This window comes from Sturnira hondurensis, unplaced genomic scaffold (assembly GCF_014824575.4).
Source record: "Sturnira hondurensis isolate 20B ecotype Veracruz unplaced genomic scaffold, ASM1482457v3 Scaffold0007406, whole genome shotgun sequence".
NCBI classification, from domain to species: domain Eukaryota; kingdom Metazoa; phylum Chordata; class Mammalia; order Chiroptera; family Phyllostomidae; genus Sturnira; species Sturnira hondurensis.
In genome coordinates, this window is record NW_028080037.1 from 14,589,131 (window position 1) to 15,742,563 (window position 1,153,433).

The following is a 1,153,433-nucleotide window of genomic DNA, read 5'->3' on the forward strand; positions in this document are numbered from 1 at the left end:
CACCGTCCTCTGCCACTCTATCCAGAGACACACCCCCAGAGGGTGTCACCTCCCCTGGGGTTTCTCTGGCTGCACTTAGTCCAATGTGTTACCTTGTTTACTTAGTTGCTAACTTCTTGTCTGCGTCCCTATGAACACGTGGGCTCCTGGGGGCCGAGACCCAGGGACCAGCCCAGTGCCTGACACCGAGTTAGAGACAGAGCACACTGCCCTGACTGCATTTCCGTGAGCACCCACATCACCCCCGACCCTGGGCTGAACAAAATATGCCAGATCCACTCGAGCCCGGAGCAGGCGGAGGGGTGGCAGCTGTACCAGCCCGGACATTTTCTCTGGAAGTCAGGGGTATGGGGCTCAGCCCCACCTGGACCGCTCTGCCCAGCCTCAGAGCACCCCCCACGCCTGCACCCCCAGAGAGTACACCAAAACTTCCCCACATTCCTGGGGGCCACTCTGAGGAAGCAGAGTCTTGCCTCATAATTGCATCTGAATGCAAATAGCTCTACCAACGTGAATATATTAAAATCCGCCCTGTCAGCGATCAGCACAGAGGGGAGGGGAGGGAGGGGCCGTGTGGAACCTGAAACACAAATGGCTGTCTGGGTTATCCATCACCCCATCCCCAGGAGGCTGGGGGCAGGCACCCCATTGTGTACAGGGAGGGTTTCCTGTTCGGCTCCCCCCCCAAAAAACAATCAGCACTGGGGCTGAACTCATCCTGGCGGTGGGGCTGAGGCCCCAGGAGAAGGCAGTTGGCATCTTTCAAAGGGAAGTCACCTGCCCGGGGTGGGGGCTGACTTGGGGGGTTGGATGAAAGAGGACGAGACACTGAACCCCAGTGGGCCACGAGGCAGGGCATGCTCACTCACCAAGTCACTCATTCATTCTTTCACTCACTTGACATTCATTTGACCTTATCACTGTGCTGTCCTTTCCCAAAAACACATCCAAGGTTCCTGGAGAGGCCAAAGATGTAAGTAGTCCACCCTACCAAGGCCTGAAAGGCCCTCTTCCGTCTGGTGCCTGCTTCTGTTCCTCAACAGTGCCCCCGCCTGTTTCTGACAACGCAGCACTTTACTCAGGCCTGCACTATTGTTTCCTCCTCCAGGGAGTCCTCCCTGGTTGTCTCTTTGACAAGGGACAGGGAGGCAAACCCCTTACCCTGCTCCACATTTCTTAATAGTCCCTGATGTCATCATTTATGTTCATTTACTTTTTCTTATCTCAGTCTCCCCATTCAAAATATCAGATATCGGCCCATCTTTTTTTTTCATAGCTGGGTCTCAAACATTTGCACATTGCCTGGCACATGGCAGTGATGTTTGTTGAGTGGCTGAATGAGTGGTCGAGAGGAGAGGTGGTTGTTACTCCTCATTGCTGCCCGGCTCGTGTTGGTTTTAGGAAGGGAGAGGAAATAATGTGATGCCCCGGTGGTTCTGAACCAGTAGGTCCGTGGACACAAGACCCAAGATGAGGTCCAGGTACTGCCCACCACAGGTCTGGAGGCCACCTGTGACTCCATGTATGCATCTGGGGACACCGTGAGAGCCAGGTAAGCCAAGCCCCTGTTCTCAGGATCTTGCAGGCTAGCATGGGAGGCAGACGATGATCAATCGAAGAAATACTCGACATAGTATAATGCAGCAGCACGTGCACTGGGGTGGGGGAAATAAAGCTGGGGATGGAGTTAGAACACGGTGGGGAGTGGAGTTACAGTACAAATTTGGGTGGTGAGAGGGGCAGCCCTGTGAGGACTGGGGGAGGGTGGCCCAGACAGAGGGAAGAGCAGGCATACATAAGGGACAAAAGTCCCGGGGTGTTGGGAATGGAGCAGAAAGGGTGGGGGACAGGCAGGAGAGGCTGTAACAGGGGCTGGGGTATGAGGGCTCATGATGGGAGCCACTGGAGAGACCGAGGCGATGGTGGGGGGGATCTCTTCCCCAACAAAGAGATCCAGGGCGTGCCTCAGCTCTGTGAAGGAGAAGGGGCCTGGAGGAGAAACAGGGGGACACAGCAGGTGGCAGACAAGGAGACCGCGAAGAGGTTGAGCGCGCCGGATGTTTGAAAGGCAGAGCTGCCAGGACTCGCCAAAGACTGGGTGTGGGTACAGGGCAGGAAGCGGTTCCAGGACGCCTCCTGGGGGCGGGGCCCTGGGGCTGGAGGCAAAATGACGCCACAGGCGTGCCGTCGGGGAGGTAGGGGGCCGGGGACACAACAGGGCGGGCAAGCCCTGACCACCCCCCCCCCCCNCCCCCCCCCCCCCCCCCCCCCCCGGGCGGTCACAGCAGGGAAGCTGGCTGGCTTGGCAGACAGGTGTAGGGCCCCCAAACCCACACCGTCCACCTCTGCATTTGCGGTAAATAACCTCCTCACCAGGCTGTCGTCTGGTGTCCACTTATAGCCCGGCAACCGGGGGGAGGTCACCCCTCAGCCCGCGAACGGGTTTCATCATCACAGATACATCGGTGAAGTGCTTTCCTGAGCTCTCCCTCCACTTTTCCCCAGCGGAGCACCCCTCTTGGATTTCTAGAATCCACGAAAGAAGTGAGGAAAGGAAAGGAGGATAGGGGGAGGGAGGAAAAGGGGCCACGCCATGACCTTGGCTCGCAGACCTCACTTTCTCCTTGGTCTTAGTCACCGGGGCTGTAATCACAAAATACCATTGACCGAATGGCTTAAACAACAGAATTTTATCTCCTCCCACTTCTGGAGTCTGAGCCAGGGTGGCAGCACGGTCCAGGTCTGGTGAGGGCTGCCCTCCTGGCTTGTACACAGCCATCTCCTCACCGTGTCCTCACAGTGATGGTCAGGGGGTGGGGGGTGGGCAGGGAGGAGGGCTTACTGGTACCTCTTCTTTTATGGCCACCNGGGGGGGCACAACAGGGAGGGCAAGCCCTGACCCGGCGGTCACAGCAGGGAAGCTGGCTGGCTTGGCAGGCAGGTGTAGGGCCCCCAAACCCACACCGTCCACCTCTGCATTTGCGGTAAATAACCTCCTCACCAGGCTGTCGTCTGGTGTCCACTTACAGCCCGGCAACCGGGGGGAGGTCACCCCTCAGCCCGAGAACGGGTTTCATCATCACAGATACATCGGTGAAGTGCTTTCCTGAGCTCTCCCTCCACTTTTCCCCAGCGGAGCACCCCTCTTGGATTTCTAGAATCCGCGAAAGAAGTGAGGAAAGGAAAGGAGGATAGGGGGAGGGAGGAAAAGGGGCCAGGCCATGACCTTGGCTCGAAGACCTCACTTTCTCCTCGGTCTTAGTCACTGGGGCTGTAATCACAAAATACCATTGACCGAATGGCTTAAACAACAGAATTTTATCTCCTCCCACTTCTGGAGTCTGAGCCAGGGTGGCAGCACGGTCCAGGTCTGGTGAGGGCTGCCCTCCTGGCTTGTACACAGCCATCTCCTCACCGTGTCCTCACAGTGATGGTCAGGGGGTGGGGGGTGGGCAGGGAGGAGGGCTTACTGGTACCTCTTCTTTTATGGCCACCAGACTACGTGCCCGCCCCCACGACCTCCTCACCTCCCAAAGGCCCCAGATCCTATCCTCTTGGAGGTGAGGGCTTCAACATAGAATTTAGGAGGGACACAAACATTCCATCGATAATCTCCTCCCAGCTACTCCTCTACACTGATGTCACCATCCCCAGTGACAGTCGAGGAGACTGCAGCTCAGAGGGGTAAACAGACTTGCCCAAAGTCTCCCCACCACCCCAGAGGCAAGATTCAAACCCAGATCTGAGCCGCACCTTTACACAGCCTCAAGCAGAGCTGACCGGAAAGGCCACTTGGTCCAGCTTCCTGCATCCCAGCAGGCACGAGGATGCTAAAACACAGCCCATCGGTGTGAGGATGGGGCCAGGTGATTTTCAGGGCCCTCTTTCTTAGGGTGCTCACAGAAGAAATAATTTGGGGCTCACGGTCTCCCAGGAGTCAGTGGGGCCCACGCCAACCTTTTCTGACCCCAGGCCCAACGGGAGCACAATCCCTAGTTTGCTGGTCTCTGTCCAGGTTGACAGCTCCCTGCACGGGCGGTTGTCCACCTCATGTCTCTGACCCCAGCACCCAGTACAGCCCCATGGAATACAGCAGGCGCTCCATAAATGTTCTGAGGTATGTCTGCATCACAGGGTCAAGTCCCCACCCGCCCCTGCCCCCTTCTCCTGGTAAAGAGAAAAGGTCATCAAGCCTTTTAAAAATGATCATCATCGAAACCAATCAATCAATCCCAGCGTTTCCACTGCCGGGGCCCAGCACCCGGGCGGGCGCTGCAGGCGGAGCTGGGACGGGACGCGGGAGTCAGCCCCAGTGTGAGCCGCTGATAAGAGGACTCCGCTGGGGGATCCAGACAGCTTGTCCATCAGCCTATTAAACACCATTCTTACAAGTTTCTTTTCCCTCCCCCCTTTTCATTAATACGCAGGATGAATAGAACGTTGAATAAAAATCAGCCTTTGCCGCACAATTGCCGGATTGAAAGGTAACCGCCAACAGAAGGATTTGGGCGACAAAGGGACTGGTTTGGGCGCCTAGCAAATGGTTTTCGGCTTGTCATTTCAATGGGCTGTGTTTTTCAGAGATTGCGGGGCGGGTTTTTCTTTCTCTTTTCTTCTTCTTCTTCTTTTTTTTTTTTTTTTGAATAGCATTTATTACCACGCTTAAAATTTTTTTGTGTGCGTTGTCTCTTTGCAGCCTCCCTTCCTCACAGATGCCGGGTCCCCCACCCCACCCCACCCCCACCATTCCCGGGTCTCCTGGATGCGGCTTTCTCCCAAGATAAAATAAGGCAAAATAAGACACACAACAGATCGAGGAGGCCAAGGGGGAGAGGAGGAGATGTTTTGTGAGGAGCAGAGAGCTTCGAGGTGAGGAACAGAGGGCAAGGGGCGGGGCAGAAAGGAGGGGTTGCGACCCCGGGGCCCAGCCTGGCCAGCTCCGGCCTCCAAGCTCACCTTCCTCTCTCAGGGTGGAAATTCGTGGCTCACCCTTAGCATGAGGGTGCAGCCCCTCTGTCCCTCCGAGGAGTCAGGGTCCAGCAGCCCCATCCCTGTCCAAACCCCACGATCATACTCAGGGCAGCTTACATGAGAGTTCTGTGTCACACACAGTGGCCCGATAGCCATCCAGCAAAGTTCTGTTGTGACAGCTTATTTCCGGCAGACACCTTGAAGCCAGCTCTGTCTGTGGGCAAGACTGCAGAGCGATGGGATGCGCCACATCTGTTGGAAAGGGAGTGCCTTCCGCATCTCCACCTAAAAGTATGCATCCTTTTTAAGAGCTTTTTTTTTTCCCCCTCTGTCTTCTCAGGAGAGCATGTGACCAGGAGTCAGGGATCCAGCTGCGGCTGGGCAAGTCCATCTCAATCCCTGGGCCTCAGTTTTTCTCATCTGTGAAATGGGCCTGTGGAACGCAATAGTGGTTCAAAACAGTCTTTGAAGCACCGATCAGGAGAGTACGTGCCTGCCCTCCTCCCATATTTCAACCCAGAGGGGCAGACCATTCCTCCCCGGTCTGGCTGCCTCACCTCACTTGGGGGCTGTGCTGAGACCAACAGAGCATGAGACCTGCCAAAACAGGATGCGGGAGGGGCACCTGTCTCCCCCTCCCGTACCCACCGTAGGCTCACCGCGAAGCCAAGCACCGGCCACATCCCTTCTCCGCTGTGACCTTCCATGCCAGCACCATCGGCTGCATTTGAGAACGCACTCGGTCACGTCATCAGTATTTACCGAGCACCGCCTCTGTGTGGGGCGCTGTTCTGAGTGCCGAGGGGGGCCCGTGAACACGACAGGCGTGGCTCACTCTCTAGTGGGAGGGGATGGATATAAACCGGTAAACACATAAATGATAAAATGTCACAATAAAACACGTGACATGTTAGGAGAGGAGTGGCTGAGGGGCCTCTCTGAGAGGGGAGGTTGGAGCAGGAGGCAGCCAGGGGGAGGGAGGGCATGTGCAAGGGCCCGAGGTCCACACCAGCTCAGCGTGTTTGCAGAAGAGACACGTGGCAAGAGTAGCTGGGAGGGAGGAGGGCAGCATTGCAGGGCCTGGGGCGCCAAGGGCAGGCAGCAGTCCAGTTTTCCTTCTCAGGGCAGTGAGAAGGCATTGGAGGGGCTGAGCGCAGGCAGGCTTTAAAAGGGCCACTGTCTGCAGTGGGAAAACTCTAGGAAGGCACGGACAGGGTCGGGGAACCATCCCAGGACCTCCCAGCTGAGGCTGAACAGAGATCCCTTCTGGCCAGCAGGATGGGCCTGAGTGAAGAGTCAGAGAGAGAGGAAGTGGGGGTGGGGGTGAGTACCAGAGGATCTCCACGAACTGCTGGCTCATTTCGCCGAGTCTCTGAGAGAGGCTGCATTTTAGTAGTATTAGAGCACTGAGTGCTGTGATTCATAGGCCTCGGGAAGAACGGGCTCAGCACCCCACGTGTATTGACAGGTGGGCTGGAATTATAGGCTGATGGCCAGAGTGTTTGCCTGTGGGTTTCTGCTGCAGGCAGTGAACTCCTTGTGCCAGCCTCTCCTTACCCCAATCCCCACACACACCTTCTTTCAGGCAGTGCCTCTGATGCCCAGTGCTGGTCCCTGTGCTGGATGGGAGACATCTGTAGCCTTTGACCTTCTGCCTCCTCCCGGCACGTTTAGACCAAAGCCTCCAACATGGTCCAGCTCTAATGGTCAGATCCCACGTGTGGTGGCCCAGGGTCCCCTCGGGTCCCTAGAACATCACTCATAATAATTAGGGGTGGTAATTGCCTGGTACCTGCTTGATTAACACTGGGTGGGTAGGTGGGTGGGTGGATGGATGAGTGGGTAGGGAATGGATGGATGAAAAGTGAATGACTGGAGAAATGAATAGATGGATGGAAGCATGGAGGAATTCTTTTGGAATCGAACAAACCCAGATTCAAATTCTTGTTCCTCTGGTAACTCATCTGTGTGATTTGTCTCTGAGCCTCAGTTTCCTCCGCTGTGAGAGGCAGGCAGCAACGCTTGGCTTGCTGTGAGTTCTGACGATATCGCATACCTAAGGGGACTGGTCTGATCCTCCTGACCCCCTTCTCAGAGTCTCCTGGAGGTGGCACGTCTGGCTCACAGGGGCTCTCCAGGAAGCCTTAAAGGGGATGTGACTCAGAGGCCCAGTTCCCTTGGTTCTCTTTGGGGCTGGGCAAGCCCTTTCCTCAATGGAATAAGAGGGAGTTTCTGATGTCAGCTCCCACTAGCGGGTGGGAGGGGCCAGGCTGGGGCATGAGTCCTGCTCACCCAAAGGCCAAGGCAGACACCTGCCCGAGGCTTGTCCTCCTCCTCAGGACAAGCCTGGGCCTGGAGGGTCCACAGCACACATCTCCCAGCTGGTCTCCTGGATGACGGGACTTGGGGAGAAAGTGGACTCGGCAGCCTTTCCTCCACCCTCCAGCCCAGAAACTGAGGGCATTGCCAGAGCAGAAAGAGGTACAGGCACGGTACCTCTCTAGGGGATGACATGCAAGTCCCCGACTGCCCCACAGAGCAGTGAAGGGGATATTTGGGAATCTGGGAAATGTTTCAAGAGACCTTTAAGCCCACTCTGCTGGTGCAAAGCTCAGGAAACGGCACGGGCTGTGGAATCAGGCAGAGCCTTCCTCTGCTCGATTTCGTCAGTTCCAGTCCCTGGACTGTAAGGCAGAGTGGGGAGCAGCGCCACCCTCGCAGGGAGAACACGCCACTCCAAACGACGGTGTGAGCCATAGCGGGGCAAAGACATGCGAGCCCAGTGTGCTAGAACGGACGTTCTCAACCACCACCCAGGCCACAGGCGCCTCGGTGGCCAGGTTGCTTTCCAGGTCTGCAGACCACCTGGGGAAGGACCCTGCCCAGCAAAAGCTGCTCCAGTGGTCATAGCATAAGCAGCTGAGGGCACGTGAGCGAGCTGGGTGCATGAAAAGAAAGACACGTGATCATCGTTCTCAGCTCTTCGCCTGCTCTTAGCGAGCTGCCAGGGGCTCCGTGAGGGGAGCTAGAGCGCCCCCATTCCGAATTCCCCACGGGTTGCTCCATTAATGGTCCCAGCTCCTCCTATCTAATCTTTCCTTCCAGAATAAAGAAGCAGAGAATTTCCTTCTCTCCGCAGATGCATCCTCTCCAAGGGGCCCCAAGAAAGGGCTCTCAGAATAATTGAATAATCCCAGACGAGTGTGAACAGCGGTGGAGGAGGCATGTGGAGGAGGAACCCAAGGTGAAATTTATTTCTGTCAACTGGTGGTCTATTTCCCTGATACTATTTCCTTGTATACAGATAAGGAGTTATCTTAAATGACCATGTCTTTTTCAATTTGTACTTAACAGTCAATCCCATTTTCCTTATATGATACTATCGCAGCTGGATGAAAAATGCATTCCATAATCCCTAAGGATCTTCATATATCAATATCAAATGGTCTGAAATTGACCTGTTATAAAATCCAGTCCTTCGAGCTAGCAAAAGGCTAAATCAAAAAGAGGCAAATTTGAGCACTCCTGGTGTTTTGCGTAAGCTGAACACGCCAGCACTGAAGTTCAGGCTTTCCAGGGCCTTAGTGAGAGCAAACGCTCAACGTCCATGAGAGCACAAAGATGTATCTGGATTACGGCTACATTTGCCTAATGAATGGGGCTTCTCCGTCAGACAGCCCTGGCGGGAGTATTAGGGAGCAGAGGAAGGGTAGCAAGATCCACCCAACCCACGTTCTTGGGAACCTGGGGTTCATGTCCCAAGCTCCAGGGTGTCATGGAGTTCCAGGGAGAGGAGTTTGAGGTCCAGGGAGAAGGCTCAGGCACAGCTCATGAAGTTGTCTCTTCCTGCTCCTCGATCGGTTCACAGCAATAAACATGTGACAGGCATTCTTCTCCAAAGAGCCTTCGATGGCCAAATGAAATGGGTTGAGTCCCCACTCACAGCTCTTCATCCGCTTGTAGCAAGTCATCAGGAGCTCTACTAAGGAGAGCAGTTTTCTTCCTAGAGCCTAAAGTCTCCCAGATTCACCCCTTAATAATTATAATGGAAGAAATTTCTATATTCTCTCCTATTGAAGTGCCCCATTGGCCCTCTGCCACTAGAAATAAAGAGACTGACACTCGGGAGAAAAAAAGAAACCTTTCCCAGGGCCACACCCCTAGTAGCAGAGATGAGGTTCGACCCCAGACTCTCCTAACCCAGAGACTGTGCCCTTAACCACTGTACGTTGTACCCTAGTTGGTGCTTAATGAATATTTGCTGGTTAGAGGGGGTGGGGAGAGGAGGAAGAAAGGATGGTGATACAGATAATGCCACAAACAGTCTGGGTTCTTTGGGGTCAGAGAGAGGAAGGGGAGGTCCCAGTGACTGGGCAATCAGGGAAGGCTTTTCGGAAGAGGTGTGCTAATGAGTTCCCACAAGGTGAATGCTGAAATCAGTTCTGTTTGACAGCCTTACGCTATGCCCTTGCCACCCATTAGGCAACATGTAGGATCTGTATACAGATAAGGGGGAACCAGGGTGGAGAAATCAGGCCTTCTGCCCTTGTCTTGAACACTCGCAGCTTACGCCTGCCCCAGGACCTTCATATGTGCTATTCTCCCTGCCTGGAATGGCGTTCCTCCACTTTTTATGTAACCAGCCTCCTCTCATCTTTGCATCTAAAACCGAAAGTCTTACCTTCGGAGAGATGTCCCCTGACCAGCCCTCAAAGGCAAAGTCGCTGCCCTGTCATTCACCAGCTACACCCCTTGTTTATTCTCTTGGGAACACTTAAAACTTACAGATACTTGACTCATTTGTGTCTTGTCACCTGCTCTGGACTATAGATTCCATGGCAGGGAGGCTGAACACGCCTGCCTCAGACACTGCTGTATCCCTTTTCATATAGTAGATGCTCAATTAAGACGTGAGATGAATGACTGACTGAATGAATGAGTGAATGAACCAAGGAAGCAATGACTTCCAAATCTGAAAGACTGATATGAGGCACACCTAAAGCATGACCGGAAGTGTGCTAGGTTGGAGAAAAAAGCAGGCATCCTACGTAGTTTTCAGAATGGTCTCAGAAAAGCCTGCATCAGTATTTCCAAGAGGCAGACAGGCACTGAAAATACAGACCCCTGGGCCACCTTCCCCAGCCTGATGAATCAGAATTGCCAGGACTAGGGCCTGGGTATCTGCATTCTCACCAACTCTCCTAGGAGATTCTGAGTTTGAAGAATGCTGTATTTCTCAAAGTCAGATGGAAATTTGGAGCCAAACCAAGCCAAGAAGCAAGTGTTCTGGAATTCTGGCACCCCCCACCCACAGGCCTTCTCAGGACATCTTAGCCTAGCCCCTCCTCCCTTGGGTCAGTAATTCCCTGCTGCCTGAAGAGACCCTGGCACTCCTTCTTTATCTGGTTCAGATGGGCTTGTACTGCCCCCTGGGTCTTCACGTTGCACCCCAGGAACTTGCTAGATCGGGAAGGAAGATGTGCAAACATCAGTCATCCTGCTTGGTGGTGGGAGCACTTTTCTTTTTTAAAGAGGAAAAAAAATCCCTGATGATTGACTGCATTTTTGCATCTCCTAGCCATTTGTTGCCATGTAATATAGACATTTTCCTGTCAACAAAAATGCCGTCAGTTTTACAAACACACTTATTCCACTGGCTTCGTCGGGGGGAGTGTTTTGACTGGCTTCACTTGTTGAGTGTCTGTGCATCGCTCTGCCTGGACCAGCTGCAGTACAGACTCAGCTGCCTGAAGGTCTCTTTCCCCAGCAGGTCTCTATCCCTTCTGATCAGCAGAATCCGGCCCAGATAGGTGCTGGGTCCATGAGAAGAGAATGTGGGAGAAAGAACCTGGGACTGGAATCAGGCCAATGATCTCCAGACCTTCAATAAGTCACTTGCTTTCTCTGAGCCTCAGTTTCCTCCTCTGTGAAATGGGAATCAGCCTCAAACCTTTGCTGTGCAGATGAAATGGACCACGGACATAAAGGAGTAGTGTGTGTGTCGGGGGGGGAGCCAGCCTCCAAGGTGGCCCCCAGCAATCCTGGGAGACTGTGATTCCCCCTCTCACACCGGAACAGAGCCAACCTGGGTGACCCGTAGGAGATGGAGGACAGGATGGTGTGTGACTTCTGAGGCTGGGTCCTAAGGCCATCCGTCATAGTTTCCACCTGATTCTCCTGGATTGCTCACTCTGGGGGAAGCTAGCCACCACATGGTGAGGATGCTCAAGCATCAACAGACCACATGGGGACCCAGAGGACCTGAGGTCCATGACCAAGAGCTAGCCAGGAGGGAGCCCTCTTGGCATGAGATCTGCCGAGCCTGGTCAAGATTTCGGAAGACATCTGACTGCAGGTCCTGGCCCCGGACATCGGACTGCAATGGCAGCACTAATCCTGAGCCATAACCCCCCAACCCTGCTGCTCCCAAATTCCTGGTGCATAAAAACTATGAAAGATAATAAGTGACTATATTATTTTAAGCTGCTAAATCCGGGCCTGATTGGTCACACAGCAATAGATAACTGACCGACACAGTAAGTGGCCAATGTGGAGACCTGAAGATAAACAATGGCCGATATTCATCATTTTGTGTGTGCCGGGTACTTGGCTTAGTGATCCACTTACATGTCTCATTCCATCCCCACCCCACCCCTGTAAGGCAGGTACTAGTATGAGCCTTGTGTATAACCAAGGCTCAGAGAGATGGGGCAGCTTGTCCAAGCTCACACAGCCTGAAAGTGGCAAAGTCAGAATTTGAATGCAGGCCCGTCTGGCTCTAGAGCTGACTTCTTAACCACCACACCACACTGCCTTCCAGATATTAACATGAATTATGATTACCATTGGTATTGACTTTTGAAGGGATGTTTTCCATTGGAGGAGACTAGGAGAAGTGAGTTGTGTTGGAGCCCCCCAATTCTCCATAGCAAATGGGAGCAACCCCAGACTGCCCTGCCCTCAGGACGTGAAGTCAGGTGGCCTCGGGCAACCGTTGGCAGGGGGGCAGACGTGGGCGGGAATTCCTGGGGCAGCTGGTAGGGCCAAGCCCCATCAGCCGCCTGCACCGCCTGCAGGCCAGGGCCGCAGGGGTTAAAGAGAACCTCTTGGCCGCAAGAAAATCTTTCCAATGGTGTTAGAGCAGAGGAAAAAGGCAAAATGATTGTAAATTCCACCAGGGGAATTCTGCTGTGAATCCGGCTCACCTTTCGTGGACCCCCCCCTGCGGCCCCCCGCCCCCCCTGAGAGGATAACTGACCTTTGGAGGGAAATAATGAAAAGAAGAGAAGAAATTCCTTGGAGAAAATAATGTGTCCGGGCCTCAGTAATGAGATCGGCTCCTTTTATGTTGCCATGGCGACGGCAGTCATTTTATAATACAAAATACATGAATGGGTGCGGGCAGGCGCAGCCTCGCTAACCGAGGGGGGCCCCCGGGGCAGCGAGGAGGGGGTTAGCCTCTTGCAGGCTGGGTCTGGGGGTCAGGCAAACGGCCAGGGTCAGGGGCTGCCGGGCCTCATTTCCCAGAAGGAGCAGGCCAGCTCCAGAGGTTGACTCAGGCTGGGGCTGGGGATTCAGAGAGGGGTTGGAGACCGAAGGGCGACATCAGCCTCCAAGACTGCCTGGAGCAGGGGCAGCCGAGGCTCTGGAATATTAATATTGACAACGAGCCCACTTCTCCGTGGGCGTGTAACCTCGGACAGGGTTCTCATGTCACTGCCCTGTAACTGCAAGGATACTAGCTCCACTTTAGAGACTGAGAAACTAAGGCCCGATGAGGTAAAGCGACTTGTTGGAGGTAACATAACAGGGATTCCAGCCCGGGTCTGGCTAGGGTTGCAGTTTGGGTTCAAGACCGCAACCCTAGGTGTCAACTCGGAGGGGGCGAGAGGGAACTTTCCAAGGTGTTAGAAGCGCATTATGTTTTGTGATGGGCATGTATGTGTGTATGTAAACAGGCCTTGAGGGCCGCACTTAAACTTGGTGCACTTGAGAGTTTGCAAGTTAAACCTTAATGTTTGAAACATGTGTGTGTTGGGCTGCGTGTGGGTGCATCTAACACAACATAAAGTGTGGGGTCTCCCGTGCCCGCTAAACTCTACTCGACCCCAGAGTCGGGTGTGCCCTTGGTGGGCAGCCTTTTCCTCCCGGTGCCCCAGCCCTGGCCTGTCAGGTGGTTACAGTGAGGCGCTCACCTCCTGGGGCTGTTGGCGGATGTTACCCACCTTAGCTCATGGCCTGGGATTCAGGAAAAGCTGAGAAATGCTGCCAAGTGTCATTGGTCTCTCCTGAAGCATTTCTCAGTATTGTCGTGATGACCATCACAACGGGGAAAGCAGGTAGGGTCAGGCGACTTCCAGAAAAAGAAGCAGAAGAGAAAAAGGGACGGGGAGGAGACAGGGTAGGAAAGGAAGGGGGAACACACAGGAAGGGGAAGATAAGAAAGAGTTTGGTCAGAGAAGAGGCAACAGACAAAGAAAAGAGGCCACAGAGGCCAGGCGGCCGGGAAGGGGGTTCGAACCTGGGAGTCTGGGGGAACTGTGCTGCGTGGCTTTGGGAAAAGTGCTGATCCTCTCTGAGCCTTGGCTTCATTCTCTGTAAAAGTATTACCCAGGAGGCCAAAGGAGTGCTCAGTAGGTGCTCAGGCTGCTGAAGGCAGAGTGAGGGAGAAGGGGAAGGGCTGCCCCTCCTCAGAGTGTAAATTTAGCCCTTACCCTCCAGCCCCCAGCAGCTTCTTCCTCCCTGTTTGTACCTTGGCCTTGAAGCCAGCTCTGCCTCCGGCCATGGGAACCAGAGACCAGGAACCCGCGGAGGGAATCGCCATGACAGCCCTTAAAATAACAGACCTGGCCAACTTTTTATAGGCCTGAGCCCGCGTGAGTGGCACAGGGGTGAGTTACGGGATTTCTGTCTGAGAAAAGAACTTAGCAAAGGCAAGCACAGTGTCTGCCGAGAACCTGGGGCCTGTTCTAGAGGGAAGGCCTGGAAAACCGACATCGCACGTCACCCAACGGGCTGGCCCGCAGCCCCAGCCAAGCTGCAGGTCAGCCCGCCCTGGCCGCTCGCCTTCTGAATCTGGGCTACCTCGGGCGTGTCCTTTTGTCTCACTGGAAAACTGGCTTCATGTCCAAGGCCACTAACACCGGCCAAGAGCTTCCTGGAGCTTCCTGGGCCAGCCCCACTGAGCGCTACATATCTGCCATTTCTTTTAACTCTCAAGACACGTGGTCTTCCCGTTTTACAAATGAAGAAACCGAGGCTTGGACAGATCCTGCGGTATGCCCAAGGTCACCCAGCTGGTGAGAGACTAGACCAGGACTTGAACTCACGTTTGCCTCTTCAGGCGTCCGTATTCCTGAGGCTGTGCTACACTCACCTTCTTGAGAAAAAATGCCGTGCAGCCATGTCAGCACACAGGGCTGGGCATCTTGTCTCGGGCCCTGATCCCAAGCCTCGGGAGGCCCAGAACAGGATTGGAGAGCCCGGGGTGAAACAGCAAAGCTCGGGCCTTTGGAGAGGTGAGTGCTATATGGGGGTGCTAGAGTTGGGGCCAACTGGACTCTTCCCAGAGACATTCTGTCTTGCTGGTCAGTAATCCCTGAGAAAAACGTCCTGGGGCAGAAAGGAAACGTCAGAACAGAGAGAACAGTCTTTTCCCTCCTGGGTTCTGGGGCGTGCCGCCGTGGACGGAGCTGGTCAAATGTAAAATGTCACCCCGCCAAGATTTGCAGGGTCTGGTTTCTGAGCTCGGTCTGGCCACCGGCTCACAGTGTGGCCGCAGGCCTCTGTCTCCCATCTGCAGAGGGAAATCTAAGAGAGCTTTGGGATTCCGTTCAGTCCTAGGTGTCAGCGGTCCCCAGGACACCCCTGTGAAGCCACGCCAGCCTGTGGTCCCTCACTCTCAGATGTGGAAACTGAGGCCCAAAGGAGGCAGAGGATCAGCCCTGAGTCTCACGGTGGCTACGAGGTGAACTCAGACTCCAGGGTTCCCCTTAGAGCACAAAATGTAGACCCCCCTAGCCTGCGTGATGAAGGCCCGGCGACCTGGCAGGGTGAGGGGTTCCTTTCCAATGTCTGGCTCCTCTCAGCCTGGTGTCAATGTGTTATGGAGACATCTGAGGGCAATCTGGAACCCCCCCATCAGCCTCTGGGTCTCTGAGACATCCCGAGGCCTCAAGCACATCTGGACGGCTGGCGGGAGCCACAGCACACATCTGGGGGAGAGAAGGAGGGAGAGGAGGAAGGAAGCTGATGCTCCCAGGGTCCCAGGGGCAGAGTCTGGGTCCAGCTCCAGAGAGCCAGGTGAGCACGTTGGTTTCAGATATCAAAATGTATGTACAAGTGAGGGTGTGTGTGCACCTGTGTGAACGTATGTGTATGTGTGTGCGTGTTTGCACCATCATTGTTGTGACCATTGTGCTTGTATGTGCATGTATTATGCCATGTGTGTAAATGTGTGTGTTGTGTGTGCACACAGCCTGTGTGCATGTGTTTAAGTGTATGTGTGTATGCATGTACTGTGTCGGTGTGAGTTGGTGTGTGTACACGTGGGTGTGCGAGTGCGTCTAGGTGTGCATCAATGTAATGAGTGGTAAAGGCTGGGCTCCGATTCCAGCTCCACCGCTTCCTGGCTGTGTGACCCCAGGCCAGTCACTACACATCTCCGAGCCTCTGCACCTGAGTCCACGGACAGCTGATGATAACATCCGCCTCGTCTAGCTCCGCAGATAACACCTGTGACTGACTAACACTGGCCCACAACAAAAGCTTCGTAACTGGCCACGGTGACTCTTATCTCCCCCGCACTGCGTCTCTGCGTGCTGCAGAGATCTGGCCTCGCAGCCGGCCTGGTTGCTCGCTGGCCTGCCTGCCGCCCCCGAACCCCCAGGAATTGCCCGCCACAGGAATGCCATATTTCTATCATCTCCCAGACAGCATCAGCCCTTTCAGAGCTGTTTCCCTTTGGCTCACAGCCAGGTTTAAGAGTTTTACAAAAATTCCCAAGACCTTTTGCCGTCTCGACTTGAGAAGACGGGCTGCCGGGGCTGGGGAGAAAATGAGAGGCTACCGAAGACAGGAAGCAAGCTGCATTCCTGGGCCCAGGGAGGTACGGCTAGCTGGCGGGAGGCTCCGAGGGTGGGGACATTCCTCTCCCAGTTAAAAATATGCAGCACGACGGCTTTAGCGAAGGCCTCTGTGACGGAATCTATTCCAGAAATCAGGGAAGTACAGCACATCTGTGTCAGGCTAGGAGCAAAGGAAGTTGGTCGACCCCAAAACTGAAGATCCCCGGCCTGCCAGTGTCCACTGCATTGTCACCCCAGGCAGCACTGAACCTCTTACTGGGTCCACATGGCCTTAGCTACATTCTCTATAGCACAACACCTAGATCTGGGGTTCGAATCCCGGATCTCCACCCCTTACTTGCTGTGTGTCCTCTGAAGAGTGGCTTTACCTCTCTGAGCCTCAGTTGCCTCAACTTTAAAATGGGAACAAGAAGACTATACTTCCAAGGCTCATTTATATAGTTTGTTAAAATGGGAACCAGAAGGCGAGGATGCCTCTGAAGATTGACAGAGATGGTATCTGAGAAGCCACCCCCGTTCCCACTCCAGAGTTGGGCAGAGCTCCTCCCTGGGGCGCTCTGCCTCCCCGACGCACACGGTTGAGGGAGAGACAGCCGGGGCTGGGGGTCAGGAGGTCTGAGTTGTGTTTGCTGTGTGGTGTTGGGCAAATCACCAAACTTCTCTGTGTGTCCCCCCATGAAATAAGACAGTTGAGCTGGACGAGTCCCAACATGGGTTTTAAACAGCCTGGTGGCCAAGAGATGGTGGCAGGTGACACATAGGCAAAAAATAATCATTCTTTTTGGTAATTCTGAAATATTTATTTTAGTCTGTACTAAATATATTTAGTCGGTATCACTTCCAACCTGGGAAGTCATGGATATTGTGGCTAAGCCTGAGATCTTTCTTTTCTTTTAAGATTTTATTTATTTTTAGAGAGAGGGAGAAAGAAAGGGAGAGAAACTTCAGTGCGTGGTTGCCTCTCATGTGCCCCCTACTGGAGACATGGCCTGCAACCCAGACATGCGCTCTGACTGGGAATCGAACCAGCGACTTTTTGCTTCGCAATCCAGCACTCAATCCACTGAGCCACACCAGCCAGGTCTGAGAGCTTTTTAAAAGTGAGTTAATGTTAACTTGATTAGAACAATGACCTTGGTCAAAAAAAAATGGGGCAAAAATGGTTAAGAAGTCCAGGAAGGGCCAAGGCTGGGAAACGTGTCCCTGGGAATTCTGCAGACGCGCTCGACTCCAATCCTGGCTCCTTCCTCTCCTAGCTTCGAAATCAGGAGTAAGTGCCTCTTGGCCTCTCTGAGCCTCAGCTTGCGCTTCCGTGAAATGGGAGTGATAAAATGTCCCTCTCCCTCCAGGTGGGGGGCAGGGGGAGAAAGATTCAATGAGACTTATAAAGTGCTTGGCATGATGCCTGACAGATCATTGATGCCCAGGGTAACAAACTTTATTGCAAGACACAAATCCTAGTCAAATAACCGATGGTAATGTTTCATGTTACTATTCATGGTATTATCACTTTCCAGACACTGTTGCAAGCACTTCTCATGAACACAGTGGTGATTATTTATCAGATGCCTACTGGGTGCCAGGTCCTTTTCATGTTTTGCGTTCCTTCGCCCTCTCCACAGCTTGTACTTTTGGCAGATGTTTATTGAGCACTCACATGACCCCAGACACACGTGATGCTGGGGTGAGAGAGCTGGCAGGGCTCTGCAAAGAGGCTGTCCCATGTGCCCGTGACAGCATGGGAGAGGCTGGAGGACAAGGTGGGGCTAGGACGTGAACCCCAATCTGCATCCAGCACCCAGGCTCTTGTAGTGACTATTGTCCTGGAGGTCGCCGCCATTGTCCCCGTGGGGGGGTGATATATCCGAGAGGCTGAGAGAGCCCCAGCCACCCTCATCTGAAGGCAGACAGATGGGGTCACTGCTTATCCCCGGCCCATGCCCGCCAGGGGCAGCTCCACGGGATGGAAGGACTCCTTGGGGCTGAACTTGATAGAAACACTAGATCCCCGACTCCTCCCAAAAGGTCCTGGGCCCTGATTCTCTCCATAATGACCCCAGATCCTGCCGCTTGAAGGAGTTAGTCTGTCACAGAGTGCTTGGTGTTGGGTTGAACGAGCTGGAGCCTGGGATGGGAAGGACGCGAGAGGACAACTGCTGGGGATGGGGCCCCTGAGGGCTCCCGCAAAGTGGGCAGCAGACTTGGCATTCCTAACTCGGCTCCAACTTTCTAGCTCTTTGACTTTGGCCTGAGCCTCAGTGTCCTCATCTGTAAAATGGGGATAACTTTATCACCCGTGAAGAGTTCCGTGTGAGAGAGAGACTGCACATATGGGCACACCACAGGCAACAGCATGAAGGTGATTTGGTGTCTTGCCTGTTCCCTGACACAGACTATCTGAAGGACAGCTCAGCTCTGGGTTCCATTCCAGCAGCAATAGGCTAAGCAATATGGCTCAATCACTCCTCCTCCAAGAAGCTTTCCTTGACTGCTTCCTGTCAGGCTGATTTCTCCTGCCTTGAATCTGCTGCAAGGCTTACATCAGAATCACACTCTATTCCAGTGTCACATCCTCAGGGTGTGGCAGCCTTAAATGTCATAAGGCCAAGTGCCCATGCTCATTTTCGATGAGACCCAAGGGTGGAGAGCAAAGCCAGTGTGGCTCTCTCTATCTTTCTGCTCCTCCCACCAACCCTTCCAAAAGCAACTCGCCGAGTGTGCAGCTCAGTGTGTACTGTGTGTGTGCCTGAAAGTCCTTGTGCATGTGTGCCACAGTTGGCATCATGCATGTGAGCGCCCCAGAGTAGATCGCAGGTGTGTGCCTGAATGTGTACTGTGCACACACGTGTGCAGGGGAGGGGCACACGCGTGGGTGGGGAGGTCTCTGAACAACCCCCATGAAGCTTCTAGGTTCCTGGCTCCCGAATGGCACCCGTCACTCGAAGGAGAGAACCTGAACTCCACACGGCCACTGCTGGGCCCCGAGGTGCTGCCTCATCCCCTCGTGTCCTCGCCTCCACCCACTCTGCCCTACCATCTCCCCACTCCTATGACCTTTGCCCTTGGGGTTCCCTCTTCTGGAACATTCTGACCCCAGATCTTCCCAGGACCAGCTCCTTCTAGTGCTTCCCGACCTCCACACGACCTTGCTGAGGGAGCGGGAGTGTCTCCTAGCCCTGCCCCCTGTGTGATGGTAACCCACCCCCTGCACGGCCCTTCCCCAGGCTGGGCGATTGTGCTCCGTGTGGTGTGTTTCGGGCTCACGGGAGAGTTTGTCTCCCCAGTTAGAGGAGATGTTCTGGGAGGCCGTGGCCCTTGGAGTTGGAAAGTGTTGCTGGAAAGAAGTGCTCAAACCACACCCATTGGGTTGAACTGAGTGTAGGAGTGTCAGGGCAGGTGTGTGTGCTTGTGTGTCAGTGTGTGTGACTGCGCCTGTGTTTGAGTCCCTCTCCGTGTGGACGTGTGTCCCTGGAATAAGTGTCTGAGAGGGTGAGCATGCGTCCCAGGGAGAGGGCAGGGGGGCCGCCCTGCACAGGTTCCCTGGCCCCGGCCTGGTTCCAGAAGCCCAGTGCAGGGGAGAAAAGGCTTCCGCGCTGTCGGCCCAGAATGTCCCGGTGCGTGGTCGCATTTCACCTCGCCCACTCCATGTGAGATGAGTCCCACTTGCCATCGCCACCCACATCTTACAGATGAGAATCCAGGGCTCACCAGGAAAGGCTCTCACCCAAGGCCTCACAGTGAGCCAGTGGGAGTCAGAACCCAAACCTGGGCCCCTGGGCCCCTGGGCCCCAATGCCCAGGCAGAGTCTTCCAAGGAGACCAGGGGCAAACAGAAAGTGGAGGAGGGGAGAGAAACCCGCCTGCCAGGCCCCCTGGCAGGACTTGGCGGCCCCTCCCCACGCGTGACAAGTGTGTGAACGCAGAGACAGCAGCAGCAGCTGGTCCCTACCCTAATCCAGATGTCGGAGAGACAGTCTGTCCCAAAATACCCTCACTGTGAAGTCAGAACCAACCCCCCATCAGTATACACGAAACATGCTGCTCACCTCTCCTCCAAGGGCCCACCTGCCCCGCAGCGCTCGCCGGCCTGCAGCCCTGCCTGGCGGCCCTTCTTAGTGGGCTCTCAGGCGGGAGGCCCTGGGGAGCTTTAGTAGGACCAGTTACTGTACACAGGGGACAGGGGCCTGGGGAAAGGGGACCGGGGAGAGGCAGGCTTTGATGGGACAAGGGTGGCCTGGTGGGGAGATTCTCAGTCCTGCCCGTTCAGCCTCTTTACTCCACAGCCCCTAATTCTCCAGATCCTCACCCACGTCCTGATCAGCCCGTCTTGTTCATATTGCTCCTCACTGGTGTGGCCTCACCCAAACCTTGGACTGCAAACTAAGGGGCAGAGCTGGCACATGGCCTGTCTGAAGGTAAACTGCGAATCTTTAGTAAAGTGGATGGCATTTGGATTCCCCACCTCACAATCCGGACCTCCCCGTAAATCTCTCTGTCCTCCGGAGGGTGGGGTGCAAGGATTCTGGATCCCGCCCACAGGGTCCAGGAGGGAAGGGGGTTCTGGAAGACTGGGCCTCCCAGATGCCACCCCCACTTCCGGCACAGGGTCCGGTGACAGGCTGGAGAGAAATGACAGGGACAGTGGGGGAGTCTCAGGGAATAATGCACCCCTCTGTCACCACAGATACCCAGCCTTCTTCCAGGAATCAGAGAGGAATACACTAGGGTGGAAATGTGGGGACAGGAACAGTGGGCTCTTCTCTGGAAGCAGAGAGGGTCCAGACACTTTGGGGCCAACCGTCTCCACAGGGAGAATTGGGGCAGCCGCTGAGGGGGGCAGGATTCGAACCCAGGCAGCCTGACTACACAATCTGGGTTTTTACTCCATCCTACCCAGCCAGGAAAAACGTCCCCCAGCTGGAACTAAAGGGGAAAATCTGGAATCTTATGGGTACAGGGTGCCTGCAAACACCCACAGCGATGGGTTTCCACCCACAGGGCCCCTCCCAGACAGGAGACAGGAGCAGCTGCCGCACCCAGAGTGTGGACAGGGCCAAAAGTCGGTGGGCTCGGAGTGGGGCACAGATCCAGCGTTGCCCCAGCAACCCAGGACAGCAGCCTCATAAACAGGACAGGCCCAGGAGGAGGCAGGTGGGGAGGGCCCCTTCTAGCCTGAGGATGGGGGGGGTGCCTGGCAGTACCCAACAGGTTTGAGGAGCCAGAAGCCAGTATGACACTGGGAGCCAGGAAGCCTGAGCGCAAATGGGCTCAGAGCCATTAGGCTAGGGGCAATTCCATGGGAGGGGATCCTGGCCGAGGTCCAGGCAAGAATCACAGACACCCAATGCTGGGAGGGATCTTAAAGCCCTCTGACTCAACCCCCTCCCTGATGCCAGGAGCCATATCAATAAGTTGTCTAGGATCTGCTTGTATGCCTCCAACAACAGGGAGCTCACTCCCAATTCGGGTACAGACAAATCTATTTAATATTGAGCTTAATCAGCCCTTACTCATACTCCTTGAACAAGGCTGAAAAATGCCCAGGTGCCATTTATAAAGTTTTTATTTTTTTTATGTCTTTGTAAAAAAAAATAATAAATTCCATGAGAAACACCTGACTGTTTTTATCACTAAGTCCCAAGTTCCCAGCACAGTGCCTGGTACACAGTAGGCCCTCAATAGATATTTATTGAATGATTGATTGAATGAAAGAATGAAGGGGGTTTTGGTGAACATACAGGAAAGTGTTCCTTTCTAGGTGTTTAAGCCAAAGTTCCCAGGCTGGACTCTTTCAGGAAAGGGTATTTATCAAAAGTAGCCAATAGCAATTGAAGAAGGAAGGGTGATGTTGAGTTCAAGGTAAGACAATGACAAAAGCCCAAAAGCAAGAGACAAAGTCTGAGGCAGGACAATGGGGGCAGATAAAGGCGTGGAGGCCAGAGTGCCTGGTCCAGGAGACGGGCTGGGGATGGGCTGGGGAGTCACACACAGTCTTGTTGTTATGTCCCGTGCGGCTGTAGTAGAGGTGATCCTGACAACTTCACAGAGCCAGATTCAAAACCCTGCAGGCGGATAAGAAAGACCCTCCATGTCTCAGGTCAAGGCTGATGATATCCCTTGCAAGAATACAGTAACTTTGCAGTTCCCCACAGCCTTCTTGCAAGGCAGCTATAAACCCAATTTTCAGATGGGAACACTGAGGCTAGAAAGTAGCACAGGCAGAACTATATCATGTGCCTTCTTGTTCCACGGCCACATTTCCCCACGCTGCATAGCTCTAGAGGGCAGAGGAGGCAGGAAGAGGCCAGAAGCTGCCTGGCCTTTTGCAGGAGATCACTTGGGGCTGTCAAGGAGGGAGGCTGAGACCGGAATGTGAAGGTGAGGAGTTTGGACTTGCTCCTGCAGAGATGGGACACCACGGGGCAAGCCTTGGACAAGGAGCAAAGAGCAGTGGAGAAAGCAGAGGCTGAGACTTGGTCACCTCCTCACTTCCTTGCTCTGTGACCTCAGGCTAGTGACCCACCATCCTGGAGGCCCTGCTTCCTCTTCTGTGACGTGGCAATAATAAGAGTGGCTGCCTGAGGGGTCGTTGTGGACGTGATAAGATGTGTGTAACGCACCGCTCTTTGCACACAGTGCACACTCAGTAAATGTTGATTACTCTCATTAAATCTCAAGAAGAATCATCTCTTCAGCCTCTCATCACACTGCTGGAACCTCCACTTGGTAGATCTGTCCATCCACCCACCTGTCCATCCACCTACCCATCCAACCATCCATCCCTTTAACCATCCACCCATCTATCCAACCATCCACCCACCCATTTATCTACCCATTCTCTCCACCCACCCACCTACCACCTATCCCTCATTCCTTCACCCACTCACCCACCCATCCACCTACCCACCCTCTCATCCCTCCTTTCATTCAACCAGGGTTCACTGAGCCTCTTCTCTGTCTCTCCCACGACTGGAAGATATAGGACTGAACAAGACAAGCCAAACTGTGCTCTCACGGAGTTCACAGTCTGGTTGATAGTCATCAAACAATCAACCAAATCTGTGTATCTCACCTTCTGATCCATTCCCCACTCTGCAGCCAGAAAGATCCTTGGAAAACCCAAATCTCTGACCCCCCACTCTAGTGGGGAGGAAATACCCTCTTGATCATCACTGCTGGAGACGGGAAGTGTTACAGCCTCTTAGGAAAGCGATTGTGCTACGTCCCTGAAAATGTAAAATCTACCTTAGGGCCCAGCAAATCCCCCTCCTGGGATTCTCTCCCACGGAAACAAACGCATAACACTTAAGGCCATGTGCCTGAGAATGCTCACTGCAGCGTCATTTGTAGTGGCGAAAAATCAGAAAGGGAAAACCAAAGCGATGCCCTGAGTCAGGGAACAGAGAATGCGTGGGGTGCGTCCACGTGGGGGAGGAATACACGGTTCTTGCCAAGAGGGAGCAGAGCCATGCAGATCGGATCGGCTCAAGGGATCACCAGGGATGGGCTGAGTGAGAAAAGTGAGGTGGAGAAAAGTGTATGTTCTCTGAGCCTACTGCTATAAAAGGAAATCGACCACAAAAGTTCACATATGTACTTGTATGTGTCTGATCATGATGCTCTGAACATGAGAACGGGTGTGGCAATTCTGGGAGAATCAAGATTAGGTTGTGAACTAGGGTGACCTGGTCGGGAGGGTCATCTGAGGTAGGAGCAGGGGCTGGAGGAAGCCAAGGAAAAAGAAGGAAAGAAAGAAGGAGAACTGTCAGCACTAAAGAAACACCTGGGTGACATGACATTGATGTGGGCATATAAAATCACACACGTGGGTAGCATTTCAAGGAGTTAAACAAAAAAAAATGAAGAGACGGAAAAGTCTGATCTGGCCATCCCATCTACCCCCTGTCTTTAATCTCACTGCCTGCACGGCGGCCTCACCCAGGACACATCCTGGTCCCTGACCAAGCCCAGACCTGTCCACCTCGACCTTTGTACATGCTGTTCCCTCTGCCAGGAGGCCCCTTCCAGCTGCTGTATCAATCACAGCACAGCCTCTTTTTGAGGATCCCTAGAGAGATTTCTCAGGCCTCGAGACCAGGCTGGAACCGAGGGCGATCAGCCCCTACTGTGTACTGGGCATGGGGTGGGCACTGCGAGCACACACTCAGGCTTCATCCTCCCACATCCCTGGGTGTACGCCCCCCGGGCTCTGCTGCCTGTTGTTTGTACCCGATACAGTCACCTCCGCCCGTAGCCGGCTCTCCCGCCGAACTCTCAAGCTCATCTGATGCGTCCCAGTTCACAGAGAAGGAAACTGAGGTTCGGAGTGGCAGATACAGCACCCAATATCAGACAGGTAGCGAGGCAGGTTCAAATCCGACACCCGTAGGTCTAGCTTCCTTCCTCCCCATGGAGGACAGGAGACGAGTCTGGTTCGGGGAGAGCCATCTGAGGGTTAGTCTCACCCCTCTCGGGCACCTTCTCCGGAGCTGGTGGCCAGCAGCCGCCCCAGGCCCCAGACACAGTCAGGAGCCCTCATGCTTCCCAGTGAGAGAGCACCCCTGCCACCCGGCCCCAGCCTGTGGCCGTCACCACCACTCACCTAATATTTACCTGCCCCACTGAACACCCTCTTCCCTGACCCCTCCTGACCCCTCTGCCTCCCATGCTGAAAGAGTGCAAACATTGCGGACTCTGGGGCAGGTGCGTAAATCAACCGCGTTTGGTGGAAGCCCTTCTGTGTCCAGAGGCCAGGCCCTGCCAGGTTTTAATCAGATGCTCCTGTTGTTAGGCCCCTGCCTAACAACGCCAGAAGCTTCCCGAGAACGTGGGGACAGAGGCTGCCTCGAGGAGGCCTTGTTATTCAGAGCCTCGCATCATAGTCTGCTGAGATCCCCCAGTGAGCGAGTCTCAGTCCCGAAGGAGGGGGTCTTTCTCGAGGCCACACAGCAATCTCATCAATTTGCTTTGAGGATTGAGACCCTTATAAGTCTTATCGTACTGTTAGCATCCGGCATACCAAGTAAAATACATAGGAATTTCATAGTGGTCTGTGGGGAGAGGGGTGGGAAGGAAAGAGAAATGGAGGAAGGAAGGAAGGAAGGAAGGAAGGAAGGAAGGAAGGAAGGAAGGAAGGAAGGAAGGAAAGAAGAGAAAATGAACTCTCACATTTTAAAATAAGAAAGACTAACACTCAGGCCAAAAGATTTGCCCAAGGTCACACAGCAACCAAGCCGCCCAGTATCAGAGTGTCTCAGCACAGCCCCATTTGCCTCCCCTCTTGCTCAGCTCTTGTGCACACACCAGGAAGGCCTGCACTGGCCTGCAGCCGGGTGCTGGCACGCGGCAAGTCCGGAGCTGGGGAAGGCGCTGCGGCAGGCAGCTGGCCAGACCCGGACCAGTGCAAGCCCAGGCCTCCCAACTTTCCCTCCCGTGAGCCACGCAGTCCCCGGAGGAAAGCGGTTGAGGAAATCGGCCCTCTTGTCACAGACAATTGAATTCCAACCAGTTTAACTGCCAAGACGGCACTCACAGACCTGAATCCTGGAGCTCATGACTCCGTAGTCAAAATACACCCCTGACACCTTCCCCATTTGAATTATGGGCCGATGTTGCAGGCGAAAGTCTCCCGCCGACCCACTTCCCTCTCGTCACAGTTCAGGGGGTTGCAGGCAGTGGCTGAGGGGGTTTTCACTCGCTATGCAAGGATTCTTTTCCGTCAGCTGCAGGAAGGCTGGGCACTGGGGTGATGCCTGCCCTGCGCCTGCTCTCGGGGCCCTGGTAACCTGGACAAATGTGCCTGCCAGGGCTCAGGACCGGGGTCCACATCCCGCAGGCGGCTGTGGCCCAGAGTCCACAGGAGTCTAGACCAAATGGAAAGACTCATGCCTTGGGGGATAGATGGAGCCTGTCGGGAAAGGGAGGCTGCCCAGCACCGCTAGGGCCACCTGGCCGGGGACGGGGTTGCAGCATGGGCCCCAGGGTTGGTGGCATTGAGGGGGTTTGTTGTGGAGCAAGTCACACGTAGCTATGGAGATTAAGGAGCCATTGGTTTTTCATCTGCCTTCATTTCATTCATTCATTCAGTCAGTCAGTCTGTCTGTCACTCGCTCAGTCAGTCATCTCCTCATCCCTGTGGGATTCAGCTGAGACTTAGACACTGGAGTCCAGCAGGTGTCAGGCTTAGCTCCTCACCGCTGGGCAGCCTCAGGCCCTCCACCTCACCTCTTCAGTCCTGCCCTGCTTGCAGCTAAAATGAGATGATAAGAGCCCCTAGGTCATGGAGTTGGTGGGGGTACTTAATGACATCATCAGTCCTATAGTTCAGGGATGTGTCCTGAGGGTAGGAGGCTCAGGGCACGGACTTGCTGAGCTCCTTCAGCCAAGTCATTTGCCAATCTCCTATTAAAGGGTGTGACTGGGTGAGTAATTACTGCACACCAGGTACTGGAGATTGATAGGGAGAGAAGGCAAATAAGCAGGCACCTGAAGGAGTGCAGAGAAGGGTGGGTATATTCATGGAGGATCTTCTTGAGGAGATGACTCCTAGACTGGGTTTTGCAGAACAAGTAGGAGTTTTCTGGAGAGATGTAGGAAAGGGTGTTGCAAGCAGTGGGAACGGCATGGTTAAAACTCTGCAGGGCTGAGAGGCCCGCTGGGCGCAGGGAACTACAAACAGCTGCAGATAGCCAGGGGGTGGGGTGCACAGGGGAGCGGGCAGAGGCACCTGCTCGGGCCTGTTTGGGAGAGGCCTGAGCAATGAAGCTGAGAAGCAGCAACACCTTCCAGAGTCGTGGCCCCTGGAGATCCAGCTGCCGTTCTAAGCCACCATTTCCTGAGCCCTACTGTGGGCCTGGGGACTGTGTGTGGCACAAAACTGTATGTGTGTATGAATGTGTACACAAATAAGAGGGACATGTGTGTGTGCAAACACCCATGAGCGGGTGTGTCTGCAGTGTGGACACACCTATATGAGTGTGCAAGTGCGTTTGGGTGTGTGTACACATGTGTGTACATATATGCAGGCATGCACGCTGTGTGCGCTTACGTGTGTTTGCACGAACATGCATGTGCACTGAGGCTGGGTAATGCATGGCTGCACCAAAGTATGACTGGATGCATCCCTGTGCATGTGTATGCATGTGTATGGGTGTGATCGTAGCATGTGCACACGCACACATACTTGCATGCATTGTGTCTGGATATAAGCATGTGCACACATATGTGACTGTGTTTCTCTGTGTGTGTATGAGTGCACGTGCCTGCACTGTATACACATACATGTACAGGCACAAACATGTGCCACAAGGGCAGCTGCACACATACATGAGTTCCCAGAGTGATGAGGGTCTCCCTGCCTGTGTCTCTCCTGCCATGGGCAGGCAGCCTGGGCCACAACCCCAGGAAGCTGAGAACTGGGACCTCCCTTTTCTCTCAGTGTCTCTCAAGCAAGTGGGCCCACTCCACCAACACTAGGAGCACCGGGATATCTTCAGGTAGTGATTTTCAGTGAAAAAAGACAGCCTCCTAAATCAGGCCAAAGCCAAGGTCGCCGCAGCCTCAGGATTAAATGCACAAAGTGGCTTGTTTCAGTGTAAGTCACGCACACCTGATTTGGGCCTGGCTAGGTGAGGCCATGTTACATACGTGTAGCCTGAGCTGGTCACTCCTGTCACCGTCCACATCAGGCCTGGAGCAGGAGCCCTGCTGAGCAGGTTCCTGGAGGTAGACGCTGGTGAGCTGGTGACGCGTGGATTGACAAATGTCTCGGGACTGAGGAAGGCGGAGATCGAACAGAGGGAAAGCCTCGTGTGCCTGCTCCGGCCTCTGCTCCCTGCTGTGCATCTCTGAGCAGGTGTTCTGACCTCTCTGAGCCTTAGGCCCCCATCTGTGAAATTGGGGTCTTGGTCTTGCTTCCCTGGGATGGTATGGGATTAGATGAGACAATGCAACGAGGGCCTGGCTGCGCGCAGGGCGCAGGGTAGGAGCGCAAGCCCTGTTGTCTGCTCCCAGGGGGAGCTGTTTGTGGTGCTACTTCCCAAGAGGAAAAGCCCCACCTTGAGGAGGGGTCCGGCCTGGACAGGTCACTTTCCCTGAACTGATGCTGTCTCCCTCGACCCCCAGGCTCCTCAGGGATAGGGAGGGAGATGAGCTGACAGCCTGGCCAGTGCCTGGCCCACATGGCCCAGTGTCGTGAAGCGGGACCACAAGCCTTAGGCAAATCTCCTCATCTCGCTGGACTCCCTTGTAATAGAGTCTTTCTACCTCATCAGATGATTGAGAAAGTTTAATGAGAAAATGCACATAAAGCACTTAGCATGGTGCCTAGTAGGTGTGCAATACACACTCATGGCTGTCGTCCGGGCTTCAGGGTCCCCTGTTATTACTACTGTCACTGTCACCTGCAGGGGAGAGAAAGCTGGGAAGGGTGACCTGGGAAGATGGAACGGCCCGGGCAAAAGCCCCTGAAGTACAATGTAGCCTGGCCCACATGGCCCATTTAGGGAAAGGGCCCCTCAGAACTTATAAAAGTTTTATAATATCCTTAGATGCAAAGTCCCCAATGTGGTGGGGAAAGACTGGCTTCCCCTGGGAGCCAGGAAAGCATCCCTGTAAATCACACTCAGTTCAGTGGAGCCAGTGGGTCTAGAATTCCTTCCTCTCCATTTCCACCGCTCAGCCTCCCAGGCCCCCCCCTCAGAACAGCGCTCAGACTCCAGGCCTGGGAATGGTGAGGCCCAGCCAGCTCTGGAATGCAGGCTGCAGGAACCTGTGATCCCTCTGGAGCTGAATATCTGGTCCTCCCCACCTCCTGCCTCCTCCAAAGGACCAGAAGTCTCAGGGAGAGCAGCCCAGAGGGACAGAGTCCCCTTCTATAGTCTGTCCTGCTCCTAGCAACCAGCCTTCGATGGGCCTGCTTCTCTCCTGCTCAAAAACTTCCCATGGCTGCCCACTGCCTCCCAGCCACGGTCACATGTCTCACGGTGGGTCCCCATCTGCTTGTCTACCTCATTTCCTCAAGCCTCCACTAGTGTACCACCCACAATCCACTCCTTTAGCCACGCCAGGTTGTCCAGACTTCCCCAAGTGCCTTCCAGTCTTTCTCTCTCCAGACCATCTGCATATGCTGCACCTCTGTCTAGAATCCCATTGGCTCCCACCTTCCCTCTGGAAAACTCCTACGAATCCTTCAAGATCCACTTCAGATGACGCCTTCTCGGTGAAATCGACCTAGGATCAGCCTCCTTCCTCCTGCAGCCTCCTCTGCTCTGTGGGCAACAGACCCGTGTCCTCACCCATGGAGACCCGGGAGGTCACGTCGAAAAGGGACTTTAAGAATCATCCAGCCCTAGTCCTAGTTCTTTTTAGTAACAGAATCTTTTGTCCAAACAAAAGTTTAAAATGGAATTCCAAAGTATAAAGCGGATAAATGTAGGCTGGTTCCAGGTGAAGTGGGGTGAGACCACATTAGTTAGGACTCTGAGTCGAAAGTCACAGAAACTCAACTCATCATTGCCGGCGGGGGGAAAGGGGGAACATAGAGACGCTTTTAGCTGAAAAGTCTGAGACATCAGGTATAACTGGAAAGGTGATAAGAACTCTGTTTTGCATTTTTGTTCTATTTTCCTTCGTATTGGCTTCATCCTCAGACAGGCTCTTCCCAATTCATGGCCAAGATGTGACCCAAAGCTCTAGCCTCCCACCCCTCAGGGTCAGCCACACCAAAGGGAAGGACTCAGTCTAGATGGTTCCGGCAATGATGCTAGGAAAAAGGCTCATTGGCTCTGATGGACCAGGCTTGAGTCATGTGGTTGTTCCAAACCAATCACTGTAGCCAGAGCAATATGCTGGTCTCATTGGCCAGTCCTAGGCCCAGTGGGTGGATTAACCCCTCTAGAACTACACGGACTAATGACAATGAAGGGAAGAGAAATTCCCCAAGGTAAAAGAAGGGCTCTAGTACCCCAAAGAGAAATCTGGAAGGCTCCCCAAAACCGAGGTCCACTCCACTGAATCCTCACCCCATTTTTAGCTCCATTTCTTCTAGCCCCCAAGATGCTTTCCAAAACCCTGGCCCTGATTTGAAGACCATGCATCTAGTTGCCCTTTATAGAAGAAAGAATGAGGCCCAGAGAGGGAACGTGGTACCCCCAAAGTCACACGGCACACCCCATCATCACCATCCCAGTTTCAGGAAAGTGCCTTCGCCTCGTCGGCGAGTCCCCTCCCCATTGGGTCTTCAGCATCTTCATTACCAGGTTTGGCTGAAAGAGTTTGTCAGTTGTCGGCTTGCTTGTCTAACTAAATTAATGTTTTACATTTCTCCTCCAGTTTGCAAACTTTTAAAAAATTAATCCCATCATTTCAACAAGTGTAACAACTAAATTATCATCTTTACATGATTAAGGAGCCTGCCGCGTCTTCTCTTGGCAAACACTGCATGCACATAATTTTACTAAATGTAATAAACCAACCATAGAACTATTAATTTTGCCATGGTATTCATAACAATTAGAAACGCATGAACCTTAAAATGATAAAAACTGAATGGAATACTGAAATCTCAGGAAACCCCCAGTCCTCCCCCTGCGAGCTGCAGACAAAGCCGTGAGATGCAGATTAGGGTCCAGCAACAAACACTGGATGCCATTTGCCTCTTAGCTCCATCACAGTACACCCAGAATGAGACAGACCAGGGCAGGAGCACTTGGCTAATTCAAAGAATGGTTCCTTAAAATCTAGATATCTATGAAGAACAAGGCAGCAGAAAAAATTCTGTGTTTTCGGAGTTTTGAGGGTCTTTAGGAGTGTCTAGTCCTGGAATAGCAAACACATAGCAAAAATGCCATTCCTTCTCTTCCTGTACCCATGGCAGACATTATTAATGGATCACAGCACGCTTTCTTGCCCCAGTCCAGACAGCCTGGCAGTCTCAACAGGGCCCACCAGGGCAGGCATTATCAATCAATCACAAGATGAACTTGTTTATTATTCCAGATGTAGTCCAATTTGAGTTTACAGTGGAAGGAACTAGGCTGCAGAGAGGGAAACCCGCTCAAAATTAAACTGTGTTTCAGGACGGAATCTGAGGTAGAAGCTGCGATACTGTGGTTTTATTACTGCAGGCCAGGCGGCCGAGGAGACGGCTCCTCTCTCAACCCCCTAAACAGAGAGACAGCCCCCTTATCAGATCAAACACCCCCACAACCCCTCTCTTTTTCCTCTCCCCACCTTCTTATCAAACTTCCACTAGTCCTTTGCTTTCTGCGTTATTGGCGGAACTTTTCTAGAGTACAATTTGGCTTGTTGCTATCATAAGCCTTAAACATCAAACATGCTTGGGATTCCAGGAAATTACCCCAAGAACTCACAAAGGGCAAATGCCCTCAAATCATATTCATTATATTATACTCATTGTATTGTTTTAAATGGAATACAATTTACTAGAACCTAATCATTTACATTTTTGTTTTAAAAAGATGTAAAACTTACATGCTAACACCCAAAATGACCCCAGTGTTTTTTTAATGAGAAATGCAACTTTTCAAACAGTACACGTACAATAGTTTGGTGTCATTGCTATAAAGAACACGCACTGACAGAGGAGTACATGCCCAGGGTTGCCGTATACAGTTGTGCACACGGTACACTGGGCAGCACCAGCCGTTGGAATACATTATGAAGGGCGCCCACCAGAGGTGGGCGATGAGACATCCCTGCATATAGTTTAAAAATAATATGAAAGGTTATTTACCAAAATAATAAGAGCAGCTACTGAGGAAGGTGAGGGTTTTTTCCCCCTTGTTTTCATTTTCTACTATTTCTATAATGAACATGGCTCTTTTATGTAAAACATATAAAATAACCCTCTCAAATCACTTTCCTGCTTGTCATCCACACGTTACATATCCTGGCTTATTCCTTTACATGGCCTGCCTGGCTTGGAGGTGTGGGGCAGGTGTGCTTTACAACATTAAACAAGCATCAGTGGAGGACCTCTGAGGACCAGACACTGTGCTCAGGTCGCCGTCTCCGTCTTCATGAGTTTCTAATCTAATGAGAGGGACAGACATCAAGCGAGTGCCTTGCAAAAACCACTGTGGGCCAGAGCTCTGAGGGAGGGGGGTGGACGCCCTGTGCCGGCGCTCAGTGGGGGAGACTCTGGGAGCGCATCCTTGGGGCACCTTGCTCCAAGGGCAATCTTGCCTTCCCAGTAGACCTTGTGGCTGCAGGAGTTACTGTTTCCTGTCGTCATTCTTAGGCCATGGAACTGAGACACCCAGACACACTCCAGGAGCGGCTGGGGCCAGCCAGCTTCTAACCTGCCCCAAGACTCGGAGTCTGGAGTCCCAGCTTTCCACAACTCTGGCTCTGCTGTGAGATGGCGAGGTCCCCGTTCCCTAGCCTCAGTTTCCCCATCTGTAAACAGAGGATTGGGCTTGATGACATGTCTGTAGGTCCTTCCTTCTCTGAGTCTGACTTTCTGATGCTGCTCTGGCCTTGGCTTCAGACAACCGCAGTGCCGAATGCCTCCCTCCTCCCAGGCTCGTGCACTTTCCTTCTCCAGATGCCGTGTGTCCACACAAATCACCACACCTTCCGAAGGATGCCTTCCCCCTTCACATTCCCTTCCCTGTCCCCCAAATAAGACTCAAAGTTTCTTCACCTGAAAATGTTCCTGGAACGATCCTGCATTTTTGGTTCCCGGACGGCAAGCCCTGTTTTATCCCTGTCCCTGAAAGCTGTCTCCACATAGGTGGGCCCATGACACCCCTGGGCTGGATCTCCAACTGCTGGGACCCCCCACATGCCTAGGCAAGCCCCCAGTGCTGGAGACCACTTCTTCTGCAGACTTGGTTGACCAACAGGCAGGAGTCAGGCGCCCAGCCCTGGACATGAGCTAAGTGTGTGCTGGGTGCCAGGGACAAAAAAAAATGGATGAAGTCCAGGCCTGTTTCCAAGGAGCTCACAGCCTGGGACAGGAGAACAGGAAGTAGATCATTTCCATTGTTGTGACTTTCTGGGCAAAAAGGGCAGTGCATGCGGGTTGAGGTAGGAGAGAGAAGAGAGTGCTTAGGAAACTGAAGGTGATTCAGTAGTGAGGGCAGGACCAGGACAGGTGACGGGTGGGACTGGCGGGTCGTCAGGGCGAGCTCGTGGGCGGAGTCTAGACACCATCTTACCTGAGAAACTAGCAGAGGGTTTTAGGCAAGGGGTGAGCTGCGTTTGGGAGAGGGGCCCCAGCGGTCCTGTGGAAGGTGGCCTGCAGATGCGAGAAGGGTCTGGGGAAGGGCAGTACAGGGCGGTCATCCAAGAGAGAGAAGGCGTGGCCTCGGTGGGGTGGCGGCCGTGGGGATGTGGAGAGGCAGATGGATTCCAGAGAGATTTGGAAGGTGAATTCTCAAGGTCTTGGGAATGGCTGTGTCTGGGGGTGAGAGGGTGACAGGAGTCGAGGGTCCTCCAGGAGAGATGGAGGTGGCCCTGATCTCCATGAGACGAGTGGCCCCAGAGGAGAGGAGGAAGGGGATGAGAGGGAATGGTGGAGTTCGAGACACCCACAGTCCACGGTTAAACACTCAGCAGGCGCTCCAGAACCAAACCTCGTACGGTGACAGTCGCGCTGGTCAGATGACTAAGTAATGAAGGCCCACAAAACGGACATATACAGCAGAACAGGGATCTCAGTGTGTTAAATGCAAATTCTGAAAGCTGGAGTCTCCATCCAGAAGACTGGCCAGAATGCCCTCACGTAACCCCAGAGACCTCTGCTAACCAGAAAGCCACATTCCAGGTGCAGTGACCTGAGGACCAGGAGGCTAGGGCCCGTGTCGGGCCTCTCCCACTGGCTGACTGTGTCACCTTGGGCAAGTCCTTTTAGATCTCTGAGTCTCGCGGGGTCTCTACAAGGATCAGAAATAAGAGAGGCAGACAGAGAGAGGAGAAGAAAACTTTTTCAGTGGGATAACGGGAATGCTGGGCTAGTGGTGCTGAGCATGGTCACCAATTTTAACACCTGTACCCCAGGTGCCAGATGTGTGCCCACCCAGCCAGTCCAGCTGGTGCCCCGGCCCAGCAGTCCCCAGAGCCCCGCTTCCTTGGCCTTGCCCTGGGAAGACCTGCTTAGCTTCCCCGATTAAGATCCCCAGGGATGTTCGAGTCTCCATTTCTGAGGAATTGGAGGAAAATCAATGTGAACCGTGTAGTCAAAACAGTGTCGGCAGGCGTCACGCCAGCAGGGAGTGAACATTACCGGGGACTCAATCGCGCCCCTTATCTGGCAGTTTGTTCTCCAAAGTGAGCTCTACCCTCGCTGCGAACCCAATAAGTCTTTCAGTTTGACTCAAAACTCCACATTTTTCCTCTTTAGAAAAATGTCACCCACATTCCTCTGTTTCATTACTCTTGGTTGCCGCGGCTCGGGCCAGAGGGAAATTGCCAGCAGAGGGAAGCTTCCTGCAGCCGCCACTGTGGCCACATCAGGCCCCAGCTGGCTGTGAGCCCTGGCTACTGGGCCAGCTCACGCTGGATGCAGTCCTCATTCACCTTGACCATGAGCCCTTCCTGGGCTGGCGCCACCCCAGCTTGCAGGCTACGGGCCCCAGAGTGTGCTTCACTCCCACCGCTCCATGGTGGGCCTAGCCAGAGCCTCCAAGTCTCTCTGCCGTTGGGGCAGCTGGACATCCGCTGTCCCCCTTGACCCCATGTCACCAAACCTCTGTGTCTTTCCCCTGGTCTCTATCTCTGCCTTTTACACTTCCTTCTCTCTTGTTCTTGTTCTTTCGTACTTTTCTGTCTTTTTCTATCTCTACCTCTTTTTCCACTCATCTCTCCACGCCTGTAATCAACAAACATATATTGAGCACCTACTCTTTGCCAGGTACTTTCCGGAAGCCGGGGACGCAGCAGGGAGTAAGACAAGGCCCCTGTGCGCACCAGACAGGCAGTAAACAAAGACGCCCGTACACATAGCCGGGAGATTTTACTTTCCAAAGATGGCCACAGCGGTATCTCCTCGTGCCTTTTCCTCTCCTGGAAACCGGGCAGGCCTTTACGACAGCAGGCCCACCACTGAAGTGTTCTCGCGTTACTGCCAAGGCTGGATCATAGCAGTATCACGGACCCCCACTGTGCCCTCGGGGACACTTGCTCTTGCAACCCAGCCTCCACGCTGCGAGGAAGCCCAAGCAGCTCTTGGAAAGCGCTGCATGGGGAAGAGGAAAGGCTCCCGGACAGCAGTCAACTCATCGGCCGTGAGCTGTCTTGAAAACGAATCTTTCCGTCTCCAGTTAGAGCAGAGAAGAACCCTCTCGGCAGATCTGTCCCCACATGACAGATTCATGAGCCGGATAAATGATTATTGCTGTTTTAAGCCAGTAAATTAGGGGGTAGTTTGTTACACGGCAACAGAGAACAAGAATCTAGTAATAACTAGAGCGTACAAAATAATGAAGGAAGTGACCAGTGCTAGGAAGAAACAAACAAGGCCGGTGAGGAAATAAGGGGAGTTGTGCAAGGACGGGGAGAGGCGGAGCGTAGCAGAGACGGGCTCCAACCCAGCCCTGCCTGATCCCAGCACCTAAGACGTGTTTGTTCACCAACCCATGCACATGCGGGAAACCTGCATGGTTCTGTTGGAGGAGGAGCAGCCAGTCTCACTCCCAGAATGAGAATTCCAACCAGGAGTCTTCTCAGCTGCTCCTTGCATACTTCCAATGATGGAGAGATCACTCCCTAACTAGGCAGCCCTACTGGAACTGCTCTGGCTGTGAGAGCCGGCCTCCTTCCATTGAGGGACACCTGCCTCCCTAAACTGCCCTCTGGGGCCATGTGGACACAAGACAGGGTCTCGTGTTTCCCTAACCATCCCTAGCTCCTCCCAAATCCACGGAGGTCCTTAGTGAAAGGCACCAGACAGACGACCGGGACGCTGTGAATATATTCTGAGAGGGATAGCATCACAGCCAGGGAAGTCGTCTGTTATCGTACGAGGGTGGCAGAGTGTAGGCAGAAGAGGGCTTGTGAGCCTATCAGTTGCCAAGCCCCCGAATTGTAGCAAAATCATGCCCACATATTCAATGACCCTTTTTTGAGAAAGCAGTGTGCCAACAGGGTTCTGACCGCCACACTACCCTATCACAAAATGGGAACAACTCCTGAAACAAGAGACAGATTTGGAGTCCTGAAGAGTCTGAGCCTTTTCCACTGGCCACGGACTTCCTGTGTGACCTCAGGCAAGTTACTGACCCTCTCTGAGCCTTAAGCTCAAATCAGTGAGGAAGTATTTGTGGCCTCCAGCAGCTTTTCCAAACTTCCCTGGTTTGTTTGCCTCCAGCGTGACCTCAGCCCTAGCCACACTTCTTCTCTGACGCTCTACTTAGTATTTTTTTCTTAAATGTATCTCCTTTTACTTAAATAAACATATTTGAAAAGAAACCTGTTATCATCACCTTCAATGGAAGTGAGCATTATATGGTGTAAATGGAAAGGAACCATAAAAATCAAAAGAAAAAAAAAACAGTGCTGCTAACTTAAAGACGGGCACCCTGCCTTCCCCACCCCTCCAGACTTTACGAAGGAGGATTAGCGAGCTTTAGAGAGAAGTGTAAGGACACATTAGCACCCGGCTGAGGCTTGGCCCCCGTGTCACCAGGTCGAAGGAGGATTGAAAGGGAGTCCCTTCCCTGCCGTCTGGCCTTGGCCATTGAACGTCCTTTGCGCCAACAGCAGCATCTCATTGTGCAGGCACCCCAGCCTTTTGGGAAGTCCTGAGCCCTAACCTGTGGTGACCAAGGGAGGCGGTGACCCAGCAGGTTCCGACAGTGGCTTTCAGCCCAAGTTCCCCTCTGAACAGGCAGGGCAGGGACAGGAGATCCCCAAACTGCAGGAAGGGAAAAGAGAGGCCTCTGAACCAGCTTCTTGGGGACAGCGACAATGTGTCGCCCTGTGGACAGCCATGGGCTCCCAGACACAGGATACCAACCAGTGTGGCTGCAGCCGGGGGCCAGAAAGAACCTGGGGGCAGCACAGACCTCGGGGAGGGACAAGGCCAGGGGGAGCTCAGAGGGTCCCGCGCATGCGCCACACACATACACATACATACACACATGCACGCACACACACACACGCACACACACACACACACACACACACACTGCGCCTTGATTTTTCCAGCTCCTTTGTCTATAGGCCGTATGTTCCTGCGCTGGTGGCTTCACCTCTGTGAGCCTCGGTGTCCCCCAGTGCCTCAGTTTCCCTTCTGTACAGAACCAACTTACCCATCAAGTATGGTCGCCACAGAGCCTAGAGCCGTCACCATATTTTTACGGGCTCTGAGAATATTTTCCTTGCTTTTCAAATTGGGGGCAGGGGGAGAACTTTTTGAAGATAATGTTTTAATATATAAAATTAATAGTTTCATCTTTATACCAACAAAGTCATAAAATATAATTTTTAGTATTTCTTCACGGAGGCAAGGGCCCACAAAAGCCAAAATGCGGCCCCTATAAAACGGGGGTGATGGCGGGAGCTGCGTGGAAAGCCTTTGGTGGGGGACCTGGTGCTTGTATGCTGCTCGGTGTCATTCCTTGAGGAGCAAGAGTGGTGATTTAGAAACTGGGCTCTCTCCATTCTCTGTGTCCCCAGACAGCCTCCGTTTCCCCAGCTGTCCAGTGAGAGTCCTGGCATCCGGATCCTCTCCCAGCTTTCTCTGTCTTTCTGCCTGGGGACGCAAGAAGCGCCCCCACCCCGCCTCCCCTGGGGAGCAAGCAGTCCAGCAGCCGCAGCAAGAGCATGCACTCTCCAAATCCGTCTGGTCTCCCAGGCAGGTAAATATTACAGGTTCAGACAATAATTGTGGTTTCTTCCATTTTATTTGTTTTTCTTTAATTCCCGGATGTTTGGTCTGGCCCAGGACCAGCTCCTGGTGTTTTCTCTGGGTCATCTTTGATTCCCGCTGTCGGCACCAGAGCTCACTGTAGACACTGGGAGGACTTCTTCTGGGGGGTCCTGGGCACAACCCAGATGAAGCTAGAGCTTACAAGGTGTAATCGTGGCTGCTGCTTCCTGAGCGCCTACTCTGTGCCAGGTGCTGCTCCAGACGCTGGCACTCTCCTGAAAAGATAGGAGCATCTTTGGGGAGCAGAGATGTAATGGGAAGGTGGCTGGAATAAGCAGGTGGAAGGGGCGAGGACACCCCGAAGGAGGCAAGTTCAGATGAGTCAGCAAAGTTCCCCCGTATAGACAAGTGATGTCTAAGCAGAGCCCTGACACACGGACGGGTGTCAGATAGGAGCAGAGGGAGGGAAGGGCATCCTACGCAGGAGGAACAGAATGTACAAAGAGTAAGGTGACTTCCACCCCAAACAGGAAGGTCATCCTCATTCTCGTTTTCCAGGTGAAGAAACTGAGGCTCAGAGAGGTCACATAGGTGGTGATAAATGGCAGAGGCAGGACTTGAACCCAAGCCTGCATGGCTCCAGAGTCAGTCCATAACCACTGAGCTATGCTCCTCCCTCCCCAAACACCCCGTCACCGCTCTCACTGGCTTCACTGGAAGAAAAGGTCAGAACCCAGATCATCCTCTGGCAGTGGCTGCAAGGTCTCCATGCTACCTCTGTGTAAAAGGAACCGCTAGGGCCTCAAACTCCACTGTCAGAGCTGTGATGGCCAGTCGCCGATAAAATGCGACTGGCCCAGGGGCCTGAGGTTCTCCTCAGAAGGAACCCAGGAGGGGAAACTGAGGCTCAGCCAGGGGACATGCTTTTCCCAAGGCCTCCGAGTGCCAGGGACAGAGATGCGAGGCTCTTAAGGCTGAGCCCTTGAGCCCCAGGCCTGTCGGTGGGCTGAACCCCCCCCCAGACCCTCAGCTCGGCCCCAGGCCCCTCCAGGCCCTTCCCCCAGGACAATGGGGCCTTTCACAACCAGACAAAAGGAAAAAGTTTAAAAGGCGAGAATTATGTTTCCACCGTGGCGAAGGGGGTGGGGCAGGGAGTCTGGGGTGGGGGGTGGGCTGGGGAGGAGCTGACGCCTCTGTAGAAGCGGACGGTGTGTATTTATTCATGTCTGACACAACACAATTTGATTTTCCACATAAAAGATCAAATAATATTTCAGTTACAGTTAATTACACACCCCAAAAGCACATCAAAAGGACAGTCCACATCCGCCCAGCCCGGCTTCACTGCGCCGCGTGCACCCAGATTTCACGCCCAGCTTCTCGGCGTCTGCAGCCCAGGGGCTCCGGGGCTCATGCCCAGAGGGGCCTTTGAGGCTGGGCCAGGGAGCCAAGGCACCTCCTTGGCCCTCAGGCCCCCCACTGGGCTCCCAGGCTGGTCCTGTTCCCAACTAATGCCTTATCTCCCCACCAAAATAGTAGCCCTGGTGGCAGTGTCTCAGCAGGGCCCACTCTCCCCCTGAGGAGAAACAGTCATCCCACCACCACCCGGGCATGCCAGGAAGAGGGAAGGGTGAGCATCATTATCCCTGCTTAACAGAAGAGGAAACTGAGGCCTAGCGAGGTAAGGTGATTTGCCTAAGCTCACACAACCTAATCTGAATAATTCCAAAGAACCTGCCTTTTCTGATATGTCAATACCTTGTTGAAAAGGATCCTGCATCAGTTTTATGTTGTCTGAGGGGCAGGCCTACAGATTGCATGGGAGGTCGTTTCTGTGCTGTGTTTGTTGAATGCGTAAGTGATTGGATAAAGGAGAAAATGAGAAAGTGAATGTGAGAGGAAGGGAGGGAGGATGGGAAGAAGAGAAGAAAGGGAAGAAGAAAATCGGTTTCACGTCAAGCACAGCAGAAGCAAGCTTTTCTCCCAGGAGCTCTGCTGTCTGACAAGATACGGGGCAAATGACTTTGGGGACACAGGAGCAGGGCCAGAGTAGAGGGACCCCTCTGAAGTGGGACCCTGGGGGGTCACTGGCCCTCTCTGACGTGCTTGTCAGACACTTGCTTGAAAAAATGTTTGAGAAAATTCCAGGAAGACTGAGTCTGAGAATCAAAGACTCCTGGAATCGGGACATTTGTGTCGCCCTGGTAGCTCCATTGGGTGGACCATCATCCTGATACGCCAAGGTGGTGGGTTCAATCCCTGGCCAGGGCAACCAATGGATACACCAGTAAGTAGGATAGCAAATCGATGTTTCTCTTTCTCTCTCCCCCCGCATCAATCAACAAATAAAAAAGTGTTTCTTAAAAAGACTCGATGAGCACAATAAAATGGTTTCTTTAAAAAACAGTGCATTCATGTAACAAACTCATAGAACCTGCCGGCAATGGAATGTTACAATCGTCAGGTTGGAAACTTCAAGAGCAAGGAGAGACTCCTAGTTCGGGGCCTCCCTGGTGCCGTCCTGAAGCCCGGAGTCAGTCTCTGCTGCGCCCAAGGTTACCCGGCAGGTACGGCTGTGCTTCCGGGCAGCATGGCGTCAGTCTGGGGTGGGGGTCCCTGTGCGCTGCCTCCCAGGGTTAGGAGAAGCTGCCTGTGTCTCTCTTGTCCCTGCGCTGGCATTCTGTGTCGTGGGAGAGGGAAGAAGTCAGGATGGGTTACACTCAGAGTTTGTCCGTGGGAGGGGCACCACACACACACACACATACACACACTCACACTCACACACCTGTGTCACAGGGGTGCCAGGTGGCAGAAATCCCCTATCAGAGCTGCCTTTGAAGTACCTGGGAAGGGTCTGTTGCCAGCTGCTCCCAGGGGTGAGAGCTTGCTGACGTCAGTGCTTTGGGGGACCAGTATGCACAGGTGAGGGCCAGGAGCCTTCAGAAAGAGGCAGGACCTTTTTCTGAGCAGATAGAAGTTTTGCCAGAAGGAAGGCAGACCCCCAATGCAGCTCCTTCTTCTCCATCCCCAGACCCTGAAACAGCCCTGGGCCTGGAGCTGGAGGCTGGGTTTAATCAAGGGGTCACTGTGCCCTGGCAGGGTCACACAGGGCCAGCCACTTCCCCTCTCTGAGCCTGTACTTCCCTTCTGTGGGCACAACACTGGGGGAGTCTCAGGGAAAGCAGCCTCGCGGGCAAAGGTTCCCAGCTGTGGGCACTGGTCAGGAGGTAGGGGGGTGAGGGGAATTGGGGCTGCAGGGGCCTGGCAGCAGGCAGGGGGCATAGGCAGGGTAGGAACTATTCTGAGCCCCTCTCCCCCCACACCCACGCACCCCAAGGCCCAGACTGCAAACGACCATCCTGTGTGCCGGGCAAAGATGTTTCCTGTGCAGCCAGGCTGAACCCACCCAGTGCCACCGCAAGCCCTTCCCAGAAGCCTCCGCTCCTCAGCCACCCAGGGACGGAGTCCCATGTGCCCCCTTAACTGGCTCTCCCTGCTCCCCTCAACTGCTCCATCCCACCAGCCTCAAGTTTCCTACCACCCAGACAAAGTCAGAACATCCGGATGTCGCCAGTCAATAAATTAGACCTACTGTGTAAGGCCTGGCACCCAGTAGGTCCCTCATGCAAATCTGTGGATTTGTAGGATACTTTTCACATTTTGGGCACACAAAAGCCCTAGACCAGAGGGAGTATCGGAGAGTGGTGGGCGATGATCACCCCACAGTCCTTACTGATGCTCTCATCCTTAGACTCAGCGCCCTGTCCTGTGCACAGTGGGTGCTTTAGGGGTGCGTGCTGACCTCTCCCTTTTCACCATTTGTTTGTTTCCTTGAGGGCAGGGCTGTGTTTTATCTACCTCCTGCCTTGCATAGAGTCTGTGCTTCACAAATATTTATTGGATGGGTGAATGGGAGGATGGATGGATGGGCAGACACAAGGGTAGATGGATGGATGGATAAACAGACAGGTGGATGGGTGGATGGCTAGGAGAATGGATGAATTGGTAGCTGGAAAAAAGAATGGATAGATAAGTGAATGAAGGAGTATATGAATAGAAAGAGAGAAACCAAAGATGAGAGTTCTATCGAGAGAGAAACCACCTTTCACTACCGAACTCAGGCGTCTGAGACTCAACTCTGCCACCTCGACCTAATCCATTGTGGAGTCCCAGCTGGTGGGGTCACCAGCTCGCCGAGCTTGTTTCCTCACCTGTCAGATGGGCATCCTGTCCGCCCTGCCAGCTCCCTGAGAAGCCTCTTGAGGCTGGTGGGCGTCACCTCTGGAACTGTGAAGTGCCCTGCCCTGGACAGGCGGTGGCGGTCCCGAGTCTCTGGGGGAGGCAGGAGGAATGACTGAGCCCTCAGACAGGGCAGCCTGAGCGGTGATGGAGACATGGAGGGCCGGCCAACTGGCTGACTCTAATCCTGTGTGGCTGTCCCTCTAGTAAAGTTTTACGGCCTCAGAGAACAGGCGGAGGGCTGCCAGTGGTAACTTGCTGGAAATTTATGGCCGGCCTTTTCCCTCCTAGCCTCCCTTCCCCAACCCAATCCCCACCTAAGCTGGGGGTCCCTGGGCTTGGCCATGGAGACCTCGGCACCCCTCTCAGAAGGAGATGAATTAGGAGAAGCTGGCAGAAAACCTCAGGGGGGAAGGGAGCGAGCTGAAAGACTGGGTCTGAGGAGCATTCGCTTGGCAAGGTTGTGCAAGAGACGGAGTCACGCTCTGTGTCAGGCCACAGAACTGCCTGTCGCTGCAGGTCCCTTTGGGGGAAACGGGGATTTGGATACAGCGCCCACAGCTGCCTCTCTCAGTCCCCGAGTGCATCTGTTCTTTCTCGCCTCAGGGCCTTTGCCCATGCGCTTCCAGGTGCGCCTTCTCCCTGGACTGTGATTTGCTTACTTAACCGGGATTCACCTGTGGATCCAACACATGTAGACATGTGTGTATGATATGTGTATAAATGAGTGTGTTTGTGACTAACATGTACCTGGCATGCATGTGGGCATGTGAAAAGCACAGGCATGATCTCATGGACAAGAGAACCGAGCGACTGTTGCGAGGGGACATGCATGTGTTGCGAGTGCTGGGTGTGGCTTCATATGGCTGGAAGAGGCAGAACTATTTCTGGGGGGAATGGGCCCAGGCACCGCAATGGCCTATTCATGCATTCGCCCATGAACTTGACCTGGAGCTACATGTATTATCTTCATTTCATAGAGAGAGAAATTGAGGCACCTAAGAACTGGCTGGAGAATGGAACACTGACCCAAGAGGGGCTGTAACCATCAGGGAAGTGGGCGGGGCTGGCTTGGAGGGAAGGAGTAAGGCGGATGCTCGGGGGATACCAAGAGCAAGGGCAGTGGTGGGGGGAACCCAGTGGACCACATGACAGTGAGGAGCTACAGAGTGGAGGGGGGTGGCCAGGGGACAGGGAGAGAAAGAAGAGCCAGAGACTAAGCCTGGGAGGGCCAGGAGGCAGAGCGGTGTGGCGCCCCGCCCTGGGGCCAGGCTGAGAACTTCGGCTTCAGACCCAGTTCACTCGCAAGGGCTGCTTTTGGTGGCGCAGCGACCGGGATGGTCAGCCCTCGTCTGGCTGATTTACGGGTGCTCTCTGCCCTCCGCGGGCCGGCAACCAGCCGCCAGATCTATTATTGATGAACTTTCGGAGCCCCGCTAATTAACTTCGGGCACCCACGGCAGTGCTGTGGCAGTGCCAGCTGAAATGCAGGTCCCGTTGCCCCAGCGAAGGTCAAGGCCGGGCACTGCGCCCCCTTATGGGTCTGAGCCAAGAGGGTGTGCAGGGCAGGGCCTGGCGGAAACTCAGCCCTCAGCCTCAGCCCCAGTGTGGGGCCTGCTGGGCTCTAGCCAGGACCCCCAGCTACTTGCTAGATGACCTTGGCCAGCTGCTCAGTCCCTCTGAGCCTCAGGCACAGGTTACCTAGAATGCTGCAGCAGGGAACTGGAGGGGACCGACGACTTCCCTGCCGGACTTGGAAGGCAGCAGCTGGCACGATCTCCCCAAATCTGGCTCATCCCTGGGGCCTGAGTTCCAGCCCCTGCTTTGCCACTTCCTGGCAGTGTGGCCTGGACCAGGGGGTTGCCCACCCTCCACTCCGCCCCCACGACCTCCCTTTCTCCACCTAGAAAAGGGTAATAAAACCTGGCTGGTGGAGCTGAGGGGGGATTTAAACAGATCCCTGGACTATGCTCAGCATCCTCCACGGGGCAGGTGTGCTTTCTGGGAGGGGGGACCCCCGAGCAGCCACCTCTTCGNGGTGCTCTCTGCCCTCCGCGGGCCGGCAACCAGCCGCCAGATCTATTATTGATGAACTTTCGGAGCCCCGCTAATTAACTGCGGGCACCCACGGCAGTGCTGTGGCAGTGCCAGCTGAAATGCAGGTCCCGTTGCCCCAGCCAAGGTCAAGGCCGGGCACTGCGCCCCCTTATGGGTCTGAGCCAAGAGGGTGTGCAGGGCAGGGCCTGGCGGAAACTCAGCCCTCAGCCTCAGCCCCAGTGTGGGGCCTGCTGGGCTCTAGCCAGGACCCCCAGCTACTTGCTAGATGACCTTGGCCAGCTGCTCAGTCCCTCTGAGCCTCAGGCACAGGTTATCTAGAATGCTGCAGCAGGGAACTGGACGGGACCGACGACTTCCCTGCCGGACTTGGAAGGCAGCAGCTGGCACGAACTCCCCAAATCTGGCTCATCCCTGGGGCCCGAGTTCCAGCCCCTGCTTTGCCACTTCCTGGCAGTGTGGCCTGGACCAGGGGGTTGCCCACCCTCCACTCTGCCCCTGCGACCTCCCTTTCTCCACCTAGAAAAAAAAGGGTAATAAAACCTGGCTGGTGGAGCTGAGGGGGGATTTAAACAGATCCCTGGACTATGCTCAGCGTCCTCCACGGGGCAGGTGTGCTTTCTGGGAGGGGGGACCCCCGAGCAGCCACCTCTTCGCCCCCTGTATGGCATCATCTGAGATCTGCGGGGGGGCAGCTAATCACCTCTCCTTCTCCTTCTTCAGCGTTGAGCCCAGGTCTGGCGGGCACCCAGGAAGGCGTCCATCCGGGTTCTCGGGACTATTTACTGAGCACCTCGCGCTAACAGCAGGCGCTGCCACAGTCACAGTCCAGATAAAGGCTCAGGCGTGGGGAGGGCGGCGATGAAAGAGGCCAGGGCCTTGACTTAGGTCGGACAGTGGAGGAAGGATTCCTGGAGAGAGCTGCAGCAGAGGCCAGAAGCATCAGGCAAAGAGCGGGTGGAATGATCCAGGCAGAGGGACCAGCTAGAGCGATAGGAAGGAGGTGGGCAGGTTCGGGAGATGAGCGAGAGCAAGGTGCACACGTGACCAGAGCAAAGCCCCTGAGAGGAAGGGGGCCAGCTAGAGTCCGTGGTAGGGTCGGGATTTGAACTCAGGACTAGGGCATGGGGCACGGTGCCCGGAGATGCTGTCAGGAGTTGCTGCCCCACATCTGGCCAAGGAGGCTCAGCGGCTGCCCTTTCCTTCCTCCTGGCTCCCCGGCTTGGCTTCTGTGAACTTCCTCTAGGCCCTCTCCCTCCTCCCACCTCTCCCAGGTCCTTGAGACAGGAGAGAGGCACTCCTGGGTGGCAAGACCAGACCTCAAACCTGTCCTTATTTTGCAAACGAGGAAGCCAAGGCTCAGAGAGGGCAAACACTCTGCCCGAGGACACACAGCTGAACCAGTCCTGGGAGCACCTGCTCTGGGTGGGTAGGTACAAGGCAGGACAGCCCCCTCCCCGTGCATGGACTTGGTCCTCCTGAGCATCTCACCTAATGGCCACTGGGGGGTGGGATGGTCTTCCTCCAATTTCTCAGACAAGGAACTGGGCTCCGAGGAGCTCAGAAGCTCAGGCCACTGGACTCAGACCTCGTTGGAGAAGAAAGAGGCAGCCGACTTTCAGTGTTTAATTGTCTTACGAGTCTCCCTTTTTCTTATGTTTTACTCAATTTGTACAATGTTTACTTTGTGTGCTAGAGGTGTTTTTTTCCCTTTGAGTTCTCCCCTTCCCACACCCTCCCACCCCCCAAAAAAAGATCCTGGCTTATTCGTGTAGCTCTAGTTTATGTCCTTTTACAGCTGTTTTCCTCTTTCACCCTTTGGGGTAGAACACTGAGGAGGGGAAGTGAAATGGACGTGAACCAGAGAAACAGACAGAGTGGGGGCAGGGAAATGAAATAGAAGCAGAGAGACAGACAGTGAGCGGGATGGAGACAAAGGCCCGGGGAGACCGACACACAGAGCCTGTGGAGGGAGGAGGGGCGCGGAGGGCCCGAGAGCGGGTGGGAGCTCAGGAGAGCGGAGGGCAAGGACAGGGCAGAAGCCCAGCTCTTCGTGCCTGGGAGTAGAGAAGCCAGGGCCTGGCGGCCCCCACAGGACCCTGAAGGCCTGCGTGGCCACCAGTCAGCAAGGCCCGGTAGAATCTCTGGCTTTAGGGAACACCCCTGGATTTTATTGTAAATTCTCCTGCCTCTTCCCTCCCTGGAGCTAAGTCACTTTAGAGACAGAGGAAAATGGAGCCCGGGATCAGAGCGAGGATTTCCCTGCCAGAGGCTTCCACTGAGCAAAACCGCATCTCCAGGCCCTCACGATCAACCAGGTTTTGAGGCTGTGGGTGCACAGGAGCTCTGCAACAAGCCTTTCCCGAGGTCCTGGGTGCTGAGGAACCACCACCACGTCAGTCCCAGTGGGGTCTGGGGGGTGGCCTCTTTGGAGCAGGGCGAGAGTCTTTCAGGAACGTCAGAGAGGCAGCAGGGCCGTGACAGAACCACCCATGGTGGGGCCGGGTGGCTGCGGTGTGATCCTCGCCAAGCAGCCTCCTCTCTCTGGGCCTCCCCTGTGTTCCCTGAGCCCTCTGTCAGCCAGGATGAGCTTTGTAATGGAAGGGGTTTTATTATTATTCCTGTGGGCAGCATTGTTGGTGTTTGAAAAGAAGGCCAAAAGCACAATGGTTAAGGTCACAAATTGGGAACCACACAGACCTGGGTTCAAATCCTGACTCTGCCACTTCCCAGCTGTGTGTCCTTGGGCAAGTGCCTTCTTTCTCTGCGCCTCACTTTTCACCTCTGTAAAATGGGTGGCGACAGTGGGTTCCTTCAAGGAACTAGCTGATTGGTTAGGGAGTGTGTGGCAGCCAGTCCCCATGTGAGCAGACAGCAGGCACTCAGCCACACTGCCACCCCCTTCCCCTCTGTCCTTCTGAAATGCAGGCACATCTGGCCTCCTGCCAAAGACAGCTGCCCCCGGGGCTCTCAGCGCCCCCTCCTCCCTCCCCAAAACACCTGTGCAGACCCCCCTTTCTGGCCTCCTGGAATGAAAATTATGTGAAGAGGCCCACGCTTCTCCCGTGCAGACAAAGACCAAAAACTAAAAATTCCAATCTGTCCCAGGAGGCAGCTGGAGGCTCAGGAGAGACTGCAGTCAAGACCTGTCCCCCTGGGCATGACAACTCATCCTCTGGGACCCCAGTTCACCCCCACAGCTGCTGCAGAGCCAGGTAGCCGGGCCCAGGTGTGCATTCCCACTTGCTAGAAGAGAAAACTGAGGCCCCGAGAGCAGAGGCCAGTGGCCCCCCAGTCCAGTCCTCTGGACCGCAGATCGCCTCCTGGAGTGTGATGCAAGGGGGCCGAAGGATGACAAGGGCTGCCTAGGAGGCACTGGAAGAGTGTTTAGCTCCTTCTAGACCGAAAAGTTCTGGGCAAGAAAGCAGAGGCTTCAGTGTGGGCTGGGGGCTGCTCACAGACAGAGACACAAATGCCGTTTAAATGTCAGGGTGACACAAATGCTCACGGTTCTCTTCCAACTCTCCCGATCAATGGCAGCGCAGGAAGCCTTCACCTGGGTGCTGCTGTGTCTCCAACGTCCACCAGAGAGGGAGCTGAGGGCGGCTCAGGGGCCTGAAGCGAGCAAGCCGCTGCGGCCCACTAGTCTATGAAGATCCTCGCGTCTCTAACTCAGCAGTTACTCTTCATTCACAGGCAGTTTTCAATTCAAAATAGTTTCCTATGGAAATGAAAAGGGAATCCCTTAAAATACATATCGAGTAAGAAACTGTAGACGAGGTGTGGATTTGGCCACATGCACAGGAGAGATGGCAGCTGGGGAAGCGGGTTTCTTCCCAGCTCACTAGGCTGGTAACGTTTGGGCCTGGCCTTCGCCCAGGAGGATACCCCACCCGTGTGCATCCACCAGACAACAGCTGACACTGAGTAGGCATCTGCCACGCACCCAGGGCTGGACTGCCAGCTTGTGGCACCCTGCAACCAGGCAGACATGGCTCTGTGCTCCGGAACTTACGGTCTAACAGGGAAACAGACACGTGAGCAAATCTCGGACAGGGGTAGGATGGGGGGGACGCCGATCAGAGTGGATGGGAAGACCTCCCAGGGGAGGTACCATATTTAAGCAGGCCACACTGAGAGCAGAGGGGGCAGCAGAGGCAGGAAAGAGGTCACCCCCTTAGAAGAATTGAAGGGGGTGTGGGGGGCGGGGTACCGGGAGATGAGGCAGGCAGGACCCAGCCCACTCAGAGTCTTGACAGTCCTCAGAAGGATTTGGGGTTTTGTTCTGGGCTCAGTCGGGCAACCACTGGGTTGTTTTTATTTTGTGTTGTTTTATTTTGTTTTAATCAAAAGAGAGACTTGCTCCCATCTGAGTGTTATAAGACAGCTTGCACCATGGGTGGAAGGGGGTCACAATGAAGGAGAGGAAGTCGAAAAGATAGTGGCTTGGAACAGGGCGGGGAAACCAGGGTGCAGACAACTGCTCAGCTCCGAGAGGGCTGGGTGATTTGTTTATGCACTTAATCCACGTTGACGAAGTGCCTGCTCTGTGCCAGCCACCATGCCAGGCTCCAGGGAGGCAGGAAATCCTGTCCTCACACAGTGGACTGTCCAGGGCAGATACATGTCACACTATGCACCCAAGTCTGTGAGTGTCACACGCATGTGTGTGCACACCCGCACAGGCCCACTCTCTCCCTCTTCCAGAAACGCATGCACAGGCACACAGTATGTGTGCCCAGGCATCCACAGGTGCACCTGTGGCCTGTCGCCTCTGCAAACACGTATTCATCGGCTGCACTTACAAAAATAACTTCAGTGAGCACACGTCGTCAGGCTGATATTTCCAGGGGGTAATTGAGATCCCCTCACTCCTGCTTTGCCCGGTGATTCATAGAGAGTGCACTTCACCCTCGCCTTGGCCCCACGGAATGCTGTGAGCACCAGCATTATTGTTGTGAATGACATTTGAATGCAGAGACGGTGAAGACTGAGCGTCACTACCTGCCCGCATTATGTAATGGGACAGAAATGCAACAGAGCTCACTGCCACTGGGGCCACTGGGGCCACTGGGAGACCACTGGGGCCACCGGGACTCTGTGGGGTTCCACCGGTCTCCGCCAGACTCCTGGACAAGAGGCGAGAGCACCATCCTGTAAGCCAAGTTCTTGCCCAGTCACTAAATTGCTGGGTGACTTTGGGCAACTTGCTTGGTTGCTCAGGGCCTCAGTTTCCTCATCTGCTAAATGGGGGTGAATGAGATGAGCCAGATGACTTTGGGGGGACCTTTCCAACTCTCCCGCATGTGATTTGGGGCTCAGATGAGGAGGTGGGTCTCCTCTTAGGCCTCTTCTTTCCAGGAAGCAAAGGTTGTCTCCGTCGAAGTTTGAAAAAGCACATCCTGCCCTAGAAGGCTCTCCATTCATTCATTCATTCATTCATTCATTTCGCAAAGGGGGTTCTGGTCTACCACCTGCCAGCCCTGCTCCAGGAGCTGGGGTGAGGGGGTGAGCAAGACCACCTTCCTGCAGGATGGAGTTTACATTACAGTGACAATATTTCAGCCACAAAGACAGACAGTCCCTGAATTACTACCATCACTCAATCCACAGGTTTCTGACTTTACGATGCCGCAAAAGCTATACACATTCAGTAGAAACTGTATGTCCAGTTTCAAACTTCGATCTTTTCCTAGATTAGCAAGATGTGGCATGGTACTCTGTTGGGCTGTTGGGCAGCCCCTGCCGTTCCCTCGGCCTGGGGCAGCCTTCTTCTCTCCCTCCCCTTCATCCGGCCCACCCGGCCCCTTATCACTCAGCCTGCTGATCCCGTCCTCGCCTCTGTCCCCAATTCCTCCATGAATGAACGTGCGCGGGAAGCACGTGTGTCCTAGTCCACCACACCTCATAATAATAATAGCAGTAACAACAGTAGGCATTGTAGCGGTGAGGCACTGAGCACCTACTATGTGCCTGGCAAGGTGCTGAGCACTTTACAATTACTCTTGTTTTAGAAATGAGGCTACTGGGAAGGAAAGCCCCTCATGGCCCACAGGGCGAGGGCTCCCAACCCTTCGTTGTCACCAGGAAAATGAAGCTGTCTCCTGCTTCCAACCCCAGTGAGGAGGAGGAGGAGGGCCCGAGCTCACTGGAACCCTGGCAGGCAAGAGTGGGTATCATCCCAAGGCCTGTGGCCCCTTCCCCAGCCCCCACCTCAGCCACAGACTCAGGGTCAGGGCCCTGTGACTCCCAGGACTGCTCCACCTTCCCCCACGAGCCGGTATGCACATCATTACAACCCAGAGAAGGAATTTACTTTCTTAATCCTGAAATAGCAGGGAAGGCATTCCAGCCAGACAGGTCATCTGCACAGCCCTGGAGAGTTGCTCCCACTTTAACAGAAATAAAACAAATGCCCCAAAAGGGCCTCCTTCCAGATGGGAAAGCCAGCCTCGGAGCTTCGGGGGAGCAGGGCTGACACGCGGACTTCTGGCCTGCCCCCATCCTGCAGGATGGTACAGTGTGGAGGGTACCCTCCTCGAACAGGGGGGGGCACCCTTTGTTTCCGGGAGTGGCCTTGGCCTTTTCTGCCTCAAGCCAAAGCTCTGTGCCCTGTGCCGGGTGGAGTCCTCTCTCCGGGCCTCCTGTTTTCCTCACTATCACACGAGGGGCTTGTTCTTCGGCGTGGCTCCTGGGAGCGCTGAGATTCTGTAAAAAGTGGGGAAACTGAGGCCCAGAGAGGAAAGGAACTGGCCCGCACAGCAAGGCCAGGGAAGAGCTGGCACTCAGACCAGCTCTGCATCTCAGACAGAGGAGCCAGAGCTCCCACGGGTGGCTTTCAAACTGTCCTTCGTGGGACCTAGGGGCTCCATGAAGTCCTGCCAGCCCCTCACGGGGCGTGGATGGGGGAAGCGGATGTCTGGGCCCCATGGATCCCCAAACAAGGAGACCCTCCTTGTCTGTCTCATCTCTGGGGCTCTCAAAGATTTTGCACGGACCTACCATGCCTCTGCTACACAGAAAGAAAACATAAGAAAGACACTGGGATCTACAGGACCAACCGAGGCAGAATGGAAGGGAGGCGAGGAAACGGGTGTTTCTCCCAGGAAACCCCGTGGAGCCGCATCTCCTCCAAGTCTGGTGTTTTAACGCATTAAAGATGAAGTTCCTGGTTCCTGAAGAGAAACCAGGAATAGTTGTTTTCTTCCATCATATGGGCGTCTCCCCGAAAGCATGGCTCCCCAACCCCAGCGCTGTGGGAACTTGACAAGCGAGTTTGGGTGCTGCCTCCTTCCCCAACCTTGAGGGGGGTGGGGGCCCAGCCCGGCCCTGGGCGGGAGGGGTACACTTGAGCCCTGGCTGGGAGGGGCAGTCCCCATCCTGAGATCATTGGGTGATTCCAGAACCCACGGGGGGCCCAAGATTCTGGAACCACTGGGGATGCCGGGAGGAGTCACCAGGGGTCCCCCTGGTAGCAGGCCACCCCCCAGGAAGGCCCAGTAGCCTTCCTCAAGTTCATGGTTCCAACCCCAACCCACACTCATCATTGCAATAAGACAGTCGGGCTTAAATTCATAAAGGTGCACTTTAATAAATGATGTTGCCCACCCTCTGTGACTGAGGACACAAAGGCCCCTGGAGGGTCAGCCCAGACTTGTCACAAGGCCACGGTGTGGGCATAGACAGGTTTCCTAGGGGCCATCCGGTTAGAAATGGGCTGGTTTCTAACATCCAGGGTCATCCAAATGGCCTTAGGGGATTTCTAGCAGGGGGCCCTTGAGGGGCCCTACGTGTCATCCAGTTAACATGAGTTTGATGAGACCCCATTGTGATTTTTTTTTTTACCTTAGTATATTCAGATCCCAAGACAGGAGAAAAATGTACAGAAAAAGAAAAGAATAAAAAGGCAATGACAGGGATTTTTCTCATTTCTTAACGATGTCTAGTGAGCGTGTCTGCTATATCTAGTTTTCCCCACACACAGACAAAGCCTTCACCACATGGGGTGAGGTCAGGGGGTGCTCCCCTCTCTCCCTCACCCCCACTCACAAAACCGCACCTCTTCTTCCCTTTATGCCCTGACATCTGAAATTTCTTTAACCGACATTGATTATTTGTACATAAAGCACTCTCGGCCATTATCGGGTTTAACCCCACGCCCAAACACCTTGTCCTGTGGGTCCTGGAGGGCCCTCAAGGACATCAGGACATCAGGAGGGGGTGTCTTTGTCCATACCCCATCCTTTGGAGAATCAGGGGTGGGTGGCACATGGGAGCCACACAGGCCAGGCCACCCTGCCCTTTTGGATCCCGGACGCTCCATCCCAACATGGGGTGGCTGGGGGTGTCCCAGGTATCAGAATCCAGGATTTCCACAGTGAAACATGAGGAAATCTCCTGCTTTGCCACGGATTAAAATTCCAGATTTGACGTCTTGGTCATGGAGCTTTGAACTGGCTGTCAGCACATAAACCCAGAGCCAGACGGCATGGACCGGTGGCTCCTGGGACTTAAAACCACATGTTCTCAGGAGCTGTGACCTCGGAGGCCTGGAAGCTGTGAGCTCTTCGAATCAGAGAACTTCGAATCTGTGCGCCGTGGGGGCCTATTCATCCAAGGGCTGGAGGGGCCACATCATCACCACCTCACATGCATTTCACAGTTCCACAAAGAAATCGCTGAAGATGCTCCCAGCTGGGCTGCCTGGGGTGCCTGGGGAAGGAGGCCGAGGCTGGGCCCTCAGAACTGCTCTGACGTTCTATGCTAATGGCAGCCGAGGGGTATAAAGGAGGACCACTCCCATTCTGCAGATGAGAAAACAGAGGCCCAGAAATCTGAAGCAGCTCACCCCAGGCTGCTGTATTAGTTTCCTGTTGCTGCTATAACAAATCAGCCCAAACGGAATGACTAAAAGCAGCAGGAATTTATTACGGTTCTGGAAGTCAAAAGAGCCCGATGGGGCTAAAAGCAAGGTGTCAGAAGGGGCGTGTCCCTTCTGGAAGCTCTAGGCCAGAGTCTGTTTCTTTGCCTTTTCCAGCTTCTAGAGGCCTCCTGCGTTCCTTGGCTTGTGGTTCCTTTCTCCACCTTCGAAGGGCAGCACTTCTGACCCCTGCTTCCCTGGAGTGGCATCTCGTTCTCTGACTCCCCTCTGCCCCCCTTTCCTGAGGACCCTCGTGTGTACACTGCTCCCCCACAACCCAGATAATCCAGGATAACCTCCCTTTCTCAAGATCTTAACTTCTCTTTTGCCCTGTAGGCTAAGATAGCACAATCTCCAGGAACAGGACGAGGACATCTTGGGAGGTGGCGTAAGGAGGCATTATTCTGCTCACCACCACCATGCAGGAAGCACCCAAACCCATCGGAACCAAGCCTGCCTGCCTCCAAAGGTTGTTTCCACCCCCTCCAGACTCCCCCAAGACCCTTAAAAAGGGTGGATGGTGTTGCCAGATAAAATACAGAATAGATTGCTTTTTTTTTTACATCAGTCAATTCTATCCATTGTTTCTCTAAAATTAACATTTAACTGGGTGTTTTGTGTGTTTATTTGCTAAATCTACCAACCCTAAGAGCCAAAACATATCTCAGGAAGAAAAAGAAGCACCTGTATGTGAAGGTTGGGGTCCGGGTCTCAGATCCAGCCAGGAGCCGACTGGGACGTCCTCACTTCCCTGCTCGGGGCCTCAGTTTGTCCATCTGTGAAATGAGGCTGTAATGATAACCCTTCCTGCCACACACACATGCACACTCCCCAAGCAGACCCTTGACAGCACAAAGGAGAAAGTGTCTGCTGCCCTCTGGCCAGTGCGGCGCCCATCGGAGGAGCCTGCCTGCCACCAGCCGCTCCCCTCCCTCCAATCCACAGGGCAAGGATTGAAGAGGCTATTCCCAGGGCCCCGTCCAGATGGGGCTTAAACTCCAGTCAGACAGGAGCTCATTTTCCCAGCTCATTATCCCAAACCAAATTAGGAGCAGCCCAGGCTGCACCACTCATGGCTTAATTGGGGCTCACAGACGCCCCCGCCCCGTTCCTTCTCTCTTTCCCACTCCCCAGTCCCCAGCCAGGCTGCGCCTTGAGGGAGCCAGAGGCGGCCCAGGCCCCGCCACCTGGGCCCATACAGACGCCCCAGTGTAATCAATTAGAGCCAGGCCAGGCTGGGCTCCTAATGGGGCGCCGCTGGGCAGCTGGGCTCGGCATCGATCCCGGCCCCCGGTGACCCCCAGAGAGGAGAGGCAGCCAAGACGGCCATGCAGATGGTAGTCTCCAGGGCCCTGGTCCCCACCCCCACCCAGGGATGCCCACCAGTGAACGGATGGGGTCTGGAGGGACAGAGGCCTGTGTACCTGGTGGGCCCTTATGAGCCTGGAGGCTGGACTTTATGTTTGGTCCCCCAAAGAGGCAGGAGTATTAAGGAAATACTGTCCTGCTGGGGTCCAAGTGCCCCCCAACTGGAGCATCTTTCGTCTCTCCAAACCGCCAGCACACGCCCTCTGGTTCCTGTTCTGACCGGGCCCGGCCCCCTCAGGGCGGTCCCTCTAGAGGCTCTGAAAGCAGCCGGGCAGAGGAGCTTCCTTTGAAGAAAGGTGGGGCCTCCCCAGGCTCCCCTCCCATCACCAAGTTTGCCAGGGGGCTGGGGGGGGGGCTAGGGAGGGGGCTGGCGGCAGCTGGACTCCCACCTGGGGATCATGAGTTCGCTGTCTGAGCCCCCCATCCAACCCCTGCCACCCTGGGACCAGGGTGGGTGCGTGGAGGGGAGTGGGGCCTGGGCCTGACAGGACCCCTGCATGTGTGGGAGTCACGGTGTGAGGCTGTGCGTGCACCTGTATGAGGTCAGGGGTCCATGTCTGGAGGGTTGGCATTTCCCTGGGTCCGGGTCATTCTGAATCCCCCATGGGGAGCACACAGGAGTACTAAGAACTATTTGCAGATTGGGAGTTGTGTGGGAGCTGCGTTGCTGAGCTCATGGGAGTACACCTACGATGGAGTGTGTGTGTGTGTGTGAGCAAGTGTGACTGTGTGTGAGACTGTGTGCATGCGTGTGGCATTTTTCTGCCTCTGGATAAGCAAGCGTTTCTAAGAAAAGACCTCAGGACTGTTCTTCCTGCCTTGGAGACCAGGAGCACCCACCCTGTGCAGGCCTTGGCCTCAGCTGCCTGCTAGGGGCGTCTCCCGGCCCCCAGCCTGCTGAAATGCAGCGAATTTGGACAAAGGGATGGAAAAAGAATAAAACGAAGATCACCTATAGTGACACCACCTGGCACTCTGCCTGAGCCCTCACTGTGTACCTCCTGTGTCCTCACAGTCCTGTGGGCCAATTACCAACAAGAGCCCATTTTGCAGATGAGCAGAGTGAGTCTGGGAGAAGCCAGGGGTGGGGGCTGGGCCACTGAGTGTGGATGCCAGGACCAGGTTACAATCGGGCCTTGAGGAGAATGACCCCTTGCAGGCAGAAAGGAGTTTAGGTTCTCTGAGGGGCTTGGAGCTGAATTTTATCTCAGGTGCAATGTTTGCAGAATTGAATCGAACCCAACCCGAGAGAGAAAACCCAACCCTTTCATCCTCCTGCTTGCCACCAGCAGGCTGCGTGACCTTGGGCAAGGTGCTCACCCTCCCTGACCCCAGTGTCCCTGTCAGCACCCTCCACCAACAGCTTAGCTCAGAGGGTCTATCCCACTCTCCCTCCTGATACAGCCAGGCTCACCCTTTCCCCCAACGTCCAATGAGAGATCTCAGCTGCTGCTCACACTCCTCTCCAGATGGGGGCTCACTCCCTCCCAAAGCCCCAGCTTGCACTATTGGCCAGCCGAGCCCCACAGGAGAGGAACACCGACTGGGAGGCCAGACTGCATGGGCTCAAGACTTGCCTTTCATCATACTGGCTGTGTTACTAACTTAGCAGTGCCTCTATTTTCCCATCGGTACAATGGGGGTGTCTGCCGCACAGGACTTGTGGCGATTACAGGAGCAGTGTTCTGCAGAGATAGCTGCCATTAACACTCTTTGTGCTCCTGGGCATCCCTCCAGGAGCCCCACCCTGAAAAAAGAAAATTTTGGAACCAGCCAAGGTGGGGTGCAGCACAATAGTGCCTGGGACCAAGCCAGTACACTCAGTGTTCATTGTCGTCATCGCGGTCATTATCACTCAGAGAGCAAAACTCTTCCCTCCGTTAAGATGCACCCGCCCCCTTGTCACCTCCGCCCATTAGTCCTCAAGCAGGAATGATCTTACCCACTTTACAGATGGCATAACTGAGGCCCAGAGAGAAGAAGGCACTTGCAGAGGTCATGCCACAGTGTCATGGGCAGAGAGGCTGCTGCCATCCCCAAAGCAGGTCCTGCACCATGTCAGCATCTCCTCGTGTGACTGAGACCAAGCTCAAGTGGGTTGGGAGGGTACAGAGAGAGGGCCCAGCACCGCCAAGGCCACGGTGCTGGGCGAGTGGGCAGCGGTCTGGCCACGGGGCGCAGGCTGGCTAATTGCCGACGTGCAGCCGCTGCCCTGGACCGGGACACAAGCCCCTGACAGGCGTGATTTATGAGGGCCCTCGGCAAAGCGGAACCCACTCAATTGCCTATTACCTCACTTAGCAGACACCTTGTCACCGCCTGAGAGTCGGGTGTTAAAAATATAAACCAGGCGGCCGGCAGGCCCTGGGCTCACAGGTCCTCCACCTGCTCTGAGCCAGATAACGGCCCCCCAGCTACCAGCCAGCTGATCTCCAGGAGAAGATGCTGGGGCCAGATTAGTGATGAAGATGTCATCAGGCCTGAAGGTCTGGGTCAGGGAGCAAGACAACCAGGGCAGGAGGAAGGCCCCAACATTCAGACCGGACTGTCACAGTACCCACTGCAGAGATGGGGACAACTGAGCTCCAGGGACGTGGAAGCCAGGGCTGGCTCTCAAGTGGTAAGACAGGGGCTTCAGTTAGAACGTGGAACTCAAGGGACAATCAGGGATGCTCACAGCTGAGACATTAAAGCCGGGATGTGGGAGAGCAGAAGGAGGAGGAATTAGCTACAGGTGGGGGAGTGTCAGGTAGAAGGAGCAGCACGTGCAAAGGCTTGGAGGTTGGACAAAGTGCCGAGAACTCAAAGAAAAAGGGGGCAGGGCACGGCAAGAGCAGGATGGCCTTATCCGCAACTTTCCTCCGCTGTAAGGCAAAGTCAGGAGAGGGACTCAGTCATGTGGGCCCCTCATTCATTCGCCTGGTCCACCAGCAGTTACTGATTACCTCTGTGCCAGGCCTGGGGTGGTCACAGTGGAGATGGAGACAAAAAAGGAAATGACGTGAGATTGGGGACAGCAGCCCAAGGGTCACGGTGCATCAGGGAAGGCTGCCTGGAGGAGGGGATCCCTAGCAATCTGGAAAACGCCTCCTCTTGCCTCTCAACAGAGCTTCGGGGTCAAGGAAAATATTGATCCCCAAGTTTTTCCTGCTGTCGGGGGCGAGGAAGTGCCAGAATTCCCAGTGAGATACCCACCGGACACCCACTCATTCACTCATTCATGCTTTCCTGAACCAGTCCTGCCCTCGGAGGCCCCCAGCGCTGCTGCCAAGGAGACAGAGGTGTGAATAAACAAGTGCAAATCAGTGTCAAGGGTGGCAAAAGGTGGACACCAGCGCTGGCTGGCTGCAGCATCGTCTGGGAGCTTTGTGGAAAACAGACTCACAGGCCCTGCCTCAGACTGCTGGCCGCCTCTCGGGGTCAGGGCAGGGAGTCGGTATCCTGAAAGCCCTCGGTGGCTGGAGGTGGCTCAGCCTGGCACCCGCTTGCTGACTGTCCTTTCAGAAGCTGGCTATGCCAGCAAAGCTCCAGAGCGGCTGGCTGACGGGGTGGCGGCCAGGACAGGCTCTTGCTGACTTCAGGTCTTGTTTCAGCCTCTGGTGTGTCCCTGGGAGGCCTGAGGAATGTGCACGGGTATTTTCAGTGAGCCTGGAGGGTCAGGCGGCCAGAGAACCCAGGTGCTGAAACCTAATCCCACCCAGCACCCACTCTGGAGAAGCTAGTCCCACTGGGCCTTGGACTGGGAGCACTGGGGCCTGTGTGGGCTTCATCAGACCTGTCATCTGGTACCTAGGAATAGCTTGAGATTGTGGTCACAAAAGAATGGTGAGGCTGGGGCATTGTCCCATTTTACAGATGCAGAAACTGAGGCTTGGGGAGGCCAAGGCCAGTACCATACTCTGCCTGACTCAACCCCAAGTCCTGATGACCATGAACTAGATTTTTGCTAGAAAGGCAGTCTCAGAACCTAATCTATGCCAAGTCAGGCTGATGGTCAATACCATCAGTAAGAGCCCACACTACGCAGAACAAGAACATCTGTGGAGAACCAGAACACAGAGAAGCATGGACGTACTCTACCACTGCCTCATTCTGACCCTCATGAGTGCCTACAAAGCTGGTCTTAACATTAACAGTCCCCCCCGCCATTTGATAAGTGAAGTAGAGTTGCCACCCTACTTGAGATTTGGGCAGAAGGGACCGTAGAGCCCCAAGTACCCAGTGACCCTCTCCTTCCCAGACCCCCTCCCCAGATGCTTCCAGCCCCAACCCCTGCTCTGATGTACCGCTGCCCATGCCAGGACCAGCAAGGGGGTGAGCAAGGTGCCCAGCCCCTCGTGGCCTGGTTTACCCAGACTGCCGGAAAGAAGCAGGCAGTCTGGGGTTAACAGGCAAAGCCAAAGCCTGAATTTGAATGCCAGCCCTCCCCCGGCCTGCCCATGGCTCCTTGGGAAGTCCAGTGGCCTTTCTGAGTCTCAGTTTCCCCCTTCTGAGTAGTAGGAGCGCCTCTTCCCTCCCAGCATGGAGGGTCAAGAGAGCAGGAATACAATATCCTGGCGGCAGACAAGGAAGCTCAGACACGGGCAGGGCTGGAGGATGCCCGAGGCCCCTGCACTGGGCAGGGACCAGGTGGGTCCTTGTAAATCATAGCCCCTGTCAGGGTGAAATTAAGGGGGAGCTGGGGAGCAGTGAGGGGCCAGCCGGCAGAGCCCAGGGGCAGCAGACGCAGGCCTCTCTGACGCCTGGGCTGGCCACTCCCAACAACGGAAGCTGGCGCTGGAGTTTAATCCAGGCTCCCGCTGGGTGGCCCCGGAGCAGTCACTAAACCTTTCTGAACTCTCTTTCCTTAGCCTCAAACTGCAGACCATCTCGGGGTCGTCAGGAGAACCCAGTGAGGTGGGGGAGGTGGGGCGGCCTCTTTATGAGTGCAGCACGGGCAGTTTGCGGGAGGTCAGGGGACTTGCTGGAAATCGCAGCACACTGCTTGAGCAGAGGAGACCAGCCGCCTGTACCCACTGATGGGGCTGGGGGGCGGGGCATGCCACTGGCGGGCGAGCCGGGTAACAGAAGCCCGGGCATGGGAAATCGCAAAGAATGGCTCAGAGGGCATTCTGGGTGGAGGAACCAGCCGAGGCGAGGGGTTGCATGGCACGGGGCATGCGTGGAAGTTAGCAGGCCATCTGGACGGCTTAGAGCTAAGGGCACACGAAGGTCTGCAAGGAGGTGTGTGAAAGGTAGCTTTTCATCATGCACGCATGTATGTGTGTGTGTTTTCTCTGCCACAGACCACCCCCCCCCATTAATGCTCTGGTATTTGTTTGCTCAGTTTCAGCCCTCCCCACCCCCCTGCTGCCTCACTGCCCCCCATTCACCAGCCTGTTCTCTCTCCCTCTCCCGGGGGCTCCATGGGTCACTGAAACCGAAACAAGCCCCTGCTCTGATCGTTAAACCAGATGCCCAGGCCCCATCCCGCCTGGGCCCCATCCCAGGTCAGAGTGAGCAGCGGAGCTGCTGGCGAGGCCCCGCCCGGCAGCATCAGACCGTGGGGGGCCTCGGGTCCCCAGGGGGACAGGGCCAGACAAGGGGAAACCCAATCCCTGACACATGGAGATCATTTGCAGGAGGAACAAAATCCGTGACCGGCTCCAAACGGACACAGAGGGGAGGAAGGGAAGCTGGTCTGGGCTGAAGCAAACCCTGGGCCGGTGGGTCCCAGACCAGGTTCTGAGGCTGGCTCAGCCACTGCTACCCATTTTTCTACCCTGGAGACCAGGGTGAGTCCCACCCTCTCCAGGCCTCCGGGTCCAACTCTGCCATACAGTGAGGACTGAAAGAGACAGTTTCGACCCTGTGCTCAGCACACAGGCAGCCCTCAGCAAACAGAGTTTAGTACAGATGAGGCAACTGAGGCCCAGAGAAGTTGCGCCGCTTGCCAAAGGGCACACAGCAAGTCAGCATAGGAGCAGGGCAGGGATGTCTCCAAGGCTCTGGGAAAACGATGCAGCCACATGGAGGGGGTGGAGGCGGCCGCCCATCGTTTGCCAAACTGGGCACAGTATGACCTTTGTCTCACGGGGAGCCCAAGGACCCCCCCCACCCCGCCCACGAGGGTTCCCACTTGTTTTGTTTGGTTTCTAACAGCTTTACTGCAAAGTAACTCGCAAACTACAGGATTCACCCATTGAAAGTGTGAATTCAGTGGGGTTTGATATAGGATTGATTTTTTAATTGTGGTAAAATACGTATCGTATAAAATTTTCCCGCTTTGAACATTCTAAGTGAGCAATTAAGTAGCTTTAAGTACGTTCATCATGTCACGAGGTCCTGCAGCCCTCACCACTATCTATTTCCTGGATTTTTCTATCACCCGGAACAAATTCGGCACCCTTGAGCAACGACCCCATGCTCCCCTCTCCCCGGCCCCTGTGAACCTCTCTCCTACTTTCTGTCTCTGTGAATTTGCCTGCTGTAGATTTTCCACAAGGGTGGACTCACGCAGTATTGGTCTTTTTGCGTCTGGCCGCTTCCACTTAACATCCCCACAGTTCATCCCTGTTGTGGCGAGTCAGCACTTCGTTCCTTTTCGTGGCTGAGTAATATTCCTCCATGCGACTAGGCCACGTTTTGCTTCTCTGTTTGTCTGTGAGGGGCACTTGGGCAGTAGCCACCTTTTGGGCTGCTGTCAACAGTGCTGTTGGGAACATGGGTATAGAAGTGTCCCTTTGAGTCCCTGCTGACAGTTAATGTGGGCCTGTACCCAGGGATGGAGTCGCAGGGGCCCAGGGTGACTCTCCGTTCAGCTTTTCGAGGAGGTGCCAAACTGCAGCTTCACCCAGAGCACGCGGCCCCCTGGCTCACAGCTGATTCTGTGTGAAGGTGCAGGGACTGGGGCCCGGGGTTGGTCACCTCCCGCCTGGACCTTCCCAGGAGACCTCTTGTCACCTCCTGGCTCTGTCTCAGCTCCTCCATCCTGGGAGCTCGCTTCCAAGCTCTTGGCACAGCGCATGGCTCTCTGGATAAAACCTTCTGGCCGGGTCTCCTCCAGCCGGCACTCTTTGACTCCAGGCGGGGTGGGGGTCTCCCTTGGGGTCCCCCTACTCTCTGCCCACCCACCACAGCATGTACCTTGTGTGCCGGGCTTTCTCCTGACTCACCTGTCTCCCTACTCAGCAGAGAGAAGAACCTTGAGGTTAGAGATTGTGTCTAATTTATGTTTTCGTGTGGGCCTGAGCATAGGAGGTACTCAATAAACAAGCGTATTTCGTAGATGAAGAAATGAGTCCCAGAGAAGGAAACCAGCCTGACTGAAGACATGGAGCTGAGAAGTGAGGGCCCCCTGAAACAGATCTGTTTAATTCAAGAAGACAGTGGGTATCGAGGGCCAGGCAGATAATTGGCGTCCACAACATACCGAACACCAGTTTCCTTCCCGAGCCTTAACCCTGGGGAATCTGAACACCCCTGGGTCCAGCCCAAGCCCTACCTATAACTTGCTGTGTGACCCCGAGCAAGGCTGTTGCGCTCTCGGGGCCTCATTTCCCATCTATCTGCTGGGGGCTGGAATTTGAGGCTACCCCAGCCCCCACCATCCCCCACAGCTGGGCCCCCTGGCAGGCCCCTCCTGCCCACAGGTAATTAGAGGAAAGCAGTAGGGGTCGAGGGCAGGGGGAAGCCCCAGCAGGCAGCTCCTTCCTCTGAGAGGGGCCCCTCATTGCTGCCTGCCCAGACCCTGCTGTGGGGACAAAAGGCCTTGTAGATGTTCAAAGCAAGGCGCCGGGCGGGAGGCCAGCGTGGGCGGTTACAGAGATGGCCACGGGGCTCGTGGCGGGGATGGCTGGCGACTGGAAGCTGTCCCCATCCATCAGTCAGCCGTGACAGCTCCCAGGGCCCTGCAGCCCCCCGTAGCCAGGCCAGCTGACCATCCGAGCTGCAGCGGGCCCTCCCTCCCCCTCGGGTGGCTCCAGCCTGGTGACCTGAATAACGGAGCCTCTGTGAAACATCCGGCCACAGCGGCAGACACATCTCCAATCAGGCCTCTCACACTCCTCCTCCAAGCTTTGCCTTCTCAGCCATGTCCCTAGACACTGGCTCACGATGGGTAGAGAGAGATGTGACAGGAGTCATCCTCATTGTGATGGGTTGGCAGAGCCTGGGGCAGAGTGGCCCAGGGCCTAGGGGACCAGGAGATGATGGGAGTGTGACACCGGGCAAGCCTTGATTCTTCCCTGGGCCTCCACTTCCCCTTTTGTGAGATGAAGGTGTCATCTCTGAACTCTGATGTGTGGATTCTGTGATGCTCCAGGGTCTGGGGAGACATGTGAAGGCTGTGGTAACAGAGTTGGTCACACCTGGTTTCCAATTCCCTCTCTACTTGCCTTTGATGGGTGACCCTAGACAAGTTACTTAGTGTCTCTGAGCCACCCCTCCTCCTTGTCTGTTAAAGAAGGACCATCGCCCCACTTGTAGAGATCATTGTGGACGGGAAGTGAGATCATATCTATGAAGCACTCAGCCCAGAGCCTGGCATGGAGCAAGCGCTCTGTGGAGGCATTACTTATTGAGCATCTACTATATGCCATCACAGCGCTAAGCACTAAGGATATAGAGATGAACAGGATGGAGGACCTGCCCCAGTGGGAACTCACAGACATTAAACCATCACCCAAATGACTAAGTTAATTACATGTGTAGTGAACACTGCGAAAGACAAAGAGTAAAGGGAAGGGTCCTGAGAGACAGCACTGAAGATGAGACTGGAAAAGCATTCTGGGCAGAAGGAACAGCTGGCATGAATGCTCAGAGTTAGGACCAAGCTGGGGGTGTTTGAGGGATATGACGGAGGCCAGTCTGGATGGAACAGAGTGATGTGGGGAAAGGGACCAGGCCATGCAGGGCAGCGGTTAAGCTCAGAGGATCACAGTTTTTGTATTTGGCTGTGTGGCCTTGGGGAAACTGCTCAGCCTCTCTGGTCTCTGTTATATGAGATCAGTGCTGTGAGCTCCCTCATAGAGCGTGACATTGGAGTTGGATGTGCTGGGAACAGCCCCAGATAAAGTTAGCCCTTCAGACCCAGGAGCTTTTTCTACCATCCTCACCCTTGCCGTCACGCAGGATGTTAAGTAGCATGACAGATAGTATTGGCTTTCTGTTGCCAGGTGCTTTTTATTGAGGAAACACTAAATAAAAATGGGGTGTTGACTGGTACAACAAAGTTCCTCCAGCTTGGGTGGTAAGAGAAAAAAAAATTGGAAACCACCGACACGCCCGTCACCAGGAGGATGACTCAATGAGCAGTGACATATTCATACCGCGGAATCGTCTATCGTGGTGACACTGTGGCAACTGGAGCGTCACGTATCAACAAGGATCAATCTCAAACGAGGACGGGGAGCCAAGAAAGCAATCACGGAATACGCATATGGGACGCTTGCACTTGCGGGCAGTTTGGGGCACGTCGCGCTGTGCTGTACGCCGTGTGTCGTGATGCACATAGACAGCGGGCGTGAGGACCAGGTGTGGGCAGGATCGAAACCAGCGCAGGGTGGCGGTTCCCTCCGGGAAACTGATGCTCCTAGTCAGTCTCCTCCGCTTGGTTTTGATCATCACCCTATAGGTTCTATATGTTAACCTGTTTGGTTTATGGTTGGTCTTCCTTCTACGAGAACATAAGCTCCATGAGGTCAGGGGTCCTGGACTGATTAGTTCTGTGTACCCCCAGTGTCTAGAACAGTCCTTGGCACCTAGTATCGGGTTGGCCAAAAGGTTCGTCTGGTTCTTCCCTGTATGATGGCTCTGGAAGCATGTAGTTGTCTAACTTCACTCGAAACCATTTTGTTAGATTGTATTGTGACAGCTCCCATATCAAAGTGCATTTTGAAAAAACTGATCAAAATGGGTGAACTTTTGTGTAGTCATTTTAATATTAAAGACGGAAGAAAATACACAGCACTTTTGGCATATTAATGCTTTATTATTTCAAGAAAGGTAAACATGCAACCGAAATGCAAAAAAAAAAAAAAAAAGATTTGTGCCATGTCTGGAGAAGATGCTGTGACTGATGGAACGCGTCAAAAGAGGTTTGCGAAGGTTCGTGCTGGCGATTTCTCTCTGGACGACGCTCCGTGGTCGGGGGGGCCAGCTGAAGTTGTAGCGATCAAATCAAGACATTAATTGAGAACAATCAACATTCTACCACGCGGGAGGTAGCTGACATACTCAAAACATCCAAATCAATAAAGTTATCAGTGAAAATGAAACATGTGTCTTTTATTTTATGGAAAAAAACCTGAAAGGACTTTTTGGCAAACCCATTCGTTGCTCAGTAAATACGTGTTAAACAGAGGTGGAGGCGACAGAGAGCCGGGGTATTGGAAGCGTGTGGCGCTAATCCCAGGTAGCTCTTTCTCTGTGCTTTGACAACCCTACGATCTTGCTGTTCTATCGTTGTCCAGGATGCAACGAACCCGGACTCCGGGGTTCCAGGGTCATCGGGGTGTTTAGATCCAAGCGTTCTTGACTCTATGGTTCTCTGACACCATGGCTCTCTGTCTCTAAGGCCTTCTGCAGCTCAGCTATGATGTACCAGCCCTTAGCGTATAAGAGTGTGGCTGTCATTGTGTGGTGCTGTGGGGGCAGCAAGGACCGAGACTGCAGAAGCAGGCTGTCCTGCTGATGCTAGGAGAGCAAGAAGAGGGGAAGGAGAGACAGACAGAGGGAGAGGGAGAACAATGAGAGAGAAAGAGACAAAGAATGGGAGTGGAGAAAACAGAAGGTGCTGGAGGGGAAAGTAAGAACATCGAGAGAGAAGGGAGTAAGGAGGAGAGAGGGAGGTGGAGAGATCCCGAGAAAGAGTGAGGCCCACATCCACACACAGCCTGGCCCCTTACGAGCCCGCCCCTCCCTCTCCTTGCCCGGGGCAGGGGAACAGGCTGCCCACGGCTGCCCCACTGGCTGTGGGTCACTTGAGTACTGGCACCTCCCTCTCCTTTGACGGTCATGGTGGGATGCGACCTCTAGGAGCTAACTTGCTGTGGGGAGAGGAGGTGGGGGCACGAGGCACATGGGCTGGGAAAAGAGGATCTGCCCATTTTCCAAAGCCAGACGCTGACGCCAGGGCCTCTGAGGGAGAGGCTGGCTGAGCCCTCCCCCCCGTACCGGGTGCACCCTGGGGACCGTGCACGCCTCACCTCGAGTGCTCCTCACAGCAGCTCTATATCAGATAGGTACGTCTGTCTCTGAAGCAAAGAGAACTGAGGTACAGCAAGATTCTCTGTCTTGGCTGGGCCAGTAAAAAGCGCTTAGTAAAGATTAGATTGGCCCTGGCTGGTGTGGCTCAGGGGATTGAGTGCCAGCCTGTGAACCAAAGGGTCACTGGGCACATGTTGATTCCCAGGGCACATGCCTGGGCTGCAGGCCAGGTCCCCAGTGGGGGGCACATGAGAGACAACCACACGCTGATGTTTCTCTCCCTCTCTTTCTCCTTCCCTTCCTCTCTCTCTAAAATAAGTTAATAAATAAAATCTTAGGAAAAAAACAGTTTGGACGGATGGACAGATGGATGGATGGATGGACAAAAGGATAAATGGAAGAAAAGAGGGAGGGTGGATAGTTTAATGAATGGCTACATGGCAAATAGCCCATTCTAATAGAAGGATGCCTCTCTCTTCCTTCCAAATCATTCCAACCATCCTCCACCTCCTTCATCCCAATCCTTCCTCAGACGCGTTCCTATAACTTAGTATCAAGATAGTCCCAAGAAGGGGCCTGGCTGGTGTAGCTCAGTGGATTGAGCACGGGCCTGCAAACCACACGATCACGGTTCAATTCCCAGTCAGGCCACATGCCTGGGTTGCAGGCCAGTTCCCAGCAGGGGACTCACAAGAAGCAACCAAACATTGATGTTTCTCTCCTTCTCTCCTTCCCTTCCTCTCTAAAGACAAATACATAAAATCTTTAAAAAAAAAAAAAGATAGTGCCAAGAAGGAACCATAAGGAAATAAGCAAGGACAACGCTTCAGATACTGGCAACGCCTGCCAGAGAAGAAAACACCAGTCCTGAGAACGTAAAGATGAACGAACAGTTTATGCCGTGCCCTGAGGTGGGAACCTCATTGAACTAGGCGTGTTTAAGAAGGAGAACTAAGGGCAAAGGGGCTGAGGCCTGTGAGCGAGGGAAGGAGGAGGGCATCACAGGCACAGTTTTCGTCTGATGGTGAAAGCCACGGGTTTTGCACAGAGGCCTGACACAACCGCTCACACTGCCAGGACCACTGAAGCTCCCGGGGGAGGAGACTGTGGTGGGAGCAAGAGAGGGCACCAGGTGAGAGAGGGCGGCAAGGGGCAGAGGGGGCAGAGGTGGGTTTAGATACATCTGGAGGTAGACTGGTCACGTCTTGGAGACAGGTGACACGTACAGAGTGAGCCAATGGGGGGAAGCAGAGGTGACTCCCCAGTTTCTGCATTTAGGTTGTGAGATCATGGCAGGAACATGGATGGATCAAGAAAAGACTGGCTGAGGTTTTAGGGGGGGACATCAAGAATTATTCTATTTATTCGTGTAAAAATATGTACGGAGTGCCTACTATGTGCCTGGCACTGCGCTGGACTCACAAAGAATGCAGCAACTCCCCCACCTCCCAGCCAACCAGCACGGCATGTACCCTGCCGGGTTCCCCAGAGCTCACCAAATCCCCTGGGAGTGACAGGACCAAGTGTCCCAGGGTGTCATGTTCTCCCTCTGCCTCCCCCCGGGACCAGCTGGCTCCCAGGGAGCAGGAGACCTCCTCGAGTGGCTGTGTGTCCCGGGTGCTAATCCCTCCTGCTCCCCCTCCCAGACAGGCACACACAGGGCTTGCATGACGGTGGCCCCTGTCACACCCGGGGTCCATGCCCTCACAGGACAGAGAAGAGCTCCCAGCTGACCTGGGTCAGCTGAGTGACCTTGGGCAGGCCATATTCCAGAAATCATCACCCCTGGACCAGCATTCACATGGCACTTTCTATGTACCAGGCTTTGAGGAGACAAAAAGACCCCTCAGGGACCCCTGCCACCACCCCCATACTCCCCTCTCAGCAACAGATGAATCAACAAAGATTTCTAGAGCTAGGGATTCTGGGGAAATTCGAGAGAAGAAATAGTTGACCATAAATCACAGGTGCCCTCCTGGTCTACTTCATCTTCACACTACTGTCAAGGACAAACAGAGGAGGAAATAAATCCCACTGGATAGGTGGGAAAATTGAGGCCCACAGAGCCGAAGGGGCCCAAACGGGTGGTGTGGAGAGTCTGGAGTCAGCCAGGTCTCAAACCTGCATCTTGGGACCTCTGGCTGGGTGTTCCTGTCTTGGCACCGGCTGCGTCCAACCAAAAGAAAGGCGAGGGGCCAGGTGGCCCGCAGGCCCTCGGAAAATAAATGGGATGTGTTTGTGGGGAGCCTGAGGGAAGCTTGAGGGTCTCTTGCCTCCTCTGATCCCCTTTCTTCTCATTCCAGTTCTATCCCTTCTGAGAGAAGGGTTCTGAGAGATCCCCAGATCCCTCACAGGAGCCTGGGCTGAACAGCTAAATCAGCCAGGGTTACACAAGGCTTTTCATGTTGCTAAATTTGAAATTGCAATGTGAACCTGGGGACAGAGTGAAAACACTTGGGCGAAGGACCGGGGTCAAATGGAGAGCTTCGGACATCTCCCCGGGCCCTCTGAGTACTGCAGAGAGAAGTAGCTCCCAGGTGGGTCCAGGAAGAGGCTCCCGAAGCCAGCCTTGCAGGTAGCAGGAGAGTTTTCAGCCATGCAAAGGGCTTGCCAGCCTGCCCTGGTCATGGGAGCCACTCTGGTTCCTTGCGGGGGACAGGGGGGGGCGGTGCATTGTTGCTGATTCCAGGATAGAAGGATAGGGAGAGGGGGAGAGAGCGAGCCTCTTCAGCAGTCCTTGAGGCAAATACTAATACTTCCTGCAGAGGAGAAAGTTCTAGTTCCCTGCAAACCCTTGACACAGATTAAGGTAATTATCAAGTTACTGGATATTGATATGAAATGTTCCCAAAAAGGTTAAATCCATACTTACAAGTGTCTCTTGTCCACTGGGCTCGGCTTTCTCATCAGGAATGCACATTTTACAGGCAACACACATGGATCCGGGCAGGTCCATATGAGCCTGCACATGTGTGCACAGGCACTTGCCTATGTGGGCAGGCACGTGCGATGAGCACATGTGTGTCCACTCACGCACACACACAGATGCTGTCGTCATCATAGCTAACTCAGAGCTTCCTATGGACTACATGCCATTCTCCATGTGTTACTCATTCAGTTCTCACCTCAAGGCCATGTTAGTACTAAATTGCCCCCATTTTACAGATGAGACAGCTGAGGCTCCGAGAGATTAAGCAGCTTGTTTGGAGTCACACATATGGCTACTAGCAGAGCTGGGATTTGAACCCAGGAAGGCTCATCACAGAACTCACGTTCTTTACCATCATGGAGACAAAAGGGCCCTTGCACATACATAAACATGCATGCCCCAAAGCATGTTTCTCCTGCTCATGAGATGAACACACATGCAAACACACAAGGCAACCAACTGTGTGAGCACGGGAGGGAGAAAGAACCCAGCGTGCATGGCCCACTGCAGCTTCGCACCACATTCACTACCCAGGAACCTGGAGGGAGAGAGAAATGGAGGGGTGTAATGAGAAGTGGGGGCAGACAGTTCCAGAGGTGGGGTCAGGGACCAGGGGTCACAAGGTCAGAGGCAAAGCACAAGATCACACATTTTGTCCTTCCCCCACCCTTAGGGACCCCAACTCCTTGCCTACAGAGCCCTAGGCACAATCCACCAAAACGGGGCGGGCCCAGCCCCTGGCACCCTGGCACGGCCAGAATGGCGCCAAATCCCAGCATGCACTGCAGGGGGTCTGGCCAGGATGTGGCTCATCCTCTGGTGGGGAGGAAATGGAGGGGGCAGGGGAGGGGGGTAGGCCAGTTCCCCCAGGACATGAGAGCCTGCCTCTCGGAAGCCCACAGGAAGCACAGCAGAGGCCTCCGTTTGGGCCTCCATGGCCTCATCCATGAAATGAAGATCGCAGGGAAACCTGGGCCACTGGGTCGTTACGAGGATGAAATGAGAAAACACAGACATGGGGCTTGGCCAAGGCTGGGTTTCCACTTACATACGCTATCCGATATTCATGTGATCGTCATCGTCACCATCAAATACGGTCACCACAATACATATTGGGTTTCAGAGAGAATGCAAGGGACCCAGCTCTTGAGGGACCCAGCACCGGAGGGAAACTGAGGCTCAGACAGATGAAGGGGCAGCGCAGAGCTGGACCCCTTCCAGGCTCACAGAAGGGGCTGGAGGATGTGCAGGGCAGCGCTGTCTGCACGCACTTCCCGCTCCCTTCCCCACCCAGGGTCTGCAACAGCAGGAGTAAACACAGGAGTGGAATCTGGGGCGCCGCTACATGCCAGGTAATAGTCACACACTGGTGTGAGGGTCCCATTTCCCCAGTGGGGAAACGGAGGCACCAGCCTCACAGTCACCTGCCCAGGATGCCGGAGCCAAGGCTATGATGAGGCCGGGAAGGGAGCCAGTTCTGACAAGTCTAAGATCTCCTACTCCAGCCAGCCCCCAGGCCTGTCTCTGCTTTGCTTCCCCCAGGGTCCACACTCCAGACAGTGGCATTTTCTTCCTGTTGCCCAGATGGTGCCTGTCTCTTTGTCTTGAGGTTTTTTTTTCTCCCTTCCCTTTTCTCTTTTCTCGCTTTCTTTTTTCCCCCCAATTCGAAGGATGAAGGAGCAACTCCCTGGATGGCGTGTGAAAACAAAAGGGGCTGCTGTCAGCCGGCCCTGTGGCAGCGGAGCCACCCAGAGCTGGGAATATGGAAATAGGCTGGTGTGTATGCAAATGAGGCTCCTGGGTGATTTGCATGGGGCAGGCCTGGGAAGGGCCAAGGTGGAGCAGGTGGGAGAGGCTGCTGGGAATTCTCTGCCAGCCCCAGGTGCCTAGCTCCTCCAGGCCAGCCTCCCCTCGGGAAGGTGTCCCTGAATGCTGTGGCCTCTGCAGCATGAGATACCTGGACAGCTGTTGGGCTTTAATCATTCCTATTTATGTAAATAAAACTAATCTAGTTGTTACCTCATGGTGCAAACACATGGCTGGTTGGATTTTTTTTTTTTTTAATCACACTCGGAGGGTAGATTTGGGATGCTGTCAGAAGATCTCTCTATGGGACAACTGAGAGAGACCACCATAGTAAGGTGCCACGGATGGGAAGTGTACAGGGATGTCCCATCCCCGCTGAGTCCCAAGAGCAGGTTTTGGTGTGCCCCAGGCAGTGCTGTGGTACCCCATGAGGGTGTTACAGCAGCAAAGACCCTCCCCAGAAGTGTCAGGGTGAGACGGATGAGGGGTGGGTATGAGGGAGGTGGGAGCAGAAGGGGGGATGAGTGGAAGGAGAGGACGGAAGAAAAGGAAATGGAGGGAAGGAGGGAGGCAGGGAGAGGGGAAGGGAGTAAGGAGAAAAGGAAGGTGGAAAGAAGAAAAGGAGGAAGGGAAGAAGAAAGACTATTGATGGATGGATGGATGGGTGGGTGGGTGGGTGGGTGAATGGATGGATAATAAGAGGGAAGGATGGGTGGGTAGAAGGAAAGAAGGAAGGGAAAAAAGGAATGGGGCATGTACTAGTCAGCTCAGGCTGTCATGATGCAACACCATGGGCTGGATGGCTTAAACAACATAAATATATTTCCTCACTGTTCTGGACTCTGGAAGTCTAAGGTCAATGTTCCGGCCTATTCGGTGTTCAGGGAAGCCTCTCTTCCTGACGGGCAGATGACTGCCTTGTCGCTGCGTGTTCACATGGCCTTTCCCCGATGTGTGCGTGGGGAGAGAGAAAGGGGTTCTTTGGTGTTGCTTCCTATAAGGACCCCAACCTTACGACTGCATTTAACCTTGATTTCTCCCTCAGAGGCCCCAAGCTCCAAATATATAGCCACAGCGGGGATTAGGGCTTCAATGTCTGAATTCTGGAGGGACACAAGCATTCGGTCCCTAGACAGAGGGGTGGGTGAGGGCCAGGCAGGGTACTGAGGCTACGACGGGGAAGGAGGCAGGCACGGCCCTCGCCCACAAAGCTCCCAGGATATCCGCGTTCTCCCTCAGCAGAGGGTCTAGCAGACAAGGGCTTGGTTTCAGGGCCAGACATTCTGCCTTCGGGTCCGGGCTGAGCCCTTGTCATACAAAGGCCCCCTGCCACACACAGAGTTTGGAGGAAAGCATGGACTACGGAGCTACCACCTCAGGAAGGTCACGCTTCCTCCCCAGGTCTGGTTGCCATTGCAGACCTGCTGCGTGGCTCTGGACACAGTCACTTCTGGGTTTCTACACCCTCCTCTCTAAAAGAGGCCTGGACCACGTCTGGATCCTTCGAGATACCCAGATTTCTCTTCCCCCTGCCATGCTCCCTTTACCTCTGGGGAGGTAGAAATCTGAAAATCTAACTTTTAGATTTTGAAAATCTAAAAACTGTATTAGCCCACGGCACAATGTAGCCCAGTGGCGTAGTTCCATGATGAGTCACAGCTATCGGCCAATATTCCAGACTCACTGGCGGACATTATCAAACATGGCAGCCATGATCAAATATGGCCACCATCACTGAGGGAGGAGTTATTTCATTTTAATCCTCCACCTTCCAGTGACAGCAGAGGGTCCCGTGGTGGGTTCAGCGGGTCCGGAAAGGGCTCCCTCCCCCACGCCACCAGTGAGTCTCCCTGAGCTCCTGACTTGCTCCAAGAGCCACTCATGTGACATACGGATGCAAATCCCCCCTCCTTTCACCTGAGGTGGGAGGTCCATTTATATCCTGGTTCCCACATTGCCAGGCTCCAGTACGCCACTTGAAAATCAATTTTCCCCAACTTTCTACAAGGTGAACGACCCAAGAAAGCAGGATGACACTGGGCAGGGCGTCAGGCCCCCCCGAGCTACCGCCTCGGCTCCTCACTGGGGCTGCGTGTGCCCCCCGTCCAGGCCTTGCGTGCTCTGACTGTGCAGCCGGTGCGCCCTGCAGCCTGGCCATGCCAGGCTCTGCGGCTCAGTTTCATCACTGACTCAACAGGCTACAGATGTTTTGAAGTCAACTGAGGCAACAAGCAATACGTTCCAAATACTAGCCCGAGGTGGGGTTGGGATCTTCTAGGCTGAGCAATGCTGACTCAGAGATTCCAATATTCATTCTAAGGGTATTAGACTGCAGTGCCGAAGGTTCCGTCCTCTCTGCTAAATTCCTGCTCCGTCCAAAACCACTTCTCCGGAGTTGGAACAGAGAGAAGAGCAGTTTCTCTTCTCACCCTCCTGCAGTGGCCGAGGCGGGGAGTGAGGCCCAAAGAGGCCCAGGAGGCTTGGGGAAGTGAGGAGACACGTGACACCCATTTGTTAGGCCTGGTGGATAGAAAGAGGAGGGCCAGAGGCACATTCCTCTTCCTGCCCTGGCGGGGAGAGGGCAGGACCAGATGAGGCCAAAGAGGGGCCTGCTCTGCCTGCCTAGGTTTCTGTCCCCAAAGTTTGGCTTCGCTGAGACTGTCCCCCCCCAACCAGAGGCTTATCACCAACAAATTCTGAGGGTGGTGAGAAGCAGGAGCTTCCAGGGGTCAGCAGGAGAAAAAAATCAATAATGATATCACTGTTGGTATTAGATCAGCTAATACACAATGGTCAGTGTGCAGCAAGGCTCACTTTGGACTCAGATCTGCTACTTAATGACTTTAAGGGTTGCTTTGTCTCTGTGAAGCTCAGTTTTCCCATCTGCGAAATGGGTACGGAGATCATTCCCAATAGCGAGATGAGTGGAGCAATTCCCTTAGACCCCCAAGAGCCTAGAGAACGCCACTTCATCTGCCCTCTAGAACATCCCCAGCAGGTTGGTTCTCATTTGGTCATTCCCACTTCAAGATAAGGGCCCTGAGTGGCTAGGCGAGAAATGATGTGCCCAGGATCACACAGGGCAAAGCTGGAACTCGAACCCGGTTAGTCTGACTCGGAGCCCCCCCACAGTACCACCACATCCCAGCTACCCACCAAGCACTCCCCTGCTCCCAGTAGAGAACATGTAGTACAGGCCTTAGAGACAGAGATCCAGGGGCCCCCAGATGGGCTCTACTGGACGGCTGTAAGCAGGTTCTTCAATGTTACTGGGCCTCCTTGGCTTCACCTATAAAATGCAGGCAGGTGACGTGCCTTGCAGGTCGAGTGTGGGACTTAGACAACCCACGTGGAAGTGCCCAGCTCACATCTGGCACAGAGTGGGGTTTTTTTCCCACCTCCACATCCCTGTGTGCAGGCCCACCTCCCTCCACGGACCACTCCAACCCCCACTACCTGGGCCTCTCAGTCAGCCCACAGCCAAAGCCATTGCCAAAATATCAAAACCACCTACTTCCAGCAGCAGGTACCACTTCCTCACCAAGCACTCATGATGTGAAAAGCCCTCTCTCTTCGTGTTTACTTATGCCCACTTACAGATGGATGGCAGGACCCCCGTGAGATAGACAGGACATCACTCACAGCCGGAAAGTGACAGGCCCGGGAAATGACCCAGGTCTGCCACCCACACGTGCCACTGGGTCTCTGTTATGGACAGTCACTGGCTTTTAAGTCCGCCCCTCCCACACACACACAGTGACCCCCTGGAGGCAGAGGATGGTAGGCACTGGTTCTTCCAGACTGTTCTGCCAAGAACCCATTTCATGGCTTTGGAAACAGGCCTCAAGGTGCTCAGAGGTGCCTCACCTGGCGCCCCATTTTAGATGAGCTCCTTTTCTGTGTCAGGTCCTGGGGATCAGTGAGGCTGCCACACAGGAGGACCCCTGTTTTCAAGGTCACATGGGAAGGGAGTTGGGGCAGTCCAGACTGCATTAGCCTCTGGCCAGGAAGAAAACGGCAGGAGGGAGGCCAAGATCCAGCTGCTCGGCCTGCACACCTTCCCCTGACCCGAGTGTGGCCCGGCAGGCGCATCTCCGTGGTTCTTCTTCCTTTGTCTCTACCATGGTCACCCAACCTCCTCGCCATCAATCTCCCTGCTAGCCATGGGGTAGCTGGGCCATCTCCTGGCTCCGGACCTGTCCCATGGAGACACTTATACAATTCTGGGTGTAATTATTGCCTGGCAGCCTCCACTGGACCCTTGAAATGGATTTCCTGGTGATTTAAGGTCCTTCTTCATATTCTATCGATGAATGAAGTTCCCAGGCCCACGTTGCAATGCAAGCAGTCTCTAGCATCTGAAAAGTGAAAAAAATATCTCATTGCTAAACTGCAATGTCTTGTCGAATAGGGTTCTGTGACTTACGGTTCTCTCCTCTTCGCTGCACTTGAATATTAAATGTTGTATTAATAGCTCACTCTTAATTATCCATGAGTAATGTACTACTGGCTCGGAAATTAATGAAGGGAAGGACCCAACCGAGAACATTTCCCACTCCTCTGGGTGCCGTGGGGCTGATGGGAGGGGGAGATTTGCATATGATTTGCATGCGATGCTGCAGGTCTGGTGGCCAGGGCTGGGAAGGCAGAAGGAAGGCAGGGGCTGCAATGGGGGGTCTCCTGTGAACCCAGCCACCTTCCAGTACTTTCCAAAGAGAGGACCCCCTTTTGTGTCTCCTACCACCCAGCTTTTGCACATGCTGATCCCCCTGCCGGGAAAGCCGGACCGCCCAGCTCCTAAGTAGGACAGTTTAAGAAATACAATTTAACACTCAGACACATATACAAATGTGTTTACATTCCTAACACGCATGTACAGATTCGAGTGTCCATGCACACAAATTCATTATTTTCAATAACACATATTTCAGAAAGCAATCTGGCAGTTGCTCAAAATTTAAACCTAGAGTTACCATCTGACCCAGCAATTTGTCTCCTAAGAATATGCCCAAGTGAAGTGAAAACACATGAATATACAGTAACACGCATGAATGTTTATAGCAGCATTATTCCTAATAGTCAAGAGGCAGAAAGGATCCAAATGTCCATCAGCTAATGAATGGTAAACAAAAAAAGTGGTATATTCCTACAATGGAATATTAGTCAGCCATTAAAAAATAATATACTAACACATACTATAACTTGGAGGAGCTTTGAAAAAGAAGCAAGCCAGTCCCAAAAGATGTATGGTTTCATTTCTATGAAATACCCAGAATAGGAAAATCTGTAGAGGCGGCAAATAAATTAGTGGTTGCCAGCAGCTGAGCAGATGAAGGAATCGGGGGTTGAGGGGAATGAGAACTAAGGCTACAGGGTTTCTCTTTGAGGTGATAAGAATGTTCTAAACTGTGCCATGTAGTGGTTGGAGAATCCTCGAACACACTAAAAACCTTTGACTTGGACACTTCAGTTAGATTGTATGGTATGTGAATTACATCTCAACAGAGAAGTTCCCGCCTCCCCAAAAGCACATATGTATGTATTGTACCATCTCGAACTTTGCACATTCTGTTCCCAGTGGAGGAACACCCTTCCCCGCCCCCTTCCTCCGACCAATGGCAGGCATCCCCCCAGGGATGGAGCCCTAGAGCTGAGAATTGGGCACACGGGTCTGCAGAGGCTTGTCCTACAGGCCAGCTGCACCGTGATGGGCCATGTGACCCTGAGTGACTGTAGAGTCCAAGTACGTGGGCCAAGGGTGAGCTGGTGGGGCTGGAGGGAAGTACACAGTTCAGGGTCTGTCCTGACCTGAGTGCCCAGTGAGCTCTGGTCACCCAGCCCCACTCTGCCATATCACTGGGGTCAGAGGGGGACTGGGAGGCTGGGCAAAGCAGGACAGAGCCAGCCCGGCTCTGGCTGATGCCCCAGAACAAGGGGTGACACCAGGGCCTCATAGGACAGTCAGGTCCTAGGCCAGGCCAGGGAAGGGATTTGCTGTTCCCATCTCCCTGCAGGGCAGTGGGGGTGGGCAGGCAATCCCCAACCCCCACGGGGGCAGGATGGTGAGGGGTCGGTGTAGTTGGCCTGTGGCTGAGCAGTTGGACCCACTTGCACTGGGCACTCCACCCAGGAGGAATGCTGGGTGGGGAGGGGGGCGGTGTTGTGGAGGATCCCTTCAGAGTCGTGCCACCAGGAGGCTAGACTTGCAGGCAGGCCTCCAGCCTCAGCCCCGGGGCAGCTAGTGACCTTTTAGAATGTGGATCCAGTCACATCCCACTCCCCCACTCCGCCCCCCTGATGAAAACCTGCTCACCTCTTACCAGGACTCAGTGCTCCGACCCTGTCTCCTCCCACACCCCACCCTTGCTCACACTAAGCCGATCTCCAGGCTTTTGTCCTTGCCGGTCCCTCTGGCCTTCTCACTGCTCCAGCCCAGCGGTCACCTCCCAGAGACTGCCCCTCCCTCCTGCTGCTGTTCTCCACCTCCACTCTGTCTTCCTCTTCTGCGGGTCCCATTGCAAACCACCGCCGTCTGCTCTTTTGTCTGATGACCAGGATTCTGCAGCTTCCCTGGTGGACCAGAAGCCGCAGAAGAGGAGGGTCGGAGCCCGGTTCTTCACCGATTCCCCAGGGCCCGGCCCGGTGCCTGGCATACAGATGGTGCCCACGAATGATCATCCCCTGAGTGCACACAGCAAGCAGTCGGGGCCCCAGCCCTGGTCTGCCTCTGACTTGCTTGGGCACCGATCTCAACTCTTCTCTAGATGACAGGCTGGACCCCTTCGAAACAAAGGATTCTCCTTTTTCATCAAAATTGTGGGTTCCCCTCCCATAATTTAAGCGGCTAGACAAGAGCTCTTTGGACTGGTCCCCACACGCCCAGTCCCTCCTCAGCCACCCTTTCGTATCAAATGGTCCTCAGAGCGCAGGGACACGTTGACCTGAGATTCCCACACACTGAAAGATCCCACGGCTGCGTTTGGTTCACGTGGCCTCTTACCGACATGACGCATAACTAGCAGGTTACAGATTGTCCACCCAGGATGATGCCAGCCATGGAAAGAGAAACACAGGAGGTAGAAATCCCGGGAGGAAACACACCCCCGTGTCAACCTCGATTGTGCTGCTGGTGGAAATATGGGGTGGGGGAGGGGGGGGAGCTCCGTCGCTTCATACTTTTATCATTTTTCAAACGTTCCACAATGAATAGTCCTTTGTTCATCGGAGTGAAAAGGTTATTTTTAAAAGTGCTCTAAAAATTAACCAAGAATGTAGAGCTCGATCATTTCTCAGGGCTCCTCCACGTCTGAAAAATGCAGCCAGGAGCTTGAGCTGACGAGGGAAGGAGGGAAGGAGGCACCTGGTCCTTTTGCAAAGACAGGAAGAAGGGAATGCAGAGGGGGGACTTCAGAGAGAACAGCAGACTCATGGGGGGGGGGACACCATCTTTACTGTTCCTCCCTTGAGGCCTCCAGAGCCCCATCATCTTCGCCACAGGTTTCTGGTTTCATTCATTCATTCATTTATTCATTCACTCGCTCTCTGATTTAGCTCACATTCCTCGAGCCCCTCTTGACCTTGATGTGGTCATCTGAGAAATGGGGACAGTTTTAGTACCCACCTCTAAGGCTCATTGTGAGAACTAGACTCCAGATGGATACACTTAATAAAAGTGCTTGGTAGAGAAGAAACTCAAAAGAAATGTGTTCATGTAAAGGAGGCAAAAGAGAAACACATAGCTCCACCCTCAGGGGCCAACCCGGAGAACACCGTGGGTTGTAGCCTTCTAGATCTTTCTCTCTGCACAGAGAGACTGAGAGACAAGGACAGAGACAAAGAGAGAAAAAGAACAATTTTTTAATAAACATTGGCATGGCAATTTTATTTTGTAACATGTTTTTTTTTTATTGAATAGCCTGGTTATTTTCGTGTTAGTAAATCTCTTCTAAAGCCCGATGCTTCTGGCTGAACTGTATTTTAGCTTCTGGCCTTGTTTTAGTGTATCTAAACAATATCAGGTGAAATCAGCAGACAGCACAGAAAACAGCAACACGAATAGCAAGGATTTCTCTAGTGTCGATCATTCGGTTCCCGTTTGTTTGCGATAAGCAATGCTGTGATGGACATCCTCACTGATGCATCTTTGTCCACAGGAAACACAAGCCCCAGGATTTTTAAAGGAACGAATCCCCAAAGCCGAGACCATAAATAAGCTTCCCTAAATGCTCTTGCCCTTGGGATAAGCTTCTAGAATGGGAGAGCAGCCCTTCTGAGACATTTTTAAAGCATTTGATCTACTCATGGAATCTTCACAAGAGCCCCGTGAGATGGGTACTATTATGGCCATTTTCTGGACAAGGAACTGCAGCCCACAAAATTATAATATCACCTTGCTTTATAAGCCTTTTCATTGTTTAGTTACTTTTTCATCTTTTAGTTGCTTCAATAGATATGCAAACTTTTAGCCAACTGCCCTGCTGCTGCTTATGTGTGAGATAGCCACAGCATCACCAACGCTGGCTATTAGAATTCCTATCAGTTAGCTATTGCTGTGTAACAAATGGCCACAAAACGCAATGGCTTAGAACAGTAAGCATTTATTATTGCTCATGGGTCTCCAGATAAGAGAGGCAGTTCTTCTGGACTCATCTGGTCTCGCACATGCACCTTATTTGGCTTCATCTTGATGGGGTGCTCCCCTGTGTCTGGAGCTTGGCTCTGCTCCACAAGGTCTCCCATCCCCCAGCAGGCTGGCCGGGGCTTACTCACCTGGTGGCAGTGGGGCTCCAAGAGAGCACGTGGAAGCTGCAAAGCCTCAGTTTGGAACTGGCACAGAATCGCATCACATCTGCCACATCCTATCGGCCAAAACGAGTCACCAAACTGAGCCCCGATTCGAGGGTGGGAAGTAGACACTGTCTCTTGATGGGTAGAGGTACGAAGCCACCTTGCAGAGAAAATGGATACAAGGAGGGCTAGAGAATTGAGGACATGTTTGCCATCCATTTATCATATATTTTTAAATTTTTTAATGAAAATTTTAAATTTTTTTACCAATTTTGTAACTTTAAAAAATGTATGTTGTCCTGTGTGTTGCTGGATTACCTGATACAGAAGTCACTGTTGTTTTCTTTCATCTGCTTGGTGGCCATTTGTCAATTGACTCTTTGCACCTACAAACCAGCCTTCCATTCCACCGTGGCCCACAGTCCCCTGGGAGGGCCCGTGCCTCTTCTGGAAGCTGGCCGTCACCCCCACACATCAACTCCCGCTGCCCATAATGAATAGCCCAGGAGCCCGCAGGAGAAGGATCCGCGCCGCCCACCGCCCGCGCTCCCCACTGGGCAAGCCCCATGATGACACCATCCATCACTGCCAGCCTCGGTGGCTGGGCGCCCCAGGCCCGGCCAAGGAGGGGAGGAAACGCTGCCCACAGTTCAGTGCAGCTCTTAATGATTACGTCAAGTGGCAAACCATTTATTAGCCTCCTTAGCGGCCAAAAAAAATAAGGCCTGAGAAGCCGGCAAGCACATTGGGGGGCTGTGGTTTCATTTTTTATGACTGTTTCAAGCCTCAGACATGGAGGGTGATGTGGGGAGAGGTGGACGAGCCTTGTGGGGGCAGGGAGCGCAGGCAGGAGATCTGGGCTCTAAGCTGGTCTCTGCCTAGAGACTGTGTGCACAGAGAGCTCACGTGGCCTGTCTGAGGTCACACAGCTCCCAGGCCAGGTCCTTCCACAGGGCTCTTTGCCAATCCCTTTGCAACCGTGTTAAAAGCTCTGTGTTGTATGTAAGTTGCCTCAGAGCTTTCTTTGGGGGTTGGTAAGTAGAAATTAAACATGGGCAGACACAGGCGGGGAAAATTCTCGTGTGCTCTGAAATTGGAAGTGGTCCAATTGGAAGTGGCATTTCCATCCCCAGAGCCTCAGTTTTGTCATCCGTGAAATGGGCATGGTCCAGACCAGCTGTGTGGACGTGCGATCTCTGTGGTCGCACAGAGCCCTGCATCCAGGAGGGCTCCACACCTGCTTTAATATTTCGCTGTTGCCATCTAGAAATACTTAATTTTTATCTTTGAACTTGAGTTTTGTAAGTGAAGTCTGGCGGGACAATGGAGCGTGCATGTGAGCAAACAAGATAAGCAGAAGAAAGAAAAAAGCTTTATATTTTAGCACCTTTATTGGCCTTCTGGTCCTGCTTTTTTAAACAAAGTGCCCAGCATTTTATTTTGTACCAGATCACAAGATTATGGAACCAGCCCTGGGCATGGTGATCCGTTCGAGGCTTCATACCAAGGAGGCTCCCTGTTCCCGTCAACAGTTCCCTCCCGTCCTTCCTGCCATGGGCTCCTCACCGCCATTGGAACTCGGGGTGTATCCTAAATAATGCCACCTGGTCCTCCCTGCCTCTGCCTCTGCTCAGACCCTGTCCCTCGTATTACTCCCCTGGATGGCCCCCTCCCTGGTCTTTAGGACTCTAGTCTCCCCACCCACTCACTTCATAGCAGCAAGCCAACCCTTATGACTCTGTCTGCTCCTTCTGTGGTTCCCCAAACTTCCAGCCTAGACCACAACTCTGGGCTCCAGACATTCCCTACTAACCACTAGCTAGCTATTCCCCAGTTCTGCGTGTCTTTTATTTCCCACACCCTCTTAACAGCTGGTGTTTATTGAGCACCTACTACGTACCAGACCTCATGCTAAGCACCTTACATGGATCACTCGTTATCATACTCACCCATGACATAATCACCATGAATATCTTCAACCTATAGGTGAGGAAATGGAGACACAGAGCAGTTCATTCACTTGCTCAAGGTCACACAGCAAGTGGTGGAGCCAGAATTTGACCCCACAGACCCATACTCTTAACTACCATAGGACTTCTCCATGCCTTTGCACAAGCCAGGACCTCCCCTGGGAATGCCTTTCCAGAAAGACTTAACCCACCCCGAGCACTCAAAGTCTGTGCCAAGTCAGCGAGTGAGTGAGTGAGTGAGTGAATGAATGCATGATTTTGTTTGAATGAATGAATGCATGATTTTGCCCTTGTTTCCTATGTGGCTTTGAATAAATCACTCCCCCTCTCCGGGCTCCTCCTGTGAGCTCAGACCCACTCACTGAGCAAAGTGGTGCCTCAGACTTACTGGGATTGGCTAAAGCTGCTGGAAGGGAACAAGGCAGAGGTAGCCACTCCCTGGGGCCAAGGTTATATCTGGGCTATGACTAAGCATGCTCAGCCCTGTCCTATCTGTCTGAACATCTCTGTCACCATGGGAAGTGGGGGAGGGGGCATGGCCCTGAGCGCTAGCCCGCAGAACACCTCCTCCCAAAGGACAGAGCCACCTACTTCTCCTCCATTCAATGGTCCCACCCCATGACTGTGGCCCCTCCAGGGCTCACACCCTTCCTTCCTGTGCAGGAAGAGCCAGGAGGAGCCCTGGGCTGAGCCCGGCTCACCCTCTGCTGTGACCTTGAGAATACCCTCTGTGCAGCCAGCAAGCAGCTCTCCATTGTCTCACTAATCCTGCTGACTACTGTCAGGTTCTGAGCTGACTCTGTGCATTATCTCCTTGAACTTGCCCACAATCCTGTGAAGCGTTCACTCCTGTTAGATCCATTTCACAGAGAGGGAAACTGAGACAGAGAGAGGACTGACACGAGTCTGAGGTCACATAGCCCCCGGGCTTGAACCACTGGGCTCTCCTGCCCACCTTGTGCTGGCACTGGGGGGCAGCAGCGGCCAAGGGCAAACCCAGTGCTGGCCCTTATGAGGCTGCTGCGACCCAGTGGCTGCATGCAAGTAACTAGGGTCACTCCTCACCAAGGCAAAAGGCACCGCCTGGGTCCCAGCAGCTTGCAGACAGAGACAAACAGGGGCTCACCTCCTTGTCCACCACCCTTGGCAAGTACCTGACTTCCTTCCCCTTCAAGGTCCAGCTTTGTAACCTTGGGTAAGACACTTCATCTCTCTGGGCTGCCCTTTTCTCCTTCATCAATACACCTTGCAGACACAATTAACTGCGTGGCTTATTTGGCTGAAACCTCAAAACCATCAAGAGAGTTTGTCAAAGAATCCCCATTTTCCAGATGTAGAAACTGAGGCTCAGAAAAAGGGAAGCTCCTCACCAAGATCAGGAAGTACATTGAAGAAGGCACAATGGAGGATGTGGTGGCCACGGGGCATGGGTGCTTCCGGCCCAGAGCCAAGAGCCAGCCAGAGGGAAGGACAGTAACCCTTTCCTGGCTGGGCTCCTCCTGCCCTTCACCCTCCCCCACCCCCTCCTGAGGCCTCCAAACAAAGCTGCCTTTATCCTGACTGTAGCTGCATTCCTCAGTGACACATGAGGACAAAGGCAGGGGCCACCGGCAGCGACAGGAAAGCCCTACTGCCCCAAACCAGTTTGCAGCCTTCCCACGCCCCACCCCCACCCTTGGGGCCTCCCGGGGCCTCCGGCCCAACCCAGAGGAGCTCTGGGAGAAAGCCGGCAGCCCTGCCCCTCCAGCCCCCTTTGGTCTGGGGCTGTTTGTCCCAGGAGGAAGCTAGCTCCTGCAGCTGGGACCTGGGTCGCTGCTCACTAGGGGCCTTGGGACCAGTCTCCACCTCTCTGGCCTCGGTTTCCTTGTCTGTGGGGCGGTGATGGATGTGGCGGGGACTCAGTGAGATAACGCACGAGGGAAAGGTGATTATTGTTGTCCGACTGGCTACTATCACCGGTCGCCCGTTTCCAGCCATTTCTGCGCCGCTGAGGCTCCTCGGAGTGCCACCCTCAGAGCTTCGCACACGCCATTTCTGCTGCCCAGAGTGCTTCCACCCTTGAACTCCTCCCTGGTTAACTCCTGCAGATGTTTCCTCAAACACCCCCTCCTCCAGGCAGCCTGCCCTGAGAGCTACCGCCCCGAGTTGATGTAGGGCCCTCCAGTGGGCTCTCACGTGCCCGCTCTTGCTCCATCACAGCCCCTGGGACCCTGAGTCACCACCACCTGAGCTACTCGGCCAGGCTCGGCCACCTTAAAAGGCAAAACCATGGCTATTTTGTTCCCTGCTGCATCCCCAGAGCCTGGTATAGACCCAGCCCAGCTCAGCCACTGCTTGTGGGATGGCTGGGTATGCAGATGGGTGGATGGATGGATGGACAGATGGACAGATGGATAGATGAGCAAGTGAGTTTGTGGGGCCCTGTTTCTTGGACCTGCTAGACTCAGAAAAGAAGGATGAAAGTGAAGTGATTGGATGGTGCTTCTGGGAGGGGAGGGCAAGGCAGGATCCGCTGTCTCTCCAGCCCGCCAGAGGGTTGGGGTGTCTCTGAAGCCAGAGCCGGCTCCCTAACCCCACCCCACACCCATTCTGCCTCACCAGTGCGAGAGGCTCAGGCTGCATGTCTCCAGGAAAGTAAGAAGTGCCGCCCCTCTCCGCCCCTCCCCGCCCCTCCCCCTTGGCCTGGCTCCCCCAGAAGAATGAGCCAGGTTCTGACAGCCAGGGCCCTCCCCCGAGAGACCTGCACGATTTGGTGCCTGCACATTGCTGAGGACGCACCCACCTCGTTTCCATCTCCCTTCCTGGACACCTGCTGTGCACCAGGAAAGATGGAAAACCCACAGAAAGGGGTAACTGAGTCCAGGGTCCACATAAACTCACAACCTGGACACACAGCATGAGAGAGAGCTTTTGAGATGCTGTGGCCAGACCAGAGAGGGACAGCTATTTGCCCAAGGTCAAACAACAGGGGAGTGCGGATAAGAACCAGGGGTTCTAGACTCCTGGCCGAGGGCTTCCTTCTCTGCAGTAGGGAGCTTCCTGTCCAGGTGGGGAGGGAGGCCAGGTGACAGAGACCAAGAGAGATGGGGATGGCAGGGGTAGAGAGAGAAAGGGAGAGGTTCTAAGCGCCTACTATATGCCGGGCTGGTGTCAGGCATTTGTCTCCCATCCCGGATCTTGGGAACCCTCCCAGCTGCCCTTCGAAGCTGGATTTATTGCCCCCATTTAGTAGACAAGGTAGCCGAAGCGCAGGGGGTGGGGGGGGGGAGGGGCCTCAGATTTAAGTCCAACTGTGCAAATGCATGGAGCCTGGTGTTTTCTCAACAGGTTGCCCGTGGATTCATTCATACAGACAGAGAGGCGAGGGCGTGGGACCCCCAGGCGCAGCTCAAGGCAAGCACTTCATAAATAGTGGTTAGAGCATGACCAGGAGGAGGGGGAGGGAGAGATGCTGCCCAGGGGCCGCTCACAGTTTAAAGGCAGGTGAAAGTACCTTCATATAGGCCCCATACCCGAGAGGTCCAGGGCCACCTTGGTCTAGGAAGCACAGGGCATCCTCCCCAGACTCTGGGGACCACACCGCCACCCTCGAATGTGAGCAGCTCCACCTGTGCCCCAGCACCCGGCCAGCCCCAACCTTGGCGTCTCGGTCCCCTGTAGCAGCACCCCCAACCCCAGGCCACTCCTCAGCTTGGCTCTGGCTTGGAGGGGCAGCTCTGGGGAGGCCAGTGGCCTTTCAGCTGGACATAAAGGCTGTGTCTAAAAACAAACAAATGACTTCCGGGGCAGAGGGCAGAGAAGTGGTTCCAGCAGGGTGTTTGGGCAGCACGTCGGCCATTCAGTCAGACCCGAGGGGCTGTGAGGGGAACGGCAGAGAATCAATCATGGGCCGTGTGTGTTTGCAAAAGGACGTGTGTGGCTGGGACAACAGCAGGAGCCCCAGGGGAGGCCCCCTAGGGACACGTGTCCACCACCTGGGCTCCCACGCCCACTGAGCCCCGGGGGAGGGGCTCAAATACAGAGTCCCAGGCCCCAACCCTCAAGCTAAGAGCCACATTGCTCGAGTTGGGGCCCATGAGCCTATAGTTTCTTTAAGGGTTTCCCACACACTTCTGGTGAGCAACCAGGCTTGGGAGCCCCTGTGCCGCCCACCGGGCCCCAGGGAAGGTCCTGACAGTGGAGTGTGAGGAGTGAGGAGCTTGAGCTTCACAATCAAAAGACCTGGAGTGTGTTCTGCTCAGACCCTGCCCGCTACAAACTCAACCCACCAGGCCTTCCATTCTCTCTCTCTCTCTCTCCCCTTCTCTCTTCCGCCTTCCTTCCATCCCCCTCTCTCCCTACCTCAAGCACAGCATCCAGCACCCATTAGGTGCTCAATAAATATTTGTTGAATGGATAAAAGTCTCTCCAAGTGGTGATCTTTGCTTTCTCTCTTGCCCCCCTGTCTCTCTGTCCTCTTCCTCCCTCTCCCTTCCCTGCCTGCTCTCTGCACCCCTGGCTCCCCAGTCCACCTGCAGTAGCTGGAAGCCTCCATTCTCAGCTCTGAGAAAGGAACCTCAATCCGAGAAAGGCGACCTGCTGAAGAAGCTCCCTGTCCCCAGCGCCACCCTGAAGCCTCAAGAATGTTGTCGGTACCCCGAGCTTCCCTCGTGCTGAGTGTGGCTGCTGTCTTAAGTCCAAGTGCCGCTCCCCTCCTGACCCTGGCCCCCACAGCCCTCTCCTGCAGCCCTGGTCCCCACCTCTGTCCAGCAAAAAGAAAACTGAGAAGGAAGCCCTGTCCCAGAGTCACCCAGAAAGTCTACAGCAGCCCTTAGGACCTGGGTCCTAGGATGTTTTCATCTCCCAAAGGACAGCTGAACACCCCAGACTCTCAGAGTGACAAAGAGTGCCCATTCTGCCCAAGGGCACCGCCACTTCGGGTGAGGACCCCGAGTCCCAGACAGGTGAGGCGTCCCTGCCTGGGGTCACGGTTCAGGTTTGCTGACACAGCCCTGCAGCTCTGGACGATGCAGGGGGTGTTGGGGTGGGAGCTGAAGAACAGTTGCTCAACCAAGAGTTAAGTCCCTAGTACGCTGGCCTCACCACAGACGTGAACGTAACCTAACCAGCCAAATGTGGGTGGTAAGTCAACCAAACACATTTGCACCTCCTTGAAAGCGGGGGAGGCTGTAGACTGGGGGAATGTCCCACCACCCCAGCTTTGAAGAGTCCCTGTCCTGAGTCCAGGCCTCCCCTCTGGTCCCACACGTCTCTGGGTGTCAGTCCCTGGCCAGGCTGGGTGCCCGTGAGGGTTGCAGTGTGTGACCCCTAAACACAAACCTCTGCCTCACCGGAGTCTGACGGGAGAAACAGCGATGTGTCCCAGCACAGGAGGAAAAACTGGCTGTGCCGGATGTATGGACAGATGACAGCTGACTGGGCCGTGACAGCTTCCCAGGGCATTTTCAAGGGCGTTTTAACTATAGCGTGTGATCTTCCCCTACACACCTACTCTCCACACAAGACGCAATCCCATTGGCTTTCTGGTGATTAAAAAAGAAACAAAAGATCTGGCGTTTTTAATCTCTACCAAAGTACAGTCTGCTTGCCCCCCAAACGCACACATGGGGAGTGTACAGCTCAGAGAAGTTTGACCTGGTGGACGTACTGGTATAACCGGCCCCCAGAGTCCCCTGTTCTGCACCCATTCCCAGTCACCAGTTCCCAAGGTAACCACTGTCCTGACTCACCTCACCACGAATTGCTTTCACCTGTTTGTTCCTTTTGCATAAGTGGAACCACATAGCATGGCCCCCTGCTGTGTGGAGCCGCTCTCACTCACTGTGATACAAGGGTACATCAGTGTTGTATGTGGCAGTAGCTCACTCATTCTCCTCGCGGTGTGCTATTCCACTGTGTGACTGTACCACAGTCTATTTTACTCCTGGTGAGGTATCAGCCATTGCTGAGTGAAAAAGCTCCCCAAAGCCATGTGCCTTAAAACAGCAGCCATTCATTTGGGACATGTCTCTGTAGGTAGATTGGATTTGAAAGCGGTTGGGAGGTTCCTCTGGGCTTAGCTGGACTGGGCTGACCTAGCTCAGCTCCTGCATGTGCCTGTATCTGTGGCTGGGGCTGCCTGGCCAAGGATGACGTCACTAGGGAGGCTCCTCCCTGCCCCCTCTCTCCTTCTCCACCCGGAGAGTCCAGACTTCTCACACGGCGAACACAGAGTGCCAAGGAGCTGGGGGAAGCATGAAAGGTCTCCTGAATCCTGAGTCTGAGAACCAGCCCCCATGGCTTCCGCCGTGTTCTACTGGCCACAGAAAATCACAAGACCAGCCCAGATTCAAGGGGAGAAGAAATATTCTGCCTCTTACCCGGATCTGCTGCAAAGCATTGTGGTTCTTTTTGTAATCCATCACAACAGGCACTTGCTAGTTTCCAGTTTTCAGCCAAGACGAACAGGGCTGCTGTGAGCCGTCATGCCGTCCAGTGTGTGCCGTCCAGTGGCCTCGGGACTAGTTTCTAGCAGGGATGCTCCTGGGCATGAAGTTGCTGGGTTATCGAGAATGCTTTTATTCAGCATCCATAGGCTCACACAGGCCTAACCATTTCCCAGGATGTACAGATATTATGAGATTTGTTATCCGAAGAAAATCCTCCCCGCCCCCCACAAAGGGGTATGTGTGCACTCTGAAGCTCCTCCCACCTCCAGACCAGCCCCTCCTTCATGCAAGAACTCTGTCCCCTCAAAGTTCACATCCACTCAGAGCCTCGGAATGTAAATCTATTTAGAGAGAGGGTCTCTGTGGATACAATCAAGTTAAGGTGAAATCACATGGGTGAAGACAGAGTCCCACTCCGTGAAGGACACCCTGGGACGACAGTCAGAGGTTGGAGGGATGCGTCTACAAGCCAAGGAGTGCCAAGGATGGCCGGCAACCACCAGAAGCTGGAAGACACAAAGAAGGGCTCTCCCACAGAGCATTCAGAGCGAGCATAGCCCCATGGACACCTTGTTGTTGGACTTCTGGCCTCCAGAACTGTGAGAGAACGAACTCGTTATTTTATGCCCCGCCTCCCCAGTTTGTGGTACTTAGTCGCAATAGCCCTAGGAAACCAACACACCTTCCTACCATCTCCTTTCTGCTCTATCTTCCGGTCCAGAGCGAGAGTGAAGGACACGCTCCCTTCTGCCCCTTGTACTTGACCTTTTCACGCTGTTTGGTCCCCGGGGTCACACGTGTAAGCACGTTGCTCAGAAGATTTATCCCAACGCGTGCACAAGGCGCGGGCCCCGCGCAAACACTTGCCGCTGGTTTGCAGTGATTTACTCCCAGATCACCCTTTGATGGAGGGGGCCCCAGCCGACGAGCCTCTCTCGTATATCAAAAAGGAAATCCTGAAGACATCCCTATAAACGCAGCGGGGAGGAGAACCTGCCGACGACGCCATAAAGTTGCACGATGTGCTGGAGTCAGATGGGCCATCTGCTCCACTCCCCGCTCCAGATGCGCGCTGCAGCTTGCTGCAGCCTCGTGGCTCACTTCAGAAACTCTGTGCACACTCTGGACTCCCGCCTTCTCCCATGTTTCCTCTGCAGCATGGGCAGCCCGGCAGCCCACTGGAGGAGCACTTGGGAGCACGCAGTGGTTCTGAAATGTAGAGCAGAGACGCACTCAACCTTGGCCACACCATGGCTGTGCCTTGAAGCCCCTGAGTTTCAGCCTCCTTTTCCCTAAGAGGAGGGCACTCCCCAGCTCACAGAGTCAAGGGCAGGCTTGAATGAGAAAGGGTCCTGCCTGACTCAATACATAATAATTTCCCCTCCCACTCCCCTTGGGACTCCTGGTTGCAAGCAACAAAAACCCAACTCATGGCTGCTTAAGAAACAAGAACAATAATTTGTTTTCTCATACACCTGAAAAATTTTGAGTCTACAACTTCAGGTACGGCTGGATCCAGGGCCTCAACAATGCCGACAAGAAGTTGCCTATCTCTTTCTCTTTTTCTTCCTTTGCTTTTGAGTTTTATTGAGATATACTTGACATATAACATTGTGCAAGTTACAGCCTGTCTCTTTCAAGTCAACTATCCTCTTGATTGACCTTGTTCTCAGGTGGGCTCTTTCCTCAGGGTAGCTTAGCAAAACCAGCAGAATAGAGATCTCTCTAGTGGGCCCTGGACTGACACAAGAAGATTTTGATTAGCAACGAGGGTAGCAGGAGGTGGGAAGAAATGCTCACACTCACACAGCAGGGTATTTGTGATGTATCAGCCTCTGCTTTTTTTATGCTCGCCAATGGTCGCATCCTCTTAAAACAGTTTGTCCACCTGCAGGCCCTTGCCTCCTGCTCGCCTGCTGAGATTCCCACTGTCCCCCATGGGGTGCTGTCCCATCTCCCGAGTCTTCTGCCTCCCGCAGCACAGGAACTGCCACCCTTTCTTCCAGGATGACAGCACTGTCTTCCGCATTGTCTATTATAGCCCAGATTTTGTGCCCTAGGCCCTTTAAGACTTACACTGTGGAGACTCAAAAGCCAGACTCTAGTGAATTAAAACAGACTTTTGAGATCCCAAAACCATACACTTGACCCTTTTTTGTTCTTTCACTGTTACCACCGTCCCTATAGCAGAAAATACAGAGGGTCTTATGGCTGCCTGACATGGAGGGAGGATGGGGGTGGGGTGGAGGGAGCCGTCGGTTACTGTGTCAAAGCTTCGCCCTGACCTCCTCAGAGCGCAGCTCCTGGCCTCAGAGCTGGGCTCACCCTGAGCTGATCTGTATGTCGGTCACCCCACCTCACCTGTCCTCTGGTCAGGTGAATTCTTCTTCCTCCATGATGCCCGACTTGGTTCACCCAAGTGAGAATGGTTTGTCTATTTTCTTCTTTCTCCCTGCTTTAGGCAAGCTGGCTTTGCGAACTAATATTATCTAGGAGATGGGACAGTACTCCATGGGGGACCACAAACTTCTTGCCAGCAAAGGCCTGTTCTCTCTTCTCTGTGACCCTAATGTGTGACACATTGTAGCTGCCCTGCTCCTAGAAGAAAGAAGGCAGTGAGCCCTGACTGGGGTGGCTCAGTGGGTTGGGTGTCATCTTGCAAACCAAAGAGTGGATGGTTCAATTCCTGGTCAGGGCACATGCCATGGTTGCAGGCCAGGTCCCTGGTTGGGGGCATGCAAGAGGCAACAAGTCAATGTTTCTGCTCCAGTCTTTGTCCCTACCATTCCCTCTCTAAAAATAAATAAATAGGCCCTGGCTGGTGTAGCTCAGTGGATTGAGCGCGGGCCTGCGAACCAGATGATCGCGGTTCGATTCCCAGTCAGGGCACATGCTTGGGTTGCAGGCCAGTTTCCAGCAGGGGTCAGTTCCCTGCAGGGGATGCACCAGAAGCAACCATATATTGATGTTTCCTTCCTCTCTCCTTCCCTTCCCCTCTAAAGATAAATAAATAAAATATTTAAAAAAATAATAATAAAAAAATAAAAATAAATAAATAAAATCTTTTTGAAAAGAAAGAAAGAACTTTCTTATTTATCCCCAGAATAAATAAATAAGAGCCACTGAATAAGAGTGGAAGTTTTCAGGAGGCAGTTTAAGGAAGGACTTTGAACTATCAGAATCATGCAGGAATGCTATGGCCTGCCGTGTTAGGTGATGAGCTCCCTGTCAGTGGAGGTAAACAAAAGCAGCTTTGCAGAGACTCTTGGAGAGGATTCAAGTATCAGATGAGCAATAGGTCTAGAATCTGATCCCCAGGAGATTTGGACAGCATCTGTTTTTGCTCATTATTTTAACTTTTGTGTTTAACAAACACATGCGTTATAAAATACTTAAAATACTCTTGACAAGCACCCAGATTCCTTTCCATGTTCTCCATTGTTCGGCCAATCTGACTGTGACCTCCTTCTTCAAACCCAATCCCCACTTCACTCCAGCCTCCCTGGCCCCCTTACTTTTTCTACCCCAGGGCCTTTGCTCACGCCATTCTCCTTCTCTTCACCATTATCCTGCTTTCTCATTCTTTGTTGCCTTTGTCACCACCTGAAACAATCTATTTGTTTATTCTGTCTTGCCAACTAGAATGGAAGCTCCCCGGGGGGGCAGGGGCCCTGTCTACCTTGTCCACCACTCAGTCTCAGCATTCAGCCCACTGTCCGGCACACTGTGGATGCTCAGTGAGATTTGTTAGTTAGGAGGACACTAGATGCTTTAACAGTTCAGTGGCTTGACAGTTTCTTTGTCCTCTTCTGCTGAAGGCCACACGGTGTTCTCAATTAGTAGGAAGCCATCCAAGGACCCCGGCTTCTTCCATGTTGTGACTCTTCCCTCCTCTAGGACCCCAGAGTCTCCTGCACTCAATGGGTAGGTGGAGAAAGAGAGAGGATAGAGGATGTATGGGCCAGGGGGTTATGGGCCAGGGGATTATGAGCCAGGGCTAAATGTGGCTTATGATGCTTCTGTAAACATTCCATTGGCCAGAGTTCAGCCACATGGCTGCACCGAAGTGCCAAAGAGGCTGGAAATGCGGTCTATGTGTGTGCCCTGGAAGAACGGGAAATGGGTTCAGTGGATAGCTTGCCAGACTCTGCCATAACAGTGAGTGAATAAGTGCACGAAGGAAGGAAAGAAGGAATTGAGCCTTCACATACCTTTCAGTTCAAGGTCTCTTATAAGCGTCCAGGTCCTGCTGGTCCAGGAAATCCGATGCCGATCGCTGCCTGCCCTGTGTCATCCACACTGCTGGAACGACCGACAGCGAGGGCTCCAGGCTGAAAAGTGCAGCTTAAGGGACAAACAGAGCTTCTGGAGCCTGCCGATCTGGGTCACAGCAGCCCCAGAGATCTGTCCTTTCCCCAGAGGTGCCTGCATGGAGCAGGGCTCACTGCTACAGGGCAAGGGAGAACTGAATCCATTTGCTCTGGATGGCCTCCCATTGGGCTTCACCTGCTGGGATACAGCAGGCCTGGGGGCAGCAGGACCACCCTGGGGTCTCTCCCAGGCCCCCAGTGGAGTTTGGCTCCACAGGCATCAGGACGCTTTGGTTGAGCGCCTCCTCCTGTGCTCTGGCAACAGAGCGGTTAGTAGAGGGGAGTGCTGGGGGCACTGCCTGGCATGCCGTCGGCGCTACGTACATCGCTACCATGACCTTCTTCACCCTTCACAGTGATTCCACTCTCTCGCTCAGCCCCCTAACGTCCATTGCATGTCCCTGCCCTTTGCTGGGTTCCGAAAATATGGCAATGAACAAGAAAGATGGAGCCTGAGAGGGCAATGTGGGGAGTAAGAGGAGACGTCGGCTTTGCCCTCTGGGAGCATCCAGTGTGTGGGGGACCCACCTTCCCCACAAATGGCACCCGCAGAAAAGAAAAAACTGCCGAGTAGGATTTGCTTCGTGGAAGGTGCTGGAGATGCCAGAGGGGGGCTTGACCTGGTCTGCGGGGGGAAGGGTCAGGAAGACACCCCCTGCCTCCCCCTCTCTGATACATCTCACACGCACCCTCGGTCTGCTCTGGGGTGTACCTGCAGGGGGACGTCCCTCCGGATGGACCTTCTTCCTGGCTGGTGCCCAGAACCCACCCAAAGCTGGGATTTCCAGCCTATTCCAGCACCCACAGTCTGGTCCTCCCCAGCCCCCCCCCCCCCCCCCCGCCAGTGCTGCTGCAGCGGCCCTGGGATGGGGAACCTGCTGAACTGGGGGGACTCAACCCCTGGAGAGGCTCAGTGGCTGCAGGTTGTAGGATGGAGGGAAAAGTGAGGCTGGACGCAACTGCTTCCTCTATCTGGACCCAAGATAGAACCGCCCAGACCCACTCGAGGAAAATGTCCAACCGCCCCCCTTCATTTCTCAGTGTGCACCCCAGGAGCTGAGTTTCTTCCTCCTGGAGTCTCTGTAGGTGGCTGCCTCCGCTGGTGGGGGCCCTGGGTCCTCCCAAAGGGCCCAACTCCGGAACCCAACCCCCCAAGCTCCCTCCTCTCCATTAGCGGGCACTCTGCACAGGCTTCTGCACCATTGGATGGCTGTTGTGTTGCCCGTGGTTCTGTAAAGTGTTAGCAGAGTGAGTGAGGAGCAGGCACCAGAAGTGCTGGACCACCGGCCAAGCTGGGCACGTCTTGCGTGCTTGGTTTCTACGAGACCAAGAAGAACACTCCATGGAGCCGGCCCAAGTGGCCTTCATTAGCTGCTTGTTGACTGTATGTTCAGCCTTTAAGGGAAAGAGCTAAGTGGACATGTACAAAAATCAGGAACAAGATTATCAATGACTTCCCCTAAACGCAGTCGACTCGGGGATGTACTAATACAGTTTAGTTCTCTGGGAATGAGATCCTCACTTCTCTGTAACATATGAGCTTATTGCTCAATTCTCATGCATTTCACTTTCAGGTCATGCACTGAATCTAAGTCATCAAATTGGGGGGGGGGGGTGAGGGAAGCTGCATTCTCAGCACAGGGCTGCCCCCCGCCCCACCAGGGTTTGCACTGAGGCTGCGCAAAGCCCAGGAACCTCGAAGGTCTGTGAGGAGCCAGGAGTGCGACCAGGAACCGGCCACCAGCCCCCAGAAAAGCACCCCCAGGGAGAAGGCCACCAGATCTGGAGGACCCTCCAAGGCCCCCGTCCCGAACAAAGAACAGGCAATCTCTCCCTGTTCTGCATCAGCCTCAGGAGCAAGAGGTCGGAGCACCCGCCCCTCCACAAGCCCCCAGAGCAACGGGGGAAGGGGACTCGGCCTGGGGTGGGGGAGGGTATCAGGAACCTGTGCGTCTTCCTCAGGAGGCCAAGGGCACCCAGGACGTGGAAATTAAAAAGGAGGAGGGGAGGCCCAGCATATTAACCTCCTTAATCTTTCATTTCTGACACAGATTGCGGTCCCTCATTTCAAAGAATTTCAAGCTAATGTCTGGAGGGCAGAAAAATCTATTTCCCAATACACAGCTGCAGCTTTTTCACCAATCGACTACCCTTCCTGGTACAATCAGCCAAGCATTGATTTTTTTTCTTTTTTCTTTTTCTCTCACTCTCTGTCTCTCTCGGTCTCTCTGTCTCTCTGTCTCGCGCTCTCTCTCTCTCTCTGATTGTTGCAGCATCCTCCAAAAATCTATCAATACGAACAACATCTTTGAAGAACATTCCAGCAGTCCCAAGCCGCTTCTTCATTAACCCTCAAGCTGCTGGCCTGAGACCATGGGGCCACTGCTGGGACCCCCACGGAGACACATCTGTGTCCCTTCTCAGGAAGTCAGTCTCTCTCAGGAGGCATGGTGTGGGAACCTTCAGGGTCTCTGTGTTAGATAGACCCCCTTTAGCACGGAGGCCACGTCCAACTGTTTAAATATAAATGAACTTACATTAGATAAAATTTTGAAACGCAGTGTCTCAGTCAAAGAAGCCACATTTCAAGTGCTCAGTAACCACACTTGGCCTGAGCTACCATACTGGATAACACAGGCCTAGAATAGTCCATCATCTAAAGTTCTGCTTTAGAATAGGGTTAGACACATTTTTTCTGTAAAGAGCCAGATGTTTTTGACTGTGTGGACTATACAGCCTCATCATAGCTATTCAAACCCTGCCCTCACAGCGGAAAAGCAACTAGGGACATGATGTAAGCAAATGGGTATGGACATATTCCAATAAAACTTTATTAACAAAAGCAAGCAGTGGGCCGGATTTGGCCCACAGGCCATAGTTTGCTATCTCCTGTTTTAGAGACTTCTTCACAAGGTTAGAAATATTTAGAATACTAGAAAGGGGGTGTAGGAGTTGTCATGGCTGGAAATGTTTTACATTATGAGTCAGGAGGTAGTTATACAGGTGTACTATATAATATTTGTACATTTTAATGTATAGAAATTGTCTTCCAATTTTAAAAACTCTTTAGAATCTTAGGCTGTGTTAGTGAGATAGAATACTCGGGAATGGCAGAATCCTGTAGAATTCCTGAGCACAGTTGGATCCCACAGGACCCCAGTGGAGCTTCAGAGGCACCAACGGGCAAGGTGCTTGGGGTGGGGGTGGGGGTGCTCTCATACACCTGCCCCTTCCCACGGATCTGTATATCTGTAAGGGTTCTGGGGACTAAGGCAAATTTGAACAACAATGGCAACCAAATTCCATCAGTTCCTGGCTTTTCGGAATACAAGAATCCTTGAGAGAAGGGGACTCAAGGCCCGATTTAGAGCCAGAACCTCAGAGAGAGGTTCTGCGTTACCAAGTGAGCTGGGTCGAAGAGAGGCCACTCTCCAGGACCTGGCCCTGGCTGCTCTCGGCCTCTGGTTGCACGCAGTCCGAACTCTCGCTCGGGAGGCTGGATCCGGCTCCCTGTCCACCTGCAGCTGGAGGAGGCCCCACTCTGAGCACCCAGGTGGCCTGAGGCTCTGTCTCCACGGACGTGCACCTGCCTATCTATTCCAGTGGCCTCTTGACCCTAAGGATCTTTCACCCTCAGTCAGCGACTCACTTGACAGCTACTTATAGGACACCTGCAATATGTCAATTTGAGTCCCACAGGGAAGAAGACAAACACAATCTGCCCTCGTGGAGTTCAGAGATAGGTGGGGAGAAAAACAATAAATAAGTAAACATCATTTCACTGGGAGATCAGTTCAAAGAAGAAAATAATTGGGCAGATTGAAAGTGGATGTGGTCATGGAAGGCTTCTTGGAGGAGGTGACAATTATACAGAAACCCAATGCAGGGGAAGGAGCCAGACACATGTAGATCTGGACAACGGGCATTCCAGGCTGATAAAAAGGCCCATGAGACTTGTCAGTGTCCTGTGTTGTTCTGCACACATGGAGCTACTTTCACTGATAGAGCCTGCTGTTTACCATCTGGGGCCTACAGCTCCCAGGCTCTGGGTTTAAATTCTGCTTCAATCCCCAACCAGCTGAGCAATCTCAAGCAAGGCCCCTTCTTGGCCTCAGTTTCCCCATTGGAAAGGAGAGAGGCTAAGGCATCTGCCAGGTGCTTACAGCAAGGATAAGAACAAGGGTGTAAAGAGCTTAGCATGGTGCTTGCCACGTAGTAAGTGCTCAGCCAACATCAGCCAAGACAGAAAATCCGGCACCCCTGATGCCAGGCAAGGCCTAATTATAGACGCTCAAAAGTCACTTTTCAGCCCCTTGTGACTCTGGATGGGGCCAAGGAGGATTGGGCCACCCACCAAAGGGAGGTTCTCCCTGTGGTCACATGGTCTCTGCCCAAAGGCTGGCTCACCCTCCCCCCCCCCCTTCCCTCCCAGCTCCGCAGGACCCAGCCAACGAGTGGCATCACCAGGCAGCAGATGGAGCAAGGGAAGAGGATTCAGGCTGGCCTGACCAATGAGGAGCCGCAGGGGAGTGCCTCCGTTTCCCTGTCTGCTAAGTGTGGATATCAATAGGACCTGCCTCCCAGGGCGATGTGAGAATTCAGAGATGGCATCGTACCTAGCTAACGCTCTGCTTAACCTCCACCATCCGTAACTACACACACAAACATAAAAATAGTTGTTATTTAGATAAATTTTCCCTTGAGGCTTTCCTTTCTTTTATTCCACAAATATCGCTGAGCCTCTTGGCGTGCCTGGCTCCATGCCAAGTGCTGGGTGTACAAAAGTATCCACAGAAGCCACCCAAGGGCGTCCAGACCCGAGGAAGAAGGTCAGCGCGGCCCCAGGGCCTGTTTGGCCTGCTCAAAGAACAAACCGAAAGTTTCAGAAAGAACAACCGTTCTTCTTTGTTCTTCCACTGGTTTGTTTGTCCAACTTTGTAGGAGCCACGCCTCGTCCAGTTGGACTTTGTGTCTGAAATCTTCCAGGGGAAACGAAGGGTTCCCTCTCCTAGACCCAAGTGGAGACCCTCTGCGGTGGAGACCCCAGCCTCCCAAGAAGAGCATATTCACTCACCTCAATACCAGAGTTCAAGTCCTGAATCGGCCCCTGCTGGGCTGTGGTAACTTGGGCAAGGCTCTTGCTACACTGCGCCTCAGTTTCAACTGTGACACAGGTGATGCTGATAATGAAACCACTGTGTCAGAGCTCTTCAGAGGATTAAGAGCAATCACAAGGCTCCAATGGGAATCTCCACTCTCATCGCTGTCTGTCTTGGGGTTGACGGTTCTAACACCCACATCTCCCTGAAGGAGGGGAGACACACCCCTACACACACCCAGCCCCAAATCCCTAAATGGCTTTGGGCCAGACTGTTCCACTCTTGGCCCATGTCCAGGTCAGCCTCTGGAAATGAGAGTGCCAGGCTAAGTCAAGGTCACCCCCCAGGATTCTTGCTCTCTTTCCATATAATAGAGTTGTTGCTGGGTAATGGCTGATTAGTCAGGGACTACATTTCCCAGCACCCCTTGCATCTAGGTGGGGTCACGTGACAAGCTTTGACAAATAGACTTCCAGAGGAGGTGATGGATCACTTGGATCATTTCAGCACTGATGTGGTTAACAAGTGGTGTGTCTCCCCATCCTTTCTTTCCAAAGCTGCCATCTGAATAGAGTGGGATCCAAGCCGCAGTGAAGGTGGAAGAGGTACAAGACAGAAGGAGCCCCGGTGCCTGAATCCCTGTGTGGGAGAGGGCCATCCAAACAGGAACGCCAGCCAGGGGCCTGTGACATTGGTAAGAAACCAACTTTTATTTTCATCTATAAAAGCATCAATTTTATCTGTTAACACCACTGGCATTGCCTTAACTATTATATACACGCATACATTATACATGCTTTTTTTCAGGTGTATATATATTGTATCCTTTAACCCTCAGCCAGCTTCTAATACCAATAATGCAAGCTACGAATAATTTTTTGAGCATTTAATTTGTGCCAAGCACTGGGCTAAGTCCTTTACACGTACTTTCTTCTTTAGAGTAACAATAATTCTATAAGGTGAGTTCATAGGGTTGTTACTATACCCACATTGTACATGAGGAAACCAGGACTCAAAAACATAGAGATACCTGCCCAGAGCCATCAGCTACAAAGTGCAAGAGGCTAGATCAGAACCCAGAGTTCACATGCTTGACTGCCTCACTTCACAGCATACCCGAGCCCCGATGTACCATGAGGAACCCCAAGACTCACAGGAGGTGGGATTGGCCATGGGAATAGAACTGGTGAGTGGCAGTGAGTGGCAGTGACGGGCTTGGAACCCAGAGTTGCCTGGCTCCCAGCATGTCGCTTGCCTTACCCAGTCTGCTGCCTCAGATGCCCTCTCCAGCGGACATTGGACCCTGACCCTGTTTCCGTTCCCCAGTGTTACAGTGCCATGGCTGAAGGCAACCCTGGCACCCACAGAGGTGGTTATGATGCTAAATACATTTTTCTCGTGGCAGCCTTGGCACTTACTAAACACCTGGGATGCTGTTAGTGCCTCACGCTGTCCAAAGCACCTTAATTATTATCTCACTGAGATTTCTTTGACTGCAAAACAAAAACAACACAAGAGAGAAGGCGACATGTTCACGCACCCAACTTTTGGGTCCTTCCTTAAGTATTTCCCCCTGGTTTTCACATTCCCTGGGTCTCGGTTAGGGAAGGACGTGAAGAAATGATGATGGAGGGAAATTGTCTTTGAAAGAGGCTTTGTTCCCCACCCCCCCAGCAATCCCACTTTGTGGGCCCGATTTGGAGGTAAACTGGAATGAGTGTGGTGAAGGTGGATGAGTATGGTGAATAAGTATGAGTATGGTAAAGATGGACATACCAGGATGTTGATCTTAGTGTTATGGGTCATAGCGAAAAATTGGAAACATTTGAAACGCCCCCTGAGAGAGCAAGGGTTAAATAAACTGTGGTGCGTCCATCCAAGGGAATACTATGCAGCCATTAAAAAGATTCATCTGGAGCCATTTGGGCTGATAGGGAACCATTTAGAGAGAAAGCAGAACACTGCAGAACAATGAACTTCCTGTGTTTCCATGTGTGTAAAATGAAAAGGCATTTATTATCATGGCCAGTTTTTATTAATGATACAATAGGCTCTGTTTTAGGCAATCACATTCATTGCTTCGCTTAACCCTTGCAAGAATCCTGTGAGGTAGAAACTGTTATCATCCCCAGTTGATAGATGAGGAAGCTAAGGCTCAGAGAAGTTCAGTAATGAGTGCCCGGGGGTCACACCTTCAGCGAGCGGCAGGGCTGGGCTTCCCACCCAGGGAGTCTGAAAGCCACCGCTAACCATGAAGCTACACAGCCTCCCCCAGCCAGAAACAGGCAGAATGACTGACGAGAGATTTCCATGTCTTTGAAACAGGGGGGCGTGGGGGGTACAGGCATTCAGGGTATTGCCAGGAATCAAGGGGATGAAGCTTTAGCAGCCGTGTGGAGACAGGAGGCAAAGCCTTGAGCCTTCCAAAGGTGGGGTATGGGATCAGAGACCCCCACCTAAAAGCAGGACTCCCAAAGGCCAATACTTTGAATAAAGTAGGGGGGAAATATGTAGAAAAGGCAAGGGGCGGCAACAAAGAATTTTGTCTGCCTTGGCCTGGACTCCGATTCACGCACCCTGTATGAGCTGCCTTCTCCCTTTCCCAGTGCCTCAGTCCTCTTCAGGTGCTTTCTAGAATTATCTTTTGTTTCCCCGAACCAAACCAAGTCCGCTCCTTCCCCGTTTTCTCTCTCACCACCCTCTCCTCTGCCCTCGCAGCGCCCATCACCACCGTGACTCCAAGTCCTGCTGCCGGGACCATCAGCCCCACGAAGGCAGGGCTGCGCAACACCTGCCGTGCTGGACACGCTGGATAAATGTCTGTGGAGTGGATGACTGAACATACCAGCTTTTCAGAGGAAGCAGAGTGTCCTCCGGAAGGTGCAGGCAAGGTGCGCACACTGCGAGCAGCTTTCTAACTAGTCCCCAGGGGCTGCTTAACGGAGCCCAAGTTCTGCTACAATTAGCGGCCTCCATTTGCGTGCAAATAGCGAAGGCGCCTAAACACAGCCGCGCAGTATGTTCTCCAAAATGGATGAAATGTGCCCCCTGCAACCAGCACCTGCTTGCAAAGGCACCCAGGGAAGTCACCCCAACTCCTGACAAGGGCCCCAAGAATGAGGCTGACTCTGCCACTGGTTCCCCTCGCACTCTTGGGGAAGGCTCTTAGAGACGGTCTCCGTGCCTTTGTCCAGGCTGTGCGCCCCCACGGGCAATTCTTCTTGTGCATCCAGAAAACAATGGGTGTCTTTCCGGACTCACCTCGAGCGGGACCTTGCTAGGCCTTCCTAACCTTACCTTTCCTGGACAACCCACCTGCGTCTCACTATCCGGTTCCTGACACTAATTTTAGTGTCATCGTCCCCGCCCTGGGGCAAGGACCCTATCCATTCTTCCCCATTCCCCAATGCCTAGCACACAGTAGGTGCCCAATGCTTACTGATATGTACCGTTTTCTCCCCCTTGGCTGTAAGCCTGGGAAGCCTGGAGGCTCACCCATACCTCTGCCCCATGGTAGGTGCTGAATCCAGCAGCCGGCCAGAGCTGGACGGCCCGAAATGAAGTGCTGGAAGATTCCTAGATGTCTCTAGAAGGAGAAGAAAGAGGTGAGGAGGGAGAGCCAAGAGGGTGGGACAGTTGGACTAAGGGTGGGAGAGAGAGGTGGGCAGGCCTAGGTTCCCCCAGAGCCTGGCAGCTACATCAGAAGTCTGGGGTTTGATTCCAAAGACAACAGGAAGTCCACCGTCAGGGACGCTCAACGCAGGTGTCTCCTCGTCTTAGCATCCGTGGGCATCTGGCCCTTTCTTTCCAAATAATCCAGCCTACTTAAGTGCAGCTGCTCCCAATCTATGAATGTTCCTGGCAGTCTCAAACACTAGAATCCTTGACCGCCCTCTTGAAAGAATCAGATCAGTGGAAACTACACTGAACAAGGCAGGGATAGTGGTGAGAACCTCAACACGATGTAACTGCGGCCACCAAGCCATGCACCCATTCGGGTAGAGAGGGCCTTGCCATGCCCTGCCTTGGTTCTCTTATAAACTGCCAAGGAGTGTTCTGGCTCATTCTAGTGGATGCACCATGCCTTAGGGCAGCTTGGCATTGGGCTTCCTACCAGCTTCTCACGTAAGATGGTCCTTGGCACTAACCAGACCTGCTCAGTACGTGCCATCGTGAAGCTTGGTTGGCCCAAAGTGGTAAGTGATCAGAATCTAGAGACCTCCCAGAGGAGGGTGTCCAGCCCTCCGTTGATAACTGATGACTTGGAAGTAACGGGGTCCCTGCTCTTCCTTCACCTGTGGCCATAGACTCGGGGGTGTGATTTGTTGCGAGGCCTGCTCCTCACCAGCGATTAGAAAGTTTGCCCTTGGAGGTGGGGAAGAGTTGAATCTACCGAAGCCAGCAATGATTGACACGCTCAGCCTGAAATAATCTCAGGGACAGAGGGCTCAGTGGTGTGGCTGTTACTTCTCCATTAGATTTCTCTCAGCCACACTCCCTGGCCTGCCCTTCAGGGCTTTTCGTGGTTTCTGCCTGCCAATCTTCTCCGCCTCGTCTGCTTCCCTGTCCCAGCTTGCCCTCCTCATCCCAGCCTCACCAAACCAGTCAACAGTTCCTCTTCATCCTCCGCCCCTTTGCCTTGCTGGACCCTCTGACTGGAACACCACTACCCCCTTTCTGTTCCTAGAAAAGTCATGCTCGGTACCCAGCTGAGATGTCTCCTTCTCCAGGAGGTGCCTCTGTCTTGGGTCTGTCCCTGATCCTGGTCCCAATGGATCCCATTGAACAGAGAGGTCCTCCCAGGTAGGGGTTGTGTCTGATGCCCTCACAGTCCCCCAGCACCCTGTACCAGCAGTGCTGGGGTACCACCTGCCTTAAGCTCCTCAGTTTCCTCGACTGAAGTAGGGGATCATCACCCCAACCACCCAGCATTGCGGGGAGGAAGAAACAAGCGAGGCCCCGGAAACCTCACACGGCAGATGCCCAGGGCAGGAGAAGTGACTGGCTGCCCCTCTCAGTGGCCTGGGAGGCCAGAGCAATGACAGTCCCCACCTAGAGGGGGGTGAGAATGACACCTGTGGGCCCCAGTCCCCACTGGGGAAAGAAGGTAACAAATAGATGCACAGACCACAGGTCATTTACTCCTCAAACCCACTCTCCTCTTCTCCTGCCCCGCCCCTGACCCTGCAGAGGGGTCCGTGCCAGGTTCCCACTCGCTGACCTCACATAACACCAGAGACCAAAAGGAGAACTTGTCCCCAGCGAGGGCCAGCTGTCCTCACAGAAGTCACGAGGCTCCACACAGATGAAAGCTGAGCCCACGAGTAGCCAAGGCTCCTGCCCTCAACCCAGCCAGGACTGGGACAGAACAGGGCAGGGCACCCCAGCTCACGCCAGGAGCTCCCCAACATCATCCGGAATCCCTGTACCAGCCCGGTGAGGTGGATCCCTTCAATACCTTCACTCTACAGAGGGGGAAACAGAGGCTGAGTGTGGAGTGACATGCCCAAGCTTTCACTGCTACTAAGTTGGGGAGCCAGGATTTAAATCCACGTCTGCGGGATGCTCAGAGCTTCCCAGCTTCTCAACCTAGCTCAGTTTCTGGTGTCAGCTTTTTAGCCTAGGGACACCCTTCCTCCACTGGCACATCCAGCCTGTTTGCAATGAAGAGGACTTGGAGAAACAGCAAATAAGTGTTCTCCCCGAAGTTCCTGGGTGTCGTGTCCACCCAAGGTCCAACGGCCCCTCCTCCTGGGAACTGAGCTGAGCCTGCCCCACACAACTCCTGGCATAGACAGAGGGGGCTTTGTTCCAGAAGGCCCAGCCCTAGTTGTCCCTGCTGCTGCCTGAGATGAGTCAGGATGAGGCCCAGACCCACCCTCCCACCCAGTGGCCTGCACTGATTGAGTGCCTACCATGGTCCCTGCCCAGGGAGTAGCCTTTTGTCACTTCTTACATGTGCCCCTTGTGGACCCACCTCCCTGCCTTTATACACACGGGTCCTCCCTCATCCTCCCAGGAAACATGCACAGGCCCCGACTGCACCCTCTCTGTCCTCCAGGATGGAGCGAGGCCCAGATCAGTCCCTGCTCTGTTATCATGTGGAAACAATACACAGGGAAGCAAAGCAATCACTAAATGAGGAGAGATTGCACGGGGCATGGGGAAAATGAATGGAGCGCAGTGTAGAGAGTGCAGCACATGCCGACAGTCAGGGTAGAGGGGGAGGGCTGCCTGGAGGAGGGGGTTTCTGAGCTGAGAAGTTAGAGACGAGAAGGAGCCACCTTGCAAAGGGCTGGGGAAAGGGTGAGAGTTAGGAGAAGGCAGGGAGAGAAGCATTTGCTCGGCCCCTGCCAGAGAGCAGGGCACTGTCAAGGTCATTCTCATTGTCTGATTGACCTTCCACCATTTGACCACACCATCCCGCAGAGACCCCAGACTGCAGCAGGCCCCAGACTGCAGAGACCTCTTTGGTTTACAAGGCATGGCCCTACTCAGGACCTTCTTGAGTCCTTACACCTGCCCTGAGCTGCACAGATGAGGAAACTGAGGCTGAGAGAGAATGTCATCCAAGGTCACACAGCCAGGTGTCCCTCTCCTAACGCAGGATCCCGCCCTTCTCCACCTCTCTCCATCTTGCCCAGAAGGCAGTGGCTGGAAGACCCCTGCCCACACCCCCTCCCAGGCCCACTAGCCTCTGGGGAAGGGAGGCAGCCCTGCACCAACCCATATATAACCCACTCCACGTGCCTTCTCCACGTTAATAAATGGGGAACCAAGGGGTCATAAATCCTGGGGCTGCCAATGTCCCTGGGACCAGCTCTTTCTCTGGCCACGCACTAGTACTTTTTACAACCCATTAATTAGTCCCTCTAATAAAGTTTGACAAAATGATAACTTGCCCATGAAAAGTGTTGTAATAAATACATTTTCCCTAACTTTCAACCATTCGAGCATGGCCGCCTCATAAACCCTCCACCACGGTTCACTGCCTTATTGTCTCTCTATATTTCTCCATCACCATGGAAGTCCAGGGCCTGGGGTCTCGTGGACTCGGGCTAGGCCTGGGCCTGACTCCCGTGACCGTCCCCCTGGAGGTGCCCCACGCCTCCAGGGGGACAGTCCTGGGCATTCCCGGCCTGCTCGCAGAACTGCGAGGGCTCCCACCACCCAGGGCGGCGGTTCCCAGGCTCCAGCTTCATCTTCCAGGGCCCTGCTCTGTCCATGTGGCATGGGAAAGAACAGTGTCTGGAAGTGAAGTTCTCTTCAGATCAATTCCCTTGAATTTGTTTTGAAAGGAAACTTTATGTCATCATTACAGGAAACTGGAAAAGCAGTATAATGACCCCTTAAAAGGAGATAAAAATAAATATAAGAAAATAAAAAGAGGATGTGACTAAAACCCCAGACAACCAGTTTGCCTACTACTTGGTGCCTGAGGCCTGCCTTCTCTCTCCCCTTGTTGAAATGGGGGTCAGTCAAGGCTAGCGTGGAGACTTTCTCCTCGGGATAGACAGAGGGCCTGAGAGAAGATTTCCAGAACCCTCTTCTTCCTTGGAGAGGCTGTGGGGTTGAACACCGCATCCTTGTACAGCAGCTGGGGCGGCACCCAGGTGGGCCCCGGCCGGAAGCCCAGGTGCATCGCCAGCCCCCTGTGTCTCAGATTGGTAACACGAGACAGGGCTCTTCACGTTTCACAGAAGGCAAAAGAACAGCTATTGTTCGTGCGACAGAGTGAGAACCCTAAGGAGTGGTTTGTGGGGAGCAGGCTGGATTAGTATCAAGTTCTGTCTCACGCCCCGCGATCATTTGGGCTGCCCCCTCTCCTCATGTAGGGGGATGTGGAACTGCTCCTAAGCTTGACACCACATCAGTCCCGACCCCGACCTGCTGGGATTCCCAGGTTTCAGGGGCAGGATTACTCAGAGCCTCCACAATCCCTCCATGTCATCCTGACTGTGAGGCTAGGTCACCTCCCCAAGATCCGCCTCGGGGCTCCTGGCATTTCTCACACACGTTACCTAAAGTCATGATTCAGATCAGGGTTAGTAGTTTTCCTCTGTTGCAACACCTCATTCTGCACAGAGGAGGGGTTCCATCAGTTGCCCAAACAGGTGACTGAGTGAGAATCGAGACATTGGATGACTAGTTGTCCCCATTTCACAGATGAGCAAAGCAAGGCCCAAGAGGAGAAATGACAAGCCCAAGTCCCGAAGGGGTCTGGAACAGAGCTGGAACACTGTAATGCTGCCCCAGTCCTTACTCAGTACTCCTCCTTCTCAGCCACACAAACCACCAGGCACATTATGCCTCTAATTGCTGCCCACACCTAAGAGCCCAACTCCCCTTGAGCTCACCTGGACAGGCAGGGGATTCCTACTTCTGTGCCAACCTCAGAAACTTGCAAATCGACCAAACCAACACTGCCCACAGGCTGACACAGGCTGCCCAGTCCCAGGTCTGGGCCCCTGCCCATCACAGTAATGGCTTTGAACCCCTGGATCATGCTGATGAGAGCTGGTCCCCCTGCCCATGCCTGCTCTAAGTGTCTCAGGAGTCACTGCCCATTTACCACAACTGAGCCTCGCAATAACCTTCAAGGATAAGACGATTGTGACCATCTAACAGGTAGACAAACTAAAGTTCCAAGAGATAAGGTACCAGGCTCAGCCCTAAACACCCTGGTCCTCCCCCTCTGAAGGGTAATCATCGGGGTTGGCCCTCTTCCAAGGCTGTTGCATGTGAGGAGTGACCTGCCTGCCACCCTGTGTCTAAAATCCTACTGTTAGTCTCATTCACTTGGGATAGAGCAACGTCTTGCCTGAAGGCCTCTTTAAAGTAGCAGCAAGAGAGTCCAGTACAGTAGAAAGAACATTGGATTAGAAGCTGAAAGGGCAAAATCTAGTGGTAGTTGTGCTCTCCATTATGACTTTGGCTGAGTCCATTCCACCCCTGCCCTGGCTCTAGTGTCCCCGGAGTAGAAACAGGACAGGGTGGGACTAGAGCATGGTTCCTTATGGTGACAGGGATGTGCCCTGAGGCATAATTTTAGGAGGATTCATAGATCCAGCTTTAGGAACTACCAAATGAAAGTGCCATCTTCTTTCTGATCACTTTCCTGATTACTAACTAGAAGGAAGTCTCGGTTTGGTGCTGATGTATCTTTAATGCCTCCCCTTTGGCTACCTCTCTTATTAACAAAACAAGCAAACAAACAGAAAAGCAGGCCTCAGGTTCAGAGAAGCACCTGGCTGGATTCTCACAAAATCGTTCTGCTCTGTTTTCACTGCATTTGGATTTAAGGGCACCCTCTATTTAGGGCAAGTGAAATGCACTTCCCATTTACTACAGCAGTATAAAATATCCTCTTCAAATGTATTCCATTAACATGAAAGAATGAATTGGTATAAAGGAAAGCTTTGAATAAATCCGAGTGTTGGTGGAAGTGAAATTGGGGGAAATTGCAGAGTGGAAGGTGAACAATAGATGAGGGGAGGGTCCTAGCCCAGGGGCTCTCTTGGGGCCCCTGGGAGCTACCAGCCCATGGCCATCAGCAACAGCCCCTCACTTGCAAAAGCCTTTCCCAAACACCATCTCCGTTAATGCATCCCCTGCCCAGCAACCTTATTTTACTGGGCCTTGCCAACAGCCATGCCCTGTAAGCACTCTGGCTGCTGATCACAGGCTGTGATGGGCATTTTACAGGCATCACAGAACATTGCCCTGTGCATATCGTGGGAGGAAGGCATGGCACAAACCCCACCTGCCAGAAATGGGAACTAAGACTCGGAGAGGCTGAGGGACTGGCTCAACGTCACAGAGCAGGGCGTGTATTTCCGAGGGCTGCTGTAACCAATAACCATGAACTTGGCGGCTTAAAACAACAGAAACTCATTCTCCCACAGCTCCAGAAGCCAGAAGTCTAAACTCAAGGTGTCAGCAGGCACACAGGCTCTACAGCAGAGTCTGTTCCTCGTTTCCCCCAGCTTCCAGTGGCTCCGGGCGTTCCATGAACTACATCGCTCTAGTCTCTGCTTCTGTCTCCACACGGCCTTCCCCTCTGTCATCACCCCTTCTAAGGACACATGTCACTGGAGTGAGGGCCCACCCTAATCCAAGTCGATCTCATCTCAAGATTCTTTGTCTAATTTTACCTGCAAAGATTTTTTTCCCAAATAGTCACATTCACAGGTTCTGGGACATCTTTGGTGGAGACCACCGTTTGTCCCACTACACACAGGGCCAGGATGGATGCTGAGAACACAGCCTCTTGGTTATCCTCACTCTTTACACACACAGGCTACCAGGCCCACCACCCTCGTGCCCCGGCACAGCGGGCACAGGGGCAGTGGGGCCTGACCCTCAGGGCTACCCGAGTCCCACCCAGGCCCATGCTCCTATTTAATTAAAATAAAAGACTGAACTCTGCTCAATAATACCAGCATCAACCCACCCACCTGCCTGGGGACCCATCTCTTAGAAGAAATTTATGGCCATAATTTACTAGGTGAATTATCGCTGCTGGCACCTAGCTGCGAGAATTGCCCAGGCGCATTAAACCCACCCACTGATGCCCCTCACTGCCAGATCCACCCTCCCAGAACCTGTACAACAGGGCTGCCAGAGAATGGGGGGCCCTGTGGGAGCCATGGGGACCCCAGGTCTGCTGCAGCCTCTGGAGCTAGGGGCAGAGGCCTGGGTTTCTGTCCCAGGGCCGTGACACCAAGCGTGGCGTGTGGAACGACAGCATCTGGGAGAATGCTTAGAAATGCCAGGCCTGCAGGTTAGGTGCCCCTTGCCTGGGATGTGTGGGCACGGTCCTGTTTGAGAAGCAGCGGCAGAAAGCACAGGTCGGAGCAGAACCCACGCAAGCCCCTCGCACCTGTGAATCCAGACCTCCTATGTGCCCCACCTGGCCTACATGCAGGTACGCAGCCCCTGCCACAGGCTCGACCACACACAGCACCCTCCCACCCCCACAGAGACATACCACACTCTGCTCCCCACCTGGGTGCCCACCCACCCCCTTTCACACTGGCACGGAAACACGCACTCCAGGCTGCCCACGCACAATACACACTCGCACACGTACCTGTGCACAACCTGTGCACACACCCAAATGTACGCTTGATGCGGAGGATTTCAGGAAAGCAATAGGAGGCTCCTTTCATGCACCTGTCCATTCAGCAAATGTTCAGTAGCCAGCAGCCAGGTATGAGCTACCATGTCAGTTGCCGTATGTGTGTGTGGAAATGGCAGCGGAGGTAAGGAAGGAGGAGTCCTTGACCCCAGCTCAGGGTCTCAAGGTAGTCTGATTGATGCAGTAACAAATGAGCATGCACTATGATGGAGGGTGGAGGCGTGGAGGAGGTGGGGGTGAGTCAACGCAGCCTGTGGGGAGAAGGCGGACCAGGGAGACTTCCCAGGAAAATAGACCTGAGCTGGAGCTCAAGGAATGAGTAGGAATGTCCTTGGCAAACGAAGTGAGGAAGGGCATTCTGGAGAGGCGAGAGCAGGAGCAAAGGCTGGAGGCGTAAATAGATGGTTCAAGAGAGGGGAAAGAGCAGGGTGTGTGCTGGGCCCTGTACAACTAGACCCTCCCGTCCTCTGCCACCACCCCAGCCAGGCTGTGCTCTCTTCTCCCTTAGACCCCAGAGGCAGCCTCCTTGCCAAGCTTTCGGCGAGATTCCAGTCTCACTCCCTCAGACCCATTCATCGCCCTCGAAACCACAGGGATGCTTTTAACAAGTAAGTCTGATCACATCACCCTTTGTCTAAGCCCTGCCTTGGGCCCCTTGGGCCCTCACAGCAAAGACCAAACTCCCAGGCCCTCGAGTTCTGGCCTGTTCTTGTATCCAGCTGCATCTGCCATACCATTGCTGCCTTCCCCAGATCGGGCCTAGCTACCTCATACCTCCTTACCTTAGTGGGTGCTACTCCTTCTGCGAGAGGGCAGCCCCGTCCCAACCATTTTATCCATGAGTCAAACTCCTACTCACCCTGCAAAACCCATTCTGCCAAAGGTCTCCTCATTCAGGATGCCTCCCCGACCTTTCAGCCTGACATGCTTGGAAAGGAAGCAATAACTAAGCCTCGGGGCAAGGGGTTCAGTGGCTTCTCAGCAAGTCAGGCTCTAGGACAAGATGGGACAGGATTAGCAAGGGTTCTAAGATTCAGACAAATGCATGAGGCACCCCTGAAACTCCCTGTGTTTTTCTTTTTTTTTTTTATTTAGAGCTTTATGTGCCAGAGGTCAAGAAGCTCAAAACATTTTCAGTGATAACCTTTCTTAGTGCCATTAAGACAGCCGAAGTGATTTCATTTTTTTTTTGTTTGTTTGTTTTTTTGTTCCTCAGACTGGCGCTTTGAAAAGATTAGAACCAAGGAAACCCTATTTCACAAAGGAGGTAAACACACAAAACCCACTGCCCTGAGGCCTCACCTGAATTGAGGACAAGGGTAAATAATAGTAACAGCAACAATAACAATAACGATAAGCCACAGGCGTCTTGAAGGGGTGATATGGACAAGGCTTCTATCACAAGGGAGGCTGCTCAGAGCTACATAAAACAGCCTCAGGAGCAAGAGGTCATGAACTGAACTGGGATGTGGGGAGATTTCAAAGGTTGCTGTAGGGTACTGTGGCAATCCAGGAAGACTTCCTGGAGGAAAACAATCTCTTTCCCCACTGCCTCGGTGAGCTCCGGTGAGCTCGCAGGACAACAGACTGAACTCCTGTCAGCCACCAGGCTAAGACCTGGGCGTGGGTTTGCCAGCTCCCGCTCCGAATAAATTACTCTCTGCAGCTATTTTCAGTCTCCTGTGTGCGATCGAGGTGAAGGCGCACTCAAAAGTGAAGTTCTAAATTAGGTTGTTTGGAATTCCTGCCTGGTACAATTAGCAGCCCCCAAACACTGTTAATTAGGTTTCCCATGGTCAGTGCACACAAAGGCTGATCGATCAGCCCAGGTCTGCCAGTTAGGAAGGTGCTTCCGCATCGAGGCTCCTGGGGGTGGCAAAGGAGGCGACTGGGTTCCAGGTGCAGATGATGGGAGATGGGGGTTGGCTCCTAGGACTTCCCCCTGAATGAGGCAGACCCACCTGCTCAGCCTTAGGGTGTGGCTCCAGCAGGCTCAAGACATTTGAAGCTGAACACTCAGCCCCAGAGAGCAGAGGCTGCGAGACTATTTCACCTGGGAGGGAGCAAGTAACCTGATACCCGTGTATGCTGTTGCACGTGAGCGTTAGAGTGAGAGGTTCTGCACATGTGCAGAACACAATCGCAAGCACACATGTACAAGGTGTGGCAGCTGCATAACTGCAGGGGTGTGAGTTTGAAGGTGTGAGTGTGTATGTTTGTGTCTAAGAGGTAGATGTCATTGTGAGTGTGGTGGATGTAGGTGTGGACCAGGTTGAGTGTGGGAATGTGTGCAAACGTAAAAGTGTGCCTGTGAGTGTGTGGGGCAGTGAGAAAGTGAGTGTGTAGATGAGGCCTGCTCTGAGGGAGTGTGTTTATGAGAGGAAGGGATGAGGCTAAGGGCACATGTGTCTAACTGAGGGGTGAGTGTGAACAGAGTGTGTGGCTACAACATGTATGTAATAGGCATAGGTAGAAAGGTGAACGGTGCTGGGCATGGGTGTTGGTGGGAGAGAGTGTGTTGGTGAAAGGGATCCTGTGTGAGGACTTGTGAGTGCATGCCCACTATTATTAGGCATAGATTTTTCCCCGCTCCTCCCTGGAGAGGGATCACACTTCCATGACATCCCACATGGCCATGTGACTTGCTCTGGACAAGAAAATGTAAAAGTGCCATGTGTCATTTTTGGGGAGAGTTCTAAGAGCCAGTGGTCCTCTGTCTTCTTTTCCCCTGTTACGACCACAGGCAGAGAGACCCTGTGTTGTCAGCCTGATGGGAGGGAAGGTGGGGTAGAGCAGAGCCCTAGCCCAACCATGATAGAGACAGAATGTGACAGGAAACAGGCACTAATACTGTGCAGTGCTGAGGTTTGGGGATGTTTGTTACTGCAGCATAACCCAGCCCATGCTGACTGATACAGGGACTGTGTGTCCTCGGGATTGAGGAGATGTGGGAGAATACATGTGTGAGTGAGAGCATGCATGTGAGTGTGTCAGCATGTCTGTGAGTGAATGCAGTTATGAGTGAGGAAAGGAGAGAGGTCTGAGGGAGATGTTAGGGGACTGTGAAAGGTCACTTTCCTCCATTGTCTTCCCACTTCCTTCCATCTAACTTTGCGAGAAAATTACCCCATCCCCCATCTCTCAAAAGCATATAACCCAGATTTGGCCAATGGAAGCCCTCCATCCCTTGGTCTTGTGATTGGCTCAGGAACATACATGTGTCCCAATCAGTGACAATAAGCTCTGGAACTTGTGTTGGACTATTGGAAAAAAGCTTTTTTGTCATTTTTTTCTCTTTTTTTCCTGCTATAATTCCTGAGAGGAGCATATACTTCTAAAGTTGTTCCAGGTCCTATAGGTAGAGCTTGCTTGGAAGAGGAAAGCGGGGCCATGAGAAATCAAGTTCTGAAGACATTTTAAAGCACCCAGATCTAGCCATGCCTGAAGACAATTCTAACTCTTTTGGTGACTAGAAGTTAGTAAATGCTCTACAAATGGCAGCTGTTATTAGCAGCTTAGTAATGTTAGTTCCTTCTCTCCTCCCTTCCTTCACTTCCATGCCCCAGAAAACAATTCAGCATTATTGTTATCCTTCTTTCTAGCCTTTGCAAATGTTTCAAAATGGATTGTAGAGCCTTACTTTCAGGAGATGAGCAAAATGTGCTAAAGGTGAATGTCCATCAGTATATTTTCGCATCACACTATTCTCCTCCCCACCCTAAAGACTCTTGGGAGACAAGACAGATGCCAGAAATAATGAGGCCCATCGTTGCCATCTTTGCCTGAAAACTCATAGCTCCCAGCCAGTCAGTCCCTGGGACAGCAAAAGGGAGGCGGGATGTGGGGAGACCCAGAGGCATTCAGATGCTGGGTACCTCTCCGTGAGGCCAACAGTGGAGACTGTGGTTTAAGAGGTGAAGCTTCAATCAGCAAAGACAGCCATGCTATGAGTGCCTTTTGTGAACACCTGCTGGATGCTGGGCTGTGCCTGGGGTACAGTGGCGAGTAACATACAGGCCCTGCCTTCACTGAATGCTGAGTTTACGAGAGAAGACGGGCAAGTCAGCAGGCAGTTCCAACCCAGAGTGAACAGCAGTGGGGAGAAGGGAGTCTGGGGGAGCTGCAGTGAGAGGAGCAGGCTGGCCTGGCTGGACATGGGAGGGAGCAGAGAAAGCTCCCTTGAGATCACCTGTAGATGGAGCGGAGCCTTAACAGATGATGAGAAATTTTGTTCTGGGCAAAGGGGGCAAAGGATTGAAGTGTCCAAGTGGCGGGGAGGAAAATGGGGAGGCTCCAAATGTACCAGGTTTGCAGGCTTTTGCTCCAAATGCTCCAAACCTGCTCCAAATGCACCCTTGCAGGGTCCTGCAAGGTTTGCAGGACCACCTAAGGGGTTCAGGCTTTGAGGGGGGCACTGGGGAGCGATGGGAGGGCTTTAAGCAAGGAATGGCCTAATTAGATACAAGTTTAAGAAAAACCTGTCTAGCCACTGTAGGCAAATGTAGGAGAAATCCTAGAGGCTACTAGAATCATTCATGTAAGTAATTCAGGGGCTAGGACCGATGCAAGAGATTTCGGGAGAGTCAGCAGCCTTTGAAATGAGACTGGTGGTGGGGTAGAGAAGGAGACCCGAGAAAGGAGCTCAAGGTCAAGGCCTTGAGTCCTGTGGTCAGGCTGTAGTTTCCTCCTCTGAAATAAGGCTTAATAATACAATCATGCACCACGTAACAATGTTTTGGTGCCACATATATAATTATAGTCCCATAGAACTCTAGCTAAAAATTTGCCTTTGCTTAGTGACATTGTAGCCATCATAATGTCGTAGTACAAGATGTTACTCATGTGTTTGTGGCGATGATGGTGTAAACAAACCTATTACACTGCAGTCATATAAAAGTACAGCACATACAATTGTGCACAGTACATACTACTTGATAATGATAATAAATGACCAGGTTACTGGTTTATGTATGTACTACACTATGTGTTTTATCATTATTTTATTTTATTTAAAAAATATTTTATTTAGTTATTTTTAGAGAGAGAGAAAGGAAGTAGGAAGAGAGGGAGAGAATCTTTGTGTGGCTGCTTCTAGTGTGCCCCCTATTGGGGATCTGGCCTGCAACCCAGGCATGTGCTCTGACTGGGAACAGAACCAGCGACCCTTTGGTTCCTAGACCAGCACTCAATCCACTGAGCCACACCAGCCAGGGCTTATCATTCTTTTAGAGTGTACTCTTTCTACTTACTAAAAAAAAGTTTGCTATAAAACAGTGCACCGTGTTACGCCATCAGCAGCCTCTTATGTCTCATGTTTACCGTGTCTAATTGCATCATTTTCTCTTGAGCTGGATTTAATCTTGAATCGTTTTATAGATGTAGTGTAGCCTACGTGCACCGTGTTTATGAAGTGTACAGTTGGGATCGGTAATGCCCTGGTCCCTCACACTCACTCCCTCCTGACTCACCCAGAGAAGCTTCCAGTCCTGCAGGCTCCGTTCATGGTAAGAGCTCTGCACGGGTGTTGCATGTTCATCTTTCACCTGTATTGTTACTGTACTATTTCTATGTTTAGAGATGTGTGGATACACCAATAATTACCACCGTGCTATAATTGCCTACGGTATTCAGTATAGTAACACGCTGTGCAGGCTTGTAACATGGGTGGAACAAGCTACCCCACAGAGCCTAGGTGTGCAGGATGTACCCTCCAGGTGTGTGTGAGTGTGCTCACTCTGTGACGGTCACACGATGACAAAATTGCTCACGACGCATTTCTCAGCACGAATCCCCATCGTGAAGTGGCTGGTGACTGCATCCGCCCAGCCAGACTCAGAGGGGGAGGCATGAAAATCCAGTAAGAGGATGCCTGAGACAGTGCTCTGAAAAGTACAAAGCAGCAATAGGCAAAGGTCGCTCTGTAAAAGGCCAGACAGTAAACGCTTTAGGCTTGGAGGACTGTAAGGGCTCTCTGTCACTTGGAGCACAAAAGCAGCCACAGACAACACATAAATGAATGGGAGTGGCTGCGTTCCAATAAAACTTTATTTATGGGCCCATGGGATGTGGTTTGCCAACTCTTGGTTTAAAGTGATGTGCAGATACCAAACTTTTCTCTTTTCTCTCCTGACAGATCCTCTTCCTTAGCACTTTCTCCTTAAAGAGACTTCTTCCCACATTCTCTGTCTCCATAGTCCAGAGGAAAAGCATGTACTTACCCCTGGGCACCTGTTTTATAGATGAGAAAACTAGCACAGAAAAGGAAGAAAGCTTGCACTTAGTGGATGGTTTTTTTTTTTACTGTTTTTTGGGTAAAGGAACAAGCCTTGGAGAGCCAATCCATGGAGAGCACTCATGCCACATATGGCCAATCCCATGTCCATAGCAGGCATCACTAATCAATTCCAGCATGCTTCTCAGTGGAGCACTGATTTGGCTCCTCTGTTCTCATTGGTGGCAGCCACCTCCAATCAATGTTGACACATAAGAAGAAGCGGGATTTCGTTCAACGCCCCTGTTTCGTAGATGAGCAAATGGAAGCAGAGGAAGATCTCATGAGGAGTCTATGTGGACCAGCTGGTGCCTGCTTCCCCCAGCCTCCCCAGAAGCTCCAGGCGGGGGGTGCCAGGGAAGAACACTGCTGGGAGGCTGGCATGGGCTCGTCGCAGCGCTTCCCTGCCCATCCATGCCGCGATCGCCACTCTGGCGACGTCCCTTCTGTTCTCGCCCTCCTGCTCCCCACAGCTGCTCTTTTGAAAGCCCTGCATGGGAAGCTGTTGATGCGTCTCTCTGTTCCCTTTTCAGACCATTGTCCCCTCATTGGCGCCAGCCCGTGTTCTTCTCTTGGCTGCTTAATTAACAGTATTATTAATGCCAAGAGGAAAGAGTCACCCAGATCCTTTCTCATAGCAACTCACACTCGGGAGTACAAGTGGCAGGCAGACAGGAAGCAGGGGCTGGTGCCAGGAGATGCCCCTCTCCCCGCCTCCGGGGCCCTTCACTTGCCAATGCCCAGCTGGACGACTTGGCCCCGTCTTCCAGGGCAGCCATTGAGGGCCTGAGAGGGAAAAGCCAGCGAGGAAATGGCTTGCAGAAAACCTGTCTGGAGATACCCACGCCAGGTTGATAACCCCTGTTTTGAGCAATGGGTGCGAGTTAAGTTTTGGGGGAGAGACGTTAGAGTCCCAGCTGTAGGAAGGGTTCAGGACCCAACACTTGTGTCCTCCCCACCTCCATGCACAGGAGAAGTAGGGGTAGGCGCACCTCATGCCCAAAAGTTGTGTGACCTTGAGTCTGGCCGCCACTGTCTCTCTGCTCAATTTCTTCTAGGAACGAAGTATTTACATGGTCCTGGGCTAAGCCCCCCATGGGCATTATCTTACCTAAAACTTGTCCCATTGCTCTGCTGCTACATAACCCATCACCCCGAAACCTCATGCCCTAAAGCAATAACAATAATTTAGTTTGTTTATGAATCTGTCATGTTTGTGGGACTTGGCAGGGACAGCTGACCTCTGCTCCACATGGCATCAGTGGAGGCAAACCAACCACGGAGTGGAGGGTCCCATGGTTGGTCCTGGCTATGGGTGGGGAGCTCGGCTGGGGCTCTTTGCTGGGAGTCCCCATTCCCCTCCATAAGCTGTTTTAGCTTCCTTACCACATGATGGCCGGGTTTCCAGAGTGGGCATCCCAAAAGAGCCAGGCATAAGTGCGTGGCGTTTTATGACCTAGCCTGGGAAGTCACAACATCACCTCCACTGTATTCTGCTGGCTGAGGCCATCACAGATATCCACCCAGGTTCAAGGGGAGGTGGCTTAGACTCTGCGTCTTGCTATGGGAGAGGCAAGGTTCCACAAGGAAGTGAGGGATGGGAGATATTGTGACCATCTTTGGAAAATGCCAGTTGTCACATTCTTCCAAACAAGGTAGGTATGATAACCATTCCTAGTTTACAGATTGGGAAAACGAGGTTCAGAGAAGGTAATCTGCCCAAAGCCCCACAGCTAAGTAGCTAAGCTCTGAACACATGCTGTCTAACTTCAAAACTTAGGATTTTCCATCTTTTTTTTTTTTTTTACAGAGAGAGGAAGGAAAGGAGAAAGAGAGGAAGAGAAACATGGATGTAAGAGAGAAATATCAATTTGCCTCCTCTACATGCCCCAAGTGGGGGACCAAACCTGCAACCTAGGCATGTGTCCCATCTGGGAATCAAGGCCATGACCCTTCACTTTGGGGGACAATGCCCAACTGAGCCACTCCAGTCAGAGTTCAATTTTTTTTTTTGCTGCAAAACATTTCTTTCTAATAAAATATTGTGGGGAAGATCTGTGAAAGAGAAGGAGGAAAGCAGAGTGAGGGATGCTGGCCAAGGTATGGACAACGGATTGGGGGAGGGGTGCTGGACAGGAGGGCGTTCAGTCATCCCGCGGCTGGAGAGGAGGGAAGCACCCTCAGCCCTTGGTGATCCGTGGAGGTGAAGAAAGGGCACCTAGGATTCCAGGTAGGAGAAGGAGTGGCTGGTCAGTTCTTGCTGGGGCTACTCTCCCTGTCACTAGGAAACTCCATGTAAGGCAGCTCCCAGGGACCTCAGAGCCAGAGCCTGGAGGAAGAGAGGATGACTCATCGCAGCCCCACTCAGGCTGCCGGCTCAGCTGCTCCTGCGTCAGCCCGAGGCCTCTCCTGGACCCGTCTTCCTGAACGTCACTCCCCAGGATGCCTAAGGTGTTCTTTACGTGGTGGCTTTGACATGAACGCATTTTAACTACAAAAAGAGGAGCTTAAAAATAGCTGCCTTGTCACGAGGTGTAGGGAAGAGAGACACCCTCCTCCCCATCCACAGGAGTGAGGTAAAAAGTCACCCACACTTCTCAGGGCTGTACAGATCAACCTCACTGCCCTCCCCTACACCCTCCTCCCCATCCCCCTGGCTAACCTGAGCCCAGTTGAGGAAACATCTTTGAGATCTACCGGTGCCCATGCTGGGGAGGCTTTCTGCCGCTTTAGGCAAATCAGCGCTGTGGTCAGTGACATGTACCGGCTTTGTGGTCTCTCCTCAGGGCCCTCAAGGTGGCTGAGAAGAAAAATGCCTGCAGCCTTCAGGAGGCTGGCTGGCCATCCAAGAGCTCCTGCAGGGGCCTTGCTCACAGCCTGGCTCCAGGCATATGTGCGCCTGGATTCAAATCCTCTCCCTCTCCCTCTCCCTTCCCTGCTGGGTGATCTTAAGCGAATGATTTGACCTCTTGGGAACCCAGTTTCCACATCTGTAAAATGGGGAAATGCAAGAAGACCAGAGAGACACAGGGCAGCGAGGGAAGACCCGGAAGGCTGGGGCTGGAATCACCTGTGCCCACCACGAGGGCCTAGCAAATGCCCACTTCCCCTCAAGATGCTCAGCAGAGAGCATGGCCCATGGAAAACAGCCTGGGCGCCTTCAAGCTGCTTGATTAATGTTCCATTTAGTGCAATAAACAATACAATTACTCAACTCCTGCAAACTCCACTCCGAGTGGGGTGGGCCGGCGGGGTGGGCAGGCAGGACCGCCCTTCTGAGTCAGCCCTGCTATTAATTACAGGCACTTAAGCACGGCTCTGGGAAGCCGTGTGGTACCTTCGCAGCTGCTGGGAGGGCGGGGGGGAGTGGACAAGGGTGATGTCTCTTGGTGCTTCCTATGGCATCGAGCAAAGTAGGCACAGCCAGAGGTGGCTCAAGGAAAACACTCTCCCTTCCTCCCCCACTGTCGCCTCCTGCTGTCTTTGTCACCATAGATCTGTGTGACAAAATAATGACATAACCCCATTGGCATCCAGTGTCAAGCGTTATTGCTCCCACATGCAGAGTGGTTAGCCAGGTGGCTCTGCTCACCTTGGCTTGGTTCACAATCGTGTCCAGGGCTCGGCTGGCTGTTGGCTGGTCTTCAGGCGGGCCTCGTCCACCCGACTCCGCCCCACATGCCTCTCACCCTCCAGCAGGCTGGCTCGAACTCACTCTCACGGCAGCTGGGCAGGGGTCTGAGGAAGAGTAGAACCTGCAAAGCTCTTTAAAGCCCAGCTTGAAACTGGCAGAGCGCCATTCCCACCACACTCTATTGGCTAACACAAGTCACATGGCCAAGCCCAGCTTCAAACGACGGGAAATAGAATCTACCGCTTGGTGGGCGGAGCTACAAAAAGGCAGGGAAGGGGAACTGAGGTCTTTCTCAATCAGGCTAACACCACCAATGAACAATATAGAATTTGGGTGCCCTTTCTAGCCATGTAACTGACATTTAGTAGGTTGTTAACCTCTCCAAGCCTCTCTTTCCTCATCTGCAAAATGGGGATAAAAATGGCATCTATGTCACGGGGTCATCATGAGAACTAAACAAGGCAATGTATTGGAAGTGATTGCCACCCAGTAGGTGCTCAACAAATCTTTGTTTGCCAGCATCAATACTGCCCTCACAGACCAGTAACAAGGGGGCTGAAAGCTTAACCTGAGTTTGAACTCTGGCTCTGCTGTTGGCTAGCGGAGTGACCTGCAGGGAGTCCCTTGACCCTTCTGCACCCCCAAGGGCACTGTAGGAGGTGATAAAATAATTCTTGCAAGAGACTCACTTAGCTCAGTGGCTGGCACAGCCTGGGTTCTCGGGAAATGGTCTTGATTATGATTATTAACACCTATAAATAGGAATATTAATACCCATCTCAAAGAGCCGCTCTGAGGAACAATGAGTGTAATGAACCATGGAGGCTCCTTGAGAGCCAGAAAAGGCTGGCATTTATCAACACTGTTTCAGTTATAAGAGACAGAAACACAAGCCCAATTAGCTTAAGCAAAACAGGAGATGTTCTTAGCTCTTGTCACCAAAAATTCCGAGAGCAGGATAGGTGTGAGGCAGGCCTCCAGGATGCCAAACTTCCCCAGGATGTTTCCTTTGTCTTCATCTGCTTCTCTCTTTACTGGGCACCTTCTTTCTTTCAGCTCAGCCTCCCCACAGAATGGGGGACACAGTTATAGGCAGCTCGGGGCTCACCTCTATGGAAGAGGAGCTGCCTTCGTGTCCAGCCCAAAGCAGAAATCCCAGAGAAGGGCTTTGATTGGCCCAGGGAGGGTCACATGCCCGTGTTTCGACCAATCACTGCAGTCAGTGGGTGGGATATTATGACTGGTAGCCCCCAGCAGAAGCACTTGTTGAGAAAAGGAAGAACAGGTTCCTGGGAGGAAAAGGAAGTGAGATAAAACCAAGAGGCCTGCTTTGGCTCTGCTCTGAACTTTCTAGGTCTGCTCGCCCCATTGGACAGACAGAGATGCTTAGGTCTGAGCAACATCCAGAGACTCACGTAGGTCACACAGCAAGAAAATAAAACATCCCTCCCGACACCACGTAATCCTGTGTCTTCTGGAAGTAAGAGTTGTTCGTGCTCCGGGCAGCGCAGCTCAGCACTTTGCCCAACCTGGCCAAATTCCCTCGCATCTTGGCCCCCGTCCATGCGTCCCTGCCACACTCGCAAGATGAGCTTCAGCCTTTGGTTACTCAATTCCGAACCAGTTGCCACAGCCCAGCACTGCCGGCCGTTCTGTTGCGTCTTGGAGTTGTCAAACATCTCGAAAGCAGTCGCCCACATCTTTTAGGTCTGGCCAAGGCAGCCTGCCTTTGTTTTGCTGGATATTCCATAAGAAATTGGATCCATATGGGCCAAATTCCTCCAACGCTCATCTTGCATGGGCCAGGGTTTGGCACAAAGAGCCTGAGGGATGTGAAAATGCTTCCCCTCCTTCCCCGGGGACCAGAGTACAGCCACCAAGGCCAAAGGAATGGCAAGTCCCCAGCCAAAGCTGCAGCCAGTGCCTTCAACGTCTAAACCCATAGGGACAGAGCGAAACAAAGGCCAGGGACAACCTGCTATCTCACTCAGTGTCCTGGGTATGGGGGAAGGTGGGGGCATAGCTCTGCCATCTGCAGCCAGGACACCAGAGGCATGGAGTTCAGGGCACTGCACTCAGGGGCCAGGCCAGCCTGGCCCCTCAGCCCTGCTCTGCTGGCCTTTAGCCAGGTGGTCAGGAACAAGCCTCAGTTTCCTCATCTGAAAAAGTGGGGATAAAAGTGGTGTCGATCCCATGGGGTAGTGTTTTAATAATGGTGATGACACGGGGGTGGGATGGGATGGGAGTTATAGACAGAAAACTGTACTTGAAAAATAATTAAATTTAAAAAATTGGGGAAAAATAATGGTGATGAGAGGAGGATTATTAAACTAAACGTTAGTTGATGGAATTATTTGTGATGTTAATGCCACTGTCACCACCGTGATTATCACCACCATTATCAACACCATTACAGTGATCACGTCAGCATCTTCGTCCACAGCACCACCATCACCACCATCATCATCGTCATCATTGCCACTACCATCACCAGTACCAGCACCACTACCACCATCAAATCATTACAATCATCACCTCGGCCATCACCCTCACCGCCAACCACCATCATCCTTACCATCACCATCATCACCGCCAGCACCACCAGCACCACTAAGACCAATGCCATTACCGTCATCACCAGCATCACCAGCATCATCAACAGCTCCACCACCATCATCATCATCATTACTGTCGTGATCGCCATCACCACCAGCACCACTCCGACCATCATCATCACCATCACTATTAAGCAAAGCTCGGTTGTGAGGCCGACACTGGTCCCCATAGCCACCCTCCCCCTCCAGGTCCCTGTCGCCTTTAACCCAGAACCCTGGTGGAATTGCTGAGCCACTACCCGTCTCTAGTCTCATGCTCTCCAAACCCTCCCTCCTGCTCAGATCCCCTTCGTGATGCCCTCCACCCACAGAACAAACCCCAAGCTCTTTCATACGGCACCAGGGTCCTCCTCACTTTGTGGCCCATACCCTACAGTCTCTGTCACATCAAATGGTGCCCCCACTTTCCCAAATACGCCACACGTCTCATCCCTCCAGGACCAGGTGCCTGCTGTTCTCTCCAAGCAGAATGCTCCAGCCGCTACTTGTCACCCACCCAGTGCCCCTCCTGGGCTCAGCTCAAATGGCTCCTTCTTGACAGAACTCCCAGTTAATGCAAAAGGACAGCATTGCCTGCAGAAGGCTCTGAGCTTCTTCGAAAGGGAGATGGGCAAGAGCTGGAGAGAGATGCTGAAGACACACGAGCACACACAGGAGTCTTTCTCTGATGTCGTGAGAAGCATTGAAAGGAAATCGCTGTCTCACTCGGGAATTCAGAATTGTGCCTTACCATTTAAGGTTCACAGAACCAGCCCTGCACTTTGTGGCTGAAGTGACATCATTTATCCTCCTCTGAAGCCTGCATTCTTAGTTCAAATCCCAACCCCACCTTTTCCTGTCTATTTGAAGAACTTCGTTTCCTCAATCACACAATGGTCGGTTGTATTAAAGGACCACGGAGAACCCTTCCTGTCTGAAGCAGGGGGACAGCAGCCTGTGAACCTGGCAGACTTGCACTCCATCTGGCAGAACAGCCCACCCTTAACGTGAGAATAGGAGCTGCCTTGCAATTTTGCTGGAAGCTTCGACTCCGCTCTCTGGGAGCATGCTTTGAGCCTCATTGTGGAGAAGGGGCTCTCCTTTGAACAGGGCTCTTGAGGAGGCTGAATGGTGCTTTCTGAACACACAGTCTGGCACGAGGGAAGCCTCCACAGACACTAGCTGTGCATAATTTGTAGCTTTTATCCATTCTGCTCCGAGAGTCCAGTTGCCTCAGGCAGGAGAAGGGATTGGGAAGGGATGCCAGGGAGGCCAGAAGCCACACCTGATGCCCATCGGCTCGTCTGATGCTCCGCTAAAGCTGTAGCCTGCGTGACAGAGCGCTTGGCTGGAACCTTTTTTAAAAAAAAAAACATTTCAGAGAAAATGCAAATGACACAAGAAAATGAGCTGCAGATGGTGCCTGACTCCCCAAGAGTGCTGTCCTTGCCCTCTCCTGGGTCCTACACCACCATCTCTTTCTCATGTGCCCCCAACCCAGCTGACCCACTGTGCCCCACAGGAGAGTGTCCCAGAGAAGCCAGCCAAGTGGGGAAGGCGTAGCCACCGTCCTGAACAGAGGAAAGGAGGGAAGGGCAGAGCCCCGCCCGTGTCCTGCCTGCTGACCCACGACTGCTGCAGACCAGCTCAGCTGCCCACCCCCGGGGTCAGGCCCTGCTCTGGGTGCCGTGAGGATTTGATCTCAGCCCTCCGCCCCAGGAGGGAGGCACAGGAAGATGACTCTCCACCCTCTCTCCTTCTGCTCCAGTCACACCAGCCTCCTTACTATTACTTGAACACATCGAGCTTCTCCTGCCCCAGGGTCTTTGCACTTGCCAGTTCCTCTGCCTGGAAGGCACTTTCAAATCTCACCTGTTCAAAAAAACTTCTCTGATTACACAATGCATAGTAATCCCAACCCACTATTCTTTCTTACAGTACTTAATGTCCTTCACAACTGCTTTCACAACAAGTAACAATGTCTTGGTCTGTGTTTGCTTGTTAAGTGACAGGACCAGATTTGTTAGTCACCAATGTTTCTCTAGGACCATTGTGCAATGAAGAACTGGGGTGTTGTTTGCTTGGAGGATTGAAGAAACAAAGAAAAGGCCATTTTGTTAGGGTTCTGAAGGATGAATAGGAGTTCCAAAGAGGTTACGGAGGCAGCAAGAGCAGGGAGACATGAGCGTGGAGGCCCGTGGCAGTATGGCCTAGCAGGTCAGGGCCCACTGATGAGTGTCACAGGCCTGGGCTTAAACCCAGTTCCCTCATGCACAATGGCTTTGGGGGAGCTGCTTTTGATATCTGAGCTCAGTTCCCTCATCTCTGAGAGGGTGGGGCTGGGGGAGAGTTTGGTGAGCAGATAGATGCACAGGCTTAATGCAGTGCCATGCACACGGTCAGCTGGGTCAACAAAGCCGCGGAGATTTCCCTGCAGAAACTCAGCTGAGGCTCTTCTAGACCCCTGGCCTGGACACGAAGGAAGAGAGGGAGGGGAGGGAGGGGAGGTGGGGAGGAAGGAAGGAAGGAAGGAAGGAAGGAAGGAAATGGAAGGAGAAAAGAAGAGGAAAAAAGGAAAAGAGGTGAAGAGAGGAAAGCCCGACATATCTAGGCCATGAGGCAGGGCTGTCAAGGACTCCTTCAGCTTCGTGCCAAAGCCAAGTTCCAAGGATAAATCTTGGCTGGGGTCCTGGCCCAAGACTTGACGAGGTGGGGGCTGGGAGTTGGAGTCCCGTGACCCCTGAGCAACTCCCCTCAGGCCTCTGTCTCAGACCTTCCTCTCCGCCTTTACCTCTCCTCCTCGAGGCTCTCCGCTTTGGCAGCTTTCCCGGGAAACCCCTTCTACGCCTTTGCCCGGGCTGTGCTCTCTCCCCAGAATGCCCTTTCTCCAGACACTGAAATTCTCAGCAAATTCACAGCCTCCCTCCAATGACACCTCTGTCAGATGCTGTCACTTATGTCCCACCTTTTGGCCACGTATCAAGGGGTGATCAGAGTCATGGCCTCTGGCCTCAGGATCTGGGGTTTCCTAGGCAGGGTATCTAGGCTGGGAGTAGAAGGTCCGTGCACTGGACTGGAACTTCCTCAAAGACTAGGATCGGGTCAGTCTTGCTCAGCGCATAGTAGTAAACAGTCCCCTGACATTTGTTGAATGAACGAATGAGTGAGCAAGGGCTTGAACTGCAGGAGGCAGAGGAGTAAGCGGCCTCTGTAAACCCAACCCCACTTCTGTTCCCAACCAGCTCCCCTCCCCCGTGAGACAAATCCAATGGCCTCTCATCCAAGCGTGAGGAAACTGAGGTCCAAGGAGGTCCTAGTTTGTCCATCTATGGCCTTGTCGGGGACCCTGCCCCGCTCTGGGCCTCAGTGTCCCCATGGGGAAGGGAAGCAGTACCCCTGGTATTTCAATTCCAGAACTTTCTAGCTGTGTGGTCTTGGGCCAGTTATTCAACCTCTCTGAGCCCTGTTTCCACATCTTTAGACTATAAATGCCAAAGCAAGTTCGCATGGCAAACGTGTTGTGAGGGTGGTGATAAACGCCATAGGCGCCAGCTTCGTGAGCACGTGACTGCCACCGTGCCCAGGACCTAACACACAAGAGGGCCCCTCCATTGGTTCAATGTTTTGCTGTCACTATCTTCAAACTTTTGATAGGTTTATCTTCAAACTTACTGAAGTCCCATCTGACCACGGAGCACGCATGGGAGCCCGTGAGATGCAGGCAAGGTTCGTGTCTATTTCGGCTCCCTGATGCCTGGTTCCGGGTGGCTTCACAATGCCGTGAGCACGGAGACCCAGGGGACCTGCTGCGCGTGGGGGTTTGCTGAGATGCAAATCGAGTACGAGGTGAGCAGTCTGCATCACCCAAAATTCAGTGGGGCTGCGGTCAGCCCCGGGAGGCGCCCCTTTCCTCCCAAACTTACTTCAAATGCACAGAGAAGGTGCCTCTGAGAAACCCAGACAACCGAGAAACCCTATGGTCATAGTTTTTATGGCACCCTGTCTTCTTTTACGATATTCTTCCTTTGTTCGTGGTATCCTTTCTAATTTGCGTTTACGGACACCGAAACGATGCCCTGGAAGGAAGGACGGAGCAAGCCGGAACTCCCCTCAGAGGAGGCCAAGCGTTGGTAGAACGTATGAGTATCCAGAGGTGAAATAAAAAAAACATTTGGGTTTGTACGCACAGGGTTTCCACTGTTCGAGTTAAAAGGAAACGCATGCATGAACTACAAATACAAACCGTGTCATTTCGACGGTTCTGCACCCAAATGAAGTGCTCTTCTATTTGTACTTAAAACTAACACCGGCTGCTACACGGATGAGTGGTGAAGTTCATGCTAATAATTTAGAATTTTAATTTTTCTTTACTTAGAACCACACTAAATAGCAAATTTAAAAAAACCCTAAGTAGAGGAAGAGGTTGCAGAAGGAAGGGGAAAGCTTTATATTGTAGCGCTGTTTTTGTGGTTTTTTTTCCTTGCTTTTTGAACAAGGGGCCCACATCTTAACCATGGAACGCACCCTCCTGAATTGGGATTGGTATGGACGGTACCGTTACATTATGATACAACCAGATGCATCGCAGATACGAGAGTGACAGGCAATAGCCAGCCACTGTGAGCTCTCTGCCTCCCCTCCTCACTCACCCAACTCACAGGTGGTAAGTTGAGGCTCCCAGAGGCTAGGTCCTCAGGCTTGGCAAGGTTTGTGTGGCAGGAGCAGGATTTGAACCTGGTCCCTAGGCACTCCAGCTTTGCTAACTATTCCAAGTCCCTCGGCCCTACGCCCTCCCCCTCCCCCTCTGCCTGGCCTTGGCGCCTCAATGAGCCCTTTGTCCTCTGAGGGGCTCAGAACTCCTGAGGGTTCCACTTTGGGACAAAGGCTGGAGGAGTAAGGGCTGCTGGGGGCAGCTGGAGGGGGCTCGGAGGCACCAGGAAGAATGTGCTCTTGCGGGTGAGATTCCCCGTGGGGTCAGGCTCCTCCAGCCCATGGGGAGGGGCTATAATGGAGAGGACAAAGGCCGCAGCCACAGCTCACAGTGGCATTGATCCAGGCGGTCCCTGCGGCTCCCCCACCTCCAGCCCTCAGACCACTGGCCAGACAAGCGGGACTCCAGCCCAGGGGGAGGGGCTGGGGAAATGGGAGTTCCCGCCTCCCCTCCTGTCAGAGGCTGCCAGGGGCACCTGCAGGCTCAGCCCACAGCCTGTACCTGTGCTGGAAGGAAAGGGAGGCAGGAAAATAAAAGCCTCTTCCTCCTCAGCCTCTCCTCCCTGCCTCCTTGGCCAACAACAGCAAAAAGGATGCGAGAAGTCTGGCTGGGCTCTGCCTGGGCGGGAAACAGAGTATTCGTCCAGCAATCACTGTGTGCAGGGCACAGAACGGAGCAGGGGCAGCCAACCAGACCTGGACCCTTGAAACTGAAAGACTCAAATAGCTCATGTGCTCTGGCACTGGCAGGTTGGGGGGCCTCAGGTAGACTGCGGTGTGTCTGTGATCCTCCTCTCCGTCAGCCACGGGGACCTGGCCCAGCCTGGCCTTGTGCTTAGCGTGACCGAATCCTCTCGGTCCCCAGAGGCGACCTTCATTCCAGTGGCTTCACCTCTCTGCGTCTCAGCTTCCTTCTGTGGAAAATAGGGCCTGTAATTGAGCCTATGTCCTCTGCTGTTAATATAACTCATCAGCAGAAGACCCCTGCATATAGCGAGCATCACACAAGTGTTTCCTGTTATGAATTATTGTACCTCCATTTGCACAGGGAGGCACCGAGGTACTTGACGGTCGGTCCTACCACCACAGGAGCTGACATGTACCGAACACTCACTCAGAGCAGCCCCTAGGCGAAGCTCTCTCACTGCATCGAATCCTTACATCTCTCTGCTGTGGGTGCTGGAATCGGTCCCATTTTGCAGATGAGGAAACTGAGGCTCAGACAGCAGCTACTGAGCCAATGAGCGGGACTTGGAGCTGATGGACCCTCTGCCACCCAGCTGCTATCTTCTCCCTAGCACCTCCCATATCACAGAAGGAAGCCGATATCCCCACCTGGACAACCAAGGGGACCCTGCCAGGTCCAGGTTCCAGTTCCTCCTGGGGCCCCACTCTACCTAGAAAAACGAGGTGGCAAAAGGGCCTTGCTGGGAGCTGCAAGCTTATCCCTGTTTGCTCAAATCCCAACAATAGGTACAAATGAAAGAAGAGGACCTTCCGCCAGCCCACAAGCTCAGAGCTCCCCAAAAGTGCATCCTGCCTGCCCCTCCTGGGCGACCTTGGCCCACAAACGGCAGGACTACAAATGGGGGTGTTTGGAACCCTGCCTTCCACATCTTTCTCAGTGCCACACGTGCAGAGTAAGCATCCAGCCAGCACGCGGTGTCCACTAGGCAATCAGTAACCCTGGCTGCATAGGTTCTGGTTACCGGCATCGGTGTCCCCCAAACTCCCACAGCACCTCACCATTTTCAACTCTCCCCCTTTTCATATTCTCTCAGGGAGGCCTTGCTTTGGAAGGTAACTGAGGCAGGTGCTGCTGGGTTAAGCCCATTTTTCAGGCGGAGAAGCTAAGGCCCAGAGAGGGGACCCTGGGCCAGTTAGTGGGGAGTTCAGCAAGGGCTCCCTCGTATCATCTGTCCCTACCCCTTCCTGTGCCCCACCCCAGTGGCTGCATAGCAGCAGGCAGAGTTTTGAATGGAGAGTCAGACGGGCCTGTATTCGAATTCCAGAAAATAGGGGGAAGTCTCTGGGCATGCGCTCAAGGCATGGCTGTTGGTACCATGATTCACAACTCCCTCCCACCCCAGCAAGCCAGAAATCGAATGAGCAACCCCAGACCATCCATTGATAGGCTGTGTGATTCCATTTTTATAACAGCCAAGATGCAAGAGCAAAGGCAAAACTAATCAATGGTGATATAAATGCAATCTGTTGTTGCTTTTGGGGCTGGGGCGTTCACTGGTAGGAGCAGGAGAACGCTCGCTGGGAGTCTGTCCTGCCGTATAATTTTGTAATTTTAGGTTGCACACGTGCGGACATGAGTGAACACTCACCCCATTGGATTCTTCAGAGCTGTGCATTTCACTGCATAAAAATTATACCTCCATTTTTAACATGGGAAAATGGGGGGTGGGGAACACTGAGTTTTAACCCAGTGTTCTATTTATAAACAAAAAAAACTCCGTTCAAGATGTCAACAGGCACAGCTGCAATGGAAAGAGGTTGTGGCATTTCCTCAAAAAGTTGAACACAGAGTAACCATGCGCCTGGGTAACTCAGCTCCCAGGTCCATACCCAGGAGCATCAAACGTGTGTGTGTTCGCACAAAGACTTGCACACGAGTGTTCATGGCAGCGCTGTGTGTACAAGTCAAAAAGGGAAAACAGCCCTAATCTCCACCCCTGGGAAATGGGTAGACAAAATGCGGTCCATTCACACAGCGGAGTGGTATTCGGCCCACAAAGGAATGAACCGACAGTGTTATGCTGAGTAAAAGCGGTCTGACACGAAAGGCCACATGTTGCAGGGTTCCGTTTACCTGGAATGTGCAGAGTAGGTGAAGTCAGAGAGAGTCCATTCGTGGTTTTCCGGGGCTAGAAGGAGGCGATAATCGGGATTAACTGAAAACGAGTACAGGGTTTCTTTTTGGACGATGAGCATGTTCTAGAATCGGATAGGAATCACATTTGCCCAACGTTGTGAATATACTAAAAACCACTGAATTATACACACTTACATGATTAAAATAGAGGATTCTGTGTTCATGTGAATGTGTATCAATAAAAAAAATTTCCAAGGTGCCTAGAGCAACTCACTGGGATGTAACTGCAGAATCAGGGCCTGAAAGCCATCCTATTACATGGCGTTATAGTCGCAGAATTGGGCGCTCGGCCCTAGTCCCTTCCTGCTCAGGTCAGCCGGTCTGGGGGCAGAGCTTCAGCACCTCCCACACGCCGTATGTCTGATACACTCAGTCAGGGTGCCCCAGGCGGGTCCTTCTTGCCAACCCCCTTGCCAGTTAGGGAAGCCCCCTGTTCCACTCTGATCTTGAGAATATTTCTAATCTCTGTTCAAAGACAGTGGGACAGGGTGTCCTTGCCTCTGCCCCTAGCTGTCGAAGGGCTGAGGGTCCCCCTGACCCCTCCTCCATCCCCTCTCACGGTGGAGACAACCCCTCAGCCCCCACTCCTTGGCAGCTGTTCCGAGACGGGACACCCGGCTAAGATGGGGTTTCTCCGTCAGCATGAAAAGGCCAACCTGCAAGACGTGGCAGCCTGCTGCTGGAGCTCTGCCCTGGTCCTCCCTCCCTGGTGCCAACATCCATCCCGATGTACAGCCCCGTGTTACGTGGTCCTTGGTTCTTGGCCCTCTGAGACACGAATTCACTCACTCACTCGTCCATTCATTTCACACCAACCTCCAGTCTCCCAGATGCCCATCCTCACTGCTCATCATTCTTTCACTTCCCTTCTGTTCCTTGGGTCCAAGCACCATCATCCACCACTGTCACTCTGAGCAGGAGACCTTTAAAGGTTAAAGACATTTTTAAGCTCCTCCAAATTAGAGGCCTTGTCTTTAAAACTTTATATTCTGACAAATATGTTACTGCACATATTTTTTTTAAACTTTTAAAAGCTGAAGAGAAGAAATACTTTCTGCCAAATTAGGGTCAATTTATATACTGGAATGAATAGAATGAACTCCTATTCATCCTTCAAAACCCCACTTGGACATGACCCCCTGGAGGAAGTCTTCCCCAAGCCTCCTACATGGAGCTCATGAGTGTCTCAGAGTTTCTTCCATCCTTTGTACCATGGATTATCAGGCATATTGCCCTCACTTTTAACTTGTCTGTCTTTCTCCTCCATTCCTCCCTTTGTAGACTATGGTCCTGCAATGGCCTCAAGCCTCAGGCTTCAGGTATCAGAGCGAAGCTACTTCCCAAAGGGTGGCCCGTGGGCCAGCCAGACTTTTACAGGCCTGAAACAGGGCTGGTGCTCACAGCGACTTTCAAGCTAGATGTTATTCGCTCCATTTTAGAGACAAGAACATGGAGATTGGCTTAAAAGCCCCTGTCCACGGCCCATGGCTATAAGCGGAGGAAGCATCAACCAACCCAGGAGGAACAGACTCCGAAACGCTGCCAGCTGCGCCATGCTGCGATCCAGGAGCGCTGCTAACAGCCTGTGCATGTACAGTAGCCCTCCTGTGAGCTGTGTCCACACTCCCTGCATCGTCTTCTGTAACAACTCCGCAAGTTAGACCCATTTCGCAGACGAGGAAAAGGAGGCACTGAGAAGCCACCTAACCCGCAGGAGGATACAAAGCTTCCTGAGTTCTGAAATTGAACTCGAAGACCCAAAATAATAACCATCGCACAACACGGCCACCTGGGTCCCTCCTGACTCCTTCCCTCCTGCATTAATCAGATGCCAGTCATTCGCAGATGCCTCCCAGGGGCCACTGTTGCAATGTTTGGGTTGGCACAGGAGGGGAAGAGGTGCCACCGGTGTCCTCAGGCCAGAGATGCTGCTCAACCTCCTACAGTGCATGGGACAGTCCCCGCCACAGAGAATTAGCCAGCCAAATGTCAGTGGTGCTGAGTGGAGAAGTTCTGAGATGACCCAGCCTAGACTCACATTGAATCACCCATGCACACACACTGCAGCATCCAGACCTACACTCCCACCCCCCGTGTAATTTGAAGAAGCCCATAGGAAAAGGGGAGAGGTGGGGGAAAAAAATGAAGCCAGCCCCGCCCACAAATGTACCACAGTCACCATTAACGTCATATTTATTGTTATTTAGCTGCTCAGGAAAACATATACAGGTATATACAATATGCATGAATACAGAAGACTGCACTTTACATATTTTTTTAAAAAAGAAAGAAAAAAATAACACTCAATTTCATGAGCTATTGTCACAGTCTTCCAACCAAGCATTTCAGAAATGAATTTCTTTTAAGAGTCAAAAAAGATTACAGGATTGCCTAACACACAGCAGAGTTAAGTTTTCATATTTTACATGTGCAATAACGTTTCCATTTTCTTTCCCGAAGAGTTTGCTATGCAGTACCAATTACCAGTGTTTGGAGTCTCATGGGCTGGGTGTGTTTTTAATTTGCTTTTATCCTTCCTATTAAACCAAATTTAATGAAATAACATCCTTTTGCTTAAGGCTATTTTTAAAGCTGTTCCATTCTGGGGTCGTGGGGAGCGAGAAAGTTTAAGACTTCAAGGGGTTTCCGAGGTTGCGAAGACCATGAGCTGATGGCCAAGTGTTGATGGACTCAACACGGGGAAAGTGAGAGACAGAAGTCAAGACGCTTGGCTCCCCGGCCTTAAGCAATTAAGGAGAAATCATTCCTGTTTTTTTAAAAATAACATGATGAAGCTCTCCAAACAGCTGTACATTTCGGAGTCAGAGGGGGCACGGAGTTTTGCTCAGACTGGCTGATTCTCCTGCCCCCGTGGCAGGAGTTGGGGGGTGGAGACATCTCTCCCCTTTTGTATCCTTTGGTGGCAGAACTCAGGAACCAAATCAGCTCACACCTTCTTCTGACAAATTCGCACCGCCTGCTTTGGCCTGCCCTCGGCGGCCAGGGGGTCAGCCCCTGGTCAGACTGTCCGTGCAAGAACCTGGGGCTGTCCAGACTCTGACCGGAGCCAAAAGGGCCAGCAGAAGGAAAGGAGGAGGGGGCTATGGAAAGAGCCAGGTTTTTCTGGACGCCCTTCTCCCTTGGCTGAAAAGTTCTTTGAAACAAGCAATGCGGGCGTTGGATGATGAGCCCAAAGTCTGCAGGTCACTTGCTAAAAAAAAAAAAGCCAGGTCTGCAAACTCTGGGGACCCGGGGGAAGGGGTGGGGTGAGGTTCAAAATGGCAAATTTGTTGTGTAGTAAGACATGGTCGTTAACAAAAACACATTAAATATGGGTCGTCAATTTGGGTGAGGTGGTATTAGTTACTTCCTGTCTGACCCAGCCTGGAATCTCAGCGCCCCCCGGGATGCTCCCCTATAAGTCATTCAAGCCTTTTGTAGGCATCAATAGCACCCAAAGGTGCCTGCTCCTGTCAAGCTTGGGCCTCTGGTGACCTTGGCTCTGGGAGGACCAGGTAACAGGCCTTGCTTGGGTCCAGGAGCCCTGCTGACCCAGCCGCCCCTCCTCGCTTCTCCAAGGAGAGGTTATTTCTTCATGAGACACATGTGATGTGACTCTAATTTCGCAATAGCGTGAGATTAAACCAAAAAGGGGGGAAATTCCAGGGTTCAAAAGACAAGGCCCAGGTATCAAAGTCATGAGTTAATTCCCTTTCTCCTCGCTCTGGCCCTCGGCAGTCTGCAAAACCTGGCAAAGACGTATTCCCAGGCTTGGAGAGGAGGGCTCGGCAAGCTGAGCCTGGGGCCCCCTCATCCCTCCCAGGGATAGGTGGTTGACCAGGTTGGAGGTGGTAAAATAGACCGATGTGAAGACCACCCAGGATAGGTGGGGGAGATACGCCCAAGCTCCCTTCCTCGGTCCCCAACGATGCCCAGCTGGGAACATCTGTCAGGAAAGGTCAAAGGCTAAGAACTGATCTGCCCCCAACTCCAGCAACCAAGCCCCCGTAGTCTGGTTGCAACAGGGCTGGAGACTAGAGCTCCCCATCCCTAGAGGCTGCAAGCCGGAAGGCCTCCACGCCCCAAGCAGACCAGGACCACTCAGCATAGTGTGAAAACTCGGAGTGCCGGCATCTGTGGAGAGGCCCAGAAAAGGAGCGAAAGGACCACTGTCAAACGTTCTGACTCCTTCCCACTGAGCAAGCTGGCCACACCATCGCCTCCATTGCAGGAGGGCAGCTTCCAGCAGGAGAGAGAACGGAGCTGAAGGCTGAGCGTGTGTTTGTAGGAAAGAAAATCTCTCTATTTTCTTAGGAAACAGACAAAACAAAATCCCAGGCGCAATACCTAAGGGGGACGGGGGCCGTTCATTGTTTGGCTCCTGCCTGACCGATGACAGTTGGATGTCAATATATAATACCGTGATGACAATTGGACTTTCACCCGGCAATATTCCAGAACTACTCTTCTCCAGGATTTTCATTTTAATAAGCAGTGAACAAAGCAAAAAGGAAAAAAAAAAAAGCAAGGGTGTCGGTGGGGGAAACAAGAATAAAAGAGAATAAAAAAGGAAAGCAACTCTTGTCTCATTATGAAATAACAATACTTGGACATACAGCAGCATGGGAATAAAACAAAGAAAGAGGTCATCTAAAAACCGTATGCCAAGATGACAGAAAAATGGGAATTATCTAGCAAGAAAAAGGCTTAAGCAAAAGTTTGGTAACTGCTGAAGGGTTAACACTGGTAACATACTGTGGCAGACAGAGTTTCTCTTTTAAAAAATTTTTTTTGAGGTTTTTTTTTTCCCCCCTTTAAATTAACCCCTTCCAGTCCATATGCCACTAAGCAGGTACCAACCTACAAAATAAGTCATCCACTCAGCAATAGTGGCCCTTTCGAATGATCAGGGTTGGGTAGGAAGCAGGGTGAGGGGAGAAGGGAGAGAGAGGGGGGAGGGAAGGGCCTGGTGGGGGCGGGGCATTCTTGTCATTTCAAGTTAGGGCGGCCACAAATGTCCCGAATCTGTTGGAAATATCGGAGTGCAGGGACCGCCAGGTGGGCACGGAGGCTCGGGCCTTGGCGTCGCCCACGTCGTCCGTGCAGTGGACAGACAGGCACTGCAAGTGGCTGCCAGGCTGGGCTGCTGAGGCCTTGTTCGCGGGGAGGTCATGGGCTGCGGAGAAAGAAGGAAGACAGGATGTTAGCTGTATGCTGCGCAGCTCTGTGGGAGGCCCCAGTCAGACAGGCAGGAGAAGACAGGCAGGGTCTGTGCCCTCTTTTCGTGCCTAAAGGCAGTCTGAAGGGATCCAGAAGTGGCCGGGAAGAAGGTTAGAATCACCACCCCCTGGCCGTTGTCTCTGATTTGGCTGTGAGACCTCAGCCAAGAAAAGGCCTCCCCCTGGGCCACGATTTTACACCTTAGGGAAATAGGAACCCTGGGCAGGGTAAACTCAGGGTTCACTCATCTCTGATGAGCTAGAGTTCCCAAAAGATTAACTGGACCTGAACAAAGTTGGGAAGGCTTCCTGGAAGAGAGGTATCCAAACTGGACATTGAAGCATGGGTAGGAGTTCATCCGATGCCATGAAAGGGTGGCAGGGGACACAGTCCAGGTCCAGACCACAGCTGATTGGTCATCTTCCAGAAAGACATTTGCTAAGGGTCTACTAGGTGCTGGAAACTTCCTTAAATAAGGTGTCAAACTGCTCAGAGCAGTAAAGACTAATAGCCTGGATTCCTCCAACGAGAGCAGTGCCCTTTGCCCATCCCTAGCTGCCGCATGAAGGGACTTTGGGGGATAAGGGTGAGGGAATCTATTCCTCCCCTTGCCCCATTAGCAAAATTCCCTCAGTTTCCTTTTCACTCAGTCACACAGCATCAGAAACAGCACAGATCATAGTGAGGTCTGGGTTAGACACTCTTGAGGGGAAGGCAGTTTGACAACCATTCACACCTTAGTATGAATTAGATGTGAAGAAAGCAAGAACTGGGGAGTTCAGAGGCAGGGAAGGAATGGAACAGTCATGTGGAGGACTGCTAACTTACTGCTGCCAGTGACCAATAATTCCATTCTGAAACCTCCTGTATGTCGATGAATATTCTCATTATTCTCCTTTTACCGAGCCTGACTCTCAAAAAGGAGAGGTGAGCAGCCCAAGGTCACACAGCCAGGAAGGGGCACAGCTGGGTTATAAAGATGGGCTAATGGTGAATTTCGGATTCAATAGACATGAGAAAAGCTGGCATTGGGGGGTTCAGGGCAAACTTTGGGCTGAGAGAGCACACCCAAACACTGAACTCCTTAACCCGCCTCAGTGCAACGAGCAGACCCAGCCAGGGGGGCCCCGTGCCAGGCAGGAGTGAGCTCACCCACCTCACCCTCTGGGATTAACAGCCAGGCCTCCCTCGGGAGCTGAGAAAGTCCTCCCAGAAGGACAGGCCCAGGCAGCCAGGGCCAAGCTGTGACTGACTGGGTCTGGGCCTCCGCCCTGGAGCCCCAGAAACACCCAGCTTTGGGTTGCTGGGAGGAGCTGGGGCTGGAGGGAAGGTTCTCACCTTTGCTCCTTCCCTCATTCATTCAGTTCATGAGCCTTTACTGAGTCCCTTTCATGTGCCAGGTGTGGTGCTAGCCCTGGAGATCCAGCAGGACGCAAGGCAGGCACTGTCTGCACCCTCCTCCTGAGGAGGACAGGAGACAGTGACATAACACGGTCACTCTGGGGACACACAGACTGGGGCTTGAATCCCAGTCCCACCGCTGTGTGGCTAGGTGTCAGCCACATTCCCTCTCTGAGCCTCAGGTCCTCACTGCTAAGGTGGGGGTGATGCTACCTCCCTCAGGGCCTGGTCATGGCCTGGTCCACAGAGAGATTCCCCCGACAGGGGCTGTTATCAGTACCTGGGAGGTCAGAAGTGAGCGGTCCTTGCCACCACCTAGAAGCCCCCAGGCCTCATGCCCCTTCTTGGGGATGGCCAGATGGACACATTCCTGTCTGTGAAATCGGAGTCTGTGTCCCATTTCAGAGAAGGAGAAACTGAGCTTGTGAGCCTGAGGTTTCAACGCCGGTCAGTAGTGGTGGGACTGGCATGCCACTAACACCACTCCCAGGCTTCCTGGGGAGAAGGTAACCCAGAAGCCAGTGGCATCAGATTCGGGGTCCTGTAGCACACAGCGAACCTTGGATTCTACCCATGCTGACACACAGCCTTCACGCCTCTGCCCTAGAGCCCACGCCTGCCCTGCTCCCCACCACGCAGGACCCGCAAAAGAAATTTTGTTCCAACCACTGTAAGATCCGGATTGGCTGGAGCGGAGCACCTGCCAGAGAGAGCAGTTGCAAAGGGGGTCCCCTGCTTCACTGACACACATGAGCTCCAGCAACGCACGTGTCCATATTACAGATAGGAAACTAAGGCCTCTTGCCAAATGTTTGCACAGCTGAGGAAAGATAAGGCTCAGGCCCAAGCCCCTGCCACCTTATCCCCTTGCTCTGTGAAGGAGCGTCAGCATTTCCTGGGCTCCAAGGAGGCTCGGGGACTCTTCTGGGACCTAGTTTTGCTGCATGACGAAAATGGCCACATTTCCTGAAGATACTTGGCTCCCAAGTTACCGGCTACTCAACATGGGATGCCTACATCCAAGACAGCTGGTCTTCTTACGTAGAGTGGATTTAATCAGCACACAGCTGAACACTTTCGTGTATTACCTAATTCCATCCCCTAGCAAGTTCAGCAGCGGGGTGACCCTTCTCCCCAGTTAGAGGGGGCCCCTTGGGCTCAGAGAGGGTGAGGGGCTTGCCCGACACCACAGAGCACTGCTGCGGGATTCCGCAGCCTCTGCCTGGGTCGAGCAAGAGAGTTTGGTATCCATGGGGAATATTTTTGAGAGAGAACATCATTCTTCAGTTCTTGACAACCCAAGCATGACCAAACTCATCCTCCCGCCGGATTCATTCCAGCTGGGGGGACCCAACACGCCCTAGGACCGCCGCTCCCCCGGGCTGCCGAGTGGCTGCTGATAAATCAGTCCTGCAGAAGCTGTTTCAAGTCAGGGCCTGCCCCAGCTCTGGAAAGGCCCTCTGCCCCTGCTCCCAGGGCAGCAGGCATGCCGCCCCCCCCCCCCGGGGCCAGAATCCAGAGATAAAACCGCCCCCTTGCCAAGCTCCCAGGATTGGGGGCAGACCCTGGAGTTACTCAGTGCTGGCACAGGCAGACACTATGGAACCTGAGGGCTGTTGTCCTGTTTGGGAGCTGTCAGCCTCCTCCATCAGACTGTGTCCACACAGGGGGAGGGGCAGGCTGGGTATGGTCGGCACAGCACCCCGCACACAGCAGGCACTCAGCTGGGGCCTGTGCACTGACTGTGAAGCGGCCCTCATCCCCACCTGACAGGTGGGAAGACTGAGGTTCCGAGGGGCAGGGAGCTGCCCAGACATCACCTGGCACCAGGTTACCACCTAGGACACCTGCCCTCTCCTTTCAACCCAGGATTCCTAGCAGCGAGTCAGGCCCCAATGGGATCCTGGGTCCCCCATACGTGAGCAGCTGGTCCCTAACTGCAGGGCCTCAGCTTCCTCAGCTGTAGCTTGAGGTGGGGATTCCCGGAGGGCCCTGGGCAGATGGACTTGGGGAGGCCGTACAAGAGAAAAGGCTAATGGTGCCGGTTGCATGTGTGGATTGGGGGCCGGGGGGGGGGGGGGGGGGGGGGGGGGGGGGGTCAGTCCCAGAGGCAGGCAGGAGTGTCATCGGGCACACACAAGTATCAACCAATGCATGCGTAAATGAGTGGGACAACACACCAATGTTTCCTCTCACTTGCTTGCTCTCAAATCCATACATTCTTTAAAAAATTCCAAATGCATCACCCTGACTGTGCCTCACCCTGCACAAGCATTCCAGGGGCTGGGGAGAGGGGCTTCTGGTTCACAGGATGGAGTGTCTGCCCAGCAAGGAAGGGCTTTGGGGCAGTTTTTAAGGACATCCTATTGTCTGGAAGGGACCATGTCAGTCACCACACACGGGGCAGGAAGGGCAGGGCCTAGAGCTGGAACACACTGCTCCCCCCCACCATCCAAAGGCGCCTCCTGAACCTGAACTTTCTCCACAGACACAAGGCCTTGCTGACCCATCCAGCCCCATCCCAACACCCCCTCCCTGGAGCCACAGTTCTTTCCTCTGTCATTTTTGCCACCGACCTTGTATCATGCTATAGCGGCACTGGCTGCCTTCCACTCACCCCACTGCGATGCTGAGACCCACCCTGGGTCTTGTCTTCCACGTGTCTCCATCCACAACAGGAACGGGACAGTAACTTCCATTAAAGGGAGGAGAGAGGCACAAGCCAGTACCAAAACGTGGGAGCATGAATGAGGAATGTAATTCTGTTCCTCTTGCAGGGCTCCCAGTGAGAGCATCCACCTGGCTCACATTCTCTGGGCTTTGAACTTCAGTCCCAGAAAATGGGGGCAACAACTGGATGGGCTTCAGAGAGGCAGTTGGGAGGAGTAAGTCAAAGGATGCAAGTAACGCGTGCAGCACGCTGCCCTGCACAGAGCCTGCTCCCACCAGCGCTGGGAGCCTGGTACTGCCCACCCTGTGTTGTTGCTGACTAGGCTGCAGGCCCCAGTGGGGACCCGCCGGGCTGGCTCAGTGACCCCTCTGCGGTGGCCGTGACTGGGGTGAAGGGAGAAGGGAAAAAACACGCATTTCTTTACCTAGGGACACCTCGTGTTAATTCCAGGGCTGGAGATGCCGTCCATGAAGGGGGCCGAGCTTTCTTTCTTTCTTTCTTTCTTAAAGTCAGCAAAATGAGCATTGTCTCCACCTTGCCCTGCATTGGAGGTTCCCAGGACTGGGTTCCAACGTGGGTGAGCGGTGAGCTCAGGCACGGTGTGCTCAGGCACGGTGAGCTCAGGCACGGTGAGCTCAGGCACGGTGAGCTCAGGCACGGTGAGCTCCCTGGGGAGGCTGCTACCCGCCACAGATGAAGGAGCTGCCTCTGCCGGATGTGCAGCCGCTGCCCCGCCCTCGAACCCTCAGAGAGGGGGAATTCGGCCTCTTCCTGTCTCCCACCCACCAGAGGGAAGGGTGGAGATGCTGGGAGTCAGAGGTGGGCTTCCGCCAGTGCCCAGGTCCAGGGCTCCCAGGGTGCTGATCCAGGGTACGATGTGGCCTGGACAACTGTTAACTTGGGCTGTAAATGGGAACCTACTTCACAGGCTGCTGGAGGATTGAGAGAGATAAAGTGGGTAAAGTCTTTAGCACATGGCGAGCCCTCGGAAAAGGTTAGCTGCTCTTAGGATTATTACACACATTATTCTTTAACGGCCCAGGGCTTTGGAGGCAGCCAGAGCTGATATTGCCACGTGCCAGCTCCGGGCTACGGGACAGTTTCTTTGGCTGCATGGGTACCAGGGGCCTGCCCCACCCCCTGACCTTAGAGGCTCGAGGACGGGGCCCTGGGGTACAATCCCAGGCAGAGCAGGCGAATTAGAATCCCGTGTGTATTTTTAACTCCGAGCTTATGTAAGGAGCAGTGTGGGCCCCAGAACACAATTGCGAATGACTCTAGCCCCACTCACCCTCGCCGGATTCCGACAAAGGGAAATGTATTTTGGTTTTTCCTTTATTTGGACCTGACTGGGGGAGACGCTGGTATCTGTGACAGCTGCCACTCAGCTGGGGGGCTGGGCCACTGGGCCCAGAAGCAGAGGTTGGCCTGAGAGCCACAAGGCTGAGCCACGTCCATTCAGCACCTCTGTCCTGCGGGCCAGGAGTCCCTTAGGTCCCCCGGACACATCCATGTCCCCCAGACTCTCATCATCTTATTCCCCATCTCCAGGAAAGGCTGACACTGCACCCAGGCAAGTGCTGGGCATTGAGTGTGGCTCTGCACTCCTCCCCATGCCCCGGGGTCCAGGCACCAGGGAGGGAAGAGGCTGCCTCCCAAATCCACCTGTGCTCTCTCCCATTCTGTTGTCCCCGCTCTGGTCCAGGCCCCCACTGCCTCATGCCTGCAATGGTGGCCTCGCTACTCTCTCTGCTTCCACCCTGATCCCCAAGGCCATTTCTCCTGTGAACCAGGTGAGCTTCCTGAACCACTAATCAGAGCAGACCTTTCTCTCCTGCTTAAACCTTCCATAGCTCCCCAGTGCCCCCCAGGATCAAGTCCCTGGCTTCGCATGACCTGGCCTGCTTCCCCCTTAGGCCTCCAGCCTCAGCTCTCAGTGCCCCAGCTACATGGTCCCTCGTGGGACCCTGATCCTTTCCCTACCACACCTGATGTTTCGTCTGCCCAGAACGCCCTCCCCTCCTCATCCCTGCTGACCCCTACCACCCTACCCAGCTGTCAGCTCTGCGTTGATGTTTTTCCAATGCCTCCTACTCTGAGGTATATACGTGATCCCCTTCCTCTGGCTCTCGGATAGTAACCCCGCCCCCAGCCACCATAATGGTAATGAGACTACCAGCCAGGGCCCGCTGGCTACAGGGAGGTTGCCGACACACCTCACCCTGCCAGAGGGGAGTCCCAAGTCAGGGTCCCTCAGCCACAGGCTGCCGAAAAATGAAACACGCCGTGGGAGGAGCTGTGGAGTCAGACAAGCAAAGTCTGCACGTGAGTCTGCCCATGAGTGCCCAGGACTTTTTCTCAGCAGGTTGACCTGGGGCAAGTCACACTTCTTGTCTGAGCCTCGACTTTCTCCTCCACGAAATGGGATGAGGATAGCACCCAGCTCCTTGCTGAGTCACCCCAAGTTCAATTGTGCCAGGTAACGGTCACCGTCTATCAGAGTAGGAGTGGAGTGTCCTGTCCAGTGGTAAGCAAGGTCACAGGGTTTTAATACAGTGCTGAGGCCTGTCTCTAATAACCCACTGCTGGGGAAGCAGGGAAACCCACCCCGGTGAAACTGGCTCCCACACCCACTAGAATCACCCTGCAGGGTCCCCCAACCCCAGTGAGGACCCCACCCCGCCTGCCGGTCTGTGTTCTAGCCCTGGGCCACGTGGTAGGTGGGGGCTCACTGACTCTGAGCTCAGGGTACAGGAACAGAAAGTCTACGCTAAATATTAGGCAGCACAAAGAGGGTCCACACAGCCACCAACCAACCACGCAGAGAAACAGCAAACCCCAACCCCCGCTCAACTCCTCCCCGACTCTCGGCAGATTTGGGGGAACCCCCACTCTGCCTTCAGAAGCCTAGATTCAAATCCCACCTCCGTCTGAATCTCAACTCTACCCTTCACCAGATCCATGACATTGGGCAAGTTCAGCCTGCTGAGCCTCAGTTTCCCCATCTGTGGAAGGGGAGATAATTCTCCCTCCTGGGAAGATCAGAGGAGCCTGGCCTGGGTGCCCATGGGGCTCCCCACTGTCTCTCTGGTCCCCAACACACAGCAAATACCTGATAAAAGATCTGTTACGTATTTTAATATGTCACTCATATTTTCATCCTCAGTGAGATTTCACGCTCAATGTAGACAGTAGGTTGGGGCTCTCCTACAACAAGGGATAGGCACCAAGATGCCTTGACCTAAGCCCCAGGGACGCGCACCCAAACCCTAAGGATCAGGGACCGAGGGCTGGCAGCCTTGGATGCCCACCTGGGCATCTCATAGAGGCCAGGGGACTGGACACTCCTTGGTCTAGCCTTCTGTCCACATCCTCCCCCACCCCTTCTCTGCCCTCCCCCTTCTAGCAATGGCATCACCGTGACAACTGAGAAACGGAAAAAGGAAGCTGACCACGTCCCCACGCCATTCAGATGCAGGGACATCACAGTGCCCCCTGACCCTGGGCTCCCTGCACGCCAGGCTCCATCTGACCCCACCAGGTCACCCCAGCACCCAGGGTGAGGGGGCCCGACACTCCGGCCCCTTCGACAGGAGAGTCAACCGAGGCTCAGGGAGGGAACGTCACTGGTGCACAGTCACACAGCTGGCCAGTGGCAGAGCCAGGGTCACCCCCAGGTCTGTCTGATGCCAAAGTGTACGATGTTATCAAAGTCACGTGGAAAAATAAACGGTCGTGGGCTGAAGGGGTAGGTCCTACCCCTTTGCATCCTGTCTTTCCACTCTCTCTCAGCCGCAACCCCCATTCTCAAACTCTCTTCTTTCTGTTGTTCTCTCAACCTCTCTCTATGCCTCTTGTCTTCTCCCCTCCCCTCCTCTCTCTTTCTCTGAGATCAGCACTCAGAGAAAGGGCCCTGATGCTCACCAATGAGATGAAAACAACCCGGGTGACAGAGTAATCAAGGACACCCTGAGGCCCATTCAAGGCTCTCTCCATGGACGCTGCCTGAGAGGCCCCACATGAGCCCCAGGTGACGGGGAACAGCACATGGCAGGCACGCGGGCTCCTGAGAGGCAGGGAGGCCCCCAGGGCTCCCCCATCGACGATCAGGAGGGGTCCTGTAAGACCCCACTTCCCCAGGCCCTAACAGGGTGAAGAAGAAGCCTCACGCCAGCCGCCGGGGCAGCTCAGTCTGCGAGAGGCTCGGCCAGGCCCCTGGAAGCCCTTGGAAATTAATCGGAGCTGACTTGGCTGAGGGCAGCTGTCACTTAGATTGAAAACTGGCTGAGGGCTCCACTGAGGCGAGCAGCAAGGGTATCTTCGGAACCAGGCTGCCAAGAGCTGGGGGCAGGCCCAGGGATGTGGCGGGGGCGCTGAATTAATTCCAAGCCCATCCCCAGCCCTGCGGGAGGAGACGTGCCGGGTGGCAACAAGGACCAGAGTCCACAGGATGGACAGGGCAGGCCCCTCACCCCAGCCTGAGCCCCCCGATTGGACTCCTTCTCCTGGTGCCTCCAGCCACGTGGTCACTGACCTGTGACAGATGCAGCCCTGCACACCCCTGGGCCACTCCCGGCCGGCCCGCTGCTGAGATGTGACAGACTGGGCGGCTGCGGCCCAACCCCGCAGGCCGCACCTTCCTTCCGATGGCGTCCACAGCGATGCATGTGCAGAGAGGGCACTGCCCCGGGGTTTCAGCCCCAGCTCTGGGGACGTTCACGTCTCCGACCTCAGTGTTCTCCTCCATGTAACGGATATGCAGGCAGCACGATTCACACAGGGCCACGGGGAGGTCCAGGGCTAATGTGAGCAAACACTCAACACCCTGCCAGGCACCACCAAGGGCGTCCCAGGAAGCACACTAGTATGATTCCTATATTTGAGATTCTCCCCACCCCTGTCTCCACCACGGCCCCTCCCACTCTGTTGTCTCACCTTGTCACGCGCAGTTCACCCCCCATGGCATTGGGCCTAGTGCTGGGTAACCCTGGGAAGAACGATGTCCCTCTCTGAGCCCCAGTGGCCTCACCTGCTCACCAGGAACAACCCAACACCAGGGGCCAATGCCTTTGAGCTCCCAGCCCTTTGCCTGCCATGCGGTTAGCCACTCAATGGTTTTTGTAAAATAAGACAAATATGCAGGCATATTTCTGTAGAATCAGAACCTCAGTGTTGTTAACCCGTTTGGAGGAAGAACCAGACTTGGTGACGTCTAATTTTAAAAAAATGAGTTTTTGAAGTGCCGATGCTTTGGGTGAGGCTCTTGGGGACATTGGACCAGCTCACCCATCCACAGGTCTGTGCAGGCTTTCTGATCTCCTTGTCTGCAAGTGACTGGCCCTGGCAATGTCCCCTGGCTCTGCCATGGCCTCAAAGACGGGCTTTGCAGTCATGCTCCCTGGAAGTGAGTTCCGTTCCTGCCGCCGTACCCAGGGTGGATGAAACGCCTGGCACCCGGGTGATGCTCCATACCCAGCCACTATAATTATTTCCCCACAGCTGGGCCCGGGGCAGCTTCTAAGGAGCCCATGGGCTAAAATATCAATGCCCAAATGTGTGTCCCTGGCTCGGGAAGGACAGAGGGTTTGGCCGAGTGGACTGTGAAAGACCAAGCAAGCAGGGGCTGAGTGGAGCTGCCCCAGGGTCTTCTCAGCGGGTTCTGGGCTCAGAGAGGTTGACCCTAAAACAGAGCTTACGGTAAACACGGAACTGCGGAATACGGCATAATGGCCACGGGAGCACATGGCTGCCGTGTGTCACGGGACCTGGGGGGCAGGCAGGGATCCGAGAAGACCTGGCAGAACAAAGGACATTCTAGGGGGGACTTAAGGATGAGTACAAAGCTTTGCAGCGAGAGGAGCCACAGGGGCCTCTAAAAGTCAGTGTGGCTATTTTGGAAGAACAAGAGTCCAGCCCGTGGACCCGGATCTGGGACCTGAGGGGACTCAGAGGAAGAGGAGGCTGCAAAGCTCAAACGTCATAGAGGGCTGAAGGCCTCGGGAAGGGGCCTGGCTTTGTGCCTCTGAGCACAGGGGAGCCCAGGAGGGCTTCTGGGCAGAGGAAGTACCTCGAGAACCTGTCAAAATTAGTAACAGGCTTGTGCCTTGTCCACTCTGGCTCTGGAGCAGGACACCTGCCTTAGAAACACACTCCCTCGTTGGAGACAAGGTCCCGTGTACTCTCCAATCTAAGCAAGTGGCAGGGTAGAGGGGTGGCAGTGAGGGCTCAGAGTTCCACCCCCATGGGAACCGGTACTCTGAGCTCTGGTCCAACTGCCAGCCACTCCTCCCTGGCACCTTCCCTATCAGAGGCCCATAACTTGGGCCCCCGAGCAAACTGAGTCGGGTGCAGGTAGCTCAGGTCCTAAGGCCAGCCCTGCAAGCAGGTGGCCCCTGCAAGGGACTCCGCCCCTCTGGGCCTCCACATCCCTGATTCCCACCCACCCTGCACAATGGACCTCACCATCAACCCTGTGCGCTGACATCAACGAGTCCTCTCTGAGGCTACAGGAGGGGAAACTGAGGCACAAAGACGAACGGAGATGCATCCCAGGTCAGGCAACAGTAAACAGAAGGGCTGAGGGCAGGTCGCCTGATCTCTCTGCACCTGTGAAATGGGACCATCCACCTACTGGGAGGGGCTGCCGGGAGTGACAAATGAATGTGTTAACAATGACAACAGTTAATGCCCATCACAAGTTCATTCTTTTAGACTGGCTAAGTCCTCCCGGTAACCTTGGTGGAGAACTTCTATCCTCTTAGCCCCACTGCACAGAAGCGGGACCTGGCAGAGTCAGAAAATTAGTGCCTAAGGGTCAAATCTGGCGCACTGTAGATTTTTATAAATAAAGTTTTATTAGAACACAGCTATGCTCATACGTTTCCATTTTATCTATGGCTGTTTTCACACTACAGTGGTAAAGTGGGACAGAGCCTCTATAATCCAAAAACCTAAAATATATACTATCCAGCCCTTTGTAGTTGGCCTAAACCTGAGGCTTAGAAAGGTGACATCACTTGTCCAAGTTCACACAAGTAGGAAGGAGCAGCCAGGAGCCTAGCAGGCACTCAACGCCTGCTCCCCAGAAATGCGTTTACGTGTAAACAACACTGCTGGTTCCTGAGCACTGGACCCTTACAGAACAGAAACGCCCTCCCTGTTCACTACAGCCCTGGTCTTCGTTTTCCAAATACAGCAGAAACGTGCTGCCTTTCTGCTTCAAAGTCACTAAAAGATCAGTTGGGGAGTAAGAGGGTTGTTGCAGAAAAAGAACTATCATTCCAGAATGTGTCCACAAATGCAGCAAAAGCAGAAAACAGTGAGCTGTCCAAGGAGGAGCAAGGCAGTCACGCTGGGCCCCCAGAACTCATTCGGTGCGAGGCCTCGCTCAACCTCGACTCGGGAAGGCCAGAGGGATGGGCCAAGTGGACAGTGACCAGCCAGGCAAGCAGGGTCTGAGTGGAGCTGCCCCAGGGTCTTCTCACCGGCCGATCTCATTTATCCCCTCAACAGCCCTATGAAGGCCAAGGTCACACAGCTAGAGAGTGAAGAGACAGGATTACAACCAGTTCTGTGTGAATCCAGAGCCTGTATCTTCCAACCACCAGGCAGTTTCTGCCCGTGGGGATTGGGGTAGGGGGCGATGGGGAGGGGGTCGAAGCTAGTCTGGGCCTGGAAGGAGCTATGGGTCATTCCCATCCAAACAACAGACAGCAAAACCCCAGGGCTGCCCAGAGTGCCTGGCACGCCCATCCTCAGCCCCCACCTCCCAAGGGTTCCAGCGGGACACTTGGCTTTGAGCAGAGAGGTGTGTCTGCCACAAACTTGCTTTCCCTCCAGGCCGGGCGCTCCTTCCCTGCTCCAGGAAACTGAGGCTGTGCGACTTCAAGTGCATACCTGCCCTCTCTGGCCTGCTATCCCCTGTGTAAGCAGCGGGAGTCCCAGCTGCCAGGCCTGTGACTCAGATCTAATGAGGCCACCCAAGCCCTGACCGGTGTGGCTCGGGTGGTTGGGCACCTACCCGCAAAGCTAAAGGTCGCCAGTTCCCAGTCAGGGCATACGCCTGGGTTACAGGGTTCGGTCCCCAGTTCAGGTGCCTACTAGAGGCAACTGAGAGATGCTTCTCTACCGATGTTTCTCTCCCTTTGTCCCTCTCTCTTTAAAAACAGATAAATAAAATCTTTAAAAATAAAGTAAAAAAATAAAGACCCCCCCCTCCGCCCCAGGCTGGTGGTCTCCACCCTAAATGATTCTGTGAACTGATGAGAAATGCTGGCAGATCCAGGCAGGTAGGAGAGCAGATTGGCTTGGCCCTAACTGCTCCCACTGGGTCTGCAACAGCTCAGTGTATGCACCTGGGGTGGGTCTGGAAAGGCGGGGTGTGGACTCTGAGGGGAAGGCAGGGGCTCTTACATTTTTCCAGGCAGCAAGTGCAGGAAGAGAGAGGGACAAGATGGTGGGGGTGACTGAGTGGACCCTGTCCTCACCTTCTGGCACATTTGCCTCAGGATATGGAACACAACACATTTTGTAACACCTGTACCCCGCCTCTTAGAGTTTTCCAGATTTGGCCCCAAGTATGGGGAAGCAGGATTAAGACCCAGGGCCTCTCCTTCCACAGCAGAGAGCACAGGCCTTTGTCTTTGTGGTCCTCTGAGGAAGGAGGGCCTGGACACAGAAGACGGGGCTGGCTGGTGCTGTGCCTTAGAGAAACGGAGGCCAGAGGTGGGTAAGTCAGGGGCCGGAGCACGACCAGATTAGAGGGTCCAAACCTGGCTGCCCGAGGCAGCACTCAGTCCTCTCCTCATTCAGAAGGTCTGACAATGGAGTTTGCGGTACACTGTCACCAAGTGGTGGCAACGTTACTCCCGCCGGCTCTCCCCTCTTGCTGGACCAGCCCTGTCACTTCTTCCTTCACCTGCCTGACTCTTCCCTATCCTCTTCCTCAGGCAGGTCTCTCCAAACCCCTCAATACTGTGACACGTGGTGCTAACCCCGACTTCTCATAACCGTCCAGCTGTCTGCCACAGCCTCTGGAACGTTGAGTTCTGTGAAATCAGGGGCCTGGTTTCTCCTATATCACCACTGTGGTGCTGGCACCTGACACACAGTAGGTCCTCAACCAATATATGCTGACTGCATCAGTGCTTGCAGGCAGGACCCTAAACAATCACTGACATCAGGAAGACCCAAACCATAACACCTGGGCATAACACCTGGGCCTTCAAGGCTTCCTGGGCACTGATGAAAAGACGGCGTGGGGAGGCTAGCTCACCACCCCTCCTCCAAACTTACCGAGAGGGGCCACAGCCTCTCACAGGGGATCCAGAAACAGAGGAATTGCATCAACTTGCTCTCTAGAACCCCACCCCCACCAACAGACTTGGTTCCAAGCTTTGAGGTTAGGGTTCTCCCAGCTACTTTAGGCCCCAGCACTGTGTGAAGAAGCTGCAACATGCAGATGTTTTTCCTGGAGAGAAAAACTCGAGACGTCAGCTGACGAACGCCAGCAAGTCCCTCTGGCTCCAGGAGGGTGACCCAGGGAGACCCCTCCCCCATCCAACACCCCCACCCGGCCCACTCATCCCACCTAGCCACCCTGAGCCTGGACCCACTGGGACAACCTCTGAGAGGAGTTTTCAGTTGACGCCAGGCATAGCCACCAGTGGAGTTACCTTCCAACTCTCCGACACCGTCGCTCTCCCCCTCTTTTCCAAGGAAGGGAGCCACGCCCCACACACCATTCTAAAGGGTTCGCCTATACCATGCTGAGGTCCTCCTGCTAACTTCAGAGGGAGGGCCTGTTATGCCTTTTTTTTTTAAGTGTTTGCCATGCATTTCTGTTTGGCTGGCTGTGTGTCCACAGGTTATTCCTTTTTAAAGGTTCAGAGAGGTAGGGTGACTTGCCTGACACCACACAGCTGGTGAGTGACCCAGGCAGGACAAAGCCAGGTCGGTTTCCAAAAGCTCTTCCACTTTCGCTGCCCATCAGGAAGAGAGGGAGGAAGAGGTATCAGGGAAAAGCGAGAGAAAAGAAGGGGAGGAAAGAATAAAAACTGATCCCTCCTCTCCCAAAGGCTGGCACCCTGACTCCCCTCTGGGCCCACCAACTCTGCATCTGGAAACACCTGTTTTTCCCTGGGGTGCCACAGGGTGAGAAGAAGCTGGCATGCATGTCATCTAATGAGGGCACGTGATCCAGGGAAGGCCTTGCCCACCACAGGGTCTGAGCCCTGGGGAGCCAGGCCCCCTGGGGAAGTGAGCTGTGCCAGAGGAAAAAGCATTTATCCCTTCCAGCTGAACTCACCCACCTGAGAAGAGGTAGTTTCCAGCTGCTGGCGTTGGGGGGGATGGGCAGCAACAGAGAGGGTTGCTGAGTGTCTGTTGCTAAGCAACAGGCTTTTACCCAACAACTTGCCCAGAGTTCAGGCCCTGAATTCTATCTTGGGATAGAATGAGCTGAGCTTGGGGGCCCCATAAGCTCAGGGGCTCTGTGCATCTAGCACCGGGCTGTCATCACAGGTGGCTTTTCACATTTAAATTTAAAATGAAATAAAATTAAAAAATCAAGTCCTTATTCACAAATAACCACATTTCAAGGCTCCAGCAACCGACTGTGGCTAGAGGTTACTGTCCCAGTCAGGGCAGGTACAGGACGTGACCGTAGAAAGTTCTGTTAGACAACACTAGAAGTATAGCCTGCAAAGTCTCCCTGATGACTACCAGTTTCCTCTGGAAAGGCGAGCCCCACCATTTTTTAAATAAAAAGGTTCCATAGACTGGGGTAACGTTCGGGCCGCAGAGCCACAAGGGTCACCCGGCACTCCCACCAAGACTTCTTTCCTGTTGAGGCCACCGCAGACATTGCCCATCGAAGGCAGCACTCCCTCCCAAGGAACCCAGTCACCGCCTCGGAGTCTTTCTGCACACAGTACCCCAGGCAGCCAGAACTAATCGATCCAGGCCGGCACTTCACAGTGAACCTGGAAACCTGACCTAGTCCAGTCCCAGACAGGAAGTATCTTCCCACCACATCTCCCCCTGTAGAGCTCCGGAGAGTCAAAGTTCACAATCCTCAAAAAAGAGGCCTGGAAACGCCATGACTAAAGACGGAGAGGAGCGACGATAATAATAGCAATGATGAGAACCACCAAACCTATTTACTGATGGATGGCCTGCTAAGCAGCCAGCCCCGAGCCTCAGTTTTCACTGGCATCTTCCTTTATTCTCAGGACAACCTACAATGTATGTGTCAATGCCCCCATTTTCCTGATCATGAGTACAGGGAAATTCGAAGCACCAGGGAGTGGTGGGGACCGACCCCAGGTCACACAATCACCAAGTGGCAGTCATAATCGGATATTGATGACTGGCATTCAGGGCACTCAGACTGGCCACTCAGGATTTCACAGTGCTCACCGTACCCCAGGGGACACAGCCCCAGCCTCATCCTACAAGCCTGTCCCTTGCGTCCTCTCTGGCCAGCACAGTGGGCAGCTCCCACAATCCTTTGCCACGAGGTAGCGAAAATGTTGGCTGGGTATAACCTGGATTTTGGAACCACTATAAGGAGGATGGGGAGAGAGTCTCATCACCCATCGTGTGGTTGGTTCTCAGAGTCAGAGACTCCAGCAGACAGACAGGGATTTGAAGGGCAGCCATTCCAGGTAGAGAAACTGAGGCTCAGGGAAAAGAGAACTCTGGCTCCTAGATAGCAAGCTTTCTAACACATAAATGGCCAGAGGGGACCCTGGGGCCCTCCCAGAGAGGCCCTGGGCCAGGCAGAGAACCATGTGGGTTCTGGTCCCATCTTTGCCTTGTCCTAGCTGTGTGACCTTGGACAAATCACTTTCCCTCTCTGGGCTTTGGTCTCCCTGCAATGGGGGCAATAGGTTCTGCCTTGGACAAAAAACACATACCAAAAAAAAAAAAAGTAAAATAAACATGCAATATAAATAATAAAAAGGGATGGTTATCATCATTACCAGAACATTACAGTACCAAACACATTTTCAACTGTCTCTGAAATATACTGATACAAGGTACTGCGAGCTCAGAAAATAAGCACAGTAGTCGGCCTCATTTCTTCAGCGGTCTCTCCATGCCAACTGCTGTGCTGAGCACTTCCATGTAGGAACTGGAGAGTTGGCAAACTGTAGCCTACCACCTGAGTTTTGGTTTGGGTTTTTTTTTTTGGTGGGAAGGGGGTAGGGGGTTGCAGCCTGTCAGCTAAGATTTTTTTAATTTTACATTTTCCACGGTTGAAAAAACCAAGACTATTTCATGACAAGTGAGCATATGTAATCCAAATGCCCGGGTCCATAATATTTTACCAGAACAAAGCCACGCCCATGCATTGGTACATCGGAGAAGCTTTCCCACGACGAGTGCGGGGCTGGGGGCTGGGTAATGTGGCAGAAACCCAGCAGCCTGGCCTTCCAGGTCGTTATCATCTGACTCCACAGAAGTGTGCTGACTCCAGTGTCAACCCTGGCATGGTCAAAGCTATCCCCATTTTACAGATGAGAAAAACTGAGGCTTAGAAAAAGGAGGTGATTTGGCCCCCCCAAAAATCCCACAGCTGGGAAATGGTGTCACTGCAGCTTGAACAACGGGGAGAAAACAGTGACCCTTGGGTTCTGTTTCTGGGGGTTCACTGTTGGCATATTGCAAAGAGGATGCAGCAAGAGACCCGTGTCAGGCCGCCTGCTGGAAAGACCCAGCCCTGTCCTACGGCTGAGGGTCCTCCGACATAACAGGGACAGTGGAGAGGGGCCACGTATGCCCTCTTGCCTGCCCCCCCCCCCCTCCGCCAGTGCTCTCTGCCTCGGGGAGAAGTCACCACCGGGAATTTCAGTGCCAGTGACAGCGCCATTCATGTGGCAGCTCACGCCCAGCTGCCCGCAGGCCCAGCGCCCGGCCTGGTGAGCACCAACTCAGCCCGTTCTCACCCTCTGCTCTGCCGCCTCTCCGCAGAGAAATCGCCCAAGACTAATTGCAAGCAACGTTTAATTTTATCAGGGATAATTACATGACATTAATTCAGCTTCTCCCTGGAAGCACTTTATTACCACTGGCTTTCGGAGGGTGCTGGGGTGGAAACTGAGGCACAGAGGAACATCTGGGGAGGGGGAGGCCACGGGATACACAGGGATCAAGCAATGATAATGGCTTGTACCTGACTGTATGCTTGCTTAGAAACGCTCTATGGCATGACATCGCAACTTCAGACGACCCTGCACATGGGTGTGTTAGACCCCCTCCCCATCATGTATATGGAAGAGGCCACTGGGTCCCAAAGGATCAGGGACAGACATCTGTGTGCCATCAAGGAAAGACCTACACTCCAGATAAAGCCCTGCTTGGTCGATGCCTAGCTGTGTGATCGTGGACAAGCCGGTCCACTTCTTGGGCCTCAGTTTCTTCATCTGTCAAATGAGAATAAGAACAGTGAACTGCCCCGGGGGTTTTGAGGAGTAGATAGCACAGATGACACGTTTGCCTAGCGTTTAGCACTCAGCAAGTGCTCGTTGGATGCTACCATTACCATAGCATCAGCATCGTCGTCATCATCGTCAAACAGTATTACTGGAGGCTGGGCCCTTCTGCCTCCACTGGGCCCAGTCCAAAGCTAGGGAGGGGGAGGATCAGGAAAAGACATGGGGGAAGGCCAAGGTTTCTCAGCCTCCCCACAGAGGCCCCACATGCAGAACCTCTGAGCCAAGAAGTACAAATGAGGCCCTGAACAGGCTGGGAAACCCAGGCTGCCCCTCCCCAGGACCCAGCCTCCCCCCAGTCCTCCAGGAGCCCCATTTGGGGGCACAGGCTCCCCCAGGGCACCAAGAAGAAAAGGGGGCCCATCTCCCACAGCTGCCATAGTGGCCAGCCTCCCAAGGCCCGAGGGGGGTCGGGAGCTGCTCTGAAAGGCCGCCGGGCGCCCGGGGCTCATTCAGCTGTTTTCGGGTGGCTCCAGTGAGTTCATTTTACTGCAGCAGAATATTAAACAGCTCCCGGGGAAACAGATGCTGGGCTTCGGTTTCAGGGGGAGGGAGGAAAGGAGGCCACAGGCCGGCAAGGGGAGAATTCAAGTTCCGCTTCAGGCGGCTCCAAAGACCTTTCCAGGCTCAGCTCGGCCTGAGTGGTTGTCATGGTGACAGGTGACTAGTGACCAAGAATAATGGCATCATCCTGTGGGGGTCCTGGCTGCCACCTCAAATGCCTCACTTCACTCTGTCCATGGTAGGAGGTCTACTATACCCATTTTAGAGATGAGGAAACTGAGGTACGGAAGAGCAACATGACTCCCTCTAAGCCACACAATAAAAGAGGGCATGAAGATGAAAAGCCAGAACCCAAAGCATCATCTTGGTCCTTTTCTCTACATGACTGTCTCTCACCATCCCCATGGTACCCTGTCCAGGGCAGACACTAAGCAAACAGACCCCTGGCCGGCCCTGCAGCTGCCAGGTGCCAGGCCTGCCGTGTGTTTGGGTTCCCGCCACTCTGCAGAGAGACGATTCCACTTCCCATTGTTCTCATAATAATCCCTGACATCTGAGCAGCTTTCTTGGAGGCTGCAAAATACATCTGGGTGTATGGCTTCCTCCAAGCTTCACCACAGCTTTCTCATTCCAGGAAACTGAGGAAACTGAGGCCCAGCCAGCAGGGTGGGTCCCAAAGCCACTGCCCAGGTAAGGGCAAGGCCAGGAAGCAACCCCTGCTTTGCTTTCCCTGCAGACTCTAACTCCAGACTCATCCCACTTCCAACTGAGGAAGCTGGCATGTCCTCTGTCCCACCAGAGCACAGAGAGGGGAGGTGACCTGCCCAGAGTCACACAGCCCTGGCTCCGAGTCAACCCCTCCCAGCCTCCCAGTTCTCACTGGCTGCCACGGAGAACCCTCCACTCCTGGCTGTCTGGGGAGGCGTCAATCATATCCTGGGTGTTTGTCCCTTTGGGACTTAATCAGGGCCTACATTCTTTTCTCCAAGATTAGGAATAAATGATAATAATAATAGTTAATGTGTATTGATGCTTCCCAGGTGGGAGTCACCGGTCACAGGGCTTTACATGTATGAATGGTGCAGGCCCTCCCCACAGAGCCCATGAGGGTGACAATGCCGTACCCTCTTTCCAGATGGGGGAACTGAGGCCCCGAGATAGCATCTGTGACCTTTACCACAGGGGCCCTGTGTGCTGGGGGTGGCTCAGCCAGGTGCTGGCCGAAGCCACTGCTAGACCAGGCCCCATGCCACCTTGACAAACGCAGCCACCTGTGCATTCTCTCCAGCCCCCTCTCACAGACCCTCCATCTCACCATTGCCCTTGGGTAACCCCACAGTGAAGGAGACCAGGTGAGCAAGAGCTCTGTACTGCTTCCCGTTTCCCTGGACTGGAGGCATATCCAGATGGCGGGGCAGCCTGGACCGGCGGGCAGAAAGCTGGGAGGCAGATCCAGTTCTCCCACGTGCTGCCAGCCACACCCACAGTCAGGACCCTTCCCTCTCTACACCTCACCCACCTCATCTGTAAAATGGGTCCACAGAAGCAGCCACTCCACAGGGGCCTGAGGATGCTACAGGTGAGTCCCGCCAGGCTCTCAAACTGCTCCCCCCAATGGCTGTAGAGTGGTGTGAGGAGTCCCAACGCCATCCTTAGGTCAGGCCTCTGTCCTTGCTCCAGGAGGGAGCTCTGGTACTCCAGAATCAAGGTTCAGAACAGGGAGGGCTGGGCAGCAACCTCACCCCTCCCTGTTACCTGCTAGGACTCAGCTAGGACACCTCCGGGCCTAGGTTTCCAGGGATGCTGATGGGATTAGAGCCGTCACAATGGCCTGGCTAAATGGCTGGCATCGGAGCTCAGTCCCCACCACACCTCAGGTGCTCGGCACATGCAGCTGGAAATACAGATCCAACCTGACATTCTCCTGAGGGAGGCTGCCGTAACTTTCCACCCCACCCCACCCCGCACCCCCCAAGTAAGGAGGTCCTGGTGACAAAAGCCCCTGACTCTAGAGCAGAGAGAAGGAGGTGCCCAGAACCCACAGGCAGGGGCTGGGCTCCAAGGGGTTAAGCTCTGCTCTGATTTCTCCCAAAAGGCAAAGACAGCAGCTGAGGCCACCCCCTGCTCCCTGCTGCCTGAAGCCTGACCCCTGACATTTCCACTCCCAGCTGCACTTGCATGTAAAAAAGGGAAGGGAAAAAAAAAATCTAACCATTCACACAAACAGGTTGGGCAGAAGTGGGGAGTGGCAAGAAAGAGGAGGGGAGCAGATTTTCTTTAGCAGAGTTCTGTGTACTGCCTACTCCCCCCCCAAAAAAAATGTTCAAAGAAAGACCTAGAAGGGAGGTGGAGGGGGACCAGGAGAATGAAGAGGTGGTGGACAAGTTCTCCAGGGGTATCGGACACCACTAAGTTTTCTGATTAACGAACCCTGAAAGGGGCCTCTCTCCCAGCCCCTTCCTGGGGGAGGTTCTGGCTGGTGGCGCCCTGTTTGCAGAGAGGGGCAGCTTCTCCGGGGAAATTCATTTAGAGGTCCCAGGGGGAGCCTGATCCCCTCTCGAGGCCTCGCTGTAGTTAAAGCCCAGGATGATAAGGAATTTATCAAATGAGATTTACACAGGGAAACGCTAATTAAGAGGTTAGTCTCCAGTTTAATTGCCTTCAAACCAAGGCAGGCCAGCCCAGGAGGATGGATTTTCAGTCTGACCTCATTAAAAAATAATAATAACCAAACAGAATACAGAGTAAAATCCAAAATCCACAGAACGTGCCTGATAAGTGGGGGGGCAGGGGTGTGAAGGGCCAGGCCTGACCAAGAATCCTCTGTGCCCCTGGGCTGGTCTCGGAGCCCTAGCCTGAGACCCCTGAGCTCATGGTTCTTCCCTCACCCTCTCTCTCCTCCCTTGAAGCCTGGTGGTTCTGGGCCCCCTGCCCCTTAAAGCCGCCCCCCACCCGCTGCCCCTGCTCCCCTTGAAGCTGGCACGCCAGAATATAAATTGGAAGCATGCATACCCCCCACCCCACCCCCGGCAGACGCCACATACCAGACAAAACGACTGCAGGCCTGGTCATGGGGGTTAAGGATGGTTTTTGGTTTTGGCCAGGAATGCGGAGGGGCCCAAAGGAACTGGCCGGGACAATTGTTCCAGGAATGAAAGGGAGGGAAGGGAAAGGAGGAGGGGGCGATGGCTGGGGAGGGAGAGAGGGAGCAAACACCTGGGCAACCACAGGCAGGGGTGTTTTTCTGTCCCCCAGAGACCGGCAGGCAAAGAGTGGATATACCTGGTCCTTAAAACTCAAGGGGGATGAGGACACATCGCAGTCTGGGCAGAGACAGGGCTTTGCTCCCATGCATCCTCTTCATCCCCCCACCTTTGTCTGATTAAACTGTTAATGAACGCTGGAGGTGGAGCACCAGAGGAGGTTTCTTTCCAAAAGCAATTCAAACAGTCTCCAGCAAACAGGCTTGCACATCGTCATGTAGATTTGGGGGAAAAACAGAAGCAAGAAGAAGAGTCCTATAGGGTCTGTCTTTTCTGTCCCCAGAGGGTGGACCCAGGCCGGTGACAAAGTAGCAGGTAACAGTTACCGGGACTTCCTACCTGCCAGGCATAGTTTTTAAGGGCCACACCTGGTCTGTCCTGTAACTGCCCGAGGACCCACGAAGAACAGGCCACCATCTATATACAGAGTCGGAGTGACTGATATTCTTTTCCATGTTATCAGCACTGTTGCCGTGACTTTTAGAAAAATTTCCTAATGCGAGTAAGGTACTGACTTCCCAAACCCTGCACAAACAGAGACTCTAAGAAGTGGGCACACGGGGCCAAGGGATTGAAAACTCTAAGGGGCTCCAGAAAATGCACCATTTTTTAAATCTCAAGGCCATTGTCTCACAGACTCACGTCCTACACCATCTGGCTGTCTAGGGAGTTCCTGCCAGCCGCCACAGCCACCACGTCTACCTTTCATGGCACCTGAGCTGGGCCTCCAAAGCTCTGCAGGCAAATTTCTCACCACCCCCTGTGGTTGAGGGGCCCTGTAAGGGGACTCCTGGTGCCCCAGTTCCTGCAGCACGCCATCGCTTTCTCATGGGTTCCTGATTCCTCCTGCCTAGGAGGCAAAAAGCATCTGTATTATGTCAAGGTTTCGTGACCTCTAGGATGGGCCAGACATGGGGCTGAGTGCTTTTCATTTTCTCCCATAATCCTCACCTTGACCCTATTTAACGCCCCCCAAAAAACAGATGAGGAGACTGAGGCCCAGGGCAGTAAAGGGATCGGTCCGGGGGGAGGCAGGGCCATTACAGCTGGGGCCCTGACTTCCTGTGCTGTCTTCCTCCCTGGGGTCAGGAATGCAAGAGCCAGCTCCAATGGCCAGCAGTTGGGTGACTAATCAAGGAAACTCTGGCATCCTCTTAGAGCCCACCCTGACGTCTGTAACATGCTTTGGGTGGGACAGTGGCTGTGCCCAGGGTCACTAGGTCTCAGGCAAGGACAGCCCATGGAAGGGAGGGGTTGGTGGGGAACCGGTGCTGGGAATGGGGGAAGGAGAAAAGCAGATCTGGAATGAGGAAATCCAATGCCCAAGACCCCCTCCCTTCCCTATTCACCCCTGCAGAAGTGGGGGCTGGGCCCCTGGACCCTGAACCACCCCTACACCTGCCCCTCTGGAGGAAACACCCATCACCCCTGCTGGGCCCCCGGGGTGTCGGGGTGGCCATGCTGCATGCTGTCTCCAGATGGGGCACTCAGGCCCCAGCCCCGGGGCCAGGCAGGTGTGCACCCCTGCCGTTGACAAAGCCCCTTTCTTCGTTCTCTCCATCATCGGGCACCTACTGGCTGCTGAGCCAGTGCCGGGTGCTGGGGATAGCTGCCCTTTGTCTTCCTTCTGGTCTCCCCTCATCCGTCAGAGCCACCGGGCCCACGGGCCCACCCCCGGTCCTCTCTCCATCTACTGCCCAGTTTCCTGTGGAACGTTAGTGCAATGGTCCTTTTTATCTCCACGTTTGCGAGGTAACGCTCTCCCTCCAACAGGCATGGTGTCTGTTGTGTTGACAACTATGGTTCTGGCATGGTGCAGGGCGCCCCTGCTCACAGTGATCCTAAGAGAGACCTGAACTGACCCAATGGACAGACAAGCAGATTGAGGCTCGAGAGGTTGACTGGGACCTGCCCCAATCCCACCAAGCCACCTCCCGGGCCCCGAGGCCCAGGGATCTGGCTGCTGGCCCTTCACCTGTGGGGAACAGATGGTAAAGATTTGAATAGTCAATGGCATGACTGGCAATTGCCGGGAGGGGGCGAGACTGCGCGTCGGTTTTTATTTGGAGCATCTGTTGCTAGGAAATCAGCTTCCCTTCTGGTCCTTAGTGGTGCTGAGTACAGGCTCCCGAGTGAGACAGGCCCGGCTGTGAATCGACACTCTGCCTCCCAGCTGGGAGACTTTGAACAAATCATGTGGCCTCTCTGAGCCTCAGTTTCCTCATCTACAAAACAGGGCCTGGCGTGACTGTGGCTCAGTGCTCACAGACTGTCATAATTCCTTTGCGACTCAGTGAGTCAGGGAGGAAAGCAAAAAAAAAAAAAAAAAAGTTTCCAGAGGGTGGATGCCAGCCCAGGTCACCCAGCAATTGGTCCCCTGCTCCTCCTCAGGCTGGCCCCAGCACGGCCAGCACCTTCCTGTCCGGTGACCTCTGTCGGGCCTGGAGAACAATGCCTGGGAAAAGAAGGAAGCCGAGTCTCCCTGGGCCGTGACATAAATCGTGGCCTGCCCAGATCAGGGAGAGGACAGGCATCCCCCATCCTCCCCTTGGGACCTGAGCACCCCATCCTGGGATGGGGAGGACCCTCCCCACCCTCCCCCGTGGCCCAGGTGCCACCAAACTATCGGAATAGACTTTCTGCCTCCTCAGAAGGGGCCAGGCATGAAGAAAAAGAGGGAACAGACATTTTCTCAGATTCTTCCGGCTCAGATGCCACCAGCATTAACTGCGCATCTACTAAGTGCCCCCAAGTCCCGTCCCTCCGGACCTGCCCTCCCTGTTGCCAGAACACGCCAGCTCCGTCCCACCTCAGGGCTCCCGTTCCTGCTCTCCCTCTCCTGGAACACCCTTCCTGCAAGCCTGGCAGGGCTGGCTCTGGCTGGGGGAAGCTGATGTTAAATACCCAGGAATTCGGCAAGCAGGTTGACAGCTGACATTGCATTGGGAGCTTGATTCGGGCCTTGGTGGGAGTGTTTACACCAGGGGAATCAGCAAACCCTTCGAGCGTAACATTGCGCCCCTCCCCCCGAGGGCCAGTTATTGATCAGTCACCAGCACACCACTGGCTGGCTGCTTCTCATCCTTCATGTCTAGGCTTACTGTCACCGCTTCACAGGGACCTTCCTGGGGGCCCAGTCTAGAAACCCATGCACAATCCCTCCTAATTCTCGGTTCCCAGCCTGCTCACTCTGTGACATTAGTCTGGTTTGTGGTTTGTCCGGCCACCTGTCCGCTCCCCTCGAATGTAAACTCCATGAGGAGAGGGGCTCGCTTCTCTCCGGCTCCCCCACTGCACTCCACCCCCTAGAAGAGTGTCGCCACGTGGTAAGCGCTTGGTATGGGTTTGTTGAATGAATAAATATGCCAAGTGCTTTCAATTGAGACTTTACTGCTATGTTTTGAGTATTATTTGTACTAACTTCAGCCCCTCATCATGGTTCTGGGTTTCTCTCCCTCAGCACCTTTGACATTTTGGGCTGGATAACTCTTCGTAGGGGAGCAGAGGGGATGAGATGGTCCTGTGCGTGGAAGGGTGTTTAGCGGCACCCCTGGCCTCTACCTTTTCGATGCCCGTAGCACCCTCCCTCCTCTGCAGTTGTGACAACCAAAACCACCTCCAGACACTGGCAGTGTCCCCTGAGGGGAGGGGTCACATCACCCCAGAGTAAGAACCTCAGCCAGAGCCCTCAGGAAGGGGCGTTACTGTCCCCCGTTTGCAGCAAGGACACTGAGGCTGGTAGAGGTGCTGTGACTTCATCACGGGCCCCAGGTGGGAGCAGAGAATGACTCCTCTCCTGCTGGTTCCAAAGCCTTTGCTGTCACCAACCTATCCTGTGCTCACTGCCTCCAGGGCACAGGGCTCAGGACGCCCACAGCAGCCCTCTGAGAGGGCACAGGGATTACACCTGTTACAGGTGAGGAAACCCAAGCTCAGAGAGGTGAACCACCTGCCCCAGGTCACACAGCACACAAGTAGCAGAGCTAGGATTCGAACCCAGGCCTTCCTGATCCCTAGACCCTCCCACTCTCACTTAGGGCGGGGTTGCTTATTCATTCTCAAGTTCGCTCTCCCTCTTGCTCTCTGTTCAGCCCAAGCCTGCCAGGTTCCCAAGGCCCCACCTAAGGCACCAGACACAGGGGTTCAATATTCTATTGTCAGCTCCCAGATTGCTTATGGTCAGCATGGGCTCCTGGTAAAGTGCTCAGAGGCTGGGGACCAGCTCATCTCCTGAATTCCTTCAACGAGAAGGCTGACCATTCCTCACGCATACTGGGGGTCTGCGCCTTCAGTGCACACGAAGAACTGTCAAAAGGAAGATAAATACCCAAATACCATGGCGACACCTTCCACTGCCAGCCACCCATGCCTGACCAGGGCTGGCTGTGCGGGCTGGGACCAGCACACCAAGTGGTGCACAGGGTCTGACTGACCCAAACAAGGAGAGGACCGGACAGCGAGACCCCCACCCAGCCCTGCCCTGTCACGTGACACAGTTCACTGAGCCAGTCCCTGGTGCCAGGCACTGTGCTAACTGCCTGATGCACGGCCCGGCGTGCTGCCCCTCCAGCCTGAAGCACTTGACTCCTAAGCACCAGCCCCTATTGTGTCCGCACTTCATTCCCTCATCCCCAAGACGGGACGATGACACATAGCCACCGTGTCATCATGGACTTTGAAGAGTGAGACGACCCTCCATGTGAAACATCTGGCAAACAGTAGGTGGTCAATAAAATCTAGTGCTGGCAGAACACCATGTGGTAGGAACTATTATTGCCCTTCTTTTACCAAGGAGGAGATGGGGGCACAGAGAGGTTAAGCAACCTGCCCAAGGTCACACAGCTCAGAAGTGGAGCTGCTGGGGTTTGAGCCCAGGGAGTCTGGCTCCAGAGCCTATGCTCTTAACCACATCATTATGGTCATCCTATTGAGTTCTGTCAAGTGAAAATTATCCTGTTTAGTCTTCACAATACTTCTATGAGGTGAGAACTTGTTTCCCCCTTTTTAAAGTGTCCTCAGTGAGGAAACCGAGCTGGGAGCACAGAAGTAACTACAGGCTCATAGCTTGGAGCAGTCAAAGAAAGGGCCAGGCCCGCCCCCTGGACCACTTATCTGGCAGGATCCGGTATGACTGATTTCTCCAAGGTCAAGAATTGTCTGCTGCACAATGTCCACCTCCGTAAGAGGAAGGCGAACAAGTGCTGTTGTCATCAGGGACGTATGTCATGGTGCTTTCTACAAAAGGTTCGGGAACTTCTGGTTGAAGGAGCCCCTGACCCCAGTCTGCACAAGGCTCAGCCAAGCAAAAGCAGATGCCAGCTTTCAGGGGAGGGGGTCAAGAAGCAGCAAGGGAAGGCCAAGGCTGAGAGGGTCAGCAACTGCACTGTGTGACCTTGGCTGAGTTGCTCGCCCTCTCTGGGCCTCTCTGGGCCTTGGGCAGCTGGGCAACGCTGTGAAGAAGAGGCACAAAAATGCGAGTCCCTTCCCACTGTTAAATGTCACCTACACTTTGACCTTGGTGCTATGTCAGCACTGAAAACTACAAGCGTGGGTTTCGGGATGGCCATCTACTGCAACCCGGCAGCTTCCCCTGCTGTAGGGACGTCCAGGCTGCCAACCCCGGTCTACCCAGTATCTCCACGTGCACACACCCAGGCAGGAAAACTGGGTCAGCAGACACTGGCCCGTGGCAGCCAGCGCAACCAGCTCTCAAAGACTTTCCGCAACCAGGACGCCACAAGCTTCTGCTGGAATGCATGAAGTCGGTCTTCTAAGGAGTTCTGAGTTTCCACTCCTCCCAAAATGGCCACATCGGCCCTGGCAGAGAGCCACCCCTCAGAGGGTGCTCGGGCGCTAAAAGCATCCTCTTTCACAGCTGTCATGTAATGGGAAGCAGGCACCAGGCAGGGGTCCTCCCTGAAAAGTAGGGAAGAAGCCAGGGAGAGAGGGACCCACCTAGAAGATGGTGGGAAATTTACCTGGGACAAGGGAGGTGAGCCTCCTATTCAGGGCAGGGGAGGGCTTGGAGGGCACCAAGCACACAGAGCTCGAATGTCAACACCAGTGTCTCTGTTTGTTGAAACCACCAAGGACCCCCAAACTCACCCCCAGGAAGGAAGGAAGGGAAAACAGCCCCGCTGCCTGTTCCCAGCCTGAACGTGGACAGCAAAGTGACAGAACCACCATCCCCGTCCTGTGCGTGATCCAGCGTCAAAAATCAGAGCGGGGAGGGATGGGACACCAGTGTTTGCAGGCTTAAAAACAGATCAATTTTACTCTAAAGTTTCAAATGAAACATGCTCCTGTTTGGGAAAAGAATTTCATTAGGAGGAAAATATAATATAAAAATACCCATTTAGAAAGAATGTGCTATTAATTCTTAGCACTCTATGCAGAAGAGAAAATTGCATTTTTATCTAAATGGTTTTTCTGCATAAGCCATTTACAATATTCTTTGCCTCTCTATAATCGGCCCCGCTACCATTAGTGCTGGGGCGACCAGGCTAAGGGCTGAAATCGCCCTCAAACACATTTAATACATAACCCCAGAAAATCGATTCCAACAGGGACCTCAGCAAACAGGCCCGACATGCCTTTCTTAAGGAAGAAATAAATATTGCTGAGGGAGGTGGGGGACGAGGGGGTTGAGAGGGGTCTGCTGATGGGGAAGGAAGGGGCAAGGTGGTTTAAGTTAAAAAGCAAATGCTTTGAACCCCTCAGCCAGCTGTGAAATCGCAGCCGATTTGGGGGTGCATGACCGCAGCCATCTGACGGCCTGCGTGTACATTATAGATGTGTGTGCTGGCCTCACACACGCACACACACCCACATGCATGCCTACACACACACACACACACACACACACACACACTCACGGTTTCCATCAAACAAGCAAACAAGAAAGGATGAAATTCAGGACATAAAAACAAACTATTTTTAAACACTAAAGCAAACATACAAAGAGAGCAATACTGCTGTTCTCCTATTAAACTAAGTTTCTCTCCATTTGAAAAGCGAGAGTAATCTAAACAATACTTCCAAACAAACTGCCAGGAGTAGGGGTGTCGCGGCCTTTCGCCGGTGGAGCAACGGGGAAATCCCCTCCTCAGAGAAGCAAAAACCCCGGCGGGGGTGGGACCAGGCCACTTTGCCAGGTCCCACCCATGGTGTCCTCCCCTATGACAGCACCCGCCTGGACGCCCGAGGTCTCAAACTTCAAAATGCAGGCCTTTTCACTTCTTGCTGAAAAGTTACTTTAAAAAAAAAAAAAAAAAGGTCTTCCAGCTCTTTTTCTGTTGGACTCCCAAAATAACTACTTAATACCAAATGTCGGGGAGCTAAATTAATTCATTTAGGAAATGTGGAAGCTATGATGAGCTCGGAGCGTGGGGGCCCCTGTGATCTCACTGCCGTGCGTGCGCCAGAACGCCTCGGGCCACTCTCTTCCAGCGCTGCTCAACCCCTAAATTCTTCCTTTCAAACCAGGAGTCCAGAAATATCATAATTATAGTCGATACAGGTAACAGGTGTGCCCCTCAGGCCCTCCCACCCCCGGTGCCACCGTCTTCTGGATGAGACTCCGGGAGATTTAGTGGTCTCGCCTGGGGCGTCGTAATTACCGGAAATGACTCTGGTTTTAAGGGTTAAATGAAAGACCCTCTCCAAATCTAAGGCTAGACTCTGATGTCCATTAGATTTTAACGGGCCCACATAAAAAAGAAATTGTATCCTCGTCTCTCCCAATGCTTGTTTCCTCAGCGCCTCAAGTTCATTGCAGGCTGCCTAGACGCCGAAAACACTCCGTCCAGCCCTCTGTTCTGCAAAGGCAAGGCCTCGGTGGAAAACGTGCGTGAGGAATGAAGGAAACGGGGGATGGGGGTGCTCGGGAAATCATTTGCTCTATAATTGTTATGGCTGAAACCCGTGTTTCTAAAAAATAATAATAATAAAACTGGGATTTTAGCCCATCATCTGGAAACAGAGAGACAGACAGGAAGGCAATGGGGAGCCCAGGGAGGAAGGGGGGCACCCAGAGACCACCGGCTGCAGCGCCTGCACCATCCAAATGACACACACGCCCCTTCAGAGGCTGAGTGTTCGGAAGGGCCAAAGCGGCGGGCTGTTTTGCTTTGTTTTTCGTTATCCCAGCCTTCAAGCAGTATGCACACTTTTTCTTCCTTCTTTGGAAGTCAAACCGTGCGATTCTCTGGAAGTTACACACCTCCCCAGCACCACCATTTGTCAGGCAGCAGCATGGAGGGCCCCCCAACACGGTGTAAGATTCCAAACTCTTCTCCATGTCGGGGCTCAGCTCCTAGTCTATTAAGAATTAATGCTCAGAAACTTTCCAGGGACCAAGACTCCAGAAGGCAACCCATGTTCTCTGGCTGTCTCCACGTCTCTGGAAGGCTTGGTATGCTGGGCAATTGGGTTTTCTCCCCTCCCCCCCATCCTGCGCCAGACAAGTGATGGTTGAAGGGCCCCCCACCCTCTCTTCCTGGGGAGATGGTGGGAACCAAGTCCAGGGGGCCTTTATTCTTGGATGGGTGTACAACTCCATTAGTGTGCACACTCATTCTTGTACACACACACACACACTCTCACACTTCCAATCCCAGCAAAATGCTTCAAACACTCTGAGCACAAAATAAATGCTTATTAACTAGATTGACCCAAAATAGTGAAATGTACAAGTAAATTAATCATGCCTCTCCCAGAGGCCTAACAGGATTACAAATTCGGCAAAAATTGATCACAGTGAGATCAATAAGCTTCTACTTAAAACTGAACAGGGACAAAACTTGGTATGAGCTTCTTCTTGGAGGGAAAAAAAACATTTATTTTTTTTCCCTTTCTTAGTAAGACTTCTCAGGCCCGTGTGTATGTGTGTGCGCGTGTGTTGGGTGGCTGTGCATGTGCGTGCTTGCACACCAGCCGAAACCAGCAAAAAACATCCAAAGCTTTATGCCCGGACAATTTAGAAATAGTCACGGCATAAGGATCGTGAAATTGCTCCTGTTTAAAAAAGCCAAATTTTGCTCGGCAGCCTCTCTCCCCTCAAATACTAAACCACCACCAAAAGTGACATTGCAAGGCATGAAAATGGTCAATTTGTTTTGAGCCAATTAAGCTTCGCTGCAAAAGCGTTAAGGGCTGGACCAAGGGGAGAAAAGAGGAGACTTCATTTCTCCAGCTCCTTTCCACACTCGGCTTATCTCAAGGCACTGAAATCTTCTTGCTGAATCCCCCACTTACTTTCGTTCTCTTTCAGCCTACCATTCAGAAAAGTGAAAAAAAAATATGCCGTGTGGGAGGGCACTGCCTGCGTGTCGAGGCAGTGGGACCTGCCTGCAAGGTTTGTGAGCAGATAATCCCCGAGGAGGTCCAGGCGTGGGAGGGAAGCCTCGGCAGTCACGTAACGAGGTCACCGGGGGAAAGGTCACTGCTTTTTCTCACCCCCATCGTCCCTCTTTTATGGAACAATCTGGGCACATCTGTGAAACTCGATGTGTCTGCAGCAGGCCTCGTGGGGGCTGGTTCTTCTGCAGGGGAAGTTTGCCACAGGCACGTTACCAGGGCTCACCCCACCCAGGGCCCATCTGGGTCTTCATCCCCCACCCTGCCCAGGGTGTCTGCCTGGGCCACTCACTAAACAGAAACGGGCCCTGATTGCTAACAGACCCACCATGCAGTCAGCAGTCCCAGACTGGGTCTTCACATCTACTTCCCCCCAAACATCTGCGGTCATGTGGAAGCCCCAGGCCCAGCAGGGAGAGCTCAGCCAAGAACTGTCTGTCCTTTATGATGGCCGACACCGGCCCCTAAGCAACTCGCTCACCCTTGCCTCGCCCAGGGGATACTGTATAAACAACCTCCATATTTGTAAATTATTTTTCACTCCTGAACCCCAACTATTGGTAAATAGCATTCGACTCATATGAATGGACTGTCCCCCCAGAAAATATAAAATGTACCCCAATCTCCATCCAGTCTTTCTAACTGGGGGTGTTTCTGGCTCATAGGAAAGGAAGCCAGAGTGTCCACATCAGGACTTGGGCCCTAACATTCTCAAGGACTGTTTAAACAGCACACACGAACCAGGCAGACCCCGCTTACTTCTCAGACAATTCTCAGCCAACCCTGGCTTTCTCTGGAAGGCTGGGCCTTAGGGCTTTCAAAGCCTGCTACATTTTCTGCACACTCCCCTGGCCCATCTCCCATCATAAGACGGTCCCTCAGAAGTATTTTATTCCTGGTGGTCGTTGCCACTCACTCGACAATGCTTGTGTTCCAAGATCCACGGGCGTCTGAAAACACTGCTTCACGGTAACTGAAAAGGGTCATATCTTTTTGACATCTCATCCTGCCTGGATGACTTGGATGAACAGGGAGAGTGTGTGTGTGTGTGTGTGTGTGTGGAGGGCTTCACTCATTAACTGTCACGCATTAACTGCGCACTCACTAACATTCCAGGAGCTCCCAAATATGGCCAGGAACACCACACTGGGGGCCCCCAACTCAGGGCAGACGACTTCCTCAGATAATCACGCAAAGCCAGCTGCGTCAGAAGGGCCTGAGACCATGTCGCTCCAGCAAAAATGTTGACCCGAGCTTTAAGATCCAATGAAATCTTTGTATCTGAGACTCTTGAAATTATTATCAGCAATGAGAAGAAAAAACTAATTTTTTTTAACTCTCAGAATGGAACCCAACTCCAGGCCACATAGTTCTCACAAGACAGGCTGTTGGAGGAGGGAGTGGGGGTGGGGGGGGAACCTCAAAGGGCCTCAGAAGCAAAGTCAGTTCGCAATTTCCTCCAAAAGTTTTTCCCCTCTTTTGCACAAGTCTATTCCACGTACGATGTTCCTTCTGGGACATCCAGAAAGAGCCAATTTGCTATCCCGAATGCACTCAGATCTCCAAAGTGTTCAATTCAATTGCCTTTATGTTGAAAGGGCATTTGGGTCCACATGCTGAAGTATAAAGACCATGAAAGGACACACACACAATCACTATCGACTTCTCTCTCAAAGCCAGCTTCTCAGGGAGGCCGTGATTATGAAAACCTACCGGCTTTCTCAGCCAAGAGGGAGAGTGGGAATTTGGGACGCTGGGGCTGCGACGGACCTGCCTGCGGTGGGTCCCAGAGATGCCAACCCGACACAGACTGGTCGGGCCAAAGCTATCAGGAACAGGTTAGAAACAGCCCCTTGGATTTCAAGATGTGAAGAAACCTGAGAGACTTTCTCTACCACCCACGTCTCCCCCATGTTCTTTCTGGGCAAACACTCTGTTGGGACCAGACCCTCCACTGCCTTCCCAAACCCCAGAGGCCTCTGGTTAACACGCAGGCCAGCAAACAAAGCAAGCGTGAGGTGACTACACCCCGTGAGACTGATGTCTCTCCAGTGTCCCTCCTCGCCCAAGTAAAAATTCAACTTAACTCAGCTTTTCAATCCTGGTCACCAAAATAAGTGTGGAGTTTGGGCTCCCTGAGGGGCACACTCATGGGTATCTCCTCACTCACACCCTAAAGGGACAAGGCTGCGTGTTGGAATCGTGCTGTCCTGTCTTCAGCAGATGACAGAAAGTGATCAGGGCCACCTCTGCACCGGGCAGCCACTGAACAAAATGTGCCATGCCGCTGGCACCAAAAGATGACAATAAAGGAGAAGAATTTCCATAAGTGAGAAGCACTGTCCACTTCCCGTAGCTGAGAGGGGGTGTGGGGGATGGGGCGGGGGGCGGGCACTGATTCAAAGATTCCTCTCCTGGCCAAAGAGTAGTGTTAGCTGAACTCCGGCAGCGAGACATCTCTGTGCACGCTCACGGACAAAACCGCGAGGGGCGACGTGCGTCTGCTACTGAAGTGCTCCAGATCAGAGTCACCCAAGGCCCAGGAGGGCCGGGAGGCCCGGGTTTCATAATTAGGATCTTCAGATGCCTCCCTCTATTTTTAGGACCTGCACTCATTCAGTCCTTTACAGAGTCAGAACCTGCCAGAGAAGGCCACTGACATGGAAGGTTTAGCTTTTCCCCTACTCGCCTTCAGAGAGTCCATTAAGGGTAAGGAGGAGGAGTAACTGGATGCTGTGATGGGAATACACTGGGCCATGCGTATGGATATGTGTGTACCCCAGGGTGGGGCGAGGAGGGGCTCCTTCACGCTCTCGATTACACGGTGGTGGGCGGGGGGGCGGGGGCTGCTTTCCTCTTTGGACGACAGAGAGATCCAGTCCCAGCACCTCCCACAGCCCTGCTTTCTCAAGCTGGCCCCTAGGCCACTTCGCTTGGCTCCGGTGTATGTGAGGCAAGGAGGACACTTGAAAATTTTTCCCCAAAGGTCTCTCTTCTCGATCACGCACTCATGTATATATCAACATCTCAGCCTCTAGCAATCAAAACCCACACTCAAATCTGTCCACCCAAGACATGCCTAAAAATAGACCTCACCCGAAAACAAACACACCGCCCGGCAAGTCAAAATCTCGACTTGAGTCACAATGATGAAGCTGGGCTATTGCAGCCCCCTCTAGACTGAAGACTTGGGTGCAATAAAGCAGGTGGGGCAGCAAGCAAAGGCTGCAAGGCGCCCCCACTGGTGACCCAGGTAGGGGTTGAACCCAGGTCCCCTCTGGCACAAGAGGGCTTGGGGTTTTTATGTCACAATGTGCTGGGGAAGCCTGCCTGCCCTCACCCACGCCCAGAACATTTGATCCTATTACCTAAAGCTATAGCCTTTTAATCTCAAATGGACGAAACAGGTAAATACAGTATTCCTCGCCAGGAGTTTTTCTCTCCTGAACGCTTTGGGCAAAGGAGATGGCTCCCAGGGCAAAGAGCACAGCCCAGTGTTACTGTCACTCAAGTGGGGAGGACGGTGATCTTGCGACATCTTCCAGCATGACGTGGGTTGGGGAGACCCTGGCAATTCCAAGGATACAGCCACACGTTGGCCCTTCCACAGGGGGAAAAACGTTCCGCCTCTAATTTCCCCCGGCCCTCCCAGAATATTTATTAAACATGTAGATTTAATATCGGCAGAGGGTATCGAGTCACTTCTTGGCCAGGGCAGCCCTATTTTCAGGGTCTGTTAAGATTCTTTGTGGAAATTTAAATACCTCTGTCAAGCAAACAAAATCATATCAGGAACCATTGAATTTCATTGCTAGAAAGAGAAATTAGATTAACCAGCCCTCACTGCTTTCCTAGAAATCGCAATAAAATAGAAGTGCATTGCAACAGCCTCTCACTTCCGGTCTGAAGGGGCCTCCCAAGAAATGTAAATGAATTTGTATTAAAGAAAGCTATCCTCCAGGAAAACCCTTCAATCTACAAACATTGTATATACTTCTACTGAGGGGAATGGGTAAGTATGTATTATATAGGAGAAGGCCGTGGCTACTTAAAAGGAAAACAGCCAGGAAAATCCAGTGGCAGAAACCTTGACAAGTTCAACGCCGATAAGCTTCAGCCCCTCCAAACATCCTTGTCCTTTATTAATATGTAGTAGAAGTGTATAATCGCAGTTGTGTGCTGGGCTGGGGTTTTACGTCGGGAGGCGGGCAAAGAAGACAGGTTTATTAGTGCCGTGAAATATTAAACAGGCACCAAGGACAGTCGTAGTGGGTCCCGAACGAGCCAGGGAGCAGGCAGGCCCTCACATCACTGCACAAAGGGGGCTCCTGTTTACGTTACCCCGATTAACACCTGCGAAGTTTTGGGTTACATCTTCCAGAGGCTGCAAAAGTCCTAGGAAGGCATGCAACCCTGGCTGGACGGTTTCACGGGGGAAACGGGAACGCAAGGCTCCTCGCCTTCCCAGACAAGGGTGAGTGAGCCTTAAAATTCTCTTCAAGGTGTGGGGAGTGGGGACAAGGATTCAGAAAAACAGCACAGACACCCCTCCTCCCCCGAGCCAGCCCCCTGTCTAGGAAAATGCAGTAATCAAATCCTCCCAGCCTACTCTTTCTCCGCGCTGCTCGCAGTGTTCTGACTGGAACACAGAGGGAAGCATGAAATTCCAAAAATTTCTTCCGCATCACTGTAAAAATGTCATACTTCCAAAAAGGGCAGGGTTGCATGCAGAGCGAACCCAGAGACCTCTCCCATTTCCACGTCTGAAGGAGCGTTTCTAGACTGCTCCGGATTTTAAGATAGAAAGCACCCAACAGAATAGAAGTTTGGCAAGGATAAACACAACACAAAATATGGCTCATTCAAGCTTTGAAAATTCTGGGGAAGGGGCAGGAGCGGGGAGAAACATACTTTTTTTTTTTTACAATCTACCCTTCATCTACAATCTATCATTCCTTCTCTGTTTTGAAATCCTTCCATAGCCACACACCTATTACCAAAAAAAAAAAAAAATAGGTGAACAATTTTGCAAACTAATTTCCAATTCACATAATCCTCACTGATTTAATATATGCCTGAATAGGCTGGATTTTTTTTTTTCCTTTGCATGTCCTCACCCTTCCCCCGCCCCGAACTTCGTGCAAACAGAACCTCATGATGAGATGCACAGTCTCATTATATAAAAGTTGTTTGGTGGGTTAAAAAAGTCAGGGGCAGCATAATTTTGGGAGGCTCACTTCCCTGATTAAAAAAAAAATTGTAATTACATGTCAAGCTGGCCTCGACTTTTCCAGAACTGCAACTTGCTAGTCTAGTTTCTAAAGGATATCAAAACCCCATAAGGCAAGCTGGGCACGTCCCCCTGGCTACATGGCCGGGTGCCGCTCTGAAGACTTATTCCTTCTCTCCAATCAGAGCAGGGATCACTTTGTTAAATACCGACCAGGACTTTGCCATCAGAGCGAAGAATTTCAGAAACAGTGTTAATATTTAATCACATTAGTACTGGCGTGTTTTATGGCGTGACAAAATAAAATATCATTACAAAAAGGGGCTCTGCCTGGAGGGGGAGGGGGGCTGGGGAGGAGAGAAAGGACTCGTGGAGGCTGGAACCTAAAGGAGGTATTCGAAGCGGCTGGACCCCACTGCTTCGTGGCTGAGGGGACCATACAGGCTTGTGTTTAAGGAAAAGCAGAACATCTCCCTTTCATTTTTCTTTTTTGAACTCTGTTTAAAAGTGGCACACTTCGCTCTGGTTCTCAGGGGCCCCGCGGAAGGCTCTGTGTGCCTATTTACACAACCTGTGCAGCTGGAACTGTAGGGTGTTATCACAATGAAAAGTTTAATCATCCTTATTTACTAGCAGTAAGGGAGCGGGACTCAGATGCAAATACCTTACAAAGCCTTCACTAGCAGCCCCAAGGCTGCAGAAGCTCCGAGTGACCTCAATTCAGGGCTTTATCTAGGAAACTGTCGTTCCCACATCCCAGAGAGCAAAACAAAGGAGGTCAAGTGGGTGTCCCTGCCAGAGACCTCTAAGGCAGCCAGCCCTGCAGCCGCTCCCCGGAGGGAGTCCCTGTCCTCCGGGGCGCAGGGCAGGGCCAGCTGGGCGCACAGGGGAAATCAGCCCCGAAGTGGCTGGCATCTGTTTCCAAAACAACAGTTTCCCTTATCTGACTGTGATAAGGCAACAAGCAAAATGAAACATTTCTTTAATGACACTTCTTCACTCCTGGCCTGCATCGTTTCATTTACTTTTTTCTGTGAAGGAAGATGAGTTGGATGGACAGGGAAGGGTGGGACACCTTTAAAAAAAAAAAAAAACCTCATTTAAACCGCCCAATTCCGCTTCACCTAAGGTCTTTCAAAAGACTTACAGGCAAAGTGCTACCAGTTTTTCTTTATTAATTCACTAAATCGGGTTTTCTTTTTTAACTTTTCTCACCTCATTTTGGCCAATATGTTCTTAATTACTGGGGGGATGGGAGAAAGGGGAGGAGGAGGGGCGGCCAGGCTGAGCCAGGTAGAAGTGACAAGGGCTGGGATTTGTGCTAACCAGCTATCGATCGGGCGGGGACCGAGATGTTGTGTACAAGAAAATAAAAGGCAGGGGGTGGGGTGGGGGGGTGAGTGAGCAGGATGTTGTGTCCAACTCCATTTTTAAAAGGAGGGGGGGACAAAGGGGAGAAGAAGCAGAGGGTCCCAAACTAACCAATTTATGGCCGTGCCTGGGAGAAGCCTGGAGAATGCCGATGCTGGCCCCAGCGTCTGCTGTGCATGCTAAACACCAGCCTCCACACGAGAGAGCTGCGTCCCGGGCTGGGCAGTAGGCGAACAAAGAGAAAAGCAGCGAGGCTGCATTCATGAATGAGAAAACCTAAGCGGGAAAGCTACCCGGGACGGGCGCCCTGAAAGCCCAGAGTTCTGAACCACCCAACTCCAGCCGCACTTCCCCTCCCCCTCCTGCCCATCCCGCTCTCCTAAAACCTACCCACACCTGACACCGCAGGTCAAGAGATAGCAGGATGTGGGGGAGGACCGGGAAACCGAAGGCAAAGGGAAAAGAACTCTGAGAGGGAGCAAGAATCAAGGGGTGTATTTTTAAAGACGTTTACATCGCCAGCCACTGGTGAATAAATAACGTTCGTGAGGACGTTCAAGCCTGCCGAAACCAAGAGGATTCAACTAGGGTTTAGAAGAAAAAGGTAGGAATGAGGGGGGGATGATGTCACCTAATTTTAAGAAGCTATTATCTGGAAGGGTGGGGGGGAAGGTCCCATGAAAATAAAATTGATGTCTACAGCAGCCCAGTCTTCTTTAGGTTAAAAAAAACTGTTACTACTTTAACTGGAACGGCGGTTCACTGACTAACCACCGTCCCACCCACCTTAAGAAGCCTCCAGGCCTGGTGGGGCGGGGATGCTTAGAATGCAAAGGAGAGCTGGGACTGGACATCTGTCACCAAAGCCAGGGAGATATTGACGAAGGTGGGTCCTTTGTGTCTTAAGAATATATATCCATGTCCCCCCACACACACACACACATACAAGTGATGCACTGGGTGAGTGGTCCAGCCTCTGCCAAGCAGACCCCACCCCAGCCCCACTAAACAGAAAGGAGACGGACCTGGAAGAGGCTGCCTGCCTCCTACAACCCCTGCAAGGCTCCCGTTTCCCAACCCAACGCTCGCCGTTGAGGAGAGACAACACGGCTACTCATTAGGAGCAAATGTTAAATTAGGTGTTGCCTCAGAGTGACGCTGCGACAACCAGAGCTGGGAACTTTCTTTTCTAAAGATGCTGGCACGTGGAAGGGAGCTGGAGCTAGCGGTCGGCTGACTAGGGAAAGGTGGGGAGGCCTTAACACAACTCCCCAGGTGTCCTACCAAGAAGGGGTGCGGGGCACACGACCCCTAAGAAGTGCAGCCAGCCTGAAAGCTGAGAGCGATGAGGGGTCTCAGTGGGGAAAGGAAGGCTCCTAGACCTCTGAGCACCCGGCAACACAGCTAAAACTTGAGGGCAGAAGGGACTCTGCAATGGCGCCCAAAGGGCTGCCACCTAAGTTCTTGCTGCCCAATGGAACTAGAGTCTGCCTGGCAGCACCTGGGGGGGAAGCAGGGGCGGGCTCACAGAGCCCTAGGTGTAAGTTAAAGCAAGGGTATCCCGCTCTGGGCTCGGCGTTAAGAGAGTCCTGTGCTCTCCCAACCCCAAGAACCCACCCCTTTCAAGGAGCCTTCAGGGCGGGGCTCTAAGCCTGCAGTGGGGGTGGGGCAGGTCTCTCCGAGGTGGGAAGGGGACCGGGAAGAGCGCATATACCTTCTTTGCTGTTGGGGTTCTGGGGCTTGGCCTTCTCCCAGGGCGCCAGCGTCTTGTCGTCGTCCGCGCCGTCCACCAAGGTCTTGTCAGCCGGCATGTACCAGGTGGCGCTGTGCTCCGCCATCAGGGAGTCCAGATCGATGGTGCTCATGGCGCTCTTGACGGCCTCGGAGCAGCAGCTGCCCAGCTCGCTGTCTCCGTTCTGGGCGCCCACGGCCCCCACGGCACACTCACCCTTCTTGCCCCCCTTGAGCCCCAGGGGCTGGTCCTCCGAGATGCTGAACTGCTGCCTCTGCAGCTGGATCTGCGCTTGGAGGATCTCCAGCGGGTGGATCTCCTCGGGTGGCGGGGCGCCGCTGGTGCTCGTAGGGGTCCGGACCTGCTCCAGGCCCGGCGTGCCGGGATGGCCAGCGCCCCCGCCGCCGCCGTAGCTGTCAGGGGTCGAGGTAGAGGTAGACAAGATGCCCAGGCCGAGCGGGGGCGGGGGCGCCTTCGGTCCATGCTCCCCGGCGCCCACCCCTCGGGGAGGGAGTTTGGGCGAGCCTGTCACCAGGGGGCTCCTACTCGCTTTGGCCAGGGCCGGGGGGTTGTCGGAGCTGGACGACACCTCATCCTCATTGGCGTAGCTGGTGCTCACCTCCTCTGAGGCGAACTCACCCACATGCGGGGAACTACGGTCCGACTTGGCCCCGCCCTCCAGGGAAGACATGAGGTCCGGCTGGTCCCCCAGTAGCAACTCGGCCCCCTTCCCCCACGACGGCGAAGTGAGCGCTTTCTCGTGAGGCGTAGGTGCCCCACGTGCCTCGCCCGTGGAGCTTCCCCCGACGGCTGGGCCTGGTGCCTGCTGCTGCCCTGGGCTCACCCCAGGCGCACCCCCGCTGTCCGGTGCTGCTGAGTATTTGTCGAAGAAGGTCCCAGGGCTCACGTGACCACTGTCCCTTTTTCTGCGGCCCCTTCCCCGGCCACCGCCCCCGGGCACAGGCTTGCCATCGTTTCCCGAGGTCGATTCCAGGGTGTAGTTGGGAGAGAGGCTGGTGCCATCCCCCTGGGCAGGAGGGTTGGGCGGCCCCGAGGTTTTAGAGCCACTGCTACTGGTCCCCGACGGGCCTCCGGGCCCGGGAGCGCCCGGTGCAGTCCCTCCGGGGAAGTAATCCGAGCCTGGGTTACCGGCAACGGCCGCACCATCGGTCTCGTTCTGGCTCAGTTTCCTCTTCCCCTCGGGCGGGTTCTTCTTGTTGAAGGTCACGTTGAGGTTGGGGGCCCCGAGGCTGGCGATCATGTTCTGGCACGCTGTGGAGAGCGCAGCCAGGCAGCTCTGGCCGAACAGGTTGTCCTTGGAGCTGGGCTTGTTGAAGGAGCCCAGCGAGAGCGCGCCCAGTTTACTGGCCGAGGTGCGTTGGCTGGGCTGGAAATCAGGCTGCGGCGGGTAGGCGCCCCCGCCGCCGCTGCCGCCAGAGCTGCCACCACCCCCGCCTGCGCTGGGGGGCGAGTTCACGCCTGGGCCGCTGTGTGGCGTGGCCTGCCGGTTCGCTGCGCCGAACGGGAAGCCAGGCTGGCCCCCCAGCGCGGGTGCTGTAAAATCTGGCGGCGGTGCCCTGCGCTCGGAGGGTGCGCTGGGTAGCCCCACTCCAGCCCCCGGTGACTGCAATTGGCCTAGGCCTGCCAGGCTACCCCCGAACTGCAGGCCTGGGGAGGGCAGCGCGGGCACGTGGCCCTCTCCGGGCATCCTCAGCGGCTCCTGCAGAGGGCCCCTGAACAGCACCCCCGAGCCACCCGGCGGAGGGGGCGGCGCCAACCCGGGGTCGTGCGGGCCGCAGTCAGCGGGCAGGCTCGAGCCTCCCATCCTGCGGGGCAGCAGGTCACCAGGTGGAGGATGCGGACCTGGGAACCATGCGCTCTCCTGCGCCAAGTGCGGCGCTTGCTGCTCAAAGGTGCCCAGGCGCCCCGCGCTGGCGCCGCCGCTTTCGCGCTCAAAGTTCGGCGTGGCCATGCCACTCACTGGGGCGCCATGCACGAGGCCACCCTGGCCCACTTCCCCGGGGTGGCCTAGCTGGGCCAGGTTGGGTTGGCGCAGTCGCTGCTGCTGATTCCGCGACGCCATCTGCTTAATCATGAGGGCCGCGTTTTGGCGCTGCTGCTGCTGCTGCTGCTGTTGTTGTTGCTGCTGCTGCTGCTGCTGCTGCAGGGACTGGTGGTCTGGGGCCGGATGCTGCAGGGGTGGCCCTGTGGGGAAGCTGTCAGGGACCGGCGGTGTGAACTCGCCGGGTAGGCCCGAATAGGCGGAGGGCGAGAGGTGGTTGTCCAGAGCGCCGTTGTGCATGCTGCCATTCCACGAAGCGCAGCGATCCACTCCCGCGCTGCCCGGGAAGTCAAAGCGCGGCCTCTTGGCCACGTTCATATAAGGGGGCGCGTCGAAATGCTGCAGCCGCTGGTTAGGCGCCTGCTGCGGTGGGGGGTGCTGCATGTTGAACACAGGCTCGGAATAAGGGTGCATGCTCCGGTTCTCCAGCCTGTGGATGGGGTACTCGAACTGCGCGTGTTGGCTGGGCAGCATGGGGCCCCCATCCTGCAGGCTCCCGCCGGGGGTGCCCGCCTCGCCCTGCTGGGGCCGGGGGAGCGCAGGCGGGCACGAATTTTGACGGACCAGAAGCCCGGGCGGCGGAGGCTGCTGCTGCTGTGGCTGCTGCGGCTGCTGAGTCTGCTGTGGGGGCTGCTGCTGAGGGGGTGGTGGGGCCTGCTGGGGAGGCTGCATTAAAGGGTGCCTTGAGCCTACCCCGGGCTCCATGCCCACGGGCATCTTGCGGGCCCCACCGAACCTCTCGAAGAACACACCGTGCTGCTGCTGCTGCTGTTGCTGCTGCTGCTGCTGTTGTTGTTGCTGCTGCTGCTGGGCGTGCATCTTGGACAAGCCCACCATGCCTGCAGCTCTGGGCATGGCCGAGGCACCCGGGAAAGAGCCCCCGGGAACCTGGCGACCCGCCGCATAATGAGGCAGCTGCCCCTCAGAATCAGAGGGCGAAAACAGGTCGAAATGTCCCGAGGGCGCCTCGCCCGGGTAATTGTATTCCAGCGAGTCGACAGCTCCTTGGTTCGCCACCCTCCGGTTCTCCAGGCTGTGGGAATCGGAGCCGCTGGAGGCGGGCAGGCCGTGGAAGGAGGCGGCTCGGTTCGGGCTCTGGTCCAGCGGCAAGCATGGGGCAGGCACGGCATGGCCCGAGGCACCCGAACTGTGAAAGTCCGGGAGGTTCCCGGGTCGTTGCGGGCCGAAGCTCTCAGGCCCCTGGCTCTCTGCCATGTGATCATAACCCTCGGCGAAGGGCGGCTGGCTGCCCAGGCCGCCGCCGGCGCCGCCGTAGCCGAGCAGGCGACCCCCGTGCAGGCACGAGGGCCCTGGGTCCGGGCCACCAAAGTTGCCCCCGAAGTGAGGGTGATGTTGGTGGGGGTGGTGGCCTCCCGGGTGGCCGTGGTGCGGCTGCTGGCTTCCAAAGAATCCGTGCACCGGCTGCGCCTGCAGCCCCCCCGCGTGCAACTCCGAGTGGCCGCGCGTGTGGAAGCCGTAAGGCTCCATGTTCATGCCCAAGATTGGGGGCTCGCCCAGCGTGCTCATGGCAGGGTCCACGGAGCCAGGGGGTCCCCCAGTATGGAAAGCCGGGGCCTTAAAGTGGGTGTTCATGCTTAGTCCGGCCTCGTTAAAGTTCCTCTCGCCCTGGCCAGCGTTCCTGCTGTTGATCTGGGGCTCGAATTGGTCCAGCCCAAACATACTTGGCGGGGGGTGAGGGAATCAATAGGGCATGACAGCCTGCCCTCCGCTGCGCGCCTCCGGCCAGCTACTCGTTCCGGCCCTGGGTTGGGCGCTCCGGGACGGTCAGCACCGCGGGGGCACAGCGCGCACGGCCACCCCTCCTGGCCTGTGGAGGCTGGGGGCTATCAGCTCCTCTCCCGAAGCTTTGGCTCTGCCCCACACGGGCCTCTCACATCTTGCGGCGCCGCGGGGCCTCCAGGAGCGGTGTTGGAGGGCCCATGCCCTGCGCGGTTGGCACAGCCACTGGTGGGTTTGTGGGGAAGGGACAGAGCTGCAGGTGAGTAGAGACAAAAAGTTAAGTAGGGGGAAGGAGGCGGGAAGGAGGCAGGGAAAGCAGAGCGATCACCTTCTTAAGTCCGATCAGGTCGTGTAGGGAGCCCCAGGACGCCGCCCGAAGCCTCCCGGAGTTCCTAGCGGAGCTGCTAAAGGGTCGGGCAGAAAGACCCTTTAAAGCCGTGGCTGCCGCCAGGACACAGACAGAGCGGTCCCTTCCCCCCTCCCCCCGGAGTCCCGGCACTCGGTAGCCCGAGCCTCCGCCAAGCACGATCCGCTCGCACAGTCCCGGTCGGCCCCGAGCAAGCGGCTACTGTTTCTTCAGTGGCTTGGAGGACTGCAGTCTCCGCTCGGCATCACCAATGTTCGCCCTCGAGCCGAGGTCGCAGCGGGACTGAGGAGGTGGCAGGTACCCGGGGCTGGAGCCAAGGGTTAGGGGGAAGACACGGTTCCCCTGCTCCGTGGCCAGTGCGCTGCACCCCGGCGCACCGCACCCCCGTGCGCCTCTTCGCGGCCAGGTCCGCCTCCTGCCGTTCAGGTCCTCTGCTGTTGAGTCTCTGAGTTCGCTGGGGTCTCCGCGCCCAGTTCCAGGCACGGACAGGCAGAGAAACGAGGGGTTGGGTTGCTCCGAGGCTCGGGTTCCCTGCCTCCGCGCCGAGGTGCTTCGCGAGTCCCCCTCGGACCCCGAAAGGGGGGCGTACGCTGGCTGAGGGACACGCTGGGCGAGCAGGCTAAGGCGTTCCGGCTGAGCTCTCAGAGCCCGAAATGGGGGGGGCGGGGGTTGAGGGCAGCTCTGGGGGTCCGCGCACCCCTCTCCTGGCTAGCGGGGGCGGGGGGGAGGGCTCTGCGTGGGGCGTTCCGAGGGTCTCAGCTCCCCTCTCTGTGTCTGCGTCTCGCCCAGCGCCGGGAGAAGCAGCAACAAGTTTTGCATTTCAGCAATCAATTTCAGCCATTACATTTGCACCAATCAGCGCAGTCCGAGCTCCGGGTCCGGGGCGGGGCTCGCTCTTAAGGTGGTCCTGGGAGCTGGCGGCTGAGGCCCCGGTACAATCCCGCACTTCGCCAACTCCGGGGTTCCCCGCGCCAGTCTCACCTGGGGGTCGGGTGCCAGCACTCTGGGGGGCTAGCCTGGTCTCCCGGCGCATCCGGGGGAGGAGGGTGCAGACTTAGAGTGGTGGGAGCTTGCCTTTGTTCGCACCCCTTCCCACTCACAGTTACCAACTCCCCACCCCCAACTGAAGAGAGACCTGCGGGGTGGGCAGGGGGCGGGGAGGTGGGCGGTAAGCGGTGCGGGGCGCTCAGACAATGGGGTCTCCAGGCAAAGCTCCTGGACTCGCCACGTAAAGTCGCTAAGAATCGACTGTGCTTCAGCCTGGGACGAACCCTCAGCTCCCCGCCGCTGTCTGCTTCTTAGAGGCGCCCCTGTTAACCCGCCCTCGCATTTTCTTGGAGGTGAAAGCAGACAGGAAAACCCGAAGTTAGGGTTCTCCTCTAGAGGCCAGGACTCTTAGTCCCTCCTCTCTCACTCGGGGGCAGTGCATGATTGTTTCCTAAATGCCTCAGCCTGGGGTTCCCAGCCCTCAGACGCTGGCTTCCGCCGGGAGGAGCCATAACCACTGGGTCACTTTATGGTGGACACATTGGCTAAGCCCAGCGCAGACCGGCGAAGCAGCTTGGAGCCCAGGAAAGACCTCCGAGCGGAGGACGAACGGGTGGGCTGGAGCACCTTACTCCTGGCACCAGGGCCAGGCCCAGACCCTCAGTCGGGGAGAGGTTGGCCTCCTTAAGAGATCAATTAAACGGAAGAGGCCAAGGAACCGAATTGGGTTGTGATACTAAAATCAATAGGAGTAATTTAATATCTGCCCTGCTCTTTATGAAATATTTATCCCAATAATCTTAGTTAAAATGTTTAGATCTTCCTGATCCCCACTGAGGCTGAAATCTATCTTGCAATTAGAAGTTGGAAGTTAGAGGTGATGGAGGGTAGTGGAGGCGTTTATTCCGTGTGCCTGCCTGTGTGTGTTTTCCTTGCCATAAAATAGCACGAGGCAATTTTGTGAGCCAACTAGCATTCTTAGGCGAAGGGAAGGAAAAAAAAGAACTTTCTTTGAAGTGCCCCTGATATCGCTATTAAATCTAAATAAAATTAAGCATGGTGTATAAAAATGCCTTTTCTCCCCCACAAAAGAAAGTGTTTATCGCCCAAGTCTGTCTAGCGTTTGCTAAATTACGCATGAAATCTGAAATGAAATAAACGTTATAATAAAACCAACCCCTGAGCCCTTTTTATTTAAAAACCTCAGATTAAGCACTCCACGAACTCGGGAGGGAGTTAAAAAGTTACCGCGTGGTGCAGGCCGATTCATTGCTCCCCGGAGTTGCTGCTGGGAAAGCAGATGCCGGATTTGCAGAAAGGCTGGGGAAAGAGCTTGACTTAGGGTGAGAAGATGCAGGAAACAGAATCTTGAGGGACTGCAGAGGAAAATGAGCCCCCCCCCTCAAGAAGACTGAAAATAAAAACAAACAATAAAACCCTGCAACTTTGAAATTCAGAGCTGAAGTAAGCTCAGATCTAAGGCCCTTCCCGGGACCTCCCTGACGGGGACGTGGACAGATTATTTTTTCCTTTTGAAATTAAAAATGAAAATGACTCCCACCCAAAATGGGGTCCATAAATAAGCATCGGGAAGGAGTATTTGTACAGGGCGGTGGAGTTTTAAAAGGATTTTTCTGCAGGATCAGGTTGTTGGTCTGTGATTAAATATTGATTTTGTGTAATTAGTTTTCATGTGAACTATCCTCTTGCTGATAGCTTAGAGGTTTCAGAACCAGAAAAGAAATGGAATTGGACATGGAAATTATTACTTAGCAAAGTGACAGAGAAGTGAGAGACTGAGAACAGAGTGAGGCTTGGCTGAGGGAGGCACAAAGAAATAAAGGGCCTGGGTGGGCCTCCAGTGACGCCCCCTGCCCACAGAGCCCCAGTCCAAAACCTGGGAGACACTAAGCCTCTGGGTCTGGAAGGAGACCAGTAATGGGACTGGTTGCCAGGAGGGGGACCCTATGTGGGCCAAGGCCTGTGCAAAGCCCATGACACCCGTTCACATACCTGGCCCAGGGTGGTTGGTTCTGGGTAATGAGTATCTTAAGAGGCCCCTGTGTGAGGGGTCTTAGGTGCTGTGTGTGTCTAGAGGGAAGATGGAAAGTTGAGACCTGTCTGGAGCCCTGGGTGGGTCAGGCAGTGGGAAGAACGGCCCACAGACCTGCAGTCTGGGGAGGCCCCAGTTGGGATGTGTTCTAGGCCAAGGCATGACTTCAGTCAAGGCTGGGCGGAGGGCCCCTGCACACCTGGGCAGGGTTCCTGTGGAGTAACTCTGTACACTCCAGGGAGGGGGTGTGGGGGTTTGTTTGGGGGGCTCTTCCCAAGAGTTCTGCCTACAAGGTGTGCAAGTGTCCGAAAGCAGGATGTGTTTGGGCCCAGCTGTGTTTCTGCCCAGGCTGGGGGTCTGGGTCACCTTTCCTTAACACTATGCATGCTGTGTGGGTGCGTGGCATGGGCCTGCATTTGTGTCTTCCTCTGTGTGGGAGAGGCAGGACATCTGCCTGTGTTTGCGTGCGTGCCTCTGTGTGCCCCCGTCTCTGGGTGTCTCTGTGAGTGTCCCTGGGGGAGGAACGCTGTCTGTGCCCCAACCCTGTGGTTCTCTCTGTGTGTGTCTCCATGTACGTACCTCCCTGTGCATGCACCTTCCTCATACCTTGCTGCCTGCATTTCCACTCACATGTATGTGTTTGATGTGAGTGTGAGAGCCAACGCCGAGCCCTGTGCCCATCTGTGCCCACGGACACGCCGTTGTGTGGGACTCCTTGGTGTGGGCGCCCCAGCGTGTGCCTGTGTGTGAGTTCCGCCTGCAAGGGCCCGCCACTTCTTTGGAACAGACACACTGCCCCCTAGCGCTCAAACGGATTCAAAGTCCGTGTCCGGCGGCACACAGCCCAGAGCCTCAGGAGCCCCGGGGCCTTTCTCCTGTTTCTTCCCCTCCCTTCAGCCCTCCCCTCTAGGGGCACAGAGTGTGCCGGTACCAGTCAGAGGGGGTCTCTGGGTGGGGGGAAGGAGGGGACACAGCTGGACCGGGGCCTCAGAGCTGAAGAGGGATGTTTCCTGGAATGTGCCCCATGGAGCTGCCTAGGGCTGAGATCTCAGCATACCCGAGTGAGCCCAAGAGCTCCACTCCAAGAGGGGACCCCCACTAGTGAGCCCTCACAACAAAAACACAAAACAACCAGCACTTAAACCCTCTATCCCCCAGACGCACGGCCTTCAAGCTGGTCCATCAGGCCCCAACGCCAATACTGCCAACACCACCACCCCTCGCCCCCTCCACCAGTGACTCCCCCGCAGGCAAAGCACGGCAGAGCTGGGACTGGAGACCAATCCACCTGACCCTGAGACCTGGCTCTTGCCTGCTGTACTGGAATGGGATAGTTCCGATAAAGCGCTTAACACAGTGCGGTGCCCAGAAATGGTCGCTACCTTTGTCGCTACTGCCATTATCCTCATTCTCCATATTAATGTGATTATTAGCATTAGTCTCTGTGTGTCCCTTTACCACACACACATGAGAAACTAGCCCCCCTCACACACACACACACTTACAGCCCCAGCCTCCTCCCTCCAACCCCTATAGCCCTTTGGGGCTTGGACACTCGCAAGAATCATAGCAGACCAAATCTCCCTTGCAGGCAGCGCCCCCTAGGAGACCTGCAGGGGAACCTACTTCCCCTGCTGCCTGAAGCAGAGTCCCCAGAATGACTCCCCCTCATCACTTAGTGGTGGAAAGGATTTAAACTTTGGCATGATGTACCTAGATTCAACTCTTGTCTTTCCCATTTGAGATCTGGCTTGACCTTGGACGCAGTCCTTTCTTCCTCTGAGCCCCAGTTTCCCCCCATTGGAGAAAAAGACTCCCAGTCAATTCATATGGAGCATAAGGATTGAAAACAATGTTTAAAAGTGGCACAGCGCACGCAGCAGATGGCAGGCATTCATTAAATGATAGCCTCTCTTACTGCCATTATTATCATTATTATTTCTTCTACGTTTGGATCAAGGAGAGCGGAGAGCAGCGGAGAAATTGGGTTTCCCTGACAGATCAGCCTTGCTGCCCCAGCCACCCTTTGAGAGAGAGGGTGACTCTCTCGGGTGGTCACCTCCACCTCTCCCACCCTCCACTGTGCTGGTGTAAGTAGGTGCAGGTTGGCACCTGTCCAGGCAGCACCCAGGGCTGAACCCTCTGGGAAAGACCCAGCTATGGCTGGGGGAAAAGAAAGTAGCCACCGAGAGGTCGGAAGGGATGAGACCCTCATGAAGCCACCAGCTGCCGGTTACTAAGCAACACACTTTTAGAGGGAGGGGAAAGGAGGAAGAAAGAGAAGGAGAGAAACGTCAGTGTGCACGAGATACGTCAGTCGGTTGCCTCTCACACACCCCCATGCAGGGACCTGGCCCGAAACCCAGGCATGTGCCCTGACTGGGAATCAAACCAGCGACCTTTGGTTTGGAGGCAAGTGCTCAATCCACTGAGCCACACCAGCCAGGCCCCTCCCACTCTTTCTATGCATGATGCCTTATTATTTGGGGGTGCCTCTCTTCCATCTGTCCATTGAATAAATACACATTCAGGGCCTACTGTATGCCAAGGCTCAGGCTGGGAACTCAGAAAAAAAAAGTAGAAGATATGATGCAGCCCTCAATCTGGGAAACCTAGTGTTCTGTTCTAAAAGGACTCCACAGTACGCTGTAGAGATAAAATAACTGTGCTGGCAGGGAGCAATAATAAGGACAAATTTCCCGAGTTTGGTTTTGTAGGTAGAATAGGAGTTTAATAACCAGAAGAGGGTCAAAGGACTTCCCAAGTGGAGGAATCAGGTTAAACAGACGTGGGAAGGTTCAGGCAGCAGTTTATTTAAAGTAGGAGGGGGAGGAGGGAGTCTGAAGCCCAAGAGCCCAGCAGGACCCAGACCGGGAGGACCACCAAGGCCGGTGGGAAAGTTTGGACATTTTTCTGGGGTGCCATCAGGGGGGTTTAAGGAAAGCCAAATGACAGAGTCCTAGATGAGATTAAAAGGGTCACTGAAGACTTGAGGGTCTCCCCCTCTTTCCCTTTCAAGTGGTCCCAGAAGCCATCCCCGATGATGTTTCTAGAAACAGGGCCTGGGAGAGATCAAGTCTGTCCCCAGGCAGCCTGCACAGGCAGGGCACCTCCCCCGGGCTCTCCACTCGGGGCTGTTAGCACCCATGGGGGCCCCTCCTGCCTCAGTGGGTACAGAGGTTACTCCGTATGGGGCATGACTGCTCTCCCGCCCCTCGGCCGGGCGAGGCCAAAGGGGTATTTACAAGAGAGCTACATGTGTTAGGTTCTAAGGCCAGTGCCTCCATGCCCTGACCACGTACCATGAGCAAGACCTCGCCTGGAGCGCCAGTTTCTGGATCTATACTAACGCCCATCTCCCGTGGTGTCAGGAAGGCTACAAGTGTGGGAGAGCACCCAGCCTGCATTATATAATATGCATTGCATAGTTGTATTATATTATATCACTACCCTGTGAGCTAGCTATTTTTTCCCTCCCGTTTTATAAAGGAGGGAGCTGAAGCACAGAGAGGTCACAGGATGTGCCCAAGGTCATCCAGCAAGCCAGAAGCAGAACCGGACCCACTTCAGGCCTGGCTTTACCTCACCATCAGCCTGCCTACCAGCCCACAATCTGTGCAGCTTGAGCCCTGCTGTGAGCCCCAGAGACGGGGTTGGGGAGGGGTGTGGGCGGAACCAAGACACTCCCCTTTCCCTTGTCGTGGAAGACCCCCACTCTGTGGGGGGATCCTCTCCTTGTTCCTTCCTGCACTCCTATTCCCCACACCCCTGCTTCCCAGAGGCCTCCAGGCCTGACGACAGTTTCAACACCAGGGAGCCACTAAATTCCCCTTGAATGATAAAGTAACTGTTTCCCAGCTCACCTGGCCAGGCCAGGCTACCTGCACAGGAAAAGAGCTCTGGCCACCTTAGCTGAAGCTAAGGTACTTCAGCTTCCCAGGGACCCGGAAACACAAGGGGGCTAGGGCTCCAAACCCTGCTTCCAGCACCAAGCTCTCCTCCACAAGCCAACCTGCCCTTGGGCAAGCTCCTTCCTCAGGAGTCCAGCTCAGAGCCAACACCAACACGCGGAGCTGTGACCTGGCGGGTGAGAAACTGGACCACTGCTTAAAAATGTGAATGGCAACGTTGACAAGACCTGCCCCCGGAGGAGCGCAGAAGCACCCCTAGACCTCTTTGGATCTTGAACACCATCCTGGGAGGTTGGTGCCTCCCTTATCCCTAAAACCTTGCTGGAGGTGCACGGCAGGGCCCATCCCAACGCGGGTCTGTGGGATCCTAAAGCTGTTCAGCTAACTTCTCCATCCACAACGATTTCTCTTCCCCAGACGGCATCCAGCTATGAGCTTCTATTTTCCATTTTCTAAGTGGAGTGCGCTGAACCCAGGCCCCGGTCCCAAAATAACTCAAACCAGCGCCACGGCTGGAACTGAGGCCTCCGAGGCTTCATGGCCCAGTCCAGCCTCCACTTGAAAAAGTTCCCATTCGGCGAAAAAACAGGCATCACACATGCGGAGTCCTGTGCCACACAATTAGTCAAGAAATGCCAAAGTTCGGCAGGGTTCATCATTATTCAACGAACCCCATTTAGCAGGATCCCACCCAGCCCTGCCCCACCCCCACCGCTTCTTCCCCTCTCTCCCTGCAGCAATCAGCAATGCGGGCTCATTACCACGGAGAATCTAGCTGGAAAGCCAGCCTTATAAACAGAACCAAACAAGCATATTTGATGGGAAAACTCTGGACCAGCCTGTCATTAGCCAAAGTCTTTCAAATCCACTCTGTGTTGTTTCTCCCACCCCCTGCCAGGGGGGAGGCTGCTGTGGGGTGGTGTCTCCATTGGGGTTGGGAGGGGGGACTGGAAGAATCGCCCCAAAGCAAGGGGACAGAAGGTCACCCAGACTTGGTGCCCCAGTGCCCAGGGCTGAGGACTCGTCTCCCAGGACGAAACCCCACATGCAGCTGGAATCTGAAGCTGTTCTCTGTGCATCCGAAGCAACAGCAGCTACAGGAGTTGCCAGGTGCATCCCCGTCTGCTCAGAACTTGTCCTGTTCCTCTTTGCTGTGCACCAAAGAGGTTCAGGCGTGTGTGGCTCACAGGGTCACACAGATCTAAGATCTCTGGCCCTGAACAGGTCATTTCCCTCTCTGTGCCTCAGTTTCCTCATCTGTTTCCTCCACGTCACAGTTTTGTACCTTCCCTAGGAGGTATGTGGATGGGGTTTTGAGGAAACAGAGACTTCCTTTGGAGGGCTTCCTGGAAGTGTGAGCCCTGCAGAAAATGGGGGTGGAGTGCCCTGGCCCCCCACAATAGGAGGGACGGTGTCTCCAGTTTTGAGCCCTCACCATGCATCAGCCTCTCCGCCGAGTCCTCGCCAGAGATCATTTGGAATTCTCACACCGACCCTACAGCGGCATTCTTCGTGTACCCATTTTACAGACGGGAACTTAGAGGAAGGCACGCCACTTTGGGAAGGAGCATGAGGAGAGTTCCTTCGAAATAAGAGCCTATGTTCAGGCAGGAAATAAACAGAACTCCCTAGGGAAGGCTCAGGGGGACCCCCCCACAACCCACCCCCCGCCACTTAGACTGTGAAGGGTACCAGGGGCTGGTGGGCTTTGAACTCCCTTCCCACCCCAGTGAGGACACAGAGCCCAGAGAGAGTAAGTAACGTGCTCATTTGAGTCAGCTCCTTGGAACAGGCCACAGAGGATCACTGTTTGGCCAGTAACAGCACCAGCAGCTCTTCCTCTGGGTGCTGTTTGCCAAGCAGCAGAAAAACCAGTACAATCTAGAGGTGAATAGGGTCAGCCCCAACTCGGCCACTCCTAGTTGAACTTCGCCTTCCCGAGCCTCAGTCTCCCCATCTGCCAAGTGGGGAGAATAATAGTTCCTGGGCTTGCCAGGTGGGGGAGCCGGGCACAAAGCACTTAGCACATAGTTAACACTCAATAAATGGCAGTGCTACTACATGGAGTGAGGCCCTTGCCGGGCGGGCCGGCTCCCACAGGGCAGCCCTGAGAATTGATGAGGTGCCTGTATCACACATTTGCTCCTTCCCAGGCCCTGTCTGTGCGGTCCGAGTCCCCCAGCTCGCATCCAGAGACCTTGCAACACCAACATGCTGCCAGGTCTGAGGAGCGCAGAAGTCCCCACCCAGGGTTCCCTGGGCCTGGCCCAGCTGTGCAGGGCCCACCCTCCCCAGCTGAGGCCCAGCCGCCTCTGACATTTGCCACTGGGCCACCTGGTGAGCTCTGGGCAGGCTCTAGGCGCCAGCCGCCCCCACCTCTGGCTTGGATGAGCTCATCTGGGTTTGGTAACTTCCAAAGCAGCCAGGAATGTTTGCTCAAATGTTCCAGGCGCAGGGGAGCAGAAGGAGCAAACCCGTGCCCTCCACCCGCCTCACGCATGCAGAAAGCAATCTGCTATAGCTCAGACAGGCCGGCTTCACCAGGCCGAGGAGATGGATGTGGCATTTTGGAATCTACATCACCGCAAAGGAAAATGCCTTTTAAATCACAGGGAGCTGGGAGAGAGCAGGGCCAGGAGGTTCAGGGACCTGGTGGCACTGTGAAGGCAGGGCCATAAGGGGGGGTGCCACCAGGCACTGGACTTCCTCCTGCCATCGGTGTTGTGGCCACCCTTCTTTGGGGGAAGTCTCAGGCGGAGGAAGGGAGACATGGAGGTGCATGCATACACCCACACATGGGTGCTCATACATGCACACATGTACACACACTAATCCTGTCCATCCCCAGGTTCAGTCAAAATCTCCCCCGGTGCCATCCCTCCCCTGCTCCTGGCCACCACCCTCCTCACCTAGACAGCAGCCAGGATCTAAATTTGATCAAATCAAGGCACACATGCTCCCTCCTCCCGCCCACCCCACCCCCATCCTTGAAACAGGTCAGTGGATTTCATTGTTTGGGAGTGAAGATCAAATTGCTCACCACTGCCCGAGAGGCCCCCCATGCCTGACCCTGGAGCCTCGCTAGGCTCACCCCATTGTCCCCAGCAAAGCCACATGAGCTGTGCCTGGCCCTCTGGCAAGGCATTCGACCAGTGGCTGGAGGTCAATGCCTCCATGCCCCTTGGCCCAGGGGAGGCATAACCATCCCTCCCCTCAGTCACCACATCCTTAGAGAAAGTCCTCCCCAGTTCCTCCTGCCACTTCAGGGTGTGTCCTAGTCCGAGGACTGGGCATTATCTCACGGTATCCTTTCATGACTTCCTGCCTATCCCACCCACTAGTGAGCCCAGGAAGGCCAGGGCTCTGCCTGGTTCTGGGTCCCCACTGTTTGCTGGCACCATGTGGGTGCTCGATATACATTTGATGAAGGAAGGAAGGAAGGGCATTGTGCCAGGCAGAGGATGGGGCATGGCTGAGGTCCAGAGCAGTGTTTCTGAGACATAATAGATCAAGCTCCACAGTTTTACCAACCAGCCAGGCCCTTGCAGCCCAGTCTTCCCCGTTCGGTCTCTCCCCCTCCAGGGCCTTCCTCTGTGGTCTTATTGTTACTTGCCCTTCTGGGCTTGATAAACTCCTATTCATCCTGCAAGGCCCCGTGCTTTTCAAACTGCAAGTTGTGACCAATTAATAGGTTACAAGTCCATTCAGGGAGTGAGGTGTGTACATACAATGGAATATTACTCAGCCATTAAAAGCAACGGAATTCTGATGCATTCTACACCATGGGTACACCTTGAAACTGTAAGCTAAGTGAAATCAGCCAGACACACAAGGACAAAATAGGCAAAGTTGTAGACAGAATATAGGGTAGAGATTACCAGGGGCTTGTGGGAGGGGACAGTGGGGAGTTAGTGCTTTGTGGGTACGGAGTTTCTGTTGCCGATGGTGGAGAAGTTCTGGAGACAGATGGGGGTGGTGGTCACACAACATTATGCCTGTACTCAATGCCACGGAACCGCACACTTAGAAACGGTTAAAATGGTAAATTTTATGTTATGTATATTTTTACCACATTAAAAACAACCCTTAAGCCATTAGAGTAAAGGTACAAGTAAGAATTATCTGGCAAACCTTTTGCTTCTTTTGTGCACTTGAGTACAATGTATTTCTGACTTTGGGTCAAGGGGAACTAATTCTGGAGAACACTGCACCCGGGTCACAGCTCCTCGGAAGCCTGCTCTGGCCGTGGGCAGAGTGATGCCCTCCCCGCTCTCTGGTCCCAGCCCCCCGGCTCAGCTCTCACCAAGCAGCAAGCTCCCCCCGTGGTCAGACCTCACATTTATCTATTGACCAGATCTGGACCAGAACTCATCGGGGCCGAAGAGTATGTGTCTCATTTATGTTCATGCCTTCAAGGCGCCAAGTTCAGTGCCTGGCACAAAGTAAATACTCAGTATTTTTTAGAAATGATCAGCATGTAGATGAGTCCAGAGATCCCAGACGTCGCGTCACCTTGATTTCGAGTCCCAGCTCTGCCACTGACACACAGTGTGAGGTCGGGCAAGTCGCGTCACCTCGTTAATAATAATAATGATAACTGTAATTTACTGAGCATTTGCTATATGCCAGGCCAAGTGCTTTATAAACATTGACTCATTCATTCAACAAATGTCTGAGTGCCTTCAATGTACAGCCTTGGAGATTACACAGTGAGCAGGACAAGCGGGTCCTGGATCTTCATCTTCGTGGGTTTTTCTCTCATCCCAGCCCCCCGGCGCTTGTTGTGCAGACAAGAAGACAGAGGCCAGAAGGTTCTATCTAACTCTGAGCCTGGTCTCTGCTGCCTCCCATTGCCCCATGGAGGTCACACGTTTATAGCGCCCAGGACTGGAGAGGAGTCAAGTTCTTTCTCATCCCACAAATGCTTCAAGAGCCCTGCTTCACACCAGGCCCGCCCCACTCCAGCTGGGGAGATAAACACAGGAATAGCCACCAAATGCCTGTCTAGGGGATGCACTGGGCCTTAGGAGCAAAGAGAAGACCCTGGAGGGAAAAGGGGGTCAGGGCAGGCGTCCTGGAGGAGGTGACACCCCTGCAGAGTGGTACAGGAGAAGCAGGAAGGGGCGGGAACAGGCAAGAGCCCCAGACGGATCCTGGTTTCCTGGTGAGAGGGCTGGATGGGAAGGCTGGTTCTCACTCCAGTTAGCATAAAGGAAGGTCGTGTGTGTGTGTGTGTGTGTGTGTGTGTGTGTGTGTGTCCCAGGCGCACAGGCTGGCGAGGAGGCAGGAAGAGGCAGAGGAGAGGTGGGTGGGGAGATGGAGGAAGCTCGGAGGAGCAGGGGTGTTGGGGGAAGAGAGGCAGGAAGGTGCAAGTCCTGCCTGGCCCCAGCATCAGCATTCAAGATACCCACTATCTGAACAAAGGAAAACATCTTTCTATGCCCATGACCCCTGCCCCTGGAGATGCTCAGGCACAGCCCTAACTACACATCGGGACCACCCTGATCCAGACATCCCGAGACCTGCCTGGCACCATGCAAACTGGGCTCTAGTGAGCCCTTGCAGATGGGGAAATCGAGGCTGAGAGAGGGGAGGAGACAGGTTAGGACTTGTGTAAAAGACAGTTGACTTCAACTGACTTTAACCGAGTACCTACTGTGTGCCGGGCACAAGACATGTGATGAGTTACCACAGGTGTGCTCCCAGCCCTCAGGGCACCAGAGAGGGATGGTTACCCACGCAGCAGCTGTAGGAACAGCACAGTATGGCCGAGACCAGGACTCTCGGAAGGAGGAGACTCTAAGAACCCACAACAAAAAACTGGGTCTCAGGGCAGACAAATAGGAGATAACTACATGTTAAAGAATATAGAGAAACAGTCCTACAGCAGAGGGGATGGCAGGTGCAAAGGCCCCGAGGCAGAAAGAAGCGTGAAAAGTTTAAGAAATGAGGAAGACCAGGCAGAGGCCAGAGGTGGCGGCAGAGGCCACGCCTGTGGGGCTTGTTGGTCCAAGGAAGCCAGGGGCGGTGGTATCCATTCACTTGACAAATCAGTAGGCATTTTGCACCAACTGTGGGCCCCTCTTTGCATAGCTCCCTTCTAGGCTCTGGGTATGTAGCACTGAATAAAACTGACAGGGTCCTGCCCCTCACGCAGCAGACCCTCTTGAGATTGAATCTATGATATTGTATAAACAAACCTTTCCCTTCCTCCCTTCCTTTCCCTTACCCTAAGCCATCCTTTCCCACCAGCCTCAAAGCTCATTCTTACATCGTGTCTCCAACTGGAGAAGTATCACCTTTAAGCAGCTGAAACAGGGTGGGTAGTGACCCCCAAGGGCTGCCATAACCAAATGCCACACACTGGGTGGCTTAAAAGCACAGAAATGCATTCTCTCCCAACTCACGAGGACAAAAGTCCAAGGTCAAGGTGTGGGCAGGACCGTGCACTCCCCAAAGGCTCTGGGGGAGGGTCCCTCCTTGCAGACCTTGGCTTCCCTGGGCTCATAGACACATCCCTCCCATCTCTGCCTCCATCTTCACAGGGCATCTCTGAGGGTGTCTGTATTCAGGTTTCCCTCTCCTTATAAGGACACCAGCCATATTGGATGTAGGGCCTAGCCTAACCCAGTAGGACCACATTTGAATTTGATTGTCTCTGCCAAGACCCCGCTTCCAAATAAGGCCGCACTCACAGGCTCCGGGTGGAATTCTGGGGGCGGGGGTGGGGGGGTGGGGGCGGGGGACACCGTTCAACTCAGTACACTCTGGCTCTTTTAAATCAACTCCAGTGTTTTCCAGGGACACCACCTTTTCCAAAATGAAACCCGCAGATAACCATTGTATGCAATTCTGTCCAGATCCAGCCTGTGCTGCTCCATTAGGTGTTAAAATACGTTTCATCGAGAAACCTCACGAAGCACTTCAATCCAGTTACAAGGGGAGCTGTACTTCATCTCGCACAACACTTAATAGGTTCTATCAGCACTTAACCAAAAAGTAAAAACATACGCTGACGGCAGCCTGGGTAGGTTGCAGTGCCATCCACACATTACGCTTTCATTCGAGACAGAGGGGAAGGCTGATCATAATACGTCTCGTGATGGGATGTATTTCCCAAAATAGTTCCTCATGCTTTTTCAAAAGCGTTAGTTCTTTCACCGCCACAATTTCATACTAGTATAATAAGTATTTTATAATTGTATTAAACTGTACAATCTCTTCCTGTTGTTTTGATCCACCATATGCCTGTGGTAACTATAAGGGTAACGGTTAGAAAGCCGGAGAGCCAGAAAGAAAAACAGTGGCCCTAAAGCTTTATGGTCACAGAGAATCAAAGTCATAAGCATTAAAATTGTTTAAAACCTGTGGGCAGTAGTTTGGCCTGGAGGGGGTGAGGGCAGGGTCTGAGTGGTGACAGTAATAATCCCTGTAGCCTGTGCCATGGGCTACGAGACGCCTCTCGTGCCCTGGCCGGGGTCTGACACGGCAAGGAAAACACAGTTTAGAGCGGAAAGGACCTGGACGGATCACCCAGGAAAGTCAGAAACAAGTCCCGTCAGAGCTAGACCTGGATCCCTAGACCCCTGATTGCCAACTGCTTTGGCCCCAGAAAAACAGAGCCCCCCAACCCAACCCCCAGAAGAAGAAATGTCACCACAACTTCTCCAAACAAGGCGATTACCCAAGAAACACTTGAAGTCATGCAGAATCTAATTTTGACCGGAGCATTGGAGTCATTTCCATACTCACGGGGAGAAGGGTGGGGTTTGGACGCTGAGCAGGGGCAGCCGGTGAGCCCGGCTCGCTCTGCCTCATGCGCTTCCATAACAACAGGCCCCCCAGTTTGGTTGGACAAAGCTCCCCCAGACTTCTCTGGGGTCCTCCATGGCACGACAGATTCTTGACAGATTCCCACACTCGCCCCGACCTTTGACTGTCTGGGGGCAATGGGAAACCCCTTTGCAAGGAGACTGTGGGGACGGTATAGGAGGCAGGTGCGGGCTACCAGAAGACCACCAGCCAGCCTCTGTGTACCAGCAAGCCAGGAACTTACGTACTCATCTACTGAAATGGAGTAGTCGAACTCCTGTCCCCATAGAGTCACTAGGAAAGCCCTCTCTGTGTTCACAGAACCTGAAATTAACCACATTAAAGCAAACAGTCCAGCAGGAATTAGTGCGTTCACAGCACCATGCAACTACCTGGCTCCAAACATTTTCATCACCTCAAAAGGAAATCTCATACCCGTTAGGCAGTTACTCCCTCTTCCTTCTCTCCTCGGCCTCTGGCTACTACCAGTCTACCTTCTGTCTCTCTGGATTTGCCTAATGTGGGCACTTCATGTAAGTGGAATCATATAACATATGGCTTCTTTTTGCTTAGCATAATGTTTTTGAGGTCCATCTACACTGTAGCATGCATTGCTCCTTTTCATGACTGAATAATATTCCATTGTGTGAGCAGACCACAATTGTGCGTCCATTCATCCACTGATGGGCATTTGAGTTATTTCCACTCTTTGGTCATTGTGAAGGGTGCTGCTACAAACGTGTGTGTACATAGAGTTGCTTCTTTTGGAGCAACCTACTATGTGCTAGGTATGGTGCTAAGCCCTGGGAAAGCAACAGGGAAAAGGCTAGAACAAGGATGTTCCCTTCAGCTCTGGGTCTGTGCAATGCTGTATGCAATGAGGTACGTGTGAAATATGAAGTGGATTGCCTGCTGGACAGTCCCTCTTTTGCTTCTCAAACTCCTGGCACACAGTAGAAGCTCAATAAATACCTGTGAAATGAATGAATGAATGAATGAATGAATGAACCAGTGTCTTTGTCTTATTTACTACTGGGTCCCCGGTGCCTGGAATGGGGGCTCTGAGTGGTAGGTACTCAACATACATTTGCTGAGTGACTGGACCTAAAACCACATGCCTGGCCCCACAGAGCAGCCCAAGGCTTTTGTTCAGATCCACATTCAAATCCCAGCTGTACCATTCACATGTAGGATGACCCTGACTGAGTCCCTTGCCTGCTCCCCATCTGGAAAGCAGGGATGGAGCTAGTGCTACCCCCTGGGCTGCTGTGATGGATCGCCAAGGCCAGGACACTCCAGGGAAGGGGGTCGTTGACCCCTGCAGGGTAGGGTCCCGCTGTGTCATGTGGCTGGTGGCCCTTCCTCCCTGAAAAAAGGCCCAATGTAGCCCAGCAGCCACCGTGGCTGGGGCACAGTGCAGCAGGTTTGTGGCCGGCGTTCTACGATCAGGTTTCGAGTAATATGCCCGCCAGGCTGCCCCAGCTCTGCAGACAAAGGCTTCTTTGTTGCAAATGTATTTTTTAAGTCCCTAAAGATATTAGCAGGGCAAGGGAGATCATTCCGTGAAACGGTTCAGAAATTGTTTAAGAAATATGTTTCAAATTTGGGAGTGATCATTTAAATGAGATCTGCCCTGAGCCTTTTTATCAGGAGCAAGATTAGCTCAGGGCAGACTTGGGCCTCAGGCCTGGGCTAGGAAGTCTCTGAGGCCAAATAACCCTAACAGCATTCAGAACAACAAGGCCAGTTGTGATTTACGGAGCCCTTAACAGGTGCTGGCCCACCGATGCCTGTCACTTCCCATCCTCAGCACTTAGAGACCCCGACTGGTAGCCCCAGTCTGCGGATGGGAAAACTGAGGTTTACAGGAGCATGGTTCTGAGTGACAGAGCCGGGCTTGAACTGGGTCTGCTGGGTCTTCTAAACTGCTTCCTGTGTGCCGTCTCCATGCTGTTGATAGTCACAGTCCCACCTCTGCTCATCGCCCTGTTGGTCACCCAGGAGGAAGTCTGACGGCCACCCGACCCCATACACGCCCTGTGCAAGTCCACACGTGAGTGCCTCCCCTGTATCCTCTCCTGCCAGCTAGCGTCACCTCCTCCGAAGCAGCGCCATTGGTCCCAGACCATGCCCGCACTGGCGTTGTTAATAAATGACAGTGACAGCTCTCCAGGGCTGTGCAGTGGCCTGAAGCGTTCAGACCCTTCCGTGCCGCTCAGAATCAGCAGAGCGCCGTGGCAGAGAACTTGGACTTGAATCAGAATCACCAGCTCTACCTTGATTTTCACAAGCCGTGTGACCAAGGGCAAGTTAAATTAATTCAGATTCCTCAGTCAGTGCAACTTAGAACCGCCACAGGCCCCAAGCAATTCCACTCTGCGTATACACACCCCAGAGAACTGAAGGCAGGGATTCTAGCAAAAACTTGCATGTGAATGTTTATAGCAGAATCATTCATAGCAGCCAAAAAGGTGGAAACAACCCAACCAAACGTCCACCTATGGATGAATGGATAAACAAAATGTGGTGTGCTCGCACGACGGAATGTTATTCAGCAGTAAAAAGAATGAAATGCTGATACCCACTATGAAAGGAACCTTGACGACAGGCTAAGAAACAACGCCAGGCACCAAAGACCAGGTATTATATGATTACAGGTATAGGAAACGTGGGGAATGGATAGATCCATAGAGACAGATTAGCAGGTTGGCGGTTCCCTGGTGCCCAGCGTAGAGGGGGAGGGGAAGGGTCCAGGGTTTCCTGTCGGGGCGATGAGAACATTTTGGAACCAGATAAATGGGGTGGTTGCACAGCACCGTGAGTGTACTAAACATCATGAATTATACACTTGAGAATAGTCACAGTGGTGCGGCCAGGGCAGGGGAACTGGGGCAAGGCTGGTAAAAAGGTCCAAACTTCCAGCACTAAGATGAATAAGGCCCAAGTGTCTGCTGCATAACACGATGAGAATAGCTGGTATCGCTTTACTGTGCAATTGAAATTTGCTAAGAGAATAGAACTTAAGTTTTTTTCATAAAAGTATATATATTAATATATGCTTTTATCAATAAAGTATATATTAATACTTTATATATTAATATGTATAAATATATTATTATATTAATGTATACTTTAATAGATAAAGTGTATATTTATATCTATGAAGTAAGTGATGGACATGTAATTAACTAGAAGGAAGCACTGTTTTCACTATGTACATGTATATTAAATTATCACACTGTACACTTTAAATGTTTTTAAATTTAAGTTGTCAGTTATATCTCAATAAAGCTGAAAAACACAAATTTTTTAAATGGTAAATTTTGCTTTGTGGATTATACCACAATAGAAAATTAATTTAATGTCTCTGTGCCTCAGCGTCCCCTACCTTCTCGTAGCTATTTTTTAAATTTAAAAAAAAAACTGTTTATTGATTTTGGAGAGAGAGAAAAGCAGAGAGGGGGCATGGAGAGAAAGAAACATGGATTGGTTGCCTAGGAACTGAACTCAAAAACCAGGCATGTGCCCTGATAGGAACCAAACCTCCAGCCTTTTGGCCTACGGGACGATGCTCCAACCAACGGAGCCACACTGGCCGGGGCCACACAGTTGTTTTGAGAACCCACCAAGAGCACGTATTTAGAGTCTGACACCAGGTGAAAGGCAGCTGCTCTTTCTACTTTAATCCTGGAAACCGCTCTCCAGGCCCTTGAACAAGGTTCAGAGGTGAAGTGACTGGGCCAGTCACACGGTCAGATGGCCGCTGTAGCCCACCTCAAACCCAGCTCTTCCCAGCCCAGAGAGAAAAGACATCTCCAGAAAAAAGGGTTTCAAATTACAAGTTGCTGCCCACTTCCTACCCTTTGCTGGGTCTGTTTTTCAGGAACCCTGACCTGGTTCGCCACCAAATGACCTTCTGAGCACAAAACCAAACCACAACTTGAGACCCTGTGCTCGGTCTGCTCATTGCTTCTAACCTTTCTCGTCACATCAGGGTCCTATGTGCCCCTGAAAAGCCACTAGGTGCTCATTTATTTGAGGGTTCACTCCATGGCTATGTCGGCAGGGGCCCGGCAGGGGCCCAGCAGGAGCTGAGAGCAGGGGGTGTGACCGGGGTTTGGCAGAAGGCCCTTTGCCGGAGCAAAGGCCAGGGATCAACTCTGTGAAATTCGTGACAGGCCTACAGAGGAAGTATGGGCACCAAGCATGCCACGTGCCCATGCACACACACACACACACACACACACACACACACACCCTGGCCAGGAGGCCCCTCCCACTCTCCTGAAACTGGTCAAGATCCTCTCACTCAAACTGTGATCAGCAGCCAGCGTGGTCACTGGCCATCATTTGGACGTTAGCCATAGTAAGCTCTGGGCCAGTTCCTCCCCTTCTCCAGGATTCAGTTTCTCCCTCTTTATAAAAGGGGGTGAGCTTGAGGGACATGAAAAGCTCTCTCCAGATTACATGTTGGTCATGCTGCTCTCTCAGCCTGGAAATCTCTTGCCATCTTCCTCGTCTCCGCTGACGGCTCTTCTTCACCTGCCACAGCACACCTGAATGTCACCTCCCAGCTGAAGCTACCGTAGTACCTGTCTTAGGGCTCCCTCAGGGGATGCCTCACATCCGCGCGCTTCCCTGATGGCCCATGGGAGAGAAGGACAGCCTGCCTTGGCCACTGCTGCATCCCTGACCCCGAGAACAACACCTGGACAGCCTGGAATTCCGTACGTGTGGACGTCCTCCAACATCCATGGACATTCATTGACCTTCAACAGTGCACCAGGTCCTGCGCTGGCATGACTTCAACCTGTAGGCTCCTTAATACGTTAAACACAGAGTCACCCATAGGACCCAGCTATTGCTCTCCGAGGTACACACCCAAAAGAACCGAAAGCAGGTGTTCCCACAAAAACCTGTATGCAAGTGTTCACTGAAGCATTTTTCGCAACAGTCAAAAGGCGGAAACAACCCAGAGTTCATCCACCAGTCAATGGACAAACAAACTGTGGTTCATCCATGCAGTGGAATATTACTCAGCCCCCAAAAAGGAATGAGGCACGGATGCGTGCCACAGCACAGATGAGCCTTGCAAATTCTATGTCAGTTAGGAGAAGCCAGGCACCAAAAGGTCACTTACTGTAGGCTTCCATGTGTACGAAATGTCCAGAACAGACGGATCCAGAGAAACAGAAAGCTGACCCGGAGTGGCTGCCAGGAGCTGGGGCCGTGGTGGGTAGGGAGGGACTGCAAATGGGCTCAGGGTTTCCTCTTCCCGTGAAGATGTCTGGAACTAGTTAGAGAGGACGGTTGTGCAACACTGTGAATGCACTGAATGCCACACTGATTGTTCACTTCACAATGGCTAAATTGAATCAGGCTACGGTATGTGTATTTTATCAGGAGACAAAAAACACTGTGGGTCACTTCCCTTTTAGGGAGGAGGTGGCATTGGGCACAGGAAAGGATAACCGAAGACACAGGTCCCAGCTAGGCTCTGCCCAAATGGCTGGGCGACCTTGGGTAGGTCAGTGCACCTCTCTGAGCATCTTGGTTATCCTCTGTGTATCGGGCCTACTTGCCCTTGGCCCTGCAGACTTTACAGGCATAGGAGAGGCTCCTCTGGGACACTATGTTGTTCAAAGAAATAGCATTATGACAATGAGGACGGCCAGGAACAGAACCCATGGGCTCCACGCAGGGAGCTGACATCCTTTCCCTGCTCAAGCTTTTCTCCTTTTCCCAAAGGGCCCTTCCTCATGCCTTTCTCACAAAATCCCTGGAAAGAAGGCAATGAGTGCAGCCTGCCAATGTATCTGCCCTGACCCACTTCCCAGAGCACGCCCCATGGGCATGTGGGCGGGGGGGAGGGATGCCTTCAGATGCCGGCCTGTGCTGGTGAGTGTCTGCCTCTCTCCTCGGCAGTCTGTCTTGGTGAGCAGGGGCAAGGAGTTGCAGCAGGCACCCCAGACACCAGCCTCAGGGTCACCCGCTGGCTCTGCACGTTCTTTCTCACCTCCAGGCCTTTGCACCTGCTGCTCCCTCGGCCTGAACCTTTCTTCCACTGTATTAGTTCCCTATTGGTGCTGTAACAAATTACCACACATGTAATGGCTGAAAACAACACGAGTTTGTTATTTCACAGCTCTAAACTTTGGGAGTCTTTCCAGTTCTGGAGGGTAGGGTCTCACTGGACTAAAATGAAGGAGGTTCGAGGAGAGAATTGTTTTTCGTTTTTTCCTCTTTCAATTTCTCCACGCCGCCACATTACTTGGCTCGTGGGACTTCTGTCTTCAAAGCCAGGAACATCGCCTCTCTCCGACCGTTGTTTCCACCGCGGTATCACCCTCTGCTTTGAGGGGCTCATATGATGGTGACTGCCCCCTGCCCCAGGTCATTCAGGACAATCCCCATCTCAGGATCCCTAACCTTAATCAGATCCGCAAAGGCCCCTGTGCCGTGCAAGGAGGCATACTCACAGGACCCGGGGTTTAGGATGTAGGCAGAATAGGGGCTATCGTTCTACCACGCCACTTCCTCTTACCTCCTCTAACCCTCATTTGTGCAGTGATTCACTGCATATGGTGCCCACAATGTCCCAGATACCGTACCAGAGACAGAGTATTGACAAGGACACACTGAGCTTCTGCCCTCAGAGATCTCTCAGCCTGGCAGGTCTCAGGGCAGACAACCACCGCCTCCAAGAAGCTTCCCCTGACTGCCCCGAGGCTCCCGTGGGTTCTGCTGGTCCCCAGTGCCACCTCCATCCCAGTGATGTTGTCTACTAAAGTCGCTGGCCCATCTCCCCAGCTGGATTCCTTAACGACAGTAAATGCGTCTCATTCATCTCCATGTTGCCAGGGCCCCCATCCAGCACCGAGTGAACACTCAGGACATGTCAGTGGAACGTGTGATCCTGGGTTCCATCCCAGCTTCACTGCTTCTTGGCTGTGTGACCTTGGGCAATCCCTCTCCCTCTCTGAGCCCAGTTCCACTGGCTCTCAAGTGGGTGTACACAGCAGCACCCAGCTTGGAAAGTTCTTGTGAGAATTAAACTAGACCTGGTCCATAATGCACATGGTAGGTGTTCAACCAAATGGCAGTTCCTTTCTCTCTTTGGCCTGTTCCATGGGGACAGATTCTGAGTTAAGTGGCCCTTTGGGGTTGATCCCAAGCCTCAGATTTCTCCAACGAAGATGTAGATCATTGAATCATTTGTCACAACTAATCTCTTGATTATTGGATGATTGGCCCCACTGTCCAAGCAGCACAGTGTGGCTACAGGTGTCACATTCCTGGATATAACACTCCTCTCTCTCCCCAGAAACATCAAATGTCGCCTTTGGAGGACTGGTTGGAAGCCTGAACTCTACGTCTTGAATATACAGCAAGAAAGCCCCGTGAAAGATGACAAGACATGCACGTGCACACAGTAGGTGCTTACATACACCGCCAGGCAGTGGTGAAAATCTGGTCTTTGGAACCAGGTGGAACGAGATGCAAGTCACTGCTCTCCAGTAATCAACGTACCAACCTTGGACAAGTCCCTTCAGCCTCTCCCCACCTGACTTGGCTCCTGTGAGGAAGAAATAAGGTAAGAGATAGGAGCGCCTGGCACACGGTAAGGACCAGATCATTGTGAAAAACCCCGCCACTGTGAGGAGCCAGCCAGGAGACAGAGCCCCCTGGAAATTACACAAGGTCAGCCTCTGATTTCCCGTAATTCGGCAACTCCTCCTTGCTTCATAACTTTGGAAAATATTCTCTTAGCGTTTGCAATTCTTGATCTAGGCCCAGCATTAAAATTATTGCAGACTTTTTTTTTCCTTCTTCTCCTCGTCTTTGACAGCTTGAGCAAAAGGAGCTGTTTTTGACTTTCAAGAGAGGAAAAACACACACGCGCACGCACACACCCCAAACAGCATCATTTTGCAGGACAAAATGTCCCCTGTGCTCCAGAGCAGGCGGCCTGGGCCCTGCTCCGGCTGGCCTCACAAACACTTAGTGTCACTGCGGGTTATGTAAGTGCGGTTTGGGCCTACGGGGTTGAACGTGGCCTTGGGTTTTAAAAGGAGGCAGAGGAGTTTGGGTGAGGAGTTGTTTGGCTCAAAATAAATCCAGGAACTCAACGCAGAGGAAAAAAAGAAAAAAATCGCTCAGACTCTCATGGAGGAAATATGTAGACGTATAGTTTGGAGCGTCAAGAACTCAGAAAACTGAAGCCAGAGTTTGGCCAACGTGGCTTTCTCGGCTCCATCATGAGTGGGGGTGAGGCTGAGAGGTCAGAGTGTGTGAAGTGGGGGTGATAGTGTGACCTCTTCGGTGGGACAAAGGGCAACATGTAGATTGTATCACTACTGGAAGGAAAACATCAGTTAGTATTTTCATAACTGTTTGTGCTTTCGTTCACCGAGTTTCCAGCCCTTCTGCAAGGGCCCCAGATTTAGTGATTTTCGTTGGCCAGTGGGGCCAAAGCAGGCACTCACGATCTTTGATCCAGGAAGTAGAAAGCAAGAGATCGGGGGTACCTGACTGGTCCTGATGTGCCTGAGACCTTCCCAGTAGTAATACTGAAAGCCTTGCATTCAAAGAAACCTCTCAGCCTGGGGCAGCAGGGGACAGTTGGTCACCTTATAAGAGAGAGTTATAGAACATTTCCAAAGTGCCCCTCACCATGCTAGGGCTGTAGACAAATATTGTCACACCATTTCCCTAGTGACCTCTTCAGGTAGATTGTGCCCATTGTGCAGACCAAGCAACTGAGACTCAGAGCGAGACATCACACAGTAGGCAAGTGGAAGATCCTCCGAGACTCTTATTAAAATTGATTCTGGGCTCCACCCCTAGAGAATTCAACTCAATTGTTAGGGGACCTGCATTTATAACATGCTCTTCCAGTGGTACTAAGAGCAAATGATTTCAGTGGGAATGGCCTTGGAATGGGGCATGGAAAGGTAAATTCAATGGGAGGAGGCATTCAAACTGAGGAAGAGCATGAGGAAAGCACAAAGTTGTGGAGACAGGTGACTATGTAGCTGAGTAGATCACTCTTGAGGGACAGAGAGGGAAAGAAGGCCACTATTGGCAGACCCCTGCCTGGGGTACTTGAATGTCAAACTAAGAAATTGAGACTTTATCTCGAAGGCACTGGGGAGCCATGGGAGGATTCAACAGCAGTGACAGAGTCAACTCCATGCACTGGAAAGATGCTTCCAACTCTTGTGCAGCAGTTATGTTGGAAAGGGCTATCACTGGAGGCAAAATAGGAGAGAAGTAGAAACCTTGCTCCAACTGGCTGATGCAAAAATGTCAATTCATTCATTCACTGACTAGCTTCAGGCATGGCTGTATCCAGGTGCTCAATTTAGAAACCAGACTCTCTTTTCATGCCTTAGCTTTGTTTTGGCAGCTTTCCAGATAGATTCTCCTACTGTGATGATAAGATAGCCTCCAGAAGTTCAAGGCTTGCCTCCTGGAGCTTAGCACACACACACACACCCCCAGAAAGAGAGTGCCTGTTGCATAGTACTTTCAGCCTAAGTCCTAACACTGCCACTTACTGACTTTGATAAGCCCATCTCTCAGCCAGTAACAGTGATGTCTCATTGACCAGATCAAGGCCCACACCTGGAGTTAGGGGGTGGGATCAACCCCACCCCAAATTCACAGTCTGTGATGGGAGAGAGGAAAGGAAGACTGGTCTCCAAAGGAAAATCTGGATTCTGTTTCCAGGAGCTTTGATCTTGGACCATAAAGGGGAGAGGGAGAAGTAGCCCACTGGGTTATCACCCCTGCTTGCCTGAAGCAGAAACAGAGAGGTGAAGTGACTGATGGAAGGTCGCACAGCAACCCAAAGGCATCAGGTCTCCAGTCATTCTCCCAACAGCCACCGCGGCCAACAGGTCACGAAAGTGGCCCCAGCAGGTTGGGAGTTGTGCACACTCCCTGGGGACAACCCAGAGAACCTGCCCATGGATTCTCAGAACCTTAAACAGTGACTCTAGAAGCAGCCCTCTTGCAAGCCCCATCTCAAAAGCCAATGATTCTTCAGCTAAATGTTAAAAGGGGAAAGCCTCAGCAGTCTCTGGTCTAGAGTCGGGACTGAACAGGGCCTGGGAGGCCTCAGAATGAATCTCTGCATGTGTTCTATGTGACACAGGGGCTGCAGGTTGATGGAGCTGAGGCCCCTGACACGTGAGAAGCCACAGTGAATTGTGCAGAGCTGTGGCTGCCTGGAGTGGGGTCCTCATGGTGGCATGAACCGGGGAACAAACAACCCTGAGCGCCCCTCTCAGCAAGCACTGCCTTTACTTCTCTACCTCCTCTCCCGAGGTGTGAGCCCCAGGAAGGTGGGGACTGTGTTGCCTGTGTCCTCGGCACCTAAATGGGCCTGGCACTCTGTGGGACCTCACAAATAGTTGTCAGATCAGCAGATGGCTGCCCAACTGTCTTGCATACCTCCAGGCACGGGAGGTTCCCTGCCACTCAAGGCCGTCCATTGCTTTGTTAAACAGCCCTGCCCCAAATGCCTTCTTCACTCCCCCACTCCCAAAGGCAAAATGACAGAGTAAGATCCAGGGATCTCCCACTTTTGAATTTACCCTCAGGAGAGAGTTCAAAAGTAGCGAAGACAAATGACCCATAGGAAGATGTTCATTGCGGTGTTGTCTATTATTGTGGAAATCTAGGAACAACCTGAACAACTCCCAGGTGGCAAATATTGTGTGTGTGTGTGTGAATGTGTGTGCCTTAGTTAACTTCTGAGATACCACTACAATCAACAATGTAGCAACCATTAAAAATGTGAACCCCAAGAAGCACATAGAAAAGTGAGGAATTACAGTCCAACGAAAGGTTGGGAGAGGCAGCCTGCATGCTATGCCTGCAGCCGTGCAGGCGGAGTGAGTGTGGACAGGACAGAGGGGGACGATAGAAAGAAGGAAACAGCTGTGGGTCCAGGGTGTCAGCATCTCGGCTGGTTTTCAAGGTTTCTTTACAGTTTTAACCCCTCCTCCTACATCTAGTCTTATTCCCATGTTAGAGATGAGAAAAGTGAGGTCCAGGAAAGAGAAGCCATTTGCACATGGTGGTGGTAGGCCCTGAGCTGGTCCACAGAGTCCCTGTGTGATCCTGTTGGCTGTCCTCTGCCTGGGACCACGACCACCACAGCCCTCCTGGGAGCTGAAGGCAAAAGTCTTGCCTCTGGGGACTTCTCCTCACCAGCCATTCCCATGCCCTCGCCTTTCCTTTCTAAGACTTGGTCTCCAGTCCCCCACCATGGATCAAGAAGATACAGTGCCTGGAGGAGCCGCCATGACAGACAAGAATAGCCGGGAAAATATCGGCAGTGCTGCAGGCTGACTTTTGCTCAAATCCTGGGAACAAAGGCCCCTGTGCCCACCAGTGCCGCGCAGCCAGCCAAGCAAACAGCACGATGCGTCAGAGCTGCCCGGCTCGGCCATCTGCTCTTTAGCATGCAATTAAATCTGACCCAGCAATTATGACTTCACGGCAGGCGACGGCCTTACAACCGCAGAGCATCCCCAGGCTGCAGGCTCTGTGGAGAATGCTAGAGGGCCAGGCACTGGGTAGAGTTCCTTCTTTTAAGGAAAGTAGACGAAGTAACCCATGTCCGTGGACAGAGCTGGCTTTGGAGGCCGTGCACTTATCTTATTTACTCTTCCTGACAACTAACTTTCGTATTTTTCTCCCTGTTTCATAGACGAGGAACCTGAAACTCAATATGTGCACAGTATCATTGCACTTGTGAGAGCCAGAGTTAGGCTTTGAACGTGGGCCTGTCTGGCCCCAGACGTGCCCCTTGTCTCCGGCTCAGGCTCCATGGCCAACACAACCCCACTTACTTCCCTCTCCCACCCTGGCCCCACATTCTTTGCCTTTGAGTCACTCCTCCGGGACTTCTTCTTTTAGACACAAGGCCCCTTCTCAGACATTCACTCAACAATCACTTATTGAGCATTGACGATATGTCACTGTGTTGGGTCCCTCATCATTTTTGCTGCTGTGGCTCTGTCTGCAGCCTCAGCAGATCCAAGGGCTGAGCAGCCTCTAGCTGCAGAGCTGGGCACTCTCTGAGCAGAGACATCCCGAAAAAGACAATTGAGCACTTACTACATGCCAGGCGCTGAGCTGGAGATGTGAATACGCCTGTGCCTGTGTGAGCATCAAAAATCACTTCACCAGATTTTGTATCCCCTGCTCAGGGGCTGTGGGCCCAGGGGCATGGGAATCACTCTTGAAAGCTCAGTTTTCCCAGCCATCCAATGGGCATGAAATCAGTACCCATTTCACGGGGTGATTGTGAGGATGAAATAGCTGCGGGGCCAGGAAAATTCTTGGCTATATTACCTGGCTCAGAGTAAGCACTCTATAAACAGTAGTAATTCTTCTCTTCTTCTCTTATCACCGTATTTCACCAAGTCTAAGACACCATCCGCCGTAAACCACATTTCAATTTTAGAAATATTAAAAAGCGAGAGAAAGTAAAAAAGACTTCTTAGAATTGACAGAACGTGGCATCATTCCTGTTTTCCACATATTGGGGCAGGGATAAAATTCTCCAGTCCCCCCCACCGGCCCCCATGCTCCCTGCGTCCTGTCCTGGGACAGGCTCCTCCCCGGTCACCCTAGTGTCAAGTTCAGGCGGATTTTGTTGCTAATGCCACATTGCAAGAGGAGACGCAGCCCCTTTAAAGCCATGGATTAACTTACTTTACTGCTATGTCAGACAGCAGCAGAAATTTGGAGCAATTATGCCAGTGGGGCCCCCGCCCACGGAACACAGTTCTCTCCTAGGCTCCGCCAAGATGACTCAGCCCAAATTATCCCCCTAATTGTCTCAACCTGCGAGCACTCCCAGCTGGGGCCCTTCTTCCCCCAAACCTGCAGGACTGGCCCCTGGAGGGCGGTGGAGGCGAGAGGTCCCCTCTCTCTGAAATGGAATGTGGACTTCCAGGTCCTTCCACCACTTCTCATGAACTCCGTTTCCGCCCTCCTCTCCTGTCTGCATGCCCTGCTTTGCACACGCGCCTGGCTGTGGATGGTCTTCGTGCAAGTTCTGCTGGGAACGCAGCTCTCCCTTTGGTCATTGCTGCCCCTCCCCTTCTGGCCCTTGCCTTACAGTTGTTGACCCCCTTGAGAAAGGGCGACTACTGCCATGGAAGTCCCTTGAGGGGAGGGACTAACTTGCATTAACATCTGGACCCCACCCAGCAGCGCTCATGGCACAGAGAAGCTATTCAGGAAAGAGGGTTGAATACAAAGAGGCGGAAAAAAGGAACTGAAGAAAAACTTTGGTCATGGAAGACAAAAAGGGGCCTCCGAGGAAGGGGTTGCTGCCCCTGAATCAGATTCCCATAGCACGAACAAGCAGACGGGGCCACAAACAACAGACACAACAGCAAGAACAAGCAGACACGACAACGTATATCATGCAAATCAAAGGATCGGCAGAAGAATCTCACAGAGAGAGGGGGGTGTGACCTCAGCGGGTAGAGTTTCACCCTCAGGAGTCAGTAAAGGACATGTTATTAGCCAAGGAAGCGCCCCATGTGCATTGGCTCGGTGGACGCAGAAGTCCCGTGAATTGCAGCACTTGTTCCCAGGCCGAGGCTGGGTCTCTGCAGCCTAGGAGATGCTGGGCGGCTGAGTTACTGATTTTTGATTGGCAGGTGAGATCAGAATGAACTGATCTCTTCAAGGACACTCATCCATGAGTGGCTCGATGTCTAGGTCTAGAGAGACCCTCCCTCCAGTCTATTCTCCTCCCTGGTGCAGTCGACATGGGCCACCACGGATTTAACATATTTTCCTCTTTCTAGGACATCTGCCACCTGTGTGTCTGATACAACAAACAACAGTGCCTTGAGCAGGTGGGTTTTAAATGAACATTAGTGATACCGTCGTCTGTGGCTCATTTGCAATGTACTCTTTCCATAAATATTAATTTTCAAGATTCATCCTTGCCAGAAAGTATAGAGGTAACTCATTCCTTTTAACTACTATAGAATTATATATATATATATATGAATTTTATTTATTTCTTTTTAGAGAGAGGGGAAGGGAAGGCAAAAGGAGAGAGAGAAACATCAATGTGTGGTTGCCTCTCACGCATTCCCTATTGGGGACCTGGCCAGCAACCCAGGCATATGCCCTAGACTGGGAATTGAACTAGCAACTCTTTGGTTTGCAGGCTCGCACTCTGTCCACTGAGCTACGCCAGCCAGGGCAGTATTATATTATATTTTTACTAATATTCCATTTTATGAACATCCCTTATTCTATCTGCCCATTTCCCAACGGATGGGCCTGTAAGTTGTTTCTAACCCCGCCCTACTAGACATCTTGCTTTCCTTCTATAAAAATAAGGAGCCACAGAGGACTTCCAAGTTTCACAAGCCAGCTGCCTAAAATGCAGACCTCACCCCCAGGAAGTTCACTATCCAGTCGGAAAGATGTGATTTGTACACGCAGAAAAGAACACAGCTGTATCGGGTGCCAACTATGTGCCTGAATTCCTATCTCTGTTGTTGGCCTCTAAACCCTCCTCCCCCTGAGGGTGCCTGGCACTCCCAGACGAGTGAGCCGGGCCAGCGAGTGGTCTGACACAGGTGGGGTGGAGGAGTGGGGTGTAGCTCTGCTGATTCCATCCGGGGGCCCTCCCTGGTCCAGCCACAGCAGCCCAGGCCAGGCAGCTTCCTGCCCAGACCGGCAGGACGCACCTCGCGTCACACAGCCGGAATCCTCTCACCGTTATTTATGTTGGCTGCAAGATCCAGGAAATCGCCACTGAATATATAGCCCAGTGTCTCGGGATGCAATCCTGTAAGCATGAATCTCATTCCCCAGTATTCCCCTGTGGTGCAAACCACAGGGCCCGCCCGACGGTGGATCCAAGTTTATTGTTACGGGGAAAAAGAAAGAAACCAGAGCCACGTCGAGGAAGCTCAGGATCAGATCTACGGCCTGGTGGAAACATAGCCATATGCTTAATTGTGCTCCAATTACACCGAATGCTCCAGAATTGCCACTCTGGGGTGTAGAGACGCTAATGGCCATTATTACATTTGGACAGCCCTGTTCAGTTATATTGTGATCTTCCAACCACCGTGTGGTTCGCTGAGAGTGGCCAGACTGTTCTAACATGGGAGAAGCATCAGCGTCACTCATTTGCAAATGCTCGCTAAGCTCCTAGTCCAGACCATGCCTGGTTCCAGGGACTGAGGACAGGCAAAATGAGCTCACGTGGAACTTACAGTCCAGTCCGGAGAGACAGACCATGCACACACATGGGTGTGCTCATGCAATGCAGGCAGAGATAAGGGCTGTGAAGGATAAACAGCTGTGGCCTGGGAAGGTTACCATGCAGAGGGCCCATTTGGGCATCTGGAGGAGGAAACAGAGGGATGCATCTGTGAGAGGCGCTGGTGGAACAGTGTCCCAGGCAGGAGGAGCAGCCAGTGCAAAGGCCCTGAGGTGACTTGTCTGGTGTGTTGGAGCAGCATTCAGCAGGAGGCCGGAGCAGCTGGTGTGGAGTGAGGGAGAAGGGAATGGAGAGGGGCTGGGGACAGAGCTGGGGATCACCGTAAAAGATCTGTACATCGCTCTGAGGTATATGGGAGGGCTTTCAGCAGAAGAAGGATGTGATCTGTTTGATACTTAAAAGAAGCCCTCTGGCTTCTCCATGGGAGGGGGAAAGCCAGTTAGGAAGGTCTTGAGCAAGAATCTAGGGAGAAAGAACAGTGACGAGGCTAGTGCAGGGTCACTGTGTTGGATATGGTGACAAGGGTCGGGTTCTGGACACGTTTTAAAGGTAGAACCAAGAGGAGCCCACGTGGGGCATGAGAGGCACACGTGACCCAGTCAGGCAGCCCAGCCAGGCCCCCCGCTCCTCTGCAGCCCAGGCCGTCTCCACGGCTGCCTGTCACAGGATCCTTCACTGATGCACCTGGACAACCATGTGCCTGCCCTCGAATCCAGCGGGTCCAAGCCAGCAGGTTCGATCCCCCATTAAGGTGACTGTCTGAGTTCCCTTTTGTAGCTGCGGCCTCCATTCCTGGTATCCGCTCCCTTTGGCCACAAGACAATCACGAGCAGGGTGTGGGACCAGGGCCCTGGGTAAACCACAGTGTTTCCAGCCAGATAAAAGCCACCCAATTCACCCTCTGTGTCTTGCACCCACTTTAAAGCCGTAGTCTGGAAAAGAGGAGAGTCTTCCCTCTTCATGCTTCGGACGAGGAAACTAATCTCAGACGTGGTGAGAGCTGCTGCCCAGGACAACAGCTACTTGGCACAACGCTGGGCGGATGAGGAAACGGCCAATACCTGGCAAGCCCTGCACCGGTTGGGGAGGTGAAAGATTAGGGTTCTGGGACCACTTCTCCCCCTTGGCTCAGCCTGTTTTCTGGGCTCCCTGGTCCCCACCACCCAGTCCAGAGACCTCACACTTGAGTCCGTCTGCTTGCACAGCTGCGATTACTTGGGGAGCTGCAGACTTGAAACATTTGAAAGCACTAAGCGATGTTGGGCTTTGATAATCAGGTACAAGGCATCCGGCCGCTTGTTCTTTCTGCCTGTAGAAGTGATGATAAAGGAAGAAAGAGCAATTCTGTCTTAGAACGTTCACAGTTTCAGTCCATTCCATTTTAGAATTTCTTAGATCTAATTCCTTATTTGTTCCATCTTGGAGCTTTCAAGGTTTTCATTCCCTTAAGAAATATCCCAGATCTAATTCCTACCCTACTAGAATTTCCTTGATCTAATTTCTAATGGAGTCCACCCCAGAACTTTAGAAAAGTGTGTGGGAAACAGGTCTGGGGCCCTTTCCCTCCCACGAATAATCACTTGTATCTAATTATTCCTTCCATCAGTCTGCTTGCCGTGTGGACTTGAGGCCAGGCACAGAGCTGGGAATTGAGAATGCAAAAGTGATCGGAGCCGAGCCCTTCCCTTGAGGATCGCAGGCTCGGAATGCAAACATTCTACATAAGTCAGTGATGACGGTACCCTGCGTGCCAGGCACATGAGTGAGGGAGCATGAGCCCCGAGGGCCCCTGAAGCTATGGTTCCCAAGTTCAAGTGCTCATCAGAATAACCGGTAAAAATGGATAAAAACTCAGAACCCTAAGCCTGGGAGGTTCTTATTCGGGGGTCTGGATAGGGCCCAGTGGGGTGACCAACTGTCCCCATTTTCCCAATCTGAGGACTTTCCCCAGGACACAGGACTTCCAGTGCCAAAACCAGGACAGTCCTGAGCAAACTGGGATGGTCGGTGAGTCTGCATTTGAATAATGTCCCGTAGGTGCTTCAAATGCAGGTGGTCCGTGTGGTCGAATGGGTACAGAGAGGAGGCCCTGAGTCCCCATCGTCCTGAGGGTGGGAGGGGAAATGCAGTCATGCTGTGAAGTCCAAAGTTAAAGCCAGGGGTGGGCCATTCAGGTAGGGGGGCCGACAAGACTCTTGGGTGGGGGGTGAAAGCACCCGTGGGGTCTAGGCTCCTGGATCTGCTGACCTAGGTCCCTTTCAGAGCCCCCCCAGCATGGTGGGCTAGTGTGGGGAGAAGCAAAAACAAAAATGGATTGATCACCCCCCACTGGGTGGAGACGGCCTAGGGAGTGAACGTTGCCGGGGCAATTTCCCAGCAGCCCCCAGCTGAGCACAGCTGAGCTACGGCTTCCGTGAGCTGCAGGATATTTGGAATAAAGGCTCAACCTTGGAGACGTATTAATGAAAATGTCACAGGCACTAAAGTCAAAGCAGATGCGAAGCCGGCTACACGGGCAGACGTAGCTGATAAGAACCAGCCCAGGAGAGAATAAAACCTCTTGAGATTAGGTCAAGGGCAGACCAAAAAAAAAAATGACATCCGGGGGTCCCCCATGGCAACTCGGAGGAACGCTGTCGCTCCCGTGGAACCAGCTGACATTTCTGTGCCGCTGCGTTATGTATTGACATCCCGACAGGGCAGCGTTCAGAGGCCTCCACATCAGCAAATAAATATTACGTCTCCATCTTCAGCTAAGCAGAGCTGTGGTGCATTCCTATTACTTCATGTGGATTAACCATCTGGAAGTTGAATCAAGCCACGGAGTAAAGAATGGGATCCAATTTTGCATTCACCAAAATAAGCCGTACTAGTCTCAATTTATGGCAGATGGTTATGCAGTCTCAGCGGGCCAAAAAATCTCTCTGCAAAAGAATAAAGTTTATGCCAATTACTGTAATAGGAACCAGCACAACAACTGTGTGGGGTTGACTAAGATCGCAGATATCGCAGTGCAGCCCGTAAACCGCGGGGGGCCGGGGGAACGAACGATGGAGGCCCAGTTAATTCATTAAGATAACGCGAGAGAAATGAGGAGCGGAGTTAGTCATAAAACAGAAATATTTCCCGGTGAAGGATGGGAGGGGACGGAGGTGGGGTGGCTCCGGCTGGGTCAGGGCCTCTGCCGGGGTCAGGGGACAGTTAGCAGTGAGTTGGAGGGAAACTGTCAGCCCGGGTGCCGGGGGCAGGGGTGGGGTAAGGTATGGGAGGAGAGGGCTTCAGTTTGGGGCTTCTCTGCTCCATTCATTCTAAACAGGTCTGTGGACCCTGGCAGGCAGTGGGCGGGCCTTGAATCTGCAGGGGCCAGTGGCACTCGCCCTCCTGGCAGCTGCCCCATGGCCGTGTCCGGTGAAGAGGCTGGCCCAGCTGGGAAGTCAGGGAAGGGGTCTTTCAGGATATGGTTCCTGAGCTGAGGGCAAAGGTTGAGCAGGGCAGGGAAGGGGGCTGCCGGCCTCGAGCGCTGTGTGGGCTTTGGTCTTGGAGCACCTAGAACCGGCAAGGCGAGCATGACTACAGTAGGGAGGGTGGCCAAGCCGACATGTCAGGATCTCTGGGGCACGGCAAAGTTTGTCTCGTCTCTTTGTCTCTTTGTCTCCAAAAGCAACGGTGAAATGGCCTGGTCCACCTTTCTTTGGGAGAGAGGCCTTTGGCTGCAGGAAACTCTGCCTCTTCTCAGCTGAGGGCAGCTTCTTGACCCATGTGCATGCCAGTTCCCTCAAAGATAGGGAAGTGTGATAATGCCTGGCTTCCTGGACAAGGTCGTGAACCTCAAGGTTGGAACCGTGAGCTATAGCAGAGGAGGCTTTGGGTGGTGGGGGATTTTTACTCTCCCCTTTGGAGTCATCCTGTTGGGCTACCCCGGATCAGCACCTCCTCAGAGACTGGCACTCACACATCCAGCCCACCCCACCCTGATACCTTCTGTGCCCTCCTGGGGCTGGGCTTGGGGGAGGCACTGGTTTGGGGCACATCAGGCTATAAAGCAAGGTTTCCTCCCTCCTATACCATGTTGGTTCAGCTTTTTAATTTGTTTTTAAATGAAAGCTGCTGGCGTAAAGAATGCTGAGATTTGGGCCTAAAACTAGGGTGGCCAACTGTCCCAGTTTGCCCAGGACTGTCCTGGTTTTAGCATCCAAAGTCCAGCCTCCCAGGAAACCCATCCATCCTGGGTGAACTGGGAAGGCCAGGCACCCTGGCTGATCAGGGCAACCAAGAGGTACATCCAGGGCTGGGGAGATTTTTCATGCATTACTTATACATTTCTTGTCTGCTGGCCACATTCCGTTGTTGGTATAATTACCCCAAATCTCCACAGTCAGGACACAGAGGCTCAGAGGGGCCAAGACTTCCTAGCTGGCCGTTGCTCAGTAAGTGGACGTGGCAGGCTTGGAATGCAGGCATCAGATGCCAAAGCCCCCATGTTCAACGCGGCCTCTCGGAGGGAGACAGCAGCCATGACCATTAGTAAAACCCAACGGCAGCAGTCCTGGTTGCTGAGCTCCACATTCTCTGGTAGGCTGACAAGGAAGGCACAGTAATCCTACTGTTTCTCTCCTGGCCAGACACCCCTTGCCTCCTGACACAAAGGCCTGAGCAAACACAGGGGCCACCATCTCATCCTGGTGGCCCAGAGCCAGGGCTGGCCCAGGCCCTCCAAAGTCACTGATGGAGTAGCTCCCTCCCCCAACCCCTCCCCCGGGATCCTGGGTGCGGTGCAGAACACAAACAGCCTGGGGATCCAGAGGACTAACCAGGGGGGTGAATTCCAAAGCCCGTGTGCGAAGCCCCTGCTTGAGGCCTGGCGCTTGCATCTGCAGGGAGCTCGCCAGCCGGAATGCAGGCGCTGACCTCAGTTGCACAAGTGGAAAATCTGAGCTTGGTGGGTTGGAAGGGGCCAGGAGGAATCCTGAATCCCCCCCACCCTCCCCGAACCCCCAGCCCAGACGGCTTTCTGGCACACGCCTAGGAAGAAGAGTGAGCTCATGGCCCACCAGATGCTGAAAGGAAAACTCTTATCCCCGTGATAGAAGGCACTGCGGGGCATTCACGGATGGGGAAGTGTGCTCCAGGCCTTGTGTGTTACAAAAATAGTTGTAACTAAGATTCTGTTGCACAGTGAAACACAGAAGACAATTGCGAAGGGGGAGGGGGAATTACCCACAATCCCACGATGCTCACAAAACAACCACGGTGGCTCCTCTCCAGATGTTCGCAGGCCCGGAGACTTCCTGCAGCTGGAGCGGGACGGCAGTCCCGGCTTCTCACCTCGACACAGCGGACAGTGTTGCATTTCCACACACGTTTCAGAATTATCACCAGATCTCGCCACCCCACCCCCCACCCCCAGCCCGAGTCCTCTGAGGTGTCTTATACAGGAGAGATGTGTGCAGGGGAATCACACCCCCCAGAGTTTCACAGAACTGTCGTGAAAATCAAGTCTGGGGCGTGGGATGAAGGGCTGGCTGGGAGGGGAGGCAGGGGGAGTTATGTCAGGAAACCCCACCCAAAGAGGTTGCCTTGGTGGGACAGAACTTTCAACCCGGGTGTTGCCTGACACCGAGACCGAGGGGAATTCAACGCTGTCTAGGAAGAAATGTTTTCTTGGCTCTGACCTCTGGGAAGAATCGGTCATAGAAGTTTGCTCTTAATTGGTGTTTAAGAACATAGGGTATCTGCAATAGAATTTTCATTCTCATGGCCGCCTCTCACAGGGACGCTCAGTAAATAAATGCCTCAAGTGTGGAATGTGGTGATTCTGAAAGATGGGAGGCTGGAAGAACAGTGGTCATGGCCGACTGTGCGGTGGCCCCAGGGTTATAATGACCTGGCAAAACCGCACTCATCCGGGCCTCAGTTTTCTCATCTATAGAAGCAGGGGGATCTACCTCATCGGGTGGTTGAGGTCGTTTATATTTTGTGCTTAGAATAACAGTGCCTGACAGAGTAAGTGCAGTCAAAATGGTGGCCTTTTGGAGGGAAGAATCGAAAAGTAGAGACTGCCAAAAGATGGCCCTTGGGCTAAATCCAGCCCACTGTCTGTTTGTGTAAATAAAGTTTTATTGGAACGCAACCACGCCCATCTGTTTACATATTTTCTGCAGCTGCTTTCAGGCTGCAAAGGCAGAGCTGAGAATTTGTAATGGAGACTACGTGCCTACAGAGTCCAAAATACCATCTGGCCCTTCCCTGGTCAAAGTGCCTGTGTGCTGTGTGTGTGGCTGCTCTGGGCCTGACCCTGAGCCTCCCTCCAGCCCCGCGTGGGAGAAGCCTCTCTGGGAGTGACGTTTCTGGGGTGGCGGGTCCAGAATGCTGTGGACCAGAAGCACTGTGGCACCCGTTGGAGGCGAGGCCTCAGTTGCTTCAGGGCCTCCAGACCCACGGGAAAGTGGAGCCGGCTCTGGGAGAACGCGCCGCCGGTATTCCAGGCTACAGGAGCCAGCATGCCCAGAGGTGAAGCTTTGGTTTAGCACACACGTTAATAAACCCTGTGAGCCACACCTCCGTTGCACCTCATCAACCTCCTCGGTCTGGGGTGCAAAGCAGTTCTGCTCTGGACCGATTAGGAGGCGGTGTCGGAGTATGTTAGGGATCAATGAGGCCGAGACATGTCACAGAGCTTTACTCCTTCTCAGAATTCAAGGAGTAAACAGATTCGACCCAAGGTCAAGTGCCACTGACTCAGGGAAACTCTGGGCCGATTTTCTAGGAAAAGGCCTGGCCTTACCACACCCTCTCAGGAGCCACAAAGCCAGGCTCGGGCTAACATGTTAGCAGAGGCATCTAGAGAGCCAAACGTCCTTTTTTTTTTTAACTCTTTTATTTATTTATTTATTTATTTATTTATTTGGAGAGCCAAATTTGAATCATGGGAAATGTATAGGGCATCTGTGAGCTTTTGCACAAGGAGAGCATTTAGTTTAACGGCCGCAGATGGTATTTTCTGGACAGCAGACGTATCGTGAAGCAGAACGTGCCAACTGGAAGGGTTGAGCTCGCCAGCATTCTCTGACCGTGCCCCGTGCAACAGCAGCGGCTTTTGTCAGCCCAGCACCGCTTTCTGCCCTGCAACTTTCCGTTGACGTTGGTGGGCAGTGCGATGGCAAACCGCAGTAACTGTCTTCCTCTGCCCAGAGCCCTTTCCAAGGACAATGGCCGGGCTACAGGCAGCGGGGGGGTCAGCTCGCTTTCACTCTGGCCCGACCCTCCGACAGCCACGATGTGGACGAGCACCATCGGTGGCACCTCCCGGACAGCAGAATGAGGTTCCCGCTGTCATTGATTTGGACCGCACTGGTCTTTGGGGCCTTCGGGAGCCATGCAGGTGTTCAAGCAGGGGCCCAATACCATCGAGGGTGTTCTGGAACGTCGCCTCTGTCAGATCCTGATTGTTCTCCATGCTCTCTGTCCAGGCCTTGGCAAACTACAGCCTCACAGGCCCCATCCGGCCCTACCTGTTTGTGTACATCAAGTTTTATCAGAACGGACACGCTGTTCTGCACGTCTATGGTTATTTCTGCACTCCAAGGGCAGAGCTGTGATAGACTATATGGCCTCTACACCTAACTATTTACTCTGTCCTTTTACAGAAAGTCCCTGGGACCCTGCCCCAGATGAGAGGACAGCTCATCAGAGCTCCCACAAGAGGAATAGGATTTCTCAGGCATTTGGAGGCACTTTCAAGACTCAGTAAACAACTAGGATTTCTGGCTTGGCTGGTACATTTGGGGGAGAAGGAAAGACTCGGCGTTTTAGAGTCCTTTAGTTTGTCATCTAGCGAAGCCCTGGCTTCGGTATCTGGAAGGCGAGGAGGAAACGTGGACCTGGAGCTCCCTCCTCTGTTCTCTCGTCGAACTTTGTACGATTAGCTGCCAGGATTACTACCTCCTGTTGCAGCTGGTTGCCAGGCTTTAATGCTCTGAGGGCAAACATTAGGTCTGATCTTTTGGTTCTACTTTCCTCTCCTCTAACCCCAGACTCTCTTGAGGTCCCGCAGCCAGAATCTGTGGTGGGAAGAAGGGAGCCGTTTCAGAGCCAGTTTCCCTCAGGGAAAGTGACTTCGGGGACTGCGATTCCTGCCCGTGAGTTCCCAAGCTGACTTGGGATGCAAAGCATTCGCATCAAAGACGGCATCGACCACATTAACCAGGGCGGCAGTCTGGAAGAGGCAAAGGAGGGGAGCGGACCACTGCAGAGGTCACTGGAGGCGAGGGAAGGAAGGCAGCGTGGGGAGTGGCACCTGGCTTTGAAGAATGGGCAGAAATCTGATTACTTGTGAGAAAGCCGTCTCCTCAGTGATCTTCCAGGAAGAGTGGGAATTCTTTGTTCTCTGCCTGTCCTTTGAAAATGAGGCACACAGCACCCAAACCACAGAAGGGCTATTTCTGACAAGGCTCCCCACAGGACTCCAAGGTGCAGCCAGGGTTGAGAGCCTCCACTTTACCTGAGCTGTCTTTCAAACCAGCAATAGTAGTGCAACAGTATAAACTCTCAAGACACGGGAGCCCACAAGATGCGGGGACACGACCAGTATGGCTGGAATGGAGACACGCTTTTTCCCATCTGGGAACACCTTCTAATTCATCATACAACTCACAGGAAGGGAAACGTATGAGGTAGCTGTGGCTCCCCACGCAACCCACTCCAGGGAGTGCAAGTGATCTTGAAGGAGTTGGGGATGCACCAATTTAGTCCCAAATTCCTTTTAAATAGAAGACGCCTCTCAATGCAGCACTTTCAAAGGGTAAAAAAAGCGATGAACTTCCAAGTGTCAGGTACCCAAAGGGCCGAGCACACTGCTTTCAGTGCTTAGGATGGCCTTGGAACCTTTGGGAGGCAGCTTTAGAATATCGGCAATTTCTATTTCTCCTAGATCCGATCTGGTTGAAGAAATGGTTTTGAAGGTACCTGCTGCTGCTTAGTATTTTCAGGTTGGAAAAAACGACCCCAGCGACATGGGCATGGCTCCTAGGGAGCGCCCCCTGTTGGCAGTAGCTGCTCCAAGCTCAGTGGGACAATCTTGAACCTGCTCCCTCCCACTTTCCCTGCCCCCCACCACGTGAAGCCCCAAACTCTCACATTGCCTTGAAAAACCCCATTGGGGCTTACCAAACTTGTCTCATAACACAGTGGCATTCGATACTACCAAGTCTAAGGACGAAGAACAGTCAGAAGTTTCTCCTTCTAAGTGGTCACGGGCAGGGAATTTCATACCGACTCCCTGTCAGCTCAGCAGCTGAATGATGGACCAATCAACTGTTAATAAATGTTTCTTACCTCCTCAGAGGCAAGATTTGAGGAGGAGGCTGAGCTGCGAAAGTTAACAGCTTGGCACACTGAAGAAGGGAGAGAAAGGGGACGTTTCTAAAAGCCAGGTGTTGGGTCCAAAGTTTTTAGACCAGGCAGGAGGCAGTCTGGTAAGTGAACAGCACAGGAAGTGAGGGATCACACTGCAGAGGACCTACCATATGCTGGCAGATACGTCTCCACCGACCCTGAACAGGTCCAGCTGGGCACCACGACCTCCAGGGACAGAGCCCAGGACTCACTGTGGGGCCAGAAGGGGCGTGCTGACCCCCCGCCCACTGAGCTCTTTGGATCCCAGATGCCTCTGGCCTGGACTTATTTTTTCACTTATACAATGTGAATGACGTCAAAGATCTCTACCAACTCTGTACTGTTAAGAGACCAGATATCCCGTGGAACTGTAATTTATCTGTTCACATGCCTGTCTCCCACATGGACTGTGTACTGCTTGTATTCCTCCTGGTACCTCCAGCGAGGCCCGAGTGCTGGGCGTGTACGTGCTCAGATGGCTACACGCACGGATAGACTGCCAGTGTGAATGCAAACCCTGTGTCTGAAATAAAACATTGAAGAGAATGACCTCAGAAAACAAACAGAACACCCTCAAAATATGACATTATATATGAAATACATTCATATAGAGCTGGCTGCCTCTCCAAAGGTTGAGCAGCTCTATAATGTAAGTTGGAAGCATGGGAGAACAGTTGTTACATGTCCAAGAACCGCAGACCTTCCCAAGTCCTAAAAGAGGGGAGGTAAAACAAAGCAAAATCCTCAGAGTGCTTTTAAAAACACTGTGGGCTTTCTGTAATTTCCCCCCGAAAAATAATTTTTAAAAAACCTCTGAGACTAATAATCATCTTTCTTTAGTTTACTCCTTGGCTTTTAACAACAAAATTATTTAAGAAGCTAAATGTAACCACTTAATGTGGCATAGGCGCATTTCAAGAACAGGAGTTTGCAATTAAAAAAAAAAAACAGAAAATAAGACAAACCCCATTTTTTCTTTATTTTTCCCAGACTGGTAGTGCTGGAAGTCAGAGGATTCTTGGAGAAACGGCAGAGAAGCGGGCTCAGGGCTCAGGAGCGGATGCGGCACCAGGGGAACCACCACTCAGGCACACAAGTGGCATTTTGTGATCAAATTTATTTTTTGTTTAAATTTCATTTACTTTGTTTTACTGTAATTTACACAAGAGACTGCCAAGTAAACTAGGTATTTTACATTCACCACATATTCCCTCAAATCTCCACAGTTGTTAGAGAAACATTAAAACCCACGCACTGGGCTCTCGTTGCCATGTGCGCCCAGGCTCCCAAAGATGCTGCAGATGCCAGTGAGAGTTAAGTTCATTAAGAGGAGAGGGTAAGACTCTTTATTTCAGGGAATTAGCAATCATCTTCCTCGCATCAAACACTTTGCAGACAATGATTATATGTTGAGAGAACCTATTTTACAACAGTGCTTGCTCAGAGAGTAAACATCAGTCTTGATCCTGAGTATGCAGCGGACATATGCAGCGTGGGTTTGTATTCAAGCGAGGCAAACAGGGCATCGCAATGCAGAAGCACCCTTGTCTGAGTCACTACACTTCCGCGGCAGCACAGGACACATGGGAGAAGGAGAAGCAGGGGCAGGACTGTCAGCAAATCAGATTACTAATGTGACGTGACCACAGGGGCGGGTGTGTTGAAGGAGGGACGGAGGCTCAAGAAGACAGTCTGTGACCTGAAGGCTTCAACGGGATCATTCCATTCAAGCTTCCAGGACTGACAGGAGAAAAACTGGATGTGGACAGAGAAAGCTGATGAAATTCTTCCCTAGAGTTCGGTCTCTTCTTTCAAACAAAACGGTGGTAGCGGCTTCTAACCTCTAACCAGCATTTTTTCACGGTGCCTATTCATTCGGGCTGTGTTCTAATGACAGTTCTTAGAACTGCTTCAGCGTGAAAAGAGCAAAACAACATTGTTATCTATAGTCTATCGTGTAAGCTGTGAGGAATCCAGATCATTTGCATAGTTTCCAAGTTGCAATTTCAGAAGACAGTCTTTTCAAAGCAAGATGCCGTGGAAGCACTATACTTCCAATTTTTCTAAACAGCTTACAATGCTATTAATTTCCTCATCGATTTCTTTGTTTGCCTAACAGGAGCCTGAAAATTGTGTAACATTTATTATACAGCACAAAGTCATCATCTCCAATTTTTTGCTATGTCTGATGTAGAAAAATACTTGAAATTTAAAATACAAAAATCCAATAAAAACCGGATTTTTTTTTTTTAAAAAAGGATTTTGTCCCTCAGGGCAAACAAGTAAAAAATGGACTATAACTTTACTCCTTACTAATGGATATTACCCAATTTGGCCGTAACGACCATCCAGAAATAAGTCGTTACATACACACTCAGAGTTTACATTCCAGATTCACTGGAATACTAAAAGATTTTGAATACATTTTTCTGTGGGAGTCCTTGCTTGTGAGACTAAAATAAAAAATTTGTAAGAGAGTGATTTAAAAGAACAGAAAATAAAAGGATATTTTATATATGTATATATATATATGTGTGTATATATATATATATATACTGGTCCACAATTCTGACATTTATGAAACATACCAGCTAGTATTACACTGCAGTTAATTTGTCCATTAATGAATGGTATTACTATAATTAAAATCTGTTTCAGCTATATATATTGAAAATATTTTCTTTTGTATTCTTGCTGAAGATAGGTACAGTACTCTGGAGAAATTGTATTAATCCCTTCAGTATGTTTATATGTACATATATACACAAGTGTATGCATTTAGATCTGTAGCTCTACATGCATTCTATATACAGCTACAGACATACACACACCAACATATATATACATGTGGTCGGGAACCTGTGCACATGAGCACATGATCATAAGCACATGTCTAGGAAAGGCCAACACTGCAAGATCCCGGTCAGATTCTTCTTCACTCGTCACTGGCTGCACTTGTTCCCCTCACTTGGCCTTGATTACGTAACTGCAAGGAAAGTGAAAGGAAGTGTTAAAACTCATGGAGACACAAATAATCCTAGTAGCTTTTTGCACACATTTTTCTGGAAAAAAAAAAACCCTCAATGCATCAAAACTCGTAGCAGAAAATGGACCCCCACAACCGTATTTTAAAAATTTAAATTCATCCTAACAATTTTGGTCTTACTAATGGCATACCATTTTGTTTCATCAGAGGGAAAATAAACTAGGAGCAAATATAAATCACAGAAGCATAGAAGAATTTAACGAAAACAGTAACTTGACTTTTTTTTTTAACGGAACAGTGTGAGTTTACAGGACGGACCTGGGGGGAGCCTGGCAGAGCTCACTGGAGCACGTTCAGCACAACGACCTCTCTCCGCTGCCCACACGTCCGCCCCCCACAGTCTGTGAGCACAGAGCAGGCGCCACGGGGCAACGGCCGCATAGAACCACGGCAGAGTGAGAGGCGTGTTCTGTCTCATGCTTTTCCTCAGTCAGCACCGTGGTNGGAAAGTGAAAGGAAGTGTTAAAACTCATGGAGACACAAATAATCCTAGTAGCTTTTTGCACACATTTTTCTGGAAAAAAAAACCCCTCAATGCATCAAAACTCGTAGCAGAAAATGGACCCCCACAACCGTATTTTAAAAATTTAAATTCATCCTAACAATTTTGGTCTTACTAATGGCATACCACTTTGTTTCATCAGAGGGAAAATAAACTAGGAGCAAATATAAATCACAGAAGCATAGAAGAATTTAACAAAAACAGTAACTTGACTTTTTTTTTTTAACGGAACAGTGTGAGTTTACAGGACGGACCTGGGGGGAGCCTGGCAGAGCTCACTGGAGCACGTTCGGCACAACGACCTCTCTCCGCTGCCCACACGTCCGCCCCCCACAGTCTGTGAGCACAGAGCAGGCGCCACGGGGCAACGGCCGCACAGAACCACGGCAGAGTGAGAGGCGTGTTCTGTCTCGTGCTTTTCCTCAGTCAGCACCGTGGTTCAGCATTAACAAATGGCGCACGTGGAGCTGATTTTTGTTTACTTACACTGAGTTCAATATGTGGGGTGGATTTCAAGGCTCTATTATCGTTCTAGGAAAATCTCTAATTTGAACAATAAATTTGTGTTAGAGAAGTAAGACCACAGAAATGGTTTCTGTTGTAAATAAAAACCTGAGTGTATTTAAATGTCTTAAAGACAACTGAAGAGTCAACATAAAAGAAGACTTTCTGGTGTTTGGGGGGAAAGTTAAATGAATTATTGCTGTTGGCCCTTCTGGTGTGGGGATAAAAGATCATTGACTTAAAATGCTCCTACGTATTTCCTTACTAACCATAAGTGGTCCCACTGAAAAAGAGGTCAATGCACCGGCTACTGATGGGAACTCAGCTGCCTCTAGGACAGTGCTACACGGTAAACAGTGTGCACGCAGCAGCTGGTTTCTGACCCAGTGACACTAAGAAGTAGTTTGGGACTATGAAATTCAATCTGTTCCGTGGATAAAATTTTTACACAATAGTAACTCGACTGTCCACCGTCAATTTCTAAAATACAATCTTTTCAATTCTAAAAATTAAACCACATTCAACACTTAGTCTCCTCAGTAAGTTAACTACCCATTACCAAAAAGGTGTTGGCTTTTAAATATCCTTTTCCCCAGGTCTTCACTTACACAGTTTGATATTGTCTCTGACCCTACAGGGGACTCATCTAGACATCAGCAGCCGACGTGCCTCGGACGGAACCCTTCTTACGCATCTAAACGTAAAATAAAATCATGAGCTGCTGAAATCAGAGACTCGGTATTGGGTTAGTGAGCAAGGGGAGAAAAAGGGGTCTAGAAGAGATTCAAGTGACCACGGCCTGTTTATAACCATTTCCACACAGAGAATGGAGTTCTGAGGCCCATTCAGTAACCTTAGTCTAAAGAAAATCTTGCGAAAGGATTTTCTTACACAGTGTAAGAAGTGTGTGTCTATCCTTGAATCTAGGAAGCAAAAGCCTGCAGACTGATGTGCAATGAGCAAAGGTAGCCAAGGGTGAAGGACTGCTCGCCAACATGAGGTGAGAAAAGGACCGGTCTGACCCCCGTTCCTCCAGTCCCCTCACCGGGAAGGGAGCCAGGAGGACTGTCCACCTCCGCCGCTTCGGAGACCGGGTTCCTCCGAGGAGTTCTTTACAGGAAGTTTGTCAAAAAGAGGAAGAACAAGCAAGCCCAGGAACAATGTACAAGAAACAATGACGGACAGACACAGGAATGCATCAGAAAAGACAGGCATTCATAAAAATAGTCTACAGACAACTTAAAAAACTCAACGAGAAAATTAAGGAAAAGAACAGACAGAAAAGGAGCAAATGCAATACACACATTTCTAAACTCAGCCCTTCTCTCCGACCCCACAGAAGTGCCCCACGAGGCTGAGGACGAACGCAAAAGGTGTGCCCCAGGCATTCTCTCGGCTGCTGGGCCTAAGACCCAGGTTTCTCCCCAGAGTCACAGGCACTGGCATCCCCCTCACGCCTAACCTCTCAAGATGCTATCCTTCTCTCCAGGACCAAAACCCATTTCAAAGAAACCCGATTCTTCAAATATTTGTGAATTAAGAAGAGAATTCAATGTATCAAGTTCTATCATCAGGTGTCGGGAATAGGGGACCTCAGGAAAAGAGACAGTTCCTCCCACTCGAGCAGGCCACGCCCCCCAGGAGGCAGAGCTTCCCGGGCAGGCGGTTGTGCTGCTGCCCTGACTGGGGGGGGGGGGGGGGTGGGCCTCCCAGGGCAGCCGCCAGGGCTGGGGCAGCTGCAGCACGACATGGAGTAGACTCCCCAGTGACCTGAAGCAAGATGACCGGAAAGGGATTTTGTTATGATCAGCAGTTAACGCTGGAATTTTCCTTAAAATGCTGTTGAAACATGTAACAGAGAAACTTCCATATACCTCCAGCTCTGAACTGATGGTAAGATTCCCACTAACTTCTTGGGGGAATCAAGTTGAGTCATGTGGGTAAAATAATAACGACCTTCTGGTAATTTTGGCTTCTCTGAAACTGCGTGTCTCTCTTTTCGAGTGTAATTACTAACTCACGACTGACTGACCTGCCCGGAAAAGCAGCTGAGACTACGGGTCTGCTGCCTCGGGTGGGAGCGGGTCCCCACCTGCCCGCCAGGGCTCCCCTCATGTCGCCACTGGGGCTGTTCCGAGTCCAGGGAGCAGGAGATGGAGAACTTGTGGGGGAAGAATCGGTCTCAGCCAAGTTCCGTCCAAGGGGCTCAGAGGGAGGCACGGTCCAGGGCCCAAGCCAGGGAGGGCTCCATCCATCGCCCTCCACTCTGACCACTCTTCCTCAGGAGAGTTCAAATCAAGAAAAATAAGTCTGTTTCTCTTTATCCTGGTGTTGGTAAATCGTTTTTGGAGATGCTAAGGCTGGATCATGAGTTCAGTGAGAATGAGTGTAACCATGATGCTTTCTTTCTTTCTCCAAAACCCAGAACTGTGCCTCCCCAGAGAAGCCTCTAGTGAAAGGCAAAAGACTTAAGCAATCTGAAGAGAAACCAGAGCACACACTGCTTTCTTTGCAATGTTTGGCTGACACCGGCTGCTCAAAAGGGCTGGAGACAGAGCTGGCAGGTGTTGCCAGAGCCCGGAGCACCTGGAGGGGCGGAGCCAGGCGAGGAGGGGGATAGGTTCAGACTGAGTGGTGGCGGTGGGTGCTTCTTGGAAAAGGGCACCTGACTCTCGAGGAAGGGGAGACAGAGGTTGGTGAGAGGCACAGAGAGACAGGCCATACCCAACCGAGACTTACTCTTGCCTGTTTAAACATTGTGACTGCACCAGCCTAAAAATAAGGAGGCAAGGGACAGTCTTCCACGCTTGCCATCTGGTCGCCTCATACTAGTAGTAAGAGAAACTGAGGTCAAAGAAGCTTCCACTGCCCGGCCTAAAAACCAAACCCCAATTTACATTGTTTTCTCTGTGGGGAAACATGTTCCAAATTTCAAAAAATCAACTTAGAAACTTTTGGACCAAAATCCATTCATAAGTTGGAGACTGTCTGAAGTTTACTTTATGTATAAGATAAGGTTAAAACATTTTATTGCCTTATAAAGAAAATATGTCCTAGTCCTCTCAGAAGGTTTGTATAAAGCTAATTAGAAGCAGATCTGCCGTAATCACCAAAAGTAAGCAATTTTAAACAGATTCTTTACGATGCTCCGTTCCGGACAAATAGATTTCTTTCTGTGCCAAAGAGCCTGATTTGCTGCCGCTCTCCCGTGATTAAATGGAGTTCCTGCCTCACACGCAGGCGTTTGTCAAACGCTTGCCCGCGGGGCGTCCAAACCTGCCGCTGCTGGCGGGCCTGGAGATGACCGCATGGAAACCACCAGCCCACCCTGGACCCTCCTTGGGCCTGTTTCCCCCACGGGGCCTCACTTACAACTGAAAAGCAGCGCAGCCGAGAGCTAGAGCAAAAGCAAAACGAGGTGCAGGAGGAAGTCAGGGAAGAACTGTCGTGGGGAGAAATGGGGTGCTCAGACAACACAGAGCCTGCTCGCCGGTGGTGGGGGCAGCCAGGGTGGGGTTTCACTGTGAGACACGGCCCGCTGACCTCTAGCCCAAGGATCACTTGGCTGTATCTCTGCCTAAAGCTTAAGAAGAACCGAGATTTACTGCCAGTTGTGGGAGGGAGAAGGCTTTTCTGGAATCAGTGGCAAAATCACGCCCCTTATCTGTCCTACAGAAGCGGGAACTGGGACTTCCTGTGCTAACATTAGTAACTTACTGTGATAACGAAATGAACCAAAGCAGCCTGTCCTCACAAAGTGCTGTCTGAGGGGCTGGGAGACAGATACCATCGGAGAGAACTAACGCAGAAAAAGGAATTTACAAAGCACTGGACATCTTACATATAACAAATTGTGAATCCAGAAAGCTCTAGTCTACTTTCATGAAAAGATGCTCAAGAAAAGGGCAGCCAGAACACGTGAAGCGACGCTAGTGTCTGAGAAACTCAGTTTTGGTACGGATACACAGAATAAGGGTTAAGAAACAGCTTCCAATAGTACGCTTCTAACTCTAAGCCCACACTTACTAAGCACACAGACAGTACTAGAAAGGGAAAACTGGGGAATTTCCACAAACAGGAAGTCTTACTGTTTCTAGTTCTTTCTGAGTTTCGTCTTCCATTCGCCTAATATCTTCCATTGTCAGATCAATCCACTTGTCAATCCAACAAAAAAGCTGGCGATGAAAGTTCGTAAATATCCTTTTTTCTTGCTTTTAAAACAAAGAAGAAAAGTAGTATAAGATGGTAAAACTCCAAGATTAATGGCACATTAACTTATATCTCCCAATTAACACATGAAATCGATACATACTTGCTTTGAAAAGACTACATCGATTAGTAGAAATCTTAATTTCATACTCTTACCATTTTGTAAAACACAATAAAAAAGAAAGATTTCCCTGTGAAATGTGCAGCAATCTCTCCTTGCAAAGGAAGTATTCAGAAGCAACTGTACAATATAAATGTGGTGTGTACGTTCTATCCCACGAAAACTCCTGCCGGACCTGATCTGTTCTCACCTTTTTCTAAAGGTCAATCACCAAAGGTCAACTCAATTTCTTTTGCTACAAAGCTATACATTATTATTCTTAACTTCTCTGCAGTTCAAAGGAATGCTGTGAGCTAGAGTACAACAACATACTGAAAGAGGAGTCCTGGGTTCTTGGAGTAAGATGTTTTATTAAATTAAGAATTATTACATACTCCTGGCTGGTGTAACTCGGTGGATTGAGTGTGGGCCTTTGAACCACACGATCGTGGTTCGATTCCCAGTCAGGGCACATGCCTGGGTTGCAGGCCAGTTCCCAGCAGGGGACTCACAAGAGGCAACCATACATTGATATTTCTCTCCTTCTCTCCTTCCCTCCCCCTCTAAAGATAAATAAAATCTTTAAAAAAAGGTTTTTTTAAAAAAGAATTATTACTGTCCATTAATCTTGCTATTCTAATGTTAGTGTGTGTATATATATGTGCATACATATATACGTATGCACATGCACACACACACACACGCCATACCATATATATAATTAATGTTGTAACTGCTGGATCATTTAGGTTTTATTCAACTTTCCCAAGAACAGGGTGGAAATGGGAGGGAGGTGGGGCGCACTGGGGGTGGGGGTGGGCAGGGCTGGGAATATAAGACAGAAAACTGTACTTGCACAAGAATTAAATAAAAATTAAAATTTAAAAAAAATAAATAAAATGCATTAGAAAAAAAACAACAACAACAAACAACAACAACAACAAAAACTTTCCCAAGAACAGAAAAGTGCACTGAACAGTGAGTACTTTAGTATTTTTGGGCACTCTTCAACATTCACATTTTTTTCCATGAACAGAAGGGGTTTCATCAATTTTATGAGGGACTTCTATTTATCAGAACTAGATCGTTAGTCCATCGTTATGATCCAGGAGGAAGGAAGGAGGCCGGTATTTACAGAGTGCCTACTGTGGGCCAACTGCAAGCAGGCCCAAGGATAATCAGTTTCCAGACTTTAAGATCTTTAAGAAAAAAAAAAACCTGTTAGAGCAGTTAGTTTAAAACTTAAAAAAAAAAATATGGTGGAACTCTGCCACCACAACTAGTGTGGGTCAGAGACACGAAAGGGGCTTCTTTCTAATGAAAATGAAACAAACATTCACCCTCCAGGAAAAGTAAATACCTAAGACTTTCCATACTCCTCATGTGTTTATAACCATGTGTATTTTTATACAACTGCAATTCCCGCCCCCTTTCTAGATTAACTGCCCATTACTTTCCCTTTCATACAGAAGTCATAAAAGAGACGATCAGATTTCAGATCCTCAGATTTGGTGTAACTACTCTCAGCGAGGACCCCTAAAGAGAAGACACACCACAGGAGTGCAAAGCACACAAGAAAAGTGTACGTCAGGAGAGGACGTATGGAAGGCACAAGGGGTACCCAGCTGAGGTGGGAGGAAGGGGCACCCTGGCAGGCGAGGCCTGGTCTCCCCCTTCGGCCCGTGTGGAGCACCGTGTCCCCCTGGGGACCTGCTGCGTGTGGACAAGGCTCTCCACAGAAGAGCTGAGCAAACCATCAAAAAACCACTTTAAACCAAAAACTGCTATGCTCTTCCCTACAGCAAGACCCTTAAAACCTCTGCTGGCATCTGTCTTTGGTGTTTCTAGGGAGAAGAAGTAGGGCAGAGAGGAATTACACACAGACAATGATTTTTACCTTATGGGGGGGGGGGGAATAAAGCAAAGTGGTAACATAGAAAATATCCCATGAACAGCTACCTCAAAATCTTAACCCAAACTGAGGCCACTGCATTTTGAACAGATTTTACCTTCTGAATGAAGTTCTCTACTTTGCTCTGCAGCCCCCACCACTTGAATTTGATGGTCACCAGCTTATAGGCACACATCTGAGGACAGTCAGGGTTGCCGGCCAGCTCCTTCTAGATGAGGAACATTGAAAGGGGAAATCGTGATTTAAATATTTATGTTTTGATTATAACTGACTGTTGTGTAACGACATCACAGGCATACATGAAGAAAATTACAATCTCATAAATGTGTCTAATTCGGGTATTGGGAAATTTGAAATCCTTTTAGCAAAAGCGGCCAGTATTCCCCTGTTACAGACCCTCCCTTCCACAGACGAAGTTACTTTCTGACTCTACGGTTTAATAGGCGCATTGCTGTCTCAAATCACACTATTCAGATTTCATATTAAATATCAAATTCTATTCACATCTTATCAGTAGCGAGCCTTTAATACGTAAGGGTTCTCATAAAGTCATTATCATTCCACCACCATGAATGTGGTGAGGCACACTACAAAATGATGAAGACGTTAGTTGTCTTCTGTGCCTTCAAAGACTGGCAAGTGGCGAGGCCCTGTTTTATTTATTAACTGAGCTGTGTGTATGCTGTGCTTAGCTGGTACAACTCAAGGGCATAATACATAATAGTTCTTTCGTTCCCTTATTCTCTCTCTCATAGTCATTATTTACTACTTTGTATTTGCAACAACAACAAAATTTAAATAAACCTTCCCCAAAGAAGAGAAAGTCATGTGCAACACTATGGGGACCTTTTTAATAAAAACTAAATTATTGAGTAAAAAAATGAAGTAGCCTTTTACAAGCGTTTTCCTCTTCCCTGCCATTGTTCGCAGCTTCACACAGCGTTTAAGACACTACAATGCCTGCGTCAGTCACACCGTGTGCCACTGTCACTTCCTGTCACCCTCAACTCACAAACTCCATTTTCAGTAAGTTCACTGTGTGAACAAATATTTTTTCCATTTAGCCACATATACATAAATTCAAAAAATGATGACTTTCTAGCTCTTACTCTAAAACTCTAAGATTATTCTTCATTTGTCCGTCCAATCATAGCCCCAGACCACATTTCCCCCCAAACTCTCACTAATGTTCCAGTTTCAAGTGAATCTTAAGGATAAGACAACATGAAAAAAATTCTACTTTGGTATTATTCATAGAACTCAATATCCTATAGAAGCTCAAATGACTGACCAACTTTTCTCAGAACATCTCTTCTGTAATAACAATTCATCTTCTGAATAATGATCTGGTATATGGGTTAAATCAATGGGGCGCTATCACAAGCACTTAAGATTATTACATACAACAAACTGTCCTTTTCCAGGTGAGTCTGATGTCAACAGAAGAACTTGGCTAGCTTAGTTCTACTTTTGCAAGATTTCCCTCCCATAATACAGTGTACCACGATAAAGTTCAGCACGGGAGCACAAATACACCCCCCCCACACACTTAATGAACAAGTTTAATTCAGTAAGTGTTAAGTGGGTGCCATTTACAACCCAGCCTGTGCTGGGTGTTGCCAGAGGACACGAAGTAGCTGGCAGAGAGGAGAGTGATTATGTGTGTAAGTGATGATAAAAACCGCTACTCTCGGTGCCCACAATCTCTCAGAAGGAACACCCTTCTGTGGTGGCTGCTGTGGCCCTGGGCAAACACACACACACTTGCAACGGCCCCCGCCCCGCCCCGCCGACCTGCATGCCCCATGAATTGAATCTGGACTGCAGAGCGTGGAAGCAACCTTCCATAGGACAAAGGAAGCTTCTGAGTGCCTCAGACTCACTGAAACAATGAAAAACTGGTCTTTCAGAGACCTTTTTCCATAAGCAATGAGCCAGTCCTAAGGTGCTCTCCAACGAGTGTCACCGAAGACCTTCATAATTGTGAAGACCTACACAATTTGGGTGTACGGAGAACAACGCTCTTAAAGTTGCGAGCTACAACTGCCCAAGAGTTCCCATTAGGCCCAGTAACTTCCTGTGTACGGTGGGAAGGACCCTCCACCTCCCGGGGCCTCACTTCTGTCAGAAAAGGAAAGGCTGGGCTCTAGCGATGCTGTCCACCCTCCACTCCTGCGACATTAAAAGCAGGGGGAGGGAACTTAGCTCCTCCTCAACAGTCAGGGTCAGCCCAGGGCTGTGGGCGGTTAAGGCACATGGCCTTGACATCCAAAGCTTTGTCTTAAAACTTCCTATAACTTTGCATTTCCTCCTCCCCCCCTCATAGTATTCCTGGGCTTAACAAAGTATCCCCCTGCCCACACAGGCTGAACTTCCTCGGTGGCTGGGAACCTCTGCCGCACCACTTAGATACCCTGGGAGGGGGACCCCGGGTACCCTGCAGAGGGAGCATGCCACGCTCCTACTGACCATGGGCCACTGGTAACTCCATTCTGTAACCCCAAATCATTAGACACTGTGCGCTGATGAAAACCCTGAGTATTTCTAGTGAACACCGACTCCTCAGAAGTCTCCCACCATTTTATCAAAGCAGCAGGATCAAGCATGGTTCCAATTAAAGGGTGAGCTAAATTTAATATAAACATGCCTATACCCAACTGGGGCTCCGAGAACAGAGCAGACACGTGATTTCAACAATTACCTACATTGTTTCTCACATTCTTTCTAGTGTCTCTGGCAGGCTGCTCAAATCAATTACAGTAATACTGGTAATTTATGAAGTAATAATGGCCTATACAACTTAGTTTAAAAACTGTAAGTGATAGGACAAAAAAGAACCAGTTCTCTATCTTCCCCAGATCTAAACTGTATAGTCAGTCTCAATCTGCTTTTTCTGTCTTCTACCAAACAATTATTAAAAAGAAAAAGCTCAGGGAAGAATATGTAAACCAATTAACAACGAACAGCCTGCTGCCTGGGTTTCCTGGACTAACTCCCCACGGCACCAACGCCTCACACAGTGCGAGGCACAGGAGGTGACCTACAGGAGCAGATTCTCACAGCCTTAGGAGGAAACCGAGGACACAGAAGCCGTATACCTGCCCTCAGTCACTCCTACCAGTATTAATATGTGATGGTTGAGGTCTCATCCAATCCCAAAAATGACTTGTGCAATTCACCTCTTGGTCTGAGCTGTGGTCTTAACACAAGTGATTACATTGAAGAAACAACTTTAAAAGGTCTCCACACTTACAGCAAGGAAACAGAAAATACTGAAACTGCCTACACGCAATAAATAGAGGCTAAAAGAATCCTTCCTTTGGAGGCTGTCCTTTCTAGGGGTGGAATCTAATACTGCGTAACCCAAGGCTCAAAGCTGTTCACAGCCTATGCGTACCATATACCCTTTAACCTGGTAATTCTACTTTCGGAAACATGTTCCCATTCACCAGGTAAGAAAACAAAAACACTGCAGATTTATTTATAACAGCAAAAACCTGGACTTTAAAACTGGACACCTACTGAAGGAGCGGTGAAATACCTCACAGGCCTTCCAAACAGTGGCCTTCTATGCAAACAGTCATTAAAACCCATCTTTTTAAAAAATGATTAACAATGTGGGGGGAAAAAGCTTAATATGTAAATACAAATAGGTATCTATGATACAAACATTTGTACAAATAACCTACATGAATTGGGAAATACAACAGTAATTACATAATGTGCCTGTAATTGATTTTATTCTCTCCTGTGAATAATTCTTCATTTTCAAAACAATATACAAATATCACTTTATTAAAAAACTAATAAGCATAAAAATAAACTCTAAAAAATTCTCAAGATTTATTTTTCCCTAAATTATCTGGGTGCTATTTCAAATCTTTATTCTTCTTTGACTATAAAAAATCTAATGTTTTCCTGCCTTTCTTCTTTTTGATGTTCAACAAATCAAAGCTAAACAAAATCAAGCTGAAAGCTGAACTAATATCTTTAACGCAGAGCTTTAGCTCAGTCTGTATTCAACTTCTCCTGATCTTTAACTTCTAAAGCAAAAACAAGGTTATCTGTCCAGAGGAAAATAGAACGAACCTTCAAAGTCATCAGAAATATTGTGGAAAAATGTATACCTTTTATTAAAATGTGAAAAATCTCGATGGAACAAATATCTAGGCCCCCCGTCCCATTTCAAGCCATGTTCTAGGATCGCCAGGACCCAGAGGGGTCCCGGGTGCCTCCCAGGCCTCTGGAGGCTCACTGCTTGGGCAAGGCAAAGCCTCTTTTTTGACCTTGAACGATACAAATGTTTTCTGATTCTTTTCTCTTCATCAGTTGAAAACAAATGAGAAAGCAAAGAAAGCCAAAACCTAAATCGGATCACTCACACATAATTCTCATCCAGCCCAAACCTAACACTTCCTGACCTACTCAAAACAGGATTTGCACTGGTAATCCATGAGTAAATAGAATTATTTTGCAGATAAATAAGATTTATATAGATTAATGCATAAAAATTTAAAAGAATAATTGAAAATAAAAGGTAAAATATGCCTGGTTCACAAAGTACAAGATCAGAAGTCTTATAAAATGAAAATTGTGGGCTAAGAGAAGAACCCCAAATTATGACTCGCCTCTCCATAATTTATATTTCATCTGTTAACACTGCTAGCACTAGCTAGTTGTGAAATGTTTCTTAAATTTTATTTAAATTCTTTGTGTGTTCACTGAATTCCTTGCATTTCATGTTTTTTTTTTAACCATAAATGAAGCCCCCAAACTCAAATCATGTTTTCAATTTAAGGATGTATATTAGGTTACTCTGAGGTATGTGGATGAGGCCTAAGGGGCAGTAATGTATACTAAAGCCACACAACATAACTAAACAAAACCCAGCATGTTTAACTGGAATGGTGCGCAATCAGCCCATGTTATCCATATGGACTAGTTTCTTGTACCTATGACAGATATATTCAAACATAAGAGAATTAAAAAAAAAACTCCAAAACACAACAAAACCACAACCGAAGGTATTCTGAAAACTCATTTTCTAAAAATATAGTTCTCACACAGTCTTGTGCTATTGGGTTGGCCAAAAAAGCCCATACAGCTTTTCTCTGTAAAATAAAAGACACATTTCTCATTTTCACCAATAACTTTATTGATCTGAGTATTTTTTGTATGTCAGCTACCTCCCACATGGTGGAATGTTGATTGTTCTCAATTAATGTCTCGATTTGATCGCTATCAGCTTCAGCTGGTCCGCCCGACCGTGGAGCATCGTCCAGAGAGAAACCTCCAGCTCGAACCTTCACAGACCACCTTTGACAAGTTCAGTCAGTCACAGCACTTTCTCCACACACAGCACAAATTTTTTTTTGCATTTCAGTTGCTTTTTTACCTTTCTTGAAATAATAAAGTATAATATGTAGAAAGTGTTGTGTATTTTCTTCCATCTCCAGTATTAATTTTGATAAATTTTTATTTAATGCACACTGATACAGCAGCTGTCACAATACAATATAACAATGGCTTCGAATGAGGTTAAAGAAAACTGAGCACAGACTTCCAGCCAAGATAAAGGCATAGATAGACACACCGTGCCTCCTTGCACAGCCAAAATTAAGGACAACAACAATTTAAAAACAAAAAAACAACCAGAACTGACAGAAAATTGAACTGTATAGAAGTCCGACAACCATTCACCCAGAAGGTAAGGGGGCGGAGAGGGGGTGCTCAGGTGGGTGGCTGGCCAGACCCTGGGAGTGGGGTGGCAACAAGCAAACCCAGTGAGGGCGCAAGGCACCTGGCTGACTGCAGTCACACTGCAAAAATAAACCGGGGTTTCAGTCAAGACAGACCAGGCAAACCCAGGGCCCCCACACTGGGAAAGAAAGCCTAAAAGCACCAATTGAAAACACTTGTGAGGGTTGAGGTGCTGGGAGAGACCCCCAGACTCACAGGAGAGTTCGTTGGAGACACCCCCCAGGGTCCTAGAATGTATACAAGCCCACCCACCCAGGAATCAGCACCAGAAGGGCTCAGTTTGCTTGTGGGAAGCAGCAGAGGGGACTGAAATCCGAGAGAGAACAGAGCAAAGCGCCATTGTTCCCTCTCTGACCCCACCCCTACATACAGTGTCACAACCCAGTGACTGGGTTGCCCCGCCCTGGTGAACACCTAAGGCTCTGCCCCTCATATGTAACGGGCATGACCAGACCAAAAAAGTGTGGCTCGAACGGACTAACAAATCAAAGCTCCAGAGCCAATACATCTAAGCAACCAAGAGATAGCCAACCTATCAGATGCACAGTTCAAAGCACTGGTGATCAGGATGCCCACAGAACTGGCTGACTTTGGTCACAAATTAGATGAAAAAATGAGGGCTACACTGAGTGAAATGAAGGAAAATGCACAGGGAACCAATAGTGATGGGAAGAAAACTGGGACTCAAATCAATGAAGTGGACCAGAGGAAGAAAGAAACAACCAAACAGAAAAGAATGAAGAAACAAGAATTCAAAAAATTAGGAGAGGCTTAGGAACCTTCAGGACATCTTTAAATGTTCCAACATCCGAATTATAGGGGTACCAGAAGGGGAAGAGGAACAGCCACGAGTGGAAAACTTATTTGAACAAATATTAAAGGAGAACTTCCCCAGTCTGGCAAAGGCAATAAATAGACTTCCAGGAAGTCCAAGAAGCTCAGAGAGTCCCAAAGAAGTTGGACACAAGGAAACACACACACACCAAGGCACATCATAATTACATTAGCCAAGATTAAAAAGAAGGAGAGAATCCTAGAAGCAGCAAGAGATAAGGAAACAGTCACCTAAAGGAGTGCCCATCAGACTGTCAGCTGCTTTCTCAAAAGAGACCTTACAGGCAAGGGGCTGGACAGAAGTATTCCAAGTCATGAAATCCAAAGACCTACAGCCAAGATTGCTCTATCCAACAAAGCTTTCATTTAGAATGGAGGGGCAGATAAAGTGTTTTTCAGATAAGGTCAGTTCAAGGAGTTCATCATCACCAAGCCCTTATTATATGAAATGTTAAAGGCACTTATCTAAGAAAAAGAAGAAAAAAAATATAAACAGTGAAAGGACAGCAAACTCACAGTTATTAACAACCACACCTAAAACAAAAGCAAACTAAGTGGATAGATAGAACAGGAGTGGAGCCACAGAAATGGAGATCACATGGAAGGTTAGCAACAGAAGAATGGGAGGAGGAGAAGGGGGGAGAAGGTACAGAGAGTAAGTAGCATAGAGGGTAGATAGAAAATAGACAGGGGGAGGGCAAGAATAGTATAGGAAATGTAGAAGCTAAAGAACTTGTGACACATGGACATGAACTAAAGGGGGGAATGTGGTTGGGAGGGGGTGTGCAAGGTGGAGGGGAATGGAGGAAAAGGGACAACTGTAATAGCATAATCAATAAAATATATTTTTAAAAAAGACAACTAAGCACTATTTAGAGCCATCTTATGGAAAAAAACAAACAAACTTTTGGGCCAATCCTATACATGCCAACTCTCCACACACCTCTTCCCACTTAAAATGTATTGGGATGAAGATGGAATAGGTGCACGCTACATTCAACTGAAAATAGTACTTTGCAAGGACACAGACATTTCTAAAAGACTCACACCCCCTTCGTATTTTGAATGCTCAATTTCAGCTGTTGATTTTGCAATGTAAGTTTCCAACCCAGATTTCACTAAGCAAGTTAAAAATAAACGCACTGCTGGGGCCGTTGCCAGTGCAGGCATCAGTAAATACCAACACGAGGTTACAGAATGTATGTGGAGTATGTGTACTGTAATTTCAAGCAAAACCCGATTCCCCAACTCAGCCATTCCCTCATCTCTGTCTAGATTTTGGTAGTCATTTTAATAGATCTACACTGGACATACATTCTTTGTAAGTATCGGGCAAGTCTGACATTTGAATTCATGCATTCACTCATTTATTTTGAGAGAGACAGAAAGGGAAACGAAGGGAGAGAAAGAGAGAGAAATGTTTCTATTTGTGATTCCACTTATTCACGCATTCACTGGTTGATTCTTGTATGTGCCCTGACTGGGGATCATCGAGCCGACGACAACCATGACACACTGGGATGACACTCTAACCAGAACACTTGATTTTTATTTGGTTTAAGACAGTTAACTGGCATCCAGCAAATACTTACTGGGTGTCGACTACAAGCAAACACCTGTGCCAAGCAAGCTAAGTCGGACAGAGCCTACGGCTGAGAACTCAGTGTGTGATGTGGGAGGGACACAGGGGCCAGGGAGGGAGACAGAGTGAAAGCAGAAACCCCCACCCGACCCCACACACAGCAAAGGGAGGCCATCAGCAAAGGCCTCCAGTAGGATTCAGAGGTGGGAGATTCCTGTCTGTTTGGGCAAACGGGAAATGTTAAATGGAAGACGTAAATGAGTAAATGTGAGATCAAGTTCAAAAGATTAACTTAATCGTAACGTAAACTAATGTCACAAAAATAAGCACAGTAAAATTAAGACAGGAAAGCTTACTGCCTGTGAGAAGACAATCAGTCACATTTTCCATGTCTTCAACCTTGGCCATTTTTGTAGCTCACACCCATTTCACTAATAAGAACTATGACATGTGCTTCATGCTTGAGCCCATGACTCTAGGAGTGACAACATACAAGTGAAACCACAAGTTCACCTTTCAAATGAAACTCATGAAGAAAACTCTATGTCCCTGACAGTGTCAGGAAGAAACTCGGCAAGAAGCCCAGCCTGCCAAAATGCGTCTCGGGCCTGAGTAAGACACTGCGTTTCTTCGGGCCCGAGTCCCTCAGTTCTGCCTGAGAACACAGGCGTTTGGTTGCCACATCTAGAAATAATCACGGGCTGCTCTTGGGGCACTTAGCCTCATGAAGACACGCAAAGGCTTTTTTGGTAGCCTCTGCAGGAGTTGTGTAATTTATACTGTGTTAAATACATATTTTTTAAAAACCGAATTGAAAACCTAGTTGTCAAACCAGATACTCAAAAATAATCAGCCATGTTTTAAAATCTGCTTTATTATATATAATTCACAATGTGGTCTAATCAGAAACTAATTATTAAGCCTCATTATACCACCCACTATGGCTTTCAGATGTAGATTGAAGGGAGGGAACAGTTTTTAAAAGGCCTTCGCATCCTCCCTGGGACTCGCAGCCACGTCCACAGGAAGACACACAGAACACCCTCAGTCCTTCTCCCCGGGTGGCTACCAGTAATGGCGGTCAGCGCTCATCAGCCTCCTGAAGACTCTCTGGGCCACTTTCCAGCCAGTGCCCTTTCAAAGAGATTTCCCCATCTAGGTTTCAACTCTTCCCTCACCCCCCACTTTTATTCTACCAATTGCCAGGAGGAGGAAGAAGTCCTGACAGTACGGCAGGAAACACACCAGCATCCTGTAATCCACAAACGCGGCGGCCTTTCACTGGCCTGGAGGGTCCAGAGCGGCTCTTCCGGCAATTCTGAAATGTTTCCAAAGGGTGACTGAGCAGGTAAGCAGTATGACAAACCATTTTGAAAAGCCACACTCCAACTGCCAGAGCTTCTGTGGGCTGCGTTAACTAATGTAGAAGACAACCAGGGCATGCCTTTGTAATCAGAAACAGCACACAACTGTTAGTATGGAAAGTAATACAATTAATAGTAATACAGGAGTAAACTGTTACATGCACTCGCAACTGTGAACCTACTATGGCCCCACCATGTATAAGATAATATAAAAGTCACCACAGGGTCTGGATCAACTTCTTCACTTGACCTGACCCCTTGCCCCCCAAGGCTCAGACACCAGCTGAGTCTTCTGAGACACGTCAGGCACGGGCAGGGCCAGATGCTCCGGCAAAGCCTCTTACACAGACCCTCACAGGCCTCATTTTTAACTATCATACACACGTAGACACAAAAGCTTAAGTCTTTGGAGGCATCTGGATTAAATGAAGAAGGAATGCGGCCTTGCCAGGGGATAAAAATGACATCACAATTTTCAAAGGTGGCGTTTCAATTTGTTAAAATGACAACTCACCAGATGAGAGGAAGCAAACTGCAAAACTAAAGGAATCCACATGAAAACTGTTTTTCATGGACCGTTAGAATAGGTAGTCACACCAATGCCACAACACGCACAGAAAGCCCCCCAAACACAAACCAAAACATGTACACATGTACATACACACACACGCATGTGCAGTGTTACTGAGAAGCGGGACATTCACATCCACAGAAACACACAGTTCTGCCAGAAGCACAATCTTTCTCAGGTGTAAGTCACTCTCCTATTATACGCACAGAGTCACTTAGTCAAGTGTTGAACACAAGTAACGAAATATATTCATGTGATCAGCTTTTTCAAATTCTTTTTATCAGAGGGAAAACAAACACACAACTAAGGCCTGCATCTCTGTGACTGTAGTTTTTGAAAAATTAAAAGGATGCATCAGGCATCAGGCTAACAAACAGGTCTGCATCCTTACGCAATGTGTACAATATGAACATACCCCTGGCAACCCACGGTCCCCTGCTACTGAAGGCTTTCTGAACCACGGGGCCTCTACTTTAGGGCCAACCCAAATCGAACACTCATTGAACACACATAACACGGGAGTATCTGACAACACCCAGAGAGCAGAGCCAGGGAACCCCTAGATACTGGACAGAGAAAAGGAGCAAGTGTGTCATAAACAGGGTGTGACAGGCACTGAGCTCATCAGCACCAAGAGATGATGAAAGCTGTTTGTGCTGACGGTGGTAAGAGCTCCCATTTACTGTGTGCTTCCTCTCTGCTGGGAGTGTAACTCATTCATTCATTCCTTCATTTAGCCCTCACACCAACCTTCTGAGGTAGTTACTACTGTCGTTCCCATTTTAGAGTTCTAAAGACAAAGGCTCAGAGTTTGGATAAGTTATTTAAGTCACAGCTTGTGACAGCCTCCTAGTGGATTTTTAATGGATTTCCTGAATGCCACTGTCACCTGCAGATTCCTTGACCACTGGAAACATGACTTGCGTTAATTGGAGGTATCAAATTCTGGCAAAGAGCATGACTACAGAGAACCACATCACGATTGCCATGATATGACACAGCACAACAGGTTCAGACTGGTGACACTGAGTCACTGGCTGAACATCCAGAATCTGCTCCGCACCCAGGCCTTGCACACCTTTGCGACCACCACGGAACCAGGTGCTACAGAGATGTCCGACGTCCCGCCGTACCTTCCACAACTATTGTCCATGTTTCTCTAGCCAAGTTTCTCATCTTTAAATGAGCAGTTGTTTACCCCACAGGAAGGCCGTGAAGATTAAATACAACTTTGTATAGTGGCTGGCACCAGGGAAAAGTTCCTTTCCCCCTTTCCGGTCTGGTGCAGACAAGCAGTAAATACTGCAGTCATTCAGAAGGAAAACACCACTGCGGGATACGTAAGAAAAGCTTCCAAGAGCCCATGAAGTTTGCACTTAGCTGTGAATGTATTTCACAATCTGGGCCAGGAAGGCGAGTTCTGCTGGGGGGCAGGGGAGCCCTCCAAAGTGGCCGTGAACTACCAGGCAGCACTCACACACACGTTCTTACACAGCCCTGGGTCAGTGGGGCCACAACGAGCTGTCTTCCTTTTTGCTTTAATTTCCATATATTTCTCCCCTACTCTCATACTTCACAAGTACAGAAACTTCCTACTCTCATCCTTCCCAGTGCTACCTTCAATGCCATGAGTACATTTATCGACAAACAGGGCCCACTGAACATGGACAAGATCAAATCAGTCGACGGGCTGCTATTTTTCTATGTTGTATTATCAGCTAGTCATCTTTCTTACTCTTTTTTTCCTTCGCAGGAGTAGACAGATGGTTTAATCAGTTTACCCTGATTGCCCTAGTTATTTCTGATCATGGTAACTCACTGAAATTCAGTTAAGCAGTAACTCAATTTATAAGAGTAGCTACATCCACCCTTATTTGGCTATCAACAACAGGCAAATGGGTAGAAGGGTCTCACTACCAGACAGAACTCTCCCAGAGAAACAAGAAACTATTGCTTTACACACACACACACACACACACACACACACACAATGGTGGGGGTGGGAGACTCCTACAGTGCACCCTGAAACAATGTAAAATTCACATATTTCTAAAACTGAAAGCTGTTCTAGAATTTTAAATCATTGTTAATCGATAACAGGAGACTAATCAGTAGTTAAAAAGGTAAAAGTCATAAAGGAATCAAAATCATACTCCAAGTTCCTAAAAGGCTGTAAAATCATGTAAAAGTCGTATTGTCAAATTGCTTCTGCTGCCCGTTATAAAAGTTGGTGAGGAGTTCCCTGACTCCAAGCGTAACAGCCCACCGGGTTATGTAGCACTGCCCTTGAAGTTTACACATGAAAAACTGATCTGAAGAAAATTCAGTATTTAATCCACCTCGAGTCGCAACTGCATGTCCCTCATTCCCTGTGAAAGTAACGTCACCTAGAGAGTTACTACTTATTGGAGCAAGACGGCCTTTCAGAAGACATGTCAGCCTTAGAGGTCGCCACCTGTCTGCTGCTCCCAGCACGCACTCCCTTTCAGAAGGCCACTGTTAAACCTCTTAAAGGAAAGGCTTCTCCTGTGACTCAGAGTGAGTTCTAAAGTCCACAGCTAGAAATCTGGGGGGGGTGGGGGGGGGAGGCGTTTTTAGGAAAGATCCATTACAGTAATTTTAGATCACGCACACTGAATTTGCTCCTTGATTTGTAAATGACATGTAGCACTCACTGGGTATTAAAAGTCTCCAGTCATCGCCACTAAACTGGGAGAACCTTGAACTCTACCCCCCAGAGAACAAAAGAGAAAATAAGATAATTATGAATCATTTTCTTAAAGAAAAAAATCAGATTCATTCTTCATTTTAATTGACATGCAAGACAGTCCACAAAACAGTCTGATACCCATGAAGAACCACGCCGTGGACTACTTGGGCTGGTACGCTATTCTTCTGCCTGCGAGTAGCAACCAGCAACTAGACAAGGCTTGTCAATGACCTGGGACTAGCTTCAACGTAAACAGACTCGTCATCAAGTAAAATTCTGTTGGGGAAAATCTGCTCTGGGCAGGTTTAAGTGTTTATGCTCCTTTTCTCCTATCAAATTAGCTGTAATAACTCACCAGCAACACATTAAGCCTTCTGTGTGGGTTTTCATTTAGTTTAGCCAATGTCTTTAAAATGCATTATATTTCTACAGCAATTTCAATGATTACCTTGACACTGCTTTCTTACTTCCCTGAATAAAGTAAGGATGTGCTCTTTATTATAAACTTCTTGCCATCAAAATTGTTCTCCAGTGTTCTGCTATCCAAAATATAACTATTAAAAGGTCAGGAACATATAAGCCTGGGTGAAGGGAACGTGTTCAGTTTTTACTAAGACAAAATTTAGACTATAAACCTTCACTTAACATGAATTTTTGTACTGCTTCAAGTCTCAAAAGAGAACAGTCCAATCCCCACAGACTAAATCACTCGTCTCTTTTAAAAGCTATCAGAACAGCACTACGCTGAAAGTGACAGTCTGGCTACGTGCTGTGTTGATGCAGCACAGACCTGCTGGCCAACTGCGACTGGCTGGAAGTCCTTATCACACACAAAACTATTTGTGTGCCACTGCTACGTTTCACTTAAACGCCACCAGCTCTCCCAGACGCAAGACCTGTCAACCATTCTGTTGCCAAGATTCTGCCTGTCAGAAAGATCAGCATCCAGTACCTTCCAGTTGGGTCCCAAAGGACCTCTCTTGGTCTTGACTGACTGGAATAATGCTGGGTCTTCATCAGCTTTGTAGTCCTGCAAAGCAAAACAAAGTCAGAGGTAAAGGAGAGGAAAAACCAGAGAAAATTCTTTAACCTTGCCAGAACAGTGTTTTGCAGCTGGTAAGGACACATGGCAGAAACTTACTAGGCTTATTGTGCTTTTGCATAAAATAAAAGTAGAACTTTTTATGCAAAAGTTTTATGCATGACTTAATGTCATGCAGAAGCCATGTTTTCACTTTGGTTCTCTTTGTTTTAAACTTTTACCTTAAGGCAAAAAGACTACACAATAAAAAGTAGTGAGAGTCTTGACTAGCTGCCCGCTGGTTACTGGACAGCTATCTCCAAGAACAAATCCTCTAACATTTTTCAACAGTTTCGGGATTTTGATATATGTATAATCCCATTCAAGAAATAAAAGATGCCCATCCCGGTTTTGCCAACACCCACAGATGACAACACTGGATAAGTTCCCTGCCACAGAGCAACTACCGCCACCAGGAACAGAGACCAGAACCACCGACTCCACAGCACTTCCCACCTCTTCCACGGTCGGGTCAGTGTGGGCACGTCAACCGGGGAGCCCCCTGCTCCACACCCTTGTCCAGGGGGCCATGGAGCACACATACCTCGTGGAAGAGGTAGCCTTTGTACTCGCGGCAGAATTTCACTGAGAAAGGAGACACGGGAGGAGTTTATGGCTCCTTATGGGACCACCTCAGTTATACATCCAGTCACAGGGGAACCGCCCTAAAATCAACGTTTTATGCAAGGTTCTAGTGTTTGTAAATTCGATTTCCCTTAAATACTCTTCCTGATGGAACCAGAAATGAGTGAAGTAAGTCTTTTTAAACCTGTCTGCTTCACGGAAGTTCTGTTGTCTTCATGCACACACATACACACACACGCACACACACACACACACAGTGCACAGGAAAAAAATAAAAAGTTACCTCTGAAGAGCTACAGTTCAGGTTGAGATGAGCTGTGACAGTAACAATGGACAGAGATCAGCTGGCCAGTTGGAAATCCTACGCAGAGGGAGCCCTGCCCTTCTCAGGCAGAATTTCGAAACCAGAGGCCCTTCACAGCATTCTGGAGGGACCATACACTTTGGGGGAAGTGCCCAGACAAGTCAGTATTTAAAAAATCATTGTTCCAGCCCTGGTTGGTGTAGCTCAGTGGATTGAGCATGGGTCTGTGAAGCAAAGGGTTGCTAGTTTAATTCCTAGTCAGGGCACATGCCTGGTTGCAGGCCAGATCCCCAGTAGGGGACACATAAGAGTCAACCACACACTGATGTTTCTCTCCCACTCTTTCTCCTTCCCTTCTCTCTAAAAAATAAATAAATAAACTATTTTTTAAAAAATCATTGTTTCAGAGCAAAAATTTTCCAACCTTTTTCATCTCATGACTCACGCAAACTAATTACTAAAATTCCAGGGCACACAAAAATTTCATTTCTTGCCAATCTGACAAAAACAAAAAAAGGTTAATTTTGATTCATTCACACCAGGCTAGTACTGTTGACTATTGTGATTTTTTTATTTGACAATCTAAGGGAAAAGAGGTCAGTGTCCCTGACTAAATAGTCAGGTACCGCATGCTTTAAAGATTTTTGCACCCTGGTTGGAAATGGCTGTTCTACAGACAAGTGCCGAGTATATGATCAAGTATAAAACAAATTTTCACCAATCAGTGAAAACATGTGGAGAAGCAGCCAATCAAGACTCAACAGCTACTCAGTAAATGCATATGACACATAAATAATTCCTAAAGAGAAAGTTACAAATAACGTATGTGAGGAAGAAAAAAAAGTGAGGTTTGGGTGAAAAACAAAAACAGAACTTTAAAGATACTGGGTAAGTATATGACCTTGAACTAGAAGCCTGTGTAAAGGTTGTCTACGAAGCTATAAAAAGGCCCACCAATGGGCTAAAATTAGTACACACTGGAACTTAGCAGGTCACACAGGGTGTGTTTAAAACATGCAGTGCACGTGGCACAGCCACAGGCGTCAGGTCAGTCAGACTGTCCAGGAGAGAGAAGCTGGAACAAGCTGACAGCAAGGGCTCAGGCGGGTAGGGTTATTTCGTGTATCCATCTCGAAGTCATGGACCCATCAGCAGACAGTTCCATTGCTCTTAGCTAAAACGAACTCTGAAACTCTTATTTCAACCACACCCTAAAATTAACAACTTCACTGCTGACTGAGAAAAGAATCAACTGCCCAGGGGTGGTCTCCCAAGACCTGGATTCACAGTGAGAAATTGGCCATCATGCTAAGAAAGAATCATGAAACTCCAAAAACATTTTCTTCTGGGTCAGAGGCTTAGAATTAAAGCCCACAGACCAGCTCAGTTTTCTCCAAAGAGAATGACAACATTTAATATCGTTATTAAATAATCCCTTCCGATATCATCTCCCTCAATCCAGGTCTATTCATTCATCAGCCACCACGTAGAAGAAGGGCGTGCACAGGATGCTAAGACGTACTCTAAGGGGCAGGGAGAACCAGCACCTGGTTCTTGCCGTTAGAAAGACAACACGGGTCCAGCTGAGAGAAAGACAGAGACAGAGAAAGAAAAGGTACCTGAAAGCCCAGGGAGGACCCGCCAATTGCTAACAGAATGGAGAGAAGAATTAGTCAGAATTAAAACCAACTAATACTTGCCAAGGATATCTATTTTTAAAATGAGTTTTAACATCATGCTTAAAAGTAGGAAAATCTTATTGCTAAGCTGCATTGCATTAAAATTATTTACAATTAAATCTTAATTACCTGTACACTGCCCAGAGGCCTGGCTAGTAGTTTTCATCCCATTTGAGGGAAAGTACTTTTTTCTTTTTCACTAACTGGGTTGTGATACTTTTTTCACTCATTGTGTGATGCTCACATTTTTGGGGGGGAGGGATTCAATATCTAAAATGTTACAGAGCCTCACGTGAGTTAAACAGCAAATACCACGTTTCCTAACCCTAAGAAAGGACGCTCCGTTATTTTATACACCATTAAGAAGGGAAACATTTCAGCCAACAAAATACACCTTCACTGAGAGATAAACCCTGATTTTGAATATAATAAAATGAGGGGAAAATCAAGGGAACAGGAATCTTAGAATGTATGAAATAGAGACTGCAGAACTACCTTTGTGCGCTATAAATTTGCCCATGCCAAGACAGGAAGAAATAAATCCACAACACAACGTGTACACAGTTACCGGGAAGGCTAAAGGATAACGACCACTGATGGAATACACTAAGGACAGTAGATAAACCAAGAAACAACTTGGTCTAAATTGTGGCCAGCATAAATTATTCTCATAGAAGGGTAAATTAATTAAGGGGGTGACTCATCCCAGGAGATGGACCTATGTATGATTATGGGGAGGGTGACTCCCTCCCAGCTGACAACCCTCCAAATGATCTCCATACCTATGAGGGCCCTACGTATGATTATGGTACCAGTCAGGGTCAAAATGTGAGTGGATGGATTACAGGAACTTCTCTGACAATACCCCTTCTCCTTTCTAAACCCAGCTCCACATCAACTTCAGATTTTCAATACCTACTTGACACAGATTCATTAACCAAAGACCATGGAAAAACATTTTAGACCTTCTCCACTCTGGGACTTCTGGGCAAGATGGAGGTGTAGGTAGATGTGATTCACCTCCTCGTACAACCACAAAAAGAATTACAGCTAAATCTCAAAACAAGTAACACCCAGAACTGTCAGAAGATCAAACTGCATGGAAGTACAACCACCGAGGATTTTAAGAAGCCGCACTCATCCAGACAGGCAGGAGGGGGCGGTGCAGAGACACGGAGATGAGGTGTGGCACGGACAGGTGGCTGCAGAATGGGCACAGGTGGTCCCACATTCAAGTGTGGTGGATAAAATCAGGCGGGATACCTTGGGAGCGAGCGACTCCAGTCCCAGGCCAGTTCCAGCACTGGGGAAGACAAATCCCCATGATTTCTGGCTGTAAAAACCAGTGGGGATTGGAACGGCAGAAGAAACTGTGGGATTTTCAAGAAACTTTGCTTAAAGGACCCACACAGTCTTAAACATGAGCAAACCCATGCACTCCAGGACTTACCACCAGAGCAACCCGAAGGGTGCCGGCTGCACATGGGGACTGAGTGAAGTGAGTGGAAATGGGCAAGTGCCCAGCAAACTCGGAGAAGCCAGGCAGCGGCACAGTGCCCTCCCTGAGCCCTCCGCCACAGCCCCAAAGTGGCAAAGCAGGATGCCCCACCCTGGCCATCACTGAAGGCTCTGCCCCACACAACTCCCTAACAGAATCATAGGTATGGAGATCATTTGGAGGGTTATCAGTTGGGAGGGAGAAGAGGGAGAAGGGGGAAAAGGTGCAGGGATTAAAAAGCATCATTGGTAAGTACAGAATAGATAGGGGGTGTAAAGAATGCTAAAGAAAAATGGAGAAGCCAAAGAACTTATTTATGTGCACAATCCAAGGACATGAAGTAAGGAGGGGAGGATTGCTGGAAGGAAGAGGGGTACCGTGCCGGGCCGGGGTGGGGCAGAGAGAGAAAAAGAAAACTGTGGCTAGGTTCTGGCTGGGTAGCACAGTTGGTTAGAGAGTTATCCCCACGTATCAAAGTTGCAGGTTCAATCCCCAGTCAGGGCACACGCAAGAATCAACCAATAAATGCACAAATCAGTGGAACAACAAACTGATGTTTATCTCTCAAACCAATAAATAAAATATTTTTAAGGCAAAAAAGACCCAATCTCTCCACTCTGGACCTAACACACTGTTCTACAAAGTACGTGTCTGAGCCTTCGCTATTAGTGCCACCTGTTCAGCGGATGCCTTTCGGAACCGCAGATCCACAGAACTGGAGAGCTGGCCTAAACCCTGAAGGCCATCCAAGCCGCCTCATCCTCACAGACAAGGATGCCACAGTCCAAGGAGGGGACGACAGGGTTCACCTAGGACCTCAGCACAAGGTTTCTTTCTTGGCCTCTGTCCTGGGCTCACTCTGGTACACTGCCCACTGGAGGGGGCCGAAGGGTGGTCACAGATGCCAGAGAAGCCAAAACACATTTCAAAAACACCAAAAAGCAGCAGCATCAGACACCAAAGTGGGTTTTACTGTAAGAAATGAGTGTATGCATGTAAAATGTATGAAACATACATATACATACAACTCTAAAACTAATTCTTCTTCCCTCTCAGCTTTTTTCCTCTTGAATATAAAGCAGCAAACATTAAAGATATACTGAAAATGTAACAAACCCCAATTAGTAACAATAACACCTTAATCCTGACATATGAGAATAATGCATCTCGTCAAAACCTAGGAATTTTAGGGCCTTTTTTGTTAGTTTGAATGCGTAAATGTTTAATCCATTGAATTAAGTAGCAAGATATTAAAAAGCAGGAAGCAGGTGTAGATTTAACCTCAGTTTTGTATTTCTGTAACAAACATTTAATTGTTGAATAGTATCTTCTTTGCTGCTATTTTATTGTTAGGTATCTAGTTTGGTCTCTCTGTATTTGAAAACTGGCCTATTTATATCCGCATCACAATGAACAAATATATTCCTTCATGTATGACAGTTTCAGCATACAGAATGCAACCTCAGCTACCAATTATGGCTGCAAATGAGCAAGAGTGTGCAATGAGACAGCCTGCTGGCTTTGTTAGTATTCTGTCTCCTTTGGGATCCCAAGGGGAAAGGGAGCCTCTGATGAAGAGAAGCCCTTGGCTCGTGGTTTATTGTGCTTGCCACCAGCTGCAGACTTCTCATCTCATTAGTTCTTTTAGAATACTGTGGGTGAAGACAGCTGTAGCCTACTTGAGTCTTCAGCTCCTGGGTATTCGGAAGGCTGAATTTGCTATGCATTTTCTGTAATCCTTGGGAAAAAAAAAATAAAGCAAATTCACTAGGCCAGGGAAACGTATTTGTAAAATGGGTTGTAAAATCATGTTTAAAAGTAGAAAAATCTTATTGCTAAGGTGCACTGTGTTTAAAGATTTTTATGATCAAATTTTAATCATCTGTATAATGCCCAGAGGCCTGGCCAGGATAAGAGCTTCGTAAAACCATCATCATCAAGTTAGGTGTAAGGTCCCCAGACGCCGCCCGCTCCACTAATACTAGTGCCTGAACAACAGAAAAACACAATAGTATCAGCATACGGAAGATCTGGATTAGTGTTAATATAACTTTATTTAATTGAAGACTCCTAAGTAAGAAAAGAGGCAAGTGAAAGTCAAGACACCCTTTGGAGAACACATAAAATATAATACAGTAAATAAATGAATTACTGAGTCTCCAAGCTGGAGACACAGAATACATCCAATTGATTCTTATAAATACCTGTTTTCTGCCACTAGAATAAGAATGCTGTGTTGCCTCTTGGGTGTGCATCTGCTACTCACTGCAGCCCTCAACAGAAACCAGATTGGTTTTGAAGACAAAGAATATTAGTTTTAAGAATCTTTAAGCATAGTGGCTTCCCCCCAAAATCAAGTGCAAAATTCAAGTACAACCTGCTGAGATAACCTAAATGTCCTTGAGCCTAGATTTAACTCATGATTGTGAATGGGGACATGAGTAAGAGGCTGGTAGGAGTGCCTTGACAGCTTCTGGAAAAACAAAAAGGAACTCCAGACACCAGAAATCGCTTCAAGAACCGTGTGCGCATAGCTTCCCATAGGTGAGGCTAAATGCAAACTAAGGAAAAATGTCCCCAAACACAAGTGTTAGCAATTCCTGGACACTGGCTTATAAAGGAGCATCAGCAACACCCCCCACAAAAGGAGAAACGGTTCTACAAGGTGGACATAAAAACATGAGAGAGACCTAAAAATGTTTTTAGGTCCTGCAACCCACTGTAAAACACCTTCCTTCAGCATAACATGATTAAGTGGAAGTCTATCCAAATAGCCCAAAGATCATCACTAAGTTTAAAATGCACAGGGACTGCTGCTCAAGTTGAGCAAAATATAAAGACCCTAAAAATAAAGCCCAGGATGGGGAAAAAGATGAGTTAAACATGAAGGTAAGTATCAGATATCATTTATCAGCACTGCCATGCATTTTTCAGTACTGTGGCACTTAGAAAACAAGGGATTCCTGGATCCTATCACCACCGACCCCAGCGCGTAATTAACTGGAATTGACAAAATTCAAGCCAGACTCCAAAGGGGAACCCTATTAAGTAAAAAATGTTTGCATTAAAATTTGCAGGTAACAGAGGTGTAAAGAGAAATAACATGTACTAACTTGTTTAAGAAACTCATTTGAACAGTTATTTTCAAATAAGCAGCTTTCATTTCTATTTTTAATTACATTTCCCCACTGACTCCTTACCGGTTCAGGTTCCCATTGAGTACCATTAATATAGTATAAGTAAATCTCATTAATTCAGGTCCTACCACCTTGGAATTCACAATAACTTGGACAGGGCCTGGACTGAAGTTTATCTTTGCATGATCTATGAAAAAAGGATTTGCTACACAAATTAATAGAGTAACAAGATCTCAGGAGGGCTGTTTAAACAGTTCAGAAGTGTTTTAGAGCAATTCAGAAGCATTCATTTGCATATAATTATTATGCTAATTACAAATCATTCTTATCTATTCATTAAAGCAGAGTCCCAAAGGACCACTAATTGTCAGTAACTTGTTGGCCTAGTTTCTGTTACTGAATGTACCTCAGAGGAACAAAACTGCATTAAAAATATTCTCTAATTCAGCCTTCTCATTAATCCTTATTGGCTTTCCACCAATGAATCCCAAAAGCTGAATTTTTAAACTTCATTGAGAACAGAGAAATACAATCAAATCTACACACCCAAACAGAACACTTTTTTTGTAATCTTTCTAGCCTCACAGAGACCCTAAATAGAGACTGGGAGTGGGGGTGGGGGTGGGGGTGGGGGTTGGGGTAGGGCTGTGGATGGGGGTGAACCTGGTGGACTGGGAAGAGGGGCAGGAGCTATCAACAGAGCTCTGCGCTAATAGGAGGCCACAGTCTAGGGCACCGCTAGGCTAGAGCACAGCTAGGCCAATCTCCTCTTGCATTCTTTCTCGTTTTATCCCTAGCACTGCCAACGACAGCTACCACTGTCATGTTTATCCAGGCAGACCTCCAAAGCCTTGGAACGTTACAGATTAACTGAAAGAGAAAGAAATTGGGATTTCAGCTATGAAAAGAGGTTACAACCAGAAGTCCGACATGACAGACTCCACATTCCACAGCGAGGCAGGAAGACCAAACAGTTCTGCTCCAGAAGAGGTGGGCAGGTGAAGCAAAAAGGAGAGAGTCCTAGGAGGACGGAAACAGGGGTCCCTAGAGAGCCCAGACGGCGGCTACTCTGCAGGGTGGGTGGGCTACTGGTCTGGATAAGCCAGTGTTTCATGTACAAATATTCAATATACTTATTACTATATATGTATTATTACCATATTTATATATCATTTAAAAATGAACATAAACCTTGACACCAATGAAATGTTTTAACATAGTAACAAGTCAATTTTGCTAAAGGTGCTTGTTAATATTATTTTATCTTTTTAAATATTTTATTTATTTTAGAGAGAGGGGAAGGGAGAGAAACATTAATGTGTGGTTGCCTCTCGCTCGCCCCCTACTGGGGATCTGGCCTGCAACCAGGCATGTACCCTAACTGGTGACCCTTTGCTGTATAGTCCGGTGCTCAATCCACTGAGCCACACCAGCCAGAGCCATTATTTATTTTAAAATTAAATTGCGTATGTCTGAAATGTAAGTAATATGTTTAAGAACATTTTATTTAAGACAAAATGTCTTTATTTCCTTAAATAAAAGGAGATTGTAGAACACAGCACATTGAACTCCTTTAACTAAAATGAGGGGGTGGGGGGAATGTCCTATTTAAAATTCACAGGCTGCGCCCTCTTCAGTAAAATGTCCATGTTGGTTAAGGGTCTGGCCTTCAGACAAAGAAGCTCCCAAGTCCCAGGACCCCATTTAACCCACAGAACTAATTTAACAAACATTAAACAGGACATAATTGCAGGGAAAAGAAATAAACATTTTTTTAACAGCAAGAGCAAAATCCAATGAGAATTATTCTTGCTACTATTTTTGGAGAACTTCCTTCAGAAGGGCCAGCACTTAGATGCTGCTCTGTCGATACCCAGGCTACCCATAATACTTTACTGCAAAAAACATAAGTGTTATAATTTACAATTTTATCACTGATAAGACTCAACTACCTAAAGGAATCTCAGCCCGGAGAGCCTTCCCTAGGAAAGAGTTTACATTGTTGAAAGGGGACTTTTATAAGAAACATACTATACAAACTCTATTTGGAGCTGTTTATGTGAATTTCCTTAAAACATCTGCCATTAGCTGCTGACAAAAACATTTTCTGACTCTTACCAGAGAATTTACCCCAGCCAGGAACTAGAGCAATTTTACAAACTGCCCTACCAATTCCTCCGCTCTATTTTTTTTTACTTCAAAAGATGTAAGAGATTAGAAATAAACACTAAGTTAATAATGGGTTCGGGGTTCTAGTGAAAAGGTATTTTCTGCAAAACATGCTTGTATATACAGACACTTAAGAAAAATTTAAAAATCCTTGCTAAAAATTACGAAAGCATGAAATAAGCAATGTGCTATTATCCCCACAAGAGGGCACTGCCATCCAACTGTGTCTTCAACTATATGGGACATTCCATTCTCTCAATCCACTTACTTATGCAAATACTGCAGTTGTTCCAAAAGTACTTAACCATGTAAGGCAGCAGAAGACAGTGGGAAACATTTTTACATTTCTTTTTATTAAGAACCATGCTGACATTTATTTATATCTTCTTTGAGGATGGGGGAAAAACCTCTGTAACTAGTACAAAGGATCTTGACAATGGTTAGCTTCACAGCATAGCAAAGGCAAGATGAGAAGAGCATTTGGCAACTGCAAATTTCTTAGGCAAAAACAAAGTCACTGCTACCTCAAAAGTTGTACTTGTTTTGTTTTGTTCCTGAGTTCAAGGAGGCTCCTATTACAAGTTAGGAGCTGGGTTGCAATTCTCACACTTTAATAAAGAACTTTTGAGGCTCTGACACACACACACACACACACACACACCCCACCAGGGACAAGTTACAAACTGTTAATATAGAAACGAATGTCTAGGTTCATTTTAATGGCAAAAGGAAGAGGTACTCTACTAGACTGAGTGCCTGCTCATGCCAAAAAGAACTTAAGAAGCATTTGGCAACCACGGGCTCTCCTTGGACTTGCTGGGTCTCAGCCACAGACTTAATAAACAAAAGCTCTTTTCAGGGCTGAAGACTGGGTAGCCACAGCACAGCTCTGAGAAGCAGAAAGCCCTTCTTAGGAAGTAAGCAGCCGCAGCTGGAACAGAAGCAACATCTGAAATGCAGCAGCTTTCTGAGAGCTGTGAGAGGGAACCAGAGCCACGGTCAGCGCTGACTATTTAGGGTTATCATCGACTAAAGGTTAATAAGAAAGATCTATTAGGTTGACCCATTAAGGTCATTTTCAAAGTTCAAATGCTGACAAATACAAACGATTTCACATAGTCTCATCTAATATGTAATTTCCCAGCCAGATTTCATCATGTTTTTAATTTTCAAGACAAAAAACCCTAATCTTACAGAGATGATTTAGAGAGTATATTTAGAAAGCACATTTCTTTAAAATTAGGAAGTTTTTTCTAAAGTCGGCGCAGTAAGCATATGTTGCCAAGACCATCTACTCAATGTGTGACATCTGGGCACTGAGAGCTTGATCAAAGGAAAAGACATGCCTGGATCCTTCCTCCAGCACAGAAAACGAGGACTGCGTAAGGTGTGACCGCAACGTGCACGCCTAAATAAATCAAACCAAGTTTCATCAGCTTTCCAGGGCTGACATTTGGGAAAAAGTCCTTTAAAGAACAATAACTTTAAAACAATTCACGCTCACGGTTTAAAACAATTAAGAAGTGTCAGGCTGTTCAACACTCAAATCATGGAATGGCAGTTCAAAGTGAAAACACCTAAACGAATGAAAAGGAAGGACATTTTACGTGTTCGCTTTCCGAAAAGAATCAGGTCCTGCTTGTAACATTTCTGCTCCCAACTAAAATGGGACATTGTTCTCTCTAGCAAAACACAGCCACCCAACAAATGGATCATCTCAAAGAACAAATGGTCATCGCTAGAAAGAAAAAGCAAAAAAGCACAAACTTTAAAAGTCAATCCGTTTTCTTTGACATCATAATCCTTAAACTGGTGATTGCGGGACTTCTATAAGAGGCTCAGCTGTGCAGCCGAGCCAGCCCAACAGTCCTATTACTGTCTTTGGATGTACAATTAAATTGGCAGGGGCTCTTCATTTAACAAAGTACAAAACTCCAAACCTCCCAGCCCTAGTTAGCCTTTGAGCCCAGGCTTTGGCTGCAGCCTGGAGCCCAGCACTGGTATTTATCCGTTGAGAGAGGAAAGCCCTTTGGTGGAGGGGCGCTCAGCACTGCCCCGATACATAAGCAATGGCTGGAGCACAGGCACGCCACAGTCATCTTGGAACACTTTAACTGTTCACTGATTAACTCTCTTCAGATAGATACAGCTATCCCTTTATTTGGACAAATAGTTACCATAGCATCACAGAACAAATACCAAGTCCTAAGAAACGCTTCCTAAGTCAAGAAAATGTAGGAGTGGCGTTCACTAGGAGTACCCCACACCACAGCGGGGGCCTCCCATCCTTTTATCATAACTGCACATATGCAAATTTCAAACTGCACCAGAGTTCAGCAGTTACGGGAGGAGGCGACCAAAGGCCTCTGATGAAAGCTGCTATTTAGGGAGACTATGAAAGATGGATGGAAGAGCAGGCAGTTGCTGGTTTTAACTGAATTAAGAATGAGTCCTGGATCCCCTTCCACTGGTTATGTGGCTCAGGGATCATTACGGCACTCTCCTGGGCTCAAACTCCTTAGTAAAAGGAAAGCTGAAGTGAGTGTTTGGGACTGTGGCCTCCAACTGAGGTAGGAGACAGGAAGGAGGAAACTCCAGGTGACCCAAGATAAAGGATGTGGATACAGGACAGAGACCCTGTTCCAAGACTGGTTGTTCCCGCTTTCTGGAAAAGCGGTGAATCGTGGTGAATCATGAATGCACCTGCACAGAAGATGCTACAGGACCCCAGCTTCATTATAGTAAATTAACACCGTGTGACCCCCTTCTCCAATGGCCAATCAAGAGAAATAATGGGAGACCACATGCACAGTAGCTTTAAAGTAATACAACTATTTGTACATGAGTAACAAAAGCCTGCCGAAACGAGCCAGGAAATAGCCACCCTACAAGAATAGAATCTCTCCAGCCCCTGAGGTCAACCTCTACTCGGAGTTGGCCCACTCCCGTGTTCTGTGGAGTGTACTATTGCTTAATAAATCCGCTCTCTTCTTTCTGCTACGAACTCCCTATGCATTCGATTCTATTCTTTGTCCACGGTCACCAAGAACCTGGTTACTTGTGCCCACCTAGGACACAACGAGATTCCTTCTGCTCCCCAAATCCTAGGAGGACACTCCTCTACACTCTTCACCACTGACAGTGCAGCACAGCACGTCCCAAGTAAGCACACACAGGGATCATCTGGAGAATGAGCGGAACAGTGGAGACCGGGAGGGTTTGGGGGGCGGTGATGGTGAGGAACTGCATTTCCAACAAGCTGCCTGTGGGCTGACCTTGCTTAAAAGGAAGGGGGCTCAAGCCTTTAGGCCTGAGTCCTTAGACACAATGCTCCCCCAGAGGGCCTCAAGGGCCCTAAACTGAATCTTAATTTCCAAGGACGAATAGGCAGATCCAACCCAAAACAGAGAATCAAGCAAGTGCAGACCCTGCCTCATGGCCACGGTGGGGGTGTTCTCTAAAGGAGACCGAACATAGGTGGAGAGGCTCGGTGAGCTGTGCTGAGTAGAGGTGATCCCAGGTACTGGCAGAGAATGAGACTAATCTCATCAGCCCTTCCTCTCCCGGGGGACACCTGCATCCCCTAGAGTACCAAGAAAAGAACCGTGCCTCATAATGGAGCCACACTTTGCTCCAGCGGCTCTGGCTAAAAAAGCTGCTCAGGACACTGTTTGCTGGAAAGATGCTGCTCGAAGCAGTCCAGGGCCCAGCAGCAATGACCCGAAGGCCACAGGCCAAGGAGGGCAGTCTGGCCGTGTGGGGCAGGTGTCAGGGCAACCATGGTGCTTGGAGCTCACGAGGTGAGACACCCTCCCTAGCACTCCCCCAGGGGGCTCTGTAAACGGAGGGAGCAAAAGAAAAGGGTGGAGACTTGAGGTAAATATGACATGACAACTACACTTGAGAGCAGGTAAGAAAGAGGAATGGGGCCGTAACAACTGGGGCTGAAGAGGTTAAAAGGACAAAAAAGGACGAGGTCTGAATAAAGTCTGAGCTTTACCAAACAGGAGGACCAGCTTTCCGAGTCACCAGCACGAACAGGGCCCCGAGAACTCTGCAGGGAAGTCCCCAGGAAGGACCCTGTCAATCCGCGCACGCCCAGCGCATCCTTTCAGTGACCTGGAAACGACACGGCACAGGAGTGCCCAGCTTTTGTCCCTTCCCTTTAGGAATACCTTCTTCAGGGAAACACCAGCACAGTCACAAAGCGGGGCAACTCTTGGCTGGGAAATGCTTCATCTGGGAAAACCTTGCACCACAAGTTAGTAAACTCCAACGTGCTAGAACAGGAGGAAAAAAATCCATTCCCTCTCTAAACTTCCTGCATTTTATTATGAAATATTTTAAACCTCAATCTCCCAAACAACTTAATACTTTTATATCATTAATGTTTGCTTACGAGTGACATTTAAAAAACAGACGTTAAGCTAGATCAATTCTAAACATGTGGGCCTTGCAAATTTGAAGTAAACATTTCTGCTAAAAATAACCTTGGAAACTGTAAGGTCACACAGGACTATGGAGGAAGCACACACTATGGAGGGAGGCTGAAAGAATCCTTTCTGGTCACACATAAATACCTAAAAATGTGGTTCCAATTTTTTAAAACAAAAAAACCCGCTCATTTTCTTTCAAATTACTTCCAAAAATGGAGGTCTCTGATGTTAATCGTGTGTACACTTCAGCTTACACTTTAAAGAGTCTTCCTCTCCTGGGAAGTGACTTTTGTATACAAATCACGGAAAGCTACTTAGACAAAGTGCTGGAGATGATTAAAAGGGGCCAGGTCCCAATTTATACCTTTAAAAGAAGCAGAAGCAGATGGCAGCGGCCTCACTTGTGTGCATCCTGGAGACGAGGCGAAGATATGCACATGCATCTCATCAGGACACTCGAAGAGTTCGTGACTTTTTGTTGTCGCTATGTACCTATGACAACTTTAGAAATTAAAAAACCTTTGCATTCTGGTGTTTTATGCTGGGTACCTTGACTCCTATTACAATTTGCTCTAAAACACGTTTTAATCTGATGGAAAGACAGATGCTCGTGGAGGAATGACAACGTGTTTAAACAGAAGCCCCATCATACGTGATTCACCACCTACAATGAGCGAAAGGAGGACATAAAGCAGCACTTTGTTCATCTACTGCTCGAACAAAAACGTCAATCCCTTCCCGCTTTTTTTCCTTTAACACCACAGAGAAAAAAAAATCTGCAAATTCTCTTTGATCCACCAAGACTTGACTAGAAAGCTCACTCCACATCAGGTTCAATGTAGAGCACCTTGCTAGGTCCCGGCAACACAGAAAGGATGTGTACAGTACGGCCAGGCCACCAAAATGTACTCAGTTTACCAAGGAAGCCTTTCTAGGAGCGGTATGTGGACTACATTTGACACGGGGCGAGGGTCGGAGTGAGGGGGGTATGCCTTGCTGGACAGTGTGCTCACGGCTGCTTCAGTGATGAGTGGAAGCAGCCTTACTTCTTAAAGGGCAGTACAATGCCTCTTTCCCCTGAAACAGGAAATCTGTTGTTTTGTGGACAAAAGAAATTGGGCGGGGATATTTATGCAGAAATCCCAGACTGCCTAGCTTGTTTCATCAGAGCACTGGTGTATCTTCTAGAAAACTACAGAGAGTAATGGCTATACAAACAGTCCAGTCAGAGTTTCCATAAATCACCAACAAAACCCCCAAAGAACCTGTATGTTTAAATGTGTATGATTTCTGTAGCACATTGCTCAGACCCACACTGACAGATTTCCACAACAAACCCTGTTCCTCGAGTTCCTGTGACCATGCTTCCCTCCATCATGCAAATATGTCAAAGCGCCCGCCCACGTGTTCAGTTACACTGTGGGTCTGACCACATCCCTCCTATGCATGGTGAAGTACAGTCCATACGCATGACCAAAAAAAAAAAAAAAAAAACCAGAAGTCTCTGACAGAGCAGTAGACAAGCTGACACCAGCAACCCAGCAGAGTGTTAAACTCTGTTGATTACAGAAGTAATCAACAGTCACTCTGAATTAAATGTTTAGGGTTGTGTCAGTATTAAAACCACCTGCAGTGATGGAAAATCCCCACCAGGTGGGGTTACAAGATTCGAGCATCACTTCCAACTTCGTGGTTTCTCAACCTCCTCCCAACTATTTCACCTTTGTCCTGATTGGGAAGGAGACTTGGTCACTGATCTTCTTAAAGTGACTAATTAACTATTTTTATTTCTTGTAAAGCAAGTAATAAGGAAATAAATTAATTTAAGACTTTTTAGAAAAATTAGCTCATTCAGGAAAAATCAGAGTTCATTACAAGCAAAATGAAAGTCAATGAACTAAGACCGAGACTAAAACCTGCGAGTTAAGGTGTAGCAGTCTGAACTTGGAGATTCGCCACACCTTCAGAAGGTCTTCCCTATTGAAATTCCACCTTGGTCCATTCAAAGTTACCCAGCTCCCAATTCTGGTGTCACTAAAAGCCTTGAAGAGCAAATTCTAGGTACCAAATACTGACTGTTGGTATGACGGACACACCTTAATACGAACCGCCCCCCCCCACCCCACAAGTCACATTCTTACATCATTGCCTCCTCTGAGAACACGCAGAATCTGTGACCTGTTTCTAACCAACAGATGATGACAAAGATGATGGTTCTCATTCCTTCGATTAGGTTACATTACATGGCCACTAAATCTGGTAATTTTTCACGTAGCAAGAGAAATCCAAAACCCTCAATCCACTACACACACCTTGGCCAGACCTCAACTCTTCCACCCGCCCCCTGGCCATGTAGCTCCCCCTGGTTCACAAAGGAATCACTGTTACCACGGTCTTATAGACACAGCATTCCTGACCATCTATATAAGCACACACAGACAGTTTTCCCCTTTCACAATATCACAAACGTATTACAAATACCCTTCTTCACCTTCTTCTCTCCACATTATCTTAGAAAAGATTCCTTGTCAGTATGAATAGAGCTCACTCCCTCTTCACGACTACAGTGAACTCTATCACACGGGCCAACTGTGTTTTCAATCAGTTCCCCATCGATGGCAAGACATTTAGCTTTCATACTGCTTCTGATCACAATGAATAGGATCAATTTCCAGAAGTGGAATTTCTCTGGGTCCAAGGACACGCACACTTGTAACTCTGCTGCTACTCAAGCTGAACCCACTTATACTCCCCCAGGCAATGCATGCCATGTATGTGAGTGCCTGTGTCCTCACCCCTTGCCAATCCAACTGCTATCAAATTGACTTTCAATTAATTGTATACAAATTCTTCACTCCTACAGGTTAGTTTCATCATTATCATCAAGCTCATTATTAAAAAAATATTTATGAGGGGCTCACTCTGTGGAAAAGGGACAGGGTTCCTGGATATAGAGAACAAGCAAGACACATGCATGAAATGAACAAGAGCTGAAATTCAGCAGCGGGGAAGGGAAGACTGTCTCGGACAAGGGTGAACTCTCCCTGGAGGAAGTGGAAACTGACCTGGGTTCTCCAGGACACACACTGGGACAGAGAGGAAGGAGTCCCGGAAGGAGGCCAGAGCAAGCAGTCCACCAGAACAGAAAAACCCATGACCTGGTGAGTGGCAGACCAGTTTGAGAAGAGGAAGGCGGTACTCAAGTGGCAGCTCAAAGAGTGACAAAGCAGGGCCTTAATTCAGAAGGAATCAAGAGTCAGTAGAAAGAACACTGGATTGAGAGTTAGAATTTCCACTTTTGGCATTAGCTAAATCATCTTGAGAAAAACTAGTTTATCCGGATTTGTTTCCTCACTTGGAAAACAGAGAGGTTAGCCCTGAGGCCAAACTGTCTGTAGCTGCAGAACTGTGTGTTGGAAGTAAACCTTATGGTGAGGGCTACGCCCGAGAAGGGGACAGAGGGAGCGCCTCAGCCCCGTGTTCCAGCTGCTCCACGCTGACAGCACGGGTAGGCGCCAAGGAACTCGGGATTACGCAAAGCATGGTGTGAGGGCAGTTCCTTCAACTCTAAAAATTATTCCATCTTTCCCCTCGGTGTTGGATAGTGACTTGTACCTTCACTTCTGCTGCCCCTGCCTACGATCTATCTCAGGGGTTCTAGGACCTGGGGAGACAGCAGTTAAAAGTATAATCATTCTTCCCTCTGGAGTTCAATGTCTACTTGGAAGGGGGAGAGAAAAAGCAACAGGTTTACCAGATATCAGAGAATGAGTGAGAGGGGAAAGTGCAGCAATGAGGGGGGGACGATCTGCTTCGGCCAACAAAACCCTCTCGTCCTCAGGTCAGGGCTCTTCCATTCAGTCTCTTCAGATTTCCGTCCTCACAGAGAATCTGTTCTCTTATTTGAAATCCTGCAGCACTTTGGACCCTGCATGAGCCTCTGCCATTTGTTAACTGTTTCACTGCACCAGATTTGTGTTGCCCAGACTGTAAGCCTCTTGAGGGTGTTGTTACATTAGTCTTGGATGGCCACGGCAGGGCTACCCAGACAGCACAGACTTAGCAGCCACTCGGGACGGGCTGGCTGCTCTGACAACACTGCCATTTCAGAATTTCAGCTATGACCTTAACAGAAGACGGTTAAGATCCCCAAGACCTTGGACTAGAATTTTCAAGAACATAAAAAGCAGAATCAAATGGACAAATAACTCAAGAGAAAACCAAACTGGACTTGGTAAACAGTATGGATGGCCAGGTGGTCCAGGTGTTTGCCACAGAAGCTACCCTAAGACAAACATGAACTAGACCAGGGAAGTAGATGGTGTGGAAGCGGAAGGGAGAGTCAGTGCAAGTGTCTTGTGCAGCAGAGTGAACACAAGAGACTGCACAGAAGATAAGGGCGGGCCCCAAGTGCCCAGCCCTCCAAGTCTCTTGCCCACCTCCTTGCTGGAATAGATGCCGGGCCCTACACCCTGCCCTGCCCTGCCACTCCTCGACACGCACCCCCTACCCCCCGACAGCTCAGTGCTCTGCTCCTCCACCTCTATTCAGGCTTAAAAACTGTCAAGGGCACCCTCGCCTCCCACCACACAGAGCTCCCCTCTCCTTTTATAGCGGAAAACGTGCATGTCGGGGTACTTATTTTACTATAAAAAATCTGAGAATTTCCTACGTGACATCAGTTGTACTTTTAGTACCACAGCTGAGAAAACAGAAACTGAAAGCTACCAGGACACAAATGTTCACTACCACTTACAAGAGCGGAAAGAAGGAAACCCAACCGTTTGTCAGTGGATGGACGGGTAAACAGAATGTGGCTCATCCCTAGACTGCACTATTGTTTAACTCAGCCATAAGGAATGAAGCAATGGCACATGAAACATGGATGAACTTTGAGAACATTATGCTAAAGTAAAAGAAAGCAAACAGAGAAGGCCACATATTGTTATGACTCCATTTACATGAAATACCCAGAATAGGTAAATCCAGAGGCAGGCAACAGATCAGCGGCAGCCCTAGGCTGAGGGGAGAGGCAGGAGGGAGTTTGACTGTTTGGGGTCCAGAGTGTCCATTTGGGATGATGGACCACATGGTGGTGACGGCTGCGCATCACTGTGAATGTACAAAACGCCACAGAACTGCACAGTTTAAAATGGTTGATGTTATGTTTTGTGTATTTTATCACAGTAAAAAAAGGTAATGTGAATCCAAGAAACTTAAAAAAATTGTTTCTTACTAATTTCTAAAATGGAACTTGGAAAACAGGAACTACGGGCACTGAAAAACCAAACCACACACACACATGAACACTTCTTCACCCCCAAATAACACCTGGTGTGCACACAGAGTCTCAGAACTCCTGCACAGCTGTAGCTAGTAATATGACAATAATGGCAAACAATTATTAAACTCAGCACTCACATTTAATCCTGAGAGATAATTAGCTTCGTTTTACACAAGACAAAACAGGCGCAGAGGCTACGGCACCTGCCCAAGACTGAAGAGCCAGCCCGTAGCAAAACCTCAGAATTTGAACCTGAAGCCAACTACTTTCAGAATGTGTGTTCCTAGTCACAGCTCCATGGACCCACAATGCGCACCCTCCTCACCCTGCCCAGTCCACTCTCTCTTCCCCCACCGACCGACCCCGAGCATCACTCCACAGAGAACCACCTGCTGGGCCGTGGCATTTGCAGCACCTTCCTTCCACCTGAAGCATCTACCTCCAGTCCTGCTGGCACGCGTCTGCGGCCAGCACTGCCTCCTCTCCTCTCTGCAGGTTTTGCTGTAGTGGAAGGAATGGGGCCGAGGGCCCCAGGGCTCTTCCCAACCCTCCTTTACTAACCTTACAACTTGCACTGGTGCCTGCGGACACGGGCTGAGAGCCTGTTTTCACCTGAGAAGGACAAAGAACTACCTTCACGCCCCCCAGCACGACCACACCTGCCTTGTGCCCTGGACAACAACATGGAACACCTATGAGCCACAAGACCGAACCACTTTGTTTGGCCAGCACACCTTTTTTAAAACACTGACAATATAACCGGGATGACTTCCCCGGGCTACCCAGTCCATTCTGCAGCCTGGTGTTATCTTGTGACCTGCTGCTCCAGCCGCGTAAGCTGTCCTGACCTCGCCACTAACCGACCGACTCATTATTTACTCCCAATGAGTCTGCTTCCTGTCACTACTCTTACACGTGAATCACAGCTGGAGAAGACAGAGAGACACAGAAGGGCCAAAAGGACATTGTTTCCATCAGAATATACAGTTTACTTCTGAGCATAAGAAGTCCTACACAATTTCAAAGGAAGGGGACCCTAGCAGAACAGGACCTAGCCTAGCAGAGGGTCATAGCTGGGAGTCCCAACAACCCCAGTGATTTCTGAGAAAAGGTCAGGAGCCTTTGTTTCAGGAGGTTTACACTTAAATTTCAACAGCAAAGTGAGACATTCAGTATTTGAGTTATTTCCGTTCAGTTATTTCTTATAACAACGTTCAGGTTCAGGAAGAAACACTGAAAATGAAATGGGAAGGCTATGAAATGAGGTGTTGACTGAACACGTTGTGCTCACCAAGACAGAACAAGGGGTGTCACTCATTTAAAAGCTTCAGGTCTCTCTAGACCAGCAAGAAGAGGGTCATGGGTTGTCTTTAACATGTGACGAGTCCACAGCTGTGCACTGCAAAACCAAAGCAGCACCCAGTCGGGGGTGTCCAACCTTTGCCCACGGGCTGCACGTGGCCCAGGATGGCTATGAATGTGGCCCAACACAAAATCTAACCTTTTTTTTGCTCATCAGCATTCATTAGTATTTACATATTTAACGTGTGGCCCAAGACAAATCTTCTGGGTGGCCCAGAGACGCCAAAATGCTGGACAGCCATGGAAGTAGCAAGTTAATATTTACAAACAGTGGCAAATAGAAGGGCCCTAATTTGGGACAGGGAGGTGGTAAAATAAAGGTTTTTCATACTCTTAAAAAACATTTTTAATAAGTCAAAAGCCTCAAGTACAAACATTCACATCTAGTAAGAATCAAAACAGAAAGCTACAGAACTGTTAAATTGAGATGTTTTACCATCGACCATTTCCCACAAATGACAAGTTTAGGCTAACTTAAGTTACTGAAAATTTGTATGAAAATTTTTGCTTTCTTAATCTATTGTGAAATACTGCTCCCCACCCCCACCCCCAAGAAACCGCCCTTTACCTCAGGTACACTGACATTCTTACAGGGGTCACTTGCGCAAAGGTGAAACCCACACAAAAACAAACCACCTTCTCTCCAACCCCTGGTCTTTCTGCTGCACAGCCCCAGGCCTAAGCTCTAGGTTCACTTCAGTGTTGAAATGTAGGCCACACCAGAAAGAAAGAAAAACAGTTCTTAGATGTAAGAGCCAACAGGTTAAAATGTCGCTGAGCAGTACATAGTACTTACTGATGGTTCAACTTGACTTTGATCTGCAATATCTATGTGGACAATTTCAACAGTTTTCCATGTATTTGGATCTAAACCATGTACCTATAAGTGACAAAGAGAAATGAACAAAAGAAAGCATAGACTATTGCTAAGCAAAACTGTTATAGTTATATATACAATCTTTATCTTAAGTCTCGCAGAGTACACTATGAGGTATAAAAAAACCCAAATTGCTATTTAGTTAAATTAGACACTGAAGTCTTGAGGGATCTAGAAATCTTTTATCCCTTAAAACTCCAAATAACAAGGAGGTAGGCTGGTGAGGATGCTGCCAAATTAACAGAAATCGGTTACAGTATTTTCTGGTAGGCCTTAGAGATGACTTCTTTAACAAAATGTACCCGACCCACATTTAACCCACATAATACATGACAAAGTCCTTGTAACCTCCAAATTCCAGACACACACAAAGCGACATTAAGAAGATTTCAAAAAGCTGCACTGTCTGGTCTAAAACCTCTCCTGAATTTGATTATCCTAAAGCTGCTCAGTTCCAGTAGGATGTTAACTCCTCTACACTTCGTGTGGTTCAATCGTTTATTTCTGAAACTCTATCTATGAACCAATTAAGAATTGTTTAAAAACTGCCAAACATGCACCCATTTGAAAGCTAAAAGATACCAAGTCATCTCATTTAGACTCTAAATTTTAGAGTCATTATGAAAAAAAACCCATGAAATGTCAAGTGATCACCTTGATTAAAAACTCAAGTCAAAATACTACCAATTATAACCCAAAAGTTCTATTAACTGAACCAATCACATAAAAGCACAGTAAAAATGGATTTTTACTCAAATTAACATCAACTTCCTCCCCTATACAGCAAAGCACCCTAAGGTGGAACAGTGGTTCTCAGTTGGACACTAGAAAACAGATTGCTGGGCCTCGTCCCCAGAAGTTCTAAGTAGGGATGGGATGGGACCGGGGACCATGCTTTTGAGAACCACTGGTCCAAGGGCATCAACCTATACCGGATGCCCTCCCGAGTTCCCCAAGAGACCTTAGCAAAAGTTAACGGTTACAGTGAGTCTTAACTGATTTTTTTTGAAGTTTACTTGAGAGATTAATGTGCACCAACCTGTAAAAATCAGGAACTTCTCAACATTTTTTTACATTACCCAACGTACCTTCTTCCTCATTTTGGCCATTTCTCTGACATCAACCCACATCCCAGCAAAGTGGAATGAAGGGGAAAATTAAAACAACCAATTTTGCTATGGAGAGCAGCCCGGGCAAATTCACAGAGATGAAAAGATTTTAAAAAACTAAAATTTAATGGCTAACATTGGCTTGGGGATTATCTAAAGAGTTTTGTTTATCCACACTCTCATTGTCTCAGATAAAGACAGCTGCTGATAAAAACAGCGACCTCACCAAAGCCCACTCCTGCACTAAGGCGAGGGGAGTGATCAGGAAAGCCCAGATGTTGCTGGGTGCTCGCTCGCCTACTGCAATCCGACACACCCTTGGGCGGCCGGGCACTGGTCTAACTAACACAGGTGGCCTCGTTCTGGTGATGACAAAATGGACTACAGTACTCTCATTTCTAGGGGCTTCTTCACTGAAAGCCCAAAGGTGGAAACTTACATTTTCTAATGTTCCCAAGTCTGGTTTGTGCCATGTTTCGATTTTAATGAAGAAATCATCTTTCATATATTCATTCTGCAGAAAACACAACGGTAAAATGACAGTGATCTTTCGGCAGTGCTTTGGGGCTCCTGTCTGCGGGAGCCTTCCCCAGCACGAGCATCCATGCCTTTGACTCGACAAGCTGATCCTCAGATGACGAAGGATCATTAGCTACCTATTTTTATAGACTTGTCAGCCATATATAGCTACCAAATGCTACATGCTTTTAAATAATTCAAACAACCCTACTTGTTATGCAGCATACAAGGCTAATATTAAAGAAGCTGTGAGGGTTAGTAAGCAAATCTGGCATTCAAAGGAAGTAGCAGAAGCAAAATAAAGTCAAGAGGGCGATTTTGAGACAAGGCTGGAGCAAGCCCACTAACCCTGGGAACATGTGGTGGAGTGCAGGCTGCTGGAAGCAGCACAGAGGGGGAGCCATGCAGCGGTGAGCAGTTTTAATAACAAAGCAAGGACTGGTTGGAAACAATTACTATGTAAAGCAAAGTTTAAAGATGAAGAGTATGTGGCACAAAAACAGTTTTACTCACCGTTACGACTGAGACATAATGGACAGGTAGGCAACAAAAGGGGGAAAATTTCAGAATATTAATTTGAGTCAATACAATCTGTCACCGTATTTAATGTCACAAGATTAAACTACCAGAAAATAGTACATTTGCTAGTTTACATCTGCAAAGCACACTTTCTACACAAGTCACAGTGTAGGATACTTTAGATTATGGAGTCAGCAACCTTATTTTAAAGCAATGTTAAAAGGCATAATGAATAATGTAAGAGCAAACCCTTCACTGATAATAGTAATTTAACAAACAACATAAACCCGGTTGCGAGGGCTGCCATATTCCCCCTCGGTAACGTGGCGACATGAGTGAACCACTGGTAGAAGTGCACCAGAAGACACTTCTGAGTGTGGATAACCTTTCTTTAGGGTTTCTGTACAGCACACCTCGGAGACACTGCGGTTGGTTCCACCGCAATAAAGCGAGTATCGCAAGAAAGGGAGTCATAATCTTTTGCTGATGGAGGCTCTTGCCTTCACTTTATAAACGAGACAACATCTGCGAAGTGCAATAAAATGAAGCACAGTAAAACAAGGTATACTGCCTCTTAATCCTTTCATTTGCTCACCCCTGGAGCCTGTGCAGTGAGCAGTAGTAACCTCAACATGCTGTCACCTGGGAGTGAACCCATGCCCCCCACAAAGGTCTTGGGGGGAGGAACCCAATGCAATCTCTCCTCTGCCACAGTCAGTGCAGTGTCTACCCGAGAACCCACAAAAGGGCTTGCTTGGCATCCCCCTTCTCACAGGGGACTGTTGGGGACCAGGCTTACTTGTTCTACAGTAGGGATATGCGTTCCAGGCTTTCTCGTGAAATACCAAGGAGCCCTCAGGAGCAATCATCCTCACGAATGCAGGAACTTTGCTGTGAGGAGAGAAATAGTGGGTATATTTTCAACAGCAGCATCACTGCTTTTTCGGCATTTCTCACACCGCTTCAAAGAGTACTGTAGTCAAAGGCGCTTATGTTCTAAGCCTCATGTACTCATCAGACTGTTATTGACAGTTTTATCCTCATTCCCAAAGTAACCAAGTAGAAAATGAATGTGAAAACAACAAAATAGTTATGGTATGTTTACCCATATACAACATTTTTTAAAAAAGAGAAGCAATTCTTTCTTATGGGCTTCTGATCTTCCTCCCTAATGTGAAACCTAAGCGTTAACTGCAGCCATTCGACCCACACATAACACACACAGAAGTTCTCTCGTGTCGGTAAGACCACACTATACTGTTTCTTAATGCAAAAAGGACAGAAGTCGCAGAATCAGACTATTCCTGAAAGTCTTTTCACACATTTTACAGAATAAACGTAAAGAAAAATGACCAGAAAGGAGACATTAAAACATATCCACGTATAAAATTTCGTAGGCTTTGGAGATGAATGTCACTTGCTATCTCAAGAACCCTAAGATAACCGAGAAAGATCCCAACAGATAAAACAGGCAAAGGATATCCAGACACAGAAAAAATAAAAACACAACTGCTTAGCAAACAAGTGGACACATCAATCTTAATGATCTTCAAAAAATGCAAGTGAAGTGACATGAACATTGTAAACAATCATCATGTAAAAGCAGTTTGACATGTACAGGCTTCTCACACAGACTGGATTCAAGTCACAGAGTCACCACTCAAAGACGTGTGACCTTGGGTGTACTACTTGGCTCTCTGAACCTGTGTTGGAGTCTGTATGACCTACTCTGCAAGGCTACTGACATGACTCAATCAAACAGCATCTCGTGATGTGTTTAGTGTACTGCACAGCACAATGAGCGCTCAATAAACGGCAGTTACTGCTTTTTAATTATAAGCTGACAGGGAGCTGGGTACTTTCACGTGCCTTTCTTCACTTAAATCCGCTAACAACACTGTGAGGAGAGCATTCATACAACCAGCATTTAAGAGGCTACATAACTGTGAGTCAAAACGACATCCTTCAACTACAAACCCTACCACATATTTTTTTCCACACCAGAGCTGCTTCTCTGAGAACTTTCAGGCATAACTTAATTTCCTAAACTAAGAGAACGAACAAACCAAGGAAATGCAGGACCCCGGAAGGACTTCTGGCCCCATGACAAGAACAGCTGACCAGAGAGAATCGCACAGGGCCCAGAGAGCTGTGAAGTTCTGAGGAGGTCAGAAGAGAGAAACAGGTCCGTGACTGGAGCTTCCACTACTGTGGCAAATTAAATCCCCAGAAGGGCTGAGCACCACTATTACACAAGGCAGTACAAGCGTGAGCCCAAAGGCATGAAGAGATTTACCTGCGCCTTTATACCCTTAAAAGATAATAATGAAGGAGGGCTAATTCTCAGAGCACTTATTCTTTTCAAATCTTCGCAAGGGGTATAACTTCAGAAAATGAAGCCAGGATAAACTACGAATAATATCACATTAAAAGTTGAATGATACCTAGCAGTTCAAACTATTTTTCCCATTATCAAAAATCCCTTTAAGTGTGGGAGAGGTCTAATCAGAGTATAATGTAATGCACACGCGTAATTTTTTTTAATACAAGCTACAAGATCACCAATGTCTCTGAGAATATCATTTGTTCATCTGATTAACTTAGAAAAAGGCAGGTAAAAGACTAGCTGTATACTAGCTCAGGAACACATTTTAACACTGTCCTATTTATTTCTAGGGTACCCAATATTCTGAATTGCTGATCCAAACAGAAAAGAATAGGCAGTCAGTCATGAAAGCCCCCGACAGCCAAATATGCAAGAAAGCTTTACTGTGTCTCCACTTTGCTCCCAAACTGCCTATTATTTCACGTCCAGGACGCTTTTTTCCAAGATGCAAGTTCTACTAATTCCTTTTAAGTTTTGACTTCGCACAACCAAACCTTTGAGCCAATTTTGTCTCAAATTTACTTTTTTTTTTTTACACTTAACATGGGAACATCAACAAACACACCTCTCTCTCAATACATCTAACGAACTGACTAAACTTGGGGAAAATAAAACGGAGTAAATAAAATTAAATTTCAATTCTATTTTACAGGAGAGAAACTTTCATTAATTTTAAGTTTAATATAATCCTAACAAGGCAATTCAAGCATGCCACGTACATACAGAACCGAGAGCACAGCACATGCCACATTCTGCCACATACCATGCGCTCCCATGTACAGCGCATACACACGTTTTGGTGTGTATTATACACAGGACTGTTATGCCCATTACCATACCCATGGTATGCCATCATTATGCCCATGCACAATGTGCATCCGTATTTCCCCCTCAAAACTTTAGGCAAAAAAGTGCACATTATACATGGCAAAATATGGTGCTTTTTTGTTTTTTTTTTAGCTCAGTATCACTTAGGAAGTCACTTTAGTAAAATAAAAGGAATTCTGTTTTGGAAGCTCACAGAGTAACAGGAAAGAGACATATGTTAACTGAGCTAACAAAATGGTGTTAGATTTTAAAAACAAATTAGGAAGGATACTCTTCCTCTTGTTCTTCCAAACTATTCATGAAATGTTCTCTCATAATAAACTAACAGTGATAAAAGTGCTTTACCTCAATGTAAACTTCATCTAAATTCCAGCTGTTAAAAGTCATAACGTAATGGCCAGGAGTACACAAAGGTTCTTTGCCAATACAAGCCTTCCCCCATCTGAAGGTTAGTTAATAATATTTACCTTCAGAGTAAAATTCAACCAATGTGTTTTATCAATTGTCTTGAGAAGAGATAATACTGAGACCTAAGCTCAGTAATACCAATGGTTGTGGACCTGCTTTCGGTGAGTCTCTTCTGCCAGTGGCACCAGAAAACAAGGGCCAACAAGGCTTAAAAAATACATATAATAAATGAATGTACACTAAACTCCTCCTGATCTAGAGCATTCTTATAAAAAAAACAATCCTGTCCCCAAGATAAATAATACCTTGGCAAATCATTTCAAACTGTACTTTTCCCATAAAATTTTCACATCGTGTATAAACACAATGAATACACTGTTCAAAGATCCACCTTCTCATCCTCCCCCATACTATTGTGGATAAACATCAGAATGTTTGATGAAAAACACGGGGAAGAATCTGAAGATCAAATTAATTGGCCATAAATAAAGCAAATAACCTTTCATTTCATTGTCAATTGAAATATACCTTAAATCCACTGGACGCTTCATTCATTCCCTCAAGCATTTACAGAGTGTACACTGTGCCAGGGGATGAGTGAACAACGGTGTGCGAACAGAGATAATCCCCACCCACAGCTCGTCTTCCAGGGAGGAAAGCAGAAAACGCACCAGCAAACCAATAAAGCAGAGAATTACCTCTCCTGAAATGCAGTGAAGTTAAGGAACAGGGCACTGGGCAGTGAATACCTGGGGCGAGGGTGCTCATGAAGGCCTCCCTGAAAAGTGGTTGGCCCGACTGTGAGGAGGGCCAACAGTGTGAAGACATGGGGTGAGAGTCCTAAAAGAGCAAGAGACTTGGCCTGCTTGGGCCCCGTACAGGCCTCCAGCAGGGCTAGACTGCGCGCGGAGAACAAGGAAAGAGGGACACAGCTGAGGACGGTGAGGTGGGCAGGGGGCAGACAGATTACAGGGGCCCTCTTACAGGCCAGAGTTCGCGTTTTATTCGTTTTATGATGGGAAGCTACTGAAGGCTTTAAGAAGGGGAATGACACAACCCGATTTAAGTTTTAAAATCATTCTGGCTTTGTGTGGAAGATTCACGGGAGTGGGCAAGGATAGCAGCAAAAAGTAACTCAAAATGGATTAAAGATCTAAACGTAAAAGCTAAAACTATCTAATTCTTAGAAGAAATACAGATTAAATCTATGTTCCTTTGGATTGGGCAGTGAAGATATGACACCAAAAGCATAAACAAAAAAAAGGGAAATTGGACTTCACCCAAATTATGAACTTTTTAAGCTTCAAATGATACTGTCAAGAAAGTGAAACAACTCACGGGATGATCAAAAAATTGTGCAAATCATATGTCTGATAGGGAACTAGTATTCAGAATCGAAAAAGAATTCTTACAACAACAAAACGACAACCTAATTAAAAATGGGTAAAAGATCTGAACAGGTATTTCTCCAAAGATCTACAAACGACCGATATATACCTAAAAAGATGCTCAACATCAACCAACAGTGACGTGCAAATCAAAGCCACAGTGAGACACCACTTCCCACTCATTAGGACGGCTTCACACTCATTAGGACGGCTACTATTAAAACAAAAACAAAACCACAGACCTGAAAATAACAAGTATTGGTGAGGATGCAGAACCCTCACACTCTACTGGCGGGAATGTAAAGTGGTGCAGTCATTTTGGAAAACAATCTGGCAGTTCTTCAAATCTGGTGATTCTGAATGTAGGTGTGTGGATGCACATATACGTATATGTATACACATAAAACACCAAGAGACACGAAACGCATACATAGAAACTTGTACAAAAATGTTCATAGGAGCATTATTTATAATAGTTATAAGAATGGATGGCAAGAGACCAGTCTGTGGGCAACTGGAGAAGTTCAAGAAAGAGGTAAGGGTACGCCACTTTAATATGATAGCTATGTAGATGAAAGAGGAAGAAAAGGAGAGATAAGAAAAAAGTATAAAGTAACTTAATTGCCTAATTTGCAGGAAAGAAATAAAATAACCAGATATAAACTGGCTAACTTCTGGGCAATGTTAGTTTTGGAAAATTAGAAAAAGTAAAAAGAGGAAAGTGTATTTTTCGCACAACAAAAAGAAGATCAATGAGGAATGAAATTACAGTTGACCCTTGAATGATACAGGTGTTGGGGCACCAACCCCCCCCACTCCTTGCAATCTACATTAGTGTATAAATTTTGCATCCCCCCAAAAAACTTGAACTAGCCATCCCTTGGTATTCACAAGACCCTGGTCCCAAAATCCTGATGCTCAAGTTCCTCACATAAAAGGCCACAAAACAATGCAGACAGTTGGCCCTCCGCATCCTCAGATTCCCAGCCTATGGTTTGTTGAATTCACGGATGCAAAATCTGAGGATACAGAGGGCTGACTGTGTATTTATTGAAAAACAAAACAAAGCAAACCCGCGTATACATAAGTGGGCCGTGCAGTACAAACCCGTTATGATTCCCTGCACCACAAGGAGGAAACTGTGTCTTTCAGTAATATTCCTGATAATCTTCTACAATAGGATCACTCTTGATTTAGAAAACTTTTAACTGTGAAAATTAACTCAGAACTACATACATATAAAGAAAAAATTATGTATTGACAGCCAATTCTCAACTCAAGAACAAATGACTACATCAGGCTATTTACTAATTTCTTACTTATCCTTATTCAGAGATGGCCTCTGAATGTAAATCACTTATAATTAATCTTCGCATGCTCAGGTGATCTAATGTCTCGTGTTTAAATGTGAACATCACTTGCTGGCAGATGACTCTTTTTGCTCATAAAAATGAGCTCTTAACTTGAAACACATGAAATTTTAAAATGATTTTCAATATAACCTCTGCTGTTTCCACCTTTGAGGATCAAGGCTATTCTAGAGTGGGCGAAGTTTTATGAATTCTCCATCTTCCAGGACTGATTGAAGGTGGTGAAGGTATTTTGCTTATGAGAAATAAAAAGTTCAAACCTAATTTTCCCCAAGAAGGGAGATAAAACCGATAACAAAAGGTCCAGTCAGAGTGTTCCTTATGAGGTCTTAGGAGAACTTCAAGTTTTTCTCTGAAATACCATTCCTAAAGTTGCAACACATCTCCTTGCCTTGATTCCAGATTTTTTGCCCAATACATTCTTTCCTCCCTCCCCACCATCCACCACTAAGTGCTTATTAAACTTAAGGAAACATTCTCAACTTTTATGGTAAGTGGGGTACAAGGCATATGAAAACACAGGACTAGGAAGCAAAATGAGTAGTGACGAAAAGTGATGGAGTTTAGGGAAGAACAGAAGCAGCCGAGGCATGCCTCTGCACAAGACAGATCTAAGCTGTGCTCAGGAAGCTGAGCAGGTTATGGGTTCCGCCTAAGGGACTGAACAGGTCACTTCCGGAAGACAGGTGTTTATCCTGGACAGTTATTACGACTGAAGATATGCAGATAATCTCGAGTACCATACTAAGTTTAACTTTATTTTAGAAGACTTGAGCCTTTGAAGACTTCAAAGAATATAAGATATGGTGAAACTGTGGTTTTGGAAGAATTTCTACGTGCATCCCTTTTCAGTTCACTCCAGGAAATGGGAAATACTCTAACCCTCCCATAGGGCTCAGCAGTAGAGCAAAGTGATGAAGAGAGCAAGTTCTGGAGTCACGACACCTGCCCTGACATGGCCAATCTCTACCACCACGCAGCAGTGACACGGGGGCCACTTGACCCTTTCTTTCTGGACCTCAGTTTCCTCTCTAGAAAGGGGTGCTGTGGGGAATAACTGAGCTCCCACCTAGAACACTTCCAGTGATCAGCACACCATAAGAATTCATCAAGTTCTAGATCCTATGCTTTGAATTACCACGGGCAGCTCTTCACTAGTGAAAGTTATTGAAAGATATGGAAAGAATCTCATTATCCCATAAGAATTATTATTTGAGATCTGAGAAAATTCAACATTTGAAATGTCCTTTGAGATGCTCACAAAATTTTGGATTTTTTTAGTATCTTCTCAAGATTGTTCCTCAATCTCCTAGTTGAGATTAACTGTACATCTTACCTACCAGTGTTTTTTGGCTGAAATAAGAGAGCACACTGGCCAGGGCATCCAGAAACCTTGACAACGGTGGGCAAAGTGGACCTCAGAACTGCCAGTATCTCCAACGTAAACTCAGGTGCACCTGAGCCATCCAAGTTTGCTAAGTGAGCCTGCAATTCCACTGATGCTATATAATGGCAGTGCACAGAGCACTACAGGTCGCCCAAAAGGGTACATATATTTCATTTCCTGGACACATATTTAATGTTCTTAGGACGAGAGCTCTGAACTCTCTAGGAACACGCTGAACTCGGGCCGCTGCAGGATGCTGAAGTCTGTTTGGCAGGGCTGCACTGCCAGCCCCAGGTCATGGCTGCAGCCTTCCCTGCAGCACAGTGAAGGCCTCAGACTTACGACCGAATGACTCTTTGCCCTCCCATAATGTACTTATCCTGTGGCCATCTGCCTCCGGCGTGGCACTGATAATTTTGAGCGTGGACATCTGAATGCCCCTGCCCCTCCCCCAGGGTACAGCGACAGTTGGGCTCTGCTTTGTCTTTATTAATGGCCAAGTTTGGCTGTTTTTTTTTTTTAATTATTGCCAGAGTGACTATTCTATACCACACTGCCTGAGATCTATTATTGCTGCCCTCTTGCCTTTCCTGTCTCATGCCGCTCCATGCTTCCATCTACAGCCGCCATCACTGCGTGACAAGGTCAGTCTTCCAAGGGCAAGCAACAGCCCTCACTACCAATGAAACCCTCTCCTCCCTCCTCATGGGACACTTGCGTCCACTGGGTGGAATGCTTGCTGTCAGGCACTAGGGACTGCCTACTTGTGACTTTGAGCATGGAATCAAAAATCAGAAAATGCAGGTCTCTGTCACCATTCTACCACCTATTAGCTATGGGACTCTGAGTAAATATGCACCTCAGTGTATTCATATGTACAATGTGTATATTGACTATTTCTCAGAACTGCAATGAGGTACAAAGGAGTGCATTAAAAGGTGAAACCAGAGGGCACGATGGAATAGTTTCAGCTCCTTCAAGGGACACAGAAGTTGTTCCAGAAGGCTGAGTGCCTTGGCAGGAGAGCCTCCAGAGAACCAAGGTTTTCCTTTATTTAGTCCACTAAAAGCCTAAGAGAAACCCTCTTCTTCAAACTAGCTTTCCAGAACAATAATGTCTCTTGCACTAACCATTTTTATATAGCCCTCTTCAACTTAAGAGATTCATGTTTTGTAGCTGGAGTGTCACCTAATTCAAATGCTTCAAAAATTTTTTTCTCAGCCCTGGCTGGTGTAGCTCAGTGGATTGGGTGCGGGCCTGTGAACCAAGGATAGCGGTTCGATTCCCAGTCAGGGCACATGCCTGGGTTGCAGGCCAGGTCCCAGCAGAAGATGCACAAGAGGCAACCATACATTGATATTCTCCCCCTCTCCTTCCCTTCCCCTCTAAACATAAATAAATAAAAATCTTTAAAAAAATTTTTTTCTCAAACAAAAAGACAAAACAGTTAAGAAAATTTAAAATCTCCCATAATCCTACCACCAAGGGAAGAACATTTTAATGCATCTCTATCTTTTGCTTTAAATTTTTAAAAAACATAAGTAACATACATATTTATATTTATGTACATATTTAGCAACTAGTCTTTTCTATGTAATAATAATAATACAGCAACCATTTCTCCAATATTCCAACTCTTAGTTTTCAAATGTAGGATGTTTTGAGTCTATTTCAAGTTTATTCACATAGGGACATCACAGACCAAAACATTTTATATGTCAAACTTTTTGGTTTATTTTAGAACACCCAGAATTAAATCTTTACAGTCAAGAAAGTTTTATGTATTGGCAAAATTCAATTAAAGAGTATTATGTAAAGTGTAAGGAATCTGAATATACATACATTCAATACTATAAACATTATATAAATTATATCATCTAGAATGCCAAAATTTTCTGATATTTTTTAAATATATGCTTAAGGTACAAACAAATGAACAGAGGCCATGAATAAGACAGTTTTTATAACTGACTGATCAGAGTTTTTGCCTTCATTCAACCCTACATCAGAAAGAAATGCTGCATTCTAAGAGAAAATAAGAATAAAATTTAAGTTTCTCTAAAGTCATATAATCTACTTAATATTCACACGTTCCTATAAACCAGGTGGTAGCCTTAACCTGATAGAATATGAAAAATACTTATCATCACAGCTCTCCTGTAACTTTAAGGAGCGCTACAGAACACAGGTGTTATTCATTCCAATACAAAGGGAATACAGACAAAAGCAAAGACTCCCTTCCACCTTCAATAAACTAGGGAGACTCTTGGGAACCGCTCTGCCTGGTTTCAGGAGTTTTAACTGCCCTCCATGGCTAAAGCTGACTGAGTGACCTCAGGAATGCAAGCCACTAAGGAGACAAAGCTTGTCCCCTGCTCCCAACACTTGGTCGGTTAGTCTATGATGGGTACGACCCCTCAGAGGAGGGGCAACCTAAGCCAGACATGATCACTTGGGAGGCCATCATGGAAGGACTGGGGGGGGGGTGGGCAACGGGGGCCCACAACAAAGAGGGAGGTGATGGACCCTCACCCCCCAACTATACTGATATAGCCCAAGTCCCCATTTCCATCTGGGAGAAGCGCTTCCTGGCTCCAATCCACTTAAGCCAGAAAACCTGTGATGGGGAAGGTGGTGCAGCCCTTTGTTGGCTAGAGCGGGATGGGGTGGGAATGGGGTAATCAGGCATAAGAAAGAATATGTAAAATCCTGTGAAACCTGCTTTGTTTAGAATGCTCTCATTTAAACAATAAGGGTCCAAGCAAGAAATTTGTTCCTCAAAGTTTTATGGCTCTTTAGCTATCTGATCCTGACTGAGAACAAGCCCTCATAGTTCTTTGAATGCTATCTATTGTTTGATCCTTACTTGTATTATTGTGCAAATGAACCCAATAAAAGTCCCTTGAGAAAGGGGCTCTTGACCCTTCCCCTTTGAGGGATTGGCCACCTTTCCTCCCTAAGCAGATCATGTCTTGGTAGTTCCACTTTCATCTGTGGTGGACGGGGGCCTTTGCAGGCAAAGTTGCCCTCACAGGAGACTACTGACAAAATAGACTCAAAAACCTATGCTAATCTTTTGTTTTGAACAAACATTGGTATGGATTTTCTATTTTAAAAAATGTATGCCAAAGATAAAGATTAGACTGCCAAACTCAGGAGAATGTGCAAAAGAACTTCTAGAACTAGAGATAAAAACACCGAACAGAGGATTTAAATAGTCACAAAAGAAATTCAAATGATCAATTAATATAAAAAACCATTCAACCTCGCTAATGAAGAAATTCAAGTTTTGCCCTGGCTGCTGTGGCTCAATGGATTGAGTGTGGGCTGCTAACCAAAGGGTCACTGGTTGGATTCCCAGTCAGGGCACATGCCTGGGTTGCAGGCCAGGTGAGAGGCAACCACACATTGATGTTTCCCTCCCTTCCCCTCTCTCTAAAAATAAACAAATAAAATCATTAAAAATTACAAAAAAATAAAAATAAAGGAATGCAAGTTTAAATGACATTATTTTCTGTGTATCAAAAAATCGGCAAAATTTAAAGAGAGAAAAACACAGGAAAATGAACACTGTCAAACTCTAGGAGGACAATCTGGCAATAACAACAAAATTTAAAATGAGTATGTCCTTTCAGCAATTCTTCTTGTATAAATTTCTCCTAGAAAAACAATAACCCAAGGCATAAGACATGCGCAACTATGTTCTGAGAAGTATTATTTGTAAGAGACAAAAACTGTAAAACATCAGAAATTACCTAAGTCTGTACCAAGCAGCTTTATTCAGTTTTTAAAAGAATGAAAGGGACATTGAATAATAACATGGAAGAATGGTCATGTTATATCAATGCATGAAAAATAAAGCAAACTGCAGAACCATATGTATAGTATGATCTCATTTGCTATAAAAAACAAAAAATGATACAAGTGATATTTTTTTTTAATTGAGTGTGTATAGAAAATTTAGAAGGATGAACTCTAATCCACTCTAGTGTTTCTTTGGGATTACAGATATGTGAAGGCAAGAGGTGGGGACTAAGTTTTTATTTTATCTTCTCTGTTGTTTTAATTTTTAAAAATAAGTATACATATTAATTCTACAATTTAAAAATAATCAGACTTCCAGTCAAGAGAGAGGCTTAGGTAAACACAGCTTGCCTCCTGGCACAACCACAGCAAAAATTACAACTAGATTATCAAACAAATGTCACCCAGAACCATCAGAAAATTGAGCTGCATGGAAGTCCAACAACCAAGTGATTAAAGAAGTCACATGCATCCCTATAGGCAGGAGGAGTGCAAAAAGAGAAACAGGTGGAGAGGTGCAGAGACCTGGAGATACAGAACCGCAGTCCCATGCTCACATGTGGTGGATAAAAATCGGGATGGACACCTTGGGAGCAAGAGATCCCAGCCCCACACTAGACCACCCAGACCAGGTTTCCAATGCCAGGAAGACCCCATAACTTCTGGCTGTAAAAATCAGTGGGGACTGGAGCGGCAGAAGAAAAGTACAGGATTCTCAGGAGTCTCCTTTTAAAGGGTCTTCAACAGACTTCGGCAGATTCCCTCCTGTTGGGCTTCAGCACTGGAGCTGCAGCTGGAGGGGCACCAGTGGCAACCAGAAAAAACTGGCACCATAGCGAGTGCTGGGGACAGCATCTTCCCAGATAAAACTCCAGAGGCCAAGCAGCCGCAATGCCCCCTTTCTGAGTCCTCCTCCACACAGAGCCACAGAGCAGCGACACCACATCAGAGGCTCCATTGACCAGGTTCACATGGGTTGCCCCACACTGGCAATTACCTGTGGCTCCTCCCCATCCAACTTACTGTAGTGCTTTTCTATATTAGGCCACACTACTAAGACAGAGAGTCCAAGCAGATCTGCCTAAAACACAGACACACATAAAAACATGAACACAGGGAAGCGGCCAAAATGAGGAAACAGAGAAATATGACCCAAATGAAAGAATAGACCAAAACTACAGAAAAAGAACAAAACAAAATGGAGATACGCAATCTATCAGATGCGGAGTTCAAAACACTGGTGATTAGGGTGCTCAAGGAACTCACTGGGTGGTACTTCAATAGCATAAAAAATATCCAGGCATAAATGAAGGTTACACTAAGTGAAATGAAGAAAACTCCACAGGGAACCAACACTGGAGCGGATGAAGTCAAGAATCAAATCAATGATTTGAAACATAAGGAAGAAAAAACATTCAATCAGAACAGCAACAAGAAAAATTGGAAAAAAAATAAGAATAAGCTAAGAAAGTCTCTGGGACAACTTCAAATGTACCAACATTTGAATCATACGGTGCCAGAAAGAGGAGAAAACGAGCAAATTGAAAACTTACTTTAAAAAATAACGAAAGAAAACTTCCCTAATTTGGTGAAGGAATAGACATACAAGTCCAGGAAGCAGAGTCCCGAAGAAGTTGGACCCAAGGAAGCACACACCAAGACACATCATAATTGAAATGCCAAAGGTTAAAGATAGAGAATCTTAAAAGCAGCAAGAGAAAAGCAGAGAGTTACTACAAAGGAGTTCAGTAAGACTGAACAGTCAGCTGATTTCTCACAAGAAACTTTGTAGGCAAGAAGGGACTGGCAAGAAGTGATGAAAGGCAAGGACCTACATCCAAGACTGCTCTATCCAGCAAAGCTATCATTTAGAATGGAAGGGCAGATAAAGTGCTTCCCAGACAATGTAAAGCTAAAGGAGTTCATCATCACCAAGCCCTTATTATATGAAATGTTAAAGGGACTTATTTAAGAAAAAGATCAAAACTACGAATATTAAAGTGGTAATAAATTCACAACTATCAACAATTCAATCTGAAACACAAACTAAGCATATAAGCAGAACAAAAACAAAATCATAGGTATGCAACATTTGGAGGAGTGTCAGTTGTGAGGGAACGGGCCAGATTGGGGGAAGAGGTGCAAGGATCAAGGAGTACAAACCGGTAGGGGCAGAACAGACAGGGGGATTAAGAACAGTATAGGAAATGGAGGAGCCAAAGACTTACATGCATGACCTACAGATACGAACTAAGGGGGGACTGCTACAGGGAATGGGGGGTACCAAGTAGAGGTGGACAAAGGGAGAAAAACTGGGACAACTGTAACAACATAATCAATAAAATATACTTAATTTTTAAAAAATGCCCAAATCAATAGTTATTGGGGAAAATGGAAAAATAAATAGCATATTTTTCAGACTATAAGATGCACCCCCCTCATTTGAGAGGAATAATGGTTGTTAATGCTGCTGCTGAGTTCTGTTTACATTTACATTGGTGAAATACTATGTTATTTATGTTATTAAATATTTTACCACATTTTTTGCTTCAAAAAAATTTTTCCCTATTTTCCTCCTCTAAAACCTAGATGCATCTTATGGTCCAAAAAATACAGTAAATAAAAATAAACATAAAACAGAATTCTCCCCCCAAAATTAACATGTCACATATTGTCATGTTAAAATTTAAAAAGTACCTCAGCACATCTAAGTTACGTAGTTACATGTTTATTAAGCAAGCTGAGTAGTTAAAGCCTCCTTATTTAATACAATAACGAAGCATCAAACGTGAATCCCGGCTTACCTCTTAAGGTGATAAATTTTGTGTGTGTACTGCCCCTTTTCTCCATCCTTCTCATAAGGTTCATTCTTTAAGACTTCAATTCCTTCTCCACCACCAGTCTCGTTCTTACTAGCTTCTGCAACAGAGTAAAGCTGCCCAACCTGGTACTGAAATTTCAAAGAGCACAGACGTTCAGTAAATCAGTAGTAACTGTGGAAACTCTGTATGCTACCACCTTACTATATAATACAGAAAGCAAACCCAAACCATTCAACGCATATGTTCTACATGAAAATGTAACTCAAATTGGAAATGACTGCTTAGGAAGACAAACACCAGGTGCTCATACAGCTTCAAAAAACTCTTATATTTCACGAGATTTCCATTATTTAAGAAAACTGCTAGTTACAAACACTCTGGTGCTTTAATACCCAGCTATCAGGAAAACATCGTGACACTTAGTTCGTTTTTGAATAATAAATACACATTTGTATTTTCCAAAGCATTTTCACATCTATTATATTCATTAATTTTACAAAACTTAGACAAAGTTACGGCAGGTATATAATTATCACTTTGCCAGTTAAGAAAGCTGAGCAACCAGAACACCATCTTCAACAGTAAGAAGAGGGACATCAAGTGTAATAATAAAAGCCTGCAAGTACAAAGAACTATGACAGTCCAAATTTCAGTAGACCCCTGGAGTCTTTTTCCCAATGACTTACACACACATCACATACCAAATTTGGCTTTTGTCTGTCCAAACAGAAACCACATGAAGTATCCAGGATCAGAACTGTGTACTGTCAAGTTCTCCAGTAAACAAACTGCTCATAAAGCATTATAAACATACAAGTATTACCACAAAAGGCAAGACACTGCCAACAGTGGTTTGTGTTCCATTGTAGAGTGAACCAGAATGCACAGCGGTCTGTTCCACCTGTGAGCAGGCAGCACTGCTCTCTGCCAATGTGGGGTCACCGGCCATTGCAACAAATGATCAAAAGCAAAGCTCTGTGTTCTAATTTATTCCTGGTGACTCAACCATAACACTACCTCTGACCTCTCCAAATCTCGCCAACTTTCTTCCTCCCAATGAAGACAGCCTGAGAAAATGCTTTTCTTTCTTTTAAAGTAGATTTTCAAAGAAAAGCTGGCTCTAAAAACTAGTAATTCGAAACCAACATTTTATGTGAGGGTCAAAACCTAGATGCGTCTTATGGTCCATAAGACGGGGGGTAGCTGTAAGCTCTGTAAATATTCCTATCTAGAAAGCCCCTGGGAATAGGACGTTATCTCGCAGGTTAATTCTCATTCTCTCTCCCTTCTCTCTTCTCCCCCCATCTCTGTGTCTCTGTCTCCTAGGAAGCTGGAACCAAGCACATTTGTTTTTTAATGAATCAAAAGCAGTTTCTATCGGGATTTTAGATTGCAAAGAGGGTTGTAATTCTTATTTTGGTTTTCATAATACAACATCAGTGTTAGACCAGTAACACTACAATCAATCCTTATGTCCTTCAAATGTACTTTCCAACATTTTCCATAATTTAAAAATAGAATTAAAATGTCTAAGTCAAAAGCTAAATTTAATCTTGGTCATAAACAGAGCAACAAAAATTTACACAGAAACAACAGTATCCAAAAGCATGTTCTTAATGGGCTGGTAACGTGTGGCATGCTCCTAGACTTCTTCCACTGTCATTCTGAAGATTAACTTAAAGATAGGAAGCATGTCTATTAAGTCTGAGTATAACAAAGAGCTGAGATTATTTTTGGTGACAATACCAAGACTCAGAAAGATTTCAGTGACTTGATTCAACTAGCCAAAACCATACAAAAACGAATGTCAGCTTCCACATTCGCGTTCAAACAATCACTCATCCAAGTAAAGAACAGGGGTGTGTGGCTTGTCTGAGTGTTTTAATGCAGTGAACCCTCAGGCACTACTGAGATACACACAACTATGTTCAAGTCTACCTTAAACAGTGCCAGATAGCTATTCATTTTTAGTTCCTGCGTTTTATTTTTTTCTTTCTGTCTTCTGTCAGCTGTCACTTCTTACATTATCAGTTTGTTTTGTCCCACTTCCAATTCACTGCTTCCAATTTACTGTCAGCTCTAAGAAAACCAGATAACTGAGCAAGGGCAAACTGTGTGCAAGTTACAGAAGGAGCCCGGAGGGCTTTATGTGTTTTGCTACCCATACCTTTATTTCTCAGAAGCCTTCTCTGCTTTTATTTTCCTCCTCCTTAGCTATACTACAGGTAACTAAAATTGCAGAATGTGCAGCTTCTGAACTGGTGGTGTATTTCTGTGTCATGTGCAGATCAAGAGACAACACTCTCCCAGTTATGTGCTGGTCAAACATGTCTGGAATACCATTTCCGGCTGAAAGCAGTAACTTCAACCACGCAGCAGTGAGACCAGCTGGCGAGGAAGTCTAGAGGTCATGTTATATTAAGCCAAATGAACATGCTGGGAATGTTTAACCTTGTAACCTCGAGAAGATGGAACAAAAGGGAGTCGGGGAGGAGAGAGAACTCCCAAAAGAAAACCTGAAGGGTTACCATATGCAAGGCAGAATAGGCCTATTTCCCATTGCTCAAGCAGCGGGAACTCAAACAAGTCAAGCATTATAGGAAAGTAGATTTTGGTTTAAAATAAAGACAAATGTTTAAAAAATGCAACAGTAAAGCAGGCTGCTTCTCTAAGCAAGTTACTTAACCTGAAAGTGCTTAAGCTCAGGCTGGAACCTCCTTTCTCTGGAATATTGTAAACAGAATTTCTGCACTAGACAGGAAGTTCGACCTCACACTTTAGACCCTTAGAAAACAAAACAGTGTAACAGAGATTCACCTACAATTATCTGTAATTATTTGTGTAACAACTGTTAATACACCTTAATTCATTCTGTCACAAATTAAAATATAAAATAAACAACAAAAATATAACTTCAGATTAACATATCAAAATGAACTGTATCAATAAACCAACACAGAAGCAGGCATGACTTACCTCCTGAACAGAACAGGGCAAAACCACACGGCTAAAAAGGCAAAAGGAAAAACAATATACGTTACACATAAAATAGGTGGGCTGTAAAACACATCTATATGCTTAAAGGAGCTTCTACAGTGAGTCCAATGAGAGCATGGTGAAAGGCTATTATTTATGATGCCTAAAGCTCTAAGTGTTGAACCGGGTAAATAAAACCACCACCATTCTGGGTTCTCAACAATCACTGCTTTTAGCATCCAAATTGTACCAGGACCCCCAAAAACGCAGTTGCAAAGATTCCTGTGAGGAAAAAAGAACAAGAGAAAACTCATCACTGAAAACTGCAGGCTGGTAAGGTCATACAATCCTGAGCGCGCCCGATCTCGTCTGGAAACCGCAGGGTACAGAACGTATTATTTGGTCTGGTCAGGGTGCTTCAGGGCATTTTCACGTGATTTCATTCTCCATCTATACACTATGCACTTTTTGACACTTCCCACACAACAATGTATTGAATTTCATGAGAGAATGCTTCCCAAAATTGATCCCTACTACCCAATTACTTCTCAATTTTCTTAAGAGAAAAATAAGTAAACAGTCCTTTAGACTTAGTAAGAAAAAACTTTATGGAAAATACCCCGAGCCCTATAAATAGGACAAACCCTTCTGGGGTAGGCTCAACGTAAGATTGATACATGTTTGATCTTGTCTGAGAGTTTGTTATCAGACACGCAAAAGGACCCATGTGGAGGTTACCGCTCCTGAAGATGAATTCCAAAACAAGAATACCATGGTGAATTTATCCGAATATTGCATTTTACCGCCAGATTTTTTAAAGGGAGGTATACATAGTTCTACCCAAAACTCTGAAAACCATCCTGAATATCAATTTCTCATGATAGATGATGTCCAAAAGAGAAACGTGTGTGTGTGTGTTTGTGTACCTGGTCCTTCTCAGACTTTCCCTCCCAGCCATTAAGCCACCACAGAAGGAAATGACACTCTTTTTACTCTTTCCATTAAACACAAAGGGGGAAAAAAAATCTCACGATGGTCAGCTCACAGAAAACTGCCAACAGTGTTTCTCATTCCAACTTCTTAGCTCCACTTCCCACCTACTGCTCTCTCCCTATTCTCCTCCAATATCTATGCTTGAATACTCACGTCACCTTAATCTTCAACATGTATGAAGCATTTCCCCTGTAATTCCCTCCTCCCTATTGGTGATCACTCATCACTCCTTGTCTTTCTCACAGTGATCACCTAAAGACAACGAACATTCTCAAAGTCACAATGGTCACTCATCTCTATTCTCATCCAGAACTGACTAGTTATACAAAGCCTTTCCATACCCAGTCATATTAGCCATCTCCTCCAGGTACACACTAACTTGCTCACTGCCTCCTGAACAGAAAATAAACTGGGAAGGAGGGAGTGCAGTGGTCGGGGGAAGGCTAGGATGTAGATTGGGAGCGTATTTTGAAAGTTATAAAGATACAGACAACAATATAGGTTGTGAGAATATTATCGCAGCCTGCAATGGAATGGTAAGAACTCTATTAAGTTTATTAGGCAACAAGGAATCCTGGGAGGTTGTTCTGAGAGTTAACAGACATAACTACAGCTAACCTGAAGAAGGCATCAGTAGGCTGTTAAAAATGTTGAGGAGCAGAAGTGTGGGGAAAAGCCATTTCTGTGAGACTGGGCAAGGCCTTACAAAGGTCTGAACCAAGGTGACAGTAGAGGTATCCCTCATGCTTTGAAAGTTTGCCACTTCACCTTTAGGAAATACCTACACTAGAACCCATTTTCACTAACTGAAAGAAATACACAGAGGGTTTTGGCTATCACGAATAAAGGAAAAAAGTGTTTTCTTTTGCAGGACTGTCCCAGAGGTAGCGTGCGACCCCAGGCAGCAAGCGTGGCCCCCGCCAAGCTCCTCCCCGAGGACCTGCACTCAGCATTTCAGCATCAAGCAGCCACAGCTCTGAATGGTGTCGGTGAGCACCTGTGCTTCACCTTGATTTACTTCGTGCATCTGTCAGCAAGATGTGTCCTAAGGAATCGCAAAAGCCTGAGATCGTAGAGGTATTACACTTAGCATAAAACTGGATGCAAGTAACCGTATTTGACATGATTTTGTGAAGTTTTGGGGGGAATTTAGCAATGCTCAAAAGTTCTTCACATACAGCTGATCCTTGAACATAGGTCTGACCTGCGCAAGTCCACTTTTACGCAGATTTTTCCCAATAAATGCCTATACTGCTCAATTCTTGGATGGGAGCTTGAAGATGCAAAGAACTGATTGTATGCATTGATCTATGTACCCATTTCCTATTGGGTACCTAGCATCAGTGGATTTTGGGAGGATATGGATATTTGGGAGGATATGGATATCTGGGAGGCTTATGGAGCCAATCCTCTGTGAGTACCAAGGGACAACTAAGTTTTGAGGTAGTCTAAGGTTATACAGATTTTAAATGGGGGGGGGTGTTTATTCCAAGCCTCAAATGTATTAATTAATCATCACTGCTTCTTTGTTTTACACTGTTTTAGCTAACAAAAGGTTTCATAACAATACTCTACTTTCCAATAGTGGGAGAATTATGAACAGGTATACCTTGTTTTAGTGTTTCGCAGATTAGGTATTGCATTTTTTTTTTTTTTTTTTACAATCTGAAGGTTTGTATTGGGTTGGCCAAAAAGTTCATTTGGTCTTTTCCGTCAGATGGCTGTAGCAGTGCTATTTGTCTTTAATCTCATTCGAAATCACTGTTAGATTGCATTTCGACAGCTGTTATATCAGCATGCATTAGAAAAAACATAAAAATTGGTGAATTTGGGGGCTATCTATTTTAATATTGAGGTTGGAAGAAAATACATTTTTGGCATAGTATGCTTTATTATTTCAAGAAAGATAAAATGCAACTGACACACAAAAAAGACGTGCAGTGTAGGGAGAAGGCTCTGTGACTGATCGAATGTGTCAGAAGTGGTTTGCAGAGTTTCACGCTGGAGGTTTCTTGCTGGATGATGCTCCTCAGCTGGTTGAAACTGACAACAATCAAATTAGACATTAATTGAAAACAATCAACATTATATTCCACCGGAGATAGCCAACATACTTAAAATATCCCTATCAATAAAGTTATCGGTAAATATAAAAAATGTGTCTTTTACTTTATAGAAAAAAACCATACAGACTTTTTGGCCAACCCGGTAACAAGCCTATGCTGAACGAGCCTATTGGCACCATTTTTCCCATAGGCTGAGATGCTGGTTAGCACTTGTTAGCAAGAAAGTATTTTTTCATTAAAGTATGTACATTTTAAAGATATAATGCTATTATATATTTACCAGACTACATACCGTATAGGGTAAACATAACTTTTATTTGCACTGGGAAACAAAAATATTCATGTGACTTGCTTCACTACGATGCTAATTTTATTGCAGTGGTGTGGAACCAAAACCACAATATCTGAGGTATACCTGTATTTGAAAAATCTCAAACTTCCCTAAAAATCCTCATGAAAATAATTTTCCAAATGGAACTAGCAACTAGTTCTTTAAAACCAAGACTCTATGCTAATGGCAACTTCATTTATTGCTCACTTAAGTAACAACTTCTAGGGAACTCCCACCCTGAAAAGTCATTTCTAACCTTTTAATTAATGTTAAAAATAGATGGCATTTTTAAAGACAACAAACATTTGCCAAAGTATTTTAAATTTACCAACATCTTCACATAGGAATGACCTAGTCATTCCTCCTGACCAAAAACAATTTTAGAAAGTTGTCTTGCAAATAGCAAGAATCATTTTTTTTCCATTTAACAACACTGAGTACTTACAGTGTGTTAAGAGTAGATGCTATGCTGAATACTGGGAATACTTAGAAAAATAAGAAACAGCCCTGACTGGTGTGGTTCAGTGGATTGAGTGCTGACCTGTGGACCAAAGGGTCACAGGTTAGATTCCCAATCAGGCCACATGCCTGGGTTGCAGTCAAGTCCCCATTGAGGGGTGTTCAAGAGGCAACCACACGTACGTTTCTCTGCCTCTCTTTCTCACTCCCTTCTCCACTCTAAAAATTTTTAAAAAATACTTTAAAAAACAAGACAAAAATAAGAAAGAGTGGTTTTTCCTAGACTTCAAAGTCTAGGGAAAAATAAATTCTAGCAGAGACATACATGAAGAGTGAATACCAAGAAATGTAATTTATAACTTTAGGGAATATTATACTTTGGGCATATTTTGACATGTTACCTTGGTGCACTCAAACTTTACAAAGAAAGTAATGGTTCTCAAAAAGCATAGTGTGTAGCTTTCCAATGGGAATTGCTTTCCATAAGTTAGCTTGAGACTCCTCCCCCACACTGTCAATGGAATCTACTGAACACTTAATTCACATTTTAGGAGGAAGGAAATTACTCTAGTAAAAGAAAAATGACTAGACCTGTGATTTCAAATCAGTTCTGCAATTCACTTGCTATGTGACTTGAGCCAAGTCGATTTCCTTCTGTCATATTTCCCCAATTTGTCTTAATATCTGCCACCTACATACATTACAAAGATGTCAGAGTAATAAATGAGGTAACACATGATACGCTGCATTAACAACCTGGAAGAAAATTTCTCTGTAAATCCAAAGTTCAGTACTGTAAATAGGCTTTAACTGAAATGTGTTACCTTGTCATTGACTGAGGTTATCATTTTTCATTAGTTCATTTACCAAGTATTTATTGAGCATTTACAACATGCCAGGGACTATTCTAAGAGCTGGGGACATGGGAATGAGCAAGACAAATTCATAGAGCTTACACACAATAAGAGAATCCATATAATAAAATAGACAAAATAATTGTGTTGTATGGTAGCTGCTGGTAATTGTTATGGGGGAACAACAAAGCACGGAAAACAGATACCAAAAGGTGGGGGTTACAATGAAGTCTTCGGAGAGGGATTCCCTAAGAAAGGGACATGTAAAAAAAGACCTGCAGGAAGGAGGTAAGTTAGTGACATGCAAAGGAGCACTTCAGAGAGAGGGAACAGAAAGTAGAAAGGCACTGAACTGAACTTTTCTTTCCTGTAGTGGAAGAACAGCAAGGAAGTGTGTGCACGTGGCCTGGGCAAGAAAAGGGCAGTAATAAAATCAGAGCCAAAAAAAAAACAGTATAAGACTTCCTAGGCTATTGTAAAGGCTTTGATTTTTATTCTCAGTGAGTCATGGAATCTTTGGAGGGTTTTATGCAGAGAAGCAACAAGAATCGCTTTCTTTGCAAAGAACAGAAGAATTTAAAATGAAAGGAGCATTTGAAAAACCAAAGAAGGGCCATACTCGAAATCCCTAGATGCCCAAAGGATGATGACGAAACGAACCAACTGTGACAGCTGAATAATCACTGCCAACCAGATTTCCTGTGATACTTAGTCCTTGCGGGTGAGAAACACGAAACTTTTCAACAAAATCACTTCGCCGGTCTAATGCACCTAGAAACCCTTCTGACATACCGCCTCACCTCAACCCCATATTCTAGGTGGAGCCTGGAATATCACCCCACCTTAGAGAAATGGAAACTGAGACTGAGAGCAGAGAGATGGCTCTACTGTCAAGTCAACAGAGTTGCCCACTAGGGCGGAGGTTTTCCGGACTCCCGGGGCTCCTGCATGAAGTTCAAGGCGCCCAGGTCCCACCTCGAGTTCAGACACCAGGGCTGCCTTCACCCAACAAGCCCACCTCCCTAGGGTGACAGGCAGGCTCCACCCCAGACCACAAATCACAGTCAAACCCACCCCTTCTCTCCCACTCCCGGTCCCACCAGGGGGCCCAGGGGTGGGGGAGGCGGTCAGAAGACGGGTCCCAGCGGAAACTCCTAGCCGCGGCTTTCCAAGCCACCCGATCCGGCTGGGACACAGCCGCCTCTACCCTGGGAGAGAGGGCAGCAGTGTTACCACAGCCACGCCTGGGCGAGGAGACTGGGCAAGGAACCTGGGGGAGCGCCGTGGAGGGGCCTTGAGTGGGCCGGGGGCGCGGGCTGGGGGGGAGGGGACGCTCGAAGGGAGCGGCCGCCCGAGCCTCGCTCCTTGTCGGGAATGTTCCATCACATCCCACTCAATGAACCTCCCACCACAGCTGTCATGAAGCCCAGCTCGCGGCCACAGACTCACAATTCCTTAATCAGCACCATCTTCCCGGAACCCCCTTACAGCTGCTGCCGCTAACACCGCCGCCGCCGCCGCTCCCGCCGCTCACGGCGCCTGCGCGGCCCCGCCTCCCTGGCCTTCGAGCAACCGCGGCGCCTGCGCGTTCACACCCTTCCGCTGACACCGGTCGCGTCACCCGCGGACCAGGGACTGTCTCCGCCCCAGTCCCGCGCCGCACCCAAGGCGCACATGGCCCTTGGGGCTGCGCGGCCGGCGGGAGGGGGTGCGGCTTCTATTGCGACTGTGCGAACTGCGCGCTCGGTGGCTGGTCTCCTCCCAAAGGCTCCGCCCCCCAGCCAAGTTCTTCAGGGCGTCTGTACCGCCTACACTTTCCGGTGAGTGTTCCAGTCGGCTCCCTGGAAGCCGTTTTCTGGTGACTAAACTCTCTCGCAGCTTTTGAGGGGAGGCCCGCCTTTTTGGCGGACGCTGCCGTTTCCAAGTCCACACGGCCGACGTCTGCGGGGTGCGGGGGGCCGACGCCACCAGGTGCCGCTTCCCTCAGTGGCCCCGGCAGATTCCGCGCGAAGAGGTTCACCTGGCTCACGGCTCACGGGCGTGTTCCAGAAGCCTCGTGAGTGCGCCCGTCTGATCACTACTCACCTTGCCAGGGCCGACAACTGTGGCCACAGGCCTTCCCCCGCACCCAGACTGACCCCTGTCCTGGAATTGAGAATCCCAACAGTTGCGGTGACTCGGCAGGAGGTGCTCCCAGCACTCCCGATCAGGTCTTCTTCCGTGGGGAAAAGGCCCTCGCCCTTGAGACCGAGGAAAGGGACTTGTTTTCTGGGAAGACGTCAGCGCAGCCACAGTGAATGCCCGGTGTGCCGAGGGCTCCAGCCCGGAAACCCAAATGGGGACCTTAGAACGAGTCGTTTCCCAGGGATCACCTTCTTACTCAATGCCAGGACAGTTCTAGGCACTGGGGAAACATCTGGAAACAAAATAGACACAGGCCCTGTCTTCACTTGGAAACAAGTTGCCATAGTACTAAGCGCTGTTGCATGGATAGAAGCAAATAGGGTAATGGCAGAGTAATCAAGAGAAGGACTCTCAGGAGGCCCCTTTTGAGCTTAATGTTGTAAGTAGCCCAGCCTGTGAAGCTAGCCAGAGGCATTCCCAGTTACAGGAAAACAGACCCTGGGGCTGGAGAAAACTTAAGAGTATTGGAGGAGCAGCTGGGGGTCAGGTGTGGCTAGAACATCTTAAGTGAGAGTGGAAAATAAGCTGAAACTAAATTGATCACTAGGCCATATAGTAAGGAGTTGGAATTGTTCTCCAGGAGCCGTGAGAAGCTGTTGAAAGGTTATTGAAATAGTAAAAAAATGTCGTTAAAACACTTCTACATAAACCTATGCGGTATATCTGGTACTGGAACACACTTAGGGAATTAGAGGTGCCTCCAAAAGAGTAATAGTAGTGAAATACTGAGTAGAAACTTCCTCCAGAGGCAGTCCCTGGGATTCACTGAGTTCCTGGGATGTGTGAAGCGCTGTGCTAGTTACTGGCGAGGATTCGGAGAAACATGCTCGCCTTTTCAGGGAGCTTGGAAACTAGAAGTAGCTTTGAGTCGATAAAGATGCTTTATTTCATTTCCTCCTTAGAAAATCATTATGATAGGTATTTTAGCATGCTTTACAGAGGGGGACGGGGAAGCAGTTCAGAAAGCCAAGTTAAGTAACTTGTACAAAAGTCACTCAGCTCAGAACCAGACTTCAACTTCAATATTTGGCCTTTGCACTATCCTGACTTTTTTCCAGGTAGAAATAGAAAGTTGAGGCGTGCAGACAATCTTTATGATGTGTAATTGTTCCCAATTACGGGAAGAAGGATTTTATGGTCAAAGTCAAGATACTGAGAGTTAAGAATAGATTAACTACAGATTTGAATACTCTATTCCTGTACATTAGATGTTAAATTCCAAGGAGGTCATATTAATTGCCAAACTGGTAAGTAGTCCATTTATGTGGTAGTTTCTCCCTAAATGTTATGTAGGGAGAAAATACAACTAGCTTTAAAATTTATAGTTGACATGCTTTATTAACCATTAAGAAAATTAGGACATTGTAGAGCATTTCTGTGACTTTCTAAGTCTTCTCCCAAGTGTTCACTACTTCCATTGTTTGCGTCTCACAAATGTCTATAAAATAAGTGAAGAGATGGTCCTAGGTCACACTGTGGACACTATCTCCCTTTCCCATCTAAAAATTCATATTAGAACACTCAGTTAAAAACCACGAGGATAGATTAAGAAAATAACCGGTTTAGATGTATTTATTGAGAGAAAGAAAACATGCTCAAAATTAGCTAGGTTGTAGAAAACAGATAGAATGAGGGAACTTTGAAGAGGACTAGAGAGTAGGAAATCATGAGCCATCACCCAGGAAATGTGTGAGCCACTGAAATTACATACATAACTTCATACCTATACACACTTTTCTCGGGGAGTGGTCCATAGCTTTTAGTTGCCTTGCTTCCTCTGCATTTTGCCATCCTATTTAACTCTTCCCCATTTGAGAACTATCTTCATTGAGACTGTTTCTTTGAAAACTAGAAACACCTCCAAGAATCGTCATAATATGGTACCACTGTGGGAGAGACAGGGTTGGGCTCTGCAGTAGAAAGCCCTTGGCCTGAATCCTGGCTCTGCTGCTTGCTGGCTGTCTACCTTGAGCAAATTATTTAATCTCTCAGAGACAATTTTATTCACCTGAAAAAAGGAACTAATAATATCTACAACTTACATTTGTTATGGGGAATTAAAGATATGATGTATATAAAATACCTATCTTAACATTACCTGATCTGTAATTGGTGTTCAGTGTGGCGATTATTTAAAAAGGCTTACAGCGTTCAGAGAGCACTACAGTAATTTAAATTAGGATACAATTTCCTCCCATCCCTCTTCATCCCCGGAGCTAACTACTGTGATTAATCACTTTTCATCCTCATGCATGAATAAATGCATATATGCGTACATGTGTTACCAAATAGCAGTCCGGGTCCCGCTGCCCACCACCACCCTTGGGCAAAATTCCAGAGGCAAAGGTTTGGTAATAAAGTAGTCCTTATTCAAAAGCTTCACAATTTTGGAATAGCAGTTTTCCAAATGCATTAGTCACTTAAACCTATCAGTTAAGCTAATCTCTAACACCTGAGTTCTACCATTCCCCCTGTTAGTTTTAATTATCTTATTTCTATGGAGTTAGTTTACAAACTAAAACAATGTAAGACACAGAAGCTACACAATTTTGGAAGAATGGCAGGCTTCTCCCTCAGAGGTTGTCCCCTGTAGAGCACCCAAAGAAAAATAACTCTGTCACCCTCTGCCAGGCCAGCCTGATCCTAAGCTGTGCCTAGAGTTCCTTCCCACCCCAAATACCATCTGTTGGAAAGTGCAGGCAGCTACAGCAGAACATCCAGGCATCCTCAGGGAAGAGAGAGCCAGAGAGAGAGAAGCAGAATGCCTTCTGAGCCCTTGAGAGGCCTTCTTTTATTTCAAATCTTGCCCATAATTCCATACGCTCTGGACGCATTCAGCTTCTCAGCCAATCCCATCCCAGACTTTTACCGTGGCCTCCGCAAACTTCTACGGCCCCTCCCTACATCTCCCCAGCGATCTGATCAGATCTCTCTGTATAGCATTCTTACTATGTATCCATATACAGCTATAATAATTTACTCTTTTACCTGTAGCACATATATAAATTGCTGTTCTGTATTGTCACCAACACTTGGTATTGTCAGAATTTTTTCTTTTGCCACTTTATTGGTTTTAAAATGCTATTATGCATATTCCGCATTTCACTGCAGAGTTGAAGATGTTTTCATGTTTACTGGCCTTGTTCTTATTCTTTGCTTGTTTTTTATTGGTTTTTTCCTTTTTGATTTGTAGAAGAGGAAGATTATATATATACATATATATGTGTGTGTGTATATATATATATATATCTATTTTGGATTTGAATTTTATGTTAATTGTGTATACCTTAAACAGGAATGGGCAAAAGTAGGTTTACCATTGTGAGTACACAAAACAGTTTATTCTTGTATTATTTATTATTGCACTATTTTCTTTTTTTTGAGATTTTGTTTATTTTTAGAGAAGGGAAAGGAGGGAGAGAAATATCAGTGTGTGGTTGCCTCTTGAGCGCCCCCTACTGGGGAACTGGCCTACAACCCAGGCATGTGCTCTGACTGGGAATTGAACTGGTGACCCTTTGGTTCTCAGGCTAGCACTCAGTCCACTGAGCCACACCAGCCAGGGCTCATTATTGCATTATTTTCCATACGAATGGCTGTAAACCTACTTTTGCCTGCCTCTGTATCTTTTTCCATGTATGGATTTTTGTGTCACTATTTACAGCAGGGTTTCTTAGCCTTTGCAAAAACTATGTCAGAAATGATCTGACACTTTGGGTCAGATAATTTTGTTGAGGAGGCTGTTCTGTGCCTTGCAGGGTGTTTTAGCAGCATCCCTGGCCTCTGTCCACCTGATACCAGTAGCACCCTTCTGGTCATGACGGTCAAAAATGTCTCCTGTTATCCCAACAACTATATAAGTCCTCAAAACAAAGGATATCTCTTGCTCTTGTCATTGTCATTCCTGTGCCTCCACCCTGACCTTTGGCTGCCCTTACTTTTGCCACCCTTACCCTGTTTTGCCCTGAACCTATATGCCCCCTCCTCAGCAAGACCATGTGAACATATCACCAATAAACCCTGCGTGCACACATGCACACAGATGTCTCCAGCTGTTACTCAGTGTCCCCTAGGGGGTGAAATTGCTCCTCCCCTATTGAGAACCACTGGCTTATAATGACTGTTTTGCAGTTATTTATCTTTAAGAAAATTTTATCCCACTAACAGTTTTTGAGTTTTTGTTATATGCCAGGCCCTAAGTGTTTCACATGACCTAATGCTAACCCTAACCGATTTACTCATCACAGCACATATAAAGTAGGTACTGTTACTATCCCTGTTTTAAAAAGGAAAAATCTTATTTATGTCTTCTAATGTGCAGAAGGTATTAATCAACTTGACTGAACTATAGTTTATATATAATAAAACACCAATTTTGAATGCATTTTGTCAACTAAATATTGAATACTTATGATAATCCTTACTATAACCAAGATATATGACAGTTCCATCTCATTAAAGCTGGCGAAAGCGTGGACCTGTGGACCAGGGAAGGTTGTGGCTTCCATCCCCAGCTGAAGATGGGTGTATACCAGAGGAATGGATTGCTGTTTCTCTCTCTCATTTTTTCTCTCTTCTTTTCCCTTTATCTCTAAAATCAATAAACACATCCTCAGGTAAGGATTAAAAAATAATTGTACACTTCTCTATCAAGAGGCAATATAAATATTGTATACCCTGAAAGTGTTTCACGTTTTACATTTGGGTCTCTAATCTGCCTGGACGTCATTTTTGTATATGGTGTGAGGTGTAGGGATCCAGTGGCTATTTTCCCCCACTTGGATGACAAATAATTTTGGCATCATTTATTGAATAGTCATTCCTCTGAGATATATGCTAACTCTGATATTTATCCAGTGTTTTTCCAGACTCTTTGTAAGTGACATTTTTGTAAAGGTCTTATTCTTAAAAAATCTATTTTCTCCAGTTTTTGTACTATTAGGCCAAGTTTATTTGTTGTGTTGTTCAAATTTCTAACTCATTATTGATTGTGTATATGTTTGATCCAACGATTACTGAAAGAGATGTGTTAGAATTTCCTAATACAGCCCTTGCTGGTGTAGCTCAGTGGATTGAGTGCAGGCCTTCGAACCAGGCGATCGCGGTTCAATTCCCAGTCAGGGCACATACTTGGGTTGCAGGCCAGTTTCTGGCAGGGGCCAGTTCCCTGCAGGGGATGCACGAGAAGCAACCATACATTGATGTTTCTTTCCTCTCTCCTTCCCTTCTCCTCTAAAAAGATAAGTAAATAAAATATTTTTTTAAAAAAAGAATTTCCTAATACAGTGATTTATGTGTTTTTTTCTCCTTGTAGTTCTTTCAGCTATTAGGTGTGGAAAAAGATGGGAGAACTTTTATATCTTTCAGGTGAATAGATTCTCATTTTCTGTGTAATGCCCCTCTAGCAATGGGTTTACCTCTCATCCAATATTTATACCAAGTTACTTTGGGTTAATATTCTCCCAGGCTATGTTTTTCTTTTTAAACTTGTTTATTATTATAAAAGCTTCTTTATCATATGCAAATTGGAAAAGTATAATGAATTCCCATGTGGCCATCACCTACCTTCAGCGGTTATCAATTTGGCATTTTTGTTTCACCGCTCTCCCTCCCCCATTTATTTGCAGGTGGGGGGAGGTTCTTTAAAGCCAATGCAGCTTTGCGCAGTGGCAGTGTCGTAGCCAATGAAGTTTATCGAAGGTGTGATTATTGCTAATTGAAAATTAATGCAAGACATTATATAATTTCTAGATGTTAATTTTTTCCACCCCCTGACTTTCAAACTTTTTTTATATTTTAAATGTGAGTCTTATTAACAGATTGTAATGAGATTGTCTAACATTCACTTTTTGACTTTTTATACATTCTGAGACTGTCTTTTTCCAGTTTTACCAAGATACCGTTGATATCATTGTATGAGTTTCATGTGTATAGATAGCATCATGGTTTGACATACATATATCATAAAATGATTACCACAATAACTATTTCAGTTAACATCTGTAATCTCATATAGAGACAGTAAAAAGAAATAAAAAAGAAAAAATTTCTCCTTGTAATGAGAACTCCTAGGATTTACATTTACTCTCTTGACTTTCATGGATATCATACAGCTGTGGTAACTGTAGTCATCGTGTTGTACATTACATCCCTAGTGCTTCTATGTCTTATAACTAGGAGTTTGTTCCTGTGACCAGCTTCCTCCAGTTCCCCCTCCCCTCCTCTGATAACCACAAATCTAGTCTCTTTTTCTGAGTTTGGTTTTTTTTTTTAAGATTCAACATACTAGTAACATTATGCACTATTTTTCTTTCTCAGTCTGACTTATTTCACTTCATGTAGTGCCCTCCAGATCCATCCATGTGGTTGTAGTGGCAGGATTTTCTCATTTTTTACAGCTGAATCGTGTTTCATTGTGTATATTTACCATTCTTTATCCGTTCATTTGTCGGTGGACACTTGAGCTGTTTCCATGTCTCGGCTGTTGTAAATGCTGACATTGTAAATGCTGCTATGACGGGGGATGCAGGTATCTTTTGGAGTTAGAGTCTTTGTTTCCCTGAGACCCAGTCCCGAGAATTGGAATTGCTGGATCATATGGTAGTTCTGTTTTTAATCTTTCAGGTTCCTCCATACTGCTTTCCTTCCTGGCTGTGCCAATTTACAGTCTCACCAACAGTGCACAGGGATAAACCCTCACCAGCATTTATATCTTGCCCTTTTTATGGTGGCCATTCTAACAGGCATGAAATGATACCGCAGTTTTGATGTGCATTTCCCTAACGACTAGTGATGTTGAACCTTTTGACCATTTGAACATCTTTGGAAAAGTGTGTAGGTCCTTTCCCCTTTTTTTAAAAAAAATTGATTTGTTTTTCTGCTGTTGAATTGTGTTTGTTTTTAAATATATATTTTGGATATTAATCTGTTATCAGATATATATGGGTTGCAAGTATTTTTTCCTATTCCGTAGGTTGCCTTTTCACATTGGTGATTGTTTCACTTGGCTGTGTAGAAGCTGTTTAGTTTAAAGTAATCTCATTTGTTTGTTTTTCGTTTTGTTTGTTGCTTGTGCTTTGGGTATGATTGCCAAGACCCATACCAAGGACTTTTTTTCCTATATTTTCTTCTGAGTGTCTTAATGGTTTTAGGTATTACATTTAAGTCTTTACTCCATTTTTATTTTTTTGAGGTTTTTTTTATGAGGTTTAAGATAAGGGTCTAGTTTCTTTTTTTTTTAAATATATATTTTATTGATTATACCATTATAGTTGTTCTATTCCCCCCCTTCATTACCCTCCACCCACACACTCCCTCCCCCACCATTCTCCCCCCCTTAGTTTATAACCACGTGTCTCGAGTTCTTTAGATTCTATATTTCCCCTACTATTCTTGCCCTCCCCCTATCTATTTTCTACTTACTGTCTATGCTATTTTCTGTACCTCCTCCCACTCCCCTGTTGCTAACCCTCCATGTGTTCTTCATTTCTATGGTTCCACTCCTGATCTAGCTGTCCACTTGGTTTGCTTTTGTTTTAGGTGTGGTTGTTAATAGCTGTGTGTTTGCTGTCCTTTCACTGTTCATATTTTTCATCTTCTTTTTCTTATATAAGTCCCTTTAGCATTTCATATAATAAGGGCTTGGTGATGATGAACTCCTTGAACTTGACCTTATCTGAGAAGCACTTTATCTGTCCTTCCATTCTAAATGAAAGTTTTGCTGGATAAAGCAATCTTGGCTGTAGGTCTTTGTATTTCATGACTTGGAATACTTCTTTCCAGCCCCTTCTTGCCTGTAAGGTCTCTTTTGAGAAATCTGCTGACAGTCTGATGGGTACTCCTTTATAGGTGACTGTCCCCTTATCTCTTGCTGCTTCTAGGATTCTCTCCTTCATTTTAATCTTGGCTGATGTAATTATGATGTGCCTTGGTGTGTTCCTTCTTGAGTCCAATTTCTTTGGGACTCTCTGAGCTTCCTGGATTTCCTGGAAGTCTATTTCCTTTGCCAGACTGGGGAAGTTCTCCTTTGTTATTTGTTCAAATAAGTTTTCCACTCGTGGCTGTTTCTTTCCCCCTTCTGGTACCCCTATAATCCGGTTGTTGGAACGTTTAAAGATATCCTGGAGGTTCCTAAGCCTCTCCTCATTTTTTTGAATTCTCATTTCTTCATTCTTTTCTGGTTGGATGTTTCGTTCTTCCTTCTGGTCCATTCCATTGATTTGAGTCCCAGTTTCCTTTCCATCACTCTTGGTTTCCTGTGCATCTCCCCTTTCAATTAGTTTAGCCTTCATATGTTCCTCTAGTTTGTGACTATAATTAACCAGTTCTGTGAGCATCCTGATAATCAGTGTCTTGAACTGTGCATCTGAGAGGCTGGCAATCTCTTGGTCACTTAGAGTTATTGGCTCTGGGACTTTGAGTTCTTCTTGCGCCATCTTTTGGGCTGTTTGTGCCTGTTACATATCAGGATTGGAGCCCTAGGTGTTCACCAGAGCAGGGCAACTTCGTCACTGGGTTGTGACGTTGTATGTGGGGGCGGGGCCAAAGAGGAGCGATGACGGTCCCGTCTGCTGCCTCTTGCGGCTGCCGCTGCCGCCACAGGTGCAGCAGCTGCCACCATCACCAGGGCCCTCGAATTTCGTCCCACTGCACGTGAGTGTGCCACCGCCCTCAGCCCTCTACCACTGGATTCGCCTGCTGGGGCCTGCTTGGTCCGTCTCATTGTGCGCAAATATGCAACAGTGGTCAGTCTGCCCCGCACCCTGACTGTGTCCGGGCTGCCTGCGCGCCTAGGTCGGGGGATCTTTCCTGCCCGACCCTGCTCCACTGCTGGCTCCGCCCCTCTTACCATCCCGGTTGAACAGTTCGTTGTTGTCGGACTTCCGTATAATTCAATTTTCTGTTCTTTGGCTGTGTCTTTGTTCTCCAAACCTTTGTTGTATTCAAACTTGGTTGTGGGAGAAGGCACAGTGTTCCCACCTATGCCTCCATCTTGGCGGAAGTCTATAAGGGTCTAGTTTCATTCTTTGCATGTGAATATCCAGTTTTTCCAGCCTCATTTATTGAAGGGACTTTTCTCCATTGATTATTCTTGACTCCCTTGTCAAATATTAGTTGACTGCATGTATTTGGGTATTTCTGGGTTTGCAGTTCTATTCAGTATAATTGTCTATTTTTATGCCAGTACTATGCCATTTTCATTACTGTAGCTTTACAGTTTAGCTTTAAATCAGGAAGTGTGACACCTTCTGTTTTGTTCTTTCTCAGGATTGCTTTGGCTATTCTGGGGCTTCTGTGGATCCATATAAATTTTAGGACTGTTTTTCTACTTATGTGGGGAAAATGCCGTTGGAATCTTCATAGGGATTGCACTGGGTGTGTTGAAAGCCTTTGGTAGCACTGACATTTAAGAATATTAATTTTTCCAGTCTATGAACGCAAGATACTGCTTCATTTATGTCTTCTTTGACTTTTTTAATAGTGTCTTAGTTTTTAGAGTAGGCATCTTTCACCTGTTTGACTGGATTTATTCCCAAGTATTTTGTTGTTTCTGATGCAATTGTATTTAATAGGATCAGTTTTTTAATTTTTTTTCCAGATAATTCATTGTTACTGTATAGAAACACTGCTGATTTTTATCTTAATTTTGTATCCTGCAACTTTACTGAGTTTGTTGATTAGGTCTCATAGTTTTTGGTTGTGTCTTTAATATTTTCTCTATATAAAATTATGTTATCTAGAATAGAGATGGTTTTACTTCTGTCCAATTCTAATGCCTTTAAAATTTTTTACTCTAGGATTTAAAATGTATAAACTTAATTCTTCTAATCTACATAGATTTAAAATTTATGTACCACAGCACATAAAATGTAAGAAACTTCTTAGCCAAATGGGTTCATTTTCTTCAATCCCATTTGTTATATACTTGTGGATATAATACATGATAAACTCCTAGTACATTGTTACAATTTTTGCATATACAGTCATGTATTTTAATGAAATCAATGGAAAATTACAATAGTCTTTTATGTTTAACCCATATTTACCATTTATTTATTTACTAGGATTTTATTTATCTTTAGAGGAGAAGGGAAGGAGAGAGGGAGAGAAATATCAATGTGTGGTTGCCTCTTGTGCATCCCCTGCTGGGAACTAGCCTGCAACCCAGGCATGTGCCCTGACTGGGAATCAAACCACGATCATGTGGTTCGCAGGCCCGTGCTCAATCCACTGAGCTACACCAGCCAGGGCTCTATTCACTTTTTAAAATATATTTTTCTCTCTGAATATTATCTAATTTTATTAGTGTCTCTTCAAATTTCCGATATCCTTCTGTTCTCTTTAACACATCCAGTGAAGTTTTTATTTCAGATACTGATTTTCAAATCTAAAAGGTCCATTTCTTTCTTTTATACAGTTTCTGTTTCTCTTCTGAGCTTATTTTTTCATTCCTTTCAAGCGTATCCTCCTTAATGTCCTTGAACATCCTGGTGATACCTGCTTTACATTCCTTGTAGATTAACATCTGGAATCCTCTCAGGGTCAGTTTTCATTGAGTGTCTCAGTGTGTTCACATTTTCTTGTTTCTATTTATACAAAGTACTTTTGGGTGGTATCCTAGTCATTGTGAGGGATGTATTGTAAAGACTTTCGATTCTGTTTTATTCCTCCTAATTGTATTGATTTTTTTTTTCTCTCTTAAAAAAGTCAGCCCATTAGATTGGCTGAACTGGAACTGGAAACTGTTTCTCTCCTCCATCATGGGCAGTAGCTGACATTTTTGTTTGGTCCTTTTAGCCTTATCTAGGCTACGTGGAATCTGCTCTTTTTTTGTTTGTTTGGTTGGTTTTTTTGACTCTGCTCTTTACACATGTACTTTGTGAGTTAACCAGACACTGGGGCAATGTTTATAAACACAATTTAGAGATAGTGCTTCTTGCTCTCTTCTTTGTAGTACTTTCCTCCTCGCCAGCTGCTACATTTGCCCTGAAATCTTTTCCTCTGAGACAAAGGAGTAAAAATATATATTTTCTGCCTGAGCTTGTCGCCTTTTGGCCTGGCATGGATTGGGGCCTGTCCCAAGTAGGAAACAGGAAACTTCGCCCAGTGCTCAGCCCTCCACTGCAGTGTCTTACTGGTTTTCATTGCTTTCCAAGGCAATTAATACATTATTTTGTCCAGATTTTATAGCTGTTACATGTGAAATTGTTGTTCTAATATGAGTTACTTGGCCATGATTAGAAGCAAAATCTCTGGGCTCTTTTTTTTTAAAAGATTTTATTTTATTTATCTCTAGAGGGGAAAGGAAGAAGAGAGGAAGAGAAATACCAATGTATGGTTGCCTCTCATGCGTCCCCTGCTGGGATCTGGCCTGCAACCCAGGCATGTGCCCTGACTGGGAATCGAACCGAGATCCTCTGGTTCGCAGGCCTGCACTCAATCCCCTGAGCTACACCAGCCAGGGCCTGTCTGGGCTCTTTTTAATATAAAAGTTTATTTATAGACACTCATCTGAAGAGAGCAGTCTTACATGGGCCCTCAGGAGTCCCTATTTTCAGACATGAATTAGGTGACAGGCTTATGTAACCTCAGCCGTGACTTTACCCTGGGCTTTAGCTGTTGGATTTGGACGCAGGAGCCCTTGATTAGAGTTAGTGAGACCAGGTGGAGGTGTTCCTCCAAACAGTGTGTGATGAGTACACGCGAACAAACTGGACCAGTAGTTTCAACAAGTCTTGTTTCATATTCATGGAGAGCCTAACAGGGAGAAGGCCCATTTCATGTGGTCAGTAAATGTCAAGTCATTATGATAAACAGCTTCAGTCCTTGTAAATGATTCAAAATAATATATAATTTAGACTAGTGATGGATTTGGGTATGCCCAAGGAAAAGAAAATTGCCTACATTATTAGGAAGTTTAAGATACATAACCATCTGTGACTTGATGGAGGGGGGTATAACATAAAAGATGTATGATGCCATTTGTAAAACTAATTTCTCTTTCCATTTAATCTCTTGTTGCCTAAGAAAATGCAGCTAGTAATTAAGATACCATTTTGGTGTTGCTTATAAATGCTGTCGCCTTCATTAAATTTCACACTTGTGAAAAGGAGCTATTAAGAGACAGCCTAAGGTAACACTTTTGAATAGCTAACTTTGTTAAAAATACGTTTTTAAATTTCCTGCAATAAAATGTAATTGTATTTTGTTTTCACTTGCCAGAATCCTCTCACATATTATCTATTAGAGATAAGACTTGGTGCTGGAGGGAACACTGTTGAACTGGAGTAGTACAGTGACTTTGAACTTCCCCTTTCCTTGCCATTCATAGTAAATAACGTATTCTGGCTTCTCTAATTTTTCTTATAATTCACTTCTCCTAAGATTTAGCAGTGGCAGGAGGGAGAGTTCAGAAATACACTATTTTGAAAATGTCAGATGTTAAAATATTTGTTGTTAAGTTAAAGTGGTTAAGAATCAATCAATAAAGAATCATTAAGCATGATTGCAAAACTACTACTTGTTCTAGTGTTACAAGACTAAAGTACCTTGATGACATGCCTATAAAGTTAAAAGCAAAATGAAATGGTAGGAGAAGAGGAAAATAAAGGGGAAAAACTTTATAATTTTTTGTTGTTGATGTCATGTGTATGAACATCGAACTTCTGTGACATGTCTGCATTGTTCTGTACATTACGATTTGTTCCGTTGGAATTCTGAGTCGTCGTTTCTGTAACTAGTCTGTAGCGAAGCTTGTGTGAGCTGAAAACGTTTTTAGATGAAAGGTTAGTATTATGTTTCAGCATCCTGCATTGGCTTATCAGATAGATCTTCATTCAGATGCCTTTATTAATCGCTGTCATATAGGAGAAATAATGGGATCTCTCCCTCCATTAATTAAGCCCATTCCCATTCCATATTTTTAAAAAATTGATAGTATTAACATGCTCACTCCTTATTTTTCTTCAGATACTGATACAAGCATTCTCTTCTATTAGCATTAATTTTAACTTCAAAAGACTATCATTGAAGAAAAGATGTCTACCTCTATCTTTTAGGTTTATTTTGTTCTTTGCTTCTTCCTAAGATTATTAATAGAATGTACAGTTAGTGGTGGATAAATTTTGTGATATGAATACCTTCTACACAGAAGACTAAAATTCTAAACTTGGTCTGAATGCAAATGTAAAATTCTTTTGAATCCAACAGTTTTTAACCTAGTTTGAAATCAGATTACTGTAAGTTATGCAGTTGAAAATATCTTTTCTTCAAACCAACTCAACAATCTATAATGTTCATTTATATCACTGACCACATAGAAGATATACTGGAAGAGAAATTTTTATTTTCAATAGCAATAAAAATGCCTAGGAATGAAGTTAATGCAAATGTTTTAAAGGTATGTGAAGATAACTTTATGACATTCTTGAAATATACAAATACAGACTTGAACAAATGGAAATATATCCTCTGTTCTTGAAAAAGAAGTTTCAGTATCACAAAGATGTCATTTTCTCCTTGTATTAAAAAATTAAACACAATCTCAATACCAGCAAGTATTTTTCCAGGCAACAGAAAGACTAACTTCACGTGGAAAAATAAGCAAGAATAGTCAGGAAATCCAGCCTTTCCAGCGTTTTTTATTTCTTGTCTTTTTGATGCTGGCCATTCTAACAGTTGTAAGGTGACATGTCATTTTAGTTTTGATTTGTATTTCCCTAATGATTAGTGATATTGATAATCTTTTCATATACATGTTAGCCGTTTGAATATATTCTTTGGAGAAATGTCTGTTTAGATCCTTTGCCCATTTTAGTTGGAATATTTGTTTTTTCTGCTCTTGAGTTACATGAGTTCTTTTTTGGGGAGGGGGGGATTTTTCCCTTTTATTATTTATTTATTTATTTATTTTTAAAGCTTTTATTTACTTATCTTTAGAGGGGAAAGGAGGAGAGAAGGAGAGAAATATCAGTGTATGGTTGCCTCTCGTGAGTCCCGTGCTGGGAACCAGCCTGCAACCCAGGCATGTGCCCTGACTGGGAATCAACCGCAATTGTGTGGTTTGCAGGCCCGACATGAGTTCTTTATATACTTTAGGTATTAACCCCTTATCAGATATATATGGTTTGTGAATATTTCTCCCATATGTTCCCTTTTCATTTTGTTGATGGTTTCTTTTGCTGCACAGCTTTTTAGTTTGATGTAGTCCCACCGTTTATTTTATTTTGTTGCTTGTACTTTAGGTGTCATATCCAAAAATATTATTGTCAAGACCCATGTCAGGGAGGACTCAAAAATAGAAACGTATTGGCTCACAGTCCTGGAGGCTAGAAGTTCAAAATCAAGGCATCAGCAGGGCCACGCTCCTTCTGAAACCTGTAGGAGAGTCTTTCCTCACCTCTTCCTGGTACTGTGCTGCAGCCTTTGGTGGTCTTGGTTTGTAGATGTACCACTCTGATCCACCGTCTTCACGTGGCTTTCTCTGTGTCTTTTCATGTCCTCTGTGTGTGTCTGTGTCCAAATGTCCCCTTTCAGGTCGTCAGTCATACTGGATTAGATCTCACCTCCACAACCTTCTCACCTCTGTAAAGGTGCTGTTTCCAAATAAGGTCACATTCAGAGGTACTGGGGTTAGCACTTTATTTGTCTTGTGGGGGGGGGGGACACAGTTCAACCTGTAACAAATTGTACAGAGTTTCTCTTCGGGGTGATGAAAATATTCTGGAAACGAGTAGTAGTGACGGTTGCACAACATCACACACGTACTTAATGCCTTTGAGTTGTGCACTTAAAAATGATTAAAATGGTAAATTTGTTGTGTGTGTTTTATCATAATAAAAAAGTGTCTAGAAAGCTATTCAAGCCCTGGCTGGTGTAGCTCAGTGGATTGAGCACAGGCCCGCGAACCAGAGGATCACGGTTCGGTTCCCAGTCAAGGTACATACTTGGGTTGCAGGCCGGTTCCCTGCAGGCCAACTCCCAGCAGGGAACACACCAAAGGCAACCATACATTGATGTTTCTCTCCCTCTCTCCTTTCTCCTCTAAAGATAAATAAATAAATAAAATCTTTAAAAAAAAAAAAAAGAAAGAAAGAAAGCTATTCAACAAATGCTGAGAGTAATTTTATCTAAATAGCGGTGACATTTTGGGTCTTTCTTCACTGTATTTTTATGTATTGCTTGTAAGTAGAAAATACATTTATTTTTACAGAGTTAATCCTAAGAGAGCATAGATGACATCTAGTTTGATAAAGCAGAAGAAACTTTGTGAAACTCTTTCCACCCTAAAATGTTTTTGGTTTTCCTCTTTAAGGAGTCTGGATGTTTGTAATTCAAACCTTGGAATGTTTAAAAATTTCTTCTTCAAAATGAGAACCAGTTTTCTGTTTGGTGTTAGTAAAGGGTGCCAATTCAGTGGGCCATTTTACTGTGCTAAAAACCTAGAAATAATTTCAAATTTAGATTCTCATTCTTCACCCTTAGAGAGTATAGAGGTAAATGCCAAATTTCTTGGTCATGATAAATCCAGCCTTCGGAAGCATCACTTGGGGCTTGGTCGTACTAGAGGAGTATTACAGGAAAACACAATGGCTTTTCATTGTCACTTCTCAGGCAGAATTACAGCATTCGAGTTGAATAAAATTAGTTGATAAAAATAGGATTAAGGTAATGATACTTTGATTGGTTATGTTTTATTTTTCTATGTATGCATTTATAAAGATAATTTCATTCACAAAAAGAAATAGATTATTATTTCATAGGGCAGTCTTATGTCTTTTTCATGATCAGTTGAGGAAAAATTCTCAATTTAAGTCAGATCTACTTGATGTGAACTGTGGAGATGCTCAGTGAATCCAGAGTTCAAGTTAAGAAGTTTAGAATATCCTGAATGTTTCCTTATGTCATGCAGAATGTTCTTGTTGCCAAATTATTGTATGATATAATACTCTCAAAGAGGAATTCTAAGCTCATCTGGAAAACAAAGTAGAAAAATATTTGTTTATCCCTATTCTACCTAATGAATTGAAACTTTTACCTTCACGATGTCATTTTAGTGTTCAGCCAGATTTTTAGGAAATGGAAATTAGCAATACTATTTATTGTCATTTTGCCCTTTAAAAAACTTTTTAATACAAGATTAGCAAGATATTAGAGCTGTGGTAATTAGATTTCTTTCAGGGTGATAAACCATTAAAGTTTATGAGTCACATTAACAGAAAGACCTCTCAGTTCTGCCATTTCTCTTTATCAGTTCATTCTACAATGAACATAAAATCCTGTGCCTGGAGTTCAGAGCACAGCAAGGGAGGGAGGGAAGAGCTAGAACAGAAAATCCGGAAAATAGTGAGTGGGAGATGTGCGGCAACCTTGTGCTCCTCAAGCTCATGTCAAACGTCTCCTGCTGATGCACTGCTGGGAGCAGCAGGCCCCGGCTGTGGCGAGACTTCCTCTCAGTGGCCCAGTACCTAGCCTGTGGTCTCCAGGATTCCCGAGTCCCCACGTTTGTTTTCTGGAAGTCATCTCAAAGCCTTCTTTGTTGTTTTAAAAAAATTTAACAGAGCAAGGAATAAGTGAGCTCTGGCCTTCGTGGGGGAGGATTTACCTGATCATTCCTTGGTCCCTGGGGTGGTTGGTGGAGGCTTCCAGAAAGAGCAGGCTGTGGGCCACAGGCCAAGACTCTGAGGACAGAGTGGATGCCACTTGTCGCTGGTATGAACTCAAGAGAGTTTCTCAGTGAGAAGAGCGCCATACTGCTCTATCCCATCCCTCCTTAGAGAAGTCCGGGGGGACGGCCTGTGGCAGAAGCTGCATGTGTGGGTGACCGCAGACCAGAATTTGATGGAACCTCTAGTGTATGCAACTCGCTTATTTTCTTCCTTTGCCCTCTTCATTACTTGACTATTTTGTTTTTATGGATCTTATTCTGTACTTTCATTGAGAACATCTCAAAAATTTTTGGAAGCTGAAGAATATATATGTATATGTGTTTCTGCATGCATTATTGTAACAAGAATATCCAAATTGATATAAATTTAAAAACAGGTTTTTCATGATTTATAGAAAGCGTTTTCCAAATCTTATTGCATATGGGTTTTCTTTCAAAAGAATTCTTGATTACATATTTTCAAATAAAAAAACCATTGTTTGCAACTTACTCAAAAAATAATTTGCCAAATGCCAGATGCTCTTTTGTAGCTAGGAAGATTTATCAAAAACACATCCTTCTGTCAAAACCGCAGCATCCTTCCGTAAGTTCCAAAAGCTTGGAAAGTCCCGTTTGCAGTGCGGCATGTGTCAGGACCTGGGTAGGAAGGGGTACGGAGGTTGGGGACTTGGGTGGCCTCAGAAAGCAACCTGGCATCTACTCAGTCAGTTGTGACGACACTGGCATTTTTAGAACCCTGCACACACAAGCACTTTTATTGGTTTTTTTTTATAAGATTAAAATTAACCTAAAAAGTTAAAAAGCCAAAGTGAGTGGCAACAGGTATTTATTTGATATCATTAAGAATTGCAATCCAGAGGCACAGATTCAGGCAGAAACCCCAATTATGTCCCAATATGGGGTGAAGGCAGAGGGGGTATTTGTGGGAAAGGGAAATAATTACGTGAATAGAAGAAAGGGAACTCTGTGAGGACTAATAAACTAAGTTATTCTTTAGCTATGCATGATGGTGCTGAATCTGAAGAATGTCCTTAAATTTCAGTCCTCTTAGTATGTCTGCAAGCAGTTGTTTGGAATACAATGTTAGTTTGTGCCGGTGCAAAGGTTACTTGGCCCTGTTGAAACATTCCAGAGGCTCAATAAGGAGCAAGACCTTCAGGGCCTTTTCTGTGGGATGGCAGCTCCAACTCTGTTTTGAAATGGCTCCATTTATGTGTTTTCTCATTAAAATCAAAGTAAGCATTCTTCAGTCCACGTGGCCAACCTAAATGAGTTTTCCCTTTTGCCCAAAGCCTGGGAAAGAAATCACCTCTACCTTGTTACCTCCAGCAGGAGATTCAGACTCTTACCCTGTACCTCATCTGATGTGTGTGCCTGACTCCCAATTAAAAATACAAATTTTGGTTGGTAAGTGACTTGTTTTAAAGAAGTTGAATACACGCAGCTCTCTACAAGTATGTGGCAAACACCCCATGTATTTTATATTATACCCCATCAGCATTGGTTGGTAATAGCTAATCCACTCAGTCTTTCAGGATGTATTAAAGCTTCATCAGTTATTCAAATCCGAATGAATTATCAACTTGGTCAGATTCCAGATGGAATTGATAGCCTTTGCTACACTATCAAACTAGCCAAATGTTTTGGAAATTTTTTTTAATGCAGTGAAAGTGTATCTGATATTAGTTACATAGAGTCTCCTTATGAGTAGTTTTCAGAAAACCTGTTTTAGTAATGTTTCTATTTTAACCAGTTTGGATGGATTTTTTTTCAACTTAGATTAGTAACATTTTTCAGTAAAAAAGTTTCAGAGGTAGAGAAGAGAAAATAACAGTGAAAACCCATGTCTACCATCTATGCTAGGAAATAACACATTATAAAGACAGTTGAAATTGCTGGTATTCCTTCCTCCATATCTACCTTGTAGTTTTGCTGTTATAATTCGCATGCTTATCCGTAATAGATTATTTTTACTCAGCATTGTTGATGGGGGTTATCCATGTTGCTGTGTACAGCTCTGGTTCATTCTTTTTCATTACTATCCATTTCAGCATTCTCTTGCTGGTGGATTTCTAAGCTGATTTTAACATTTTGCTGTGATAATACCAAATGGACATTCCAACAGGTCTCTTCTTGTACACGTGTATGCACTTTTCTCGAATATATATTTGTAAGTTAAATTGCTGTGTCACAAGGTATAAACATCTCCCATAGTTCTCAAGTTACTTCCCAAAATGTTTATACAGTTCACAGGCCAGTTTGTGTTGTAGAAGTTCCTTCAGTTTAAAGTTGATGTTCCTGGTGATTGAAGTCAGGTTGTGCATCTTTGGCAGGGATCTCACAGAAGCGAATGTTGTGATCTTACCGGCGCATCCAGTAAGGACCTTCGTTATAAAATGGCACGATTCCAGTTTGTCCCGTTTCTGATGATGTTTATTTTGGTCACTTTGTTAAAATGATACCTGCCAGGCTTCTCTATGTTAAGTTACTCTCTTTGTATTTGGGGTAAATATTTTGTGGCAAGGTACCTGGAAACAGTGTAAATATCCCATTCTCCACATCCACTTCCAGCCAGGTTGGAATAACTTCCTCAGAGTTCTTAAACAGTGACAAAAATCTGAGAGTGTGGGGAACAGTGGTTTCCAGACAGTGGATGCTGGACAGTGCTGGCTATGGATCTCTCAGACGAGGTGAGCCCCATGGCTGCCCCAGCGTATTGCCTGGAGAGAGTGCCCAGGCCTCATCACACAGGGAGGGAACTCAGGCCAGCTTGTGGTCTCTGTGAGTCGAGGTTGAGGATTTAGGGAGGTCAAGGTGGCTAGAATTCACAGGGTGGAGTATCAGAGAGGAGAGAGCTGCTTAGAGCTTTGGAGATCTGCTGAGAGTTCTTTGGTACATTTGTGAGGAAACCACCCAAGGCTGGGGATAGAACCACCGTAATGAAGGACAGAACACTGTGCAGCTCACAGGGATGGGACTGGTTCATGTGTCCACCAGCTAGAGTGGAGAAATGTCATAATAGTACAAGGCATTGGACTGATTCTCAGCACATAGTCACCTCAGTGGTGGAGCTGCATTAGCCTCGGACTGTAGACTGCTCAGGTCCTAGTCTAACAAAGCTTAAAAGCAAGCCCTGAAAGGATCTAATGGTTTCCAAGTAACCATGTCCCAGAATAAAGTACAAAAATGTTTAAAGGAATACCCTCCCCCTAAAAATTGGGCACACTACAATGTGAAAGTTACAGTGTCCAGAATCTAATCAGTAATTAGCAGGAATGCAGAGTAAGAAAACAATAATCCTTATTGAGAAAATTCTTTCAAAACTGACAGGAAAGGGCACAGCTGATAGAATTACCGGTGTACTTAGTATTTTCCAGAAGGTGAGCGGAGCATGAACATGATAAGGAGTAACATGGGAAATCTTTTAAAAAATAATTTCCACAGAGGGAAACTATGTTGTTCTTCATCATACTTTTAATGTATTCATTTGTAAATATCAGTATGGACTTACAACTTCCTTTTTATTCTGTGCACTATGATTTGTTACTAGTGTCATGTAGATACTCAAACTGTGCATGGTCTGGCCAATGGGAGCCCCTTTAAGTTGTCGTCTGTGTGCTTTTGACAGGTCCCAAACATTTTTTGTGCACTTTTTAACTTCCTGATACACAAAGTGTTCCACCCCTGGAATCAGCCATTTTCCAAGAAGAGAGTTTAGAAGCCAAACTAGGAGTGTTAGGCATTACATTCGTATTGGGATTGCTGCTGCCAGGCCCACCCAGTCAGAGGTAGGGAGTGTGTCTTTCTATCAGTCAGTTGATCCATCAATTGATAGATGTAAGCCATGAGTTTATATCAGTACCTCCGATTTCAGTCCAATAGCATCTGGGTTCATTCCACTATCCCATATTTTTAGCTCTGTTTCTGACAGTGAGAAACCTTACTCCCATTATCCTTAATGCTAATTTGTATACTTGTGTAATCCCACACATCTTTACCGCCAAGGTCACCACTGCCCTGGGTGGGTATTCCCCCGCCGACTCAGGCACCGCACCCACATCGCCACCACTGCGCGTGGACATCCCCCTCAGCCGGCCAGTGAGTGCTCTGATGTCCTGAACTTCCCTCCCCACCCATCAGGTTTGCCCTCCTCATGCTGCTGGGGCTGTTACCTCCCTGGGCCACGGTGCTTCTCCCGCTATTCGGAACCTGCCTTGCTCAGAACCACCTCAGGCTTTTTGTCCTGAATGTGTTGGGAGGACAAAGTTCAAACTTAAGATGTCCCTTCTGCTTTATAATTTTTGCATCTTAAATTTTTGAAATCATAAAATTATTCTTCTTTAAAGCTTATAGAAGCACTTTTTTCATATATAAGGCTTTAATTCACCTAGAACGGATTTTTGTGTATGGTTAGAAGTAGAGATCCAGTTTTTTTTTCTTTTGAGATGGATGTTTATTATGAAATGCGTTCTAGCAGTATTGTTAAATAGTTCCTATTTTAATCTGTGCACTATCTAAGAAACTCATCTGCAGTTTTACTTCTGTAATATTAAATATCCATGTATCATGGATCTGATTCTGAGCTTTCTCTTTCATTAGTCTGTTTGTCTATTTCTGTGCTAATCATTAGCACACTGGCTTATTTACCATCACTTTTCATTCATCTAGGGTGCAGCCAGGAAAACAGACCTGTTTAAATATTTCAAGGAAGAATGGATTTAGTTTGGGAACTTGGTGTTTACAAAAGTAGTGGCAGGACTGGAGGAGTAAAGGTACAGGAAGTGACTGCTACCCCTCAGGTTTGCCACCGACTTTCAGGGAGTCAGGAAGGTACAGGAACTACAGAAAGTCTGGAAATAATCAGTTGTCCCCAATACTTAGGCTGGCAGTTTACAGAAAACACCTGAAGGATGCTGTAAAATCTCACAGCTGCTGAAGTCCATCAGGCATTTGCATATCATTGGCAAAGGAACCAAAATATACTTCTGCATCTCTTCTGCCTTCAAATTGTATATGAGTGCTCGTCATTGAGAAACCAACAGAAACCTGCTGGCAGTGTCCAGGGATGTGTAGCTCCTGACACCCAGCCTGTGAGTTAGAGGAGAAGAACAGGGAAGGGGAATGAGACTGTGAATTGCCCATAGACATTTCCTCTTTAGACTCATTATCGGGTAGAGCGGTTCTCTCCCTCTCTGCACACATACCCCTTGCTCATATTGTCGTGGCTATTCTGGGTCCTTCAGGTTACCATATAAACTTTAAGATGATCTTATTAAATGTTATGAAACACTCAGGATTTTAATTGGACTTACACCTAATTTCCAGACTAATTTTGGGTTCACTGGCCCTTTATGATATTCAGGCTTGCTATCCATTAGTATGGTTCATCTTTCTTTTTAATGCCTTTTAATAAAGCTTTATGACTTTCTACATGAAGGTTCTATGTCTTTTTCATTATACTTAGTAATTCAACAACAGTCATTGTGCTATTCTAGGTGTTGAGAATATAGTTGTGAACAGAAGAAAATGCCTACTTTAACAGATTTTAAGATAGCAAACTAATTGTTATTTAATATATTACTGTATAGTAATAACTATGAAGAAAACTAAAACTGGAGTGAAAGGAATAGAACAGGGTGGCAAGGGTGTGTTTTAAAACTGCCAGGGCAGGCCTAACGGGGGTGACAGTAGAGCAGAAAGCTGAAGGAGGCGAGTGAGCGAGCTATGCGACTCTCGGAGACAGCAGCACGTGCAAAGGCTTTGGGGCAGGAGCCTGCCTGACACGTCCCAGAAGCAACAAGAAGGCCTCTGGCTGGAGTGGAGTGAGCAGGGAGGGGAGAGATGGGGCCAGATCACAGAGCACTTCATAGGCACTAGAAGGGTTTTGGCTTTGAAGGCTTCAAGCAAATAGATAAGTTGAGCTGGCGTATGTTTTAAAATGGTTGCTTGGCTGCCATGTGGCGAACAGACTGACAGGAAGAAGGGTGGGAGCTGGTGAAGCGAGTGTGGAGATCATTACATTAGTCCAGGCTGGTGAGGACAGAGGCCAGTAAGTGGGTTGCAGAGGTCATAGCCAGCAGGTTTGCAGTGGATTGTATGTGGCACATACAAGACGAGAAGATGAGTGAGGCTTCACTGGCTTTTTCTAGGACAACTGGGTGGAGTTGCCATTTTACTTTGGAGGGAGCAAGACTGGGGAGAAAAATCAGGTTGGGTTTTTCTTTTTAACTTTATACATATTGCTATGTAACACACAAATTATAATCGTAATTGTATCACATGATGAATTTTTACCAAGTGAACCCATCCAGATTAGCAAGTACAAGAGTAAACAGTATCATAACTTTAACACTATAAATTTGCTTTGCTAGCTTTTGAACTTCATATAAAATGAAAACATACCGTATTTATTCTGTCTGGCTTTTAAAAAAATATTTTTATTTATTTTAGATATTGCAAAGGAGGGAGAAAGGAAAAGAAATACCAATGTGTGGTTGCCTCTCACGCATGCCCCCTACCCAGGCATGTGCTCTGACTGGGAATTGAACTGGCGGCCCTTTGAGTCACAGGCTGGCACTCAGTCCACTGAGCCACACCAGCCAGGGCTATCTGACTACTTTTAGTAAACATTTTACTTGGGATATTATCAAATATTTCCTTTATAGTTATTTTTTATATCCTGTTTAAGAAACATTTGCATACCTTAAGGTTGTAGACAGTCTTGTCTCTTGTATTTTCTATTTTCCCTAGACTTACTGCCTTTCAGTTTTACCTTTCAGGTTTAGATGTACGAGTCACCAAGAATTGATTTTTTGTATGTGGTATGATGTAGAGGCCAAGATTAATTTTTAAAAATATGTATATCCTATCAACTCAGCTCCACTTACAGAAAAGGCCTTCTTTTCTCCGCCGTACTGGTCTCCCCTGTGTCATAAATGAGGAGTGGGGCCTGTGTCTGGACTTCTGTAGTGCTGCTTTCACCGGCCCATCCTTGCGCTAAACCCGCTCTGCGTAGTTACTGGAGCTTATGGTGCAGCTTAGTCTCTGGGAGTGCAACTCTCCATCTTTGTTCTTTTTCTAGACTGTGTTGGATATTCTTGTCCCTTCTGCATTTCCTTATAAAATGTAGAGTCCATGAATTTTCACTGACCCCAAGAGTATATTAAAGGAGTATGTTAAAACTTCTTTTGGGGTTTTAATATAATTTATATACAATAAAATATATACATTTTAAGGGTGCAGTTAGAGGAATTTTGACAAATGGGTCCACTCCAGTCCAGATACAGAACACGTCCATCACCATAGAGCGTCCATCGCGCCCCTTTCCAGTCCGCCTCCTCTGCCCTCCAGGGCAGCCACTCTTGGTCTCTGTCACCAAAAATTGGTTTTGACTAGTCTAGGACCTCATATAAATGGAATCATAAAGTATGGATTCAAATCATAAAGCTTTACTTCTTGTGGCCCAACATAATGTGTTTGATATTCACTCATGTTGTGTCTACCAATTTATTCTGTTGTAGGACTGTACCGAAATTTGATTATCCATTCGCCTGCTGATAAACATTAGGGTTTTGTTTTTTGTTTTTTTTTTCATTTGCAGGCTACTATGAATAAAACAACTATGAACATTCTTATATGAGTCTTTTTGGGGGAATCTGTTTTCATTTCTCATGGGCAAATACTCAGACATAGAATTAGGTGGTGGATGTATGTTTTATGAAAAACTCCAAACATTTTCCAAACTGGTTGTATCATTTTATACTCCCACTAACAAGGTATGAGAGTTCTAGGCCTGTATATCCAGCAACATTTGATAGGGCCAGTCTTTCAATTTAGCCATTCTAAAGGTGGAAAGTGTTTCCTTAATTTGCATTCCTTGATGACTAAGTATTCTGAGCACATTTTCATGTGCTTATTAATCAGTTATATATCTTCCTTTGTGAGGTTTCTGTTCAGATCATGTGCTTTAGTTTATTTTTTGATGTTTTGTCACCGAGTTGCAGGTATATTATACATTACAGGTACAGGTCTTTGTCAGGTAAAGGCATCGTGAAAAAGGGTCGTGACTATGTTCTTCCGGGATGCACTTTCCTGTTCATGTTCTTAGTGCTGTCTTTTGAAGAGCAGGTGGTTTTAGTTTTGAGATTCCAATTTATTAATTTTTTTCCTATGGTTCATATTTTTTGTATCTTAAGAAATCTTTGCCTGACTCAAGGTCAAAAAGGTATTCTTGTATGTTTGAAGCTTTATGATTTCAGCTTTTATGTCTGTAAGTTCATGACCTGTCTTGAATTAATTTTTGAGTGTGGTTTGAGGTAACCATTGAGGCCTTTTCTTTTTTCCCCTAAATGATACGTAGTTGTTTTTATACCATAGATTGAAAATACTGTCCTTTACCCATTGAATTCCGTTGGCATGCTCTATTGAAAATCAGGTGACCATGTATGTTTGGGTTCTTTTCTTTCCATATATTTCTAGACTCTACCCACTTGATCTGCTGGTCTACAGACTAAAACCATAGTCTTAACAGTAACTTTAAAGTCATTAGGTCAACTTCTTTTTCTTTCTATCAGTCTTTTGGTTGCAATCATATTAACTATGTAGGTAAATTTGAGGACAATTAGTGTCTTAACAATATTGAATAATCCATCCATGAAAACACTATCTCCCTTTATGCCTTTAATTTTTCTTGGCAGTGTTTTGTAGTTTTCAGTGTGAAGGTGTTACCTGACTTTGCTTAATTTATTCCATATACAGTATTTTTCTTCCGCTTCATTCAGGTATAATGTACATTTTAATTGTACCCATTTTAGCTATACACTTGATTATGTTTTAATCAGTTATTTTATGCTTATTGATATAATGGTAAACAGAATTAGTTTTAATTTTGTTTTCCAGTATTCATTGCTAAAATTAGAAATACAATTCTATTTGCATTTGGTTGTGACGTGTCTTACCTAAAATTCTTTTATTTCTTTTTAAGGTTTTACTTTTTCTTAGAGAGGAAGGAAAGGGGAAAGAGAAGGAGAGAAGCATCAGTGTATGGCTGCCTGCCATGGGCCCCCTACTGGGGACCTGGCCGGCAACCCTGTGCCCTGACTGGGAATGTGCCCAGCGACCCTTCAGTTCACAGGCCCGTGCTCAGTCCACTGAGCCACACCAGCCAGGGCAAATTCTTTTATTCTTGAATACCTAGCCTCTGTTTTTTCCTTTAGTAGTGGTTGAAGAGACCAGACCAGTCCACACTATACATACAAATAACTTAAAATTTTGTTAAAATAACAATTCAGAACCTTGGTCAGACTGACCACACTTTGGCGGCTCAGTCGCCACGCGTCCCGGGGCTGGTGCACCAGGCAGCCCCGTCTTCCTCACTGCAGAAAGTCGCGTTGAAAAGCACTGGGGGCGGTAGGGGCCCACTGCCTGGATTTGCTTCATTGTTTTCTTATGGTGTTACGTAACTCATTTTCATAATCTGTGTTTACAGTAAATTGAACGTTATATGCACATATTTAAAAGCTTAATTAGCAGATTAAACTTGTAGTTCGAAGCTACCTTTTTAAGTGATGCTCTGGCCTAGTCAGCTGCAGCCAGGAGAGGAGGTCCTTCCACGTAAAACATAACAGCCTTTGCGTGCTGTCTCATCCCTCAGGGCTGGGCCCAGGCGATTCTGAGGAGGGGCGGTGGGGGCAGGGGCGCAGTCATTGGCATTCTCACTCTTCAAGCTGTGCGACTTCTGTGTAACACGGGAGAGAATGGCATCAAATTAAGGGAAGTGCACCAGGTTCATTTTACGGACTTTATAACAGCTATTTAACACCTATGTTAACTGTCTGCTTATTTAGTTTTTATTGGCTACATTCTGTGTGTCACAACAAACCCTCAGCATATATTTGTGGAATGACTTTTGAAATAATAAGACCTGCCCCTTTTGCATTTTTGGTTCACAAAGCAAATGGCTATACTTCAGAAAGCTCTGTATAAAAAGTAAAATCAGACTTTGGCGAAATGCTGCCAGGCAGATCAGAAATCAAGTTCATTTACCTGTCCCAGTTACCTAAAAGGGTAAACTCTGGGTTCTGTTGCTGGGATCTAAAGTTATTTTAGAATCATAAAACTTTAATATAAATATACTGAGAATATTTATGTCTAAGAATACTGTTGTTCTATATAGCCCAAATGCAAAATTGCTACAAATTTAATAAATATTTTGAGATTGGATAGCATTCATCTGAGAGGCAAAATGTTTCCTTAATGCCAACATGTCCTGTAATGTATTTGGACCCAGATGTTCTGGCCTCATTTGCTGGAGTAGCTGCAACATCAGCCTGTCAGCCCCCTGCTGTTTGCCATCATTAGTATTAGAGGCTGTGAGCACGCACACTGGGGACCCGGAAGAAAGGCTTTAAATTCAGGAAGGCACTGGGTTTCACGATGGCTGCTGGGTAGGTGGGAGAAACATCCATCTCCTTCCAGAGCTGCACCAGATTCACAACCTGAATGACCAACTGAAGGACAGTGCACAGGAGTATTACATCCAAGGATTTATAGGAAAAACCACGCAGAGACTGGTGAGAAGGGTGGAGGCATGGAAAGTGCTGGCCCTTGCACGCAGGTGCGGTGGCTAAGAAGCCAGAGGGATATTTTGGCTGCAAAAGTCTTCTTTCAGGAGCTTGGGGTCACAGCCCCATGCAAGGACCCTGAACCCGGAGCACCAGGGCTGGGAAGTGGAGCTGACCTAGCATCTGGCAGTGAAAATCAGCAGGGACTGTCCTGCAGGAAGAAGGAGGAGCCTGCTAGAATCCCACATGTGCTCCTAAAGGGTCAACACACAGGATCCTGCTCTCAGGCACTCACCCAAGGCTACAGTGGAGGGAAGGCCATTCGGCATATGGGAGACATAGAAGACCTGGGTGGTGTGGACCAGAAGAGACATCAGGGGGGTCAGCTACTGAAGTCCAGGTCCTGAGTCAATACCCCACACCACACTCAGGCACCGTCTTCCCAGGGTCAGGTACTCCTATTCTTACAGCACCTGCTGGTGCGGTGTACTAACCTGATTCTCCAAATACTGGTGACACCACCCTGCCAAGCTGGAGTCCGGCAGAAGGGACTGTTGGCTGCACCAGCAGGCACCTTTAGTGCACTCTTTCTCTGGAAAAACTAGGGGAAGATAGACAGACATTGCACTGAGAAGCTTTGGAAAAGTGCCAGTCTTCTCCTCCACCTGCAGGCTCAGCAAGCACCCCCCACAATGGGAGACTTAGTTCTGTCTTTCTAAGTCCTGTTGGCCACATCCTGCTGAGCTCAAGTCTGCAGGGTAAAGGGAATGCTGGTCAGAGCTGGGACCCTCTAGCAGGTGTGGCTGTGCAGCTAAGAGGAAGTGTAGAAAGCCAGCCCCTCCCACACACTCGGCCAGCACCATCCTAAGGGAAGACTCTTGATCTGTTTTCCCAAGTCCCAGTGCCCCCACCCTGCTGAGCTTGCTCCTGCAGTGGGGGCAGCTGGCTGCACCCAACCTGAACTGTGTTGCACCCCTCCTGGGGGAGCTAGAGTTAGAGACTCCAACAGAGACTAAATGGTATGGCTCTGGAGTAGGGGCCACATTCTCCCCACTGAGTTCCCGACCACACTGCCCCCAAGTATCTTCCCAACCTGGATGCCCCACCTTACTGAGCTTCTGCCATGTGCAAGAGGACGTGGGGCACAGCCACCTGGGGCCCACTCTGCAGGCATTCTTCAAAAGACTCTGGGAGGAAGTCCAGGCAACCTCAGGGTGGTGGAGTAGCTGACAAGTGGACACCAGTCTCAGAGAGCCTGGGGCTTTTTGTCGATCTGTCTCTAGCTTAGAACACAGCATGGCTCCTGCTCCTTACACCTAGGTCCAGTAGACACAGCCACAGTCAACAGATAGTGTGATAGCTCCAGACAGGTAGCCCAAGGCTGATTACACAGAACGTCTGGCACTGACCTGCACCAAAACCCGTCCAAGTGGGCCCAGAGCCAACACAGCAGTGGTGGGCTTCAGAGCCTCACTAGAGCTCCACCCAACTAGCCAGCCACACAAACGGTACAGCCAAAGGGGGATTCTGGCAGTCACCAGAACCTGCTGGCAACAACTCCACTTCAGAGGGCTGCCCTTGAACAGCAACTCGTACATGGTGAATGAATTATATTATTATAGTCAGCCAGGCTGAGGGTTAACTCCACCTACGAGTGGGTCAACAGCAGTCAAGACTCAACTACAACAGAAATAAATAAGAAACATTTCTGGAGCACCTAGCTCAAGTAATCTAGAAGATTGTGCCATGTCACAAAGCCCTCATGACAGCTTGGAGTCCTAGCACATCTTCCTAATACACAAACTCAAAAACAGAAAGGCTGAAGAATGGAGAGAAAATCCCCCAGAAAAAAATTAAATGAAATAGAAGCAACCAGATGCAGAGTGTAGAATAGTGGTTATAAGGATGCTTAAAGGCCTTACGGGAAGAATGAATGATCTCAGTGAGAACTTAAATGAAGAGATAGTAAGCATTTAAAAGGACCAGAAACCGTAAAAAAGAACCAGTCAGAAATGAAAAATGCAATATCTGATGTAAAGAATACACTAGAAGGAATCAACAGCAGAGGTTAGGTGAAGCAGAGAATTGAATTAGCAATTTAGAGGACAAGATAACATGAGCACCCAAGAAAAACAAAAGAGTTTTTAAAAATGAAGAAAGTCTAGTAGACCTCTGGGACAATATCACGTGTAACAATATTTGCATCATAGGGGTACCTACCAGAAGGAGAAAAAGAGTGAGCGAGGGATCAGAGAAGCTCTTTGAAGAAATAATGGCTGAAAACTTCCCTAACCTGATGAAGGAAAAGTCACACAGGTTTTAGAAGCAGAGAGAATTCCTATCAAGAGGAATCCAAAACAGGCCCATACCAAGACACTTCATAATTAAAATGGTAAAGGTTAAAGAGTAATTCTAAAAGTATGCAAGAGAAATATGCATGTAATCTGGCAGCCGAGTGGACTGGAATGCACATGTATGAACAGTGACAACTGTATTGTGCTAGTCAGTGGGGCCATTGAGTGAGCCTGTGCTGTGTGGCTGTCACATTCAAAATGACTGAGCGAGTAGGCAACGAATCTGCATCAGATTTTGTGTTAAGTTTGAACATTCCTCTGCAGAAGCTGTTCAGAAGGCCCACAGCCATGGGCAGCTGCTGATTGGCAGCTTCATCACGACAGTGCTCGTGCATCACATCTCATGCAGAGTTTTTTTGCGAAATAGCAAACCACCCAGGTGAGTCAGCCCCGCTACAGCCCAGACTTTGCACCAGACTTGTGGCTTTTCCCAAAACTAAAATCACCTTTGAAAGGGAAGAGATTTCAGACCATCGATGAGACACTGGAAAATGTGGGGCAGCTGATGGCGACTGGGAGAACTGTGTGGGGTCTCAAGGTGCCTGCTTTGAAGGGGACTGAGGCATCATTGTCCTGTTGTAGCTTGTATCTTCAATAAATGTCTCCATTTTTCATTAAAAATAAATACATGTAAGAGAAAAACAATTAGTTACCTACAAGGCGCTCCCATAAGGCTGTCAGCTGATCTCTCAAAACAGTTCAGGCCAGAAGGGGTTGGTGTGAAATATTCATTCAGACATGAAAAGCAAGGACCTACAGCCAAGACTGCTCTATCCAGCAAGTTATAACTTAAAATTGAAGGCAAAATAAAAAGCTTCCCAGAGAAAGAAAAGCTAAAGTTGTTCATTGACACCAAACCAGAATTGCAAGAAATGCTAAAGGGCCTTCTTTAAGAAAAAGAAGAAAAGAAATAAAGAAACATAAAGAATAAAATGGCAATAAATACCTATCAAAAATAACTTTAGGCCTGACTAGCGTGTCTCGGTGGACTGAGTGCAGGCCTGCAAACCAAGAGGTTGCCAGTTCAGTTCCCAGCTGGGCACCTGCCTGGGTTACGGCCCGGGTCCCCAGTTGGGGGCATGTGAGAGGCAACAGATAGATGTTTCTCTCCCTCTCTTTGTCCCTCCCTTCTCCTCTCTCTAAAAATAAATAAAATCTGAAAGAAAAAAACTTTGTGAATGGATTAAATAGTCCAATCAAAACACATAAGGTAGCTGAATGGGTAAGAAAACATGACCCATGTTCATTGCAGCATTATTTACAATAGCCAAGACTTGACACCAGTCAAGTGCCCATTAGCAGATGTGTGGATAAAAAGCTGTAGTACATTTACACAATGGAACACTACTCAGCCATAAAAATTTTAGAAGGAAATCTTACCTTTTGCAACAGCATGGATGGACCTGGAAAATATTATGCTATGTGAATGAAATAAGCCAGTTAGAGAAAGACAAATACTATGTGGTCTCACTTACATGTGTCATCTAGTGAACAAAATAACAAAACAGGAAGAGAAGCATAGATATATAGAGCAGACTGACAGCTGTCAGAAGGGAGGGTGGTTGGGGGTCCACGTAGAAAAAAAAAGTGAAGGGATTAAGCAAAAAAAAAAAAAAGTGTGTACACACACATTTATCAGCAATTTTCCACTGGTGTGCCACGAGAAGTTTTGAAAACACGTAATACCTGATCATGTACTCAGGGCACTGACCTTGGATGGGCAGATAAAAAAGTGACAACTGTCAACAATAGCAATCTGGTGTGAATGAGTCAAAATTATACCTATTTTTTGTGAGATTGGCAAAAAAATACACTTTTTGGTGTGCCACAGATTTTTAGTAATTAGTTTGTGTGGGCCATGAGATGAAAAAGGTGGAAATTTTTCTCCTTTTTTCTGTTTGCTACTTCGCTGACTTCTTGGATTTGTCACCTAGCTCAGTGGTTACAAGTTTTTCCTAATATACACCAGTGCCCAAGTACCACAGGACTGGCTGCTTAGGGTGGGCAGCCGGGGCCTCAAACAGTTACGTGTTTTGAATATTATTACCCTTGAATATAAAGATTTAGGGACATATACTTTTCTGTAAGATGACACTGCATCCCATCAGCTTTTATGGAATTTTGAAATAATTTTATTCTTAAACTATTACATACTATATACGTACATCCAGAAAGTGGCAAGGATGCCGATTCCTCGGTACCTGGTGAGACCTGCTCTGTGGCCTGTGCAAGGCCTGCTTTCATCCAGGGTTCCCTGGGTGCTCGTGAAGAGGGCAGGTTCACGACCAGGGACCAGGTTCTCTTCATTTCTAACCTTGTTTGCCGAGTGTGTTCTCACCTGCCATGTGCGGTCTAAATTTTGATCTGCTTCATCTATCACTCATTGGGAGTGGAGGGGAGAATCTCCAGTTATGGTTTTGGACTTATGTATGTAGTTTTCCAGACTTGTAGTTCTGCCAATTTTTATTTTATGAATTTTGAAGCTGTATGGTTAGCTGCATACAAATTTAGAATTTTGTCTTTCTGCCGAGTATTTTTTAAATATTAGACTGTGAGTCCTCTTTGTTTTTGTTCCTTTTACTTTAATATCTGTTTTGCCAATCCTTTTATTGTCGATCACTTGGGGCCTAATGCATTTGTAGTCTTGGGGTTTTTTCCAAACTGCATATAGTTTCTTAAAGAGCGTGCGGCATGTTGCCATCATCTAATGGTTTAGTTTGCTGACATAATGATTACCGGCAATTTTTATTTCTTCCACCTTATTTTATGTTTGTCTTGCTTTTAAAATAATTTTTGTTGTTACCTCCATTTTTCTATTCCTTTAGATCAGTTAAGTTTTTTAAAATTTACTTTTTCTGGTACCCCCTGACTAGTTTGTGACTATAACCCTCTATTTCTATTTTTATGGGTGATTATGTATATTTATTTAATTTACTCTAATCTACCTCTATTCCTAAACAATCCAGAACACTGTAACTTCCTTGTTTTACATGTTGTTGTCTACTATTTCAATTTTATATTGCTACCCAAGTGAAACATTAGTTTTTATACAGTTTTTGTTTTGATTTATTCACATTTGCCTAGTTTGTTCACTATTCCTTCATGCTTCTCAGACTTTTATGTGTAAGACTGTTTTCCTTTTTCCTGAAATACTTTCCTTGGAAGTTTCTTCACACCCAGGGATCTGGCGATAATGAACTCTGTTTTGTTTTGTCTAAAAACTTACGCAAATGTAGAATTATCTGGTCCTCCAACTCTATCACAGAAGATCAGAAGCACCTGGCATCTAAGTAGCAACCCACCAACAGGTACCTGGTGCCCTGGGGCTGGAGTTGCCTGCTTTCAGGTTGGCTGTGCTGTGTGCTCTCCTGGGCTTTTCTCCTGGCACATGGGAGGGTCCAGTGTAGCTACAGGGATAAAACTCCACACAGGCGCCTGCTCATTAGTGATACATGACCACTCCGTGCACTGCAAAGAAAGCTAGAAAGTGTGGGATGTGTACAGAAAGCAATTCAGATTCAGCACTTAAAACAGAGGGAGCTCATGCTTTAATAGACACTGAAATCACAAAGGAAGGCCAAGTGCCTTAGCAATCTCAATAAAAATATGAAGTTCTTTTTACATGATAAATTTCATAATATAAAAAGTTTAATGCCATCTGGAAACAGTAATTTACAAAAATGTCCACATAGGCCAAAGATGGCTAACACTGCATATGAGGGGTGTGAGTGCCAAGTGGGGAAAGGGTCTCAGGAGCAGGTGACCGCACACGTCCTTACGTGGAACATCTTTGAAGGATCTGGCACAAACAAGGCCCAGTTCACAAACCACATGTACAGTCATTTTAGATAAAACAACAAAATACGTGATCAAATATTATACAGTTTTCACTTTCTGCCTACTTTTGAAAAGCAAACCAGATTATTGCGTGGTGTTTTTTCCAACCTGGACTGAAGCTAACGAAGTGACAGTTCTTGTGTTAGGGGTGGTGGGACAGGCGGGCACCACACTGGAGATTGGCTACAGTGATCACCTTCTGAGTTACTGGGACAGACAAGGTCAGGGTAGCGACAGTGTGTACAGCACCTGGTCTCCTGCTGAGACCCCAGCAGGTGTCAGTGTGGACCATGATTTTTTTCCAAGGGGATGGAGGTAAGAACTTCATTTTATCACACGCTAATGTGGATCATAATATAAATTTTAGTAGCTAATTGTGTCCTGGTATTTTGACTTAGTTAAAATTGGCAAGGTAGTTGAGTCATTCACTGCTAAGAATTAAGGCAGAGTCTATGACTGCCTTGCTTTGTAGTCACACTAAAGTTTCTAGGGAAGGGAGGCTTTATTGCTTGTGTTCAGTGTGTTCACATCTGATGGTACAGTAGGGGCAGGGCATTCAGTTTTCTGAGCTGTGAAAAAACTGCATCCAATGCATATGGAGAAGAAAAAATATTTCTGTAAAGTTTACCCACATCCATTGACTCCTTCCAAAGTGGAACAAAGCCAGCGACTGTGGAGCCATTTGCTTCTATCCCTGTGGCTTAGGGTTCTCCTGCACGCAATCAATTCTGTCCAAACCTGACACTCATTTCCCCTAGGCTGTAGAAACAACACACCATTCTAATCATGTTCTCCATGATCTATACCAGGAATTAGCAAACTTTCTTAAAAGGCCAGGTATTTAGGTATTTTAGGCTTTGTGGGCCCAGAAACAAAGTCAAGAATATCTGTAGGTATTTAGATAACTATTTAAAGATGTAAAACTCATTCCTAGCTCAGGACTGTAAAAATCCAGGCCTCTGACCTGATTTAGCCTGTGGGTCGTAGTTGGCTAACTTCTGATCTATACAAAGAAGTTTGTGAATTATACAATTTCACGTGATTTTTAAGTGCATACTTTTTTTCAGTGAAGCCTGAAAAATTCACTGTCATTTCACATCCATATAACTCATATAGAAAACACCAAGACTGACAGTAAACATAGAGAAGCCACAATTCTACAGTGATTTTTAGTTTGGTCCTATTATTTCATCATCTTAGCTTTCCTTCATTGAAGCTTATAGCTAGAACAACAAAAAAAACACATACCATTTGGCTTTTCAACAACGAAAATGTAAAACAGCAATGTACGTGGGGCTAAAACCAGGTTAGGGTCCATGAGTCCTCCTTGCTGGCTGGATAACCACGGGAAGCGGTCTGGGGGTGAAGGACTAGAGGCGGGCCAGCGGGGCGGCACCCCCACCCCCACGGGCGGGGCACAGACACCGGGCCTTTCCTCCAGGGCCCCTTGGCACTTGGGAAAGAGGCTGAGATTTGCTGAGAAAGGAACAGCCCAACTATCTACATAAGGATTTAGAAATTTACTTTGAGGTTTAGTTTCATTATTGAGGACCTGATTTTGCTATCTAATGCACAGTGCTATAAACTTGGCTTTTATTTACTACACTAGTACTTTTATTATCCTGTATTCTTTCCCTACTAACATAAAGACCATCTCATAATTGCTTGCATCTTTATAAAGTATTTCTCTTCCAGTGCTGGGTCAGGGTTAGAATGGGACATCCTTCTTGTTTGCTTTTGTCAGCATGGCTGTCGGGTTAAGTGCAGAAACCTCTGTGACAGAGCAGAGTAACACGAGGTGAGTAAAGACTCGGCGTCCACTGAGGAACTGGGCAGGTGGTCGATGTATGAAGCGAGATCCTACCCAAGGGTAAAGACTCGACCTGGGGACTTGATGTTAGTGTCCTTCCTGCCAGGCCCCTCGTGTCCACTCCATGGGCTGCAGGTGTCCTGGGCCAAGCCCACCTTCATGTGATACACACATACCCTCACAGCGAGGGTGGTAGGCTTTTAACTTTAGAATTACCTGAGAGAGGCTTCTTTAAATTCTCTAAGTAAACTTAGCACTAATGTGATTTTTAGCATTTCACTTCTTATGTTCATGGTTACCCCTCCCTAGACTATTTTTCTGTCCCAGCTCAACATTTCAGCACACTGTCATCTGTCGGGAAGTCCACCTTTGTTTTCTGTGACGGCACTTTCAAGGGTATGTTTCCCTTTTCAGCGACATTTGGATGTGAATCCCGGCAAAGGTCACACTTCACAGGCTGTGGATGTTAAAGGCTCTGTGGGAGGGCGGGGGCCTTGACCTTCAGATGCCAGAGCAAGGGACCCTGGTCACAGTTAAGGTGAGGGTCACTGTACCTCTCAGACATGGGGTTCTGGGGTTGTGGGAACCTGGCACAGATTTTAAACAGAATTGTTTTTAAAAGGCCTGGAGATAGGAGAAGAGAATAAAACTGAGCAGCTAATAAGGTGACTAGGAGCTGGAAGGCTACATTCTGGTTGAATCTAGGTAGCCAGAGGATTTTTTTTTTTTTTTTTTTTGCTTATAAGGAAACAATAATTTCAGTCCACCCTTAAGTTTGATAATTACTTACCGATGACTATTCAAAATTTGCCATTTTTAAAAAACTTTTTTGAGCTTTTAAAAATAATAGCTATAAATGCAAAGTACTATTGATAATAAAACCAAGTTGTTTATCCATGTACAAAAAAGGTCATTAATGTTTTAAAAGCACAAAGTTGCATTTTAAATCACAATTGCATAGTTCTAAAATGCCTGGATAAGAGATAAATTTTTTAAGAAAATTCAAGTTTGGCTGACAGTGGGCCCCAAGGACACGTGTAGGCTTGATGAAGCAGAGTTTGGGATGGAAGTGCAGTTTTGATGTGAATTATTGCATCGTCACTGTGATGTTACAATAGCATGAGACCAAAATTGCTACAATTACAAATCATTGGCATTTTTTAAAACCATTATTCTGTTTTTGGCTAATACAACATTTTCATGTAGAATTCAAGTTAGAGATATTTTATATATCCCACCCGCTATCAGCACCTGAAAGCCTAAAAAAAGCTTTATTTGTATTTCTGTGTATAAAAGGTACTGCATATACACCTGTTAGCAAAATACGCACTCCCTTTCCTCTCCCCAACCCAGAATGAACCATGACCGTTTTTATACAAAAATCCTGTTGAATAATCATGTCAAAGATGAGAAGCAGAGAGTATAAAGGTAAACATTTGGTGAAGTGTGTAGAAAATTCCATGAGCCTCCTGTACCAACCCCACAGAAGTCCTGGCTTTTGGTGAATCTGACCCAGAGTCCCAGAGAAGCCACCAGCCGCACGCGTGCGTGTGCATCTGTGTGTGTGTGTGGTCTGCAGTGTCCAGGCAGGTGTGGGGGTGCCCCTCACCTGGAGAAGAGCGCAGCCTCTGCCGGGGTGGCTGGTGGCTTCATGGGGGCACTGCGCTCAGACAGGGGAGTCGGCAAAGTGAAGGACGAGATCCTCTCCGTAGGCCGCTGCGCTCCGAGTTGCTGGGTATAAAAGATGCTTTAACATTTAGAGGAAGGAAAAAATCTTCCTGGGGACAGGAACTTGTAGCCGTTTCCAGAAGGAAGTCTCAGAGGGCGAGTGGGCGCTGCAGCAGGGGGGCCGGCGGGCGGAGGCAGCATGCTCAACGTGGTGGTCTCGCTGTGCCAGTGCCCGTTGGGAGGGCCTTTTTGTGGCGTTTCTCCGCATTGTTGCAAAGACAGTTCCTTAAGTTCAAGCTTGTCTGTCCCTTCCTCCTTCTTGTGCCGAGGTGACAGATTTAAGAGACTGAGGACATCTCTTCTGGAAGCCATCGTTCCGGGGCTCCCCCGGAATATTCTCATTGGCCCCGCGGAGTGCTGGGGTGCGCTCTGCCAGAACATCTTTAGGTTGTGGACAGCCTGCACCTTTTCATCAATGGCTGCCATCTTCAGTTTGTCTATGTCGGGAGCATCAGCTGGACTAGAGCGAGCAGAACCAGCTGAGGAATAGGAAAGAGCTGGGGATGGTGCACTACCAGCAGGAGATTGGTGGCCTGAGCTTGGGGACATGTTCCTTGGTGATTTGGAGATGTGGGCACTGTAAGGAGAGCTGGGATACTTCAGTTTAAAGAGAGGTTGGTCGGTCAGGGACGTCTGGGAGTCAGAGCCGGGCGACGGCCGGCCACTGTGCTGGCTCAGGCTGTCTTTGATGGACACCTCTGAGGGGGCGGGGCTGCTGTATCCTGAACTCACCTTGGGTAGGGATGAGCTTCTGGCTGGGGGCTTTGGTTTAACAGTAATTGGTGATGGCTGACTCTTCTGATGTGAGAGGCTAGGCCTGCTAAACGCACTGGTTTCTGACGCTCTAAAGACGGCATTATTTGGCATGGAAATGCCATCTTCTGGGTTATTACTCTTGCTGGTCTGACTGCCACCCCTCTGAAGACGCTCCACTGCAATCAGATGACTTTGTGTCTCTTCTAGAATTTTCTGGGCCAACTCTTGTGGATCAAGCTTTGGGTTGCTTTCTTCTTGGGATTTCACGGTACTGTCTGTTTCTGTGCTAGATTGGTCTGATTCTCCCGTATCTGAACTTGCTAGTTTTCCAACCTTTTGGAAGGGTGAGTTTGGGCTGGGAATCAGAGTCATTTTAACTGGAGAATTTGGAGTGCTTACACTCCCCTTGGAGCTCATGGAAACTTTCACACCTCCAGCTGTCCCTCCTCGGGACGGTTTGTGATCTGGTGAGAAGTGTGTCTTTCTGTTTTCTTGGTAGGCTGCCAAAGGCTCAGTGCTGATGATGGAGAACCCTTCATATTCTTCTTCATCTTTGCTGCCTGTGGGGCGAGTCTGGGGGGACAGCTGGCTCCGAGGCAGGGTGGATCGCTGTGGATAAGCGTTCTTGGACCTATCATAGTCCTGCCGTCCTCGGGGGCCTCCACCTTCTGACCCACCCTCGGGCTTGGAGACAAAGCTCATGGAGGAGGCAATGGAGCTCAGACTGTACACAGAGATGGCGTCCGAGGCGATACTATCCGCACCAGTGGGAGAGAAGGGGGGGTGCTGGTAGCCCAAGGGCAAAGCATTGGAGACAGACTGGGCTGAGGCCAGGGACTCCAGGGAAGACGAGCTGTCAAGGCTGAGGCGCTTGGGCAATTCAGTAGAATCTAAGAGAAAACGCATGCGTCCAGAGCACAGTTAGCATTCTATGTGGTTTTGAGTTTTCTTTCAAAGTCACACTCATCTTTATATGCACGGAAGCTAGGAAAGCATTATACAAATCCTACATATGACAACTTGAATTCATCTCATAATCCTGAAAAACACAGTACTGTTGGAAATAGGAAATCTTACATAGGGACAAAAACACCCTAGGGGACCCTATGTCTGCCTCTTGCTCTGACCTGCGAGACCACAGGGCCCTGCGCGCAGTCTGTGCTGTCCCCTGTGCTAGACCCAGACCCATCACTGCACATTCCAGCAGCCGCCTCTGCAGTCGTTTACACTCACTCTCTGTACCACCTCTCCTCCCACTTTCTCGTAACCAACGCCACTCAGGCTTTTGTCCTCCCCAGTTCTCATAAAGGCAGCAGTGATGTCCCTGCTGCCACATCAGTGCTCACCGTTCAGTCTGTAAGGTTGATCGTACCCTGCCTTCACTGGCGGCTCCTTCTCATCTTTGTGACCTTTGAACCCTGGCATGCTCACAGGACTCAGCCCTCTTCCCCACAGGCCTGTATGCACATGTGCGTCTCCTCCATGGCCTCTCCCTGACCTCCAAACTCATTAAAACCAGTTGCCTACATAGGTGTTTAATGGATACTTCAAAACTGAGTATGTCCAAGATGAAACTCAAACCCACATCTCCTGCCACTTTCAAGACTCAGCAAAAGGTAGACCCTCTGGCAGTTTTTCCGAAAAATAGGGTCTCACCTTTGATCCTCTCTTTCTGTCTGACATAGATTCAGCAGATCGGTTGGTTCTGCATTCAAGCAGGGCTGCCATCTGAGCCAGCATTTTGTTTTCACACTCCAGCCAGCTTGGCCCTTTGAGGAGGCAGGTGTTCCCCCCAGGTCCTAAAAACTGCCTCCCAAGTGGTTCCTCCCTGTCCTGTCTGCTCTTCAGCCGCCTTGTCTCACCTTGTCTTCTAGTCCTGTACACTCTGCTTGTTTTCTCAATAGCATATTCTCAATAGCACTTGGCAGCACCTCAGCTAATGTATCACGTGTTGTACTTTAATTGTAAGTTCCATGAGAGCAGGGAGTTTTTGTTTACTGTTCTTGAACAGTTCTTAACACACACACACTCCCCATTTCTTTCCCCTTCCCACAGTATTGCTGGCTATGCTGGCATCTGTCCCAGGGGCCCTGGACAGAGCTCTTACCAAAAAGGGCGAGCAGGGACTGGAGTGCAAAGTGCATGGTTCTTCGATTGGCTTGTTTCCCCGTTTTCAGGATTACCTCCTCCTGACCAACTTCACAGAGATCAAAACCTAGAGGAACAAAGAGTATGAACATGTGCTTCCTTAGGGAAGATTTCCATATTCCGAAAAGGATGAGAACTGTAAGGCTCCTCATACAGTGTCATGGGAACCCCCGCAGGTACCTCGGCAAGTGCCCTGCCTGGGGCTGCCCTCTGTCCCTTCACAGAGCACTGTCCACTCTCCTGCCTAACTACATTCTTGAGAGCTGGGGGTCAGAACTAGAAAAGTCTCGTTAACATTTGTTTTCTCCATGCTTTCGCAGAAGAGTCCACTTAAAGGAGTCTGCCCAGGGCAAAAACTGGCCATTCCTTTTGGCACTGAGTCCAGTATTTAAAGCTGGTGCATGGGAAGGTAGAAGCTTCTCAAGGGCAAGGACGATGTCTTCATATGTGCTCCATGTCCTCCACTGAGGGCTTTGGGGAGAAGCTCTCTGCCATGGTGGAGAATCTATCTTGGCTGAACCACCCCGTGGAGACCCCACTCTCCCAAATACCAGGAGGGGTTGTTCCCTGAACCTAAGGGTTCTACTGAGACTTGGGGCAGACACAACAAAGGGCATGAGCTCCGGAGCAAGAGGCTGGCTGGTGGGCTGTTGTGCCAGCACTTGGACTTCTTAAGAGACGTTGCGGAGGCATCTAGTACCTCTGTCCAGGAAAAACTCAGGAGGAAGGAGCCAAACACACTGTGACCAAGGTGGGGCTGCGTCCAGAGAAAGGCCTTGCCAAGCAAGAATTTAGGGCCTGAAACACCCTTGGCACTGCAGAGCTTCACTGAGCCGCCTTAGCAGATGACTGAGCTCCGCCTGAAACGCTGCAAGCGCTTGGTGCTGAGGGCCCGCAGGCAGGCACCTGTGATGCCAGGCCCTTTCCCTCAGTGTTCCAGTGACAAGAACCTGTCGTTTACAGTGCTGCCTTCGTCAGCATGCTGTGCATTCATGGCGGAGAGTATTTACTGAAGGAGAAATTTGTGTCTATATTTTATTCCTGTGCCAGGAGGATTCTGATTGTGGTGTGAGGCTGTCATTCCTTTGGAAACTGGGTTTACTTAAGGAGCCACTCAGCATTCTGATTACTATGGGACATTTTCCTTTGACTCATAAACAGTACCTGAAAGCAACAGGAAGGTCTCAGAGAACTCGGCATTTAAAAACAAATCAATATAAATATAATAGCTTAGATAGAACCTCTACTTTTACCAAATGATTTGAATTGGTTGCTCCAACAGAACCGGGTCCTCTAAATAGCCCATAGCCCTGCGACAGTTGTGATGGCACGAGCTTAATGTTGAGGGCCAGAAGGGGGCATCTCTCTGGGTCTTGGCGCCCTCAGAGTGAGGGAGCCACTTCTCCAGCTGCCCAGCCTATAGAGACGCCCCCAGGCTCAGTCCAAAGGATGCGAAAATAAGTATGTGCATACCCCTCACCTCTTGAGTATCAGTGGGATTTGGAAAGTACAAAGAAGTAGATGAACATCAGCAAAATCACCCACAGCCCGAGCACCAGAGAGCCAGTGATACACCTGGCAAAGAACACTAAAGCATCCAGTTCACAGGCGAGGAGGGCCGACTTCGTCACTCCCACAGCCAAGGGAGGCTGAGGTCCGGCTCAAGGCAGAGCGTTGCCTCCACGAAGCAAGGGCTTGGCTTTATCTTCTTCCCTCCTCTGGGTCACTGGCCCAGGACAAGCCCTACACTGAGAAGAGATCCATCCTGGCTGTAGATCTGTCCTGCCTCACTCTTGCTCCACATGCTAGTGACTACATTTAGGTAGATAGAAATGTACTGTGTTTACACCAAGACAACTGCTTTAAGTCCACAAGAAAACAACTAATATAAATCATAAAGGACATCAGCGGTCTTCACAGGGTGTGTGGCAGTGGGAGCTTTGTGGGTTTCCTTTTTTACCTTCAAAAACAAATGGCACCAGCTCTAATTGAGGTGGGGTAGAGAAGGTCATCTACAAAGTGGGTTAGAAAAGATGGCCCAGTACTGACTCTCTGGGCCTCACACGCAGAGGACAGATTCTTTCTAAAGGACTTTCTACCCTCCCGTGGCTGATGGTCAATCCCTTACCAGTGAGTTCAGGCTGTGTCATTCTCCAAAGACTCCCACTCGTTCAGGTTGAAAACCCAAGGCCTTCCCATGGCCTCTTGGCTCACCGGAGCTGCTCCCCGTGCCTCCCTTAGGGTGGATATTTACTGTCTGTTCGCCCTCCCCACTAAGAGGGCAGGGCCTTCTGTCCTCGGCTCACTGCTGCATGCCCAGTGCCTAGAGCGCTGCCTGGCACATAACAGGTGTGCGAGAAAAGCTCCGGTATAATTGGCTCCCGAGCAAGTCACATAGGCACTCAGTGGGGCAGGAGGAGAGCAGCCTCCAGCCTCTCATGGAGTCCTGTCAGGAGCTGCCTCCAGCCGAGTCAGTGTGGCCAAAGGAAAAATGAGCATCTTCAACTGAACAAGGATCTTGCATGTGCACTTCTAGGACCCTACAGTCAAGTTTAAGGTGGCTTCAGCAGTATTCCTTTCTGCCAGTTTCCAGTAGGCAGTGATAGAAAACAACAGTGAAACCACTGTTTTATAAATGTTCAGCTTTTAATCACAGCCTGACTCCCAACGGTACTGAATTTAGCAGATTCATATGAAAGCGAGGGACATGAAATCACAATATAGGGGCCATAGGGGAAATGGGACAAAGCCAGGGAATTGTACTTATGCACTGGAACCTTTGAGTTAACTATTTTTTAGTAATATCTGAGAAGGTAGAAGACCTAAGAGTAGAAGACCCCTAAGAGTCTACCAACTTTACCCAACAGAAATTAAGAGAAAAGTTGATTAAAAAAATGGAACTAAAGAAACCAGTTAAGCCTGCCCTACCTAGAGCCGCCAAGAATTCGTGACATCCTGGGAGCCGCCACAGCTGGACACTGATGGAGACTTGAATGGGGGCCGAGGCAAAGTCCTGCTCCTTCTCGCAGGCCTGCAGCTGGACCAGCACCTGGTGGAGCTGAGCAAGGGGGAGCAGCATGAGCTTTCACTTCCTTCCAACGTCCTCTACCCCTCCGGCCCGCCAAGGATTTGTCCCTAAGTTACTCTTGCGTCACCTCTTCCTGTCATCACTAATGACCTTACATGTGTGTAGCATCTGAAACTCTCTTTCCAGTGCCTTCATGCCTATTGTCCTCTTTCTGGGAAGCTGAAGGGGCTGTGGGGTGGTAAAGGTCAGCCCGCAGTGAGGGTTTCTGCTTCCAGCCTCACATCTCCGCTCAAGCACACTTGCATGGACCTACCGAGCACAAGAGAGGGCTGGGGCCTAGAGGAGGGGTAGGTTATAGGCCTGCTCATCTCTGCTTTCTATTTAATTAAAATCACCTTTATGATTTGAGGTAAATAGTGAAGAGTAATCCAAGATTATATTCTAGACCAGGGGTGTCAAACTTATTTTCACTGGGGGCCAAATCAGGCACACGGTTGCCTTCAAAGGGCCAAATGTAACTTTAGGGCTGTATGACTGTAATTGCTCCTTAAGGGGCAAGGAGCTTGGCGCTGCCGCCGGGTAGAAGCAAGGTGCTGGGCCAGATCCAACAAAATGGAGGGGTGGATTCAGCCTGTGGGCCTCGTGTTCACCACCAATGTTCCAGAACCTTACTTAGCACTCAGCAAACCCACAGCACCCACTGAAGTCCCCATGGTGTTTCAGGTTTGCTGGCTCTGTGAACTCCACCCTGGAGTCTTGTGTGGGCTCACAGTGTCACTCACTCTGAGCTGCTCCTGCCCCTGCTGTGCTGATGGCGCTGAAGGGTCACATCAAGAACACAAGAGGGTGGAGCAGGAAAGGGGGAGCCAGAGCAGAGGAAGGGGACGGCCTGCCTGAGCCGGCGGCACTGGCCACCCCAGCCCGAGTGCGTGTTGGCATGTGCATGCGACTCGGAGAAACAGCACCCGTGCACCAAGCTCAGAGCATGCCAAGGGGACCTCGGGGGTGGGTGGGTGGAGGGGCTCACCTGACAACGGTTGCTACTTAAAGTAGTACTCACCATTCCAACCATATTTTTAACAGCCTTCGGCCAGCAGATTATAAGGAAAAGAAAGAAAGAGAGAGAAAGAAGACAGTTTAGATCCAAGCACAGGTTGTTATGCAACACGAGCTGACCACTGCTTTAGGAAGCGCCACACCAGGCCCGCGGCTCTGACCGGGAGGGGAGAGGAGCAAGAGTCAGCAGGGACACACAGGAAAACGAGCAGCTGTACCCAGGCCAGAAGCACTCGGGGATCACGTCAGCCAGGCCCTGCCCTTCTTTGCCAGGAGAGGAGCAGGGCAGGCTGGATTCAAGTAGGCAGGGGGCACAGCGGGTGTGAATAGGCCACTCTGTAACCAAAGTCTGCAGTTCCAGAGTGGCTCAGGAAATGTCCACCATTCCTTGGCCACCGTGGGCAGCCTGGGACACTTCCTTGGGGCCAGGCAGGAGGATGTCAGGTACAAAGTCACCACCACCAAAAGCAAGAAATTATGCAGCTGGCTCTTTGGAGTCTCGGTCTTGCCCTGCAAGTGTCATTCTAACTCTCTTTGTGGAGCACAGGCTTCTGGGCCACCTGGGCCATTGCACCACGCGACATTCCGGAAGTGTCTTCCTGACTACCTTCACGAGCAGACAGAACAGCACACTTAGTATAAAACGAGAAGGAGCCAGACCACCGAGCTCTGTTCGCATCCCAGGTACGGGAGGCTCCAGGCACCACTCAGATTTTCAGAGATTAATCCCAGATGCTGGAGCTTGATTTCCACACAGAAACATTTCTGCTGAAAATGGTATCTGCTGATAAATGTATAATGATGTGTGTTGTTTTTTCAGATTATTACACTCAGGATGACCAGAGAAAACTGCTCTGTGCTTTCAGGGGTTGCTGCACCCTCCAGAAACCCTGCCACACACGCCTGCCAGCTGGGGCTTCAGCCAGACCCTCACAGGCCAGTATGCAGGTCATCCGTCTGAGACCAAGTTGGGAAGGGCCTCCATAGTGCTGAGAGTTAGACTCCTCCAAATGCCTGAGTTAGATCTACCTTTTCTTAAAAGAAAGCACAACTTTAAAAACCTAAGTGGTATCTTGAAATAGAGCTGTTTGTGTCACTGCTGTGCCGTAGTGGCTGTTCCAAGTGGAGTTCGTACTCGGAGAGTAAGTGCTGGACACCTGCAGCCAGGCTCGCCCTGCACCTGCTGGCTTAGGGAACTTGGCTGTTTAAATCATGTCAGTCAGCAGGAAAAGCTGGTGGGTGGAGGTGACAAGGTGCAGAAGGGCTCTGAATGGAGAGGTCAGGAAGTGGCCTGGCACTACAGGTGACAGCAGCCCCTTAAGTGTCCTCTGAAAGCCCTAGAGCACTTAGGACTCAGTGCCCTCCATCTCTAGCATTTTCTTACTCCCAGTGTTTGCCTTTTCCTTCTAATCACAAAGGCAATGAGACTGTACTGCTTGCAGGTTCCTATTCAGGGCCAAATCACTGTTTCCTCGGCACAGCTGTCAAGTCTGAGCTCAGCAGCCCTGGCTCGACTCACCCGGCTGATGAGCTGCTCGCCTGTCTCCGAGGCAGTGATGAGCTTGCAGAGGGCTTGGAGGGCAGGGGTGGGAAGACCTAAACCAAGAAGAGCGAGATGGGTGTTAATACAGAGGGAGCTCTGCACCCATAGTCCTGCTGCCTTCCCAGGGGAGAAAGCCCCAAATGCTCAGTATTGGGGGCCTTCAGGACAGCCAGACCTGTAGGTCCATGTCTGACTCAGGACAGTGGTCTCCGAGAAAGGCAGGTGGGGGCAGGCACCATCCCAACCCCACTGCAGTCCTCCAGGTGCAGGGTCACACGCCCAGGACCCCTAGTCATCCGGGCTACGTCATCCCCTCTGAGTGAAGCACGAAGGGCACCCTGAGCTTCTGCACCCTGCTTCACCTGGGGAGGCTGCACAGCTCTGTCAGGTCTGAAGCTGTTGATTAAATATTAACAGCAGCTACTGTTTTCCCAGCATCGCCTCATGTCACCCAGGAAGAGGCAGAGCCAGGGCAGAGGACGCCTTGCCATCACAAGTCCAAAGATAAGTCAAGAGCACCCGTTTCTTCCAAATCCGAAGCCTGTGTCTGGGACTCTGCCATGCCTCAGCACACTCAATCACTCCTCCCCAGCTCTGGGATCCAGCATCCTCCCGAGTGCAGGAGCCACGGCCTCCAGCCCATGTATCAGTCAGTCCCTCTGGCTCAGCCCTGCCCAAGGCTTACCCAGCAGGGACTGGATGGTGCTGCTGCACTGCTGGAGCCGGTCTCCAGGGTCAGAAGTCGGGAAGAAGACGGCTGCCGGCAGGCCACTGGCTGGGGGGTCCAGCCTGAAGCCCACAGCAGTGAGGAGGGCCTGCCAGCCAGGGATGCCGCCTACTTTGTTCTCCACACTCTGCTGGGACGTGTACATGGCATTGCGCTGCCCATTCTGAATGCGCTGCAGGGACTTCTCCACCTGCAGGGGGAAAGGGGAGTGAGGTGCTGCTCTGCACAGGGGCTAGCCCTGGTTTCTCTTCAAGTGGCTTTGCGGGGACACACAGCCCCATGGGTGCAGCGGACACAGGGCGCCCAGGCCTGAGGGCTAGACATGGCCTGGCTTCTTGCAAGGGGGGGTACAGAGGGGAGGGATGATATAATCAGAGCCAGCAAGGGCTGGTACAACCCACAAGAATTCTGTTCCTCCCCTAACCCCCTTCCTCCCACACCAGGCTCTCCTCCACAGACACTGAAGTGATTTGTCTGCAAGCCACTCTCACGTCAGGGACAAACCATGTACTGGCTTCCATCATTGGAACCCTCAGGCCTTCAAGACCTTCATACACCAAGCAGTGCCCATCCTGGGGCCTTGGCTAGCAATGACCCTCTTCGTTATACTTTTTGATTCATTCTTCACCTGCCTTCAGCACTGGCCTTGGGAACCTGGGCCCCCTCTGCAATCAAGTTCCCCTCCTTCCTTCCAGGGCCTAAACTGGCACCTGGGACATGGGCTGAATCCATCAAGTAACCACTGAGTTAACACTGCCCGGAGCACTCCACGGGGCTCCCAACAGCCTCGGGCCTACCCCCGGCAGCTTTTCTCTCTAGAGAACCTCTGTCCATCCTGATATACTGCATGCCCTGGGGCACATGCCCTTACCCTCACTGGAGGGACAAGAAAGTCATTCCAATATGTCACCTGACACTTTTCTTACAGCAAAAGCCTGGTGCGGTGGGTTGACATCACAGGCAGCAAAACAATGAGTGTCCCAGGCAAAGCAGAGGACCAGCCAGCTGGCTGTCCGTTGGGCTGGAAGGGCCTTGGAAGACACACTGCATGCAGGGTCAAGTGGCACCCAGGGTAATTAGAGATAAGGGCTGGTGAACTTGACTCATGGCCCTTGTAGTCACGCCAGACATGAAGCCAAGAAAGAAAACCTGTAAATGTGCATGAGGAGCCTCAAGGCCAAATGGGGAGCAGCTGAGAGGCCTGGCTCTTGCCCCACAGCCTGGCCTGGGAGAAGCAAGCAGTTAACTACCTAAGGCAGTCTGGGGGCTTGTGCAAGAAAGAGGATCACTCAGGGTATGACAGGGACCTGAGAAGTGCTGAGCAACTTGGGGGCTCTGTGTAGCTTTCGGGCACAGGTTAAAATTATTTGAGACAGTCTCCCCAAATTCTCAAAGCATTTGAGCACATCTACCCTGCAGAAGGCAGCTGGGCCACCTGAAGGCCGGCCTGAGAGCTGTCGCCGGTTTTCAGGTCAGAGCTTGCTTTCTTGTTCCCACAGTGACTTCTTTCAGGCCCAAGAAAAACTCAGGCCGACCCTAAGCTTGAGAAACACAGATGTCTGATCTAACACCAGGGGTGCACAGAGAGCTCCCACCCTCAGGATCATGGGCAGTAAGTTTGCCCAGCGGAGGGGACGTGCCTGCCCAAAACCCAACCCCTGACTCTGCGCTTCCCACTCAAAGCCCCCAGCTCACCTCCAGGGCCTGTGCGGACCCCTTCCTCTAGTCTGCCCCTGTGCGCACCTTTGTCCAATGAGGGGGCCACGGAGCAGAAAGAGCTCGGTTGTGGTGCGGCCCCGGGCTGGGACTGGGCTGGACTTTCTGCACAGAACTCCAAGCAGACTGAGCATTCAGAAGTATTTGAAACTGCCTTCGGGTTATCAAGGTGGAAGGGTGGAACAAGTTCTATGTCACTGTTTCTTGGCTTTATTTATAATTTTTAAATGCAAGCACAATGTGGGGCCTCTGTACTCTCACCCAAGTCCTGCAGAGACTAGGACTGACGAAGGTCAAGGTCAGGCTTGGACTCCTTCCACCTGAGTTTAGGGGAAGGCCAGTGTCATCTGATTATAAAATACTGTCTTGGCTACCACCACCCTATTGTGTGCCAGTTACCTTTCCTTTAATCTTTGCAATGATCTTGAAAAGTTAAAGTTTGATCCCTACTTCTAGATAAGGAAATTGAGGCTCAGAGAGCCAAGGTGACTTGCCCAAAGCCCCATGACCCGTAAATGGCTGTGAAGTGGGCCCTTGCTCCAGGTCTCTCCTCGGCTGCCCCCTCCCCAGGGGCCTGGTAAGGACTACTGCAGCCATGGTTATGGCACCACACGATGTGCCCACTGCCTGGGTGAACTGGCTTGACCCACAGACACCTGGGGACACGGTCTGTTCCACCTGCTCATGTGCCCTGGTGCCATGGAAACCAGCCTCCCCCTTCTCACGCATCTCCAGCTGGTCTGGGCTCCATGGGAAGCCTGGTGGAGGAGCTCCCCGGGCCCTCTTACCAGGTGCAGCAGCACCCGCAAGGCGTCCCTCGCGCGCTCCGGGTGCTGCAGGATCTCGGTGAGGGCCTGGCCGATGAGTGAGGAGGGACTGTTCAACTTCACGTCACTCCCAATGAGCATGAACCCTGTGGAGAGCACAGAAGGACACGTTAGAGCCTGCCATTACCTCAGCTGGGCTCCGGTAAGAGCAAGCAGACAGGGCCAAGCTGGGGGGGTCCACATGTCCACCTGGAGCCCGTCCCCCTCCCCAGGCACCGCTTCTGTAAGCAGGTCAGAGCCGTCTCCTCCAGCCACTATGCCACTGTGGGGCCAACCTGCCCTCAGATAATGGAAGGAAAGGGTTTTCAAAAAATGAGTGAGCCAAAGCTGCTTTTAAGGGCAATGGGACATCATTACACATCACTTTCCCCATAACAAAGCTATGACCTAAAATTATCTGTCACTAAAACGAAAGACAAAAATACCATGTCCCTAAGCACGCTGGGAAGACAGGGAGGGGGCCTGCACAGAGGGGCAGGGGACTTGTCAGGAATAAACAGCCAAGCACGGGGACTGGGTTCCCACGGCCCTGCAGACTGTTCTGTGGGCCCAGACCCCCTTCCTACTGCGGAGCGCATGTGGTTACAGGGATGCTGAGAGCTGAGCTTTCCACGACTGGGTGGAAACCACCGGCAGTGCCTGCGATTCCTGCCTCTCTTGGCAGCAGGAGCAGGTGAGCCACGTAGGCGGGCCCAGGGCCTCAGCGCCCACCTGCCGGCCTTTAGGCGGGGCGACCAGAGAGTAGGCCTGCTGGACTGACTACAAGTTTTTCTTCAGCCAGGAGAAGAACTGGGTAGATGCTAGAGTTGTTTTGGATGCCTCTTTGAAAACATACTATGGCTGTGTTGTGTTTGTGACTCAAACAAACGTGCCCACGTGTCAATAATGTAGTTCATCCGCTTGGCATTCCCCAGCACAGCTCTGCACCGGGGCCTCCGGGCTCCCCGTGTGCTGGCCGGCTGAGCCTGAGGGCACACTGGCTCAACCTCAGGGCTGCTCCAGTGTGCAGGTGACACTGACGATCTCAGCACATGTCAGCTGGACTGGTTCTGAGAGGAGGAATGAGTTGAAGGCCATTTTGTTACCATCTTTTAAATATGTCCATGGATGGTATGTTTTTGGCCATTAAAACAAAATGTAAAAGTTTAAAAGTAGTGTATTTGTTTATCAAGGTTTGAGACACTGCATTACGGGCCAGTGCTGTCATCATGGCGTCCGGGGGGCATCCTGGGAGGTGCAGGGCGAATTCCGAGGGACCACACCAGACTGAGGTCACGAGGTGTGTCAGCAAAACCAGCCGGCAGGGTGAAAGGCTGGGCGGGAGAGTGGTCCTGAATCGGGTTGGGCCTGCAGCCTCGCAGGGTCTCCCGCTTGGGAGGAGGGCCCACAGGGACCCTGGAGGATAAAGGTGGTCATGAGCTGAGAGGCAGAGTTCCTTGTCCCCCGTCCTGTGACCAGCTGTCACAGGGAACATTCTCCCTTCCCTCCCAGACCCTCCGACCCCTACAGTAGGCCCACTCAGCACATGTGATGGGCGTAGTACACTGCACACATCACAAGACACTCATCCTGGTCCTCGAGGATCACCTTACATGCGGACAGAGGAACTGGAGGAACCGTCGGCACTGCGTCCTTCAGCCCGTGTGGCCACTGGGGTCACTGAGCTTCAGAGAGGGCTAGTAACCCGCCTCAGGCCATACAGCCTAGCCATGGAGCTGGAGCAAACGCAGTCTGCTAACTACAAACCTCGGGTCTTCCCCACGCTGCTGCTCTTCTCCGCAGCGGCTGGATTTACACAGGGCACTGTGAAGTGGCTTGTCCAGGAAACACCTCAGGAGTTTTACATTCACACTCCAATGGCTAAGGACTGTTCCACGCTATGGTGGGAACAGCCTGATTTGGTGAGGGTAAGTCTCGGCAAAGGAGGCTGTCCCCAGTCTCCCCATGCTGCTTTCCCCAGACCCCGCCCACCCAGGGGCCCTGGCTCTCACCTGCCCAGTTGGAGGGGTGCGCGAAGGCCTTGCTGCTCTGCACCACCTTCATGGCCTCCGCCAGGGCAGCGCTGGCTTTTAGGCTATTCAGCAGGGACGAGTAGAAGGCGTGGAGAAACATTTTGGAAGCGGCCACAGGCACAGGCCACAGAGACACCAGGACACACTGTGCACCGGCAGCCAGGAAGGCACGAGTCAGCGCGATGACCCCGTCGGCCGTAACTTTGCCGCTGGACTCCTGAGAGGAGCCGAGGACCACCAGCTTCACGGGGAGCCGCAGGTCCAGGACGTCGGCAGCCGTGAGCAGCAGCTCCTGCAGGGGCGGGCAGTCCGAAATGCTCTCCCCGTCACTGGCGTCATCCTGCACCCGCAGGGACTCGGGGATCGTGTAGGGGTGGCCGAAGGAGCTCTTGCTGCCGGCAGGGTTGCCATCTGTGCTGGGCGTGAGGACCAAGGCCGACAGTTTCCAAGAGATGTGAGTGGCGAAGTGGACACACTCAGCCTGGGTCAGGGCGCTCATGACCCGCTCTTTGGTGGCTGCGCTGCCCACCAGTGGCTGGCAGCCCAGCAGTTCTGACACCATGTAGGCTTCCTCCTCGGCTGAGGGCATTGGCCCCCACAGCCACCTGTCCATCACTGCTGACGGGAGCTTCGGGTTGCCGATGACAGCTGCCGTGGATGTGGGACCGGAGTAGGCGGGCGGGGTCCTCCTTGGGTGACACTAGGGGGGAGGAGGACAAGCACAGCGCGGCCATCGGACCAGGGCATGGGGACAGGGGCCGGCTCCCCTCCAGGGCTGGGCCCACCTCGACCCCTCCTGCTCTTCTGGTAACCTCGTTCACTCTCATTTCCCACACCATTTTGACACAGGTGCAGGTCTTACCGAAAATCACACCTGCTATGACAAGCTCCTGAAAATAATCAGGACTGGGTGGTGAGGAGTCAGTCCCTGCTTGTCAAAGCTCAGAGGGCTGGGGAGGTGGCACTGAGGGGACAAAATGTTGGAGGTGAGGGTCTGTGGTGCCCACCTGCCCCACGACTCATACCTAGGGGCCTTCGCCGGGAGCCCCTAAATAAGGGGAGACCACTCCTGATGAGTCGAGGGTGGGGCTTTGTTTAAACTGTGTAAAAAGCAAGTCAGACTCGGGAAGACAGGGCTAAACCCAGTCCTTTAAGGACCCGGCATTACTGAAAAGATGATCACTCCTCCATCTCGTGTGCTGCAAAATGAAAACGTCACTGAATTACAAAGCCAGCACAGGGAAGTCCAGTGAAGTTCTGACTTGCCCCCACAATGCCTTTTGATGCCTTCTGGGGAACATCAAGTATGAAATTATTTCAAAATAACTTTTTGGTGCCTATGGGTACTGATGCCTTAAAACTTCGGGTAAGAGAAATGCCTCTCGGGTGCCCGTCAGGAGACGGGACTCTTCCCTCTCATGACACTGGCACAGCCAGGTCACTGTTGTCACCAACATGAATTCCCTCAACAGAGGCGATCTCTGTCCCAAGGTGTGGTGGACCTGCCTCTCCCCGCCCCATGTGGGACCACATCTGCCTGGGCCAGCTTGCTTCGCTTCTGGGATTCAGTCAACAAGGACCAGAGGAAAACTCAGAGAAAATAATTTCTTTCACTTGATTTTGTCCCATGAGAAAGGTACAATTCAGCAACAAAAACAGCCAAAACTAAGATCTCCAAAACCCTGTGAGGCAGAAAAATGACCCGCTTGGAACCATGCCACTGACCAAGGCCAGCAGAGGTTGGCCATGGCAGGGCCGTTGGGCCCAGACTCTGAGTTCTTAACTCCGCTGACACTCCCTCCCCCACACGAGGCCTCTGACCAAGCCCACCCGGTGGTCTGGGGGCTCTGTGGGCAGCAGCAGCTGGAAGGCATTTCCAAGTCTGACACAGGAGCTCAGGTCCTGGTGGTGACGGCAGCCCTGTGGCTGGGGCGGTGAAGGACGAGAAGGAAGCCAGGGTTTCAGGATTTCTGAGTGAGTTTGGAAGAGGGAGTGGGAACTCGGGTCTGGCTGGAAAGACGCTCTAACCAGGTGGGCAGGGCCAAAGGTGGCCAAGGGGTGGGACCTGTGGCCTGTGGGGGCCCACTGTCACCCTCTTGATTTTCATAGGTGTTTCATCCCACACTGACTTTTTTGCTGAATGAGACCCAAGTCCCACCTGGTCCCCCCAAAACCACCGCATTTATTTTCAGTTCTTTTGTTGGCCTGTGGGACTCTTTCACTGGACACTAAGTTTGTCCACCACTGCTGCCTGTGGCCCCCGCACTGGGACCGGCTATGCCTCATCGCCTCGCTGGGGGCCTGTGCAGGTGGGCGACCAGCTTCCTCCGGGACTCAGCCTGGCCCCGAGCCTGGCTCAGTGTCTCCCAAGTACTCACAGTCCTGATGTCACAGCAAAGAAAGTTAAAGAGAAATGACTTGAAATGTGGCTATTTGAAGTAGCAAAGAATGGTCCGGGCCGTGCCCCTGCTCACAGACAGCACTGAAGTCACCCCACCCAGCTGCTGACTGCACAGCAGTTCTGAGAGGTCACACCCTGTGGCTTCGGGGCCCAGGCTGGATGGAGACTGGGCCTCAAGGACCCGAGAACGCAGCGCCCACAGGTGTGCCACGCGCCTTACCTTGGACTGCGGGCCGAGGGCACGGATGGAAGGGACGGCGATGAGGGCGAAGCGCTCGTACAGGTACTCGTTGGAGGAGCTTCCTTTCAGGAGGGCGAAAGGGATGAGGTAGAGCTCCCCCTCCAGGACCAGGACCAGCTGCCGGTGCCGGCCCACGGGGCCGCTGGAGTGCATCAGGCCCTGCGGAGCAAGCGCATGGCTGACACGGGGCCCGGCGGGGCTCGCGCACACCAGGCCGGCGCTGAACAGGGGACCGAAACATGCCCAAAGGACCAGGCGCATCGAAGGGTCCTCAGGGTCACATGGGTGGTGGGCTGGGCACTGCTCACAGGAGCATCACCAGGCCATGAGGAGGAGGTTAGGGGACAGTGTCTTCACGTCCACAGGGGAGGGTGGGAGGCTGGGGTCACCAGTCAGGGAGTGGGGGTCCCACAAAGATGAGACCTAGCCCCAGCAGACCCAGACATTTCCACAGGAGTCAGGATTAATGCACAGAGCAGTCATCCCAGAAAAGCGCAGAGAGTCACAGAGGGCCCCAAAGGCCCAGTGGGGAGAGGACGCACTGGCACCAGGGCCCTAACGGCAGTGCTGGAGCGACTCGCTCAAAAGTAAGGCCTTAGCCACAGTGGGATGTGCCACCCGTTTCAGTGGACGAGAGGCCAGAAAACCACAGTGTGAACAGACGGTGTGGGAGCTAGGGCGACGTCCCCCAGGGGGAGGGTTCTGGACGCCAGGGTCTTTCGTGACCTCCAGGCCTCTGTGCTCCTCTGAGGAGAAGGTGGCCCCTTGGCCTGGGCTCTGCAGTGCTGTCCCCATTCGCTCCCCGGGGCTGTCGGGGATGTGACCCCCATCACTCCTGACACCCACGTCAAGGACCTGAGGGAGGGGTGCATGGAGACCGGAGCAGGCAGACACCGCCCCATTCCTATTCTCCACAGATGCACTTTGTCGGAAAGAATTGCTGCTGGAGACCAAGGCCATAGGAACCTTGATGACAGAAAGGGGCAGCTGGGAACTCTGGCTGGACAGGCTGAGGGTGAAGCAAAGGGGACGCGGAGGCTGCCGCCCGTGTTCGGAGTGATGCCGCCAGATAGACCACGCGCACACTGCGCCTCGGGCACTGGCCCAGCCCTGGGCCTCAGCCTCCCCCGCCTGCCAACCCAGCAGAGCACCCACTGGGGGGCTGCCCTGCCCTGAGGGGCAACTGTGTGCACCTAACCCAGTGGAAGGACTGCTGTGGGCGCTTGGCTGCGGGTGGCAGCCGGCCCTCAGCTGACCCAGAGTGACACAGACCTGGCCAGATATTCAGTCTGTACAAACCCTCTGTGGATTTTCTTTTTTTAAATTCTAGCTGCATCTAAAGCAGAAATGCAAATATGAGGCCAATTTGCTTCCTTTAAGAGCTGTTTCCCAAGAAGGGATAAAAAGTCACTGCAGGACCCGGGAAGGAAGAAGTGGGGTGTGTCACAATGTCCCCGGTGCTGCTGGCGATGAGTTTCGGGTAGGCACAGGAGGGTGAGGAGGGCTGGGTGCCCGCAGCCCCCCTTCACACCTCTGTTGGCTCCTGGGCCTGGTGACCCGCCCTGGGCCACACAGCGCCCCCTGCTGCTGCAGCCTGCCCAGGAGACCGGAAGCGGGCTGGAACGGCTGGACTGATGGTGTCCTGACCTCAGGGACAGGTCAGCAGCAGTGACAACCGCTCGCTGCTCAGTGAGAGCCCTACTGTGGGCAACACGGGGACTCAGGCCGCCTGCCGTACGTACTGTAACACCAGACCCACCTCCGCCGACCTGGCAATGCCAGGATGCTGGACGAGATGCCAGCCCCACCCCTGCAGGTTCCCCCCGGGCTCCTGCTGCCAGGGCCCGGACCCTAGTGAGTCTCATCCCGTGTCACCGGGTGTCATCCCTTGGCCACTGACTTACCCACGACAAGCCCCAGGCCATGACTGCACCTACACATGTGAATCAAAGGCAGGTCAAGGAGCAGTGGGTGAGGTTAGAGGGGTGACATTGGGGCCCCAACCCTCATTTGGAAGGAAAATGCAGTGGCGACCCTGCTCCACCGCCACACCCCCCCATCACAGCAAGCCAGGTAAGCTACATTCAGATTATAAGACGCATCCCCTTTCCTCCCAAATTTGGAGGGGGTGTGTCTTATAGTTTGAAAAATACAGTGTGTGTGTGTGTGTGTGTAACATTTATAGTTACTTTTACCATAGGGAGTAAGTCTTCATATTAAATTTCTCCTGGTGCAGCAGAAATAACCTACTGTGCAGTGTCTGTCTCCCGACTGGACCTCGGCTGTCCATCTAGCAAGGACTGCGAGGATCGAAGCCTCGTCTAGGGACCAGGGGGGAGAGGCGCAGCCTGGGCAGAGGCCTTTGCCATGGGATCTGGGTCAGGATGCCACGTCAGGAGCTCTCTGTGGCCTGGAACTGCTAGATCGTAGGGCACGTGGGGAAGGCTGTGGACAGCTTGGTGGCGAGCACTTAGACAGGACACTCGACTGCCTGCGCCCCAGTCCCCAAACCCACGAGACACCACTCATGTCCACCGCCCCACAAGCCTGGTGGGCAGAGCCGACTGCAGCAGGTGTGGGGTGCTCGGGTGGCACAGATCTGGGCCAAATGTGAGTTTCAAATGTCTCCAGGTGCTTGAAATAAGGTGAACACAGGCATTATTTATACTGTTCTCTCCTCTGGACCTCAATCACTTTCCAAAATAACTCATTCTCTTTCCCCCTGGTGTTTATAGACAGTCACGTGGCTAAAACGTGTAAATGGTCACTCTGGAGGGTCCAGCTCCAGATCTTAACCGAGGGCCTGAGACACCAATGTCACCACCACCCTCATCACCCACAGCTACTCCTGAGTGCCCACAGCACCTGACACGTGAGGCCTGCTACCAGGCAGTTGCCCTGAGCCAAGTTTATCTGAGGCTGTGGTCCTCCCAGGCGGCCCCACAGGTCCCGAATGTGCGTGTGGGTGGGGAATTCTGAGTCGATGACTGTTTTGGCCCGTGGGGATCTCCCAGATACACTCCCAGTGCCCCGGGCTCCTGAACTGTTTAGAAAGCACGGGTATCAGATGTGGTGACTCATGTCCTGACTTCTGCTTAGGAACTACGTGTTCTGTGCACACTGCCAGGGTCACAGGGGCAACCTGCAACCTCTGGCCACCTGTGTGACACCACTCGTGCCCACTGCTCAAACCAGCTGGCTTGGCCCTTGGATGTCTGGGGACAATATCCCTTCCACCTGCTCACGTGCCCTGGTGCTTTGGAAACCCGTTAGCTCCCCGCTCATAGGAGGCCTCTCAGAGGGTCACGGCATCACGAGCCAGAGGAGTGAACATCCCTGATCTTCCTGAATCCATGAGCTTTCAGGAAGATTAGATTGAGGATGAGATGGACTTCACTGTGTGTAACAAACTCAAAAAGCAAAGGATGTTGGTTGGGTCCCCCAAACCATGTATAGAGCCCTAAGGACCTTTCCTGACCATATTTTCGATTAAGTGAATTGACAAAACAGAACTTTTTAACGTAGAGGAGGCCTTTCTGTGATACTTTGGATGGATCTTGGTATCATGGATGGATGTATACAGTTTCAGCGAATGTCACATACAGCTGTCCCCATTATCCACAGGGGACACATTCTAAGAACTCCCAAATGTGCCTGAAACCACATAGGGTACTGAACCCAACATGTACAGGTACTGCGTCTTCCCCGTGCACAAGTGCCCATGAATAAGTGTCATCTGTAAATTAGGCATAGCAAGGTCTTACCAATAACTAATAACGTGGGACAGTTACAGCAACACACTAACACGAGTTATGGTGGCAGTAAGTAAAATAAGGGTTACGCAATCGCAGGTGCTGCAACGCCTTGGCAGTCGACCTGAGGACCCAGACAACTGCGGTGTGACCACTGGGTGGGCAGCATGCACAGCGTGGGGACACTGCCCGAGGGGTGACTTGTGTCCTGGGGCCGTGTGAGCGCGCATCACAATGCTCAAGGTGGTGTGCAATTAAGATTACGAACTGTTTATTTCCGGGATTTCTCAATCAGTATTTTCAGACCTCGGCTGTCCTGTCCGCAGGTAACTGAAGTCGCAGAAAGCAAAAGCACTGATGGGGGGAGGAGCTACTGTGCTTGCTCTAAGTAACCCCAAACCAGACTGACATCTACCGAGATTACAGACACTCCACTCCACCAGAAATGCAGAATTCAAGATCCAGCCGGCTCAACAGTGTCCTTCGGCCAAACAAAAACCCACCAGCTTGCTTGAGGAACCTACAAGGAGAGGGGTGAGGAGTCTGGGTGCTGGAGAGGCATGACCCATGGCCAGCAAGGGTCAGCACCAGCCTCAGCCACATCAGCCAAAGACGGTGCTCACGCTTCAGGGCCCTTTGTGCCTTAGGGGCCCTCTCATGAGGTCTTGGCTGACCTCATCAAAATGAGCCCATACACCCACAATGGCAGGAGTGCCTCAGTTTACCCAGAATGTGCCAGGATGAGGCTGAGATGGGCTGTTGAACACCAGCTTGAAGGGAGCCAGAACCCCTACGACTCTCGCCCAATAGCACTGACCTGAGCGAGGGCACCAGTGACCTCACAGGGACTGGCTGGTGGGCCTGCGAGCTCTTACCTTCGGGTTCAGTGGCACAGACACCTGTGAGTGACTGCCTGCATTCTCCTTCCCCTAGTCCCCTGTGGAAGTGCCTGCTGTCTCCACAGGGGGGGGGGCAGGCAGGGAGGTCAGTCCTCATCTGGGTGTTACTACAGATGTGTCAGCCAGAAACCTGTAAGCTGCCAGCCCCACACGCCCTAGTCTCCAGGGCCTCATCCCCCGCCCCACACTGGGGTCTGGGGTGGTTTCTGGGCACGAACACTGCCCGCCGTCCCCAAACCCTGCAGTCTGGTCAGAAAACCTGCACTGAATGGTCGGCCTCCTCTCCCAGGGCCTCTGTCCAAGGGTCAGCTGGTCACTGCGCTGCTGGGTTTGCAGGTGTTTCTCTCCCGGAGCAGCACGTGCAGCCCCGGCCCAGCCCCGCCCCGCATTCCTGGAGGAGAGCTCCAGCGTTCGACAAGGCAGTTTCCCAACCTAAGTGGCACAAACCATGAGTTTTAAAGCACGTTCCCGGGGCCCAGAAACAGGCAACTCGACTTCACAGGCAGCCACATCCACCAAGAGCAGGGGTGGGGGTGGTCTTTCCTTTTCTGATCAAAGTCCTGTCCTAGAACTGTACTTTTTAGACTCGAATACAGGAAACAAGGAACTGAAATAAATGGAAATAACAAAAAGGATGCCAAAGACTCAAAGAAGTCCTGTCTCTAAGGACCCAAAAATCCCCAATACAGACCCTCAACGAGTGATTTGACCAAACCCTAAGGAATTTCCTATTTGAATCCGTTTTCCTGATTAAAGCAGCTTCTGGCTCTAGCGAAGGCCTCATGTGGGACTGGAGTGAATGAGCAGCTTCACCCCAGCAGCCCCGGGGCAGCCACACGCATGTGACCCCAGAACACGTTGACAGTGCGTGGTTCACAGCCTCCCCACCAGGAGTCCAGGGCGGGCAGGCTCTGCCTTTTCACCGGAGCAGGGAAGCCTGAGCTGGAGGCGTGGTCACTGTCCCTCGTTCTAACTGATGAAAAACAAACGCCTCAGATACACACAGGGTCCTAGTCCCTTTCACACTAAACACTTGCAACTTTTCAATGGTGACATTTTCTCCATTTGGTAGCAGACAGGATCTGATTTAACGTTTGCAGAAGGCTCCCGTGCAGATGTAACTGGGCCCCCTGACGTGTGTGCCCTCCCGACAGCACAGGACAGCGCGGTTCCAGGGAAGAGCCACCGCACTGCCACTGCCCTCGAGCCAAATTAAGTCAGGCACTGGCGCAAGCCTACGCTAACATGTTCTGGTCCACATTTCCTGCTGCCGACCAGTCCCTGAGCAACAAGACTGCGTCTAAACGGAAGCAGTTGTTCAAATAATTACAAGCCCCATGTGAAGAGACTAATCGTTTTAGTCTTGAAGTGTCAGTGATTCATAATCTCGGACTTTGTTTTGACTTGTATTTTCGATGACAACATGGAGAAAGCTCTGGCTCTCTCTGGCGGCCGCCAGCCGGGAGAGGCTGACGGTGTCGTGTCGCCCTCTAGTGGCCGCCGGAGTGAGTGCGTGTGCGGCCGTGGGAAGCCGAGGAGGACCCAGGTCGCCTCCCGCAGGGCAGCAGCTCCGCTGCGGAGGAGCTAGCAGCCCTCCCCTGGCTCTGCGCGGCCTCTGACCCTGGCCCCGCGCGGCCCCTGACCCTGGCCTGTCCGCCCCACCTGACCCATCCATGAGCATCAGACGCGGGGCCACCCCAGCTCCTCCGCCACCTCCCTCGGAGTCCGGGAGAGCGTGCCAGCACGTGTAGATGGTGCTCCAACAGCCGGTGCTCCAACGGCCGGGTGAAGGTGGGGGATGGGGGGGTGGGGGCGGGAGAGGCTCCCGACCAGAGCCCCGCTTTGCAGGGCTCTGAGCGGTGCTGGTGAAACAGGACAGGTGCTTTGGTCACCAGGGACAAGCCTGTGCTCTAATAGGTCCCTTCAGTGGCTCCTGAAAGGTCCACTCTGTCTTGTTTGAAGCAAACAAACTCTGTCACTGTGTTCAGTCACCTCAGTCACAAAAGAGGCTGTTGTGTCAAGAGCAGAGGATGTGCCTTCTAACTGAAGGCCTCACTTCAAGATCGCCCGCACCCCGTCACCCGGTCTACACAGCTCGGCCCTGAGTGCAGCGAGTGCCGCTGCTGCCCCCCAGAGGCCCCGCCACACGGCGGGGCGCGGGCTCCTGCTTTTTCCGTTCGCTGGAGAAGGCGGCTGCAGTGGCTGCTCTGGCCCGTGGAAGGCCCGGACCCACACCCCCTCCCTTTCCTCGCACCTCTGCAGGAACGCACGGTCTAGACACGAGCTGCCACTAACCTCACTGGCACGGTTTCTTAGAGTCGCAGTGGGGAGTCCTCGGGAGTAAAGCCATCTGACAAACACAGGCAGACCGTGTCGACTCACAGAGCCCCCGCCCTCGGGCTGCTTTCTCCGGGGTGGGGACACTGCACTGACCATCTCCCCTCCAGCTGCTGCTTCAAACTGCTCTCCACCTGAAGGGCTTGTCTCCGGTGCAGAGCCCCTGCCCAGTCGGGGGGCGGGGGGCAGCACCAGCCACTGAAACAACACTCAGACAAAGGTCCCCAGCAGGCATGTGGCTGGCATTGTGACCCTACCCGGAAATATGTCGGGAACCTGGCACTGTGCTGACTGGCAGGGCTGGGGGCTCACTGGATTCAAAGCTGCTCAAGAGCAGGCCCGGCCCCCTCCTTCTGCTTCGTAACCCCTCAGAAACCTCCCCGGGCTACGCAAGAGGGTCACAGAGAAACCACGAGCTGACTTTTGCCGTGGGTCTTCTGCTTTCTATGCCAGACCAGACCCAAAAAGAGAATGCAGCTTTGGACCACGCAGCAGCCCATAAACTTTCCTGAGTGCCAGCATGCACTGGGCCCTGTGCCAGCTGCTGGGCACAGAAAGGGGACGGCCCTCCTTGCCTAGAGGGAGTGAGGTGGGCAGCAAGGGAGAGAATGAGAGGCATGCCAAGAGGTAAGCCCCGAGTCTGTGAAGTTATCAGGTGCCATGGGACCTGGCAGCAAGGACAGCAGGGGATGAAGGCTGCAGGGCATGGGGGGAAGGGGCAAGAAAGGCTTCAAAGAGAAGGAGGCACTTGTGCTGGGCCAGAGGACGGCGAAGCGCTCACCAGCTCCGGATGACCTGAGCCTCTGAGCCACGCTGGCATCAGCCTCGGCAGAGGCCGACAGTCCCAGCCCGTCCCAGTCCCCGCCATTCCCCTGCCCACCTCCAGCTCCAGTTCAACCTTCAGGGAGCAAATAATCTGGGACCTGAACACCAAAGGGGAAATGCAGAGGGACTCACTGCCCAGTAAGGGTCCGCACAGCCTGCGGAGGAGCCGCAGGGTCGGTGTGGGATGCAGAGGTCAGGGCTGGTGCGAGGCCACTGCAGCAGTGTGCCTGACGACTGGCGGCAGGGAAGAGTGCTGAGAAGCCGGCCGGGTGTCTGGATGTGTGCTTCTGACCCGCGCTTCCACCCGCGAATCAGACTAAGTAACGTCATGGCATCTGAGACGCTCCGAGTGCCCTGTGCAGTCCTGCTCCTCTCAGTAAAAGGAGGACACTGAGCGGGCGGTGATCCTACCAAGGACAGGGCGGCCGCATGGGTTGCAGGGAAGGAAGGACAGGGCTGGCTGCTAGGCTGATGCGACTGGACGCTCCAGGTAAGGGGAGGCTCAGCTGCCAGAGGCAGGTGCGGGCACAGCAGCCCCCACTCACCAGGTGCGTGCCCGCTGCTGCCTTGGCCCTGCGCACTTTTCACATTCACCTAATCCTGTCCCCACTCTCACCTGACACGCTCAGCGGCAGCGTCTCCATCTCCTGAGGAGGCCAGATGCACTCGAGGAGGGGAGGCAGCTGGGCCGAGGTCACCCAGCAGGGAGTGGGCAGTGCCAGACTTGGGTCCAGCCTGCAGGCTCCCAAACGCCTTGTGCTTTCCTCATCCCTGTCTCCCAAGTGAGGGACATCCACAGGGCACCAGCAGGCCATGCGGCCTCCCGAACATCACCAGACAAGTGGAGACACGCCCTCGGACGGCCAGGCAGGGACAGGCACGGACACTTCCTGGGGACAGGGCATCGCTGCCAAGGTGTAGTTCCTGGATGTGCTGCCCTCCGGCAGAGGGCTGACGTGGGAGAAAGAGCTGCTGAGACGTCACCCCCACGCTGTGGAACAAAGCTACCTGCCGCAGGCAGCCACCAGGAGGGACCCGCAGGCAGTGGAGGCAGAGGCTTGCTGCCTACTCTCCGAGGGCTGATCATCAGGCCCTGCCCCACCTGCGGTGGGGTGCTGGTTTGGTTTGGATGAAGTCACAAGGGCAGGGACCCCACGATATCAGTGCCCTTGTAAGAGGAGGAAGAGACTTAAGCTCGCTCTGTCTCTGCCAGTTGAGGACGTAGTAAGAAGGTGGCCATCTGCAAGCCACAAAAAGAGTCCTCACCACAAAACCGACTACACTGGCACCCCGATCTGGGACCCCCAGCCTCCAGAACCCTGGGAGATGAGTGTCTGTTGGTTAAGCTGTGCGGTCCATGCTGCCTGTCAAGGCAGTCAGCACTGACTAACACATAGTCGTACACGTGGCATCTGCCGGGCTCACCACTCACAGTCCTGAAGACGCTTGAGTCCTCACCCAGTCGGAGAGCCCTGTGCAAAGGCCACTCTCAACCACCTCGAGAAACCGCAAGTGCAAGGATATCTTTGACAGTGGCCTCCAACGGTCGGTGAGTCCTGACGATGGCAAAAGCAGAGGGACCTGCTCTCACCACAAAGACCTGGGTGGAAGTTGCTCAGGCAAGATCCTCAAGTGAGAGGTGGGGCCGTGGGGACACGCCCCCAGCAGAGCCACTAGCACGTCCTCCAAGGTGCCTGCTCGGGTGGTTCCTACCAACAAGGGTTGGGAGGTGCCCTGGGCCTGCCTGAGCCTCCCAGTGTGAGGAAGCTGGGGGGGGAGTGTTACTTGTTCGTCCTAAAGAGAACCGAGGCCGAATTTACCAGGCTACAAGGAGCAGAATTGGCACTTGAACCCGGGTCTGCCAACTCCGAAGCTCAGTGCCTTATTTAAACAGGCAGCCAACTTCCAAATGCTGGCTGAGAAGTCAGAAGAGACCGGGGTTCTGGAAACCTCCACACGGGCCCCGAGCAGGAAGTGATGCATCCCGATGCCACGAAGCCCGCAGCCCCGGTGGCACTCACCCCTTCCATGGGCGCGATGAGCAGGTCATACAGAGCGCGGAGCGGGGGCCTAGCGAAGGAGCTCTGCCTCCTGGGAAGAGAGGAGGTCCCGTCCTTGGCGGGCGACGTGGTGCTGCTCACCAAGCTCGTCATGCTCTGGCAGCTCCTGGGGAGAGAAAGGCCGGGGATTGAGCAGGGCCGGGGGCTGGGAGGGGGTGGGCAGCAGGGACGCGCCCCTCAGCTCTCCAGCTCCCGGGAAAGGCCGGGGGAGGCCACACAGCAGGGCCCGCTCCCTCCCGCCTTCGCCCCCTCTCCTCCCTTTCAGGAATTTGCACAGAACAGCGAGCGCGGACAGAAACCGCAGGCGAACCAGCTGCACACAACGGCCTCCATTTCTGTGGAGTCCGCCTGCATAATCAGATGTCCCAAAGTGCTGTTCAGGGGACTTAATTGCATCCTTGGGTGGCGTGACTGCACACAGGCAAACGTGAGGACCATCAGAATCAGCAGCAACCACCAAACTGACGGAGGACAGTGGCCCGAAGCCAGTGAATCTTCGCAGGCAGGAGGCACGGACAAGACAAGCGGCGTGCTGGCCCCAACCTCGGCCTCAGGTCAGCCACTGGGCAGCCACCTGAGCCCAGCACAGCACGAGGCCCCTGAGGCCCCGGCCCCCGCCAAGGGGAGACAGTGGGGACAGCTGAGCGGGCAGCACCTGCGGAGCGCTCAGCTCAAGCCTGGCCATGGGGCTGCGTTTTGCCTTCTAACTCACGTCCCAGTGTTTTCAGGGAACGTTACATTGACATGGACGGTGTTTCCAAGCCCACGGGCCCCGAGTCTCACACTCCCTACTCAGGGTGAGAACTTTGATTTGCTCATTTAGGAAATGTCCCCTGAGCACCAGCTACCTGCCAGGGACTGGCACAGGCCCCAGGGACCTGCAGAGGACAAACAAACGGCACAGATGAGCAGAGGGGCCAGCAGGAGGAGAAACGAGCCCATGTCCACGCAAGGACCGGGCTGCCCCCACGCGGCTGTCCTGGGGTTCCCTCGGAACGCTCAGGCACGGGGCCAGCCCTGTCCGCTGCGCCATGCACTTTGGTGCAGTGCGCCAGCTGCCGGCAGCAGCAACTCCTTGGTCGTCCCCCGAGAAAAAGAAAGAAGGTGGCTTTCCCTTCTGGGCAAGGCCAGGACCTGTGACCATCTGAGGAAACGATTTAAAAGATTTGTGTTTTCCAGGTTTGGCGTCAACCCCCTGGTCTTCCCCCATCCTCCTTGTTCTCAGCAACATCCCCCTTGACCTAAATTCCAGGGTTCTGAACCCTCTTGGCCGCACCTGACCCCCCCCCCCCCCCCCGCCCCACTCACTGTCAGGGAAGAAAGAGCCAAGAGAGGGGCTTGGGTTGGAGAGCCGTTCTCGTCCACTCTCCATCTCACTCACCCAGGAAACATGTAATCACAAGCGACTGCGGCCTCTCATTGCCATCAGATCAGTGAAGCGCAGGGAGCCCTGCAGTGCCACTCAGAGGCCTGCTGAGTCCCCCGTCCCACTGCACAGAGCGATGTTCCCCTGAAGGGGACAGCACCCGGCCGCTCTCCAGGGAGCATTCGGGCAGGACATGCCCTGTCAGCCGTGGCGCCCCGTGCTCCTGTGCACAAGCCCGTGTGTGGACCTGCGTTCTGGCAGATGGACCACGGCCTGGCGAGCCCGCGCTGCCTTCGGGATGGCCCGGCGGGGCAGCAGCGGGACCACTCGGTGCCTGCCCCCACCCCTGCGCCCCTCTCATTTCACTCCCTAGACATGTCTGCCTGGACTGTGGGGGCCTGAGTCTGCGGGACCCAGCTGCAGACACACGGGGAACGTGCCATGTCCCCAGACAAGGCTGTGGCCGCAGGAGACTGCTGGGGTTGCTCCGTCAACCCCAAGGCCTAACTAAAAAAAGCCCCCACAGGAGAAAGACACCCTGGCCCTAGAGCGCCTCCCTCCCGCACCCTGCTCCGAGCTCCTCTGTGGGCACGAGGAAGCCGAGCTGTGCAGGGAACACACCGGGCACTCCTTTCGGCTGCCCCAGAGCACGCTCACTCCAGAGTCCTAGGACCCCATGCCCAGCCCAACTGACGCCCCCGATGACAGGGCTCCCAAGGGCTCAGGACCTTAGCTGGGTGCACCCTGGGGGCCTAAGCAGGGGACTCTGCTGGTGGGGTGACTCGAGTCATGACGTCTAGAAGCAGCATGGCAAGGAAGTGCCAGAGAAGGGTGCCTCAAAAAAGGCAAACATCTGGGACAGGGAACTGGGGGGTGTACGGTGGACAGCCTGGCCAGGCAAGCCGTCTGCCCCCTGGGCCTGGCGTGGTCATCTGCAGCAAGGGGAAACGCAGCCCACCAGGTGGGTGTCGGAACTGGGGAGCATGACTGCAGAGCGTCCAGAACCTGAGAGGCGATGCGAGTCTTAGCTGATGGGGGAGTGAGACAGAGCCTGGGCAGGAGGGCACAGAAGGCTGGGGACTCGAGTGTGGGTGTGGATGGCTGTGGTGGGTTTTCACGAAGCCCAGGCAGTGCCAGAGGCACCTGCAAGGGCCCGACACCGCTAACCCCTTCTACATGCTGTGCTGCTCAGGTGCTGTCAAGCAGGCAGGTCCACAGGGGGCCAGGCCACGGTCCCTGCACCAAGCCAGGAGGAAAGGGACCTGCTCACTGGAGGTGGGGGGGCACCGAGGCACAGACCTGGATCAGTTGCTGGTCAGGAAGAGCTGAAGGGGGGCTTCCTGGAGAGACCATCTAATGTGGCACGAGGGATGAGTGGGAGTTATTGTCCCTGACTGTGGGCGAGGAGGCCGTGCCAAACTGAGGGAGCAGCGTGGGGAAAGGCACAGACGCTGGGGATGGAGACTGGGGTACACAGGGCAGTCGGTGTGGGGATAAGTGGACAGAGGGTCGGGGATGCAGGCTGGTAACAGGGAGGGGTAACGTGGAAGAGACGAGGCCTGGGGGAGGCCAGCTCACCCCCTTGAACGCCGGGCTAGCGCCTCCCCAGGTGGGCATCCCAGGCTGTCTGAAACGCACACCTGGCCTGAGGACTCTCCCACAGGTCTCGAGGGCCGTGCAGAGCACCCAGCTGGCGGTGACCCCACCCTCACCCCTGGGCAGCTTCTGCCAGAGGCCAGCCAGATGCTGTTGCTCCGGGCTGGGGAGCATGAGCCAGACCAAAGCTGCTGTCTGCCCTGCAGGGGCCTCCCCAGGGCCACCCGTCTCGGCATCTGCGCAGTTCTAGGCAGTGCAGATTCGAGAGAGCTCAGCCCTGCCGGGGGTGGGGGCAGGGCACCCCAGGGCAGACAAAGATGGCCATGGAAGCCAAGCGGTCATGTTCAAGCCTCAGCAGAGCCCCCCTGCCTGTGGCACCTGACTCTGTCCTGCTCCCTCCCAGGCTGTCGTGCCCACCCATCTGCTCCCAGATGACATGAATACTGGCTCTCAGCCTGCTACTCTGGTCCCTTTCGAGGCTTGGCAGGTCCTAGGTGAACTGTCTCTGAAGCAACAGCTTCTGGGTAGTGACCCGACCCAGCCCAGGCTGGCTGGCACCTCAGGACCCAGTCGCATGGCGTCTTCCACTAGTCAGGCGGGAAGCCCGGCATCTGCCCCTCAACTCGGGGCTCCTCTTCAGTGGAAGGCACCTATTCCTGGATATGTCCTTTTCAATGTAAACAAAGCCCAGGAAATGCTCAGCTGGTGATTAAAAAATAAACAAACAAACAAAACCCAGGACTTCCACCAAGATGGAGGCATAGATGGAAACACTGTGCCTTCTCCCACAACCAAGTTTGAACACAACAGAGGTTTGGAGAACTAGGACACAGCCAAAGACCAGAAAACGGAATTATACGGAAGTCCGACAACTACGAACCGTTCAACGGGGACGGTAAGAGAGGCGGAGCCAGCAGCGGAGCTGGGTCAGGCAGGACAGATTCCCCGACCTAGGCGCACAGGCAGCCCGGAACCTGTCAGGGTGTGGGGCAGACTGACCGCGGTCGCACATTTGCGCACAGTGAGTCGGACCACACAGGCCCCAGGGGGTGAACCCAGTGGTGGAGGGCTGACGGCGGTGGCACACTCGCGTGCAATGGAACGAAACTCATGGGCCTGGTGACAGTGGTGGCTGCGGCGCCGGGGTCGCGGCAGCAGGCGGCAGATGGGAAGCCATTGTCCCTCTTTGACCCCGCCCCCACATACAACGTCATAACCCAGCCACTTAGTTGCCCTGTTCTAGTGAACACTTTAGGGCTCTGATCCTGCTATGGAACAGGCACGAACAGCCCAAAAGATGGTGCAAGAAGAACTCAAAGTCCCAGAGCCAATGACTCTAAGAGACCAAGAAATTGCCAGCCTCTCAGAAGCACAATTCAAGACACTTTATCAGGATGCTCACAGAACTGGTAGATTATAGTCACAAATTAGAGGAACATAGTCACAAATTAGAGGAACATATGAAGGCTAAACTAATTGAAATGAAGGGAGATGCACAGGAAACCAATAGTGATGGAAAGGAAACTGGGACTCAAATCAATGGAATGGACCAGAAGGAAGAACAAAACATCCCACCAGAAAGGAATGAAGAAATGAGAATTCAAAAAAATGAGGAGAGGCTTAGGAATCTCCAGGACATCTTTAAATGTTCCAACATCCAGATTATAGGGGTACCAGAAGGGGGAAAGAAACAGCCACGAGTGGAAAATGTATTTGAACAAATAATAAAGGAGAACTTCCCCAGTCTGGCAAAGGAAATAGACTTCCAGGAAATCCAGGAAGCTCAGAGAGTGCCAAAGAAGTTGGACCCAAGGAGGAACACACCAAGGCACATCATCATTACATTAGCCAAGACCAAAATGAAGGAGAGAATCAGTTCCTCAGTTCCTCTTGGCCTTGGTTTCCTGCCCCCCAGTTCTCAGCCTCTGAGCCTGTGGTCCTGGGAGGGCTCTCCAATGGGTGCGGCATCTGCCACTGCTGTTTGATTGAGGACAGTGCAGGGATTGCCCATGTGGAGAAACCAGACAGCGGTTCCTGCTGGACAAACTGCCGCAGAAAGGGCGGTGGGGCATGGCAGAGAGGTGGGCCCGGTGGAGGCCACTATCTGAGGCTGGGGCTGCTTGGAACAGGTGCCTCCGCTACAGGGGGGAAAGGGGCTTAATGAAACACAACCTTTGACCTCAGATTAGTGATTCAGGTGTTTTGGGTTTTGTTTTGTTTTTTAAAAATATATTTTATTGATTATACCATTACAGTTGTTCTATTCCCCCCTGAGGGTCCCTGGACCCCAGAGCCCTCCCGAGGCACAGGTGTGGGGAGGGCATTGGACTGAGCGGATGCAGGACCCGCCCCTGCATTGGTCACAGTGGCAGTAGCTGTGCCTGCCCCTCCACAAGCTGGAGGCCCCGCAGCCGCCCGGCAGACCGCAGTCAAGGACTCGGGCCTGGGCTATGTCCACCTAGACGCCTTCCTAGAGACGCCTCAACCATTCAAAACAGCCAAGCAGTCAGCTGCTCGGCCCTGGGCCTGGGAATGTGGTGGTGTGACTGGTGAGGCCCATCCCTTTCCTACTCTTTTCCTTGCTTATTAAAAAAAGGGGGGGGTAACCAAAGTCCTTGTACATCTCTTCAAGTTTTAGAAAATTAAACATTAACCCCATTGAGGAAGCCACCACAACTCTCTGCTGACCGACAGCCCCACCGCAGCCCTCCCCTCACTCACCCCCTGGGAGTCCCGAGTGCAGGCACGCCCCCAGGCACCCTGACCCCCCCACCCCCCGAGAGCTGGCACCACTCTGCCGAAGGCCCTGTGGTCAGGTCTCCAGCCACAGCTGTGTGGCAGTGGGTCCTCTGAGCTCTAAGCCTCTGGCTGGCAGTGGCTGACAGGTGTGACTGGGAGTGTGGGTGACCTGCTCCCTGCTGTCCTTGCTAGCACAGCTGGCTCTTTCCCGGCACTGTCCTGGTGGCATAGAGCATCCCTGGCCCTGCGGGAGAATGGCCATGCAGCTGGAGCAGGGGACCTCAGTTACGGGACCTCTCAGCCGCTTTGATTTCTGGGGGGCCTTCAAGCCTGGCTGACTTCTCTCTGCCTCAGCTCTCTGGACTCTAAGACTCTCCATTTCCCCTAACGGGAGCTCAGACAGGTGGAAACGCCCCACCTGGCAGGAGAGTGTGCCCCACAAGAACTGCGCTCCCTGTTTAGGCACCAGCCAGGCCTGACACAGCCACAGCATCTCCTGGGGGCCTCAGGAAGCGGGGTTGCTCCTCCTTTACAGTTAAGGAACTGAGGTTCAGAGAGGGCAACAGAATGTATGAGGCCACGGTCAGGCCTCCCACCTGCGGGGGTGGGGCTCTCATTGTGCCTTCCCAGCCTCTGGGACGCAGGAGCAGCCTGTAAGTCTGGGCTCAGCTCCGACCCCCGCCCTGCTGGCTGCTGGGTCTGGGAGGGTGCAGCGGACAGCAGGCACTTGGGCCACTGGCAGCAGTGCGTGAAGGAGGGCAGCTGCACCACCGCACAGCTCCAGCAGGTGGCACTAGCTCACTTTCTTCCAGGCCTGTCCATTTACTGCCAGGATGCTCTCTGGCTAATTGACAGCCTCGCTCTCAGCATTTTCTCACATCACATTGTCTTCATTAGGTCATTCCTCAGATGATGTTTATTAATCGACTTCCGGAGAAATATTCGTTTTCTGCACTGCACGGCCATCTGTGTGGTGATGGGAAAAGGAGAGGGAGCAAGCACGTGTCCGGGAGAGGGGGAAGCCGCCTGGTCCCCGCTTGTCAGGAATGCAGAGCTCCGAGATGATATGTGACGTGCTACCGAGGAGGGCAGAGCATCGGGTGCAGTCGATGTCTCTGGAAGGATGACGAACACCAGGCGGCCTGGGGAGCACTCACTGCTCATGAATCTCCTTCCAGGGACGAAGAGCTCTATTTCCCGGGCAGGAAGATTTACAGTTGGGCTGGGCCCACAGAAGGCCCAGCGTGCCGGCCTCATGCTCAGTCACACGGGCGGACGCAGCCCACATGTGGCCACCTCGGGGACTGGTGTGCCTGCCAGGTGGGAACGAGCTCGGTGGAGGGGACGCAGCGGGGACCTAAGGGGAGCATGTCAGAAGTCTCGGTCAGCACCGCGGCTCCCGCGGGGCTCTGTTCAGGAGGGAGGCCAGCCGCTGTGCAGAGCCGCGCGTGCAAGCCCCTGCCTCGGCACACACACACACGCCGGTTACTGGGTGTCCACACTCCAAGTCAGAGACCTCAATGAGCAGGTGGAACCAGGAGCAGGACATCTCAACGTCCCCTTGGGTGAGACTAGTAAAGGGGGCCCCCCAGTCCGTGGTCTCCAGGGACACGCAGAAACATCTGGCTCTGAGAGTCTCCCCCACCTGTCTCTGTGGTCTGGGGGGAGGAACCAGCACCCCGGGCGCAGTTGGGACGGATCACAAGGCAGCAGAGTTTTGGGTCAGGCTGGCTGCAGCTTTCCCTTACACGATTCTCAGCCTGGGAGCAGGCAGCACCGCGAGGGGCAGACTTGGGTAGACCATGAACAAACAGGACCCCAGACAGGCGGGAGCCACAGGCGGGAGCCGCAGGCGGGAGAGCCCAGGCCGCCATGGAGCACCTTCTCCTTTCCCAGCTCTCCCCCACGTCCCGTCCTCCTGATCTCAGTTCCCCACCTCGCTTCTGGGGCCTTCCCGTCTGACCATCTGGGCCCGGGGAAGTGGAATGAGCCGATCCAGGAACACTCACCTCTGGGCACACCGGCCACAGCATCTTTCAAACTGCAACTCGGGAGGGGACAAAAGGGAACAAATCGACACGGGCACCTTCTGTGTGGGCTGGGACATGCATGCATCATTGGAATCCTCACCACGAAGTACCCCAGGCCCCTCCACTGTTGCAGGTGAGTTAGCAGGACTCAACCTGAAGCATCTCACCTAAGGCCGTGATGGCAGGGGCAGGGTCCTGCTCTTCAAACGGCCAGGCACAGGAAGCCGGCAGCCTGGGGCCTCTGTTCTCTCGGGAGCCTGAAGCCTAGAGCTGCTGGGGACTGATCAGTGTTTCTCTTTCGCTTCGATGTTTCTCTCCCTCCCTTCCCTCTCTCTAAAAATAAATAAATAAAATCTAAAAGAGAGAGAGGGAAAAGGCCTGATGCCATTCAGCGGCTCTCCCCTGTGAACGTCCTCACACAGGGCCGTCTCCTCTGGGGGATGAAAGCTGTCAAGGGACGCACTTGAAGCCCTTACGCAATGAGCCGTGGGCGCCTCTGCCCGCTCCCTTCCATAATCGCCAAGTGCCTGCTCCCTGGGGCTGCTCCCTTCGCAGGAGAAGGGCTCGAGGCTGGGCGGGCTCGAGGCTGGGCGGGCTCAGGCAGGGCCCCTCTCAAGATGCGGGATGAGTTTCCAGATAAGAGTGACTCGAACTCCATCTGGAGGGATGAGACGAAGAGTAGCCGCCTGCCATCCAGGCGGGTGGTAAGGTGAACAGTACAGGCACAGGACTCTCAGCCAGGGAATGGGCGAGTAGGGCAGGGGGGAAGCCCAGCTCCGTACCCAGGACCATGACCTCACTGAGCCTCTCTGACTTCGAAGCATCCTCCTGGGGTAACACTGAATGGCAGTTTCTGGAGAAGAGTAAGCCTCGAGGAAGAGACCTGGCAATGGTAACGGACAGAGAAATGGAGACCAGAAAGGTTACAGGGTTCACCTGGTAGGTCTTCATATAAACTGCGTCTGGCGCATGAGGTCACGGGGACAGCACAATGGCTGTGGGGGTGCAGGGGAGGGGCGTTGCTTCAGTTCCAACTTTGCCCTCCGCGGGAAGCACCTGGGGACTACTCTGTGAGCGTGCAGCCTGTGAGTGAACGTCAGGGCCACTGGCCGCGGCCCTCTCTGCTTTGGCTGCTGGGAAATCCCAGGGGCCCACCCGGGCCTGCCTCCTGCAGCGCGAACACCGCGCGCTTTGTATATAAACTCCACTCCCTCTCCTCTACCTTCACTCGCCTTGATTTTCTCATCCATTTTTTTTTTTTTCATATGATCGGGTGGCATTTTTATGTTTTGGTAAACTGTCAAGTTGTGGAGCAAGAACGTGAACAAAGAAATAAGTGGTAAAGAAAACATCATTTATAAGTTAAATTCACCCTCAGACATATTGGCAGGCTTGATACAGAGAGGCAACCCGTGGAGAATCCTACTGCACGGAGAACAAGCTTGTCAGCACCCGCCGGGTGTGATTTTAAAGCGACTTCTGATACACCTCTCCCCGTCACACCTCACCCCAGCCGCACTCGTGCTGCCACACAAGGGGTCCGTTAACCTGGTGGGTGGCTCAAGGCAGCACGTGGGGACAGGCGGGGGTCCCAGAGGAGGACGGGGACTCTTGCCGAAGGCCCAGTAGCTGCTGTGGGCAGGGAAGGCTCCGGCCCAGAATCGCCTCCAGGAGGGCTGGCCCCAGTCGGGGTTGGAGAGAACACTCAGCCGTCTCGGTAGGGCCAGCAGGAGAGCGGACGGAGTCTTGGCCCATAGCCTTGGGGCCACCAGCAGAGAGCAGAGGACAGGGCTGGCAGGACACCAGCCAGAAGTGAGTGCGGAACCTCAGCACTCAGGGCCAGAGCTGTGGGTGTAACTGATATCCAATCAGATCGCCAGCTGCATTTATCCGAAGGCTTTCTGGTGTCTGGCGGCCAGAGAGAGGTTGTGAGGGGAGGAATCATCAAGCTATTCAATCAGGTTTTGGAGTAAAACTTTGATTCAAAAAGTGGTTGATTCACCCACTCCCATGCCACAGAAACCTCAGACCTAAGTGGGGAGAGAAAGAAACCACTCGCTGCCCGTCTGTCCATCAGCCCGGTCAGTGCGTCCTCATAGCAACTCTATCCACAAGCACCTTGATCCCCGTTGTCCGACGAAAAGACAAGTCGCTCAAGGTCACCCACTAATAAAAGGGAGAGCCAGCTTTCAAGTCCAGGTCTGTCTGGCCCCAGAGCCCAGGGTTTCTTCCCTCTCTGTGCCTCCCCAGAGAGAAGCAGCAGACACACACGCAGAACCGGGTCTGCACAGGCCCTCCTGGCCTGCACGGGCTTCTGTGCACCGCCGTGGCTGCCTCAGGGTGGAATGGAGGCAGGCCTCATGCAGACGCATCCATGCAGGCAGAGACAGACAGACAGACACACAGACACACACACACACACACTCACTCTGTGAATGGGAGAGGGGCACGGGCTCGCACGGATTCCAGCTTATTGGCTAGGCTGACCCTGGGGGACAGAGCTTAATCTCTCCCCAGTCACTGCCCTTCCCCAGGCCCTCAGGAATCCTGGGCAGAGCGGTCCTCCCACCCTCCTGTACAGTATACGGCACATCCCCTCCCACCTTCATGGCAGGCCAGACTTTTGCTCACAGATTTTGGAGAACAGGTAGGCTCTGGGAGTACTCCCCCCTCCCCACTATTATGGCTTGACTTCAGAGTTGAGGGCAGATGGGGTGAGGGGAGAGGAGGGCAAGCCCTGTTGTTATGCCTCCACATGCCCCCTGGCTTCCTCAAGTGCCCCCTACCCCCACCAAGGGCAGCCAGCTCTGGCTGTCTGTCCCCAACTCTGGCCACTGGCTACTCACTCCACCTGTCTCATTGCTGAGGTCCTCTTCGCAGCAGGCAGCCCCCTGGGTGGGGAGAACCAGCGAGTGGCCGCACCGGTGTGCCCTGCCCACTGGGCACGTCTGCACCACACATGCCGCAGGCATGCAGACCACACCACTGTGGGCCGACTCTTGCAAGGCCTCGTTCTTTAATCTCTTCTCTCCTAGTACTGGTCACAGGAGGCTGGCTGAGTGAGATTGTGATGCCTCTTCTTTCAGGACCCCCAATCTTTGTGATTGATTCTCTTGGAGGACCCCCAACTAAGCCAAGGAATCCCAGTGGTAAGTTCCCCAACACAGGCTTCTTTTAGGGAATGGGCATGTGGCCCAGGTGCTACCTGGAGGTTGCAGAGACCGAAGGAGGGCTCTGGCATGTTGTGGCATTCTCTCAGAAAGGGGGGACTCAGCACTTCTCTGTCCTCTGCTATAGCTCTAGCTGCTGACCTCTGCACAGCAGGGGGGCCACCGCCCACGCTGCTTTGTCCCTATAGCCAGAGGTGGGAAGCAGAGACCTAGGGCGCCTGTCACACAGCGGTGGCAACAGGAGTCAGAACACTGCTGTGGGACACTGGTCCTGATGGGTCCTGGATGGGCGCACCTTCAGTGCCAAGGCACCGCCCTGGGCCCTAGAATCCAGGCACAGTTAAAAGCCTGTCCCTTTTACTTCTTTTCTGCAGCAACTGTGATCTGCTAACTGCCCCCAGGTTGGTTCTCTCTCTCTCTCTCTCTCTCTCTCTCTCACACACACACACACACACACACACATGCACGCACATGCGTATGCACACCCTCCAGCCCTCAGCATTACTTCCAAATCGTTCTGCAGGAACAAGAGGCAAAGGCCTTCCTGAGGGCTGCTGCTCTGCCCCACGGGACCCTCCCGGGGCCAGGGTGCTAAACCAAAGAAGAATCCTTGTTTTTCCTCACCAATGGGACCTGCCTTGGGCTCAGCACCCAGATGTGTTTCCTGCCCGAGCGCACAGGCAAGGAGACAATGGTGGCTGCAGAGACTAGAAAGCAGAGGCAGAACAAGACCGAGTCCTGCCGTGGCAGGAGAGAGACCTCTAACGCCAAGGCTCTCTTCAGTCGCACCAGCTGTGGCAGCCTTATCGCCAAAGCAGTCTGGTGAACCGCCCGGAACAAAGGGGCAAAGGGACCCACAAATCTCCCAGATGGAGAGCCCCGCAGGGGGAGCCAGTGCTGCCCCAGCGCGTGCACGGCCCTGTGAGGTCAGCTGCTTCCCCCTCGACTCTGCAGCTTCCAAGGGACAAGCACTCTGCCTGCCATAGTCCGCACCAGAAGTCTAAGAAAAGCCACTACTTGGCTGTCCGTTCCTCAGAGCAGAGAGCCCTGACACGGAAGGGGCAGGGAGGGAGGCCTGGGGCCCCATGCACACAGGGGAGCGCACATGGCTGGCATCCAGGCGGGAAGGTGCAGGCAGGCAGGACAGCTGGGAGGCACAACCTGGAACCCAGCTCTGGCACCTGCTCCTGGGCAGGGCTCCACCCTTGCCAGCCCAAATGTGCCCCTCAGCTCTGAGACTCAGGGCTGCACTGCACGTTCAGAAGGACTCCCCCTGCTGTTCCAACTGACAAGGACGACTCTGCCTCTGTGGTGCCCCAGGAGCTCTGCTCCCCGTGGATGGCAGCCAGAGCCTTCCCTCCCAGGGCTTGTCAGAAGGCGTCACAGAGCACACAGCACGGCAGCCTGTCTGGGCCTGTGCTCACCGTGTTAAAGCCGAAAAGCTAGGCCATTCCCTTCATCAACCTGCAGTCGGGAGGCTCCAGACCGTCAGGACTAGAAGGGTCTGCAGAGACCACTTCCAACCCTTCTCTGTCCTGAGGGCAGGCCCAAGGCCCTGGCCGGGTGAGGCCTGCTGGGTGTAAAGTATGTGGAGAGCGAGGCCCAGGCTCCAGCGCTGTAATCTGGCTGCTCCCTACCCAGCCTTTGGCTGGCCCCGACCTCAGCCTGGCCACGGGGCACTGCTGACATCGTTTAAATGAACCAATAAATTAATCCAGAGCATTGTGCTCACAGGACCTACCTCAGCACTGCTCAAAAGGACAAGTATTTTCCCCAAAGGAGCAGCTGCGTGATTTGAAGTTCACAACACCTTCTGTCCAGGGATGAAAGCTGGGACCAGGCACACCTGGTCTGACCCATGAGGTGCCCGAGGCCCAGAGGAGGGGCTCCTGACTGCTGGTGCACCTGTGATCAGGTAGGCCACGCACATCTGAGGGCCTGCCTCTGGGACTCGCTCACGGGCAGGATATGAGGTGGGGCAGGAAGAGGAAGGGCAGGTGAAGCCACAGCAAGGTGGCCGACACCTGCTGCACGAGTACACACACATTTCATCCTCCCAAGTTCATCCACCCACGTTCTTCTAAGTCTTCAAATTTAGCCTTGTCCTCCCCAGTACAAAGCCCCACCTGTGCAATGCCTTCCATGCATTCGGAAGCTGGTCCAAGCGTTACTCAGATACTCCTTTAACTTCCATGTTAAGGGAACACTGCGAAGGAGGAGCTTTCTCACCTGCCCAGTGTCCCATAGCCGGCGTCCAGCAAGGCCCGGACCCGAGCCCTGAGCCCTCTCCACTCAGGTTTACTCCACGGACCCCACCACCTGGAAGAGCGGAGATGCTGGCCCAGGAGGATGTGAGCCCAGGCCCACTCCCCTGCCTCCTTCCACCTGATCGTGTCCCTGACAGACACCTGTTACAGGAGTAGGAAAGAAGGAGGGACTGGGCGTGAGCCAGCTTGAAGTTCTGGTCTCCTTTCAACTAAGCTGCCAGTTCTTACACCCCTGCCCCCTCCAATTCCACTCACCCCTGGGAGAGGACACACACGTTTGTCACTCTGACGGCACAATGAGAGGCAGCCGGGCCTGGAGCAGGAACAGCCAGGCAGCCAGGCAGAGGCCGCCTGCACCCAGAGCACCACCGTGTCCCTCCCGTGTTCCAGGCTCAGCCTGCTGCCTCCAACATCAGGCCCTTGGCATGCGGCAGAGACCCGAGTGAGCCCCAGGTGTCTTTCTGGAAAGTCTACCCAAATATAACTCCCAGGTTGTTGCCAAGCAACCAAATGACAGCAGGACAGGTGCCCCTCAACCCAACTGGCTGCCCCTGTAGACATCAACTCCTCGCAAACCACTAAGACCTTTTTGGTCAAGTAACAGGGAGATGGGGCCTCGAAGACAGGCGGGGGGTCTGGGCCTGTACAAGAGCTCCTTCCAGCAACGCCAGCGCCCCAACTCTCTCTGGCTGCCCTCAGCTCCGGCCAGGAGGGTCAACACTGGCACCCAAGCCCAGGAGTCACCCACATAAGCTGACAAAGAAGTACATGACACTACTCTGTCCGGCGTCTGCCTGGTATTTAGGAAGTCAGACCCACCGCTCTGTGAAGCAGCAGCAACTGCCTCCCATCACAGCCAAACACAGACGGTCACATCAAACCTGCACCGGTTTCTCACTTGACTCGAGGCTGTGACGTGGAGGCCCCGAGGAACATGGGGTTGTGGCAGTGTCACGCACACTCCCGCACATGTCTGACACGGAGCAGGAGCCCAGTCAGCTGGAAGGAGCAGCAGCCTAAAGCATGTTCCCTGCGCGCAGGGCCCCTTGCCCTGCGGGGCCCGGGAGCGGGAGCCCGCACTCGCCTGTTGAAGAGGTTGTTGCGGCGCACCATCCGGAGGAAGCCCGTGGGGTCGGTCACCGAGTTGAGCTTGTTGTTCATCTCTTCACATTGCTGGTCCATGATGTCGCCGGCTTCGCTCTCCGTCTCGCTGCTGGCACAGGCCCTGTGGGAGCGGTGCAGAAAACGCCCATCAGAGAGAGGCAGCGTGAGTGCGGGGGTCTACCGCGTGGTCCTGTGCCACTCCTCTGCCCAACGAACCCCTGGCACCGAGTGCCCCCCTGCAACCAGCTCATCCCGTGTTGTCCAGTGCTTCATGAGACGTACTCCAGTTGCTTGTTTCTGGGTTGTCACCCCCATGGGGCGGGGAACTCTCTACAACAGCAGGGGTCCCCAACCTCTGGGCCATGGACCAGTTAGTGGTCTGGTCCTATTAGGGACCCGGCTCCACGGGAGGGAGTGAGCTCGAATGTAACGCATTGAATCATCCCTTTAACCATCCCCCCTCCACCCTGGTCCATGGAAGAACTGTCTTCCATGAAATGGTCCCTGGTGCCAAAAAGGCTGGGGCCCGCTGCTCTCCAGGAGGGAGCTGTGCCAGTACCAGCACTCACTCCCTGGGTCTAGCATGTGCCACACACGCTCTGGGTGCCCGATGACTGTCTGGGAAGGAGTTTGTGGTGGGGTGGCAGAGCGCTCTTCTCGGGGTAGAACTCAGGCAGTCCTTGCAGCCCGAATTCCAGCCCATCCCACTCCAGCAATAGCGTGTAAGTGCCACTTAGGTGCCAGGCCCCATGTTAGGCCCAGAAACACGCGGCCCAAAAAGGCATGTGCCAGACGAAGAGACACCACCGGCTGCCACGTCAGGCAGAGCAGCCCCGACATGTGGGCTTGAGAAACGCTGCTGATTGGGGCCCACTTCCCAAGCTCAGCACGGGGATGTTACAATATTTGAATTAATAAATTCACATTTCCCCTATGACGAAATGCAATAGAGCACTTCACAATGGGTTTTAAATAAACAGAAATGCCCAGGAGTGCCCTGATCCATCAGTATTATTAAAATGACAAAAGGCTTATTAAATGGAAAAGCTGTGCGTCACCAGCCTATGATACCAAGATGGATGCCACAGGAGCACGTGTCGGGGGGGGGGCACTGCGACCCCCCCTCCAGGCCTCGCTGTGCACACAGCCTGCTGGGGTCAGCAAAGGCAGAGCTCGGTGTAGAGCCGCCCCCTCCTTTGGCGTGATGACTCCATCCAGATGTCGTGGAAATGAGGCTGCATGTGACCCACAGATGACTCCCAGCCAGCATGACCACTTGGTTTGAAGCTCCCGCTGACCGGGGACGCGTGTGGAAGAGTGGGAAGCACCGGGACACCGGAGGCAGCGGACAGACAGCTGTGCAAGCGCCACATGCTGGACCAGTGGGAGCTGGAGGAATGGGCCTTCTGCTGCCCCAAGGGAAGAGCTTCTCACATCAATATCTAGGTTTAAGCCCTGGCTGGTGTAGCTCAGTGGATTGGTGAAGGCTGCAAGACAAAGGGTCGCCGGTTCAATTCCTAGTTGGGGCATGTGCCTGAGTTGCAGGCCAGATCCCTAGTGGGGGCCACGTGAGAGGCAACCACACATTGATGTTTCTCTCCCTCCCTTTCTCTCTAAAAATAAATAAATAAAATATTTTTTAAAAGATTTAGGTTTAAGGTGGACATGGTCTGCTTCTGGCAGCCAGGCTGGTGAGCCTGTGACATCAGGATGCCTGGCAGAGGAGGGCGATGACTTTACTGGGTCATTATGGAGTCAAATGAGACGCAGCGGGTGAAACTGCCTAGTGGACCGGAAGATTCTACGTGAACATCAACCCTGGTATGATGGTGCTTCTGTTGCTGTTGTTAATTCCCGTCGGTACACTGAGGAACGCGAAGTGCCCTCCCCCATGTGGGCGGGCCTCACCCAGCCTACAGGGGCCTGAGCAGCACAAAAAGGCCCAGCCGGGGAGAAGCCCGTCTCTGCCCAACTGTCCAGGAGCTGGGATATCAGACCTGGCCACAGACTGGAGCTTACACTGGCTCTCTTGGGGCCCCAGCTGGCCAACCGCAACCTCGAGACCTCAGTGTCCATGAGCATGCGAGCCAGCTCCTTACAATAAACCCCGCGTGTGCCTGTGTGTGTGTGTGCACACTGTTGGTTCTGTTCCTCGGTAACGAACGAGGCACCAGGGTCCCGACCCAGCCGTATCCTTGTGAAGACTTGGTCAGTACCAAGGTTCCCAGAGCTCCGCAAGACGTCACCGCGGAGCCGCGCCGATGGCTGGTAAAAAGTGCTTTCCTTCTGGCATCGTCTGGGAACGACCTTTCCAACCCAGGAAAGCATCTGGCGTGCTTGGCACGCAGTAGGTGTGCCATAAGGAACTCCTGAATGAATGAATGACTTTGTAATGTGCAAAGTATTTGGCTTCATTTCCTCTCACAAGCCCGCGTGGCAGCCCTTATCATCCCTGCCTTATTTCTGAGGAGACTGGGGTGCGGAGAAACCAGGGAACTGGGCGGAGGATACGGAGAGGGAGAGCCCGGGCCAAGCCCAGCTCAGGCCTGGGCACTGACTTCCCCACCCCTCCCACTTTAAGGCCCTAAGCTTCTCATACAGCCCATGTCTCTCTCTGCTGAGGTTTGACTCAGGGAGGAGGGAGGAGGAATACTGGAAGCAAGAGAAACGAAGACACTTCAGAGCACCTGAACCAACTGCCACGGCCTCCACCCGGCTGGAGCACGGGGAGGAGGTTTCGCTCCTCTCACCACTCCAAGGGCGGGCGTGGGCCGGACAGCCGAGCAGCTGGAGACTGGAGATGCTCCCTGGGGAGCCGAGGGCCCTTCACAGAGACCCTGGTAAACATCGCTCAACGAGCTCCTCTGTCCCGGGACACGTTTATCATCTGAATGTGACTGCCTGCTTGGAGCTGAGAAGTCTGCTTGTCATCCAGGGCTTTGCAACGGGGAGAAGAACCGTCTGGACTGGCACCGGCCTCCGCTGTCTTGCAGTCCCACTCCCTCCGTCAGCCTCAGACCGAGCCCTTCGAACCTCGTGCCTGATGGGGTTGCTTTCTGACCCTTCAAAGTGTTAACATTCAGGAGAAAAACTAACAGGCAATGACACCATAGAGGAACCTCCCTTCTACAAAACAAACCTCACCAACAGAGTGTAGCGCACAGCAGGGGTCCCGAGAGCGCCCCACCCCTTCCTCCGAGAGACTGTCTAGAGATGGCGTGTCACCTAGTCTGATGGCCGCAGGCTCTGATTCCACTCACTTCCGTTCAACAGCGATTGTTGAGTGGGGCCGATGTGGAAGGACAGGGGCTAAGCAGAGGAGAGCCGCATTACACCTGCCTTCGAGGCACTCACAACCTGGCAGGACTAGTGAGCAAGGCGAAGGTGGGCTGAAGCAGCACAGGGAAGGCAGACAAGCTTTCCTGGGATGAGCTGCATCTGAGTGGCATTTCAAAGGATACGACTTTGACAGGTAAAGACAGGTGGGGGCGGGGGTGGTGCTTCCAGGCAGACAGAATGGTACAGCAAAGTTGTGGAGGGAAGACAATGTGGGGGCTATTTGGGGCCATAGCTTACCTGGAGCAGAGGGTAAGAGTGGGAAAGAAAGTGGAGATGATGGTGGAGGGAGGGCCTTGAACTTGGAAGTCAGTTGAGAGCTGCCAGTCCAGGCCCCTGAAGGGGGAGGTGGCAAGCTCAGGACTGCTCCCTGGGAGACAGTCAGTCAACTGGACCAGAGTGGAGAAGGCCAGTTAAAAAGGCTGGGGGAGAAGAGCTGGGCAGTTATCTCCAGCACCTGCTCAGAAGCAGCCCTGAAGGCCCAGGGTCAAGCTCAGTAAAACCTAACTGGCCCCTCACACCTATAGGAAGTCCCTGTCTCAGGAGTTATTGTCATGTTAATACAGTAACCTGCTAAGGTCTCCTCATATGCTGGGTGACCTTGACTCTGAGACCTGGACAGGGACTCCCTCTTCTGCTCTGAGTGCCCACCCCCTGTCTGTAAAGAGACAAGCCTGGCTCTCATCCCACCTTCTTGATTCCTCACCATTTTTTGGTCTCTGTTGTCCCCAACAATGATTCTGGCTGATCCTGTGGGTGGGCCAGCTCTCCCACCAGTCTGAGACTGAGAAAAGGGGAACTTACAGGAGAAATATCACCCCCAGAAGGACTTATCTGCCTGGGAGACTCATGGAAGGAAGATGGTAAAAGACAACTAGCAGGTAAAACACGGCAGATGGGCAACTGGTGGCAGACAGAGAAAGCAAAAGTAGAAATTGGTCTGAGGTAGAAGAGGAAGGTTCAGTCTGGACCAGCTGAATGTGCAGACAGGATGCAGAGTTGGAAATGCCGAGTGTGCAGATGCTGATGCGATCATCCAGGCCCTCGTCCTTCCAGAGGCCTGGAGATTGTCAAAAGTCCAGGTCGGATGCTCAGGAGAAAAGTCAGGACCAGCTGTGTGATGTCTCATTCATTTGGTTCACTCAAAAAATGCTGCTAAATGTTTTAATAAATATCCTGATATACCAGGTTCTGATTGTAGGAAAAACGGAGTAAACACAGTCCACCCCATCTTTCCCAGTGAAGACAACCATCAACCCTGGATGGGCTGCATGGAGCCGCTATTCAAGGAGTGTGAAAAGTGGAAAACGTGCAAACTAGGAATAAAAAAGACCTTCATCAGCTTGATAAAGGGCAGCTGTAACAAGTCTACTGCTGACGTCATACATAAACAAGGTAAGTATGTCAGCTCCCATCATTCACGTCGAACACAGTACTGGAAGTTTTAGCCAGTGCAAAAAGACAAAAGAAAATAAAGGCATGCAGGTGGGAAAGGAGGAAAACAAACTATGCTCACAGAAGACGGGACCATCTGCGTACAAAAACCAAGGAACACACAAAAGTCAAGATTTCTATGTACTCGTAAAAAACAATTGCAAACTGAAGTTTTAAAAATGATCCCACCTGCAATAGCTCCAAAAATAAGGTACTTAGGTAGAAATCTAACAGAACATGTACAGCCTCTGTATGCTGAAAACTACAAAATGCTGACCCCCCCAAAATATGTAAAAATATGAGGAGACATACGTGATCATGGATTTTAAGACTCAATGAAGACAGCATCTTCCCAAATTGATTTATAACTTTACCATAATTTTTGTAGCTATAGAGAAGGTGAGTCTAAAATTTACATGTAAAGGCAAATAAACTAGATGAGGTAAAATGATTTCGAAGAAGTAGAACGGAGCTGGAGGAGTGACGCTGCCAGGTTTTAAGACTCACCGTGTGCCTACACTTTTACTAACGTGGCATCAGTGAACGTATAGACATGTACAGCAACAGAATAGAATAAAGTGCAAAAATAAATGTGCCTGAAAATGGCCAATTAACTTCTGAAAATGGTGCAAAGGCAATTTAATACAGAAAGGATAATCTTTTCAATTAATAGCTTGGGAGAAAATGAGTGGACCAAAAAACTGGTACATTTACATGATGGAATACTATGCAGCAGAAAGATAGAAGGAACTCCTACCCTTTGTGACAGCATGCATGGAACTGTGGAGCATTATGCTAAGTGAAATAAGCCAGACAGTGAAAGACAAATGCCATATGATCTCACCTATAAGTGGAACCTAATCAACAAAATAAACAAGCAAGCAAAATAGAACCAGAGACATTGAAATTAAGAACAAACTGACAGTAACCAGAGGGGAAGGAGGAGGGGGATAACGGGGGATAGAAGGGAAAGGGTTGTCAAGGAACATGTATAAAGGACCCATAGACAAAGCCAAAGGGGGGAAGGATTGAGGGTGGGAGGTGGGGACGTAGTGGTAAGAAAATGGAGACAATGTGCATGAACAACAATACACACACACACACACACACACACACACACACACAAATAGCTTGGGAACAACTGCACATCCATATGCAAAAAAACACCTTGTAAAATTAGACACAGATTTAACCTCACACCTTATAATTAACTCAAAATGAACCACAGATCCAAGTGTAAAAATGTAACATTATAAAACTCGGAAAACATAGGAGAACATAGGAGAAACTTTTTGACCTGGGGTGACAGATTTCTTAGACATTTTACCAGAAGCATTATCCATAAAGAAATAATCAATAAAGCTGGTGTCATAAAAATTAAAAACTTTTGCTCTGTGAAAGGCACTGTTAAGAGATGAAAAAGACAAACTGTAGACTGAGAGAAAATTTGCAAACCATGTATCTGCCGAAGAACTTATATCCAAAACATACAAAAAATTTTCAAACCCGACAATAAGAAAATATACAACTCAATTTAAAAAATGACTTGAACAGTCATTTCACCAAACAGAATATAAAGATGGCAAATAAGCACATGAAAAGAAATGTTCAATATCATTAGTCATTAGAGAAATGCAAATTGAAACCAGGAGAAGAGTCTACCACACATCCACCCGAATGGCTCGAATTTGAAAATGCTGACAGTATCAGGTGCTGCTGGGACAGACCAACTGGTGGTGGAGCTGCAGAAAAGCATGGTTACTCAAGTCAAGGGTCACGTCCGAAGGACACACGGACACAGACCCATGGACACAGGGTGGGGGAGGACTGAATGTGGAAGGTGGGGGTGGGTAGGGCAGGGAGAATAATGGGGCGGAAATGGGGACAATAGTAATTGAACAGTAAAAAAAAAGGGTAGTTATTCTGGAAACTACTTTGCAGTTTCTTATAAAATGAAATACACGTTTACCAGAGGACCCAGCACTTCCATTCCTGAAGAAATGAATGTATTTACCCTACATAAATGAAAAATAAAGTCCGTGTAAGCTGGCCTAAGTGCAGGACGGCAGCATGGGTCCTGGTGAGGGGCTGGGAGGGGGCTGCAGAGTCCAGCAGCCTCTCCAGGTGCCCAGCTGCCTTGCCAGCATCTGCTCCTGAGAGCCTGGGCGAAGTCCAGCCCCTGCCTGCTCTGGGGAGTATCAATCATGCCATCACCAGCGGCAGGCTCCAAAAGGTTGTTCACGTGCAGCGTTCCCCAGAGGGATGGAAGCGGCCCATGAATCAAGCCCCGCAGAGCCGTGCCAGAGCTCATCCCATTCCCAGGGACAGGGCTTGGCAAGAGGCCCCGGAGAGGATTTTCATTTGCAAGCATGGCCCCTGATCTCTCCAAATACACACTCTTCGTCATCCCTCTGACAGTTGCGACTAAAGCTCCACGCAGGCACACTTTTATTTATGTCTCAACATCCCCTCGCTAATTCATTCTTTCTTCTAGTCTATTCACCCGCCCCCATCTCTAGGCTTCTTTTGCACTGAAAACCAATTAGTTGCCAAAGACCCACCAACTGCAACCCGGGCAAGAAGCCCCATCTTCAACAGTTCCCCTGTGCAGGGCAGTGGGGCGGCTCCCACACCAGCAGGCCCAGGCCTGATGGAATTAGATCACAAACAGAAAGATACCTCTTCTTTCAAAGAAAAGACCTCTTTACAATGGACAGAACATGAGGAAGCAATAGTTAGTTCACTTGCTGCCGCCACATGTAATCATTTGGGGCTTCCTGACAGTGAGAGGCTTGTCCGCCTGGGCCAACACCTTGGGCTGCAAGACACAGATGACAAGTACCATGGGCATTTACTGGGCTCTGCCTGGCCAGTCAGCTGACAGCTGAAAAAACCCACTTATTCCAGAAGCCACTAAGCAGTAGTCCCAGAAACTAAAGACATGGGACTTTGGGAACTCAAGATTTCTGAGACCTTTGAAAATGTCCCATGTAGATTACTTGCCAGTCGCTGTCTGTTTTTTCATAGTGATTATAAGTAGTGAACCCTTAAGATGAGAGGAGCCTGGGGCTTACTTTTAGGGACAGCAGGGAAAGGGAGAGTGGAGCAAAAACATCCTACTCCGTGGGTTGTCTCACAAGGAGCAGAACCCAAGAAGGAGAGATACCAGTACGAAGCTTTAAAGCAGGAAACAGGCTACTCATGTCTTCAGGATGAAAGTCAGCGGTGGCGGAGCAGGCAGTTTTGGGGCATCCGCCCTGAGCATAAAGATTCTGCAACTAGAAGTTGCCTCCTCGATCCACAGGGTCAGAGGAGTGAGTTCTCAGTACCAAATTTATACTCGATGATCCCCACTGCTGACTGGACCAGTGGTGGACATTAAGCAGGGTCAAACGGATTCCTTTCCACAAAATCCGTGCTTTGAAATTCTGGGATTGCCGAGAGTGACTTCCCATGGCCAGCTCTGTAGGCCTGTGTGAACTGTCTAGTGTGGCCATTTTCCCACCCTGGGACTAAGAGCACGGAGCATTTTGAATATCCAAAACGCTGCAGACTGGAGGTCTGCAGTAGGAGGAGCCAACTGAAGTGGCCGAGCAGTGGTAAGGACCAGATGGCCCTGCGCAGCCCAGGAGCTCCCCACAGCTTCCCTTTCCATTCTAAGCTTGCCCTTGGATTTCATGGGACCCCTCAACCATATAACCGTACTATAACCTCTTCTTTGGTTTAAGCAATCACTTGAGAAGATTGTTGTGGGGGAAGAGGAGGGATGACAGGTATCCTCAGAGACCTGTATCCTTACTGCAGAGAGCCATGCCACAGCTGCCTGAGTTGTCCTGGCATCATTCAAACCGGTGGGGCACATAGGCGAGCAGGCCAGCACGAGTCAGTGGGTAGGAAGGGTGTGCACTGCACACCAGAGACAAATGTGCTAGGGTCACCCGTAGGCACAATGTGAAGGCTATTCTCCTCCAAAATCTCTGGCAATGAGTCCACATGTATCACCCCAGACGTCCCCTCCAGACCTAGATGGGATGTGGTACAGCAAGTCCAGGCTCTGAAGCTGAATCCGCTGGTTCAAATGCACACTAGTCACGTGGCCCCTCCAGTATTCACTGTCCACACTGCCCAATAGGTATTAAGTTTCTTGTTGCAAAATCAAAGTCACTGTCACTCCCCTGTCTCTCTGGACACACTTATATTTACATGACACTGGATTTAATTCCTTGTTCCCGTATATCACTCTACAAATTGATTTTCTCAGTATCACCTCGAGATTGTGATCAATACTATTACCTAAGAGTTATTATTTATTGAACAAACCTTCTATTGGTCTGAAGACAAATGATTATATTCACCTGTCAGGAATCCACACACACGATCAATACGCCCTGATCTGTACTACAGTTGTTATACTGGTAATCAAAGTCCTCCCCCGAAATGCCTTCTCAAGATGACCACTTGAATTAAAAACAAAAACCAAAACCAAACCAAACCAAACAAAAGCCTCTAGCCTTTGGGATCCATTACAATTGTACAATTTTAACTCAGAAGCATCTTTGTGAATACCCTGCGTACCTCCCGGCCTGGAATTATCTAGTCTGCGCTTAAGCGTTAGAGGGGGAAGCAGGTTTGGTCCCAGCTTTTCCTCCTTCAGTAAACACACTGATGGAGCCAATGAGAAGGCTTCCCTCCCGCTAGCTCAGTAGTCTGTGTGCGTGAAGACGGAGACTGTGATTGCCGGGAAGGACCCATCACTTGGTCTCATTTCTGAAATCTGCTGAGAAGGTACCGGCGACGGAGCGCTCCCCTAACAATGTGACTCTGGAACCCTCTCTACCACCGGCTTTGCCCCATCACTTCGACCGAGCCCAGGTCAGCCCATGTGGACCCTGTGTGCTGGAGGCAAAGAGCCAAAGCCCCACAGTCTGGGAGACCTAGGTTGGAACCTGTGCCACCTGGGGCAAGCAGACCCCTCTTCTTTGCAGGTAAGTAGGGTGATTACACAGTTGATGAAATGATGGCCGTGCAGCACCTAGTTGGGGGACCGGGTGGGCACCCGATACACCCAGTGGGCACTTCTCCTTTTCCGGTTCTGTGAACATGCACGTTTGTTAGATGAGGATGAGACACACTCACCCCATCACAGGCCCAGGCACATCCAGGAAAGAAAGTCATCCCAGCCACATGGGATTGCTCTGGGTGCTAAATGAGGGCGCAGAGGGGACCCCTTGTGAAGGGCTTGGACATGTGGGTTTATCGTGCTGTTACTACGGACACGCAGGGGAATCCTTGGCCGCACTGATGTTTTGCAGCAGTGAGTGCTTTCCCTGTGGAACACGCCAGTACAGTGACAGTCCTGTTTGCTTTGACTCTAAAAGTAAAACATAATTCACTGTAAACATTTAAATCAGTTTAAAGGCAACCTAGAGAAAATGCAAAGCCGCTGTGCCTTCCCACCGTACGATCGCTGCTCCCAAAGTGTGAACAGAAGAGTCTGGGCGACAGGTGTGTGCACGTGTGTGTGTGGATGCGTGAGTCCATGTGTTTGTACACGTGTGTGTACAGGAACAGGATGTCAAAACGAGACCTTCTTAACCGAGGCGCCAGCACAACAGATGTCAGCCCCCACAGGGACAGGCACCCTTCCACGGCGCCCCAGTGCACAGGAACACAGGAAGTGGTTCTGAGAGCCGTCCCCGGGCTCTACCTCTCCACAGAGGGCTCAGAGAGAGGGAAGGAGGGGACTGGGGAAGCTAGTTCTCTGGAGACAGCTGCCCTCGTCCAGAGCATCGCCATCGCCCCATTCTGGGCAAGCAGTGAAGGGCACCTCTCCTGCCTTAAGCCCGGTGGGAAATGTTTTCATGGGGGTGCCACCCAGAGAGCTGCGACATGTGTGCCCTGAAGACAGGAGAGAGACTGGGGAGACAGGAGTCTGACCCTTGCTGAGTGGGGTCTCACTGTCCCATTCTTGCCCTGGCTCCGCTGGGGAGGAACCAGCCTGCATTGCTAGAGTTTGCCAGGATCAGAGACACAGACTGTTTCCTGAGACCACATGTGGCCCACAAAGAGGGGACAGCTGGCATGGCTCATTTTAGGTTTTGTCCAACAAAGCCACCTGGACAGGCCAGAGGAGGCACACCACCAGGTGCCCAGGGCTGAAAAGGCGTCTCAAGGAAGCCTGCAGAAAGCAGACGGAGGACTAGAGGTGCACCCACCCAGACCCTGCACACTACAGGGCACCTCCAAAATGTCTACGAAGGGCTCACAAAAAGCAAGATTCCACGTCAACCATCTGGCACACCCGAAGTTACCAAAGCCGGCCAGCTAAGCAAGAGCAGTCCTGTCCCCACCGCCCTCCCCCTGCCCTCGCTGTGGCAGTGAGTGGCTTGCACCGTTCAGTAATCAGTGCCTTCCCAGCCGTTATAAAGTGCCTTTCCTCTGTTGCCTTCCCAGCATCTTGAACTTCCTTCCTGTGAGGTGGCCAGAGAGAGGGAGAACTGCTGTAGAAAGGGTTTTCTTTAAAGCAGGGCTGGGTTCTAGTGCCCGACTTCTGGAGCACCGGAGGATGCTGTGTCCCTTGGAGGCTGGTCCCAAGTCCAGGGCACTTTCTAGAACAGGCCTTGGCTCTTCCTGTCCCCAACCTGATTGGGGACTATCTAAGGACTCACAATGGCACTGCTTCACTGAGCCGTGGGCTGGGTGAGTGTGTGCGTGTGACCACAGGAAGTGAGGTGGAGAGTGTGTGCCTTTGTGAGGGCGGGAGTGTCCACATTGTGTGGTAGTGAGGGTACAAGATGAGTGTGTGGACAGTGTGCATATCGTGTAAGGGGCGTGTCTTGTGAGAGGTATGTTGTGTGAGGGTAGGTGAAGGTGTGTGTGCGGGCCAAGCAGTCACTCGGGTGAGTGGCTCCGAGGTCTTCTGCGGGGCATCTGAAACAAGGCACTCGTTCTTATCTGCAGGGCCTCCCAGTTCCAGATTCAAAGGGCAACCGAGTTGACACATGTTATTAATAACAGCAGAAGCCAATAACTGAGTGCCAGGGCCCTTCTGGCATTAATCCTTGTAGCACAGCTAGGAGGCCGATCTTACCATCTTTGTGAAAGATGTTTAGAGGCAGACTCAGGCGAGTACAGGCACTCGTCCAAGGCCCCACAGGTAATAAGCAGCAGAATAGGGGCCAGGAGCCAGGTGGACTTGAACTCAGGCCTGTGCCTTCCCACGCCACTGTTCCGGCCTCTAGGGGCTCGGAAGCTGCCTGACCCAGGGATACATTTTCCAAAGGCAATGGGGGACCAAGAAGCCCAAAGTTCCCAGAAGTGCTTCTGCAACCTCAGCCCACTTAGCAGCAGCAGCAGCAGCTCCCATATACTTTGCATGCTTTTCAATTTCATTTGGTTCCGTGTTCTTGTGTAAAACACAGACTATTATAACTGAAAATGGTCTTCACAGATCACCATGAGGTCTATTTCCCTTGTCCACTAAGAGCCAAGAAAGGTTCTGGGAGGAACATTTGCACACGTGATGTACACGCTGCGTATCATCTAAGAGCGTTTGTACATGGCAGGGTTTGGGCAGCGTGGAGGGAAAGTGTAAAGAATGGGCATGCCTCGTACTGGCTGTTAAAGGGATGGGCTGCCTGCGTCAGTGTTCAAAGAATTTCATTTCCTACAACTGCACTAATATAAGTTCTATTAAAAAGCCAAATGACCCCTTTAACAAATGAAAAAGAAATGAGGGTTTAGGATAATGAGAATATTATAGCAAAGCTCCTACTGTGTCTGCTTGTAATGGGAGTCCTGCCGCTAACCCTCCGTGGAACACTGGGCAAACGCCCCTCAGAGTTGTTACAAATGCAGCCCACGCAATATGTCATAATGAAAATGCATATTCTGATACAACGTGATCTCCTTAATGAGCAACACTGGAGGGACTGTGTGGTAGTTTTATTTATAATCCTCTAAATCTAGGTAAATTGCACACATTCGAAGTTTCTATACAAATAATGTCACCAAGAGCTACCAAACCATGTCTCTTTGGTGTGAATAAGGAAACCACTTACATGCAGAGAAAGTCAAAGTCACTAAATGCTAGGGAAAGGCTCTGCGGACGGGAGCTATTTTTCATGAGGGGTGCAGTCTCTAAAAGAATGGGGGACTTCTAAAATTACTCCCGGTTCCCTCGACCTTCTGCAAGTCTGTTTAACTGAAACGGAGAGAGAAGAACCGAGGGGGTGGTGAACCCTGGGCTCCTAAGAGGAGCAGTGGGAAGTCTTTGCTTGCCCCGACCTCTGTGATGCTTTTGAGCCCTCGTTTTTGTTTAAATTGCACTTCGGGTGAGGACAGTTCCCTTTTCTCTTGTGGTCTTTGTTTCCAGAGGAAATATCCAGAAACACTGGTTTCCCGAAACAAGTCAAAGTAATATAGGGGTTCCCTTTGTTAATGCCGAAGTCCTTCACCTCTGGGGGAGAACCTGTTCTCTCTCCGCACAGCCTATTCCCGCTCTGTAATTGGATTTCCTAAAAGGGACCGCTTCCCCTTCTCTATTCCAGATGCTGGCGATCAGCACTGTGCAAAAGCCACTGGCTGATGTCGTTCTTGTCTTTTCTGCCACATTAACCCAGTAGGGGGTTCCACAGCTCGAGATTTTGAAAAGCTGCTGTCAAGTCATAAAAGCCCCCAAATGCAACTCAAATGGTTATTAGCTAGTGGGATACGTCCCCTGAATTCTAATACTCCCATTTAAATAACAATAATAAAGAAAGTAATAATAAAAGTAAACTCCGTGCAGCCACAGCCTTGATTATAGCCTATCACCCACAGTCCACAGCTCATTCACGTGGGCCTGGGGTGAGTGAGGGCACTGCTTTCCGCTTGCTGGGCACTCCTGATTTTGCAGTCAGCCAGCAGGGGTCGCCCAAGTCATCTAGCAACTAAATTGAAGCTTCCACAACACAGTGGCTAATTCCTTTACACAATCCGAGGCATAGACAAAAGAGCCAAGGGGGTTCTTTGCTCTATTAAAAGCCCTGAAACATATGTATTTGCCAAATGGAAAGGTGCAGAATTAATTGAAAAAGAGATGGAATTTGTATTCCTCAGCTCCCTTGGGGGTTTTATAATTAATAAATATTTGTAGAGCCTTTGATAAGTATGAAGTACCATATATGTGCGAAACAAAATAAGCTTGCAATACATCCTGTATTGGATCAAAAAGACATGAGAGTTGAGAATAAGAGAAATGATAATAGTGCCATATAACGATCCTTTTCCACGTGCCAGGTATTTTCCCTATAGTATTGCTTTCACCACCGTGATCCATCACGTAGATATTACTATTATTATTCTCACTAGATAGGTTTTTGTTGAAAGCCCCTTCAAACTCTGAGACCCAGTCCCTTGTCCCAGATAGCCCAACCAGTGAGCAGGAGAGCCCAGATCTAAGCTGGGTTTTACACGCAGCTATTCCCAAGTCCCAGACTAGAGCTCTTTCACAGCCCATTGCACAGCCAGCAAACACAACACACAAATTCCTTATGCTAGGGACTCCCTAAAGGCAACCTTACCACAGGAAGAGAAAAATCCATGTGCAAGAGTAATTAATGAAGTACAAATTGCGTAAGTAATACTAACAAAACTGAGTTGACTATGGGACTTCTAATATAATGTCTCAAGTGTTTTTATCTCCTTATGTATATTCAGTACTCTATAAAATGTCTACAGATGTGAAAAGTATAGTAAATATGTTCCCCAGTCTTAATTGCTAAACGATTACAAAGTAACTAAACAAGAGGTGGCAAGCTGCCCTGTGGCTTTATTCATCTCTTTCCGGAGAGCAGCAAAATCATAAAGTCTTCCCCGACACAACAGGTTTCTATGGTTACGCGAGACGTAAATATATTATACGTCCGGTGTGATGAGAAAGGACCAGCCAGGCGCTGTGTGTGCAGCAGACCCCCAGAGGGAGAGCACTCACGTAGATGGCACTCCGCAGCCAGCTAAATATTTGCTTCTGGGTTTACAACAGGGGGAGCAGGAATAAAAGCCGCTGGTGCTAGACAGACTGCCTGCACAGCTCGGCGGAAACAGCGTTCTGTCGGCCACAAAGCCAAGCAGAGAGGGAAATGGCTTCTGCTGCCGCAGGCCTGGGAGTCGGGCCTCGGTGCGAGGCAGGGGCTCCGTCCGCGGTCCCTCTGCGTCAGAGTGGCCTATTGTTGCCACTGGGCGCCCACACAGGATCTGCGTGGACCTGAAATATCCTGCCAGTGGTCTTCTTTTTTAACCTTAAAGAAGCATAACTTGACAGTTGCTGCTGAGAAACCAAATAAAAAATGTAGTTTCCATTCAAGATGAGGTAGTGTTGAGAAATGTAAATCCTCTGAACCCAGGATTTACTACGCGCATCGTGGGAAGTGACAAACTGTGATAATCTGGATCATTAAGGCTGAGGATAGAATATTGGAAAATCCAAATTCAAAGAGCAAGGGTAATAACAACTCAGATTTCTCTGGAAATCTATTTTTATTGCATGATTTGCAAAGCAATGTTAAGTGGAGAAGCGCTGCTGCCCATTAGATGGAATCCCTAAAGCCCTGAACTGGGTACCCGCGTGTGTAACTCTGTGTTTCACAGCTCGCCCGCCCGCGACTGCAGGTAGGCCAGGGGCCCTGACATCCTCGAAGGCAGTTGCTGGGGCTGCTAGGTTTCTTCTCCCCTGGTAAGAAAGGACAGGCTAAGAATCCTAGGAAAGAACGAAGCAAGCACTTCGGGAGAGACCATTTTTACCCAAAGAGAGCACACCCTGGTGCCTGGTATCCAAATGAAGGCTTAATTAAACCCCTAAAACACTGACCCAGTCAGAGGGAATGACGGTCTGGGTGAGGAAAATAACACAGGGGCCTCGTTAGGGGAGGGAGGGGCCAATGAGCTGGGTATCTGGCCCTCGAAGAGAGAAAGCTGGCTGCCCCAGGTGTCTTCCGAGACCCTGAAATGTGGTGGAGACGGCAGTGGACAGGGCACTATGAGGCGGACCAGAGGAAAGGCTCTGGCGATCTCAGGACCACCCCTGTGCAGCAGAACCCTGGCTGAAATGAGGCCCCCTAATGAGTAGTTCAGATTTACTTGAAGACACAGAAATATGAGGCTGAGGCAGTGCCAAAGGTCCCCCAGGGTCTGGGGCCACCTTAGCTGCTACTATCTGCCCCAAACACACTGCAGAACCAACATTTCTGGGCTGAAATACAGGATCTCCAACGTGTCATTTGGATTTCATTTTAAAATCAAAGGGTCTGAGCCTGCCTTTGGCCCAGATGAGAGAAGAGGGGTCAGGACCAAATCAAGGATAAGACAGGGTGTTGCAAAGGACAGAGCAGAGGGAGCGGTGCCGGCTTCCAGCTCCTCCACTCCCTGCTCTTCCTCTTTTAGGTCATGTGATAACCCTGCAGAGCAGCCAGCACCCACTGTGGGCCCCACTCTGGCACATATCCGTTGCCATCTCCAATCCCCATCTCATGTCACTCTATACCCTTGGAATGGGCCACCCTCTCTTTAGACAACCCACATCCCTCCCCACCAATAAAGTCAGCCTAATATTTACCTCCTCTGGGAAGGCAATCTCTCTGACTAGTCCCAACTGGTTTTGAACATTCAGATCCTTTCATCTAACTTTTAGCATTTGAGGTTTTGATTACATAAGACCTAAGATCACTTCCAGCTCTAAAATGTTACCCACAGTTTAACAGAATAGCTGAAAGAGCACCCACGGTAAAAAGAGGGGCCCTGTCTTTGGGTCCAGCGCGTCTCTGGAGCAATACCCCACAGCAAAGCTGGGCTGGGCTCGTACCACTGCATCTGTGTCCGGACAAGTTCAGTAAGTGTGGCAGTGGGTACGAGCAGTGATAAATCAATGTGCTCACTAGGCAGTGAAAAACAGGTAAAATCTATCCTTTCATTCATTCAGCACACGCCTCCTGAGCCCCTAGCCTGGGGAGACAAAATAGGGAGTAATGCAGAAACCGTGTCTGCCCTCTGGGAGCAGCCAGTCAGGGGAGAGACACACTGTAACCCCGGGTAACAGCCGGCAGAGGGACACGCAGAGCTACACTCCAAGCACTCAAGAAGCCACGGAGTGGTTAGTGGAAGAGATGAGATGAGACCGAAACACACAAAGCAACTCCACATATGTGTGAGACAGACCGGGACAGGGTGAAACGGGCTGCAAGTGCTGACAGCCTGGAGAACCCGAAAGAGAGGCGTGGGGTTGCAGAGTTGGAGAAGATAAACCTTCCGAAGAATGCTGGGTTTAGATGAACCGAGAGGATACGCCTTTGCTTAATGTCTCCCCTAGAGTGAGGGCTCTTCTAGGACCATCCTGGACACTGTCCAGTTTTAAGGCTCACAGAAACCCCGTGAGGTAGAGATAATAGTGCCCATTTTACAGACATTAAAAGTGCATTTAAAGAATGTTACACAACTTGCATACATCGGCACTACCTGGTGAGGCCACGCTTTGACTGACTTGAATGCCTTTGCATCCACCCACCCAGCCTCTCTCCTCCTCTCCCCGGGACCATCATTTGTCCCCGCAGGCCCATCCATCCCATGGCCACTTGTCACACGGCCTGCCATTCTTAGACCCCATGCACACTCCTGTCCCTGCTGGCAACTGTTCTAATGGGTTTACTGTATATCACTTTGCATGAATTTCTTCCCCCAAATCTGGATGTAGGCATTTTCATCATGTAAGTGATATTGTATTATATACTTCATTCTCTTCCTTATTTTCCACTGTATTTTTAAGATCCACAGGGCCACGCTGCAATCCTACATTTTCCTAGAACTGTCTTAGGAAAACACTAAACAGAGAAAAGTTGAAGGAATTGTATACCGAATACCCAAATACTTCCTTCCTAGAGCCTATTATTAACATTTTTATGCTTTTTCACATACCTATCTAACTATTTTTCTCTGTTTTCATTCACGGATTCATTTTGTATTTGGGATATACCTCAAAGTAAATTTACAGACCAGTTAAAGTTTCCCTAAATATTTCAGAAGGTGCCCTGGCTGGTGTGGCTCACTGGATTGAGTGCTGGCCTGTGAACCAAAGGGTCGCTGGTTCGATTCCCAGTCAGGGCACATGCCTGGGTTGCGGGTCAGGTGTCCAGTGTGTGGCGTGCGAGGGGCAACCACACATTGATGTTTCTCTCCCTCACTTTCTCTCTCCCTTCCTCTCTCCCTTCCCCTCTCTGGAAATAAATAAAATCTTAAAAGAAAAAAAAGAATATTTCAGAAAGCATGCTATTAACTACAGCACAATATTTGTTTATAGTTTAATGTAAAATTTACATATAGTAAAAAAATAAAAAATACTTAAATGAACTACACAAATCTTAATGTCCATTCAGTGAGTTCTGGCAAAGACACACACTTGTGTTTACAAATCCTATCAAGACACAGAGCATTGCTTTCATACCAGAGAGGTTCTTCATAATTCTTCCTAGGCCAGCTCTGGCCTTCCACCCCAGGGGCAACCACTGTCCTGACTTTTTTCTACCATGGATTAAATAAACCTTTCGACGAGTTCGTATATATGAAACCAAACAATATATGTTCTTCTATGTAAGTACTGGGTTGGCCAAAAAGTCTGTATGGTTTTTCCCTAAAAGACACATTTTTTATTTTCACCAGTAACTTTGTTGATTTGGATATTTGGAGTATGTCGGCTATTGGCTTCCAGTGGGCAGAGGCCAGCGGTGCTGCCCAACATCACCCAGTGAACAAGGCAGCCCCACAGCACAGAAGTATTTGGTTAAAATGTCAATAGTACCAGGAAACTTCACAAACCACTTCTGACGTGTTTGATCAGTCACAGCACCTCCTCCACACACTATACAAATTTGTGTGTGTGTCAGTTGTGTTTTTACCTTTCTTGAAATAATACAGCACAATACACCAAAAATGTTGTTTATCATCTTCCATCTTCAATATTAAAATGGCTACCCACAAATTCACCACTTTTTATCAGTTTTTTTAAATGCACATTGATATGACAGCTGTCACAATACAATCTAACAAAATTGATTTGAATGAAGTTAAAGACAACTAAGCACTACTAGAGAGAGCCATTGCATGAAAAAACTAAACAAACTTTTTGGAAAACCCAATATTTTTGAGATTCATGCATGCTACTGCTTGCACCAGCAGTTCGTTACTTTTACGGCTGAGCACCATTCCATGGCACGACTACAGCACAGGTTGCTTAATTTTTCCCTGTTGCTAGACACCTGAGCTGTTTCTAGGTCGGGAATATTATTAGTAAAGCTGCTAATACACTTCTGTAGAATTACTGTAAATATGCATGTTAATTTCTCTTGGGTGAATACTTAGGAGTGAAACCGCTGGCCCATCGGGTAGGCACACGCAGTTTCACAGACACTGCAGGATGTTCCAGAGCGGCCACACGGCTGCAGGCACTCCGGTGTGCATGCCCGGTCCTGCTGCTCGGCGTCTCACCATCACGCGTGTGGTCAGTCTTTTCAGTTTCATCTGTGCTGATAGGAATGTAGTGGTGTCTCCTTGTGGTTTAAAGTACATTTCCTTGCTGACTAGTGATGTTAATTTTTTTTTGGAGGCATCCACCGCCATTCACATACTTTTTGTGACTTGTATATTCAAATCTTTCCCCATTTTCAAACTTGTTTGCTATTTTATTATCAAGTTGTAGGAGTTCTTTACCTATTTCAGGTACCAGCCTTTTGTCAAACACAGGATTTGTGACTTGATTATTCATTTTCTTCATGATATCTTTTGAGGAGCATAAGTTTTAAATCGTGATGAAGTATATCTTGTGTGTTTTATTTTATGGCTATTGTTTTCTGTGACCTGCTCACCTCTAAGTCAGGAAGGCCCTCTCCGAAAGCTTTGTAAACAGTATGAGCTATTACGTGTAAGCCTATGATCCAACTTGAATTGATTTTTGTGTTTGGCATGCGTTAAGAGTCGAGGTTTCCTCTTCCCCATACAGATACTAGTTATTCCAGCAACGTTTGAAAGGCCTTCCTTTCCTGCCGTGTGTCGCTCTGGTGTCTTTGCTGAGAAATCAAACGACCACATGTGTGTGTGTCTGCCTGGGTGCTCTGTTTTGCTCCACTGGTCTTCTTGCCAGTTCTTAGCCCCACGCTGTGCTGGTTGCTTTAGCTTTAGTGTAAGTTCCCCAACTTTGTTTTTCTTTTCTCAATATTGCTTTGGACATTTCAGGTCAAGAATCAGCAAACTTCTTTAGGGCCAGATGGCCACATGGTGTCTGTCACACTACTCCACACTGCTATTGTAGTGAAAGCAGCCACAGACAACACATAAACGGGGGGCAGGGGGGGGGGCTGTGTTCCAATGAAAGCTCATTTACAGAACTGCAGCTGGGCCACGGGCCCTGGTCCATAAACCTCCGTCCCAGGTCCTCTGTGCTTCCATCTAAGTTTTAGAATTTACCAGTTCGGTGTTACGACCGACACTGCGTTGAATCAACCAATAATGTGGGGAGAGTTGACATCTTCACAATATTGAGTCTGTCAACATGTGTATGCAGTAGAGTAGACTGAGGGATTTTTAGATGTGAAACCACCCTTGCATTCTGGGGGTTAAACCCTACTTGGTCGGGGTATATTTGATCGTTTTGGNCAGCCCCACGCTGTGCTGGTTGCTTTAGCTTTAGTGTAAGTTCCCCAACTTTGTTTTTCTTTTCTCAATATTGCTTTGGACATTTCAGGTCAAGAATCGGCAAACTTCTTTAGGGCCAGATGGCCACATGGTGTCTGTCACACTACTCCACACTGCTATTGTAGTGAAAGCAGCCACAGACAACACATAAACGGGGGGCGGGGGGGGGGGGCTGTGTTCCAATGAAAGCTCATTTACAGAACTGCAGCTGGGCCACAGGCCCTGGTCCATAAACCTCCGTCCCAGGTCCTCTGCGCTTCCATCTAAGTTTTAGAATTTACCAGTTCGGTGTTACGACCGACACTGCGTTGAATCAACCAATAATGTGGGGAGAGTTGACATCTTCACAATATTGAGTCTGTCAACATGTGTATGCAGTAGAGTAGACTGAGGGATTTTTAGATGTGAAACCACCCTTGCATTCTGGGGGTTAAACCCTACTTGGTCGGGGTATATTTGATCGTTTTGGTATGAGGATTATTTTGGCCTCATGGCACAAGTGGGAGAGTGTTTCCTCCTCTTCTATTTTCTGAAAGTTTGTGTAAAGTTGTGGGTTTTTTTCCTTAACTGTTTGATAGAATTCATCAGTGAAACCATCCAGGCTTTGAGTGAGTTTGTTGTTAAAGGTTATTTAATAATTTAAATTTCTCTAATGTATATAGGGATATTCATATTTTGTTTCATCTAGTGTTTTTGATAAAATACCCTTTTCAAGGAATTTTCTATTTCATCTTAGTTGCCAAATTAATTGGGATAAAGTTGTTCATCTTTTCTTAATGTTCCTAAGGTCTGCAGCAGTAATGCTTCCCTCAGCTCTCATATTCATAATGCATGTCCTATCTCTTCTTTTCTTAGCCAGTCTCACTAGGACTTTACCAGTTGTCTGCTCTTTTCGAAGAGGCAACTTTCAGAGATTCATAAATTTCCCTGTGTTTTTTCTTTCATTGATTCTGCTTTTATCCTCATCACTTCCTTCTTGTTATTTAACTTTGGAGTAACTGTGCTCTTCTTTAGATGTAAACTTAGGCCATTGATTTTGCATCTTTCTCTTTTCTAATACAAACATTTTAAAGCTATAGATTTCCTATATTTTTTTAGCTATGATCACAAGTTTTAACATGGTGATTTTCATTAGTATTTATTAGAAATATTTTTAAATTTACTTTTGTTTCCATCTTTGATGTACACGCTATTTAGAAGTATGTCTAACTTCTAAATATTTGAAGTCACAAAGCATATTCTGTAGTATTTCAATCATTTTTAATTTATTGACATTTGTTTTTTGCCCTATCTTGTTAACATAACATGGGCACTTGGAAAGAATGTGTATTCTTCAGTTTGGAAATCAGTGTTCTATAAATATAATTAGGTCAAGGTGATTGATAATGTTTTTGTGTCATTTATATTTTACTATTTTTAATTTTTCTAGTTGTTCTATCAAATCCTAATTATTCTATCAATAAATGATGTTAAATTCACCAAATACCATTGCAGAAATGTCTGTTTCCCCCTTAAATTCTACCAAATTTTGTTTCATGTAATTTGAAACTTTGTCATTAAGCAAAAATACATTTATGTGTTTTTTTGTGTATATTGGGTGAATTGATCCTTTTATCACTAAATATTCATGTTTACCTTTAGTGATACTATTCTGAAGTCTATTTTGTGTGAGTGCACGCACTCCTGCCTTCTTTATGCTTACTGTTTTTCATGGAATACCTTTTCCCATACATTTACTTTCAACCGAAATATTCGTAAACAGCAGAGATTTTGGTTCTGCTTTCTAAAAGAATGCCATTTTGATTATGTATCCTTTACTTGGAGCATTTCATTCCTTAATATTTAATAAAAGCACTGATGCATTAGAAGTACGTCTATCATGTACTACTGCTTGTTCCTGTGTGTTTTCCCTCTCCTCCTCCTCCTTTGCCGTCCCCTTTTGGATTGTTTTCCAGAATTCCCTTTTAATCTGTATTGACTGCTCAGCTATACATCATTCTGTTTTTTAAGGTGGTTGTCCTAGGGATTGTGTCTTTAACTTTTCAAACTATTTCAAGTAAGTAAGTAGAAACCTTGCAACCAGTCGGTCCATCTGACACACCTCCAACTTCTAGTATACAGTTGTGATACACATTGCAGCTTCATTCATTCCAAACACCATAAGACAATTTGATTTTTTTATACAGTCTTATGTACCTTAAGAAATAAGGGAAAAGTAGTCTATTGTTTTTACCACAGAATTTTCCAATTCTGACGTTCTTCATTTCTTCCTGGAGATGCAACTTTCCACCCAGCATTTCCCTTCACTCTGAAGAACTCCTTTCAGTATTTCTTGTAGTACAGGTCTTCCGAAAACATCTTTATTATGTCTTCAATCTTGAAAGATTCTTCAGCTGTTTATAGAATTCTGGATCAACAGTTTCTTTTTTACCATTCAAAATATGGCATTCCAATGTGCTCTGCCCTCGTACTTTCTGATGAGAAGCCCACATGTATTGATTGCTCTAGCTGCTTTGAGAATATGCTCACGCTTATAAAACTTTGGATATTATGTGTCAAGTCACGGCTTTTATTTTGCTTGGGGTTCTCTGAAATTCTTGAAATTTTTTAAAAATATTTTATTTATTTATCTTTAGAGGGGAAGGGAAGGAGAGAGGGAGAGAAACATCAATGTATGGTTGCCCCTCATGCGTCCCCTGTGGGGAACTGGCCTGCAACCCAGGCATGTGCCCTGACAGGGAATCGAACCGCGATCGTCTGGTTCACAGGCCCGCGCTCAATCCACTGAGCTACACCAGCCAGGGTGAAATCCTTGAATTTTTAAATGTATGTCTTTCACCAAATTCGGGGATGTTTTGACCATGTTTTTCCTGCAAATATTTTTTCTACATCATTCTTTCTCCTTCTCTTCTTGATCTTGCACATTAGAGCTTTTGATGTTGCCCCACGGGTCTGTGAGGCTCCATCCTGTTCTTTTCCAATCTTTGTAAAACTCTCTATTCTTAACATTAGATACTTGATCTAGCTTTAAGTTCACCCTTTCCATTGGAAATTCTATTTGGTGGTTAAGTCTATCCAGTAAATGTTTAATTTTAGATATTATATTTTCCAGTTTTAGAATTTCCATTGTATTTTTAAAGTGTCTAGTTCTCTGAGTGATAGTTTATATACTTGTATTTTATTATATATTTGAAAGTATAACTAATATATTTATATAGTATTTTGTTTTATATTCACATTCATTATGAGAATACTTCATTGAACATAGTCATAAATGCTTTGAAAACCCTGTCTGCTAATTCCAACATCTGAGTCATCCTCAGGGTTGGTATCAGTTTACTATCTTTTTTCTGAAAATTGAGTCACATTTTCCTAGCCATTTGTACATCAAATAATTTTTCAATGTATCCAGAACATTGTAAAAGTTATGATGTGAATTTTATTACTTTCCTCCAAGGGGTATTGATTTTGGAATACTCTGTATCTTGAATCTCAGTTCAGTTCTTCCATCTTTAGCTAGAATCGGTCCCACACAGCTGCATCTCAGGGGTCAAGCAGAGATTTGGGCTGAGTTTATACACAAAACTTGGGTCTTCCATTTTCTGGGCCTTATCATATACATGATATACATGTATATACCCCATCATATACATGTCCCCACCCTTTCCAGGTGCTATGGTGCCCTGACACTGTCATCTGACTCTTCAGACCATAAAGGTTAGAGTTTCCTAACCGAGTCTTAAGCCAAGTGCGGCTGCGGACAACGGTCTGACCTTAGGCTAACAGCCTAGGGGACACGTACTCTGTGCCATTCCCTTCTTCCATTTCCACCCCAACCCCACCCCCACCCCCAGAACCTGTTTGGTCCTATTTACTCTCTAGGACCTTCGGAGAGTTGGCATTCCCCGCCCCTGTCGCTGGGTCCTGGAAGAAGCTAGTCTCACCCCACTCACTACGAGTGGAGCCACAGAGAAGCTCATCACTGCACAGTAGGCATGATGCGCCTCCATGTTCACCTGTCTGCCCCACCAGTGCTGGGCGTTCCGGTTTACCCCAACTCCCCACCGATGTGAGCCACACGGTCCCGTGTCCTGTTTGCCACATCTCTGTAGAGGGAAGGCGTCTGGATGAAGTGACCACTCCAAGCAAAAGCAAAGAGGAGGCGTGTGGACCTGGTATGTGAGGAGATGGAGAAGACTGCGTGGCTTTGGGGAGGCAGAGGGGAAACCGGAGTGAGGGCCTGTGCAGAAACAGGTGCTTGCAGCCTTCATCAGGGGAGTAGCTGGGGAGTCGTGGCTTCGGAGGGCCCCTGTGCCTGCAGAGGGTTTGCTGCCTGAGTCACACCGAGATGGGGGCCCCGATTCCGGTGTGGTACCCTTTTCTTAGCCCAGAGGTGATGGGTTGTGAACCAGGAGAAGCCTGATGGGCAGGGCTGGGGGAGGATGTGCAAGAGCTGACATGGGCTTATTCCTTTTTCTGTGCAAAGGGAGGGGTGCAGTGTTATTGATGATCACTTTAAATGTGGTTTCCAAGGCTCCTCAGCAGGCGGAGGCGAAGGAGTGGAAGGCACATACTGGAACTCCATGTGTGTGGGTTCGGTGTCTTGGGAAGCCGGCGGTATCACTGACACACCAATCCGAGGGAAGCGGACGACTTCAAGCTTGGACAGAGCTCTCCACAACCCTCTAACTTCCAGCCTCTCTGATTCTGTTTCCAAGAGTGGCTTTATGACCACGTTATTTATGTTCTAAAGCTAATTTGTGTTACTGCTATGCCTTCAAGTTGAAGGTAGCATCCTGAAAGCAGGAAGCAAGCTTTTACTTCTTTAATATTCTGTGACATTTTTTGGCATTTGAATTTTTTCATTTTTTAGTAACTGCTAATAATTAAGACTCGTACATGTTTGCTAGATCTTTAAATAAATACATCTGTATTGTGGAGATAATAGCCTTTTTCTTTTCTGGGCATCCAATGTAGGGTCAGCACTGTTTGGCAGAATCAGGCACAGATCTGGGTTTGAATTCGAGTTCTACCACTCCGAAGTTGTACAATTACTGGCAGTTGACTTCATCTCTCCATGCCTCAGTCTCCTCAACTGTAAAATGAGCCAAGGCTGTCGCCTCACAGAGCCCTGTGCCATGAAATGGCATAAATAAAGCACCAGGACAAAGCCAAAGCCCGGGACAAAGAAGGGCTCCAAGATCAGTTATAATAGTCGTCCTTCTTCCAATAGTTTGTTGAAGGTGAGACAAAAGTATTTCTAAAATCAGAACAGACTCCATTTACCACTCACAACATTCCGTAATGGAGAATGCCCCTAGAATCGGGCTTGCCGCACCGGGCAGAAGTACCGCACGCAGGGGCCTGGCAAGACACCCCCGGTCTGACTCTGTCAGGTGAGCTGTGTGATGCAATGGAAGGCACTTACTTTTCTTTACCTCAGTTTCATGAACTGTGAAATAGAGATAACAATACCTGCTCTCATCTGTTTTCTAGATTGTAACATAGGTAAAATGAGTCACAGAATAAAAGTATTTTGCTACTATAAAATATCATGTAAAATTAACATTTTGTTGTTAAACAGGTCTAATGACACCTCTTCCTCAAACAACTTCATACTTTCAACATCGGCTCTATGTTGAGAACTAAGGTTGCAAAGCAGTTTTACCATAACTATTGTCAAACACGACCGCTGTGCTCAAGGAGCAAGGAGACCGACATAGTAAATGAGATTTTCTCTAAAAATCTGAAATAAAAAATGGAAATAGTGAATGAATAGGAGACGCATATAAGTGAACTATCAGTGCATCAATGCATCATTTTGATTCATTATGCATAGAAATGTGTGGTTTTCCCCTGTTTCATCCAGAAACCAACAATGCCTCTGGTATCCTAGCCAGGCCATCCCCCTCGCACAGTGTCTTGGCAGCAGCTGCTAAACCTCATTAGGCTAGCCAGGACAGACTCTTGCCACGCTGGGATATTTCCTTTCAGTGATTACGGACACACGTTCTCTTCCCAAAGCAGCATATGCAAGGGTAATTATACTTCCCACCGAGATGAGATTCTTCCAAAGAAGGAAGTGAAAACCCATGGACGCCGAGGAAAGTACCAGTTACTCGGCCACAGTTCACAGTCTACACGCTTGGCCCTCAATCCTCTCTCCCCTGACTCTGCGAATGCACCGAGGCCACTGAGAACCTTTGACCTAAGCAAGCTGACATTCCTTCCATAATAAGATTCTTCTTCTTCATGAAAAGATCAGGCCAACGGGGGTCGGGCATGCTAACTGTGATCATCTTTCATTTGAGAAAACAACCTGTAAAGCCAAAACGATTTTTAAAAGCATGTTTGGTTTTGCTTTCTTTCTTTTCTCAATGGTTGGAGTGAGGGCCCACGAGCCCCTCTGGCAGTGCTAGGGCTGCCACGTTTAAAGTCAGCTACGGCGTGGAGCCCCGTCTGCGCTTCGGAAAAAGGGGGCCTTTCTCGCCGTCGTTTTCTTTTTCATGCACTTTTACTGTCACTGTGACAAAAGTATCTAAAAGATGTGGTAAAAGGAGAGGCTGACACCATCTCAGACTGCAGACGCTCCGGCTGTGCGGACGGGTTTAAAGGGAAGGCGCTGTGATCTGGACTGGACACAGCCAGAGCCTTGCCTGTTCCCCCAAACGTTTCTCCTGAATCGGTAATTTCTGCCAAAACAATCAAAGGCGTTACTAGGAAATGGACATATTTTATACTCGACTTACTCTTACAGCATTTGTTGGACCAAATCAGAATGTTAATTTTTTTCGTTTTCTCTAGAACTAGAGAGCAAGCCTGCCCCCTTGTATTTCTTGCTTGGAGGCAGATGCTCAACATAACTTTCAACTGTGCAGCAGGTTTTTAAAATGGTTCTCCCCCCCGCCCCCAAAATAACTGGCCATGTAGAATATTTCACCCAAAAGCCTCAGAGACAATAGGTCAAAATGACCTTGAGTTCTCAGTGGACAGTAGGGACCATGTGTCCTTTCTCAGATGCAGACCTCCCACCCCTGGCTGTAGGATGGCACCCCACCTCCACAGCCACACACGGCATCTGGCCCCGTTGTACCTCTCCACCCCGTTTCCGGGAGTGTTTAGGCCAAAGTTCTCCCTGTATTTTATATTCCAAATGGGCTGGCCGCCCTGCATTTCCTGAAGGGTGGCAGCCATGCCTCCCATGCACTTCGTGCTGCCGTGTGGGCCTGGCAAAGCCCCACTGTACCTCCCATGCAGCTCCAGCAGCGCCTCCAGGAAGTCTCTCCTGACTGAGCCCCCCCCACCCGAGGCAAAAGTGGCCCCTCTGACCTGTTGCTCTCACAATAGCAGACAATGGCAACTACATGAAGACCACCAAGTGCCCAGCTCTATCCTGCTTTTCAGACCCTGTTTTATTGTTACAAAATCTCCGTGAAATTAAACTGCTTATCAAAGTCATACAACTGGTAAGTGGCAGAGTTCAGATTAGGTGTATTTGTGTATCATTTATCTATTACACCGAAAGCACCTTATGGCAGGAAATCTATTGATTTTATCTCTGTAACCTCAATACCCAGCAGAAGGGCAGATACATAGTATGTGTTCAACAAATGTTTGCTGAATGAGTGAATCAATGAATGTCTCAATAATTAGGTTTCTCACAAATTACACTGCAGGATCGCTTATAATATGAAATACTTAAAATTCCAACTACAAGAAAATAAAAGATTTGAACATTTGTGGGGCAGGTAAACGTGGTGCCCATCATAAGACAAATGCCGAAGCTTTGTGAAACTTTGCGCTTCTGAGCATCTCTGTTCACGACCCCCACAAACCCGCTGGTCTGTCAGCTCCTCAAGGACAGGAAATGTGTCTTTTCTCTGAATTTTGGGGGCCCACCAAGTGACTGGCATTTTGGGGATACTCAGCCAATAGCTGCTGAAAGAATACATTAAAAAAAAGAATGAACAGATAAAAGATTTCAAACTCTATTTGGACACAAGGCTAACCTCCTTGGAAAAATGATTCTAAAATTGTCCACACTATATTCATTCCTAATACTTGTAGCTGTTTGTTTTAAGAGTCGTATCACACTAAGTGGCATCTTTATTTCTTCTTTTCTATCTTTTTCCTATTCCACTTTGATTTAAACAGCTTCAGATTTTCCATGGATCTCAAATGCCCAAGCTATGTAGAACAGTTTATTCATACTTTTGACTCACATTTAGCTTACCTGAAAGCTTAGTGTTACACAGAAAATAACTCAGAACTGCACTATTATAGCTCAAATTCCACTCTAAAAATACTGTTACAATCCCCAGGCAACACCTACATGTCTCAAATGTAGGAAAAGCTCCATTATAATAAGCATTTTGCATGAGCCTTGCCAAATCTAACAAGAGTTTGTCCACAGTAAACAATGCCTATGAAGAGAGACAAACGGCTTGATGGGAAGAACAGCAGATTGGAGCCCAGGGGCCTGGGTTCGAGTTCTGCTTTTTTCCTTAGCTGTGTGACCTTAGACAGGTCAGTCTCCACGGCTCAATTTCCTCGTCTCCAAGAGAGGGATCCTAGTAGTCATGCCATCCATCTCAAAGGCCTACCGCAAAGGTTCAACGGAGGCACTGCACGCAAAGACGCCGGACAGACCTTATTCGAAGTGCCACGTACCTAGCAGACGGTACTGTTATTAGAGCCGATGCCTCACCTCACTCCGGCCTCTCACAGGCTTCACTGTTCTTCTTTTCTAGTCCCCACGGGCAAAGGGTTTGAACCTCTGAAGTCTCTATGTCTTCAAAAGTGCTTCTCGCTTTCAAAAGAAGTCAAATACATAACAGAGCTAAGTCTGTTTCAAGGTTGAGCTAAAATCACCAAAGCAATTATTTAGGGAGAGTTCAGGGAATTGTGTGTAAGATTAAACGATCACTTTAATGTCTGAGTGGAAAATAGGTAAATTCTCAAGGACTGCTGAATTATGTCTTTCATGATATGGCTTGATACAAACTATTTTCATTTCAAGAACTATCTAGGGTAATGAAGAATTTATTTTTTGAAAATATTCTTCGAGCCAAAAGATTTTTATTTCTCAATGAGAAACCATTCTCCTTGCTCTCAAATTTACTACACTCGGATTGTTTAAATGATGTGTTAGACTACGCCGTGACAGAATGTTTTTCTACTTTTTCATCTTGTATATTTTTCTACATTTTTCTTTCTTCCATTTTACTGCTAAGGCCAGTGGAGAATACCCAGTGGAAGTTTCCAGAAGGGGAGGAGAAAAGTTGACTAAAATCTCCAAAGGAACAGCAACAGTCTGGAAAGGCAGCGAATGAGTCATTTTCTGTCTGCCTGGTCTCTCTCCCGTCTTCAAACGGAACGCAAGCCTGGGAGGCATGTCGGCTCGGTTCCTGAGAAGCCCTTTCTAAAGTCCGCCTTTGCGTGTCAGTCCCGCCACTCAGAGAGCTGTGGACCCCTGACCGTTCACTGACTGGCTTGAGTTTCAGCTCCTGCTGTGTAAAATGGGGACCACGATCACCGCCCAGAGGATGTCACACACATGTGGTGACTGTGTGCACCTGTGTCTAGCACCCTGGAAATGGCCATAGACTCCAAGCCTCTCCTCCTTGTCCAAAAAAGAGGGAATCTGAGAGGTTCTAATAGGGGGTCAGAGTTAAAACATCAGCATAAGAGAGCACCCAGCAAGGCATCTTATCATTCTTGGTTTATTAATATTATTCAGTGGTATAAGATGAAATCAAAGTTGTATCTATTGAGAAATCCTCTGCTATGGGAAATGGAAATGACTCATTTTACAGAATCTGGATTGTGCTGTCTGTTTGACTCATTGTTAAAGGTAAGTTAGACAAATATCTGTTTTTCTCCTTGTAACTTTCTTCCAACTATAATTCTCTATCTCTTTTAAACTTAGCCATTCCCAGCATTCAAAACTACCATACTCTTAAATCCTTACTTGTGATAAACTATGCTGAGCTTTTATCTGGGGGCTTAGAACTCAACACTGAACCAAAGTCAGAGAAAACAGCGAAGGAGAAACCACAAAGCGTCAGCTTATACTCGGCTGAAAGGCAGTCTGTGCGCGTGCACACACACACACTCCTCTTGCTCTTTTTCATTTTGGCCTGGTGTTAGCCCAGTTTGCTCATTCTGTGTCTTTCTTTAAAGTAGCCTTTTTCTTGTACATGGCCAGACCAGAAAGCACTGAAACTCACCTAGCTTCAGCTTTAACATAATTATGAGTAAACAGTGTTTATTTGGGGCCAGAAGGCCCATTCCATTAGCCGTGCAAAGACCATTCCCTGTGCACTAACTGCACTCCGAGGGCTGTCCTGATGCTCAGTCAGACAGACCCAGTCCCTGCCCTCAGCAGGCCTCTGGGCCGCCGGGAGAGGCAGACACTCCAACACAAACGGCACACGGGGACTGGGACCACGGTCAGGGGCAGCGGAAAGGAAACACTCAGGTGCTGAGATAGAAGAAAACAATGGGAACCCACAGCAGCAAAACTATCCAGACTTAACAAATGGCTTTTCACAAAAAAAACCACCCCAAAGAGATTTCCTAAGTTCTCTCCAAGGATGTGGCGCCCACAGCATCATTCAGTAACAGGTTGAAAGAAGAGATGGCTTGCAGTGGGTAGCGGGGGAAAGGAAATCGATGCTGTGTGTCAGTCAGTCTTTCCACTCGGGCTTCACAGGAAAGGCCAGCTCCAACCTGGAGGTGACAATCAATCTGTGACACCCAATTTCAGCCTCATCAGTTTAAATCAGTAAGTGTGCGTATTAACTTACAGTAATAGCTGAAAGGTACCCTGCGGTGCAGCCTTTCGTGGACAGGGTAGGCCAGTCTGGCTTGTGGTTTTAGGTCGCTGGACCCACCTAAAGGGAGGTGAGGGGGCGGAGAACGGGCCGGCGCCCAGGTGGGCACTGTGCTTGAGGGAAGCCCTGGCGCCGAGGCAGCGGAGGGGAACGAGCATGGGACAACCATGAGCCAGCTCCCGGGACAGGAAGGTACTCAGTCTTTCCTAAAAGCAGGAGGCTTTTATGAGGGCTGCCAGAAAGTGAAGTGTTAGTTCCCGATGTTTTTAATTAGCAGGGAGACGAGCAGCACACACAAGCATAAAGAAGAAGACACGTTTACGATGATAACTTTGTCTCCATCAGACAGTATTTTCTGAAGTGACAGACCCTTAAATCAATTCCGCCTCTCCCTGCTTATTAGCAGCGACTCCTCAATGCATTAGCATAAGTCCATCAAAAGCCAGGAAAGAATATCTCATTACTTTTAAAACCTCACCGAGTTTGATGTGTTAATGGGAAACAGAAGACTTTCATGTGCCAGCCTAGGCAGACGTCGGGTTTGGTGAAGCTGATGTTAGCTCAGGCGAGGTCTGCACTAACTCCCTGACCTGGATTAGGCCTGCCTCTCTGGGCTTCCAGGACAGCACTGGGCTTTCCTGGCGCTTCACGGAGGTGGACGTGGGAAGAACAACGTGACACTGACTACATGTCAGGGTGGCCCTCCCAGCTCCCAGCGGTTTGTTCCCCCACTTTTCCATCACCCGCTGCCGGCCCACTCGTCCAGCAAGCGCTCACCAAGGGCCTCTTAGGTAATGCAGAGGTAAGATACGAGCACATGGCATTCAGGGACATCATCACTGGGACTGGGACGATTTACACAATTTAAATCTAGTTAGCCAGCAAGAACATCAGAGTTCTAAGTTCTGTGTGCCCAGACTTTCCTAAATCCCGGCTTGGGGAGGGAAAGGAGAGACGCACGGGCGGTCAGCTCCACAGCACCCTCACCTCCATCCAGTCTCCTCACTACTTTTTCCTTCTTGGCTTCTAACTCCCGAGGACAGAACTCCAGGGGATCTCACACAGGACGCACACTCATGGGACTGTGCACGGTGTGCAGATGGCAGGGGAGAAACCCAGCTCCTCCTGGAACAGAGGGTTGGCACCAGGAGGCATAGTGGGACAGGCCATGTGGAGCAATGGGGCCGATGACCAACTTTTCCTCCAGGTCCTCCTCAGCCACCGTCATTCTCTGTGGGCCACGGTGTGTGTGGGACGGCACAGGCAATGTTGGGGCTCTCAGCGAACTCTGCGGGCAGCAGCCAGAAGCACCGAGGCAGGAGGAGGCAAAGGCAGGAAGGCCAGGCTGATGGTGTGAACATTTTCTTGTAAGATCCTGGCCCACAGTAGGAGAGAAGTGGGGTGCAAATGGGTAAGATCAAAGAGAGCTCAGTGGTTGACTTAATAAGCTGCAATAAAAGAAAGGAAAATTTCAGGACAAATGATTCAAAGGTCTCAAACCTAAGGAACTTGGGTAGAAATGATGGAGGCTTTAAAATACATGGAAAAAATTGGGAATGAAAGTATGCTAGATTGGGGAGCTGAGAAAAGTTATGATTTTGGCCATGCTGAGCTTGAGGTAAATTCCAGGAAAGCTGTTTTTGTACAGGGGGAGGCCAAGCCTAGGCATCAAGTGAGACACTGGGCCGGTGGTGCAGACTGTTTCCTTGATGAAGATTATGTGTCCAAGGGAAAGTCCAATGACAAACATGAGTGGCGGGCGAGGGGTGGAGGGGGGTGCCGACGGCTCTGGAGCGAGAGGAAGAAGAGAGCCATCAAAAGGGAGGGAGGGGTGCTTGTAGAGCCCCCCACACTTACACGTGTGCTGTGTGCAGGGCAGAGAGCGGCGTGCAGGAAACAGCCATCACACGCTGAGGGGAACGGAGCATGGAGCCTGCACGAGGATCCCCCTTCTCTCTCCCGTCTCCACAGGTGGGGAGAGTGGGAGATGGCCTCACTGGTCGGCACGTATTCACCCATGACAGAGATACATTTTCCGCCCCACTGATGTTCAGCCCGATACGCTACAATCCAGTAATGTAAAGGTGGTTCCACTGCTTTAACCGATGCAAATGAAAGAACAAGAGGTGAGCAGGGCTTTAAATATGCCTGATCGTTTCTCCTGGTCTCCTGTGATCTTAACTTCTGCTGTGCAAAGAGTCTTGTTTGGCCACTGCCAGTCACAGAAAGACAAGACACAGGGACCTAAACACCAAGGGTAGCCTAAAGCAGAACCGCAACTGAACTGCAGACCCAGCACAGCAAACACAGGTCTGCGGCCCTAAGTCTGGAATTTTGAGGTGCCACATGGCATCACTGAAGGAAAACCCGACTAGCAGAGCAGCTCAGTGTGAGCCGTGGTCTGGCACAGTTAACGTGCCCCTTCAAGGGCAGCCCCCCAACGGGGCCGCCTTACCTCTGTTCTCAAACCATAAATATGCAAACGAGATGAAAAACTGTGCCCATTTTACCAGTTCAAAGAGGAACTTGGTGGCTGTACTGGGCTTCTTTTCCCAAAGCAAGATAACTCAAGAGTTACATGTTAAATGTCTTAAATATTGATTGTTAGATAAAGCTGCACAGAATCGATCAGAAAGAAAAGGCCAGAGATTTTCATTGGAGCATAGGGCAGGATACACAAAGTCAGGGGCATTGAAATTTGATGAGCTCAAACAATGTTTACAAAATTGGTTGTGGCACAGCCAGCCAATGGTCCAGGTGAAACTAGGCGGAAAGCACTGAAGGTCTAGACTGGTCAGTGGGTCTGCCCCATCCTCTCTTCCCTTCAACCCTTTTCCAACAGGAATGCCATTCCAAGCGCTGGGACCAAGAACCAAGGATCTACGCCCAGCGAGAAGAAACGGCGTGTCCGAGAGCAACCTGACAGGCTGCCGTGGCATCTACCAAACTGGCCCCGCCCTGCGGCCCAGGAGGCCAGGCCCCCACACTTGCCGACCGACGGGCACTAGAGGTTTGCCCCGCATCACTGTTCTCTGCTTCTTGTCTTGGGGCCAATTCTCCTATGTATAAATAGGAAAACTTGCATCCAGTAGTTTAAGAATTCTGCTTTTAAAACGAAGTTCACGAAGAAATACAAGCGGGGACTCAATCGAGGCCCTTTCAGAGGTCGCACAGCAGGAACACTGCGCTTACGCTTCTTGCCCAGCTGTGGACTTACACCAGGAAGCTCACCGGAGCCTTCTGAGCCCATTTTCTCCTCAGCTTTTTGGAAGGAACCCAAATTCGGGAGTCAGAGGCCTAAGACCAGAGTCTACAGTGTATTCCATGCATCTGTACGGTCGTTTCTCTTAAGCGCACTAATCCCTAACCTGGTGTCATCTCTTCCCCCTCGAACAGAGGACTGATCCTGGGAGAGCCACCTCACACATAACGCCTGCCTTTCAGAGCCCAGTCAGGTCACAAGAGGACAGGACATGAGAGACTCGCTCAGGCAAACTCAGCCCAAGACATCGGATTGTGTAGGAGCCGCATCAGACAGACCATCCTCCTCTGGAAATCACCATTCATTCCCTGTGGGCCTTGGGCCCTTTCTTTTCTCCATCCCTTGCCCAGTGAGGACCTCCTCCCTGCCGATGGTGACTTTCTCCCCTCACTCGCCAGGGCCCAGCTCAAATATCACCCCCCTAGAAGCCTCTTGAACCACTGACTTCCTCCCCACGAGCCAGAGCAAGGCACAGTCTTCTTTGTTTAGACCTTTACCATAACATTTCGCACATGGTGAATTAATAATTTACACATTTGTTGATTGTTCCATACTGTGAGCTACTGTGAGGCCAAGAATTCCAGCTATTATTCATGGATATGTCTCCAGGCTCAGTACCAGCTCTGGCACAGACTGACTACATGCTCATAAAATATTTTCAAATGAGTAGTACCCTAATTTAGAATGGAATCAAACCCTTTGTTTTAAGGGACAAAATAAATGCCCCCAAACATTATATCTAATTTTCCTCTACTGAATTCTGAAAAGGATTTGGAGTAAGACAAATCACTTGATTTGTAAAATAAAACCTTATTAGTTTGGATTAATTGGGAGATTAAATTTGAGGAGCAAAAAGCCAGAATTAGAAAATATCGGAAAGATGGTTTTAAACTTTCAAAGATCTGCTGTCACTTAAAGTAAGCCAATGACACAGCAATGACCAATGTGTGGGTGCTGCTTAGAAGAACAGATATAAATAATTTAAATCAGTCTACCAGTTGTCCGTTACTATGATCAAATATGTCTTGCAGTCTTGCTTCTGTAATTCATCTGTTTAAAAAGAACCCCTGCCTTTTTTTCCTTCTGTTTTGGGGGATGGTGGTGGAATCTCTTTGGGGTTGGATGAATTATGATCTTTGGTTCATGATACCCCTTCATCATCTGATCCATGTGTGACTTGCTTTCCTTTACTTATTTAGTAAATTTAATAATGGAATAAAAGCTTATAAAACCACCATCTGAAACAAAAGCCGAAGAATAACATATACAATTATTTGCCAACTTCCTGTCCCTTCTACGCAGGCTTCCCTGCGTGTAGCGTGAGTCCTAAAACACGTCTTTAGTTTAGTTCTTTTAACTCTATTAAAAGGATGCCATGCTCTAGGTAGTGTTTGTGGGCCTACCTTTTCCACTTAACACTGTTTTTCTAAGACTCAGCCACCACATCCTTCAGGTCATCTCTTTTTGACTGCTCGCCTCTCTCTGCCTGCTGCCTGACTGGCCATCAGGAACTATACCACCACGTACTCATCCACTCTCTCACCGATGGCAAATGGGCATCTCCAAGGCTTTGCTGCTATTTGCAGTGCCGCTCAGCACATTCTTGTTCATGTACTATAGCCTCTCACGGATAGCACACCTAAGGTGTGTGCCTGGATCAAAGGGTATGTGAATATTCAGCTTTAGAAGGTACTGCCCAGCTGTCTCCTGGTGTGGCTGTGCCATTTACTCTGTCACCTCCCACAGATGAGCCATCTTGTGGACCCACCGCTCCGCTGCCACTTGGCACCGTCAGATTTGTTAACGGTGGCCACTTGTCACCAGTCTAGAGCCAAGTGGAATCGTCGGCATTTAGGAATTGGTGCAATCTAAATTAATCAGTATTTTGAAATGAGAAAACACATTTGATTTTAAAAATAACTTTCACTGTAGAAAATTCAGAAATATAAAAATCATCAAAAGGAAAATACAAGAGTTATGGTTTATGAAGGTTTAATATTCATTTACAAAGAAGAATATTTACCCTGTTATAAGGGTAGTCTATAACTGTAACTTATTGAAATCCCCTTGGGAGTATTCCTTCCAGATCTGACCCACTATCGAACACAGCCCTCACAGTGTTCTAACCAGTCAGCTTAGCATCCCAAGCTACCGCGGAGTCCCAGGTGCCCAGGAAGCAGCAAGACTCTGGTTAGATGTCAGAATTAAAAACTGAAGATGTGTTTTGAAATTCATAACATCTCCCCTCTGGGAGGTTTGTGTTCTATACAGTGGTTTCAATCTACGCCTCTTTTGATCTGGGAGGAAGGAACGGGAAGTTCTTATTAAACACTTAATAAAAGCAGTTCTTTTATTCTAAATGCATTTTCAGAAACTCCTTTGTAACACGGTACTTCCTTTCAGCAGTGAAATGCTATTAGGGAGAGCGAACACGGTCTGCAGACTAACAAGGACACCACGGCAAGGCCGTGGGTAATTGGATGACGGTGCTCTCCAAGGCACGGAGATCCCATTTCCAGGGGGACAGTGTATTCTACACCCACTGGAAAAAGAACCGGCAAACTGGCCCAGCATGAACAGAGAGTCTGTGCATAGCGCATCTTCTGGAGACAGAATCCCAAATTCCCTGAGACCCCACTATGGCCAGGCACCGTGTTAGGCAGAGGGGATTCAAAGGGGAGAGAACGTAGCACCTGCTGTCCATGGCATCGCCATCCGCTTGGGAAGACACACAAACCAGGTGATTACACACAGTGAAGAACACAATGAGTGCTATCGCTAGGCACCACAGAAAAGAGCGAAAATCTGACTTGGATGTTCAGTGACCGGGGTTGTCCTGATGGGAACAGCGTGAGATTTGACTGGGGCTCTAGAGGGTGACTAGATGGTCTACAGAAAAAGAGGACAATTCTGGACAGAAGGGAGAAGTACTCCGTTCACTCAGAGTCAGTCCGCTGTTCACGCGAACATTTACTAAGCAACTACTATCTCGCAGGACTGCCCGAGGGCCTGAGTATGCAAAAGCCGAGAGTGAAGACCTTTCTGAGGAGTCATTTTAAACAGGAATTTGAAGGATGAGAGGGAACAAGCCATACCAAAAGTGGCGGGCAGAACTCTGCAGAGAGAAGGAAGGACACGTGCGGAACTTTGAGGCGGGGAAACCCTGGCATACCAGAGGCAGTGAGAGGAGGCTGGGCGAGCTGCGGGGGGAGCTCAGGGAGACGCCAAGCTGAAGACGGACTAGAAGTGCCGTTCAGTGGCTGCTGGACAGAATGCGAGCTGACTCCTAAAGGCCCTCACTCCCTTCGAAGGGATTAAGTATGTTCAGGGACTCTGTGATGAGAACACAGAAGTACGGTCCCAGACCCATCTATGGAAAGTCACTCTGGCTGAAGGGGCCTGGAAGAGCCTGAGAGGGAGGGGCAGAGAGGTCAGGCAGCAGCACCGTTCAGGGTAGAGATGATGGGATCTCCGCCACACCTGTGGCAATGGAACCAGAAGTGGAGGGATGCAAAATGTATTTTTAATATTTTTTTATTGTGGGGAAAAAAGAAAAAACAACAACTCTTCCATACCATTATTCATACTGCCTGCAGCATCTTACATTCCCATCACCGGTGCACAAGACTTCTCGTTTCTCCACACCTTACCGAGGCTGGTGGTTTCCTGGGTTTTTGATAGTGGCTGTCCTAATGGGTGTGAGGTTTTGATCATTCTATATTGTATTTTTCATTTAATATTTTGCCACAAACATCTGGCTGTGTGATTTAAAATTATGTGTAAACATAATTTTAACTGCAACATCGTATTATATTGGATAGATATATAATAATTCGATCCAATTATTGTATACATTTAGGTGGTTTTTATTTTTTCTGTAAGATATAGACCTATTATACATATTCCTATGTATATACCTTTACTCCATTTCTAAAGTGAGAATTTTGGGGTCAAAAGGCATGAACATTTTAAAGATTTCTGATACTACTGGTAAATTAATCTTAGAAAGAATATTCTTACAAATTTATTCTCATAAATTGGCTAAACCAGTTTATATCCCTAGGGTATTAGACTGCATCCTTACTATCTGTGAGCATTATGGCTTAAAAATATTTACTAGTTGTATAGATGAAAATAATTTATCTGTCACTTAAATTATCTTGTTGTTTTATGAAATGAGGAAGAAATCAGCCTCACAAAAACTGCACTCTAGTAAATTTAAAGCACGCCACTGTATCAACTTTAACATCACAGATCAAGAACTTGAGTTTAAGCTCACAAAGTACAAATAAATTTCTAAAAGACTCGTCCAAAGCAACAGAAAAGCCCTTATTTCCGGCAGCCCACTGAAGGCAGCCCGACAAAGCCACGCTGAGCACCAAGCATCCAACATCCTAGAGATCCGAACGCAGGGCTCATCCTAACTTGTTAGCTTTCGGTTCAGGGCAGAGGGGAAAAGATTAATTGTGGGATATAATTCAAGCTACAGTCCTTCCCTTCCCCCTGCCACTGATAAAGACCTGAATTATAACCCCAAAGCCTTTTTTTCTGATTCAAAAGACACCTGGAGCAAAATCGCGCAACCTTCTGTATCACATAAAAGAACTCCTTAGGAGAGGCACTGGGAAGAGTCAAAGGGCAACTAACTCCCTTCCTTCTTATGAAGAATTCCAATCTAAATCCAAAAACATTGGGATCAAATAGAATCTGTATTTTCACACAGGCTGAGCCCTATCACTGACGGGCTTGGGTCGATCTGACCTGGGCATGGCCACCACGCCGCCAAAGGGAAAATGGCTCGCAGAAACTACCTCTGCACCTGCAAAGGGTAAACAGCAGGCGCTGAACACCAGGTCCTTCATGACCTCATCTCGGTTGAAGCCTGGACTGTGGTCTCGAAAGTCTGAAAACCTGCTGTCAATGTGCTCAAAGGCGCTTTGCTTCTCAGGAGCCCACTCTCACTGCCCAAGCTCACAGAGCTGTACAGATCAGAATGCCAGTTGACAATGTACATTTTCCATCTGCTAGCAGATTCACACGAGAAACCAAATGGAATTCGGAAAGTATCACAAGAAGCACAGGACCGGAACAAGAGGAGGCACGAAGGCAGTCTACAAGGTCTTCTCCGCTGAGAGCAACCGAAGGCCTCCGTGTGTGCTGCCGGGAGTGGCCTCCATCTAGTTCACCTCTTGTCCTCCTTCCCAGCTCAGCTCAGATGTCCCTCAGATGTTCCAGGAAGCATCCTCAACTTCCTGTGTGGATTTCCCTCTCCCACTCAGACATTTTCATTACACCCTGCATTTTCATTTAAGCTCTTGTGACAATTTTACTTAGAAGATTTAATATGTTCTCTTGTTCATTCTCATTTAGTTCCCTGAGAGCGAGAGCCACACCGGTCTCACCCACCACTTCAACCCCGGTCTCAAGTGCACACAGCCCCTGCACGGACGCAGACACTTGGGGCAGGGAGGGCGGGTGGGAGGGGTAAGGGAGCACAGTGGCTGCACATTCAGCATGGGAGCAGCCTTCCCACGTGACTTCGAGTTCCTTAGCCAAGATTCTCTTTCTTCCTGATGGTGTCAGAAATGGGCACTACCAAAGTCCACCCTGCTTACTCCCCTTTCTTGTGTGTGTTTCTGCTGCTGGCCAAGCACTTTAATACTTGCTTTGGATGTGCAATACCTTTGGTCAGATTACTATTCAGTCAGACTGCCCTGAGTGTCTTTCGGTCTGCTAAAGCAGCTGTGCATACCCCTTGGCCTCACCCAGTTTACGATCAATTAAACCTCAGGGAGTAGCCCAGCTTCCAATCCTTCAGATTTCTATCATACCCCGTCATTACCCAGAGTTAAGGATGGGGAGGCTCCAAGACGTACCGCAATCACAGAAGAAGACAACAATGCGTGCATGTGGCTGACGCCTGTTCAGACTTCACACAAGAGAAGCTAGAGATGCCATTCTTACCTGCTTCAGTTATTTTCTCAAAATATGATATTAATTTTGATAATTAAAAACAAAATGAGCACTGGCCTGGGAGTCTGGGTGAGAGCTAGAGTGTGTTGATCCTGGCTCTGACGCTAATTCAGCTGTCAGCAAGGCCGATTCGAGGCTGGCTTCCATTACACGAAGGAGTTGGACGCACGACCACTACAGTCTCTTCCAGGCTTGACATTACATTATCCAATGATTATTTTTCATCTAAGAACGTGTCCCCAACTTCATAAGCACCTCAAAGGTCAATCTAGCTGCTGGTAATGACCACCACACACCCAGGAGCCTGGGATAACCATGTCTAAAGAAATCACAGCAGGATCTTAGGATTTTTCTGATTCTAAATGAAATCATTCAAGAGACAAGCAGACACCCAAGGGACCAACAGCAGCACCACAGCAGATTCCCTGACCCGATGACCTTCTCAACACTTGTTCATCTCCGGGTGGCGGACTGAAATGCCAGGGAATCTGGCTACAACCAGCTCCAAGGCACCCCCTTCGTTTGATTCTCCCCAGAAGCAGGGGGTTTGTGGACTTATTTTCCACATGTAAAATGGACAGTCATGACCAAGTGTTTCTGTAAGTGGATAACTTTTACAGTCTTTGCAAAAAGCACTCCTCTCTCCTGTTCTTGATATTGGGAACTCAACGTCCTCCACCTTAGTCCCCAACACACAGATCCAGCACAGACCCTGTCCCCAGTGCTAAATTACCCTCTCAAACAAGCGTTTAGCTACAGTACAAACTCACTATGAATCTGCATATAACCAAAAACTCATTTTAGTTTTAATTAGCTGGCACGTCCAACTCAAAGTCACGTTTGTGTTTAAACATTCTAGCATCCTCCTTAGAAATAGGCATTTCAGATGAGGCCCTTCCCTGTCTGAAGAAAAACTACAGAAAAGAACAAACACGGCCTACTAAAGGGTTTGCACTCCAGAGACGCGTCTCTTTCTGCTGAGGCAACGGTGAATAGACTGAGCACAAAAGTGCATTCCGAAAGATCTCCGGTAGGATACTGACACAAAAACACACAGCTGACACCCCAGAGACCGTGTCTGTAGCTGGGATCTGGAACAGTGTGCCACTTGCCTCGAGTAATAGGACTCCACGCCCAGGGCTTCGCGCACGCTGGCAATGTGCTGCTCCAGGGCCGAGCTGGTGGCTGCTGGGAGGGCTGCACTGCTCCCAGCCTGGAAGTCCCCAGCGCTTTCCATTGTGCTGTCACCCAGGTAGTGTTCATGAAACTTCAGAATTCCTGAAAGAGGACAGGCACAGCCAATGTTACCCAAGATTGGGGCTGGGGAGGGAAAGGTGCAGGACGGGGCAGAACTGCCGACGCGAGGTGACCTCTTCTGCAAGCATCCCTTTCTCCAACCAGGTGAAGGAATCCGGAAATCCGTGACCTGGAGAGGGTTTTCAGAAGTTCGGTCAGCACCCTTTTTGCAGCTCTCACCATCAGGTTTGATGTTTGAAACCAGGGAATTCGAGATAGGGCTTTTGCTTTTGATGACATGTTCAGAAGCCCCTGAAGTGAGCACTGCTTCTCAGGTATTTCAAAACGGATGTTTCGAAGAAGTCCCAGCTGGGGAACGTTTTCTCTCAGCGAGAGCGCATGAGCACACCAGTCTACAGTCTCCCCAGAAACTGAAACCCGGAATAAAAACACAACCAGCCGAGTGGAAACTGCGCTACTCAAAGACCTTTCATTTCACAAAAGCAAATCAAAACAAATGTGCAGTACAAAAGCCAGACAAAAACATTTACAGCTATTTTTAAGTAAGACTAACTGGTCAACGGTCATTAATGGATTAAAGAAGCAAAAAATGACGGCAGCATAAAACAGAATCCATAGTGGTTTTCTAGCAATAAACAGAAGACATATTCTCAGATGGTAATGAGGTGTGTCAGCCCTAGAAAACGCTGGCCCTCTCTGATTGGATTAGAGCCCCTGCGAAAGCTTTAGAGTCTCATTAAGAGCAAAGAGGAACAGAAAGAGAAACAATAGGAGCCTCATTATACACGGCTCATTATTACAGGGATCTGGATATACCACCTGTCAAATCATGTCCCCAAAACGTAACCACCACAGAGAGAAAGAGCTTGACATCTCTGTTGTCAGCTGTGCTGGGTGACAGTGCCCTTCTGGGGGCAGGAATACACGGGACTCGCTTTGCTGTGGCTGACACGCACCAAGGCGCCAGGAACATCACAGCAGAAAACCTTTGGCATGAAAAGGTCAGCGATAAAAATGGTTTTTTTTTGGGGGGAAGCCCATAAAAAACATGTAATTCGGGGGGAAAGATTATAAAAATACTGCTGAGGCACAGAATGCACAGGCACCAGTGCTCAGAACCCAAGGAGTGTCTGAGAGTTGTCATCCGGCCATCATTTTTTTTTAAATCACAGGGATGGAAACATAATCGAGAAAACCTTGTCAATTCTCTTGGCAGTTGAACTTTTTGAAACTGGCTTACAGATATTCAAAAAGCCCATTCTTCAAGATTCCCAATTATAAGATCCACTTCTCCAGTCAATAAACGCTAATTGGATCTGGTGTGTCTCCAACGTGGCAACGCCATCAGCATTTTATTATGCAAAAAATATGGCCCTAGCAGCTAATTAGCGGTGCTGTATTTAGTGAAACTGTTACAGCCTGCGCATTTATGCCAATTTAATCAAAGGAGATTTTTACTTCTGAAATAGATTTATAACAAACAGAACTGGTTAAAATGGGTTCTGCTACACTCAGAAATCTCAAGCCTAAGACTTCATTTATATACTGAGAGAGGAGTTGCCATTTTCGTCTCAGTCTCTTTAACTTTCCATGACAAAGAGTCACAATCACTAAGTCATACCTAGAAAGAACTCATTAGGACGTGCAGTCATCACTTTATTAGCTAATAAACAACAGCTGCCTAAAAATAGGAATACTAGGGAAATTAATGCTCCTGCTCTTAGTCTTCCTTGATAAATGCTTCCACATCTGCTGGTGAGGAGCGGCGATTTCTTGGGGGAACGAGAAAGCTGGGCTGTCTTATTAATTGAATGCCCCACCATGGGCTACCTGCCGCCGTGGCTGAGATTTTGCTGAAAGCAGACATCAGCTTCTTAGTCTGACCTATGGTAATGCACCTCTTCCACCGCTATTCATTAGTCCAGGGGAGACAAACTCATTTTAACTGGGGGCCACATCAGCCTTGTGGTTGCCTTCGAAGGGCCAAATGTAATTTTAGGACTGCATGAATGTACTCCTTAACTAAGGGCAAGGAGCTCGGCACTGCCACTGGGTAGAAACAAGGTGCCTGGCTGGATGAAACAAGGTGGAGGGAGGGATTTGGCCCTCAAGCCTTGTATTTGCCACCTGTACATTAGACGTTCAGTCTAGTGCATAACTGACCTGCTCCCACAGAAAGAGATCTTACCTGCCCCAGGAGCAAGCAGCCAGCTATACAGGTAGCCCGCAGCCAGGGAATAGTAAAGCACTAATCCCCTCTGGCCATTCACCATCTCTAAGATCTGGTCAACAGTGACTGGAGAGTAGGGGTCGGAGTCCTGTTGTCCTGTTTGTCGTTCTACCAGAAGATCTGCAAATGCCCTGGTCCGTCCTCTTTCTGCCACCGCCAGGGCTTCATCGTGATGACCTACGAGACAAAAGGGACAGACTGAGGACTCCATGGGGAACATGCTTACTAGGAGAGGGCCTTCAGCTACAGAGATCCTGGGCAGGAAGCTCACTGCCTCTGCGTTTCAATGTGTGGCAGAATCTTGGCCACAACTGTTTCAAACTCAATCCCCTGCCTCAGATGATGGGCGCAGGGCCCACTCCTACAAAACCCCACATTTCAGATCCTACCCCACCCTAAGGTCTCCAGGCTGCCCCTGTCCTGCAGCCATACCACAAGAGAGCCAACTTTGTTTAGAAGATTCCTTCTCTGCATCTGCTCCACATCCTGAGTTGCCTCCCAGCCTCCTGGTTCCGACCCCACTCACTTGGCTCTTTAGACCTGATGTTTTACACTCTGGTTACCCTCTTCCTGCCCTGCTCAACTTTGACTGGTTTGACATTGGGAGACAAGTCCTACAGGACTGGCCCTTGACTATCTTTCAATCTCTCCTCAGTGCAGCCCCTCTGGACTTCACAGTGACCTACCCCTCTGACTCATCACATGCCAATGCTGTCTCTGTGCCTGATGGGCATCATTCGAAGCACCATATATATGCTAGGTGATATTATTGCTAGGGCTGATACCTCATTCCACTCTGCCCCTCCCCCCACTCTCTCTCCTAATCCCCAAAGGTAAAAGTGACCTCTGAGCTCTCTAGTTCTTTGAAATCGCTTCTCTCTTTTAAGCTTTTCCTCAGTCTTTCAACGCAACTTCTAATCCACTTCCTGTAAGAAACTAGTCTAATCTAGTTTAAAAGCTAATGTACAAATGTGAGAACACAAACAATACAAAGCAACATACTTTCAAGTGGGGAGAGCTTGGAGGTGCACAGTGTACAGGACCTGCTGGCACAGTAAACACAGGTGTGAAAGTGTTGCTAGAACTAGGGTCCATAGAGACGGCAGGCAAAGGCAGGAGGCCTGGCGCTATGGCTCCGACAGTTCGTCAAGGATGCCTCACTTCCTGCAGTTTAAGTATCGGCAGAAAGTAGGGATTTACGTGTGTGTATGCAAATATCTTCTTTTACCCTATTAAGTTATTAACTGGAGCAGCAGGAATGCTTTCTGTGCACACTGGTAAATCAGCCCCAAAGTGTTAGACAGACTTAACACTGTGATTATAATAGATATAAATTGTAATCTCAGGCAATGAGTATGTTTAACAGGTCATTTTTCCAGGGGAAATTTGAGAATTCACACATTCACAGCAAAGAACGGGTTATTGACAGGACTTCAGCATTTAACTTCAAAGACACTGTTAGTTCCAATAAATACCTCCTTGACCCAAGTTCTGGGTTGGGAAAAAACGGTCTGCAGAGATGGACAGGTCTGAGAAGAGGCAGAGGCCAAAACAGCTGGGAGGGGGTGGCTGCGACACCTAAGGCCCAGGGGAGGGAAGGTGCTGCCCCGGTGCAGTGGGGCGTACGAGCCTGGGAGAATCACCACTACTCACAGTCTGCAGGGCAGACTCAGGTATTAAAAACATTTACTAGAGAGCAACTAAAAGACGCGTGGGCATGGGAAGTAGAGAAGGGGCCAGGTGTCTTCTCAGGTTCTCCCCATTAATACTGAGGGGGGGATCCTGGGAGGAACACCTGGCTGAAGTGTCCTTGTCTCTAGGACACCTTCTCTGGTCCCTGGGGCTGCCTGCCAATCTGCTTTGTTTCCACAGCACCTGAGGGTCTTTTACCCCAGTGTCCATAGTACCACACGGGCCTCATGGCCTTCTGTCTCTCGACAGGCAGAGAGATGCTCGCGGTCAGGAATCAGGCCTTCTTGACTTTAATCCCCCGGGCTGGCACAGAGCACACAGTAGGCATTCCATGAATATGTGTTGAACAAACAAACACACATTCAATGACTGCACTGTGGTTGTGGCTTCGCAGCCTGTCGAAGTGACAAATTGCATTTCATCCCAGCAATCACGGAACAACCTGGACACCGGAGCACACACACAGAGTGGGACCCTCAGCTGCTCTCACCCAGACTGACGAGCACCCGCTGCAAGGCCTGGTAGGATGACGTCTGCAGGTCGAAGAGAGAGAGCTTGTAGTCTGTGCTCAGCTGCGCCTCGTGCCGGATCGTTTCAAACAAGGCCGACGCCCTATAGAGCTGCAAGCAGGGGGCAGAGAACGTTATCCATTTCCCGGAAGCCGCTGTCCCTCTATTCACTGACTAAAGACAACTCTTGCTCACATTTTGGTGTACAACCTAAAAAGTTTCTTTTTAAGGGTTGAAAGAATGATTCTATTTCCAGGAGGGTCCTAGTGGAAAGGCATCAGATCTTACCAGGTAAATTACAGTTTATATAATCAACTTTGGACAGCTAAAGTGGTTGGAAAGACAGGGGTTATAGACCTATAGTCTGAAAGTTGTAAAACACAAAATCAGCTATTAACCCAACCAAGTGCTGCATTGGAATTGCAAGAGAAAGCCCCTCCTCCTGGCTTCAAGCAACCATAATGCCGGCGCCAAAGGACGGAAGTGACAGCAGGTGCAGGAAATGCACGATGCTGGGACGGGGATGAGACGAGGGCAGCGCCCGCTCAGGAGGGGACAGCTTTCCGCAGGTGGTTCACCTAGATCAACACTGACCTCCACAACAGTGTCCTGGGGTCCCGTCTTTGCTGGACAAGCCCCCCAGAGCCACACCCACTCACAAAACCAGACACTTGACACTCCTAAGGGGACACTCTTCTCTGTCGCTGAGACACAAAGCTTTTCTCCGGTACTTACATGCTGACAGCACGCTACCAAGTTTTAAGTTCATGCAAACTCACAAAACAGAAGGCCAAGACGAAGAGACCTAGGCCAGGATGGAGGAACGTGCTCCCACCCCTGCCACTCACTGGGTGCGTGACTCCTCTTCAACCCCAGAGCCTGGTTCTGCTCTGGAAAGGGGACTGTTACCATTCTGCCTCACGTGATTAAGGAACACAGTCAAGAAGAGAAAGTACTTTGAAAATTGTAAATCACTTACCAATACTAGTTTTACTTTTTAAATGGAGGAATAAATTCGGAATTTGCTTTTAATAATTTAAAAAGTCCCGTGAATTACCCTAACATTTCAGGATGCTATGGCAAAAATCCAGTCACACCCTGTCCTCAACTCCTGCGAGCACCTCCGATAGGGGCTTGACCCCCTTAGAGGGCTTTGCACCCGCGGCCCGGCACACGGCACTCCACGGGGACCACTCACACGCCGCCTTCAGGCTCCGTGTGTTTCGTGCAACTCCTCCAACCTGCGTGGGGGACTCATACTCCAGAGTTCTGACTCCAGAGTCCCCACAGCCAGCATGCGGGCTGCTCTGCAGGTATTTGTACACACACAGAAACATGAACTGTGTGTGTGTGTGTGTGAAAGGGAGGGTGATAGGTATCTACTGGTTTAACTAGATACCAGAAGGACATTAAATCTAATAATTATGAATTCTCAGATTCTTTACTTCTGTCATAATATGCATGTATACAATTTCATATTGAGGATTAATGAGGAAGAGCAGCGCATAACAGAAGAATTCCAAAGGAATTATTGAGAAATCTATCACACAACTGAGCAACAATCTTTACTGTTGTTTAATACTTCTGCACTGGTACAGGCTGGAAATCCTGTAGGTCAACCCAAGTGGGGAGGTTAGCACCTTCTGGCCAATGTCATTATTACTAAGATAGTAATCCCAAGGTATCCCGTGATTCTGGAAAGAAAAATCTACTTGGGACAGGGGTTCCCCTACTCACCTGGTGCTGGGCCTCCTCCAGGTTCCCACTAGCCCAAAGGGAGAGGCCGAGACCATGGCGAATTTTGGCTTCATCTTCTCTTCGTCCCAGTTGCTCAGCTAACCTTAAACCTGAAATCAGATAGCGAAATTTTCAGTACACATACAGGATACACCATTCCACCTGCCAAGGACTCCTGGAGACCTAACTCTGCCTCAGGTGTATATAAAACATGTTAACACAGCTAGATTAAAGTTCGGGACAAGAGCAGAATCAGCCAAGGCAGAGTAAACATTCGCTTCAAATTCTGTGATGGCAGCAACCTTTCCAGGACACCCCACAGCGCCCCAGGAAGAGCACAGGCAACAGCTATCAGCAACAGGCAGGTCTGCGAGACAGGCAGAAACACTGAAGCAAATAGAACCTAACCTGCCGCCCTCCCCGGTGTGCAAGCCCTCACTTTGCAAATGAAAACTCCTGGCCTAGAAACTGATCTAACCCAACTCTTTGGCCAGCAGCAGCTTTTCCTGACAGTTCCATAGTCAAGCACAGAAGCCAAGCTGATGCTTTCTCACATCTCACATGTACAAGATCCAATCAGTACTGATGGGAGACATATCTGATGTGCTCTTGAAAGCAGCATGCTCACACCGCCTGACCCTGCCTCCTCCTACTGACGCTACCGACACATTTCATGTCCAATCTGTTTTCCCCTTAAGGTTGAGACTTTGATGTGCCTCAGCAGGGTGGCAGAATAAGTGTTATTAGGAGTCCAAAGTCTTAAATGAGACTGTCCTCATTCTAATGGCTTTCAAATAGACACCTGCAGTTTGGGTCACTTACCTACAGTAAGCTTCTGAATTTCAGGACATTGGCTACCTCCAAGGCTTTGTGGGAGCCAAATAGGAGGGCGGCCATTTATTGTACTGGCCACTAAGCAGCTCTCAGCACCACTTTGCCCTCATTATCTCGCTCTCTGTACACAGGGCTTAGCTTGTGCAGAAGGCAGCGTGAAGGCTCCCACGCTGCAACTGTGCACACAAAGGAAGGAAGGACTTCCTTTTTCTAATCCAGTGCAGTCTAGATGGGAGCCTGCTTCTGAGCACGCTGGGCCCATGTAGTTTCAGACTTTTGAAAGGGAACTGAGTCAGCTGAGAGGCAAATAGAAGCAATACTCATGTTTGAACTCATAAAAGAGTATGCATTTCAAAATGCACATAACACAGAAAACTTAGAAATAGCAACTTAGGTTTAAATCATGTCACTAGCTAACAAAAATAATACTTGCAAGTTATTCACATTTTAAAATACCTCACAGAACAGAAACACAAGAGAAAGAACACCAGGTTCTTGGGTAAACACCAGAACACTGGTTGTTTTAACCTTCGACAAGCCAACCATACTCTTCAGTACAGCTGTTCCTGCCAGACTGGGGTCTATGAGCTGGAAGTAAAACTCACTGAGGTAGCCCCCACCCCAGGTATGTTCTGTGCAAGCTAGACCTTTGCTCTGCTCCCTGCTGGGTCCCCAGCATGTGGGACACTCCCTGGCCCACAGTCAGAGGTTCAACAATGAAGATCTGAAAGCCACTGGACTGTCGCAGTCTGTTATGCCACAGTTTCTATCTGCTTCTGCCTCTCAGGACTCTGGCCCACCCATCCAGCTCTCCTAGAGCTGGTCTGCTGGCAACTACTTCCGTAACCCCAGGGAAAGCCACTAAATTGCTCAAGGCTCCTTCACTCGCAAAAGAAGACAGACCTGGATGAGACCAGTGGTTTTAACCAGGGGTGTCTACACAAATCACCTGCAGAGCCAGTTCAAAAGGCGCAGACCAGCCTCCGCTGTGAGATTCTTCTGCAGTGGGCAGGGTGACAGTGACCCACTGCCCCCCGTGAAGACCAGGAGAGAAAGCACTGAGGGGTTTCCCACCAAACTGTTCCCTCCGTGCAAGAGGGAACAGACCAACCCAGAGAACTCAGAAAGGGCTCTCCAGGTGTCCCACTCCTGCCGCCCCTCAGGAGCCGAGGCGTCTTGTACGGCCCACAGGGCACCCGTGCTCTCCGGCGGAGCACACCCACAAGACAGACACCATGGAGATGCCACAGTAACAATTTAGGTCTCTGCGAGAACTTAAAACTACAAGAAACAATAAAAATGAAATTGAGTTTCCCATAAATACAGAATTATGTTACAGCATCTCAGGCTTTATGGAAACAATATTTCAGGAAGTACAAAAGAACACAGCTGAAAGGTTGTCATATGCTGGGTCTGAATTTAATAGCTTTCACAAATTCAACTGAAAATCGCCCCCAGTCAGTTGGAATTTCACCCCAGTCAGGTTTCCGGAAACCCAAAGCCAATTCTCATACTTAATGCATTGAGGCAAGCTCCCCCTGAGTGGGAGCCAAAGGAGGTCTGGGAAGCCGCTCTCACCCTCTCTCAGTAACCTCCCAGCCTGCAGGCCAGAGCAGTCCCTGGTCTTAGCAGAGAAACATCAGCCCCTGGCCCGTTTTCCCCTTGCTTCCTACTGCCCCCTTTCCCGGCTTCCCAGCTGGGCCTCAGAGGCACAGGCATCTGACTGCCCACAGCCTCCTCTGCTCCTGGGAGGTTAGGGGCTTACCGTGGTGCCTGGGGTCAGAAAACCTGGGCTGAGCCCCACTCCACCAATGACCGACCACAGGGTCAGGGTCAAATCATTGTACTCTCTGAGTCTCGGGTTATTTAGCTGCAAATGGGAATAAAAACCTCTCAAGATTACTGTGAGAATTAAATTCAATTAAATAAACTGTACATGCAAAAAAAAATAAAAAACCCTTGGAAACCATAAACGAGAGCTTTTATTTGAAGTCAGCAACACTCTCCTTTTTCTAGCGAGCCGAGAACATCACACCAGCCATTTCCCTTCCCAGGAGGAAAGGATGCAGTGTGCCTGGGTGAGGGGAGGTGCTTTCCAGGGTAGAAGTGCCAGGAGGTGAAGGGTAAACACGTTGTTATAAACTGCACGGAACCGACAGGGAGAGGGAAGGGGACGAGGAGCAGCGGCAGCCACCTGGGGGCCGCCGCCCCGTGCACGGAAGGCGATAACCTAGGAAGGAAGCCTCGTCTAGTGCTTGAGTGACCCTCCGACTGATGCACAGGTTAGACCTCAGCTGCCACATCGAAATCGCCTTCTGCACAGTTCTGAAATACTTTCTACATGGACAACGGGGCTTGAAACAAATGGGTATTTTCCACGATTAGAGCTAATTTGATTCACCTTTGGGAGAATGCTGTTTACTCACTGGAGGATTCTTAAAAGCAAGGAGGGCGCCCCCCACCGTGGGCGGCTGGCTAGCTGAGGAAGACCAGCTGGGTGATGCGTTCCGGACACGGGAACACCACTTTCCTGAGGTGGCTCTCAGGCTGTGAGCACTTCCTTCCGAGGGGCCCTCGCATGCACTCGACCTCAGAGCAGACCCAGGGACCACAACAGGCCTTTGCACTTACCTTCCTGTAAGTACATGACCGCCTGGGAATAGTTCTGCAAAGCGTGATGGGTTCTTCCGAGGCTACTGTACGACACTGTCTTGGCCACCAAGTCGTTCATCTGGGCAGCGATACTCAAGTGCTGCTCTTGATAGACCACCGCCCTCTCGAAGGTGCCCAGAGATTCGTACGTCAGACCCAGGTTCCCATAGGCGCGGCCCTGGCACGTGGGGTTGTTGGTTTCCTCCGCAATCTGCAGGTCCAGCTGGTGGTACTGCAGGGCTGTATCATATTCCCCCATCTGCTGGTAAACGCCCCCCAGGCCACAGGCCGCGTCACTCTCCAGAGCTCGGTCTTTCATCTCCCTAGCAATGTTCAGCTGCCGTTCGAGGCAGGAAATGGCTTGTTCGTAATTCCCTAATTGGCTGTGCAGACTTCCTAGTTCTCCATAGGCCTGGGCTTTATTAAAGGCCTCCCCAAGCTCATGGGCGACCACGAGCCTCTTTTCAAAGCACACCAGGGCTTGCTGCAAGCTCCCCATTGCCCTGTGGGGATGTAGACAGAAAAGCAATGATATTATTTTGTGCAGGTGCAGACACACTAAAGCCCCTGAGAAAATGAAAAACATTTGTCACTGTCACTTACTATAGAAGCTCTTAACTCCTCTTCTAGCTAAAATCTATCATGTGCCCTTAGAGTGAGATGCAGGGGAATTTCATAATCTGGAAAGCAATTCAAAAGTCATCCCTTAGTGACCTTCCCAAGAGCCTGAGATTCAATGGGATATACACCCCAGAGGAAACATAAAATATATTAATAGGCACAATGATAGCAAGTGAACTGTTTGGTTCTTCGGGCCTCCCAATTTCCACCGCCGCTTAGACTATGTTTTTGAAATCACTTTACTGCAGCCGTGAATCTCTCCCCCCGAGCCCCTCGGAGCGCTCTGTGGGTGATGATTTAGTTTGACCCTTGCCCTTCCTCTACTCCGGGAGCCCTAATCCCCTGCCTATCTGGAGAGGCCATATATTTTGCAGACACAGACACCTTCTTGGGTTCCCCACGTTCAGAAGGAAAAGCATCACCTTGGCCAACACTGTGTCTTTTTGTGCTGCTAAGAGATGACATGATAGCAGTGGGAAGAACACAGATTTTGGCGGCAGACCAAACCAGTTGCGTGGGGACACATGAATTCCTTTTCCTGAGCCTCTGTTTCTAAATGGTAATAAATCCCACATCCCATAGCAGATGTTAATAAATGTAGCAATACAGGATTGCTATAAATATTAAGCAAGTATCTATGCAGGTACCTAGTACGATGATAGGCCTCATGTACGTCTATTCAATCCTGACACTTTATCAGGCGGCTTTCCTTAAAAGCAACAAAACCTGGACCAAATAATTGGTGGGTACAGATGTATTAAAAAACACATTCATATAATGTGGGAGGCCTTTAGAAAGGATCGGTTAAGTCGATTCATTCGTCTTTCCCATTCTTGTTATCTCATTTCTCCTGCTCATCACGATGTAGTCAAAAAGGCAGTGCAGTGCAGTCAGAGAGCCCTGGGCCTGACTCTCAGCTGCCACTTTTAAACTGTGTGACCTTGGAGATTAACCCAACCTCTCTGGGCTTCAGTTTCCTGCTCCGTAACATAAGGGTAATACTATCCCCTGCTAAATTCACAGATTCGTTGGAAGAACCAAGTAAGATATGTACGAAAATGTTTTGTAGCTGATAAACCACAGGCAGACCTTAAGTTGCTATCACTGTCACAACTGCTGTTTGTGCAGGTTTGTCGACCACACGTGTCCCCTGTCGTGTTTACCTGTGTCCATTTCCTAGGCCCCGGTAAGCCTTGGCTTGGTCTTGCATGCGATTCAGACTCTGAGCCACCGATAAATATTGTTCATAGTACTTGATAGCTTCCTCGTAGTCGCCCAGGGCCTCGTAGCAATCCCCCAGGTTGCCGTAGGCCCGGCCCCTGTCCAGCACAGCCTCGTTTCCACTCAGCTGCTGCAGCATGGCCAGCTGCTGCTCGAAGTAGCCGATGGCTTCTTCCATCACATTCATGTTCATCTTCGTGATGCCCATGTTGCCATAGACCTGGGCTTCGAGGCTTGGATCCTTCAGCTTCTGCCCTAGATCCAGCTGCTCTTCATAGCATTTGAATGCCATTGTGTATTTCCCAAGGGCCATGTAGACGGCAGCCAGGTGCCCGTGGGCTCTGCACTCTCCTGGCAAGTCACTCAGCTCTTGATATACCTCCAGTTCCTGCGTGTGATAACCTAAGGCCTTATCATACTTCTGGACCATTCGGTAGGCAGTGCCCAGCGCTGCATACGCACTGGCCTCCAGTCTTCTGTCCTTTACATGGTGAGCTAAGCCCAGCTGCTGCTCGTAGAATTTTATTGCACCATTTATATCTTTTTTACAGATGAATATATCGCCCAGGTTCCCTAGGGCTCGGAATTTAGCCTGGGAATTATTCAGGGACTGGGCTAGGGACAGCAGGTACTTTTGACACTCTTCAGCTTTGCTGAAGTTCAGCAGAGCCTTGAATGCTAGGCCCAAGTTGCAGTAAGCTTTCGCTTGGCTCAATTTGTCGTGAAGGTCTTTGGCCAGTGCCAGATCCTGCTCGTAGTACTTCACCGCCTCCTGGTAATTGCCAAGGCAGTAATGGGCGTAGCCAAGATTGTGGCAGACCTTTCCTTCTCCCTCCATGTCTTGCAGGTCTGGAGAAAGCCGGAGGTACTGTTCGTAGTAGGGGGCAGCTTGGACATACTCCCCACGAGAGCAGTGGAAGTTGCCCAGGTTGCTGAGGGCCCGGGCCTCACTCTGGATGTCACGCAGCTCCCGGGCGATGTTCAGGTGGTTCTGATAGTGCTGCAGGGCCCGGTCATGGGCACCCAGGGCCTGGTAGGCCACAGCAAGGTTCCCATGCGTGGATGCCTGGGAGGCGCGGTCATTCACCTCCATGGAGATCTGCAGCTCTTGCCGGTGGTACTTGACTGCCTGGTCGTACATGCCCAGAGCGTTATAGGCATTGCCCATGTTCCCGTAGGCGCGGCCCTGGGCAGCATAGTCACTCAGCTCCTGGGCGATGCACAGGTGGGTCTTGTGGAGTTTCAGTGCAGTATCGTAATCGCCTTTCATCTGGTGTATGATTCCTGAGAAAGAGAATGAAAGGGACAGAAAAAGGTTGGAATAACTGATTAGCAATTTGGAAAAAAATGTAATCTGCAACTCAATTTACACTCACATACAATCCAGATGAATTAAAGAGTTTAAAATAACAGAAGGTAGAATTAAATATTTATTAGCTCTCCAGAGGAGGGTTGGCTTTCTGTGCTTTGAAGCAACAACAACAAAAACTGACAGATTCTATTTAAAAAATAAGACATTTTCTACTACAAATATATATATATATATATACTTAAAAAGCAAACACAATACTGGAACATATATAAAACATATTAAAAATTTGATAGCTATTTATATAAAGATTTTACTCGGTCTTAATTTTTTTAAAAATCAACATTTAAATTCACTGAAATAGGCCAAGAACCTCATGAGCAGACAACTCACAGCCAAGGAAATCCAAAGAGTAACCAGAGGGGAAAATGCTAATTTGTTTTAATAATCAAAGAAATGCAAAATAAAGCAGCCCTGAAGCACCATTTTACTTTTACTAAATTAGCAAACAAATGATTTAAACAACATTCTACACTGATGAGGTTGCCCTGAAACTGGTGAGCACACCAACCACTGGACACTAGCTGACACAGCCTGGGGACAAGCGGCATGGCGGGAACCTTGGCACATGCCACGAGAACCCACAGTGCTGCTGCTCCCGGGAGTGTGGGGTTCTAGGGAAACCCTCCGACCAGCGCAAAGGCTATATGCACAGCAATGTCTACTGTGGCCTTACAGGCCAGTGGAAAATCAGAAACATCTTAAACGGCAAACACTGGGGGACGTATATGAATTCGGTAGAGGATCGTGCGGTCATTAAAAAGATAATTATGAAGTTGATGCAGAAAAATGGAGGGAGAAGGTTCTTACAATAATGTTAAGTGGAAAAAGCAGAAAACAATGCTGTGTGCTCCCTGCAATGACAACTAGGGGAAAAAAATGTGCACATGGACAAGACCTTGAGGGGGATTATGCAAAATTAAAAATAGTGGCCTTGTTAGGTGATGGGATTTAAATGATTTTTGTTCCAAAATTTTTTCACAGCTTTTACTGTCAACAATAACGGCACTTCAAACAACTCTCATAAACTATGCCATAAGCTACTAAGCTGAGTTATTGTTCTCACAAGCAATTCAAATGAGATGTATCATAAATATCAAGTAGTTCCAAATGAGGGATATTGTAAAGGTAACTTCAGGGATGCCTCTAAGGCGAGTGTGGTTCATCCCAGTTATGGCTGGGGTTTGCAAACCGGCTTCTCCTTGCCCTTGGTTTTGACCATGCTTTTTCACACATCAATGTGTGAGCTTTGCAGTGGTGGCCAAAACCTGCAGAAAACAGAAAAACTCAAAGACACCAACATGGGTTCTTATTAAAATATCTGAACTGAAAATAGCAGCACTGAGAAAGAAAGCTGTCAAAATCCAGCCAACACAATTTCCTTCTCTCTGTGCACCTTTGGTTCATTTGTTTCTTTGTTCATTTGTTCATTCATTCACTCCCACACTGGCCCGGGAAACACTGAGTATTGTATAATATTTCTGTGGGGAGTGGCAGGGGGAGAGAGAGAAATGAAGACAGGAGCCTGCTCTGGAAAAGCGCACACAAAGTAAATGCTGAGGTGCAGAGGGGAGGAGCGTGGCAGAGTTCCCCCCACCCACTTCCTTCCTCCCCGCCGGCTCAGGAGGTCTGCCTGGCCCCAGGAGCTGTGCCTGTCTAGGACCAGCCGTCAGTTTGACATTGACTGGATTTAGGGTTCTGGATAAATAATTTAGGTTCTTTGGGCTTTGGAAGGCTCACCTATAGAATGAGGAAAATAATTACTGACCTTAGAGGGTGGTAGGAAGGATCAAATGAAATAATGTATGTGGAAGTGTACTGTAAACTATAAAGTGAAATTCCAATATTAGTTATTGAAATTACTAGATGCTTTTAGGGAAACAAATTCCAGAGGTTGTAGAGATTAAATAAACCGTGGCAATTCTTCTGTGTATTTGCTTGTATGAGTAAAATATTCTGTAATTTAAAAATAACTAAGAAGCCCTGGTACTCTAAATAATGCAATAACATGGCACCATTAAAAATGATAAAGTGGAAGTTTATGTATTGACATGGGAAAAGATTCCAATATATTAATAGGATATATGCTCACAAAACAGTACATTTTAGTAAGAATGTTAATAGAACATGGGTGTATATACTTATATGCTTACATTTACACTACATATACGTACAGCATAAAATCTGTGTCAATGTTAACAGTAATGATCTTTGGGTGGTGGAATGGCGGGTTTTTTTCTTTTTGATTATCCATACTGTGTTTTTTTCCTATGATGAATGCATAAACCTCAGTTTAAAACTTACTGAGAGCATTCTGGAAACCCTGACCCAACAGGCGGAGTGCTCTTCCCGGAGACTGGGTCCAGCCATCCCCTAGGCTGGCAATGTCACCGGCATCCTAGCTGGAAGGATCTCAGAACCTGTCTCCAGGTCAGAATCTTTCAGCGGCCCAAGAGGTGAGGTGCTACCTTAGCATTATCTGGACCCCCTTCTGGTGGTGAAAAATCATCAGTGACGGAAACATTTCAGTTCTAAAGACCTGCATGTGGCCTGTCCCCTTCAAATTTCTAGGTATCCGTAGAGAAAATGAATCACTTTACTGCCTCTCTCCTCCGTTTCTGCATTTCTGAAATGAAGGTCAGAATACCTGCCCAGCCATGAGTCCCCCCTTACAGACAGGGTCGGAGATGGAGGGGGGCGGGCAGCAGCAGGGCCTCATCTCCCTCTGAGCACTTTCTTCCCCAGCGATGTCCTTGCATTGCTTTTTTCCCCTCACAGCTTTTGGATTTCGCTGCCTCGATTTTTAAGCCAATAAGATCACTAGTTGGTTGCTAAGATGATGTTGAGACCTTCAGAGAAGGCAATCAGAGGAGGCCATGGTTTTTTGCCTGCTCCCTACCACTGAACACGCCAGGCTCCCTGCTAGCCCCCCACCCTCCCTACGTGTACCCCATCATGCAGTAAGCTGGCTAAGCATCTAGAAGGCACACTATGATGGAAAAGGATGGAACTGTAAGTAAGAAGTTCTGTTTTACAAGCCTGGCTCTCACCTCATTCAGCTGAGAGACAGTCACTTTATGTCTCTGGGCCTTTCTTTCTTTTTTAAATTGAAAACTTTTTGGTGTTTTTTTTTGTCTTTTTTTATTGTTTTTTTTATTGTTTATGCTATTACAGTGGACCCCACTTTTTCTCCCTTTGCCCCCCGCCCCCTCCCAGGCAATCCCATATCATTATCTGTGTATGTGGGTCATGCGTACCCTCGTTCTTTGGCTAATCCCTTCCCCTTCTTTAATCCAGCCACCCCACTCCCCTCTGATGGCTGCCAGTCTGTTCCATGTATCTGTGCTTCTGTTTCTATTTTGTTTGTTTATTTTGTTCATTAGACTCCACATACAAGTGAGATCATATGGTATTTGTCTTTCACTAACTGGCTTATTCCACTTAGCATAATATTCTCCAGGTCCATCCATGCTGTTGCAAAAGGTAAGAGTTCCTTCTTTTTTACTTCTGTGTAGTACTCCATTGTGTAAATGTACCACAGCTTATTCCTCCATCTAAGACGGGCACGTAGGCTGTTTCCAGATCTTGATCTTGGCTATTGTAAATAGCATGGCTATGAACAGAGAGGGGCACATACTGTTTTTGTATTGGTGTTTCAGGATTCTTAGGCTATGAGCACATTCCCATAAGGAGAATTGCCCAGAGTGGTTCAAGAGGGAGTTTCATTTCTAATTTTTTGAGGACATCCCAATACTGTCTTCCACAGCGGCCACACCAGTCCACACTCCCACCAACCGTGCACTCGGGTTTCCCTTTCTCCACATCCTTGCCAGGACTTGTTGTTTTTGACTTATTGATGGTAGCCATTCTGACAGGTGTAAGGTGATATCTCATCGTGGGTTTAATTTGCATCTTTCTGATGATTAGTGATGTTGAGCATTTTTTTCACGTCTATGTCCTCTCTAGAGAGGTGTCTATTCAGGCCCTTTGCCCATTGTTTTTGCCTTCTTATTAATAAGGTAGGGATATAATCACCTCAAAGAAGTGGTATGAGAAACATCACAATCTCCACCACTAATCCATGTGAACTACATAAACGGGGTACGAGTGGTATTTGGAGAATGAGAGAAGGGAAAAGAAATTCTGTCTCTTGCTCTTGTCTTTAAGAGTCAGGCCTATTAATAGGGAGCAGTTGAGACTGTAACAGCCACCCAGGGCTTGATGGTTTGTGAAAAGAACTGCCTGCTGCTTACGGCAAAACGATCTGACCCCAGCCAGCTCGCTGCACACCCCCCCCTTCCTTGGACACTTCCACGGACCTGTAAAGGACCACAGGGAGACTCTCTAAACGACTCTGCACACAGGCAAAGGTAGGAGGAGGTGGACTGGCTGAGTGGGAACCTCTTCACGTGCCCTGTGTCTCTACCGTCCTGGCCGCTGCCGGCCCGGAGAATCCTAAACAGAACATTGCACACTCCTGGCGGCCTTTCTCTTTGTTGAGGCAACACGAAGGCGGCCCTGCGAGCTGCCAGCAGAGTGACTGCGCACGCTGAGGAGATAATCTGCAGATCCTCCTTCCCTTTGGAGACCCCAGCATGATTTTCCAGGGCCGTCACTCAGCTGAAGACTTACAGAGGGCCTGTCAGCGGGGCTGTGCTAGGTGACAATGTACGGCAGGGAGGGTAATTAAAGGAAGATTAGTGGGGCAGAAGACCAGTCACAAAGCAGTGTTCTGACAGGGTGTGTGGAGAAAGGGCATGTGGTTACGGGCTCGCACATCGGCACAGGAGGCTGCTCCACCCATGCATCCGGAGAGGTCACTGCCACGAGATGAGCAGCACCCGCTTCTGAGAGCCATTTGCTGCGAACCCGAGGGCACCATGCTTACCAGAGGCTGGTGCAAGTGCCCGGGACATAGCAAGTGCTCAGTGCATCCTGCTCCTACCGTTAACCGTCACCAGCACGGCTAGCAGAGGTGTGAACAGGACAAGCCAAGCAGAGGAAACTGTATTGTATTGAAACTGGAGCATTTAACGTTTCAGCAGTGAGTCCCAGCTGCCTTGTCTCTCGAAAATTCTGTAAAAATGGGGCCTCCACCAACAGTGAAGGGGCTCCTCTCATTCACCGAAAGTGCTACCGTTCTGATGGTCAGTAGTGCCCTGCCCAAACGGGGGCTGAAAAGCTGTGTTTCCTCACTGCTTTTATCCCAGCCACAGCACCAGCTATCCTTGGGGGAGACACAAGATCTGGGACGCAGGCACTCTGGCAGGCTCCCTGTATAAGTGACATGACCTGGGCCCAGCGAGAGGAAATGAGTTAGTGGCAGAGCTGAGGAAGGAACTCTTGACCGACATGCCCTCAGCGGTACCAGCCTCGGTGCTTTCAAAATAAGCAGGAGACATGAACGAACTGTTACAAATTAGTCTCACTAGGTGTGACCTTGGACAGTAGCTGTGTTTTTAAAAGTTCTCATCTGTTAGAAACACATGCGGAAGTATTTACAAATGCCAAGACACGGTGCCTGCGATTTACTATAAACCACTCTAGTGAGGGTTGGGAAGTGAGCTTGTGTCTGTTTATGAAGAGATGAAACAAGATTAGCAAAGTGTTGATAACAGGTATGTGGGGGTTCGTTACACTGTTCTCTCTCTCTCTCTGTAAACTTCCGTAATAGAAAGATTAATGATAATAAAGCTATGCAGGGGATGTACCGTGCATTCTTCTGTAGCCCATTTTGGATCAGGAAGTTTTTCCTCATGGCTAAGTCCTGATCTGGATGTTTAAGTTCATTTTTTCTGTGTCTGGGACCTCAAGAGAGAAGGAAATCAGCTGGTCACCAGCCTCCACAGGCTGGGAGGAGGGCATGTACAGACTGAGCAACACAGTGCTTTGCTTATTGCTTTGATTTTATACTCACGATATTTAGTTGTACCTTTCAGTTTAAATGATCTTAAAAGGCAGGATGAGATTTTGTCTTTCACACAGGCAACGTGGGAGGGGACGGTAGAAACAGCTGGAAAGACCTGTCCCGCAGAAACGGCACTGCGCATTCTCAGCTGCCCCTCCCAGCGCTCCTCTCCCCAGGAGGGGCAGCCCCAGTTTCCCCAGGGCGCCCATCATTCCCACCGCAGACATCTTTCGGTTGCCTGCACCCTCTCCCTCTCAAGTTTCCACACAGAGATCCTGTATATTGTACCTAAAATATCTCAAAGCTTGGGATGGGGAAGAGGAGACAGACCTGGTTAGTAAGCAGATGGCTGAAGTCAAAGTGCTGTGTATGAGAGATGCCCCCACTGGAGGGTGTGTCTCATTTTCCAATCACTAGTTATGTACCTGGAGACAAGTCTCCAGTATTTTTGCCAGTGGAGGCCAGCAAAGGTACAGGTATTTTTAAATGGCAGAAATTCCCAAACCAGTTACATGGTTTCAGCTGCAGGCATCTTCCCAGGAGGTGAGCTTTTCCTGAGAATTTGTGCCCACCTCCCTATTCAATGACCTCACTCACGCTTCAAAACAGACCTGCAAGGCCAACACTGTGCTCTCAGAGACTCAGGAACTTGGGGCCACCCAGCTCTAACGGGCAGGACTGGCACTGGGACTCGGCCCTCCTGACTCAGGAGCCCATGCTCTTCTACTGGCTCCCCTTGTGGGATGAAGCAGGTGAGAGGTGGGCACGGTTTTGTGCCCCTTTCTTCTCCATGAACAGCATCCTGCCACAGCAAACCAGCCTCGTGGCAGCTGTGTAAGAACCGACTGGTGGCCTGGCTAGATTTGTGTCCAGAGCAAAGAAGTACACATGTGAGACCAGAGAATCCTAAGGGCTGCAGGAGGAGGAGGCAGATGCAATCACTTGTGTGGGTGCCACCTCTTGGGCCATCACCTGTCTCTTCGGCCATCATTTATCTTAATTACATCTGTCTACTTTCCTACCAAACCCACCAGGCTCTTTGTCCCTCCAAAGGATAAGTGAGGTGAGAGCCTGTTATCTTCTTTGGCTTCAACAGCAATTCAGGATGGCTTCAGTGACCCTGAGAGCTCAGTGGCACTTCTGTCCCAGACCCCAACTGCCCCTCCCTGCTGCTCCCATTCTGAAGAGCCCGCTGCAACAAGGCCACGGCTCCCCCCCACAACCACACTCCTTCGGAAACCGCCTGTCTTTCCCCCATCCCACCTTTTGGAGGCACAACTGAGAAGTGAAGTTGTGTATATGTGAAGTATACAATGTGATGATTTGATACACGTACACACTGTGAAATGACCGCCACAATCAAGTTAAACATCTTTTGTGTCGAGAATATGTAACATTTACTCTCCGCACAATTCACGTATGTAAGTATCATAACCACTGCCGCCCTGCTGTACTTCAGATCCCCAGAACTCACTCATTTTAAAACCGAACGTGGAGGAATTAAATGCAGCCAAGCAGAGAGCCCCTAATTGCTCACTCCCTGGCCCTCAAGGCTCCCTTGATGCAGAACGGAGCAGACAGAGTTCGTTCCTCTGTAGCCCCCTCCTGCCATCGCCCAAAAAACCGGGGGCCAGCAACGGACACAAGAAGCCCAGCTGGAGCCCACAGATAATTCCCTGCCTTCACACCTGGCCCCACTTCCTGCTTCCCTCAGACAGTTAAAGACCACAATTGCAGCTCCGAAACTCCCTGGTTCTGTACGGCTGTAAATCCTGAGGCAGTGGGGAAGATTAATCGTGCCGTGAAGTAGGGGAAATAATAATTAAACCTATTTAAAAAGGAGGTGGCTGGAGAGGCGCGCTCTGGAGATGGATGAGGTAGGAAGAGCTAGGCACAGTCATCCCTAATGGCTGTGGCCAGGCCACTGTGAGAGGACTTGGTGGGAAGCCCAGAGCAGAGTGAAAAATACACTGGGCCCGCCTGGCCGAGCCCCGCCATTAGTCACTGTTTGGAAAAGGAAGAGTGTGCCTGGTTTTCATTCTGGATCACAATAAGAGGTGGGAGGTACCCTCATAAGTTAACAATGCAGAGAATGTTACGGGGGGGTGGGGTGGGGGGGTGGGAGTTGTTTCAATATGAAACCAACGGTTCTTTTGTTTCAAGGTCTGGGGTACAATTACTGAAATGCAGAGATAGCTGCTTCTGCCCTTCCTGGGAGCTGAGCCTCCAAAAACTGGAACAACCCCACCTCCCTGGAACACCTTCTAAGGATCCCCGTGGCCTGCAGAGTAAAGGGCTGCATGTACAAGCTCTCCAGATGCAGCACTAACCCACTGCTTCCTGCCCGTGCTCCCCAGGCCATGCCAGCCGCGAGGCAGCCCCACTCGCTCTTCCGCTCGGTCCCACCCTGCTTTGTATGCCTGATTTTCTCATTCCACTCGCTTGGCTAGGACGGCCTTTCTCCCCAGTCTGTGGCAGAATTTAATGATCTGTCCTCTCTGGTTCTCTCCCACATCCAGATATGCATTTCCCTGCTCAGGAGAAGTTAGGTATGCCCAGTGAAATGTGAGTACAAGCAACGTGTTACTTCCAGACAGAAGCGTTTAAGAGCTGGGGTAAAATACTCTGTGCTCTCTCTTCCCCTGCCTCACCGACTATGTGTTCCAGATGGTGCCGCTGTAGGAAGATGGAGCCCTAGCAGGTCTGGATTCAGGCGCTGTCCCTGAGGCTATATGAGCCTGTGGTGGGCTGTGTGTGGATGTACTTCGCTGTTTGGGCCACTTAGATTTGTGGACTGTTGTTACTGTACCAGACCCTAGCACAGCCTGCTGGGCGTGCCATCCGATACCAGCCCTCCAGTCCTTGTCATAACCTGCAATTTCAAACTGTCCGAACAACGTCTGTATGAGAGGAGAGATACCTGTTGATAAAAGTTTCCTGAGGGGCGTTTATGTCATCCACCCTCCTGGATGTTCTGAATTCTAGCCCCGAATCCAGTGAGCTCACTAAAATTTATAAACCTAAACCCACTTATCTTGGATCCATACCGAATAGGCCTCAATGAACTGAGGTTTAATCTCAACGCTCCAGGGTTGATTTGTTTTGATTCAAGTTTGCTATTAGAAAAAGCACACTGAAATCTATTATAACTTTACTATTAAAATTTTATTGGCACTATAAATTTTGTTACCAGAATTCCTTATATAAAATCTCCCTTGAGAAATTTCTTTCAGAATTCAGCTTTCCTTCCCTTGAGGAATTCTATGCTCCCATCTTCTGGGTAATGAGAATTATGTGTTACTCTTTTTGCTCTGGCCACCAGGAAGCTCTGACTCTAACTTTTAGCCTGCGTGGGCTGCATGTTTGGGCTCCTTTCCCTGATCCCAGTCTCCTACTTTTATTTCTATTTCCCTCTTCTTAATTTTCCATTGTTATTGTACCATCATTTGATATTGGAAGTGAAGTAAAATCCTTTATGGAATGAAACATGTTGTAAACAAGCAAGAATCAAAAAACCCTTTACCTTTGTCGCATGCTCACCTGACTGCCCTAGTACACTGCCTACGCCCTAGACTTCCCTGCAATTCGTTTCACGGACCCTACTGTATCAGTTTTAATCACCCTGGAGTAGCAGTCACTTGGAGACAGTGTTTACGGTAGAAAGGCACCGTGACCAGAATTGGAAGTTCGCTGACCCTGGCTCTACCATGTCTCTGCCTTGTGCTCTCAGGAAGTTACTCCTCCTGGCTTCAAGTTGCCATCTAAGTGTGATATTCTGTTTGTTACAGTGTTGGTATTATTCCAAACAGCTTTGATAACTACAGTCCTCAGCATCACAAATAACTAAATCAAATACGCCACTCCCTCTAGCATTATTTTCCTATAGGATGTAATTCACACTATGTCTTAGATGCCATCGTGTTTCCAAAGTGAGCACACCGAGGGGAACTTGATACCAGGTCACCCCATTTAAGGAGAGTGAACAATCATGGGCTCTGAGAGGGTCACAGCCAAGCTCTGCACGTGATGTGAGAACAGGGCCCATTTCCTTAAAGGTCTCAATGTGTGCCCAGGAAACAGGAGGCCCCCAAGGGCACTTGGAAATCAAGTGGGTGCTTTTGGTTGTTGGAATGGCTAGGGACCCACACTGGCAGGCTGTGGATGGCTCAGGGACACTGAACAACCTGTACCATGGGGGGCCCTGCACGATGGAGAACGGCCGCAGCCCAAAGAGCCAATGGACCATGCGGAGAGACACTGGGTGCTCGAAGGTGGTTTTATACTCCGTCCCTAACTAATAATAATAAATAGTAAAAACCTCACTTCTGTACAATCATTTACTGAAGTTGCTAAAATTAATTATCAAAGTTAGTTACTTAGGAAGTCTTTTGGCTGGTATCCAATAATTTAAGCAAAAGACTGAGAAACTGGAAAACTTAATTTTAAAATCTGGCTTACTGACTGACTGCCTTTACCAGTTTCTTACCTGCGAAATGTTAGTCACTGAGAAAATAAATTAACACACACACACACACACACAGAGGCTTCCTCCCAACTTTATTATGATAATTAGTAAGGGAGAGAGGAACCCTTCCTAATTAATAAAAATATCTAGTAGTAGCAGAGAATAATGACAATAATTACAAAATGCTCGTTTCTCACTTAGTACCATGACACCAAGACCCAACTATTTGACTCTAAATATGCAATTTCTGCTCACAGTTCTCTCCTAAATCCTAGTCTCATAACTCTAACTGCCGACTGGATACACCACAGATAACCTAAAACACAAGGTTCCCAAAAATGTTTGTGAATTGTTGGGTAGAATTAAATCTAACCTTTTATGGCACTTATCAATTTTCTGAGTCCTTGGGCCCCGCTATTTTTTTTTTCGCTCTAGGAAAAAGGCAGGAGGGCTGGGTCTGCTACTGGAGAAACTCACGAAGGCCATAGGTCACTAACTCAGAGAACGAGGACCTGAACTCAGGCCCACCAGCTCTCAGGCCAGCACTTTTCTCCTGGGTTACTTTGCCCCTCTGAGAGGCTGAGGGAGCAGTTGCTGCCAAATTCCGCTGGGCAATCTGGGGTGAGGACAAAGCCCGTCCTCTAGGCCCACATCATCTGTCAGCCCAGAGAGCAGGAGAAGATGGCACGGTCTGCCCAGACCAACAGGGAGCCCTGGAAACAGACAGGGAAAGGGAGGAGGAACAGAGGAGCTGGCCAAAAGAACAGCCCTTCAAAATGATTTCACTTTGCAAATTCAATTGCAAAGACAGATGGATTTTCCAGCAAGGCTGGAGAGCAAATTATGAAATCTGCTTTCCCAAGGCAATTGGGACTGAAAAGCTTCATTTTAAAAATTCACACTGGATAGAAAACTCAAACTCTATGACTGTGTGAAGTGTTCTAGCTAGATTAAGCATAATGCTATCAAAACAAGTGATTCATATATTCTGCTCATTTTTCTATTAGTGCATGGGCTTTTGGTTAGGGCATTTTCAAAAACATGGAAAAGAGCAAAATGGAATTGAAATTGTGAATCCATGTGCTGCTTTCAGTTTTCTTCCCTTTCCACTTAACTGAGGTTACAGGGGAAATGAGAGGCCCTGCAACTGATTTGCGCATGCGCAGTGCAAAGACTCCGTGTGAACATGTTCCGAGCCCTTGTGGCCACTTGCAACCCCCCTTCGCCTCCTTCATTCAGGTCGCAGCTGCGGAGGGTCAGAGGAACCTGTAGAAAACGTCTGCTGGCTCTTGACACACTGCAATTTTGTTGCATCAGGAAGGGATGGGTCCTGTCTGTCTGTCCTGCCAAACCAGTCACCTGTGCACTCCTATCTCCCACCAACCTCTTCTTCTATATAAACATAAATAGAGAAACCACCCGATCTTTCCCACGCTGATCACGTACAGGGATGCTGACGGAGAATGCCATTAGTGCCCAGACCCAGACCAGGCAACTGTAATGCTTCTGTGGCTTTCTTTTGTCCTCTTGGTGTGCATGTTTTTACATGAGTGAGATTCTACAATGGATTAAAATTGAACATAATGACCTCAAAAATATGTTTTCAATTATAAAAATAATACATGTTAAAAATGCTCTGGCAGACAGGAAAGTTTGGCTCACCCAACACTCACTTTTAACTTCCTCCTTCTCCCTTGCTCTCTTTGGCTGTAGGGCTAGAAAGCTAAATATTCATTCTTCCAGCCTCCCTTGCAGCCAGGGTTGGGCCAGTGACACTATCGCAATCGGTGGACAAAAGCAGACGTCTGCTGGTATTTTATGGAAAGCTTTTGCTTTCCTGATCACAGGGTACAGAGCAGCTGGCTCCGCATCCCCAGCTTCTCCTGATTTGAACACATCACGATGCCTGGAGCTTCAGCAAACATCGTGTGATCACAAGGCATAAGGAACTAGCATGAGAAAAAAGCCAAGGGGATTGCAGAGTAACAGGCCCTGTTGTCCTTGACCTCTGAATCAATGTCAGGTGCCTCACACTTAATGTTTTGTGGGAAGAATAAGCCTCTATTTGTTTAAGTCACTGTGAATTAGCTTTTCTGTTTCTTAGCCAAAGATTACTGTTAGTATATTCAATGAAAACACAAAATACAGAAAAATTCTATCTATCTAGTCACCTATCTATGCCTCTATCTTCATGACTCTCTGAGATCATCATTGCTAACATTTTAGTATAGTTTCTGACGATTTGTTTTTGTGTTAGAGTGGTTTTGTTCATATTATTGAGATCATATTATATGTACTGATTTTTAAACACAATTAAAAGAAGACTAGGCTCTTAAAGGAAGATAGTAATAAAAAGGATTTTTACGACAGATATCTGCCATTAGCTCTTTGCTTAGAACTGGGTCATTCAGGATGGGTTTACAGGAGGTAAACAAATCTTTTTTTTTTTGGCTTGGTAAGTTTTGGTAATGAAAGTGATCATTATGTTCCTCTCTACAGCTCTGTTTTGTAGAATAAAAAGTGTTTTTTTATTTCAGCTGCTCTTCTCACAGTGTCTTCACAATGGAAAGCAAACCACCCACAGGGAAGTGTTGGGACAGAACTACCCACTATGGTTTCCAGAGGTGGCACACTAGACAAGAGATTTCATCCAAAAGGAGGGGTGAGGGATGTGGCGAAAGGGACATATTTTCTGGTACTGGTCAAGAAGCCAAAGAAGGGCAGTTCAAGGTACACGACAGATTCAAACTTCTTTGTCAGTAGAAGCCACTCAGAACACACCAGCCCAACTGAAATGTGGGAGTGAGGTGAGAAAAAAACCCTCAAAGCCCTATTAAAATGTCCTAATTCTTGTCTTCATCTCTTTGCTCTTTCCTTCTATATTTTAATAGAGCTTATTCTCTACTTTGCTGACTCCATTTCCCACTTTATCTGTTCGGCTCAGTTCTAACTCTATTGCAGGTTTTATATTTTTAGGTTCCTTGCAATTCACCCATCTTCCCTTTTCCCCGATTCTTCCCCCCACTATCAGCCTGCTTCCTCATTGTTATCTTCTCCTATTTCATGACTTTTTGCACCTATTTAGTACTAAGGATGCCAAACTTGTATACACATTTCATCAGTTCCAATATTAAACAATTTTTAAAGGTCTGCTTACCTTCTGAGAATCAACATCGCCTCTCCCTTATTCTGCAGCAATTTTCATTTACCTCTATTTTTTCCTGTTTGACGTTCAAATAAAGAAGCTTTGTCTAGTATTTACTTATAAATAAAGTACGTGCTCCAATGGGATTTGGTTCCCTTCTCCAGCTTGGAGGCTGGTCAAGTCCTGGTCTCAGATCTTTAGCTGGATGACAGAATGAACATGTATATAGTGCCTAGCTCAATTTCCAATGTATAATGAAATACATTTTAATAGCTGAAATTATTGAGGACCTACTATGTGCCAGGCAGTGTTCTAGGCATTTTACATGTGTTAATATAATTCACACAAGAGCTCTGAGTTAAGTATAGTTGATTCTTGAATAACAAGGAGGTTAGGGGCACCTGCCTACCCTATCCTACCCCATGCAGTCAAAGCCTGCACATAACTTTTTATTTTCTTTTATTATTTTACTTTAATTTTAGAGACTAGGAAAGGGAGGGGGGAAACAAGGGAAAGAAACATTAATGCAAGAGAGAAACACTGATCTGTTGCCTTTCATATGTGTCCTGACCAGGGACAAAACCATGCAACCCAGGCACGTGCCTGACAAGCAATCGAACCGGTGACATTTTGGTTTGTGAGACAACACCCAACCAACTGAGCCACACATGCCAGGACAGACCCACACATAACTTTTGACTCCCCTGAAACTTAACTAGTTTTCCCTTAGTATCTGTCCACAGGAGACTGGTTCCAGGACCCTTCATGGATCCTAAAATCTGTTAGTCCTCAAGTCCCTTAGAGAAAATGGTACTGAAGAATGCGCACAGTCAGTCCTCTGCTCTGCAGGTTCCCAGACAAGGATCAAAACGATGTTTCTGATCTGCAGTTGGCTGAATCTACAGATGTGAAACCTGAGGATGCAGAGGCCCAACTGTGAATTTATTAATGAAAATCCATATATAAGTGAACTTAGGCAGCTCAAACTCATGTTGTTCAAGGGTCAGCTCATTCCAGATCAGTCGCAGACAAGTTAAGAAACTTGCCCAAGGCCATACAACTAGAAAGTAGCAAGCTGGACTAGGAAACCAGGCAATCTAATCCTAAAGTTTAAGCTCTAATCAGTATGTTTGATAGCATTTAATGGCTTATGGGAGTAAGTTATAGGTCAACAAGGAGGAACTTGGGGAGATGCTTTCTATGCTCAGGGACTTCTAAATCATATCAGATTGCTCCCCTGAAGGCCTGGCCCTGGTCTCCAGTTGTCTTCTCCTCAAGTGGAGGTGCCGGGTGGTAATTCTCTGGGACAAAGTCCCATGGGGTTCCCTGATACTGAACAGAGGGATTCTGAACTGCCCCACCACCCTCCTCTTCCATGTCTCACCAGTAGGAACCCTCTAGTCCAGCTAGCTTTCCCTCTGTGCTCTTCAAAGGAGTAAATTGAATACACTGCACACCCTAGAGAAATAATAACAGTGGCAATTATGATGACTGAGTGTTACGCAGATCTTGCCTCCAAAGAGCTCACCATGCTCTCATCTCTTTATCTTTCTCATATTACTCAGAGGGAGGCAAAGTGATTAATCATTCATTTTCCAGATGGAGAAATTGAAGTACAAAGAAGAGGAGCAACCTACCCCAAGTCAGACAGCTGCTTGCTGTCAGTGTGTACCTGTTTCCTCTCTCGCCTCCTTAGCCTCGGGGCCTGTGAACTCTGAGAGTGAAAAGTAACTTGATTTATTAGTCTCCGTTGGCTTGGGCATAATTTGCTAAAACGCCTTTATCATTCTTTCAGCAAACATTTACTGCAGGGCCACAGTGGGCATCGGGGATAAGAGGTGATGAACACAGGGGCCTGCTTACAGCCTGGTCGGGGAGGCGCGGCCACAGCATCGGGTAACAGGTGTAGAGAGGAAGCGCTACAAACAATACACAAAGCCCTCTGCTGGGTAGGCGCTCATTGTAACGACCACTAATGATGCTAAAGGCTCTTTTAGCGGAGAGAAAAAAAAGAAGAATGCTTTTACACCCTGAACTTTGCTAACACGAAACAGTATAGGTCAATACTATGTAGGCTTGCAGCAAAAGAATTCATATTCCTATTTTTAATGTGTTTTTTATTTGCAATAGTTCACAGAGGTCTGTTTGAAGAAGGGATTATCACCAATCATTAAAAAGACAGGTTAATTGGCTTAACTGTGATTTTTTAAAAAAATCATTAATGAAATTTATTCAGCATAAAAATGCATTCATAAGTAATTCACAAATGCTTTAAACATACCCGTCCATTAAATTTTAAAAATGTTGCATAGCTCATTACAAAAAACTGGTTAAGAGACAAAAGGGTGAGTTTTCTTTTATGAAGCATCTGCATAAATTAGGGGAAAAAACACCACACTGGGGGCTCAGAGACGCACACACTCATCAACAATCCTGAGAGGATGTGGGGAAATGGAAATTAGAAAGCAGCAAAGTCACCACCATATTCTCCATTACTGTAAGATACTGCACCTCTGAGGCAAAAAACAGCATACAAAGCGAGAGGAAATACTGTGGCCCTAGAGAGGAGTGGAGAGGAGTGAGGCGCTCAGTCTAAGCAGATGTAAAATGATACAGCAGCACTGAATGGTCTCTACATCAACCGGTTGCTGCAGCAATTTCCTTCAGTTTCTGAAGTAATAAACATCCCACCCTGATAACAGTACCTAAAATACACTGGGCTGAGGATTGCCGGTGAAGGACAGGCATGGCTCCCCAAAAGAACAAGTGGCCTTTCCTTAATATAGTGAAACAATGTAATCGCAAAATAGTTCAATCTAATTATTGGGCAGGACCCTGGACGAACTCAGATTGCTCAAAAACACAAGTTTAATTAACTGTAGCTGGGCTTGACAACAGCGAGCTGTGGGTTTCCAGTGTTTTGTAACCAGTGCTGGTCAGCATTTCCAGCCACTTGCGGTGTCTGAAGTTAATTCACATTCCACATTCCTCTGCAAGTCCCACTTTCTACAACAGTTCACTTAAATACAGACGGACTCAAATCTAAGCAAGTACAAAGGCAGTATTTCCACAGAAATAATGGCAGTTCTCAAGGCGTACTGGCCCCAAGAGTCACTCTCTAGTCTACGCTACGTAAATTTAATTGAAAAAGGGAACAAGCCATGCCTCCCCTTCTAGCGGGAAAGGCTGCCATCACGTAAATACAGGGTCACAGCAAAGGAATCATCTGGTTTTGTGTTTTCCACCCCTTGACCCACAGGGCAGCTGTGTTCTTTAAGATGCTAATAGATGTCGAGACAAATGAGCAAGAAACCCTGGGTTGAACACAGTTACTGCAGGACTTCTCAGAGCCCTTCACACACTAAAGCGCGGGGGCAGTTTCCAGGAGGGCGATCTAACATCCCAAAGTATTTGATCGCTGCAAGACAGCCATACGCACATCTCCAGGGAGAGGGGTTCTACAGAACAGTTTGTGATGTAGTGAATTTTAAAGATATTCTGAGAAAGCAAAATACTGGTTGACATTGATTCTTAGAAGGTTGGATATAACTGCAATTATTACAAAGCCAAGCCCTACTCAAAACACCTGTTACTGACAGGCTGCACCAGTAGGTCACCGGGCCTACTAGACACAGAGGACCTCTCTCTAGGCTGGGCTGGGAAAACTCTCTGTCAAGAGCAGAAATTTTGAAATTCCTCCAAGAGAGGGCCTGTAAGAACCATACTGAATTATTTCACTGAGTCTAGAGACACAGCCTACGGAATACAGCATTACACTGAACCCAGTGTGGGGCTTTTAGGAGCCTTTTAAAAGTAGAAAATTGTAGCAACAACCCACCAACCTCCCCTAATCCCTGCTCCCCCAACAACAGGCTTTCCTCAATGCAGCCCCAGATGTGCATTGTCCAACATGGTAGCCACCAGACACAAGAGGCCACCGAGCCCCACAAACGTGGCTAGTCCACACTGAGATGTGCGGTCGTGTAAAACACATGCAGAATTACAAAGAGTTAGTATGAAAAAATAACGTAAAATATGCCATTAATTTTTTTTGCCATTAATTAATATGCCATGGTGAAATATATTTATGTATTAAATTAAAATATATTACTAAAATAAATCTCACCATTTACCTTTTAAATGTGGCTACTAGGAAAATTTAAATTATGTTTGTGTCTTACATTATCTTCTATCAGACAGTGCTGCATAAGCCCATCTGTCTACCCTCCAAGACTGTGAGCTCCGTGAGGCAATGGCCTCACTCTCTCCATTTCTAGAGCCCCGGAACTCGGCACCACGTCTGGTTCATGCGGGGATCTCCAGAGCCTTTGTTGAACTCTCCTGAATCCCCAGGGTTTGACCCTACAGGGTTATGCCCTCCTCGTTAGAAAGCGTGCGGCAAAAAGGAAAGAACATGGACTGTTTGGCGTTATTTCGAACTGAACTGCAGGTCCAGCACATTTCTTACTTTCTCTAAATCCCAGTTTGTCTACCTGAAAAATAGGGCAAACCGAGGATTAAGTAAAGCGCTCATGTGTGTTGCCGATCGATAGAGCAGGATTAGAACCTCGGTATTGACTTTCGACATTGTTGCGCCTGATACTGAGACCTGCCGGTAGATGCGCACACACGGTTTTAAGTGGTGCTCAGAGAGGAAGGCCAGGCTGTGTGAGTCGTGGATAAGAGAACTGTACTCATCGTGAAGATTACCAAAGATACCTATTTGCCTTTAGACACTCAGCCAGATCTGGAGAGCCATTATCAATTTCTCCCGCCCTGAACTTCATGGGATCGCTGCACGTAGCAACGCATCAATTCCTTGGTATTTATGCCGCTGCTCTGGCATTATCTGCAGCTTCAACGTCTACCCACGCAACAAGTGAACCAAGGCAGGTGAGCTGTCCTGGATGCAGGTCCTGTCAACAGTGCCCAACAGAGACACTTAGCCAGCCTGTAAACCAGTGGGTCTCAGCCTTGGGGTACACATTTAGAATCATCCGAAGAGCTTTTAAAAATCCCAGTGCCAGGCCCGGACCCCAGGCCAAAGAAATCAGAGTCTCTGAGGGGGCGGCGGGGTGCTGTAGACTGAATGCTGTATTCCTGCAACAGCCATGTGTTGAGATCCTGACCCTGAGAGGTGTTGGTGTTGGTGTTGGTATCAGTAGGTGGGGCCTTTAGGAGGTGATCAGGTTCTCAGGGTAGAGGCCTTGTGACTGGAGCAGTGTTCTTATAAAAGAGGTCCCAGAGTGATCCCTAGTCCCCTGCCATGACCTGGAAGGGGGTCACTCAACCTCACCCCATCACGCTGCTCCCCTCACCTCAGACTTCCAGCCTACGGAAATGTAAGCAATAAATCTCCGCCTTTGATAAGCCACACGGCCTGTGGTATTTTGCTACAGCGGCCCAGACACACTAAGACAGTGGGCATCAGTGGTTTTCAGCGCTCCCCAGGCAATTCCGAAATGCAGCCAAGGCTGAAGTTCACTGCAGTAACTCCCTTCTGGTTCCAGCAGCTGCCGAAAGTTTGGAAAGGGCGGGGGCTCTGAGAGGTCAGGGAGCTCTCTGAGCTCCAGCACTTCTGAGTGGTGTGATTTTGGGCAAGTTACTTAACCTCTTAAGCTTCATTTTCCTTGACTATAAAACAGAGGTAATAATCCCTCTCTCATGGGGTGTAGGAGGATAGAGGGAATGTGATTGCCTAGGCAGAGTGGCGCCTAGTGGGGGCTTAAGGAAAGGCAGTGGCCATCATCACCATTATTTCCCTTACCTCTGGGGAATGACTCCTGTGTGTGGTGAGGTCAACATACTTTCTCTCGTGTTCCTGCCATGCTGGGGGGGGAGATGGTGGATGTGAAAGTACCTTGCAGACCACGACTTTTCAAACCTTAATGTGCATAAGAATCACAAGGGACCTTGTTAACATACAGAAGCTGATTTCCTAGGTCTGAGGTGGGGATGGGAGTCTGCATTTCTAATAAGCTCCCAGGAGAGGAGAAGCTACTTACTGATCCACGGGCCACACTCTGAATACCAACACTGTGACTGCTTGGTAAAGCTCATTCCAGAGTAAAGCACTACCAGTATTTCCTCAATATACTTTGGGGAATCACCTACTCTCTTGAATCTTCAAAATGGTTTTTATTTTGATGGACTTTATAGGAAGTTTAATACCTATAAAGGAACCCAGTCTACATCAGAGATCCCATGCAAAAAACCTGAGGTTGGAGCCTGTTATTTATCTACAGTGTTTCCTTCTAACTATTAGTCAACCTCTGATTCAGTTTAATGAACATATGTCTGAATCACAAGTGTGTAAAATTACACACTTGTGTTTGCTCCCAAGGAAAAGCAGAATATCCATTACAACCTCCAAGGAGCTTCGGGCTTCTTTCACCACTTTAGGGAAGTAACAAAAAGCTCTCTGGTGCTTCAGAAGCCACCCTAGTTTTATCTTCCAAATAGCAATGGTGTTTCTCAACACTGACAGTTTTGTTTTGGCATAATGATCTTAGCCCTGCGTGTGCCCTATCAGAATGACAGTGGAATTCTTGTTTTATGCATATGCATCCAGCTTTACATATAAATATGTCCTCAAGAAAATTGAGCATGAAAAACTTCTGGGTGAATCAAACCCTATTCTAGATGCAGAAAGACAGCTGGCTAGTTAAGGTTTCTGTGTAAGATAATTCTGAAAACTATTCTTGAAAGTCTTTGAAAATGTGGATTTCCATGTTGCTACATGAATAGACTGAAGCACCTCAATTAGTAGTCACTTCTACAGATGCTCCTCCAGTCTCTCGGATTCTGTTTCCTTGCTTTCCTGGGCAAACACAAGTTCATCTGTCACCAGGAAGAGCGGGTATTTAGGGGCTTTTGGACAACAGCACCTTTGGGATAATAGCCAGCCCACCCGGCATGCACTGGTGGTGCCTGCCATGCAGGGATGTACCGTATTTTTTGGACCATAAGATGCAGCTAGGTTTTAGGGGAAGAAACTAGAAAAAAAAATTTTAAGCAAAAAATGTGGTAAAATATTTCTTAACATAAATAATGTAATATTTCACCAGTGTAAATGTGAACAGAACTCAACGGCAGCATTAACAACCATTATTCCTCCCAAATTTGGGGCGGGGGAGAGCATCTTATAGCCCCAAAAATATGGTAACTTGGGGCTGGGTGCTGGATGTGCTCAGGCAAAGACTAGGGTAAAAAGGTCCAATAGGGCCTTTTTCATTTGAAAGGTCTACCACGTAATCAGGTATTATATGTTGAGAAGCTGGGTTCGGGTCCTAACCAAACAACAAAAAATGTTTTTTCAGGTAAATATTTTTGACTGAAGATCAGTTCCTGGTCAATTTTATGAAAAATTTAGACTTACCAGATGTAGTTAGTACATCTACAGAGATGTACTAACTCTGAGTGTGAGCACATTTCTCACCCTCACTAGGCCTCATTTTCTGCATCTGTGAAATGGTGGCAACACCCATGACGAGGGTTGTTCTAAGGATGAAGTGAGGGTCACACTAAGGGCTCGGTGCAGTGGCCGCTGTGGAGTCGGTGCTCCAGAAAGGATAGCTATTATAACTTTTACTGCATACCACTGAATCTTTAGTTGCTTTTTCCGATTATTTTCTGTAAGTGGGCGAATCCTTAAAACAGCACTGGGGGAAGACACCATTCATTATTCAAAAGACTCGGAAGTTTTGATTTCGGAAATTTGTGGCCATGATGCGAAGTAAGCTAGAGGCAAACCATTAGCATTGTGATATCTCTGTGACCACAGCCTCCAAGGGCCACATTCTAGGGACAAGGGAAACCGTGCAGCCAGATGCAATAAGAAAACAGAAAGAAGGGGAATGAAAAGATTTTAAAAAACAACTGCAAACGTGGGCTCTCGGAGCCCAGCGTGCGAATGCTGCGGATGCGCATCCCTGCGGGCGGCGTGGAGGGAGCCATCACGCTCTATCAGATTTGTTACTCCACAGAATCACACATTTTAATAGGGCGACCCTGTGAGATGGAAACGCAGAAGGGTGAGAGGTTTCGTAGCCTCTCATCCGGTGTCTCAGTACATCTCATGAGCATGACTCTGGTGACCTCAACCTGCACTACATCCCTGGGACACTAACCACCTATACACACACTCACACACAAATATATGTACACATAGGTACACTCAAACACATGCATGAACATATATACACATAGGTACACACAAACACATACACAAATATATATATATATACACACACACAAACGTGTGTGTGTGTGTTTCTCTCGGCTTAGCCACGAATCTGTTGTGTGATCTCAGATTACTCAATACATCTCCTGAAAGGTAAGTGTTCTAATCAGTCAAGTAGTTAGACTGAGTAATATTTTATAAAACAATTTTCTAACTTGAACACTCTATCATTCTAAGACCCTTTTCATGCTGGGGTAGCCCAATACTCTTTTTTCCTAGCTTGACCGACCATGCTCAGACACGCTCCACTGGCAGTGTGATTCAGGCCACAGGCACCGAAGGGCAGAGGCTGTCTCAGGCTCTTCAGCAAAGAGGAATGCAGTGAACTATAGAACATACCAGTAACTCTTGAAAATGTCTCCCCATGCTTCTGGAAGTCAAGAGGTTGATGTATTAGAAGAGTTCACCAGTTTTGGCATCCGGGTTTGGCAGTTTGAGATTGCAAGAGCGAAATCAGTTCAGTTTCTTGGGGGTTCAGAATAGTAACCAAGCTTTTGACAAAGGTAAAAAGGCTCTCAGTGCTGGCCCTGACCGGAGCTAACTCTGAGATCACTTTTTGTTTTTTAATCTTTTACTTTGAAATCATTATACTTTCATTCCCATCTCTGAAACGTCCTATTTGCAAGGACAGTATAGAGACGTTATGTTCCTGGGTCAAGACCAGGGACTGAATGGCTGGGTCACGAGGTGAGCCTGCTTTTCCAAGTGGCTGTACCATTTGGCATTCCCACCAGCAGGGCCTGAGTGCTCCAACTGTGTCCTCGCCACCATCTGGAACTGCCAGGTACTTTTGTTTTCGCTTTGATCTCTCCATTCTGCATCAGTTATATGATCATGTGATTTTTCTTCTTGAGCCTGTTAACGTGGTCACATATTGGCTGATTTTCAAATATTAAAGCAGTCTTGCATTCCAGACATAAACTCTCCTGGCCATGGTGTATAATTCTTTATATATCTTGCTGAATTCTATTGGCTGATGTTTTAAGAATTTTGCATATTTGATATGTATAATTTTTAAAAATATTTGCTTGGTGTTGGTGTCAGGATAATACTGGCTTCCTAAAACAAGTTAGAAAGTGTTCCCTCCTCTTCCATGATCTGGAATAGATGGCAGAATTGGTGTTAATTCTTCCTCAAATGTTTGGTAAAGTTCCCTGATAAAAACATCTAGGCTTGGAGATTTCTTTTTTTTTTTAAATTTTAAAGAAAACATTTTCTTTTTTTTTAAGATTTTGTTTATTTATTTATCTTTAGAGGGGAAGGAGAGAGGGAGAGAAACATCAATGTATGGTTGCCTTTTTTGTGCGTCCCCTGCTGGTAGTTAGCCTGCAAGGAACCAGCCTGCAACCCAGGCATGTGCCCTGACTGGGAATCGAACCACGATCCTCTGGTTCGCAGGCCCATGCTCAATCCACTGAGCTACGCCAGCCAGGGCTAGGCTTGGAGATTTCATTTGGAGAGGTTTTTAATGAAGAATTCCATTTTTTTTAGTAGTTTCAAATTACCTAGTACGCAATGGGTAAGCTGTGGCAGTTTGTACTTCTCAAGGAATTGGTCCATTTCGTGTCAGCTACCAAACGTGTGGATGCAGAGCTGTTCACAGCATTTCCCCGCCCTTCTGATGTCTGCAGGGTCTACAATGATACCCCATTTCATCCCCAACATCAGTAATTTGTGTCTTCTATATTTGTCAGTGTTGCTACAGTTTGCCAATTTTATCGATCATTGCAAAGAATCAGCTCTTAGTGTTATTGATTTTCTCTATTGCTTTCCTATTTTCAATTTCATTGATTTCTGCTCTGACTGTGGTTATGTCCTTTCTTTGGCTTGCTTTAGGTATAGTTTGCTTTTCTCTTTTGAGTTTCTTCAGGTGAGAGCTTTGCAAATTCAGTTGGGACTCTTCCTCTTGTCTCCCGGAAGCATGTAGTGCTGCAAGCTTCCCCCTCACACTACTTTAGTTGATCCCCACAACTCCTGACGTGGTTTATCAGAATTCTCATTTTCATTCAGTTCAATACATTTTGTTCATTTTCCTAAGACTTCTTCTCTAAATCCACATTTCATTTAGAAGTGTGTTTAGTTTCCAAGGGCTTGGTGATTTTCTACCTATCTTTCTGTTATAGGTTTCTAGTTCAATTTCATCACAGCCAGAGAACACACTCTAATTTCAATGATTTCACCTTGGTTATGATGGCCCAGGATGAGGTCTACCTTGACCCATGTTCTGTGGGGGCTTGAGGAGAACGTGCATTCTGCTGTCATTGGGCAGAGTGTTTTTAAAATGTCAACTGTCCTGTTGGTTGATGGTATTATTGAGTTCTTCCATATATTTTTGCTGATAGGAGAGTCCATTTTATTCACCTGTATTTTTGTTCTTACCGTGTTCTTCCTTCCTGATATTACTAAATTCCTCCTTCTTGTGTTTCCTTTTTACTAAGAGCACTTCGTTTAGCTTCCAATTAGAGTGGGTCTATGGGTAATAAATTCTCTTGTCTTTCAGCTGAGAATGCATTAATTTCCAGTTTCAGTGGTTATAGAATTTTGGGTTGAAATAATTCTTTCGGGGTTTGAAAAATGTATGCCACTTCCTCTGGTTCCACGGTTCTTGGTGACAATTCCACAGTCACACTGTTTCCCCTGTAGGTAATAGGTTGTTTCTCTCTAGTTGCTGTCAAATTTTCTTTGTCTTTAATCTTCTGAAGTTTGAGTATGATGTGTGGTGGTGTACGCCTCTTTGGGTTGGCCCTGCTGGAGTCCAGTCAGCTTCTTAAATCTGTGAGTTTATGTTTCTTGTGAGTTTGGGAAATTTTCTATTTCTTCATATTCTTCTTTAGTCCCATTCCTGCTCTTTCTGGGACTCAAATGACAAAAATATTGGCTCTTTTGTTCCAGCCTCTTATGTTTCCAAGGTTCTGATCATTTTTTTAAAATCCATTTTCTCTCTATTGCTCTGATTAGATCATTTCTTTTTATAAAAAAAATTGTGACCTTTTTATTAGCAATCTGCTTGCTATTTATATCATTGTAAAGTAACACACTGTGCACCTGCTGTATTTCAATATCCACCCTTCAACACTCAAAGAAACACCACAAAGACACCACCACTGTGTTACTGAGAACACAGTAATACAATGTTCTTTCTATGTGTCAATGTCAGGTTTTCCAGAAAAGATTTGTAATTTTCTGCATACAGTGCATACTATCCACAAGCAATTAGTTTTCTGACTATTTCCATAGTGTTACATTTCATCAGTTATTTAGTAATATACAATTTTGTGACCACTGACCATCTAAGATGCTTTATGAGGACTCGATAACCATTAGCCCCACACGGTTTCATTTTGGTCTTAAACACATACAGGATGAGAGACAGTTTAGGAGAGCCCGGTTTTTATTTTGTTTTCTTTTTATTGGCCAGTGGCCAGCGATAATAGCTAACATAACATTGACTGAAAGGCCTTAACATGATTTACTCTAAACAAGCCTATTCTGGTGATCACTTCATATGCTATTTAAATGTCCAAATACAATGTTGCACACCTGAAACTAATATAAAATTATATATCAACCATACTCTAATAATAAAATAATATAAAATAAAATGTTAACAAAATAGTGCAAACATATAAATTTAATGAATATTTTATGTTCATTCCAAGAAAACCCCACCATTCATTTTATTTCATTACACCAAGTCTGATTTTAGTTTCATATGTGTCCCAACTATGCATAAAATATTACCTCTAAATATATTCCTCTATTTTCATGTAAAATCTTCTTAAACCCCCATCTGCCTACACTCACTAACGTTACACTGACAGAGACTATGCTCAAGAAACCTAGTGAGGCAACTAGTGTTTTTTTGCATTTATTGCCATTTTATTAGTTATACTTTTAATTAAATTTATTGGGGTGAATTGGTTAATAAGATTATATAGGTTTCAAGTATATATCTCTAAGACACATGATCTGTATATTGTATTGTGTGCCCACCACCCAAAATCAAGTCATCTTCTGTCTCCGTGTATCTGGCCCTCTTTCCTGCCCCTACTTCCTCCCCTCTGGTCACCACCATACTGTTGTCTGGGTCTGTGACTTTCAGTTTTACAGCCCACATATATCTTAGCATTCTTAGACTGGCCTATCTTGCTTATTAGCATGGTATTCTCAAGGTTCATCCACGTTGCCACAAATGGTAGTATTACCTCTTACGGCTGAGTAGAATTCCACCATGTATATGTACCATATTTTCTTCATCCAGTCCTCTATTGAAGGGCACTATAGATGTTCCCATATCTTGGCCACCTGAATAATGCTGCAATGAACACAGGGGTGCATATATATTTGCAGATAAATGTTTTCAAATGGGGGGGGGTGTTTCCAGAATACCCAGAAGAAGGATTTCTAAGTCATATGGTAACTCTATTCTTAATTTTTGAGGAACCTCCATACTGTTCTCCATAGTGGCTGCACCAGTTTACATTCTCACCAAGTGTGAATGAGGGTCCCTTTTTCTCCACAACCTCTCCAACACTTGTTATTACTTGATGTGTTGATGACAGTCATTCTAACAGGTGTGACTAGGTATCTCGCTGTGGTTTTGACTTACATTTCCCCAATAGCTAGTGAAGTTGAGCATCTTTTCCTACATTTGTTGGCCATTTATATGTCTTCTTGGGAGAAGTACTGGACTGCTTCTATTATTCTGTCTTCAAGTTCATTGATTCTTTCCTCTGTCCTCTCCATTCTGCTCTTGAGCCCATCTTTTTATTTCAGTTATTGTATTTTTTAGTTTTAAATTTCCATATGGTTTTTCTTCATACCTTCTATTTCTGTTTTATTCTATCCATTTGTTTGAAGCACGTTCATAATTAGTCTTTGAGCATTTTTGCTTTAAAATATTGTTAGATAATTCTGACATCTATATCATCTTGATGTGAGCGTGTAATAATTGTCTCTTCTCATTAAGTTTCAGATCTTGCTGGGTTTTGGCATTATGAGTGAGTTTCCACTGAAACCTAGTCTTTTTGGATATTATGTAATAAGATTCTGGGTTTTATCTTAATCTTGTGTTTTAGCAGGTCCCCTCTGACATCACTCTGGCAGGTGAAGCAGGTGATATTGCCCTGTCACTGCAGGACGGGGTCGGAAGTCCAGGTCTATCCAACTTTGTCTTTGCTGAGTGAAGTCGCTCCAAGGAAGTTCATTAACACGTCATTCTTCGGGTCTGGAGGGCCCTACCTGGCCTATCTTCTTCTTTCTCTGAGTGTTCTTATGTTGGTATTATATATAATACCCAGATTTTTAGTTGTACTTGAGGGAGTGGAGGAGGCATTTCTTGTTTGTAGGGTGGAGATAGGCGTTCAGGGCTCCACTGATACCCCCTGGCTGGGAGGGATGGGGTTACTGTGCCCCACGTGGCCTCACTGACACCAGAGGAAGGTGTGACCTTGTTACTACTGGGAGACAGTGCAAGCCCTGACTTGGCTATAAGCCTTTAGAGAAAAGACTGGAGAGGCTCCCCATTACTGCCAGAGGGGGGTGGAAGTTCGGGCTTTCCACGCGTTCCCCACCAGCATAGGGTGGGAGGTTAGTGGCCTCACTACCACTGACTGGTGATGAAAAGTCTTGCCTCTCCACTGCGTCTCCTCCAACACCATCCCAGGATGGAGAAGGAGAAGGGCTAGGTTCCCAGCGTGGTTTCTGCTCTTACAGAGTTTGGGGATGAGGCGGAGGGTGAAGTTTTCACCTGGCAGAAACGAAAGTCTAGCTCCTCACTTGGCCTTCTCTGGTGCTACCCCAGCAGGTGGGTGGGCGTGCCTCATTTTTGCCTGGGAAAGGTAAAAATTTAGGCTCTGCATTTAGCCTTGCTGGTGGGCGTGGGGCCTCAACTCTTTCTGTGATGTCTGTCTGAAAAAGAGCAGATTATCTCAAAGTTTTCTGTCCTGGTAGACTGATGCTTCAGCTAGAGAGTGAATTTTTCTCAGGCTATTTTATTTAATCTTTTGTCTGCACCCACTGGGGTTTCCAGGTTGCTGCCTTCTCTGATGTCCAGTCTGGAATATCCGAAGCGAAAAGAAAACCCAGGGAATTCCCCATCACGTTCCTTGGGTCCAGAGGTCGCTGGCTCACCTGCCTTCCTCTTTCTACCTTTCTGAGACTTCTTATATTTGCTTTATATGTAATGTCTAGAGTTTTAAATTATAGTTAGTGGAAGAAATAGGAAAAGTGTGTTTATTCCATTTTCCTACAAGTGGAAGGTATAAGATTGACAACACAGTCTCGAGCGAGTCATTTCATGTCTCTAATAAAGAATTAATGTGCCCAGTTCTCAGCCGGTGAAAAGCACACAGTAAGTAATGACTGAAGTAAATGTTTTTTAATGGAAATGTTTTAAAATGGAGACACAGTTTCATGATGCTGTGGAATGAAGATAAAAGTGAATCAGCTTATGTTATGTGTTCATTTGATTTCCAGTATTACTTCCTTTAAAAACAACAATATAATAAAAAAAATACCTTTTACAACTAAGAAAATGCTTATTCATATTATAAAAGTATTCTTTACAAAATAAGCACAATGGCTTATTAAATCCATTAATAAACTAAATTCTAAAACTCACCCTCCTACTGATTTCTACCCATCTTTTGCTAAGCAGAGCTGTTGAGGAATAAGAGCCCAGAGCTAGGAGCAGCTCTGGGGCCGAGCAAAGGAAGAACCCGGGAGGGAGGGTGTTGGGAGTAGCAGGCGAGGCACCGAATTCAAGTCAATAAAGTAGAAGGAGAGGTTGACAGTTTTGACATTTAGAAGACCACTGGAGACTCTAGCAAAAGAAATTTGAAAGAGCGGTGGAAGAAGAAGCCAGATTAGGGTAGCTGAGAGGTAAATGTTGAGGAAGGAGAACCTGAGAGGAGGAAGGATTAAGAGGCAAAGCCAGGTTGGAAAGTGAAGGGGAGGAAATGCAGGCTTCACATCTGATAACTTCTGATATCACTATTGAATTGTTATCATGTCACAGTTACTTCACAAGAAAGATCAAGAAGCCTTAAGACAGAATGGATATATGAAATAAACACAAAGAAGGAATAATTCTGAAACTGATTACTCTTTTAACTAAAACTGATCTCAATATAGTATGAAGTTGTTTCTCAAACTCTCTTGGTGAAGGGCCAATTTTGAGGGGTTTTTTGCTTACTACAATATGTTGCAGACTAATACTGTTATAAAATGCAACAAAATGTCACAGCGACATGCATTTGTAAGAAAGCTCTTCCCGTGCACAGGCAACAGGGGCTCACAGACGGGCATTAGCCGCACTCAGAGCAGCGCCACTCTCCGGAGCTGGACTCGGGCCGCACAGACTCAGATTCACAGCCTCCCTCTCAACTGGGCTCCAGATGTCCAGAAAAGCGTCGAACGTGAGGGCATTCCATTCCCATGCCCCTGCTTGTATTCATCAGGGCAGGCTAGGTTATGCTGTCACAAAGAACACTCCAGTCTCTGAGGCTCACCAGGCCTGTTTCCTACTCACTCTGCAAGTCCAAGGTGCATCGGCAGGAGGCTCTGTTCTGCACATCCACGGCCTCAGTGGCTGGGCCAGGAAACCAGTGGGGAGCTGCATGTGTACCTTCTATGGTCTCACACTCTACTGGCAAGAGGTAGTAACGTATCCTTGCCAAGGAAGCCAGGAAGTGTTAGGCACACCACCTTAACCACAACAACCAGAGGAGGGTCTGTCCAAGTCCTACTCCAGAAGACAACTGGTAGAGAACGGCCTCCAGTGTGCTGGGACAAGGGGCATGGAGAGGGACAGATGACTCCTACTTAAGTAGCACTCCCTTGCTTGTCGCTGGCTCTTTTGCCTGAGACTGGCTATCGATGCTGCCTCTTTTGCAGGCACTCAAATAATGGCCTCAATTGCGGGAGTTGTGTGTACCTTCTCCAGCCCCTGTGGGGAGATCGCGTAGCTCCCCGATGTGGGACCCTCTTTCAGATCCCATCCCTGGTGTCACACTCCACAGCCCTGTGCTGCTAGGGTGTCCTCATCCAGAGGCAGCCCTCTTGGGAGGACTTCTACTCTTCGGTCCACGGGAAGGCCATGTGTGCTTGGCTTGCCAAACAGGGAATGCCAGTTCCCTGCTACCGGCCCCTGTCTCTACCTTCCTGCTCTCCCACTCACGGAAGCACAGATTCCAGATTCTGTCTGCGTTCAGCACACAGCCAGGCCTCTGACCGAAGAGTGTGACTCCCGCTCCTGCAGGCCCCTCACACACTGTCAGTGGTGCTCTCGGAGGGACCCCTCTTGCTGTGGAGGGGATGCACACTAACGCCATCCCACTGGGCGGGGGGGTTAAGTCTGAGCACTCACAGCGTGGTCTGACTTCCACCAGAGTGCGCGACCCACGGAGGGGAGAGCGGACGGAAGCTGTGCCCTTTTTATGACTTTGCTGCAGAAGTCACATTGTATCACTTCTGTCATATTCTACTGGTTAAAGGGAATCACTAAGTCTGGCCCACATTCAAGACCAGGAGAATTAGGCCCTACTTTCTGAAGGGAGGGATGTCATTCAATTTGTGGATATATTTTAAAACTACCGCACTCTTTAAACACTTTCTAACTCAGTCCGTAAAAATAACTATAGTATCAACCACCCAGAGTCTGAAGTAAATAAACGTCTGACACAGGAATCATTATAATCTCAAGACTGTCAAAAGCTGTGCTTTTATAAATGTTTAGTAATGGGTAAAGGGATGTATTGCTAGACTCTTGGGAAATGAGACCCAAAAATCTTCGAATGCTTCAATAAATTGCTTCCTACTGCAAATTTTAAAAAACACTGAGCAAATGTTTACAAGTATTTGCACAAGGGAAGCTTTAATAACTCATAAAACAAGGGGGTTGAACACGTGAGGTTCTGCGTCTTCCCTCCTACCCAGGATCCCCACCCAGATGCCTACTCTGGCAGAAGCCCATCTCTCCATCTGCACGGATGATCCAGGGAGAAAACGATCCAGGAACATTTCGCTGTGGAGAACTGTAATGATGCTGATCTGATCGGCGTGGCTCTGGCTCTCACAGTCCGGGAAAATCCCGAGGCTTATCGGGGCCAAGCGTTTTGCCCAGAGATAGCCCCCCAGGCAGGGTTTGAGAGAGCAGCGCCCTCCTGACCCCACTGCCTGGCTCTTAATCACTAGGTGGCATTGCCTCCCTGAACACCGACATGTAACTCAATATGCAGGAAAGATCTGAGGGAGCTTCTATTCCATTAAAAGCAAATCGATATCGATGAGCTGAACTCGAAGATAACGAACAAAAATAGAGGGCGGTTCAAATGAACAAAGAATAACAATAACCAGCAGTTCTCAAAATACAGGCACTCGGAAGGACAGAGCTGAGCAGGAATTATGAGGCTCCACATTTTCCTGTTCGCTATTAGGGTTACAGGACAACTGCCTTCACCCTGCATTTGGGCTGGGGTGGGAAAGGGGATGGGTGTAGTTTAGGGAATTTAGAAAGAGGCAGTGTAAACACGCTCCCCTAACAATCTTTTGGTGAATCCTTCTGCGGGTCATACACTGCTAGGGACACAGCCTATAGATTCGAGAGGACTGACACCAGGCTTTCAAGGAGCTCACAGCACAGATGGGAGGAGGGACACAGAAAGAAACCCATGAAATGAAAGAAAACCAAACACATTCTGAGAGAGGAACACCTGCCTGCAGTGCCCTGGGAGCTCCGTCTCCACAGCAGATTCGCAAATCAGGGAGAGGACGGTAGGAAGGAGAATCACTGTAACGAAGGCAGGAGTCCTTCATCACCGCTCAATTTCAATTAAAGACATTTTGATCAGCATTGTGTTTAGGAAACATAGGCACTAGAGGATCCATTTAAAGCACAAAACTTTGAAAAAGTAACAGCCCATTCCCGGGGAGGTTAAAGAGAGTGAGCTTGATACAAGGAAGGAAAAAACTGTGGACACCTGTTTGCTGGCACTAGCAACCCCAGGTTCTCACACTGCTCTGCCACGAACCATCTGCAATTTAAATCCCTCAACTTCTCTGAGCTGTGGGTTTGGTTGGGTTTGGTTGGGTTTGGTTGGGTTTTTCTAAGTGTTAAGGGGATTAGATGATACAATCACTGGTGTCCCTCTCCAGCTCTAAGATCCGTGATCCTGATGTTCCAAGGAGCGCCTCCTCTGAGGCCCTGTTAGGGGCCATCTCTCCAGGCAGGGCCCTGTGCAGCTCCAGGCGCTGAGCCCAACCCCCTTCTCTCCTCTCCTGCCTCACCTTGTGGGAATGACCAGGGTCACAGCACCAGCTGTCGCTACCCAGATGACATCCTGTAGAAGGATCCGCCACAGGCCAACGGCACCAGCACTGAGGACGCCAGTCCTTCCCACCGAGATGATTGGGGAACAGGCCCACGGGCCCAGGGGGTCTGCCCTGAGTCTCAGCTGGGCTGTCAGTGGGGTCAGAATCGGCCACTGTGCAGATACAGAGAGTTAGGACGATGGCTGCGATGACTGAGTGCTTCAGATTCAGGGGCTCCTGCGGCTGGAAGTCCTGCCAGGGCTGAGCTGTGTGCGGGGCTGCTCCCTGAGAGGAAGCTTGATGTAAAACAGACACAGCTTGGAGGCTGATGTGTCTCTGAGTCTTTCTCAGGAGCAGCTAGCGGCTCTGAAACTAATAAGGTCCCCGCAGACTCTTTCGCTAAGAAGCTTTCACATTCGTGTGAACTGACAGCGACGCTGTCCACATGGGTCCCAGCCAGGTCAGAGTCTCTGGAACGCACCACACCAGAAACTCCAACTGCAGGACTTTGCTGTCACTTCCCACTTAGGTCAACCAACATGCATGCCACCCACCATCCCACTGAAAGTTCCAAGAAGTTAAGATCTGTTAAAATTGACTTCTGAACTCCCCAAAAGAGTTCTCAGGGACTATAGGCATTTAAAAACATAGCTAAGGTATCCATGGGCCTGGACTCTCTAGAAATGACTAATCTTCTTTTCAATAAAGACAAACATTAATTTAACATTTAACTAAGTATAATTAACTATATAATTCGCTTGGATATTTATTCCTATAAAATTCCAAATATCAAAAATCAGAAAGAGGTATTTTTTTCAGATCAGGTTCTTGAACCTTGAATTTTTTTACTTGGAAAATTACAGTTCCTGTAAATATTGTAAACTCTGGGCTAATAAGTGTGTTCAGGGAATAGAAAGCTGTATTTAATTTTTAAATGCAAAGGAAGAAAGGAGGAGGAGGAGAAATATCAGTAAATACATTCCTGCGAGCAAGGTTTTATTCACTACACTTGAACATGACGGGACCGGTCCTGAGAGCCAATGGCCAGTCAGTCGCTGGGACGGAAGCCCAGCCCGCGCCTGGCTCTCTCGGAAGCGCACGCTGCGCCGGCCCAGGTCCCGGTCCACTCCAACACGGCCTCCTCACAGAGGCCTCCCTGACCTCGACTCCGGAACTCACCGGCCAACACTCCCACCCCTTCTCCCTCTCCGTCCACTCGCTGTCCTTTCTCCCATTTCCCTGGCTTCTGTTGTTTAAAAACGTGCCTCCTGTACTAGAATGAAAGCCAAGTGGGGATTTTCTGTTCTTCGTCACTTTGTCTCCGACGCCTAGAGTGGTACCTGAGGCATGGAGCTCATTCCATATTCAGTAAACTAATGAATAAAACATAACTGGGGGGTGCAGTGAGAAAGCAGATACATACATACACATGTCAAACCTACACACACATTCTTCTTCATAATTCTCTCCATGACCCAAGTGGTATGATCATAGAGTAATGGCTCAAACTGGTTGTGGAGACAAGTCATCAGTATTTTTACAGAGAAAAGAGCAGTGTGTCCTGGAAATCGGAGGCCATCCTTCCAACTGCAGAAGCACGCTCTTGTCCACACTGTACTTCTGTCTTTTCTAACAGCTCTGTGATAAGAAGTGACACACAGGACTCCTTTCATGAAGAGTCCAAGAACTTGGTAAAATGATTTTATCTTACTTTTGCTATTCTAAGGACAATTTAATACTGAGCAAACCTCCCAGATACTTCCTGCAGTTAATTCCATAACCACTAACCCTCTTCTGACTCACCAACAAAACCCACATCAACATGAGAACAGGGGTTCGTTTATTACACCACAGCGGTGTCTTTAGTACTTCTAAAGTAACTGCAATTTTTAGTCATTTAAATAACTTTGCATTTAAAGTAGGCTCTACATCCAGGTCGTTCTGAGATAGTTGGGAGAGAGAGATCATAAAAATGTGTTTCAACGAAAAGGAATCACACAGGTTGTGGAGCTTCGGAATCAGCTTGGTTTGTGTGGGACTCATCACTCACTGTATCACCAGGCACTCACCCCAGGGAGACAAAACTTAAAAAAGAAAGCGATGCCTCCAAGGGCACATCATTAGGGCACATCCCGACTTTATCCAGACAGAATCGGTGTCCGATACACGCTGACCCATCCATCACGTGTGCTTTTCATGCGACAGGTACGCTGAAATCTAAAGCACGAGCTGATATCAGCACTGCGGCCTGGAGAGAAGGGGAGCCCCGTCTGTGGGAGGCAGAAGGACGCGGGCGAACCCGCTCTTCCTCCTGACGCCCATAAGCAGAATACTGTCGCACAGGCCCATTCTGTGTTTTTATAATTACCCTGACTTTTTTCTTTTGTCAGAATTCATTCCCAGTAACAGCTTGAACAATGTAGCAATCGTGCTCTGAAATGACTTATAAACCACAGACACCAGTGTTTGGGCCAAGAATGTGGAATCCAGTGCTGTCACATTCCATTATTTCTGGCGGAGCAATTCACTAACATTTTGGAATCTAGATCATAAATTATGCAGAGCCTCAGCAAAAGAGCTGAGGACACAAACTGCTGTAATAAAATTCCTGTTACTAGAGCTATAAAAACAGAACAAAGGAAAGGCAAAGAAGAAAAGTCGGGGTTGGACTTTCCTGACACTCCTTGTCCGCCACTGCTGCTGGTTCACAAAATGAGTGTTAACCTCCAGGAAACCATCAGACACCCCGGAGATGCCAGGGTGGGCATACTGTCATCCATAAACACTACCACCGCCACGAGGTCCCCCAGAACAGTGGGGGCTTTTGAAGAAAGCTTGGATGCTGAGATAAATTAAAGTGCCTAACTGTACAACTGAGCCATCTGTACACTTTTCATGACTCTCACGGAGGATGAAATGCCCGACCGTAGCACACAGCAATGCTCAAATCTTCTGTAGGGATGCATTATAAAGTGTCAGAAGGCGAAAGAGCTCTGCATCACCATGTCATGGGATCAGTCATTTCTCCTCTCTGCAGAAAATGAATGAATGGCAGAGCTGGAACTAAACCCCCATCTCTCGAGGCCTATCCTACTGACTTTGGTCTTGCAGAATGATACCTCAAGCATGGTAGGGGTATAAAAATTATTTGGCGGACAGATGGATGGAAGAATGGGTAGATAGATGGACAAACAGATAAATGGGAAAAAGTAATGAAATAATAAAATCATCTCCTGTGGGTCAGTGCTCATAGTCACAAAAGGTCAAAGAGAACATACCACTGAAATACTTTAGAAATAAAATAAAGAACTGAAAAGCCAGATGGTTCATGCTTAGCAACCATTCCCACTTGGACTTCAAGAATTCTTTCAAGTATAATTTTGTGTTGGGGAGCATTGATAGATTTATGGAGCATACGAAGAAATAATGAATGTGAGAAAAAACACAAGTGAACATGTTTCTTATACAGGACTCTGTTATTTGACAACATTTGGTGTGACTGCCTTCTTCAAGGGAAGACAGAGAAGGTGGAGGGGGAAGGCCTTAGCACGGAGATGGACTCAAAGTCAAATATGCACTTCACCAGCCCCCACTGCTTCTGCGATTGTTACAAACATAGTTAGAAGAAAATGAAATGTTTTTCATGATCACAAAGAAGGTCTAAAATGTTAAAACAGGAAAAAAGGGCTCCATGCAAGTTAAAACCACATAAGAGAAGAAAGTTATTTTTTCACCAGCAAGGAAGGCAACTTTTCTTCTAGCAAATCCTACAGCAAAATGGAACTAGGTCCAATCATCCATCTAGGTCAGGGGTCTTCAAGTTTTCTGCAAAGAAGAACTGCGCACTTTTAATTTCCCCAGAGCCTCGACGTCACTCAGAGCAGGAGGGAAAGGGAGTCCAGAAGGAAGAAGGACAAGAGCCCAGTGGTGCCGGCAGTGCCAGAGGCAGAGGGAGGTCTCGGTGCAACACCAGCCACGGCGTCCCGAGCCTGGACGGTGTGCCAGCTCCTACAAAGCTCTTCTCACACACTGTCTCATTTAAGCCTCAGAAGAGGCACAGCCCCTACGCCTACCCGACATGTTCTAGTCTTACCTCTGGTTTACAGATGAGGAAATTGAAGCTTGAAGAGCTGATGATAACGTCCCCAAGGCTGCACAGCTCATAAACGGTAGAGCTATAATTCACATCCAGGCCTATGTGATACCCAGGCTCAGGTTTTCCTGTGTCTTGGTTGCCAGCGTCCCTCTCCTCTGAGAATCCTAGGAAGCTGCAGCTTTGCCAGGCTGAACAGTCAAAGACGATTTGGAAATCCACCAGGGGTACCTTCAGGTTCTTTCAACACTATGTCTGAGATCTCTGGTCAGTTTCAAAAACCTGGGTTTACCATCACGAAAAGCACTGGAAGTTGGTCTTTCTTCAGTAAAAACCTCTGGAAAGCCAACACTGCTGTGCCATGGTCGTTCCTTTACTCAAGTCTGCACTCTAACTTCCACCTAATTGAGATGAGTGGAGACATCTGTGAGCTTATTTTAAAAGAGACAAATCTCTTGTAGCACAATGACAGCAGGACCATTTACTGAGTGCTTGCTATGTGCTAAGCACTACTCATCAATTCATGCAGCACCAAAGATTAACAAGCAAAGAGCAAAGCCCTGTGAATATAAATGCACCAGATGGGGAGCCTACAGCTTCTCCAGGGCTTCATGCTGAAGGGAGAGACAGACAAGCAAGACGACCGTGCAAGGGTAATACGAAGCATGCTCCCTGTCTGTCAGGCACAGAGCAGTGCAGGGGCGCAGAAGAGCACTGATGTGGACTGACGGACCTGAGAAAGCTTCTTAAAGAGCTAGCGCCTCCTTACAACACCCGAGGATGGAGCCTGAGGGTCAGAAGAGGTAATACTGTACAAAGACACAGGGCTATGAGGTAGGCTGGGCCACTGTTTGCCTCACTCCAAACCCCATCACTTGCTGTAGCCTCGCAGGAAAACATCCTCCTTAAAGTTTCCGCCGCAGGAGAAATCTCGCAGGGGAAAAACTAAACAACAGCAACAGCAACAACAAACACACACACACACACTAGCTTCTTGGTTCTCGGTGAAGTCACACTGATGTGACTCTTATTTATTTAGGACCTAACAGTCATCAAAGTGTTTTCACATTCACATTCTCATTTTGATGAGAATAACCATCTTTTAAAGAATAAATACATTATAAGGCTTTTTAAATTGTTTTGCGTGTCAGAAAACTGAGGCCTAGGAGAAGGAAGCCACTTGCAAAAGGCAAGGTCCAGTGCTTGGCATGGGGCCCTTGGAGGTCAAAGTCCCAGCCCAGCTGTTCTGGAAGCAGAGGACATTAGCCTCTCCTGTCTGCTGGAGTTCTTTCCTCCCCAGTGTCCAAACCTGACTGCCTTCTGCCACAGACCAGTGAACAGGGGTGGCACAGTGAGAATCTAGGATGAGCTCTCTACTCAAAACTTTGGCTATGTGTTGTGGGCGTCTCCTCTGAAAGGCTTCCCATCAGAAGCATGTCATCAACGATAGCAGAGTTTGTCAGTAAGAGATGAAGAGATCAGAGGTCGGAGCGATGTCACCACAGTGGAGGCGTGGGAGACCCCGACTTCTGTCCCTCACAAAGATCAGCAAGTAGACAGCTTCTCATGAACAAAAACAGCTCGGGGAGAGTCCCGGATTCTACTGAAGACACTTCAGCAAAAACCTTGAGAAAAATCACACAACAAGGGAGGGAAGAACAGTTTCATTTTGCCTGCATCATTCTCATTCCCCAGGCCAACTCTGTTCAGTGCCAAGAGGGAACTCTCCAGCTATAAAGACTTCCCTTCGCTGAGAAAGGAAGAGCAGCGTGAGTAACCAGCCTCACCAGCCTTTTGGTGCTGATATAAAACTATGATGAGAATTAAAATATTTTTGAGTGTTTATTATATTCCAGACATTATTCTTAAGGCTCTACACACAACCCACTCAATCCTCACAGTTAACTTACTGTAAGATGCCCTTGTCACAGATAAGAATAGTGAGGCAGGAAGCAACTAAGCACTTTGTGCAAGGTCACAAAGCCAGCAAATGGCATAGCTGAGGTCCAAAGCCAGGCCATTTGATCTAGTAGTCGGGTTCTTCTCACATCTGTTAAACGTACGGTGGCTCTATATTCTACATCCTGGTGGTGCCCGGAACTCTCCTAGTGATAAATTACATAATACAGTCACCCCAGTTAAATAGCACTGTAAAAGTCCATAACACTGGTAGTGAGGGGGAGCCGAGCCGTTTGTGAATGGGACTTCTTAGTGATCAAAACGGAAAGAACTCCACACACATTGTGAGTGGTCCCTATGGAACCAGGAGAAGGAAGAACAGTCCAACAGGACTCTTTATGCAAAATGCCACAGCCCTGGAGGACAGAAAGATCTTGAATGAGTTCAGTAAAGGGCTGAGCAAGCAGGTGCTTCGTATTCTCTTTGTCACACACAGAGCAGTGCGAGTTCTTCACTGATGACAAAGAAAATGTCTTTCTCCATCAGGCCTTTAAGAAGTACGAGGGCTTGTCAAGGCAGACATGCCAGCTCGCCGGATGGTGCCGCGAACCGGAGAACACCATCTGTTTTGTTAAGGTTGACAGTCTGAAATTCCTGGTTAAACTCCAGATCTCCTTGTTGTGAAGGGCTTGATAACTTTTAGTCATTACCTTCTGCTTACTGAGTCACAGAGCATATTATATCTCCCTCCAGGGCACTCCAACAGCTGGGCCATGTTATAAGCTGTCTTTGTCTTATTTGGTATTAGATAATGGATTTGATGGGATCTTCCATTTGAATCAGGAAAACATAATTACAGAATTGCTGTTGCTTCAAATAAGTGGCCAACTCTGACATGCTGGCTCAGGAACACAAATCTGTTACTTTTTGCCACCGGGCCTGTTCTGATGAGGTCTTCCTTTACACGCACATTGGACACATAACAACAAAGCATTTGTTTCACTGTTTAATTGTTCTTGGAACCATTTTAAATGGCACTAATGCAATTTTTAAGAGAGAATGAAAGCACTCACTTCCTAGAGTGACTTAACTCTTCAAAGGAGAGCAGAAAGGACCCCTTTTTGAAACCCACTGAAAACTGAGAGCCTGTATTCAGGCGCTAACAAAGCTGTTTGAAAGTCAAGTGGGGACAGGCTGAGTCAGCAACGCCGACTAAAAGTTGCGTTCTGGCTTTAATCCAATGCAACAAATGTGTTTTCTGCTGTGTCAGAGAGCCTGAAGAAGAATTTCTGGAACAACGTGCTTAAAATGGTTCTTGGTGAAAGCTATTTTTTGAAGGTACCTTGAAATTGCCAATTATGCTGGAGAGTCTTAAACACTTGAGCCTCTTGTGGGTTTCATGCTGGGGGCACGGAAGCGGTCCCGCTGCTGCCCTGCATTCGGTCTGCAGAGTGATCATGGGCGCCCAGTAGAGAATGGGGATGGGTGAGCGACAGTGGAAAGAAGCCGTGGGCAAAGAGAAATGCTCACTTCCCACTTGTTTTCACTTACAATGTCAAATTGCCCTTGTCACTCAAAAATAGGACAGCGTGAGCCATTCTCTGCAGGCAGTGGTGTGGCTCGGCCTAATGGGCACTGGTCCCCATTCAGACGGCTCCGCCACGCACGTGCTGCGGGACCTCTGACAAACTCACCTCTCTGTTCTTCAGGCTTCTCAGGCCTCCATGGGAAAAATAAGCCTTATTTTTCTGAATTTTTAAATGAACTAATGAAACACCGCCTATGAACCTTAACCACTATGTGCTAGCTCCCGGGAGGCATTCCATAAGTGTCATTCCTTTTCTTATTGTAATGACGCCTGCACCACTTCAAAGGTGTGCTGGGGAGGCATTCCATAAGTGTCATTCCTTTTCTTATTGTAATGACGCCTGCACCACTTCAAAGGTGTGCTGGGGAGATCACAAAGGCCTTTTCATGTGTTCTCCACGGAACCTGTTATTTGAATACCTAAAAGATGAAGCCAGCGTCAGCTTCCTGAGGCTAGATGTTACGTGCAGAGGAGAATAGACTGTTAAGTTCATGTACTTAAAAGAAGAAACAGTGTAAGACCCTAGTGATTTTCTTGTCCAAAAGTAATAAATATTAGGGTTCTTCAAACCTGCACAAAGGGCCTCATTTTAGCTGTGCTTTGTAAACTTCTTGGATAAAGATCCAAAAAGGTTAATATATTTTTAGTTAGCCTGCTAATCAGACTTTCTCGTTTAGCTGCAGGGCAAAGAACTATGTAAAAGAAGGCGGAAAACCTACTCAATTTAGTATTCCTACCACTAAACTAAAATGATATCATAGAACCTAATCACCACCTGCTGGTTTAACTATTTCTCAAGATGATTATATTTTTGGTTCATTTAAAAGGCTTTAAAAATCAAGTTTCAGCTTCCATATACAGTGTCTTTCTATGGAAAAATAATAGAAATTGAGTTTTTAGAGTGGTAAAGAGTTTTAGACATCATTTATACCAATAAGAATATGAAGGTCCAACATAAATTCACAGCGATGGTGAAGGGCGAAAATGGCAGAAAATGATATTAATAAGAGAAATCGGGGCCACTTCCTCAGAGGAGAGTTTTCTGACAGCCTCCCAATTAAAATTATACCTTATAATATTTTATGAAATCACTAAGTACTTTTACTTCAAGAACTTAAAATGCCTGCTTTATCAAACAGCTACTGGCATAGTTTCTGGCATGTAGAAGATGCTCAATAAATATTTTTTAAATGTTGAGAGTTGCTGAAAAGTAAATATGCCAGGTCTAGCCATTGATAATATAATGAGAATAGTTTGTGCAACATCGACGTTACCTGGCAGCCAAGGAGTGTGGACTGGAATGCACATGTGTGAACAACAACGACTTCACTGTACTGGTCAGTGGGGTTGGTCCATGCTGTTGAGCATTTTTATTCTGAGTTATTCAACTCACTTCTGCTGACATTATCTAGCTGGAGACAGCATCAGATCTCATAGGTAAGAGCTCAGTCCCATAAGTCCTCACCCAATCTACTGCACCCCCATCTTGGGGCTAGTTGCAAGGTCAGGTTATCAACTGTACTTCTGAACCACTGGCCACAGGTTGGAGATTCCCACAACCTCCTCTTTGGGTTTGATTATTTGCTAGAGCAGCTCACAGAACTCGGGGAAACACACCCACGAGTGCATGAAAGGATAGGATAGGGATACAGGTGCCCAGTCAGCAGCAGAAATAGGTCTGGACGGGTCAGGAGCTTCCGTCTCCATCTTCTAGTCTGGGTGCGTTCACTACTCTGGAAAGTCCCCAAAACCCCCGTTATGGGGTTTTACGGAGGCTTCCTCAGGCAGGCATGATCAATCATTAACTCCATTTCCAGCTTCTCTCCCCTCTCTGGAGGGTGGGGGTGGGAGCTGAAAAGGTTAAGCTTCTAATCATGGCTTGGTCTTTCTGGTGAGCAGCCCCCATTAAAGAGCCTTTAGAACAGGGGTGTCAAACTTTTTCACCAGGGTCCACGGTCCAGGGTCCTTGTGGTTGCCTTCAAAGGGCCAAATGTAATTTCAACTCCTTAACAGTTAAGGAGTAGTTACATTTATACAGTCCTATAATTATTTTGGCCCTTTGAAAGCAACCTCGAGGCTGATGTGGCCCCCGGTGAAAATGAGTTTGACACCCGTGCTTTAGAATAAAAGATTTAGGAGCTCTATGCCAGTGGGGAACAGGGTTGGGGGGTGGGGGAATGGGAGGGATGGAGGGAGCTGAGCAGAGACACCATATTTTTCCTATTATTTCAAGGCCAAGGACTTTGGACTTCATCCTGAAGGTAATGGGGAACCAGGGCAGTGTTTTAAGCATAGAAATGATATGACAAGATTGAGCACTTGGGGTTTTGAGAGGTTCACCATGGAAGCCATGTGGAAAATGAACTGGAGGAGAAGCTGGGAGAACAGTGTAGAGGGAGCTGTTGCAGTGACCAAGGAAGGAGACGATGGGAAGCTGAAAACGCAGCCCTACAGCCATATTCCAGCCTGCTGGGAGCGGCAAATTCTCAGGACCTTTGATCAACTAGGCCTGGGGTGGGAGGGAAGGGGGCGGGGATTGCAGGAAAACTGAGGTTTTTAGGTTGTGCATTGAGGTTGTGTCGCCCTTTTCGGAAACAGGGAATACACCACATGAAATCACGGGCTTGGAGAAGGGCCCATAGGCGCAGATGGAGATGTACAGGGAGAGGACTCCACAGATGTCTCCGTCAGAGTGAGTTCTGCATGTGCAGAGTTGGCTTACGGTGGTGAAAGGCATGGGCATAGACGGGATCAAGAAAGGCACAGCATTCCATTTCTACTCTGCCCTCGAGTAAAATGTCCTTCTAAAAATAAACCTTCAATTAAGGTCTAACAGACAGTGAGAAAGATATAAAATCTTCAGCATATTATTTTTGTCAAAGCGAGCACAGCCACGTGACTGTCTCACTCAGATCGGGCAGTAGGATATTACCAGAGTCCCTGCAGTGCATTCACCATCAAAGGCAGGGATGGTCACAGTCCTGGTGGGGGCTTACAGACCTGGAATCTTCGCCTCTAACGACAAGCTCTCTTTACCAGAATTTGCTGTAAAGGAGAGCCATTGGGGCAATCTGAATAATCACTTGGCTCTATCTTCTCCAAATGTCTATCTAAGAGAACCCATTCTACTGCTCTACATGTTCTGCTATTTTGATTTCCTCAAGAAATCAGTCAAAAGTAAATTCCTCCAAAGTCATCCCACAACAGATGGATTCCTTAGGAACAAACACAAGTTTAAAGGCAGAGCCAAACGATTCCAGTAGAAAGACCCCAAAGCCCATCACAGTCACAGTCACATGGCGTAGGCCCAGGATGCAGTGTCCAGCACAGATGGTAGGACCCAGGGTCACATCTGCACCACCACTGCTGGCAAAGCAAAGGGCTAGACAGGAGCTGCTACAGATGGAAAGACCTAGGTGGAGGCAGGTGCAGGAGGTGCCAGTGCCAGGTGTGGGTAGCAGGAGCCAGTGACTAACATCACCGAGAGGCCCCCCTGCTCACTGCAGGGTGCCAGGCAGCACTGCTTGCTCACAGAAATCGACAGAAAAAAGAAGGCTGAAGGCCAGGTGAACGCCAACGTGGCAGCAGCCCTGGCAGGCAGCGCCCACCTAGGTCTGGGAACACAGAGCTGTGTTCAGAAGCCGATGCGCTTCAGTCATCACTCAGGTGTTCCTCTCTGAGGTCCTAACAGAAGTGTTAGCAATGCTCAGGATGGGGCTGCCTAATGGGAAATGCCCCCATGGGGGCTTTTGACTCATAAACCTATTCAGCCTCACATGTTCATAATCATTTGTGTAAAGAAGAAAAAACCTCCACGCACTAATTAGAAAGATAGAACTGTTGTATTTTCCTCCTGATCACCTTATCTTTTTATTCAGTTCTTGAAGACTCAGCTATTAAAGGAAATTAAGTAATTCATCAAGCCCATTTCAATTACCTGCTGCTGATAACATCAGATTACAATTAGCATCTACAAATGAACCAAGTGCCAACTGCCAAGCTGAAACATAAGCTAATTTACTGCTAGACGCTGCCTGCTGGAGACAGAACCCTGGGACCTGGCAGCAAGCACCCACTTCATTATTCCGACGACGCTGTGGCAGCCTCTCCTGCAACAGTCCAAAGTGCAGCTCCGACCAAGATTTACTGCCCCGTCTGTTCCTTCTCACACGTTTACAGACGCTCTCTATCTGTAAGCAAATCACAGCTCCTTGAGCACCACAATGTCTAGACACGCAGGGTAACAAATCTTGGCCTCAAAGAGAGAATAAATATTATTGATATTTATTAGGTATTGATAGGTGCCGGCCACAGCGCAGGATGTACATGTCATAACCCTAATGTGGGTCTGAATCACTCTGCGGTCCCCTGGTGCTTGGTCAGAAAAATCTCCTGCTCTGGTTGGTGCTCTCCATTTCTCATCTCCTTCAAACAAGGAGAGCACATGACGGTTACTTTGTTTTTGATGTCTGGAAAAGTCTGTTTCAGGCTCTGGGACACTTCTTTTTTGTATTTACATTTTCCCTTTTCATGACCCTTAATAGGAACTGCTCTGAATGAAAAGCTGGTATGTGCGGTTTGGCTTTCTATATTATGGACATTATTAAACTTTGACAACCTGTATAGTCTCATTTAGGCTTCTCAAGCAGAACTAACTGTTCAATAAATGTGTAGGGTTCAGAGGGGTCCTGTGGGCTGTAGGAGAAGAGAGCATACAGACCTAGGTTTGGACCTTGCCTCTGCTGCTTATAAACTGTATGAATTTGGGACAAATCTATGCCTACCACGTAGCTTTGTAACAAGGAAAAAATGAAAAAATGTATGGGAAGTGTCTAGCTCAGTGCAAATAATCAACAGACTCTCTAGGAAAGAAGAGAGGGTTGTTTCTGCCTGACGGTACCTGTACTTCTCTGGGAACACCTGCTGTCTTATTATACCTGGGCATGAGCAGGGGCCACTGCTTCGAGGTGCCCTATAACCCCCCAGGGGGGCTCCTCTTTATCATCTTCCTGTATATGATTGGGGGAGGGGAAGAAGAGTCGGAGGTGGGGAGGTGCAGAACCAGAAGCGTCTTTGGCTTTTAGCCCTGGGACTGTAATACGGGCTCCCACTGGAACCCCCAACTCTAGCGGGAACGTGCCATCGCGGCAGAACTGCGGGCATGGGACGCAGATGTGTGTGTAGCCTCCACTCTGCCTCTTCCTCTACAACCTTGGGTGAGTCACAAATGTTCGTTAGCTCTGAGTCCTCATCCGTGAAAAAGAATGAGGACGGTTTACCTCACAGGGCTCTTAGAAAAAGAAACAAGTACTATACAACACAAACATGATGGAATTATATTGCTCTAGCAAGAGTTTCTACCGGAGGTCGCAGAGACCCTTTTGACATCTTGAGCGGTTCTTTTAAACGTGACCCCGCTAATCACACTGAATTCCACAGAAACCCACCCAATTAGTGTAAATCAGTAACTACCCACAATTATTATAAACATTTTACCTGTAAAGCTAAGCTTCTCTCTACCTAAGAAAACCCAGTAAGTAAAAACTGAAATGTGAAAAACAGATAAAAGAGCCCTGGCTGGTGTAGCTCAGTGGATTGAGCACAGACCTGCGAACCAGAGGATCGCGGTTCGATTCCCAGTCAGGGCACATGCCTGGGTTGCAGTCTGGTTCCCTGCAGGCCAACTCCCAGCAGGGGATGCACAAAAGGCAACCATACATTGATGTATCTCTCCCTCTCTCCTTCCCCTCTAAAGATACATAAATAAATAAAATCTAAAAAAAAAAACAGATAAAAGAAAGTGATTGACGTATTTTAGAGTTGTTTTTTCCCTACAAAAGAAACTTACTAAAAGACTTTTTTAGGCCCCTGGCTGGGCAGTTCAGTGGGTTGAGCGTCACACTGATGCACGAGGTTTGGGTTTGGCCCTGCAGGGCCAGGACACATGCAGGACACAAGGGACGAGACGCGAGCCAGTGAGCAACAGAGAACTAACGCTCTCTCTCTGCCCCCACCCCACTTCCTCTCTCTCTCTCTACAAAATCAATAAAAAATTTTAAAACCTTTTTAAAAAATAAAGATTTTTAAGGATACTGAGTTTTACAACATGTTTATAGTAACAATTTAATTTATAAAATCTATTTAGGAATAATATATAAAATATGTGTGTATTGTGTAGAGAATATGCAATAATGTTCCACTTTTACTTGGGAATTAAAAACTTTCGCATTCAGATTGGCATAACTTAATTTTAATACACTTTTAATAAAAGTTATTTAGGTGATATTTCCTAAACTTCACAACCAGAACAGCTGAGAGTCACCACATCTGGTGCACCGCGAATATGAGGAATTATAAAAACCCACCAGCCCTCTGGGGTGGTTTCAAAACAAGGGGAGAAGAGGCCAAGCATCATTTTGTGAAATATTAATGAATCTTTTATGCCAGGGGTCTCTTAAGGCTAACTGGATCAAGTTTTTTAACCTACCTGATTTTCTCATCTGTAAACTTAATTAATACTCTTGATCTCATAGGCTCATGGAGAGGATTGACTATGAAGGTGAGTGTAAACATGAGGCTCAGAATAGGTCTCATATGCTTGTTAGGTTGAACACCTATAAGCTACATAAGGGCAGGAACTATGTCAGTTTTGTTTATTAAATGGTAGGTAGTGACCATCACATAACTAACATTCAGTAAATATTTGTTGATCAAAAGATGAATAAGTGAACAAATGAATTAACGAATTAACAATGCTAGTCCCATTGCCCTTTCTCTCCCAAATAAGTTACTTTCTAGATATGTCTTTTTTACTAAAAAGGACAGCTATTTTTAAAGTTTCAGTTATTTTCCATAGATGAATGATTAGATATTTGACCCCAGACCTCGCTGGGAAGCACTTCCCATTTCCCGTACTTGACCCAGTGCTAGAAACAGATCCAGCCCTGACACTGTTGTGCAGGTGGGAAGTGGCTCCTTCATCCAGAGAGGGGGCAGAGGTGAGAGAGGCAGGGGGAAGAGGAAAAAGGAAAAAGAAAAAACAATGAAAGAAACAGAAAAAGGAGAAAAGAAAGGGAAGAACAGGGGAGGGGAAGGCAGGGAGGGCAGGGGAGTGTGGGGGAGGGGAGGGAAAGGGAGGGGAGGAAGGGAAGAAACTAGCCATCCTTCTAATTGTCTCCCTTTTCACTTTCCTAATTGCAGTTTATCTCAAAGTAAGATGAGAGGCAATTCTGTCTGGCTCCCGAGAAAATAACAAGATTTGTGGTGATCAGGGTGAGAGGACTGGAGGCTTTAATCTAGTGACTTACTCTGCAGTCTAACTGAGGTTTAACTCCCAATCGCCTAAATTAGAACCATAAAAAAATGCCATCAAAAAAACCCAAACAGCAAAAAACGGAGTCTACAGAAATACTCTCATGCCACTACAGTTGATGTGGGCATAACAGAAAAAGATGGACATTTTCCAAGCCAAAATTTACATTTTCACAAGTAAGACATGCTTAGAAAACAGCCAGTCTATTCTTTGTTGCTCATAAGATATCTAAAGAGTCTAAATCATTTCTACATACTCTACTTAAAAGCAAACAAAAGGCAAATACACAAATATTAGTATATGCTGACCAGCAGAGGACAAAGACTCCTGCCGGCTCACGCGCTCTACCCGTGTCCCCTCAGGCACACACAGGAAGCTCCTGCTGTCGAAGTGCCTTCTCAGTGACCCGAGTCTCAACCTCTTTGCCTTCTCTGACATCAGTGACACGGCCTCCATGCCTGACACTCTCCCGAGCTCCCCCGATATTCTCCACTCTCTGTGACCCTAAGTCTCGCTGGTAGGCTTTCCCTCCCTATTTCACAAATGTCATTAGTATGACACCATCTTTTAGTACTTGTTTTCAGTTCTATTTGTTCATATTCCATTAAGTTAGAGAGATAAATAATGGCCAGGTACAAAATGAAACTTACCAGGTGCTTCCCCAAACCAGTTCTTCCCCCCAGCTCTCCTTTCTCTTCCCAGAGCCACAGCTGTTCTTCCACTCACCTGGGCATGACACCTTCCTATGAGCTCTGACTCTTTCAGTCTAACTGTATGAACGCTCACTGAGTGACCCACTACGTGTAGAGGTCATACTCGGTGATGCAGAGACCACAGAGTAGAGCGCTGTTCATACTGCTACTGATTTGCACCCAGAAGTAGTAACTACATGAATACACAAATAACCATAATTTATAGTGGAGTATAAATAGAATAAAAGAAATTTTTAAAGTGTTATTGGGGCTCAGAGGAGGTAAAAAACTTATCTTGTTATCAACAAATGCTTCAAGTATAGTAGTGAATAGCATTTGGGATAATCCTACAAAGATGGGTAAACTTTAGACAAGAAAAACAGGACACAGAAGCCCTAAATGGAAGAAATCACCTCAAGAAACATATTAAAGCAAGAAAGACCAACCAATGTGATGAGATCATAGAAGATTAAAAAAGTGCACTTTTTGGTAAGGAGTATATACAGAGGAGTAGTGAAATGAAAGAATGGAAATGATGACAGGTTTATTTTTTAATTTAATTTGTCGTGATGACGGGTTTAAAGGTGAGGGCTCTGGTATAATGTGGTATGCCACATGTAGCAGTTACTGCCCGGAGCATCGCTTTAGGGAGATCAGTCTTAGTGACGTGTGGAATGAAGGGGACAAGGGAAGGCAGTGGTTGTGAAGAAAACCCAAGTAGAAAACCCAAAATATTTGTATGAGAGACTGGGCAATGAAGAGGCAATGAAGAAAAAGAACCTTCATGTGAAAACTGTTAGACTGAGAGTAAACTGGAAAAAAATAACCCCAAAATGGAAAAAAATCAATCATGACATTAGATTGCTAAGTTAAGATGGTATGATAGGCTGAATGATACCATTCCCCTCCTCCCGCTCTGTCCACCAGTATGTCCACATCCTAACCCCTGGAACTTGTGAATGTTACTTTACAAAGCAAAAAAAAATTGTAGGTATGATTAAGATAAGGACTTTGAGAGGAGGGAATCAGCCCGGATTATTCCAGTGGGCCTGACATAATCACAACAGTCTCTGCAAGAGGATGCAAGAGAAGTCAGCGCGGAAGAGAAGGCGCTGCGATGACGGGAGCAGAGACCGGGGTGAAGCACTCTGAGCACAGAGGAAGAGGCCACAAGCCCAGGAATACAGGAGCCGATTCTCCTCTAGAGCCTGTGGAAGAAACAGCCTTGTTGACACCTTGACTTTATCCCGGTGAAACTGATTTCAGACTCTTGCCCTCCACAGAACTGTAAGAGAATATATCTGTGTTGTTGTCTTAAGCCACTATTTTGTGGCAATTTGTTACAGCAGCAATAGGCAATTAATACAGATGGCCAGAGGGGTGGGGCTGTCACCCACAGAACTAGGAAATCTAGGAGAAGCACTTAATTTAGGGAAAAACATTTCACGTTCGGAACTAATTTTGCACTAATTTTGACAGGTCAGCATGAAAATCAGACAGAGTACCCACTAGGCAATTGGAAATGCGAAATGAGTCTCAGACAGAAGGTCAGAGCTGGCGAATAGAGATGTTGAGACAACGTACACTGAAGCAGTAACTGAAGATACGGTGAGGAAGATGATAAAGAGAAACATATAAAGAAAGAACAGAAAAGAATCAAGTAACGAAACACAAGGAACATTTACATAGGTTTTTGTACATATTGTTTATGTACATGGTAAAAAAGTCTGGAAAGATTCTAGCCAAACTGTAACAGTAGCTAACTCTGAGGAGTGGGAAAGGGGCAGGTAAGTGTAGGAGAAGGGAATGGATCTCTTTTCTCTACTTTATATACTTATGTAATACAAGAATTTTTTTACATAAGTTAGTATCACTTTTATAACTTAAAAATTATAATTTTTTGAAGATTGTCCACTTTCAAAAATAAAACACCAATGAAAAAGGTGCAACAAGAGCAGCCAGGAAGAAAATTAGGAAGTTTCTCCACAGATGCTAGGAAAGGAGAGCATTTCAAGAAGCAGTGAAGCGTGCCGGTGCCACACACCCATGGCCAAAGTCAGCAGGAGAAGACCGCTGCTGATCTATTTCAGGGACAAAAGAAGCAAGTCAAATTGCAATGGGTTAAAACAAACAGGAGGAGTGCTGGTTCCAGTAACAGAGGAGTAGCTCATTTCAGTTCAACCCTCCTATAGACAGCAACTGTGACGCCTGGGGAGGGGAGAGAAGCACAGGCACGGAGGGGGCGGAGGAGGAAGCTAAGTAAAAGGTATCGTAACCAACAGCAGGGGGGCTGCAGGAGGAAGGAGGCTGGAGCCGACCATCTGCAGAGACCATCTGAAGAAGGGAACGGCAGGGGCTAAGTTTCCCATTTTTAAAATGCCAAAGAGCATCTTTTCTTCCCCCAAAGGCAGACCCCAATTAATATCATATGGTGAGGCTAACACTCAGAGAGAAACACACAGTCTTACTGGTTTGAAGAATCAGGGGAAAAATCTGAGAGAGGCCCACAGTAGTGAGCCTTGAATTCTGAGTATCAATTCTACCCGAATCTCTTGTCTCACTCCTGAAATACGCATGTGCACAGCACCAACTAAGCAGTTCAGTTAAAGCGAAAAGACCTGGACAGGGATTTCAGCTGCCACCCACCACGGGGAAGACTGAATTTGGAGCCTGAATTTAGGCAAGTTAACTGGTAAAACAACAATTATCAACAACAACAAAATCAATACTATTGACAGAAATATATCAGAACCCAGAAGCTCTATAAAGTATCATTCACGGTATCGGATATAATCCCACATTACTGGATATAGGATATACAAAGAAAAAATAAAATATCACTAAGAGTACAAAAGGCAATCAAAGCACAACTTTGACTATACTAAACACCACTGAGTCATCTACTTGAACTGGGCAATTGCACTGGAAGTGAGTTACCTCCCAACCATGCTGTTACAAAACAACATCGTCAACAACAGGCAATCTGTATGGTCTGACTCTAAGAGGGCCAGCATGAAATCAGCAGGCAAAGTTTTAAGAGCTTTTGTAATTAGTAGGCTCAGCTATGTAAAGAAAAAAATACATATATAACGAATAAACACATATATCTTAGCAATAAAACTGAGATTTTCATTTAGAGAACCAAGTATAAACTCTAGAGCTAAAAAAATACAATATATATCCTACAAATATGTTCTCTGACACAATGAAATTAAATTAGAATTTGATAACAATAAATCCCCAATGTTTTAAAAGTAAATAACACTTCTAAATAACAAAAGGGTTAAAGGGAAATTGCAAATGATTTTAGAAAATATTTTCAGCTCCCTGAAGGTAAAAACATAATGTATCACAAATTATTGGATGTACCTATAGCAGTGTTTACGGGAAATTTTATATTTATAAATACTTGTCTGAGAAAGAAGCAAAGTCTACAATCAATGACCTAAGGTTCAAGCCTGAGAAAGTAGAAAGAGTAAAGAGCAAGAAATAAGAAGCAAGAAGAAAATGATAAAAATGAGACTCAGAATAAATGAAATAGAAAACAGATAATTAATTTAAAAACTAACAAAAAGCCAGTTTTTTTAAAAGATCAAGAAAATTGATAAATAGCTAGAATGGTCCAGAAAATGGTACAGGTGCAAAAACACAAACTACCAATAACAGAAATGAAAGCGAGCATATCATTATATATATCCTACAGGCATTAAAAGGAAAGTAAGAAAATATTGTAAACAACTTTATTCCAATAAACACAATAAATTAGATGAAACGAACAAAGTCTTTGGAAAATGCAACTAACCCAAATGACACAAGGTGATCAATAAAATCTGAATAGCCCAATATGCACAGGCATCTAAACCCCTGGCTCTAAGCCCCCCAGTCGCCCGCCCGTGTGCCACTGCTTGACCTGTCTTCCTTAAATACCTAGTCTAGCTTCTTAGGCCTGCATTCAAAACCTTAGGAGTTTCTGTTCATTAGCAAAACCCTTGCCTACTTTTCATACTAATCTTCTACCACCCTCTAGCACATTCCTGAAGTCTAATCACGCCAGCACCCCTCAGATACGTCAACCTATTGCACCCCACACCTCCTTCTACACACCCCTTGCCGTCAATGCCATCCCATTCCTGGCCAAAATCTCACCTATTCTTGAAGATCCACCTGGATCTCATCTCCGAGAAGCTTCACGGGGTATTCCTAGCCCTCAGGGTCTCCCTTCCAGGAATTTCATGGAAATACAGCATCCTTAACGCCATCTTGCAGGGAGGCCACTGATGTCCTATGTCTTACTCTTACTATCCCAGCTAAAGTATAAGCTCTTTGAGGGCAAGCTTTTTTTTTAACTTCCCCATCTCTTAAGGGAACTGTTCCAGGATTGAGCACGTCATTCAATAAATGGTTGACTCAACCAACCCTTGGTCCACTGGATGAACACACAACGCCAAGGCCTTGTTTCCATGTGTCTCACAGACTCTCTAGACTCTCATTCTGATCTCAACACCACTGTCAGAGTCATCCCCAGGGATCTCACAGACTTTTTCTCACAACCACATTCACAAAACAGATGGTTGCAATAAGCAGAGGTGGGGAGAGGGAGGAGCAGTGCTAAAATTACATAGAGATGAGGTGCCTGGGCGAATTTTCACATTCTGCTGCTACTAGTATCTGATAAGCATACACTAATACCAATCGGACCACTTCTTCCCTGTCCTCTTCCCGCCCTAAGTCCCTATGGACACAGAACCAACCGTGGGGCTCCAGGCACAGGGACGAGTTCAGCTTATACTTCCAAACACATCTGTTCCTTCCACTCATTATGAACCCACACCTGGGTACAGAGACAGGATGATAATACCTTTGAAAAAGTAGCCGGTTAGCAATACTTATTGTCTCTTAACATACAAATTCACCCAAATTTACAAGTCTTAACTGTAACCAAGTACTATCAAAACAGTGACTGAAAGTCTATCTTATTTCAAAAGATCTTTCAAAAAATAATGTTGCACTTATACTAAACTCTCGATATCATTTGTGAACACACACACTATTGAGGAAAAGCCCATTTCCTGCAGGTCTACAGTCACCGAGTAAAGCAGCCCCTTTGAATGAAACTCGTCTCAAATTCTCTTTCATTGATGACTTCCTAACAGCTCCTCTTTCATTTAAGTCAAACATAGCTTTATATCCTCATTACATTCCCCTTCTCTCTAATTAGATAAATCTGGTCACTCTTCTCACAGATTAAAAGGTCAGGGTATTTTGTTTTCCCAGTATTTCAGAGTCCTAATCCTAGAGCACTGTGATGACAGGCGGGATCGTGTGATTTAGAGCAGACAGGCTCCACGGAAATGTATCTGAAGGAATCATACCACACACACAATGAGGAGATTCTTTTGAATATAAACACACAGATTCCTGGAAAAGACAGTGGGCTACTCCAGCTATTCCCAGCCTACGAAACTAACCCTGGATCTTGCGAGCAATTCTGTCCTTACCCAGGTTGGAGGACGCTCGTCCTTCTGCAGCCCGGTCCTTGAGGTCCTCAGCAATGCCCAGCTGCTGCTCGTGGTACTGTTTAGCCCTCTCCAAATCCTGCATGCACCTGGCAGCATGGCCCAGGCCCGCGTAGGCCCGCATCTCAATGGCCTTCTCCATCAACTCCTGCGCCAGCTCCAGCACATAGTTGTGGTAGGACATGGCCTTGTCGAAGTTCCTCCTGTAGTGATAGGCACTCCCCAGGTTGCTGTACGCCCGGGCCTCTTCTCGCTTGTTGCCCAGATCCTTGGCTATCTTCAGATGCTGCTCGTGACACTGCACAGCATTCTCAAAGTCACCCATAGCAATATACACAGCTCCCATGTTGCCAAGTTCTCGGGCTTCAGAAAGCTCATCTTTGGATTGCTTGGCGAGAAGAACACACTGTTTGTGACTGGCCAGTGCATTGGGGTAGTCTCCAATGGCTGTGTACACGTGGCCTAGACTGCTCAGGGCCGAAGAAGCTGCCTGGAGAGAAAGGATAAGGCAGGGAAACGAAAGCACATCAGAAAATGGCTTTGGTTTGTTTCAGCAGATAAAATGTTTCAGAGATTGCCTGTAGCCATCCAACCAAATTCCTAATTTCTATCAGTTGTTCACAGACCTATGCAGACCTGAAAAAGAGCCCATCCACACAGCAAGCCTCTAATAAAAAGACAATGACATCTTAATCAGTAATTTTCAATACCTAATCTCACAGAAACATGTTCTAGTCCACATAACCCTCATCTTAAACACTTATATTGACATTTTCAATATTACAATACTATAGTTATGTTAATAGCTATTAACCTCTGTAGTAGAAAAAACGTTGAAGAAGACCAAAAGTAATGGCAGTACAGCACAGGACATTCGTGGGAGAAACCCACGCTTGGCCCTCTGTTCTCCAGAGCACTTCTCTAGCCTTGTTTCTCCCAAAGCAGATGGACATGCTCATGGTAAGGGACGCATTTAGAATGATGACTTGCAATTTTGAGACTCAGGACCCACTAAAGGGTCCCATTCTCTTATCTTTCCTCCTTTAATGTTACTTCACCAGTGCTGGTTACTGTGTAGGGCTTAGAGTTAGATGAGCCCCAAAGGAAAACAATGGGCGGGTTCCACTACATCTCTGAACGGGGTGGTCCTCACTGGGCCGCACCACCCCTTTTCGGGCCCACATTGGCCCTTCTGGCTTTGCTTTTCTCACTAGAGGTTCTTCCGACCCAAGCCTCTGTGCAGAAAAATGGTATCTTTGCAGTCCCCTCACAGTGCTCGCCACCCACACCTCTCTTGTCTGAAGAAAAGGACACAGACCCTTTCTGTGTCAGAAGTTTCCGTGAAAGTTACTCTAAATCAGTAGAGCAAACCAAATGGAAACAACGAAAATAGTAGAGATGTTGTGCAGGTCCTAGAATCTTACCAAGGGCATACAGTCCTAGACATGCTCGTCTGCCCCTTCTAACTCCTCTGCAAGGCCATAAATGGGAAGTTACGTGAGTCTTTGCCTGCTTTTCTTTCCATTCCCTAAGTCAGAGGCTTACTTCACAACGTGCCTGCAGCTACGGCTGCGTAATCCCCTCTCTTCAACCGGCTCCCTCTTCCTAACCTGCGCACGAGGTCCTGGCAGAACAAAGGATGCCCTGTCACAACCAGGCAGGTGATCTTCAAAAGGGCCTCCAGGCCAGGGAATAAACACCCGGGGGTGCATCCCACTGATACGGGTGGCTCTTTATGAGATGCATTCTATGTCTGGACACTTGAGAACATCCTCATCAGTATTTTATAGATGAGAGATTTGCTACCCAATTTCTTTGCCTGTGAAATAGCTCTCGATCAAAATAACTGAGGCACTGACCATCTTTATGATGCTTGCAAATTGTGTGTTTGCAAAGGGTTTCATATCATTTTGAGTTGCTTTTATCATGTCACAGATGTTCCAACAAAAGATTTAGGAAAATAGAGAGGAAACACACACTTACAGATTTACTTTTTTCTTTCTCTTCCTGAGCGGTGGAGAGCAGAAACACTCCCCCGACCGTGGCAGTGCCACCGCAGAGGGACCCTGGCAGAGGCGGCAGGCAGTGGTGCTCACCGAGGAGCATGCCGCTCAGATGTGGCCTGGCCCCCGGTTCACAGGGTCCCACTTTGGGACCAGCAGTTAGGACTTCACGTCGGCCCATCGCGCATGGGCCTGCTGCTGCTCATAGCCCCTCTCCCTGCCTGACACTGTCCTCTCCCTCCTTTGCGGCAAGCCCAGGGACTCAGCCTCTTTCCTGTTCTTCTCTAGGTGGTCCTCCGCACCTCACTGTCTAGGTTGTTCTCCATGCAACCCCAGCCAGCGAGCAGGACACAGTCTACGAACCCTCCCACAAACAAACCTTTGCTGACCTCGAAGGAAAACACGTGGCTCTGTGACGACACAGCTAGTATAACTCAGTTCAGACACATTCGGTTCAAAACTGCACTGCCCTTAATTAGCTCTACGGGTCTTTGAAAAACTGAGGCTCACAGAAGTTGAGTTTCTGGACAGACATTTCTAGGCCCAAGCCAGAAGCCGAGACCCGAGTGTTTTCAAACCCGGCCATGAGCTCTGGCACACCACAGAGGATGGACTTACAAGGCCTGGGGCAGGCACAACACCCCAGCAGGCATCGTTCCTAGGAACTTTCGGTTTACGGCAATGCCAAATGACAGCCCTGGATCTTCTGCTTCTGGGTCTTCATTTGTCTCAATTCCAGGGAGACACAGGGTCCCATTTGCTGCAGCTCCCCAAAGATAAGGAAAGGGAGTACCGGAGCACCTCCCCTCTGGGATGTGGGCGAGAGCAGGAAGGATTAGCTCTCTCCTGGCACCCTCCAGCTACCAGGCAGCGCTGCCAGTCGGATGCCGCATGGCAGCGTCCTGGAAACCAGCCTCTCTCAAAAGGATGATATAATTTATGAACACACATCACTGTCTCTGAAACTCAAGAGGCAGCTCGATGTAAAAGAATGGAACACATAGACACAGCAAGCATGTGGTGATTAACAGAAGAAAAGGGGGTGGGGGAGGCAGAAGAGGGTAAAAGGGGAGTAAATGACGATGGAAGGAGACTTGACTTGGGGTGGTGAACACACAATATACAGTTGATATATTATAGAACTGTATGCCTGAAACCTATGTAATTTTATTAACTAATGTCACCCCAACAAATTTCATAACAACAACAACAACGATAAAAGAATGGAACAGGATTTAGAGCCGGAGACCCTGGCCGTGTAGCCCTGTTAAGTCGTTCTGCGTCTCCATCTCCTACTTCCCACGTAAATCTGATAATGATAGAGCACGCAGCTCCGCAGGCTCCCATGGGATCGGATGAAGCAGCGCATGCGAGGGTCCTGAGAAAACTGCCGAGTTCTCTGGGAATGCATCGCTAGGGTGTGGATGGATGTTTGATGACTGCAAGCTGGCTGGGCTGAGCTGTTACCAACCAGAAGCTAGCAATGGCAACTGAAAACATCAGTCATTATGACCAAACATCTATATTCCTATCAGTTGTCACAGGAAATAAAGTCCAGTGTTTTACAGCCCCCAGGCAAATAATCTGTGATGATATTTATCAGCTAAGTGAATTACAAATTAATCACTCGTCTTTGTTCCTGTTCCTGTAGAACAGGCTTAGATCTGAAACATGGTTTCAGGCTGTTAAGGAGAATCTGAGGACCCACATCTCTGGGGAATCACAGGCCCCACCTCAAGCAGACGCTGCATTGGCCACCAAGGTTCACACCGCCTTTGTGTATCAGTCTCTCTAAGACTTCTGTGCTAGAAGAACAGCAGCTGCTTCCCACAGTGGGAACATTTCGGAGCATCTGTATTTGAATACTAAAATGCACACAAACTGTTACACTAACAAACTAGCTGGGTGGAATAAGATAATATTTTTCTCTTTACAAGATATAAATTACTCATATTCTTGCCAAAGCACGATTAACAGCTGCAGACTTCGCACACAGGAGGCACTGCCCTTTGCTCTGTGACCCAAAGATGTGCAGAAGAGCCCCATCTGACGAGTCAGGTTCATGGGACATGGAGCCCAAGAAAAAAACATTAGCTCATATTTCTTCAAACCACCTTTAAGGGTTTTTAGTTTGAGACACAAAATAGCAGAGTTTAAACTACCACTGAGGGCGCAAGGTGGCAGGCTGACCAGGGTCACACATTCACGCGCAGATAAGCCAGCGAAGTAGTGACCCGTGAGAGAGACCACGCAGGCCCCAGTGGTGGGAAGCAGCAGAGGGGACTGCCATTGCCCCTTCTAACCCCCCCTCCACGTACAGCATCACAACCCATCTACTGAGTTGTCCCGCCCTAGTGAACACCTAGGGCTCTGCTACTCATACATAACAGGCACGAACAGTCCAAAATATGGCTCAAGAACTTAAAGCCCCAGAGCCGAAAACACTTCCCCAGTCTGGCAAAGGAAATAGACTTCCAGGAAATTCAGGAAGCTCAGAGAGTCCCAAAGAAATTGGACCCGAGAAGGAACACACCAAAAAAATTAAAAATAAAAAAATAAACTATCCAAACTACAACCACACTGCTGACACCATCACTAAACATTATTTTAAAGACCGAAACATGTTTCCTTTACATCTAGCATGGTTTCCCCTCATTGTATTTTGTAAGGGTTACATTTTGTGGAAGGAGTAAATGCACATATAGGAATATTTGATATAACTGTTGATGGACTAACTGCATGTAGTTTTAAGAAGAGGGAACTAAACCTGCAGAAACACATTTTTTTCTTCTTTACTCCCAAATCCACATGTACATTGTATTTCCTGGCAGTTCAGTGCCCACCAATTCAGGGTCCTGGATTAATCACCTATAACCCAAGAGGCAGGAGGATATAGAACAATAGGGACAGACTCTAGAATCAGACACACACAGATTCAAATTACAGACTATGTGATACTGCACAAGTTTTGTAGCATCTCTGAGCCTTAGTTTCCTCATCTGTAAAATGGGACTATTAATACCTTGCAGAGCCTTGAAGTAAACTAAATAGAGCAGTACTTTTAAAGAACCTGGATTATTACTCGGCACACAGAAGATGCTAAAATTTTAGATTCTAGTTTCTCTTCCTGCCCCAACCAAGATAACAGCCACTTAGCTTCATTCATTCCAGAGATGTGGTAGAAGATGGCCAGAACACAGAACACAAAGTTATGTCACCACAACAAAAAAGACAGCACAGGTTTGTCCCACTAGTGGTGGGAAGAGCCATCACCTTCACATGCTGAAGCTGAGTTCTCATATCGCCTTTCTGCAAACACAGGCGTGAGAAAACTCACCCTCTACCCCAGGGCACTCCAGAATCACTGGTGTGTCGGACAGGGGAGGTTGATAGAAGCGCTGCACTTCGAGAGGTTAAAGCCTACAGACACCGGAGTGTTAGGTTGGTTGGTTGATTCGTTCCCTCATACATACACTCAAGAAAAGTCTCGAGACTCACACGATCATAATCTACCAGTTCTGACAAAGGATCAAAGGTAATTCAATGGAGAAAGAATAGTCTTTTCAACAAATGGTGCTTGAACAACTACATGCAAAAAAAAAAAAAAGTCAATCCAGACACAACCTTACATCTTTCATACATATTTACTTGAACTAAATCACAGACCTAAATGTAAAATGCACACTATAAAACTCCTAAAAGTTAATATAAAAGAAAATACAGGGAACCTGGGGTTTGATGACCAACTTGGACTTCATTAAAATTAAAAACTGTACTTTGCAAAGAATCCTGTTAAGAGAATGAAAAGACAAGCTAGAGGCTGAGGGACAATATTTGCAAAATACACACCTAACAAAGGACTGGTATCCAAAATATGCCAAAAAATCTTAAAATTCAACATAAGTTGTAAACAAACAACCCAGTTTTAAAATGGGCGCGAGAGCTGAACATACAAGATGTACAGACAGCAAATAAGCACACGAAACGATGCTACATGTCACACATCCTCAGGGAGTGCAAGTTCAAACCACAGTGAGGCACCACCGCACGCCTACAGGAACGGCTGAAACCCCCCAAGACCGACAACACTGACGCCGTGGAAACGTGAAGCAACAGGAACCCCCATTCACCGGTGGTGGGATGCAACATGGGTCATCCCCTTGGAATATGGTAGGGCAGTTCCCTACAAAACTAAGCACACTCTTGCTATATAGCCCAGCAATCATGCTCCCAGGTAATGTACCCTAATAAAAGGAAAACCTGTGTTCACACAAAAACCTACATATGAATGTTTGCAACACCTTTGCTAAGAATTGGGAACAATCAGTAGGTCTTCCAAAGGGTGAATGATTAAACAGACCCTGGAACATCCCCACAATGGAATATTTAATGCCAAAAAGAAATGATCTATGGAACCTTGAACAGACACGAGAGAGATCGAAAATGCACACTGCTTACCGAAAGACGCCACCCTGAAAGTCTGCGCTCTGTGTCACCCTAACTACACGACAGTGCGGGTACGGCGACCACAGAGAAGGTGAAAAATGGGTGGTTGTGGTGCCGAGGGGAGGGTGAGTGGGTGGAGCACAGGGGTTTTAGGGCAGTGGAATTATTGTGCATGACACCATACGGTGGGTGCGTAACATCACACATCCGTCAAAACCCGTAGACTGCGCGACACCAGGAGTGAGCCCTAGTGTGAACTACAGCATGTAAACTATGAGCTTTGGTTAATAATAATAATATGTCAACACTGGTGACGGTAACATCTATGCCACACCAACACTGTGTTAACAGGGGAAGCAGTGGTGAAGACAGGTCTGCGGGGACTCTGTACCATGTGTTCAATTTTCTGCAAATCTAAACCTGCTCTAAAAAGTGGTCTATTAATTAAAAACAAATAAGTACATAAATTGGAGTGTTCCTCACTGGGAACATGGGTAATTCAAGGACATGGAAACAGCACGAGCAAAGGCAGTATGACGGAGTGTGGGATGGTTAGAGAGCAAGGAGCCACTCAGGCCTGGGAGCACAGGGACTTGCTGGAGGGGAGACCGGAAAGGTGGGTTTGGGTGAATTCTTCGCCCACCGATTCATGAAATCTAAAGCATTTTCCATGTCTGACATTTCCTTTGATCATGAAAATATACCCTTAATCAGCACTGATCTGAGAAAGTAATTCTGTATGAAAAGTTAAATGATGGTCTTGAGTTGCTTACTCAATAGTCACACGAAACCAAACAGACACAAAGAAGAAAAATATTCCTAATCTATATTTTTGAGAACATTCTCCGTATCATTCAATGTCATCTCTATAAGGACCAAGGGAGAAATTGCTTTTGGACTTCAATGCTTCTACCAAACAACTACTACAGTTTTATCATAGGAAATATGTGAATCTTATAAGTGGTAAAGTTTATCTTTCTGACTCGTTCACCAGGAAGATTATGGCTTGATGCAAAACTTCCCTTTAACAGCCTGATGTAATCCCACAATATGTACAAATTCTGTCCTGCCTTAAGCCTACATGACCTTCATCATCTCATTACTCTGATTTCTTCCCTTTTATGTTTTATTTCCTACTCCCATAAATTCTTCTTGGATTATAATCCTAGGAACAAAACACAAACAAAAATATAGTAAATGTCAAGGCTCTTGGCAGGGAGAAAGCTTCCTGAAATGGGATCCCTAAGAATTGTACACTCACAGCTATAACCTGAAGAAAAGGCTTAAATATCATACAAAGAACATGTAAATAACATGATTACATGTTCATTAGCAGTCTTAAGTCATTCTCATGCTGCACATACTTAATAACTGGTGTTGGGTTTAATATATATAATCAATCTAACTAGTTTGCCCCATTTCCTAAATCTGGGGTTTGAGGAGTATCCTGCAGTAGCTGAAAAGGTAAGAGGGTAATTGTGCACACCTGAATTCTTTCTAACATACACTGGACCACAATTGAAAGAGTTGTTTAAATCTATTACTATGAACTTAGAGGGCGGTTAGTGACAGTTACAGCTTCTCCGTGGAAACCTGTCAGCCTTTTCTAGTACTATGAGTTTCGGAGAAGCTCTCATAATAATTATTTTTATCAAAATTGTATTATGGTTGGAAGAATAACACACTGTCAGAGAGATCTATTACCCAGACCTAACAGTTGCTATCACAGGTGATAAATTATTTATAATGCCCAGCATTAATACAGCAATGTTTTCAAACCAAGAATCTGTAAATGTCCTTTGCAGATGCAAATTAACAGATTAATAAGGAAACAAGCTTTCTTATATGAGAAGCTGGGATGACAGATTAGCTATTAAGAGCAATTTATAGGTCATAAGATATGAAAGTTGGCAAGAAACACCACCTCTGCTGGCTCTATAAATAGTAAAACTGCATTTAGTTTCCCAGAGGTATCCTGTTAGACATTTTAATTACACCATAAAAACTGCCAGAATTTACAATGATTTCATTTTTTAAAAAACTTGATGCTCCATGTAAACTTGACGCAACACAACAGGCATCTGTGCTATGTGCTCTACCAGTGAAGCGGCAGCGAACGGAAGGACGAGTGCGTGCTCCTTCCTCATGAAGGACTGCGAATGGTGCGGCAGAGGCTGAACGTCAGAGCACAGAACCGTCACTCCCGACACCTCCGGGGCACTTCAGGGTTCTCCTCTCTCCTTTACATCCCACACTGCAGCCGCATGCTACCCACCTAGGGAGATTTTTATGAAGAGCTTCATTCTACAAAGCTCGCTGGCCACAAAATGACGACCCAGTAAACACCCTAGAGTCTTGGTAGTCCTGTTAGGGAGTTGAGTTTGGGGATAAAGTCTCTCACTCACTTGAAAACATCAGTTAAGGTTATTTCCAGCTGTCAGTTTTACCTACAACTTCAGTTTTACTTGGGAGACTGATAGGCGGACAACCTAGTCTCAAATGAGTTTTCATGACACAATTCACTCGAGTTCCGTATGCAATCATTTGACCTGGGCTAGGAGACCTTCTGCCATAATGCTGCTCCATTACACACTTGCCAGCCAACCTGAATTTTAGTGCACTATAAAACACTGTAGGGGCTGGAGCGTCGTCAATCGCCCTTTGAAGACAGTATTTATATTAATCGTAAAATCTGGCATTGGCTGGGCAGGATATAAGGGAGGAAGCTGGAGAGGGAGTGAGATGGAAAACACATATGTGTACAAGTGCACATATATAAGAGGCAGAGGAGACATTTCTCAGAAGGAAAAAGCCCAAGAAAAGGACAACTTATTTGCAGGCGCCAGCAGATGACAGCTTAAAAAAAGAAATATTTAAATTGGATGGAAAAGAGCCTTCGAGGAACCTAGAAAGATCTTGTAAAGTTAAGAAATAACTGAGAACTTTTGCAACCATCCATGAAGGAATATCAGTACAGGTTCCTAACACAAGCTGAGACTTTCTGAAATTCACGGCTTCTAACTGCTCGGGAACAACAAACGGCCCACAATCTCTGCTCTTCATCCCTTTGCTTACTCTGGCTGATTCAGCCTCTATTCCTGTTGGATAATTCCGAACTCAGATTTCAGAACAAGAGCCAGAGAATTTTAGAGCTGGAAGAGGCCCTATAGATCGATCACCTAATCCACTGGTTTACAAACTTTGTTTAAACCAAAATACAAATACATGTGACTTTGTGATAAAAGTGTAATTGTTTAGGTTCACTTAGATTAGAGTGTGCATTTCCCCCCCAGGTAACCTCAAGAGAATCTATGCCACCCTGTGGGACTCTTTACAGTGGAGTTGGAAAACCACTTCATCATGTAACTCTTCAGTGTCCTTAGATGTAGAAACTGAGGACAAGAGATAAGTACCTTGGCCAAAGGTCAACCTGCTAATGGCCAGCAAACGCAGGACTAGAGCCCAGGTTTTCGGGCCCCAGCTGGTACTCTCTTCACGCTGCTTTGCCAGCATTCCATCACAGCGTCTCATGTCAGCTCAGACTCAAGCCCGCATGGCCTTTCCCAAGGCCCCTCACTCTTCCAACTCCCATGATTAATAAAAGAAGTAAATGTCACTATTTCTTCCAACGACTGGTCAAAAGCTCAGGTTGTCACTGACTTTTCCCTGTCTTTTGGTCCTCATATTCAGCCAGCACCCAAGGCCAAATTTTTTAGACTCCTGAAATAATACTAGTTTTTAATTTAATAATCTTCATGTAATGCCAATTATTTATATACTAGATCCATTTAGAATTGATTTCGGACTGTTTTATTTTAAATAACAAATATTATCTTTTAAATTATATGACACTGATTACAGATGAGGCTTGTAATATATTTATATACATACAGTTTTTCTCTCTAAAACCAAGCCAGTTTTCAGTGACAAATTCAATGGCAAACTTCAATAACTTTAACCAAATGTTAGTAACTTTTCTAACAGCTACTGATTCTGCCTCCTGAATAATAACAAATTTATAGGTTCCAGGCTAACATGGTGACCAGACAGTGACTACACCCCGTCTCTGCTGGCCACGTCCCCTTAAGGAAGTCGCTGACTGCCTCTGTCCTTGTTTCCTGATCTATGAAGTGGGTGTGATGGTATCTGTCTCACGGGACTGTTATAAGCCCACATTTGTGTGCCTGACACATAACAAGCATGCAATTACTTCTAGCTGTTATTATAGATGCTAAATACCAATAAAACTGAGTAAATTAAGTAATTTTAAAGTCACATATTTATATTCATTGAATCTATTTTGTACATTTATTTAAAATTTAAATGCACTAAATTAGTACCTTCCTTCCCTTCTCATTATATTAATTAAAAATCCTGAAAATGTCATTTCCCTTGTGCGACATTTGTCACTGTTCCTCTGGCACAGAAATTATTTGGGTATACACACACACGGCATTTCTTTCTGGGAAATCCCAAACAACGGAGACGTTACATCAAGATCTAACAAAGAAACACAGCGTGTTCACTGAAGACAGACTACATTGTTAGCTAAGGTTCTAAATTTTTTTTTTAATGTTAGCTTACTATAAAATATTCAACCTGACATTAAATACAGGTTACACTTTTAATTTTAGAAATTAAAATTTCTAATTACAAGTATAATCAAATTCTTTTTTACATTGGTCTTAAATTTTGTTTTTCAGTAGTATGCTTATTTGGAATAAAAGTGAATAGCAGAAAATGGACTAACGTTTCCATGAAATATGTTCTAAAGCAAAAAGAGATGATTCATATACTTTCTTTTTGAAGCAATAAGCGAAGATACAGGATATGAAGGAAAGAGCATAGCACGAGGCAGGTCAGGTAAGGGGCTTTTTGAAGCCGAGAGGAGCCATGTAACCTCAGAGCACAGCGCAGTGCGGGGCCCAAGGAGGCGCCCAGCAAATACTGGAAGAGCCAAACTGATAGTCACGGGCCTTTCACTTACACAGGATGTAGGAAAAGAAAATCCTACCCTCCGCCGTAAGAATGCCAGTGTGGTGCCAACACTCCCAACGCCTAGCGCTCTTAAGTACAACTCTGGTGCTCTTCCACTTCCTGTACCTGCAAGAATACAGGGCCCACAGGCACAGATGTTTCTCCACGGTCACCTTTCTGTCTGCCTGCACTGAACTCACGGCCCCCCGTATCTGTCCTTGTTCTCCTACCTGCTGCTCCTCACCCAATCCGTCATACTCTCGCCAAGTCTCAGGAAACATTCCCCCCTTTACCTTTGCATTGTCCACATGAGACGTGAGATGATGAAAGAGGAGCCACTATTACTTTTACAGTGCTCTTTTCCTAAGAGTAATTATAATGGTACCCCAAATTAGGCCCTAGGAAAACTAGCAAACTTCAGATTCTTTCTGATACCATTAAAATCTTCCTTAGAAAAAAATAGATAATAATAAGTATGACTACTATTCACTGAGAGCCAGGCAAGTTGCCATGAACTTACAACATATACCACAAATAGAGATAACAAATGTTGCAATTAAATAATGACGGCAGGCTTACTTATTGATTGTAAGATCACCCTTATTCCAGAGACACTAAACTATGAAACAAAGAGCATCTCAGAATCAGTGAATTATGATATACGAGGTGCTATGTTTACATTATCCCAAACTCTCACCAGGCCCTAGGAGATGGGAATTTTTACCTTCACTTTGCAGATGAGGAAAAAGACCACATTAGTAGCTGGTCCAAAGTCAAATAGTCACCAGTAAATAGCAAGGTGAGGATTTAAACCCAGGCCTACATAACTGCGAATCAGAGTATTTCCACCAAGCTGCATTGCCCCCTCCAGAAATCCCAGACGCAAAGTGAAGAAGACGGCAAGGGCACTTCCTCCAAAAGGGAATCATTGGTTTTGCTGCTCACAAGGAGGTGCTTAGAAGAGCTGAGCAAGCAGAAGTTTCTAATCTGCAATATTTCTTCAAAACGGCTATTGTCAAATTGTACAACAAACTGGATTCATTCAGAATTTTTTTTAAGATCAAGGAAGAAAAAAACCTGCAACAATTCTACTACGCTGTTATTTTCTGAGCACCTGACAAATTTTTACTTCCCTATCCCCACCCAAGATATAAAAACTACCTTTAGAATTCTTCAAGCTTACCAACCTACGTATGAGACTAAAGAGACCTATTTAATTTGATTAATATTATCCTCGTGACTATATATAGATGCTGAGACCTGAAATGAACAGTTTAGGGACTATGCCAAGTCCAGGACTGGTTGATGTGTCCAGCATGCCTGAAAAATCCCAGAAAGCTGCTCCCAAATGTCTATAAGAACAGACATTCAGAAGATGGGCTGTGACTCGGGTTTACATTTATTCATTTAGGGATAGAGGTGGTTTTCTCAGCAGTCGCATAGGGCTGTGAATTCAGGCAGGGCCATCTGAATGTGCTTAGTAATGTGTGTCCTGGGAACTCGACAGGAAGAAAAGAATTAGCCCAGCTCCTGAATGCCAGGGTCCATGTCCAGAAGGTTCCATTCCAAGTACTGTGGTATTAAATGGAGACTGCCGGAAATCGTGTAGTTTTATAGAAACCTCAGAAGCCTCTTTTTGTAAAAAAAAATCTGGGGTTGGGAATGGACTGGTTTACCTTGTTTCCAATAATTGGGGAAAGGGGAGGTGATGATTCTGTCACTGTCAGAGAGAGAAAGCAGGAAAAGGGCAAAGGTGAAGTGATGAGTGATGATGCCCCCTTCCAGACGGGGGTGGTTACAGCCTTTTCCTGCTCTGGCTTCTTCCCAAGAAAGTAGCGGCACTTTCTCCCCACAATAGAGCACATGCTGTATCATATCTAATTACACCTAAAGCTTATTTTACCTAATTTTATAGTTCAGAGGAGGAGAGAGGGAGGAAATGAAGGAGAAAGCAGGAAGATAAAGTTTTGCCTCCCAAGTTCTAAGATTACTGTACTCACAGTAAGTTCACTCTGTGCTGGCTTATGTGCCTGGAATCTAAGAAAAATAGGCAGAATTGCTGAACAGAGGGAGTCATTAAGTGAGGGTAAGGGTTAAGATTAATCTCTTGTGTACAGAAGGGATACAAAATAAGAAACAGAAGGCTAAAAATAGCTGTACTAAAACATCCAACGATCAGAAACAGTTTTCTATGAATGAACTAGTGTGAAAGTGTGACTACTTTAATTTAAAAGAAACACAGAACTTTAAAGTACACCCAATGAGTTGTCAAAGAGACAGATCTTTGATTTGTTTATCTAAGCTTTGTATGAGAACATTAAACTCGCTGAACCAGTGGTAAGAGGCAGAGGCCACTATCCACCACCTCCCTCTCGGCTCCCGTCAGAGGTTTGCCATTTTTTCACAGCAGAATCCAGATGTGCCCGAGTGAGTTACATTTCCCCTGGGATGCTCCTTCCACCACCTCCTAACAAGATAAATAGTGGTCCTCATACTTCTCATGGGTGTCATCAGAGGCAAAACCAGAGGAGTGAACTAAACGTGTGTTGGGTACTTGAGAGCAATGTTGTGATTAAGTCAACCGGGGGCATCAGGGATGTGCTTCAGGGGGTTGGTAATAAGAGTCTAGGAGATGTATTCATCATTGGATACTTAATAAAATCCTCTGCATAGCAGTGCCCACCAGGAATTCTAAGTAACTTGAGCATACTGCGAATACCAGCTGCGTTCAATGGACTCAGGCCTCGACACTCTGGTAGAATCTAGAGTGGCAATGTAGGCACTTGCTTCCAGAAACATCAAGAAAAATGTTTTGCAGAGCTAACAAAGAATAAAGTGTATTTATTCACTTCTTCATTCAACAATCATTTGAGTGCCTACTATGTTCTAGGCCCTAGAAATAAATATAAAGATGAAAGAGACAAAGCCTGTTCTGTGAAGTCACTTACAGCTGAGGAGACAGAGTGGGAAAAAGTAAGTATGACAGACATCTGGGTGACTAGGACAAGTGGAAACACCCAAGTTCATCAACTTCTGTCAGAAACTCCAGTAAAAGAACAGTGAAAGAGATTTTTTAAAGCTATAAGCCCATACAATCAAAAAGACCGAGAAAGATGCCAGCAGATGAGAGATATCCACAGAGATATCCACAAAATTTTGGAAGATGGAAAGCAGATGGATGAATGGTAACTGATTTAGTAGGACAGAGAAAACAGAAACCAAACTGCCTGCAAGGAGGGGTGCCAAGTCCAGCTGCAGAACGCTGGGAAGGAGCAGGAACTGGGGCACTGTTTCTGAAGTTCAGAGAAAGGGATGCAGGGCTGAAAACACAGGGTGGGATATAAGCTTATATACAAGGCAATGAGACCCTAGATAGGCTCCCTAAGTCCACCAAAGATGGAAGCCTACTTTCGACAGATGAAGATAGAAATGAAATGCTACACAAGAAACAGAGATCAGCGAAAATCTGCATTCTAACTGCCGAGATTCTCTTCAGTGGGCACCTTTCCACACTACATGCCCCTCTGCTCTGGTCAGTTTCGGCTCTGCCGGCAGCTACACATGGCCGTAGACTGGAAGTTTCTGTAAAAATTGGTCCCAAGGAAAGAGGTGCATGCACTAACACTAGGTAATTCCCCAAATAATGACTAAACAATTCACTGTATTTCAAGCTGCATATAGATTATATGTTGATATGTTTGGCACTCTAGAAAGGAATTTTGTAGTTTAGTTGTAAAGTCTAATGTTAGTCACTGGCACACAGAAAAGCAAGCAAACTACAGCACGATAACTAACGTGGTCATTATTTCCGGTTTTGCAATACAGAAGGATGGCTGGGACAATGTGAAGGAGGCACTGCCGAAGGGGCAAAACTGAAAATAAGGGAGATGGGTCAGGAATTGAGCAACAAGGTTTGAAAGCAGTTACAAAGGCCTGAAGAAGAGCAACAGTGGGGGCGGTGGATGCAGGTGGGGCCAGCCTGGGGAAATGAGAGCTGGGAGGGTAACTTCTTCAGATACAAGCTCAATCTGCAACCTTAACCTACAGGGTCTTGCTGGGAAAGAGCTACGGCAAAGGAATTACATTCAAAGGGGAAAAAAGAGAGTAATCATAATCACAGTTAATTAACTAGGAGGAGCCCTCAGTTTCACTTTTCTCATTAAGACCCCCAAGTACTTTCAAGAGGGCTTAACAACAACATGGGTCGGTGGGGGGCGACCCACAGGAACATGAGCCGAGGCCCACGCCACACGGCATCCTCCTCAGCCTCGCTTCCACCCCCAAATCCATATATATTAACAAATAACGTGAACTTGCTGAAGATTTCTTGGATATTACATAGAACAGTTTTTTAAATTTCCTTTTAAAGAATTCTGTTCTTCCCACAGTGCTTCCCTTCTCTCCTGTTCCCCTTTCCTCCTCTCCTCGGGGTTTAAAAAATAAAATAAAAGAGGACTCAGCAAATCTAGTTATGACTAGACCATTGTGCAAGAACTATTTATTTATGTATTTCAACAATTTTTTTTAATTTTATAATTTTTCTTTCCATTTTATTTTGCATTGGTTTCAGGTGTACAGCTTACTTTCCATCATATTCTTTACATAGTGTCCCCTCTGCATTTCTAGGACCTGGACTGGAACCATGCACAGTTATCACAACAGTATTGAGTATATCCTCTATGCGCTACTCACATCCCCATGAATACTCCATAACTACCAACCTGCACTTCTTACCCCCTTCCTCTCTTTCACACAGTCCCCCAACTCTCTACCCCTCAGACAACCTCCAGTTTGTTCTCTGTATCTGTGAGTCCGTTCAACTTTGCTTATTTTGTTCTCTAGATTCCACATAGAAGTAAAATCATATAGTATTCGTCTTTCTCTGACTTACTTCACTGAGCATTATACCCTCTGGGTTCATCCATGCTGTCACAAATGGTAAGATTTCTTTCTTTTTTATGCCTGAGTAATATTCCATTGTACACACGTACCACTGCTTTTTCATAGGTTCTTGGGTTCTTCCAAGCTTCATTATTCCATAGGGGTGCCTATATTCTTTTGAATTAGTGCTTTGGGTTTCTTAGGATAAATCTCCAGAAATGGAACGGCTGGGTCATAAGGCAGTTCCATTTCCAATTTTTTGAGGAGCCTCCATACTGCCTTCCATAGTGGCTGCAACAATCTGCATTCCCAGGGCACGAAGGTTCCCTTTTCTCCACATTCTCACCAACACTTGTCATTTGTAGATTTATCGATGATAGCCATTCTGACTGGGGTAAGGTGTTACCTCATAGTGGTTTATAATTTGCATTTCTCTAACAATTAGCGAGGTTGAACATCTTTTCATATGTCTATTGGCCATCTGTGTGTCCTTTTTGGAGAAATGTCTGTTCAGGTCCTCTGCCCATTTTTTAACTGGATTATTTGGTTTTTTGGTGTTTATGCAGAAGTGGGTAAAAGTAGGTTAATAATAGTAACAAAATAATAAAAACTAATAATACACAGATAAATTCTGTTTTGCATACCCACAATTGTAAACATACTTTTGCCCACCCATGAACATTTTGGATATCAACCCCTTATTGGATGTGTCACTGGCGAGTATGTTCTGCCATTTAGTGGGTTGTCATTTTGTTTTATTGATGGTTTCCTTTGCTGTTCAAAACCTTTTTAGTTTGATATGGTCCTATTTGTTTATTTTTTCTTTTGTTTCCCTTGCCTAAGGAAATATATCAGAAAACATGTTGCTAATAGAAATGTCAGAGATTTTACTACCTATGTTTTTTTTCTAGGAGTTTTATGGTTTGCAGTCTTACATTGAAGTCTTTAATCCATTTTGACTTTATTTTTGTATATGGTATAAGAAGGTGGTCTATTTTCATTTCTTTTCAAGTACCTGTACAATTTTCTCTGTGCCCAATCCTTTATAAGCAACAGAATTAGGAAGGTATTGTTATTCCCCATGTTACAGGTGAGACATACAAAGGTAACATAATGTACCTGAGAAGTGTAAAAAGATCTAAACCCAAGCTGGCTGTGCCCACAACCTAGTCTCTTCACTGTAGTATTCACTCTAACACGTACTTAAAATAATAATTATCATTTACTACGGAGTACTCTGTGTCAGACACTGGCCTAAACATTTCACTTGTATTAACACATTAAATCTTCAGAACAACCCTGTGAGACAGATGCTCTCGTCATCTCCACAGCACAGGGGAGAGATGAAGTGACTTGCCCAAGGTCGTCCAATGCTGGATCCCAGCCCAGTCACTCCAGCTCCAGAATGTGCCGCGCTCCAGTGTGCTGCGCCAGAGCACACCGCCTTCTCTGAAGAGCTCTTGGTTCCTCTAAAGCTCCTTCTTTCCCTGTATTCAATGATAAGCAAGTCCTACTGAATCTACCTCTGGGTATGTCTAATGTAGCACCTAGTGGCCAGTAAGCATGTTTTATTTGGTACTCCTGTTGTTTTTTTTCTTACTAGAAACATTACAGAAAAAAAAAAAACATGCTTTCCACTTCCATAGCAACAACAACAACAACAACCAACCTGACGGCACCAACCCACAGTCTCACACAGGAACAGCGACCTAACAACTGTGGCCGTCCCCTTCAGACACTGTGGGCACACATCCTCGGGCTCCCCACATCCAGACACACTTCATTCACCCGCAGCACTGCCTCCGTTGCTTCAGGCACCGGCTTCTTGAGACCATTCTGACTTCAGACCTTCGCCACTCTGGGCCTCTTCATCTCTCAGCTGAATGGCCTTGATAGCCTCTTAACAGGTCTTCTCACCTCCACCTTCCCCATTCTCTACTCTCTATTAATTTCCCTAAAGCATAGGTCTGATTATGCTATCCCTTCGCTTAAAAATGGTGACTTACCAATGCACAGGAATCCAACCCCTAGGCTTGGCAAGTAATGATTTTCACAATGTGATTCCAACCTTCTCTTTCACTATTACCTCCCTCCTTCCAACCCAGACCTCCTGCCTATTGTTTTCTAACCATCTGCCTCATTTCCTGCTTGTAGGCCGTGGTTCATCTTTGCGTTAAATTTTTAATCACAAGAAACATATTTCAGCGTGCAACTTTATTTTTCTTCAAATTGTGTTAAAGGCTTCTTTAAACAATCCAATTACTAAGTAAATAGAGATGGGGCACTAAAATATACAATTCTTCAAAGCAAATATCAGACAGACAAAAAGGTTAAACAAAACACAGAGCACACAAAACTATAAAAAATAGGTAATTACTTAATTCCTGAATGTAGAAGGACTCTCTAAGCCTTGAAACAATAGAAATACCAAAGAATAAAATCAAAATATATGGCTGCATAAGAAATTTTCATTTCTGTTGTCAGAAACATGGCAAGCATCATAAAGAAAATTAAATGGCAAAAAAAATTTCTTTAGAAAAGTATCCGTCACAAATAAGGGGTGAATGAACACACAATTCACCCACACAATGTAAAAAGCCAATCAAATGGGGGGGAATTGTCCTATTAATAATGAAGGGAACACAAAAGAAATAAGATACTGTTTTCAAACAGCAAAGTATAAATTAACACCTCACGGTACTGATGGGAACGGAGTGAGTGGGTGCGCTCATCCACTGCTGGTGGGAGTGTAACCTGCTGAATCCCTCTCTGAAAAGCACCTTGACATATAAATCAAGAGTCCTAAGAAGTCCTTTGAGGCAGTAGTTCTCCTTCTAGACCCAAGACCAGGAATTTTCAGCTCTGGCACTGTTGACATATTGGGCAGGGTAATTCGTAGTTTAAGGGGCCGTCCTGAGCATTTTAGGATGTTAGGCAACACCCCTGACCTCTACCCACGGATGCCAGTAGCACCCGCCACACCCGTGTGACAGCCAAAGGTGTCTCCAGACACTGTGGGTGGGGCGGGGGCAAGGAGTGGCATGGAGAACTTTTCGCAGTTGAGAACCACTTCTCTATACAAACAAAATAATCAGAAAGTGAAATGAAAACTTTTGTAGGTAAGTTGTCACAACAATAAGAAAAAATTATAAACAGAAAAATTATTAAAAATTATAAATGTAAAAAGATTATACAAATGCTCAGTAATAGCAGCATGGTTAAATAAATTATGATGCAATAATATTAAGAGACACCATGCAGTTATTTAAAATGGTGTTTTCAAAATATTCAATCAAACAAAAAGAGTTCCCTCTACTAATTAAAATAGTGCTACCTGCTATAATGAACGTCAAAATTTCACTGACTTAACATTAAAAAGTTTATTTCTTGCTCATGAGACAGTCCAGGGTGAGGCCAGACTGATGGAGGCAGCAGGGGTGGCGATGGGACCCTGTTCCACACAGGCACTCGGAGGCCCAGCTGCCAGCAGCTCTGCCGTCTGCGCCCCGCAGCTTCCAGTTATGCCCAGTGTCAGTGTCCACCTAGCTGTTGGGACAGAGCGTGGATGATCACGGCCAGGCGTGTTTCATGGGCTAGACCTAGAGGCAGCAAAAATCTACCATCAAGAAGTGAGTCACAGGCCCTTACCAAGTGCAGTGGAGGCTGGGAAATGTAGTCTGGGCATGGGCCCCCAAAAAGGGGAACACAGACTTGGTAAAGCACCAGTCCGTCTCTGTCGGAATCGTGACATAAGGTGAAATGAAAAGCGTGGTTAAACACACTGCACGTACACTGCAACCCACCTACCCTTGCCCTCGTAGTCCCAGAAACAAGACTCAGCAACCCTAGTTCTAAACATATCCTCTGGAAAAATATGCACAACGAATCAGGTAGAAAAATAATTTAAAATATCACAAATAGCCTAAATGATTGTTTAGGGGACTGATTAACTTAACTACAGCAAACCCATATAATGGGATTCTCTCTCTGCACAAAAGAAATAAGGTAGAGCTGCCACTGACTCTTGAACAACATGAATTTAAACTATATGGGTCCACTTGTATGTAAAATTTTTTCAATAAATACTGTAAATTTATTTTCCTTATGTTTTTCTTAATAACTTTTTTCTCTGCTTTATTGCATGACTACATTATATAATACATGTATATAATTTACATGTTGATTGACTGTCTATGTTATGGGCAAAGGCTTCTGGTCAACAGTAGACTATTAATAGTTAAGTTTTAGGGGAGCCAAAAGTCACACACAAATTTTTGACTGTGTAGGGGCTACGCATCCCCAGCTCCATGTTGTTCAAGGTCAAGGTACATGAACTGAGTTGGAAATAATCTCTAAGGCATATTGTTAGAGCAAAAAGCAAGAGGCAGAAAAAATATGATGCCAACATAAAAATAAATTGTGTGTGCATATTTATAGAACAAGATAGGGAAGAGGGGTTCTCGATAGTAGCACTACTGACATTTTGAACCAGAGAGTTCTTTGTTGGGGGGGGGCTGCCCTATATTCTGGAGGATGTTCATAGCATCCCTGGCCTCTACCCACTAGATGCCAATAACAACTGCTCCCCTCCCTGCTCCTCAGCAAGGGAACACACTAAATAGACTAAAGTGTTAGTCTGGGCAGATGAGGGAGAAGGATGGGGACGGGACAAAGAGTACATTCACTTCACTGGTAATGCTTCAAAATTTTACCATGGCCGAAACAACTATAAAGGACAAAACCAAGGGGTAGTGGAAGCAGGGAAGGGTGGTGAGGATGGTGATGGGGGGGAGACAGTGGTGGGGGCTAAATGCAGACAACGGTACTTGAACAACAATAAAATAATTTTAAAAAATTTACCATGACAATATGTGTATTATTTATCTTTTTTCTTTTAAAAGGTGTCAGAAATAAATAAATCGACACTAATTATCTTTGAGTTGTGACGCTATGGATGACATCTGTTGTTTCTGTATAACTTCTCTAGAAATATTGATTTAGAAAATCAGAAATAAACTGACTTTATTTTTGAGGAAAAGAACAAAGACTAAAAAATGCAAAATGTTAACAGCGCTTGCAGATGGGAAATGAAATGACATGTCATTTTGCCTTTTTGATCGTTGCTTTCTAACTTTTCTATAGCAGTATGTAGTAATTTGCAACTAAAAAAGTTTTATTTGCTTTTTAAAAATCCTAGTGTTATTAAATCATAATTAAAAAGTATGATCTCAAAATAACAAACAAAGACCAAATAGGCTCAGAGACAGGGTTGGTACGTGTCTCCCCTCCACGAGGCAGTTCAAACTCCTGGCCACAGAGATCAGACACCAGGGCTGGGAAAGGGCAGTTGAGAGCAGGGTTTTGGATTTCAGGGCTAGAAAAACAACTCCTCTGGGAATTGAGGAGCCACAGGAAGGCATTCCGGGCCCAGAATGGGGAATAAACAAACAGGAGTAATGAAATCTTAAACACTCCATCTCCAACTAGCAATTAAGGAGCAATATAAACAGATTGGCAGGTTAGAAGGCTGGACATGGCCTGGGAGGAAGATTACCAACTCTGCTGAGATAAGCAGTTGATAGCAGGTTCTCAGAGACTTCCTCTACCTGATTTACAACTAGAAAATTATGTGTTGTTGTATAAATAATATTTTTATCTTTATTTTTAAAAGCAAAATTGTATTTCTTGGAAAATCTCTACCTTCTGGCTTATCCATTTATGAAAGAAAAACAGCAATTCATTCAGGATCCACTACGCGTCAGTCAGTTCACACACACTGGCCCACAAACGCCTAACACACTAGAGTCGGACAGTGCTATCTCCCTTTAAAGGTGGGAGAACTGAGGGTCAGCAGGGTCACTTAGCCAAGAGAAAACAGAGTAAAGTACAGCAGCAGCATTTTCTCGGTCTCCACATTCATTTATTTAAACAACCGACCTCACAGTTTTGAGTACCTGTTATCTGCCAGCTAGGTTGGGGATATGACAGCGACCAGGACACACTCCAATTTCACAAAGAGTGTGAAGCTAGCACAGAGCACAGACTTCAAACAAGAAATTACTATGTTTGATGAAGACTGGGGAAGTGCACTCGATGCGGGGAAACACCAAGACTCAACCTAGACAGCAGCGATCAAGGAAGGCCTCCTACAGAACATGAGATTTAAAATAAAGCCTAGGCCAACAAATTCATAAAAAGGTGCTCAACACCACCAGTCCTTAGGGAAATACAAATCACAGTGAGATACCACCTCGCAGCTGTTAGAATGGGTATTATCAAAAAGACAAGAAATAGCAAGTGCCAACGCAGACGTGGAGAAAAGGGCTCCTGTGCAATGCTGGTGAGCATGTAAATTGGTGCAGCCGCCATGGGAAACACTAGGGAGGTGCCTCAGAAAAGTAAAAAGGGAACTAGCACATCATCCAGCAATTCCACTTCTGGGCATTTATCTAAATGAAAACAGAGACACTAACTCAAAAAGATATATGCGCCTCCATGTCTACTGTGGTATTATTTATAATAGCCAAGATATGGAAGCAACTTAAGTGTTCTCAAGTGTTCTATATATACACACACACACATATACACACAATGGAATATTATTTAGCCATAAAAAGGAATTTTTTATTGATGAGAGAGAGAAACAGCGATTTGTTGCTCCATTTATTTATGCATTCTTTGGTTGATTCTTATATGTGCCTTGACGGGGAATCAAACCCACAACCCTGGCATACTGGGACAATACTCTCACTGAGCCACTCTGCCAGGGCCAAAAACAAGGAAATCTTGCCATATGCAACAACATGAATGGACCTTAAGGACAACACAGTAAGTGAAATAAGTCAGACAGAGACAAATACTATATAATCTCACTTACACGTAGGGTCTGAAAGCAACCACAACAAAACCACACTCACGGATACAGAGAACAAGTTGGTGGATGCCAGAGAGGGCGGCTGGGGCAACAGGCAAAATGGGTGAAGCAGGCAAAATGTACAACTTCCAGTTATAAATAAGTGAGTCATAGGGACATAACGTACAGCCTGGCGACTACAGTACTAATACTGAATTGCATATTTGAAAGTTGTTAAGAGAGATCTTCAAACTTTTCTCATAAGAAGCATAAGGTGTAACTGTGTGCTAACATGTTAACTAAACTAATGTGGTGATCACTTAGCAATATATACAGTATCATGTCACTGTTATTCACCTGAAACTATTATAATGTTATATATCAATTATTCCTCAATTTTAAAAAAGANAAATAAGTGAGTCATAGGGACATAACGTACAGCCTGGCGACTACAGTACTAATACTGAATTGCATATTTGAAAGTTGTTAAGAGAGATCTTCAAACTTTTCTCATAAGAAGCATAAGGTGTATCTGTGTGCTAACATGTTAACTAAACTAATGTGGTGATCACTTAGCAATATATACAGTACCATGTCACTGTTATTCACCTGAAACTAGTATAATGTTATATATCAATTATTCCTCAATTTTAAAAAAGAGAAAAACCAGGCCTGAAAAAGTGTGAGGACTAGAAAGGGGAATTGGGGCAAGGTGCAGGGGGAGGAAGACAAGAAGCAAGAGGCAAGACAGAGCAAGGACCTCTCAAGGTATGACGGCAAGAATTCAGCATGGCTGGGCCCCTGAAGCTCCTGAGAGCAGTGAGAACAAAGATGAGGGAGGATGGCAGGGACTGCCTGGGGAGCGCCTGACAGGGAGCACAAAAGCTTGAAACAGGCCAGAAAAAAGTGTGGTCTCGGTTGGGTCTCTGAAAGATCTGACCCCAGGCAGCAACCAACTCAGAGGGGAGCCAGTGAGGACAGGATCAGTTAGAAGGCTGCCTATCAAGGCCAGGGGAGGGACGAAGGAGTGGAAGAGGAAGGCTGGCCCTGGGATTGGAGCACAGTGCACTGATACATGAAACATTTGGGACACAAAGTGAATGGAATTAGTATTTGTTCAAAGCTTCAGAGGACAACTGAAATGACCTACTGTGAGTGCCTGTGACATGCTTGACCCTTCACACATGTCATCTCTAACTCCCATGACAATCCCATGAGGGGGTGCTTTCCTCATTTCACAGAAGCAGCAAAGGCTCAGGGAGCTTTAGTCACTTGTCCTCAGATCCACGTTGTCAAGTGGCAGGGCTGGGAGTCAGGCCTTGGTCAGCCTGACTCTTCAAAATACCACACTGCGTCCGGAGAGATTCAGAAACTTCAAAATCCTGCTTTAATTCAATAGCTTAAAACCAAGAAATAAGGAGCAGTCAAATACTTTCCTTTGCATAGCCATCCTATGTCTTGGATTTATGATCCTGTAAAGGTGGCAAACTAGCAGGGAGCCAGTCTGCCGCTAGAGAACCTCGGAGTGTCTGAGTCGCCCCAGAGGGACGCCAGCGGTGCATGCTCTAGCTAGTCCCGTCTTCCAGTGCAAGGGCCACCCAAGCTTTCTATGTTTTTAATTTGAAGAACTGTTCAGAGATAAGTATGAAAAATAATATAAAGAATACCCATGACTCAGCTTTAACATTCTCCCATATTTTTTCTTTTCTTTTAAAGAAAAAAAATTTGCAGGTACAGTTTCCCTCCCCTTTCCTTTTCAGTTAGTAACCATGTCCTGAGCTTGCTGTTTACTACTCCTACGCATAATACACTATTACTGTATATTATGAACTCGTAAAAATTGCTAGTGTTGCCCTGGCCGGGCGGTTCAGTCAGTCCGAGCGTCACCCCGCACACCAGGAGGCTGCGGGTTTGTTTCCCCGGTCAGGGCGAATTCCTAGGCTGCAGTTCGAGCCCCAGTAAGGACCCGTATGGAAGGCGGCCAATCCATGTTTTTATTTCTCTCTCTCACCCCCCCACCCCTCTTTCCCTCTCTTCCTCTATCTCTAAAATCAAGGAAAGCATATCTTCAGGTGAGAATTAAAAAAATTTTTAGGGTTTTCATATGTGTCCAAATGTAATACAAATGGAAACATATTGCACATATTCGGCAGATTTGATTTTTTACACGTATTTGTACATATTTGTATTTTTTGGTGGAAGAGAGCATGGTAACGTGAGGCAAACAGGACTTTGGGACAGCAAGAGGGGTACTGTGGCTTTTTCACTTAGGCCTGCAAGCAAGCTACTGAACCTTCCAGAGCTTCAGCGTCTTGCTTTATAAAACAGGCATAAAGAGCTACTTTGCAAGGCTATTGGAAGGTATAAGATAATAACTATTTTTAGGCCTGGCAGCAAGCAAATATTCAATAAGTGCTAACCATTATTTGTCACAATAAAATGGTACATACTCAATAAATGGTAGCTATTTTTACTGTAACCCATAAAGGTTCTTTATGTTTGTTCAGGAATCCCAAGTCTCAGAATTGGCCCCACGGTCCCCTGACTGTGCTCATATAACAGGAGGTGTGATAATTTCCAGGTCAAGTCCCATGAACTTTTATGTATTCCCCTACCCAGCTGAGCTTGGCTTGTTTATTTTAATGGCAGAATTAAACAACTAATTCTTTGATCTCTATGGAATGTTACTCCATTTGACTGTGATCAGGAGTTTAAGGTGTTTTTTTAAGCCTAACCCTGCCTCCCAGCCCCAGCCCTGTACCCTGCCCACCTGCCCTGCGGACTGACCCATCCCACTGGACTCCCAAGGATTACACTCCATGTGATCCATACATTTGATGCGTATTCATTTGCATTTCAATAAAGTTGCTAAACTCAGGCTCAAGAATGATCACCAGCAGAGACACTGCTCTTTATGTCACCTCTGTCTTACCCCCCACCCAGGAGATTGATATTGTTCCTTCAAAAACTCTTCTGATTATGTTATTATTGATCTCCCCCCAAAGTTATCCATCACCTTATTTTTAATACCTTGGTCCCCCCTCCTACCTGCCTCAGCCTGTCAAAACATCAGCCGTTCTTCAGGACTCCTCTCACCTACCGAATCTTTCATAAAATCCACTTTGACTCCCCCCACCCCAAAGGGGTCACTTCTCTCTATTCCAAACATCAGCGCACACACGTGTTGCACAGAGCTCAGTCCTGATTAAATAGCACACCACTCACTTCTCCCATAGGATTCAGAAGTACTCATTAAAAATGTGCTGAATTGCAATTCCATTTCCAGATATTTAACCAAAGAAATTCAAAAGACTAATTTGAAAAGAAATATGCATCCCTATGTTCACTGCAGCATTACTTACAATAGCCAAGAGAGGGAAGCAGCCCAAATGCCCATCAAAAGACAAGTGGATAAAGATGATGTGGTACATATACACAATGGAATATTACTTGGCCATAAAAATAATAAAATTAAAAAATAATGCAAATTTAAACCTTGACATCACTTTACTCCTGTCAGAATGGTTATGTTAATAAATCAACAAACAACAAGTGCTGGTGAGGCTGTGGAGATAAGGGAAGCCTAGTGCACTGTTGGTGGGAATGCAGACTGGTACAGCCACTGTGGAAAACAGTATGGAATTTCCTCAAAAAATTAAACTTGGAACTGCCTGTTGACCCAGTGATTACGCTGCTGGGATTTTCCCCTAAGAATCCTGAAACACCAGGTCAAAAGAACCTATGCATCCCAATGTTCATAGCCGCGCAATTTATAACAGCCAGGTGCTGGGAACGGCCTAAGTGCCCATCGGTAGATAAATGGATCAAAAAACTATGGCGCATTTACACAATGGAATACTATGCAGCAGAAAGAAAGAAAGCGCCCCTATCCTTCATGACAACATGGATGGAACTGAAGAGTATTATGCTAAGTGAAATAAGCTCATCAGTCAGTGAAAGACAAATACCATATGATCTCACCTATAAGAGGAATCTAATGAACAAAATAAACTAAGAGCAAAACAGAACCAGAAACACGGAAACAAGGAACAGACTGACAGTGACTGGGGGGTAGGGGTAGGGGCAGGGGATAATGGTGGAAAGAAGGGGAAAAAACGAGTAAAAGAACATGTACGAAAGGCCCATAGACAATGGTGTTGGGATTGATTGTGGGAATAGGCTGGGCAAAGAAGGCAAAAATAGAAAAATTGGGACAACTGTAAATGAATAACCATTAAAAAAGATGATGTGGTATATGTATATGATGGAATATTACTTGGCCGTGAAAAATAATGAAAGCTATTCCATTTGCAACAGCATGGATGGACCGAGAGGGTATTATGCTCAGTGAAATAAGTCAGGCAGGCAAAACACAGATACCATATGATTCCCCTTACATATGGAATCTACACAACAAAGTAAATGAACAAAGAAGACATGAACAGACTCACAGATACCAAGAACAAACTGATGGTTGCCAGAGGGGAGGGGGAATGATTGGGTGAAAAATGTAAAGTGATGAAGAAGCGCACATTAGCAGTTACAAAATAGTCACAGGGACATAGGCAATAATACTGTAATACCTGTAGTATGCTGGAGGTAGGTACTAAATTGAATAGGAGGATCACCTCATACATTATATAAGTGTGCAATCATTATGCTGTATACCAGAAACCAGAAACCAATATGATGAATATCAGCTATAATTTTAAAAAATAACGAATTTTTTAAATGTGTTGAATTGAACTTGAGGACCATCAGAATTTGGTCACTGTGACGGGACATTCACCAATACACTAACTACAACTCCCACGGAGAGGAGGCCAACCCAGTTACTCCGGTGTCCCCATGGGCTCAACATCTTTCTCTGAAGGGTCTTAGTAATAGCTAATATCAGAAGCCTCTACTCTGCCTGGTCCTTTATATGCATTAGTTCTATTTTCATACAAACCCTACAAGAAAAGTGCAATTGTCCCCATTTTGCAGATCAGAAAAGAACTACAATTCAAATCCTGGTCTGTCCAACTCTGAAACCCATGCTCTTCTCACACCATGAGTCCAGAAGAAGCAATACTTGCCTGACTCATCGTTCTACCAAGCGACTACTTTGCTACACGGAACCGGGCTCCAGGCAAGCAACACAATGTTGCACATCAGGACTGCCTGCAGACACAGCCAAGCAGTAGCTCATAAAAAACACCTTTAATCTTCCCCAAGATTCCTAACCCTCTAGTCCTTCCATCCCCCCATAGAAAAATCCCAATCCATTTGGGATATTAATTATGATAAAAACTTATTAAACACTCATAAATGCTACATACCACAGGGAACACTAGAGAAAAACCCAGCTACGTATCTATACTCTCATTCAAAAAAAATTCAGTGTCTAAATGATGAGGACTCCTGGGAGCAGTAAATACTAGTTTATTACTTTCATGTTCCCTATCCTTCTCTTAAAACTGTTTATTATTTATTTCGTCTCTTAGGGCTTCAGACCAAATGCCCCAAACCAAAGTTCCAGGTAAATGCAATCTGAGTAGAGCACACACAACCAAGTCACTTTTGGCTTCATCTCCATCATACGGGTCCTTGCGAAACATCACCCATAGTGTTTTCACGTTTCTTTGCTCCTTGTCAGACTGAAGCAAAGAATGAAAAGAGTTTAAACCTTGTAGATGAATACAGTGAAGATGACAAGAGGTTCTTTTAAGTTAAAAACACACACACAGAAATGACACTATTCACCCTCATTTACTTCTATCTGATAGAGTTGAATTTTTCCTTAAAAAATATCCTCATGTTTCTTAAGACTCATTTTTCTCAGAACCTCTGTTCAAGGTGGTACAACACCATAATTAATACATGTGACAAAATAAAAAAAAGATCATGTGTACCTGAAGCCCAGTCTAAAAATTACACCTGATGATAATTCTGCCTGGCTGCTCACACTCTAGAGGTGAGCTGATATTAAATTTTAATAAAATGACACTTCTATCTAGTGGTTCCCAAAGGACTAAGGGAATTGAGAGTCACATGGAAAAATATTAGGTGAATCATTGACCTATTTGATCAGTATGAATTAAATGAGAATCTTCAGTGATGAAGATGTTAAATGAACAACAAAATAAAACACTGGATGGGATCAATACATTCAAATAAAACTTTTGAGAGCAACTCAGAAATAAAGGCATGATTTCCTAGATCAAGGAAGCAGCTCACACATGCCTAAACCCTCTTACTTTCTCTATGCGTGAATTCCTTTAACAAGCGACAAATCATTTGTTTCACTTTAGAGATCAGGCTTACCTAAAAATAACCCCTTGGAGAAAGTAACACATTGATTTTCACGAAATAACATTGATTTCCCCTGCACTGACTCACGCTGAAGTCTAAGTGTCTGAGGAGCAGGAGAGGGATACTGCAGACTGTCTGTACAAACCCCCAGCAGCTGCAGGAGGTCAAGAAAAAGGAACCATCACCAGAAACCAGCTGAGGGTGAGGCTTGAGTACCAGGGTCCAAAGCACACTGTTGCTTTAAAATTCAACCTAAGTCCCTTGGATGCCAACCTGCAAAAGCTACTCCCATGATTATTCTAATTAGGCACTGGGTCTGCTGTGCGATACTTTGTAGTAATTCCTAATTAAAACACAGAAGCCCAGGATCACAGACTGGTGAGGACAAATACACGCATCTACAGAAGGAAGGAAAAACCCGAGATTTTGGTTAACAAATGCTCTAACGTCCTCAGATTTCCTTGTGGGCCTTGACATAAAGTTGGGGTCACATAGCACCTCCTTATCTTGTGTCCTTTAAGTCTATGGAGAAGTAACAGAATGGACCCACTTTCTAAACACCTTTCCCCTTTAATGTCATTAGACACTAATCACAGTATTTGTGCCAGCCCCAGCAGCAGTTCAGTGCCCAGAGCCAGTACAAGAGAACCTAGTTCATCACACCGCTCAGACGTTAGGCCATAAAGGAAAATTTAGCCTGCTCTGCTCATGTACAAATCTAGTTAATACGTCCCTTGCAGTAGATGAGCTCTGATTAGTGTTATCTCTGTGAAATCATTTAAGACCTAGAAGCCGCATTTTGCCTTAAATAGCACGAGGGCTTCATAAACAAGAGAGACGGGTCCTCTCATCGGGGATTTGAAAAGTCACTGACTTTTGACTATGGGGAAGCCAGGAACAGAAACAGGACCCGTTTCTACCCTGGGAGCCACACGACATCCTAGCTGCTGCACTCATTAGGGCCTCATTCAGCACTGTTAAAAGAAACCGTCACCCAAAAGTAAGTTAAGTGCAAGTGACTCAGGTGATTACAAACAAAGGGGGAAGGTCTGCACTTGGGGCAGAAGCCAGGGAGGGACAAAGGCAGCAAAACCTGGAGGGCAAAGAGAAGGACTGCCAGGACAAGATATTCGTTCTAACATTCAACACTGGAAAATATCAAATATTATTAGGAACGTAAATTTGGGACAATCCTCCAAGTGTAGATAATATTTACATTGTTCCAGTGGTGATTACCTGTGACTGAGGTTGTCTGTGAATCGAATGTGCTACTCTTACGGGGAAAATGCTGAGTGCAAATAACAAGCCACTCAGCCTTTTGAAGAGGATGCCACTTGATTTTGTGGGGACTAAGTAGCTATAAAAAGGGGCACAAAAAACTGGCCTTCAATAAATAGTTCTTTACTGATGAGACAGAGTATAATCACTGTGGGTTAATTTATCTTAAAAATCACCATCGTGCGGCACTGGCCGAATACAAAAGGACCGAAAAACCGTGGCCTGAAACCCTGTCCGTGGCTGCATGGCATGCGGAAAGCACACGCTGGCCACGCTTGGAGTCAGCAGTGTGTGGGGATGAATCCTGGCTTTACCGCTTAGTGTGTGTGACCTCGGACACATCACTTACCCATCTAGGCCTCAATTTATTCAGGTTATAAAATGAGGCCAAAGATTCCTGCCCTTGTAGATTCTTGACTATGTAAATTCATAGCAGAACACCTAAAACACATTGGGCATAAAGAAGAAAAAGATTTCTTTGCATTTTCTTACTTGGCATTGGAACCATAAACATCGACAGTACAGGGAAGACTTTGGAGATGCCGGAAATCTGAAGACAGCTCAGGGACACCCAGGAAAGTTCTCTGCGTTCTCTCCATCAAGGAGTCAGTCTTGCTCATGCTGAGCCTGGTGGAGGACCCAGTTAATACGGGAGTGCTCTGTTTACACGCGTACTTAAATGAGGCACATAGATGGTAAGTGTGCACTCTTCTGAAAGAGTGATGAAATCCCGAGAACAAAAGGGTGTGACTCTTCAAGCTGCATGCAATAAATACGCACAGCTTTGTGTACGTCAATCTTGCCTCAACGAAGTGGTTTAAAATATGGATGACAGAGAGAGAATGATAGTTAAAACATGGGGTGGGGGATGTGGAGTAGGAGGTGTTCAATCTGGCAGTACGTGACATGCAAGGGGACTGTCCTGGGAAGTGTGTACCCGGCAGGCAAGAGAAACACTACGCTGCACCTTGGACCACCCTGCGTAGCCATCTTGCTTCATGAGACCTACGCACACGACGCAGTAAATCTAGACCTTAGCTGTGTGATTGTGTACATGTGTAGTTTCTTCCCTCCATTCTGTATCCTGCCTAAAATGCTTCAAGGTGCTTAAATATTTGCAAAAAGAATGAAGGGCACACAGACTTCCCAAGAAGCACCCCCTGACACCCACATCCTCATTTCTTAATGAATAAAGGCAATGTAACTTAGCATTAGTTGAACCCGATGGTGCTCTGCTGCGGTTCTCATCCTCCTTCACCAGTCCTGCTCACACACTCCACACGACCTTAGGCTCTTCATCCACATGATAAGACAACAACAAACGCGGCGGAGCCTGCCAGAACTCCTACACATTTACGGAGTGGGTTGGTGAAAAGAGCACCACACTAGAGGACTCAGAAGAACCAGGGTTAAGTCCCAGCCCTGAGTCAAAACACACCACTGTGTTCCAAACCAGAAAACAAAGAAGCTCAAAGATTCTGGAAATGAGAAACAAAAACAGCCACACACCAACACTGGCCCTCCCCCAGTTTACCAGCCATGGCTCTAGTCCACACTTCCAGACGGCAGCTCACCTCTTCCTGCATAAATCAACATACTATAAAGTTATAATAATCTATGGCCTTCTGAAATATAGTATTTTGACTTTTAACCAAAATTTTTTTTAACCAAAAAAATTTCTTTTCAAACTTTCAAAGATGCAAAAAGGCTATAGGCAACACCTAGAATGGACTCTAAGACTTTATAGAACTGAAACAAATTTCAGCCTCTGGACCAGTTTGTCAGAAAATAGTGTGCTCAGATTTTAGACTGAAGGTGCTTGTCCTCTGCAGATTTAAGGGTCAATCTCCAATCATTCAGAAAGAGCAATTTCTCCCTGACGCACCTGAGCCCTGCCGAAAAAAATTACTTTACAGTCAGTGACTCAAAACAGGTCAGCTGAAATAAAAGGTCTCTCAGACATGTAGCCTTGTTAAACGTATTTAGGGCACACCAGGGGACCAGTGCTCCTAGAGTCCTGTCTTCACATCAGGGGATCTATCCACTGCCTACCACTGGACCAGCTGGGAGACTGTAGCCAAGTCATTTCTCTTCTCCGTACTTCATTCAGCCTCCTCGGCTGTGTAAAGGGGACTGGGCCAGACGGTTGATGTGGTGCCATCTAACACTGGAACGCCGCACACACTGGGGACTGCCACCTCTAACACTGGAACGCCGCACTCACTGGGGACTGCCACCTCTAACACCAGAACGCCGCACTCACTGGGGACTGCCACCTCTAACACTGGAACGCCGCACTCACTGGGGACTGCCACCTCTAACACTGGAATGCCGCACTCACTGGGGACTGCCACCTCTAACACTGGAATGCCGTACTCACTGGGGACTGCTCCAGCTGTGCTACCGTTTCACACACTGCAAAAGGAAGAGAGAGGTGCCAACTCTGGCTCACGTTAACTGGGTTTTGTTTTGAGAAATAATGCCTCCCCGTCCTCTTTGTTCCTTGTCTCCACACCCTATCACAATGACTCACTATGAAACTGATCTTTAGAGAGATAAAAGTAAGTTCATCTTAAGTTGACAAATACCTAAAATGGTGTTAAAGCATGCACATGTGTGTGTGAAGATGTGTTTGTAAGCATAGGTATAGTGGCATCAAATCAGAAAACTAGGATCCTAGTGACTATGTACAAAATGAGAATACATCTGTTCTGTCTGCCTTGGGAACACGTTAAGGATCAAATGAAATAAATATTGAAAAGGTTCATTAATCATTGGGCATAGTGCAAATATAAGATTTTTTAAATTAACTTTTCTTACTCTTATCTACAAAGGATGCCTTGATATCGGACAGAAAAAGGCCAGACTTTCATGGAGTACAGGTTCATTACACTTTGATTGGCTAAAAACTTAAACACCAGAAGAGAGACTGTGAATGAAAAGCACAGTACCATTCAACAGACGTTTTCTGCTATGCCCTGACTATGCTGCAGACTCCACAGGGCAAGGTGCTGGGGCTGCGGCGGCGGGGGGGGGGGCGGCAGGGGGCACCACAGCGGGGAGCACACATGCCTGAGTTGCTAGCGGGCAGGAACTGGGCTCACTGTTGCATCCTCAGCAGACAGCACAGCAGCTGAGACAGAGAACAGGGCCGTCAACGTCTGCAGAGTGAAAGAATGAGATATGGTCCCTGCCGCTGAAGTTTTGAGTAGAATATAGAGAACCGGCACGTAGCAAGTGCAATAATTACCATTACTGATTTGGGGGAAAAGCTCAAACAGGGCATCCATTCAACTTGGACTGAGCTCAGTGAAAGGGTGTGGAAAGAAGGAGAAAAGTGTTTGGAGAGGAGGTGAGCTGGGACTGAGCCTTCAGTGCCCGAACTCATGAAGGAGTCTAACTCTCCTCTAGCCGTATGGCACTGGGAGTGAGGTGCGCGGTAGCACATGAGTTGTGAGCGGCAGAGGGGGGTGCGGTAGGGAGTAGATAGTGTTTACGTCATCTTCGCTGTTCCTAAACCGACTCAGCTGCATGTACACACCTGTACGTGTACATATGAGGGAAAGTTGAGGGGGAGGGAGGGGTCAATCATTGAGGAAGAATGGATAGAGGACACTGGCAGCTTCCACAAAGTTCCAGCAAAACCACAGTTGTTATTGATCTTGAGGTCCACAAAAGATGTTTATGACAATAAATATTATTCTAAACAATACAATTCATGTGATGAAAACATTTAACTTCAGTGTGGAGGACATTAAATACCCTCAGATACAGGCAGAGGGTTGCTGTGGGCAGTCCAAGCAGATTCACTGGGTGTCATTAAATGTCCAGATCAGAGACCTCACTGCTTCTAACAGCTGCATGTTGGTGACCAACCAGACACACTCCACCCTAAAGCCGCGGTCCCCAGAACTGCTCTACTGCACAAGAAAGATGGAAGGGGTAGTTAACACCCCGGTGTATGCTGCTTCCAGACCGCAAGGCTTCGGTATGTGCCTTGCTTGTGTGCCATGATTTCAATGGCATGTGTGATTTTAACCTGTACACACAAACCAGTCAGTAAAATGGTCTACAGTTTTGCACCATTAAAATTAAGGGTAACCTGCCAGAAAAATCTACAAAAGACTTGACAATAAATTCCAACATGAACATAAAACAGGTTTCATCACATACTTATTTATATCAGTTCAGCCAGTCACGTCTGAGTTATGGATTCCATTTAGGAAATCAGAAATTGTGGAGGTGGAGGAAAGTGGTAGTTGTATATAGTCTGCTAATATAATCAGGAGGTTTCTTTCTCAACAGCCAAATCGAGGATGATAATCAGAACAGAAGTGCAAGGGGTCCGTCACCAACCCTGACGGGACTGGGCACCTTTACAGTGCCTTGTGGGGTCCACCTGCTCGGAGCGTTCCCTTTCCGTCCGGAGCAGGCCTGAAGGTAACGAGAAACAGTATAAAGTGCCAGTACTGATAACACGTTTTGGTCTTGGGACCCCTTTATTCTCTTAACAAACACAACACTAAAGAACTTTGCTTATGAGGGATTTATATTTCAATATTTAATATTGGAGACATTAAAATTGAGAAACAATTTAAATATTTATTAACTATTAAACACTATAAACCCATTATAGGTTAATATGAATAAGATTTGTAGGAAAAGTAGGCCCTCTAAAACAACAAAATAATACAGAGTGGCATCATTATATTTTAAAAAATCTTTAATGTTTACTGCGAGACTTTCATGTGTTTCTGTATTCGCTTTGTTGCAATATGCTGTTGGGTTGAAATACAAGATCCAGTCTCACAGATATAAAAAGGACCTAGAAAAGGGACAGTTGTGAGTATTAGTTTTTAACACTATGCCAACATTTTACAAGTGGCAATTTTTTAAAGGCTGGCATCAAAGTGAAATCTGAGACTATGTCAATGAACTTTGTGAACGCAGTTACAATAAAACACACTGGTCTGCCTTGTACTTTGAAGGGATCTTTCTCCTACTCACGACTTTGTGGCATCACACATTCGTTATCTGAAAATACTCTTCACTGCGTTTACAGATCTTCCAAATGCTGACACATTTTATTACACAATCTCCAAAGGGGGAAAAAATGCACCACCAATTTCATTAGAAAAAAATCTTTTAAGTATCGGGAAGTTGTCAAGATCTGTCAATTTAGAATTCAAGTTTTTGAAAATTCTAATTTTTCCTTGAAACCTTGAATTGGCAATAAACACTGTTTTCTTTGAAGTGGTAGGCTCACTCATTCATTTTTTCCCACTCATTCATTTTTGATAAAATCTCTCCATATTCTCCAGTCTGTATAACCACGGTTTTCCTGTCAGTCATTCTTTCACGTAAACAGTGAGTTCCATGAAAAGGACAGCCACTCACCTCACACCTGGAACACTGCATAAGCGCCTCCGTCCGAGCCCAGCAGGGCACGCTGGCTGGTCTGCCACAGAGGCCACTGACACACACCGGCTATCTGGCCGCACAGAGCCGCCAAAGACATGTACTCAGGTGCTGTGTTTCAATACAGTTAGTGGGTTTTGTTGCTTCGTTGAGGGCATTCTTAAGTAAAACTGGCTTTTCCCCCTTTCACTGCATGTATACAGCAGTGCAGAATATAACGCCTTCTAGAACAGTCTGCTGCAAGCGTTCAGACTCACACTCGGGCCCCACAGTCTCTCCCACCGTCACTTTTGTACCATCAGAGCAAACAGCAACACAGTCTTTTTTCAACCCCGCAAATAACATCTCAGTATTGTTATGAAAATAATTTGGCCTCACAGATTCCCTGAAAGGATCTCAGGGACGAGGGATTCCAGAGGCCAGACTTTGAGAACTGCTGATACGGACGGAAGACACCGCTGAAGTCGTCAGAACTTAGGTTTCGTCCCTGTGAAGCGTGCTCTCGGGTACGTCACTTAACCTCTCCGGCCCTGACAAAATGGAGATTTAAGAATAACCCCATCTCACAGGCCTGCTGTGAGGCCCATCAGAGCTGTGAAACAAGTAGCAAAGTCCTCAGTAGGTGACCACAAAGTGTCATTTTTAACTCTGTCCCCTACAGAAAATGGAGATGATTCCGTTTTTGCACAAATGCAAAAGCCAAGAGAGGTTAAATGATTAAAGATCAGAAGAACTATGAATAGGTGGGCAAATTACTAGGAAGATGATGCACAAATAACAGCTCAATCTAACACTATTCTGAAATAAGAGATTTTTTTAATGCTTTGGACAAAAAGTTTATATTTTCTGCCAGTAAACACTTGGAAACTGTCTCAGTGTCAAAAGTGATGGCAACTACCCGTCCTGAACCATTTATTATCACTGCGCATCAGACGCCTGCCAGACAAGCTTTAAGAATCATCTGCTTCTCCTGTGCTCCCTGCTACACACCAGTCTGCACGCGACGACACGCCCTCTGATTTCAGTTTCCTGCTCCAGCTGCTGGGTCCCATCTGCTGCCCCTTACCTAGGACACCTGTCTCAGGAATGAGGCACTTAAGATGATGAACCAGTTCCTCGTAGAACATAAAAATTTCCCATTTCCTTAGGAATGTTACAAGAGAGAACAAATGTTTAATAAAGTACAATTACACATCTAATTACCAGAGTCAAGTATTTAACCAGAATACATATCCTAATTGCCGTATCTTGTTTTGCTCCATTGAAACACTGTATTGGTTTACCTATTGCTGCATAACAAAATTACCACGGACTTAGTAGCACAAAATCACACGCATTTATTATCCCACAGTTCTGTGAGTTGGGAGTCAGACCACAGCTCAGCTGGGTCCTCTGCCAGGCTACAAGTAGGGTGTCCACCCGGCTGGGGCCCTCACTTGGAGGCTCTTTAGGGGTAGGACAAGCGTCTCTGCTCCTGTGGCTGGGGCAGGGTTCCGTCACTGCAGTTGCAGGACTGAGAGCTTCAGTTTGTTTGCTGGCTGGCAGTGGGGACTGTCCTTGGCTCCTCAAGGGCACTTGTAGTTCTCTGCCACAAGTAGTTCCCAAACATGGCTACATGCTCCCTCACAGCCAGCAAGGGAAAGACACTAGTAAGGTAGTCATTACATCTTACGTGATATAACCACGTACGTATAATCACGTGCATTCTGCCACTTTTGCCATATGCTATTGGTTAGAAGCAAGTCATGGGTCCTGCGCATACTCAAGGAAAGGGGTTATGAAAGGGCATGAATGCCAGGAAGCAGGGATCCTGGAACTGCCTTAAGAGTGTGTTTACCACAGATAAGTTGGAGCAGACAATGTGCTAATGGGAGGAGGAAGAAATTGACAGGAGCTGAGATTAGGGTGAGAAAATTAACGATTTGAGTTATAGAGGAGAAGCATAGGCCTATTATCAACATAAGTTTGTACCCATACAGGTGCAACAAATCCAGATGAGAACTGTGATTGCATTGCTATGACTTGGACATTTAGATACAACTGTAACAGGCACTTGAAACAAGTAGGTGACAATGGTGTGGTTCCAGGAAAGCTGTCAGTTGGAGCAGCATCCCAGTGAGCAGCTAGAATGCAGAGAGAAGACTCTAGGCTCAAGGAGGCGCACTGCTAAGAGAAAGATTCAATGTCTGGGCTCTAGCCAAGGAGGCAGAAAGAAGCTTGAAGCAAGCTCTAGTTCAGGGAACTGGAAAGCTGATTAGTAAACCAAGTAAGAGCCCAGTCACCAGGACCACATGAATAAGAATGGAGTGAGGGCCCAGTCAAAGGGCTCAGGGAGCGTGTGAGTGTCAGGGCATGCCACAGTTTAGGGCAGCAAGACTAATTCTAGATTCAAGTAGCTAATTACCCAGAACCACCTTTGCCCCAGAGACTGATCTGGTGAAGGACTATTTTTCTAGGTGAGGCCGAACTTGAAGACAGTGGTGCTTGTTGCTAAGTAGGAGAGGACAGAAACAGGCTTTGATAGGTTGCCATTGCTGAGGACACTGGGTAGAGCCTAAACCCATAGTGCTGTTACCACCACCACCACGGTCTGGCCTGTGTGCCCACTTGGTCTTGTCCCTCTCCTTGTACTCCTTAGATCAAAACCACTGGAACAGTCTAACATGCCCTGAATATGGCATGAACTTGTATGCGTCTGAGACTTACCCTCTGTTTACTCTACCTGGAGTACCCTACCTCCCCCATCTCCATCTGAAGAATCCTACTTAACTTTCAGGGCCTAGCTCAAAGGTTACTTTCTCTGAAATGTGCCCACTGTCTGGGCCTTTACTGTAGCACCTATCAAATTATGACCGCTTACTGTCTCTCCCCTAACAGACTACAGGTATGTGAGGGGAAAGGCTTTATCTAACCATTGAACTTTGTATTCCTCATACCTGGAATAGTGGCTGTTATCACACGGTTACTCAATTAAAATTTTTGGAACAACAAATCCAGGGAGCTACTAAATCACACTTTATTGATCTTACCTTAGGAGGCTAATTCTGTTCCCCCCCCCACACTCCCTCATCCCCTTGCTACACAACCCACTTCTTGCAATATTGATGGGGGTCTGTGTACATGCCTGGGTTCACATAACTGCTGCTCTTTAATGAGCATTAATGCAGTTGAAGCCTGACACAGAGGGCTGAAAAAACAGCACTAAATCTTTTATGGACAAACTGCAAATCTGCGTGCACAGTCAGACATTTTCCCTGTTGACCCTGAGCTCTGATCACCAGATGTGAGAGGTAAAGCAGAACACAACACCCACATGTTTTCAAAAGAGAGAAAATCCCAAGGGTAGTTCACAGCTGCCACTGTGGGTAACCCAGAAAGTCCACATGACCTGAAGGTGATTTTAAGCCCCTCTCTCTTTGCTGACAAGAAAAACAGAAGCCTTGGCACTTGGTATCTTTAGTGTCTGAAGCTAAAGTAAAAGTATTTCCTCTTCAAAATTCATTCTGCATGTGAGAATGGCTTCCTCCTGCCCCTGCATGTGAGATTTTAATGACTAAACCTAATGTACAAGAACAAAGTCGGATCGCAGACACAGCAGTGACTATTTCTGAGGCTGGCCATTGAGTTCAGCACTTTACCTTCTATTGGGGAAGAAAAAGGGGGCTATTCATCATCCTCAGACATGCACGACAGTATCAGACAATTCTTCTCTATAGTGACAGGTTTTAAGTTGAAGTGAATCCTTCAATCTGATTGTTAACGCTCTAGATGACCCCAAGAGGGAGTGACTGGAAAGGAGGTCTGAGCTAATCTACATACATGGTCCTTTTTCAGCCTCGTAATACAAATATTAAACCCTAGAAATGGGATCAAATTATGCACACATTTTTCATTTTATTTTAAAATATGTATAGATCTGCATTTTAAAATGGCCCTTTGGCCTTTGACAGTGAAAGAACTCCATTCATAAGGAAGGACAAGCATTAAATATGCTGACAAGAAGAGAACTAATTTGATTAACATGTCCAGCAAGCCAGAGTTGCAGAGAGGACACATCCGGGAGCCGCGAGGCCCATCCGTCAGGGTGCCGCAGCAGGACACTGAACGGGGCAGGTGCACTGCACGGGGACAGCCGGCCAGAGCCAGCACGCCGAACGCCATCATGGCTTATCTGCTTGTTCTTCCGCCCTGCTTTCTTTCCACCCCACAAGTATCCATTGAGAGCTTACTCAGTGCTATTACTACAACAGACTCCGTCCTCAAAGACCAGAATTTATATAGTAGCATAAGTAAGCAATTAAGGACGTTAAAAATGAACTTTTAAACCATATTAGGTGAAGCCAACTAAGTCCCTTTGGAAAGCATACTTGGCTTACTTCTCCAAAAAAAGAAACTGAAACTGAGAAAATATTTACTTCCACTGTTCATTGTTAAAAGTTTAAGGAAAGCTATTGTAGTGATTCTGGCTTTTATAATCCATTTCCATGAGCTTCAAACATCTGTGCATTAGAACTTAATTATTTGAACTGGACCTGATCTGTTTTTACATCTCCACAGTTGGCCACAGCAGGAGAACTTCCCGAAAAGATTGGAGCTTAAACTTCCCAAAGCGGGTGGGGGCAGGTGGGGGGATGGGCACTTCCCAAAGAGATTGCTTCCAAAGGTTCTCACTGTTAAATGACAAAAGGTATTTTATGAAAAACAAATAGAGCTAAACAAGTGGCTAAGTTCAAGATTTAACAGGTATACACATACATGATTAACTATTTTATCACTATATCACTATAACATGAAGGATGAAAAGAAATGACTTTATAAACTAATACAGTAAAGTGTACAAGAGTGTTACAAAACCTAACATAATAAAGAAATAAAAATTCACTTAAATTCTGATAGTAAACCTACCCCTTTACGTGGCCTTTGGCTTGTGGAGGGCAAACCCCACCAGACTGACTAATATTTGAACAGATACTAATAGTTTACAAAAACACTTTACATATTATTCCTTTCAATCCTCTGCAGCAGTGGTTCTCAACCAGGACAATGTTCCCTCAGGGCATAACTGGCAATGTCTGGAAAATGTTCGGTTGTTGCAACTGGGGTAGGGGAGGGGGCTGCTACTGGTCGCCAGTGGCCAAAGATCAAGGGTGCCGCTAACCACCCTGCAAGGCATAGGAAAGCCCCCACCACAAAGAATGATCTGGCCCCATGTGTCAAGGCCCAGGTGAGAAACCCCTGCTCTGAGAGGCGCTCCTTGAGTTTTAATGTGTATCCCCTGAGGTCGTATAACAATGCAGGGTCTGAGATTCTGCCCTTCTCACCAGCTCCCAGCTGATGCTGACACTGCTGATCTACAAAGTATGAAGGTTCTTTAATACATGTAGTTTTTTTAAGTATATTTTACTGATTGTGCTATTACAATTGTCCCATTTTTTTCTCCCCTTTATCCCCCTCCACCCTGCACCTGCCCTTAGTTCATGTGCATGGGTTATACATATGAGATATTTGGCTTCTCCATTTCTTACCCTGTTCCTAACCCCGCCCTGTCCATTTTATGCCTACCAGTTATGCTTCTTATTCCCTTTTTTTCTCCCCATTCTCCCCCTCCCTCTGCCCACTGACACCCCTCCAATGTGCCTGTCTAATTTGTCTAATCTCAAGAATCTGTCCTCAAAGCCCCTAGTGAGTGGTCTACATGACGTCCATCCTTCCAGCCATGGCCAACTGTGGCTCCTCAGACCTCAATGGACCTCAGAACCCCAGAACCCAGATGAGTCAATAAGATGACTTCTCCTGAGAATTTGTTATCAGGCCTCAGAAACTCTAAGGAGTTTCTGCTGAGACCTAGGGGCCTAGCAATCAATTCCTGAAGCTAGAGACTAAGACAGAGCTAGGTTCCAGGATGGCTGTGTGTCCGACCAACGTGCACAGAGAAACAGAAGACTCTGAACTAAGGAGGGAGGGAATGCTGATGAGAGAAACAATTACCTTGGCTCTAGTCCCTCCTGAGGGTCCTGCTGCACTCCCTGCCCTAGAATTCATTACATACGTCTATATCCTGTGATTACATTATTATGATTGGTTTGTTTGGGTTTTTTGTTTTTTGTTTTGCTAATGCTAGTTTAAAGCAGTTCTTTCACTTAAAACAAGTGACTCTTGACTAAAACGTGTCCACAGCAATTATCCTAAACCCTGCCATGTTACCTATGGCTCAGAGAGTAACAAATCATCCAATGTTAGTAAGAATCAACAAATGGAAAAACACATATTCTTTGCCTCCAAAGTCATGCTCCTTAAACTGTACTATCTACACATTAATGACCTCATAATAAACCTCACAGCTATGCCACATCTCACTGAAAAAACAAGAATGCCTCAAATTTTCATTCCATAGTCCCAAGTTACTCGTTCCTGCTTCCACCTGGGGGAATGTCTCCAATCAACTCTTCAAATTAAAAGAAACTAACTTTTCTGCCATGGACCAATGACGACACAAACATGATGGGAAAGTTTAATAATGATCTCAAGAAGGGCAGAATTGCACAGGTAATTCAAAATAGCATGCAATTTATTTGAGGAAATTTACATAAAACAGTAAATGTTTACAGTGTAAAATTTAATAAGCTTTGACATTTGTATACACCTGTGAAACCATCACAACAGACAATATAGTAAACATGTCTCATTGTTCCCAGAAGTCACCTCCTGTCCCTTTTAATTCCTGCCTTTAGCCCCTCCCCACTGGGCCCCATCCCCAGGCAATTATTGATTTGCTTTCTCAGCCTAAAGATTAGTTTGTATTTTCCAGATTTATAGGTAACTGGAATCATATAGTAGGTACCCTTTTTGTAGGGAGGAGGAATTTCTTTCATACGACATAATTATTTTGAGATCCATCCGTGTTGTTCCATGTATCGATTTCAGCAATAGTTTGTTCCTTTTTGTTAGTGAGCAGCATGGCAGCATTGGACAAAACCACAACTTGTTTGTCTGTTCACCTGTTGAGGGATATTGGGATTGTTTTCAGTTTTTTTGCTGTAACAGAGAAAGCTGCTACAAGCGTTCATGTACGAGTCATTGTGTGGACATAGGCTTTCTTTTCTTTGGGGTAAACACTTAGGAGGGAAATGGTTGAGCTGCGTGATAGGAGTGCATTTAACTATTTTAGGAAACTACCGAACTGTTTTCAGAAGTGGTAGGAAACTTTCACATTCTCAGAAGCAGTGTGTGGAAGCTCTACGTCTCCCACGTCTGCAGCGAGACTTGGCCGAGTTAGCCTTTTCAATTTTCCCCATTCTCATAAGTACGGAGGGGTTAAATTTGCACTTCTCTAAAAGTTATCGATGTTAAGATATTTTATAATGTTTTGCTATTCATTGCCATTCTTTGATTAGGTGTCTGTTTAAATCTTCTGCCAATTTTTAAATTGTGTTGTTTTCTTTTTATCCTCTCAACAGTGTCTTTCAAAATGTAGAAGTTTTTATTTTGATGAAATCCAATTTATCAGTTTTATTTTTTTAGTACGTACAGGGCTATCCAGGTTATCTATTTATTCTTCAGTGAGCTTCAGTAGTTTTCATCTTTCAAGAAATTTGTCTATTCCAAGTTATTAAATTTATTGGCACAAATTGGCATAAACCATAATATTCCCTATCTTTTTAATATTTATAGTGATATCTGCTTTTTGATTCCTGATCTTGGCAATTCATGTCTTCTCTGTTTGTTTCTTGATCTGTCTGGCTAGAGTATCAATTTTATTAGTTTTTCCCAAGTACTAACTTTGGGGCTTATTGATTCCTGTTTTTTCTTTTTTCTGTTTCATTGATTTCAGATATGGTCTTTATTATTTCCTTTCTCGCTTAGAAGAGTTCAATTTACTCTTCTTTTTCCAGTTTCTTAAGGCGGAAGCTGAAGTCATTTTTGAGACCCTTCTCCTTTTATAATATAGCCACTTAATGACGTGAAAGAGAGAGAAAGAAGGAAGGGAGCAATGGAGGGAGGGAGGGAGGGAGGAAGGGAGGGAGGGAGGGAGGGAGGGAGGGAGGATATAAGGGAGGAAGGAAGGGAGAAAGATTAAAAGAAAGAGAGAAAGAATAAAAAGTGTTGGCAATGTGGAGAAATTAGAATCCCTGTGCACTGAAACCATGGGAAACAGTGGGACTGTTCCTCAAAAAATTAAACACAGAATTACCACATGACTCAGCAATTTCACTTCTGGGTGTATGCGGTCTGTCCAGAAAAAGTCCAGACATTGTTAATATAAACAGAATGGTTTGTGCAACGTTGATATAACCTGGCAGCCAAGGAGAGGGGCTTGGAATACACATCTGTAAACAATGATGTGTATTCTATCACTGTACTTCACTGTACTAGTCAGTAGGGACTAGTTCAGTGAGTATGTGTACTGTGTGGCTGTCACATTCAAAATGACTAAGTAGAACAACAAATCTGCATCCAAGTTTATATTAAGCTTGAACATTCTGCTGTGGAAACTATTGGGATGACTTAGCAGGCCAGAGCTATGAGCGACTGGTGTTTGGCAGCTTCACCATGACAATGTGTTCACTCATGCATTATGACTCATGCAGAGCTTTTTGGCAAAGCATCGAATCACCCAGGTGACTCAGCCTCCCTATAGCCCAGATTTGGTGCTCTATGACTTCTGGCTTTCCCCCAAACTAAAATCACCTTTAAGAGGGAAGAGATTTTAGACAGTCTATAAGATTCAGGAAAATACAATGGGGCAACTAATGGAGATTGGGAGACTGTGTGAGGCCCCAAGGTGCCTACTTTGCAGGGGACTGAGGCATCATTGTCCTGTGTTCAATGTTTTTTGTGTCTTCTTCAATAATAGTCTCTATTTTTCATATTGCATAGCTGGATGCTTTCTGGACAGACCTCACATATCCTTATAGAATACAGATTAAAGAATTAAAGCAGGCAATTTTAAAGAATTAAAAGCAAGAACCCAGAACAAATTTTGGGTCTTTAGCCATATTCATGGTAGCATCATTTATAATACCCAAAAGGGGGAAGCAACCCAACTGTCCCTCACAGATGAATGAACAAAATGTAGTATAACATACATATAATATTAATATATTTAATATGATGAACGTATAATATATTCAATGAACTTAAAAAGGAAGGAAATTCTGACACATCCTGAAGATATTATGTATGTGAAATACACCAGACATAAAAGGGCAAATATTTATGATCTCATTATAAAAGATAACTAAAATAGTCAAGTTCACACACAGAAAGAATGGTGGTCACCAGGGACTGACAGGGTGGTGGGGAGGGGAATGAGGAGTTAATGTTTCAAGGGTATAGCATTCAAATGGGGAAGATGAAAAAGTTCTGGAAATGAAGGGTGGTGATGGGTGAACAACAATGTGAATGAACTTGATACCACTGAAGTGCACATGTAAAACTGGCCAAAATGGTCAATTTTATGTTATGTTTTAACACAATCAAAATAAAATTTAAAATGCACATGTTCAGATTATACCCCAGATCTCAGGAGAGTTACTCTAAGTGAAGGCTCCTCTCTATTGATAGAAACTATATTAAAATTTCTATATTTAGAAATTTAGAAATATATGTAGGAATTCAGAAATATTTCTATACTTAGAAATACATTTCTATGTTTAGAAATTTAGAGATATATTTCTATAGTTAGAAATTTCTAAATTTCTATATTTAGAAACTATATGTCAACAAACAAAATATTTTTCAGATTAAAAACAAAAACAACCCCCAATAAAATAATAAAAGTTAGTTTCAAAGGAAAAGATAGCTAATCTTATAAATCTTCAGTAGATTATCTACTGCCACACAAAAGAACTCTCACACAAAGAACAAATAAGCCCTCCATGTGGCTTTAAAACACACACCAAAAAATTAGGTTAAGCTATACAACAAAGGGGACCAAGCGGACTAAGAAGATAACTAACTTTCAGCGGCTGTCATAATGAACTGCTGTCAACTGTTCCCAGCAAACACCGCCTCTAAAACTATTCAATTCACCTGAGCCCCCTTCTAATGCAGACAAATAAAACATGGAACCAACTTCCTCATTTAAACACTCCAGATTCAACTAATTTCACTATTTTCTTATTTTCCTAACCATTTATTCAAGATTGTATAATAAAGCCAACGGGCCTTCAAACCAACATTACTTATAGTTTAGGGTGGGAGGCAAAAAGCCGGTTCCTAAGGGCTACTAGTCATGACAGCTTGTTCCCCTCCACCACCTTCCATTCCACGAGCACATGAACTGGGAGTTAAAGTGATCATTCCGGGTGAGTGGCAATAACTCTGAAGCCTTATTCTGAGCATTCTGGGTTAGACACAGCCTAACGTCTCAAAAATGTCCTCTGGTACCAGATATAAATGATGATGTTTTCCCCTTTCTATGAGAGGGTTTAGAGAATTACAGCTCCATTAAAACAGGTTGATATATTTATACTTTTAAAAACTCTAAAGAAGAGCAAAATTTTAGGGTGCATGCACACATAATGGGTCTGGGCTCCAGTGGGAATATTCAGATAGTGGAAACCTGCTCTCCAGCCTGGTCACCAGATGACAGGCACCAGTTGGAAATGACAGAATGAAAAAAGCCACCATGGCAGTAGCCTGCATCCTGCAACAGCCGATTCTGACAGGCGTCACGCCTACTGTGAAAGGTAACAAAACCTGACACAGAAAAATGCAGGCCCTTTTTCTACTTGCAATGGTCACATCAGCCCAAGTGGCAGTATGTGTATGAGAGAAAGGCAGGCAGAGTGAAAGCGAATGCCCCTTTCCAGCTAGGCCGAGGCAGAATTCCTTGCAGACAGGCAGCTCCGCTGGCTGTGAAAGGCTTATTGATCCTGCTGGAGCTCTCTGCAGGTTATTAACTCTAACGCAAGAGATCCAGACAAGACTTATTACCACACACTCACAGGCGACTGCAGAATAGGACTGTACCTGCACACCAGGGGGAAGTTCTTTGTCTTTTCATTGCCCAGAAAACAACTCTCTTATTCTCAACTGATATTTGGACATCACAGGAGAGTCTTCAAAGGAGACACCGCCATAGCATTTCCTTCACATACCATGACAGATTCATCCAGGCGCTTTTCTTATATACACTAATGTTTCGGGACACAGAGAGGCTGGGAGGGCTTCAGCGGAAATGGAATATTTTCTCGCAGAAGTATACCCTACACTGCCAGCTGGGAAGGGGCTGAAGATTCGGTCTAGAGTGAGCTGAACCAATGTTTTTTCTTTATGGGCAGGAAAAGCTTCCCATAACTGTGAACTACGGAGCTCTCGTTCATTCCAATACCAGGATTCAAATCCTCCTTAGCCAAGAGGAATAACCAAATTGCAAGTCTAATGTGATTACTTTATTCTTTGCGTGAGTTTTAGGCAAAAATGTTTAAGAGAGATGTATGTGCCTACATGGGTAAGCTTGTACTGGTAAAATACATATCAAGCATTTAATAGGTACGAATCATATCTGAATGCACAGATACATACTCTGAATGCAATCACAATGCAGACTGTGTGAATATAACTCTTCCAACTCCTCCCAGAATCACAAGATAAACCCAGTACCCGAGGGGCTGGTGTCTGCAGATTCCAGATGGGAACAGCTCCAGGTTCAGTTTGGTTTAGAAGTCCTATGGGGAGGAGTCACAGAATGTCAGCAGGTTTGCACGTGGCTGACGGGGAAAGACCATGCAAGAGCGATCAGGAGCTCAGCTCCAACAGACCGGGTACCGTCATCTTGAAAGTCCATGAAAACAAACGTCTGGAAGAGAGGTATCTGTTGTTCCCAGGAATCAAAGTCAACTGTTAGGTCATTTAACCTTCTAATAATACATTAATTCCAGCTTTTTAAAAAACATTTTATTTATTTATCTTTAGAGGGGAAGGGACAAAGAGAAGGAAAGAAATATCAATGTATGGTTGCCTCTCATGAGTCCCCTGCTGGGAACTGGCTTGCAACCCAGGCATGTGCCCTGACTGGGAATCGAACTGTGATCGTGTGGTTCACAGGTCCGCACTCAATCCACTGAGCTACACAAGCCAGGGCGTAATTCCAGCTTTCATTTAAAAAAAAAAAAGTGGTTTATTTACATGAAACTTAAAATATCAATCAATGGTTTGAAAATTTAGGGGAAGTTTTCTTTTTCCATTATACTTTATTGATTATGCTATTATAGTTACCCTGATTTTTCCCCCTTTGCCCACTTCCACCCAGCACCCCCACTCCTTCAGGCAATCCCCCGCCATTGTTCATGCCCATGGGCCATGCATATAAGTTCTTTGGCTACTCCATCTCCTGTACTATACCTTTCTTTTTTAAAGATTTTACTCATTGATTTTTAGAGAGAAGGGAAGGGAGGGAGAAAGGGAGGGAGAGAAACATTATTGTGCAAAGAAAGATACATGGACTGGTTGTCTCTCACACACCCCTTACTGGGGACCTGGCCCACAACCCAGGCACGTGCCCTGACTGGGAACTGAACTATTGACTTTTGGATTTGCAGGACAGTACTCAATCCACTGAGCCACACCAACCAAGGCTATAATGTACTTTCCATCCCTGTGGCTATTCTATAATGACCTATTTGTACTTCTTAATCCCCTGGCCTCTTCACCTATTCTCCTACACCCTCTCCTATGTGGCAATCCCCAAATGCTCTCTATATCCATGATTCTGTCTCTGTTGTTTGTTTTCTTAGTTTATTTTCTGGATGCAATTGTTGATAGATTTGTATCTCTACCATTTTATTCTTCATAGTTTTTATCTTCTTCTTTTTCTTAAATAAGTTCCTAAACACTTCATATAATGGTTTGCTGATGAGGAACTCCTTTAGTTTTTCTTCTCTGAGAAGCTCTTTATCTGCCCTCAGATTCTAAATGAAAGCTTTGCTGAGCAGAGCAATCTTGGCTGTAGGTCCCTGCTTTTCATGACTTTGAATATTTCTTACCAGTTCCTTCTAGTCTGCAAGATTTTTTTGAGAAATCAGCTGACAGTCTTATGAGAACTCCCCTGTAGGCAACTAACTTCTTTTGTTGCTTTTAGGATTTTCTCTTTGTCTTTAGTCTTTGGCATTTTCATTGTGGTGTGTCTTGGAGTGGGTCTCTTTGCATCCATCTTGTTTGGGACTCTCTGTGCTTCCTGGACTTGCATGTCTATTTCCTTCACCAAATGAGGGAAGTTTTCTTTCATTATTTTTCCAAGTAGATTTAAAATTTCTTGCTCTTTCTCTTCTTCTTCTGGCACCCCTATGATGCGAATGTTGGACCTCCTGAAGTTGTCCCAGGGGCAACTTACACTATTCTCATTTTGGGGGATCCTTTTTTCTTCTTGTTTTTCTGATTGGTTGTTTTTGTTTTCTTATGCTCCAAATCTTTGTTTGATTCCCAGCTTCATCTACTCAATTATCGTTTCCCTGTAAATTATTCTTTATTTTAATTAGTGAATCTTTGGTTGGATCTTTTTAATGCTTTTGAGGTCTTCACTAAGTTCCCTGAGTATCCTTATAACCAGTGTTTTGAACTCTGCACCTGATAGATTGCTTATCTCTATCTCATTTAGCTCTTTTTCTGGAGTTTTGATGTGTTCTTTCATTTGGACCATGTTTCCTTGTCTCCTTGTTTCAGCAGCCTGTCTTTGTTACCATGTATCAGGTAGAGCTGCTTTGACTATTTATCTTGGTAGTATGACCTAATGTAATAGGTGTTCTGCAGGGTCCAGTGGCAAAGCCCCCTCATCACCCAAGTGGGACACTCAAGGTGCACCTTTCTTGTACACTGAGTACACCTTCTCTTGTAATTGAGCCTTGATGGCACATTAATGGGAGGGATTTACCCAGGTCAGTAAGCTGCAAGGATTGGCTGTGACCACTGATGACCAACCTCTACCCTCCGTGGAGGATCAGCTGTGCAGGGGCAGGATGATAGTGTTCCAATATGGTCTGTAGCTGTCCATTGGGTGGGCTGACCCCAGTGGTGCAGGTCAAGGTCAGCCCCCACCTGTGTTTTGTCTGGGGCCACCCTGCTTGAGCTATAAAACACTCTGAGATGACAGCTACTTGTCCTAGGATTGGAGATTCCCAGGGAAAGTCAAGCTGTGAATCTAGACTGGCTGCCGCTAGTGCAGGGCCTGGGCTCACTGAGGCTAGTTGCTTGTTTGAGAAGATTTAGGAAGTTGTACAGTATGAGTCAGGACCAGCCATTCGTATGGAAAAGCAGCTTGGGTTTGCCCATAAATTGGGTGGGGAGGAGTCTCTCGAGACTTCAAGGAGGGTGAAAGAGTATTACCCAGGTTGATGGAGTCTCAGATATGGCACCAGCTCGCTGGCTCTTTAGGGGGAGGGTTTAGGAAAGGGACAATAGCCTCTGCTCACCTTGATGTCAAACACTTCAGTTTCTCCCTGTAGGCCACTGGTTTCTTTCAAACTGCTACCCTGGTGCTGGAGCTCAGAGGGAGTGAGTCTGAGTTAGTCTATATGTGATTTCTTTAAGAGGAACTGCTTTGGGCTCCAGAAGTTTCTTCCACTGAATCAATCCCGCTGGTTTTTGCAGCCAAGAGTTGTGAGGACTTATCTTCCTGGCACTGGAACCCTGGCCTAACGGGCCTCGGTATGGGGCTGGCACTCCTCACTCCTGAGACGTCCCTCCCCAATTTTTATCTACCACATGTGGGTGTGGGACCAGCCTATTGTGTATCTGTGCCCCTCCTACCAGTTTGGATGAATGTGGTTTCTTTAATTCCATAATTAACAGACTTCCATTCAACTCAATTTCTGATAGTTCTGAATGATGGTTGTTCTGTATTTTAGTTGCAATTTTGACATGGTTGTGCAAAGAGGCAAACCATGTCTGCCTATGCTGCCATCTTGACCAGAAGTGGGAAATAACTTTCTCTGTGATTTGCTACAAGGCTTAAATAGTTATTCTAGACTTATGCACCTGGAGGCCACAGTAGTTCGTGATGTTTGGGAAAAATCCAGCCGAAAACTGGGAGTCATGAATAATTTTTAAAATTATTAATCTTTAACTACATAAGTCAGGTACTAATTTTCTTATATCAGAAAGAGATGGGGAATGCCAGTCCACAAGTCCTTTTTAAAGGAAACTGCTTCTTTATCACTGTTGAGAGCCACAGTATTTCAATCAGCTCATCATAGCTGACTTAACTAGGTATGGGCATCTGACTAAAAGATAGCCAATCTTTTAGATGACCAATGATCTGTTTTGTAGTTTGGAATGAAAAAAAGGAGCTCCAACCAATCAGATTAAACCACTTTCAAGGACTTTAACAAATATTAAGAGAATGAGATGGTTAAGAGTAAAGCCAAAGCCAAAAGGATACATAAAAAGAGAAGGCTCACGAGGAAGGCATCGGAGCGTGGGTGCTTATGGCAAGGCCAACTAATGATAGAAGGATTCTCAGAGAGCGGCAGAGATCTCAGCAGGGAGAGACACTAGCGGCCCATCAGATACAGAAAACAGGTGGCCCTTACTGGCGTTTCCATTCCAGGGTGCATGTATCCTCACAATAAACTCCCTTTTTCTTAAATTCTTTCCATAAGTTTCTGTGTCTTGAAACCAAAAGAACCCAAGTACAATCTTCATTTTACAAACGAAGAAGCTGAGACTCAGTGTAACTCAATAACTAGTTGAGTGGTGGGGCAGACTGGTATCTGCATGTGACTCAAGAGAGAAAATTACTTTGAACAGATGACTAATCTGATGAATGTCTCCTGCAGATTTATGACTAAATGTTTTGTTTCTTTCTTTGATTTAGAGTTCCCATGGCAACAGTACATTGTTTATGTACTTAAAATTTTTCACTTTAATTTTGAATTATATTTCCTTTATTGCTTTATTAATAATACATTATTTGACTTAAAACTGTGGATTTTTTTCAGTGATAATTTTGGATAAAATCAAGTACACTGGTAGAAAGAGTAGGCCAAAATGCTCCAAATTTATATTTGAGTTTTGGATAATTTTTCTCATACGTCCCTGCTTTTAAATTGTACCATATATATGATATAACTATGCTCATATTTTAATTTTACTTCACTATAAGAACATATCTCTATACCTCACAAAATGCACACATCTTGATTAAAGTACTATTTATATACACTCTTCTAGAATATTGCCATATTGTTTTATATGTAAATATGTGTCCATTATACAACTAGTGAAATAGTGAAAAATAAAACAGCCTAGGGGCTGATTACCTAGTTGAACATATGTGTACTTCAAATATCGTTCAGACATTAAAAATTCACCAGCAATACATCACCCCACTCAAAACCATGTTTCATATTTCTTACAAGAGCACAAGGAGCCATAAATAATGTGCATTCTACAGCCCAATACATCACTGGCTAAGTGGAGGAGTTTGCTAGAATTGCTAGGGGAAAGGGAATTCACTGGGATCCAAAACTCCACTGTCCATTATGCTGGCCTCGTCTTCATGTCAAGACAGTGCAGAATTAGGTAGAGATCCCCAGAAATATTTAACCATACACAGTGGAATGAAGGAATAAATAAAATCCTTGAACTCTTAAGAGATATGGTAGGAAAACACACACATATATACACACATATGATATCTGTCTGGAAAAGTCTACCCATGGTTAATATAAAAAGAATGGTTTGTGTGATATAACCTGGAAGCCAAGGAGAGTGGACTGGAATACACATGTGTGAACAGTGATGACTTCACTGTACTAGTCAGTGGGTGCAGTAGATGCCATTGAGTAAGCCTGTGTACTGTGTGGCTGCCACATTCAAAATGACTGAGCAAGTAGAGCAACAAATCTGTATCAAATTTTGCATTAATCTTGAACATTCCTCTGTAGAAACTATTGGGATGATTCAGGAGGCCACAGCCATGGGCAACTGGTGACTAGCAGCTCCATCATGACAATGAGCCCACTGACACATCAAGTCTTGTGCAGAGTCTTTCTGTGAAACATCAAATCACCCAAGTGACTCAGCCCCACTACAGCCCAGATTTGGCGCCCTGTGATGTCTGGCTTTTCCCAAAACTAAAATCGCCTTTGAAAGGGAAGAGATTTCAGAGCATCATTGAGATTCGGGGAAATGCAGCAGGGCAGTTGATGGCAATTGGGAGAACTGTGTGAGGTCTCAAGGCGCCTGTGTTGTAGGGAAATGAGGTGTCATTGTCCTCCGTACAATGTTTCTTGTATCTTGTATCTTCTTCAACAAACGTCTCTATTTTTCACAGTACATGGCTGAATACCTTCTGAACAGACTATATATAATTTACTTCTAAATTGGAACTATAATGCTGAATAGTCCCAGTAGGGTTGTCAAGTGATATGTAATAAGCTCTGGAAATACACTCACTGACAATAATTACCCCCGACTTGAGTTCTTGGAGGCCTTTATCCTTAAGGAAGGGCTAATGTATATTGCAAGTGTTTCTTCTCTGAGACTTTTTTGATACACAGGATCATGAGGTTTGCCTACAATATTAGAAAAGGAAAGACTGTGGGAGGTATTTAATCTGGGGCACTCGTACAACAGATGGGAAACTAAAGCCCAAAGAGATAAAACAACTTTCCCAGAGTCACAGTGTCAGCACCAAAGCCTCCGACAGACCTGATATGGCTCTTTCCTAGTCCAGACTTCACCGCTGCTCTAGTCATTCTCATGATATTTTCATTGGTCCTATGGTTTGTTTTGTTTTGTTGTTTTCCACTGTAAAGTAGGCAAGAGCAAGAGCCCAGGGGAGGAAGTAACATTTGTACCAGTATTCGGCGTGTAGTCTACTGCCCTCCCCTACCTCTGTATGGGAAAGCAGTTTCATTCCCCCTAAAGGTCCACAGTAATCAGTGGCAAAGTTAATTGGCCTCTAAGTCTCAAATTTCACCTTTCTGTTATTAAGTCCCAATATTCAAGGTGAAGCACTGATTAAAGTGAGGTTCTAATTAAAGTGCAATAAGAGTGACACTTAAATGTGGGCTTTCAAGCTACCAAGGAAAACTAGCTTTGTCAGATATAACAACACAGTGAAGGTCTCTGGAATAAAACAGCGTGGTAGTGGCACTTGGACAGAAAAATGAACCAGGGGACAGAATACAAATCCAGAACGGATGCAAGTGCAAACAGTCACTTAGAATATGATAAGGTAGCATCTCAAGGCACTGAGGCAGTAACGAATGTTGTTGGGGAAAACTGGGTAGCTTCTGGAAACGGACGAAATCCTATCCATACCTTAGACCACGTACAGGAATAAACTCAAAATAGATCATAGATAAAAATGTAAAAACCTGACACCACACATGTTCTACTGCTAACCTGGTTAAGCTTGGAACTCCGTTGTCTAGAATCCCCTCTCTCGTATGATTTCGGGCCAACCCCCCTGTAAGGAATTGGAGAGGCAGCAGTGAAGCAGCAGCTGTCACCCTGAAAGCCTCCGTGGTCTGATATGAGGGTGAAGAGACAGAGAGGCGCCTGGCATACCCGAGCTCGTCCTCCTCCGCTCCACATTCAGGTTTCCTCCCTATCTGCTGGTCTTGCTGACCAACAGGAGTCTAAGGTCCACCCCCAGACACCTAGCAGTAGTTGCAAAGAGGCAACAGCTTGCCACAGACCCCTCCACGAACTCCCCCCACACAGTCTGACATCAGGAGCTAGGCACGCTCAGCTGCCCAGTCTTCTTGGAGCTCCAACTTGTCCACCAGTGCCAGTGCTTCAGGGGGTCACTGTAGGGACTCTTCCACTGACCCTCCACCCTCTGCTTCTGGGCCTTCATTTCCTTAGCTATTCCCACATTTGTGTAAGGTCTAACTCCTATATGAAATCCCTTATCCCCTAACATACATAGTGGATGTGCTTGCATAACTGATATAACTGTTGGTCCTGACAGCAGAGTTCCAAGGTAAGAGAATAAAAGGGAACCCAGAATGGTTCTCTGATCTGACTGTACTTCAAGGCATCAGTGCCCCTGTGACCAGGGTTAACTAGGATGCCGATAGTGCATGGCACACAGTGGTGCGACAGACTATCAACATGTTACCTGTAGTCACCTGAACTCGAGTACCAATAAAGAACAATACTTCTTTATTGGGTAATCGAGAAGCTTCTTCCATATAAATGAAAATGATTTATTAAGGCTGAAGGCTTGGTTGTCTGCTTCTAAGTACGATAGAGAACTAGAGAAAGAAAATGATGAGCTTAGCACTTTAAATTCCCAGCCCAGCCCTGGTCAGTGTGGCTCAGTTGGTTGGGCATTATCCCACAAACCAAAAGGTTGCTGGTTTGATTCCTGGTTGGGGCACATGCCTGGGTTGTGGGTTCGGCCCCCTGGGGTGTGTATGGAAGGCAATTGGTTGATGTTTCTCTCTCACATTAATGTTTCTTGCTCTCACTTTCTCCTTCTCTCTAAAAAAGATAAAGTAAAATGTTTTTAATTGATTAATTCATTAATTAATTCCCAACCCAAGGTCAGGATAAGACACCAAAAAAATTCTACAACTGTCCTGAAAAAAGCTCTTATTTTCTGAACCAAGATTTCAGATCATTGAAAACTAATTATGGCATTGACTGAGAATGAATGGGACCCTGAAAAAAAGAATGAAGGCATATTGTAATGGCACTGAGGACCTCGGATTCCCAAGGGTTAGCCTTCCTTTGCCCAACAACGTACAATGAATAGCCTCCCCTGAAGCAATTACATTGAAGAAGATGTAATCCTCCTCGAGTTCTTACTCTCCCCTCATCACCTCTCATTGCTTCCCGACCAGGGTTCCTCAGTCGTGGCACTATTAACCTTTGGGGCTGAATAACTGTTTGCTGTATAGAAATGTCCTATGCACTGCAGAATCTTTAGCAGAATCCCTGGCTTCTACATACAAGATTTTGGTAGCACCTACTCTGAGTTGTGACAACAAAAAAATGTCTCCAGACCAGACCAAATGTCCCCATGCAGGCAAAATTGCCTCCTGTTGAGAACAACTATACGGTCAAGTAACTACTCTCAAGTCCTGGAAGCTCCAGAGGGTCAGGGACCAGAGCGTGACATGTGGTGAAGAGGAACCAAACACCACCAGAATTACACAGCTTTACAATTCCTATCAACAGAAACCTGAGGGCTATGCAGGGTTAGGCCAAAGTAGTTTCACAGTTGGAAGTATGCAAAACACAAAGTTTATTTTTATAATATTAATTAGCTAATCCATTACTTTTCATATGGACAACTGTAAACCTACTTTTGCCCCACCCACTGCGAGAGACTTGATCCCCTGGTGTTAAGGTGAGAGGAACACAGTAATGCAGGACAGATACACTCACAGAGCGCCAGGCTGCTCAAGCAACTAGGAGCGGCTCTGGTACTCTGGGTGACTAAATCCTGAATCTTCATCTCTCCTTTGCTCCTTTTCCCCTCACCTTCTTCTGGATCAAGTGACCAGTTTTTAGGATTTTATTTTCCTTCCTCTATTAGCTTTTTAGTGTTCTCTCTCTCTCATCCCCTGTATCCCCCTCCCCTTTCTTTGTGGTTGCTATCACAGCTCTCTTCAACTGGGGTCTATGGCAGAATTAAGGCCCAAGGACCTGAGGCAGCCACTGTGCAGCATGTTTTAACTCTTCCATGTATGGTAGAATGGTTCTAATTCATTTCTATCCTTAGGAGAATGGAGACAATGGTTACTCAGTTTTCTGTGTTCTGTGATTGAGATGAGGAACTCCAGCTGAGGAAGCCTGCTGGGGTTCACAGTACACACCTTTCGCTCTGGATGAACACTGCTTCGTGTACAACATCAGAACTTCACAACCTCCATTTCCCCATCTTGTCACTTGAGCGATTACTGCAACTTTACTTCAACACGTTATAAGCCACATAATACATTGCTATTATTTCTGCTTTACACATTCAATTATCTTTTAAATAAATGGGGGAAAAGTCAACCTACTTATTGATATATTTGCATTTTAAGCTCTCTTCTTTCCTTTGTTGATGTTTCTCTCCACTATTATTTTCCTTCTACCCAAACAACTTCCTTTAACACTTCTCTAGTGGAAGTTTGCTGGTGACGATTCTCTTAGCTTTTGTTTGCCTGAAAATGCCTTTATTTCATCTTTATTTTTGAAGTATATTTTTGCTACATATAGAATTCTAGATTCTACACATAAACTTTGTTTTTAACACTTCAAAGATATCACTTTATTGGTTATTGGGCTTATATTGCTTCTGATGAGAAGTCAACAATCATTCTGATCTTTGTTCCCATGAATTTAATGTCTTTCTTCTCTGGCTGCTCTTCAGCCATTCTCTTGATTATCTGTTTTCAACAGTTTGGCTATGGTGTGCCTTGATGTGGTTGACTTAATGCTCATCCCACATGGATGGGGTTCACTAAGCTTCTTGGTTGTATAATCTTCGTGCCACTCAGAAATTCCTTGGTAATTATTTCTTCAGTATTTGTACTCCTTATTCTGGAAATTCAGTTATACATATGATAGACCCCCGGACATAGCCGACAGATCACTGAAGCTCTATTCCCTGCCTTGGCCACTTTTCCTTTTCTTCAGTTTGGACAGATTCTGCCGTTCCATCTTTAGGGTTTTCTTTTTTAAAATCTTTTATTCGGCTGTGTCTATCTGTTATTAAGCCCATCTAGTAATTTTTTACTTTCAATATTCTATTTTTCCAATCTGGAAGTTTCATTTGGTTCTTTCTGATAACTTCCATTTGTCTCTTCATTACATCATATGTTTTCTTTTAAATCCTTGCACGTATTTTTAGTACCTGTTTTAAAGTACTCGTCTGTTAAGTCCATCATCTGTATCACTTACTTGCAGATCAGTTTATTTCAAGACCTTTTTTTCAGTTTGTTAGAATGTGTGAAGCATAGCCTTTACCAGGGAGGTTTACTCCTACTCCCAGTTGTTTTAGGGTCTCTAGTAAATCCTCTGGGTGCTCTACAAAGTCTTTCCAGTCTAGCCCTGTGGTAGTTCTGGTAGTTGTTCAATACAGCCCCCAAGTAGTTGGGTTTTTCTTCCCCAGTAGTCATTTTTGTTTGGCTTTATGGAAACTAGCCTTGTGCAAATACAGTTTAGCGTTTATCCAAACACTCAAGGTATGCCGCCTTGCTTTCTGAAGGTCTTTCCCTTCATCACCCCTTCTGGTCTCTGCTCCACAATTTCCAGATACTTAGACTCCTCAAACTACGGTCTATTTTTCTTCCATTCGGTGGGACCACTGTGCCGTGTGTGGGTTTTGCTTCTTGCACCATGACCCATAAAGTCCCACTAGGTAAAACCAGGGTAACTGTAAGGCCCGATTCTCTTATTTCCTCTCTCTGGGATCACAGTCCCGCACTATTTGTTCCGTGTCTGAAAACACTGTTTTTCATGTAGGTTGGCGAGTGTTCTAGTTGTTTACAGCGGAAGAACTAGTCTAGTCCTAGTTATTCCATTATGACCAAAGGAGAATTTTTATTTTTTTCCCTCTGTCATCTCTCCAGTTTCCCTTCTATCTAACACAGTGCCATTCAATAGACTTTCTGCAATGATAGAAATATTGGTATTCTAGAACCTTCTCTGCCCAGTAATGTAGCCAGAGGCCACACATGGCTTAAAATGTAGCTAATGACTTCTGATTTCAGCTCAGAAACACAGAAAACTGGACAGAGTATCACTCCATCCTACAACTTTTTTAAAAAGCTGAACAAAGTACAAATAAACGTCTTTTCTCGAACTGATCAGACCTGGAGGTCACAGGGCAGACAACTAACCTGAAATCCAGTGAAAGACAAGCAACTACAGAGAGAAACAGAGCTTGAGCATCTACTTACCTGAGACAGATTAAACTAAAATGTTTTAACCAACTATTAAAGGCTTAGCATGAAAGTGTGAGGCCCCCAGGGAACACAGAAGACAGAGAGGGGTGCCCTACAGGGGCTATACCAGGCTCTCCCAGGGACGATCAAGGAAAGAGGAATGGGACCCTAGAAAGCAAATGAAGACACATGGGTGTATTCTGATGAAGCTGAGGAACTTAAGCCCCAAAGGGTTAGCCTTGCCTTGCCTGAGAGCCTATAACAACATCTCCTGAAGTCATTTCCTTGAAGGAGATGCTAATCTCCCTGAGATTTACCCTCTATGCCCTCGTCACCTCTCACTGCTTATAGACCAGGGTTTCTCAGTTTTAACACCACAGGAATACCTCGTTTTATTGTTCACTGCTTTACTGTGCTTCGCAGATACCGTGTTTTTTACAAGTTTAAAGTCTGTGGCAACCCTGCATCAAGCAAGAGTATAAGCACCATTTTTTTCAGTAGGCTCTGATGGTTAGCAGTTTGTAGCACTGAAGTATTTTTCAAATTAAGGTATGCATATTGTAGACATAATGCTACTGCACACTTAAGAGGCCACAGTACAGTGTAAACATAACTTTTATATGCACCGGGAAACAAAAAATTCATACGATTCCCTTCACTGGGATGTTCACTTTATTGCAGTGGTCTGGAACCGAACCTACAACCTTTACGAGGTATGCCTGTACTGACACTCAGAGACAGATAATTGTTGTGGGGGTTGTCCTGTGTATTGTAGGATGTTTAGCAGCATCCCTAAACTCTACCCACTATATAACAGAAACAAATGAATCTAACTGTATTTCGAATGAATAACACAACTATATTAAAGAATGGGAACTAACCCAGGAAACGCGTAAATGAAACTTTTGAACTTTTGACTATGTGCCTCCGGCAAAGATAAAAACAATCCTAAATAACTCCTGAACTCCGGTTAGGGAGCTTGTTTTTCATACTGGTGTAGATTAGTGCTTCTGAAACAACTTTCCTTAGACCGAAGGACTGAGAAAACATATTGAGGGTAATGGAAGTCAGGCTTCTCGCTGCTGAAGAGGGAGTTACAAATAGGAAAAGAAGAAAGACTAGAATAAACTGAGTTATGGTTTGGGCTGGAATGGGAAGCATCGATAGGGACTCATGATTGTTAATACAAACTTTTTCATAGTCTTACATGTAAAAATAGCTACATATATCATATGTGTATGTGTGTGCACATGTATGCCCACATATAACATGTACTTCTACATTTCTGTATGTATAAGCATATATATAGACAAATATAGATATTATGTACATACTTTTTTCCCCTCTAGCTTAGTTTACAGAGAGGAATATTGATAATTTATTATCAATGAGCACACCTTTGGTTGAGATCATAATTTCTTAAAACCATTTCCCTCTAAAAAGAACAAGGATAATTGGAGAAATGGCTGATTCTGGTACTTGCACAGTAAGAGTAGATCAAGAGCCTGGAACACCTTGTGAAACCAGAAAGTGAAGAAAAACTCAAAGAATAATGGAGACATGTCAAAAGGACATAGGAATCAGCTTAAAAGGGCTCCCAAGTTTAGGACCATTTGAGCATCAAATCAAACTAAAAAAATAACAAGAGATACAGACTTGTAACCTATTTAGCAAAATAAAAAATAAAACAAGAATCCATGAGACCATAAAAATGAATAAATAAAGGGTGGAAAAGTGATCACTCTTCTTTCTTGTCAATGTCAACTAACAAAACCAGAAAAAATAAATAGGAAATACACATAGTCTAGTCCCAAAATGCATTCCCTCAAATTACTTAGAAATTATAAAGAAAAAGTCACTTCACAGCGGAGAAACTGGGCAGAATCCCACGGAGGTACGTGACCAGAGCTCATGGGCCCAGGAATGAGGCCCCGATGCCATGTGGCCCCTGAGGGGGCACCCTGAGAACAGCCAGCGTCTCTCCTGTGGGCTTCCAGCCCCAAGGTGCAGAGCTGAGATCTAATCATGATGAAACATCAGGCAAACCCAAACTGAGGGAAACTCTGCAAAAGAAATGACCGATACTCTTCAAAAAGTGTCAAGATCATGAAAAAGAAAGAAAGGCTGAGAAACTATTCAGATTAAAGAAAGACTAAGGAGACAAAAACTACATACACTGTATAATCCTGGATTGGATCCTGGGCCAGAAAAAAAAAGCCAGATTGAACATTATTAGGACAACTAACAAAATCTGAATATGAGCTGTGCATTTAATAATATGCTATTATTAAATCACTGTATTGAATAACTGTAAATTTCCTGATTTTGATCATCCCACTATGGGTCTGTAAAAAAAAAGGTCTTATTCTCAGTAAATATAAATTGAAGTGTTTAAGGATAAAAGGTAAATGCCCATAATTTGCTCTCAAAGGTTCAAGATAAAAAGTATATGGAAAGAGAGAAGATATGATAAAACAAGTCAGTCGAAATAATTATTGAACCTGGGTCAAGGGCACATGAGAGTTCTTTTAAGACTGACCCTTGAACAACACAGGTTTGAACTGTGAAGGTCCACATATGTGCAAATTCTTTAACTACTGTAAATGTACTTTCTCTTCCATACGACTTTCTTAATAGTATTTCCTTCTCTCTAGCTTACTTTATTGTAAGAATATAGTACATCATACATGTAACATAAAAATACGTGCTAATCAACTATTTATGTTATTGGTAAAGCTTTGGGTCAATAGTAGGCTATCAGCAAAGTCTGGGGAGAGTCCAAAGTTATACACAGATTTTTGACTGTGTCAGAGTCTGCACCCCTAACACCTGCATTGTCTAAGGATCAACTGTGCTACTCTTATAACTTGTTTGTAAGTTCAGAATTATGTAAAAATAAAAGTTACAAAAAATGGGCTTCGTCCCCTTTCATGTTTCAGGCACAGGACTTAACATAGTTTGTTTACAACAATGTAAGAAAGTGATCGTGGAACTAGAGAAAGGGAAATAAAACAAAGGGTTGGGACATGTTACATGGTTATACACTGAAAAGACCAGGCTCTTTTGTAAGTTAGGATATGAATGAAGCATTTATAATCATAAATAAGATGGCCAAAAACAGATTCATTCGACAGAATTGCAGTTGTACCAGTAGAAGCTTAAAAGTGGCACTTTAACGACAAGACAGTACTGATTAATAAAATGGCATAGCAGACACTATTTCTAGGGCTCTTCATACTAATGCACGCCGTAGCCCCTGCTTTCTGCTCCCTCTGTGGAACACACTGTCCAGTGCACTAGCACACCGACCCCCTGCGACTGCCGTCTCCCACCAGCATTCCCCAGCACCTTCGCTCCGCCTAATGGCGTGGAACATTTACCAAGAGCATCATGACTGCTCCCAAACCAGCTTATGTCATGTGGATTTGTTACATAATTACATGATGTAAGGTAAACTGACGAACTATGAGTATAAAACCAAAGCTCAGTTTCTCAAAAAATGACACTGAATACTTTAGAAAGAATGAATTCGAGGCAAATTCACTCTAAGTGAAACTATAAAATATTTTTAAATAAAAAACCTTTACATGTTCTTCATTCAGATTTCTTTACAAATGATACACTCAGTTCTTGCATCTCTTTAAAGAAACTGAAATTGTAGACGAGTACTGTTTATGTAAGAACACCTCTGCTGAACTCTAAGGCCAGCATTAAGGAAAAGGCATCAGTTCCACAACTTCAAGTTGCTGGGTCAGTGTTTTTTCACATTCGTTTTAGCTGAAACGACATGCCTGTATGTATATTTGTTACGATTTCTATCCTAAGTGAATTTTTCCATTAACCAATAAATTATCGGTGCTGAACTGAGTTAGATAAGTTCCAGCTGTAATTAGTGTCTTAATTATGAACATTAATGTCTATAAAAGGCAGAAGTAAAAACAAGCAGATTCGTGCTAGGACTAAGCCGACATCAAGCACGCCCTGACACAGAGCTCCCCAAACTGTGGTCCACAGGCTGGCCCTGGTCTGCACGCTATTACTGGTCTGCAACGAGATATGTGCAGACATTGAGAATAAGCACTGAGAATCACTTCTATCAGTTTTTCAGAGTAATATTACATCTGTTTAATCTAACCATTAACAAATCGAGGAGTATATATCTGTCCTCTTAAAAACTATTTCATTTATATACACTCTTCTAGAATATTACCATATTGTGGCGATATTCTAGAAAAATTACTTTTTCTAAAAATTATTTCACTTTTTACAGGGTTTTTGTTTTTGCATTTCTTTTGTATTTTACAAATTGTGTCCATTTTTGATGGATTGAAAATTTAAAACGGATCCTCAGCCGCAGAGAGTTTGAAAAGTGCTGCCCTAACACGGTGTGAGCGCTGATGCTCCTATCATGGCTGTAGACTAGAGCTAGGCAGAGTGAGATCCAGGCCAGCAGGGAAATTCCTAGGGTTTCAGGCTTGAGTTACAGGGAAGAGGGAACAGCTAGCTACCAAGTGTAAGCCCCAGCTCCCTGCGTTGGTGCTCTCACAAGGAGTGTGGGACTAGAGCCAGGTAAAATGAAAGCGTCCTCTCATTTTAGACAAGCAGGCTACAATAAAGGTTCACAGGAGCTGGGAAGAGGCAGGGAGGGTGGGACATGGATAGAGGAAAAAATGTAGAATAGCTTTTCCCCCTAATCCCTTGAACTTTAGACAATATATTCAACAAATAATTATTGAGCACCTATTATGTGACAGGCAGTTATAGGCACTAGAGATACAGAATGCACAATATAAACAGAACTCTTTGCCCACATGGTACCTCCATTTTAGAGGTGAGAAAAATAAAGAAACTAATATACATATTTATTTTTCAGAATCAAAGATGTCATTGATTGTTAGACGCCTTCCAATTTCAGAGATGTTACAACGTGAAACACGTAATGTGTCAAGAAGCAGTAAACGTGGCAATGAGGTAGACAGTGATAAGTTCCCTAAGGAAAATGAAGCAGGGAAGGCCGACAGGCAGGACTGCAGTAGGTCTAAGTAAAAGCCTGGGGGAGGGGAGCGAGAGTGAGCTAAGTAGATATCTGGGAGGTGAGCACAAAGAAGGCACAAAAGCTCCATAGAAAGCAGTCACCGAGTCACCACGTGGAACACTTTCGCAAGGATGACGTGGGCTCCACCCAGACAAATCTCCTCCCATCGCCACATTTACAGCCACCCTTTGCCACCTTTCAACTGTAGGGGAAGATCTGACTGAGAAATAATTTTTCTCAATGTTCTAATCATGCAGTAGATAAAGAAGGATTTAATTACGGAGTGGGAAAAGGTTCACCATAAACATACCTCTACACTTAAATCAGTGAGCATATAGATTAGTGCTACTAAGCGACTTGATTGCAAAGGAGTCTGTCCTCTTGCTAGCAGGGTATAAAGAAGGCAAAGGAAATTTCAAAGCTTCAAAAGGGAAACTCAAAGCTCTACATTTTCTTTTCCCTATGTACTAAATACATGTTCTGAATTCGCAGCACCTCTGCTTCCAGGGCCTACTGATACATTATTCAATGTTTTAATTCATGACAAATTACATCTAAATTTCCTCACTCATGTTCATTTATGGGACATTTTTATCTTGTCATTTTTTTCATGTACCATGCAAGCAAGAAGAGAACATCCAGCACAACATACCCTTCAGAAATAAGCTAATGGCACAATTTGGTGTCAATTTCACAGCTCAGTGAAGTGAAAGTGATCTAGCTGGCTGTCCACATGCACCTAGGAGGAGGTCTGCTGAGAGTGCCCAGCCTTGATGTTGCTTGTGTCATGCCTACAAGCAAGATAAGTTCAAGTGGAGACATTATGTATTAACAGAGAAAGCAGTTATCATTCAGATGCCCTTAGAGCTCACTAGAACAGAATGCAGAAAGAGAAACCAGGCCAGACCATCATTTTTATACTGTGGAAAGTTGTTTTTCTGAAGTCATGCTTACATTCACAAATGGCAGGGAACGGTAGCTTCCCTTTGGGGTTTTGATAACGTTTAGAAGCAGAAATTTTCTTTAGCAGATGTATGAGAACTGAATAACTATTTTAACAGTTTTCCATGATTCATAATGGGGAAAAAATCATAGACTATATTCAATTTAAAACCAAAATGCAGTAGAAAGATTATGTATCTGCTATTAATTACAGCAATACTAATACCAGTATTTGCTAGCACATAATAATAACTCCATTTCAACTTTAGACCACTTCTGTAAAGTAGAGAAATAGATATTAATAATTTCCCTGTTTTTATAGATAAGGAAGTGAATCTGAGGCAATACAGTTAATGATATAGTCAGAGTGTAAACTTTGCTTTTTAGGGGAAATCAAACTAGATAGTCTCTAAGGCTCTTTTCTGGTCTTTAAACACTCCGTGATTCTTCGAGGAGCTAACTTGCCACCTTTCACACAACACTATTAACTGCTACTTACTCGTCCCCATGTCAGTAGTGCACACCCCACACAGACCCCAGCACAGCTGCCTATAGTCATGATCCCAGTGATCATGCTCCGTCTAAATCCTCACCTGCCTCATGATGTAGGAACCATCCCATTTTCAAACAAGAAAACTGAGACTCGAAGGAGCTAAGCCACCAGCCAATCACAGCCTAGTAAGTGATGAAGTTCAGCTTTCACCCAGGTCTCGAACATCAAAGCACCAATTTTTTTCCATTGTACATGTGACTTCTTTAAGAAATGACAAGGAGAAGAAAGACCAAGCATGACAAACTAGTAAAAATAATAAGAATAAAATAATACGCTGGGGACAAGCGATACCATTTTAAACTGTTCTGCACACATCGCAGCACCTGGCTGGGAATGAAATGCACTTCTTGAAAGTAAAGAAGCGGTGAGAAACTCCATGAGAATGCTGGCTGAGCACAAGATCTGTGCGACCCGGGGCAGCTATGCCAAATCAAACAGGGGAATCTTTAAGATCATCCAAATACCAGGCACCCTTTCTAAGACAGCAGTTTCCTCCGAAGTGTAGACAACAGACGATGTGGCTACTGGGGGCCTGGGAGGACCACCGGAGACAGCACTTGTCGTGTTTCTAATGGCAACACTCGCGCAGGAAAACAGATTGTTCAGTTTGTGTATCTGGGCTCTTCAGTCATGGAAAATTGAGGGAGTCGCACTGTCGGCCAGTTCTTCAGCAGTATGAACTTTCTCATGGTGCGGGTGTGTAAGGCACTGGGATGAGGAATGTAATGAGAATCATATGTGACTGCCTGAGCGGAGCTCGGAGCTGCTTACAAGGCAGTTCAACTCAGTTCAAGAACCAGTAGTGGCTGCCTCCTCACTGCTCAAAGCACTGGGCTGGGCACCCGAGGCTGCTCACATGGCAAGGCGGAGACGAGACAGTTTTCAGCACTGAACGAGAGGAGCTGCCTGTGACAGATAACATCTCAGCGTTCTCTGAGCACTGAGAGCAGGATGCTACACCAGGTCTGCGGGGAGAGAAACAGGGAAGGCTTTGCTGGACGAGGTGATGGCTGACCTAAGTCTTCTAAAATGAGATGCTTTACTCTGACAAAGATGGCAGAGAAAGGTCTTGTCAACAACAGGAACAAAGCAGAGGTCAAGGCAAGGCCAAAACTTATATATGTGGAGAGAGAATGGCAGTTCAGCCTTCTAAAGGCAAAGATGAGGCTGCAGAGAAGGTGGACGCCAGTCTTGAATGATTTTGACTCCCTGTCATTGAAAGGTTTAAGGAACGCAGATTTGTATTTTAAATACATCCCACTCTATAAGCAGCTAGTTAAACTGCTTCTTTGCATATGAATTTGTGAATTGTTAAGAAATAATATCACTGTATGATAAGCATTCTAAAAGAATTAAGTCACAGTGTTTTGCTGCTTACTCGTAGCAGGGCCTGAGCACCAGTCAGTATCAGTAAGTGGCCTATGATAAATGACCCATTCAACTCTGCAGTAAGGCTGGGGACAGAGAGGGGTCTGATGTGTCCCTAATGGAAACAGCATGTGTTCTTGTATTTGTATTCACTGAACACACCACATGTGGTGCCCACACATGGCTGAAAACTCCAGGAAACCTTAGAGCCCCCATCTATCTCCTTGACAGTTCTCACCGTAGCCAGCCTGGAAACCAGAGGCCAGGCTGGGGGTTGAATTTACTTTAATCTCTACTACTTTCTCAGACTTTTATATGCCATGGAGAAATGAGAGTTAATTCCAGAGGTGCTCTTAAATTAAGGAGAACATCAGATTTTAAAACAGAATGCAATTCTCAACACTGCCAACTACAAAAATATTGAAAAGATAAACCACACATACCCTATTCCATGCACTAACTAAATAAATAGGTGACTCTTCTTCCAGTTCAAAAGTGACTCCACTTTTCAGGTTGCAGCTCTGCCCCTCATAATACACACCCACCGAAGCCACCCTGGCGTGTGCTTTCCATTGATGTTTACTTCGAGAGAGAGAAAGGATCCTACCCAGAGTGCCTTGTAAACTTTTAAGCCTTCTAACACATATGGGGCCAAGAATAAAGGTCCACACTCTTATTTCAAATCATTGTTCTCTTGCAAGTTTGTTTCCTAACTCTATCCGTGAGGGCTTGATAATTCACTCTTCTAGCTTCTCCACTTTTCCACATAGTAAGAAGAAAAAAAATAAAACTTAAGAAAAGTAAGAAAGCAATATGGGATATGAGACAAAGGGAGAAAATGAAGAACTATGCAAACCGTTTACTTTTATACCAATTTTACCATGTGAGTAAATACTTCCTTCCAATCACATACACTGCACATATTATTAATAGGTAGGATTTATAGGAATAACATTAATACCTTAATCCCCAAAATCTTTCAATGTTCACTGGATCATATAATTCTTTATATAGCCTGATTGTTTTTTCCCAGAAGAAAAACACAGTTAGAAGACAAACTAAGCGCCATAGCTGGTGAAGGCAGAATAACAGAGGCTGAGAACGCAGCTTCTGAAATGAGACAAACCCAGGTTTCAAGCCCCAGCTCCCCCACTTGGGAGCTCTAATTCTGAGTCTTCTCCTTTGTAAAATGCAGACAAGAACAGTATCTGCCCCACTGGGTAGCCGTGAGAATTAAATAAGTCATTGCATAGAAAGTTTTTACTTCAGTATCTGGCACACAGAAAATGCTCAAAATATGTAAGCTCTAATTATCTTTATCATCATTACTTCCCATAGGTTAGCAGATTGTAGGAGTAGGTAGAACAATACCTCCCACAGGTAATTTTTAAAAACACATCTTTAAAATTAATTTTGAATTATACAAGAAGTACACGAAGACACTGTCCTTTGCCAGAGGCAATCTAAGTAAATTCCTACTTGGAGTCAGAGGGCTGAGTGAGATAATGTCTTGCAATCTCCAGCAGCTCTAGGAACTGATGGATTTCCCAAGGACCAGGGCAAAAGGACAGCACCTCCACCAGGACTTGTAATGCAACTGGGATCCGGCCAAGCTTCACTTCCCCCTGCGGCAGGGTTGCATGCCCTCCTGGCTGCCTCGAGCTCTCACGGAGACCGGCCGGCCCTTAATGGTAAACACATTGTCCAGCAAAATGAGAGGATGGATGGCTTTCCAGCTCAGGAAACGTAATAAAAATTCTTTATCTATTTTATTGAAAACTCAGTTCTGAGACATTACCTCAGAGGTCAGGCCTGAAGATCAGCCACTCACTCACTATTCGCGTTGAGACAAATTCACTGTCCTCGGAACAGCATCTTTGAGGTTTCACTCCTTTTTGTGACTAAAATGAGGCCTCTCAGCCGTAAGCATAACATTTCAATTAACATTCAACGAAGAAGTTAATTCCACACATAAGAGAGGGGTCTAACGTAAGTAAATGGCAAGTCGTGGTCCTGGAAGACAAGTCACTGAGACCCACGAGCCATTTTCAGTATCTCAGCAGCCCCAAGGAGCCCGTAGGCTGCTCGTCCTACTAGGCTCCTCGTTGCTCCGCTGCCCTGGAGCTCCACTGCACGGCGCCGTCGCGATCATTCCCCACGCTCATCGTTTAGTGTGCGGGCTTGCTTTTCAACACCCGAAAGGATGTGAGCACAAAAGGTTATCTGGGCGCTCTGGTTTACTTGTCCACTTGTTACATTCACAACTCAAAACTCTATTCACTCTTAAGATTTTAAGTTTAGTTTTCTTATTATTCTCTTTATACTATCGCTTAAAAAAAGGCCATTATAATGCTAACTTAAACTCACTTAAATGCTTTAAACTACATTTATAAATTTAATATATTAAGTTCTCTTTTAAATTTTCTAGTTATTTGACTGACAAACAAAACCTTTCTAAAAATGTAAGTAATTCTTTTAAATTAAACGTTCAGATATGGTGAGTCTTGGGCTCTATAAAATATTCCAATATTGCTTACAAACTTACACTTCTAACTCCAAATTATGTCTAATCAACAATTCACTTACATATATTAAGAATCACAAGGCTGACCCATTAATTTAATAAGTCAAATTCTCTTAAACTTTAAAAGTACATATTCCCTAAACAAAAATATTAATATTTGAATTTGAATCACTAACACATTTTAACACATAATGCTAAAAGATAACCACTAAGGAAATAATTTCTCATCATCCCAAACAATATTGAGGGTTACATTTCGAAGCAACTTGGGGGAGCGGGCAGGTAACTTAGGTTGGTGAGGCTGCATAGCAACTGAGAGACCGGCTGGGATACGAACCTACAACTGTAGCCATCAGCGGATTATCCTCATAAGCTGATGGCAAGGTGGGCCCCTTTCTGTGGTTAGCATGTAACCGACCACAGAGGCTGAAGAAGGAGGCAGTCAACTAGCCTGGGGCCCATGCTTAAGCGATAGCATTATCTAACTCCCAAGTCATCATCTAGGTGAGGGTGCCCTTGACAGGAAACTGGATTCTGGGTATCACAGCCCTATATCTGACTCAATGGTCACAACTTTTAAGAAGCATGGCCATGTCAACTTTTGATTGGCATTAATTTAAAAAATGAGAGTGTGAACTCATTATAATTCAATATAGGGTGTGTCTGAAAGTTCAACTCCCAAAACATGGGAACTGGAAGGAGTCACAGATGGAAGCCACAAAAGGCCCTTCAGTAAAGGGAAGTTTAGAAACTACTGGTTTAATAACCTACCACCTATTTTTGTAAATAAAGTTTTATTGGAACAAAGCCATGCCCATTCGTTTGCTATCTATGGCTATTTTCATGTCCCCACAGCAGAGCTGTGTAACTGCAACGGTCTGGCCCCCAAACTGGAAGTATCTACCACCTGGCTCTTCACTGAAAACACCTGCCAGCACCAGGTTTAGAAGCGTAGCTGGGAGTGAGAGAGGTGGGTTCCATACCTGGCTCGTGCTGTTGGGAGCAACAAAAATGTAACATGTAGTAATCGTTAACTAAAATGTAAAGTGACTCACAAACATATGGTGGCACATGAATAGTCATTAATTGAGCAATCTTAGCCAATTTATTTAACCTTTTTTCAGCTGTGTACATAGTCTAACGTATGGAATGATAACATTTACCCTAACCAACAATATGAAAACATGAGAAAATGCATGCTTTGAAACATGGAAAGGGCTGTGAGATAGAGTGGTTCCATTCCACTATCCATTTAAAAAATATCCTGAATCAAAAGCTTTATCTCTCTTACTATATTCCATGTAATTAAAAGCAAGACACGCACCAGTACCATCCGCATTTACCCAAGACCACCAAGACAGCTAGTTATTAGCTATGTCAGCTAGCTTTAAGTCATTCTCTGCTCAGTTACTCATGTTTTCAGAAGAGGAGGTTAAGTTGTATTATATGCAGTGACAACACAACTCAAAAATGGCCATAAAACATTTAGTATAAAATATTTAGCACATGAAGAGGCCACATGATAACATGCTACAACTCTCTTCCAGAACAGCTGCAGGCCAACATTGGAGTAATTTCATTTCTATCTTTTGCTCCAAATTATTTGATAGGACAATTCCAACTGATTTTCAACAACTTCTGTCCCATTACCCAGTAGTAGTAATAAGAGACAGTGGTTAAGATCAGCTAACTCCCCAACAAGAACAGAGCTCCAATACATCACTTGAGAAATATGATGAAGTCCTCAATCACCATTTTTAGCCTGCAACGCCTGCTACTCTATATTCCAACTACTCATTGAGAATGGCTGCGAGATCAAGAAAGGAGGGAAAGAGGCGGACGGTGGTATATATCTCCACAAACTGCAGCCAGGTAGTTAAGCTTTAACTGCCATGATTAAACCCATAACTGCAAATGGTGTTTCTCATCTTCCTAGAAGCATTTATCTAAATGAAAGCCACTGAAGCCACAGAAACACTTTATTTGCAATAACTTGAATGCTGGGTCTTTTTCCTCCTCATTTCAGACTGCCAGTCTCATCTCCATCAGCACTGCTGGAGTCTTGTAAAGATACGGACACTGGGGAAACTCAGGTTCGTGTTTCAAGGCCACAAACTGGCACGGTCCTCTAGCAGATCAATGTTCTACCCCTCTGCTCCTCTTCCATCAGAGGTTATTAGTTATACGGTTCAGCCATTGGTTTTAGAAACACATTGACTAATTCATCATGAACTCCAGCAAGCCCAAAAACAGTAAAATGTGGACATAGAGATACCCAAATGAACACCCTCCTGTTATATGCCACAAGAGGATTTGAGTACTCTAGTGCTCAAAAACTATAATTTGTTGTCGTTGTTTTCCGAAAAGCATCATTTAAAAAACATCTACAAAAAGTATACATAGAAATTTCAGAGAATAAACTGAAAAAAATATTAAATGGAAAGAAAATGTAAATACTTTTGAGAGACAGTATATATTTCTACTTCTGGAAAAATTTCTAAATATACCTAAGAGAAAAAGCCATCACATAAAATAACATCTGTAGAATCAAATAATCATTTAAAAGAATACATTTCAATAATACAATGAAAATGATTATTCAGACTTCTAACCTACTTAAGTAAATTTATGTTTTGCATATCTAAAACTCAGAGAAATACTCATAGAATGGCATTTTTGGCACTTACTTTAATTATAGATTGAACCTTCAAGACAGGTTTTATTCACACTCTAAAAAACAAACTCTGTAAATTATCTAAATTGCTAGGTAACAGTAGAATGTCACTACAATGCAGTGACTTACTGCTATCTAACACCATATTATATATTTATTTGTTCACTCCTACATGTGAATGAGTTCCATGGGGCAGGGACTTTGATGTTTTTGTTACCACTGTGACCTCAGCACCTAGCACACAGTACCTGGCACATAGTAGGTATCCAATATCAATTGGTTACATGACCAAACAAATGAATAATGAGGACTTAGCCATGTATGGTGGTAGGGATAGAGCACAGAATACTGATTTTTTTAAATTATATTTAAGAGCTAAAACAGCAAGCCTTGGTATATGACTACATGAGAGGTTAAAGGAGAGAAGGAATTTAGGATGAGGGTCCGGTTTTCCTGTTTGGGAGCCTGATATTACTAAGTAATATCAGAAATTCATGGACAGAAATTATTTTGAGAAGAAAGTACTGCGTCCAGGTTTAGCTAAGCCTACTTCGGGGCACTGGAATTCATACGTCCAGCAGAGCACTGAACCTATGAGGAGAGGAAAGGGTAAGGCTAGAAATACATATTTGGTAACAATTATAGTCATGAAAGTATATGGACTCATTCAAAGAAAGAATGTAGAAAAAACACAGAAAAATAAAATTGAAGAAGATTAACATTTTGGTGAGTGGATTTAGTATTTGGGAAAGCCCAAGGATGAAACTGAGGAAATAGTTACAAAGTACTAAAAGAATCAGAAGAAAAAGAGCCAAGAATAAAGAGCATTTCAAAAAGAGTGCTTATTCAGGAATACTGAATATGCGGAAAAAGTCTGGGAAGATAAGGCGATGAAAAGTACCCCTGGAATTTGATAAAATGGAATTCAATCATGAACCACTGGAAAAAAAACAAAACACAACACTGAGTACATTGGGGGAAGAAAAGACACACTCTAATGGCTGAAGAGCGACTGAGGCCTAGATGGGGGCCTCCTTCCAAAGCACAGAGAAACGTCAGCCAGAGTAACATGCTGAAACCCCCCAGATGCTAGAAACTGGGAACTCAAAACCAAAACATCCAAAATGGAGCCAACGGAGCCATGGCCCAGGGGCCAGCTAATGAGGAACAATGCCTGAAGGGAGGGAGGAAACCCGGCCTTACGTCCACAGGGAGGAAGGCAGAGAACCAGAACTGAAACTCATACAAAGCGAGGGCCCTGGGAAGGCTTTCCTCCTTCATGAAAAGGGGATTAGAAAAACTATTCCTGGAAGACACAGAAAATTTGTCATGTCTTCTGTAGAGAAACACTATATCCAGTGACAAATTAAAACCCTAGCTGGCCCGTGTGACAAGCAGCTGGGGTGTCTGTATTTTAATCTTCCAAACCATATGAACCCTCAAGCCCAGAAATCAACATTAAGAACAAATCCTAGACCAAGGAAGCCCCTGAGTTTCTTCGGCAGAAGCAAAGGCAAAGCTAATCAGTAAGAACACTTCCACAATCACTCCCAATAAAGCTGATCTCACAATTTGAAAAAAGCACAGACCACACAAGAGAGCCATTCTCTTGTGCAGGAGGAAAAAGACACAATCAACTGAGAATTATTAGCCTCAAAACATGACAAAATACAACTGTGGCTGCCATTGTTGTTAACACCAGCTATCTCCAGCTCTGTGCCTTCTGAGCACATAAGATTATAGCTCTTGGGCTGTATGTAGGAGGGAAGTATGTGTCGAATCCAGTCTGAGACCCTCCTTTCGCTCTGATATGGCAACTGGTGATGCTTAAGATGGTGGCTGATCTCTCAGGCTGGGTCCCTGAGCGACCAGTTAGCAGAGACCCGCTGGTGACCTGCAAAGAATATGCAGCAAGAACAAAACACATACCTTGCTGTTCTAAGCCACTGAGACATTTTTGGTTGTTTATCACGCAGGATAACCTAACCTGTCCTGTCTGATCTGACAGTAATTTTTAAAAGCTTATAAAATTAAATATTTTAACATGATTAAAGAGATTTTTTTAAAGGGATACTGACCAGAAAGCCGAGGAGTGTCGGTATTAAGTGTAGAGCACGTGTTTAAGAACTGAGGCTTACACTGGTGGGAGGGACACGGTGTGTAGCTACAAAGGGATGCAAGGTGGAGGAAATGTTTTCTGAGACAGGAGAGACCTGGAGATATTCATAAGGGTCATGATGAAGAGAAACTCTTAACATGAGAGTTAAAGACAGAAAAGAGGGATGTCATTTATTCATACTATTTCAACTCTTTAGGCAAATCTTATAGGAAGTCTTACTTGATTTGTACCATTGCTGTCCTCACAGAAACCTTCCTTCTTATACTAATGAAACACCACTGAATAAAAGGGTCCCCCAGTTTCCCCCCAAAGAATAAAATACTTGCCCTCTATACCCCTTCTTAATCCTCCTATCTTCTACCCTTCTTATCAGAAGCCAAACACATTTTATGAACACATTACAGTTGAAATTAGTGCCCTAAAGTAGTAGAGGTTACTTAGCAATGCCGTCGTAACAGGTCTCTCAGACGGGCTATGCCCTCTTTTTGCTGTGTAATTTTTCTTGAAAAATGTGAACAAAGGCTAAATGTGTACAGGTCAAACAATGAATTTCAGGTTAAGGAAAGTTCTCGTTCTACAATTACATCCAAGCTATTAGATAGGATCTTCAAAGATGTATGTTCAGCATTTTACATTTGTTCTTTAGTCTTACTGCTTTCCTTCATTTATCAAAAGTCAAAAAACAATCAAATTGAAGACAAAGAAGTACTATTTTGGGCAGGGCCAAGTGCTTTCCATCCTCATCTCAATTGTACTAGTTTATGAGACCTACATATCTTTATTCTTTGCTAGGATTAGCACTTTCATATTTAAATTTCCCACTATTTTTACAAGAAAAAATGCAATAAACTGTACAAACAATTGCACAAAGTCACAATAAAGACAGCAATAGAAGATATTTGCGGTGTCTAATACTGGCAAGTGACATGAACTCTACGGCATGTGAGAATGCCTGCAAATCAATGTGACAGCGACCCCAACAACAACAAAGAATGGCCAACCATTTATACAAGGGGAAACTCAAAGGCTAACGAGAATACATACAGATGCTCAAATTCACTGGTACAATCAAAACAAGGAGAAAGCATGTCACACTTCTAGACCAATACAAATTAGGATGATGAAGCATGCAAATGGTATTAATGGAGATGTGTGAAGTGGGAACACATTTGTGGAGGTACAGACTGATATACCCACTCCAGGGAAGAATCTGGCACTTTCTGGTTTAATCAGCAGTATGTATATGACCTCACACTGCCACCTCTGTCTATATATTCCAAAGAAATTCTCCTACAGGTCCAGAAGAGAACGAATGCAAATGCTATAGAAGCACTGCTGTGGTTGTGAGAAGCTGAAGGCAACTGGTTGTCCACTGTTGGGGGTGTCGATTGGTAAAATGTGGTCACAGAATTTGTTATTGTTGTCATTGCCGTAATTTTCCTTTTACCCAGCTGCCTTTCTCTGTGTAGTATGAGCTCTTCTAAGGCAGGCACTGAAACTGGTATGTACATCTTTGTATTGAAACCATATATTGTTCCCAACCCCTAATAGGTATTCATGAAATATTTAATGGATGAGTAAAAATAAATTTAATAAAAGTTTTAAGATGTAAAAACAAATGGTATATACAAAGTCTAAGAATGCAATTTTAACTTCTACACAAAATAACAATTTGACAGTAATGGCGGCAATTTAACATTTTGGGCTTATTTTTTTTCAGTTTGGACTCAGAGTCCTGGAAATAACAAAGCAATTGATGTTAGTTTAGAAATACTTAGAAATGTTGCAAAACTATGAGAAATGACTACCTCTAAAATATAAGACAAATGCTAGAGAAATCTAGTCCAGACTGTTATAGATATCCTCTGATCAAATCACATTTCTAAGAAAAAATGTGTTGCATGTTCAATGGATGGAGCATCAAATATGAAAAGACAGCTCAATGGGTTTGCTTCATGATTTAAAAAAAAATCAGCTCGCTGCCTTTATGTACGATGTCAAGAATCCTCCAAGAGAAGCTATAATGGAAATGTCAGCTGAAACTACTTCACTATTTGCCTTTAAAAGTGTTGTGTTGCATTCTAAAGACACTTAGATATTTGGCATTAAAAACTGTAGTGACAGGGTCACATGATTTCTTGGAGGAAATCGCAAGGAAAGGGGAAAAGGGCAGAAGGAGATGCTGTCTGGCAGCAGAAATAGGAAGTCAGTTTTTAGCCCCAAACCCTCTACTCCTGAGGTTATCCCCTAATCACAGCAAATCAACTGTCAATGCATTTATCAGAAAATGCCTCCCCACAACTCCGGTATTTTCAGTTAACGCTACGTTCTCTTGGATGAATGCTTTGGAGGAAAGACAAGACCAGATGTGGGAGGCACCATTTACTAGGGCTAGCAGAGCTTGTGCTTTGTTTAGGGCAACCACGCCCTGAAGCACGATCTCATGGGACACAGACATACTCAAACAATTCACATTTATGAAGCAGGAGTAGAAGTAGAAAACTAGTAGTTGTGATTTTGTACTAGAATATTTTGCATTAAAGGAGACAAATTTTGGACTAACTCTCCAGGACACTAATGTATTCATTTTAGCTAAGAAAACAGAAGTGGTGTATTTTACCTATCTGGAAAAGAATGGGGTTAAAGGTTTTTCTTATTCTTTTTTGATAAATATGTGACAGAAAGGAACCCCCAAAACCAGACAGCTAAAAGATAAAACTCTATTTCTTTGGGGCAGGAACTGGAATTATTATTATAGTACGGAGTCTCCAACCTTGTGTGGTATTGTTTTTTGAAAAACAAGAAAGGAATTCATTGTTAACATGACAGATTTGGAAAATAAAAGGTGAAATTATCAAAATCTCAAAACCAAGTGAATGAGCTTGGCAGAAACAAAACAAGACACTTCTCCTCTGAGGAAACACAAAATGCTGGATGATGCAGGTGCTACGGGAGCCTGGAGGTCTGGGGCCCTGTGGTGGGACACTGTGGGAGCTTCCAAGGAGGACTTGGCAGTTGGGGCCAGGTCATGGCCAGGGTTGGCCAGGGCTGAGTCCTCACAGCTTGAGAGGCAAGGCCAAGGCCAAGGAGCGGATCCCTATCACCAACCTGGGCCTCCTGGTCAAGGACATGAAAATCAAACCTTTGGAGGAGATTTACCTCTTCTTCTTGCCCATCAAGGAATCTGAGATCCTTGACTTTTTCCTGGGGACATCCTTCATGGACAAGGTTTTGAAGATTCCGCTGGTGCAAAAGCAGACCCACGCTGGCAAGAGGGGCTGCTGATTCAAGACATTTGTCACCTTTGGGGATTCCAATGAACACGTCAATGTGGGTGTCAAGTGCTCCAAGGAAGTAGCCATTGCTCTCTATTGTCCCTGTGAGGCAAGACTACTGGGGTAACAAGATCACAAGTCTCACACTGTCCCTTGCAAGGTGACCGGCCACTGTGGCACTGTTAGTGCGCCTCATCTCCACCTCTAGGGTTACTGGCATTGTCTCAATCCCTGTGCCCAGGAAGCTGATGCTGATGGCTGGTGTCAATGACTGCTACACCTTGGCCAGGGGCTGTACTGCCACCCTGGCAGCTTCATCAAGGCCACCTTTGATGCCATCTCCAAGACCTACAGGCAGCTCACCCCCCAACCCCTGGAAAGAGACCACGTTCACCAAGTCTCCCTGTCAGAAATTCACGCCCGTCTTGTACAAAGACTCACACCAGAGTTTCTGTGCAGAGAGCCCAGGCTCCAGCTGTGGCCACCACATAACTTTATATAAGAAAAAGAAAGTAAATTAAGCCTGTTTTGTTTTTTTTTTAATAAAAATTTTTAAAAACCCAAACAAGAGCAAAATCTGTCACTGGAGAAACAGCATCCCCCAAATAAAACTAACTGTTCCTATACAACTTGTTTGGCATGGTCTGGTACGCCATAAATACATGTGCTTAGGGAATGGCAGGCCCGTGTTTTCTGGAGTCAGGACCAATTCTGCTCTAAACTAAGGGTTCACTGTCAGGCCATACCAGAGGGCTGCTCTTGTCCTTTCAAGTGACACTGGTTGTAATTACAGGAGAGTGTAGCACAGTAAGATGAGCGATGTCACCTACTCTTATTTCACAAGCATCATTCCTAATTTCCTCCTTCTTCCCCCTTCTCACCCTTGGTCCTGAGAAGGCAAAGGTCACCACTTTGACTGTACAAGGTTACAACGTGACTCCCATTTGCTCATACAGGGACTCACAGGGAGGGTCCTCCTGCTCTGCTCATTCCTGTTTCTTTGTCTCACGTCTGGCCCACTTGATGTGGAGGTGATAAAAAATCTGCTTTTCTTCCAAGTCTCAGGAATATCACCATAATCTACACTTGATTTCTCTCAAGGACAGTGGGCTCACTTAACAAATAATTGCAGAGTGTCTACTATCTGTGAAGCAGTGTTCTAGATGCTAGGGATACAACATAGAACAAAATGCAGAAAAAACCTCTGTGGTCATTGACTAACACTCCAGTAGGAGGAAACGATGAAAAATCAAATATGGCAATGACAGAGTTGGTCTACCAGAAGACTCTGGGTGCTGTGGAGAAGGAGAGCAGCAGGGGGGATAGGGAGTACTGGCAGCAGGACAACCCGAGCAGGTCTCACTGGGAAGGTCCCGTGTGCTAGAAGCAGGTAGGGAGGCGCAAGAAGAGACATTAGAGAAAGTCAGGAGCTCAAGACTTCAAGGGGCGTGGAGGCCACTGTAAGAATCCTGGCTTTTATTCTGTGTGAGAATGGAACATATTTCCATGGTTTTGAGCAGCAAATAGGCATATTCTGTCTTAGTATTTTAACTGGATCCTTCTGATAGATGTTAATAGGAGTTCCACATAAAAAGAATTCCAGTAAATCTGAGTCACTCTCTATTTAATTAACCCTCCCTACATAACCCTTTTATGACTAACAAAGTACCTCGGCACATTTGAAGCTCTAAGAAGTCCTACAGGAAGAAGCCTACTAAGCTTACTTTTTAACCCTGGATATCTTACACCTACTATGTCCATAAAACCCTTTTATCATTGGAACACCTCCTAACATCTTATAGAACACAGTTAGAACTCAGAACAGGGCATACTGGGCTTGATGATCTTTAAGGGCCTTTGAGATCTAATAGTCTAAGATTTTGTATCAGAAACATTTTAATAGAAAAATTCTAACTAACCTTGTATTACACAGAATCAACAAAACTTGTTATGAAAAACAGATGAAACAATTTTAGACTTTAGATATCTATCCTTTTTCTTTCTTGCTACAGTGAAATAATAACAATGAGAAGGGAATCAGTACTTGGAAGCAAAATCGGGGCTAAAATCTCCCTCAACATACTGCGCGACTGGAAAGTCAAAATTAACGTCATCGGTTTGGACAGGGACCCTGTCAGTGGCTCTTGTTCGTCACATAAGAGTAGCTCTACCGCTTGAACTACAACAACTAATTCGGCCCTGCAGCCATTTGTACATGACACAAATGTTTATCTCAGGTACTAACTTTGTCAATTAGACTTTATGCGAACAATAGTTCTGAACCACTAAACTAGAAAAATAGTTTTCCACACTGCAGCAAGGCTAAATTAACGTTACATTTTTCAAAGCAGTATATTCATTATCCAATTTGTTTCTCTGATCTCTCATTCACATCAAAGTATCTCAGATAAATCTCATACATCCACAATATCTCTTAGTCACTGAAATCTAATATAAGCAAACAGCCTATTACTATAGCTTCATCTCTGATACAAATAATTGAGACTTGTCTCTTAAAGTTAAAAATATGTATAAAATAAAATCAGACTTAATGAAGAAACCTTAAACTAAGAGATGAAGGCATAAGACTGCCATTAGTTCAGGGTCCCAAGGAGTCACATATTACATACAAATCACTCAGTTAAATCCTAAGGTAGGGATTGACTAAATATTAGCCTGAGGAGTCTGATGTTTCTGTCCTAAGGGCAGGTAAAGATGACAACTCTGTCATCCCACAAGCCCCAACTGGCTATAAAGAACCATGGCCTTCCTCATGGAGAGGGGTGACTCATGAGACCTGAGAAAGACTAACAGAAGTCAGCCCCTCATGACACTATGAGAACATCCAATGTAGTTGACAAGTAACCATACCAGGTGCAGAATGGAATGCAAGTCACAGAGCCTAAATAAGGGGTGGGAGGCAGGGGTGTGTCACCAATCAGAACTGGCAAGGACAAGAAAGGGAAGGCAGGCTAGCAGAGAGGGTAGCCTGGAAGAATTCCAGGATAAGAGTTAAGATGTACAAAGTGGTTTTAAAGGAAGCTGTGGCATAGGGGTTCATGGTAAGACTTTATATCAGGTGTTAAATGAGATGAATAAGAGATAAATGACATAGTTTCTGGCATCAAGAAATAAACAATAATAATGACTAACATCTATGTACTGTATCCTTACTGTGTACTCTGCATGATGTTAGCATGTTACAAACATTTAATCTCTTTAATAGTCTTGTGAAGTATTTCCTGTTTTTATCTTCCTCATACAGGTGAATGAACAAAGGTTTAGGAAGACTGAGCAACTAACTCATTTTTTAGTGTAACCTTTACTATATTTTTTCTATTAGCATTTAGTTGCCTTCTACCCCTCCCCTCACCCCCCTGTTGTCCATGTCCACGAGTCCTTTTTCCTTTGCTCAATCCCTCCATCCCCTAACCACTCCCCAGCTGTCATCTGTTCTCCATCTACGAGTCTGTCTCTGTTTTGCTTGTTAGTTCATTTTGTTCATTAGATTCCACATATGAGTGAAATCATATGGTATTTGTCTTTCTCTGACTGTCTTTCTCTTTCACTTAGCATAATGTTCTCCAGGTCCATCTACACTGTCACAAAGGGTAACGTTTTCTTCTTTTTTACAGCTGCGTAGAATTCCATTGTGTTAATGTCCCATTCAAGTTTTTTTTTTAATATCAACTCTATTCATACATCTCAATAGCAAAAAAACAAATAAAGCATTCTACTAAAAAATGGACAGAAGCTCTGAATAGACATTTTTCCAAGAAGATACAGATGTCCAACAGATACATGAAAAGATGCTCAACATCCCTAACCAGCAAATTGGGGAAACGCAAATCAAAATCACAATGAGATATCACCTCACAACTGGTAAAATACTATCAAAAAGGCAAGAAACAACAAGTGTTGGCAAGGATGTGGAGAAAGAGAACCCTTGTGCACTATTGGTAGGAATGTATATTGGTGCAACCATTATGGAAAACAGTACGAAGGGTCCTCAAAAATTAAAAATGTAACTACCCTATTATCCAGCAGTCTCACCTCTGGCTTTTTAGCAAAATAATACAAAAACATTAATTTGACAAGACACACATGCCCCCATGTTCCTTGCAGTGTATCTACAATAACCACGATGTGGAAACGACCACGACCGGGAACTTCCATGGCGTGGCAGTGCCGATCAGCAGATGAGTGAAGGAAAAAGATGTGGGGTGGGTGTGTGCACACACACACGGAGGAATACATACCATATAAAAAGAATGAAATATTGCCACTTGTAATAACATGGGTAGACCTTGAGGGTGTTACACTAAGTAAAATAAGTGAGACAGAGAAAGAAGAATGCTGTATGATCTCATTTACATGTGAGATCCAGAAACAACAACAAGGAGCTCACAGGTACAGAGAACAGACTGGCTGCCAGGGGTAGGAAGTGGGGGTTGGCCAAAGTAATAGAACCTTCCAATTATAAAATATATAAGTCATGGAGTGTAATGTACACCATGGCAACTACAGTTAATAATACTGTACTGCATATTTAAAAGTTGCTAAGAGAGTAAATCTTAAAAGTTTATATCATACAGAAAAAATCTGTAACTATGTATGGTTATGGATGTTAATTAAGCTTACTGTGGTGATCATTTCACATACATAGAAATATCAAATCATTACATTGTATAGCTGAAACTAATATAATTTATATGTCAATTATAACTCAATTTTTAAAAACTGTAATAAAATTTATTTCATTTGTGCTCCACATATTACAATACATTATTATATACAACAGTGTGAAACAAATATCTCACAGCTACCGACACACAAAAAATGGATAGCAAGCAAAAAAATAGGAAATGTGTACATTATTGTTTTAATAAAAACATTCAATTCTGAACTGGGACAATTTCACTGCATACAAATGCAGTCTGCCTTTTATTTCATATCGTCATCCTACTTTCCTGTACCTACAGTATTCAGTAGGTGCCTGTGTCAGTTTCTATATACATTTGGAACAAAACAGACAAAAGAATGTAGTGCTTTTTATTTTTAATGGAGTAACACTGATAGATCAATGAACCTGGGGCACATAATGTTTTTCAGGAAACCCTCCTCAGAGTCTATCTGGCCAGAGGTTGTGTTGATGCAGCACTCAGGGAAGGCTGACCAGAGAGGATGAGGCAGATCTGAGGCTTGATATCCGGACAAAGGGGGATGGAGGTCAGTTTGTGCTCTAAGATAGGGTCCACAAACAGAATAGCAGTAAATGATACTGGAAAGGCAATTAAGAGCTGAGTCAGGAAGGGCCAGGGTTAATGCGATTAGACTTTGACTTGTGGTGAGTTATTGGTGGACTTGACACATGGCAAAGCTGGGTTTAGAGCTGCAGTTTGAAATTCTGCTCTGAAGTCTTAGGGAAGATGGGTCAAAAGGAGAGAGTGAGTTGGCAAAAAGACCAACTTAGAGATTGTTGTCCCTTCTACCATTTGTGGAACAATATAGAAATAAGCAAACAAAAAAATTAAATAGGTACAGGGGAAGATGATGAGGGTCTCCTGGGGAGGAGAATAANAGAGGATGAGGCAGATCTGAGGCTTGATATCCGGACAAAGGGGGATGGAGGTCAGTTTGTGCTCTAAGATAGGGTCCACAAACAGAATAGCAGTAAATGATACTGGAAAGGCAATTAAGAGCTGAGTCAGGAAGGGCCAGGGTTAATGCGATTAGACTTTGACTTGTGGTGAGTTATTGGTGGACTTGACACATGGCAATGCTGGGTTTAGAGCTGCAGTTTGAAATTCTGCTCTGAAGTCTTAGGGAAGATGGGTCAAAAGGAGAGAGTGAGTCACCAAAAAGACCAACTTAGAGATTGTTGTCCCTTCTACCATTTGTGGAACAATATAGAAATAAGCAAACAAAAAAATTAAATGGGTACAGGGGAAGATGATGAGGGTCTCCTGGGGAGGAGAATAAAGGATATTTTAAAATATAGATAGTTACATATCTATCACATATGTGTGATCTGTGTGTGTGTGTGTGTGTGTGTGTGTGTGAATTTGGATAGCGCCTGAAGACTGCCTTGGCTGTGGACAATGTGAGAGGCTAGCATGACTTCCGGGTGGCTGCCATGGGCATCGAGGAAGCCAGGAGAATCAGAGAGACCACACAGGGGAAGAAGAGGGGAAGAGCCTGGGTTTAGAACTGATGAATTGAAGGTGCCTATGACACACCCTGAAATATAGGTTTGAACACAGTCGGAAATACAGGTTTGAAGTTTAAGAGCAAGGTCTAGGATGAAGCTATTTCTAGTGCTTTCTAAGTGGTTCCACATTTTCTGTCATAGATAACACTACTGACTATGAAGGTCAAACCATATGAAACTACCAACATTCTTTTTTTTTGCCTACAAAAAATAATTTCAACAAAATAATATACTTGACCCATGAGTTCCTCAGAAATAAGACTATGTAAATACACAGTATTTGTAAAATAGAATCTGCAACAGATATTTCACAAATAACTTGGAAGAAATAAAGTGATTAAACATACATTTATTATCTGTGCTATTTTCTGTGCTATCCCATTTTTTAAATGTGATTTTGAGAAATTATTATTAGCAACTTGAACGAATTATACAATTAATGGAACTACAAGACTGATGGATTACTCATTTGTAATTTCAAGCTAATGTCTTTTGTGGGGTCATGCAAATAATCCTTTTTTTTCCTATGTGAGGAACTAGTAACTATAGCTTTTCAAATGGCTTGTCACTGCTTATTAATTCACTCCCTCCCAATCAGTCTTTGTGGAAGGAAGAAATGAAAAGAGATGGGTACCAGATCACCCGCTGAAATGTATTCTCAAAGATGGCACCTCAGTTTCCCCATCTGCAAAGCACTGACGGTATTCCCTACTTCTGTGGTCTACCGTGAGGATTAGAAGAGGCGCTGCATGCATCCCGTGGGACACAGGAGAGGCTTGATAAATAGTAGCTATTGTTATCACGCCACAGGTTCGCTAAAGGACCAGTACCATTACTCAAAAAATCATCTCCTATGCCACGTTGTTGATGACTGACCTATATTAACTTATTTATTAACTCCAAATTCTTGGTTTCACATATCTGGAATCTAAAGACCAAAAAAAAAAAAAAAACCAAAGTAAAAACAGACTCACAGATATAGAGAACAGACTGAGGGTGGCCAGAGGGGAGAGGATGAAAGAATGGAAAAAAGTGAAAGGATTAAGAACTACAAGTTGGTAGTCACAAAATAGTAAGAGGATATAAAGTACAGCATAGGGAATATGGTAAATAATATTGTAATAACTATGTACGGTGCCAGGTGGGTTCTTGAAATATTGTGGGGAAGCAGCACATTATAAAGTATATGATTGTCTCACCACTATACTGTACACCTGAAACTAATATAACATAATATTGATTATAAACTGTAATTAAAAATTAAAAATTTTTAATATTTTTAAAATTTATTTTTAGATAGAAGAGAAAGGAGGGAGAGAGGGAGAGAAAGATCAATGTGTAGTTGTCTCTTGTGTGCTCCCTACTGGGGACCTGGCTCATAACCCAGGCATGTGCCCTGACTAGGAATCGAACCAGAAACCTTTTAGTTCACAGGCCAGCACTCAATCCAGTGAACCACACCAGCCAGGGCTGAGAAATAAGATTTTAAATTAAATTGTATGTTTCTTAGACAAGAAAAATAGTAGAGAGACTAATGCTGAAACAAAAAGTCAAAGTCATTTTGCCATGATAACACAGTAAATGAGATATGTATTCAGAAAAATTATGTAGTAACCACTGAATCATAAAAATTTAGGGTAGGAAATAGCCTTTAAAAGTTGTCATCAACATTTCTTCAGTAGTACCCAGATAGAAGTGAGGTAGCCTAAATATTTCAGGGATAGCAATAATTATTAGAGTTATTAAAATAATTCTTCTTATAGGTTTTTGTGGGAATTAAATGGAAACAAAAATATGAAAAGTGCCAGGTAAACTGATTCTAGTCACCCTTTGTCCCAGTCTTCCTTCTAATGATATGGACAGTAAGTCCATTACTTCCTAAAACAACCATATTGAAAACAACACATATTAAGGTATCTATAACCTGGGTGTGTGATTTTCAGTCATGCTCCTTTATGCAATAATTAAACCATCACAATGTAGTAGGGTGGCTGCATTGACAGCTGAAATTCTTCACTCCCCCTATTGAGGATGTGGTGATGACTTTGACCTAAGTCAAGTTCTATTGCTTAGGCCAAATGTGATACAAGCAGAAGCTGGCCAAGCACTTGCTTCTCAGCCTTCACCAAAAGAGAATGCTAAGGGTGACCCACAGGAGGCTAAGACAGGTGGAACAGAGCCTGCTCCACCGAGTTGTCCCAGGGAGGTCTCCCACACATGAGAGAGGCTGGGCGAGATCAGGGAAGCTACCAAGCCACCACTAGCTGACCTCAGCTGGTTGCAGACATGGAAGCCCCGCTGAGCCTGGCTCTCATCAGAGATATGTAAGCAAAAAGAAACGTGCATTGCTGTATGCTACTGAGTTTTTGTGGTTGTTTCTATGTCATATGACATTACTATAGTAACAGAAAAGTGATAAACATGATTTATTAAGCATGTGAAATTTGTGCACTCAGCAACCCTATAAAAGCCCAAACCCCACCAGAATGAATGATTACGTGACAACACCTCAACAGTGACATGAGTTGTGTGTGTCTGAACGAGGGTTTGGGAAATTGCTGTTCTTCTGGTGTTTATAAGCAGTTAGATTTTAACAGAGTTGCATCAAATATGGGGTCTTTCCTATTTGACTACTTCTAACTCAAAATCAGAAGGCACCAAGGATAGTGAGTTGTTAAGATTATACCCATTCGGGAAAATTGTCTTGTATAACAGTTCACCTTCTGGGTGCATGTGGGGGAGGGGCAGGGTATTGTACTAAATCTAGACTAAATGACCCAAAGTATCTTTTCTATTTGCAATTTCTGTGATTTTTTTAATTCTATACCTTGAAAGGAGCCAGTTGGCAAACTACACAGAAACGCTGGTTTCTACAGAGAAGAAAATGCAGCTGTATCTCTATGCCTATATTCTGGAAAGGCTTCTCCAGTAATCTGGAGTCTAACCTTGGCCTACCAACCTAGAAAAAACTTTATAAGCTGGCAAATTCATTCCCTGCACTAGTCACTCAGGACACCAGCGCAGCCAGGTGCCAGGGCAAACCACACTTGGCGATGAGAACGAGGCCTGGAAAATACCTGTTTCTGACATGTGGTGGGAGGAAGACCCAAGTCATTGCTTTCTTGTGATCCTCTCTTTACCTACATCCAGTTCTTTCTGTGACCAATAGAAATAAAGGACACCAAGAAGAAAACATGGATGTGTAAGAGCCATAAAAGTGAATGTGCTATGACATGTAAAACATTGAGTTCTGTAGAGGAATATCGTCATACACATTAAGCCAGCGCTGTTAGTCCTGCTGTCCCACCAGCACACACGCATTAACCCTGCACTCCCAATCAGAAACAGGCATTCTCCAGACACATTAAAGCGAATAACATATATCATAGTTTCTAAATTCAAGGTTTTAGTCATTGTTTTTGAAATCTCTCTAAAATGACTTTTATTCCACATTCCTACATAAGAGTACAGGACAGAGATGATCTCCTTTGGGACTAGAGCTGGTCAGCTACAGTGAAATCCTTCTACTGACATTTTCAAAGTTTAATATCAAGTACATTATTTAAACCTAAAAGGCATGTCAAAGCCTATTGTACCATCAAGAACAAGCTCTTTTTTTTGTCCATTTAGAAGGCAAATGCATACTCTGTACACTCAAGAGATTAAAAGGCAAATGGAGTATATGAACCGGACTAATGGTCCGGCCCCTGCAGCCTTAGTGCAGAGTTTACTTAAAATGAAAGCTCTGTGGTAACTGACAGGAGGAGGGGGTAAAGGGGGACTAACGGTAATGGAAAAAATACAATAAATAGTAAATTTGAAAAAGTAAGAAATAAAATGAGAGCTCCAATGCCCACCCAACTTTTTAGATTTAACCAAAGTTTCCCACTGCAATGGCCCTCACAACAGCATTAACACCGAAATCCTCCAGCTCGTTCTTCCCAAGGCTGCTAGAGACAAGACTGTCCCAGGGAAATGTGACCGGACTACTGCCAGCAGGGGTATAGGAAAGGACTACAGGGTGAACAGCAGGACAGGGTAGGAGGAGTGTGCCAACAACAGTCCTTTCAAGAGACTGAGTCACCAGGTTAGGGGAAAAACATTTGCATCCAGGCCACTGAAACACATCCGTGAAAGGCAGACTGACTTCAAGATTCATCTGTGTTAATGATATACGTGGAAATGAAATAGCCAAGGTAATACACACTTAGTAGCGAGAACCATTGAACCAGAGCAGGCTCTGTGACATACTAGTTTGAAAATATCGAATTCTAAAAGAATCAGTTTTCCTTTCAAGTTGTAATGAGAATTCCAGATCTTCTCCAAGTACACATTTAATGGGAAATGCACTGATCCTCACCATACGTTCATGTCTAATTCCTACTTTTTTCCCATTTACGAGTTAATACAGAGTTGTCTTTTGTTAGTGGTGGTGGTGTTCTTTATACAGACATCTAGTTTCCTAGATGTTAGCTCTTATACACCCTCCACTTAACCAGTTTTTTTTTAGAAAAACAGTCATATTTTTCAGTCAAGTTATTTAATTTCTACTTTTTTATGTTGGCAAGAAAGAGTAACACATTCATTCATTATGATAAAATATTTTTCTGCTCTATTTTCTGTTACAAAAAAAACCCCTTTACACTCATCATGAAGAAAAGACACTCCAATAAAATGCCCAAATAGGGTCTCGGCGTGCTGGCCAGTGAACGCCTGAACACTGCCAGTAGCCAGCGGCCTCCTGGCAGCACTAGGCCTCCTAAAAGCTGTTCTCTGGCAATAGTCTTTCACGCAAGCACTAATTTTATTATAGCTAGTTTATGATTTTCCCTCATTTCCCTGCTATTTTTAAATGTGGGGCTGTAATAGGAGGCATCTAGAGGCCCAGGAGATGGAGGAACCATTACTAACTGTTGGGTCTCTGCGGTATCAGTGGCTGTTGGAAGCTAAGGATTGAAATGCAATGTCAAAAAGTATTTGAATACAGGGTCCCTTCAGGGAGCTTTGCCCAACAAGAAACACATTGCTTTGCTCTCTTCATTTTCCTCTTAATTTCTGCTTTTAAGTCCCTGTGGTCTCTCAACAGTCTTCCCAGTTTTGTCCTTAAAAGTTATTTTTGTACATTGCCCATTCTTGCCAGCCCTATTTAGCTACATTTACCAACACTGTCTTGAGGAATGAGTTTTTGACTTCTTGCGTAACACACCAACACTAATTTCTGTAACACAATAAAACAGCTTACGACGCAAACAAGACATTGCATGAAATGCCAAATTTACTTGATGTCATTCCACATGTAACTTTGGGATGAAGCTTTCAGAACAAATGGCTCTGAATTTATGCTAATCAGAAAGAGAGTATAGAAAACTAGAGTATTTTTCAAGTGTGGTATTATTGGAATAAAGATACTTATACATGGTGTGTGGAGGAGGGAGGACCATGTGTTGTTTTTTCTTTTGTAGGCCTACTTTTAATAATCAAGATAAGCAGAGATCTCACACAGGAAAGTGACAACAAGCTCTATAAGTCAGAAAAGGGGGAAAAAGCCCAAGATACAGCCCAAGCTGCACAATGATAAATACCAAAGCATCCTGACTTTACGGTGAAAGAAACACATGCAGAAGAACAGGGATCGATGATAACAAGTGAGAAGAAGGCCTGCAGACCAGTTCTCAATCTACTCCTACTCAGCTCTGCACACAGCCCTTGGTTTCTTCATCTACAGAGACGAGAAGAGTGCTACAAATGATCTCCCTAACTCCTTTCCACCTCTAAAATTCCATCTCTAGAATTCTTATGTGTCCCTGGGCCTGGATATAAAGAAATTGCTGATTTATTTCCTGTTGCTTATATTCATTCATTATTCCTTTAATCCTTGTCGAAAATAAAGCAAAAGGCAAGAGATAAAATGAGACACATTGGAGAAGCATTTGAATCCTACCACTGCATTTAAAAAAAAGGGCAAATATTAGAAATGTTACTCCTTGGGGTTACATTCATTCTAAAACAAAATTGAGAAGAATGAGAAAAGTCACAAGCACATAAAACTGTGGCTCTGGCCATACTATTAAATAGCAGGAATCCCTGGATCAGACACTGCCTGACAAATGCACTTTGTCTGGAGAAGCTGAGAGCCCAAAACAACACTAGAATTCTTTTCCAGACAGTCAACAAGCACAGATTACACTTGGTCACTTAAAAGAAAACAAAAAAACAGTTTAAAGTAGCTTTTAGATGCATAAAAGTCAAATGTTAGGCAATATTTATCCCCCACTAATGTCCTTTTCTCTTATTTTAGTTCTTATTCATTGAACCTGGAAATTTTTTTCTGTGTGTGTGTGTGGGTGTGGGTGTGTGTGTAGAGGGAGAGAGAGAGAGAGAAACACTGATCTTTTGCTCCATCTATCTATTCGCTCATTGGTTGCTTTTTGCCCCAACCAGAACTTGAACCCACAACCTGGTGCATTGAGATGACACTCCAATCAACTGAGCTACCCAACCAGGACACTAATGTCCTTTTCTATTTAGCAATTTCCATTACTTATGTTTCACTTTTCCTAACATAAAAACTAAAGGGCAAAAAGATATGCAACCCGAATGTTACTCCATACATTCTACATACCACTAGAAATCAGGCAGTCAAGCTTTGTTACCATAAAGCTACTGTCGATGGCTTCTCTATGGAATCCATAAGCCAGATCAAACCCATTAGCCAGAGTCAGCTCCATCCATTCTACAGTGTATTCTCTGAATTTAAAAATAAATTTATACTTTCCAAGAGAAGCTATCAACTTGACTAATAAAAGAAATAAGATTAAGATTATTCAAACATTCTCCAAGGAAGTTGTGGAAGTCCAAGACAACGCTCTTTGGTTCAGCACTCTCTGACTGCCATTCCACAGTCATGTGCGCCTTATTCTGCCCCGACACACCCGCTGGGTTGATACGGCTAAGATGTACTTCTCTACAGCACTACAGATGGACAGAATCTGGTAATGTTCTTTATGAATTATCCTCTTCAGACTGAAAAATCTCATTTCACATGTAGAGTCTAACATAAGGGAAAACCTTCAGAGTCTTAAGTGTGGGAGTATTAACAACACAGATAAGTCTTCACGGATGTGCCTGCAATTTGACAATGTTACCACATCTTTAAAATGTAAGCTCTTTTCTCATAACATGAAGTCCGTCAGTGCACGATCATCACTCAACCAGGTCAAGGTGGAGTTGATTTTATATAACGCTGCTTAGACATGGTATGACCTCAGTGGGAAGACACAAATGCTGCATTAGGAGCGCCTCAGTGCAAACCCCAGTGGACTAGAAGTTGGGAGCCCCTGACATGCGAACGGCCTCTAATGGGCTGTGCATCCTTGGGTAGGTCTCTCTATCTCAGGGCCCTGGCTGTCTCAGTTGCAAAATGAGGAGCTTTCTAAGATCCTTATCTGATCCAAAGTTGTGATTCTAACTTAAAATAATAAGGGATCAGAATATTCATTAGTTTTTAAAAAGTTCATAATAAACTACTTGCAGCTATGGCAGACTACTGTGCAGCAGAATTCATTTGCTAAAAACATCTAGAAAAAAATGAGTTTAAAAATCCAGTCAAAGACAGTGGAGTGGTTCCAAGGCATTCGAGACTTAAGGGACCAGGAACCGGGACAAAGGGAAACTCAATGCGGTGCGCCCAACATCCTCTGGGGAAATATTCCAATTTGAAAAGGTTATGGGAAAAAGGTTGAGAGGTCAAGTATAAAACAGCTATTATAAAGCACTGAAACCTAGCAGAGCTTTCAGCAATCACGTGGGACTAAGGCGATAAGAACTGAAGCTCAGGATCACCCACAAAGTCAAGATTGGACCAATGTTACAGAGAAGTGAGCCCGAGAGCATGAGCCATCTTTGCTGTCCAGACAGTCACTACTTTAAACTAGCATATACCTGAGGAAGAACTAAAAAGTCACTGCAATAAGCCACATTAACACTATTCCCATGGCACAGGTAAGATAGAAACTGAAGTTCAATGTCCACCAGAGTGGTGGAGCCTGGTAAGTACAAAACATCAAAGCTTAAACTAGGGACTGTTGAAGGACTAAAGCTTAGAAGCAGAGTTGAACCAGAAATTGATCTGATGGAACCCAGCTCTGAAATACCTCATTCTTGACTGAATTAGGGTAATCTACTCCTGCTCTAAATGCTTATCAGATATTAAAGAAAATTCCATCTGGAGGAAGATAATATCATTGAGATCTCTTAATATGTTCATGCACAATGATAAGCATTCAGTTAAAAAAGGGAATCAAGCACAAGAAAAACAGGACCAAGAGAAGAAATGGGAACAAACCCATGAACTATTAGATACGAAATTTAAAATATTTGTAATTAATACATTCAAAACCAATACTAAAATGGAGAATTCCAACAGACAACTGAAAGCTATAAAAATTAATCAAATTGATATTCTGAAAAATGACTGAAATTAATGTGACATATAGGTTTACTAGCAAGTTAGACAGCTAAAAAGGGAATATTTGTGACCTAAAATACAGAAGAGAAAAAAGATCTCCAGGGAAATACACAGAGATAAAAAGCATGGAAACTACAGTGTAAAGCATAAGGGACAGATGGAACATGATGAAAAGGCATAACTTACATGCAACTGGGGTCCCGGGAGGACAGGAAAATGGGGTAGAAGCAATATTTGAAGAGATAAGAGTTGAGAATGTTCCAATATTGATGAAAGCATCAAGCCACAAACTTGAGAAGCTCAGCAAACCTCACACAGAATAAATACAAAGCAAACCACATGCAGGCAATTTCATAGCAAAAGTGCAAAAAACCAAAGGCAAAAAATAAAAAACAAGAAGGGGAAAAGACATCTTCAAAGAATCAACAATAATAATTCTTTGTCTGAGATGGCAGTGTTAGAAGACCCTGAACCCACCCCCTCCCACCAACGTACCAAATCTATACCTACACACAGAGCAACACGGCCTGGAGAGGAAATGAGGGCTGACCACACAGCTTCTGCAAAAACAAACAAACAAGAACAAGACCACACAGAAAAGGGTAGGAAAGGCAGACAGACACCGTACCATGGGAGCCCAACGCACTGACCTGCAGGAGGGAAGAAGCACACGGGAGCTTTGTGCAGACACACCCACAATGGGGCACAGGAAAAAATTCTGCTTTAAATGGCGCCTAGACTGTACAAGAAGGAAATCCATTTACTAAACCTAGAGCATCTGCCAAGCAGGAGGTGAACTGTGAGAACCTTCTCCAGAATCAGAGGCACCTAAGAGTGCCATTTGTATGTCCCCCTTCCACCCTGACTGCACAGGCAGCAGCTTGATCAAGGTGCTCTAGCTGGCCAGCCATAGCCATTCCAGGGCACCCCAGTGCCCATGCCCATGCCTCTGCAGCTTTCTTCAGGACTGCCCAAGCCTTGCACATGCTGTAGCTACAGCTCCCCAGCTAGGCTTGCATCTGGACTTCCCACAGTCCACTCATGCTTCAGCCACAACTCTGGTCTCCAGTGGGACTTGCCCCTGGGCCTCTCCATATTCACAGCCTACTCCAACTGAAGCTTCATCTGGCTTCCCAAGGCAGCCTCTGAGAGGCCTGCCCTCAGAACTTCCCATGGCCTGTACCCAACACAGCTATAGCCAACCACTGAAGAAAGTACCCTGACCCCAAGGCATCCCACAGCCAGCACCCACTTTAGCTATAACTACAGGCTCCTACAGGCTTGCTCCCTTCTCTCAGGCTGAATCTGCTTCAGCTGCAAGACAAGGCCCAGTGCGGCTTGCCCCTGGGATTACCTGAGACCTAACAGCTCTAACTACAGTTCCAGCTGACCTGCCAAGGTGGCCCCAGCCCAGCGTGCCCGTGGGACTCCCTACAGCCCATGCCCACTCCAGCACCAGCTGGCCTACCAACAGCACCCAGCACATGCAGTTCACCAAGGGGATGCTCCTATACCAGGCTGCTTCTTCCAGACCAGGAGAGGTCGCTATTTCACCTACTTCATAGAAACAAACACAGAAGAGACAGCCAAAATGAGGAGACAGAGGAGTATGTTCCTAAAAAGAATAGGACAAAACCCCAGAAAAAGAACGAAATGAAAGACAAGCAATCAACCAGAAAAATAATTTAAAACATTGGTTATAAAGATGCTCAGTGAACTTGGGAGAAGAATAGATGAACTCAGTGAGAACTTCAATAGACAGACGGTACAAAAAAGAACCAATCGGAAATGAAGATTATAATAACTGAAATAAGGAATACACTAGAGGGTCCTGGCTGAATAGTTCAGTTGGTTAGAGCTTCATCCTGATATGCCAAGGTTGTGGGTTTGATCCCCAGTCAGGGCACATACAAGAATCAAGCAATGAATGCATAAACAGGTAAAACAACAAATCTGTCTCTCTCCCCACTTCCTTTTTTCTCTCTAAAATCAATAAAAATAAAAATTTTAAAAATACCCTAGAGAGATCAACAGCAGATTACATGATTAGATGATATATAAGACCAAATCAGTGACCTAGAAGACAAGGTAATATAAATTGCCCAATCAGAAAAACAAAAAGAAAAAAATTTTCTAAATGAGAATCATTTATGACAGCCTCTGGAACAAGAGTACCAATATTCATAACATAGAGGTCCCAGAAGGAGAAGAGAGAAAAAGATCGAAACCTATTTGAAGAGATAATGGCTAAAAACTTTCCTAACCAGGTACAGGAAATAGACATCCAAGTCTACGAAGCACAGAGTCCCCAACAAGGTTAACCCATTGAGGTCCACGGCAAGACACACCATAATTAAAATCCCAAAAGTGAAAATCAAAGAGAAAATCTTAAAAGCAGCAAGAGAAAAGCAGCTACTTACTTACAAAGGAAACCCCAGAACGCTAGCAGCTGATTTTCCCTGCAGGTCAGAAGGGAATGGCAGTAACGAAAGGAAAAACCTATAATCAAAAATATTCCACCCAGCAAGGTTATCATTCAGACTGAAGCAGAGAGAGCTGCCCAGAAGAACAAAAGTTAAAGGAGTTCATCACTACTAAACTGGCTCTATGAAAAATGTTAAACGGACTTCTTGAAGCAGAAAAGAAATGGCCAAAACTAAAAGTAAGAACATGTAGGGAAAAAATAATCTCATTGATAATGGCAAACATTTAGTAAAAGAAGTGGATCAACCAATAACAAAGCTAGTTTTAAGGTTAAAAGACAAATGCAGTGAGATCAGACCCAACTACAATAACAAATTGGTGCACACACAAAAGGTCTATAACGCGGTGTAGAAAACATAAACATGGGGGGCAAAAATGCAGTGCTTTGTAATGCATCTGATTGTACACAATCACCAACTTCAAATAGATGCTCTACACTTAACTTGTTATCTATGTGTCTCGAGATAACCAAAGGCCTATAATAGATGTACAAAAAATAAAAAGCAAAAAATAAAGAGAAAGAGAAAGGAACCAAATAATACCATTACAGAAAAAAGTCAATGTTAAAGACAAGAAGGAACAAAAAAAACTATGAAAACAAGCTGTAAACAATAAATAAAATGGTTATAACTACATTCTTATCAATAATTCCTTTAAATGTAAATGGATTAAATGTACCAATAAAAGACACAGGGTGGCTAACTGGATGAAAAAACAAGTCCCATGCATATGCTGCCTACAAGAGACCCACTTCAGATCAAAAGACACACACACAGACTAAAAGTGAAGACATGGAAACAAGTATTTCATGCAAATGGAAACAAAAAGAAAGCTGGGGTACATGTATTGCTAATACATCTTTCTTTTCTTTAAAAGAAAGACTGCAACAAGGGACGAAAAAGGGAATGACATACGATAAAGAAATCAGTCCAACAAGTAACTTGTAAATATCTATGCATACAACATAGGGGCACCTAAATACATAAAACAAATAATAACAGACGTATATGGGGAGAGCGAGAGAAGTACAGTAATTGTAAGGTTCTTCAACACTCCACTTAAACCAATGGATAAATCATCCAGACAGAAAATCAACAAGGAAGCAGTGGCCTTAAATAATACATTAGATGAAGTGAACTTAATAGATATTTTAGAACACTTCACCAATTAAAAAAAACCAGCTGAATACACACTCTTTTCCAGTGCACATAAAACATTTTCAAGAGCACACCACTTACCACATGTTAGGCCACAAAATATGCCTCAGTGAATTTAAGAAGATTGAAATCACATCAAGTATCTTCTCTGATCACCACAATATAAGACCAGAAATCAACCAAAGAAGAAAATGGAAAAGCAACACACAGAGGCTAAACAACATGCTACTAAACAACTCCTGGGTTAACAAAAAAAATCAAGAGGGAAATTTTTTTAAAAAATTGAGACAAATGGCAACACAATGATCCAAAATCTATGGGACACAGCAAAAGCTACTTTAAGAAGGAAATTCAGAGCAATACAGGCATAACTCAAGAAACAAGAAAAATCTCAAATAAATAGTCTAACCTTACACCTAAAGGAACTAGAAAAAGAAGAAAAAACAGAGCCCAAAATGAGTATAAGGAAGAAAGTAATAAGGATCAGAGAGGAAAAACTGAAATAGAAATTTGAAAAAGACAATAGAAAAGATTGATGAAACTAAGAGCTAGTTTTTTGAAAAGCAAAACTAAATTAATAAACACTAAGACAGACTCAAACACTAAGACAGACTCACCAAGAAAAAAAGAGGCAAGGCCCAAATACGTAAAATAAGAAATAAAAGAGGCAAAATGATAACTAATACCATAGAAATACAAATGATTATGAGGCACTTGGAACAATTATGCCCCAACAAACTGGACAACCTACAAGAACTGGGAAAACTCCTAGAAATGTACACTTTTCCACGGTTGAATCATAAAGGAACAGAAATCTGAGCAGACTAATTACTAGTAATCAAACTGAATCAGTAATCAAAAAACTCCAAACAAACAAAAGTTCGGGGCCAGATGACTTCACAGAAGAGTCTACTAACATTCAAAGAGAAATGAATACCTATTTCTCTCAAAATATTCCAAAATACTGAAGCAAAGGTACTGCTTCCTAACTCATTCTACAAGGCCAGCATTATCCTGATATTGAAACCAGACAAAGACACTACCAAAAACAAAAAAATGATAGGTCAATATACCAATAAACATACAAAGTCTATCTGGAAGAAGTCCAGCCAATGTTAATAGAATGAGAACAATTTGCATGGCATCAATGTAACCTGGAATGCACATGCATGAACAATGACCACTTCACTGTACTAGTCAGTGGGGGCATTAATCACCATTGGGTAAGCATGTGTATTGTGGGGCTGTCACATTCAAAATGACTGAACCAGTAGAGCAATGAATCTGCATCATTTTGCACTAGGCTTGTGTTGCCATTGTCTCAATTTTTTTTTAATTTCCCTTTTGATTTTTTTGTTAACCCAGGGGTTGTTTAGTAGCATGTTGTTTAGGCTCTGTGCAACATTCCTCCACAGAAAATATTCAGATGACTCAGAAGGCCTCAGCTATGGGCAACTGGTGATTGGCAGCTTCATCACAACAACACACCTGCTCACGCATCACACCTTGTGCAGGGTTTTTCTTTTGTGAAACATCAAATCACCCAGGTGACTCAGTCCCGCTACAGCCCCAACTTGGCACCCTGTGACTTCGGCTTTTTCCCAAAACTAAAACCATCTTTGAAAGAGAAGAGATTTCAGAACATCGATGAGATTCAGAAAAATATGGCGGGCAGCTGGTGGCAATTAGTAAAACTGTGTGAGGTCCCAAGGTGCCTACTTTGAAGGGGACAGAGGCGTCATTGTTCTCTGTACAGTTTTTCTTGTATCTTCTTCAATAAATGTTTCTATTTTCCATATTACATGGCTGGATACCTCCTGAACTTACCTCATACATGCAAAAATCCTCAACAAAATACTAGCAAACAGAATTCAACAATACATTAAAAAGATCATACACCATGACCAAGTGGGATTTATTTTGAGGAAGGGAGGATGGTTTAATACCTGCAAATCAGTCAATGTGATATGCCAGATAAACAAGATGAGGATCAAAACCATATGATGTCAATAGATGGCAGAAAAAACATTTGACAAAACCCAAAATCCATTTATGATAAAAACTCTCAGCAAAGTGGGAATAAAGGAAACATGCCCTAACAAAATAAAGGCCATATATAACAAACCCACTGGTAACATCATACTTAATGGTGAAAAGTTGAAAACTTTTACTCTAACATCAGGAACAAGACAAAGATGCCCATTCTCACTACTTTCATTCAACACAGTATTGGAAGTCCTAGGCACAACAATCAAAAAAGAAAATGAACCCTGGCCCGGTGGCTCAGTTGATTGGAGCATCGTCCATACACCAAAAGGTTGTGGGCAGGTTCAGTCCCCGATTGGGAAGCATACAAGAGGCAACCAATTGATGTTTCTCTTTCACAGCAATGCCTCTCTCTCTCTTGCTCTTTCTCCCTTCCTCTCTCTCTCAAAAAATAAAATCAATAAAAATACATCCTCGGGTGAGGGGAAAGAAGAAACAAAAAATGAAATAAAATGTTTCCAAATAGGAAAGGAAGAAGTGAAACTGTCACTAGTGGCAGATGACATATTATTATATATAGACAACCCTAAAAATTCAATAAAAAATTATTAGAATAAATGAATTCAGTAAAATTGCAGGATACAAAATTAATATCCTGAATCTGTTGCATTTCTATACACTGATAACAAATCATCAAAAATAAATTAAGAAAGCAATGTCATTTATAATTGGATGAAAAGAAAAATACATATACCTAAGAATAAATTTAACCAAGGAGGTACTATAGCTGTACTCTGAAAACTGTAAGACATCAATGAAAGAAACTGAAGATAGAAATAAATGAAAAAACTTATCACATTCATGGATTGAAAGAATTACTATCATTAAAATGTCCATATAACCAAAGCAATCTACAGAGTCAATGCAGTCTCTGTCAAAATACCAATGGTATTTTACATAGACCAGAAAAAATAATTCTAAAATTCGTATGGAACCAGAGAAGGCACTGAATAACCAAAGCAATTCTGAGAAAGAACAAAGTTGGAAGTATCAGGGTCCTTCCTGATTTCAAACTATACTGCAAAGCTATAGTAATCAAGACAGTATGATGTTGGCACAAAAACAGACACATATATCAATGGAAGAGGTTAGAGAGCCCAGAAATGAACCCACACTTATATGATCGATTAATCTACAACAAAGGAGGCAAGAATATACCTTGGGAAAAAGACAGTCTCTTCCATAAAACATATTGGGAAAACTGGACAAGCACATGCAAAATAAATATAAATAGAGCACTTTCTTACATCATATACAAAATTAAACTCAAAATTGATTAGACTTAAAAATAAAACTGAAAGCATGAAACTCCCAGAAGAAAAAAACATACACAATAAACTGTTTGACATCAGTCTTAGCAATATTTTTTGGATATGTCTCCTCAGGCAAAAGCACCAACAGCAAAAATAAATAAATGGGAGCATGTCAAACTAAAAATCTTTAGCACAAGGCAGGAAACCAACAACAAAACAAGAAGGCAACCTACTGAATGGAAGAAGATATTTGCTAATGATGTCATTAGCAAAGGGGTTAATATCCAAACACATACCTCGACATCAAGAAAAAACAAACAACCCAATTTGAAAAAATGGGCAGAGGACCTGAGTAGACATTTCACCAAAGACAACATACAGATGACCAACAGGTATAGGAAAGGATGCTCAACACCACTAATCATTAGAGAAATGAAAATAAAAACCACAATAAGCTATCACCTCACATCCGTCAGAATAGCTATTATCAAAAAGACAGCAAAATCCAACTTATGGCAAGGATGCAGAGAAAAGGGGAATCCACATGTACTGCTGGGAGCACTGTAAATTGGGGCAGCCACTATGGAAAACGATATGGGGGTTCCACAAAAAAATTTACAATAGAACTGCTCTATGACCCAGCAATTCCACTTCCGGGAATTTATTCCACAAACACTAATTCAAAAAGAGTGTGTGTGTGTGTGTATCTATGCATATATATACATATATATATATTCACACATACACATATCTGTCCAGAAGGTATACAGCTATGTAATATGGAAAATAGAAACATTTATTGAAGAAGATACAAGAAAAACTGTACAGAGCACAATGACGCCTCTGTCCCCTTCAAAGTAGGCACCTTGGGACCTCACACAGTTTTACTAATTGCCACCAGCTGCCCGCCATATTTTTCTGAATCTCATCGATGTTCTGAAATCTCTTCTCTTTCAAAGATGGTTTTAGTTTTGGGAAAAAGCCGAAGTCACAGGGTGCCAAGTTGGGGCTGTAGCGGGACTGAGTCACCTGGGTGATTTGATGTTTCACAAAAGAAAAACCCTGCACAAGGTGTGATGCGTGAGCAGGTGTGTTGTTGTGATGAAGCTGCCAATCACCAGTTGCCCATAGCTGAGGCCTTCTGAGTCATCTGAATATTTTCTGTGGAGGAATGTTCAAGCCTAACGCAAAATCTGATGCAGATTCATTGCTCTACTGGTTCAGTCATTTTGAATGTGACAGCCCCAAAGTACACACGCTTACCCAATGGTGATTAATGCCCCCACTGACTAGTACAGTGAAGTGGTCATTGTTCATGCATGTGCATTCCAGTCCACTCTCCTTGGCTGCCAAGTTACATTGATGTCGTGCAAACTGTTCTCATTATATTAACAATCATTGGACTTTTTCCAGACAGACCTCATATATATGCATATGGGGGAGAGGGTGAGGCAGAAAGAGAGAGATATAATTTCTAGAGCTAAGATTTATACCTAAATAAGCTTATAGTTCATCTATAGATTATAAAGTGATGAAGGTACTGAGGGCCAGGCTGGGAATTTGATCTCATAAAACATTTATTTCTAAAAGAAATAAATTTTAAAGATTAGCAAAAAAAAAACTAAGACCAGAACAAAAAAATTATTCATTAAGAGTAACAAAAAAAGAGTATGGATTGCATGAAAGATGCTAATGAGGATATATTAGGAAATGAGAAACCTGATAGGATGGATCAAGAAAATAAATACAAATCCTTGGATCTCACAATTTTGGGGTCCATTTTCAATAGACTGAACATTAAGCAATCACTAGAAGAATAAGGACTTTAAAATAGGATAGACTATTTAGGCTGTGCTACATACATTTTATAAGAAATTCTACATTTCTAAAGATACTTTCAGAAAAATTTATCAGTCTGGCATGAAAGCTTTAGCAAAGCCCTTTGTACCTCATACATATTTCACTTGGAACAAGGAGAAGGCTCTTAAACTCCCATTACCACAGTTTGCCTAAAAAAATACAATCAGTACATGGTTTGTGATACAAACTGTTAATAAAGCAGTCTTACTGACTTAGCAGTTGTTTTCTTCCAAATCGTTTTCTTATCAGCTTCCATATGCAATGCGGGTACCTTGGAAACTGAATGTTAGCAGCCAGAAATGCAGTCTGGGCTTTACGGGTATTGAATATTCTTCCATTTCAGTAATTTAGGAAACTCTTATCAGACTTTGCTGAGCCTTTGAAAAGACAGTCACGGATAGAAGTATCTCATCTAATGCACACCATTTTTAGAAGGCTTCCTTTATCTATTTTTAGAAAGGGGAAGGGAGGGAGAGGAGCATCAGTCAGCTCCCTCTCACATGCCCCCAACAGAGGACCAGGCTCACAACCCAGGCAGGCATGTGCCCTGACTGGGAATCGAAACCGCAGCCTTTCAGTTCAGAGGCCAGCACCCAACCCACCGAGCCACACCAGGCAGGTGACAGAAGAATCTCAAACCGGACCTTATAACTGTTCTTACATGAAGTCCTTTTCTTCCTCTCCTTTCTGAAAGATGGCACTATTGCTGCTTTTCCGGAGAGAGTAAAGGTATGCTAAAGTAGAGCAAAGGAACAGGCTTTTAAGCTATTGTGGGAGAAGAGGAAGTTTTTAAGAAATTTTTTTCTCAAACTATGCTGTCTCCCACTGCTCTCCACATGACGGTGAGAACATCAAATCAGCAGGTAGGTTAAAAAGCGGGATCGGGCAGGTTTGACTTAGAAAGGCTGCCCAGTGACTCTGACCCCCCAGGTGAGGCAGCCCTGGACTTCCACAAGCAACGTGACTACAGGAAGTGCCAGGCCCTAGAGGGCGGTTCTATGGCAGTAAAGGAGCGGCCACAGGGAGGCCCCCGCCACTCTTTCTGTTACAGGAATACTACAGATGGAGTAACACTCACGGCTTGGCCAGCCTACGCTACTGGGCTCAAGTAAGACGGTAAAATCACACATCAAAGGAAAAATAAGTACCTCACTGATTTGGGCCCAGGAAAGAGGTGGTTCTGAATCAGTAATAAGATTCGATTAGCTCAATAGGTGGTTATGATACTGTCATGTATACATAGTAACCAGAATTCCTCTAAAGCATTCATGGCTAGAAGATAATAATGAAGTTGATGAGGATGGCGGCAGCGCCCCCTGTGGCAACTAATACTCACTGAACAACCGACCACATGCTTTATCCCAAACTGTGCTCAACACTTTATCATATATCACCTCTACATCATGGATTAGGAGACTGGGACTTAAAGAAGCTTCGGTAACTTGCTCAAAGTCACACAACTAGACAAGTGTAGGAGTGAGGACTCAGCCAACGTCTGTTTGAGCTTATCCACGCTCGGCTCATCAATTCAGATCAGCATAATTAATTCCTCATATGCCAGATACTGCTGGAGATTTGGGGAATGTTTATTGTCCTAAGCATTTTATTCATCCTGTAATCATTTAAGCTTCTTGGTGTGTCTAGTAAAACCTCCTAAAAGATAGTTAAAAGGTAAAAGTTTAGGCTTAACCAATTATTACAAATTCGAAAGAGAATCAGTTAACTGTTTAACTAATGAAGAGTATTCAGACATTGAAATGATAAAATTTAGAAGATGCTCGGCGCTCAACCTCTGTCTTCCAGGAAAGGCTGAAGACGTGCTCCGAAACCCCCCACAAACCAGTGGACACCTGGCTAGTGAGTCAGCAGGCGAATGTGGATTAAGAAATGAAAGCAGTAAGCAATTCAATGACAAATTCTTTGGGATGTGATTTCTCTGTAGAAAAGAAGAACTTTGAAATTCATACGTGTTTTATGGTAATTAGAGGAAAGTGCTCTTATTCAGGAATAAAAGATTCTGATTAGTGCTTTGAAAACAGATTTTTTATAGTGAACTAAACTTGAAAGAAAGGATTCCTAATTTGTATCATCTGTAGTAGTAGATAGGGAGGGCATTGTTCTTACAATCTATTCTCATCAGATTTTAGTTGTTCTAACCCACAATGACATAAAATTAAACAAACCTTAGTGATGTCCTTACAAAATTTAAATGAACTGTAAAAAATTACGGTTTTTGTTGCTGTGTAATGAAAATTACTTTTTTAAAACTGGACACACGGACTAGGTTTCATTTCAGCAAGGATTAAGGATTTGTACCCAAAAAGTCCTATTCTAAATAGCAAGAGGAAGGTACTTCATGTTGTTTTCCAAAACAATGATTCTAACACTTAAAAGCTATTTGGCCCAAAGCAAAATTATCCATCCCTCTTTAAGCCATAATTTTATCATCTATAAAAAAACAAGAACAATACCACCAATTTGCTTCAGTTTCTCTATGGGTTTCCACAGTCTCCAGAATAGTTGAGCCCAAAGTTAAAAATCAGGAAAGCGTGATTAACCCAGACACTGTTCTGTCAGGAAACCCTGCCACCCACCACACTAAATGACAGCAGCTTAGCACCACAGGTCGTCATTAGTACTTTTAGGAATAAGAGCACTCCAATTCCTCTTAGTCCTTAGAAAATCGGCACATATCTACAGAATATGTCACATTTGATCTGTTTCTGAGTTCTTTAATTTTGACTCATTTTGCTCAAATTGCTCAGCAAGCCCTTGCTTCAGTTCACAGTTCCTAATAATGGTACCACATGTATTATGAAGCAAAAGGCTTTTGACATAGCCCAGGGAGTCCATCTCTCCAGGAAATTACTTAAATATATTGAACTATCTAAAAATCTATTCTTGAAGATGGCAGCGTAGGTAGACATGGCTTGCCTCTTCGCACAACCACATCAAAATTACAACTAAAATATAGAATAACCATCACTCAGAACTGTCAGAAATCGAGTTGAATGGAAGTCTGACAACTATGAAATTAAAGAAATCACATTCATCCAGACTGGTAGGAGGGGCACAGATGTGGAACGGGCTGGTCCCTCGCCCATGTGTGGTGGATAAAAACTTGGGAAGGACATCTTGGAAGTGAGTAGTCCCAGCCCCACCCCAGGCCCCCCCAAGCCAGGGTCCCACGGCCAGGAAAATAAGTCCCCACAATTTCTGGCTTTGGAAACCAGTGGGCATTGAGTTGGTGGAAGAAACTTCTGAAGCCCCAAGCAGTTCTTCCTCTTAAAGAACCCACACAGGGACTCGCCTACTCGGACTCACTCCTTCTGCGCTCCACATCAGTAGCAAATAAGGAGAAACTAAAGTGTCTGGTATCAAGGCAAGCAGAGGCCATTGTCCCTTTTCTAACCCTGCTCCCACAGAGCCAGCAAGCTGGCATCACATCTGAGACTCCATCAACCTGGCTAACAGTGTTTGACCTGCCTTGGAGATCCCCAGAGACTCCTCCTGACCCAGCTTAGGGGCCCACCCCAGCTGCTTTTCCTTATGAATGGCTGGTCTTGGCTCAAACTGCATAAATTCCTAAATCCATTCAAACAAGCAACAGCTGGCCTCAGTGAGTGCCAGGGCCAGCACTAGCAGCAGCCAACCTAGATTCACAGCTTGGCTTCACCTGGGAATCTGTAAGCTGAGCACAAGTGCCTGCCATCTCAGATTGCTTTACGGCTCAAGCAGGGTGGCCCCAGGGAAAGCAAAGGTGGAGGGTGACCTTGGCCTGTACCACCCAGGAAATCCCAGGATCAGCCCACCCAATGGATAGCTACAGATTATGACAGAGCACCACCATTCTGCCCTGCACAGCTGATCCTCCACAGAGGGCAGAGGTTGGTGGTCAGTGGTCACAGCCAGTCCTTGCAGGTGACTGGCCGGGGTAAATTCCTCCCATTGACCTGCCTACAGCAACCAAGGCTCAACTACAAGAGGGGGGTGCACTCAGTCTACAAGAAGGGCACACCTTGAATGCCCAGCTTGGGTGATAGGGATGGCTGTGCCACTGGACCCTACCAGACATCTACTCCATTAGGCCACACTAGCAAGACATGGAGTCAAAGCAGCTCTACCTAATACTCAGAAACAAACACAGGGAGGCTGCTAAAACAAGGAGACAAAGAAACATGGCCCAAATAGAAGAACAGATCAAAACTCCAGAAAAAGAACTAAACAAAATGGAGATAAGCAAACTATCAGATGCAGAGTTCAAATCACTGGTTATAAGGATGCTCAGGGAACTAAGTGAGGACCTCAACAGCATAAAAAAGATCCAGTCAGAAACCAAGGATTCACTAACTAAAATAAAGAACTATTTATAGGGAAAAAACAGTAGAGTGGAAGAATAGAGAATCAAACAAAGACTTGGAGAATAAGGCAACAAAAACAACCAATCAGAACAATAAGAAGAAAAAAAGAATCCAAAAATATGAGGATAGTATAAGGAGCCTGTGGGACAACTTTATGAGGTTCAACATTTGCATCATAGGGGTGCCAGAAGGAGAAGAGAAAGAGCAAGAAATGGATTGTTTTTTCTATTTGAAAAAAAAATAATGAAAGAAAACTTCTCTCATTGGTGAAGGAAATAGGCATGCAAGTCCAGGAAGCACAGAGAGTCCAAAACAAGATGGATGCAAAGAGACCCACACCAAGACAAATCATAATGAAAATGCCAAAGGTTAAAGACAAAGAGAAAATTTTAAAAGCAGAAAGAGAAAAGAAGTCAGTTGCCTAGAGGCGAGTTCCCATAAGACTATCAGCTGATTTCTCAAAAGAATCTTGCAGGCTAGAAGGGATTGGCCAGAAATACTCAAAGTCATGAAAAGCAGGGACCTATAGCCAAGATTGCTCTGCCCAGAAAAACTATCATTTAGAATCAGAGGGCAGATAAAGAGTTTCCCAGACAAGAAAAAACTAAAGGAGTTCATCATCACCAAACCATTATTATACGAAATATTAAAGTGACTCAAGGAAAAAAAAGATCAAAACTATGAACAATAAAGTGGCAAAAATACAAATCTATCAACAACTGAATCTAAAAAACTAAGCAAACAATAAGAACAGAGACAGAATTATAGATACAGAGACATTTTGATAGCTGTCAGGTGGGGTGGGGGAGGGGGAGAATGGGGATTAAGAAGAACAAATAGGTAGTTACAGAACAGCCATGGGGATGTAAAGTACAGCATAGGAAATGGAGTCACCAAAGAAGTTACATACATGCATGACACATGTCACACACATGGTGAGGGGACTGCCTAAGGAAGTGGGGGTGCTGGCTGGAGAGGGGAAAAGGGGGTAAATATAGGACAACTGTAATAGCACAATCAATAAAATTAATTAAAATAAAAATTAAAAAAATTTTAAAACATCCATTCCTCTAACACAAATACTTGTTCTGGGTTTCTGTGAGAATAACATAAAAATGTATAAGAAAATAAGAATTTTTTTTTCCTTTGCTCTGGGGCTTTTTTTTTAAAAGACTTTATTCATTTATCTTTAGAGGGGAAGGAGAGGGAGAGAAACATCAATGTATGGTTGCCTTTTGTGCATCCCCTGCTGGGAGTTGGCCTGCAGGGAACCAGCCTGCAACCCAGACATGTGCCCTGACTGGGAATTGAACCATGATCCTCTGGTTTGCAGGCCCGCGCAGAAAATAAGAAATTTATTTGTAAATAGTAAACATTAATCACATATACATAATTTTTTATCACTGGTCATCATTTAAGTGAGTGGGAATCAGTTAATATTCTACAAACTGTACCATCATCGAGAAAATACTTAACTAATTAAGGATCTTTAGAAGTAAAGTGTCATATTCAATCACAAAAGAAAATAATTCTTAAATATAATGAAAAAACAATTCACTGTTGAATTGGAAGTCTATTTCTATAGGATTCCTATTTCTTAGGATAAAATCAGCTGTGGCGATTTCAAATAAGTTGCACAAAAAGTACTATTTCCATGAGATCGAGTCTTACCCACTGCCCTGGCCTACCACCTGTTGGCAAGGAAGAGGCAGCTGACCACAGCCACAGCTGTAAGACCAGGCCACTGGCCACACAAAGAAGAGGAGCATCCCCACCTTCACGGAGGCAGAGACCATCAGACCGCCGATGCTCCCCTCCGCACACACCACCCAACTGTCCTGCAAGGCCAGTGAGGTGCAGTGACGCAGTCTCTGACATTTATTAAACAGGCCTCACGCACACACGGACATTCTGCTGTGATGCTGCGCCAGAACATCCTCTGTATGTGCAGCAGGAAGCCGAAGGGAGCTGTGGTGTGCTTTTGTTTTCTTGGGGTGGGAGGTGGTGGAAGTGGTTCAGGCATCGGTTTCTACCAAGCAGTCTGATCACTGGAATTAACTGCTTATCACTCTTTTGCCACCAAATTCGCTTTCATTTTTCTAACATTTGATGCTGAAGAATTACAAAAATACAGAAATGTTGAAAGAATTATACAGTGATACCTATATATCCACATCAAGATACTGCAATCATAACATTTTAACAAATGTACTTTATCACATATCTACACACATTTTCATCAACCCATCTGTCATTACACAATTTAAAGTAAATTTCAGATATTAGTGTACTTTCTTCCTAAATACTACAGCGTGTCTATCACTAACTAGAATTCAATATTTACTTTTTTATTAAAAATTTACATATAGTGAAATGCATAAAGTTTAAATGTTACCATTTGATGGGTTGTGACAAAAGCATACACCCATGCATCCAACATATATTAAGAGATAAAACACTCCCCATCACCCTAGAAATTCCATCTATATCTCTTCCCGGGATATACTGCAATCCTGGCCCCGACATCTGCCCAAAGGCAACAACCACTGACCTGATTGTTTTCACCACAGATCAGTTTTGTTGTTCTAGAACTTGTTGCTAATGGACTCATAAAACATGGGCTCTTTTATGCTTGTATTTTTTCACACAGTCTCGTGTTTTCTAGGTTCACTCATGTTGCTGCGTGCCCCTTGCAGTTTATATGCCCATTCTTCCACTGAGGGGCACATCAGCTCCTCTCGGACTCTGAGACTATGAATAAAACGCTGTGAGCACCTTTGTGCGAGTCACTCTGTGGACTCACGTTCTCCGTTTCTGAGCAAACATCCAGGGGTGGACCTGCCAGGCCACAAGGCCAGTGTAGGTTTCCATTTTAAAGAAACTGCAAGGCCTTTTCCTAAAGTGGTTTATAACACTTAACATTTCCAACAATATATGAAAATCAAATGTATTAATTACATCCATATACACCAGATCTGCTATTATTTCTGCTTCTAACAGTCATTTGCATATCAAACAAATTATGAAAAAACAATGTAAAAGTAGCCTTTTATATTTTCCACCATATTTATTATTTATGATTATTTACTTAGTTTATATTGTTCCTTTTCTCCTGAAGATCTGAGTTTCCATTTCATATCATTTTCCATCAGCCTGAAAATCTTCCCTTGGCACTTCTCACAGTGCAGGTCTGTGGATAATTTTCTTCGTTTTGACTTATCTTAAAGTGTCTTTATTTTGCTGTCATTCATGAAAACTATTTTTGCTGGTTATTGAATTCTAGGTTAACAGATGTTCTCAGTTCCTCTTGCGGCGTTCTGAAAACTCCGTGGTGCTGTGCTCTGGTCTCCACCGTTTCTCCTAAGAAATGGGCCCTCACCCGTTTTGTCGCTCACTCTGTGATGTCACTGTCCCCTGGTCACTTTCAAGGTTTTCTTTTTTAAATACTTGGTTTATAGCAGTTTCACTATAAAGTACACAGGTATGGTTTCCTTTTTATTTATTCTGCTCGAGATTAGTTGAGTTTTTAGAATCTGTACATTTATTTTTTACTAAATTTAGAAAAATTTCAGCCATTATTTCTATAAATATTTTTCCATTATTTTCTTTATCTTGCCTTTTTGCAAAATATATGTAAAACCCATTGATATTGCCCCCAATACACTGAGGTTCTGTTAATTTTTTTCAATCTATTTTTTCTATGATATTTAGAACATATAATGTCCACTGACCTATTTTCAATTTTATGCCTCTTCTCTGTTATCTCAAATATTCTATCAAACCCATATAGTAAATATTTTTATTTCAGGGTTCAGATTTGTCAGTGCTAAAATTTTTATTTTACATCCATTACTTTCTTATAAAATAATTTCTATCCCTCTGTTAAGATTATCTACTTATTCATTCATTATGAGCATTTTTACTTTCCATATTTGAACATAATTATAACTCTTTCATAACCCTTACCCATGAATTCCAACATCTGAATTCACCCAATTCTCTTGGGGGTGGCCTTATTGAGTGCTTTTCTCTTGAATACGAATCATTTTCTGGTTTCATCATATGTATAAAAATTTGGAACTATATACTGGTCATTGTGAATGATACATTGTAGACACTCAGGGCTTTGTTATATTTTTCCAGAGAGCATCAACTTTTTTTTTTTTTTTGCAGACAGTTAACGCCAATGAACTCAAACACCAAGCCAGTCCCCTGAAGTGAGCAGCAGCTGAAATCCAGTTCTTTCAGCTTTTTGGAATATGCCCTCAAATGCTTACTTCAGGGGTTACCCAGAGATCTGGTCAAAACCTATAGAACTTGGGGCTCCCCTACGTAGCTCTCCCCTTCCCAGGATTTGCTCCTCACTTTCTGGTTGCTACTATGAGCCCAAACTTTGTCCTCTGATTCCACAACCAATAAAACTACAAGTTTCTATACATACTTTAATAACACTGTAAGATCTGGTGCTGGCACTGTGGTAAATAAAGACATTTATTTAAAAAACAGATAATTCATCTAGTGTTATTCCAAGTGTTAAATTCTCCTCCAAATTCTGCCTGCTTTGGGTTACCCTTCAGCTTGTAGTTGTTGTATGTGGCTGGGCTGAAATGATCTACTTTGCCATCATTTGAAGCAGAACCTTCCCTCTTTCCTTTTGTATCTAAAAAGAACATAAAAGATTCTAGGATAAACAGCAGATACTATGAAAAAGTGAAGGAGGTCTATGATTGACAATGATGCACTTTTGCCTTCTGATTAATTTAAAGATTAGAGCTACAAGAGACTCTAGAAGCACTTATTCAACAGAACTGATACAATAAATTTTTTCTGTGCTGTCCAATATGGCAGCCACAAGACACATGGGCTATTGAGCTTTTAAAATGTGGTTATTGTGACTGAAGAACTGAATTTATTTTCTTTAATTCTAACTAATTTAAAGTAACCACACATGGCTAAGGGCTACTGCACTGGGCAATACCACTCCAAGGATCGTGTGATCTGGTGTTCCTGTTTACAGATGATGCACCCGCAACCAAGAGGTCTGCCCATAACATATTCCTGGTAGTGGTAAAAGAAGGATTCAGATTTAGATCTCCCAATTCCTAGTCTCAAGTTCCTTCTATTCTGTAGAGGAAGAGACTACCATACGCTGTGGCTGAAAGAGACAACCAAAAATGTAACTGGTAGTGATGATAAAACAGAACTGGAAAAAATGGAACAGCTGAGGGCAACATGATATGTAAACATATCATGCATTACATATACAGCAGTTACTTGTTAACTGCAGGGGGTACGTTCCAAGATCCCCAGGGGATGCTTGAAACTGCACATATTGCTAAACACTACATATGTTTCTTCCTATACCAGGTCTGTCCAGAAAAAGCCCAGCCATTGTTAAATAATGAGAATGGTTTGCAAAACATCAATGTAACCTGGCAGCCAAGAAGAGTGGAATGGACTGCACATGTGTGAACAATGATGACTTCGCTGTACTAGTTAGTATGAGGTGGTAGATACCATTGAGTGACCATGTGTACTGTGTGGCCATTGCATTCAAAATGACTGAGCTAGTAGAGCAATGAATCTGCGTTGAATTTTGTGTTAAGCTGGAACATTCCTCTGTGGAAAACTATTTGGATGATTCAGAAGGCTGCAGCTATGGGCAATTGGTGATGGGCAGCTTCATCACAGCAATGAACCTGCTCATGCATCATGTCTTGTGCAGAGCTTTTTGGCAAAATATCAAATCACCCAGGTGACTCAGCCCCGCTACAGCCCAGATTAGGCACTGTGACTTCTGGCTTTTCCCCAAACTAAAACCACCTCTGAAAAGGAAGAATTTCAGAGCATTGATGAGATTCAGGAAAACATGACAGGGCAGCTGATGGCAATTGGGAAATCTGTGTGAGGTCCCAAGGTGCCTACTTTGAAGGGGGTAGAGGTGTCATTGTCCTCTGTACAATACTTCTTGTGTCTTATATCATCTTCCATAAATGTTTCTATTTTTCATATTATATGGCTGGATACCTTCTGGACTGGCAGAACATATGTACATATCGATCATAAAGTTTGATTTATAAATTAGGCACAATAAGAGATTAAAGACAATAACTAATAATGACATAGAACAATGATAATCTATTGTATACGTGACTGTGGTCTTCCAAAAATATCTTATTGTACTGCATTCACCCTTCTCCTTGTAATGATGTGAGATGACAAAATTCTTTATTACATTGAGAACTTTCCACTTGCCACTTAAAGGAAGCACTTTATGGCTTCTTTTTGGCATATTCAAATTACCAGCATCACTACTCTTATGCTTTGGCAACATTATTAAATAAAATAAGGGTTACCTGGACATAACTGCTATACTACAACAGTCGATCTGATAACCAAAACAACTACTAAGTGATAACAGGTAGTTAATGTGTACACTGGACAAAGGGCTGACTCACACCCCAGGCAGGACAAAGCAGGAAGGTGCGAGATTTCACCACACTAGTTACAATGGCATGCTATTCAAAACTCATTATTTATTTCTAGAATTTTCCATTTAGTATTTGTGGACCACTGTTGACCACAGTTAAAGAAGCCATGGAAAGCAAACCAACAGTTAAGGATGCACTACTGCACACACACATGTTCACCAGGTAATAACTATTTTATCAGTAGGAAAAAGAGAGCATTCCATTACCCATTACAAGCCCAAAAGGTCTGGCTCAGCTGACATAATACAAAGTACAAAGGGCATAATCAAAAAATTGATATCCTATCTCCATTCTTCACCAGTGTCTGCTTTCCAAATCCCACAGTCTGCAGTGATTTGAAGAGCTCCAGCTTCACAATCTTGCTTCCCAAAAGCCTGCGACACACCCCACTGAGAAGGCTGTCAAGCATTCCCTTCCTGAACTTAACACTCCCCGCGAGGATATGGTTCTCGGCTAAAATGGAACGCTTTTTACCTTTTAAACCACACTCCTGTGCTGCTGAGAGTAAAACAATTATCTCACTGCATTTCTTTCCTCCCTCTCTGTCTCTCCGTCCCCGTCTCACACACACACACCCCGTCAACTTCTGTGCGGACTTCCTATTAGCACCGCTAATACAGTAATATACATGGCGCAGAAAACGTCTGCAAAAAGGTCCAAGAAAAATAGCATTGCTTTTGGAGAAAGTGCTATGGTCAGGATGATGTCATTGAAAGCCATCTAATGAATTTCCTGTAGCCACATCCTAAAGAAAATCCAGAAGGTTCAGTTTTCTCACCAAGTCAAATGGTCTTTTTTTGGGGGTCAGTAGCTTCCTGTGAACCCACAGGTGCCATATATTGAAAATGATTATGATTTAACTTTAATCTTCAAGACCAGAACAAATGAAATTGCATTTTAAAAGACAGTTTATGTGGGACGCATTATGAGAATATAAAGAGTATCCTTATGAATGTGAATTTTAGATTTTACTTATTCACAGCAACATAAGTGCAATAATGAAGAGATGAGTAAGCTTAGTTGGCATTTACTACTGGGCTTCATAAGCTTCTTCTTCAGCTCTGAGTAAAACAAAGACCACCTTTCATAAAAACCAAGGGGAGGAGCACACTCCTTACCTATGGTGAGCCTCAGGGTTTTCCCTGCAGGTCGAAAAGCATTCATCAACACTGGACTGGAACGCTACAGGAGGTTTGGAAGAAGGTTTGAGCTCCTTGAGGGCAAAAACAATGGCATATTCCCCTTTACACCCCCTGGAACACAGTGAACACCCAGTAAACATGTGCTGAGGGAATGAATTAATGACCATGAACAAGCCGTCCTCCTTTCCCTCCAGAGCTGCCAGTTACACAGTGGGGAGATGGCCAGCACTACAGACAAGTAAATAGTAAGTGAAACTGAGGTATCACTCTGGCTACGGTTTGCCTATCAATTTGGAAAAAACATCTAATATTGGTATTAAATTTTATGGATTTAGAACAGCCTATTTTTTTGGAAAATCTTTTAATCTAAAATATGTTTGGTACCTGTTCACCCAGAGGTCCCACCTGTTAGACATCACTCTAATCTAGATGTACACAAGAGATTTATACAAGGTAGTTTTCTTCCCTGAGATCATATTTGTAAAAGCAAAATAAAAAACTTCCTTGGACATTCCACCAGCAGGTGAATGGTACATCCACACTACATATCACTACACAGAAGTGTAAAAAAATGTAATTGATTTGTATATGCTGACATGAAAGGAGGTTCAACACTATATATCATATTCCAATATTTGAAAAACAAAACCATAAGAGAAAATGGGCTAGAGTCATACTGTATAATACAAACAGATTATAAACCTCCTAGGGACTTCCGGCCAAGATGGAGGTGTAGGTAGATATACTTCACCTACAGTATGGATATATCTATCCCTCTGTTAAGATTTGCACACACATGACCCAGTACAAAACCAAGGGAAAGGTATGCAACAGTTACACTGAAAACTATGAAACACTGATGGGATTTTACAAGGACTAAATACTTGGGAAAATATACCATGTTCAGGGACTATAAGATTCAAATATATTTATAGATTCAATGCTATTCCAATAAAAACTCCAGCAGGATATTTGAGTGAAGGGAGGGGGAACTATAAGCTAATTCTAACCCATATGCATATATCTGAATGTAAAGAACCTGAAATAGCCAAAGCAATCAAAGAAAAACAAAGCTGTAAGTTTACGTGATGAGATTTCCAGATACATTAAGAAGCTACAATAATCAGGCAATAATTTATTGGCATAAAGATACACAAATAGATCAAAAGCACAGAAGAGAGAATCCTTATGTACCTTATACTTGGCTTCTGACAGAAGCTGCACAGAGTGCAGCCTTGTGAATACATGGACCAACTGGGTTCTCACATGGGAGAGCACACTGAACTCTAACCCCCACCCCAAACCAAACACAAGTAAATTCCAAATAGCAACAGACCTAAGTGCAAAAGGCAAAACAATAAAGCCTCATAGGAGAATATCTTCATGACTTAGGGATACAAACATTTTCTTAAATAGGACATAAAATGTACTAACCAATGAAGAAAAAAGGATTCATAAAACGAGCTTCATTAACATTTGTATAATATTGGGTAGAAAAGTTGGAAATTGAGAAAGAGAACAGCACGGCACGTAGACATGTGAACGGACTATACAGTGAGTAGTTCGAGACAAGTAATGCAAAAAGAATCATGAAGGGCTTTGGGCTTTATGGAGGCAACAGGAAGTTGCCAACTGCTTTTAAGCAGGACAAATTTGAGAGCTAACTCAGAACTCTATAGGTGCTGATGGATTGGATAGAGTAGAAACTAGAATCAGGGCAAAGTTAGAACAGATTTCACAAATTGAAACATTTACGTACTCCAATGTGACAAGAGGTATGCAAAGCTACCTAACAACATAAACAGCACTTTGTCCAAGGGTGCTCAGTTTACTTGACTATCCGGGGGAAAACGATTTTACACTAAAATAAGCAGTGGTAGGACATAGGCATATGCCACTTTCATATGAATCATTAAATGATGACAATGATAATACCAATAATAACAATAGCATCTTTTTTGAATCCTTACTGCATCTCAGACACTGTGCTAAACAAATACCTTATATGAGCTCATTTGATTCTCACAACAAAAAGCAGTTATCATTAAAATCACTTCCTTCCTCTACACACAGACTTATTTACTTAGACACTTGTGTTTCCATATATCTTGTCTTTATTTTTTATTACAGCTTAAAAACCCCTTACATTGCTGATGACATGACTTGGTACCAATATTTAGAAAGCTGATAAAATCTAATAAATCTATACATATGTATGACTAAACACTTAACAGATATTAATGCTGACATCTATCACAGATACCTATTGTAAGAAAGTCAGTCTATAACAGAACAATTAAAATGTAAAAAATTAAAAAAAAAAGAAAGTCTATAACAGCTTTTTCATAATAGCCAAAGAATTGGAAACAACCCACATGCTCATCACACTTAGAAGAGCTACGTAGTTTTCATGGTCACATGTTACTAAGTAGCCAAGCCAAAGTTCCAGTGCAGATTTGTCTAATATCGAAGTTCATACTCTCAAACACTTGAAAGACATTATCGGGGTACAGCAGCAGTTTCAAGGTACTCTCATAGTTCCAGATAGAAGACACTTTCTCTGTGCTGCTTACAGGAGAGGGTTAAAAGGTACGAAAAGTGCTTAGAGAAGGCTACTGCAAATGACCAGGCAAAAGATGGTAGAGGAGCCAGAAAAGAGATCTCTATTGTAGAAAGAAGGAACCGAGTAACAAGCCAAACATGACAGTGAGGTGGCGGGGGCACTGGGGCAAGTGAATATAGACGTAGGTACAGATTAAGGGTTAAGTCAAGAACCCTGAATTGAAGATGGCTGTCCAAGCGGCAGTTAAATAAAGAAATATGAAGCTCAGGAGAGAAATTAGACTGATGGGGAAAAAAAGTCAGAGTCATCATATTTGCATATCAGATTCCCTGAATAAAGAACATCATCTCTAGTACAATATAATTTATGGGCTCTTCTGACAATTAATATTAGCTCACAGGAAGGGCTCTGTCGGCACCCAAAATTAATTTTGAAACCATTAAAGCAGATAGAAGGTTACTTAGAATGAAAAAAAAAATCCTATGGAGAAGGTATCACCTCCTCTATTATATATCTGAGTAACTGTATTAAGAAAAACCCTATTCCTCTTTTTTATAAAAAGATTTTATTTATTTACTTAGAGGGAGTAGAAGGGAGGAAGAAAGAGAGGGAGAGGAACATCAGTGTGAGAGAGAAACACTGATCAGTTACCCCTCCGATGAGCCCCAACCGGGGACAAGACCAGCAACCCAGGCACACACCCTGATCGGTTACCAAACCAGCGACCTTTTGCTTTGTGAGATGATGCCCAACCCACTGAGCCATGCTGGCCGGGACCCTATTCCTCTTTAAGGTAAGTGGACAAAGTGGTTTCAGGCTGCTATTTTGCTACAAGGGAATAATCTGAAAATGCATTACAGTCAAAGAAGTAAGAGGCAGAAAGATGCAGCTTCATATCCTTGCCAATCACAGCATTCACAGCATTAAGTTTTGCTTCAAAAGGCAGTTTTCCATATTTTATTTCAGTATCAAAATACAGCTGACACNGGGACCCTATTCCTCTTTAAGGTAAGTGGACAAAGTGGTTTCAGGCTGCTATTTTGCTACAAGGGAATAATCTGAAAATGCATTACAGTCAAAGAAGTAAGAGGCAGAAAGATGCAGCTTCGTATCCTTGCCAATCACAGCATTCACAGCATTAAGTTTTGCTTCAAAAGGCAGTTTTCCATATTTTATTTCAGTATCAAAATACAGCTGACACTTGAACAACCTGAGTGTGAACTTCATGGGTCCATTACGTGTGGATTTCTGCCAGTAGATACAGTCAGCACTCAGCATCCCTGAGTTTCACATCAGTGGATTCAACCACCCCTGGACCGAAAATGCTGTTTTTCTAAATCCGTAAATGGGGAGAGACAGCTGTATGTAATTCCTATGCCATTTCATATAAGGGACTTGGGGATCCACAGATTGTGGTATCCCTGGGGGTCCCTGTGGATACTGAGGGACAACTGTAGCTAAATTTGGGGGGAGCCAAAAGTTATACTTACATTTTCTATTGCACAGGAATTGGCACCCCTAACCTCATCATTGTTCAAGAATCAACTATAATGCAAAAGCGAAACCAAGGTACAATTTGAGGTCACAGATGCAATGCAAGAGTAGAATAACCATAAAAAAGTAAATTCTTTGAATTTTTTATACTGAAAAGGATATGCTTTTTAGGATGCTTTTTGTATTTTGAGAGAGTTCTCGAAGCTCTAATAACTCAGACAAATAATCCACCCAATAATTCAGACAAAAAAGTAGAAAAGAATTGCACAAAATTACAGTATGGGAGCAGATGAAATAAATTGTAATAAAGTCTTTCAGTGGTAGAACATTAAATAAAATGAAGACATGTTTAAAAATTAGTGGGACCCCCTGGCCAAGGGGCTCAGCTGGTTGGAGCATCATCGCATACACCAAAAGGTTGTGGGTTCAATTCCCAGTCAGGGCACACACCTAGGTTGCAGGTTAGATCCCCACTCAGGGAATGTACGGGAGACAAACAACCGACCTTTCTCTCTCACATCAATGGTTCTCTGTCTGTTTGTCTGTCTGTCTCTCTCTCTCTCTCAAATCAGTTAAAAAAACATATCCTCAGATGAGGATTAAAACAAACAAAAAAATTAGTGGAAAAATATTAGTCAGAAGAACAAGTTATAAAACAGTATTGTACTATGGCACAGCCAAGAGGGGGACCCAAAAAGGCATTTGGAATAGGGTCCAGAACTCGAGGTGTCCAGGAAATATTAAGACGTTCTTATCCCTCCCCCGCCACAGGTGTCAGTTGGGGAAAGGGACAAATGGAGAGGGACCATTGAGAGCTGTTTCGTACAGCAAAGGCTTTGCAGCTAACCTCTGGCATGGTCATTTAACATCTCTATAACCTTTAACTGGCTTCACAGATATGTGAAATAGCTGTGGCCATGCTCTGAGCCGGGGGATAGAAGTGACTTCCATCCAAGACATAACTGGGGGCAGGTCCCCCGAGTTATGGCGCCTGTGTGAGAGCTTGGAGATGATTGGCTCCACGCCAGAGGGCCATACAGGCCCAGACTCATAATGGCAGCCCAGTAAACTTGGAATAATACAGGAGTGCTGGCGAGTGTAGCTGATTGTAGGAAATGAGGCTGCAAAGGAAGACTGGTGCAGGGATTTAAAACCCAGACACGGCAGCCACTGGAGAAGTACCACACAGCTTTGCCAGAGTGGGGACCCCCAGAGCTTTAGTAGGGGGAACAGCCACGCAGCTTTAGCAGAGAATCGCCACTCGGCTTTGCTGGAGTTTCTACCCTACCCTCTCTGTAGCTCTGGTGAAGGAAAGAAAAGACTTTGCCTAGAAGAAGGGTGAAAGGACTCTTGCCAGTAGGCCATGAGAAGGTGCCACGTGGCTTTGGAATAATTAGAGATCCTGCCTGGACGGCGACACACCTGACAGTGCCAGCAGCCTGAAACACGGACATGTGCTTCTTTTCCTGAGTTATGGTACCCTGAATTAGGGCAGGGAGAGAAGGAAGTGCTGTGGGCGTCTGTGGGTATCCTAAAGGACTTTGATATTTTAATGGGGACATTGGGTCACTACTTTAAGTCTGTATAGCTTTAAATAAACCTTTCCTTTCTTTTTCACAAATCTCTGGCATTGAGAGATGTCTTTCCTCTGGCAGAGGACAGCCGAGCCCAGTAGGTGGTCTGGACAGTATTAGTATACTGTCTTTGGCGGGGGAAGGGGCCAGTTGTTCTATAACAGTATTACAATAGGATTTCAACTTTTGTTTGAGTAGATATAAACAATTATAACTGTATACCTGACCAAAAGATTATACCCACAATATTAATAGGATGGTAGAATTACTCTTGATTATTTTCCTGTTATTTCTTATGTAATTAAACAAAACTAACTAATAAATATTACCTTGTATAAAAACTGAGAGCCTGTAACTATACCAAATAAGATCATGAAAAAATCTGACCTTTGCTAAAGGCATGAACAATCTTATCACTCAGCAAAACATGACCGACATGCTGACCAGGGTTCAAACCCCACATGCCAATCTCTGTGTCCCGTTCAGGGGCCAGTCGGAGTTCCACCCGTCTCACAAAGCTTCCTCAAGTCTACACCAGTCTCCGTCTCCTTCAGAACGCCAGAATCCTGGCAGTGATTAAGAAAACATCATCACTTACTGCTCAGACAGTTTTAATGGTCTTGTTGTGTTAAAGCTCTGTCTCGAAGAGAACAGAAGCTCCTTAAAGAGAGTGACGCCTCACCCACCGCCTAGACCTTGAACCTCAACACAGTCCTCTGCACACCTTAGGTGCTCTATGAGCAGACATCACACTTAACTGAGTTAAATCCCAAAGACTGGTCAACTAAACCTTTGTACTAAGAAATATGTATATTACTGCAATAGTTCCCTTTAGACATTTTATGTATTCCTTTAAATTCTGAACCAATATTAACTCCAGTCTTAATACTGGTGGCTGGTTTCAGGGATATGGAAGCAAAGATTTCCAGTTAATTGCAGGCCAGAAGCAGCGCTCAGATACAACTTTTAAAAAATGAGAGAAATAACATAACATTTATCAAGAAAATTAATGGTACCTAAAATTCCAGAGAAGAGGCACACAGTGAGAGAAAAGATAAATTCTATAGGTCAGTCTAGAAATCAGATAAATATGCCTTGGGAACACAGGCTAGAGAGCAGGCAGAACACTCCAGAACGAGGCGTCTGCGGTGGTCAAGCTACTAGCAACCACAGTAGGCCAGAGTGATGGGAACAGCCAAAAGAGGGTCATAAAAATTATTTAGGTTTTGATCATCACAAACTTGGAGAAGACCATTAATTACAGTAGCTGGACACTCTCTATCTACCCCCAGAGAAGAAGGGAATAGATTTAAAAAGGAGCCTCGGGGTCTCCGACCCGCAGACAAGGAGGATTCCCCAGTAGGCAGGCTGTGAACCGCGGCGGTGGTAGTTCAGCGCAAGCCAGCAGAAGAGGGACAGAGGGCGCCTGTGCTAGGTGACTTCTAAAATGGGAAGGTTTGGGGCAGAGAGTTGGCACCAGCATTATCTCAAGGTCTCGTCCATCCTTATAATTCAATGATTTCTTCATAACATTGTACAGCAAAGGTCTACACAACCCAGAAAGGACAGGCTATAGAAAACTATACTATTAAGAAGAGGAGAGGCAGAAAAATTTCACTTCTCTTTTTTGGTACCTGTGACAATCACATGCCCCTAATTTAAAGTCTTCCTACCCTAAACAGTAGATGAGTTAATACATATATTCTAAAAGTTAGGAAAATAGAGTATAAGTAAGTCTGATCCCTCTTTTTATTCTCTTCAAGAAATCAGATCATCTGGCTGATAGAATTGTTTGTAATCTAAGAGTAAATTGTCAAAGAGAAAAGTGTTTAGGTAATTCTCTAGAGAGTCAAATTGTCAAAAGTTCATGGCCTTTAATATTCCACTTTGGTAGCTTTCAAAGACCTTTTTCTGACACCCATGGACAAGGGAAACTTTGTAGAGGTTCAGTCTTGCCCAGTGGAGATTCCAGCACAGGACATTTTCTCCCCAGTTCCTTCCTAGTGTTCTAGAGACTTCAAGATGCTGATCATTGAAATAACATAATTAATCACTATGATGTCCCATAGTGAAATTCTGGATACAAGTGTAACTAAATACATTTCCCAACATATAGATTGATTCATAAATGTATTGTTGCCTTTGCTATTAACCTTCTTTTCCTTATTAGAAGGATTCTATTAAAACTACCATTTATAGAATTCCAGTATGGAATTCTAGGTATCATGCTAGGCATTTTACATATGTTATTAATAATCGTATCACAATTGTGTATGGAATAAACTGGACTCATCATTTGCTGAAAACTCAGAGGCAAAAGGAGTTAAGTAATAACTTTCCCAAGATCCTAGAGCTAGAAAGTGCTAGAGCGGGAATTCAAAACTGGGTCTGCCTCATCCCCAAACCCCACCTCTGTCCACTCTGCAGGTCCCTTCTCATCAAGTCGCACCTACTAGATGTCAAGTCTCTGAGAATGTTTCATTTCTCTAATAAAGACGAGGGCAATATTTCTGTAGCATTACAGTTTAGGTCTCTCAATCAGACTTAATATGCATTTACCACCTTCATTAAAAATCCACCGAAGAAACAAAGTGAAGGGTTTGCAGTAATACCAGTTCATCTCAAATAAAACATAATGCATGCTCCTTTAATTTAATCAATATATCACAATGATAGAGATTTTTGCGAACTTTGCGTATGTCCACACCACAGCACATCTGATTAGCATAAGAACAAGGACCGGACCCAACTGTTAGAGGCTGCGGTCGGAAACCGTGTCTTATTGAGCTCTATACTCCGAAGGCCAACAGGCGGTAGATGTCCACCCCACACCTGGTTGTTGACGAAAGCTAGGAGCAATAATTACTCACTTCTGAAAGTAAAATTCTAAAGTACTTAAAACACTTTGAACAGCAAAACACATTCCATGCTTCAAAAATAAGTAAATAAAAGTAATTTGGGTCTGCAGATAGGCATCCTACCTCTCGGTCCTTGAGCTTCATGGCGAGCACCAGCTGATGCCTGTGGTTAGTGAGAGCCTCCCGGTAATTTCCTTTGGAGAAGAATGCAGAGCCTAGATTCCCATGAGCTCGGCATTCTCCTGTCTGGTCACCTGATTGGGTTTAAAAAAAGATAAAACTTCTCTAAGTTAGAGCATTATTTTACTATAAAATGATGATTTAAGAGCCACAGACTCGCTAGCTAAGGTTTCACTTGCCTTCTTTTGGAAAAGGCCTTTCTTCTTCTATAATACACTACGTGGGAGGTTATGGTCCTAGACCTCAGATCTCCGACTAACAACTACTAATGCTGAAACACAACTGCAGTCAGGGCCGTGAGTGTCCTGGAAATGAGAGGTTAAAAACCTTGACACAAACCAGCTGCTCTTTGAGTCACTTCATTGCTCTGCTAATGACTTTTGGTCCCAAATAACCATCAGCTTGCCGGCTCAGTCATTTGACGCCAAACCTACCGCCATATATTCCTTCTTTACGAGTATGCTGATGGTTCACCACATCCCTTCCCTTACTGCCATCCTGCAGGTCCTTGAATAATCACAGTAACGATGATCATAATTGCAAGCCACACTCGCTGTACAAGTGAGGCAATGGCAGCACACAGAGCTGAGGCAGCTTGCTGAAGGTCACGCTTACACAGAAGCCTGGCTGCAGAGTCGACACTCCTAACCACTGCACTGTGCCGTCTCCTCCAACAAAATGATGATGTGTTCTGATGTCATCAAAAATGAAACTTAAGACAAAAGAGTCACCCAATAATACTATCATTTGGGATATTAGCTCTGTAAGCCCAAATCTCTGAGGAAGGCAATGATATGTTAATTCACATCTCTTGGCCTTTTGGGAACCTTGGTACCCTGTTATACGAAAAGTCCTAAAGACCTGAGTACTCTAAACAGAGTATTTTCTGAGATACACTCAGTTGTCACTGCACGTGTTATTCCCATTCATGCCCCGTTAACCAGCTCTCTTTACTTCCTTTCGGCACGGAATTTGAGGAGAGAGGCATAACTCTACCTAAGGTCTTGGCTACATCCAAGTCCTGCTGCATGTATCCAGTGCTCTTCTCTGTGTTTCCCAGAGACCAGTAGGCACTGCTCAGGGCGGAAAACACAGAACCTCGCAGTTTGAGGCTGCAGGTGCCAATCTTCAGAGCAGCTTCTAAGACAACCACAGAGGCCCCATGATGGCCAGCTGTCAGGAGTTCCTGCCCAACCACAGACACGACCACAAAGGGACTCTTGTCCAGCTTCATTTTCTGGAGCTGCTGATAAGTGGGCTCGAGGGAGTCTGAAGAAAAACAAAAGAGAATAAGAAAATATAGGAGGATACACACAACAATCTTTTCCAAGATGTTCGAGAAACAAATGTTTATCCTACCTTTTCTTGGCCCATTTCAAGTACAAACCCTCCAACCTTTAATCCAGTACCACCCTCACTATCCACTTGCCCACGTGACTCTGTAACACCCCCAGTCCCGTCAGCTCCTTCTCCTCACCCTCGCATGCAGGCGCCGCACTCCCCTCTCTCCTGGTCTTCCTCCGAACCTGACACATGCCTGGCCCGGACGGCTTTCCTTTCTCTGTCCTGCTGTCGCCCTCTCAACCTACTTACACACACGCCTCGAGTTCCACCTCGTCTGTGCAGTATTCCCAGTCCTCCGGCCCCCATTAATCTTCCAATCTAAACTGCTCCATTTTTATGGTTACTAGTGAAGCTCGACCCTTAACTATTTTAGAATTGTTCCAAGTGTGTTAATTTTAAAACACTTTCCCAGTTAAATCTGAAAACCACTGTAGGACTATTTAATACTTTATTATAACCCCATAGCAATTGGCACTAAATAAAAAACTCGCCATTGCTACATACCTAAAAGTCCCTAACATATTTGGAGTTCAATAAATGTTTGTTAAACCTTGATCTGAATGACTTGATTAATAAACCCTGTCCACCTTCTCCCCTGGAAGAGGTAATAAGAAGCCCTCCCGACAAAACGCCTGTCATCCTCACGGGGAACCTAGTGTCCACTGCTGCTTCTGAGGTCAGTATGACCAAATTAAAAAATACTATCAATTTTTGTTGCGAGAAATGAAAGCATAAAGAAATCATCCAAGTTTACTAAGGTAAGGTGGAAGACAACACTAATGTTGATACTTCATTTTCATGTGACGTTTGCGAAGACGCGGGTTAGTAGTCAGGAAGCCAAAGGAACGGCTTCCCATTGGAAGCTGGGTTGGAGAGTGGATGACCTCTGCGCTCCTGCTCCCCCTCCCTCCTCTCTGAAAAGACAACTGCAGCCATAACGAGGTAGCACTTACAACACATCCGTGGCTAGCTTTCCTGAAAAGCTATTTCACGTCAGTTGTTCCACTGTGCACATGTATAAAACTACATAAAAGGTTGGTCTTTTTAAACTGAATCTCTCAGCCAACAGTGCTGCACTCGAGTGCAATCTTTACATTATGACTTGAAACTTCAACTCTCCATTAAGGAGCTCTTGTCTGAATCAACACTGCCATGTAGACCTCGAAAGCTACTGATGCCTAGAGAATTATTTCCCCTCAACTAGATCTCTGAACAGAAAACAAAGAACATGTTTACACCTGTCAAGGTGCAAGCAATACACAGAACCAGTAAATACTAGCTAACCAATAGGGTTAAATACAAGCGCAAGAACCCTGGAACTGCCATAAAAGAAAAGAGCAATACTACACTGAAAGAACTGTGAGCAGAATTTTGATGATACCCACTGATTGGTTTTGCAGCCAATGATGACCACATTAGCATCCTACTGGCCCATTTAGCAGAAGCAAAAATAATAGAATTTTAGATCTTAAAAAACTGTGAAAATACCCTTTCTTTACAAATAAATCTGAGCATTCAAGTGATTTGCCCAAGGTTAGGCAGTGGGGACAGCACCAAGACACGAACCCACTGCAGGTCTCTAAGTCCAGGCCCTATGACACCCACCAGGGAAACTCTGAGCCACTCACAAAAGAAACCAATCCTGGCCGGTTTCAAGTGGAGCAGAAACACACCACATGGCTACTGGGAAGGGTGGACAACCAGACCTCCAGGCCCTCAGTCAAAATCATGTCACGAGAGCTTCCTGATGAAGGCAGCGAGCGTCACTGTTACAACTAAACACTGGACAGCAAAGCTTCCAGTGCTGCCTCCCCCGCTACTGAAGGCCACTGTTACACCGTGAGTGTCACCACTGCCACCAGCCACCACCCAAACACATTCTGGTTGAGCCTGTAGCTCCTAAATCAAAGGTGGAGTCCCAGCTTCCAAGGAGGGTGGGAAACTGGGATCTGATGTTTTACAGCGGGCGACAGGAGGCAGAGAGGAGGCAGAGATGAGACAGGAATCCCCAACACGGGAAGAGCACTGAGACCCCGACTCCCCGGGGCCTGACGGCCGGCAAAGACACGGCGCTCCCACTGCTGACTGTTTAAATCACAGCAACCATGGCTAAGTTTAAAAAAACACAGCCATTTAACTGAACCTCTAAAACTACCCAGTAATGGAAAATCAGAGGATTGAGGGACATTTCCCACAGAGGACTAAGGTAAATTCTTAGGAACATCCCCCCTCCTCCAAAAAAGAAATAATTGTACAAATTTTCACTAAACAGAAATAAAACTGAAGAAACAAGAGGTAAAAAATTCAGATTTCCTTTTGCAGTACGTGGGAAAGAAAATAAAAACTGAAGAAACAAGAGGTAAAAAATTCAGATTTCCTTTTGCAGTACGTGGGAAAGAAAATATAAATACATTAAAAGATAAACTATAGTGCAAGCTCACATACAGCTCGTGTTACTGGAGTTTGGAAAAGGCAGTGATCATCGAGGGCCATCGGGAAGCTTCGGGGAAGCAGCCCTTGACCTCACGAGGGGTAAGACTCAGACGGGTCACTGCATTTTTTCCGAGAGTGGAGGGTACTCCAGGTAGAACATGTGTCCTAAATGAATGTCCAGGAGGAGGCAGGCACATGGGTTAACAGGGGCTGATCAACAGGCCAGCCTGCGTGGGACAGAGCGTGCTTCGAGGGAAGACAGCCAATATGGAAAACAGAAAATACTGAGCTAAGGGTAGAAAGGTCTGGATTTCAAAGCCATCTAGCCCCCATCTCTTCACTTCTCCAAATGTACAGATTGTGATTTGGGTGATGGTTACATGAGCCTGCATGTCATGTGTGTGTACACGTGTGTATAAATGTGTGTGCGCGCACATGTACCTGTGCATATGTACACATACACACACAAGATTTTCACTTTCTAGAAATTAAAATTTTTTTCAATGTCAAATTTCTCTACTTTTGGCTGTAATTATCTCTTTAGTTCATACTCACTAATCAGAAGCTCGAATTAGCAGCTATACTAACCCGAGCATTCCACTTCTATTCATCAAAAACATTCATTCATGCTTTTGAGGAATAAAAGTCGTATGATACTTTTTTAATGTATAAAAATATACATGCTGGATTAGATAATTTCTAAGACTCTTTCCAACTACATTATTCTATGATTCTAATTCCAATTCTAGAGTAAACTTAGGTTATTAGCAAACACACTGATTTTACAATTTTACCAGGCCATACGGAGCAGAGCTCTGGAAGCCTATCACTATTAAGATGTTTTTCTTTCTAGAAACTATACATAATACATGAAATAGCCAATGTCAAACTCTTCATAAAGAGTTTGTAAAAGACCTGTGCAACATTCACTGAAACCAGTAATGTTTTTTCAAAATGTAAAAGCTTTAATTATTTAAGATGACCAAATTCACATTTCCTGATACTTAAAGACTTTTAAAGAATGTAGCAGAGCCCAGTAATAATCACACTCTGCTAGAAGATATATAGCAGTTCCTCAAATAACGTCATTTTGTTCAATGTTGTTTCATTGTAGCACTGATGAGATTCTGTAGAAACTTAATTTTTATTTATATTAATTAGCCTACAGTTAAACTGGTTACCATTTTGCTTAAGGTCACAGAACCCAGTGACAACGTTAAGTGAAGACTCACTGTATCATCAGTTCTGAAATGCACATTCATTTACATTTTAACATCTCTGAATGTGGGGCTTAATATCTCTGAACTTGATGGTGCCTCCTAATGGTTTGACACTTCTATGTCCTAATGGGCCGAAAAGTGAGCTCTCTCAGTTTATATAAAAACAAAAAGTTAAGTGATAAGGAAGAATTGTGTCATTATTCATCAGCATTCTTTCTTAGTAATACATAAAATAAGGGTGCCGCTTTCAATCCAGGGTTCTTCACATTGGTAGGATGTGCTAAGGGGGGCCTCAGAGGAAAGAGGTGCTAACTCTACCCGTGTGAGTCGGGGATGCAATTTCTTTCCAAAGGAAGGACGTCTTCATAGAAAATGGAGAGAGGAGGAGCCGGTGTTTTCCAAAAACTACAGATAGAATGAAATAACTGTTTTCTAAAAACTGGAGATGAGAATGAGGAGAAGTAAGCTATCTTATGCTAAGGAGATTGGCCTCCATCCTCTAGAAAACAGGAAAATGCGGAATGACGAATAAGACAGATCAGACTCACACGTTAGAAAGGCCATTCTGAAAGGACAGCAAAGCACAGACTGGTTTAAACAAGGCCAGAAAAATCCAGTTAGAGGAAAAGTTCTGTTTTTGCAACAAGAAAATAGATGGAAAACAAGGGATAAATTTCAGACCTATTTAGAATTTTTTTAAAAAACCTACAGAATTTGAAAAAAAAAGTGTATTTAACAGGCACAATGCCTTATTCCAAATGACTGATACAAAGGACAGTCTTCCTATACAAAGGACAGATCACCTTCAAGGTCACTAACATTGTTAGAGACTCCAATCTGTCTATGGCACTATAAAACATTCTGGAACCTTTCAAATTATCCTTATAACATTCCCCTAGCATTATACCTAAAATGGCTTCAATTTTCCTTAAAAAAAACCTGGTGAAACCATTACCAATCATTCTTAGATACATCACTAAAACATACCGCTGAACTGCAAATCCAGAAGACTGGGAGAGACCGCCCTGGAATGAATCTCTAAAACAGGGATCCAAAGATAGAACAGCAACTATTGACAAGGTAAGAAGTAAGCAAAGTATTATGAGGATAAAGCAATTCCCCCAAAAAATAAAATTTAGAAGATTCACAATATTCACATAATTTTAATTTTTACCCTTCCTAAGCTAATTCCCTAATGAGGAAACTAAGTTAAAAAGCATTGGGTTGTCACAAAAAGACAAGCATTGTATGGTTCCAATTATATAAGATACCTAGAATAGTCGAATTCAGAGAGACAGGAATAGCACAGTATTTGCCAGGAGCAGTGGGGAGAGAGCACAGGGAGCTAGTTTAATGGGTACACACTGTCAGCTTGGGAAGATGAAAAAGTTCTAGAGATGGGTAGTCATGATGGGTGCACAACGCTGTAAGTGCGTGCAATGCCACTGAATTTCATAACTAAAAATGGTTAAAATGGTCAGTTTTACATGTATATTTTACAACTTAAAAACACTTGGGTTCATACTAAAAGCAAATCTTAACCCTCCTCGAAAACAATGAAGATAAAAACTGACATCTTGCACTTTGTCTAAGCCACTTCACATTTTTCTGGGTTTGTGTATTTATTTAATATTTTACTTCATTCAAAAAAGATTCAAATGCCTTCTACAGAAATAAGGTGGAAAACCCAAAAGGGGTAAGACAAGGAAACTCAGCGCACAGACAGGCAAGCACACTCTCCAAAGGTGGCCAGGACACTGGGCTCCACGCTTCAGAGGAAAAAGCAAAGGTGTAAAGGATCACTCTAACAACTCCCAGACCATCAACACTCATGAGAAACTCGGCTTCTCCTAAAACTGAGGGCTGTGAGAAAGGTCTCCCGCAAGCGCTCAGAAAAAGGACCATGGGCACTGAGCAGTGTGCATTCCACACCCACAGCACTGCGCCTGCCACAAATACAAGAGCAGGATTATTACTGCTGCTACCTCCACCTTCTTCTCTGACGCGAGAAGAAGGGCACCATCGCACTGCAAAGGGGAAGGCACCCTGCAGGTCGCCCACCCTCACAGCCCAGTGTCTGACTCTGGAGGCAGACCTTAGCATTTCCCTTTGCAGACAAGGACTGCAAGTGCAGAGAGAGTGAGCAGTCTTGCTCCGTCCATGGAAGGGCAAGGGACAGTGCACAAATCTGATCCCAGTCTCCTTTTTTGGGGGGGTGGGAGTAGTCTATACTTTTTAACATAATACTTCAGACAGAGGCCTACTGGGAAAGCGAGCTGCCACCTGAGAGAGTTCACCAAGCATGGACAAATAGGTAAGTGAAAGGTGAGCCCCAATTTGACTTTGAGAAAAAGCTTATACATTCGAAAGCCATTTGCCACGAGCACTGCATAAACCCAGCTTCCCTGGACCCTCTGGAGCTGGCAGAAACACCATGACGGGCGACAGTCCGAGACTGTGATAGTCTTTAGATCACCGAGTTAACGGGGGGGGGGGGGGGGGGGGGGGGGGGGGGGGGGGGNGAAGGGGGAACAGACACAGGAAAACCCTCAGCAGGAGGCAGCCCTGGTGTCTTGAGAGGAACAAAGACAGGTAAACTCAATCTCACTTTGTAATTACATTATTAAATCCGTGGTTGGCAGTAGTACTGTGCTACAGCATCCAAATTTGCATAAACATTTACAAGCTACAATGAACTGAAATTGCTGCAAGACTATCTAAAAAGAAGAAATGGAAAACAGTAACAGGATAACTTGAAAAGTTATAAAAAAGAGTATCATTTTATATTTATACTTATTTTTACATTTTCATTAATGATTTAAAGGAAATTCATTATATATAATGTTGTAAATATGATCATAGGACAAATAGTTTAACTGATATCTGGTCAGTTTCACCATAAAAATAAAGAAAAACAGACTGAATTCAGTTAGCAATACAGGCAGCAACACAATTTTAAAAATCAAGTAATTTTCAATGTGGATAAATGTAACATATTTATTTGGGAACGAGGGTATATTAATATAGATTATCCCTATCTTTTTAAAAAGATGAAGTCTTGAAGCTCCCAAAAAGGCCGAGCCCCAGGAAAGTGGTGCACACCGTGGGACCTCTGCCTGCTGACACCAGCATCTGCGCTGGGGAGCGTCCTCTGCGGCATTTAAGAATTACATAAGGAAAACAACTGACATGACAGGTCAGACCTACCGGAGAAGTGACCCAGACTGCACTGCTATGCGTCAACGGCAGAAACTTAGGAAGCTGCAGGAGGCTAAACTAAAATGGGTAAAAAATGGGCAGCAAATAATGATAGATTGTGTGCATTACAATCCTATGACAAACAAAAGAGAGGTAGGTCATCAAGATGTGAGATGATGCATAGAACACCACCATGAGAAGAAACAGTGTCTCCGTAAAATGTTAATAAGAAAAGCCCACCTGGAGTAAAGGCAGTGGTAAAAATAAATGAGATAGATTAAATTGCCTCAAGGAAAAAAAAGAAAATACGGAAGCGCTCCAGGCACCTGTAAGATGCAGCTTTCTCCAGGGTCGGCCTTAGGTCACTCAGTGTAAGCTGGGAAAGAACCAGCACAGAAAACCCTAAGGGTGACAGAGCACTAAGCTATTCCTCACAGTGCAGGGAAGATTTCCTTACATTTATCTAAGCAAATTGCTTCAAAGGCACAACAGTAAGTATGATTCTGCTGATCTCAACACGTTCACTCCAATATTCTAAGGCAGCAGCAGAAATACTTCGAAATAAAGAAGTGATATCTTCATGAGCTAAATAAAAAATGTTCTGTGAAAAATACTTGTGGAGGGGTGTAGGGAGAGAATGAGGAACTATTAGAAAACTGGAAAGGGGAGACAAATTGATTTTTTTTGTCCACACCCACCCCCTAAGCCCTGGAGCTCCAAAGCGCATCTGCTCCAAGTCAGAGTTTATTAACAGCAGGTCCCCCGGTGGGAGAAGCCATTAGGTTCTTGAAGCAAAGACTCGGCTTTGTGTAGAGTTATAAAATCTCATTCAGAGGTTTCCTTACCCACTTGCTTTCTAAAACATGAAATCTTTGACTTTCAGGAAAATATTTTTATGCCTATGAATTGCCCAGAGACCAGATGAGTACCATTTAGTTAATCAAACTTTTACTCAGCATACATTTTGAGTCAAATACTGTATTAGGCAATACATTAAAACACTCTAATACTGTAAATATTTTCAAATCTAGATAAAATGTATAATGATACTGCTATCAAAAAGTTTAGGTTAATTCAAAAAGATCCCTTTCAGAAACAAAAATAGAGTTCTACTTGACATAATCTAATTAATATGAAGCAATATCAGCTTTCCACTATATGTCTGTCATAAATCTACCTTAGTGTCTCCATCATCGCAAGAATGGCAGTTGGTGTACACTTTCAACCCCACCTTGCCAAGAGCTCATTCCTCAAAAGTCGACGTTCCTCACAGAGAAGCCAGTCTGTTTCGGGCATTAGAACTTCTCTAACCCCCACGGCACTACGTTCAATCCATTGTTTTTCCAGAATACCAATCAGTATAAAATAGAATAATAGGAAAAAATCATTTAAACTAGCATCTGTTTCTCTCTTTCCTTTTACTTCAACCTAATCTTGTAATGTTCCTCCGAAAAATGTTGTACTCCCAGCCTACAGTTACATCTATTTACTTTTATAAAATATTAGCATGTTTAACTAACACCTTCTCTTATTTCATTATTTCTCCATGGTATATTGGTCCAACTAAGCAAATCAATTTACTACTACAGGTATTACAATTTAGCAGTATGGAATCTTAGAACTATAAAAAACACGAGGAATCTTCAGGTAACTCTGAAATCCAGAGACATCAATTCATTTACCCACAGTCACGCACTATAGTCAGCACAGAAGTCCAGAATGCTGTCTAGCTCCACAAACTTATTGGTGTAGGCCAATAGCCTTACACCATCCTATTTTGGCTCATTGTCAGCTACTGACTGTAATTCTTGATCTTCCTTGGTCTAAAATATATAACCTCTTTTAGGGCTACTAAAATAGAAGCTTATTTCTGTGGAGATGAGCACAGAACTTAGAGAAAAAGCCAAATTTAATCAAGTTCTAAGGACAAATTGTTAGAATCTAAAAATGTTCTGTTATTTCTTCTTCATGCTCTGAAATTTCTTTCCAGTAGGTAGATCTAGAGAAATATGAATTATCTATCCTATTATTTATTTCCTGGAACTAAATTAAGAGAAATATTGTGAGAGAGAAATGGCATCTACTAATAACTTTAGACAAATAAACAAAACAGTCACTGCTTTCAATAGTGTACAAAAATCATAGTGTAACTTTTCTATTTAGTAAAGCTATCTTAAAGTTTAGAAATAAATAAATAAAATACAGTCTTAGCAAATGTGACAACCCATCAGTTCTCAACACCCACATCTAAAGCCTCCGAAGGCCAGAAACACTCAACTTCACACCCGGGTCAGACCTAACGCTGTATTCTACTCACCTCTCATGGGAGACTTCATGGCAGCTTCCACCATCCCCACCAGAAGCTGGAGGCTCTTGGGGTCCTGAGCCAGTCCAGATGCAAAGGCTGCCAGGGCATCGGCATGACGTCCGAGATACTGGAGGGCAACACCCTGTCGGAAGTATGCCTGAAAAGGAAGAAAATAGAATGCACGTGTTACCTACACACTGTGCTCCGACAAGGCTGATGCTGATTCCTCATTAGAACCATGGGTCAGCAGAACTGAGACTGAGACGGCCATAGTTCAAACACCTGGCCATAGTCTGCAATCAAACCTAACCTCTCCCCGTGTCACAGAGTGTGAGCGCACTTCCTGTAGGGAAATTGTATTTGTAACCACGCTTTTCACTTCTAGAACACGGAAAGTTTATCACACTCTTTGACACTTATTTACATATTGCTTTTGTTATTTTTTGACAATTTAAAAAGTATTTCTTATCCCACCTTCAACAGCAGAAGCTCCTCAAGGACAGGATTTGGGAGATTTCTTTACATCTCCCAAAGCTTGTGGTACAGTGCACGGTAAACAAGAGATACCAGATTCCATTTGTTTTATATTTTCCCTTTTATATAATTAATAGAAACATCAATGTGATTATTATTAAAGTTTTAATAATGAGTAATATAATGTGGCCATATTTAATGTAGTGTTTCAGACATAATATTAAAAAGCTGCTATCTAAAATATGCATGCTTTGCTTAGAAACAAAATAACACTGTTGTCGTTTTCTTTCCTTAGATTAGTTTTATAACTAGTATTAGTTGTTGATTATAGCAGAACATCCTTCTTTCTAGCTAATTACAAAGAAGGCCAGAAAATTAACAAAATATTTACATTTTAGAACAGTCTTAAGAAAGTGCAGTTTGGTTTCAAGCACACAGAGTAAAAATAAGTAAATGAATGAAGCGTTACTGGTACATAACTAGCAAAGGACTCTGGGCTTGATTAACTCACAAGTAAAAGCCACATACTAATGCATCCACTCCATATAACATCTTCCAAAACACCTGGCCTCCCATTCATCTTAAACATTCTTCAGTACAACATGTTTGACTTTTTGGTCCAACATACTCTGAGTTGTCACAAATTGTATCCACAGGATCTAAATGAAGTTTCAGGCAACTCCTAAAACTACTACTCACTTAACTTAGTAATCCTATAATTTTGCATTACATACACATACACACAGAGTGAGAGAGCACCATTAATGTTTACAAACATACTTACTTGTTTCATTTTTATAACTACCCTTTGAGGTAATTTAAGATGTAATACTATTCAGTGTTTCTATTAAGAAACAGCCCATAAACAGAATAAATACTCATAGATTATTATATGCTATTCAGACTTCTATTAGTTTAAACCAGCAGCAGCTGTTAAAACTCAAACCCCCAGCAAGACAATAACCTGTAAATGTACTTTCATTACTAATTCATAAGATCACTTCCTTTCACAGGCCTCAGCCACTGTTTTAATCTTTAATGTGTTTTATGGACATTTTTCACTATCCTTTCATTTCACATTTTAGGTGATTTCTAAGATACAAGACACAATATATGTCACATTCCAACTAAAAATAACCAGAGTTAATGTAATTTTCAGAAATGCTATATTAAAGCCAAACTAAAAGAATTTAAATTTATTTATATACTATATACATGTCAAATACCTATAAACCATAATTATAATTTATATAGAAAAAAGATGTCTTTGGTTATTGATTTCTAGTATATATTTTTTAAAATACAAAAATTTACATGGTAATCATCTTAAAATATATGTAAATCAAATCATTATACTGTATAACAAATTTATTCAGTGCTGTAAGTCAATGATATCTCAATAAAACTAAAATAACACAAAGGTCTTAGTTGCAATGGATTTTGATAATTTCTTATATAATTAAAGCAAAACTTTATCATTCATTATTTCACTGAGAGAACAACTAGTGTCCCCACCTGCCAATTGAAATCGCTGAAGAATACGACTCACCTACTTACGAAGTAGGCAAAGTGTGCTCAGTGCCAGTTATGGCAACAAGCTCACACAGCAGTTGAAGAAGCGTGTGCATGTTTTGTTTTCTTAGGACACTCAATAATTAGATGGGAAAAAGTGACTGACTGAACCCTGTTGCCCACAATCCTGGCTTCCTTTCTTCAGGAGAAAATTTTGAAAAAATGTAGGAGGCTCAGAGGTCTCCCTTGGTCTTCCCTCATTTCCTCCCACAATCGCCAACCCAACTTTGTAAGATTTTTTTCAGCTAAAAGCTTAGAGTTTATACACCTGCCAACACAGCTCAGTAAGTCAAGCTCTGACAAACCCTGTTCCTGACTCAGAGTGTGGCTCCCCCACTCTGTTCCATGCAATATTCATTGCATGTGTAAATACTGCGTAATGAAAATTAGTTATTGATACTTCTGTGAAAGCTACGCCACTACGAAGTTCAAGTGAATGATAATAAAACCTAGATTGTGGGTTACTGTGATAGAATAAAAAGAATTCAGCACGGTGCCTGACAGAGGAAGCACTCAGTATGATTAGCTCTTTTGATTATTAGTTAATAAGAAAAGAATCTGAATAAGAACACATAATTACAAACTACCAGGATGTAAGTAGTCCAACACACATTCTACTATTCAACTCTGATCACTGCTCCATTCACTCCTCCCCTTGCTCCGTATCAGACTCTGGCAACTGGGAAACTCAGTGCTGTTAGGCTACCGGACAAAATCTGAACCACCTGATGAAAAGAAAGTGGCACAATCAGGTCTTGGGAGGTGCAGCAGGCACCCCCAGGATCCTCTGCCAGCCTCTTCCCAAGCAAAGGTCAGAATGTGCTGAAATTCCGTTGTTTGCCTTAGCTTCAAGAAAATGAAGGCAATCTGCTATAGCCTATCTGTTTTGTTCTATTGATTCCTGCTACTAATGTTTCTCTTACTCATAATCAGAGGTCCTGAAGGAAGCCGCTTCATCTTGGAAAGAGGAAATTCTTTGTCACTTAGGACTGAACAGAGGTAATATCTGTGCAGCCTGCCAAGGGAAGGTGGGCCGATGAAGCAACATCGAACACTCGGTGGCCAGCCAACCTCAGAAGATATATTCCTCTGCCTGAGTACCACCCACAGACGCCACATTCTGGTCACTGGTTATGTCACAGATGGAGAGGGAAGGGCAATAAGAACTGACTGTTGAGAGCACCTGCACCCTAAGAACTGTGGTTTTAACCTGCAGCTTTAGCCAAGGAGAGAAACCTATAGGGAGCTAGTGACTACACTGGACTAAGGGTGGGATGCCTAGTTCAGTTTTTTATTGTTGTTCACCACAAAGACCCTCAGTGGTTATTCCATGCATGCTACTAAACCACCTCACAAATACATGGGTTACAAGAATAAGTCCTTTCCTTCCTTCCTCCCTTCTTCCCTTCCTTCTTTCCTTAATATTCCCTAAAAATCTACAGCACCACGCACCGTGATATGTACCACAAATACAAAGTAACAAAGACAGGACTTATACCTTCAGGGTGATCACAGTCTAGAAGGAAAGAATATCAAAAGCTATAAATGTCCTGACTGCCACCTGCAGAACTGTTTACTACTTGTAGAATTTTGTAATACTTCAGCAGTGATAAAAATATAACTAATGACTAAAGTATTTATGTCCTGTTGTTAAAACTGTTTGTATTTATTCTGTATTAAGTGACCATTCTTCTCACCTCAGAGAGTTTGCCATAGACTAAATGTTTGTGTCCTCCTAAAATTAATATGTTGAAACCTAATCCTCAATTTAATGGTATTTAGAGGTTGGGATTTGGGGGGGAGATTAGGTCATGAGAGGGGCACCCTCACGAATGGGATTAGCGCCCTTATGAAAGAGACTACGGAGAGCCCCCTCCCCCCTTCACCCTGTAAGGATACAGCAAGAAGACAGCTCACTATTAACAAGGAAGTGGGCCCTCAGAAGACACCAAATATGCAGTCACCTTGACCTTGGACTTCCCAGTCTCCAGAACTGTGAGAAATAAATGTTTGTTGTTTAAGCCCCCAAGCCTCCAATATTTTATTAAGCAGTCCAAAAAACTAATAAAGGGTTAAAGTAAAAATGCTCGAAGACTAAACATGTGAAAGAGTAAGCTACTCACCCTTCAAGTGCCACCGGAAGCAACGAAAGGCCTCGAAGTCCTCCCTCCGAACACCCCCTCCCCAGGCACAATTCTGCTGCATCAGCAAACCCGGCAACCGGACACCCTGCTCTCCCACGGCCCAAACGGCTTAAGAGGCAAACCACTATGCTCAGAGGTACAGACCTATACTTATTTATAACAAAACACAGAACCAATATGTGTAATAATATTTAGACTAAGAGTATTTATTTACACATATAATACATAGTCTATTACTTCGTTCAACCATTCACAAATATTATGCCTTCGGTTTAACCTGTACATATTTTTTATTGGTGTTCAAGTACAGTTGTCTCCATTTTCCTGCCACCACTCTCCCCTGCCCAGCACCCCCTACCTCCCACCCTCAGTCCTAACCCCTCTTTGGCTTTGATCATGAGTCCTTTATATGTGTGTCTTAATGTTCCTAATCTGTCTTTCACTGCTTGAATTTCAACTTTTTTTACATCTTCTGAAGAATAAATACCTGACATTATAACACAGTGGTATACCTACCTGCTAGCCAATCATATCACCTGCTACCACATCATCACCATATTTTAAAACAATATTTGTAAATTATATAGCTATTCTACTGAATTTCCTTCATTTTATTTAAAAATGCTAAATGAGGAAAACAGAAATGCTGATACTAGTTTTTAGAAAGAAGCAGCATTAATCTATAATTTAACAGAATTGGGTCAAAAAATGAAGATGATTAGCCCTGATCAGTGTGGCTCAGTTGGTTGGACATCATCCTTCAAAGTGAAAAGTCGTCAATTTGATTCCTGGTCAGGGCACATGCCCGGGTTGCAGGTTCAGTCCCCAGTTGGGGCACATATGAGAGGCAACTGATCAATGTTTCTCTCTCACATCGATGTTTCTCTCCCTCTCTTTCTCTCTCCCATCCCTTCACTCTAAAAATAAATATTTTTTAAAACTGGAAATGATTACAGGGTACCAAAAGCACAAAACCTTTTAATATCCCTGGATATACACAAAACAACAAACTATACTCAGTCATGATAGAAAAGAATAAAATGAAAGAATATATAAAAAATAACTCTCTAAAGCACAATATGAGACCTTATTTTTTGGTTCTCTAGGAATTAACACTCCCCACTTATTGCACATGTCAATCTTTGTTTAATATTTCTGTATTTGATATTGCATATGTTTAACTTTCATACACTTTTTAAGGAATGTGTAAGTTGTATGGTAAAATAAAAGACCACTTATAGTACTTAAAACAGATATCATGTGAGCAAAATATAAATATACACGTCACTTCTATGAAATATACTATATATTGCAAATTATGCATTATGCCACAAAAAAAATGTGACATGGGTCCTGTGACTTAAAAATGTGACATAAAAATGAAGGCATAGGCCCATGCCCTCAGTAAGTTTTTACCATCTGGCATCAAACAGGCACCTGTATGGATACATACATGCAAATTAGTTTTACTCTGTGTTTGATGTGTATGTTTCATTTAGAACGAGGAGAAATAAACAGCACACTCTTCAATGACAGAACTGCTCTCGAACAACGGTTGCCTCTAGACGGCCACATGTGGACACTGCGCACTTGAAATGTGAATAGTGTGACTAAATTTTAAATTTTATTTCATTTCAAATACTTTAAGTGTGGCTAGTGGCTGGCGGAACAGATCATGCAGTTCCAGAGTTTGATCTTCCTCTAACAACAAACCTCCAAACACAAATCTAAATTGGAAAGCGAGAGGGATACTAAACAAGAGAAATAACTGCTACAAAACCTCCGAACTAAGGCTATGTGACTTACTCCCCGCAGTGCGGGAACGGAAGAGATTCCTATGGCTGACACTGACACCCAACCCCAGTTACACTGTAGCCATGTGCCAAACGGTGACCAAACAAAACGCGGAGGTTCAGCTGCCTGGCGCCACAAAGGCCAGACTCGTCAGGCACATGCTGGTACAAAAGGAAGGAAGTTTTATCAGGTGCTGCACAGCCCAGGAGTACGGCGAACTTCGCCTCAAAGCCCGCCTCATCTTGCTGCCGTGGAATAAGTCCGACCATCCTCAGCAAGGCCAAGACAAAAGCCAGTATGGAGAGTTCCTGCCCCATTCTGAAGTACAGTCCTTTGGAGCAGTCTCAGTCCCCATCCAGGCATCTCAGCTTGTTCCCGGCTGCTGTCCACTGCAGGCTCTCTCCTGGAGCCTGCGTGTGGAGACTGCGTGGCCATGGGCCATGCGGCTGCCAGGGCCTCACAGTCACGTGCTCCCAGGAGAGAGGGCACGACAATGCACCGGCAAGCGCATCACCCAAGCGAAAGAGGCTCCCTCCTGGAGGCCATGGTTCACGTGGCCCGGAGCGGGCATGCAAGTGCACCTGTTCTCCGAGTCACGAGCAACCGTGCTTCTTTATTGCCCCAGGATTGTATTAGCTTGGGTGTGGGACAGACAAGGTGCCTTCTCAAAATGACCAGCTTCCCAAACTTTTGCATGTTTCAAGTGAGTCCACCTCCCAACCAATCCCTACTTTCCTCAGGCTAGACTGGCAGGCCTCTTCAGTCCAGAACCTTCCACAGCACCATTTTGACTTCTACAGTGAATGTGCCTGCCTTCCCCTGGTCCCACCCCCAACCTGGTATGGGGGGTGGCTTTTATTCTACCCAATTACTTCACTGGCTTTTCACACACTCCATGTAGAACCTCCCCCTGACACCCCAACTGACTGTTTTATAGTAACAAACTTCAGGTTCTACTTTGTCTTACAGAGAGGATGATACTGATGACCTCAAAGGGTTACAACAGTAGTTGCTGATATCACATATTAAACATAAAACAGAGTGGGTACTTTTTAAAAAATTGAACAGAGGTGAATTTGTCACTAAGTGTTACTATCAATGTATTATTTACTATTTAATCAGATGGCTCATCTGCATTACCAGCCTGCAGATTAGAAATCACCTGTGGTAAAGCGGGGGAGGGGCCGACAAAAATCAGACCCACAACAAAAATTAATGATCAGAAGGATCACCTTGAATCATTAAGGAAATAGCTAAGATTTAGGTTTGGCATCTTCTATTCCAAAAGCCTATAAAGCCTATAAAGAAACCTGTATTTGAGGGAAGTTTTTAAATTAAAAAGGAAACTCCTTTATGACCCAGCAATTCCACTTCTGGGGATTTATCTGAAGAAACCCAAAATACTAATTCAAAAAACATATGCATCCCTATGTTATTTGCAGTATGATTTACAATAGCCAAGCTACGGAAGCAACCCAAGTGCCTATCAAGTCAAGTGGATTCAAAAAAAAAAAGGGCTACAGTACACTTAAATAATAAAATATTACTCGCCCCCCAAAAAGAATTAAATCTTACCATTTGCAACAGCATGGATGGACCTAGAAGGTATTATGATAAGTGAAATAAGTCAGTCAGAAAAAGACAAATACCATATAATTTCACTTATCTTTGGAATCTAAAGAACAATAAATGAACAAACAAATAGAAACACTGGTAGATACAGAGAGTAGACTGATGATTGGCAGAGGGGTGAGGAGTTGGGAGACCGAGTGAAAAAGATGAAGGGATTGAAAAATACAGATTGGTAGTTACAAAACAGTCATGGGGATGTAAAGTACAGCATAGAAAATATCATAGTCAGTAATATTGCAATAACTACATTGGTGCCAGGTGAGTACTGGAAATATCATGGGGACACTTTGTATATTATATGGTTGTCTAATCACCATGCTGTACACCTGAAGCTAATAAAAAATAATATTGAGCCTGGCAGGGTAACTCGGTTAGAGTGTCATCTTGATACACCAAGGTTGTGGGTTCAATCCTCAGTCAGGGCACATACAAGAATCAACCAATGAATGCACAAATAAGTGGAACAAACTGATGTTTTTATCTATCTATCTATCTATCTATCTATCTATCCCCCTTCCTCTCTCACTCTAAAGTCAAAAAATAAAAATTTTTAAAAATATTGAACGCAACAATAATTCAAAATAATAAAAATTTTCGTTTTAAATTGATTTTTAAAATGTTAACACTTTTGGCAGTTGCTTATGTAGGCTTTAATTGCCTAGTAAATTCACTATTTGGGAAAAACATCATGTGCAAGTTAAATAAGGTTCTTTCATCTAAGTGGAAAAGAGGACCAAAAATGTACTTGTCAAAACATGAAACAGTCCTTCCTCTCTGAGTTTATCCTAATACACTGATTACTTGGACCACTACAAAATGCAGGAGCCTGGCCTCGCCTTGTCTGCCACTACACAGCATCAGAGGTTTGTGCATACATGTAGGTGTTCTATTTTCCAAAACCTCTTATAGCCATCATTTATGGAACAGTGATCTTTGCCCAGCACTGTGGTAGGTGCTTCCCGTGGTTCATCAATAACCCTCACGATATTCTGCACCAAGTGTTTATGACAACTGTTACAAAAAAGAGGTGATCGTGAAAACTGCCCCAAATCAGACAGCTGGGGAAAGGGACAAACCTGCTGCCAAACTGTTTCCACTCCTCTACACTACCTCTCTGATAAAAAAAATTAATAGCATGCAATTAACCTCTAAATCAAGCCTTTTGTCTGGGAATTCTTATACTTGCAAAATTCAACCTATGGAGGCAGAAATGAAGGAAAATCAGAAATGACACAGAAAATTTATGAACATGAATATTTAATCTCTATTCCATTAGCAACCGTTGATTGTAGAACAATTTTTAATGAATTGGATGGAAGGAAAATTCATTTCATTAACCTTTCATAAAAATGTATTATTATTGAACCAAACAGGCCACTGTACTTGCAACTCAGTTCGATGTTAATTAGATTACAGGCATGAGGCTTTAAATCAAAGAGAAACAAAAGGAGCCATCAGCAAGCTTTTCAGCCAATGTTGTTTGTTTGCTGGCTCAAATAGATTTTTACCTGCAATACAATTTACTATGCTTCTTTTATTTTGTGACATTTTTGAGTGAATTTTCTCTTGCTTCTATTTGCTGACACTTTACATTAAAAATAAAACTTGAGAATCAGCAAAGAACACATTCTTCATGTACCAATGTGTTTCACCTGCTCAGCTGGGAGTAATCATTCCTATCTCTGCAGAAAACTACACTTCTGTTTTTCACTAGCCTGTCTTATTGTGTGCTGAAAGCACATGCAAGAGATTGGAGGCTATTTTAGAAAACACCATTATTTAGTTTGCAACCCAGAGTCAGAGGCCCAAATGGCCTCGACATAATGTTCCAACCAAATCTGCAGCTGTGAATTGCTTCTCTCCCCAGCACTGGCTTTTGGTACATTTGATATCAATTTCTAAAGGAAATGTGCTCCAATCCTGATTGTTTCATGTCACATCAGCTATTTCTTTTCCAGAAATTACTTTTAAATTAATGTATCTAGTGTTAGGGCAACATATTTTTAAAAGAAATTCAAAATTTGGTAAGAAGCTAAATAAAGGATGAAATGAAAACCGGGAGTTAAATAACAAAGGCGTAATTTCCTATCACTGGAGGGATTCCCAATGTTAAAGCACATGTCAGATTATAAAACCTGTGTACCATAATCTGGAACTGCTCTTCTAAATTTTAAAAATAAACAATGAAAGAAGCCTGAAGTTGCCTAGAGCAATGGGTCTCATCTTTGCATGTCATGCCTTCGTTCTACAGGTGTGGCAGAGAAGTATAAAGTTGTGCCAAGATAAAAACCAGGGGGAGTTTCCTGAACATTCTACAAGAAATCATCCGGCTGCAGCATGAGTTTGGTACCCCTGCCCCACTAAGTCTCCCCCGACCCTGGAGCACAGAGCACGTGTGCCTTCATGTTACCAGAAAACAGTTGGTCCAGGGAGCACCAGGGGGGTCTCTGCCCACTGGCCAAGGTGGCAGATGGGGAGGTCCTCACACGTGCGCCAACAGCTAGAAATATGAATGGATAGGGCCCAAACATGCAAGGAAAGCTAGAAAGATGGATGCATAGGTCACCACAGAAAGCTAGGAAGAAACTGGATGGAAAAACGCCCCCTCCCTCTATCTCTGTGAGAACCTCGGGCCTGAGCGGGAAGACTGAGATGGTCTTTGAGACAGGAGTCCCATTCTCCTAGGTTGCATGTCCCCCAAATAAACCTCTTCCCTTTGGCACAAGCACCTGCCTCACAAGTTTGGCTTCTGTGGTGGCAGGCAGTCACACCTCTGGTTTCATTCCGTCACATTCACAGACATAGCTAGTCCTAGGGAATATGGTCATGCCAGAAGCAAAATGGAAAAAAAATACGTGAGCAGGAACAATGGTGGATTCAGAAAAATACTGAAGTCAATAACATGGGAATTAAAGGACCCTGAATTCTCCCTGTTAGAAAACAACACTTGGTATCTCACCTTCCAGATGCAGATACACCCAAACCATGCCGTATTAATGGGAACCCACTCCCTCCAGAAGCAACTTATCAGAAATTATTGCAGCTAAGTGCTACATATTGGGATGTAGGAGTTCTCCATAAGGCTTCCTTGAGCAGATAAAATTCCACAATTAGTGACTCACTCCTTGATCTTTCTGACTTTTCTGATCTATCAACTCTTACTCTTCTCATCAAATTATAATTCAAACGGGGGTCTGTAAGGGCAAAGCCATACAATAACATAACATATCTCCTGAAATGTCAAATTTATTTAAAGTTTCTGAGACAGAATATGTTTAATTAATAAACTTGATTTTGAGGGTAATTCTAGATTCACAGCAAAACTGAGTGAAAAGTAGAGAGAATTCACACACAACCACTGTTCTGACACATGTACAGCCTCCCCCACTATCAATATCCTGTACCACAGTGGTACCTTTCTACAATCAATGGAGAATTATTTTTATAGGAAAAATTATAAAATAAAATGATGAGTTCACACAATTTCAGAGAGGAAGAAAGAATTTTAAAATGCCCATCATCCCTAGATTGAACAATAACGTGTGTGATGCCCTTAAAAATGCCCATCACCACTCTGCCTATGGCCCCAATCCTTGGAATAGTCCTCTCTCCTGACTTTGGGTATTTGGGAAAGCAAAGCTTTAGAGATACTGCCTAAACCCTGGCAACCTTTACTTTTGTCCACTGCTTCGGTTGCTAACTAGCAGTTAGGTCTCCAGAAAAAGTACATATCGGGGAGAGGGACATGAACAGGGTAGCATGAGCAAGTGATGAGAGCAGGGACCAAAAAACAGTTGCACAAATATTTCACATGTTTTCCTAAATGATAAGCTTCGCAGCCTACTTCTTTTCCCTTCCTATGTTATGTGATCTTTCTACACTGGCACGTGTGTAGCAGGGTGCCAAACATCCCAATGAAAATTAAGGGGGAAAAAGTCTGTCTCTCAGTATTTACCAGCTCAAAAAGTGTAACAATACACTTTATATGTTTTCAGAAGAGAAAGGGTTCCATTTCTAAGCAAGATGGAGTAAGCAACAATCTTCTAGAAACTAGACCCTGGAAATACTTCATGAAACAGCTCTCAGAGGGCGCTGAACAGTAAGTGATAGCAGGTGAACTGAGCGAGGAGACTAGAATTCAAAGCAGTACCAAACCAGCAATGGGTTTCCTGTTTTATTTTGCTTATCCTTTGCCATCTGGTATCGTCCAGCTTGGATTCAAAAGCAGCTCAAAATGACAAAGTGTCCTTGCTGCGTCCAAACCTAAAGCACTCCAGCAAAAGTCCTCCTCTTCTGGTCAGGGAAGCAAGAAAGAGGAATCCTACAGGTCAGAAGGAGTAAGGAATATCCTGTTTCCATTCTTCCCCACCCCACACCCACGGCAAGCTGGCAGTGGCAGGGATGGCACCAGCAGTAGCCGCTGGGCAGGCAGCTAAAATCCTGAGGAAGGGGACCCTTCTTGGTGATCCCAGAGCTTGGTCCCAAGAGCGTAGGGGGGACTACCATGTAATTCTCAGGCTGACCATTGCGTGATACACACAAAAGATCCAAATAGAACTACAAAGGCTCTGAAAACTTCTCTGACTTTGAATCCAAAGTCCACAAAATGTTGGTTGGGACTTACAGCCTAAACCTAACCAGGTAAATTGTTAATCAAAACAAACAAAAAAACCCCACATTTTTCTTAAAATATAAACAAGATGCAAAGAAGAATATTACAACATCTAGAATATAAACAAAATTATGGAGCCTATGAAGAACCAGAAAAATTTCAATTCACAAGGAAATAAAGCAACCAACAGATACCAACTATGAGATGAAACAGCAGTAAAAATTTTAAAGCATCAAAGATTTTAAAGTAACTGTTATATTCACATTACAAGAAATAAGTTAAATACTCTAGCAACAAATGGAAAAATACACATTCTCAGGAAAGGAATAAAAAATAGGACAAAACAAATAAAACATTTTAATAAAAATACAATAACCAAAGTAAAATACTTAAGAATAGGCTCAATAGAGTAGAATTCAGATGACAGAGAAGTGAATGAGTGAATTCAAATACAGATCAATGTAAATTACCCAATCTTAATAACAGAGAGAAAAATAATTGAAAAATAAAAATGAACAGTCTCATGAATATGTTGGGAAATAACAAAAGGTTTAATATTTATTTCACTGGAGTCCCAGTAGGAGATAATAAAGAATACGGAACAACAACAACAAAAATCCCAGAACTCTGAACAAATAATGGCTGAAAATTCTCCACCTTTTGTAAAAAACATAAGTAGACATATAAACCTACAGATCAATAAGATCAGCAAACCCCAAACAGGATTAACCCAAAGAAATGACAAAATCAAATTACTGAAAACAAAAAACAAAGAAAAACATCTTGAAAGCAGCCAAAGAAAAATGTCATCTTACATGTAGGAAAACAGTTTAAATGATTACAGATTTCTCAGCACAATCCATGAGGCCAGAAAGCAATGGAAAGATGTGTTTAAAGGGCAGAACGAAAGGAACTGTAAACCATGAATTCCGCAACCCTTCAGGAAAACATTCTGGGAAATGATGCTAAAATAAAGACTTTGTCAGGTGAAGAAAAACTAGAAAAAAGAATACAGTATGTTACTAATAAACCTACTCTAAAAGACATGCAGAGGAAGTTCTTCAGGGACAAGAGAGATAACACTACAGGGAGGGGTGGTAATGCAGTAAGTCTATGTAAATAGATAGAGGGCAAACAAATGGGAAAAGAAGAAATAAAGATATTCGTATAAGCAGCCAATATGATTATCAACATGGACAGTCCTAAGGAAAATGCAAAAAGTTCTTAGGACTAATTAATGAATATAGCAGGGTTAATGTACACAAGATTAACACAGAAAACCAATCGTATTTTATAACAGCAAAGAACAACTAGCAACTAAACTTTTAAAACAATACTATTAATAGCTCCAAAATTTTAAAAATTTAGATTAACTCTAACAAAATATGTGTCAAATGAGTATGCTAAAAACTACAAAATACTCATAAAAGAAATCACTGAAGACCTATATATGTGGAGAAGCATACCATATTCATGAATTGAAAGACTAAACGTAGTACAGAACCAACACTTTCCAAACTGAGCAAACACAAATAGATTTAATGCAATTCCAATCAAAATCAAATAAGGTTCTCTGTACATCTAGAGAGCTAAGTCTAAAAATGTATAGAAAGGCACTACACTGGAAAGACTGGCGTGATGACTCATTAGCTTCCATAACAACTTTGGAAAGTAGGCATTATTACACCAAAATGAGGAACCTGAGTCAGAGAAGTAAAAAAAGTTGCATACCTACCGAGAAAAAATTCAACCAGGGTGGACCGATGCCAAAATCAATGCTCTTTTCACCTACATCATGCTGCCTCCTTACTTTCTTACTGGTGTCCTGTGACTTACTCCCAAAGATTCTCCTTTTTCAGTAGATTAAATAGATAGATCAATAGATAAATAGATAGATTTTTAAAAGAAAAATAACTAAATCACAAAAACATAATAAATAGGAAGAACTTGATGACAACAAGTGCAATTGATACATATGCTGTCTCTCTGCTAGTGTACATCTGGGATCTTATGGACTACAAATAACCCCTGATGCCAGGGCTTTCTCTCAATCATGAGCTAATCTAGCCTTGCCCTATGAGACATGAAAAAAATTCGCTTTATTTGATAGATGGAAAAACTAAGGTCAAAAGAGGTCAAAGTTCACAATGTCTGCCTCTGAGCCCATTATAGTTGTCTTAAACAGAGAATTCTGTTTTGTACATAATATTCACAGAGACTTTAATCCTGCAAGTGTCTATGCAAGGGATTCAGGTTTCCCATTTCCTTTCTTTGTTTTTGTTTTCTTAAGTAGTTATTTATGTGACTGTCCTCCTAACTAAATGGACCAATCTGGGCATAAACCATTTTCTCATTTTCTCTGCTCAGAGGAAGGCATGGTTTATTTCAGCACTGCAGATAACATCTTCAGGTCTCAGGAGAATGACAAATTGAAACAGTCTCTTTCTTGCCTAACATTTCTTACCCAAGAGTCAAGTGATGATGTTAAAGAACAAATCTCTCTTCTCCTGACAATTTGCACTGATTTTCTTAATAGCCCTGCTAAGATTCAATGAATTTCAGTTTGCTTAGAGCCTACTTAGTGCCTGCCAACAGGCGCAGGAGCTCTCATTCATCAGCGTAATAGTCCTACTGGTGATGCATTCTTATAAAATTATGGCAGCAATTCCAAAAAAAAAAAAAACCCCAGCAGAGATAGGGCAGATGAATTTCCTTTCAAAAAAAGCCATCAGAATACCATAGCAGTTCCTATATACCTCGAAACTCAATAAATTATTTTGATCAATTATTGAGAAATGGGCAGAGATTTTATTCAGGTATAATATTAATGTGTTAAAAATTACCTATTCACTGGGGTTATCTGTATTTTACAAAATCATTGGAAAACAAGCACAACCATGAAACACAACTGCATAACTCTATCGATAAACCACGTCTCGGTAATCATGCATAAAGAGCAACACTCACAGGCACCTGGTGCCTCGGTTGGCTTAACAGTTCAAAATTCATACTCCTCTTCGACCTATCGGGGTCTCTTACCCCACATCATTCTGGTACTGCTATTTGACAGGTATTTTTGTGCAGGAATGATGCGATTCCATACCCTCTTCCAAAGCTTGCAATTGCTAACATTCTTCTCTTCCTCATTTAAAGCTCTCATTCTATAAAACTTTATTTTTAGTCTGACTTTTAAAAAATTGAAACATTTTCTAGTATTATTTGTTGACAAGTTTTAAATCACTGAATCAAAATGACTTCATATTTTTAATTCATCTATGGCATCTTTTCTATAACTGTTTCACCTTTCATCAAGAATGTGTTCTTGAACAGAATATATGGGTGTTGTATTATATAGTTGTACACCTGAAATGTATATGTTATCCCATTAAATTTAATTTTAAAAATGTCTTTTCTATCTAGTATATATTAAAGTATTCAGTACTACAGGGATATATAAGAGATCATAATCTCAGATTTTAGAAAACATGCAATCAACTTAGATACATATATACACATACACATATATGTAAGCGGCACATTAAATAAATCTCACCTTTAAGTGGAACCTAATCAACAAAAGAAAAAAGCAGGCAAAATCTAACCAGAACTCTTAAAATTAAGAACAATCTGACAGTAACCAGAGGGGAGATGGGAGGGGATAATGGGGAGGAAGGTTTTCAGGAACAACTACAAAGGACACATGGACAAAAACAGGGGAGAGGGGTGGAAGCAGGGGAGGGAGGTGGGTTTGGCAGGGGTTGGGGGGAGTGGGGAGGGGTTAAATGCAGACAACTGTAATTAAACAATAAAATAAAATAACCAAAAATAATAATAAAAAAGAAATGTTCCAAAGCAACATATAAACAAGTACATGTAAAAATTGAATATGGGTCTTCCCCAACTTACACAGGAATTGGTTTATAAGAGTTCACTTTCAAAGTCAATTGCTATAATGTCTTAAGCATTTTCTATAAAAAGAAATTACACTGTAAAGGGTGGCTATATCATCCACCCAGTTCACAACAACCTAATGCCACTGGTTTACAGGGCTAGCAATACTATGGAAAAGAAAAGAGATGCGACTGATACATCTGTTAGGATGCGACACTTGATGAATGTTATTTAGTCCTAAAGATCCTGCAAGGTAGATTACTATGTCTTCCTTTAAAGATAGGGATCCTGATGCTGCTAAAGGTTAAATAACCTGCCCAAGGTAATAGCTTGTAAGTGAGAACAGAGGTTCGAATCCAGGACTATCTGGCCTCCACTCCTACAGCACGCAGCTTCCCTTTAAAACAGTGCTCGTAAGGGCGCACTTCTTCTGTGTTCCAAATGGGAATGTCAGGAACAAGCTTCACAGCCCCAAAGCCCCCGCGGTGCAGAGACAATGCCTTTCATTCTTGTATAGCCAGTGTGGTGTTGACACAGAGTACATACCAATGGTTACTGAATGAAAGAACAAACAGACAAACAAAATGAACAGAAAATGAGTTCTTCAAAGGCAAGGATCATTGTTTATTCATATCTATACACTACAACCTACAATAGATATATAATCTATCTACCTATAAATATTTACTAACTAAAGAATTCCACACCACTAGCACACCTTCTCTCATTGTTTTTCCTAAATGTTCAATCCTGACTGATCTTAAATTCATTCCTTGAACTCAGTGTCCTTTAAAGTCTCAGTTCTCTCCTCCTTCCTTTCCTTAGACACTGAAATCCAAAGAGCCTAAACCCATATTTACATCTTGTATATGGCTCAGCATGCTCCCCAGCCAGGACAGATACGAATTTAACCTAGAAAGCTTACCCATAATGCTCTTGGATATCTGAGTTTGAAAAAGATGCACTGCCCCTTGGGGAGAAATTATCCAAACTAATATCAGTGAAGTGGATTTATCCTGTCCAGAGGAAATGCAAATGAACTTGGTTACATCAACTTTCTGAAACCAGACTTCTAAACCAAATTAAGAAACCCATTTCACATTGTTTGAAAGGAATGTTGGCTGACACTTGCAAATGAGTCTTCTATGTAGAAGTAGCTCTAATTCTGCAGTTTATCATTTCAAATGGTTTTGGAGATGAATATTCAGATTCTATATCAATTTTTAATGTAATAGATAAAATCCCAAATGCTTAAAAACTAGGTTCCACTTCATAATCTGTCATTTTTTTCTACCTTCTTTCAGGATACATTAATTTTTCAATATGTCCTTTTAACTAGTTCCTAAGATACATTTTTAACCACTACAAGTTCAAAACGATGCACAAAGTCCCTAATTTAATTGATACCTTATATAAAGAATCCTTCATAGACAGACCTGGAGAGCATTATGCTGCTAAGTGAAATAAGCCAGTCAGAAAAAGGCAAGTACTATATGATTTCACTCTTATGTGGAATCTAATAAATAAAATAAAATAACAAACAAAATAGAAACAGACTCACAGGAAACAGATTGATAGCTGTCAGAGGGGAGGGTTGCAGGGCTGGGTGGAAAAGGTGAAGGGATTAAACAAACAAACAAAAATCTCATAGACACAGCGGACTATGGTGATTACCAGAGGGGGGTGGGGGTAGAAGATGGGGTGGGGGAATAAATGGTGATGGAAGGAAACTTGACTTGGGGAGGGGGGTGAACACACAACACAATATATAGATGATATATCATAGAATTGTACACCTAAAACCTATATAATTGTATTAACCAATGTCAGCCCAATAAATTCAATAATAAGCTTTAAAAAGAATCCTTGTTAATTATAAAATAGTGACTATAATTAAATAAAAATATTAAAGTGGTGGAAATATAGGTTCTGAAATGATCACAAGAAAAGTCCTTGAAAAAAAGACACATCATTTTCTTAAGCCCTCAGGTGACTACTGTCCCACAGCAACTGTGCTGATGATTTTCGAAATTATTCTGAATATTGTTAATGCCAAATGTTACCCTACCGAGTTCCGTAATATTGATAAACACTCTCTGCAGACGTGGCTCAGCAACTGCAGTGTATACACTCTGTGAAACAAGAGAGCCAGCTGTATTTTCAAGGAAGAACAACATCTCCATTCCCTTCAGCACAATTGGCTCGGAGCAGTGAAACAGAAATACTTGTTTTTAAAACACACTTTATACACACATTTTAATGCCTAATTAATCCTAATAATTAAATGCAACCACTAACCACTTTCTTTGCAAGATCTCTATTTTATTTCCATAAACTCTGAAATGTAATGGAAATCACTGTGTCATTATGGCCAGAGTAATACATGTCTATTGGTCAATAAGCTCTGAACCTTAACAGGCAGTTAACTAATTCAGCTGGAAATAAGACCAATAGTTCTAATGGCCTCTAATTTCACTGCAAGAGACCAGCCACGTGAACTATAGCTCGTTCTCATGAGCTCTTCTTATAGCAAAAAACAGTACCAGTAATTTAAATGTAAAAACATGCATTTGAAATTCAAGTGCTCACACTGATTTTGCCAGGGAAATCACAGATCAGAGTAAGTCCTTCCTAAAGAAATATTTAAGTACAGTAAGCAGGGCCAAAGCAAATAAAAATAATAGAATTTAAAATTATAAAAGCTCAATTTAGCCTATGAAAATCATTCAAATTTTAGTTTATTTCAAACAATCTAAATGTTTTTTTAAGTAGAGAAAAGTAACAACTATAAAAACACCTTGTAATAAATACAAAAAAGGGAGGCTTAGAAAGTTGATCTCTTCCTGCTGTCTCATTCACTTATCCTCCCCTGAGAGCCACGTCTCCAGATTCCAACATAAATAGATATAACTTAGAGTACACATATCAGTATACTTGAAATCAAAATAGTCTAGAGACATCAGTACCCACTCAAAACCTGATCCTTTCAGCTGTCTGTTTCACACTGCGATAGCAGAGAAAGCATTTCATGCGATGAGGTAAGAAGGCCCCTTTGCCCTGGGATGCTAGGGGGTAACGTCCATATGAAAATGAACTAGGTTGTGGTTTCGTTCTGCCAATATTCAATTCTGACCTGATCATTACGTGCCTCTAGCCACACTTCTATAGGAGCTGCACCTCTTAAATTACATATTCGGGCTCCTTGTTCCAAATGACATTTAATTTAAAAAGTATTTACATGCCAAATTTAAAAATCCTTATACTTATTCACCACTTTGTTACTTATGGTGAAAGAAGTTTAACTTCTCTGACATAATTCTGTACCAAACTTTTGACAAACCTAAAGAAAATAAATCTATATTCTCCAGCCTCTAGTTCAATTTTCACATTTCCTGCAAAGCATTTAGACTAGTTTAATCTTTTTGATGGAACAGTAATTAAGACAGTAATAATATATATCAGTGAACTACAACAATGGACAGAAAAAAACCTTGGGCTGGTCTTAGACTTGTTACTGACAACCTGTTAATTTCAATTACTTTCTCTCTCTGGGCCTCAATTCCATCATTTCTAAAGGGAAGGTTAAGGTTAAGTGATCTCTTAAGATTCTTTAAAACTGTAACATTCTAAAATCTTATGCCATGAAACACGGTCTTCTTGCATTATTTATAGAGTGGCTAACTGCCCAGGCATCCCGAATTTTTCCTTAGTACTTCTACATTCCTTATCATTTGGAGCCTTGTGGTTACCACACTGGGTTTCATTGCAATGTCTCCTTTTTGAACGTCTTTTTCCTAAAAAGAAAACCTAGCAAGAGTTTTGGATAGGAAATCTGCCACCACTGTCCCCTACAAAGCAAGGCAAGCTTTTCCTGGTAACAAAAACGCTTGTGATTGGCAAGAAGGGTGTGAGCCAGTCCCTTTCTTCCCATGTGTTAATGAACCACCTATTGCCAAATGGAACTCTTCCCTTAATTCCAGACCAGCCAACACTATTCTCTGATGAAGTAAAACGACCAAGTACTAATTAGAAGGCACCCAATCTGAATTCACAATTCTCACTAATTGGACGTTACTACCGTCATTATTAACAAATCGCATTATCATTAGACCAAAGAAAATGTCAAAATTGATTTATGCATTCAGGACTCTAATAAACAGTGTCTACATTCAAGGTCCTCAATAAAATGACCAGAACAGAGAAAATAACATTTCACAGGTTAATGAGTGCTCTGAAAATATCACACTTTTTATTGCTCAGGTGCCTTTTTCCTGCATTAAATTCACCCTGAAATATTGAATTACACTAGATGACTATTAAGAGAAAATGTTTTATTTTAAACTCTGCAAAGAGTACATGCAGCATCTTCTAGAAGCCTAAAACAATCCCTGACACTAATGCCCGGAGGATCCTAAGATCCTAAGACGCATCTATCGCTAAGGTAAAAAGGTACTGTCTTTGTTCAACTGGCTACTTAAGATGAATCGAAGATAAATCCAAACAAGAACTGTGGGCATTTGGAGACCAATACATCAAAACAATAGAGGAGGGAAAAAAGCTGCTCAATTAATTCCAAAGTCATAATAACAGAAGTAGAGTTTGTGTTTTCTTTGGCATTTGTCAGACTTCCTGATTCTCTTCTTCCTAATGGTTTTTGTGATTTTGAACTAGCTCGGCTTATATCTTAAAAACATGTTCATGTTAGCAAATTTTGGCATGTATTTGTACTCTGGACATACTTAAAAACTCTGTAAAAAAAAGTAATCTCTCTTTGGTTTATGTGTGTTAAATTTCCTAATTGCTGCATATGATCTAGATTAGAGAACTATGTTCTCCAAACATAATGAACATATTAATGCAATATTGAAATAAAAAGATAATATTACTCAAAATTATTTTACAGTTAAGTTTGCAATTTGGACTTTTAAGTTCTTTATGCTAATACACTATTAATCAAATAACACTAACTACATAACACTAATACACTAATCAAATAACACGCAACTAAACAGTGGACCAAAAGTTTTAAAATGTCTCTTTCAAAGAGATTTAAAATACATTTAAATATTTATATTATTCTAATTAAAGAATATATGTTCATTTTAGAAAATAAAAAATATATATTAAAGCACAACAAAAGTTAACTAATCCTTTAATCCTATTACTCAGAGATCATCACTTTTTTGTTTTTTAACTTAAAAAGATGCATTCTTTTATCTTTATTGAATTTATTTACATGACCTTTTAGTCACCTTATACCTCCTCCCCACCTCAGCAGTCACCCCACTGTTGTCCATGTCCATGAGTCCTTTTTCCTTTTTGCTCAAACCCTCCACCTCCTAAGCCCCCTGCCCCCACTAGCTGTCATCCTGCTCTCTCTCCATCCATGAGTCTGTCCTCATTTTCCTTGTTAGTTCAGTTTGTTCATTAGGTTCCATATATGAGTGAAACCATATGATATTTGTATTTCATTTTAGCTTAGGTATTACCAATATTTTTCTATTCAGACATATTTATTACAAAATTTAGATTTTCTGTAACCTTTTATTTTAGCTTAAATTGGTTTAAATTTGGGTCCTATACCCTTCATAGATAACAGTGGACAAAGCAAGATGAAGTTTATTTTAAGACATTTATTATTTTATATGTGTATGACACACACAAAAAGTATATGTAATTATATACATGTGCATATACATAAAATCATGTGTTAAGAACTCAAACAGATCTAATCAAATGATATTTCAAAGATGAAGTCAAACCATAACTATATTAAATAAATATATCCATACAGCATATCTAATTTATAGACCAAACTATTGATCACACAAGGGAGACTAACCAGATAAGAGAAACTAGACTAACTTAAAGTATAAAGTAGTCTTCAAATAAATGTCAGAAATTAACATACACATACTCAGACTTAGTCTAAAATTTTTATTAGACCCATGAGAGGAAATTCCAAACACCTTTTAATTCACATCAGCCTCTGCTACTAGAGAACCAGGCTATTCTCACACATACAAAAAAGAAATATTTTCACTATGACAACTTCTACTTGATAGCCAAAGGGAACATACATACACAAGTATACATAATGAAAAAGCACAACACCTTATGAATGATATATGTAAAGTATCGCCAAAATGTATAGCCCACAAATCTGTTTAAATGTAGAATAAAATATAATACAATACAGACTAGACAGAAAAACCTGGATGGGAAAATTACATGTGACTTTAAAAGTTTCTGATTTAAAGGAATAACAGTGTTCTCAGTCTAATTCAAGGATCCAAGGGATCACTTTCACGCGGCACAGGTAAGGCCTTTTGGTGAGCTTTGTAGAGTACGGCACTGGAGATGAATGTAATCTAATTTGGAACATGTGCAAACATCTATAGACATCTACCGGAGCCTGCTCTGTTTGCAGCGACATCTCCACTGAGTGATGCACTCTGCACACGGGCACAGCTGCTCCACAGCTTTCATATGCTGATGTAAAACTAGCTCCTACCTACTTAAAAAACTACACAAACAGTAAAAACTTGGATTAACCCAATGTTCTGGTATTTTTAATTTCCTTGGGAGCTTAAAGAAAGGATAAAGAAAATTATTTTTAACCTCAACATTAAATATATGTGACTGTTTATGTATGAACACAACCACATATGTATATATGCAGTTACTCTTTAGCAACAGTATAAAATTCAGTAGAAACAAACAGCATTTACTACTTTAAAACAGCCTTAGTCATTCCACTAGTCATCTGGCACCTGGCCTATGCCTGTGGGAGAACGTGCGCCCCTCGCCGGCCCAGCAGCACGGTGTGCCATGTCACGGCACAACACCAAATCAGGCTGTATTCACGACAAGCGGCTTCGAGCTGTGTCTTGAAGGAGACCCACTGACCACAGAGAACAGTGAAACATATACTTACTCCCTGAAGTAACATTACCAATAAAATAACAGCAAATTCCAATAGGCTTTCTTTAAAATAATCTCAACTCAAATTTTTTCCAGCTTTTTTTTCCTGATCCAAAGAATCTGGTACCAAGATCTTATTGAAATATGCTTGAAAATTAACACATGACAAATACCTTGTTGTTAGTATTGAACTGTGATACCACCTGCCAAACCTAAGAATCGAAAAGCATTAAGAAAATTGTATGAATAAGTCTCTAACATGATGAAAGTCTGGAATATTCAAAGGAACTATAACTCCATTCTCTGATTGATATTATTAGTGATGAGGATTATTACAATTAACAACCTAAAAGAGCTCCATTTCAAACTTATAGTCATCCTAATTCTACAATCTACATGAAATAAGATATAGCCCACCACTGGGATAGGGAAGTTTCCTAAGGAGGTAGAAAAGAGTCTCCCTAACCTTAACTGGGAGAAGAGAGGGAGGGTTTTCCTCTCCTGTCCTGTTCACAGTTGCTGGTAAGGCTCTGACACATCACAGGTTGAACTATTGTATGAGTAAGAAGTAGGAGAGGAAAGAGAAGAAAAGGTGGGTAATAAGATGGACAGAACTATAGATAAATAAATGAATGCTTTTGACCACCCGAAACATAAGAATTGCTCATTCATTTTTTCCAGTGAGGGAGGGGAGCCTGTGAGAGGCTGAACAGCTTGCCTTCCATCACACACATTCCTTAAGCAATTCAGCTGGGATTCAAATCCATATCTAACTTTTAAGACACCTACTCTTTCCACTGTAGCATGCTGCCTCCCTAACTCAAGTTCTATTTGGCACAGTATAGTCATAATACCTTTCCATACCAAAATAAATAACTTTAACCAGCTGGTCTTAATATCACAGGAACTAAAATTAAAAGGAAAAACCCACAACAGCCACAAATATTTGGAACCACAAAGGAATATGTCACATTACAGCCAATAAAGTGCTGGGCAACAGAACTTCCAAAGCTAGACCCCCAAAATAAAAACTCCCAGGAAGGAAAAATACTGCCAAAATGCTAATAATCACCCCTAAAAATCCTTAAATAGTATATGGGACCATTGAATCCTCAAGTCCAGAACCATCTCCTTTCCCAGCTTCTCCCGTTCCCCTCAGCCTGGCTCTGCTTAGTGAGCTAAGGACAGACACAAAGCCAGCGGAGGTGCCTGCGATGCCCTTTTATGGACCTGCCTGAGCTTGCTCGCAGAGCCCAAGACGAAGCAACTTGGAGAGTTTGGCAGAGAAACTCATTTTCAATTGTTTTTATTTTTAAAAGAAAACATCATCACAAAAACATTAATGCTCTGGTTACATAAGCAAGAAAAACTTCTTATGAAGCTAGCTCACTCATTTTTTCCAAAGACTATTAGTGAATAGAAATCAGAACTTAAAACCCAGAAAGGCATATCATATTGGTTTTTCAAGAACAGCAAAGACCTGGCTGGTGTAGCTCAGTGGATTGAGCACGGGCCTGTGAACCAGAGGATCGCGGTTCGATTCCCAGTCAGGGCACATGCCTGGGTTGCAGGCCAGTTCCCTGCAGGCCAACTCCCAGCAGGGGACGCACGAAAGGCAACCATACATTGATGTTTCTCTCCCTCTCCTTCCCCTCTGAAGATAAATAAATAAATAAATAAATAAATAACAGCAAAGAATCACAAAACTATAGTGCTTGAGGGGATCTTAAACAGTTATTGGTCCATCATCTTCACTTCAAACACTTTAATTATATTAAAGTGTTTAGAATAATTGGTAATTCATTCCACGTTAAATCTTTTCTCAGAAGAAAAAAAAATCACCATTTATAGGCAAGAAATTATTCCATATAACTAACCTGAACCACTCATTCTGCCTTATAAACCTTAAGTTCTTATTAAATCTTCAGGGTGGAAGTCAGTGGTAGAGATGGTCTGTGTGGATGAAAGGAAAATAAACATCAAATGCCAGGATTTTATATATATCATGATTTGATTTCTACAACAATCCATGATATAGGTACTATTAGCCCATTTTACTGAACAGAAATTTAGATTCAGAAGGATAAATAAATTGCCCAAGGCCATAAGATAATAGATGGCGGATTTGGGACATGACCTCAGGTCTAGCTCTCCACATGCTGCTTCACAGTTCATCATTCTTTACACCAGATATCAATCACCGATACTGTCAAAATGGGTTACCAAAGTTTTTGCACTGCTTTCGTTCTAACATATCAGACTGAATTAGGGACAGCGATTTGAATAGCTGGATGAAAACGTGTCGGCCAACAGCTCTTACTTGAAATGCTGGGTCTGCTTTACGCTCACCAGAAACTTGTGAAAGCCAGGAGGATGAACACCAGCTCCAAACTCTCACCACAGTTTGAGAACAGGGGATCCAAGTGGCTACCAATGAGCTACAGAACATCGGGGAAAGATCCAAAAGCCGCCACCTGTCAGGGCAACTGGCTGACAAGAGCCCTCACAAGTGACAATGAGTGAGACTTGTGGAAATAATCTACTCAAGCATCCAGGGAACTGCCTAACAGCCATTCCTGGTGCACGTGGTGGAGGGTCAACTTCTATAACATACAAGACTTTTTACACACAGACAATGCAGAAAATTTAGAGGAAGAAGAGCAGGGAGAGCACAGGATGAAATTAAGGTGCCTAATCCATGGTCACAGGAATGTCGGTAGGAGCTGGGGAGCAGCACTGGACAAGCATACTGCTCAGCACGGCCATAAAAAACAACTTAAATAAAAAGGACAAAAATAAAAACAAAAGAATTAGAAGTCAAGAAACAAGCAAGCAAAAACATATTTAATGAGGTAATCAGGTTAAAAACAAACTAAAAATTTTACAGGGAAGCTCTCGAAAGTCACTGCCCTTTTCTCCTTAGCACATGCTCCTCCTGTTCCTTCTGCTTCGAGCTCTTCTTCACTGACGGTGCACTCCATTCAATTTCGAATTCCATCTCCAAAGTTTCGTTACTGGAGTTTCACCACAGGCAGCTTGAGATGCAATGATCACTATATTACTCAGCAAAAATGTACATGCGTGAAGCACCTAAAGCCCAGATCATCACTCAAGGCAGGTGAGGCCCACTGAGAAGGGTGGCAGGAAGAAGGGTACTTGTGCCGTCTCATGCATCTTGGGAGAGCGGCTTGAAGCAATGAGTTTTTGGCCCCATCCTTGAGAGCTATCAGATTGGTATTAACCAAGCAAAACAAAAGCAGGCTTGCCACTGGAGTATGAAGCAAGCAGGAAAAAACCAGGCACATGCATTTTTGCTGTTCTAAGTTAGTCTAGTACCTGTACCTTGATTTCCAATGGTCCACCTAGTGCTAGAAGATTTCCTCGGGTAAAATTTATAGAAGAAAGCAACCATTACTCTCTTAGACACTGGGGACAATGGCAGAACTCATACATGTGGTCTCAGGTTGTCAAAAAAAATGAAAGCAACAGATACACCTCTAGCCCTTGTCAACTTGCACTGTGGCCCTCGAATCTTCTTATGTTCCTCTATCACAAAAAGTCGAACGTAGCTGAAGGACTAATGTAGAGAGATGATATTCAAGACTCGCTGGAGCTCCCGTAGGGTACCAGATGCTGGTCTCACCCAGCAGGCCTCCAGAGGTTACCTGCGCCAAGATAAAGCACACAGATTTCCTAAAGTCTTTCGAATTAGCTCTCACCTGAGAGGAGGCAGGGTTCCCTGAAGCCTAGTGGAACCAGACCAGATTCTCCATGTTTGAATCAGAACAGGACAGACCTCCACAGGCTCTAGATACACCCAATTGTTTGGGGGCTGTCTTCCAAACATGTGGAGCCTTCATCCATGATCAAATGCTACTTAAGAGTTATAGACTACTGCTAAGGAATCGATGGCTTCTGATCCCACACTCCCTGCTCAAGTGAACACAAAGAAACGAAATGTCAGGCTCTTTAAACATGCCAACTGGAAATCAAAGTGCAACACTGAAGGAGAAGTGACAGCCAGTGTTTCTCTCCTGCATACATTCCCCGATGTTAACTCTTAAAAGAATAATCCTAGCCCTTTCCTGTTTGACATTTCCTCCCTCACTTGAGCTAAAGTGGGCCCCATGCATAATCGCTGATGAACTAAATGCCCACAAGACCACCTCGAGTGACACACACAGTGCCCTGACACGAAGCACAAAATCAATAATCTGCTGCTCCGTGTCACATGGAAATCCTGACTGCTGCCAGCAGACAGGAGGAGGAGGCCTGGGGGCTGCAGCAGAGACAATTAGAGCCATTGGAAAAGCAAGGCAGAAAGTAATGAAACCTCCCAAGTCCATTAGTCTCTCTCTCTCTCTCTCTCTCTCTCTCTCTCACACACACACACACACACACTCTCACACAAAATGAAAAGGCCACAGAGCGAGAGGTCATATTTTTCCAGCCTGCTAAATTGAAGTGACTGAAAACCTCTGTAATTACATAGGAACAGACAAAATTGTTATCTTAACTACATCATAAATGCACTTTAAATGTCATAAGTTTTGATGCAATTTAATATTTTACATGGACAATGCTGGGTATAGTCACTGATTTTCTACCAAACAGATGGGGACATAATCCATGTCCATTACAAAGACTGAAAAAACGCCCATCCATCTGCCTGAGCAGTACAAAAGGATTCTGCAGAGATAGCAAAGAGCAAACCCTCACTGATGGAAGTTACAGAAAAGAACACTGTGAAGTAACCAAAAAGCCCAAGTTTCCATTTCAGTTCTACTACCTAGTCACTCTGTGACCTTAAGCAAGTCTCAGCATCTCTGGGCCTCAGCTTCATCTTCTGTGAAACAGAGATAAGTAATCCCCACACACCTGTGTCACAAATCACTGGGCAGATAAAATGAGATCAAATGAGTAAACATTTTCTATAAACAGTCAGATACAAATGTAAGTAATTATTATCATTTATAGCATTATGTATTTGGGGTAAAATATGAAAACAAATCACTTCTTACTGTAACCCAAGAAAGATTTAAATTAACTCTCCACTAACTAGCAAAAAAAAAAAAAGTGTGGGTGGGGGCAATAAACCACAGGACACCAGGGTGTTACTATTAATCCCTCAGAGTACCCAGTACTTCCGAAAAGTCAACCCAGCTCATGTTACAATGGAGTTGAGACAGTAGTGTTACCTTCATGTACAATACCAGCCTATCTGTTCAGTATGCACCTGGGAAGTTGAAACGAGTAAATAAATGTACTTCTTTTAGTACCTAACTCATTAGCAGAGAGAGACTTCAGCACTGGGGGAAAACAGGTCCATTATCTCTCACCTTGCCTTGTCCCTTCCACACACACGTAAAGCAACCACTACAGAAGGCTATAAGAGCAATACCAAAGTGGCAAGTTTAAACATCAGTTGCATCCCAAATAGCACACAAAGCTGTATCAACTTATTTTTCTATTCTAAATTCTGTGCATCTAGCAGATTTACCTGCAATTTTAGGAACAGAATGCATTGTGTGTGTGATTAATGTTGTAAGACTATTTGGATCTTTATTTTTATTTCTAGTCTTTTTAGAGTACTCATAGTATTTCATTATCTGTTCCTCAAAGAAAGGTTTTTTCATGGTTTAATTTGTTTTGTTCAAACTCTCTAAAAATTGCTTTGGGGTTAAATCAAAGAATGGAAAGTTTTAGTCTTGATGGAACATTTTTTGAGGTCTGGATTCAGTTGAACTGGAAGACATTTCACACTTTGAGCTGTACAGGGCTCTATGGACAGAACTGTATTTCTATTATCAGTCCTTTTGTAATCGCAGGCCCTACCAGACTGCTACGGGGGGTCTGTCTGTCTGTCTGTCTGTCTCTCCCTTTCACACACACACACACACACACACACACACACACACACACGAGAATCCTTGAGTTAGTAGAAAGCCTGCACAACCATGCAATCAAAAACAAAGAGGGCCAGAGTTATTGCAACAACAGTGGAGAAACAGAATGATTCAGAAGGCATTTAGGAGAAACCCTTGCTCAACTTTAGATCCTAAAGTACCATTCTATGCACATTTAGAAAACTGATCATTTTTATAGTAAATAAGTTTAAGAATTCTTGTTATAGTCCTCAAGAAACAGCTCTCCAAAGCTGTCAGGAAGGGACTAGTGCCACCGAACCAGTGACAAGGTCCCCTGACAAGCTGTGTTCTACAGACAGAAGAGCTCGCTGCAGCTACAAACAGGTCTCCATCGTATCTGTGGAGGGGAAGGGTTGTTCAGCCCACCTGGAAAGAAAGATACTACCAAAACAAAAAGGAGCATCACATCTTAATATGCTCTTCCCTCATTTCAGCCTTGGGCTCATTTGATCTGAAGAATTCCACAGAAGCTTTGAGAGGTGAAAAGCCTTTGTGAATAATTAAAGACAAAATAATGAAACCCTAGAATGTCAGAGACATAATATAGTTTTGTAGAATTCATCACGGAGCTTTTAAATTCCCAAACACTACATGCTGAATAATTTATTCCTGTGTCAATATGGGGCCAGCAGATGTTCTTCCAGAGCCGATACTAGCCCTCCCAAGCTGAAGAGCAGGAAAACAGGCTCCGCTAAGATGGAAGGAGACACTTATTTTAAGTGAGATTATCTTGGTATTTATGAGAAAATTAAAGCAGCTTTGAAAGTCAAAAGAAAAAAAACACACTACTTGGTCGGCAATCTTTTATCAAAGTCTGCTTATAAAGATAAGAAGCTGAATTTCCTGGAAAAACACAAATGGTTGATACAGGGGGAGCTGATAAGCACTGCTCTCTCCATTCAGAAGGTCCCTGAGGGCTTTTTGCTGATTCTGTCTAAGAATATCTTTTAGTGATTTATTGATAGTTCCCTCCCTCTTTGGATCACTAATTCCTGATGCAGTTCTGATCTCTCTGCTGTGTTGTTTAGTTTCTGGGCATTCTCCCCTCTATGACTTGCCCTCTAAATCATTCACTTTAATTAAAATAGGTTATATATAGTTCATTTAAAATAGAAAAAGCCAGAAGAAAACAAAAATTTAGCAACAACAAAGTTTAAAGTTTCACCAACAGTCTATAAACTTCAAAACTGGAAACCAGTATCTTAGATCTCGTTCATCTCACTCATTCTACAGCTAGTTGCTGAGTACCAACCAGTACCTTGGTTGCTGTACAACCAAGGCTGTACAAAGTACTAAGCTAGGGCTGAAAAAAAGAGGAGACGTTTAATCAAAGATTCTAAAGACCTATTAAATAGGGACATACGCATACACATGTCTAGATATTGCAGAGGCTTCCAGTCGACGTGACAAAAATGATGCACAGGGCTACTAAGGAAAGACACGGTTCTCAGTCTGAAAGCGCGGAGTGGCTAGAGCACACGATAATCACTGTAGGCTACATGTCTGAGCTCAGATTCGAATAAAAGAAATCTCCCAAGTGCTAGAAACAAAGGGGAAGAAAAGACAGTGGTGAGCAGGAGCCGAAGCCAATAAAGCTCCCGGGAATTGTGAGTCCTGGAATCAATCCACAGGCTTCAGCTACTGTGAGAGGTGCCCAGGCTGCAGGCCTCAAGCACGCTGTTCAGTGGGCACGAACTACCTGAATAAAAACAAGAGTTGCCAAATCTTCCCATGAAATAGGGACTGGAAAAATTCCACCCAGAGTGGTAATGTAGATGGAAGAATTTGGACCACAAGGGCTAGGCATAATTTAACAGACTAAAGGAGACTTAAAAACAGCTCTGTTTAAATTGTTGAACAAGATAAAAGGAGTTAAGTTTTTTTTTTAAAGGATCAGTATAAAAAATGAATAGGCAGATTTTATTTGAATCAAATAAAAATTCTAAAAATAAGTAGAGGGGACCTCACTTGGGGCAGGGACCTTAAATAGGTAGTCTGAACAACACACAGCTGATAATTAGTGACCAGAAAGAGTAACAGCCCTGGCTGGTGTGGCTCGGTGGATTGAGTCCCCATGTGAACCAAAAGGTTGCAAGTCCAATCCCAGTTGGGGCACATGCCTGGGTTGCGGGCCAGGTCCCCGGTGGGGGTCATGCAAGAGGCAACCACACACTGATGTTTCTCTCCCTCCCTTCCCCTCTTTCTAAAAATAAATACACAAAATCTTTTTCAAAATAAGGGAGAAAGAGTTATACAAGGACATCACCTAAAATACAGAAAAGGCAGGAGATAAACATAGGGAAAAAAAAGATGAAACAAGGTATATGGAATATGATAGTTTGAAATACCTCTAACAAAAGTTATAAAAATAAAATATATAACTAAAGAATTATAAGTTAGAACACATCTTATTTCACAAATAAGAAAATCACAGCCCAGAACATCTTCAATCGTGCAGCTTGTTAGAGGCAAAGATGGCAGAACACAGAGCATCAGCTGCCCACTCTTCCCCTATCAGACGTCTACCCAAGGAGGGGTAACTGGTGATGGACAGAGACCTGACTTGGAGCGGTAAACACACAATTAATGTACAGATGATGGATTATAGAACTGTGTACCTGAAACCCACATAATTTTATAACTAGTGTCACCCCAATAAATTCAATTTAAAAAATAAATAAACCAATACAGTGGATTCAACCCATGGAAAGAAAAACCCATTAGCCTAAATTTCTTTTAAGCCACTTTACTGAGTATTTAAATGTGGTTGACATTGTGCTAAAATCCTTGTATGTCAGTACATTTAATATTCAAATCAACTCTATTATTTTCATTTCAGAGATAAGGAAACCCAGGCTCAAAGAGAAATAACTTGGCCAAAGTCATACAAGTAGTGAATGACAAAGCCAGGATTCAAGCAAAGATGTTTCTGCCTTCAAAAGCCATCCCCTTAATCACTCTATGACTCTGTAGTGATGTAGCTTTAAAATAATAAGGCATTCCTTAAAAGTCACACACAAAGATCAATTTCATTGTATCACAGTCTCATTGTACACATGGAGTATGAGTTTTAAAAAGGATTATAAATCAACTTAGCATATTTTTTACTATTGTATACATTGGCAACTACAGGAAGCCTTAAGGATTGTATTTTTTGGAGTATTAACAATTTTTTAATCTAGTATTTTTTAAATTAAAATGAATGTATTAAATACAGATAGAACAAAAACCCATCCTAAAATTTGTATGAATTTCAAAAAACTCAAATAGCCTAAATGATCTTGAAAAAGAAGAACAAAGTTCAAGGATTCTTATGTCCCAATTCAAAACTTACTACAGTGCTACAGGAATCAAAACAACAAGGTATTGGCATAAAAACACGCACATAAACTAATGGAACAGAATGGAGAACCTAGGAATACACCCTCATGTAAATTGCCAAATGACTTTTTAAGAGGGTGCCAAGACCATTCGATGGGGAAAGGATGGACTTTTCAAAATAATGCTGGGAAAACTGAATATCCACATGCAAAAGAATGAAGTTGGACCCTTACTTTATGCCATATACAAAAATCAATTCAAAATAGGTCAAATACCTCAACATAAGAGCTAAAAGTATGAAATTCTTAAAAGAAAATAGAGGGGAAGAGCTTCACGACATTGGATGTCAATGTTTTCATAGATAAGATACCAAAAGCACAGGCAAAAAAAAGAAAAAATAGACTAATTGGATGGCATCAAAACTAAATGCTTTTTTTTACGTAACAAAGGACAATATCAAGTGAGTAAAAAGACAGACAACCCACAGAACTGGAGAAAATATTTGCAAATCACATTTGTGATAACAGATTAATATACAGAATACATAAAGAACTCCTATAATCAACAACAAACCAGTATAAACATGGGCCGAGAACTTGAACAGACATTTCTCCAAGACATAAAAATGACCAACAAGCACCTGAGAAGAAGCTCCACGTCATTAGTTAGGAAAATCAAAACCACGATGAGATACCACTTCATATTCATTAGGGTGGCTATTATCAAAACATGGAAAAGAAAAACACGTGTAGGCAAACATCTGGGGAAACTGGAGCTGTGGCGCAATGCAGGTAGAAACATAAAAGGGTGCGGCCACTGTGGAAAACGGTTGGTCCGTTCTTCAAAATTCAGACACAGAGTTACCACATGATCCAACAAATCCACTTGTAGGTATACAAGTATATTTCACAAGAATGGAAAGTGGGGACTCAAACAGATACTTGTATGCCAATGTTCACAGAGGTATTATTCATATTAGCCAACAGGTAGAAACAATCCAAATGTCCATCAGCAGATGAATGGATAAACTAAATGCAGTATGTACACGCAAGAGAATATTATTTCAGCCATATAAAGAATGCAGCTCTGTTACATTCTACGATATGGCTGAATCTCGAAAACATTATGCTAAATGAAATTAGCCAAACATAAAAGGACAAATAGTGTATGCTCTCACTTATACAATGTTATGAAGGCAAATTCATAAAGACAGAAAGTAGAATAGAGGTTGCCAGGGGTTGGGGGAAGGAAGAACAGGGAGTTAGTATTTAATGGGTACAAAGTTTCTGTTTTGGGTGATGAAAAAGTCCTGGAACTGGAGAGTGGTAATGGGTTTGCACAATTGTGAATGTACTTGATGCCACTGAACTGTACACTTAAAAATGGTTTAAATGCTAAATTGCATGGTATGTATATGTTACTCCAATAAATAAACAAAAAGTGGTGTGTGACTCACAATACACTTTTTTCTAATGTTACGATACAAACTAACGTATCTTAAACATCTGTAAGAATAAAGGATAATACTACTGTACTATAACAAACATAGGTGCAAGAATTTAAAGACACAGGATCTTTAAATAATCTCAGAAAATATGCATTTGAAGAATAAAATAATTATGCTAACAATTATTGAGCACTTACGATGTGCTAGCCACCATTCTTGAATAAACTTCGTAACAACACTGTGCTATGCATTATTATTATCCCAACTTTACAAGTAAGAAAAGGAAAATATAGAGGTTAAACTCTATTTGCTTTTATCTAAATAAATGCTAGAGAGGAAAACATTTTTTTAAAAATTAATTGGAGATACTTTCTTTACAAAAGTTTCCCCCCCCATCTTCGGTAAAGGAATTATCACTGAACACTTTCTTTCAATGTACATTTCATCCAACACAATTAACTTTAAATTGATTTTGCACATAATTTTTGTGGCCATCCCTATTGCATCAAGAAAAATACATCCACACAGCACTTCATTTTTCTTTAAAAAGAGGAATGAGGAAGGAAACGAATATTTTTCAAGTATCTAATCATGTACTAGACATTGTACTAAGCATTTTACATCTTATCTCATTTAATCTTCTTGACATTTTGTGAGGTAAGGATTATTATTTCATTTTAAAGATAAACAAAAATATAACAATCCAAAATACTTTTATCCATTACAGTAGTCCTTTACCCACAGGGATATGTTCCAAGACCCCCGGTGGATACCTGAAACCACATGCTGAACCTATATATATTATAACGTATAATATACACACACACACATATGATAAAGATTAATGTGTGTATGTGTATACACATATATACACATACACACACATGATAAAGATTAATTCATAAACGAGGTTAATAACTCAATAATAAAATAATTAAAACAATGTACTGTTATAAAAGTTATAAGAATATGGTCTCTCTCTCAAAATATATGTTAACTGCTCTGATAACCAAGATGGCTACAAAGTCACTGATGGGCAGGTAGCACGTACAGCATGAACACACTGGACAAAGGGATGATTCACGTCTTGGAGTGGCAGAGAGATATAATCATACCAATCAGAATGCCATACAATTTGAAACTTATGAACTGTTCATTTCTGGAATTTCACATTGAACATTTTCAGACCTTGGTTGACCACAAGTAACTGAAACCACGAAAACTGAAACCACAGATAAGAGAGGGACTACTGTACTTTCAAATGTTGTTAAATATTCTATCCAAGCAGGAGCCGATTAATTTTAATTCCCTAGGGAGTAAAAGTACAGTAATCACTGCCAAAAGCTATGCCAGATACCTAAAGGAGCCAACATGACAGGTGCCCCAGCAGGCTGCACAGCTGAGGATTCAAAACCCCCACAGACCTCGCACCCAAACACACTGTGCAGGGCGGAAGGTCACCCTGCTGTACCACTGCGTCAGGAAGAAGGGCTTGTGTAGCCTTCTGCTCCAGCACTGGCCCATGACAGCTGAAAAGGCAGACAAACACGGTAGGCCTGAGCCATGTTAAGGGGACTTGCACCAACCTCCTCTTATTTGGGTATAAAGAAAAGAATCTAAGGCACCTTCTGTTGCCTTGGAATGAAAACATTTGAATCTCAGTTCAAGACTGTACAGGAAAACAACATGATGAATTTTCAGTAAATATATTAGAAAATGTTTAATTTCCCCCTTCTGACTTTCTCTTATTAACATTTCAATATGCTCAGTTCTCTTTAAATTAAAAAACTGAATAAAGAAAGAACCCTTCCCTCTATTTTATGCCCCACTCCAGTTACCACTCTTCCCTATTCTTCACAGCCAGTCTTTCGAATAAGTTTGTTTCAATTGTTGTCTCTACCTTCACCTTTCACTCAATCCTCTACACACTCCTATCTAGCTACTCCCTGCTCCACCTCCATCAAACTACTCCTGTCAAAGTCACTATTACCTATTTCTTGGTGGCCTTGAAGGGGCCCTGAGAAATCCTGGGGCTCTGAGGGCAGAATTCCAAAATCAGTATACTTGGACCTGGTCACATATTTCGTGGGGCAGCCACATCATTTGTAGAGACCAGTGCAAAATGAAAATGTGGGTCCTCTTGTTGGAAAACGGGGAAAGAGATTTTCTGTGGTTTCTCTCTAAAAAAGTTATGGCGCTGTCTTATTTGATACTTAATATTGTACTCCCTAGGGCATGAGGATGCTCACGAGGCAATGCACACTCTCAGAGGCACTGCCCACGACTCCATATGTAGGAGACACACCAAATCCCATTTCTCCCGTGTCAACACCCAAGTCTCTGCAAGGGTCGAGGGTGGCAGCAGTCTCTGGGCAGTGGCAGGGGAGTGGGCAGCTCAGATTTGTCCCAGGGAGGTAAGAAGCGGCAAAAGTCTGGATCATAATGATTCCATGCCCCCGGCACATAATCCATTGCCCCATCTGACTTCATTTACAAAACGCAAATTGAAAGATACAATTATTCAGAATTCCAAGACAATGGTCACATAGCCTTAAATTCTAAGCACAAGACCTCCTTCTGAGCATGAGAGCTTATGTAACTGCACACTGGCTATACTACAAAGTAATCACAATACCACCTTACCTCTGCACAAAACATCCTAGTTCACAAGAGTCCCAATTTCGTTTATAGTCTCACAGCAAACCTATAAATAGAGATGAATAAGTATCCTCATTTAACACATGAGAAAACTGGCTCAGAATGTACAATTAAAACCATCCCTCCTGACCCCAAGTGTGGGACTCTCCAGTGTAACACGCTTCCTCAGCAAAGGGCAAACGAGAGAAGCTGGAACAGCGACCATTTCTCTACATGGGCCACTGGTTTAGTTATTAGGTAGAAATCATTCATGTCATTACCAGTCATAGTTTCTAAAATTCAATTGCTTTTTTTACACCCTAGAATTCAATAGCTTTATATAAACATGTAGATGAAAAAAAGGAGAAGATAGCAGGTACAAAGTTAGTTTTTTCTCCCAATGTTCTCCCATCCAGTATGCAAGCACCTTGACTCAGCATTCTGTGCCGCCCCCAATCCCAGCCTAAGTCACCATCAATAAGTCACAAAGGACACCAGAGCCAGCAGGTGAGACCATGCCACCCTGCATGACAACATACTTTCATTACAGGAGTGCTCATTCTTTGATTTAGTTGGAGGTAAACTCATCAAAATGTCACATGAATACTTATAACAGGATGATAAGGAAATACCAAAATCAAGGAGGGAGCTATTTTCTCCAACCTGACTCTTCTTGCTCTCCTTCACATACTTTACATAATTCTTTCAATCTTCCCAGTTAGTGAAACTATTGCTAAGCTTCCTCATGTTAACATAAAGTACTGTGAGAATTAAACTCTCAACTCATTTGTTTCCTAATTCAATTTCTCAAAATTCTCCCTTGAAAGCAAGAACAGAGCTTTTTTTTTTTTGGCTGAACTAATATGCATTTGTTACAACCATTCGCAGTGTCAACCCTTCACACTGGCTGATCACCTAGAAAATATCCAAGCAAAAAGAAGTGCAACTGAATGTTAGATCCAAATAGCACAATCTCTCAGCTCACTAGAGCAGAATCTCTCTCTAATACACTGGTCACAGGCTATATTACGAGCTCTTTTTATCCTATTTCTAGGTAGAAATGCAATAATTTAAACTGACAGCATTATGTGTCATGAAGTCTGTGGGTTTACAATTTCTAAATGTCAATTTGAACTTCTGACTAGTTTCGTAGACCACTACTGTTTGTTTCTAAATGAGGCAACTTGTCAGCTCTGCATACATAAAAGAGTTAATCAGCAATTTGCAGGGCAATACCAGAGGAATCAGCTGGTATGCTAATAGTGGGCACACAAAGCACCTCCAATTAGGAAAGAGAGCCTTGTCCTAAACATATAATATCCTCGTATGTCATGAAATGCATGCTCCTGTGCAGTGGATGAAACATTTTAAGCCAAGGAACTTATCGTTTTGAAGTGACTGTCTGCCTCTAGCCTGAACTACCAATGTCCCCACTGGCCTAGAATGGAAGAACTCCAGTCAGTGAGTGAATGAAGACCACCATGTTTTCGCTCCTTCTTCACTAGGAGCTTGTACTCAGTTCCCAATGGGTTCTTCTTATTATTGGCTCCATCCTTGCTTACTATTCTGCTCCCCCTCTTTCTATACAGCCTTCACATTTCCTGTCTTCACCTCTCTAAGGAAAATGTCACAGGGTCTTACCTGAGAAGTACTTGGTTCCTCTAACCTAGAAAATTACTGAGCTGTATAACAAAATCAACTCCTAAGATCACGATAATGATAATTCTAGTAATCAAATTATTTAATAAGAGCACCCCACTGCAAGAGGAAAAAACAGTGGTATAATTTTAATTACTAACAGGTTTGGGCCTATGGACTGAATTCTAGAATATAGATTGGAATGACAAAAATTAAATAGCAAGCAAAAGAAAGAAGTTTTTTTTAAAAATAAATCTCTTCCATTATTCCCAGTGGCTATCCTAGGTGTTATGGCGGGATAATATCAGGAAAAAATGGTTTGCTTGACTGTGACCACGTACCTCACCGTTTAAACAACCTTTGTCCTTGACAGCTGCTCAAGTCAGATTTTGAACTGATCAAGCAAATTTGGTTTAGTGACTGTGTTATGGAAGGAGCTGCCCAGCCAGAATCCAATAGTCTATTTTTCCTCATATGAGACACCTTTTACTGGAGTTAGAGACTGAGTGCCCCTGCATAGGCTTCAGAGTTTTTCTTAGTGTTTAAGGCATTTGGGGGGACATTCCTTCTGGATCCAATCACATTCACCTGCCTGTCAAGTAGTATGCAGTACAAGGGCAGATCCCAAGAAACAGAACCAGGACCGTGATAAGCCCATGTGCCACCTGCCTACTGCCCGCAGGTGCACTTTGGTAACCAAACAGCTATGTTTCTAAATCACAACAGACTAGCTTAGTGGGTGCTATTCAGCTCAGGGGCAAATTCTGAGACAATGGAGTGGCCTCTTATCAATGTCAAGATGCCATGTCTCTTCATAAGATCATCTGGCCCCCAGGATGTGACAGTGGCAGGGCCAGGGCATAGAGCCCGACCCTTGTGTGCTCAGTCTGCCCCTATTTCAGGCAACGCACAGAATACAGAGATACTGTATAACTTCCCATTTGCAAGAGAGGAAGTCAAGACCCAGAAGTCATTTGCCCAAGATGACATGGAACTAGCAGAGCTGGGTTTGCTTCTAAGACATCTGATCCTTAATCCAAAACATTTACTTTTCTTCCTCCTTCTCTCTTCCTCCCTGTTTCCCTCCCTCCCTCCTCTTCCTCCCTTTCTCATTCCTTCCCGCCCTTCTCCCTCCCTCCATCAGCATCATCATCACAAACCATCCAATATCTTTCTTCAAACAAAATCTTAACCCGAGGCACAATATATAAAACAGATTAAAAAGCACCTGCTTAGATGCAAACAACAGCAACAGAGCGTATGTGCAAGAATCCTATCTGCTTAACCGAGCTTGCAGCCTTCCCTGGGATCCGGGGCAGAACACTGCAACCACAGCACCTGAGACCATGCGAACTTCTTACTTGAGAGCTTTCAATAATGCTAGTTTCCAAAGCTAATTATGATCATATTTTAACATAAAATTACTATTTTCTGAACACTAGTAAAATATGCATTGGGCACTGGCACTTTCTTTTAAATGTATTTTCTTGTGTGTGTTAGTTTTTTTCAAGACATTTTTAAGAGCAGTTTTAGGATGACAGCAAAATTGAGAGGAAGGTAGAGACTTCCCATAGGCTCCCCCACAGGCACAGCTTCTCCCAGGATCAACGTCGCCCACCAGAGTGGTATGCTTGTTGCTACTGATGAACCTACAATGACAAATCATTATCACCCAAACTCCATAGTTTATATTAGGGCTTATTAACTCTGGGTATTACACATTACATGGGTTTGGACAAATGTATAATGACATGTGTTCACCATGATAGTATCATACACAGTAACTGTACTGCCCTGAAGGCCTTTGTACTCCACCTATACTTTTGTTTGTTTGAACAAAATCCAAAATTCTCAAAGCTGGGTACAAGGGTACCCTTCTCATGAAGACAAAGTTATTAAGTCTGAAACTCAGAAACATTAATCTTCTTTCAACACCATCAGTGCACATGATAAACTCTGACATTATAGATTTAGTTGATACTCAAAATTAAAAAATAAGGTCATGAAATGATTGATAGCTATGAAACATAAGTGTCATTCCTAACAGCTTAGCTACCAGGAAAAAGGTAAACCTGAAAACACAGAAGCAAGCTTTAGGAAACTATTTGTAACAGAAAACATACATGAGAACATACATGCAAATACAAGATATCTATCTTATTCCCTTGGGTGACTCCTTCCATTCACACTAATGAGCTCAGAGCCTCTGTTTAGAGGCTATTTCTGCAAATGCTGGAAGAACACAAATCTTATTCTCTTTGGTGAAATCTATTCTCATAAACAAGTAAAAATTAAAATCTATGTGTGGCTGTTAACACATGTACACATATATATTTGTGTATTACTTCTAATCACTTCAACCTTCAACTTGAATTTATTACTCTGTGGGAAATACTGCCAAACATTACTGAGCAACACAATGTAAAAATAGTACCAAAATTAGATCATACAAACATTTCTAATTAAATCCCTTTCATTGGGATTAAGAATTTTTAAAAACTGTAAACATATATGAACCCAATATAGGATCACCCAAATATACAAGGAAATTCTTGGAAGACTTCAAGAAATATACAGACAGCAACACAATTATAATAGGGGATTTTAACACCCCACTGTCAACAATGGACAGACCTTCCAAACAAAATATCAAAAGGATATTGTGAACTGAACTAGATCAAATGGACTTAACTGATATATATAGAGAGAGAACCTTTCATCCCAAAGAAACAAAATACACATTCTTTTCAAATGCACATGGAACATTTTCAGAGATAGACCACATGATAGGACACAAAACAAACCTCAACAAATTCAAGAAAACTGAAATCATATCAAGCATTTTCTCAGACCACAAAGGCTTAAAACTAGAAACCAACCTCAAGGAAAAAATTCAAAAATATTCAAATTCATGGAGGCTGAACAGCAAATAAATTGGTTGAAAAATGAAATCAAGGAAGAAATCAAAAAGTTTCTGGAAACAAATGAAAATGAACACACAACAGTCCAAAACTTATGGGACACAGTGAAGGCCATCTTGAGAGGGAAGTTCATAGTGATATAGGCCTACCTAAAAAAGACAGCAACATTTCCAACAAACAACCTAACCATACAACTACAAACACTGGAGGAACAACAACAAACAAAGCCCAGAGTGAGTAAAAGGAAGGAAATAACCAAGATCAGCACAGAATTAAATGACATAAAAGCTAAAAGGACAATTCAAAAGATCAATTAATCCAGGAACTGGTTCTTTGAAAAGATAGACAAAATTGACAAGCCTTTAACCAGATTCATCAAGAAAAGAACAAAGAGGACCCAAATAAATAAAATTAGAAATGAAAGAGGGGAAATTACAACCAACAGAAATACAAAAGATTGTAAGAAATTATTATGAACAACTATATGCCAAGAAATTTGAAAACCTGGGTGGAATGGACAAATTTCTAGAAAAATACAATCTTCCAAAACTGAGCCAAGAAGAAGCAGAAAGCCTAAACAGACCAATAACAGCTGGTGAAATTGAAGCAGTAATCAAAAAACTCCCATCACACAAAAGCCCTGGACTGGACAGGTTCACAGGATAATTTTACAAACCATGTAAGGAAGTGCTAACCCCTATTTATTTAGACTATTCCAAAAAATCCAAGAAGGGGAAGACTACCAAACTCTTTTTATGAGGCCAGCAGCATCCTAATTCCAAAATTAGACAAACACACAGCAAAGAAAGAAAACTACAGGCCAATATTGCTATTGAACATAGACACTAAAATCCTCAACAAAACATTGGCAAACCACATCCACCAATAAATCAAAAAGATCATACACCTTGATCAAGTAGGATTCATCCCAGGGATAAAAGGATGGTACAGTATTTGCAAATTGATATATGTAATACATCACATAAACAAAATAAAAGACAAAAATCACACGATTGTATTGATAGATGCAGAAAAAGCATTTGATAAGGTACAGCACCCATTTATGATCAAAACACTCAGCAAAATGGCAGTAGAAGGAGCATTCCTCAATATAATAAAGGCCATATATGAAAAACTTATAGCTAATAATCAAACTCAAAAGGCAAAAACTAAAAGCTTTCCCATTAAGATCAGGAACAAGACAAGGATGTCCGCCTTCACCACTCTATTCAACATGGTATTGGAAGTCCTAGCCACAGCGATCAGACAAAAAAAAATAAAAGGCATCCAAATTGAAAAGGAGGAAGCAGAGCTATAATTGTTTGCAGATGGCATGATAGTATACACAGAAAATCCTATAGACTCCACCAAAAAACTACTCAACCTAATCAGTGAATTTGGCAAAGCAGTGGGATATAAAGTCAATATTCAGAAACCAAAGGCATTTTTGTACACCAACAATAAAATATCACACAGAAATCAGGTAAAAAGTCCCATTTGCTATAGGAACAAGAAAAATAAAGTACCTAGGAATAAACCTAACCAAGGAGGTAAAAGACCTGTACTCAAAAAACTATACAACACTGAAGAAAGAAATTAAGGAAGACACAAATAAATGGAAGTATTATACCATCTTCATGGACTGGGAGAATTAACATCATCAAAATGTCCATAATACCCAAAGCAATTTATAGATTCAATACAATCCCTATTAAAATACCAATGGCATATTTCACAGATACAGAAGAAACATTTCAAAATTTGTATGGAACTATAAATTACTCCAAATAGCTGCAGCAATTTTGAGAAAGAAGAACAAAGTAGGAAGGATCACAATAACTGACATCAAACTATATTACAAGGCCACGGTAATCAAAACAGCCTGGTACTAACATAAGAACAGACACATAGATCAATGGAACAGAACAGAGAGCCCAGAAATAAACCCAAGTTTCTATGGTCAATTAACATTCAACAGAAGGGGCAAAAGCATAAAATGGAGTAAAAATAGCCTCTTCAACAAATAGTGTTGGGAGATCTGGACAGCTACATGCAAAAAAAAAAAAATGAAACTCAACCACCAACTTACACCATACACAAAAATAAACTCAAGATGGATAAAAGACTTAAATATAAGTCGTGATACAAAAAAGTCCTAGAGGAGAACTTAAGCAGGAGAATCTCAGATATTCCACACAGCAATATTTTCACCAATATGTCCTCTAGAGCAAGGGACATAACAGAAAAAAAACAAACAAATGGGACTTTATCAAAATAAAAAGCTTCTGCATAGAAACATCATCAAAATGAAAAGGGAACCAATGGTATGGGAAAATATAATTGCCAATGATAACTTGGACAAGGGTTTGATCTCCAAAATATTTAAAGAACTCACACAACTCCACTCCAGGAAGACAATCAATCCAATTAAAAAATGGGCAAAGGACCTGAACAGACACTTCTCCAAGGAGGATATACAGAAGGCCCAGAGACATGTGAAAGGATGCTCAGCATCATTAGCCATCAGAGAGATACAAATTAAAACCACAATGAGATACCACTTCACATCAGTCAAGATGGATGTCATAAACAAAGCAACAAACAGTTAGTGCTGGTGAGGCTGTGGAGAAAAGGGAACCTTAGCACCTTGTTGGTGGGAACGCAGACTGGTGCAGCCACTGTGGAAAACAATATGGAATTTCCTCAGAAAACTAAAAATGGAACTGTCTTTTGACCCAACAATCCCACCCCTGGAACTATACCCTAAGAATCCTGAAACACTAATTCGAAAGAACCTATGTACCCCAGTGTTCATAGCAGCACAATTTACAATAGCCAAGTGCTAGAAGCAATCTAGGTGCTGGAGGCAATGAGTGGATCAAAAAACTATGGTACATTTACACAATGGAATACTACGCAGCAGAAAGGAAGAAGGAGCTCCTACCCTTCAGGGCAGCATGGATGGAACTGGAGAGCATTATGCTAAATTAAGCAAGTCAGGTGGTGAAAGACAAATACCATATGATCTCACCTATAATGGAACCTAATCAACAAAACAAACAAGCAAGCAAAATATAATGAGACAACATTGAAATAAAGAACAAATGACAGCAATCAGAGGAGAGCAGGGAGGGAGATAACAGGGAACAAAGAAGGAAAAGGGCCATCAAGAAACATAAATATAGGACCCACAGACAAAGCCAAGGGGCAGGTATGATTGAGGGTGGGAGGTGGGGGCGGATGGGGTATGAGAAAGTGGTGGTGGGAAAATGGGGACAACTGTATTTGAACAACAATAAAAAATGACAAAAATAAAGAATTTTTATACTCTATCCAGCAAAACTATCATTTAGAATGGAAGGGCAGATAAAGTGCTTCCCAGATAAGGTCAAGGTAAAGGAGTTCATCATGACCAAGCCCTTATTATACGAAATGTTAAAGGGAATTATCTAAGAAAAACAAGATCAAAAATATAAACGAGAAAATGACAACAAACTCACAGCTATTAACAACCAGACCTTAAAAAAATAAGAAAACTAAGCAAACAACTAGAACAGGAACAGAATCACAGAAATGGAGATCATATGGAGGGTTATCAGCATGGGGAGTGGAAGGAGGGGAGAAGGGGAGAAGGTACAGAGAATAAGTAGCATAGACAGTAGGTAGAAGATAGACAGGGGGAGGTTAACAGTATAGGAAATGTAGAAGCCAAAGAACGTATGTACGACCCATGGACATGAACTAAAGGGGGGGACATGGGTGGGAGGGGGTGTGCAGAGCGGAGGGGAATAAAGGAGGGGAAATGGGACAACTGAAATAGCATAATCAATAAGACATATTTTTTTTAAAAAAGAAAGAAAACAAGCCCCACACAAAGTCAGAGAACATCCAGTCAGAGAGGCAGCAGAGGTGCTGTTTAAGGGCTCTGGAGAAAATACCAGGATTCAGATCCAGTCTTTACCCTCCCCGTCCATGTGGGCTATTACTACCACTTAATAGTAACAGTAATGGTAATTACTTAAGTAATAGAATTACTTAATAGTAATATCCCACCTTACTTAACCTCCCTGTGCCTCTGTTTCTATGTATGTGGAGTGGGAGAAGAATGGTTTCTTCCTTGTGGCTAAAAAAAAAAGAAGACTTTTTTAAAACTATGTGTAAAAAGGCAGTAGTATTTAATGCCTGTTATTCACAAGTGGCTTAAAAGCACAACACAGACTATGGCACATATTAATAGTATACTTATTAAACACCAATTTGCACATGATTATGTGCTAAATACTATGGAAAGCTGAGCCCAAAAGGAAGGCTTGTGCCACAATTCAGCAGCAGTTAGTTCAACAGCCTCTTTCCTCTTCTTTTACATGAATATTTGTTGGAAATATCATTTTCAACATACCTTTCTTAATTATGGTCTTTAGTTATTTTCTTCTGTCATTTACTAACTGCTTTTAAGCATGAAAGAAACAATAGCAAATTTCAACCAAGAAGACTGTGTAGTTATTAAAGAAACATTTGGACAAATAAATATGCAGTCCTATCTAAGATTCCTAACAGCCTACATGATATTCTGCCCACAAAGGTAAACCAAATCTAAATGCAATGCATTTTTTTCTCAACCAGTTTTTCTCTCAAAATATTCACTTCTAATTTCCTCTCAATCACCCAATCTTCTATCACTTTCTTAAATAATGAGTTCTAGCCACTATGATACAAATATGAGTTAGTCGTGACCCTTGACTCCGCATCTTCATAGGAGCTCACAGTGTTATGAAGGGCAGGTATGAAGATAATCACAATAGGAAGTAAAAAGTACTCAGCAGAGGTCTGTCTATAGTGCTTGGCAACAGGTAACTTAGGCAATGAGAGGTTTCTCAGAGGTAGAATTTGGATGGACTTAAACAACTTGATGCTTCACTGGGGAAAGGCTATCTCAGGCAGACAGAAGACCCCATAAAAAAGCACAGAGGCATGAAAGCCAACGACACAGTTAGGGAACCAAGAACAATTCCACACAGTAAAACTGAGGAAAGTGGAAAGAGACCAGTACTGGTAGGATACAAACAAGGAGAGTTAAATTGAGACCAGATTATTAAAGGTCTTGTTTATTTTCCAAAGAGTTAAGCCTTTACCTTGTCTCCTTTTTCCCCCCCACAGTGTTGAATGACACAGCAGGAAAGCAGAAGAGCACTATAAGCAAATTTCACTGCTTTTAGACAAAGGCACAAAGGCAATGCAGTGAAGAAAGGGTGGCCTTCTGAACAGAGGGTGCTGGGGCAACTGAATATCCACATGATGGGAAAAATGTGGGTCCAGACCTCACACCATATACCAAAATCAAAAATCAACCATAGACTAAAATATAAAGGCTAAAACTATAAAATGCTAGGAGAAACTATAAACAAAGATTTCTTACATATGACACCAAAAGCACAATCTATAAAATAACAAATTGAAAAATTTTAACTTAAAATTAAAAACTGCTGCTCCTCAAAAGACAATTAGAATTATTTTAAAAAATAAGCCAGAGACTGAAAGAAAATCTTTGTAAAGCATGCATCTGAAAAGGAACTTTTACTCATGGTAAAAGAGCTCTGCAAAAATCCACAATAAAAAAAAAATCAATGAGAACAATAATAAAACACATATTTATTTTATTTTTAGAGAGAGAAAGAGAGGGAGAGAAACATCAATGAGAGAGATAAACGTTAATCAGCGGTTGCCTCTCTATGCACCCCATCTGGGGAGGGAACCGTAACCCAAGAACATGCCCTGACTGGGAATCAAATGGGCGCACCCTGTGCTTTTTGCGACAATGCCCAACCAACTGAGCCACACTGGCTAGGTCTGTGTAATCGGTTTTAACAAGTACTATAATTATATTAGTAACACATCACTCAAAAGAAAAGATCAGGTGCTAAAATACAAAGAATTCTTTCTTTTTATAGTCCAAATATTGTATCTGAGAGCTGGTCATGCTTTAAAAACTAACTCACAGGTTCTTCAAAGATTCATGCTTAATTAAAATAGCTCTCATCACTTTTAAAAGAAAATGTTAACATGTCTAGCATGTCTCCTTTCCTTGAGTAATAAAGATTTACAGAAATAGACAAAATCTACAGAACAAGCTAATTTTGGTTTTTCACATTTATGTAGAATACCACCTTCTTAAAGTTACCAGGCATAGTGAAAATTATTTGTAAAAAGTTTAAAGGATAGATGCTAAAATATACACATAAGATTAACAGAAATGTATAGTAAACATGAGATGAAATCATAGATGTGCTTCCTTTTACATTAAAACCTAGTTCTGTCTGTAGATCAAAATGTATCCTTTCTGTGATTATTATGTTTGCTCCCCCACGCCCCCGTGCCCCTTAACCAGCCTGCTTTGTCAGCTCCCTCTGTGCCTCAGGAGGCCAACCTCTCTGGACAACTAGGGCTCCCTTGGTCCCTTGGCTTCTGGTTGAGCTCAGTAAATGGGAGGTACTGGCAAAAAAGAGATCAGAACGCAAGAGGAGAGAGGTATCAGAGTATTTAATCTCATTCCCTCTCCCCCCCCACCCCCACCCCACAAGTCCCTCTCTGCCTCATTGCAATTGTTTCCGGCCTTCATTCCTCTGCAGCTACAGCTTCCACTACACAGCCCTTCAACAATGCCACCTCTTATCGGGCTCCAGTAACACTGTCACACGCTCTTTTTCTCCTGGCCTAGGGGGGTGCTGACAGCTTCCCAGGGATGCTAGTTCAGATACATACATCACTACCCTTTTTCAATTTCCTTAATCCTGCCCAAACCTCTGTAAATAGTGCCCTCATTAATTTCTCTTCAGTTAAACCCTGACTCTACATGCCACATTTCTTTAAAGTGAGATATATCTGTTCTGAAGACTAAATGAACATTTACACGATTGCACATACAAGTCTGTATTATCACTACCTTTACGATTATATATTTATCCAAAGGTTTCCCTGGAAAAAATCAAGGCTCTTCTCAGAAGATACATAATCACCTATCAAATTAAGTAATTTGATAAAAAAACATATATGTGAAACTTTGAGATGTTGAATCCAAAGGACACTAAGACTAGCAGCAGTATGTGAACGGGGCATTTAACGAGGGTAGGCACCACTTATAAAAGACACAGACACATAAGGAACTCAGCTCCTCAAGGCCCTGATCATTCTACTGTGTATCCTCATTTCTTCTCCACCAAAATCAAAATAAAATAAAATGGATGTTTCTAGGATCCATGATACCTTATAAGTTATTAATTGTACTTCTGTTTAGTGATAATAAATAGAGAGAGTGCAGAACACTGAAAAGTAAAAGACACCCCTCTGGGTTTGGGGGCTCCAGGTCACCTGGTGTTAGACGTCACATCCGGGGGTGAGAGCTCCACGCAGCTCCACAGACACAAATCACGTCTGGCAGCCCAAGCGAACCAACCGGGAAGAGAATTCTATTGTAGTTAGACAATGTGTTCTAAAGTAAATAAAAATGGCATTTTGCTTGTATTACCCATTACCTACAATACTAAAGATCATTGAGAAATGAATGCAAAGTATTGTTTAATCTTTAAATTAAACCCATAACATATCAAGTTTAGCCCCATTCTACAGAAAAATATATATATACATATGGCAATGATCCAATCATTTGAACAAATGAAGAACCAATATGCAAAATGTTCTTTACCTAATGATTTTTTAAAGCATAGAACATCATAGCTAAAAGGAACCTTGGAGACTATTTAGTTCAACTCTCTTACTTTACAAATGAGGAACTTAATACCCAAGGTTTAAATAATGAGTTCAAAATTACTAGCTAGCTGGCCTGAACTCTATCAGGACTAAATCCTGGGGGTAAGTACATGTATGGCTATAAGAAGTAGGACTACTTGAAGGGTTGTGATTAAATTATGGGGAGGAATCAAGCTTATCAGCCAAAATTGCTGGATTCTGAATTACCACTATAGCCCCTTCTGTAATGGCAAAACCAGCCTGGGGAATTTATGTGCTTTTCTAATACTTGTGAGGGAACCATGTTCACCTCGGGGAGGGAGTCTCAGTGTCCAAAATCCCGCTGGTGAGTAAAAACTCAGACACATCCTCACTTGGCATTTTTCTCTTCGGAGAACAAGGGGAAAGAGGCTTTGGCTTCGACTCAAAATGGGAACTGCGTCATCAACAGCATCGCATACTCACTCGTGTTGAACGTTTCTGCGCCCTACATTGTAACTGTGAATGTGCTGAGTGTGTGTACGTGTGTCTGTGCACAGTGCTCAAGAGACAGGGGTGGGGAGAGAAAGAGAGGGAAAGGGGAAGGAGGCAGGCAGAGGAGACAAGCAGAGAGGCAGTTTGTTAGAGAGGGGAGATAGAAAAGGGGAAGGCAGAGACGGAGAAAGCAGAGTGAAGCGGAGAAAGATTTTTTTAAAAGGCAGTGATACACAGAAAAGGTAAGTCAGAACAGCGAGATAAAAGCTGAGGACACAGAGAGAGAAAGAGATGGAGAGACACTTAGATCAAGAGAGACAGAACTACAGAAAGAAGGAGGAGAGTACGATAGCGAAGCAACACCATGAGCTCGTGTTATCTATCCAGTGCTGTCCTTGGCCCAGAAACATTAGCACCACCTGAGAATTGATAAGAAGGCAGAAACTCGGGTCTTGTCCCAGATCCACCACATCAGAATCTGTGTTTTTAAGAATATCCCCAGGTGATTCAGGCACTGCTACAGTTAACTCTATTTACTCAGATTCATTTTAACTATCATTCGCGCAGTAAAATGGTCACTCCTGGTGTGCGAAGTCCAAGGATCCATAACTTACAAACCCAGGATGAACTTCAGTCTCAGGCCAGGCAGCACACCTGTGGACATGGAGAGACCATCCAACCACCCCTTGCTACCAGTGTTTTCTAAGAAGTTAACAACACAACCACCTGCTTCCATTACATTTTTCTTTCAAGAGTTCAGAAAACAGGAAAGCCTCAAAACTGGCAAATGACAGATTTAGTCAGGTTACTCTGAATTGATCATTCTAGTTGTGAAATTGATGAATAACTACTACTAAAAAACATCTAATTTTCTTTTTCAAAAAATTAAGATGTAGCACACATCCTATGATAACACATGTATTGGAGACCCTCTGCATTTCAGATACAGAGTAAATCTGCAGTCCTTTCACTACGGGATGTTGCTCTCAAACCCGCAAGCATGTAACTACAGGACTTTCAGTGTAACTGTGGCCACTGTGGAACTCCAGCATTTCGCCCGCCCACATGGCCATGTTTTCCCTCCCTGCACTCCCAGCCACATTCCCTGAATCCTCTGCCAGCTTCCTCTCCCCACGTCCCTATTGTTCATGGTTTGTCCTATTTACCATTTTTTTGAGGAGGAAAGTAAGTACAAGACACTGATGTCTATTTTTCCCAAGATTATGCTCTGCGTTTGATGTACTTGGGTAGAAGCAATAACTGTTCCTAACAGGAAGACCAGGTGGGGGACTCTTGGGTGCTGATGGTCAGCTTTTCCTTCTCCTTCTCCTTCCCTGTTCCTCTCAATCAATCCCAGGGACCCCTCCCCACTGCCAACACATCCTAGTAGCAAACATCTAAAATACGAAAAGCAGCATGATCTGTGCTATAGGGAGCAAACACTGATGTCAGGAGAACAAAGATGGAGACCGCACACGGACTGACCAAGTGACATTGCACAAGCATTCTCAAAACTCGGAACGCCTCCATCAGTAACATGTAAGTTAGCTAAACAGTCTGTGTTTCTGGCTGAAGTTTGCATTTGCCAAAACCCCTCTTTCTTCTAATATACAGCAAAAGACTGAGGGATGGAAAATAGCACAGTGCGGGGGAGAAAAACCCAGAGATCAGGGAGAAGAGAGAGTACGAGAACATTAGGTATTGGTGAGCTCACCCCAAAGATCACTTCATGCTTTGTAAGTACCTTCGGCCTCTCTACTGCATCCTTTCACGTATTCAAATAACAAATACTTATCAAGCACTCACTAAATGCCAGGTATGTGTCAGGTGCTCAACATATTTAAAAAATCAAAATATAAGGCAAGTATCATTCCTATTTTACAATTAAAAAAAAGAACCTTGGAGTTTAACTTTCATTTTAAACTTCTTCAGATACTTCCATGAAGCCCTTCCTTCATATGGTACACAAAGCTTTAGTGCTTATAAGCAACTAATGTTCTTTAAAAAGATGAGAAAATCAAGAGGACCCCGAATGCTCAAGCTGCTTTACTTACACAGTAGCACTTAGCATCCCAGGGCGTTACAGGGCTGCTGGCAGACCCTTCCACTGGAGAACAGAGGATGAACCCCAGAGTCCATAGATGCCAATCACATATTCCAAAATACTACTGTTTAACATCTGCACTCACTAGATATTTTATTTATGAGAGCAAGGGCCACCAAATGTAGATTAGCTAAAATAATATATATCCAGTAGACACAGAAATAAATAAGACTACTACCAAATAACTAGATGAAGCTTACAGGATGATTTGATCAATATCAGCTTCTGAAAATGATAGCAATCCTCTGCCTAAATCTGCAAGCAGTATAAATTAAAATATAGAAAATAAATTGGTCAACAGAGGCTCCTTAACAAGAGTACAATTATTTTAATACAAGGGAAGTAAAGGGAGGAAATCAATTACCACGAATAGGCCATGAGGATTTAACATATAATTAACAGCCCCAGAGAAAACTCTCCCCATGAGGGTATAAAAAATGTAGACAAGAACTATGAAATAAAAGTTGAAGGTGATTTTTGTTCTTCTGATTTTTGGGGGGTTTTTTTTGGGGGGGGGTTCCCTGAAAGCAACATGTAGGAACATGAACATTTTTCAAAATAAAAACTGTTTTTCAAAAGCAACAATAGAAAATGTCCATTATCTGAAACATCCTGCCTTTCTTCTATGCTTTAAATTCCACAGAAGTTACTTTGAGCTTATTGCTTCGATAAGACATAGCCACAAGCAATTATATTTCGTCAAAGACATTTGATCTGTAAGTGGAATCTACTAAAGCAATCAGTGTACCTTCTATGAAATTGGCAAATAATAGCTCCATGTGATGTGATTCTAGAGAAGCTTTACCCTGAAAAGAAAACTCAGTAAATTTATCTACATAGAAGATATTTGATTTCAAAATTAAAATCTCTCAAGAGTTACACTTTTATGTTTTAAAAAAAGAATTGCCATGTAACAGTATACTACACAAATGTGTATTAATTACTCAATAATCACTCTTATTTGGGGAGTAAACAGAAAAATTGTTTTTCTTTTCACAGATACCATGTAAGAACACCCCTATACTGAATGTTGGCCACTAAGCAAAATAAAAAGAGTAAGACACCTTACGACCCTTACCTGAAAGAATATCACGCCCACTGCTGACGACACAGAATGTAAACCTAGTGCGGGCACAGTGTGTCCCTAGGAAGCCCTGCGAACAGTGCATAGAACATTCAAACAGCCGCCTCGTCACTCTCTAGTGGCGGCTCTGCCACTTACTAGCTGTTCAGCTGTAAGTTCATTGCTTATCTTTTCTGAGTCTGAGGTTCTTCACTGGAAAATAGAGACGAAGATTCAAGCACTGTAAGATGATGTATGTGAATACATTCTGTAAACTACAAAGTGATATACAAATATCACTAAGTTGTATGATACAAATAGAAGCCCACTAAAAGGAAACCAAGACCTGGAAAGTTGGAGTTAAGTACAGTCATTTCAGTTTTAGATCTCTGGTGTGAACTTGAATACTGGGAAAGCTAAGCCCTAATTACGTGCCAGGCACTGCGCTAAAGGGGCTTCGCCTACATCCACTCAGTTCATTCTCACAACAGCCACGTGAAGTATGTGGAGTTTTTTTTTGTAAAATGAGGCAACTGAGAATAATTAAACTGAAGATTAATAAAAGGGGAAGCAAGGATTTCGATCTAAGTCTGACCCTACTTACTATACTCCTAATAGCTACACGATTCTGACTTTGAAAAAAAGGAGGGTTTTGGACAACGTTACTACCTTCCATACTGATTACAGTATTAAGAATAATGATTAGGACTGGTAAAAAGGAAGGAAGAAAGAAAGAAAAGACTAAAAATGAGAAAAAGACACTTCCACTAACAGCTCTTGCTCTTTAATACCTACAGATCAGAGAAAGTGAATCGGAGGAAAAAGAACTGGCTCGTCGTCCTGGTTCCCCAGACTGGTTCAAGCCATCCCCCACCTTTTTGGTGCCCATAGCAATAACAATGAACATCTACTGAGTGCTTAGTATTTGCCAGGAACTGTACTAAGTTTTATGCCTATTATTTTATTTAATTTTCCCAAATCCATAATCTCTTCATTTTATAGATGAGTAAACTAGAACACAGGGAGATTAAATAACTTACTCAAATTCTGCCTCCAGGCAAGATGCAATAACAGGGACAAGACTTATTTACCTAATTACTTAAACAACCCAAAAAACTGGTGGGAAATATACAAGAAATAACAGTTTTAAACACTGAACAAGAGAGAAGAGAGGAAGTTTCACAATAGCCCAAGCTCACTGCATAGAGTTTTAGGCTGCAACTCTGGGGAAGGGAACCCAACAAGAACCCCGCTGTTCCCCTTAGCTGAAATGACAGAGTAGGGAGTTCCAAGAGGCCATGGGGACAGAACTCACAGAGCAGAATACTGGAGAGGAGAGGGCTGCACTGAGGGAAAACTGGGTATCTTTGAGAGTCCTCCCACTCCAAATACTCATCCGAGAGCTGATCCATCCACACGGGAAAACCATCCAAGGCTGGGGAAAGGACCACCAGAAAGAAGTAGGTAGAGCACTCTCCAGAACTCGCACAGAGCCATGAATAAAGAGTCTTCTCATCAGCCTCAGTGAAATTAAGAGTCTTCTCATCAGCTGCAGTGAAAAATCCTCCACAAGGTAAGTATTCTAAAGAGGACTGCCTCAGCAGTGAGGGAAAGTAGCCAGAAAGGCCACTCTGGTCCCACCTAACCAATGTGAACAGAAGCCTCAAAGGATCAATCGTTTCCAAGTGATTTAACAGCAACAGAGCTCCACATCAAAGTTTAAAAGGACTTTGTAGCCCTGGCTGGTGTGACTCAGTGGATTGAGTGCCAGCCTGCAAATCAAAGGGTCACCAGTTCGATTCCCAGTCAGGGCACATGCCTGGGCTGTGGGCCAGGTCCCCAGTAGGGGACACATGAGAGGCAAGGACACACTAATGTTTCCCCTCCTCTCTTTTCCCTCCCTTCCCCTCTCTAACAATAAATGAATAAAACCTTTAAAAAAAAGTACTTTGTAAATATAAGAATACCTAGCACCCAACAAAGTAAAATCACGTCTGACCACCAATCCAAAATTATCATGCAAGCAAATAAGCAGGAAAATTCAACCCATGATGTGAAAAATAATAAGTCAATAGAAAACCAGCAATGAGACAGATTAGCAGAAAAGAATATTAAGAGTTATTATAGTAACATTCTATGTCTTCAAGAAAATAAAGGAAAACATGACCCTGTTAAGGAGAGACCTGGAAGATATTTTTTAAAAGATACAAATCAGAGGTCTAGACACAAAAACATAATGTCTCCGATAATAAAACACAGAAAATGGGATTAACAGCAAATTAGAAACTAAAGAAAATACTGGTAAATTTGAAGACACACCAACTGAAACAACTGAATGTAAAAGTGTTTCAACAGAACACCGTGGGCTATACGAACATCTTCAAGCAGCCTAATGGATGTGCACACTGGAGTCTCCAAAGGCGAACAGGGGGGGAGAGGGCAGCCAAATATCTGGATATGAAACTGAAAATGTTCCAGGTTTAATAAAAACTATTATTTTAAAAATAAAAATGTAATAAAAACTACAAAAGGCACATCATTATCAATTTTCTCAAACACATTAGTAAAGAAAAATCTTAACAGCAACCAGAGAAAAAGATAAAGATTTTACACAGGAACAAAGCTAAGAATGACAGCAAACTTCGCAATGGAAACAATACAAGAGAGACGAGTGGAGCAACATCTTTAAATCCCTGAAAGAAATCTTCAGACTTAGTGAAACTATCCTTCAAACATCATATCAAAAAAGAGACATTTTCAGACATAAAAGCTGGTATGGAAAACAGTATGGTGGTTCCTCAAAAAATTAAAAATGGAATTACCATACCATCCAGTAATTCCACTTCTGGGTCTAAACAAAAAGAACCGAAAGCAGGGACTTGAATAGGTATGTGTGCACCGGTGTTCACAGCAGCACCATTCACGAACAGCCGAACGGTGGAAGCGTCCCGTGTTTCTATCGATGGATGAGTGGATAAACAAGGTGTGGTGTACAACATACAGTGGAATATTATTCTTTCTTAAGGGGAAGGGAACTTTGATGCACATGTCCATGTTACATAAAATACGAACCTTAAGAACATTATGCTAAGTGAATAGACCTGTCACAAAAAGACAACTACAATATGATTCCACTTGTGTGAGGTACCCACTTGTCAAATTCAGAGACAGGAAGTAGAATGGTGGTTGGCAGGGAATGTGGGGAGGCAGGAGCGGGGAGCTGTTGTTTAAAGGATGTAGGGTTCCAGTTTGGCAAGATGAAAAGAGTTCTGGAGACTGGTTACACAATAACATGAAAACACTTAACACTATAGAACTATACACTTAAGATGGTATATTTTGTTATGTGTGTTTTACCACAATCAAAAATAAACAAAATCTAAACATTTTTTTTAATCTGAAAGAAGTTATCATCAGCAGACCTACACTACAAAAAATGTTAAAGGAGCCCTGACTGGTATGGCTCAGTTGGTTGGGGGTTGTCTCGCAAAGTGAAAGGCCACTAGTTCGATTCTTGGTCTGGGCACAAGCCTGTTGTGGGTTCAGTCCCCAGCTGAGGTATATGCAAGAGGCAACTAATCAGTGTTCCTCTCTCACATCAATGTTTCTCCCTCTCTCTCCCTTCCTCCCTTCCCCTCTTTCTAAACATAAATAAGTGAAATCTTTTTTAAAAAATATTAAAGACTGACAAACACAAAGAAGACAAATCCCATACTAGAGGCAACTTAAGATTTCACAATTAAGTGCAATGTGAGATCCTGAGTTGAATACTAAAGCAAAACAAGGATACTAGTGGGGAAAAAAAGCAGTGATATTTGATATTTGTATGGGCTGTAATTAGTTAACAGTGTGCCTGTGTTAATTTATTTTTTTAATATTTTATTTATTTATTTTTAGAGAGAGGGGAAGGGAAGGCGAAGAGTGGGAGAGAAACACCAATGTGTGGTTGCCTCTCGTGTGTCCCCCAAATAACTTGGGGACCTGGCCCGCAACCCAGGCCTGTGCCCCGACCAGGAATTGAACCGGCACCCCTTTGCTTCACAGGCCGGCGCTCAATCCACTGAGCTACACCAGCCAGGGCCATACTTGTGTTAACTTATTAGTTTTGATAATTATACTATGCTTATTCAAATGTTCATATTAAAGAAAGCTATGTGAGCTCTGGCCAGGTGGCTCAGTTGGTTGGAGCACTGCCCTGCACAACAAAGGTTGCAGGTTCAAATTCCAGTCAAGGCACATACCTAAGTTGGGGGTTTGACCCCTGGTCAGGTGTGTACAGGAGGCAACCAACTGCTGTCTCTCACACATGGTTGTCTGTCTGCCTGTCTGTCTCTTTCTCTCCCTTTCTCTCTCTCTCTAAAAATCAATCAACATATCCTCAGGTGAGGATTAAAGAAAGAAAAGAAAACTATGTGAAGGGTATATAGGAACTCTCTATTCTATTTTTGGAACTTTTCTATGAGTTTAAAATTATTTTAAAATAAAAGGTTTTTATTTTTTTAAAATAAGAAAGCATTGTTAGTGTGCCACTTCTAACAAGAGTTAAAAGTGCCACAGTTAATATAGGTGGATTAAGTACAAAGTAAACACATTGTAGATCTTAGAGGGGAGAAAAGCGATTTTGTTCCGTTTGCTTCGGACGGGAGTATATGGGAGAATAAGGTTATCAAGCACGACCGGAACAGCATAAAAATCATGATCTACATAGAAAAATAAAAAATGCCTCCTTCCCAAACTTGTGACTCACAGGACAGACAATAAAACAAAATCCTAAATTAACCCAACAAACATGGGGATCTACGTACATAAGAGCTATAGGAGGAGCTCAGAATAAGGAACACGCTGTATGAAGCTCAATCACTTATATATAATCAATCCCTCTGTTAAAGAGTAATAACTTATTGCTTAAGTTCCCTTAAGAAAAAAACATGCTTTCTCCTCTACTGTTCTTGTCCATAAGATCCATGTTTTGAATACTCAACCTTCTTACCCACTTTAATCTGGAAAGGCGGATTTATGGAGTAGAAAAAGCAGGAAACTAAAACCAGTATTTACTGATTAGCTACTCTGTGTCAGATTCTGTTCTAAATACTTAACCCACGGATCATGTGATAATCTATACAATCCTCATAACAAGTCTAAGAAGAATGTACTATTTTCCCCACTTTCACAAATGAGTGCTGCCGTCCTGGCTTTCCCAGTACATCACTGGGAAAGTTGACATGACTCACTACTTCTCCGGGTCCTCGGAAATCAGCACTTGTTAAATGTCTGTGCTAGCATTTGTCCCACGCCTGCTTCACCTACACTACAGCGTGGTACAGTATTCGCCTTGGGATTAAACACATACATGCACTAGATTTGCAGATGCTGAAAGAGAAGGTGAGAAGGTGAGAAGGCTGAACTAACTAAAAAAAAAACAAACCACTAAAGTTTCTTACAACTCTACCATTAAACTAAAAAAAAAAAAAAAAAAAGGACCCGGAGACCCAGTGGAATGACTAGTGATGAGAAACACGGGGTCTGGACCCAGCTCCAACACTGACTGGCTATGTGGTCTTAGGCAACGCACAAACCTCTATCTAAGATTCCAAACCAGGGCAATAGAAATTATAATATCTGCCCTTCTTGATTCCGCAGATTGTTGTATGGGATGAATGAACCTCTCTTAAAGGCTTACTGAAAATCTAAAAGAGATAAAATATGTAAGGCTCGTGGTACAAGATCAGTGTCCACTGATATCAGTTCTCTCTCTTCCAAAAACAAGAATCAAAGATGGAGCTACCTTATTAGGATATGGTGCCTTCCTGTCTGCTGCATTTTGGTAACCTGGCATTTTCATCCTGATGATATTTTTTGTGGTATCCTACAAATGTTAGTATAGAGAGTGATTCATCACGTAAACTAAAATCACTGCTTGCAAATAAATGCAAACTGCAAATTACAGGGAGAACAGAGGTTTAAAAATGTACTTAAAAATAATAAAAACTCAAGTGAAGTCACTTAATCCAGTATTTTATTGGAAATTGGACCACCTCCAATTCTTTTGAGGGTACCGCAGTTTGGTAAGCAGATGTTAATATTATTCTTCTGCCAATGAAAACTGTGAGATTTAAAGGCTATTTTTGCTTAACAATTATATTCTACTTATATTTCAAAACATATTTCTCAGATATCTCAGTATATTAGGTTAAAAACTAAGCATCCCTTCAATCTCCACGCTATCCTAAGTACATGTGACATGCGCTGGCAGGAGGTACTGAAAGAGAAAGTGTCTGTGCTTAATTACTTGGCTAAAGAATAAAAAGCACACCAGTGGATGGCCAGCCCAACACTCAAATTTACAGCTGGAAGGTAAGCATCGTGGAAGTGGCGCAGACCCAGTAAAAGGACTTAATTACTCTATTGTAAGTAGCAACAGAAACCTTATTAAGGGTTGAGCGCAGTAGTCATGAAGGACGTGACGGCTGGTATGATCCAGGCTATCAAAAGAAATAAAGCAAACCATCCTGCAAACTAACCAAATGTCAAATCTAAGTAAATTATCTGCATTTTCCCTCAAGATACAAGTATGAATATACTATTCTACAGTATCATAGTAGCAATTGGGACAACTATTCCAAGGCATTTTGTTACTCTACTAAACTTGGCGAGAGTTTTGAGCCACCTTCTCCAAATCATTAGTTGTGTATTTCCTAGACCTCCGAAGCTGTTTCTGATACGAATGAGGCGCAACAAACATGATATTCACCTTGCGCTGTATTCAAAGAATAGATAACAGAGTAGACTTGATTCTTTGACAGGACTGTCTATGGGTCTGACCTTCGGTAAGTGCTCCTGCATCAGCCATCCGGCACAAGTGAATGAGCAAATGAGCAGGCGGTCTACAGCACATGACATTAGACAAATGCAGTGCAGATACCTTCACCTTAAAAATATTAATTACCAAGTGAGGCTGAGTGCTAAACTAGGCCAAATCTACATCCGAGAGGCTATAGCCAATGGTTATATTAGATAAAGTAGACTTTAAAACAAAGAATGCAACCAAAGATAAAGAGGGAAATTTCACAATTACAAAAAGACAAATTCATCAGAAAGGCAGTATCATCAAAAGTTAACGCACCTGTAACAGAACTTCAAAATGCAGGATGCCATCTAGCCTGTCGCTACTCAACACTCCCATTTTCTTGAACCCTCTCCACCCAAACTTCTCTAAGCAAAAGCACACTGGCCTCTGTGCTGTCAAACTGATCAGTTCTCAGTCTCACCTTCCTTGACCTGTCGCTGCCTCACTCTTCAAACATTTTTTTCTCTTTTGGCCTCAAGGTTCTGTTATCTTTCCATCCTTCTATCGTCTATCACCTTTTCAGTTAGGAAGCACGGCAGACAAAGACACTGGATGCAGAAAGAGCAGTTGAGGTCATTCATTCACTGGCCACCCCACCTTGTTTCCCTTTCCTGGTTTCCGATCCTATCTTTGTCTCTTTGTCTGTTGCTTTACTTATGCACTTTCTTTGACGAAAATAACATTGTCGAGTTTGAGATGCTGTCCTCTGCCCACAGTAGTGATGTGTTTATCTCAATTTGTCCACATCCCCTCGCCTATCTGTATTTATGGTTTGTGATTTCAGTGTACCTGACTATAGTTACAACCTACAACTTTCAAGTTCATAACTCCAAATGTGAGCCACCCAACTGGGTACTCGGATCTCCACTTAGATGTCTAACCGCATCAAAAACACAACTCTTATTTCCAACTTCCTTTCCCCAAAACCTGTTTATCCATATTCTTCCATTTTCTTAATAAATGCAACTCCATTATGTCAGTGCTCAGGCCAAATTAACTTAGTTCCATTCTTTTTCTCATACTCCATGTCCAATCCTCCAGCAAATTCAGTTTGTCCTGTTTTTTAAAAAACAAATCCCCAGTCACGGCACATGCCTGGGTTGCAGGCCAGTTCCCAGCAGGGGACTCATGAGAGGCAACCATACATTGATATTTCTCTCCCTCTCTCCTTCCCTTCCTCTCTAAAGATAAATAAATAAAATCTTAAAAAAAAATCCAGCTCTGGTTGGGTGGCTCAGATGGTAGAGCATTGTCCCATGCACCAAAAGGTTTTAGGTTCAATTCCCAGTCAAGGCACACACCTAGGTGGTGGGTTTGATTCCCAGTGGGGGTGTGTACAAGAGGCAACGAATCGATGTTTCTCACATCTATGTCTCTCTTTCTCTCTCTCTTTCTCTCCATCCGCCCCCCACCCCCCACCGCCCCACCTCGCCCCACTGCTCCTTCTCTGGGTCAATGAATATATCCTCAGGCAAGGATTTTTAAAAATCCAGAACCCAACCACTTCTTACCACTCTATCACTACCCCCTTGGTCCACACCATCATTTTTTCTTGCCTACATTACAAGACCTACCAGTTCGTCTCATGGGTCTGGCCCTTGTGCCCATATAGTTTATTCTCCACATATCAGCTAGGATAATGGTTTTGAGCATCAGTCTGAACATGGAACTTCTTCCTTCAAAACCCTCCAATGTTCTCCCATTAGAGTAAAAGCCAAAGCCCTTACCATGGCTTCATGATCCACACTCCCCCCAATTTCTTTGACCTTATCTTCTACTCCTGTGCCCTTCATTCCCTCCAGTACAGCCAAATTGTTCCCCTTCCCCTGCTGAGTACTAGTACAGTCCTCCCTGAGCTTTTACCCTAGACATTCCTTCTACCAGAACTACTCTTTCCTACTCCTTTTCTTTTTCCCAAAAGCCACATGGGTTTTCCCTTACTTCTTCCAGGTCTCTGATCATACATCACTTCTTAAGAAATGCCTTTCTATTCTACCAAACATAAAATCGCATCCCGTCCCAATACATTTATGTATTAATGCTCTCTCAAACACTAGAATATAAACTCCACAAAAGCAGGGACTTTATTTTTAGTTCAGTTCTGAAAACCCATTGCTTAAATAAGTAGATGTGCATTAAACAGTCACCAAGTGAAGATATTCTCCCAGTTAGATGGGTATCTGCAATACTACCTGTCTTTTTTAGTCTCTAAGCTCTTTCAAATCTCCATCTATAACACTTCTTTAAAGTAAAACATTTGTGACTTCATTTTTTAAAGCAGTTTTAGGTCAACAGCAAAATTGAGCAGAAGGTACAGAGAGTTCCCACATACCCCCTCCACACACACAATAACTACTTTTAAGGACTATTATGAGGAGCAAATAAAATAAGGATATAAAGCATATAATGTTAGTAGCAATGTACATAATAGGCACCAACTGTTATGAGGGTATTTTTTCCTTTTCAAACTCTGATCGTGTATTTCCTGGCTCAAAACTTTAGCAGGCTTCCCATCATACAGAGAGTAAACCAAATTCTTCAGTCTGATGTCCAAAGGCTTCCACAATTTGGCTCCGACCTAGTTTTCCAACTTTATCTTGTACTAAACACACCCATCCACTAGCCCCCATGCAAACTCTACTCCACCCACATCACAACTCTGTTCACTATTTCTGACCACATTCATCATTTTCCTACATCTATTCTTTGCTCCACATCTGCCAAAATACTTTCTCATGGGGTATGTCTGACAAAATCCTGCAATTATTCTAAGCCCAGTTCAAATCCCATTTTTTACAAGAAGACATCCACAGTTTTACAAGTTCACATTTCTCTCTCTTTCATCTCCACTTTCATGTTCCTTTGTTTATACTTCTTTGTCAACACTCTACTGATGGACAGGGAGCACATCTTACTCGGCAATTAGCACAGTGCTGTGCCACACGCAGCTTTCAGAAAGACTGCTAAATCGAACCTACCGACTACACGACCACAAGTTACTCAGCACGGAGAGGAAACTGAAGGCTCACCCTTAAAATAGGTGTCTTTGAGTGGGACCTGGGTCAGATGCAGGTCTGACCTGCAGGTCTGACCTCCCATTCTCTATATACTGTGACTCCATAAAGTACTCCACTTTGAGAGATTTTTAAAGAATGCCTGGGAGTGAAAGGGAGAAAAGTAGAAAATATGAGTGAGAGAGAACACTAAATATCTAACAGCTCTAGAACTTTAAGAATTGCATAACTCCTCAGAAGGATTAAGTTAAACGTTTTTATTTAGCTCCACACAGAAAGTTAAAGGGTTAAAAAAGAAACATCAATGACCACCTTGTCCTAAACTGTCCCTTCTGAAGAGCTCTTTCCCCATCTCTAAATTCCTACATCATTTTGTTATTTCTTACAGTATCTCTTTGAGCTACTTTTAAACCTTTCATCATTTAACTTTATTTCTCATATTCTCAACTAGATGATCAAGTCCATGTAGGTGGGGCTCAGATGTGCACTTTTACAGTCCATTCTGCTACGAAACATTCCTACAGTGCCGTTAGGCTCACGTCAGTAAAACGTGGAACTTGGTCCCATGGTTTTTCCTCTGGGGCAGAGGAGCTAAAACAGTAGAAGAGAGTTGTAATCTTCAGAAGGAGAAGTAAAATGGCGTCTGCTAGGCTGCTACACAGCTCTTTCCTCCATGTAAGAAAAATGAAAAGTGATGCCTGCACACAAGGTTAAGAGAAGCATAATTTCTGGTTCTCATCTCAGGGCAAGTCTTGACTTCCTTCTGCATTCACCTTAATGGTAACCCCACTGGCTCACAGCTCCACTTTCAAATGCATTATCTCACATTTCTGCAAGTCAGCATTTTAAAATCCTTTTTTTTAGTGCATTTTTAATATCTATGGCAACTTCTACTCATGCTGAGCTGACTGCCTGAACTGTCCAGTCTATTGGTTTTGGGGGTTTGGGGGTTTTTCTGGTTCCATGGTTCAAAGTTGCATAGATTTTGAATAGTCTACACTTAGTCTATTTTCCCATAAGCCCTATTATTTTCAATGTACAATTTTGTAGAATATACATATATCATGCTATAGTAAAATACCTGATGATGCAAAGTCACTAGCACAATGTCTCAAACAGAATACTTACAGGTTATTGCATTTAATTTTGAAAACAATACAAACACTTTATTTTGCCATTGTTCCCATGATATTAAATACAAAACCCAAATGCTGGGATTCCTCAAAACCCTCGGCCCTAAATAAGGAGTCAGTCCTTCCCTGCTAAGGTTTCTATGTATCACACCAAAATCGCTACTTAAACAGCTAATACAAAATGCAACCTACTGTTACAAAAATATCTAATTTGCAACAATATCAGAATGACTCTCAAACCCCAGTAAGCAATGTCACCCTTTCTGCTTGGTGATGCTAAACTTCTGGGCAAAATGAATGGAAAAACTGAGACAAACAGGGACAGTTTTCTATTCACTTTCACAGCTGCTTGGGCTACTGCCCAATCTCCATAATGAGGGTGGTCTCCTGCTTTGTTTCCATCAAACTACAGCATGTAGAACACATAGCATTTCAATAGTGCAGCTTCAGGATACTGTATTATTCCTGTACGCCCAATATCTTGTCTATCTTCTCCTCAGAAAAGTCAGATACACATTGGAGTTACAACAGTAATTGTGACTCTTACTGAACCATCTACATGATCTACTTATAGTAAATAAAATCCATAACCAACATACCATTTCAAGTGAAAGCCTCTACACTTTAATCTTTAATTTCGAGTCCCTGGGCAGGGACTTGAGTTTCATTTAAACTTGGAGATCAGAAGTTCACTGTACTATATCCCTAATCAGGCCCGACAATGCTCCTTTAATTCAATTTAGAGATGTGCACATGTATGTATATATTTTCATGGTAACAGTAATATGATTTGTTTCCAACACACACATGAATCTGCCATACATTTTTTTAAAAGAACAAATCCATTTTCCTCCCTTCCTCACTCCCTCTTTCTTCTTTCTTCTTGAGGGAGGGGGGGTACAGTGCCAGAAAATATTTTCCTTTATGAAACAGCAACAACCCCAATATTCACTGTTATTGTGTGTTTATACAAATCTTGTATAAACAACCCCTATGTCTTTGTAGAGCTATTTCACCCCTGACGTATGCTGATCAACCCAAATATTTACATTACAAAACATATCCAAACAAAAGCAATATTTTGAAAAACCATGCGCCCAAGGCCTAATCATCAATTGAATATGAACAGTGGCTTATCTTGCATCAAAGCAGACAAAATAAGAAGAGTCACTGAAAAATTTCAAACTTTTTAGAATCTGAGAAATGTCCACAAGTATGGCTAATACAGACAAAGAATAAAGCACCTTCAAGTTGTAACTTTAGGCCCTAAATTTCAGAATTCTAAAATATCAGCTTGAAGGTACTTTAAAGATCAGATGTTCCAACCATCTCACTTTCACATGAGAAAATCAGATTTCACAGTGAGGAAGTGACTGGTCCAAGGTCACAGTGCTGTGGTCCCAGGTCTATTGACTCTTAGGCAGCATGATGCCTCTTCTCACAGCTTAAACAAATACATATTTTAAAGCAGACTCTAAAATAAATTGAAGCACTGGTAAAAGATCATTGATAGGAACTTTTTGCAGGTTTCTGAAGTGTATATGTTAATTTAGCAACTATGCCTGTCAGTTAACTCTCTCTGGTCTTCTTATGAATTGGCCCATATTTGTAATACCAAGATGACATTCGCCTGCAACTCAAACAATTTTGGCAGCCTTTCCACCCATTTGGATATACTCAGCAAATACATGCTACATTAAATATTATTGAAATAGAATTATTAGGGAGGCAGATTCATTGGGAAAACAACAAATTAACAATAATACTCATTAAATACTCGCAGGTACTGTAACAAGGGCTTCACATTTATTACCCAATTTAACCTTTACCAACTCTAGGAGGTGGGCATTATTAATATCACATTGTACAGAAGAGGACACTGAAGTACAGAGATGAAATAATAGCCAGGATCCACTACCAACTAGTATACTGCAGATCAAGGAGTCTGTCCCGGGCATTCTAGCTCTAGGGCCCATGCCTTTAACCACTACACACAGGGCCTCTCTACAACAAACTCATGCATTCCATAAGAAAATATTTTTGATTAGCTGAAAATTGAAAGATTAACTAGACTAAATTTCATTTCATAGAATAGTAATGTAGCAATGCATGATAAATATGAAATGAATGCTAAGAACCAATACTAGGTGTCAGATAAATAGTCTAAAAGGAAAACTTGACCTTATGGAAGTAGAATTTCTAAAGATTGATACATCAAAGAACAAGGTATGTGTGTAATTTGGTGATTACATGTTCCACAAAGAGGTTTACTGTGGATTTCACTAGCGTAAAGAAAGCCAAAGCCAAAGGTTACAATCTCCCTTAGAAAAGAAGAGAGATTCTGCTAGAATTGATTGGCCCTAACTGAATATGGCCCCAAATGATGCCTGGCAATAAAAATGGTCTGTCCACTGGTTGGCTGTTCACACTTGGCCATGTAGCCCAACTTGTAAAGGCTGTTAATTCAGGGTTATCAGCTGGTGGATGCAAGTGTTAAACAAAGCCTACAGCAGCAACCCAGATCGTTTCCTCCTCCCCCCACCCCTTTTTTTAATGAAGCCACAAATACAGTGGAGTCTGGAGATTTAAATTCTAATCATTTTTCCTTTGCCCTTTAACACTGATGCTCCCAGGGGAACCTTTACTTCCCAGCATTACTATTCCTGGGCCCTGAATCAATAACCCACAGCTCTAAAAGGCAAGAATGCCAAGTTAATGCTGTTCTCTCTCTCTCTCTCCCTCCCCATCCCAATTAAAGAAAATGAAATCTATAAGGCTGTGGAAGAGCCTCAAATTGACATACTATAATAATAAAAACCACTCAGAACATCTCAAACCAGACTAAACAAAACGCTGCACGCTACATGCACACAGCAGCCGTGCAATAATCCCGCTGACTATGTTAAGAATGCTTCTCAAAAGAAGTCACCTAAATCTGATTGTCTTTCTGTCCCTGCTTCCCACTGAAACCCACCAGAGGCACCAGCCACTCACCTTGCTCCTCTGTGCACAGGATGAGATCTGCTGGTCCACGGCTAAGAATCTGCGTCACTTTGCACAGAAGAGGCTGGCTATGTGGTAAACCAATCCAATATTAAGAATAAAAATAACTTAAAATTTCAATTTAATGAATATTTATTGACTATTTTTTATATGCCAAACATTGAGCCACGAGTTGGAACAAAGTAAGAAAACCCAGTCCAAATTATAGTTACAATAAACGTACAGTCTAGTAAAGCAAGGAGATGAGCAAACAAAAATCTTATACTTCTTAAACCTTTCATAACTTTATACAAAGCGTTATAAAACTTTTCTTCCTTTACACCTCACTGATCCTCAAAACAGTCCTGAGGTAGGTCAGACAGTTCTTACACTCCCCTCTTAACAAATGAGAGCACAAATTCGGAGTACAGATTTGCTATGAATAAGAGGCATGAGGAATAACACCCCACAGAGCAAGTGCCAAAGAAAGAGTGATTTAATGAAACCACAAATACCGCTGCACTGCAATGATACGAGCGAGCACAGTCACAAGTCAACAACACCTCTAACGGCAAAGCAGTGCCCAAAGAGTGACCGAGTACGCACACTAAACAAGGGTGCTTTTATAGCTGCCGACACTCGGTGATACTCTTAAAGTGCAACTCAACTGAAATTGTTACTGGTTTGGTTAGTGCTGTTTTGAGACTTTTATCCCCTTCAACTTTGTCACCAAAACTCAGAAACTATGCCACAAACAGAAAAAAGCTGAGAAACATTGACCTAAGAACACAGAGCAAATAAGTAGTGACAAAGAGCCAAGTTTTTGATCTCTCATTCAGTGTTCTTTCTTCTATAAAATACAGTGTCTCAGACGGCACAAAGGAAATCCAGGTCACATGAATTTCACTTTGGAAAGACTCCTCCAATATCTCAGAGGCCTTTCAATCCAGGAACCCTGCATATACCCCAAGTCTCGGGCAACCCTTCCAAATCATCCTCAGAATCCCACACATCCTCAATTTGTGAACCAGGACAGAACACCTGAAAGGCACCAGACTGGATGACCTGAGAGCCCATTTTCCAGTTGCCCCAGGAGTAAATGTACGCAGAGACACAGGCATTATACGCTGCAGTATCAACCTTGTCCAGCTAGAACACTGGCCCCTGTGGTGAGGGTGGTTCTAGTGTATAAAGCATTACTTTTCCCTAAACAGCATGGCGCAAAACCACAAGCCAAGTACGTATATCTGGGGCTCCACCAAAGAAATGTTGCTTTGTTCTAATAGTAGAGGAAAAATCTTCTGCATTGATTAACCAACCTCCAACATGGAATTTTTAAGGAAATCTCTTAAGGTGATTTTGACTATTCCATTGTTCACCTTAGGTACTGACTCTGGCATCTATTTCCCCAGGAGGGTGCACTCTCATAGCAATACTCTTCCCAGAGTAGACATGACTTCCCAACCACTGAAGTATCTCCAGCCTTTGGCCAATGTTCCTTCTTCTAATTCCAGTTTATCATTTCTATATCCTGCTTCCTACTCCAATTTAGAAAAACAAAACTGCAATAGCTGGTTCAAATATGTGTTTTTAAAACTTAAATATGGACTAAAGAAAACAAAACAACTCTTTTTTTATTTTCTAGCTTTAGTGACTTAGCAATGAAAACTCATTGCATTGCTGATGATCCTAATATATGATGCACTTCACCTCTACCAGACTTTTTCATTTTCCAGCCAACTGTCTCCTGTCAGCTTTTGTTTGAAATTTCGTAACTCCTGAGGATTTCTGCCAAACTGTCAGTACCATGAACTCTGCATAATCTCTATAAAATTTAAATCCCAGGCTGGCTTCCCCAGATACCCAGCTCATTTTTTTAGCTCTTTCCAGCATAATCTGTGTATAATCTGAAAATAACAATTAATATTATCACTCTAAAACATAATTAGGAAACTAGTTTTCTCATAAGCACACAAATTGAGAAATTTATAAATATTGTCAGTACAGAGATAAGAACTTTTTTTCCTTGATGTTTTATATTCTTAAAGTCACTGGATTTAAGCCGTCAAGGCACCTGGTACTCTGTCTGGCCTCCCTTGGCCCCACACTGATAGTCGTCTTCATCTACAACTACATCTTCATCTACAGGGAGACTATTAGATCTTCCTCTTCGACAGCCAATTGTCAAAGCAGACTTGTGTGATCATAACCAAAACATGTGCATTGTAGAAAAGCGGGAAATACAGATGAGCAAAGATATCTTTAAATCACCTTTCACATTCTCATCGCCCAGTGATTCGCAGTGTTAATTTAACATTCTGATGTAGCAATACATCTGTTAGGTCTTTCCCTTTGCCCCATCTACACATATTCAAACACGCGTCTTCAAAATAACATTATATTTGACCCACTCCTCCGATGCCTGATTTTTTAACACCTTCACTTTTCCATTCCAATAATTTCCCATCTCACCTGATAGCCAGACCAAATCCAGGTATCCCAGATAGAAGGCAGCTGGTTTGTCCAAATTAGTATCAAATCTGGAATCATCAACTATTCTTTACTTCAAGTTCTCTCTCCCAAGCCAGATATGATCTACCTTCCTCTTTCTACTAATCTGCGTACCCTAAGTCCGTGATCTCAAAAAGTGGCAGGACTCCCCTTCCAAGTCCCAATACACATATAGTTTCACACAGTAGCAATAGTAGTAGAAGCAGCAGGAACTACAATAATACAACCACCTTGTCCTTGGAAACATTTCCTTATCAAAGAAGCTTAATACAAAACAATAACTTTTGACTTAGTAAGCAGCTCATCCTCAACTTAGAAAAAAATCAACTTTCCAATCAGAGGCCATATTATTCACACTGATTAAGATCTGAGTAAATTTTTGACTTGATATGTAAATATTAGCTGAAACATTTAGGACAGTCCAGCTGGCAGTACAAGCAGTAGCACCAACTCCTCAGGCCACTAATTAATATATTTCCAGTATTACCATTTCAGCCCCTATATGCTAGACAAGCATGCATATGTAAAAAATCTAACAACACCCAACCCAATTTCTTCAAAGCTTACATTAAAAAATACAAATATATATATATCAATCATAGAAAAGGCAGAACCTTTATTCTTATTTTAAATGAATGTTTCAGCTTATACAATTCCTGTTTACATTTCAGTTGAGAAAGAAAATAGGAGCAGCAAGGGCAGGAAAAATGGGGATTTGATAAGAAAGATAACACAGAGTAGTTTACAGTCTAAAAAGGAAGCAGAAAGTTAGGCTGGTGGAGGGCCGGACAGAAGGGACAATTCACAGGCATATTCTAGCCAGTCTAGAAGAACATGGCGAGAGAAAAGCAGACACACAGCAGCAGAACCGGCCCTTGCACTGAAGGCACCTCCTCAGATGAACAGAATCAGGGTTTTGCTCACTAAGTGTTTATTCAAGTTCTATGGACAAAATAAAAATAAAAACCAAAACTTTTAAACCTGCTTACAAGAAATTCAGAGAAGCCAAATTCAAAAACATGTTTGTACTCTTTCCTTCATTCCCAAACATCGGGTGGAGGCCCCAGTGCGGGAAGCACTGAGCTCCGAGCAATAAACATGCACATGCCCTACACTCCCGATGTCAGGGTAATTATTATCAAATTAATGGTATCTCTTTATTAGTGCATCAGTAGGATTTTTTAAATAATAAAATGACCTTAAGATGAGACGCAGAAGGAGGCGGAGGGGAAGGAGAGAAGGAAGGGAAAGAATCACGACCACCACAACTAATCACTTTACCAGCTCAAATAATATTCTCAGTGGGCTGAAGTCTCCTAATGAAGCCGTCCATTAAACAAACTATACCGCTAGACTACAGTGGAACACAGATGTAAGCAACTTACGTACTGATCCATGATGCCAAACGTAAATATCAACTCACTGGAAAAGATCTGTGCATTTCATTCTTAGCTGCTATGTTTCAGACACAGGATTTTTAAAAAATCAGATTTATTAGGGTAACACTGGTTAACAACATTATATAATTTTCAGGTATTGACCCTTTTTTTTTTTAGATAAAAGCCAACATCTCCCACCCATCTTCCTACTAGTCCAAATTTAAAGTCTAATTTCAGTACTAATTACACTTACAGATGGGCTCCAAAGATACAGCAAAGATAAGTGCTGATGCACTGGAGGCCGAAGTCTCCTATTTAAACCCCGAAGCAGCAGAGCAGGAAGAGCAGACACAATACCAGCACTTTACATGAGCTTGTCACAGGAAGCACTGAGACGGTCAGCCCAGGAGAACATCTGTTTCCAGGAGCAGGGTAGACAGATGAGGGAGAAAAATAAGTTCCTGGTGTCCGCACTGAATAATGCCTAATGTGGTGACAGGAGGCAACAGCGCTTACAAGCACTGTCATTTTTAAAGCACAGAAAACCAGTTAGTTAAAAATCCTGTGGGGACACATGTAAAAATAACAGCTATTAATAATTTCCTTTACCTGAAATTACCCCAGAGTGTTAGCTCAATAACTCATTCTGTAACTCATTTTGATCATCACATGTTGTTGGTTTGTGATCTTCAGCAACGTGTTGAAAGCTCGGCCTTAGAAGTCTGGCACTACTTCTTTGTAGGCCTGTCTGTAATTTTTTTTTTTTCATCTTAAAAGATGCAACCATAGAATTGTGCAGCACACCTGTGTCAGATCCAGGTTCAAATCCCAGATCACTTCCTAATGCTGCAATCCCCAGCAAGATACCAACCCAGTCTGAGCCTCAGTCTCCTCCTCTGTAAAACAGTCATTCCAACACCCTCTGCAGGGTTGTTAGGACATGAAGCAGGTAATGGTGTCAGCGCAGTGTCCAGCACACAAGAGGCACTCAGTAAATGGTGGCATTTTTATCATTAGTGTTAGTAACTTTCTACAGTTTGTTTATGCCTCTGTTTTAGTTCCATCCATAAATCTAGAAAAGAATTTCAAGTTCTATGCCCTTACAACCAAGACTTCTCATGTTCTTTTTATTATAAGTCTAATTATTTGGGGGTCACAGGCTAATAAGGTTTATAGAACTTCTAAATAATCTCCTAGTTTCCAGAAGGTAATTTACCCATGAAAGTCACCAATCTCAGTGGTTACAGATACTGCGCTTGTCTATGTCCTTAATTGTACATCAGTCTGTTATTAAGCAAACCAAGAGACATACCTGGAATTTTACTAACAGACTCTTGTCAAATTTACCAGAAAGAACACAGAATACAATCATTGCTCTTTGCCACTGTCCAATCATCTATTGTCACTGGTACTAGACCCTCAACATCACTACTACCAGGCTGACACATGGAAAAACATTTGGCTACAACATTTTCTTCTAGTCACATACCAGTGGGTAATGAACAAAGCTGTTACCCCCTTATAATATTAGTGACACTAAGGTCCGAAGGGAAGGCCACATGCATTCCAAAGTGACACTTCAATTCATTAAGTGGACAATTGCCCTGATCCCTTGTTAAATACAACACCAGATTCTCAAGTCAAAGCGTGATTAACATTTGTTCATGTTACCTCCTGTTTAGGCCATCTGTACAGATATTATCCTGACTCAGCTATCTCCATAAAAGCCCATTTTGCTCTTCCTCCAGCTACCATACCCAAGTGCTTCAGAAGAAGCACTGAATCGAGGCATCTTTGATTCCCAGCATACATGTCAGCCAATCAAAGCTGTTAAATAGCATCCTGTCTCTCAAATGCTTCATTTTTTCTGCTTCACAGATAACAGGGTGTGAGAGATTACAATGGAGCATTTGACAGGTTTTACTTGGCTTCTTGCCATCAAAGGTAACCAACTCTGTGTGGTTCAAAGTGGTGATGGGTCTCATTTTGTCATAAAAACAATCTCTGCAGCCATTCACAACACAGGTCTAAGAGGGTCAGCTGGAGCCGGAAAGGCAACAGGGAAGATAGACCCTTTATTTTTAATAAAGAATCATCAGCCCAAAAAGCTGAAATAACAAGCTCCCATCTTCATGCGACTATGACTTTTGGCTTTTGATCTCATGGTTTCTAAAATGAGAGGTTCCAGAAGCAAGAGACACACAACCCTAACAAAAAGACATCTTGAATAGTAATAAAACAGAGACAACTGGAAGGCATGTATTGTTTTTAAGATGCACACACAACGTGGACATGTTGTCAGCAGGTGTGGACCCCTGTTCCCCCACACACTGGCCTGCCTGTCTGCCCATCCTGCTCCCCTGCGTCTTCTCACCCAGAGCCTTATCCCAGCACCGAGCCTCTAGAACCCTGCCTTTCTCCAGTCATCCTCTCTATCACCTCGCTCCCACCTACTCCCGTTTCTCTTTCCCAGTATCTGCCCAGCTGTGCCTATTATGACTTCTTACTAAGAACATTATTATTAGCTGTCCATTTTATCCCAACATTCATTTTATGAAAATGAGCTAGGGAGGGCAGAGTTTTAAGGAAGATGGACTCTCGGGAGGTAAGCGTGATCGCAATCACCACCGACAGAAAACTGGCAGACAGCAATGGCAGCATTTGTTTTCACAGTATCGCAGGGCTATGAATGACACATGACTGAAGGAAGCAGGGGCTGATCAAGTATTTTACTTTCTAATACCTTCTGAATGCATGGCAGTTTTTTTCCTGTTTGCCCATGAGTTTACCATTTAAGTGTGTGTGTGTGTTCGCTCTGAGACTTCAGTGATCACTCTGAGCAGTGTTGAACTAATGAAGAAGTCTCCATGCAGGGTTTTCTTGAATAGGGTTTGATATACTTGGTATTTGAGCTGCAAGACTTTGTTGATTCTGCTAAGAGAATCCTATGTCAGTTTCTGATATAAAATTTAGCATGAAAAAGTTTTTAAATAATTTTAACTTAATTTTTGAAATTAAAAAATGAAAACATTCCTACATGCCTAAAAGAACAGGTTCTATGTTCCTTCTCAAGACTTGGAATACAATTATGTAAAACAGATTAAATATTGGTCATTCGCTCAACAAATATTACTGAGTAAACAGCAATGTGCGAGCTATTAAACTATGCTTCACGGGAAACAAGAGCAACATCAGCCACAGAGTCTGCCTTCAAGGAGAGGCATTTATATGACACGTGTATATAAATGGCTACAGCAGGGAGAAGACATTACCATAAGAAGGCTACAGATAAAGCAACTGGAGTTCAGAGGGTGAAGAGAGCAACTTCAACTGCGGGGCTGTGGCAGAGACAGTGACAAGGGAGCGCTCAGACCGGAGGCTGTTGCAGCACGTGCCAGCCCCCCAGTGTGGGGGAGCTTCTCTGCAATGCTCAGTCTCCTGCGGAGCTACAAGTGCTATGTCTGTGGTTATTCTTCTTCTTCCTCACATTCCTCCAGTTACCTCTTTCATTCACTGAAGTGAAAATATTTTTTTAAATGAGGATTTAAACTCTTAAATTACAATAAAGTTGGTGAAGGGACTAGAATACAAGCATGATTTCACTCAGCTGAACGTGCCCTTTGTGTTTGATAGCAACCGTCCTGCGGCAACTAGAAAACACACTTATTAACGAGACTGGAATTATTTTAATTAGGTAACTAACTCCACACACACCAACTGTCAGAAATCAGACTGTTTTGAAACAGTTGTTAATGAGTTAACATGGCGAACGTTTTCCGGAATTTCAGGGGGAAGTCTACGATTGAGACAGATGGAGAAGAGCCTGGCCCTGCTGTGTACAGAGGAACAGCCTTGTGGGCCTAGAAATGCATTTGCCACTGGCATCCAGCAAAACTATCCCAGAGACACCAGGAAGACAATCAGAAACTTTGGCAACATCTGCTACATTAAAAGTTCAAACCTGGCACTAGTAAACATCTAATTATGGGAAGAAAAGCTTTAGCTCAGAAACCAGTCTAAATTTCAAAGTCTTAATGCCCAATGAGGACATCAGAAGTCAAGGCCTACCTTAGTCTCCCAGTTAGCCTCTTCCTTACGTTCTACCTCTGCTAGACGGTTCCCTTGGACAAGAAACAGGACTGACAACGGACTTCTGTGATGTTTCATCTCCTCTTGGAAACTAGGTTTACAGTTTACTTTTAATTCATGGAAATGCTTTAAACCTTTGAAAAGGCTGTTAACAAATTTACAGAAATATATAAAAGGTCAATTTTGGCCCTCTGAAGAAGTACATGCCCTAGAAATGCTAACCTGCATTAAAGAGTTATGTATATGGCCTGCCTGAGGGAAAATGGAGATGTTAAAAAAGCAACAACTAAAAAAAACATATTTTATGTTTTAGCAACTGAATAATTACTAATTCTTCTCAGTACTTCATAGAAAGCCTTACCTGTCTAGTGAGAGCAAACACGTCAAAAAATGGCACACTCGCCCTGGACTAGTAGCTCAGCTGGTTTGAGCATCACTACGATGTGCCAAGGTTGTGGGTTCAATCCCTGGTCAGGGCACATACAAGAATCAACCAATGAATGCATACATAAGTGGAACAACAAATCGATGTTTCTTTCTTCCCCCTTCCCTCCCTGCCACCCCAAATTCCTCTCTCTATTAAAAAAATCAATAAATAAGAAAACTTTTTTTCACAGCAGACTAGTGTAAACTCATTTATTCTAACTTATTTTCTAGGATGGAAAGTAATAAACTTTTCTTCCAGCCTGTCTAGTCTTTTTTCCTCTACCTGGGACAAAGTATACTTCTGGAGAAAATTGGAGGGATGAAAACAAACACAAGTACAGCAAATGATCACCTCCAAGGTTTATGGTGTTCAGGGCTTTCATGTCTCCAAGGTGGTAATGAACAAAGGCCTTTCCCTGCACGTCTGTCTGGCACGCCCACGCTCCCTGAGCTCCATGGTTTGGGCGTGTGAAAGAATTATCATGTATACACACACACACACAGTGTTTTATACAAAGTTTTGGTGTTTGGACAAGACAGAATGCTCTTTGATTTCTATAAAGCTGAGGGTCAAGGTATTTGTAGCTTAGTAATCCACTTAACTACTTCACTGATTAAATTTTTCATAGTTCTAATCTTATAAGAAAGAAGAAGCTTTAAGTTGTTACAAGGTACAATAATATCTGTAGTCTAGTTACTTTTGCAGTATAATATGCACTGTGATTTATATATATAATGAATACAAGAACTGAACCACCCTGGTGACAAATTTCTTATCTCCTCTAGTTTTCTAGTTCTCACACAGCCAATCACTTTTAGTCCTTGAGGGGCCATTCTATTGGATCTGGTATGATGCCAAGTACCACAACCTGAGGGACTGAACTGTATGTCACAGAGTCAACATCCTTCCTAAGGGAAGTGAGTTGGGTAGAAGAATTAAGGCCACAGGTTATCAATTAACTCTTACAGTGACAAGTACCAATATAGTTGGTACTGTTCAATAAGAGTATTCCAGAAAAGAGCTCTGGCTGGTGTAGCTCAGTGGATTGAGCATGGGCTGCAAACCAAAGGGTCGCTGGTTCAATTCCCAGTCAGGGAACATGCCTCGGCTGCAGGCCAGGTCCCTATTGGGGGCCACATAAGAGGCAACCACACATTGATGTTTCTCTCCCTCTCTTTCTCCCTCCCTTCTCCTCCCTCTAAAAATTAATATTTTTTTTAAAAAAAGAGTATTCCAGGAAAGATATTTATGAATTCTCAGTAAACTCTCTTAGATTTCAGTTACATTCTGTACAAATTATAATGAACTCAGCTATAATGTCTGTTTTTCCTGTTTTGTAAACACATTTTTATATAGTAGACCTAATTAATAAAATGCTAGGAAGTGGACTTCCTTAAAGTTGCAAAGGATTGAAAACTAATAATAAATTAAGGAAGCTCCTAAAAGATCACTATTGTGTGTGGCAAACACAAATTTTCAGTCCCATTTCCCAATGAATTGTTTTAGTTCCTCAGGAAGAACCAGGATATTCGATCAGGTGTTTTCTGTGGTTCCTAGAAGATTCTGTAATTCTCATGGCAATGTTTCATTTCATAATACACACAATCAGCAAACATTTGAGGAGAAGTCCCAACTTTTATTTTAAAAGTCCAGTCTGAAAGCCAATGCTTTCTACATCTGGTCTGCATTTGACCACAGGCTCCCAACATGTGCTAGAAATTAACCTACAATTAAAGTGAACTTTTCAAGCAAATTCTGAACCATCACCTCAGACTGAAAGGGAAGGTGAATAAGGAGCAGAAGGCAGAGTTACTGGAAGTCACTGAAGGAGCAGGCAACAGAGTATTTCCTGCATAGCATTTCTTCAGATCGTGTTTCGTTATTCACTAAACTTGGAGCCGAGTCCTTTCTGAGCTACCGCAGGGTAGAGAAATCAGTTCCAACCTTCCAGCTGCAATTTACGACTCTTAGCCTTGCTTCCTCGTCCTCCCCTGCAATGTTATACAATATCCGCCTTCAAGACGTGGGAGTTTCACTCCACCCTTCTCCTACTGTAAAAAATTGGTGATAAGCATTGCAAGAAAAATAACAATTGTTAAATCATATCGTTCTAAACTTAAAACTAAAAGAGAGGTCACTCTCATAACCACGCCTATTGTTTAGGGATTCCTGTACTCCTGAAGGGCTGGGAAAAGTGCATCTTTTAGCATCAAAGAAGAAACACAGCGCAGGGAGGTCACCTAATTCCACACCAATTCAACCCCGTCAAAAGCACAAAGTGGAGCACCTCCAGCAACGGAAAACACCACTTCCAGACGGAGGGCTTCCTGTCTCGAAATCATTCTACCTGAAAGTTCTCTCTTACGTGAGACGAATAAGACAGAACATGTTCCTGTTATTCCCACCAACTGGTCCTTGCAATATTTTTAAAGGTGTAATTCAAATACCATAAAATGTACCCCTCGCACTCCGTTTAAGACAATGTGAAACACAATAATCCTTCAAATATTTGAGGAATTATCACATGCCTCTTACTATTACTAAACACACTCATTTCCTTCTGCCATTCCTTACTGGAAATAGTTTAAAAGCTGCCTGTCTTCTACTATCATGCCTGCAGCGGCTATCCTGAGCATGCTCCAGTTTATCTACATTCATCTTAAAGTTACTTACTCTTTATTATAAACATACTTAATAATGTATAAAAATAAATTACGACACTCTAATGAACATTTAATTGTGAGAAATAACATAGACTGTATAAATGAGAGAAGAGGACATTGTGACATTTAAGCACAGACCCTAGTAATCAATCATGACATCTGGGATTTAAAAAGAACAAGTTCCCTGAAAAGGAGTGAGCAGCCGGGAGACACCAGAGGGGCACGAGGACCCCAAAACGGGTATTTAGAAAGATTCAACTAGGAAAGTACTTAAATTAAGAGTTTAGGATATACTTGTGAGGATAAAAAGATAAAATGTCTAGAAAGAGAGAAAAATAATTTAATGAACTAGCAAGTAAAGTGAATATATGGGGTAGAAGTCTTTCTTTTTTCAATTTTTTGAAGGAAAAAATTTCATCTTCAATAATGTAAAATTCAATATACAATTTTTTCTTTTTTTTAAATTTAATTCTTGTTCAAGTACAGTTTTCTGTCTTGTATTCCCAGCCCTTCCCCCCCGCAGTGCTCCCCACCTCCTTCCCATTTCTGCCCCCCACCTTAGTTATTGTCCATGTGTCCTCTATATTTGTTCATGTGAGTCCTTCCCCTTTTCCCCTGTGATTCTCTCCCCTCTCCCCTCAATATACAATTTTTTCATTAATCATTCGCCTCTACATGGATGGAATTAAAACAAATCAAAACAAAGATAATCTGGACAACTGTTTCTAAAGCAGTAATCCGGGTGGACTATTGGATAAAACTCAATTTTTTCTCAATTCCTTTATTTCCAAGTTTGTAAAAAAAAAAGTAATGGACTAAATTCTCTTGTTTTACAGGTAAATTTCTAAATATTTTAATGAAAATTTGTTCAGAAGACATTACCTTTTTAAAAAAAAACAACATATTCAGCAAAACTCCAGATCAAATTCTTCCAACAGATTTTGGATAAAAGTATTACATTTTTATGATGTTTTGTCACCCTTAAAATGTCTCTCAAGTCCAGCTGCAGTCAGTGACTGCCACACCTGGGGATCCTAGCTATCGGAGCCAGGAAAAGCAACTGCAGAGTTATTCCACTCTTAAAGAAGGCACTCCCACTCTGTTGAGTCGTGCTTATTATATCTGGTAACCTAAACACAAGATTCTTCCAATAATCCATTCCCAAAACACAGTCTCGGAAAAGAATTTTGGTTCAGAACATCATCCTTATCCAACGTCAGAACCTCAAAGAGGTTCTGCAAAAAGCATCCCTCCTGCAGAGTTCACCAGAAAGCAGTGCTCATAAGGAGCACCACGTTCCTTAATGACTGAATAAGAACTGTAGCCTCTCCAAAAAGACACAGAATTAAATGATGCCACAGGACAGCACCAGTTGCACAGCGACAGTTGTAATGTCCGTGCAATGACCTTTACTACTGATGATCTCCACTGGCTGCAAAGACACTGTAAGTAAGGCCTTTAAAAAGAGTAATTCCAACCACTTCAGGAACTACAACTACTGCTAGGTAGCAGTATACAAGCAGAAACAAATGTTATACCTGGAACACTTGTTTTCCTTCCAAGAATAGGAAAAACAACCAAAACTAAAGTCCTCTGTTGCCAGTCTGAGATCTGGCAACAAAATCATAACATACAAGTCTCCAGGATCCTGCTCTCCAAAAGTTCTAAAACTCTGCTGAATTTATTTCAAAATAATCAAATATTTTAAACCACTGTAATTTCAGAGTAATAAGAAGAGTACAGTCACATAAAAGTTAGGAGGAGAGAATAGTAAGGCAAGTTCTACAAGTAGGTTGATAAGTCACCAACCCTTATACTCTGATCTAGTTGGAGAGGAAAGCCAGGACTTCATAAGTCCCCCAAAATATGCCTTGATAAAGGACAGCTGAGGATCTGTCATGCAGAAGATGGATGAAGGCTATGCCAGACGGTCAGGATCAACCTCTCAGTCCAGCTTTGCTTCCCCTTGAGTGAACTACTACAAAGTGCCTCTGGGGGTCCTGCTACCCCTTCTCCAAAGCTACTCCTTGCCAGTTCATTTTCTACCATGGAGCAAGAGAAACAAACAGAAGAGATGGTCATGGTCTCTACCAAATTTGGAAAAAATTTCTTGGATGTTCACTGGCTCCTAAAAAAACACCCAAACTCCTTATTTTGGCATACCAAGCCTTCAATATCTTTCCTGCCTTGCCTCCTTAAACTTCCCACCAAACTAATTAAGATCCCCCACAGTGATCTTCTCCACCGACCAGGTGAGCCAGGTGTTTTCACAATTCTGTGCCAGACAGACATACCCTTCCCTCATCCTTCCTCCACCTGACAGTGTTTTCCACCTTCTTTAGTGCCAGCGCTGCTCTGGGTCAGTTTCTTACTCCACTGCTCCTCTGTTCATTTCCCAGTATTAGCACACACTGCAGTTTTCTATAACACTTTCTGTGTTACGAAATGGTGATGCTCGTTGACAGAATAGGCAGGGAATGGGTCAGGTGCGCTGCAAGGAGATAGGAATACAAAACGGATGTAGACAAACTTTCTCCATTTAACGTATGTTATCTAAACCTCGGGTTGCCAGCTCTTTGAAAAATCACCCCACTTGCTACATTATTTAGATCTCTAATGCCTGGGAGCATCCAGCTGGGCGTCTATGAAGAGTCCAGTCACCAGTGTGTTTCATGACTCCTTTGCCATCTGACTATTTCTAGGCGTCTGATGTATTACTGAGAAACGTGAATTGGATTTTATTTTCACGAAATTCAGAGATAAAAAATTAAATGCTACAATGAACTCTGGTACTTATACTGATACCCGAAGCAGCCTGGAAGGCAGCTATAAGGGTTAAAGGAAATCGATTTTGTTACAGAAAAACTTACTTTAAATATTTAACACAGGAGTAATGCCTTATACTTCAAAATATCTTGCCAAAATTATTTAGAATGCTAAAAGAACAAGTCTGTGTTTTCAGAAATATTTAATTAAGATTGAAGCTTCAAAAGAAAACAATGGGTAACTTCCCCCACTATTCCCGTGAGCTGCATTCCATCTCACTGATGATGTTGCTGACAGCAAACTAAAAGAAGGAGTAATATTTGCTTTGGGTTGTTCAAAAGCAAAGTATGACAACAGTCAAATGACATTCAAACCAACAAAGAGGTAAAAAGCCAAGATATCGCAAAGCTTTAAAGGAGATACTGTAAATGATGAGGAGAACATACTACTAATTTCAAACTCAGAAACAATTCTCTATTTAATTCACTATGAAACCCAGACACATGTCAAAACTTAGATGAGCTTAACTATTCTTCTTATTTTCACCTATTTCTGCCTGTCAATCATTAATATGGTCACATCATTGCCTAATTTTCTGTGCTGTGCAGCAAACCTGAGTGGGGCCTTAATTTCTTTTCCAAGTAAAATGAGTACACGAGAGAAAAAAGGCTGTATTCTGGCTTGGTCTTCCCTGGTTGGAATTCACACCAGGAAATGACCTTTCAGAAACAAACACCCTGCGCAGATGCAGCGTAGCTCTCTAAGGAGCAACAGTAAATCTGAAGTGGATCGGACTGTAACTGGGGAGCGCCTGCAGGAAGGAACATGTGAAACATCTGGGACACTAACTGCAACCCTCTAGAGCAGTGGAAGGTGAAGGAGAGTGTGAAGAGAGCCCAACATCTAATGCTCAAAGGAGACAGTGCGCATGGCACAAAGGCATCTCAGGGCTGAGAAGTTGGTTCTGAGTTGAAACGGCAACAAAGTTTGCCTATGGTGGGCAGAGCATTCTCACGGAGGACAAACCGCTGGAGGAATGTGCTTGGGAGATGAAGGGGGCACTGCAGACAACAGGGTGGGACAGGAGCAAGCATCGAAAAGGCCAAGGCTGTCTGTCCAAACACGTGTATTAGCAGGTGGGGAGGGAGAAGAACTGAAGAGAGAAGGACAAAACAGGGTCGGATAAGCCAGTCCCCGAGGGAGGAAAAGTGAATATGCAATGGTCTAAACACCAAAAGGGGAGCAAAATTCTGATAGTTGTCCAAAAAGTCACAACCCGTGTAGTTCAAACAATTTCTAATTTTGTATAGAAACTTCAAGAAATGTCTTCCTCCTGGCTGGTGTAGCTCAGTGGATTGAGCGCAGGCCTGCGAACCACACGATCAAGGTTCGATTCCCAGTCAGGGCACATGCCTGGGTTGCAGGCCAGTTCCCAGCAGGGGACTCACGAGAGGCAACCATACATTGATATTTCTCTCCCTCTCTCCTTCCCTTCCCCTCTAAAGATAAATAAATAAAATATTTTTTTTAATTTTTAAAAAAGAAATGTCCTCCTTTGAAATAAATGTAGTAAGCAATAATCAGCACAATATTTACAACTTTCAAAAACATGTAATCAGGTTGCACAGACTTGATTTACTTCTAATATTTTAATTGCATAATTTGTTGAATTATGGAAAAACCAATGATCTAAAACTGTACTCAACCAAATTTCCTGAGTCAGGGTCTCAGAGTCTAAATCACAAGTTTAATTACAACTGGCCTAATAGGAGCGCGGCCACATGGACTGAAAAGTGGCTCTGAGATCACACGGGAAAATGACAAAGGGAAACGTGTCAAATGGGAAGCGGGGCTGCGGCAGGTGCCAGGGCCGATACTGAGTCTGAGTTTAATTAACACATTCCTTAAATGACACGAAGACTGTAAGGTAATATCAGACAAATGAAATTCCCTTGAGACAAATAAAAGAAGTTTTAACCGGAGAAACAATTACAGAAAAGTGGAGACTACCCTTTGGAGGTATGGTATGTAGATAAGCAATTTTTATTTTTATTAGAAAAAATATATATGGTACAGATTTAAAAGAAAAATCTATCATTTTATTGAATCAGAATGAAACATATGTTCACTGTGACTCTTGAACTATGGTGAAAACACATTTAGAAATGAATAAAAAGAAGTTTAAATAGAGATTTACTTATAATAGACCACAGCAACCAAAAGGTAGATATGATTTGAGACTTCCTTTTACCAAAATGATAATAAGGTATTGCTTTGCAGTTTCACATATATTATCCCTTGAGATCCTCACAACAGCCCTCTGAGACGGGCCAGGTTCTTAACCAGTTTTCCAGATAAGAAGCCTGAGGCTCTGATCAGACACACAATACGCCTGCGATCCTAAAGCGAGGACACAGGAGATGCGCCAGCAAGCCTCAGCCTGCTGGCTTCAACTCCAACGGAAGGAAAGGGGTCACGTCACCAGGGGGAAAGCTCATGCTGCTGCAGTTGTAACTCTTCCTTCAGTTTTATTGGGCACTTCACCCTCAAAATTGGGCAAAATCCAAATAATAATGCAACTTATTAAAAGGGACAAAATAATTCCAAGTAAATTTTTTAAACACTGCAAATACAAATGTACATCTTTTCCACATTTTGCAACTTCAATAAAAAGTTTAAGAATGTATGTATTTACAAAGGGCATAGAATTTCTGGAAAAGTCCTTGAGTAAGAAGAGAACTTAAATGCTTTCTTTTAAAGAAGTTCCAACATTTCCAGATTAAAATGTAAGTTTTCCTAAATATCCCCCTATCTATGAAAGAAGGCTCTATTTTTTTAAATGGCCTGATTTTGCATTATGCAAGTATAAAAAACTCTAAACACGTTGCAGAAGCCAATCTCAAAGGTTATAAGGAATATATATATTCAATCGTCTTATTCTCCTCCTCTGGTCCATTAATCACACCATAGCAGATAGTACTATTCTATGGATTGATTAGTTGTTTTTCCTTTGCCCTTTGAAGATTTCCTCTGAGCAAAACTATTTGTTAATTGACAGGATATTGGAGAAATCTATCCTACTGGTACAGTGACAGTTTCCTACAGAATTGTCAACAGTCTCAGCAGGCACTGCCCCTCTGTGCACAAACCTGAAACCATGAAAGTTATTTGACTATCATAATACTCCCCCTCCACGCCCAGAGAACTTTTACTTTGCCAGACACCAACCAGAGGGAGATTTGCCAGGCTGTAAACCAGAATTTGTTGTTGTTGTTACACTCCTAGAATATTCCTTTCTTATGTCCATCAGTCTTACTGCTTCAATAAAACGTAAGTTAGGGTGAGCTCCAGCAACAGGGTTTGGCTCACTTTCATCTCTGCAAGGTTTTTTTTAAGTTACCCCTACCAACCCTCACGACTCTTTCGCAAAAGCACAGCACACCACATTGGAACAAAGGCTGGAGGAGATAGTAACACGCTCTGTGAAGAGAGCTTGCACATGTAAACCAAACAGGAAGACCGCAGTGAAAGGAAGGATTTAGAACTCCAGTGATAAAACTTCGCTACATTCACTCAGTCAACAAATACTCACAGAATACCTTCTCTCTATATAAAGAGCACATTCATAGTAAATGACACATCCATAGTATAGCCATAATATTAATAACTTTCCATAAAGCAATTTTTCAAAGGAGTTTCTTTTAATATACTCATTTTTCCCCTCATTTAGACAAGCCTCAGAGGTAGACATTTGCTTGCACAATTCCAATGAGAAGTAACTTATGTTGACACGGACCTTAGGAAAAAGAATGAAACCCTTGTGCTTGCTCTATGTTGGAAAGAAGTTTTTAAAAGGCAAACATATGGCTGACTTAGATGGCTCAGGAATGTACACAACTTAGATTCTAATGGCCTACCAAATACTGTGGTAGACATGTTCATATAGTTTTATTACTAAGGCATATGCACATGCATTTTCATTACGTTGGTAAGTTACAACACCCCAAGTCAAGCTCCCTGACGGAAAAGTGGCACATTTGATTACTCATCTACATAGCAGGCGAAGCTTTGGAAACCCTAGTAGCTCCAAGCCTAAAACCTCAACGCCTCTCACTGATAGATGAGGACGGTCGCTATGAGTCTTAACCCAGAAATTATTGTGGCTTTGAAAATATTAGCTATCTCTTGCTCTGAATGGTATTACTCTATGGTTTCTCTAAAATACAATCAACTTCTTACAGTACTCCCAACACATTAAAATACAGATCTTTTACCTTTTGTCTGACTGTAACTAAGAAAACCCAGTTTTAAACAACACTCAAGATAATCTACAATGGAGCCAATCTCTCAAGATTTGAGCAAAGAAGAATTAAGAGGGAAAAACCATGAGAAGACAGTAATTGGGCCACTGGAGTTTCTTCTCACTAATTATCCCAAAGTGGCCATTAGCTAGGTAACCAAGGAGGAAAGTGTGTCAGACTCCAGCGAAGCTGTGTCTTCAGCATCTTATGGAATGCACCCTAAAGCCACTGTGTAATTAACTGCCGGGAAAATGCTGAGCATGGAGAATAAAGATGCTGTAACAAATCAAATACACTGCACAGTTCAACCCCCAATGACAGCAGTTGAACTGCTTAGAACTTCAAAATACTCATCAGCATGCATTCCCTTTTAAGAATCTCTAGGAAGCAAGTTTTTGGTTGAGTAAAGAAGCAAAAACACAGACTATAGAGGAAGGCTTAAAATTACAGACTCCTCAGCAATATGACTTACTCTAGTTGTCCTTCATATTGTTACAGGAGCTTAGCTACTAAAGCATGGTCCAAGCACGGGCTACAAGGAACCTGAGAGGCTTTTCCAAAAATCTGAGAGCATTATAAACCACTGTGATCAAACACAGAGAAAATTAACCAAAACAAGGTGAGTGCCCCAAAGGAATTTATTGTGGGGTACTCTCTAATACAACCTGAAGATTTTTTAGTACATTTTTATCTATTCAGCAAATACTTATTGAGCACCATGTGTCTATTGCTAACAATAAACTCCAGTCTCACTTGAATATTGAAATTTCAAGGATCAAATAACTAAGCATAGACTGAAAATGTCCACTGGTCTTGTTTTGTTTCTATTTGGGGACTTAGAAATGAAAGGAAGATTGTATATTTAGTGAGCAATGAAAGCTCATGAGGAGGGTTGTCTTCCAAACCCGGCTGGACAGAATCACAGGGAACTTAAAACCAGAATTTTGAACTCTACCAAGATTTACTGAAGCAGGCTCTTTAGGAGCCGAGTCCAGAAACATGTAACTTATAACACAACCCAGACCAGGGTTAGGAACCACGTCTCTACTGAATGTTTTTCTCTCTTAAGAACCTAAAAATAAAAAAAAACTATTACACATAAAATCATAACTAAAAAATTTGTATAACTAACCAAAGCCATAATTTTTCATTTGATCAATATTTCCCTCTTTCAAACTCATTACTTGAAAAAATGAGTATTATTTTTAAATAGTTTTAGGCCCTATACCCACTTGTTGAAATTCCACCCATTTTTTTACAACAAATTAAAATGTCATTCCTTCCAAGAAGCCTCCTCCGACCCCTCAGCAGGAACTGGTCTGTCCCCTATGTTACGTGGCCCTTTGTGTTCCTTATCTTCCGCTTTGCATCACCCTAGGCAGTCTGCACTGGTCACCGTGACAAGAAGTTGACCGCTTTTTAACAGATGGGACCTCACCTATTGAAATCTCTGAACCTATCCTGGAATCTAATTTCTTCCTTAAAGTAAATGTTCCACACATATTTGTTCGACTGAATTAAACTTACAAACCAGAGGAGAACTCTGGCCTTTTTTACTGAGGACAATATTAAGAAACATTGTCAATTGAACACCCTTGCTGAAAACATTAAACAGCAAATCAACAACTTCAGTGTAAAAACAAAAAAACAGAACACAGACCAACACCTGGACACGGTGTGCTGGCATTCTGGTTAAATCAGGGCACTCGATGCTTCTGTCCTGAGCATATTGGCCATAACAAAAGGAACCGTTCACTTCACTTTAAATAAAACCTGAGTCATATTCTAAGTGTAAGACTGTACAATTTCTCTTTGTTTCATTTCTTCCAAGTATTATAAATAATCAGATAGCTTAGAATGCTATTTTCCCAATAGTAGCTCTAAAATGAGATGGAGGCTCAGCGCATTGTCAAGAAAATGAGCTACATGTGATTCTAAGTGAAAGAAAAATGGCCCCAAACCCATATTACAGGGTAGTAATGCACAGATTAATCAGAAGTTGAGCAGCCAAGTGACCAATATTATGAAAGGCTGACTTATAACACTTCAGAGTAGGCTAGCTTGATTCTGAAAAGTTACATCTTTGATGCTTTGGCAGCTGCTACTAGGGTTTGTACAGCCCTTGTCATCACCCCAGATGACTGCTGATTGACAGGACTAATAGATTTTGTTTTAATTGTGTGAGAAGACAGATGAAAGCTTTTGGCTGGATGACTAACTGTTCATCTTGAGTAATAAACATGCCTACTTCTCTCCCTCCATATTTAAAATCTATTTTTAATTCACTACTAACTAATAACTAGGGTTGAAGTAAAACAAAAGCATGGGAATAATATAAGACTTCATATGTAACTCTTTGAGTAAATAGTTGTATTTTTCTAAACATCATACCAATTAGAAATTACTAAATACAAGGCAAACACCGATGAAAGTTAAATACTTGCCTGGTAGTTTCTCTTCCCTGTAGATGCAGTGGTTCTCAGAAATCACACTTGATAAAGAGAGAGGGCACACACCTTAGCTCTTTGATCTTCTGGATATTTTTTTCTCCCCAGGCAGTTAAAAGAAAGCAACTCTAATCCCGCTTTTATAGTCACAAAACCAAGAAACACAACACAGGAACTTCCAGTCAAGATTCCAGTAAACACAGCTCGCTTCCTCATACAACCATGTCAAAATTACAACTAAACTATAGAAAAACCATCATTCAGAACTGTCAGAAATCAAGCTGATGGAAGACCTACAACTACAGAATTAAAGAAGAAACTACTTCGAGACTGGTAGGAGGGGCAGAGGGCAGAGGGCAGAGGGCAGAGATGCAGAGATGCAGAGATGCAGAGGGCAGAGATGCAGAGATGCAGAGATGCAGAACTGACTGGTCCCACAGCCACGTGTAGCACATTAAAATCTGGAGGGATATCTCGGGAGTGAAGGGTCCCAGCCCCACACTGGGCCCTCCAGCCCAGGGTTCCAGTGCCAGGAAGAGAAGGTGCCATAACTTCTGGCTGTAAAAACCAGCAGGGATTGAGGCTAGGGAAGAGAGAAACTGATGAACTCCCTGGCAGTTCCTCTTAAAGGGCCTGCACACAGACTCACGCAGACTCACTCCCTCTGAGCTTCAGCATGGGGGCATCAGATTGAAACGCACCAGAGACATAAGGGAAGGAACTGAACTGCCCAGCATCTAGACGAGAGCTGAGGGGCCGCTTTCTCCCAGAGAGACGTGCTGGCAGAAGCCACTGTTCCTTTTCTGAGCCCTCCCCCAACAGAGCCACAGCAGAGGCTGGTGGTGACATATATGAGACTCCATCAACCTGGCTCACACTGTTTGCCCCACCCTGGTGATTCCCTGAGGCCCTACCCAACCTAACTTTTGGGCCACCCAAGCTGTTTCCAGTAGCTTTCCTACACAAATGACTTGTTTTGGCCCTTGCTTCAGCTTTTCCTAATTCTCTGAAACAAGCAGCATCTGGCTTCAGTAAGCCCCATACCTCTCTCTAAGCTGCACTAGGACCAGTACTAGTAGCACCCAACCTTGATTCATGGCTTGGCCTTGCCTGGACACCTCCAAAATTGCTTTGTAGCTTATGATGTGTAACCCCAGACAGAATACAGGCAGTGGCTGACCTTGGACGTGCCAACAGCAATCAAGGCTCAATTACAACAGGAAGGTGTACACAGCCCACACAGAGGGGGCACACTCAAGTACCCAGCTTGGATAATAGACGAGGCTGTGCCACTGGACTCTACCAGACACCTACTACAGTAGGCCACTCCACCAAGCCTGGGAAATGTAGCAGCTCTGCCTAATACACAGAAACAAACACAGGGAGGCTGCCAAAATGAGGAGAAACATGGCTCAAATGAAAGTAGAGAATAAAATTCCAGAAAAAGAACTAAACAAAATGGAAGCAAACAAGCTACTAGAGGCAGATTTCAAAATGCTGATTTTAAGGATGCCCAAGAAACTTAGTGAGAACCTCAACAGCATAAAAAAAATCCCATCGGAAATGAAGGATGCAGTAATTAAAATAAAGAACAGTTTATAGGCAATTAACAGTATAGTGAATTACGCTGAGAATCAAATCAATGTTTGGAATATAAGGAAGCAAAAAACAACAAATCAGAACAGCAAGAAGAAAAAAGAATCCAAAAAAATGAGGATAGTGTAAGGAGCCTCTAGGATAACTCTAAGCGCACCAACATTTGCATCATGGGGGTCCTGAAAGGAGAAGACAGAGAACAAAAAATTGGAAACCTATTTGAAAAAATAATGACAGAAAACTTGCCTAACTTGGTGAAGGAAATAGACATACAAATCCAGGAAGCACAGAGAGTCCCAAACAAGATGAACACAAAGAGGCCCACACCAAGACACATCATAATTAAAATGCCAAAGGTTAAAGACAAAGAGAGAATCTTAAAAGCAGCAAGAGAAAAGAAGTTACCTACAAGGGAGCCCCTATAAGACTCAGAGCTCATTTCTCAAAAGAAACTTTGCAGTCGTGGGAGGGATTGGCAAGAAGTATTCAAAGTGATGAAAACCAAGACCTACAACCAAGATTACTCTACCCAGCAAAGCTATCATTTAGGATCTAAGGGCAGATAAAGAGTTTCCCAGACCAGGAAAAGCTAAAGGAGTTCATCACCACCAAACCAGTATTACAGAAAGTGTTAAATGGTCTTCATTAAGAAGATCAAAAATATGAACAATAAAATGGCAATGAATACATATCTATCAACAATTGAACCTAAAAAAAAGAAAATAGACAAACAAGCAGAACAGAAACAGAATCACAGACACAGAGAGCATTTTGATGGTTGCCATATGGAAGGGAGGGAGGTTGGAAGGATGGGTAGAAAAGATGAAGAGATGAAGAAATACAAACTAATAGTTACCGAATAGTCGTGGGGATGTGAAGTACAGTATAGGAAATGGAGTAGCTAAAGAATATACATATATGATCCATGGCCATGGACAATGGTATGGGAATTGCCTGAGGGAGTGGCAGGGGGACTGCGTGGAGGGGGCAAAGGGGGAATAATTGGGACAATGGTAATAGCATAATCAATAAAATATAATTAAAAATAAAAACAATAAACACAATTCTACCTAAGAATATATAATACCACATTGTGTCCAAAAGCTATGTATATTTATGACTGACCTGATAAAAAGTTCTTTACCATTAAAATGATAAAAGTAAAGAGAGATCTTATTCTGTTACAGAATTGCAACCTACAGAAGCTAGTATTATTATGACCAATAACCAACTGTTCTGGAAAGAGCCACATTTCCTGTTTACCTGACAAAGCAATGTATAAAAATGCTATATGACCTCTCCCAGTCTTTCATCCCACATCAGCTAACTATAGGGAAGGAGTGTGGCATATCCTATTCTGTGCCATCCTGTACGCACACATCCAAAAGCAAGCTAAACAGATGCTTTGCATGCTAAATAGATACTTTGTCTTTCAAAGTTAAATGAATAAAACTTGACCCCAGAAAACGAATTTGTCTCATTCTAAAATAACTCAAGTAATATAGGGAGACCTTCAAAAAGCATTGTTTTGATTCCATTTTAACTGGTAATTTACTGGCTTTTTGAAGAAAATTATTTTAAAAAGCTGTATCATATTTCTCTGATGACTAATGAGGTTGGAATATTTCTTCCACGTATTTTAGCAATAATTATTAATTTATGGCTAATTATCTGCTTAAAGAAGAAATTCCATTTACACAAGAACTGGTAAAACTATGTAACTGCTTAGAGCATTCACCAAAATGCCAATAGTTGCTACTTCAAATCAAGAAGAGGTATAATGAATGAAAAAAAACAAAAAATAAGAAACATGGTCTCATATAAGCTTTAAACAGATCTGATGGCGGCATTATGGTTATCAGTTGTATTTCTCTTGAAAATTCCAATGATTATTTTTAAGAGAAAAGGACAGAAGTAAATGAATGTAAATATCTGTTAAGTCAGCAATGCACAAAATGTTATACTCAACACAATAATGGCAGTAATGTAATGCTCAAAATATTTTTAAAAAGCTGTTTTCCTCTGACTTTATCATTGAATGGCCTCCCAGGTAAACAGCTCTGATGAGCAGTAAAGACTCCATACATAAGTGGGCAGGTGTATGGATGCCTTTCAGGGGTTAAAGGTCAAAAGCCAACTTTGGAAACACATAATAACACCACAAACACTTATCCTCACATCTTTTCACTTGTGACTTAAAATCTCATATACCTCTAAACTCTTTGTATACCTCTAAATTCTTTGTGGTCTGCACATTTTACCATTCAATAACATCACATAAGTTAAATTTTATCCATGCTTCTATAACAAGCTTAAAAGCATTTTAAAACTCAGAGAGAAAGCCCCTTATTTCATAAACACTGAAAGTCTAATTTTTATTTTAAAATTCAATGATACAAGTCCCAGTTTTCTTCCCATCACTATTGGGAAGAACAAGTCCCTGTGCATTTTCCTTCATTTCACTTGGCATAGCCTTCATTTTTTCATCTAATTTGCTACCAAATTCAACCAATTCTGTGAGCATCCCAATCACCAGTGCTTATTTTATGAAATGTTAAAGGGACTTACCTAAGAAAAAGAAGAAAAAAATACATATAGTAAAATGACAGCAAACTCACAATTATTAACAACCACACCTAAAACAAAAACTAAGCAAACAACTAGAACAGGAACAGAACCACAGAAATGGCGATCACATGGAGGGATAGCAACAGGGAAGTGGGAGGGGGTGAGAAGGGGAAAAGGTACAGAGAATGAGTAGCATAGACGGTAGGTAGAAAATAGAGAGGGGAGAGCAAGAATAGTATGGAAAATGCAGAAGCTAAAGACACATGGACATGAACTAAAGGGGGGAATGTGGGTGGGAGAGGGTGTACAGGGTGGAGGGGAATGAAGGGAGGAAATGGGACAACTGTAATAGCATAATCAATAAAATATATTTTAAAAATTCAATTGTATATTTAACATGTATATTTAACGTGTATTAATTGTATATTTAACATTGTTAACAATTCTATCAATGGATAATACAAATTGTGGTTTTATTTCCAGTCATTTACATCTTTATCCAAAATACTAAAAGCATAGTACAGTGTTTTCTAATGGAGAAACACAGGTATTATATACCATATACCTGAGGTGAAAAAGAACCCAGATTAACAGTTAAAAACTTAAAACTGTTACAGGTCTCTGACATTCCTAAGGACTTCTTAATCATTCTTACTCCCCACATTTGTAAAAGATACTGCAGCATATCGCTTCCCCACAAAATGTACTAAAATATAACTGAAAATTTTAGGAACCCTCTTCAGATCTTCAATGGTTCTATAAATACTGGACTAAAGTAATTTATATGCCATTAAAATAAATCCTTCATGCAAATAAACTAAATTCCATTAGGTTACATCATTACAGCAGCTACATTAACCTTATCTGTCTGCAAAACCAGAGCAAGGCTTCCAAGCGCTGATGATGGCCACTATGTAGCACATCAGCTATCATGATAAAGAGGAGGGTGGGGGATGGTGGACACCGATAGCAGGGAGAAGTCAAATCACATTAGCAGCAACCCAAACACGTGTATCACAAAGCGTCTAGCCCTGACCAAAGTTGTTCAGTTGGTTGGGCATTGTCTCGCAAAGTGAAAGGTCACCAGTCCAATTCCTGGTCAGGTCACAAGCCTGAGTCGCGGGTTCCATCCCCGGTCAGGGCATGTTCAAGAGCCAACCGATTGATGTTTCTCTCACTCTTTCTCCCTCCCTACTCCTCTCTTTAAAATAAATAAATAAAATCTTTTTTAAAAAATAAAGTGACCCAAGATGAGATTGCTAGGTAGCCAGCTATGCTCACTCATTAACTCAGCAACTCGCAGGTGGGACACGAGCCACTGGCTGCTTTATGGAGGTCACACATTTCTACACCACTCCTGGGGTCACTAGAAAAATTTAAATCTTGAATGTTACATATGAAATGCCAGGTTCTTTGGTGTAGCTGACTTATGTAAAGTTACCCTCATGAAATAACTTGGAAAAACACCTAATAAAATAACTGCACATAAAAAGATGCAATAAAAGGTTGTCCTTTCACTCATTACTGCATTAAACATTAGGAAATACTATCGAGACCTGGAGAAAAGTTCATTTTCCTTATCATTTGTCACTTTTGGTACCACTTTATAAAAAATCAAAGAATACAGGAAATCAAGCTCTTATAACTACTTGCCCATCACACTTTACATTCTCACAATAAACAAGTAAATAAATAAATGTAATCTACTGTTTCACATCTTCCTGCCGTTGCCTATGGTGATGCCCCGCCTGAAACAAAACCTTCAAGTGTGGGAAACCTTCTATCTCCCCCACATTTCTTTCCCATCATCTGTAGTATATGCTTCCATTAGAATACTTAGAATACTGTACCGTAATTGAATATTAATCTATGCTTCCCAGCTATACCCAGGCAGCAATCATGCCTTTTCACACAGTTCTGAAGTATTATCTCCTTAGCGAGGCCTCAGTACACATCTGATAACCTCCCTAAACATGGCACAAGGTAAAAGCACCTCATACCTAACTCTGCATTTGTGTCGTAGCTGTTTCCAGTGAAGTTCATTCTCGGCACTGGGCTTTGATAGGTCATTTCTCACCTCTGGGCTTTGCCATACCAAACCATCACCACATTTACTCAAACATTTAAAACCCTGCTAATTTCCAGTGAGCCCCAATCCATATGTTCCTGTTTCACAAGCCTCCTGGATTAGATCAGTAAGAAATGCCTGCTGGCAGCTGTTGGCCATTCAGTTCTGCTACCACTGAAACATGTGAATATTTCATTGTTTAGGCATTGCAGAGACTTTCAGCAAACATTTACTCTGGGTTCTTGGATTAGAAGAACATTTGTGGTAGGCGAAAGGTAAATAATAAACCACAATGCTACTCAACCAGTGACCTAAAAGCCTTTTGACATCTGACTCTATTGCTTACTAAATCACTGTACATATAAACAAAGTTCCAACCCTTTGTTTCTACTACAAATTATATTTCTAAAACACAGTTCTTTAGTTATTTCGTTTATTTAAAATAAGCTAAAGTAAGGCACAATAGTTCAATGGCTTGCAAACTAACATTAAAAGCATCAGAATATGAATTCATCTGTTACTGGCTTACTAAACACAGCTGGATATGTCACTTAATATAAGCTGTCAGAACTTCGGTTTCCTCCTATACAAGCCTCTCACTCAGACTTCAACTATAATGGAGCAATATCCATGAATCTTCAGTCCAGTGTGCCAGAGACAAAAACAAATTCAGTACATTCAAAGGCACATGCTGAAGGCCTTGTGCAGTCAGCACCATGCTGGGCACGTGGAAGAGGACAAATGATAGCCCTCACTGCTCTGCAGCAGTTCACGATCCAGCGGAGAAACCAATACAAACAAGCAATAAGCAATGCTCAATTAGCTCGCTCAAGGTAGGGGTGAAGTCTTACTAATGGGCCCCCTCTCTGATATGTCAAATAGTTTATCCACTGTGTAACACACACATTGAAAGAATAAACTAATCAATCAATTCAATGATCAGTTGATCAAACTGCAATAATTGCTCTAATCAAGGCAAAATGGTTCAGTGAAAGACGGGATTAATCCCAACTTGTGGATCTCACACAAGTGAGGAGGGCTGGAGTAAGGCCTTGAGGAACGAGTTCAGTATGGGCAAGTTGGGATGGACCGGGGAGTGCTGGAGAAACAGTACGAAACTTCCTCACTAAAACAACGGAGCCAACAATATCCCCTGGGGTCTATTCACTTTGATAGTAGCTGTCACCATCTCACTGTCACGATAAGGTGCGTTGCTTCCCTTATAAAAATTCAATAGGGTTGCCCTGACCAGTGTGGCTCAGTTGGTTGGGCATCATCCTGAAAAGCAAAAGGTCACCAGTTCGATTCCAGGTCAGAGCACATGCCTGGGTTGCAGGTTCGTTCGCCATCAGGGCATGGATGACAGGGCAACTGATTGATGTTTCTCTCTCACGCTGATGTTCCTCTTTCCCTCTCTTTCTCCCTCCCTTCCTCTCTCTCTAAAATAAATAAATAAATATTTAAAATTTTCAAAGGTACTTAGTAATATGTATTTGATGAATGATCCAATCTAGTGGAAGTAGAGAAAACCAACAACGAAATCGTCCTGTGGTTCTCTTCAACACAGCTGAGGATGTTTTCAAAAATAAAAATAAAAATAAAAAACAGTATGACAGGGTTAAAAAAAACTAAGCAGAGAATATTATGAGTTAATTTAATTTAATAAAAAGTCTGACTGACATGCATTCCTCAATCTATCTTCATATAGTTAGTTGGATCGTATCAGGCCATTCTAATTACAAATATAGCTACATTCTAATCCCTTGGGATCTCTACAATTCCCCAAGTTTCTTTCCTAAGACTGCTTTGGTGTAGAGTGATTACTTGAAGGTGCACCCTGCAAGAGCTCACTGGAATATTTTGACAAGACTTAAGAGTGTGCTTCCCCCACTCAATTCCTGTTCTCATCTAAGCTATCAGGCAAGGTTGGGAAGAACAGAATCAAAGGCCCTCCCTGACCTCCCCCTACTCAAGTTCAGAAATGGCCTTTTATCCCAACAGAGAACCAAAAGAGTAACAGCACTCCACCAAAAAAAAAAAGGTACTAAATAACTGAACAATTCGTACCTTCACTGAAGACAAAGGCATTCTGCCCCAGTTCACAGGACCTCGAGTGGTGTCACACGTAGCGACCCTTTTATGCCGCCTTAAACTTATCTGCCCTTAAAAAGTCAGGAAGAGAAAATGTTTTCCCCATTGTGAAATTCTTGAAGGGAACTACGCCCTCTTATCTAACTTTACATTGTTAAAAATTTAGTCCTTTAATAATAAAGTAAAACCCTCATAATATTTTTCAGGAAAAACAGTAGGGAAATGTTTAAGCACTGTAAAAAAAATTAAATGTGAGAAAAGTACTTTGGCACTTAGCAACATTTTCATATCTCTGGGGAAATACTAAATCCAGGAACATGAAAATGGATTTCACTATGTCACATTTTAATAACATTTTATAATTTTTATAAGTTTCCTTTTTATCTTTTATTGCTGTTACCAAAATTTTTCTCTCAAAGCACTCTATTCCTATAGTTGTCTCGTTTTATTTTCCTCTTGCCTCTGTCTTCTGTTATTTCTTTGTAATTAATTTCAGCCATAAGAATATTTCTATACTATGTGTATGAATTCTTATATCTAATACAAAAACAAACACACATTAAGAAAGCAATTCCCAAAATATATCTTCATATTGTTTTTAAAAAGGTAATATGTGGGAAATACTTGATTAAATAAAGGTAAAGAAGTCTGTCTTCCCCTCTTCTCCTTTCTTTTTTAATTCTTGAACTTCTGAGAACATTCACAATATGCTAATGAATCTCCAAAAGAGGCAGTGTATACACTTCTAACTATATTTAACTATAGACTTTTTCCTCCTCAGTGACTCTAGTGCATTTTAAGAACTGATTTCCTAAATTTAAAATAAACTAAGAAAAAATTAGTATTGGTACAGTATATTAAAAGGGTCTGTATATTAACATATTTTTAAAGGAAACTACACCTAATTAAACATTAAAAAAGGCTAACGGGTGCCCTGGCTGGTGTAGCTCAGTGGATTGAGCGCGGACCTGTGAACCAAACAACCACGGGTCAGTTCCCAGTCAGAGCACATGCCTGGGTTGCAGGCCAGTTCCCAGCAGGGGACGCACAAGAGGCAACCATACATTGATGTTTCTCTCCCTCTCTCCTTCCCTTACCCTCTAAAGATAAATAAATAAAATCTTTTTTAAAAAAAAGGCTAGAGGGTAGCACTTGTTTTACTAAGAATCCAATTGTGAAAACTAATCTAATTGGAGGTGACTATGTAAGAAATGCACATTTATCTTCCTAAAGTATTTAAGTGGAAATCAAGCTATGAACAACAATATGATAAACATGGAAATGATAAATGAAATTGTAATGGTAAATCCTTTTAAGATTGTTTACATTTCAAAATCACTGTAATAAAAATGAAGGGATTAAGCTGTGAGAATGTCTGTCCTATAGAAATTCATGGTGGTTATTAACCTAGACAACTTCTACACATAGTTCCATGCTTAGCTCACATCACCTCCTCCTCCTCCTTTCTCTTGCTTTTCAGTGTTCCCATAGCACCCTGGATGTGGTACCACTGTTATCATGATGTACTGCAAAAACTTATTTTCTCACCTGACTTCCTGTCTAGACTGTAAGCTCTTTGAGAATGTGGATCATATTATATCTAAATCTGCACCCCCAAGGTCTAACACTTCATTAATTATTAGAGTGCCTGTAGTTAGTATATTAGTTGGTTCTCTCAAAGTCAGTAATTACTAACTTACTTAGTAAACACTCATAAGGAAAAACTGAACTATCCCAAATTTCTAAATAATAGTCACCATTAAGCATTACTGATTTTTCCTCATTGTGATATAAATACCCAGCACCTGACACATAATAGACCCTCAATAAATACATATTGCAATAACTCTTGCAATAATAATTTGACCGCAAGGTCAGGCCTTAGTAGAAGGGTCAGGACACTTCAAAACCAAAGACCCCTCCAGTCACTGGTGGCTTTTGCATCTCACTAGCTCTGCCTGATCTGCCGAAAACCTGCTGTTCTCAAGTTCGGCTTCTGATTGCTGCTGAGTATTTCGGCTGGCATGGGGGAGCGGGGTAGGGTGGAGTGGGAGACAGAAATGTTAGCACTACAGCACCAGCCTCAACTCACTGAAGCCGAAAGAAATTCCTGTGTAATGTGAAGGTGCTAATTGAAAAGCACAATTTTTAAGTCACCCCAGCAGCTCTGAAGACTGAAATCATTTGTTTGGGGGGACAATAAGAGCCTAACAATGAGTGAATTTCCCACATTTATCACCTTTGTCACCTGTGTAAACATATGTCCATCATTTCTTGTTCAATATTCTTGCCAATTAATTACAGTCTGGTGTAAACCCATTCTTCCCCTTCCAATTTTCTGTCTTTACTACATACAAGTTACCTTTCCCAAATGGTGTAATTAAATACTTAAAAATAAAAAAGTAGTCAGAATTCTGTCTTCATAAAAATGCCCAGAGACAGAGCATTCCTTTCAAGCCATAGCAATTACCCATCAGCCTTAAGGCCATCTAAATTTTGAAATCTTCAGGGAATAGCATGACAGGAGACTGCTCCAAGTAGGAGTTAAAGGCTCTTTTCACCATCCAGACTGTGACTTCTCTGGAAATTTATTCTCCTAGTAGAGATGTACTATTCTTTTACAATTTGCTTAGCATGGACATGTTAAGTCCTCTTCAACAAGGGCTCTGGAATATCATTTTTTAAAAATGAAGACTGCACTTAACAGAAATTCAAACAGAAGCTTGAATTAAAGGGGTAATTTCAGATGTAGTGAAAAGCTGTAACGTCCATTCAAAGTAATGAAGGCACACAGCATTAATCTCCTAAAAAGATTCAAATGCTGTGAGTAGAGCAATTCTATTTCTTAGTAGGAACAAATTAAGATGATTTCCCTTACAGAAATTGCCATAATTACAAGTAATTATCTTGTACTCTCTAAAGTTACCACTATAGCACATTCTGCAAATATCATTCCCTTCAAATACTTTATTTGGAAATACAGGAGATAGTCTTGCTTTGTGAATTGTGCCACAGACCTCAAACTGATTGTTTAACAGTCCTACATTGTATGTGTAGCAAAGAGATGACATTCTGAAGTTGGAAGTGTTTGGAATTCCAAATGGATGATATTTTTATCATCGGGTAACCAATTCTACCCAAAGGAGCATAAACAAATGAGAATGGCAAGCATTCAAAGACAGACTTGAATCAAATGTAGACTTATGCGTGAAACAATGAGGAGATTTCTTCTGATAGGCACAGGGCAAGCAGGAAAAACATGTAAACAGCTGCTTTGGTGCTTATAAAAATCCTTGCAGAGCCAAATAAAATCCCATCATTTGGAACCTACTCAGTTTTTCATTTCCCTTTAATAAGAAAGTGTGAGAAAAAACAGTTACTCACCAAGCATTAGGAGGAGAATAAGCATGTGAAACTCTAATTTCACCATCTTTGGGGCCAATTACCATCTGGATTTCAGCTGGCATTTGAAGTCTATTCTCCAGCCAAATTGGGATTCCTTACCATGTTATAAAAACATGCTCAGAGCTTGCCTTTCCCTATATTATTCCCACTGCCTGGAATGGCCTCCCTGTTTCTGTCTGGTAAAAATGAGCCCACCAAGTCTAGTTGAAATGCCATTCCACCATGCAGTCTCTTTTGCTCTACTAATTCTTTTTTAAGTATATTTTATTGATTATGCTCTTATAGTTGTCCCATTTTTTCTTCCCTTTATTCCCCTCCATCCTGTACCCTCTGCACTTGCTCCAGCGTTCCCTCCCACTTTAGTTCAAGTCCATCGGTTGTATACGTAAGTTCTTTGCCTTCTCCATTTCCCATACTATTCTTCACCACCCCGTCTATTTTGTACCTACCATTTATGTTCTTATTCCCTGTACCTTTTCCCTCATTCTCCTCACTCTCCCTCCCCTGTTGCTAACCCTCCATGTGATCTTCATTTCTGTGGTTCTGTTCCTGTTCTGGTTGTTTGCTTAGTTTGCTTTTGTTTTAGATGTGCTTGTTAATAACTGAGTTTGCTGTCCTTTCACTGTTAATATTTTTCATCTTCTTTTTCTTATATAAGTCCCTTTAGCATTTCATATAATAAGGGCTTGGTGATGATGAACTCCTTGAACTTGACCTTATCTGAGAAGCACTTTATCTGTCCTTCCATTCTAAATGAAAGCTTTGCTGGATGGAGCAATCTTGGATGTAGGTCTTTGGATTTCATGACTAGGAATACTTCTTTCCAGCCCCTTCTTGCCTGGAAGGTCTCTTGTGAGAAATCAGCTGACAGCCTAATGGGAACTCCTTTGTAGGTGACTGTCCCCTTATCTCTTGCTGCTTCTAGAATTCTCTCCTTCACTTTAATCTTGGGTAACTTAATGATGATGTGCCTTGGTGTGTGCTTCCTTGAGTCCACCTTCTTTGGTACTCTCTGAGCTTCCTGGACTTCCTGGAACTCTATTTCCTTTGCCTGATTGGGGAAGTTCTCCTTCATTATTTTTTCAAATAAGTTTCCCATTTCTTGCTCTTCTTCTTCTCCTTCCGGCACCCTTATGATTCTGATGTTGGAACATTTAAAGTCGTCCTGGCAGTTCCTAAACCTCTCCTCATTTTTTTTTTTTGAATTCTTCTTTCTTCATTCTGTGCTGGTTGAATGTTTCTTTCTTCCTTCTGCTCCAGATCATTGATCTGAGTCCCAGTTTCCTTTCCTTCACTGTTGGTTCCATGGACATTTTTATTTATTTCATTTTGCATAGTCTTCACTTTATCCTCTAATTTGTGACCATATTCAACCATTTCTGTAAGTATCCTGATTACCAATGTTGTAAATTTTTCACCTGACAGGTTAGCTATCTCTTCATTGCTTAGTTCTATTTTTGGAGCTTTGATCTATTCCTTCATTTGGGCCATATTTCTTTGCCGAGGCACATCTGTTACATAGTAAGGGGAGGAGCCTTAGGTATTCACCAGGGTGGGGCAACCCACATTGCTGAGTTATGGTGCTGTATGTGGGGGAGAGGTCTGGTAGGGAACAATGCCACTTGCTAGGCTCCTGGCCAGCTTTCAGTCACTCTCCCCCACCCACAAGCAAGCTGGGCCCTTCTGGTGCTGATTCCTGGGTGGGGGAGTTTGTGTACATTCTAGGACCCTGTGGGTCTCTCCAACGAACTCTTCCATGAGGCTGGGATTTTCTGCTGCTGCCACAACCCCCACAGGAATTTTCCAGTCAGAGGTTTTGAGGCTTTATTTCCCTGCACTGTAACCCTGGGTTGCTTGGACTGCCTTCCTCTCCAGTTGTTCCTCCCAGTTTATCCACACGCAAATGTGGGACTACCTAGTCCACCAGCTGCTGCCTTGCCACATGTCCTCTCTGTCCTAGCTGCCAGTCTTTGTCCCTCCTACCAGTCTGGAAGAACGTTTCTCCTTTAACCCCTTGGTTGTAACACTTCCACACAGTTCGATTTTCTGGCAGTTCTGGGGGGTTTTTTGTTTTTAAATGTGTTGTTGTCCTTCTTTTGGTTGTGCAAGGAGGCACACTGTATCTACCTACACCTCCATCTTGGCCAGAAGTCCATGGTCTACTAATTCTTATCCCAAACTCAGAACTCTTCTCCTTCTTCCACCAACTCAACTGTGACCTCTCCTTTTAGTCCGTCTCTCTAGTAATACTTAACACAAGCCACCTCATATTTCAGGTGTTTGTCAACCTGTTATGTCTTCCCTTCCAAAGGAAATGTAGTTTATTCATACTTGTAGCTCTAATAAATGTTTAATAATGTAATCATTTAAAAGAAATTTGATTTTTTAAATTATTCCCTTTAAATGATAGGTAGAAAATAGACAGGGGGAGGTTAAGAATAGCATAGGAAATGCAGAAGCCAAAGAACTTATATGTATGACCCATGGACATAAACTAAAGGGGGGGAAATGCAGGTGGGAGAGGATTTGCAGAGTGGAAGGGAATAAAGGGGGAAAAATGGGACAACTGTAGTGGCATAATCAATAAAATATATTTTTTAAAAGAAAAAATAAATAAAATAAAAATATTCCCTTTAGAAGTATATCATTGAAACAGCCTTTAAAATAACTACAGGGTCCATTAAGAAATTATGTATATTTTAAACTCTGAACAAATATCTGGTTTTATTTAACCAAAATCTATACATTTTATTTAGTGTTTAAAACTCATCATGGAGATATTATAACCTCTGTACCTATTAATTTTCCCTGGTTTATCTGGTCAGTATAAATGTTCATTATATTTGCATATGTAATTATACATAGTCGAGAACCTATAATTTAAGATCCTTCCTTTAACTGATATCTCTCAAAGTTAGAATTTTTACATATGAATTTTAAACAAAAATATAAATAAATCTACTCCACATTTTATCCTATTTTAATCAACTTATAAATATCAGCAGTATGTTATATAGATTCATAATAATTTAAAAATTAGCTTTAGGAATTTTACATTCTCATTCATTCTTAATACATATATGATATATTACAACAGCATGTTATGAATCCACTTTAAAAAATAAAGTCAGGAGCTTTGTTCAAATTGACACAGATAATTTACCCATACCTAGTTATTTACTAGAAATCCTGGTTCCATAATAGGTAGTTCTAAATCAGCAGGCCCCTGCCTTTTTGCCACAGGGACTGGTTTCACGGAAGACAACATATCCCTGGCTAGGCTGGCGGGGCAGAGCAGTGGGGACGGGAGGGCCAGGAGGCAGAGCTCAGGCGGGAATGCGACAGGGGTCCACAGACAGGGAGAAAGGAGGTTGGGGACCCCAGTTCTGAACAGTTTATTTCATTACCACTATGAATGAGATAGCATTTAAATGGTTCATCAAAATTTCTTGAGAATTTTCTTTTATGGTTTAGGCAAAGATTTATTAGAAAAGTCACAAAAGTAGTAACCATAAAAATTTTAAATTTACAGAATTTGTAGGGCAGCTGGAAACTCAGGTAGGGTTTCTATATTGCAGTCTTGAGGCAGTATTTCATCTCTAAGAAACATGTTTTTCCTCTTAAAGCCTTTAACTGACTGGATGAAGCCAACCCACATTACTTTTTTTTTCTTGAGAAATTTTAGTAACAATTAGAACAGTGACAAGTACATTTTGTTGATTTACTTATCAATGGGGTCTATTTCACATGTGTTAACCTATATAAACTGTTTACTTTTCATAAGTAAAGCTATCCTATCTTTATTAATAGTCATCATTAATTTTTTCCTTTTGGTCCTCTTGCATCACTTACTTCGACCTAGGGGTGGTCCTCCCTTGCAATTATGACATATGTGAAGTTCATAGTCAACACCTCTCTATTTCCACTCTCAACTATCTTTTTCTCCTGTCCCCCCCAACAAAACACAGACCCCCTTAATGCTGCTTCTTCTCTACTCTTAGTGACTGTGATCTCTCCCTACCAGCTATCTCAAGAGGTTATAAGACACTTTTGAATGTCTTGCTGGGTAACAGACCAGCAAAGCTAACAAAGAGCAAAGCACAGAGGGATTTTAGGAAAATAAGTCCGCAAAGATGTGTCTGACAGCAAATAGACGTCTTGTGCCTTCAAAGTATATCATATAACTGTCTTTTATATATATACTTATACACACACGCCCAATCCTCGAGTCTGAACTCCTAGAGAAGTTGAAGCCCTACAGCACAATGGAAATGTCCCTCTCTTTGAGTATTTGGGTCTAGGGCCAGCCTCTGAAGAGCTACATGCTTCTTCTGAAGGAGTCACTTTACCCTACTGGCACTCTGTTTTCTAATCTGTAAAATTAAATGCTCCTTAAATTTCCTTTCATTTCTAAAAATGTTTTAATCTCAATATCATAAATACTGTCTAACAAAAGTCTAGACTAAAACAAAAAGGACTGTTTAAAATGAAGAATATTTGTGCCACAAAAAAATGTGTGGGTTAATTAATATGTAACTGATTAATATTTAAATAAATCCCATACTCCTTGGTTGCTTCTTCTTAAAGGCAATCACATACACTCCCTAGAATATGCAATTCTACCTTCCACATAAACTACTAATACTTGTTCCTTCCACCATAGCATTTTATTGCTTTTAAAGAAGTTATAAGTGAAAAAAAAAATGCCAGGCCAAATACACCAAAATATTGTCAGAAAAGGGAAAAGTACAATAGTATTTATCAACTCATTCAGTCTCTGTGACCATGTATCTCCAAAGAATCAATAGCATAATAAATAGCTCACTTATTTTTTAAAAGTCACTTATTTAACCATCTTTTTAAATATATTTTATTGATTATACCATTACAGTTGTTCTATTCCCCCCCCTTCATTCCCCTCCACCCGCACACTCCCTCCCCCACCATTCTCCCCCCCTTAGTTTATAACCACGTGTCTCAAGTTCTTTAGATTCTATATTTCCCCCACTATTCTCGCCCTCCCCCCATCTATTTTCTACCTACCGTCTATGCTATTTTCTGTGCCTTCTCCCCCCTTCTCCTCCTCCCACCCCCCTGTTTCTGACCCTCCATGTGTTCTTCATTTCTATGGTTCCACTCCTGATCTAGCTGTCCTCTTGGTTTGCTTTTGTTTTAGGTGTGGTTGTTAATAACTGTGTGTTTGCTGTCCTTTCACTGTTAATATTTTTCATCTTCTTTTTCTTATATAAGTCCCTTTAGCATTTCATATAATAAGGGCTTGGTGATGATGAACTCCTTGAACTTGACCTTATCTGAGAAGCACTTTATCTGTCCTTCCATTCTAAATGAAAGTTTTGCTGGATAAAGCAATCTTGGCTGTAGGTCTTTGGATTTCATGACTTGGAATACTTCTTTCCAGCCCCTTCTTGCCTGTAAGGTCTCTTTTGAGAAATCCGCTGACAGTCTGATGGGTACTCCTTTGTAGGTGACTGTCCCCTTATCCCTTGCTGCTTCTAGGATTCTCTCCTTCATTTTAGTCTTGGCTAATGTAATTATGATGTGCCTTGGTGTGTTCCTTCTTGGGTCCAACTTCTTTGGCACTCTCTGAGCTTCCTGGATTTCCTGGAAGTCTATTTCCTTTGCCAGACTGGGGAAGTTCTCCTTTATTATTTGTTCAAATACGTTTTCCACTCGTGGCTGTTTCTTTCCCCCTTCTGGTACCCCTATAATCCGGATGTTGGAACGTTTAAAGATGTCCTGGAGGTTCCTAAGCCTCTCCTCATTTTTTTGAATTCTCATTTCTTCATTCCTTTCTGGTGGGATGTTTTGTTCTTCCTTCTGGTCCATTCCATTGATTTGAGTCCCAGTTTCCTTTCCATCACTATTGGTTTCCTGTGCATCTCCCTTCATTTCAATTAGTTTAGCCTTCATATGTTCCTCTAATTTGTGACTATGTTCCTCTAATTTGTGACTATAATCTACCAGTTCTGTGAGCATCCTGATAAATAGTGTCTTGAATTGTGCTTCTGAGAGGCTGGTAATTTCTCGGTCGCTTAGAGTTATTGGCTCTGGGACTTTGAGTTCTTCTTGTGCCATCTTTCGGGTTGTTCGTGCCTGTTCCATAGCAGGATCGGAGCCCTAAAGTGTTCACTAGAGCAGGGCAACTCAGTCACTGGGTTGTGACGTTGTATGTGGGGGCAGGGTCAAAGAGGGACAATGGCTTCCCTCTGCCGCCTGTCACTGGCACCGCAGCCACCACCGTCACCAGGCCCACGCATTTCGTCCCACTGCACGAGAGTGTGCCACCGCCGTCAGCCCTCCACCACTGGGTTCGCCCCCTGGGGCCTGTGTGGTCCGTCTCACTGTGCGCGAATGTGCAACCGCGGTCAGTCTGCCCCACACCCCAACTGGTTCCGGGCTGCCTGTGCGCCTAGGTCGGGGAATCTGTCCTGCCTGACCCAGCTCCGCTGCTGGCTCCACCCCTCTTACCATCCCCGTTGAACGGTTCATAGTTTTCGGACTTCCATATAATTCCGTTTTGTGGTCTTTGGGTGTGTCCTAGTTCTCCAAACCTTTGTTGTATTCAAACTTGGTTGTGGGAGAAGGCACAGTGTTTCCACCTATGCCTCCATCTTGGCGGAAGTCTCTAACCATCTTAACTATATAAAACCCAGCCTCAAATCAGAAAGTTAAGTTTAAAAAAAAATCTCCAAGCAGTCAAAATGAAAAGCCACACTCACACTCTAAAGTCCATATATTCTTAACAGAAACCCTCATTCAGTGCCTGCTTGCTTTCACCTCAGTCACAGCTAAGGCCCAGTTCAGCGCCCACCACAGAGAAGAAAGAAATATGAAGCAGAGTTGCAAGAGGAAGGCACATGACAGCAGCACTCCTTTGGGCAACATGTAAAGAAAGATAAAAACCGTACAAAGAAGGCATGAAAAGATTTTAAAAGGAAAAAAAGGGCAATCTGAGGTCATTCAAAATGGGAACACATAATTCTATGTTCTTTAAAATCTCCTATAATGTTGACATATTATAGCAAAGTAGAATAATTTCATGTTTGTGATAATAATCCTGAGTAATCAGCAGAAGTTTAAATCATGCTTAGTACCTTCTGCATAAGAAGGCAAAAAATGTGTAAGATATTTTAGAAAATTTCACATAAAAATGGTTGAAATTTAATAAGGGCTGGCAGTTGAATTAAATTTGAGTTAACAGGAAATTCACAAGAATACCACAGGTAAATTAAATATTAGTGTAGCAATTTTCTACGGAAACCATAGTGACTGTGGAATATTAAAATTCATAATCCCTCAAACACATTGTAGTCTTATGATAATTTCAATATTTACCACCACCCTTCCCAATCCCCCCAAATATTAATTGAACCATAGTAAATTTCTATTTTTGTAGGTCAAAGATGGCCATGCACCAGCAATCCCCATGATTCAGCCTAATATTGTTACCAAAATTCTTAACAAAATACAGTAGTTTGCATTTTATCTTTGATTTCTCCAGCCCACCCTCTCTTGGAAAAAAACTAATTATTAAGTCATAAAGGTCTAAAGTCCACCAAATGCTCATGCACGCACCACCACTCACCAGGACATTTTCTTTCTACTCCTCCAAACCAGAGCAATCTCATTTATGCTGGCGAGTCTCAACTCCACAAACACAGCTCCAAAAACATCGGCAGATCTGGGTTTGAGCACATAGGTTTTCACAGATACCACAGTGTATGACCCTGAAAATGTGTGCATGGGTTCCTGCTATATTCATTTACAAATACTAAAAGTATAAAATATGTCTAACATGCTTAACAATTAATTATCAGAGCAATGAACTAATAATCCAAATAAATAATGGAAATCCAAGGTTCTTGAAGTTATATAAAATAGGTGAAATTCAATCTGTTCTCAGATTCAAAATATTGTACTTGTATTTTCCTTAAAACAAGGAACACCTACATTGGATAAGTCAAAATAAGGAATCATTTACCCACTAAAAAAAAAAACTATTTGTAATCTAGTAAGTGTTGTTATGCCAACAAAGGTCATCACAGTTACTCCAGGTTGGGCAACAGCGCTTCCTCGTGGGTCTCTTCCTCCCTGCTCTCCACTACCACGTGTCTAGGTTCAAGTCTGGGTACATTGCTTGTTTGGGAGAACACGTATCCAAACACAATGCGTTCACACAATGACCTCCCCTGTCTCCCAACTCCACTTTGACCCTATTCCAAATGTTAACTACTCTGTAACTCCAAATCTCTGCTTCTGCAAGTGTCAGTCCTCCAATATGATGAATTTAAAATACTACCTCTCACAAGTTAAATAATGCTGGAAATATGGGTGCATCCATGAATAGACATTGGCTTACATGACTAGAAACAAGTGAGAGAAATCGCAGCCCTTCCAGAGTCCAAACTGAGAGACATCTACCAGCAAAAGCCTCATGTACAGCTTTGACAATTGCCATCAAACTTACTTCAGGCAACTTTCCTGGAAATGCTAAGTTTATGACACAAAAGGTATATGCTAAAAGAACAGAATACTCGAAATTATAAAGAAGACTAACAGGTTAAACAATAGTGTCATAATTAAAGGGCTCCATTACATGAGAATACTCCTCCTTACAATAAAGTTCAGGACAAAAGCGTCATGTAAACCTGAAAAATATCAGTTAAATGATAGAATTTTTATAGCTTTTAATAAAACGACATGGTTTTAGCACATCAATAAAAGCAAAGTCTTAAAGCTGAGGCATAACATTATTATTATTAATGATATAATGAATTCACTGTGGAAGCTAAAGCTGACAGGAATTCCAGGTTTTCTCTTGCTTCCGCTGTGTTTTCCACAGCATGTCACCCCATGACTGACTAGCAAAATGAAGGTGGCTGCTGGCTCCCTCTCTTGAAGTCGGGCTAATTAAACTCTGTAGCCTCTCACACTGGCAACACTTACTGACTAGCTCCTGAACAGTAAAGGTATCAAATCAAGTTTCCTCACCACTGACTTCCTTCACTTCTTATCAAATCTACCAACAATTCCCAGGTTCTCAAATGTTCCTGGAAGCAGTTTTCTGTAGATGACCATTCCCAACCAATTTTACAAAATCAAAAATATTTAGGGCTGAAGGGAATAAAGATTTATTCCAGTGTTTTACAACCATGGTGTCGCTGCATTAATGTCTTATGATCAACTGTGAGAAACATGAAAAACAACTATAATTTTTTTCTTCTTTTCGATAGAGGTGAAGTTCATATAAAATTAACCACTTAAAGTGTACAATTTGGTTGCATTTAGTACATACATAATGTATGACTACTACCACATAACTGTGACTTTATTTTTAATAGGTGCTTAGTTAATAGTATCCTTTTAATAAATTGCCCTTACTCATAGTCAGTATGGTGTTCTGAGAGGGTGAAAAATAGGTGGAGATAAACTTGCAAGTTAGGCATTTCCAATAACGGACAAGTATGAGAATTTTGCCAACTGGTTGAACATCACTATCCATAATTGCATTACATTTTTCATTAAATGTAATTTATACCATTAGTGTACTACATTTTTTCAATCATTTACTCATTGAGTTCCCGCTCTGTGCCTGTCCCTCAAACCCTTACAACAGTAGAAACAGACATACATACTAACAGCTGCAGGACAGGGCTATGAATGAGTCCCATACAAATGTGGTTGAAGGAGGGTGTAGCCAACTATGCCCAGCAATTATAGATGAATTCATACAGAGAAGTGCTTAAGGTATAACCAGTGACAAAAGACAGAGAAGTTAAATAGAGTAGGAAGAAGGCATTCCAGGCAAAGGAAGGAGTAGACGCACATGTAAAGAAGCCTGGTAAGCCACATCCAACCAGATTGCAGGGGGCAATCATACTAACAGGAAAAACGTAGTAAGCACATTTACAGGCCAGGTACTCCTTGTGAGCGTGTCATGTTATATCCTCAAAGTCGTGTTAAGAGCCAGGTGCCATTCACATTAAACAGACACGACAGCTGAAGCACAGGGAGGTTAAGTAACTTGGCTACAGAGCCACTAAGAGACGGAGCTGGAATTCCAACCCCGGCACTCGGGCTTCAGAGATCATCATCCTCTTCGTTACTATAGAACTTATACTACATTCTTTACTTCTTCTTCTGGTTAATAAAATTAACCACTTACGGCAAGACTTTTTACTATGGAAACTACAGTAATTCACAGTACAACGTAGGTGAATAAGTGACTGACATAAACAACGAGTGGGCCCCATGAAGAACCCCTTGCGGCACCTGAAAACACAAAGGCACACGTGTCCAGCTATCCTGAAAGCTTACTAAAGCTTAATTTTTTTATTTTTTCGATTTAAAAATACATTTTAAAAAACAGAATTTCTCCTATTTTCCCAATAACCCAGTCTTTTCCTGCACACCCTCTAGGGAAAGGTGGGTTTACCCGAGTCTGGAGACCTCTCCCAGCCTGGGGAGAGACATGGCAGGACTCTAGGAGGACTGAACCATGGGAGCAGGGGTGTGTGTGTGTGTGTGTGTGTGTGTGTGTTTAACAATTACCATATTTTTCAGACTATAAGACGTACTTTTCCCCTCCAAATTTAGGAGGAATAATGGTTGTTAATGCTGCTGGTGAGTTCTGTTTACACTTACATTGCTGAAATAATATGTTATTTATGTTACTAAATATTTGACATTTTTTGCTTCAAAAATTTTTTTTCTATTTTCCTACTCTAAAACCTAGGTGCATCTTATGGTCCAAAAATGTGGTACTCTAAAAAGAATAAGAAGGAAAAAACAGAATTAAAAAGAGACAGAAAAATGAAAACTCATTCAGATGCCATTTGCAATAGATCCAGCAAGTGATAATAAGCAGCTAAACTGTAACAGTGGGGAGCAGGATATGAAAGACTAAATGACATGCCCAGGGGTGTAAGTCCTGGGGCTGCGAAACCTGGGTCTCTGGTTGCACTGATCTGGGAATGGTACATAGAATGTATTTGCAGAAAGACCTTTATCACGGAATTCCTAAGACTTCTCTTTAAAACTACTTTTGTCCACAATGCTTGATTATTTTTGCAAACTGTGACCCCGGGTGAATAATTTAATAGTAACAGCCAGTACAGCATTCATGCAGGTAACTAGGTAATTTAGTATAGTTACATCAAAATTTGAGACTTCAGCTTCCTAATCCAGAGAGAAAGTACTTTATCACTGAGAAAGTGAAGGGATTTGAAATGCACTCTTTTGTAAAATAAATAAGCTATTCCAGAACATAAATTTACAAGACAAAAATCCTTCCATGTGAGCTTCCAAACAAGCTTTCTAAATGAAGGTCCATCAGAGAAGTCATTTAAGAAACCAGATTCACATTATATTAATGTGACAAGCATAACAAGATAAATATATCATATGATCCTAAAATGACATTATTAATGTAGCTTATGTGACAAATTCCCATTGATGATCTTTTATTATGTGTGAACAGTAAAATACATTAGATAAGCAATAAAAAAATTAATCAGCAGTAGCTTTCCTGAAGATTTTGACTGCAGTCTTACTTACACAGTGTTATCTGACACTAATCCTTGGATTTTAAAGAGCAGAAATCAATCACTTCAGAATTGTAAACAAACATGTTCCTATGAGAGGAACATTTTAATTAATATAATTCCTGCAAATACAAGATAAAAAAGAATGTGCTTTATGATAGCCTCTTACTGTAAAAGCAGGGAAAGAGTATTTTGCCAGGCCAATAAGGTTGTATCAACAAAAGGGCTCTGACTCAGATCAGGAGCCTGGTCCGTGGAGCCTGAGGGTGTGTCTGAACAGGACTGCCACGGGGGTTTTGTGGAAAGTGGGCCTGTCCCCTCCCTCCCTGGTGTCTTCTACCAAAGATTAGGAGTGAGTGCTCAAATATTCTGGTTTCTTTAATAATCTGCCATAGTCTAATATCTATGAATAAACTAAAACATTTTTAATCCTTTTATATTTAAAGTTTATACCACCTCTTAGAATAAAGTCTAAAAATACAAGTTTTACAAAGTAATAGTTCTTACATACTTTTACATCAAATAAATATTTATTGAGCAACTATATTACCTTTGGCACCAAAAAATAAGTGCAAGGTATGGTTCCTATACTCAAGGAGCTTGAAGTATAATTAAGAGGCAGGATATATAAAGAGAGAAAGGTAGTACATGAAAAGATATAATGGTTTCTATCAATAAAAAACCATCAGCCTAAAAGGGCAAAGATTGCAAATGCTTCAAGAATTCAGACATAGATAAAATCATTGTTTCTTCAAGAAGGGGAGGGGGAAAAGAGTGTCTTGGTGTGGGTATGTAGAAATGAGGGAGCAAAGCTGTGGCTAACCTTCATATCTGGGGATCATCTCATCTCTCAGGCTTTATCTTTCTTGGATTAAAAGCCCTGGGCATCAAAATTCCCGAGTACCATGATGGAGAACACATGTCTTGAAGTAAATAAGGCCTGGTCTAATCTTAGCTCTGACGCTGCCAGGCTGTGTGGCTCTGCCTAAGTCATCTCTCTGTATCTATTTCCTTACCTGCAAAATACAATTTATAACACCTACTACTTCATTAGATAAGAAGTAAATGAATGCACATAAATCAAGCAGAGACGCCTAGCATAGAGCAGGTACCTAAAAAATGGTACTTGCTATTTGCATGATATTAAATGCCATTCTTACCATGATGCAATCGCAACTGCATAGAATCTTGCCCTTAGAGGAATTACAGGGCTCTGGGTAGGAGTCTCACTGTTCTCTGGAAGACCGGTCCTAAGCTCTTCACTGGTCCTAAAGGTAGAACATTACTAATCATGCTTTAGAGGGAATTTTTGTGCAAAGGTAGCAGACCCTAACTGAATCCTCCAGAGCCCATAATCCTGAATTTTAGTATTTAGTTTAACCCAGCAAGTAAGCAGAGAAAAGCAGAGTGAAGAGCTCCCCTTCAATCCTGTACTCCGCTACAGGCTCAGTTGGAAACAAAGAAACCTAGAACCTGTGGTCATTCTCTTACAGTGAGACCAGAATTAACAAAAGCCAGCACTGGTAGAGTCGCACCAGGCACCATGATAGTTAGTCACCAACAAATCCTAGTCATGATGGCCAGCCATAGACAGAGGTTGCTTAGGGCAGCATTCTGTGAATGATCTGCCTAGCTTTGTTAAAAATCACATCAATGCAGTCTCACTTCTTATCGGTAGTGTAAATGGCTTTTATGAAACAGTTTGGTAAAACACATGGCATGTGACTGTAGCACTACAAATGTGTTAACAGACTCAGCCAGAAACCATGGCAATGATCTGATCATGTGAGTATTCTTGTAAGAGAAAGAAAATAAACCTAATCTTTGTAAAGACTTACTGGTGCCCTACCAAAGTTTAAGACTGAGTCTCTTCCAAGGAAGCTTCCATTTCCAATATAGAAGCAAGAACTGTTCTCAAGCCACAACCAAATAGTCATACAGGATTTGAAAGCTCAGCTTATTTATAAATCTTCTATGAACTCTGCAGAATTATATCTGGATCCTTATAACATGATGATTTGGGATTATAAATACAGTGAAGAAACACAACCTTCTGGTATAGCAATTTTAGCATCAGAGAGTGAGTAAATACTGCAGAGTGAATCTTAACACTTGAAACAGAATCTGCCAGAGTCCAGAAATCCACCTGACTGCCAAGAATAATACTTCCATGGTTCAAGCAATACCAGTACCCAGAGGGGTTTCCACAGACATAACCATATGAGTTACTGCATACTGGGTAAAATAGAAAAAACAGACATTTATGAATGTATAGTTTGCAGACATCTTAAAAGCACTCATAAATATTCAACTTACAAATATAGAAGAAATGGGGAGGTGGCTTCAGGAACACACAGCATCTGTTTAAAATGTTTAATTATATGGTTTCTTCTATGGGTTTTCCTCACCTAACTTAGATTTTAATGGGGATCTGGGAGGAAGATACATGGATCTCTTAACTAAAACAAATGAAACTGATCTCACTGAAAGAGCAATGGTGAGAACTAATCTATGAGAGATTCTGACTTCAGGATAAGGTACAAATGACTTAGTGTGAGAGATCAAAATTGTATCCATTAGATATCAAAGAAAACCTTTCAATTCACCAGGCTACAATGAAGCAGGGTTTGTTACCTCCTCTAGCAATAAAACAAATGCACAATATCTTCTCGTGCATTTCACACGATTTCCATTTAAGCTCTGATGTAAAACATGGTATCACACATCATGCTACAAAGAAAGAGTCAGTTTAGCTAGTTCAAGTAAAACACCAAGCAGCTGCTAACAGAGACAGGTCACGGCAGGGGAAGGGCACAGCACATTCAGTTCGCTATGTTTTCCTTCAGAAGAATGTCAATAAAAACCACAGCCAACTGAGGTATTGAGGGTGAGGGTGGGGGGCGGAGGGAGGTCCTGCTGTGCAGTGAACCCCTGGGTTCATCTAACAGTTAGCACCAGTCAGACAAGTTAGCAAAAGGGAGCCCTAGCCAAGCCTACAGCTGCCAACAACTTGAAGAAAGCTGTCTTTCTCCCTGAACGTCCTGGGGTAAGGACCAGTCCCACAGTTAGAAACGTTATTTCTGGGACCAATAGCAATTTATTTTGATAGAACCACTGGATTTTTTTTCTTGAGTTCTCAACAAAGGAGCCATATTAGGAAATAATCTTGCAAAAAGCAAGTGCCCCCTCCCCCTCCTCCCCACGATCGATGCACACACACCCGTGCACACTGACACGCACAGACACACACCAGTACACAATGGGCAGCGTGCTCACTCAAGGGCCCACAAGACTGCCCGGGAGCCCACAGGCAGAAGGCCCTCCTGGGCTGGGCCGAGGCTCTCGGGCAAGAGGCACCATAGCCGGAACCAGCTGCAGGGCAGTTTGTGCTGGGGATGCTCGCCCCCCAGCGGGGCCCTGGGGAAGCAGCTGCCAGAGGCTCCAAGCCTATTAACCCCTTTGGAGAAGTAGGTGCTACAACAACACCCACCTGCAGGGACTCCGGAATGTGTCAGGGGTACAGTCCCAAGTGTCCCCCAGAGAAAGGGGCGTCACCATGTCATTGGACCCTGGCAGCTCTTGGCAAGCTCCTGCAAAGCTAATCATGTCCCTGGTTCCAAAGCTTCTAAAGCCACCGGGTGTTTCTGAGCTGTCACCCTTGAGACTCAGTCTAGGCTTACGAAGAAGGAAAAACTTAAGCAGGCAATGGACACAGACCAGTCTTGGTAACTCGTCCCTAAGGGAGTGGTGCAAGTCCCTAAGGGGACGGAGCTGCTTGGACCAGCCAGCCCAGCAAACTACGGAAGGGGTGGAGGGACCCAAGGGCCACCGCTCCCTGTCACCCTTCCCTGGGTAGGACATCAGGGCCCCGTCCCCACTCCAGGACACTTACCTTCTTCCGGGGCTGCCATTTCATCATATTTGTACAGCCGATACGTGGAACATCAAGATGCTGGCTGGGGGCTGAGGGCAGACACAGGGCAGCAGCGACTGCAAGTCATGCTGCCTCCCTCCCACCCCCTAATTCTTTCCCATATTCACTGCAAAGGCAAAAAGCCCAGGAGAGTCCAGTCTTTCCGCCTTCAGTTCAATGAAAAGTATCCCCAAACCACGAACACACGTCCCACTGGGCTAGGAAGTCCCAGCAGCCAGCGTACTCCTGCCAAAGCGGGGCATTTTCCACCCGGGCCGCACCCGCAAAAGGAGCCTGTGGCAGAGGGTCCCCCGGCCGGCTGCGGAGACCCTCCCTCCCTCAGAGAAGAGCTTGCGAACACGAGCTGCTGCAGAAACCCAGCCGGGCTTCTGCCATCCAAACCCCTTTTGGCGAATTCTCCTCTTCTCAAAAAAAAAAAAAAAAAAAAAAAAGATTAGACAAGCAATCAAACCCTCACGCGCAGCCTGGAGCAATTCCCAAAATTCTGGGTATATTTCTTGTTTGTAAAATTTAGCAAAGAAAATTCCAAAGATCTGTAATCAGAGCTTCTTTACGCTGTTTTCTCTTCCTTCTTGGATAACTTGGGAAAAGATCTGCTTCCCCGAATGCCTACCTTCCCTAAACACTGTAAATAGGAAAACTTGGTTTGTGTGTTTAGATTTTTTTTTTTAATTCCCAAGAACCTTAGTGGGGAAAGGCTGGAAGGAAATCCTGCAAGAACCCAACTCCACAGCTCAGTCTGCACTAATGACTTCCTTCCCTTCAGTGCGAGCACAGCCTGCCCAGCTCCAGCCACACAGAGCAAACGGTTTCTGGGTCTTAGTGCCACGACATCTGCTCCAAACCAAAAAGTAAACCATACGTTTCAGAGTTGCCCAACAGCTCGTAAGGAATCAGAGCCAGAAGAGACCTACAAAACCAGGAAAACATTTCAAAACATGTATACTTAGTTTTTTGAGTTACACTGAGAGAAAAAGGAAATGGGAAAGGACTCTGGACCAAAAGGCTATAAAATCTTAACATGATTTGAACAAAAAATATTTAAGGTATCTGACAAAATAAAAAAAATCAAAAATAGACTCTGCTTCTCTAAACTTAACATTATTTCTTACTATAAAAATACTGCTATGGAGATTGAGTTTCATTCATCTTCTGTAAAATGATTCCACCCTGTTTAAGGGGATATGACTCTAAATACAAAAAATACTATGCAATTCTATTATTTGTTATTCAACATGTCTACCAACTCCTATCTCATCATAAGGCTATTTTTTTGATAGCTGGGACTATGAAAAGTAGTGTAAGTTACTAGGAGACTAACTGGTGTATATAACAATAGTAACTGGGATACTATGTATGAGTCCAATGTTTCAACAATGTTTCACTCATTCTCACAGTTCTGTATGCATTGGCAGGATTGGGTGACGTATATAAATGTCATTAAAAAAGCCAAAGCAGCCCTGGCTGGTGTAGCTCAGTGACTGAGCACAGGCCTGCGAACCAGAGTATCAAGGTTCGATTCCCAGTCAGGGCACATGCCTGGGTTGCGGGCCAGTTCCCAGCAGGGGACACACTAGAGGCAACCACACATTGATATTTCTCTCCCTCTCTCCTTCCCTTCCCCTCTAAAGATAAATAAATAAAATATTTTTTAAAAATAAATAAATAATAAAAAGCCAAAATAGTTAACTAAAACAGATTACTTTTGAGATCTTTTCTAAACCTAAGAGTCTGAAGTTTAATGGTGAAAGCATTATCTTTCTTCTAATAATTAATGTTCACAATTACAGCTGAATGAATAGGCATGCTTTCTTGAGTCACTACTGTATGCCAGGACTTATGCCCACAGTCATTATCTCACAGCCCTGCAAGGAAGGTCTTATTCCCAGGCCTTCCTAGCAGCATTGCAAGGAAGGTCCTCATTTTCCACATGAGGACACTGAAATTCAGAGGGGTCACTTGCTCAACCAAAAACAACACAAAGAAGGTGACAAGGCTGAAATTCAGACCCATGACAAACTGTCTCCAGAGACTAAGCCCTTCCCATGACATGCTACACACTGCCTTACCTCTCATCTTGATAAAACTATTAAGTGCCTATGACTTAAGCACCTAGTATTGGCCAGTCCCTGTTCCAGGCACTAGAAATGAGCAACAGCCTGTCCATGCTCCGGCAATTACATACAGCAGGCAGCAGTCACAACTAATACCAATACTCTGTATACGTTCCGACATAGCCAATCATTCTGCAAGACTTAATTTGGACATCCTACTAGGAAGAGAAGTTCAATAAATTCCATACCGAATTCATCAATCTATCCCCAAATCAGTTTATCCTCCCAACTTTTCTTTACCTGTCCATACCACTGTCATTCTTCCAGGATCACAAGCTAAAACCTTAATGTCATTCCTTACGTCTAATCTGTCGCCAAGTCCTTTCACTTCACACTTAGACATTGCTTTCAAACTCCTATTACTGACACCTGAGGCCAGAGCCCACAAAACAAACATATATTAAGTACCAATGAGGTACAAAGCATCATACAGGATGAAGACTAAGTCCCTGAGCTGGAGGAAGTTGTAAAGACAGTAGGACAGAAGACGTATAAGGAGACAACCAAGCATTGCCTTAGTCAGTGAAGCAACACATGAGTCACGTGGTCAATAAGTGTTCCAGGAGTTAGAATGAGAAATTACAGTAAACAGGGATGATCGAGAAGGTTTTACAAAGGAATCCAAATTAAAAACGCAGAGAATATACAACTCATTCTAGAGCAAAAGGCCAAGGTACCATGGCCTTTTGCCCCTTCAGGAACTGGACCCCTGTACCTTTCAGAACTCATTCTCACTCCCCCTCGGCCCCTACTACATTAGCCACCTCACTGACCTTTGGTTATGGCGAGTAGCCACTCCTTGCACCCTCTGCCTGAACCACTCTTCCTCTAGATACCCTCTGGGCTGCCTCTCATCATTCTTTCTAAAACAGGAACACCACAACTCACACACAACTACTTTCCAGCTTCTCTACACTGCTATATCTTACTTCGAAGCCCTTATTAGATATATGTTATTTATTTATTTAATGTATTAGTCATCCCTCAAAAACAAAAATTCCAAGGGAGCAGGAACTTTGCTCTGTCACAACAGAGCAAACACCAGTGAATGGTGCCTGACACAATAAGCATTCAATCAATATTTGTTGAATGAAGCAATGAAAGAAAGAGAAAAAGGAAAATAGGGAGAGCAAGGCAGGCAAGCATATATAAGATTCAAGACACAAGATATCGACCTGCCTAAAATATAAGGCTTCAATGTAAGAGTGTTAGAGGTTAAGTCTTGTTCATTTATAACCCCCAGGGCTCAAAACAGTGCCTGGCACAGCAAAGGTACTCAATATTTAGGGGATAAAAGAACGGGGAACGGGGAACGGGGATTGGGAGTATGTGGAGAATGAACAGTGCATGAGTGAAATTCCATTCCACACTAAGTAAAAGACATTTTTGCAAGGTATGTTGGAACCAAGTGGTAGGGAATATTGTAAGGCAAAGAAATTTCAATTTTATCCTGTAGAATGCAGGGTATTGAAGAAATTAACAGTAGGCAAACAGCCTACTGTTAATGGTGGAAGGAGCAGTCTTAAGTAATCTAACATATAACAAAATATGAACTATGAGTTTATGAGGCTCTTTTAATATAAGCCTTTAGTTCTTTTAAACTACTTACATGTCTAAGTGTTTATTATGACCATTTGACAGATATCGAAACTGAAAGTTGGAGGGGCCAAGTGACCCGTTCGATGCCACATGGAGAGTCGATGGCAATGGAAGGGCAAGAACCCAGGGTTCACAAACCCATGCCTGAATGATGACAGCAAAAGCCTACAATTGCTTAGGGGTCAGGAGAAAAGGTTCTACTCTCTACTCTGCCTCTGACTTGGTATGTAACAAAAATCTTCAAAATGGCAAGGCAGGTGAATGAATAAGTGAAAGAGAATTAGGTGTAAGACAAAAGGGAGTTGTAAGAATTGCTAACCTGGAGATACATGAATCGTGTAAAAGAGTTAGCTGCTAAGTAACTATAGTCCATTAATGTCCTGCAAGAATATCACTCCAACAGTTCCAGATCCCCTAGTCTCCACAAGAAGCTAAAAACTTCCTGATTTTTAACTGTTTGCTCAAAAACTTTAAAACATCCTAAGAGGCCAAACAAAACATGCCTGTAGGTCTGAACTTCATCTACAAGTCATAATTTGTGATTTCTGACTTGAACCACTCAAGGCTTCACTTTCTTGTATATAAATTAAGAGACCCACATGGTTCCTAATCTTTGGGGTGGTTTTCTGAAGGCATCTATGAATCCACATGCATCACACGCATGTTCTACAGTCTGACAAGCAATCCCCCCCGATCAGATGTTATTGGACTTAATAAAATACAAAGTTATTTAAACTGGGGAAAAGGGGTCTGTGCACAGTGAGTTTTATCAGGAAAGTAGAGAGAGAAAATATATTTATGATTCTATAGAAAGACAGAATCAATCTAAAGCTTCAAGGTGATACAAGGCTTTAAATTGGTTTTCAGTTTTTTATGTACAGTTCCTTTGGGTCACTTATTTGTATCACATTTCTTCCCCTGCTGTCCGGTGTTGCAGCGTTTATTTAACAGGTAACACACAATAGAAGATCATTACCTACTAGCCTTTAAATACCAATACTACCTTAAATCATCGTTTTTCCCCTTTGTGTCTTTATTTATTTATTTTGCTTACTCCAAATTGAATCAGTAATTCTACCTGAAATATTTAAGGAATTACTATTATACCAATATATTTTATACATTACGATTATTTATAGAGAGCTACCAAGGTAACACAGTTCAAAATGGTAATTTAGCCTTTTGTTTCAAAGATCCGATATCAAACTGGAAGAACACAATTTGCCAGATCTGCAGCTACCGGAAAACATTTTACCACCCCTTCATTTTTTAACATACCACTTTGCAAATCACTCCCGTACTAAAAGAGGATACTGTAACAGTCTACTAAAATAGCAGTTTCTTCAATAACTACTTGCCAATTCAAATCTGCACAAAATGCAAAAAAGGAGAAATGAATGAAGAAAACAGCTTTTTTCATTGTTGTGAATTTCTTCAAGATTTCCTAAGGAGTGATATGTCTGACATGGATCATAGCATAAATACCTAAAAAAGCAGGCCTTATATTTATTTAAATGTATCGTGCTTTAGAAGTGGGATATTAAACTCAATGTGAAACAATATTTGGAAAATGTACTAATTTTCCTAAAGACCTCTAAATTATTTTGAAGTATCTGAAGGTGTTAGAAAAGTAAAGGGATAAAAAGGCAGAAGCAGATTTGAGACCAAAAAAGTTGGCCTTGTTAGTGATATTTCACACACTTGGGCACTTTCAGAACATAGAGAGGCCTTGCTTTGTTAAAACAAGAAATATAAAGTAACTTGTTACAGTAAGAATCTGCCACACAGCCGACTTGATGCAGGACCACGCTCCCATTGCTAGAGAGGAAAACGCCCCACAATATCTGGAGAGAATCGCCTCCATCCTTACCCACCTCTCTTCCTTCCACTATCAGGCAGTGTTGGAGAGGCTGAAGCCCAATGCGTTACATTCAGCACAACTTGACTTGAGTACTCATTGTATACACAGTACTATACTGGACACTGTGAGAGGAGAAAAAATAAATCAGATGATTTTTGCCCTGGAGGAGATGGCAGTATGGTGGAGGTCGAAGGAGAAAATAGATACACAACTAATAAAAATAACAGTAACAGCTCCAAACACTTACTGATCTTCCTATTCCTTTGACTCTTTAAGAGCTAGAGGAATGGCATAACTAGTCATGTATTCTCTCATTAACACTATGGAAGCCCCGAAGAGTAATTAATTCTGACTGTGGTAACTAAAAAAGGCTGTACAGGAGAGGGAGCACCATATCCTTTCAAAAAGGGTTTGTGGAGGGCTGCTTCGGATTAAAGGAACAGAGCCAAAACACAGAGGCATGCACATGGGGGCCACGTTAGCAAGCCATCTAAGAGAGCTGAAATCTGGAACACAAGAAAACAAGTAGTGAAGAGTAGAGGGCTGTGAATGCTACTATCTTAACAATGTTAACAATAACTATCATTTATTATGTGCCAAGTATTTTACACTTTTGTTGTTGTTGTTGATTATTTCTAACACTTTACCAGGAGGAACCATTATTATGCCCATTCTACAGAAGAGGAAACCAAGACTGAAGTGTTAAGTAAATTCCCAAAGAATCATAGCTATAAAGTAGTAGAAAGAAAATTCAAGTCAGTTGTACTCCAAAGCCTTGTTCTTAACTCCTGACTTAAGAATACAATAATGAGTGAGTGCAGGATTCCAAGCAAGGTACTGGCAAATCTATTTGAGTTTCACACCAACTCTGGAAATATTGTGAAGGACAGAAAGAATAGAACAAGCAAGACAAGAAAGCCAAATAAGTTCCTGTCGAAATATCTCAGTAAGGAAAAAAGCAACCTTGAATTACAACAGCAGAAACAGAAAAAAGGACTTTCTTGAAAGACATTTAACAAGTAAAACAGGTCCTAAAAACCTGTTACATAAAAGGGACAGAACAGGAAGGATTTAAAGATGATTCCAAAATTTTCATCATGTTTTAGGAAAAGGAGATACCTCACTAATGGGTATGAATCACAGAAAGAACAGGTACATACCGAATTCAGTTTGAAATGTAGAGAGTCTGAGGTAGTGATAAGAGATACCCAGGGTGTGGAATAGGTAGGTGGAGTTACAGTCTGGAGTTAAAGTTTCAGAAGGTCTGTCCAGAAGGTACCCAGCCATATAATATGAAAAACAGAAACATTTATCGAAGAAGACACAAGATATAAGAAACACTCCACACAGGACAATAACACCTCAGTCCCCTTCAAAGCAGGCATCTTGGGACCTCACACAGTTCTCCCAATGGCCATCAGCTGCCCCATCATATTTTCCTGACTCTCATCGACAGTCTGAAATCTCTCCCTTTTCAAAGGTGATTTTATTTTGGGAAAAGCCAGAAGTCACAGGGCACCAAATCTGGGCTGTAATGGGACTGAGTCACCTGGGTGATTTGACATTTCACCAAAAAACCTGCAAGAGATGCGATGTATAATCAGGCATGTTGTCGTGATGAAGCTGCCAATCACCAGTTGTCCGTAGCTGCAGGCTTCTGAATCATCCGAATAGTTTCCACAGAAGAACTTTCAAACTTAGTGCAAAATCTGATGCAGATTCATTGCTCTACTAGCTCAGTCATTTTGAATGAGATGACCACACAGTACATATCCTCGCTGGACCGCGTCTACTGCCTCCATTGTCTAGTACAGTGAAGTTGTCACTGTTCACACATGTGCACTGCCATCCACTCTCCCTGGCTGCCAGGTTACACCAATGTCATGCAAATGGCTGTTATATTAATGATGGTTGGACTTCCAGACATACCTTGTATATATAAAGCTATAACTATAAAGAGATTTGGTGGTCATTCATATAATGATGATATGTAGAAAGCTTTCAGTTAAAGAAAAAAAATGATTCCCTCAGTGATGGAGTTTGGAGCAAGAAGATAAAAGAGGAGTAAGGGGGCCTGCCTGGTGTGGCTCAGTGGATTGAGCACCAGCCCATAAACTAAAGGTTCACTAGTTCAATTCCCAGTCAGGTCACATGCCTGGGTTGTGGGCCAGGTCCCCAGTAGGGGGCACATGAGAGGCAACCACACATTGATGTTTCTCTCCCTCTCCTTCTCCCTCCCTTCCCCTCTGTCTAAAAATAAATAAATAAAATGTTTCTTTTAAAAAGAGGGATAAGGGTAATAAAACCTTGAATAATACTATACTTCTAAATGCAATATAATTTATTGTCTGGTAAGGATGGGTGGGAGACCTGCCTAGGTTCTTGAGATAGCAGATTTTATTTGGCTACTACAGCCTGGTTCAAACCTTAGATCTACCATACACTAGCCATGTGGCCTTCTGTTACGTCATTTTTCTGTACCTCAATTTCCAACTCTATAAAATGGAAATAACAATAGTCCCTACCTACATACTGTTGTTAGGAGGATTAAATTATATATGCAATCATACACATACACAATATTTCCTATACTGATGCTATATGTTTAGTATTATTGTTACGATTGTTATTTTACTATGCTAATCCTGATTTTTTTTCTTTCTTCATCATACCATACACTTTTGTGTTGATTACATTTTAAGGGCCACAAACTGCCAGAATTAATGTTCATGTATTTCAGTGGTCTAATCATTTTTCTAATAAGACTTCTGCTTCTGTTCCTGACACAGCAACTGGGCCCAGGCTTATTCACCAGGCATAACTGGAAAACTGGATAAAATACAGAAAAAAGTGCTGCTTTCATATTGTTTCAGACGACAAGCAGCACAACGCTATAGGAACCTTGAGGGAAACAATACAAGTGAGGTAAGCTCTATGACCACCCTGGCTTTCCGCCTAGAAACACTTTCTTGACCGCAGAGCAGGAAGGAGATCCCAAACAGAGAACAATGACCTTGCTGAGTTGAGGGGACAGAGATCAAAGTCTGGAGGGCAAAGTAGCTGGTACATTCAGAATAAAGAAATGGGGAAGATGAGCTCCAAGAGGGCTACACAGATAAAGTACTCCAGAAACCAACACAGTGATCTTCTTGAGTTCAGGCCAAATACGAATTTGCCCGACGTAGGGCTAGAACAACTGCCAGCGCTCACCAGGGCTGAAAGACCTTCGAGCTCCAACCAGCCAGAGAAGAACACTTGGGACATTCAGTTCAGACCTCGGAAAGATCATGTCTTTATAGAAGACAGGTAAACTAGCCTAAAGTGCACTCTAAACTCAACGTAGCGAAGCCTAAAAGCAAACTTTGGGAAAAAAAAAAGCAAACAATCTACAAGTAACTTAACTATCTGCCTGAACAAAGTTCAATACTCTTTAAAGGAAGACAACAAAATCTAGCACTCAAAGAAAAAGTCCAGCATTCAATTATTTTCCAGTGATACTTACTAAAGGACATGGGTGTTAACCTGGAAACACTTTATCTTTTTAGCAAGCAATTAATCTTCTATCATAAGAATGCTATGACTGCAAATTTTCACATATAAATCAGATCCATTGGCTATAATGTTTTGGGCTACAATCTTTTTTCTTTTTGAGTGAGAGAGATTGAGTTGTTGTTCCACTTATTTATGCACTCATTGGTTGATTCCTGTATGCGCCCTGACTAGGGATCAAACACAAAACCTTGCCTTATCGGGACAATGCTCTAACCAACTGAGCTACCCAGCCAGGGCTTGGGCTACTATCTTGATACTTCTCTCTACCAGGTTAGTAGCCAGCATGTGTCATTTTGTTGTTATATTATTTATTAACCTGGGAAAATTTTCAGCATATGTTATCTTTCATTAAAATGTAGAGTGAAAAGGAAAAAGGACTCATGGACATGGACAACAGTGTGCTGATCATAGAGGCTAGGGTGGTGTAATGGGGATAAATAGTAATAGAAAAAAATGCAATAAAAATGTTTTTAAAATTATAGACTTTATCTGGAATAATCAGTGGTCAGATATTTGGGCCCAAATATGCCATTTTGATTTGTTAACCTTTCTAAAGAAATCATGAGAGTGCAGTGGTAGTAACTATGTATGGGTGTTTCAATATCTGTTTTACTTTAACAGATGCTTGAACTAGGGGGTTATTTATTTGTGTGCTTTTAACCAAAAGAGGCTATATTTCTCTGGCTATAGCTAAATAAAATGTAGGGAAAGTGGATTTCTTCATTATTCTAGGGCAGGAAACAGGCTATCAGAAAAGAAAGTCATTAGAGATAAAATATTATTCTTGAAACCCATTTGAAGGCCTTCTAATGACTTGGTGTTTAACTTCATGAATTTATAAACAATCTTGGATTACATTCACAAAACAGACACTATTTTATGCTGGTTGTTGAACTGCCTGGTATCTGAACTCCCATCTTCTGTTTCTGTCCCATTATCTGAGTCCTGGTGAGACAGAGGAAATATCTCTCGTGACAGAAATCAGAAAGGTCAGATAACTACTTTCCCCAACACATAGGTTCGGTTCTGTGCCAGAACATTGACAGTGAAACCAGTGACCAAAGAACAGTGAAAGAGAGAGCTTACTCTGGGAGCAGCCACAGCAACACCCAGCTACTCAGTCATGAGTGCCAGTGGAGCCCATCATGGGACCCAAAACCCAGCTCCCGGAGTGGTGGTTCCAGCTCTGTCACCCAGGGTACGGCAGCTGCTATGGCACCTTTCTGGCTGAGATCCAGGTACCTTTTGAATAAAACAGTCAGCCCTGGCTGGTGTAGCTCAGTGGATTGAGCACGGGCCTGGGAACCAGAGGAATTACAGGTTGATTCCCAGTCAGGGCACATGCCTGGGTTGCAGGCCAGTTCCCAGCAGGGGATGCATGAGAGGCAACCATACACTGATATTTCTCTCCCTCTCTCCTTCCCTTCCCCTCTAAAGATAAATAAATAAATAATAGAAATTATAAAAATAATAAAGTTTATTTTTTAAAAAACCTTCTTTGAATAAAACAGTCATAGTCATTTATTGTTACTTGCAACCAGGAACCCTCGCTGACTCACTCAGAGATGTATGATTTTGTTTTTATTGGGACACAAATGTTTTTTGCATAAAAATATATTAACAAACAGATATGTGAATGTGCTGGAGAGCTCCAAGGCAGAGTCTTCTGCCCTCTTTTCTGCCATGAATTACTTGCTCCCTCCAAGATCTTACTCCGTCCCAAGCTTCCAAACACCATCTCAACTGATGACTCCCACATTTATGCTTCAAATACCTACCACTCTACTGAGCTTCAGGCTTAACTGCATACTCAACATCTTCACCAAGATATCTGACAGACATATCAGACTTACATAGCCGAAACAAGACTCTCAATTCCCTCTGCCCCCACATGAATCTAGCCCTAATTCAATTTTATTTTATCTCAACTAATGGTATCTGTATTGATCCAGCAGCTCAGACCAAAAACTTTAAAATTGCCCTTGATGTCTTCCCCCAGCATCTAATCTATTACCATGTCCTCAGGTCTCTACCTACAAATTCTAATCCAAATCCTACCACTTCTCATCATCTCTACCCCTTCTCCATTATGGACATCATTAATAGCAACTGGATTACTACAATAGCTTCCACTGTGCTGCCTGTAATTCAGTTTCTTTGTGTAACCAGGATGATCTTTCTATAATGTAAATCAGCTCATGCATTTCTTGTGTTCAAAACCCACTTAAGGCTTTCCTTTGCAAAAAGAATAAAATAGAACACCTTTAGCGTGGCCTACAAGCCCCTACTAATATAGCCTCTCACTACCTTTCACTTTCATTTCTTAGCACACTTTCTTTTAACTATGCTGTGACCAGACCTACCTTCTTAAGCTTCCCTTCATGACCTTGGTGATTGCAGTTATGAATGCAATAATAGGTATTTCTTCCTCCATAATAGGTATTTCCTTCTCAATATTCAAGTTCCTTTTCAAATAGCAAGTCATCAGGGAGGCCTCCTGACCAAAATTAGTTCCACTCCCTACATTCACCATATATGGTTTTACTTTGCTTTGTTTTCTTCATACCACACTTTACAATTTGAAATTGCATTATTTACTCATTTGATCTCTATGTTACTCAACAGACTGTAAGGGCTATGGAGTGGGATATGTATTGTTCACCACTGAAAGTTCAGTACTTGGAACAATTCCCAGCACATATTAGGTTCTTATTAAATATTCATTAAATGAATGATCAAATTTAATGTCAGCTATAAGATTAAACATATAATATTTACTTTTGCAGTAAAATTTTCAGCATGGTAAAATTTTCATGCAGTAAAATTTTCATTCATTTATCTAGGCCAGGGATACTTACAATTGCCTTCACTTCTGAAAGACACACTCTCCCAAGTGACATACAAAGAAACTGTTCCCCTTAAATCAGTGCTATGCTCAGGCTTAAGTCTGCAGATGTTCAAATGAAAGAAATAAAAGCTTCTGGAAAAAATTAGCATGATTCTGAAAAATAATTATTGTCTAATAATGTTTTTATTGCAAGAATTCTTGTACTATCACTTTCTATTTTCATTTGTATTAGAGAAAAACTTATATTCCCCAGAAATGGGTGGATGAAATGATCCTTGGATAGTTTAATAATTAAATTTAAAACACTTTGAGATCCTTAGATGAAGTACAAATCACTTGTCAAAAGCATAATCTCATTTGTCAAAACATGAAAATGAAGAAAGAAAAGACAGGAATAAGAGTCTCGGAGCTGCCAAACTGACAGGCTGCCTTAAGTGAGATAGTCAAAACATTCATATGCTAATTTTTACAAGTGCTGTCTATCGTGGCCATCCACATACAAACATAAAAGGGACTTTTCTTCCCATTTCAAAAGTGTATGTTTGGGTCAGACAGTGGATTACCAAATTAAGCAACAGCAATTAAGAACATAAAGAATTTTCATTTAAGTTCTGAACGCACACATAAGACAACTACCAACTGACCTGCATGGGCAGTAATTCAGAAGATCCTGCTTCCACAGTAAACTCATCGATTATACCATCTAGCACTATTATGGTCAGTCTTCTGCATGGAGAACACAGTACAAACAGTAACTTTTCATGTTACCAGTTGTGATTACTGTAAATGGCAAAAATCAAATAGCAAAAAAAAAAACCACCAAAATAGGGGTAAAGACTTAACTAAAATGTACAAATATTATTTTTAATTATTTTCCATTTTCATGTAGAATCTTAAGGAGTTTTCTTGTTCACATTTCTCCTAAGCATTTCTCTCTCTTGCAGCACTAATAATTCTAAACAAAAGAGCATCTCCTTGAAATGTTCCTTTCATTGGGTTCATGAGTTCACCATCCAATCTACACTTGCATGCATCACCCCACTTTATGGGATGTGGAATCCAGTCTAACAATAAAATAGGAGTTTTGCTCAAACCTTCTCTGGTAAGAAAGCTGGTATTTCTAGACTTGGATTCAGATGTAAAGCTACTAAAAATAAAAGTGACTGTGTATTGTACAAACCCATTTATGGGAAATGTCAAAAATAGGCAAATTCACAGAGACAGAAAGAAGAGCAGTGATTGTCAGGGGCTGAGGGGTAAGGGAAATAAAGAGTCGTTGCTAATCAATACAGGTTTTCTAAGATGAAACTTTTTGGAATTAGGTAGTGATTGCACAACTTTGTGAACACACAAAAAACTATTGAATTATGCACTTTACAGGGATGAATTATGCAGATTTGTGTGAATTATATATCACAATAGAGCTGTTAGAAAAAATGTGGTCAGCTTGCCCTGGCTGAGCATCAACCCGTGCACCATAGAGGCTGCAGGGCCAACCCCTGCCCACTCAGGGCACACAGGAGGCAACTGATCAACGTTTCCCTCTCACACTGACGCTTCTCTCTTCCACCCCCCACACACCACTGCTTTCCCCAATCACAAAAAACTTAAATGAATATATAATTCCCTCTATGTAAAACTTTTTCTCTAATTCTTTTGCCTCTGACATCAACTACCACTCGTCTTCTAGCACAAGACAACAAAAATAAAAAATTAGCAAACTAATGTCAGCATGAAAAGTTGGGAAAACAGATAAATATTCTTAGCTGAATGGGTTATTTTATTCACAGATCTGTGTTGATAATATAAAGTTATTGTAAGTATATTGCACAGAATCATTTTCTATAATTTAATTGTATATAGTACATTTGAAACATATAATAAAATACGTCGATACTTCATAGCATTCTATTAAGAATACCACGGCTCTATGTAGTGTCTTGTTTCAACATGTTAGAACCAATAAAACAGAACAAAAGCTAATGAGGCCAAATAAAGATGAAACTAATCTTTATAACAACATATGCTACCTTAACATATCCCCTCTATGACTATAAGCTCTTTAAAAAGAAGCCTGTACACAAAACTTTCCTCAACAGCCCCACCTCCTCCAAAAAGTAGATAGGTTGTTTCCCACAAATTTTAGCACCATGACCACTTCAAAGATAGAATTTTTAAATTCCATTCCTAAAACACAGTTAGTATTCTATGTGTCACAATAAGATCCACCTGGAAAAGAAACTTAAATGCCAATCAATGAAACAAAACAAAACAAAGGCACTTTTGCTTCCTGCAACATAGCCATGTGTTAATGACCAGTAACCAGCTCATATCTAAAAGTCCAGAACTTGTGTTTTCCATAGAAATATCTAGATTATTTTCATAATTATTGTTATGTATGAGTATTAAATCTTTATAATAATCAAACAGTATTATACCATTTTAATTATTGCTTTTTAAAACTATATGCTTTATATTGCAGGATTAATCCCACTTCATTAGCTTTATTTTTTAATATATTTTATTGATTATGCCATTACAGTTGTCCCATTTCCCCACCTTCATTCCCCTCCACCCTGCACACCCCCTCCTATCCACATTCCCCCCCATTTAGTTCATGTCCATGTGTCATAACTTCTTTAGCTTCTGCATTTCCCATACTACTCTTGCCCTCCCCCTGTCTATTTTCTTCCCACCACCTATGCTACTTATTCTACCTTTCCCCCTCTCTCCTCCTCACACTCCCCTGATGCTAACCCTCCATGTGATCTTCATTTCTGTGGTTCTGTTCCTGTTCTAGTTGTTTGCTTAGTTTGCTTTTGTTTCAGGTGTAGTTGTTAATAATTGTGAGTTTGCTGTCATTTTACTATACATGTTTTTTATCTTCCTTTTCTTAGATAAGTCCCTTTAATATTTCATAAAATAAGGGCTTGGTCATGATGAACTCCTTGAATTTGACCTTATCTGAGAAGCACTTTATCTGTCCTTCCATTCTAAATGAAAGCTTTGCTAGATAAAGCAATCTTGGATGTAGGTCTTTGGATTTCATGACTTGGAATACTTCTTTCCAGCCATTTCTTGACTGGAAGGTCTCTTTTGAGAAATCTGCTGACAGTCTGATGGGAACTCCTTTGTAGGTGACTGTCCCCTTATCTCTTGCTGCTTCTAGAATTCTCTCCTTCATTTCAATCTTGGCTAATGTAATTATGATGTGCCTTGGTGTGTTCCTCCTTGGGTCCAACTTCTTTGGGACTCTCAGAGCTTCCTGGACTTCCTGGAAGTCTATTTCCTTTGCCAGACTGGGGAAGTTCTCCTTTATTATTTGTTCAAATAAGTGTTCCACTTGTTGCTCTTCCTCTTCCCCTTCTGGTACCCCTGTAATTTGGATGATGGAACATTTGAAGATGTCCTGGAGGTTCCTGAGCCTCTCATTTTTTTTAATTCTTGTTTCTTCATTCTTCTGTTTGGTTGTTTCCTTCTTTCTTTCTTCTGGTCCACTCGATTGATTTTAGTCCCAGTTTCCTTCCCACCACTATTGGTTTCCTGTGCATTTTCCTTCATTTCACTTAGTGTAGCCTTCATTTTTTCACCTAATTTGTGACTTAAACCAACCAATTTTGTGAGCATCCTGATCACCAGTGCTTTGAACTGTGCATCTGATAGTTTGGCTATCTCTTGATCGATCAGAAGTATTGGTTCTGGGGCTTTGATCTGTTCTTCTGTTTGAGCCATTTTGGGGGGGGATCTGGTTGCGCCAGTTATGTATAAGGGGCATAGCTTTAGGTGTTCACCAGGGCGGGGCAACCCAGTCACTGGGTTGTGATGCTGTATGTGGGGGCACGGTCAGACAGGGAGCAATGGTGCTTGCTCTGCTCTCTCTTAGATTTCAGTCCCTTCTGCCACTTCCCACAAGCAAATTCGGCCCTTTTGGTGCTGATTCCCAGGTGGGTGGGCTTGTGTATGTTCTAGGACCCTGTGGGTCTCTCCAATGAACTCTCCTGTGAGGCTAGGAGTCTCTCCTGGCACCTTTTCAATCAGTGCTTTTGGGCTTTATTTCCCATCACTGGGACCCTGGGTTGCGAGGTCTGTCCTGCTGCTCATTTTTGCCTAGTTTATCTGCACACGAATGTGTGACCACAGTCAGCCCCACACCGCCTGCACTGCCAGTCTGGCTGCCACTGCCTTTTTCTGCCACGATCCCTCTCCACCAGCCACCGACTCTACCTCTCTTTCCGGTCTGGATGAATGGTTGTCAGACTTCGGTACAGGTCAATTTTCTGTCAGTTCTGGGTGTTTTGTTTCTAATTGTTTGTTGTCCTTAATTTTGGCTGTGCAAAGAAGCACAGTGTGTCTATCTATACCTCCATCTTGGCTGGAAGTCCCAGCTTTATTTTTTTTAAATAAGGAAAATAATCTTTCATATTCTTTTGTATTTAAATTTTATTTTTCAATTATAGTTTACATTGAATGTTACTTTGCGTTAGTTTCAGGTGTAGAGCACAGTCAGTCGGACAGTCAGACAGTCTGTATCAGTTGGTATCAGACAGTCATAGCCTTCACAAACGATGGCCCCCAATATTTCAAGTACCCACCAGGTACCATACGTAGCTATTACAATATTGTTCATTATATTTCCTATGCTGTACTTTATATCCCAACCCTTGCTATTCTAACCTTTCTTCCAAATAACTTTCAAGTTAATCCTGTTAAATTTCAGGACAAATTTAGTTGATATTTTTACTGTTGTCATTATATAAAATCATACATAGTTCTTATTTGCATTATTCTTAAGTAATTTTTGCTCTGATAAATATGCCACTTTTGTTCTATTATATTTTCTAACTTGGGTGAAATGCTACTTGTTTTATTGAACTCTTACTTTTTCTAGTATTTTAGTCAACTTATTTTGGACTTTCTAGGTATAAAATATCTTTGCTATATATATTTTTCTCTTAATTTTATGCAAAAATTTGTTTTAACGTTTTGCCTCAAAAAACTTAGAATACATGGGTGGAGGGGGACCAAGAGGGAAAGCTGGGACAACTGTAACAGCATAAATATTTTAAAATAAATAAACAAAATCATTAATGTGTTCTACTAGAAAATATTGTTGTTTGCCAAGGTCATGAAACTCAGCTTGAAAATAATTATTTCTTTTTAAATCAGAGCTTAAGAAAAAAATAATATTTTAAAAACTTAGAGTACAATTCAAAGTGGTGATAAAATACATAAGAAAGCCATATCTGAGGACACAGAGAGGATAGAAAAGACAGAACTAGAACTTAGTCTATCATATTAAGAAGCTGCAATGGAGAAGCTCCTAAAGGGGCCTCCAAAGAGTCATACATGCGCTCCCATAAGAGAATTAGCAACTGCACACTTCCCAATGATGACCAAGGGAACTGCTGCGGTCAACAGGGAGCGAGCCACAACTGTGCCAATAAAGCAAGAGACATTTAACCCTTTCTACCTCCTTCCCGCTGGTACACTGGAAGAGCTAGAGACCCAGAAAAGATGGGGAAGAAAAGTTTTCCTGATGATGCCTGGGCCACTGGCTCTGGAAAAAAGAGAATGGAAGACCTTCAAGTTGGATATAATAGTGGAGTTTTAAATTGAGCCAAAATGAATTTTTAATACCCAAAAGCACACAGAAAGTTACAGAACTGGAACTGGATCAGAAAGAGAGATCCGGCAGAGCATAGCGGAAGGAAGTACTTACAGGAAAATGAAGCTTTGTCGCGTTTGTGCCCCCCTAAGATTGGTGAGGAAGCCAGGTGCCACCTTAGCACCTCTGTTTTCCTGACTAGATACGTATCTTTTATAGTCTCTTAAAGATGCTTACTTTTCCATTTTCTTCAGAAAATGTTTTTCTTATCTATGAAAAGAGACTAAATTGGAGTGTGATAAGATTCTACTGATCTTCATTTGCTCACTTCAGAAGGGAAAATATTGTCAAACTTGTATCTTCTTTACAGGAGAATTTAAAATAAAATATCTTTCTCTCTCAGTATCAAGAATTGTATTTTATTTTACTTTTTCTACTATCTCTAAGTTCCTACCCCACCCCCATTATCATTTCCTTTTCAAAACTGGAAGAGATGACACTATGCACTGTTGACCCTCCAAGAATTTTTACACCCATCCAACTGAACTATAGCATTCGTCACTGTTCTAATATCCTCTTCCAGAGCAGAAGGAAGCAATACCACTTGGAAACCATTTATATTAAGCCAAATTTCAATTTACAAAAGAACTTGAAATGACCTGATATTGTGGTCTTTATAGACTTCACACCAGATGCTTTCCATTTTATAGACTCCCCAAAACTTCAATTTCTTACTATATTTCTGTACCTCAGTGTCCAATGATCATATATAATGAGCAGAACTATAAAACATCATAGATTTACATTTTCTGGTTACTGACTTAGGTTTACTGACCAACTCTGGTTTCTCTCACTTGGGAGAAAACTATTTTCTTCAGCTGTGTTACTGAAATACAATTTTAGGGTGATTTATGCATGTAGGAAAATTGCAGAAATACAATAGGTTAGATACAGATAATAAGAAGAAAACCAGAAGCTACATTTTAAGTTTTTTAAATGCATATCTAAATTCTAGAAATAGTCAATTCTCTAACTTTATAATAGGCAGAGACTAAGTCTTAAAATGATTGTATTAGTCAGGGTTAGAATCAGCTGCATACATTAGATGACTCAAAATAACAGCGGTTTAACTAAGAGACAGTTCATTTTCTCCAATATAAACGAGGTCCAGAGATCAGGAGTCCAAGGCTGATCTATCATCTTCACTATCGAAAGGATCCACTTCCCTAGCGTGCCTCCCTCCACCTCCAACACATAGCCTTCAACAATAGTGCAAATAGCTGCTTAAGCACCAGCCCTCTTATCCACATTCCAGCCAGGTAAAAGAAAGGTAGAAGGTAAAAGACAGGAAGAAAAGCACATCTCTTCCTATAAAAGATACGTCCTAGAAATCGTACTTCACACTTCTGATTACACCCCACTGGCCAGAATTTGGTTTCATCAATACACCTTAGCTCTGAGGTTGGAAAATAGAGTCTTTATTCTGGGCAGCCAAAGGTCCAGTTAATAATTGCCAAGTTTATTGCTACAGAGGAAAAAGAAGCTAGCAATTTCTGCCACAGGAATGATTACATTTCATTGTTTCTGAGCACCAGGACTTAAGTTGTGACCTCAGGCAAGTCAATTTACAGTTTCTCACTCAGAAGTCTCTCAACTCTTGACATGAAGAATATCAACTAGAAAATATGTTAAAAATACAACCTCCCAGTTATAATATGAATAAGTTCTTGGGACCTAATGTATAGCAAGGTGACCATAGTTAACAATACAGTACCATAATCTTAAAAGTTGCTACGAGAGTGGATGTTAAATCTACTCACCACACACACACACACACACACACACAGGTAATTATATCACATGACAGAGTGGTTTTTTTAATCCTCAGTAGAGGACATTTTTTCATTGTGTTATTAGAGAGAGAGAAAGAGAGAGAGAAACATCCATGTGAGGGGGAAACATCACTCGGTCGCCTCACGTACACGCACCCGGACCAGTGTCACATCCTGTAGGTGCCTGGACCAGGGTTATGGGACAATGCTCCAACCAAGTGAGCCACACCAACCAGGGCCATAAAATGTTTGCTCATGCTACGGTTGCAATCATTTTGTAGTATGTAAGTATCATATGTAATATAGTATTCAATTATGTCTCATAAAGCTGGGGGCAACAAATAAAGAAAAGTGCCAGAAAATAAGGTTGTACCTGAAAGTGCCAAGAGATTCTTAACTTAGAGGCAGCAGTAAATTTACCAAGGATTTTAGTGAATTTGAGCAATGAAAGGAAATAAAACAATGCTGACGTGATGCTCTCTGTTCCTTCTCTCCTTTCAACATCCTCCCTCCTATTGCAGGTACAAGCAACAAAAAATCCCACCGTAAAGCTTTATTAATGTTGCATGAAAGATTGCATACCAAACAAAAGTAAAAATCTAAAGTAATCATACACAGTACCAAGAATGCAAGATGTGATTTGGCACTAAGACCAGAAAGGGCTGTACAACGTGTGATTAATCCTGCATGGCTACATTTACATCTCTAATTTACTCATATAAATGCATTAAGCCAGATGGTTTTAGAGCCTGGCACTCTGCATATACTTGTGGGTCAGCACCCACACATCTTCTGTATTTTATGGGTGCCCAGACTTTGGCAGTACCCACCCCTCACCCTTCATTAGTTTCCTAGTATAGCCCCTTTTTACTTATTTTTTCCAATTTACCATAATTAGCATTCTAACATCCAATATACCTACGTCAACATCAGCTGTAACCTTGCTAAGTATATACTTAAAATATATTAGGAAGACAATTTATAAATGAGCATTTTACTTGGTTTGTAAAAAATTAGTATCCCCTACCAAAAATAGGAATCATGTATTTTACTAGTATAAATCCTATGCCATTTTTAAAGAATAATCCATACTAATAACTAGAATTCTTGAAAATTCAATAAAAATTACAAAACCAAGGCTTTTATTTGTTAAAATATAATACTGATTTTCAATTACTATAATAATTCTGTACTTACTGGTCTGTTGGCATCTAGGTCTAACCAGACATATCGTGTGAGCCTATTCAGTAAGGCAGCTGTGGTAGCAATTTGTTTCTAGACTAACAATATACTGTTGAATATGGTCATTTTCTTCTATCTCAAGTACCATCAATTATGGATCCTCAATTAGTCTCCTGTATGAAATTTTCATATTAGAAAACACACATGACAAGCAGATATAAAATAAAGATATCTCAAGCATTGGCAAGATTAGAACTGCTGTTACTTCCTAAAATAAAACTGAAATATCAAAAAAAATTTAAAGAAAGTAAGAATGTTATGCAAATATAATCATTTATCCAAAAGAAAAACATCCTCAAAGAACATGAGCATGTTTGGGGGACAACAGACACAACATACTCTGCAAAGAAGCTGAATGGATCCCTACAGCAAATCTGTAGCTAGTCTACAAATGGTGGGAATGGTTAAGGAAGGGTATCTTCAGGTGCATGATACAACCAGGAAAGGTCCAGGTCACAATCCCAAGGCAATCCAACTAGATTCTGTAGTTAGAATCTATTTATTAGAGTGATGGCAAAGGCTATTAAAAAATCAGCAACCTCAGGGGAACTATGAACAGTAGACACATAACTATGTAATGCTCAGCTTACGTGCCCTATTCCTCCTCTAATTGGGACTATCATTTCTTTCATCATCCACTTGTTTCACACATATGATTTTACCAAAAAGATAATAATAGATAATAACTCTAAAATGTTATTTTTAAAAGTTTCTCTCTTTTGATGCACAGTTATTGGGCTGGCTCTCATTTGATTTTGAGAGCAATGAGATAATAATCATTAAGTGTCTATTACTCCTTATTAGATCCATCCTTCTTGGTACAACCAAAACACTCCAATTATGATTTTCAAGAACATTTATTTACTCTGTCTCTAGTTATGGCTACAGTAACAATTCAATTTAGACCCCCTATTTATCCTGCTTACTTTGAGAACTGAACCTCCTCAATATGACTGAGCGCCTGAAGCGTGTTTGTTCCGTATGAATCTGCCCCCGAGCTGCAGGAAGCTGACCAGAATTGGACATCTGACCAAGCTGGGGATTCAAGAGCTCTTGTAGGAATCTGGAACTGACATTCAATTCTATTATCTACTATCCTATTGGTCTGGACACCTTTTCTTGTGAACCCAGGACCTAAGGCCACCCTTGTGTGTTAGATACGCCAAAAAAGAGAAAGCTGGTCTTCAGAAAAAGAGAAAAAAAGGCATAAACAGCTGCAGATAGAGGAGCAATGACAAAAGACTGGTAAAGTGAACAAAGATATCCAGGTCCTAATCCCTGAACCTTGTGAATGTTATCTTATATGGCAAACACTACTCTGCGGGTGTGAGAAAATTAAAGATCTTGACATGGGGAGAGTATCCTGGATCATCCATGTAGGCCCTCAATGTAATTAGAAGTACCCTTTAAAAAGAGGGGCAGTGGGAAATTTTACTACAGGAGAAGGTAATGTGATGACTGAACTAAGACATCACATTGCTCTGAAGATGGAGGAAGGGGGCATGAGCCAAGGAATGCAAGAAATGTAGCTGTAGGACTTCCGCCAAGATGGAGGCATAGGTGGAAACACTGTGCTTTCTCCCACAACCAAGTTTGAATACAACAAAGGTTTGGAGAAACAAAGACACAACCAAAGGACAGAAAATTGAATTATACGGAAGTCCGACTACATCTAACCGTTCAACGGGGATGGTAAGAGGGGCGGAGCCAGCAGCGAGCAGGGTCGGGCAGGGCAGGGCCCCCAACCCAGGCGCAGGCAGACGGGAACCAGTTGGGGTGCAGGGCAGACCGCGGGCGCATATTCGCGCACAATGAGACAGACCACGCAGGCCCCAGGGGGCGAGGGCTGACGGCGGTGGCACACTCGCGTGCAGTGGGATGAAACGCATGGGCCCGGTGACGGCAGCAACTGCGGCACCGGTGAGGGCCGTGGCGGCAGGCGGCGGACAGCACGCCATAGTCCCTCTTTGACCCCACCCCCACATACAGCGTCACAACCCAGAGACTTAGTTGCCCTGCAATACCAGTGAGAGCCATTGTCCGTCTTTGACCCTGCCCCCACATACAGCATCACAACCCAGCGACTTAGTTGCCCTTCAGCACCGGTGAGGGCCAGGGCGGCAGGCGGCAGACGGGACGCCNATCAGGACTATGCTCCAACTGAGCTACCCAGCCAGAGCCTAACTGCTTTCTATTTCATTCCCTCAAGTGACCTAGTTTGCAAATCTTGCCTTTAGGTTCCATGAGATACCAGAGTTTCATTACAATAAATCAATATTTTGCTAGGCCAACCAGAATCTTAGCTAAGATGTAAAGCAAGCCCAATAAAGTCAAAGTATAAAAAGCTATGCAATGTATTTGAGAACCATAATGCATGATCTCCAGATAAAACTGTATTTGCCACAAAGTTGGAAACAGTGACCTCAAAATTCTACCACAATAGTCACTCTCGTAGCTTTAGGTATTCTCTTTGGCATGCTGTACCTTACAATGAAACTCTTTCTATCTGAAAGTGGAATTCCCCAATACAATTACATCAACAGAACACATCAACACGGCTTTGTCAGCAAAATAACATAACAAAGTTTTGTATTTGGTCCTAAAAGAATAGGACAAAGGTACATTTGCAAGAAGGAAACTGGAAGACTCTAGAACCTAAAACACATCTAAAAAGGCAAAATTCAGCAAGGTGACTGTGACACAGTAAGAAATAAGAAATATATATTTGGAAGAAATTAAAAAACTTTTTCCAAGAAAGAAATATATATTTGGTCTTTGTCCTGAGCTCCTCCCCACAGCCCCTAGAACCACTGGCCTGTCTGGGGCGGTAAGAGTCCTGTATGTGCTGATGAGATGACTAGTCCCCAGGAGCCAGTCTCCAGAGAGACCAAGCCACGATTGTTAGAGGACTAGAACTTTCAGCCCCACCCTCTGACCTCTAAGGTGGTTAAGTTAATCACTGAGGCCAATCACTTAATCCATCAAACCTACAAAATGAAGCCTCCACAAAATATAAATGATGAGATCCTGACAGCTTCTGGATCAGTGACATATTGAGGTGCTAGGAGAGTGGCATGCTTAGAGGGGGCTGGAGGCTCTGTGCCCCTTCCCTCAGACCTTACCCTAAATATCTCTTCCAAAAAGTGTTTCCCTGAGTTATGTGAACCACTAAGCAAGTTATCAAACCTGAGGCGGGGTCATGGGAACCCCCAATTTATTTTCAGTTGTTTAGGAGTACAGGTGGCAAACTGGGACTTGTAACTGGCGTCTGAGGTGGGAGCACTCTTGTGGGGCTGAGCCCTTAGTCTGTGGAGTCTGTTAACTCTCTGTAGTTAGTAGGACCCCCAGTAGGCACCTGGAGAATCAGATGTTTGGTTGTTGGTATGGGGAAAATCCACACGTTAGCAATGAAAAAGGAGAACACTTTAGCCCACAGTGAATAGTATAAGAGAAGTGGACACCCTGAGAAGGTGCGATCCAAAACCTGGAGAAGAAGCGACCAGATTCTCCCTGAAGTTCAGCCTAAGGCCTCGCAGATTTGGAGGACCACCAGAGCACCCAAACTGTGCTTCACAAACCAACTGTATCTGAAAAGCTCAGTACAGAAACGACACTCTCCCAACACTATCACTGGACCTCAGTGCAATGGCAGAAGCCGTTTTCCATTTTCAACAATGAAAGACTGGATCACCAATCCCTTCATCTTTCAAAACTTAAGGAATTGTACTTTGTGAATAATCATTAGCCTATCAGTCTCTTATGTACCTTCTTAATAATATGTACATACAGTTCTTTTTCCAAAATGTGTTATCCCTCCTTGTAGTACCTTTATACTATAGGTCATTATAGTGCTGGAATGTCTAATTCCTCGGGCTTCAAGTTACATGAAAAGACAAGATGTCATTATAAATTGTTTGATTAGTGATAGAGAAAAACAAAATCCTAATTTAACAGAAATTTAATCCAGATTGAAATGCTAGAGCTAAAAATCATAGGAAATAAAGATATACTTAGTTAGAAATTTTTGTGATAAAAGAGAAGACGTACAGAGGAAAATGCATGCTTAACATAAACTGGGGAGATACTATATCTTTCGGTGAAGAAAAAGCAGTGTCCTGAACAACAGCCAACTAAAGTGCCCATTTACCACTTGAAAACATCAGGGAGCATGGAAGGTCAAAAGAGGAGAGCAATCACCCGAATAGGATTACTCATGAACTCTAAATGCTTGTCACTAATTACAAGTTATCCAGCAGTACTGAGACATGATCAAATGGGTTAATACAGGATTTGAATTAACTTTCTGGTTTAAGATTTTCCTCTAATCCACTAAACCTTAGGATCAGTGAAGTGTGATTTCTGCATAAGATGAAAAAGAACACTGAGAATATTAACATAATATTCCAATCTCTTGCCAAGCAAGGCTCAGATACATCTCCTTTGCTTGGGAAAAAAACTCAATGCTTTATGTTCTGACCTTTCTTAGGATCTACCTTTTAGAGAAAGGTCCATTTGAAGATCCTCAGAGAGCATCTTCGAGCCTCTGGAGGGCAGTGACAGAGCTTCGTGCATCTTGGCATCTTCAGTGCTTAGTAAATGATGTATGGTTGGGTGGTACATGGGTGACAGAAGTCAGTATCAAAAACCTTCCTTCAGAGATTTTGCTTTGCTTTACTGTATAACCAATTAAAGCCCCAAATATGCAATACTCCAACCAAGAAACACAAAAAAGCATCTATTAATATCATTCATTCCTTTATATTAATTTACATAAAACATCACATCTATTTTTCATGTTTCAATTCTCCACCCTGGATGGGTTTCTTCCTGATATCCCTATCACTCTTTTTTTTTAAAAATACAATGGCATTTCTTTTGTTAAATGGCTGCTAGTCTCAAAAAGAATAATGGTAAAGACTGACTTGCATCGTTGTTCTTTTACCAGTGGGGGTTATGAGCCTCAAGGAGTAAAGAAATAATCCTTGTCAGGGATGGGAAGTAAAAAGGAAAGAATAAAAACACTGCATTCAATTACTTGTCCTGGCTGGTAATTACACAGGTGTTTGCTGAATGATAAATGATATATCTTGTTTTGTATGCTTTTGTGTTTGTAGATTACATTTGGATAAAAATATGTATGCTTATTCTCAAATATATAAAAAGAGAAACTATAACAACAAAATAAGAACAGATTACTTTAAAAATAAAAAAAACACTTCAGAGAATAAAAAAAACTTTTGGAAATTAAATATAAAATAAAAATTAAGGACTCACTATGAGGATAGTATGATAAAACTAAGGAAGTCTCTCCAAAGTAAAATAAAACAAATTTAAAGGCAAGAGAGAAAAAAATCCAACAAAACGCAAGGGCCGGTCCAAGAGGGCCAATATTTGCATAACAAACCTTCCAACAAAAAACAATAATAAAAACAAAGGGAGAAAATCATGAAAGAAATGATTCAAGAAAATTTCAAAGGATATTAATTTCCAGATTTTAAAAAATCCACCAAGTAGCCCTGGCTGGTGTAGCTCAGTGGATTGAGCGCAGGCCTGCGAACCACACGATCGCGGTTCAATTCCCAGTCAGGGTACATTGCCTGGGTTGCAGACCAGTTCCCTGCAGGGGACTCACGAGAGGCAACCATACATTGATATTTCTCTCCTTCTCTCCTTCCCTTCCCCTCTGAAAGATAAATAAAATCTTAAAAAAAAAAAAAATCCACCAAGTACTCAATGCAATGAATGAAAATACATCAAGGCATCATAGGAAGAAATTTCAGAATAATGAAAATTATATTTGCTTCTAGAGAAAGGAAAATAATAAAGGGTAAATATGTGTGTGTGTGCATGTACATGTACGTGTGTGTGTGTATAAAGGGTCATAAAGGATTTGGAATCTGAATGACTTTAGACTACTCAAGAAAAACACTCTATTTAAGCTAGTTTGGGTGAATTTCTAATTCTTACAAAAGAACAGCAAAAGAGCTTTAGCTGAAAGCATAGCTCAAAAATAAAAATTGGCCCATAATTATTCCTAAAAATATGAAATATTTCTTTATACTATCATGAAATGAAAATGAAAAGGTACTCAAGCTGAAAATAATAAAATCAATTCACTTCATAAATGTTAAAAAATATCTTGTTATGGGCTGAATGTTTTAAGCCCTAACCCCTAGTACCTCAGAATGTGACTGTATTTGGAGATAAATGTTTAAAGAAGTAATTAAGGTTAAATGAGGTGATATAGATGAGCCTAACCCAATACAGCTAGTGTTCTTATAAAAGGAGATTAGGACACAGACAGGCACATAGGAAAGACCACGTGGAGGTAGTAGAAGATGGCTATCTACAAGCCAAGGAGAGGGCCTCACAAGAAATCAATCCTGCTGACACCTTGATCTCAGATTTCTACCCTCCAGGACTGTGAGAAATGTATGTCTTTTTTAAGCCATCCAGCATGCGGTACTTTGTTATGGCAGCCCTAACAAGTTAACACAATTCTCTTAATACTCTACCAAAAATAATTACTATTAGTTTAACATGGCGGATTAAATACATGCAATTAAGTCTTCTCTCTTCTAAAATCCCACTAAAATGATTCCATTAAAAGTCTTTTATAAATGACATAAACTCACAATGAAAAAAGATCAGGAGAAGAGGCAAAAGCAGCAAAGTTGTAAAACCTAGAAAGTGATAACTGACTTAGCAGAACCAAAACTCAAGCCAGTAAGAAAAGCTGTGAAACAACCCAATTTATATTGCAGAATCTCTTTTGGGTTCAGGAAGCAGCAGCGCCATGTACCTCTGGAAGCTGAGATGGAGACAGGTTAGAAGCGAAAAGACAGGTTAAAAGTCTATTTAAGAAATAGTCACACTCCAAGGACTGTTCCTTCTACTTGCGGCAGAAGCCCAGAAAAAGGCAAACAGCCCTGGCCGGTGTGGCTCAGTGGACTGAGCGCCGGCCTGCGAACTAAGAGGTCGCCACTTTGATTCCCAATCAGGGCACATGCCTGGGTTGTGGTATATCTCTTATATATTTCTTATATATCTGGGTTGTAGTATATCTCTTGATATACTAAGAAAGATTAAATATTATATTTATTATAAAGCAATCCAAGATCATAATTTTACCAATAACTTACATCTACTTCTGTCACTCTATCCACCTGCCTCCTGCCTAAGAAAATATTCTTAATGCTGTGTTTATCATCATCTTGCCTTTTCTGACATAGTTTTATCGCATTATGCCTGAACAAAATATTATTTAGCTTTGCTTGTTTATTAACTTTATCAATGATGCATGTAATTGTAGTTAATTCATGTTCCCTAATGTAAAGCACTGTAACTGTGTGAAAAAGCACAATTTATCCTTTCTCCTGTCAATGGACACTCAGTTGGTTCCCAGTTTCTCGCTATTACAAACAGTGTTGCTCTCAAAGCTCTGATACGCAGCTGCTAGAGCACTTGTACAAGAACTTCGCTAGGAGTGAAACAGCTGGGTGGCAGAGTGTAAAGTTCAACTATCCAACTATTGCCATACTGCTTTCACAATCAGTTATATCAGTTAAAATTCCTGCTAGCAAAGTATGAGAGTTCCTAGTGATAACTGTCCCCCCACAAAACTGTGTTACGTGGCACTTATATAAATCTATTAAATGAACACAGTAACACACTGATATCTTCATTTGCATTTCCCTGATTAGTAATGGGGTGGTAGAATTTTGAAAAGCAGTTTCAGTTTTTTTATAAAATTGAAATACACTAAACAATTTGATTAAGCAATTTCACTCCTAAGTACTTGCTCAAGAAAACTAAAAACATGACTTCCAGTCAAGATGGCAGCATAGGCAGACATGGCTCAACTCTTCGAACAACCACATAAAATTACAACTAAATTATAGAGCAATCATCACTTAGAACCGTCAGAAGTTGAGTTGAATGGAAGTCTGACAACTATGGAATTAAAGAAACCACAGCCATCCAAACTGGTACCAGGGCACAGACGTGGAACAGGCTAGTCCCTCATCCACTTGTGTTAGATACGAATTCGGGAGGTATATCTCAGGAGGAAGGAGAACCAGCCTCACACCAGGCCCTTCAGACCAGGGTTCCAATGCCAGGAAGATAAGTCCCCACAACTTCTGGCTACAGAAACCAGAGCAGATTGAGCCAGTAGAAGAAACTTCTGGAGCCTCAAGCAGTTCCTCTTAAAGAAACCACATACCGAATCACCTGCTCAGACTCACACCCTCTTAGTTCCAGCACTGGGGTGGCAGTTTGAAAGGACCCGTGGCACAAAGGGAGAAACTGAAGTGTCTGGCATCAAGGGGAGCAGAGGCCATTGTCCATTTGGTAAACCCTCCCCACACAGAGCTGGCAAGCTGGTGCCACATCTAAGACTCCATCAACCTGGCTAACACTGTTTGACCCACCTTGGAGATCCACAGAGCCTCTGCCCCACCCAACTTACTGGCCCACCCAAGCTGCTTTCCCATATGAATGGCTGGTCTTGACTCATGCTTCACAACTTCCTAAATCCTATCAAACAAGTGTCAACTGGCCTCAGTGAACCCCAGGCCCAGCACTAGCAGCAGCCGGCCTAGATTCACAGCTTGGCTTTACCCGAGAATCTCCAAACCCAGCACAAGTAGCAGTCATCTCAAATGGCTTTATAGCTCAGGCAGGGTGGTCCTGGGCAAAACACCGATGGGGGCTGACCTTGACCTCCACCACTTGGGAAACCCTAGGTCTAGCATACCAATAGACAGCTACAGACCACATCTGAGCACCACCACCCTGCCCCTTCACAGCTGATCCTCCATGGAGGGAAGAGGCTGGTGGTCAGTGGTCAAAGACAATCCTTACAACTGACTAACCTGCGTAAATCCCTCCCATTGATCTGGCAAAAGCAATCAAGGCTCAACTACAAGAGGGTGGTGTATTCAACCCACATGGAAGGTGCACCTCAAGCACCCAGCTGGAGTGATAGGGAGGCTGTGCCACTGGACCCTGCAGGACACTAACTCCATTAGGCCACACTAGCAAGACATGGAGTCAAAGCAGCTCTACTTAATACACAGAAACAAACACAGGGAAGTTGCCAAAATGAGCAAAGAAACATGGCCCAAATGAAAGAACAAATCAAAACTCCAGAAAAAGAGCTAATGAAATAGAGTAAGCAATCTACCAGATGCAGAATTCAAAACACTGGTTATAAGAATACTCAAGGCACTAAGTGAGGACCTCAACAGCACATAAAAGATCTAGTCAGAAACAAAGAAAAGTGTTTACAGGAACAAGTACAAAGGACACATGGGCAAAAACTAAGGGGGAGTGAAAATGGGAGGGAGGTGGGGAGCACTAGGGGTGATGGGCTGGGATGGGAGTAAAAGACAGAAAGCTGTACTTGAACAACAATTAAAGTTAAAAAATAATAAACAAAGGAAACACTAATTGAAATAAAAAACAATTTACAGGGAAACAATAGTAGAGTGGATGAATCAAGAATCAAATCAATGATCTGGAACATAAGAAAGCAAAAAAACAACCAATCAGAACTAGAAGAAAAATTAATCCAAAAAAATGAGGATAGTGTAAGCAGTCTCTGGGACAAACTTCAAGAGGTCCAACATTCACATCATATGGGTGCCAGAAGGAGAAGAGAAAGAGCAAGAAATAGGAAATCTATTTGAAAAAATAATGAAAGAAAACTTCCCTCATTTAGTGAAGGAAATGGACACACAAGTCCAGGAAGCACAGAGTTCCAAACAAGATGGATGCAAAGAGACCCACTCCACGACACATCATAATGAAAATGCCAAAGGTTAAAGATAAAAAGAGAATCTTAAAAGCAGCAAGATAAAAGAAGTTAGTTGCCTGGAGGGGAGTTCCCATAAGACTGTCAGCTGATTTCTCAAAAGAATCTTGCAGGCTAGAAGAGATTGGCAAGAAATATTCAAAGTCATGGAAAGCAGGAACCTACAGCCAAGATTGCTCTACTCAGAAAAGGTATTGTTTCAAATCGAAGGACAGATAAAGAGCTTCCCAGACAAGAAAAAACTAAAGTAGTTCATCACCACCAAACCATTTTTATATGAAATGTTAAAGGGACTTATTTAAGAAGAAGATCAGCATTATGAATAATAAAATGGCAAAAAATATGCATATCTATCAACAATTGAATCTAAACAAATTAAGCAAACAAGAACAGAGACAGAATCCTAGATACAGAGAGCATTCTGATTTTTGCCAGATGGGAGGTAGGTATGGGGGAACAAGTGAAGAGGTGAGGGGATAAGAAGTACAAATAGATAGTTACAGAATAGCCATGGGGATGTAAAGTACAGCATAAGAAACAGAGTAGCCAAAGAACTTATACACATGACCCATGGACAGGAACAATGGTGGGGGTATTGCCCATGGGAGTGGGGGTGCTGGGTGGAGGGGCACAAAGGGGGAATATCAGGACAACGGTAATAGCATAATCAATAAAATATAATTTTTAAAAAGATCTCACAGCCCCAAAATCAATTCTTAAAAACTGAAAACATGTTTACAGAAAGACCTGCTTGTATACATATGTTCATAGCAACTTTATTTGTAATAGCCAAAAAACTGAAAACAACAAATGTCCATCATCAGGTGAATAAATAAATTGTGTACTGGCAAAACCATTACATATTTCATAACAACAAAAATAAATGAATTGCTAATACCTGAAACAACATGGATGAATTATATAGACATTATGCTGCGTGAAAGGAGCCAGATACAAAAGAATATATTAGTATGATTCCATTCATATGAAATTCTGAACAACTACTCTACGACAGATAGAAATCAGATCAGTGAACACTAGAATGGAAGAGTAGAGATTCACTGCAAAGGAGCAAGGGGACACCTTCTGGAGTGATGGAAATGTCTGATACTTGAATGGAGTAGTGGCTACATGAGTATACACATTTGTCAAAACTCATCTGAGTATTTAACTACATGTAAATGTACCTTGGATTTATAAGAACAAAACAAAACATAACATAAATCAGATCATGTATTCCCCAGCTCCAAATCCAGCATGGCTTCACAGCTGCTTTTAGAATAAAACCCTTACTCCTTCCCATAATCCACGAGGCACCAAATGAATTAAACTGTGCTCTCCAAACCTTGCCTATCATACTATCCCTCATTACTGCATTCTATTCCATTGACCTTTTCATTTATTAGAAATTCCAAAGTCTTCTCTAAATAATAAAATACAATCTAAAAAAAGAAAAGGTGGGATAACCTAGAAAATAGCAACTAATCACAATGTGTGGACTGTATTTGAATTCCAATTCAAACAAAATGTAAAAGAAAATCATTTACAGAATTTATTGGCTTGATTGCATTAATAAACTTGAAGGGCTTTCCTGAATTCACCTCACTTTGTTCTGCATCTTTGTAGTGCCCTCCAACTTTGACTAACTCTGGCCAATGAGATCTTAGCAAAGGTGAGGCAAGAAGAAGCTTGAAAAGCACTCATTCATTCTCACCTGCTCTTCAGTACAATTTGGCTTTGCTCTTGCTCCTTTGCTTTCACCATGAAAATATGCCCAAGATTGCCTTCTGGAGGAAAAAACATATTAGGCAGAATCAGGACAACCCAGTCGAGACTCTAAATATGTGGGAAAAAAACCAACCAAGACCAACAAAATCACCTAGTCCACCCACAGCTGACCACAGATACATGAGTCCCTCCAAGCCCAGCTTAGAGATACAGAACCCAGCTGATCATCAGACTCTATGCTTATTCTTGTATCTTCTGAGGTTTTGTGGTTGTCACACTGCTTAATTGTAACAATAGATAACCAAGAAACATTTGAGACAACTGGAAGTTAAACACTGACTCAATATTCGATGATACTAGGAAAACATTGTTAATTTTCTTCTAGTTATGATAATGACATTCTTGTCGCATCTTTTTAAAAAGTCCTTACCTTTTAGAAACACTGAAATATTCTTAGACAAAACAATATGATGTCTAAAAAATAACATGAGGGTGAAGTGGAAAGGTTCATCATTGAAACTAATGAGTACAAGGGTTCATCATACTTACTCTGTACTTTTCTATATGTTTAAAATTTTTCATAATTAAAAGTGTTTTTTAAAAAAATCCAACCCAAACAACCTCGGAGCCTTTGCACCCGCTACTTACTCCTTCTGCCAAGCTCATTGCGGCCACAGTTAAAATGTTACTTTATCAGAGTAGCTTTCCTTGACTACCAGCTCTAAAACAGACCATCTCCCCAGTCACTCTGTATCACATCAGCCTAATTCACTGTCTTCTCAGGATTTACCACTATCTGAAATTACCTTGCTCATTCATTTTTTTATTTTCTGTTTCACCACATCCACACTCCCAAAATATAAACTCCATGAGGCAGGGGCCCTCCTCTCTGGCACACTTTTCGTTTCCCAGCATCTAACATCAGCTGGCCCATTGCAAATGCTCAAAGAAGAAAGAAATCAAACTACAGCTGACTGAACAAGTTTCAAAAGTACAAGTCAAAGCAATATATATGGGCTGTTACAAGGGAGAAAAAGCACCTCTGCGGTGGCTTCACAGAACTACAACCAAAAGGGGTACTCCGTGATGAGCGGCAGGCTGACTCAATCCAAGTATCTCTCTTAAAAACATACAAACAGTAGAAGGAATGAAGAGAGCCCTTTGGCTTAGGTTGTTACAAGCAGGCTGGTTTCTCCATCACAGCCTCTGCGTTTCTGGTGTTTGCGTCATAAGTGAGTATAACCCCGTTAGGGTGACTTTCAGTGCTACGCACGTGTACCCTCACAATACACTCTCATATAAAAGGTAATGTGTTTCTTTGGGGAGGACTATGAAGATTTATCCAATCACAAGACGATGGGGATTTTACATTCATCACTGCTGTTGCACGTCAGAGAATTTCCATTTTGGTAGGCTTCTCTGATTTCCCTAATTTGAAATGAAACCTCTAGTGACTTAAGCATTAGAACTGGTAAATCCTAATTAATAAACATTTTTAAAAAACAATAGGTAAGCAGTAATAATCAGAATCTTAAGGCTTAAAATGAGAACTATGTAAATTCTCACTGACACTAATGTCAAAATAATCCTCTTCCTTCCCCTCCTCCATCCTCCCCCGACCCTGCGTCCTACAGTCCCAGTCTCTTCATCTCCGCCACCCTGCTATCCACTATCAATTTAGCCATTCCTTCCCCATTCTCTTTTCCTGAACATCCATTCCAATCCCCTTGTCTTAGCCCTTCTCCTCCAAGTTTCCAATAATATGAACTCATTCATAGTTTTACACATGTATTGAATAATATAAGAAATGAGAAACAAAACTATAAAAGATAGCATTTTTACCTAAGAGACTGAGCATCTCCTTCCTGAGGGAGAGAAAAAGGCAAGCAGCAAGCTCATATTACAGAAGATGAGGCAAAGCCAAACGGGGGTTATCAATATGCAGATTTTACAAGTCTCCAGATGTGAACTGTCAGTCACAATGATTACCGCAGTAATCTCACAAAGGCTGTGTATGAGGAAAACAGAGTGCTGCTATGAGCATTTGTTCTAAAAGCGTTTAATGAGTTGGGGAAATTTTTGCAAACATATCCAACAATTTTCTCTCTCTTGTTTTTCATACACTTGTTTCTCGTGTAACTAAGCTATAGATAGATTGCAAGATTTTATGCCAACTATCTTGCCATAAAACTCACATTCTACACTTGTGACCTCACCATCAACTTTCTGGCAATAATATCAGGTCACAGACTCCACAGAAAGGCTTAGGAATATAAACTCAGTAGGGATCTTGAAATGTTCAGAAAATTAATTAGTAGCTGGCATGCTGTTTAAAAAGCCTTTCATTCTACTTCTGTCAAAAGCAGTCTGGCACATTTCTCTAATGCACTAACAATCTGATGATTGGTAAAACCAAAGTTTTATTTAGGTCCTTTCTACAGTTCTTCAGGGTTTCATTTGCATGCATACATAGGAACCAAGTCGAAAACTGAGGTTCTAGACACTACAAGAGGAAAAGGCATTTCATTCTTAGATTAGCCTATTTTTTAAATTCTTTTAATGCGTTTTTATGCTTTTAAGACTGTTTCTTATAAGCCCTGGCTGTTGTAGCTCAGTGGATTGAGCACGGGCCTGCGAACCAGAGGATCGAGGGTCGATTCCCAGTCAGGGCACATGCCTGGGTTGCAGGCCAGTTCCCAGCAGGGGGCGCACGAGAGACAACCATACATTGATATTTCTCTCCCTCTCTTTCCCCACCCCTCTAAAGATAAATAAATAAAATTTTTTAAAAAAGACTGTATCTTATAAAATGAGACAATGGTAAAAATACTTACAGAGGAACACAAACCAAAAGAGAATATGTAGGCAAGTATTCACAGGTGCAAAAAAGAAAGGTTACTATGCAAATTTTCTTTCCTTTTCTTTTCTTTTATTGAATTTATTGGGATGACACTGGTTAATGAAACCGTACAGGTTTCATGTGTACATCTCAATAGATCATCACCTGCACACTGCACCATGGGCTCACCATCTAAAGTCAAGTCTCTTTCCATGCCCATTTACTCCCACTTCCACCTCCCCCCCGCCATTTTATTTACAAAATATTGATTTTAAAAAATAATTGCCCCCAAAAAACATCAGGTCCTATTTTCTAAAGTGTTGGGGACCACTTTGTATGTTATCAGGAATTGCAGCCCCACATAAGCCAGGCCTTGAATAAGGGCCTGTAAGTCTTGACCAGAACACTGGGAATGCTGGGAGGCAGGCAGGACGTGATACTAGCATCGAGGGTTCCCACGGGAAATCTGGCCTAAAGAATGCCTCATACCCCTTGAGACTTGCTTTGCTTTGTGGGGTCCTGTTGCCATGAATCAGATATCTAATTCCAAAGCAGAAGGCATGAACTCCTAGTCTCAAGAGCCACACCTTAACGACCCTCTGGAGCCAGCATGCCTAACAGACCCTAACTTGAGGCAGATCTCTGTGTTTTCTCAGTTGTTATCTATAGATGATACCTGTTTTCTGTAACTATGGCCTTCAGACATTGATTGATGAGCTTTGCATGTGTGCTACATACCCCTGCACACATTGTTCTCAATGAAAGCCCCAGGAGAAAGGACTGAGGGGCTCTTCTCCTCTGAGAGGTTAGCCAGCCTTTTCTCCCCAGGTAGATCTTGTGCTGGTAGCCTCATTTCATCTGTGACTCCGGGGGACACTTCAGGACAGGGTCCCCCACACTAAAGGGCTTTACACACCACAGAGATAGGATGATCATCCTCATTCTATAAATGGATAAACAAAGAATTAATGAGGTTAAATGATTTCTCCAAGGTCATACAGCCAGCAAATAGCAGAGACAGGATGCAAGTTCAGGTCTGATCCCAAACCACTACGCTACTCTGTTATTCTCTTTTTGTTGTTGTTATATATTGCATTACATCTATAAAAGTTATCCAACACAAAAATCTAGCTATTTCAAGATAGGTACTTTCAAAGAATGAAATGTTTCCTTTTAACTTTTAATTCTGTCACTTATACAACAGGTGACATACCATAGAATTTTTGGTTGTTCAATATTAATTTCCATAATAAAGCAGTTACAATCTACATTTGAGAATAACCCTGGACTTACTGCTTAGATTATTCCCCATTTTGAGAGATTCCTATAATAGAGAAGCCATCGCTACTAATTAAACACATGGGAATATAAACAAAAAAATGGAATATAGGTAAAATTTTTAAAGCACTTTGTGATTATAGAACACACACAAAAGGCTGTATTTTAGTACAGAAAACATCAGGTGTAGGGGATGCTTGCTTATAATTCACAATAATCCAAATACTTCTAGATTCTAATTGGCACAATTCACCAAGTCTGCATACGACAATCATTGTGGAGCCCAACAAAGCTACAGAACGAAACTAAGTGAACAGATGGAATTAGAAATTTGTTCTATTTTGAAGAAGGTCAAGCTTTTCCAGCTGCTGGGACAAAATGACTCAATACAAATGTTGAGAGAATTGGATTAATTTCTTGGTACTGTTCTCCTCCTTCAGTCCCCTGGAAAGAAAGATCATGTCACTCAACTGCGATACCTAGCCAATGACAGGGTGGTTTGAGACTGCCAGGCTTCTACTGCATCTCCAAGCTGAAAAGACTTCAGCTGTAATGTAAGACCCACAATAAGAATAAAGTAAAGAAGAGCAGGTGAAATGAACACTGTCACACTGGCAGCCAGTCTCATGGGAAGGTGAGAGCCAAAGAATTAGCATTTCTGAACTTGGCAGGCGAGCGTCAGTCACAGAGAGTCTGTGTGCACCAGCAATCTTATTCTGCGCCGTCCCTCGTATTACACCAGGCTTGAGGAACTACTCTTCCAAGTGTGCCCTGTGTCAGTCAAAGGTTTCCCTTCCATCATATCAAAGATTTCTATAGAATTTTAGTATAATCATTGCTTGTACCCACTCTCCCATTTTGCTTAGAGAGCAGAGCTAGTAAGCGGCAATCTTATATACAATGCCCTACACACCTCAGGAACTCAAAACAAACTGACCACATTCATTCTTCAGCAAGCAAGCAAGCACTTTTAAAAATAATTCATTGAGGTAAAATTCTCCATAACATAAAATTAGCCAGTTTAAAGTGAGCCCTTCAGCGGCATTTAGTACATTCACAATGCTGTGCAACCACCACCTCCGTCTAGTTCCAAAACACTTCCGTCACGCCAAACAAAAGCCCGATCACTCCCTCAGCCACTTGGAAACCATCAATCTGTATTCTATCTCTACGGATTTACCTATTCTGTACACTTCATACAAACAGAATCACATGCAACCTTTGTGTCTGACTTTTTTTCACTAGGCATAAGGTTTTTGAGGTTCATTCCTGCTGCAGATCTCCATTTCTCTGACGGCTGAATAAAATTTCATTGTATGTATACGCCACAATTTCTTCACCCATTTTCCTATTGATGGACATTTTTGCCTATCGGCTATTTTGAATACTGCTGCTATAAATGTGTGTGTGCATGTATTTATACTTAAGAGTGACACTGTAAGGTAACACTACGTTTAACTTTTTAAGAAAATTGCCCAAGCCCTGGTGGTGTAGCTCAGTGGATTGGGCATGGGCTGCAAACCAAAGGTTGCCAGTCAATTCCTGGTCACGGCAAATGCCACGGTTGTGGTCCAGGTCCCCAGTGGGGGCCACGTGAGAGGCAACCACACATTGATGTTTCTCTCCCTTTCTTTCTCCCTCCTTTCCCCTCTCTCTAAAAATAAATAAATAAAATCTTTAAAAAAGGAAAGAAAGAAAGCTGCCCAACTATTTCCACAGACAAGCAAGCATTTCTGAGCACCAACCACACACAGGATAAAGTCCCAGCTCTTGGGAGTTTATGTTCTAGTGAGAAAGGAAAATAATAAACAAGCTAATCACTAATTATATGTGCAAATATATGTACATATAAATGTCATGTCAGATGGTGGCACATGATATGAAAAAAATCAGCCAGAGTGGGGTACAGAGAGTGGTGGGAGGATACACTTAATATCAGGTGGTTGGGAAAGGCCTCTCTGATACTTGAACAACATGAAAAGAGCTCATTAGAAACTTTTAGACACTGTAATAGTCAGTGAAATGTTATTTATTTTTCATGAAACATTTCCTATATAGCATTTTTCCAAACTACTTTCATTTTTTTTGGCTTGAGTAATATTCCCTTTCTGACTTTATTCTTAATATTAATTCAGACTAGTTACTTTTTTTAAACATTTTTTATTTTTTTAATTTTTAAAGTATATTTTATTGATTATNAGCTCATTAGAAACTTTTAGACACTGTAATAGTCAGTGAAATGTTATTTATTTTTCATGAAACATTTCCTATATAGCATTTTTCCAAACTACTTTCATTTTTTTTGGCTTGAGTAATATTCCCTTTCTGACTTTATTCTTAATATTAATTCAGACTAGTTACTTTTTTTAAACATTTTATATTTTTTTTAATTTTTAAAGTATATTTTATTGATTATGCTATTACAGTTGTCCCATTCCCCCCTTTACTCCTCTCCACCCTGCACACCCTCCCCCACCATTCCCCCCCTTCTGTTCATGTCCATGTGTCACAAGTTCTTTAGATTCTGTATTTCCCATAGTATTACTGCCCTCCCCCTGTCTATTTTCTACCTACCGTCTATGCTACTTATTTTCTGTACCTTCTCCCCCCTTCTCCTCCTCCCACTCCACTGTTGCTAACCCTCCATGTGATCTCCATTTCTATGGTTCCGCTCCTGATCTAGCTGTCCTCTTAGTTTGCTTTTGTTTTAGGTGTGGTTGTTAGTAACTGTGAGTTTGGTGTCCTTTCACTGTTCATATTTTTTATCTTCTTTTTCTTAGATAAGTCCCTTTAACATTTCATAGAATAAGGGCTTGGTGATGATGAACTCCTTGAATTTGACCTTATCTGAGAAGCACTTGATCTGCCCCTCCATTCTAAATGAAAGCTTTGCTGGATAGAGAATCTTGGCTGTAGGTCTTTGGATTTCATGACTTGGAATACTTCTTTCCAGCCCCTTCTTGCCTGTAAAGTTTCTTTTGAGAAATCAGCTGACAGTCTGATGGGAACTCCTTTGTAGGTGACTGTCCCCTTATCTCTTGCTGCTTCTTGGATTCTCTTCTTATATTTAATCTTGGCTAATGTAATTATGATGTGCCTTGGTGTGTTCCTTCTTGGGTCCAACTTCTTTGGGACTCTCTGAGCTTCCTGGATTTCCTGGAAGTCTATTTCCTTTGCCAGACTGGGGAAGTTCTCCTTTATTATTTGTTCAAATAAGTTTTCCACTCATGGCTGTTCCTCTTCCCCTTCTGGTACCCCTATAATTCGGATGTTGGAACGTTTAAAGGTGTCCTGGAGGTTCCTAAGCCTCTCCTCATTTTTTTGAAGTCTTGCTTTTTCATTCTGTTTTGGTTGTTTCTTTCTTTCTTCCTTCTGGTCCATTCCATTGATTTGAGTCCCAGTTTCCTTCCCATCACTATTGGTTCCCTATGCCTTGCCTTTCCTTTCATTTCACTTCATGCAGCCTTCATTTTTTCATCTAATTTGCGACCACATTCAACCAATTCTGTGAGCATCCTGATCACCAGTGTTTTGAACTGTGTATCTGATAGGTTGGCTATCTCTTGGTCGCTTAGTTGTATTTGTTCTGGGGCTTTGATCTATTCTTCCTTTTTGGCCATTTGTTTTTGTCTTGTCACGCCAGTTATGTAGTGAGGGGCAGAGCCGTAAGTGTTCACCAGGGCAGGGCAACCCAGTAGCTGGGTTGTGACACTGTATGTGGGGGCGGGGTCCGAGAGGGAACAATGGCGCTTGTTCCCCTCATATTTCAGTCCCTTCTGCTGCTTCCCACAAGCAAACTGGGCCCTTCTGGTGCTGATTCCTGGGTGGGCTTGTGTTCGTTCTAGGACCCTGTGGGTCTCTCCAGTGAACTCTCCTGTGAGGCTGCGAGCCTCTCCCTCCGCATCAACCCCCACAGGTATTTTCAATCAGTGTTTTGAGGCTTTATTTCCCAGCGCTAGGACCCTAGGTTGCACCATCTGTTTCGCGCCCCAGTTTTCTGCATGTGAATGTGTTTTCTGCACTGCTGCCTGGTCAGCCAGCCACCTTGAGCACAGTGCCCTGCTTCTCAATCACCCCCTCGCTGGTCTGCTTGTTGCTACCCCATGCCTGGGGTCTACCAGCTGACGCCTGGGCACCCAGGGTCTGCCCAGTGCCACCTTGCACACCCAGTGTCACCTCTTCCTGTGCCTCGACCCCTCTCTGTTAGGCCACCTGACTCGGCCCCGCCCACCGGTCTGGATGAATGTGTCTATTTCAGCTTCTTGGCTGTCCGACTTCCATACAGTTCAATTGTCTGTCAGTCCTGGTTGTTATCTTGTTTCTAATTGTTGTTGTCCTTATTTCCATTGTGCCAGGAGGCACAGTTGCCTCTATCTTGGCCGGTCAGACTGGTTACTTTATAAAATTGTGTGCTTTTTATTTTGTTCAATACAAAATAAAACTGATCTGGTGAGTTTTTTTATTACTAGTATGCCATGTAGCAACATACTTATATTTCTGATAGGATTACAGTTAGTAATCATCAAATAAAATGCTGTGGAATGTCAGGACTCTATAATCTCAAACCATCAATTTCCAAGAAAATTGTAACTAGCAAATTATGAATATCTCAGATAAACTACTAAACCCCAAATGTGGAACAAATACCCTTGGCTAAGGGTTAGGAACCCTAGTTCCACTTCCGGCCCTACTACTTTGGGCACATTGTTAACTTTTCTGGATACCAGTTTTCAGAAAGTGTTTGGGGTAGGGGAAGGGGAAGGAATCATGCCTATGGTCTAGTCTAAGAAACAAATCTTGAAAAGTATGTCTGGAAGCCTCAAAGACTCAGGTTCTTCTAAAGGAACCCAAACACAGCTGCAATGACACAGTGTATTGGATGTCTTTCAGTCGATTTAGTTGAGTGAGAAATGGCTATCCATAAGCCTACTTTAGAGAATAGCCCCATTTTAAACAGAAGTTTATGCTCCAAACCATAAAAGGATCACAATCTAAATTGCTAAGGAACTCTAGATCAACAAAATACATGTGAAGGGTAATAATGTACAGAAAAAAATTATAAGCACAGCACAGAATATCATAAAGCTATCTTTTGAATGCCTCTTATATGCCTGGTACAGTTAAGCAGTATACATATATGTCATATACATGTATATGGATATAGAGAGAAAAATATATATCTAATAAGGATAAAAGCACCCTTATTCCCATTTTACACAAGAGAAATGAAGATCTAGAGAGATAAAGTGTATGTTAAAGATCCTACAGATATACACAGAAAAGTGGGATTCTAACCTAGACCGGTCTGAATGACTCAAAGTCCACCATGACAGTTAAAGATCTTAACAATACGACTAAAGATGTTCTGCATTTAAGTTAATATTTTATTTATATGGACAAACCCAGGATGTAAACAAAACCCAAGATCCTAGCTAAAATCAAATCAAATCTCTTAAGTTTTTTCACCTAAAATTTACCTCTATTATTTCTTCAATGTAAACTCAAAAACTACCTTATCAACTACTTAATTGACTTTTGTTTTTTCACAAACACGTCCTTTAGAACAAAATTCTGCAATATAGAAATATACTGAGTCTGAACATATTTTCCACCTATATTCTCTTCTGAGGGGATTTCCATCATCTATTTCACTTCCATCATCTATTTGCTTATAATTCCCAAATTACATCCTGAGCCTTAACCCCTAAGGTGCAGGGGCTTTTGTATCCAATTACATCCAAAACATTTCCAGTAAGGTATTTCAGAGAATCTTAACTTTAACAAGGATAAGACAATTTTGTATTTTTCTCTTTTTAATTATTATTTGTAATTGTTGTTCAATTACAATTGTCCCAATTTTCCCACCATTGCTCTCCCTTGCAAATTTTATATTTTTCCTTGCCACATCTGTTTCTCTTCCAGTCTTCCTGTTACAATAAATAGCACCTCACCCTGACTGGTATGGCTCAGTTGGTTGGGCATCATTATGCAAAGCAGAAGGTCACGGCTTCGATGCCCAGTCAGGGCACATGCCTGGGTTACGGGTTCAGTCCCCAGTCAGGGCGCATACAAGAGGCAACCAATCTCTCTCACATAAATATTTCCTCTCCCTCTCTTTCCCCCTCCCTTCTTCTCTCTCTAAAAATAAATAAATAAAATATTTTAAAATAGTGAGAAATAAACTTTAAGAAAAATAATAAATAGCACCTCTATCCAACTATCACTGAAAGCCAAAACTTAGGATTTATTCTCATCTTTCCGTCCTCCCTATATCCATCCTATCACTGAGTCCCATCAGCTCTACAACCAAAATATATTTGAAATCTCTCCCTGTCTCTTCACTACTGCTACTTCCCTAGCTCGAGTCATCACCATCACTCACTCAAACTACTGAAACAGAACTCACTTCTTATCTCCCTTCCGAGCCCCTATAATCCACAGTGCAGTCACAGTAATCTTTCAAAATCAGAACACCTAGCCATATCCTACTACAAATTCTCGTGATCTGGTCGCAACCCAACTGAGACCATTTGCTATCACAGCTCTTTGTTCTGTGAGCTCCAGCTCACCAGTCTTTCTGCACCTCAGGCACAGCAGGTTCACCTCTGTCTCAGGGTCTTTGTATTTGTTGTTTCCTCTATCAGGAAACTGTGTCCCCAAATCTTCACAGAGCTAACTGCACCTTGTCATTCAGCTCTCACTTTAAATGTTACCTCCTCAGTGAGACCAAATCACTGTCTAGCTCATCAAACACTTTATTTTTCTCTAGAGGATTATAACTGTCTAAAATGACTTTTCTTCTGTATTTTTAAGTACATAGCTCCCACTAAAATATAAGTTCTTTGAGAGTCCAAATCTGGTTTGTTTTGTTTACTGTTGTATCCTAAGTACCTAAAAAATCCCCTGTCACATAGCATACATTTGATATTTATTAAATAAATGGATACATGAACAAAGAGCCTATGGACATAGTGCTTTTTAAAATATTTTATTTAGCCCTGGCTGGTATAGCTCAGTGGATTGAGCAGGGCCTGCAAACCAAAGGATCGCAGTTCAATTCCCAGTATGGACACATGCCTGGGTTGCGGGCCAGTTCCCAGCAGGGGAAGCACGAGAGGCAACCACACATTGATGTTTCTCGCCCTCTCTCCTTCCCTTTCCCTCTAAAGATAAATGAATAAAATCCTTTAAATTTTTATTTATTTATTTATTTTTAGAGAGAGGGGACAGGAAGGAGAAAGAGTGGGAGAGAAACATCAGTGTGTGGTTTCCTCTCATGTGTCTCCCACTGGGGACCTGGCCTGCAACCCAGGCATGTGCCCTGACTGGGAATCAAACCAGCAACCCTCTGCTTTGTAGCCCAGTGCCCAATCCACTGAGCCATACCAGCCAGAGCAAATTTCTTTTTTCTTTTTCACAATTTCATGGATAGAAGATTTGTTCTTACTGCAGCTCTTAGCAATTCACCTTTTCACTTAAAGGAAGCACTTTACAGATTCTCTTTGGCATATTTGAATTATCTCTATAACTCTTTTGCTTTGGAACCATTATTGAGTAAAATAAGGGTTACATGAACACAAGCACCGTGATATCACAAAAGTATTGGGTTAGCCAAAAAGTTTGTTTAGTTTGTTCTGTACAATGGCTCTAGTAGTGCTTAGTTTGAACATATTTTCCACCTATACTCTAGAAGATGTCTTAAACTTCATTCAAAACAATTTTGTTACATTGTATTGTGACAGCTGTCATATTAGTATGCATTTTAAAAAAACATTAAAATTGGTTAATTTCTGTGCAGCCATTTTACTACTGAAGATAGAATATGCAACATTCTTGGCATATTGTGCTTTATTATTTCAAGAAAAGGTAAAAGCACAACCAAAATGCAAAAAAAAAAAATGTGCATTGTGTAAAGAAGGTGCTGTGACTAGCCAAATATGTCAAAAGTGGTTTGCAAAGTTTCTTGGTACCATTAACATTTTGGCCAACTAATTCTTTGCTGTGGGACTGTCTTATGCACCAGAAGACGTTTAGCAGCACCCCTGGCCTCTACCCACTAGAAGCCAATAGCAGGACATAACCAACATACTCAAAATATCCAAATAATTAAAGTGATTTGTGAAAATGAAAAATGTGCCTTTTATTTTACAGAAAAAACTAAATGGACTTTTTGGCCAACTCAACATTATACATCTACTGAGACATCTACTAAGTGACCGATAGGCACACAGCATATGCAGTGTGGATACACTGAACAAAGGAATGATTCATGTCCTGAGCTGGACAGAGCTAGACACCCGAGGTTTCATCATGATACTCATAATAGCATGCAATTTAAAACTTATGTATTGCTTATTTCTGGAATTTTCCATTTAATATTTTTGGACTGTACTTGACCACATGAAACTGAAACCACAGCAAACAGAACTGTGGAAAGAGAAAAATGCTGTGCTTAATTCTACACTTACAATATTACTTAATTTTATATATATATATATATGTAAATAAACATTTATTGAGCACTTAGTATGAACCAGGCCCTGCTCCAAATGCTTTACATATTATCTCATTTGACACTCCTAACAACTCTGTGAGGTAAGAAATATCAGTGTCCACATTTTATAGATATAGGATCGAAACAAAGAGAGCTTAAGTAATTTGCCCAACTAGTAAGTAAGTAGCGAGCTGAAATTTGAACCTGGACATTCTTCTTCAAGACAAGTATTAGTATCAGCTAGATAAATATTCTAAAAAACTTGTCATTTTAACCATTTGAATTTTGGGTTCTTCTAAATTTAAGTAACCAAAAAGTGTATTTATAGTTGTGATATAATCTTACCTAACTATTACTTCATATCAGAAAAGGGTAATCTTCTAAAATAATATTTTCTGCTATAAGGTCAAGGGCAATGCCAGAGGATCTCTGCACAACGAAAGAACTGTATAGCATAAACTAAACTCATAATCACTAGAGGGAGAAATTGGGCTTATATTTTACTATTAAGTATATGATCCAATACAAAATTTTAAAAGGTGCTGAAGAAATGTAAGAACTTCTGAAATGTTTGGCTACACATACAAAAAGTAACATAGAATATACTACTTCACAACATTATTGGTGTATAGTTAATATAAGGTTCTTTTTTATATAATATGTAATTCAACTTTGTGAAGATTGACAAGCAATAACTTTTAGTCTTTGCTCATCAAAACTCCGCAACAGTCATCATCCATCACCTCCAAAGCTTATGAACTGTAAAGTGTGAGACTAACTCTGATGCTGTATGACTGAAACCAATACAAAATAAAACTGAATGTATACTGTAATTGAAAAAAATGAAAGCTTTATGATTCCAGCACTTTAGAATGTCAAATTTATTTGTAAGAACAGGCAAACTCCATGGTTTGTCATTTTTAATATTCGAAGTTCTTATGACTCCTCCCTGGAAGCCTCAGAGGCAGGGTACAGACCCAAAAAATGTCCCCTCTACTCCTGCCCTAACTCTAATTCTATGTAATCATTGTCTTCCTCTGCTCCTCATGTTTTCTATCGTAGATACTGCACTCGTGATAGACTAGGGTAAGAAAGGAAAACACTCCATTACTCCAACCCAAAAGAACCTCAATGACAAAACCATACAGATTTACAATGAAGGAATTCAATGAAAGTAGACAAAAAGAGAAGCAAGCAAAAGGTGGAGAGGAGCCCTGGCTGCTGTAGCTCAGTGGATTGAGCACAGGCCTGGGAACCAGAGGATCAAGGTTCGATTCCCAGTCAGGGCACATGCCTGGGTTGCAGGCCGGTTCCCTGCAGGCCAACTCCCAGCAGGGGACACACAAAAGGCAACCATACATTGATTTTTCTCTCCCTCTCCCCTTCCCCTCTAAAGGTAAATAAATAAATTTTTAAAAAAAAGGTGGAGAGGAAAGAGTAACAACCCAACCTCAGAACTACTCTCTGAAATCTGAAGACTCTCTTCCGGGTAATCACAAAACCCTCCAACGCGATTCGTGTATCTGATCTGCCTCCTCAACTTGACATTAAGTGGACAGAATAGCGTGGCATTTGTGAATCTCCCTGACAAAAATTCTTGTAAACTGCTTTCTCTAGAATGCCCCTCAAAGTCCAGTATATTTTCACTGTCCTGTCAGTTTTCTGCCATGATATTATGACAGAGTTATTTCACTTTAAAGGTTACCATTCAAAGGTTACCATTCAACTGCCACGTATCAACTATCACAGAGGCAAATAATGGAACAGTATTTCTGTAATATATGCAGAGTCGACTTTTTTTAAAGACTGTGAATGAATGAAATGATCTGGTAATTCTAAAATGTAATCTGCTGGGAAAATTAGAAAAGACTAAAAATTAGGAAAACTAAAACCCTTCCACTGGTAAATAGGCATCATATCGTGAGTGAATGAAGCCATTCACATTTCATCTTCAGCTATACAGATGTCAGTATCCTCTATATAATACAAAATAATCTGAAAACCACTATAACCTATAACAGTGACTTATATTGCTTTCACTTAATTTTAATATAAAAATACAAACTGCTATCTTAACATAGGAATTTGCTTAATTCCTAATTCACTTCACTTCCACTTTTTCTTTCCCATATCTGTTCACATTCTGTTACTTTAAATATATTCATGCAAATTCTCTATGTTCAGGACACATAATTTAAAAAATTTTATACAATATTGGTATGGGAGATGATAACAATCTTTTTTCCAACTAATTCCTTGCTAGGTCTATGGAATGGGGAAAAATGTTAAAAGTGATATAAAAGCTAGATTTACTGAAACCCCACTTTTTCAGATGAATATCAAAAGAGAAAGAAAATTGAGCATATAATCATTCTACCTTTAAAGTAAGAAAATAGAGAAAAAATATATTCAAAGAGACTGAGTAACAAACTCAGAAGAAATTGCATTTCCGCTTGTAACTTAAAATTATAGAAAACAACTCCGTTATTTAAAACCCACTTTCGAAAATTGCCCCAAAATCATAGATATTATTTTTTAAATGTAAAGATATTAAGAGCAAAATTATGTTAATAAATTTAAGTAATGAGCTGTTATGCTGCAAGACAATTGTAGTAAGATATAAACAATACTAACCCATCTTGCCAAAAAGAAGACAAGGAGTAATAAAGACAATTATGAAAGAAAATAGATTGAATTACTTTTTCAAAGGGGTTGGTGCCTTTGAAATTCTTTAGTACAGAATCTTTTCCCTATGGGATATTGCACAAATGTTTCTGTCTTGTCTAAAGTGTACTAAAATTACAAATGTACACTCATACTGAGGAAGATTGCTTTTACTTATCAGGTTGAAAGAAACAAGAGAGCCTTGAAAAACAGATATTTCCAGGGAAGAAAAGTAAAGCAGAAAAGTGAAGGTATAATAAAAGGACTACACTCAAAGATATGGGAGGAAGACAAACTGCATTAATTAATTTTCTTTAAGAAATGAGACTAGCTGCACACTGAGATGAATTGTCTCATTTGCCAAGTGTCCCAAGTGGCAAAGTCAAACAAATAACTCTGTAATTCTTCATTAGTATTTCATCAAGTTTAACCATTTGCAGACTGACAAAAGGGGGGAGGGGTCCCTCCAATCTTAAGAAAATTACAACTAATCAATTTTATGTGTATTTTTAATATCATTTTTTGTTGAAATACCCAAGTACCAGGTGAAAATGGTATAAATACAGAGCAAACCAAATAAGATAAATGGCAGGAAGGACCTGCTGTTCACCGGAGACCATGCTGGACAGAGCAAAGCCTTTCAAACCCTTCAGAACTGGGTTTAATTTCTGACTCTCCCATTTGGTAGTTAAATGACTTTGCCCCAATTATTTAATCTCTTGAGTCTCAATTTTCAGAAATGTACAAAATGAAGGATATATCATGCATGGTTGTAAAATTAAAGATGATTGTGGCATTAAATACTATATGCATATAGTACCTGGCTCTTTTCTCAGTAAATATTAATTACTCTAATAATGTATTCAAGTCAGGGAAATTGAAATGTTTGACATTTCCTGTTAAATGATCAAAAATTTGAGTATACTATGTGAACTTCTGAAGCCTAGTGACCTCACTGAACATTTGGTTGAGAAATTTGTCTTCAATTGCCATGTAATTTCATCACGGAGGTAAGAGTTATAGAGTCATTGTAAATTTACTTTTGTTTTGGACATAAGCTTTTCTACCCTCAGCCTCAATAAAATATAAATTTTAAAATCAAAGTCTAGTTTTTATAGTACATGGGACATTTATTCCAAACAAAAACAGTCTCACAATTCTTGTGGTTCGCAGGCCTGCACTCACTCCAGTAAGCTACACCAGCCAGGGCAGTTTCACAATTCTTATCATTATAAAATTAATAAATTACCCTTACTTTTAAAAACTGGATATTTAAAAAATATCAAAGTATACATTTTTAAAAATCAGTTTAAATCTTACCACTAAGATACCAGTGGTTAAGATTTTGATATGTAATAAGCATACACACACACCCATCTTAGACTTCTTTCTCTGTATAAATGAATATATAGATTTTAATGAGAACTGGGAAATTAACATCCTTTGAATACGTTTCAGATGCCTTTAACTGTATAATTGTAAAAACAACACTAGAATGAAATGAGCAAAACTCCCATAATCCTAACACCTTAAACCAAGTGTTTTTACCTTTGCCCTGTCCATTTTTAATGGTTACCCACGTGAATATGTAATTGACAATTATAACCATAAAAGATACAATTTTATTTTCTTTTGTTATCCATTGTAAGCATGTTCTCTGTTGCTACATGAAAATAAAATGCAAGAAACAAGACACCATGTTCTAGATACTAATATCAAAATATCCACCCTGATTATGATTTATAAAGCCAATTCTTCATTCTTGGAAATGACTATTTTAATAGTACCCATGCCCACCTTTGTTTTTAAGGTTTTTATACTTTGCTGCTATAGAGATTAAGTGAGAAAAGACATGTGAAAACTCTTAGTAAGTCTGCATTATAGGAATGTAACATAACATTATTATCAATGGAACCTAGAATGAATATTTCAAGTATATGTGACATCTCTCAATACTCTCAGGAATGACTTTCTAGGACTTTTGCTCATGGAAAACAAAAAAAGACTTCCTTTATTATATAACTATATACAGGATATGCTATAAAAATACTTTTAATGTATTTCTGAGCTTCTGAGTAAGTAAGGGAAAGGTCTAAGGTAGGGAAAAGAACAAAGAACTGAAAGAGAGTGAGAGGCATGGAGGAAGGAAACCTGAATGACGAGAATTATAGTCTGCCTCCTGAAACTAAGCCGAGACTCGAGTAGCACTAATGTGGTCTCAGATGTACACAGACCTTGGTTTCTGACAGAAATAAATGTACATCCCACGTGAAATCTACACGCCTCAATTTAGGCCCTCAGGACTACATTTAAATTAATATGTACTAATAAATTGTCTTTTTAAAGACATTTTTATTATTTTTTAAATATTTTATTGATTATGCTATTACAGTTGTCCCAATTGTCCCCCTTTGCCTCACTCTACACAGCACCCCCGACTTCCTCAGGCAATCCCCACACCGTCATGCATGTCCGCAGGTCATGCATATAAGTTCTTTGGCTATTCCATTTCCTATCCTTTACATTTGCATGGCTATTCTGTAACTACTCATTTCTTCTTCTTAATCCCCTCACCTCTTCACCCATTACCCCACAGCCCTCTCCCATCTGGCAACCATCAAAAAGCTCTCAGTATCCATGATTCTGTCTCTGTTCTTCTGATTTGCTTAGTTTGCTTTTTAGATTCAATTGTGGATGGATATGGGGGTTTTGGGGGGGGGTGCCATTTTATTGTTCACAGTTGTGCTCCAACATGGTCTGTAGCTGTCCACTGGGAGCACAGGCTCTGGGGTTTCCCAAGTAGTGCAGACAAAGGTTGGCCCCCACCTGTGTTTTGCTGGGGCCACCCTGCCTGGGCTATAAAGCAATCTGAGATGGCAGTTAGTTGTTGTTAGTTGTGCTAGCCTAGGAGATTCCCAGGCAAAGCTAAATTGTGAATATAGGTTGGCTGCTGCTAGTGCCAGCCTGGGGCCACTTAGCAAGAGGCATGGGGGCTGGTGGCTCCCTGAGACTGGCTGTTGTTTGTTTGAGAAGATGTAGGAAGTTGTGAAGCATGAGCCAAAACCAGCCGTTCATATGGAAATGCTGCTTAAAAATCACTAAACCATTTAAGGGAATAAGACACCATGAGTCAGAGATACCAAAAACAAATAATACAGCAGATTTAAACTTCCAAGCTTAATGCTACTTGCTAATCCCTTTTAAAGAAAGCTACATTTCCCTGGCTGGTGTACTCAGTGGATTGAGTGTGTGCTGAGAATCAAAGGGTCGCCTGGTTCAATTGCTAGTCAGGGCACATGTCTGGGTTTTGGGCAAGTTCCCCAGGAGGGGGCATGTGACTGGCAACCACACATTGATATTTCTCTCCCTCTCTTTCTCCTTCTTTTCCCCTCTCTCTAAAAATAAATAAAATCTTTAAAATATATCTCTCAAATAAAAAACTTAACTTTATACCTCAAGGAACTATAACAAGAATAACTAAGCCCAAAGTTAACTGCAGAAAGGAAATAAAGATTACAGCAAAAGTAAATAAAAAAGGAAAGCAAAACAATTACATAAAACTAAGCTAATTTTTTTAAAAGATCAAAATTGGCAAACTCTTCTCTAGACTAAGAAAAAGAGATGACTCAAATAGCTAAAATCATACACATATGTGATATATATCTGTTAATACACATGCATATACATACAGATATATGTGTGTATACATGTGTGTGCATGCATCTGTGCATATACATGTGTGTGCATATATACATAGAGGGAGATAAAATACATATAACGTATAGAGAGATTGGTAGGCCCTAGAAATAGAAGAACTAATTCATGGCTCCTGTCCTGGAAGAACTTAAAATATAGCTGTGGAGACAGTATACATAGATAAGATAACATAAAACTGCAATTCTCAATTAGCCCATTAGGTAAATTCTAATACCATGACTTTTTAAATAACAGCTTTATTGAGATATAGTTCACGCAACAGAAAATTCATCCTTTTAAAGTATACAAGAAAGTACAATTCAATGGTTTCAGTATATTCACTGAGCTGTACATCCATCACCACGATTAATTTTAGAACATTTTCATCACTCCAGAAAGAAACTCCACACCTATCAGCAGTCAGTCCCCATTTCTGCCACCCCCTCAGCTCTTGGCAACATTAAACTACTTCCTATCTCCAAGAATGTGCCTACTGTGAACATTTCATATAAATGGAATTATACAATATGTGATCTAGTTTCTTTCACTTAAAAAATATTTTGAAGATTCACCCCTGTGGTAGCATATACTGATACTTCATTCCTTTTTATGGCTGATAAGACTCACTATTTGGACATATCACCGTTTATCTGTTCATCAGCTGATTAGCACCCGGGTGGCTTCTACTTCTGGGCTATTAGGAATAACGCTGCTGTGAACATCCTTGTAACAGTTTTTGTGTGCACCTGGTTTTGATTCCTTTGGCGTATCTCCAGAAGTAGAATTGTTGGGTCACACGACAACTGTCCATGTTTTGAGGAAGTGTCAAACTGTTGTCCAAAGTGGCTGCACCATTTCACAATCCCAAAAGTAGTGTATGAAGGTTCTTCTTTTTCCACATTCTTACAAATACTTATTATTATATGCTTTTGAAAAAATTTTAGCCATCCCAGAGGGTCCAACAGTATGGTTTTGATAACATAATATGCCTTATCACTTATATGTATATAAATTCATCACATTATACACTTTAAAGTCACATAATGTCAACATGTGTAAAGCTGGAAAAAATAAAGCACACATACTGTTCAAGTGGAGGGGTCACACACTCACACATACCCCATGGGCATCAGATCAAAGGAAAATGCTTCTCCACAGCAAAGGAAACCATCCAAAAATGCAGAAGCAATCTGCTGAATTGGAGAAAATATTTGCATTTTGCATATATTTGCAAAAATATTTGCATCATATAACTGATAAGAAATTAAGATGAAAATATAAAGAACTCATACAACTCAACCTCAAAAAACAAATAATCTGAGTAAGAAAGAGGTAGAGGAACTACACAGAAATTTTACCAAAGACATACAGATGGCCAAAGGTACGTGAAAAGGTACGCAACACCACTCATTATCAGGGAAAGGCAAATCAAAACTGTGAGATGTCACTCCACACCTATTAGAGCAACTTTTATCAAAAGGATTAAAAACAACAAGTGTTGGGAAGGATGTGGAGCAAAACGGAACACTTATGCACTCTTGGTGGAAATACAAATCGGTGCAGCTATTCTGAAAAACAGTATAGAGGGTACTATAAAAAACTAAAACTATATTTCCCACGTGATCCAGCAATCCACTTCTGGGTATACAGCCAAAGGAAACGGAAACAGGGTACCAAATCGATGTCTGCACACGATGTCTCATGTTCGGTGCGGCATTGTTCACAACAGCCAAACCATGGAAGCAACTTAAGTGTCCATCAAGGGATGGATAAAAAGTATGTGATATATATTCAAGTATATCATGAATATTATTCAACCATGAAAAAGAAGGAAATCCTGTCATTTGCAACAACATGGGCATTATGGGCATTATGCTGAGATAAGCCAGAAAACAATTACTGCATGGCATCACATATGTGAAATAAAAAAAGAAAAGTTAAACTCAAAGAAACAGCATAGAAGTGGTTGCCAGGGAACTGAGGGTGAAAGAAATAGGGAGAAGCTGGTAAGAGGGCACGAACTTCCAGTTACGAGTACAGTCTGAGGATTTCATTTAAACATAGCAACTATATAGATGATAACATTGTATTGTATGGCTGAAATTTGCAAGGCAGAACTTTAATGTTCCCACCAAAAATAAATATATGAAGTGATGAATGTGCTGATTAACTAGATGAAGGGAATCCTTTCACATGTATATGTGGATCAAATTATTGTGATATACACTTTAAATATGTTACAATTTTATGTCAATTATATCTCAATAAAGCTAAAAAATAACATACCTTAATTCTAACGTCCTTCCAAACAATACAAATAATAAGTACTAAATAAATATTTGTTCAATTGATATGCTCATGTCAAAGCCTTCGGAGAGCCTGCAAAAGTGAGAGAAGTCTCCAGGAAGGAACCACCACGGCCCTGACCTACAAGACCACCGCAAGCTAGCTGACAGCAGCCGCGTTTGTGTCATGTCATCCATTCACACATTTTGGTGTTAGAATTCCACTATCAGTGTGTTTAAGATCATTTACTTTAATCATTATGTCCATATGGCTTTATCAAGTTTGCTCACAAAGTAGGAAGAATTCAGAGGTAATGTGAGCTACATGCAATAACCTTTCAAAAATATTTTTCTTATAGAAGGATCCATCATTACAAAGAAAAAAGATTACAAAATGGTAAAGTAGAAGTAGTCTAATATAGATCCAATTTATCCTTAATACTCAATTTTATCTGTTGAATAATACATAATCGTGCTAGGACACAGCTAATTACATTAAAGTCTATAATATGCAGAAACCTCAAAATTTATAATAGATAATTCCTTATCACACCAATCCCATAATTTTCATTAGCAGTAACAATTATTTGTTAGCAGTAAGAATCTTCTGCGTGACTCCTGAAAACTGAAGTTTCATAAAGCTTTTCAAAGAATAAAATAAAGATTTAGTTAACAATTTCACAAACTGAGACAAGGGGAAGACAAACTAGAAACAGATCACTTGAGGCACTGCACTCTGTGGTTGGAATAAAAACATGTTGACTACTCCATTACAGTTGCTTGTAATTTGCTTGCAAAATGAAAAACAAGGTATCTTATTTGATAAAATTTCAGGGCCAGAGGAATATTTCTTACTCAAGTGAAATTTGAACATTATGAATAATATTCCTCAGGGCCTATTTCCAGACCTTTTGCAAATATTCGTGAAGCAAACTTGTGTAGAGCACCTACTACATACCAAGCACTGTATGAGGCACTAACTGCACACACACAAATACACACACACAAAATGCAATAAAACTGGTCACTGTTCTCCAAGAGTTTACAGTCTAGTGGACACAGAAAATACAAGCATCTTAGAAGTTAACATTTTTTTGAGCAACTATCATGAGAAAGGCACTATATTAAAAGCTTTAGATAGATTCAGATCCAGGTTGTTGGATTCTGAACCCTGTTATTAATCATATGAAAATGCAACATGTAAGGTGTTCCAGGAAAGGAAACCATATGAGTTTCAAAGCATGTAATAACATGGTGTGTGAATGGAGTCATGAATCATTCAGTGTACATGGAAAAAGAAGTTAGAAGCAAGGAACAGCAAGAATTGGGGCTGAAAATTTAACAGAGGTTAGATCATGTAGGATCTGGAACACCTTGGTGATGAAAAGTTAAGAAAGACCTATATTAATGGAATCTATAAGTATATACTATGTTTGTGGATTGAAAGATCCATTATTGTCAAAACATTACTCCTCACCAAACTTATCTATAGATTCAATGTAATCCAATCAAAATGTTAGCTAGTTGTTTGTAGAACCTGAGAAACTGACTCTAAAACGTATATGGAAATGCAAAGAATCTAAAATAGCCAAAACAGTTTTTTGGGAGAAAGAAGAACGAAGTTGGAGGACTCAAACTATCTGGCCTCAAGGCTTACCAAACAGAGATCGCAATAAGACAGTGTGAGGTTACTGTCATGATACACGCACACATCAAAGGGCAGAATAAAGAATCCAGAAGTAGACCCAGGTATATACAATCAATTCAATTTGAACAAATCTACCACGTTAATTCAGTGGGAGAAAAGATAGTTTTTTGATCAATGATACTTTAACAACTGGATATCTACACGGAAAATAAACTGCACCTCAAACCTCATTTCACACCACACTTAGAAGTTAACTCACAGTTGATCATAGACCAGATGTAAAGCTAAAACCATGAAACATCTAGGAGAAAATACTTATAATCTTTGAGCCTATACTTTCTAGACATAACACTAAAAAGCATGAATCATTAAGAAAATATATGATAAATTAGACTTTACCAAAAATTAAAACATCTATTCTTTGTAAGATGCCATTAAGAAAATCAAACAGCAAGGTACAGACTGTAGAAAACACTCTCAATGAATATGCCTGAGGAACTTGTATCCAAAATATATTGCGTAACTCAAAAAGAAAAAGAAACCAATCCAATTAAAAAGTAGGCAAAAAAATTGAACAGATATTTCCAAAAGTAGATATACTAATGACCAGTAAAACACAGAAAAAGATGCATAATGTTGTTAATTAAGTGGAAAAGTTAAATTTCAAAAACCACAATAAGATACCATCACATATCCACAAGAATGGGTCAAAGGAGAAATCACAAAATAAATTAGAAAATATCTTGAAACAAATGAAAATGAAAAATATAACATAACATACTGAAATCTATGGGATATAGTAAAAGTAGTACTAAAAGGAAAGTTTATTCCTGAGCTGGTGCAGCTCAGTGGATTGAGTGCCGGCCTGTGGACCAAAGGGTCTGGGGTGCCTGGTTGCAGGAACAGGTCCCCAGTAGGAGGCAACGTGAGAGGCAACCACACACTCATGTTTCTCTCCCACTCTTTCTCTCTCCCTTCCCCTCTCTCTAAAAATAAACAAATAAATTCTTTAAAACAAAGGAAAGTTTATAAGTAGTAAAGATTAAAATTTAAAAAGCAGAAAGTCCTCAAATAAACAACCTGATGCAATACCTCACAGCTACAGTATTCAAAACAGGAGGTACTGGCATAAAACAGACAAATAGACTAATGAAACATAATAGCCCAAGAATGAAGCCTCACAATGCCTGTCCAGAAGGTATCCAGCCATGTAGCATGAAAAACAGACATTTATTGAAGAAGATACAAGACACAAGAAACACTGTACACAGGACAATGACCCTCAGTCTCCTTCAAAGTAGGCACCTTGGGACCTCACACAGTTCTCCCAGTCACCATCAGCTGCCCTGTTGGGGTTTTTTTTCTGAATTTCATAGACAGTCTGAAGTCTCTTCCCTTCCACAGATGATTTTAGTTTTGGGAAAAGCAGAAGATGCAGGGCACCTAATCTAGGCTATAGTGGGGCTGAGTTACCTGCATAATTTGATGTTTTGCCAAAAAACTCTACACACGACGTGACGTACAAGTGGACACACTGTCATGATGAAACCGCCAATCACCAATTGCACATAGCTGTGGCCTTCTGAGTCATCCAAATGGTTTGGTGGAAGTATGTTCAAGCCTAAGGTAATATTTGATGCAGATTCATGGCTCTACTCTAGTCATTTTGAATGTAATGGCGACACAGTACACATCCTCACTCAATGGCACCTACCACCCCCACTGACTAGTACAGTGAAGTCATCGTTGTTCATGCATGGGCATTCCAGTCCACTCTCCTTGGCTGTACATCAATGTTGCACAAAACATTCTTGTTACAGTAACAATGGCTGGACCTTTTCCAGACAAACCTTGTGTATGGCCCAAATTTTCTTTGACAGGGGTGTCAAGACCACACAATGGTGAAAGGAGTCTCTTCAACAAATAGTGCTATGAAGACTGGATATCCACATGCAAAAGAATGAAGCTGGAGAGTTACCTTACACCACATGCAAAAAAACCCCTCAAAATTGATTAAAGACCTAAATGTGAGACCTAAAGCTGTAAAACTTCCAGAGGAAAATGCAAGGAAAAACCCTTCACGACAGCAGACTTAGCAAGGATTTCTTGGATACGACAACAAAAGCACAGGCACCAATAGCAAAAACAGACAAATGACACCATATAAAACTCAAAACCCTTTGCACACCAAAGGGAACTACCACAAGAGTGAAATGACAAACTATAGAATTGGAGAAAATAATTGTAAATTATATTGTCTAATAAGGATTTCATGTTCACAATATATAAAGAACTCTTACAACTCAACAATAAAAAAAAACAAGTAACCTGATTTAAAGAGTGGGCAAAGAACCAGAGTAGACATTTCTCCCATTTCTCCCATAAAAATATACAAATGGCCAACAAGTATATGAAAAATGCTCAACATTATTAATCATCAGGGAATGCAAATCAAACCCACAATGAGATATCACCTCACACCTGTTCGGATAGCCACTATCATAAATAAAAACTTAATCCTTGTTGATTCTTCATAGAATCAACTCCTTCATAGAATCAACTCCTTCCTAGAACGTCTAGTGGTCTAGTGGGAATGTAAAATGGTGCAGCCACCAAGAAAACAATATGGAGATGCCTCAAAAACTGCAAAATAGAATTATCATGTGATCCAGCAACCCTACTTCTGGGTATACAACCAAAAGAACTGAAAGCAGAATCTTAAAAAGATATTTGAATACCCATGTTCACAGAAGCATTATTCACAACAGCAAAAAGCTGGAAGCAGCAAATGTCCATAAACAGATGAATGGGCAAAGAAAAGGTGAGATATGTATAAAATGGAATATTATTCAGACATAAAAAGAGGGGCAGTCCTGGCAGGTGTGGCTCAGTGATAGAGCACCAGCCTGTGAACCAAAGGACTGCCAGTTCAATTCCCAGTCAGGGCACATGCCTGGGTTGCAGGACAGGTCCCCAGTAGGGGGCACACAAGAGGCAACCACACACTGATGTTTCTCTCCCTGTCTCCCTCCCCCTCTCTAAAAGTAAATAGATAAAACTTTTAAAAAAGAATTTTGTTTACCAAAAGACACCTTTAAAAGAATGTAAAGGTAAACCACAGAATGGGAGAAAATACATGCAATGCATATCTTGACCAAGAGTTTAAACGAAGACCTTGTCTAAAAATCAGTAAAAAGCAAACACACAATAAAATCAACAAAAGATTTCAATGGGCACTTCACAAACTAGGATATCCAAACAGCCAGTAAGCAAATGTGCTCAATTTCTTTAGTCACGAAGGAAACATAAATGAAAGCCATAATGAGATCACTACACAATCACCAGAATGGCTAAAATTAAACAGACTGAAAACACTAAGAGTAACCAAGGATGTGGAAAACCTGGAAGGCTCACAAACTGCTTAAGGGAGTTCAGTTGGTGCAACTGCTTGGCACTACCTATAAAGTTGAACACACACTTACCCAGTGACAGTAATTACATTCCCATGTATACACTGAACAAAAATGTGTATACATGTGCACTTGACGGTATACCCAAGAAATGATCATAATATAATCACCAAAACCTAGAAGCAATCAAAGTATCTAACAACGGAATGGGTAAGTAAATCATTGTATAGACGGCAAAGTGAACAAACCACTGTTGCATGTAACCCAGGTCACTCTCACAAACACACCGTAAGCTAAATGAGCCAGAGCACACAGAAGCCACAAAAAAATGCATATTATTGAATTCCATTTTTTAAAAGGTCAAAATCTACAGTGTTAGATTTCAGGATAGAGGTTACCCTTGGAGAGGAATGGGTAATAACTGGGAGGGAACAGAAGGAGGTGCTTCTAATGTTGATAACATTCCACTTTCTTCAATTTCAGTGATGGTTACATGAGTATGCTCACTCTTATATACATGATTTTGTACTTCTCTGTGTGCATATTATATATAAACAAAATGAAGTTTTTAAAGTTAATGTGGATCAGAACTAGGGGAGTGGCAGTGGAAATGAAGAGAAGATGGAATATTTTTTTAATCGTAGGATGTTATATCTGAAATAATAAAGGATACAAAATAAATGTAAGATCGGGATATTACTTCAAAACACATATAGCTTATGTTTCACACTCCTGTGCAGAAAGAAGCTTCACATATTGAATCTCAGAATGTCAGTACTACGGATCCCATTAGTCAGTTTGAAATATATGATATTTATTCATATTCTACTTCCTAAACAAGTTCCCTTCCAAGAACAACTTTTATATGTTTGAAGAAATCTTATGTGTTGATCCAGATTTTTTAAAGAAATTAGACTTCTACTGAGCAGTAATAGTCTAATTTTCTCAAGTAAATTTCAAAACTTCATATTTTCTTGATACTGGAAACAGATGAGACAGGATTCTTTTCATTACGCTATTCTTTCTGCTTTTTTACACAATCTATGCAATGTTGAAAATACACATTCATTATTTCAAAAATTATCACTTACCTATTCACTTTTCATATCTATTCTCTTTGGATGCAGTGAATTTTTTAAATGTCATTAAGTTCCAGGTATTTTACATGTTCTGCTGTTTTAAGTGGAAGAGCTGACTGGTACTATAAAAGTGTCTACTATCTATAAAAAACATTATTTTTTTAAACAAATGTTCTAAGACTTACATTGTAAATATAGTACTTTCATATATATTTCACAAATAAGAGAGCATGGAATTACTATTTTGGTGATGGTCTATAACTAAAGCCTTGAAAACCCACCTGGTAACAAACAACCAGGAGACAGCCGCTGCTTCTGTAATGAAGCACCAATACCCCCCTTATTCCTGGCACTGCAGAGAGCTGCAGCTTAGGCAATGTTCATCAGCTGATTTCAGTATCACTACATGTCACTTGCTGACTGGCCACACAGTAAGAATCATGCAGACTCCTTTATGAAGAAACTACAGAAGAAAAGTTAAAGGTAGCAACCAAAAGTCTTTCTAAAGAGCTTTCCACAAGATTCAGCCAATAAGGCTGTCTACTGGAGAAATCTTGAATGACACTCCTCCAATTTTTATGCAAGTCAAAGAAAAAGGACCAATTCTTAAAAACAAGCCAAAAGCAAGTATATCCTCACTTACATATTACATTATTTATATATTAAATTAGTAATATATAAACATTAGGTTATATATTACATTAGGAAAAACTGAGGTGCCCTGTCAAGATGGAGGCATAGGTAGACACAGAACTCAGAACCTCCTAGGACCATTTCAAGACTGTAACCAAAGTACAGAATAACTATCATTCAGAACGCCTGAAATCTAGCTCAACAGAACCTCTATTATTTAGAATACAGAGAAGAGGACACATCACTGGTAGGAGGGGCAAAGATGCTGAACGAGCTGGCCCCACACCCACATGTGGCATTTAAAAACCAGGAGGGATGTAGAATCTAAACAACAAAATAATCAGAACAGAAACAGACTCACAGATACAGACAACATTTTGACAGCCACCAGACATGGAGGGGGTTGTGAGGATGGGTAAAAAAGGTGAAGAGATTTAGAACGACAAGTGGTAGTTACAGAAGTCTTTACAGTGGTAGTTACAGAACAGGGATGTAAAGAACAGCACAGGGAACGTAGGCAATACTGTAATAACTATATATGGTGTCAGATGGGTACTAGATTTATCAGGGTGATCACTTCATAAGTTATATAAATGTCTACTCACAGCGTTGTATACCTTAAACTAATGTATTATATATCAAGTGTAATTTAAAAAGAAAAAATGGTTAAAAATTTGATCATATAATAACAAAATGCCCACAAAAGTCCATGGCTGGCTTTTAGCAGCACTTTTTTTTTATTACTTTCTAATTTAGATGGAAGGTTTTGTATTCTTTCATACTGCATCACATCATCTCATAAATGGTAGGCATTAAACAATTTGTTGAATTTTTCTGTTAAAAAGCAGAAATGTAATTTGGACACTGACCCCTAACTATCTCAACAGACATTCTCTGTGATCTGAACACACTTGCCTAATTTTAGTTTCTCAACCTAACGATATTTTTTCTCGCCCAGTACTACTACCCATGAGGCTCCCTCCACCTGAAACACTCCCCCCCCCTTCTTCAGAATTCAGGTGAAATATTTCTCCAGGGACTTCCACACTAGGTCAGGACTTCCTGTTTTGTATGCTCTCACTTTTTGCATTGGTCTCATTTTTGCGTTGTGCTCCTTCACATCATTAATCACAATTGTAGTTAAATAATTAATTTCATGATTGATTAGTTTAATATCTGGCTCTCCCTTAGGATATAAGTGCCATGAGGCTTCACAACTTCATCCCTGGTGCTTTCTGCAAATCAATATTTGTTGATAAATAAATGAGTTTGAACCCTACCTTTACTACTTATTAGGTAAATTTTAAAAGGTCACTGAATATCACTAGGCTTCAGCTTCCATATCAATGAAGCAACGATTAAAAACGGCTAACTTACTTAATTGTAAGGATTTATGGCAAACTCTAAGCTTTAAAATATTGTAGAAAATATTCATCTGTTATTCTCGGTAAGTATGTTTCACATAGGTAATGTTGGCCTTAGCTAAATATGTCTTAACAGTATTTGCTAAGGCCTTTAAAAATTTCAGATTATCGAGATGCTAATAAATAACGGGCTGACCTGATGAAAACGAGTAAGTAGTCATGAGGCCCAGCCAGCGGCATCCTGGGGCGGACTCTGAGCACGGATCTGAAGACTCCAGTCGCAGTCACTGCCCTTCGCGCGGGAGAGCCCGGCGGCCTCCTCTCAGTCGTGCCTCAGAAAGAAGCATTTCCTGTGGAGCCGGCCCCATGAACAAACACGCCATTTAAAGTGGGGATCAATACTGGAAAGATGAGCTTCTCCAATTCACTCACAACTACACTTGAGTCAATACACTCATGTAAATCGATAATTTGTTATATTTGCTACAGTTACAGACTTTGATCTTTAATATAAAGCTGGCAATAACAACACACATTTCTTTTCCTATGGTCCACAGTAACCTGATCAGGAATACAGTAAAGAAAAGCACCATCTCCGCTCTCTGTGTGACAATTGCAAACCAAAGCGTTCGCTAAACTCCTTCAGGTATCTCTTCCTGCTAACCACCTCCATGAAAAGACTTTAAAAATTTTACATAAACAACTAAAAGCAAGACACACAAAGAGTAACTATTAATCATACTTGAATGTAATTTTATACCTTGGGCTACATAATTCTCTTGACTATTCCTATAGTATCCTACACATATATGTGTATATATATATATATATATATATATATACACTATATACACTATATATATACACTATATATACACTATATATACTATATACACTATATACATACACACATATGTATAAACAGGGTGGGGCAAAAGTAGGTTTCCAGTTGTCCATATGAAAAATAGTACAATAATTAACAAATAATAGGATAGAACAATGTTTCGCATAAACCTACTTTTGTCCTCCCTGTAAACTGTAAACCTACTTTTGCCTAACCCTGTATATAAACTCAACATTTGCTCCACTGCATTATAAAAATGTAGTGTTTATTACGCAGGGATGTACTCACTCCTAGAAAGTGAGCTCTTTGTAAGCATGGTCAAAGTCTTTTAAATCTACATCCTCAGCACCTAGTACCATGTTTCAACATAACAGGTATTCAGGAGTGTTTGCTGAATGAAATTTATAGTTTCTCTCCATCATAATATTTTTCTGACAGTGAATCATACTTTGTAACAGTCCTTCCCTGGGGTTATCCCTTCCCAGCTCTGAAGGAAGACATATTCTTAATAAAAATATTTTCCTGATATAAAGTCTGTTATTTGCTTCAAGAAAATCCAGTGTGTGTGTGTAGTGGGAGGAGGGGTGGGTAGAGTGACATAAAAATGAAATAAGATTGTCTGTGAACTGATAATTTTTGAATTTTTGATATAGATTCATTATACCATTATCTCCACTTTTGTATATGTTTGAAAATTTTTTAATAAAACTTTTTTAATTGAAAAAAGTAACTGTCCATATTAATTTTTCATAATGTGTTTTTTAACATTCCCACCTGGAAATTTCTTCCTCAATACTCATATTCAGAACAACATGATAAATAGTGGTTATTAACCAGCCCACCCTTTGAATTTCTGATGCAAAGTCAGGATGACATGAGCTCTTGCTTTATTCCTATAGTAATCACGCCCTTGTAGGATGAAAAGAGCCCATTTAAGGAATGCATAATGTAAAAAAAAAGAGTTAATGTGTCAAGTAACAGCTTCAACCACCTCACAGTTTAATCCTACCCATTGTTTCCTTGGTTCAAATTTTAGGAGCTAAATGGAAGGGTATATTGACCGTTTTCTAGTCCAAAAGGCAGCATTTCCTTTTTAAAACAAAAACTCATTTCTCGTTAAAAATGAGATTTCTAAAGCCATTTTAATGACATGAGAAAATCTCATGATACATAAGTAAAAATGGTCAAAAAGTATTCATTTCAGAGGGTTTCCAAATTTTATGAAAATTAAAATATACACATGTCAGTAGACACATATATGTTCTTACACACATGCATGTGTACATATACAGAAAAAACTGGGAAGAATTTTCTCAAAAGCATTACAGAATTCTGTCAAAATATTTTATTTCATTATTTATATTTATTATGTGTTGTAATGTCCTATATGAGCAAATACTGCTTTTATTTTAGATAACTTTAAAATCATACTGTTATATAAGGTGGTTGTTGGATATAATACAACATTGCTTAAGATTTCAAGCTTAAGAAGAATTACATTGGACTTTTACTAAGTACACTGTGACTTGTTAATAAAAATTTAAGAATAAAATACCCAAGTACTTCACATTTTTGTATCTCCATGTATTCTATTCTACCTTATAGGTACTACATTCAAAATAGGAATCAGTTGCTTTATTTATTTGACATATCCATAACTGTACCATTAAAGCATAATGTCTTAAATAATAGTAATGAGAATAATTAAAACAAAACAATTATATCCTTTCTGATATATCGATGAGTGGGAAAATGATTAGCAGTACAAATGTCTCAGATAATGCTTCTCTACTGGGAAAAAGAGGACAATTTGGCAAGTCAGCTAAATCAATTAATCTTTTCCATCTGCTGCAAACCATGCACACTAAAATACTCTCCCAGCATTACTTAAAGGGAGAAAATGGGACTTTCATTTGGTGTTCATATCATATCAATAGGAAGAACATGCTGAATAAGGCCTTCCGAATGGACTACTTTGAGAGCCAGCAAAAGGCCGGAAGCTGAAGAATTAAGAAGAGAAAACCTTACAGGGAGTATTCGTACTTGGCAGCTACTGGTGATTTGATCAGGCCCAGGACAGAACATTCTTGTTTTACTTCTCTGTATTTTCATAAAAATGATTTTTCCATTCCAACACTTACATATGCCTGCACACAGCAGTGAGAATAGCATTCGCGTACTCTCAATACATATGGTATGCATTCAATGACATCATTCACCACTACCTCTGCCAAGTCGAACCTCTCCTATAGACCACCAAAACACAGTTTCACAGTCCCAGCGGGGCTGAGAGGAGTTCCAAGGCAACAGGTCAGCCCTGCAGAATGGAGAGGTTATTAATGTTTCATCCCGTGTATCCCATGTGCTCCCTGTCCCCTAATAAATAAAAACCTTTGTAATTGTGTAATGTATTCAGCTTCTATTAACTCTTTCACTGTTGTTTTGCATAATAGAGTGAATACACTCTTGATGGCTCTTATCACGACAGTGCTCTGGCAGGTGCTGTTTACTATCTCTTTATGAGAAAGATTAGAGTAAATTTTCTTATGAAGATAGAGTAAAATTACTATGTGGGCTGTAAATCATAACTCATGTAACTGATATTTTTAATTAATGATTATGAAATAAAAATCAAAGCAGCTTTTCTAGCAAAGAAAAGCTTTCAATAATATTCTGATTTTCTAATTTAAAAACCCCACTTAAAAGATTTTAAAATGATTATATAATGAATTCTATGAAGTTTATGATTCCAGACAGTTAAAAACCTTGATAATTATTTTCAAAGAGGTATTAAAGGTCCTTCTTAATTGTTTTTTTAAAAGCAGTGGAAAGAAGTGGAGGAAAAAGCACATCACTCACAAAATTAACCATATTTCCCATTGGTCTATACACACAACCACACATGTAGGTACAGGAAAACTGAAAAAGTACTGCGGAAAGATTTCAGGTGGGGGTCTTGCTTCACAACATGCTGGTTATGGAGGTAGTTTAACAAATAGCAGAGCTCTTAGTACAAACTGTTCAGGGTTTTAAAGCAAATGTCAAGAAGTCTAATCTCTGGGCACTCTCTGAAAAGCTTTGGTATCTGTTCGTTTAACACTTCTCACTGGAGGCTGAGATACAGGCTGGGCACTGTATATGGTGTATGCTGTGAGGTCTGAAATTATGTAAATCATTAAATAAGTCAGGTATTGCATAATAATAAACTTATCACATTCTTTTTATAAAAATGAAGAGGAACATATTTCTGTTTACAAGAAAATTTCAATGAATTCATGTGATTTAGAAAAAAGATTTTATTACCCATATTTTAATATAAACAGTAAACTAATATGGCAACGCTATGAATTTTCTGAGACATGAGCAGTCTGATAGATATTGTGATGCTACTGAAGAACTATTTAAGCATTTCAAAACCACAATCTAGCCTGGCTGGTTTAGCTCAGTGGATTGAGCGCAGGCCTGCGAACCAGACGATTGTGGTTCGATTCCCAGTCAGGTCACATGCCTGGGTTGCCGGCCAGATCCCAGCAGGGGACCCACAAGAGGCAACCATACATTGATATTTCTCTCCCTCTCTCCTTCCCTTCCCCTCTGAAGATAAATAAATAAAATCTAAAAAAATACCACAATCTATTTAGAAATGACCCAAGAATGGTTCTGAAAAATCAATGATGGAATTGTAAAATGCATGCCTCCCCCAAGATAACAGAATGATACTCACTAACACTCACTACTCTGTAATGAGTAGATGATACTCACCACACCCATCTCATGCATCTCATGGGGGAGGAACTTGGGCTCAGAGACAATACATATCCTGCCCAGGGCTGCACAGTGAGTAAGTGGCAGAACTAGGCTTTCAAATCAGGTGCTTTCTGACTCTAAGGCTTTCCTCTACATCAGACTGTGCAAATTTAAAGAGACTTACAGTAAAAGGACAAAGCTCAAATCCTTTAAGGACTAGTTAGCAGAGAAGATTGGGACTAGAATTATAGTTTCTATAACATGAATGTAAACAGGACAAAATAAAAAATCTAGCATTCTTTGACAGCCAAAGGTAAGGATAAATCTATTAACTAAAACAAAAGATATATACTGACTACTTGGTTAAAATATATGTAATTCAAACTGCTCCCCAATTCCCATGTTTAGTGGACTCCCTGATACATTACATTTCTAAATTCTGTCATTCTATTTGTGTCCAGTGTTTGAGGACAACAGTTCCCTAAAACCAAGTGATAAAATTTTCTTCCCAAGAGTAACAATTAATGGGTCCTAAATATTAAAACAAGTAAATATGTAGCTAAAGAGTTTCTTCCAATCAGCTTTTGCACAAGTATAAGCAAAGCAGAGCATCATTAAAGACATGACATTCTTCAACAAAATTAGCAACCAAAATTTTTTTTTCACAAAACATAGTCAAGATACCCACCCTCCCCTTTGCCCACAATAGGAATAAAAACAGAGAACTCTGGGCAGAGCCTACAGGAGACAGAATCTCAGACAGTGAACCTCCGGTTGCATCCAGTACACAACTGAGTGGGCAAGGCTATCCCTGCGGGAAGGAAATTCGTACAGGCTACAGAATATACCTCAACCACCAGACTTCAGCAGTGTACCCTCCCAATAGACCTAGAGTCCCACAGTTCACCCCAAGAAGACTACATAAAGTCACTTAAATTTCTTAAACATACTTGTTAAATACTTATTAAAACATTCCTACTAATCTAAGTAGGACCACAGCCGTCAACTCTTGACTTTACCGACAAACCACTGAGAACATGTTAAGTGGCAGCTGACCCAGGAGGCGGCAACTGAAATAGTTTGACCATCAGACCTAGGAATCCTAACAGTGAACTGAGTCTGTACAGAATAGAAGAAATCAACCCTTTAAGGGTCTTATTTCTCTTCTGGCACTTCAATTTTGCTTCGGTCATTTTACTAAATAAGGAGATGAAGAAAAACAGACAAGATAAAAGCAAAATTTATCACTTTCAAACACTAACTGTTAAAGCAAGACACAATGATTTGTGAGCTGATGTTCTACTCAGGACAAATTAAAAAGAAAAAAAGAGCAAGTGAATGCTTTGAGTATATCTGCGTTACACTCTGCTTTAGAGTTATAATACTACACAGTGCTCTTTCAGGCAGTAAGTCAAACTGATTCACACAAACACCAGCTTCTAGAGCTCCGAATGCATGCAGGTGGAGAAATACATGGGATTTGGGATAATATAAACTGAGTTTGAAACCTAATTCTACCCAAAAGCAACAAATGAAAGACAGAAGACAAGTCACAGTCTTTTCAAGCTTAACTTTTATTTGAATAATGGGAAGATACTAACGCTTATCCTCACAAAGGTAAAAGCACCAAATAAACTGAAATGTTTGAAAATGCTTTACAATTATATGAGCCTTTCACAAACTAGTGTCTCATATATACATCTTATAAATAAATCTCATCTCCATGGTTTGGAGTAATCCGTATCAACACTTTACCTGCTTACAGTGAAAAACTGGAAGTCACTTGCAAGGATATAAATAAACTATAAAAGTCAGTGTGTTTCTTCGACCAACATTGCTGACTCACTCTTAAACAAAATGAATGAGATTACCCAGTTAGATCAAAACCACTGATTTTAGGTATTTATGTAGTAGTTGGTGGCAGACCAAAACATACGCATGTGTGTGTGTGTGTGTGTGTGTGTGTATTTGGGAATATATACCTTTTCCCCAAAAAACCAGATACAATATTTTTCAATTGCCTGTTTAACAGCATCAGAACTGATAAAACAACTAGAATCAGAGAAGCCAAGACTCCAGAGAAAAGAAAAGGACTCAGAGGTGAGCGAACATTCTGCTGCCCCCCTGTCCCTGGGGGCATCACTAATTCTGGGCAAAGGTCAAGAGGCTGAGAATCCATACAGGCTTTTCTCCAGACAAAAGGTTGCTTCTGGAAAACAGAAACAAGCAGAGCTTTTGCCTGTCTCCTGAGGCTAGTAAAACAAAATTAGAAACTTGAGGGGCCAAGATCCAGAGAGAAGAGAAAGGTAGAGAAATAATCCTGACACATTGCCAACTTTCTCCTTAAGACACTTGCCAAATAGTGTAGGACTGAGAGGCTAAGCAGAAAGCCTTCAAAAGCAGGAAAAGGTTTTCAGCAGTCTCAGAATGCTGAGGAGAAAAGAATTAGAGCTCAGAACCCATTAAGGCAAGAAGCCATGCTGAACACAGAGCTCTCGGTTGAAAGTTCTAGAAGGCTAGCCTCAGCTCAACCTCTGGGTTAAAATGCTTAAGGCCCTCTCTACTTGCATAGCAGAGGAGAGAGAGGACTCTCCAGAAGAAAACATTATCTACAGACGCACCAACTTTTATACACAATGTATATACACCTTTCTATCAAAATTTACCGGATATGCCAAGAAAGACAAGGCAAACAACCAAGAGAGAAAACAAACAAGAGAATCACAGGTGATTCATAAAATAGAGTTAGCAAGTAAGAACTTTTAAAGTATCATGATTAATACATTTTTAAAACCCAAGAAACTAGTGGAAAATATTGAGAAAAATCGAGAATTTCAACAGAGAATTAAAATATAAATTTAAAGTAACAGAAATTAAAAACTACTGAAATTAGGATCTAATAGATGAGTTTAACAGCGGCTACTGATGAACTAGAAAGCAAGCCACTAGAAAATGACTTGAAGCAGGAAAAAAAATAAACACTTAAAAAGCCCTAATGTATCCTAAATATAGATGAGATTAAAACACAATCTAAGTGAAAGAAGCCAAAAGTCCAGATATTGTATGATTCTATTTATATGAAATATCCAGAACAGGCAAATACATGAAGACATAAGATATTAGTAGTTCCCAAGCTGGGAGGTTCAGGGAGATGGGGGAAATGGGGAATGACTGGTAACAGGTACAGGATTCCTTTTTTGAATGAAACAGAATGTCCTATAATTAGTCGTAATGCATACATAACTTTGTAAATATGCTGAAAAACACTGAATTAATAATATACTTTACCATGATATAATGGGCCCTTCTGGTCAGGATGGCAACGTCGTAGGGGGATGTGATACTCAGAACCTCCCACAATTCAAGTTACAACTACACTGCAGTACCACTATCACTCAAACCTGCCTGAAATGTAGCTGAACAGAAGTCCTATAACAAAGAATACAGAGAAGAAGCCACAGGGACACAGGTAAGAGGGGCAGAGACTGGGAAAAGGCTGGTCCCATACCCACATGTGTTGGTTAAAAATCAGAAGGATCTCTTGGCTGCAGAGATCTCCCCTGAGGAGCCAGGGGTCCCAGCCCAGGGTTCTGGTGCCAGGAAGCGAAGTCCCCATACTCTGGCTGTAAAAACCAGCAGAGATTGCGGGTAAGAGGAGGGCTGCTGTAGTCCCAGGAGTTCCTCTTAAAGGACCCACACAGACTTACTCAGACACACTAGCTCTAAGCTCCAGTGATGTGGCAGCAGCTCAACAGTCACCAGGCACTAACAGGGAGGAACTGAATTGTCTGGCATCAAGACCAGAGCCGGAGGGGTAGCTTTCTTCCAGATGGAAATGCTGGCAGAGGCCATTGTTCTTTTGCTGAGCCCTCCTCTCACAAAGTCTGCAGGCAGGTACCATATCTGACAATGTAGCCCTATGCTGGTGATTCCCTGATGCCCCATTCAACCTAAAGACCCATTCAAGCCCTTTCCAATAGGGTTTCCATATGAATGGCCTCTCTTGGGTCATTTTTTGGACTTTCCTAAAATCTCTCCAATAAGCAGCATCTGATCTTTGCATACCCTATATCTATTGCTAAGTGGTCCCAGGCCCAGCACTAGTAGCAGCTGGCCTTGGTACACAGCTTAGCCTCTACCAGTTACCTCCAAGCCCAGCACCATCTGTATATCACTTTTGTAGCTCATGCTGGTGGCCCCAGGCAGAACACAGGCAGAAGCTGACCTTGGCCTGCACCATCCAGGAGGCCCCTGAGCAAGCCTAGTCAGTGAACAGCTCCAGACCCAACCACCTTCACAAGCAGAAAAGGGAACCTGAGCCCCACTACAGTGATTTCTGCTCTGTGGGATCAGCCTTTGCATAGCAGATCCTCCAAAGTGGTTTTGGCCAGTCCTTGGAGCCAATCAGCCTGGGGGTAAATCCCTCCCATTAATGTACCAATAGCAATCAAGGCTGAACTACAAGAGAAGGGTGCACACAGCCCACACTGGGGGTGGGTGCGCTTGGAACACCCAGCTCAGGTGACTAGGGAGGCAGTGCCACTGGGTCCTACAGGACACCTGCTACGTAAGGCCACTCTACCAAGTCCAGGAGACATAGCAGCTCTGCCTAATACATGGAAACAAATATGGGGAGGCAGACAATATGGGGAGACAAAGAAACACAGCCAAAATGAAAGAATCAGAACAAAACTCCAGAAAAAGAATCAAACAAAATACAGACCTGCAATCTACCAGATGCAGCGTCAAAACACTGGTTATAAGGCTGCTCAATGAACTTAGGGGAAGAGTATAGGAATTTAGTGAGAATTTCAACAAAGAGATAGGAAACATAAAAATGGAGATAGAAAACAAAAACAACCAGTTAGAAATGAAGAATACGCTGACTGAAAAGAATACATTTCCAGAAGTAAATGGTAGAGTAGATAAAGCAGAGAATCAAATCAAGGATTTGGAAGATAAGGGAGCAGAAAACACCCAATCAAAACAGCAAAAAGAAAAAAGGAATCAAAAAATGAGGGTAGCCCTGGCCAGTTGGTTAGACCATCATCTTCATAAGCCAAGATTGTGGGTTTGATCCCCAATGAGGGCATATACAACAATCAACCATAAATGCATAAATAAATGAAAAAACAAATTGATGTTTCTCTCTCCCTTGCCCAAACCCCATCCTTTCCCTTTTTCTTTCTCTAAAATCATAAATTTTTTAAAATGAGGATAGTGTAAGAGCCTCTGGTACAACTTCAAGCATACCAACATTTGCACCATGAGTGCCAGAGGGAGAACAGAGACAGCAAGAAATTTCAAACCACCCTGGCCAGTGTGGCTCAATTAGTTGGAGCACCGTCTTGTGGACCAAAGGGTCTCAAGTTCAATTCTCAGTTAGGGCACATGCCTAGGTTGCAGGTTCAGTGCCCAGTCATGGCACCTATGAGAGGCAACCATTCGGTGTTTCTCTATCACACTGATGTTTCTCTCTCTCCCTCCCTCCCTTCCCTTCCCTCTAAAATCAATGGGCATATTCTTGGGTGAGAATTAGGAAAAAAATTCAAATTGAAAACCTATTTGAAACAAAATAATGTCAGAAAACTTCCCTAACTTAGTGAAGGAAATGCATACAAGCCCAAATAGTGCATAGAACCCCAAATAAGATGAACCCTAAGAGTCCCACACCAAGACACATCATAATTAAAATGCCAAAGGTTCAAGACAAAAAGAGAATCTTAAAAGAAGGCAAAAGAAGGCAGTTACCATATTTTGCCATGTAGAATGCACACCCATGATTTTGGCCCAAACTGTCAGAAAAAAAATCTTTCCTTTAAGTTTTTAATTTAATTTTTTATTTATATTTAGATACTTGTTTTCTGTATTTAAAAAATAGCATTTATTTTTGAACAAACTATGGTACAAGAAATTTTATGTAACAAATAATTACAAAACACAAGGACAAAGACAAGGTATTTCAGTACTACTCGTATATAATGTACATCCTTATTTTTCCCTCAAAAATTTGGGCAAAAAAAAGTGCATATTATACACAGCAAAATGCAGCAATTACTTGCAACTGAGTTCTCATAAGACTGTCTGCTGATTTCTCAACAGAAACTTTGCAGGCCAGAGGGATTGGCATGAAAGACTCAAAGTGACAAATGTCAAAGACCTACAACCAAGATTACTCTACCCAGCAAAGGAATCATTTAGAACTGAAGGACAGATAAAGAGCTTCCCAGACAAGAAGAAGCTAAAAGAGTTCATCACCACCAAACCAGTAATACAAGAAACGTTAAAAGTCTTTAAGAAGAAAAAGGAGAAAAAAGAATAAGAAATATGAATAATAAAATCACAATAACTACATATCTATCAACCATTACTTTAAATGCAAATGGATTAAATGCTCCAATCAAAAGACATAGGTGGCCAAATGGATTACAAAACAAGGCTCTGACATATGCTGTCTGCAAGATTCACTTCACATGGAAAGATACACACAGACTGAAAGTAATACAAAATGATATTTCAGAAAATGGAATTCTAAAAAAGCTGGGGTAGCAACACTTACACCAGACAAAACAGACTTTAAAACAAAGGCTACAGCAAGAGACAAAGGAGGACCCAGCAATTCCACATCTGGGTATTATCCAAAGAAACCCCAAACCCTAAATCCAAAAGACATCTAACTACATGTTTACTGAAGCATTATTTACAGTAGCCAAGATAGGGAAGCAACCTAAGTGCCCATGAACAGATGAATAGATAGAGCAGAAGTGGTGCATATATACAATGAACAATCACTCAGCCATAAAAAGAAAAAATGAAATCTTGCCATCTGCAATGACACAGACAGACATAGGGGCTATTATGCTAAGTGAAATAAGTCAAACAGAAAAAGACAAATGCCAGATGATTTCACTTATATGTAGAATCTAAAGAACAAAATAAACAAGCAGAACAGAAACAAACTCACAGATACAGAGAACATTTTGACAGTTGCCAGAGGGGAGAGGGGTTGCTGGGGTGGGTAAAAAAGGTGAGGGAATTAAGAACTACAAATTGGTAGTTACAGAAAAGTCATGGGGATGTAAAGTACAGCACAGGTAACATAGTCAGTAATAGTATAACAACTACATATGGTGTCAGTTGGGTACCAGACTTAATAGGGTGATCACTTTCTAAGTTATATAAATGTCTAATCAAAGGGTTGTACACCTGAAACTCATATAATATTGTATGTCAACTGTAATACAAAAGTAAGAAATATCTTTTAAAAAGAAATATTTTTAAAAAGGATATAATGTTATATAAATTATGTGTGAATAAAGCTGTTATTGACAAAAGTAAAATAAACCCACTATGTAACTTACAAGTTATACATTTTACATATAAAGATACAGAAAGATCAAAAGTTCAAGGATAGAAAAGATATAACATTTAAACACAACCCAAACAAAGGCTGGTGTGCTACATGAATGTAAGACTTTCACAAAAGTAGCATCACGTGACACAGACATTTTATAGTAACTTTAAAAATTAATCCAGCCCTGGCTGGTGTAGCTCAGTGGATTGAGTGCAGGCCTGCAAACCTAAGGATCACAGTTCAATTCCCAGTCAGGGCACATGCCTGGGTTGCAGGCCAGTTCCTGGTAGGGGACATATGAGAGACAGCCATACATTGATATTTCTCTCCCACTCTCCTTCCCTTCCCCTCTAGAGATAAATAAATAAAAATCTTTAAAAAAATTAATCCAGTAAGAAGATACAATTCTAAATCTATATATACCCATATGGTAGACTGGAAAATGTTTATTCAGAACATGTAAATTTTACTCTCCATCTCACTAAGGTATTCTCCACTCTCTAACATTGGGCTTGGCGATGTATCTTGCCAATGGATCATCAGGGAGCACGCCATGAGCAAAGGCCGTAAATGCATCTGCACCGTTTGGGCTGAGCCTTGTGCTAACTGACCCACCGTAAGAAGAGGATGCCCTGATAACCTTACTCCATCAGCAGGGGCTGCAAATCAATGACACATGAAGTGAAACCAAATGCAACCTGCAGCTTGAAGTAGAACTACCCAGTCAACCCCAGGCCCGTGAGCTAAAAATAAGTGTTTATTGTTACATGCCAAAGATTTCTGAGGTTATGCAGCCAAAGCTAATACAATCTGAGGCGAGTTACTAGGAAAATTCCCTGGCAAATAGAGTAAGGAAACAGGTAAATGACAGCCACCTGATAAATCACAAGACTCTATCTTCACTAAACAAAGATATCTAAGAGCAGGAGGTTTAAATCACCTTTGGGGAGACAGATAACAAAAAACCTATCAGAGCCAGACTAATCCAAGATAAAGGTAAAACTAACCAGAAAATGCTATTATACCAGCATACTAAGTAACACACCCAGAAACCTAATGAATATTGAAATCCTCCCCTGGGATCTCCCCTGAAAGTCCCACCTACGGAAAACAGATAAAACCCTCAGGACAAAGAAGGCCAGCCCAAGCTATTCTTCGAATTGGCTCCTACACCACCCTTTCCTCGGATGGGAACTTTAGTGTGTCTATCCTGAGCTCTGAGGGCCCGGACCAGACTTGCACCCAGGGGGGCAATGGGTAGAGGAAGCTGGTCCCAGGCTTACTCCTGAGCCTGTCTCTAGAGGCCTGCCCTTTGCCTCACTGACTCAAGCTCTAATAAACTTAATCTCATTTTCACCTGGACTTGTCTTGACATTTTTTCCTGCACAAGTCTAAAACCCAGAAAGGTCCTGGCCTCTACCAGGGCAAGGACAGCACCCAACATGGAAAAGACCAGTACCACAACCCAATAATATATCAAAATATATAACACAAAAACTAACAAAACCGAAATGAGAAAGTGGACAAATTCATAATTACTGCGGAAATGTTTTAATATCTCTTTTAATGGCTGATAGGGCAAATAGAACAAAATCTAGCAGAATGTGGAGTAAATGAATATCTACCTAGGTTTCTAATAACAAATCAGTATCATATTTCCTTGGTTAATAATAAAATCTGAATAATTTACACAGAAAAGATTGTGGCAGCAGGTATTATTTTTTCACGTTCTGACAAACAGAGCTAAAACTGAAGTTAAGGTCCCACATATAGTTAATTTTTAACTTGAAATTTAGCTTTACAAAAAATGTGCCCACCCCAGCCAGGTGTGGCTCAGTTGGTTGGCGCGCCACCCAGTACACCAAAGGGTTGCCAGTGGGACCTTTGGGTCAGGGCGCATACGGGAGGCAACCAATCAATGTTTCTCTCTCCCCCTTTCCTCCCCCACCCCTTCTTCTCTGTCTAACCTCGATTTTTTTAAAAACGTGACCTTCATGCCTCCTTCACACATTTGGGATAAAGTCAGGTACAGTACTTAGGCATGTAAAATACTAAACAGCATCCCCTTTCCCTGCTTCCCTTCACAGGTATACCCCACCCAAAATACTGTTGCCCAACTTTCTCAAACCCACCCCCCTCTCATATGAATATAATGCCTGGCAAAACCATTCCACAGAAACTACCCACCAAAGTCAAAAATACCTCCCTACTGCTGAGTGCAATGGCACTTCTCTCAAGTCATCTTACTCAACCTCTCACTTGCCTTTGACACACCTGTGACCTTTTATTGCAACTACAGTCTTTCTCAGCTTTGATGACACTGTGCTCTCCAGCATTTGCACCATCACACTAGCAGCTTCCTGTCAGGCTTCTTTGCTGGTTCTTCAGCTCAATCTCTAAACCCAGGGGTTCCACAAGGCTCAATGCTATGCCCTCTCCTCTTGCTTAAGCTGCACATGGTCCCTAGTGATTCCACAAAACCCCATGGCTTTCAATATCATTTACATACTAATTTTTATCTCCAGCCCTGACCTATTATTATTCTCCGAACTCCAGATTCCAATCACCTAATTCATACCTCCTCTTGAGTCCACCAGAGGTATCTCAGACTTAACACACCCTAAAGAGAACTCCTGACCTTGTCCATGACCTTCACTAGTCTGTTCCTCCCCAACAGGAACTAAGTATAAAAACCTCCAAGTCCTCTGTGACTTCTTTCTTCTCCTTACAGCAATATTCCATTAGCAAGCCCTATAAATGTTATCTCCAAAATTTATCGCCTACATTTGCACTTCTTTCCATCTTTAACGCCACTTCCAAATTCCAAGGTATCAGCACATGACACTGAGACACTAGTATAGCCTCACATCTCGCCATTTCCACTTTGGGCCCCCTTAAAATCCATTCTCCTTGTATCTTCGAGTGACCTTTTAAAAATGAAAATCAGGTCATGCCACTTCCTAATTAAATCCATTAAATGGCTTCCTACTAATTTTAAAATAAAGCTCCTATATGTTCTGCCCCTGCCTGCCCAACTTCACCTCCTACAACTGTATCGCAATCTGGAGCCCCCGTCAGTACAGAGAATACACAGGACTCCTCTTAACCTGAAGCCTTTGTGCTCCGGCTCCTCACAAAGCTAGATGCTCCTTAGCTTCCAGGTCTCCTGTTACAAGTAGTCTCAGCAATGTCTACCCTATCTCAATTAGGTCTCTCCTGTTACTCTCTAACACTTTTTGTACTTACTGCTCAGCATCTTTCACAGTCTATATTATTCTATTTGTCTGTCTTTTCAACTAATGTATAAATATAAAAATTCAGTAACACAGATTCTAGGTCTGTTTTTTCACTGCTCTATCCCCAGTGCCTAAAATAATGTGAAAACAAAGCAGGTACAATACGAAGCTGCTGAGGGCCACTAAAAGGGCATTTAGCCTTCCCTGTTCTCAGGTGTTTAGGATATTAATTCTGAAATAAATACTTCAGTTTAACCTCATGACACATTTATACAGGTCTTTTCTCACTATAACCCTAATGAGGCTTGGCAACTCTAAAATCCAAAGAGACAATTCAGAAACACTGGGGCCTTCCCATTCTGTCTGCTAGGAGACCTCCCAGGTAAATCTTGGTGTGCTCCTTCCCAATTGATTCTGTGCTATTGAAAGCCAGGTTATCTGGGTGTTTTCTGTTACTAACAGAAATTTTTTTCAGTAGAGAGCATGTGAGCCCATCTAAAAAGGAAAACCTGCACAGCTTGAATCAGCTGTCACCACAGAGACAGGACTGTCCTGACCTCAGAAGACACACTTCCATGCAGCACTGCGACCACCAAAAACCGCACCTGGGCAGTCACAGGTTTCCACCCTTCAGGCACTTCCACGAGGCAGAACTTGCTCTAGTTGTGCTCTCTTGGACTCTCAAAGGGAAGCCAGGGGAGGTGGGGGCTAGGAGGGACAGTCAGTATCCGAGAGCCTTCTATGGGCTTGACACCTCGCATGCGTCGTCTCCTCCAGCTTTGAAACAGCCTGATGCATCAGCTGCAGCAGAACTCCCATTTTATAAACAAGGACACAGACTCCCAGAAACAGTGATTTATTCATGATCATATAGTTGACAAAGAAAACAGTGGAGCCATGGTTCAATGCCAAGCCTGTTGTTGAAATGCTCTAGAGGAGGCAAGAAAAAGAATAAACAGCCTGAATGTGACCCAAGGCAAGTCCTGGGTGAAACCTTTGTAAAAGATCCTCTGTAATTTTCTAGTAGGCCCTCCTTCAAATTTTTTAATCCAAAAGGTAAAAACAACATTCTGTAAGCAGTCCTTCCCAAACCGATACGAGAACTTCCTGGCAAAGAGGCAGTGATAGACCAGAAACCCCAGAAGACCACAGAAAAAACACGGTTCATCCTGCAGTATCAGTTTTGCTCACTGGAAAATAACCTGAGTCATCTATTATTAACACAAATACCAATATGTTATGAAGTAAAAAACAAAATTCACATCGCTAAGTTTAAAAAAGAATTTATCTAGTCACAGGAGCCTGCTCTGGCCACACTTTCCAAGAAGCATTAATAGGAGCCTGTCTTTAGAGACATTTTTATAGAAAAATTTAAGAACCACTTAAGCAATTTACCCCAAGTTAAGTAGCAATTCAGGTAAAGTGAAGAAAAAAGAACAAAGATTTTAATTTTTTTGTTATTTTATCATCAGAAAAGTAAATAATTAAAAAGTTTGGCTAATAAAGATAGCAAATTGGAAATCTATGGAACAGGATAAAATAAAAGTATAAGTTTTAAAGCCAAACAAAATCACAAAGAATTGGAAAAGTTACCTTTAATTGAAAGCCACAAAACACAAATTATACAAATCATATTAATATTTAACAAGGGATGAAATAATGATGATCTTGCCCCTCCATTTTAATTTGTTTCAGTTCCTTATAATCTACCAAAGCCTGAAGTCTGCTGAGTCACAGGAGAATGAGAATTTACGAGCCAAATGGTATTTATACCTACGGCAGTATCCCTATACCTTTTGGAAACCACTATCAAAAAAACCTTTTAAATCTGCAATAACATGTGACAGGGAACAATGGAGACTAATCATAACCTATTATAACAAAACCTACCTTAAGATAAATCAGTCTTACTAGCTTCATTAGTAAGTCACTCCCCTAAAGGATCTGCTATAGGAAAATAGAAAGTTAATGATGTCACTATTGAATAGTTTGTAATCCTCTCCTGTCCATCTACAGAGTCATTGCTGAGCATGTTTTAACCATTCAAGCTGAGCCACAACAGTGGCAGCTATAAAGGTCAGAGCTTTGAGCCTAAGAATAACTGAACTTTCACATGAAATTTTACTCTGTATTAGTGAATTCTCTTCTTCCTTTTCAAAAATATAATTACTTCCCTTTGGTTTCCTCCACCCTACCTAAAAGTGCTCCTCACTCGAAAAGCTTCCCCTTACCACCTGCCACATTCTGAAATGCCCTCTACTGAAGTTACTTCTTTGATGGAAATACGATTTTCAGAAAGCTCCTTTTAGTAAGAAAACAAAATTGGTGGTATTTATCCTGTTAAATGAAGAATATCTTTTCAAATACCAGCATTGGTTGGTTGATCACTTACAATATGATAGCACAGAGCTGATCATTACATTCATTTTCACATTTAACTCTCTTAAGAAACCTGTGAGATAAATGCAATTATTTCCATTTTAAAGAGGTGGAAACTGAAAGTCAGGGAGATTTGGTAATTTGTTGAAAGCCACATCTGTAAGTAGTAAAGCAGCAAACTGAAGCCAACTCTGCCTGACTGTAGAGCGCAAATAGCTCAAATCTTAAAAAGTAGGACCTGAAGAAATCCAATAGGAAACACTATATTTTAATGATAATAACAATAAAAGCAATGGCAATACTAATGATTTTTATAAAGTGCTAAATAAATGCCAAGCACAATACCCCAAGAGCCTTACATTGATTATCTCACATTTTCCCACTTTTCCTCCACCTTCTGAAAATCTATGTAAAGGCAAAATAGTACTTAGTAGAAAAACCAGGAAGAGGAAGACTGTGAAAAAGCAGATGCTGAATAATTTTCAATTTTATCAAAATTCACCCTTATTAAAAACAATTTTAACAGTCTTTGAAATTTTAAAAAGTTGTTTCCAAGGTTAATGAATGATTGTGAATAAGTAATTTACCCTAAAAAATTAATAGTAGCCAATAACTGTATGCAAAATGTTACCTCCACTGGAAATCAAAGAAACACAAATTGACAAAGAAACCATTCTTTACCTCACCAAAAATATGAAGTTATTTTTTAAATTATTACTTCCAGCGTTGGCAAAGGCATGGTGAAATAAGCACTCTCACAGGCTGCTGATGAAAATACGAATTAGTATAGCCTTTCTGGAGGGCAATTTGGAATTATATGCTGTTGGCCACAAAAATTGTAACACTCTTTAACCATGTAATTCTAATTCTGGGAATTTATACTAAAGAATAGCACAGGCAAAGATCCGTGTGTTATTTTAATGTTGAAAAACTGGAAGCAATCTCCATATCCCCAAATAGAAAAATAGTTAAATAAATAAATCATAGTAAAATTATAATACCTGCATAAACTGAAATAGTATTTGATTATTCCAAGTCACATTTTTCCAAATATTCTATTGCCATGAAAAAATGTTCAAGACATGTCAGAGGAGAAAAATCTTTAGAGGGCTTCTGCTTACTGCGGGGGGTTACACTACCTGCAACATTTCTTTTTACTCAGTGTATCTTTTAAATGGTCTGTAACTAAAATTTGCTGTTATTAAAATTTTTTAATCCAAAGTTTTATTTTATTAGTTATTCTTAGTACAAATCTTTCAGGCAGAAATACATTTGCATCTTTTTTAAATAATTAAAAATAAGATCACTCTGGGGAAAGGAACATACACTTACATACTACAACACATTTTTTCTTTTATAAATAAAATGTGTAAGTAGTCAGATTATCCAAATTCTATAAGGTCTTTTTTTTTCATTTTATTATTTTTTAAATATATTTTATTGCTTATAGCATTACAGTTGTTCTATTCCTCCCTTCATTCCCCTCCACCCTACACACCCCCTCCCCCACCCTTCCCCCCTTTAGTTTATGCCCACGTGTCTCAAGTTCNGAAAGGAACATACACTTACATACTACAACACATTTTTTCTTTTATAAATAAAATGTGTAAGTAGTCAGATTATCCAAATTCTATAAGGTCTTTTTTTTTCATTTTATTATTTTTAAATATATTTTATTGATTATACCATTATAGTTGTTCTATTCCTCCCTTCATTCCCCTCCACCCTACACACCCCCTCTCCCACCCTTCCCCCCTTTAGTTTATGCCCACGTGTCTCAAGTTCTTTAGATTCTATATTTCCCCTACTATTCTTCCCCTCCCCCCTATCTATTTTTTACCTACTGTCTATGCTACTTATTTTCTGTACCTTCTCCCCCCTTCTCCTCCTCCCACTCCCCTGTTGCTAACCCTCCATGTGTTCTTCATTTCTATGGTTCCACTCCTGATCTAGCTGTCCTCTTGGTTTGCTTTTGTTTTAGGTGTGGTTGTTAATAACTGTGAGTTTGCTGTCCTTTCACTGTTCCTATCTTTATCTTCTTTTTCTTATATAAGTCCCTTTAACATTTCATATAATAAGGGCTTGGTGATGATGAACTCCTTGAACTTGACCTTATCTGAGAAGCACTTTATCTGCCCTTCCATTCTAAATGAAAGCTTTGCTGGGTAGAGCAGTCTTGGATGTAGGTCTTCGGATTTCATGACTTGGAATACTTCTTTCCAGGCCCTTCTTGCCTGTAAGGTCTCTTTTGAGAAATCTGCTGACAGTCTAATGGGAACTCCTTTGTAGGTGACTGTCCCCTTTTCTCTTGCTGCTTCATTTTAATCTTGGCTAATGTAATTATGATGTGCCTTGGTGTGTTCCTTCTTGGGTTCCACTTCTTTGGCACTCTCTGAGCTTCCTAGATTTCCTGGAAGTCTATTTCCTTTGCCAGACTGGGGAAGTTCTCCTTTATTACTTGTTCAAATAAATTTTCCACTTGTGGCTGTTTCTTTTCCCCTTCTGGTACCCCTATAATTTGGATGTTGGAATGTTTAAACATGCCCTGGAGGTTCCTAATCCTCTCCTCATTTTTTTGAATTCTTGTAACTACTTTTTCCTGTTTGGTCATTTCTTTCTTCCTTCTGGTCCACTCCATTGATTTGAGTCCCAGTTTCCTTTCCATCACTATTGGTTTCCTGTGCATTTCCCTTCATTTCAATTAGTTTAGCCTTCATATGTTCCTCTAATTTGTGACTATAATCAACCAGTTCTGTGAACATCCTGATCACCAGTGTCTTGAATTGTGCATCTGAGAGTTTCGCTATTTCCTGGTCACTTAGAGTTATGGACTCTGGGGTTTTGAGTTCTTCTTGAGCCATAGTTTGGATTGTTTGTGTCTGTTACATATGAGCAGCAGAGCCCTAGGTGTTCACCAGGGCCAGGGGACCCAGTCTCTGGGTTGTGACGCTGTATGTGGGGGTGGGGCCAAAGGAAGGCAAGGGCAAGCACCCTTTGCTTCCTCCTGCCACCACCTCGGGTTGCACCATTCGTCCCACTGTGTGCAAGTGGGCCATGCAATTCATCCCACTGCTCGCGAATGTGCAACCACGGTCAGCCGCTACTGGGTTCGTTGCTGGGGGCTGCGCGGTCTGTCTCACTTCTCACTTCCGCCGTCCCAAGCCCTCACTGGGTCTGCTGGCGCTACCCCATGCCTGGGCGCCTGGGGTCAGAGGATCCTTCCTGCCCAACCCTGCTCTGCTGCTGGCTCCGCCCCTCTTACCCGTCCTGTAGAATGGATCGCTGTTGTTGGATTTCCGTATAGTTCAATTTTCTGTTCTCTGCCTGCGTCTTTGTTCTCCAAACCTTTGTTGTATTCAAACTTGGTTGTGGAAGAAGGCACAGTGTTTCCACCTACGCCTCCATCTTGGCGGAAGTCCCAAACCAGTCCAAATTCTATAAGGTCTTGAGCAAAGAGAACATTAATGCTACAAATGGAGTCTGTGTGGGTTCTGGGAATATAATGCAGATTCTTACTCATATTCTGAATATTAATTAAAGCTTCATGGGAACATGAAAGTAAATCTGAAAACCAACAATATATTTAAGCATTAACAGACCAGTTTAAACCCTAAAAGTATCTTTAATTGATAACTTCATAATATAGTACTTACAGATATCTGTATGGCTTTTAGGCTGAAATGAGTCTGATTTAGCAAACATCTACTATGCTCCATGTACCATAAGAATCCATCACAAAAATGAGATGGCCATTCTGCACTTAAGAGACTGGAATTCTAGTCAAAACACTAATTAGAGAGCCCTTTCTTGACTTCTTGTGCTAACACTATGAGCAAAGTTGTGCTCACTCTCACATCGGCAGGTAAGGGACATGCACTGTGGAGTGGGACACATTTGCACCCAACTACCGGCTCTGCCGTACGATCTTGGTAAAACAAGGAAAACTCGGAGCTTCAATATCCTCAATCTGAAACACTACTAGCAATAATTACTGTCCAATATTAAGGCTGAAATAAAATACCCCGTTTGATACATGGTAAATGTTCAATATGTGTTAGATACAATTATTCTAACAAATATCTTTCACAGATTTTTTTCTTTCCATAATAAAAATACACATTCCACTTCTAGTCATGGCAGAGTAGCTTATATAAACCCTCCCAAAACAAATGTTGTAAACAATGAACAAAATTTTTTAAATAACTACTTCAAGGCAATTCTCAACCAAAATCAGACAGAAGATAGAAAGGAGTCAACCCCTGAAAGAAGAGAAATGCAGTTGCCAAGAATTCCATGTATGTGGCTTTTTGTCTGAGAACACTGGAGTCCACAGTGCAAGGGCAGCTAGAACTCAGACAGAAAGCCACAGTCTTACTGGCCTGAGGATTTAGAGGATGATTTGTTTGTCATTAATTTATTGTCTCTAAGCTCTAAATTCACCCTTCAATACCTGCTCTGCAATAACCCATGGAGTTCTCCTTTACAGTCAACATGACACCGAGTTTTCTCAGTAGAGGGCGCTAGAGGACCACTGCAGGAGGAAGAGGCGCTCCTGATTCTTTTTCTGGCTACTGCACAGATCAGTGGTGTCAACATGGGGAGGTGGCACTCTGCTCCAGCCAAGTGCTAAGAACACTCAGTCCCTTAACAATTTCCCAGACAGCCCCCAGCTCAGCTTGGTGATTTCCTTCCTGTAGCTCTCTCAACACAGATACTGCACACTCTAGGCCTCCTGCCCATGCAGATGCCTCAACTCCTGCTTGCTCCTTCCTCCAGGAGGTTTGTACTCCAGGCCCAGGTGTGCACTGGTATTCTCTTCCCCTGCATTCCCATATGACTCGTTACCAGAGTGAGGTGACCAGTGTGAAGCTTGACTGTCCAGTAGTTGCTTCACACTTGCCTAGAAACTGCAGGCCAGTTTTGGCCCAGGCAAACCAGAAACTTCTCCTCTATCCAATGGCTACAAACTATGGTATACCTTCTCCAACAAGGTCTCCAGGCTTGGGGAAGCTTCACCTTTCCAAGTTTGTCTTTTCTTGAATACTCTCCCTAAACCTTAGGCTACTCCAGAGAATTCATTTAAATCATAGATATGCTGTTATCATAGCTTAAGAATTCTTTATATTAAACTACCCCTGCTTAAATCACAGTCTCTTGACCCAACCCAGACTGATACAGCATTGCTACAGGGTGTGGTCCAAGGAAACACAGCCCTAAAATGGGATTCTGGGATTGATCTGTTTGGGCCCTTGGTTTTGAGGGAAGTATGAGCTCCTTGCCAATGAGAAATAGGATACTAATAACCCATGGAATGCAGTGGTACCAAAGTTCATCAAAACACCACCTGTAGTTGTAATGAAGTGCCAACTGAAGCAAGTGCCTAGGGGGCTCAAGTGGCTGACAGACTTCACCATGTCACAATGACAACAAAGACAACTGTAAGAGAAAAATGACAAACTCAAGTCTATTGCTCTTAGCTCCAGCCGTGGTCTGAGACACAGGCCTTCCATGACAGTCCTACAGGACTCTCTTATTCTTTGTAGACACAGAGCAGATCTTGCTGCAAATGAGACAAAATTGTATGAGTTGCTAAATTAGGACAACACTGGAATTCATAGTCCCACCAAGCTTGTCATCTGAAATTTAGGGTACTGATTGGGAAAGAATGGGATATTGAAGTTTGAAATAGTGAAGATTTCATATAAGCAACAATGAGACCAGGAGAAAATGGAATATCTTTAAATGTTAAAAAAAAAACCCTCTCCACCTAGAATTCTAAATTCAGTGAAAACATTCTTCAAAAATTAGGACAAAAATAGCTATTTATAAGAAAAATAAAAATTGAGAGAATTTATCATCCACAACCTTTTCCCATGACAACTCTAAAGAAAGTCTGTCAAGCTGAAGGGAACAGACACCAAATGAAAACTCACATCTTTGGGAAAGAATGAACAGCACAGGAAATGACAAATTGATGAGTTAACAGAAAAAACATCTTTCTTTCCCTGGCCTGTGGGGCTCGGTTGGAGAGTTCCTATAACCAAAGGTTGCGGGTTCGATTCCAGGTCAAGGGCATATACCTAGGTTGTGGATTCCATCCCTAACTGGGCAAATACAATCTCCAGTCTGGGTATGTACTCCTGGGAGGCAGCCAATCGATGTTTCTTTCACATCGATGTTTTTCTCTCTCCCTTCCTCTCTCTAAAAGTAATGACCAAAAAAAGTCCTTGGTAAGGATAAAAACAAAATAAAAATAAAATTTTTAAATGTATCTTCTCTCAATTTCTTAAAAAAATGACTGTTTAGGCCCTGGCTGGTGTAGCTCAGTGGATTGAGCGTGGGCTGCTAAACAAAGGGTCGCCAGTTCAATTCCCAGTCAGGGCACATGCCTGGGTTGCAGGCCAGGCCCCAAGTATGGGGTGTGCAAGAGGCAACCACACATTGATGTTTCTCTCCCTCTCTTTCTCCCCTTTCCCCACTCTCTAAAAGTAAATAAATAAAATCTTTTAAAAAATGACTGTTTAAAGGAAAAACTAAAACACTGTGTTGTGGGTTTATAGTGTATGGTGTAATATACATGACAACAATATCACAAAGGCTAGGGATGGTGGTAAGCAGAACTAGACTATGACAAGGTTCTTACCTTTTACATGAATTGGTATCATAAGTAGATTATCAAGTATGTATATGGTAATACCAACAGTAGTATGTTAAAAATTGCAAATAAGTTAGCTAAAAAAGTCAATATATACAGAAACAGAATATTTAAAGTCATATATCATAATTCTGTAATATGTTAACATTATACAGAAACATTTAATTCACAGTATACTAGTGATTTTGCAAATCTATCAGTCTGTTATCAGTGGAAATGAATTTATTTGCTTTCTAATCTCTGTATTACCCTCTGTACTTTGATTTTTTTGTTTCATTTTCAAACAAACCAGTTTAAACAAAATAATTTAAACACATGTCTAAAGTATCCATGGAAACAAAACTGAAATACATAAATAAGCAGGGAGACATATAAATAAAAATACCAATAACATATAATCAACACAAAAGAATAGAAGCCTGAATTTTTAAAAATCACAATTAATTAAAAGGACATAGCTGCTTCCTCAACATAGTAAGAGATACATGAGGCCTGTCCAGAAAGTATCCAGCCATATAATATGAAAAATAGCGACATTTATTGAAGAATACACAAGATACAAGAAACATTGTACATAGAGCAATGATGCCTCAGTTCCCTTCAAAGTAGGCACCTTGGGACCTCACACAGTTCTCCCAGTCACCATCAGCTGCCCCATCATATTTTCCTGAATCTCATCGAAGGTCTGAAATCTCTTCCCCTTCAAAGGTGATTTTGGTTTTAGAAAAAGCCAAAAGTCACAGGGCACCAAATCTGGGCTGTAATGGGGCTGAGTCACCTGGGTGATAAGACATTTCACCAAAAAGCTCTGCATAAGACGTGATACATAAGCAGGCGTGTTGTCATGATGAAGCTGCCAATCACCTGTTGCCCATATATGCAGCCTTCTGAATCATCCCAGTAGTTTTTGCAGTGGAATGTTCAATTTTAATGCAAAAATTGATGCAGACTCATGGCTCTACTCACTCAGTCATTTTTAATGTGATGGCCACACAGTACACCTGCTTACCCAATGGTACCTATTGCCCCCACTGACTAGTACAGTGAAGTCATCAGTGTTCACACATGTGCATTCCCACCCACTCTACTTGACTGCCAGGTTACACTGATGTGGTGCAAACCATTCTCCTTATATTAACAATGGTTGGACTTTTTCTGGACAGACCTCGTATATATTTATTTAGATCTCACCCTAAAAAACAGCATCGTACTTAGTAAAGAAACTCTAGAGATATTCCCAATAAAATCAGAAAAAAGCCAAAAACATATTCTCTATTACCAGAATTACTCAGCACTGTTCTAAAAGTAACAGTTCATGCAACTAGTTAAGGGAATAAAAGTTTAAATATTTAGAAGGAAGTAAAGTTACATGGTTGAATTCATGGAAACACAAAGAAATGAACTAAAGCTATTTTTTAAAAGCCAATAAAGTTAACATAAAAACAAAATATAAGCAACTACTTTAGAAGATACAAAGGAGAAAACCATTTCATTTATAGGAGTAACAAAAAAGATGAATGACCTAAGAATCAGGTTATCAAGAAAAGTGCAAAATTCACATGATAAAATCTCTTAAAGGTACTGTGCAGTGCTGAACAAATACAATGGTCTATCTGACCCGGAAAAGAGAGGCTCAATTTCAATTCTTTGACCTAGAATTATTTTGTTTTACAAGTATAATGCAATCCCCCCAAAATACAACAGAACTTATCAATTAAGCAATGAAAGTGAACAAAAAACAAACATGCAAGTAAAACTGGGAAGATAATTTAAAAAAGAGAAGTGAAAAGGAGTACTAGCCAACTCAGATATTAAACTACAGTTATAAATTTTACATTATAATGCTACAATAGTTACCAGCATGGTTATGAGGTAAAAACAGATACAATATATCAATGAAAAAGAGAGAATCCAGAGACAATCCATACATATATACATATATATGAAAATTTAGGACATGATAAAGATAAAATTGTGTATCAGTGGGAGAAGATGGATGGGTAGCCAACTGGGAAAAAAATAAAAATGAATCCTCTTGCACCAAAATAAATTGCATATTGATCAAAAATGTAAACATAAAAATGCTGGTAAACATCTTTTAAATCTCAAATAAAGCCTTTCAAAAATTTTTTTAAATACTCACAAACATAAAAAAACTATATATTGATAAATCAAAATACATAAAAATTGAAATTTTATGCATGGTTTAAAAAACACAACATAAGCTAGGTTAAAATATACATAACAATCTAAGGTAAATATAAAAATTACAAGTAGCCCTGTCTGGCATAGCTCAGTGGATTGAGCATGGGCCTTTGAACCAAAGGATCTTGGTTTGATTCCCAGTCGGGGCGCATGCCTGGGTTGCGGGCCGGTTCCCAGCAGGGGATGCATGAGAGGCAACCATACATTGATGTTTCTCTCGCTCTCTCCTTCCCTTCCCCTCTAAAGATAAATATATAAAATCTTTTTAAAAATTACAAGTAAATATACTCATTATAACGTTGAGTATAACAGCAAAGCATAAACTAATCCGCTAATGGAGGACTGTTAAATTATGATACATCTGCCCTGGCTGGTGTGGCTCAGTGGATTGAGTGCCAGCCTGCGAACCAAAGGGTTGCCAGTCCAATTCCCAGTCAGGACACATGCCTGGGTTGAGGGCCAGGTACCCGCTGAGGGTGCATGAGAGGCAACCACACATTTATGTTTCTCTCCCTCTTTTTCTCCCTTCCCCTCTCTCTAAAAATAAATAAATAACATCTTTAAAAAAGAGAAACAAACTTTGCCAGAGACAGACCCGTATTTTTAATTTTTAAATAATGCTTAACTGGTTTCAGAGCTTGGAGTTCAATCTACAGTGACATTTATAGCTATAATACAGAATTACAGAATTTTGCAACTGGAAAAAAACTTCAGATCTTAGGTCAGCTTAACATGCTTCGTTCATTTTACAGACAAAGAAACAGATATTTGAATAGTCTGAATAGTCTAAAGACACACACAACAAAGCAGTGGCAAAACGAGCTTGAATCTTTCCAGATGCTGTCTTCTTTGTACATATCCTGCTGAGTCATTCCGCCATGGGTACCATCACCACAGAGCAAGGAGATACTAGTTAAAAGGCAACAAGAAAAGATCAGACTATCTTCACAGGTTTACTAAGGTGAATCTTTGATACTTATGTTATTTACCACACCTAAAAAAGTATTATGAACTACATTAAAACCAGTGGCGGCTCCCACTTCCAACCATGATGAACTAACAAAGACCACATTTATGCCCTGCTGCAACGACTAGAAAACTGACCGAGCTACAGGAAACAACTCTCTTTAGACATTGGACCACAGACAGCAAAACACAGTAATGCCTTCAGAGAAGGGCAACAAATAAAATGAGCCCGTTGGTAGCATGCATTCTGCCTTTTGGGACCTTCTGCCTCCTAGGAAGATTCTGGGGCATGGAACACATAGGGAAATCCAAAACAAAGTACAGACAGGTCTTGCTAACTAGGAGTCAGAGGTCAGAGTTCAGGAAGACTGAGGCAATTGAAGGTGGCAAACCAGATACCCAAAGAAGAGAGAACTACACAGATTTGTAAATAACTGACTGCTAGAATGTAGACAAACCTTTTTAAATAAACACAACAAAGTCCAAACACAACAGGAAAACATTCATAATGCCCACAACCCAATTTTAAAAATGCCAGAATTGTAGGGGGAAAAGCAGAATGTAAAACATAACCAGACAAAAAACAAATCAATATACCTCTCAAAAGACAGAGATGGTGAAGTAGCAAACAAGCAAATTTAAAAAGCTATTATAAAATTTAAAAATTATTTTAAAATAAAAAGTTATTATAACAATGCTCAACAGAAGACACATGCTGAAATGGGAATTTGTTATCTAATGAACACAGTTTCAGTTTTGAAAGATGAACGAGTTCAGGAGATGGATGGTGGTAAGAACTCCATAACATTGTGAATGCACTTAAGGACACTGAACTACACACTTAAAAGTGATTTAAGTAATAAATTCTATGTTATGTATATTTTACCACAATTTAAAATAAATGTATTAAAATATTTAATGATACATCAGTAACAAAGAGCTATTACAGAAATGTTGAAATATTTAAGTTAAAACACTATCCATGAGTCAAGGGATAAACAAAAAGCATCATAGAAAATATATTTAAACTGGTAGAAAGTGCAAATACAACATATCTAAATTTGTAGAATGCAGCTAAAGCAGTGCTTGAAGAGAAATGTATGTCTCCAAATACTTACTGAAAAGAAGTCAAGTCCAAAATCAATAACAGAAGAATTAGAGCAAAGTAAACCCAAAGTAAATAAAGAAAAGGAATAGTAAAAATAAGAACAAAGAAGAACTCAAAGTCCCAGAGCCAATAACTATAAGCGACCGAGAAATTGCCAGCCTCTCAGAAGCACAATTCAAGACACTGTTTATCAGGATGCTCACAGAATTGGTAGAGTACAGTCACAAATTGGAGGAACATATGAAGGCTAAACTAATTGAAATGAAGGGAGACATCCAGGAAACCAATAGTGATGGAAAGGAAACTGGGACTCAAATCAATGGAATGGACCAGGAGGAAGAACAAAACATCCAACCAGAAAGGAATGAAGAAATGAGAATTCAAAAAGATGAGGAGAGGCTTAGGAACCTCCAGGACATCTTTAAACGTCCCAACATCCGGATTATAGGGGTACCAGAAGGGGGAAAGAAACAGCCACGAGTGGAAAACTTATTTGGATAAATAATAAAGGAGAACTTCCCCAGTCTGGCAAAGGAAATAGACTTCCAGGAAATCCAGGAAGCTCAGAGAGTGCCAAAGAAGTTGGACCCAAGAAGGAACACACCAAGGCACATCATAATTACATTAGCCAAGACTAAAATGAAGGAGAGAATCCTAGAAGCAGCAAGGGATAAGGGGACAGTCACCTACAAAGGAGTACCCATCAGACTGTCAGCGGATTTCTCAAAAGAGACCTTACAGGCAAGAAGGGGCTGGAAAGAAGTATTCCAAGTCATGAAATCCAAAGACCTACAGCCAAGATTGCTTTATCCAGCAAAACTTTCATTTAGAATGGAAGGACAGATAAAGTGCTTCTCAGATAAGGTCAAGTTCAAGGAGTTCATCATCACCAAGCCCTTATTATATGAAATGCTAAAGGGACTTATATAAGAAAAAGAAGATGAAAAATATGAACAGTGAAAGGACAGCAAACACACAGTTATTAACAACCACACCTAAAACAAAAGCAAACCAAGAGGACAGCTAGATCAGGAGTGGAACCATAGAAATGAAGAACACATGGAGGGTTAGCAACAGGGGGGTGGGAGGAGGAGAAGGGGGGAGAAGATACAGAAAATAAGTAGCATAGACAGTAGGTAAAAAATAGATAGGGGGAGGGCAAGAATAGTGGGGGAAATATAGAATCTAAAGAACTTGAGACACGTGGTTATAAACTAAGGGGGGAGAATGGTGGGGGAGGGAGTGTGCGGGTGGAGGGGAATGAAGGGGGGAATAGAACAACTGTAATGGTATAATCAATAAAATATATTTAAAAAAATAAGAACAAATATTGATATAATTTCAAAAAATAAAGAAAATTAATTAAACAAAAAGATGTTGCTTGGAAAACAATCAATGAAAATGGTAAACTGCTAGCCAGACTCATTAAGACAAAAAGAGAGAAGGCACAAATTACCAGTATCAGGAATGGCAAAGGGCACATTACTACAGATCTTACATACATTAAAAGAATAAGGAGGGAATAATATGAACAATTTGATGCTAATAAATTAAACATCTAAAGGAAATGGACAAATTCCTTGAGAGACATGATAAAGAAAACTGATTCAAGAGAGAGACAGAAACATCGACTTGTTCCGCACATTTATGCATTCATTGGTTGATTCTTGTATGTGCTCTGATGGGGAATTGAACCTGCGACCCTGGCATACTGGGATGATGCTTCAACCAACTGAGCTACCCAGCCAGGGCTCAACTATATTTCTTATACCAGGGGTTTAAAATTTTAAAATTGGGGTTTAAATTTTTTTTAATATCACTTACAATATTATCCAAAAATATTAAATACTTCAAGATAAATTTAACAATATATAAGACTTACATTAAAAATTATAAAACACTGATGATAGAAATAAGATAAAAAATAATGGATATACCATATTCATATTCATAGATAGAAAGATTCAATATTATCAAGATGTCAGTTCTACCCAAATTAATCTACAGATTAAATGTAATCACAATAAAAATTCCAATAAACTTTTCTGCAGAAATTGGTAAGAAGTTAATTTTAAATTTTAGATGGAAATACTAAGACCCTAGGCTAGTCAGAGAAATTATGAAAGAGAAAAACAAGTTGGAGAGTTTATGGTACCTGATTTCAAGGCTCACTGTGACGCTGCGGTAATCAAGACAGTGTGAGAGTCGCGTAAGAAGAGAGACACAATACATCAATAGGACAGAATAGAGATTCCAGAAATAGACCCTATAAATATATGATGAAATGATTTTTGACAAAGGTGCCAGGGTGTCCACATGGAATAATATTAGTATCAATCTGCCTTTGTACCATACACAAAAATTAACCTGAAGTAAGATCATAACTTAAACATAAAAGGGAAATTATGACACTTCTACAATAGTAAACCTAGGAGAAAATCTTCATGATCCATGTGGGCAAAGATTATTAGATAGTACAGAAAAAGCATAATTCATAAGTGAGGACATTAATCAATTAGACCTTATCGATTTTTGTAACTTTTATTCAAAAGATAGTTAAGTGGGGCTGGGCCTGCCTCCACCGTCAAGGAGCCTCCTGCCCTGCCCCATGGAGAAGCCTGGCACCCACCCCAGCTGCGCACAGCACGCTCTGGGTGGCAGGATACTGTGCTTCCTGAAGGGAATGGCCTTCGTCCCCTTTCTTCTAGTGACCTGGTCACTCGTCTCCTACATGGTCACCATGCTCTCCAGGCATGTCAAGCCCTTCCTCCCTTACATCAGTGATATAGGAACAACACCTTCAGACAGTGGTATTTTGGGGTTTATGATAAACTTCTCTGACTTCCAAGCCATAATGTACACAAGATACAAAATAGTACAAAAGTGGAATCAACCCAGCCATTTCAGCACTCCTGTTTTTAACTTGGTGTCCTTTCCTCTGGAATTGGTGGGATGTCTCAGAATGGGCACTGTCACCAATTTTCGGGAATTAGCTGCCCCGGTGGCCCATGGCAGCAGCGCCCTTTCGGGTTTTGTCTGTGGTGTGGTGTACACACTCCTGCAATTCCCCATCTCTTACAAATCGTGTCCCCAGGGGAAGAGCCTCTCCACGTGCCAGGTAGGGATGGCCATCTCTGCCATTTCCTGTGGAGCTGTCATCCCCATGATTGCTGATGCTTCACACATTTCCATAACCCAGCTGGAACGGAATCCAAAGGAAAAGGATTATGCACAGCACATGGTGAGTGTGGTCTGTGAATGGGCAGTGAGTGGCCTTCAGTTCTGTTTCCTACTTCGTAACACTTACCTATGATTTCCAGAGTGTCACTTTAAGGACATCCACAGAAATCACCAATGACATATGAAGAAAGAAGAATTGTATCTTCCTGAAAATCACAGATGATTTCTAGAAGTGGCAAAGGGGGCAGACAGGGTTTGAATTCTGCCCTGTAGCAGGCATCTGTGGCACACACAGGACTTGAATTTCATTCAGAATTCCCAATAGCTGTACTATTTCCAAAGGTATATTCTCCTAGAGAATGTAGAGAGCATTTATGACAGTGTAGCAATGTTTTTTATAATTTTCTAAACTGACTTTTTTATATTCACAAATTCATTACACAAAAGGTGTTATGGAAAATGGAGAGCTCTTATTTTTGTACAGATTCAGTTCTGTTGCTTCTTTCTATGTAAATTATTTCTGGAATTACATTAAATGAGGAATTTATTAAAAAGTAAAATCGGGATATTTTTTAATATTTTTAGAGAATGAATTGTATAATTCTGTATCATGGGGGCATTTGTAAAATTCAATTTATAGTGATCATCAAGATTTAGTTGTTGACACTGTTTTTTAGATGAACTATGCAAAATGTTTTTATTGAAAAGCTTTAATACGACCATAAGCATCAACTCTAAGTGAACACAGCAGACCTCAGTTTTGAACTTCAGTCCTGCTCAGCCTCCTTGCTCACAAGAGCTGGAGGTATTCCCTTACTGCTGACTTGCAGTCTGTAGTGGGCATAATTTTAGGTGGGTGCATTCGGCAATGCTGATTAGAAATTCAAAACCTTACAACAGAGTAAATGGAGGTGACCAACTAACAGGAAACCCCTCCCTAGATGCTGGGTTGCTGACTCCACTAGATGAGCGAGGAGAGAAAGTGAGTCTCAGGGAGCACTCCCGGAAGGCAGGGTTACGGGAAGGAGATTTCACTTAATACCAAACCTCTGCAAAGCCAACCTGTGAAAATCATTAAAAATACCATTTTTAAAACCACCTTGTGTTGTTACTGGCATAACTTAATATATATAGTCAGACTCAGAAGCTGAAACTCACATCTCAAATTCATTTTATTTGAAGAGAACATAGGTCCCAGAGAGAAAGGAAAGGCTGCAGAGGGCAATTTATTTGCTGTTTCTTTAATGCCTGTAGCTGGATGGTTGCCCACACCACAGACTGTGAGTCAGGCCCTTTGTAAAGCAAGATGTACACACTCCACCTTTTTGCCCAAATCACCAGTGACAAACAAAAAGCCAGGCAAGGCATTCCAGCAGAAGTGTGCCTTGCAATGTTCAGGCCTGCATTTGAAAGTTCAAAGAGAAGGAACTCTCCTTCATGCACCCTCCAGACACAAACTTGTGCTTTGCCAAATGAGTCCAACTCTTGAGGGCACATGTCAAGGGCAGAGTCCTCGCTTGGATAGCCTTGGAGGGAGTCTAGGAGTGGTGAGCCCGTGACTGCTCTCATTAACTACTTGTTGAGTGAGTGAAGTATGAGAGTTAGCAGTGTCCTCTGCAAGGACAAACTGTGTATCCCCTAAGTGCTCAGCAATGGGAACCTGGTAATTATTTCTGGGTCTATTGTGACTTGTCAGAATGGTATGGAACCCCATTGTCACACTGGAACTTAAAGACTGATTAAAGCTATGTAAGCAGCTCTTACTCTGGAGAGGAGCAATGTCACATACCTGTACCATGGAAATTGCAGTAAGATGAATACAGGGCATGTCTCCCTTGGAACAGACTTTTGTTATCAGCACTTCTCATAATACACCATCATTTCCACATTTCTCTGGGAGATCAGATTGGGAGTTCAGACTGGGAGTTCCTTGAGGGCAGAATATGTGCCTTTAAAACTCCAGCATTTAACCAGGTAACTCCTGGGACACAGTAGGTGTTTCTTTCATAAATGCTCACTGAATGCATGAATGAATGAGTGAACAAATAAAGGAATGATTAGGGATATTTGTAGTGCTGCCTAATGAGATTTACTTTGATTTACTAGTTAAGTGATAAACCAATAGTTCTCGACTGTTTCGCTTTGAGTACTATAAACAACTCAGTTGTTTATACTTCATGATTCTGACAATTCTCTTCAAGCTGGACAGTTACCACAGAAATTGCTACACAGGCTAGACAAAATATTACACATGGCTTGGCAAACTGAAAATGCCAAAATTCACTGCAGGCAATCACACTCCACTGATTCTACACAACCTCTAAAGCTGGCCTGACTGACATTTGGGTATTATTTCTAACTCCCAAGAACTTGCATTTCCTTGGACCTCATGGCTGAACAAATAAAATAAAATAAAGTATTTATGTATTTTAGTTAAAAAAAAACAAGAAAATAAAAGGGTAAAAATTCAGATGACACAAATTCTGTGCTCATGGATTGGAAGAATTAATATTGTTAAAATGTTCATTACACCCAAAGCAAGCTACAGATTCAAGAAAATCCCTATCAAAATTCCAATGGCATTTTTCAAAAAAAAAAACAAGTAATCCTAAAATTTGTATGGAATCACAAGACTTTAAGTAGCCAAAGCAACCTTGAGAAAGAAAGACAAAGCTTGGAGGCATCATGCTTCCCGGTTTCAAACTATATCACAAAGCTAAAGCAATCAAAAACATGTTGTTGAAGTAAAAACAGACACATAATCAATGGAACAGAACCAAACCCAGAAGTAAACACATACATACATGGTCATTTAATCTATGACAAAAGTGGCAAGAATATACAGTGAAAAAAGGACAATCTCTTCAATAGATGGTGTTTGAAACACTGAACAGAAAAAGAATGAAACTGAATGACTATCTTACACCATGCACAAAAATCAGCTAAAAATTTATTAAAGACTTGGATATAAGAGCTGAAAACATAAAACTCCCAGAAAAAAACATAGGCAGTAAGCTCATTAACACTGGTCTTGGCAAGGACTTTTGTATTTCACACCCAAGGCAAAGACAACAAAAGCAAAACCAAGCAAGCGGGACTACATGAACTGAAAAGCTTCTGCACAGCAAAGAGAGCCATCAACAAAATGGAAAGGCAGCCCACCAAATGAGAGATAACATTTTCAAATTACATCTGATAAGGGGTTACTATCCAAAGTATATAAAAAACTCATACAACTCAACAGCAAAAAAAAAAAAAATCCAAATTAAAAATGGCAGAAAATCTGAATAGACATTTTTTCAAAGAAGACATAAAGATGGCCAACAGATACAGGAAGATGTGCTCAACATCCCCGATTATCAGGGAAATGCAAATTCAAACCACAATGAGATATCACCTCACACCTGTTAGAATGGCTGCTATTAAAAAAGACAAGATAACAAGTATTAGCAAAGATGTACAAAAAAAGGAACGCTTGTGCACTGATGGTGGGAATACAAATTGGTGCAGCCACCATGGAAAAGAGTATGGAGGTTCCTCAAAAAGTTAAAAGTTAAAAATTAATAAATAAAATGCATTTCAACATAAACAAATAAATAAAAATAGAATGATCTACTACCATATGATCCAGCCATTCCACTTCTCAATATTTATTTGAAGAAAATAAAAATACTAGTTTAAAAAGATATAGGTACCCCCATGTTCACTGCAGGATTGTTTATAATAGCTAAGACATCAAAGCAGCCTAACTGCCCATCAATGAATGGAGAAAGAAAATGTATATATACATACACACACAATGGAGTATTATTCAGTCATAAAAAAGAGGAAATATTGCCATTTGTAACAACATAAATGAACCTTGAGGGCATTATGCTAAGTGAAATAATTCAAACAGAGAAAGACAAACACCATATGCTTTAACATATTTGTGGAATCTAAAACAATGACAATATTAAACTCATAGATAGAGAGAACAGATTGGTGTTTGCCATAGGCAAGAGACAGCACATGGGCAAAATGAGTGAAGCTGGTCAAAAAGTACAAGCTTCCAGTTATGAAATACATAAGTCATGAAGATATAAGTACAACAAGGTGACTCTAGTTAATAATGCTGCGTTGTACATTTGAATGTTGCTAAGAGAGTAGATCTTAAAAGTTCTCACCACAAAAGTAACAAATTTGTAACACTGTGTGATGATGGCTGTTAAGTAGATTTAATGTGGTGACCATTTCACAGTACATACAAATATCAAATGATTATGTTGTACACCTGAAACTAATGTTGTATATCAGTTATATCCCAACTGTTTAAAAGTGAGCAAGTAAAATTCTAATGAGGAGTAAATAATATTTCCCAGAAAATATTGAGAATTCTTATTAACCAATAATAAGAATATAAATAACCCATTAAAAACACACACATAAACTGAAGAGATACCCTACAAAGAAGATGTACTACTGGTCAGTAAGCACAAGAAAAGATGTCCAACATTACTAATCAGGGTAAGCAAATGAAAACCACAATGAAATACTTCCATGTACCAATTCAAAAGCTAAAATTAAAGACCAACCACACCATGTGTTGTTGACAAGGAAGTCAAGAAACTGAATGGTGACAACAATATAAAATGGTGCAAACCCCTGGCAAACAGTGTGTTAGTTTCTTTAGAGCTATACATAAACTTACCATGTGACCCAGTGAATTCTACAGGTAGGTATTTATCTAAGAGAAATGAAAACTTACATACACACAGACTTGTACTTGAATGCCCACAGCAGTTATATTCAAAATATAAAAAAATAAAAATAATCCAAAGGTCAATTAACAAGTGAATGAATAAAATGTAGCATATCCAGAATACCACAGTAGAAGACTAATCAGCAATAAAAAGGAATGAATGACTGCCCTGGCCAAGTGGCTCGGTTAGTTGGAGCATCATCCCATATAAAGGGTTGCAAGTTTGATTTCCAGTCAGGGCACATACCCAGGTTGGGGTTGGACCTCGGTCAGAGCATGTGCAAGAGGCAAATGATCGATGTTTCTCCCTTATCTCTCTCTCTCTCCCACCTCCTCCCTCCCTTCCTCCCCCTCTCTCTAAAATTAATAAAAACATATCCTCAGGTGGGGATTTAAAAGATAAAAAAGGAATGACTTACTAATATAAGAACAATACAGGATGAATCTCGAAAAACATTATGCTAAGCCAGGAAGCCAAACATAAGAGTCTATGCTGTGTGATTCTATACATATAAAACTCCAGAACATACAAATCTGATGTATAGTGACAGTGAGCAGGTAAAAGCTTGCCTTGGGTGGGAGTACAGGTATGGGCTGATGAGGAGGGGGTACAGGGAACTTACTAGGTTAATGGAAATTTTCTATATCTTGACAGCACAGTCAAACTAAATATATAAATCTGAATATTCTGTTAATTATATATTTGTTAGATTCATTGAGCTATACACTTAAATGGGTACATTTAATGTATATACTTCAATAAAGTGATTTTAAGTATATTTTATTAAGCTATTACAGTTTTCCCAATTTTCCCCCTTTATCCCCCCTCCCCTGCATCCCCCCAGCCCTTCAGTATCCCCCCTCAGTTCATATCCATGGGTTGTACATATAAGTTCTTTGAATTCTGTTTTTTATACCATTTTTAACCTTTCCCCATCTACTTAATGCCTACCAATTATGCTTCTTATTCCCTGTACCTTTCCCCCCTATTCTTCCCTTCCCCTTCCCCACTGAAAACCTTCCATGTGATCTCCATTTCTCTGATTCTATTCCTACTGTAGTTGTTTGTTTAGTTTTTGTTTTTCTTTTTTTTTGGGGGGGGGTGGTTCAGTTGTCGATAGTTGTGTTTGTCATTTTACTGTTCATAGTTTTTGATCTTCTTCAATTTCTTAGATAAGTCCCTTTAATATTTCATATAATAAGGGCTTGGTGATGATGAACTCCTTCAACTTGACCTTATCTGGGAAACACTTTCTCTGCACTTTCATTCTAGATGATAGCTTTGCTGGATAGAGTCATCTTGGATGTAGGGCCTTGCCTTTCATGATTTCAAATGCTTCTTTCTAACCCCTTCTTGCCTGTAAGGTTTCTTTTGAGAAATCAGCTGAGTTTTATGGGAACTCCTTTGTAGGTAACTCTCCTTTCCTCTTGCTGCTTTTAAGATTCTCTCTTTATCTTTAATCTTGGGTAACTTAATGATGATGTGCCTTGGTGTGTTCCTCTTGGAGTCCCATTTCTTTGGGACTCTCTGGGCTTCCTGGACTTCCTGGAAGTCTATTTCCTCAACCAGAAAGGGGAATGTTTTCTTCATTATTTTTTCAAATGTTTTCAACTTCTTGCTCTTGTTCTTTGCCTTCTGGCACCCCTATGATTCGGGTATTGGAACAATTAAAGTTGTCCCACAGATTCCTCAGCCTCTCTTCATTTTTTTGGATTGTTTCTTCATTCTGTTCGGTTGGAAAAGGAAGAAAAATACATTTTTCTTCCTTTTGTTCCAAGTTGTCGATTTGAGTCCCGGTTTTCTTCCTCTCACTGTTCGTTCCCTGAAAATCTTGCTTTATTTCACTTTGGGTAGCCTTCATTTGTTCCTTCATTTTGCCACCAAGCTCAATCAGTTCTGTGAGCATCTTTTTTTTTTTTGTGAGCATCTTGATTACCAGTATTTTGAACTCTGCATCAGATAGATTGGTTATCTCCTCATTGGTTAGCTCTCTTTCTGGAGTTTTGATCTGTTCTTTCATTTGGGCCACATTTCTTTGTCTTGGCACACCTGTTATGTTGTAAGGTGTTCACCCAGGCAGGGCAGCCCTCCTTGATCATGGAGGAGGGGTCAGAGAGGGAACAATGAGGCTCGCTTGCTAGGCTCTAGCGCCTTGCCAATGAACTCTTGTGTGAGATGGAGTTTCTCCTGCTGTGGCAACCCTCTTCCCATAGTTTACAGTTAGCTTTGAGTCTTAGTTTCCCATTTAGCCAGCTCTTCCTTGCTCACTTGGTCCGCTGCCTTTGCCCAGGGGACCTCTCACCCAGCCCCACCCACGAAGTCCAAGGCCTTGCTGTTGGTCTTCTCCTCTCGCCCAGCTGCCCGTCTTCTTTCTACTGGTCCATTTGAATGTTTCTGTAATTCCTTCATTGTCAGAGTTCCCCACAGTTTGATTTTCTGGCACTTCTGGTTTATTGTATTTAGATTGATTGTTATCTTCCTTTTGGTTGTGTGAGGAAGGGAAGGGTTTCTACCTATACCTCCATGTTGGCCAGAACTCTAGTTCTACCCAATAAAGCAATTTAAGACAGATCTGTATGTGTACGCATGTCCATGACCACAGAGCATGGGCAGTTATGCTACAGTCTCCTATGGCTATGCTGTCCAGTGACCGGGATAACCAAATAAGTGTTCCCTAAATAAATGTAGCCACAGATGCATTTAACCACCAATCATCTCCCTATACACCAGCTGAATGAAGGAAAAAATAGTAAAAACTTCTATACTTCATTTCAGCTAAGTAGTTCTGCCATTAATAATGATGCAAAACTACACTCAAGATTCTCATCTCTCTTTTACAAAGAATGCAAAACATTCTCTGCCTCTCAAACTAAATGTCTTCTTGTCTTTCCACCCCCAGTCTATGAACCTAGTATTTTTGAGTTACAACTTGACACTGCAACCAAATCCAAGAAGCCATCATTTTTTATTTAACGTCCATTGGCTGTACTCATAAAAAATTTATTCACTGCAATACTGCTGCATTCCTTCCATAGGCAGCTCTTATGATATAATGTGATATTCTTAAGGACACTTCAATGCTGAGGCATGTTTTTAAAAGGTATCAAAAAACAAATCTAGATATATGCGTCACTTAACTCTCAGTAGCCAAAAAATTAAATTCTGCCCACCTCCCTATTACATCCTGATCTGAGGAAAAGATTAAAAAATTCATTCACAGCAAGCTTAATGTAGACCATTCTCTAAAAATCTGTGTTTTAACAGTGGGTAAACAGTTAAAATGATTTAACCTTCAGCCAGTGTTTAAATGAGCACATCTTTAATCACAGTTTTGTAACACCACAATTACTACATCAAGAATACTACCTATGAAAATTATAGGTTTCTCATCCATTTCTAATCACCTAACACTGCTGTTCTTTTTTGGAATTCTTCTATGTCACATAATTCTAACTTACTAGTCATTTACCTAAATATTGTCTAACAAAGGGTGGATGCTCAATCCAGTGACATTTGATTTTCTCTCCCCGACCTTAGTGCTCATGCAAATTAACAGAGGGAGAGAAGTACAATTTGTAGTCACCCTAAGGGATCTGGACTAGCCCCAGATCATCTTGGAAGAACAAGGTAACCCCCAAATAAATCTTGGGGTTGAACTCTGCTCTGCAGCAGGGCAGAGGCTGACTCCAACATAAAGAATTGATAAATTTGGCTGTGGGCCTCCAGTCATCAGTCCCCAACCAAATCATCTTCCTAGGTTCCAACCAGAGGCATGTTAAGCTAAATTGGACATCCCAGACCTATGCCAGCATTCTGGAGGCTCTACCAAATCAGACACCTTCTAAGTAGGTCTCTGATGAAAGGGGTAGTACTAGTTTTGATTCATTAGTGTATCTCAATGTTCATACATTACAGTCTAATTCTACTTTTACTAGATCAATGAAAACTATTGAGAAACTAAAAATCAATCAACAATGCATGTACCTGGACAGTTCATATAAATTATATGCTTTCTTAAAAAAACTGTATGCTTTTTAAATATACTACCATAATCAAAATAAAGCTGACCAAGAACTGAACAGTACAGCAGAAAGATGCTTCTAGCTTAAAAAAGACCAAGAATATACTCTGCAAACAATTGTTAACTCCATTAGAAATATAAACACATCCTGAGACTTCTGCCAAGATGGAGGCATAGGTGGAAACACTGTGCCTTCTCCCACAACCAAGTTTGAATACAACAAAGACATAGCCAAAGAAAAGAAAATTGAATTATACGGAAGTCCGACAATAACGACCTGTTCAACCGGGAGGGTAAGAGGGGCGGAGCCAGCAGCGGAGCAGGGTCGGGCAGAAAAGATCCCCAGACCTAGGCGCGCAAGTGGCCTGGACCCAGTCAGGGTGTGGGGCAGACTAACCACGGTCCCACATTTGCACACAGTGAGACGGACCACGCAGGCCCCGGGGGCAAACCCAGTGGAGGGCTGACGGCGGTGGCACACTCACGTACAGTGGGACCAAACGCATGGGCCCAGGTGATGGTGGCAGCTGCAGCACTGGCCACCTATGGGGGCCGCGGTGGGAGGCAGCAGACAGGACGCCATTGTTCCTCTTTGACCCCGCCTCCACGTACAGTGTCACAACCCAGCGACTGAGTTACCCTGCTCTGGTGAACACCTAGTGCTCCAATCCTGCTACTTAACAGGCACGAACAGCCCAAAAGATGGCGCAAGAAGAACTCAAAGTCCCAGAACCGATAACTCTAAGTGACCGAGAGATTGCCGGCCTCTCAGAAGCACAATTCAAGACACTGTTTATCAGGTGCTAACAGAACTGGTGGATTATAGTCACAAATTAGAGGAACATATGAAGGCTAAACTAATTGAAATGAAGGGAGATGTCCAGGAAACCAATAGTGATGGAAAGGAAACTGGGACTCAAATCAATGGAGTGGTCCAGAAGGAAGAACGAAACATCCAACCAGAAAGGAATGAAGAAATGAGAATTCAAAAAAATGAGGAGAGGCTTAGGAACCTCCAGGACATCTTTAAACGTTCCAACATCCGGATTATAGGGGTACCAGAAGGGGGAAGGAAACAGCCACCAGTGGAAAACTTATTTGAACAAATAATAAAGGAGAACTTCCCCAGTCTGGCAAAGGAAATAGACTTCCAGGAAATCCAGGAAGCTCAGAGAGTGCCAAAGAAGTTGGACCCAAGAAGGAACACACCAAGGCACATCATAATTACATTAGCCAAGACTAAAATGAAGGAGAGAATCCTAGAAGCAGCAAGGGATAAGGGGACAGTCACCTACAAAGGAGTACCCATCAGACTGTCAGCGGATTTCTCAAAAGAGACCTTACAGGCAAGAAGGGGCTGGAAAGAAGTATTCCAAGTCATGAAATCCAAAGACCTACAGCCAAGATTGCTTTATCCAGCAAAACTTTCATTTAGAATGGAAGGACAGATAAAGTGCTTCTCAGATAAGGTCAAGTTCAAGGAGTTCATCATCACCAAGCCCTTATATGAAATGTTAAAGGAACTTATCTAAGAAAAAGAAGATGAAAAATATTAACAGTGAAAGGACAGCAAACTCACAGTTATTAACAACCACACCTAAAACAAAAGCAAACCAAGAGGACAGCTAGATCAGGAGTGGAACCATAGAAATGGAGAACACATGGAGGGTTAGAAACAGAGGAGTGGGAGAAGGAGAAGGGGGGAGAAGGCACAGAAAATAGCATAGAGGGTAGGTAGAAAATAGATAGGGGGAGGGCAAGAATAGTGGGGGAAATATAGAATCTAAAGAACTTGAGACACGTGGTTATAAACTAAGGGGGGAGAATGGTGGGGGAGGGAGTGTGTGGGTGGAGGGGAATGAAGGGGGGAATAGAACAACTGTAATGGTATAATCAATAAAATATATTTAAAAAAAGAAATATAAACACATCCTCAGTGAGTATGTTTATCCAAATTGCAATCATTAGGGGTTTTATTATATGTATCCATGAATTTCATTTCAATCTGCATTGTTCTTTTGCTCACAAAGATTCACAAAATTTTAGAACTAAAAGAGAACTCAAAGGTTACTTCACTTGATTCCTGTAATCTTGTTTTCTCAATAAAGACAATAAATTATTTCATTAAAAAACCATGGAAACAGCTGTACTTGAACAACAATAAAAAAATCAGCCCTGGCTGGTGTAGCTCAGTGGATTGAGCATGGGCTGCAAACAAAAGGGTTGCAGGCCAGGTCCCCAACAAGGGGTACATGAAAGGCAACCACACATTGATGTTTGTCTCCCTCTCTTTCTCCCTTCCTTCCCCTCTCTCTAAAAATAAATAAAATATTTTTAATAAATCATATAGCCAATAAACAGACAAGGGTAGAATAAGAGTTCAATTCTTCTTAGTACCAATCCATAGCATACAGTTTTATCCAATCACTAAGTCCAATAGTAATACACTACAAGCTCTTACAATAATATTAAACAAATTTGTAATTATTTCCAGACACAGCTCTGAGCAAAACTGTAATGTGGATGACATCTGTCACTGGTTCTTCAAGCCTCTTCTCTGCCCTTTGTCCCCCTAGCCTCTGCTGTTCTTACTATTTTTCTACTTCACTGGTATTCAATGAGTTAATGCTCTTGCTACCTACCTTTCTATTAAATCCTCATCTTAGGGAAAGACTGAGAAATGCATTCATGGTAAGCTGAGCATGGTCCCTTCTCTAAAGATTTACTTTATTAGTGGGCAAAGTTTCACTGGATTCTGGCGCCTCAGGATGCTGAGGAAATAGGGTGTGCAGGGAGCAGAGACGTTCCAGTCTGATATCGCCGCAACCTCTGAATAATCAAGCAAACCCAGACTATCCTACGTCATATAAAGTGATATTTTTATGTAACATCACCATAATTCATTAACCATAAAGCTTACAGTTAAGCTGGTTTAGTAGCTTCCACAAAGGGCAGGTTTACTGACGCCAAGAGCACCGTTTCTCACCACATGTGCATCTGTCAAACCATCTGAACAAATAGCTGACAGGCAGTGTGCCAGGCAGACTACAGGCAGATGGATATGGCCAGCAGCACTCAGCAGATCGGTTCTGCTGGTAAACAGCAGAGGTGCACTTTGGAGAGCTAAACTCTTCTGTCCAAACACCACCTACCAATGCAACCTTATTACAGCTTAATGTTTTCCAATAAGGTCGTTTTTCTCATTGGCCCATAAACATGTTTTCTCATCCCCATATCGGTCATGACATTCTCCTCACCTATGATGCCTTCCACATTCACATCCAAACCCTACCAATCATTCAGAATTGGTTCAAGTCCCACTTTCTTCAAGAAGACTTCACCTGGCCTTGCAACTATAAATTCTGATAACGGCACTCCAAATACCATGTTTGAAAACTACTTTAGTGTTTCATTCAAATTTTAATACCTCTGAAGTCTATCTATTTAGCATATAACAATAATATTGCCTATTATTCAGGCTGGTTTCCTGTAAAATCATATTACATCTAAGGGCTCTGAAGTTTCTGGAGGGCAACATCAAGGTCCTTCTCATTCATCTATTCATTCGACTGGCCTTCAGTAAGGGCATCCTGTTCACAGGCCCTGGGCTAGGTGTCGGGAACACAGAAATAAAAACAAATGGTCCTATTCTCCTAAGATTCTACTCTTTTGGTTTCTAAGTCTGTTTTAATTCTTTTGTATTTACCACAGTGCCTACTATAATGTTAATATCTAGAAATCAAACATTTGCCAAGTAACTGAAAAAAAAATCTTCAAATTAAAAAATACGTAACAAGGGTATTTTGTAGTTCAGATCCCTTTTCAAAGGAAGAGCTATGTGGTTATCTGCTCATTACAACTCACACATTTGTAAAAAAAATACATGCTTGATTAGCTAATTCGAAGAAAAAAATAATTCTAGGAATCATGGCCTTTACCCCTTTTTCCTCAGCCTAAAGATCACTAATTTTACAAAATACAGTTATAAATGATTATATCATACCCTCAAATCCTCACCATACTTTTGTATTTAATAAGCCAGTTTTGATGTTACTTTTGCTCACAATATCTGCACTTTTTAATTTCCCAATATTTTTAGTGCTAATAGGTATATAATAAATTCTTAAAATCAATAATAACTCTCTCTTCTCTACAGTTGTTCAGTGAAAAGATGTTTTCTAGTAATGTGATATAATAATTTAATAGATGGCATTTTTCCTTGTCCAAAAAGTTCATCTTCACTCCATTTCTGTAAAAAAGAGATAAATGATATTATTGACATTTTGCACAAGTAGACAGTAAATTCTTTTAAAGAATTTCTTAGGGACAAAAAGCCATAATGTCATAATGTCATAATGACATTAATGTCATAATGTCAAAATTATGACTACAATTCATTTTGAAATCTTAGCCAAAGCAGCTTAAGACCTGATTTCCCTTCAAAAGTATAAAATGTCAGAAAGGTTTACCTACATTAATATGCTTTCAATATTTCTTAGTGAAACTACAATTCTTTTAAAAAGAGACTGTCTTAGGTCATTTCATCAATCACAGAAATTCTACATACTTATTCAAATAACTCAATGTTCAGGAACCAACTGTAACTGCGATGTATTTTCTCTGTAACCAACACTGTGACGATTAATCAGTCTTCCACACCCCACTTGTCAGGACTGCATTTTGCTCATTTGTTTGCTGGTTTAAATACTTTTGTTTTTAAAGTTTAGTCTTTTAAATTATTATATCTAAGACCAATAACACTCAACCCATACCAGATTACCAAGTCTGTTAATTCTGCCCCTCCATCCCAACTGCCGCTGCCCCAATCCAAAGCACTACATACCATTTCTTCTCTGGGCAGGCGCAACAGCATTCGGTTTTACAACTTCTAGTCTTCCTCTCGGCAGTCCCTCATCCGTGCTATACACGTATAATCAAAATGGTTTTCGTGACATACCTTAGTATTTTACATAATGGATCATTGCCTTCTTCACTTAATTTCTAGGATACCATGTTCTCCAGTTTTTTCTACCACATCACCGCTCTTCCTCAGTTTCCTTTGCTCATCTGCCTACCTCCTTCCAAATCCTAAATGTTGACATGCGACAGGACTCAGTCTTCAAACCTTTTCTCTTGTGTATATGTATTCTCTAAGTATCTCACCAAGTTTAATCATAACTTTTTATAAAAAAGATTAATCTATTCATCTTTTTAAAGAGAGGGGCAGGGAGGTAGAAAGAGAAACATCAATATGTGGTTGCTTCTCACGTTCTCCCCACTGGGGACCCAGCCCACAACCCAGGTATGTGCCTTGGCTGGAAATCAAACAGGTGACCCCTTGGTTTGCAGGCCAGCACTTCAATCCACTGAGCCACACCAGCCAGGGCAAATCATAGCTTTAATTACCATCTATATTCTAATAAATTCCAAATTTATAGCTTAAGTTCTGACCTCTCCCAAGAGCTGAGATACCTACTTGTCATCTCTACCAAGCTGTCTAAGAAGAATCTCAAATTTAACATTTAAAACAGAATTCTTGGTTTTATACTTCTCCCCTCCAAGACAAATCTATTTCTGCTTCAGTCCTTCCCATCTCGGAATTGGCATTAGCATTCATCCGACTGCATAAGCCCAGAACCTAGAAGTTATCCTCTCTTTCTCTCGCAACCCACAAAGCCCTCAGCAAATTGTATTCACTGTGTCCACAAAATAAATCTAACTATTTTCACCAACTCAACAGCTACCACCCCAGTCCAAGTCATCATCATTTTTTTCCTAGATTGTGGCAATAGTCTCCTAATTGGTTTTCCTGCTTTATACTTTATTCTCTATCAGCATCCAGAGTGACCTTTTGCACTGTCCCCCCTTCCCAAAGTTTCCAGTGGCTTCCAACCATATTTAAAATAAAACCCAACTCCCTTTCATGGCTTACAAGATCCCATGAGCCAGGACTTGGGCTGTGCCTACTTCTCTGATCTCACACCTAAACTGTCCTCTCACTCATAAACTTCCTGCACTTCCTTGAATATATGAAGCTCATATTTTCACTCTATTCTCTCATCCTGGGACACACTTTCCCCAGATCTTCATATGACTCACCCCCTTCCTTCAAGTCTCTGCCTAAATATATACTCAGACCTTCTCAGATAACCACCTCAGGATGAACTTCCCTAATCCCTCTACCTAAAATCATTGCCTCCCCTTCATTTTCCATCTCATTACTTTACTTTGTTTCTTCTATAGCACTTATCACTACGTGAAACGATACTGTATATTTATTTGTCTGCCTCCTGCATCAGAATGGAAATTCCAAGAGGAAGGAATTTTGCCATGTTCGCCTCTGTACCCACCAGTGCCTACAAGAGCATCTGACATGCAGCAGGTACTTAAAAACATAACACCACTCCTCTGCTAAAAACACCTCAGTGGTTTCCCTGTGGCTTTGAGATAAATCTGATCTATTTAACTTGAGCTATAAAACCAACTGGGGTACGGTTTCTGCCTCATCTGGAACCACTGTCTTCACGTGCCCCTGCAGTGCTGAGCCTGGAACGTTCTTCCTAATCCCCTGCCCTCACATCCAGCTAACCTACACTCCTTCTTTAAGTTGTGTCTTCAGTATCACTCCAGGGAAGCTTTCCCTGAATCACCCAAGTAGGCGAACTATGGCTTAATCCCCTTACCAGTATGTGATGCTCTTACACTATTCTGTCTCTTCTCTATCATGAAGTATTAACTTTGTAATTAATTACTTAATAGTTGTCTGTCCTGTAAAAATTAGTATTCCTTGAAAGCATGTATGAATTACAGATCATTATATCTTGAGTATTTAACACAATAGTTGGCACATGCAAGATTCTCACATATTTATGGATTGCCAGAAATAGTCATTAAAACATATAGTGACACAACAGGGTGAGTTAGATACTTAGATCACTTTAAAATACTGAATAAGCATGGTAATTAAGTGCTTTTAATAAATATATATAATAAGGCAAAAATAGAAAGGAAAATAGAATCATGTACTACTTGGGGAAGAGAATAAGAAATAACGCTAACTAAAAATAGCTTCATACAAGACCTCCACAGCAACAACTACCTTGTATCTACACTTAAAATGCTTTCAATTTCTTCATTATGGGTACATTACGGAGATATGTGTATTTGAGCAAAATAAAAAATTATTTCACATTTACGACACATAAAGGTGATTTTGAGAAACAATGTCATGAAGACTTAATGGTGTGTATATCTCTGAAAGGGCAAGAAGTTTGTTTTCATGGATGACGTACAAACAGACTGAAGCCAGCTGCCACTGCCAGGGCGAGCAGTAGTGACCTTGCTGGAATGACACTGACAAGCAGCAAGCGCACAAGAACAAGCATGTACCTTCTATTTCCTGACTCCCACTCTCGTTCTACTACCTTGCACTGGACGAAGGGAGTAGCTGGCCCCCAAAAAAAAAAGGTGGTTTGCAGAGTCCCATCCCCAGGATCAGAGTTAGAAGGGTGGGTTTGAAGCTGAGAAATAGCTGCTGACCAACCAGCATACAAACCTTTGCGCCAAAGACTGCCAAAACCCGAGAGAAGGCCTGTCTTTGACACTGAAGTCAATCACTTCGACAGAGGGTGACTTTCCAGGTATTTCAAAAAAAGACTGAAATCTATTGAAATATTTGAAAAGATTTTACTCAATAACCTTCGATGGAAAATGTATATTTGTAATTCTTTTCTTACTAGCCAAGAGAGTGTCACTGATGTTGTGACCTTGTTAAAGGGCAGAGCTAACAATATAACATACATGTAAATATAAGTCTTAGAAATTACTGGAATTCCTTCAGATAAGTAATTTCTGACAAAGCAAGTATGGGTTGAAGTGATTCGCTTTGCTGTGATATACCTTTGTAAATCAAGGTATTTAACAATTCTTATCATCAAAACCAAAGACTTTTTTTAAATTTCTATTTTTTTAATTGTTGCTCAAGTACAGTTTTCTGCCTTTACTCTCACCCCACCCAGCCCTCCCCACCTCACTCCCGTTTCTACTGACCCGCCCTTGTTTTTGTCCATCTGTCCCTTATACTTGTTCCTGCAAACCCTTCCCCTTTTCCCCTGAAATTCTCTCCCTTCTTCCCTCTGGCTACTGTCAGCTTGTTCTCTGTTTCAGTGTCTTTGGTTATATTTTGCTTGTTTGTTTGTTTTGTTGACTAGGTTCCTCTTAAAGGTGAGATCATATGGTACTTGTCTTCCACTACCTGGCTTATTTCCCTTAGCATAATGCTTTCCCATTCCATCTATGCTGTTGCAAAAGGTAGGAGCTCCTTCTTCCTTTCTGCAGCATAGAATTCCATTGTGTAAATGTACCATAGTTTTTTGATCCATTCATTTACCGATGGGCACCTAGGTTGCTTCCAGCATTTGGCTATTGTAAATTGTGCTGCTATGAACACTGGGGTGCATAGGTTCTTTTGGATTGGTGTTTCAGGGTTCTTAGAATATAATCCTAGCAGTGGAATTGCTAGGTCAAAAGGCAGATCCATTTTTAGTTTTCTGAGAAAATTCCATACTGTTTTCCATAGTGGTTATACCATTCTGCAATCCCACCAACAGTACACTAGGGTTCCCTATTCTCCACAACCTCTCCAACACGTGTTGTTCGTTGCTTTGCTTATAATGGCCATTCTGACCGGTGTGAAGTGGTATCTCATTGTGGTTTTAATTTGCATCTCTCTGATAGCTAGCGATACTGAACATTTTTTCATATGTCTCTGGATCCTCTGTATGTCCTCCTTGGAGAAATGTCTGTTCAAGTCTTTTGCCCATTTTTTTATTGGGTTGCTTGTCTTCTTAGAATGGAGTTGTGTGAGTTCTTTATATATTTTGGGGATTAAATCCTTGTCTGAGGTATCATTGGTGAGTATGTTTTCCCATATGGTCGGTTCTCTGTTTATTTTAATACTGTTTTCCTTAGCCATGCAGAAGCTTTTAATTTTGATAAGATCCCACTTGTTTATTCTTTCCTCTATGTCCCTTGCTCTAGGGGACATATCCGTGAAAATGTTGCTGTGTGAAATATCTGAGATTTTCCTGCCAATATTCTCCTCTAGGACTTTAATTGTGTCACGGCTTATATTTAAATCTTTTATCCACCATGAATTTATTTTTGTGTATGCTGTAAGTTGGTGCAAAACCAAAGACTAACGCAAAGAAGAAATATAAATAGCCAGTAAACACATGAAAAGATGCTCAACTACATTAGTCGCTAGGGTGACTAGGGAAATGCACATCAAAACCACAATAAGGTACCACTTCACACCTACTGGAGGGCTATAATAATAATTTTTTAAGAAAATAACAAGTGTTGGTGAGGTTGTGAAGAAAACAGAACCCTCATAAACTGCTAGTGTGAAAGGAACACAAAGTGAGACAACTGTGGTGGAAAAGAGTTTGGCAGCTCCTCAAAAGTTCCGTGTAGAGTAAGCACATTACCCAGTGTGATATGGGGATATAATAAGAAACATACATTTGGTCTTCATCCCTAAAGAAGGACAGAGCTCCTAAAACCCTAGTAATTTCCAAAGCGGCAGGGGTGAGAGGCCATCTTTTGTTATTAACCCTTTCAACTATATCAGCATTTGTACTAACGATGTGGCTCTTGGAGGATGGGAACTGGTTGACAGAAGAACCAATCAAGTGATTAGAGAGTTGAAACAATGGAGGTGAATCACCAATAGCCAATGATTTAATCAAACACGCTTATATAATGAAGCCTCCATTAAAAAAAACCTTAACCAGAGGGGTTTGGGGAGCTTCCAGGTTGGTTAAACACATTGAGGTGCTGGGAGGGTGGCCTCCCCGGAGACAGCATGGAGGCTCCACACCTGGTACCGTATACTTTGCCCTATGTATCTCTTCCATTTTGCTGTTCCTGAATAGTAACCTCTATAATAAATAGATAATAGTAAGTAAAGTGCTATCCTGAGTTCTTTGAGCCATTCCAGCAAGTTATCAAACCCAAGGAGGGGCGGTGTGAGAAACCCTGATTTACAGTCATTCAGTCAGACGTGCAGGTGACAGTGTAGGACTCACAATCAGTATCTGAAGGTCTGAAGTGGAGGAGCAGTCTTGTGGCTCTGATTATTTGACCTGTGTAGTCTGCAAACTCCAAGTAGTTAGGGTCACAATTGATTTAAACTGTAGGACCCCCAGTTGGTGTCCACAAAAAACTGGAGAACAGTTTGGTGTGAAAAACCCACACATCTGATGTCAGAGGTGCTGTAACAGTGTAAGAAGGGAACATTATTCTTCTTCTTTACCCAGCATTTCCACGCCTACGTATATATCTAAAAGACCTGAAAACAAGACTCGAACAAATGCACATGTATACACAAGCACACAGCAGCACTATTCACAATAGCCAAAAGATGAAAATAGCCCAGATATCCAACAACGGATAAACAGATAAATAATGACATATATATACACACACGCACACAATGAAGTAGTATTTAGCAATAAAAAGAAATGAAGCATTTTAAATACTACAAAGTAGATAAACCTCAAAAACATTATGCTAAGTGAAAGATACCACTCACAAAACATCACCTGTTGTACGAGTCAATCTGTATAAAATATCCATAACAGGTAAATCCATAGAAACAGAATGTGGACTGGTGGTTGAGAGAGGCTGAGGAAAGGGAAAAATGGGTAATAACTACCTAATAGGTACAGGGTTTATTTTTGGGTAATTAAAATGTTCTGTAACAAATAAATAGAGGTGGTGAATGCACAATATTTCAAATGTACTAAATCCCACTAAATTATTCACTTTAAAATGGTTAATTTTATATAATGTCAATTCTAGCTCCATTTCTAAGTGTTACATTTTTACAATATATATATATATTTTTTAAACCTAAGGCTGGAATAAAATTAATGTCAAAGATGCCACATCAGCCCTGGCTGGTGTGGCTCAGTGGATTGAGCACAGGCCTGCGAACCACAGGATTGCGGTTCGATTCCCAGTCGGGGCGCATGCCTGGGTTGCAGGCCAGTTCCCAGCAGGGGACTCATGAGAGGCGGCCATGCATTGATGTTTCTCTCCCTCTCTCCTTCCCTTCCCCTCTAAAGATAAATAAAAAAATTTTAAAAAAGATGCCACATCAAAGAGTACTCCACAAGTTTAATCATCTATTCAGGCTTAATTGTTTTATTTGCCTAATTTGGTTTTACTTACATTTTTTAAAGATTTTATTTATTTCTTAGAGAAAGTAGAAGGGAGGGAGAAAGAGAGGGTGAGAAACACTGATGAGGGAGAGAAACATCAATTGGTTGCCTCTCACATGCCCGTGACCTAGGGACCTGGCCCACAACCCAGGCATGTACCAGACCAGAAATCAAACTGGCAACTTTTTGGTTCACAGGCTGGCACTCAACCCACTCAACCACACCAGCCAGGACACTTTGATTTTTAAGGAAGCAAGCATAAACTTGTTACTTTTTACACTAAATGGCATTAACATAATGCCATATAGACAACTGTTACACTTTTGTCTGAGATAGTTTTCCGTACTTTTTCCTCCCGACACTCTAAACACCTAAACAATACTAATACTACACATGAAGAACAGCGGTTCACTCTAGCAGTGACTCTCAAACAGCTAGACACCTACCTAACAAGGTGTATCAGCATACCTCAAAGAAAGTAAAAGGACATGTATACATTTTAAAGTATTTTAAAGTATTCCAGATTGTTCTGATCACTCTCTCCCCATATTCATCTCACCTGGCCCTGCCTCCGCCATGGATTTTCAGAACCACTAGCCTACAAATTATACATATTTTAATGCAAAAAACTAGAGTAGAAACAACTGTGTTTATGAACTATTGTAGTGCAAAGGTACAGGAAATCTGATCAATAGCCTTCATCAGACTCTCAAAGAGGAATATGTTATCTCCCACCAAAAGTGGCAACCTCTGCTATACTCAGTGAGGTTCATCCTTGTATGGCACAGTACTCCAGGCTGACAACTTAATAATCCACAGCAGAGAAAAACTATTGCTCACCTTAGCTGTGAAGACAAGAGAAACAATATACCTGGGTAATACATGGCTATGCTGTCTCCAGAAAAAGAAAATTAAGAGCAATTTGAATGTACCAAAGTTTCCATACAAAATTAAATTACTCTAAAACATACTAAACAGGAGACATTATAATACCTAACAGGAGGTATTATTAAAGAATTAATAAGAGAAGTTGCTTGGACTGGTTGGTGCAAAAGTGCTAGAAAGGGATTCCTTGATTACAAATTTTAATACTCTTAAAGTACACTTATATATTCTTTGGAAGATGGATTAAAATATAATCCATCTTCCAAAAAACTGGATCTGATCCAAGACTTCCAAATCAAAAGCAACTATAATGGAATCTGCACATCCAGGCAACTTCTGGAAATGCCATAAAAATACAAAAATAGCTCTTTACTAATGGCTTACTAATTTCAAATTTTGTTTTGAGATTATATATCACAAGTCATGAATGAATAACTGATCAGAATCAGAAAAGTATATTTACTATTAAATCTAGAAAAAATTAAGAAGTGTTGAAATCATTTTAAAAGGAGAGGATGAAATCCCTCCTGCTACATAATGAAATGATTAACTAATATAATTGGGATAGTACTTTTGGATTTTCCCTTATTAGCAAATTTCTCTCCCTATACCCCACCTGCCATCATAACTCCAGTCAAGGGACTGGGACAAGGAAAGAGCTGTGAAGTAAAGGACCTTCCAAACATTAGAAGGAAAAGAAATCCCACCCTTTCCACTCCTAGTATATAAACAAGGGAAAAAATCAAAAGGAATGGGAGGCTTTGGCCCAGCTCTCCACATGAGAGTAGACCATCATGCAGGTTGACTCTCAAGCAATATGGTATGGAAAAAGGAATACCAGTAGCAACAAGTATTATAAATAAGCCGGAGGTGATACTACTGGCTCCCCATGGCCTACTTATAGAGACAGCATCCAGAGGGTCCATGAACTCTGGAGATATCACTCCCAAAGGATAGAAAAACCATCTAAGCAGTCGAATCAGTCAAGAACAATATTAGAGTAGATACCAGTGAAGACCAATCAATGATCAGGATACAATTCCAAGACGCTCTCCACCACAAAACCACCTTAGAACAACACTTATAGCACTCAAATAACATCCTGAAGCACCACAGTTGACAAAGGAAAGGGGGAGTGGTCTGAAAGACGGAACGTGTACCTTAGAGAAGCTGAATTACATTGTGAAACAGACCATCACTGGTAAGCTATCTAACACTCTATCCCTCTCTTTGCCTAACACTATCCAATTAGACAAGATACTTGTGAGAAAGAGTAAAGTTATTTAAAAAAAAAAAAGGAAGCTACATATATTTTGAGAATTCGAATATAGGATGAGAAACTTTCAACCTTGCTACTCTAAGTTTACGAATTTAACTCTCATTTTTCATCATTCATTTCATTTTCATCCATTTCCATTTCATTAAAAATCAAGATTTTAAAATATTATCATAACTATTCTTTTATATAACATTATACCCATGGAACAAGACAAGGTTGTTTAGAAAAAGAAGAAAAGTTAAAGTTCTTATAAATTAGAAATAGGATAGGAGAAACAAAAAAAAAACCCTCAATGAAAGGTTTGGAAAACAAAATTTCCTACAAAGCAAAGAAAAAAGTCAAAATCATAAAAATAAAAAGACAAGAAAACCAGAAAGTCAGTCTAGGAGGTCTAACATCTACAAAATACAATTGTCAGAAAATTTTTTTAAAGTAAAGTATAAATCAATAATTAAAAAAGCAGAATTGATGATGAGTTTCTAGATTGAGAGAGATCAGCAAAGACCTAATAGAGTATTCTTAAAATAAAATACATCAGCAAGAAATTTCAAACACTATGAATAAATATAAAGTGATTTAAAACTTCCATATGGGAAAAAACAGGTTTCATAGAAGGATAAAGATTCAGAATGGCTTCAGAGTGAGAAAGTCTGGTAGAAGGGCACCCCAGCAAAAGACCATCAAACTCTGAGGGAAATTTCTAACCTAGTCTTCTACAACCAGTCAAATCGTCAAGTGTAAGGCCGAATAAAAAGGTATTTTTCAGACTTGAAATATCTCACCCACAATTTACCTCACCCACTCTTTCTCGGGAAGCTACTGAAGAAATTATAGCACCAAAACGAGGGAATGAATGAAGAAGAAATAGTATCAGGAACCAGGATTCAACACCAGCTATAGGCAAAGGGAATTTTCAGACCAGCGAGGAAGGAAGATCCCAAGACGACAATGCTTGCAGGGAAAGAGCGGCTGGTCCTAATTGCAACCTGTCAGAAGAGATGTCCTCAAGATGATGAAATTAACAGGACACTCAGTGTGTTTGAAATGCAATGAGAGGAGATTTGGAGAAGTAGAGATTTGAGAATGAATTAGTGATAAATAGAAAAACATTGGGGACAATGATTAACTAAAGAGAAAACAAAGTTGTACAAAATAAAATGAAAAGGAATCATAGTCTTCCAAATGATTTAACTGGGAATTGCCTTTTCAGAGTAATGCTAATATAAACAATCAATTCGAAATCTATAAAAATTTACAATATTATTATATCAGGAAAATAGGAGGACAGGATGTGTACATATGTGCCACAGGGAATAAAAGAGTTAAATAAATCCCCCAGCTTTGCATTATCATTCCTTTATAACTTGTTTTTTTTTTACTTTTAAAGATTTTATTTACTTATTTTTAGAGAAAGGGGAAGGGAGGGAGGGAAACATTAATGTATAGTTGCCTCTCACATGCCCCCAACTAGAGATCTGGACCGTAATTCAGGCACGTGCCCTGACTGGAATCATGCGCGACCCTTTGGTTTGCAGGCCCGCACTCAATCCACTGAACACACCAACCAGGGCTTTTTTTTTAACGTTTCATTTATTTTTTAGAGAGAGAGGAAGGAAGGGAAAGAAACATCAATGTGTAAGAGATAACACTGATCAGTTGCCTCTCACATGCCATCAAGTGGGGAACCTGGCCAGAAACTCAGACATGTGCTCTCACTGGGAATCAAACCGGCAACCTTCTGGTTCTCTGGTCCACAGGCCAGTGTTCAAACCACTGAGACACACCAGCCAGGTGTTTCTTTTTAATTAAATTCTTGGTACACTTCAACATACTGAGAACCTATTATGTGTCAGGCATGGATTAAGCACTAGGAATATTATGATAAAGAAGTTCCTGAAATATATGCAATCGTATATACCAATTTTACCACAAAATTTTTTTAAAAGTCATAGTCCACTGCCCTGCCCTCAAATGGCTTGGGGACATAGACACACAAAGAGATAAATATTTTAATTAATATATTTTTTCTGATGATTAAAGTAATATTTATTCAGTATTTAAACCCCAATGCTAGGAAAGTAAAAATGAGATAATAAAATTATTCCCATAGCAAAAGTATAACCACTCTTAACATTTTATGTATGTTGCTGTAGGAGTCACTGTGAGTGAATCCTCGTCACCATACATCCTATCTCCCTTGCCATTGCCGAGGCATGAAACCCAATTCCAGGCTATAAGAAATAAGGGCAGTCAGCAGGAAACTTCAGGGAAAGATTTTCACAGTCCTAAAGGAGAGAAAGGAAGCGAGAGCTCCTTTTCACCCTCTGGACACTGGTGCCCAGAACTGTTGTGGTCAACTTTCCACTGGCCTGAGGACAAAGGCCAACACAGTACATCCCCTCAGATGGACGAACAGAAATTTACATGACCATCTACCTGATGTAGGACTTTACATGACCACATACCTGAAGTTGTTTTCAGTTTTTCATTATTTTTAAATATTTTATTTACCCTTAAAGGGGAAGGGAAGGAGAGAGAGAGAGAAATATCAATGTATGGTTGCCTCTCATGTGTCCCCTGTTGGGAACTGGCCTGCAACCCAGGCATGTGCCCTGACTGGGAATTGAACCATGATCCTTTGGTCTGCAAGCCCGTGCTCAATCCATGAGCTACACCAGCTAGGGCCAATTTTTCATTATTTTAAAATAATACTGTAACAGACATCTTTTTGAAAAATCTTTGCCCATATTTTACATTGTTTCTTTAAAATACAAGGGGGTTAAAACTAGGTTTACAGTTGTGAGTACGCAAAACATAGAATCAGTAAGGCTATTGATTCAATCACCACCTGCATGTTTTTCCATACGAACACTGTAAACCTATTTTCTCCCCTCCCTATATATATCTAGGCAAACAGATAATTTCAAAGTACTGAGTGGTAAAAACAGTGATAAGGATACCTACAGGGTAATAAGAAAACACAGAGAAGGGGCACTCTGTCCAAACTGGAGGACATTTTTGACTTATTATTCCTCCTCTACCAATTAATAGGTACTGCTATAGCCTAAAAGGGTAAGTATACTTCTTAATTCTCTTATTATAGGGCTACGTCTTTTCATGTGATTCTTCTCCAAATCTTATTAAATTATCACACCATCTTTTTATCCCCTTAGTTAAGATTTTCACTTTTCTTCCAGTTTTATTGATGTAATTGACATATACATTATATAAAGTTTAAGGTACACAACAATTGATTTCATATAGGTATATATTGAAAACTGATTACAATAGGTTCAGTTAACATCCATTGCTTCACATAGTTATAATTATTTTTTCTGTGATGAGAAATTTAAGATCTAGTCTCTTAGCAACTTTCAAATATGTAATAAAAAATGTATTGTTAACTACAGTCAGTCACCTTGGTGTGCACTGAATTTCCAAAACTTGCCTCTCCATCACGTGAGGAAACAAACAACAGAAGCCTACAAGTGGGAGAACTCCCTGACCTGACCGGCTGGCTCTCTTTTCCTGGACTCCCAGCCTCCAGAACACGTGCATGTGGTGGCTCTGCCTGCCAGGAAGACGCCCATGCATTCTTCAAGGCCCAAGTCAATTACAACCTCTCTCACCCCTCACCAATGTCTTCCACATTTTATGACTGGCCATTCTGGTGGCCCTTAACATTCATGGGCCTACCATTTTCAGAGGTAACTATTCTCCAATAATGACCCCAGCCAGGTGAGGGCACAGCTGGAAGGGAGATGTCTGCAAGCCAGGAAGATGCCTTCACCAAGGCACAAACATTCTGGCATCCTGATCTTGAATTTCCAGCCTCAAGAACTATGAGACAATAAACTTCTGTCGTTTAAGTCACCCAATAAATTAATTAATTAATGCCTAAATTTATTTTATAACTAGAAGTTTGTACCTTTTGACCACTGGCACCCATCCCTCCCACCCTGCAACCTCCTCCTCCGGTGACCACCAATCTGTTCTCTGAAGCCGTGCAGTCTTGCAGCCCCTCTTCACCTCCCTACAAAGATTCCCTATATGCTGTATTCAATTTAGTTTTTTAGGAGTCCCATGAATTTACCCATCTGCTTAGAACTAATGTCATTTTTACACAAATTTTAAACATAGCTATATTTAAGCATTTACTAGGCACATTATAAAATAATATTTACCAAATACTAGTAATGTACTAAACACTGTATAACATCTAGAATTACCTGACTGGTGTAGCTCAGTGGATTGAGTGTGGCCCATGAACCAGATGATCATGGTTCAATTCCCAGTCAGGGCACATGCCTGGGTTGCAGGCCAGTTCCCAGCAGGGGACGCACGAGAGGCAAACATACATTGATATTTCTCTCCCTCTCTCCTTCCCTTCCCCTCTAAAATAAGTAAAATCTTTTTTAAAAATCTAGAATTAAACACTTCTGACTGAATATAAAATTGTAATTATTTTTACCTGAACCTATTTGCTTTTCTTTAACAAATCGGGTCTTAATTCCTAAAACCAGATTATAAGTCATTTATAAAATATGACATTTTGAGAGGAAACAACAGGTCTCCAGGTTTCAGTTATCTATCTCATTCTAAAAGCATTGCAAAGGCTGTCTCAGCAAGCTAAAATCTCAGGCACTTCAAAATATATTCTCTAGAGCTAACTGAAAATTAGTGTTTATTTAAATCAAATATTATTACTGTATTATTTCTTAATTTCACAATAGTTCCCTTCCTCAAAAACAAAAATATTTTATATAAAATAAACAAAAATTAATTATACTTTAACAATTTATATCATTCCTTGAGATAACCAATATACCCTAGAATGTCAAAAAATAGGAATTTGGTAGTGAATTAAGTAATATCAGAAAATTACAAGAAATAAATATATAACATTGTGATTTGCTGGAGAAAAGTCTAAATAACTATTAGAAGTATTTAAGGAAATGACTAATTTTCAAACACATATATACAATTTGAAATTTCAACAGGTAGGAGCAGGATACCACTAACAAGTAGAATTCAATGATTTTTATCTACAGATATCACTGTAATAACATTTCTTCCTTTTGTCACATGGTTATTTTCCTATGTATGTATGTTACTTGACATAATCTTATTAGTAGATAATGCATCATAAACAACTCACTAATAATATGAAGGGCTTTATAAACTTTTGACAGAGTGTATTATTGAGAATGCTTTAGCAGGCACAGTGGTTTTATCTCATAATATTTAAGTGGCTTATTTTTTAAAAAGCAATATTGTTGTAATAATATTGTGACCTATAAACTAAATATTCATACCTATAATTACTACTCAGTGTTCTTAGCTAAGAATAGATGATTATTATACAGGTTTTTAGATTTATTTTATCTGAATATATTAGGATGATTAACTGACCAAGCTCTGTCTAGTGTAGGGATTAGAATGTCTAAAGTATTTGCTACAACATTAAGGGGTGATGAAGAAAAGATCTCAAAAAACAGAGGGGAAAAAAATAGTTCTTTTTTAGTGCCACCGAGAAGATACAGTGGAATAAAAAGTTCCATGCTTAAACACAGAGCAGCAAAAATACACATAGATTATGTCTCACAGAGGGTAAAATGAATTAAATGACCCAATATGTTGAAAATGCTTCTATATTTATTTCAGAGAAGACCTGGTTGGTAACAACACTACAAAAACAGCCTAACAGCTGTAACTGTGCATTATCTAAAGAGGACTAAGGTGAGATGCCATCTAATTATTTTTTAATATCAAAGTAGTAAAGGTAAATGTGAAAATGAGAAAAGGAGATTGAAATCCATGAAATAGCATATGTTGAATTTCAGCATAACCCAACACGACTAGAGAACTAGCGAATCCAAAAAAATCCATTAAACAGTTTTATGTCTGAAAAATTGGAATGCATCTTTTTCGCAAATTAAAGACAGATTGTAAAGAGAGGGTTAGAGTTGGAAAGTTCCCTGCTCATCAAATTAAAAACAAGAGCTCTATTCATAAAAAGAAAAAAAAAGAATACTTATGTGGTCAAGTCACATTCTTTGTTCTAAAGTTTTTATATGCAATTTGGGGTGAACATTTTACTTGTGATTCATAAAGAAAAGTGACCGGTGTAATAGGGGCTCCTAAAAGCACATGAGTACATTTCAGGTGATACACAGGTAGCCATTTAAGATACCATAGGAAAGGAGAAAACACACGCTTAATACACGAAGGAAAGAGTATATTCACATGACCAACAGCTGGACTTGATTAAAAAGAAATACCAAGTTAGGTTCTATGGTGGTTCTTCCATAGTTACATGACGACACAAATGAGAAATGCTACATTTCTCACATCCTGTTGCCTAGTGATCTCAATGACTGCCCCCTTAGCCACCCTTGCAATGGAACCACCTCTTCCTTTCTTCCTCTACACCATTTCAGTATTCTTATTTTACAAAATCATTTTTAAAAGGACATAAGGAGGAAATAGAGCAAGTATAAAAAGTAAGTTTCACTTGTGATTCATTTTCACTTTCACAAGCATGAGAAAATATAAATTGAGGTTTCCTCATCAATAATTCAATAAAAGTAAAAATGTGTACAAAACTACTTCAAATGGATTAAATTGTGCAGGGACAGTAGAATCCCTGCCTTCCGATGACTGAAAGGTGACATTCGAGACAGAAATATGACAAACGTACCACTTCTTTCATCCTTAAAACTAGCTGTTCAGTACAACAGAAGGGTAATACAGAATGCAGTATCATAGAAACAACACAGTTTTATTTAACTGTGAACTAAAGAGTTACATTAAATACCCATAATTCCTTGTGAAAATCTCTTTGTTTTTCTGCTTGTCAGCATCTGCATTTTACAGCTGCATCTTTCAGTATGGACTCTATCTTGCGGAAGTTCAGGAACTTAAAACATTAATATCCAGGAGCTCTAAAAAATCACAGCATTAATAACTTATACAGATGGGAGTAAAACAGTCACAGCATTCTTGACTATAAACTGAACAGAAAATAAATCTAAAGACTAGAGATGACTATTAACAAAATACGAGAATAAAAACATCCCTCTCAGCTCAGCAAAAGCATTATACTTGCAAAATTCCTTCAAGCCAAAAAAGATAATAAATTAATATCAGGTTTGAAGTTTCATTTACCAGAAGGTTAAAGCCCCAAGAAACTGTTTTTCAATCATCTATTTTTTCTCTTAATAATAAAAATACATACCATTTTTTTTCTTGAGATAAATGTTGAACCAAATGCAAAAAAGTAAAATTCCCAGCAGTTTTCCACTTCTCTCTCTCATTTAATCAATGAGATCCCTTTTATTCCTCATCCATAGTCCCACATAATCACAGAAGTAGCTCCTGTTTCTCCTGATACCATCAGTCCTGCTGATCTTCCAAGTATTCCTCGTTTCAAGGCTGCCCCAGCTTCTCAGGAACCTTGACTCTGTTAGGTTAACAAATATGAGCTCTCTAGCATGATCACTTCTGGTATGAGCAGAAGTGATCATACCAGATCCTTGTCCAATCCAGACAGATCTGGTATAATGTCAACCTGTCTTCCTTTTTAAACATCTGGAATTCAATCAGCATTGTCCCAAAGAACTTTATGTGACAGTGAGAATATTTTTATATCTAGGCTGACCTATATAATAGCTATTAGTCACATGTGGCTATTGAACACTTCCTATGTGGCTAGTGTGACTGAGGAACTCACTTTGTATTTTTACTTAATTATAATTAACTTGAATTTAAATTTAAGCTGCATATGTGACTAGCCACCTACCCTGCTAGACAACGCAGATCTAGAGCAAGAGCGCTTTTTCTCTACCAGGAATGATGCACCTTTCCCTGCAGATGATGGAGAATTACTAAAAGGCTGGATTTACATTCTAGGAAGACTTTTCTGGTTGCTTTGCAAAAGTATCATTTTAGGGGTTAGGAAAAGAAAGCAAGGGTTTAAAATCTGAAAATTGGCCACCAGATTTGGCAATTGGGAGATCACTGATAACATCAGACTCATAATCTACAGTAGAGTAAACCTGTAAACCTCACTAGAGGTAGAGACTACAAATAAAGACCATTCTTTCAAGAAGTCTAGCTCTGGGTAGGAGAGTAGAAACCATGCGGCCACCACCATGCCATTGTCATAGTTGTGAGTGGCAGTGGTCTGCTCGGGCAACCAAAACTGGGGCAAAGAGGTGCACAATAGCTTCAGCACACAGTGATTCATTCACTGTCCACAGCGATTCCCTTTGGAACAGGGACTCACATGAAGCTTCCAGGATCAGCGCCCCACAAGCTCAATGGGGGACAACCAACGACCCTGAAGTCTAAAGAACCACAGATGCCCCCAAGGAGAAACAGGAGACAACGCTTGCTTACCTGGAGCAGATACCAGGTGCTATACACATGGCAGGGGGGGAAATCAGCTAAAATTTTAACAAATTGCTAAAAGCCCAGGATGAGAGAAGAGAACCTCCGGGAGCCCCAGAACAAGGAGAATTTGCAACCACCTGCAGGTTCTCCCTAGAGACCTTACCTGGCCCTGGGGAGAAAGTGTGGGGGCAGTGTGGAAAACTGAAGAAGGCCTCCTGTGTGGTGCAGGGTCAGGAGAGGAAAGCAACTGCTCCAAGAAAAGCCCTGAAGCCCCATCAGATTCCTTCTCCCACACAGAACAAAAGCTGGGAAAGGAGACCATAAAAAGAGCTCAGGCAGGGGAAGAGACAGGAAAATGTTCTAGATCCAGACCATCTCCTACCTCTGAGGGAACTTAGGTCAGGAACACCAAGAAGGACCCCAGTGCAGCAAAAGCCTAAGGCTGAGGCTAAACCAGAACAACACAAAACACTACCCTGGCCCAGAGTACCGAGCTAGGATGCAATGAGTAAGATAATGGCAGATCTACTTGGGGTGGGGTCAGGGGGAGGCAAGAATCTGGAAAGAGATCCCTCTGACAGAAAGGTACAAAGAGAAGCTAAAGGTGGATCAGACTTTGAAAACAAAATACTCTGGTAGACCAGCCCCCACCCTGAGCACAGGTAACACTAAACAAATATGAGCCTGTGCTGGACTGCAGATCCGGATAGCAACAACAAAACCCAAACTCAGTTCAGCTTCTGACTAACCTGACACAACTCCTACAACCCAGGCCAAGCAGAAGAAGAAGCATGACAGGCATAAATACTACTGACTTTTTGATCTCTACTGGTCTGACAAGATATCTGCCTTCAACCAAAACATATGAGACACAGAAAGAAGCAAAAAAAGATAACACACTGTCAAGAAACAATGCAATCAACAGAATCAGCCCAGATACTGGAACTAGCACATTAGGAAATGTAAAATTACTGTTACTAACATGGTAAACACTAGTGGGAAAAGCCTTTTTAAAAATGACAACCTTTGGGGACTTCTGCCAAGATGGAGGCATAGGTGGAAACACTGTGCCTTCTCCCACAACCAAGTTTGGATACAACAAAAGTTTTGGAGAACTAACACACACCCAGAGGCCAGAAAACCGAATTATACGGAAGTCCGACAGCTACGAACCGTTCAACGAGGACGGTAAGAGGTGGAGCCAGCAGCGGAGCTGGGTCAGGCAGGGCAGACCTAGGAGCGCAGGCAGCCCAGAACTAGTCGGGGTGCGGAACAGACTGACCAAGGTCGCACATTCGCGCGTAGTGAGATGGACCACACAAGCCCCAGGGGGCGAACCCAGTGGTGGAGGGCTGACAGCGGTGGCACATTCGCGTGCCGAGGATCGGGGCGCGTGGCCCTGGTGCCGGTGGTGGCTGCGGTGCTGGTGGGGGTCGCAGCGGCGGCAGGCGCCGGAGGGAAGCTATTGTCCCTCTTTGACCCCGCCCCCACATACGACGTCATAACCCAGTGACTGAGGTGCCCTGCTCTGGTGAAAACCTAGGGCTCCGTTCCTGCTACTTAACAGGCACGAACAGCCCAAAGGATGGCGCAAGAAGAACTCAAAGTCCCAGAGCCAATAACTCTAAGCGACCAACAGATTGCCAGGCTCTCAGAAGCCCAATTTAAAACACTATTTATCAGGATGCTCACAGAATTGGTAGAGTACAGTCACAAATTGGAGGAACATATGAAGGCTAAACTAATTGAAATGAAGGGAGATGCACAGGAAACCAATAGTGATGGAAAGGAAACTGGGACTCAAATCAATGGAATGGACCAGGAGGAAGAACAAAACATCCAACCAGAAAGGAAGGAAGAAATGAGAATTCAAAAAAATGAGGAGAGGCTTAGGAACCTCCAGGACATCTTTAAACGTTCCAACATCCGGATTATAGGGGTACCAGAAGGGGGAAAGAAACAGCCACAAGTGGAAAACTTATTTGAACAAATAATAAAGGAGAACTTCCCCAGTCTGGCAAAGGAAATAGACTTCCAGGAAATCCAGGAAGCTCAGAGAGTGCCAAAGAAGTTGGACCCAAGAAGGAACACACCAAGGCACATCATAATTACATTAGCCAAGACTAAAATGAAGGAGAGAATCCTAGAAGCAGCAAGGGATAAGGGGACAGTCACCTACAAAGAAGTACCCATCAGACTGTCAGCGGATTTCTCAAAAGAGACCTTCCAGGCAAGAAGGGCCTGGAAAGAAGTATTCCAAGTCATGAAATCCAAAGACCTACAGCCAAGATTGCTTTATCCAGCAAAGCTTTCATTTAGAATGGAAGAACAGATAAGGTGCTTCTCAGATAAGGTCAAATTCAAGGAGTTCATCATCACCAAGCCCTTATTATATGAAATGCTAAAGGGACTTATATTAAGAAAGAGATGATGAAAAATATTAACAGTGAAAGGACAGCAAACACACAGTTATTAACAACCACACCTAAAACAAAAGCAAACCAAGAGGACAGCTAGATCAGGAGTGGAACCATAGAAATGAAGAACACATGGAGGGTTAGCAACAGGGGGGTGGGAGGAGGAGAAGGGGGGAGAAGGCACAGAAAATAGCATAGACAGTAGGTAGAAAATAGATAGGGGGGAGGGTGAGAATAGTGGGGGAAATATAGACCCTAAAGAACTTGAGACACGTGGTTATAAACTAAGGGGGGGAGAAGGGTGGGGGAGGGAGTGTGTGGGTGGAGGGTAATGAAGGGGGGGAATAGAACAACTGTAATGGTATAATCAATAAAATATATTTAAAAAATAAAAAAATAAAAAAATAAAAATAAATAAAAATGACAACCTTTGGCTCTGACCACTGTGGTTCAGTTGGTTGGGTATCATCCTGAAAAACAAAAGGATGCCAATTCGATTCCCAGTCAGGGCACATGTCTGGGTTGCAGGCAAGATACCCAGTTAGGGGTACATGAGAGGCAACCATGCATTGATGTTTCTCTCCCTTTCTTTCTCCCTCCCTTTCCTTCTCTCTAAAAATAAATAAAATCTTTTTAAAAAATAAAAATAATGACAATGATCGAAATAGAGCATGTCTATCTCCCCAACTAGATTCTTATTTCCTTTCAAGAAAGGATCCAAATTCATTTCCCTTTGCTTTCCTAGTATCTAGCACAAATACCAACAGATCTGACAGCACAAAAGTACAAAAAAACAAAATATCTACCCTGGCTGGTGTAGCTCAGTGGATTGAGCACGGGCTTGTGAAGCAAAAGGTCGCAGGTTCGATTCTCAGTCAGGGCACATGCCTGGGTTGTGGGCCAGGTCCCCAGTAGGGGACACATGAGAGGCAACCACACACTGATGTTTCTCTCCCACTCTTTCTCCTTCCCTTCCCCTTCTCTAATAATAAATAAATAAAATATTTTAAAAATACCTTCTTAAACTTGAAGGCCCTCGACCACCATAAACACACAAGGTACTAAGCCTAACTTCATTCTATCCCAGGGCCACTGAAAAAGCATTTACTTTGGATGGACTTTTGCACCTTTACTAACTTTATAAAGTGACTGGGAAGCCTAAACCCAACACTGCCGCTGAGGCTCATGAAAACCTGCTTGTTCATAGAATCCCTAAATAAATGATTTTTTAAAGTAACATTTCAAAAATAATTTGAGATACATTTATACAATCAATCTCATGTTTTCAGAGCCTAGAGAAAAAGAACTGCATTCTTCACTGAGCATCATTTCTAACTTAGATATATACTATGCTTAAGCCTTCTTAGCACTCATTTCTCTTTTACCATTTAAGGCAAATAAAGTAGCATTGAAATATTCTGAAACGAGACCCTCCAATTCTTACCCCAAGCATTTGTAAGTCCTAAAGGATAAAATTACCAACCTCTAATTTATCTAAATGACCTTGTACATTCTTAGCAACTTTTTTCCTAAAAGGGACAGTTATATGTAAATCAAGTTTTATAGCATCTATGAGGTTTTTGGCAACTTCCTGCAATTATCCCTAATGAATTAAAAATTAAACAGAACTTGAAAAGGTTCCTATAACTTCTTATTTAGTCTCACATGCATCTTATAATTCCTAAATCTTACAGAAGACTTTGCTAATCTTCTCCATAAAAAGTTTAGAACAAATCTGCAAAAATTCCCCAAATCTCCAGCAATGATGCAAAATATTTGCTTATGCAATAAATTAGCAGGATGAATGAGGCTCTGCAAATAATTGTAGAAATTGGGGGGGTGGTAATTTCAATTAAAGAACATTTATAGAATGCTGTCAGCAAATTCCACACCCACTTAAAATAAACCCACTACTTACAGAAACAATACAGTCACAAAACATCTTTGGATATATATTCATTTTCAGTATCTTTTTCTAAATATTTTTTAAATTTTATTTATTTATCTTTAGAAGGGAAGGGAAGGAGAGAGGGAGAGAAATATCAATGTATGGTTGCCTCTCGAGCTTCCCCTGCTGGGAACTGGCCTGCAACCCAGGTATGTGCCCTGACTGTCTGGGCACAGGGATTGTCTGGTTCACAGGCCCGTGCTCAATCCACTGAGCTACACCAGTCAGGGCCTTTTTCTAAATATTTTTTTTCACTGATTTTAGAGAGAGAGAAGGAAGAAGATGAAGAGAGGGAAGGAGCAAGGGAGGGAGGGAGGGAGGGAGGAAGGGAAAGATAAATGGACTTATTGCTCCACTTATTCATGCATTCATTGGTTGATTCTGGTACGTGCATGCCCTAACTGGGGATCAAACCCACAACCCTGGCATACGAGGACTGATGCTCTAACCAACTGAAATACTGGACCAGGGCTACATTTTCAGTATATTAATTATGCTAATACCCAGTGATAACTTGGCCCAATGAGGTTCACTATGGCCTGCCACAGCCTCTTGTTTATTTCTGCATCACTCATCACTCCTCCCCAACTTCCTTCACTTGATTCTCCCCAACCTCTGAATGGTCATCTCCAGATTCAGTCCTTTAGACCTCTTTTCTCTCTATATCCCCTTAGTAATTATATCCAGTATCATGGTTTTACATATGAATTTATCTCTCCAATTCATACCTCTCTCTAAAACTCCAGACACATATTTGACTGCTTCCTCAACATTTCATTTGGATGCCTTTTAGGGATCTCAAACTTATGTCCAAAATTAACTCCTAATCTGCCCAATCTGACTTCAACCTTAACCTTCCCCACTAAGTTGATGGCAAATCTACCCCTCCAGGTGCTCAGGCAAAACACCTTGAAACCATTCTTGACTTCCTCCAGACTGTCAGAAAATACTGTTGGTACTATTTTGAAATGCATCCAGGATCTGGATATATACCTGGATATCTATATCACTGTCTCCACACGACCACCATCCTTTCTCCCATGATTACTGTAATGGCCTCTAACCAGTCTCTGTGCTCTCATCCTTATGCCCCACAGCCCAGTCTCAGCACAGCAGCCAGACAATACTCTTACAAGGTAAGTTAGATGATCTTTCCCTTCTCCAAACCTTCTAATGACGCCACATTTTCCAAGTAAAAGCCAGAGTTCTTATAACGACCTACATGATCTTACAATGACCTACATGATCTGGTCTCCCTAATGTCCTATTACTTTCCCCTTCGCTTATTCTGTTCTAGTCATATGAAGTTCCTTCCTCAAAGAAGCCAAGAACCCTCCTGCCTAGGAGGCTTTGCTTTAGTTGTTTTCTGCTTAGAATGTTCTTCCTCCACATATCATGGTTAACTTCCTCACTTCCTTTACATCTTTGCTCAAATACTACGTTTTGTATAAAACCTACCTCACTCCCATCCATCTTACCAACAATACCTTTGCCTTGCTTTTTATTTTTTACAGCACTTATCACTTTCTAAAGTACCATCCCTCTGTTTTGATTATTTCTCTCTTGCCCATTGGAAAGCTCCATCTCAGTTGATGAAAACTTTTTCATTTTGTACACAGATGTATCCCAAGTGCCTACAACCTTATCCAGAATATAATAGATACCCAATTAACACTTGTATGAAAACCAAAACTCCTAAGACAAGACTCTTAGTGGCTTAGAAATCATAATGGACTACAACTGCTAAAAGCTATAAGGCCATATTGTTTTTTGTTCAATCTAGCTGAACAAATAAATTATAAAACCCACTGGTCTGGCAAATAATGACAAGCCTTGCAAATGACAGCTTCAAGCTGTTGTTCCTAAGATAATATATATATACATATATATATGGATTTTATCTGAAACAGACCATAACTCACTGCAAATGTTTTACCTATACATAATATTGAGAGTATACTGATCATTGCTGGTAAAAACAAGTTTAGAGGAATTAACAACCTTAGAAAGCAGAACTAAAGTTCAAAGCTCCAAAGTGATTTTGACAAATTTGTAAAATGGTCTATTAAAAAAAGACCCCTAATATGTAACCTGTCAGCATCTTTATATTTGTCACAGAGGACTAAAATCAGTTTTAAGTGACCATTGGTGCTTTCAGGAAGCTCTGAAACCAGTACTCAAATAAGAATTTCCTAGAAGTTCACTGATACAATGTGTTGTGTAAAACAACTCCCAAATACTCTCTACAGCAGAAAAACTTTGTAAATGGCATCTTTCTGCTTCTGCACTAAGTATTATTATTAAAATACCTCAATTCTACACATAGCCAGCATTCATTTACAATATTTGTTGAGCGTTTGCTATGTACCAAGCACCAAACTGGGCCTGGAGCACATAAAGTAAACAAGAGAAAGTCCCACCCTCCAGAAGCTCACAGTCTAGGGATACAAACAAAAGCAACAGACAGTTAAGATACAGTGTGGTAAGTCCTATTTAGTGTAGGAATAAGGGTAGGGTATTATGAAAGCACACAGAAGAAGAACGTGTGTCCAACTGCTTCACTGTTAAAAATCTTTAAAATGTTCACAATTTAGAAAACACCATTGCTGATATGTTAAATATAAAAATAACCTTAAGGATAAATGGGATACAGGGTAAAATATTATGAATAATATTTGTTTTACAGCCATTGACCCTATTTCTGTCAAGATGTCTGCCTTAGCCTAACTCTCTGAAATAGGACTCTTTAATTAAATGATGAAATATGAAACTCTTGAAGATCTGGGGGAAAAGCTGCCATAATTGAGAATCACTGAAGCAGCAAGCCACTTTAAGAGTTTAAGTGTATCTTATCCCTTAGTACTTTATGGCAGAAACAAAGGTTGAAACTCATTGCCAAAATAAATTTAAAGAAGGATTTAATCTATTAATTTTCCAATCTATTCATTAATTTTTTAAAAATTTAAAAAATAGCATAGGATAGTACATTATTGTATAAAGTGAGGTACCCCTGTGTACACATATAACAATCTTTAGATATTCCACTCCAAGACCTGAAATAGAATCCTCTTTTTGATGAAGACAAACTCTTAAACACAAGGAAACCCAATTGTACAGAAAAGGTAAAGTCAATACCTGTTGAAATATTATCAGTGAGAAGGGAAGTCTCTGCATGTCAAAGCGAGTCGCTAAAGACTAACAGACTACATTTGGGTTCAAGCTCATCCAACACACAGTTTTCTTGGTGTCCTACTGCCCCCTGGAGGTTACAGCACATTACTACTTGTGTGAGAAAATGGGTGCAAAATGAAAATACAGATATTATTTCCTACGAAAAACAATGTAAAAAGGTTCATGTCAAATAACAGTAGGCCCCTCCCAAATATTCTCTCTTAAAAAGTATCACATTAATTTCTATGTGAATAATTGGGAACGCAGTACATAATAAAACTTAATTATAGAAAGTGGTTGTTAATATGATTAAGAACTTCAGGGCTTATATAGCATTTGGCACTTTCAAAGCATTTAGCCAACATTAAACAATTAATCTTTACAGCATTACTGAGGTTAATATCACCACCATCTTTTTACAGAAAAGTAAATAGCAAAGTTAAATGAAGTGTTAGAAATTCAAGAACTAATCAGTAACTGATCTGCAAAGTGCCACAGTATGGAGCACTAATAATACATTAATTCGCCTCTAATACCCCATAACCTACCTCAAGGAGAAATTAGTTACTCTTTTATCTGTGGTCTCATGGCACTTTTTAAAAGATTTACTTATTTATTAGAGAGAGGGGAAGAAAGGGAAAGAAACATCGATGTGAAAGAGAAATATAGACAGGTTGCCTCTCACACACGCTCCGACCCAGGACCAAACCCACAACACAGGCATGTGCCCAAACCAGGAATAGAACCACAACCCTTCGCTTTGTGGAGCAACACCTAACCAACTGAGCCACACTGATCAGGGCCCCACAGCATTTTATACATCCCTCTACTTTAAGACTTAACATTTTCAGGCCCTGGCTGGTGTGGCTCAGTGGATTGAGTGCCAGCTTGAGAACCAAAGGGTTGCCAGTTCAATTCCCAGTCAGGGCACCTACTGAGTCAGGTCCCCAGTAGGGGGCACATGAGAGGCAACCACACATTGATGTTTCTCTCCTCTTTTTCCCTCCTTTCCTCTCTCTCTAAAAATAAATAAATAAAATATTTTTTAAAAACACTTATCACTTGTATATTATAGTTATTTAACTGTCCATCTCAGTGAACTCCATAGGACTCCATACCTTCACAGGACTTGGCAGTGTCTAGCACAAAGCAAGACACAACAACGAATTGTGCAGTCATTGGTCCAACTATTAAGCATTTACTACAAGTCAGGCACTGCTCTGAACACAGGGAATAAAGTGGTGGGAAAAAAGGCAAGCTCTCTCTCCCTATTCTCATGGGGCATACATTCTAAGAGGCAAAAACAAATGACAAAAAAAAATCAGATAGAAAGAAAAGCCAGAGAGAAAATTAAAATAGGGCAATGTGACTACAGATGGTTAAGTAGTTACACTAGATTAAGCAGTGACATTCAAGCTGATACTTGAATGTAAGAACCAGCCAAAACTGTATGTGGAAAGACAACTTCAGGTGGCAAATGCAAAAGGCCCAAAGTAGGCAAGAAAAGCAAATAGTTGAGGAATAAGGGGGAAAATGACTGTGCGTAGAGTAGAATGGGCCAATGAGTGAGTGATAAAAGATCATATCAGAAAAGTAGGCAGGGGCCAGATAAGAATTTTTATGAGCCATGATAAGAATTTTACTCTAAGTGAGATGAGAAGTTATTTAATGTTACATAATAAGTATTTGCCAATTTGAATTGTTACATTTGCAAAGTAGGTAACACTAAAAGGGAAATTAAGACTGAGAAGGAAATGTACTATGCTATTGGCTAGTGAACCTTTTTGTTTTAATAAATTACTTTTTAGTGGTTATTTTATAATTAAATCTTCGAACTAAAGGATAAAACAGCAGCATCTACTAACATTTTAATAGAAGTTAAAATAATTAGATTTTGACAGTCATTATTGGAAAAGAATTAAAGGGCTCCTCCATTAACTACTGTACATCACAGATGACTATACTAGGATCTTATGTTAATCACTTATTAATTTTGCAAAGCCTAGGATATCTTCAAAAAGCTCATTATGAGTGCCAGACAGACATCTGGAGAGGGGGTTCCTGAGTAAAAGTGTAGAAATGTCACTAAATATAATAAATATCTTCCTATTATCAGAAAAACAGAATGAAAAAAGTAAAATACATTTGAAAGCAAAAATGTCCCACCATATTAACTGAACAAACTACAGGATTAGCCTAAAACTTAAAGGCAGGTTTATATTTCACCTGAGATGATACAGGTGCTGTAGAAGCCTCCAGGCTAATACCAAGTTAAACACCAAGATTTAGTCCAATTTAACTCCACAGTCACTGCAGAGAAATTATTATTATTTGCTCATTCTACAAGTAGATTTCTGAACATGTGATATATTAAACTCTGTCTTCTCTACCTTTTTAATGCTTTTTACAATAAAAATTTAATCATAACAGACTTTAAAACACAGAACATTACCATCTTGGCTAATTTTAAGTGTATGGCTTGGTAGTATTAGTTTGTTCACGTTGTTGGGCAACGAATCTCCAGAACTTTTACATCCTGCAGAACAGAAATTCTGTACCTACCGAACAACTCCCTGTCTCCTCCCTCCCTGACAGGCACCATTCTGTGTCTGTTCTGTCACTCCCTGGTTTTATCAGATACCACTACAGTGCAACAGAACACAAGCCCCTACAAAACAAACTGTGTACAAGGTCTGCCCAGAAAGTATCCAGCTATGTACTATGAAAAATAGAGACACTTATTGAAAAATAAGACACAAGGAACACTATACATAGGACAATGACACCTCAGTCCCCTTCAAAGTAGGCACCTTGGGACCTTACACAGTTCTCCCAGTCACCATCAGCTGCCCTACTGTATTTTTCTGAATCTCATTTCTTCCCTTTCAAAGCTGATTCTAGTTTTGGGAAAAGCCAGAAGTCGCAGGGCACAGAAATATGGGCTGTAGTGGGGCTGAGTCACTTGGGCAATTTGATGTTTTGCCAAAAAGCTCTGCACAAGACATGATGCATGAACAGGCTGAAACATTGCTGTGATGAAGCTACCCATCACCAGTTGCCCATAGCTGCAGCCTTCTGAATCATCCAGTTTTCCACAGAGGACTGTTCCAGCTTAACACAAAATTCAATGCAGATTCATTGCTCTACTAGCTCAGTCATTTTGAATGCAATGGCCACACAGTACACATGCTCACTCAACAACATCTACCACCCCCACTGACTAGTACAGTGAAGTCATCCTTGTTCACACATGTGCAGTCCATTCCACTCTCCTTGGCTGCTGGGTTACATCATGACATGCAAACCATCCTCCTTATATTAACAATGGCTGGACTTTTTCCAGACAGACCTTGTATACAAGCTTTTGAGTTGGTATTTTTGCTTGTTTATTTTTATTAAAATAATTTCATGTTTCCTTAATCAAAGGGTACATAGTAGAAGGGACTAAGAATTGTCTCCAATATGTAGTCAGTAACACAGGAGAAGGGAATTATATTGCAATACACACTACACTATTTCCAACCCACCATGAATACTAACAAAATTATGTAAACAAGCAGGGTTACTGGCTACCAGCAGAAAAGCAACTAGCCAATATGATATGATCTGTTTATATGAAACAATATATAGTACATCGCATGAATGAATATTAGACTTAAAAAACTTTAATGTGAAAATAGCATAATAAGTAATCATAAAATTCTCTTATACTTTTAGCCTTTATATTTTACAAGAAGAGTAAAATCCCCACATATCAATTCATTTAATCAAGTCACAAACCCTCTGGAGCTGATTTCTTCATCTTTAAATGACATCATAAAAATGCTTACCATGCTAACCTGAAAGGGCTGAAACAAGAAAAAAAGTGAAATAATAAATGTAAGTGCAATTTGAAAGCTGTAAATACTTCTATATATATGTTAATTTCTAAAGATAAATCCCAACAAATGTAGTACTGATAACTAAGAAATAATCAATATAGTGCCATGCATATAATTATTATTTACTGAAGATTTATAAAAAATTTTATAGTATCCCTTCCCAGTCAGGGCACATGCCTGGGTTGCAAACCGGTTCCTTGCAGGCTAACTACCAGCAGGGGATGCACAAAAGGCAACCATACATTGATGTTTCTCTCCCTCTCTCCTTCCCCTCTAAAAATAAATAAATAAATAAAATCTTTAAAAAAAAAATTTTTATAGTATCTTAAATATGATGAGATAGCAAAATTCCCCTACACATTTGGTATATCAAAAATGAATTCTCTTTTTTTTAAGACTTTAATTATTTATTTTTAGACAGAGGGGAAGGGAAGGAGAAAGGAAGGAAGAGAAACATCAGGGACTTCTGCCAAGATGGAGGCATAGGTGGAAACACTGTGCCTTCTCCCACAACCAAGTTTGAATACAATAAAGGTTTAGTAAACAAAGACACAGCCAAAGAACAGAAAATTGAACTATACAGAAGTCCAACAACAACAAACCATTCAACCAGGACTGTTAAGAGGGGCAGAGCCAGCAGCAGAGCAGGGTTGGGCAGGCAGCCAGGGTAGCATCACAGACCCAGTGAGGATGAGGGGCAGACTGACCGCGGTCACACATTTGTGAGCAGATAAACCAGCAGAGGAGTGAGCAGTGAGATGGACCGCACAGGCCCCAGCAAACCCAGTGAGGGCACAAGGCAGAAGGATGACCTCAGTCGCACATTCGCGCACGCAGTGGGACGGACCACGCGGCCCCTGCGGCGGGAGGTGGCAGAGGGGACTGCCATTGCTTTCCTTTGACCCCGCCCCCACATACAGCATCACAACCCAGCGACTGAGTTGCCCTGCTCTGGTGAACACCTAGGGCTCTGCTCCTCATATGTAACAGGCACAAACAGTCCAAAATATGGCTCAAGAAGAACTCAAAGCCCCAGAGTCCATAACTCTAAGTGACCAGGAAATAGCGAACCTCTCAGATGCACAATTCAAGACACTGGTGATCAGGATGCTCACAGAACTGGTTGATTATAGTCACAAATTAGAGGAACATATGAAGGCTAAACTAATTGAAATGAAGGGAGATGCACAGGAAACCAATAGTGATGGAAAGGAAACTGGGACTCAAATCAATGGAATGGACCAGAAGGAAGAACAAAACATCCCACCAGAAAGGAATGAAGAAATGAGAATTCAAAAAAATGAGGAGAGGCTTAGGAACCTCCAGGACATCTTTAAACGTTCCAACATCCGGATTATAGGGGTACCAGAAGGGGGAAAGAAACAGCCACGAGTGGAAAACTTATTTGAACAAATAATAAAGGAGAACTTCCCCAGTCTGGCAAAGGAAATAGACTTCCAGGAAATCCAGGAAGCTCAGAGAGTCCCAAAGAAGTTGGACCCAAGAAGGAACACACCAAGGCACATCATAATTACATTAGCCAAGACTAAAATGAAGGAGAGAATCCTAGAAGCAGCAAGGGATAAGGGGACAGTCACCTACAAAGGAGTACCCATCAGACTGTCAGCGGATTTCTCAAAAGAGACCTTACAGGCAAGAAGGGGCTGGAAAGAAGTATTCCAAGTCATGAAATCCAAAGACCTACAGCCAAGATTGCTTTATCCAGCAAAGCTTTCATTTAGAATGGAAGAACAGATAAGGTGCTTCTCAGATAAGGTCAAATTCAAGGAGTTCATCATCACCAAGCCCTTATTCTATGAAATGTTAAAGGGACTTATCTAGGAAAAAGAAGATGAAAAGTATGAACAGTGAAAGGACAGCAAACCCACAGTTATTAACAACCACACCTAAAACAAAAGCAAACCAAGAGGACAGCTAGATCAGGAGCAGAACCATAGAAATGAAGAACACATGGAGGGTTAGCAACAGGGGAGTGGGAGAAGGAGAAGGGGGGAGAAGGTACAGAAAATAGCATAGACAGTAGGTAGAAAATAGATAGGGGGGAGGGCAAGAATAGTGGGGGAAATATAGAATCTAAAGTATTTGAGACACGTGGTCATAAACTAAAGGTGGGGAATGGTGGAGGAGGGGGGTGCAGGACAAAGGGGGGGAATAGAACAACTGTAATGGTATAATCAATAAAATATATTTAAAAAATTTTTTTTTAAATTTTTAAAAATTTTTTAAAAAGAAACATCAATGTGTGGTTGCCTCTCATGTGCCCCACACCAGGGAATCTTGCTGGCAACCCAGGCATGTGCCCTGATTTGAAATCAAACCAGTGACTTTGCAAACTTTGCTTCACTGTCCGGTGCTCAATCCACTGAGCCACACCAGCCAGGGTACATCAAAAATGAAATCTCTTAAATCTGTTAGTGACGAAGTCAAAGTTAAAAGTCAAAATATAAATCTACATGCTACATATAACAAGAACAAAATGGACAGGATTATGAGTATGTTTATTTGTGATATAGAGCAGCAAATCCATAGAAAAACATACTATATAAGTAACTTTTTACAGAGTAATTTCTTTTGAAGTAGTGATTTGGGAGATTGCAAAACTACCAGTGAAATTCAATACTTATTCAATGAAAATTACAAGGGCACAAGCACAGGTAAGAGTCCATACAGGACAAATCAATGCTAAAATCAAGGACAAATCTACCACTCTCTGACACTAGATAGTTACAGATCTATGGGACTTACATGAAGAATCCTACATCTCACTCTTTAAAAGGTAAGTTGTATCCAATGTGAGAATATAATAATATAATAAATAAGCCATGTAAGGTCCTTTATCTCATCTCTAAATTGTATGATTTGGCCTATAATTGCCTATAAAAATCAAATGTAAGAGGGTTTTATTATTATCTAGTAGGCAGGCAAGGGATTTTCAAATCCTGAACCTTTGGTAATGAACTCTTTACAATCACCTTTTTAGTTCCTGCCCCATTTGAAAGAAAGGCTTTGTTTATGACACTATTTGCTAAGCTTGTATAATAGGCTTGGCACAATGGCTCGTCTCAACCTGCACCAAAGTTTATCTGAGTCTAATGAGATTCATAAAATCAATCAAAAGTAATTCAGTCCATAAAGGGTCCAGATAAGGGGAGGGGATAGTCATATGTCAATTAGAAGAAGGCTGTTGATTGAGATTTTAATACAGTTATAAGTACCATTACATGTAAAGGCCCTACTTCAAATAAATACTAACCCCGAGATCAAAAATCACTTGTTCTCTAGGTATCTTTGGAACCAGAGCAAAAAACTGTCTTTCAGAATATATCAAGTTGGCAATTATCCAGCTAATTTCAATTATTTCAGTCAATAAGCAAAGACAAGTAATTAGGTATAACACTTCCACTCTTACTTTCAACAAATATTTATTGAAGACCTACAATGTGCCAAGTACTTTCTAGCATGATAACCCAGCATAGCTTACAACAGCCACGAACCTTCATATAAAAATGATAGTATAGTTAAATTTTCTTGGCCTTTTAAAAAATATGTTCAAGGACATATACCTCAATAAATACATTCCTTAAATATAATAAAATTTGATGTGGAGTATGTAAAAGTAAGTGCAGGGAACAGAACCAGGGAAGCACTTAATATATTTTCTTCATAATATTTATCATTATACCTGAAAATTTTTAAACTCTTCACAAAGGTTTGTGTACTTACCCAACTCATCAAACTCCTTAAAGTCACATAATGTAGAATAGTCTTAACTATAAGTTAAACACAAGAGGGCGCACAAGTCTGGGAAATTAATAAAACCAAAGGCAAGCTGCACTTAACAATTTGCAGCTCTTAATATACAGTCACATGGATTTTTAAAGGATTCCTCATGCATGTACTTAAGGTCAATTGCACTGAAAATACTTCCCTTTCTCAATACTTTCGGGAAATCAAATCACTGCTTCTCAGATAATAAAAATTCTTTATCCAAATTGATTTTAAATCTAAATTTAATTTTTTATCATTAAGAAAAAGTATTACTTTTAACCAGACATTTATGCCACCTTTTAATCTAACTTCTTGGAAAACCCACAATACAATGTCAGACAACTTTTAAAATGCCTATGTTCAAATACCATTAAAATTTATCCATTGAGTGATTAGAATCATAATAAACTTACATGCAGGAAATAGACCTCCAACTTTTAGAAACTGATACAAATCTGTATCATAATAATGTTGGCTATTTAATTCTCAAACAGTAAATACTCTGCCTACAATGATCTATTCCAAGAGTTGCAACCAATCCCAAATGGTAGGTTATGATTTCGTTAGTTCACTTCCTCATGAAATAACATGCTACCACCTAAGAAGTTCCTGTAGGTGAGGCAACCACATTAAGATCACAGACACTAACCGCAGAAGCATAATCCAAAATAACTCCAAAGCACATGTGTACCTCAAGATTCCCAGCACAATATAATCTACACACACATACACACACGCAGTTCTCGGTGTGTAGCTCTATTCAGCTTTATATAATCCTAATGCTGGCTGACACATGAAATTATTCTGAGTGTCAACAATTCCACACTGTACCTAAATTCTACAGAGAAGAGGCACCTGACATGAGGACCTGGCATGGTAGATGAGGCACAAAAATGTTATTTATCCCTTACATACAAGTATCATTATGATAAAGGAACAAAAAAGAGAGATGAACTACTACTAGGACAAAGAGAATCAGGCAGGACTACTGCTAGGACAAAGAGTCCAGACTAGCAGCAGTGAGCTGCAGGTTAGGTAATATGGGCAAAGGCTGACAATCCATAACAAAGGATAAAAATATTATTTTAGTGATCAAAAGTCAGGGCCCAAACAAAGGAAACAAGAATAAGGACCCAAGAGTGGTAAAAATCAAGTCAATCAAATAAGTTATTTGCACGTGAGCACATAGTGCTGCCCTGATGCTACATACAGTCTATCTGAACAGACTCCTAGCAAACTTCTTGCCAGGTATTTGGTCCTGGACCAGAAAGGAAAGTGCCTGTATCACTAGGACAATCACTGAAATTTGAATAAGATCTGTGGATGAAATAGCAGTACTGTATCACTGTTAATGTCTTGAATTTAATGGTTACACTGTGGCTTTATATCAGAGCAGTCTCAATACGTACTGGTGGATTTAGGGGTGATGAGTTATCATGTCTGCACTTACTCTCAAATGGTTCAGAAAATAACAATTTATTTGATGTGGAGTACATTATAAGACAAATATGGTAAACTATTCATTATTGGGGGAACTTAGATGTACAGTATTCTGGAGTCCTTTGAAATAATCTCACAACTTTTCTGTTATGTTTCACATTATTTTAAAATTAAATATATATAAGTAAATAAAATTTATAGATGCTTTGACAATGGAGAGCAGTATAGTTTAAAAAACATATTTAAACTAACAAACACATAAAACTATTTTAAAATCAACTTTAAAATAAAATAAATAAATGCTTTGACAGTAGCACATAGTGCATCTCAAAATTTATCCAAACTAATAAACACATGAGGCAATTCTAACTTCAATTCTTAAAAGCCTCCTTCAATTAGCAAGAAAAAAATAGTTTCCTTAAATTAAACCAGAAGGTACTCTTTCCAGAGAATTCAAACGAAGGTAATAATGTAAAAATTCTAGAAAGTTATCTACAAATAACTTTAAAAATATATAATGTAAAAATAATGCTTTTAAAGCCCTCTTCAAAGCTGACACAGTATGATTAACATTTCTGAAATATAAACTCATCTCCTGTAAGGAAAAAAATCACTAAATTTAAACAATGACTAAATTTATTCAAAAACTTCCTATGTTGCCCTGGCTGGTGTAGTTCAGTGGATTGAGCACAGGCCTGTGAACCAGAGGATTGCAGTTCGATTCCCAGTCAGGGCACATGCCTGGATTGCGAGCCAGTTCCCAGCAGGGGATGCATGAGAGGCAACCATACATTGATGTTTCTCTCCCTCTCTCCTTCCCATCCCCTCTGAAGATAAATAAAATCTTAAAAAAAAACTTCCTATGTTGCTATAATAATAAAATATAAGAAGAATGTTCCAATTTTGGTAATACTTCAATTTCCAAAAAAGATTAATTTTATTTAGGTTATATTGGTCATCTACTAATATTATTATTTTAAAATATATTTTGGAAAAACTATTTCTTTGCCATTGTTTTCTGAAGTTGCTTTCATAACTTCTAATCTGAAATTTTTGAGACTACTTTTTCAAAATGACTGCGTAAATCCCTCGAATAGTTTGTTTTCATTAACATAAAAAATGCTATCAAGCTTTTATTACAGGAGACAAGACAAATAGAAACCTTTAGAAGCTGAATGTACTAACACACTTTAAATAATATCACCCGTTAAGCACATCTCTATAGTTTAATCAACTGTCAAGTATAAATGACAAAACTTTCACTTCATTCAAAACAATGCATTCACATTCCTCAGTGATAAATACGTACCATCTGAGAGCTGGAAGTAAAAGTTGTTACTTATCATATGTTTATAACTTGGTTGTTAGAACACTCTTGAAATGAATTATGACAGAGAGAATTTAACTACTTGAGCTCCTATATCCTGAATTTCCTTTACAACAAGACTTCCTGCATCATTTCCTAAGGACAAAGCATCCATCTTAAACGAGTTGGTTCTGTCCCACAAAAGCCTGGTTTCCAAGGAGATGCTGTGAACCCTGCACTACCTCAGGCTCATGTTTATGAGAAAAATTTCTCTCAGTTAAAAACACTGTGATTTTCATCTCAAATCAACAACAGTAAAATTAAAACTAAATATATAAATAAGTAAACAATGACCAGTGAACTTACAGGAGACCCACTTCAACATCAAATAGAAAAAGCCACCAATCAAATTGTGGGCAACCAGAAAATGTACTTTTGTTATAGTCTCTACAGTCTTTTCTTGAATAACAAAGAAACAAAGACTATTGTGTGCCTTCATTTGTGTACCCAAGAAAATAGAAACCTTTCAACCATATTTACCTCATCTCTTATTATAGATTTTTATCTTCACCTTAAATAAAAAATCAAAAATATTATATTGGCATATTCATAATGTGGAATATTATACAGCTAATAAAAATAATTAGGTATACAAGTTAGCAAAAAAAACCCCCCACAAATCTAACACTTAAAAAGTACCCCTTTTCTTGCCTTAGCTGGTGTGTTCAGTGGATTGAGTGGCAACCTGCAAATCGAAGGGTCACTGGTTTGATTCCCGGTCACGGCACATGCCTACGTGCTGGCTGTGTCCCCAGTGGGGGGTGCAAGAGAGGCAATCACACACTGATGTTCCTCTCCCTCCCTCCCCCTCTCTCTAGAAATAAGTGAATAAAATACTTTTTAAAGTATCCCTTTTCTATAAAAAGTATGTAACTTTGTATGTGTGAGCACATGTGTACATTTGTGTAGAGCTGTACATACACTACAAAAGAGCTCAAAAAAAATACTCAGACTGGAGTGGGGAATGTGGTGAGCAGTAGATGAGAGAAATACAATTTTTATTGCTTGAGATTTTTTCAAAAGGAATATTGAATCACTTCTGTAATTAAAAATTTATATGTGTGTATGTGTGTGTACAATTTATAGATTAACCCAAAACCACCTGAAACACAGTTTCAAAGGCATACAAATAATAAGCCTGTCATGGAATTGTGTTTAAGACATTACAGCATAGATTTGTAATAATAAACCACTGATTCCCATAGATAAATTGGTAATAATATTTGTTTTGATAATACAATCTGTAACATTTAAAAAAGTAATGGCTGGGCCCTGGCTGGTGTAGCTCAGTGGATTGAGCGCGAGCCTGAGAATCAGAGGATCGTAGTTTGATTCCCAGTCAGGGCACATGCCTGGGTTGCAGGCCAGCTCCCAGCAGGGGATGCACGAGAGGCAACCATATATTGATATATCTCTCCCTCTCTCCTTCCCTTCCCCTCTTAAGATAAATAAATAAAATCTTTAAAAAAACCAAACAACAACAAAAAAGTAATGGCTGGCTGTGATGAATTTCACTCATAGTTGATTATAAAGTTTCACTTAAATTTAAGGGAAGGGTCACATTCCTACACATGAAGAATCCCCTTTCCCGATTAACCCTTTCAACTGTGTATAAACACGTCTGAATAAATTCTCACCATCTTAAAAACAAGAATATAATTATGAAAAATAATTATGTAAGGAAGATAGTGAACTCCATTGTAAATATTTATTATGAACTTAGTATCTGACATAAAACTTTACCGCCATGAGGAAGAGATATTAATAAAATATGTGGGGGGAAATGCAGACAACTGTAATTGAACAACAATAAACTAATTATTTTAAAGAATAACTATATTATTTATTTAAAAGAATATCTGGAGTCAGGTAAATAGAATTTCTAAACTTGATTTTTTTTCTTACTTTCTGACTCCCAGCAAATTACTTAAATCTCTCTGAATCCCACCTTACCTATAATATAGAGACAGCACCGCCTACAGCGAGCAGACGACTGTTACGAGGTCAGTGAGAGCCTTTCAGTCAGTTTAGTGAGTCTTAACTCGAACCACTGCTCCAGTCCAAGCATCGTCATTAGTCTGCATGCTTTTGCTTTCCCCTTCCTACTCTCCATTTCCCTAACCATGGTATTTTATATTCACCACACACACACACGCACACACACCAAAAAGTGTGTGTGTGTGTGTGTGTGTGTGTGTGTGTGTGTGGAGAGAGAGAGAGAGAGAGAAAGGAGCACTTTCAAAACAACAGAGTAAGAACCTCCTCAAAAATCTGTTCTAAAAGAAATAAAACACAAGCAAAACTTGTCAAAAGTCAACTTTTTCAGAATTGTAGAAATAAAACAACTTGCAGGAATCCAAGAAGTTTTCTTCAAGGGAAACTGCTGAGTTTCAAACAATACCAAGTTTGTGGGGTTTTACCTTTTACCATTTTTACCCCCTTTCCCTAGCCCTGTGGTCGACTTGAAAACCAACTGCTTCGTAAGCACAATATTTGTGAAAATCAGAGCCTAGGAGTCAATGGAGGAGTCAGGATGATTTGGAGCTCCCCAAAACATCCCACCCCCAGAAAATTACCACTGTTTGACATTTTGGCAGCTCCCTAAGAAAGCCCTAGTCACAGGGCTTTGTTTTACCTGACTCGGGGGTGGCTCAGTGCAAAACAGCCAGGGCAGGTGTCAACACAATCAGTGTCAACTGCTTAACATCATAGCTGCCTGAAGTAGAAATACAAGATAGATAAATATGAAGCTAAAAAAAAGTTAAGAAAAATTTGGAGAATTATGTTTATACAGGGCTTTGAAAAACTCCAAAATATTCTTGGGAATCTAAGAATGTGCAGGGCTCTACACACACCCAGCCCTCTTCAACAAAGGCTGGAAGACATACTAGTTCAAGGCACTTTTTTGAAGGTTTTTATTTATTTTTCAGAGACTTGGGAAGGGAGGAAGAAAGAGAGGGAAAGAAACATCGATTGACTGTGTGCCCCAACCAGGGACCAAACCTGCAACCCGAGCATGTGCCCTGACCAGGAATCAAACAGGCAACCTTTCACTTTGCAAGTACAATGCCAAACCAAATGAGCCACACCAGTCAGGGTGGTTCAAGGCATTTGATCAATATCTGACCCCTTAGCTAACTGAGCAGACTTCGGTGGCTACATATGACAAAGAATACAGACTTTAAAAATTAGTCCAAGAAAGTCACTAACTCACAAAAGACAATAAAACAACATTAAAAGGTAAGTATAGCCCACAAAAAAAATCCAGATATTAGACTTACTAAACAAAGACTTTTTTAATTTAAAATTTTTTCTTTCTGCCCTGGCTAGTGTTGGCTCAGTGGACTGAGTGTCGGCCTGCAAACCAAAGGTTCACCAATCCAGGCACATGCCTGGGTTGTGGGCTGGGTCCCCAGTTGGGGGAATGCAAGAGGCAACCACACATCAATGTTTCTCTCCCTCTCTTTCTTCCTTCTTTCCCCTCTCTCTAAAAATAAATAAATTTTAAAATGTTTTATTTTATATTTTTTGTTGTTGTTGACTTGTTCTTGAGATGGCCACAGCACCCGAGAGAGCAGCACCATATCTAATGCCTCTGCTGAACCGCAACCTGTTTAAAACATTCAGATCTGCTTTGGGCTTCCCGCTCCCACCTCATCCCCGTGAAGTCAAATAATTTTCATATTTTTTAGTAAAATACAGTTAGCCCTGTAAACACTTTTTTCCATATTCCCATCCTCTTTTTTACTTTGTCTGTGGGTAAAACATTAACTAAAAAAATTCTTAAACACTAAAACTTAGTATCTCATTCATCCCAATTTTGGATCTTTTGTAAAAGACTGACAACTCGTTATGGACTGGAAGGGATTTCAGAGACTGAATAGGGTGGTCAGAGTTGGCTGGGATCCAGACGAACTTTGGCCCTGGCAGGTCCTAGTATCCCTGATATGCCCTCTACATAAAACAGAAAAGTCTCCTTGCTCACTCCTCCCTGCCTGAACCACTCTAAAGGTGGTAAGAAATGGCTGGGGAGGACAGAAGAAACTCCTACTCACTTTGCTACAAAAAGGAGGGGAAATAATACAGAAACATGGGAAAGTGAGAGGACGAAACAATAAAAAACCTTAAGAGATGATCCTGAATCTTTTTTTCCAATGGCAGCCATTTAATTCATTTGAATTCTCATTTTCCCTAAATAACTGGTTTTTGTTTCAGAGAATGTCTGTACTTTTCTTTTCCTGTGTGCTTACATGCATGTTAGCATATGTGTGCAAGTACATGTATGAATGATTGCGTGTCATTCACTACCAGGCAAATGTTTCAGTTCTGGTTTCAGTTTAATTTTCCTTTTTGTCTTTTTTACTTCTTTAAAATTATTTTTCACTTTAGAAACAAGTTTTCCAGGAAACCAAAAAGTGTGTGTGCGTGTGTGTGTGTATGTGTGTGTAGAGAGAGAGAGAGAAAACAGCTCCTCTCCCACGACACCAGACAGGCTGCAGCCATCTTTTTTAAAACCACGCTGATTTTTCCTTCACACTGCCAAACAGGACCTCCACAGGATGGCCTCAAAAGACTGGAATCTCTCCCTGTTGGGTGGGATACCCTGGTGGCAGTGAAGGCCCCGCTGCCAAAATGAAGGTTTCTCATTGTGGGGCACAGCATGGTTTTTTTATTGTCTATTCCTGTCTTCTAATTTAAAAAGACATCCCTGGGTGACAGAACAGTGCAGGAATGAGAGCTATCAAACAGGCAACCTTGTGAGTATCGCAAGGCCCGGCAAACCTGTTTACATTCCTCAGCACTACTGACTTGTTTGTGGAAATCCGTTAGTTGTTTGTGTGTCACTGAGGGCTCCCACAGTTGACTCCTTTGACAAACCTATCAAGGAATTCTCTAACCATCAACAAGAAGTTGCTCTGTCAACCTGCATGATCCCCCCAGAGCACTTCGGACATATTTGGTAGGGTATGGGGGAGACAAAAAGAGCATGTGTGGCGCTCCTGGCTTACAAGTTGCTGTCCAAGCTGCTTCATCACCTGTCCAATCAGTTCTTTCCACAATTCAAAGTCCTCTTCATGACTGTTGGCTACCCCTGGATGGATAAGGTCTCGTAGGAACCTCACGACACTGAGGTTGGCATCCTGGTGGTCCAGAATAGTAGAGGCAGTGGCTCACCGTAAGATAGGGATGACCACCTAGCTCTTCAGTAAGGTAACAGGGCCACACTGAATAAACCTGGTGACTAGCCTGAACAGGTCATCCACGATGTCAGGGTGATTCTGCACCCACTCTGCTATTCTAGCAGCTGAAAGGTGGGGATACATAGTGCGTGGAGCACGTCTAGTAGCTCCTGCTGACAGCCCTCTTCCACACCATACTCATCCACAAGGATACTGCCAAGGTGCGGGAAAGAGAAACGTTGATGTATGTGGTGCACATTCACCACCTGTGTGACTAGTGGCTGCGGCAGAGCTGCAGATCCTTTGTCCACACAGCAAACAGCAACGTGGAGGCATCGGCAACAACGCTCTGCAATACAATTATCAGCCCGGTGTTTACTGTGAATGGGAAATCTCCAAAAGTCCATGAAAGTGCTGAGCCAGGTGGTCTAAACAATGACTTCTTTATTTTATTATTATTATGTTTAATCCTCACCCAAGGACATGTTTCCACTGACCTTTTAGAGAAAAAGGAAGGGAGAGAAAGGGAAAGGGAAAAGGAGAGAGAGAGAGAAACATTGACATGAGAGAGATAAGCAAAGACTATAAATTAGCTATTATAAATATATTCAAAGTACTAAACAAAATGCCATCTAAAGAATTTAAAACACCAAACAACCATGGTTCGATTCCCAGTCAGGGCACATGCCTGGGTTGCACTCTAGTTTCCAGCAGGGAACGCACAAGAGGCACCCATACATTGATATTTCTCTCCCTCTCTCCTTCCCTTCCCCTCTAAAGATAAATAAATAAAATCTTAAAAAAAAAAGAATTTAAAACAGTGTGAACACAATGTCTCACCAAATACAGAATATCAATTAAAAAAACTATTTGATTTAAAAGAAAATGGCATAAGGCAATAATTAATTATAAAACTATGCTGATGGGTTTATAATGTATAAAGATGTAATTTGTAGGCCTGCAAACCAGAGGATCGCGGTTCGATTCCCAGTCAGGGCACATGCCTGGGTTGCCGGCCAGTTCCCGGCAGGGGCCAGTTTCCAGCAGGGGATGCACAAGAAGCAACCATACATTGATGTTTCTCTTCCTCTCTCCTTCCCTTCCCCTCTAAAGATAAATAAATAAAATATTTAAAAAAAGAAAATAGAACACTTGAACAAACACTACAAACTAGACATACTGGACATCCACAGAATACCCCATCCAACAATGGGGGTAGAATGCACAGTTTTCTCAAATGCACATGGAACATTATGGACAAGATAATGTGTTAAACTATAAAGCAAGCCTCAGTAAATTTAAAAGGACTGACATGGTATCAAGTATGTTCTCCAAACACAATGGAATAAAATTTGAAATCAATAATACATGGAAATTTGGAAAGTCATAAATATGTGGAAATTAATCATATTCATAACCTTTAACTACACGGACCATACATTAAACATGTCATTCCTCCAGTTAAAATCTTCCAGTGATATCCCATTAGTCTTTGAATAAAATATTACCTGCTTACAGTGGTTTAAAAAGCCCCTGGACGGGTAATTCAGCAGGTCAGAACATCATCCTAATATGCCAAGGTTGCAGGTTCAATCCCCAATCAGGATACATACAAAAATCAACCAATGAATGCATAGATAAGTGGAACAATAAACCAATGTTTCTCTCTCTCCCTCTCACTCCTTTTCCCTGTCTCTAAAATCAGTGAGCTCATCCTCAGGTGAGGATCTTTTTTTAAAAAGTCCAACTCTTACAGTTACTAGCTAGATGTCCTGGACAAGTTAGTTAATCTCTCACTAGGTATAAATATTCTCTATTGTCCCCAACTGGTGTGGCTCAGTTGGTTGGACATCATCCTGCAAAGTGAAAGGTTGCTGGTTTGATTCCTGGTCAAGGCATGTGCCTGGGTTGGGGCACGTAGGGAGCAACCAATCGATGTTTCTCCCTCATATCAGTGTTTCTCTCCCTCTTTCTCCCTCTCTCTAAAAAAATTAATAAATTCTCTAAAACTATATACTCTATTGTAAAGTTGGAATAATAATATCTACTCCATATGATTACTGTGAGTAAAATTGATATCACAAATAAAAGGATTCGGACAATCCTTCAGCAAATAAGCATTCAATAAGAACTATTATATCTGGTTACTATTATAATATAGGTACATCGAAATGAAACATGTTGCCAAGATATTTTTTAAAATTTTCTTTCTTACATATAATTCTGTCTGTCATTAGGTATAATACCTGAGAAATAAGGTATAATATTCTGTCATCAAGCATTACACCCAATGACAGAATTCTGTCATCAGGAACAATCAATGAATGGGAAGAGCTTTAAATCCTTGAAGAAAGAGAGGCATTTATCATGTGCTTTAAAACTAATGGGAAAATCCCCCTGTAAAACTTTCCCTTCCATGGTGTTATACCATATGAAAATCTACTAGTCCTTTGGGTTTCTCTTCCTACGGTAGGAACCCTTAAAGAATATGACTATTTATATAACTCATAATTCACACTACAATGATAGTAACTACTTCACAACTGACTTGTCTGAAAAGATGTGACTCAAGAAAATTCCAGAACAGAAATACAAAGGGTAAAAAGTCAAAATAAAATAGATACAAAAGGGATAAAATAGATTAAAAAGGGATATCTCCTGTAAGTGATGGTACATGAATATGTGCCATACTGTTCATGTGACCTGACAAAGAATACTGAGGTCAATTACAAAGATGGCCATAAATCCTTCCCTGCTATATGTCCTTGGGTAATCCCCTCCTAAAGTGGTTCTGAGCTTGGCCATGCAATATGTTCTGGCAAATGAGACAATGGCAAATGTGGTACAGACTTAAAAAATGCTTGGGCATTGGGGCCCTCTACTATTCTTGGAATCCTCCTACAACTATCCTGTGAAGAAGCCCAGGGAAGCCCTGCCTGGTGTGGCTCAGTGGATTGTGTGCTGACCTGCAAACCAAAGGGTTGCTGGTTCAATTCCCAGTCAGAGCACATGCCTGGGTTGTGGGCCAGGTCCCCATTAGATGGTATATGAGAGGCAACCACACAGTGATGTTTTTCCCTCCCTTCCCCTCTCTAAAAATAAATAAATCACATCTTTAAAAAAACGGCCCAGGAAAATCTGCCAAATGATAAAAGACATGTGCTATTACCCCAGCTAACACCATACCAAGTGTCAGAAATGTCAGAAATATGATGAGAGTGTCTTAGATGATTCAACCACCAGTCCAACCTCTAAATGACCTCAAACATGTGAGCAAGTCCAGCAGGAATCAGCTGGATCAGCCCAAACCAGAAGAGCTACACAACTGACATAGGGAATCTTAAGCTAAATAAGTGGTTATTATTTTAAGCAACCAAATTTTGCAGTGATTTGTTACAGAACAAAAGCTGGCAGATACAAATACAGATCACTAATACATTCCTTTTTTCCCCCAAATCATTAAGAAGAGGTAGAACTCTAAAATAATTTTTTAAAAGTCAGTATACATCATTTTTTAAAGACTTTATTTATGTACATTTTATAGAAAGGGGAAGGAAGGGAGTAAGAGACAGAGAGAAACATCAATGTGTGAGAGATACATCAATCAGTTGCCTCTCACATGCCCCCAACTTCAACTCAGACATGTGCCCTGACTGGGAATCAAACTGGCAACCTTTTGGTTCACAGGCTGGTGCTCAATCCACTGAGCCATACCAGCCAAGGCAGTATGCATAATTTTTTAAAAATCAATTAAATACTGTTACCAGAGCAGAGAGTAGCCGAACTATGATTATCTATAGTAAGTACCTAATAGATATTTACTGAATTGAAATAAATAAGAACTTCCAGTCAAGATGGAGGCATAGTAGACACACTGTGCCTCCTTGCACAACCAAAAGAAGAATAACAACAAATTTAAAAACAAAAACAACCAGAACTGACAGAAAATCAAACTGTATGGAAGTGTGACAACCAAGGAGTTAAAGAAGAAACATTCATCCAGACCAGTAGGAGGGGCGGAGATGGGCAGCCAGGGTGGAGAGGACTCAGGACAAGGCAGCTGGAGGACTGGGTGAAGCTGTGGATTGTGGGCTGGGCAGTTCCACATTCGCCCACAGATAAACCTGGAGGAACAACTGGGGAGTGAGACAGATCACACAACCCAGGGTTCCAGCGGAGAAATAAAGCCTCAAAACACTGATTGAAAATACCTGTGGGGGTTGAGGGGTCAGCCAGAGAAACTCCCAGCCTCACAGGAGAGCTCCTCACAGGAGAGCTCATTGGAGAGACCCACAGGGTCCTAGAATGTACACAAACCCACCCACCCAGCAGCCAGCACCAAAAGGACCCAATTTGCTTGTGGGTAGCAGGGGAAGTGACTGAAAACCAGCAGAGAGCAGAACAACTGGCATCGTTTCCTCTCGGACCCCTCCCACAGACACAGCATCACAATGCAGCAACCCGGGTTGCCTTGTCCTGGTGAACACCTAAGGCTCTGCCCCTTATTATGTAACAGGTGCGCCAAGACAAAAAAAATGGTCCAAATGAAAGACCAGATCAAAGCTCCAGAAAAAGTACAACTAAGCAATGAAGAGATAGCCAACCTACCAGATGCCAGTTCAAAATGCTGGTAATCAGGATGCTCACAGAATTGGTTGAATATGGTCACAAATTAGATGGAAAAATGAAGGCTATGCTAAGTGAAATAAAGGAAAATACACAGGGAATCAATAGTGATGGGAAGGAAACTGGGACTCAAATCAATGGAGTGGACCAGAAGGAAGAAAGAAACATTCAACCAGCACAGAATAAAGAATTCAAAAAAAAAAAATGAGGAGAGGCTTAGGAACCGCAAGGACATCTTTACACGTTCCAACATCCGAATTATAGGGGTACCAGAAGGTGGAAAGAAACAGCCACAAGTGGAAAACTTATTTGAACAAATAATAAAGGAGAACTTCCCCAGTCTGGCAAAGGAAATAGACTTCCAGGAAATCCAGGAAGCTCAGAGAGTCCCAAAGAAGTTGGACCCAAGGAGGAACACACCAAGGCACATCATAATTACATTACCCAAGATTAAAGATAAGGAAAGAATCTTAAACGCAGCAAGAGAAAAGGAGACAGTTACCTACAAAGGAGTGCCCATAAAAGACTGTCAGCTGATTTCTCAAAAAAAAAAAAAACCTTACAGGCAAGAAGGGGCTGGAAAGAAGTATTCCAAGTCATGAAAGGCAAGGACTTACATCCAAAATTACTCTAACCAGCAAAGCTTTCATTTAGAATGGAAGGGCAGATAAAGTGCTTCCCAGATAAGGTCAAGTTAAAGGAGTTCATCATCACCAAGCCCTTATTATATGAAATGTTAAAGGAACTTGTCTAAGGAAAAGAAGATAAAAATATGAACAGTAAAATGACAATAAACTCACAGTTATTAACAACCACACCTAAAACAAAAACAAAAGCAAACTAAGCAAACAACTAGGACAGGAACAGAAGCACAAAAATGAAGATCACATGAAGGGTTATCAGCGGGGGAGTGGGAGAGGATGAGAGGGGGAAAAGGTACAGAGAATAAGTACCATAAATGATAGGTAGAAAATAGACAGGAGGAGGTTAAGAATAGCATAGGAAATATAGAAGCCAAAGAACTTATATGTATGACCCATGAACATAAACTAAAGTGGGGAAATGTGGGTGGGAAGGCATGTGCAGGGCAGAGGGGAATAAAGAGGGGGAAATGGGAGAACTGTGATAACATAATCAATAAAATATATTAATAATTAATTAATTAATTAAAAGAAAAAATAAAATAGACATTTACCCAAAGCCATATGTCATTAATAGAAGGAAAAATATTGAACCTAGGCCTGTCCTTTGAAAACAGCATTTAAACTCCCAAATGTTGTCATATAATAATTTTCTAAAAGCAGATTTTGCTTCATTTATAATGATTATATTACTAAAGCAAAATATAACCAGAGTCATTGAGATAAAGAACAAACTGACAGTAACCAGAGGGGAGGGGAAGGGGGGATAACAGGAGAGAAAAGGGGAAGGGTCATCAAGGAACATGTATAAAAGACACAAGGACAAAGCCAAACGGGGTAGGATCGAGGGTGGCAGGTGGGGGTGGGCAGGCTGAAAATGGAGACAACTGTATTTGAAAAACAATTTTTTAAAAAGAAATCCTTTATGGAATTACAGAATACTAAACAATTTTTGAGGCAGCAGCAATACTGGAAATTCCACTGAGTGAGGCCGAAAAATACCTACTAAAGTTGAAGTATAAAATAAGATGACTGTGACATACCATTAAGACATTAAGAATCTTTTTTAAATCTCTAAGAAAGAGCCATTAACCTCTGTTAACCCAACAACCAAGAATGGGATCAAATAGTTTTGCATTCAATAAAAAATATCTCAAACACTTCAGTCACACCTTAAGAAATTGTTTCTAAAATAAACTGGGAATTAGGCAGTAAATGGGCACACTGAAAATAAAGTATATTTATAAAACAAAGATAACTCAATCCTTAAACCATTCAAGGGAATCCAGATAATTACAATGATTTATTAGAAAAGGAAATTTCTCTGGTCAAATACCTTTCTGAAAATAAGTAATGACAGGGAGTAATTAAATCAAAGGAGAGAAAAATGACTATCACATTCCATCTAAAACATCTGTGCAAAAATAAAGATGATGTCCAAAACCTATTAAATAACTAGAATGTATCCTATCAAGAAGCTGAATTAAAAAAAAGTTCAAATCTTAAACATACAGGAAAAGAATTAAAATTGGACATAGAAAGCATACTTCCAAAGCAGAAAAAAGGAAACCATTCACTAGTGTAACAACTCAACAAAGCCATTCTACATTTTGCCAAGGTACAGGCTATCAAAATATTTACATCTGCACTGAGGCAATAAAATTTTACATCAAAATTAAAAATCAGCACAAAAGATTCTGTGAAGGTAAATCAAATTTCTACCTTAGGCCATTTGGGATTGAGAAGTCGAGCTTTGATGGCATCATCCAGGGCCTTGTCATACTGCTGGATTTTCATATACGCTGCAGATCGATTGCTGTATAAGATGCAGTTCTGAGGGTCAACAGCCAGAGCTTCATTGTACAGAACAATAGCTGTGTGGAAATCTCCATCATGACAGGCCTGGTTACTCTGACGAACTTTCTCAACAAATTCAGCTTTGCTCAGCACTGGACCATCAGGACTTCTCTGGCCAACAGTCTTAGCGCCAAACAGAGGAATCTACAAACAAAGAAACTCTGTGAGACAAAGTTCTGGTAATCCAGAGGGGCTCCATGCCTGAACTCCAAGAGAACATAGACATTCTTCATGGTCTACTTTCATTACAGTTAACTTTTGTGCCCTAAAAGACAATAAACTTCCCACAAAGCAACCAACAATAGTGCCTGAGTGCAAATGTATATATGTACGTGTATGTACAGTTACAAACTTACATAGTAACATTTACATATGTATATATTTTTTATTGAGAGAAAGAATGAATGAATGTAAAAGGGTACTCGAGCTTTTCTTTGGCAATTTAAAGTTATACTAAAGGAAAGATTGAAATACATACCTATATAAACAATATTATCTCAACTATGTTAAGATGGTTTCACTTAAGAAAATAATGAAAAAAATTATCAAAATATGAACTATGCTAAGGTATCTTAAATGTAAGATTATGAATTATTCTCATTTTCTTAAAATGTTCTCTTATCCAAATATTAGGATAAGAGATATTAGGATATTCTCTTATCCAGACACAGGAAATGAGCATATGTTAGGTTTAAAACTAAAAATCAGCCCTGGCTCTTGTGGTTCAGTGGAATGAGTGCCTGCCTGCAGACCAAAAGGTTCCTGGTTCAATTCCCAATCAGGGCACATGCCTGGGTTGCAGGCCAGGTCCCCAGCAGGGGGAATGCAAGAGGCAACCACACATTGCTGTTTCTCTCCCTCTCTTTCTTCATCCTTTCCTCTCTCTCTCTAAAAGTAAGTTAAAATTTTTTAATAGATTTAAAAAAATAAATTTTAATGTATCAATGAATCATTTTTAAAGATTTTGGGGGAGCATGGAGCAGGGGGCGGGCAGGGTTGGGAATATAAGACAGAAAGCTGTACTTGAACAAGAATTAAATAAAAAAATTATAAAAAATAAATAAAGATTTTGTTTATTTTTTAGAGACATGGGAAGGGAGGGAGAAAAAAGGGAGAGAAACAGAAAAAGGCAAAAGGTTTGTGCATTCTGAAGAAAAACCAGAGTATGGGAGAGAAACACAGATGCAAGAGAGAAACATCAATCAGTTGCCTCTCATGCATGCCCCAGTCAGAAATCAAAACCACAACCCAGGCATGTGCCCCCACCAGGAATTGAACCCAGAGACCTTTTGCTATGAGGGACAATGCCCAACTAACTGAGCCACACCAGTCAAGGCAATGAATTTTTTTAGACAGGCAAATCTGTAACTCTAATTTGGCTACTACCATGGAATTCTAAGACAAACACCAGTTTTTGGAGATCACCAAAAAGGAAAAAAAAATCTGCTACAAATTATATCTTGGCAATTTAAGACCAGATTTTAATGTTGATTTTTCCAACTCACTAAGTTTTCTATGACTTTATAGCAGTGACCTTAGAACCAAAGAGAATGATTCAGTGAAATGTTATTCACTTTTAAAATATGAAAATTATGAACTGCACTATAGTCCCAACTGAAGTAACTTAAGAGAGCAATATCAAAAGAAATAGTTTGCAAGTCTAAGCAGGCTTGCCCTAACTGAAATTAAAACAAAAAGTGTAATTTTCTTCCTCACATCTTCCTTTAAGACTAAGTCCAGCCCTTCAGTTCCAAAGAGGGTAGATCTAATATGTAACACACTGACCTGTTCAAAAGTATCAGACTCCTCACACTGAGGCATTTGCATTAAAAAGAACAAATTCCACCGAGAGGAGAAAGGCAGAGCCAGTCTCCCATTTAGACAACCACTACTTTCCTCTGCTCACAGGAATATCATGTCCTAGATTTCCAGGACAATTTGAAACACTAAAATATCCTAGAAGTTTCAAATACCAAAGTCCAAGTTATATCCCTCAACTTCCTCATACTGAAAGAGGCTAACCAATAATGTATTCTCGTTAGTTACTGTTTTTTTATTATGATCATGCAACATTTTGCTTTCAAGTAAATAGACTTTGAAACATTTACCAAACAACCAGGATTTTCCTGAACAGTCTCAGTTTTTAATCATTTTATCCCCATCATCAAACCGATGCATAAGACACTGACAATGCCTAAGACTAAATTTCATTTCAGAAAATATAGTCATCATGACAATACTTAAGGGTAGTACTCTGGTAGACAGACAGACATGAGCAGATCAAGGACAATAGGCCAAGTACAGAAAGCCACCAGGGTGGAAAGCTACAGGTAAACCTGGGGAAACAAGGACCTTGCCCCCAGGGCAACCTTTTCTCCGTTAGCATATCCCTGGCTTACAGTTTAGACCCCCTGATCTTTGGTATTGCTGGTCCTGCACTTTGGACCCTCCTCTGACCTTTCCTCCCCAGGCATGTTGCTAGTCCTACTGGTCAGATCTCCCCTTACAGCGGAGCAAACAAGGGAGACAAAGGAGAACCCTTAAGCATTAGGCCTCCAGGACAATGAGGTTCTGACCCACATCAAATACATCTAGGTCTCAGTTGTATCTCAGCTCTGGACCCAGAAAAGCAGCAAAACCAGACAAGTGATGCCATGACTGACATCAGGACCAGGTGGATTGACTAATGACCCCCTCCCCTGGCACTGATCCATCAGCAGAGACCTCAACCCTGAAAGGACATACCTGCAAAGTTCTTGATATCTCCCCTGAGACATCCCCCTAAAATGCCAGCCATTAGGAGCCCTTAGGAGAAAGAACCCAGTCCACTCTCCCTTCCCTCCCTCCTGGGAGCAGGAGCTCCCCCTCCCCAGAGGCTGCCTGTGCCTTTCCCCTCACCCTCACCCTCCTTCCCCCAAACTGCCCCCTACCACCGGGTGCATTTCCTTTATCTTCCTCTCTCCCAAGCTCCAAGGGCCCTTCTTTTGCCTTCATAATGTTTCCCAGACCCATTTCTTCTACAGCTCACTTCTTCTACAACTATGACGTTCTAAATAAACCTTCTCTTATAGTTTGAGTCTTGGCGCTGAATTCTTTCCTAGCCAGAAATCAAGTACCAAGGGTGGTGAACCAAGGTCCAGTCTGACCCCACCAGTGGTCTAACACCTGCTGCCATTCTTGCCACCACCAACAGTACTAGCCATAAATAATAGAAAAATATCCATATTTGAAAATTCTGGGGTACAATTTAAAAGGCAATAACAGCCTTTAAAAGTAAAATCATTCGATTCATATGTAGCTTAAAAGTAAAAAAGACGTGATTCTAGTACTACGGCATTCCCTGTTTCTCGGAGTAGTAATTTTGGTTCAATGACAACATGGAAAAGAACCAAACTAAGAAAAGAAAGTGTCTACATTCTACTCCCTCCATTTATGGTAATATAAAGTAACATTTTCCAAAATATTATCCTCAGGATACTAAAATGAACAAGGTTAAGTTTCTGTTTCAGTGGAAGATTTCTCAGAGCTTTTACTGTGCACACTGTGAACCTAAGAGGGGAGACACAGTACGTAATGAGATCAAGAGACCTATGTGGGAGAATACCTAGCTGGACCAGAAACTGCTTGAAACGCACATGTAATAGGAATCCCAGAAGAAAAGGGAAGGGAATAGGGGCAATATTTGAATATTTTGTGACTAAGAATTTTCTGAAACTATGAATCGATGAAAGACAACAACTCATAGAAATTGAACCCATTGCTTTAAGAATTTCACCCAACCACAAGATACCACAAAGAAAACTACTCCTACACACATCATAGGCAATCTGCTAAAATCAAAAACAAAGAAAAATATTAAGGCAGACAAAGGAAAATAAGACACATTACCTTCAAAGAAGCTACAAACAGCTAACACAACAGAAATGATAGAAACTGAAATAGCAGCTAACCTAAAATTCTATACCCAAAGAAAATACTAAGATTATTGACTATATGCTAGGCTCCCTCATGGGCATGTAGATAAAATCTGTATATTGTAAATAATACAAGCTGCTCACCAAAAAAAGCACTGCCTCCGTCTGTGACAAGCAGACTCAAGTAGTTCATATCTTGTAAAGCGCTGTGCTTCTAGACCCGGAAAAAATCCTCCTAACCAAACCACAAGGGATCAGACCAGACCCCAACAGAGATCCTCTAAATCAAGGAGGACAAATCAGAAAGTAAAGAAATCAACCATGCAAAAAGATACGAAATTATGTATCTAGAGGAAACAAAATAAAGGCAGTAAGGGCCAGGCATGTTTGAAGAACTGCAAAGAAGCCAGTGTAGATGAGAATAGGGTAGAAAGGCATATAAGGTCACAGAGGTAACTATGGGGCCCAAACTGTTTAGACCTGCACTACCCAATAGAGTAGCCACCAGCCACATGCAGCTATTTAAATTTTTATTTTTCTTAATTAAATTTAAATAAGGATTCAGATGTGCTGTCCACATCACAAGCGCACGTGGTAGCTTGTGATGAACAAACTGCACAACGAAGATACAGCACATTTCTGTCTTCACAGGCAGTCCTATTGGACAGAGCTCGTCGAGAACTTCCTGGGCTAGCCTATCACACAGACACTTAGAGAACTATGAGTCTAAGAAAAAACTAGATACACCACAAGAGGTCATCAGCTCTCCACACAAAAGCAGAGCTGCCATTTGTCCTTAACAACAAATTTCCAGTCCTTAGGCCAGTTACGTGAACACTTCCCAAACTCTTCCTTAAAATTATCTTAATAGGCATCCTTGAAAAGGTATTCCATTTTCCAACAACTTGGAGAAAATTAGTATAAATAATTTGGGGTAAATTCCTCACTCACATGTTTAAAAATTTTATTTCTTAGATGTGAAACCTCTTTTAGCTGATTCCAGGAAAAGTTACCAATACTTTCAAATATTTTGGAGGAAAACAAGTTTGGTTACTATAAGCCTTCCTTAGAATCTTTAATTTGCCAACATATATAGTGAGTTTCCAGGAAAGAGATAGAATATATATAGTGTTTCCAAATAACAATAATTATAATTATACATAACTATAATTATAATTATTGAACACTTATGTGCCTGGAATTATTCTAAATGCTTTACATATGTTAACTCACTTAATCTTCACAAAACCCTATGAAGTAGAAACTATCATTTTCCCTGCTTTTAGATTAAAAAACGAGGCACAGAGAGGTTAAATAACTTGACTAACAGAAAAGGAAGGGTGTGAAAGGAATAAGCTAGTATGCAGTAGGGCTGGGATTCAAACCCGGGCCGTCTGGCTCTGGAGTCTGTGATCTTACCATTATATCATAACTCCCTCTCAGAATTATTTGAAAACATAATATTTTATTCACCTCCCAGAATACTAATTAAAATCTTACAGAACTTTGTTCCTACAATTCGGGAAATGCTAATAGACTACTTAGTACTTAGGCCTGTCTCTTTCTTGCAACCTGAACAAGACATGCTAGAACTATGTCCAAAATTACTTTTGCTCATTTAAAAATAATCCAGTTCCTAGTTTTTAGATTTTATAACCTGTTGAGGTTTGATTTGGTTTGTTTTGTTTTAAGAAAGGCTGGGCCAGTCAGCTCTAAACTGTATGCACTTGTTAAATGCCCTAGTTTCATGCCAGTGAACAATACACTACAAACCATTCAATAAAAACCCTGATTTTGAGATTTACTACAACATAAATCTGATACTCATAACTTTGTATTTCTATACTGTTCTATTCACCTGATGTGATTAAAGTCAATACCATTTTATTAGGTAAACAGTCAATTCCCTTCTTTTAAGGCTAATGTAGAAAAATGTTTGGCTTGTTCACTCATAACAACAGATATTCAGAATACACAAGGCCAAAACTAATTATTAAAATTTCAAGTCCAGCCAACTTACAAATACATGCAACTTAAGCATTTAACATTTACACATGAATAATTTATATTATGATATTCCACTAAATTTTTAAAACACTATTCTTCAGCAATCATGACAAACAGAAATTCCTGTGGCTTTTCTGATCTCTGAACCCTTTCACAATCTTCTTTTTGACAGGCATTTTGTGAAAGGTGAGCCAGGAAATAAAAACCACTCAGCAATCTTGTTCCTGTTAAAATATCCATTTATGTAAAGGTAAAACCATGATTCACATACAAATGTAAAATGAACACACGTTAAAGATTTTATTTAACCTATTAATGAGTGACCCAGTAAAATACTGCAACCAATTCAGAGGAGAATTCAAAGCACCACACATGAATTTCTACACTTGATGCAAACTTGCCTTTTTAGAGGAAGAGGAAAGTGAAATCAATTGTCCCTCAGCTTGGAAAGCGCAGTTGCATATCTACAGACAAGAATAATTTGCACTGCTTCCAGTATCTACAATGTACAGTGCTATAAAGTAGTTCAAAGACGCTGAAAGGTACAAACTTCTTAACATCAGAAAACCCAGAAGGCTACACTGCATTTCAGACAGCCTAGTTTTCCACTGAAGACACCCATAATCTTTTTCCAACTCCATTTCAAGTGTTTTACAACTTTCTCCAGTAGTCCCACCTCATATGCTACCTGATATCAAACTATACTTCAAAGCCATGGTAATCAAACCAGCATGATGGCCTGGCCATTGTGGCTCAGTTGGTTGGAGCATTGTCCCATACACTGAAGGGTCACAGGTTCAATTCTGGGTCAGGGCAGAGACCTGAGTTGCAGGTTTGTTCCCCAGTCAGGGTCCACACATACAATAAGGCAACCAATCAATGTTTCTCTCTCTCTCCCTCCCCCTCCATCCCCTTTCCCCCCTCCCCCCTCCCTTCCTCTCTCTCTAAAAGCAGTAGGGAAAAAATGGCATGGTACTGGCATAAAAATAGGCACACAGATCAATTAAATAGAATAGAACCCAGAAATAAACTCATGCCTATATGGTTAATTAATATTTGAGAAGGGAGGCAAGAACATACAATGAGGTAAAGACAGTTTATTCAATAAACGACGTGGGTAAAATTGAACAGATATGAAAAAAATGAAACTAGATCACCTTATTACAATATATACAATAATAAACTAAAAATGGATTACATATATATTAAGAGTATATATATATATATATATATATATATGATTAGCATAAAACTCCTAAAAGAAAACATAGGCAGTAAAATCTCAAACATTTCTCTTAGTAATATTTTTTCTGATATACCTCCTTGGGCAAGGGAAACAAAAGGAAAAAATAAACAAATGGAATTACATCGAACAAAAAAGTCCTTGCACAACAAAGGAAAACATCAACAAAATGAAAAGACAACTCACTAAATGGGAGAACACATTCTCCAATGATACATCTGATAGGGGTTAATACATAAAATGTATAAAGAACTCATATAATTCAACACCAAAAAACAAACAATCCAATTTAAAAATGAGTAAATGACCTGAATAGACACTTCTCCAAACAGGATATACAGATGGCCAATAGACATATGAAAAGATGTTCAATGTCACTAATCATCAGAGAAATGCAAATTAAAACCACAATGAGCTGTCACTTTACACCTGTCAGAAGGGTTATCATCAATAAAACAACAAACAATAAGTGCTGGCAAGAATGTGGGGAAAAGGGAACCTTTGGGCACTATTGGTGTAAATGCAAACTGGTGCAGCCCATATGAAAAACAGTATGGAGTTTTCTCAAAAAAATTAAAACGGAACAGCCTTATGACCCTGAAATTCCACTGCTGGATATATGCATCCAAAGAAACCTAAAACACTAATTCAAAAGAATATATGCACTCCTATGTTCATGGTAGAGTTCTTTACAATAGCCAAACTGTGAAAGCAACCCAAGTTTCCATCAATAGACAAGTGGATAAAAAAGTTGTGGTACACATATACAATGGAATATTACTCATCCATAAAAAGAATGAAATCTTACCATTGGCATGGATGGATAGAGGGTATTGTGCTAAGTGAAATAAGTCAGAAAAAGACAAATACCATATGATTTCACTCGCCTAAAGAACAATATAAACAAATAAATAAAACAGAAAGACAGACATACAGAGAACAGACTGATGGTTGCCAAAGAAGAGAGGGTTTGAAGGGCTGGGTGAAAAAGGTGAAGGGACTGAGAAGCACAGATTGGTGGTTACAAAATAGTCACGGAGATATAAAGTACATAACAGGGAATACAGCCAATAATGCTGTAATAACTATGTATGGTGCCAGTTGGTTACTAGGAATATCAAGGGGAACACTTTGTAAAGAATATGATTGTCTAACCACTATGCTGTGTACCTGAAACTAATACAAAAAATAGTCAATGTAAACTCTAGTGAAAAAAATTTTTATTGAAAAATAAAACTTTAAAAAACATAGCAGAGTAAAATATCTTCAGAACTTCATCTACTTCAAACCTGTTTCAAGAACAAAGAATATGCCCTGTCCAGTGTGGCTGGGTTGGCTGGGTACCATCCCACAAACCGAAGGGTTGCACGTTCAATTCCAGGGCAGGACACATGCCCGGGTTGCAGGTTCAGTCCCCCGTCAGGGCACCTACAAAAGGCAACCAACTGATGTTTCTGACTCATAACAATGTTTCTATTCCTCTCTTTCTCTCTCTCTACTCCTTTCTCTAAAATCAATAAGCATGTCCTCATGTGAGGATTAAAAAAAAGAATAAAAAGTAAGCTGAAAAATGAATATGTATTAAATACATATCTACATTATTTACCCTCACATGGAATTCAAATGAAGAATAAATATCTGGAACCCATTTTATTCTTACCAAGAAAAAAACTTCTCAGAAAACTATAATTATACCTCTATTTCACAAATATGGCTTAGGACTAAAGTTCTGAATCAAGAAACAACTTATAGTATTAATATGCTTTGTCTTTAGTTAATGTTTAATTTGCACTATAAAGACTGTTACCCTTCATCAATAAACAGGGAAGATATAAACAGGGACTGTCTTTATTTTATAATTCCTTTCATTTCAGAGATGCATGTAAAATATTAATCATTCCTTTACTATCTTAAAAACAGTTGTTTTTAGATAGTCTCATTTCATTTAATACTTTTCTTCATTATCCAATTTAATTCCCATGATTCGGTCAAGAAACATTTACCTCAGGGACTACACTAAGTATTAATTTTTTAAAGTTTTCTAATTTTATGGAGATCACAAGGAGGGTTAACAACAGGGGAGTGGGAGGAGGAGAAGGGGGAAAAGGTACAGAGAATAAATAGCATAGATGGTAGGTAGAAAATAGACAGGGGGGAGGGCAAGAATAATATAGGAAATGTAGAAGCTAAAGAACTTGTGACACATGGACATGAACTAAAGGGGGGAATGGGGGGAGGGGGTGTGCAGGGGGGAGGGGAATGAAGGGGGTAAATGGGACAACTGTAATCACATAATCAATAAAATATATTTTTTTAAGTTTTCTAACTTTATAATTAAAAATAAAATTGCTTACATTGTAGTTAATTGTATCTTTTAATTGATAATAAAATTCAAGAATAAACTTAGTATCAAATACTCATTCCTCTACTCTATCATCATTATAGAGACTCAAGTTCCGGAATACTACTGTGCCAACTAACCTTAAAACTCACAATAAAGAGTAGGTTTTAACAACATCCCCAGGGGAATTGCTTATATTCCTGTCCTGCATTAAGTCTAACATTTAGTAGCAAGTGATAGTCATACTTGACCCCTATTTGCTGATCATTCAAATCAAAGACAGTCTAGTCCAACAGTTAAGAATGTAGACTCCACAAGGTTCATGGCTGTACCATTTGCCAAAGGGTGTCCTTCCTTCTCTGTAGGAAAGGGCATGTGAAGCCATTTGGGGGAGCAGGAACCTGGGGGGAACCTTGGCGATGACACACACATAGGCAGCGCAAATGCACCAGGGAAACAGGACGAAGGGATATGCTTGCGCTGAGTACAACAGATGGAAACAGTGAGGTTTAGGAGGAGGCTGGTGGCCAGAAAATCGTGTGCTAGCTGCTGAGGGACCAAGTGGGTGGCAATGAACAGAAAATGAGGCCATTCGTGTGAAGAGCTCCAGGGCAAGGCCTCATCTAGCCTTTTGTTTTTCCCCTAAAGACTGTAAAAGGGGAAAAAAGCCACAAAAGCTTCACCAACTGGCTTTCCAAACGTATTTTGCATTAATTGGATGTGTTGTTTACAATGGCATCATCCATGTGACCAAGTTAACTTCAGAGTGATGGTTTCAGAAGGAATAATGTGATGGTCTAGAGAGAAAATAAGAAACTGAATAAATCCTTAAAAAAAAAGGATGTAGACTCCAGAACTAGACTGCTAAGTTAGAATTCAGAGCAAGTAAGCTTCCTAGCTGTGTGATCTTAAGTGAGTTTCTTACTAACCTCACTGTATCTCAGTTTCCTTATGTGTGAAAAAAGGATAACAACAGTACCTACCCCATAAGGCAATTGTGAGGAGTGAATGAGCTAATATTCATAAAGGACCTTAGAACAATGTCTAATACATAGTAAGCACAATATGTTAACTATAATAATTTGAAACCAACAGACTCTAAACTTATGCCACCCAAGTACTCTATAATTTACATAGAACTTTGAAATGTGCCTAATGAAAATTTTATTTTTTATAAAATATATTTGGAATTTATGGCCAATTTCCTGAACAATTTAAGTGGTTTCATGAATTTTTGTGGAGATTAGGAAGCAATTAATTTAAACAAAAGCATTATTTGACAGTGAAACAAATTTCAAAAACCCTGTTTCTACATAAGCTAAAATCACAGGATCCAAGACAACACTCCATACAAAACAGCACACAGAAAACAAAAGCAATTATGGCCATGTTTTTAGTACCTTATCAGGAAATTGTGCAATCCACTATAGTATATTTTTCCTAATGATAAGAAACAACACAGGGCCAAATGTTCAATAAAGGTGCCTGAATTCCAAATTCATATTAGTAACATGCATATCCTGAGAGGAGAAGGAGAATATACCAGTTAACTCCAAAATGAAAGGTATTATCCTACCCTAAATGCTTTTTAAATATATACTCTTCAATATCAAATTGTGCTAGGTAAATATCAGGCAACTAAGTTCCTAATACAGAATAGGTCACAGAAAAAGTCTTATGGAGTTGACAGTTTCCTCTGTTTTACATACAATTTGGCAAAGTAATCTCATAAACACAAAGATTAACATGCTTGCATTAAAAATGTTGTCATTTATGGACCTAATTATTTCAAAGAAAGTTCAGACATCTTAACACATTCACATGACTTCTGTTTTTAATCCTCACCCAAGGATGTGCTTTCTATTCATTTAGGAGGAACAGGAAAGAGAAACATCCATTGGTTGCCCCCATATACGCCCTGACCAGGGGAATCAAACCCTCAACCCAGGTGTGTATCCTGACCAGGAATCAAACCTACAACCCTTTTCATGTTCAGAATGGTGCTCCAATCAAATGAGCCTCCTGGCCAGGGCTCACGTGACATTTTTTCTAACTCACAGAAACTCCTTCATCCATCTAAATTTCTAGTGTTTTCTATATAAATGCTTAGTGAACATTTATTCTACTCTAAAAATCTTCACTATTTTCTAAAGTGTATCCAATTATTAGCAAAATGTTAATAATTATTAAAGTAATGAGAATAGAATGGCTTATTGTTAGATTCAATGTACTTTTCCATATACTTGAAGTGCTTATATATATACATTCTATTTTAACAATTACTTTTGAATTTAGTTTGTCACTCCACAAGACAGCCTTAGATGACAGGATCATCTCTAATGACTGGTATAATCTTGCTCATTTTACCATGTATTAGTGAACATTAAAATGGGGGTGGGGGAGTGAAGACTTTAGGACTCCTAATATCTATAAAGGCATTTTTAAATATTAGACATTTTTATTTTCTAATTTACTTGTATACACCACTAATGAGATATATTTCACATGCCATAAAATTCATCCATTTCATGTGTACAGTCCAATGTTTTTTATTTATTCAGTTTTATAACCACTATCACAAGTTTATTTCCATCACCCCCAAAAGAAGCCCCATGCCAAGTGGCAGTCACCCCGACTCCTGCTCTGGGAGCCCCTGGCAAATACCAATCCACCCTGGGTCTCCGTGGGTTTGCCTGTGAATATTTCACCTAAATGGAGTTTACAATGTATGATCTTTTATGACTAGTTTCTTTCATTCAGAATGATGTTTTCAAGGTTCGTCTACATTATATCATATATTGGTATTTCTTCCTTTTTATGGTTGAATAGTATTCCATATATTCTTATATATTACATTTTGTTTTTCCACTCAACAGTTAGCTGATTCATGTAAGGGTTGATTTCTCTTTTTTTTAAAGTTATTTATTTATCTTTAGAAGGGAAGGGAAGGAGAGAAATATCAATGTATGGTTGCTTCTATTGAGTCCCCCGCTGGGAACTGGCCTGCAACCCAGGCATGTGCCCTGACTGGGAATCGAACCACGATCATGTGGTTCGCAGGCCCGCACTCAATCCACTGAGCTACACCAACCAGGGCTGATTTCACTTTTTGGCTATTATAGATAATATTGCAATGAACATTCATATACAAGTGTTTGTGGAAACAAAAGCCTTTATTTCTCTCAGATACATACCCAGGAGCAGACTTACAGGGCCAGCCACACGGCAGCTCTACGTTTAGCATTCTGAAGAACTGCCAAACTTTGCAAAACGGCTGCATGATTTCGCATTCCCACCAGCAATGTATAAGGGCTCCAATTTCTCCATATCACCAGCAACACTTGCTATTGTCTTGTCTGTTACTTCAGCCATCCTAGTAGGTGTGAGGTAGTACCTTAGGGTTTTAATTTGCATTTCCCTAATGACTAGCGATGTATATACCTTTACATGTGTTTATTGCATCTGTATATATTCTTTGCTTTGATCTTTTTTTAATATATTTTATTGATTATACCATTACAGTTGTTCTATTCCCCCCTTCATTCCCCTCCACCCACACACTCCCTCCCCCACCATTCTCCCCCCTTAGTTTATAACCACGTGTCTCAAGTTCTTTGGATTCTATATTTCCCCCACTATTCTTGCCCTCCCCTTATCTATTTTCTACCTACCATCTATGCTATTTTCTGTGCCTTCTCCCCCTTTCTCCCCCTCCCACCCCCCTGTTTCTAACCCTCCATGTGTTCTTCATTTCTATGGTTCCACTCCTGATCTAGCTGTCCTCTTGGTTTGCTTTTGTTTTAGGTGTGGTTGTTAATAACTGTGTGTTTGCTGTCCTTTCACTGTTAATATTTTTCATCTTCTTTTTCTTAGATAAGTCCCTTTAGCATTTCATATAATAAGGGCTTGGTGATGATGAACTCCTTGAACTTGACCTTATCTGAGAAGCACTTTATCTGTCCTTCCATTCTAAATGAAAGTTTTGCTGGATAAAGCAATCTTGGCTGTAGGTCTTTGGATTTCATGACTTGGAATACTTCTTTCCAGCCCCTTCTTGCCTGGAAGGTCTCTTTTGAGAAATCTGCTGACAGTCTGATGGGTACTCCTTTGTAGGTGACTGTCCCCTTATCTCTTGCTGCTTCTAGGATTCTCTCCTTCATTTTGGTCTTGGCTAGTGTAATTATGATGTGCCTTGGTGTGTTCCTTCTTGGGTCCAACTTCTTTGGGACTCTCAGAGCTTCCTGGATTTCCTGAAAGTCTATTTCCTTTGCCAGACTGGGGAAGTTCTCCTTTATTATTTGTTCAAATAAGTGTTCCACTCGTGGCTGTTTCTTTCCACCTTCTGGTACCCCTATAATCCGGACGTTGGGACGTTTAAAGATGTCCTGGAGGTGCCTAAGCCTCTCCTCATTTTTTTGAATTCTCATTTCTTCATTCCTTTCTGGTTGGATGCTTTGTTCTTCCTCCTGGTCCATTCCATTGATTTGAGTCCCAGTTTCCTTTCCATCACTATTGGTTTCCTGTGCATCTCCCTTCATTTCAGTTAGTTTAGCTTTCATATGTTCCTCTAATTTGTGACTATAATCTACCAGTTCTGTGAGCATCCTGATAAATAGTGTCTTGAATTGTGCTTCTGAGAGGCTGGCAATTTCTCCGTCACTTAGAGTTACTGGCTCTGGGGCTTTGAGTTCTTCTTGAGCCATATTTTGGACTGTTTGTGCCTGTTACGTATGAGGAGCAGAGCCCTAGGTGTTCACCAGAGCAGGGCAACTCAGTCACTGGGTTGTGATGCTATATGTGGGGGCGGGGTCAAAGAGGGACTATGGCGTCCTGTCTGCTGCCTGCCGCCTGCCTCCGCGTCCCTCACCGGTGCTGCAGTTGCTGCCATCACCGGGCCCATGCGTTTCGTCCCATTGCACACGAGTGTGCCACCACCGTCAGCCCTTGCCCCCTGGGGCCTGCGTGGTCTGTCTCACTGTGTGCGAATGTGCGACCGCGGTCAGTCTGCCCCGCACCCCAACTGGTTCTCGTCTGCCTGCGTGCCTGGGTCGGGGGACCTGTCCAGCCCGACGCTGCTCGCGGCTGGCTCCGCCCCTCTTACCGTCCCCGTTGAACAGTTAGATGTAGTCGGACTTCCGTATAATTCAATTTTCTGTCCTTTGTTTGTGTCTTTGTTTCTCCAAACTTTTGTTGTATTCAAACTTGGTTGTGGGAGAAGGCACAGTGTTTCCACCTATGCCTCCATCTTGGCGGAAGTCTGATCTTTTTTTAAAAAGATTTTACTTATTTATTCTTAGAGAGAGGGGAAGGGAGGGAGAAAGAGAGGGAGAGAAACATCAATGTGTGGTTGCCTCTCGTGTGTCCCCCACTGGGAACTAGCCTGCAACCCAGGTATGTGCCCTGATTGGGCATCAAACTGGTGACCCTTTGATTTGCAGCCCATGCTCAATCCACTGAGCTACACCAGCCAGGGCTAAATACTTTGTCTTTTTATCTGGGATATCTACTTATCACTGAGCTGTAAGAGTTCTTTATTTATTCTTGATATGACTTCTTTATCAATACATGGTTTGCAAATATTTTCTTCCATTATGCAGGATTTATTTTCACTTTCTTTTTTCTTTTATTGATTGATTTTAGAGAAAGAGATGAGAGAGGGAAGGAGTAAGGGAAGGGGAGGGAGTGAAAGAGAGAGAAACATTAATTTGTTGTTCAACTTATTCATGCACTCATTGGTTGATTCTTGTATGTGCCCTGACCCGAGATCAAACCCATACCTCGGCATATCAGGATGATGCTCTAATCAACTGAGCTACCCAGCCAGGACTCACTGATTTCTTAAATATAATACCAAAAGCACAAGTAACAAACAAAAAGTAGATAAACTGTACTTCGTCAAAACTAAAAGCTTGTGTGTCAAAAGGCAGCATCAAGAAAGAGAAAAGAGCTCTTATTTTTTCAGGATTGTCTTGGCTATTCTGGGTACCCTGCACTTCTGTGTGGATTTTTGCATCAGCTGTCAGTTTCTGTAAAAAAGAGGTGAAATTTTGATAGGGATTGCCCTTAATCTTTGAATCATTTGGAGATTGATTAACATGTTAAGTCTTCTGTGCCATGAACTGAGATGTCAAGACTAGACTTATTCTTATTTTAAGCTACACTCCTTAAACTGCCTAGCCAACTGCTAAAATAAAATAATCAAGGAAAATAACTTCACTCCTCCCTAAAAAACTAAACCTATTACAGCTGTACTTGATGCTGCAGAGTTCAATCACAAAAGAAAGAAAAGTATCCCAGCTACATAGATTCCAGTAATACTTTTTAGAATGTTCTGTAAATCTAATCATTATCCTCTTCTCTGCTCCCATCTCCATTTACTTCCACTTTCTACTTATTTGGTTGATTCTTTTCCAATACATCTTTTTCCTTTCATCTATTCTATCATCACTTTCTCCTCCTCACTTTCAAAAACTAATTTTTCTTGTGTTTATAATCTAAAAATGAGCAGTATAGCTTTCTATATTGATAATTTGTCAAAATATAAACACCAATGTTAATTTCATTTTCTTTTATGATGACTGACATTAGGGGACAATTAGTAATCTTAACAATTTTCATCTTTACCAAAGTGGTATTCTTTGTTTTTTTAAGATTTTATTTATTTATCTTTAGAGGGGAAGGGAAGAAGAGAGGGAGAGAAACATCAATGTATGGTTGCTTCTTGTGCATCCCCTGCTGGGAATTGGCCTGCAACCCAGGCATGTGCTCTGACTGGGAATCGAACCTCCATCCTTTGGTTCACAGGCCCGCGCTCAATCCACTGAGCTACACCAGCCAGGGCCAAAGTGGTATCCTTTGCACAATTCTGCAAGTACAAAGAATATTGATAAATTTTTCATACCATTTTCTGAACTAAATCCATAGCAAGTCAAAATACTATTATGGTAATTTGTTTTTAAGATTTTATTTATTTATCTTTAGAGGGGAAGGGAAGGAGAAAGGGAGAGAAACATCAATGTATGGTTGCCTCTCATGCATCCCCTCCTGGGAACTGGCCCTCAACCCAGGCATGTGCCCTGACTGGGAATCAAACCGTGATCCTCTGGTTCACAGGCCCGTGCTCAATCCACTGAGCCACACTAGCCAGGGCCTACTATGGTAATTTTTGAACTTCTGCTATAGCAAACTTAGCAAGAGATAACATGAAAATACCAAAAATATAATCATGGAACAGGAACCCATACACAATAATATGCCTTCCCTTATTTGACACTCATAACTAAACTTTTTCCTTTTTCTCTCTTTCTCTCTCTTTTTACTATTGCAAAACCACAACACAAAGTCAGGTTCCCCGTGTTACTTAGACTACTTGCTATAATCTATTCTTTATCCACAAAATTAATACCACCTTCTCATTACAAATCATCAATTAAGTGTAAACTAGAATCTCAACAAATCACATTTCAGAGTACCACAGGTTAGCTTTACACTGTTAATCACTTAAAATAATGCATGTTCTTCAGACTGAGATGTCCTCTCCTAGAGGTTATATAGCCATAACATTAAAAAAGGGTTTTTTGGCCCTGGCAGGTGTAGCTCAGTGGATTGAGTGTGGGCTGCAAACCCAAGGGTTGCCAGTTTAATTCCCATTCAGGGCACATGCCTGGGTTGCAGGCAAGGTCCCCAGTGGGGACCACATGAGATATAACCACACATTGATATTTCTCTCCCTCTCTTTCTCCCTCCCTTCCCTTCTCTCTAAAAATAAATAAATAAAATCTTTTTTGAAAAAAAAATTTTGGTAGTGGTCACTGAGAGGGCAATGGGAACCATACTATGACACCTACTTCCCCTCTTTTCCTGTTCTATTCTCTAGCTATTGTTACCGCCTTTTCAATCTCCCAATACTACTTCTGGTCTCTAGGGGAAAAGCGTCTGATCTCTGATCTCTACTTAAAGAATAGAGGGACATTATCACTGCCTGCCCTTTGCCAACAGCAAGAAAACACTAATAATAAAATGAGCCTGATATTGTAAGTACACATTACTGATGATATAATCTAGCCAAAAATATTTAACTTATATCCATCAAGTCTGCCTATATAGCTATTACTTTATAGAAAATAGAGGAATAAGATAAATTATGTAAAATATGGAAGCTACCAGATAGGACGCCTGGTTTGGTCCCTACTGTGAGTCAATGCCATGATAAAAGGGACCATGCTGAATTAAAAGAAACTTAAGTGGCACTAATTAAGGCATGGCCCTGAATTAGATACTCATTCTGACACAACTTTAAAGTACATTCTAGAATAGATTGGAAAAATTTTTAAAAGAAAAGTTGGGCCCTGGCTGGTGTACCTCAGTGGGTTGAGCATGGGCTGCAAACCACAGGGTCACCAGTTCGGTTCCCAGTCAGGGCATATGCCTGGATTGCAGGCCAGGTCCCCAGTGGGGGCCACGTGAGAGGCAACCACACACTGATGTTTCTCTAGCTCTCTTTCTCCTTCCCCTCTCTCTAAAAATAAATAAATAAAATCTTTAAAAAAAAAGAAAGAAAAGTTGGGGTATCCTTGACTGAAAAAAAACAGTGGATTTCAAAACAGTATCTATTGAGTGGGCCAAAAAGTTGTGTTTTTTTCCATTAGATGGCTCAAGTAGCGCTTGGTTGTCTTTAACTTCATTCAAAACAATTTTGTTAGATTGTATTGTGACAGCTGTCATATCGGTGTGATTTTTTAAAAATTTACCAAAATTTGTATTGTTGTGTAGCCACTTTAATATTAAAAATGGGAGAAAAAAAAGAAGAAAATAAGCAACATTTTCAGCATATCATGCTGTATTATTCCAAGAAAGGTAAAAATACAACTGAAATGCAAAAAACATATCTGTGCACTGTATGGAGAAGGTGCTATGTCTGATCAAATGTGTCAAAATGGTTTGCAAAGTTTCGTGCTGGAGATTTCTCCCTGGATGACCAGATGAAGGTAATAGTGATCAAATCAAGACATTAATTGAGAACAAACAGGATTATACCATACGGGAGATAGCCAACACACTCAAAATGTCCAAATCAGTAAAGTTATTGGTGAAAATGAAAATGTATCTTTTATTTTATGGGGAAAAAAACTAACTTTTCAGCCAACTCAATATATATATTCACCAAAGAAACCAGCAATCCCACTCTTAAAACCCCACAATAAGTACTTAATAAAAAAATACAAATATGTTGGACTTCCGGCCAAGATGGAGGCATAGGTGGGAACACTGTACCTCCTCGCACAACCAAATTTAAGGGCAACAAAGATTTAGAAACAAAAACACAACAAGAACAGACAGAAAATTGAACTGTACCAAATTGCAACAATGAACCATTGAACCAGACCAATAAGAGGGGTGAAGTCAGCGGCCGGCAGTGAGGGGTCCCAGCAGGAAAAGGCAGTGGTTAGTGAACCTGGGCACAGGGAGGAAACTAGCAAACACAGTGAAGCACGCAAGGCAGTTGGCTGACCACGGACACACATTTGCGTGCAGATAAACTAGGCAAAAATGGGGAATAAGACAGACCAAACAACCCAGGTTCCCAGTGACAAGAAATAAAGCCTAAAAGCACCGATTGAAAAAACTTGCGAGGGTTGAGGTGCCAGGAGAGACTCCCAGCCTCACAGGAGAGTTCACTGGAGAGACCCACAGGGTCCTAGAATGTACATAAGCCCACCCACCCGGAAACTAGCACCAGAAGGGCCCAGTTTGCTTGTGGGAAGCAGCAGAGGGGACCAAAGTCTGAGAGAGCGCAGAACAAACACCATTGTTCCCTCTCTGACCCCACCCCCACATACAGTGTCACAACCCAGTGACTGGGTCGGCTCCCCCTGGTGAATACCTAAGGCTCTGCCCCTCATACGTAACAAGTGCAAACAGACCAAAACATTATGGCTCAAGAAAAACAGTTCAAAGACTCAGAGCCAATACTTGTAAGCAACCAAGAGATAGCCAACCTATCAGATGCACAGTTCAAAATACTGGTGATCAGGATGCTCACAGAATTGATTGATTTTGGTCACAAATTAGATGAAAAAATGAAGGCTACACTGAGTGAAATGAAGGAAAATGCACAGGGAACCAATAGTGATAGGAAGGAAACTGGGACTCAAACCAATGGAGTGGACCAGAAGGAGGAAAGAAACAACCAAACAGAAAAGAATGAAGAAACAAGAATTCAAAAAAATGAGGAGAGGCTTAGGAACCTCCAGGACATCTTTAAACGTTCCAACATCCAAATTATAGGGGTACCAGAAGGGGAAGAGGAACAGCAACAAGTGGAAAATTTATCTGACCTAATAATAGAGGAGAACTTCCCCAACTGGCAAAGGAAATAGACTTCCAGGAAATCCAGGAAGCTCAGAGAGTCCCAAAGAAGTTGGACCCAAGAAGGAACACACCAAGGCACATCATCATTACATTAGCCAAGATTAAAGATAAGGAGAGAATTCTAGAAGCAGAAGAGATAAGATCACGGTCACCTACAAAGGAGTTCCCATCAGACTGTGTCAGCAGATTACTCAAAAGAGACCTTACAGGCAAGAAGGGGCTGGAAAGAAGTATTCCAAGCCATGAAATCCAAGACCTACATCCAAGATTGCTCTATCCAGCAAAGCTTTCATTTAGAATAGAAGGGCAGATAAAGCGCTTCTCAGATAAGGTCAAATTCAAGGAGTTCATCATCACCAAGCCCTTATTCTATGAAATGTTAAAGGGACTTCTCTAAGAAAAAGAAGATAAAAAATATGAACAATGAAAGGACAGCAAACTCACAGTTATTAACAATCACACCTAAAACAAAAGCAAACTAGATCAGGAGCAGAGCCACAGAAATGGAGATCACATGGAGGGTTAGCAACAGGGGAGTGGGAGGAGGAGAAGGAGGAAGAAGGTACAGAGAATAAGTAGCATAGACAGTGGGGGAAAATAGACAGGGGGAGGGCAAGAGCAATGTGGGAAACGTAGAAGCTAAAGAACTTGTGACATATGGACATGAACTAAAGGGGGGAACGTGGGGGGTAGGGGTGTGCAGGGTGGAAGGAAATGAAGGGGGGAAATGGGACAACTGTAATGGTATAATAAAATATATTTTTAAAAATACATATATATGTACACACACACATATGTATATATGAACACACAAAGACTTGTACGTGGATGTTCACGGTAGCTCTGCTCACAATCACCAAAAACTGGAAACAACTAGAATGTTCATCAACAGGTGCATAATAACAAACCGCAGGACAAAAACAACGGAGTACTCCGTAATAAAAAGGAACAATTTTCTATTACTTCTACCAACTCTGGTGGTGATACCACAACTGTACATATTTTTCCAAACTCATAAAAATATACACTTAAAAATATAAACTAAGTTTTGTAGTATGTAAATTATTCCTAAATAAAGATTTCAAATATAATAAAAATTAAAGGCATTTTGTGCAGTTTTATCTTATTTCAGCTAAAATGTCTATATGTATTTGTGTGAATGTGTGTAACTACTGTTAGAAAGATGCACAGAAAAAGATCCAGGAAAAAATGTATTAATAGCAGCATCACTGTATGGGTAAGGTTATGGAGTCTGTCTCATATTTTCTAATTTTATACAATGCACATATTCAGCTTTCATGATTATAAAAGGGGGTCTTATTAAAGTGAAGATCAACTTTGATTTTAGATTTTCTTATACAAATGTGTGTGAGTTCCAATCTGTGATTTTGCAGGTTATAACTTTTTTTATTTTCCAATTATACTCTAAATATAATTATAGTTGTGATTTGGGAAGTAAAGCTTTGTTAAAATAGTGTTTCCAGGCTTCTGGTGAAGATGGAGGCAAAGGTAAACACAGCTTACCTCCTCACATAACCACATCAAAATTACAACTAAATTATAGAACAATCATCACTCAGAAATGTTGGAAATCAAATTGAATGGAAGTCTGACAACAACAGAAATAAAGAAACAACATTCATCCAGACTGTAGGAGGGGTAGAGATATGGAATGGGCTGGCCCCATATACATGTGTGGTGGGTAAAATTTGGAAGGGGTATCTCAGAAGTGAGGAGTCCCAATTCCACACCAGGTCCCCTAGCCTAGGGTTCCAGTGCAAGGAAGAATAATCCCCACAACTTCTAGCTACAAAAACCAGCAGGGACTGAGTCAGTGGAAGAAATTTCTAAGTCCCAAGTAGTTTCTCCTAAAGAGCCCAAACACAGACTCACTCAGACTTACTCCCCTCTGATCTCCAGCACTAAGGTAGCAGCTTGAAAGGCACCAGTGGCATGCAGGAAGGAACTAAAGTGACTGCCATCAAGGTGAGAGCTGGAGGACAGCTTTCTCTAAGACAGAAGACAGGCAGAGGCCATTGTCTCTTCTGGGAACCCTCCTCCCTCAGAGCCACACAGCCAGCAGGTTTGTGCCACATCTGAGACACCATCAACCTGGCTAACACTGTTTGCCCCACCCTGGAGATCCCTTTAGGCTCGATCCCATGCCATTTACAGCTGTTAACAGTGGCTTGTCCATATGAATGGCTGGTCTTGGATTAAGCTTCACAACTTCCTAAATACTTTCAAAGAAGCAACAGCCAGCCTCAGAGACCCCCCAGCTCCCATACCTCTTACTCAGTGGTCTCAGACATGGCACTATCAGCAGACAGCCAAGATTCACAGCTTAGCTGTGCCTGGGAATCTCTAAGCCCAGCACAAGTAGCAGCCATCGCAGATTGCTTTATAGCTTAGGCAGGGTGGCACTGGGCAAAACACAGGTGGGCACTGACCTTGGCCTGCACCACCCAGGAAAACCCAGGTAATTTGCACCCAGTGGACAGCTACAGTCTGTGTCAGAGCACCACCACCCTGCTACTGCACAGATGATCCTCCATGGAGGGCCAAGGTTGGTGTACAGTGGGCATAGCCAATCCTCACAGCTGACTGGCCTGGGTAAATCCTTCCCATTGACCTGCCAACAGCAACCAAAGCTCAATTACAAGAGAGGGGTGTACTCAGCCCACCCAAAGGGCACACCTCAAGTACCCAGCTTGGGTGATAGAGGAGGCTGTGCCACTGGACTCTGCAAGACACCTATGACATTAGGCCATGCTACCATGACCGGAAGTCATAGTAGCTCTTCCTAACACTTACAAACAAACACAGGGAGGCTGCCAAAATGAGCAGACAAAGAAACATGGCCCAAATGAAAGAAAAGATCAGCCCCGGATGGTGTGGCTCAGTGGACTGAGTGCCGGCCTACAAACCAAGGGGTCAATGATTTGAATCCCAGTCAGAGCACATGTCTGGGTTGTAGGCCTGGTCCCCAGTATAGGGAGTGCTCAAGAGACCACCACACATTGGTGTTTCTATCCCTTTCTTTCTCTCTCCCTTCTCCCTCTTTGAAAATAAATAAATAAATAAAGTTTAAAAATATATATGAAAAGTACTTTTTAAAAACAGCAAGACCAGATCAAAACTCCAGAGAAAGAACTAAACAAAAGGGAGATAAGCAATCCATCATATGCACAGTTCAAAGCACTGGTTATGAGAATGCTCAAGGACTTAGTGAGGACCTCAACAGCATAAAAAACATCCAGTCAGAAACCAAGAATACAGTAATTGAAATAAAGAACAATTTACAGGGAAACCACAGTAGAGTGAATAAAACCAAGGATCAAATCAATGATTTAGAACATAAGGAAGAAAGAAACAACCAATCAGAACAAGAAGAAAAAAGAATAAAAAATGAGACAGAGAAGTTTTCTCCTCACAAACAGAAGAGAAACAGCAAGAAACTGAAAACCTATTTTTTAAAAAAATGAAAGAAAACTTCCATAATTTGGTGAAGGAAATAGACATGGAAGTCCAGGAAGCATATAGAATCCCAAACAAGATAGATGCAAAGAAGCCCTAAGACACATCATAATTAAAATACCAAATGCCCTGGCTGGAATGGTTCGGTGGATTGAGACCAGCCTGCAAACCAAAAGACTGCTGGTTTGATTCCTGGTCAGGGCACATGCCTGGGTTGTGAGCCAGGTCTCCAGTTGAGGGCGTGCGAGAAACTACTGATCAATGTTTCACATATTGATATTTTTCCCATTCTCTTTCACCTGCCCTTCCCCTCTCTCTAAAAATATACAAATAAAACCTTTTTTAAAATGCCAAAAATTAGAGAAAAAGACTCTTAAAAGCAACAAGAGAAAAGAAGTTAGTTACTTGCAAGGGAGTTCCCAAAGACTATCCACAGATTTCTCAAAAGAAATTTTGCAGGCTAGAAGGGATTGGCAAGAAATATTCAAAGTCATGAAAAGTAGGGACCTACAACCAAGATGGCTCTACCCAGCAAAGCTATTATTTAGACTTCAAGGCCAGATAAAGAGCTTCCTAGGCAAGAAAAAACTAAAGTAGTTCATCACCACCAAACCATTATTATATGAAATGTTAAAGGGACTTATTTAAGAAAAAGAAGATCAAAAGTATGAACAATAAAATGGCAATAAATACATATCAATAATTGAATCTAAAAAACAAACTAAGCAAACAAGAACAGAGACAGAATCATGGATACAGAAAGCATTTTGATGGTTGCCAGATGGTAGGTGGGGCTATCTGAGAATAGGTGAGGAGGTGAGGGGATTATGAAGTACAAATAGGTAGTTACAGAATAGCCATTAGGATGTAAAATACAGCATAGGAAATGGAGTAGCCAAAAAATTTATACACAGGAGCCAAGGACATGAATGATGATGCATGGATTGCCTGAGGGAGTGGGGGGTGCTGGGTGGAGAGGAGCATAGGGAAAAAATTGGGACAACTATAATAGCATAATTAATAAAACATAATTTTTTTAAAAAATAGTATTTTTAGCCCTGGCTGGTGTGGCTCAGTGGATTGAGGACAGCCTGCGAACAGAGAGGTTGCCGGTTTGATTCCTGGTCAGGGCACATGCCTGGGTGGTGCGTCAGGTCCCCGGTTTGGGGGCGAGTGAGAGGCAACAAATTGGTGTAGCTCACACACATTGATGTTTCTCTCCCTCTGTTTCTCCCTCCCATGCCCTCTCTCTAAAAGTAAATAAATAAAATCTTTTTAAAAAATGGTGTTTCCAGTGCGAACAATTATTTTCTTTGGTTCATAATGAATATACATTCAATGAAAAGGATACATTCCAAGTATTATATTGGGGTTATATCGTCTTTCTGATTTCTTCCCATACAGAGCAACAATCTACCTACTGAAGAGACACCAAAAGCACTGTTAAATTTAAGTTCAAACATCAACCTTTGTAACAGTTTTTGTAAATAGCTATCATCCAAAAGAAACAAGAATTAATTTAATTTTATTTAAAGCACTTTTGTTTTTAGAAAAATAAGTAGTGAATGAACAGCATATTAAATAAAAACTATGAGATAAAATGGCTTTGAGCTGTAATTATTATTTTTAATAATAATTACAAATACACATCAGACACACTACATGCAGCCTGGATTGAGGAAGCTCTCACGTGCAACAGTGTGGTGTCTAAGACTCTGTCTTTCACTATTCCTCAAGTACTCAAGAGTTTTCTCTGGTCACAGAAAAGTGATAGGTACAGGAAGAGGTTTGAGGTTTTTGTCTGTGGGTTTTTTTTTTTAATGTGTATGTGAGTCTGTGGTTTGGGGTTTGTTTAAGGGAGGGGTTTTTTTGGTTACTTTTGTTTTGGTTTGGTGTTCTGTTTGCTTCTTTGTTTTTTGGCATGCTTTTAAATGGAGTTAATTAACACAAGAAGATAAACAACAAATACCAAATTTCTACCACATGCAAGGCATTAGTTCTAAATACCTACTTACACTCTCTTTTAGTTAACAATTCTTTGGGATGGCTATTACTGTCCCATTACATATATGAGAGCACTGAGATATAACAGTTAAATTTTGTCAAAACTCATACTAGTGAGTAACAGAGTCAAAACTTAGAAATGTGAATCTAGATTTGTGTCCATACTTAAGCTTTCAAAGACAATTCTTCCTCATTATTTTGGTGTGGGGGTGAGGATTTGAAATGGAAAATTGAATCAGTCTACCATTAAATGATGAAGTTAAAAGATATATCTCAAGCCCTGGCTGATGTAGCTCAGTGGATTGAGCGTGGGCCTGCGAACCACACAATCACGGTTCGATTCCCAGTCAGGGCACGTGCCTGGGTTGCAGGCCAGTTCCCAGCAGGGGACTCACGAAAGGCAACCATACATTGATATTTCTCTCCTTCTCTCCTTCCCTTCCCCTCTAAAGATATATAAATAAAATCTTTAAAAAAAAGATATATCTCAAACTCAACTGTATTTCCTCTATGTAACAGCAATGAACTAATGATAAAAAATGAACAATACAAAATAAATTTTTTAAAAAACTTCTATGTACAACAGCATCCAACAATAAAATACTTAGGAATAAATTTTTGAAAGAAGTGCAGGATTTGGATCTGAAAACTACAAAGCATCATTGAAAGGACAGAATAAACACACTCCCTATAAAAATCCCAGCTATTTTTTTGGCAGGAATTGATAAACTGATCCAAAAACCCAGGAACCTAGAAAGGCCAAAACAGTCTTGAAAAAGAATAACAAAGCTATAGAACTTAACACTTAATCTTAAAACCTATTAAATAGCTACTCTAATCAAATACTAGAATGCTGGCATGAGCATAGGCAATGGAATAGAACAGAGGGTTCAGAAATAAACCGACATGTGGTCAGTTGATTTTCAATAAGGGTACAAAGGCCATTCAGTGAGATAACAATTTTTTCAATATACAGTGCTGGGACAACTGGATCAACATACACAAAAGAATGAATCTGGACCACTACTTTACACCATACACAAAAATTAACTTAAAATGGATCAACAACAGAAGCATAAGGGCTAAGGATTTAAAACCTAGAAGAGCCCTGACTGGTGTGGTTCAGTGCATTGAGAGTTGGCCTGCAAACCAAAGGGTGGGTTGCAGGCCAGGTCCCCATCAGGGTGCGTGTGAGAGGCAACCACACATTGATGTTTTGATGTTTCTCTCCCTCTCTTCCTCCTCGCCTGCGCCTCTCTCTAAAAATAAAATAAATAAAATCTTTTTAAAAAATTCTTAGAAGAGCCCTGGCTGGTGTAGCTCAGTGGATTGAGCACAGGCCTGCGAACCAGAGGATCGCGGTTCGATTCCCAGTCAGGGCACATGCCTGGGTTGCAGGCTGGTTCCCTGCAGGCCAACTCCCAGCAGGGGATGCACAAAAGGCAACCATACATTGATGCTTCTCTCCCTCTCTCCTTCCCCTCTAAAGATACATAAATAAATAAATTTAAAAAAAAAATTCTTAGAAGAAAGCATAGGGGTAAACCTTCATGACTTTAGGTTTGACAACGGATTCTAAGATATGGCACCACGTGCATAAGGAACAAAAAAAATAGATGAATAGACTTCATTACAAAATTTTTTGCAACAAAGAACATTATCAAAAAAGTAAAATGACAACCTACAAAGTGGGAGAATATATTTGCAAATCACATATCTATTAGGAGTTAATATACAGAACATTTAAAGAATTCCTACAACTTAATAAAAAGACAAATAGTCCATTAAAAAATGGATTCCCCGTGCAAAAAAATGAAGAGATTTGAATAGACATTTCCCTGAAAAGAATACATAAATGGCTAATAAGCACAAAAAAATTATGCCTAACATCATTAGTCAACAGGGAAATGCAAATCAAAACTGCAATGAGATGCCATTTTACACCTACCAGGGTGGCTAAAGTTAAAAAGACAGACAATAACAAGTATTGGCAAGGATATAAAGAAAGTGGAACCCTCACACATTGCTACCGGGAATGTAAAATGATGCAGCTCAGTGCCTTAGAAAATAGTTTGTCAGCTTCTGAAAAGGTTAAAATAAAAGCTACCATGTAACTGGGTAACTCCTGGACCCAGCAACTGGGATAGGCCCAAGAAAAATTACAACATATGTCCACACTAAAAAGTGTACATAAATGTTCACAGCAGCATTAATCATAATAGAGATGGCCCTCCATATCTACGGGTTTCACATCAATGGATTGCAAATAGTCACATAAGACCTGGCCAGGTAGGTCAGTTGGTTAGAGCATTGTCCCAATGCTCCAAAGTTGTGGGTTTGATCTCTGGTCAACCCACAAGAAACAACAAATGAATGAGTAAATAAATGAAACAACAAATCAAATTTCTCTCTCTTTCCCTCCCTCTCTCTCTTTCCCTCCCTCTTTCTTCTCTCTCTTTCCCTTCCTTTATCTCTTAAATCAACATATATAAATAAATATTTTTTAAAAAGAAAATAAGCAGAAAGAAAAGTTTTGTTGTTGCTAACATGTACCATGTAGTTAAGCCCAGGATGGCTGCCTCTGAACACAGAGACTTTATTTTCTTGTTCTTTTTTTAATTTCCTAAACAGTACAGTGTAACAATTATTTATATAGCATTTACATTGTGTTAGGTATTATAAGTAGTCTAGAGATGATTCACTATATACAGGAGGACATACATAGGTTATATGCAAATATACCATTTATATAGTATATACCATTTTATATAAGGGACTTGAGCATCCTGTGATCTTGGTACCTGTGGGAGCTTCTGGAACCAATCTTCCATAGATACCGAAAGACAAATATAACCAAAAAGTATGCCCTGACTGGTGTGGCTCAGTGGGTTGAGTATCATCCTGTGAGCCAAAAGGTCACTGGTTCGACTCCTAGTTAGGGCTCATGCCTGGGTTGCGGCTGGGGTCCCTGGCTTGGGGCAGGCAAGAAGCAGTGGACTGACATTTCAGTGGTTCTCTCCCTCTCTTTCTCCCTCCCTTCCCCTCTCTCTAAAAACAAATAAATAATATATTTTTAAAGTAGAAAAATTCACAGCTATCAACAGATGAATGGATAAACAAAATCTGGTATATCCTTCCAATGAAAGATTACTCAGCAATATGGATACATGCTACAACATGGACAAGCCTCCAAAAAATGTGCTAAATGGAAGAAACTAGTCACAGAAGAAAACATGTTACATTATGGTTAATGTCCGGAATAGTTAAATTCATAGAGACCAAGAGTAGTTATTGCCAGAGGCTGAAAGAAAGGTCGATAACAAATGCTAATGGGTACAGGCTTTCTTTGTGAGGCGATAAAAATGCTCTAAAAGTAGATAACGGTGATGTTGGACATACAGTGTGTATACTATAAACTGAGAATTGTACACTAAAGACTTTAATTTTATGGTAGGTGAATTATCTCAACAAAGTTGGTTTTTATAAAAAGTCAGTTATGGGCATATGATGACTTCAGTTAATAACACTATACTGTATATGAGGGACCTGTTAAGAGAGTATATCTTAAAAGTTCTCAAGGCAGGGGTAACATTTTGTGACTATCCGTGGTGACAGATGTTTACTAGACTAATTATAGTGATATTTTTGTAATATATACAAATATCAAACTATTATGATGAAAACCTGAAACTAATAAGTTATATGTCAATTATACTTCAATTTTAAAAATTAAAAAATAGCCCTGACTGGTGTGGCTCAGTTGGTTGGAGCGTCATCCCATAAACCAAAAGGCTGAGAGTTCAATTCCCAGTCAGGGCACATGCTTAGAGTTCAATTCCTGGTCAGGCCACGTAGGAGAAGCATCTAATCAATGTCCCTCTCCTGCATTGATGTTTCTCTCCCTCTCTCCCTCCCTCCCTTCCCCTCGTTCTAAAACCAGTAAGCATGTCCTCAGGTGAATATTAAAAACAATAATAATAATAACATCCACACAAACTATTATACAAATGTCATACTATGACAGTAAAGCATCTAATTTTTCAATACTTATTTAGATGCAATCTCAACTCCTAAAGTCTTGTCTTCCTACACATTCATATTTTGTCAGTGAACAAAAAAAAGAAGCTAATGAAATCAACTACTGAAATTCAAAAAACATGAAAAAAAACATGAAATATCAAATAACTTTCAATCAAATAATTATATTTAAGCACTGACTCAGAATGAAACATAAATCTCAATTTCAAAATATTATATACAGAGGACAAATACTCAGAGGTTTAAGTTAATCTCCAACTTTTCCGAATAAACAATAATTCAGATTTGCTTTGATGAAAATGTAAACATTTACCTGCCTGAAACGAACAAAATCCTACAGCCTAGTGTTCCCAAATAATGGAGAGAAAGAAACATGAAATTTTGGGGGGGGGGGGTGGAGCATGCAAGTTTTTTATTCAGAATTTTGTTTCAGAATAAATTTTAAACTAGCTAGGGTATACATAGTTTATGATTTATACTAAACAATGTATCCTCTGCTTTGCCTGCAACATACTCAAAACAAGTCATTACAAAGAGTCCCAAAAGTTATGTTGGAACCTGATAAAAATCACATTATACAGTAATCTGAGGCTCACTAGTCTCAAAAAGCTCCTGAAAATATCTCAAAAACTATTTTGGAAACTCCCTAAGTCATTTAGTCTTCCCACAAATACTTACCAACCATCCATCATGTACCGAGCACTGCACCTGGTACCAGAATGCCATGGTGAGCTATAAACAGAACAGGCCCCTGCTCCCAGGAAGACTGTGCTTATCAAATGGGCCTGACCATAACAACTTGGGAGCTTGTTGAAAATTCAAAATCTGCCCGTATGCCCTGAAGAGTCCACGGGCCTGGGGTGAGTTGTGACGCCTGTATTTTCATCAAGGGCTCCTACACCCCGGCTGTTTTGAGAACCCAGTGCTCAGGGCGGTCCCATCCCATCCAGCAAGATGCCACACCTCCAAAGTCCATTTCACTCAGCATCCTTCACCCTGACCAATATTCCAAACACACCACGGAGCTGGGGTGGATGTTTACAAACATTCCCAAATCACTCTGTACTAAGCCACCGACAGACTTGCTTCCTTCCTGGGACGGACAGCTCACTCACTGAGATTCCACCTGGGGATGTCTGCACCTGAGCCTCCCGCGACTGCGCCGACACCTGTCTCCAGGCGGCTGCTGCCTACCTCTCCCGTGGGCCCCGGGTTTGGGGCCCGCCGTCCCGCAAGAACGGAGAGAAGCGCGCTCATTAGGCGCCGACTGAATACCGTTAACCCCCCCCCCGCCCCCGCCTCCCAACCCCGGCGCGCGCACAGAAAACCCCGCAAAAACCGGGGCAGGCGACAGACCAGATCCCGCCGCCCAGCGATGCAAGGCGGGGTTCGAACCCGTCCGGCGGGGCGGATTCCGCCTGGCGGGCACTAGTCAGCCGCGGAGGCCCGGCCCGGCTCGCACCGACGGAGTTTCACAAAGAAAGTCTCCCGGCCCGCGCCCCTCACGCACTCACCGGCGCCGGCGGCGACTCGGGCTCCCGCCGCCTACGACTCCGTGCCGAGGTCGGCCTCGGGGTTGGCTCGAGCGCCGGCGGCGGCAACTGCTCCATCCCCGCGGGCCCCGGGCCGTGTCCGCTTCGAGCTAACGGTCCCGCCAGCTAGGCGCGCGCGCCGGCTCCGCGCGCCATGTTCCCGCCGTGCCGCGCGCCGCCGCGGCAACCCACACCACCTCCTCCGCGGCCGCGCACGCGCGCCGCGCCCGCTCCCCGCGCGCCCCCGAGGAACACCCCCAGAGCCACCGCGCAAGCGCGCACTCGCCGCGCCCCCTCCCCGTGTGCCCCGCCTCGCCCCCTCCTAGCCGGCCGCTGTTCCCGGCCTGGCACCCACCCCCTCTGCTCCCGTCCAGCCCTGCTAGCCGTTCTGGGTTCGGCGCCGCCGCCTGCCGCACTGCGGATGACCCCAGGTCAGGTTCCTCGGCCTCTTACCGGCATTGTTCCTTTTGCTTCACCCTGTACGTGGGGTCTGGGAGCAAAGTTCTGGGCCACGAGGGAATTACCCCCAAGAAGTGCCGGGCAAAGACGTGTCTAAGATGAAGAGAGGTCGTGGAGGTGTGCGAGCACGTGCAGTAGTGTAATTGGCAGAGTGAATCCTGGTGTTCCTGGGAGAGCCAGACTCCATTAAGACCTTTAAAATCCCGCATCTCTACGAACTTTTGCGTGATTAAGGTCAGGTGTCTGGAGGTCTGTTTCTCCTTAATCAGGAAGGTCTGACAACTAAGGTGTGTTGGGAGGACACAATGAAATAATCCAGATAAACTGTCAACAACGCGCCTAAGATGTACCAAGTGGTAAACGGGTGTCAGGTCCTCTTAAAAACGTTTTGCATAATTAAGTCTCACCTCCATCTTTTTCAAACTGGGAAAATTTGAGTAGGTCACTTGACTGAGCCAGAGAACCGCGATTTCTAAGTCTGCAAAGGGAGAGTAGCAGAAATAATTCACAGAGATGAGCTTTCAGGAGACGATGCATGTGTGTCCCTGAGCACAATGTTTGGCACACCAAGCTCTTCAAGTTTCACTGATATGACTCCGACCCTATCCTTCCAAGACTCCTAAAAGTTTAATGAAAGGGGCTCGGCTCCCAAACCTTGTGGTATAATTAGCTGGGAGGGGTTCGCTCAACCTTGAAGCTGGAAGGACTGTTACTTCCCACATCTTTGCTTTCTCTGCCCCAAACTTCTCTGAAAACCCTAAAGTTGGCAGAAAAACTGGAGCTGAGAATGTTTTCCCTAGTAAAACATTACTTTTTTAGGGACGAGAAAGGAGTCTCCAAGCTTCTCTTGGAGTTTGTAAATGGTTGAATTTATTAGTCTGATCTTTTCCAGATACAACTGACCCCCCCCCCCAAAAGAACAAAACCCAACAACCCTCAGCCTGAAGTCAAATAAAACAGGGAATATACTGAAAAGTCCTGGGGTGTTACCTCATTCAGGCATAGCTACATCTAGGCACTCCAACAATAACCTCAGTCTCTCTCCAATCTCAGCTCTGCTTCCCTCTGTGATGCCTTCATTCTCTTCCCAGTGTCCTACCACATATCTGACCAGGGAAGCAGGAGCCGATTCCCAATAGTTCCCTCCAAAATCTCAGGGTTAACTTTCATTGCACCCCTTTGGGTTGTATGCCCTTGCCTGAGCCAATCACAAGATTGGCCAGACCTGGCTATATGGAGCCCCTTTAGGAAATGGGTGCAGTCAAGTTCTCTTTAAGGTCAAGGAGTGGGGGCAAGTGGGTTGAAAGGATTTCTTCCCCAGGAAAATGGGGATGCAGTTAGAATAAGAGGTATAAGGTAGAGGACTGGCACAATTAAGACTGTCCACTGCACCATCACCTAGGCACACAGCAGGTCCACCATAGAGCAACATGCTTATTCTTCAGGAGTGGCCATTACCTCAGTCTCTGGGAAATGCCCCTCCACCTCTGCCCCCACCACATACCCCAGACCTGGCATTCCTCAAATCTGCTTTGTCAACAGCATCTCAATTGTCTACCCATTTTGTGTGCCCTCCAAAAAGCTGAACAGATGATACTTCCTTGCTCAAGAACTTTCAGTGGCTCCCCCCTGCTACTTATCTGGCCCTCCCACCTTTAATGATGGATGCCTACACTGATGGATCCCTTACCATGTACATGCCAGGCACTTTAAATAGACTTTCTACCACTGAATCCTCATAAACACCATGTGAGGTCGGTACTGCACCCGCTTTGAAGTCACTTGCCCAAAGCCAAAGTCAGAAAATGCAGAGTTCAGAGTAGCACAATATTATTCTTACCACTGGTGTTGTCATCCATTTGCTCCACCTTCATTTGCTCAAGTTTCAAAGTCCTGTGATCATCTTCAGCTGGAGGGCCAGTGGGACGATCTCTACCAGGGAAAGCTCCTAGGCAGGCCACAGGTGGCAAACACAAGGCCCTTGGGCTGAATCCGACCCTCCATCTGGTTTTATTCAGCCTGGCATCTTGTTTCTACCCTGAGGCAGCACCGAGCTCGAGCTCGAGCTTAACTGTTAAGGAGTAGTTACATTTATAGCCCTCAAGTTACATTCGGCCCTTTGAAAGCAACCATGAGGCTGATGTGGCCCCCAGTGAAAATGAACTTGACACCCCTGCCCTAGGCAGCCCTCAGCTTCCTAGTGAGGGGTCAGGTGGACTCTTATAGCTTTATCACCTCCCCCCCCCATTTCATGGGATGGACAACCCTCCCTCCATGAAATAAGAAGTTATAAAGTGGGTATTACGTGGCCCTAGACCAGCAGCTACCTCCCCACTGGTCAGTATATTAGTTTCCGATGGCTGCTGTAACAAATTATCACAAATTGGGTGGCTTCAAACAGCACAAGGTTATTCTCTTAGTTTTGCATGGCTAGTTAAGGTGTAGGACTGGTTCCTTCCAGAGGCTCGTAGGGGACAATCCATGTCCTTGCTTTTTTCCCAGCTTTTAGTGGAAGCCTTGGTTTGTGGCCTTTCTCCATTTTCAAAATGCTTCACTCCATCTCTTCTGACTCCTCCTGTGTCCCTCTTAAAAAACATTGTCATGACATTGGGCCCACCCCAAGAAGACAGGACAATCTTCCCATCTCAAGACCCCAACCTGCAGTTTCTTTTGCCACATAAAGGAACATATTCATAAATTCTGGAGACTATGAGAACATCTTTGTGAGCCGTTATTCAGCCCACTATGGTATATATAATCAGAGGAAGCTAATACAAAGTGCTCTAGAAACAGAAAAGAGCTGGCTGACTGCCCCAGAGGGAAGAATGCCCAAGAAACCATAGACTTAACATTATTCAAATGAGTTAAACCCCATCTAACTTGGCAATCTCAACCCCATTCCTTTAAATATGAAAACCTCCTAAATCCCCACCTCAACCCCAGGCCAGCCAAGCCTCAGAATACTTGCACACCCTTCTCATGGAAAATGCCAACCACTACCCCCACTGCCTGGGGCAACAGCTGTGTGCCCCGAGGCTGCCCTGGCTGGCTCGCCGGTGGCATCTGAACTGAGGCAGTCGTTTTGTGGCATGGCCAGCAAGCTACAATGTGGCATCAACCAGCTGAAGCTACAAGAGAAGCAAAATGAGTGGGTCACAGACAAGAGGAGGCAGCCATTAGAACTATCTGGTGTCCTGGTCTCTCCCAGGTCCAGCCATCTGCAACCTTGAAAACAAATCCCCTTTTCCAAGAAGTAACTTGAATGGGCCTCTTGCTCCTTGTAACCAAGGTGTCCCAACTTTCAGATGATAGGGCTGTACCCACCTATAATTTAACACACTAACATTCAAGATTTAGACATCAGTCTCTTTGGGGTTTTGTGGGAGTCCACATCTCTGAGTCTAATTAAATATGGGACTAAGGAAATGAGGAATATTAGAGTCAGAAAGGCCTGGGTTGGGTCCCAGCTCTGCCACTAACAACTGTGTGACACTAGACAGGTCATCTTGTTCCTTCAGCCTGGGTTCCTCACCTAGAACAAGAGGGTGGTCAGAGGAACTAGCCCTCAGCATCACTTTGAGGACTAGACAGGACCAACCAAGGGAGGAGCTTTACGTGGGGCATCCTTGATTATTGTTGGGTGGGCAGGACACAGCCACGTGCTTTATCTACGTTTCTAAAACTCAAACATCTCTGAAAATGAGTCACCCTTAACTCATTTGACAGAACAGACTGAACTGATATGCCTTAAAGTCTTCTGTATCCCGTTTACTGAGAAATCGGCTATAGAAATATAAATGTTTGGTTACAGGATTCTGCTGGTTATTACACATAATGCAGTTAGATGTGCCATGCAGGTCCCCTTCCTAAAATCATGAAAATACCGAGTTTTACAACTTATCTGGTGCCAAGGTTTCAGAAACTGTGGTCTTGTATCTTGTTTTTAAAGAATTTTTATTGTGGCAAAATATACATACCAAAATTTAACATCTTAATTTCTTCTTAAGTACACAGTTCAGATTAAGCACATTCACACTGTTGCACAATGATCGCTAGCAGTCACCTCCAAAACTTTCCAGCTTGCAAAACAGAAACTTTGTATCTATTAAACCAAAACTTCCCACACCCCCAGCTCCTGGTAACCACCCTTCTATTTCCTGTCTCTGTGGGTTTGACTACTCTAGGTGCCTCATAAGTGGAATCATACAATATCTAGCATATTTCCCTGAGCGCCGTGGGCCGTGGACCTGTATCTTTATGAGGCCAAGGACGAGAATTTAAAACAGGTCCATACACTCATGTACCTACTATCTCAGGAGGACTTTGACAGCCAGCCAGCCAGTCTCCATGGACTCCGCCCCAATTTCACCGTGCCCCTTTTCCAGAAACTTTCTAAGGAGCCTTTAGAATGGAAATGCATCTGGCCCAGGCTGAAATCAGGGACATATCCTGAGAAATTTGCGTGCAAAGTAGAGTGACAGGCAAAAAGCACATGATTTCGAGTACACAAAAAAAGCATGCCAACTAAAGAGCAGATCATCAAGCCAAAGCACGAAGCCCAGGTTCCATTAGGTTTTTAATTGTGTATCAATGACTATGGATATGTGACTCTTCCTGTGACCAACACACAAACTACCAAAAAAAAAAAACAAATGTAAAGAAAATGTCAGCAGAGTTCCAGAAGATACATTTCTTTCGTGTCCAACCAGTGTTCACGAGACAGCAGCACACACAGCCAGGCGCTTTGTGGGGCCGGCATCCTCCGGTTCCCCTTCCAGGAGCCGTTTTCGACTTGTGGAAGGCTGGAAAAAAAGAAAAGGAAGAAATGTTCAAAGAAAACCACTGGCTGCTTGAAGAGTATCAGAGTTTCCCAATATGCTCCCAATACATTCAGAGCATTTCATGTGAAAATCCTAGTACTGAGAATTACTGGTCGTCCTCACTGACATCTGAATCCCCACCAAGCCTCCCAGACTCAGACGTACTCATCACATGGACACTTCTCTCCCTCTGGCTTCCCATCACTCAATGGTATATAGTTACAGTAAGCAGCATCACCACCCTCCTCTTGGACATCTTTTCGTAAATCATGAAGTTTAAATAGACGGTGATACCCTTTCCTGGGAGCCCAAAGTCTTGCTCTTTTGTGGGAAGACAGCCTTTTTGTGTGTCTGTTTTCCCATTTATAAAATTGCAAGGGGAGAGGGGAAAAGGAGCATTATCATTCACCAAAACAAAAGGCAAACAAAGAATGAACAGATGTTAACTTACAAACATGGAAGGAGTAAAATTATAATCAATAAATCATCAACCACTCGCCCAATTTTAGATTTTTCAATACATTCAAATCTGAACCTCTAATACAGTATTTAATTTTGCCTTGCAGGAGACTTCTTGAATGACAATCCCTAGCTGTGCTTCCCTAATGTATTAAGAAAATTCTTCATTATTAAATCTTTTAAGGGTACTAAAGCAGATCAAACTGAAACAAAATACCTACTGCATTATTCCCTAAAAAATAAAACTGCTATTAAAGAGGTCATTCAAATTCATCATCCTTGCTCACGGGCTCTTTAAACCTGGCCTACATGTAATGACCAGCATCTGGAATACCTGGGCTGGGAACTGGGGCAAAGCCGTTGACTTATTTTCTTCAAAAAGCAAATTTTGAAATTTTCTCTTCATGTCTTCATCCTATAAAGAAATGAAAAACATAAGTAGGTTGTGTTTGAGAGAAAGCTCCTGGAAACAGAGACGTCCGGTCTGCCAGCTGAGTGGCACGCCTTTGCTGCAGCTCTGAGAGGGAAAGGACCGGCTGGCTTCCCAGGGTAGTCTAATCAGCAGTCAGTGCTCAATCAGCACTGATTGAATCAAAACCACAGGCTTAAGGGTCTCGGTGGGTCAGAGAGAACCACCGATCTAAACAGACTTTCAGAACCAGCAGCCCAGATCGTGACAGAGATGGCAATCAGGAGGCCAGAGGCTGGGCTGACTCCATGCAGCTCCTGAGTCCTTCCAGGAGGTTGGCCCGCCCCCTGCCAACAATGGGGCCGGTTACTGGGGCCGTCCTAACAAACCAACCCGGCACCCTAGGAAAATTCACCCAGCAAGTGCTGTATAAGTGGCCGGAAGGACTTTAAACCCACCACATCCAGAGCTTGGGTCTAATGAGAAAGGAAGACAAGGGAACAGGTCATGGCGGGAACGATGTTTCTTCCTACTGGAAGGGTGGGGGGAGGGAGTGTACACTAGAGGACTCCCACCTCACCTCCCTGGACACTCACCTCCCCAGGCATCAAGGATTTGCATCTGGCAGCCCTGAGAGGCAACCTGGTGCAGCTCTCCTCACCTTCAGAAGGATAAAACCTCCATGACTGGGATGTAGGCTCTGGCACCGGCTGGGAAGCCCAGCTCAGCCGACAGATGTAGTGTGTGCAGAATACAGACCCAGAGCTGCCTGATTCCAAAGCCCCGTGTACTTTCCCACCCAACCCCCTTCCATTCCTCCCACTAAGCCAAGTGTGCCACGGTGGGTGGGGGGAGGGCGTAGAAGTGAAGGCCTCCGACACCCAGCAATTTGATGGCTATAGAAAAATGACAGTGCTCGAGGATTCATTCACCTGTTCTGTATCTAGTAGCTGGAATCACCTGCTGCCATCACTGTTTATGGTATCATTCAGAGTGGCTCCCCACTACCCACACTGTAAGACCGCCAAGTTTATCTGGATTCCATCACACACTATCCCTCAGGATCCCACTTCATAGCCAGTGCCACTCTCAAAGGTCCATCCGTTTATTTCCTCCTGTACCCACTCCATCAGGAGTGCCCTTGTACAGACTCCATCAGGAGTGCCCTTCTTGCCTTCCCGCCCACCTACTTTACCCACCTTCCTTATTCACTCAGGAAACAAACATTTCCCTTAGATGCTAAGCACTGTAAGAGACACAGTAGCCTCCGTATCAGAAGGACTCAGTAAGGGTTGAAAATGCTCTCCCACTGCTATGGTCTGAAATTGGAGCCACTGCCTTGAAAGAGGTAATCACAAGTTAAAATGAGGTTGTTAGTGTGGGTCCCTAATCCAACATGACCAGTGTCCTCATGACAGAAAGAGACACCGGAGATGTGAACACACAGAGAACAGACCCTGTGAGGACAGAGAGAAGGCAGCCATATCTGTAAGGCAACGGGAGAGGCCTCAGGAGAAATCAAATCTGCTGAGACCCTAAAATTGGACTTCTGGCCTCTAGAACTGTGAGAAAATAAATTTGTTGGTTAAGCCAGCCAGCCTGTGGTATCTGGTTATTGCAGGCCTAACAAACTAAGATACCCATATCATCCCCAGGGAACTCCCTTTTTGGACACCCTTTACACCAAGGAAACCTGTGGTGTAAAGCCCTAAAGCCCCATAAGTAGTGGCCCGCTTTTATTTAGGGATCCCCAAACTCTGCACCTGCTACTACCACCACATGTATCACATTGATACGTAGAGACTGTGGTCAGAGCTGGCCCCACCCAGGCTGTCAGCTCCCCAAGGCAACAAAGTATCTTATTCCTCTTTGCATCCAGGGAGCCCAAACATTAGCTGACAACATGAGCTCATTAACTACCCTCTGGAAGAATAAATGTATGAAGAAATAAAACCACAATGGAACAGACCTCCTGTGGCAGCTCTTTGGTGCAGCCATATAGAGCTGACCAAAAGCCTGTATATAAAACAAGTGATCGAGCCCTGGTGTAGCTCAGTGGATTGAGCACAGGCCTGCGAACCAGAGGATTGAGGTTCGATTCCCAGTCAGGGCACATGCCTGGGTTGCAGGCAGGTTCCCTGCAGGCTAGCTCCCAGCAGAGGATGCACGAAAGGCAACCATATATTGATGTTTCTCTCCCTCTCTCCTTCCCCTCTAAAGATAAATAAATAAATTTAAAAAAATAATCAATTAGCAATAATATGTCAAAAGAGCTCTTTACCTTTACATGTCATGGTTAGCAATGTATATCTGTAAACACCCTTTCTTTGAACTGTCCAATCAATATTCAAAACTACTAAACTGTTAATGTGCGCAAGCAGGAAGAAATCCTACTTCAGGAAGTGAACCTGAGGCAAAAGTAGATAGAAGGGATGCTCCCCAAACGATACTCTGCTACTGACAAAACAGACCAGAATTCACATTCCCATTGCTCAGCCCCGCGCCAGACCCCACAGAACAAGTTGATTTCTTTAAGAACACTGAACTCCCCCAAAATAAACACTGAACTCTCACTCATTTAATGTTCATGCCACCTTTTGCTGCAAACACAAAATGTAGACAAAAGAGTATTGAAGTGAGAACCCTGTGGCTGGGCTGAACTTCACCTTTCCCTCGGCTGTTAACGACAGTTTTCCCTTGAAACAAAAAGTACAAGAAAAATAGGCTATGCCTGATCATAAACACTGGGCAGATGCAAACCCTGTTCCCAGGCCTAACTAGGCAGCTCCGTTTCTTTTTTCAAGACCAGCACAGCTCCTCTGCATCCACATCTGGCCCCTAAGAGTTTCCCTATTAAGACCCATGAAAAGAGCCCAGGAGGCATGTTTTTCTTTTTCACCAAAATCAAACCCCCGCATGCAAAGGCACCCTTTGTTTCCAAATTCCTTTTCTCCAGGGTCCTGCTGTTCCAGATCTGTGTGGTCTGTTAAGAGCTAAACCATCTGACAGATTTCTTCTGGGGGGGGACTGCTGTTTCCAGGGCAACACCCCAAACACATATATCTACATTTTAAACATTTCTTTTAAGGATTTGTTGTTCTCAACCTGAGCTGCCCTGAGCCAAACTGTCAGATGCAGAGGGTTGAAAGGGAAAGAGAATGGGGATAGTCTTCCCAGAGTCTCAGAAGCACAGTGCTGAGGCTGGATGTTTCGAGAAGTTCCTGGCCCAATGATCCCCAGAGTATGTGAGCCTCTAGCTCAAACTACCTGGTTCAGTTTCCCATCCCCACAGGAAACAGAGACACCAAATGGAAGTACACAGAAAGGGGTATGGCTGTGCTAAATGGAACTGCACTTAGCAGGAGAGCTGACATCCATCAGAAAACCTGCCTGATGCTGTAATTCCTAAACCAAAGATTACCCCAGCAAAACCACAAAGGACTTCCAACTCTGGCAGCTGGAATGAGGTCAGCGCATAATCTAATGGCAGCCACAACTCCCAGCAGAGACAGAGAGGCAACCCACGCTTGAAAAGCACAGGTGACAGGCAGTCTGCACTAATGGCATGCTTACTCTCCATGAACAAGTGGGACTCTTAATAACCAATCGCTTGGGCTTCAGAAATAGTTAGATTCTCCCCCAGGGAAACTGCCTTCCCAATCCAACCCCTGCTTCCTGGATTTAAAGTTGCAGCTGGAATGCAGCCCATCCCACCTGTTTGGGGTAGAGGGTTTGAGGAAAGAGGGGAACACAGCTGGAGGTGGAGGGTCAGAGTTAGAGCAGCCTCTCAAAGGAATACAGCAAACTGCAGACCCAGGGAAGCCAAGTAGAACCAAGGCAGGCCCCAAAGTCAGCTTGTCCATCCAAGTGCCACAAATCGAGTTAGAAAAGGCTGCACCCAAACACCACACAAAGACCTTCCCCTGCCCCTCCCCACACACACATCCGTACATAGCCCACACACCTAAAGCTCAATCTAAAACAGCTGCATTACACGGGCCCAAAAACCAAACATTTCCATCTTCTTCCTCATCTCTCAGACACAGTTCAGGGCTGCCCGTGTATTTGATGCTACAAGGCATTGCCCCATACCCACCTGAAGCCATGGGTGTTTTAAAGCTTCTTCCGTCGTGAAACGTGTCTTTGGATCCACTATCAACAACTTCTTAACGAGATCCAGAGCTAAAGCAATAAGATAATTGGGTAAAATCAGAGTGAGAAGGGTAAATACATTCAATCAGCAAAATTAAAGTATGCCAGAATCACAGGCCAATATCCAGAAAGAAGAGAGAGGGACTGAGGTCATAGAGGAGTCAGCAGGTATGGTGGGCAGGGCCTCCTACTCCCCCTCACTGTCTGTATTCATCAGAGTGCTCTGAGAATACCACCTCACCCTGCTCAGACATCACAACCTCTCAGCTCTCTGTTCCTCCTCTCACTGCTGGAAGCAAGTTCAAACTAATTAAAGTTGAACTTCCACCCAGTTCTAAGGCGCTCAGGATGCAGAGCCAGCTCTTCCTGAGACCCACAGATGGATGGTGAGAGTTCCTCAGGCGGTGAGAGCTCCTGGAACTGCAGGCTTGGCGGATAGAAAGCTTGATGGCCAGCAACAAGTGGGGGCTGGCTTGTACATTGCAACAATGTTATTCCTTAGACACCTACATGTAACACAATCATCTATGTTACATTATTTGTCATTTAGTTTTAGTTTCCTACTTTTTTCTCTTGAGAATTACAAAGTTACACATTTAAATTCTTAAACACAAAGTAACCAATTACATTTAGCTCTTACATGCTTAGTTACTGAAAAGAAGCCTGTAACTAAAAAGTTACTTATTATTCATTTAAATAGGTACCAGGCACTTGTGTGTGTCACACTGAACCCTTACAAAAACCCTTTGAAGTAGGGGTTTATTGTGTCCCCTTGACAAATAAATAGAGACTCAGAAAGTTTATACAACCTGCCTCAAGTCACATAGCTAGGAGTAGCAGACAGAGGGCTTGAGTTCAGATCTGCCTGGCTCCAGAGCCCAGGCTCTTAATACTTTCCTTCACCTCTCAAATGGTTCAAAACAACAGGAAATAAGAACAGAATCGACGGGAGAAAAATATCATGGAATGTGAACACAAAAAACAAAACAAAACCTCTCCCACCACCGTACATACATTTCAGCAAACCATGATTAACCCTTTCGTATCCATACCCTCCTCTGAGACCACAGCCCAGACTTCGGGAATGAAGTTGTATTTTCCACTGGTGATCTGATCCTTCAGTGACACTTGAGTCTTATGCTCAGAGAAAGGTGGATACCCACTAAGGCTTAACAATGGTAGAGAGAGAAAGGAAAAGAAATCAAGTGGCATTCTCTGTGGCATTCAGGTATATAGATTTCTTTTTTTTTTTTAGCGTAATGAATAATTAGATTTTTCTATAAATCAATGGTCAAAAACAGTGACCTAAATTAAACACAAGCCCTCTACCTGGACATGTTTTTGATTTCATCTAGTTAACTACAATCAGACTCTGAAGCAATGAAAACTTTTCTTACCAAATAAAAAGTATAACTCCTAAACTCCAGCAGTCCACTGCACGATTATATCCGGCAGTCCCAAAAGAATTAAGAACCTCAGGGGCCAAGTAAGTAGGGGTACCACATAGGGTTTTCATGAGAGAAGTCTCCCCCAAAATCTTGGACTGCCCAAAATCAGTAATCTAAAATTAAACACAAGAAGGAATCATTTTTAATGATAGCACAAATAAAAATATCAGTATACTCTGCCAGTCCCAAAAGACATGCAAGTTAAATCAGTTTCTATCCTACAATTCCCATCTGCCGTTAATCTGAAATCGATAAATTCATGTGTAATTTAAGGCAATTCTGAGCTTTTCAAGTTATTTAATTTTTTTGTAATAAGGAATATCTTGGGTTTTTTTTTAAAGATTTTATTTCTATATTTTTAGAGAGAGGGGAAGGGAGGGAGAAAGAGAGGGATAGAAACATCGATGTGAGAGAGAAACATCGATCGGTTGCCTCTCACATGCCCCCAACTGGCGACCTGGCCCACAACTCAGGCCTGTGTCCCATGGACTGGAAATCAAACCAGCAAGCTCTTGGTTTGCAGGCCAGTGCTCAATCCACTGAGCCACACCAGCCAGGCTCTTCATTTTGCCTAAATTAAAATTTCTGAGCTGAGGAAACTCAAGGCCCATGCTTTTTCCCAACTTATCTGTACTCTCTGAAACCTTACAAAAGGTTTATTATAGCCATTATCACAGACACTCCAGGATTCTTCTTAGTTATGCACGGTTCTTGTTAGATCCCAGTTTCTGGACCTTGGCTGCCCACTGGAATATCTGAGGATCCTGGGGAAAAAACACTTACTCTTGGATGCCATCTTCAGAGATTCTGGAGGAGCGGCCTGGATGTCATGGTTTTATTTATTTCTTACTACTTTTTAATCAACAGGAGATTCTACAGGGAAGCCAAGTTTGGGAAGAACGGCCTCAGAGAGAGGGACGGAGAAAATGGGAAGTAAGTTCACTCACTGATTTACAGACCCCTCCCTCTGGACATAAAAGCGGCTTGCACACAGTGGAGCTCAAATGCCACTTAGAATCTGGAGTGGAGCTGGTCTGCAAAATACCACCTGGTCTGCAAAAATAATTGCTGAAAGTGGAAAGACCAAGTTCTCAACCTTTTTACGATCCCACTTGTTACCGGGGGATCGCAAACACAGTTTCTGAACAAACATCTACGGGAACAGCCATCTACAGAATATAAATTTCTTACCTTTATAAGGCAATCCTCTTTTTGAGATGAGAGAAGAACATTCTCTGGCTTTAAATCCCGATGTATAATGCCATTTTCATGAAGATACTACACAGAAAGGGAGGCATGACCCTGAGATTTCATCCAGTGCACACATGAGAGACCACAGCACGCGCGCGCGCGCGCGCACACACACACACACACACACTCCTTACATCTGGGTGAAACTGTAAGCCATGCTACTCACAAATATTAATATAGTCCCCCAAATCATAGAAAACTACTGGGTAAGGGGCTTAGTGTTAAGAAATAAACAAATTTGTTTTCAAGAAAATCTTTAAAAAGTACAAAAATGAAAAAGACAACCTAATAAGTGCACATTTTATTTCACTTTTCAAACATAAGGTGTCAATTTTCAATTTCTTTTTTTTTCTTAAGATTTTGCTTATTTTTTAGAGAGAGGCAAAAGGAAGGAGAAAGATAGGGAGAGAAAAATGTGCGAGGGAAACATAAATCGGTTGCCTCTCACACAGGCCCAACTGGGGGCCTGGCCCACAACCCAGGCACGTGCCCTGACCCAGAACAGAACCAGCAACCTTTCAGCCCATAGGCCAGCATTCAATCCACTGAACCATGCCAGCCAGAGCAAGGTGTCAATTTCAATAATAAAAGTATAAATCAGTGATATATTTTGAAGATCCTATTATAAAGTAAACCATAAAAATTCCACCAAAATGATACATCTGGTTATTCCAACCCCAAAAATAACAATTTAAAGTTAACTCTATTTAAATGCCCAGAGTTAACAAATGCATCTTAAGTCAAACCATCTACAGAAGGTTGGGGACCTCCTATAGTATGTTCATGTGTCTTTGTATGTTCATTTCTATTCACTGTCATATCTCATTAAGAAAACAATTTCCCATGTGCACTGATATGCACTCATTTCATCTTAATATTCTTCGTATAATATAAAGGAGTAAATAAATCACAAAGAGAACTGGTTAGTTGTCTCGGGGCTCCAGTTTTCTCTGGCTATCCCTGTCCTAAAACAAAAATTCTTCCAAAACACTTGCCCTGGGAATGGGATCTGGTGAAGCCCTCAGGGAGGGTAAGCCCAGGTGCACCAAGCCCAGGAGAATCTCCCTCAATCCTCACTCAATACAAGAGCCGGTCTCCGTCACCACATTTCATGCACAGAGTAGGTTTGCAAGGGAAGAAACCTTGGCTGAGAATCACCACAACCAAATTTGGTTTGGGCAAGTAGATACTCTTCTAAGCAAGCAACATGCCACCAGCCGTTCCTCCACTCAGCACGTTCATGGAATAAAGAGAAGGCAGGGCACAGGCCTGCCTGCCTGCTGCAGTTAACAGGACGCTGCCTATGAAAGGGACATCCAGTGCTGGGCCACTGGGAAGCGATCTGTCGCAATCACCCTAACTTGCCAGCCTTATCCTTATACCTGCTCTGCTCCCACCGAGAGGCAAGGCAGATTCGAAGAGGATCAGAAAAAAGCAGAGATCAATGCCCCTCCAGAAATACCTCCAAGCTAAAGAGATTTGTGGGACCATGTGTTTATTTCTTTAACTCCCTTTCTTACTCTGTCTTAAGCTTCACAGCAAGAGCTTTCTCATCTGAGTCAAAGGAGGAGATGTTTTTGCCAAGAACAGAACAAATAACACACACACACAGACTCTGTTCTCCAAGTTTTCATCCTTGGTCCCTCACTTCCTGCCAACAAGAAAGTAGGCTGTCATAAGCACTGTGGGCTTCCTACCTGTACAGCCAGGAGCATCTGGTAAAAATATAGTTTGCACGTATCTTCTTTCAGGCGCCGAGTCCCCACCACCCTGTCAAACAGCTCGCCTCCTTCCATCCTGAAACACACGGGCAAAGCAGGGGGTCATGCCTGGAGGGAAACTCACTTGGGTGGACAATAATAATACCAATAACACAAACTCATTAAGACAAACAAAGAGTTGCCATGTTTATTCACCCCTGACTTCCATTGTAAAGGCAACGTGGTGCTAAAACTTCAACCACAATGAAGACGTCCCAAGTGGAAACTAAGAAACAAGGAAAGACGGAAAGGGGGTGCAGTGGGCACTGGAGACACCTGGCCAGCTATTAAAAACCTCATTCACTGGATCAGAGACAGGGCCCAGGAGTTTGCATTTGAATCACACATGCCAGGGTTTTCTGAGACTGGCGTAGAGCAGCAAGCACCAGTAGACACAACCAGATAATCAGGGGTCTAAGCCCCGACTCTACAACTTCCCAGCTGGGGGACTTTAGGCCAACTTCTCTGATCTTGACTCTGCCTAAAACATACGGATGATCCCACTTACTCTGAAGGCTGCTGTAAAAATTAAGAGATAATTGATGCAGTTGGCACAGTACAGATGCTTGGCAAGGTTACTCAATCCCTCTGGTCTTCAGTTTCCTTTACTGTAAAGTGGGGCTAAAAGTAGTAGCCCACCAGTAACTTGTAAGTTACCTGGATGACTGTTATGAAGATCAAATGACTCAATCCAACTAAAGTGCTCATATTAAGAGCTTAATTAGTATCCGTTACTGTTACTGTATTATTACTACTATTAAACTGTTTTTAACTAGACCCAGTCAGTCAGATAACATTCTATTTAACAGCAACAGATAGCCCTCAAGCACTATAAGGGCTGTCCAGTCTCCCCTAATCCCCTGATTACGATCCCCGTTCTTTACGATCTTAGCAGACAACCTGCACAGGCACTCGGGAGCAAAGCCTTGCCTCTCTGCCTCAATAGAGGCTCCCAGAAACACGACATATTCATGCAGGAATGGACATCAGACAGGCCTCTTCCAGGAATGAGACAGAAAATTATTTTGATCACACGGAATAAAACAGGGCGCGAGAGCCACTGAAATAAACCAGCACCTCGAAGATACTCAGGTGTGGTACCAGCAACCTGGCACTGTGATCCCAAGCAAAAATCCCACCAAGGCAGGAATGTCAGAGTAATAACATCCCCCAGTGACTCAGCACCTGTGTGTGCCAGGTGCCCTATTGGGGGCTTCATAGAGTTTCAGCCTTTCAACTCTGTGAATGCGGATCATTATTACCCCCATTTAACACCAGGAAAATAAGACTGAGAGGTAAAGTCTACCAGCAGTGGGCAGTCAGCTAGCCACCTGCAGAGTGGGACTGAAACCCAGGCCTCAGATTCAGGGCCTGGAACCTCTGAGCTGCCTTCCTTTGAAAACACTGGAGGGGTTCAGATATGATACTAAGCCCTTGCATACTTGGTGGGCCCCGCCATCACACACGAACACAAAAGGGTCCCCAGGATGAGAAACACAAGCCAGCCTTAGTCTTTAAATAGGCATTTAAATAGAAACAAGGTTTTTTTAAAAAAGCTTACTACTTACAATTCCAAAACAATATAAAAATCTTCAGCATCAAAAAAGTCTTTAATCTTGATGATACAAGGCTGAAAGAGGGGGAAAAGGAAAACTAGTGAGAAGCTCTCAAGAGGAAAACCACAAGAGCAGGACTCACAGCGTTTACCCAGGGGATCAGGGGAGGCCAAGACCAGACATCTGGTCCCGTCTTGGGACATGTGGGGAAGAAGGCAAAACGGAATTAATGTGGCTCCTCAGTGAGAACGTACAAGAAACTTGCCACCCCACCAAGTTGGCAAGGCACTGGTTCATGTTTCACACAGAAGGAGGGCACCACGGAAGGAAGCCTGGTTTCCTCCCAGCCCTCCTGCTCACTGCCCCGGAGCATCGGCGCTCAAGGACATCTCATACCCTGGAGGAGCCTGACAAGTGGCAGGAATGGAAAGCAGGCCAGGTGGGTGCCCAGCCTCGCAGACAGACAGCAGGTGACTCAGCTCTGCGGAACTAGAACCACAGGGTAATGGGAACGCTGTGCGACAAGATCTTTCCATTTTTCTCCCCCCACCCTGCCCACCTAAGGTTTTATTTATTTATTTTTAGAGAGGGAAAGGAAGAGAGGGAGAGAGACACCAATGAGTGGCTGCCTCTCACACGCCCCCTACTGGGGACCTGGCCCGCAACCCAGGCGTGTTCCCTGACTGGGAATCTGACCAGCAACCCTTTGATTCATCCACTGGCCAGCACTCAGTCCACTGAGCCTCACCAGCCAGGGCGCCACCCATTTTTCAAGGGAAATTCCAGTTTCATAAGAACTCTGAAGCACATCTGTGGGGTGAGGGAGACACACACTGATGCCTGATAGTTTGTGATTCTGGTCAATGCAGGATGCATATAACATTAAAGAATATACTGTATAGCTTACAATGCATACTTAATACAATGATTTGATGCTTAGAAAGCACACTTTTGGTTTTTACAGAAAAAAAGGACAGTTGAGCTCAGTGGTTAAGAGACGTAAAAGATGTGGTCTCACATCTCTATCAGGGACATGCCCCCCATGCCCCAGCAAAGAGGATGACTGTGATTTCAACAGAACTAAGGGGAAGAGAGCTATAAGGATTTTAGATTGAAGAGTAGCAGAACTTGTCAGCGTGATCTTCCTACAAAGCACATTTCGCCACATCCACTGCTCTGATTAAAACCCTCCAAGTGGTACCTTCCCATGGCGAACTGTTAGACAGCAGTGACTGAACACCCCCCTGCCTCTCCCAGCACGATGGGCTTTGGAAACATAGTGCCAAGTGGAAAAGGCAAGTTGTGAGAGACTTCAGAGAGTATGGAGTGCTTCAACTGTATGGTCAAGTTTTCATTCTGAAGCTGAATGGCGAGTTCAAAGGTGTTCATCCTAATGGTTTGCTCTATAATTTATTACTTTACATGTGCCAAATATTACATGACTTTAAAATATTTAATGACAGGGAGGACAAGAGCCTCCAGACGGAGAGAAGGAAGAAGCGGCGAGGCAGAAAGGAAAAGAAGAAAACCTTTTGCTTTGTGCTGCCCAGAGGCTAAAATCCAACTTCTCAGAGGGATTATTAGCAAGGCCTTCATGCCCCAGTCTGGTCTCCTGTTCCAGGTCCCACCCATCCTCCTCTCCAGGCCACAAAACTCCCCGGTCACCTGGATTCCCTATGCTCTTTTCCAGTGTCACACCTTCGCTTGTGCAACTCTCCTCCTGCCTGGTGATCCTGCCTTCAAAGCACACGTGGCCTCAGGCATCAGGCCACAGCTAAAATGTGCCCCTCAATGCATGCACACACCCAGCAGTGGTTTGAACCTGTGCCACCCCACCTTGCATCTTTAGTATCTATCTCCCCGCTGGGCTGTGAGCTTCTGCAGGGCAAAGAAAGGAAACTAACATCAAGCACAGACACGTCTCCTTTCCCCAGGCACTTTGTAGGCTGAGTCAACTTCTTGGTCCTGCTTGGCTTCTTAATAGGCGCTGACCACCTAAGATTGGGTGTAACTAGGAGCTAATAAGGCACAAAGCAGTCCCCTGGGTCACTGGCTATAGCTGGCACAGCAGAAAGTGTATCTCAGGAACCAGAGGCTACTAACCTTGGTCCTCCACTCAGGTCATATGGGGAAAAGTTTAAGCAATTACAGATCTCTATCATTCATTCCCCAAGTGTATTCTCTGTGCTGAAAGCTCTACCAAGCACATCTCATTTAATTCTCACACTGACCTTCAAGGTTAAGTACTCCTGTTGCATCCATTACTCTTAAAAGTGAAATGACCTTCTCATTGCCAGATGAGAGATGGGATGGGAACCCAGGTCTGTCTCTCCTCCAGACTCAGGCCACAGGAGAGGAAGCATGGCCGTGTCCCTGTGTGCTCACCACCAGAAAAGAGGCTGACACAATGTGTTTGAGAGCTGACCAAATCAGTGCCTGGCTCTACTGGGCTACCAGGCTCTATTTATTGTTCCCAAAATGAACTCACGAGCCCATACCAAATTCCCAAGGGCTTCCACATGCCCTTGCACAAGTAACACCTACAGGGACAATTTACAGGGTTCTAAATTCCTCTCAACTGCAGTGGACACTGGATTTACATAATTGTTATGTTTGGGGACCCTCTGACATCACAGAAAATTCTCTGAGCATTCAAAGTGTTTATCTTAGGGGTATGTTTGAGGCAACCCCACCCCCCAAATTAGAGGCCCCCTCTCTGTAACCAGAAAGTCCAGATGCCTTGGAAGAGGAGAAGAGAAGAGAAGAGAAAGAAGCTGCAAGGGAATTAGAAGAAAACAGAGCAGGAGCGTCAGCAGCTTAGATTCTCATGAGTTTTCCAATCCACCCATGAGTTGAATTGTTGTGTCGATGGCACTGATTTTGGCCTTGGTTTTTCTTTGGGGGATCTCTGAGGAGATCCCCCAAAGAAACTTGGCTCTACTCATATCTAAGAAAGTTAGATACACTTTGAGGAGATCCCCCAAAGAAAGTTAAAACTCTGAGGAGGTGATAGACGGGAAAAGAAATCTTTTTGTTGTCTGGATGTTAAGAACCAAAATAAGATCATCCTTAGCTAGACAGACTGGAGGTCTTGTTTCAAATTTAACTCCAGTGCCCACCTCACTCATGACTTCAGGGGGGCTCATGAATTACTGAATGGAGAGAACAATTACAAGGAGGATGGAGTCCGTCCCACAGCTCTAACTTTCTCTTCTCACATCTTTAACTTTCCATGGTAACAACATCAGTAGCGTAGAAATTTTAGGTCAGAAATTTTAGAAATTTCTTTCTAAAAAAGATAGAAATTATTTTTTTTCCAATTTTTTATTTAATTATTTTTCAAGTACAGTTTTCTGTCTATTACTCCCATCCCTTCCCACCCCCCATAAAAGATAGAAATTATTAACACTGACACCATTTATTCAGATTTAAGGACAGGGTGTTGTCCTTCATATTTGGAAACCACTTGGATTTACTTGATTTACTCTAACTGAGTGAGGTAAATGGAAAAAAAGCACCATTAAAAGGTATTTAAAGGTATTAAAACTTCAGGTATAATCAAACCAAATTTACCAAATTAGCATTCTCTTCCCAAACATAATCAATTGATAAAGTCCCCGTAAGATATAAAACTTAGGAGATTTACTATGTCTTCCGTTCAAGAACTAACAGTGTAAATATCACATAATTATGTAATCATGAAAGGACACAGTATTGTCCTTTTAAAAGTTCAGGGTCACCCCAACCAGTGTGGCTCAGCTAGCCGGGCGTTGTTCTGCAAAGTGAAAGGTCACGGTTTGGTTCCCAGTCAGGGCACATGCCTGGGCTGCACATTCGGTCCCTGGCCAGGGCACGTATGAGAAGCCACCAATTGATGTTTCTCTCTCACAATGACATTTCTCTCCCTCACTTTGTCCATCCCTTCCCCTCTGTCGAAAAAGCCAGTAAAATCTTTTTTTTTTTCAGTTCAGAGTAAATGACAACTAAACACCCGTATGCAAGTGTATACACACACAATTACAAAACCCAGGTTAATACTAGCTTTATTACATCAAAAGGCTTTGTACTTCTCCCCTATTTTCAGATAAATGATTTTAAGTATGAGCCATATTTTACAGAAATACTTACATGATTTAATTTTTTCAAAATTTCGATTTCTGTTTCAACATTGAGAGCCGGATCCTTTAATAAATAAAATAACATTAGAGTTTATTAATAATAACAATAGCCAATAGTTAGAAAATAGTCACGGTTAAACTTTGTTGAGTAACGGCTGCCTGAGTTCCAAACCCGGCTCTACTCATACAGAGAAATCAAAGCCCACAGATTAATGATTTAAACAACTTACCTGAAATCACTGTGTAAAGTGCTTGGCAAATAGAAAGCATTCAATAAATGACCAAGCTGTTGATTTAAAAATATCATCTCACATAAAGCTTATACTCCCCAAGTAAACTGGGTTCCACAATAATCCCCATTTTACAGACGGAGCAACTGAGGCTCAGAGAAAAGAAGCCACTTGCTCCAGTTCCCACAGCCCTAAACAAGTGTTTCCACTGTTCTCATGCTCACCATCCGGTAAGTTCTGCTCGTCTCATTAACTATGGAATTGTTTGCAGGCATAAAAATGATAAAACAAACAAATCCACACACAAAAAGGTTATTTAATTAAACTATATTAAGAAACCGTCAAGTCAAATGTCTAAGAATAGAGCAGACACAGGTTTCAATTTCAAATGCAGGCTGACATATTTATTGACATTCTTAACAAGGGCAGGCTTCAGGGTTACTGAAGTTGTTCTCCGCTACAATTCCAAAAGGATGAATCAAGTTACTCAACCTCATGGGCTACACCCTCCACGAGCACAGAGGATATAGAATTACATATTTATGTAAAATGGACTTCAGCTAAGAAACCCAGATGTTTAATTTTAAAAGCCTGCCTCTTCCTGTAAGCCGTTAAACTCATTACTAAGTCAGGGTGTGCTCTGATGATAGAGGGGTCTAGAAGAGTTCAAAATGATTTGAAAGATGAAATTAAGAACTCAAATTTTGCTGCAAGTCATTAAGAATCTTTCTCCACCAAATGGGAAACAAAATCCAGAATCACAGGGGAAAAGATCTATGACAGTGAACACAGAAAGGAAATTCCTCCTGCCGTGTGAGAATGGCGTTGTCTTAGGGGGAAAAAAATTCATCTTTAAGGAATGTTCAAGTACAATAGCCAGAAACAGCTGGCCACAAAGAAAAACGTGATTACAGGTCACATTTTACATCACTGTGTTGAGTCATCTGTTAAAAGACCAATACACTTGGCCATTTCGTTCACACAGTAAGAGCGTATTACATAAAATGTAATCAAATGAATGGCTAGTATATAAAGGGACTAGTAATGTAATTCAATTAACATTTTTAAAAAATCTATAAACACTAAGTATCCATTGCCACATTACTGGGAAGAGCAAAGAATCAGAAATTATCTAACTGATCACCCCGAGAAATGGTTGAGCAAACTATGATAAAGTTGATGTAATGGAGACTTGACCATCAACAAGGTCATATTAGGGAAAAGTTTATGCATTAATGTTCATATGGAAAAGCAGACTACAAAACTGTATATACAATGTGATTTCGACCATCTAAAAACAAACTCATATGAACAAAGACTAGAAAGGAAAAAGAAAACTGAACACAGCTGTGGTTTACAGTGGTGGGGTACATATGGCTGGGATTTTTTACCTCCCTAATTTCCTTTCATTTATTGTAAAAAACAGTCTTATGACAACATAGAAGACAAAAAACCCAACTTCCTGCTAGCACATTAACTGCAACCAAATATTTTTCGGAACCAAATTATGTACAAGTTTCTAGATTACTTGAATACACTAAAAAATATTCAATGTTCTTGGATACAAATTCACGCACCTGAGCAGTAAATTCATCCTAACACTGAAAATAACCGCTCCAAAATTATTCTTGGAAATTAAGAAATGTTAAGAACAGCTGAGCAGCCAAAAACAGGTACTTACTGCCTCTTTGTCGGAGCCAACAGCAAACTTCCTTTTGCTGATGATCTTTATGGCTACTTTCTTACACGTGTTCCTCTCAAAAGCCAGCTTCACCTCGCCACAGGCCCCACTACAGGGAGAAATTGGAAAGTGACTGTCAGAATGCTTTTAATCAGGAGACCCACCACTCCTGAGTTCTCCTCAACTACTGCAAGTTAAAGGTGGCCCAGTGCTCGCTTCGCAGCACATATGCTAAAAAATTGCAACAATATGGAAATTAGTATGGCCCCCCCACCCCGCGCAAGGATCTCGCACACACACACAAGTGCACAAAAGTAGTCCATACACAATCCTTCCATTGTTCCTGTTTATAAACATAGTGAAACCTCACCGACATAACATGGCAAGGGCGTAAGTGAATGTGGACCATCCATCAACACCAGGTCAGCTCCAAATTCCAGGTTTCGAGCTGATACAGATGGGTTCTACTGGCACCCCAGGTAACCTTTCTCATAACGACACTCAGGACAAGAAGAAGTGCCTTCTCCCAGAGGTCAGAGAAACATCCAACAAAACAAAGTCCTAGTCAAAAATAAGTGCCTGAAACAAGTTACAGCAAACAATCTCTGCGAATTAATTACTTTCACTGATGCATTTCTGTCTTATTTTCTGCCTTCGAAGGAAGTGCGTAAGCAGTAGATGCCATGAACTGCACCTTAAATAAACTTGTAATACCTAGGCAACCAAAAATTTTACACAAATTAACCTGCTTGCAGTGAGCTCTCAAAGATTTACAATGGATTAGGATACTGTAATAGAGGAGGAATGCAAACTAGGATGCCACCAGGTACGTAGTTAATCCCACGTCAGTGCTGTTCTCCAAAGCACGGTCAGCCCAAGGTCACGCCTACTTGGATAGCAATCATTCATTACCTGCTTGAAGCAGACCATCATAACTGTTATGGGTTTGGGTGGCATGAAGCGTTGGCCAAGACCTCTTTTTTATTGGGTGCCGTTTTGTGTGTGTATTGTACATAACATAAAATTTAGCACGGGAACCATTTTAAAGTGTACAATTCAGTAGCACTAAGAACATCTATAGTGTTCTACAACCACCACTCCTATCCAGTTCCAGAACAATTTTATCAGCCCAGATGGAAACCTACATCCACTAAGTATTCACTCCCTCTCATTCCACCCTGCCCTCAGCTCTTGGCAACCAATAATCTGCTTTTTGTCTGTGAATTTGCCTGTTCTGAATATCTTATTGACAATAAAATCAAACGATACTGTAGCTCTTTGGTGTACGACTTCTTTCACCTAGCATGTGTTCAAGATTCCTCCATGTTGTAGCACGTGTATCGGTATTTCATTCCTTGTTATAACTAAATAACACTGCACTGCATGGATATATCACACTCGTTTATCCATTCAGTTGTCGATGGATATTTGGGTGGTTTCCACTTTTTGGCTATTGTGAAGAGAGCTGCAATGTTCTATGTATAACATTTTGAGAAACCACCAAATTATTTCCCCCAGTGGCTGCCCCATTTTGCATGCCCACCAGCAGCAATGGGGACTCCAATTTCGCCACATTCTCACACTTATTATTTTCCATTTCTTTATTACGGCCATCCTAGTGGGTGTGAGGTGGTATCTCGCTATGGTGATGCATTTCCCTGACTAATGGTGCTAAACATTTTCTCACGTGGTTTTTGCTCATTTGTATATCTTCATTGGAGAAATGTCTATTTAAATCCTTAGCCCACTTTTTTGTTGGGTTCTCTCTGTTTTGAGTTGTAAGAATTCTCCATCCTGGATACGAAATCTTTATGATATATGATTTGTAAATATTTTCTCTCTGTCTGTGAGTTGTTTCGCTCTCCTGCCAATGTTTTCTGATGCACAAAAAGTTCTTAAATTTGATGGAGTCTAATATACCTGTTTTTTTTTCTGTTGTTGCTCATGCTTTTGGTACCACATTTAGGTAGCCACGGCCAAATCAAAGGTCACGCAGAGCTGTCCCTACGTGAGAATGGTCCAGGTAACTATTATCATTTAAAATGATCAAACCATTGTCCAATTCCCCTTCTGCTGGTAACAGTCACCTTTTGCTGGAGAAGTCTTCCCTGAGTCCAGGGGAATGCCTGTAACAGCACAACACTCACTACCAGAACATGAAGTAGACACATAAAATTAAGTTAATCAGGGTTGTCCCTGGAATCAAATGCTGATGTTGGGAGAGAAACAATTCTCTCCGCTATGGTTTCTAGAAGAAAAAAACAAAGCAAAACATGAATGTTGAACTCCTGAAAGCTGTTTTCCCTGCGGCACAGAGACAGCAATTCTATACGCAGGCAACAAATTGTAGCTGAATCAAGAGACGGAGCCAGAGCCATGACAACACGGTGGGAGCCTTCAGATCTAGCCACAGACAAAGGCCAAACCGAACATCAGAATTCAAGAGTGAAATAAAGCTCAAAGGCCAAACCGAACATCAGAATTCAACAGTGAAATAAAGCTCAAAGGCCTCCCAGTCCAGCCATGCCTGAAGTCAGCTGTGCCCCTGTATTTCCTAGTTACAAGAGCAAATAAATTTCTTAACGGACTCATTTAAGTTTCTGTCACCCGCTGCAAGTTAGAGGATGTGTGTTAAATCTTCCCATAGAAAAAAATGAGTCCCATATTACTTCTTAAGGGCAGGCACGAATTTGGCTATGAGCTTCCAAGCAGCCAACACAAATATGGAAACACGAGTTACTGAATTTATTGTCCATAAACTAAAATATCTCTTATGGATGGTCATAAAGAGTACACAGTGCTTTCCCTCGCTGGTGTAGCTCAGTGGATTGAGCACGGGCCTGCGAACCACACGATCGCGGTTCGATTCCCAGTCAGGGCATGTGCCTGGGTTGCAGGCCAGTTCCCGGTTCCTGGCAGGGAATGCATGAGAGGCAACCGTACATTGATATTTCTCTCTCTCTCTCTCTCTCTCTCCCCTTCCCTTACCCTCTAAGATAAATAAATAAAATCTTTAAAAAAAAAAAGAGTACACAGTACTTGATTCTGTGTGGCAAGAATACAGAATATTATTTCCTTCCATTATTTTCTATTTTCATGTTATTAAAATATCAACAGACTAGAAAGGTCTCTGGAGTGGGTAAGGAACGGTAGGATGAAGGACATTGTAGAATGTGGTAAAGATATCCTGAATCCCTCCCCTGAAAAGGTGGTTCTCAAAGTTTGATCAGGGAACCCCTAAAGGACCCCAAGACTCTTTGTAGGTGTCTACAAAGTCAAAATCATTTTCAGAATAATACTAAGACATTACGTGCCTTTTTCATTTTCATTCTCTATTAACTAGATATAGTTTCCCAAAGGCACATGATGTCAAAACAGACCAAATAAAGAAGTAAATAGGGGACTTCCGCCAAGATGGAGGCATAGGTGGAAACACTGTGCCTTCTCCCACAACCAAGTTTGAATACAACAAAGGTTTGGAGAAACAAAGACATAGCCAAAGGACAGAAAATTGAATTATACGGAAGTCTGACTACATCTAACCATTCAATGGGGACGGTAAGAGGGGCGGAGCCAGCAGCGAGCAGGGTCGGGCAGGACATGTCCCCCGACCTAGGAGCGCAGGCAGCCCAGAACCAGTTGGGGTGTGGGGCAGACTGACCGCGGTCGCACATTCACGCACAGTGAGACGGACCACGCAGGCCCCAAGGGGCGAGGGCCGACGGCGGTGGCACACTCAAGTGCAGTGGGATGAAACGCGAGGGCCCAGTGACGGTAGAAGCTGCGGCACCGGTGAGGGACGCGGAGGCAGGCGGCAGGCGGCAGGCGGCAGACGGGTCGCCATAGTCCCTCCTTGACCCCGCCCCCACATACAGCGTCACAACCCAGTGACTGAGGTGCCCTGCTCTGGTGAAAACCTAGGGCTTCGATCCTGCTACCGAACAGGCACGAACAGCCCAAAAGATGGCGCAAGAAGAACTCAAAGTCCCAGAGCCAATAACTCTAAGCGACCGAGAAATTGCCCGCCTCTCAGAAGCACAATTCAAGACACTATTTATCAGGATGCTAACAGAACTGGTTGATTATAGTCACAAATTAGAGAAACATATGAAGGCTAAACTAATTGAAATGAAGGGAGATGTCCAGGAATCCAATAGCGATGGAAAGGAGACTGGGACACAAATCAATGGAATGGACCAGAAGGAAGAACAAAACATCCCACCAGAAAGGAATGAAGAAATGAGAATTCAAAAAAATGAGGAGAGGCTTAGGAACCTCCAGGACATCTTTAAACGTTCCAACATCCGGATTATAGGGGTACCAGAAGGGGGAAAGAAACAGCCACGAGTGGAAAACGTATTTGAACAAATAATAAAGGAGAACTTCCCCAGTCTGGCAAAGGAAATAGACTTCCAGGAAATCCAGGAAGCTCAGAGAGTGCCAAAGAAGTTGGACCCAAGAAGGAACACACCAAGGCACATCATAATTACATTAGCCAAGACCAAAATGAAGGAGAGAATCCTAGAAGCAGCAAGGGATAAGGGGACAGTCACCTACAAAGGAGTACCCATCAGACTGTCAGCGGATTTCTCAAAAGAGACCTTACAGGCAAGAAGGGGCTGGAAAGAAGTATTCCAAGTCATGAAATCCAAAGACCTACAGCCAAGATTGCTTTATCCAGCAAAACTTTCATTTAGAATGGAAGGACAGATAAAGTGCTTCTCAGATAAGGTCAAGTTCAAGGAGTTCATCATCACCAAGCCCTTATTATATGAAATGCTAAAGGGACTTATATAAGAAAAAGATGAAAAATATGAACAGTGAAAGGACAGGAAACTCAGTTATTAACAACCACACCTAAAACAAAAGCAAACCAAGAGGACAGCTAGATCAGGAGTGGAACCATAGAAATGAAGAACACAAGGAGGGTTAGCAACAGGGGGGTGGGAGGAGGAGAAGGGGGGAGAAGGTACAGAAAATAGCTAGACAGTAGGTAGAAAATAGATAGGGGGGAGGGCGAGAATAGTGGGGGAAATATAGAATCTAAAGAACCTGAGACACGTGGTTATAAACTAAGGGGGGAGAATGGTGGGGGAGGGAGTGTGCGGGGGGAGGGGAATGAAGGGGGCAATAGAACAACTCTAATGGTATAATCAATAAAATATATTTAAAAAAAGAAAAAGAAGAAGTAAATATTGGCAGCATAGGCAGACATGGCTCGCCTCTTTGCACAATCACGTCAAAATTACAACTAAACTACAGAACAACCATCACTCAGAACCGACAGAAATTGAGTTCAATTAAAGTCTGACAACTATGGAATTAAAGAAAGCACATCCATCCAGTCTGGTAGGAGGGGCGTAGATGCTGAATGGGCTGGTCCCACAATGCGGTGGATAAAAATTCGGGACGGATATCTTGGGACCAGGGCGGGGCGGCGGGGGGGGGGGGGNGTCTTGGGACCAGGGCGGGGGGGGGGGGGGGGGGGGGGCACCCAGACCAACGCCAGGCCCCCAGGCCCAGGGTTCTAGTGCCAGGAAGATAAGTTCCCACAACTTCTGGCTGCAAAAACCAGCAAGGATTGAGTCCACGGAAGAAACTGCTGTAGACCCAAACAGTTACTCTTAAAGAACACACATATGGACTTATCTACTAGGGCTCACACCCTCTGGGCTTCAGCACTAGGGTAGTAGTCACACCCTCTAGGCTTCAGCACTAGGGTAGTAGTCACACCCTCTAGGCTTCAGCACTAGGGTAGTAGTCACACCCTCTGGGCTTCAGCACTAGGGTAGTAGTTTGAAAGGCACCAGTGGCATAAAGGGAAGAACTGAAGTCTCTGGCATCAAGGTGTGCAGAGACCATTGTCCCTTTTCTAAACCTCCCGCCCTCAATTAGAACCAGCGGCTGGTGCCATATCTAAGGTGCCTCCATCAACCTGGCTAACACTGTTTGACCCACCTTGGAGGCTGCTTTTCCATATGAATGGCTAATCTTGGCTCCTGCTTCACAACTTCCTAAATCTCCTCAAAGAACAACAGCTGGCCTCAGTGAGCCCCAGACACAGCACTAGCAGCAGCCAGCCTAGATTCACAGCTTGGCTTTGCCTGGGAGTCTCCAAGCCCAGCAAAACAGAGGTGGGGGCTGACCATGGCCTGCCCCACCCAGGAAACCCCAGGGCCAGTGCCCCCAGTGGACAGCTACAAAACACATTGGAACAACACCTCTCTGCCCCTGCACAGATCTTCCACGGAGGGCAGAGTTTGGTGGTCAGTGGCCAAAACCAATCCTTGCAGCTGACTGGCCTGGGTAAACCCCTCCCAGTGATCTGCCAACAGCAACCAAGGCTCAACAACAAGAGGAGGGTGTACTCAGCCCACTCAAATATCCAGATTGGGTGATAAGGGAGGCTGTGCCACTGGACCCTACAGGACACCTAATACATTAGGACACACGACCAAGATACAGAGTCAAATTAGCTCTACCTAGTGGTTAGAAACAAACACAGGGAGGCTGCCAAAATGAGGAGACAAAGAAGCATGGCTGAAATGAAAAAACAGATCAAAACTCCAAAAACAGAACTAAACAAAATGGAGATAAGCAATCTATCAGATGCAGAGTTTAAAACACTGGGTATAAGGATGCTCAAGGAACTTAGTGAGGACGTCAACAGCATAAAAAAGATTCAGTCAGAAATGAGGGATACACTAATTGAAATAAGTAACAATTTACAAGGACACAACTGTAGAGTGGATGAAGCTGAGAATCAACAATTTAGATATACTGTAGCAAAAAAAACCCCAACCAATCAGAACAAAAGAAAAAAATCCAAGAAAATGAGACTAGTATAAGCAGTCTCCGGGACAAATTTCAAGAGGTCCAACATTTGCATTATAGGGGTGCCAGAAGGAGAAGAGAAAGAACAATTGAAAATCTACTTGAAAATATAATGAAAGAAAAATTCCCTTATTTGGTGAAGGAAATAGACATGCAAGTCCAGGAAGCACAGAGAGTCCAAAACAAGATGGATGCAAAGAGACCCACTCCAAGACACATCATAATGAAAATGCCAAAGGTTACAGATAAAGAGAGAATCTTAAAAGCAGCAAGAGAAAAGAAGTTAGTTACCTACAAGGGAATTTTCATAAGACTGTCAGCTGATCTCTCAAAAGAAATTTTGCAGGCTAGAAGAGATTGGCAAGAAATATTCAAAGTTATGAAGAGCAGGGACCCAGAACCAAGATTTCTCTACCCAGGAAAACTATTATTTAGACTCAAAGGTCAGATAAAGAGCTTCCCAGACAAGAAAAAACTAAAGTAGGCCCTGGCTAGTGTAGCTCAGTGGATTGAGCACAGGGCTGCGAACCAGAGGATTGAGGTTCGATTCCCAGTCAGGGCACATGCCTGGGTTGCAGGCCAGGTCCCTGCAGGCCAACTCCCAACAGGGGACGCACGAAAGGCAACCATATATTGATGTTTCTCTCCCTCTCTCCTTCCCCTCTGAAGATAAATAAATTAATTAATTAATTTTAAAAATAAAGAAAAAACTAAAGTATTTCACAACTACCAACCCACTATTATATAAAATGTTAAAGGAACTTAATTCAGAAAAAGATCAAAACTATGAATCATAAAATGGCAAAAAACACATATTTAGCAACAACTGAATCTAAAAAACTAAGTAAATAAGAACAGAGAAAGAATCATGGACACATGGAGAGCATTTTGATGGTTGCCAGATGGTAGGGGGGCTTTGGGGGAATGGGTGAAGAGGTGAGGGGATTAAGAAGTACAAATAGGCAGTTACAGAATAGCCATGGGGACATAAAGCACAGTACAGGAAATGGGGTAGCCAAAGAACTTATAGCCATGAGCCACAGACATGAACGATGATGCATGGATTGCCTGAGGGAGTGGGGGACATGCTGTGTGGAGGCAGACAAAGGGGGAAAAACATCAGGACAACTGTAATAGCATGATCAATAAAATATAATTTTAAAAAAGAAAAATATCACAATCTAGCTATTTTCTAGTAAGCGAGATAGCAAAAAGATTCGCAAAATATGACATAATGCCCTTTTTCTCAATCTTTTTGAAAATAATTATTTTTCATTAATCTTATTTATTTTAACATGAGTTTATTTTTAATGAACAAATATTAACATCTCCATTTTAATTTCTAATACAGTATATATCAACAGACTTAAGACACATGAACAAAAAAGCTCTTCGGGGTCCTCAGGGCAAATGTTTTGAGAACTTTGCCCTGTTCAGAGGTCAGTTTCATTTCACGTCCCAAAATGTCACAGGTTCTGAGTGGGGCAAAAATGCAGTAAACATTTTTTTTCTTTTTAATATATTTTATTGATTATGCCATTACAGTTGTCCTATTCCCCCCCCTTCATTCCCCTCCACTCTGCACACCCTCTCCCCCACCATTCCCCCCCTTTAGTTCATGTCCACGTGTCTCAAGTTCTTTAGATTCTATATTTCCCCCACTATTCTTACCCTCCCCCCATCTGTTTTCTACCTAGCTGGTTCTTTCTACCTATTTTCGTTCTATTTTCTATGCTATTTATTCTCTATACCTTCTCCCCCCTTCTCCTCCCACTCCCCTGTTGCTAACCCTCCATGTGATCTCCATTTCTATGGTTCCGCTCCTGATCTAGCTGTCCTCTTGGTTTGCTTTTGTTTTAGGTGTGGTTGTTAATAACTGTGTGTTTGCTGTCCTTTCACTGTTCATATTTTTCATCTTCTTTTTCTTATATAAGTCCCTTTAGCATTTCATATAATAAGGGCTTGGTGATGATGAACTCCTTGAACTTGACCTTATCTGAGAAGCACTTTATCTGTCCTTCCATTCTAAATGAAAGTTTTGCTGGATAAAGCAATCTTGGCTGTAGGTCTTTGGATTTCATGACTTGGAATACTTCTTTCCAGCCCCTTCTTGCCTGGAAGGTCTCTTTTGAGAAATCTGCTGACAGTCTGATGGGAACTCCTTTGTAGGTGACTGTCCCCTTATCTCTTGCTGCTTCTAGGATTCTCTCCTTCATTTTCATCTTGGCTAATGTAATTATGGTGTGCCTTGGTGTGTTCCTTCTTGGGTCCAACTTCTTTGGGACTCTCTGAGCTTCCTGGATTTCCTGGAAGTCTATTTCCTTTGCCAGACTGGGAAAGTTCTCCTTTATTATTTGTTCAAATAAGTTTTCCACTTGTGGCTGTTTCTTTTCCTCTTCTAGTACCCCTATAATTCAGATGTTGGGACGTTTAAAGATGTCCTGGAGGTTCCTAAGCCTCTCCTCATTTTTAGAAATTATTTCTTCATTCTTTTCTGTTTGTTCATTTTTTTTCTTCCTTCTGGTCCACTCCCTTGATTTGAACCCCAGTTTCCTCTCCATCACTATTGGTTTCCTTTGCATTTCCCTTCATTCCACTTAGTTTAGCCTTCATATGTTCCTCTAATTTATGACTAAAATCAACCAGTTCTGTGAGCATCCTGATCACCAGTATTTTGAACTGTGCATCTGACAGGTTGGCTATTTCTTTCTTGGTTGTTTAGAGTTATTGGCTCTGAGGCTTTAAGTTCTTCTTGAGCCATAATGCTTTCGTCTGTTCACGGCTGTTATGTATGAGGGGCAGAGCCCTAGGTGTTCACCAGGGCAGGGCAACTCAGTCGCTGGGTTGTGATGCTGTATGTGGGGGCAGGGTCAGAGAAGGGCAATGGCAGTCCCCTTTGGTGCTTCCCACCACTGGGGCCTGTGCGGTCTGTCTCACTGCTTGCTCCTTCACTTGGTTTATCTGCGAGCGAATGTGTGACCACGGTGCCTTGCGCCCTCACTGGGTCTGCCCGTCACAATCCCATGCCTGGGATTTGCCAACTGCCGCCTGCACGACCCCTCCGCCAGCCGCTGCCTCCACCCCTCTTACTGGTCTGGCTGAATGGTTCATTGTTGTCGGACTTCCGCACAGTTCAATTTTCTGTGTTTTGGTTGCATTTTTGTTACTAAAACTTTGTTGTCTTTAAACTTGGTTGTGTGAGGAGGCACAGTGTTTCCACCTACGCCTTCATCTTGGCTGGAAGTCCTCACAGTAAACATTTCTTTTCGGAAGGTTAAAAATCACTGAATTGTCCTTTAAATGTATGAACTGTATGGTATGTAAATAGAATCTCACTAAAACTTCTTTAAAAAAATTATGACAGATAAAATTTATAAGAAAAAACTATTCATTTCAATTGATCACATTAAATAAATCAATAACACATCTATAACAAATCAGTGACCTACAAATATACTATGACTAGACAATGAATGTTACATAACCAGGAACCAAAAAAAAAAAAAACACAAAAAACTAAGCAACGACAACTGTTTAGAAAAAAAATTAAGTACAATTTCCACAAGAAAAAAAAACTTACCTTCCAAGAGTTTTTGACATGATGTATTTGTCTCTTAATTCCTTGGGGTAAACTGACTGATCATCTACAGTCAGATCGAAAAACACAAAAACTAAGGGGAAAATGGCAGAAATAGGTCTCATTAATTCATTAGATAAAGAGTAGTCCTAAACTTTAGTTAATATATAAAATATAAGACAATTGTTTTAATTACATTTAATACCTAACCATAAAGAAATTATTTAGCTAGGCTAAAACATATCATAGAAGCTACAGAAAACTGTGACAAAAGTCATTCTTCAATGGAAATACATAGCATCGTTCTCACTATAGTGTATAAAATCCATACATAAATACAAGTCTTATTCCAAGACCTTGGAATATTAATCAATTGCATTAATATAGAATACCTGTGCAGATTACAAAAGACCACAACCTAAAAGCAGTAAATTTCAGCCTGAGATAAACCTGTTCGAGGCAGAAAACACCCCAATAAAAATTAAGCCATAGATTATCACACTAGAATTATCTTCTTTTAGCCATTTACACCTTTATAGATCAGTATTTATTGTGCAGACCATTTCCAATCTACTCATAAAGTAAAATAAATAGCACTTCCCCCAAAATTCCCCCTTATTTCTCCATTATTCATGCTCTATTTCAGGAAAAGAAAACAACTACAAAAAAAACACCCTACTCACCCTGACCTGTGTGGCTCAGTTGGTTGGGCATCATCCTGCAAAGCAAAAGGTCACCAGTTCGATTCCCAGTCAGGGCACATGCCTGGGTTGCAGGCTAGGTCCCCAGCTCAGGGGGTGTAAGAGGCTACTTATCAATGTGACTCTTGCACATTGATGTTTGTCTCCCTCTCTTCTCCCTTCCACTCTTAAAATAGTAAAATATTTTTAAAAACTGTATATTAATTCTTACATGTTTAAACTTCAGTCACCTTCAAAGTACTCTCCATTTTATGCAAGACACCTACCAAGACTTTTTTCCACCACTCAAGACAGTTTTTGAATTCATCAATTTTAATGTCTTTTAGTGTTTCTGCTTTTTTTTTGTTTCGCCTCTTCCACACTGGCACAATGTTTCCCTTTCAGGACTTTTTTCATCCAGGGAAACAATAAAAAGTTGTTCAGGATGAAATCGGGTGAATGGGGGGTGGGGGGCAGGGGGGGCACGCGGGTCATGTTGTTTTTGGTAAAAAACTGCTGAACACTGAGTGAGGTCTAGGCAGGAGTGCTTGTAAATCACCTACCATGAAATGGGCAAACGTGTTGAGTCTTCAAAAAAATTCAATGAAGCCAAATGCAGCCTCTCACAACAACGCCAGCTGGTACACTAATACAGATGGCTTCCTGGAACACTCACCTAGCGGGGAAAGCTTGTATTACGAGGGCTCTGCCCTCCAGAAGGTAATTCCGATTTTTTAAGGGGGTCCTCCCTCGGTAGTCTACAAAGAACACAATGTCAATTTTCCTTTTTTTTTTTGTTTAAATACAGAAAGGGGAAGGAAGGCAGAAAGAGAGAAACATCAACATGAGAAACACTGATCAGGTGCCTCTCATCCACACCCCCACTGGGGACCAAACCCACAACCCAGGCATGTGCCTTGACTGGGAATTGAATCAGCAACCCTTAGCTCTGTGGTATGATGTCCAACGAACTAAGCCACACTGGTCAGGGCTCAATTTTCCTTTTTATGGGAGGAAAAAGTATCCAATAACCATAAAATAATGAGTTACCTTTATTATTTGACACTGAAAGTGCAATTTCAGAATTGTTACTCAAAGGAAGGCGTCTTCCTTTCCCTACAAGTTCTCTATTTACAAACGTTCCATTCCCACTGTGATCTTCTATATATGCGATGTAAGAGTTTTTAGGACCCATTTCCTAAAATAAAGAAGATTGGATTTCAAAGTTTTAACAGAGGAGAGTTATCGTGAGAAGATACCACAGAGTGATGACCAGATTACCACCTCCTCCAAATACGTGGTTATTTGTCACCTACCCTGAAAATCCGAAAGTGCTTCTTGCTGTAAGTCCGATATTTATCCGTTCTCTTCAGCAGTGGCTCATCAAAGCAGTACTCACAGCTTCTATCCCTCCCAAACCAGTAGCTGTCATTAACGCACTCTGTAACACCAAAGCACACACCAGAGGGCTGCTGAATGTCATGTATCAAACACCTTTAAAAACTGTTCATAACATTTACTAGTAGGAAAATAGCCGAAGGCAATCAAAATTACAGATTTGTTTATCAAGATATTCTACGATTAAAAATGAGAAGAAACAAAAATTTTCCAACACTGAGTTTAATAAATTATGGTTCATACGGAACCATGACATAACAAGCAGTCATTAAAAGTCCTCCAGATTTAATCATCTGGAAAAATACTTACAATATAATCATTTTCTACTCGTTACCCTCCAGAGGCCTCCTATCAAACGCAGTATACTGCACTCCTTCTCACACAGGCTAGATGCCCAGGACCTGGCCCTTTCTGGCCTCACCTTGTGCCTGTCCACTTGGCTCAATACGGCCAGCCCCTTTCACAGTCCCACATATGCCAGGCCCAACGAGCCATGTGATGGCCTTTGCATACTTTATTCCCAGTGATTTCTTTCAATGGCCACTTTGCCCTTGTGTCTGGACTCAAATGATCTTGTCCCACTCAGCATAAGGAGACTCCCACCTCACCACACATCTATTATTGTTAACAATAGCCTGTTTCATTTCCCTTTAAGTATAGGCCATAACAGGAAATTATCTTGATTATTTGTATATTGTCTCCCGGGATTCCCCTGTTAGAACATAACATCAGGAGGGCAGCCTTGAGTCTCTCTTGTTTCAAAGTACAGCTCTGGCACCTAGGACAATGCATACGTTAGGCATGTAAACATTCCTGGAAAGACAGACTAGAAAACGTATTAGCCATTCACATCCCAAAGAATTGAAAGTTGCTACAAATCAATAAGAAAAAGACAAGCAATCCAGTAGAAAATGGATGAGGTACTGGTAGGTGTGGCTCAGTTGGTTGGACTGTCATCACGGGTTCAATTCCCGGTCAGGGCACATGCCTAGGCTGCAGTTTGGTCTGGGTCAGGGAACAGCCCCTCGGGGCGCAGTCACAGTTGGGGTGTGTGCAAAAGGCTGCCAATGTTTCTCTCTCACATCAATCTTTCTCTCCCTCTCTATCTCTCTCCCTCCTACCCACTCTCTTCAAATCAATGAGCATGTCCTTAGGCGAGGAATTAAAAAAAATGTGAAAGGTATATAGAAACAAGTTACAAGAAACAGAAATACAAATGTCTTAAACATATGACAAGATGGTCAAGCCAACTCAGTACAAGACATTTTTTAAATTATTTATTTATTTATTTTTAGAGAGAAGGGAGGGAAAAAGAAAGGGAGAGAAACCTCAATTTGTGGCTGCCTATCACACGCCCCTTACTAGCAACCTGGCCAGCAACCCAGGCACGTACCCTGATTGGGAACTGAACCAGTGACCCTTTGAATCACAGGCTGGCACTCAATCAACTGAGCCACATCAGCCAAGGCTCAATACAAGAAATTTTAAAAACCGAAAATACATTAAGATTCCACGTTCCAACAATCAGATTAACAGAAATCCAAAAGGCCCATATTACACTATGGTCATAAGAATTATGAAGCAGCATCTACTCTCATAAACTGCCACTTGGAATATAACTTTACAGCATCTAGGGAGGATAATTGGGCAAGATCTACCAAAAATCACATAGGCAACCACTCCACACCCATGAAGATGGCTATAATTTTTTTTCCAAAAGGAAAATAACAAGTATTGAAGATGCAAAGCACCTGGAACTCTCATACATTCCTGGTGGGAATGTAAAATGATACAGCCTCTGTGTGTGGACAACAGTCTGCAGTTTTTGAAAACTTCAACACAGAACTGTGTTAATATGGCACAGGGTAAGGTCTTAGCACAGTGCTTGTAGTCCTGGGTCAACTTGTACAGGCCCTACAACTGGCAGCGTCTTAAGCTTTCTGCTGCAACAAATATCTGTACTTGTTTCTCTGAACACCATATTGATATTGCCCGATATAACAAAGGGTCTTACCGAGATTGGAGAATCCATCCTGAAGGGCCCATAATCGAGCCCAAGGGGCAGGGGCAGGCTCCTCCGGTTCTTGGTCCTCAGGAATAGAATACAGTTCCTGAGTGGACACTGTGTCCAGGGAGCTCAGTGTCCCTGAGCTGGAGTGAGATGACTGGCTGGACGTTGGCACTGTGCTGGTGGAGGAGCTGGATGTACCCTGGGACTGTGAGGAGCTGCCCTGTGTCTGTGAGGAAGGCCCATGGGACTGTGAGCAGGCGCCGCTGCCCTGGGACTGCTCGTACTCCACATCTGGCTCCTGAGACATCACGACCTCAAAAAGTAAGTGGCCAACAATAAGGTGAGCTTCAAGGAACAAGACTTAAGAGTACAGGAATAACAGACGAGCATATTGTAATGGGCAAAAAAAAAAAATCCAGCACAAGCATGCTCTGCAAAAATTAAAATTCTAACAGCCTAGACCTATAGTTCTGGGCTGAGTTTTTCATGAGATCACTTTCTCTAGATCAGGTTTTTTTGTTTTGTTTTGTTTTGTTTTGTTGGTCTGATAGCCACAAACCGCAGGGGAAAGGAGCAAAAAAAAAATTATTCAAAGGCTATAAATTTTTAAAAGTAATGAAATGGAGTTCAGGAGGGGGGAAAGATTTAGTTTACATTCATCCAGTCTTTAAAAATTAGAAATAAAACCTAAAATGTATTCATCAACACAACCAACACTACCCTTAAATGTCACATTTGTTTGGAAAGAGAAAGGAGAAGGGTCTGGTGGCTTTGGGGTGGCAGATAGGCAAAGGGAAACCTCAGTCACTTGTTGCACCGCTGCGGGGGTGGGGGCTTTTACATAAAAGATCAACGGTGCTCCTCCTACCCCAAAACAGCTCCTGAAGGTAAGGACCAAATTCTGTTGGCTGATTAGAGATTCCTTAACAGCTAAGTGCAGGACCACTTAAAGAGGCAGACAGAACACAAAGACTGCTATAAACAACTCTACCTAGTCTTTTGTGATGCTAAGTAACTAGAGGTGCATCTTTTCAGCATCCGCATCTTTTCAGCATCCGGAAAAGGCCTGCAGCCCTTCGGAATCTTGCAGGAGCCATTCTTTTGAGCCACAGAAGACCCTAAACAGAGGTTCCCACCCTTGCTTTAGAATTAACCTGATAAGACAGTTAAACTCTGATAACAACCTACAGTAAAGTCAAAGTAACTTTTGAACCCCTAACTTTAAGTCCCTAATCTGATCCTGTTTTAAAGGTACTTTCTCTCCAAATTCCCACATTCAGACTACTCCTCCCAGAGAACATAGTACACATTACTCACACTGACTGCATTTACACAGCTTTCCAAACACAAAAGTCCTGATGAGTTTTCCTTAAAGCAAAGGAGAAAGGTGATGCCAGAGCTGAGCCTGCTACTCCAGCTGCACTGATACTACCTCAGCCAGGCCGGGTCCTTCTGCCATTTTTTGAGAGACTTCACCCTGAAAACTGGCAAAAGATAGTGTGTCAAGAGTTAGCAATCATCCCTTACGATAAATAAGGGTCAACCAGGTGGGGACCACACTAGTCTCATCCATGAATACAGTGGAGTGGTTAGAGGCAAGTAGGTCTGCAGTCAGATGCCTGAGTCAGCTCTCTGCATGACCTTTAGGTAGATCATAACTTCTTGGAACCTTATCTGATAAAAGTAGATATTGAGGGTTAAATGAAAAATGATGCATGGAAGTTCCTCCCCCACTACCGCTTGATAATTGGGAATTATCAAGATATATCAGTATTAATATCAATATATCAATCCTCCCACAGAATTCCAGTCCCAAAGAATCCAACAGCCCTTTACAAGTGCAACACATTTTTTTTTTCCAACTAAAGGACTGGTTGCTTTCCCACCCTCTCCTCGCCACCCCATTACATACACATACTTGTGGACACTTGAAGAGAATTCTACACAGGTCAGTGTGTATCCTGTCCCTGCAGCGCGTAGCAGAAGGCTCTCGATAGGTATTTTAGAGATTGAACCTAAAGTACGGTAATATTTGCTAACATTTATAGAACTCTTTACAAAGCAATCTCGCTCTGATTCTGAAGAGTACAACTTTGCTGCTTCTTATGCTGCATGTCTGTGCCAGCTTCGCCTTGTAAGTAACGGGGGAAATGAACTTCACCTGGAAGTTCATCTACAAAGAAGGAAGAGAGTCGCCCTCACACTCCTCTCCAATCTCACCGCCCCCACCACCCCCCCCCCCGCGGCTCAAAAAGGAAAACAAAGCGGAAGGTGGGGAGATTCAGCTCACATTAAAACGCTCAGGTCTGGATTCGAACTCCCAAACACCNCATTTATAGAACTCTTTACAAAGCAATCTCGCTCTGATTCTGAAGAGTACAACTTTGCTGCTTCTTATGCTGCATGTCTGTGCCAGCTTCGCCTTGTAAGTAACGGGGGAAATGAACTTCACCTGGAAGTTCATCTACAAAGAAGGAAGAGAGTCGCCCACACACTCCTCTCCAATCTCACCGCCCCCACCACCCCCCCCCGCCGGGCTCAAAAAGGAAAACAAAGCGGAAGGTCGGGAGATTCAGCTCACATTAAAACGCTCAGGTCTGGATTCGAACTCCCAAACACCCAAGAAAAGTTCCCCCTTAAAACTCACCGCGTGAGCCCACCGGGAACCACACACTCTCAGCACCTGCAGCCCGCGGCGTGGCGCTCAACAAATACAAACTTCACTCTCAACCAATCAAAACACCCTTCCGCTGCTGCGGCTGGACCAATGAGGAGCAAGGGCTGTCCGAGCGTAGCTGGGAGTTGTAGTTTAAAACGTAGAGCGGGACTCACAATCCAAGTTTCCCCTGAGTGATCCCGCCCTCTCAGCGCTCCAGCCAATCAACAGCACTAATCTGGTCCGGTGGCTGTCTCTCCGTTTCCCCTGCCCGATCGACCGCGGGGAAATAGGCAGCGTGCCAGATGTGGGGTGGGAGGATCGGGGCCTTGCCCCGGGTGGGGGGGTTTTGGCTGACAGGGGTCCTCGGAAGGAAACCACTAAGCTGCAATGCTGCGTCACTAAAAGGAAACAACTCCCCCCAGTGTTGGAACTGCGGCGGTTCAGGGAACCTCATTCGGGGGAACGAGTTCTTCTGCCCTCAGTGCCAGGCGCTGCAGCCACCTGACCCCACTAGAGACCACTTCAGCCTTATGGACTGGTACGGGGGGCGGTTTTGGGAAACGCGCAGGTCAAGAGAGACGTGAAGAGCTGTCGCGCGAGGGAAGGGCGGATCAGATCTGGGGAGAAAGGTGGGACTAGTTAGATAGGTGGGCGGAACCCTGGAGACCAGGGGAAGAGGAAGGGGTTTAGGAGAATGGAAGATGGAGTGTGACCTGGGAAAAAGAAAATTGAATAGCGACCCTTCAGGAACGGAGACTAGACTCTGGAGTTGCAGAGAATGAAGTTAGAGAAAATCGAGTGCCAGAGGCTACGGAGAGGGAGACTTGAGGGGCACGGCCTGAGGGTAGGGTTACTCGAAGACCCTATTAGAGAAAGGAGAGCGGAGGGATGGGCTTAGAACAATGAAAGTTGGGTTGAAACTTTTAAAGAAGGGAGTACTGAAGTATTATCCAAAATAAGGCAGTAAAAACACGGAAAACTCAACATGGTGGGCGGAGTCTAAGGGAAACGTGAGAATTGGAGGGAGAGTGCCTGAGAAATGAGTGTTTTTCCTGTTCCTCCAAAGGTTGAGGAGCTTGGAGAGGTGGTGAAATTTGGGCAGAGAGAAACTGATTAGATAGGGCAGGCTCTGGGAATGGAAAGCGGAAAAGGATTGAATTCAAACACCTTGGGCGACAGATGAAGGGACCCCATAGCCTTGGAAAAATTTGGTAGTGGGACTTGATAATGCCCCTTCCCCTTATCTCTGGGATCTGCCCCTACCAGTCATTGAGCACTTAGGATGGACTGTGGTAACAAAACTCTTTTAAGGTCCTCAGGGGTGCCAAACTAGCATGTTTCCTGTGTGTAGATGACTCTCCTGTGTCTTTGATTACTCTTCATTATCATTCAGGTCTCAGCTCAAATGCCATCGCTTTGTCCACAACATCTCCCACTCTCTCTGACCCTATTCTGATTTTCTTCAAAGCATCCACCACTTTGGAGAATTATCCCTGTCTGCATGTTTATTGCATATTCCCCCATGGGAACAGGAACCAGGCCCATAGTACACAAATCTAGAAATGTTTGACGCATGAATTTTATCTCCCAATTTCCTTCCAGCAACCGTTCCTTCAGAGTTGATACTGCGAAGCTCCAGCGTAGGTACCAACAACTACAGCGTCTTGTCCACCCAGATTTCTTCAGCCAGAGATCTCAGGTAGTCAGTCCATTGGCCATCCTTAATGATACCCAAACACATGTGTGTTCTGAGTGGGTGGCTGTGGCCTTGAAGTTATTTGACTCACCAAGACAGAGCTGGACAGCCAGCTCCACCCTGTGGCAGCCAGACCCCAGCCAGCTAGGCCCTGGACCTGCCCTGTAGAATTAGAACCCATCCGTGGAAGATAAATACAGCTCATCCCACACCAGTTCCACTTTGGCTACTTCCTTAGGCCCCTGCCCATCAGTATTTTATGAAAGTTAATGTAAGATGGCCGCTTTGGATGGTAATAAGACTGTCTTCTTCTCCATTACAGACTGAAAAGGACTTCTCAGAGAAGCATTCAACCCTGGTGAATGATGCCTATAAGACCCTTCTGGCTCCCCTGAGTAGGGGACTATACCTTGTAAGGTGATTTCCCAACCCTTCTATGCGTGACTACCTGGTGTCCATTGCACTAAGGCAGGGTGTCCAACCTTTTGGCATCCCTGGGCCACACTGGAAGAAGAAGAGTTATCTTGGGCCACGCATTAAATACATTGTGACACATAGTCACAAAAAATCTCATAATGTTTTAACTAAATTTACAATTTTGTGTTGGGCCGCATTCATAGCCATCCCAAGCTGCATGCAGCCTGTGGGCGGGGGGTTGGACACCCCTGCTGTCCCCCTGTATTCAGCAGAGAAGCGCTTGAGCCCTGAGCCAATTCAGGGACCCAAAGATACTACGTAAGTGTATTTTTCTCTGAATAGTCTCTGTTAGTCTTACTTGCCTAATTGCATTTTTTTAAAACCATTTTCTATAAATTTCAAGTTTGTATGGAGATGGCGTTAAGGAAAGTAATTTGGGGGGGTTGGGAGGAAGGTAGAGATGAGTACCTTAGAAATTTAGGATTTAATAGAATCTTTACAAATATCTAGTTCAAACTCATAAGTGAAAGAATGGCTCCCTCAGGGTCACACATTTCTAAGTAGCAGAAAGGGATCCCATCCACGCATTCCTTTCTCAGTCTGAGTTTCCAGCACACTGCCCTCACACTTTCATTATTAGGATAGTTCACGTTTTCCCTGAGTAGTATTCTGTTTGGAAAGGTGAGTAGGATTTAGGATGTTGACCTTAGTTTCTTGAACACAACTTTTTTCCCCTGCTTTGTGCCCCAATAGCTAAAGCTCCATGGAGTAGAGATTCCCGAAGGAACAGATTATGAAATGGATAGGCAATTCCTCGTGGAAATAATGGATATCAATGAAAAGCTTGCAGAGGCTCAGAGTGAAGCTGCCATGAAAGAGATCGAATGTATTGTCAGAGGTAAAAGATAAAATACCACCAAAAGGATTTTATTATTATGAGTGTATTCCCATTAAGTGAAAAATGAATGTAAAGAATACATATTGGTCATCGTAGTGATTTAGGGAGTATCCTTTTCTTGAGTATACTGAAACCAATTTTGTCTGGAGATCAGAGCTGTAACATCCCTCCCTCTCTGGAATGCAGCCTTGTCTTCATGTCATGAGTCTATTTAAATGGAAAAATTAAGATAATGGTTTTCTCTTTCAGCAAAACAGAAAGAACTGACTGACAGTGTGAGCAGAGCTTTTGAACAAGGTACTGTCTTCCTTTTTTTTTTAATTTTTTAAAAGATTTTATTTATTTATTTTTAGAGAGATGGGGAAGAGAGGGAGTGAAACATCAGTGTATAGTTGCCTCTAGCACACCCCTACTCAGGACCTGGCCTGCAACCCAGGCATGTGCCCTGACTGGGAATTAAACCAGTGATGCTTTGGTTCACAGGCCTGTGCTCAATCCACTGAGCCACACAAACCAGGGCTTCTCTTCATTTCTTGACATTCTCAAATATGGAAAGAATTTTAAGCACTGATGTGCAAACATCCATTCCGCAAGTAGCTACTATGTACCCATTCTATGATAGTTACATAGGGATGTGTTAAATACAGATGAGTGTACATTTCTGCCTTCAGATTCACAGTCTTGCTGGAAAAAGAAGCTGTGTGCCAGAAGTCATCATGTGCCAATGAAAGATTAGATGAGAGAAAGTCCTTTCATTCCCCTTTAACAAGCAGGAAAAGATGGGATGAAGGATGTGGGCTGAAACCAACACAGGGAGGTTCTGAGGGCAAGGCTGCACATTCGGCGTTTGACGAGGCCTGCATACCCCGTTTTCCGCAAAGCCCAGGAGAGGCCCATAGCAGAGCACTGCCCAAGTTACAAATGTGGAATGTTCACCCTTGTCCCCACTTTCCTGGCTCTCAGAGCGAAGAGACTATGTTCACCGCTACCTGTTTTTAAGCAAGAAAAACCTTTCAATCCATTTCTGACGGGCATCACCCCTTAACTAAGAGATAATGGCCCTTTACCATAGGGTTCATTTTAATGCAAGGAGCAGAAAGCCACTCAGGGTAGCCCAGATAAAGGGAAATTATTGTAAGGAATCAGGACCACCTCCCAGAATCCAAAGAGAAAGTCCTGGCAATGATTGTGATACGAGCTTTTCTGGGACAGAAGGTGGGAACCAAAAAGCAGCCTGAAACCAAGACAGGCCCTCGGCTTATTGTCCCTTGTACTTCATTCCACCCTCTCCTCTCTAAAAACCACTTCTATCTGCTTCTGTATCGGTATATAGTGCCCTAAAGTGGCCTCTCCCACCAGATAACTCTTAGTCCTCCTTGGTCTGTTACCTTATAAGAACAGTCAGACGGCCTTTCACCGCCTGACCATAGTCCCCTAGGTTTCTGGGAGAGAGAATTTGATTGGCCCAACTTTAGCCAGCGTCCAATCCAGTAGAGTCAGCTAGGGCCATGGGGACAGGGTTACATGTGTGCTGCCTACTTTGCAGAGACTGTAGGAGTTGATTCTGAAAAGCAGGCACTGGGAGGGTCTCTGAAAAGCTGATGAGAAATGCAGATTAACAGCAGAAAAGACAGGAACCCCACGTGTCCGCCCGAAACCCATGTCACCCGGCGCAAAGGCTAAGATGGTCAGATTGTGTTCCACCAGGGCCCACCCTCAGCTCCTGTTGTGCCTTTGTGTACTTTTACTTATTTTTTAATTATAAAATATAATTTTTAAAAAGAATGTGTAATTACAATTTAAAGGATAATAACAGAATACCACCTATATCCTCACCACCCAGCTTAAGAAATAGAATGTGCAAACAAGATATATAAATGGCCAATAAGCACTTAAAAATGTTCTCAACATCACTAACCATGAAGGAAATGAAAATCAAAGCCACAGTGAAATACCACCTCTTACATGTTAGGATGGCTACTGTAAATTTTTTCAGAAATGTAGAAAAGAAAATGTTTTGGCGAGGATGTGGAGAAGTTGGAACCCTTGGGCACTGATGTTGGGAATGTAAATTAGTGCAGCCACTAGGGAAAACAATATGGCATTCCCGAAAAAGTTAAAAATAGAATTGCCGTACAATTCAGCAGTTCTACCTTTGCTGGGTATATACCTAAAGAGTTGACAGCAGGGACTCAAAAAGATATCTGTGCTCTGTCAAAGGTAAACAGACATTAATTAAAGCAGAAAGTTTCGAATCAGTAATAAGTATTGCAGTAGGGAAGAGTCCAGCATGAATTAAACTCAACTTTGATTTGTGACTGGGCACTTTATTTTTTATTTTTAAAGTTTTTCTTTTTTTCTTTTTTTTTTGTTGTTGTCATGTGACTGGGCACTTTGAAGAGAGGATGAGGAAATAGGGAAGGGGTGCACAGGGGCTAGGCAGAGTCAGAGAAGTGGAAAATTCCAGAAAGCGGGAAGTGGGGGAGTTGGTCAATGTGAAATAGATCTGGGTTTGCTAACCAGAATTTAGAAAATTAGACTCCTACCCTCCCACGGAGCCTGGGAGACAGGTGCCCTATCTGCACGTGTTGGCTGGAACAAACAGTAAGAAAGCGACAGCAAGAATAGATATTCTTTCCTCTGAACAATACAAATCAGTTTCTTATCTGACTGCCTTTTGTTTGTTAAGAACTAGCTGAAGCATCTGTTGAGATGATATTTAGAGGACATTTGTTGAATAACGTGAGCAATCAAGCATTTAATGAGCATCACTATGGAAACAAAAAGAAAAACAAAGATGACTAGTTGGAGCAGAATCTACACCCAAGAATGAAGCCACTTGAGAAAACACTGAACTCTTAAGCATTTTTAGATGGTGACGTGAGGGTGGCGGCAGCAATCTGATGGATTTCCTGGTTGATAAGTTTGAATGTAGCGATGGCAAAGATATCATTGCCACAGTCATGGTTACTTCTCAGAGCAGAGCATGGAACATGCAGGAGTTCTGGGTGGCCCATGTACCAGTAGCTCTAAGATATCAGGCTTCAGTTTGTAGGACTTTCTCAGATTCTGGAGGAAAGGGGCAACTACAAGAGTCAGGTCTTAGTTCTTAGTGACACCAAGTCAGGAGGCAGGGTGAAAAGTTGGAAACATCAGTTTGTAGAGCTGTGGCCAGATATTGAAGGAAACTAGAAGAATTGAGGATTTAGTAAGGACTGGCAAAATGTGTAAGATGGCAAGATCCAGTTCAGTTTACAGGTAAATAAAACTTCAAAGATAATGAACAAGTCTAGATTAGGATAACCCACAAGGGTGTGTTATACTTTTCCACTGAAACATAAAATTTCTCTCCATAGTCACCCCTCTTTGTAATCAAAGATAAAGTAAGATGATTCTTGTTTAAAAAATAGTTTTAGTTTTCATTAAGTTTGCATTGATTATTTATGTAACTCCAGCAAGAATGGCAATTGACCATACAGGCCCTTTTAAGTTTTCTTTTTGGAACTTTCTATAAGGAATCTCAGGTTGGACTTTAAACTCTCAGGGCTAGGAAGTCAAGCCAAGCATCCTCTATCAGGCATCACCTTCAGTGGATCAATTCCTCTCTTCTCTAAGTCCCTGAAATATCCTGTTTCCTGAGCCTACCAGGAAGTTACCTTACTTACCCACTGTAAGGCTGAGACCTCTCTAACCAGATACCAGGCCAGTTTTCTCAAAAGGGTTTTGTAAGCATTGGATGCAAAGAGTTAGCCTTAGCTCCTTAAAACTGTCTGGCCATATCCGATTTTATTCTTCACTTTCAAATATGGCATCCCAGTCAAAACCTTTATAATTCTGTCCTATCCCAAAGAGGACAGATTCTGATGAAACCTATGCAAATAACTATATTGCTATGAAAATAAATAGCCAATAATAGTTTCCAATTTTTTGAGGAATTGGGCAGGGAGAAAAGGAGGTAGCTTAAGAGAAAAACAGAATGAGGGTTTTTTTTATATCTGGAAAATAGGGCATTTAAGAGCCAGCCGTACTTCAAACAAAAAATACATTAAAAATTATAGTCATCCAGAACAGTGTGGCTCCATTGGTTGGGTGTTGTCCCTCAAAGTAAAAGGTTGCCAGTTCAATTCCCAGTCAGGGCACATGCCTAGGTTGCAGGCTTGGTCCCTGGGGAGGGCATGTATAAGAGGCAACCAATTGATATTTCTCTCTGACATCAGTGTTCCTCTCCCTTTCCCTCTCCCGCCCCTTTCTCTAAAATAAATAAATAACATCTTTTAAAAATTATAGTCATTTTTTTAAAGATTTTTTAAAATTTATTTATCTTTAGAAGGGAAGGGAAGGAGAGAAGGAGAGAAATATCAATGTATGGTTGCCTCTCATGCGTTCCCTGCTGGGAACTGGCCTGCAACCCAGGCATGTGCCCTGGCTGGGAATAGAACCGTGATACTCTGGTTCACAGGCCCACACTCAGTCAAATTATAGTCATTTTTAAATGACTATAATTTATCAGTTAACTCAGTCCCATGTGATTAATTTTATTCTGCTTGGTCTTGGGTTAACAGTTTTATGAACCCATTGGCTTTTAGAAATCCTGACTTAGTTTACTGGTTTGATATCAAAGTTATTCAGTCAATGCCATCAGAAGCCTGTTCACCAGAGCACCTGGCACAGTCCTTTTTCATGGGTCTTCAAGACAGTCCCTTTTTGTTAAACACAAGTAGTCTGGCCTGCAGCTGGTTACAGTAGCTTTTAGGAAAGCAGTAGGGTAAAACATCTATCTGTGGATAAGAAAAGACTTAAAGTGACCATAGTTAAAGATGTGATGAAAGTTCATTTTAAAAATAACACAGCTGCCCTGGCTGGTGTAGCTCAGTGGATTGAGCACAGGCTGTGAATCAAAGAGTCACTAGTTCTATTCCCTGTCAGGGCACATGCCTGGGTTGCAGGCCAGGTCCCCATTTGAGGCCATGTGAGAGGCAACCACACACTGATGTTTCTTTCCCTCTCTTTCTCCCTCCCTTCCCCTTTCCCTAAAAATAAACAAAATCCTTTAAAAATAAATAACACAGCTGCCCTAGCTGGCGTAGTTCAGTGGATTGAGCGTGGTTCGATTCCCAGTCAGGGCACATGCCTGGGTTGCAGGCCAGTTCTCAGCAGGGAACTCACGAGAGGCAACCATACATTGATATTTCTCTCCTTCTCTCTCCTTCCCTTTCCCTCTAAAGATAAATAAATAAAATCTTTAAAAGAAAAAAGATTTCAAAGACAATTATAGGAGGTAAGAAGAGAGGAAAAAACCTTAGCTCTTTGAAAAATAAGATTTGGTTCTCTTCAGTAATCAAGGCCACGATAAGGACAACATGAAGCACAGGAAATTTCTTGAGAAGACACAGAATACATGTTTTAATTTCTAAAACTAAAGAAATGCCTCTTAAAGTCTTTTATTAAGAGCAGACCAATAATTCAAGAAACTTTGTAATTTTGACAGAGAGAAAACCAAACTCTGGTTCTGTGTCAGTACACTTTATATATAAATCCACTGAATCTTAGCCAGCTTTGACATCACAACATAAACATTTCCTTTTCCACAAACACACAACATTTTTTAATACCCATTCAGGTTTTATCCAGCTCTTTCACTCTTTCACATTCTACTTCAGGACAAAAACCACTTTCTTCTTTATCTTAACAGAAACACATTTCTCCTTTCCTTGCATACTTTTCATATAAAAACACATCCTACTTTTCTTCCATACTTTGTATACAAAGTTGTTTCCCTTCACTCTTATTGTTTGTAGTAGTTTTGTTTTTATACAATGATTATAAATTTAACTATTAGTAATCTTTTTTTGTTGTTTTAAAAGATTTTATTTATTTATCTTTAGAGGGGAAGGGAAGGAGAGAGGGAGAGAAATGTCAATGTATGGTTGCCTCTTGTGGGTCCCCTGCTGGGAACTGGCCTGCAACCCAGGCATGTGCCCTGACTAGGAAGCGAACCGCAATCGTCTGGTTCACAGGCCCGCGCTCAATCCACTGAGCTACACCAGCCAGGGCTAGTAATCTTTATTTTACAGAGAAAACTGGAAAGTAGAAAATTGAGGACTATTATATACCAGAATTCTATAAGCAGATTAGCAAATTTTATGAATATACCACCTCACAATCTCTAGAGATATATGCTTTTTCTGATACATTTTTTAATGTAGTGAGAACATGTTTATTAACAGACCCAAATATCTTTGGCTTTTCTAGACCATATAAAATAAGAAGCCAAAGTATATAAACTAAAACTAATGCTTAATAATGAATGGTTTAGAACTGTATCTTATTTAGAGATTAGATACTTAATGAATATCTATTATTTAACTTAGCTTAGCATATCTCTAAGGTTGTAAATTGCCAAAAAGATTTTGGAAAAGATTTTTAGGTGACTAATTCTAAAACACAATTATTGCCCTTACTGGTGTGGCTCAGTGAATTGAGTACAGGCTTGCGAACCAAGGGGTTACCAGTTTGAATCCTGGTAAGGGCACATGCCTGGGTTGCAGCCCGGGTCCCCAGTTGGGGGGCTCATGAGAGGCAACCACACATTGATGTCTCCCTCCCTTTTACTCTGTCTATAAAAATAAATAAAATCTTTTTAAAAGCCCACAATTATTGTTGAAATAGTTTTTCAAAATAATTTAATTTGAGTAATGTCAATTTTATCATTTCTATAACCTTAAATATCTAATACAATATTAGTTTATTTGACTGGTAAACCAAAGTAGAATAAAAACATTTGTTTGCATTTTATTTACTGTTGCCAACTCTGAAGGCATACCTATTTTATTAAACCAACAATATCAAACTAAGTCTTATTTACCAAAGATTTATCTAAATTATGTGAAACTGAAAAACATTTGAACTAGTTCCTATATTTCTGGGTATTTTAGGATGATTTTATTTATATAAATTTTATTTTGCTCTAAACCAATTAGGATACAACTCTTCCTTCTTTATTTTATTTTTTTTATCCTCACCCAAGGACATTTCTTTCATTGCTTTTAGAGAGTGAGGAAGGGAGAGAAACATCGATACGAGAGAAGCAGTAATTAGTTTACCTCCCATACTCACCCGAACCTGGGACTGAACCCACAACCTTTCAGTCAGGGGACGATGCTCCAACTGAAGAAGCCACACTGGCCAGGGCAGGATACAACTCCTTTAAGGAGTTTTATAAATTAATTTGGTAATATAGCATCGGGAGGTAGGAAAATATTGTTTATATATGTAAACATAAGACCGGCCAAAGCAAATAGAGATCTTATGGTTTTCATTCTAAGATTTTAGCCATAAGTCAGGCATAAATAAATACAATAATATAAAACTCATTAGTTTACATATAGAGTGGTTCTTGTTTTTGCTCCATTTTGTATATTTATCCAAATTGAGTTTCTGGCAATGGAGGAAGTTAAAGGTTACCTACTCAATATAAGGGCTGAAGTATTTCCCCAATATTTCTGGGGGGAAAAAACCTTCAAAATTTTTTTGTTTGTTTTGTTTTTGTCTTGATATGTAATCTTATGTAAGCTGTGGACTAAATGTCTGTTTATTTTTTTTTCCTTATTCAGCTTCAGATTGTTGCTTTTGGGGTTCCTGAGCCCCTTGAGAGCTCCCAGTAGGGACAGGTAGTCCAAAGTTCCAGGAACTACAGGGAGTTGAGGGGTGGGGGTGGGAAAGGAAAGGACTGGCAGGGTGAACGGAGCAGTGGAGGAGGTAGGGGCTTGGAAGGGGACATAACAAAGGATGCAAGGCAAGGTGCTAAAGGAGGAAGAAGGAGTGGGAGGGACAGGAAGGACAAGTCTTGGAGGAGATAGTTTGGGGAGATCTTAAGTTTCTCAAAGAAGCCACAGAAATTCCAAGATTTCCTAGGTAAAGTCATGCTATCTAAGAAATGCACAGAGCACCATGGTGACGTACTGCCAGCAGGAGTTGGACAAGGGAGGCTTCAGTGGACTGAGAAGTTCCCATGGAGGCGCAGACTCAAACAGAGAGAACAAAGAGGCCTTGCAGGGAGCCAGGAAGAAGAAAATCTCCAGCCCAGGAGTCAGTCCTCACTGGAAACAAGGAGCCAGGAAAAATTCTAGCCTAGCGGATACCTTTCAAAAGAATCCTGGGACTCGGACCCAGCTTTAGAGAGTGTAGTCAGAATCATAAGACTCCAGATCTGTCCTCACTATATGTACTTCAACAGAAGTTTGCCTGGGGAATTGAAGTTGGACTCACCACAGGATACCCAAATGAGCATCAGACTAAAGATTAGGCCAAGGTCTCTGCTTGTTGAAAGGTCTGGTTGTTACTACCAAGGGCCCAAGGGCCCGACGGTGTTTTCAATCCAGATCCAAGTCACAGTGCCGAGGAATTGTCAAAGATAAAGCCAGACATTCAAGTTCAAAGTACAGATTTTTATCAGTAATAACTATTGGAATAGGGAAATGAGCCCAGTGTGCCCTGGCTGGTGTGGCTCAGTGGTTGAGTGCTGGCCTGCAAATCAAAGGGTCGCTGGTTCAATTCCCAGTCTAGGGCACATGCTTGAGTTGTGGGCCAGGTCCCCAGTAGGGAGTGTGCAAGAGGCAACCACACGCTGATGTTTCTCTCCCGCTCTTTCTCCCTTCCCCTCTCTAAAAAATAAAATAAATAAAATCTTTTTAAAAAAATAGTCCAGTTTAAGCTAAACTCAACTTCAATTTGTGACTGGGCATTTTAATAGGAGAAGGAGGGAGTGGGGGTGGTGATGCACAGAGGTTCCCTAGAGGCAGGGAAGTGGGAAATTCCAGAAAAAGGAATGGGGGACTTGGTCCATGTGAAACCCATCTGGGTTTGCTAACTGGCACTCACTGAAGTTGGGCTCCTACCCTCCCATGGAGCCTGGGAAATAGGGGCCCTGCCTTCAGGTATTGGCTGCAATAAATGGCAAATTTGGGGGCAGCCTTGAATTTACTCAGGCAGGCACTTTCAGAGAAGCTAAGATCAGAAGCTAAGAAGCTAAGAGCTATTAGAAGCTCTGTTAGTGTTTGTTAGTATAGGTTAAGGTCGAGGCCTAGTTAAGAAGAGAGCTCAGGGGAACCCGGCTAGAGTTTGGTCAAGAACAATTTTGGTTGACACCTGTGTTCATAGGATTTTTCACAATGGCTAACGGGTGGAAGCATCCCAAGTGTCCATCTATCAATAGTTGAATGGATAAACAAAATATGGTGTGTGTGTATACATACAATGGAATATCATTCAGCCTTAAAAAAGGCAGGAAATTCTGATACACACTACAACATGGATGAACTTCAAGGATATTATGCTAAGTGTAATAAACTAGTCACGAAAAGATAAATACTGTGTGGTCCCACGGACATGAGTAGTCATACTCACAGAGACATAGTGGGACGGAAGTTTCCGGGTGTCGGAGTGATGGGGCGGGGGGTTGGGGGTTGGAAGTTCGTGTTTCCTAGGCGGTGTTTCAGGTTTGCAGGGTGAGAAGAGGTCTGTGGCTAAACGGTGGAATGGGCTGCAAAACAATGTCAATATACTTAATGCCACTGAACTCTACAGGTAAAAATGGTTACAGTGGTAAATTTTATGTTACGTGTATTTTGTCACAAAAGAACTTTTGTAGCCCTGGCTGGCGTAGCTCAGTGAATTGAGCATAGGCCTTCGAACCAGAGTATCGCGGTTTGATTCCCAGTCAGGGCACATACCTGGGTTGCAGGCCAGTTCCCAGCGGGGGATGCATGAGAGACAACCATACATTGATATCTCTCTCCCTCTCTCCTTCCCTTCCCCTCTAAAGATAAATAAATACAATCTTTAAAAAAAACAAGAACTTTTGTAAATACAAAAATAATAATAAAATAAAATAAATGAAGAACATGTCCACTGCCTTCCAAGCCCCCAGTAGGCCCTGTGCAATTGCATCCCCTTCCACTGTAACCATGCTCCTGAATTTTGTGTTAATCATTTCCTTGCTTTTCTTGATAGTTGTAACCACATGTGAACATAACAGTATGCCATTTAGTTTTACATACATCTTAAGTCAGACTTTCTCAACCTCCGCACTACCAGCATGTTGGCCAGATAATTCTCAGCGGAAGGGGCTGTCCACTGCACCGTCGGATGTTTAGCAGTGCCCTGGACTCTCTCCACTAGGTGTCAGTGTCACCTTCCCAGTTGAGACAACGGAAACTGTCCCCAGACACTGCCAAATGTCTCCCAGTGGGCACAAAATCACCCTCAGTCGAGAACCACTGGTTTAAGGGCTTCGTTCCCAGTACTGAGGTACAGAGACAGTTCTTCCCCAGCTCTTCCCCATCTTCCTCAGGGTTAAACCACCATGTGTGGTACAGGAAAGCTCTCAAAACATAACCATTTATTACTTGGGAACTGCACTAAAGAGAACTGGCTTCTCTTATTTAAAGTCTGAACCTAGTAAATAAGCATGCTTTTGCCTTGTTTTAGATACTCCCACCCCCCCCACCCCCACCCCTTAATAATCCAGGTGTCTCTTGGTCAGACATATTGAGTAATTGATCAGCCCTCCAGAGGCTGGGACTCAACTTGAATCCAGCTGCTTTAGTCAATAGACAGCTTTATTCTTGCTTGAGTTGAAGTCTCACACTAATGTCTCTGTTTATTTCAGATGATTTTGAAAAAGCCAAGGAAATTTTAACAAAGATGAGATACTTTTCAAACGTAGAAGAAAAGATCAAGTTAAAGAAGATTCCCCTCTAATTGTTGCTAGTTCTAAAGTTTTAAAAATAAAGTTCTTGTATATTTCTTGGCTGGCTTCTGCTAATTGAGACTGGATATGTTTTACCTGCATATATCATCTTAATTAAACCTCTGGCTCAAGCATAAATGGATGGCAAAGTTTGTCATGCCAGCAGAAACAGCCTCGTCAGAGTTTGAGGGGTCAGTTTTTTCATGTGATGCCGATACACCATGCCCCCAGCTAGGCCAGTGGATGAGGAGGTAGGGATGGGCCCACTGGAGGCCCGAGGAGGGGGTTGGCAAATTTCTTTTGCAAAGGGCCAGGTAGTAAACATTCTAGGCTTCGTGGGCTTTGTGTTGTAACTACTTAACTTGCCATTGTAGCACTTTACTTACAAAACAGGCATTGAACTAGATTTAGCCATGGGCTTGCCCACCTTTGCCCTAGAACCACATCTTCCTTCACCGATGGCCCTCCTATTAGCATGGCCTTCCAGGCATCCTGTTTGGTAACCATGAAAGCTGCCTAGGAGTCTTTGGCCTACATTTCAAAATGTAGTTAATATTATCAAGACTCACTAACCACATTTTCAGGATTGAGTGCTGCCTGGGAAGCAAGGGGTTGTTGGTTCCATTCCCAATCAGGGCACATGCCTGGGTTGTGGGCCAGGTCCCCAGTGGGGGGCGCAAGAGGCAACCACACATTGATGTTTCTCTCCTTCTCCTCCTTCCTCTCTAAAAATAAATTAAATTTAAATTTAAAAAAATAAACACCACATTTTCAGCTTCACCTACGTACAGAGCACTTTTAAGTTCCCTGGACAGTTGACAGTTTCTTGTCCTGATTTCCATGCTCTTCTAATCCAACCTGAAGCAACTCCACTTCCCCTTTTGGAATTCTGGAAATTCAGTTTTAGTTCTTGATTCATTTCCAGAAAGAAAAAAAGCATTTTTTAAGTCTCTGGATCAAAGAAGATTAGAAGAGAAAATTCTGATTTAAAAATTCCAGCAAACAATGTTCAAACTCTTGGAGAGAATTGCTTGTTTATAATTGTAAAAATTCAGGGTTTTGAACCACGGTCTACATACCACCGCAGCTTACAACTACAGCTCCTTTGCATCCTTCCTCATCCTAGTCTAAGTATTTATATCTTCTGGATCCTGATCTAGTTATATTCAGTAATATTTGAGGACTTATGGATCTTCTGAAGGAAAATTGACCAGAGCAGCTGTCTGGCTTAATGGTACTTGGGAATATCAGTCCAATCTCCAACCTCTCACAGTTTACAAGGAGAATGAGTTACTTGGTAGAAAACATACAAGGAGTCCTTTAAGTAAATAATTACAATGCAAGCAAAGGTGCCGATTAAATTTGGTTCTTCGGCAAAGAAGGAGATGAAAGGAGGGTTTGACACACTTCCCTAGGCAGCCTTCATTCCTTCTTCAGAACAGTGATCAGGACCAAAACCATCTGACCACAAAAAAGAACTCAGATAAATGTTGTCTCAAATGACATCTCTGGAGGAACTTCAAAGAAATACTTCCTCACCTGTTGCCTTCAACTGGAAAGGTCACTGGGCTTTCCAGTAAATTATTTCTGACTTGGGGAATAAAGAAAAAAGACTTTATTTCTGAGTCACGACTTCTAAGTCAGTGGGATTACTTTTTTCCCCCTCTTCCAAATTCTTTCCCTTTTAGTCTAAACCCTTAAGTGTAGCTGGACTCCTAACGCCAAGAACACTTGAAAGTATTCCCTGACCAAGCCCTATGGGAGGCATGCTTCTAGATATTTGAGAGGTTAGCAGCCCTATGTGGATTAAAGTTTCTGACTCAGTGAAGCAAATTAAGCACCCACCTCTCAAGCCCACATACTGCTAATACAGTGTCTGAACAAATCAGAGGTCTTCTCTATTTTGAGACTCTGTCCAATCTGGTGTCAGACAGTCATGTTGTTATGGACCACGTGTGTTCCCCACCCCAAAAATTCCTGCGTGGAAGCCCTCACCCCCTATTGTAGTTGTATTTAAAGATGGTACCTGTACGAAAGTAGTTAAGGTTAAATGAGGTCATGAAAGTGAGGCCCTGATCCTATAGGATCAGTATCCTCACAACAAAAGACAGCAGAGCCCTGGTGGGGTAGCTCAGTTGATTAGAGTGTCATCCTGATATGTCAAGTTTGTGGGTTCAATCCCCACTCAGCACACACAAGAAAGCAACCAATGAAAGCATAAATAAGTGGAATAACAAGTCCATGTTTCTCTCTTTCTCACCCTTTCTCTAAAAATCAACTTTTTAATTTTTTTTTTAAAGACACCAGAGAGCTCTCTTGTTCACTCTCATGCCCTTGTGCAAGGCCCTGTGAGAAAGCCCAAAAGAAGCCTGCCGTGTACAAGTCAGGAAGAGACTCCTCCCCAGAAACTGAAACTGACCCTGTCGGCACCTGGATCTTGGACTTGAGCCTCCAGTCTCTGAGAAAATTAATTTCTGCCTTTTAACCACCTAGTCTATGGTATTTTGTTATTGCAGTTTGAGCTTGACTAGTACACCTGGGTTTTAAGCCTGGCTCTGCCACTTATTGGCTGTGAGTCCGTCATTGTGCCAAGCTTCATTTCTTCTTTAAAATGATGGCAATAAAAGTACCTATTTCACAGGGTTGTTGTGAAGGTTAAATGAAATAAATTACCTATGCAAATTAGCACAGTGAGTGGCACACAGTAAGCACTCAAATGTGGGGTTTTTTAATGTCTTTTTTTAAAGGAATTTTTAGCATTTCTTTTTTTTAAAGATTTTATTTATTTCTTTTTAGAGAGAAGGGAAGGGAGGGAGAAAGAGAGGGAGAAAAACATCAATGTATGGTTGCCTCTTGTGTGCCCCCTACTGGGGACATGGCCTGCAACCCAGGCATGTGTCCTGACAGGGAATCAAACCAGCGACCCTTTGCTTCCCAGGCATGCACTCAGTCCACTGAGCTATAACAGCCAGGCCTCAAATGTGATTTTTTTAAATGACAGGGACTACTTGTATCATTTTCATTTTGGCAACAAAGTCATGTCTTCTACTATAGAAGAAATACTATCCTTTCAATAAAGTTTTAGGCATTCTTTTTGTAAAAGAATGCTCTGCCCTGGTGAGATACACAGAACAGTTGGATGCTTTCCGTCTAATTGGGGAGAGGACTTTTACACCAACAACCAAAGCAATAATAAAAGTTCCCACTTGCTGTACAATTACAGTGTGCAGTACTTTGCATGAATCCGTCAAATTAAACCCAATTCAACTTGTTTTACACATGAAGAAACAAGTTTTCAGGAGGTAAGACCGTCAAGAGCTGGGATTGAAACCTAGATCTCTCTGTAAAGCTTGTGCTCTTAGGAAGGCTGAACCCACTAAGATTAAGTACAAGCCAAGAGGATTAAACAACTTTTACAAGAGGGGCCACTTGCCAGGGCCTGCACCATGCCAAGCAGAGGCAGGATGTGGCCTGAGCATACAGTTTCCCTGGGCCTAGGGAGGGATGGCTCCCAGGTACAATAACCAGGGAAGAAGGCTTCAAGGAAGAGGGGAAATGGGGTTCAGACACGCAGAAAGAAGCTGTGTCAGGTGTCCCCAAGACCACCCCCAGGTTCAACAACTCATCAGGAACACCCACAGGACTCATATCGTCCTACTCATGGCTATGATTTATTACAGAGAACGAAGACAAAGCTAAATCAACAAAGGAAAACGGCACATGGAGTGAAATCTGATGGAAACCAGGCACCAGATTCCAAGTCCTCTCCCAGCGGAGTCACCCAGTCACACAGGACATGCTTAGCTCCCCCAGCAACAAGACGAGACAACACATATCCACTAGCAAATGTTGAGTGCAAGGGAAGCTCCTCAGAGTCTCAGGACCCAGAGCATTCTTGGGCGCTGGAAACATAAACACTCCCTGTTTAGCATGTGCCAGAATTCCAGGTTCCCAGAAGGAAAACAAGTTTCCAACATAAGCTACATTGTTTGTACAATTTAGGCAGACAGGACCACTCTTATCAGTTCTGGGCATAGGGAAACAGTCTCCAGATACAAGTTCTTAGGCACCAAGGGCCAACCTTCCAAATAGATCTAAGGATGTGCAATCTTAGAGCTGCTGTTAACTCATTTCTACACAGAAGCCAAGGGGAGTCCTGTCACAGCCAAGGGAATTATATAAAAACAATCTATATTCAGAGAGGAAAGCACCTGCATTGCTGAAGGGGGTTTTCCTGTCTCTGGCCACCACAGAAGATGCTGCTCTCTGAGATGACAATGCAGTTACACCTTGTGTTCAGTGGCAAGTAACAAATAAATGGCTGCAGCGGACCTGGACCTACAGCTTGGCTTTAACCATTCCTTTGGTTCACTCACTTGGTCACATGCTGAACATAGCAGATGTGGCCAGATGGGGAGTGGGGGGAGGGAGGGAAAACGCCATCTTTTCCTTTCCAGGGGTGGCTGTCTGGAGGCAAGAGAGACTCAGAAACAAATCAGAGTACAGAGACATTAGGGCTCCAGGCAGAAAACACACACAGGCGACGGTGGTGGAGGTGGATGCTATCCCAGAGGGGTGAGGTCTTCAAGGGAATGGAGAAGCAGTGCTTCATCTGAAAGCTGGGGAGAAAAGGGGACACACCACTCAACTCTGGTAGTTGCCGCCGTGCAAAGATTCAGACACGGTATTGACAATCTCCTGATTTTTTTCAAGGGGAATTAGAAAGGGAATTTTAACAGGAAGTTTCCCTGGGGCTGCCAGGGCCCATGGAAGCACCAAGCAAGAAACAGCTAACTCAGCTGGAGAAAGGAGAGGGGCAGGACAGACTTTGCAGAGGAGGTGATGTGAGAACTGAACCATGAAAAAGGAAACAGCTCACCCAGTGGACTGGGGAAGGAAGTAGAAGTTGGGTTACTAATTATATTTGTGATGCTGCAGATTTCATAAAATCACAGAACTGGGTTTAACATCTGGTGCCTTCTCATACTCCCTTGTGCCTTAGAGCAGTTAAAGTTCCGTTTTCTCATCTGTAAAATGTGAATAACCATAGCATCAACCTCAATCATGAGGAAGCATGGATATGAGATATCAGGAGCAAATAGTACATAAAATAATGCACAGCGAATACTTTTATAATATTTTCAGCAAATATTAGTGGGTAGCATACAATGAGATGGGAGCAGAAATGAGGGGCCCCTAACCTCACCAGCACTTAGGGGCAGAAGCACAGAGGCTTCCTAGAAGCTGCACCAGTGAGCTAAGTCTTGGAGCTGGATAAGAAGGATTTGGCATTTTCAGGTAGGTAAGCGGGAGAAACCGTATACATGCAAATGAAGAGTCTTACTGCAAAGGGGTGAGGGTAGAAGTGGGGAAGTGGCAGAGATACATTAAGAAAGACACAGCCATATCAGGAGGAGCAGTATAGGCAATTAAGAAAGGGAGACAGACCCATCTGGGGACATTTTGCTAGACTTGAGAGGTGATGGCTTCTGAACTAAGGCAGCATTGTGGTAAGGGGAAGGGTGAACAGACTCAAGAGCATTCTAGGAGATAGAATTATTAGGACTTGGACGCTAATTGGATATGCTGAGGGCTGAGTTAAGAAACCTCAAGTTTCTGGTGTGAGCACTGGGGGATGGGAGGGTCCTGACTAAGACAGGAAACCCAGGATGAGGAGCTGCAGCTTGGGGTGGGGTTGAAGAGGGGCTGAACTCCCTAATCTCACTAGCAGTGTATGAGGGTTCCAATACCTCCATATCATTGTCAACACTTATTATTGCCTGTCTTTTTAATTTTAGCCATTCTAATATGTGTGAAGTGGTATCTCATGGTAGTTTTGATTCACATTTCTCACTAATGATGTTGAGTATATTTTCATGTACTTACTAGCCATCTGGAAATCTGTTTTGAAGAAATGTTTATTCACATCCTTTGCCCATTTTAATACTAAATTATTTATCTCTTTGAGTTATATGAATTTAAAAATATGGCCCTGGCTGATGTAGCTCAGTGGATTCAGCACAGGCCTGTGAACCAAAGCATCACCAGTTTGATTCAGGGCACATGCCTGGGTTGCAGGCCATATCCCCAGTATGGGTTGTGCTACAGGCAACCATACATTGATGTTAAAAGTAAAGAAAAAGTAAAAAAAAAAATTTTAAATATATTCTGGATGCAAGTCCTTTACTGGATATAATGGTATGTTAGCCATAGGTTTACCACAGATGCCCTTTATCAGGTTGAGGTATTTCCCTTCTATTCCTAGTTTGTTGAGTGTTTTTATCATAAAAGAGTGTTGAATTTTGCCAAATTGTCCACTGAGGTGATCATATGATTTTTCTTCTTTATTCTGTTGATGTGGTGGTTAGATTTATTAATTTTTGAGTGTTGAAACAGCCTTGAGTATCTGGAATAAATCCCACTTGGTCATAATGTGGATGTTATTGGATTTGGTTTTAAATATGTTGTTGGACTTGGCTTGCTAGTATTTTGTTAGGATTTTGCATCTATATTCATGAGGGATATTGATCTGCAGTTTTCTTTTTTTTTTTAGATTTTATTTATTTATTTTTAGAGAGAAGGGAAGTGAGGGAGAAAGAAAGGGAGAGAAACATCAGTATGTGGTTGCCTCTCATGTGTCCCCCACTGGGGGAATCTGGCCCACAACCCAGGCATGTGCCCCGACTGAGAATCGAACCAGTGACCCTTTCGTTCACAGGCCAGCACTCAATCCACTGAGCCACCCAGCCAGGGCTGATCTGTAGTTTTCTTATTTTATGATGTCTTTGTCTAGTTCAGGTTATCAAGATAAAATTGGCCTCACAGAATGGGTTAGGAAATTTTCCCTCCTGTACTTTCTGGAAGAATTTGTGAAATATTGGTGTTATTTTTTTCTTTAAATATTCAATAAATTTCACTAGTGAAATCATATGGACTTGGTCTTTTCTTCACAGGAAGATTATAACCTACTAATTAAATCTCTTAGTGTAGGCCTATTCAGAATTTCTATTTCTTCTTGAATCGATTTTGTTGGTGTTTTTCCAGGAATTTATCCATTTTATCCAAGTTATCTAATTTGATGGCATTCATTTGTACATGATATTCACTTAAAATTCTCTCTTTTATTCCTAATTTTAATAATTTTTGTCTGACTTCCTGCTTCTTTTGGTCAGTATCGCTAAAGGTTCATCAATTATGTTGATCTTTTCAAAGAACCAACTTTTTATTTCATTAATTTTTCTCTATTTTTTTCTACTCTCTATTTCATTTATTCTCTAATCTTTAATTTCCTTCTTCAGCTTGCTTTGGGTTTAGTTTTCTATTCCTCTTCTAGTGTTTCTTTTTTTTTTCACTTTTTTAATTTAATTATTGTTCAAGTACAGTTTTCTATCTTTTACTCCCATCCCAGCCCACTCCCCCAGTGCTCCCCCTCTTCTAGTTTCTTATGGTGAAAGTTTTAGATTATTGATTTTGAGATCTTGTTTTCTAAAATAGGTGTTTATAGCTATAAATTCCCCCTAGGCAATGCTTTTACTGAATCCCCTAAGTTTGGTATGTTGTATTTTCATTTCCATTCATCTCAAAGCATTTTCTAATTTCCCCTGTGATTTTTTTTCTTTCACCCTTTGCTTCTACCAGGTTTTAATAAAAGCAAGTTCCACATAGAAATCTGCCTCTGGTAAGGACATTCAGCAAACAGGAAAGAAACAGCCAAACAACTTATTCTAGAACGTTCAAGTTCCAGCTCCGTTTCTCCAAAACTCCTTACACATAAGGTTCATCTGGGGCAAATGAAAACATATTCTAGTGTTAGGATATGACCAAGAACCCTCCCCAGCAGTATGGGGCACAGGACCACTTAAGAATCAAACCTGGGATGCCATCTCGAGTGCGGGAGGTTGAAGGGCTCACTAGATTTTTATACCTTACTAATGTCAGGATGAAACACTTCTAGTAATTCTAGTTAATCTGTATATCTTAAAGGACTACTTTTTTTAAAATTTATTTATTTATCTTTAGAGGGGAAGGAGAGAGGGAGAGAAACATCAATGTATGGTTGTCTTGAGTGCGTCCCCTGCTGGGAGTTGGCCTGCAGGGAACCAGCCTGCAACCCAGGCATGTGCCCTGACTGGGAATCGAACCGTGATCCTCTGGTTTCAGGCCTGTGCGCAATCCACTGAGCTACACCAGCCAGGAAGGACTACTCATCTTATCTGTGAAAAACTCATTCTAACATTGCTAATGTTAATGAGAAGAAACCTCTGGAGTTCAGAAGACTGAAGATAGCTAAAGCATTGTAGCAGCTGCCTTTGATTAGGTTTCCTTGCCACCCGTGAGTGGGCATTGTGGTTAGGGAGGAGCATGCCTGCCCCGGGGGCAGACCAATGCCAGCACGCACGTTCTGTTACACTGTGCATGTGGAAACAATATAAAGGAAACTGTAGTCTACGTCACAATGTAACCCAGGGGTAAAACCTTATTAATAAATCCAGTTTTATTTTTTTAAACACACGTGAGAGCTGAGAGGACAAAGTATGATAAATAGCCAAGAAACTGTACTGGAGGCTCTCCATTGTTCCTTGGGACAATGGGGAAACAAGGGAGGTGGTCCCCCGCTCAGACCAACGGCCATTTATCCTGTCCCAGGCATGGGCACCAAGGAAACCAAGGACCACTGTGGGCACTTCCTTGGATGTTAACACCAAAGAGTCGTGTGAAAATCCCTGATTTCCTATTTTCAAGACTGCTCTTGGCACAATACATTCTGTAAGGTACTCCAAGAGTTTAAAATAGGACCACTTGTCATTGTCTGCAATCTACAATGCCTCCTTTTTTTCTGGCTCCAAAAGCACCACAAACATTTGATATACTGGAAAGGTCTGTTTGGATGTAAAAGACAGCAGTTGTTACCAAGGAGAAAAATAAATATATGCAAGTTTCAAGGTAAGAGAGAGGAACAGAGAGCAATTCCACAGAAAACTGAAGAAAATCCAAATTGTTAGATACAGACATCAGGTGGGGAATGGGAAGAGATGAAGCTGGGGAGATGGGAAGGGGAAGGATCCTGGAGGAATGTGGAGCCTGAAGGTGGTTGGACCTTCTCCCAAGAGTAACAGGGAGTCACGGAACAGTTTAAAGCAGGGGAATAGCACATCAGGATTGCGTGGTGGACAAATATGTCTGGCTGTCCTGTGGCTAATGTTAACGGGCTGGAGGGGCACGAGTAGAGCAATGAGATGAGCAAGAAGGCTCCAGCAGGCAAGCAATAATGAATTGGGCCACAATAATACGATACCTGCAGTTCTTCTGCAAAGTCCTACTTGCTTACAAGAGGAAGCTACCTACCACCCACTGGGACTATGGTTACCAAGCAGGTGGTAGTAACTACTATGTCCTTCCTCTTCTACTCCAGGCTCACTGGTTGATATGGACCTGGGAAGCCATGTGGAGATGCCTCATTGCCACCAACAGTGCCCATAATGACAATGCCAGTGTCCAAATGTCCTAGCGAGTCAACAAATAATTAACAAGAAAGCAGAGAGGGACCTTGATTAAAGGAGACTCAAGAAACAGGAAAACTGTCCTGGCTAGTGTGGCTCAGTGGATTGAGTGCCAGCCTGTGAACGGAGAGGTTGATGGTTTGATTCCTGATCAGGGCACATGCCAGATCCCCAGTTGGGGGTGTGCGGAAGGCAACCTATCAATGTATCTCTTACGCATTGCTCTTTCTCTCCCTCCTCCCTCCTTTCCCCTCTCTCTACAAACAAATAAATATAATCTTTAAAAAAAGAAGCAGGAGCCCTCGCTGGTGTGGCTCAGTGGATTGAGTATGGGCCTGTGAACCAAGGGGTCACTGGTTCAACTCCCAGTTGGGGCGCATGCCTGGGTTGCAAGCCAGGTCCCCGGTGGAGGCCGTGTGGGAGGCAGCCACACATTGATGTTTCTCTCCCTCCCTTCCTCCCTCCTCCCCCCCCCTCTCTAAAAATAAAATATTTAAAAATAAGAATAAATTAAATAAAATAAAATAAGAAGCAGGAAAACCCAACGCAATGTTGAATCATGATGCCATTAACCCAACTATATAAAAAGATATGTGGGGGCACTTAGAAAAATATGAATACTGATTAGATAATTTTAAAGAATTATTACTAATTTTGTTAGGCTGGATAATGGCATTGTGGTTACTTTTTCTGAAAAATATTTATTAGAGATAAACATTAATACATTTACAAATAAAATATGATTCTGCCCTGGCTGGTGTGGCTCAGTGGATTGAGCGCGGGCCTGCGAACCACACAACCATGGTTCGATTCCCAGTCGGGGAGCATGCCTGGCTTGCGGGCCAGTTCCCAGCAGGGGACTCACGAAAGGCAACCATACATCGATGTTTCTCTCCTTCTCTCCTTCCCTTCCTCTCTAGAGATAAATAAAAATAAATAAAATATTTTTAAAAAAATAAAATAAAATATGATTCTGAGATTTGCTTTATTTTTTTTATATTTTATTTATCTTTAGAGGGGAAGGGAAGGAGAGAAGGAGAGAAATATCAATGTATGGTTACCTCTGGTGAGTCCCCTGTGGGGAACTGGCCTGCAACCCAGGCATGTGCCCTGACTGGGAATCTAACCGCGATCCTGTGGTTCGCAGGCCCGCACTCAATCCACTGAGCTACACCAGCCAGGGCTGGGATTTGCTTTAAAATAATCACAAAACACTCCCACATCTTAACACGGTATTTCCTGTTTACACATTGTATCCTCCTTTTTGTCCTCATAGACACACTTTTTTTCATGCCAATGGCCATAATGCAATAGTGTTATGATCCGAGAACAAATGCCACCTCTGAGAAGGTGCCCACCTATCTGGAATTTCATTGGCAACATCTGAACACACACACGGGCTTCAGTCTGCCCGTGACAGCAGTGGGTGCTGCCATTTTTAATACATGAGCATTGGTTCCTTAGAGATTGTGATGGTTACTTTTACGGGTCAACTTGATTAGACTAAGGGGTGCACAGATAGCTGGTAAAACATTCCCTCTGGGTGTATCTGTGAGGATGTTTCTGGAGGAGATTAGCTCTGAATTGGGAAACTGAGTAAAGCAGATGGCCCTCCACTGTGGATGGGCATTATCTAATCTGCCCAGAGCCACCAGAATAAAAAGGCAGATGACAGACAAATTGGCTTTCTCTCTCTCTCTCTCTCTCTCGCTCCCTCTCCCTCTCCCTCTCCCTCTCTCTCTCTCTCTCTCTCTCTCATTGAGCTGAGTCATCCATCTTCTGCCCTTGGACGTGGGCTCTCCAGTTCTCAGGCTCCAACGGGGACTTACACTATCAGCCCCCTGAATGGCAGGCCTGACTCATTGGCTTTCCCAGTTCTCCAACTTGCAGATGGCAGATGGTGGTATCTCCCGGTCTCCATAACCATGTGAGTCAAGTCTTGTAATAGATCTCTATACCCAGGGTAGGACAAAAGTTGTTTGTATGGAAAATCATACAATAACTAATAAGTAATAATACAAAAATAAACTCTGGTCCTGGCTGGTGTGGCTCAGTGGATTGAGCACCGGCCTGTGAACTGAGAGGTTGCGGGTTTGATTCCTGGGTAGCACATGCCTGGGTTGTGGGCCAGGTCCCCAGCTTAGGGGCATGTGAGAGGCAACCAAAGAGAGAGATGTTTCTCTCCCTCTCTCTTCCCTCTCTAAAAATAAATAATTAAAATCTAAAAAAATTTTAAAAAGAACTCTGCATTTTGCATACCCACAACTATAAACTACTCTTGGCACACCCTGTACGTCTCTGTATATCTAATGGCTCCATTTTCCTGGAGAACACTGACTAATACAGGGATCTTCCACTGAATATGCATTTTGTGGGTGCTCAGCAGAAAAGAATGTTTTTACAGATTTGTGGAAAGTCGTGATGATATTCCTAGCTTTGGAATTAGTCACATCTTTCCAGAACCATCATTACAAACTCTGGGATCCTGGGGTAGGTCCTTCTCCTCTCTGAACCTTAGTTTCTTATTCTGCAAAGTGGTGATATTAGTACTGAGTTATGCTGATGCTGACATGAAGGACTGTACCAAGTACAGTGCCTAGTAACGGAGTAAGTGCTTAATAATGTTTGCGGCTGGCACTGACTGCTTCTTTTGACCTCTTTTTTTTTTTCATAGATATCTTTATTACACTGTTTGCTGGGTTTGGGTTCAGAATTAGCTCCCTGAAATGTTCCAAAACTGCTTTAACCACCTCTTACTTGGTGTCTCAGTTAAGGATGCCTCCTCAGTTCCACCTGGAAATCCAGCACAGGTACTTGGTGCTGTTGACATCACCTCAGATTCAGCTGTCGCTCTAAGTTGCTCAGTGAGGCTGTCCCTCTACATTTGACTTTGACTTTCACCTCCAGTACATGCTGTTCCGTAGTCCGTCTCAAGTGTAAGAGGGCCCTGGCCTGCTCCAGCATACCACCAGCTGTTCCTCGGAACCGAATGCTAAGCGTGTCCACAGGCACACTCCACTCTTCTTTTGGTCCCTTGTTTTTTAATTTCCTGCCTTACCATTGGGCTTCTATAACAAATACCATAGACTGGGTGGTATCAACAGCAGAAATTTATTTCTCACAGTTCTGGAGGCTGAGATGTCTGCGATCAAGGCACCAGCAGATTCAGTGTTAGGTGATGGCCCACTTCCTAGTTCATAGATGGGCACCTTTCTGCTGCGTCATCACATGGTGAAAAACGCAAAGGAGCCCTTTAGGAGAGTCTCTTTTATGAGAGTAATCCCCTCTTTTGTGACGGCCCCATCCTCATGACCTAATCACCCCCCTAGAGGCCCCACCTCCTAATTGGGGGTTAGGATTTCCACATATGAATTTGGAGGGGACACAAACATTCAGTCCATCGTATCTCATCCTTCTGAACATGTTTATTTAAAAAATATCCTTTATCTAACTATAAAGTAGTACATAGTTATTGGAAAAGAATAAAGCTTAAAATTTATGGCTCCCCCACTCCTCATAGGTATTTGCCATCAATAGTTTGGTTTAGTAGCTCTTCAATTTCTCTCTCTCTCTCTCTCTTTTTTTTTTTTTTAGTGTTTACTTATTGGTTGATTTTAAAGAAAGAGGAAAGAAGAGAGAAATGAGAAACATGTATGCCCTGGAGACAGACCCCACAACCTTGGTGTATCAGGACTATGCTCGAACCAACTGAGCTACCAAACCAGGGCAGTTTAGTATCTTTTCTACCTAGGGGAATGAAGCCTAATAATTTTGTATGAACATCCTGAGAAGGCTGTTTCTTGGTAACCTCTATTAACTAATGACTATTAACAATGTACACAAATCACTTAGCCTATCTAAGCTTAGTTTTATTGTCTTTATGTAGACACATATGACTACCTGTGGTCTGGCTGTGAGAGTAAAATGAGAAAACGTAGAGCTCTTAAGGGTGTATTATACACTAACACACAGGCATGTACTTGTGCACACACAAGTAAGAAAAAAGACTTGAAGAAAATTCACAACAATGGAGCTTAGTACCACAGGATGGTACTAAGGCAATTTTTATTTGCTTCTCTGCACTTTTATCACCACCTCCACTAATTTTCTACTAAGTACCTATATTAGTTTTATAACCAGAAAACACTGTTGTTGTTGTTTTTTAAGGTAAACTAAAATTCGCCACCCAGAGCAAGAAGTCTGGAAGGGTTTCTCTAAGTGTCTGTATGGCTCTGACCCACCAGTCCCATGAGAGGTGAACTGGGAGTCACTTTGAAGAGGCAGGCCTGGACTGTCACTGAGAAGAGATGCTCTTAGTGGCCACTGTCAAGTTCTGCAGCCACTCTCCCCAGGCTAAGGCAGGAGACAATGCACAATAATCCTGTATTTTGCTTTTACAGATTGGAAGCCGCACGCAGGCTCTCTCATTCCCTGCAGTGAAGCTTTCCCTGATTGCGCCAGAGCACCTTTGTCCGGGGAATTCAAGGAGACGGAGCAAAACCTCGCAGTCTCCGGCGGGATCTAAAGTCTCATACCTGGGCTTGAACTCCTTTACTTATGGCTGAGGGAGTTGGGAACCAGAACTTGCCTCACTTTCTGTATCTGTAAAGTGGGATTAATAAAAACATCTGATTGAGAGTTACTGTGAGGAATACTTGACTTTTCCTGAGCAAAGAGCACCTATAAATAGGAATTACCTAATAAATTGTCGATTCTAGCACATTGCCTGACAAGAGATATGCAACCTGATATAGAACCGCAAATGAAAGAATGAATCTGGATAGGCATTCAAGAAATATAGAAAAGAGCCCTGGCTGGTGTAGCTCAGTGCATAGAGCGTGGGCCTGCGAAGCAGAGGATCGCGGTTTGATTCCCAGTCAGGGCACATGCCTGGGTTGCAGGCCAGTTCCCAGCAGGGACCAGTTCCCAGCAGGAGACGCATGAGAAACAACCATACATTGATATTTCTCTCCCTTTCTCCTTCCCTTCCCTTCTAAAGATAAATAAAATCTTAAATATATATATATATATATATATATATATATGAAGTTTCAGAATAATATATAGAACAAGACTCCCCTTTTATAAATATATATTTATACTTATATGTGTATATAACATCATCTAGCAGGAGAGAGAGGTAAGGAGAGTGAGACAAAAAAAATTCTGATTTTTGTTGTTCCACTCATCCATGCATTCATTGGTTGACCCTTGTATGTGCCCAGACTGGAGATCAAAACCACAACTTTAGTAGGTGGGGACAAAGCTCTACCCAACTGAGCTACCAAGCTGGGGCTAGCAGGATATTTTTTTTTATATTTTAATTTATTTATCTTTACAGGGGAAGGGAAGGAGAGAGGGAGAGAAATATCAATGTATGGTTGCCTCTGCCGAGAACACACAATGTATCGTGTGTCCCCTGCCGGGAACTGGCCTGCAACCCAGGTATGTGCCCTGACTGGGAATCGAACCGAGATCCTCTGGTTCGCAGGCCCATGCTCAGTCCACTGAGCTACACCAGCCAGGGCCAGCAGGATATTTTTTTGAAGTGAGGAATAGGTGGCCATTTGTCGAAATGACCCAGGAGACTATCTTTTAAGTCCAGTTGAGGTAAGCAGTGTGTTATCTGGGGGAGACAAACGGGTTTATCAATGCCACTAAGAAAATTTAAACCTAATCTATTCTATTACATTAGGCAAAAGGGGTTCATTCATTTTTTTCCTTAGACCACTATGAGGTCAATGGAAATGGAGAAAGACAATCTGGAAGCATCTCACAAGTTAAGCCCACAGGACTTGCTAACTGATTAAATACAGGGGTGAACACAAAAGAGGCGTGGATTGGATGATGCTTAGGTTTTTGGTTCAAAAGAGAAAAGTATATTTTGATAGCTGAAACTGGCCTGGCACCATCAGATAGGACTTGGTGTCTTCTTGTCAAATAATTTCCCAGAATGTCAACACCAAACAAGGACTGACATGTGATTTTGATGGATCAGGATAAAAGCAAGACAGCCCTGGCCAAGTAGTTCAGTTGGTTAGTGCATAGTTCTGATATGCCAAGGTTGCAGGATTGGTCAGAGTTCAATCCTTGGTCAGAGTACATACAAGAATCAACCAGTGAGGGCATGAATAAGTGGACCAACACTTCTGACTGGTATGACTCAGCTGCAAAGCAAAAGGTTGCCCATTAGATTCCGGGTCAGTCAGGGCACATGCCTGGGCTGCAGTTCAGTGCCTGGTGGGAGCACATACCAGAGGCCACCCAATTGATGTTTCTCTTTTATATCAATGTTTCTCTCCCCCTCTCTCTCCCTCCCTTCCTCTTTCTCTAAAAATAAATAAATAAAATCTGTTTTAAAAAGTGGAACAAAAAGTTGATGTTCTCTCCCTTCCTCTCTCTATAAATCAATAAATAAAAACGTAATTGTTAATGGGAGGGAGGGGGGAGGGGGGAGGATGGGGGGTGGGATGGGATGGGACTAATAGACTGAAAACTGTACTTGAAAAATAATTAAATAAAAAAATTGGAAAAGCCCTGGCTGGTGTAGCTCAGTGGATTGAGCGCGGGCTGCGAACCACACGATCGCGGTTCGATTCCCAGTCAGGGCACATGCCTGGGTTGCGGGCCAGTTTCCGGCGGGGGACTCACGGGAGGCAACCATACATTGATGTTTCTCTCCTTCTCTCCTTCTCTTCCTCTCTAAAAATAAATAAATAAAATAAAAATTTAAAAAAAATTGGAAAAAAAAAGTAACTGTTTTTTTTTTTATCCTCACCTGAGGACATTTTTTCATTGCTTTTAGAGAGGAAGGGAGAGCAAGTGAGAGATTAACACCAATGTGAGAGAGAAACATCGACTAGTTGCCTCCCACACGCCGGGAACCGGGATGGTACCCGCCAGGACAGAGGATCGAAACTAAAGCATGCACTCTGACTGGGAATCAAACCCTCGACCTTTCAGTTATGGGATGATGCTCCAGCCATCTGAGACACACTGGCCAGAGCACACACAAAAAAATTTAAAGATAAAAACAAGACTACTTCGTAATTATATGTCTGAATATACACAAAAATGTGAACATTGTCTAAAACACAAAAACAATCAAATATCTCCCGATCCTGGCTAATCTGAAAGACTGTTGCCTCCTCACCAATTATATGCTTAGCCAATCTTCATTCCTCACACCTTTTAGAAAAAATTGACTAAGATACCCAATCATAGAATTATCTCTGCTTCCTGACAATATTAATTCTCGGACAAAGTTCTGTTTCCTTGAACCTTCCCACAAATTACCTACGACAGCCCAAATCCTATAAAAAGTTGTACTTACTAGAGACTCCCCCCCAAAGGAGTCTATTAAGAAACACATCTTTGTTCAATTATAGGTATGTTCTCTGCGGCCTTTGGCTGATGGGCACTGGTGTTGGCACAAGCAACTCGGACTGGATGATGGGGCCATTCCCTGAGATGGAAGAAAATAAGCATAATTGGTGGCTGGGGTTGACCAACTCTGCCAACTGCCCTGGCAAGCCTGTGTCTCGGATGCCCCAGAAAAAACTGGAAGGCTTCTCACAAGCGCTCTGTGGTCTTTACTGACGCTCCCTTTTGTTCCCTCTGGGGTATCACCAACTTCATTTACATGAAAACACAGAAGGAATTAATAGCTGATATTTAATGAATCTGTACCATGGGCCGAGAAGTGTTCTAAGGGCTATATATATTTAATTCATTTACTTCTCCCATCAACCCTATGAAGATAGGTATTATAATTATTGAGTTTTACTACTGAGAAAACTCAGATACAGAGATACATCTTTACGTACCTTGTGGAGTGAGGATTCGAACCCAGATCATGTTGAAGGCCGGACTGAGCAATCCTCAAGCTTTAGTTTACTAAGCCAAGGTAGCCATCTTGTTTGTAGTCTGCAAGGACTACAATGTCCGGCATCCCTCGCGGCAGTAGCTCTCCACACACAACAAATCCCGGCGTGCCCCTGGGCGGCCCAGGGTGGAGGGTTCTAGAAGGCGTGACGTGAGGTCAAGAGCAGGCTCGGAGGCGGACACCTCTCAGCAGTCGCTGTGGCTGCAGCTGCTGGACCTGGGGACACGGGTGACCGGGGCCGCGGGCGCAGTCTGCTCAACTCCCCAGCTATGGCCGCGCTCGGTCGGCCCTGCAGCGGCCTCGTCTTGAGTAGCGGCTCGGACTTCCTGCAGCCGCCGCCGGCCCTCTGCGGCCCGGCCTTGCCGCCGGGGGCGGACGGTGCAGAGCTGGCCCCGCGGCCGGGACCCCGCGTTTCCCCCGGCAGCCCCGGCGGGGGTGCAGCGCGCGGACGGTGAGGAGCGCGGCGGGCGCGGGGCGGGAGGGCTGGGCGCTGCCTCCTCGGGACCCTCAGGGGAGGCTTCTCAGCCGCAGTTTACCGCTGAGAAAGCTGGTCCCCAGAGACCCGCACTGGAAGTCCCCGCAGGTCGCGCAGCGCGGGAGTCCCGTTTGCACCTCCGCTGGGGAGTGAGGAGACTTTCTCCCAGCCGGACCGGGTCGGGCTGGGGCTGGGGCTGGGGCTGGAACCCGGGCCCGCGGGAGCCCCGTTGCCCCCCGGCGGGTGCCGCGCTCGCCCCTCTGGCAGACGCGGCGCGGCCGCTCGGACCGTCGACTTCCTCCTCCACGGAGTGGGTCCGCCTAGTGAAAGCGTGGGAAGAACGCGCTCATCCCGGTGCCGGCCCCGGACGCGTGTTTTCTCCGTGCATCCCCCAAGGGTATCTCCCATTCCCGCGACAGGAGGGAAAGTGTGGGTCCCCGTCCCCGGTTAGGTCCGGACCTCGCGGCGTTTCCCCGATGGACCCGGTGGCCCGTGCAGCCGCCCCGCGCGCGGGGCAGGTGTGCGGTGGGGAGCTTGCTTGCCGGGCGCAGAAAGCGCAGGCTCTGTCCATGTCTCCGGTGACTGATTCGTTCGTTTCGTTTGTTTGTTTCCGCAGTGTTTCCGCTCCCTGCAAAAAGAGACACAAGCTGGAGCTGGAAGACGATGAGTAAGTTTCAGGTGTCGTTGACTCGCCTAAGGGTCATTTAATTTACCTCGTTTTATATCCTCAATTATGTGTTGTAAGCGAAAAGGGGAGACGTTAGGTGTCTGGAAAGGAGGCACAGGAGGTGGTGACATTGGCTGGAGAAACTGGGTGGCTGGCAAAGGTCAGAAACTTCTCACCCTATGATGGGTGAGGAGGTTTACGTTTCCAGCCATGTGAATGTTGTTACATGCACAAAGTGAACATTCCAAGTGTGTAAGAGGGTGCATGGTGGAAAGCCCTACTTCCCACGCTCCCAGTGCTCCCCAGGGGCAACCCTGTTGCCTGTTACCTGTGTCTCCTGCGGAAGATAATTTAAAAACTTACAAGCTGCCCTGGCCGGTGTGGCTCAGTGGGTTGAGCGCCGCCTGGGAACCCAAGCGTGGAGGGTTCAGTTCCCTGTTGGGGCACAGGCCTTGTGGGTTGTGGGCCTGGTTAGGGGCATGTGAGAGGCAGCCCACCCACGTTGATATTTCTCTCTTTCCTGCCCTTCTCTTTAAATAAATTTTTTAAAATTAAGGGAAAAAAGATTTGAAAGTTGTCTTATTTTAAAAACCACTGGTCCAGACAGTATTTATGTTCTTTATTGCCTCAGGGTTGCCTTGGGTACATAGGGACCTCTTTGCTTTTATCTTTTTGGGGTTTCCTATGAGAGGCTGTTGAATAAGGGATTCTAGTGCCTCTCTGGCCAGGTGGCTCAGTTGGTTAGAGCGTTGTCCTGATGGGCCAAGGTTGCAGGTTTGATCCCTGGTCAGGGCACATACAAGAAGCAACCAATGAATGGGTAAGAAAATAAATTAATATTTCTTTCTCTTTCTCCCCCCCCCCCCGACTCCTTTCCTCCCCTATCCCTTCCTCTCTCTAAAATCAATCAATAAAAAAATTTTTAAAGTTATCCTCCTTTAACTTAGAGATGGAGAGAGTGAGGCCCTGGAAGGATGAGGGACTCAACATTTGAGTGTAGAATGCCCAGAAGTGTGGCCCAGCTGCCACTCCATAGCTCTTACCAGTACTTGGGAGTCATTTACATTACCTTTTCTTTGAGACTTAATCATCACTCTTCCCTCATTATTTGCAAAGTAGACGTATAAGCATGAAATAATTTAGTCCAAATCATGTTGGGGGCTAGAGATCAGAACCCAGCACTTACACTTGGTTTCATTAAATAGTTGAATTGTTAGATGTGCTAGGAAATGACCTGTTCCTCTAGATTTATTCTGCTTTTCTTAAAATATTTTGTTATGTGTTTAACTTTTTTCTGCTTTCCAAATTTCACATACTTGAAACTATTCAAATATTATAGAAATATGTATAGCTAGACATTCTTAATATTTTCTTAGGAGTTAAAATTAATTATAAATTAAACATATTTTTTAAATATTTTATTTATTTTTACAGAGGGAGAGAAACATCAGTGTGGTTGCCTCTCATGTACCCTCCTGCCACTCGGGACCTGGCCTGCTACCCAGGCATGTGCCCTGACTGGGAATTGAATCTGTGACCCTTTGGTTCATAGGCTGGTGCTCAGTCCACTGAGCCACACCAGCCAGGGCTAAATTAAACACATTTAATAGCTGATTCCAAATAAAAATGTAGGTTTAGAGAGCATTATTATCAGATTTTGTATCACCAGGGACTTTAATATTGATTTTTATAGTCTTAACATAGAATAGAAACATCTCTTTGTGAAATGTACTGCTTCCTTTGACCTTCAGTTTAGAGGATGAGAAGCTGCGGTAGTCATTAATGAATTTTGTTGGTTGTAGAGCTGTATTGTGGTCTTGAGATTGTACTTGCTGATACCCAGACAATAAAGTCCTTCTGGTCTAAATACTTATATAGAAAGGGGCTGGTTGTCTTAACTTGCTTCAGGCAGCTTTCAGCATAACCAATTGATCATGTCACAGTGTTTGCAAATACTGGTTCATGGTAAGAGTTTGAACAGTTGAACTCTACTAAGGAGGCTGGAGGCTTTAGTGAAAACAGCACAGAAGTAGGATTCAGGACCTCTGGGGTTTGTCTGGTGCCCAACATGTAGCTCTATCTTACATGACACTTTGGAGGGAGCACTGTCGTTTTTCTAGGTTCTAGTTTCCAAATCTGCAAAACAAAGAAATTGGATTTGATGAACTCTAAAGCCTCTATGAAATACAAAGTTTTCTAGGAAGTAAAGATAGTTTATGTTTGAAGAATAGTGTACCTCATGAGTCAAGAACTCAGAGAGCCAAATGACAGTATGACATTTGGCAGAGTACCAAGAAATGAACAATATCATCCCCTGTAGTATTTGGAACACACCTGGTGAGGCATATATTTTTGCCGTAAGGGAATATAGGGTACCTGCAGACCACCTCCCCATATGACCAGTTTGGTGGAGCAGCCGCAGTATGACAAAATATGGCTGGTGCTGAATTGCTGCTTTTCCTTACTCCCACTTAACCCATCCAGTGTCGGATAAATAGGAATGACTTTAGTTCCAACCGTGAGAACTTCTAATTTGAAAAAGCAAAATCTTGGGGGAACAACTTAGTTTGGCAGTGAGAACAGTAGACATCTCAAGGCATTTGTGAGAGTGACAGAAAAGAAAACACATGCTTTTTCACCTTGTAAACACACAGTCAAAAATTGTTAGTTTTTTTCCATATAAGAATTTTATTAGAGGGATGATATACATTTCATTTATATTAGTCAGGATTCTCATTGTAATTTTTTTTTTCCAGTTGCCCAGTAAGAAAGAAAAGGCCAACTGAAGCAGGGCTCTGTGCCGGTCCTAATGACTGGATTCTTTGTGCACATCAGGATATAGAAGGTCACGGAGTAAATTCATGCACTAGTGGCCTTTCTGCACCTGGCATGTTAGATGTTATTTGTGAAGAAATGGATCAGACAACTGGAGAACCTCAGTGTGAAGTTGCCAGAAGGAGGCTTCAGGAAATTGAGGACAGGTAAATGGGCAGCATATATAGAGGGCATGTTGCTGTTCTCTGCAATGTCGCTACTCTTTAGTCTAATTCATCATGTCATGATACCTTGACCCTAAACCTTTCAGAGAGACTGTACAAATAAGAAAACTCATGTACACATTAAATGGTAAAGGAACCTCTTCTCATAGAACTGGACAGAATATGTTTACTTCCTATCTCTGAATATTAATTTTTGGTTTATGGGACTTTTCAGGGACACATTCTTTATTTTTTTAATTTAATTTAATTTTTAGTATATTTTATTGATTATACCATTACAGTTGTCCCATTTCCCCCCTCATTCCCCTCCCCCCTTTAGTTTATGTCCATGTGTCACAAGTTCTTTAGTTTCTATATTTCCCATACTATTCTTGCCCTCCCCCTGTCTATTTTCTACCTACCGTCTATGCTACTTATTCTCTGTACCTTCTCCCCCCTTCTCCTCCTCCCACTCCCCTGTTGCTAACTCTCCATGTGATCTCCATTTGTATAGTTCCACTCCTGATCTAGCTGTCCTCTTAGTTTGCTTTTGTTTTAGTTGTGGTTGTTAATAACTGTGGGTTTGCTGTCCTTTCACTGTTCGTATTTTTTGTTTTCTTTTTCTTAGGTAAGTCCCTTTAACATTTCATAGAATAAGGGGTTGGTGGTGATGAACTCCTTCAATTTGACCTTATCTGAGAAGCACTTTACCTGCCCTTCCATTCTAAATGAAAGCTTTGCTGGATAGAGCAATCTTGGATGTAGGTCTTTGGATTTCATGACTTGGAATACTTCTTTCCAGCCCCTTCTTGCCTGGAAGGTCTCTTGAGAAATCAGCTGACAGTCTGATGGGAACTCCTTTGTAGGTGACCGTGATCTTATCTCTTCTGCTTCTAGAATTCTCTCCTTATCTTTAATCTTGGCTAATGTAATGATGATGTGCCTTGGTGTGTTGCTCCTTGGGTCCAACTTCTTTGGGACTCTGAGCTTCCTGAATTTCCTGGAAGTCTATATCCTTTGTCAGATTGGGGAGGTTCTCCTTTATTATTTGTTCAAATAAGTTTTCTACTTGTCCTTCTTCCTCTTCCCCTTCTAGTACCCCTATATTTCAGATGTTGGAACGTTTGAAGATGTCCTGGAGGTTCCTAAGCCTCTCCTCATTTTTTTAAAATTCTTGTTTCTTCATTCTTTTCTGTTTGGTCATTTTTTTTCTTCCTTCTGGTCCACTCCCTTGATTTGAGTTCTTTTCCATCACTATTGGTTTCCTATGCATTTCCCTTCATTTCAATGAGTTTAGCCTTCATTTGTTCCTCTAATTTGTGACTAAAATCAACCAGTTCTGTGAGCATCCTGATCACCAGTATTTTGAACTGTCCATCTGATAGGTTGGCTATCTCTTGGTCGCTTAGAAGTATTGGCTCTGGGTCTTTGAGCTGTTCTTCTTGAGCCATAATGTTTTGGTTTGTTTTTGCCTGTTAAGTATGAGGGGCGGAGTCTTAGCTGTTCACCAGGGCGGGGCAACCCAGTCACTGGGTTGTGATACTATATGTGGGGGTGGGGTCAGAGGTGCAATGGTGTTTGTTCTCCTCTTTCTTGGATTTCGGTCCCCTCTGCTGCTTCCCGCAAGCAAACTGGGCCCCCCTGGTGCCAGCTCCCAGGTGTGTGGGCCTTTGCACCCTCCAGGACCCTGTGGGTCTCTCCAGTGAACTCTCTGTGCGCCTCTCCCAGTACCTCGACCCCCGAAATTTTTTCCAATTGTTGCTTTTAGGCTTTAATTCCCGTCACTGGGGCCCTAGCCTGTGCAGTCTGTCTCACTGCTTGCTCTTTCACCTAGTTTATCTGAGTATGAATGTGTGACCGCGGTCAGCCAGCTGCCTTGCACCCCCACTGGGTCCACCTGTTGCCACCCTACACCTGGGATCCGCCAGCTGATGCCTGCGTGCCTGGGTCGGTCTGACCACTTTTTCCTGTACAGCCCCGCTCCGCCAGCCACTGACTCTGCCCTTCTTACCAGTCTGGCTGAATGGTTCATTGTTGTCGGACTTCTGTACAGTTCAATTTTCTGTGTTTTGGTTGCATTTTGTTACTAAAACTGTTGTCTTTGAACTTGGTTGTGCTAGAAGGCACAGTGTTTTCACCTACACCTCCATCTTGGCCAGAAGAAGGGACACATTCTTTAAATTTGGTTGCCTCGAACGTAAAACTTTTGTTAACTGTTGAATAACTCTTCTGTATATAATTTTTTCACTCAGGTATAGCCTTATTTTACTTGACCTTTTGATGTACCACCTGTTGCCTTTACTCTTTTTTATTTTATTTTATTTTTAAATTTTTTCCCCTGTCCCCGCCCACAACCCTTTTTTATTTTAAAAGTTGTGTCCAGTTACTAGAATATGTAATAGCTTGACTAAGTAATTTTTCTTTCTCTGCTCCTACTCCCTTTATTTAGGATAATTGACGAAGATGAAGAAGTTGAACCTGACAGAAATATTAACCATCTCCCCAGTCTTGTCCTTTCTGATACCATGAAAACAGGTTTGAAGAGGGAATTTGATGAAGTCTTCACAAAGAAAATGATTGAGTCCATGTAAGTTTTGGTTCCTGGTTTTCATTCAGTTACGATATTGAAGGGAAAACCCAGTGTCTCTAGATGCTGGGTGTCCTACCCTAGTCATCTCTTCATGTCCTGATCACCAGCCAAGTGAAAGCACAGCAAGTCTTGTATTTAGCCTGGGTTGCAGACAGACCTTTTTGAATCAGGCTGCTTTGCCTATGTACGCTGGATTCTTGAAGTCCTGAAATGTACTATATTCTATTTGGGAATGGGAGGATTGGCAAGAGAGAGTCCATTCTTTTAAAAAACATTTTCGAATTATAAGAGGAAGTTTATTTAGAAAGTTACGAAAGTAACAGAAATAGGAAAAACTGGGTTGCATAGGCTCAGGAAACATGTCACAGAGGCAGAAGGCCCTTGGAGCTTAGGGAAGAGAAAGGCAAAGGTAATGAACGTGCCTTGGAGCAAGAAGGAGAGGGAAGGGGAAGGCGAGGTCCATGAGAGGGGCATAGGATCCACATTTGAAAACTTTTTGTTTACCTGGCTTTCTCAGTTATCTGGGGAACACCAGCAAAACCTAGAAAATAAAAAATGTGTCTTAGCAATCAAAAAAGTTACCACAAAGGCTACAACTCAGAGCTTATATACTTGTCTCATAGTGTATAAAGGCCTTTAGCCCTAAGAACCATCTTGTCCCTAGTTTAGACACAGTCTAATGAGTTCAGTTTTCTGGTTTCCTAGATCTTCAGAGTAGAAGTACACAAACAGCTAGTGAGAGCAGAACAAACAAACTCATAGTAGTGAGTAGTAGAAGTATAGTGTGAGGACAAGAGAAGACACTGGAAAGTGGACATAAGAACCTAAAAAGTAAAACATCCTGGGGCTGGTTAACACAAGAACTAATGATAGCTCTGTAATTCTTGTAGTCCTTGAGCCTAGATGACCTTTGTAGGCAAGTTATGAAGTGCCATTTAGGTATTGCTCTGGTAAGAATGGATGCTTAGTGTGGGTAAGGGTCAAATATCTGAAAAATTCTCTTAGGACACCAGTCCTAGTGATGCTATGTACGGGAGGCATTATTGCCTTTGGCCACAATGAGTTCAGCTGCTGCTTAATGTTAGATCACAGAGATTTTGGGTTAGCCCTCTAGCTTAAATTTGTAATTTACTGCCCAGCCCTGAGAGTGGGTAGATAGGTTAGCCAAGAGTAAGCAGATCACATTGCCCTCCAGCCTTGGTAGTTCTTCATAAGCTAACTTGGTGGGGTGGGGGGGGCGCTCTTCTTCATTGTGTTTTATTTTGCCTGACTTGCCTTCGGGCTCTAGAAACCGTGAAACCATTAGTGGTTGACGGAGGGCATAGTGGGGACAGACGTAGGCATTGGGCCCATAATCATTTAGGTTTGTTTCAAAAAGCATTTATACTGGTACTTCATAGCTATATAAGTAAAGGGCATACTGAGCTACTTTTAATGTGTGTGCAGTGTTTCATTTTCATCTATAATGCTTTAGTACTAGATAGTAGCCCACACCGTACTATTAAAAAAGTTAAGATGTTAAAGGCCTCTTATTTTTTCACATTGGATGTTTGTATTCTTATCACAGCACCAGTACAGTCAGTTGGTTTGGTTAAAAGAAATTAGAAATGTAAAATTTTATGTATTTGAATGTCCTTTCTAAAGATTAATGTGGATTATCATAAATTTCTTATTTTGATGCCATCATTTCTTAACTCTACCCATTAAATAGCAGATACTAGTTTCTTAACATACAACTTTTATTTTCATGTCCTAAAATTTTTTATTAAAAAAATCTGTATTTTATGTTTTAGGAGCCGTCCTTCTATGGAGCTTGTGCTCTGGAAACCTCTCCCTGAACTCCTTTCTGATAAGCCAAAGCCATCATCAAATGCTAAGAACTACACAGGAGAGAGCCAAACTAAGCATGCCGTTGCTGGCACTGCCTTCCCTGGGAGAACTGAACTGTTCTTGGAGCCTCGGCAAACAGGAATGCATATTTACAGTAGTTTGGGGACAGCTGCTTGCACAGAAGAAGAGATGGAACTCTAGAAATCTGTTTCTATACTAAAGGTGTCAGTTTTAGAAGGCTCATGTGTTTAATTGAAACGGGTGTATCTCCACCTGTGATTTGGGGTGGGACTCATTTGGGGTAGCCATTTCTTAAATTCAACTTTTTGCCAAGGAAGCTTGTCTCAAGGAAAAAACTGTTTTCTAGAGGAATTATTATTGTGAGATTATAGTGTGCACAGGCAAGTATAGAAACTATATGTGTAAGGGTGACTTAAATCGTTTGTCACATGGTCTAAACTACAGGTGGCAAACACAAGGCCCACAGGCTGAATCCGGCCCTCCATTTGTTTGATTGGCCTGGTACCTTGTTCCTACCAGGTGGCAGTGCCTATTAGCTCCTTGCACTTAGTCAAGGAGTAGTTACATTCATACAGTCCTAAAGTTACATTCAGCCTTTTGAAGGCAACCGTGAGGCTGATGTGGCCCCCGTGAAAATGAGTTTGGCACCCGTGATCTAAACTACTCAAATACTTGGAGAAGATTCAGACACTTGAGCTGAAAAAGATGCATTAAGAAAGAAGAATACTGCCACTACAACTGTACCCCGACAGTTGAATCATAACTTTATCTGTAGGTATGAGCTCTGTTTACAGGGGTGACTGTGATCAGGGAGAAGGAGGTGGGGAAGCAGAAGCTTAAGCCTGTTGCTAAGAAATGTAATAGAGGCTCTGAAAGGTATACATTAGTTGTCAATTTAATGTAGCTAAATAGCCAGTAGCATTGTGGCTCACCTATTTGCCTCTGAAAATGCAATGAAAATACAAAGGAGATTTTCTTTGGAGGGTTTTTTGCTTTGTATTACTGTAGCTCCTTGGATTCCCTTGTGTGATTGATAAGCCAAGCTATTCAGTAATGTTTACAACTTAATCAACTTTGAGTGATGATTTAAAAGATTTAAAGGTAACCCCTATGTACATTGGCTATGAGAGAAGTTATCTTTTAGGTAATCCCAAGGAAGTGCTGTGTTAACTAAGCCCAGCATTGATAACTTCGGTAGTTAAAAAAAAAGATTGTATCTCTATTAGCTAGTTGAGTTTTTAACGTTAATTTAGAAAACAGTGACTGAATAATTAACTGAGACATATGTGCAGGCAATGTTGAGATTTACCGAAATAGCCAATTTGCCTGGTGCTTCAACTTTTGTGCGGTATCCTAAAAGTTAGCAGAGAATAGCTTCCTGCTAGAGGAAGTCTTCATTTTTCAGACCTAAACCAGCTCAAGATGTCCTTTGGGAATAACCAGGATCGAAGTTTTTCATTTCTCAGGAAGAACTCTTCTGCGTGACAAGGACCCAGTAGTGCAAAGTGAAATTACAATTCTTTTAATGTTACATAATATTCACTATAACTTATTAAATGAGTGTGATAGTGTAATGCTGGCCCTTTCCTCACACAGTGTGAACAGGAGACCACCCCAGTTCTTTTTGTTTTCTGGGTTTCTTCCCTTTTTGGAGGAATCAGATACCTTGTGTAGGAAAAAAAGTGATTTATGCTAAGTATACAGGTAACGTCTTTAGTAACTAGCTCCCAGACATTTTTGAAACGCTCTGAAATCCCTTCCCTTGTTACAGATGGCGCAGAAGTCACCAGTCTGTTTATCGGACTGTTTCTTCTCTTGCCTTTTGTTCCTGCTTTTTCTAGTTCTGTCTGGATAGTCAGGAAAAGATTTAATGTTTAATATTTAAACAAAATATTTAATGTCTACACAGTAAAATTACTCAAACTTCAAACCAGTATTTAAACCAGCTAATAGTTTCTTAATCTCAGATTTAGAGATGAATGTAAACTGTATTCTGTTGAAATCTGCAAGTGTTTGATTCATGCCATTTGAAAAACTGCTTTTAGGTCATTGTTTAATGGGACCAACTTGCAAAGTTTGTAGCCTTAAAGAAATCTCCATGCTAAAAAAAGTCTGTTCTAGTATAACCCCAAAATATGAAGCGACTGCCTGGAATTTGGAGTTATCCCCGGTGTTAGGGTGGAAGGGTAGGTGACAGCTTTCCCAAGAAGCACCCAAGTACACTGATTGTCTTCTGTAGGCATTGTCAGGCAGGCCTGTGATCAAAGGTCTGTGTAATGAAAAGGAGGGAAGAAGGGCCCCCAAGCAAGGCTCTGGTACCGTTGATAAATCCAGGAGAGGATTAAGATTCTCTTAATTAAAATCTAAATAGAACTTGTTTCAGGAGTCAAGATATCTGACATAATTATTTCTGCAGGAAAATGGATGTTTAATGCTTCTTTATAAACTTTCATATGTTCATGCAAAAATTGTCTTTTCCATCCTTGTGGTGCTTATTTATCTGAGCCTTCTCCACAGTCCCCAGGCTTCTGCTTTTTCTTTTGTAGCATAAGGCTTTTGCTTTTGCCTTTGCCTTAAGGTTTTCTTAAAGGAATAGGCCTTTTTTCATCTGGTGCAGCTTTTGCAGCATGGATCAAACATTAGCTTTCTATGCTAATGTGTGAAGAGAAAAAATTATCTGAAGCAGGTGAGCTTTAATGAACAAATGTATATTTTCTCTGAGTTTGAGTAGGGTGTGTGTGAGTTTTGTTTTGTTTTTTTTTTTAGTATGAAGAAAGTAAGTCAAGTTCTCACAAATATTAATCAACTGGTTTTTTTTTAAAAAATTCATTCTTGAAAGGTGCAAATATAAAATTTAAAAAAGTAATTAGAACCACGGCAAGAATGTTTACCAGCAAGTTTATTATTTTGGATTTGGAACTTGGTTTTGTTTTTTAATAGTGATAAGAATGGTACAGTACTAGGAAAATTCTGTCGATTTTACTTTAAAATGAGAACCTGGTGTTACTGTATTTTGTTTTAAATAAAACTTCATAAGTGTTTTGGACTTTTTGAGAAATTTGTATTCATGTACTTAAGTAAATGTAACAGCCACTTTGCTTTCTTCTCAATTGTATTTGAAGTAGCATATCAGTGAGGGGCTAAAATGTATTCTGAAGAGATGATTATTTGGGGCTAAAGGTAAATTTCATAAATGAATTAGCTATTTGCAAAACAGGCATACTTTTCTTGCCATCCCAAAGCCCTTAGAATGCTCTCCACTCTTACTAGCAATTCACTGCTGTTGTCAATCAGCAGCATTGATGGGTAATGGCAACTGATTGCCAGTATTCAGATGGCGGTGGTGACTGAGTCTTCAAAAATGTTCAGATATGAAGTTGAAAATGGAATATCGAGCCCTGGCTGGTGTAGCTCAGTGGATTGAGCTCAGGCCTGCAAACCACATGATCTCAGTTTGATTCCCAATCAGGGCACATGCCTGGTTTGCAGGCCAGTTCCCATCAGGGGACTCACAAGAGGCAACCACACATTGATATTTCTCTCCTTCTCTCCTTCCCTTCCTCTCTAAAGATGAATAAATAAAATCTTTAAAAAGAAGAAGAAAAAATGGAATATCGAGTTCACAGTTCTGTTGTCTTTATAGGTTTGGGACCTTTAACAATAAGGAATAGGAAAATTCCATGATGAACAATTAATTACATGATCATTCCTTTCTTGACTTGATAGGTCACTGGGTGGCAGTGTTGCCTGCATATTTACAACCATTGTTAATAAATATGGATCTTTGACTTATGGGCAAGGCAGAGTTAAGTTGGGTTGCAGTTATAGAAAACTCAGGATCGTATTTTGTTTTTCACCAGAATTTGGAAATCTCAGCCAAAAGTTATCTTTAAAAGTTTTTTACCTCTTCGCTAACTAAAACTTTAGTAGTAGTAATAAGATTGTATTATAATCCAATTCACTGGGTCCAGTGTTCAGATTTGACCAGTGGTTTTGCAGTCTTTTTGCAGCAATACCTAAAGTGGCATTTAGATTCCATCAGAATCTACAGTGAAGTTCAGGCAGTGTAATACTTCATTACTTGAGGGGGAATATAGTTTTGTGTACACCAGTTTGGTTTAAATATTCTACCATTGGCATTTTAGAGGTGATAACTCCAGCCAGATAAAGATTTTGTCTTTGAACAACTGATTAGTGAGTAAATAAGCCAGTCTTGCTGTTTCTCAATGAACATATAGAAGTCACAAGGGTAAAGGTTTAGTTCTTAGATTATAGACTTTAACCAATGCCATAAAACATTCCTGGAGTAGGCAGCATTACCTTCTGCCTACAGTTCTGCGCCTACTTTGTTTGCTCCAATAGCATGCCTGGAAAAACAAGGGCGCGCACACAGATTGGTGTTACAAGGCCCAGGGAAATGGTGTGTAGCCATCTGTCACTTGATTCTTTCAATTATGGACAACTCTTAACATCGTGTTTTGGTTTTGTAGGAAAAGGTGTTGATTTTTGTTGCTAACCATTGGATTTAGTGTCTCAATATGAAGATGTCCTTGAATACCAGGTGTTTTCTCAAGACTGAGCAGTGTTTAGTTTTTTTCACCCATCTGTGCAGGAAATGAAAACCCTGATAAATCTACACAGGTTATGTATGTCCTGTGTGTTTTTCCTGTTAGTACAGCTGCCTCTTTCATGTGATGTCATTGAATGGAAACTACTTGAACCTCAGTCTCCAGATGCTTGTGCTATTATGATGGAGACTTAAAATGCATCTGTAATTGCATCTGCCTACACAATCCCTAAATATATTCTCAGCTCTTAAGATTTCAGTTGCAGAAAATCAGGTGATCAAGTTTTTAATCACAGGGACAGCTGGAGACAGTCCTTACTTACATTTATGTTACACAAACTTAAAGAGTCCAAGTAAGTTTGTATGCCAAGAACCAGGATTGGGCTCTGGCTTCAGTGACCAGGGATCTTAGGCTGTCTTGCAAGTATGCTTGTGGACATGGCTCCGGTCACACCAAAAGCATCCCCTTGTATTTGGTTGTGACGCTACCTTGCATTTCCTTGCTGCTTGGGACTCTGAATCCCATCTCCTTTTCTGTACTGTTCTCATTCACTTTGACCTCCCCAGGGGTTGTCTTAATACTGGCACAGAATGCTGGCATAGGTGAAGTGTTTTTAAGTAGGAAAGCCCTGTAGTATCTTTTAAGAGGATTCCCAAGAGGTGCACCATAAAGGATGATGAGGTCATCAAGTCTCTAGTTTGGGGACTGTATTAATGTCTAGGATTTTTCCTTCAACAGGTTCATTCTTTAGTGAAACTGGTTCCAGAGTGTAAGAGATTAAAATCCTCCAAAAGTGGATTAGGTGATAGTAGCCAACTTCTGAGTGCTTGGGATGGTGCCCGGCATATCCTAAGTGTTTATATCATCTGTGTGAACTGTTTAACAACTGTTAGAGATGTTGACTGTTATGCCCTTTTACAGATGGGGAAATAAGTGATATTAGACATCCAGGGTTACCCAGCTAACAGTGACAGTTAAACTCAGGGAGTCTCATTCTAGATTATGCTCTTAATTCCTTTAATAATTGTAGGAGAACTTTGATATTTAATGGCATCTCATGCTATACCACATGAGATGGTATAGCAAAACAGTGGTTGAGGGTTCTAGCTCTGCCACTTAATAGCTGTGATATTGGTCCATTAGGCTGAAGAAACCCTCAAATATAGTAACTGCTCATAGTAGAGTATATCACTTATGGCCACCAGGAATTGGAGCAGGTAGTAATCAAGGGAGCAAAGCCTTCAGTCACTTTAACAACTGGCATACTTACTGAAGTTGGATAAATCGTTGGATAAACCATTTATCCAAACAGCGAATCACCTAGAGGGAACGAAAGACAAGCTCAAGAAAGAATCAAGGAACAAGGCCCTGGCTGGCGTAGCTCAGTGGACTGAGCACGGGCCTGCGAACCAGAGGATCGCGGTTCAATTCCCAGTCAGGGCACATACCTGGGTTGCAGGCCAGTTCCCAGCAGGGGACACACGATACATTGTGTGTCCTCAGCAGAGGCAACCATACACTGATATTTCTCTCCCTCTCTCCTTCCCTTCCCCTCTAAAAGATAAATAAATAAAAATATTTAAAAAAAAAAAAAGAATCAAGGAACAAAGACACTGCATTGCACTTTTTAATTGCATGGGTAGTTTTAAATAAATGGAGAAAGCACCTTCAGAAGTTACACTAGCAGGGAAAGATTCCATTGAGCATTTACATAGTAAATTTCTATAGCTTAATAAAAGATTCTTGATCTTTACTGGAACTGTACATGAGGGAAAAGGAGCCCCCTCAGGTAGGTTTCTCTTTGCTTGCAGAAGCAAACTAAAGGACCTAAAATTGGAGGCAAGCCTGGGATGCTGAGAAGAGAAATGACAAAGGGCCGTTCATAAATTCCCTGTCTAACGTCCTCTACATAAGTATTTTAGGGCAAACTGCTGCCCTTAAGATAAAGGTACAACCTCAAAAGCTGTAATTCTGCATTACTGTACTACAGTGGAGTACCTTGCACTGCTGAATGTCAAGAGATAATACCTGGGGTGACCTGTGAGGTTTGAATAGACAAATTCTTTGCTATGTACCTTCTACTTTGGCTTTTGAATGAAGCACAAAAAGCCCCTTCTGCCATCTTCCAGGCAGTGTAATAGTCAAGGAAAAGGGTAGTAGTGGATCATTCCTTAGACACTAATAAGCTGGGGGAAAAGCTCATTGGCAAAACTGTCCTCCCAAGAATGGTCTCCACCAAGCAAAGAGGACATGTCGCTGAAAGGGGAAGGAGAGCCCTCATATCTACAGTCACTGTAAGCATCCAGCAGGCAGGGAGATGGCTTCAGGCAGTGGCTGGATGAAAGCAGATCTGGGAGATCCAGCTCTGGAATGAAGTCATCTTCTACAAGTTCTTCCTTCACTGCCACAGTTAATTCAGGGTGATCTTTCTCTGAGGGGCTGGAAGGTGCTTCCTCGATTTTCACTACCACGTTAGCTTTGCTCTCTGTCTCAGAGGGGATCTCTAAGACTAGGGGCTTGGTATACACATGGTCAAAACGAATCAGTTCATTAATGGCTTCCAGCTTCGCTGATGACGTCCCCAGTGATGGAGAAGGGGAGGCCGGTAAGGAACTGGGTCCTTCTGGGTAGACCTCTGGGAGCTGCTCCATGCTGGTAGGCTCTGGAGAAGGACACCTGAAGAACATGACTGGGTCCAAGTTGAACAGAATACCCAACAGGATATCAGACTGCAAGAAGAAAAAAATAAATGGAGTCCAACTATGAGACTGCATCTGGGAATCCACCTCAAATACTTAGTACTGGGTTCCACAATGCAAACTCATCACCATGCTGTATGATAACCTCTGCAAACCACCCAATCCACTCACCTGGGATCACCTGGAAGCAGGAAGGTGGTAGATGTTCACTCCTAACCCAACCCAAGCTAACTTATACCCTCATCTGTCTGGTTAGAGAGACGGCATCAAACATGTCCTACAGCTCTTCAGTAAATCCAGATAACCCCTACCTCAGAGTCCGAAGAGTCAACACCGTCAGAATCCACGGGGAGATGCTCTGGAGGGGCAACAACTGGGCCTGCACCTGCTGCAGAGGTGCACGTAGTCTGAGTGCTGCGGACTCAGCAGACCCGGCCACCAGCCTCACTTCATCCCCCTGAGAGGAAACACCAAAGTGAGTAAACTGCTCCACGGCTGAGAATCCCCAAGGAAAAATGCCCACAGGGAACGTGATTCTCAACTTTCAAGAAAGTTAGAAAACTAATCTTTAGAGCTGAAATCTCTCCCTTACCTTTGTTATTTCCATTTTCTTGAGTCCTCCTCAAGAAAAGATGAGAAAAGGGAGTAAGACTAACTTTTCATTATAATTTTATACGCTATGAAACATTCTTTACTCCCCAAAGATTCAAGCAGGATTAATAGTCCTCTTTAAGATTTTATTTATTTACTTTCAGAGAGAGGAGAAGGGAGAAAAAGACGGAGAGAAACATTGATCGGTTGCCTCTCGCACATCCTGGCCCACAACCCAGACATGTGCCCTGACGGGGAATCAAATTGGTGACCTTTCAATCTGTGGACAACACCCAACCCATTGAGCCACACCAACCAGGGCTAGGATTGATATTTTTAAATAATGCCCTAAATGACAGTCTCAGTAATAATGTCCTTAGTAATAGAATACTATAGTAAATTTAGGCCCTGAATCTTTTTTGATAGTAATTATTTTAAAGTTTGTCTTGAATACTACTACCTTCACAGAGTAGAACAGCCCTACTGTCGATCTTAGACCATGTAAGCATTGTCACTGAAGTTAACAGAATCCAAAGATTAAAAGCCATAAATCTCTTGTTGTTGTTGTTAAAGAGAAGGAGAGAAACATCAATGTGTGGTTGCTTCTTGAGTACCCCCTACCGGGCACCTGGCCCACAACCCAGGCACGTGCCCTAGAAGGAGAACTGAACCAGAGACCCTTTTGATTCACAGGCCTGCACTCAATCCCCTGAGCCACACCAGCTGGGGCTAAAAGCTGTAAAGAAATGTCACTATGAAAATGTATCCTTTCCCTACTCATTCGTATTCATCAAAAAGCTACTGTAAATTTAGTAACACTCAAAGTCAGATTTGACTGGCTCTCTTACTCTGATTCTGCTTAATACTAGCACATCTTACTGGCTAGCAACATTTGGTAGTACTTACTGTTAGAGAACCATGTAACTTAATTGTTAGGACTGAGTACTCCAATACACAATTGAAAATAAATGTCATTAAAGAAAAAGGTCTGGTCATGTCATTTAGAACCAGGCAACTTATCACATATGACACCAAAAAAGGACCTACCTTGGTCTCCTCCTCCTCTCCTGCTGAAGCATCCTGAACCTGGGCGTCCATCCCCAAGCGCTGTCTTAACTCCTGGTTCTCTACTACAAGGCCATGAGTTTTCTCTCGTAAAAGCTGATTTTCTAGCAAAAGTTTTTGGTTCTGGAAGAAAGTGCATAAGAGGCTATTAAAACATCAGATGATGTTTCACTGAATACACCAGATGATGTTTCACTACAATGAATTTCCTTCTATATTGGAAAAACTATGCTTATTCAGTTCATATTAGGTGTTAGAAGGCATGGTCCTAATCACTAAGTTATTTAAGAAGGGTCATTTCATGGGGGTCACAAATAAGACACCTCCAACCAATACAGACCTCACCCTAAAGGGTGACTTGTAGCTTTAATTTAAATGTTTAAAAAAACTCCTATCTTGAACTGGCAGGTAATTATAAAAGTGGACCATAAAGTCAAAATGTGTAAAACAAGAAATAAAAACAATATAAATAATCCTTATGTATTCAGGATGTGTAACTGGCAACAATTTAAGACTAGGTGGACCCTAAAAGGGACAGAGAACCGTTAGTGGACTTTGGCCAAGCCAGGAGAGGGCTCAAGTTTAAGCAATGATTTCCTATCTACTCTTAATAACTGCTTAGTACCAACTCGATAAACACTGTTGTAATGTTGTAACTCACCAGCTTTGAAACAGATCTAGCACCACAGGCCAGAAGGTCGATCATTGTCTCACCAAACTTCACCACTTAACCAACTACCCATCTACCCTCGCTTAGATTAGTTAAACTTTGAATTACAGGTTCAGTTTTATTCTAAATGGACTGAAACAACTTGGGATGGGCAACAAATACCAGAACATTTATCAAGCAAGGGTATTACAATGGATGAAAGAGTCTAGCCTTAAGTATTTTTACCTCTTCTTCCAAATCTACCACTTGTTGTTCCAGCTCACTCATTCGAGCTTTCTTTCGGTCTCTGGCAGTCTGAGCTGCTACTCTGTTTTTCAGTTTCCTAGGAACAGAAGGGATATACCACACTGAGTCATCTCAAACCTTATTTATATCTTTATTTGAAAACGTGGCCAGCTGGTGTTTTCACATCAGTTTACAGTGTACGGTAGAATGATGGTAAAACACACTTCGGGCTCTTCCCCTCACTCAAAGAAAACAAAAATACAGCCTTCTTTCAATCTAGCGCGAAGAACTGCTTTATTCTCTCCCATATTGCGTCATCCACCTCAGTCCATTCCGGCCACAGCACGGGGGCTGGACACAAATATTACTCATCTTGCAACGTAAGAAATTTCCTCCTCCCTCTTCCACTCCCCGGTTGCTTCCTGACTCCGATTCCCTCCACCGGGATCAACCAGGACTGTCTAAATCTAGTGAAGGCCTCAGTTGCGCAATGACATGAACCCTCTCCCCCCCAGCACAGCTCAAACAGGGTAGAGGCTGACGCCTTCCCCTAGGCAGTGCTGAGACCCTAGGCAGTCCTGGATCCTCGATCCTAGGCCAGAGCCGCGTCTGCCGGAAGAGGCACTTAATAAACCACACAGTGCACGCGGCTCAGAAAAGAACTAACATTACTTAGTTAAATAATGGGCATTGCCCTCTTAATCTCCCCAATGACCTCATGAAGCAATTACCATTTTAAGGACGCAGAGACTGAATTTGACCAGAAACCCACACAGAGCTCACAGCCCTTTCAATAGCTGTCATTTCAGCTGCTCCTCAAAATACAGTAGGTAAACTGAGAGGCTACTCGACTTCAAGTTCAGAAAAGCTGCTTCTGTGGTCATCAAAGGGGCCTGGAACCCAGGTGCCTGCATACCCAGCTCTAGGCATCTCTAACGAGATAGAAAAGAAGGAAATAAAAAGACCTGAGCAGCCCGGACTCAACTCAGCGTGGTGGATCCCGTCCGTCCAGACTTCCTGTCCCGCCCCGCGCCACGCTGGCACCAGACTGGCCGGGCCCAGGGCGCCCGAGCGCGGCCCAATCCAGACCCAGACCCCCGTCCCGGTTTCAGATCCGGTCCCAGACCCGGATCCCTCGCCCACCTCCGCAGCGCCTTCTCCTCGGGGCTCAGGTGTGTGAGGCGCTGTCGCTTTCGTGCCTGAGTTGGACCCCCGCTCTCTGCCTCTGGGCTGGCCCCTCGCTGGCCCGCCGGCAGCATGAGTGGCACATTCCGGCCGGCCGGGGCTCCGGCGGCAGCGGCGGGCTTGCTGGACAGAAGAAGCACTTTGGGAGCCCCGGCGGCCGGGCTCTGCGCGGATGCCACCACTACCATGGCCCAAGAGTGTCCACACGAACGCGTACTGCCACCGCCCAGCCTCCCGGCTCTGCCGCCCCAGCCTTTCTATGGTCGTGGCCCCCCGCGATTGGCCAGCGCCGCGTGACGCACGACAAATCTCGTCACCTATTGGTTCTGAGCGCCCTGTGGGGGCGGAGCCAAAGTGTCCAGCGGGGCGGCGCTCTTTCTCCTGGGATATGCGGGCGACATTTTTTCCTGGGGCGACCGGCAGGACCCAGTCTTGGCCGGGTGCGGGAGCCCGCATGGCTGGGGCTAGGTGGAGTCTCCGTAGCAAACTAGTTTTTCCCCTAGGCTGACGCATATTTACTCGAAATGACGACTTAATTCCAAACCGAGAGACTTCCAGACAGGAATTTTTACCCGAACAGATTGTTACCGCTGGCTGGTAGAATTTTAACTCCTACGCCGCTTCGTACCCCACCGAGTGGACGGAGGGTCGAGAGAGAACTGAATCGGGCCTTGAGTTGAAAAACAAAGCCTGTAAAGAAATTCTGCAAAATAAGAGCCTTTATTTAGATGAGATAGCGCATTTTTAGTTCATGGTAAGGGCTTAATAAAAACGATAGATGTTATCTCCGAGTGGCAGGAATACATGTGTTTTCATTTTTTTCTTTGCATTTCTAAGTTTTCTAGTATGAGAGTATGTAACCTTTTTAAGGACAAAAAAAAAATTTCATTTGTAGAAATGAAGGGCAGTTCAAGGTTTATGCCCCGCGGCGGTTGCGGTGTGATGGGGGTGGAGGAGTTGGGGGCGTGGAGAACGGCCTTGAGAAAGACGGGTCCTCGGGACCCTCGGGTCCTCGGGTCCCAGTTAGGGACCGATTTAGACACACGAATACTAACATGGAAAACCCCGAGAAAGCACCTCACACGTGTAAGTTTACTTTTTAGAAGCAAATAACAAACTGTTAAGTTCCCTAGAGTCACAAAGTACTACAAGTAGTTACTGTTTCCTCTGTTCAGCACAGTTCTAAATTCTAGGGAGGCAAAGATTAGTGAACTCCTAACCAGTGACTGGAACATCTGCAAAAAGTGAAAAGATAGAGTTAGTTCTAGGCAATTCTACAGTGTTAGTATGTCGGATTAGTTCTTCAGTTATATTTTGGTGTGAAGGGAACAGGATGGGAAGAAGGGACTAAATTCAATCGCTTGATATGTAGGCCCTTCACAGGGGCACAGTTCCTGTTATTCCCACGGGTGCCCCATGAAGCCTCCCAACACGTATTTTCTTCTTCCAAATTGGCAAAGTGAAATCAGTGACAATTTATTTAAAATGAGCTGGCCCAGCTCACGGCTTCCTGGGCATATGCTGCTTCTATGGACAGGAAAAGAGGTGGTGGTGATCCCAGATTCCCCAGGACAAAGAAGGATGCCTCCTTAACTCTGGTCAGCCTTGAGCTACGTGGGTCCTAACGTACCTGCAAGGGTAATAGAGTCACGTCTCCCAGGCCTTTCAGGAGAAGTTTTTGGACTTCCTTCTGGTTGAAAACTGCACGTTTAAGGGTAAAGGACCCTTTGGAAAGCTGTAAGACATTCTGAGAAAAGTCATGTAATTGTCATGCAACCTTTTATTTATTAAGTTAATATTTGTGAAGGTCAAGAGAATGTCTGGCACTGTGTGAAAAAAAAATCCCGGTAAAACTAAAAAGAAATTTAAATCATTTAGGCATAAGAAGATAATGCATGAGGTCTCCATAACATAGTGAGTAACCAACCATGTGGAGAAGGCCCGAGATGCTGGTGTAGAGGAGAAAAGTTGGATGGATTTCGTTTTGGTCTTGCTTAACCAGGTAGTAAAGTAATGTTGAAACCAACTCCCCCAGTTTTGTGTTTAAGGCTTTTATCTTTCTGATAAAATTTAAAATCAGCCCTGGCTGGTGTAGCTCGGTGGATTCAGCGAGGGCCTGTGAACCAAAGGATTGAGGTTTGATTCCCAGTCAGGGCACATGCCTGGGTTGCAGGCCAGTTCCTGGTAGGGGACACATGAGAGGCAGCCATACATTGATATTTCTCTCCCACTCTCCTTCCCTTCCCCTCTAAAGATAAACAAATAAAATCTTTAAAAAATACCTTTTCACGAAAAAAAAATTTTTTTTAAATCATGCCCATTTTAAAGTAATTTGACTCAATGCAGATTGCTATTTATGAAGTCTCCAGCACTCACATGCAAACCTTTGAACAGTTTCAAATCCTCCATGTAAGACTAATCTGACCATTTCTTGCATCAGATGCCATTAGCCTTTTAAAGCATTTACTAGGCACTGGTGATAAGAGCTCTAAAGTATATGCAATACAAAGTTCTTAGTCTTGGTGAACTGTAAGAGAAGCAGGAAATCATTAAATGATGAGAAGCAGGAAATCATTAAGTCTAAATAAGCGTCAATGCAACAATACAAAACCCAGTAAGACTGAAACTAAAATTCAAGAACCACTCTAATACGGCAGTCAGTTAACTATGTGTGGCTGTTAGGCACTTGAAATGTAGCTTCTCTGAATTAAAATGCACTGCAAACATGAAGGACAGACACAGTGGATTCGAAGACTTAGTATAAAAAATGTAAAATATTGATTTTATATTGATTACATGTTGAAATGATTGTTTGATATTTTGAGTTAAACTGCTTTTTTAAATTAATTTTACCTCTTTTTAAAAGTTGTTAAATTTTTTGTCTTGCACTATATTTTATTGGCTAGCCCTGGTCTAGGTGATATTTCAATGTGTAAGGTGGCCCAGGTAAACAGAGAGAAGGAAGGTCAATAAAAGTGTGTTAAGGTTCCTGCCTCCTTTTAGTGAAAAGATATACATAATGATCAATACTAGACAGACACTATTACAATAAATAGATGTGTTCACAGTGATTTTTGAATTAATGTGCATGTGCCCCTAAGGGCACAAAGAGACTTTCCAAGCCACGTGTGTGGACACATGCATAAAATCTCTTTTCCAAGATGCACAGGCCTGAGAATGGTGTCTCTGAAGCAGATTCTTTTCCCTGCCTCTCTTCTCCCTGTCACCACTCTTGGACCCTGCAGAGGGGAGACCCGCCTTCCACTCCTGCTGAATCTTTCCGAGGTGCCTGGTCCTGACTCAGAAAAACCACTGGGGTTCCAAACAAATAGGCCAGGCAAGCTATTTGTGATGGGATTGAGAAGAAAAAAAAATGACCCTCATCACCGAGTATCAAATTCCTTCCCAACTCCATCGGTTCTCATTCTTTGCTTTCAGCAAAATGGAAGGAAGACAAAACTGAGTTGTCAGCTGCGAGTTCAATACAAAAATGTTGGGTGATGAATCATTATGTGACTTGGCTTCCAACTCAAAAGATGTTCAAACAATTGAAGGACATTGTTCAAACGGAATGCCTTCCACCCTCATCCTCTTAGCCCTATGAATAATGGTTTTGGACACTTAAATTGTTGTAATGAAAAATAAAATGAAAGTGATGCCAAATCCTGTCTCATTCTAGCAATAAGTACTATTAATCCATTGATACATGAATCCAAAGATATATTTCCAATATAATTTTACTTTCTATGTTTAACAATTATTCATCAAAATTAGGAATGTATATTGTTTTGATAAACTTTATAATTTAATAAGCTCTATCTTATTTTAATTTAATTATAATAGCTCCATGCAGAATTATTTTTACAATAAGAAGAAAGTTTTTAAATACTTAAATACATGTACTTTTTTCAGGATAGCCTATTAGATAATCAAGAATAGACTTTTAAGTGTGAGAACTATATTACATTGGAATAAAATCCTATAAAGTTGAATGGAAATACAACTTAAAAGAGAAAAAGAAAGGAAAATTACAGGTTCTTATAAAAGAACTTGTTAGTACCTTTTTAAACTTTTGATTTTGTATAGGCTTCTAGTCAAGATGGGACAACCTCTTTGCACAACCATATCAAAATTACAACTAAAATATAGAACAACAATCACTCAGGAACATCAGAAATCAAGTTCAATGGAAGTCCAATAACTATGGAATTGAAGAAACCATATCCATCCAGACTGGTAAGAGGGGTGCAGATACAGAACAGGCTGGCCCCACACCCACGTGGATAAAAATTCAGGAGGAATATCTTGGGAGTGATGAGTCCCAGACCCACACCAGGCCCCAGGCCAGGATTCCAGTACCAGGAAGATAAATCTCTACAACTCCTGGTGGCTAAAACCAGCAGGAATTGAGTCAATGGAGGAGGCTGCTGGAGCCCTAAGCAGTTCCTCTTGGGGAACCCACACACGGACTCACCTACTCAGACTCACTCTCTCTGAGCTCCAGCACCAGGGTGGCAGCTTGAGGGGCACCATTGGTATACAAGGAGAGACTGAAGTGTCTGACGCTGGGGCGAACAGAGGCCACTGACCCATTGCTGAACCCTCCCCCCACAGAGCCTGCAGGCTGGTGCCATATCTAAGACTCCATCTACCTGACTAACACAGTGTGACCCACCATGGAGATTCTCAGAGGCTCTACCCCACCCAATTTACTGGGCCACCCTAGCTGCTTTCCCATAAGAATGGCTTATCTTGGCCCCTAAATCCTATCGAACAAGCAACAGCTGGCTTCAGCAAACCCTAGAGGTAGACAGATTAGAGTCATAGCTTGACTTCACCTGGGAATTGTCAAACCCAGCATGAGCAGCTGCCATCTCAGACTTCTTTATAACTCAGGCAGGGTGCCCCAGGCAAAATATAGGTAGGGGCTGACTTCGGCCCCAGGGCCAGCTCACCCAGTGGACAGCTACTGCACCTGCACAGCTGATCCTCCATGGAGGGCAGAGGTTGGTGGTCAGTGGTCACAGCAATCAAGGCTCAACTACAATAGGAAGGTGTACTCAGTCCACAGAGTGTATCTCAAGTACCCAGCCTGAGTGATCGGAAGTTGTAGCACTGGACCCTACAGAACACCTACTCCGTTAGGCCACACTACCAAGACACGGAGTCAAAGCAGCTTTACCTAATACTTAGAAACAAGCACAGGGAGGCTGCCAGAATGAGGAGACAAAAGAACCATGGCCCAGATGAAAGAAGTAACCAAAACTCCAGAAAAAGAACTAAACAAAATGGAGATAAGCAATCTATCAGGTGCAGAGTTCAAAACACTGTTTAACAATGTTTAGGAAACTCAGGACCTCAGCAGCATAAAAAGATCCAGTCAGAAACGAGGGATACACTAATTGAAATAAAGAACAATTTACAGAGAAACAACAGAATGATGAAGCCGAGAATCAAATCAATGATTTGTAACATGAGGAACCAAAAAACAACCATGCAGAAGAACAAGAAGAAAAAAGACTCCAAAAAAAAAAAAATGAATGAGGATAGTATAAACAGCCTCTGGGACAACTTAAGAGGTCCAACATTCTCCTTATAGGGGTGCCAGAAGAAGAACAGAAAGAACAAGAAATTGAAAACGTATCCGGAAAAACAGTGAAAGAACATTTTCCTAATTTGGTGAAGGAAATAGACATCCAAGTCCAGGAAGTGCAGAGAGTCCCTATTATGATGGATGCAAAGAGGTTCACTCCAAGACACGTCATTATTGAAAGGCCAAAGGTTAAAGATAAGGAGAGACTCTTAAAAGCAAAAGAAAAGAAGTTAGTTGCTGGAAGGTTGCTGGATGGGGGAGGAGGAGAACGGGTGAGGAGGTGAGGGGATCAGGAAGTACAAATAGGTAGTTACGGAAAGCCATGGGGATGTAAAGTACAGTATAGGAAATGGAGTGGCCAAAGATCTTATATGCTTGACCCATGGACATGAACAATAGTGGGGAGATTGCCTGAGAGTGTGGGAAGTGTTGGGTGGAAGATGGGCAAAGGGGGAAAAATCAGGACAACTGTAATAGTATAATCAACAAAATAGAATTGAAAAAATAAAAAGTAAACTTTTGATTTTGTTATGATTTCAAACTTACAGAAAAGAAGCAAGAATAATAGTTCCTGTATATTTTTCACCCAGACTCCTTACTTGGACTTCCCATGAACTTTTTACTGCATTTGTCTATAAGTCTTTCTCTCTGTGTATGTATATATGTATATATACATATGTCATTTATATATTTAAATTTTTCTGAACCATTTATGAATGAATTTCAGATATGATGCCCGTTACTCCTAAAGTACTATATTTATGTATTTTCTAAAATCAAGGAATATTCTCCTTATAACAGCAATACCACCACCCAAATCAGGAAATTAGCATATGTATAGATAAAGTATCACTATCAATCACCAAATTCCATTCATATTTCTCTGATTGTTCCAATAATGCCCTTTATAGTCTAGAATCTGGTTCAAGTTCAAGCATTGCATATGGTGACGACCGTGTCTTGTTAATGTCCTTCCATTGAGACCTTGTCTTTTCTGACCTTTTTTTTTTTTTAATTTACAGACCAATTTACCTTGTAGAATGTCCCTCCGTTTCGATGCGTTTAGTGTCACCTCACGACTTATGCGTGTTGGGCAGGATTGCTGCAAATGTGAGGCCACGTTCCGCTCAGCGCATCCTATCAGGGGGCGTGAGATCTCGTTTGTCCCCTAACCAGAGATACTGACTTTACCAGCTGCTTAAGATGGCGTCTGCCAAGTCTCTCCACTGTGAAGTTAGTCATTACTATACTTACTAACAAGTATTTTCTGGAGGACATTTTGACACACCTAACTCTCCTAGTATGCGTTAGACTTTCACCCACCAGTTTTAGGATTCATTGAGGACGGTTCTTCCCTAAATTAGTGCAATAATGATTTCCTCGCAATTCCTTCAGTCTTTATGATTTGGAATTCTATGATATGCCAGAACTTCCCCTTCTTATATATTTATTGATTTCAGCATCAACTCATGGAGTCCTATTTAACTTTGTGGGTTAAAGGCTATTACCACAGGTCCTGGCCAGGTAGCTCAGTTGGTTAGAGTATCTTCCCCATACACAAAGGTTATGGGTTCTGTTGGGAACTGCCCCACCTGTTTTCAGAAGCTGTAACCACCCCACCCCCACCCCCCTGTCCCCTGCCCATGGCTAAGGCTGAGAAAAGGACCTTGGGACAACAAGCCACTTAGGAGACAAAGCTTATCTTCCTTGTAGGGACACCACCTCTGCCCGCTTTCTCTTCACCTTGCTTGGCCCCAGGTGGATGACCTGTTAGCCAATGACAGGTAAGATTCCCTAAAAGAGGGAGGACCTGAGATAGGCATGGTCGTGAAGGGGCCCCCAGGGATGGACTTGAGGGGCTATAGAAAAAGGGGCTGATGGACCCTCACCCCTCAGCTTTGACATAGCCTGAGTCCTCATCCTGTCTGCAAGAAGTCTCCTAATCTCTTGGCTGCCTTACTTCCCCTGCCTGACTTAAGCCTGAAACAATGCTGGTGGTGGGTACTGCCCTGTGCTGGAAAGGGCAGGTTCCCTAGGGCGATCAGGCCTAAGAAAGAATGCATGAAATCCTATGAAACCTACTTTGCTAATACCCTCAATTTAAATAATAAGGGTCCAAGCAGGAAATGAGTTTGCTCCCCAAAGTTTTATGGCCCTTTAACTATCTGGTCCTGACTCAGAAATAGCCCTCAGAGCCCTTTGAATGCTATCTATTGTTTAATCATTTCTGCCTGACAATGATCAGTGAGCTTTACATATACACCCAGTATTCCTGGGCAAATTGAACCCAATAAAAGCTTGTTAAGGCAATGGTCTAGGCACTCCGAAGATTTTTCTCCTCTTGAGAGAGAAGCCGTGCTGTCCCTTTTCCTCCACAGGACTCGGCAGTCTGTGTGAACATGTCTTGTGTCTCATCCACACTGGTGCAGACCCCAGGAGCCGGGATCTGCATCAGGGTTCCATCCCTGTCAGGGCAACTGACCGATAGGAAAACCGACCGATGAGCACATGTACAAGTGGAACAACAAGTCAGTTTCTCTCCCTCCCCTCTTCTCTCTCTCTCTCAAATCAATCAATGAATTTTTTAAATCTATTACTACATTATTTATTTCGGTCCTTAAACTATCTTAAACTTGGCCAGTGGAAGCCCTTTCCCTTTTCTATTGGGGTAAAATTTATATTAAAAGACAGAAAACTACTTGAACAACAATTAAATAAAAAAATATATAACACCAGTCAGGGTACATGCCTGGGTTGCAGGCCAGTTCCCAGGGGACTCACAAGAGGCAACCATATATTGATATTTCTCTCCTCTCCTTCCCTTCCCCTCTAAAGATAAGTAAATAAGTAAATATATATATATATATATATATATATATATATATATAAAACAAAATTTACCGTTGTAACCATTTTTAGATGTCCAATTAAGGGTATTAATTAATTCACTTATATTGTTGTATTGCCATCACCACTACCCACTTCCAGAACTTTTTTGTCATCCCAAACGGAAACACTGTGTGCATTAACCAACAATTCTCCATTGCTCCCTTCCCCCAGCCCCTAGTCCCCTCTGTTGTACTGTCTGTCCCTCCCAGTTGCCTGTTCTACTTACCTCATGTAAGTGGAACCATACAGTGCTTGTCCCTTTGCGTCTGGTTTGTTTCCCTTAACACAATATCTTCAAGGTTAGCTGTGTCGTATGTATGGGAGCCTGTTTTTGACATATCCCCTTTCCGACACATCCCGGTCATTCTTTGAACCCATCCTTATTTTCCGGTACAAAAAGATATTATAGATTCATCTATTCTTTCCCAGGTCCAACCCTGGAATCAGTCATTTCTGCAGGAAGCTCTGACTTCTCTTTGTGGAGAATGACATTTAGTGACAAAAATCAGTGCACTAGGTATGCTTATTGCTACTGGGGGTGTTATTTCTTCTAAGTCCTTTCAGTAAATAGAACTCAGAAACTTATTTATGTGCATGTGTGTACATAGCCCCATATTTAGAAAGATATAGAAATAGATGTATGTACATATATACCTGTTTTTATATCTCTCTCTATGTATTAAAAATTCATGAGTGCACAGCAAAAACTCCAGTTCCAATCTAACACCAAAAGGTTTATTTTAGCCTTCTCTCTTTTCATAATTTAACTCTATTCTATGACGATTAACCTCGAAATGCTTACTTATTTGCTAAAGTCTCATGTATGAAAATGTATGTGACCACTCTGTTAGCAACGGCTAGTCGAATCCTCAGCCCCAGAACATGCCAACCCCACCTTCAGACAGACATTCTTTGCCAGCTCCTCAGCTCGTATTTAAACATGTGTGATAATGGAGAGCAAGTAGCTATAATTACAGTATTTAGATCCTACTGAACACATCTAAGACAGTGACACAAACAAGTTTTATTTACAATGTCAATATTCTCATTTGCATTGGAAATGACAGCCTTTGCCACTACTGAATCTTACCATGAGAAATTTTAGATGCCAAATTTTAAATGGGAGGTGTATACCTTTACTAAATCAATTTAGGGATCGTATGAACAAAAAAGTTCTAAGACCATTGTAGTAGAAGAATAGAAACAACATTAGGAGAGAGAAAGAGAGGACAAGAGTGAGAGAACAACAAGCCATCATTCCAGAAAATTAAGAAAAGGGGAAAACACAAGAAACAGTATGTAGAAGACATAAAGTAACATAGTAGCAGTAAGCCCAGATATATAATAAAAAATAAACACGAATGGACTGTTACTCTTTGTCAAAGAGAAAAGCTCTGATTGAATGCAAAGCCCAAAATCCAGCCACACGCTGTTTATCGGAGATGACACATAAATCAAAACAAAACAGCGTGAGAATAGAAAGTGGCTTATCGGGAAAATGTTTCCAAAAAGAAAGCATATGTAGCAACATTAGTATCAGACAGAATAGAATTTAAAGCAAAGGTATTAACAAGGACAGAGAAGGGTGTTTCCTGTTGATTTCAGGTACAAGTTGCCAGTCGTGAACCTTTAGAAACATAGTGACATAATTTTGAAACGTATAAAACAAAATGTGAAAATGGCAGATCCATAATCCCACATACGCCTCTGTCAGAATCAACAGATGGAGCCGAAAAACAAAGATCTGAGTAGTACACCTTTCCTCCCAACGAAAAATATGTGCTTTTTTCAAAATAGAAACCTTCACAAGATTGGATCCCATTTACTCTTTTTTTTTTGTATCCTCACCCAAGGACATTTTTTCCCCTTGATTTTAGAGAGAGAGGAAGTGAGAAAGAAACATCAACTCAAGAAATAAGCCTCAGCTGGTTGCCTCTCATATAGGCCCAGAGCCAGGATCGTGCATGTCCGGACTGGGGGTTGCTTGCGCCTACACCCAGACCAGAGATCAAACCTGCAACATAGGTGTGAGCCCTGACTTGGAATCAAACCCGCCATCCTTTGGTGATGAGACAACACTTGTGCCGTCTGAGCCACAGTGGCCACGACTGATCCCACTTACCCTTAAAGAATGAGATTGATCATTGTGTTTTAGGTTTAGAAATAGAAATTTTTTTCAAGTTTTGGCATTTCTGAATAAGGCGGCGGTGAGCATTTGTGTACACACACATCTCTGTGTGAAAGAAATCTTCCCATTTTCATTTCTTTTATGTAAATGCCTAGGAGTGAAGTTGTGGGATCATGTGGTAAGTGTATGTATAACTTCTTAAAAACTGCCCTGCCAGATTTCCAAAGCGGCTTCATTATTTTACATTCCCACCAGCACTGGACTGCTTTCTTACATTACTTTTGCAGATTGTTATTTAACGCTTCCATTGTCACCCAACTTTTCACTTGTTTACATTGTATGTTTTTAATTGAATTTCAACAAGCTCATTAGGAACAGAAGCCATGTATTATACTTCTCTGGTCTTCTGTGTTTAGTACAGTGCTTGGTCCATATTGGGCATTCAATATTTTTTAATGATTGGTGAATTATTAGATTGTCTCAAGTATACTTTAAAAGACAGAGCATCCTTTATATTCCCCTGGAATATTGTTGTATAATACCATTTTCTTGAAAGCAGAGTTCTTATAACAAAAGCCTGGAATGTGTTCATTTTAATGCTCTAAGGCTATATTTCTAGTTTCCTATACCACGTCTATTCTAATTCTAGTTCTAATTCTAATTCTAAAATTCTATTCTACTTCTTTTCCTTATTTAAAAATGTTTTGTTTTAAGGTTCAGAATGTCCTACTAAACGCAGCCTCCAAGTCCTCCTGGAGCTGTAAACAGGCCTATAATGCAGGTCAGGCCAGCGTATAAGTGGAAATTCTAGGCAGAGAGGATTCCAGGAAAGTTTGTGTCATGGAGAAGACTCAGGAAGCCTTTCATCTTTTGCCTGTGGCCCTTTTCCTCCAATTCTTTCTTACCTGGAATGCTGCTGAAAGGTCAAAAGATTGAGGAGATGCAACATCTTGCAGGCGCGAACAAGGAAGCCATGTGGGGAAGACGTCAGCGAGGAGAGACCAAAGAATTCCGGGCGCCTGATGGCATCACGGAGTGGCCTTCCAGCCCTGACCTCGCTTGCAACTGCCCACTTCCAGATCCCAACTTACATAAGAAATACTAATACCATGGTGGCTGGGCTTTTGTCACAAGCCGTACAACACAATCCTCACTTTTACAGGCAACTTAACTACCACACCGCCCCAAGTTAGATTTCTCAAATGCTGTCTTTGTTTTTCTTCTGAATGGACTATTGGCACTGCTGGGGAACCAGTAAGCTTGAGCAGGACAGCTGAAAGTAGGTATGTCCCAGAGACATAACGTTTCTTTTTAAGATTTTATTTATTTATTTCTAGAGAGAGGCAGGGAGAAATTTATTTATTTCTAGAGAGAGAGGGAGAAAGAGAGGGAGAGAAACATCAATGTGTGGTTGTCTCTTGTGTGCCCCTAGGGGGGACCTGACCCACAACCCAGGCATGTGCCCTAACTGTGACCCTTTGGTTTGCAGGCCGGCACTCAGCCCACTGGGGCTCACCAGCCAAGGCACCAGGGACCTCATTTTTTATCAGTGGTACTTCCTTCTGATACCAGGAAGAGAGTCATTTAACATCATAATATCACTCTTCTGCGGCTGGGAAAACTGAGTTCAAAGGGAAGAAATAATCAGCTTAATGCTACGGATTACCTTCCCAGCTTATCTGTCTGTCCCACACTCCAGTCCTGTCATTTTCTCAGAATATCCTTTTCCCCTGAGTTTGCCCAGCAACCCCCTGCTCATCTTTCTGTCTAAACCACAGTTTCTTGTGGTTTAGAACCCCCTCAACAGTGGCTTTATTGACATTGGGGGCTGGGCAATTCTTTGTTGAGGGGGCTGTTTTGTGCACTCCAGGGTCTTAGTGGCATTCCAGGCTTCTACCCACTAGATGCCAATAGAATCTTGCCCCCATCCTCCAAGTGATGTCAACCAAAATTGTCCTCAGATTTCCAAATGTTGCCCGGGGACCAAGATCTTCCCAGGCTGAGAACCATTGTTCTACACTGATGTCAAATAACACCCCAGTCTGCACCTGCTTTGTCCCCACCTGCTTTCTCCCCAGACTTCCGGCAAAACACCTGTGACTCTTGGTACACGCTCACCTGCCGGGTTCTCCAGATCACACTGTTAGCTCCTTGAGGGCAGGGACTGCCTCTGACTCACTTCTGTGTCCCTCCGTTTACTGACTAACCAGATTCCAGAACGGTTCAGGAGAAGAGCGGGAATAGAATTCAGGAATTCTTGCTCCCTCCTGCTGTGATTTTGACATTCACCCTTAAAGACTCGTGCGTCCCCCGCCGTTTCTTGGTGCCACGTGTCATAAACTCCCACACTGTGGTCAGGAGGCAGAGTCCAGCCAGAAAGCACCACACTGCTCGTTTTTCTAAACAGCAATTAAACTGGAAAAGGAAAAAGGTTTTAAAGATTTTCTTTATTTATTTTAGAGAGAGAGGGGAAGGGAGGGAGAAAGAGAGAAAGAAACGTCAATGCCTGAGAGACACATCAACTGGTTGCCTCTTGCAGCGGCCCCACCTGGGGGCCTGGCCCACAAGGCAGGTGTGTGCCCTGACCAGGAATCAAACCGGTGACCTTTCTGTTTGCAGGCCGGTGCTCAATCCACCGAGCCACACCAGCCAGGACAAAAAGCAAAAAATTTTAAGACAACTTTTTATATTCTCACAAAGAAAAATGAAAAACCCTCCAATGATACGAAAAAGCAAAGAGCAAAGGTTTCTATAATATTTTTTTTCCCCTAATGGAATCAAAGTTTCAACTTAATCTTGCAGAAAGTTCTCTGCACACTCCTCCCCCAGGTCCAGGCTCCCTCGGCGTCTGTCCCTTTCCACAGCCGTGGTACCTTTGTCAGAACCAAGGAACCAGTCTGGGTGCGTGGGGCTCTGTTACCCTCTAGAAATGGGTGGAGTTCTTTGGTTCACTAGGACTCATGATCCTGGTGCTTTTAATTTTATCAACATGTTTTTTAAAGGAGGACGTTTATGAACCATTCTAGTAAAGTTGAGACACTGAGCAGGAAATCCTCCTAGTTCCTTCAACCCCGAGGCTGCCCACGCCTTTCTGGAGAGTTGTCGCAACACTTCCTGAAGTTCACTGGTGCGTGTTCGCGTTCTAAGAAATTCAATACCCCTTTGGCTCCTGCAAAATGGCTATAGTTCATGTGCCCAGTAAATTAAACAGAGCCTAAAAGGGCACAACAACAAAAGGAAAGATTCATTTGAAAAGTGCAAAGATATCACACTCCTCTCTCTTCCACTTGGCATTGACCCACAGTGGTAAGTGGCTCTGCATAAAGCACAAACCCAAAGGTTCTCCATTGTCCATCCCTTTATTGACACTCACGTTCAACGTCGGCATGAGAAACAAGTTTTATTTTCCTTGAAGTTTAAGCGCTGCAGGCCCCTGCATTTGTACTAGAATCAATATCAGTTCCACTGGTTTTGAAATGTATGAATGATAAACATTTTACATTGGTGTAATTTTAAATTGACAGAGGAGTTCCAAAGACAGTAGAAAAGTCCCACGCAGACCCCCAACCGGTTCCAGTTCCCCTAGTGGTGCTCGCTCACATCGCCCAAGGTACGCTTGTCAAAATGAAGAAACCGACACCAACACGTTGCTATTAACGAAACTCTGGGCTTCACGGGGGTTTGAGCGGTTTTTCTCTGCGTTTCTGCTATTGCTTCTGTGTGATACCTCTGTTATTACAAAATGTTTTATGACTAATTTCCGTAAATAGTATTTATTTGAAGAGTTGAATTTACTCAAGTTGAACCTTCCCAGGTACATACACAGTCTGAAGCTTTGACGCCACAGTAGCCGCCACTGAATGCCTTCCCCGTTTGGAGAGGTAGCCTTGCCTTTAGCTGATGCTGTGAGGTTTTTTTGCAACCCTGGCTCAAAAGAGACTAGTTTTCTTGAGAATGGCTTAACAATTTTCAACACTAAAAATAAAGAGGTAAATAAATATGCTCTTTGATTTATGGCTGGCTTTGTACATTTGATGTACATGTGGGGAAAGGCAGCAAGTTGTACTTTTTCTGTTCTTTCACATTTTTTTTTTCATGAAAACAGCCAGGATGTATGTGGTTCTAAGATCCAGCCAGGTAAAATACAGACCAAACTTTGGTTTGGTGAATAAAGGGGATGTGAGAAGAATAAAAAAAAAGCGTTAGGAGCAGAAGGGGAAGTAGAATGATTGCTTCTAAGAACACTGGGACAGAGGTCACCCATCTCTCATTGCTAGACCCTGTAAAATAGATGGTTACATCTTGGCGACTAGGGTTTTGGATTATGAAATAGCCAGATGGATGGGGGTAGGGTTTGTAGCTCAAACACATACTAGTTAGGGTGACCTGGGACAATCTCTCTGAGCCTCCGTTATCTTGTCAGTAAAATGAGAGTCAAGCATTGAACGAGAGTATATATTTAACACAGCATGCAACACCATGAAAGCACATAATTCAGGTTAAGTATCATTATCACCAAAACCAGTTTACTCTAAGGCCATTGGACATTCCCAAACTCATCTTAGTCCACTGTTAATCTCATCTTTTCTTCCATCTTTCCATATTTGGTAACCAAGAAGGTTGACAGGTCCTAGAAAGCTAAGTGAAACAAGAGCGTGTCCAAGTCTTTAAAATGTCTCTAATTAAGTATAAAATTTTAATGACCGATACCAAGCAAGGATGGGAATCCATGAAGCAGGAAAAATATTACAAGGATGGACACCAGGTGAGTTTTCCCCAGTGGCTCCCTCCCCCAACGTGGACCCATGGGTGGGCCAGACCTAGCCACTGGCTGCCAGTGATCTGCCCTGTTGCTGTGACCTGGGACAGCGTTCCCAGCAGAGGGCCAAAAATGTTTGCTAAACACACAGACTGGTGAGCATCCTGGGAGATTGCAGGGGCGGAGTTGGGATTGCGCCATCGCTGGGTGCCGGGGGCCTATGGGAGCCGCTCTATACACAACCAATGCGTGAGGCTGTGGGTCGGGGGGGGGCAGCTGGGATCTGCAGTTTTAACACGGGACCTTGTTGTTTTGTGCGAAACACGTTCATTTTCGATTTGAAAATGAGTTGTATTTTCCAGCATGCACTTTCAGAATTACAGAATATTGTTAAAAGATTTTATTTATTTATTTTTAGAGAGAGGGAAAGGGAAGGAGAAAGAGAGAGGGAGAGAAACATCAACGTGTGGTTGCCTCTCACGTGCCCCCAGCCAGGGACCTGGCCCACAACCCAGGCATGTACCCTGACTGGGAATCGAACTAGCAACCCCTCGGTTCACAGGTTGGCATTCAATCCACTGAGCCACACAACCCAGGGCAGAATCATAGCATTTTTTACGGTCCTTAGGAGCCACAGTAGGTATCCAAAGATACTTATCTGTATCTGCAGCAATCTGTAGCCTCTTGGGGAGCAGAGAGGTAGTGGACTGACTACTGGACTTGAGCCTGGTAGGGGTTAGCACCTGGCTCTGCTGGATGACCTAGAATAAACCATGAACCTCTTCAAGAGCTTCCTTTGTTATTGTTGTTTGTTTTTGCTGGAAGAGGCAGGAATGAGCAGGAAAGCAACCTAACAGAGAGCCTAGCACGTGGGAAGGAGCTTATTTCATTTAGTTCTAGACTCCAGAGCAAAGGTGGCCATCCCAGCCTGAGCTACTCAACTTCATTCTAGGAAGTTCTGCCTTGATATTTAGAAGAGGATGATAACAACAGGAACAACCTGTTCATGAACTTTGTGAGTCCTCCCTGCCCATGGATAGCCCCCGTGGTACATGGGGACAGTCTCTGGTGCCCACCTAGGGGGCTGCTCTGTGCAGACACAGGGGCAGTGGCTGAGGGGGTGAACTCAGACTCTTCAACATCCCAGAAATACATACGGTGGGGGCAGGGGGTCCTTTAGCTTCACCTTGCAGGTGACCAGGTGACTTTACAACTCAAAGGTTATGTACGTCTGACTCTTCTTTCGCTCTGGAACAGATAAAGGAGTCAAGAAGAGAGCTGCCCTGGAAATAGCTTTGGATGAGAATACACATGTCTGGACTGAAGTGTTTCTAATCAGTGTCTGGAGAAGTCTTATTTGTTCAGATTTGTAGAGAGTGGATTGTGTGGTTCTCGCTTTTACTTTAAAATTTGGGGGGGGGATTGAAAACAAAGTTTTCTAAAGGGACCCCCCCTGAACCTTGATCGAGCACGTGTACCACGTTCCCCCAGGTGCCAGCACAATTGAAGACGGGTCAGAGGAGACAAGAGAACAATTTGCCTTTGTACTGACTTGAGCTTCTCCCCGAAAATCTCCAAACTTCAACATTGGCATTCAAAGATGTTTTTTACATTTGATGCCCAAGGGCTAGGCGTCCACATGCAATAAACTGGTATTTCCAGGATTGTGAACAGAACCTCGGCCAGAAAAACCTTGATTTGGGGTCATTCCTTCATCCCAAACTCTGTGCTATCTTTATCTTGTTCTCAGGGAAGTAGAATCTAGGACAGAACAGAGATAGGTAAATAATTCTGATGCAATATAACTGTCATCAGCCCTTAGTGGTGGTACCAGAGGAGCCAGGGCCTAGCTCCTCCCCGGGGCCACCTGGGAAGGCTTCACAAAGGGGGTGATCTTCTTGTAGGCCGTGAAGAATAAGTAGGACTTTGCACGGGATTTAGCTTGCCTTTTCTCCTTGACCCCCCTCCCTGCTAGAGAAGCTAGATGCCACGTGGCCGGGGAGAGAGAATCTCAGGAAAACAGTAATGGTTCGTCTGGTGCTAAAAAGACCTGAAACTAACACAAAATATATATTCAATCTTTAACACCTGCGACTAAGCAGAGCCTTCTGGATATCTGTTTACTTATTGTAACTCTCTCGGAACATCCCTTCTCTCTCCTACTTTCATCCTTACCCCACTTTAAGACTTCTTTATAATTTTTTTAACCCAAAAATTTGTCTTTAAAAATGGAGTCAGGAATATGAAAGAGGGAGGGGATTTCCCACCACACCCCACTCCCTTGTCTGGCTTTAAATTCTGTAGTCGCCCCTCCCCTTCCTTGCTCTCCCCTCCCCAGAAGGGACTCCCGAGTGTCCGAGCTTGGGCAGAATTATAACCCTCCCTTGGAGTCCTAGACGGAGGTTACCTCTTGGGGTCAGAAGCTGGGATGGAAATCCAGGGCTCCTGAGCTCTGAGGCTGTGCTCCCAGCGCCTGTCCTGCCTCATAGCTCTGCACAATGAGGTAACTGACCTTTTCTATTTCCCATTGTTTTTTCACTGCCCTTCCCTTGGCTTGGCAACTATAAATCAACCTTGTTTCCTTGTTGGCATTTCTTAAATGTATCCTGCTTAAATTGAAGACTCAATAAAGGACAAAGGACCTGTGGACCTTGAAATGCTGGGCTTGTCTTCTGGCCTTGGCTGCTGGCTAGACAGGTGTCACCAGCTCTCCTGGGAGAGAGTGCACCTGATGAAATGTGGAAGCCCTGCCTGGACACCTCCCTTCCAGTAAGCCAGCAAGGGCCCTTGTTTGCATATCCTGGTTCAGGAACCGGAACCGCTTGTTGGGAATTGATCAGAGAGGTGAAGATATTCACTGAGTCTTGAGCTGAGCTATAGGGGGTGGCTTTCCCGAGAAAGGCAAAATCTGCCCGTCTCTCTTTACCCATTAAAATCTTCCTTGTTCACGTGTACTTCAAAAATTCTGCCCTGGCTGGTGTAGCTCAGTGGATTGAGAGTGGGCCTGCGAACCACACGATCACGGTTCAATTCCCAGTCAGGGCACATGCCTGGGTTGCAGGCCAGTTCCCAGCGGGGGACTCATGAGAGGCAACCATACACTGATATTTCTCTCCTTTCCTTCCCTTCCCCTCTAAAGATAAATAAATTAAAAATCTTAAAAAAAAAATTCTTGGAACCTTTTAAAGGAAGAAGCCAAGTAATAGGAAATCAGAGTAGCAAAGAACATTGAGACTTATTTTTGTCCTCCTTACTCCAATGCTTTCTTTATTTTCAAGAAAACTGGTGTGAGGATGTGTAAAGTAAGTGAATATTAAGAACAATAGTTAATAAGTATGGAATGTGTGCCGGGCACTGCACGAAGATATTGAGATATTGGCATCCATTGTCTCTTTTATTCTTGCAACTGACTCCATGTTTCAGAGGAGGAGGATGAGACTCTGAAAGGTTAAGCCCAAGTTCATGCAACCAGTCAGTGGTGAACTGGGATTGAAACCCAGGCCCCTGTGACTTCTGGAGGGCACACAGGCATGGAAAGCCCCAGCCCACTGCTTTTAGGACCTGACACTTCTGAGGCGACCCCCACGGTCAGTGATTTGCATTGTAGTAGACAGAAACTGAAAACTCAAGTCAAGATGTCTGAAACCTACAAAAGAATGCTTCTTTCAGTCGGTCTCTGTTCCCATTCCTCGGCTGGGGTTATAGACTGGTGTGGCAAGGGTGACATTTACCTTGCAAACAACAGACCTGGAGCCAGGCAGAGCCCACACCTCACTGAGTAAATAGCACCTGGAGGACCAAGCAGGGCGTGCAAGGTCCCCAGCAAGGCCTTACTTTGAGAGGTGGCCAGGACGGTGTGCCCATGGCCTAGGAGCTAGGAGCCCAGAGCCTCGGCCCTTGTGCAGCCATTTTTAACACCTGGGCTTCTCCGTTCCTCGTCTGGAATTGGCGGAAACCAACCAGATGATAACCGGGGGCCGGTCTGGCTCAGTTTGGCTTGAGCGGTGCAGCAGGGTGGTTAGGCAGGCCGAAGATAAGAGTCCAGTTGTCTGAGTCTGAGTGTGAGCTTTATTGCTTACAATCTCTGTGATCTTAGACAAGGCTTTGCGTCTTCAGAGCCCTCATTTTCCTATCACTCGTCCCAGAATAATGGTAGGACCCACCTCACAGGGTTGTCAAGAAACCAGACTTGCTCCGTGGGTTAGAGCATCATCCCAATACGCCAAGGTCGTGGCTTGATCCCCACTCAGGGCACATACAGGAAGCAGCCCATGAATGCACAAATACGTGGAACAACAAATCAATGTTTCTCTCTCTCATCAATTAGAAAGGAAGAAAGAAAGAAAGAAAGAAAGAAAGAAAGAAAGAAAGAAAGAAAGAAAGAAAGAAAGAAAGAAAGAAAGAAAGAAAGACAAAAATCTGCTTTGCTTCTTTGGGAACGTCCCCAGAGGCCCAGGCACAACAAGACTCATGGGAGAATGAGGACTCTGTGGTCACACGTAGCACATTTTCAGTCCTCACTTCAACACCAATCAGCTGGATAACCTTGGACAAGTTACCTAACTTCTCAGAACCATTTTCTCTCTTTGTGATGGTTAGTTTTATGGGTCAACTTGGCTGACCTATGTTACCTACTTATTCCATCAAACGATAATCTGGATGTTGCCGCGAAGGTATTTTTTGTCGATGTGGTTAACATCTACAGTCAGTTGACTTCAGGTGAAAAGATCATCATTAAGGGAAGGCCTCATCCAATCGGGAAATGGCTTTAAGAACCAGTAGGTTTCTCAGAAGAAGAAAGGCCACCTGTAAACGGTAGGGCCGGCCCCTGCCAGTCCGCCTTACACATTTCCAGCTTGCCAGACCCACAACCACAGAAGCCAATCCCTTGAAATTATGCACACGAATATATATATACACACTCACATATAAGTCATAAAAACACATGGGGCCCAGCAGAAGTAACGCCATTGAGTGTGGTTGGGAGGGTACATGAATGTCTCACAGGCGATGGACAGCAATGTGAACATTTCACCTACAAGGTCATGGGATATGCTCAAGTGTGATGTTGTTATGTCACAGTACTACATGCTTATGATTTTGTGATAAAAGATTTCTATGTAATAAAAACAAGGGGCGTTATTTGGGCTGGACCCCTGTCTATGAAATATCCCCCCGGTTCTGAAACTAGACAAGAAGATACACTACCTCCCTGTCTCCTCCCTGACCATCCCAGGCCCCGTCTACCTTCTGATCCCCTCAGTTCCTGAACACCTAGTCAGGAAAGCTCGGACCATGGACCTAGAAAGGAGCTTAGGGGCTGTGTGGCCGCTGTTCTCTGTATATGGCTGAGGACAGTCAGACAGAGGAGCCAGCGATTTGTCCCAGGTCTCTCAGACTATCTGGAGGTGTCGCGATCAGCACTGAGGGCTGCCCTCTGCGGTGAGCACCAGGGTGGGGCAAGAGGAGTGCTGGCCTCTGGCACGAAACTCAAGGGAGTGCTCCAAAATCCAGTAATCAACATAAATAATATTTTGATGCAATGTTTGAAAAACTCTAAATCAATGCAAAAATCCATGGTAAACAAAGAGCCTCCTTTTAATTTTTAAAAGATTTCATTTATTTATTTTTAAAGAGAGAAGGGAAAGGAGAGAGGTAAACATCAGTGTGCATTGATCTATTGCCTCTCACACACCCCCAACAGGGGACCTGGCCCACAACCCATGGGCCTTGACAGGGAATCAAACCAGTGACCTTTCAGTTTATAGGCCGGAGCCCAACCCACTGAGCCATGCCAGTCAGGGCAAAGTGCTGCTTTTTTAAATAGAGAAGGATCGGTGTTGATGGTTTTTTCTTTACTGCAGGCTCTCACGTGGTGGACACAGCACTATTGTCCTGTGTTTGCTGGGGTCTCTGTTTTAGACACGGCATCACGCACTACCTGTAGCATTCACCATTGTTGTGAGTTGTGGTTTCCTCGGACCTTTGGGACCTCACATAGGTGGCCACCTGTCCTGCAGTGTCCTGGGACTGAGGGGCATTCCCAGGATGCGGGAACTTCAGCGCTTCAATGAGGACAGGCCCAGGATAGTGGGCCACGCTATCAGAGAAAGAAGGAGGGACTGGATTTAAGTACCTTTGTACCCCCTAGGGACTCAGTAATTATTTTGGACTAAATCGACCCTTTTTGGTAGAGCGCCAGGCAAACAGACACTCAGTGCATCTGTAATCAGTTGCTTATCTGAGGCACAGAAAGGCTAAGTGTCTTGGCCAGGGCCCACTGGCAAATCCCGGGTGCTCCAGTGCCAGGCCTGCTGCTGCTCGCCCATGACCATCCCCGAGATTCACGAGGCATGGGTCTACCCAGGGTAACCTGTAGGGGCTTATTTGCCTGAAAGCTGCCCAGGAGGCTATGTGGTCCTTTTTTTTTTTTTTTTTTTAGTAAATATTCTAGCTTTGGGAACTTTCTATGCCTTAAACACAAACAGCCACTTTGCTTCCAGGACCATTACATTGTGCCTTCAGCTAGAAACAGACCTGGGAACATTCTAGGCAGGCTGCTACCTAGACTAGCTGTCAGCCAGGTCAAGACTCCTACCTGCTTTGGGCCTGCGTTTCTTCAATTACGAAATGAAAGGTTTGTGCTCCACGTTCTGGAAGACAGTGGGGTGCCTATGTGACCTTCGGTTTCCTTATCTGTGACACTGGCATCATGATAGCTTGTAAGATAATTGTGAGGATTACGTGGGGTAATATGTAGAAACCGCCTTGCACAGCCCCTGTGGGAGGTTATTTATTTTGTTTCCTTCTTTCTGGTTTTTCTGTGAGTCTAAAATGCAGTGATTTTATAATCCTACTTTTGCAATCAGTAGCACAGACACTTTATCCATTCAATCATTTACTCACTCTAAATTTTCTTTATTGTATACCTACTATGTGCTAAGCATCACACTAGGTACTAGGTGTTAAGAATATGGTGGTGAGCCCTGGCTGGTGTAGCTCAGTGGATTGAGCGCGGACCTGTGAACCAAAGTATTGCGGTTCGATTCTCAGTCAGGGTACATGCCTGGGTTGCAGGGGAGCTCCCAGCAGGGAATGCACAAGAGGCAACCATACATTGATATTCTCTCCCTTTCTCCTTCCCTTCCCCTTTAAAGATTAAAAGAAAAAAAGAATATGGTGGTGAGCAAGGACCTTATTAGAAAACATCAGAAATTATCTGGAAGTCCCCTGAAAGGCAGAGAAAGATCTAGCAAAAAGACCAATGACAGAATGCACCTAGAAGTCAAACAGCATTCTCATCGTGACCATTTCAGAGGAATTCTGAGTAGAGGCTGCTTAGCAGGTGGCCACAGTTCTCCCCAGTGGCTGCTGTTCTTGTATTTAAAACACCTGCTGCTGTTTCCAGGCTCCTAACATTTACTTTGGTCTTTATGTCAATGCCTTTTGTAGAGAGAACAGCTGTGGGGCTTTTTTCTTTCAACATCGACACTGAATTGTGCTTTGTTGATAAGAAAATAAATACCACTTGCGTAGATAGCGCCAGATCCGCCTTCAAGACTGGTTGGAGGAGGAGGCATCTGCGTAAGATGAAAAGCTGGCTTTATCTTGCTGCTGTTAGGAATGTAGTCCTCGTGGCTTGACTGCCCGGCTTCATTTTACCTCACCTGCTGTTGTTTTTGTCCTCTCCCTGCCTTCCCTTGCACGGAGCTCTTTTAAAGAATTCCTCTCTAGTTGTGCAATGTTGGCAGCCAGCTGAGAACAGATGAACCATAAAAAGTAAAGGTTAGGCCGAACGCAGATTCCTGGTTGCCAGGTGCTGAAGGCGGGGTGGGCCTGGAGACTCCCCGCTTATTAGGGGTAGATGCTCCTTTGCGGGGTGGGATGGTCATGAAAATGAGAACCAGACAGAGAGAGAGGGTGATTTCACAACATTGACAATATACTGAAGGCCACTGAATGGGGCACTTTAGAATGGTGAATTTTAAAATGTGAATTTCGCCTCGAGCCAAAGCAAAACGAAACATTCTGTGAAGGTCAGAAGCCAGATACAAAAGGGTATGACCCACGTGGACCGATTTATCTGCATTTCGAGAACAGGCTCATCTAAGATGTCGATCAGAACAGCGGCTGGGGTGTGGGCCAGACGGAGGCACAAGGGAGCCTTCTGGGCTGATGGAAATCGTGTACATCTTGTTCTGGGCAGTTGCTACAGAGTACAGACAATGGTCCAAAAATCTGAATTGTACAGTAAGATCTGTGTGTCTTATTGATGTTAATTAAACCTCAGTAGAGAATTAGAATTTAAAAAACAGTTTTTAAAGGTAAAGGTGATTATCCTAGGAAAAAGGCAGAGGATGAGACAATACTTAATTCGACAAGGTTCCCTGGAGTCAAGTCAACCATTTTTAAATGTGTTGCCCTGAAGAACCATTTTCTCTATTTCTTAGCTGGTTTTGTAAGTACAATTTTTGAAGGGGAGGAGGTTGCATTATTACTCATGTTTGGGCATGTGGCTTTTGTACATAATTTTGTTCTGGAGAACTTTATGGTCTTTGGGCTAAGGAGACCCAGCTGGTTGGGTGTGGTCCCACAAAGTGAAAGATTCTGGGTTTGATTCCTGGTCAGGGCACATGCCTAGGTTGCGGGTTCGGTCCCCAGTGGGGGTGTGTACAAGAGGCAGCAAATCAGTGTTTGTCTGACATCAATGTTTCTCTCCCTCTCTGTCTATGCCTCTTTCTCCCTCCCTTCCCCTCTCTCCCTCAAAAAAAAAATTTTAAAGTCAGCCGTGTCAATAGATAGTGAGAAGGCAGCTGTCTGCACCTCAGGAGGAGAGCTCTCCCGAGAAACTAAATTAGCCAGAACCTTGATCTTGGACTCCTAGCCTCCAGAATGTGAGAAAAGAATTTCTGTTGCTTAAGTGATCATGTCTGTGGTATCTGTTCTGGCAGCCCAAGCTGATTCATACAAAGATTGTCCCAGATATTGTATTCTTTATCTAAAATTCAAATTTAACTGGCCATCCCTCATTTTTATTTGCTAAATCTGGCAATCCTATGCTTGAAGCATTATAGAAAGGCTTGCCATCATTAAGGGATAAAATAAAATACCATGAAAAGTAAGTGGATTGATTCTCTAGAAACCTCACCTGTGGAGCTAACTTTAGACTCTGGAAAAATAGAACATGAAAGGTCCCAAATCTAGGGGCCCTAGGCATGGCAGGAGATGGAAATAAGACTCAGAATTGAGAACAAAGGCGTTAACTGAAAGCGCACAATACGTGGTTAGATTTCCGAGCCTCTTTCTCACTCCTACTCCCAGAAAGTTTATCTCCAATCTGGAGGCTAGAGGTTCTTCTCTAGAGAAACTTACCTGTTTCAGGTACGTGACCCCCACACTGTCATTTGGGGGTCCTCAAGTAAAAAAGACGTTTTCCCCTTGGTCATGTCTCATGGAAAACCAGTGGTTCACAAGCCCCTTCCACAGATACAGTAGCTTCAGTCGGGTTTTCTAGTTTCCCCATTCTTAACTGTGAATTGATGGCCAAGGATCCCCAGACATTTGAGGGAAACCTTCCCTGTGAAAGGCTGAGAGCAAAGCAAAAACGAAGAGGGACCTGAGCAAACAGAAGTGATACAGGGAGCACGAGAAAACAAAACAACAACAACAATATTAAGCAATGCCCCAAACCCACAGTCACTACCCTCAGGGAGACCGAGAAAATATCGCACCCACGACACCTGACCCGGATGCTGTAAAAAAGGCAAAAAGAGCCCTGGCTGGTATAGCTCAGTGGATTGAGCATGGGCTGTGAACCAAAGGGTCGCGGTTCAATTCCCAGTCAGGGCACATGCCTGGGTTGTGGGCCAGGTCCCTGGTTGGGGGCACCTGAGAGGCAACCACACGTTGATGTTTCCCTCCCTCTCTTTCTTCTTCCCTTCCCCTCTCTCTAAAAAAAAAAAAAAAATTAATTAAAATAAATTTTAAAAAAGCAAAAAGAGCTCTTGATATTAAGAAGTATGATCATTAAAATTAAAAAATAAAATAAAAAAGTTTGCCCCAAGGAAGTAGAACAAAAGAGATGGACAATAGGAGGGGAGAAAATTGGCAAATCGGTGGCTCACCCAGGGAAGTCTGACATCAGAGACATCTCAGTAAGAATGAACACAGAAAGTGGAGGTGAGGAAATTGTCAGAGAAATTTTAAAAAATTTTTCTCGAGCTAGTAGCCACAAATCTCTACTTGAGAAGTGTTTTCTGGCTGCCTGGCACAGAGAATGAAAGGAGTCGCACAAAGGCGTCGTTGGTTTACAAGCCCGTGAGTAAAGAGAGAACACTAAAATTCTAGAAAGAAAGACAGTCCTATACAATAGACTGCCAGTTGTAATGGATAGAATTTCTCAACAGCAACATTTAAGTCTTAAAGTCACCGGCAATGTCTTCAAATTTTGAAAAAAGAATTATTTTCTACTTTGATTTCTCGACCTACCCCAAGCCACTGATCAAGTGTCGGGATGGAATAAGGAATTTCCTTAAACACCCAAGAACTCAAGAAAATGTATCTTGCCATCCCACAGAACAAGAGGAAAGTTTTACAAATCTGTATCTGAATAGGAACTTGTTTTTAGAATCCGTAAACCGTTACAACTCAGTAAAAAGACAAGTAGCCCAATTAAAACATGGGTAGAGGATCTCAGTAGACTTTTCTCCAAAGAAGATATGCAAATGGCCAAAAAGCACCTGAGCAGACGTTCAGCCTCATTAGTCAGCAGGGAAATGCACATCGCAACCGCAGTGAGGTTCCACTTCCCACCCAGTAGGGTGGCTACAGTGAAAAGGATGGATAGTAAAAAGTGCTGATGAGGATGTAGAGGAATTCAAACCAGTGTTCCCATACTGCTGATAGATACGTAAAATCATGCAGCTGCTTCGGAAAGCAGTCTGCCAGTTCCTCAAAACGGGAAACAGGGTTACCCCAGGATGCCACAACGTTGCTCGTAAGTATGTACCCAAGAGAGGTGAAAGCGTGTCTGCAGAAAAGCCTGTCCGTAAATGTTCATAGCAGCATTGTATATAAATAGCCAACGGTGGATGAACGAGTAAACAAACAGACTTTAAGAGGAAGGAAATCCTGATACATGCTACAACGTGGATGAACCTTGAGGACATAGCATGAAGTGAAATAAGCCAGTTACAAAAAGACAAATACTGTACGATTCCAATGATATGAGCTATGTAGAGTAGTCGAATTCATGGACAGAGTAGAATGATGATTGCCAGGAGATGGGGGAAGGGGGAGCTGGGTGTTGTTCAATGGTGTAGGGTTTCACCTCCACAAGATGAAAAGAATTTTGGAGATTGGATGCAAAACTATGTGAATACAATTAACACTACTAAACTGTACACTGAAAAATGGTTAAGCCCTGACTGGTGTGGCTCAGTGGATTGAATGCCAGACTCGGAACCAAAGGGTCACTGGTTTGATTCCCAGTCAGGGCATATGCCTGGGTTTTGCGCCAGGTCCCCAGTAAGGGGTGCTCAAGAGCCAATCACACATCGATGTTTCTTTCCCTCTTTCTTCCTCCCTTCCCCCTCTCTAAAAAGAAATAAAATCTTTAAAAATAAAATGGTTAAGATGGTAACTTTTATGTTATGTATACTTTGTTATAATTAAACATTTTAAATAAATAAAGTATAAATACCTGCTACAACGTAAATGGATCTTGAAAACTTTACGCTAAGTGAAAGAAGCCAGTTACAAAGGACCGTACATGGTATGTTCCATTTTTATGAAACATCTGTAACAGGCATATTAATAGGGATGGAAAGTAGGTTAGTGGTTGCCTAGGGTTGGGGGGCTAGTGAGAGGCATTTGGGGTAATGGCTAAGGGGTATGGAGTTTCTTTTGGGGGTGATGATTGTGGTGATGGTTTTATAACACTGTGAATATGCTAAAAACCATTGAATTTTACACTTTGACTCAATCCTATGGTATGTGAATTATTTCTAAATTAAGCTATTAAAAATGTACATTGAATATATTTAGGGAACTAAATGCCGGTTGTGTTTAGGAAAATAAGGGAATATCCCATGAAAGAGGAAGCCCAGGGGTCCAGGAGATAGGGCCCCCACGCGGGAGGAGGCGAAGAGAGTCCGAGGGGAGGCTGTGCCATTGGCCGTGAGAGCAAGCTGCCTGAACTGGGGTGGGAGGGCTCCAGATGTGGAGAAAACAAGATCCACAGAAATATTTGCTAAAAAAAAAAAAAAAAAGCAATAGGTACATAGAAAAGGAATAAAAACATGAGGCCACACGGGAAAAGAAAATTTAATCATCATTTACTATGGGCCTCAGCTGTGAATAATAATTCTGTACTCATAACGAACTCCATTAATAAAAATGGTGCTATAAAATATGTAGGGAGAATGAAGGAATATGGGGTGACTGTGAAGAGAGAAGGAATGCCTCATCTAAAAGTCAGTTAACGAAATCAGGCCCTGGCTGGTGTAGCTCAGTGGATTGAGCATGGGCCTGCGAACCACACGATCGCAGTTCGATTCCCAGTCAGGGCACATGCCTGGGTTGCAAGCCAGTTCCCGGTTCCCTGCAGGGAACGCATGAGAGGCAACCATATATTGATGTTTCTCTCACTCTCTCTCTCTTTCCCTTCCCCTCAAAGATAAATAAATAAAATCTTTAAAAAAATAAATAAATAAAAGTCAGTTAACGAAATCAAAGATTGATGATCAAGGCAGAACAATGTAGGGTTACCATACAGGAAGATGCTTCTGAGGAGTAAGATTGGCGAGCAGTGGTGGTGGGGGGGTGCAGGGTGTCGACGCCTGGCTTTTGTTGTAAACCTTTTGAATCCGCCTTGACTGAAACCAAAACAAACTATCAGCACATGTGACTTAAAAATCTAGTTTTCAAAAGGGAAGCCTAGAAACAAAATGACCAAATCGCAAGCCTATTAACCTCTTTGGCACGCCTATTTCCTCTTCAGAAAAACTGGGCTCATTTAGAGCTCAGAGGACCTAGAGGGAGGGGGAGGAGACATGTGGGAGAATTGGGAGACAGTTGTCCCAAGCAAGGGACAGACTCCTCCACCTTCCCAGCCGTGTCTAATTCCTGGGTCAGTCTCTTTTCTTGCTGCCCTTTGCCATGTGAGCCCATAGATTCCAGGTTGCAGGCAGTGGCCCCCTCAGAATGCTCTTGCCCTTGGACCCCTGAATCTCTGGGAATCATTTCAGCACTGCTTCCCGAACCTTCTTGCCCACTTTGCTTGCTTCTAGTCGGACGCCCAGCCTTGGCCTCTCATTTCACTCTTGCCCAGCACCCACTTTCCTTAACTGGGCACTTGGGACTTTCTTCATCCAGGGCTCACACACCAGTTCCTCTGTCATCCACACCCAACCCAGCTCCCAGAACTTGGCCTTGGTAGGATTCAGGATCCACCTGTGTGACCAAGAGGGAAAGTCACCCTGAGAAATTTGTCACATCTCTCTGTAGTCTCAGGCTCCTCACTGCTAACGTGGAAGAAATTATTCACATTGAGAACATTCAAGAAATACAGCATTTGGAACTGTGACTGGCACACAGTAGGCCTCCAGAAATTATCAGCCAAAGAAACACTGATGTAGAATATCAAGTAACGCCCAGAAACAGCAGCACACAGCTGGTTTAGTGTATATGCAAGGCAGCAGGAGTCAGGGTAGACTTCCAGAAGGCCGAGCTGATGGTTTCAGATTTCAATAGTTCTTAGGGGGTGGGGGTGGGTGGGGGGCGCTGCCATGCTGAATCCACAACTGGATGGTTTTTTACACCCATCCCTGGGGCCCTGATGTATTTTCACCACACCCAGAGCCCTGGACACTTGCCATCTTCAAAGTGCAAAACAAAAGACTATACCCATCCAGGATTCCTGTTTCCACTCCCCCCGCCCTTCCATTTCAGAACACCTCCCAGTGGTTCTGAGCTTTCTTCATCAACCCCTCAATTGTGTGGAAAGACTTTGGGCTTTACTTTCTCTAGAACCAACTCCCCATGTTTTTGTGTCTTCCTGACACTCCAACTATTTAATAATATTTCCCTTGGGAAACGCCTACACACTCTGCACTTCCTTGACTTCATGATTCTTTGTTTTAAAAATTGATTTGAGGCAGAGAAACAGAGAGTTCAGGATTCTTTTTTTTTTTTTAATTGATTTGAGACAGACAGAGAGAGAGATCGATGTGAGAGAGACATTAACTGGTTGCCTCCCATATGCACCCTGACCATTTTGAACCCGAAACCTTTTGGTGTTTGGGACGATACTCCAACCAACTGAACCACCCGGCCATGGTGACCTGGTGATTCTGTTATTACATCTTTTCATTTCACCAGCAAGAGGAAGAAGGAAGGAAAGGAAGGAAGGAAAGGAAGGAAGGAAGGAAGGAAGGAAGGAAGGAAGGAAGGAAGCTAAGTAGAATGATTATGACTATATTTAAATTTCACAGGAACTGTAGCTTGTTTATTTTAAGGGCCGCTGCTTGAGGGCTGGAAATCTTTAAATTACATTTAACTGTTTGACTTGGATTTGCTTTCCATGGGAATCTGGTCCCAGACTTTTGGAATTCACAGTTAAAAAAGGTTTTAAAAAAGGGGGGTAGGTCTCACAATAGGAACAATCACTTATTACCACCCAAAGGAGTAGGAATTATGTGATCTCAGCATATAGGATGGTCTTTCAAATTTAGTACATTAAGATTTTTTTTAAATGCCCTACATTGTGCTTATTTTTCTCATTTCTTTGCTCTCCTGTGGTTTGGCCGGACAGGCTGAGGTTAAAGATGACCTGCACCGCCATCTAGTGGTCAGTTGTTCTCACTGCCCATGCAAGTGTTCTAGTCCACAGTTCTCCAAAACGGTTAACTCACAGCAAGACTACCCACGCAAAGATTACCCTTTGCTATTTTGTGGAATTTTTGAAATCCACTTTACAAAAGTTCCTACAACCTTGGAATTAAAAAGACTGCCTCATTATGAATCTGAAGATTGAGTTTCCAGTCATTGAATGGGGATTCTGAGCACTGTTGCCTGAGTTTAAGAGGCTTGGGTTAGAGTTTGCTGTTTGGGTGACTTGGGGGCAGTTATCTGAACTTTCTGATCCTCAGGTTTTTTTAAATAAATGGAGATAATAACATAAGACAGAATCGTTATTAGAATTGTTATTGTTATTTTAATGACAGAATTGTTATTAAAGGACAGAATTGTTGTTGTTATTTTAATAACAATTGTTATTGTTATTAAAATAAAGAAAAGCATGCATGTCATATACCTGCCACTGTTCCTGACAAGTAAAGGTCTACTAAAATTTGTTCAATGTTTAAGGCGAGATGAGGAGACGGACAGGAGACAGAAACCCACCCAAACAGGCCCAAGTGGAAGGTTTGCTATTAGAAGCCTGAGCAGTGTCTCAAAAAAAGTCTTTTACTTCTGAGTAATATTGTACAGATATTGGTTGGATTTTATTTCACTAGAGATCTGCACAACTTTTTATATTAATTTCTAGATATTTTTGATGCTATTGTACATTGTACTTTTTCGTATTTCATTTTGTATTGTTACTTGTGTATAGAAGCACATTTTTAGATTGATCTTGCACCTAGCAAGCTTGCTAAATTAATTTATTCATTCTAATAATTTATCGTTAGATTCATTTGGGCTTTCACATCACTATTGAATAATGGCAGTTTTACTTCTTTTTGTCCAAAACTTATGTCTTAATTACTGCCTTATTGTGTGATCTAAGGCCTTTGGGACAATGGTAAGTATCTGTGATGCATGCAGGTACCTTGTCTCATTCCCTGCCTCAGAAAGAAAGCTTTCAAATTTAGCAGTAAGTATATTTGCGGAGAGTTTTTAGTGGGTCAGATTTAATGAGATCTCTTCTGCTCTCTAGACTTTTCAGAACAGTGACTTCTGTATAATAGCTGAGATGTTCACTTCCAACTCTGAATAGTGCCTGTGTCGGGATGGGGGTGTGAGGAGTTGGGGCGGGGATGACCGTATGGGGAACTTGTGCTTTCTAAGCTATAAATTACGTTAGCATCTGAATAATTGACAGTGAATGTAGATTTCTTTTGACATCAGAAAAAAAAATAAAGCTGAAGGACAATTTAATTAAACCAGCGTGACATAACAAACATTAAATAGTAAAATCAATCATTCTCGGATGAGATCTTGTGGAGACATAGTCAAGGACACAGTTGTCACTAACCCTTTCTAGTCATCATATCCTGAGCCTTTTCTTAGAGTATTTCCTTCTAAATCACAATGAACTGCGGTGATAGTGATTGGAGCTCCGTGGTGGATGCTCCCTGCGCCCCACCCAGGTCCTGTTTATCAGGCCAGGGAGCCCATTTCCCAGCTGCTCTGGGTGTTGGCAGCTAGAAGCTCCTGGCTCCATTCTTCTTTGGCGGCTTCCCTTAGCTAATGGGAGCTGCCCTGCCAGGAGATGCTTGGGACGTTACACACACAGCTGGGTGGCCCACAGCCAAGGGTTGACTAATTGGGTGGGGTTTAAAGCCTTGGCCCCAAGGCAGGACAAACTCTGCGGTGTAAAAAGTGCCCCCAGAGCTCCCTGTGGGATGGGGCCGTGGTGAGACCTCTCTTGAAAGCTCATATTTGCTTGGCTTCTTCCTGACTCTGTCCAGCTTCTCTCATTTCTTACAGATTTCTGCCAAGAGCCCTCCCTCAAGACATCCCTTGCACAAGAACACCCGCCTGCCTCAGTCTCTGCTTCTAGCAAACCCGACTTACGCTTCTAGGAGTGCGTACCCTTCGTCCATCTGAGATGTGGGGAGGAGATGCAGTTAGGCAGTCAGGGAAGAGTTGGGTGTGATGGTGTTGGGGGCTCCCCAGGAGGGGCACCCCTAGAGCAAGAGGAGGAAACATGTCAGGGAAGGAAATGATGCTGTCTGTCCAACTCCAAAGCCTGGATTTGCGTGACATTGTACCACTCTACATGCTCTGCCCAGAAAGTTTCAGGCAGAGCGTATAGAGTGGTACACTCTACCACCCTAAATGGCAACTTTTCTCAAAACCATTAAGAGGCATCTTCCTTCATTGGTGCAGTTTCTAAGGTGCTACAAGACTTTGGCCCTGCTGGACTCCTGCACCCAGTCCTAAACCCAGCCCTGTGGACGTGGGGATGAATGTTCTGATGGGCCAGAGGGGATCACAAGCCCAGCTGGGTGACAATGGTAGAGAGTCCGAGCATTGCCCGTGAGAGCCTTGCCTGGTGCATGGGAGGTGGGAAGGGGTAGGTAGACAAGGAAGAAAAACCACAGCTGTCCCTGGCTATGAGAGCTGTATAGCTAGTCTCATCGGCTGGGAGGGCTCCCGTGGGAACTCGTGCTGGCTGGAACCAGAGGGGCATGGTGGTGCTCACTAACTCTGTTCATCCAGTTCTGCCTCTGACTTGGGGGCACCTATGAACCAATGAGTGGTGAGCTGGGCCAGAGCATTTAATTGCTGATGTAAAACCTTTCAGAACTTTATTTCCTTCTGTTATGGCAACCAGGAATATTCAAAACAGGGGCTACTTTGGTATCACCCTGGCATCTAAAGGGAAGTGACACAGAGCAAAGTACCAGCAAACATGTGATGGTTGGTTGTGTAGCCTGAGACTGCAATGAACTTTGTTATAAGACACTGAGGTTTGGGGGCTGTTTGTTACCAGGCAGCATCATCTAGCCTGTCCTGTCTAACACAAGTGCTAAATTTGAGTGGTAGTACTGTACTATGAAGAGGTCATCTGGGTGATCCAGAATATCTTTACATTAACTTGTTTACGTTATTAAAGCAAAACACTAGAATAATAAAAAACATAATCATATTGTGGGTATGCCAAAAACGTCCTTATTCTTAGACGATGTATTTTAAAGTGTTTAAGAATGAAATGTTTTCTTATCAACCACTAACTTTGAAATGGCCCAGCAAGAGTGAAACAGATAAGACAGAAGGTTAACCATTTGCAATTCTTTTTTTTTAAGATTTTATTTATTTATCTTTAGAGGGGAAGGGAAGGAGAGAGGGAGAGAAATATCAATGTATGGTTGCCTCATGTGCGCCCCCTACTGGGAACCTGGCCCACAACCCAGGCATGTGCCTTGACTAGGAATCGAATCGAGATCCTCTGGTTGGCACGCCTGCACTCAATCCACTGAGCTACACCAGCCAGGGCTGCAATTCTAAATAAAAGCCATATACATTGTTATTTCCACTTTTCTGTAGGTTTGATATTGATCTATTAAAAATTAAGATAGAGAGCTGAGGGAGCCCCGAGAATATGTCATTAACTCCTGGTTTGAGAAGCAGCTCTAGGCAGTAGGACACACAAAATAATTTTTAGTGGAGAAAGGACAGGATCGGATTTTCTATCCAGAAGACCTGGAAGGAAAAAGTCTGGGCGAGCTTGTGGCTGTGATTTAGGCAAGAGTGGCAGTGGGGTGGGAGGAGGTGATGGGTTTGGGATCTCTTTGGGGAGTAGAGTGGACAGGGCTTGGTGACAGCTTGTGAGTGGTAGAGCCGGGGGCCAATCACCCCCCTCTAAAGTCCGTTCCTGTGTTGTTCAATATGGTGGCCACAGCCACACGTGGCTATATAACTTTAATTACTAATAATGAAGAAAAATCAAAACGCTGGTTCCTCAGTCACATGCACCGAATTTGAAGCCCCCACTAGCTGTCCATACCTGGCTAGGGACCACCATACTGATTGCAAATATAGCACATTTTCATCCTCACAGACCTCTATTGGACTGTGCTGGTCTATCCCTTTCTTTCTTCCTATTTACTGCTCCCCCCATCTACTCTCAAATGGATCAGATAGGGTCCCCTGTCCTCTAGGAGCTCACAGACAACCAGGTAACCGAAGGACTTGATTTATCCAGCGGAGATCTTGTCAGGGCACTTGGGAAGACGTGGAGGGCCTTCGGTAGGAGGAGGGGCCAAATATTGCCGGGAGAAAGCTGCCCCCGTGGAGCCTTGCGGATGGGAGGACGGGGAGGGGCAGCCGAGCCTGGCGGGGCAGCTTCTTTCCCCGTCTCCCTGAGAGAGAGTTTGCAGGTGGCCTCTCACCTCTCACCTCTTACCTCTCACCTCTCCGTCAGGTCTCCCCAAGTTGGTCTGTGGAGTCATATAATCCCAGTCAAAATCTCGTGTGTGTGTAAATGGGCAAACCTATTCTAAAATTTATATGGTATAGACAGACACCAGGATGGTGATTACCGGAGGGAATTGGGGGGTAGGGGAGTTTGAAGATATCGAGAGGTAATAAAGCAGGTATATGGTGATGGAAGGAGACTTGACTTGGGGTAGCGAACACACAATGCAGTATACAGATGATGTATTGTAGCATTGTACACCTGAAGGTGATATAATTTATTAACCAATGTCACTCCAATAAATTCAATAAAAAATAATAAAATGTGCAGAGAAATGCAAAAGACCAATCAGAACCAGAGTAATATCAAAGAAGAACAAAGCTGGAAGACCTAAGCTCATAGACCTTCAGACTCTCTGACAAGCTAGACACAGTGGCACTCATTCGTACAAGGGGCAGGCGACAGGCCCACAGGTAGACCACAGGGTCTGGAAACAGACCCTCTCATAGCTGGTCACCAGATTCCTATCAAGGGGGACATTGCAGTGCAGTGGGGAGAGGGTGGCCTTCAATAAGTCATCTGGGTGAATTTAATTTCTGAATGCAAGAAAATGAACCTTGGCCCATACATCGCACCATACACAAAAATTAATTAAAATGAACTATTGACTTAAATTTGAGACAAGTCAAGCATCCAGATGAAAATATAGAAGGATATTTCATAACCTGGGGATAGGCAAAAAGAAATTTTAAATAAGACATAAAAAGCATTAACTTTAGCCTTGGCTGGTGTGGTTCAGTGAACTGAGCACCGGTCTGTGAACTGAAAGGTCGTTGGTTCGATTCCCAGTCAGGACACATTTCTGGATTTTGGGCCAGGTGCTTGGTTGGAGGCATGATGTTTCTCTCTCACATTGATGTTTCTCTTCCTCGCTTTCTCCCTCCCTTTCCCCTCTCTCTGAAAATAAATGGATAAAATCTTTTTTTAAAAAAAACCACTAACTACAAAAGAAAAGATTGATGAATTGGATGTCATTAAAATGAAGATTTTCATTCATCAAAAGATAACATTAAGAGTAAAAAGATAAGACACGGAGAGAAAGACAATATATCTGGCAAAGCCTCACATTCGGAATACATAAAAAACTCTTACAAATCCATGTGAAATGACAGGCAAGCCAATATTTTTTTAATGTGGTAAAATACATATAACAAAGTTTACCATTGTAAGCCTTAAGGTACACAATTCAATGGCTTTAAGTACAGACACAACGTTGTGCTACCCTCCCCTCTGTCTAATTTCAGATCTTTTTATCAGCCTCACAAGAAACTCTGTGCCCGTCCTCTCTTCCCCCATCCTCTGGAAACCACTGACTTGTTTTTCGTCTCTGTGGATTTTCCCAATCCCGGATATCTCATGTAAATGGAATCGCTCCGAGTGTGACCTTCTGGGCCTGGCTTCTTTCACTGAGCATAACGTTTTCAAGATTCATTCATGTTTTAGTTCATTCCTTCTTATGGTACCCCACATTTGTTTATCCATTCATCAGCTGATAAGTATTGGGTTGTTTCCACATTGTGACGATTAATAGAGTTGCTAAAAACAGTTGTATACAAGCTTTTGTATCAATGCAAGTGCGGATGTATGTTCTCAGCTCCTTGGGGAACATACCTTGGAGTGGATTGCTGGGTCGTAGGGTATTTTCACGTTTAACTCACAGAGGATCCACCAAACTGTTCTCACCGTGACTACACCATCACGTAGTCTCACCAGCAATGTGTGTGTGTTCCAATTGCTCTACATTGTTGACAATACTTATTTTCCTTTTTTTAAAAAAAAAGTCATCCTAGTGGTTGTGAAGCGGTATCTTGTTGTGGTTCTAATTTGCATTTCCCTAATGACTAATGGCATTGAACATCTTCTCACGTGCTCGTTGGCCATTTGTGTACCTTCTTTGAAGACATGTCTATTCGGGTCCTTTTTCTTGTTTGTAATTAGGTTTTCTTCTGTTATTGAGTTGTGGGAGTTCTTTGTATAGTCTGGATACTGGACCCTGATATGTGCTTTTCCTCCCATTCTGTGGGTAAATAACCCAATTTTTAAAATTTAAATAACCCAATTTTTTAAAATATTATTTATTTATTTATTTTTAGAGAGGAAAGGAAGGAGAGAAGGAGAGAAATATCAATGTATGGTTGCCTCTCGTGAGTCCCTTGATTGGAACTGGCCTGCAACCCAGGCATGTGCCCTGACTGGGACTCAAACCGGGATCGTGTGGTTCCCAGGCCCGCACTCAGTCCACTGAGCTGCACCAGCCAGGGCTTAAATAACCCATTTTTTTTTAAATGGGCAAAAGACTTGCACAGATAATTTCACAGGGAAATAATATCAAAATGACTAATAAACACACAGAGAGGTGCCTAAACATATTTTTTTTTCACAAGAGAAATGTGAATTACAACTACAAAGGTATATCATGAAAAACTCAGCAGAATGGCTACAATTTAAAGACTGGCAGACATATATTAAGTGTTGGTGAGGAGCAATTGGTGTTTTCTTATTTTGTTGGTGGAAACATATATTAATATCACCACTCTGAAAAAAATACTGTCAGTACTTACTAAACCTGAACATATGTATACTCTATGACCTAGCAATCCTACTTCTGGGCATATACCCAACAGAACTGGATGCTTGGTCTAACAACAACAAAAAAAGAAAATTAAAAAAAAAGCCATGTTTAAAATGGTTTTTGCAGCTTTATTCATAATAGCCTCAAACTGGAAACAACCCAAATGTCCATCAACATGCTATGGGATTCTACCCTCATGAAGTTCGGAAACATACAAAATGAGTCCGTGCTGATGGAAGTCATAATAGTGGTGACCCTTAGCTGGATACGGACTGGCACCGGGGGAGCGTGCTGGGGTTCTAGAAATGTTTCCTATCTCCATCTGGGTGGGTGATGCATGAGTGTGGCACATGTAAAAACTTCCTTGAGCTGCACACTAGCACCTTATCAAAGAGGCTTTTCCACACCAGCTTAGTGGGAGCAGCCTATCACCTCCCACCACCTGAAGCCCCTGGCACCCTGGCCCTGCCTCGTTTCTCCTCAGAGCAGTTAGGACAACTCTACCATCCTAGCTTGTGCCGCCAAAACACACCACCATAAACTGGGTGGCCTAAACAACGGACGTTTACCTTCTCACAGTTCTGGAGGTCAGGAAGTCCAAGATCAGGGTATCCTGGCTTACAAACAGTGGCCTTCTCACTGTGCCCTCACAGGACCTCTTCGTACACAGGGAAGCAAAGAGAGCAAGCGAGTGCCCTCCGTGTCTCAAGACACTAATCCCATTGGATCAGCCCCTCTTGCCCTTTTGACCTCGTTTGACCGTAATTACTGCCTTATAGACCCTATTTCCAAAGACGATGACATTGGGGCTTAGGGCTTTGACTTTCAGTCTACAACACCCACACGCCACGTGTTTGGTCATTGACTTACCATCCAGCTCCTCCAACTAGACTTCAGTCTTCCTGAGGGCAGGGACTCTGTTTGGGCCACTCTGGCCTCTCTGGCACCAACAGCAGTTCCTGGCACAGAGGAGGCCCTCTCCATGGGCATTGTTGAATGAACAATAGAAGGAGGATGGGGCAGTGGTCATACCGGCCAAGCGCCGCTAAGCCCAGTGCCTGGCACAAGGGAATAGCATGATAGATGGGAAAGGCCATCATCATCGTCATGACCAGTTCTTAATCCTCAGGGTACTCCGTACATCTCCAAAGTTTCTGCCACCAAATAACTGACATTCTAAAAGAAGGAGGACTTTTTTTTTTTTTTTTTTGAAGATTTTATTTATTTACTTATCTATAGAGGGGAAGGAGAGAGGGAGAGAAACATCAATGTATGGTTGCCTTTTGTGGGTCCCTGCTGGTAGTTAGCCTGCAAGGAACCGGCCTGCAACCCAGGCATGTGCCCTGACTGGGAATCGAACCGCGATCGTCTGGTTCGCAGGCCCGCGCTCAAACCACTGAGCTACGCCAGCCAGGGCTAGGAGGACTTTAAAAAGAACATTTTATTTGCTTATTCTTAGGGGAAGGAAGGAAGAGAGGGAGAGAAACACTGATGTGCCAGAGATGCATCGATAGGTTTGTCTTTTGCACGCCCCCATCTGCGGACCTGGGCCACAACCCAGGCATGTGCCCTGACCGGGAATTGAACCGGTGACCCTTCAGTTTGCAGGCTAGTGCTCAGTCAGTTCACCCACACCAGACAGGGTGAAGAAAGACTTTTTATATGCACTTTGCTGTGTGTTTTATAGCATATGCTATGTTGGGTCCTAGCTTCTTTAAATAAAATTGTTTCTCGAGTTTGTCACTTTGTGGTAAATGGCCTGAATGCAGAGTTGACATTTAGGATTTAGTTTTAGTCCTGATTTCACCTCTAAGTTACCATGTGTCCTAGTGATAGCCTTTACCTCTGTGGACCTTGCCCTCCTCAACTTCCTCACTAATCCAATAGGATTAGTGTCCTTGTAAGAACTTGAAATAAAGGGTTTTGATTGAAGTAAGATGTCTGATGTCAATTCTTGGCAGCTGGAAAATGTTACTACTCGCCTAGGGTGTTGTTCTTACTTCCAGCACTAGGGGGCAATCAGAACGTTGGGACGCAGTCTGCTCTTCTGGCTCCCACTGTTCCACAAAGGGGTTGATAATGCTCTCTGCTTTGGTCCCCCGACCCCTTCCAAAACGTTAAGCCTGCAAACCCGAGCTTTCTACCCAGCTGGTTAGACGCTCAAACTTCCACCCAAGGGAAGAGGTCTGGATAACCCGTGAAATCTTGGATCTATCACTTACCTCTCCGTCATGGGTTACGTATGTGGTTAGGGAGATAAATTGCCTGTGAATGACAAACGGTCACCCAGAAGGAGGAAAACTGAGGTGTAGATGGAGATTTTGTCTGGGAGAAAGCAATCTAGTGATACCGTCTTGCCTGATGTCCAGAAGGGCACGTGCTGGGCCGGTCCATTGAGGCTGCCCCTAGAGAGGGAGAGACACAGTCTGAAGGAGGAAATTGGCCCGGCTTGTCAGATGACATGCTGTGCATTCAAGGCCGGGGGACTTCGCCTCTGAGTACTGGCTTCCACCCATGACCTGGGAAGCGCAGGCCTACACACACACAGCAATCGTATGTCCCGCATACGATTTGCATTATGATGAGTATCTCTCACCAACCCCAGCAGCCTTTCCCACCGAGCCCTGACACAGCCTTGGAATCTTTTTCAACACCACAGCTGGTAAGAGTTGGCCCATGAGGAGAAAAGAAAAACTTTGTGTTCTCTCTGTTAACCTTAAATTATTTCTAAAAATACTTCCAGTGTCAGCATTCTATGTAATGGGGCTTGAACAGCAGAGATCTCTCAGGTGTTGACCCATTCAGGCTGGTTCTGAGTGGTGTGGAGTCAATACTTCAGTGACTTTGTAACATCAGGTAGAAACAGAAAGGTTTCCTTCCTTACATGATTATAATGCTTAGCAGGGGTTGAAGAACATGATGCTTTAGCTCATTGGCTTAGCAAAAAGGCTTTCCTTGTGTGGCAATGTTGGTGAACATATTTCAAAGCGATTAAGGGGTAGGAGAACATGTACTCAACTTAGCCCTTGACCTGCAGAACCTTGCTTGGAATTTTCAGACCCAGGTATAGAATGTGTCTACATTTAGGCACAAAGATCAGGTTCTTCCATGTAAATTTGGAATGAACTCTAGCTTCACTCCTGAAAGATATCTCCATTGTATGATTTAGCCCCCAGCGATTTAAAAATGGGTATCAATCAATGTGTCCTATTATTAGGATTCCTGGGATAGAAGGCAGAAGACCTGGGACAATTATACCTCCTGTTCTATGTGGCTCAGGTTGTGAGGGTCAAATGAGATCCTAAATCTGAAAGTACCTCGCAAAAGGCAACACACCATACAACTTCAAAGGGAACATGGTACAGGTTTTTGTAGGGACCACCGGGGACATATTTTTCACCTTGAACTCATCACGGAACTCAAGATTTCCGAGCTCTTGTGCATTACCGGCAGAAACATAAATCGGGGCAACTTCCCATAGGTCCACTTGGGCAACATGAACCAAAGCTCTTAAAAGTACGCAAGCCACGTACCCCGTACGTCAATTAAGATGAAAAAGGCATTTAGCAACACGCGCTGCCGAGGATGTGGGATGACTGGAACTTCACACGCTGCTGGCGGGAGTGATGGTTGAGAAACCACTCTGGGAAACTGGCAGTGTTTATCGAAGTTGACAAAATGCACGTGCCCTGTGGCCCAACAGCTGCACTCCTAAACGGTGGCTCGACAGAGACGTGCACCCGTGTGCAGCAAAGGGCACCCACAGGAGTGGCCACAGCGGAGCTCTTCCTGGTAGTGAACACTACGCATGGCCCCAGATCCCATCAGCAGTAGCATGGGTAAATAAATCGGGGTACATTAGCACTCTAGGATTCTAACCAGCAGTGCGAATGAAGGAACTGACATAAACATAATGGAGAATTAAAAATGCCACAAGACAATAGGCCATATAATTCCATTTATAGTAAGTTAAAAAGCAGATAAGACTCATTTGTTGTGATCAAAGTCAGGACACTTGGTTACTTTTGAAGGAAGGTGTCTGGGCTGGAGCACCTGCTAGGAGGGCTTCCTGGGGGTGGGGTAATGTTCTGTGTCTTGGTCTGGTAGCCGGCTCCACAAATGTGTTCATTTTGTAAAAATTCATCAAGCTGTACACTGATAATTTGTGCACTTCTCTCCAAGTATGTTAACCTTCAATAAAAACTTTACTAAAGAATGTGCATGCCCTGGCACAGAAACTTTACTTTTAAGAGCTTATTGTTTAATAAGTAGTACATTTTAAGCAATTATTGGTGGCAATTAGCTTAGATTTGGTAGTGTGTCACTCTGCTATAGTGTTTTTTAAAAAAAATACAGTCACGCCCTGGCTGGTGTAGCTCAGTGGATTGAGCGTGGGCCTGCGAACCACACGATCGCAGTTCGATTCCCAGTCAGGGCACATGCCTGGGTTGCAGGCCAGTTCCCAGCAGGGGACTCATGAGAGGCAACCATACATTAATATTTCTCTCCTTCTCTCCTTCCCTTCCCCTCTAAAGATAAATAAATAAATCTTTAAAAATAAATAAATAAATAAAAAATACAGTCACTACGTTTTATTAGAATTTACATGATACATTTTTTTTCATTCTTTACTTTTTTGGTAAATTTTTTATTGTAATAAAATATAGATAACATAAAATTGATCATTTTAACCATTTTTAATTGTACAATACAGTGGCGTTATAAGTACATGCAAATGTGCAACTAACACCACTGTCTATTTCCAGGCATTTTTCTTCATCTCAAACTCTGTACCCATTAAACAATAACTCCCCGACCCCCTGGTAACCACTACTCTACTCTCCGTCCCTGTGAATTCCCCTATTCTAGGTACTTCAGACAAGTGAAATAACATACTTGTCCTTTTAAAAAAGATTTTATTTCTTTTTAGGTAGAAGGGAAGGAGAGAGGGAGAGAAATATCAATGAATGGTTGCCTCTCATGCATCCCCTGCTGGGAACTGGCCTGCAACCCAGGCGTGTGCCCTGACTGGGAATCGAACCTCGATCCTCTGGTTCTCAGGCCTGCGCTCAATCCACTGAGCTACACCAGCCAGGGCCATATTTGTCCTTTTGTGTCTGGCTTATTTCACTTATCACAATGTTTTCAAGTTCATCCGGATTGTAGCATGTATTGAAAATTCATTCCTTTTTTATAGCTGAATAATATTCCATGGTACGTATAACCACATTTTGTTGGTCTGTTAGTCTGTTCGTCAGCAATTGGGTTGTTTCCACCTTTCGGTTATCGTGAATAAGGCTGCTACTTGTTGGTGTACAAGTCCCTGATTTCAGTTCTCTTGGGGAAATACCTAGAAGTGGGAGGGCTGGATAATATAGTAAACTTACGTTTAATTTTCTGAGGAACTGCCACTGTTTTTTGTAGCAGCTGCACCATTTAACACTCCTACCAACAGCACACGAGGGTTCCAGTTTCTCTGCATTCTCACCGATTGTTAATTAATTAGTTATATCATGGCTATCCCAGTGGGTAGGAAGTAGTATCACATTGTGGTTTTGATTTGCATTTCTCTGATGACCTAATGATATTTATATACCTTCTTTGGTATTGCCTTTTTTAAAATTTTTCAATCTTTAGAGGGGAAAGGGAAGGAGAGAAGGAGAGAAATACCAGTGTATGGTTGCCTTTGTGCGTCCCCTGCTGGGAACTGGCTTGCAACCCAGGCATGTGCCCTGATTGGGAATTGAACTACGATCCTCTGGTTCACAGGCCCATACTCAATCCACTGAGCTACACCAGCTAGGGCGGTATTGCCTTTTTTTTAGTGTAAAATATGTGACAAACCAAAGATATGAAGGATTAGGTAAAAAACACCTGTGTGCCCACCACCTGGCTTAAGAAATAAAAAACATCCCCAAACTGCGCACTCTCCCCTGTGCCCTTCCCACTCTCTTTTTCTCCCCCAAGTAAACCCTATCCCAAGCTTGGTATTTATTATTCCCATGGGGTTTTTTTTTTGGTAACTTTATTACATCTATATATATACACCTTAGGAAGAAGGGGCATTGTTTTGCGTGTCTGTACAGCTGACTTTGGTGAACTCATACAGTGTGCATTCTTCTTCGCCTTTTATTTAACGTTTATGAATCGGCCAAGTCGATGCACGTCCCTGTAGTTCACGCACTTTTCCGGCTCTGAGTTCTTTTATGGTGAATGTGCCTCAGCTATCCATTCTCTTGTGAATGGTTGTTTTCCTCCCAATTTTTTTTTTTTTGTTACTGCAAACAACGTTCCCTGAACACTTTTGTACCTGCATCTCTGTGCACATGAACGAGATTCTTCGCAGATATGTGCATATAGGAGTGTGACTGAGAGGTTACTGGGGCACCCTCGGCTTTACTAGATTCTGTGAAATTGCTCTTCAAGCCCGTAGCTCCTACTTACCTTCTTCCTAGAGCTCCATGGCGCTATCAACACTGGTGTTATCAGACGATACTTGTTGCCAATCTGATGGCTGTGAAATGAATCTCACTGTGGTTTTAATATGCTCTTCCCTGTTTGTAAGTGAATTTCTTCACACACTTATTGGCCACTCCGATGGCCTGTTCTGTGGCTTGCCTGTTGATGTTTTGCCTGCTTTTCTATTGGGTGCTTATCTTTATCCTATTTATTTATAGATGCTCTCTGCCTTCCCGATACTGGTCTTTCGTTGATTACATATTGCAAAAATCTTCCCATCTGTGGTTTGCATTTGCGTTCTCCCCTCTTAATGGTGTCTTTTGTTTAACAGAAGATTTAAAGTTTGATTTCCCTCTTTTTTCCTTTATGGTTTGACTTGTTTAAGAAACTTTTCCTGCACCAAAGTCAAAACAATGTTTGCCCTTTGAAGTTCTGCTTTTCAAGTGAAGGTAGTTAGTCTTCTTGGAATTGATTTTGGGGTATGTTATGATGCAGAGAGCCCTTCCCCCATTTTTCTACATGGATAACAAGTTGTCTGTTCACCAGATGTTCAATAATCAATGACAATTGACTGTCATTCTCCTACTTAAAGCTCTTCCTTTCATGGGTCTCCAGTGCCGTGAAGAGAAGCCCTGATCTTGCCTCAGTCTACTAGGTATTGAATGAACTACCCCACCCCCAAGTCCCCAACCTCACCTCTCCCCATTCCCCTGTGCTCCAGCCGCATTGGCCAGGTTCTGTATTACCAACAGCCTCCACTGGTTTTGTTCTTGCTACCGCGCATGCTCGTATTCTTCTGGTCTCAGGTAATACTAGCTGTAGTGGGTTGAATGAGGGTCCCTCAAAACATGTATCTGCCCAGCAATTGTAAATGTGATTTTATTGGGAAAACGTGTTTTTGCGAACGTAATTAATGTAAGGATCGCAAGATGAGATTATCCTCTATTACCTGGTAGACCCTAAATGCAATGGCATGTCCTCATGAGAGACAGAAGGCAGAAAGACTGAGGAGAGAAGAAGACAAGAAGGGGGCCACATGAAGATGGAGGCGAAGACTGGAGTGACCGATGTAGTCACGAGCCAAGGAACTCTGGCAGCCACCAGAAGCTGGGAGAATCAAGGAAGGATCCTCCCCCAGAGTCTTTGGAGGAAATGTGTCTGGGTGACAACTTGATTTTAGACTTTTTGACCTCCAGAACTATGAGAGAATATACGTCTGTTGGTTTAAGCCAGCAAGTCTGTGGCAATTTGTCATAGTAGCCCTAGGAGACTAACACAAGCAGGAAGCTGGAGTGGGGAGCCAGAGAAGCTGATGGACAGGGAACTGAGACTGGAGGACAGAGGGGATGAGGTGGGTGGCAGCACGAAGCACGTCCAAACCAGGTGCTGAGCAGTTCTTGTACCGATAGGCAGGTCCAGTCCCCCAGGTCTGGGGGGGGGGGACAGCACCCAGGAAGGAGGTGTAAGTGACAGCCACTGTGGAAGGATCTTTGGCTCCCAGTGGCCTCAGTGGAACGAATGAATCTCCTCCAGACACCTCGAGATACTTCACCTACAGAGAGAAGCAGGAAGGACCCAGGGAGGCTTAAGGAGCACCAGGTCGTGAAGGCCAGAGAAAGGCAGCCTAATAGCAAAGAGAGGCTAAAGGCTAGCCAGAGCATGGCTACCAGGTGGGTAAGGTCGAGGGGGCAGTGGTGTGGAGATAGATGCCAGCAGGCTAAAGGACAGTTCCGGGAGGGGGTCATGGGAGGGCTTCCTGTGACTTTGGATTTCTTTGATCCCTGAGCCATTTTGGCAGAGACAGAGCCTTGGGCACCAATGGGGTCATGCCCGTTGAAACAGAATTAAACCCCGAAGGTAAATCATTAACCCACCAGAGAAACAAACAGGAGTGTCAGGAATATCTTCAGCACCAGGACTTGAGAACCACATGGAAGTTAAGAAGTCTTGCTTATCAGGAGTGGCAGCCACTCCAGGTCCCGTTAGCACACGCATTGGCTGGACACTTTCTGTAGGCACGTCTCAGTGCCAGGTGAGGTGCCGGGCACAGACATAGTCAGAACCTGCCCTCAGCTCGGAACTGGGGGAGGTAGAGCTGACAGCCACTGTGGGCATCCATGTGCCAGTTACCATGCCCTCCACGGCCCATTCGTCATCTCCTGTCATCCTCATGCCACTCTCTGGAGTAGGGCGAGCATTGTCCCCATTTCACAGAGCAGGAAACCAAGTCCAAGGAGAGAACTAGCCCTGGCCACACAGCTTGTCTGTGGCAAAAGAAACAACACAGAACTGGTTTCCTCACAAAGGAGAATGAACTGTTAGGGTTTAGGGTGTGTTTAGTAGCCTAACATCGGGAAGCATACGCTTCCTGAAGGACAGGGGCCAGGACCAGCAAAGGCATCAGGAGCCAAGGCAGCTACTGTCCCCTTCTCTCTCTTTTTCTGGGACTATATAATTCCTCTCACTGAGCACGTGTTTTACTCTCTTGTATTCTGGAGTGAAGGGTGAGGGTTCTGGCATCAAGTTAGGTCCAGTTTTGGCCTCATCGTATTATCTCTGTGACCTCAGGCAAGCCACTTTCTCTCCACTTCCCCACCTATAAAATGGGGATACTACAGTCCTCATGTAGGTATCACAGGAGAAAATGTGTGCAAAGCCCGTGGCATGGGGCCTGACACATAATAAATGCTCAATAAACAGGAGTTGCCATTATTGTTTCACATGGCAGGAAGCGGCCTCTCCATCCTTTCTGGCTCCAGCTCCACCCATCAACTTACTAGCACCTTGGTTCTGACTTTTTCAGCCAGAGAATCAACTACAGCAAGGGAGACAGGTAGAGTCCATTTGTCCAAAGAGTCTCAGGTGTGTGTGGACTAGTTTTAAGAAAAGTGGAGGTGAGAAGAAGCTGAGCAGACTAATTAAAAATCTCAACTGCAGGGTCTTGTGATAAGAAAGCTGGTTGGCCAACCTTTCCAGGTTTCTCCTTCAAGAACCCCTTGGGTGTGGGGAAAAGGGCAGTCTGGCTAAGGGAGCAGCAGAAAGAAGGCTTAGAGTGCGGTAGCTCCTGACCTATGGGCTGTGGAAGGTGCAGAAGGGGCAGGAAGGATGGTTTGAGACCCAATCGGGAACAGCCTTGGACGTTGGGACTTCGTTTTTGGCACGGACCGAAAAGCCATTCATTCATTTCACAAATACTGATTTTGTGCCAATTCTATGTAAGCCATTTTGCCCAGAATTGCCGAACTCAGTGAAAAACGCGGTTCTTTTCCTCAAGGAGTTCAACGGTCTAGTAGGATGAAACAGACACACACAGAGACGAATGTTGTACAAGAAGATCCGCATTTTAAAAGGGATCTGCTTAAGATGTGACAGAAACGAGAGAGGAACGTCCGTCCACTCAGGGGTAGAAGCCAGGCAAGGAGGCGACCATCGCATCTATTTTTGTCGTTGTGGGTTCTGCCATCCATCCCCTTTCCTAAGGAGAAACAGTTACTGGCCAATCTTAGTCAATCTGGTTGGAAGGGACTGACCTATTTGCCCAGCTCCACAGAGGTGCAACTGAGCCAGGTCTAGCCAGTCAGCAAATTCCATCTCCCTGGCCACAGTGATTGGTTCAGCGAGGTCTACCAAACCAACAACAGCCAATGAGAGTCAGCCCAGGACTTGGGCTGGAGACTAGAGGAAAGCGCTCTCTTCGCTGGGGGTGTTGGCAGCACGGATGCTACGAACGAGCCTGGAAGAGAGGCACCTGCCTTGTAGAAACTGAGGAAAAAGACATTGGAGAGGAGAGCAGAGTGGATAGCTAAAGAAAGAAACTACCTGATAGCATCATTGTAAGCCCTTGGATCCTGCTTGGTCTGAACTGAAATTACCCTTCACTTGCAGTTACATGAACCATTGAGTTTCCCTTTCTCCTGAAGGCAGTTTGAGTTTGATTCCTGTTACTGTGAGAGAAAGGATTCCATTCATTCAGTATCTCTCTCATCCCAGACTTCCAATTTTCCTTTTTTCAAACAATTCTGGTGAGCTTTTTCTGTACCTTGGGTGGGGTGGGGTGGAGTGGAGTGGGAAAGAGTGTCATTCATATATGTATATGTGTGTGTGTGTATGTTTTTGTTTTACAAACAAGGAACACTTAACTATAAGATTCCTCATCTCAGGACCCTGCCTCCCCACCTTGAGTTATGTACCATCTTGAACCCTTTGCTTTCTGTTTATATACTTTATTTGCATCTATATGTAATCCTGCAACTTTTATTGATTCAATTTAGTTGCTTTTAGCTTCATAAAAGGATATCACAATGAATATAACCTTTAGGGCCTATCTTTATTTTTCCACATAATATTATATTGCTAATATTCATCCATATTATCATGAGTCATTGAAGTTCACTCATTTTGACTCGTGTATAATATTTCATCGCATGGATGCCTCACAGTTTGTTCATTTCATTCTTCTCTTGTTGAGCACGCAGGCTACTTCCAGGTGTTTGCTCTTGTGAAGAGCACTTCTCTGGGATTCTGGTCATGGTGGTGGCGTAGGTAAAATGGCTGACCTCCTGACACAAGCACATCAAAATAACGACTGAAATATAGAAGGAGCATCACTCAGGAACATCAGAAACACCAGAGTGGAATGGAAGCCTGAAAACTATAAAATTAAAGAAACCACATCCATCCAGACTGGTAGGAGAGGCAGAGATGCTGAATGGGCTGACCCCACACCCCCCATGTGGTGGATAAAAATTTGGGAGGGATATCTCAGGAGTGAGGAGTCCCAGCCCCACTCCAGGCCCCTAGTCCAGGATTCTAGTGCCAGAAAGATAAGTCTCCAGAACTTCAAGCTGCAAAAACTGGTGGTGATTGAGTCAAAGCAGTTCCTCTTAAAGAACCCACACACAGACTTACTAAGACTCACTCCCTCTGAGTTCCAGCACTAGGGTAGCAGCTTAAAAGGCATCAGTAGCATATGGGGAGGAACTGAAGTGTCTGGTATCAAGGTGGGAGCTGGGGGACAGCTTTCTCCCAGATAGAAAGGCAGGCAGAGGCCACTGTTCCTTTTCTGAACCTTCCCCATGCAGAGCCAGCAGGTGAGTGCCATATCTGAGACTCCATCACCCTGACTAACACTGTTTGCCTTGCCCTGGAGATCCCCTGAGACTTTGTCCCATTCAACATATGGACCACCCAAGATATGAATGGCTGATCCTGGCTCATGATCAACAACTTCCTAAATGCTATCAAACAAGCAACATCCAGCGTTAGTAAACCCTCAACCCTCAGCCCTTGTACCTCTTGCTAAATGGACTCACGTGTGGCACTAGCAGCAGCCAGCTTAGATTCGTAGCTTGGCTTCACTTGGGAATCTCCAGGCTCAGTAAAAGTAGCAGCCACTCAGATTGCTTTACAGCTCATGCAGGGTGGCCACAGTGCACAACACAGGTGGAGGCTGACCTTGGCCTGCACCACCTAGAAAACTGCAGAGCCTGTGCACCCAGAGGACAGCTATAGACAACATCAGAGCACCACCATCCTGCCCCTGCACAGCTGATCCTCCATGGAGGGCAGAGTTTGGTGGTCAGTGGTCAGAGCCAATCCTTACAGCTGACTGGCCTGGGTAAATCTCTCTCATTGACCTGCTGACAGCAATCAAGGCTCAACAACAAGAGGAGGGTGTACTCAGCCCACATGAAGGGCGCACCTCAACTACTCAGCCTGGGTGATAGGGGAGGCTGTGCCACTGGACCCTACAGGACACCTACTACATTAGGCCATTCTGGCAAGACAGGGAATCATAGCAGCTCTACCTAAGATATAGAAATAAACACAGGGAGGCTGCCAAAAGGAAGAGACAAAGAAACATGACTTACATGAAAGAACAGATCAAACTCCAAAAAAGGAACTAAACAAAATGGAAATAAGCAATCTACTAGATGCAGGGTTCAAAACACTTGATATAAGGATGCTCAAGGAACTTGGTGAGGACCTCAACGGCGTAAAAAAGATCCAGTCAGAAATGAAGGATACACTAATTGAAATAAAGGACAATTTACAAGGACACAGCTGTAGAGTGGATGGAGCCAAGAATCAAATCAATGATTTGGAACTTATGGTAGTGAAAAACAATCAATCAGAACAAGAAGAAAAATGAATTAAAAAAATGAGGATAGCATAAGTAGCCTCTGGGACAACTTCAAGAGGTTCAACATTCACATCATAGGGGTGCCAGAAGGAGAAGATAAAGAGCAAGAAATTGAAAATCTATCTGAAAAAATAACGAAAGAAAACTTCCTTAATTTGGTGAAGGAAATAGACATGCAAGTCCAGGAAGCACAGAGAGTCCCAAACAAGATGGATGCAAAGAAGCCCACTCCAAGACACATCATAATGAAAATGCCAAGGTTAAAGATAAAAAGAGAATCTTAAAAGCAGCAAGATAAAAGAAGTTAGTTGCCTGGAGGGGAGTTCCCATAACACTGTCAGCTGATTTCTCAAAAGAATCTTGCAGGCTAGAAGAGATTGGCAAGAAATATTCAAAGTCATGGAAAGCAGGGACCTACAGCCAAGATTGCTCTACTCAGAAAAGGTATTGTTTCAAATCGAAGGACAGATAAAGAGCTTCCCAGACAAGAAAAAACTAAAAGAGTTCATCATCACCAAACCATTATTTTACAAAATCTTAAAGGGACTAATTTGAGAAAAAGATCAAAACTATGAACAATAAAATGTCAATAAATTCATACTTATCAAAAACTGAATCTAAGAAACTAAGCAAACAAAAACAGAGAAGAATCATGGGTACAGAGAGCATTTTGATGGTTGCCAGATGAGGGGTGGGTATACAGGAATGGGTGAGGTGCTGAGGGGATTAAGAGGTACAAATAGGTGGTTACAGAATGGCCATGGGATGTAAAGTACAGTGTAGGAAATGGAGTAGCCAAAGAACTTATACACATGACCCCTGGACATGAACAATGGTGTGGGGATTGCCTGAGGGAGTGGGGGGTGCTGTGTGGAGGGGGGCAAAGGGGGAAAATCGAGATAACTGTAATAGCATAATCAATAAAGTATAATTTTAAAAAAGTGCTTCTTTTAAAAAATTTTTTATTTACTTGTCTTTAGAGGGGAAGGGAAGGAGAGAGGGAGAGAAATATCAATGTATGGTTGCCTCTTGTGGGTCCCCTGCTGGGAACTGGCCTGCAATCCAGGCAGGTGCCCTGACTGGGAATCGAACTGCGATTGTCTGGTTCACAGGCCCACACTCAATCCATTGAGCTACACCAGCCAGGGCTAAAAAGTGCTTCTCTTAACTTATGGTACATGTCTTATTGTAATTATGTTTCAAGGTCCTAGTTTTCATTTTGAATAGTAGAATCATGGGAATTATTACATTATTAAAAGTAATTAACTAACTAACTAAATAAAAGCTTTCCACATATGGACCAAGATTTGTGTTCCATGACTAATCTAATTCTATAAACCCGAAGTTCAGAGAAAAAAATAAATTGGAAAAATATTATCTATGCTGTTACATACCTTGCGTGTTGTATGCAGCAATATGTCTTAGAACTCTTGCTATAGTAGAACATATAGGTTTACTTAACTTTTAAAAATGATTTTATTTCTTTAATTTTAGAGATAGGGGAAGGGAGGGAGAGGGAGAGAAACATGAATGTATGAGAGAAACGTAGATCTGTTTCTTCTTGTACACTCCCAAGTGGGGACCTGGCCCACAACCCAGGGATGTGGCCTGACTGAGAATTGAACCCACAGCCTCTGAGTGTGCAAGCTGGTGCTCAATCCACGGAGTCATACTAGCCAGGGCTAGGTCTATTTAATTTTTAGCTGTTGCAGAATATCCTGTTCATGGACATATGATGTAAATGTTTAAATGCTGTATCATGGAAAATTTCAAACATATACAACAGAGAATGGTACAATGGAGTTCCATGTGTCCAACACGCAGCTGCAATAATTACCAACATGTGCTGATTTTATTTCATCTCTACCTCCACCCACACGCTCTTCTACTTTTTGGCTTCTGTTAACAGTGCTACAATGAAGGTCCCTTGTAAATAAATCTTTTCATGGAAGTGTAAAAGTATCTGTAAAATAAATTTACACTAGTGGGCTTGTTGGACCCAAAGGTGGAGAATTCTGGATTCTGATCGATTTTGCTCACTTGTCCCCCGAAGGAGTTGCCCCGGGCCCCACTCTGCATCATCAGTCCTTGGGCATCTTTCAAACTTCACACTCAGTCTTGTTTCATGTCAGGTTCTTGCTTCTTGATTTTTCTTTTCTGTCTTCTGTCTTAAATGGAAAGGGAGAAGATGCCCAGAGCAACAAAAAATGTGAGAGGCCGTAGGAGTAAGGTCACTCGCGCAGCTGTTCTTGGAAAGAATTGCTTGGGATCTGGTGGCTGTGGCTCTCAAGACCCTTATAAGAGGCTCTAGCTGACCGGGGTGGGAGAAGGTTGGCTACTGCCAGCGAGTGACGCCCCCCCCCCCCCAAATAAAGCAAACTTGTGTTTTATCTTTCTTCCACATCACATCTGTGCCCAGTGTTTAATTATTGCCAGATATCATCTGTGTACAAATGAGGAGGTATAGGCAGCTGGGGAGGCTGTGCTGTATAATTTGTACTGATCTACTAGTTTGTGGGCTTTAGGTCTTGATTTTCTCACCTGTCAAACAAAAACGACAACTATATTATGGGACCTCTAAGGTGTCTTTCAGCAATAAGATGTGAGGCTTCTCTGAATTCCATTTCATATTTGAATATTACAGTTTTATTGTTTTCCGCAAAATAAATTACTTCTAAGTGTTCTAAAAATGAAATAAGTAACTCTAGTCTGAGCATTCATTCATTCATTCACCCATTTACTTAACGTTTTGTCCATTTTAGTTCTTTTGCTTTGGAATACTTTTTCATTTTACTTGATTTGTAAAAATTGTGGGCACGGGGCATATATAGTAAAGATCTCAAGATGAAACTAGTGTTTGACTCAGTTGGTTTTACCAAAATTTAGTTTTCTTGACTTACTTCCATCTCAGAGTTTCTCTGGTTTTATGGTGCGTGTGTGTGCGCGCGCGCGTGCGCGCACGTGCATGCTTCCTAGTGTTGCTTACAACGGTGCTTGAACTTCAGCTTTATTGTGGTATTTGTTAGGCGTCTGTGTGATAAGGATGGATCCATGGGCTCAACGAATACAGTAGTACATTCCTTCTTCCTGTTTGTCTCATTTCATTTTGTCTCTGCTTTTCTTTCTTCTCCTATAGTATCACCGTTTTCTCTGTAGTTAGGGAAAATATCCAGAAACAACTTAAATTTACATGATCCTTATAGAGATCCTACAGAATACTGACACTCTTTCCCGCAGTTTTCCGTAGATCAAATTTTATGGAAGACTGATTGGTTTTGATTTGGCGACATGCCTACCTCGGAGCCAATCACTGTAGCTAGAGGAGTGGATTACTCTGATTGGCCAGTCAAGATCACATTCCCACCTATGAGGAGATGAACTCTGTGAGTGACAGAGAGCTGGCATGCGCCAGGAAGGGATAATTTTACTCACAAGGAACGGATGCTGAGTCAAAAATTCCTGTTTATCATGACCTCCCTGCAAAGTGATGTTGCTTTCCCCCCAGTGTGAATGGAGTGTGTGTGCATTTCTACATTCTTGCCCAACTCTCTCTTCTCTATCCTCTTAACTCACTGCTGTGCTCAGCCAATCTGTCTTATACAGTTGTACAAAAGCAAGTGACTGGTCATTATTTTCTTCTAGTATTTTCTCTCAGTTCTTTTTCTTATCTTCAAATAGAGGTATAATTCGTGTGAAAGCAACACAACTTATATGCTTCAAAGCTGTACTGACCCCTTCATCCACTATCAACCTTTCTTGGTCAAATAGGCATGTGATTACATTTTAAAAATATTTTATTTACTTATTTTTTTAGACAGAGGGGAAGTAGGGGACAAAGAGAGGGAGAGAAACATCAATGTGTGGCTGCCTCTTGCATGACCCCTACTGGGGAGCTGGCCTGCAACCCAGGCATGTGCCCTGATTAGGGATTGAACTGGCAATGCTTTGGTTCACAGGCTGGTGCTCAGTCCACTGAGCCACACCAGCCAGGGTAGATCTTAAAGTTTCTGTCTCTTCCTCCACTTTAACACTCTAGGAGTGATAGTTTTATGACCTGATCCAGTCAGAATCAGACTTTTCTTTTGTGTTTTTTGGCCCGAAAATGTCCTGTAGGTGTATTTACTTGGTCCCACACAATACAAACTTTTAAAATCTATTACAAACATCCAAAAACCAGGAGACACCACAAACGTACCAGAATTTTCGGTTCTTTTGAACAAATCAGAAGATCTATGAATCATGGGCCCATGTTCCCAAGAACAACAATGTGCTTATCGGCCCTCTGGACAAGCCGTGTGTTCCCAGGCCAACACTCCTAAGGGTGTTCCTGCCCGAGGCACCTTCATCATTTACCATCTTACTTGCTAGTTATTTTTGCTTACACCTGGCCCACCTCACTCAGTCACATTCCCTGCCTGACCCCTGGAGCTTTGTTTGAGTTTGTGACTCCCGGTTGGGTGGCCATTGCAAAGCAGGAACAGGTTGAAGCAGAGTTTAAATCACTGATGAATCGGGGCCCAGATTGGTCTCTGCCTCAAGGGTAAAGTAGACATAGATTGATGGTATACTTCAAAGGCGGAAGAGACACTTCTAAGACTTTTGAAAGAACTGCCGCTACTTGTCCGTATTACATCTATTGTACCTTTCAAGAGAATTATATGATGTTTAAATACAATAAATGAAAGTTTCCAGAAATAGATATAAATACTGTGGAAGAATGCTACCGTGTCTTAAGTTTGAATCATCTTAAAGAAGCAAAATGAAATTCAAACGGTCAAAACCTTTTGTAAAAAATTAAAGTATATTGTTTGTCATCCTTTATGACTTCTAACCATCCCATACAGTAACAAATAGTTGCAGAAGAAATGAAGGAAAAAATGAAGGAGGGGAAAAAGGAAGGAAACTACTTGAACAGAGGGACTGGCCAATCCATGTTTTCAAAATCTAGTTTCTATTGGTAAATAATTAGAAGAAGTTGCAAAACTACAGAGTAGTCCTGCGTACCTACTACATAGACTCCCCCAAGCTAATGTCCTGCGTACCTACTACATAGACTCCCCCAAGCTAATGTCTTTCATAACTCCACGCCAATTCCTTTTGGTATTCCAGTGTCTCATAGTAGGTGTTTAATGTTTATTTAATGACTATGCCTTTGTATAGAGAACTAATATTATCATCTGTTGATTTATTTAGCAGATTAGTCTATTGATTTCATTTTGCTACCTGTGAATATGTACTACATGCACGTGGAGCAAATTCAACAGGTACGAAGGGTATGCAGTGCAAAGTACGTCTCCCTCAGAGGTCTCTGTCCTCTCCCAACCTCCCAGTCACCCAGAGACAACCATTTATTCATTTCTCATGCCTCCTTCCACACATAGTTCATGTTTGCAAACCTTCACACATATGGTGTCTCCTTCCCGCCCCAACCCCATGGCAGCATTCCGTATGCATGTCCTTTTCACTAAGCAATATGTTTTGGAGGTCATTCTGTATCTGTTCATAGAGTGCTTCTTCATTCTTTTTTTTAAGCCTTTTTTTTTAAGATTTTATTTTTTTATTTATCTTTAGAGGGGAAGGAGAGAGGGAGAGAAACATCAATGTATGGTTGAGAAACATCAATGTATGGTTGCCTCTTGTGCGTCCCCTGCTGGGAACTGGCCTGCAACCCAGGCATGTGCCCTGACTGGGAATCAAACCGCGATCCTCTGGTTCGCAGGCCCGCGCTCAATCCACTGAGCTACACCAGCCAGGGCCACTTCTTCATTCTTCTTAATGGCTATTTAATATGTGTCCCATCGCGTATTAGATGGCTGCACCATAATTTATTTCATCTGCTAACGGTGGGCATTTCGGTTGTTCATTGTTAAAAACAATACTGCCCTGAATGTCCATGTCTGTTTTCATTTTTTTTTATCAAAGAAATTTATTTGCATGTAAATAATCAGATTCTTTTGTAATGGTTGAGAGGAAAAAAATCCCAGAGATTTAAATGAAAAATCCCAACGTATTTACAGAATGGCCATACACACAGAAAATCAAACTTGATTTTAGAAAAAACCCTCCCCAGCCGCCCCTGATGTACATTTTTTAAAACCCCCAATTTAAAACCCAGCTTTTTACAGCTGAGCGTGTTTCCATGTCTGTTTCTATTTAGTACAGATACACATATAGTCTCCTCAGGTACTAGAGCATATGTTTATTTTTTTGAAAGATTTTATTCATTTATTTTTAAGAAAGAAGGGAAGAAAGGGAGAAAGAGAGGGTGAGAAATACCAGTGTGTAGTTGCCTCTCACATGCAGTTGCCCTGACTGGGAATCAAACCAGTGACCCTTTGGTTTGCAGGCCAGCACTCAATCCACTGAGCCACACCAGCCAGGGCTAAAGCATATGTTTATAGATTTGAAATCCTGATCTTTTCTATCTGGTCATATAAATAGAACTTTGATGGCAGAAAATTTCCTGAAGCTTTGTGTGGTTTTTGGCCCAAGTCAATGAGGTTTGCCAAAGTTCTGGCAGTTTGAACTGATGCCGATGTGCCTGTTGTTGGTTATTTTCATCTGAGTCTGATAAATAGGGAGAGGAACAAGATAAGTTCAACTCAAGATGGCCTGCTAGGGATGTGTCATGAAAGATAATGAAAGTGCATTACTTCCCTTCACTTGTATCACTTGATTCAGCTCGCTTATCCAGTCCTTGCCCCTACCCAGTGGGTCTTATCTTTCATTTGAAGTTCTTTTCCATCTCCCTTCACTGCCTGCCAGATTTTGGTGAAATTTCATTACTCAGTAAATACTTCCATTTCTAAACAGCTTTATACTGCTGAGAGATGAATCATGTTACATTTGTGTTGCTGGGCTGTGTCTTATTAACCATATCTTTCCTGAAGCAGAGTTTTAGAAATTGAAACCTGTTTTTTTTTTTTTTTACCCTTATCTGGGTTTTCATTGAAGTCACTGCGGAAAGGACCGTTCTCCATGTTCAGAATTTATTCTGGTCCCATGAAATCCAGTGTTCCTAAGCAGCTGTTAGTTAACAAGCTGCCCCCAATGTCTGCAAAATGGAAAGGATACATGAGGATGAGCTTATTGCTAAGTCATTTAGCCATTAATTCATGCAAAAACATTTTCTGAGTGCCTACTCTGGGCCAGACAGCCTTGGCCTAAGTCAGTGAGCAAGACAAGATCCCAGCCATTATGGAGTTTGTTCTCTGGCGTGTATGTTTGTGGAATGTGGAGGAGAGACAAAAATAAATGGGCAAATTATTTAGTATGTAAGAAGGTAATAAATGCCATAGTGGGGGTGGGGGAGAGAGGGCAGATGGGGCAGGGTGAGGGAGGTTGGGAGTCAGGGACACGGTGTACATTGCCATTTTAAATAGAATAGCCTGGGTAGGTCTTGCTGAAGGTGTGATATTTGAACTAAGCTGAGAATCTCCTTACAAAGTATTCCGTGTACATGTATGTGTACACGATTGCATGAAAATACCACTAATGACTTTGGAATTTTTAACAACTATATTGAGATATAATCGACATACCATTAAATTCACCCTTTTAAGGTATACAATTCAGTGGTTTTTAGTATGTGTACAGAATTGTACAACCAACATCATTATCTAATTCCAGAACATTTTCATCACCACCCCCCAAAAGAAAACCCATTAGCAGTCACTACCCATTTCTGCCTCCCCCTACCCCCTGGCAACCACCGATCTACTCTCTGTCTCTGTAGATTTGCCTATTCTGGACATTTTATACAAACAGAATCATACAGTACAAGGTGCTTTGTGACTGGCTTTTTTCAGGGCATAATGCTTTCAAGGTTCATCAGTATGTCATTATTTCATTTCTTGACAAATAATATTCCATTTTATGGATATACCACATTGGCTTACCCATTCATCAGTTGACGGTGACCTTGAATTTTAAGTAGTGCAAAGTGTCATGGATGGGCTGCAGGAATTGATTTCCCCGATAAAGACTGCACTGTGCAGCTTAGGGAGATACAATTGCCAGGACTGATGTTGCCTAGTTTCAGTTAGCACTAGTTAGGCTTGGTTCGGGGAAAAACTAAAAAGCCACCACACACAGATCCCTGCTTTTCCAGGCACCTCCCTCCTTAGTAAAAGCTCAGGGTGTACAAATATGGCAACGCAGATCTGTGGGGTTTTTAAAACTGTGTTATCTATTTTGTATATTTAAAGTCTTTTTTTCTACTTTAAAATATAACCTTGTTTACCCAAGACAAATTCTCTTCCTTCCCTCTTTCTCTTTCATATTTTGTGTGTGGTAGCAAGTAGAAGCATATCATCCTAATGAAATATTTGTGAATATCTGAACAAAGCCATTCTGCTGGATGAAGAAAGACTTCACAGAGGAAGTGGGAATTGAAACTGAATTTTAAAGGAAGGGTTTCAATCTTTTTTTTAAGATTCTATTTGTTTATCGTTAGAGGGGAAAGGAAGGAGAGAAGGAGAGAAGTATCAATGTATGGTTGCTTCTCATGAGTCCCCTGCTGGGAACTGGCTGCTGCAACCCAGGCATGTGCCCTGACTGGGAATCGAACCGCAATCCTCTGGTTCGCAGGTCCGCGCTCAATCCACTGAGCTACACCAGCCAGGCAGGAAGGGTTTCATTCTGATAGAGGCCTAGATGAGGAAGAAAATGGCACATTCCAAAGAGGAGCAGGGAATTGAAAATTTATCTTCTGGTAACTGGGAACTCCTAGGCCCTGTAGCACACGTCTTCGGTGCATTAATTTGGCAGCCATCAATCTGTGCATAAACGGTGATGTGTTGGAATCCTCTGGCCTTCTGCTCAAGGTAAGACTCAGTTTCAGAACTTCTCTAGGGGGATGTTTGAGTTATAGTCTCCGATCCTGCATAAAAATGAGCCCCATTAAAATCCAAATGGATAAATGGCTCCGCCCCACCCCGTTGAGATTAACTGTCTAAGCGACACCGGTGCAGGAACCTGACATGTGCCAGAATGGCTAAGGTGCAAACGGCCCCTGACCTCTAGGACCTTTCCTATTTGATCCTGGAGGTGGGAATGAGGGTGGAGGGCCAGGTACGGGCGCCCGGCTCCCGGGAACTGTGGATTGGGGTGGGGGAGCCGGGAAGGACAAGGCTCTCCTAACTACTGTACCGGACTAGGCGGCGTGGGGCCTCCAGACGGGACGCACATCACCAGAGAACAGGACGCAAATCTCATTCCCGCCTAACTCTTGTCAACCGCGAAGAGAAATGTTTGCAGCTGAAGGCCAAACGCTGCAGGGGCGGAGCGGGGATGAAGGGGCGGGGCGTGAACGTGGGGGCGGAGCGAGATCGAGGGGCGGGGTAGAGGCGGCGGGGGCGGAGCGAGAACAATGGGCGGAGCAAGCCTGTGGGCGTGGCAAAACCAATGGGGTGGAGTGCAGTCGGGGGGCGGAGCTGAGGAAACGGGGTGGAGCGCCGGCCAGGGCGGAGCGAGATTGGGGGCGTGTCCAGCCGTCGGGCCCCGCCCCCCGCCGCAGGCGCGCCCGCTCCGCCTTCCCGCTCCCCCGGGAGGCCGCGGCGGTCGAGCGCCGGGAGGGAGGGGAGAGCGGGTCACGACGCTGTTGGGGCGGGGATAACCCCTCACGTGGAGCAGATGAAAGGGCCGCGGCGCGACGGCCGGGGGAGCGGAGCCGAGCCTGCGACCCACAAAGCCGCTGCTGCCGCCACCGCCGCCGCCGCCGCCGCGATGAGGCTGTGAGGCGTCCGCCCGCACTCGGTCCTCCGCCGGCCCGCGACTATGCCTGGCCGCGCCCGCCCTCCGCGCCCTCCTGCCGCAGGACCATGAGGCCACGCTCGGGCGGGCGCCCAGGGGCCCCGGGCCGCCGCCGCCGCCGCCGCCCCCGCGGCCCCCGCAGCCACCGCCTGCCGCCGCCGCCGCCGCTGCCGCTGCTGCTCGGGCTGCTGCTGGCGGCCGCGGGGCCCGGCGCGGCGCGGGCCAAAGAGACGGCGTTCGTGGAGGTGGTGCTGTTCGAGTCAAGCCCGAGCGGAGACTACACCACCTACACCACCGGCCTCACGGGCCGCTTCTCGCGGGCCGGAGCCACGCTTAGCGCGGAGGGCGAGATCGTGCAGGTAGCTGCCCGCCGCTCGGGCCCCGCGCCACCGTCGCCACAAGATGGCTCCGGGGGCTGCGCCCGCCGACCCCGCCGCGGGCTGGCGGGCGGGAGGGGCGGCGAGGAGGCCGGCGGCATCCCTCCCTGGCGGGAGAGCGGGCGGGACGCGGCCTCCGGGGCGCCAAAGCTGGGGGCCAGCGCACGTGGGGGCTCGGCCTCCTGTGAGTCTGGGGGCAGTGAGGAGAGCCTCGAGTCTGGGCACCCACGTTGGGGCGGCCCCCTTGGGCGGGTTGTGTATGTTGGTTGGCCTCAGGTGCAAGTCCGGGAACTACCTGTTGAATGCCAACTTCGGAAAGATGAGTGATGAAGGGATGGGTGGCTCGTTTCAGGTAGCAGGCTTTGCGTTCCATCCATGCAGGTTCGTTTTGGGAGCAGCCTGGTTTGTCTGAAGGGGAGTACAATCAGGCTCTTCCCTGGAACCTGCCGCCCGCCTCACCTGGGTGCTGATCCTGTTCAGGACTCTGGACGAGCAGCAGCAGGCAGGGGATGCTGGCGGAGGAGGAGTGCCCTGGAATGACCGTGGAACGCAGTCCTCTCTGCGTGCTTCCTATACAGAGGTTGGAAGGGAGACAGCCTGCTTGCTCCAGAGCCAAGGACTTCTAAGGAGGGCCTGGGAATAGGGAGACAGGATCGCTCGCTGACAGGGCCTTCGCTTTGCGCCACGTGAAAGACGTGTGCATTTCAAAGTAAGCTTGGTAGGAAGAGCTTCAAGCTGAGCTCAAGCCTCCGCGGATGGTGGGTGAGCTGGGTAGAGATGCCTTCCTGCTTCCTTGGCTATGATTTAATCAACTTGCTGGTGAACGGCCAGCGCACTTATGGTGGTTAATATGCATGCCTCGGATGGGGCGATTTGAAATGGTTGGCTTGTTTTTGAATCTTTTCGGGTGATGGGGATGGCTGCAGGGCCCAAGCTTTGGGCCTTCTGCGCTTTACTATCGGGTGAGCTATGAATGAAGAGGACTGTATGGAATGACTGCGTAGCAGCCTCTTTCTTTCCCCCTCTCTGGTGCAGACTCAAAGCTCGGTGTGGATAGGAAAGGGAGCTGTGCGGCTTGGCTCCTTAGAGGTGTGTCTTCACGTAGCTGGGGAGGCTGGGGAGGCGCCTCTGCTGGACGATTAATTAGCAGCATTGTCTTACAGTGCTCTTGTTCCCGTCTTAAACTTCTGCGGGGTAAATAGACGGGGAAACACATGTTGTTTGAGTCCTGTGACTACACATGTTAAAGCCTTTCGGACGTTTTTCTTTAATAATATTATAATTATGGTCTTTAATGTATAAGCTTTAGAGACGATGGTCTGCTGAAGATTCCTACACATTTCAGTCGCAGCATTGAAGACAGACGAGTCTGAATCTTAGAGCTTGCTATTTGTGACTCCTTGTTTCTCTTTGAGGATTCCACTGTGCCCTGATGGCTTTAGAAATGTTTGATTTATGGCCTCCCAAGAGAAAAGATGTTTTAACACACTCTTCACTTTTTTGAAGGAGACTTTTGAAGTTTGCGATTTTTATCTGCAGTGTTCTAACCTGCACTCTTTCTCCATGGTAGTTTGGCGAGCTATCCATTATGAGTAGTTCTGTGCTTTGGAGATAATCTTGAGTTCCCCATTTAATACAAAATTAGCAGTTTAAACACACCATTTGTAACTGTTTTATCCTTGTGAGTAGAGAGATAATGTGTGAATTTGGCAAAGGTATCCATTCTCTTTTGAAACTTTTGAAGTGCTTATCTAAGTCTTTGTAGTCCATTAGCTTAGCCAAATATATATATATATATATATATATATATATTTGTTTCATATATATATATATGAAATGAACAATTGCTAGGTAAAGAAAAATGACTTAAAGGGTATTTAATAAATTTACCTGTTAAGCAATCACTTAATAGGTGTCCTTAATTTTCTTATAACTGCAGTAATATGAGTGAGTTTATCTGAGCTGTTTGAATGGCCGTTTTTTGGCGTTCTCACTCTGAAACTTTCATAACTTTGTGGTGGGGACCTAGTTGCTGAGCCTTTCTATGCACAGGAGTGCAGTGTGGCTTTCAAGGGCTGTGTGGGTACAGCCCTGGCACGCTTTTATTAGTTCTTCGAATGCACCACCCAAATTAAGGAACTGGTGTAGCCCCTGTCAGCTCTGGAAAAGGTTTTTATAAGGAAAGCTAATGTTTTTTAGGACTGCCGAGAGGAAATGTAACCTTTTTTAAAAATATATTTTATTTATTTATTTTTAGAGAGAGGGAAAGGGAAGGAGAAAGAGTGGGAGAGAAACATCAATGTGTGGTTGCCTTTCATGTGTCCCCTACTGGGGACCTGGCCTGCAACCTAGGCATGTGCTCTGACTGGGAATTGAACCAGCGACCCTTTGCTTCACAGGCCTGTGCTCAATCCACTGAGCTACACCAGCCAGGGGGAATGTAATCTTTTGCATGAGAAATGATAATGCAGAAGAAACAAGTTGGTGTTTAGCTTCAGATTAATCACATTTTCTAAGTGTCCTCATTGAACTTTTCAAACCTCCTTTTATTTTACTTTTTTTACCTTTAAAAAACCCTTGCAGGATTTGCTATTGAATACTTTCAGAACTTTGGAGCAGAGTTCATATTCTTCAAGTAAACCTAAATAGTAGCACTAGAACATTGCTTTTGCTATTTCCAGTGGGGTTCAGTAACCACTGTTTGTGGTTTAGGGGAGAAAAAACCTGTTTGAGAGCCTCTCTCCTTTAAGAATTCTAAAATACAGAATTGGTTTGTGTTAGTGATTTCCCTCCATATTATATGCAATGAAGGTGTGTGTGTGTGTGTGTTTATACAGTAGATACCTTATCCTAGTCTGGTTTGCCCAGATACTTATAAAGTACCTGTTCCGTCATTTTCATGGTTTAGGGTAGGGGTAGGCCTGGTTAAGAAGTCCTGTGTTTGAAAGAGAGTAATTCAAACCTTGGGATTAGTCACAGGATTCTTGGTTCTCTTCATGTGCATTTTAGACTTAAATAACTTTCCCAAGGTCACAGTGTGCTCTGTTAACACAGAGAATTTTTTTTGACATCATCTGTGAAAGTTGTGAAAACAATGTGTGGATATGAAATGCTGTTAATTACTTTTATTGTCTTTTTCATGCAACATCAAAGCCCATTTGCTTATAAGAGTGTCAGGCATGCAGTGTGAATGCTGAGGGGATTAATTACATTTTTCCTGGAGTTCTGAAGCATGGAGCTTTACAGGGTTCTTAGACATATTGATACATATTTCATTTTTAAACAAATTTCTAGCTGTTAATGGGATTATTATCTGAAACTTTCAGACTTGGCTGTGCAACTCACATGGTTAGTGATGTTAAATAAAGGCCCGATTAAACACTGTCTAGTGGTATGTGGATTTGTTAAACAAAGAAAATTTGCATCACTAGAGATGAAAGATTGTTTTAAAGTGGAAATGTTTTCTTTCTTTCCTTTTTTTTGAACTCAAATATTTAGAAACACTTGAGAAATTCATCTGTAGAAGGAATCTGAATGCTAGGTTTTCTGTAACTTTAAAATCTGCCTTTCTGGATCCTGTGTTAAGTGTTAATGGTCTTGAAAGCAGAGAAGAGCTGAAAACATTAGAAACTAATGTGTTACCTTTAGCAGTGAGGGTTGGGAGGAGAGCTGGAAGGTGGGTTAGAAAGGCTAAGTGAGGTCCTTAAAAATCCAATGTTAACTAAGGATATCACAGAGAATAATTTTAGGAAACTAACGCCTCTGCCTTGTTTCCCTGTCAGTGCGTTTCTGCAGTTTTAGCATTGGATCAGACACATCCTTTTCATCTCCATTTTAAGTTAACTTAATAGGCCTGCCTCTAAAAACGGACTTGGCCTAATAAAACATTTGTGTGCTGACAGCTGATCTGGATTTATGCAGAAAGGGATTGCTGACTGTCTTGTCAGAAGGGCCTTCATGATTAAAATCAAGCATTCAATTGGGGGAGAACATATTAGGGCCATGTTTTGTGATCTTAGAGGCTCTTATTTTCTGTCTTTTCTCCTGAGATCTCATGGGAGTTACTAATAGAGTTCTTAGTGGAGATGAAGATGGGAGTGGCAGGTAAGTGTGGAGTCTGTAGACGAAAGGGAAGGTGGTGGCGTTTATGGGCATTTATTGTGTATGGGGCACTGTGGCAAGCATGCCACATGTTTGCCCGTCCCATCTTGACATTAATATGGATTAGCAACTACTGCTAACCCATTTTGCAGATGAGGAAACTGAGGCTGAGAAAGGCCTTTTGACTTGCCCATTCTCATACAGCTTAGCAAATGATAAAACCTGGATTAAGACCCAGGTCTGTTTGGCTCTTTTGTTCTCATTTTTGCCAGATAAAAATAGATTGGGCCAGTTAGGATTTTGACATTAACTCAAGTCTAACTTTTTAAGAGTTTAGAATAAGGGTTCTTAACCTGAGAGTCACAGATTTCCAGTGATGGCACGTGAACCCCTGAAATGATGCATACAGTCTTGTGTGTGTGCACTTTTATTTCCCTGCGAAGATAGACAGTTTTGCTTCTTGGAGGGTTCTGTTATGTCCCTCCTCCCCAAGAGGAGAAAAGGAGCCACTAACCTAGTACCTGTCATCCAATAGTCCAGGGGAGTGATGTCAGGCTCAGGCTGACCAGAGTTATAGAGAAGTGGTCATCTCCAGGTTTGCGTGCCGCCATTGTGCGTATGTATTTGGTAGAGGTTTACCAAAGCCCTAGTCTATAGCAGACACTGTAATGCTGTTGTCTTGTGGAGTTCACTGTCTCTTTCTTATAAAGACAGACATGCATGGATGGATGATAACCCTACCCAACCAGGGTTCCTCACAGCATTGAGCCCTTAGTCCCTACGGCATCCATTGTGTGTAATGGATTAACCTCTCTCCTGTGCATCTGTCTGGTACTAGTTCAATGCATCATCCGTGGGAGAAGTGAGAAAATAGTCATTCAAAGGATTTCCTGTACTTAGATGGCGAAGTGCAGAAAGGCAGCGGTTTGGTGCAGGAGAGCAGTGCGTAAATTGTTCCCTGTCACCGTGCATTGGAAAATGAAGTGGAACATCTGTCAGTGTTGCCGTGGCTTAGGAGCAACTTCTTACACCTTTTCTGTGGACCTGGGCTCTGTGGGTTTGCGTCTGTTTGCTTTTGCTCATCCCTGGATTTACCCCTGGGTCCCCCGTGCCTGCTACTTATCAGACACTAGATGTTTAGTGAATGGACGATGGATTTAGAGTTGCCACCAGGCAGGCAGTGGGTCTTAGTGGGTTTGGGTTAATTGGTGAGAACAATTTAATTTGGTTTGGTTTATACATTTCTGGGCTCTCTTTTTGTTTGGTTGTTATTTCCAGAAACGTGCTGGATTAGATGGAAAGAGTAGACCTCTCTCTGGTTCTGATACGGTCACTGGTATTATGCAAAGTTGCACCAGAGTGACCTGTGTGTGTGTGTGTGTGTGTGTGAATTCAGAGGCAGGACACCTGGCATTATAAAGGTCTGAAGGTGGTCTTTGTTTGATAAAATACTGAATATTGACAGAGCTCTAATGTGGAAAGCTGTTATGGATGGACGTAACATGAAGCCAAGCCATAATGCCCCTGGGAGTAACTTTGAAAGTCTGGGTATTCAAAATCATCCTTAACTTGAACATATGCCATGGGAAAACTTTGCTTCTGGATGGTGTTTCCTCAAGTCTGTAGAATGGATTTACAGTTCATGACAAAAGTAACATTTAAATCACTTCCGATAATCAGAAAAAACAGATTCAGCCCTCTAATGTATTGGGTGAGGAGACTGAGGTCCAAAGAAGCGAAGTGCCTTGCCCAGAGCCAGGTGGCAAGGTAGAGGTGAACCTGAATTCACATTCGGGTCTCCCAACTCCTGGGCTTTGGAGCTTCTCTGTCACCCCAGCTACACCTCAGCCGAGCACACCGGGGAGAGCAGGTATCGGAGTATGCTTTGTGGTCAGGTATATAATTGGGGAAGGCCCGTTCTTGTTAAATTGTACATTGAGTTTAAGCAGCTCCTTTTCTCGTCTAATTTAGATTTTGAGTTGCTCTGTTTTCCTGTCTATCAGACTTTTAAAAATAGCTACTGATGCTTCCTATATGCCAGACACTGTGTACAATGCTTTGTTCACAATTTTTTTTGAATTTGTATTTTATTTTTTTCAATTGCAGTTTACATTCAACATTATTTTGTATTCGTTTCAGGTGTATAGCATATTGGTTAGATAGTCCTATTGCTTTGTCCACATTTAGCCTGCGAGGTAGATGACATACCCCAGGTTGAGGAAACCAAGCTTGGAAAGGTAAAGGTAAAGATTTGTCCAAATCACTGACTAAGTCGGATGTAAGGCTGAGATTCAAATTCAGGTATGGCTGATTCTAAGCCAGTTCTGTTTTTCTGAGGGTGCTTCACTTGGCACTTTCTTCTGCTTCAAATGAGATGATGGGAATTAATGGTGGGGCATAGAGTGGGGTATGAACCCAGACAGGTTGACCAAGAAATGAATCTGGAACAAAAAGTACCCTTACAGAGATTTATTTCCCACCTACCTTCCTTCCTTTTCCTCCTCCTCCTCCTCCTCTTCTTCTTCCTCTTCCTCTTCTTCTTCTTCTTCCACAGAAGTCTCATTCTAACTTGTGCTTTTCCATGAGGAGTCAATCTGATAAGTCTGGGAAGAGGGATCAGTGATTTGAAGTATCCAGCTGTCACTAGATGGCACTTCCTTTTTTTTTTTTTTTTCTATTAGAAAAGTTGGACCGTCTGTGGTGTTCTGGCATTTAAAGAAATTTCTGGTGTGAGACACACCACCTTGCTGTGGCTGACTTGTTAAGAGCCATTTTGGATTCTGCATGGCTTTCTCCAAGGAGGTCATGTCTTGTGTTCATTCCCTATTTGATTTAAAAAGTTGTTAAGAACCTAAAGCTGTGGATTCTCCCTGCTCTTTTCATCCTCCTGGCTGTTAAAACTTATTATGGGTGCTGCATTCCTTAGTAGGCAGGCACTCTGTGCTGCCTTCTGTCTGCCAGACGCTTGTGCCTGTGCGAGGCGAGGCAGCAGGTGGGGGTGAGTAAGGCGCTGTCCCTGGCCGCAGGCAGCTGAGTATAGGGGCAGACAGCATGTGAGCCACGGTGCTATCTGGGAGGCCACATTCATAGGATACCAGAGGGGGTGGGGAGCACCCGGCCCAGGGTGCTAAGTTTAGGCCTGGGTAACCCATTCTGAAGAAACATGTCTTTAATGACATAGTACCTGGATTTGCGCCTCCTGGCCTCTTCTAACTCATTTTTACCCACCTTTGAGGTTAAAGATGATAACCCCTTTGTGGAGACGTGCCTTTATACCTGTCAGACAGTATAGGGAGGATGCAAAGAGAAGAGGTTCTTTGTTCCATTTGTAGCTTGAATGAGATGTTTTAAAACATGACTTTTAGAGGCTCTGTTGACTCATGATAGTGTACAGAGAATGAGGTCAGCTGACCCATTTTGGTTCGAGGAAGAGCATTTTATTTTTATTACCCTTAAGATGTGTTGTAAGACAATATTAATCCTGTTCTCTCCCCAGTAGTCAGTGTGATACGGTTGTTTAGAAACTCAATGTGCAAAGTCACTTCAGTGATAACAGACTTTGATGATCCTAGAAATTTGATGTGAAAATGCCTGTTGGAACAGGAACTTCTGGTCTCCTAGTGCGGAAGCTGTTGCATTTGTAAAATAAAAGAGTAGAGGTTGTAGTCAATTGATTTTGTATAAGGTCCCACCGAGTGCTGTAAGAATTTGATTAAAACTTGAATTTTTATTGAGACATAAGTCGAGCCATTTGTATCCTACTGTGGGTACAGCCTAGAGAAGAAACATAGCTTTTATGCCCTCATGAAGTGTGTTTTTAGATGTGATTTCTGTGATTTCTCCTGTACAAATATGGACAGTTAAATTTGCCCCAGAGGAAACTGAGGCTTAGAGTCTAAGTAAGCTGAGCAAGGCCGCAGAGCTAGGATTGAACTTGGGTCACTTGAAGCCCAAACTTACTGACCTGCTGGCCTGAGACCTAGGTGTATTTTTGGTAAAATGAGGCAGAAATATTAGAATAGGTTCGTTTTCTTCTAATTGGAGCCAAGATCTTCCTTTGAAAATAATTAACCCATAACTTATGTTTTATTGATTTTTAATTTTTGTAAAAGATTTTACTTTCAGAGAGAAAGGAAGGGAGAAAGAGAGGGAGAGAAACATCATCAGTTGCCTCCCGTATGCACCCTGACCAGGGAAGCCGGACCTGCACCCCAGGCACGTGCCCTGATGCATGCACCCGGGTGCAGTTACCCTGACTGGGAATCAAACCAGCAAATCTTCCGCTTTGCACAGCAACTCTCAGCCAACTGAGCCTCATCAGTCGGAACTATGGCTTGTGTTTTAATTGTGAAAATAAAATAATGCATGCTTATTGGAAAATACAGAAAAGTATGAAAAAGGAAATCAATCCCACTATCTACAGATAACCTCTGTTAACCTTTTGTATTTTGTTACAACCTTTTTTTTTGTGCTGGGAGGGATTTTAAAGAAAATTGGTAAAAACATAACATGGTGTTTTGAACCCTTCATCCACCTTGAGCATTTTCCTCTTACTAACTGCTCTGAAACATTTTTAGTGTTTGTGTGACATGTATTTGTTTTTCATTATTATAAGTAATGATGTGAAGAGTATCCTTTAGCCCTTGCTTATGTTCATAGGATGTACTTCTAGAATTAGAACCACTGGGTCAATGGGTGTAAACATCCTTAATGTTCCTACTACCTGTTGTCAGCTTGGTCTGCAGAAAAGTGATTCTAATTCGCATACCCCTGCCAGATCGGCACAGGTACGTTCCCACGCACCCCTGCTCCCCGTGGGTCGCATCTGTTGCTTAAAAACAACCAGAACCAAGAAGCAACTTTATAAAAATAAAAGTCTGTATATTCCAGTCATTTAGTAAATACTAAATCCTGGCTTTTCCTTCTGCTATGAGTAATGTCCACGTAGAAGGGAAGGTCCCTGGCGTGCTATCTGGAACCTCCCTTGTAGATGTGTCTGAGCACAACTCATGAGCAGTGAGCTGCCGTTGTGTTCTGGGCAGGGACACAGTGGCTGTCCAGGCAGATGGCAGTGCTCAGAGACCTAGAGAAGACTTCGCTGAAGGGACCGCCGTGCAGTCGGCACACTGTCGGGCAGCAGACCGTGGCCCAGGAGGATGCTTCTGCACTCCGTTTCCCGTCCTGCCTCTTCCGCATGGTGCAGGCTGTCTGCTTATGAGCAGGCTGGTTTTGGAAAGGTGGTTTAAGTCTGTCCTCTCCTTTTGGAGTGATGCTGTCAGTCTGTGGTAGGCAGAGACGCAGGTAGAGCCACGTACCAGACTATCAGGGCTACATTTAAATGGCAGGTTCCTGGGTGGAAAGTGACTTCATGGTTTGAGCCCTTAAAAATGTAGAAATGTTACATAAAAATCTGGGGTTTTGGCTCCTCTTGAAAAATTCAAAGTTTGGCAGTTGGTGGGCCCACATTTCCTTGTGGGCAATAGCCTGACCCACCCCGTTGAAGTTGCAGCTGTTCCCTTCCGATGGGACACGGGCCCTCCGGTTCACAAGTCCCTGTCGCATCACTTCAGTCTACTTCACCCACTGGCAGTTTCATTTACCAGCATCTGCCCCTTGTAGGCGTTGGGATTTGCCACCTTTCTGTCTCTGAAGGATCTGAAGCTGAAAGCTTCCTCAACTGGCCAGTGTGTCTGCTGTCCACTACGACACTTGGGACCCCACGAGCCTCAAGTTATGCTACCAAGAAAGGGCAGACTGGCCCTGATTTGACCAGGGTGCTCTCTTTACTCTTGTTCTTCTCGAAGGCTCAAGTCCCAGGGCCATTTGGCCTGCGCCTTCGTTAAGATCTTTGTCCCTTCTCTCTTTTTGCCTTTGGTTGACCACTAGTTACTGTATGAACTGACTGACACCCTGAAAATGCTGTGGCTCAGCTCTCCTTTTGAGTGAGGGAACTGTGAGCAAGGGCCTTAGGCCTTTGGACACAAGAGGAGCTGAGATCAGAACGTGGGTCTTTTAGCACTTTCAACATGCTCGTCTTGCTAGAATGGCATCCTACGTCGGATGGCTGAGTTCCAGAAAATCTTCCGTGAGCCTGGTGCTTTAGGGTCCCTACAGCACTTTCACTTGTATTATCTTGTTTCAACCCCTCGGCTAGGAGCACCTTCCCTGGATTCCGCCCCAGAAGGCCATTTGCTATTCAGGTTATCCTGGTTGCCAAGGCTTGTCCCACACTTAATACGGAATGCTTTTCTTGGGACCTAATTGTACACTTTTACTTAAAGGCATTTGACATTGTGTGTTCAACACCTTTATACGATTTTTGGAAGTAACACTGGTTGCTTGGAGATTTGGCATCTTTTCAGAAAGTACCTCAGTCTTGGAGTAGGTGGTAAGCAGGCAGCTAATGGCATGTAAAGAATGTTGCAAGCTTGACTTGCAAAGCCATTTCAAAATTTAAATCAAAGTAGCTCGTGGCCAAGTGAAAGGGAAATGGTGTACTCAAGATGCAAGGTGATGCTTGGTTTGCTGTTTCCTTCTTCATGCTAGATGCTGCCCAGAGTCTCCCTGCCTCACACTCTCTTTCCTCCCCTTGCTTCCTCCCCTCTCCACCATTCATCTTTTTAAAGTAACCTCTGACCTTCTCACCACTTTGGTCCAAACCGTTCAGAATGTCCTCCCATGGTTTACTACCGAGCTGAGTTCGGAGGTGACCTGGGCTTGCTCTCTCTAGCCTCTCTTCTCACCATTACTTTTGGGACTTGGGTCTGGGTGCAGTGCGCTTTTGCCCTTATTTCCTGAATGGGGCCTGGGCTCTCCTCCCTCTATGCCCTTTGTTTTGGATTGCCCTTCTGTGTTACAATAATTTCTATGCCTCCACTTTCCTGACTGCCATCTTTGCCCTCTCTTCTTTCTTTTCTCCAACTTCCCATCCTTCCTATCAAGCACTGCTAAGCTCTACTGGTGTGTTCCTTCAGATCAAAGCACTCCATTTTTCACTTCTCAGCTGGTCTTAAATTCCGTATTGTAGGTATTCTTTCATTAATGTTTTCTTTGCCCCACAAGATCACAGCTCCCGGTAGATAGGGCTTGTGTCTTACTTGTCCTCCTACTGCTTTGCAGTAAAACTCTTAAATATTTACTGAATCGAAATTCTTCTAGATGAAAATAATTTGTGATAGGATAGTGGTGGGGATATTAGTGTGGCCAGAAAAAGCCACACTTGGCTTTTGAGGCAGAACTTTGTATGACTGTAGAAAGAATTCACAAGCAGTTTTCAGACATGGGTGTGTCCTAGAGCCATTCTAAATAGTTGGGATGGACCAGACCCAAAATAATTCCACCTTGTCCCTGCTCTCCAGGAGGGAGGTCTGGAAAAAGGAGGTGGGACTAGGAGATGACACCATCTAACTCCTCCAGGCCTGGCTCCTGACTTCCTGGGTACATTGTTCAAAGAATCCTGGAGAGGAAAACATCTCAGTCTGACTGTAGACTTTTAGGGAGTGTGTTTTATTTCAATAGGAATAATATCTTGGTGTCACTTAGAAAACTGGTACTTTTGGGGGAGCAGCAGAAATTATATGCAGTTCCAGAATGACCCATCAGAAGCAACTGTATTGCGTCCTTATTAAATTTGAACCATATTATTTTCTCAAATTATGTGCGTGCCCCCCCCCCCCACTTTGGAAGTTCTTGTGTGGGCCTTGATCCTGTGTTTAAGTGTGTTGTGGGAAGCAGATTTAAAGGACTAGAGTCATATTTCTAAAGAGGCCAGCAGGCTATCTGTGGAAAACTTGATATTTCAATTTAATGAACATTTGATTTTCTACTCTTTTTTCCCCAAAGTTTTTATATTCTAGGGAAGAACTCTTTTTTTTTTCTCCAAAGATTTATTTCTAGAGAGAGAGGAAGGGAGGGAGAAAGAGAGGGAGGGAAGCATCAGTGTGTGGTTGCCTCTCATGTGCCCCCTGCTACTAGGGACCTGGCCCGCAACCCAGGCATATGTCCTGACTGGGAATCAAACCTGCGACCCTTTGGTTTTCAGGCCCACACTCAATCCACTGAGCTACACCAGCCAAGGATCTACTCTTTATGTGGCTCATTATAAGCATTTAGGAGTTATTAAATTATAGTAGTCCCCCACTCTATGATGACCCCTTGGTTGGTGCCTGAAACTGCAGATAACCTATTTGGGGGGGCAAACCCCCCAGAATTTATTTACGAAAAATTGTGTGTTAATTCTGACATGTATAAACTTCAGTCACCTTCAAAGCACTCTCCATTTGATGCAACACACCTATTGGGACATTTTTCCCACTGCTCAAAACAGCTTTGACTTCGTTAATTTTGTTGCCTTTTACTGCTTTTGCTGTTTTTGTGTTTCACCTCTCTACATCAGCAAAACGTTTCCCTTTGAGGACTTTTTTCATCTGTGGAAACAAGAAGTTGCTGGAGGCGAGATTGGGTGGGGCAAGGGGGTCATGCTGTTTTTTTGGTCAAAAACTGCTGAACACTCAGCATGGTGTGGGCAGGCGTGCTTGTAAATCACCCATCATGAAATGGGCAAAGGTACTGAAAGAGTCTTCAAAAAAGATTCACCGAAGCTGAACGCAGTCTCTCACGCCAGCTGGCACACTGATACGGATGGGTTCCTAGAACACTCACCTAGCTGGGGAAGCATGTACTACCAGGGGTCTGTCCTCCAGAAGATAATTCTGGGTTTTTTTTTTTGGGGGGGGGTGCTGCCTTGTGTATACCCTGTTTTTTTCCTGTCTATATATATACCTTTTCACTTAAGGAAGCACTTTATGGCTCCTTTTGGACATCTCTTTGGCATATCCGAATTGCCAGCATCTTTTGCATTGGGGCCATTATTAAGTAAAATAAGGGTTACTTAAACACAAGCACTGTGATACTGTGACAGCTGATCTGATAACCGAGATGGTTACGAAGTGACTGATGGGCAGGTAGCATGTATACAGCATGGATACATTGGACAAAAGGATGATTCAAGTCCCAGGTAGGATGGATCAGGAAGGTGCAAGATTTCATCACACTCCTCAGAAAGGTGTGCAATTTGAAACTTTCGCATTGTTTATTTCTGGAATTTTCCATTTAAATTTTTCAGACTGCAGTTGACCTGTGGGTAACTAAAACCGTGGATAAGGTGGGACTACTGTGTTGCTTAGTTATGTACGCATGTTGGCATGTCGAGGTCTTTTGGTTTTTGTGGAACAGTGCCTGTTATATGGGCACTGGGACCTTCAGAAATATTCCAGAGTCCATCCATGATGTGTTGTATTTCACCTGTACTAGAGGGTTTTCATGCCTTTTCATGGCACCTCCACTTCACAAATGTTTCAGTGCCCATCAGTAGATGTTACCCTCATCCAGGAAGTTAAATGAACAGCTTACGTATAGTTTTGTTGAAGTTTTGGTGTTACTTGTTTAAATCCCTAGGACACATATAAACTCGCTCTGTGGCATTAAATGTGCCGTGTGGGTGATTTCAAGTTCTAGTGGCAGTGGTAATTTTTGCATTTCCTGACTCTTGTGTTTAAATTTGCAGTCTCAACATTGCATCACTGTAAGTTTTCACATTTAATGAATATTTATGTTGAGCTGAGTTCTATATGAATGTGGTAGTTTCTGACTTGATTATAGCTTGCTGTGTACTGTGGCCAGGGGTGCCCTGCAGACAACAGAATTGGCACACGTCTCAGCATGCCAAGCCCTGGCGGATGTGGTTAGGGACCATGGTGACTGGTGCTTTGGTTGCCTTGCCAACCTTGACTTTGGAAGGGGGAGACTCTAAAACACCGATGGGATGGGGTAGAATAGTTTTGAATATTCCAAGTAAGATTATTGACTATATATGCCCCTACAAGAAGCTGTAGAAAACTCGAGAATTCTTACTATATGCTCAGGTAACATTAATTTTTTAAAGAATTAATTTTCTTAATTTACTTATGCAAGGCTGTTTTAATTGTCCACTTGCAAACCTGTAGAAGTTGTATGGTGGGCCTTTCATGTATGAATGTCTTCATTACTTGCTACAGGGTAAATAGGGAATCTTCTGTCCCTTAATATTTCAACCCCTCTTCCTCCTAACCTCAGCCCACATCCCTTGCCCTCTGGTAACTCTAACCTAGTGATGGCCGATCGATTGAGGGGAGGAAAAGAAGAAAGGAGGGTGGTGGGTGGAAGACTCCCCTCCCCCATTTTGTATCTTCATTCCTTCCTATTGCCTATCTCAAGAAGGCCTATCCTCTCCCCTCCCTCTTCTTATGCAGGGGTGGGCAAAGTAGTTTGCCCACAAACATACTCACCACTGTGAGTAGTTTCACATACTCACAGTGGTGAGTATGTGAAACACAGACTTTATTCTTGTGTTATTATAGTCATAACCTGCATGTCTTTTTCCATACAAACAACTGTAAACCTACTTTTGCCTACCCCTGTATATTCTGTAAGCAAAGACCTTGTTGGTCACAGGTGCCATCACCCATAAGTGGGGTCTTAGGATGCCCAGCTCATAAAGTTTGGCAATTGGAACTGGGATGGGAAGAAGAGGAATGTGTCCCTGGTATCCCACACTGGAATACCATTTGCCACTTTGCAAATGTTGTCCTGAATGCTGTGGTCCTTAGTGTTGTGCAGTGAAAGGTCCAGAAGGGAACTGATCAGTCCTGTTAAGCCAGATGGGATTCCCGGGCACAGTCTCCTGAGCTCCTGGAGTCTGTGATTTGTGGAGGTTCAAGAGCTCAGAGAGTCTCTCCCTGCAGAGTCTGCCATCAAGACTTACCATACAAAAGAGCAAACCCTTCACTCCTTTGAATGGAAATTTACTATTGCAGAAGGAAAGGCTGGCCACAAATTTTAATCTTCTCTTGCTGACTTGGAGGTACCATCTGTGACTCTCCATTAGAGTGTGTCCTCCTTCAGGGCAGGGCTGGTGTCTTCTGACATTTTCCCCACTCCAGCCCAAAGGATCCCTTTGTGCAAATTAGGAAAAGCTGTCTCTTCCTCGAAAGACAAACTTGTCTCCTGTTTGCCACAAATGGGTAATAGCGTGGCCTAGGAAGACCACAGATGTGAATGGCACCCCCTAGAGTTGTGCAGTGCGCGAGGCCATATTCCTCGTGGTTGGTGTGGCACCTGTCTGAAAGTTGTTCCCTCTTCTCCAGTGCTTCTCTCTTGGCAATTCTGATTTGCTCCTTCTGATTTCTGTACTCCATTCTAGAAAACTAGGGAACCACGTGTGGATAGAATTGAATGTAAAGTTAGAAAACAAGGTACCAAGGGGGACTAAGGAGTTTAGGACACAGATTCTTAACATCTGCTTTGGCTGCTTTCTGCTTTGTGCTGACTGGAATAGGGTCCTCAAACCTTCAGTGCACTGGAATGAAAAGGCAGGCCTTTGCGGAGCAGAAACAGCACCACCACCATTTTGTGGGAGAATATACAAATGTATTCCTAATAACACACTTCTAAGTTACCTTTTGGGCTATAACCTGATTTGACTGTAAGGTCTCTTTAGTTCTGTTACTACTATAACTTTGGGGCCGACTGTATCTGGGAGGAGTTGGGAGGACACTCCCTTGTCACCCAATGTTGATAAAACTAGTAGAAGCAGTAGTTTCCAACTATGCTATGCAGACACCCAAGGTTTGTCAGTTTCATTTAAAGTGCGTTGCAAATTTTGCAGGAAGAAGTGGCTCTGGATTTGCCCTGCTTATGGGAGGGGCAGTGGGATGCTGAGTCTGGAACCAGACTGCCTAGGTTTAGATCCCAGCTCTGCCAGTTACCTGCTATGGAAAGGTGACTTTGCCTCCCTGGCTCTCAGTTTCTTTGTCTGTAGTGGCGATAAATCTTTCCTAGAATTGTTGCAAGGATTAAATGAGTTACGGCATGTGATTTGTCTTTAGTGATGATGAGGACGAAGGAAATAGCCTACATAATTTCACAGTGTCCCTCAGACATACTTAATGTTTACATTGTCATTCGCAAATGGTTGAAATTTTTGTTATGAAATGGTAGTTTCTGAAGGTTAAAGAATTCAGAGTTGTTACTCATTGAGAAGTGATCATATAATACGTATCATTTTGTAATACACTCAGTGCCTGGCTACTTGCCTCTGTGTCCCTTCTTCCCTAGTGTGGGGCTCACGGGCTCCCCAGAGTGGTTCGCAAGCCCTCTTTGAGAGGCTTTGGGTATTCATTTCTCCTAATTCCCAGTTCCCTTTTTCAATTCTGTTTCTTGAGAGGGAGTTTTTGCTGCATCTTTATCTGCTCGTGCCTGTGCTCTACAGCCAGATCACTGTCCAGGCCCTGAGTGTTTTCAGTTGGGCACATGTGCACATACAGACACACACATGCGAACTGTGAGTCCAGTGAATGGGAGGCTGGGTTTCTAGGCCAGCCTGCCTGTTGTTCCTGAGGCCACATGGCCTGCATACGGGCTTGAGTGCTCCGAAGGAAAGCTGGGTGGTTGATTGCTTCTCTAGATCTGGCCAGGACACGTGGAATGTTGTGATATGCTAAGGCTGTGCTCTAGGGGCCTAATTATATGGGACCTGTGGCAAGCACAAGAGACTTCAGCGCTTGGTTTGATCCAGTGTGTGATTTTTGCCAAAGCAAATACTTTATTAATCTTAACCCCCCCAAATTAGACACATTGACTTTTTCTAAAGATGGAACTGATAGGAGTGCATTTTGGTTCTTGTTCTCTCTCCCTCCCTCTCTCTCTTTTAACTCACTCCTACCCTCCTCTGCCAAGACTGGGCTGTGCATTCCTCTCTTTGAACAGAGAAGGTAGTTTCCATCTCTGTCTACCACTTTCCTGCACATTCCTGAGACTGGGCAGTGGAAAGATGCCGCTTCTCCCTCTGTGCGGCTGTGCTTTTCTCCCTGCGTTCCGTAAGAGCTTTCGCTTCTTTCTGCTTAAAGGCCAACGAGTCTTGCTTCTGGAAGGGCTTGCCATCCCGATGGAATGTCCAGAACTGCAACTCTTCCTGGTTTCCTCTGGATTCTGATCCAGAATTTGGGTAGGGACACTGTAGGGTGACATCCTTTAGTGACCTTGAGTGTGTCTGGGGAGGCTCACTATAATTTCTCATGTGGCACATGAATGAATGAGAGAAGTCAGTGGAGGAAGTCTTCCCACGCAATCCCCTTAAAGCATCTCGTGTGAAGGGCATACTCATAGGGTAGAAGGAATCTGGTATTAGAAAGTGAGCTTTTGCAGTCCAAATTAGAAAAAAAAATGCCTCTAAGCAAGCAAGCACCCTAACATCACCTCGGAAAACAGTTCTGAGGTAGCCTCCTCCCTTCCCTTCATTCGGCCTCTGCCTTGAAGTCTGGGGGGACCTTATAGGATTTGCCAGCTTTGAAGTCCTAAGGTGCTATTTTAATACTTTTACATTGCAGGTTTCGAGACCGATTTAACTAGATTCTGGAGAGAGCTTACTTTACAGCATTCTTAAGAGCTCGGACAATCTTGAAAGAGTTAAACTCTAATTAGCTCATTCCTAAGGTATTTAATGCCCTTATTAAAACTCAACTGCTCGCTCACTTTTTTCTTTAGTGAATCAGATTTCTCGAGGAGCTGAGCCTCGCTCCTCAGATCACAGGCTCACATGTTGGAGCTGGCAGTGCTAGAGGCTAGTTCCTATCTGTGTGACAGCATTTTTAATTTAACAGGACTGCCTTTGATGTTCCCAAATATTTATAGGCAGCTTTAGATCATTTCAGTGTGTGCTCTCTTTTTCTTTTCTTTTCTTTTCTTCTCCCTTTTTTTTTTTAAACTGGAGCAAAAGTTCTTCCTCATGCAACAGCTTTCCTTTTATCCTGTTAGTTTATTTTTGTTTCCTTTGCAGCTTTGGCGAAGGCTCTTTGGCCGCAGACACACACGAGGTTGACCCCTTCTTGCTCCTTTAGGAAAGGCCACCTCTCTGTATCACCCTGCCTGCTTAAGATTGCTTAAGGCACTTCTCTTCTTCCCTTGACTTTCTAGAGGTTAAGGTTGTTCGGATTTGGCTCAGGAATCTGCTTTCTCCCTGACCTGAAAGCTTTCAGATAAGCATGGAGACCTGCACACTGTGTGTGGAGGTGTCTCTTTAGGGATGGCTGGGGTGCAGTGTCCTCCTCTGCCTGCACGTGTTGCCCTGGCCTCAGCGAGTTAGGAGGCATGCAGGGCAGGAAGTGCAGGTAGACAGAATTCCCTCTTGATTGTTGCAGGCTTGCTCTGTTTTGGCTTTGCTGGACTTCTTGGCTGCATGTAGTAGAGAATCACAGATTTTAGTCTCAGGGATGGAAAAAACAGAGTTGGGATGTTGATTTGTTAAACCATTAAGAAAAAGAAAGAGTAAACTTTGTACCAATCAAAACAAATGACAGAACATAGGACAGTGGTTTCTCTAGACTGGACGCTGAGTAAACATTCTGCTTGTGAAATGATCCAAGTGTTTGAACTCTCCGCTGCCGTCACTTACCTGGGCCCAGAACCTTTCATGGCTGCCTTAATCATTGCTGGCTCTGCCTTCTACGTGGAGGAAGCCTTTTAGGGCTGAAGGTCACGTAGGTGGTTGAGGAGATAATTGAGTAAATAAATATTGTGTTAGGTTCTGTCTTTGGAGCTTTACACTATTTCTCCTACTACATACTCAGGAGGATTCTGAGCGATAAGAGGTTCCATCTCTGCATTTTTAGATGAGGACACAAAGGTGTGGAGAGATTTAACACCGCTAGTGAGTGAAGAGGCTGGCCTGAAGCTCATGACTGTGTTTGCAGATTCACCATAAGGTAGTTTGAGCCAGGTAAATCTTGGCAGTCTGCAAACCTCTCAGAGCTAAAAACCTCATGAAGCTAAAATCTACTGAGCGTTGCATTCTCAGAGTTCAGCGCTGACCAGGCTCCTGCCATGCAAGGAGCACAGGAGTGGAGAGCAAGGCCCTGGAGCCAGGCGGGCCTCTGCCTCTGGGCTCTCTCACTGCTCGCCTCTGTGACTGTGGCTAGGTCACCCAGCCACCTTGAACCTCTGTCTTCTCATCTCCAGCATGGAACGGTATGGCTTGTATCTCCAAATAAGTATGAGGATTAAATGAGACAATATGTGTAAGGCCCATAGTAAGTGCTTGATATATGTTAGAACCTGTGGTCGTTGCTGCATAGAATTGCCACCATCAAAGAATTGTCTTTTCTCAAGGACTGTCGTTCATAGTCCTTGAGCAAAGACAGTAAACCAGGTATTAGCCAGGTAAACTGGCAGCAACAGCAGAGAGAGGGGCTGTGTGCGGATGCTTATCGGGCCAGGACAGAGCTGCCGGCCTGGGTTTTGTATTTTGTCATTCAGCAGGTAAGTAGGTATTGAGTGCTTACTCTGTGTTAGGCAGAGCCTTTGAGTCACCGATCACTCCCTTCCCTCCTACCGAAATTTCCCTTTCCCTTGGGGGAATTTGAGCTAAAATGTTAATTGCCACCTGGAGAAAGATTTCCCGGAGTCATTTTTACGTAAAACCCCAAGATGCCAAATGGCACTCCAATTGACAATTTATCTTGTATGGTTTCATGTTATCCTTCAACCACTATTTTAAATCTTATCTAATTTTCCCCTAATTTTTGAGAACTTTACAGTCCTTGAGAACGGACGAGTGCCTCGCCGAGGGAGCAGGTGGTGATCCTTTTGTTCCCCGGGGTGCCCAGATGGTGTCCGTGCCTTCTCATGGACTGGTTCCATGGGGATTTGTTGATAAGATTTTGCTTTGATTGGGTTTTCCAAGCCAGCGCCATATTCAGATTTGATTACCGGCCCTGTAGCCTTTTTCTCTGCTTAGTTTCGTTGTCTCTGTCATGGGCTCTCTGGAAACGTAAATCCTGTCCTCCACCTCACCCACGCTCCGCATCAGTGGGGCCGGCTGCGCGGAAGAACCTCTGAACTGCCCCCAGTGCCTGATTCAGAGCGGCTGTCAGCGGACTTTCGCTTGTTGAATGGACTGACACCATATTTAATCTAGAACAAAAGATATCATTGAAAGGCAGTTCCTTTTGTCTTTATAGACTTAAGAACCCAAATGAGCCTTTTGCTAGTATAGATTTAAGGTCATTTCTGCATTTTTCCTGTTAAATTAGGGAGCTTTGAGTTGGAAGTGGATGTTTTCTGAATTTGTTGACTTGAAGTGATGATGTGCAAACTACTGCTTTTGAACCACGAAGGTGATGTTTGATTTGGCTCTGTTTGAAGGCACCAGGAAGGTGGGTCATTTATACTCAGCTTTGGCACCCATACTCTTTAAATAACATTTTAATTTCACACTGAAACTAGCTTATATTCAGTCAAAACAACAGACAATTGGAAGGGTGATTCAGAAGAAGGGCAAGTGGTGGAGAGTGAGAAGCATGCAGTTGCAACTGGCTATCGGTCAGCTCCATGGAGTTAATTGAGAATTAAGGAAGCCCAGGCTTCTTTACATTTTTCTGGAGAACCCCTTACAACACCCTACATTTATTTACCTTCTTTTGGGCGTCTTGGTGGCATCTTTTTATCCTTGGACCATGGCACACACTGGCCGTGCTGTGGGTAAGGCAGTGGTGTCTGGGTGCAGATCTTGAAGTGTGTACAGCTGTGTTTTGGAGGAGGGGATCAGTGCGTGTCACTAACAAAATTTGGACAGAAAGAAGTCCAAGAGGGTTGAATTAGTACCACTGGGCCTGTTCCAGGTGATGTTTGCATTTTCTAATGATACTTGTGGAGCATCGATTTGCCCCATGTCTTAGGGGATATGTCTGTCTCTACCCGCTGGCTGTCAAAATTAAAGAGCAAAATCCATTCCGCATGGGCACTCCTTCCTCAGGCTTACTTAGCTGGATTGCCGAATGTGCGGTCAGTTGGATACAATTTGTTTTTGCTCAAGAAAGGAAAAGCCTGAATTATTGATAATACACGGATAGAACCCGTGCTTGCAATTTGGTTCTTTAAATTGGCGATAGTGTTGTCTGGGCGGGGAGCAAAGGTAAAGTTAATGGTCCAGTGGAGACCACCAGTTCCCTGGCGAGGGCCTAATGTCTCAGTTGGGCTTCATAGGCACACTTGTCTAAAGAAGCTTTTATGGTTTGGAACCACGTTCCAAACTTCAAAGCCCTTCCTGGTGTTACCTTTTCATTGTTCCCTATGGGAATCTTGCCCTTTCGGGATAGGAGCCAGCACCTTAAAACACTGACGGGTCCTGGGGGCTTCCTGTTGGATCCGTTGCTAACCCTTCTGTGGACTCTGCCTTTAAACCGGATGAGTTTCACTGTGTCTCTTTTCCCTGAAAACAGTCAAACCAGAATTTGCTCTTGCTTTTAGAATGATTATGTTCCTAGAAAGGTCATTCAAGGAGAAGAAGAAAGCACACCTTCTCTTAGTCCTTGTAATTTCCTCATTTACATAGCGAATTTGATGAAATCTGGTTTGTATCCTCCGTTTCTCTATTAGACTTTAGATGCAAAAGGTAGTAAGAAAAAGCAGAGTAACTTAGTGCTTTCTTTTCCTCTTGTGGATGTGGTCCGCCTGCTTACTTACTGTATTCCTGGGTACGAAGGGGAAAGTGCCTGCAATGGGCTTCCGATGTTTAAAGGTGCTTCTGGCCGTGCTTAATGCTCTCTCTCCTGGAGCAGTTTGATGGATGTTGGGCCTGACATTTTCTGGATAGTGTTCACAGAATCACTGCTGGCCTCCTCCTGAGTGTCTGTAGGGGTGGGCTTATGGGCCAGTGGGGAGGAGAGAATGTGTCCCCGAGATGCGAGCACCACATGCCTGGCGCTGAGAGACGGTTCCTACTAATGCAGAGAATGGCTCTGGGGGCAGGTCTCCAGCTGGGTTCTAAAGGAAGCCTGTGGTTTAGATTTGCCCCTGCTGGTCCTCAGTGGGGGCAAGGCATTCTCGTTTTTTGAGACCCAAGCTGGGTTGGCATCTGACATTGCTTTTCCTCATTTTTAGGGTATCTGGAGTCTGCCCGATGTGGAATGTGCTGGTGGCAGAGTGAGGATGTGGCCAGGAGACAAGAAACCTTATCTGCTCTCTATCTGTCACTTAAGGGGACCCTACGCAGCGAGTCAGTCTTCCTGATCCCCAGCCCTCACATTTGTAAACTGGCCGTGGGGGCTGGGTGAGATCCCTGGAGGGGAGTAGGGAGGATCTGCATGCCAGGGGCCAGGCGGGAACAGGAAAGGGAGAATCAGGCAAACTGGAGAATCAGGGAGGGATCCAGACCTCAGAGGGCGAGTCAGGGATGCACTAAGGGCGGATCTTTGAACGTCAGGAGAGACATTTGACTTCTATTACAGAGACCACTGAGTCCCAGAGCCATGCGGGAGACATGATATCCGTGTGTATGGCTGGATTTTATTTTTGTTTTAATGGCTGGATTTTTTATGACACCACCTCTGCCTGCCCCATGTTCTCCTGCAGCCTAGGGGTTCAGTCAGGGGACCTGGCAGTCACTCCTCTCCCGAGAGCAGCCTGGAATGTAAGGGAGTAAGTGACTTTCTAGTGACAACCTTGAATTCACTTTATTAAAGGTAAATAAATCTCATGCCAACTTTGGCCTTTAACTCATTAGTAACAAATGGTTCTCCACCCGTACACTCGGCCGTTCATGACACCACGGGGAAATTTGCTGTCGTGGCCTTTTTTCTAAGGGTTTTTAATATACCCCAAGTGTGTCCAAACTTGGGGGAGTGATTCATCAGCTGCCATTCACCTTTTGCCCATCACCCACCCTTCAGTTTGGGCTCCATGTGTTGACAGTTCGGGGTTTCAGAAGAGAGATTTCGAGGTCCGTTAGGGTTTGGCAGTAGAGTGACAGGCTGCTTGGGACATTTTTCTGGTTATTGACAGGCCTTACTGTGGCTTCTCCCAAATGAATGAGGACAATATTTTTCTAAATCCAGCCATTGAGCCAAATGAGCCACACTGGGATAAACTCTGTTTGTTTACAAATTATGTAAGAGAAGGGCCTGGCCATTAAATTCTTCTGGGCCAGAATTCCTACCCTTCTTCAAAGTTGTAATCACACTAAACAAACACTTTCCACAGGAACTAACTCCCTCCCAAGAAACAGGAGCAGATGCTCCTGGGAGGCCGTCAGCAACTTCGGAATGTTTCAAGTAGAAATATGTAACCAAGGTGAAGTTGTTCCAGAAGCGTTGCTTACTCTAGCCAGGACCAAAGCACGTGTCAGCTTTTTTATTTAGGGCAAGAGGTGCAGAATGAACTAGGCCAGTCCAGGCGGAATTTTCTCTAGGATGTTTAATTTTCTGGTTTCATCTTCCCCTGCTTCTCATAGTTCCAGTTCCTTGTGACCTTTATTCCTTTTTTGCTTAAGTAGCTTTTTCTTTTTTTAAACTTGATCCTTATCTCCTGTCTTTTAGCTCTGTTGGATTACACGTGCGCATCAAGGGCCCGCCTCTTCAGCAAAGCACTCAGTTGTTGCTTCTGTTCCTAGGAAGGATGTCAGGTGCAGGGTAAATCCTGGGTGGGAGGGGGAGACCGAGTCTGCCTGGCCTTTGGTGTTGTCCCAGTGAGACGGTTCTTTTGGGTCCCAAGACCATCAGGCTCAGGGACACAGGTTTCTCGGCTCTTGCTGCTTTGGGTCTTTAGTGAGTGACTTGTGATTTATTTTGGCTTGGGAATATTGTGAGTTTTTAGGGCCCCTGACACACCTGTATGAAAACAGAAGCAACACTTTCTAAAACCAAGTGCAGGTTTCTCTGGATTATGCCCCCAAATGAGCTTTTTCTCAAGGCGTCTCCTAAAGGACAGCAGTCCTACAGGGTGCTCTGGAAAGGGTTCCCCGGCGAACTCACTTGGAGAGCTCTGTCTGCCATCATTCCCTCTCGGAGATTCGTGCTGTCCAGTAGGGAGTTTGGGGCTCTGAGGAATCCTGCTGAAAAGGAATCTAAATGATCTCTGTTCAGTCTGGCATTTCCCAAATATACTTGCTCGCAGAACTCCTTTCTTGCAAAGGCCCCACGGTGCTGGGGGAAATGCTGCCCCAGCTAGCTGGTATTCTGTTGATTTAGGGTCTGCGCTTGTCCAGTTGCTGTCCCCTTGAATTATGATCGTGGAAGGCCAAGGCTGTGGGGCACTGGGGTCCAGTCCTCACCAGTGAAAATGGCCCGCACGCCTTTCAGCTGTGAGAGGACTCTCTTCCATTGTCGTCTTCTCTGCACTTGGGTGGTAGGGCAGGGGGTTGTAGTAGGTGTCTCTCTGAGAAATTTAATTTCTGTGGGGACGGGAAGATTCATGACGGAGTTAAACAGAAGTACCCTCCAACTGGGTACAGAACGACACCAAAGCAAGCACAGCTCCAGTCCCAGCCCCGCAGAGCCTGTCCTGTGGGCGCTTGTCAGAGAGGGGGCCGGGAAGGAGCGCCTTTGTTGGGATCTGGTGGATGTGGGGATCTGGCGGCTGTGGGGACCGTGGGACTGTCAGTGGGGGACGATAAAGTAGAAGAGTGCCTGGGTACTCGGGAAGTTCTAAGTGACATTTCGCAAGCTTACCCCTGTGTTTTGCACGTGTCACGCAGGCCGGTCTCTTAGACTGTCCCCGAGGCTGGCACGTTAGAGCTGGATGAAATCCACGCTCGCTCTCTGGCCCATCTGCCAGCTGCCCCTTGCTGGGTTAGCATCCTGGACTTGGGGTGGCTGTCCTCCCCAGCTCTGACTCTTACGCTATGACTTTGGCTGCCAGCTTTTGGGGACCCACTGCCTTGGAGGTACTGGGCTGAGCTGAATGGATGTGCATTTTTCAGGGTTGTCTACCTTGGCCAATGCACGAAAGGTTAGCTTTGCTTTTCTGACTCTAGCTGCCCATGGAAGAACGTGACACGATCAGGGCTGAGGTGCTGAGAAGTTTGAATTCTTCAACTCTGTGTCACATTTCATGGAGTGTTGACTTGGGGCTTTTTAAAAAACTTTACAAATTGGGGTTGACCCACCTCATGGTTATTGTCATCAGCTAAGCTCTCCTTGGCCTGGAGCGTCCAGCCTTTTGCCTCATTGGCTTTTGATGAGGCCCCAGGCTTTGCTACTACATTGAGGGTGGGGCTCAATCTCTTCTCAACACCCCTACCCCACCCCACCCCACCCATACACACTGACCCCCTTCCCTTAAGGAAACATCCTGTTTGCTGGGTGCTGATCGCCAGAAAGCCCTTCCTTACACAGAACCAAACTTCTGCTCCCTAGTTCTCATTTTTCCTTCTAGAGTGTATTCGTTTTCCAGGGCTGCCACCACGTACCACAGACTAGGGGGCTTCAACAACAGAATTTGTTTTTCTCACAGTTCTGGAGGCTAGCATTCCTAGATCAAGGTGCGATGGTTGGGTTGACTTCTTCCGAGGCTCACAGATGGCCGTCTTCTCCCTGTGTCTTCATATGGGCCCGTCATATCCCTCTAACTGTGTCCAAATTTCCTCTTTCTATAAAGACACCTGTCATTGGATTAAGGCCCCTGTCTCCAGATAGCCACACTCAGGGGTCCTGGGAGTAAGGACCTGACCATATGAAATAAAAATTTTTTCTTTATCTATTGATTTTTTGGAAAGAGAGACAGACATACAGACAGACTTGGACTTGTTGTTCCACCCATTCATGTTTCATGTACCCATTGGTCGATTCTTATATGTGCCCCGATCAGGAATCCAACCTGTGACCCTGGCGTATCGGGACCACACTCCAACCAACTGAGCTACCCGGCCAGGGCTCAACACACGAATATTTGAGAGACACGACTCAGACCGTAACACAGAGCCTCTAAGACATGAGGGCTCTGCAGATCTTTGAAGGAAGTTCTCCTTTGCCCACCACCATCAGCAAAACTAACAGAACTGGTTTTCTCCTCACTAGGCAGCCCCAGTTCTTTCTGTTTATCATGAGATAATTTTGAGGCCCCTTACCATCTGGAGCCTTCTGGTCTTGCCTCAGTTAAAGGGAGACAAAGTAACGTACCTTGGACCCTATGTAGTGTTTGAGATAGAATTCATTCTAATACCTGTTCCAACAAATGGTTCGATAACTTCCTGAAAATTAAAAAAAATAATATAGACCTATACCGTTTTAGTAGCACTTTTAATAAATTCATTTTTAATTTTTGCCTTTTAATTGTGATGGTTGACACACATATACCTGTACACACAAACTTATGCTTGCAGCCCCCTCCCCTCCCCCAGCCCCCGTGAGATCTGTTTGGACCATGGGTCCTTCTGACTCAGGCTCATGTTTAGAGTCAAGTGCTCAGGGTCCAAGTTTGTTCACCACTTTTTTGCCCTTCCTCATGCTGCTTCAGTTTTAGGAAAGCCAGTGGGGACAGTCATTTCAAAAAAGCAAATAAACGTAGAGATGTATTTATTCTTTTGAAGTGTAATTGCTGTCTGAAGGCCTAGAAGTAACTCAGTTAATTGAATATAACTTCTTTTAGGTACATACTCTTATGCCAGACTGTAGTGTAATTAGATTTAAAATTATAAGGTATCCTCTTCACTTTTGGAGATTGTTTTACTTTTTATTGCTCATCTCCTCCACTAGAAAGTGTGTTGAAAGGCACATCTGTTTTGTTCTTTGTATTTTCAGTACCCAGCAGAGTGGAGTTCAAAATGAATCCTTTTAATTATCATGTGCTTGTTTAATCAGGAGCATCCTGTTGTATCTTAGAGGTAAATGTGTCAGAAATGGTATCTTGGGGTCCAGGGTGCTGTTCTGGCTGCTTCCTCTTCGGCTGTTGAATTGTGGCACTTCCCACAAAAAGACCCTCAGTGCGTTCACTTTTCTGCTAAATGCTGGTTTGCACCTCCTGATTGGTAGTTTTGACAGACTTTCTCCCCCTGCTGCAGTCTCTTCAGATGGAGTGCGACACTCCTGCAGTTCCTCTCTTTGAAGATGCTTTGGCTGCGCCCCCCCAGGATTTCCAAATTGTAGCCCTGAGATGCCTGAAGCTCCGGCCCCACACAGCTGTTAGGCCCCTTCTGTTCTGGAGGCCCGACAACATTACAGACACCAACTATTTATAGTACACTTTTCAGTGTCGGTAAATTATAGGATGCTCTTGCCAGTGGGATGGGGCGAACACCCACCTGCCTGCCGCCCTCCGATTGCCCAGAAGCTTGCAGCCAGGTGGTAGGTAGGAGCTGAGCCCCACCTGAGAGCTTTCAGGGAGTCCCTGGGCCTGGGCCTGCTGGGATGCCTGGAGGGTGGGGGGCATTTCCAGTAAAGTCGTCGTCCTTTGAGATGAAGTGGTTGGTAATAAAAAACAGAAGGCACCCAGGTCCGTGTGCTCTTGACAGAAGCCCATCCACAGGTGGCTGTGTGTTTGGTGGTCTGTGCAGGAGTGTTTGTCAGGTTAAATCACAGGGGAAGCGGAGGAGGGTCCAGTGCAACATCCATTTAATTTGACCTGGCAGGACCCCTTGGATTTCAACAAGGTAACTGAAGGACAGTGAATCTAAATTTGAGTTTGATACACTCTCTGTAAGGTAAAGTATTTTAAAAGTATGTAAAAGCTCTTACAAAGGCCTGATAGTGTATAGGGTCTTAATCTTTCCCCAGCTGTCCCTTGGGAAAGATTTCCTGGCCTGCCATTGAGAATACGTGGGAAGGGTTAGCTCCCTCTTCAAGGCACTGTTTAGAAAGGGCTCAGTTGCTAGAATGCTCTCCCCTGGCTGCCAAGCCTGAAGCAGTTGGACTTTGGGGGGCAGGTTTTGTTGTGTTAGCTTTTGGGCCCTGCAGTTCCCTGCATGGTTCAGGGAGGGACATTGAGAAAGGCCTGTTCTGTTAGCTGGAGTTTCCATTGAAGTGCTAACTGCTGGATCCTTTGAACCTCCAGCCTGGGAGGGTATTTATAACTAGCTGTTTGCGTGTTTAGAGGAACTGAGGCCCTGCCTTTCTGTAGTGGTTTAAGAACCGTGCCCTTGGTGTGGGCTGAAAGGGCAGGCCTGGCTGAGTGTGGGGACTTACGCTAGGCTCCCCACGACCTTGTTCTCCTCACCCCCTCCCCTGTGGGGCCAGCAGCCCTTTCAGGGTTAACTTCTCTGCTTTGGAAGCAGCTGGCCAGTTTACACTCCTCCCTGGGCTGTACAAAAATACTTCCTTTGAAGTGTTGGGAGAAGCGGTGAAGGGTAAAACCTGGTGAAGAATAAAACCTGGAGTGGGGCTGAATGCATTTCTCTTCCAGGGAGTTTACTGAGAGACTAAGCCCCCAGCCTTCATTGTAACCCACTGGGCTGGTTGGTTCTGCTCACATATTTCACAGCTTCCAGCCCAGGCACAGCTGGCTTTCTCTGTGTATGTGTGTTTGTGTTTAAAGTCTCCCCCAAAAGGAGTATTTCTCAACAAGAGAGATAGTTAGAAGGCAGCCGCCAAACTTGGCGGCAGAAATCCCTTTGACCGCACTGCTCCCTGGGGCTGCTCCAGTGGGGGTGGTATCCCGGGGGTACGTGTGAAGCTGAAGTGTTTCCACTTGGTCCTAAGGTGGCCAGCCCTGCTTCTTGCCCCCCTGCTGGAGTAGGAAAGCTGCCACTGGACCCGGCAGGATGCTTTGACTTTTTAAACCTCGGGTTCCCCTTTGGTAAAGTGAGGACCCGTGGAAATAAAGGGTTGGGAGCACCTTGAGAAAGTGCAAGACACCGCTCCAACACAGGGCCTGTGTTGAACAGAAATGGCATTTTGGATAAAGGGGCCAAAGAGAAGAATGCCAGAGCAGAAATGAGACGGAACAAAGCTTGAATGTCTCCTTAATCCCTGAGTATTTGCAGCCGAGGAGGGGTTGGGGTGAGATGGGAGGAGAGGCAGCTGTTATATTCTAGAGAAGAATGCCAACCTGTTTCTCCCCACAGATGAGGCCACACAAGTTCTTTCTGGACTGCGGTTTGCAGTCCCTTCTTCCCTGGGAATTGCTCTTATCATACGGGTTTCATACATCATCTTATACTACCTCCTGTCTCTCTTAGACAAGGGGTGAGGGCCAGTGATTTAACATACCACACCGTTAACATTTTATTGATGACTTGTGCAATGCCTTATGTTACGTACCTGACATGAATGGTCTCATTTGTTCCTCATAACAGTCTTATGCTGTTCAGTGCTCTTGTCCCCATTTTATAGTTGAGGAAACTAAGGCTTGAAGAAGTGAAATGACTTATCCAAGGTCTTACTGCCTACTGATAACAGTTAAGCTGATTGTAGATCCTTTACTCATAATAGCTACAAGTTACAATAAGTGATGGAGGATTAAATTGAATTTGTGCCCCAAACCTGGTCCAACACTGTTTTCAGGGAAAGCAGTAGAACTTCGAACCCTTCTCGTTCTGACGGTTTTGACCCATATTATCTTCATCAGTTAATACTTGCTGATCAGTTACACTTCAACAGACGTAAATGCTTTTTTGCTTTGAAGTTTCTTAAATGGATCTTTTCTAATTTCTAATTCTCTGTGTTGCCTTTATAACATAAGTGTTGTTTTTTTTTTCCTCTCTTTCTCTCTCTCTCTCCTTGGAAAGGAGGGAGGCGTGATGGTTGCAGGGCTCTGTAACTATGTCTTTCTTATAAGTTGAAGGTCTTGGTCTTGGGGATGGATGGGCAGCCTGAACCTCTAGGAAACCTTAGCTGTAGGCTTTGGTCTTTCCCCAGCCTAGATCCAGACTTGGCACTTACTTCAAGGGACTTGAGATCCCATCTGTGACCTTCCTAAGCTGCAGGGGAGGGAGGGCACCAGGGAAGCCTGAATGATTTGCCCCCGGTTGCACATGGGACCAGACCCAGGGCCAGGCTGGCAGTCCACTGGCCATATGCCTTGCCTTTTCACCTGGATTTCAAACAGGAGGGTAGATGAAAGCAATAGAAATGACAAGTCAGAGGAGTAGGAGGACTCTCATTTGGGAAGTTTCCTTTGATCTTCATCCCTTTGTTTAAAAAAAAAAAAAAAAACACCAAAAAACCCCCACCACTGGTAGCCTGCGCACATGGTTCCCTCTAGTTTATTGAGGACTAGTCGTTTCTCCTTTGGCAGAAAGCACCTCTGACCCCACAGTGGTCTGTTTCACTTAGGTCGCAAACCCCTCTCCCGTTCTGCTGCTCTGCTGCCAGATGTCTCACCCCGCCTGTCAGATCTTTAAGAGCTTTTTTACTCTTCGTAGGATGAAGGCTAAGTCCTGTCTTACCCTACTATTCTAAAGCCCTTGGCATTTTGCTCCTAGTCATTTTGCAGTTTGGCGTACTACTCCAGACGCCCTTGCTTCCAGACACACGGCTCCTCCGAACAGCCTTTGGCCTCTAATTGTATCTTTGCCTGTGCTCTGCCGTCTTTCAAAGTGGCCGCTTCCAGCACTAGCTCTCCTGGACCACGGCAGCACCCATCCATATCTACTGCCTCTGAGCTTGAAACAACCTAGTCTGGTCACTCATTTGACGCTGAATATAAATGTTACTTTGTTGTTTAATTTGGAGATGTGTCTGTTTCCGCACTAGACTGCAGGCCTGCTGAGGTCAGAGGCATGCATTGTGAATTGTTTGGTATCCCACTACATTTTTCTGTTAGTGGGAATGAAAGACTTGATCGATGAAAGACTTGATCAATGAGTTTCTAAAAGAAAGATTTGAAAAATGAGTCAGATTTTTAAAATCAGGAGTTCTTAGATGAATCAGGGAGTTAGTGTGCATTTTTATATGTGCAATTTGACTGGGAATCAGTGTATGGTGGGGATTTTTGGCCTGGACCCCTTCAAGCTGAACATGACCATACATGCTATTTTAAATCTGCTGTTGTTGCTGTTTCACTGCCCAGTTAGTTGCCTTTTTATTTTTAGGCTTTTATTTCAGTGTTCCTATAACTTTTCCTCTTAACTCATTTCTTGGATCTCTATCTCAGTGTTACAGTTGGGTTCTTCTCTTAAAAACATCTCTCAGTATTTAACTATTGTCGTCATGTATTTTATCTCCTTGACTCTCACTGTAGTTTGTGGTTGTGCCCTTGACTGAGGGGTTCAGGTAGGTTGATGGTCTTCACTGGAATTTTAGTTTTACCTCCCAAAGGTGGATCCACCTGAATGGGAAGGATTTATTTTCCCTTCCCCACCCCCTTCCAGTCCTTTCCTCTGCCTTCTGGCCTGTGTGTATGAAATTCTGGCCTTGAACACACCTAACAGTCCTGGGCCATGTCTCTTTCCCAGTTAACCCTTTTGCGCCTGATCTCTGCATGGCTTTCTCAGCTGCAGCCGTGCATGGAATCATGTTTGCACCCTCATATGCCTTTTCCTTCTTGGCATTTTTTCCATTTCTGGTTAAATGTGTAGGAGAAGATGGGGTGACAGCACGGGAGGCCACCAGTAGCTCTCTGTTCATGAAGGGTGGGGACAGGCTTGAGGAGGTTAGGTGATCTACCCGAGGCCACAGGGTCAGTAAGGAGCAAAATTGACCTTGGGGGACAGCCCAGGGATGTGCCATGTCCCACAATGGCCTCATGTGGCAGCCTTGGGAGTCCATTGGCTGGCCGAGTGCCTGTAGTCTTTGAGGAAAGTCGTTGTCCAAGTAAGCAACCTGCAGTGCTTACTCCAGGGGCCATGGTGTATCCGGTTTCTCAAAGCAACGGATTTTGAGAGTGGGTTTGGTATTTCTTCTAGGCTGTGCTGTGTTTGGGGGCATTTTTCTGGAGATGAACTCCATCATACTCACCCTTCTCTAAAAGAAGTCTGAGATCCCAGAATGGGCGAAGACCCCTGACAGCAGTGCTTTGCCCCTCACAGGGATCTCCTGGAGAAGCTGGCCTTCTGGGCCTCCTGCTGTCCCAGTATGGCTGGTGACTGACTGCTTTGGGGGCACGGAGAAGAGTGGGATGTCATCCACCCTCACTCGATCCAGTGTCAAATTCCTTCTTAAATTAAAAGCCTGTGTGGAATAACCTTTAAAAATAGCAAAGGGTTAGAGGTTAGTTTCTTTTTCAGGTTCTTTTTATAGAAAATGCTACATGTATTCACAAGTAGACAGAATGTGTTGTGTACATAATGTCCTTCCACAGCCACCGTCAACTGTCACCCACTTTGAAAGTTGTCAACTCTGGGTCCCCCTTGTTTCATGTGCGCCTCACCCCCATGTTATTTTGAAGCAAAGTCAACCATATTTTTTTCTGTAAATATTTTACTATCTTTTAGAAAAGATAAACATTCTTAAAAAAAAAACCCACCAATGTTCTTCCCAGAAGAGGTTAATGTTAAGTTAGTGATATATCCTCCCGAGGGACATCCCACCCCCCACCCCCCCACCCCCCACACTCTGTAAGTGATCCATCTGGGTACACTTGGGTGCCTCTGCACTGGCAGCCTGGTCCAGCGCTTGGTGTCCTGGTCTGGTGGGGACAACCCGGCGCTGGCCGGAGATCGGGTTGTGGATGGTGGATCCAGGCGTGGGTGCAGCGATAGTATCGGCTCTGCCCGGAGCGGGAACTTCAAGATCAAAGGGCGCCGCGCTTCAAAGCCGCAGGAGCAGCTCAGATTGATGCAGAGAATGAGAGAGCTCCGCTGATGTAATCTCAGCCTGTGAGACAGGTTCTTTTTTTTTAAATTTAAACAAAGACACCCCTTGTTTGTTTAGAGAGGTGAAGCGTGTGCTGCGGAGGGCACGCGGCATCTGGAGGGGCTCCACTCGGGGTTGGTGGATCCGCGGTAGGGCAGGAATGTTGCAGGAGGCTGGAGTTGCCTTAGATGGACTTGCAGATTTTTCCATGAAAGACAAGCTGCTTCTGTTAAGAGCAGCTGATTTTTGTCCCTTAGGGTGGTCAGGTTTGTTCCCAAGTGACTCCCGAGCTCTTGAAGGCAGGGTCCTCTGGTGGGTGCGTCAGGCTTTGGAACACACCCAGCGAAGGAGGCAAGGGGTCTGCAGGCTGCTTTTGCTCATTCCTTCCCCGCCTCTAGAAGGGGAGCTCATCTGTCCCTTCTCCAGCAGGTGGGACAGGTTTGTGTGAGGCTGGCAAGTGGGGCCATCCCATTGTGGGTGGTCTCCAAGACTGTAGCCGAATGCCAGGAGCTTCACTGCCTCAGCCTGATTTTTCTCCCAGTCTATAAAAATCAGACGAGTGCCTCATAATTCTGGGTGTCTGCAGTTTAAGCCAGTGTTCCTGCCTTTAGTGGTTGTTCAACACACCCATTGATGAAACCCGCTGCCCATATGTACCTTGCAACCATATTCCCTGTTCTTGCTTCATATGTCTTACAGACAAATACCTGCACAGACAAAGCAGCCCTTCAGCCATTGAGTCAGCTATTGGACGCTGAGGTCCTTCCCAGACAGAGTCTTCCCCACATCGGAGATCGGGACCACTGGGATCTCAGCTGCTCACCAGTCCAAGGCAGGGGGACTAAAGTCCACCTTGGCATCCCAGAGGCATCCTGTCCACACTCAGTCTACTCAGTCTGTTTAAAATTGGATTGTTCTTCTCTCTCCAAATCGATTCTCTTGGGTTCTTGTCTTTCACTCAAGCTGAATACCTGGCGTCTTTCTAGATTGTCTTTCCTCCTCAGGCCCCGTGATGCCTCTTACCATGTCTGTAAGCTTCTTAAGGGCAAGACTGGGAGGGGTTCCCCCTTCTTTTTAAACTACCAGTCAGATTTCTCCCATCTTTTACAAAAGTGCTCTTCCCCTCTATTTTATTAGGAAAATTTTCAGACATAAAGGAAAAGCGTAAGAATTTTATTGTTTAACACCCATGTACCCGCCACCTATATTCTACCACAAATTACTTCCCATCTGTGCATGGGATGTGTCTTTAATATTTGAAACTTGAGCACATGTATATCCCTCATATGGTAGATGTTCACATGTTTTAATGGATGTGACCGGGTTTTTTGAGATTTGCTTTTTTAGTCTGTGTCTACTACTTTTAGATCCAGATGTCTACCTCTGTTTCTGTCTAAATCTCTCTCTCTCAAGGTGGGAACAGCCCCGAGGATCGTCATTCATGATTGAGACACTCATGGCATAGCCCAGGAGGGGTTTTGATGGCTAGAGGATCACCTGGGGCACGGAGTTTGCTTTGGCAACTTTGTTGTGTTTGAATGACTTGCCCCTTCACATTTCCTGGAGCAGAGCCCATTGCCCTTCCTTGTCTTGTCCCGCCCTTTGCCTTCTGGTGGCATGGCCTTGTGGCCACAGTGAGCACGGGCTCGTTCTGTTCAGAGATTTTTGTCCAGCAGCCCTGCTGTAGCGTGTGCAGTTAGCCAGCTAGGTGGGACTTCTGGTAGATTTTAACCCAGCTGGTTTGAAAGGTCTCTAGTGTGAACACTATTGTGTTTTTTTATTTTTTAAAGTGGATAAGACAAGTCATGTTTATTGAAATATCAGTGTGGACTTGTGCTTTTAGGGAAATTTCATTAAAATTGGCAAAGTCAGCTTACCCTATTCATAGAAAGGCGTTAGCTCTGACTTGTAAAACTGCTCAAAGGATCCTGGGAATCTAGAATCTTTTGGCTTATTATATATGTAGAAATGAGGAAGTTTTGTAAAAGCTAAGATGAACCACAACTTGTTGCACTGAGACTGGTTTCCCCTGAGCTCTTCTTTTTCTTTGATTTGCTTTGATTTGTATTTCCTCCAGAACAAGCTGATGCAATTGGGTGTGTGTGTGTCAAGTCGTTTAGTGAAGAGGCACTTTCTTTCATGGTTTTAAGCAGGAAACGGACGAGGTGTACAAGCTCACCTGATTTGTTCTGTTTGTAGAATGGATAAGCTCTTCCAACATGTGGCTTCCCTGCTGTAGGGGCTCAGGCTTGCATAGTTCTCAGTTTTAGAGGGGTGGTGGTGGTGGTGGTGGTGGTGGTGGTGGTGGTGGTGGTGTGTGTGTGGTGTTCAGAAGAACGACCTGACTTTGCAGTGGTCGCCCACGGCCTCCAGAGTGCCGAGAGGTCTGTGACGTGGGTTATACAGAGACTCTGCTGTTTGTACCTTTTATGCCAGTGTTGTATCGATTTTATTTTGCTGTAGCTATAGGAGGCAGCTGCACAGTCTCATTTAGAGCTGAGACAACCATCTCCAGTTTGATTCTGCCTGGAGACTTCGTTGGTGTAGTGTAGGTCCAGCAACAATTGTGCATTGAATGGTGTGTCTCCCTCCCTACTGTCTTGGTTGGTATTTAATTTTTGTCCAGCTCTTTTTATTTTGAATTTTTAAGGCCGCGTGTTAACAGTTGTTCAGTTGGTACTCTCGCACATACTCAGAGAGAGAGAGTGTGTGTGTGTGTGTGTGTGTGTGTGTGTTTCTGTTTTGGCGTTGCCATTTGAAAGTTGCCGATGTCTTGACGTTTCATCCCCCAGTCCTCCAGCCTGTATCTGCTGAGGTTAAGGGTATGCTCCTAACCTCTGTGCCATCATCACATGTGAATCTGACATATTTCAGTTTCTCAAATTGCCTCAGAAATATCTTTCATAGCTGGCTCTTAAAAAATGCAGGATCCACTCAAGGTCCTCCTATAGCATTTAACTTAAAGTAATTATATTGCTTGGGTATGCAGATACTATAATGGTAAGGGGAAGCAAAACAGAAGGAAGGGCTTCTCCATAACCCTACTGTGACAATAGACCAATCCAATTTTACCTTCCACCTCTTCTTACGTCGTTTAAAAATGAAGCCTTGGGGAGATTTTTTTAAAGTTCACTTTTATAACCATCTATGAAATAATTAGAGGTATTGTGGAATGTAAAAGAAAAAAACTGACCAGGGCTGTTTTGCTATTTCACCACATAACCAAAAATTGTGGTCTTTGAAAATTTTTGCTGAGAAATTTGGAGTTTTATTAAGAATACCAGGAAGCCAGTGGCCTTTGAGTAATGTTTGAATCAAGAGGGAATAAATCAGCTCTTCCTTTTGTTTGTTTAAAAGCTGGCTTTTTTTGGATAATGTATCAGTCTATAGGTCTTGGGACTCCTTTTTTTCCAAGGTGGCTTCTCCACCTTGGCACCGTTGACATTTGGGACTAATTCTTCGTTGTGGGGGGCTGCCCTGCACATTGGAGGATGTTGAGCAGCATCCCAGGCTCCTACCCACTGGATGCCAGTGGCAAACTCCCCCCTCAGTGATGACAACTACACACGTCTCTAGTCGTTGCCAAATGTCTCTGGGTTGAATGGGTGGGGGCGGCAAAATTGTCCTTAGTGAGACCAATTGCTCTAGAAACTCTTTAGGGTTAGTAATTGAGTTTAACTTGGTTACTGATGCATTTGCCTGAAGGGACACTTTCTGTCCTGATGAGAATTAAGTTATTTTAAAACCTGTCCCATTTGAGAACCCAGAAATTTCTAGATGTCACTGGCCAAGGGATTGAAATCAGTTGACAGATGACAACTGACTGGCTGTGTGCTTTCCGTGATTTTCACACTTTAGCAGGAGCCTTGTCATCTGATACTCTTGGGACCTGTAGATGGTTGGGTCATTGAAAGAGGTCAGTGAAGTTGAAGCAGCGAATGATGAAAGAACGATGAAAGTTTAAAATTATGTTTTAATTAAAGCCTGTAAGTGGACATTCAAATCTAGGTCTTTCTGAATAGTGCCACTGATTTGCACTCACTGGACTTTCTATAGCACTCCCTTGACCTATCACTTAACATTACATTTGGGGGGGGGGTTAGCAAAGAAAAACCTTATAAAGCTATCAAGAGCTTTCTAGAGTTTTGCGCCCCCCACCCCCCCGCATCTAATTTAAAAGTTGCATTTGGTTCTCAGCCATTTTTTTGTTTGCCTTCATTTAATTTTTCTTTCCTAAGTACTGGACTTAGTTTTCCTAGGATACAACTTTATTGTTTGTTTGCATGGTGAAAGATTTAGTTTAGTTACATACAGCAGATAGAGTCGGCTTAAACAGATCTAGGAACACCAGGTGGTGTGTGGAGCTTCTGTAGAGTAGTTTCCTGGCCAGACATCTGGGGCGGGAGCAGGTACCAGTTCGTGGTTGATTGGGCAGGTCGGTTTATAGTCCCAGCTCTATTCTGAAGCGTGTGGAGGGCTCCAGAGGAAGGTGGTGGGTACTCTTTCTAAGTGTGTGCCGCCTTTGCAGTTGGAAGACCTGGCAGCGAGCTCCTTAATGGCCCCAGCCTTCTGCTTGCTCATCTGTCAGGTGGTAATGATAGTGATGTTTGTCTTAACTACTGGCTAGGTTATCCTGCAGGTTACCTGCAGGTCACTTAACAGGACGTGTCTTTGTAAATGTTCTGTGGGACAGTGGTATGTTATTAATGAATCGGCTATTGCTGAGCCTGAGAATAGATTTGCTCTTCTGAGGATATGTTGGCTGCTTCTTGCTCTTTGACCACAGAGCACTTGAACCCTCCCAGTGAGAGCTTTTGGTCAGAGTAGGAAATGGAGGAGGATTTGCCCAGTACACATTCATACCCATTCCTGAGGAAATAGCTCTGAGCTCCTACCGTCCTGGTGGTGAAGCTGGGTCCTTGTCATGGGTCTTAATCAAACAGACATTTCTAGCTGCTCAGGGATGAACCCAGAGAGCAAGCAGAAGGGAGGGGGCGGGGGGTGGGAGGATCAGCGGCTTGGCTTGGGGTGCGAGAGGCAGCCAGGCTGGGCTCTTGCAAAGTGAGTGACTCGTGAGGGCTCTGCCACCCTAGAGGAAGAGAAGAAATTGTTTCAGTCCTGCATCTTAGAGCTTTCTGGAAAATAAGAAACTTTATTTATTTTTGTCAGGGTACATCTTTCTTTTACCAGAAGGTTGAGCACCATTGGAGCTGTCGGTCAGAGTCCCGTGCCATCGGATGGTTAGATGAGTCTTGCACTGCTGTTCATATCTCGGAGGACCTTTTGTTTCCGTGGATTCGAGAAGCTGGGCCTGCATGAATGGAGCAGATCAATTGCTCTTTGTAGCTTTCCTCCCTGCCCCCCAAAGAAAGCTAGAATCTGCCCAGTAGGTGAAGACATTGCTTCGTGAGTACTTCTGTAACCCTGAGACGACTGAAATTGTGGCGCAGTTAGCACCAGGGAAACCCTGGGATTACTAGTCCAAGTTTTTATTATTATAGCACAAATTCTGTCTACCCATAAGCTAGCATTACTGTTTTGACACGGGAATTGAGGGGAAACAATTAAGGAGGCTACCGCTTTGTTAGGGAACCCCATCCATCCATCTGTCCATGCCAGGTACTATATTAGGAAACAATTAAGGAGGCTACTGCTTTGATAGGGAACCCCATCCGGCCATCCGCCCATGCCAGGTACTATATTAGGCACTAGGGATACTGCAACAGAAAATACAAAATCCTCCACCTTCACCTAGGTCTCAGCACATTGTCATTCTGGAATCAGAGGACTCTTCCCACCCAGTTCCACTGGGCCAGATGTGTAGAGAATGTGTGATTGAGGAACAGCTAAGCTTTGGTTAAATGGCAAAATATAGGTGAGGTTCCAATGGTCAGAGAAGTCAGAAAGCATGATGAGGACACAGCTTGGTGACACATCACTGTGGACAACCTGGGAGAACGAGGGTAAGGACAATGAAGGTCATCAGCTAGGTGGGGGACCCATTTGGAACAAAGGGTATGGAAGGGACAGGTCTATATGGTGCCTTTAGCTGAGGCTCAGCTGATGGGTAACCTTACCCTGCTCAAGCATGGAGGGCACCTGTTCAGCTACACACTGAGGGCCTGTGTGAAATGAAAAATGAAAGCATAGAAGCAGGGAGATCTGCCTGGGGCGGCGGGGAGGTGGAAGACCTGATGCTTGCTTACCTTAGCCAGGAAGAGCTCTGACTCCTCTCCTGGGCTTGGTTTCCTTATCTGTAAAATAAGGCCCGCATCACAAAAGTCCCTCCTGGCTTGAAGTTAAAAAAAAAAGAAAGAAAGAAAAATCTTAACATTGTTAAGAATGTAACCAGGTGCCTCTTTGATCTTTGATCAGTGATCCACATGAGTGGAAGGGACCTGGCTTTTTCTGGTTCCCACTCTTTGGAGTGAATGCAGAATGTCTCTTTTGCAGATGACCGGTTCCCAGTGTGAATGTGCAGAATCTCATGCCGTGTGAGTGTAGCAGCGACACTGGGTCACTGTGGCAGACACTCATACTCTGTCACCAGGCTGCTCTGCCCTACAGTAATAGAACCTTGAAGGCCTGGGCAGGGCCGGCCTGTATTTCTTTAAATCCTTGTTTTGGATGTCACTGGCTGTGGTTGGCTCCCTTTAAGCACCTGCAAGGGAAAAGTCACCAAATATCTGCTCACCAGGAGTTCTGCAGCCCTCTCTTTACCGGCAGGAAGGCTTCAGTATGTGTCTTCTCTGAGATGAATGATTTCTTCTCTCTTCCCTGTGCCTCCTCCCTCTCCCTCCCTCTGCCTTAAAGAAAGCAAGCAGAACCTCTAATTATATGGAAACAGATTGCCAAAGTTTATCAGAATGAAGTATTGTGGGTGTGGGTGTGTGTTCTACCTATAACAGGGGCCACATCTTTCAAAGTGCATCATCTGACATTGTAGGATACAGATTTCTTTCTCACAGCAGAGCTGTGTTTTAATAGCTTGTGGTTTTAAAAAATATCTAAGCTCATGAACAAATGCATTCTTCTCAATTATACACCAATTCTACCATGCTCTTCTCTTTATTCTCCATAATTTCTCCAGAAGTTTTTGGAATCTACTCATTAAAATGGGAGCATTGTACTTTATGGCTGCTCAAAGATGAATCAGCTCAAGCCTGAGCAGTATAATAATAAGATAAGTTTCAGGTGTTCTGATTTTTTTTTTTTTAAAAGAGCATTCCTGACCCTGAATGAAGCACTCGGTGTCCTAGGGAACCACAGGCCCACTGAGCAAGTGTTCTTGTCTTCCGGTAGGCACCCTAACTGGGAAGGAGTTAACATCACCTCTGCCATTTTTAAACATTAACCAGAGGGCTTCCTCTGCTGCTATCTGTTATCAAGAATTACTTGCAACTTTTTCTGGTAGTCGGCTCTGTTTTTCTGCCAAGGAGATGCTAGAACAGGATGAGAAGAGACATTAAGCCTCAACCAAGAAAGATTCTTGATTATTATGTCCAAAGAAATGCTAACTCTGGCCTCGTAGCTACACAGAGTTTGCTGTCTTGACATTTTGTAACCTCCTGGCAACATCGCATACTCCCCCAACACACACACACACACACACACACACACACACACACACACAGGAGCCTCTCTCTCCCTCTCTTGTCTGGATCCAGAGGAGAGGGTCTAGTAGTTATTTTATTGTGTGATGATAAATGGTACCCTTTTTCCTATTTGCAAGTCATTAAAGTTGCTTCATGGAGGTGGAGTGATTTTGAGGTGCAATTAAACATGGTCAAGGGCTTTTGCTGAAGTACCGAAGGTATTAATGCTCTTCAGGTCTCTCATATTTGGGGAAATAAAGAAAGGGGGTTCTGCTCTACTGCAGATGTGTTCATTTGGTTATTAACAAAAGGCTGGGTGACCCAGAAATTTAAGCCCAGAGAAGAACAAAAGTACTTTCAAACGTGAAAATGGGAAGACCTTGGCGGCCCTTGAATAGCTCTCTGGAGTGCTTTCTTTGCCACCTAGCTGCTTTGGAGCTGTGGCGTCTAATAGCTTCTCAGCCTAGCCGGCCCCATAAAATTTTAGTCTGTTTCTGTATAGAGTACTTTGGAGTGGCCATTTCTCTCTGCCTCTTATTTGCTCTTAAATACCCTTTGGAAAAAGAGCTGATGAGGTGCATTGAGACTTGGTATGAAAAGCCATTCACTGATAGCCATTCCTCGGGTTCCCCTGTCCTTTTGGCCTTAAATTTTGTTTAAAAAGAGTTTTTTGTTTGTTTGTTTGTTTGTTTTAAGGAATTCTAATGTAAGAAGGCATACACACTAAAAGTATTTAGATTAAAAAGGAGAAGCCCTCCCACCATACTCTTCTTCCTGTACGTGACCAGTTGGGTGTCTGGTTTTTCTTTTCTGTGCATTTATCTGTGCGCCCTGTTCCTTGACTTGCTGACGGGGGCTTCTCTGATTATATATAGTAGGGTAGGCTGCGTGCACCCAAACCAAACCCCACCACGTCCTGTGATTCAGATTGGATGAAGCAGGACACATTCAGAGGCATTTGTGGGGGAATGGCGTGGATCTTAATCTCTTTAAGCTTCAGACGTTGCCCCAGTTTGGGTGAAGGCTATCATGATTCTTGATTTTTCCAGTGTTGGTCTAATGGAGCTCTTCTAGAATGAAATTCCTGAATATCTCAGTTCCTTCTACCTCAAACAGGAACGCACAGAGCCTGCCCACATGTGTCTACCCTTTGTCCCTATAGGCACCACTGTGAGAGCCCCAGCCATGTGGTCTGCTCTGGCCCTGCAGGCAACCGGCCTCAGTGTCCCATGTGATCAAGCCCTGTTGTTCTGAAGTTCCTAGTCATTCTGTTCCAACCATGGCATGTCTGCCCTGTCGCTTTGGTTTTTGGGTGCTCTGCTCACGTCTTTGGTTTATCTCTCTTCATTCGGGCTCTTCACCTGAAGTACNAGGCTATCATGATTCTTGATTTTTCCAGTGTTGGTCTAATGGAGCTCTTCTAGAATGAAATTCCTGAATATCTCAGTTCCTTCTACCTCAAACAGGAACGCACAGAGCCTGCCCACATGTGTCTACCCTTTGTCCCTATAGGCACCACTGTGAGAGCCCCAGCCATGTGGTCTGCTCTGGCCCTGCAGGCAACTGGCCTCAGTGTCCCATGTGATCAAGCCCTGTTGTTCTGAAGTTCCTAGTCATTCTGTTCCAACCATGGCATGTCTGCCCTGTCACTTTGGTTTTTGGGTGCTCTGCTCACGTCTTTGGTTTATCTCTCTTCATTTGGGCTCTTCACCTGAAGTACACTCACCAGGCTCCACTGCTGAAGGGCAAGACTCTTCTCTTTGTACCCTGAGAACCTGGCCTGTTGGCTGCCGACCCGGTGTGTAGGTGGGATGCTCACACTAACATATCTGGCCAGCTACCCCATCAGCCTGCTGCATCCTCCCTTCTCCTCCAAGGCTCATGGGGTTCCAGTGGCTGCAGAAATGGTGTCTTATAGTACCATCACTGTAGTTCAGGAGAGGATCCATTTTCCTAAGCCTGATATAGGATTACTTCCACGAGCAGCAGCCTTAGGGTCTCCAGAGAGACCCTGTGCCATTTCTTTTCTTCTCTTTTTAATTTCTGTGGCTTTCATAGAGTTTAGCCATCCCACAAATGTGGACCCTAAACTTCATGGATTTTCTAGTCTCCTGGACCTTGGAATAGGATTGAAGAAGGACTTGAGGGGCCCTCCCAAAGCCACGGCTTGTGACTAAGCTGCTACTACATACAAGCTTAGGACTTTTTTTTTTTTTAATTATGAAAATGAGAGTCTCTACCTCTTAAAACTGTTAGTTGTCATGCCCTGGCTTGTGCTGTTAATATAAAACTGAGACTGGAGGCCATAAATTTGAAGATGAAGATGATAAGCTGCTGCCAACTAACTTTTCTCTTACAATAAATAAAGAAAAAAAGAAACCCATGCCAGACTTGTTTGTCTGAGATTTGTCTCTGTTGGTCTCCCAGAGGCCCCCACAGAAGCTGGTGGGGGATGGACAGAACCGGCCTGTTGAAGTTGGGACTGGCCAGTGCCTGCCTCCCAGTGTGTGTGCCGTGTCAGGGCATGTGTCTGGTTTAAAGCGCTATTCATCCATCAGCACCCTGACCCCTTTTCAAGTCTCATTGTTCTATTGTTTTGACTATAACAGTGACACTTGTTACAAATCCAGCTTTGTGATCTAGAACAGTGTTCGCAAACTTAGGTGTGCATCAGAATCACCTGTCCCCACCGCTAGAGTGTCTGATTCGGTGGCTCTGGGGTGAGGCCTGAGAATTTGCATTTATAACATGTTCCCAGACGCTTCCGCTGATCCAGCAGCCACCCCTTGAGAACCGCTGATGTAGAAGGTACAAGGAATGAGCATCATCTTTAGCTTTACCACTTAGAACAGTTAACATTTTAGATTGTAAATACTTACGGGAATATTCTGAAAAGCCAAGATAGTTCTGTGCCATACTTATCATTGCTTAAAAAAAAAACCTTTTTATTTTAGGCCCTGGCTGGTGTAGCTCAGTGGATTGAGTGTGGGCCCACGAACCAAAGAATCATGGTTCGATTCCCAATCAGGTCACATGCCTGGGTTGCAGGCCAGTTCCCAGCAGGGGACACACAAGAGGCAACCATACATTGATGTTTCTCTCCCTCTCTCCTTCCCTTCCCCTCCCCTCTAACGATAAATAAATAAAATCTTAAAAAAAAACTTTTTATTTTAGAATGCTTTTAGATTTACAGACAGGTTGAAAGATAGAATGGGGTTCCTGTATACCCTGTACTCAGTTTCTCTTATTGTTAATATCTTACATTATTTTGGTACATTTGTCACAACTAAGGAACCAACATTGGTACATTAGCTAAATTTCACACTGTTATTATTTTCAGTGAAGATACATGCAACTTTTCATAATAAAATTCGAGTATCGGAACAGCATAAAGACAGAAGTGAAAGACCTCTTCGTTCCTCACATCCCACTCCTTACATATTTCAGAGTATTTTTCTATACGCTGTATACACACATAGTTACACACACACATCTTATTTTGGGGCATACTTTCATTTCATTTAAATATGTTTTTGAAGGGTTTTCTATATCAGTATATTCAGATCTTCCCCATTGTGTTTTAATGGGTAGCATACATTGTTTTGTACCCTTCTAAAATTTAATATCAGTTTCTGGATTCTAAATCTAGCAGGTTAAAGGTGAGGTCTGGCACACCTTGCTTTTATCTTGCATTGGAGGTTAGAGATTATTTGCCCTCCTTTGTGGAGTACTGGGCATGTTCCAGGCACTGCCAAGCATTTAGCGTATATTATCTAACACAGTTATCAAAACAACCTTATGAAATAGGTATCATTATTATCCCTATTAGCAGATGAGGAAACTGAGGGTCAGGGAGGTGAAGCAAGGAAACCCTTCAGTGACTTTCTCACGGGGACAGACTCTCGGGCATTTTGGGTGCCACAAGCCACGTGCCTGAGGATGAACATCGTTCGTTTAGCATTCCTCTGTGCCTCGCTCCGCGCTGGGATACGAAGGTGAGAGATTCCTGTAGGGACTCAGTCTGGCTGAGGAGGCATACAGATAAATAAGTTATCAAAGATAAATATTATACTGGAGGTTTTATGTTACTGGTAGGTTTTCGATGTCCTGAAAAGTAGAAGTATAGCATCAGACTTGAATCAGACCTGACTTTGAATTCTGAGTGTTACTTTTTTTTTTTTTAAGGTTTTATTTATCTTTAGAGGGGAAGGGAAGGAGAGAGGGAGAGAAATATCAATGTATGGTTGCCTCTCGTGCGTCCCCTGCCAGGAACTGGGAACTGGCCTGCAACCCAGGCATGTGCCCTGACTGGGAATCGAACCGCGATTGTGTGGTTCGCAGGCCCACGCTCAATCCACTGAGCTACACCAGCCAGGGCCGTTATTTTCTATATGGACAACTATAAACCTACTTTTGTCCCCACCCTGTATTTAATGGGGTTAATAATACATATCAATGTATAATCTCTGTCACATCGATTGCTCAGTGGAACCTTGCCTTTAGAAATCCTTGGAAAGTTCAGGATAGAAATAAGGATAGAAGCAAATGTCACAGGCTTCTTTCTTATCTTTTCTCTCTCTGGACCAAATCCTGACGCCCTCCCAGAACTTCTTATGCCCCCATCTTTGCCTTCTCAGAACCCTCTCTTGCCGGGTCTCACTCTTGGCACTCAAGCCTCACTCCTATACACATTTTATTCTCCTTCTGTCTATATAACTACAGTCTCTTTGGAGGGCAGAATCTGTGCCTTTCATTCCTGTGTCCCCTGCAGCTTAATGGAAACACATTAAATATCAGTTGCAGAACCAGGTGCTATAGAAAGGGCTCACATCCCACATGCTAGCATGGGTCAAGTTCAAGCATTAGGGTTTTCGGAGAGTTTTTTTCCTTCTCCCAACCACCCTACCACCCCCTGGCCACAGTTTTTTAGAGATTAGCCTCTTACACCCAAACTTGAGTTTTTAACATAGAAGGGTCATCGAACATTTTGTTCAACAAGGTTTTTAATGAACTATACCTTGATATATGAGTAGTCTGTGTTATGAATTAACTTACTCCTTGGCTCTTTCATTGGGAGGAAAGATTTATGTTGATATTTCTCTCCACTTAGAGAAGCAGAACAAAACCTCAGCAGGCCCACATCTTGTGCAGCCAGGACAGTTCTAACCAGGTTGCCACAGGGTAGATAAAATGCTGTTTGCTGTTTTCCTTCCCTTCTCATGCCTGGGGTAGAGAACATTCTGAAATAATTCTGGACCAGCAGAGCTGGAATAATCTTATAAAGAAGTTTTGGTAGAAGATGAGGCTAAGTGAGCTGAAGGAAAGACTAGGTTGTTTTTTTTTTTTTTTGCTGTTTAATGGCTTGGAGAAGTTTCTAAGTTTGTTGTCCTGGGGGATTTGGTGGTAAAACCATGTTCCCCGTCAACCTGAACTGTCTAAATAGTAATCCTGAGAAGTGGGGCAGTTTTACTTTTCTCCTCCTTCCCCTAGAAGATCAGCTGAACACACTTTGGTTGGAAAATAGGCTTGACTTGTTGTGTATGTAGCATACCCACTCTCCTAGATTCAAAGAGCAGGCTGCCCCGCTCTGAGGGGCGATGACAGAGAGCCACACTAGGTTTCTGCCTTTTTTTTTTTTTTTTTTTTAAGGAGTTTGCTCTCCCTAAGAGAGCCAACTCTTCAGAAAACTTAATCACAGGTTCTTTTTCCATTCAGACTTAATCTGGTCATTCAGAGACTCTTGCCCTCCCCTTCAGAGGTTGCCTGTGCCTGACCTGGGGCCGCGGAGGTCTTCCTCTTGGCCTTCGAAGGCTCAGGAGGGCAGAAGCAAGTCTGATTCTTTGGGTAGGGGGTTGGGTTGGGTTGGGTCCCTCACTCTCCAGTTGGGAACTGTAAAAGGAGACCCCCCAGCAAGGATTCCCTCTCCTCCCTGATTTACCATTGCAGCCAGAAGCTTCTGATGCTTTCAGCCTACACACGTGTGCGTGCACACGCGCGCACACACACACACACACACACACGTGTATGGCCAAATATAACAGGAATTTATTTCACTGGGGTCGTTCATTTTCTGGACATTTGTCTCTTTTGAGGCACTTGAATCACTGTCATGAAATCCTTTCTTCTTTTTCTGTCTCTAGTTCTCTAACACCTTTAGTGACAAGGAGAAGGGCCGTAGGAAGGCTGTCTTCATGTAAGTGTCTGCATCTTTCCGCACACTTCTGTTTTCCTTGACACGAAAAGAAAAAAAGAAGAGTAGAAAAAGGATTCTTAGAAATCCTAGCACTACAAAAAAAAGGATTAGCTTGAGGTGACGGTGGCGGCATTGGCGGCTGAGGAAGAACATTAGGAAGCCCTCACTTTGGTGCTTATTAGCTGTGTGGCCAATAAGGTGTCCGAAGTAAATGCAAATACATACTTACCGATTTTAATTCAGAGCAGTGTTTTGTTTTTTATAATTTCATGTATATGCATTTCTGTTTGGCTAAGGACAAATATAGATAAAGTCTTGGCCTATTGAAAGAGCCATTGAAATTTTGTTCGATTTTGTTTTTAACACAGCACATTTTATATCTGCAAAACGCAGTGAAGACAGAGCCATTGATAAAATCAGACTGCATAAGCCTTTGATTCCTGAGTGTTTATGCTAGAAGTCGCCCCTGCTATTTTAGCTTTGCCCTTTCACTGAGCTACGGTTCTGTGATACAGTTTCAAGTTGAACCCTTTGTGTGTGTGTATCTAGCCCTATGAACCTCTCACCTGTTGCAGGAAATCATTTTGAGCCAAATGATACCTTCTTTGAGAGACTGAGCACTTTCTCAGCAGAGAGCTGGGGCGAGGGCCTTACAGATGTGTCCACCTGCCTGGGCCTGACTTCTGCGAAAACCCACTAAAAACAACAGATGACGGGTTTTCTCTGAAAGAGAAGAGAGACCCGGCACTTTCGTGTAAGCACATCAAGCCATTGAGTAGTAGCCAGAAACTAAGTAAGAATGAAAACCAAGCTTTTAGCCCCCCTCCTTCTGGTCCCTAGACCTTCATGGATTTTTGCCCATCAGTGGAAAGAATTTCGGCCTCATAGCTGGGAGACCTAGCCTCCGGTTGAGCTGGGTGACCTTTGGCAAGTCTCTTAATGCCCTGGTCTTCAGAATGAGGGAGTGGAACTTGATTCCCTAGCAGGCTCTTCCCCCTGGGTTCTATGTGATGTCCAGGGCCAGGGCCACATTTGGGGTTGGAGGTGTCGGATGTGAAAAGGACTATTTCAGAAGCTCGTCAGGGGCTACAAAGTCTGTATTGCCTCATGTTTCTTTTGCCTGGAAAAAGGAGGGCAGCTTCTATCCCAATTATGGGGCACCTTTAGATTTCCCTATTTAGACTGGAAGGCTCATTGGAAAGAAGTCATTTTATATAAAGAGCTAGAGGTTTTTCTACCAAGAGGTATTTGTCCTGAGATGGTACTTGCCATTGTATTATTAATGGCTGTGTTTCTCTTTCCATAGCTGTGGGCCTTATCTTTCCATATGTCAAAAGATTTGACTAGCACTTAAAAAGGCAGCTTCAGGAAATGCTATTTTATGTATTTTCTTTTCCCCCTTGCTTTTCCAGTGGTTGACTGACAGAAAACTACCAGGTTTTATGCCCCACTGGGCAGCTGCTGCTGGTCTGATGTTTTTCTCTTCCCTTCCTCCCCTGCCTCCTGTCCCCCCTCCCCTCGAGCCCCCCCAATTCTTGCTGTGCTCTGAGGGGAGCTGTACCTTTGTGGTTCTTCTGCAGCTGACGGACTTTGATGGGGACATGCTTGCTGCCTCTACACTTGCTTCCCGTAGCAACCAGTTCTTTGAAGATGACCTCTTGCTGTTCGTCTGTTGTCTCTCATGTTGGATTATAGATGAGAGATTTACCAGGCTGGGGGTAGGGGCCCGCTGTTAGCACAATTCTTTTAGGGTTCCCAGCGTCTCCCAGCCTGTGTTTTCTCTCTCCAGAATATGAGGTTTGGAGGTGTGTGTGTGCGTAGGGGGGTATTTGTGCTGAATCAAAGATAGTTCTAACTGTGTAGGATTGCCCAAGTCGTGAGATAATTTGGAAGTGGATGTTGCAGTGATTCCTTATTGAAGCTATTTGATTTACTTCTCACTTTTCATATAATGTGATTAACACACATAGGAGGGGGAGGGCACCGTTTGCTCCCCCCTCTGCTCCCCAAGTGTGTGTGTTGGCACTGAACTTGTTTCCTGATGTAATCTGAGCTCTAGGAATTGCCACATTACCTAAATCTCCACACATTTGAACACCTCTATTTTTCCCCAAAGCATCAAATTTTCTTTCTTTTTTTTAAAGCAATAGGATCCCCCAATATGCGGCCCTCATCCTGAGCAGACAGGTTCTGATGTGCTGTGCTCAGCTAGTGCGTGGATTTGTTTACTCGGGAGTTGCCTTGGATGAGGTTGGGGATAAGGATGGAACCAAGGACCTTGTGGGATATTAAGAGTCTGAAAGAACCCTCTAAATTAAAACAAAAACTAATCTTTTTCCCCTATCTATGTAGCAAAGGCCAAAATAATGTTAGCACCCATTTTATTATAAAGGTAAAGAAAATAGACACTTCTATGCACTGCTGGTGGGAAGGTTGTTTGTAGTGATGTATCAAGATATTGATACCCTTTGACTTAACAGTTTTTCTTCTAGGAACTTAGCATCAGAGATGCATATCAAGGTTTTAGTGTGAGGATGTTCACTAACATGTTATTTATGATAGAAAATAACTAACAATGAGAATATCTAACAATCCAGGGCTGGCTAAGCAATAGTACTTTTGTTCGTAAAGTAGAATATTATGCACACATTATAATTGTTTGAGGAAAGTGTTTAATATCAAGGCAAAATGCTCTAAGTGAACAAAATAGAGTATAATACAATATATGGTATGATACTAATTTTAACTTAGAAATGAGAAGAAATGTATGACATACATAGAAAAAAGACAAAATTCTACTTTCCAATTTTTGTGAGATTTTAGGGTATATTAATTTTTTCATGTTCTGAGTTCTTCAATGATCAGGTATTAACTTTAATAAGCTGGGAAAGTTTGTTGTTATTGTTGTTTTAATTTATTCTCCATGCTGTTGTAGTTCAGTGGATTGAGCATGGGCCTATGAACCCAAGGATCGCTGGTTCAATTCCCAGTCGGGGCACATGCCTGGGTTGTGGGCCAGGTCTTCAGTAGGGGATGAGTGAGAGGCGGCCACACATTGATGTTTCTCTCCCTCTCTTTCTCCCTCCTTCCCCTCTCTCTAAAAAAATAAATAAATAAAATATATATTTAAAAAATATATTCTCCGCCCCCCAAAAATACATTGAGAATTTTTTGCTTAGAGCTAAGTAATTCTTAATAAGTCAGTCAAGAAAATACCTCTGTTCTCTTCTTTTTTGTCATTAAAATGTATTTGTGGGTTTTTGGTTTTTTTGTTTTTTTTGTTTTTTTTTTTAATCAACACCACCCTCATTCTTCATGTGAGAGAAATGGCTTTGTGGCTTTATCCAATAGGAAGTTATACCCCTCAGCAGGGACTCAATAAAATAATATAACATCTTTTGTAATCAGGCAGTGATGCCTGACTTCCATATGGGTGTTGGTGTTTTGGGCACAGTCCAGGTGGCTGTCCATTTGCTGAAGGTGCATGAATGGCAGTGGCTTTGTGAGTCCTTCTGCTTGTTGGTGGTTGAAATCACTAGTTATGGACCCTATCTTTATTTTTTATTTTTATTTTTTTAAGGTTTGATTTATCTATTTTTAGAAAGAGGAGAAGGGAGGGAGAAAGGGAAAGAGAGAAACATCAATGTGTGGTTGCAAATCGTGTGCCCCCCACTGGGGACCTGGCCCACAACCCAGGCATGTGCCCTGACCGGGAATCGAACCAGCAACCTTTTCCTTTGTAGGCCGGCACTCAACCACTGAGCCACACCAGCCAGGGCCGTACCTGTATTTTTTATATTTGTGATATGGGAAAAATGAGGTATGTTAGCAGATGATGATTTGTGAGCAGGTTGTCTAGGGACATTGGGGTGGAGGGAGAGGATTTTGGGGACTGAAGGGTGGGTTTCATTTGTTTTTGGCAGTAGCAGGTGATGGCTGCTGAGGGTAGAAAGATCTGTACTGTCTGTTGTGGTGACCTTGACTGTGAGGTTGGTTGAGGTAGAGGGGTGAGTAGCTATGAACTCATGGACTGACAAGCCTCATGCCTCTTCATCTCTCACTGTCGCCCATTACTTGGGGAATCCAGAAGGCTGGGAGGATGATGAATGTAGCAGACATTTCCTGGGAAGGCATTGAGGGGCCAGTCCAGAATGCTGCAGTGTGGGTAAAACTAGCTTCTCTTGGCTTCATCGTGTTGGGGGCGGCAGGGGCGTGGACTGGTGAAGTCAGGATTGGCGCTCTTGAGAGGGTTCAGTTATTGACTTTCTCTTCTATTTTGAAACCTTTAAATGGGCTCATGTGGAAATCCACAGGTGTCTAGGTGGAATTTCCTTACAACTGGTACCCTGTTAGTGACCATAGATTACTGAATTATGTTACATTGTATGGATACCACATTTTATTTATCCATTTGTCAATAGATGATCGCTTGAGTTGTTTCCGCTCTGGTTGTTATGAACAATACTGCTAATGCACCTTCATGTACAAGTGTGTTTGGACGTATTTTTATTTCTCTTGGATATAAACCTGTGGAATTGCTTCGTCATATGGTGACTGTTTCATGTTTTGAGGGACTGCCAGACTATCTTCCAAAGCGGCTGTACTGCTTTAAATTAGAACCCTTACCTCACTCCACATCTTCATCACCACTTGTTATTATGTCTTTTTTTTATTATTGTCATCCTTGTAGGTGTGAAGTGGTATCTCGTGTTTGTGATTTGCATTCCTCTGATGGCTAATGATGTCGGACATCTTTTCATGTACTTACTGGCCATTTCTGTATCTTCTTTGGAGAAATGTCTACTCAGATCTTTTGCTCATTTAAATTAGATCATTCTTTTTATTATTGAATTGTAAGAGTTCTCAATACTCTTACAGTATTAAAGACCACAGAGAGAATTTCTTATGTGGGTTATATCTACGCATATTTGCCAACAGAAGTTTTAAAAACATTTAATTTTAAAATAATAGCAAACATATTACATGTTAACTAACGCTTTTTTTTTTAAGACTTTATTGATTTATTTACTTTCAGAGGAGAAGGAGAGAGGGAGAGAAACATCAATGTATGGTTGCCTTTTGTGTGTCCACTGCTGGGAGTTGGCCTGCAGGGAACCGGCCTGCAACCCAGGCATGTGCCCTGACTGGAAATCGAACTGCAATCCTCTGGTTCGCAGGCCTGTGCTCAATCCACTGAGCTACACCAGCCAGGGCTTAACTAACGCTTTTTAATGAAACTATTTATTTTGGAAAATACAGTGCGAAGAATGGCTTTGTTTTATATTTTTGTAACCCTCTTTCATGGCTGGCTTAATAGAAGACAGTGGAGTCTCACCCCTGCTTTTCTGCCCCCATTCTGCTTCGATATACTTTGGCTGAAGTAAAAGGAGAAAGTCTGGCCTTACGCAGTTATGCAGTTGAAGGAAGGAGGCTTTTTTTATTATCTTCTAAAGATAATTGTGGTACTTTTTAGTTTCATATTAAAACTCATCAAGAAGAATTAGTTTCTCGCCCTGGCTGGTGTGGCTAAGTGGATTGAGCGCCGGCTTGCGAACCAGAGGGGTTGCTGGTTCGATTCCCAGTCAGGGCACATGCCAGGGTTGCTGGCCAAGTCAGGTCCCCAGTGGGGGGTGCCACGGGAGGCAACCACATATTGATGATTCTCTCTTTCTCCATCCCTTCCCCTCTGTCTAAAATAAATAAATAAATAAATAAATAAAGAAAGAAATAAAGAAGAAGAGGTAGTTTCTCAAAGGTTAGTTGTAATGTGGAGTCTGAAACCATACAGATGTGTTGGGTGGGTGGGATGGGCAGTAAACAAAGGCAGGGAGAAGAGGGGAGACTTGTCTCACCCGTTGACAAGGTGATCCTCGGGCCAGTGGTGGCTGACTCGGGTCTCTCCCTGGTCACAGATGAGTGCTTCATATCCTTTTACACTGAAATCCACTGGTCCCTGTTGCACTTTGAATGGATCTTTTTACTAATAAATTATTTTGTCTTATCGTGCATTGGTGATTCAGAAAAAAGTGACTAAGGCAGCTCTTCCAAATGCTGAGACATTTCATTGTACAGCATTAAAAAATCACATTTGCTAATGTCCTCACCCATTTCAATAGAAAAGTGTTTAGGTATTAGGATTCTGTCAAGCTCATGGTGGTGTACACAAATTTCCTAAAATTCTAATTTTGCTTAAAAAAGCCCAAATTTTATCATTGGCAACAAGTATTGTCAATTGCTTTCCCTGAAGTGACAAGCACACCTTGTTCATTGTTGAGAACATGCCTGCCCTATACCGACCTGGATAACTATACTCTGTCAGTTGTCCTTTTAAGTGAAAATGGTGCTCCATAAAAAAGTGGCTAGTTTAGCTTGCAACGCACCGTCACACAAATACTTTATCTCGAGGCAGCCATTGCACTGTGCAGCGGAAGTGCTGTCTGTGCACTCCCCACAGACACACGAGGTATTTAAAAGCATGTACTCAGGAGCCAAGCACTAACACAATTAAGTTATCACTTCATCAGCATTGCCTCCTCAACATTCTTAAGGGAAACTTCTTTTTTTAATTGCACATATACAATAATCGAGGGTGCGGTTTGGCGCCCCTGCCTGGAATCACGCAACAGTTTTTTCCCACCTTTGTTCTTTGCCCGCATGGCTTCCCCTCAGATGGTTTTAAGGCTCCTGCCTGCCCTACACCCTGGGGGGTTTGGGGGTGGGGAGTGGTGACAGATGAGCTTGAGAACTGCTGAGTTTGATGGTATTTTATGGAAATTGGGATAAAAATATTTTGAAGTGCTTTCCTCTGTTATGTGAGAATGTTAGCATAAATTTGTATGGCCATAGAAACTATATTATGTATAGCGTAATATATAATATACTGTGCACCTTGTAGTTATATCAGTCTTCCTAGTCTTCAGCAGTATTCCAAATCACAAAACCATTACCACTGAGGCTTCTTTAAAAGTAAAATGCCTTCCCATTTTCTACTCCCTTTTCTTTTTTCTCTTCCAACAAAAGGACCATTTTTATCACCCCTCTTTGCCAAATTTGGTGTTTCTCTTATTTCATGTTTTGAGTTTGAAAAGATAGTGGCCCTTTAGGCCATTCCTCCATATGGCTGTTTCTCAGGACACTCCTTACTCTGAAAACCCTAGACTGGTGTCTAGTTCAAGCCCAGGCCAGTGGCTGGCAGTGACCCAATCTTTGCCATGTAAATCCTCACTGAATGGCAGGAGACTCAAACTTAGCAGTTCACGGAATTGTAAGGTGAGCCCTTACAAGGGTGTTTCCCAGCCAGTTGTGACTCCATCTAAAGCCATAGCTGGGCCATTAATGTATTTTGGGCCTGTTCTCTTTAATATCTTGCCAAACTCTGAGAGTCTACTGTATAGCTACTGGCAACAGGTCTCTGCCAAAAACAGTCTATGAACGTATCATTTTACACCTCATTTTTCCTTGTTTCCCCCTGTGATGGCACCATGCCTGTGTTTCTCTCTCACATCTTTCCACTCACTTAAAAAAATTATTCATTTAACTTTTCCCTTCATTGTGATGTAGACTTTTGGCTTCTGTAGTTTACTTTTACTTGGTTGTGAAAGAGTTGCTGAAGAATGAAAATGCTAATATCTTCATACAGGGCCCTTCCTTTCCCAACCACCTGTGGTTCTCCTTTGGGCCCTCTTATGGGTTGAATTGTGTTCTCCCCAAATTTCTATGTTGTGGCCCTAAGCCCCCCAATACCTGAGGGATCAGAACATGACCTTATTTGGAGAGAGGGTCTTTACAGAGGTAATCAAATTAAAATGAGATCACTAGGGTGGGTCCTGACCAAATATGACTGGTGTCCTAGTAAAATGCTGTCATTTGGACACACACACACACTCAGGAGAATGCCACATGAAGATGGAAGGCAGTGACAAGGGTGATGATGCTACAAACCAAGGAATGCCAGAAGTTACCATCAGCCCACCAGAAGCAGAGGGAAGAGGCCTGGAACTATTCTCCCTCAGCCCTTGGTCTGCAGCTTCCAGCCTCCTGAACTGGATGAGCTGTGAGACAGTACCTTTCTGGTGTTTAAGCCACTTGGTGGTACTTTGTTAGGGTGGCCCTGGGAAACTAAAATGGGCCTCAAGGCTGGCTGCTGTCTCTAAAGGCCCCATAGTTCTGTTATTCACCTTGGACCTTTGTTCAACAGGTCACACCATGGGTGGTCTCTCAGGGTGACCTGTGCCCCACCGTGTGAGAGTTCTGCTCTGTTAATGCTTGCACTAATGAGGAATGCAAGGTTGAGAGTGGTGACTTCTGGAAGGATGGAGGGATGGTATTGCACCCGGCTGCAGGTGACTGCGTGAACGTGCTTCCATCCCTTCTTCTGCCATCCCTCTTCCCCCGCGTTAATTGGAGATGTTGAAATCTGTCCAGCCTCCACTTGCTTCCCTTTCCTGGGGGCGGGGTGGGGGGGGGGGCAAAGAGCATTGAGCCAGCATGGGTCATTTGGCTTTATTTTCTCCAAGTGCTTTCTCCATGGGACCCTCCTGCGGGTTCCCGGCTGACCGCCTATTTGCACCACACAGCTAGGGGAGGTGGCCAAGAAAAGCGAGCTGCTGGAATGCTCAGGGCCCCGAAACATTACCCTTCGTGGTAGTTTGGTTCTTGCCAGGATGTCCTTGTAAAACTTTTATGAAGATGTTGTTGTACTTGCATTGGAGGTTGGAAATTGCTGTTAACTGTGCTAAGTCCCGTGTCCCCCAGGAATGTGGGACACTAAGGAAATGCCTCTGGCCCTCCCCTCTGGATGGGCACTCCGCTGCAGCAGCTGCCTGGGCAGAAAGTTGAGCTGGATGGATGGATTAAGGGACATCAGCTAGGCCTTTGTTTAAAAATATTTAAAATATGTTTGAACCTCCCTTTATCAACAATGAACAATTCCTTTCAGCAGAGAGAAGTTTTTCATTTCCATGTTTTTTTGCGACGTTGTTTGGTTCTTTTGTACATTTGCAACTTCAGAAAAGTGTCCCCATTCACATTTTGGAAACCGAGTACAAAAGGCGCTGCATAGTTACGTTCTATTTTGCTTAAGAGGAAAGAGCAGTTTACTTCTAATAGGAACATAGTGTTTAGGAAGATAATCTTCTCCGGCTTGAGTTAATTTTTTTCTTGTGCAGAGCTTTGATGATTGAAAAAATAATGTTTGAGAATGTGTGTATTTAAAACTTCTTTGGAATTAAGAGTTAATGGAGTTATATTAGTAACGAGAATGAGCTTCAGAAGTCACAAAGAAATAAACATAAAAGAGTTTTCTATGTCAGGGTCCGCTGGTCTTAGAACCAGGGGTATTAACCTGCACAAAGTTCTTGACTATTAGATATTGTGAATTAAATGTCAGAATAAGATAGCATTTTCCTAAAATAGGATCCAGGTTTTTTCCTTGTCTTCCTCCCAGATGATCACAGTAGTGTGTATCAGGTTTCTGCTTAACTTCAGATCTTCCTTGGGCATTTGCCCAGTGTTATTAGAAACCTGAGATACTTCTCTACATACATGCAAGAAGGGCCAGCATGTTGCACAACTCCAGGGGCCCCATTCATCTTAGAGTGCGTGGATTAGACCAGGGTGTGAAGGGTACGAGCCAGCGCAGGGCAGTGTGTGGCCCTGGGTGCAGGTGCTGACAGGCAAGGCAGGGTGGGTGGAGGTTCCTGCTTCTTGGGTTGATTAGCACATAATTATTTTTAGAAACTGACCCTAGCCGTAACCCCTGATATTCTGTGTCCTTAACCCAAGCCATTCATCCAAATCATTCATCTGGAGGAGTATTTGGCCAACTCTGGGTTATGGCTTTGCCCTCCAGCCACTAGCTCAGCCACAGCTTGACAGGGGTGAAGCCACAGCCTGTGAAAGATCAATCTGGAGAATTATTAGTTGTCTCTTAAGGTTGCTTGAAAGTTGCTTGAGGGCCAACCCTGAAGTCTAGGAAAAGAGTGTGCTTATATTCCTTCATTTTACACCTTTCTGCTACAAGTATTCCTGACCTTCATTGATTCTGGAGGCTGAATCTGAGTGAAGAAGTTGAAGGAGGCTTTGGCTAGACATTCCAGAATATTTCAAAAGTTTCAGAGCTTGGATTGAGGTTAGTGATGCTCCACCAGTGATGGAGGTTCCTCTGTATCCTGAAAGGATCTTCCTCTTCAGCCAGACGCGTGTCAGTCGTTAATCAGACAGTTAACAAATGGCACATGCATTGGTTAGGTTGGAGCCTATGAACGTGCCATTTTTGCAAATCAGAAAGGGTTGAATTCTGGCAGTTTTCCATGGTCCTAGCTGGAGTTCTCTAGTGAGGCTGAAGAAGAGCAGGAAGCTGAGACCCACATGCCTTGTTCTGAGTTGTGAGTCTTGCCTTGGAACGAACGTCCTTGTGTGTAACGTGGGGCAGATCACCCACCCTCACTGTACTGAAATTTTCTGCTCTGAAAATGAGCATGATTGTGGTACCACATTGTGGGGTTGTTTTAAAGACTAAATATGTCCATGTACACAAAGCACGTGGAGTGGGGCACAGCATGACACTCTGTGCGCAGTTATCACTTCATTTAGTCATTCTTATGGCACCAGCCCAGTTTCTGCTGCGTCTGTGTGCCACCTGTGTAGTGACTTACTTTTCTTTAAAGCTACTACAGATATATTTGTTAATTCTTAGGTGCTTTTCTTTCTTCTTTTTTTTATATCATATCATCTCTGAAATTGGAATGTCTTACAATCCACAGTATGTCCTAGTTTAATTTTTTTCTTGTCCACTCAAAAATACATGGGTGATGGTATTTTAGATTTGATGAAAAGGGTATTTTTATGGGAATTTTATCAAGAATTTGTGCTAGTTATCTTTTCTATCTAATTCAATAACATGGACAGATGTCTGTTATTGTTAAAGCCCACCTGTGTACCACCCAGAATCCTCTGGGTTGGCGGTGGCTCGTGGCCTGCATTTTGGGAAGGAACAAGTGTAGTGGAGGGCTTTCAGGTCCCGTTTTGTGGAGCTGCCTCAGGGCCCCTGCCAGGAGCAAGGAAGCTGAAGGAATAGCCTCAGATCCTGTTCACCCAATGTGGCCCTGCTTTTTGTTCGTCTTTTGTATTAGCATTTTATTTAAGCATTGGTTTATGCAAAGGACTTCCAGTACTAAATGTGGCTTGCCGAGGTCCCACAGGGCGGGCAGGGTGGGAGTGCACACTCTCTCTCCATCCGCAGGGCAGGCAGAGCATGTTGGCCCACCTGGCTGATGGGAAGAAACTCTACCTGTAGATCACAGAGGTGGCTGGACACAGGGAAGTCTTCGCAGGCTGCTTTCAGGGATGGAAGTGAGCTAGTGAAGCGATGTGTAAGGCCTACCCCCAAATAGAAGGGCTAGATAGGAATGTGGTACAGATAAGGTAGGGAGAGGCGATGGATAGTTCCTGCTAACAGTAACTGTAGACCTTCCTGTTAGATGCAAGGGTCTGATGACATTTTTCAGATGTTCTGAGGTGCATTTAATTTATTTTTTCTTGATTTTTTTAATTTTAATTTTAATTTTTAAGCAGTAGCCACAGTGGATGAAACCCTTAGCTTCCTAGAAACAAAGGGACCTCCTGACTATTCTCTTCCCCTTTCTGGGGGCTGGTGTTTCCTGTGTGACCGAGGAGGCAGCATGGGGTTGAGGAAGCTAGTTTTGTCTTTTCTTGGAAGAGGCTTCTCTACAATGCAAGGAGCCTGTCTTTTAGTCCCTTGACATCGCCTTGCTAGCGTTTTGAACCTTGAGCGGAGCAAAAAAAAAAAATGTAGTTAATTGCCCAAAGCAGTGTGTTATGTTACTGTGGAAGACTTCACCCTTCCCTTATCTAACTTTATCTCAGAGAGAGCTGAGAACAGAGTGAGGCATTCCTGCTTCTTGAGACCTCCCTGGTTGTGAAGGTATCCTGGAGGGGAGGGAGGGCTCCATCCCTTCAGGCCTAGGGTGTAATATTCCCAGAGGGCTTTGGAGTCAGGCCAGGTCAATTGTGGAGGAAAAGGGCCTGACAACTACCCCCTCTCTCCACCCCAAAATGTCTTTAGCCCTAGGGTCTTCACAGCAAAGTGGGGTCCAAAGGCATCAGGAGTTTCAGCTGGCACTTCCCCTTCCAGTTTGTTCAGGAGGTGGATTTGAATTAGGTCTAGGAGGTTATGGGCACCATGTGCAGAACACAGGTCTTTTTGTTCAAGGCTGCCTGCGCTTAGAAGCTGAATTACAGAACAGTGTGTATTTACATGTACCGTCTTTGGGTTTATTACAACCACAGGCTTATGATTTGGAGCCGGGACAGTGCTTTTCAGATTCTTTGTCGTGGGTCTTTATAGTTCTGAGATTTTGCTTTGGTGGCACTGGTTGCAAGAGAAGGCTCACAGAAAATTCCGGGCTGATGAGTGTCCTTGGGAGCCACTCCAGAGCGGGAGCCTTGGTCTGACTCTCGCTGGGTCCCTCACAGCACCTGTTGCAGCTCCTGTCACCCAAAGAGTGCTCAGTGCATTTACTGAATGGGTTTATAAACTTACAGATCACTTTCTGATCAGACAGCAACGCTCTGTCTTTCTGGGACTTCGTTGCACTGCACCGAGCAAGATTGTACACTGCGTCCCCTGAGGTTGCGCCTTGTTTCCAGGTGGGAACAAATGGCTGTGCTCAGTTTGGGAGTATGGAGAATTGGGGGTGGGAGGAGTCCAGAAGGATGCTTTGAAAAGTGAAGGACTCTTCTGCCTAGTGGTTAATAAGAGCTGAGGTTGCAATTCATTGGGATGAGTTTTGTCTTTGTAGAAACGTACTAACCATTGACCCATCAACAGCTATTTGAGTGCTTACTAGGCAGGCCAGAAATTAGTGATGGATAGATTTATAGATGGATAGAACAGATGGTTTTACTTTTGTCCCCCTCAAATCCAGAGAATGATTAAAGTCATTTATTTTTCCTATTGAAAAAGTATATGGCACAGTGGTTTAGGAGTATATAGTGGAGGCATGGGAGGGCAGGGGAGTAGTTTGAACGTGGGCCCTGGTGACTTTGGGTATGTGACCTCCTGAGCCCAGGCTCCTCCTCATCACACAGGGGCAGTGATTTCTGTCTCGCACACCTCACAGAGAAGGCAGCAGAAATGACACTCACTAAGAGGTGTAAAGACTGTCCACCCTGAAGTGGTTGCCATTTATAGGGGGAGAGGGTGTAAGAGTGGCCCTTGTGAGTCACAGAGGACGCCAGACGTCTCAGGCATGTTACCAGATGTCTTTGGTTCCCTACCCTCCTTGGGTACCAATTTGCCCAGTTTCCTTCATTGGCGTATTTCCCAGTGTGGCTTCTCTCTTAGCTCAAGGTCAACAAGTTACTCTGTTCAAAACGAAATGAATTGTGTCTGGTACATTGTGTCCTTGCATCTCACAGCAAGGACTGCATGATGGTTACTCTAGGGGCTTGGCAAAGTGAGCACCAGCTTCATCAGCAGAGAAGAAGGCAGCAGTCCCAGGGAAGGCCAAGCCCTGGAGGAGAGCACCCTTTCTCTCTCAGGGGGATTCCTCACCCACCATAAGTGCTTGCGAAAATTACCTTTTGTGAACTCACTGTCCTGTCCTTCCCAAGGGCAGGCCGAGTTGCTTCTCAAGCTTGTCTTCCCACCATTGGGGTGAGAATTCTGATTTTGTTGTAAAGCTAGAGTTCAGAAACAAGAAAATGTAAGCTGGTCTTGTAGAAGAAAGAAGGAAGTCTTCTTGCACTAGCCTCTGACCCAGCAGCTCCACCGCTCCCCGTATAGGTAGTTACCCCTTGGCTTAGAGAGAGGCAAGTAGATGAATGTTTTGCCTTTTGACCGTCATACCCCTTAGCTGCTGCCTCCTCTCCCTTTCCTGGAGGGAGCGGTATAGTTCAGGACGGAGATAAACCTCTGGCCTGAGTGGACCTCTCTCAAATAAGAGTATGCTTTTCTATGGCGGATGTTACCCATTCACCAAGGTACATGGATCTGTCTAGAAGTGATAGCATCTTTTTTTAAGCTTATTTTATTTTATTTTTTATTGTATTCTTTTCATTACCCTTTATCCCCCTGATAGCTTCCACCCTCACGATCACGTCCATGAGTCCTTTGATGGCATCTTATTATTACTGTAACAATATTAGAAGCATACGCAAGTGCCATTTTTGCAAATAAGAAGTTGGCAGATAGTGGCCATTTCATACTGTTCTTCCTACCACCTCTTGAGAGTGTTCGGCTATGATTTCTGTCGTGTAGTCAATTTCAGATAGAAACTGAGAAGCCTCATTTGAGTATGTTCCTTGTCTATACCTGACCTGTTTTCTTTGGTGTGGGCAAGTAGTTTGCAGAGTGTTCTCAGGGGCTCACCTTCATCAGAATCACTTGGGAAGCATGTTAAAAACCCAAAGTCTATGCCCCCACCCCAGAAATTCTGATTGGGGTTGTGAGTGGGGCTTGGCTTTGCGGTTTTCATTGTTTTCATTATTACATGGAGTGAATTGTACAAATCTTAAGTATACTATCCCATGGATTTTGACACATGCATCCCATGTGCCAGCCTCTATCTTTTCTGTCAAGATGAAGAACATCGTGGCCCAAGTAGTCCAGAAAGTTCCCTCGTGCCTCTTCACAGCCAATCCCTACTTTTAACAGCGCCCCAGGGCTTATTAATAAGGACTGAAGCTGGAGTCAAGGTTAATGAATGATTAATGAATGACAGCACAGCTTAGAAGGTTGATCTAGCAGGAATGCTTGGGGACTGAGGTTGCCATTCTGACTTCTGTAGATCTTGGATCATATTGATATATATTTTTTAAAGAGATATTTTGGTGACTTGATTAGAAAGAAATTGCAGCGTGTTCACCTTTGGGCTCACTTTGCTGCCTCTTCTACACGTAGGGTGGAACCTACATTGTTTAGAGTTTGAGCTCCTATGGGCTGCCGTAACAAAATACCGCAAACTGAGTAGCTTATAAACAACAGAAATTTAGTCCTCCTAGGGCTGGAGACTGGGAGTCCGAGATCAGGGTGCCATCGTAGTTGGGTGAGGGCCCTCTTCCAGGTTTCAGACTTCTGGTTATATTCTTACCTGGCAGAGAGGCTGGGAGCTCTGCGGAGCTTCTTTTATAAGGCACTAATCCCATTTATGAGGGGCCCATTCTCATGACGTAAGCACTCCCCAGAGGACCTACCTAGTATAGTCACATTTGGGGGTTAGGACTTCAACATAGGAATTAGGGGGACACGTTCAGACTGTAGCAGAGCCCATTGCCTGCCAGGCTTTTGCTTGCTCTGACCACCCCCCTCTTAGAGGGTTCCCCTACAGTTTCATGGTTAGGATTTCCCATCTGGTCCTTGTTCTGTGGCTGTTCCCAGTCATTCTAAGTGTAGAAGACAGTATCATCCTTGGCTTTGGCCTTGTGACTCACTTGAGCACATTATCTCCCTTCACTTTATGATCTTGCCACTTATTTTTTGTAATATAAGAGTTTGTCATTTGACATGCATTATCTCATTTCATCCAGAGCCAGTGATTGGCACCCCCCTCCCCTCCCTCCTTCCAACTGGGGAGAGAATACACGTGCAATAGTTAAGCTTAGAAGAGTTCAAACCCAGGTAGGTGTTTAGAGGTGGGAACAGGGTCAGTGAGCTGAAGGATTCTGGGAAGATCGCACAGAGGTGGTAAAGCTAGAAGTGGATTACAAAGAATGGGCTCGGCCCCCAAATGGGGCATTAAGAATTTCAGGAGATTGAGGTGAGTTTATGACGACATCTTGCTTTTAGATAGCATTTGATACTCTTTGGCATTCTTTCCCTTTTCTGTGAATTACATGGGGCAGATCATTAAATCCTATGTATTGTGGGGTTTTTTTGTTTTTTGTTTTTGCTTATGCTAAACTCCATGACACTGAACCTAGATTTATTTATTTATTTTTTAAATATAATTTTAATTTAATTCTTGTTCAAGTACAGGTTTCTGTCTTATATTCCCAACCCTGCCCGCCCCCCGCCCCATGCTCCCCGCCTCCCTCCCCTTTCCACCCCCCACCCTTAGTTATTGTCCATGTGTCCTTTATACTTGTTCACTAAACCCTATGTTGTTGAGAAATCGGGATCCAGAGAGAAAAAATTACTTATTTGCTCGACTACACGGTGAGATGAGTGGCAGCCTGAGCCTCTGAGCCCAGACGCCTCCCCTGCTGGTTCCCTGCCGTGTTGTGTTCTGTTCCACCCTGCATGGTGCTCTTAAAACACAGTCTATTTAAAAAAACATTTCCCCTGGACCCTGTAGCATCAAACACGTTTTTTATTTTCTAGATTTGAGCAGGTCCCGACTGTAATTTGCTTCTTTTTAAGATAACTTGAGGAGGACAGGGTATGAATGTGTTTGGACTTTTCCCCTTTTATTTGACATTGTAGGGATGTAAGAGATTTCAGAGCCTGGAGTTAAGATAGCAGTCACTCACCAGATGTGGCTACTTCCATTTAAATTAATTCCAATTAAGTAAGACTTAAAATTCAGGGCCCCCGTTTTAGCGCCCCCCCCCCCCACATGCGGCTTTTGGCTCCTAGATTATCAGTGCAGAAATAGAACATTGCCATCACTGCAGAAGGTTCTGTTGGGCAGTGCTGGTCTTTCCATAACCTCTGACCCTCTAATCTCTAACCTCTAACTTCTCCATAACCCCTGACCTTACACAGTAGGCTCGGAGTGCAGAGGGATGTGATGAAATTGTCTGTGGTACAGACATGTCTCAGGCCACGTTCTTGCATTCTCTGGTTCACCTCCCGTAAAAGGCACACTTGGCCACCTGTTTTTCACAGAGGGGGACACCGCCAGCCTGACCCGTTGCAGAGACTCTTGTACCCGTGCCGCTGTGGTTGGGCAGCATGCCACGATGGAATCTGGGAGCAGTGTGTTATCATTTGCCCCGTATTTATATGTGGCAGGCTGCCTGTGCCATTAGCGGCGCATGTTTACATGGTTATGTGTGGAAGGATCAACATGTGAGTGTGAAGATACATGCCTGAATTTGGGGAGGCGCGATCGGGGAGGACAGCTGCAGCCAGAAGAGCTCCTACATGAAGGAATGAGCCATGTTGCTGCCTCTGCCCTTAAGAATGTTCTCTGTGCCCTGGCTGGTGTGGCTCAGTGGATTGGGTGCCGGCCTGCGAACCAAAGGGTCACAGGTTCGATTACCAGTCAGGGCACATGCCTGGGTTGCAGGCCAGGTCCCCCACAGAGGGTGCACAAGAGGCAACCACACATTGATGTTTCTCTCCCTCTTTTTCTCTCTCCCTTCCCTTCTCTCTAAAAACAAATGAATAAAATATATATATATATATATATATATATATATATATATATATATATATATATATATATATAAAAGACTGTTCTCTGTTACAGCCGCCAGGCTCTCACTGGAATTTGGTGTATGAATTCTTTGGGTCTGCCAGTATAAAACCCTCTCACAGATAAGGGACGGCTCTTAGTTCAGGTGCAACAAAGTCGGTCAGTTTATGCTCAGTGGCCCATGCTGTGAATGTCCTTTCGGAAGGTGAAGCAAGGAGAACTGGTGTGTGTGTGTCTCAGCACGCACATTGCCTCTGACTGAGCTCATTCCAGAACACACCTATTCTGTCATTCTTCCTTATCTCAGGTAATGGCATTCTTTTTTGGTTCAAGAGGGGGACAACAAGAGATCATGTTTCTGAACTAAAGTTTTCGAAGTTGTAACGTTTGAAGTGATTTTGTTACATATATTATCATACCTAGTGTATATTAACAATGTATCCCTTTTCCCCAAATTGAGTAAATCACATCAGGTTTTAATGAGATTAAGTGAACTGATGAAAAGCTATTTTTTAATCTTCGAAGTGGTTTGGACTTTTTTTTTCTTGGTGTTGATCACAAATATATGGTATTTTTTATGTTTTCACCATTGACCCCCTTCATCCATTTCTTCCACCCCCAGCCTCTGGCAAACACCAATTTGTTCTCTGAGTACTTTGCTTAACAAAATGAATTAAAATAAATCCACAAGCCCAGCTCAGACATTTTGCAGTGAAATAACCCAACGAAGGGATAAAGCAAAAATCTCCAAAACTACCGAAAGAGAGAAGACAGGTAATCTACAAATAAGTAACAATTTTAAGGTAGTCTTTTTTTCTGTCTACCCTTCTACTTCATTGCATGCCTTAATCCTAAATAGTAAGGCAATAGGTTATTGCTTACATCCCAGTTAAAAGATATGCTCTTAGGCAGCCATAAATTTCGTCCCATTGAGTGGGGCAGGGACCTGCGTTTGAGTGGGCACCTTCTGTTTCACACTGTATCGGAAGTTGTCCAAGTTGGGGTGTTCTTCCTGTGTTTTATAAATGAAGAACCTCAAGGCTCAGAGGGGCTGAATGACAGGCTCAAGGCCATGGCTATGAAGGCTGGTTGGGACCCAGACCCTGTGTTCTGTCTACCTCTCCTAAGGGTGGTAAATTAGCTAAGCAGATGTCCCTAGTGATCTGGAGTTAGTTCTCTAAGCTAAGATGTTGAGTTGTAGATTTCTTGCTGGGACCTCTACTGTGGTGGATGATCTTTTATGCCAAGGCTGTGAGTTGTTTCCTAGCTTCTGGGTGAGGGTCAGCTGTGTCCTGAAGAGGAAGATGGAAAGGTTGGCTGGTTATCTGTCCTCTGGTACCAGCATACTAACTACTTGGTATATTCTCTACTTCTTTGACCGCCTCCCAGCTTTAAAAAAAGAAAAGACCTATTTCCTTTATTTAAAAAGTTTGTTTGTTTGTTTTTAGGGAGAGGAGAGGGGAGGGAGAAAGAGAGGGAGAAAAACATTTATTGGTTGCCTCTTGTACGCTCCCTGGCTGCGGAACAAACCTGCAACACAGGCATGTGCCCTGACCTGGAATTGAACTGGTGATCTTTTGCTTTGCAGGATGGCGGCCAATCAGCTGAGCCACACCAATCAGGGCCTATTTCCTTTATTAATGTTTTGCTAGAACAAGTTAATGCACTTACTGTTTCTTATTATGTATTACTTTTTTCAGGTTAGGAAAACATACATTGATGGTTTTCTTTCCAAAGTGTCTTTTGGTACCCTGTTGAATTTCAAATGCTTAATTTTTTACATCTTTTCCCTCCAGTTAAACAAGAACCTACGAGCTTCGAGAGGTAGGAACTAGGCTTTTGTCAGTCAGGGCTTTGGGGAAAAATACCTGAAAGTAGACAGGAGACATACTAGGGTGATAACTGATTTATAGAGTAGGTAGAATGTGCTTGAAAATGGGAGTTCTGGGGGCAGATTTATTATGTCATAAAGACATCAAGTTTCTGCTTTCTAAAGATATGGAGGGATTGAGACCCAGAACAATGTATCGTATACTTGGATGTTCATGAATTAGCCTATGAAATAGTATCCCCCTCCCCACTTGTTTTTGTAAAATGTGACCACCATCTTGATTTGGTACTTTTGTTTTCATTGCTGCATCTTTTCTTACTTGGTCCAGCATTTGGCCGAGTGTATTGCGGATGTTTGCATTGTCCTAAAGTTGTGTCCTCTGACTTGTGGAGGCAGAGGGTTGTGAAGCTGAGTTTGGACTTTCCCTTAACTGCGAACCTGGTGAGCATACACTGCCGCCCCAGACTGCATCACCCATCACTTCCAGAGTTCCTTGTTATTTAGATGCCTGCCCGTCCTTCTCTTCGTCTCATGGTTTTTGTTTTTGTCTTTTACTCAAGCTCAACCCAGTGACTGAAGAGATATTAGACAGGAACCATAATTAGCACTTGGTTGGATAAAACACATTACTTTCTTTTTAGCAGCAAGAAAATAATAGAGTGGGGCAAAAGTAGGTTTACAGTTGTGAGTACGCAAGACACGGAGTTTATTCTTATATCACTATTTATTAATTATTATTGTATCACCTTTCCTATGAACAACTAATTATAAACCTGCTTTTGCCCCACCCTGTATTTGATGTCTGCTGTGGCAGGGTGGTCAAGAGCCCAGGCCCACAGGCTGCCTGGGTTTAAATCTCCATTCTGCTACCTACCTGTGTGTGACCTTGAGCAAATCACTGAACCTCCTCTGGCTTGGGTTCCTCGTGTATAAAACAAGAATGCTAAGAATACCTACCTTAAAGGCTGTTGGTCAACTGAGTGAACACCTATGAAACCTGTAAATGGTGCACAGAACACAGCAAGCACACCAGGGCTTAGTGGTTGCTATTACCACTGATGTTTGAGTGCCAGGCATTGCTCTGGAAGTTGGACGTGCGTTATCTCTAATCTTCACAAGGACCTGGTGGTGTCAGCATTGGAATCCTTATGCTCGGATGATAAAACAGATGGAAAGAATTCTTTTGTGCTAGGTGGAGTCACTGGTCTGCGTGGCCTAAGGCTTATTACCCTGCCTTCTCTTTTGATGGGCCCTGGGAAATCCTCTGGCCTGAGGAGTTGATGCAGTCCAAGTGAGAGGTAGATGCACCCTTGAGTCAAGCACACATGACAAAGCAAGCTAAGGCCAAGGCCAGGTTGAACTGGTGAAGGTACAGAGAGCCGCTTTCAGATTCAGACAATTTATTACTTACATAGAAGTAAAAGAACGAGTACCCAAAGGCGCCAGCTCCTCATGGTCTTTGTCCCACACACCAGGAATGTCTGGCACCGAGACAGACGGGTCCAGATGACTGCAGTGTGAATTGTGGGATACCCTGTTGCTGAGGAGTCAGTTCTGGATTACGGCTGTTCTGAGGGGAGCAAGACAGAAAGCCTCCTCAAGGAGGTGACGGAGAGATGGCCTTGAAGTGCACCTCAAAATCTCGCCTTTCTCCAAGTTCGTTCCTGTTCATTGAGGATCACAGTCACCAAACCTTTGCCTGGTGGCCCATGTGGATGCATGTGAGGGTGATATGGCCGAGCTCTTCCCCTCTGCCCTCTGACCCACAGGCCCACAGTCTCTTATCTTTGGACTTGACGCTCTTGGGACCCCTTTTTTGACTTCTCTCCTGTACATAGCAAGGCCAGTAAGCTTTCTAGGAGCAAATATCAGATTCACCCAACTGAATAAAAGATCCTTGAAGATGGAGACCCACATTGAGTATGTTTTTTGTATCTATTATACACACTCATATAACATGGCTTTGCCTTGCTTAGAAACACCATAAATATAGGTTTCTTAGCAGGTAAACTAAGACCCACCTGATTTCTTTGAAATTAGACACAGCAAAAGCCTGTCCATCAGTCTGATACCTAAGAACTGAGTTGTTGAAAACTCCAGGAGTTTGTCCCCTGTGCAGCCCCACCATCCTAAGTGCCCTAGAATGTTGTGGGTGAGGGTGGGGAATGGTAACACAGAGCAAAAGGATCTCAACTGAAAACAAAAAGTCCAGGGGGCTTTTTTAGTCATTCATCTCTGGTGTCAAATGTTGGGCACTTTGTTAAATTTCCAAGTTGCCCTCTTGTTGACAAATGTGGGTGTGAGGAGTACCTGTAATGAGATTGGCCAGGGCAGACCCAGCTTTGGCTGTGACCTCCCCAGCCCACTGTTCTTTGAGCAAGAACTTTTATAGCAGACGTAATAAAGCATAGGTAGCTTAATGAGGTGAGGAATGGGCAAGAAACTGCCCTAGCTTGTGCTAATAATCCCTGATATATAGTGACTGTCTCCAAGGAGCCTGAAGCAGAGCTCAGACATTATCTCATTAATCCTCCCTAAACCCCCATGGGGTAGGCAGGTGGCAGGCATTCCCCTTGCTCTCAGGATCAGAGAGAATGGGGCCCTTATGCGACTTGCCCAAGGTCATACAGGGTGGCAAAGCCCAGCATATAATTTATTGCTTGTAACGCTTGAGCCTGTGGTTTTCTTTCCTCCCTCTACCCCCCTTCCCCTGCTATTAACAGACTGTGCGGGAATATTTAATCAGGTGATTTTCATCAAGTGTCTCTTCCTGAAGCTGCTCTGGTTTGGAAACTCACCAGGGCAATTACAGAGAGACAGGGATAGAATGGGGTGAATCTGTAGCCTGTGGGTGTAGCTGGTGAGTCCTCAAGGAACCCGAGGCGCCTTTCCCCTCCCTGGGAGTTCTCCCCCTCTAGATTATCACTGTCCTGCTTTCATGCCTTTATTGTGATGGGTTATCTCATCTCAAGCCGACCTTTTTATAAGGAGAAGAAAGGGTAGTCAAGGGTTTGGGAAAAATGTTAATTGGATAAGAGTTGGGAGGGGGACGTGATTTTCCTACCACTTTTCTGCTCCCACCCTGGGGCACAAAGACTGCGTTGCTCCTGCCCGTCACAGGGTCTTGTATTCCAGTTCCTGGAATAACAACTTCCACATGCATTACTCACTGAAGTCTATCAACTATGACTGAAGCTAAAATATTTAACTCTTGAGTCCCCTCTCATCTGTCCTCCCACTCCTCCGTACTCCAGCCTTAAGCAATCGCTAATCTACGTTTTTGTCTATAGATTTCCCTATTCTGGACTTTCATATGAATACAGTAATTTTGAGATGTGGATGTTTGTCACTGGCTTCTTTCACTCAGCGTAATGTTTTCAAGGTTTACTCATGTTTTGGCAGGTATCAGTACTCTGTTCCTGTTTATGGCTGAATGATACTCTGTTGTTTGAATATACCACATTTTGTGTATCCACTCACCCCACTGGTAGATGTTTGTGTTACTTCTACATTTTGGCTCTTATATTAGTATTACTGTAAACATTTATGAACACGTTTTTGCATAGACATACGTTTTTATTTCTTAGATATATAGCTAGGAGTGAAATTGCTGGGTCAGATGATAACTTTGTGTTTCATCATTTGCGGAACTACCAGACCATTTCAAAAGCAGATGCACCATTTTACGTTCCCACCAGCAGTGTATGAAGGTTCTAATTTCTCCACACCCTAAACAACACTTGTTTTTCTGTCTTTTTGATTACAGCCATCCTAGTGGCATGAAGGAAGTGGTATCTCATTGTGGTTTTGGTTTGCATTTCCTTGATGGCTAATGATGGAAAGCAGCCTTTCATGTGCTTGTTTGCATTTGCTTATCTTTCTTGGAGAAATAGCTATTCAGATCCTTTGCCCATTTTTAATTGGATAATTTGTCTTTTTGTTACTGAGTTATAAGAATTCTTTCTATATTCTAGTTTCTTGTCAGATATATGATTTGCACGTATTTTTCTCTCATTCTCTGGGTTGTCTTTTCACTTTCTTAATGGTGTCCTTTGCAGCGCAGACGTTTTTCATTGTGGTGGAAGCCCAACTGATCTATTTTTCCCTTTGGTTTCCTTGGCATCCTATCTGTTGCCCCACTTTCCACTCGCCAGTCACATGGGCCCAGTGCGTAACTAATCCTTGGGTGTATGTGCGTGGTAGGCAGGATCGGCTCTGCCCTTGAGATGGGGAGACGAGGCTCGGACGTTACGGGACTCTTCCAAAGCGGCACAGCAGTTAAGCGGCAGTGCCGGGATTCCACCCTTGCCAGGGGCTCAAAGCCCTTGTCCGTGTCTGACACATAGTGAGTTATTGCTGTCGTCCCATAGTGGTGTCATCACATAATGACAGGCTGTGCTTCGAGGCTGGACACTCTTACTACCACTGTGTTAAAAATCTTCTTAGAACAGTTGTTTTGCAAATGTTGGATTATTCTTCCTGTTTTACTTTCTATGTGTTTTTCTAATTAAATAGATTTTCCAAATAAAAGTGAACTTAGAATCTTGATTGGGAGACAATGAACTGCCTCTCAAAAGCCTGCCTTCCTTTGCATTCAGAAAACTGCTCGAGATCACAGCAAGATTAGGCGTATTTGGTCCATTGGCTCCTTGTAAGAAATTCTCAAATTTCAACGAGAATCATTGTATGTATGTTATAAAGAACCCCTGACTTGCACTTTATTGCAGTATTTGGCGATGTGTATTTTCAGGCATATGGTGAAAGAATTATTTAGCTTTCTGTTTTGAGTGTTTTTTGTCTGTTTTGTGTGTGTGTGTGAAATAAAACAAAATTATGATGCAACTTCATAAAGTTTCTATGCCCAGGTGGCCCTCTTAAGCAAGTCAGAGTGTTAGGGCAAACTGCTGCCGTCATCAGTTACGATAGTATTTATTGTTGATTCCACCCTGTGCTGATTTAAACCTCACTGGTTTGATCCCCGGTCAGGACACATGTCTGGGTTGCAGCCCAGATCCCCAGTTGGGGGCGTCCGAGAGGCAACCAGTTGATGAATCTCTGTTTCTCTCCCTCTCTTTCTTCCTCCCTTTCCCTCTCTCTAAAAGTAAATAAATAAAATCTTTTTTTAAATGCTATTTTAAAATAGGAATTGTTTTATATATAAACTTTTCTCCAAATTTCACATGTATGATATTTTTTGTATAATGCTATCTTCATTATTATCCTCTTGTTATCATTTATCCTATAAATGGTATACTTTTTTTTCTTGATTATTTGGTATTCGGCCATATAATCAAGGGAAAAAAGGTTTTTTTCCAAGGAAAACTTTCTAAGTTTTCATGGTTTGGAGAAGGACTAAACCATGAAAAGTTTAGTCCTTGTAAAGTTGCTTCTTTGTTGTAGATTACTTCCTCAGGGTCTATTCTAAAAATGGAATTATGTAAGGGGACCAAATAGCAATGGAAAAATATTATAATAACTATATATTTTTTAAAATAAATAAGAATGTAATTATGGGGGAAAGAAAGAAAGAACTATATATTTTTTTAAATAAGTAAAAATGGAATCGTGGGGGAAAGAAGGACATTAGGATTGTGGGCTTTGGTGTGTGTTGCCTGACCAGTTCTACCCAATGGAGCCCATTTGCAGCCTGGCCAGTGTTTACATGCATCTTCCCCCGCAGCCCTCCGGCAGTGGAGCTTAGCGGTTAGTTTCCTTTGGTGATCTTGCTGTACACTAGTCAGCAGCAAGGTTGATGGGTTATCTGTTTTCTTACTATAAACTTTATGTTTGTGTGTGTGTACACACACTTATCTATTCCTTTCTGTTACTGTGAACATATAGAGAAGTTTTGACAACACACCGTTATTTCTTTCTGTTGCTCTTCGTTGCTCTCTAGCACGGTAATTGGCCTACAGGAGTCTCTTAGTTTGTGTTGCCTCATCATTTCTCAGAACAACTCTGTGATGGCCAGACTCAACTTTTCTCTACGTTGCTAACCACCTGTCCCAACAGAATTTATTACCTGATTGCTTTATGTATCCATATGTTAGTCCTGGTTTGTGTCGTGGTAAGATCTTATAACAATTTAAATGTGTTTCTGGAATTTCTCCTCCACTTGTTTTATTCTAGTTTCAGATCAGCACCATGTAGTTTTATTGATTTGTTTTATGGTGTGTTTGTTTTTTTTTTTTTAAATCTGGAGGAATGGGGATTCCACTTTTACCCTTTCCCCTTCAACATATTTCTTCTTAATTTAATAACTCTTTGGTGTGTGTAATCACCTAGCCCTCACCTTTTAAAAACAAGAACAATCAAATGTCCATTCTTAAGTTTCCTTGCAATTTGTAGTGAATCTGTCAGTGAATTTCTGTGCACAGATCAATACTTGTCATCTGGTAGCCATATGAGTCACTTTAAGCATGGATTTAGGATCAACTTTTGCTAATGTTTTCAGATGCTTTTCTATAGCCTATTATATTCTTTCTCCAAAAAAATAATTCATGAAAAACATCTCCTTACCTAATTGAAATTGGAAATAGAAGTTCTAAGTGGAGGTTATAAAGTCAGATATGATAGCTACAAAGGGCCATATCTACGTTTTTATATAATATCTAGCAAAAATGAAGTTTCAGGAGGGATGGAAGAAAGTTAAGTGAAAAGTTGGATTTGAAATACTTGTTAATATACCCAAGTCCTGACAGGCAACGTGTTAGTTGTTCTTTTGATACAAAGGAACCAAACAGGACAGAAGCTGCTCTTGGGTTTTCTCTAAAAGTTGACACCCACTGTCAAAGAATCCAGCTCAGTGTTCTGAAAACCAGAGCCCTCAGCAAAGAAATGCTGGTTTAATCCTCAGGCAATTCCCATTTGAATGTTTCCAGCAAACGGCAGTAATAGCCAGCTCCTTTTCTGTGTCTGGGGCAGTTTCTGCCCCCATTGCTATGATGGAAGGGGGCCCGGAGGAAGGGAAGACACGGGAGAGCTGGGGACCTGGATTCAGGTACTTCTGGATTCAAGATCCAGAGAAAGATTAAGGCTGTTTGTTCAAGGAGCCAAAGACAGTTGTCTGTTTTCATTGTGCATAGAAGAGAAAAAAATAATCCTTACGATTCAAGAGAAAATAGGTGGAGCTATCCTTTTCCATTCCTTCACATAAATTATAAGTCTTGATTCCAGCTAGCCACTGTACCTTTTAAGGTCTGGGACTGTTGTTTCATGTGAAATCCTGTACCGCAGTGACACCCTACCCTGGCCGACAGCGGCAAAAGGACAAAGGAAAGGAAGTTTCCCTTTTAAATCCCCAGGAATTTTTTGATGAGATAATATTACAGAGTGAAATGTCTCTCCTCCTATTAGTTCTGTGTTTGGCTCCTTGTGTAACAGTAACCCACTTAGAAGCAGGCGGCCCTTTTGAAGTTATTTTAAACTTTCAGTGGAGTGTAGAGATATTGTAACCTTGGATAAGAAGCACCACCAGCGCAGGTTTCAGTTTTGCCCTTTCAGACATGTGGAAAGTGCACCAGTATATCTCAAGGATTTTGTACTGAAAGCTTCTTAAAGAGCTGGTCTTGCTTTCAAAGCTTGGCTTGATGTTCCCGTACTCAAGGGAACATAGTTCTGTTTCTTCAGATATTTAACCTTGTCTAACACAGTCCTTTGGCTTTGAAGTTGCCATGAATTCTTTGTCCATGAAGAAAACAGTGAAACCATGAGAATCAACCTCTTCGGGCTCAGAGAAATTTGAAGAGGGTCCATCTTCCTATTTCAACATAAAACCAGATGTTGAATACCTGGTCTCGATGATAGTCAGGTATACTCAGTGTGTGTTAGCCTTTTTGCCCTAGCAGCTTCTTATTTGGGCATGCAAGTAGGATGTTCCATGCCTCTTGCAGAGGTCATAGGACCTGTGTCTGGGAGAAACTGGGGCCTCTCAGAATGGTCACCGATCCCAGTAGTTACTGTCTGTCATCTCTGTAATGCCCACGTCTGCATCACACTCAGGGCACCTGAGAGTTGTTTTTGGTTGGCACTCCCTCACACTCTGGGGGAGCTGAAGGCTGGCGGTTCTTTCTTAGATCGTGTCTCCCCAAGTCATCTCTGGGCTGTGTCCCCAGCCATTCCCAGCCCAGATCTTGAATGGCTCCCAGAGCAGCCATCCCAGACAGAGACTCCCTCCCAGTGTCCACTGTCCTTTGTGGGGAGCCTGTGGGGTCTCTCTTTGGCCTAACCAAATGCTGTCCCCCAGGACCCATAGCATCTGCTGGGACACACGGAGGAGGGGACTTCTGTTAAGTGTACATATAAAACTTTTGATCAAAATCATGCATGTTTATGTTTATGAAAAAGGCAAAGAGTACTTCATGGCTTATCATTAAAAAGAACATTTCTCACCCTGGCTGGTGTACCTCAGTGAACTGAGTGTGGCCCTGTGAACCAAAGGCTGCCAGTTCAATTCCCGTTAGGGGCACCTGCCTGGGTTGCAGGGTAAGTCCCCAGTACAGGGCACGTGAGAGGCCACCACACACTGATGTTTCTTTCTCTTTCTCCTTCCCTTCCCCTCTCCCTAAACATAAATTAATTAAATAAATTTTAAAAATGTTAAAGAGTATTTCTGTGTTCCACCCATTGTCATTTCTGGTTGCTATTCTCTGGCAACTATTTTCAATTATTAAGTGATTTCTTCTGGCTAGTTACCTCTGTGAATATTTCTAAATTTCTGTGAGTGATTTCTAATAACATGTTTATACTGCTGCTTCATATTTTCAGTCCTTGAAAAAATTTTTTGACTTCCTACTATGAAGAATGAAGATCTTGTTCTCTTACTCCCGCTCCCCACTCACCTTCCCTCCCCACTTCCCTTCCCTATATTTTTACATTATAGTTGTATTACAATTATTGCCTGGATCAGGGTTTACAGCATTGTGGTTGTAAACCACACAGGCCATACTTTGGTTATGGCTTAGAGTTCTGGTGTAACTTTGTTTCCTTTCCCCCCTGGAATTAATAACCGCCACACACCCCCATCACTTCAGTTTGCTATGTAACTGTCACATTCATGTTCTTGTGTAGAACTACAGTACTCTTCTCAGAACTGTAAAACCCACTGGGTAGTGAGTGACTTGCGTTATTGTTTGTTTATTTGTTTGTTTATTTTTTGTTTGGATCTCCTGCAGCACTGGTCATTGTGGGTCCCATCAGGACTGGTCACCGGTCAGACTGGTTGCATACCCATTACCCCAGGACTTCCGGCTGCCATCATCCTGGGAATTCCTTCTGTGTCTCTTCTTCCTTGGATTCCCTGTGTCCTGTATCCCATGCCTGCCTCTTCCTTGGTTTATTCCCTTGTTTTTAGAGTCCACAGCAGCTTCCAAAATCAGACATGGGAGAGAAAACTTGTGGTTTTGCATTTTAGCGAGGGACACCCTCTATGCTTTCCCCCCCTCCACTGCCCTTGTAAAGTGCTGTCACAAGCCTGCTGAGTCCAGGGCAGCTGTGTGGTGCTCTCTGGATGTGGAGAGAGTCAGCGCCTCTGCATGCCCAGCTGCTGTGGCTCCACAGCAGGACGAGGAAGGAATAGCCTTTGCTCCTATGCCATTGCCTGTAAGTCTTTTCTGGCCCAGGAATGTCTTTGGTGACTTGATCATCAGAGACTGTGAGAGCCAGATCTTTTGAAGTTTCATGCAGCAGTTTAATTAATCTTGACCCATTTACCCTGGTCCCTCATTTAGGTGAGCAGAGATCCAAGTGGCTTACCAAAGACAAGGCGTGAGGCAGGGCAGCAGGCTTGCCTCCAGGCTGGAGGCTACTTACCCGGCAGTCATTTAGTGCACACCTGTTGGGCTAAGTCTCTGGATGGTGTGTAAGGGGACCTGTGAGTAACACTGTCCTCCTAGAAGCAGGTGCCCTCTTAGAGGGGAGGCTGAAAGAGCTGTGGTAAGCACCAAACCAAGCACTTGGAACATAGGGGTGGAAGCAACTAGCTTTTATTGGTACATTTGGGAAAGCTCCATGGAAGGGGTGCCATTTAAGCTGGTCTTGAAGGACAGGGTGTTCTAGGCCAAGCCATAAATTGTAAGCAAACTTGGTAAGTCTGGGGTAAATGGAGGAAGACAGGGCTTTCCCACTGAGTGAGCGTCTACTGTGCTACAGTGATTATATATTGTATCTCATTTAATCCTTATGGCAGCATTCTGTTGAGTCAGGTGCTGTTGTCCATTTTACAGATGGGCAAATCAAGGTTTACAGAGACTGAGTCATCTGCCCAGGGAGATGTGCCTCATAAGAGGCAGGATTTTTAAACACAAGTTTGCGTGATTCCAAATCTTCTGTTCTTTCCATCCCAAAACATCCCTTGGAACAAAGTCAGGAGGAAGAGAGGAGCCACAGTTTCATCATAATGTCAGAGTTCATGATAAAGAACCCACTGGGCATTTTCTTTCAATTGACTTAAGCAAGGATGTTGAGCATCTCAAAGGTATTGTTCTGAGAGCGTAAGACCAAAGGTGTAACACAGGACGTATTTTCTGTTATATCCTTATACTTTAATTGTATCTTGTTAGTTACTTGTGCTGTTGTTCTGTGGATCTGTCCCGGGATTTTGCTTGTCTTCCCCTTTCGGGCCGTCCTTCCATTCTTTCGGTGTCCTCTGTCCAGTGGGGTCTTTCTCAATTTCTGTTCTAAATTTCTGAGATTATTTGTTTTTTTCTTTATCTTTTCATTAGTAGTTCTTTCTGACATACTGAGTTCTTACACAATTCAACCATTTTTAACCTTCTCAAAAATTTTAAGACAAAAACTTTGTAAATTTGAAACATCTGATCAGCTAAACCCCAAATAGTCAAACATTTTAAGCAAATAAAGTCAGAAATGCCTATAATTTTTATTTTTATTTTTTATTTTATTTTTAATTTATTTATCTTTAGAGGGGAAGGGAAGGAGAAAGGGAGAGAAATATCAATGTATAGTTGCCTCTCATGCGTCCCCCGCTGGGAACTGGCCCGCAACCCAGGCATGTGCCCTGACTGGGAATTGAACCACAATCGTCTGGTTCGCAGGCCCGTGCTCAATCCTCTGAGCTACACCAGCCAGGGCTAATTTTTAAATGCTTATGTGCAACATTATGTTCAAAGTCAGCATTCTTGCACATCATTTGTTGAAGTATCCTAAGATTCATTTTGAATGGTCAGGTGCTCAGAAACACACACAGGTCTCACAGGTGGTCACTGCCTTTGTGTCAGTGGCTGATGTCATCATGTATGAATTAACACACTGGTTTCCATGTAGCGACTGTTGGGAGTGATAGCGTGGAAGTGATATCAGGCTGAATCTTCAGGAGAATATGTGCATCCCAAATGTAGGAAGTCCTCGTTATCTGTCTGCACAGTTGTTATCCAGAAAGAGACTTAGGGACCTTTTTAAATTAGGGGCTAATATTTCTCAGTGAATAGTAGAAAGAAAGGTTTGGTTAGGGCTTTATCTTGAAACATAAAACTGAAAATGATAGTTTGTATTTTAATTTAACAAGGTACATTATAATAGTTGCTTTGTACTGATTTCCGAGACTAAACAAAGGAGGAATCCCATGTGGGTGGTGTTAGGATATTTTCAGCAGAATTGTACAAGAGTATGGATGTAGCATTCTTCTTCTGTTTGACTTCAAGTACCGGGTCATCAAAGTCATTTTTCCGAAAATATTAGAGGACTCTCACTTTTTCCAAAGTTGCGGTGTCCTAACCCTTTGATCATTCTCCATGGAAACTCCCATATGGATTTCTTCTTCTTTAATCCTTCACTGGACTGGTTGCCATTGGCTTTGAGTGGAACCCGGTTGTTGACTAATGCGACTTTGGTAGGCTCCATTATATTCTGCATCAGTGGCTGATTTGAGTTCTAATTTGAAATTTATTTATGTGGTCTAGATAGTCATTATATCAAAGGATAGTTCAACACTTTGCAAGAGGTCACTAAAAGGATTAAATAAAATAAAAATATACAAACATACTGACATAGTAGATGTCATCTCTTCCTCACTTTCCCCAGACTTGCCATATCTATTTGCATTTTATGTCTTTGCCTGGACAGTTCCACCCTTTGAGACAGGCGAGTTCACAAAGGAATATTTTTGTGTTATGGCTACTTGTTCTTCTCTATAAAACATTCTGATGAGCTCAAGACTTGAAGCCCTTGAGAAAAGAGAACCCCAGGGTGTAAATGGTTGGAGGCCTGGGGTGGTGGGCCTTTCCGGAAGCTGATACTGTCATCAAGGTGAGCTGACAAAGACCCGAATCATAAAATGTTCGGCACATGGGTCAAAGAGGCCAGTTACACTTACGACGTAGTTGAGATTAAATTAACAGGACGCGTAGTTTGGGCACTTGGAGATATAAACTGGAATGAGTACCTCAGGAGAGGAGCAGCTCAGAAATGGAGATTGTGAGGTAGGTTTTCGATCCTCTAAGATTCGATTGTTGGTGGCCTCTTTGCCCTCCATGGGAAAATAAACAACCCATGCCAATCAATCACACCCACTGGCGCTTTAGAAACATTCCTTTTGGTTTTTAAGTCTTTGATCTCTGTTCAGGAGTCAACACCCTTGACAGGGCTGGCATTTTGAGCTGCTCACAGTCACCCCAATGTCAGTGGATGGTTTGATATAGGGGAGTCTTAGAAGAGAATGGGAGGGCCTGACTTCTGAGGAGGGACAGGGGGTCCTCCATGAAGGGCAGCCCAGGGCACCAGGCCTGACAGACTCGAGGGGACCAGCAGGTGTGCTTGAGGCTTACATCATTCAGATTTCTATATACTCAAGGACACGCCCTTGAATGTGGCCCTGAGTTTTGCTCCTCACAGCGGAATCCTCCAGCCCAGTCAGTCCAACTTCCTCCTCCCTGTGGCTACAAAGTGCCAGTCCTCAGCTTGCCTGCTGGTTCTGCTCTAGGTTCCCATTCTGATCCTCCTCCTCTCTCCACATCCTGCCTGCCCTCCCAGGCTGCCTTCCAATGCCCCTCCATCTCTGTCACCCTAGCCTTTATTCTTTGCGTCATGGGTGTTCAGCATTTGAATCATGTTTGCTTTAGGTTTATTCTGTCATGCGTGTATGCATTTCTCAAAGCCTGTCCCATGAGACAGTGTGATCATATTAAACACCAAGCGGGCTTATAATCAAAAGGTAGGAAATGCTGGTTTTAATAAAGGTTAAAAACCTTTTGTTTTTTAAACCTTAAGCCTCTGCAGACCTTTAATTTATAAGTGCAAATCCTGAAACTCTATGAAGTTTCTCGAGTTATTTACTTGTACAAGAACCTGTTTTTCATCTTGCAGGGCAGCGTTTCCAGAAGGGCTGTGGCGGTTGACTTAGCCTCGGGAAGGGAGGAAACCACGTCGTCCTCCACTGTGGGTCCCCCTGTTAGCTGAGGACAGTTGCTCTGAGGAAACTCTTGGGACACTTTTTAAAAAACTTTTTAGTTGTAATAAAATTGATATAAAATCCAACCATTTTATTTGAACAATTCAGAGGCATGGTGTGGATTTGCAGTGTTCTGCAACCATCACCACCATCCAATTCCAGAACATTCACATTGCCCCAAGAGGAAACCCTGTACCCATCAAGCAGTCACTCCCCATTTCGGCCTCAGCAAACACTAATCTGCTTTTTCTCTCCATAGGTTTGTCTGTTCTGGATATTTCATATCAATGAGATCATATAATAGGTGGTCTTTTGTGTCTGGCTTCTTTGATATAAACACAGGGTCTTACACTGCGTGGTAACCTCTGCTTCCCCCAACACAGTTTCTTATTGGCCAAACCCCATATACATATAAGTAACAAAAAGCAATTCTCCATCTGGAAACGTCCAAGTCATGTGACCAGGTTTAAAATATCATGAAACACCGTGGAAAAGTTTCAGTTGTGTGGTTACCCTTGACGTGACTTGACCTGGGGTTTCGGGAAGCTGACTTGAGCCAGGCTGGGAGCCCTTTCCTTGAGGCCAGAGGTGACTGAACTATTGGTGTGATTGGCTTATCATCCTTAGCCATCCTCTCTCCGGTGTACGGCCTGCTTTTCAAGCTGCTCATCATTTAATAACCATCGAACATCCTAGAGTGGGCTGAGTTCTTCAAGGGCAGCTGGCAGGCAGGTTGTGCTGTCCACTGCATTGCAGGACCCTCATCAGTCCTTTGGGCACACTCTTCAAGCCTGAGGACTCATGTAGAAATTGGATGTCCCAGGGCGCTCAGTCCCATTGAAATTCCTAGGGGGCAGTTGTCCCTCATCTCCCCTAAAGACTGCTGTTGGATGCTCCTCGTGCTCCCTGTGCTCATCTGCCTCACGGGCTTGTGCAGCCTCCTTGTTGTCCCATTGAATTGCCCAGGATCTCTCTTCTCCAGATTGCTCCCTTTACTCCTTCACCCATCGATGCCTCTCAAGTGCAGGCCCAGTACTGCCACAAGGTGTGCCGCCCCTCTGCCTAAAATAAACTGTTTTCAATGTGCCATTCTGCCTCTGAAGAATCTGTGCTGTTGTCTTAGTGTCCACATTCCTGTTTAGTTGTCCAGCCCATTTCTTTCCTTCCTGGTGTAGGTTGTGCTCCTCCATACTGGTCAGGTTGGTCTCACTCCTCTTCCCTCTCAAGACCTTAGCTTCTGCTCCCCAGGCTTGGAATGACTGCCTGCCGTCTCTCATTTTTTCCCTTACCAAACCTGTCTAACTCTTCGTTTGAAGCTCAGCCCAAGCTTCAGCAGTTGCACAAAGCCTCCCCAAACATCCTAGCAACCCTTGCTTCCTGCACAAAACTCACGTTGCACTCTAATGCCACAGGAGTTGGAGCTGGTGGGCAACTTTTAAAATATTTATTACTTGGAATTTTCTCCCCGTCAGATGGCCAGCTCCTGGAAGAAGGGACAATAAAGTTAAGCAGCTAAAGCTAGAGGACACTGGACTGTGAATCCAAGACCCGGGTTACCTCTAAATGCAGCCCCTTGCTGGCTGTGTTGTCTTGGAAAAACTACTTATCCTGAACGTCCTGTAAAATGAGTGGGGTGTGTTAAGGAGGGTGTGTTAGTTTCGTATTTGCTGCTATAACAAATTACTACAACTTTGTGGCTTAAAACAACACAATTTTTCTTCTCTGATTTTGTTATTCTGGAAGTCATAAGTCAAAAATGGGTTGGCACAGCACCATTCCTCTGGGGGCTCAAGGGAGAATCCATTTCCTGTCTTTTTCAGCTTCCGGAGGCCTACTGCCTATATTCCTAGGCTTGTGGCTCCCTCTTTCATCTTCAAAGCCCATTGCTCCCTCTCCTTGCTGTTTCCCTGACTCCCTTTTTCCCTTATAAGGACACTTATGACTACATTGGACCCACCTGGTTAATCCAGGCTAACCTCCCCACCTCATACTTAATCACATCTGTAGTCTCACGTGCCATGTAAGGTAATATAGTCACCAGTTCTGGGGATTAGATTGTGTCTCTAAAATACCATGACTCTAAAGACGGATTTCTCCCAGTTATTTAGGAGCTCACTAAGACCTTGATGAATTGTGTTTATCCATGAGGATCTCGTCTTCTCAGATTGTTATTAGGGGGTCTAGGGCCTAGTATAACTCAGTTGTATCAGAACAAACCTTAGATTACTCTGTGTGCAGGTTTCCATGGACTGCACTTTTCCTAGCAAAATTTGACGATGCTCCTCTGCCTATCTCTGACTTTTGTGCTTTGCAAATTCTGAAAAAGCCTCAAAGAATTTAATCTGTTTCCCAGTAAACCGGGACAGCCTTTAAACAGCCTGTTAATTATACTGGTGATTCTGTCATATTTCTAGTGGTCTCTCTATAAATTCCAGAATGTATTTTCAGTTCCTCTTGCATAAGCTGAAGTGGATGTGTTGTTAAGGTCTAGAAGCCAAATAGTCTTGGATACTAACCTAGCTAGTCTCATCTATAACTGCTACTTAATGTTATGGGATTACATGGCAAGCAAATTAGATTGGCATCTGCATGGTGGGTGCTATGCTTGCCCCCGCTACATCCCTCAGGGTGATGTCCACCTTGGGTGACCACTGTTTGCAAAGCAGTGAGAAAGCATTCATAAAATATATTTATTGTGGCTCTATCACTTTTTCCCCAGGGCTCAGCGCATTGTGCTCAGATAGGATTCCTGATGGATTGGAAAATGCACCCCCGACCCACTATATAATTTTGAGCTTAGAGGTTACTTTTGACTGTGGAGCCCGAGAAATGCACAGTGTGAGTCAGTCATATCTGCAGCCGGCAAATTGAAGTTTTCTCATCCTCTTGTTTCCTAGATGCACCCACTGGGCCTATGTAATAACAATGACGAAGAGGACTTGTATGAATATGGCTGGGTAGGCGTGGTGAAGCTGGAACAGCCAGAATTGGACCCGAAACCATGCCTCACCGTCCTGGGCAAGGTAAGTACTTGGCCTTCGGAATCTCTCCAGTTCTGATTGTTGTTCTCCACTCTCCCATTTGCTCAGTTCCTCAAATAGTTGGTTACAGAGAATATCCTTGCTGGCACAGTGTTCTTTCCTGTGGCGCCAAGCGGGTTGAGCCCTGTCTTATAACAGCCCACATGGTACTACCAGCTTGGACTCTGGTGGAGACTGCCAACCTCCACCTCTTGACCACTCAGTGGCCTTAAGCAAGGTTCTTCCCCGCAAGGACTCTCCGTTTCTTATCTGTGAAATGGGTTTATAGTAGATTCACAATACTTATCCTATACCCTTGGGGCGAAAAGTTTCTGAATTCTGAGACTTGGAGGGTTTAGAAAGGTATTAAGATGTACATATTTTATAAGTAGCTCCCATAGATCTGGGTCAGTACTTGGTAATCAAATACAGTCATATTTGGGTGGCAGACTTTGCAGATACTCACATTAGTGGGCTAACTAAAACCTAAATAGCGAAGCTGGAGGACTGCTCTGCCTCCAGAATGAGTTCAGGTCTCGTAAGTTTTGCTGCCAAGTAAGCTATGGAAAAACTTTTCAGTCTTAGAGCTTTTTTGGTTTCAGAACGGCAGACAGCAATTATGCTCCTGTATTAGAACTTACCTCATAGGATGGTCAGGAGGTGAGATGAGAGGCAAGCGTCTAGCACAGAATAAGCTCTCAAAACCTGCCTGCTACCATTGGCTGTTGTCATCCCACTGAGCAGTACTAAACACTTTTTTTTAGCCAAGAGTATCAGCATTACCTCTGACTTCAGTATAAGATAGAACTGAATTTATTTTGGAAAACCATTTGGCAGTGATCTGGAAGTGACAGGTAACAACCTGTTTTAAACTGGATCATTTTGTGAAAGGGAAAGGTTTGGAGAAAGTTAATAGAATTTTGATTGAAGGAAGGGTGGTATCTCCTAAGGATAGTGTTTTTGTCTGGATGTTTTTTATATTCTCAGAAATTGCTATTCTATGTACCATGGGGAGACAGCTGGGAGAAATACAGTCTTGGTTCCTGGACTCCTGAGGGTTTCTTGGGAGATTCAGGCAAGAAAGAGGTGGTTTTGATGCCAGATACTTGGGAGAGAGCCTTTCCTAGCCTTGGAGTAGCCCAGCTAGTGTCTCCTGGAAGATTTCCGGCCCAGGAGAGCCTCATGGGTCTAATCTGTGACTTTTTTTTGCCTTCCACTTGTCTTCTGAGTAGCTTCATAACACTTACCAATTCTTTTGCCCCTTTATAGGAAATAACAAACGCAGAAGTTATTACCTGTTTGGTTTACAGTTCACAAAGTTGAATCAAGGTGTTTCAGGTGGGCCAGGCCAATGGGTCGTCATTTAAATAGTTGGCCAGAACCACTTAATGATGGTAGGAGGTCAGTAACCCCCTTGAGGATACTTTATTGTTTTCCTAGGAAAAATGCCAGCTACATGCAAACCCTGTAGGAACAGTGCTTTCCTTGCAGGTCGAATGCTCCTAATATAATTTCTCCTTTACTTAAGCTGCTGCTATGCGGGGCTCAGCAGCTTGTTTTAATTTGCTTAGCCCCAGTTCAGTGGGACTCCACCTTTGTGTCTGTCGTGTCCATACATGGGTTGGAACAAGGTCCCCAGGGACGCTCTCTTCTCCCATTGTTTCCTCCGTTACCCAGAACAACCCTGTAGTGGTTTTACTTGGAAAGTTTTCTACGGTTTGACTTGCTGGCCTATGAAGCCAGGAGGAATAAAAACCCAGGTGTACCTCGAATCATTAGTACTTCTTTGGTTTATTCATTCTCTAAATATTTATTGAGTGTGGGGGCCCCGAAGCTAAGCATGTTGCTTGTGACTTGCTTACAACTCAGTTTTGCATTTGTTTAAAAGTTGGGTTGGTACAAGAGGTGCACAAAGCCAGACATCTCCCCCCCTTTTTTTCTTTCATCTTTCTTAAAGTGTAGTTGTTCTCAGCTTCAGTTGTATTAACTTTGCTAACTGTGTTTTCTTCCTTTTTGAGCCCCCAGGGGCAGTGGCAAAAGACTAGGGCAGAGGAAAGCAAAGCAGTCCCCGTGGCAGACTTCTCCCGTGTGGGTAGCATGGCTTTGCTCTTTGTGGCTAAGGCGAGGAGGTGGGCAGTGGAGAGAGAAGCAAAAAGGAGAAGCAGCCAAGTCAGTGTTGAGGGCGGGGAGGCACTTCTCTGTGTGGATGTTGGGGCTTGTTAAAAACCGTAGAAGAGAGGACTTTGTCTTTCGGGCATTCGGAAAAGCCTGTGGGAGAATAGGGGAGGGACAGACACACAACACCCCCTGCCATCACCCACCCTCACTGCCCCCCCGCCCCCCCCCCCAGAAAGTGCCATGGGGTGAAAAGTTGGAATAAGAATGTCCTAAATTTTTTAAAAATGTAAATGCCTCTCCAGGAGTTCAAATAAAGTTTCATTTTAAAAGCAGAAGACATAAACTCGTCGCCTTGGTTTATTACTGAGTGCTTTTGAACTCCTCCGAAAGGAGCACTGTAAACTCAGGAGAGAAAAGTGATTTATGATCCCCTCCTCGTAATCTTTTTGATTCTGTAAGAGGTGGAACAGACAGGCAGTAGGATCGGCTGGGGAGACAGACCGAGTTGTGATGAAGGTGAGGGCCGCCCCCCGCGCCCCCCGGCCGCCTTGGGCGGGCACATCTTAGCTTTTTGGGGCCTCTGTTTCACTGAATGTGAAGAGGCTGTTCTGGGCAACTTGTTCTTTTAATATTTTGAGCTTCTGTATCATATTTAAAATCTTCCCTTGATATTCTAGTTTGGAGAGATTTGAACTGCAGTAATGAAAGACAGACTTCGTTACCTGTGACAGTTTAAGTCCTAGGAAATTAAAACAGAAAAAAATCGATGTTTCTAAGCAGCTTGCCAGTTGAAAGGAAGGGTCCTAAACCGTCCCCAAAGTGCAGGAGCCTGCTTCTGCGACCTGTCAGCCTCAGGGAGAGTCATGGCAGGGGACACATAAGATGTGCTGGAGTTTTTAACAAAGCCCACCTGGCCCAGATTTCATATCCAGGCAGATTACCCCCCGCACACCTTTACACCCCACGTTGGGGTGGAATCCTAGGGAGGGTTTTGAAAGAAAGGATGGTCAACAGGCACGGACTCAGCTCTTTCCAGTACTGAGAGGGCAGTGAGGAAGTTAATGAAAAGACAAAAAGGCAGGGCATTTTAGGTCACAGAGATCCAGCTTCGGCGGAGTGACCTTGGGCCTTGCTCTTCTCATTGGGGCTGATGCTGCTTTTGTTGTGGTGGCGGGGCCCTGCCAGGTGTTGGTGGAGCACTTACCACAGCCCGCTCAGGATAAGGCCCCGTGAGAGTGTGCAAGTGGCCATCGTGGGTTGGCTGCTCGCATGTGCTAAGAGTGGTGTATGCAGTGTCTTCTTTCATTGTCAGACTAACTCTGAGATTGGGTGCGGATTCCCATTTTGCGATATGGAAACTGAGTCCCAGAGACGTTCTCTACGTAACCTAGGATTGATTGACTCCCAAGTAGCTAAGCTGAGATCTGAGGTGAAGACTGTTCAGTTGCCTCGCTGGTGTTTGTCTCTTCCCCTTGCCTCCTTTTGCCTTCACCAGTTTTTCCAGATAAAATCGAATGCTTTTCAGTAGTCCCTGGCTTGGATAGGACTGTTCCTGGAAACCCAACTCGAGCTGCATTGCTCTGAGGGCCTGGGGCCGCATCGGGCATGCTCTGATGGGGTGCTACTGTTCTTCTAGAACACTGACTCCAGGGCTCAATGCCCGTGGCCCCTCCCCAAGTCTTTTCCTTTGTGCATCTGCCTTATTCCCCCCACCCTTCCATCTGCTTGGTGGGAGACACAGCTCCCATTATCCCTGGGCCTGAGGCTCTTGATTTCAAGTCTAAAGGATTCCAGAAAAGGGACTTGTTGGCCCATCAGGTGCCCACCTTTAGTCTGGTCAGCTGTGATCTGGGGCCGGGAGCCCACTGGAACGAAGCTTCCTGCCCAGCCATGTACGGGGAGTGTGAGGAAGATGTGCCCTCCGGGAAAAAGCTGGTTGGTCAGTGCTGAGCTGCCGTCTCCTAAGCAATCCTCTCCAGTCACCAAGCCCGTGGATGATGTCCCCAGTTTATCCCAAGCCGTTCAGAGAGGTTCAGGTTGGAAGGGACTCGTGGTTCATGCACGCTGTGAAGAGTCAGGCCCCTTGCCCTGAACTGAGGGTCAGTCCCTGGCCCAGACACTCACTGTTGTGTTGTGAGAGCAGAAGTGAGCCCGCCTGGCTGCAGGGCCCTGGTGGGGTTTACAGAGAGGCGCTTGTGTGAGACAGGGTGAGACATGAGACCCAGGAGCAGGGTGTGGAGAAAGGGAGCAGGGTGTTCTTCAAGGGACTTTGAAAGGTGCTGGGGAAAGAAGAGCCTCTCAGATTAAGGAGTTTGGTCTTCATCCCTTAGGTAGCTGGGAGCCACTGAAGGTTTCTGACAAAGGGACATGTGCCATAGGGTCCCTCCAGTTTTGGAAACATTCATTTGGCAGTGACAGCCAGGCTAGTTGGAGAGGGGGATATTTCTTTTTGCTGCTGGCTGTTCTCAGGAACTGAATGGACCTGTCAATTCTTCTAAATGCTTTGGCGAGGCCCAAGTCAGTGATATTGCCCAGGGCACCTGGTGTTTGCCTTCAGATGCCCCAGCCTCCTCATCTGCCCTTTTCTGTGCTCACATTTAGGCAAAGGTGAAATGCTCAGGCAGGAGAGCTGGTCTGTAATCCTGGCCCTTCTGATGAGCAGCAGGAAACCCCGGGCCGAGGGGCTGGCGGGGAATTGGACCCTTATGCTCACTTTCGCTTGAGCAGCCCACACCCAGGCGTCAGTGTCTCGGTAACTTTGCAAAGACTGTGTCAAGACTCTGCTACCAAAAGGACAGGAAGACAGAAAACAGAGCCAAAGGAATTTTATTTTTTCAGGGTGGTGAGGAGAGGGAACACGTAATAGAAGGTTAACACTTGGGTTTAGACGTCAAACTAACCTGAGTTAAAACCTCACTCAGTTCAGCCCTTGAAGCTGTGGGACAGGGAGCAGCCCCTTAACACCTGCATGTTTCTGCCTCTTTAGATGGAAACAGCACCTAAAGGAGCTCTTGTGTCGAGTATTGGCTGTTGTTCCTGGCACAACTGAAAGCCTCGAATGAAGTAGCAACTCTTATTGACCATCCTCTCTTCCTTTGTCTCTCCCTGCCTTGTTACCCTTCAGTTTCTTTTAGTGCTCAAAGTGCTAGGACTTAAGGAGTCAAATCCACAGAGACGGGAAATAGAATGGTGGTCGCCAGGGCCTTGCGTGGGGCACAGGAGAGTAGGGGAGTTAGTGTGTAATGGGTGTTGAGTTTCAGGTGAGGAAGATGAAAAGTCTTGGAGTTGGATGTGGTGATGATTGAACATATAATATGAATGTACTTAATGCTACTGTTACAAATGGTTGGGGTGGTAAATATTATGTGTATTTTACCACAATAACGAAAAAAGAAAGAAATAATTTTATAATAAGTATATGGAGTTTGATGGCTAGTGGGTTTTTTTTTAAAGATTTTGTTTATTTATTTTTAGAGAGAGGGGAACGGAGGAAGAAAGAGGGAGAGAAACATCAATACAAGAAAGAAACGGTGATCAGTTGACTCTCATACATACTCCATCCAGGGACCAAACGCACAGCCCAGGCCTGTGCCCTGGCCGGGAATCAAACTGGCAACCTTTCTCTCTGTGGGATGATGCCCAACTAAGAGAGACACACCAGTCAGGGTGCTAGTGGGTGTTATTATTTTTTAAGTAAGCATTTTGTTAGTAGAAGTGGAGTATTGTCCCACCCTGAATGATGACTGGTTCTGCGGAGGCCTGGCGGAAAGCACACTCTTTGTCCGATGAGATGTGTTACGGTTGCAGTGAGGACAGAGGCCACGTCCCTTTGCACCTCCAACTACGACCAGAAAAATTTCTTACTTATCTTTCAAAGAAGAAGGGCCAAAATAGAGAATTTAAGTAAAGAAAAAACAGAATTTTATTTGTATTCTCTTTTCATGACAGCAGAAAACAGGAAAATTGACACTAACTGCAATCCAAAGATGTTTGAGTTTCTTCACCAAGTGTTAACCAGAAACTGGGATGAAATGCAGTGATAAGCAACAGTTGGTGTTTAGAGGCAGCAAAGGACTCAGGGATAATCCACAAAGGGGACTGTCACCCCACAGTGATGAGGAAAATCATGGTGTAAGTGTTGATGTGGCACGGCGGTTCCCAGAGTGCGGAGAGGAGACCCTCAGGGGTGCTCGAGACCCTTCCCGGGGAGGCCCGCCAGGGCAGAGCCCTTGTCCCAGCACTAAGACGGCACATGCCCTCATCCCTGTCATTCTCTAACGAGTACGCAGTGGAGTTCTCCAGAGGCCTCATTTTGTGTGGTGACTTCATTCCTCTGACAGCTAATGGAATGTGTGCGTACACATTCTTCTTTTTAAAGATTTTTCAGTTTTAACTCCTAAAATGAAAAAATGCCAATAGATTTAGCCCACGGAAGCAGAAGAGCTTTGGGGTTCTTAAACTATGAGAATGCGAAAGTCGACCAGAGATTTGAGTGCACCGAGCTAGCATTGTGTCCCTGCTCTAAGGTCATCTCATAGAGTTTGGCCAAGCGAGAAACCTGTTATGAAGTTAGTGGAAATGAGCAGAAACTAGGGGACAGTACAGGAAATAAAGGTGAACGTGTTGTCATGAAATTATTCTGTTCTGCAGTATTGGAGCCAAAAGATTGTTGGTTCTTAAGTGTTAGTAATTTGAATAAAGCCAATGGGTTGCTATTTTCCTCATTTAATAACAAATAACCAAGCAGTGAAGTTAAAGAACTTAGGTGAGAAATGCCTTACTATCTTCAATGCTTGCCTTGCTATATAACCTTCAGCCTTGGCTTTCTTCAACAAGGCTGATTGGATGGCTCTTATTTGAGGCAAGAGCTCGTGGGAACTTGGGTAAAGCTGCTGAGTTACAAGCCATGTCGCTATAGAGTCAGAGAGGAGCTTTTCCTTTAGCATCCATTCTCATTTGAGTTTTTGGTCACAATGTTCATTTCCTGTGACACTGGAGTGTCCTGGTCCTTATGCTGAGTCCAGCTTAACACTCCTGGGTATGAGATTCTCGTCTCAAGAGGGATGGTGGGACCGAAACCTGGGACTCTGACTTGCTATGGGAAAGGGGAGAAGGCAACGACTGTAGCAGGGTCTCAGAGGCCACTGCTCACATCATAGGCATTGGCCTCCTCCCTTCAGGGAATCGAGCTGGTGTTTGCCTCATACCTGAGCACAGGGCCCTGAGACTGCAGCTCATTGCTATGGGATCCCTGGGAGCACCCTCTGTTTGGGACACTTAGCTGTGTCAAACCTCCACCAGTCCCGAGATCCAAGTCCTCTAATCGCAGTGGTTCTCAACCGGGGGCATTTCGCTCCCCATCGTTTGCCCCACGTCCTAAGCCCAGGGGACATTTGGCAGTACCTAGAGATATTTTTGGTCTTCAGACAAAAATACCTAGGAGGGGATGGGGCTGCTGCTGTCATCTAGTGGGTAGAGGCCAGGGATGCTGCTCAGCACAGGTCAGCCCCTCATGACAGAGAGTTATCCCGCCCAATGTCAACAGGGTTGCATTTGAGAAATCCTGTCTTACCCTGGCATACAAGTCTTACCTCCCTAAGAAGATCTTCAATTCCACTCTTTCCTCCTCTATTCCCTTCTCTGCCCCACTGCCCTCCAGTGTAATGACAGGTTCACGGCAGCCTCTGTGGTATGTTCTGTTGAAATGCATGATCAGTGTTAGAGCACGTTCCTGTTTCCACTTGAAGCGTAGTACAAAGAGCCCAGACCTTGGAGTCTTGTGGCCTAGATGCAAATGATAACCCTCCTGCTTTGGGATTAGCTGGGTAATTTTGAGCCAGTTAATCTCTCGTTGCTTCCACTTCTCTCCTCCTCTGTAAAGATAGTGTGATAATTAAAAATATATAATGCGTGTCTAGTTCTTGGAATGTGTAAATACTCAACAAGTAGCAATTCCTCCACTCTGTAAATATGCTCCTACAAAGCAGATGGAAACCCTTTTCCTAAGGTGAGTTGAGATGGGTTTCTTGTTGGAGGGGAAGTTTGGAAGGCTCTTCAGATTTATTTTAAGGAACACTTGGGTAAATACTTCCCATGTTTGGTTAAAAAGGAAAGCAAGAAAGGAACTTAGAAGAAATCAGATCAGGAGGAAAGCTGACTTGATATAAACGGAAAAAGGGAAAACCAGTTCTCTTCTGAGGTCATGTGTCTGATTTGAAAGTCACAAACTTTTAGTTTGATGCCTTTTTTCTATACCTAAACCTTCCAAGAACCGTTTGTTTAAAGAGCTATATTAAGCTGCTGCTGCTTCTTTTTTTTTTTTTCCACTAGATCTGAGACATTCTCAGCTATAAAAGGCTAACCAAAACCATTATTTGAAATCCACTGAGAGGCTTAAGTGAGTTTGTAAGATAGAGTAAGTGAATAGAACAAATAATTCGTCTGCTAACCCAAGGAGCACAGGCTACTGGCCTCCTCCTCCGATCAGGGGAAGCTGGGCCCACACTATTCTTTCTGGCCATGTCCCTGCCAATTGAACTGAACTGTCAGCGGAGCAAGGGCCACGTGAGGCTGTCCTAGGAAACTAGGAATGGTGTGACACGCCAGTGGAAAAGCCAGTCAGAATTAGCTAGTGGCCTTGTCTGCCTTTGAGAGAAGTGTGAAAGAAGTTAGAAGCTAACATGTTAAGTCATTGTAATACGTATAATACCAGTCCCGAGTTGGGTGAACTAAATCCCATACCTGGGACAAGCCCCAAAGTCCTGTCTTCTCTCAGATAGAGGGGCCTTGCACACGCCTGGCCATGTGCATGAGTGAACCCAAATGAATGGTCTGTCACTTGAATGCGTTTCTGGCCATGTCCACAGGCACTTCAGATTTGGGTGACTGTCTTGACAGTGACTGTGTGTAATTTATTGATTTACAATATACGAAGCCCCTGGAAAACCTGCACACAGGGTTTGACCATAGCACGTTTTCCAGGACTTGAGTCATGCGTGTGTCTAAGGGTGGCACGCCCCCAGCCTGGGCAGACATCCCCTCTGGGCACAGAAGTAGGAGGGAGGGGGATGTTGGCAAGATCCCATCTGCCCTCCCAGGTTACAAGGCCGTCTCGGACTGCAGACAAATGCAGTTTCTTATCCTTCTTCTGTCTTTCGTGTCTGTTTTCTTTCCGAAAAGCCTCATATTTTATTTGATAAAAGATAGCCTTCTGCTTTGGTGATCTTGTTTTCCAAATCAAACATTGGGCTCTGTGTTCTAATGCCTTTCGTGCTCTGTTTTAAGTTTGAGGCCGTGTAAACAGTTCCATTGGGATACTGAAATACTTTAAATTCTGCATCATTTTTTGCTAGTTATAAAAATACTAAGAGCATTTCAACACATTCTAATTGTTCTAACCACTCCTGGATAAAATAAAGCTCTAGGCAGCCTTAAAAACGTGGGCCGTATTTTGGGGTGTGCAAAGGCACTTGGTCTTCACCATGACACGTGAGCCTGTTGCTGAGAGATTCTCACAGGAGTATCGGCTCTTAAATGAGCCTCAGAGAAAAGAATGTGGAATATGCGAGGAACTTTTGTTTCCTTGGCTTGACTTTTAGAAATAGAATTTTAAAGTGTTTAGCTCCAAAAGCTCTCTTGTTCATTTGTAAGCAGTCGATTTTTTTAAAAAAAATTTTGACTTTCAGTCGATAGAATCTTAAGTTTTTATACACCTAACTTTAAAGGTAATACCCAAAATTGCCTTGGCTGGTGTGGCTCAGTGGATTGAGTGCTGGGCTGTGAACCAAATTGTCACCAGTTCGATTCCCAGTCAGGGCACTTGCCTGGGTTGCAGGCCAATTCCCAGCAGGGAATGCACGAGAGGCAACCATACATTGATATTTCTCTCCCTCTCTCCTTCCCTTCCCCTCTAAAGATACATAAATAAAATCTTTAAAAAAAAGGTAATACCCAAAATTTATAGCATTAACATATTTTTTCTAACACAAAAGTGTATAGTGGTTTTAATATGTGCATAGAATTGTGCAACCCTCTATCAATCAATTTTACAGCATTTTCATATTCCTTGTATGTTATAGATGCAAGTCCCTTATCAGATACGTGAGCATTTTCATCACCACCAGAAGAAACCCCTTACCTGTGAGCAGTCACCTTCACTCCATTCTGGATGTTTCATATAAAGGAATTACACAATATGTGGTCCTTTGTAACATTTGCTTAGCATAATGTTTTCAAGGTCAAGGTTCATCCACACTCCTTGTATCATGAAAGCATGTGTCACTACATTATTTTTTATTGCCAAATATTCCATTGTAAGTTGTTTACAATTTACTTGCTTATTTTATCAGTTGATGGACATTCCGATTGTTTCCACTTTTGGTTTTTAAGAATAATGCTCCTGTGAACATTTGCCTGTAAGATTTTTGTGCAGATACAGGTTTTCTGGGTCACAGTAATTCTGTGTATAACCTTTTGCAGGAGGTTAAGCTGTTTTCCAAAGTGACCATGCATTCTGCATTAACACCAGCAGGGTGTGATTTCTCTGCGTCTCTCTGGCATTTGTCATCATCCATTTTTTTGTTACATCCATGCTAGTCGTGTGTATGCAGTGGTGTCTCGTGGTTCTGATTTTCATTTTCCTGATGGCTAATGATGTTGAGTATCTTTTCATATGCTTGTCAAAACTTCATCTTCTCTGGAGAAACATCTTTTCAGATCCTTTGCCTATCTTTTAATCATTCATTTATCTTTTTGTCATTTGTATGAGTTCTTTATATGTCCTAGATACATGTCTCTTATCAGATATATGATTTGCAAGTAATTTCTCTCATTCTGTGGGTTTTCATTTCACTTTCTTGGTGGTGTCCTTTGCAGCACGAAAGTTTGCAACTTGACGAACTCCAGTTGATCTGTTTTTTCTTTGGTTGCTTGTGCCGTTGGTGTCACATCTAAGAAACCATCGGAAGACTCATTCTTTCACTGAGACCTGCTAGTTGTCCTTCTTATGGTATTTTACATGGTCATATGTTTAAGGCCCTTCTAGGACTTGTAATAAAGGATTTATTCTCTCTTTCCCTCCAGAAGCTGAACGTTGACTTTAAATTAACCAAGGGCCAGGAAGCATTGGTCTCCCTTTTTTGCCGGACCCAGCCCTGATCTGCCTTCCCAGGTCCCTGATTGCACCTGTGACATCTGAGCCACTACACTCTCCGCATACCTTATGCCAGGAGAATGGTAGATCACTAGACATGCCAGCGGTCCTAACTCTTCAGTTCCAGCTCAGCAGCTGAATGGCTAAGTTAAAAATATGGAAAAACAGCAGAGCTACTGCCCCATCCTCCTCCCTTTTTTTAGCTAACGGTGTTTCTGGAAAAACTTTCTAGAATCCCAGCACAGTACCCGTGAATGTGGATGCTCCTGCTGACCAGCCTTAGGGACCCGATTTCTTATGGGCTTAAGGTTATATTCCATCAGGTCTCAGTAGGGAAGAGAAGACAGCCTATGAAAATACAGGTAAGAGAGGTGCCATTTTGGAAATGCTACAGAAGGGGTGTAGGCGAGAGACAGCTGTCAGTAAGGCTTCTTACCCCTGCAGGGGTTTTTAGTGCCTTTGAAAAGATAACAGCTCAAAGATTCCATTTTAGTCTGTTCAAGATCTGGAAAATGTTTCCAAAATAATATTTATTTGTCTTGTATTTTTTTGTTTATTTTTAGAGAGAGGGGAAGGGAAGGAGAAAGTGGGGGAGAAACATGATTGTGTGGTTGCCTCTTGTGTGCCCCACACTGGGGACCAGGCCTGCAACCCAGGCATGTGCCCTGACTGGGAATTGAACCAGCGACCCTTTGCTTCACAGGCCTGCCCTCAATCCACTGAGCTACACCAGCAAGGGCCCAAAATAATTTTTCTTTCAAAGATTTGCTGATGAGCACCCGACGGAAAGTAATTCCCTTAACTGAACAAAGCCAGGTCTTTGTTCTCAGAAGGGGGTCCATGTGTCTTTGGGAATGAAGGTCATTGATCAGTATGCTGTACTCCTAAGAAGAACACCAACAGGCAGTACAGGGACCTTCTGTTGAGTTCTACCCACAAACCACAGCCTGTCTGGAAGGTCTGACTTTGGGCCACTCAGCCTTGGCAAGTGCGTGCTTCAGAAAACTCCAGGCAGACACAGGAGCTGATAGGCGCACGTGGCAATGGGAAATGGTTGTGCAGTGGTTTCCCACTTGCTAGATCTGAGACTGTTTTCCCAAGTTCTGTTTCACGACGCCTGAAGCACTGAGAAGGGTTGGGGGGGTGCAGTTGTTTGTGGCCATTTATATCATTTGAAATTCATCTAAAACCCTGTAAATACCATCTGTTGCTTAGGCGCCCCATTTTTCCTATTATATAGTCTTTATTTTGTCTGCTGGTATTACAGTGCAATTGCTTTTATGTCATGATTGTGTTAAATAAATAAATGCAGTTGGCTGTCATACAGAATTTTCACTTGGCATAGAAATGGACTCTTCCCTAAAGGTCAAGATGGAATGTCTTGTTTTGCAAAAGGATTACCTGTAGAATTACTTTCAACTGTCCACACTGCCTTGCAAACCAACCTACCCCTACCCCCCACCAAAAAAAAGAGACAAATGCAGTATACACCCATCTCTTAAGAAGCGGTTGTGTTTCATAAAGCTGCATCTCTTACCAGGCCCTGCCCTCTCTATCCCTCTCTGCTATTGTCATTTTTACTGAGGTTGGGCTCTCTTCTCTGAATACAAGAAAATAAGAAAATTGCCTGTTTTAGGCAATGCAGGTGTGTTTCAGAGATTTAGAGTTAAGAAGTCAAGTAAATATTTTGGCAGCCCAACAAAGGTAAGAAAGGGAGAACGCACCTAATGGGCTTCTCAAATTACAGGCCTGTCCAAACACTGCCTTCTTCAAGAGACGCTGGTCAAGGTCGAAGCCTGCCCTGCTCCCTGGTGGCAGCAAGGCCTGGCCCAGAAGTGGGGCTTGCTTCTCTCACTGGTCCTGGCTCTGTGCCTGACAGGACACCGTTGGACTTTGATTCAGTCCGACCGAGAGAATAGATACTCATCAGTAAGTGGAAAATCTTTCCTTCTTAACAGACTCTAATCACATCGCTTCCTCTTCCTTGCTAAAAATTCCAGATAGCTTTCTTCTCTTTAAATTGGAGCCTGAAGAAATGGGGCACAAGATCTCAGATTACTTTTTTTTAGTGAGGGTTGAGCGGTGGGCAGCTATGAAAGGGGACCTGGAAGCAGCAAGTCACTGTTAGTCTTTGGGACTTAGGATCTGGGCATCCATGTATACCCCAAGCAGGCTAGACTATGTGGCTTCTCCGTTTCCTGGTTTGGAAACACAGACATCCAGAAGGAGGGAGTTCTGACCTAGTGGCATGTCTCTGTTCAAGCTGTGCTTTGTGTCTCTTCTAATAGAAAGGCAGACATAAAAGCCGCCTCTCTTCCTTGCCCTCCCCCAGTGGCTTCCACTGGATCACCTTGGCAGGGCCTCATCCGAGGCGGGTGAGCAGGCAGGCGGGGAGGAGGGGAGGAGGGTGGCGGCTGCACTGGCGGCTCCTTTGATCACCTCCCGCCTGGTTCCAGGCCCTGCCGACAGCAGGCCAGCCAAAGGCCCGGCTCTACTGATCTGATGAGGTGCTGAATAGGACCCGAGGGGCAATGACGGGAGCTAGAAGAAAGCCTCGGGAATGAAAAGGAAACCCCGTGAACCTGCTCAGCTTCATTGGCCGGATTTTCCTACCAGGGAGCCGCTCAGTTCCTGCCAGCCCGGACTGCCTGCCCCTCACCCCAGCCCCTCCTGTCTCCGGTTTTCAGACCCTGTGTGTGTTTTGTGTTTGAATCACGGCTGCTCTCCCTGGTTCTCAGGCTGGGAACCCACTGCGCCTGTTTCCATGGTCACTGGGAAGCTCTTAGCACCATGTGCTTCAAAGGGAACCTTTCCCCTCCCAGCGCTGCCTCTGCCTGCCCCAGGCGGCCACACAATAAGCGGCTCCTGGGAGCCAGGCCTCCGACCCTTGCCTGCCAGGAGGAAAGCTTTGCCTTTGCTGAGCAAGGCTGTGAACCCTCAGGCGTACCTTTCAGCAAAGCGCGTGGATGTGCACAGAGCAGGCAGTAGGAATGCTCTCCATGGCACAGGAGTCTCATGTGCCCCTTGCAGAGTTGGATGGGATGTTGGGATTGTAGGCTGGTGAGAGAGTTGGGAGCCTTTCTGAAACTGAAGAAAAGAGCAAGCAAAGCCTAGGCTCCTTATAGGAAAAGAGGTGGCCTCGTCTGGGGTGGGAAAGGGGAAGGAAGAGGAAGACTTGGATTGGAGAAGCTAGTGGGGCCCAGAGGCCACGTGGGACTTTCTTAGCTGTAGCTGCCTTTTGGGCCAGTAGAGAATGGAAATGAGGCAGGTGGCACTGCTCCCTGTCCCAGGAGCTGGGGTCCTGAGCGTGGCGGTGTTTGCACCCCTCAGGTCCTGCGGGCCTGAGCAGTCGCCCACCAGATCTGAAGTTTGGTTTTGCTTCTTGAGTGATGCGGAGGAGTGAAGCCTCTCGCATCTGGTTGGACAGAAAGAGATGGTGGTTTCATGATCTTGGGAGGCTGCTACATGATGATGCTGGAATTACAAGGTGAAAGTCCTTTGAAGACCTTACTCCTCTTTGTGGAGTTTAGGGATGTTAATTTCTACTTTGAGCTTACTGAATATATATATATATGGAGAGCATATATACATAGCATAGACATAATTTTCATGTATGGGAAATTGAATGTTTTTTTTCAGTGAGTTTGCTACCAATCTCTACCTTTTGTAATATTTTGGTGATGTCTCCTTTCTCTTTTGTACATTTGCCATTTCTACAAAAACTCTGACTCTTTTCTTGAACGAAACTGTCTGAAATGGCACCACTCTCATTTGTATGCTCAGATGATGAGGAAGGACATAGGAGGCTGGCACCATTTTTCTGTATTCAAATGTTATCCCACTGTGTCCCACTTGGTGGGCAGAATACATGCTCCAGATTCTATTCTTACTAGTGGGAGTTGAAGACCATGAGCTATCAGGGTTTAGCTAGGGCATCATGGCCACGCCTTTGAGAGCACCAGGCCATGGACATGGAGTCCTCTGAGGACAGGTTTGCCCATCGCCCTGAGTGTGCTGTCCCTGGAGGTGATGGTTTTGTACACTCCGTGTTCTGAGCTAACCCTCATGAGATTCTTTGATTTCACACGAAGAAATGAATGGTGGCATGATTTACTTGGGCTTATTTAAGTGTCAGGGAGAGAGTCTTGAAGAGACTGGGAGAGGGGCTTAGGATTCTGATTCACTTGAATTGTTTGGGTTTTATTTCTTTTCTTTCTCCCCAGCGTCAGGCCTATCTGACTTGGACACAGCTCTGCAAGGCTGAATGAATGAGCATCGTTTTCTCTCTGTGTGTTCTTGGGACAGAATTTAATGGGGAAGGACATGGGAAAGCCTGGATCTACTTCATATCCATGCCAGGTAGAGAGGACATTGGTGATGGCTCTTGACTTGAATAATTCAGAAGAAGGTTATAGGGTTTTCATCAGTTACACCAACGATTATCTTTGTTGGCAGCTATAATAAAAGGATTAGGGAAACTGGAGGGCTCCAACTACTTGCAGTTGATTCTTCACTTGAGTTCTTTTGTTTGTCCAGGCTTTCTGTTGCTGTGATAATCTAGGTAATAATCTGTTTTGGTTAACCAAGAAGGTTTGTTCAGTTATTGTAATTTAAGGTATGGACACATACAGGGTGTTAAATACCCTTCCAGGCACGGCGGGGCCATCGTGGGCAGAGAATCGGGATGGACTCTTTCAGGTCTTTGCGTAGACATTACTTTCTCCTGAAAGTCTTCCTGGACAAATAGTGTGTTAGCCAGGAAGGCTTCACAGAGGAGATGAAACTGAACTTTCAAGAATGGGTGGGCTTGGGGAGATTTTGGCTGAACCGTGAGCCTCATTAACATGTGACATGAGAAACAAATAACATTTTGGCCAAAATGTACCTTTTATTCCATTATAAAAAGGGTTTACTGAGCTAATTAATAATAGACTGATGAATAACAGAAATATTAATAGTTATCCCACTTTACATGTAAGGTAATATTTTATGTGTAACATATGATATATGGTTTATTTAATATATAACCTTCTACAAGTTGGCCAAGGTAATTTTTCAAAGCTCTGGCAATATTTTTCTTATCTTTATTAGCAACATTATAATATCAGTTGACAGTCATAGAAGAGATTGCATATTTTTATATAGTATTTGGGTATTATGGCATTCATTACATCAAGCTTATAATGTTTCACAGTTTTACTAAATATGATTTGCTGAACTGTTGGTGAAAAGATACCAAAATTGTCAACATGCACATAAACATTTAAGAAGCATTATTATTAATAAAGCATGA

The 1,153,433-nt window shown here is 44.5% G+C and overlaps 9 protein-coding genes, 1 long non-coding RNA gene and 1 other non-coding gene across 23 annotated transcripts in view; 5 read left to right on the forward strand and 6 right to left on the reverse strand.

The window, feature by feature from the left end:
* Positions 1 to 130,458: 130,458 nt before the first annotated feature.
* On the reverse strand, positions 130,459 to 176,673 carry MN1 (MN1 proto-oncogene, transcriptional regulator). The gene is made up of 2 exons (XM_037052398.1): positions 172,511 to 176,673; positions 130,459 to 133,459 (listed from the first exon to the last, which is right to left on the reverse strand). Exons 1-2 carry the CDS (start codon positions 176,268 to 176,270, stop codon positions 133,278 to 133,280), a joined length of 3,942 nt encoding a protein of 1,313 aa, XP_036908293.1. The 5' UTR covers positions 176,271 to 176,673; the 3' UTR covers positions 130,459 to 133,277.
* Positions 176,674 to 217,233: 40,560 nt separating this feature from the next.
* PITPNB (phosphatidylinositol transfer protein beta) lies at positions 217,234 to 287,415 on the reverse strand. Of its 2 annotated transcripts, XM_037052401.1 has the most exons (12): positions 287,311 to 287,415; positions 281,159 to 281,189; positions 278,165 to 278,310; positions 264,589 to 264,680; positions 263,784 to 263,791; positions 263,191 to 263,265; positions 261,562 to 261,645; positions 240,183 to 240,260; positions 226,507 to 226,617; positions 224,277 to 224,399; positions 220,797 to 220,882; positions 217,234 to 219,122 (listed from the first exon to the last, which is right to left on the reverse strand). In XM_037052401.1, exons 1-11 carry the CDS (start codon positions 287,328 to 287,330, stop codon positions 220,835 to 220,837), a joined length of 816 nt encoding a protein of 271 aa, XP_036908296.1. In that variant the 5' UTR covers positions 287,331 to 287,415; the 3' UTR covers positions 217,234 to 219,122; positions 220,797 to 220,834. The 2 variants fall into 2 exon arrangements, with proteins under 2 accessions (XP_036908296.1, XP_036908295.1); XM_037052400.1 differs by lacking the exon at positions 220,797 to 220,882.
* A 6,285-nt stretch (positions 287,416 to 293,700) lies between these two features.
* LOC118991366 (U4 spliceosomal RNA) lies at positions 293,701 to 293,845 on the forward strand. Its single transcript, XR_005067394.1, has one exon. It is a non-coding gene; the product is annotated as a U4 spliceosomal RNA (small nuclear RNA).
* Positions 293,846 to 321,765: 27,920 nt separating this feature from the next.
* On the reverse strand, positions 321,766 to 904,911 carry TTC28 (tetratricopeptide repeat domain 28). Of its 3 annotated transcripts, XM_037052402.1 has the most exons (23): positions 904,705 to 904,911; positions 873,661 to 873,939; positions 605,578 to 605,725; positions 596,062 to 596,334; positions 595,009 to 595,139; positions 473,432 to 473,939; positions 418,852 to 420,193; positions 417,047 to 417,570; positions 413,582 to 413,691; positions 411,826 to 411,955; positions 409,602 to 409,820; positions 407,269 to 407,434; positions 365,583 to 365,723; positions 351,292 to 351,436; positions 341,437 to 341,616; positions 338,795 to 339,515; positions 336,765 to 336,889; positions 334,219 to 334,450; positions 333,510 to 333,586; positions 331,995 to 332,018; positions 330,835 to 330,964; positions 327,866 to 327,973; positions 321,766 to 326,648 (listed from the first exon to the last, which is right to left on the reverse strand). In XM_037052402.1, exons 1-23 carry the CDS (start codon positions 904,798 to 904,800, stop codon positions 325,024 to 325,026), a joined length of 7,434 nt encoding a protein of 2,477 aa, XP_036908297.1. In that variant the 5' UTR covers positions 904,801 to 904,911; the 3' UTR covers positions 321,766 to 325,023. The 3 variants fall into 3 exon arrangements, with proteins under 3 accessions (XP_036908297.1, XP_036908298.1, XP_036908299.1); XM_037052403.1 differs by lacking the exon at positions 331,995 to 332,018; XM_037052404.1 differs by lacking the exons at positions 873,661 to 873,939; positions 904,705 to 904,911 and adding an exon at positions 719,630 to 720,403.
* Positions 812,353 to 813,190, forward strand: LOC118991249 (DNA damage-regulated autophagy modulator protein 1-like). Its single transcript, XM_037052405.1, has one exon. It carries the CDS (start codon positions 812,362 to 812,364, stop codon positions 813,064 to 813,066), a length of 705 nt encoding a protein of 234 aa, XP_036908300.1. The 5' UTR covers positions 812,353 to 812,361; the 3' UTR covers positions 813,067 to 813,190.
* Positions 904,912 to 909,186: 4,275 nt separating the features above from the next.
* CHEK2 (checkpoint kinase 2) lies at positions 909,187 to 944,284 on the reverse strand. 5 transcript variants are annotated; one of them, XM_037052409.1, is made up of 17 exons: positions 944,213 to 944,284; positions 943,484 to 943,580; positions 942,883 to 943,042; positions 941,569 to 941,878; positions 939,473 to 939,597; positions 939,207 to 939,354; positions 937,480 to 937,570; positions 927,066 to 927,174; positions 925,165 to 925,218; positions 921,049 to 921,110; positions 919,418 to 919,517; positions 917,661 to 917,747; positions 916,419 to 916,582; positions 916,074 to 916,189; positions 914,966 to 915,051; positions 910,795 to 910,875; positions 909,187 to 909,983 (listed from the first exon to the last, which is right to left on the reverse strand). In XM_037052409.1, the coding sequence occupies exons 4-17, from the start codon at positions 941,870 to 941,872 to the stop codon at positions 909,894 to 909,896; spliced, it is 1,617 nt and encodes a 538-aa protein (XP_036908304.1). In that variant the 5' UTR covers positions 941,873 to 941,878; positions 942,883 to 943,042; positions 943,484 to 943,580; positions 944,213 to 944,284; the 3' UTR covers positions 909,187 to 909,893. The 5 variants fall into 5 exon arrangements, with proteins under 5 accessions (XP_036908304.1, XP_036908301.1, XP_036908306.1 ...); XM_037052406.1 differs by having other exon boundaries at positions 942,883 to 943,049; XM_037052411.1 differs by lacking the exon at positions 925,165 to 925,218 and having other exon boundaries at positions 942,883 to 943,049.
* Positions 944,285 to 944,460: 176 nt separating this feature from the next.
* HSCB (HscB mitochondrial iron-sulfur cluster cochaperone) lies at positions 944,461 to 958,045 on the forward strand. Of its 4 annotated transcripts, none has more exons than XM_037052413.1 (6): positions 944,461 to 944,762; positions 945,827 to 945,923; positions 946,243 to 946,332; positions 947,091 to 947,235; positions 947,485 to 947,532; positions 957,587 to 957,874. In XM_037052413.1, the coding sequence occupies exons 1-6, from the start codon at positions 944,527 to 944,529 to the stop codon at positions 957,628 to 957,630; spliced, it is 660 nt and encodes a 219-aa protein (XP_036908308.1). In that variant the 5' UTR covers positions 944,461 to 944,526; the 3' UTR covers positions 957,631 to 957,874. The 4 variants fall into 4 exon arrangements, with proteins under 4 accessions (XP_036908308.1, XP_036908309.1, XP_036908307.1 ...); XM_037052412.1 differs by lacking the exon at positions 957,587 to 957,874 and adding an exon at positions 957,905 to 958,045 and having other exon boundaries at positions 944,462 to 944,762; XM_037052414.1 differs by lacking the exons at positions 947,485 to 947,532; positions 957,587 to 957,874 and having other exon boundaries at positions 946,243 to 946,337; positions 947,091 to 947,172.
* A 17,443-nt stretch (positions 958,046 to 975,488) lies between these two features.
* On the forward strand, positions 975,489 to 986,383 carry CCDC117 (coiled-coil domain containing 117). Of its 2 annotated transcripts, none has more exons than XM_037052416.1 (5): positions 975,489 to 975,819; positions 976,457 to 976,512; positions 979,269 to 979,493; positions 981,940 to 982,077; positions 983,874 to 986,383. In XM_037052416.1, the coding sequence occupies exons 1-5, from the start codon at positions 975,640 to 975,642 to the stop codon at positions 984,109 to 984,111; spliced, it is 837 nt and encodes a 278-aa protein (XP_036908311.1). In that variant the 5' UTR covers positions 975,489 to 975,639; the 3' UTR covers positions 984,112 to 986,383. The 2 variants fall into 2 exon arrangements, with proteins under 2 accessions (XP_036908311.1, XP_036908312.1); XM_037052417.1 differs by having other exon boundaries at positions 975,640 to 975,821; positions 976,462 to 976,512; positions 983,874 to 984,111.
* Positions 986,384 to 990,112: 3,729 nt separating this feature from the next.
* XBP1 (X-box binding protein 1) lies at positions 990,113 to 995,178 on the reverse strand. The gene is given in 6 exon segments (XM_037052421.1): positions 990,113 to 991,228; positions 991,510 to 991,593; positions 991,596 to 991,655; positions 992,837 to 992,977; positions 993,750 to 993,846; positions 994,893 to 995,178. Coding segments are annotated over 6 exon segments (1,170 nt in total). The 5' UTR covers positions 995,123 to 995,178; the 3' UTR covers positions 990,113 to 990,670.
* A 1,211-nt stretch (positions 995,179 to 996,389) lies between these two features.
* Positions 996,390 to 1,153,433, forward strand: part of ZNRF3 (zinc and ring finger 3) — a 198,283-nt gene continuing 41,239 nt past the window's right edge. Inside the window, exons 1-2 of one of the 2 annotated variants that reach the window (XM_037052420.1) lie at positions 996,390 to 996,572; positions 1,136,749 to 1,136,874. In XM_037052420.1, the coding sequence (XP_036908315.1) occupies positions 1,136,749 to 1,136,874 (126 nt within the window). In that variant the 5' untranslated portion in view covers positions 996,390 to 996,572. Of the gene's footprint in view, positions 996,573 to 1,054,230; positions 1,054,793 to 1,136,748; positions 1,136,875 to 1,153,433 lie in introns of those variants that run through there. The other variant, XM_037052419.1, reaches the window with a different exon arrangement.
* Positions 1,011,915 to 1,013,041, reverse strand: LOC118991256 (uncharacterized). The gene is made up of 2 exons (XR_005067376.1): positions 1,012,711 to 1,013,041; positions 1,011,915 to 1,012,064 (listed from the first exon to the last, which is right to left on the reverse strand). It is a non-coding gene; the product is annotated as an uncharacterized LOC118991256 (long non-coding RNA).

Bases quoted from the DNA above. Each gene is read 5' to 3' on its own strand.
- MN1 (XM_037052398.1), bottom strand. From the start codon at position 176,270: ATGTTTGGGCTGGACCAATTCGAGCCCCAGATCAACAGCAGGAACGCT. The intron at 133,460-172,510 runs GTATATGCGCTC...CTTTCTCCGCAG, and splicing joins GAACCCCAACAGCAAAGAAG to CCCATGACCTCCCCGCGAAC.
- PITPNB (XM_037052400.1), bottom strand. From the start codon at position 287,330: ATGGTGCTGATTAAGGAATT. The intron at 281,190-287,310 runs GTGAGTCTGTGG...TTGCCTTTTTAG, and splicing joins ATGGTGCTGATTAAGGAATT to CCGTGTGGTTTTGCCCTGTT. The intron at 224,400-226,506 runs GTAAAATCTGTT...TTGTTTTAAAAG, and splicing joins TAGAGAACTTCATTCAGAAG to CAAGAAAAAAGGATATTTAC.
- LOC118991249 (XM_037052405.1), top strand. From the start codon at position 812,362: ATGGAGAAGCCTGGCACCCACCCCAGCTGCGCACAGCACGCTCTGGGT.
- TTC28 (XM_037052402.1), bottom strand. From the start codon at position 904,800: ATGGAGCAGTTGCCGCCGCCGGCGCTCGAGCCAACCCCGAGGCCGACC. The intron at 873,940-904,704 runs GTGAGTGCGTGA...CTTTGTTTGTAG, and splicing joins CCGAGTCGCCGCCGGCGCCG to ATTCCTCTGTTTGGCGCTAA. The intron at 365,724-407,268 runs GCAAGTGGCACA...CCGCTCCCACAG, and splicing joins GTGGAGTCCTATTACTCGAG to GGCCTGTGCCAGCAGCGAGA.
- CHEK2 (XM_037052409.1), bottom strand. From the start codon at position 941,872: ATGTCTCAGGAGCCAGATGTGGAGTACGAGCAGTCCCAGGGCAGCGGC. The intron at 937,571-939,206 runs GTAACTCATTAT...TTTTCCCCTTAG, and splicing joins TTCAGTGTCAAATAATAAAG to TTTTTGTGTTTTTCGATCTG. The intron at 910,876-914,965 runs GTGGGTATGGGG...ATTTCTTTATAG, and splicing joins TAAAACACCCATGGCTTCAG to GATGAAGACATGAAGAGAAA.
- HSCB (XM_037052412.1), top strand. From the start codon at position 944,527: ATGTGGGGTGGGAGGATCGGGGCCTTGCCCCGGGTGGGGGGGTTTTGG. The intron at 944,763-945,826 runs GTACGGGGGGCG...ATTTCCTTCCAG, and splicing joins CACTTCAGCCTTATGGACTG to CAACCGTTCCTTCAGAGTTG. The intron at 947,533-957,904 runs GTACTGTCTTCC...TGTTTATTTCAG, and splicing joins GAGCAGAGCTTTTGAACAAG to ATGATTTTGAAAAAGCCAAG.
- CCDC117 (XM_037052416.1), top strand. From the start codon at position 975,640: ATGGCCGCGCTCGGTCGGCCCTGCAGCGGCCTCGTCTTGAGTAGCGGC. The intron at 975,820-976,456 runs CGGTGAGGAGCG...TTTGTTTGTTTC, and splicing joins GCGGGGGTGCAGCGCGCGGA to CGCAGTGTTTCCGCTCCCTG. The intron at 982,078-983,873 runs GTAAGTTTTGGT...TTTATGTTTTAG, and splicing joins AAGAAAATGATTGAGTCCAT to GAGCCGTCCTTCTATGGAGC.